Genomic DNA, 1,153,433 nt, shown 5'->3' with positions numbered 1-1,153,433 from the left:
GGGAAGTTATCCACCAGTTCCTAATAAAGGCACACGACTAAACTCATAATGACAAATTATGAAAGTTGCCTGCCTGACCTTCATTAACCATCTGGTATTTAGGATGCTGATCTTTAAAAAGCCATCTCAGCACCTATAAAAAAGGCTTTGATTTGATCTATTTCTACTTCTTCTTTGAGGCCATCAAGCAGGAGTTCTGAGAACACTTTCTGTTTGTTTACTTGTTCCTTTGATCCCTTTATGTCCTGTCTGCACGCAGCAGCGCACCTCACATTGAAAGAACTCAGCAGCAGTTCTCAGGAACAGGAGTTTCAATGCCTTTATCTTGGGCCACCTTTAACAGAATTTCATCTTTTTTCTCTTTGATTTTGAACAGTGCATATATTTGCACACACTAACAGCATTCTGGCAAGTCTCCTTCATGGATTTGGAATTCAGATTGGTTGTCAGGTTTTTGAAAATACCTTGCTACCTGAATTGGATCATGTCTAATTGCTCTGATCAAGTGTAATACATATTTAGGAGAGAAAAAAATAAATATTGAGAAGAGACCTTAGTCAATCTAGTTTTATTTCATGGACAAAGACAAATGACTGGTTTATTTCAGTGAGGCAACATTAAGGATTAAATGCTTCCAGCAATCAGTTTCTGGGTCTCTAAACCCACATGACTGATCTTACCTGGTTATTTTAAAGGCTACTGAGAAATAAAATGAGAGTAGTTTGGGAGATCTTCCCTGGTATAGAGAAGATTTGATTCATAGCAATAGCTATGTGTACCTGGATATTTTGTGTTACACAAACTTCTGCATTTGACATCTCCACCAGAGGGAACAAATAAACAAATGAAAATCACCTTGGAAACTTTAAGAGCTGAAACCATCTTGGAACTTCGAAAGATCTTGTAATTTCAGAAGTGGAGGAATGGTATGCTAAGGAGCAAGGCAGCTTAACGGATCCCCCAAAGCCCAGATGACTATCTTCCCGTGACTTTTTCTTAAATTTTCATTATTTTACGTTGCTTAAAATTCTCACCAATGAGAATTTCATTTAATTAATTAATATCAAAGCCTCTTATAAGGATTGCAAAAGCTTCTGGGATGGTTAAGGTAATATCTGTCATTCAGAAATGTATGTATATAACTGGGCAGGATTGGTTTAAAAAATCTTTGGGACAACAAAGGATATTTTGTTTAAGTTTTCAAAATCATATTGCATGCAAAGAAATTCAGTATAAGTCCTGTTTAGGAGGACTTCCTCTCTAGCATTATAAGCATTATATAGGAATCCCAAGTAGCCTGGTGTTGAGCTCATCAGAACTGCACTGAGATCCTCATTATTCGTCATTATGTGGTTTTCTGCTGATCATTGCATCTGCTGCCTCTGCACCCAAGTCAGCCACTGGGCACAACTATCAACCACTAGACCCCACCACCCCTCCACTTATTCTACTTATAGCTGGGTTCTTCCCTCTTATTCAATTAACAGAGCCCTCCTTCTCTATTCAAAAAAAAGGTCAGGATTTAGAAAATAAAAAGTTCTTAACCTTAAGGCTCCAGACCTTCAGGATACTTGCCCTTTTGAGCACTTGCCCTCTTCATTGCCCTGCTCCAGGACTAAGAATTAGGTAGAATTTCTCTAAGCTTCATGTCTTTCCTCTCGAATGCCATGGCCCTCTCACAGGATGCAGAGCTTAGACTGACACTGCTGGTCCTGACTAGCTCCACACAGGTAACCTCTGGGCCTCCACTCTCTCACTTATGAAATGGGCAGCCTTGCAGGATTAGCTATCTAAAGGATTAGGTATCTAAAACTCCTACTATGAGTCTGACCCATATTGGTTCTGTGGCAGTATTTTTTTTTTTTCTTTAGCAAGATGTCTCTGAAGCTCTAAATTACCCACTTATGAAAAAATGGAAACATAAACCCACTGTAAATTGGGTATTACTTGTAATGAGCAAGGGTCTTACCACATTAACAGGGATTCAGAATCAACCTGTAGCACAAATTCTTCCTGGTACTCCTATAGAACTTTTTTTTTTTTAAACAATTCACAAATTTTTGGTAGATTTGATTCATTTTGGATTTTTAAAATATTATTTTAATAAAATTCCTCCTTAATGAAGAGCTTATCCATTACTGATAATTCAGTGAACTATTTCTTTCAACTCCAATAGGAAAACATCAGGAAAGAAATTTTGCTTCCTCTTCTGTATATAATGAATCTTTTCACATTTCTTCTAGTTAATTTCTTAAAAAATTAAAACGAATGACAGCCTGAACCATGCTTCTCACATTCATCTGTGATGTTGTGTGGTTAATAGTCCAGTCTCACATTTACATGGGACCAGCTGTCAAAGATGGCACCACAGGGAATGCAGTATAATTTTAAGACATGTTGCAGAGTCACATATGTCCATAAATCTGAATTCACTAGGATGCTCATGGGAACACAGTCATCACCAGATTTGAAAATAAATCCTTTATTGCTTTCATTTTGAACTTCACCCTTTACTTGACTCAAATTATCTTTATCAGATAATGGATGAGGGCCCTCATAATGAGCGAACAAGTTTCTGGGAGCAATCTCATTTGCAAAACTTCTTAAAATTCTTGTCAGAGCCCATTTTGAACATAACCAGGGCAATTGTCTCTGTTCCCTTGAAGAAAAACCTTCTTGTGGAATGAGCCAATTCTACATCTTGGAAGAGTTTTTCAATACACAAAAATTGAGGGAAATTGGGCATGTTCTACAAACCTCTCTGAGCCTCCAGGACTTCATCTGTGGGCAGAAAATACTTTCATGTGGGAGAATTAGACAAGATACAGGGAGGAAATGTGGTCAGTTTATTATTCCCTCAATGGGAGTTCCTTCCTCCAAACTTGGACTTTGGTAAATCACTGCTTAAAATCAGTCACCATCAAACTCCTCTCATTCCTATAGTTCCACCCCAGAGCCCTCCTCATAGGCTGCCTTTCCCCACCCTGTATCACCATAGTTGTCTAACATCTCCAGTTCTTCATAGGGACCCCTAAGGGATGCTGAAGAAAATCCCATGGCTGGAATTATAGATTCATGATTCTGGCCTCAGAAGAACTCCTTCTGTCAGCCTTACACATGGCCCAGAGTGTTCTTGTATCCATTCACCACTGGGGGCTAGTTGCCTCATTCCCCCTCATGAACCCAACTATCCCTCACTACCCATTCTCTTTCTCAGCAGATGATCTTTCCTCCTATGACACTAAAAATATAGAGACCCCAAGGCAGGTGTTCAACTTCTCATTCCTCCTCTACTCCCATCTGAGCTCTGTTCCTCACTTATTTTTTTTTCCATGTCAAGTGTACCTTCAGTCTTGCCCTCTTCATTGACTTCTCCTCTGCATATAAACGTGACCAAGCCTCTCCAATCCAAAAAGAACTCCTGTCAATCTCCTCTAGCTACCTTCAACCCCCAGTCTTATTTCTCTTTCACTGCCAGTATTCCTGACAGTGTGTCCTGGACTTATTGTCTCCATTTCCATCCAGTCTGGATTCCACTCCTTCCATGTAATCGATGCTGCTATGATTAACGAGTGCATTGATTAATTCAATTCCTAGGAATGGTGCTAGGCACTGAGGATACAGTAGCAAACAAGGCAGATATGATTCCTGCCTTCACGGAACATAAAGTATAGGAGGTGTAAAAGTTTGGGACTTTTGAAAAAACAGTTGCCGAGAGAGGATTAGACACGCGAGAGATATATTGAGGGAAATGCCTGGGCAGGATACAGGAGCTGGCATAGGCAGGGAGAGCTCTTAGATCCTGTACAAGTAGAGAAGGAAGGAAGGGTTGGATGAGAAAAGTCACAGGCCATAGCGAAGCTCTAAGAAAATCTCAGCTGTGCTGATGAGACATCACTGAGAAAAAGTTTCCTGTTAGAGAAACTGTGTTGAGCAGGAGTGGACTGGCTCTCCTACCACGGCTGTGCTCAGTCAGTGACTGGGAGCAGCCTGTGGGAAGTGTGTCTTAGTGCTGCCAGGGGCAGCAGGGAGGAATTATCAGGAACTATGTTCCTTACAGCAGGCTGGAGATCTGGACAGCCCTTCTCCAGGACTGCCATATAATGATAACCATGCTCTCCCTCCTTCCATTCTAAATTCCTCTCACCCCCAGATATCTCCTTTGCTGGTCTTGTTGGCTTACCTAGTGGTATAACCCAAACCCTCATATCTGATGGGTCTGATATCTTGGAAATCATACCCTTCTCAGGGCAGGGTTGCTGCACATGCCCATTCACAGCTAACAATTGTGTCAGGAGTACCAAGAAACAGCCAGGTGGACCATCTTGGTTCCACATATCTTTTCTGCCCTCATTTTGTCAATACAGCTCCTACCTCCTTCTGCTGGTTGGGGTAAATTATCTCTGCCAAGATGGTGACTCCTCTTCTCACCTGCTGGTCCTTGGACCTGAGGAGTCCAAAGTGACCTAGCAGCAGTCATAGTTTGTAGTTCACAGGGACACTTGTTATGCTTCCTCACAAGAGTGTGCCCCTTTGGTGACCAGGTCCTCTAGCCCTGCAGAGTCCAGAGTTGAATGGGGGAGAAGCACAGGGCTCCCCAGTAGGTCTTGAGAGTCAAAATAAGTGGGGCCACTTCTGTGCCTACTTCTGGTTCCCAGATGTATGTATTCTTCCTATTGAGACCATTTAGAGGTCCTCTGATGCCAGCCCATGCTTGTAGCATGCTGTGCCTAAAGATGGTACTTCAGATGTGCCTTCAGTAGGTTGTTCCAGTACTCTGTGAGGCTGGCTGATTCTGGATGGGACAGTGGGTGATACAAACTGTGTTCTTTGCTGAGAAGTGGTTCCCCTGATTGGATGCCATGTTATGTGGGATTCCATCCAATGGATCAAGCATTCTGTAAGCCTCAAGACAGGGATGCTGCCTGAGGATCTATGAAGAGGAAAGGCAAACTCATATCCAGAATAGGTATCTATCCCTCTGAGGGTACACTACTGGCCCTTCTAAAGTAGAAGGGTCTCAATATTGTTCACCTGCCACCAAGTAGATGGCTGGTTTGCTTAAGGAGTAATGCCAGATTGAGGGATCAACACCGATTTGTTTCTGTTGCTCACAGGTTCAATATTCAGAGGCAGTGGCAGCTAGATCAGCCTTAGCAAATGGAAGTACATGTTGTAGATTCATGTGTAGCCTTCATCTCTTCTACTAGGTCATCATTCCCGTTCTGCGGTGCCAGTAATGAAAGCTGGCTAATGTCAACTGCCTTTTTTTTTTTTTTACTTGCTTGTTCACTGTCTCTACCGTAGCAGATATTTTCTGCTGGGCATTACTGTGGAAAACAAAAATCCTCATACTTTGTACCCACTACCATTTGCTATCTATTTGTGTCTACACCAGAACTTCTTGTCTCTGATTTTCCAGTGCTTTACCTTTTAGGCTCCTGGTTAATGACCTGGTTAGGTCATTGGTCACTGCCGAGGAATCTGTATATATTTTTGCCTTGAGTCACTTTTTGTTACACACACAGTTAATGATGAGACATATTACTTGCTCACTGGGAAGATTTTGCCTCTCCATTGTGTTACAGAGCCATCTCTGAATACGGCTATATACAATTGCCGTTCATTTTTAGTTTGTACCCGCATATTGACCTGATCCATATGCAAACCAAGCTTAGGCTTTTTTCCCCTCCTACAGCTGGTCATAAAGGGCCCTATAGATAGTCATAGATGTGATTTGGGACAGGGGTTCTTGTACAGCTGCGGTAAAGGGCTAGGCTATCTGTTCATGCAGCTTATTTGTGCCCTCTGGTCTTGCTTCTGCTTGTAGATGTTAAGTGGCACTGATCAACTTTGTCCCTTGGGATACCATGCTCTTTTAATTTTCTCCACAACTTCCTGGATCAAGTATCCTTGGTTGCCCCTCTATCCTTGTTGGTTGTTATGATAATTGTGGCCTTCTGGCTTTTAATGGCTGAGCTCCACTGACTGGCCGCTATTACTTCACTTCCCATCATGAATTCAGTTCTGTGATTTCCCTGGCCTGCAGATGAGGCTGGCCCTGAACTCTTGAACGCTGCTGGTGCCCCTCTCACCAGCACATTCCCAGTGGCCTTGGTACCTTCGGGGCCCCTCTGTGGAATATATAATCCTGCAGTAGGTCTTCTGGTTTCAATAATATATCTACTCCAGCATCCCACTTTCTTTAGCCTTTTTATTCCCTCCTATATTATGTGCAGGACAACTCAGGCATTTCTACTTTGTCTAGCATAGGACATTGTGTTTTCCAGGCTTCTAAGAGCCATCATAGCTGAAGGTTTGTCCCATCCCCTTGAGTCCTTGCCAGGGTGGTAAATCCTGTGTCCTGAGAAAGTGTCTCAAGTTACTGAATTTTTGCTTATCCAGTTTTATGTTGTGATTCCCTTGACCAAGTACCCCCCCCCCCCCAAATTCAATCCTAGAGGCAATCCCCCAGCTCATATATAATACATGCTGATTAATTCTTGCAGCTCCTTCAACAGAAATCTCTTTCCTTCCTTCTTAGGTACAGTAAGTCCCCAGTCAGATTATGTGGGGTTAATCCTAGAAATTAGTCTGCAGCCAGAAGTGCAGGTAGAATTAACTCCTGAGGGGGTTATCTATTGCTTTATGGGGAAAAGAACACAGCAGAATCTTCCTTCTTGGGGCTGCTAGCTCTTCCTCCAGAGAGGTGGGCCACTTCTTCAAGCTCTGATATTTCAGGGAGCTCTACAAAGAAGCACCCACCCAGATGTCCCCATTTCACATTTCAGGGTCCCAGGTTTTCCCAATTTCAGTCCTTACCTTATCACACATACCTGCTTTGGCTGAGTACTTAAATATCACTAGAGTTCAGGAACCTCAACTACCAGATCTTGATTTTGCTCCTCAGCTATGATGCTTTCCCTCTGCAGGATATAAAGGCCTCATTGTAAACTACCAGGTAAGTGCTCACTTTGACCCTTTAACTGTTAGGAGCTCTTGGTTCCTAATTATCCCTCTGTGAGGCTTCAATACAACTTAGTAGTAACCAGCCAACAGCACTGCAGGCTGTGTTCTCCCCACAGTCTTCAGATGCCTGCATCATCTCATCAATGAGGGCATTCCCCTCCACTGAATGCTTCCCAGATCATCACCTTCCAACATCAATCCAGACTTCTTTTCCAACCTCATCTCCTGCCATCTGTCTTCTCTCACAAGCACGTTAAGCTCCTCATCGTACTCCAAGCATTTTTTTGCCGCATCAGGCCTACATTACATGCCTTTGCCGACGGTGTTGCCTCTGCCTACAATTTCTACTTTTCTGCACCTCTGTGACTCATTGTTCAAGTTTATCTCAAACATCACCTGAGAAGGTCATAGAATAGATATGCATTTGCTTTACGGTCAAACAGACCTGGGTTGTAATTCCAGTTCTACCACTTACTGCTGTAAGAATCCAGCAGCTCCCTTGGTATGTAAACTCTTCTGTTGGGGCTCAGACTGCAGGGAATACGAGTCTCCTGGTGCACCACAGAATGCAGCGCCAGGCTATGGTGAGGATGCAGTAAGGTGCCCATATGGGGTGCAAACGGAGCTGGACTGGGGTTTTTTAAATGCATCCGAGGACTTCTAAACATCAAACTACCTCTGCAGGCCATGGGAACCCTAAACCAGTGAGAAGAGTTGAGGTAGTGATTGCTGGAGTGAGTGGTAAGACGTGGCGCGATTGACTTAGCGGTTAAGATACTGGAGCCAAATGGATCTAGACTCAAATCCTGACGCTGGTGCTCAGTTGTATGACTGTAGGCAATTTATTTAAGCTCTCTGAGCCTCAGTTTCCTCCTGGGAAACCTGGAAACAGTAAGTGTAGCTCAGAGCATGGTCATGTGGGTTGACTAAGGGAACGCATAGAAAGCATCCAGTACTCTGCTCAGCATGTTATAGGAACTGGCTGGATGTAAAAATGACATTGATTAGTCCCCATTGCTTTCCCAGGTGAGGATCTCTTTTTAGGACAGAGGACTCATCAGAGATGGTGAAAGGGCTCTAAGTGGAATCCATGCCCGATGAGCCCAGCCGGCCTCCTTTGTCTTTAAAGCTCTTTGCCCTTCCTTCTTTCTTGACTCTGCTCCTTTGTATTTGGTGCTCCATTTCTGCCCGGATTGCTGAGCGCAGTCCCTCCCAGCTTGTGCCCAGTGCCTTGAATCTCATTTATGCCCTCACCTCATCAACATTTACCTGTTCTGTCCCCCTTTGATTAGGGCCTTGCTGGGGAGCCGCCTAATAAATCTGGGGAAGCAATTAAGGGCAGGGCATTAGTGGCTTATAATGTTCCGTTCCTCTTAGGGCATCTGCTGTAAATTTAATAGGGGTCTCCTTAACTTGATGCAAAGGAGTGACTAATGGGCTAATTTCAGGACACTTGCAAGGTCAAAATCCAATTGGAGGACTGAACAGGACAGTGAGTGCCAGGCACTGGCTGAGAGCAGGGCTCTCCTGTTCCTTGAAGTCAGTTCACTTCGCTGAGGGAACAGAGCTGCTTCAAGGAGCACACCACGCTGAGCTATGCAGTGGAGAGGGCCCAGACAGGAGCATCTCTGAGCCACTGCTTTGGATTGGGGCCTTTCTTGCCAGGACTGGAGGAGAAGCCTCTTCTCAGGTCTTCCTGCTTCCCTGAATAAGTCTCTTTCTAATCTTTCTTCCAAACCACTGGTGGAGGACCTTTAGATGATACCATTCTAAGGATGTCATCCTCTTGCTTAAAAATCTGTTATTGGGTCCCTGTGACCTTCATGATAAAGTCTGAACTCTTCAGCCTGACACAAAGCCCTCCTGCCTGGCCTCTGCTCCCTCCTCCAGGCTCAACTCCTGCCACCCCCATCACACATTCACATTCCAGACCAATCAAATGACTTGCTGTTCCCTAAAGTCCCCTGGACCCACATTTGCAGTTCCCTATGCCCAACTCACCTCACTCCTGCACCGCCACCATCTCCTCTTTCTCCTCCTCCCATAGATTGCCCCATGGGCTCCTATTCATTTTTTCAAGACTCATCTGTTATTACATCCTGGTAAAGTCTTCACTATCCCTCACCCTCACTCCACCTTGGCAAAGTGAGCTATTTTCTCTTCTATCCTACCAAGTGTACCTCTGTGATAATATTTCCACTTTTAAAAAGTTACTTGTTTTACTCTCCAGAAAGTAGGCAGAGAGGAAACTTACCTCAACATTATAAAGGCCATATATGACAAACCCACAGCCACCATCGTTCTCAATGGTGAAAAACCGAAACCATTTCCACTAAGATCAGGAACAAGACAAGGTTGCCCACTCTCGCCACTATTATTCAACATAGTTTTGGAAGTTTTAGCCACAGCAATCAGAGATGAAAAAGAAATAAAAGGAATACAAATCGGAAAAGAAGAAGTAAAGCTGTCACTGTTTGCAGATGACATGATACTACACATAGAGAATCCTAAAGATGCTACCAGAAAACTACTAGAGCTAATCAATGAATTTGGTAAAGTAGCAGGATACAAAATTAATACACAGAGATCTCTTGCATTCCTATACACTAATGATGAAAAATCTGAAAGAGAAATTAAGGAAACACTCCCATTTACCACTGCAACAAAAAGAATTAAATACCTAGGAATAAACCTACCTAAGGAGACAAAAGACTTGTGTGCAGAAAACGATAAGACACTGATGAAAGAAATTAAAGACAAGACAAACAGATGGAGAGATATACCATGTTCTTGGATTGGAAGAATCAACATTGTGTAAATGACTATACTACCCAAAGCAGTCTACAGATTCAATGCAATCCTTATCAAACTACCAATAGCATTTTTCACAGAACTAGAACAAAGGATTTCACAATTTGTATGGAAACACAAAAGACCCCGAATAGCTAAAGCAATCTTGACAAAGAAAAATGGAGCTGGAGGAATCAGGCTCCCTGACTTCAGACTATAGTACAAAGCTACAGTAATCAAGACAGTATGGTACTGGCACAAAAATAGAAATATAGATCAATGGAACAGGATAGAAAGCCCAGAGATAAACCCACGCACCTATGGTCAACTAATCTATGACAAAGGAGGCAAAGACATACAATGGAGAAAAGACAGTCTCTTCAATAAGTGGTTCTGGGAAAACTGGACAGCTCCGTGTAAAAGTATAAAATTAGAACACTCCCTAACACCATACACAAAAATAAACCCAAAGTGGATTAAAGACCTAAATGTAAGGCCAGACACTATAAAACTCTTAGAGGAAAACATAGGCAGAACACTCTATGACATAAATCACAGCAAGATCCTTTTTGACCCACCTCCTAGAGAAATGCAAATAAAAACAAAAATAAACAAATGGGGCCTAATGAAACTTAAAAGCTTTTGCACAGCAAAGGAAACCATAAACAAGATGAAAAGACAACCCTCAGAATGGGAGAAAATATTTGCAAACGAAGCAACTGACAAAGGATTAATTTCCAAAATATATAAGCAGCTCAGGTAGCTCAATATCAAAAAAACAAACAACCCAATCCAAAAATGGGCAGAAGACCTAAACAGACATTTCTCCAAAGAAGATATACAGATGGCCAACAAACACATGAAAGGATGCTCAACATCACTAATCATTAGAGAAATGCAAATCAAAACTACAATGAGGCATCACCTCACACCAGTCAGAATGGCCATCATCAAAAAATCTACAAACAATAAATGCTGGAGAGGGTGTGGAGAAAAGGGAACCCTCTTGCACTGTTGGTGGGAATGTAACTTGTTACAGTCATTATGAAGAACAGTATGAAGGTGCCTTAAAAAACTAAAAATAGAACTACCATATGACCCAGCAATCCCACTACTGGGCATATACCCTGAGAAAACCATAATTCAAAAAGAGTCGTGTACCACAATGTTCATTGCAGCACTATTTACAATAGCCAGGACATGGAAGCAACCTAAGTGTCCATCGACAGATGAATGGATAAAGAAGATGTGGCACATATATACAATGGAATATTACTCAGCCATAAAAAGAAACGAAATTGAGTTATTTGTAGTGAGGTGGATGGACCTAGAGTCTGTCATACAGAGTGAAGTAAGTCAGAAAGAGAAAAACAGATACCATGGCTAACACATATATATGGAATCTAAAAAGAAAATGGTTCTGAAAAACCTAGGGGCAGGACGGAAATAATGATACAGAAGTAGAGAATGGAGTTGAGGACATGGGGAGGGGAGAAGGGTAAGCTGGGATGAAGTGAGAGAGTGGCATGGACATATAGACACTACCAAATGTAAAATAGATAGCTAGTGGGAAGCAGCCACATAGCACAGGGAGATCAGCTCGGTGCTTTGTGACCACCTAGAGGGGTGGGATAGGGAGGGTGAGAGGGAGCCGCAAGAGGGAGGGGATGTGGGGATATATGTATACGTATAGCTGATTCACTTTGTTATACAGCAGAAACTAACACAACAATGTAAAGCAATTATACTCCAATAAAGATGTTAAAAAGACAGTTAATTGTTTTATATGTATCATCCCACATTAAAGGAAAGCTCTTTGGGTATTTGGAGCATGTCCTGTTTGTTTGAATCCTCAGCCTCAGGGATTCAAGGTGATCAATAAATGTGTTCTGAGTGACATGAGTATGGCTATGGATGAGAAGATTTAATTTGTGTTCTGTATCTATCACACATTATTGGGCAATTTATTTAATCTCCCAGTGCCTCCGTTTCCTATTTTGGCAAATGGGAATAAAATACCTATCTATGAGGACAGAAATGAGATTTTATGTACGTGAGTGTCTTGCCCCATGCTGGGCACAGACAAGGCTGTCCCATTGGGCTGCTGCCCCCACCTTTGCCCACCTGAGTCGAGTTGCTTGATAGTACTTTTAAAGACACATCCTCAGAGTCACAGGACAAAATCAAGAGACTTTGGGAGAAATCCAGTGTTTGCTGAGCACCTTCTGTGTGCCTAGCCTTGTGCTTGACACTTTATACACTTTTCCTAAAGCTCTTTCTTCAGGTGTCTGACTTGCTATTGCATTGTACTTGGAGAGTAATAGTGGTTGTTCAATGAACATTTTAATTTAAATGAATTGAATAGAATCTTATTTACATTGATTCAGAGTTTGAGGACCATTTTCTTCTGCTGTACCTTCTCAGTAATTAAGTTACAGATTTTCCTCAGACAACTACTATTATGCTGACAGATTTATATGCTGTTACTGCTGATTGCTTGAAAGAGACTAGTCCTTCAGAATGGAATAAATGTATCTGGCTCTCAGTTTTTGCCAGCTTCATGAGTAAAGAATTTGAAGAAATAAATCTCTACTGTAAATTGACATTTTCTCCACCAATAACAAATAGAGAAAATTAGAGAGAGAGAGAGAGAGAGAGAAAGGGAGATTCCTATATGTTTACTGATACATAGGGAGATAAATGTCTCCTCCTTTGATAGCTATTCAGAGCATACTACTAGCCTGGAATTTTGGAATAGCTTACTTGTTAAATGCTAGGAGGATCAAGTAATTGTAAGGGATTCAATTTGCAATAGAATGTCAATCTTTGAGATGTATTGTCTGAGCAAATAAACTGACAAGAAAATCTTTCAGGAACCAGAACCAGAAGACTTTCTAGATGTAAAAGGAAAAATCCTACAGTTAGCTTTTGGTTACAGAACAGTTTAAAACAAAGGAAGGTGACAATAAAACATCATTTCCTTGGCTTTGTGCAAATTCAGTTTATCAGTATCTGGGTAAGATTCTTTCAGTTCTTCACTGTCAGATATGAATTATAATATATGCTGTTATTTATTGCTTACAGAATGTTGTCTCTTAAGAAATGTGTACCCAGAAGGGTACATATGTAATGGTATTTTGCTGATGTTTAATTTGTATGTGTTTATTTATGATGAAGCAATTATTTATAGAATACCTCATAAATGCCAGATAGTGCTTTAGGCACTGGGTATATAGCAGAGAGCAAAACAATATCTGCTCTCACAGAGTTTACCTTCTGAAGGCTGGGGCTGGGGGTGGATGAAGAAAACATGGTTGTTAAATAAATTAACAAACAAGGAAAATGCCAGAGAGTGAAAAATGCTAAGCACAGGGAACATTAAAGTCCCTACAGTGGGAATGAGGTTGGCGTGTTGAAGGAAAAAAAGGCAGGTCAACATGGGTGGAGAGAAGTGGTAAGTATATGGCAGGAAGTGAGGTGAAACAGTAGAGCTGGAAAGTCTAGGTACTGAATTTGCATTTTATTCTTAGTGCAATGGGAAGCTGCTGGATGTATTTTAACATGAGTAGTGACAGACTCTGAAGAAAATTTAGAAATGCAGGTAGAGAACGGATTCCAGTGAGCTGAGAGTGGAAGCAATATTTCTAGTTAGAAGGAATAGTTCTGCATCAGTGAAAACATGGTGGCAGCACAGACTAGGGAGATACTTGTGAAGATGGAATGAGTGAAAAGATTCTACATATGATTCACATTTGGCTTCAGTTTATTAATTGCTCATGAAACTTTTCCAAATGAAATTTTAGGCAGGAGAACAAACTCCAATGAGAAACGAATCCAATTATGTCAAAGAAGTGGCAAAAAAACTAGAATATCTTGGTCTTTTTGACATTTAAATACTAAATGTAAGACAAGCTCTGTGATTTATGCTTTATCTCATTTAATCCTCATTTCAACCCTATGAAGGGGGTATTATAATTATTTCTATTTTATGACATGAGGAAACTGAGGTTTAGAGATCCAAGGTCACACAGCTAAAAAGAAGGTATAGTTAACAAACAATACAATTTAAAAAATGAGCAGAGGACTAAATAGGTATGTTTCCAAAGAAGACATGCGGATGGCCAATAGGCACATGAAAAGATGCTTAACATCTTTTCCTGTGCCTACTGTAATTATCAGGGAATTGTAAATCAAAACTACAATGAGATATCACCTCACACCTCTCAGAATGGCCATCATCAAAAAAACACAAATAACAAGTGTTGGCGAGGATGTGGAGAAAAGGGAAACCTAGTGCACTGTTAGTGGGAATGTAAATTGGTGAAGCCACTATGGAAAACAGTATGAAGGTTCTCCCCAAAATTAAAAATAGAACTACCATACAATCCAGCAATTCCACCCCTGGGTATTTATACAAAGAAAACAAAAACCTTAATTAGAAAATATATATGCACCCCAATGTTTATAACAGCATTGTTAACAACACCCCAGATATGGAATCAACCTAAGTGTCTATCAACAGATGAATGGATAAAGAAGATATGGTGTAGGGACTTCCCTGGTGGTGCAGTGGTTAAGAATCTGCCTGCCAATGCAAGGGACATGGGTTCGATCCCTGGTCTGGAAAGATCTCACATGTCGCGGAGCAACTAAGCCCATGCACCACAACTACTGAGCCTGAACTCTAGAGCCCGTGCGACACAACTACTGAGCCCACATGCCACGGCTACTGAAGCCTGCACACCTAGAACCCATGCTATGCAACAAGAGAAGCCACCGTAATGAGAAGCCCGTGCACCGCAATGAAGAGTAGCCCCTGCTTGCCACAACTAGAGAAAGCTTGCGTGTAACAACAAAGACCCAACACAGCCAAAAATAAATAAATAAATTTATGAAGAAAAAAGAGGATATGGTGTACACACACACACACACACACACAGAGGAATATTACTCTGCCACAAAAAAGAATGAAATCTTGCCATTTGTGTTAACGTGAATGGACCTAGAGGGTATTATACTTAGTGAAATAAATCAGACAGAGAAAGACAAATACTATATGCTTTCACTTATAGGTGGAATCTAAAACACAAAACAAATGAATAAATATAACAAAACAGAAACAAGTCACAGACACAGAGAACAAACTAGTGGTTACCAGACAGGAGAGGGGTGGGAGGAAGGGTAAAATAAGTGAAGGGGATTACAAGGTACAAACTACCAGTTATAAAATAAATAAGTTACAAAGTTGTAATGTATAGCACAGGGAATATAGTCAGTATTTTATAATAACTTTGTGTGGTATATAATCTATAAAAATATCAAATCACTTTTTGGCACACCCAAAACTAATTTAATATTGTAAGTCAACTACACTTCAATTAAGAAAAAAAGGTCCTATAAATGTTTTAAGAAAAACAGTCCTATAACCTAGGACTGTTTCTACCAAAACCAGTTTAAAATTTAGCTACCAACCTAAACTGCTTTTCAAGAATGAAATGTATGTGATTTTCTGTAAATATCTAGGACATTTTCTTCATAATTTTACTAAGGGCTCTAGATTCTACCACTGAATAAATATCAGGGTCAAGCACACGTAACTTGAATCTGTGGCCGTGACTTTGGAACAAGATGTAACAGAGGACCAAGGAGTTGCCAGGTGGATTGTATGTTTCTCATAAGTTCTAACTTATGAGTTATGGTGGGTACAGGTACCTCACCAAGCACTTTTAGAACAATCTTCATGAGTTGAGAGTTGCTGAATGACCCAAGTTTGTGTTCTAATTTTGAAATCCTGTTGATTCTACTTCAGTGCCTCTTAACATTGTAGCCCTTCTTCTATGGCCTCTTTCAATACCTTCCTTCAGGTCCTTATCTCCTGGTGCCTAATCAGAATAATATTGGTAGTGCTTTATAGCTTCCAACACACCTTTTCACATTATTACCTCAACTCTCATGGCATTGTGAGATAGATATCGTATTTTGTTGGTTTCTTGCTACATATACCTTTTTTCACATTTTAATATATTTGAAATTGTAACAGGTTTTACTCTCAATGTCAACATACAATTGTTATTGGTGTAGTAGTAGTCGGTATATTAACAGAAGATAGCAGTAGTGGTGTATTTTTTATTGCCTATGCTAGCTCATTCTGACATATTTTTCCTGGTGAAATAAATGTAATTCACTGTTCTCAACTGCTACCTCCTAATAGATTGTTCAAGGAAGGAATATGAGGTCTGGTTATTGCCTAAAAACCTTCTATTGAACAAACTGGGATATTTGCCAGCAACAAAATTTTCAGGATGAATGGGTCTTTAAAAATTGTAGAAACAGTAGTGGAGCATTCTTAAAAATATGGCATATCACCAATGCATCCATGGCACAGAGGATGGTGCTATATAGATAAAACATGGGCTCAGACTACTTTGAAACAAAGAGTGATCCAGGTGAGTTGCACTATGAATGTGAAGAAGCTTTAGGAATACCTTACCCCAGAGATTCTCAAACTTTCTTGGTTCATGACACTTCTAGGGTCTGAGTACTTTTTCATAGCACCCCTAGGCTAAAAGAATTACTAACAGTTTCATTTTTTTTAATGCTTTGGTTCAACAACTTAATAGCCATTTGAAAAAATAACTTTTAATTTCACTCTTAAATAACTAGAATTACTTACTAATGGTATGGATGTGCTTTGGAGGTACTACACAACTTTCCAAACCTTGGAATCAAATTGGACACTGCCATTCTCATTTCCTGTTCCACGTTATTTTTTCAGTACTTGCTTTTTTATCGCAGCAACTGCCAACAACCCAGATTCACAAAATACGATGTCATCAAAAAGAGTGTAGCCTGATCTAACGTTGAAATTATAAATAACTTTGAGCTCATAGTTGGTACCGTGTCTAACAGATGTCAAGTATTACTGTGTTTCCTCTGAAAATAAAATCATCCCATGGTACCCCTGTTAGTTCACTCCTTGAGGAACCACTCCTTGTGACTCCTTGAGGTGGCTTGGTGCATATTTTGGGAACCATGGCCTTAGCCAATCCTTTTGGCTCATGGTTTATTTTTATGAATGCATAAGAATGATACATAATAGAAAAGTAATGTCTAAATTAGTATATAAGAGCAATTCAATACATATAAAATAAACATTCCAAAGCAATAAGAAATCATTTTTTCATAGTTCTATTGACAGACATTTTTCTTTCTTCGGGGTACATAAGTGCTTCTTATAACTGGTGGCATCTTAGGTTCTATTTTATAGATCAAGCTAATAAGGCATAAGATTCTGAATTGATCTCCCAGCCTCTGGGCACTTATGCTGTGCTGTGTTGCTAGATTAGTTACCCTAACTCAGAATTTTCATTGACACTTCTCTTTGTCAAAATATTCAATAATTTGCCTTTGCCTATATGATAAAATCTGCGTTTCTCAATGTGACAAGTAATGCTCTCTGCAGTGTGTTCTAATCTACCTACCTCTGTAGCCTTAGCTTTACCTTTCAGAACGAGGAGACTCTCAGCCTACATCTTCTATCAATTGGTAAAGCACTTCTCCACTCCAGGCCTCAGTCTCCCCATCTATAAAATAAGAAGTTGGATCACATCATTGGTTCCTAGATTTTCTGAAAAAAAAAAAATGTGGAGACTGACATAGGGTTTCCAGTGTTTTAGTCTACGATTAAGTTTGATATTCATACAGTTGGTCTATCTTAATAGGATTGTGTTGCAAATAAAGTGAATTACAACTTAACATAAATAACAAGAAAATGCTGAATAAAGTTAACTATATAAAAAACTCAGCAACTGGAGTTTGGAGAGCTTCTGGGTTGGTGAACACATGGGGGTGCTGGGAGGGAGGCACACCTGGAGAGGGCATGGAAACTGTACCCCTTTCCCCATACCTTGGCCTGTGAGCCTCTTCCATCTGGCTGTTCTGAGTGGTATCCTTTTATTAAAAAACCTGGCAATCTAGTAAGCAGAAAAAAACAAAACCACTCAGTTTGTCTTTATTGTTTTTACTTAGCTTTGTGGATCTTATAGACTGTTGAGCACTGGTTCTTAGGCCAGTATTCGGGACCAATCAACTAGATTCTTTCTACTTAAATTGAAGCCTTAGACCAGGAACATCACATCACCTGGAAGTTTGTCAGAAATGCCGAATCTCAGGACTGGCAGAATCAGAGTCTACATTTTAACACGATCCCCAGGTGATTCGTATGCACATTAAAGTGTGAGAAGCCTTAGACTCAATGCTATCCAGCAAGAACATTCTCTGTTATCTGTCATCCCCTTGTACAAACTTGACACAGCTGCCAAACCCTGGCTTGCAGTCTGACCTGCATCTAACTATCTCGTATTGTACTTCTGCGTTTCTTATTGCTGGGCCACCTCCATGCCTTCCTTCTACCTATTCTTCAGTGGTTGGCTCAGGTTCCATCTTTGCTTCTCTGTCCTTTAGCTCTGTCAGATTTTAGGCAAGTTGATTTTCCGATCTGTCACAGTTTCCTCAGCCATAAAATGGGGATAATGATGTCTATTTCATTAGGTTGTTGAAAAGATGAAATGAGTTAATACATGTACACTTTGTACCACAGTGCTTGGCATAATTGACCCTCAGTAAGGGGTAGCTGCTATTGTTGTTGTTCTTGTTCTCTTGGGAACAGTAATGCAGTGTACCATACAGACAAAATCCCCTGCCTTGTGGGGTATACCTTCTAATGGCTGCTGTTAAATAAGTGCTTGTTTGGTACTGTAGTCACATCTTGACTTGCCAGGCAGTTACTGATAGGCCTCGTGGCTCCCAGAGATTGTCAGAAAGCTAACTATGAGATTTTTGTATGCTTATGACATTGCATTTTGCATTATGGCTGTTTATGTAGGCATTTCTTACTCATCACATGCTGTGCCTCGCTTTTGTGTATAGTCCCTCGGCTCTTGACACTTGGTAGGTATGCTTAGTGGATGGAAGGCTTTCAGGAAGCCCCTCTTTCAGACCTCTCTTTGTCCTTCCAGTGTGAGGCTGCTGTGGTGAGGGCTGTCTAAGCAGCCAGCTTGGATGAAGGTGTTCCTGGTTCCAATCAGATGCTGTTCTCTCTGCATTACACTGCTTATCTCAGCTGTTTAATGTGGACCTCTGTATTTCCAGCCTCACTCTCTTTAAGTTGCTTTGTTGCAGATGTTGATGGCTTTAGGGTAAACTTCTAGCTAGAAGAAAACAGTGTCAACCCACAGGCTGGTGCTGAGTGCACAGGTTTTTTTGTCCATTGTAGTACAACATACATCCATTCTCTCTGACTTCCTGTAGTGTCAGATGGCTATTGTAAAAAGATCTTGGAAACTTTTGATTTAAATATAAAAATTCTCTGTAAAGCAATTTCAGGGAAATGAAGAGCTGCCATATGGTTCCTTTTGGCTTTCTCTGCCCCCAGCTCTAATTGATACCCATTCTTTTTCAATTAAATCACCAGATTTATTTTGGCAAATCTAAGATAAATACGGTTTGTCCTCTTTCTACCACCCCCCTTTGGTAGTGTCAGGGCTGGTGCTTTTGTGAATCAATTTCCTGAAACCAGGTCAACATGAGCAGAGAGCACTTGGAAACCAAGTTCCTCTGGTTCACTAGAACAGCTTAAAATCACTTCAAACTGGGGTCATCATCCTCACTGGAGTTTCATCACCGTTTTGCTGATTAGCTTCTCTTTCTATAACAAGCCCTATTAAAGCTGCATATCTCACTGAACACACCCACGTTCTCTACACCCTCAAACCTACCATTTAAATCCAAGACGCTTAGGGAGATCATTAATTCAGACATTTGATTGAACAGAGCCCTTTATCCCTTTTTTTCCCCCCAAGTAGCAAGTTATGCTAAGTACAGGGTAGGAAAACTCAATAACTCATGGAAAAGGCATTCATTTTACTTTTAAATTTCAATCACCAGGGTGAAGGGTCAGGAAAGGCCACGACAGAAATTCTTGCAGAAGAAAATCTCCCTGTTGCCCCGCAGCCAGTCATCTTCCTGCTGCATAAATCACTGCATTCTGTGGAATGTCAGCTCCAGCTGTAATCAGAGTGCCAAAGAGAAGGGCTTTCTTCAGGGCTTCCGACTGTGACAGTTGTATTTATTTTGGGTCAGCCTGACGGATGAACGGCCCTTTCAAAATAGCACGATTCATTAAAGAGTCGTTCCTACATATGCTCTTGGGGCTGGCCTGGTCCCACTGTGGGAATGCGGAATCAGTGTTGCTGCGCGCGGCCGCACCTGCAGCACACACAGGCCTCCTGTTCCCCTCCAAGGCCACCTGTGCTGGCTGTCCATGTCCTCCTGCTTCACTCTTTTGGTGGGATACCACAACATTTAAAGAATAAAGAAGGTGTAGGCTCTTGACTCTAATCCGTAGCAAAACAAGAAAGCAGAAAATCTCGTAAAGCGAATTTTCTCAAGTAGATATTCCTGGGCTTCCTTAACGCTTTCTATTCTTTTCTACCCTCTATACAGTGAGAGGGTAGAGGCTGGCCTCAGACACACACTTGGCTTTGGCATCCTTGTCCTGCCTTTTGCATCTCTTCCAGATGGCACCATTTCCTTCTCATCCCCTGTATTCCTAGTTCACTTGCTGGTCTGTGCTTATAACACTGTCCTGCTCCTTTCCCCTTTACTATTATATGCCAGCCTCTCTCCTACATACCTCTGGCGACAACACACCCTACACACACCACACACCCCTAGGTCCTCACCTGGGTGGAACTAATGCTAACGGTATCCTGGTTTCTTTGTGAAGGAGGAGATAGCAGCTCAGAGGTTTGGGAGCTCGCCTCATCCTCCTTTGCTGCTGCACACCCAGGACCAGGAGAGTCTTTGCCATGGCAACGGCCTCACTGTGCTCACAGTGAAGGTGAAGGAGGTCACCTCACTCTTCCGTCTGTTCAGTTGCTGTGACCTGTGAAAGTAAAGGCTGTCCATGGGAATCTCACACTGAGCTTGTCCATGTGCTTCTGGGGAGGGGAGTATGGAGCAGGGCCCATGAGGAGTGGAGTAAAAAATTCAAGAACAGAAAGATGGAATTCTTATCCAGATTTGAACTCCTTCCTCGCAAATTATTTTCCACTAAGATACAAAATTGGGTAAGTTAAACACATCATTATTGCTTTTGCACCACATGTATTTTACTTAATCTTCATGGCAACCCTATGAAGTAGGTATGGTTACTAACTTTTTTTTTCAGATGAGGAAATTGAGGATTCAAAAGGCTAATAATTTGGCCACAGTCACACAGTAACTCTGATCCAGAGCAAAGTTCTTAGTCCCGTGCTGGAATGGCTTCTTTCACAAGAACTGCTGGAATGAATGTGACAGAGGTGGGGGGGAACTGATAAACCACAGAGGAGCTATTTTGACAACAATAATCTAGAGACTTGGGAATAGAAAGATTATGCAGACCAGCTAACAACCTTGGAGGGTCAGAATATATATGAATAATGAAAAGTAAGACAGTGGAAGGAAGAAATGAAAACTTTCAATTATTAGGGAAGAGATCAAGAAAAGAATCAGCTGATCACACAAACAATCTGCCCTGTCCTCTTTCCTTACCTCTGTTACCTATCCATGGTGACCACCTGGGCAAAACCCCAGGCCCTTGACTGCTCTTCAGTACCTGTCAGGACCTCACACACAACCAATGGGTGTGAACATGGAAACCAGCTCCATTGGTCATTCTCTGCTCCCGGATTGCTCTTGTCCTATGCCCACCTTACTGCCTCCTGGGATTACCTTGATGTTTCCCATTGTTACCTGTATGGACCTGGCTCTGCTTCTGGATTTTACTCAGACTTCACTTCCCAGCTGCCTGATGAAAATCTCTACTGGGAGCATCATCTATCCTCAAACTCAGTGCCGCCGAGCTCCTAACTCCACCCCCAAACTACTTCTCCTCCTGACTCCCTGTTTCTCCAGTTGACCAGATCTGAAAACAACAATCTTTGATTGCCTCATTTGCCTCATTTTCTTTCTCTTACACAGAATTCAACCAATAACCAAGTTGATACATCTTCCATCTCTAATCCATCACCTTCACATCAGGGCCACAATTCTAGTTTGGACCCTCATTTTCTTTTTCAGAAATTATTACTGGATCCTCTTATATCTCATCTCTCTTATTTTTTCCTTCATCTTCGTGCTAGATCATTCTGGAATAGTTCTCATTATGCTGCTTCTCTGCATAAAAATGTTCGGTGACTCTCCATGGCTGAATCAAGTGCATATTCTTCAGTTTGGTTTCAGAGCCCCCAAAATATGGCCCCTGTTTGGGACACCTGCTGTTTTTCCTTCCCAGAAGCCAGTTCTTTTTTTGGTAGGTGTCTTTAAGATTCTTTATGGGGACCCACTCCCCATCCCCTCGTCCATATGGATTGGCTGGCACCCATCCCTCTTCTTGGCTCTAGGGGTGGACATATGACACAGTAATTGGTTCAGGGATAGGCAGAAATGACTTAAATCAGACCAGTGAATCTCTATTCTGAGTCTTTTGGCTGAACAGTTGAGAAAAAAGAAGCTCATTTTCTGTTGAGACGGTTAGAATTGGTATGATAAAAGACTGAAGCTGCCAGGAGTTAACAGGTAAAACATGATAATGAAACCAACAGAGAGAAAAGAGGTGACATTTAGAGAGCAAGGTGGGAGTCCCTGGATCCACCTACGACTGAAGCCAGAGCACCCCTTGACTTTCCAGTTGTGGGCCAATTTCTGAGCTTAAAGAATCCTGAACCTAAAGAATTCTGACTAATACAGCTTTCATCTACCTTTTCAAGCATCTCCTCTTACCCCTCTACAATTATGCCAAACTATCTGCTCTTGTCTCAGAGCCTGATGACTGTATATTCATGCTTTTGCTTGTGCAGTTCTTTCAATGTGGAACACAATCTGTAGCCATCTCCACCTGCTCATTCTTTAAAGGTCTCTTTCAGATGTTACTTCCCATCTGGTATCTTTTCTGCCCTCCAGCCACATAGGTTCTTGTCCCCATTTGAATCCCACTCCCCCCACTGAATCTTCTTTGTCATTAAATATTCAGCATCTTTCACCAGTGGCGCAGAGTAGATGCTCAATAAACTAGTGTGACTTGGATCAAAGAGAAAAGGAAAATGAAGGGCTTTCCATGTAGAAATGAAGCTAACATTTGTTGCAGTGAACTGACTTTAAGTCCTGAGAAAAATAACAGGAAATAGCTTTTATCCTTTCTACTTCATACCTGGCTTTTGTTTCTTCCAGAAGATAGGTAGGCATTTTCACTGCACTTCTTTAATCACACAAGCAACTATAAACTGTAATTTTGCAGCATAAAAGCACTTTAAACCTGTGGGAAGCAGCAGTATTTCTGGTTATAGGAAGACATTTTATTTACTTTAACATTGGTTGCTTCCTTTTACATATAGACATTGTTGTTGTTTTGTTGTTGCTTTGTTGTTTTTTCTCAAAGTCAATACTGTAGATTTATTTCACTAGCAATGTCAGTATTTCTGAGGCTATTGTATTGCTTTCTTCTTCAGAGTATTGCAAATTCTTTGAGCCTTGTGAGTTTTACCATGACACTATTTGAAAGGAATGTTCAGTTGCATTCAGTGTTTATATAGCACCTGCCAGTTTATCCTCTGAGTGATTTACAGCTCCTCTATGGAAGAGGAAAATAATGACACTGCAGTCTGGCAGTAGAGGGGCTCTTTCTATAGATGCTAACTGGAGAGGTTAAACAAGAAAAATCCTTGAGTCTCTTGTCTATGTGGTGTCAAAGACTCCTTTTTTACCCCACAAGTTAAAATAGTTACTTTGATGTCATATAAACACAACATATAGAATCAGATGTTGAATTCAAAGGGAATCCTAGGACTGAAATCTACACCTTTTTTCCCTTTATTTCCTCACTGCCATAGGCTACATATACTTGAAGAGCTTCTTTACAGTTAAGCAGAAAAAAAATCTGGGAGGTTGTGTTTGCCTTGGTAAGTAGCTTAGAAAAGGAACTTTATATAGTCTATGCCTTTTTCCAACTTCCTGCACTGATATTTTTAGTGTATGGGACTTTTATTTTCATGAAAGGCTAAAAGCCAGAAAAGCATGCTGGTCAAGACTGTCCTTAAAATGGATTCCCCAAAGCCCTATCTTTCTTCTTCTGGTCCATTCATCTACTTATTATCTCTGCTTTTACTACTCCTGCTGTTTCCCACCAACTTCTCTCCACTTTCCTCTCTTTTACATGGCTTCTATTTATTGCCCCTCATTACTCGTGATTATTCATGACTTTGATGTCTCTCCTTGTGTATTTCACTTCGTTCCCAAAATGAATGGTTCATGCTAACGCCTTAAATTCAGAACTCTTGAGAGAGAGCTTTTTAGGCAAAGCTCACCTGTTGGCTCCCTAAAGTGTTTCCAGCCAGTAGGTTTATTGATTGGCTGCCCTTGTTCATTCACCTGGGACCACACGCAACAGTGAGGCAACTTTTGGGAAGATCACATCTTAAAAGGGCTGTGGGCATGGCAAACATTCCAAAGCTTGGTCCATCCAGGGCAAGCCAGCTCATAATGTATTGCTGATGTATATGGCTATATACGCCTAGAAGAGCATATAAATGATAAAGGAGAGGGAGGATTTCTACATCCTTATGGTATCAGGGGACCTTATCAACACATTTCAGAGAAATATTTAAAGGTTACTCAAAGGAGATTTCTTTTTTGAAAGGGTAAAAGAAAGGAGGCATGTCACATATTACTATGGATTTATCCCTCTTTGGCTATCTTTACTGTCATTTCTATGGGACATGGGGGAGAAGAAATAAATACAGGTTTTCAGTCAACTTTCTGAACCAGAACCTGTCTTCTGCATTTTGATGGGCTTAGTTCACTTTAACATCATGTGCATCCTTGAAAGCAATATATTTTCACAAAATAAACATTCTTACTGCCCTGGTATTATAGCAGCATCATAGTGAGCAGAAAACTTTAAAAGAGGTAAATTTTAGGAAAGGCAAAGTTCAACCACTCCAGCAGAGAACTGAGTCAATGGACTAATATTTGGCACCACTATCTGGAAGGGACTCATTCCCTGGAAACTTTGCTGTGACTGACCATCAGTGGATTTTTCCTGATATGCTTTGTGCCTGGGAAAGAAATGAAGAAAACTAATTTCTAGAGGGCTGAATCATATTTTCAGGATGGGCTGAAGTTGGTAAGAAAAATCTAGAAGCTCAGCTTAGGTGGGCCAGCAAGTAGCATTTGTTGTCTGGTTGACAGTCTTTTTTTTTTTTTTTTTTAAGTCAGCAAGTGATAATGGTGGCATCATAACAAAACCATGGAACAAGACTCAGCAAAATCCTCAAAACAAAAAATCAGTAATGAATGTGAATGCTTCTTTTCCTCATCTTTTATTGACATTTTTCTTTTCCTCAATGGTGTGACAGGCTGTACCATATCATCTACACTTGCTCAGCTGGTCTTTGCTCTAAAAGATGGCACATTTATCAGGCAATTAGCAGAGGGTAAATTTTTAGCCTTTGGTGATGGGGCAGTAATTTAATTTGAGTGAAGATAAATAACCATTTTGACATTGAAACCTATGATCTTGCCTCTAATCCTTGGGCCTAAACAATTGATAAAATCAAACAGGCCACCAGAAGGACTTACTTACTTACCTACTTAGATATTTACTTACTGACTAATTTCTGTTGTGTGTTCAGTATTACGGTGTGTTTTAGGAATAGGGGGTGGGGTGGGATCAGCAGTCAAAAAGTAGAAACCCCATTTATTAACTGGGAATCTAACTGGGTAGAGAAAATACATGTGAAGCAAATTGTAAGGTAGAATGCTGGTGGTTCTCTGTCTTAACTATACATTGTAATCACTTGGGGAGCTTTAAAAATTACTGGTGCTGAGTCCTACCTCCAGAGAACCGGATCATACAATGTACTTGATAGTCCAGTGAAGACTGTAAGTCCCAGTGTTTGGTTCTTGACACCAGGGGCACATCTAGAATCATCTGGAGGACTTTTAAAAGTCCTTGCTCGCAGCTCAAAAACATCAGAATCTCTAGGGATGGGACCTAGCCTCCAGTATCTCTTAAAGCTGTCTAGGGTTGACAACCATATCCTTAGAGAAATTCATAGCAAAGGAAGGGAAATAATGTCTGGTACAGTCAAGAAGATCCCACAGACAAGAGCAAAGGATATTTTGACACAGAAGAAGGTGGCGTACTTTCATGTGAGGGAAAGCATGGGTAAAGGCGCAGAGCTTGAACTGAGGCTGGTGGAGACTCAGTTGGAACACAAGCTGGACAACAGTAGGATGCTCTTGTTTGAAAAAACTGCAAACACATTTGGAGAGACAAGGTAAATTGAAATCAGGATTTAAAAGTCAGGCTGCAACACTTATTAGAATGGCAAAAATCCAAAACACTGGCAACACCAAATGCTGGCAAAGATGTGAAGCAATAGGAACTCTCATTCATTGCTAGTGGGAATACAAAAAGGAACAGCCACTTTGGAAGATAAATTGGCAGTTTCTTACAAAATTAAATGTATTCTTACCATACAATCCAGCAATCGCACTCCTTGGGATTTACCCAAATGAGATGAAAATTGTGTCCACACACAAACCTGCACATGAATGTTTATTGCAGCTTTATTCATAATTGCTGAAACCTGGAAGCAAATAAGAATCCCTTCAGTAGGTGTACAGATAAATAAACTTTGGCACATCCAGACAATGGGATATTATTCAGTGCTAAAAAGAATGAAAAGCCATGGAGGCATCTTAAATGTATATTAGTAAGTGAAAAAAGCCAATCTGAAATGGCTGTGTAATGTATGATTCAACTATATGACATTCTGGAAAAGGCAAAACTATGGAGACAGCAAAAGGATCAGTGGTCGCCAGGGACTGGAGAGGAAAGAGGGATGAATAGGCAGAGCACAGAGGATTAGGGGAGTGAAACCATTCTGTATGTACTACAATGGGGGATACATGTCATTGTACATTTGTCAAAGCCCAAGGAATATACAACACCTAGAGTGAACCCTAGTGTAAACTATGGACTTTGGGTGATAATCATGTATCAATGCAGGCTCATCAGTTTAAACAAATGTACCACTCTAAGTCAGGATGCTGATAATGGGCGGGGAGGGGGGCTATTTGTGTGTGGGGGAAGGAGTATAGGGGAACTCTTTCACTTTCTGATCAATTTTTCTGTGATCCTAAAACTACTCTAAAAAATAGCTTTTTTTTTTTTTTTTTTAATGGAGAAAAAAAGCCAGTATGGGGAATTGAAAGTTTAGACTGGAGGCAGCAGGGTGTTTCTGTATTTCTTGAGCAGGGAATAGTGATGAGAGCAATGTTTTAAGAAGAACACCTTGGGGCTTCCCTGGTGGCGCAGTGGTTAAGAATCTGCCTGCCAACGCAGGGGACACGGGTTCGTGCCCTGGTCTGGGAAGATCCCACATGCTGTGGAGCAACTAGGCCCGTGAGCCACAACTACTGAGCCTGCGCGTCTGGAGCCTGTGCTCCAAAACGGGAGAGGCCGTGACAGTGAGAGGCCCGCGCACCGCGATGAGGAGTGGCCCCCGCTCGCCGCAACTGGAGAAAGCCCTCGCACAGAAACGAAGACCCAATACAGCCAAAAATAAATAAATAAATAAAATTAATAAGAGGATTCCCAGCCATTGGTCACTGGGGATGCTTTAAAAAAAAAAAAGAAGAAGAAGAACACCTTGGCCACAATGTATGGAGTGGATAAAACAGCAAGGGGCTGCGGCAACAATACAGATGCTAGAATGAGGAGAGAGGGTTGAAGACTGGCGATGATCTGAGACTCAACGTGAAGGAAACCTTGATGACTGACATCTCATCTTGAGTCCTATGACTCTCCTTTCACTATTCTGATAAATAAAAGCAGTGTTGAAGCTATCTAAAAGGGAAAGGGAAAGTATGAAAAAAGAGTTGAAATGTGCACTATGGTCTGAAAATCTGTTTTTCAGAATGAGGCTAGAATGCAGCATATGGGAAGCACTTGAGTACATTAAAAAGCCACCATGTGAATTATTTAAAAAATCTAATTTGCAAAGGCCATTGGCATTGCTTGGGTGCATGTGTAAATCAGGCAGTCGCTTAAGTCATCTTGAGCAGCTAAAGCTATAATTTCCATGAAAAGGCTCAAAATATTAAAACATTAATTGAAAAAGAGCACTTTGAAAATCCTGTTTGCAGAGTTCATTCAGCTAGGCAGGATAGGGTCAGGCCAATTTTTCATCTGCAGTATAGGCTAAGCCTTTTTGCATGATTGCCCTGGAAAACAAATCCTTCATATGGTAAATGAATGACTCCTTGGTCTGTTTGCTTTATTAAAGGCTATTGCAGTCCTTTTTATTTATTATGCTCTCAGTTTCTACTAAACTCTCAAACTTGAATGTAACATGTCCTGTGTTATTTAATCTACAAGTTACTGTTTATTCCCTCATCTTATGAAGCCAGGGCTGGCAGACTCAGCTTTTATTATAATAGCTGTAAAGTGTCTGTGGCATCTGTGACAAGAATCAGCCTAGCAGGACAGGGGTCTGCTGTTCCCTGCTCTTCTCCTGCAGGCTGGCAATTTGGGGTAGTGGGCGCAGATGTTCCCCCAAGCACTCCCTCCCATCCCCCAATGTCTGCTGCCAAACCTTAGATCACCTTTACTGAACAGAGGGCGACTCAATGTCAGCAACTCACACATGCTAATCTTTCCTCTGAGGCAGCTGACAAAAACTCTGCTGGGAACAGAAGAGTGACTCTGGGCTCCCTCTCTGAAGGTCTTTGCTGATTTCAAGGTCAGGTAGGTAATGCACATGGTGTCTTATTTACAGTAGACACTACAGAGTCTGGAAGGAAATAGAGAAGAAGGAAGAGGAAAATTGTCGTGCCTATTCTGCTGCAGGTACTTTACATTAGCACATTTTATTCTCCTTCCATCTTATGAGAGAAGACACATTATTTACCTCATTTTATAGGTTAAAAAAAAAGAAAGCATCGGGAAATAAAATAACCCACAGGCAGGTATGAAGATAAGAAGTTATCAGCAAGTGGCAGAGCTGGGGGCTAACCCCGGACTGCCCAACTTCACAGCCTGAGTACTTTTCACCCTTCTGATTTTTGTTCTGGTTCTTTTGCCAGGCCTTCTTGGACCCCCCAGTGCTCTGTACCTCCTCTGTCTGTGTGACCCACTACTGCATTACTTCTGAGGTCCTTGCCTGAATGGCACAGCCCAAGGTTTCACCCATGGAAAGCTACTTCTCTGTCCCTCCCAGACTGCAGGTCAGCTGGGAAGTTCTTATTCTTGTCACACACACGATTTTTGTCAGTGGTAGGATTAATTTAGCCCATTAAGCACCTCCCCATTAGGCTTGTGGCTTAAGTGAAGTGTCAAAATGTGATGTCTAATATTTTATGAGTAACACTGATGTGTTACTTCTTTGATCCCTTTTCATAGCCCGTGTTATGACCATCTGGACATCTCCTTCTCTTGGAGTTTTTGGGATGGCAGCCAAAGCAAGTACAGAATGCTGAACAGATCAATATAGTTAAGCACATTACCATAATCCACAGACATTAAAACATCAATACCTCATTCCCCTGACAAAGCTTATATCAAACAGAAGGCTCGATGGCACAGGAGACAGATTCATTAGGCTTTCACCTCTGGGAATGGGTTTCCACACAGCTTAGGTCACTTGAAAGGAAGAGTTTCATGGTGTTAACTTTGCCAAACTTTGTTTATTGGCATTTGGGCTCCAATCACAATCCCATCAGGCTAGCAGCCTTTCCTTACAAAAGGGGCATTTTCCACATTTGTCACATCAAACACATGGTGTCAACACAGGAATTCATTTGAGCTCTGTGTGATAGGTATCCTGTTCTATTAAAAAACACCTGCAAACATTAGACTGCAAAGCTTCACGTGTAACCCTTTCAGTATGTTTAGCCAAGACGTGAAGAATTTTAAAAACCAATATTACTCAGGCAGCTACTGTGTGCCTGGCACTATTCTAGGCACTGGAGATGCAGTCAGGGTGTTCCACAGACTAGGAGCTTCCCCTCACAGAGCTTACACTGTAGTTGGAGAGACACAGACATAAGGTAATTTTGGGTACCTGTAGATGCTATGAAGAAAGGAGATGTGGAAATGTAGAGTGGGACACATAAGGCAGAGTAGTGAGAGAAGAATTGCCGAGAAGCTAGATCCATTATGTGCAGAGAGAAGTCATGCAAAAGTTAGGAAGTTAGGGGAGAAGTATCCTAAATAGAAAGAATAGCAAGGGCAACGTCCTGCGGTGAGAATGAGCTTAATTTATATGAGGAATAGAAGTAAGGCCACCGGGAGCCTTAAAATCAGAGAAATTGGCAGAGTTAGATCATGCAGAGCCTTCCTGGACATGCAAAAGACCTGGGGCGTCACTGGAGGGTTTAAAGTAGGGAGGTGACATTATTTTTTATTTTATTTTTATTTTAATATTTATTATCATTATTATCTATGATTCATTTTTTAAATAAAAATTGCTCTTGCTATGGCAGGGATTCTTAACAGGGGGAGATTTTGCCCCCCGCCCCAGGGACATCTATCAATGTTTGGAGCCATTTTTGGTTGTCACAACTGGAAAGTGCTACTGACATCTAGTGGGTAGAGGCCAGGGATGCTGCTCAATATCCTATGATGCCTGGGACAGCCCTCACAACAAACAAGTAGGCAGCCTAAAAGGTCAGTACTGCTGTAGTTGAGAAACCCTGAGCTAATGGTATAGAGAACTGATTTTTCGGGAAGGGGGAAAAAGTGGAAGCAGCAGGCTGAGGCAGGAACCCAGGGGAAATGATGGTTATTTGGACTAAAATGGCAGCAACAAAGTTGGAGAGAGGTAGAGTGATTCAGGATATATTTTGCAGATGGAGCTGACAGGACCTGCTGATAAGTTGGCTGTGGGAAGTTAAGGAAGGGAGTCAAAGGTGACTCCCATGTTTCTAGTCTGAGCAACTAAGTAGATGGTCAGGTCATTTACCAAGATGGGGAAGAATAGGCAAGAAATAGATTGAGAAGGGCAAGTTCAAGAGTTTTGTTCTAGGTATCTTACTACGACATCTGTTATACAGTGGAGATACCAAGTGAGCAGCTGAATAGGAGTCTGAATCTAAAGGTCAGGGTTAGTTATGAAACCATGGATGATCATTAGTCAAATCCGTTTCACCTGACTTCACTTATCAAGGTTGTCTTCAAAAGACTTGCCTGTCCCCCAAGCTGCACTTAGGCTAGACAATAAGAAGTTTGCAGTCAGCTGTGTCTAGTTCCAGCTGAGCTGGTTAAGACTGGTTACAACCACCAACTCTCCAACTGGGCATGCGCGAGTGTCCAGTTTGGTGACCTTTTGACGTCAGAGGGCCAAAAGCTCCACCCTCAGAGCCTGGCAAATGCCTCAATTTTTTGAATGTGCAGAGACCTGTAGCTTAGTTACCCCCGCACAGCACAGAAGGATTACCACACCTTTTTCCAATCACCTTTCCCCACGTTCCCCATGCCTCGTACCACCCTGCTTCGTATTCTTTATCCTATAATTACCCCAGCCCTTTGCTTTCGGAGAGGCAGATCTGAGATCTCTCCTGTCTCCTCGCGTGACTGACTTGCAAATACATCCTCTCTTTGCTGCAGATTTCGGCATGTCAGGGCTTTAGCAAATCGAACCTACTTTAGTAACAGTTATCATCATGTAGGTAGTACTTAAGGTCTTGAGACTAGATAGATAACCTAAGAAGAAGGGGTGACTGGGAGGAGCGGAGGGGAGAGTGCTGATCTCCCCAATATTTAGGGGCCAAATTAAGGTGGAAGATCCAGAGGAACGTGGCATCCTGCAAGACATGGTTGAGGGGGGGTGCGGGTAGGCAAGAGGTTTGGAGGATGGAGCTGTCATCTATGTTGGATGTTTCTGAGAGGCCACATAAAATCAGAGCCCAAAAAACCCCACAAAAAACAAACCAAAAAAACCCCCAAATTTGGCTGGCTTAATTTGGCCAAGGGAGTGTTGGCACAGACTAGAGTAAGCTTCTGTGAAGTAGACGGGGTTGAACGCTGATTGAAGTGGGTTGAAGAGAGCATGGGGGTTTGGGAGATGTGATCAAAAATAGGAATTCTTTCAATAAATATTGCTGAAAAGAGAAGCAGAGAAATGGGATGGTGGAAATGGGATGGTGACAGAATTCCAACTGTAGAAAAAAACTTTTTTCTTACTAGAATACCCCCCCCCTTTTTTTTGCAAGTCCCAAATTGTAACATTTACTTATGAAATTAACCAATAAGAATTTAAATGAATAATTTCATGGTTTCCTAGGTATTGGTATATAATACACGTGTTTTATTAAAATTAGAACTCTATCTTGTGAATGAACTAATAGATTATTCTAGAACCACTGAAGAACCACTAAAACTTCAGAGAAGTAGTTTTTCTAAGAATATATTTGGAAAACCACTACACAAAATTAATTTTAACAACAAAACTTCATGTACCAGTCAAGGCAATAATTTTTTACTCTCCATAAGTCCTTTCTCCTGAGCCTGAAATTATAGCAAGATTTTAATCTTGTCTCTGTCACTTCCTAGCTCTTTGGGCAAGTTGCTTCATCTCTTGAAACATAAGATTTCTCATTTATAAATCAGTAGGGGTTAGTGTGAAGATTAAATGAAATAATTTATGCAAATTGCGTGTGTCCTGCATGGGGCCCATCTCCTTTCCTTCTGGCACCTTTACTCCAGGACTCTCTCAGGCTAGCAGTGCAGTGACTTTGTGCTGCAATATTATATGTGGCAGTGCTGGTCATCATGGGGAGCTCCATTTTTTTCCTCTCATCTCACCTTTGTTGTCTTTTCATCTTAGCTAGTACAAAGCCCAGAAGGCAACAGACTTTGCATCCACTTGCTGCCTATTACCCTTGAAGCATCTCAATGACATTAGAAACAAAGCAAGATTTGTTTCTGAGACATTGTAGATAACCAAATATGGAAGCTGTGACAACTTCAAAGGAAGAATACCACCAAATTTTTGGTTTAGGGTTTTGATACAGTCGGACCCATAAGCAATTACCTTTCCCCAATCCTCCAACCGTAAATGGAAGATTCTTCTAAGAAGGAAAAACAAAAACAAAAACCCAAAAAATAAATTATTTTGAACTATTGTATATAATTATAAAATAATTTTGAATTATTTATACAAGTAGAAGTGAGAAAGTCTCTTCAAATCTAAAAAAACTGCCACTGACTTAACATTGAGAGTGTTGAAGAGACCTGTGAGAAGAGTATTGGCAAGAGGGAGTGGCAGAGGTGGACAATGTCCTTTGTTAAATACAGACCACATTTCAAGTCATGGTTTGAACCCTACGGATAGACTGAAGGGTGCATGTGATCTCAGTGCCAGTTATAGCTGTTATCTGGTTTCACACACTTGTCTCTTTCAGTCCCCAATTCCCCACTACCACTCTGCATCTCTTAGGTTGGAGCCTAAACTTCCTAAAACACCATCTATGTGACTATTCTGAGATGTGCCTTATGAATGGGAGATAATACCCCTGGATTAGGGTAGAGAACTGTCTTTGAGATTCTGGCCTATGTCCTGCACCCTTCCTGGGGCAGCTTCCACTATGAATGAACCCTGTGTTCAAACATGGAGCTCACCTGGGCTTTTGAAAATATGAAAGGCTCTTACTATCACACCAGTCAGCGCCAATGAGGACTAACCTAGCCTGGTGGTGGTTTCTGCCATGCAAATGTCTTCTATGTAAACTGTCTTATTGGGAGCTTTCAAACTCATGTGGGTGAGGAGTGGTTACAGAAAGTCCACAATCTGTCCCACATTATCAGTATCTTCAGTACCAGATTTCTGGTACAGAAAAACTCCAAAAGCTCCAAGAAGGACTGCATTCATTCTTCAGGAGATGCTTCTCCATTTTTGTCATATTTCACTTTCCCTTAGTGTCATGTTATTTGCCTGGGCATCATTTTACTTTCTTTATATTTTTATAGTTTCAGGTTGTGTGGATTAATTTTTAACCTTGAGGTAAAAGTCAATTCATAGCAATTTAGCAGTGTCTAGTTTAGTGATTCTCAGGATTTTCATACTTAAGACCCTTTAACAGGTTAAAAATGTTTCCTGATCCCCACATTGTAGGAGCAGAACATTTAGTATCCACTGATTGAAAAATTACTTAATGACAAAAGCAGAAGCATTTGAACACCTTGAAAAAAAAAACTGAACAATTTAACAAGTTTGAAATACAGTAGTGCATTATACTTGAGTCATATCAATCCTTCACTTTTGGGTAGTCATTAGTATGAGGATGAAGGAGCTGATCCTTTAATTCAGTGGCTGCTCACGAATTTGTGCCCACCCTTTCCCCACAGTTCTGCACCTCCCCACACAGACTTCCTTGAGATGAAACTGAGCAGGAACCCTGAGGGGCCTTCCCAGAGACAGACCCCCGAACCCCCATGTCCAGTACCTGCCTCTTGTGTGTAGAAAAGTTTTAGCCTCCTAGGCTTTCCTCAAGTTCCAAAGAGCAAATTTAATCAGAGAAGTGAGAAAATGCAGAAACAAAGGAAGATAGTCAAGTAAGACAAAATAATAATAGTTTAGTCATAAAACAAAGTCAAGGACATTTAGTGCCTCCTCAAGGGCTACAGGTAATATCCCGAGCCATATCCTAGCTGTTCTGCAGATACTAAAACCCCCACTAGGTGGAAGAAGGTAACTGCATGATGACCATGAACACATAGCCCCCAGACCAGCTGGAGCCTGAGGATTGGTAATGCTGACCCCTGTGACCTCACCATCAACAAATCAGAGAACCATGCATAAGGTGATCAAGCTGTGACCCTGTCCCTCACCTTGTCTTTAAAAACACTTCCCTAAAAGCCATTGGGCAGTTCAGGTCTTCTGAGCATGAGCTGCTTTTTCTACTTGCTTGGCCCCATGTTGGACACCTTGCAATAAATGTTGTCCTTGCCTCCACCAAAACTTGGGATCAGTAGATTGGCTTTGCTGCACATCGGGCAAATGAACCCAAGTTTGGTTTGGTAACAGAAGAACTGATATCTTTCTTAAGCAGCTTCCCAACTTGTAGCACTCACTTAGTTTGGGCCAGTATGCATGACAAATCTTCTGGTTTGACTTGATTAGATCCTAAGATAAAACTGTAGAATTTTGGAGCTAGGAGGGACAGTAGAGGTCATCTACTTTTACCACTTTAATTCCCAAATAAGAAACTTAAGGCCAAGGCATAGGACTGGCTTGGCCCAGGTCAGGGAGAGTAGGACAGAACCAGGTACACATAGCATTTTGGCCCTGGCCCTGGCCCTGGCCCTGGCCCTGGCCCTGTCTGGGCCTTGTGTGCGGGAGAGCCAGGCCTGCATCCTGAACGCTGGCTACTCCCTATGGCCAGAAGATTCTCCAGTGTGTCAGGCTGTGCCCTGCTTTTAGCACTCTACTCATGTAACTTTTGCCCAGAACCTCTCTCTCCCCACAATTACCTGGCAGAAATTTAGTTCATTTTCGAGACTCAGCTAGAGGAAATCCTTTCCATGAAGCATTTTTAGACCCTCACAAGTCAAATAAAACACTGCCTCTTTTTCACTTCTACTGTAGAAAGAATAATAACAACGGCTAACATTTATTGAGCACCTACTATATGCCAGTCATGTTTACAAGTTATATTTCAGTTAATCCTCCTACAACCTATGCCATAAGAACTATTATTTGTTTACAGTTTGAAAAGGAGGAAGCTGAAGCTCAGAGAGATTAAGAAAGTTTTCAGAAGCGTCAGAAGTGAGACGCCTCCCCTGGCACTGCGAGTCAATTAACTGCTGTGCTAAGTTACTATATTGTACAGCGGTTGTAGCACTCATAACATGGAAGTGCACTTATGTTTGATGTACATCTGTTCTTCCCACTAGACCATGAGCCTCTTAAGGGAAGGGCTTTTTTCTCCCCATATCTAGCAGTTTCTGGCAGACAGTAACTTCTCAATACATATTTGCTGAATGAATGCATGAATGAAAGAATCATTTGTCATAGGTGGTTCTTAAAATGCAAGTCCCAAACAGTCCATGAATAATGATCATTTATAAATGAGAGGGCTGGACTAGTGATTTATCTACTTGAATGATGATTTCCCCAAATAGATGCTACAGATTATTGGCAAAAATGTCAGACAATTAAAAGGCTTTCTATATTAGGTCAGCATGAGAACTTCCTATTTCTCTCTCTCTCTCTTTTTCTTTTTCCTTGCTGAGGAAGAAATTGAAAGCTAGAGAGGAAGCAGGGAACAGTGGAAGTAGTGTTAGAGTGGAGGTCAGGAGTGCTGGACCCATGCCCTGCTCTGCCTCACCGCTTCCTTTCAGACTCCAGCAGGTGAGAGAGCCCGCCATTTCTAAGCAGGGATGTGCTTCCAAATGCTCCCTGAGGCCTTTTCATTGCAAACATTCTGAGATTCTAATATTCACCAGGTGGTGTGTGGGCTGATTCAAAATGCAAGTCAAATGAAAAAGCTCTGTCACTTTGGACTTCCCCAGAATATATATATATTCTGTATCACAGATTTGAAACTGCTTTTTAAAAGACAGAAAATGAAGACTTAAAAAAAATGACATTAAACCTATGCTTCTTTTCCACGGGCAAGGTCCTCAAAGATTTTGTGTTTGTGATGGTGAGAAGAACTAGAGAAACTCTCACCTGTAAGTGGTCTTCAGACAGAAAGAGCTGGAAAGACGCTGTGACCTTGAGCTAATCCCCCAGCCCTTTTTGGTCTGCCTGTCAGATGGAAGGGTGGGGCTCATTGAAGGGTTTCTTCTAGGGCAAACATTCCATGATATCACATACTCCTGGAATCAACTCATGAACTTTCTTCACACCACCAATGTGGGTGGGTACTGGATCAAAAGCCCCAGTACTACATGTTACCACTTCTTCCACTGTCTTTCTATTAATGTTCTAGCTTTGGCCACATCATCTATCATCTCTCCATGACTGTGGTCAGTTCTAAGTCACTTGCTTCTTCTTCTTCTATTTTTTTTTTTTTTTTTTTACTTTGATCCCTGCCTACACTATTTTTGGATAACTGTAAATTATCTAAGGAAATGCCAATTCTCACTCATGTCATCTTCTAGCCATTAATCTTGGGATTCACACCCATCTCTTACAAAGAGAAATACAATAGGTATGCATTTAAAACATGACTTCCTTTGGGAAGAATATCCTTAATATCATAAATAAACGGCTTATTTGGTTTGAAATTTAATTTTTTTTAAATTTTTAATCTTTATGATTTTCTCCTGAAATATATTTTGCTTTAAAATCACAATAAAAATTAAGTGTTTGAAATTGACTCTGAATGCTCATCATTCAATTAATAACAAAGACTGACATCATCAGTGATAAGCTATGAAGCTCACAGTGTACAAACATCTGATAGATATTTTTGGACAAGTCACATCAGCTGCTCTTAATATTATGAGCTTCCTTTTATCCTCTACACTTTCCTTTTTTAAACTTGCTAGATATATTTACAGAACATCACATTTTCCCCACAAGCTGTTTTAATTTGCATTTTTCTCAATGACTAATCTGACATACCAGATAGGATATTCTTTTTTCCATCTTAGTAAATGCTAACCAAGTATTTTGTTTTGTTTTCGTGAATTCTGAGAAATCTAGCAATAATAGACAAGAAATAAATAGTCCAATGTCTGTATGTTCTTGTTCTCAAGATGGCCATGTTTTTGAGATTATCCTTTTTGCAAAATGGCAGTCCACGTTTCCCCTTCAGTAACTTTGCTGTAAATGGAAAGTCATACAAGAGTTGCCAGAATCAATGGTTTAGATTCTTGTGTCTCTCAGAGGATTCATGGTGGTAATGCTGTATACCATGTGTTTCTATTTGAAATTATCTGAGCTTCTTACTTGTAGTTATGCTGCAAAATGGTGTGATCCTGAGTCTACTCTTCTTCCAAAGCAATACATAATTTTATTGCCTTGTTTTTCAGAAGAATGCACTTTCTTATTTCTAAGACACTGAGAGATTATTCCATTTCTCTGTATTTGTACCAAGAAGAAGGAAGCAATTATCCATTTCTATTTCTTCTCTGTTATATTATTTGCCAAGCTAATCCTCTTTGTGCTTCCAGTGGACATTTGTCTCCCGGTTATTTATAGTCACCTAATGATCACTCTTCAGGAACTCTTGTCTGTGTCCCACATGTTTGATTGCAACAAGGCAGTCAGCTGGCAAGAAATTTCAAAGAGAAACCCCTCAAAAACTGGCTTCAGGATTTTCCACATTTATTGCTGGTTAGAAATAGGACTTGGGAAGTACAGCTTTACCTCATTTTATTGCACTTTGCAGATACTGTTTTTTTACAAATTGGAGGTTTGTGGCAATCCTGCCTCAAGTAACTCTATTGGTGGCATTTTTCCAACAGTATTTGCTCATTGTATCACATTTTGGTAATTCTCACAGTACTTCAAACTTTTTTATTATTATTACAGTTGTTATGGTGATCTGTGATCTGTGATGTTACTAATGTAAAAAGATTACAGCTAATGAAAGGCTGGATGTTGGTTAGCATTTTTTAGCAATAAAGTATTTTTTAATTAAGGTATGTACATACTATAGTCTATAGTATAGTATAAACATAACTTTTATATACCCACTTGGAAACTGCAAAATTCCTGTGCTCGGCTTATTGCAGTTATTTATCGTGGTGGTCTGGAACTGAACCCACAAAATCTCTTGGTATGCCTGTATTCATTCTGCACTTGTCACCAACAGCATATCAGGGATTTATCATAAATGGAGGCATCCCCATGTGAAGGTTCCTAAATACAGTCTGTGTGTGTAATTGCACTTTTGCCATTGGCATTTACATACCTTAAATAAATCTTGCATCTGGCTGACAGGACGATTCTTCTAGGAAACTGTCATGACTGTGGCTATAGAAACCACTAAGTTCAAAGAGGAGCCAGGAGTTGAGGCTGAGGGATAGCAAAGATTGAGAAGGAGAAAATATTTCAATTTTCAAAAGGAATGAGGCAAGTAAATGGCATGACTTACTGGTAGCTTTATTTCTGAAAAAGTCATAAGGTTTCTTGAGAAGTTAGGCAGAAGGACTCCAGACTGAGAACAGGGGTGAGACAGAGATTAAACAGAAATCTCTAGACAGAGAAATGAGTAAAATCCATTTCTAAAGCTAGAGAACTCAAGACTAACTTATCTATTCAGTAGCATTTATTGAGGATATATTGCATGTGAGTCAGCAATTATTATACTATGTGTCCACTTCACTACAGATTGTTCCTTTGCTGGCATTGCTGTCTTTAGTGGACAGACAGGTATTATTGTGTCTCCCTAGAACAGTACCCCCTCCCCTTCTTTTGGGAAGTGCTCCTCACTCATTTCAACCACATGACTCTGTAGAGAGATACAGATGATCCTCTTCTATCAGGAAAAGTGGGCACCTGCCCAGGTTGGCCAAATCTTGTATCTCTTCACCTAGGCCACAGTGACTGTGGTAGAGCTTGTGACCTATGTGAAGCCAATGAGAGCATTTATAGCTTCTATCATTCCTCAAGATTTTCATACTTGGAGTTGGCTGGGCAGAACTCTCTTTCATATCTGGTCAGGAAGTTATCAGGATGTAAACCTAAATCTGGCCATCATTAGAGCCTGGAAGGACATAAGGAGAGCTGGCCTGGAAGACCAAAGCTGACTTATGGAAAGAAGCAGAGAAGAAACTTGGAGAGAGACACACACACACATAGAGACTGTCTTGTTTGGCTTTTGAGTCCTATATCCAATCATCCCTGGAATCAGATCCCAGCTTTTCCATGGTGTGTTATGTGAGCTAATTCATTCCTTCTTCAGATAGTTGGAACTGTGTTTCTGCACCTTACAATTGAGATCTTGAGAATCCGTGGACATTTCTGCTTTAGGTAAGAATATGGGGACTTCCCTGGTGGTCCAGTGGTTAAGACTTCGCCTTCCAATGCAGGGGGTGCGGGTTCGAACCCTGGTCGGGGAGCTAAGACCCCATATGCCTCGCGGCCAAAAAATCAAAACAAAAAACAGCAGCAATATTGTAACAAATTCAATAAAGAGTTTAAAAATGGTCCACATCAAAAAAAAGAATATGGAAAAGACTATCCAATTGTTGTCACGACCATCCTAAGAAGGGAGTTTTAAAAAAGGGTTGGAGAGGTAATGTGTATATTGGAAAGTTGGAGGCAGAGAAGGTGTAGGGCAGTGGTCCCCAACCTTTTGGTCACTAGGGACCAGTTTCATGGAAGACAATTTTTCCACGGACCAGGGCGGGGGTGGTTCGGGCGGTGATGTGAGCGATGGGGAGCGGCACATGAAGCTTCGCTCGCTTGCCCTCTGCTCACCTCCTGCTGTGTGGCCCAGTTCTTAACAGGCCTCAGACCAGTACCAGTCCGCGGCCCAGGGGTTGGGGACCCCTGGTATAGAGAACTACATTCCCAAGGCTTGGCCCCAGGAGTAATCATCAAGCCCTCAATAAAAAGGCAGGGAGAAAGCTATAAGCCAACACCAAGAAGAGACTGCTGGTTCACCATTCAGACACCAGATCTGTCCAGAGCTAGCCTTAATGATGAATGTCTTATCATGCAACCATTGCTAAAGCACACACTCAGGTTTATTTTCTGAATCCTGATCTGATATCATGTAGTTAAGGAGTCACCCTACTCAAATATATAGTATTTAGTTTATCTATCTTTTAGGATTAGGCAGAAGCCAGATACTCAAGAGAAGAATATTCAAATCTTGAATCTCGTGGAAGAGGCAGAAACAATACAATGGAATAAAAGTTAACAAGCAACAGCAACAACACATTTTAGACCTTGTTGTATTGATTTAAAGAAAGTAACTAAAGGTAAGTAAAACCTCAATGGAAGATAAGTAACTATAAGTAACTGAAACCCCAACTCGAGCTTGGAAGGGGGATTTATAGCTTATATCATTTATGTTTGGGGCTTCAGGTGAGCTTTAATCAGGGTTGCATGTCCTTCCCTGTAATTCTCTTGGCTTTTCCAGCACTGCTAGATTCAAGCTTCCCGAGAGGGCCTCTCTTAGAAAACATGTACTTTCTTCCTTGTTTTTGTAGAAGCCCTCTTAAGCCTAAGCTTGCCTTTTTATTTTAGGATCAAATTGAAGACCACAAGGCATTCTAACCTACTGAATTTTTCTTACCAGTTTTTCTAGTTCTATATCCTCATTAGGCACATGATCACCATCCTTATGTTTAACCAATTGTTTTGCTATCATATGACAATGATTGCCAATTTCCCAGCCTAGAATAAAGTGCGTTCACTACCTAATTTCCATTCAATAATTCTCACATTTTATAGTCTGTTACTTTCCACACCTTATTTCTGGGAATAAATTGTGTCTGTTCGGATGTATTTGACTGAAGGGAATAGAACATGCAGTGTGGTTTAAACATCAAAAGTGCTTTATCGGTTTGTGTGATAAACAGTTTGGTGGTAGGATAGCCTTCAAGCATGGTTTGATCAGGACATTGGCTCCATTTCTCTGTAGTGCTGGCTCTGCCCTCCCACTGTGTTGGTTTGGGCCTCAACCTGGCTTCCTTCATGGTAGTGAGATGGCTGCCAATGACTAACAAGGCTACATGTTTCTTGTTTACAAACAATGAATTTCTCTCTAAATTTCAGTTTCTCTGTCACATTAGTAGAGAGACAGCAGCTCTGGTTCATAACTAAGTTGTACTTAATAGTTTCCACATCTCCATGTATTAACTCAACATGTACCCCAGACAAAATGGAATCCCCTCATGTAATAAGGAGAAAGGAAATCTCAGTCCACCTATCAATTTTCACAAGCATTTTATTTCAGAGTACGTTATGTTAAGAAGGTTTTTCTCTTCCAAGACTCAGAGACCCATTTTTCTTTTCCTCTTGCCCTCAAATAGAATAATTTTCTTATTTCCAGATTCAAGTCTGAGAGCAAAGAGGATGCCTCATTGTTGGTAAAAATGGGAAAACCCTGGGAAAGGGGCTGTGCCAGGAAAGAAACACTATTACGCTACTTCTTCCTTCATAGCTCTCTTCCTGCTTGTAGAAGTGTCAAGAGAAAGAGGAACAAGTCCTCCTTCAAAGGAGAAACAGCTGTTGAGATGAGGTTACCACTCACCTTACACATACACCCTGGAATTTAGAGATGTGGTTGCACTTCTATGCCAGCTCTGCAGAGGGTCCCTGGACACCACTTTGTATCCAGCACAGTTGTATTTTAGACTCTTAGCCCTTGCAACTCTATTCCTTTTTGCTAAAGCATAGCCCAACACATGGTTTTCAAGTAGAATTCAAACCACTTCCTTAAGAATGAACTCAGTAATAGAGTAGTTCATATGTAAACCTGGGTTTACTTAGAATGTCCAACTACATGTTTAACTAAAAAGAAAGCAGGTTATGAGGAAGATGTGGTCAGAGTGGTACCTAGAAACCTGCCAAGGCAGGAATCCAACCCTCCTGCTCTGTGTCTGTGAAATGTGCAGAGGTGTACAGAAAAAGGCCTGTGGGAAGTCAGGGGAAAAGGCTCCCTCCTTCTTAAAAGAAGTTCTGGGAAATTTCCAAAGGGAAAGAGCAGAAGAAGGGAAATTTGGAAGAGACAACACAAATAACTCAGAAGTTGCAGCAAACTAACATTGGATTTAGTGGTTCAAGCTCGTAATTCTTCCCCCAAATGCCATTCTTTGGGACCATACATGGAACTATGTCTTAAAACCCAGACTTTCCCCATCACAATGCGCTTTTTGAATTTAGATGTCACAACCAAGGAGAGTACAATCTGATGCCAACTACTCAGTCATAACAACAGATTAAAGACTACACATTTACAGCCTGAAGTAATTCATTTTAGGGAGGGAACTGCTGGATTGGAGACAGCTGGAGTTTAGTTAATGGACAACCAGTCTAAACTGCTCCAGGATCTGGTGCAAGGGCACCTGGGGTGTCTCAGAAGAGCTCTCACTTCTCACCCAGGCAGCTATCCTGTTTCCCAAGCTGCTCAAATGCCCAGCAATTCGACCATGTGATAAATACAAATTAAACTTTTGGCTGTTCCAATCCTTCTTTATTATGAGCACTGGGGAGGAGCCAGTTTAAGGGAGTAAGCATTCAAGGGCAGAAATAGTCATTGTGCACAAAAACAGGTGGATGCAAATTCCTCACTTTATTGCTTTGCTTCATTTCCTTCCATCCAGACCTTCTCCCTCTTTCCATAAACTGTTTTGTATTCTGCTGGTAGATCTAGCTCCTCCTCACTAAAGAAAGAAAGCTAAATTGTTTTTAGATAAAAATGTCATCTGCCTCCCTCAAAATGGGAAATTCAATCATACAAATGACTGTACAAATGACTGTGGAGGCTGGTTCTCCATTTCCAATGTGGTGTCAGTTAGAATGAGATGTTCTTCAGCAGCTGTTGTGCATTATTACGGAGGCTGAAAGCCCATCCCACCAATCATGGCAGAGGATACCCAAAGCTGCAGCTCCTTCCCTCAAACAAATTACTTCAGGCTATAAAATCATAATTGTCAACAGCAACCAAGAGAGCAGACTGCATTTGAGAAGTCCAGTGCACCAAGCTTAGAGTACAGGCCAGAGACAGAACATAGGATCAGCGACTTGCTGTGTGGTCTGGGAACAAACAAGCACTTCTCACAACTGTGACATCCCCTGTGAGGTTAAGGTATAAAAGGTCTGAGAGCCATAAGAGGGGGAGGGGCCACAAACCTTGGTGACATGTCAGCTGGCTTCAACCAGATTTCTACCTCTTCATTCCAAAAGAATATTTCCCTGTTATTACTGCTCTTCTCTGCTGAAGAGTGCTTTTAGGTATATTCAGAGCGTGTTTTTAAGATCCATCCCTTTTATTAGATGCAGCTTAAAGACAACTTTTGTTTATGTAATGCATATATTGTACATCCTCATGATTGCAGGGCAAAGGACTAATTATTAAAGATACCTGTCAGGGAATAAGTCAGTGAAAATGCACAACAAATTCATTCTAATGTGCTCAAATAACTGTTATCCCCACAAGAATGGGAGAATAAATTAAAGTACATTAGCTTCTTTATTTGGCATCCATAAAGACAGTGAAAGGAAAGGAAACAAGTAGGTACTGAGTGCCTATTTAAGGCTAGGCCTCAGTATAAGGGATTTTCACATACCTTAATTCATATAGTCCTAGAAAACCCTGTTACATACGAATTATTATTTCCATATTTACAGGTAAGGATATTGAGGCTGACAATATCTAAATTGCCCAGGTTTCTACACAGAGAGTGAGTGAACTAGAATTTGACCTGTCTGACTCTATGCTCTTTTCATTACATATTTCAATTTGGGGTATATGACTTAATGAAAGTAGATTTCAGTAACCCTTTCCCACCTTGAGCCTGCTCAATTTTTAGAGTAAGAACTATATGGAAATATTATGCCTTTGGGGAGCAAACTGCTCATACCTCAAGTAATGCAAGTTTCCCTTCTGTATTTTCACTTCCACGGCCTTCTCTTCCCTTTTCCTATTTGCGTGAGCATGGGAATTTGCAGCAGAGTAAAACAGCAGTCCTAGGAAAAATGTGGTCATATCCCTCTAAAAACTACGAAAGTGATAGTCCAGGAGAACCCATATAATTTCTCCCTCATCAAGACTTACCCTTCCAAAAAACAAATACCAAAAAACAAACAAAGAAACAAAACCAGACAGGAAGATACACACACACATCCCTCCGAAAAATTCTGCCTGTGTCTCCTAGCCTGGCTTGTGAGTTCCTCATGGATAGAAATCATTGGCCTTGGACCTCGTTGTGAACTCAGGACCTCTTATGGGAAGTGAATGGTGGTTTGGCTGGCTTGGCACTGCATAAATTGTTGGTGTGGATCTGAGGGTTTGTCCTGAGGGTTTAGAGAGCCAAAGGACAAAGCAAGCCAGCAGACTCTGCAGGAGAAGGGCAGACAAAGGGTCAGAGGCAGGACTGAAGTTGAAGGTGCAGTGCCAAGAGGTTAGTCTGAAGGAAGCAGAGATTTAGACAAGGGGAGGGCAGAAAAAAGAGGAAAGACAACTACTATGAACAGCCTTGAAGAATCTGTAAACCTTCCACTTCGGGACCGCTCAGATTTTAAAGTATAGGACATGTGAGGTGGGTGTTATGTGGTAGAATGGAAAAGAATCTAGGATGGAGATTCATAAAAATTATCCATGAAATAGACGTGGGTTTCATTGTTGTTGTTATCGTATTATTTTAGGTCAGCTCTCCCCAGTCCCAACAACTAATAACTCCATTCTTCCCCGCAAAGAAAGCATTTTGTCTTGTCCTTTCTGTGAGGATAACCCTACTGGACCTCTTCCTGATGCATGCATGAGGTTGTACTTCTATCTTGCATATTTTCTTACCTCCCATTTCCTGCCATGTTTTCTACTATCTATATTATTGCAAATGTGACCTGCAAGTTTTTACATTTCCTTCTTAATTCTACAGTCATTTATTTGCTTTTTTTCACAAAATTCCCTAAAAAAATGTACAGTCTGTGGAAACAGTATTGCCTGTAAATTAAAATGGAGATGCTCAGAACATCAGCATTCAGAAAACCTTCAAGCCATGGAGCCCAGTGGGAACCTGTCCTCATATACAAACTTTCCCCTTTAGTGTTACACAAAGAAGAATCTGGTACTTAGAGAATCCCTCTGGGGACTTCCCTGGTGGCACAATGGGTAAGAATCTGCCTGCCAATGCAGGGAACACAGGTTTGAGCCCTGGTCCGGGAAGATCCCACATGCCACGGAGCAACTAAGCCTGTGCGCCACAGCTACTGAGCCTGTGTTCTAGAGCCTGTGAGCCACAACTACTGAAGCCTGCGTGCCTAGAGCCTGTGCTCCGCAACAAGAGAAGCCACTGCAGTAAGTCTGCGCACCACAAGGAAGAGTAGCCCCCGCTTGCCGCAACTAGAGAAAGCCCCTGTGCATCAACGAAGACCCAAAGTAGCCATAAATAAATAAATAAATAAATAAATTTATTTTTTAAAAAAAGAATCCCCCTGGAAAATAAGTAAGCACATCTATAAATTTGCTTTGCAATACCTATGTAAGGGACATTGTGATTCAGCCTTGAATAATAAAACATTGAAGTACAAAACATTGTTGGGACTTCTGCTGTGCTTAAAATAAAACTGATGCAACTCTCAAGCTAAAATTCAGAAAGTAGGTAGTCATAATCTAAAAGTGGCCTTGGGTTGGGATGTTTCCCTGACTCTTTTCCCCTCAGTAGAGAAGAGTAGCACTTGGAGTTATCTTTTCTTGGCCAGTGCACTCACTATCTTCCAAAAGAAAAAAAAAATTCTTTAAATAAAAGTACTCAGAAGGGAGTATCATGGAAGCAGAGGAACAGTCTGTCAATCCCTCTATTCCCTCTGTGCAGACTTTTTCAGAGAATGAGAGGGAAGTGTCTTGACCCTGGGGTCTGCAACCAGGTTCGTTCCAGCAAATCTCTGAAACGACGTTAAGTTCCATTTGGGCAGAAAACCAGGGGGTGGCATTTTCTTTCCTCTATAACTCTGGAGCTTGCTTTGATTGAATATCTCAAATCAATACAAGGCATGTCAGACTCTAAGTTTTTTTAGGGTTAAAATGTGTCTGAGAATAGGTTGTCAGCATATTGAGCCAGAATTCAAAAAAAATGTCTTCTTTTGAATTCAGAAAAACTCCCAAGGTCTCTTCACTACATCCTCACACAGTCCCCTTAGTGGGCTTGTGGTTGGGCCAGTTAAAAGCAAATCTGAAAGCTATTTCCGCTAATGCATCTGCTCTAGGCTGAGAGACTAACTTAGTATTTGTTGTGTTTCCAGATCTTTCTGGTCTCTTACGGTTTGGAAATGAGAATGCACAGCTGCAATGTGGCAATCAAAGTGCGCGAGCTGATCATTTACATTCTAACACACAGAGATTTCCTAGTCAAGGTTACTTATAAATCAAATAGATGTCATTTCATAAACACCCCCCAAACAACTGTACTCCATTACTGAAATGGGAAGCAATGCTGTTAATGGGTAGCTAAGGACTAAAATCAATTTAACTTACAGGCACTCAGCTGCTACAACAGTTGTGAACATGTCTGAATGTTAATAAACACTGATTGGTATTAATATCATACAAGACTTTAAATGTGGCTGGCATGAAATTCTTATTCTAATGGATAGAGAAGCTTGTTGACAAAGATTTATTCTCTTTTCTCCTTTGTCTAAAGAAATTTTCCGTAGCTTTGACAGTATTATCATCGGTTTCACAAAGATATTATGGCATTTCTTGAGTTTTAGAGACTATGACATAACACTCTCATGAAAAGAGAGAAAGTTGAACACTCATTTGTCACCCAGAGACAACACCAAAATGATACTAGGAGCTGCAAGTGGAATGTGAAAATTAGGAGCAAGACAGAGTGAATATATGCAGACCATGATAATATAGAACAGCTGGGAACGAGGGGCTGCTCCACAGAGAAGGTGACAGCAGCCATGACCTGCATAACAAATAGTAATGTTAGGACATGGCTCCACTTTTGTTTCCTTTCAGTGTGAGTGTAAAGGAACAAAATGAAGGGAAGGGAAATGTATTGACTGGAAGTGCAAAGGGATCTGATTTTAGCAAGTTTCATGTGAACTCTGAACTCTAATTTCTTTCTATTTTTTTCATCATTATTTGCCTTGACTACTCTGTGATGCGAAATGACTAGACTCAAGAGTGGAGAGTTAAAGTTAGGGATTAATATGGATCAGTATATTTTACTTGAATAATATCTATTATCTAGGATGGTTATATATTTTAACAGCTTTATTGAGGTATAATTGACAAATAAAACTTGTATACATTTAAGGTGTACGACTTGACGTTTTGATATATGTATACACTGTTAAATGATCACCACAATCAAGCTAATAACATATCCATCACCTCACATAGTTACCATCTTTTCTTTTTTTCTGGTGAGAACACTTAAGCAGATTTCAAGTATACAATACAGTATTGTTAACTATAGTCACCATGCCGTACACTAGATCTCCAGAACTTATTTATCACAAAGGTGACAATGCAGTGCAGTGGGGGAAAGGATTATCTTTTCAGCAATTAGTGCTGGGTAAATTGGATGTCCATATGAAAAAAAAAGAATCTGTATCCCCCCAAGGATATACAAAAATAAATTCTAAGAGGGTTGCACCTTACACTTGGTGAAAAGTTAACGTTTTAGAAGAAAAAATAGGAGAATATCTTCATGACTGTGGCACAGGCAAAAATATCTTTATGAACCTAGTGGCAGGGCAGGAATAAAGACTCGGACTTAGAGAATGGACTTGAGGACACGGTGGGGGAGAAGGGGAAGCTGGGGCGACGTGAGAGTAGCACTGACATATATACACTACCGAATGTAAAATAGATAGCTAGTGGGGTGCAGCAGCATAGCACAGGGAGATCAGCTCGGTACTTCACGACGACCTAGAGGGATGGGATAGGGAGGGTGGGAGGGAGGCTCAAAAGGGAGGGGATATGGGGATATATGTATGCATATGGCTGATACATTCTGTTGTACAACAGAAACTAACACAGCATTGTGAAGCAATTATACTCCAATAAAGATGTATATATAAAAAAAAGACACAAGGCATGTAAGTATATTGAGAAAAAAATTGATAAACTGAACTATAAGATTAAGAACTGTGTATCAAAAGACACCATTACAGGAGCAGAACTACAGCCCATGGTATGAGGAGAGATATTTGTGATACAGATAACCAACCAAAGACTTGGAAACATGTTACGTAAAGAAAGTCATGAAGAAAAACACAGACAATACAAAAATAAACTTTTACTTGAACAGAGAATATCCAAATGGCCAATACACATATGAGAATATACTCAACTTCACTGGTCACCAAAAAAATGCCAAACTGAATTCAATGAAATAAGCTTGTCAAAAAGTATAGTTTTCTAACAAACTTATGCTTACCAGAGGGTTGCGGGGGAGGGATAAATTGGGAGATTGGGATTGACATATACACACTACTATATATAAAATTGATAACTAATAAGGACCTACTGTATGGCACAGGGAACTCTACTCAGTACTCTGTAATGGCCTATATGGAAAAAAATCTTAAAAAAGAGTGGATATATGTACATGTATAAGTGATTCACTTTGCTGTACACCTGAAACACAACATTGTAAATCAACTGTACTCCAATAAAAATTTTTTTATAAGTATAGTTTTTTCACCTTTTAGGATGTTTAGTTATTTGATGTTCTTTCTCCTATGTCTCCTGTTAGTACATATGGCCAACTAGCCAAAGATAACAGGTAGGTCTTGTGTTAGTATCTACCTGTACTACACGGACAGGTAAGGAAAGTTGCATTTATCTCCTTCTTGGATCATGTGTATAACTATTCCTCCCACCCAGTCTGCTGACTCAAAGCACAGGGTCTACACAGTACATACATCTTTGCTTTATATGTGGGCTTATATGTAGGAATACACGGTGTCTTTATCTGGGCACTGATTATACAGGTGTGCTCAATTTATAAAAATGCATCCAACAGCACACTCATAATTTGTTTACTTCTCTGTATAAATGTTGTAGCTGTTATACTTCAATAAAAAAGTTTTAAAACTCAAATAACACCTGAACTCAAATGTTAACAGGTCCTCACTCTTTGCTACACCCTACAGAAAAGTTGAAAGACTATTAATACAATTGGACGCACATATACTCTATACCTATATTCACCAGTTGTTAAAATTTTGCCACATTTGTTTTCTCTCTCTTCTCTCTCCCTCTCTCTATCCACATACACACGCATTTTATCTATACCAGTTAAGAGTAAGTTGTAGACATTACTACACTTCACTTCTAAATTCTTTAGTGTGTATCTTCTAAGAACAAGGATATGAACCATGAAAGTACTACATAACCACAATTCAATTATCAAAATGAAAAAATTGTTTCTTATGTAAATGCTGTATTCAGATTTCCTCAATTTCCTCAATAACGTCATATAGTTTGTTTGTTTAAAGAGCCAGGCTCCTTACAATTAGTTGTCAAGTCTCTTCAGTGACCATTGCTCTCCTCTTCCCAGCCAGTCCCAGGAGGGAGGTAATCTACCCACAGCATCCCCTTGCAAGCACCCTCTGGGGTCTGAGAGAGGAGCCTGGAAGTGCTATGACATCCTTGTGTATGAGGTTCCCAGAGCTTCTCTGTTCTTATGCTTGCTCACCCTCTTCTTTTAGCAATTCATTAAAAGTGACCTGAAATCTTACTTGCTTGCATAGTGACCCGACCTTCCTCGGTGCCCTGCCTCAGGCAAACCAGGGCTCATGCACTCTCTCTTCCTGAAGGCATCCATTTTTAAGTCAGATTTCATGATAGTTGGATGCACTGAAAACTTAGCTCTTAAATGGGTTCAAGAAAATGATTTTATACAATATGCAGCATTTGCCTGATCCTAGGGTGGGAATGACACTCCTTCCAACTTTCCAGATCCTAAGAAGAAGCCAGAAGCTCACTCTATTTTTAAAATTCAATGTATTATCTTTCACAGTTATTCTTTTTGATGCTCAAATTGTCCCAGATTCCAAATTTGGCCAGTCACAATGTCCTCAAGCTGGCTCTTGTAACTTTTTGACATGTTGTCATTTGTCCTTGAGCATTTTCCTTCTAGCATAAGATCTTTCAGCTTGCTTTGTGTTTTCCTTGCCTCAGGCCTGGAGTCAGGTTATTTCTCCATGGATATTTGGTTCCTTTTACTGGGGAGTAGCAATGAGAAACCTGAGCACTAAATGTGCACATTGCCGCATGCATCATTATTTCTAAACCATTTCAGTGACAAAGTGAAGAAATATGAGGGTTGTTTTTAATCGTGAGTTCGTATAGATATTGCCTATTCCATTTCAACACCACCTCCATTCCTTATTGTATTTCAACTCCCTCAGTGAGAGCTTTGGTTCCAAACACTGATATATTTAATCATTTACTCTATTCTAAAATAAAATAAAAAAATTATTTTAGAAGCACTATACTTATACTACTACCAATAACAAACCAACTAAGTAAAATCCCAGATTCCTTTGCAGTTCTGAGTGCATATACTGTATACATATAATGTACTGTGTTCAGATGTGACTTGATGCATTTTTGTGCTCGTTACATATTTGATATGCAAAATTTTAGGTTCATTTGTTTTTGTTTATATTCAATTTTAGGTTTTTCCCCTCCTTGTTGTTATAATTATACTGTTTTAAATATATAAAACATTGATTTGGTTCAAAGGTAAAACTTATATTAAAATATATATTCAGAAGGTCTCCCTTCCCTATTTCTTCCATTCTGTTCTCATTCATCACTTGTGGGTAATCAGTTCAGTTCTATTAGTTTCTGATTTATGCCACCCCCCACCCCCCTACCACACACACATTTTCCTTTCTTTACTTGAACTAAAGATCAGCAGGATACTGAAGAGGATTTTCTAGCAGTTATCTTGGTTTATAGTGCAAATTTGCTTGCAAGAGAGGAAAAGTTCTAAAAAGTTTTTTTTCATAAGGATGACAACTGACTTGAGAGATCAAAAGCTTATTGAAAATAAAATCTATATGCAGAGAACTGCATTCTCTTGCATCATTTGTCAAATATAATTTTTTTCTTTGTCGCACCATGCGGCATGTGGTATCCTAGTTCCCCAACCAGGGATCGAACCCTCGCCCCCTGCACTGGAAGCGCGAAGTCCCAACCACTGGACTGCCAGGGAAGTCCCATTTGTCAAATATAATTTTTGGTTGCATAAAAGTATAATAGGAAATATAATTGCTAGATAAGAACTGTAATAAAGATCAATTAATTTCTTACACTCTTGCTCCTATTTTTTCCTTCTTTCTTTCTTCCTCCTTTTCTCCTTTCCTTTCTTCCTTTACTACATGGATACTGGACATCCTTCTATGCATGGGGGTACAGAGATGAACAATACAGATGAAATCCCTGCCCTTAAAAAACTATTCTATTTGGAGAGACAGACAGTGAATGAATTATAATAAAGCAGTGTAGAAAGATAGGCTGCCATTTCCCCACTTTACTGTTGGGTGGTAACAGCAGTTTAGGTGATGGATACAGATCAATAGTTGCATTGTGTTAGTAATATCTCAGTATCCACAGAAGCCAGGAGAAGGTAATTAATGGTATGAAATTCTCTTCCTTCCCTTTGTTTAACTGACCAAATTTGCTTTGACATAATATAGTGGAGATGGGAGCATTGGGAGTAGACTGTAAAACAGAAGCTCCTCTACAAACCAACTTTCACTTAGGAATTTGGAGAGATTAAGCAAAGCTGCATGCTTGTGCAAGAGTGTCATATCAGCCCCCTCTGTAGAAAATGGGGTCAGCAGTTGTGTGGTGATACAGTGTTGGTTGTTAACCCATAGCAAGTTTGTCACATTTGTGCTTTGTTTCCAGATCTGTTACAAACCCTGTCAAATCCCATAAGTGCAAAAAACATAGTAGTATTGAATGTATTTAGAAAAACAGGTACATGATTATGATGGAAACCAAAGTGATCTTGTCTCTACACAAATATACTTTGTCCATAGGCATGTTGTCCTCATAGATAAATGGACTTAGGATCAAACTTGGAAATCTAACCTGTACATAAGTATAGGAGCTTCTGAAGTTAAAAACATGGGAATCAATCCCATGTCTTTTAGATTATACATCTTCCAGTAGCATTGGGTTCTGAAGTCATTTGTGTAAGTCAGAAATCCCCTGTAGTCAAAACAGTCTTTGAAAATTTCTAAAATGGTTTGTGTATGTAACTTTAAATAGTAATTTTAAAGTTTGAGCACTACTGAGTTAGTCTTTTTAAAAAGGCGGGAGGTGGGGGACAAAAATAAGCTCTAAATGCTGATGTCTTAGCATTAAAATCATTCAGCCTTTAAGATAATCATTAAATCTCTGAATTTAATAGAGGAAGGAAGGGGATTCTAAACTGCTTTTGCGTATCTTCAGATTGACTTCATGTTTCAAAGGCAATAAGCACAGTTATTTTCACACTTGTTAATTTGTGTGTTGTTTTGAGGAATAAATGAGGTATGTATGTGAAAGCACTTGGTCCAGGGCTTAGCACATGGTTGGTTCTCAATAAATAAATAGGAACTGATTTGAGCTTAAGATTTGCTTGATCAGATCCACATGAACATGACTTTAAAAAGTAATAGAGAAATACTCAGCTGCTTGCTGCCTGTCATTTCAAATATGCATTTCTTGAGACTCTGCTAAACTGCTGTCACACTAACGCCTTTGGGAATTGGTCTCAGGGCCCCTTAAGTGGGATCATGCTCACCCAGGGTATAGGCTCTCAAATCAGTATGAAAAATAAATGCATTTGGACAACATGACTAAAGTATAGATGTCTTCTTATCTGTAGTTCAGTGCACAATTCACCTTCTCCATTGTTCCTGAATATCTCTGTACCCTTCGCATTCTCCCACCTCCCACTCATTAGAGCCCATGGAAACTTGCTGCTCAGTTTTCCAGCATTTTTCCTCAGTAAGAATATGCAGTCTCTAGGAGAAATTCCTTGGTAATTATTTTAATTCCCAGTAATGAGACAGAAAAAATTAATAACACCTTTTCTTAATTTTACTCACTTGAGTATTAATTAATTTGGAAAGCAGTGTGTGTTTTTCTCTGTACATGTTTGGGGCTAAATTTAAATTAACCCCTAAGGGGAAATACAGACTGCTTAGAGAAGTGCTCTTCTTTAAATATTTTTATCATCAATATTTGTAAGGAAATTGCAAATATATTCTCCTTATTAAAAACACAGACAGTACAAAAGAATATAAAGTGAAGATCATAATCCTTACCACTCCCCCCAAATTCCAATCCACTCTCCAGAGAAAACCAAGTGCTCTTAACAGTTTTATGTGTATCTTTCCAGACTTTTATCCTTTTATTCATATATGTATAGACACACATAAAAATATCTAGTATTGCTTTCTTTACCTTTAACAATACTGAAGTTAAATAACAATGTATTAAAGTTCAACTTGCTTTTTTTCAATTAATGATGTGTCCTGGTAACCTTGCCCTATGATCCACCTCACTTTTTTTTTTTTTTTTAATTTTATTTATTTATTTATTTATGGCTGTGTTGGGTCTTCGTTTCTGTGCGAGGGCTTTCTCTAGTTGCGGCGAGCGGGGGCCACTCTTCATTGCGGTGCGCGGGCCTCTCATTATCGCGCCCTCTCTTGTTGCGGAGCACAGGCTCCAGATGCACAGGCTCAGCAATTGTGGCTCACGGGCCTAGTCGCTCCCCGGCATGTGGGATCTTCCCAGACCAGGGCTCGAACCCGTGTCCCCTGCATTGGCAGGCAGATTCTCAATCACTGTGCCACCAGGGAAGCCCCACCTCACTTCTTTAAACTTGCTCCATACAATATTTCATAGTAATGCATGCACCATATAACCTATTTGATGTATATTTAGTTGTTTCTAGTTTTCACTGCTACAAATAATGTATCAAACAACATTACTGTTCCATTACTGTGCACATTTGTATTTTTCTAGGATAGATATCTGAGAGTGGACTTTCTAGGTCATAGGTAAAATCAAAAGATTTTACTAGATACTACAAAACTGTCCTCTACTAAAGGCTTGGTCATTGTGCACCAAGAATGCAAGAGAATACCTGCTTCCCTGACACCCTTGGCCTCAGCGGATTTTCATTTTTATTTATTTATTTATTTACACAAATAAGATAGAGGATAAATTACATCTATTTATTTTAATATGCTTTGCTCTCATATCTAAAGAAGTGAACCATTTTTAAATTACCTTTATTAGCTATTCATTTATTTTCTTCTGTGTACTATTTGTGCTTTGTATGCATTTTAACGTTTGAATATTTGCCTTTTTCTTAATGAGTTTTAGGAACTCATTATATAATCCTGATATTGTTTTGGGTTGTATGTTACTCATCTTCTAACTTTAAGATGTCATTTTGTCTTTCAGAAGTTTTAAATTGTTATATAGTCAAATCTTTCATTTCTTTATGATTTCTGACTTTGGGGTATTGTTTAAGAAAGTCTTCTCGGACTTCCCTGGTGGCTCAGTGGTTAAGAATCAGCCTGCCAATGCAGGGGACATGGGTTCGAGCCCTGGTCCAGGAAGATTGCACATGCCGCAGAGCAACTAAGCCCATGTGCCACTACTGAGCCTGCACTCTAGAGCCCGTGAGCCACAACTACTGAGCCCACGTGCCACAACTACCGAAGCCCATGCGCCTAGAGCCCATGCTCTGCAACAAGAGAAGCCATGGCAATGAGAAGCCCGTGCATCGCAATGCAGAGTAGCCCCCGCTCGATGCAACTAGAGAAAGCCTGCGTGCAGCAAGCTTGCACGCAGCAATGAAGAACCAACACAGCCAAAAATAAATAAATAAATATATTTTTTTTAAAAAAGAAAGTCTTCTCCACTCCAGTGTTGTAAAAATATTCTCCTATATTTTCTTATAATACTTTTGTAGGTTTTTATTTTATATAGACAATTCCTTAATCACAGGAATTTCTTTTGGTGTACAGAGTAAAGTAGTCATCTGCCCTTTGTCTTTTTCCAAATGGATAACTAATTGATCCAACTATTACTAAATATTCTTTCCTCATGCATTTGAAACATTTCCCTTATCTTATACTAATACCCCTATATACTTGGATTTGTTTTGGAACTTTCAAATCTGTTCTATACATACATTTGTAAATGGCCCCTCAAATACTGCCCTATTTTAATTGCTATAACATTATATAAATTTTTGATATCTGATGGAGTATGTACCACACTATTCTCAATTTGCAGGTTTCAAAATTCTTTGTATAGCTATTAGATCATACTTGCTAATTTTGTTATTTCAATACCCTTGTTTATTTTTCATCTATTTTGTCAACTATTTATGAGAGGATAAGTTGACATCTCCTATTTAAATTGTTTTTTTGACTTTTCTTTGTAAACTTAATGATAAGTTTACATATCAGTGATTGTCAGCATACTTCAAATCTATTTTCTCAGATGCATAAAGTTTCCTGACTGTTATAATGACTTGGTGGATAATAACTTCTTGCTCAATTTAGATATCACTCTCTTTTTCTTTTAATACATTTTATCTTTCAAATCTATTGTTACACTTGTTTTCTTTTATAGCATTTGTCTGGAATATCTGTGTTTTTCTTCTAGTTTTTAAATTTCTTGTGTCATTTTAAGTTTATCTCTTGGTTGAGAGCATACAGTTGGACTTTTTTTTTTTTTTTTTCTGTAACCCTGGGTTATTTTATTTGGAGTTCAACTCATTCACTTTTTTGTATTATACTTGGACTTTTCCCTTTCATTTTATGTTTCTATTGACCTTTTAATTATTTTTTTCATATTTTTACCATTTATTGGCTTAATTGCATTTTAATTTTCTCTTTTAATATTTCTGCTAATAATCTGGAAGTCAGTCATACTGATTCTACTCTTCTAGAAGTTGTTCTTGTATATTTAATGGACATATTTAAACAACTTATTGTTATTATTCTGGGATAATTTTCCATGTGCCCAATTTTCTGTCCTCTTTCTCATTCTCTCTCCTTCCCTCTCTTTCTCCCTTACTCAATTTCTCTTCTTTTAATTTGTAGTCTAGTATATTTTCTAAACTTGATCTTCTAGATCACTAATTTTGTTGTCAGCCTCATCCATTTTATTGTTAAACCCTTCTATTTATTTTTTTTAATTACAACAATCATATTTTTAAGTTAAAATAAACTTTTTGTGCTTTTTTTTTTTAAATGCAGTATTTTCTTATTTAATGGATACAAGATCCTCTCTATTCTGAGAATATCAATACATTTTTTTAAAAGTTCTTTTCTGGTCTCTGAATTATCTTTGCTTTCTCAGAAGTCATTTGTTCTCTTCATCCATCTCAGACTTGTTCATGCATTTGGTATCCTTGGTTGTCAGGGTACTCTTATGACTGAAAAAAATAGGTCAAATAATAGGTAGTGCATTAGCTTTCTATTGCAACTGTAATAAATTACGACAAATTTAGCAGCTGAAAACAACACAAATGTATTCTCTCACAGTTTTTGTGCATCAGGAGTCAGTGTGTGTCAGCTAGGTCCTCTACTCAGGGTCCTCTTCCCAGCTCACTGGTTGTTGGCAGAATTCAGTTCCTTGTTGAATAAGTGAAGTCCTCATTTCCTTGGTTACTTTCTTCAGGGCAACTGTCACCTCCTAGAGCCTTGCCAAATGCAGTTGACATGGTTGTTTACTTCTTCAAGGACAGCAGGAAAACATCTCTGCTGCTTTGAATTTCCCTGACTTCTTTTGCAGGCTCACCTGCTAATTCCAGGCCCACTCAGTGTAATCTCCCTTTTGATTAACTCAAAGTCAAATTATTAGTAACCTAATCATGGGAGTGAAATCCCATTGTATTCCTAGGTTCTGTCCACATTCAGGGGAAGGAGATTACACAGAATGTGTACACCAAGGAGCCGGAATCTTGGGTGTCATCTCAGAATTCTATCAGAGGAGGCATAATTTTTTTTCTGTAAGTGTTGATCTGTTTCCCCTACAGGACAGTGCCATTTCTCCTGTAGGACAGCGAACTGAAAACTAGCCAAGTGGAGTGGGGATGGAAGTGTGCTGACTCGCTGGTTTTACAAGTTATCCAAAATAAGGAAGCTTTACATGAGGAATGAGGGTTCTTAGGACATCTTATTCCAGGATAATGCCTTTTTTTCTATGGGATATCCAGTAACCATGAAGTGTGTTCTTAATTTCCTACACTCAACCAGGAACTTTCTTAAGTAGGTAGTTTACTTTCTTCATCATGCCGGGTTTTAACCTGTGATCAAGTGTTGCTGAGATGGATTGAGCTGGTAGTCTCACTGGCCCTGCTGTTCTTTGCTCATCTCTCTAATTAACTTTCCTAACAGCTGTCCCAAGACTCCCTCCTGAGCTTGCTATTAATTCAGAGCTTGCAGTTTTTCTGGATCCGTTGTTACCCTCTGTAGTTGCTGTTGGTTGCCGTGGTGGTGGTGGTGGTGGTAGGTGTGTTTGAGGATATCTTTTTCTCCATTTTTGTCCCATCTGCTTTCTATCTTCCAGCAATTTCTCACAATCTTTTATCTCTTGACAGCATAATTTTAAAATTTGCTTTCTCATGCTGCTAAAGATTTATTCACTGTAAAATATATTTTCTATATTTAAAAGAGATTTGAGGTAGGAAGGGAGGTAAATGCATTTGCCCATTTCATCATTTTGCTCTAATTTCCAATTTTGATGTTTTTAACTTTACAAAATCAAGATATTTTTTGCAATTAGGGTTAACTGTCTACACGTAGATAATTTAATAAAGCTCTCAAGCTGTTATCCTTACTTTATGCTCTTCTAATCTTTACTCTTCCCTCCTTAGTTCTCCAAGTAAAAAGGACAGAGAAAAGGCAAATATGAAAATCAAATACTACTTTTCCTTCTGTGTTTATCCACTGTGAAAAAGTTGATTTGGGTTGAAATTTCTGGCTATAATGAAGCCTCTGCATTATTAGTGGATTCCCTCCCCACCTGAATACCCAGTGCATGGATAACCAAGGCACTTCCATTGCCTTCAATTGATGAGAACATTGTAATGAAATAGGCTTCTTTAATAAGCCATCAAAAGCAAAAAGAGAGTGGAATCAAGTTAGCAACTTCTCTTAGGGAACTAATGTGGAAAACACGGAGAGAGCACAACCTCACAGAGAATGATGGAGTTTCCTAACTAGGTAATAAAGTGCAGAATGTCTTATCAAGAGATAACACAGCATGGTTTAGCCCATGATTTAAGGGAGAGATTTTAAAGAATCAGATTTTGAAAGGGGCGTGTAAGTATTAGATCAAACAACATATACAACATATATATGTGTGTGTATATATATATATATATATATATAGACTAGTCCAACTCACAGGTGGTCAGATTTTTAACTCAGTTTATAGTATACTTGTATGTTAAATACATATAAGAGACCAGAGCATAAATTCAGGCCCTGAGAGAGTAATAGTAACTGACATATAGGAAAAGGGAGAGCCGTTTCACATGACTTTCAGCAGAAAGTAGTATAAAGGGAATCAGAGGAAAAATGTTTTAGAGAAAGCCAGGGCTTGCAAAATGGGCCAGGTGAAAAGAATATTAATTCTAATATACAAGGCAAGCATTCAAGGGTGAAGGACTCGAGATTGTAATCCATCCTTTTCTATGCCAGATTGAGTGCCATCCATACCACGCCAAGCAAACCTTCTATTTAGGGCCATGAACTCAGTGGAAAATTGAGTAACATCTCTAAATTCTATTCACTTCCTTTTCCAGTTCATTAAAGGCATTGAACTAGACCAGACCCAATATGGACCCTTGCAACACCCCACTACACATTGCTTTAGACTTAATTATGCTGTCATTAATCATCTGCCAATTGTGTATAATCATCCAAGCATTTTTAATATAACTAGATTCTTATTCAAGCCCATTTTAAATTAATTTTGTAAATAAGATTTGGAGGGCTCAGATACAATGATCCATTGGCACCTACATCCATCAATTAGGCAGCATTCTCCCTCTCTCCTCCTTGGGGGTTGTTCTGGTAGGATGTGCCCTCTATGCAGATCCGGCCTTCTGTTATACATAGTTCTTCTGTGCTCTGGTTGCTTACAACTTTTCTCTTTCAATAGCTGCACCACAACTTTTTAATCTGTCGACATAAGAACAACCAGATGATGCTGACCCAAATCATACTTGTTTCTTAAAAATTGATTACACATCTGTTTTGTTCCTTGTTCATTTTCCACCCACTACGCTCCTGTCTGTTTTCAGCAATATGCCTTAGTTTTCCATTGGAAATAACTTGATGTATTTCTTTAACACCGTTTAGGTATTTTATGCTTGGATGTGTGTCACAAACATTGCCATTTTGGTTTTTTAAATTTTTATTGGAGTATAGTTGATTTAAAATGTTGTGTTAGTTTCTGATGTACAGCAAAGTGAATCAGTTATACATATATCCATGCTTTAGATTCTTTTCCCATATAGGTCATTACAGAGTATTGAGAAGAGTTCCCTGTGCTATTCAGTAGGCCCTTATTATCTATTTTCTACATTGCCATTATGGATGTATTAAATGTTTTATAACTTTCTCAGACTACTTTTTTTTAAATAAATTTATTTATTTATTTTTGGCTGCGTTGGTTCTTCATTGCTACTCTTGGGCTTTCTCTAGTTGCAGCGAGCAGGGGCTACTCTTCGTTGTAGAGGGGGCTACTCTTTGTCGAGGTGCGCGGGCTTCTCACTGCAGTGGCTTCTCTTGTTGTGGAGCACAGGCTCTAGGTGCGTAGGCTTCAGTAGTTGTGGCATGTGGGCTCAGTAGTTGTGGCACATGGGCTTAGTTGCTCCGTGGCATGTGGGATCTTCCCGGACCAGGGCTCAAACCCGTGTTCCCTGCATTGGCAGGTGGATTCTTAATCACTGCACCACCAGGGAAGTCCCTCAAACTACGTTTTGAAAAGAGCTATTTTTCTTAATTTTTTCTACAGACTTAAAAAAAAAGGTTCCATACACTCCTTTAAAAATAAGTTTTGTTACAGGTTCTATTTTTCTGGACTCAATCCTTTACCAGCTCTCTGTATCTTTCTTTATTTTTAACTAATAGAACCTAAGTTTTATATGTACATACTTTAGAATCAAATAGTTCTACAAGGTTTTTATTGAAAAAGAGAAGTCCTCCATTCCCACGCCAGCATATACCTCTCTAAGAGACATCACATTTAACTCTTACCTGAATTTAGGTATTTACCTCCAAGACTTGAAATAATGTGCTTGAATTTTTATCATTAATTTTTATTTTAGACATTATTGTCTTCCCATTATAAAAAAGAGTTTGGCTCCTTTTCTTCCCCTGATCCTATCATTCATGTGTTCCCTTTCTTTTACCTTGTCCTCCCAATATGATTGCATCATAATTTTTGTTAGGTTAATAAATATCAGGGTTTATTTTATTATGATTACATAAATGCTATCCATAGCTGAAATACATGGTAAACTCTGGTAACTTATTCTTTCTTGCACCATTTTTTCTTTTCTTTGGAATTAATGATTGTCTTGATTTTTTAATTTACTTATCACTAATTCATCCCCTGGCTTGCCATCAGTTGTCAAAGGCTCCTCTCAAGACTGTCAGGCTCATTAGCATTACCTCCATTTTAGCTTGCTAAAGAAGGGCCTTACAGAAACTTCTGACATCATCAATCTGGAATGGTAGTTCTCCAGGTTTGATGCACAGCTCTCATCCTGGGATCTCCTTTCACCATCATCCTGGCATTCCTTCTGTCTCCTATTCCATTGGCTCTCCTTGTCTCTCTACCCTCTGTTTTCCTCTTTCTTGACTTAATTTCCAAGAGCCCTGAAAATACAGGAATGGGAGAGGATGCTTTGAGGAACTCGTATGTCTGAAGACGCTTTATGTTACTCTTACACATTGATTGGCTGGGAACAGATATCTAGATTAGGACCATTTTCTTTGTTTAAGGCATTACTCTATCACCTTCAAGCTTCCAGTGTTGTTAGCGAAAATTCTAAAACGTTCTGATTCCAACTTCGTTAGTATTCTAGGTTCTTTAGCATTCCAGCTTCTAACGTACTAGAAGGAACTTTTTGGCCAACCCAATATTTGGCCGGTTTCTTTTTCTTTCTTTCTCTTTGTGTCCTGTGTCCTGAAATTTCACAGTGATGTACTTCAGTGTAGATCTCTTTTCATCCATAAGTATTGCACACTGTGTGCCCTTTCAACCTAGAAATTAAGTTGTGCAATTCTAGAATTCTTTCCTCACTTACTTTGTTGATTATTTCTTCCCTTCTATTTTTCTTTCTTTCCTCTTTCTGGAACTCCAGTTATTTGAATATTAAAACTTACTAAATTAATATTCTAATTTGATTTTCATTTTGATCTCTTATTTTTCATCTTTTTGTTCTTCTGCTCTACTTTCTGGGATATTTCCTTAATTTTATCTTTCAATTCTTCTATTAATCTATTCACTTTTGTTATATTTTCAGTTTCTAATAGGTTTTGTTTCTAATATTTTTTTCTAATAAGTTTAGTTTCGGGTTCCAATAGAACTTCAGTCCTGTCTAATTTCATATTTGCATTATCTTTTGTTACCTAAGCATGTTTTCCCCAACATTTTATTATGAAAATTTTCAAACATATATAAATGGTGAAAGAGTAGTATGATAACCATATATACACTACTCAAATAACTGTTAACATTTTATTCTAATTTGCTTTTATCTATCTCTATATATATGTATATATGTGTGTGTGCATAAATTTTTTGTCAAGCCATTTGAAAATCAATTGCAGATATCATGTCACTTCACCCCCAAATTCTTTGGTGGGTTTAGGGTGATAAGCTCATCCTTATTTGCCCAGGATTTTCCTGGTTTTTATAGTGAATGTCTGTGTCTTGAGAACCCCCTCCAGTCCTGGGCAAACGAGGACCCTTGATCAGCCTAAGTGGGTGACTCTAGTGATGACATTCTCCTATGAAACCACTGTACCATTATCATACCTAAGAAAAATAATGGTAATTCCATCATTATATCATTTTAATTCTGCTCTACATTAAATTTATCCAACTATCTTATCTTAACCCTCCCTGTTTCTTTTTTTCTCTGACATTGACTTTTCAAGAAATTAAACCAGTCATCTTATAGAATAATGTCTCATATCATATTCTGGATTTGTCTGATTCTTTCTTCTTGATGTCTTATTCCTCTTCTGAAATTATATCCTGCATATTAGCAAAAAGGTCTAAAGTTTAATTAGACTGAGGTTAAATATGTTTGGCAAGAACATTCTGTAGGTTATACCATGCTTCTCAGAGTGTATCACATCAGAAGGCACAAAATGTGAAGGTTCCCCACTGTTAGTGATGTTAAGATTGAACTCTTAGGTAAGCTGATGATCACCAAATCTCTCCACTAGGAATGAATGTTACTTCCTTTACAATTAGCAAGTAATCCATGGGATGATATTTTAGAACACTTCAAATATTCTGCTCCTCACAATCTTTCATCTCATGATTTTAGCATCCATTGATTATTTTTATTTGGAACATTTTTTCAAATGGTGTTGCAAATGGTGTTGCAAAATGGTGTTTTTTCTAATTCACTTATTCCTTCTACATTTATTAGCTGATGTTCTTCTGTAATAAAGAAATTTCCCTGAGTTTGGAATAAACTATATTTTCTCCTAAAAAGGCTTAGTAAATGTTTACTTTTTTGTCTTTCATTGCAATTTTCAGAGTGAGGAATGGCACTGTTGTCCCTCCGAAGGTGGTAAATAGGGTCTTACTCTCTCCCTCCTTCTCTCTATCCAATGTGGACTCCTGGATTTTGCTGTTGTTGTTGTTAATATAAAAGATTTAAAAGCTAGTTTACTAAGATTTTTTTTCAAGTTATATTGTATAAAAAAGATTGATGGTTACCTTGATGGTTTTAAAACGAACAATGTATTTGATCACTTTCCTATTGCAGTTTAATAAAGTGTTTCCTGCTTATTTTTTAAAAACCCAAATACAACATCAGATATATTTCTATATATGTTGATATCTATCTCTCTACATGTAGAGAGAGCTCCTTTTCCCAAAATGGAATCTTAGTGGAGGTGTTTATCAATGTCTACCAATCCCAAACACCTTTGCATCTGTTTTTACCATGTGGCCTGTATAATTTCCCTGCTCTAAAGGTCAAAGCTGATTGGACCTGGCTAGTGGGCATCTGTCACAAATGCTGGTGATCCAACCATGGTCTATGTGACCTGCCTTAAAAAGAATAACTGGGCCAGTAAGAAACCTTTACCAGGAATTTGGAATTGGGAAACTGAGAAACTGAAGCAGTTAGCAGTGACACTGAAGTAGAGGTAGGAAGAGAGAGGCCTTGATGAGCACATTAAGCAACAGTCACATGAAAGTCAAAGCTGTGGGAGCAGAAACTATGAGAACAACAGAGGAAAGGAAATCAAGTGGGTTGCTGTGCTAGGGCAGTGTTCTCATCCTGTTCTCCATCCCAGGGAACGGCACCATCATGCATCCAGTAGCCCCAGCCTAGTGCAAGACATTGTTCTTGCTCACCTAGAGTAAATGGCTTACCTGCATCCCCTCCAGCCCCTCTCTAAGCCATTCTCCACAAAAAAGTGTAAATCCAATCCTCTCACCACTGCTCCCACCCCATCCTCCACCCCCTTACATTTCATCAGTGACTTCCCATCTTATGTAAGAGGGAGACAGAAATCTTCACACGGCTTGTAATAAGGTACCATATAATCTCTCTGCTGCATCCACATTAGCCTTTTTTTAGTGCTTTGTTCTTGGGACTTTGTACGTACTGCCCCTGTGCCTGGAACACTACTGCCTGTTTCTTAGACAACTCTTTCTCCCACTTTGCTGAAACATCACTTTTTAGGATATCCATTCTTTTCTTATAGCCTCTCATAGGTCTGTGAACTCCCCTTAATAGCATACATTATAGTTAAAATTTTTCATTTTTATTTTTGTGACTATTTGAATAACACCTCTCTCTCCATTATCCTAGAAACACTAAGGCCACCAAGTCTGGTTATTGCTCACCATTTAATTTCAGTATCTAACACAGTTCTCAACACATAAAAGGGACTCAGAAAATATTTATTGGGTGAATGAATGAGAAGCAAAAAACCAGAGAAGGAGATCATGAACTAGTTTCTCTTTGTTTTTCCCCACACCACATTTAACTCATCAATCAGTTGTGTAGAATTGACCTTCACAAGGTAAATTCACACCAGAATCTGAACACTTCTCATTACCACCACTGCTACTAGCCTAGTCCGAGCCACCATCAACTCTCACACGGATGCTGTATTAGCCTTTTTTTGGTCTCCCTTCTACTCTAGGCCCCTGCAGAGCAATCAGAGTGATCCCTTCAAACATCAACCCTACACGACACCCTCCAATGTCTTCCCATGACAATCAAAGTGAAGTCTAAACTTTTTATTATAGTCATGAGCATCTACAATACCCTTGCCTACCAATTCCAATTCATCTCATCCATCTCCCTCTTCATACTACCCAGTTATGCTGGACTTTTTGCTACTCTTTTTACACATGAAACCCATTCTGGCTCCAGTGACTCTGACAATTATATTCTCTTTGCCTGGAATATATTTCCTTGTATTACTTCCTCTATTCTTTCAGATATTTGCTGAAAAGTCACTTCCACAGAGAGGCCTTATCTGACACCCTGCTCCCCATACTTTATGTAACCCTATTGTTCATTTTTTTTATAGAAAATTTTACTTTCTCAAAGAAAACATAAGTGTAAGTCTTTGTGACCTTGGAATAGGCAGTGGTTTCTTAGATATGACACCAAAGCACAAGCCACCAAACAAAAAAATGATAAATTGGATTTCATAAAAATTTAAAACTTCTCTTTTTCAAAGGGTACTAACAAAAAAATGAAATGACAGTCCACAGTATGGGAGAAAATATTTGCAAATCATATATGTGAAAAGGATCTAGTATTCATAATATATAAAGAGCTATTACTACTCAATAATTTTTTTAAAACTTTTTTTTTTTTTTTTACTAAACGTTATTTATTTTCAATTTACCTTTATTTATTTTATTTTTGGCCACATTGGGTCTTTGTTGCTGTGCACAGGCTTTTCTCTAGTTGCGGTGAGTGGGGGCTACTCTTCATTGCTGTGCATGGGCTTCTCATTGTGGAGCACGGGCTCTAGGCGTGCAGGCTTCAGTAGTTGTGGCACGTGGGCTCAGTATTTGTGGCTCACAGGCTCTAGAGCACAGGCTCAGTAGTTGTTGCACACGGGCTTAGTTGCTCCGCAGCATGTGGGATCTTTCCGGACCAGGGCTCGAACCCATGTCCCCTGCATTGGCAGGCAGATTCTTAACCACTGTGCCACCAGGGAAGCCCAAAAAACTTTTTTAATGAGCAAAGAATTTGAATCCACATTTCTCCAATGAAGATATACAAATGGTGAACAAGAACATGAAAAAATGCTCAATATCATTAGTTACTAGGAAAAGGCAAACAAAAACCATAAAGAGATACACTTAACACCTACTATAATGGTTGCTATAGCCAAAAAAAGAATAAAAGGAAAATAAGTGTGGGAGAGGATACGGAGAAATTAAAACCTTCATACATTGCTGGTGGGAATGTAAAATGGTATCATCAACAAAGCCATATTGGAAAATAGTTTAGCAGTTCCTCAAAATGTTAAACATAGAGTTACCATTTGACCCAGCAAATCCACTTTTATGTATATACCCAAGATAGTTGAAAACAGATGTCCATACAAAAGTTTGAAAAAACTAAATACAAATTATGAGCACATTAAAAATATCCTGATATAAGGGCATTATTAGTTTTCTCAACTTGAACTATAATTTTCTTTTCAATTTTTAAGTTTTTAAAATAGCTTTGAGGAGGAACCAAGATGGCGGAGTAGAAGGACGTGCTCTCACTCCCTCTTGCGAGAACACCAGAATCACAACTAGCTGCTGGACAATCATCGACAGGAAGACACTGGAACTCACCAAAAAAGATACCCCACATCCAAAGACAAAGGAGAAGCCACAGTGAGAAGGTAGGAGGGGCGCAATCAGAGTAAAATCAAATCCCATAACTGCTGGGTGGGTGACTCACAGACTGGAGAACACTTACACCACAGAAATCCACCCACTGGAGTGAAGGTTCTGAGCCCCACATCAGGCTTCCCAACCTGGGGGTCCGGCAACGGGAAGAGGAATTCCTAGAGAATCACACTTTGAAGCCTAGAGGGAATTGATTGCAGGACTTCGACAGGACTGGGGGAAACAGAGACTCCACTCTTGGAGGGCACACACAAAGTAGTGTGCGCATCGGGACCCAGGGGAAGGAGCAGTGACCCCAGGGGAGACTGAACCAGACCTACCTGCTAGTGTTGGAGGGTCTCCTGCAGAGTGGGGGGGGAGGCTGTGGCTCACCGTGAGGACAAAGACACTGGCAGCAGAAGTTTTGGGAAGTAATCCTTAGCGTGAGCCCTCCCAGAGTCTATCATTACCCCACAAAAGAGCCCAGGTAGGCTCCAGTGTTGGGTTGCCTCAGGCCAAACAACCAACAGAGAGGGAACCCAGCCCCACCCATCAACAGTCAAGTGGATTAAAGTTTTACTGAGCTCTGCCCACCAGAGCAACACTCAGCTCTACCCACCACCAATCCCTCCCATCAGGAAACTTGCACAAGCCTCTTAGATAGCCTCATCCACCAGAGGGCAGACAGCAGAAGCAAGAAGAACTACAATCCTGCAGCCTGTGGAACAGAAACCACATTCACAGAAAGATAGACAAGATGAAAAGGCAGAGGACTATGTACCAGATGAAGGAACAAGATAAAACCCCAGAAAAACAACTAAATGAAGTGGAGATAGGCAACCTTCCAGAAAAAGAATTCAGAATAATGATAGTGAAGATGATCCAGGACCTCAGAAAAAGAATGGAGGCAAAGATCGAGAAGATGCAAGAAATGTTTAACAAAGACCTAGAAGAATTAAAGAACAAACAAACAGAGATGAACAATACAAAAACTGAAATGAAAAATACACTAGAAGGAATCAATAGCAGAATAACTGAGGCAGAAGAACAGATAAGTGACCTGGAAGACAGAATGGTGGAATTCACTGCTGCGGAACAGAATAAAGAAAATAGAATGAAAAGAAATGAAGACAGCCTAAGAGACTTCTGGGGCAACATTAAATGCAACAACATTCTCATTATAGGACTCCCAGAAGGAGAAGAGAGAGAGGAAGGACCAGAGAAAATATTTGAAGAGATTATGGTCAAAAACTTCCCTAACATGGGAAAGGAAATAGACACCCAAGTCCAGGAAGCACAGAGAGTCCCATACAGGATAACCCAAGGAGAAACACACCGAGACACATAGTAATCAAATTGGCAAAAATGAAAGACAAAGAAAAATTATTGAAAGCAGCAAGGGAAAAACGACAAATAACATACAAGGGAACTCCCATAAGGTTAACAGCTGATTTCTCAGCAGAAACTCTACAAGCCAGAAGGGAGTGGCATGATATACCTAAAGTGATGAAAGGGAAGAACTTACAACCAAGATTACTCTACCCGGCAAGGATCTCATTCAGATTCGATGGAGAAATCAAAAGCTTTACAGACAAGCAAAACCTAAGAGAATTCAGCACCACCAAACCAGCTCTACAACAAATGCTAAAGGAACTTCTCTAAGTGGGAAACACAAGAGAAGAAAAGGATCTACAAAAACAAACCCAAAACAATTGAGAAAATGGTCATAGGAACATACATATCGATAATTACCTTAAACGTGACTGGATTAAATGCTCCAACCAAAAGACCCAGGCTTGCTGAATGGATACAAAAACAAGACCCATATATATGCTGTCTACAAGAGACCCACTTTAGACCTAGGGACACATACAGACTGAAAGTGAGGGTATGGAAAAAGATATTCCATGCAAATGGAAATCAAAAGAAAGCTGGAGTAGCTATACTCATATCAGATAAAATAGACTTTAAAATAAAGAATGTTACAAGAGACAAGGAGGGACACTACATGATGATCAAGGGATCAATCCAAGAAGAAGATATAACAATTATAAATATATATGGACCCAACATAGGAGCACCTCAATACATAAGGCAACTGCTAACAGCTATAAAAGAGGAAATCGACAGTAACACAATAATAGTGGGGGACTTAAACACCTCACTTACACCAATGGACAGATCAACCAAAATGAAAATAAGTAAGGAAACAGAAGCTTTAAACAACACAATAGACCAGATAGATTTAATTGATATTTATAGGACATTCCATCCAAAAACAGCAGATTACACTTTCTTCTCAAGTGCACACGGAACAGTCTCCAGGATAGATCACATCTTGGGTTACAAATCAAGCCCCAGTAAATTTAAGAAAATTGAAATCATATGAAGCATCTTTTCTGACCACAACGCTATGAGATTAGAAATGAATGACAGGGAAAAAAACATAAAAAACACAAAAACATGGAGGCTAAACAATACGTTACTAAACAAGCAAGCGATCACTGAAGAAATCAAAGAGGAAATCAAAAAATACCTAGAGACATACCTAAAAACTTCCACAAGGACTCAGAGGCAAAGAATATACAAATCAGTTTTCACTGCAAAGTAAAGGAGCTGTTACAGTGGAGGATTACTGGACTGAATGTCAATATTATGACATAGCATGAGTGTGTTTCATGTTTGGTAATTGCAATCATTGTTGCTTTTGTTGTGGTCATCCATTTACAATGCTTGGTGTCAGTCTATTTATCTCTTGTAAAAATGAAATACAGTGTGTGTGTGTGTGAAAAAAAAAAAAACCTAGAGACAAATGACAATGAAAACACGACAATCCAAAACCTATTGGATACAGCAAAAGCAGTTCTAAGAGGGAAGTTTATACCTGTAGAAGCTTACCTCAAAAAGCAAGAAAAATCTCAAGTAAACAATCTAACCTTACACCTAAAGGAACTAGAGAAAGAAGAACAAACAAAACCCAAAGTTAGTAGAAGGAAAGAAATCATAAAGATCAGAGCAGAAATAAATGAAATAGAAACAAAGAAAACAATAGCAAAGATCAATAAAACTAAACCCTGGCTCTTTGAGAAGATAAACAAAATTGATAAACTTTTATCCAGACTCATCAAGAAAAAGAGAGAGAGGACTCAAATCAATAAAATTAGAAATGAAAATGAAGTTACAATGGACACTGCAGAAATACAAAGCATCATAAAAGACTACTACCAGCAACTCTATGCCAATAAAAAGGACAACCTGGAAGAAATGGATAAATTCTTAGAAAGGTATAACCTTCCAAGAGTGAACCAGGAAGAAATAGAAAATATGAACAGACCAATCACAAGTAATGAAATTGAAACTGTGATTAAAAATCTTCCAACAAACAAAAGTCCAGGACCAGATGGCTTCACAGGTGAATTCTATCAAACATTTAGAGAAGAGCTAACACCTATCCTTCTCAAACTCCTCCAAAAAATTGCAGAGGAAGGAACACTCCCAAACTCATTCTATGAGGCCACCATCACCCTGATACCAAAACCAGACAAAGATACTACAAAAAAAGAAAATTACAGACCAATATCACTGATGAATATAGATGCAAAAATCCTCAACAAAATACTAGCAAACAGAATCCAACAGCACATTAAAAGGATCATACACCATGATCAAGTGGGATTTATCACAGGGATGCAAGGATTCTTCAATATATGCAAATCAATCAATGTGATACACCATATTAACAAATTGAAGAATAAAAACCATACGATCATCTCAATAGATGCAGAAAAAGCTTTTGACAAAATTCAACACCCATTTATGATAAAAAGTCTCCAGAAAGTGGGCATAGAGGGAACCTACCTTAACATAATAAAGGCCATATACGACAAACACACAGCAAACATCATTCTCAATGGTGAAAAACTGAAAGCATTTCCTCTAAGATCAGGAACAAGACAAGGATGTCCACTCTCACCACTATTATTCAACATAGGTTTGGAAGTCCTAGCCACGGCAACCAGAGAAGAAAAAGAAATAAAAGAATACAAATTGGAAAAGAAGAAGTAAAACTGTCACTGTTTGCAGATGACATGACACTATACATAGAGAATCCTAAAAATGCCACCAGGAAACTACTAAAGCTAATCAATGAATTCGGTAAAGTTGCAGGATACAAAATGAATGCACAGAAATCTCTTGCATTCCTATACACCAATGATGAAAAATCTGACAGAGAAATTATGGAAACACTCCCATTTACCACTGCAACAAAAAGAATAAAATATCTAGGAATAAACCTACCTAGGGAGACAAAAGACCTGTATGCAGAAAACTATAAGACACTGATGAAAGAAATTAAAGATGATACCAACAGATGGAGAGATATACCATGATCTTGGATTGGAAGAATCAATATTGTGAAAATGACTATACTACCCAAAGCAATCTACAGATTCAATGCAATCCCTATCAAATTGCCAATGGCATTTTTTACAGAACTAGAACAAATCATCTTAAAATTTGTATGGAGACACAAAAGATCCCGAATAGCCAAAGCAGTCTTTTTTTTTATATATATATATATACATTTATTTTATTTTTGGCTGCGTTGGGTCTTCGTTGCTGCGCGTGGGCTTTCTCTAGTTGTGCGAGCGGGGGCTACTCTTCATTGCAGTGCACAGGCTTCTCATCGTAGTGGCTTCTCTTGCTGTAGAGCACAGGCTCTAGGTGCGCGACCTTCAGTAGTTGTGGCTCACGGGCTCTAGAGCGCAGGCTCAGTAGTTGTGGCACATGGGCTTAGTTGCTCCGCGGCATGTGGGATTTTCCCAGACCAGGGCTCAAACCCTTGTCCCATGCGAGTCAAAGCAGTCTTGAGGGAAAAAACGGAGCTGGAGGAATCAGACTCCCTGACTTCAGACTATACTACAAAGCTACAGTCATCAAGACAATATGGTACTGGCACAAAAACAGAAACATAGATCAATGGAACAAGATAGAAAGCCCAGAGATAAACCCATGCACCTGTGGTCAACTAATCTATGACAAAGGAGGCAAAGATATACCATGGAGAAAAGACAGTCTCTTCACTAAGTGGTGCTGGGAAAACTGGACAGCTACATGTAAAAGAACGAAATTAGAATACTCCCTAACACCATACACAAAAATAAACTCAAAATGGATTAGAGACCTAAATGTAAGTCCAGACACTATAAAACTCTTAGAGGAAAACATAGGAAGAACACTCTTTGACATAAATCACAGCAAGATCTTTTCTGATCCACCTCCTAGAGTAATGGAAATAAAAACAAAAATAAACAAATGGGATCTAATGAAACTTCAAAGCTTTTGCACAGCAAAGGAAACCATAAACAAGATGAAAAGACAACCCTCAGAATGGGAGAAAATATTTGCAAACGAACCAACAGACAAAGGATTAATCTCCAAAATATATAAACAGCTCATGCAGCTCAATATTAAAGAAACAAACAATGTAATCCAAAAATCGGCAGAAGACCTAAATAGACATTTCTCCAAAGAAGACATACACATGGCCAAGAAGCTCATGAAAATCTGCTCAACATCATTAATTATTAGAGAAATGCAAAGCAGAACTACAATGAGGTATCACCTCACACCAGTTAGAATGGGTATCATCAGAAAATCTACAAACAACAAATGCTGGAGAGGGTGTGGAGAAAAGGGAACCCTCTTGCACTGTTGGTGGGAACGTAAATTGATACAGCCACTATAGAGAACAGTATGGAGGTTCCTTAAAAAACTAAAAATAGAATTACCATATGATCCAGCAATCCCACTACTGGGCATATACCCAGAGAAAACCATAGTTCAAAAAGACACATGCACCCCAGTGTTCACTGCAGCACTATTTACAATAGCCAGGTTATGGAAGCAACCTAAATGCCCGTCGACAGATGAATGGATAAAGAAGATGTGGTACATATATACAACAGAATATTACTCAGCCATAAAAAGGAACGAAATTGAGTCATTTGTTGAGACGTGGATGGACCTAGAGACTGTCATACAGAGTGAAGTAAGACAGAAAGAGAAAAACAAATATCATATATTAATGTATGAATGTGGAAGCTAGAAAAATGGTACAGATGAACTGGTTTGTAAGGCAGAAGTTGAGACACAGATGTAGAGTCAAATGTATGGACACCAAGGGGGGAAAACCGCAGTGGGGTGGGGATGGTGGTGTGCTGAATTGGGCGTTTGGGATTTTATACACTGATGTGTATAAAATTGATGACTAATAAGAACATGCAGTATAAAAAAACAAACAAAAAAAACTAATACTAAACTTTCTTTGGGTTATTTGTATGGAAATATGTTAATTTAAATGTTTCAGACATTACATGAAATTTCTAAAAATCTTATATGTTCTGGTATAATGTTATAAGTCATAATTCTAGTTATTACTTTAAAATGTATATCTCAGAAATAACTAAATTTCCTTGTCAATTGCATTATTATGAACTTTCATCAAATCTTTAACCGTGGTCATTTTTACGTCTTTTGTCATTTACAGACAGTTCTGGGTGTACTCTGGTGCTTTTGCAAAAATGTTCCTAAAAAAGGGTTTCATCTTCAAGGAATTCATGGAAAAGACTCTGACAAGTACAGGTTTCTGGTAACTGACCATACTGCTGAACTGAATGAATAAGCATTTTCAGAACTCTAATGGAAAACTGATGAATTCATAAAAGTGCTAACAAAAGATCAAGATAGAAAAAAGTTAATTACATGGGACTGAGTGAACTCATGAGGATGATTATAATTTTTGTGACTTTCTGTTTGAATTAAAAAAAAAATCCCACAAGGACTCAGAGGCAAAAAATATACAAATCAATTTTCACTGCAAAGTAAAGTACATATTACAGTGGAGGATTACTGGACTGAATGTCAATATTATGACATATTATGAGTGTGTTTCGTGTTTGGTAATTGCAATCATTGTTGCTTTTGTTGTGGTCATCCATTTACAATGCTTGGTGTCAGTTTATCTCTTGTAAAAATAAAATACAGTGTGTGTGTGTAAAAAAGAAAACAGAAAAAAAATAGCCTTGAATGAAAGATAATTATTAAGAATTTCCAGTAAAACAAAAAGCTAAGGTGAAAAAACAGAATAAAATAATTTAAAGTAGCACTTGATAATTTTTTACTTCCTGTGTGGTCATTGTATATCTGAAGAGAATTGCCCCAGGGCTAGATGTCCTCCCAGATTCCACACCTGTTTTCATGATGCCCTATGGTACTGTGGTTTGTGTTTCTGGAAATCCATAAGAATCCCTTTGTAGCTAAAATAACCCTCATTTAATTGGACTGACATGGTTGAGTTACTGAAATTAGTAGTCACACAAACCTGATGAGAACAAGTATTTACCTTCTCTTTTGTAACTTTGTTTTCACTTAATCATATAGTATGAAAAATCTTTTCAATGTCAACAAACATATATATGGATCATTAAAATCATTTAAAATGACTACATAGTGTTCCATTTTGTGACTAAAACATAAAATTTGACCATTCTTCTACGATTAGACTTTTAAAGACATGATTATCCTCCCCAGTTGCTTGATTTTTGTTCCATTTTTAAAAATTGAATTCCCAAATAGGTTTTTGATTAGACAAACACTGAAAATTTTCTTTGGAGAAAACGAAAACCTCAAAAGTGAAAGACCTATAATGAAAGGATTAAAACTAATATTCTAACATTTTATTTTTCTATAACATGGCTGAACATGAACCAGAATTCAGAATTCTGTGAAAGAGAATTGATGTCACAGAGAGTAGATGTCACACAGTCTGTGTCCTGACTGGTATAAAAGATAGAGCCAAACAATACCTGGTCTCCCAGCTTTGGCAGAAGATGTGCTTCTAAAAGCCAGATTTTAAAACTTGGATACTACTTATCATAACGAGGACCTTCTTTTGCAAGTCATATATTTGAGAAGTGCTTAACTAAAATGTTTTTTCCCTAAAATTAATTTTGTTTTTAACTTTTTTTTTCAGTTGACCTTAATCCAGTTATAGGAAACTAGACTCAGATAAGTGTGGATGGTAGTAGAATTGTTTATTCTTCTTTCTTAGCTCACTTACTTCAATTATTGCTAAGCCTGTAAGTATAATACATTCTAATGGCTCAGAGTGTTTGATTGACCAAGTTGCTTATTCCAAATAAATTGGATTTTCAGGGGTTAATTTATTTAGGAGGAAAAATGATGGAGAAAGGCATGTGGTTTATAAGGACAGAATGATGAGCCTAAGGAAAGAACTGGCTGGATGTTCTCTAGTATCTCCTTAAATTCTAGATTTCTTGACTCCAGTTATCCTAGTGATAATTCAAAACTTTTTCCCCTAAAATTCTTCTCACTTACAAAATGGATTGGGATAGCCTCAGTTTGTAGGATCAAAAAAAAAAAAAATCATTCTCTGAGTCATTCCCAAAGGATTGTTTTTACCCTGGTTTACAGTGGGGAATTAATTCTGTTTCACAGTGAGTGTATTTTGGGATTTCTAGGTGTGTGGAAGTGAAACTCTGCTCAAGGACGTACCAGTTTTCTAGTAGTTGCTACATATTACTTCATATATCAAGGAAGAGTAATTCTTTCTGATTTTCTTACTCGCTGATTTTGTACCTCAGTTTTTTTCATTTACAATCAACTTTTTGTTCCACTAATGAGCCAACTTTAGGGACCTAGACTTCCCTGGAAACGTTTTCTAGTCTTTTTTTTTTAAATACAGAAAGATTTTCAGTTGGAAGTTCTTTCTTCCTCCATGTTGAGGAAGCATGTTGAGGTTGCTAATTGACTGGGGAGGGAAGTTACATTCGAATTCACCGTGTGCCTGCACTTCTCTCCTAGACGAATGTGAGTCTATTGATGTCATGACAAAGTTTACTGTCGACATCTTTGCCATCTGCATGGTTTGTTCACTCATGCTGATTGCTTTTCTCAGCTTCAAATTTCACTCTTCACTTGAAATTGGCAATGCAAAACTATGAGTCACTGGTTTAACAGTTTGAATAATAGCCCCTCAAATAGGATCTCTGGGCGCTCTCTGGTTGAGCAGGGTCTTTCCTTGCCATAATGGACATGCAGGCTTTGCCCTGTGTAAAGTCAAGAAAGGAGGGGAGTTTGAAAAACAGGTTAGATTTAAAATCTTGGTTGTCTTCTCTTGATTGGAGTTGTAACCTCATAAGGAGAACGGTCTCAGCCTGGTGATCTGTGAGTCAGCGCAGCTTTGCCATTGTTTTGAATAATTTGACTGAGTTTAATACCAAATGTTCAGTTTAACACATTGACTGAGTCCCCAATCTGTCCTAGGCACTGTAGACTTAGGACACTGTGGGACATAGACAGGAGTCTCTGCCTTGTGTTCATTCAGTTGACTAGGTGAACTTTTGCCTGAGTTAGAGACCTCTCTAGCTATTCTTTCTTCTCATTCATGGTTGCCTTGGGGACACTGAAGTGGTCTATAGGACTAATGGGAAAGCTGAACTGCTTGGAGGTCAGAAGGCACAGATAAAAAGAATGTATAAGTCAGACTACAGATAATTAATTTGAATCTCTTTTCAAAATAGTTTCCACTATTTCTGGAGCAGGGGAGCAATTAGTCAGGTTCTTACATCTGAAAGCTCTAGTGCTCCACATTTATGGTATATTTGGGGGTCCAGATTATTCCTGAAGTTACACTACATCAATGTCACTTGCAGTTAAATGATTTTACACATAAGTAGTCAGATCCTGTCATTTTGCATGCAGATAATTTCTGTGGGAAACATGTGCCATATTCAAAATCAGCCTTCGGCCTTCGTAAGTCCTATATGCACATTTTTTTTCTTTTTTCTGCTTTTTTGTTTTTTTTGTCCACGTTGCAAAGCATGTGGGATCTTTGTTCCCCAACCAGGGATTGAACCCATGCCCCCTGCAGTGGAAGTGCAGAGTCCTAACCACTGGACCTCCAGGGAATTCCCAATCCTATGTGCACATTTTAGATGGGCATGAGTCACTTCTCCAGAATTTGCAAATATCACAAAAGAATAACATTTTCTTTAAAAATGCACATTTTGAATATACTTTGGCTGAAAACAGATTTGAAATATGTTCTTTACCCAATGGACATTCGTGGGAAGGTTTCCAACATATACAATATTATTTATTTCTTTTTTGTATACTGTACAAGTCAGAGCTTTGGTGAGCTTCTTTCAATTTTAGGTGATCCATCTAATTTTCACTTTGTCTTAGTGATTACCTGATCAGCCTAGCAACTCTTGCCCTACATCACACATCCTTTTCTTAATAGCCAATGTCAGAATGCACCTATTCTTGTGTGCACCCAACAAGCCTCATGAAGTTTTATTTATTCAACTTTTTAACCATAAATTATAATTATCCTTCTTTTGCTAAAGTTATCTCAAGTTTCACCAGTGGGAGTCCCTTCAAGCTGGTTCCTGTGATCTTTTAATACATCTCCATTAATCTTTGACTACTGATTTGCTTTTTGGCAAATCAGCTTGTTCTTTACCTGCCCTACATCTAGAATCGACCATTTTTCCAAGGAGTCCTGATTCTGTTAGTGGGAAATAATACAGAAACCAGAATCTTTCAGAAAATCATAATGGCTACATAATATCCCCAATAGTCCACTTTGGAAAACGCATAGAAAAGCTGATAGAGAAACTCGCATAATTTCTCCCAAGCATACCTAAATACATATAATGAGAAATCTGGAAGGAATTGTTTATCAGAAAAATACACTGTTCCAGTTTTCCCTAGTGTCAGGGAAACTCTTCTTTCTCCCCTTCTCCTTTGTGGTGGTTTCAAAACATGTCTACAAATTCTTTGACACTCCTCTTTTCAAAAGATGAAATCTAATTCCTCTCTCCCTGAATGTAGGCAGTACTCACTTCTAACAAAATGTGGGGGAAGTAATGCTCTGTGACTTCTGTCTGATCTCTCTCTCAGGACACTTGCCATTGGAACCCAGCCACTATGTTGTGTGGAAGCTCAAACCATATAGAGAGGCCACATATGTGTATTTTGCCCTACAACCTCAGCTAGGTCCTCAGCCAACAGCCAGGATCAACAATGAGACCGGTGAATGAATAAGCCTTCAGAAGATTTCAGCCCCTGAACATTGTGGAGCAGGGATAAGTCATCCCCACTCACAGAAATCATAAGAGGTAATAAAGGATTATTGTTGTTTCAGGGCAAGTCGCTTCAGTGAGCCTGAAATGGAAAAACACTTAACTTCCCCCTGAGAGATGTGCTCAGACTTTCAGAAACACTGTGTTGACCTCCTTTTCAGGAGTGAGGGCAAGAAAAAAAATGGTACACCGTTGGCTTTTTATTTCTTAACAAATTATCATGCTGTTCAGTTGATCATTCATAACTCTCTTGGTTCCAAGTTTCAAAAAATTCAACCAGAAGTAGCTTATCAAATAAGGATTTATTGCTTCATGTATCTGATAGGTCCAGTGTGGATCTGGCTTCAGAAATGGCTGAATTAAGGGAATGGAACAATGTCATCAGGATCCAATGTGTCTCCAGTTTTCTGTGGCTCTGTAACTTTTCCATTTCTTCATTCTTAGCTTCCAGATAGTGACAAGATGGCACCAATAATTTCACGCCTCAACCTTCCAGGTTTAAGTCTAACAGCAAGAAAATATGCCTTTCCCTCAGCAGACCCAGCAAAAAGTCTTATTATATTCCATTAGCTCTGACTGGGTGTGTGTCCATCTCTGAACCAATAACTACAAATTAGGGAGTGCAGTGTTCTGATTGGCTAGATGAGTCACCTGAACTTCCTTGAGGAAGTTTCATTTCATGAAATGAAAATGGAGGAGATGATTTTGAGAGGAAAGCAGGATTTAGTAACCAAAGAAGGATAGATAGGTAGGTAAAAATAACTGTACAGCGAAGTTCAGTTAAACGTAACATATAGATAAGCTAAAATTTTCTATTACACACTAACAAAACACCTTTTGGAATTTCTTGCCTTCTACCTCCTCAACCCAATGAACAAGTACGAAGAGTACATTGTTCATTGAGGTGGTTTAGCCATTTCATTTTTCCAAAGACAATATTTCCCATCAATCTTTTAAAGCTATTTACAAAAAGTGTTATTTACTACTTCTACTCTTAAATACATTGAGAACTTCTAAATATCTAGAAATACTAGATATAAGAACTTACTTGTCTGCTATGTACACAGACAGCACTGCTAAATAAAACTGCATGTACATAACAATGGTTATAATTTGAGGTATCTTGTAAATATGACCATTTTGGCCTTAAACAATTCCCTCCTCATCTCCCATTCTCCACCACCAATCCAGCGGACAAGTAAAGGCATGTGTAATGCTTGGAGGTGGCTGAACAAATTCATATCTGAAAGTCATTTACAGAAGACAAGTTTCCCCTGAATTTCAACACAAAGGGTACAAAATGTGCTAGTATTACTAAATACTTTGTCATATACTGGCAACTTCTTTAACAACTAGAGATTAGGTGTTGCAAAATTAGGACTCATTTTCCAAATGTGATCATACTAGCCTTTACCTTTTGCAATTTTTTCCCTCCCACTTCCTCCAAACCAATGAACAAGTATAGATAATAGTATACTGCTCACAGAGGTGATTTAACAATTCTAGTCTCCAAAGACAATATTTCCTATGAATTTTAGCAAAAAAGTTATTTACAAAGTGATATTTTACTACCTCTACATTTTACATACACCAGGCACTTCTAAATATCTAGATAGATTAGGTGTTTCAAATAAGGACTTAATTTCTCCATTATATACACAACAGTCTTGAATAAACTGCACACATGTAACAACAGTTCTAATCTGAAAGTATCTTCAAAATGTGAATATTCTGGCCTAAAATCCTTTCCTCCTCCCATTCCTCTATCAACCCAGCGGGATATAATGCTCAAATTTTCAGAAGATAATCTTTCCCAGGAATTTTTGTGCAAAATGTACAAAAGTTACTGGTTACTAAGTCTACTTTTGTCATACACTGCAACCTCTTTAACATCTAGAAAGACTAGATGTTGTAAATTAGGACTCATTTGTCCATGATACACACAATATACATAGCAAAGTAAAATAAAACACAGGAACACAAGAGACAGTGGTTAATTCTTGCCTCGGTATAAACACGGTGGCATAAGCTCTACTTCCTTCTCCTCTGCCCTCCCCTGTGTACTGCTTAAAGAGGTGCTCTGGCTATTCCTCCCAAAAAACATTTCATATGAATTTTAACAAAAATATATTTACAAAATGTGATGTGTTACTACTTCTACATTTAACATGTATCATGTACTTCGTAACATCTAGAAAGATTAGATATTCAAAAAAGCGCTTAAAGTTGTCAACTATACATGCAGTAGGGAGGAACAAAATGCACATAAAAAACAATAGTTATCATATGAAAATGCCCTCTAAATCTGACCAGTCTGGCATAGAACACTTTTCTCTCCTTCTCATGGAAGCAACACGAGTACTCTAACTCTCCTCTGTCTTACCACTCCTTGCTTAGCATGTAACCTGCTTGTGACAGATGTCGTCAATTATCAGATCGTTGCCTGCTTTTGTGCTTAGTTCCCCTTCCGAATTCTTGGCCTTTCTTTGGTGCTCTACCATTAACCTACTGGCCCTTCCACAAGGCTTCACTGCTTTGGCTCCAAGCTAAGTCCCAATTTTCGATATAACATCACAATGGAAATCTCTCTGGACTTTAAATTTTCCTAAGTCCAAGACAACATGCTTGTTTGGTTTGCTTTTTCACAAGTTGAAGCTGAATATCAGTATAAATATAGAATTGAGTTAGTCCTTGAAGGCCACCCTAATTGGATTTGATTTGAAGATTCTTATTATAAAACTCAATCAGCCAGAACTTTCACTCTCTGAAATTCTTAACCTTATAGGAGGATGAGAGGAAGCCAGAAGTGTAAATTCAATGACACTTTTTATTTTAACAGGAAGAAAATTGAAAAGCAATCTGAAAATTGGAAATTTCTTATCTTCATCACACAATCTTTTCTCCTAAGAATCTGCTGTATGTGGCTAAATTTTAATTTACAACATTATATACCTCAATTCATCAGAGTTTCTTTGAAAGAAAGGAGTGGTTTCATATTAATATTCAGTTATTTATAATGAAGGACTTTCTAGATTATGATTTTGTGAGTCAAAACAAGCAAGGCCTTTTTTTTTTCCTTTGAAGGCTTTTCTATGTTAGTTCTGTAATCACATTTAAAAAATTTTATCCTCCTCATTTTTTTGGAGTGCTTTACTAAATAGATCATAGGATGTTTTATCATACACACAGAAATAACTAGCCAAGGAGTCTATTATATACAATCAACAGTAATATTTTTAAAAATATCTACCTACTTCTGAACTGCAAATATGCTTTGCTCAGTACAGTGATACAAATATGATTCTGGATCTATAGTGGAAAAAATCTTAAATTTACATGCATTATTCTTTAGGAATTGCATAAAATGCAATCACAGAAATGTATTTAGAATTATTTACTTTTCTTTGTAGTTACATTTTTTTAAACAGCTTTATTGGAGTATAATTGCTTTACAATGTTGTGTTAGTTTCTGCTGTATAACAAAGTAAATCAGCTATATGTATACATATATCCCCATATCCCCTACCTCTTGCATATCCCTCCCACCCTCCTTATCCCACCCCTCTAGGTGGTCAGAAGCACCCAGCGGATCTCCTTGTGCTATGAGGCTGCTTCCCACAAGCTATCTATTTTACATTGGGTAGTGTATATATGTCAGTGCTACTCTCTCACTTCATCCCAGCTTACTCTTCCCCCTCTCCATGTCCTCAAGTCCATTCTCTATGTCTGTGTCTTTATTCCTGTCCTGACCCTAGGTTCTTCAGAGCCTTTTTTTTTTTTAGATTCCATATATATGTGTTAGCATACAGTATTTGTTTTTCTCTTTCAGACTTACTTCACTCTGTACGACATATTCTAGGTCCATCCACCACACTACAAAATAACTCAATTTTGTTTCTTTTTATGGCTGAGTAATATTCCATTGTATATATGTGCCACATCTTCTTTATCCATTCATCTGTCGATGGACACTTAAGTTGCTTCCATGTCCTGGCTCTTGTAAATAGTGCTGCAATGAACATTGTGGTACCTGACTCTTTTTGAATTATGGTTTTCTCAGGGTATATGCCCAGTAGCGGGATTGCTGGGTCATATGGTATTTCTATTTTTAGTTTTTTAAGGAATGTCCATACTGTTCTCCATAGTGGCTGTATCAATTTACATTCCCACCAATGGTGCAAGACGGTTCCCTTTTCTCCATACCCTCTCCAGCCATTTATTGTTTGTAGATTTTTTACTGATGGCCATTCTGACCAGTGTGAGGTGATGCCTCATTGTACTTTTGATTTGCATTTCTCTAATGATTAGTGATGTTGAGCGTCCTTTCATGTGTTTGTTGGCAATCTGTATATCTTCTTTGGAGAAATGTCTACTTAGGTCTTCTTCCCATTTTTGGATTGGGTTGTTTGTTTTTTTGATATTGAGCTGCATGTATATGTTGGAGATTAATCCTTTGTCAGTTGCTTCGTTTGCAAATATTTTCTCCCATTCTGAGGGTTGTCTTTTCGTCTTGTTTATGGTTTCCTTTGCTGTGCAAAAGTTTAAGTTTTATTAGGTCCCATTTGTTTATTTCTGTTTTTATTTCCATTTCTCAAGGAGGTGGGTCAAAAAGGATCTTGCTGTGATTTATGTTATAGAGTGTTCTGCCTATGTTTTCTTCTAAGAGTTTTATAGTGTCTGGCCTTATATTTAGGTCTTTAATTCATTTTGAGTTTTTGTGTATGGTGTTAGGGAGTGTTCTAATTTCATTATTTTACATGTAGCTGTCCAGTTTTCCCAGAACCATTTATTGAAGAGGCTGTCTTTTCTCCATTGTATATTCTTGCCTCCTTTATCAAAGTTAAGGTGACCATATGTGCATGGGTTTATCTGGGCTTTCTATCTTGTTCCATTGATCTATATTTCTGTTTTTGTGCCATACCATACTGTCTTGATTACTGTAGCTTTGTAGTATAGTCTGAAGTCAGGGAGCCTGATTCCCCCAGCTCCATTTTTCTTTCTCAACATTGCTTTGGCTATTCGGGGTCTTTTGTATTTCCATACAAATTGTGAAATTATTTGTTCTAGTTATGTGAAAAATGCCATTGGTAGTTTGATAGGGATTGCATTGAATCTGTAGATTGCTTTGGGTAGTAGAGTCATTTTCACAATGTTGATTCTTCCAATCCAAGAACATGGTATATCTCTCCATCTGTTTGTATCATCTTTAATTTCTTTCATCAGTGTCTTATAGTTTTTTGCATACAGGTTTTTTGTCTCCTTAGGTAGGTTAATTCCTAGGTATTTTATTCTTTTTTTGCAATGGTAAATGGGAGTGTTTCCTTAATTTCTCTTTCAGATTTTTCATCATTAGTGTATAGGAATGCAAGAGATTTCCGTGCATTAATTTTGTATCATGCTACTTTCCGAATTCATTGATTAGCTCTAGTAGTTTTCTGGTAGCATCTTTAGGACCCTCTATTTACAATATCATGTCATCTGCAAACAGTGACAGTTTTATTTCTTCTTTACCGATTTGGATGACTTTTCTTTCTTTTTCTTCTCTGATTGCTGTGGCTAAAACTTCCAAAACTATGTTGAATAACAGTGGTGAAAGTTGGCAACCTTGTCTTGTTCCTGATCTTAGAGGAAATGGTTTCAGTTTTTCACCATTGAGAACGATGTTGGCTGTGGGTTTGTCATATATGACCTTTATTATGTTGAGGTAAGTTCTCTCTATGCCTACTTTCTGGAGGGTTTTTATCACAAATGGATGTTGAATTTTGTCGAAAGCTTTTTCTGTATCTATTGAGATCATATGGTTTTTATCTTTTAATTTGTTAATATGGCATATCAGATTGATTGATTTGTGTATATTGAAGAATCCTTGCATTCCTGGGATAAACCCCACTTGATCATGGTGTATGATTCTTTTAATGTACTGTTGGATTCTGTTTGCTAGTATTTTGTTGAGGATTTTTGCATCTATGTTCATCAATGATATTGGCCTGTAGTTTTCTTTCTTTGTGACATATTTGTCCGGTTTTGGTATCAGGGTGATGTGGCTTTGTAGAATGAGTTTGGGAGTATTCCTCCCTCTGCTGTATTTTGGAAGAGTTTGAGAAGAATAGGTGTTAGCTCGTCTCTAAATGTTTGATAGAATTCACCTGTGAAGCCATCTGGTCCTGGGCTTTTGTTTGTTGGAAGATTTTTAATCACAGTTTCAATTTCAGTGCTTGTGACTGGTCTGTTCATATTTTCTATTTCTTCCTGGTTCAGTCTCAGAAGGCTGTGCATTTCTAAGAATCTGTCCATTTCTTCCAGGTTGTCCATTTTATTGGCATAGGGTTGCTTGTAGTAATCTCTCATGATCCTTTATACTTCTGCAGTGTCAGTTTTTACTTCTCCTTTTTCACTTGTAATTCTGTTGATTTGAGTCTTCTCCCTCTTTTTCTTGATGAGTCTGGCTAATTGTTTATCAATTTTTTTTATCTTCTCAAAGAAGCAGCTTTTAGTTTTATTGATCTTTGCTATCATTTCCTTCATTTCTTTTTCATTTATTTCTGATTTGATCTTTATGATTTCTTTCCTTCTGCTAACTTTGGGGTATTTTTGTTCTTCTTTCTCTAATTGCTTTCGGTGTAAGGTTAGGTTGTTTATTTGAGATTTTTCTTGTTTCTTGAGGTAGGGTTGTACTGCTATAAACTTCACTCTTAGAACTGCTTTTGCTGCATCCCATAGGTTTTGGGTCGTCGTGTTTTCATTTTCATTTGTTTCTAGGTATTTTTTAATTTCCCCTTTGATTTCTTCAGTGATCTCTTGGTTATTTAGTAGTATATTGATTAGCCTCCATGTGTTTGTATTTTTTACAGTTTTTTTCCTGTAATTGATATCTAGTCTCATAGCGTTGTGGTTGGAAAAGTTACTTGATACGATTTCAGTTTTCTTAAATTTACCAAGGCTTGATTTGTGACCCAAGATATGATATATTCTGGAGAATGTTCAATAAGCACTTGAGAAGAAAGTGTATTCTGTTGTTTTTGGATGGAATGGCCTATAAATATCATTTAAGTCCATCTTGTTTAATGTGTCATTTGAAGCTTGTGTTTCCTTATGTATTTTCATTTTGCATGATCTGTCCATTGGTGAAAGTGGGGTGTTAAACTACCCTACTATGATTGTGTTACTGTCGATTTCCCATTTTATGGCTGTTAGCATTTGCCTTATGCATTGAGGTGCTCCTATGTTGGGTGCATAAATATTTATAATTGTTATATCTTCTTCTTGGATTGATCCCTTGATCATTATGTAGTGTCCTTCTTTGTCTCTTGTGATAGTCTTTATTTTAAAGTCTATTTTGTCTGATATGAGAATTGCTACTCCAGCTTTCTTTTGATTTCCATTTGCATGGAATATCTTTTTCCATCCCCTCACTTCCAGTCTGTATGTGTCCCTAGGTCTGAAGTGGGTCTCTTGTACACAGCATATATACGGATCTTGTTTTTGTACCCATTCTGCCAGTCTACGTCTTTTGGTTGGAGCATTTAATCCATTTACATTTAAGGTAATTATCAACATGTATGTTCCTATTACCATTTTCTTAATTGTTTTGGGTTTGTTTTTGTAGGTCTTTTCCTTCTCTTCTGTTTCCTGCCTAGAGAAGTTCCTTTAGCATTTGTTGTAAAGCTGGTTTGGTGGTGCTGAATTCTCTTAGCTTTTGCTTGTCTGTAAAGGTTTTAATTTCTCCACTGAATCTGAATGAGATCCTTGCTGGGTAGAGTAATCTTGGTTGTAGGTTTTTCCCTTTCATCACTTTAAATATGTCCTGCCACTCCCTTCTGGCTTGCAGAGTTTCTGCTGAAAGATCAACTGTTAACCTTATGGGGATTCCCTTGTATGTTATTTGTTACTTTTCCCTAGCTGTTTTTAATATTTTTTCTTTGTATTTAATTTTTGATAGTTTGATTATTATGTGTCTTGGCGTGTTTCTCCTTGGATTTATCCTGTATGGGACTTTCTGCGCTTCCTAGACTTGACTGACTATTTCCTTTCCCATGTTAGGAAACTTTTCAACTATAATCTCTTCAAATATTTTCTCAGACCCTTTCTTTTTCTCTTCTTCTTCTGGAACCCCTATAATTCGAATGTTGATGCGTTTAATATTGTCCCTGAGGTCTCTGAGACTGTCCTCAATTCTTTTCATTGTTTTTTCTTTATTCTGCTCTGTGATAGTTATTTTCACTATTTTATCTTCCAGGTCACTTATCCCTTCTTCTGCCTCAGTTATTCTGCTATTGATTCCTTCTAGAGAATTTCTAATTTCAGTTATTGTGTTGTTCATCATTGTTTGTTTGCTCTTTAGTTATTCTAGGTCCTTGTTAAACATTTCTTGTATTTTCTCCAGTCTATTTCCAAGATTTTGGTCATGTTTACTATCATTACTCTGAATTCTTTTTCAGGTAGACTGCCTATTTCCTCTTCATTTGTTGGGTCTGCTGGGTTTTTACCTTGCTCCTTCATCTGCTGCATATTTTTCTGTCTTCTCATTTTGTTTAACTTACTGTGTTTTAATTTGTTAAAGTTTTTGAGTTTGTGTTTGGGGACTCCTTTTTGCAGGTTGTAGGTTTGTAAGTTCCCATTGTTTTTGGTGTCTGCCCCCAGTGGATGAGGTTGGTTCAGTGACTTGTGTAGGCTTCCTGGTAGAGGGGACTGGTGCCTGTGTTCTGGTGGGTGGGGCTGGATCTTGTCTCTCTGGTGGGCAGGGCCACATCCAGTGGTGTTTTGTTGGGTGTCTGTGAACTTAGTATGATTTTAGGCAGCCTCTCTGCTAATGGGTGTGGTTGTGTTCCTGTCTTGCTAGTTGTTTGGCAAGGGGCATCCAGCACTGGCGTTTGTTGGCTGTTGGGTGGAGCTGGGTGTTAGCGTTGCGGTGAAGATCTCTGGGATAGCTCTCACTAATTGATATTATGTGGGGCTGGGAGGTCTCTGTTGGACCAATGTCCTGAATTCGGCTCTCCCACCTCAGAGGCTCAGGCCTGACACCAGGCTGGAGCACCAAGACCCTGTCAGCCATGTGGCTCAGAAGAAAAGGGAAAAAAAAAAAGAAAGAAAGAAAGAAAGAAAGAAAGAAAGAAAGAAAGAAAGAAAGAAAGAAAGAAAGAAAGAAAGAAAGAAAGAAAGAAGATAATAAATTTTAAAAATAATTAAAATAAAAAATAATAATATTAATAAAAAGGAAGAGAGCAACCAATGAACAAATCCACCAATGATAACAAGTGCTAAACACTAAACTAAGATAAACATAAAAATCAGAAACAAATCAGTCGCAGACAACAAATCCCAAGTCTACAGTTGCTCAAAATCCACCGCCTCAATTTTGGGACGATTCGTTGTCTATTTAGGTATTCCACAGATGCAGGGTACGGGGTACATCAAGTTGGTTGTGGGGATTTAATCCGCTGCTTCTGCGGCTGCACAGAGAAATTTCCATTTCTATTCTTTGTTCGCACAGCTCCTGGGGTTCAGCTTTGGTTTTGGCCCCACCTCTGCATGTAGGTCAACTTCAGGCATCTGTTCCCACCCAGACAGGAGGGGGTTAAAGCAGCAGCTGATTAGGGGGTCCTTGCTCACTCAGGCTGGGTGGAGGGAGGGGTACAGTAGTTATATTTGGAATGCGGGGCGAGCCTGTGTTGGCAGAGGCCAGCATTACATGGCAACAGCCTGAGTCTCACCGTGTGTTCTCCCAGGGAAGTTGGCCCTGTATCACAGGACCCTGTCAGTGGTGGGCTGCACAGGCTCCTGGGGGGGGTGTGTGTGGATAATGACCTGTGCTTGCACGCAGGATTCTTGGTGGCTGCAGCAGCAGCATTAGCGTTTCATGCCCATCTCTGGGGTCTGAGCTGCTAGCTGTGGCTTGGGCCAGTCTCTGAAGCTCATTTAGGCATTGCTCTGCCTTCTGTGGGCAGATGGGGAAGTTATCCCCTCTCCTCGTCTCCTGCCTCTTAGGCAGGTCCAGACTTTTTCCCAGACTCCCTCCTGGCTAGCTGTGGCACACTAGCCCCCTTCAGGCTGTGTTCACGCAGCCACCCCCAGTCCTCTCCCTGGGATATGACCTCCAAAGCTTGAGCCTCAGCTCTCAACTCCCTCCCGCCCCAGCAGGTGAGCAGACAAGCCTCTTGGGCTGGTGAGTGCTGGTCGGCACTGATCCTCTGTGCGGGAATCTCTCTGCTTTGCTCTCTGCACCCCTGTTGCTGTGCTCTCCTCCATGGCTCCAAAGCTTCCCCCCACCCACCCACCCCCCGTCTCTGCCAGTGAAGGGGCTTCCTAGTGTGTGGAAATTTTTCCTCCTTAACAGCTCCCTCCCAGAGGTTCAGGTCCTGTCCCTGTTCTTTTGTCTCTGTTTTTTCTTTTTTCTTTTGCCCTACCCAGGTACATGGGTATTTTCTTGCCTTTTGGGAAGTCTGAGGTCTTCTGCCAGCATTCAGTGGGTGTTCTGTAGGAGTTGTTCCACATATAGATGTATTTTTATTGTATTTGTGGGGAGGAAGGTGATTTCCACATCTTACTCCTCCGCAATCTTGAAGGTCTCCCCTGTAGCTATATTTTTAAAATACATATTTTTCCAATAAGTTTTGTGTGCAAATTTTAACCATCATTTAAATTATTAAATTTTTGCTGTCAGAAGACTGTTCCTTCATCTACTATTTTTTGGAACAAAAAGAATCCTGAGCTAGATTAACTGAGGCTTTGAGCTTTATACTTATACTATGTAAAATTCTATTTTAGCAAGGTTAACAAGAAGAAAGGCATTTTTATCACTGATCAATTACCTGTTGTTATTTATACCTCATGAAAATAGAAAATGAGTTCAGCCCTAGAGAGGGTGACCTCTTTTATTTATCACTTAGCAAAACCATAGGATTGTAAACTGAATGTAATTGTACGTATCTGACAAACACATGCACATTCAAGATCTATTATTGTTGTTGTTATTATTATTGCTGATGCATTCTGGGTCAATCTTTTCTATTAATGTCTACTGATCACCCCCTTTTTGCTCTCCACATGTTGGTTCTCCATAAAGAGGGATGTGTAGTGTTGGCTCCCATACCATGGGGCTCACAAGGTCTGTAGCTGGGCCAAAGACTGCCATCTTGTGCAGGAAATCTAGCAACTCCTGAAGAATAGTGGGAAATAATGTTCAGGTCTGAGTAGGCCTCTTGTTTCTATGCTTTCTAGAACTGATATTTTATTTGGTGGATCCAATGATTCCATAAATGTCATAAAGGTTAGACGGAGACCAGAAATATGTGTCTTAATTGATCATCAAACATTTCTGGATACAAGTGTCAGAGAGGAATTGTATAACAAAGATGAGTGGCCTCTCCTGGCTGTCCTGGTGGGTGTTTCTTTTCTTTTTATTTTATTTTATTTATTTATTTTTTGACTGTGTTGGGTCTTCGTTTCTATGCGAGGGTTTTCTCTAGTTGTGGCAAGCGGGGGCCACTCTTCATCGCAGTGCATGGGCCTTTCACTGTTGCGGCCTCTCTTGTTGCAGGGCACAGGCTCCAGACACGCAGGCTCAGTAGTTGTGGCTCACGGGCCTAGTTGCTCCGCGGCATGTGGGATCTTCCCAGACCAGGGCTTGAACCCGTGTCCCCTGCATTGGCAGGCAGATTCTCAACCACTGCGCCACCAGGGAAGCCCCCATTTCTTTTCTTGCTCCATTTTGGTTAACATTGAAAGGAATTTAAAAGATAGTGCTAATTATCTCTCAGATTCATTCTCCTTTGTTCCTTTTACTTTAAAAAAAAACGCCCTAAGTTTTAGCTTGGCACATCACCGACCAGCTGGAAATTACATGTCTCAGCTTGTGTCGTAGTTACATGAGGCTGAATGGGATGCAGGTTATTGGGATGAGAGCATAAGAAATGTGGGAACTTCTGGTCATGTCCATAAAGAAAAGTCCCTTCCCTTGGGCTCCCACTTTCCCCCTTCCCACCATCGGGGGAAATGGCAACAACAAGAGGAGCTACCTTAGATGTAGAGACGGAAGCTGCATATTAAGCATGGTTGGGCCAACCCAGCAGCCTGGTCTTTGGATGAACACGTGGAGCACAGGTTGCTTACTTCTGAGTTGTTACATGAAAAGAAAAGAAGCTTCTAATTTAAGCTACGTTATTTTGGGGTCTCTTTGTTACCTCAGCTTAGCCTGTGTCCTGACTAATGGAACAATGCAGAAAATCTTAACTGCTGTAAGATCCAGCACAGTCATTATCATTTTCATTGTCCTAATGATATAATATGATCACCTGATGTACTCACTAATAAACTTCTCATGTCAAGATTACCATATTTAAAAATCAACAATGACAACATACAACATAATAGGTACAATATAACACACTATGAAGTTTACAGTGACAATAGCAGGCATACGTCCTGAGCAGTGTTTTCATGCCAGAGTAGTGTGCGTGTGCAGGCTTCACAGCTCTTCACCAGAGACTGGAGTATCAGACAGGAGGTGACATGCCTACAGATCCTTTGGAAAAGGCAAGAGTGTAATTGGGAAATGGGAACAGAAAGACGTGGTTAAGTATGGAACCACAAGTTGTATCTCTCTTGGAAAGACATTTGCTGCTAAGTAACTGGTACTAAAATATATTTTGAAACTAAAATTGACAGTTTCAGTGAAACTTTAGGGCAAATATACCACCCACAGAGGGCAAAAAGGCAGAGGAATAACATGCATCATCCAATTTGTTGTGCTGTTAGTTAAAATCCCTCACCTGTTCAGACTGACATGGAACAGGCCTGTTTTCTGTCACTCACCCCTTTGATCCTCAAGACAGAAGGCTGGCTAAGCAGAGACTCAGGGCAGCTGCAGGCTGACAGAAATTCCTGGCAGTGAAGCTGTCTGTAGGTTTCTGTGTGTTATTAGAATTCTATTTCCAAAGGTTTTTAATGCAAAAATGGAATATATTAGAATACTTGTATTATTCACTAGTCCTGCCTAGCTACACTCTAAAGAGTTTATTCTAGACTCAGGACAATGTGTCTGGGTCTTAGAAGTTTCACAGACGTGTGTACTCCCTTGTACATTCCATAAAAGAGGCCAATGTGAACATTTCTCCTTGGAAGAGAAAACAGCCTCAAGCATCTGAGACCTTCCTTGCCACAAATTTACCCTCTCCTGAGAAGTTCAAATCTCCTCTCCAAATATATGAATATGTATAGAGGATCTTGCCTTTCATGCCTGAGTACTTGGGGCATGTACTGCTGAAAACCCCTGAAAAATAGACTTAATTAATACACGAATATGCCTGAAAGCACTCATATAGAGGCAAATCAAATCACTCTTTAACTTTATAAAGCTCAGCAAACTGAATGTTTCTTGCCCACAAATCTTGAAAATACAAGTTATTTATTTCAAGTGGTCACATTTATAATTCACATTAGTGAGATTATCATATTCCAGCAAGGTCACCGAAATTAGTGCTACTTTGACCCCTCTATTGTGTGTCCCATCAATCATTCAATGCCTTAAGTCACTCTTGAGGGCAAGGCACTGTGACAGGTCCCTGCAAGGTGAATGCCTTCACCATTTTCACCATAAAACCAACTGTTACTATGTGCTAGATGTTGCATTGAATATAAAGAATAATGACAACTGGTCATTGCTTTTATGAAACCTAGAAGCTAGCTGAGGAGCAAACACAAGTGTGACAGGTTTAACCGTTTTTCAGGTATTTCAAGGCCAATCATAATTAGCGGCTAAGTAGACTGAGTGGTATAAAAAAGTAGTCAAAACTCTTAACAAGGTGCCCAGCCCTGGGCCAGGGACTTTCCACCTATTGTCTTACCCAATCTTCTCCACAACCTCTGAGCGATTATCCCCATTTGGGGAAACTGAAGTTTATAAAGGTAAAATAATTTGATAAAAATTCATGTAAACTAGTAAGTGAGGGGTCAAGGACTAGAATCCAGACCTGTCTCCTCCAGTGACTTGAGTTTTTAGGGGGAGAAGTGATCAGACTTGAGCAAAGTCTTGAAGGAAGGAAGCTTTGGCCCAGGGAAGAGCAAGGGCCTCCTGAGTTGGGGTCTGAAGGAACCAAGCACTGGAAGGTGGAGCCTGAGGCTTGCCTGCCTGCCCAGGAAATGCCCTCAATCCTGGGGGTGATTAACTCTTCCTTTTGTTATAATGTACATAGAGCTAAGCAGTTGGCTGTATCTTCTATACTCACTTTCTAATCGTGAGTTAGTTTGGGTTACAGAAAAACCTGCACACTATAATTCAAATAAAAAGCTCTCAGTTTCTTTATGTAGAAGGGCATCTGGATATTAGCATTTCCAATTGTGCCTTGGAGCCAGGAAGTAGATAAACACATCAGAAAGTTGACTTTTCATTATGTTCTTGAGCAGATCATTGCCATGGAAACTTTAGCTCAATTAGGGCTTATGCCACAGACTTAAGGGTCCAATAAAGCCACTAAATTTGTAAAGAAGATTCTGTTTTAAACCTGCTGGAAATTTCAAGCTGGTATCTCCCAGGGTTTCTAAGATACAGTTGTCTCCAAATTGGCCCTTTGTATTGTGCCCTAGGGCAGCACAGCAGTGTTGCAATTGTGTCTAATTAACCTCCCGCTAAACGCAAAATGTCAGAAAGGGGAATCATCAAACTAGAGCTAGAGGCTGGGTTGTTGTTATTTTCAACAGGGATAGAATTAGCTGTTTTAGTTTCTGAGGCAACTACTCTGAAAGTTGGCAGGATATTAGCACTTCTGTATTAGGATATTTGCATGTCAAGGATGAGATCTGAATATGTCTTAACTCTGATAATGTCACATTTTAAAACCAGTAGCTGAGAAAGACAGAGATAATTATAGCTGAATATTGATTTAGGGAGGAAGATTTTTTAACCAAGTTTGGTTCCATGTAAAATTCTGTTTTCTGCATAACTCGAGGTGACTAGCACAGCTGGATTTTTTTTTTCTTTATTTAAAAAATCTGGTAGCGAGGTGGGGGAGAGCAAAAGATTTTGCATTATAATTCAGTTGGGATAGGCTAAACTATGCTGCAGTAACAACCCCAAAATCATAGTGGCTTTAAATACCAAAGCTTTATTTTTCAATCATAGTACATGTTCATTGGGTCAGCCAAGACCTAGGCTGGGAGGAGGTTACATCTCTGTACTACCACAATTGCCAACTATTTTTCTACTGTTGTGTATCAAATTATCACAAATTTAGCAGCTTAAAATAACACACACACTTATGTCACAGGGTCTGTGGGCCAGAAATCTAAGTACAGCTTAGCAGGGTCCTTGGATTTATGGTCTCTCACAGGGCTTCAATCAAGGTATTAGGGCTGGGAATCTCATCTGAAGGCTTGACTGGGGAAGGATTCACTTCCAAGCTCATGTGGTTGTTGGCAAGAAATAGTACCTGGCAGGTTGTTGGGACAGGGGCTTCTGTTTCTTGCCATGTGGACCTCTCCACAGGGCAAATCAAAACAGGGCAGCTTACTTCAATAAAGCCAGCAGGATAAAGAATGTGCTTGCAAGGCTGAACTTACAATCTTATGTGATATAATAAGGGAAAAGACATCCCATCACCTTTGCCATATTCTATTGGTTAGTATCAAGTCACCAGACCAGCCCACACTCGAAGGGACTGCACAAGGACATGAATTCCAAGATGTGGAGGTCTTTTGGGATCATCTTAGGGTCTGTCCACCACTCACCAAGACAAAGAAAAGTAAACATGAGGGGCCAGGCACTGGCCCTTAAAGACACATCACTTCCACTTACATTTCATTGGCTATACCAAGTCATATGGCCATACCTGTCTTAGGAGAGGGGAGATGCAATTCTACATATGCCTGGGGAGAGGAGAAACAGAATATTTACCAACAACCCCAATGAAAGCCATGTTTTGTCTATGAAATAAAATTACTTTGGGCTCTGTAGAGGGATTCACCGGTTACAAGCAGATCAATGCATAAAATAACAGGTTAAAAATTAACCAAATTAATTATACCATTATATCATTGTCTTAGCTTGGCCTCCCCTAGAAGCAAACCCTGAGATAAGAAATTGAGTAGAAGTAGTTTATTTTAGAAGTTATCATAGTGGATAAGGATGTGAAAGAGGAAGGAAAGAAAGCTAAAAACGAGTGTGTGATAACAGTTGCTACTGTGGGCAACTGGGGCTCAAACCCTATGGGAATATTCCAAAGAGTTATCCCACCTGTAGGATAAGTAAAGTAGGATATTTTCCCTTTAACCCTGTCTGTCACTGGCTGAGGGCTGTTCCCAGAGGAACAGCTAGCCTGTCCTTGATTGGGTTGAGAGAAAGCACTCAGGCAAAGAGTTTTGAGTGCTTGTGATATCTAAGTCTACCAGCATGGTGAGTGATAAACGTTTCTATGGGCCGGATCCAACAGCATCTGCTACAACCATTAGACTTGTGTTGTGTGTGAACTGAAAGTCAAGGGAACTGGTTTCAGAATCAGGTTTTTATGCTAAGCGATTTAATAACTGTGTCATCGAAATTCTGTGCTTCTCTCCTGCCCTGAGCTCAACTCCTATAAGTGTGTTTGGGAAAAAAAAGTAATAAGAAGCAAACTCTAAGCTTCTTAGTTGTATATAATCAATATAGCTTTTTCATTACGATTATTACTAATAGTAATACATAATAATAATGATGAGTCTGAAAGGCCATGTTTGCTTTTATAATATGGAGGATTGTAGAGGAAGTGGAAAGAGGAGGGGGGCAGTTTTTTATCATTACCAACAGCTTTCCTAACCTCTTATCCACAGATGGTTGCTACTGAAGAGCTGTGGAAGTAGTAGGGTTGAAGGCATCAGAGGCTGGGGAACTCTGGAGGTAGTGGAGACACAGGAACAGGAAGATAACCTCATGGCCTATGGTAACTTCTGTCCCTGTGTATTAATTTGCTAGGGCTGTAATAATAAAGTACCACAAATTAGGTGACTCAAATAACAGAAATGTTTTTTCTCACAGTTCTGGAGGCTGGAAGTCTGAGAGCAAGGTGTCAGCAGGATTGGTTCCTCCTGAGGGTTGTGAGGAAGATTCTGTTCTGTGCCTCTGCCCTAGCTTTTTATGGTTTGCTGGCAATTTTTAACATTTCTTGGCTTGTAGAAGCATCACCCTAACCACTTCCTTCATCTTCATATGGCGCTATCCTTCGGTACATGTCTGTGTCCCAGTTTCCTTTTTTTATGACACCCAGTGATATTTGATTGAATGACCTCATCTTAACTAATTATATCTGCAACAACCAAACCTATTCCGAATAAGGTCACATTCTGAGGTCCTGGGGGTTAGGAATTCAACATATTAATTTGGGCAGGGGGACACTATTCAACCCATAATACCATGTAATTCAAAATGTTATTTCTTTATAGGTCCAAAATCCAGCCTACCACCTAAATCCTGAAGACTCCATGAAGTCTCTCTCTTTCTTTGTAACCATATAGATGTCTGCCTTCACAGCCTAACAACCTGCAATTGATTTTAGATGATCTTGCATTTTCCCCTGTTACATGTGTGCAAATATCTCCACAGCAAGCTCCTCAAAGCCTGGGATCACAGGAAACATAAGTCCAAGGCAGTACACATTTTACCTTCCCTTAATACGTGTTGACAGAACATCAGGTAACTTACACCCTTTTCCAGACTAAGTTCTAGAAGGGCAGTAGTTAACAGTCTTATAGAACTTTACAAATACACATTCCTGAGCCCCATACAGATCTAGAGGATCATATTTTGGGGTATAGAATCAAAAAGTCTGTATGTTCATAAGCTCCTTTTGTGATTTTGATGCAGCTATACTCACAGGACAGTACTCGGGAACCTCTAGGGTAGAGTTCAGTTCCCAGTGAGTCTTTGACCACTGCTTGCCAAGTCCAATGTCAGTTTTATGTATTTCTAATTCTTCTGGGGCAAAATAGAACATTATTTCTTAAAGCTCTTAGGCATGATATTGGCAGAGATCCATGATTAAATATGTTTGGGAAATTGAGTTAATCAGAGCGAAATAAATTTACTTACTGTAGGACTTTTCAAAAATTTAAAAGGATAATGTGCATTGTAAACTGCGGTAGAGAAGCATAGTATGAAACGCTTCCTATCTTCTTTTTTTTTCTTTTTTGGCTGTACCACGCGGCTTGAGGAATCTCACTTCCCCAACCAGTGATTGAAGCACTGGGTCACCAGGGAACTCCCTCTTTCTATTTTCTTTTACTAAAGAAACTTTTGTTTTTCCTAGAGTACCTCCCGAGACCATTCTTCTTAAGCACACTTTTTGGAAAATGAAATGAAATCTGGATCTATTTTCAAGAGGCCTAACTTCCAGCTCCAACATATTATTCACAGAAGACCTCTTTGACTCTTTTTCATCTATAAAGTTGAGGAAATTTGCTCCAAAATATTTTTAGATCTTGTAAAAATAGTTTACTTATTTTTGACTCACATTTGTCATGATGTTATTTAATATGAAATCTACTTTTCTCTGGTGCCTTTGATTCTTTCTGTTATATTAGAGAGAAACTGAGTTTCCACCATTACAAGGTACTATGCTAGGCACTTTTGGGGAGACTCATGAGAATGAATAATGACACCTCCCCGCAAGAAATCTCTCAGTCATGTTGGAGAGACAGACATGTACATATATTTTTATTTCTCTCTTCCCTCTGTCCCCTCTCTCTTCATATCTCCTATATCTGTCTCTGGTATTCAGAAGAAATATGTGCAGCAAAAGATGCAATAAAGTACTATGTTATTTCTCTATTTATCTTCATTATCTCCAGAGAGAAAATATGCCAACGTGAAAATCAATGAAAGGTTAACTGTCCCTTTCTCCCAATAAAGGAAATGTTTTAAATGGTTTATTAGAAAAATTTGGCCTTGGATTCCTTTGTAACTTCCTTTAAATTAAAATTAGCACAGAGAACAGAATGACAAGTAAATACAATGCCATAGGCAAGTTTGGAGTGACCCCAAAACCAGTTTCTGACATGAGAGAACTTCTGCATGTTGAGTGGATGACACAAAGGGAAAGTGGCTGTGCCCTTGCACCCTGCTGCCTATCTCTTCTCCTTGTGAGATGCCGCCATGTGCCCTGGGGTCATGATTCCAGATGTTGGAGGTTTGGTTTGAGGTCTTGAGAATAGCCTGCTGAGCAGTGGTTCGCAAGAGATCACTACCTTCCTTGAGGGTATGGTGGTCAGATTTAGCAAATAAAAATATAGGATGGGGCTTCCCTGGTGGCACAGTGGTTGAGAGTCTGCCTGCCAATGCAGGGGACATGGGTTCGAGCCCTGGTCTGGGAGGATCCCATGTGCTGCGGAGCAACTGGGCCAGTGAGCCACAACTACTGAGTCTGCGTGTCTGGAGCTTGTGCTCCGCAACAAGAGAGGCCGCGATAGTGAGAGGCCCGCGCACCGCAATGAAGAGTGGCCCCCGCTTGCCTCAACTAGAGAAAGCCCTTGCACAGAAACGAAGACCCAACACAGCCAAAAATAAATAAATAAATAAATAAATAAAATAAAAATAAAGGAATTCGTTTAAAATATATATATACATATATATATACATATATATATATATATATATATATATAGGATGCCTAGTAAAATATGAATTTCAAAGAAATAATTTTTTTAGTGAAAGTACATCGCAAATATTGTATAGGATATATTTATATTGAAAAATATTTTGTTTCTCTGAAGTTCAAATATAACAAAGCATCCTGGATCTAATCTGATAACCCTACTCTAGGGAGATATTTTATAATTTGTGGAAGGAATTTTGTCACCACAGTGATGGAGGGAACAGGGATGCTAGATATTGTGCACATGTTGACCAGTCTTACACAATAGAAGATTGTCCTGTAGCCACATGACTTCTGAATAGCCCACTGGACACTCATGAAAACAAAGTAAGTAGGGATAGTTTTAATGTATAATGAATTTAACATATAACAGAGTCTTAAAAATCAGAATGCAACAACTATGTAAATTAAAGGATGACTTTACTTTGTTTTGTTCAGTATGTTACCAACAGTTGTTCATCACTCCAGAAAACCTATCAATTGTGGCAACAGTGCTGGTGGTATCTGAGTCACCAATATACCACACTTAAATTATTTGTAGCTGTCACCATCATAGTGATTCTATATGTGTGTGTGTGTGCACCAGATTCTTCATTATTCTTATAATATTGAGCCCAAATTCTTACCTATGAAAATATTGTATTATAAATTCCTTTTATTTCTCTTTTACATTAAAATTAAGGCATAATATATTTTGTTCAAAATATTTGTAGATAGATCACATTACCTATGAATTTCATTTCAGAAGAGTAAGGGGAACTTGGGTCTGATAAGTTCGATACCCACTGCTGGAGGGGCCTTGGACCTGTTTTGCCTACCATGCAACGTGGATAGGCTCCAGTGGAAAAAAGAACTTTGAAGGAAGAAAGGTTCTAAAATTTTACAAGAAAAATCAAAATGGCATGACTACGCAAACATACTGCAACCACTTCACCTCTTCCTTTCACATCTCTCTAAATCCCTCTGAGAAACATATTGGAATTTCAATCTTGATTCTGCTTTGAACATTTTTTAAATGTTATTTTTTTTCCCTACGTTTTTGGACACTAATTACATCACTGCATGTTGGATATATTTCTTTGCATTAATCCAAGTTTTGTTTTATGAATTCTGATAGATCTAAACAGAAAAGAAACTCAAACCCTGAGGCTGCTTAGGGTTTATTAATACCAATACTTCCATCAGTATAATGATAATGTTGATTAGAGCTTTTAAAAAATCTACTTCTGAGTGAATACTTTGTCTCACCATGTAGAGGACAGACCTAGATCCTGAAGATATCTGAACATAATGATTACAATTCATATTCTAGGCTATTAAGCAATTTGGCAATTAACTATATGATTCCTTGAATCATAATAAATGGCATAATATATTATGCTATTAATATGCTATATATTATGCTATTAATATGCTATTAATTTATTAATTAATAAATATATAAATGCTATTTATCATAATAAATAGCATTTGGGCAAAATCAATGTTGGGGATGCTATGAGGCTGTCCTAGAGAGAAGAAGGGAAAAAATAGATGCTAGTGACAAAGAGAGGCAACAAAGAGGAAGGACAGCAATGAACCAGGGTGTTCTGGTTATCAATTGCTGTGTAATAAACTCCCCCCAAGTTAGCAGCTAAAAACAATAGCCAACTTAATTATATCTCATAATTTCGGGGGTCAGGAATTAAGGTAGGGTTCAGCTGCACATTTTTTCTGCTCCATGGGGCATCCACTAGAGTCACTCAGGTATTCAGCTGGAGGACGGGCTGGTCTGCAAGGTTCAAGATGATCTATTTCATGTGCTCAATGCCTTGACAAGGAGGGTTGGAAGCTTAGGCTCGGCTGGGCCCCTTGTCCTCTCCGTATGATCTTTTCTGCAGGGTAACTGAACTGTTTACATGGTGGCTTAGGGCTGCGAGAGTGTTTCCTGTGAAGTAGAAGTGGAAGCAGCCCAGAAACTAGTGCAGCATCATTTCTGCTGTATTATACTGGTCACTATCACAGGTGGTGCACAGACTTAGAGGGAAGGAAAATAAACATCCCCCCTCAATGGAAAAGGATCAAAGAATTTTTGGCCACTTAATCCACCAAATTTGAAAGAAAAAAAGAGGTTGATGGACATACACTACACCTCCCCAAGATGCAAACTACCATGTACATGCAGGAAAGACATTGAGAAAAGAGACAGAGGGAAATGGCCCAGTGCAAAATGAACAGTAAGGTCAGCAGAGGTAGTGCTACTGTGGTCCTGGAGGAACCTGACAAAGAGTTAAATTTACAGTATCATGAAAGGTTATAGCATCTGTAACATGACAATGTCATGCTAGCTAGTACAAAAAAGTACAACAGGTTAATGTTTTGAGGTATTATACTACCCATATTTTATGCCTACAAGATTACTTCTCCAAAGGCCCTCTTCAGAGTGAGGGAAGAACACAGGAAAGACAAACGTTTATATGTTCCCATTTGGACTTCCTCATTAAGTTCATGAAGTCCATTTCACACAAGAGTGTGAGAGTCAGGTTGTTTAGAGCCAGTAAGGACTTGAAGTTTTAAATGAGCCTGAACTTATGGGGAATCAAAAATAGAGGTTATAAAATGGACCAGAGAATAGCAAGGATAAAGATACAATTGTTTTCTTAAGAACTGCGACATGTTATGCCACTTGCACAGTTACTTTTTATATGTGAATACTGCAGAGACAGGAGGCATGTGGGCCAGAGAATTCTTTATTGACACAACCAGATCAACAACCAGAATAACGCTGCAGCATGAGTCCCCCAAACCTAGTCCCACAGGCTTCTCAATGAGAGCCATGGAATCTTTTAACTCGTGTTGGCAGGGGTGGGGTTGGGTGAAGAATAATGGATTTTCTGTTTATGTACAGGAGAGAAGCTGCCTCTACTCTCCTCCCAAAATAAAAGAAGGGGAAAAAATCCTTTTGTTGCTTTGAGATGAGGATGAAAAGGATGCTGGGATCTTACCCTAACCATCTGGATTGTAAATAAAGTCTCTCCAGGAGTCAGAGAGCCTAGAGTGTTCCACCTAGAGAGGTCTCTGGCTTTGTATATTTTTATAGATATATTCCTAGGAGCTAACCTGGGTGCCTATCTCCGGATATTTGGTTTTGGGAGGGATAAGAAAAGTTGTATTATCCTTTCAGATCAGAGCAATTAGCTACATCATTAGGGAACAAATGGCTACAGATCTAATCCTTATATGTGAAAATGTGTTCAGGGGAAATGGAAGCCAATATTCTCTATCTTTATATCATTTATATTTCTGTGTCTCAGGAAGCTCGGGCTTTTTATGACAGCACTAAGGAATCCAGGGGAGTTTTATTTCCCCGCCATGATGTAACAGTGGTTTCCTGACATGTAGGATGGCAATAAGAACACTTGCTAATCTGGGGGGTTCAGGTGGAGGTATATTTACAGGCAGCAAGACTAAGATAAATATGGTGCACAAGTCAATCAATTTTTATTGCTTTTAGCTTCATGTACAAGTAATCTGATCACAGAGGTGTAAGTAAATAGGATTTTCTTTTTTCCCCTCTAACAAGAAGTCTGAAGATAAGTAGTTCAAATCTGTACTCAATCATCAATGTCTCCTAGCTTATAAATGCTGCCTTAGTATGTGTCTTGCTGGTTACAAGATGCCCATTCTACATCCTGGCATCACATATGTATTTTAATCAACAAGAAAGAAGAAAGGCAAAGGCTAAAGGCACATGTCAGCTTTTGTTTCCTAAGTCCTGGAAACAGTAACTTTTGAGAAGTTTACCCAGTAATTTTCATTTATTATCTTATTGCCCATGCCTAGCGAAAAGAAGTCTGAAAAGGTAAATATTTGTACTAATAACTTTGATACCCTGAACAAAATTGGGTTTCTTTTAGCAAGGAGGACAGAAGGAAGAGCTATCAGAATCATAACCAGTAATGTCCCCCATCCCCTGATCCTCAGTCTAAGGAAGACTATGAAAATCCCAGGTGGTTTGGGAGTAGGCTGAAAGTGGAAGAGATTTCTGCTCCACTTCCTGTCTGGAACTATGGGAGGAGACTCACTCTCAGTTTGCTGGCATTGTCACAGGATGGATGGGCAGGAAGGGTAGAGTGGTGTGTTTAGGTAAAGAGAGGAGCTGGGGACTAAAAGAGGCCCCAGTTGGGGTGAAGAAGATGCAGAAGATGTGGACCTGGTCACCAGAGGCTCTGGTAGAAACAACAAGCATCAGCATCATATTTCCGTCCAAGCCCCCCAACCAACTGTGACCAGGTACATCAGCAGCAGATGAAGTGCTACAGAGGCTGATCTCTAAAGAGCCAATGGAGGTTGGCGAAGAGCTGAGGCCAGACTATAGACCACGTACACTGCCCCAACATAAGTAATGGTACATAAGCTCCCCCTGCACCCCGGTACCAATGGGGGAATGGAAAGATAGGCTATGAACTTTGAACCGTATGACTCTAAATCCTGCTGAACTTAATTAGCTGAGAGACTAATTTTTAAACTGAATGTGACTAAATTATCTTTAACCTGTAAGGTCAAGATTATTTTTCCCACCATCTGAAGAAATGGTAAGTGGGGATAAGATGGGGTCCTGAGTCATCTGAATTCAATCATAAAGATATTAAAAAGTTACATTTCTACACACTTGAGTAGTATATAAATTTTAAATCTATAATCAAGGGTAAGTCTATGATTATGGTGCGAAAGGCATTAAACATTAGAAATAAGTGTCTGACCATTTTTGATAACTAAGTGAAGTGTGATGATTAAGCTAATTCCTTTATTTAGGCAAACATTGACTTAGCATCGCATGAACAGATGCTGTGCTTCATTCAATGGCCAGATTTTAAGTGGTAAAGTGGAGGTGCAGACTGTCTCCGGGGGGGCCCTGAGCATGGGAGAGGGGACCCCACAAAGGTAACTAAAGCAAGACAGCTCCTGTGCATTCAGGTTCTGAGTAAGGAGACTTACAGGGCATGCATTAGGCTGAGGAATTCTCAGCAATTTGTGGGGGAAATAGTGAACAATATTTCTGCCTCAGTACCTAGGTCACTCCTAGAGAAAGGAAGAAAAAGAACGTTTCTCAGGACTTAGTTGTCACTACAAGGAATTCTTAGGAGGAAGCAATAGAAGAGAGAGATGATAAGAAAATAATAATGATTACAGATACTTATAATAGCTATTATTGGCTATAAACTTCTACTCTGTGGGAAACATGAAAATAATAGTTATTTATCATCTTCAGTTCTCACAATGATTCCTGCAAGGTAGGTATTTTTATCCCCACTTTTGCATATGAGGAAACAGATTCAGGGAGATTAAGGCACTTTTAACCAGTGGTGGCCAGTGAGTCCAATGCCAAAGCAGGGCTCTTTTCACTATACCAGTACATATATGGCTACTGCACAGAACGAGGAAAACAGTCTTTGGTCATTTATCCAAATCCCCTCACTCTGAAAGTGGGGAGAGGTTGTAAGAGACAAGGATTGGGGTTTTGCCCTTTGTCCCTAAATACCCCACCTCCCATTCTTCTCAAAAAGGCAGTGCCCGAAGGTCCCTGTGCTTACATCTGGGTTCCTAACCAACAAAATCTGGGTTCATAAGTGGGAGGAATAGGATCTTCAACAGACAGTTTTGTGGTAACAGCAAAAGACTCTTGATTCCTAAAAGATGCAGTCAGTCTTCCCGGTATAAACACAGTGAACTTTCTGGAATTCATAACCAATTACATGTGCATTGGGATTTTTCCACTACATTCTTTGAGATACTCCCTCTCAACCTCATAATAAGTGATGTCACCCCTGGGGGGACCACCAGGGAGCACAGGGATTTCATGTGTCTTAAATCTGTATCCAGATTACCATAGTGTAACTAAGTCATATTACAGTATTTATAAATATTTAACTCATTATTTTCTTTGGATGACTGGAGTGTAGCACTAAAAAAAATCCAAACTTCAATTTTTGGTTTATTTCCCAGAATAGAACTCATTACATCCAAAGCTTTATGAGTCCCTTTTGGAAGATAAGGACAGATCACATCTTACTCACCACAAAGGAAAACAACCATTGAAGATACCCTGTGGCTTACATCTCTTATATCTAACTTCCTCCTTTTGTCCAAATTCCTAAGGTTTCCATGGGGTGAAAAGATAGGGGAGTTTGGACGGGAAGGAGAGAATTACAGTGCAGGACAAGAAAGTTTATGTCACTAGCTGACTCAATATAAGAGGATCTGATGCTTGGGAATTGATATTCCAAATATTTTGAGCTTTTCATATATAAGAAAAATAGAAAGAATGTGGTATTTATTGACATGTTTCATGAACTAAATTTAAAACTTTGCTGTCAGAGACTCTTGAAGTAATTTATAACTCGGCCCACACTGAAGTGTCCAAAAATATGGATCTATAATGGGATAATGTCATCTCTTGTGTTGCCCACAGGACCCTCAAAAGTGATCTTGTAAGAAGGGAATAAGCCCAAAATGGCAGGATCAAGCCTGGTCTTGATTTCACAGCAGGATGAGTCACAATGTTTTAGGGGGTCAAACACACCTGAGCTTGATCTGGGTTGGATCTGGCAGATGAATTTTGCTAGAAAGAATTTCTGGAGTAAACTGAAGCGAACTTAGCTTGGTGGGACAAGACCATAGCCAAACGATGGGTACAGAGAACAGATCCCAGTCCCCTAGAGAAGGGAATGAAAAGTGCTGGGTGGGGTTTGGGGCAGGATTCTAGTACAAGTAGGACAAAATAAGAAACCAAAGCAAAAGCCCAGTTATAAGCAGTGTACACCACCAGGGTGAAGGGGAAAGTCTGCAGCCTGGTAAGCCCAAGACCGCCTGGAAGCCATTCTAGGTGCCACAGACCATGCCACAGCTGGGAAAGAGACATTTAATAGGTTCATGAGGTTGGTTCATGGGTGGATGAGCAAAGAGATTGTTTCATTCCACAACTCCAAGGGGCATGTGTACGGCACCCCTTGGCACTGCCCAGCGGACAGGATTCAAAGGGAACACAATGTGAATGGTGTCCACTGGAGTCACCCCATGTGGTAGCCCTGAGTGGAAGATACCTAGTCCACACATTTAAGTACAACCCTTAGCCTGGTGCATATAGAGCAGAAGGTACTGACTGTATATTTCTATTTATTTGTGCACATTTAGACTGATTTAGAAATAATTCTAAAACCTCATGCTCCACGTTGAGCATAGCACGTTGCTAAATGTGACGAGGCAGGGAAGCAGTTCTGTTGAAGCAAAATTTATTTGTTGGAGGTAAGGGTTGTGACTTTCGAATACCGATGTGCTTTGATTCTCACTTTAAATTTTTTTTTTTTTTTTTTGGACCGAGGAAGAACAATTTATTTTTTTTATTATTTAAAAAAATTTTTTTTTTCTTTTTCTCTTTTTCAATAGATTTTATTTATTTATTTGTTTGTTTGCTTGTTTATTTATTTATTTATTGGCTGCATTTGGTCTTCGTTGTTGCATGCAGGCTTTCTCTAGTTGTGGGGAGCGAGGGTTACTCTTCCCTGCGGTGCGTGGGCTTCTCATTGCGGTGGCTTCTCTTGCTGTGGAGCACGGGCTCTAGGCACGCGGGCTTCAGTAGTTGTGGCTCAAGGGCTTCAGTAGTTGTGGCTCACGGAATCTAGAGCGCAGGCTCAGTAGTTGCGGCGCACGGGCTTAGTTGCTCTGCGGCATGTGGGATCTTCCCGGACCAGGGCTCAAACCCGTGTCCCCTGCATTGGCAGGCAGATCCTTAACCACTGCGCCACCAGGGAAGCCCTCACCTTAAATTTACTTGTACAAGTTTCTCACATGAGCCTGGAAATATTTACACAAGGAAAATCAGCAACCAGCTAAGCAGTGAAGCCAAGCCAGCCTGAAAATTTGAACCCAGGGCATTTCCTTGACAGAGACCACAACATCTGGCTAATGGAGCATGTTTATTTTCTTCTATTGCTACGTCTTCAGAGTGTGCCTGTCTGTCACTCCTCACATCAATAAACTACGTTTTTATTCTGGTGTCCAACTCACCTTCCACTCAGACTGGAATGATAAACTACAATCTGAAGAGTTATAAAGGTTTGCCCAGAAAATAATTCTCACTCAGATTTTCTTCTGGCTTCTTGTTTGGCCCAGAGTCTGAGGCTATAATTGATTAAGGTCGGTCATGACAGCACAAAGCTAGAGCTGTGATCACTCAACATCCCTTCATCTGAGAAAATAAATCAAGGGGAGCAGCACCATGTGGCAGGGAAGTAAGGTATCCCAGAGCTATTTCTGTGCAAGCTGGGAGAACAAGTCAGTGTCCCACAGAGCCTAAGTCTCTCAATTTCATTTTCATGATCAGGTTAGCTGCTTTTCAAAGATGCACTGTGACACTCACATAGGGGAAAGCTTGTGTTACTTGGCTCAGCTAAATATGCTGACAGTGAAAGGGTTAGGAAGGCACTTCCCCCTTTTTTGCCCTTAGTGAATTGAAAGGCACTTTGAAAATATATTTAGCGTCTTTAAACTTTTCTGTGCTCACTGCTGGTAGCATTTATAAAAGCCACATGGTGATAGAAAAGCCTCATTCTCAAAAGCAAGCTGAGATGAGTGAAAATAATGATCTAAATAAATATTCTGTCCTGGTTTGGATGACAAGGCAGGTTGAGATGACAGTGGATCTCAGTTATCAGAAACCTAGGACTCCCCTTTGAGGCCTTCCTCTCCCTCTGTACCCCTTTCAATCCTTTATGAAGCCCTATTGATGTTACCTCCTAAATATCTCTTGAATCCATTCATTGTTTCCATCTCCACCACGAATACCTAGACTTCAGCTCTCCCTTGGACACACACACCCCCGCCACTACCAATCCACGGTCTCCTTCCTCTCATTCCTGTGCTATCATGGTCCATTCCTCACACGGTAGCCAGAGAGGTCTTTTTATAACATCGATCAAGATATGTCACTCTCCTCAAAGAGAGAGAGTGGCATGGACATATATACACTACCAAACGTAAAATAGATAGCTAGTGGGAAGCAACCGCATAGCACAGGGAGATCAGCTCTGTGCTTTGTGACCACCTAGAGGTGTGGGATAGGGAGGGTGGGAGGGAGGGAGATGCAAGAGGGAAGAGATATGGGAACATATGTATATGTATAACTGATTCACTTTGTTATAAAGCAGAAACTAACACACCATTGTAAAGCAATTATACTCCAATAAAGATGTTTAAAAAAAAAAAAGATATGTCACTCTCCTGAATCAAATCCCTTTATTGGCTTCCTCTCACACTCCTAATAAAATCTAAACTCCTTACCATGGCTTTCAAAGCCCTTGATTATCTGACTTCTGCCTCTCTCCATTTTCATTTCCTACAACTCTCCCATCATTCATGTTGCTCCAAACACACTGACCTTTATTCTGCTCCTTCTACTTGGCACTTCTCTCTCTGTCTAGAACATGCTTCCTTCTGATCTTGACTTCTTTGTAACACTCAGGTCATCTGATTTAAACATCCACTCCATAAACAGTCCTTCCTGATCACCAATAGATTTTCACTCCCTGACAAATCTGTCACATTTTGTAGATTACTTAATCATTTATCCATTTGTTGTTAACCTCCAACAGACTATAGGCTCCATAAGAACAAGTATCTCACCCTTGTGCCTAATTTTAACTGGCACCTAGTAGGTATTCAATAAACATTTATTAAATGGAATGAAGTAAATGAATGAAGGAATGACATTCTGGTTTTAGCCCCTGACTCCAAGGTGCTGGAGTTATTGTTCTAGTTATTAGGTTCACCTGCTGCCCAGTGTTATATTATCTGGCTTTCCTCTGAGACAATTTGATATTTCAGTTATTTCCTGAAAATAACTTGGAGATGCCCCTGATTTGTCCACCTACTGCTTTGATTCCTTGGATACCACTCATTCTTTCACGTTAAGCAAAAACAAGTAATTGTTGCAGAGGTCTCTGTATTTTGCAGCTGCCTTTTTGTAAGATGCAATTTTCCCAAATAAAACAATTTTAAAAACCAAAAAAAAAAAAAATTGTCCAAGAGACAATTTGATATTTTAGTCACCTTCTGACCTATTCTGCTTTGACTGAGTTTGGCTTAAGACAGTGGACTGAGCCTATGTATGGGGTCCTGACAATGAGTACCTATGATCCTTATCCAGGTTTACTAGCTAACAATGGAAAAGGATAGTGCAACAGATTAAAGATTGTCACAAATTCATTGACCCTAATCCTTGGTATATGTCTGGGAGAATATGTCTACTCCCCATGGATCTGGGTGTGTTCTGTGACTGCTTTGGCTGATAGAATACATTGGAAGTAGTGTTACTGGCAAAGCTCATCAACAATTCCCAGGAAATAAAAATCGGATTTGGGTAATAAAGTCTAATTTATTTTCCTTTGTGCTTAGTCTAGTTTCACTTGCACATAGGGTACCACATGCAGAGGCCTTGCACCCGGCACTTCAGACCAGAGTTCCTGGTGCAAAATGGCTAAGCTTAGCACTGTAACTCAGCAGGCCATGTGCAAAAGCACTGTGCATGACCCTGCAATTCAAGATGCCCTAGGGGCCCCCTCCATACCAGACCCCTCCCTCAGAACCCAGTCCAGCAAGTACATGAAGCAGGAATCATTACCCAACAACCTGCCAGGAAAAGAACGTCCTTTGAGACAAGTCGCCCATGGAGAAGGAAGGTTCATCCAGATACACATCCCATTTACCACTTCTGATCTGTATAACTGGGAAAGTCATAGTAAGTGTTGAGGGAAGATCCAGAGAGGCTTCTGAACCTGATTAGGGGAAACTTTCAGACCCATGACCCCACCTGGGCTGATATCGAGAGCCACCTCAATGTACTCCTAACAGGTGAAGAAAAGGCCACAATCTTTTCAAAAGCCCAAGAGGAAGCAGACAAAAAAACCGAAACAATGCAGGTCATAATATTTTCAGATGGGGGAATCAAATGGTGCCAGATAATGAACCCAGCTGGGACCACTGAGACAATAGAGAATGGGGTGGAAGACAGAGGCTGATCCATTATAAAAATATGATCCTAAAGGGAATCCAGGCAGCAGGAAAGAAACCTGTCAATTGGAATTAGATAAAGGAAATCCATCAGGAGCCAACAGAAAACCCTTCGGCATTCCTAGAGCACCTGAAGGAATGTCTCCAAATCTATACTAACAATGACCCTGTGTAATCATCAGAAGGGAACACAATCCTGAGGTCATATTTCATTTCCCAAAGTGCCCCACTATTAGACACAAACTTCAGAAACTGGAAATAGAACCAGATAACCCTATCTCTGGCTGCGGTTGCCTACTAGGTGTTTAAAAACGGAGATATAGAGGAGGAAAAGTCAGAGGATAAAAAGGCCTGGATGTAAACCCACCTTCTGGCTGTTGCCCTCCAATGTCAACTGGTAGGCACAGGAACCTTGACTAACTGCCCACGGAGCCTCTACTCCAATGAGTGACCCCCGCCCCCCACTGAGGGATAGCAGGCCAAGGAAACTAGGACCCAGTCAACACACCATATGTAGACAAGAGGGTCACTGGAAGAGAGAATGCCCTCCTCACCCCCAAAGGGGGACAGAATTGGCAGTTCCCGACCACTCCCTTTGAAGGCAGATGGTCCAAATCAATGAAGGATGACGGGCCCAGGGGTTCCTAAGCTGGCACTTCAAATGACCTCTGAGGAGCCAGGGTGACACTGGAATAGGGAGAAAGCCTGTTGAATTCTTAGTCAACACCAGTACCACTTACTTGTTTCTGAACACAAGATCAGGCAAACTCAGTCATTATGGGGCTATCAGGGAAGGCCCAAGAATAGGCTTTCATAGAGCCACTAGAATGCAAACTGGATGAACAAACTCTCACCCATTCCTTCTGATATGTTCCCAAATGCCCTATAACCCTTCTAGGAAGGGATAGCTTACATAAATTGGGGGCTACTATCCACCTAATGGAAGACAAACTGGAGATTGCCATCCCCTTAGACAAAGGGCACGAGATGACAATGTTAATGGCTGAGGACAAATCTCCCCAGCCAGAGCAAGTCAACTTCTACGGAGTAAATCCTGAGCTCTGGGCCCAGGGACAGGCAGGATGAGCTGTAGGAGCTGGTCCCATAAGAGTCCACTTAAAACCCAGACATACATGGCCCAGTGGAAAACAGTATCCTCTCTGTCAGGAGGTCTTTTGGGGCATTGCTCCTGTTATACAGGGCCTAATTGACCAGGGCCTATTAGATCATGCCAGTCAGGATGTAATATCCCCATTCTCCCTGTAAAGAAACCCAATGGGGAATACCAAATGGTGCTGGACCTCAGGGCAGTCAATGAAGCCATCGAGGATATACATCCAGTGGCCCCCAATCCCTACACTCTGTTGGCCACTCTCCTGTACACTAGTACCTGGTATTCTGTATTAGATGTGAGAGATGCCTTCTTCTGTATTCCATTAGCCTCAGAGTCACAGGAAATTTTTAGTCTTGAATGGGAGGACCCAAACATGCAACAAAAACAACAACACTGCGGGACAGTCCTTCCCCAAGGGTTCAAAAATTCCCCCCCATCTTTGGGGAAACTTTAGCTAAAGACCTAAAAGATCTACGTCTGGAGAAGGAACCTTCCTCCAGTATGTAGATGACATTCTGATGGCCAGTCCTACTAAGGAGGCCTCTGACAAAAACACTGTAACCACCCTGAACCACCTAGCCGATAAAGGATATACGGTGTCCAAGAAAAAGGCTCAAATACCACCAACTAGGGTGACCTATTCATTTTCACAGAAGATCAGAGAAACCCATCCCAGGAAAGGAAAGGAAAGAAGTCACTTGCAGCCTTGCCCCTCCTAAAACTAGAAGACAGCTTAGGGGTTTCCTGGGGGATGGCCTGGTTTGGCCGCATCTGGGTCCCTAACTAGGGTCTAATAGCAAGGCCTCTATGTGAAAAGTTGAAAGGAAAGGATGATGATACTTTTGAATGGAACTCAGAATGCAAAGGGATCTTTCAAGAATTGAAAAAGCAATTATTTCAGGCCCTTGCCCTGGCCCTCTCAGATTTAGCTACATCCTTTGACATTTACATTCAGGAGAGAAGGGGAATCGCCCTCAGGGCATTAGCTCAAAAACTGGGACTCCTTACTCAGATGATGGCTTATTTTTCTGAAAAATTAGATCAAACCACTAATGGACGGCCTCCTTTCCTACAGGCAGGAGCAGCTACTACCACCCTGCTAAAGGACGCTGAAAAGTTAACGTTTGGTCAGCCAGTCCCTGTATAGACTCCACCAGGTTCAGGCTTTAGTAAGTTCTAAGGGAACGGAATGGCTGTCCCCCAGAAGGTCGATTCAAGGTCAGGCTATGCTTTTAGACAACCCAGTGGCTAACATAGAAACCTGTCACATGCTAAATTCTGCCACCCTGCTACCCACAGAAACGGGGTCCCCGGAGCATGCTTGTATAGAAACCACAGTCACGATTTATTCCAGTCTCCCAGCCTAGGAAGTAAACCTCTCTCAAATGCTGAAGAGGAGTTGTTCACAGACAGGAGCAGTTTTATGAGAGAGGGAAAAAGGCTGGTGGGATATGCAGTGGCCTCCCAGACCCAAGTCATAGAGGTGAGAAGCCTACCCCCAGGGACTTCTGCCCAAAAGGCCAGACTGATAGCCTTCACCCAAGCCTTAGAGCTCAGGACAGGGAAGATTTTAAATGTTTACACAGACTCCCGGTAGGTGTATGCCATCCTACATGCACTCAGAGCTATTTGGAAGGAAAGAGTTATGCTTAATGAGGAGAATAAGCAGGTGAAACACGGCTTAAACATTCTGAGACTCCTAGAAGCAGTGCAGCTTCCAATAAAGGTGGCAGTGATTCATTGCAGGAGTCACCCAAAGTGGGATGCAGAGGTAATAAAGGGAAACAACAAAGAGGACACGACTGCCAAAAGGGTGGCCCTAGAACCACTAACTTGGCAACTACCTCTCATACCTCGAAGGCCAGATCCATCCAATTACTCCCCAATCTACACAAAGGAAGAATTAGACAAAGCCCGAAAATGGGACTTCAGTAGAGATCTAGGAGGCCATGTGTGGCTAGTTAATGATCATGGGCAATACTTCTTTCCCCAGACTACAGCTTGTCAAGCCATCAGGGAGGCTCATCAAGGAAATGACTACAGGAGGGAAGCCCTATATAATTGGTCAGTTGAGGTCATGGTAATTCCTGGCACGAAAAGTATAATCAGTTGAATAGTTGAGACACACCCCATCTGCACAATAAACAACCCCAACATTAGACACCCCCACCCCGAGAGGTCCCCAGATAAGGCCCATCCAGACCAGACGAACATGTCCTGGGGAAGATTGCCAGAATGATTTCACTGTCATGCCAAGAGTACCGGGAAATTTCAGGTATCTCTTGGTGCTAGCAGACACATTTTCTGGATAGACAGAAGCATTTCCTGCTAGAACTGAAATGGCAGCTGAAGTGGCCAAAGCATTACTGAAAGAAATAATCTCCAAGTCTGGGCTTCCAGGATCCCTACAAAGTGAGAATGATCTAGCATTTGTGTCTCAAGTGATGAAGGGGATAATCAATACCCTGGGCATAAAATGGATCTTGCACTCATCCTGGAGACCTCAATCGTCTGGGCAAGTAGAGAGACTCAATCAGAACTTGACACAGGTCTTAGTCAAGCTATATCAGGAAACCCAAGAAAATTGAATTAAGTTGTTTTTGATTGTCCGGCTCTGCATGTGGTTAGCCCCAAGGAATAAGTTAAAGTTAAGTGCCTTTGAACTCCTGTATGGTAGATCCATTCCCCAAGCCTGAGAAAAGAGACCCCTTAACCCCATTGAAGTGGAACAACTCAAGTATGCCCTCAGGTAGGAGCAACCATGAAAGGTCTCACTGAATATGGTAACCAGGTGCGGTGTGCACCCACTGACCTGCCTCTCCACCCCTTCCGCCAGGAGACTGGGTGCACCTAAAAACCTGGAAAACTGGCAGCCTGCAAGACCCACTCACCCCTAAGTGGAATGGACCCCACTTGGGGATCCTAACCACCCATGCTGCCCTGAATGTGCAGGGGACCATTCCATGGGGATATCGCACTCAAGTGAAGAGGGCCCTGAGCCCCAACCTCCGGAAAGACAACCTGGGGCCATACCCCGCCCCCCATTGACCATTTGTGTGAACCTCTGACCTGAAGCTTCTCTTCCGGAAAAACAACGAACGTGTGACCAGGGAGATTCAGGCCATGGCAGTGAGCCTCAACATCAGGGCACACTTGTGCCTACAGGGGAAAGACCTAGATATCTTCATTTTTAGGAAAAATTTGACTTGTGACCATTATTCTCTTGTTAATATTTGGGCCATGTATCTTAAATTGTCTGGCATTCTTTGTCTCCGAAAGGTTAGACAAATGGTGGTTATGACGGCACACAGACCCAGCAGGAAGCAGTTTCAGAAGACTACCTCACCCCTCAGCGCCCCTCAAGAATGAGGAGAAGGACAAAAGACAGAGGAGGGATTTGTTACCATTAACAATTCTTGGGAAATAAAAACAGAATCTGGGTAATAAAGTCTAACCTTTCTTTCCTTTGTGCTTGGTCCGGTTTCACTTGCTCACAGGGTGCTGCGTGTGAAGGCCTTGCACCTGTCGCTTCAGACCAGAGCTCCTCGTGCCAGACGGCTGCTCGCGAAACCTCAGCCCCCGTGCAGCATGTGCGCAAGCGCTGTGCACGACACTGCAATTCAAGATGGCGGCGGCTGGCCGAGGGCAGGCTCACTGTGCCGGCGCTTTGGTCTAGAGCGCGGGAAGCAGCACACCTGCGCCCGACCTGGGAGAACTCCGCCTCCTCCCTTCCCCAAGGGCAATAACCCTATGAAGCAGCCGCACCTGAGGCCTTTTAGGGGCGAGCATGTACTCTAGCGCGGAGCTTGCACCTCTCTGTTATTGGATCAAAGAATAAAGCTTCCCTTTGCTTCTGGATGGAACTGGGTCTCGTTCTATTGGCAGGAAGGACACGGGGCAGGAGGACCCTTGTTGGGAACCGACCCTGGAGGGTTGGTAACAGTAACAATGTGCCAGTATCTGGGTCCAGGCCTTAAGGAACTGGTAGGTTTCCCTTCCCGCCGTGGGGAACACACTCTCTTAGAGCCCTGAGCCACCATGTAGGAAGTTCAACTACCCTGTGGAAAGACCACGTGCAGAAGCTCTCAAACTACAGGAGAGGGAAAGGGGCCCACCTGAGCCCAGACATCAGTCAGCACAAATAAGGCACCAGACATGTGAATGAACCCTTCTTGGACCCTCCAAATTTAAACAGCCACCAAATGAATACAATTGAGTGATCCCAATCAATGTCCCATGGGGTAGAATAATTGCCTAGCTGCGCCCTGCTAAAATTCCTAACCCGAAGATTTTTGAGCTTAATGAAATGGTTCTTGTTTTAAGGAATTAAGTTTTGGGTGGTTTGTGAAGTGACAATAGGTGAGAGTACAAGCAGGTAGATTGACTTCTATCCTTCCAAGAAAGCATGACTCTCTTCTCCTTTAAAAAAGATGGTTGTAATCACTTAGTGATATGACTGATATGCAAAGAAACTATAATCAATGCTTAAGAACGAGGGTGATGAATGGTGGCTTCATAAATTCAGAAGCAGATTCCTGGCTGTTTTCTAAGAGAGCCAATCTAAACCACAAAAATATCAAGAATATCTCCTCAGGACGACCTGTAAATAAAAAATACCATCATAGTATCCAATTTAATTCCAATCCAATTTTCTTCCAGGCCTGTCTAATGAGTCTACCCAAATAGTGTGTAATGTAGTAATTATAGGTGCACTTTATCAGATGCTGATTCAGGATCCAATCACAATTTCCAGGTTTGTTTGAGGATGTACAGCATTCTCAGAATCGAATCCCAAAGAACCTTCCAGCACCCTCTACCAACCCATCTGCCAAGCCCACTAACAGCAGATAAGAGAAAATGTTCAGCAATTTTTCTGATGTTGTCTGAACCTGATATGCACGAGAATATAGTTTCTGTCTGTTTTAATCACCTCTCTATCTCCAGTGCCTAGAACAGGGCCTGGGACATAGTAGACACTCAATAAATATTATTGATAAGATACATCATTGCATTAGAAAAAAATGTAAAAGACTGTTCTGGGAGAGGTATTCACTCTCTAAATTTATCAGACCACCAGCATCTCTTCAGAGCCTGAGGAATGAACAGCTGCTATTCAGAAGATTACAACACCAATATATTTCACTTTAAAATTTTATAGTATTTAAAATATTACAAAAGGGGAATGAAGAATAACATAACTAATACCGATGTACTACCACGAGCTTAAGTGACAATATATTGCCAACAATGTTCAGTTCACCTAGTGTGACCCTCCCCAGGTGACTTCCCCACTCTCCCCTGCAGGATAACCATTGGACATAATTTGGTGTTTATCAATCTCATATTTTTTTGGTAATTATATGGATATATATCTTTAAGCACCAGTAGTATTGTGTTGCATGTTGTTTTAAATTATCAATTGAAATATATTTGATGTACAATATTATGTTAGTTTCAGGTGTACTACATAGTGATTTGACTTTGCATATATTATTAAATGATCACCACAATATGTGTACAAACCATCTGTCCCCATATAAATTTATTACAATATTATTGATCATATCCCTTATGCTGTTATGTTACATCCCATGGTTTATTTATTGTGTTGTATATTTTAAATTGTGTGTGTTATTGTACTGTGTGAATTCTTCTGCAATTTACCTTAGTCTACATTTAAGTGTACATCCTTCTAGAAGTTCTACACACATACTTGTGCACACACATATACAGACATACTATACATTCTACTTTGTAGCCTCATGTTTTTCTTTATGTTTTTTCATCCTAAAATATTTCACGAATACAGAAAGTAATATAACAAACTCCGTTGGACATACCTCAAGAAGTAAAACATTGCAAATATACTAGAAGCCTACTTGTGCCCTTTTTCCACTGTGTTCACCTCCTTCACTCTCCTTCCTCTCCTCCTCCCATAACCAGAATTTGTTAATTATTTTATATCCCTCCCCAAATATCTAATATTAGTTTTTATTATTTTAAAACTTTATATAGCATCCTCTTCTAGAAAGAAAAAGAGAAATACTGACTTTTTGAGGGTCTGGGCTTTCTGCAGGGGTGTCAGTTCCAACTCCCCACCTGACGAGGGCCCCATGCCTAGTCTGAGGACCCATTCACAGCCTAGTCTCCAGATTCCTCAGGACTTGAGATGCCCCAGGGCAGCCTGTAGGCATCACCACCTTCAGGTTTTGTCTCTCTCTTCCTTTTTGACACTTGAGGATTTCCATTGTTTTATTGTGAGCTCACCTATACATTTAAAATGATGTTTATTTTACCTTATGCAGCACTTCTGGGTGTTTGTAGCAGGAGAGTTTTTCAGAATATCTAATCTGAGAAATTTCTGGAAGTAAAAGTCTCAAAATATTTCCTAAATATTCTAAATATATTGTAGTCAAGGCAAGTATACAATCATCTCCCATAAGAATCTCACAATTTAAATAGCTGACAGATATTTACGAAATACCTGCTGCATTTTTTTAGAGGTGTGTCAATATCATTTAAACAACTCACTTTGTTTCAGTGTTAATGCATTTATATGATCGTTTTTGTTTACATAAATACATTTTCTATAGTTTTGAATAGAGAATAACAACACATGCCTAATAGGTTAAAAAAAAAAACCTAACAAAGTTTTCCTTTACTAAGGTAAAAAGAGAGGGAACTCTTTCAGAGGCAATTAGTAGAGTGGTTAAAAAAAAAAATGTAAAAAAAAAAAAAAAAAAAAAAAGGAGAAGAAGAAGAAGAAAGGGACAGTCTCCAAAGTGGTTAGACTAGGTTTAGTGAGAGAGAACATTTCTGAATTGAGTTGACTAACTCAAGTATGAGGATGGGCCCATTGTCCAGTAAAACGGGGTTTTGTGGATGAGAGTACGAGCAAGTATAACTCTAGTTACGGCGAATGGAACTCTGTGTAAACCTGGAAAGTCTTCTTCTAGAACTACACACAGCACAACAAGTAGACTATTATTCCAAGTGAGGTTCAAGTTTTGAGTTTATGATCGTTTTTATTGATTGTATGAGGTAGTCTTTATTTTGCTTTGATACTCTTTCTGCATTTGAAAATCCTTCCTGATTTAGTAAGCATCCTGTCCATCTTCCATTTGCCCCTCCTCCATTGCCTATCCTTCTCTGCCCTGCTCTGGCCCCTGGAGGCTGATGCACTCACAGTGGGCTCTTTTGGACACTTGACTTTCAGTTGAGTGCAACCAATGAGCAGCCCTGGGATGGGACTGGAGGGTAGAAAGAGAATAAGTCAGGTTATTTATTTCCCCGGCACCCTCCCTGACAGGTAGTCATGGATTATCTGCATCCCTCTATCCAAGGCCACAGCTCCTGCCAGATATTTCCATACTGTTACCACCTCCTCATTATGGTAATTCTCCCCTTCTTGCCCCTTCTGGCATTGGGTGGTAACCTATAGGACCTCTTACTAGTAGCCCCATAGGACATTAACACTGCCCATATCTTTATTGAACTCTTCACAAATTATCCAATTTGATTATACCATATAATTTTTGCTGGAACCCTGACTGATATAGATGGATAATTTTAGTATGAGATGAGATGAAGAGATAGGTAGGGGAACAATCATACTAATATGATCAGATATACTCTTTTAAAAGATTTCTCTTGGTGTAATTTAAAAAAAAATTGTAAGAAAGCCAGAATGGGTGTGGGTAGATCAATTAGAACATTTTATCAACTGCCCAAGAGAGATTAACTGTGCTTGTCACAGATTAGATGAGGAGATAATGAAGATTACTCCCAGGTTTCCAGCTTGCATAACCAGATGATATAGTGGCTGTAACATGGAGAATGCTGGAAAGAACCAGGCTTTCCAAATCCAAGCAAGCGAGCATAGCAAGGAGTTCCTTTATTTTGATTCAGAATATATTTGGTATGAGGAGCATTTACCGCATCCAGGACAAGGGCAGGTAGCCAGCTGGATGTATGGGTTTGGAGCTCAGAAGAGAGGATTTAAAGATGTAAATTTGTGAGACGTGGGCATAGATCAGTTGGCCTAAGGACAGAGTAAAGAGTGAAAAGAGGAGAGGGCTGGGAATGAGATTTGAGGAATCCATCATTTAATGACTGGCTAGAGGCAAAGCATGCAAACGGACTGAGAAGGAACAGCCAGAGAGAAAAGTGGAAATCCAGCTATTGAAATAGGTCTGTGTGTAATAAAAATACCTGACAGACTGGTAAGAGTTTTTAACATCCAGACCCATCTCACCTGGTGATGACAGCCTAGGGTGGTAAAGTCTCATTAGGTTTCTTTCAAACCTTGGAAAGCTATAGAGACAGTGTAGCTAAAGCAGGATTTAAGAATAGTGGCTCAGACTCAGATAGCCCAGATTTGCATCCTAGCTTCATCATCTATCAATTATGACCTCAGGCAAGTCGCTTCACCTATTTCATGGTAAAATGGGGATAAGTTATTTTTTCACCTTAAGGTTTTGTGAAAATTAGATAAAACAAGTATATTCAAAGCACAGTTCATGACACAGAGTAAATGTTGGACATCATTCTTATTTTTCACAAAAAAAAACATTAGGGAATAGGGACTTCCCTGGTTGTGCAGCGGTAAAGAATACGCCTTACAATGTGGGGGACACGGGTTCGATCCCTGGTCAGGGAACTAAGGTCTCACATGCTGCAGGGCAACTAAGCTCGTGCGCCACAACTACTGAGCTCGCGTGCCTCATCTAGAGAGCCTGCATGCTGCAAACTGCAGAGCCCACGCACCCTGCAGCCTGCGCACCACAACTAGAAAAGAGAAAAACCCACACACCACCACTAGAGAGAAGACCACGTGCCACAACGAAAGATCCCACATGCCTCAACAAAGATCCCATGTGCCCCAACTAAGACCCGACAGAGCCAAAAATAAATAAATAATAAAAATAAATCGTTTTTAAAAAATTAGGGAATAACACTAGGAAAGCAAACAAAATAATAAGAAGAAAAATGAATAAAATTTAATAATAGAAAGCGTGGATGCACATCAGTGAATAGGCTCGAGAGACTGGAGAGTGAGAAAAAGCAGGGTCAGAACACAAGTAGTAGGCTCGACCTACAGAGCCAAGAGTTTTCCCTCCAGCTTCAGCGCCCCCTCTGGTGCTCTTACCAAAAAAAAGCAGTGAAACGGTCAAAAAGGAAAGAAGAGTGGGAAAGTGAAGGAAGAGGCTGGGCCTTCCACCAACTACATGATTAGGTTTCAAATGACCGAGAGAATACTGTACATTTTATTTTCCTGGATTATTTTCCTTCACCATAAGCAAACTCACAAATGCACTTCTGCAATTCAGTGAAAAATATTATATGTGGTTCACACTGAAGCTTCTGATTCCAGAAATTTTAAAGACCTAGAGAGTCATTTCATTTTGTGAAGTGACTGCTTTGTGAGGGTGACCAACTTGTCATGGTTGCCTAGAACCTTCCTGGCTTTAGAACTGAAAAGCCATGTCCCAGAAAACCCCTTAGTCTCGGAAAAATTGGGATGGTTGGTCATCTTACTGATTTCTCCCTCTGACGCTGAAAAAGAAAGAGACTTCCCCCGATTGGTTTTACAGCAGGGGACATAGTTTGCTGTTTGTGTAGATAAAGCAGTTGATCCCTATAAGATATAACTTGAAGGGTTATCAAAAACCTTATGCTTCCAAACCAAACAGCTTGTTATCCTCGGCCCTGTTTCTGCTGCCATTCCATTGATTGATCCTACCTGAAACTCTGAATTGGCTGACTCTTGAGCTGGGGCTACCTGAAGTTTCTTTGCCATGCCAAGGTAGCCCGGGGAGGTAAGAAAGCTCTTATCGGGTGCTAACATTTTACCTCAATATAATTTATCAGACTAGTCAGTTCCCTGGCAGACTCTGGTGGAAATGGGTTAAAATCATAAATTTTGATGGAGTATGGAGCAGGTGAAGAAAGATTCAGATCATGAAAAAGATTCCACATGCATTTGTTTTAGATAGGGTAAAACTGTAGAAAATGAAACTGTGGGTAATCATTAGTCAAATCCATTTCACCTGCCTTCACAAATCAAGGTCATTTTAATTTTTCTCCAAAAGACTTGCACATCCTCCAAGTGGCACGTAGCCTAAATATTAAGATGTTTGCCGGAGGGAGTCCCTGGTGGCGCAGTGGTTAAGAATCCACCCGTCAATGCAGGGGACATGGGTTCAAGCCCTGGTCCAGGAAGCTCCCACATGCTGTGGAGCAACTAAGCCAGTGTGCCACTACTACTGAGCCTGCGCTCTAGAACCCACGAGCCACAACTATTGAGCCGCGTGTCTAGAGCCCATGCTCCACAACAAGAGAAGCCACCATAATGAGAAGCCCAGGCACCACAAAGAAGAGTAGCCCCCGCTCCCTGCAACGAGAGAAAGCCTGCGCCCAGCAACAAACACCCAGCGCAGCCAAAAATAAATAAACAAAATAAAGTTTATTAAAAAAAAAAAAAAAGATGTTTACCGGAGTTGTTTTCCAGGAATTTGGGGTCAGCTGTGTCTAGTTTGAGCTGAGCTGGTTAAGACTGGTTAGGACCACCGACCCTCCAAGTGGTCATGTGTGAGTGTCTGCTAGGTGGCTTGGTGACCTTTTGATGTTAGAGGGCTGAAAGCTCCACCCTCAGATGCTGCTAAATGCCTCCATGTTTGTACCTGCAGAGGCCCATAACTTAGTTACACCTGCGCAGGACAATGATTACCGAACCTTTTTCCAAACACCTTTCCCCATGCTCCCCACACTCCCCATGCCTCAGACTGCCCTGCTGCTTTATTCTTTATCCCATATATACTCCAAGCCCCTTGCCTTTGGGGAGGTGGTTCTGAGATCTGTATTTATGTTTTGCTTGTCTGCCTTGTGAATAAAGCCTCTTTGCTGCAAATCTCGGCATCTCAGTGTTTTGACTTGCTACACATTGGGCAAAACAAACCTGGTTCAGTAACAAAATATCTAGACAAGAATTTCTAAACGTTTTTCCTTGGAATACCCAAGTTTCTCTGTGTAAAAGTGCTCCATGGCAAATTGATTTTGGAAAATCCCACACACTGTTTCTCCTTTCTTTGGAGATTACACACGACAGTAGCATATTAAGAGCTCTGAGAGGTCCAGCATCAAAGAATACTTTTAATTTCTGTTTCACTCATCATTTCCCCATTTTATTTTATTATTAAACCCTTTTGTGATAGCATCTTGCAGAAATAATGTGTCATAGAACATTTTGGGGGAAGGATGCTATAATTTTGGATGAAGTAAAGAATTTTTTTCCTTAGCACATTTGAAGTAAACAGGTTCTAAAGGAATAAAATGATAACCCAACCAGATGGGAGGTTCCTTAAATTTTTTTTTTCATATAGTTCACAATATGATGATGGACGGATATTTCACATATCCATCCACTCATTCATTGCACAAATATTTATGAATGCTCAGTGTTTATGATCACCGTATGGCAAGCAGAGTTCTAGATGCTAGAGATATAAGCAAGAGCTAGACAAAGATCCTGCCCTCATGGAGGTGTCATTCTAATGGGGGACTATAACATTGAATCAGGGCTTTTAACACACCTTGAAACTTTTTTTCTTTTTAATTTTTATTTAGTTATTTATTTATCCACTTATGGCTGTGTTGGGTCTTCGTTTCTGTGCGAGGGCTTTCTCTAGTTTCGGCTAGTGGGGGCCACTCTTCATCACGATGCGCGGGCCTCTCACTATCGTGGCCTCTCGTGTTGCGGAGCACAGGCTCCAGACGCGCAGGCTCAGCAGTTGTGGCTCACGGGCCTAGTCGCTCCATGGCATGTGGGATCCTCCCAGACCAGGGCTTGAACCCGTGTCCCCTGCATTGGCAGATTCTCAACCACTGCGCCACCAGGGAAGCCCCAGAAACTTTTTTGTTTTTAACATCTTTATTGGAGTGTAATTGCTTTACAATGTTGGGTTAGTTTCTGCTGTGTAACAAAGTGAATCAGCTATGCGTATACGTATATTCCCATATCCCCTCTCTCTTGCATCTCCCTCCCACCCTCCCTATCCCACCCTTCTAGGTGGTCACAAACCACTGAGCTGATTTCCCTGTGCTATGCGGCTGCTTCCCACTAGCTATCGATTTTACATTTGGTAGTGTGTATATGTGAATGCTACTCTCTCACTTCATCCCAGCTTACCCTTCCCCCTCCCCGTGTCCTCAAGTCCATTCTCTACGTCTGCATCTTTATTCCTGTCCTGCCCCTAGGTTCTTCAGAACCATTTTTTCTTTTTTTTTTTAAGATTCCATATATATGTGTTAGCATACGGTATTTGTTTTTCTCTTTCTGACTTACTTCACTCTGTATGACAGACTCTAGGTCCATCCACCTCATCACAAATAACTCAATTTCCTTTCTTTTTATGGCTGAGTAATATTCCATTGTATATATGTGCCACAACATCCAGACTGTGAGGTGAGTTAAGAGTCCCTACCGGTGCTTGGACAATCACCTTGCTAACTCTTGACCTCATGGACCTGACTCTGAATCCCTAGCTCTATAAACCCCTCCTTCAACTCTTCTCTCAATGTCCTTGAACCTCAGCTTTCCCCTGTGGAATTGTCACTCTGGATGTCAGCATGCTGAGGTATCTTTGTCAGAGTAACCAGCTCCAGCCTTGGCTACAGTTCCCAGCCCTGACATTCCAGTGGATGAGCCCTAGATCTTAAGGGGGCAGGGTGGTGGTGAGATGGTAGTGCTGAAGGAAGTATTCAGAAAGAATGGGTCCCACACAGCAGCAATTGCATATATACTGAATACACTGAATATTTGAAAGTCACATAAATTGATAAAACATTCCATTTTATTGAACAGCAAGGGGGAGAATCACTCTCAAATTCAAACATGACTATTAATAGACATATAAAGTACTTGTCCCAAAAAGCAAGGATTCAAAGTCACGTCTATCACAGTCCTTTTCAGATGTTTCACATTTACTCCTTTTGAGGCAGAACATCTGAAGTTCTATTATTCAGTTATATAAAACTAAAGCAAGGCAAGGGGAGTTAGAATATTAGTGTTGTAGTATGTACTTGAATTTGTAAGGTGAAATCATTACCGAAGTGTTCTGGCCAGTAGCCCAGATAATATGTCCATTGCAAAAAATGAGAGTAAAATCATTTTCAGTATCTCCTTTGAAGCTGAACTAAGTTAACAGGTAAAGCATTTTACATTTGATGACATCTCAAAAACTTAATGAATTTTACTCTTCAATTTCCTATAAGCAAAATTCCTGTTAAAAAGAAATAAGATTTCCTGAAATGACAACAGTCTCCTTCATTTTAAATTACTAAAATATTAACAAGACAACTTGTTACTATTTTATAACTTTAGACAGTAATGTGCTGATAAATGTTTAACAACTGGCTCTTTGGGGGGAAAATGTTCTGGAGGATTTGTAGCATTTACCAATTTCCATAGTGTAAATTTGCCTACCATGGCCGATTTCAAGCTACAAGTGTGACGTGGATTCCAGAGTTGAGAAGAGATGCAGGTAATCAGACTTCATGAGTCAGTGAGAGTGGTCCACCCAGCATCACTGACTCTAAGTTTACAAGTTCTTTGAAGAAATCTGTTAAGGTTCTATTTTTCCAATTAAGGGAACTGCCACCAAAGATGCTTATGTCTCCAGAAATACATTAGAAATTTATACCACAAATCTTGTATTTTCAAAGTCTACCTGAAAGAAAAACAAAACCTCAAACTGTAACTCTTTATTAGAATTTCTAAGTCACAAAGATATATTTAACATTTTTCTTAAGAGGCAGATAGCATAGTGTGTTAAAGAGTCAGAGTCCTGATTTTGAGTTCATGCTTTACCCCTCTCTACCTGTGATTTGGGGCTAATTATTTTATCTCTTTCTGTGCCATTGTTTCATTACCTGTGAATAAATAGGGTTAATTGTCACATTAGCTAATAGAGTTATTGTGAGGGTCAAATGCAAAAGTGCATAGAAGGTGCTTTGCAACAGTGCACAGCACATAGTGAGGATTTAATAAATATTAATGGTTTTGGTGTCATTGGCTATTTCTAATGAATTAAACACACAAATTGTTAACTTGGGGGTTGGCTCAGCTGCAAAGGATGAGGGGACCTTGGCACTCTAGTGAGCTGGGGACAGGCAGAGGCTTGGCTTGGTCTCCTAGCTCCACAACTTACTGACTTTGCTTCTCTAAGGCTGAGTTTTCTTATATGTGAAACAAGCATGACAATAGCACCTTACTCATGGTGTTGTTGTGAAGATTAGTATCAATACATAATAAAGCACTTAGAATATCATCCTGGTATACAGTAAGAACTCAATGAACATTAGCTAAAATTATTAAGGCACAGACTGTGTTGAATAGGAAGTGTGCTATAGTTGTAACTTGGCTAAAAGCATAAGCATCACCAAGTTATGGCAGAGGACTCCAAATATTGTTACTGCCTTCCATTGGCATGGACTCTTGAAATGGGGTGGAATAGCATATAAGGACAATTGTTTGAATTAACTCATGGGAGATAAGAAAAACAAGGAAATGAGTTACTGCCCGTAAAAGATAATTTGATACCTTTTCCAATAATAAATCCTAAATTGGTATGATATCATAGCTTAATATTTCTCTGGCTAATTCTCAGTGTTGTATTAATAATTGCCTTCTAACTTGTCTGAAATTGTCTCTGGGAGATATATGGCTCCTAGAAACTGCACTGTGCATTACATCTGGAGTAATTATAAAACACACTGATGCCTAGGAACTGGTTCAGTTATTCTCAGGTAGGACTTGGACATCTGTATTTTTTTTCAAATGGCCCAGATTATTTCAGTGTCCAGCTAGGGCTGAGAACTTCTCTCCTAGAAAAAGAGTTTCACAATCAAATCGATGGTCATCAAAAACCTTTTCCTGGGCTTCCCTGGTGCGCAGTGGTTGAGAATCTGCCTGCTAATGCAGGGGATACGGGTTCGAGCCCTGGTCTGGGAAGATCCCACATGCCGCGGAGCAACTAGGCCTGTGAACCACAACTACTGAGCCTGCGCGTCTGGAGCCTGTGCTCCGCAACACGAGAGGCCACGATAGTGAGAGGTCCGCGCACCGTGATGAAGAGTGGCCCCCGCTTGCCGCAACTAGAGAAAGCCCTAGCACAGAAACGAAGACCCAACATAGCAATCAATCAATCAATAAATCTTTAAAAAAAAAAAACCTTTTTCTCACAGCTACTAGTTCTAAGTACTTCAACATGATGAATAATTACCAACTGTCCCTTTTTCTAACACACAACTGAAATCAGATTTTAGTTTCTCTTTTTTCCACTAAGCAAAACAAGAAAGGAGGAAAAAAAGAAAAAACAAACTTCATTCAACCAATGTTTTTATCTTCATTCAGCCGACATTTATTGAGTTAATTTTTGTATATAATGTAAGGTAAGGGTCCAACTCCATTCTTTTGCATGTGGATATCCAGTTTTCCCAGCACCATTTGTTAAAAAGACTGTCCTTTCATTGAATGATCTTGCCACCCTCTTCAAAAATCATTTGACTATATTTGCAAGGGTTTATTTCTGGGCTCTATAGTCTATTCCATTGTTCTATATGTCTGTCTTTATGCCAGTTCTTCAGGTGAAATGTTGATAAGTGAAAGGTAACTATAGTATCAGTAAAGGATCAGAGGAAATATCAGAGCTATAGAAATCTGGGCCAATATTTTATTTTTAGCCTGGCAACATATAAGCCATATATACCCATTATAACCCAGCTCTAGCCACCACCAGTTTGGGTTGGTCTCTTTAGAAGGAGCAGAAACAACAGAATAGCCCAGTATAGGCTCTGATATTCTCTTCTCATCATCCTTCTTCCCGTGTGCCTCTGCGGTCCTTGCTTGCTTTACCTGTCCTTCTCCCAATTCCAACAAAAAGGCTGAGAAAGAGGGGAGGCTTCTATTTTCAGGATTTGAACTTACTTTGTGTGGAATAAATTAACAAGCCTGGTTGTCAGTCATTTATACTTTAATGTAAAATACAGAATGCAGATACTCTGGGATACTTAGAGACCACTGAGACGTAGCGAGAAACTCTAATCTGACATCTACTTCATTATAGAGTCAGGACTATAAAAATTCAGATACACATTCAGTGTTTTCTTCATTCCTATTGCCTCTTCATGGTGGAGACAAGAACAGGAGTTTTATAAGTGGAGCCAAGGATCCTCAGTGCTTTGGGCTGGGTTGTGAATGTTAACGATGTGGAAAAGGATACAAAAAAGGAAGGTAGAAATGAAAAGCATTGTCTGCTTTTGTATTTTGCTGAGTCCTAGCTCTTGATCAAATTTGACTAAGAGAGATGAGTTGGGTATTTTGTAATACTGAACTAGCCTCAAAAAAGCTGACGCGTGTGCTACTCCTACTGAAGTTTCCAAGATGCCCTGAGGTCTTCAGAGCACGCATGCAAAACACATATTTGAATATCAACCATGAGAACAATGCTATTCTTATACTGGGGTTGAACGGAGGATTTCTGTCTCCCGCTGTTTCACATTCTGCTTGTTACAAAAAGAGAGAAGTGAAGTTCTCACAGCAGGTGAAGCTCTTTCCTCATCCGTAGAAATTCTCATGGACATTGCGGCTTTTAGTTAATCTGTGTAGCCTTGATTTTCTGACCTTATCGTATTTACAGGGAAGTCTTATACAAAGGACATCACTAATTAGGTCAGACAGAGAAAGACAAATATCATATGATATTGCTTATATGCGAAATCTAAAAAAATGGTACAAATGAACTTATTTACAAAACAGAAATACAGTTACAGATGTAGAAAACAAACTTATGGTTACCGGTTGGGGGAGAGGATAAAATTGGGAGATTGGGATTGACATATACACACTACTATATATAAAATAGATAACTAATAAAGACCTACTGTATAGCACAGGGAACTCTCCTCAGTACTCTGTAATGGCCTATATGGGAAAAGAATCTAAAAAAGAGTGGATATATGTATTCATTTTGTGATTACACTTTGCTGTACACCTGAAACTAAAACAACATTGTAAATCAACTATACTCCAATAAAAATTTTTAAAAAAACAAAAACAAAAGGCATCACTCATAATGACAGTTTAAAATAATGCTATGCAAGAAAGGAGTCTTTGGCATGTTTGCTATGTAAATCAGGTAAAAACCCTCACAAAATTTACAAAATTAGTACATTTTCTTCATTATTCCCCAGGGATTCAACTAAAGCCTAAGCTCAGAACTGATCAAATTTAGGGTGGAAGACACTGTACATCTACAGTTTACTTGGACTGCCTTACTTTGGAGTTTTTTGTTCCTCATTTGTGATTTTTATGGGCTACCAAGCTGATATAAATTTAGGTATTTCTAAAATCCATGTTGGGTGTGAAGATTTGTTATTAAAAATGAAGTTAAAACAGGAAGACAACACGTAATTGCACCACTTTGAGAATATAGCTGAATGTCATTTATTCAGAAAAGATTTCTTCTGTTAGCATTCTTAATAGCTATCAAGTATGGTCTAAGGCCAAATTTTATAAATGCCTTTTAAAATCAAGATACTTTAGGAAGGTCTTTTTGATGCTGCATGTTTAGCCTTGAAATCATTTGCTTGGATGTGGCTGCCACAGGCTCTCAGTGCTGTACTTGGAGAGAAGTTAAAATGGACAATCACTTAGAACATTTACAGAACTCAGAGGAAATAAGCGTTTGAATGAATCATTGACCCGAACAAGAAAAGCTTCTATATTATTTTAAATGCATCAGAAACCCTAAAATAATTAGTAGCAAATATGAGTACAGTGGAACAAGCCTAGATCTTTGCTCCAAGAGCAAAGTGGTGAATCATCCTTCTGGGCCCATCTAAAATTAACATTCTTCATGACTCCCTTCATAGCATTTACTGTAGGTATGTTTCACTTCATCAGAGAAGAGTATGCATAAACTGGTGTTAAAATACGCAGTCTAGCCCGAAAAAAATTATTATTCCTTACAATTTTCTGTTTTTCTATAAAATGCCACTTTTTGATATCACTATCCAAACAACTCCACTAAAAAAATAATGAAAATTAAAATGCTAATTGGCTATTGTCTCTAATCTGTCCATAATAATATATCTGCTTGAAAGATCTATTTTTACACTTCTTCTTGAAATTAGTAATATCTGTGAATACCAAAAAAAAATTGTATTTCCTGATCTGGATAGTGGTTATAGAAATGTCTTCACTTAAAAAATAATCATGAATTTAAGTATGTTTTGTGTGTATGTTATACTTCAATAAAATGTTTTTTTAAAAAATAGGTATTATAAAAGCCTCTACAATAATACACTTGGAAAAAATATTCTCAGTTCATATCACAGACCAATGGCTAATTTTCCTAATACTAAGTCTCCTAAAAAAAGAAAAAAAAAAAAAAAGAAGGAAAAATTCCACAACCCAAGGAAAAAAGTATGCAAAGTATATGAACTTACAGTTCACAGAAGAAAGAAATTCAAGTGGGTCGTAAACATATAAGATAATGTTAAATCCCATTTATAATAAGAGCAATGCAAATAAAACTTTATTGAAACAGCACTTTTTGTTTGCCAGCTTGTTAAAGGTCAAAAAGGTTGATAACACTATGTGGGAAGATCAAGGAGGGCAACAGACACACTTCTATACGACAGGGGAATGTAAATTGATATCACTTTTATGGAGGACAATTTGATGGTATCTATCACATTTACAAATGGATTTTTTTTTGACACAACAATTCCTCTACTATTTAACCTACAGATATGTTCAAGCATATGCAAACTGACACATATACAAGGGTATTTATGACAGCATTGCTTACAAGAGCAGAAGTTGAGAAACAATCTAAATGTCTATCTGTAGTAGACTGATTAAATAATGGTACAGTCATACAATGACATATTCTTAACCCCAGAGAAGAACAAGAATGTTCTTTATGAGCTGCTATGGAAGGGTCTCGAAGATCTACTGCAGGTGAAAAATAAAAACGGAGCAGGACAGTGTGTGTAATATGCTATCATTCACACAAGAGGGGGACAGTATATATTAAGATTTGCTTGTATAGGCACAAAATATGCCTGGAAAGATATACCGGAAATTCATACCATTGATTGCCCAGTGAGGGCAACTGGGTGACTTGGGAACAAAGGTTCAAGGAGGACTTTTCATCATATGGCTTTTTGCACCCTTTGAATATTAGAGTGAAGGTATTAATTGTTTCCAAAATAAAACAAGAAATTTTAAAAAATATGCCTATGAATTTCTGTATTTTCAAGTAATCCTTGCAGATTGGAATAGATCAAAATCACCTTGGGTGCAAAGGGTGATCTTATCCAGCTTTAAGGTGTCAGTAGGAGAGACAGTCAATGTGTGGTGTACAGTTATGTGAGAGTTCCAGAGACTCTTGTTTTGTTTAGTTTTGTGCTGTGTGTTGATTTTTGGTGACTATTAGTGTTCCTAATGAGTTGCCTTTGTTACTAAAAAGGTAATTGCTAAAAGACTACTAAAAAGGTAAAAATTGTGCTAAAGAATTATACAGTCTCTTTCAATATTAGTTCTATTACTCTAAGAAATTCCAGTAATTACTTAAAGAATGTGGTTGTTCTAATTCAACTCTATATTTATTGAAATATCACTTACGTTTCTGAAGAATGCCCTTGATAGAATGCCCGAAATAGAAGCTATAGGACACGAGAAAAGATAGTCTTGGCATTAAGACAACCAGCTTGTTGGGTTGGTGTCATGTCTTATTTTGTGTGCAGCAGGCATCTAACACTCTGAAAATAATCAAAACTGGTTTTGGCAGTTAATAATCAAATGGCAAGGTTGTACAGCCAGTCTGATTGACTGTGCCAACACCAACCATTAAAATTAAAGTAGCTGAAAATAATCAGACAACATGTAGCAATGGCCTTAATTACCCTCATGGTGGTAAGATATATCCCTAGGGAAATTATTTAAATCTTTCACAGCATTAGGGGAGACAGGTAGTTTTGTAGTGATCACATTTGGTTTTCTACATGGCACAGAAATCATACATTGAGGAGTGGTGGATATAGCATTCAAACCAATCTCTAGCCAACACAAAAGACCAATCTTTTCCCTCCACAATACTTTTATGTAAGCTATTGCCCATATTTCATTTTGCCAGATGACTTATAGCACTTTTTCCTCCTCCAGTACAGGACTGACTCTAGTGTTGGATAATTGCATGTAATTGTCATGCCTCTTTAGCCTCTTTTAATCTGGAACATCTCCTTAGCCTTTTTTTTTTTTTTTTTTTTTACAACATCGACATTTTTAAAGAATGCTGTCCCTCTACATAATTTTTTAAAATAGAATTTTCTTCCTTTTGTGTTTGTCCGATGTTTTCTCTTGCTTAGATTAAGGTTTTGCATTCTTGGGTGGAGTACTGCATAGGACAGAGATGTTGTGTTCCTCTTAGAGTATATCATTTGGAAGCACAATGAAGCACAATGTGTATCTGTCCCTCATGGACGATGCTAATTTTGATCATCTGGTTAAAGTGTTGCCCAGTTTCTCCACTCCTTAATTACTGGGTTGTTTTCCTCAGTTGCAACCAATAAGCAGTCTGTGAGGAGCTACTTTAAGACTATGCAAATATCCTATTCTTCACTTCTAGGTTTACCATGCATTGATGATTCTTGTATAATCCAGTCTTTACCATTATGGTTGCAAATGATGATTCCCCAAGTCCAGCACTCCTTCTACATTTACCAGAAAGGCCCAGCCATTCCACTTTAAGCAAGAGAAGTCACCTATCTATACATCACCAGTAAAAATTCATGAGTACATATTTTTTCAGTGATTTAAAACTCATTATTTTACTTATTTGGCAAGTGGAAATTCATTCATCTGGCTTCTATGTCTTTGTGACATGTCCCTATCATGTTTTTTTGAGTACTTCTTTACTCTCTAGAATAACATGATGTTCCTGTATCATCTTGTACCTACCCTGCCCCAACCCTGGAATCAGTTATTTCTCTGAGAAACCTTAGTTGTTTTTAGTGAAAATGATATTAAAGATAAAAATCTGGATGCTATGTACACTGATTGCTGCTACCATGTCTTTGCTTCTTGGCCCTTTCAACAGACAGAGCTAGGAAATACATGTATGTATATCTACATATACATACACACAAATATACACACAAATAAACATACACACACACATATACATGTACATATACATATGCATTATAGTAGCCATGCCAGCCTCCAAGATGGCCCCCAGTGATCCCTGCCTCTTGGCGTTCACACTCTGGTGTGCATACAACATTGTATAAGGTTTGGTCTGAGTGACCAACCGGACATGGCAGAAGTGATGACATGTCTACTTTTGAGTTCAGGTTATTAAAGACACTGTGGCTTCTGTTTTGGTTTCTCTGGCTTTCCACTTCTTCCTCTCCTTCCTCTCTCTGGGGGAAGTCAGCTGCCATGAGCAGTGTTTGGAGAGGCCAACAGGGTAAAGAACTGAAGCTTTCTGCAAACAACCATATCAGTGAGTTTGGAAATGGTCCCCCAGCCTCAACCAACCATTAAGATGACTGTAGCCTTAATCAACAGCTTGATTGCAACATCATGAAAGACAACGAGTCAGAACCACCCTGCCAAGTCATTCCCTGATTTCTAACCCACAGAAACTGTAAGATAACAAATGTTTGTTGTCTCAAGCTGCTAAGTTTTAAGATAATTTGTTAAGCTGCAATAGATAACTGATATATGCATATACACATGCATATATACATTTTCACATTCATATCTCCAACTCCAATCCCTTCCTATATTCCACATTCATATGTCCCTTCTTCCTCACTGAAAACCCTTGTGCCCAACATCAACATATTAATTCATTTGCTTAATTCTATTATACATCCAAGGTTGTTTCAGAACTGTAAGAGTCCACCTCTCTCACATGCTCTCCCTTTATAGTCATAACCTTCTTTTTAAATGAAATATATATCATACATTAAATAATTCAATTTCTTGGCATATTCTTTGATTTTTAAATATGTATCCTTTTTATTATTCCTTCATAGATACTATATAACTTTTCTATTGTTGCATAAAAAATTACCACAAAATTAACAGCTTAAAATAAAACACCTTGGGCTTCTCTGGTGGCACAGTAGTTAGGAGTCTTCCTGCCAATGCAGGGGACCTGGGTTCGAGCCCTGGTCTGGGAAGATCCCACATGCCACGGGGCCACTAAGCCTGTGCGCCACAACTACTGAGCCTGCGCTCTAGAGCCCATGAGCCACATCTACTGAGCCCGCGTGCCACAACTACTGAGCCCTCGCACCTAGAGCCTGTGCTCCACAACAAGAGAAGCCACCACAGTGCGAAGCCCGTGCACCGCAACAAAGAGTAGCCTCCGCTCACTGCAGCTAGAGAAAGCCCGCGTGCAACAATGAAAACCCAACGCAGCCAAAAATAAAAAAATTTTTAAATAAAAAATAAATTTAAAAAATATATAAAACACCTTTATTTTCTCAGTTTCTCTGGGTCAAGACTCTGGATATGAATTAGCTGGATCCTCTGTTAAGGGTCTCACCAAACTGAAATTAAGATGTTGACCGGTGATGGGGGTCTTATCTGATGTTCGGGGCCCTCTTCCCAAGTTCATTCAGGTTGTTGACAGAATTCAGTTTCTTGCAGTTGTGGGTCCGAGAACCTTAGCTTCTAGAGACACCACTCTCTATAGGCAGTTCACAACATGACTGATTTCTTCTTCTTTAAGATCCACAGGAAAGTATATGCTGTTGCTTCTTGACTCTTTCAGGGTTCACCTGATTAGGTCTAGCCCACCCAGGGTAATCTCCCTTTTGATTAAGTCACAGTCAACTGTTAGGGACCTTAATTGCATCTATAATATCTCTTGCCATATAACATAACATAATCATGAGAGTGACATCCATCATATTCACAGGTTCAGATCACACTCAAGACGTGGGATTATACAGGGGTTGTACACCAGGGGTAGTAAACTTAGGGCCATCTTGGAATTCTGCCACAGATATCACAGATGTTTTAGGAAAAAAGCCCAAAAATATCCTACTTTTTTTTGGAGCACACTGAAGTGACTACAGAAGATAGGCAGGTGACATAAATGAGCAACCTGAGCCAGGTTTGGCAAATGACACAGCCTTGCTCTGTTTAGCAGGAGGGGCAGCTACTCGCCCCCAAACAAATGTCACTCAAGGATGTGGACCACTATTGCCAGATCACTTGATTTTTTTCAAGGAAAGTTAGAAATTTGAATTTGTATGTGTAATCTGTCATTTTAAAAAATGTTGCAAACTAGCTCAAATATTTTAAAAAATGTGTTGGCCAAACAATTGAAAATTGGGACTGTATTCAGACTACTACCTATCAGTTTATGGAACTGACTTACTGTGATCCCATGACTGTATAAGTAAAATAACAGGTTAGGAGACCTGCCTGAGCATCATGAAAGTACTTGTGTCAGGGTTTGGATTAGAACTCAATTCTTGTTATCCCTCGCACTCCCTTTATCCTAAGTATTCACTGAAATTTATTCCACTGTTATGTAGTCAAATAATCCACTTGAAATTCAAAATGCTTTAAATAGGTTAATCATTTCTCGAGACATTTACTTTTCAAACTAAAAAAATTTGAATAATTTTCCCTTCTTTTTATCTTGAAATAAGATACCACAGGACAGATTTTTATTCACAGTTCCTCTACTAAGACAAGGTATAATTTATCAAGCTTTAGTAACATTTTGATGTATTGCTTTTGAAAAAAACATTTGCCAAGAGATTAGTAATGTAATATCTGGATAAACAGTTGCCTGCAAGTTGAAAAGCAAAGGTTCTTCTCAATTAACTTATATCACATTAGACATTTATGTCAAGTGGGTGCTTCATGGAGTTTGACATCAGGACAAATATTATTAATAATAAATCTATCTTTCAGGTATATTGTAAAGTATAATTAGTTACTATCTGAAGAGTGTATGTAGTACGCTCTTTACACTTGCTTTATAAATCCCAAGTATGAGTTCTCATTAATAACCTTAAATGAATTTGACATTAATCAAATGTGAGTTAATTTGACATGAATCAAAATTGCCCATGACCCGGGAGTTGTATAAATTGTATAATTATAAAACTCAATGAGTCTAACCAAATTCAAAGGAATAAAAAGTGGAAATAGATATAGTTAAACACTAACCCAAAACAGTTTTAAAAATCCAAGGAAGGGACTTCCCTTGTGGCACAGTGGTTAAGAATCCACTTGCAAATGCAGGGGACAGGGGTTCGAGCCCTGGTCCGGGAAGATTCCACATGCCACGGCTAAGCCCGTGCGCCGCAACTACTGAGCCTGTGCTCTAGAGCCCGCAAGCCACAACTACTGAACCCACGTGCTGCAGCTACTGAAGCCTGCGCACCTAGAGTCTGTGCTCCGCAACAAGAGAAGCCACCGCATTGAGAAGCACGCACACAGCAGGGAAGAGTAGCCCCTGCTTTCCACAGGTAGAGAAAACCCGCGCATGTCAACAAAGACGCAATGCAGCCAAAAAAAAAAAAAAAAAAAAATTCCAAGGTAAGTTGTTGTATAGGAAAATAGTAAAATTGTAGAGCATAATAATAAGATTTAGCTATTTGACTATTGCTTTGAACTAAAGTGAGATTCTCTTCTTTTTAGTATTGATCATTTGACTTCATGTGAAAACCTTAAAGGAATCAAATCAAGGAATAACTACCCTCCATAAATCCTTGCATTACTGGAAGACTCATAAAAACATCCCAGGATTTACAGACCGGAATCTTTTACTACTGAAATGAAGAAGAGCTCCTTTTCAAAATGTTGCCCAGTAGTTTGGAATTAAAATTATTGTTGTTAGAACACTTACGACTCAATAATTAAAAAAGAAATAAACCAATTAAAAAAATGGGCAAAGGATCTGAATAGATACTTCTCCAAAGAAGACCTACAAATGACTAATAAGCACATAAAAAGATGCTCAATATCATTAGTCATGAAGAAAATGTAAATTCAAGTCACAATGAGTTACCACTTCATCCCCACTAGGATGGCTAGAGTCAAAAATGCACATAATAACAAGTGTTAGTGAAGATATGAAAAAATCAGAATCTTAATATATTGCTGGGAATGTAAAGTGGTATAGCCACTTTGGAAAACAGTCTGACAGCTTCTCCAAAAGTTGAAATAGAACACCAATTCACACATACTAGGATGTCTATAATTTTTTAATATAATAAGAAGCGTTGGTGAGGATGCAGAGAAACTGGAACCTGCATATGTTGCAGATGGGAATATAAAATGGTGCAGCTGCTGTGGAAAACAGTTTGGTGGTTCTTCAAAAAGTTAGACATAAAACTACCATATGATCCAGAAACTCTACTCCTAGGTGTTTACTCATAAGAATTGAAAGCAGGAACTCAGACAGATACTTGTACGCCAATGTTTACTGCAGCATTATTCATAATAGCCAAAGGGTGGAAACGACTTGAGTGTCCATCAACAGATGAACTGATAAATAAAATGTGGTGTATAAATACACAAAGAAACATTATTCATTTATAAAAATGAAGTTCTGATACATGCTTCAACATTAACGAACTTTGAACACATTACCTAAATGAAATAAGCCAGACATTAAAATGTAAATACTACATGATTCCAATTATATGAGGTACCTAAAATAGGCAAACTCATGGAGACACAAAGTAGAATAGAGGTTACCAGCGGATGGGGGAGGAAGAATTAGGAGTTAGCAGTTACAGAGTTTCAGTTTAGGGTGATTGAAAATTTTGGAAATAGATAGTAGTAATAGTTGCATAACATTGTGAATGTAATTAATCTCACTGAGTTGTACAATTAGAAATAGTTAAAATATAAAATTTTATTATATATATCCACAATTTTTAAAATTAATAATGCAACATACCAAAAACCATTGAATTGTATACTTTAAATAGGTGAATTTTGTGTTTTGTGAATTCTATTTCAATAAACCTGCTATTAAAAAAAAAAAAAACTATTGCTGCTAAAGTCCCAGATACTTCTTAAATATTGCTTACACACATGCACACAAATAAGTATATTTGTATATAGCATCTCCAATCTCAAGCAAAAGTTCCTGAGCACCTCTCGTCCCATCAGAGTTAATCCCATTCTTTTCCTTCATAGCACTTATCATGGTTGAAATTTTCTCCCCTACCAGATTCCTTTTAATTCCTCTTGCTTCACAGTGCCCACCACAGTTTCTGGCACATAATTGGTAATGAATGAATGAATGATTGGGCTCAGGGTTTGCATGAATAGCTGTGGGTCTTAACAAAGACCCACAGTGTTAATAAAGTAACACTTGCAGAATCTATGTGTTGAATGGCACAAAGAGAGGTCATAAAAGGCAGTGAATAGCTTATGATTCTCAAAATTGCCTTATGAGTCCACCCCGGAAGACATACTATAAGCATATTGAATACAGAGTATGCATTTGTCAAAGAAAGGTTCACTCAATTGTGATTTGAAAGGTGATGAAAGGGGTTTCACCACCTAATGGTTAGGGTGGTATTTTGTATTTCGATAAAAGATTGACTTATCCATTATGTGAAAATTGAATTTGGGAGATAAAATGTTAAAAGAACCTTAAATTCTGGAAACAAACCAAAAAAGCTGCCGATATTAGAAGGAAACTACCAGAAAGAGATCAAGAGATCTGATTTATTTAGATTAAAGAAATGACATTTCAGGTAGAAAAACACTTTTTAAAAAGTATCTAACTTAAGAGGAAGGCAGACTTTAGATTGACGACAACTGAAGAACAGTAAAACAAGAGCAAAGGTCAAACTCAAACTGAAATTGGGAAAATATTTCTGGAGCTAACTGCTGTCAGAAAGTGGAACCATTTCCCTAAAGAAGTAATTATGGTAAGCTCAATAGCGATGTTCAAATGGAAATTAAATGTTTATGGAAAAATGTGGTGTTCATTTCTCTGATACAGGGAAGTTCTACTAGCTGACTCATGAATCCATTATCCTTCTCCATCTTCTCCTTCTATCCTTTTGCTTCTTATGAAGTTTCCCATTTTATCCAAGACTGGGTCTGATGAGTGTTTACAATTGTGTGCTTAGTCAGCATTTTATACTTTATAGGAGGCATTTATTTGAACGCCATATTTAAAACTTTATCGTGAACAGCTCCACTGGACAGCTTCCTCCCCTAGCTCTCCACCTCTCCATCCAGGCCCCGAATGTTTTTGGTTTTTTTCAACGTTTTATTTTATATTGGAGTACAGTTGATTAACAATGTTGTGATAGTTTCAGGTGTACAGCAAAGTGATTCAGTTATACATGTACATGTATCTATTGTTTTTCAAATTCTTTTCCCATTTAACTTGTTACATGATATGGAGCAGAGTTCCCTGTGCTGTACAGTAGGTCCTTGCTGGTTATCCATTTTAAATATATCAGTGTGTACATGTCAATCCCAAACTCCCTACCTATCCCTTCTCCCCACCCTTCCCCCTGACCGAATGTTATTCCTAGATAAAAATCAGGGGATTCCAATCCAGAAATGGGCAGAAGACCTAAATAGACATTTCTCCAAAGAAGATATACAGATTGCCAACAAGAAGATATACAGATTGCCAACAAACACATGAAAGGATGCTTCAGCATCACTAATCATTAGAGAAATGCAAATCAAAACTACAATGAGGTATCACCTCACACCTGCCAGAATGGCCATCATCAAAAAATCTACAAACAATAAATGCTGGAGAGGGTGTGGAGAAAAGGGAACCCTCTTGCACTGTTGGTGGGAATGTAAATTGATACAGCCACTATGGAGAACAGTATGGAGGTTCCTTAAAAGACTAAAAATAGAACTACCATACAACCCATCAATCCCACTACTGGGCATATACCCTGAGAAAACCATAATTCAAAAAGAGTCATGTACCACAATGTTCATTGCAGCACTATTTACAATGGCCAGGACATGGAAGCCACCTAAGTGTCCATCGACAGATGAATTGATAAAGAAGATGTGGTACATATATACAATGGAATATTACTCAGCCATAAAAAGAAATGAAATTGAGTTATTTGTAGCGAGGTGCATGGACCTAGAGTCTGTCATACAGAGTGAAGTAAGTCAGAAAGAGAAAAACAAATACCGTGTGCTAACACATGTATATGGAATCTAAAGGGAGGGATGGTTCTGAGGAACCTAGGGGTAGGACAGGAATAAAGATGCAGATGTAGAGAATGGACTTGAGGACACAGGGAGGGGGAAGGGTGGGCTGGGACGAAGTGAGAGAGTAGCATTGATATATACACACTACCAAGTGTGAAATAGATAGCTAGTGGGAAGCAGCCGCATAGCACAGGGAGATCAGCTCGGTGCTTTGTGACCACTTAGAGGGGTGGGATAGGGAGGGTGGGACAGAGATGCAAGAGGGAGGGGATATGGGGATATATGTATATGTATAGCTGATTCACTTTTTTATACAGCAGAAACTAACACAACACTGTAGAGCAATTATACTCCAATAAAGATGTTTAAATAAATAAATAAATAATCAGGGGATTCTTCTCTTAAACATGTAGTGCTCTGCCTGAGGAGAGTTAGTTATTAAGGTAGGCGCCTGCAGCCACTACCATTTTGATACTTGGAGCCACCCCTGCCTCCTGGCCAGCTCCCTCTCTGTCCCCACACCCCAGGTGTGCAGAACTCCTGGTTAGCCATCCTGATTGTGCTAGAGATCAGATGAGAAAAACAGTACAGACACTCCAGGCCAGCTACCAGGAGCAATCAACATAGTCAAACAAGATCATAGACATAAAGAAAACCATCAGCATGGAGGAGATAAAGACATCATACAGACAAAACAAAAATCCTATTAAAAAAAGGAACCATCAGAAGTGTTCTTAGGCAAAATAGAATGGATCCAAGACAGTAAATAGCAAAAGGGGAATAGCTGTTCATGATATGTTCTTAAAAAAAAAAAAGAAAAAAGCAAATGTTTTCTCCCTGAAGAAGAAAAATGAGAAACTTTAGGGGGAAAAGAGTATAAAAGTCATGCTCCGAATAAGCAAACTAAATTATGGCTGGACTTGATGCAAAATATGAAAGAGAATTCACGTAGGAATATTCATGATAGGAATATTAGCCTTCTAGTGGCTCAGGGGTCATGACATTGGACCCAGCATGCTCCTTTCCTCTTCAACGGACCATACTTACATAATGATAGTAATGGAAATATTCTCATCCACCATAGCAGGAGTCAAGAAAAACTCTTTGAATAAACAAATTCCTTAAAAGAAGAATAGCCAAGAGATAGAATTTAAATAAATAAATGCTTAAATATTCAAATGTAACCAATAGAAGAACTAAAATAATAACTACTAAAAATTAGAAGTGGGAAATGAGCTAAGGAACAGAAGTGATCAAAAGATGAGGAAAAGATCCATCTTTCAAGGCAGGGAGTAAAAGACAGGGGCTTAACTGATCAAACAAAAACCAGCATTATGAGCATATTTAGTAGTATGGAGATAATCACCAGAAAAAATTTTTAAAAAGATTTTAGTTGGCTGCTTCTGTGGGGAAAAAAATGGCTAGGAGATTATACCCCTTTTCTTTATAACCCTTCACATCAATTTTTTTGGTATTCTTGTTTCTACATAATATGTTGCTTCGATAAAACTATTAAATCCTGATTTTTTTTGAAAGTCAAAGAAGGAAATACTAGATTTGAACCATCATCTTCTCATTCATGTGAACATTAAGTGGTCAATTAAACTGGGGGAAAATAATACAACCTGACACATTCATTAGGGCTTGTCCCTAACCCCCAAGAAGATCAAACATGACCTTAGGACTTGAAGAAAGGTTAAAAAACAAACCAAAAAATTATGCCAGGACAACTATGGGGGTTTGGAAGAAGATACAGCCTCTGCTTCAGAACAAGATCAGGCCGTTGCTGAGACCGGGAAACCTGGGCAGGCAATGGCCGTCATGGATGAGGGGGCGTCAGGAAACCACTAGGTGGGACTGCCCACTCAAGGGCACCAGAGGCCAGAAAAGGCAGGGGCCTCGCTTTGGATTAGATAATAGAAAGCAAAAGTGAGATCTGTTCTAGACAACATGGTCAGGAACCCTTCATCAGATAAGCTGACATTTGAACAGAGACCTGATCAAAATGAGGGAGTGAGCCATGAAGGCACCTGAAGGAAGGAACTTTCAGACAGGGAAACAGCTAGTGAAAAGGCACTGGGGTAGAACCTATGCTCAGTGCAAGGCTTCTCGTTCAATGCCTTAAAGGTGTTTCTAACTCAATATGCTCCAAATTAGACTATCTTTTCCTCCAAACCCGTCCCCTTTCAGCACTCCCAACATGAGTAAATGGCACAAGCACGCAGGCTTGCTACAAGCCAGGAAGCTTGGAGTCATCCTTGATAAGAGCCCCTTCCTGTCCATGACAGCTAATGCATCTAATGCCTCCTGAGGACGACCACCCTAGTTCACAGTGCTCTCATCATTTGCAGGGACTCCTGCAGCAGCTCCTCCATGGTCTTCAGTATCCACTCTCATTATACTCTACCCTGCAGCATGTAAAAATGCAAGTGAAAGCATGTCAATCTCTCCCTAATTTAGAGCCATCCAGTGACTTCCCAGGGCTCTTAGGATAAGTACTACAATAATTAGCTTGGCCAAAGATGTCCTGCAGGGTCTGGGCCTGCCGGCCTCTCCAGGCTCACGTTGCACACTCTCACCTTTGTTTTCTCTACTCCATTCACAATGGCTTTCTTCCAGGCCTGAGGACACTAGTCTTTCTCCTGCCCCAGGTTTCTGGCATCTGCTGACCGCTTTGTATGCCATCCCTTTAGCAGGCTGTATTTTCTTGAAACTTTAGATCTCATTTCAAATGTCACTTCCTCAGGGAGAACTTTCTTGATTAGGTCAGGTCTTATTTCTATCACTTCTTGTGCTTTTCCTTCCACATCAATCTCCTAAGTTTTCTGATGGCAGGAACAGTGTGTATTTTACTTACATCCCTGGAACTTAACAATAGTGCCTGGCGTATAATAGCACTTCAGTAAAGTAGACTTTTCCTCTCAAGCCCCTGGCTCTCTATTAGTTCCTGGCCTTCCCTCAGAGTATTTAACTTTCTCTTTCACTGAGAGGACAAAATAAGCTATGCCAGACTTCTCCCTGACCAGTGAAAGGAAGGTCACCATTCCGTAGAGTGGGGGTGAAGAGGAGGGATGTATTTGCTGTACATCAGCCAAGTGGGATCTTGCACTGTCTCACCCAGGCTCCTTTTATTGCCCTCTGTACCACTGGTCTGCAGACCAGAGGTGGTAAACACGAGCCAGAGAAAAGAGTTCTGCCTGGGAGAGTAAACCCCAACCCTGATGCCTGACACTCCTGGTTCACGGATGGTGAAAGACTGCCACTGAGGCAAGACTTCTAGCACAAGGGACAAAGCTCCTACTCCCAGTAGAATGGGGGGTAATAGGTATGAGAGGCCATTCAAAAGTCTTTTAAATAACTGTTACAATAATAGTTAATACTTATTAAGCATTAACCATGAGACAGTCACTGAGCTAAGCATTGTAAACACATTACTTATTTAATCCTATCAATAACCTATGAGCTAGGAACTATTATTTTATCCATTTTACAAATGAGGAAACACACTTAGAGAAGTTCAGTAACTTACCTTCATCTCATAGCTAAATAACTGGCAAAACCAACTTTCCAATGCAAACCACTGTGCTATACTGCGTCTTTGGCAACATGGACTTTCTAAAGGTAAAAGTGGTGCAAACTACTGCAATTTACCAAAGCCAGGACATTAACCAGGCAGTCAAGACATAGCGTTAGGCAATTTTTCTAGCAAACATAGACTAGTGTCACCTTTTTTGTTTTTTAAATCACAAACTCAGTATGTTTCCCTCAAATATATTCATGGTTGTGTTTATTCAAACATAATATACATGAACATAATATACATGATTTTAGGTGTGCCGGGTACTTCCACAAGAATAGTTATTCCAAGGCACAGTAGCTATAAATGCATTACAGAGGACATGAGCTCTAGTATATTTCATTATTGAAGAGCTTGTCTTGTAGTCTTCAGGTCAATAAACCTTATAGTTGGGTCAATACTGGACTGTTCTGAACAACTTGGTATCAAGCACTTTGCCTGTGGCTATAGTGTGCTGGAACTCCCAACTGCAGGTTGGAGTTGCAGGTGTGTGCAAATCTACTTAAAATTATACAATCGCACAGGTAAAAAGAACTTCCTTATTTTTCAGATGTGAAAACCAAGATTTGGAGAGAGTAAGTGAATTTGCTTTTTTTAAAAACATTTTCAAAAAGAAATTTCCAGAAATTAAGAATCTGATGATTCTTAATTCATCAGAATAAAAATGTTTGGAGCAGATGGGGAGAGAATTTAGTCCTTTTACAGCTTGGTTCAAATGAGATCCTTTAGGACAGGAAAACCTCTTTCTGTGTTCTTTGTCTGTGTACCTTTTTTGTCTATGGCTCTAGGTATTATTTTATGTTGTACAAAAGCTCTAGGCTTTTAAAATCTGTCAAAAAACAAAACAAAACCAAAAAAACATCGCCCTTGTTATATAAGGTACCCTGAGAATTGAACATAAGCAATGCTGGGCAGTTAGATGATCTAAGTATAAGATGATGACTATCGAATAGAAAAAATCAATTGCCTTACTTTCCTCCCCAGAAAGGGCACAGTAGGGGATAGATAAGTGCGGGCAGTAAATAGTTTATTACTTGGTAGTTCTTCCTAATGGCAGGCAGCAATGAAGCAGAGGAGGTAACAAGTAGTCTCTCAGCCAGAGGTCACTTTCTCTGGCCCAGCAGCCTTTTCACTTGGAAATACAATCTGGGTCTAATGTTGATTTGAAAGGAGAGGTTATTATACCATCCAGCTCCAGGCATCAAAGTTCTAAAGGTTTTTAAACTGTGCTTCTTTTAAAAAAAGAACTCAAACCTGTGATATTTGTGCTTTATTGCTTGTGAAAAGAACTGATTACCGTGGTTAGCATAACTGCTTTTATTAAGAAGTGGAAGCCAAGTAGTGGAAAATAAATGCTGTAGCTCTATGTAGGATGTCTGAGATATAATTCATTGCTTCAGTTAGCTTTCAGAAATAAAAGGGATGAGGATGGGGCTCTGGTTCTTTTGATTACGATTGTCCATGAAATCAGATGTGTGGCTCTGCGGGGTATGGAGAGGGTCACCGGGAGTTTCTGGGAGGAGGGAGGGACCTCCAGACAGCAGAGGCTCTTGTACAGTAGTAAAAAACTAGTTCTGAATCACCCTGCTCTGGGCAGAAAGGCTAGAAACCCCAAAGACAATAGGATTTACATTTACAGTTTTTAAAAAACCCTGCCCTTGAGGCTAAACCTAAGCAATTCTACTGGGACTGTGGGAGTGGAACCTGCATTTAAAGATGCAGTTTTTATCTCCATTCAGAGAGAGCGCTCTTCCACTTTTGGATTTACTGATACTATTAGCTATGTTGGCCACAGCCAGTTCAAGTTCAATCTTTTGGCACTGATTCAGGTTTGGCTCTTTTGGGGCCAATTATCTCCAGTTTGAATAATGCTGATTATTACATAGGATAAGTTTTTCCTAATTACATCACCTGTTTAATCTCTAACACTATATATATTTACAACATTTTTTTTCCTGAGGTAACTTTGACTTATTATGTTTCATATGTATAACATAATTTGACTTCTGTATATACTATAGCGTGCTCACCACCAAAAGTCTAGTTTCCATCCGTCACCATACAGTTGACTCCCTTTACCCATTTAGCCTTCCCCCCGGGCCCCCCTTTCCCCTCTGGTAACAACCAGTCTGTTCTCTGTATCTATGTGTTTGTTTTTGTTTTGTTTTGTTTGTTTGTCTTATGTTCCACATACGAGTGAAATCATATGGTATTTGTCTTTCTCCATCTGACTGATTTTGCTTAGCATAATATCCTCAAGGTCCATCCCTGTGGTTACAAATGGCAAGATTATATTCACAAATTTTATAACACCTGCTTGAATATATCTCCCATATCTGTGAGTCTACACGGCCACGCTTAAAACAGAACTAAACTAACTGCTTAGTTCATAATTCAGCTCATATTACTTGAAATGAGGCAATGACTCAGACACAACATATATGCATTTCCATGGTTTACATTTTGAAACCTAACTATGAGCAGGTTATTCAGCATGTCTAATAATTCCTTTAGGGGCTTCCCTGGTGGCGCAGTGGTTGAGAATCTGCCTGCCAATGCAGGGGACACGGGTTCGAGCCCTGGTCTGGGAAGATCCCACATGCCGCGGAGCAACTAGGCCCGTGAGCCACAACTACTGAGCCTGCGCGTCTGGAACCTGTGCTCCACAACAAGAGAGGCCGCGATAGTGAGAGGCCCGCACATCGCGATGAAGAGTGGCCCCCGCTTGCCGCAACTAGAGAAAGCCCTCGCACAGAAACGAAGACCCAACACAGCCAAAAATAAATAAATAAATAAAAAATATAGGTCACAAATTAATATACTATTTAGAAATATGTACATTTTTTAAAAAATTCCTTTGGGAATTTTTCTTGGTTATGTGAATACACTTCAGAAGTGAGTTATTCAAGCTAGCATGGATTTGTGTGCTGATCTTGTAGTAACTTCACAATATATTGGCCATAGTTCTTTAAAGTAGACAGCCCCTATTTGTCCCAACCTGCAGCAGTGTAGTTTTATCGAGGGGCCATCACAACTGTAACCTTCATTCATTAGAGGGACAGCATTACAGGCCATTTTTAATCATGTGAAGCTGAAATCAGAGCTTCGGTTTCTATATTTCCATGAAGAAAATGTGTCTCTCAGTATTAAGCTGACTAAAATAATCAGAGGATTGGTTCTGCTTCAATAGAATGCATGAGAATAGATGCATTCATGGCAATTTGCAGATTAATTAAACCATAGGCTAGGGGGAAAACTGCCACAAATATGACAACAGGTTTATATTGGTATCATGAATGGAGTAAAACACATCAGCAAGAAAAACAGTAAGACTCTAATAAATGAAATGCAAAGTGCACAAAGAGACGATCCTCAAAAGAGTAAATATAGCCAGTAAACAAACTTGGAGAAATGTTCAGTCCCTACCAGTAATCCAATAAATGCAAATTTTTAAAAAAAGATATTGTTTACATCCTTTAAATCGGCAAAAAATTAAACAAAATGAAAATACCCAATGAAGCTGAAGTGGCAGAGTCTGTCACTCTGCTATAGTCTGCCATTTTACTGGCTCATTGCTTTAAAGAATATTTTGGCAATATGCACTGAGAACATTAAAAGCATGCATACTTTTGGTTCCATCCTTCTTAAGAAAATAATCTAAAATGAAAAAAATAAAATCTCTTGTGCATAAAGATATTCACTTCAAAATTATTTACATTAGCAAAAATTTGAAACAACCTCAGTAGTCAAGAATAGGAAGATGTTAAACAAATGGCATATTAGCCATAAATTAATGCAATCATGAATATTTATTCATACATAAAAAAACTGTTTATAGACTTCTGGCCAGTATGACAGTTTGATATTCCTCCTCTACCTCAAGTACACTAAAATTTCACTTAAGATTTTTAAATCTATAAATAAGCTCAATTTAAAACATTTTAAGCCTCAATGCCCAAGTTGAACAGTGGCTTAAATACAGCTAAAAAAGAAGTATCGAATTGGGAAACAGATCTAGGAAACACATTGAGAATTCCAAAGCAAGATAAAAAGATAGAAAATATGAAAGAAAGATAGAAAATATGAAAGAGATATTGAGACATGGAGGATAGAAAGATCAGGTCCAATATATATCTATGAAGTTTCAGGAGTAAAGAATAGAGACAATGGGAAGAGGCAATATTTAAATTAAAAATGGCTTAGATTCTCCAATTGTAAGGAGACTTGAGGTCACAAATGAAAGGGGCATGCCAGGTCCTGAGGAGAGTAAAACCAGTTCACATCTAACCACATTATAATGAAGCTGAGAATATGAAAATCACAGAGAAAATTCTAAAAGCTACCAGAGAGAAATTCTGATTACCTACAAAAGAACAATAATGGCCTTGGGTAACTCACCTCTGAAGTGTATCCGCATAATACAGAAAAATCCCAGTGGTATTAATGGAAATGCTGAGTATTTCCAACCTATACCAGTAGTTGGATTTCTCAATGTTGCCTGTTTTATATATCTATGAAGGATATCTATTTCTATATAATTTTGTACTCTGATGCCTTACTGAATTCTCTCAGTGTTTACATAGTTTTTTAGTTGATTCTCTTATGTTATCCATGTATATAATTATATCATCTAGAAATAACAATATTTTTACCTCCTTTTTACCAATGTGTATTCATTTTGTTTCTTGGCCTTGTCTAATTGTGTTGACCAGAACTTCTGGAACAATGTGAAGTAGCCCTGACATCTTTATCTTGCTCATCACTTTATGAACCAGTTCCAGTACAATCTTAAATTACTTGAGAGTGGTGTCACTTGAGAGTGGAGATGGATTCATCTTTAACATAATAAAACATATCTATTGGTTCCTATTTTATTTATAGATTCTTTATGAAAAATGAATGTTGAGCATTATTAATATGTTTTCAGCATCTATGAAGATGATCATGTAATTTTTCCACTTGGATTTATTAATATGATAAATTATATTAATAGCTTTTTCCGATGTTGAATTATTCCTGCACTTCTAGGTAAAATGTCACTTGGTTATGGTTTATTATCTTTTTAATGTGCTGCTGAATTTTGTTTGTTAATGTTTTATTTAGACTTATTACATAGATATTCATAAGAAAGATTGATCTGTCATTTTCTTTTTTTTCTTGTTCTTTTTCGCTGCTGTATTTGGGATCTGGTATTGCTGTTTTCTCATTTTATGAAAAGAGTTTGGAGGCTTAATTTGTTTCATATGTTCTGTAACAATTTAGATAGCATTGGAACTATCTGCCTTTTAGGAGCTAAATAGAATTCTCCTGTGAGAACATCTGGACCTGATGATGTTTTGGGCGTTGCTTTTTGACAACATTTCGTATTTCTTCTCTGGTAATGGCTGTTTGTATTTTCAAATGTCTTCTGAGATCAGTTTTTATAATTTAATTTTTCCTATGCAATTACTTTACCAGGATAGATGTATATTATATATACAAGATCATATTATATCTCATATTACATATATATACATGCAATATATATAATCTCAAACTTACAGAAAAGTTGCAAATACAGTGCAAAGAAGATTTTTTTCCCCAAAACCCTCTGAGAGTGACTCATTGGCCTGATGCACTATTATCTCCTAACATTAGGATAACTTTTCTACAAACAAGGAAAATCTCCTTTATAACCCAAATACAAGGAATTCAGGAAACTAATATTAATATATTACTACCATCAAATCATCAAACCCCATATAGGTTTCGTCAACTGTACCAACAATGTCCTTTATAGCAGCAGTCCCCAACTTTTTGGCACCAGGGACCGATTTTGTGGAAGACAATTTTTCCACGGACGGGGGTGGGGGATGGTTCAGGTGGTAATGTGAGTGATGGGGAGCAATGGGGAGCGGCAGATGAAGCTTTGCTAACTTGCCTACCACTACCTCCTGCTGTGTGGCCTGGTTTCTAACAGGCCATGGACCGGTAGCGGTCTGCGGCCCAGGGTTTGGGGACCCCTGCTTTACAGCAAAAATCTGTAGTTCAGAATCATGTGTTCCATGAGTTATCACATCCCTTTAGTCTCCTTCAGTGTGGAAGGAAATTTATCTTTCAGTGACTTTCATGATCTTGGCACTTTAAAGCATTATAGACAACTTATTTGGTAGAATGTACGTCAATTTAGGTTTGTCTAATGTTTCCCTGTGATGAGATTCAGATTCAGTAAGTGTCTTTGGCAAAAACATCACAGAAGTAATGGGAAAATTCTTTTATTTCTGTGGTTAAATTTATTGCTCTCTTTTTTTTATTGGCTCTGGATTTTGAGTCATAATTATAAAGCATTCTCCACACTAAGATTAAAGAGGCATTACCCATATTTCCTTTGGTACTTAAATTGTTAGAATTTTACACTTAGATCTCTGATGAATATGAAATTTATTCTTGTGTATATTGTGAGATCTAATTTTACCTTTTCCCAAATGGCTACCCAAGTCCATCTTTGACTCAGTGATTTGAGATGCCACCCTTATCATACACTGAATTTCTTCATGAACTTGGATATCTGTCTGGGCTTTCTATTCTGTTCTACTTGTCTGTCTGTCTATTCATGCACCAGTACCACACTGCTTTGATTATAGTGGCTTTGTACTATGTTTTCATGCCTAGTAAGAGTACTCCTCATATTTTTGTTTTGTTTTTTCCTGACAATACAGGCATGCTTGTTTTTCCATACAAAATTTAAGACCAACTTTCTAACTCTGTATTAAAGCTTGTTGGTGTTTTTATTGGGGTTGCATCATATTAACAAATTCACTTAAAGAGAATGTAATGAGTTTTCTTGTTCAAGAATAGAGTATATATTTTGCATTTGTTCAAGTTCATGTTTGTGTCTTTCAAGAGTGTTTTAAGGTTTACCACATATAGGTTTTGGACATTTCTTAACTTTATTCTTAAATATTTGTTGCTATCATAAATGGGGGTTTTATTTATCATTGTGTAGAGGACTTTATATTGAAACTAAACAAACTCTCCTCACCCCTACAGTTCCCTATCCTTCTTCTTTTACCTAAATGAGTTTTTTACTCCATAAGTCATCCCTCTGCATATGTATGTACATCCATTTATCTATTCTTTCAGCAAGTTGAGGACCCAGCATGTGCTAGGCACAGAGCCAATATAGCTGGTCTGTGTAGGTGGTACACTGCCTGTCTCCAGGATATAACATGCACGCTGTAGTCTATGGTCCTATGCAAAGGTCTCACCAGGAAGCCCACAGCATTGTCTCTGAAATCCATACTAAAAGGATATAGTAAGGTCTGTACAATGTGACTTGTCATAGAATTACATCTGGCAATATCTAACAAATATTAGTCACTTTGTTCTCTGAGCAACTCACATAAGCAGTTATCACCTTGTAGTAAATTAATTATTTGATTATATGTCCATCTTCCTTCATCTGAATCCCTCTTTGAGAGGAATGATGTCTTAATTATTTATGAATTAACAATGCTCAGCAAATAATACTAGATGCCCAATAAATGTTTATAAAATGAATGAATGAGTGGATTGTGTCCACTACAAACAGACTCTAGTCTGTATAAGACATAGGTATTGCCTCTTCCTGTGGTTTTATTTTCTATGCCATGAAAATTAAAAATTCAGATTATTTTTCTCAGAGTATGAAAAGAATATCATATTTTAGACTTACTACATTATAAGACGTCATTAAAGTGCTATTTCTCCCTAAAATATTTCTTACAGTGTGGCTATTCTTCCATGGGTTGATAGATCCTCCCAGAGCCTCTCCTTGGTAGATATCTCAAGATACCAAAGCCACCCATTCATTGTAAGCACTTGGTGTGTTTTCAGATCTCACAGTTTGTAGATTTGTTGGCACTATCAAAACTCTTCTAGCTAGGCAAGAAGGATTTCTCTATGGGTATAAAAACCAAGGATATTTTTCCAAAAAGTAACTTTTAGCTGAAACCCACTGAACATTGTGTGTGTTTATCACAACCACATTCCTTCACTCTAGATTTTACCCCCTCTAAAACCTCAACTTGAACTCACAGTGAGTTTTTAAAGCTTCAGAAGAATACAGTGCTTTCTGACATTTTCCTTGTTTTCTTTTGCAGGAGAAGAGTTGTTCAATTTCATTCTAAGAGCCATTCAATTTGGGAAAAGTCTTCACAAATTCTATAAAGAAATGTTTCATACCTTTTATAAGCACATAGCACATTTCTTCCAAGGATTCTCAAGTAGTAAACAAACAAAAGCAATATTACTAGAAATGATTATGGGAGGAAGTAGATGCCACCCCTGAATCTCTTCTCCCTTGGAGAAAGTGAGACATTAGAAGGTGAAGGGGAAAAGTGTCAAATATAAAGGAAAGAGCCACAGAAATGATCAGATCCAATCTAAGTTTTTAGAGTAAGTGCCATCAGCCTTTCAGAATCAATATTCTAACAGTCATTCATCTTCTGATAGGCTTAAATTTTCAGAGTGTGGGGGAGGGAAATGTGAGGGGGTGGGGATTGTGTGATGACACAGGCCAGCTGATTTGGGTGGGGCTAAGCTGGTGGTAAACCTTCAACTCTTCTGATTGACTGGGGAAAGCCATTGCTTCTCACAAAACATGAGGAAGGGATATTACCACAGGAACTCTGGAGACAGGAAGGAGGGGACAGCATTCCACCCTGTTCTGTGAGAAAATGCACTTGAAATGGTAAAATACGAAAGACCTACAAAAAACAGTAGGACATGCCCCTGGTGGCTACAGCCAGGCTGAAGGCAACTAAAAAGTAGCCCTTGTGTTACTCTTGTCTCTGAAAATATAGATTGTTTTTTCTTGTCCTATATCAAAAAGGATTGAGAAATATCACTTTACAGAGTGCACTGAACCTTCATCCTTATAATTTGGGGGAGAATATTACATCTCAGATTTCCTAAATCAATTTATCTCTATTCATAGTAAAAATACAATTAAGTTATGACAATTATCTCCAAATGTTAAGGTCTGGGTTTCCTGTTATTTCAGGGGAAAAAATGGTAAACAAATTAACAGGTGATCCCAGCATAGACAACATGTGTTTGTGTATGTAATTATTTCTACAACCACCGTTTGAACAAAATTTACAGTTTTAGTTCAAAATGCATAATGTCAAGGTGAAAAAAGATAATTTTCTGAAATCTAAGATATTTTCAATCTTTCCACATTTCAAAATGTAGAAGCTAAAACTTTTCTCAAATTCAGGCCATCACAAGAATTCTTAAAAAAACACACTTCAGGAGACTCCCTTTCTTCCTTCCTTCCTTCCTTCCTTCCTTTCTTTCTTTCTTTCTTTCTTTCTTTCTTTCTTTCTTTCTTTCTTTCTTTCTTTCTTTCTTTCTTTCTTTCTTTCTTTCTTTCTTTCTTTCTTTCTTTCTTTCTTTCTTTCTTTCTTTCTTTCTTTCTTTCTTTCTTTCTTTCTTTTTCTTTCTTCCTTTCTTTCTTCCTTCCTTTCTTTTTCTTACTTTCTTTCTTTCTTTCTTTCTTTCCTTCTTTCCTTCTTTATTTTTGGCTGTGTTGGGTCTTTGTTGCTGCACGAGCTTTCTCTAGTTGCAGAGAGTGGGGGCTACTCTTGGTTGCGGTGCGTGGGCTTCTCATTGCAGTGGCTTCTCTTGCTGCGGAGCACGGGCTCTAGACGCCTGGGCTCAGTAGTTGTGGCGCACGGGCTTAGTTTCTCCGTGGCATGTGGGATCTTCCTGGACCAGGGCTTTTAACCACTGTGCCACTGGAGAAGTCCCCTCATTTCTTTTTGAGGGAGGTTGACACAGTCTGTGATGACTAGAGGTTTAAAGGCATCTAGGGTTGTTGTTTTCTGTCTGATAATCTAAATTAAGTGTTGATCATAAGATTAAAAGTTATCATCTCCTTAATACTAAAACCAGGATTTTTAATGTTAAAGTTCTATTGATACCTTTTGGTTAACTGAAAAACTAATTCACCCATTGCTTTTTAAATTATTGCAGCCATTCTCTTGACTTTCCCTATAGCAGTAGAATTTATGATATCACAGGAAGAATGGTCATTTTCTCTGCTTCAGTCACTTTTTTTAGGACTGGATAACGATAATATAAATAAGTCTACTTTAAAATACATAAAAGTGTCAAGAGTTTTAAAACAAGCTTTAGGAGGGATCCATAACTACTCCTCCCTCTAACCTGAAGAGATGCAGAATATGCAAGATGACCAAAGAAATTCTGGATTTAAAATCCCTGTGGTAACTATTGATCAGCAAAAATCGAACAGGAAATCTATGGCTAAATTCATGTGATTATTATGGTGCACAATCTGGTATTAAATTGTTTCTGTTTATCACTACATAACCAATATTCTTGGTTGTGGGGAAACAGCTGAACCACCTTGCCAGATTTAGAGACTCAACTTGTGACTTCAGTCATGTTACAGCCAGCACCTCTACAATCAACAGCAGAAAACAAGAATGTTCTCTTGTAATAAATATTAGCAAAGGGTATGTATATTTCCATTCTTCAGATGACTGTGTTGGTTTAATCTAATTTTAGTTCAAAGATTCATTTGTCTCTGGTTCTGCATCAGAGGCAAAAATTACTTTATTTGATTAACTGAGGTCTGGGAAGAATTCTTCCATATATCGTGATATTCAGTTCTAATGCATTCATTAGGAAGAAACAATTCCATAACCTAAAGTAAATCGTTTCAAATTGGAAGGGTCAAAAAAGAAAAGTTAATATCCATATAGAATTTAGTGTGTTACATAAGCATGTGCAATCATCTAAAATTAAAACTAATCACTTTGTATCAGAAGCAGTAATAAAAGCCAAAGTTCTGCCTCATTGTTCTCAAGTGAAGCATGAATAATTCATGATTCAGGTAAGCTTCCCTTCTCCCCTGAGTCTTCCACAAGATTTTACCAATTTCATTATTCAAAATGTGTCTCTTTAGAGCATTTTAGCTACACTAGAATTGAACTAATACTAAATGTCATACCTTCTGATGTTACTCTTTGTAGATCTGTCCTTCAGCCCTCTTGCAAAGCAGAGTGTGACCAGGTCTTATGGGACAAAACAAGATCTCAGGGCCTGGCCTTGCTTCAGGGCTTCCCACTCTCCCTGAATCTGGCCTGGTTCCTCTCCATATTCTCCAATGTTCTTCTTGAATTCAAATCTTTTCTCATTCAGAAGTATCTGGTCCCATCTATCCTTTCCAGAAAGATGCCTATAATGAAAAGTTAAAATTATCCTCTTTTATAGCTGAAAACACCTCTTTAATAGACGTTTCTACTTCTCAATAAATGCCCCCATCAATAGTGTCACTAGTTTCATCCATCACATATATTAATTCATTTATTAACATTAAATATTTATTGAGCTTCTACTGTAGGTGATGTGCTACAGACAGAAAAAAACTCAAAGTCTGCCTCCAAGGAGGTGACAGATGTAGCAGGCTAAATACTGAAACACCAGTGGTAAGAGGTGCTATTTCACATGGACTGGAGATGTGAAAACGATGACCAAGGGTGGAGCGATTAGCTCTGCACATAGACTGCAATTGAATCAGCAGGTATCTTGGGGGAAATTGAAGAGGTTTCTGCCTGGTTAATTCTATTTTGTCTATGAAGAGGGATTTGAGATTCTTTCTTGAGAGTCATGTTGGTTAAAAGATATGAGGAGAGTAATAAAGGCTTGAAATAGGCACCAAAATGATGGAGAAAGACAGCTGATTAGGAGAATTAGGATAAGTTCCAGTCAGCATAGAAGATCAGCATACATTGGAGGCCATGAATCTGTAGAGGTTCCATATCAACCTGGTTGTGTGATTCTCCTCCATGGATAGTAGAGTGAAAACAAGGGACCAAGGTAAACAGTGTTTATGTGTCATAGATCTCTGCCAGAAGGAAGGAAGTGAAGCCAGGACAAGGCTGATAACGTGAGAGATGATGGAGGGATTAGGAGACAGGATACCAGGGAGTAAGGCAGTATGAGAACCAACATGGTAGGATGTTTTAGTCATGTAGTAACATGCAGGGGTCTAAGATTTCATCTGGATCTAATCTGGTTGAAGGATCAGCCATGGAGCGGGTGACTGAATGGGAGGACTTCAGGTGAGGAAGAATGCAACAATTCATTGAACTCCTATAAAGCCTCTCTTGGTGTCAGGTACTGTATTAAGTCATGAATCAGACCTTATAAGAACTAAAAGAGTTCAGAGTAAAACTGGTAAATATCCCATTTAGTATGTGATAAATAATAATTGAGATGAAATGCCCAATTATAGTAGGCATACAAAGGAGAAAGTATAGTCAACAACTTGGCAAGTTCAGAGAAGTTTGTTGAGAAGGTAGTGCTTGCCAGAGTTACTCAAGGGAGTGTAATATTAGGAAGTAGACACATGACAGTGATGAAGAGGAGTTGACAGCATCCAGTCTCATGACTTCCAAGTGAGAGCTGCAAGCACCAAAAGAGTACAAGAGGAAAATATCTCCCCTCCAATATCTCTAGCTGTCCTAAATCCCACCTAAACCATTCAGCACATCATTGCCTCAACTACTAGCCTTAAGTACCACTTTCAACACTTCAATTTCCTCTTTAAATCCTTCCATTTCTTTCTAGTTCCTTCACCATTAAAATAAGAAACCTGAACTCTTACATCAGAGAGAAATGAATGTTGTGAAGGCCTTTTGTTTTCCTTTCCCCTCGTTCCCTGTCCAACAGTATTACCCACCGCTTACCTATCATATACTTCTGCGATGTGTCATCTGCTTCCCTTCTCTCTGATTCATAAACACTCATGCCCATTTCCACATATTTTCCTCATCTGTAATATTTCTCCCAAACTTCCCTTCCAAATTATGTCATTTTTCACAGTCTGGCTGAAGATCTGTGGCTCCCATGATGCCTTTGCTTGACTATCTCTGAATTATTTTACTGCATATTGTGGTCTTTAGAACTGTGCTATCTCCTGGTATTCTCTAATAGTTCACGTGTGCTAGACTTGCCTTTTCAAATAAGGTCCCTGAGGACAGAGACCTTGTTTTATACCCCTAGATTCCCACAGTGGTTTGTAGAGTATTGAACACAGAATAGGTGTTTGAGAGGCAAATTAATGTGGTAGAAGGTACCTGAGTCAGGAGATCTCATTTTTTTTTAATTCAAGTTTTACCCCTCAGGCTAAATTCTCTTTATCTGTGAATTGAGGAACCTGGACCCATGATCGCTCAGATCCCCTTCACCTGCTGCAGTCTGATTCTAGCAATACTAATTATTTTATCTATTTGACAAGAAGCTATGATAATGCTCACCATGCACATCATATTGCTTTTTTTCTTATGTGTACGGACGGACCTTATCTCTTAACTTTTGTGATGACACTGGAGAGTAGGAAGTGAAAACATAAACAATGTAAACACTATAGTTAGAAACAGTAATTCTCCACCAGACATCCACAGAATAATAGGACCCTAAAAGTTTCTTTAACCAGAACAGAATAAAGATTTGGGTTATTTTTTAAAACTTTCCTCTTATATGACATTTTTCCTTCAAACTTTCAAGTCTCCACTGAAAACTTATGAAGGAACACGTTATTCACAAGAAAGTGGTGTGAAATAAGTGAGAAAATGTCAGAAATCTCTTTGTATAAAATTTCAAGAATGTCAAATGCCAGTGTTATCCTGTTATTTAATGTATTTTAAATATAAAATGCAGTTTATACTAATCATTTGCCCTTTGAGTCATGAAATGTAAGTTTTTAGCTGTAATGGGTATGTAAGAAGTTTTACCTAATTCAAATTTATGCCTCTGCATTGAAATACGAGGTGAGTCCAGAGCACAGCTTCACCATAATCCACTGGGAATCAGACCTGTAATTAGCCATTCTTGGGTATCACCACTTGCCATTCAATATGACTGCAACTGAGAAAGCATTTATCTGGCAACAAAAAAGCTTTTTTACATGTTATATGTGCCAGCTTTGTGTAGTTAGTTAGATCTGTAATTAAATCTCCTTTATAAGAAGCTTTGGGGAAGTGTGTGGGAGTATAGGTAATGAAATATGGCGGGTTGATGCCTTGTGTCATTTTGTAAACTAGCTATAGCACCAGGAAGAGAAAGGTCGTGGGTCAACATAAACTGGAACACAGCATTATAGAGGTATTTAATTTCTGAGATTATTTAGAAATAAATGACTATGGTTTGACATACACTGACCCTGCATCTACAGAAATGTGAGCTCTTCACTTTGAAACTTCACTCGCAATGGTGAGGTTGCCACTCAGTTTTCTTCCTTCCTGACAGAGCAGGTGGCTCGTTGAGATCACTGCCTGCACCAAAAAAAAATAGTGTACATGTTTAGAACAGAAATTTCATCAGCATAAACTAATTGGGCTGAAATGAGGCTCTTCTGACCTTATGTAATTAGCATCCGGTTGTAACCAAACAACCCAGATACCTTTGAATCTTTTGCTGGGTTCTATGAATTATTAAGTGGGGACTCTGATGGGTTATCCAATTAATGACATAAATTTTACTTCCAGGAAGTATTTTATTCATCTCTAATAAGTGTTTACCGTTTTATGAGATTTAAAAAACCACTTGGAATTTGGGTCAGGAAAACACAAGGGATTTATGTGACTCATTGACAAGTGGTTAGAATAAGAGTAAAATAACCTTCATCTGGAATGTACAAAAATAAATAGAATAAATTTTCCATCAAAGTGGTTTCAAAACAGAGAAGAAACATATTGGAAAAGATTCCCTTTGATAAAACATAAAGATTGAGGTGGGAATAACAGAATTATACAAAGATGTTCTTTTGTAGTTGGAAATATGAAGCCTTCATGATTAGAGAGCTATATTAGTCATATATCTGGACCATATGTTTGAACCAAGAAATCCTCTATCTGAAAAAAAAAATGCCTGAAACCACCTTATGTGTACAGATGGACCTTATCTCTCAACTTTTGTGTATGCAACTAGATCTCGGAGGCCAAGTTTCCTTTAAATCCCTTCACAGGTGTATGTGAGTGATCAAGGAATCACTTTTTCCTACCCATTTCAATGTAGCATGACAACATCCAGACACCTTTAAACAAAGAAAGCCTGTGCCAGGAGAAACAAAGATATGAACAAAGAAAGGTCGACAAGTTTGCTCAAATCACCAGTCTTCCTGTGCTGCTCCATCATCCCTCACTGAATAATGTCACAGCCTTTCTACCAGACGTAAGACAAGGTGGTGGGAAGAATATAAAAAGAGACAATAATATTCTTTTCTTCTCTGTACTGAATAAGGAATGTACAATTGCTCAAAGCAGATAATAACATACTTAGAGATAATAAACATGTATTCTCCCAAATAGAGAAAAATAAGTGGTAATATTTGATCAGCTCCCCAATGCATGGGAATGACTATGCAGTTATAGACAATTAGAATGCGGAGTGATTCACATGGACCAGAGTTAGTGTCATGGAAACATTAGGCTGTGAGATGACTTGGGAACATGAGAGGGTTGAGACATGTTGGAAAATATAACTGAACTGTATAAATATTGCATAAGGGCAAGAGCAAGCAGGGTCTATTTAGGAACCAACGATAAGGTCAATGATTGTCTTGGATTGGCTAGAGAAGGAAGAGGGGGTCAGTTTAGAACAACTAATACAAAATATAGAATATGGATTTGTTCCTCTTGTTACTGAACACCCTCACTGAAAGGTCATGAACAAGGTAGTGAGCAAGGGAAAATAAATTATGCATAAGTGCAGAGCTTAGCTGTATAAAAAGTCCCTGAAATTTAAAATTAGTTATAAAAGTACTTCATTTAACCAAAGGTCACATCCTCATCTGGACATGGTTGAGAAAACAAGAAGTAAGCAACAAGCAGCCTTTGAATATCCAGGGGGGGAAAAATCATAAACCCTTTATGCTAAGATCATCCAATTCACCCTGAGAAAATTGACTCTCAGAGGCTATTCACTGTTAATTTAGAGAAAATCTAACTCCTCTCTCCACTGCAGATTAGAAGCAAGAAATTAAAAGAGGTAGCTTCTAGACTCAAGCATTCTGACCGTTGTAACATTTGATAGCTGACCATCTGAAAATAAAGAAGGAGGCAGAAAAAGTATTAAAAGCAGCTATAAAGTGAGAGATGTGGTAATTATTTACTTGAAACTGAGATGAATTACCTCAGTAAAAAAGTCTTCACTAAATTATTTTAATGCTTTATTTTCATTCTCTAATAATTTTGTTTCTGTAATAGAAGCTCATATTGTGCAATACAAGCCAAAAAAGAATGGTTTAAAAATGTGCCCAAAAAGCCAAACTTTCTCTGATTTTCTGACCAATTTCAGATGTTACATACTTTACTTAATTTCCCATTATAACATGTGGTTGTACTTACACTAGACATCTATAATATTTGCTTCAAGAGAGCTGAACGAAGCCTATTGTGCAACTACAATATCTTCCTTGTAATGCTGTAATCATATCTTTGCCAGGAAATAACAAATTTTTAAATAACAATGTTTAAAGGCATATGTGGTCTAAGAAAATGTCTCTTTTTACTAGGCAGAGTTCTTGCCAATTTGATTTCATATCATACAAACTGGTCTAAGTGAACATAGAAAAATGGAAATTTCGTCAAGGCTGAATACAATCCTGATACAGTAGTCATAGTTTGCTGCTTTTCTGTATTAACCATTAACCTACAAGAAACTGAAAACATGGTAAGGTCTAGCCTAGAGTCTTGTGTTTGTACCTTGGGCTGTCAGACCATGTCCAAATGTGGCTGAAGAAAATGATGAGGATGGTGTCATAATGTGAGAATTCAGGGTTCCATTCTGGGGCAATATGTTGTGATGCCTAATATTAAAGTATTTTGAGTACTTTTTTAAAATAAGTAAATAATTAATTAATTAAATAATTTCTGGCTGCTTTGGGTCTTTGCTGCTGTGTACAGGCTTTCTCTAGTTGAGGTGAGTGGGCTTCTTTTTGCAGTGGCTTTTCTTGTTGCGGAGCACAGGCTCTAGAGCACAGGCTCAGTAGTTGTGGCGCGTGGGCTTAGTTGCTCCGCGGCATGTGGGATCTTCCCAGACCAGGGCTCGAACCTGTGTCTCCTGCACTGGCAGGCAGATTCTTAACTACCAGGGAAGTCCTTGAGTACTTATTATACCCAAGCACTGTTCCAAGCTTATTACCTCAATTAACCCATTTAATTTCTTTTTAAAAAGCCCTATTAGGCAGGACTATTATTATTCCTATTTTAAATATGAGGCAGCTATGGCTGAGAGGTTAGTAACTTGACCATGATCTGGGAGCAAAACCTAAATTCAAAAGCATGTCCATCACATGGGAACTCTTCTGTTTATTAATTTCTATATTTTTCAACCAAATACTAAGATTTGTTTTAAGATTATAGAGTTGGCAAGATGATATAGCACCAGCACTTCCCTGATTATTGCTCTCTGCCACTCCAGTTTTATGAAAAGTATAAAGGACAGCAAAGCAGAATTCCAAAACACAGCACCAGGAACATGCAACACACTTGCTGATCTTCAGGAACATGTCAACCGTTGATTTTGTGGGCTCCTCCATATTAACTGAAGTCCTCAAAAATGACTGTTTACCTCTTTGGGAAGGCAAATACAGCCGTAAAACTGCTTTTGAGATTCAGTCTGTGGTCATTCCCATTGTGTTATTCAGGATTCTTTTGGTTACAAAGGGCAGAAACCAACTCAACTAACTTAGGCTAATGTAACTTAAGCTAATGTAGTATTTAGGGTTCACTACTGCCTTCAGGTGAAGCTAGATCTAGGTACTCAAACAATGTAGTTTGTATATTTTCCACCTCCCAGTTGGCTTACCCCCATGTTGGTTTCATTCTCAGGCTGATTTCAAGTGGTGGCAGAATAGCTATTAGAAGGTCTAGGCTTAGCAACCCCAGAAAACAACGACAGTTTCTCTTTCATAGTGGTTCTGGCAGAAAGTCCTAAACTGATGTTTATGGCTGTGACTGGCCTGCTTGGGTCTCAGGTCTACCTCTGAACTAGTCTCTCTGGCCAGGGCATATATTGCTCTCATATGTCACGTACCAACCACTGACTCCAGAAGAAGGTTCAGCCCCAGCAGAATCACGGGCCTCAGCTACATCAGTGGAAGAGTGTGGTTCCCCTAAAGGAGCATGGTTTTACCTCAATAAAGGGAAATAGATGCTGAACAGTATAAACCACAGATGTCCAGTATATTCAGCCTGGCATGCCAGAAGAATAAGTTTCCATCTTACCATATCACTTTGAGGACATTTGGGGTTCTCCATCAAAATGACTTTCCTACAATGAGCTAGCCTGTGGTGAGTTAAGGCAAGAGTGAGCGGAAGAACACCAACAAGGTTTCACTGAATCATACCGACGCAGATGTGTACACAGAGCAGCAGCAGAATACCCCGCCAGCTGTGGCAATCTGAGATGGTGTGACTATTTGAGCAAAGACAACCTTTAGCACAGAAGGTAGAGAGGCATTGCTAGTAAAGTACTTTGCCACATTACGGTCAACAGATTGAATTCACATGGATGATGCTTACTGTGAAAGTAACTGCAAGTCGTGCACGTATCAGACTTTGTAGCTTTGCAAATATGCAGAAGACAATGTTGTCAGCCGTAATATCTTCAAATGCCAAGAATTCTATTTGGAAATAAAATGTGAAAGAGCTTCTACGTTTTCCTGCACAAAAAGGTTATTCTGATTTAACTCAGTTTGTCAGGCTGCATAGATTTCCATTCATTAGAAGTTGCAGTCACCCAATTCAGTCACTTATAAATATGTCGTATTAAAAAACTTCATTTGTAAGTCAGTGCTTTTAAAGTTGGAATCCATTTTTCCATTGAAAATGTATTAAAAATGGGGACTGGGTTCCAAGGCTAGCCCATGAGTATTAATTAAAGTTATTTGAATATGCTAGGTATAGTGCCTAGCACATTGTAAACACTTAATAGATACAGCTATTATCATTGTTTATAATATAATAATGTGAACAAAATGATCAAATCAAAATGATTTTTTAAAATCATAAATAAGAATTAAGCTAAAGAGCATTTAGAAAAATAACAGGGAGACTCATTACGTTACTATGAAAAAAAAAAAACCCTACTTCTTTTAATTCCTAATTCCAATTCAAAGAAGAAGATATTTAATATATTTTAGCTTAAAGATTATTTATTGTTACTAAAAAAATTTAGGGAGTTATCTTAATATTTTTCAAAATAGAATATTTTTATATTATTATATTTTGAATTTGGGGATTCTATATAGTTGCAAAACTGAATCAAATATTGTGAGTATTACTAGGAATAATGTTTAATGAATTGCTTTTTATTTACCAAGAATTTTTCAGAACTTCTTCCACCTGCTTGTATCTGGATGCAATTTCATTTATAAACTGAGGAGACAGTATATTTCTATTACCAAAAAAAAGAACTGTAATGGGGACAGCCATAATTGAATTTACATCTTAATTATTTACACTCTTCTTTTTGCAGCCTAAATATTCTATGCCTTAGAGTTGTTTTGCAGACAAAATATCACCTATGATTAGTAATGCAGATACTCTTTTGACATAGGTGACAAGTTCTTTTTGGTAACTTGCATAACTTCTCAGTAAAATTAGCTTCATTTAAGAATTAATTCCACAAAAAGGGAACCCTCCTACTCTGTTGGTGGGAATGTAAGTTGGTACAGCCACTAGGGAAACAGTTCATTTGTATCATATTTTCAATTCCACATATAACTGATACCATATGATATTTGTCTTTCTCTGTCTGACTTACTTCACTCAGTAACAAAAAAAAACAACCCAATCAAAAAATGGGCAGAAGACCTAAATAGACATTTCTCCATAGAGGATATACAGATGGCCTATATATACATGAAAAGATGTTCAGCATCATTAATTATCAGAGAAATGCAAATCAAAACTGCAATGAGATACCACCTCACATCAGACAAAATGGCCATTATCAAAAAATCTACAAACAATAAATTCTGGAGAGGGTGTGGAGAAAAGGGAAACCTTTTGCACTGTTGGTGGGAATGTAAATTGATACAGCTACTATGGAGAACAGTATGGAGGTTCCTTAAAAGACTAAAAATAGAACTACCATATGACCCAGCAATCCCACTACTGGGCAGATACCCTGAGAAAACCATAATTCAAAAGGACACATGTACCCCAATGTTCATTGCAACACTATGTACAATAGCCAGGACATGGAAACAACCTAAATGTCCAATGATAGATGAATGGCTAAAGAAGATGTGGTACATATAAACAATGGAATATTACTCAACCATAAAAAGGAATGAAATTGGGTCATTTGTTGAGATGTGGATGGACCTAGAGCCTGTCATACAGAGTGAAGTAAGCCAGAAAGAGAAAAACAAATATTGTATATTAACCCATATATGTAGAATCTAGAAAAATGGTACAGATGAACATGTTTGTAGAGCAGGAATAGAGACATAGACATAGAGGACAGACATGTGGACTCAGGGGGCGAAGGGGAGAGTGGGATGAATTGGGAGATTAGGTTTGACATATATACACTACCATGTATAAAATAGATAGCTAGAGGGAACCTGCTGTATAGCACAGGGAGCTCAGCTCGGTGCTCTGTGATGACCTAGATGGGTGGGATGGAGGGGGGTGGTGGGAGGGAGGTCCAAGAGGGAGGGGATATATGTATACATATAGCTGATTCACTTCATTGTACAGAAGAAACTAACACAACATTGCAAAGTAATTATACTCCAATAATAATAAAAAAAGAATTAATTCCACAGAAAGGGAACCCTCCTACACTGTTGGTGAGAATGTAAGTTGGTGCAGCCACTATGGAAACAGTATGGAGTTTCCTCAAAAAACTAAAAATAGAGCTGCCAACAATCCAGCAATCTCACTCCTGGGCATATATCCAGACAAAACTATAATTCAAAAAGATACATGCACCCCTATGTTCATAGCAGCACTATTCACTATAGCTAAAACATGGAAACAACCTAAATGTCCATCAACAGATGAATGGATAAAGAAGATGTGGTCCATATATACAATGGAATATTACTCAGCCATAAAAAAAGAATGAAATAATGCCATTTGCAGCAACATGGATGCAACTAGAGATTATCATATTAAGTGAAGTAAGTCAGAAAGAGAAAGACAAATACCATATGATATCACTTACATGTGGAATCTAAAATATGTCACAAATGAATTTATCTACAAAACAGAAACAGACTCACAGACATAGAGAACAGACTGGTGGTTGCCAAGAGGGAGGGAGCTGGGGGGGGGATGGAGTGGAAGGTTGGAGTTAGCAGATGTAAACTTTTATATATAGAATAGATAAACACAAGGTCCTACTGTATAGTACAGAGAACTATAGTCAATATGCTATGATAAACCATAATGGAAAAGAATATTAAAAAAAGAATGTATGTATATGTATAACTGAATCACCTTGCTGTACAGCAGAAAATAAGACAACATTGTAAATCAACTATACTTCAATAAAGCATATATATTAAAAAGGAATTAATTTCACAGATCTATTATAGAAAAATCTGATGCTAATTTTGTTTTTTAAAAATTATGTAAATACTAAAGACACCTAACTGCTATCACTTATCTGATCACTTTTGTTTTAGTGACAATTTGGGGGAGACTTTTAAAAATCAAATATCTATTTAAAAAATAGAGAATCATGTATGTCAAAAAAACCCAATGTGTTAGTGTCAATAAGACTGCCTCATTAGGGTTTATACTGCTACTTTCTAGGTATCTGGCACACTGCCACATATAAAAGAGATGGAATAAAGACACCAGATTGACTGAACTTTGCTTTGTTCTTTCACTCATTCAACAACTAGTTATTGAGCACCTAATATGAATCAGGCATGTTTCTAGGTTCTAGGGAAACAGGAGTAAACAAGACAAAGTCTCAGCCCTCCATAGAACTTATATTCTGCTTGAGGAGGGCAGATAATCAAGTATTAGGTGGTATTATTCTTCCAGTGAAGAAAAATAAAGCAGGGGAAGGATAAGGTGAGGGAGAGAGGGACGGTGATCAGGGAAGTCCTATCTGAAGAAAGTGACACTTGAGAAGGAACTAGAAGGAGGAAGTGAGTCATGTAAAAATCAGAGACTATCAGGAAGGGCAAAGGCCCTGAGGTAGAACAAGCTCACAGTGTTCAGGGAACAGCAACACCATGGTGGCTAGAACAAAGTGAGCAGGCAAGAGGGAGAATGATAGACAATGAGGCCACAGAAGTGGGGAGGGCCAGACCCTGTAGAGCATGCAGGTCATGATAAGGAGTTTGGTTTTACTTTAGTTGCAACGGGAAGCCATTGGATGGTTGGGAATAGGAGAGGGACATGATGTGAAGTTTGGAAAAGAGGCCCTAAGGAGACAAGAAGAAAGCCGTTTCAGTAGCCCAAGCAAGGGCTGACACTAATGCACTATTATAATATTGACTCTTTACTGCCTAATTAATTCCAAGATGAAAAATAAAAACTGTTTCTGCAAAGTGGTGTGTTGGGAATAGAAAAATCAGCTATTTAGCTGGAGCAGTACAAATGCAGCTAGAATAAAATACTGGTTTCTATAATGACTGTAGAGCAGGGGTCCCCAACCCCCGGGCCGCGGACCGGTAGTGGTCCGTGGCCTGTTAGGAACCGGGCCGCACAGCAGGAGGTGAGCAGCGGGCAAGTGAGCAAAGCTCCATCTGCCGCTCCCCATCGCGCCCCATCGCTCGCATTACCGCCTGAATCATTCCTGCCCACCCCCGCCCGTCTGTGAAAAAATTGTCTTCCATGAAACCAGTCCCTGGTGCCAAAAAGGTTGGGGACCAGCTGCTGTAGAGAAACTATTTACCTGAACTGCCAGTTTACAGAGGTCTTTGTGGATGGGAAATTAGGGAAGAGTGTAAGAGGTCAGAAATTTTCGAAACACATCTACCACCTTGTCTCCATTCCCCTCCCCCTATTGACAGCCTGACTCCTGGGTGCTGTTATGAATTGAAAAGCAGGATGGTACTGCTGGTACTGAACACCTTCTTCCGAAGTAAAACGCTGCCATCTTGAGGTTTCCAGAGTAAAAAAATAATATAAAAAACAAAAAAACCTATTTCAATTTGGGAAAAAAATATATAAATAACATAATTAAATTATATATATATGTATAAAATTAATTTGAAAGAAGCAGGAAGTTTTCCCCCAGAGCTCTTTGTTCACATAAGCTTGGCTTAATTTTGTTACATAGCAAATGCTCTCTGAGAGTGAACTTTCTTTAACCACACAAACAGTAATAATGAATTTGAAGTTACTAAACACATCTGATTATATTTCTAATTGTTTTCTGCAGGATCTTCTCTCTCATTGTCATAATCAGTCGTTTTTTCTGGCTTCATGATGACCTGCTACGACACTTGGTAATACATGCAACTTTCCTGGCAGATGTCATCTAAATAGTAGTATTTGAACTTAAAATTATGGAATAAACCCACTCCTCTTTATGGTTCCTGTGATAGTTAGCTTTTTATGTCAAATTAGCTAGGCCATGGTACCTCAGTTGTTGGCCAAACACCAATCTAGATGTTGCAGTGAAGATAGTTTTTAGGTATGATTAACAGTTAAATCATTAGACTTTGAGTAAAGCAGAAAACCTTCCATCACGTGGGTGGGCCTCACCCAGTGAGTCGAAGGCCTTAAGAGAAAAGACTGAGATCCCCTAAGGAAGAAGGAATTCTGCTTCAGACTTGAGACTGCAACATCCACTCTTCTTTGGGTCTCCAGCCTGCCAGCCTGTCTTGCAGATTTCAGACTTGCCAGCCCCTGCAATTGCATAAGCCAATTCCTTAAAATAAATCTCTCCCTTTATACACACACACACACACACACACACACACACACACACATCCTATTGGTTCTGTTTCTCTGGAGAACACTGATTAATCCAGTTCCTAAATCTTCAGAGGAAAGTCCTATATGACTTTTTGCATGTTTAGAAGTATTCCTTCCTTACTTCTCCTCCATCCTTCCAAACACCATGTTGGCTGTTAAGAACACGAAGAAGAAAGTCTGAAGTTTCAATATGATGAGAGATAAGGGAGGTAAATGTAAGACAGGCAGAGATATTTACTACCAGGAAAGCAGGCACTACCCAACGCCAGGAAAAGCTGGGGGAGCTTGACAGAAAAGTCACATTTAAGCTGGATCTTGGAAGATTAGTAGCAGTTGGCTAACTCGTGTAAGAAGGAGGAGATCTTCTAGACAGGTATGATGTTGGGTTCAAAAACATGGCAGCCCCCTCCCATGAATAAATTCATTAATTAATGAATTCATTAATTCATTCAACAAATATCTATTGAGTGCATGTTGTATGCCAGATGTGGGTTTTGTCCTTAATTTCAACTCATATTGTTACAGCTGGGGAAGGTCCATCATATTTCTCCTGCTGGGTGGCTGCCTCTCTCAATTCTGCTCTCTTCAGGTACCACGACAGATGCTGGGGATAAAATAGGGAGCAAACCAAACAAACATATGAAAGATGTTTAGGATTAACTTCAGCAACTAGTAACAGAAATCCCCAAATAACTATAGCTTAGACATGATAGAATTTTATTTTTCTCTCATCTAAATGCCCAGATCTATGACCTAGAGTTGGAATGCGAGTGCAAGGCTTCTTTTACCTCGCTGCTCTGTCAACCCCGTCATGCTGGTATCATTTGATGATCCAGAATGGCTGCTCCAGCTCCACTCTCTTGTCAACATTAAGCCAATAGGAAGAAGAAAAGCAGGAGGAGAAGAGCATTCATCTGGAAGTCATGTATATCACTTTTCATCAATATCCCATTTTCCAGAACTGAGTTACACAGCTACAACTAGTCTTCATTAGTAGCAGCCATATGCCCAGCAAAAAAAATTGAAGAAAGGAAGACAAATATTGAGAGGCCATGGGCTGTGCTTCAGACAGGAGAGAATCGGGATGAGCATTACTCTGTAGACTACACCCTTAAGCTGAAAAATAGAGTTAATAAGCAGAAGTTAATGGTTGTTTTAATGTCTTTTAAGATCTTTACTACATAATTACATTGTCTTAATGATAGCCATTTCGAGCTAGTAGTTTAGAAGAAAAGTGTACATGAATTTTACCAAAAATCAGAAACAAATTTATTTTTTTCTGTGTGAGTTAATTGACCAATAGTTAAAGCAATTGGTTTTTTAATGGTGAATCTATATCCAATAGCTATATCTTCATTCTTCCATGCTTTGAATGCTTTATATGATACATGTGAGAGGAAAACACAACCACTGAAAACACAAAACAGAAGTCCATAACAAGATTTCTCATTAATAGCAAAAGTCTGAAATATTTTAAATTATGATATTAAACCATATCTATGTGGTGACCATGAAGGAGCACTGCTCAGACTCATCCCTCAAAGGACCTACTCTGAGGAGCATTACTGACTGACATGTCTCTGGACCTTCAAAAGTTTCACATTGAGGCCACACACCCTCTGACTGCTCACAGCCAATGACTGAGCACAGCAGGGGTACTAGAGAAGGAACATGTGGATTTCCAAGCCTGGTCCTCAAGAGGCTTTGCAGCTTCTGCTCTCTGTCTTCACCTGTCAACACTATATCATGAAGCCCAAGCGTCCTCCTTGAGGATAAGAGACTGTGTAAAGAGAGTGGCTTAATCAATAGCTGACACTAACTGCCAGATCTTAAACCATTGAGCTCCAGTCAAATTGCCAGATGACTTGCAACCACATGAATAATACTAGGCAAGAATAATGCTAATAATGCAGAAGAACCCCCTGAGTCTAACTCACATTCCTGAATGACTGAATCATGAGCAAGTCAAATGGTTGCTATAATAAGCTACTAAATTTTGGAGCAGTATATAATAAGCAAGCAATAGATAACTGATACACACCTAACATATAAGGTACAGAGTGGAGAGTAATAATATATATACATGGCAAATCCTAGCAAGATGAAAATTCAACATTACATATTAATACCAAACAGAATAGATTTTAAGACAAAAGCCATTATTAGAGTTAAAGAGGGTCAATATAATTCTAAACTGCATACACCTAATAAATGTTCTCAGAATAGATAAAGTAGAAAAAAAGAAAAAGATGGAACTACAAGTAGAAATAAATTCACAATTAACACAATTGTATTAGTAATTAAAATAGGTAAAGCAGACCAAAAAAATGTAAGTATAAAGGAGATTTGAATAACAGTTAAAAAGTGGGATTTAATCAACATTTATAAAAACTCATATTCTGTGGTAGGATGAATCCTAAGGTGGTCCCCAAATTCCCACCTCTGAGGTAAACATCCTATATAATCCTTCCCCTTGAGCGGGTGCAGGGCCTTTGAATATGATGGGATAGTCACTTCCTTGATTACATTATGTCATACATGACTCCATCTTATCATATGGGAGAGAGATACCCTTCTGCTGGCTTTATTAAAAAATAACCTACCATGTGTGAAAACCACATGGCTAAGAGCAGAGTAGGCTCAAGGAGCTAAGAGCAACCCCAGGCCAACAGCCAGTAAGAAAATGAGGCCTGCCATTCTCAACTGAGAAATGCAGTTTTACAACTGCAGGGAACTAAATTCTACCAACAGCCCACATGAGCTTGGAAGGAGCCCCTGAGTTGCAGATGAGAACACTGCTGGAGGATACTTCGATTTCAGACTTGCGAAACCCTAGGCAGAGAACCCATGCCCGGACTTCTGACTCACAGAAAACTGTGAGATGTTAAAAGCAGATGTTGTTAAAAAAAAAAAAAGGATGTTGTTTTTAAGCTTCTAAATTTGTGTTAATTTGTTACACAGGAATAGAACACCAATATAGACTCAACCATTAGAGAAGCATGCTCTTCTCAACCACACATTGAATATTTATTAAATTGATCACAAACAAGGTCTTAGGGCATATAAACTATGTTCTTTGATCTCGGTACAATTAACACAATAATCTATTCACGAGTTTTGGGGAATCTAGAAGTTTTCATTGCCTTAGTGTAGCCTAGAAGTGCTGAGAGTGTTGGCTATACATGAGCAGGTGCTGAGGTCAGGAAAAGGAGGCTGCCAGGAGTGGACACTCTGGAGCCAGGAACAAGTGACTGTGACCGTGGACTAACCAGTGGTTGCCTGTACCTCAATAGTGCACAAATGGCCAGGACTGGCTGTCCTACCCCAGTCACTGGTCCAGAGGTAGCCACTGGACAGGAGGGCCAGCAATGTCCAGCCACTGGACAGGAGGGCCAGCAATGGCTCCAAGGATACTTCTCACACCCTTCCAGAGTCAAGAAAGCCACCCCAACACTATCTGAAGAGAAGCAGCTCATAGAGAAGAGAAGTAAAAGAGTGAGCATTGAACCCAGAGAGAATGAACCTCCCCTTCGATGACGGCAATGAAGACAACTAAAATGGGAACAGATTGAGATACTATTGATTGGCTAGTTTTAAATATTTGGTTGTTTTCCCTGCTACACAGCACAGGTGGCTGGTGAGGTATTTTTTTTTTTCCGTACCTGAGAAAAGTGTGATTAAGAATTTTTTTTAACACATCACACACAATTTTCTTTAAAACTCATTTAAAAGAACAATACTTAAATTCTAATATCACATTTCATGGCAAGTGTCTGCTTGTTAGACATATCTCTACACCAGCATCTGAAACTGAAGTGCTTAACAAGGACCAAGAAGGTAACATAAATGAATGAAGTGGATTAAGTTTAAAAGAATAGGATATGGCAGAGTCTTTGGTAACCTGAGGGGCACATGCCCGAAATAAAAGCATCTCAAATTCTGTAGAATGGGGACTTCCCTGGTGGCACAGTGGTTAAGAATCAGTCTGCCAATGCAGGGAACACGGGCTCAAGCCCTGGTCCAGGAATATCCCACATGCTGCCAGAGCAACTAAGCCCGTGCACCACAACTACTGAGCCTGTGCTCTAGAGCCCGTGAGCCACAAACTACTGAAGTCCAAGTGCCACAACTACTGAAGCCTGCGCACCTAGAGCCCGTGCCTCTGCAACAGGAGAAGCCACTGCAATGAGAAGCCCGCGCACTGCAACAAAGAGTAGCCCCCGCCCGCCACAACTAGAGAAAGCCCGCACGTAGCAAACAAAGAACCAAAGCAGACAAAAATTAATTAATTAATTAATTTAAAAAAATTCTGTAGAATGGTTCTGTCCAGTAGGCCACCATTTTGCATCTTCCATAATATGCAATACACATATATATTTGTTTTCTGTATTACAGCTAGATCAAATTGTATCATAGTTAAATATTTTTATATCTGTTTCCCCGACAGAGAGATCTGTCAAATGCTGCATAAGTGTCCTATTCAGCTTTATATCCCCAGGATATATCCCCTGGCATACAGTAAGCTTGTAATAAATACTTGTGAATGAATAATACTTGTGAAACTGGTGAATGAATGAATAAATGACTAAGGGCCCATAGCAGCAAATCATCCAGATCAATGCATTAACTGAATGATGGCAAGATAATCAAATCACAGACATGAGCTTGAGGCCCCTCACAAGGGTCTGGTTGTCTGTGACATGAAGTGCAAACAGCTGACAGCTCTCTGCTTCATGACAGTCTGCAACCTGAGGCTCTAGAAACTCAGTGTTTGGAAAAGACACTGATTTCTTTCATTTTTAATTAGGTGACCAGTGGTTAGATTATTATTGCTAGAGACAGGCTGATTAAGAAGTCACTGACGAGTCATTTGTCCTCCTTGGAGGGCTGTCACGCAGGCACATTTACATAATGACAGCTTCCCGCTGGGAGCTCTGCTCTCAGCTTGTGTTACTTCTGGCAATAAATGCTGGTCTCTCACTGGCACTTCAGTAACTTTTTCTGAGCAGGCATCTTTTAGAGGACATTTTTATTGAAAAACCTTAGAAATGGAATTTGCTTTGGCTTCAAGGCCTCTCTCTCTCTCTCTTTCTTTTCCTAGAAATAGGTTTCTTAAGGTGGTGGTGGTAGGACGGTTAGAAGGAGGGGAGAAAATCTGCTTTGGAGAACTGGTTCCACCCTAGAGAGACTGCTTTGGAGAACTGGTAAAAGAGAGTCACTGTAGAGGTGGTGGGGAAGTATAGGAGAGGAGAGAGAGAGACAGAGACAGAGAGACAGTGTGTGGTGTGGTGTGTGTGTGTGTGTGTGTCTGTGTGTGTGTGTCTGTGTGTGTGTGTGGCTGGGGTAGAAGCTGGAGAGTGAGGGGTGGCTGGGAGAGTCTCTCTTAAATATTGTTGTATCTGAAAAAGCAGAAAAACATCTTCTTCAAGTGATAAAATTTTCAAACTAGAGCAATCCCAAGCCTCTAGTCTGCCTTGTTACTTTTCTTTTTTAATTTTCATTTTCAAAGCCTTTCAAAGCTCATTTGTGTTTCTCCACTTTTACGTAAACAGCTGATTATATGCATTAAGTAAAACACTCAGTGAGATAAGACAAAGATAGAAAGACTGAGAGAGAGAAAATTCCACCTCTGAGTACTTCAGATTAGTGAAGCCTTGGTTATTTCCTAAATGCAATACCATTAATCAAGTCTGTACGTTGAATCATAAACACACACACACACACACACACACACACCAAAAAAACAAAAAAAGAAAAAAGAAAAACTAAACTTCAAATGCAACCTTCAAAATAGCTAAAAAATTTATATATAGCTCGTTTGGATTAAGGGTTCCAAATTAAAGAAAAGTCTAATTGTGTAAAATAAGGAAAACTGGCTTTTATAGTGTTGCCAGCCAGGAGTTCTTCTGGACTACTTAATGATGTTCTACCCATATGTCTGAAATTTTCTGAAATAGGTGAAACATTTTTATGCATTTTTTAGCGTTATTAATTTGTTTGGCAAATCTATTTTTCCATAAACAGTGATGGTTATGCTCAGTACAGTGTCCAATTGTGGGACTACATCAAGATTTTAAAAGTATATTCCAAGGACACAGGGGAATTTAACATCAGAAAATCTACTAATGCAATTCATCATATTAACAGATTAAAAGGAAAAACATAGCAACACCCACTATTATTTTGCTCAAGAACTTTGTAATTTGGGCAGGACTTGGTAGAGATGGTCCACCTCTGCTCCACACAGCTTTGGTTGGAGTGGCTTGATTGGGGTTTGTAATTCAACTTCTAAGATAGCTCACTTACAAGCAAGTGGGTACCAGCTCTTGTCTAGAAGCTCAGCTGGGATGTTTAGGGGAGGCTCAGTTCCTTTCCGCAGGCTGCTTGGGCTTCTTTACAGCATGCAGCTGGGTTCCAAGAGCAAGTGTTCCAAAAGACTTGGGTGGAAGCTATAAGGCTTCTTAGGATTTTAGACTTGGGAGTTCTCTAATATCATGTCTACTGCATTCTATTAGTTAAGCAAGTCTCTTAAGCCAGCCTAGATTCAAGGGGAGGGAACTACCTAGTCTGCTTTGGAGAATGCTGACGTTTTTCTGTTTTATTTTTTTAAGATTTTTTTTTTGATTTGGAAAATTTTTAAAGTCATTATTGAATTTGTTACAACATTGCTTCTATTTTATGTTTTGGTGTTTTGGCTGTGAGGCATGTGGGATCTTAGCTCCCCAAACAGGTATGGAACCCACACCCCCTGCATTGGAAGGCGAAAGTCTTAACCACTGGACTGCCAGAGAAGTCCTGAGGGTGCTGGCTTTTATAGGCGTTGTACAAGAATACTAGCTGTGTGCACCAGGAACTCCACAGGGTCTGTGGAGAGAAAGTATAGCTCCTCCTCTCTCAAGGGGCAGACGTTCTCATCAACACTGCTATTTACCATCTTTTTAAAAAATAAATTATTACAGCCTTTCTAGTAAGTGTGAAGTGGTATCTCATTGTGGTTTTGGTTAATATTTCCCTAATGACTATGATGTGAGCATCTTTCCTGTGGTTAGTGGCCATTTCTACATCTTCTTTGGAAAGTCCTATTTCTGTGTTAGCTTTCCTCGTGTGCCTGGAAATCCTTGGCTTTTTGCCCTTAAGTGTAAAGAATTAAACAAACTAATTAGATGACTCCCTCTTGTGAGCGCATGGAATCACAACTACTGCTGAACAATCATAGACAGGAAGACATTGGAACTCACCAAAAAAAAATCTCACATCCAAGACAAAGGAGAAGCCACAATGAGATGGCAGGAGGAGTGCAATCACAATAAAATCAAATCCCATAACTGTGGGTGGTGACTCACAAACTGGAGGAACAATTATACCACAGAAGTCCACCCACTGGAGTGAAGGTTCTGAGCCCTACATCAGGCTTCCCAACCTGGGGGTCTGGCAATGGGAGAAGGAAATTACCAGAGAATCAGACTTTGAAGGCTAGTGGATTTGATTGCAGGACTTTGACAGGACTGGGGAAAGAGAGACTCCACGCTTGGAGGGTACACATAAAGTAGTGTGTGCATCAGGACCCAGGGAGAAGGAGCAGTGACCCCATAGGAGACTGAACCAGACCTACCTGCTACTGTTGGAGGGTCTCCTGCAGAGGCGGGGCATGGCTGTGGCTCACCGTGGGGACAAGGACCACTGGCAGCAGAAGTTTTGGGAAGTACTCCTTGGCATGAGCCTCTCGGAGTCCACCATTAGCCCCACCAAAGAGCCTGTAGTCTCCAGTGCTGGTCGCCTCAGGCCAAACAACCGACAGTGAGGGAACTTAGCCCCACCATCAGCAGACAAGTGGATTAAAGTTTTACTGAGATCTGCCCACCAGAGCAACAGCCAGCTCTACCCACCACAAGTCCCTCCCATCAGGAAGCTTGCACAAGCCACTTAGATAGCCTCATCCACCCACAGGGCAGACTGCAGAAGCAAGAAACTGCAATCCTGCAGCCTGTGGAACGAAAACCACATTCACAGAAAGATAGACAAAATGAAAAGGCAGAGGACTATGTATCAGATGATGGAACAAGATTAAAACCCCAGAAAAACAACTAAATGAAGTGGAGATAGGCAAAATTCCAGAAAAAGAATTCAGAATAATGATAGTGAAGATGATCCAGGACCTCGGAAAAAGAATGGAGGCAAAGATCAAGAAGATTGCAAGAATGTTTAACAGAGACCTAGAAGAATTAAAGAAAAAAACAAACAGAGAGGAACAATACAATAACTGACATGAAAACTACACTAGAAGGAATCAATAGCAGAATAACTGAGGCAGAAGAACGGATAAGTGACCTGGAAGACAGAATGGTAGAATTCACTGCTACAGAACAGAATAAAGAAAAAAGAATGAAAAGAAATTAAGACAGCCTAAGAGACCTCTGGGACAATATTAAATGCAACAACGTTTGCATTATAGGGGTCCCAGGATGAGACGAGAGAGAGAAAGACCCGAGAAAATATTTGAAGGGATTATAGTCTAAAACTTCCCTAACATGGGAAAGGAAATAGCCACCCAAGTCTAGGAAGCACAGAGAGTCCCAGGCAGGATAAACCCAAGGAGAAACATGCCAAAACACATAATAATCAAATTGACAAAAATTAAAGACAAAGAAAATTATTAAAAGCAACAAAGGAAAACAACAAGTAACATACAAGGGAACTCCCATAAAGTAAACAGCTGATTTTTCAGCAGAAACTCTAGAAGCCAGAAGGGAGTGGGATGATATATTCAAAGTAATGAAAGGGAAGAACATACAACCAAGATTACTCTATCGGCAAGGATCTCATTCAGATTTGACAGAGAAATCAAAAGCTTTACAGATAAGCAAAAACTAAGAGAATTCAGCACTGCCAAACCAGCTCTACAACAAATGCTAAAGGAACTTCTCTAAGTGGGAAACACAAGAGAAGAAAAGGACCTACAAAAACAATCCCAAAACAATTAAGAAAATGGTAAAAGGAATATACATATCAATAATTATCTTAAATGTGAATGGATTAAATGCTCCAACCAAAAGACACAGGCCTGCTGAATGGATACAAAAACAAGACTCATATATATGCTGTCTACAAGAGACCCACTTCAGACCTAGGGACACATACAGACTGGAAGTGAGGGGATGGAAAAAGATATTCCATGCAAATGGAAATCAAAAGAAAGCTGGAGTAGCAATACTCATATCAGATAAAATAGACTTTAAAATAAAGAATGCTACAAGAGACAAGGAAGGACACTACATAATTATCAAGGGATCAATCCGAGGAGAAGATATAACTATTATAAATATATATGCACCCAACATAGGAGCACCTCAATACATAGGGCAAATGTTAACAGCCATAAAAGAGGAAATTGACAGTAACACAATAATAGTGGGGTACTTTAACACCTCACTTACACCAATGGACAGATCATCCAGACAGAAAATTAATAAGGAAATACAAGCTTTAAATGACACAATAGACCAGATAGATTTAATTGATATTTATAGGACATTCTATCCGAAAATAGCAGATTACACTTTCTTCTCAAGTGCACACGGAACATTCTCCATGATAGTTCACATCTTGGGTCACAAATCAAGCCTCTGTAAATTTAAGAAAATTGAAATGATATCAAGCATCTCTTCCGACCACAGCCCTATGAGATTAGAAATCAGTTACAGGGAAAAAAACAAAAAACCCAAACACATGGAGCCTAAACAATGCATTACTAAATAACCAAGAGATCACTGAAGAAATCAAAGAGTAAATCAAAAAATACCTAGAGACAAATGAGAACGAAAACATAATGATCCAAAACCTATGTGATGCAGCAAAAGCAGTTCTAACAGGGAAGTTTACAGCAATACAATACAATCCTACCTCAAGAAACAAGAAAAATCTCAAATAAACAATCTAACCTTACACCTAAAGGAACTGGAGAAAGAAGAACAAACAAAACCCAAAGTTAGTAGAAGGAAAGAAATCATAAAGATCAGAGCAGAAATAAATGAAATAGAAACAAAGAAAACAACAGCAAAGATCAATAAAACTAAAAGCTGGTTCTTTGAGAAGATAAACAAATTGATAAACCTTTAGCCAGACTCATCAAGAATAAGAGAGAGAGGACACAAATCAATAAAATCAGAAATGAAAATGAAGTTACAACGGACACTGCAGAAATACAAAGCATCCTAAGAGACTACTACCAGCAACTCTATGCCAATAAAATGGACAACCTAGAAGAAATGGATAAATTCTTAGAAGGGTACAACCTTCCAAGACTGAACCAGGAAGAAATAGAAAATATGAACAGACAAACCACAAGTACTGAAGTTGAAACTGTGATTAAAAAAATTCCAACAAACAAAAGTCCAGGACCAGATGGCTTCACAGGTGAATTCTATCAAACATTTAGAGAAGAGCTAACACCCATCCTTCTCAAACTCTTCCAAAAAATTGCAGAGGAAGGAACACTCCCAAGCTCATTCAAGAGGCCACCATCACTCTGATGCCAAAACCAGACAGAGATACTACAAAAAAAGAAAATTACAGACCAATATCACTGATGAATATAGATGCAAAAATCCTCAGCAAAATACTAGCAAACAGAATCCGACAACACCTTAAAAGAATCATACACCATGATCAAGTGGGATTTACCCCAGGGATGCAAGGATTCTTCAATATATGCAAATCAGTGTGATACACCATATTAACAAATTGAAGAATAAAAACCATATGATCATCTCAATAGATGCAGAAAAAAGCTTTTGACAAAATTCAACACCCACTTATGATAAAAACTCTCCACAAAGTGGGCATAGAGGGAACCTACCTCAACATAATAAAGGCCATGTATGACAAACACACAGCAAACATCATTCTCAATGGTGAAAAACTGAAAGCATTTCCTCTAAGATCAGGAACAAGACAAGGATGTCCACTCTCACCACTCTTATTCAACATAGTTTTGGAAGTCCTAGCCACAGCAGTCAGAGAAGAAAAAGAAATAAAAAGAATCCAAACTGGAAAAGAAGTAAAACTGTCACTGTTGGCAGATGACATGATACTATACATAGAAAGTCCTAAAGATGCCACCAGAAAACTGCTAGGGTTAATCAATGAATTTGGTAAAGTTGCAGGATACAAAATTAATGCACAGAGATCTCTTGAATTCCTATACACTAACAATGAAAGATCAGAAAGAGAAATTAAAGAAACAGTCCCATTCACCACTGCAACAAAAAGAATAAAATACCTAGGAATAAACCTACCTAAGGAGGTAAAAGACCTGTACTCAGAAAACTATAAGACAGTGATGAAAGAAATCAAAGGTGACACAAACAGATGGAAAGATATACCATGTTCTTGGATTGGAAGAATCAATATTGTGAAAATAACTATAGTACCCAAAACAATCTACAGATTGAATGGAATCCCTATCAAATTACCAATGGCATTTTTTACAGAACTAGAACAAAAAAATCTTAAAATTTGTATGGAGACACAAAAGACCCCGAATAGCCAAAGCAATCTTGAGGGAAAAAAATGGAGCTGGAGGAATCAGACTCCCTGGCTTCAGACTATAATACAAAGCTATGGAAATCAAGAAAATATGGTACTGGCACAAAAACAGAAATATAGATCAATGGAACAGGATAGAAAGCCCAGAGAGAAACCCACGCACCTATGGTCAACTAATCTATGACAAAGGAGGCAAGGACATACAATGGAGAAAAGACAGTCTCTTCAATAAGTGGTGCTGAGAAAACTGGACAGCTGTATGTAAAAGAATGATATTAGATCACTCCCTACCGCCATACACAAAAATAAACTCAAAATTGATTAAAGATCTAGATTTAAGACCAGACACTATAAAACTCTTAGAGGAAAACATAGGAAGAACACTCTTTGACATAAAGCAGAGCAACATCTTTTTTGACCCACCTCCTAGAGTAATGGAAATAAAAACAAAAATAAAAAAATGGGACCTAATGAAACTTAAAAGCTTTTGCACAGCAAAGGAAACTATAAACAAGACGAAAAGACAACACTCAGAATGGGAGAAAATATATGCAAACGAATCAATGGACAAAGCATTAATTTCCAAAATATATAAACAAGTCATACAGCTCAATATTAAAAAACAAACAATGCAAACAAAAAATGGGCAGAAAACCTAAATAGACATTTCTCCAAAGAAGACATACAGATGGCCAAGAGGTACATGAAAAGCTGCTCAACATCTAATTATTAGAGAAATGCAAAACAAAACTACAATGAGGTATCACCTCACACCAGTTAGAATGGGCATCATCAGAAAATCTACAAAAAATAAATGCTGGAGAGGGTGTGGAGGGAAGGGAACCCTCTTGCACTGTTGGTGGGAATGTAAATTGGTACAACCACTATGGAGAATAGTATGGAGGTTCCTTAAAAAACTAAAAACAGAACTACCATATGATCCAGCAATCCCACTACTGGGCGTATACCCTGAGAAAACCATAATTCAAAAATAGACATGTACCACAATGTTCATTGCAGCACTATTTACAATAGCCAGGTCACGGAAGCAACCTAAATGCCCATTGACAGGTGAATGAATAAAGAAGATGTGGAACGTATATACAGTGGAATATTACTCAGCTATAAAAAGGAACAAAATTGGGTCATTTGCAGAGACGTGGATGGACCTAGAGACTGTCATAAAGAGTGAAGTAAGTCAGAAAGAGAAAAACAAATATCGTATATTAATGCATACATGTGGAATCTAGAAAAATGGTATAGATGAACTGGTTTGTAAGGCAGAAATAGAGACACAGATGTAGAGAAAAAATGTACGGACACCAAGGGGGGAAAGTGGGGGTGGTGTTTGGATGAATTGGGAGATTGCGATTGACATATATACACTAATATGTATAAAATGGGTAACTAATAAGAACCTGCTGTACAAAAATAAAGTAAAATAAAATTCAAAAAAGGCTAATTAGAAATGGGCATGTGAATGAGGGCTATCAACTCTGAGCTTCTCTTTAAGTTTATCTGGATAAACTTCATTTGATGTTAATATATTTAGATATTTCCTCTTGGCCTTGTTAGATTTCTAAGAGTCTTCTGACACTGACTGGAGGGAAAGAGTCTGGGTGACTGTTCCAGATGCTCAATGAAGGATGAAGGTCTCTGCATTCAGCATTCAGTAAAGTGTATGATCACTTATCCCCTCTGTTTCTGTCATTGTACCCATGCTTCCTCAGCTGTGGATGAATTCCTTTCCCTATCACCCCCGGTACAGAGATTCTGATTTACTCTCTCCGGAGATAAACCTCTGGCTTTCTGCCTGGATGGACACTGGGCAGTTGCCCAGAGGTGTGGAAAGCAAGAGGTAATTTAAAAATATAATCATATATCAAACAATATTTACCCTGTACTACTTTTTATAGTTTGACCCCAACACACACAGCCATACGTGAACACACTTCACATCCATTTCCAAATGTACCTGGAACTAACGGTTCCTGAGCCTTCTCAAGACTCTGGAGTAAATTGTGAATTGTGTTCATTCTCAGCTTTCTCAGCTCTTAGCTGAAGATCTGGTCTTCTAGTCAGTTTACCCTCCACAATCCACTTTCCACCTTACAAAATTGTGTTGCTGTTTTCTCCTCTCAACTTGTCACTATGTTGAGAGTTTTTGACATCTTAAAGTACACCTTGTCTCTGGTCAAAAGGTAAAAACTCGCAGTTATAAGATAAATACGTACTGGGGATGCAATATACAGCATAGTGACTATGGTTAACAATACTGCAGTATTTGAAAGTTGCTAAGAGAGTAGATCATAAAAGTTCTCATCACAAGAAAAAAATTGTAACTATGTGAGATAATTGATGTTAACTAAAGTTGCTGTGGTGATCATTTTGCAATATATACATATATCAAATCATCATGTTGTACAGCTTAAACTAATACAATGTTGTATGTCAACTATATCAATAACTTTGGCAGGGGGGAAATAAACTTTGGCTGAAGTTTTAGCATGTTTTGGGAAAGGAATGAGATTATATGCATTATTTTATCCCAGTCAGCATCTTAACCTACAGTCTTAGTAGTTTTGTTTTCTATATATATAAATATATATGTATATGTATGTATATATTCTTCTAGCTGCTGAACAGTGTTTAAGTTTGTTCCCTACTGGAAATGTTAGCCTCTGAAAGTGAGTAAGGAAGACTGACACAAAAATAATCTAGTCTCAAAGCGAAGGGGCTATAACTTTCTGATATATAACCAAGCTTGTAAAACTACACTGAAATGACTAACTACTGTATATTCTTTGGTAGTTTAACTTCTACAGACTTTTAAGTTTACTGGTGTGTAAAATTTTATTGGATGGCATAGCAGTGGATCCTGGAACCAGACTTCAAGGGTTTGAAAACAAGACCTTGGGTAGTTTACTGAATTTCTTTGAGACTTAGTTGTTCAACTCTAAAGAAGAAATGATGTGTATTGACCTAATAGGTTTATTGAGAGGATGAAATGAGTTAAAACATATAAAGTGCTTTGAATAGTGCCTGGTATCTAGTAAGTACACAATAAATGTTAGGAATTAGAAGTGAAATGCAATTTAAGGTATTGACATTACATTGTTTTAAGCGTGCAAATCCTTAAGATAATTTTGTATAGTACTCATGAAATTAAATGGCCTTACCAATCTTAAAAAAGAGTGACCTTTGAAAAAGTTAACACTTCTGTTTCTTTAAAAGAAAAATTCAAAACATAATATAATAATTTTTAGTTTGTACCTACTTAAACTTCATCCGTTCTGCTAAAACTTAGGAGAAAATAATAGTTTAAATTTTGTTGTAATTGTACCTACATAAATTAAAAGTATGAATCAGCCATTGTGTACGTCAACTTAATAAAGCCAGTATATAATTAAGAGCAAGCTAAGCTCCACGTGTTAGATAACTCCTTCATTCTTCAGGTGACACGCGGTTTTAAAGAATTACCTCTTTCTTTTGGTAATTAAAGCAAGCAAATTTTTTGTCTTTCTACTATCAAAATGAACTCCCTTTTATGTCTTGTTGCTTAATTAGAGGATAGAAGTCTTCCCTAGTGATAAAAATATTTTACCACTTGAAAACCAGCTTTGCATTATCTCTTTTCTAGCCGCTGGCTGAAATCTAGCATGAAGCAAGACTGGCATCTGGTGGTCATATGTGTTCATTACATACAGTTATGCCATTGGAAATATTTCGTTTGGGTTTTAAGGCTCCTTTTTATTAAACAAAGAAACAAACAGACTTATTTAACCGGCATCGTTGCACTGGGCACATCTCCCACACCGGGCTTTCCTTGGTGGTGCCGCCCTGCCAGCGGAGAGCCGGTGATTATGAACATTGCTGTCAAAGGAATCAGAAGGCCTCGAACCTCAGAAATTCTAACCCCCTTTGAGGAGGAAAGTAAAGGATTCAATTTACTGTACATAAATGGCCTTCTACAAAGGGGCATAGCAACCTCTGGTGTCAAAGAATGAAGATTCCCTAGCCCTCAAATAGTCTTGAAGATGTCTGTGGCCCCTGACAGCATGTAACTGAGTTTAAAAAAAGAAGGTACCGGTCTGGGCAAGATGGCGGAAGAGTAAGACGCGGAGATCACCTTCCTTCCCACAGATACAGTAGAAATACATCTACACGTGGAACTGCTCCTACAGAACACCCACTGAACGCTGACAGAAGACGTCAGACCTCCCAAAAGGCAAAAAAATCCCCACGTACTTGGGTAGGGCAAAAGAAAAAAGAAATAACAGAGACAAAAGAATAGGGATGGCACCTGCACCAGTGGGAGGGAGCTGTGAAGGAGGAAAGGTTTCCACATACTAGGAAGCCCCTTCGCGGGCGGAGACTGCGGGTGGCAGAGGGGGGAAGCTTCGGAGCCACGGAGGAGAGTGCAGCCACAGGGGTGCGGAGGGCAAAGCAGAGAGACTCCCGCACGGAGGATCGGCGCCGCCGAGCAGCACTCACCAGCCCAAGAGGCTTGTCTGCTCCCCCGCCGGGGCGGGCGGGGCTGGGAGCTGAGGCTCGGGCTTCGGAGGTTGGATCCCAGGGAGAGGACTGGGGTTGCGGCGTGAACACAGCCTGAAGGGGTTAGCGCACCACAGCTGGCCGGGAGGGAGTCCGGGGGAAAAAGTCTGCAGCTGCTGAAGAGGCAAGAGACTTTTTCTTGCCTCTTTGTTTCGCGGTGCTCAAGGAGAGGGGATTCAGGGCGCCGCCTAAACGAGCTCCAGAGACCCGCGCGAGCCGCGGCTATCAGCGTGGACCCCAGAGACGGGCATGAGACGCTAAGGCTGCTGCTGCCGCCACCAAAGAAGCCTGTGTGCGAGCACAGGTCACTCTCCACACCGTCCCTCCCTGGTAGCCTGTGCAGCCCGCCACTGCCAGGCTCCCGTGATCCGGGGACAACTTCCCCGGGAGAACGCACGGCGCGCCTCAGGCTGCTGCAACATCATGCCGGCTTCTGCCACCACAGGCTCGCCCCGCATCCGTACCCTTCCCTCCCCCCACCCCCCCACCCCCCGCCTGAGTGAGCCAGAGCCCCCGAAGCAGCTGCTCCTTTAACCCCGTCCTGTGTGAGCGAAGAAACAGACGCCCTCAGGCGACCTACATGCAGAGGCAGGTCCAAATCCAAAGCTGAACCCCGGAGCTGTACGAACAAAGAAGAGAAAGGGAAATCTCTCCCAGCAGCCACAGAAGCAGCGGATTAAAGCTCCACAAACAACTTGATGTGCCTGCATCTGTTGAATACCTGAATAGACAACGAATCATCCCAAATTCAGGAGGTGGACTTTGGGAGCAGGATATATTAATTTTTCCCCTTTTCCTTTTTTTGTGACTGTATATGTGTATGCTTCTGGGTGAGATTTTGTCTGGTATAGCTTTGCTTTCACCATTTGTCCTAGGGTTCGGTCCGTCTGTTTTTTTTTTTTTTTTTTTTTACTTAAAAAATTTTTTTCTTAATAAATTTTTCTTAATAATTTCTCATTTTAAAAAATTAAAAATTTTTTTCTTCTTAATAAGTTTTTCTTATTTTTTATTTTAAAAATTAAAAAATTTTTTGTTAATAAATTTTTTCTTAGTAATTTTTTTCTTATTTATTATAAAAAATTAATAATTTATTTTTTAAAATTAAAAAATTTTTCTTAATAAATTTTTTTCTTATTTTTTATTATAATAGCTTATTTTATTTTATTTTATTTATTTTATCTTCTTTCTTTCTTTCTTTCTTTCTTTCTTTCTTTCTTTCTTTCTTTCTATTTTTCTCCCTTTTATTCTGAGCCATGTGGATGAAAGGCTCTTGGTGCTCCAGCCAGGCATCAGGGCTGTGCCTCTGAGGTGGGAGAGCCAACTTCAGGACACTGGTCCACAAGAGACCTCCCAGCTCCACATAATACCAAACGGCAAAAATCTCTCTGAGATCTCCATCTCAACATCAAGACCCAGCTTCACTCAATGACCAGCAAGCTACAGTGCTGGACAACCTATGCCAAACAACTGGCAAGACAGGAACACAGCCCTATCCATTAGCAGAGAGGCTGCCTAAAATCATAATAAGGCCACAGACACCCCAAAACACACCACCAGACGTGGACGTGCCCACCAGAAAGACAGATCCAGCCTAATCCACCAGAACACAGGCACTAGTCCCCTCCACCAGGAAGCCTACACAACCCACTGAACCAACCTTAGCCACTGGGGACAGATACCAAAAACAACAGGAACTACGAACCTGCAGGCCTGTGAAAAGGAGACCCAAACACAGTAAGATAAGCAAAATGAGAAGACAGAAAAACACACAGCAATGAAGGAGCAGGGTCAAAACACACCAAACCTAACAAATGAAGAGGAAATAGGCAGTATACCTGAAAAAGAATTCAGGAATAATGATAGTAAGATGATTCAAAATCTGGAAATAGATAGACAAAATGCAAGAAACATTTAACAAGGACGTAGAAGAAACTAAAGAGGAAAACCAAGCAAGATGAATGAAAACACAATAAATGAAATTAAAAATACTCTAGACTGGATCAATAGCAGAATAACTGAGCAGCAGAAGACAGGGTAAGTGACCTGGAAGATAAAATAGTGGAAATAACTTACTGCAGAGCAGAATAAAGAAAACAAGAATGAAAAGAACTGAGGACAGTCTCAGAGACCCTGGGACAACATTAAACGCACCAACATTCGAATTATAGGGGTCCCAGAAGAAGAAGAGAAAAGAAAGGGACTGAGAAAATATTTGAAGAGATTATTAGTTGAAAACTTCCCTAATATGGGAAAGGAAATAGTTAATCAAGTCCTGGAAGCACAGAGAGTCCCATACAGGATAAATCCAAGGAGAGAAACATGCCAAGACCACATATTAACAAACTATCAAAATTAAATATAAAAGCAAAACATATTAAAAGCAGAAAGGGAAAAACAAACAAATAACACACAAGGGAATCCCCATAAGGTTAACAGCTGATCTTTCAGCAGAAACTCTGCAAGCCAGAAGGGGACGGTGGCAGGATATACTTAAACTGATGAAGGAGAAAAACCTACAACCAAGATTACTCTACCCAGCAAGGATTCATTTCAGATTTGATGGAGAGAATTAAAACCTTACAGACCAAGCAAAAGCTGAGAGAGTTCAGCACCACCAAACCAGCTTTACAACAAATGCTAAGGAACTTCTCTAGGCAAGAAACACAAGAGAAGGAAAACACCTACAATAACAAACCAAAACATTTAAGAAAATGGGAATAGGAAAATACATATCGATAATTACCTTAAATGTAAATGGATTAAATGCTTCCCACCAAAAGACACAGACTGGCTGAATGGATACAAAAACAAGACCCATATATATGCTGTCTACAAGAGACCCACTTCAGACCTAGAGACACCTACAGACTGAAAGTGAGGGATGGAAAAAAGATATTCCATGCAAATGGAAATCAAAAGAAAGCTGAAGTAGCAATTCTCATATCAGACAAAATAGACTTAAAATAAAGACTATTACAAGAGACAAAGAAGGACACTATATAATGATCAAGGGATCAATCCAAGAAGAAGGTATAACAATTGTAATATTTATGCACCCAACATAGGAGCACCTCACTACATAAGGCAAATACTAACAGCCATAACAGGGAAATCGACAGTAACACAATCATAGTAGGGGACTTTTTAACACCCCACTTTTCACCAATGGACAGATCATCCAAAATGAAAATAAATAAGGAAACACAAGCTTTTAAATGATACATTAAACAAGATGGACTTAATTGATATTTATAGGACATTCCACCCACAAAACAACAGAATACACATTTTTCTCAAGTGCTCATGAACATTCTCCAGGATAGATCATATCTTGGGTCACAAATCAAGCCTTGGTAAATTTAAGAAAATTGAAATCGTATCAAGTATCTTTTCCGACCACAACGCTATGAGACTAGATATCAATTACAGGAAAAGATCTGTAAAAAATACAAACACATGGAGGCTACACAATACACTACTTAATAACGAAGTGATCATTGAAGAAATCAAAGGGGAAATCAAAAAATACCTAGAAACAAATGACAATGGAGACACGACGACCCAAAACCTATGGGATGCAGCAAAAGGAGTGCTAAGAGGGAAGTTCATAGCAATACAAGCCTACATCAAGAAACAGGAAACATCTCGAATAAACAACCTAACCTTGCACCTAAAGCAATTAGAGAAAGAAGAACAAAAAACCCCCAAAGCTAGCAGAAGGAAAGAAATCATAAAGATCAGATCAGAAATAAATGAAAAAGAAATGGAGGAGACAATAGCAAAGATAATAAAACTAAAAGCTGGTTCTTTGAGAAGATAAACAAATTGATAAACATTAGCCAGACTCATCAAGAGAAAAAGGGAGAAGACTCAAATCAATAGAATTAGAAATGAAAAAGGAGAAGTAACCACTGACACTGCAGGAAATACAAACGATCATGAGAGATTACTACAAGCAACTCTATGCCAATAAAATGGACAACCTGGAAGAAATGGACAGATTCTTAGAAATGCACAAACTGCCGAGACTGAACCAGTGAAGAAATAGAAAATATGAACAGACCAATCCAAGCACTGAAATTGAAACTGTGATTAAAAATCTTCCAACAAACAAAAGCCCAGGACCAGATGGCTTCACAGGTGAATTCTATCAAACATTTAGAGAAGAAGCTAACACTATCCTTCTCAAACTCTCTTCCAAATATTGCAGAGGGAGGAACACTCCCAACTCATTCTACGAGGCCACCATCAACCCTGATACCAAAACCAGACAAAGATGTCACAAAAAAGAAAACTACAGGCCAATATCACTGATGAACATAGATGCAAAAAATCCTCAACAAAATACTAGCAAACAGAATCCAACAGCACATTAAAAGGATCATACACCATGATCAAGTGGGTTTTATTCCAGGATGCAAGGATTCTTCAATATACGCAAATCAATCAATGGATACAATCATATTAAACAAATTGAAGGAGAAAAACCATATGATCATCTCAATAGATGCAGAGAAAGCTTTCGACAAATTCAACACCCATTTATGATAAAAGCCCTGCAGAAAGTAGGCATAGAGGGAACTTTCCTCAACATAATAAAGGCCATATATGACAAACCCACAGCCAACATTGTCCTCATGGTGAAAACTGAAACCATTTCCACTAAGATCAGGAACAAGACAAGGTTGCCCCACTCTCACCACTATTATTCAACATAGTTTTGGAAGTGTTAGCCACAGCAATCAGAGAAGAAAAAGAAATAAAAGGATCCAAATCGGAAAAGAAGAAGTAAAGCTGTCACTGTTTGCAGATGACATGATACTATACATAGAGAATCCTAAAGATGCTACCAGAAAACTACTAGAGCTAATCAATGAATTCAGTAAAGTAGCAGGATACAAAATTAATGCACAAAAATCTCCTGCATTCCTATACACTAATGATGAAAAATCTGAAAGTGAAATAAGAAAACACTCCCATTTACCATTGCAAAATAAGAATAAAATATCGAGGAATAAACCTGCCTAAGGAGAATAAAGACCTGTATGCAGAAAATTATAAGACACTGATGTAAGAATTTAAAGTTGATACAAATAGATGGCGAGATATACCATGTTCTTCGATTGGAAGAATCAACATTGTGAAAATGGCTGTACTACCGAAAGCAATCTACAGATTCAATGCAATCCCTATTGAACTACCACTGGCATTTTTCACAGAACTAGAACAAAAATTTCACAATTTCTATGGAAACACAAAAGATCCCGAATAGCCAAAGCAATCTTGAGAAAGAAAAACGGAGCTGGAGGAATCAGGTTCCCTGACTTCAGACTATACTACAAAGCTACAGTAATCAAGACAGTTTGGTACTGCGCACAAAAACAGAAACATAGATCAATGGAACAGGATAGAAAGCCCAGAGAATAAACCCACTCACCTATGGTCACCTTATCTTTGATAAAGGAGGCAAGCATATACAGGGAGAAAAGACAGCCTCTTCAATAAGTAGTGCTGGGAAAACTGGACAGCTACATGTAAACGTATGGAAATTAGAACACCTCCCTGACACCATACACAAAATAAAACTCAAAATGTATTAAAGACCTAAGTGTAAGGCCAGACACTGATCAAACTCTTAGAGGAAAACATATGCAGAACACTCTACGGCATAAATCACAGCAAGATCCTTTTTGACCCAGCTCCTAGAGAATGGAAATAAAAACACAAATAAACAAATGCGACCTAATGAAACTTAAAAGCTTTTGCACAGCAAGGGAAACCATAAACAAGACAAAAGACAACCCTCAGAATGGGAGAAATATTTGCAATGAAGCAACTGACAAAGGATTAATCTCCAAGATTTACAAGCAGCTCATGCAGCTCAATAACAAAAAACAAACAACCCTATCCAAAAATGGCAGAGAGACCTAATAGACATTTCTCCAAAGAAGATATACAGATTGCCAACAACACATGAAAGAATGCTCACATCATTAATCATTAGAGAAATGCAAATCAAAACTACAATTGAGAATCATCTCACACCGAGTCAGAATGGCCATCATCAAAAAATCTAGCAAACAATAAATGATGGACGAGGGTGTGGAGAAAAGGCGAACCCTCTTGCACTGTTGGTGGAATGTAAATTGATACAGCCAATATGGAGAACCGTATGGAGGTTTCCTTAAAAACTGAAAATAGAACTACCATACAACCCAGCAATCCCACTACTGGGCATATACCCTGAGAAAACCATAATTCAAAAAGAGTCATGTACCAAAATGTTCATTGCAGCTCTATTTACAATAGCCAGGACATGGAAGCAACCTAAATATCCATCATCGGATGAATGGATAAAGAAGATGTGGCACATATATACAATGGAATATTACTCAGCCATAAAAAGAAATGAAATGGAGGTATTTGTCGTGAGGTGGATGGAGTTAGAGTCTGTCATACAGAGTGAAGTAAGTCAGAAAGAGAAAAACAAATACAGTATGCTAACACATATATATGGAATCTAAGGGAAAAAAAAAAAAAGGACATGAAGAACCTAGTGGCAAGACGGGAATAAAGACACAGACCTACTAGAGAATGGACTTGAGGATATGGGGAGGGGGAGGGGTAAGATGTGACAGGATGAGAGAGTGGTATGGACATATATACACTACCAAATGTAAAATAGATAGCTAGTGGGAAGCAGCCGCAAAGCACAGGGAGATCTGCTCGGTGCTTTGTGACCACCTAGAGAGGTGGGATAGGGAGGGTGGGAGGGAGGGAGATGCAAGAGGGAAGAGATATGGGAACATATGTATATGTATAACTGATTCACTTTGTTATAAAGCAGAAACTAACACACCATTGTAAAGCAATTATACTCCAATTAAGATGTTAAAAAAAAAAAAAGAAACAAACAAAAATAAAATTTAAAACTTTTCAGTGAGTACTTTCATATTTTGTGTACTTCAAAAGTTGTTTTGAGGGACTTCCCTGGTGGCGCGGTGGTGAAGAATCAGCCTGCCAATGCAGGGGACACGGGTTCGAGCCCTGGTCTGGGAAGATCCCACATGCCACAGAGCAACTAAGCCCGTGCGCCACAACGACTGAGGCTGCATGCTGCAACTACTGAAACTGTGCACCTAGAGCCCGTGCTCCACAAGTAGAGAAGCCACCACAATGAGAAGCCTCCAGCGCACCGCAACGAAGAGTAGCCCCCGCTCACCGCAACTAGAGAAAGCCCACGGGCAGCAACGAAGACCCAACGCAGCCAAAAAAAAAAGTTTTTTTGAGGTAAAATTTGTTGAAGATTACAAAAGTAATAAGGGATTTGTATGCAATGAAAACCAATTAGGGGACATTTTGAATTCCAAAAGTACACACAAAAAAATGGCAACTAGATTTATCTTGTTTCATGTTTTTAGGTTACAAAAAGTATATTGATTCTTCTGAAAATACATGGGGATTTTGCAGAAGATTCCTCCCACAAATCAATTTAAAGACATCAAAAAAAAAAAAAAAAGATACTGCAACAACAACAAAAATGTATAAAGACAATATTATCAACACTGAACTAAGGGGACGTGTCTAATCTTGTCTATAAACTTCACAAGCCATCAATGAAGAATAGTTCAATTTAGAGCAGGGTAAATATAAATGCCGGAGTAAAGAGTAAAGGACAAGTTGGCAGGGCAAGACATTGTAAAAAACTTCTTTCATGTTTTCCGGTTTGGAAGTACTAGAACTGATGACAGGAGCATACTGGGAAAAAGACATGGAATCTAGTCTTTGGGGCCCTTCAGCCCACATTCCAAGGCAGAAGCTAGAAGAAATACGAAGCAGGAGAGGTGTTCTCCTCGACCCATCACAAAGTGGGGAAGGGATGGGGATAATTCCTGGGACCACTATCTCAATCTTGAGTGATAGTGGCAAGGAAAAGCAGATTAAGTGTGGAGATGTAGGTGCAGACACACACACACACACACACACACACACACACACACACACGACAAAACATATGATGACTGTTCCCCAAAGTGGTTCACTCATCCTAAAGACAAGAGAAAAACACATTGAAAATAATATGTCCTCACAATTGGTTAGGAAATATCACTATCTCAATTCATCTAGTCTCAGGTGCAGGAGTTTTAACAGAATTATGAAGAAAGAGAAAGCAGAGATAAATTTCTCTGAATATAGTTACCCATAGACATGGCTTCCTATCCAGCTCATGCAGCTACATAAGTGAACAGAGGATAGAACATTTCATCTTCTAGCTCTAGTGAAGACTCAAATAGTGCCCAGAGAAATAGGAAAATAAGCCAATAAGAAGCCATAGATGTTATTTCTAGACAAATAATAATCCTGAATAAACTGATTCAAAGTTGAGAATAAGAGAGACAATCTTTAATAATATCTATAAAAGAGAAAAAGAAATCAAACACCAGCATCAAAGAGAATACTCTGGACAAAGTTTACTCTTGCAAATAGAAAAAATTTAGAAAACAATGTTTAATAATGTCAGAGAAAAGTTGACATAAGAGAATTGAATAAAAACAGAACAGAGTTCAGTATTTTAGGAGGAAGATAATATTGTTGGACCTCAAGTTCATTTGGAGCAAAATTTACCCTACAGAGAAATGAAAAAATGACATTGAGATATGTTTAAGATATCCACACAATGCAGAGGGAAAAAAGGATAAAGATAATTTAGAAAAAAGATAATTAGATATAGAAGAAAGGCAACAGAAAGCCAAAATATAAATGATTGGTACAAATAAAAGGGCAGGCCCTATGGAACACTAACAATTTTAAAAATTTTTCAATAAACGGAGGCTTACCTAAATCTACAGATTTAAAGGGATCATTGTATTACAGATAAAAATTAATTAACTGAAATAAACTGCTCCACAAAATCATGTATAAATATGATTGATGTCTCATTCATTTTATTTAATTATTCCGTTTCCTAACTGCTTTATTAGCAGGAAGTCCAATTATCTCCCTGTTGCATCTCCATCCTCTTACAGATCTATACAAGAATTCTTGTGGCCATTACAATCTCCAAAAGGTCAAAAGGAGGCTACTCCGGCCTCCACATCTATGCAGGAATAGAACTGCACCACAGTCAGTCCATTTCCATCATTAGCTCCCACTGCAACCCAACAGGTTACTGAAAATCAGTTCATATAAATGAGGGAAATAGCAAATCATCATCAGGCAAATAGCATAGTAATAATGTGGCAGGCAAGAACCATCAATGGATGCCAAAAATGAGTGGGCCAAGTATAATGAGAAATAGGGTAGTCTCAAAGAATCTCCCCCCAAGATATTTATTAATTGAAAAGGAAAAATGAAAACATCACATTGGAAAAATGCTGCCAACACCACTTTAACCAAGTGATCAAGGCTAATGTCATCCCCAGTAATGTGACATTGTGACATCACTGTACCTCCTGAAAGGATGCGCTGATAAGAGCATCTTCACTTCCATGGTTTTTTGCCAAAAATGCATAACTTGCATCTAATCATGCATAATAAAATACTGGACAAACCCAAACTGAGGGACTTTCTAAAAAAATAACTGACCATTAAGTGCTGTCCAAAAGCATCAAGATCCTAAAAGACAAAGTAGGACTGAGGAAATGTGACAGATAGAGGAGGTAAAGGAAGCGTGAACTAAATGCAATGTGGGATCCCAAATAGGATACTGGACTAGAAAAAGGACACTATGAGAAAACGGAAAAGATTTGAGTAAGATCTGTAGTTTAGTCAATATCATTCTTTCAATGTTAATTTCCTGGTTTTGATAATTCTATTGTGATTATGCAATCTGTTGTTAACATTAGGGGAAGCTGGGTGGAGGGCAAATGGGAATTTTCTGTACAGTTTTTGCAACTTTTCTACAAGTCTAGAATTATTTCAAAATAGAAAGGTTTTTTTAAGTCCATATAATTCATTTAATCCTGACACAGATCCCTGTCAGGGGCACATTGTCCTTTGAAAGGGAGCGATCCTCAGTGCTGTCCCAGCCAAGTTTGTCCCACCCTTGGGCTCCTTGGACAGTAGCTTTTTGTGCTCAGCTCTTTCCATTTTTTATACACAGGCACATCTCTGGGTCTTTGTTGGGCCAGAAGTTCTGGAGTGGGACTGGTTTCTTGTTTGGACCTCCGCATGATGTCAAAACTATGTCTGCCTTTCACCACAGAAAATAATCCACAGAGCAGAGTTTTTATTTTTAATTATTAAAACATGAAAGGTCAGATTATTACCTTTTCCCTAAGCTATTCTCCCACTACCTCATTCACCCCAGATGTAGCAGACATAATTGGTCCCCATCCCACCTCCCCTGACCCCATGAGTTCACGTGTACCTGCTATAGGCAGTTTCCAGTATGCTGAGGTTCTCACCTCCAGTGTCTCTTCACTTCTTTGCTTGAGAGAAGTGAAGAGGCCCTGAGGGATCTTAGTCCTGGCCGGCAAGTATAACCTGCAGTGTTGGGAGGGGGCGGAATTGCTTTGTAATGACAAGACAGTGAACTTGCTTAGATAAATCCAGCGGGATTAGGGTCAATGATCATGAGTTTTCAGTGAGGCTGATCTTCTCTGTTGTGTGACTTTCATCATCAGTGTCCTGCTGAGCTGGTGCAGACATGAACAGCAGATAGTTGGGTTTATCCAGGGTAAGGTTTTGCCAGACATGGGAGAAAAGATAAAAGAGCATAGGAATTTAGAGAATTGGCAAAGGCCTTGTTGAAACAATAAACCTTCTAATTTAAGCTGGAAAAAAGAGTAGTGTAAAAAAAATGGCTGGCAGACAGAAAGAAAGTGGAGAGACCAATGAATAAGTATATTTTTATGCATTTCCATCTTTAGGCAGATTTCCTACATTTGCTGAATGAATGAATGACTCTTTCAAAAGAGTGAGCCTTTTATTTTATTCTTTATACTTTATACATGTTATACATTCTTGTATATGTTTAATGTTAATTATCAAATATTTTACATAAAAATAAAATGCAGAGGTGAAAACACAAAATTTATTTCTGTTACACAGTCAAACCTTCCCGTTTACAATTGATGCAACCCATGCTTTGTTTTTCACACAGAGGATTTCTTTTTCTTCTGAAAAAAATAATCATCCTTAGTTGGTAACAGATTAGAAGTGCTATATCTTCAGGTGCCTGCTTCCAGGGAGCTTCCAGTCGAGGCAAGAATTTAATTGCAAGGTAGCATTGGTAAAATGCACACGACATCCCTTTAGGAAAGCTTGCTGACCACACCAGGTCACCATATTCTAAGGTCTTCTCCATACCATGTCAAGTATGAGCTGGCTCATGCTAACAAACTCTCCTGCTCTGGTCTGTCCAGCAAGGCCAGGTGGAGTTACATGACAGTTCAGGTGATGATCAAAATGGCTGCGACAACTTAGAACAACCCTGGGGCCACAGGAGAAGACTTTACAGAAATTCCACAAATGCCCTGTGTGCAGATGACCTCACTGCAGCCAACACAGCACCTGTCAGGAGAGCCAGCAAAGACTGGGGCTGGGGCCTTCCCTGGTGGTCCAGTGGTTAAGAGTCCATCTTGCAATGCAGGGAACGCTGGCTCAATCCCTGGTCAGGGAACTAAGATCCAACATGCTGCGGGGCAACTAAGCCCGCGGGCCACAACTAGAGAGAAGCCCACGCAGAGCAATGAAAGATCCTGTGTGCTGCAACTAAGACCCAATGCAGCCAAAATATAAATAAATATTTTTTTAAAAAAAAAGCTTAAAAAGACTACAGTTTCAAATAAGCTCCTCTTCAAATATTGGACAGAGATATTAAAAAAAAAAAAAGACTGCGGCTGCTCCTGGACATGTGGATTCAGCTTCACTTTGAAGTCTGAAGAAGACCAGCGTCTTCTTCTGCCATCTAGTGATCATTAGTGGAAATGCAGGCCCCCAAACTCCCTGAAGGACTGCAGCAGTCTGGTTCCGGGTTAGAGCTGGCCGAAAGAGAAACAGGGAGAGATCTGCAAAACAGAAGTGAAGCTGCAGTCAGTGCTCTCTGAAGGTCACTGTGGTCAGAGGCGGTGTGAGAGCCAGACACAGAGGTGCCGGCGGGTTCCGGTTTGTACTCCTTTCTGACCTCACTCCCAGCTCTTCCCGACAGCTGGCTGTTCTGAGCGACCCCACACCCACCACCAAATGCTCCTCTGTAACTCAGAGGCGACAGCCAAGAGGAGGGCGCGGCCTTCCCTAGACGTTGACGCCAGCCCTTCAGGGTCCCGCGCTAGTAGCGGATGTGCCTGGCTTCCTCCACGCTCACGCTCAGGCTTGTCCACCTGTGCCCATAGTCCAGAACAACTGCCCTTTTCCCTGACACCCCGACTCCCTTTTCCAAACTTGACTGCCCCAGCCCTTCTCCCACTAGTGTACTGTCCAATTCCTATAATAGGGACTTCCCTGGCAGTCCAGTGGTTAATACTCCGCGCTTCAACTGCAGGGGGCATGGGTTTGATCCCTGGTGGGCGAACTAAGATCCCACATATCGCATGGTGCAGCCAAAAAACAAAAAAACGCACCAAGCTTCCAGTTGCTATAATAAATCCTTATTGCATATACTTGTAGTGGCTCTGCTTCCCTGAATGAACTTCACTGAAACACTCCCTCTGCAGTAATCCATGACTGCAAAGTGGATGCTTCCCTGGATAACTCCGCAACGACCGCGAATCTCAGGAGGTTGCATCTGATTGGTGGACTCTAATTCACGTTTGCATTCCTGCAAATAAGGTAAGCAGGAAATGTATGGTGTTTGTTTTGTTTTTAAGCATTAAAATGTGGAGATGATGTTTGCCAGTGTCCTGTTTGAAACAAATGGCCTCCTTAAACTGGATAGTTTGATGAGAATTTAAGATGTGGGTAGCGGCTTAGGGGAAGCAGAGAGCAGTTGCAGTCCTTGCGCTTGAAAAATAAGGAGAGGGAGCAGATAATACAACCAGAGAGGGGTGGGAGGGGGCATCAGACAGGAGCTTTAAATATTAGAAACCCTAAAATTTTGCAAAAGTAATTTCTTCAATACTCTTTTTCTTTCTCCAATATTTCTTTTTTTACCCTCTGAAGTAGTTTATCTTAATTATGGAAGGCACTGGGGAATTAATTATTTTAAAAATATTGCATGAGATCTTCCTTCTTCCTTCCTTCCTTCCTCCTTCCTTCTTTCCTTCCTTCCTTCCCTCCCTCCCCCCCTTTTTTCCTTCCTTTCTTTCTTTCTTTCTCATACCTAAAGTCATTGCTTCTGTGAAGATTTTTTCTCTTGTCATGCCAAATCTGATCCTCTTACCCTTCCAGCAGGCTAGCCTAAACATATTCAGATTGCTCTAATACATATTCTCAAATATCTCAGAAGATTTTTACATAAATGTACTCATTTTCTACACTAAAATTCTTTGTGTCATCTGTACTTCTTTATTTTGCACTCGGCAATTTTTTTTAATAAATTTATTTTTTATTTATTTATTTTTGGCTGCATTGGGTCTTCGTTGCTGCATGGCCTTTCTCTAGGTGCAGCGAGCAGGGGCTACTCTTCGTTGTGCACGGGCTTCTAACTGTGGTGGCTTCTCTTGTTGCGGAGCACGGGCTCTAGGTGCGCGGGCTTCAGTAGTTGTGGCTCGGGGGCTCTAAAGCGCAGGCTCAGTAGTTGTGGCGCACGGGCACAGTTGCTCTGCGGCATGTGGGATCTTCGCGGACCAGGGCTTGAACCCCTGTGCCCTGCATTGGCAGGCGGATTCTTAACCGCTGCGCCACCAGGGAAGTGCCACACTTGGCACTTTTAATTTTCTTTTTTTAAGAGTTTTCATGGAGCTTATTTTCCCCCACAGATATTCTTATTTCCTCATAGTCTTAAAGACCTAAGATTGTATGCTTTTAAATAAGTTCTACCATTTTCTTCATTTTCACTTTAAAGGCCCTAAAGAGACTTTGTGAAGATTTTAGGGGTTCTGGAAAATTTTTAAGGAGAATTTAAAAAACAAGTTATGCTTTCTTTGCCAACTTTAGATTCTTAAAGACCTTTGTGGATTTTTCTAAATGAGAAGCTTCCAAGTAATTTGATTTCTTTCTTTCTCCCTGTTTTCTTTCCTGACAACCTGACCATAGAGACAGAAGCTGAAAATGCCAGATGAGACTCTGGGGAATACTTTAGGAGGCTAACCCTAAATCTACTTCTTTCTCTTCTACTTAATAGAGGTTTTTCCCCCACTCTGGGCTAGAGAGGGTTTTTTTTTAATGAAGCTTTTCCTCCTCCTAGTACCCTAGTTTTAAAAGCCAGGGTGAATTTCTTAAACATGAGAATTTTCTGGAGCTCATTTCTTCTCTTTCACCTTTAACAGTCTCTGACTTTTTGTAAGAAATCTGCTTTAGAAAATCTTAAAGGAACTGGGGAATTAATTATTGAGGAAGTTTTGCATGAAGCTGTGGTCTTCCTGTCTGCTTCAAATACCCGGTTCTTTCTGAAAGCCTCAGGACATGAGATGGTGTTCTCTGATGAAGAATGACATCATGCAGTAAGTGTTGACTCAAGCTGGTGCTGCCTCCCAGTTGTGAAATTGAGGTGTAGATGAAAGAATGTGGTTTTTAGAGTCAGAACACAAATTTCAAGTTTTGTGTCACTACCACCTAATAACTGCATATTTGTAATTTATTTGCTTGGCCTTTCTCAATCTCATTTCCTGTATCTGCTAAAGAGGGAATCATATCTACTCCCAAAGATTTGTTGGGAGAGTTAAATTTGATAATATACATAAAAGTGCCAAACATGACTTGGCACATAGGGAGGCATTCAGAGGAGAGGCAACCAAATCCTGATATCCAAGAAAGCTGGCCAGGGGGCTGGGCTGCTAATTGGTAGGAATAGAGAATATCAAACAAGCCCCACTCTTTGATTATCCTTGACTATGCCTTTAACAGTCTTGTTATATGCTTTCCCTAATATGGTGGTTTTCAATCCTGGCTACACATTAGGGTCACTTAGGTAACCTTAAAAAATATTGAAGGAGAGGGAGCAGTGAGGAATGAAATCAGAATCTTTGGAGGGGGCAGGCAAAGATATGTGTTTTTCTGGTGGTTCTAATGCATAAGTCATGATTGAGAATCACTGACCTGAGTAATTTTATGCTAAGGAAAGATATCATCATAACTTGTGAAATCTAGTCCCCCTAAAACCAAGTTTCCTGCCAAGTTTATGATTAACTTCTCAATCCAAGACTTTATTCCCTGTCTTGTCCTGCCCCTGTTCTCAGGATTGAGGAGTGTCAAAGAAAAGGGAAACCGAGCAGAACCTGCAGGGCCTTCCCAGGTACAAAAGCCTCTCTGGGTCCCCTGTTTCTTGTTTGTAGGAGAAAGGCTTTGGTCTTCTAGGCCTTCCCTGGGTTCCAAAGAGCAGGCACAAGAAGTTACTAAGTAGGGAAGTGAGGGAATGCAGAAACAAAGGAAAAACCATCAAGAAACAATAGTTCAGCTATAAAACAGAGTCCTAATTCCTCCTCAAGGGATATACACACCATTCTGACACGTATCTTTGAGTTGTTCTGTGGGAATTAAGAACACCTCCACCCAGGTGGACGATGGTGACTACATGCTGACCACAAACATGTAGACCCCAGACTGGTTGGAACTAGAAGGTTGATGATTAAGATACCTGAAACACCACCCTGTTACCTCGCCACCAACCAATCACAAGAAAGTCACACACCCTGCAGCCCTCACCCCAAATGTTGCCTTTAAAAACCTTTTCCTGAAAGCCATTGGGGGACTCTGGTCTTCTGAGCATGAACTGCCCTCGCTCCTTGCTTGGCACCCTGTAAATAAATGCCATACTTTTTTTTCACCACAACCTGGTGTCAGTAAAGCGGGCAAGCAGACCCAGGTTGGTTTGGTAACACTTTAAGAACAACTCTCCAACTATTAACAAAAAGACATGCCATAGATTGGGAGAAAATATTTGCAAAACACAGATCGGATAAAGGACCACTATCCAAAATTACAATGAACTTTTTATCGAGCAAGGGTTTACTGCCTGACACACACAGAAGCCAGTACGATGTCACTGGCTTTTCAGAAAAGAAAAAGCTTTATTGCAAGGTCAGCCTGAAAGGAGACTGGGGGCTCTCAAATCTATCTTCGCAATCCAGGATTCAGGGTGAAATTTAAGGGGTTATGGGGAACAGATTGGTATGTGCAAACGCTGGCAAGGCAGGTTTCAACTGAAGGGCTTTGGAACTTGGACATTTATGGTAAGATACGGTAAAGGGGTTTCAGCACTGGATATTCCTGGACAGTAGACTCTTTGCTTCTGAAAGGGTTCCAGTGTTCAGGTTCCAGTCATGTCCCAGGTCCTTTGGTTCTGTCACAGGGGAGGGGAGGTAGAGACTTTGAGGTCAAAATTTTCTCCTCTGCCTATGCTCAGCTGCATGACTTGTGGTTTTGTTCTGTCATCTCTGAAAAACAACTAAGTATCTTGTAATCAACAGAGTAGGTCCAGTTTGGGCTGGTCCTGTGGTTACAAACTCTTACAGTTCAATAATAAGGCAAACAACTCAATTTAAAAGTGGACAAAAGATATGAACAGATAATTTGTATTAATCATTTTATTTATTTATTAAAATAAATTTGGGAGTATAGTTAATTTATAATGTTGTATTAGTTTCAGGTGTACAGCAAAGTGAATCAGTTATACCTATACATATACTTGAGGCAGGAGATAGATGGGCCTCTGGCTGAACAGCTGGAATTTGTCCCCTGCGGACAGATACTCCAAGATGAAGAGGAGGAGGAGCTAAGCCCTTCCCAGATAAGAGACCACATTTCTCATTCTCAAGGTCAGGGAGACCTTCCTGACTACACATGTATAGAAAGGCTCCTTGAAGGTCAAAAAGGGAGGGGGTGCCACCCCATAGTAGGTGATGTCAACCTACCCATAGACCTCTTCGCTAGAATCCATCTTGGCCAAGAGATGCGTGTGCACACATGGGAGGATCCTGAGATTAAACCAAATATGAACTCAGAACCAGGCAAAGCAAGATGATTAGCCAAAGGAAACCCAGAAAAAATGCCCCATATAAGTGATTCAAACTACCACGAGGGCAGGACTCTCTCTCTCAGTCCTCCCGTGTGTCTATCCACATGTACTCTTTTTCCTCCTAATAAACGCTTTACTTATTTCACTACTTTCCGCCTTTATGGGAGTTCATTTCTGCAAGGCTGTATGGGCCAGGGCCTTGTCACTGGCTACTGGTCTAGTGGTTAGGATTCAGTGCTCTCACTGCTGTGGCCTGACTTCAGTCTGGGAACCGAAATCCTGCTTCAAGCAGGATTGGGAACTGAATGGGAACCAGTTGGGAACTGAAATCCTGCTTCAAGGCCCTGCAAGCTGAGGCCACCCAAGATCATATTCACTCTTTTTTATGTATTAATTGTTAAAAAAATTTTTTTTTTTGTATTTTATGATGTTTTGACATCTTACAAAGCTTGCTGGCTGGGGAGAGACTGCCCCTCCCAGGGATAGCCAATTCTAGAGATAGCAAAGACTGGGAGCACTTCTTTTACAGACAAACCAACCAATCCCAAATCTATAACCCCAACCACCTCCTTGTCTTACTCTCACACACCAAGCCAGTATTTTCCTGCTTTACATCATCCTAGGGCCAGGTACCAGACAACTAGAGACCATCCTATAGCCCAAATCCCACTAAAATTACTCAAACTAGCTAATCCTCAACTTTTTTTGCCCATGGAAACCCCAATAAAGATGCTTCCTCTTCCCTTTTCTCTTACCAATCTCAAATGGAGGGGAGGGAGAAGGGGATATATTTAGTGGGTAGAACTAGGGCTACTCTTTGGGAAAATTGCAAAGTAGATGTGTGTGTTTGGATTCCTCAGCAACCTTTTTGTGCTGTCCCCAAATTTGCCAAGGCCTCGCACCTCTCCCTGTCCTCTTTCCTCTTGTTTTCCCTACAGGAACCAAGTGCCCCTCTCAGTTCTCTAGGGCAATTGTCTTCAAACATTTTTGTTCACTTATCCCTTAAAATAAGTATGAAAATCTGTGTACCTTGCTGCTCATTTTTAAAGTCACTAAAATTTTATCATACATTTAAATAAGGTAGTTTCTTGTTAATAGAGGAGACAAAATATTAAATATTTTGTAAGATAAAATAGGATGATTGATTATAATTGGAATCAATATTTCAAGATAAAATTTGATGAAATAGGTCTCAACTACCTCGCTGAATAAGCATAGTCCACCTAAAGAAGTGATGTTGTATTTTTATCTGTGGGTTTTATCCAATGTATGTCAACATTTTGGTAGTCTCACAAACCATTCCATTTGCATTTAAAGGAATAAGCATCATTATCTATGCTTCCTACCGTGTTGTGAATTTAGTGTCCCAACACGGGCCAAACACCCTATTTCTCAGGCCAAACTTCACCTTTAACAGAAATGTATGTAAGATCCCATGCCTCAATTAATCATTGCAAGAGGGTTCCTTGAAAGAAAAGCTTTGATATTTGTTTGGCTCCTCAGAGGTACTTACATCCCAGAGGCAAGCACTGTGATGAGATTTGGATTAGGGGTGGGAGACAGGTATGCCATTCTCATACCACTGGGGACTCAAATATTTCAGGCAGATCAATTTGAGGAAAAGATACATAAGGATGTTGACATCACTTTAAACTATTCATGTAAGTGCACATTTCGGAAAGTTTTCAGGTATCACCATGGGTGTGCATACCTATTGTTATCTTTTAAAACTTAACTCTATTTTAAACCTTATATTAATGGACTAAAAGGATTCATCCTGTTTAAAGAAACTTCAGGTATCATGGAGCTGGTAGTAAAAGTATTTTGGAATGTGCTAGTACTTGCCCATTGCCCTGGAAATTGCTCATTAATGGTTATCATCGTTTGCCTGCACATAAGATGCACTCTGGTTTTAGATTCTTGAGAAAAATCCACATTTAAATCTTTATTTCTGGATATACTTTCTATTTTACTTCTGAGCTATTAAAATGTAGGTGCCTTTTTCAGATTACTGACAAAAGCTATTTTTTCCTTCTCTATCTTGCATATAATCTTATTTCTTTCTGATCATAAAGACTTGAGATTGTATTCACTTAAGATTTCAGTACATTTTCATATATATGTTTGTCTTTTTTTTAATTTTTAAATTTTTTAATTTTTGGCTGTGTTGGGTCTTCGTTGCTGTGTGCTGCTTTCTCTAGTTGCGGTGCGCAGGCTTCTCATTGAGGTGGCTTCTCTTGTTGCGGAGCATGGGCTCTAGGCACGCGGGCTTCAGTAGTTGTTTCATGCGGGCTCAGTAGATGTGGCTCACGGGCTCTAGAGTGCAGGCTCAGTAGTTGTGATGCACGGGCTCAGTAGTTATGGCTCGTGGTCTCTAGACTGCAGGCTCAGTAGTTGTGGCACATGGGCTTAGTTGCTCCACGGCATGTAGGATCTTCCTGGACCAGTGCTCGAACCCGTGTCCCCTGCATTGGCAGGAGTATTCTTAACAACTGCGCCACCAGGGAAGTCCTGTCTTCTTCTTCTTTTTTATTTTTAATTTTATTGGCGTATAGTTGATTTACAATGTTGTGTGTTTGTCTTAAATATATAAATGAATGCATTACTTGAGAGAGTTCAAATGGGATTAATTTTTTTCCTTCTGCCACAAGTTCTCATTTCCTCTTTCTGTAGCCTAGAAATAAAAACCCAACTTTGTAGTAGTTATGGTTTAGATAGAGGTTGGCAAACTATAATCAATGGGCCAAATCAGACCCAACGCATGTTTTGTATGGCCCATGAGCTAAGAATGGTTTTGTAAAATTTTTACATTTTTAAATTGTTGAAAAAAATCAGAAGAAAAATAATACTGAGCTGGCCAAAAAGTTCATTCGTCTTTTTTCCGTAAGATGGCTCTAGTAGCACTTAGCTGTCTTTAACTTCATTCGAAACAATTTTGTTAGATTGTATTGTGCCAGCTGTCATATCAGCGTGCATTTAAAAAAAACTTATCAGGGGCTTCCCTGGTGGAGTAGTGGTTGAGAATCTGCCTGCTAATGCAGGGGACACAGGTTCGAGCCCTGGTCTGGGAAGATCCCACATGCCGCAGAGCAACTGGGCCCATGAGCCACAACTGCTGAGCCTGCACGTCTGGAGCCTGTGCTCTGCAACAAGAGAGGCCGCGATAGTGAGAGGCCCGCACACCACGATGAAGAGTGGCCCCCACTTGCCGCAACTAGAGAAAGCCCTCGCACGGAAACGAAGACCCAACACAGCTAAAAATAAATAAATAAATTAATTAAAAAAAAAACTTATCAAAACTGGTGAATTTTTGAGTAGCCATTTTAACATTGAAGATGGAAGAAAACAGCAACATGTTCAGCATATTATGCTTTATTATTTCAAGAAAGGTAAAAACGCAACTGAAATGCACGAAAAGATTTGTGCAGTGTTTGGAGAAGGTGCTGTGACTGATCGAACGTGTCAGAAGTGGTTTGCGAAGTTTCATGTTGGAGATTTCTCACTGGATGATGCTCCACGGTCGGGTAGACCAGCTGAAGTTGATAGCGATCAAATTGAGACATTAACTGAGAACAATCAAAGTTATACCACGCGGGAGATAGCCGACATACTCAAAATATCCAAATCAAGCATTGAAAATCATTTGCACCAGCTTGGTTATGTTAATTGCTTTGATGTTTGGGTTCCACATAAGTAAAGTGAAAAAAACCTTCTTGACTGTATTTCTGCATGCGATTCTCTACTTAAATTAAACGTAATGAAAATGTTTAGTTTTTAAAACAAATTTTGATGGTGATGAAAAGTGGATACTGTACAACAATATGGGATGGAAGAGATTGTGGGGCAAGCGAAATGAGCCACCACCACCAACCACGCCAAAGGCCGGTCTTCATCCAAAGGTGATGTTGTGTATATGGTGGGATTGGAAGGGAGTCCTCTATTATGAGCTCCATCCGGAAAACCAAAAGATTAATTCCAACAAGTACTGCTTCCAATTAGACCAACTGAAAACAGCACTCGATGAAAAGCATCCAAAATTAGTCAACAGAAAACGCATAATCTTTCATCAGGATACTGCAAGACCGCATGTTTCTTTGATGACCAGGCAAAAACTGTTACAGCTTGGCTGGAAAGTTCATCTGCCGTATTCACCAGATGTTGCACCTTTGGATTCCCATTTATTTCGGTCTTTACAAAATTCTCTTAATGGAAAAATTTCAATTCCTTGGAAGACTGTAAAAGGCACCTGGAAGAGTTGTTTGCTCAAAAAGATTAAAAATTTGGGGACGATGGAATTATGCAGCTGCCTGAAAAATGGCAGAAGGTAGTGGAACAAAACGGTGAATATGTTGTTCAATAAAGTTGTTGGTGAAAATTGGGTCTTTTATTTTTACTTGAAAATGGAAGGAACTTTTTGGCCAACCCAATATTTTATGAAAGAAAAATTACATGAAATTCAAATTTCAGTGTTCATTAATAAAGTTTTATTGGAACACAGTCATATTCTTTTGGCCACAGCTGCTTATGCACTACAGTGGCAAGGTTGAGTAGTTGCAACAAAAACTGCATAGACTGAAATGTTGAAAATATTTACTATCTGGTCCTGTACAGATGTTTGTGATCTCTGCATCAGTTAATTATCATACAATTAAAAGTATGCTCCAGGGCTTCCCTGGTGGTGCAGTGGTTGAGAATCCGCCTGCCAATACAGGGGACACGGGTTCGAGCCCTTGTCTGGGAAGATCCCACATGCCGCAGAGCAACTGGGCCCGTGAGCCACAATTACTGAGCCTGCGCGTCTGGAGCCTGTGCTCCGCAACAAGAGAGGCCGCGGCAGTGAGAGGCCCGCGCACCGCGATGAAGAGTGGCCCCCGCTTGCCACAACTAGAGAAAGCCCTGGCACAGAAACGAAGACCCAACACAGCCAAAAATAAATAAATAAATAAATTAATTAAAAAAAAAAAAAAAAAGTATGCTCCAGAGTCAAAATAAAGTAGTGTACAGACTGAGTTGACTTTTCACATTGTTTTTTAAACACCGGAAAGACACATTTTGAAATAGAATTCTGTCTAGTGGCTTTCCATGTCATTCAGAATGAAATCCAAAGTCGTTATCATGGTCAAGGTCATTCTTGATATTGCCCCTCCCTACCTCTGTAACTTCTGCTATACTTTGCCTTCAGTCAATCTGATTCAGTTACACGGGCTCTTTGCTGTTGTGGGACTCCTACCTCAGGGCCTTTGCACTTACTTGACCATCCCCACCCCCACATACACACCCACAGATATCACGTAACCTACTTGCTCATTGCATTTTTCACTCTGTTCAAATGTTAACCTCACCAAGAAGCTTTCCTTAACCATCTTATCTAAAATAGCCCCCAGCCCCCAACACACATACTCCATTTGCTAAAAATGTAAATCCCCTGAGAGCAGGTACTTTAAGACAGTTTTATTCAACTCTGCATCTTAGAAGTGCGTGGCTCAGAGTAGATGCTCAAGAGTATTTGTTGATGGAATGAATATATGATCCCCTGAAATGGATATGTGTGAATTACTACATCAAAGAGAGATTCACATCTAAAATGCTGCAAGTTCCACTTGACAAAACAAATGCAAGTACGCATAGACTATCCTGCTTCATTAATGTAAGGATTTAGGGCAGAAAAAACAAAAAGTAAAACCAGAGAACTCAAGATATTGGCGGATAAAATGGAACCGCTGTGGGTCAGACTTCGTAAACTTGCGCTAGATGTGGACACTCACCCAGAAGCTAGTCGCAGAGTCAGTGGTAAACCAAAGAGGAGGCGCCAGCAAGCTGGGCTGGAGCAGAACAGCAGTGATCATGAACCTGCAGGCCGGTGTGCTAGGGTCTCTCATAATTGTTCATTAGCCATGTAAGTGGCCTGTGGTGCGGACTTTTTTACACGTAAGAATATTGACTCCCAGAGAAGTAATTTGCCTTAACTTTCACTTTATGCAACTGAGCTAGTGGATTCTATAAGTTTTAGGATTACCAAATGGAAAACCAATACGTGGGTGGTGGTTTGCAATATGAAAGTATGCCTTATGTGAATTCTTTGAAGCATAAAATGCTGACATAGTTTTTCCTAACAATTCGCTATGGGAAATAAGACAGGGAAATGGGTGGGAGTTGTCCAAAACTGAAAGTTGGCCTGGAGATAGAATGCAAATGGAGGAGATAAATGAGAAGTGTGAAGAGTTGATCTCTTAAGACAGTGGTAGAATCCACCTTACTTAGCATCTTTATAAATGATCTGGAGGAGGCTCTATCAGAGAATTATTGGGTTTAAGTTGACTTTTCTGTTGTTTAGCAGGAAGGGTTTAGATAAGAGATAGCAGTCATTGACATGTTAATGAATCCTATCTCCACCTGCTGGATTTGAACAGCTGACTTTGGCCGATAAAATGCACTCTTACCACCCGAAAGAGGTGTGGGGTGTGTGTGTGTGTGTGTGTGTGTCTGTGTGTGTGTGTTCATGCGTGCTGCCTTGGGGGTCTTGGGGGAAGTACCCACTGACTGACGTACTGACTGAAGATGGAATATAAATGGGAATTTTTGAAGACCAGGAGCCTGAGTCAGTTTGGGGTTTAAAAAGTAATATTTTTCTAAGAAGTAACTGAAATCTCCCCTAAGAAATGCTGATGCCACCACCAACAGCCACCAGAAACCCAAAACACCTTTCCCTACTCTTCTGTAAAAGAGTGGGGTTGATACAGTTGCAGTACTGTGTATTTTTTCTGATTGTTACTAGTGAAAATGGGATTTTTGAAGGGCAGCTAAATTCACTGGAAAGGTATGGGTAGGAGATGTCTGAGAGATCATGAAAATACTAGGTTGAGAAGAAAGAGGAATATAGGGTGAGAAGAGTGATTTTTGTCTGGTCTTTTTTTTTGCCAGTCAAGACATGCTAAGGTTTGCATATCTACTGCTGGTTTCCCTGGGTGTAACTGAAGACTTCACGTAACCTGGATTCAGATTACCTTTCCAGAATCATCTTCCGTTCCAGCCTCAGACCACCACCAAGCAGCACTGAAGTGCACCTTACTACCACATGTTAATTGTTGTCATTATCATATCATTCTTTAAAAACCCATTCAGCTGCCCTATTCTGTGAAGCCTTCCCAAAAGGCCTCTGCACCTCCTGCCCTGAGATTAGCTGATCCTTTTTTTCTGGCCTTCCAAAGGACTTGTCTTACTCCTGCCCTTAGCACTTCTTTTATTGTCTCATTTCATAACTAATTGTTTATTCCTCCCCGCCCCCCATCATTAGCTCCTCAAGCGAGGGAATCTTGTTACATCCAACTTCAAAATTTGCTATGTATCTTCTTAAGATTTCTATCAGATGTATAAAGAAAGTACACATATTTTCAATGTTTTTCTAAGATATAGCTGATTTCTTACAGGGTCGAAGAAAGTGAGTGTAAAATGATAAAATGTGTGTCCTACGCTTTGACATATACCTTTGGTTTCCTCAAATGGTTCTTAGAAACTCAGCTCGGAGAAAGGAAAATGAGAACTTGAATTCTAGCTGTTTGGAGACAGTAAATCATAAAAGTAGGGATTGAAGAGATGATGAGATGAACACAAATTTTTATTGATTGTTTTCTCCCAAAAGTGAGAATAATAAGAACCTTGTCGAAGATACCACCTGTCATCGCATCACTTCTTTCTTTTCTTGTATTTTCTTAATTAACAAAATCAGTTCCATAATTTTCCTCACAGAGTTTTTCTCTAAGCCATTGTTAAAAAATTTTTACTGACGCTTGTTAAAGATAGTTAGGCAGACTTTATTTAGTACCATTGTGTTAGGTATAGGGACCACTGCAGTGGGATTTTTACAGTGGGAGAGAGAGAATGGGCTCAAATCTGAATACATCATGGGCAAGTGGGAAATTTATAGCCAAGGAGCAGGGTGAGGGGTCAGTGGATGGCAAATTACTAAGAGAAAACATCAGGGATCAGGAGGATTCTGGCAAAAAACTGACCTAACAGGATTCTTGCTGAAGACAGGTGAGAGTAAACAGACATCACCTGGGGGATGGTGGGGGATGGTGGAGGGGATGAGCGACCTGATCAGATATCCAGGGTGATCAGATATCCAGGGTGATCAGATATCTAGGGTGAAGGGCTCTGGTTAAAATGACTTAGCAGGGTTCTTGCTAAAATTAGATTTTTACAGGGAAGTTCATGGATGGACCTCAGAAAAGGTTCAGGAGCCTGACTAAAGTTTGCTCAAGCAAAGAATCTTTGTCATCATTATTTGCGGGAGAAAATATTTCAGTAACTTAAAATAGACATGTGTAGTAAGTTTCAATAAATTCCACAATGTTAAAAATTGCATGAGATGGAAGAAATGTGAAAATAAAAATAATATTAAAGACTGTAACATTAGAGCTTTAACTATTTCAACTCTCCTTCATAAAAATAGGAAACATTACCAAATTTAAATGATCTAAATCACTGCATTGAAGTATCTACTTTTAGGTAAATAAAAGACTTCATAACAATTCTCCCACTTTTTGCAACATGGAAAACATATTACTCACAACATTTTGTCACCACAGGTTGACTTACATAAACAAAATGATTTTAAATGACCAGAACTTAGTCGTTTACCCAATGATTATTGTCCCCTTCAAAAAAACAGACAGTTACAGATTTTTAAACATGCCACTTATACAAGACCCACCTGCATATCCAGGCTGTTGCTGACCCCCCCCCCCCCCCCGCCACTTCACTTTCCTGACCACTGGAGCTCATAGGACCTTTGCTATGAGCTTGTCTATGAAGTCAGAAATTCTGCAGATCAAGAACAGCCAGGGGTCTTCCCTGGTGGTGCAGTGGTTAAGAATCCGCCTGCCAATGCAGGGGACACGGGTTCAAGCCCTGGTCCGGGAAGATCCCACATGCCGCGGAGCAACTAAACCCGTGCACCACAACTACTGAGCCTGCGCTCTAGAGCCCACGAGCTGCAATTACTGAGCCCGCGAGCCACAACTACTGAAGCCCACGCACCTAGAGCCCATGCTCCGCAGCAAGAGAAGCCACAACAATGAGAAGCCTGTGCACCGCAACGAAGAGTAGCCCCTGCTCGCCACAACTAGAGTAAGCCCACGCAGCAACGAAGATGCAATGCAGCCAAAAATAAATAAAAATAATTTTTAAAAGTTCCCTTTGAAAAAAAAAAAAGAGAACAGCCAGGGGTCGGGCTGCCTAAGTGTTTGCCCCACATCAAAAACTTGTTCTCTGTAAATTGTCTAAAGAATTTTTACTTTACTTTGATATCCATTAAAAATACCTTCAATTAGAGATCTCATTTAGGCCAAGAAGCATCTTTACTGTTGTTACTGTTAGCATACCCACGCCTTTGGGCAGATAAGGTGTAAAGGGCTGATAGCTTCTTATTATAAATTATTGTAAATTAGTGCTTTTTCTCAAAGTTAATGGAGATGAAGTAGATGGAGCCAAAGGTGAATGGACTTGTGATGAGGGAGGGGAAAGATAGAGAAGGGAAAGGGCAGGTCTCACTAGGCTGCCTTTGTGAGGATGGGGGCAAGGGACATGCTGAGAAGTGGGAGAAAGTTGTGTCAGGAAAAATTGTGGAAGACTTTGAAAAGTGGGAAAAAAGATTACTGGGTGTTCTATGGAAGGTTAGGTGTTATCCAGCCCAAGCTCCCTGGTTATCCACATCTTTCATTGTCTCAGAGCTATCTTATCACTGTTAGCTGCAGGAAACAGAGAGTAATATGGTGGGGTTCAGGACACACTGTCCTAAAATATGGTACTTTGGAATATTGAATATTTGAAGCTGCAGGAGTTTGAGAAAACAACGGAAGCAAGAAGGTGTCTCTGACTTTCCCTTCCCCACCCCACCTCCCTGCCCTTCTCCCCTGAAGCAGTTATAAGACCCTCATGTGGGAGGTGCCCTTCCGATACCCAGAAGAAAGGGTCATCCTTATCTCCAAGATGAAAGAACACCAAGAAGAATCCAAGCAGGTCTTGTGAAATTTCTCCAGTTTGCTACACTTACCTCATACCCTTTGTCTTACCGTCTTTCTTCATGACTGTCCACTCTTTATCAGACCTAGCATAAAAACAATCAGGTTTAACCATTTCTTTAGGTCTTCATTTCCTTATGAAGGCTCTCATGGCTGGTAAAACTTAAATAAACTCATATACTTCTCTCCTGTTCATCTGTCTTTGTTGGTTTAATTTTCAGACACAGCCAAGAACTCTAAAAGTGTCAAGGAAAATTTTTTCATCTCCCACAAATACAAATAATTCTTGCCCATAGAAACACAAATACATTTTTGTTAGTGGGGATGTAATTGATTATTGTCCTGGCAATATTGACCAGTTTGGCATCTGCTACTGAATTCATTTCAGCCTATCTGATTGCCTGTATCTTTATCTGCCCTTTGACTTCTCCTCTGACCTGATTTTTAACCTTCCTGCTTCCCCCGTTAAATACCACATCTTTAAAAAATCTTTGACATACATTCATTCTACATTTGATTGACAGCTATGATTTTCCTTTTTTAAAAATTTAAATTTTAACAATTTAAAACACCATCCTCCAAGATGCCCAGTGGCTTCACCTGACAGAGCCAGGGAACATGCACTGTGGAGAAGTACACCTCAGAGGGAGCCCCAGTACCTCAGCTGGGGCGAATACCAAGCAATACCAGGACTTTTTGTTGACTTTTCCTCCCATTGGCACAAACTCATATAGATCACTGAGTTTTTCTGTTTCTTTGTTTAGTCTTGACCTATGGCCGAAGCTGTAGAACTGGAGTTATAAGTATTCAATGTGTCTATATATATATATATATATATATTTGTTTATAATTCAGAAAGGCCTTTACCTCTTGGTTTGTAACTGTAAAAGGTTTTCCTATCTTTGGAGAATATTAATATACTAGTTAATAAAGTTTCTTAAACAACTCTGTTCTGATTGGTTTATATACAGCTAAGAATTTACATAAATTGTATATTTCTAGGTTTCCAGAAATAAGGAAATCAAATATCTAATACTTTAAAAGTGTTGCACTTAAAAATAAATCTATCCTACAGAATGAGCTAAATCAAACATTTTAAGAATTCAAATTTACATAATTTATGTGAATCTTGGATAAATGAGAATATTTAAATAATTTTCGTTCAAAAAAAGAGAACTCTGTCTTCTTTTTGATTTATCAGTGTTAAGTATAATATAAATGTATGTCATGGAGTAAAAACTTTTCCTCTACATTGTTAGGTTCAGGATTTGGGTGCCTTCAAGTTAAATTGACGAAAGACAGATTAGCAAGAGAAAAGATAGATTTTATTTATTTATTTTTGGCTGCGTTGGGTCTCGAGTGCGGGCTTTCTCTAGTTGCAGTGGCGGGGGGGCGAGCTACTCTTCATTGCAGTGGCTTCTCTTGTTGCAGAGCATGGGCTCTAGGCACGTGGACTTCAGTGGTTGTGGCGCACGGGCTTAGTTGCTCCACAGCATGTGGGATCTTCCCAGACCAGGGCTCGAACCCGTGTTCCCTGCATTGGCAGCCGGATTCGTAGCCACCGCGCCACCAGGGAAGCCCCAAGAAAAGACAGATTTTTATGCATGTACCTACGTATATATAACTGAGAATTTCACAGAAAAATGTGACTCAAAGGGGCGATTAGAATTTGAGGCTTATATACCATCTTAATAGGGACAGGAGCAAAAACAGAAGGGCATTTATGGGAAAACAAATGATTTTTTGGATAGATAAATGGGCCATAGAAAGGAGACAGAGTTTTGTCCCCATGTCTGTTTAGGTGGGGTGTAGAGTCTTCTCATTTCTGGTGATGGGTCAATCTTCCCTGGTTGCTCCCAGGGAGGGGAGTTATAACAACTAAATTCTTTTGAGTTCTTTGGAAGGCTCTGCTTTTAGGCAGATAAGGGATTTCAGGAACTCAAATGCCTTCTGTTCAAAATAACTTTTGTGCCACAGTGACATATTCTGGACCCCTTCACATACCTTTTATTTTACTTGGATTTGTTTTTCGTAAGCTATAGGTTTATTGATCAAATAAATTGACATTACTCTTACATAATGTTTAGGACTGTGGAAAATGTAAATTTTGTTCAATTAATTTGAGTTATTATTCTGACAAACTTTTTTTGATAGTTGCTTTTATTTTATTTTATTTATTTTATTGAAGCATAGTAGATTTACAATATTGTGTTAGTTTTAGGTGTACAGCATAGTGATTCAGTATTTTGCAGATTATATTCCATTATAGGTTGTTACAAGATAATGGGTATAATTCCTGTGCTATAGTAGTATCCTTGCTGCTTATCTATTTTGTATGTTAGTGTGTATCTGTTAATCCCATACCCTTAATTTGTCCCTCCTCCCTTTCTTCTCCCCTTGGTAACCACAAGTTTGTTTTCTATATCTGTGAATCTGTTTCTGTTTTGTATATGTATTCATTTGTATTATTTTTATTTATTTTTTTTTTTAACATCTTTACTGGAGTATAATTGCTTTACAATGGTGTATTAGTTTCTGCTGTATAACAAAGTGAATCAGCTATACGTATACATATATCCCCATATCCCCTCCCTCTTGCGTCTCCCTCCCTCCCACCCTCCCTATCCACACCTCCAGGTGGTCACAAAGCACGGAGCTGATCTCCCTGTGCTATGCGGCTGCTTCCCACTAGTGTATTATTTTTTAGATTCCACAAATAAGTGACATGATATAATATTTGTCTTTCCCTGCCTGACATTTCACTAAGCAAAATATTCTCTAGGTCCATCCATGTTGTGGCAAATGGTAGTTTTTTATTCTTTTTTTATGGTTGAGTACTATATGTATATATATATATATATATATATATATATACACACACACACACACACACCACATCTTCTTAATATAATCATCTGTTGATAAGGCACTTAGGTTGCTTCCATGTCTTGGTATTCCGACAAACTTTTAATTTCAACAGCAGTTATGTTTTGTTATGTCAGCTTTAAGTATGTCAGCTTTAAGATAATTTTCAGGATCTGTAGTTAATTTAAAACCTTGGATTGTTATTAAATTAAATGAATTAATAGATAATCATTGAATATCAGGATAATTTCTGGGTAAATTAGAACACTGAACCACTGATTATGAAACAAAGTTTGAGATTTATCAACTTTTCATCTTATTTTATATGTTACAGAAAGGCTATATCTTTGAATGTGCTCATTTTTGCCATCTTAAGAGGTGTAAAAGAGATGTGCCTTGCTGTAGAAAGTTGTATAAAATGTGTTCACAGGCTAGTTGGCTCAAGTGCTTGTGTATGACATCCAGTTCAATAATCCATCCCTGTTGGGAAGAAAACCTTTCCTTTATCCACTTAGGTTCAATTCATTGTGGGTTTGTGAATTAACTGACAAGCAGAAGAAAAGACAAGGTTTATTTACACCCATGCTCACAGAAGTCACTAAGTAATGAGTAACTCACTGCCTAGCCAGAGGTAAAAGTTTATATACCAACTTAACAAAAAAGAGGCATGTTTAGGGCTTCACTGGAAAGTATGGAAGCTCCTATTGGACGTCATGATGCTAATGAGCAGCCGAATTTGCACTTCCTGGTGCTAAGGGTCAGTCTCCTTCCAAACAGGAAAATCTCTCACAAATGGGTCAATGGCAGTTGTATTTTCAGGAGTATCTGCTTAAGTTTAGATAATGTTTCTTTCTGTGGCAGCTGATTGTTCAGGTGTTTAAGCTTAAAGAAATTTTAATTCCTTCACCCCCATGCCATCATTTTCTCTGTGAAATAGCAGGTAATTACTTTGGTTGTTTTTTTCTTTTTTTGATTTTGATTCTTTCCAAGCTATTTTATTTTTTTTAATTTAAAATTATCTTTTATTGGAGTATAGTTGCTTTACAATGTTGTGTTAGTTTCTGCTGTACAACAAAGTGAATCAGCTATATGTATACATATATCCCTCTTTTTGGATTTCCTTCCTATTTAAGTCACCACAGAGCACTGAGTAGAGTTCCCTGTGCTATATAGTAAGTTCTCATTAGTTACCTATTTTATACACAGTAGTGTATATATGTTGATCCCAATCACCCAATTCATCCCACCCCCCCAATAACTTTGTTAAAAGTTATAATTATTAGGGGTAGTTGAGACCATAATAGGAGCAAGAATGACAGAGAAATAAAATTGTGCATTTTTTTTTCAAAAAAAAAGAGTAGGGTTTTTTTCCTTTAAAATAAAATAATTTTTTTATTCTCTGGGCTCCTTTACATTTAAAAATTATTGAGGACTCCGAAGAGCTTTTGTTTGTATGAGAAATATAAAAAATATTTATATTTTGATCATTGGAAAGCAGCAATATCAAAGGAACCCATTGCATATTAAAATAATAACATATTTTTATGAACAATATATTTTCTAAAACCAAAAAAATATGGCAATAGCATTGTTTTATGTTTTTGGAAATCTCTCAAATGTCTGGCTTACCAGAAAAAAGCTGGAGTCTCATATCTACTTCTGCATGTAATCTGTTGTAATATTACACATCCCATAGCTTCTGTACTGTACACTTGTGAGAAAGTGAGAATGAAAAAGGCAAATAACATTTTAATATTACTATGAGAATAGTTTTTACTTCATGCATCCCCTGAAAGAGCTTTAGGGCTCTGTCCTTGCTATAGACTGAATGCTTGTGTCCCCCTGAAAATTCATATGTTGAACCTAATCCCCAATATGTTGGTATTATGAGGTGGAGCTTTTTGGAGGTACTTGGGTCAGGAGGGCAGAGCCTTCCTGAATGAGACTAGCGTTCTTACAAAATAGACTCCAGAGAGCTCTCTTGCCAGCTTCCAATCATGAGAGGACGCAATGAGACTCAGCCATCTATGAACCAAGAAGCGGGGCTCTCACCAGACACTGATTCTGCCAGGACCTTGATCTTGGACTTCTCAGCCTGCAGATTTGTGAGAAATAAATGTTTATATTTTAAGCTGCCCCGTATATGGTATTTTGTTATAGCAGCCTGTAGACAGAAATAAACAATAAACCAGTCTATAATAGGAATAGAAAAGAGTTTTATTTGAGCCAAACTGAGGACTGTAGCCTGAGAGACAGATTCAAGGAGCTTTTGCACTGTGTTCCTCTGGACTACAAAACAGGGGATGCTTATAAAGACAAAACCCACAGAATTACATAAGTTGTTTGTCAAGAGTTAGGATTGGAGCTGACAGGAAGTTAAGGTGCTTGTTAAGCAAGGGTCCAAAATGGTTGCCTAGTTACAAGGGGAGACATTGACACTGTAAGATCGCAGCTGGCAGCTGCCAGCAGATATTGTTTTGAGAATGGCTGATGGTGTCCTTGAGACTGATGCAGTTTAGAAAATTCAAGTTCTCAGTGATTCAGGAATGTGTCTGAAACCACACTCACAATGGCCACCTGGCTCCATTTTGAATGCCTGAACCACAATAACTCCATTTTGATTTTTAATTGCATTCTTTTCTTCAATGGTTAAAGTAGATATAGGCCATAAACAGGCTGTTTGAGTTAGCATAAAGTTCAAGCCAAATCTCACATGAGCCAGAATGACTTCCCCATACCCGAATATGTGAAAATTTCTCCCATCAAGCCCAAATGGATTAATACAGTCTTTAAGAAAAGGGTCAGTTTATTCCAGAATATAAAATAGTGTAATGGAGAAAACTTGGAAAGTGAATTTTATTTTCTTTGGTTTTATAATACCTGAGCTTGAAAAGAGGCTGTAAGATATGTTAAATTTTAGCAAAGATTATTGTGTTTTAATGGCTTACTTCCTTGGTTCGCTGATTAATAACCTTCAATTGTAATATGAAAGCTCATTCTTTACCTTTTGGGTTATCTGCCTACACAGCAGACATTCTGTGGCTTATCAGAATAATTTTGTTTATTTAAGAAAAAAAAAGAACAAAGTCTTCTTACTTTTGAAAGAACTAAGGTTCTTTACATTCATGTTACCTTATATATTTACTTTTAAAATCTTTTATTGTCATTTTGATTAAATAAGTAACCAAGTATTGTTGCTCAGTAACCCATGATCCTATCTTCATGAAGTGTCCACATATCCTCTGCCAATTCTTTGGAAATTGCCTTCCCCAAATGAGAACCCTAAATTTAGAAAAAATAAAATAAAAATTTCAGGATGTCTTTTACACCTAAAAGTGTCTTTGGATTTGCAAAAGTTTCCTGGGAAAACCACAAAGATTTGGTTCCTCACCTTATAAAAAGAGAGATGCTAAAAATAATTAGGTTTGTTTGAGATGTTCCTATTGTGAGACTTGGATGGGAAGAGTTGTCATATCAGGAGAAATGTTCACTCTTCTCTAGAATAGGTTTGTATAGACAAATATTGAGATAACTTTCAGAGTTTGTGTTCTTTATTGAATGTCCCTAGAGGTTTGCCAGTGCCCTTGCTGTCTATAATAGGATTTAACTCTCAGGAGAAATCAGACCAAAATTTATGAAATAGTATGCATTGTATCCCAATAGAGAATTTTACTTTCTTTCATTCTGATATTATTAGCCACAGTAATAAATGAACCACAGCCATTGAGTCTTTGTAATCTATCTCTATCTATCTTCCTATCTACCTATCTATCTATCCATCTACCTATCCATCTATCTATCCCTCTATCTATCCATTTATCTATCTATCTATCCATCCCTCTATCTATCCATCTATTTATCTATCTATCTACCCATCTATTTATCTATCTATCCATCTATTTATCTATCTATCCATCCCTCTATCTATTCATCTATTTATCTATCTACCCATCTATTTATCTATCTATCCATCTATTTATTCTAATCTATCCATCCCTCATCTATTCATCTATTATCGATCGATCTATCTATCATCTATCTATCTCTTGTAATCTGATGCTTGCCTGAGACTCTGTTATAAGTTACATCCCAGAGTCTGTGTCTTCAATAATAAGGACAAGTCTTAGACACTAGTGGGGAAAGGACATAACAAGTACTTTTCAAACTACTGGCATTTCAAAAAACACTCTTGCCCAGGCTTCTGAGTTGATATCACTTAGATAACTTTCAGACCTTACCAACGAACTGAGTCAGAATTTCCAGAACTCTTTTTAGTCCAGAGAGCAGACTGCTGTCCAAGATCCAGCAAAGCAAAAATTAATTACAGAGGACCAAATGGAGTGAAGGGGGAAATATTATTATGGCTACTTTTTTGGAATATTGTTCAGGAACCCCCTTGTTTGGAATATTGTTGATGTTGTGTTACTGTTTCATTTTTTGGATGTATGAAGAAGCCCTTTCTCTTTCTTCTTAAGCAATCTATAACCCACACAACTTAGTAGACTGCTTTTGTGAGCTAAATTAAACATTTTTACAAGGTATTTGATTCTTACTGGCTCTCCCAAATTCAGAAACTTTTACTAAGTCTTGTTGCTTTTCATGATAATGTAGTTATTTGCATACATTCAATAAGACTCTATCTGCCTTTATATCAGGATACAATTGGACAAATTACTTAGAATTTATGATTTGAGAATGATACCCTTTTAATCAGCTATGACAGGGCATTTTTATGGAAAAAGAAGGTTGATTTTACATACAGGACCAATACCTGTTAAGCCCACCTAGGAAAATTGACTTTCAGGGTCTCACACCTACAAATGATAAGAAAATGTCATTTTCTGGCAAGTCAGGAAACAGCCTATTTTGAGGACCTCAGAAAGAGTGGAAGTCATCAAATTTATAGGTACTGCAGAAGAAATCTGGTGTAGAGAGGTTTGGGAACTTGATTTCTTAGCCTCAGGATAACAAATAATAGCAGCTTTTAAGATTCCAGTCCAAGATTACTTACAAAATTTCCCAGTCAGAAGTTTATTTGTGGCCTTAATGCTTAGTGCTTCAGTTTGAATAGCAAACTCAAGGAAGCTTGTATGGTTGGTTAACACTTGCTCACAAATTTTCTATAAAAGCCCAGTAGTAGATATTTTTAGCTTTGTAACAGGGCCAGGATCAGGGTGCAGTAAAATGTAGCAAAGCCTTGCCAAGCCATACTGGAGCCCGAGGCAAAAGGGAAAAAGGAAAAACAGTATTACTGGTCCTGTCTTCATTTAAAATTTTGACATTTTGGTCAACTTGGGGGGCATTCTTTTGATTTTAAAAAATATGCATCAAAGTATTATTCATTCATTTATTCATTACTTAGTTTTTGGTGCTCTCTTAAATCTTGTGCCCAAGGGATGTACCTCAGTTGCCTAACCTAGTCCTGGTCTTGTTTTGTGAGCCATTCTGTGACATTTCTCAACTCTGTCACTGTAGTGAGAAAGCAGCCACAAACAATGTGTCAATGAACAAGTGTAGCTATATTCCAATGAATTTTTAATTATGGAGACTGAAATTTGATTTTCATATAATTCTTATGTCACAACAAATTATTCATCTTTTGGTGTTTTTTCAACCATTTAAAAATGTAAAAAACATTCTTAACTTGCAGATTTTGCAAGTTAGGCTTTTGATTGGAATTTGCCTACAGGCTGTAGTTTGCTGATTCCTGCCCTTGCTTCACCTATGTAGACAATCAGGCCAAAACTAATAAAACCAGTTTTGTGTGTGTGTGATTAAGAATAATCTTTGAAATTATCATTATCACAAGGAGAGGAAACTGTAAGGAAAAATTGTGAAAGACTTTGAAATGACAAAATAAAAAATATTACTGGGCATCCCATGAAATGCTAGGTGTTTTCTAGCCCCCTCTTTGTTATGATTTGTAACTTTCATTGCCTCTGAGTAATTTTACCACTTTGTTACTTGTAGAAAACTGCTGGTAATGCAGATGACTTTTGCTGATAAAGATGCAATTAATAACTTCCCTGTGAATTTTGACCATTTTTTTGTCTGTTAACAAATTTATTTCAGTACTCTTGATTGCCTCTATTTGTGTCCTGTCTTCAGAATCTCTTTGAACTGGCTTTTTACACTTTTCTAGTTTCCTCAATAATTGAGTAAAACCATTGTTTAACACATGTCTATTTTATTTTTGTACAAGGTTCATGATTTTATCTTAAAAAATATGTCCCTTAATAATTGGTTAAGACAAACATAACATTATAAAAGTCCAGTTCCACACCTAGGAAAAATGAGAATAGCTCTTGGATTATCCATTCAACATTTACTAATCACCAACTATGTGGCAGGGTGTTGGGGATATAAACATGAATAAGGAAGACCAATTCCTTCCTTTGATAGTTCACGATCTAGTGAACCTCCCAGTCCTTAATATTGATTCATCCATTCACTCACTCTCACACTACGAATATTTATTGAGGTCTACTCTTAGTACTACAGCTCAGTCCCATTTGGGTTGAATAAACTTTTCCAATCTGATCTCCATGTCTTACTAACATGTTTAACAATGTTGCTGTGGGAAAAATGTGTTATGTACTTCAAGCAACTTTTGTTAATTAAATAAAAACCTTAGTAACATTTCTACAGCTTTCTCAAATAGAGGAGGTAAAGGTCCTACTCTCATAATTTCTCATCACTACAAGATTAGTAACAATTTACAAACCAATTTTAAACTACTCTGTTATATTGGGAACTGCCTATATTATCCATGGACTGCAGATACTTTTCCTAATGATGCTGTTATTGTTGTGAATGTTTCTTGAAATTCTTCTTTGGAATTGCCTTCAAATGTAGAAGTACACTTGAAGTGTAGAAGTACACTTGTGAATACCCCAGTGTAGAAATTCATCCATTTAAGGAGGATTTTATTTTAGGAAGAGCCAAAAGTCTTTCGGAAAGAATTTTGGTCTCATTTTACAGATATGAGACTAAGGACTAAAAATGATAAGGTTTTAGATGACCTTCTTTCTACCTTGAGTCTTTTACTACAAGAAAAGTAGAAATCATCCAAAAGCATTTTAGCATTTTAAAGTATATAAAGTATTAAGTATAGAGTACTAAATGAAGTTTCCACTTGAGTACTTCCAATTCTGCTCCCCCCACCTGATTTACCAGTGGGTGCTACTGTTAACAATATGATATGTATCAATGCCAAATTATTTAGGAGTTTATAAAGATAGATGTAAATATGCTAATCACACATATATTGTGAAAACCTAGAACTGTGGAATTCCTTGGAGGTCCAGTGGTTGGGACTCCGTGCTCTCACTGCCGAGGGCCCGGGGTTCAATCCCTGGTTGGGGGACTAGGACCCCACAAGCCGTGCAGTGCAGCCAAAAAAAAAAAAAACCAAAAAAACCTAGAATTGTGTGATACATACTTGCCTACAGTTTTCCTTTTACTCCTAACCGTTATGGGCATTTGGTATATAATAAAGGTGATGTTATAGACCAGAGTGTTATCACTACACTTAAAAGATATTATCTGGTGAGTACAACTCATGTCCACAGATTCTTCAGCTAGTTTCAATAATGATCAGCATTTCTCATGACTCCTTCCTGCCTTTTTTTGCAGTACCATTTGAAAGTAAGTTGTAAGTACCATGACATTTCACCTTAAATCTTTCAGTCTATAGCTCCTTAACCAAAAATATATAATCATAATATTCTTTTAACGCCTAAGAAAATTAAAAATAATTATGTAATATTATCTAATATCCAGTCCAAATTAAAATATCCCCAATTGTACAAAAACACTTTTCTTAGTTGTTTTGTTACATTATTTTAAAGTAGAATCCATTCTAGGTTCATATATTTCATTTGGTATTTTTGTTTCTTCGGTCTCTTTAGATTTAGTTCAGATACCCCACTTTTTTTTCATTTCTTTCTTCATGAAGTGAATTTTTGAAGAGTCTAGTTTAGATGTCTTATAAATTATTGTCCTATATTCCTTTCTTTAAAACTCAGGTTTATTAAGATATAATTTATACAGTGTAAAATTCATCCTTTTTAGTGGATAAAAGGATAATTCATCCTTTTAAGTGGATGAGTTTTGACAAATGCATTCAGTCATATAACCACCACCATGATCAGGATATAGAATACTTCTAACTCCCCCCAAAATTCCATTCTACCTCTTTATAGTAAACCCCTCCCTTCACTGCCAGATTCTGGCAACCACTGCACTGTTTTCTGTCCCTACAGTTTTGCCTTTTGGGGAAAGTCATGTAAATGGGATCATACAAGATGTTGCCTTTTGAGTCTGACTTCTTTCACTTAGTGTAATGTGCTAGAGACTTATCCATTGTGCAGATGTACCATAGTTTATCTATTTACCAGTGGAAAATGTTTGTGTTCAGGTTTTGACAATTGTGAATAAAGCTGTTATAAACATTTACATAAAGGCTTTTGTGTAAACATATGTTTTCATTACTCTTTGGTAAACATCTAGGATTAGGATTGCTGGATCATATGGTAACTGTGTGTTTAATTTTATAAGAAACTGGCAGAATGTTTTCCAAAATGGCTATACCATTTTGCATTTCCACCATCAGTATATGAGAGTTTTAGTTGTTCTACATCCTTGCCAACACTTGCTATGTCAATCTTTTAAATTTTAGCCATTCTAGTAGGTGTGTGATGGTATCTCATTATGAGTTTAATTTGAATTGCCTTAATGAATGATGATGTGGAGGCCTATGTTTCGGGGGAAGGAAAGGATAGTTTCTGGACTGAGTGCCATTAGAAGTACCCTACCCCACCAAAACATTAAAGTCATTTCTCTATTGTCTTCTTTTTGTTCCCTCCTTTTACGCTTACTCTCTTTTGGCTTAGATTATAAACCAATCCTGGATGCTTGTCTCAGTCTAGTCAGAAGGATGCCAAAATTTTCCCAACCCTGAAATGCTTTACATGCTTGTGTGAATAAGAGTTTCTCTACCAAAGGAAGAAAATGAGTTAAAGTTAGGAATTGTTAGGTACTTCTTGAAAATTGTTATCAATGGTAGCATACACAAGTAGCTTTATCTGTCTCTTGCTCCCACTTTCTCTTTCACACACACACACCTACACGCACCTAACACGTAGTCAAAGAACTGATGGTTTCACAGAAAATGTGTTCCATGCTCATGTTTTATTTTAGAAACTATTATTCCCCCATTAACCCACCCTTCAGAATTTCTATTCAGAGTAATCATTCTCCAATTTGATCTTAGCATATATTCCCTATAACATGTCTGAAAGGATTATTAATTTTCTTCATAGATTATTCTCCAATTTGATCTTAGCATATATTCCCTATAACATGTCTGAAAGGATTATTAATTTTCTTCATAGACTATTCTCCAAAACTCCATCTATAAGAAAAGACTATGAAGCATATCTCAGTACTGTTGAGGTGCAGTCTGGAATAGAAAGGCACAGTCAGAAACGAGACATTTAAGGGGTGATGGGAGGCTGGTTGGTAATGAAAGTTGGTGAAACAGCATGAAATAGGCAATACAATTTAAAGTAGGTTTTTAGGGTTAATTTCCCTTAGAATTAAAGTTCCTTTTGAAGTAACAAATTTTCTTGCACTTCTTTATAGATTTTTGTTACTTGACCATGTGCTCCACATATGTTTTTAGTGAAGATTCTCACACACTTTAGTGCTCTTAAGACTTCAAAGTAAATTTTCTTCTTTTTTTTATTTATAAGAATGTGTAGCATGTTGGTCATAGGGAGATTATTATTTATCATTTCATGGTTGACATGGAAAACAGTTATATTAAGTTTAGAAATAGAGTTCCTCTAGATCCACAGCACATGAAAACAGCACCTATCACTATCTGCAGTTTTGTTACCTGTCGGTAAGTAAATGCCTTTGATTTGTAGTCCAATAAAGATTCAGATTATTCCAATTAGATTTGATTCACTGTTTAGGAATGTCAATTTTTACAAATATGGAAGAAAATATATCGATTTGTCAGGGAAAATCATTGGCAAATCAATAGGAATTGGGAAGAAGTCCTGATTCCCCATATTCTTCCCCAAGACACACACACACACACACACACACACACACACACACACTTAATTCCAACATAAGATTGAAATGAATATATAAAGTGAAAGGACAATAAATCACAAAGAACAGCATGCTTCCTATAACAGTGGTTCTCAGCTTTCTGGATCTATTCCCCTGGAGGGGGCAAAAGACCCTAACACCCATATTTCTCATTCCCATTATTAGGTGAGGGTGGGAGAGGTGACTCTTAATAGCAAGTGTTGCTGAATAACCAAATTTAGAGCAGATTATGTTTATGTCTGCTTTCACAATTGGATGATAGACAATATAATTTTTAATCCCTTTACCCTAGTCTTAACATTTAAGTAGTGGGAAATAATGGACTCCAAATATGGTTGATTGACTTGTTTCACAACATACTGTAGGCATAACTGAACAAACACACAAAAAACTAAATTAAAGATAAACAAACAGTAATGTATAATTCAAAAGCAAGTAGAACAGAATTGAAACCCGAAGCTACTCAAGGTAACACAGGTGGTATACTGATAAAGTGTGTCCTTCCCGAAAGTTGAGGGAATTGATGTAATTTATGAGGTTAAAGAGAATAGTTGCTAAAATCATTTCTTCCATTGTTTTCACACTTAGGTATGACTCTATTTTTAGAGAAAAATAAAAAAAAATATTTTAGAGAAGAAAAATAACTTTAAAAAGTACTTTCTCATCCCTTTCTACATCCAAAGAGAAGTATCTACTCCCTGAGTGGCGACAAAGAATAACATCTTATCACTTGGCTAAGTAGGCAACATAAAACAAGAAAATCCCATAATCCAGGGATTAATGAAGCCAGCCGTATCAGAAAGAGGATCAGAGGAGAGGTGGGAGCTACTTCACATCACCACTCCGGCCACCCTTCCTCTGTCTCCCACCTGCCCCAGGAGGGATGACACCTTGAATGGTTCTTTCAACCCACCGTAGTTTGTGGATCCTGGTTATTATTGTTTTATCTCTGGAAGGAGAGATAAAACCCATATTATAAAGGGAACAGGTTAGGAAGGGGCAACCTGATACTTGTGATCAGATTTGGGAGTGGAGCAAACAAATTTGGAGCATAGACATTTGATTATTATACTGATACCACAAATTGTCAACATTTAGAATTGTGGCTTGCCATTTCTGAGCCACTAAAAGTAAATATTATTATCTCTCTTTTGTTTATTGTGAGCACATATATAACTATTCTAAAATTATACAATAAAAACAAAAATATTATTAAACTTAAGAGGGAAAAACATTAAATTGGTTAGAGAGTCACATGTAACTTAATTCTTTCTAAAGGCCCTATTTTACCAGTTGAAAATAAGAAAATACCAGTTATAATATAGGAGATAGCTGGGCACAGAATTGAGGGAATGTAAATGGTAGAACATCTTTGTGTTGTATTTATTTCATTTAAATAGAGGAAAAGATAAATAATATGTCAATCTTAAGCAAAAAGTAAAGGAAAATAAAATAAACCCCTACATTTGCCTCAATGACCACATTAACTTATACAAAAGTGGGAGAACAATGAATTCTTTGTATTAACTCTTGGTTAATTGTTTCCTTTCATGAGCTTGAATTAATCTTTGGAGAGTTATGGATAATTGATTACTTCGCTTTCTCTTTCTCCCATTAAATTGCATGAAGTCTTAGTTTCACAGGACTGTTTGGTGAATACATTTTCTATTCCCACAATAACAAAGTACCACAAATGGAGTGATTTAAAACAACACCTTTTTATTATTTCATAGTTCTGTAGGTCAGAAATCCTGGCGTGGGCTCAGCCGGAGTCTCTGGTCAGGTTCCCATGGGGCTGGAATCAAGGCATCAGTGGGGCTGTGCTCCCTTGTTGTTCGGGCTCTTCTTCCATGCTTATGCACTTGTTGGCAGAATTCAGAATTCTGTAGAATGGAGGGCTGGCCTTCTCACTGGCCATCAGCCAGGTGCAGCCCTCTCTGCAACGTGAGAGTTTGCTTCTTTAAGGCCAAAGGTAAAGCAACCGCTGCTGCTTTGAATCTCTCTTATTCTGACTTCCAGACTGTCTTTAAAGATTTCACATGACTACATCAGGCCCACCCAGAATAATTTCCTTTTAAAGTGCAACCGATTAGCGACTTTAGGTGCTGGTGATTCAAGGGTAAACAAAGTAGGCCTTAATTCTGGTGATAGTCAACTAATAGTAAAATAAAATACCACAGCTGGAGACTCTGGTAACTGCTGTAAAGGAAATGAACAGGGTGGTATGACACCAGGGAAGAGCTTTTGTGACAGGAGGTGGTACCTGGGCTGAGACCTGGAAGATGAGCATGAATCAGTCATGGGAAGAACTGAGGGAAAACCAGTGAGGTACCAGTTGCACTTTTATATTGTGCCTGAAACAAACTATTAAAGAGTACAGATCAGTTCCTTAAGGGAATTCTCTGAAAGCTTGCTAAGTTATCTCTATCTTTGGCTTTGAGTATTGCAGCAAAAACACAATTCAATAATGGTTTAAATTTATTGAACACTTGGGGTGTTGCATGATTTCCAGATGCATAAACAATGTCTTCTGCCCCCAGAGTGTCCTTCTAGGTTATCCACTGCACCTACCACAATCAGTGGGACCAATGGCACATTAACTGATCTCTATTTACATCACTGGTGCCATAGGATGTTTTAGCCATTAATAACAACCATCATTAGCCAACTGTAAGCATGAAAGCTTTTTATATGTGGGTGTGTTTTTATAGGCAAATGTGAATTTCAAAGTGAGTACATATATTCTACATCAGCAAAGAAGAAAGAAAAGCCTTTTCTTTTAAACTGTTTTCAACATTTTAAATTTATGTGCTGGCTTTCATTGTGAATCTATGTTATAATACATATCTACTCCAGGTTTGAATTCTATTCAAATATGTAAATATTTTATATTGTAGAATCCATTATTTCACCACAATGTTATACACTGAAATAAGTCATATGAATATACATGTTGCTATTTTGGGGCTCTTCATTTCTTCCATATCCATCATCCCCTCCTCTCTACCTAATTCATAAGTAAGTTACTAAATCCTGAAAACTCCACATAAAAAATGTTTCTCAATCCCACCCCTACTTCATTATCCCCACCATGCTGGCCTTAATTCATGCTTCTAAGGCCCATCCATTGATCTTTCAGTCTTAACTGGTCTTCCTGCTAAGAGCCTCTTCCTACTTTAGTCCATTTTCTATACAGTTGCCAGATTATCTTCCTAAAAACTGAGCAAAGTCCCTGTCCTCATGGAGTTTACCCTCTTCCACTAGAGACTAAAAGTGAAAAAAATGACAAAACAGACACGTGCTAATGAGATATAAAGAAAATAAAAGCACTGTAAGAGGAAAAGTAAAGGAAGGTGTAATTTTATTTCAGTTTAACTGAGATATAATTGACACACAGCACTATAAAATTTAAGGTGTACAGCATAAAGAGGAAGTAATTTTAGACAGGGTGGTGACATTTGATTATAACAAATGTTAATGCTCTCCAGCCAAAGACCAACAGGAGCACACCCATAGTTAAACCAAGTTGAGTTTACTGACTTGTTACAAAAAAGCACATAGCACATGTGAGGAATTGTGGACAGTCTCAATAAGAAGGTGTAAAAGACTTACAGGATTGGGCTTGTGCTTGGTGATTTTGAGGAAGGTTTAAGGCTTTGCTCTGGATTGGATGCTGTCAGGAAGCAGAGGTTATTCTATGATTGGATATTTTAATAATTGTTATCTAGAAGGTAGGAAGAGTGGAGCAAGGCTTAGGTTGTAATTGGTCAAGAAACAGTAATCACTTATATTAGGCAGAATGTTTGGTCATTTCTGTGGTTTGGAGTGTTCTTGTGTTGGTTGTGTTCAGACATGATTACGGAGGCATCTTATTTTTTTCTTGTCTATTATGATCACAGAGTGGCCGTGTTCGATGTTGATGTTTTGTGAGATTGTTTTTGTACAACAGAACACTCAAACCTAGTTGAGAATGCCTGTAACACCAAGGCCTAGCAAATAGTTCCAGGCCAGCTCCTGGTTGTTCAGGCTGCTTTCCTTTTTCTCATTAAAAAGGCCATCCAGTGCTATAATTGTCTCTAAATTGCAATTTATTACTCTTACTCATAATTCTGTCTCCTGAATATTTAGAATACTTATCAGTATTATCACTTAAGGTAATGAGTTCTAAAACTCATTATAGCTCTGGTGGCAATAGTAGTAGCTTAATCCTTGTTAAAACATATGAAACCCTCTGCTACATGCTGTGGTAGAGCAGCCACCTGCTTGTGGCTGAATGGCTCTGGAATTGGAAGAACCAGTGCTGTAAATTTCAGAAACCACTTCAAAAGTCTCAGAGTCACTTGCCTCATCTCTGAAAACAAGAAGCTGTAGTTAGATTTTATGTGTAGTTCCGATAGGTCTGCATGGTGCCAGGCTGTTTGTGTAGTAATCACATGGGGAGCTTGTTAAAATCAGGTAAAAATTCTAGGCCTCCAACTCCAGAGTCTAATTCAGCCTAAATTTTTTGAGATTCCTTCATGTTGTTTCCCTCCCTCCCTTCCTTTTAATTGCTGAGTAGTGTTCTATCGAATGAGCATACCAGTTTAGCCATTCTTCTACTGATGGACATCTAGGTTGTTTGTAGATTTTAATTATCATGAATAAAACTACTATGAACATTTTTGTACATGTCTTTTTGTGTGTATAGTTTTTATTTTTCTTCGATAAATACCTATAAGTGGAATTGCTAGGTCATAATGTGTATTTAATTTATATGAAGCTAATGGGTCCACAATTTTGACACAGAGAGAGTAATAAAAAGGCTCAGAACACACTCTCCTTTTGCTCAAAGTGTAGCCTGGAAGAGATGCAAAGGATTTGTTACAAGGCCTCAGGTAACCCTGTCACTCCTAACCTCCCTTCCTCACCAGTGAAGCTCTGGGGCCCTGAAAGAACCCTTTAAAGTAAGAGGGATGAAAGCTGTGTGGATAATACCTGTAGGTAAATGCAGTTTGGGCAGTGCCTTGATAGAAACGTATGTAAAACCCTTTGATGAATCTTTGCCTCTAGGTTTCTTGGAATTCCATCTCACTGTTCTGAAGCTCAGAAAGGGAGATCCCTGAATGCTGGCAGACCAAAAATAAAAGTGATTCCTGACAAAGAGGCCTCTATTAGCAAAGGTTTGATGGTACGTTGGGTGAAGGTGGGGTGAGGCTGGCCACTGCGGTAGGAAAGTCAGGCATGCTCAAACAAAGGTTTCTACGCTGACAGGCCTTAAATATTGCAATACTACTTCCTCAGTCAGTTCTCTCAGTTACCCTCAGTAGCTTTTAAAAACATCGGCCACCTTCCACCCTTCAGTATGTAACCAGGCTCCACTTAAAGTAGAGACCATCTGAAAGGAACTCTTTCACTTTCCTGCCAAAGATGTCCACCTATCTGTATTCAACCTTGATCTATCCTTTCCCCCTTCCTTCCAGTCACAGTGAAGACGGTATCCCTCCCAAGGTAATCGTCACTCCATCTTCTCAGGGGCCTTGTTGTATTCTCTCTTCTCACTTCCCTACTTTCTCCTTTATCCTGGCTCATTCCCATCAGCATGTCCAATTCCTTGCGAAAGCCTCTCCCAATTTCTCCCTTGTGAAAACTAACCTTCTCTCAACACCAGGTACTGCTCCTAGCTATTGCCTTCTTTCTCTGGTCTCGTTGTAGTCAAATCTTCTAAAAGGTTGTCTGCCAAGACTATTTCCTCTTTTTGATCTGGGTCTCCCAAGTCTGCCTAGAACCTTTTATCTTAGAGCAGGCACTGCATAATCATTTTTAAACTACTGTACCTGATGAATGGATAGATGGGACTTGGAGGGTGCAGACGATAAAGTCATCCATAAGCTTGCAGCCTGGGATGTTGGATGACTAACTGGGTTGAAAAAACTGTTTATCTTTCTGGTGTGTATAAATAATTCGATATATGCTTTCATTCTGAAATAAAGTTACGGAAAGTCAGTAGTCTGTCACAAGCAACAAGTATGCAAACAAGTGGAGAAACACTGCAGTGCCGCACTACCTGCTGTTAGTCCCTCACGTGAGAACTAGGGTCCGCACCAGCCCAGGGCCGCGCATCTGCCACTCCACCCGAGGGGCCGCCGGGGACCCAGGTCGGCCTTCAGGCGGAATCGGGTTTACCTATTCTTCGTCGCCAGGGTCTCCGAGTCGGGAGGTGGGGGTGAAAGAAAGAGCCGAGCGGCTCCCGGCCAATGGCAGTTCTTGAACTTGTACCTAGAGACGTCAGCGCGGCAGGGCAAACGGATGCCACACAGCTGGCTCGGAAGCGTCTCCTCCCGCCCCACAAAAGGGGCGTGGGCTACGCGAAACCTTGGGCGACGGGAGGGAGGGGCGCGCGCCGCTCCCCGTGAGCCCCGCACCCTCGCCGGCCCGCTTCCCAGCAGTCCCCGCCTAGCGGCCCGTCCCGGGTGAGCAGCCGGGCGCCCACGCCCCCGCCCCGAGCGCGCCGCTGCCGCGGCTCCGCCCCCTCCCCGAGCAGGCCGCGCGCTCCTGCGGCTCCGAGCTGTGTCGCGGGCGCGCGCCGCCAGCGGAGCCGCAGTTAAAATGGTCCGAGCCGGACCCCGCGTTCCCCGTGCCGCCGTACTGACTGACTGAGCCGGCAGGCTCGCTCCCTCCGTCGCGTCCCCAAAGCTAGCTCCCATCGTTCTCCCGGCTTCCCGGGGCAAAGCATGTAGCCCCCATCCGGCGCCGGGCCGGCCCGTAGCTGACGCCCACCCCCCCCACCGTCGCGTTTGTGCCCGTGTGTGCGTGTGTGTGCGTGTGTGTGCGCAAGGCGGGCGACCCCGCCGCCCGCCGCGGGCCCGAGGCCCAACCAGAGAGGGGCCTGCCTCGCTGCCGGGAGCCCGGCTGTCCGGGCCTCCCTACTTCTCTGTCCCGGTCCCCCTCCTCGGGGCCTTCTATATGGGCCACCTTCTCTCGAAGGAGCCGCGTAACCGCCCAAGCCAGAAGAGGCCTCGCTGTTGCAGCTGGTGCCGCCGCCGCCGCCCTCTCCTCAGGCTGCCCCGCCGGACCCCGGCCAAGGCGCCCCCCCAGCCGGCGGCGCCCCGGAGCCGGGACTGCTTCTTCCGCGGGCCCTGCATGCTCTGCTTCATCGTGCACAGCCCCGGCGCGCCCGCCCCCGCCGGCCCAGAGGAGGAGCCGCCGCTCTCGCCGCCGCCGCCGCCGCGGGACGGGGCCTACGCCGCGGTCGCCTCCTCGCAGCACCTGGCGCGGCGCTACGCGGCCCTGGCCGCCGAGGACTGCGCCGCCGCCGCTCGCCGCTTCCTGCTATCCTCGGCCGCCGCCGCCGCCGCCGCCGCCGCTTCGGCCTCGTCGCCCGCCTCCTGCTGCAAAGAGCTGGGGCTGGCCGCGGCAGCCGCTTGGGAACAGCAGGGCCGGAGCCTCTTCTTGGCCAGCCTGGGGCCCGTGCGCTTCCTGGGGCCGCCCGCCGCCGTGCAGCTCTTCCGGGGGCCGCCGCCGCCGCCGCCGGCCGAGCCCCCCACGCCTCCCGAGATGGTGTGCAAGCGGAAGGGGGCCGGGGTCCCCGCCTGCACCCCCTGTAAGCAACCCCGCTGTGGCGGGGGGGCCTGCGGCGGCGGCGGCGGCAGCGGAGGAGGAGGAGGACCTGCGGGGGGAGGCGCCTCGCCGCCGCGGCCCCCCGACGCCGGCTGCTGCCAGGGCCCAGAGCAGCCACCGCAGCCTCTCTGTCCCCAGCGCTCCTCTCCCACTTCGGAAGGTGCCCCCACAGAGGCCGGTGGGGACGCCGTCCGAGCGGGGGGCACCGCCCCCTCGCCCGCCCAGCAGCACGAATGCGGCGACGCGGACTGTCAGGAGACCCCCGAAAATCCGTGCGACTGTCATAGGGAGCCATCCCCCGAAACCCCAGACATCAATCAGCTGCCGCCATCCATCCTGCTCAAGGTGGGTCCGGGCGAGTGGCGCGGGGATGCGCGCTGTCCCCCAACCCCGGCCCCCGCCTCGGAGGTTTTCTCTCTCCTCCCTCTAAGCATGGAGGAGGGGGTTCCCTGACAGCCGGAGACGTCCGAAGGGGAGATTGGGAAGCCAATGGGGAGGATGCCTATGGCATATTATTGAAGTAGAAAAACTTGGAGTCTACTAAATGTCTTTTAATAGCTTGGGTCTGTTGTGCATAATTCAGGGTTCATCTATTATTAGATTCCCAGCCCAGTGGTTTAGAAACTATTCGTAAGTTTTGTGTGAAATATTGTTTTATCACTTGAGCAGTTTACACTGACTGGGTAAAGACTTTGTATATTAGTGTTTGAACGTCTTCAAACAGTATTTTCAGGTTTGATAGCTGCTAGTTGATGTCAAAAAGTTAATTTTATTGATCATTTACCATGATCAGGCACTGTGCCAGAGCTTTATATATGTAATATCTCATTTAATCCTTCAGTTAACGCTGTGAGAGAAATATTGTTAACATCCTTACTTTATACAAGGAGAAACTGGTATTTCAGTGCCATTTGCCTACAGTAGTAAGTCAGGCAGAAGTGGTCTTTGCTCCTACGGAGCTTACAGTCTAGTGGGTCTTGAAGAGGTTGAATGACTTGCCCAAGGTCACACACAGACAGTAAGGGGCAGATCTGGGGAATTTAGGCCTCCCTGACTTGAAAACCCTTTTATTTATGCTATGATGTATTATTACCTTTCTACATTTTAACCCTTACATAAAAGCATACAGATTACCAGAAGGTAAGGACAAATGTATTTTTTGTTGGGGGATAGATGAGTGGGGAAGAGGTAGGTGTCTTGCGGGAGCCTTGTCTCACAACTACTAAGTAAAATTTGCAATTTTGTCAGTGTTAGTGCTAGTGCTAGTCACTTAGTTATGTGATAGTTTGTAGTAAGCTATTATTAAAAAGTTATTTTTTCCCTCATTTTCTCTCTTCTCTCCCACCCCCACATCTGCAGCTTTCTGAAGCTTAATAAATATAAACCCGGTTACTCAGTGTGGATGATATTTAAGACTAGATAAAAAAACGTAGATAAGAATTTGGCTACTTTTATTGTTACTGAAGTAAGTGCCATCAATTATAATTGTTGACAGTATAATTATATACTGTCAACAATATACTTTGATTAGACTTTTTGCATATTTGTAATCCTGTGTGTTTGGGTCTGTTTTATTGTGATATTAATATTTTTGTAAATAATATAGCAAAGGAGTGGTAAAGCTTACCTTTTCCTTGTGTCCACATGTAATTGTTTAATTTACAGAGGTGTATTTTTGGAGGAGTAATTGCCACCTTTGTATGTTCAGGGTGTGCATTTTAGGGCGGAGGAAACATTCTTGAGCCTTTTAAATTAGTGGATGACATGGACAAATTAAATATCAACGAATACTTGGTATAGAGGTTTGATTGCTGTCTTGTTGTTTGGTGAGTAAAACTGTTTAAAAACAAAACAAAAACCAGGTACTTCCCACTTTCTACCTAAACCATTATTATTTCATGAAATAGAGAATATTAATACAAAAACAAAAAAAAAGAAAAAAAAGGTGGTAGGACATGATTTCGTAATAAAGAGACTTCTTATAGAATAAGTTTATTTCATTTGCTACATTGTTCTTTTCCACATTTTTGCTAGGGACTGTTGAAAACCTGATGTAAGGGGCATTTGGGGAAATTACTCATTGGACTTACCCTATTGTGTTGGAGTATTTAGACATGTTATATAGATTTCCATTACTTGTATTAGAAACTTGGATAAAGATACTCTGTGTGGTTTTCATGGTCCTGGTGGTATTCAGCACAGTGAGTGGGACTGTCTGGAATGAATTGAAATCGAAGTTTTTTAGTGTTTACCAACCGAAGTAGAACTTTTGGGGATAAGTCTTTGGGGGGCAGAGGCTCTGGTGACATAGATAGTGTTCATTGCTCTATCTTCTCCCCTAAGTGCAGTGCCTGGCATTTAATAGCACTCAGTAAATATTGATGAACAAGTGAATGACCAGGTTTTTAGGAAGTCTGAGCTGAGACTCTGGGTGAACATGCCTCGCCAATAAGGGAAGTCTCTAAGAAGTGTTTTCTATCCTGAGTTGTTGTTTTGAGCCACAGTAGAGCCATTGGATCGTGAAGAGTTTCTGGCTCTGTTTAGGCTTGGAGAAGAGAAGACTTAGGGAGCTATGACAATTTTCTTTACAGTACCAGAGAGTTGTTGCACAGAGAGGCACAAATCCATTACCCCCATTAGAAAGTATGTCCTGCTTCCCTGATAATGGGCCATAACTTATATAATTGTATTGCTGCGGCTTTTGTACCAGAAGTTACTACAGTTGTAGAAAAGGGGGATGTGGAGGGGAGAGAGTTTGGGAGAGAGACGTGAGGAAATGTGATTCAAAGATGTTTTTAGGGAAGTTGACTCAAACTACCATACTTGCTCAGTTTTTTCCAGGTATGGCAAAAGCAGAAGAAAACTAAATTCTTTCTACTGTGGTTCATAGGCAGATTTTTGGCTCAATATCAATAGGGCTTTTTCTTTTTCAATTTTACTTTTATGTAAGTAGTATTACTTGCCTTAAAATATTCAAATAATGCCTGTAAAGCGAAAGTTGGCCTTGGTTCACCCCCTACTCTCCTATCTAGTATTCTCTCCAGAGGTCACTAACCACTGTTACCAGTTTAGATTTTTCTTCTAGATTTGTACTGTGGAGTACAGTAGCTGCTAGCCACATGTTGCTATTTAAATTTAAAGTAGTTAAAATGAAATAAAATTTAAAATTCGGTTTCTCAGTCACAGTAGCTGCGTTTCAGGGATCAGTGGTCATGCGTGGCTGGCAGCTACGGTACTGGACTGTGCAGCTCCAGAATATTTTTTTCTTTGTAGAAAGCCCTGTGTAAAACTTCATAGCCTTTTTCATAAATGGCATCAAAATGTACATGTTCTGCAATTGTTTTCATTAACAGTATGATTTGGAGGTCTTTTTTTATTAGTGAGTATATGGTTTCCTTCATTCTTTTTAACTGTTGTATAGTATCCCATAGTATTATGCCATACTATATTTATTTCAGTATGGTATAATTGGATGTTTTCAATTTATTACTACTGTAAACAATGGTAGTAGATGTTTTCTATGCACATGTGGCCATTTTTCTAGGGTAGATTTCAAGAAGTGGAATTTCAGGGTTGAAGAATGTGATTCTCTGAAAATTTAGAAAGTCCTTTCTCACTATAGGAGCTCTGTAAACATGAAATGAATTCTTTCTTAAAATGGAAATTCTTTCCTTCATTGGAAATCATAATTATGTAACTTCAGGAAGAGACCTTTGAGGTCATCTTGTCACTCCCTACTTCTTATGCATGAAGAAACAGGCCTGGAGAAGTGAAATGGCTTACCGCAAGACATTTCAGATAGTGAATGGCAGACCCTGGGCTAGAACCCAGCTCAGTGTTTCCAGGTTTAGAGATCTTTTCAACATATGGTGTAAAAGGGCTTAAATAGTCTTCTCTCAGAATTTTATGAAAGAGATTCCTGAATTAGGGGGTGGGGAGAAGCTTACACCAGCCAACATCTAACCATTATGAGTCAGAGGCTAATTTTATAATTGGGTCTGTAAGGTTGAATTGTGTCTTTAAATATTAGAAATTTGAGAAGCAGGGAATGGCTCTTCAAAGGTCAACTGTGGGAATAGCATTTTCTAAAGTACTTAAACCTGTTACATATGATCTTGGACTGGTAAATGGATTGTTTTGGATCATATAAGCTAGCTTCAGTCTTTGCTACCTGTTGCCTTTATTACTTTAAGCAACCTTACCTACTGATATCACAATTAGATTTTTATATAGTGGATCCACTATAACAGTTTTACCAAATGATAGCAGTGGAATATTTTTCTTTAAGTAGTGGCTATTTGAGTAACTGGGTATTTTGAATCTATATTTAAATTTTAGAGACTTTGTATGCTATATATTTAGATATCTTGCTCTCTGTCAGCAGACTATTTCTTTCCAAAGGAAACCAGGTGAGAGACCCAAAATCTATCACCACCATTAGAAAACCACTTCACCGGGAATGCATCTCTGATAATGTATCAGTAGTTATTAAATCTGTATTTTTATAGCTTTATTACGAACAGGTTGTTTTAGTGATCAAGGAAGAGTTTTATAAGAGAAATGTGCTTTGGAGGAAAGCTTATGTATCTGATCTATTTTTTTCAGATATGAAAACAAGGATAAAAGCAATGAAAATGGGAGTTGAAGAAAAAAAGTAATGTGACTTTTTAAAGCTTTGAATGTAGATTACTAGTGGGTAAGAGGAACTAAGTTACATGTAGCTTTTCGTGAGTGCTTTGACTTAAGGCTCTAGTACCAGGTAAATTCTAGAAAGTATGTCTCTGGAGTTCTAGGGATGGTTTAGCCAGTGCTAAAATGGAGTGTCCTTAGGAAGTCAGGTTCAAGATTGTTCTTTGCTGGAGAATGCCTAGTAATCTTGGATAATTTAATCAAATCAGGCTACCAAAAGGTGAGATTTTTTTTCTTCTCATTTTGAGAAGTCTATACATTTTGGTGCCTTGTAATGAGTAGCTGTCAAGGGGGGTAACCTTAAGCTGTTCTTTACCAACTTAAGATACCAGGTTGTATAAATGATAGGGAATGTAAGGGAAGATATGTGAAGGCAAATATAGAAGCATTTAATCTTAAAATAATAGTTTCTTAAAAAGTTACTTACCTTTGGTTAAATATCCTGTTCTATGCTTATCAAGAATCTTGAAGCAACAAACATATTGTCCAGCACTGGGAAATATAGCCATTATTTTGTAATGACTTTAAATGGAGTATAACTGTAAAAATATTGAATCACTATGTTGTACACCTGAAACTAATATTGTGAATCAACTATACTTCAATTAAAAATAAAGAATCTTGCCCAAGTCTTGGCCAATTTGGTGTTCAAGTGATGTGGTGGAAGAAGCTAGCAACAGTGATGGGAGATTGGTTACATACATACATACATGCATGCATTCCCTCGCTCTGCCCTCTGAGAGGGTCTTTGAGCAGCAATACCCAAGACAGTGAGTACACTCAGTGTCCAGATCTTAGCTTCTAAATATCATTCTCTGCTAAAAGGAATCAGTGTTCCTTGGAGAAATGACTGATTCCAGGGCTGGGACAAGTAAAGCACAAGATGAGCTTGGAATATTTTGAGCCAGAATGCAAGGAAGTGCTCAGAGAATAATGGAGATATGTCAAAAGAACATATTATTTCATAGTGTCTCCTCCCAAAATACTTAAAAAAAAGAGTCTTGTTTTATTGAATTCTGTGACTGGCTTTCGAATAAAACTTATTCTTGTGTAAACACCTGACTTTGCTATAGACTAACACTCTATGTAGTAACAGTTGGGGGTTTTATTAGTTTGCTGTGCTTTAAATTTTAATGATTAAATTGTGAGAAATTATTTTACAGATTAGGAAATAGTTTTAGAATCTGTGACTTCCCTATGGCTGTACGGTTAGAAAAATACCAGAAAGGGAATTCCCTGGAGGTCCAGTGGTTAGGACTCAACTGCTTTCACTGCCCGGGCCCAGGTTCAATCCCGGGTCGGAGGACTAAGATCCCCGCAAGCCCTGTGTGGCGAAAAAAAAAAAAAAAAAAAAAAATACCAGAAATATGTTTTGTGTATCTGTTTTTCTAAATGGTGCTTTATTCAACAGACTGTTTAGTAAATTTTACTTTCAAGCTTTTGGCAAGCAATATAAGTAGAATATTTAAGAAAGAGGCAAGATATGATGTACATAGGAAAAAAATTGAAATGGCCAAAAAAGTTAAACTGACACAGAGAAGATAGTCAATATAAAATAGCTACACAGATTTACTTCTTATATTTCTATAACTTGCATACAGTCTGCGTGCTCATAAGCCTTAACTCTTTTTTGTAGTAATACCTGATAGCAGATAAGATCTCTTCATCAAGAAGTGAAATGGCCAAATGTAGGTGTTGGCATGGTTGATTTTTAAGTACTATAAAGGTCTGTGGGATATGTATGACCAAATGTTAAGCAATGATACGTTCTCTGGAAGTTTTTTTAGTCTGAAGTATCTTCTGATACCTTATATCAATGCCTCGGTCAAAAATAGAATCTTCAAGTTTTAGAAATATTTGGATATTGGCCTGGTAGTGATTAGTTCAGATTATATCAGCAATGTGGCTTGTACATTTTCTGGTAATTAATAGCTTAGTTGCATTGTCCAGATCTGCCAGTAAAGATCAAGAATATTAAGCAGGTTTTCAACCCAGGTCCTGACTAGAAGTCATTGTTGTTTCCCAATATCCATTCCCCTTCTCTTCTTTTTAGTGACAGTACCCATCGTGTTCTAGTTAGGCACATGATCACCTAACTAGAGACTTTCTTAGCCTCTCATATAGGGGTGGCTATATGACTAAATATTGGATAATAGGATGTGAGTGGAAGCAATGTATATGACTTCCAGATCACACTATAAAAGGCAGCTGCTTGTCCTTTGCTTCCTCTTCCCTTTTCCAGGCTAGACCACCTGGATTAAAAGAGTAACCCATTTTCAACCCTATAAATTCGGGCAGTGATGAAAGAGCAACAAGATATAAGATGATAGATCCCTCGATCTAATACAGCCTTAGAGTACCTACTTGGCTTGGACTTCTGTCACGCTCAAGACATTGCTAACAGGCCTGTGTTAAAGTAAGCAATTTCCTGGCTTGATGCAAGTGCCATTTCAGTTTTTTCATTGTCATTTTTTCCTCTTTCTTATTTAGCAAAAATGTTCCAGGCCAGTCCTTTACAGACCTATGTTCTCTTTCTTCAAAGCAACCTTTGAAATGTTCTTTCTCTTGAATCTCAGATGATCCAAAGATAATTCAGAAATGCCTTTGACCATATAATCTTGAAACCAGTGAATAAATCTCATGTCTTAGTGTCTCCCACAGAAGCCTAGGTACATGTGCACAGATGTTTGTTAAATGAGTTAAGAAAATAGCATGGTGCATGGTAGTTATTTTCTGAGGAGTTAAGATAGGGGCGAGATAGCATTTTAATGACAGAAAGAAAAGCGGGAATGTTTAAACATGTGTCAGTTAATTATTTCTGTTTAACAAATTATGCAGTTTAAAACCACAAACATGTATTATCTCATATTTCCTGTGGGTTAGAATCCCTTTGTGGCTTAGCTGGGTCCTTTTGATCCAAGGTCTCTTATGAGGTTATATTCAAAGTGTTTGTTGGGGCTGCTCAACTGGGACTTGAGAATTTTCGCCCAAGCTTACTCGCATGGTTTTTGGCAGGCCTCAGGTCCTTACTGGCTGTTGGCCAGATGCTTAAGTTCCTTGCCATGCCATTTGGGCTTCTCCATAGGGCTAATCACATAGAGCAACAGAGTCAAGAACACTCAAAATGGAAGCCACAGTTTTCTTAATCTAATCTCTTCTGCCATACTCTGTTCATTAGAAGTGAGTCAGTAAATCCAGCTTACCCTCAAGAGGAGAGAATTACACAGGTGTAAATACCAGCAGGTGGGGTCATTGAGGGCCATTTTGTAGGTTGCCTACCACAAACCATATGCAAAGATCTATTAAATATGCATTGGTATTTTAGCTGAGTATTTTGCTTTCTTACTTTTATCCATCTTTGCTGGTACTGGTTTTATCTTCACTCACTTATTAATTTCCTTTCACCTGAATAAATAAGACTCATCTAGATCTATTTAGATTAGTCAATTTTCTGTTAATGATAACAATCATCTCACTTCTACAAAGGAGAAAACTAAGGTTCAAAGAAGGTACTATCGAAAGTCAGACATATTTTAAACAAGGTGTTTCTTGGTTCCAGTGACTATGTTCCATGAATCTTCTATTTGTTAAGGGACAAATTAGCCCTTTAAAACCATGTAGTCCTTTAACCTTAAACAAATGATCCAGTCTCTCTAAATCTCTCTAAATTTTCTCATCTATAAAATGAGGGGAACAAGCATTAAAAATATCCACCAGAGAGGGACTTCCAGCTTTGGCTGTATGAAGAGTTTGGTGAATCCTCTCCACAAACACAAAATAAATATATATATATATAATAAATAACTGGGAAAAGTTGCCCAAAACTATTTGGGCTTTGGGAATCGACCAAAAGCACACAACAAAATGAGACGCATTTATTCTTAGGAAAACTACTAGAGCTTCAGGTAAGAATAGTGGAGGTCTACACCACTCTTGAATGAGGCCCCTACTGTACCCTCGTACCCCAGTACCTTTGGCAAGAATCAAGAGTTTGGAAAACCAGCATCTTAGGTGTCTTAAGAGGGTAACTTAGTTTGGGGCAATAAGTAACCTGTATTTGTCGACTAAAATTGATGAACTTGTTAGGAAAAAAATGGTGAAAACCCACATATTTGCAAGTCTCATGTTGTGGTGCCAGTTGGGATGAGTGGGGGACGAGCTAGGAATTTAACAGGCAGACCTTGGAAATGAGAGAACCATAAAGGGATAATAAGCGCTTCACATATCCTTGGCTTACTCTGAAACTATGCATATGTGCAGGGGAGACTTGAGAGTATCTAGCAGAAAGCAAGGGCTAAAGCAGACTTGAGTATAAGCCTTGAATATGCTTTTCCCATCCCACGCACAGATTGGAGAGCAGACTTGAGATGTTTGAGCATATCTTTGCCCAAATAACTAGCTGGAAACTAAGCAATTTAGACACAGGTTGACCTCCCTAGGAAGCCAGGCTAAAAAAAAATATGAATAAGAATTAAAACTTGAGCAGAGACATTCAAACTTCAGGGGACTCATATCCTACCATTTAAGGCCAGGGAGATTAAAGTTGAAAAAAAATTCTGAAAAGTAAATCAAATTCCAGAGTTGCTACAGTATGTTATCTAAAATGTCTGGTTTTGAATGAAAAATTGAGACATGTAAAGAGACAGAAAAAAATGGAACCTATACTGAGAGAAAAGAAAGCAGTTAATAGAAACTGAGTAGGCACAGATATTAGACTTAGATTTATTAGACTTTAAAAACTTTAAACTGCTATTAGAAACATGTTAAAAGAATGGAAGGAAACATGATTTAAATTATAGAAGAATATGATAACATTGACCCAACAAATGGGAAATCTCAGTATGAAGAAGTGGAAAGTATAAAAAAGTATTCTTTGATGCTGTTGCAAATAGAAGTGCTTTCTTATTTCATTTCTGAATTGTTCATTGCTAGTATACAGAAATATTTGCTTATTAGCTCTAAATTTTTGTGTGTATTTTTTTTTTTTCTGTATATAAGATCATGATATCTGTGACTATAGAACATTTTAATTCTTCCTTTCTAACCTGGATCCCTTTTGCTTCTTTTCCTTACATAATTGCCCAGGCCAGAATCTCCAATACGATGTTGCATAGAAGTGGAGATGGTAGAAATGTTTTTCTTGTTCCTCATCTCAGGGGAAAACATTCAGTCTTTCACTATTAGGTATAATGATAATTGTGGAACGTTTATACATGCCATCTATCACATTAAGGAAGTTTCCTTTTATTTCTAGTTTTCTGAGTATTTTTTGTCAAGAAAGGTATTGGAGTTTGTCAAATGCTTTTTCTGCATTAATTGAGATGGTTGGGTTTTTTAAACCTTCATTTTATTAATATGGTTAAATGGATTAATATATTAAATGGATTTATTTTTGCATGTTGAACCATCTTTGCATTCCTGGGATAGATCCCACTTGGCCATGGTGTATGATCCTTTTAATATGCTGCTGGATTCAGTTTGCTAATACAGTTGACCCTTGAACAACATGGATTTGAACTGTGCAGGTTTTCTTACATGCAGATTTCTTTTCAAGAGTAAATACTGTAGTACTACATGATACTTGGTTGATTGAATCCATAGGTGAGGAACTGCATATAGGGAGGGCCAACTATAAGTGATACTTGGGTTTTCGACTGCATTGAGGGTCAGCACCCCAAACCTCTGTGTTGTTCAAGGGTCAAATGTATTTTGTTAGGATTGTTTGCATTTAAATTCATAAGGGACGTTGGTCTATAGTTTTCTTGTGACGTCGGTCTATAGTTTTCTTGTGATGTCTTTGGCTTTGGTATGAGGGTAATGCTAACCTCATATAATGAATTAGCAAGGGTTCCCTCATGCTCCAATTTTGGGAAGAATTTAAGAAGAATTTGTATTTGTTCTTCTTTAAATACATCACTATTGAGGCCATCTGGTCCTTGGTCTTTCTTTGTTAGAAGTTTTTAGCTTACTGATTTAATATTTCTACTTGTTATAGGTCTATTCAAATTTTCTATTTCTTCTAAGTCATTTTTTTGTAGTTTGTATGTTTCTAGAAGTTTGTCTGTTTCATTTAGGTTATCTAATTTGTTGGCATACAATTGTTCATGATACTCTCTTATTCTATTTTTGTAAGGTTGGTAATAATGTCTCTATTTATTCATGATTTTAGTAATTTGAGTGTTTGCTTTTTTTTTTCCTCTCTTGGTTGTGTTCTTAGCTTCTCCCACATCATACTTCCTCTTTAGGACAGTCCATAACAATGACTCTTTTAATAATGACCACTTGTACTTAAGATGGTTTTCTGTTTTTAAAGTTGATTTTTCACGGCTGGAAAGGCAGCCACCCCCTTGCCTGTTATGCCCCCTCGCCCTTCACACAACACACTTTCACAGGGAACCTGGTGCTAAACCATTCGTAGATGACCTGCTTCTGGGTCAGGGTGTCTTACATAGCAGAGCAGCTCCCTCACTGCGATCTATTTAAAGTCAGCCCTCGACAGAAAGGATAAATTAAAAAAAAAAAAAAGGGTAATTTTTTCTAACTGATAAAGACCTTTTCATTGCCTTTAAAATTTTTAGCACATATTATGTGGTTCCTTTTTTATTCACAGATATTTTCCAATTTATCCCTGGATGAGCGTTGCCTTTCTGCATCATTGGTTTGCAAGTACTGGCGTGACCTTTGTTTAGATTTCCAGTTTTGGAAGCAGCTGGATCTTAGTAGTCGTCAGCAGGTATGGATTCTAATTCTAAAGAAACACTCAGGTTGACCTATTCAAAAAATATCTTTTTCCTCCTCAGAAATCACTTCTTTCACGCTGTAGTTTTTCAAGGTAGTTCAAATGACTGTAATCTATAATTCTGTGCTTTAGTAATTTTTTTTCAAATTCAAGTTGAAGCTAGGTTCCTATGATGAAGAATACATTTTTTAGTTTGGATTGGTAATTTTGGGTTGGTTCTTAATCCTCTTTGTCTTAGTCCTCTTCATCCCCCCCAGTTTTTACTACCTTTAAAAAGAGTTATTAAACTTTTCATTTTTTGAAGGGATCATTTTATGAATATTAGTTTAATAGTAGAAAATAAGGCAAACATTTATATAGTACTGCTGACGTGCCATGTACATACTGTTCAGTGAGCTTTATATGTATTCATTTGATCAACAATCTTATGAGTTGATACTATCATTATCCCTATTAATTTATTATTATTATTATACTTTTCATAACAGTATACTTATAATGTTATTTTGTGTGAAGAAATGGAAGCAAAATGGAATAAGATAACTTATTTTGTTTTAATTTTCATTTTGATGAATTTTCTAATCCTCTCTATTGCCCGACTGCCAATATGTTTATATGGTGGCATAAATTAGGAAAGAAGATAGTTAATAGTGCTTATTACAAACAATTTGTTGGACTTGTTAAATTCTTCCCTTAAACTTGGTTTTCAGTGCTTGGCATTGGAAACATAAAAAAAATATCCAATAAGAATAGGATTTTATTAGACTACTAAACCTGCTCTAAATCCTTCCATGATATTGTTAGTGATGTGCTGGTAAATGTTTAACAGCTGGCTTTCAAAAACAAATGAGCAAAGAAAAAGCCTTGATTTGTTATATTTTCCAGTTTTTGTTGTACAAATACTTGTACCATGACCAGTTTCAAGCTACCAATGTGATGTCACTGAATGTAGTGATATGACTGACTTCGAAAGTGGTATATACTATAGACTTTTGTGATTTGGTACAAGCCAACTCCAACACACCACTGGTAGCATTTGTGTGTGTTTATAAACACATGTACTTTAAACAAAATAAGCAAGTTCCTGAGCATTTGTGGATGAGTTTTCTTTTTGTTTTTCTGCCTCATTGGTAAGAGGTTAAGACAGTTATAGAATTAGTCATTTACCTGTCCAGGTTCATGAAATTTGTGTCCAGGGGGAATGGTGAATATTTAGTTAGTTGTGGCTGGTACAGTGGAGAGAGGTAATGTGAAGTAATCCATTGGCTCTTTACTTCATTAGTCTTGGTTGTCTGAGTTATTTGTTACAAACTCAGACTAAGAAGAGCTTTTCCCCTCTCCTGGTAGTTAGGTCTGGAGGTGAAAAAAGAAAAAAGGAAAAAAAAAAAAAGAGAGGTATGTTGTTTCCAACAAGCATAAACAAAGGTATTTTCAACCTTGGCTCTTACTCCCTGTATCCCTCAACACTCCAGTTCTTTCCTTTTTCCTTTCTTTTTTTTTTTTTTAATAAATTTATTTATTTTATTTATTTATTTTTGGCTGCATTGGGTCTTCGTTGCTGTGTGCGGGCTTTCTCTAGTTGTAGTGGCTGGTGGCTACTCTTCATTGCGGTGCGTGGGCTTCTCGTTGCGGTGGCTTCTCTTGTTGCGGAGCACGGGCTCTAGGCGCGCGGGCTTCAGTAGTGGCACGCGGGCTCAGTAGTTGTGGCTCGTGGGCTCTAGAGTGCAGGCTCAGTAGTTGTGGTGCACGGGCTTAGTTGCTCCATGGCATGTGGGATCTTCCCGGACCAGGGCTCAAAACTGTGTCCCCTGCATTGATGGGCGGATTCTTAACCACTGCGCCACCAGGGAAGCCCTTATTTTTTTCTAAATTTCATCATGTGCATTTTCTCTCATCATTATTTTTACACAAAAGACTTGAATAATATTAACTCTGTTTTCTTTTTTTGGAAATATGATTGGGCAGGGAATGTGTAGAGGTTGGTTTTTAAAATTTGTTTTAAGAATTGAGATGGCCATACGAATTTTTCAGCAGATGAATTTTAAGGTTACTTATATGTAGCTTTGAGTCTTCCGAGAAAAACTTTTTTTAATGGACTTTTCTATGAAGTCTTCAGTGTGCTGAAACCCAAAGTGATACATTGTCTAAGCTATGGATTTAGTTATATGTAATGTATTCTGATAGAAGTAGTAAAACAATTGAAATTTATATACTTTGGTAGGTATCATCTCATAATAAGTGTGAAAAGTCAAGAGTCATACATCATGATGGCTGATACATACTATTTGTTGGGTTAAAAACAGAACCAACTCCAAATCTCGATACAATTTTGTTTGTGGGGAGTTTTTGGTGAGTTTGAAAGTTTAATTAAAGTATGTTTTCCTAATAAGGAAAGATTTTTAGGCGTTTAATGAAAACTAACACATACATTATAACTTGGTGTTTTCTGACACCAAATATGTGTTTTTTTCCATTCTGACAACAAATTCTCTGACACCAAATGCGTGTCCAACAATTCAGTTCAATTATGACACTAACTCCTGGAGTTAGTGCAGACCTCACAGGTTAAGGGCTCAGTCCCATAAGACTGTCTCCACTTCATATGCCAGTCACAAGTCCTAGGAGCCACCTATACTTTTGACTCACCAGCTGTAAATTTGGAAGTTCCCCCAACCCCCTCCTTAGGTGTGATAATTTGCTGGAATGATCAGAACTCAGGAAAATACTATGTTTACTGATTTATTATAGAGGATGTAAACCAGGACCAGCCAAATGGAAAATATGCATAGGGCAAGGTACGGGGGGAGAGAGTTTGGAGCTTCTATATTGTTTACATCCACATCGACCTCCCAGCACTTTGATGTATTCACCAACCCAGAAGCCCTTCAAATCTCAGTGTTCAAGAGTTTTTATAATCCAGTCTCCAGTTTCCCTTCCCTCCCAGGAAGTCGGAGAATGGGGCTGAAAGTTTCCACCCTCTAATCACATGGTGTTTTGTCTTTCTGCTGACCAGCCCCCATCCTGAAGCTATCTAGGGGCCCCAACTTAAGTCATTTCATTAGTATAAACTCAGGCATGGTAAAAGGGGCTTGTTAAAAATAACAAAAGACATTCCTATCACTCAGGAAATTCCTAGAACTTTAGGAGCTCTGTTCTAGGAACTGGAGACAAAGACCAAATATACTTTTTTATTATACCACAGTTCTTATTATGCTTTAATATTAAGTAAGAAGGTTTTCTTTTGATTGTGGTTTTTATGCTATAATCTAATTATTATATTATTTATTGGGGAGAATTTAATAAAAGAATAGAATGTAAGTTTCTACTTTTAGCAGATTTTTAAATTTATTGCTTTTCTTCTCTCCTCTCATAGGTCACGGATGAATTATTGGAAAAAATTGCATCAAGAAGTCAAAATATAATTGAAATCAACATTTCTGATTGTCGCAGTATGTCTGATACTGGCGTGTGTGTTCTAGCATTTAAATGTCCTGGACTTCTTAGGTATACAGCCTACAGGTGTAAACAGCTTTCTGACACCTCTATTATTGCAGTTGCCTCTCACTGTCCTTTACTTCAGAAAGTTCATGTAGGCAACCAGGACAAACTTACTGATGAAGGACTCAAACAGGTAAATTTTAGCATCTATAAAATGGTTTTACTTGTATTAACTCAACATGTTTTCTTGCAGCAACACTTTGAAAGATTGCTATGTTGTAGCAACATACATAGCAACATACGTATTGTAATGTTCAGAGACTAAAATAAGTCATCCTTTTTATGTATCTATGAATATTTGGGTTAGTGAACTAGAGTGCCATGGCTGTAATTGATAAATTAACTTTTTTGTGTTTTTTAATAAGTGCCTGAACTTCTTTGACCAGCCATTTTATTAATTTATTCTTTTGTTACTTAAATTTTATACGAAATTTTGCTTTAGGTAATACAGTATGCAGTTTGGGTCAGCATGAGGTTTTAAAAATTAACTTTTAATTCCTCTTTTATGTTACTAGATGACATGCTTACATGTTTTAAAATATCTTTTAAATGGAAGTCCAAGTTAAGGAGTATAAAATGAAGAAAAAGATGGTAATTACCTATGTTAGGCACAATAATTGGATTAAATATAGTATCATGTGTATTTTCTGGTTGATTCACTTTCTTTGGAAATGGTATTTAAGGTTACTTGGCTCAGAGTGGATATTGAATGGATTCTGTGTGCCAGTCCCTGAATCTGTGAATATTTTGAATATTTAGTAATGTTCCCTCTATTGTACTAGGCACTTTTTGTATTTTTTATTTAACCTTTGAAATAACTTTGTGGAAATAGTTGATATTAAACTCATTTTGTAAAGGAAGAGATTAAGGCTTAGAGAGATTAAGAAACTTGCCTAATGTGTAGTAGAGAGTGGACCTGGGATTTGAAGCTTGGATTCTCCAAAGCTCTACTGCCCTACAGTCTTTCCAGTTTTCCATGCCAATAGACTGTACTCTTCTAGACCTTGAATAAAGGAGCCTGTTCCATGAGGGCAGAGGCAATGCACATTTACCACTCTACCCACAGTGCCCTTTGCAAACATTTGTTGAAAGAAAGAATTAATAATTCCACTCAAGAACTTAGTCAGAACTATTTTTTAAGTTTAGAATTGAGATGCAGTCCTAATAGTTCCCAGGAAAAGCAGAGTATCAGTAAAGTCCTAGACTTAAGTCTGATCTGAGACGAAGTCAGAAATAATATGAAGATCCCTAAATTTATTTATTTATTTATTTGGCTGTGCTGGGTCTTAATTGCAGCACGTGGGATCTTCATTGCCACGTGTGAGATCTTTGTTGCGGCATGCAGGATCTTTTTAGTTGCAGCATGTGAGATCTTTTAGTTGTGGCATGCTGGCTTTTAGTTGCGGCATGTGGGATCTAGTTCCCTGACCAGGGATTGAACCTGGGCCCTCTGCTTTGGGAGCGCAGAGTCTTAACCACTGGACCACGAGGGAAGTCCCTGAAGATCCCTAAATTTAAACACTGCATATGAATTAACTGAAAGCTCAGTATTAGAAGAAATTTGGAAAGACTATCCTAAATAGTACTAGGTGTGTCAATCCAATTTATGTGTTAAGGATCCTGCAATTTATAAGGGAGCCTATTTTGTCTACACAGGCTAATTGTGCAACAACAGTCTTACCTGTTGTAATATTTGTCCTGATCTATTTCTGCTATGTACAGGATTATTCACTAGCAAAGCATTTTATGAAGTTCTTAAGTCTGTTAAAACAAATTAATCTTTGAGGTAAATTATAAATTTTATAGACATGGTGTGATTTTTTTGTGACGGAAATTTCCCAGCAAGTTATACTTCACAGTGAAACATTCTAAAAAGTCTATGTATTTATTAAGAAATGGATTAAATTTGCTATATATTTAAATCTGATATAGCACAAATAGGTACCAGTTGACCAGAGTGCCAAGGGTGTTCCTTGTAAAAATAAGGTCATATTTATGATTGAAATAGAGGGAAACTAAAAAGTTCTTTAAGGAACAAGACTTAATATGCCAGTTAAGTATTATGAATTTATCTAATATTTACAGCTTTGAGACTAATTATGTAAATCTTCCCTAGAATGTGAGGTATTTTGGAACCCATTAATTTATGATAGATTAGATGTTTGCTTCAGATTTTTATGGTTTCTGAATTATGAATTAGTTATATATGAAGTAATAATCTGATAAAAGTAGTAAAATAAATCTTTTTCATTCTAAGTAATTTTTAAAAGTAATTGCATATGAACCTCATTGCAGTACAATGAGTAATCCTTTCCTATGCTTAAGACGGTGCTGTGGTAGGGTGTGTCCTCTTTTAACCTCTTTCTTCTGTTGGGATAGTGTTACGGTATAGTAGAAAGAGAATGGCTTTCATATATACACAAAATAGAAGTAAAAGTTTTATGAAGTAATATATAGCCTTATGAACAGTGCAATTGATATTTTCTATTCTGTACTATTATGTTAAATAAATGTTGATCTTGATCCACTCAGTAAATTAATTTCATGACCCAGTGATATTTGATAAGCTCTGATGTGGACTACATTACACTTTTAGTGAATTAACAACTTAAAAATGTATAATAAAGTTTCAAAAGGCCTAGTATGGAGCTTTCATAATTGATGAATTTTCCTGGTATTTTTTTCTTGTTTACTCTTAAACATAGCAATTGATTGAATTGTTGATTCTGTAGATCAAGTTGAAAGGTTTGGAAAGCATGGACAGAGAACTAAAGGAATTCAAGAAAATGATGCATGAACAAAATGAGAATAGCAATAAAGAGCTAGAAAGTATAAAAAGGAATGAAATAGGAATTTTGGTGCTGAAAAGTGTAATTACTGATATAAAAAATTTAGTAGAAGGATTTAGCATCAAATGTGAGCAGGCAGAAGAAAGACTCAGTGAACCTGAATAGGACAAATGAAATGATCATGTCTGAGGAGCAGAAAGAAGAAAGAATGAAGGAAAGTGAACAGAGTCTAAGGGACCTGTGGGATACCATAAAGTGAAGGGAGAGTGAAAGAGGCAGAAAGAGTATTTTAAGAAATGATATGGCCCAAACTTCTCAAATTTGGTGAAAGACATGAATCTATACATCCAAGAAACTCAGTGAACTCCAAGCAGGATGATTTCAAAGGGGCCTACATTAAAACACGTAATAGTCTAATTTTCAAAAGCTAGAGCCAAAGAGAATCTTGAAAGCAACAGAGAAGTGACTCATAGCATACAAGGGATCCTCAATAGGATTAACAACTGATTTCTCATCAGAAACCATGGAAGCCAGAAAGCAGTTGGCTAACATATTTAAAGTGTTGAAGAAACAATGTCAACCAAGAACTCTGTATCTGGCAAAACTGTTCTCCAAGAATAAAGGTGACATTAAGATATTCCCAGGTAAACAAAAACTGAGGAAGTTCGTTTGTAGACTTGCCTTACAAGAAATGGTAAAGAGAGTTCTTCAGGCTGAAATAAAAAGACACTAGATAGTAACTGAAAGCCATATGAAGAAAAAAAGAATGCGAGTATAAGTAACCACGTAGGTAAACGTAAAAGATAGCTTTATTGTATTTTTGGTTTTTAACTTTTTTTCTATATGATTTAAAAGGCACATGTATAGAACAGTATTTATAAATTTTTGTTAATGGGCACATAATGTATCATCTGTCGTAATAACCATATAAAGTAGGAGGGATAGAGATGTACAGGAATAGGGTGTATACTATTGAAACCAAGATGGTAATATTCAAATAAGGTTATTATAAGTTTCAGATGTTAATTGTAATCTCCATGATAACCATTAAGAAAATAACTAAAATATACACATGGAAGTAATAAGAAGAGAATCAAATGGTACACTGCATAAAATCTACCAAATACAAAAAGTGCAGTAATGGAGGAGCAGAGGAACAACAATTAAAAAAGTATGAAACATATAGTAAATGAATAGCTAAACGGTGGAAATAAATCCTTCCTTATCAGTACTTTAAATATAAATAGATTCTCTAAAAAGCAAAGATTGGCAGAATAAAAAAAATAATCAATCATGCATATAAAGTCTAAAAGAGACTCATTTCAGATACAGACACAATGAGGTTGAAAGTAAAAGAATAGGAAAAGATATTCCACTCAAATACTAATAACCAAACAGAGCTAGAGTGGCTATACAGATGGTCCCCAGCTTATGATGGTTCAACTTAAAATTTTTCGACTTTATGATGGTGTGAAAGCCATATGCATTCAGTAGAAACTGTACTTCAGATTTTAAATTTTCATCTTTTCCCAGGCTAGCAATATGTGGTGTGACACTGTCTCATGATACTGGACAGTAGCAGTGAGCTGCAGCTCCCAGTCAGCCACACAATCATGAGGGTAAACAACTGATACACTTATAACCATACAACTGTTCTCTTTTTCAATTTCAGTGAAATTACATAAGATACTCAACACTTTATTATAAAACAGGCTTCATGTTAGATGGTTTTGCCCAACTATAGGCTAATATAAGTGTTCTGAGCCTGTATAAGGTATGCTAGGCTCAGGTATGATGCTCAGTGGGTTAAGTGTATTAATGCATTTTTGACTTACGATATTTTCAATTTACGGTGGGTTTATCAGGATGTAAGCCCATTGTAAATTGAGGAAGATCTGTATTATCATCAGAAAAAAAATCAATTTTAAGTGAAAAAAGGTTGCAGGAAACAATGAAGGTCATTATTTATTGATAAAAGTTTCAATTCATCAGGAAGATATAGCAATTATAAACATATATGACTCAAACAACACAGCCCCTAAATATATGAAGAAAATGGAGAGACTTGAAGGGAGGAGAAGACAGTTTTACATTAATAGTTGGAGACTTTAATAATCTACTTTCGGCAATGGAGAGAACAACCAGAAAACGATCAACAAGAAACTAGAGGACTTGAACAATGCTGTATGCCAGTTATACCTAACAGGCATATACAATAGGCTACACTCAACAACAGAAGAGTACACATGGAATATTCTTAAGATTAGATGATATTTTGGACCACAAAACAACTTTTAATAAATTGGGGAAGACTGAAACCATGCAAGTATCTTTTTTGACCATAATGACGTGAATCTAAGAATCAGTAACACAAAGAAAACTGGAAAATACACAAATATGTGGAAGTTAAACAGCATACTCTTGCACAACCAATCGAACATTGAAGATACCACAAGGGAAATTAGAAAATATCTTGAATGAAAATGAAGACACAGTATAGCAAAAATTATGGCAACAAAAATAATGTTTAGAGAGAAATTTATAGCTGTAAAAGTTTATGTTTACAAAGGAAGAAAAATCTGAAATTAGTAACTTAATTGTACTCCTGGAGGCACTTGAAAAAGAAGAGCAAACTAAACCCAAAGCTAACAGAAGGAAGGAAATAATGATCAGAGCAGAGATAAATGAACTAGAAAACAGAAAAATTATAGATAAAATCAATGAAACCAAAACTGGTTTCTTTGAAAATACCAACAAAAATGACAAACCTTTAACTATATTGACTAAGAAAAATAGAAGATTCAACTTAGTAAATCAGAAATTTAAGAGTAGATATTACCACTAACTTTATAGAAATAAAAAGGATTATGCAAGAAAATTATGAACCACTATGTATACCACAAACTGGATCACCTAGATGGAATGGGTAAATTCCTAGAAATGTAAAAACGACAAAAACGGAGTCAGGGATAAGTAGAAAATCTGAACAAATTTGTAACAAGTAAGGAGATGGAATCAGTAATAAAAATCCTCCCAACAAAGCAAAGTCAGGAATCAGATGGCTTCCCTGGTGAATTTGGTTTAACAGATAAAGAAGAATTAATACCAATCCTTCTCAAACTTTTCCAAAATACTTAAAAGAAGGCAACACTTGCTAATTCCTACGAGGCCAGCATTACCCTGATTCTGAAGCCAGACAAAGACACTACAAGAGAAGACAACTACAGACCAACATCCTTAATGACTATAGATGCAAAAATCCTCAAAAAAACATAGCAAACAGAAGTCAACAACATATTAAAAGGGTTATATACTGTAACCAAGTACGATTTATCCCATGAATGCAAGGGTGACTCAATGTACAAAAATCAGTCAATGTAATACACCACATTACCAGAATGAAGGAAAAAACCCCACATAACCATCTTAATTAGCTCAGAAAATGCATTTGGTGAAATCCAACACCTTTTCATGATAAAAAACACACAATAAACTAGGAATAGAAGGGTCTTTCTCAACATAATAAAGGTCAGATGTGACTAAGCTACAGCTAATATCATACTCAATGGTGACTAGCTGAAAACGTTTCCCCTAAGTTCAGGAACAAAACAAGGATGCCCAACTTTTGCCACTTCAGTTCAAAATTGTATTGGAAGTTCTAGCCCGAGCAATTAGGAAAGACAAAGAAATAAAAAACTTCCTAATTGGAAAGGAAGACAAAAAACTATCTCTATTTGCAGATAATGTTGTTTTTTATATGGTAAACCCTAAAGAATCCACAAAAAAACTGTTTGGCCTAATAAATGAGTAATTCTATTTATAATGGCATCCATAATAATAAAATATTTAGGATTAAATTTAGTCAAGCAAATGCAAGACTTACACACTGAAAATGACAAAACATTTTTGAAAGAAAGAGGACCTAAATAAATGTAAAGTCATCCTGAGCTTGTGAATTGGAAGACTTAATATTGTTAAGATAATACTACCCAAAGTGGGCTACAGATTTGATGCAATCCCTATTAAAATTCCAATGGTGGTTTTGCAGAAATGGAAAAATCCATCCTAAAATTCATAAGGAATTTGAAGGGACGTAGAAGAGCCACAGCAATCTTGAATCCAAAGAGCAAAGTTGGAGGATTCATACTTCTTTATTTTAAAACTTACTACAAAGGTACAGTAAATAAAACCATGTGATATTAGCATAAGGATTGACATATAGACCAATGGAATAGAATTGGGAGTCCAGAAGTAAACCCTCACATCTGTGGTCAGTTGATTTTTTTTACCACAGTGGCAAGAACGTTCACTGGGGGAAGGAACACTCTTCAAGAAATGGTGCTGGGAAAAGTAGATGTCCACATGCAAAAGAGTGAAACTGGACCCTTACCTTATACCATCTACAAAAATTAATTCTGAATGGGTCAAAGAGCTAAATTTAAGAGCTAAAACTATAAAACTCTATGAAGAATGTATAGGTACAAATCTTCATGACCTTGGATTTAGTAATGGTTTCTTAAATATGACACCAAAAGAATAGGCAGGAAAAGTATAAAACAGATAAGGTGGACTTGATTAAAATTAAAAACTTTTTTTTTTCAAATGACATTCTCAAGAGAGTGAACAGACAACCCATAAAATGAGAGAAAATGTGTAGAAATCATATATTTGATAAGGGTTTAATATCCAGAATATATAAAGAACTCTTACCATCCAAAAGTAACCCCCCTGAACTCAATTGAAAAATTGGCAAAATACTTGAATAGATATTTATCCAAAGGAAAAATACAAATGGCCCTCAAGCACATGAGAAGATGCTCATCATCATTAGTCATTAGAGAATTGCAAATCAATATCATGAGACATCACTTCACACCTACTCCAATGGATATTAATAAAAAAAAAAAAAAAAAAGCAAAAACCAGAAAATAAGAAAGTGCTTCTTTGGATGTGGAGAAATTGGAATCTTCATACATCGCTAGTGGGAATATAAATGGTGCACATACTGTGGAAAACAGTTTGGTGGTTCCTCAAAAGATTAAACATAGAACTATCATTTGACCCAGCAATTCCACCTAGATGTTTACCCCAAATAATTGAAAACAGTGACTCAAATAGATACTTGTTCACTTGTTTTCATTGTATCATTATTCACAATAGCCAAGGGGTAGAAACAACCCAACTGTCCATTAAGAGATGAATGAATGAATGAAATGTATGTCATGCAATGAAATATTATTCAGCCTTATAATGGAGTGAAATGCTGTACATGTTACCACATGAATGAACTTTGAAAATATATGCAAAGTTAAATAGGCCAGACACAAAGAACAAATATTATAAGATTCTACTTATATAAATTACCTAGTATAGGCAAATTCACAGAAACAGAATGTAGGTAGAGGGCTTCAGGGGCTGGGGAAGTAGGAAATGGGTACTTGTTGCTTAATGGGTAGGGAGTTTCTATTTGAGGTGATGAAAAAGTTTTGGAAAGAGTGGTGTTGGTTGCACAACACTGTGAATATAATGTCACTGAATTATATACCTAAATATGGTTAAATAGCAATTTTCATGTTAGATATATTTTACCACAATAAAGGAAAAAAGAAACATTACTTGTTTTTAGATGCTGAATTTCTGTGAGATAAAGGAAAATGTCAGTCTCATCTAATCTATCTTTACATGTTCTAGTGATATTCAGTCAACTAAGTAAAGAGCAAATATGTAACCTTTATGAGTATCTACCATGGGCAGGGCACTGTTCATATATTCTAACTATATGTTCATATATTTAATTTCTCTTGATTCACAGCCACTCTGTGAGATAGGTATTATTTTATTTTTATAGATGAGGAAGCAGTTACAGAGAGACCATAAGTAATTTACCTGAGATAAAGTAATAAGTGATAGGGCTGGCATTCTTATCCAGGGATGTCTTGAGTTCATACTAAATCCACTTAGCTCATTTCCTCCCCTTTTCAGATTACATGACACTCATTTTAGCCCTATAATGATAATGGATATTTATAATGAGACTGAGAAACTAGAGATCTTGAAAAGCCTCCTTTATCAAAATGTGTTACATTTAGGTAGTTTAAGAATGTTTTAAGTATTCTGTTTCTAAATTAGCATCACAATTTGCAAAGGGAAGTAAATATATTTTGGGTGCTTTCTATATGACAGGCATTGTACTTTGTGCTTTCATATTTTGTTGTCCAATTTAATCTTCACAGCAGCGCTGAGGTATTTCAGGATGAAAAGTTGAATCTTTTGGAAGTTAAGTAACTTGTCCAAGTTCACATAGTTGGGAAGGTATGGAGCCAATATTCTCTTTCAATTTTGCTTGATCTGTGAATCATGTCATGTGGAATCATATCTAGGATTTTAAGCTGGAATTTTCAGTTCAATTACCAGAGAGAAAATTTTCCATCTGTAACTGGGAGTATTGAGCCTTCATGTAATTCAAGAAGGCTTCTTTCTGGAAATGTATCTTTATAGTATTGAATACTTCTAAAAAGTTCCCTTCACATGAATCCTAATAAATAGTGTTCTAATAGCTTCCTTCTTTACCCATTAATAATAATAGAGATATAAAACATTTATTTAGTACTTTTATATGCTTTGCAGTGTGCCTTAATAAACATTTCCATTTGTGTTATTTTTTTAAAAATCTCCACAACCCAGTGAGGTATAGGTAGGCATTGTTATAATTCAGCATAAGCCTTCTGGGCCTGAGAATGGAAGTTGGTCAGTTAACTGAAAATCAGTTAAATGATAGAATCACAAAAATCAATATGTACTATAAACATTTTACTTAAAAAATACCAAATAACTGTAGATTCATTAGTGAGTCTTTTGATATAGGGTCAGGGCCTTTTTCTTGAGTTAGAGATAGCTAGTTAGAGTTTGACTTTATTTTACTTAAACTATAACAATGATGTGGCACCCATGATTTTCAGTTGTTTTTTTTTTTTTTAAATTGAAGTGGGACAGGCGGTCGCTACTTATGAAGGAATATGGGTGCAGCTTGTTTTAGAATATGATTTTCCCAATATTTTATAACTTTATAGTTGTCACTGAAAACTAATTCATCAGCACTTTTTTATGGCTTGCTTTCATTGAACATAAAACATTCAACCTACTTTTTTTAGCAAGAGCTTTCTTTTTCCTTCTCATTTGTCAGTTTATTTAATATCTAATGTAATTATGTTATAATAATTATAATTAGAAAAAACAGGTTTGGGAAGAAATATCACTTTCTCGTGACTTTTTTTTCATCTCAGGTTTTATTGACATTTGCTGTTTCATTGTGTTGATTTTTTTTACTGTGGCAAAATCTACATAATATTTACCATTTTAACAGCTTTTGAGTGTGCAATTCCAGTGACTTTAAGTATGTTCACAATGTTGTGTAACCATTGTAGGCTGTATTCTAATTTCTAATTAGCATACTTTCTGGGCCTATCTAGCTACCTCCTGTAAGTAGAATCATACAATATTAACTCTTGTGTCTGGCTTATTTCACTTGCATAATGTTTTCAGTGTTTATCTATGTTGTAACATATATCAGTTTCATTCCATTTTATGGCTGAATAATATTCTAGTGTATGTATAAACCATATTTTTTTCTACTCATCTATTGATGGACATTTGATGTCTTCCCACGTTTTTAAAGTTAAGCTGCAAAAGTTTTAACCACAGTATTTTAAAATTTGAAACATTAATAATAAGTAACAAATGTTTCTATGTACTGGTGCTAAAATAGCATTTTTGCTGGTTTTCTAAAAAATAAAAAATCTTTTTAGTGTGTAACAAATTAATCAAGTGATTATTCCATGTATGTTCTCAATTTTCATTTACTCTTGAGTTTTAATTATACATCATGCTAGTACAACTAAAAAATAGTATTGGTACACATTTTGGGAGCTTATGAAGCATATTTTCATTGTATTAAATGGAATGTTCTTTAAATGAGGCAAAGTTAGACAATATAAATCTAGGAAAAAGGTTCAAATTTGAGTCCTTAAAGAGGGTCAGATGAGTGGCAGTTTGAAAAATTTGCTTTGCTTTCTTTCATATCTCATTGTCTGTGCCACTCTACTACAAATGATGAAACTAATGAATCAAATTATGAAATTGTCATTTTTATGATTTCACAAACATGAATAGTTAGCATAGTTGGGTGAAGTTACTAGAAGATATGGATTGGGTTTTCTTCACTGTTTTCTTTTGCATGTGTATAATAGTGACAGTGGTGACATATTGGGAATGGAAAGTAGAAGGAACAACTTTCCTCTTCTGTTGAAGGTGGCATACCTCATGTTTTAAAAATATGTTCTTAATACTGGTTTTGAGCAGCTTTCGTGTGACATTGGAAGACCTAATCTTATTTTTATCCCAGTGGGTTCCATGTTCTGCTTTCAGTTATCTAGATTCTTTGTCGAAGTATATTCTTCCTAAGGTGTTTGTTTTATTACAGAAATAACCCAGTAACAACATATAGCTTGTTAAAACAAATTCTCTTTTGTAAATTCTCAAGGGTGGAGTGCAAAATTTTAATTAAATTTTGAGATGCTGGGAAAATCACCTCCAAATATTTTATGGAAAAATACCTTTGGAGTTCTTGAGCAAAACTGTGAATAATCTTAAATGATTATTACAAAGAAGAAAAGAATAAATCAAAGACAGTCCTTTTTATATTATGTTTATTTACTGTAGTCCATTTGCAGTTCTAATTACTGTCATGTGCTAAAATTAACCATGGATTAATAGGTGGACTAGCTTCATTTAAGTGATAAAGTGGCTACTAACACCCTTGTCATTAAATGCTTTCCTTCAGGGTCGACTGATGGGTGCACTTAACACATTATTAGAGTTAGAGGAAGGCTTCCATTACTGTCCGTCTGACTTGCACCTTTCCTAGGGAACTAGATATTGGACTTGTATTGATAAAGATTCAGAACCTCTTAAATGACATACTGGGGTTCTATGTCTTAGATAACTAAGACCATTTACTTGGTGAAGAGTGAGAGTTAGGATTGTACCTGGCATGAGTGTCAGGTGCAAACAGCAATGAAGGACCGGCTGGGTGTGAATGGATAGGTGTGGTTGGAGCTAAAATTTCACAAGGTTGATAACCTCTCTTACCTGGAAGGGCCCTCAGGGAGGAGTTTTCCAGTATCCAACCAAGGTGAGTGGTGGTATGCATTCTGTCAATATCAGCCAGATAGGTATTCTTATCTTATGATGAGTAGTTATTATTTCAGAATGTTCTTTGGTAAAGTAGAAAGTATTATGGAGGTAATTTTGAGGTGTTTGTAGATCCTTTAGCTGTATTGACTTTTTGCTGGGATAAGGTAAGTGTTAAGGAGGGAGGGACTTCCCTGGCGGTCCAGTGGTTAAGACTTCACCTTCCAATGCAGGGGGTGTGGGTTCAATCTCTGGTCGGGGAACTAAGATCCCACATGCCTCACGGCCAAAAAACCAAAACATAAAAAAACACAGAAGCAGTATTGTAAGAAATTCAATAAAGACTTTAAAAATGGTCCACATCAAAAAAAAAAATCTTAAAAAAAAAAAAAGAGTTAATGGGGGTAAACTTGATACAGGAGGAGATCACCTGGCTGGTGCACTAAGTGTTGAAGTCTCTTTATTGCTCCAGCATCTCAATAAATTGACAAATAAGACACTGGAATAGTGACAGAGGAAAAATATCAACTTTATTACACAGAAAGGCTAGATTGGGAATGTTGCTTAGTAATAGAGTTAAATAGGCTTGTTAACTCAAACACTGGAGTTTGGCCAGGGGAACCAGTCATCATCTACTAGGCTGGACCAGCAGTGTCCTGCAAATGTAGAAGTAGATGCTTGCTCCTTGTGGGCAGTTTGTTCTCAAGCGGAAAAAAGAGATGAACTGAACATGTTCAGCTTATTAAATACAAACTAATCAGTGTAGAGACCAGAAGTTAGACCAGTTGAACTCCTTCCAGAAGAAGGAAGCAGTGGTAGAGAAGAAGCATTTGCCGTCTATGTCTGTATGTATTTTCTTGATTTATCCATATTAGACTGTCCCAGGGGTCCCCAACCCCCAGGCCGCACAACAGTAGGTGAGCAGCAGGTGAGTGAAGCTTCATTTGCCACTTCCTATCACTCCCCATCGCTCGCATTACCACCTGAACATCCCTCCCCCCGCATCCGTGGGAAAATTGTCTTCCATGAAACCGGTCCCTGGTGCCAAAAAGGTTGGGGACCGCTGATCTGTGCTATTTCCTTGCTATGGAAAGATGAGGATTTAGCTCACTATCCTTTTCTATCTCCTGTGCCCTCATCGTGTCAAAATAATTCTGTTATAATTTTGATTAAATAAGTATTCAGTATTTACATTTTATAATTACCTACCTTTTTTTTCCCTCTGGAATTTTGTTTTTTTTGGAATGAATAAATGTCTTTTTGTCCTCATTTAGTTTACTTAGTTTTTATATCTTAATAGTGATGGAGTCCACAGCTTTCCCCCAGTTGCTTTAGTATACCTATATGTATTTACTTAGTCGAATTTATTTTTTTAAAGTAGACAGCAGTCTGGAGTTCTTGTATTTAACTACTCTTGCATTAATGGTCATCTTAATATCTTATCTTCACCCTTATTCTCAATGTTTTCCTCGCCTTGCTGTTCTATTAGATGTCCTATTACCTAGATGTCATGTGTTCTTTCTCTTGATGTATTCTCATGTTTTGTAGAGCACAGATTGTAATAGCTTCCTGATAAAGAATATATGGGAGGTACATCTTTTGAGAGCTTGCATGTCTGAAAATGTCTCTATTCTACCCTCACACTTAATTCATAGTCTGAATCCTGAGTACAGTATTCTAGGTTTGAAATAAGTATTCTTCTTAAATAAGAAGTTTGATGCCTTTTTTATCCTTAATCCTCTGTGTGAAATCTGATTCTCACTAGAAGTCTAGAATATTTTTTTTATACCTACGATTATGAAATTTTATGATGATTTGCCTTGATACAGGTCTGCCTTTGTCATTTGTGTTGGACATACGAGTGAGTCCTTTTAGTCTGGAAGTCCATATCCTTTCATCTTGGAACATTTTATAGAATTATTTCTTTTAATTTCTCCATTTTCACGGTATAAACTTTCACATCCCCACATTTTCTGGAGTGTGCTTCTGCTGTCAGCTGTGCATGGCATACCCCAAAGACCCTATGGTTTACTCCCCTCAGTGAACTCCAGTCTTTTGCTATTGTGGGAGAGTGGGCAGGGGCAGGCTGTGCAGAAATGAGGAGGTGATCTGAGTGGTTAACTACTTCTTAAGTAGACTTTCAAGAATCCTGGTGGTTTTAACACCAACCTAGCCCTCACTGCCAGACATATGTGAGCTTATTGGGAGTTTTGTAGTGATTATCATATTGCTTTTCTGCTTTCCCCACTATTGGCTTTGGATTCAGCTTTATTGGGTCTAAGTAACATGCCATTGTATGTTTGTTCTAGAAATATATGTGCCTCTTTAATGCATTATAAGATCTGGTAGTAGATCTAATAAACATGATGAATACTGATGAACAAAAATGATATTTCACTATCTGCAATAACAGTAGTGTTATGTGAAATTATCTTTGATTTCTGTTGTTTACAGAGTCACACATACTGCTAAACTACTGTGATTTTCTGTTTAATAAGTGAAGGAAAAGCTAAAGTTCATTTAGAGAATAGTAAGAAAATAAAAATGTACTCTTTTTTTTTTTTCTCATCCATTTTCCTGGAATCCCTGATTTCGACCTGTGGACCCAATATAGAACTCTTGAATTAAATAGAACATGGTGGTATATGAGACCATAATCATGGTTTCCTTTATTTGTCCATTTTTCAAAGAGGTCTCTTTACAATGAATAACTCTGATCAGACTTTTCATTCATTCAACAAATAATTTACTAAGTATCAACTGACTGTAAGGCACTGGGCACCAGGCCTATGTTAGTTAAACAAGCTTCTGTCTTCATGGAGTTTACATTTCTAGTGGAATATATAATTGGTTATAGTGTTACCTAGATTAAAATAAGATGGCTTGTATATATCACCATCCCTGGAAAAACTAACTGAAGTTGCATATCTTTCTGATAATATCATTACTTTACTTGAAACAGGACTTGAAAGTTTTTATTACAAAAATAATATTTATTTTTAAAAAGATGTGAGAAGACTGATAGACAGAAAAGAAAAAAAGAACAGTACCCATTATTGCACTGATCAGAAATAACCACTGTGAACACCTTGGTGTATATTTTATCTCTTTTCTGTATACATGTGTATAATTAAATATGTATACGTATATTTAAATGTGCCTAATTTGTTTATAAAAATTAAATTATATTATAAAAACATGTACAGTTTTCATTTTTATTTGTCAAGTGTTTACTTCAATTTAATGGCTATATAATACTCAATTTTATGAAAACACCATAATTTATAACTTTAGGTTTTCTGTATTTCACTATTTAAAAAAAAATTCTTGTGCTAATTTCTTATAGCTAAATCTTACCAAACACCTTTAGTTAATTATTCCAGTAGTCTTTATGAATAATTTTAAATATATGGAAAATTTGAAAGAATTTTACAGTGAACACCCGTATACCCACTACATAGATTGTATAATTAACATTGTAGTATGTTGACTTCACTATGTATCTATCCAATTATCCATCCCTCTTACATTTTTTGGTAAATATTTAGAAGCTGAGTCATATAATTTTCAGGCAAATTTTATAAAATTTTTTCATTTATGCTAACTAGCCCTCCAAGAAGATTTTTAGTACTAATTTACACTCTTACCAGTGGTGTATCAGCACACTTTGAACCCTTGCCAAACTGGATTTTATTGTCTTAATGTAATTTTTTAGACAATTTTTGATATATAGGTTTTTACTAAAGTTTCTTATTTTATCTCTAAGATGACTTTCTTTATATGTAATACTTATAAAACAACATTTATTTATAGTTTGCTTTGATCATCTAATTTCTACTGTAGATTTTGAAAAGAAATTATGTAATTTGTTCTTTGTTGTACTTAATGTTTTTTAAGAGGAACATTGTACCTGTTCAGTAACTATTTACCGTACACTTGAGATTTCAATCAGGAAATCACTAGTCCTTTTTTTTTTTTTTTAGTTTATGCAATAAGTGTGTAAATAAGTATTAACTAGAATATTGGCTATAGCATATTCAGTCTTTTTTCTCTTTCACAGAGTAAATGAGCCGATGCAGAAAAATGATACATTGGGGCAATCAGAACTAGAAGTAGAATCTCCTGAATTAAATATTCGTTCACTCACTGGACCTTTGTCTCACTTCTTGGACCTTGGTTTTATTCCTTGGACCTGTGTTCCACTCAGTCTAACACTATGATAAAAAGACTCAAGAGAAATTAGGACATGAATTTGAAGTGTTATGGGATCTAGGCACCTAGGTGGGCATATAGTGTGAGGCAGTTGAAGCAAGGAAATAATTAGAAGGTGAAAAGGCTTACACAACACTATTTTAAATGATAGATTGCCTACATTCTATTTTAAGAGTAATTTATAAACAATTATTTAACTTTGGTATGGCTATTGAAAAAAATTATATGGAAATCCCACTAGAAATATGTTACCTTTGTTATTTTTGGAGCATTCAGTCAAATCTCTTTGTTTACAGCTGGGCTCAAAATGCAGAGAACTCAAAGATATTCATTTCGGCCAGTGTTACAAGATCTCAGATGAAGGCATGATCGTCATAGCTAAGGGCTGTCTGAAATTACAAAGAATATACATGCAGGAAAACAAATTAGTAAGTACTTGTTACCATTCTTGTGTTTTTCATTTTGTTTCTAACTCTTGAATTCCTTATAACTTAGCTTATACATTTTTTTCTGCTTATTTTTTTTTTGATGGTTTAGAGGCAAATTCTACTTAAAATCAAGAATCTTCTCAAAACAATGATTTGTATAAATTGATTTTATAACTGTGTGGGTGCTTGTATGTGGTACTTACATGGTAAAAATTCTTCATTAGCATGTGCTAATGTGCTTTTTTCTAAACTCTGACAGTGGAAAAAATTAATTTGAAAAAATTAAATTTGGCTGCCAAACATAAGTATGTAGTTGTCGTTCCTTCTGATTCCCCTAGGGATTGTAGTAATTTTAGATAGTTAGGAATTTTTAATATTCAGGAAGATGTATGCTTGTGAAATAGAGCCTTTCACTTAGTATGGTGTAAAATGGGACTCAGTAAATTGAGACAGATAGTCTTGTTTTTAGGTAGTTACATAGGTTTTATATTATATTTTAAGCACATGTGTAGGTAACTCATTTACACTTATTATATATTATAAATATATTTAAAGCCATGTAATTTTCTCTTATTGAGTTATACTTTATATATCATAAAATTCACCTTTTTAAAGTGTGCAGTTCAGTGTTTGTTAGTATATTCACAAAGTTGTGCAGTCATCATCACTAATTCTAGAACAGTTTTATTATCCCAAAAAGAAACCCTGTGCCCATTAGCTGTCACTCTTCATTCCCCCTTCCTCTAGCCCATGGCAACTGGTAATCTACTTTCTGTGGATTTTTGTCTGTTCCAGACATTTCATATAAATAGAATCACACAATATGTGGTCTTCTGTGTTTGCCTTCTTTTACATACCATATTTTTTCAAGTTCATTCCTATTGTAGCATGTATCAGAGCTTCATTCCTTTTTATGGCTGAATAATATTCCAAATCCATTTAATTTTGCTTTGATAGGTATATAGTACAGGTTAACAGAAAAAGTTGTCACTGGGGAGGCATTAGTAGAGTTCTCAATGTTGAAAAATACTGTACATTAAAATGTAGGCAAGGTGGTCCTGAATATGTATATTTACAAAGAAGATTTGCTTTTTAACTGTATCTACAAAATAACGAGATCTTTTTGTTGCCCCTTGGAGTTAGTTTACAAAATTTGATAAATACCTCTCACATATTAATGTAAGTTTTGAAAGGTCTCTGGAAGCCTCAGCACTTCAAGTGAGATAATGCTTTTTTTTTCTTTTTTTAAAGATTACAGTTAGAAAAATTGAAATACTGTGAATTAAAAGTAAACACTTTTATTACCATGTAGAATTATCTTTTTGTGTAAAATTACACAGTAAAAATACTTCCTATTCCTGTTCACATTTAATACAAATTTAATAATCACTCCTGAGGCATTATGTTCTTGTGGATAGAGTAAGGTCTTCTGAGTAAGAGAGAATGAATTTTTGAATCCCAGTATCCATTTACTTGCATTGTGACCTTGGGAAAGTTACTTAAGATCTTTGAACCTCCTTTGCAAATGGGGTTATTAGTATTTGTATTTTTGCAGGTTGTGGTTTTGAGGATTAAATGATGTAATGTCCTTAAATTGTCTAGTATAAACTCTGACTCACAGGAGACAATAAAAAACTAGTAGTCTTTATGAGAACTTGACCATATTTGTTGTCCATTGGTTTCCACTTTACACTCAAGATAAATTAAAAGGTGGTAATCCCAGCTTACAATTTTTATATTTCTCACATAATGGGAATATTTGTTGAGTAATTAATATTTGTTTTCTTGTTGAGCAAAACCAGAAAAACATTTTTCTTGACACATTAAAAATTTTGGTCAGTGGTTTTTCAAAGGAATTAAACCATATGTTTTGAAGGTTCTAGTTATGTTCGAATTTCTTTAATATTGTGGTCCATTAGAAAGGTGTTGTATACTTAAATGCTAAGGGAATCAGTTTCCTATGTAGTGTTATTCAGTAAACATTTTGATTTCATTGCAAATTAGAAGTGATTTTGCTAAATCTTAAGTAAAGTTCAGTTCAATGAAATTCTTTCAATTTAAGGTTTTTAGAAAGGGAAATTTAGAATAATATGAACTCTTTCTGTTGGACAGTTGAGCTGTTGACAACTGGTCTCCCATAGGAACTTTAGTTTGTATTTTTAGAATTTATGAAATAAGGAGAAATATTTGAATTACTTGCAAAGCTGCAATTTTAAGTAGATTGGGTTTTTTCACTCTGAGATGTATTATTGTTAGTCCTTTAATGACATATTTTAAAAAGGATGAGTAGAAATAATAGTATGATTAAAGGCAAATAATATTTATATATGCATATATATAATTATACCGTATATTTAATTACAGACAAGAAATAATAAACGTCATTAAATAGGACAAACAACTAATAGAAATATTCAGTACTCAGGAGAATATTGTGTCTGAAAGGATGCCAACAGAAGTTTACCTGTGCAGATATTGATCATTAGCTAAATTATTTCGCTAATTCTCTTATCAGTCTTCTCAAAAAGAATCTTCTCAAAATAGTATTAGAGTTTTATTGTGTAGCCTAAAAATAATTGTAGCATAGTGCTTTTTTAAAGTATAAACTTTGCTGACTTTAAAATATCAAATTGGTTGTTTTTATATACGTTGACAGTATATGACTAAGTATACATTTTTTTCATATTATATCTTGGCCTTTAGATGGCAGCATTGTCTTTGTATATTTCAGTGACATAGCTTTTGTGTCCTTGATGTAACTATAAAGATAAAATGCTCGTACATGGTTTCTGCAGATATTTATGGTTTATTTTTAATTTTGTCCTTTAGATGGTTTTAGGGAAATTTTCTTTAAAAATATGAAATAATAGTTGCATCTAGAGTGTTACAAGGTGAACTTGCTATCTTACACAAAGTAGCAAGATACTTGAATGTTCTTATTTGTGGCACTGTAAGTAAGGTACACTTTAGCATAGAGAAAGGATTCCTGTATTTATCAGAAGGAGTTTTATTCAGGTGGAAAGAGGACAATGATCTGACATCTTAGTACTCAAATGATTTATGGTGAGGCAAAGAATTGAGAACATGCATGTAAAATCTTCCCCCCAAAGAGTGAGTTTTTGTTTTAGTAATTTTTGAGTGAGACAACTGCCATGCACCTACATGGATGTATTTTGCATTTGCTATAAAACTGTTGTATAGACTATAAAAACAGATCTGAGGAATACAACTATAGTGAGTGTCTAGCATATTATATCCAACTGTCTGCCATCTTTTAGCTATAGCATTTATATCACTTCTGTGCAGTACTGGCTACAAAATTATTTTAAAGCCATATTTAGTTTGTGTGTATAGTTATTGATGATCTAGAAACTTCATTAAGTATATTTTCTCTGCTTCCTTACTCTCCTTGCTCCAGATTCTGCTTCTCTACTTTTTGGACAGAAGCTCTCTGGGCTGCTTTTTTTTTAAACATTTTTATTGGAGTATAATTGCTTTACAATGTTGTGTTAGTTTCTGCTGTATAACAAAGTGAATCAGCTATATGTATACATATATCCCCATATCCCCTCCCTCTTGCGTCTCCCTCCCACCCTCCCTATCCCATCCCTCTAGGTGGTCACAAAGCACCAAGCTGATCTCCCTGTGCTATGCAGTTGCTTCCCACTAGCTATCTATTTTACATTTGGTAGTGTATAGATGTCAGTGCTACTCTCTCACTTCGTCCCAGCTTACCCTTCCCTCTCCCCGTGTCCTCAAGTCCATTCCCTACGTCTTGGGCTGTAAAATAATGGGGTCAGATAGATTATCTACATTTGTTATCCAACCTGATGTTTTAAAGTACTAGGATTTTACGATTTTGAAAATGGCTTCTATGCTAAGTTCTAGGGTCAGCATATTTGATAGAGATCTCTATGTCTTATATTTATTTGGCTTTTTTTTTTTTTAACACCTTCTACTCTGTAGAGTTGAGTTATGAAACTAGTATAGATTTCTGAGTTACCCAAGAAAGTAGTAATGTATTATGAATAGATTTTAGAAAGTTTTAGGGAAATGTTAAATGTTTTCTGGTTAAAATTTGATTTCCCAATGGTTAATTATGACCTTTTACTTTTTTCAACCTCCTGGTGAATTATTTTACTAGTTTTACAGTTCTGTGCCATCTCCCATAGTCCTTTGGCTCTTGCTGTAACATTATTTGTAACATTGTTTGTTCATTGTTTTTAATTTTATTATCCTTTGGAGGCTTACATGTATGAAGTAGGACCTAAATTTACCTCTCTCTGCTTCCTTCTGGGATGAATGAGGCAAATACTGAGTGTGAGTTGAATTGAACTCAATTCATATCTTGATCCTACTGTTTCTTAATCATGTGATTCAGTTAGTTATCTTAATTTTTGTACTTTCATTTCCTTGTTTGTAGAAAAGATATAATACTACCTCAGACTTGTTCTTATGAGGATCAGACTAAATGAGATTGAGGTGAAGTACAAAATCTATGGTCCCAAACGTAGGAAGTCTTTGATAAATGTTTTTTTTTTTCTTCCTCTCCCTATCAGAGTTCACTTTCTGGAGTCTACCAGTTTGAATTGGGCTGTGTCAGTACCTACTGTCACTTACTATGTTCTGATTTCATCTGTTAGTTACCCACAGTTTAATTCTTTTTTTGCTGCTTGCTGTGATTTTGAGGTTGTTGCAGCAGCTAAGTGAATAGACTGGTAGCCATGTTATCATCAACTAGGGTAAGTAAGGTAAGCATTTGCATCAGAGCTTAAATAGCAGTAACTAATTCAGCATTATATTAAGGCTTGGATTTCCTGACTCTTTTACTGTCCAACTTAGAGTTAATATATTAAGGGATTTGGTCCCTGCTACCCCCCAACACCCCCACTGCATTCTTGTTATCTTATTCCTCAGATACTCCTTGTGAAGTGAGTTTACTTGTAATCCCAGACATAAATAATGTACATTTATGAAGAATTCCATTTTATAAGTACTCACTTCAGCCTCCAGAGTCTCTAAGGGTAGATATTCACCTTCATTGCCCTTTCCTCTCTGAATGGATGAGGCATTTACTTACACCGAGAGTGGTAGTTTCCAATAAACAGTGATGCATGAACATGGCATTCTAAAGAAGGTGACCTAAAGTTACTAAACTTCATCTTGTTATTGTATACTACCTTTCAGTATTTTGCTGTCATTTTTTGATATCTAAAAATATTTAATAATAGTTATCTCATTGACTGTTTATAATGTACCAGGCACTGTGTAGTTTTACATAATTAATCCTCACAACCACCATATGAGGTAACTTACTTTTTAAAAATTTTATTTATTTATTTTTATTTTTTGGCCATGTCGCGTGGCATGTGGGATCTTAGTTCCCGACCAGGGATTGAACCCGCACCCCCTGCATTGTAAGTGCAGAGTCTTAACCTCTGGACTGCCAGGGAAGTCCCCATGAGGTAGTTTATTTTTATTCCATTTTACAGATGAAGAAATTGAGGCCTAGAAAGGTTAAGGAACAACAGATAAATGTCAAAGTCAAGATTCTAACCCAGATCTGTTGGATTCTCAGAAGTTTGTCCTCAAGACCTTTGATCGCATGGATACATCACAGGTGGAGCTAATCCATATATGCCTTTGAACCAAGCAGTAATTTCTGAAAGGCATTATCCCCATTAAAACACTTAACTGTCAGGTGCTGTGAGACATCAGAGGAGGAAATTAGCTATTAGCATGAGCAGAAGATCCTTTTGCTAGGATGATAACTGATTTTAGGGGAAGCTGCTAGTACCAATGGAGATACACTGAAATCTTTTTCTAGGAAAATTAATAAAATTACCAAAGAGGAAAACTGTCTTCAGGATAGTGTTTAATGTTGGTTTTAATCCTATAAATGTGAACATAATGAACTTTTGTAGAATTGCACTCATTATGCAAAATTTTTTACTTGGCAAAAACATAATATTGTGTTTTTTGTGATACTTGGATTCAGAAGCTAAATACCGTTTCATTTTTGTCCGATAGATTTAATAGAAATTTTAATGGATTAATGAACTGGTAACTTTCTACTGTGTTCCTTAACGCTGTTTCAGATGTTGATTCAGTGCAGTTAACATTTGAATACCTACTGTGTGCCAGGCACTATGAGAAGTGTTAAGGAATTAAAAAAGAGTTATATTGCCAAAGAAGGAATATCCTTTTCTAGTGATAAGCACTATGGAAATGCCAATTGCAAAATAGTTACTTGTGTGAGAGATTAGGGAGGAATCAGGAAATCCTATAAATAGTAGGTGACATTTCTAACTGGGTCTTGAATGATATATAGTGATGTGGCAATTGTGATTCAAGCAAACTTTTTTTTGAGGAAAGTGATATCATTAACAAAGACAAGGCATCAGGCTTGGAATGTTTAATAAGTGGTGGGTGTTAAAGTAGGATTAGGATTATATCAGGCTGGTGGGGGAAGTGTTCATCGTTGGGTCTCTAAAGGAAGGTAGGGACCAGGTTGTTAAGTTTCTTGAGTGTCATGCTAAGAAATTTATATTTCTCTTGGTAATTGGGATTATACTTGGGATTTCAAATGTGAAAGGTGATCAAATTTTTCGGTCTTGGTATTTTTTTTTTAATTTTAGGAAATTAAAAAAATTTGGAATACTGAAAAGAGTAATAACATATATATGCCCATCACCTAGACATCGACAGTTGTTAACATTTTGTTAAATTTGTTTCTTCTTCTTGAATTAATAAAGCAAATAAACTTTAAGTCTCTTGTCTTGCATCCCATGTTATGCCACTATCTCTTTCTAGAAGCAACTACTGTGATGATCTCAAATGCTTAAAAAAACAACTGCTTTAACAGACATAATGGATACCATGAACAACAATATAATATTGTTCAGTATGTGGTCCCAAATAGTTTATATCTGATGCTATATGGTTGAAATCTGGTCTCACAAAGTATGTCAATCTACACTTTGCATTTTTACTTTTAAGTTGTTTTTGATATCTAGCCGTAATGAATATGTAATTCATTCTTTTAAACTTTTAGTATCCTATATATGTATATATCTCCTGTTTATCCATTTCATATTGAGGGACACTTATATTGCTTCCATTGTTTTGCTATTATAGGCAGTATTGCAATAAAATCTTTGTGCAACTCTCTGTGCTTATCTGTGAGAATTTCTCTAGGATCTATTCTAGAAATGTAATTAAAGGGAGCAAGGATGGGTACATTTTGAAATTTTTGCTAGATAATGTCAAATTGCTCTCCATGAATAACTGTAATTACGGTTTACAGCTGTATCTTGCTGATGGATTGTCAACTCTTTTGAGGGTGGAGAGTATCTAGTTATCTTTTTATCCCATCCACCTGCGTGTTGGCACATAATAGTCATTCAATAAATGTTGGTTTAGTGACACATGGCTTACTGCTGAATTAAACATACTTTTAAAAACGTATTTCTTCCAGTATTTTGGGAACATGCTTTAAAAAGAAGGTGGATTTAAGCATATAAATAAAAGCTTGAAAAATAGGTTAAAGATGCAGAGTCAGTGGTTTTCTGACTTTTCAAATAAGTAAGTTTCTTTGATCTAGTTACTATATTAATGATGCCATTCTTCATGTATCAAATTTATCTAGCCAGAGTCATTAATGTTCTCAAGGAGTATTTTCTGGGACAATACTTTTTTTTTAACAATATGGAGTTCTGATCAACTAGAGTATAATTTCTATTCTTCTTGTCTGAATTACATTGACTTGTACATTCTTATGATTAATAAAATTGGTTTTATTTTGTTCAGTGATATTTGAAAGATCCACTTGAAAAAAAAGTTAAAATGTTATTTGGCAGATTTTTCAGTCTGAAGAATAAATACATTTTTATTCATTATATATTCTTTGTTAGAGCTTACCGTCTCTTTTTTTAATCTGTTTTTCTATTTTCTATTTTTCTCCTGTGGGTATCTTTTTTATCTATCAGGTATCTTGGTAAGAACATGACTGAATTGTATTCCATCATTTGAAAGGCATAGAAAACCATAAAGAATGAGTATGTGTGTGTGTATGTATATTTTTCTTCCCCTGTGAACCAGTTTGGTAGAGGGCAAGCAGTGGCTTTGATAATATCCAAATAATTTTTCTTTGGAATGCATTATTTTTTTTACCCAGCATATTTATTTAACATTATATTAATTTAGTAATAACTAAAATTAGTTCACAAATTTTGGGAGCCCATCAACTGATGATAGGAGTTGCTCAGATGCAAACAGGATTGCAGGAGGAAGCTAGCCTAGTATTAAAAACTCTGATACAGATATTCCAGTGTTGATAATGCAGAATTTATTATAGCTAAAAATAGGAGACTCTAAATAGTATTTACATATTCTTAAAAAATTTTTTCTGTATCAAATTCTAGATTACTAAAAATATCCAGTTTGTTTTGGGTTTAAAATTTATAGTTGGTAGGTTATTACTAGTGTTGCAGTTCTTTTGCCGGTGTTATTTTCCACTTATATATTCTGTAGTTTAGATCCTTTTTTTAAAATAAATTTATTTTTATTTATTTATTATTTTTGGCTGTATTGGGTCTTCATCGCTGTGCGCGGGCTTTCTCTAGTTGCGGTGAGTGGGGGCTACTCTTTGTTGCGGTACACGGGCTTCTCACTGCGGTGGCTTCTCTTGTTGCGGAGCATGGGCTCTAGAGTGCACGGGCTTCAGTAGATGTGGCGCGTGGGCTCAGTAGTTGTGGCTCGTGGGCTCTAGAGTGCAGGCTCAGTAGTTGTGGCTCACGGGCTTAGTTGCTCCGCAGCGTGTGGGATCTTCCCAGACCAGGGTTCGAACCCGTGTCCCCCTGCATTGGCAGGCGGATTCTTAACCACTCTGCCACCAGGGAAGCCCCTAGATCCTTTTTTTAAAATGTAATTTTTGTTTATTTCTTTTAGGAGTGCATATTAGAAAAATCACAAAGAGTTTTGGAGCAAATCAAATTATCTTTCAGATATAAACATGAAAGTGCTGTCTCAGTCTCTGTGCTCAAGTGTTAGCAACAGTTGATAATGAGTTGAGATAAAGAGCCAAGTCATTAGACTTAGCAAATAGAAACTTTATAAGGTTAGATGGCAGTGGAATGCTGGGAGTACATTAAGCCTGTCATTTATGAGCACACATTCTTCAACTGCCTTTCTAGACCGTCAGTCAACAAGTGAGATGTATTGCTTGGATCTCGGGAGAAGTTTTGGCTTATATTTTTCTTCATCTACCTATCACAGAGGTGTTAGAGTCTTAGAGTCTTAGGATATCCAAGACTTAATCCCATTTAATGTTTTAGTGATTAGGCTTAAGGGGAGAAGAATTTCTCTTTTTCTTAATTTTTTTTTTTTTTAAGGGAACGCTATTTATTTATTTATTTATTTTGGCTGTGTTGGGTCTTCGTTTCTGTGTGAGGTCTTTCTCTAGTTGCGGCAAGCGGGGGCCACTCTTCATCGTGGTGTGCGAGCCTCTCACTGTCGCGGCCTTCCTTGTTGCGGAGCACAAGCTCCAGACGCGCAGGCTCAGTAGTTGTGGCTCACGGGCCTAGTTGCTCTGCGGCATGTGGGATCTTCCCAGACCAGGGCTCGAACCCATGTCCCCTGCATTGGCAGGCAGATTCTCAACCACTGCGCCACCAGGGAAGCCCCTTTTCTTTTTTTTTTTTCTCTCTTTTTTTAAGATGTGCCTTTCTGAATATCTTTTACAAACTATAGTTGAATCTGGTTACCAGTTGATAAGATGCTTCTTTTCAAGCAGTTTCTTGTCATTATTATCAGAAAGATACATTGTCATGAAAGTGCATCTAGGCATCCTGAGTGGTGACTACTGTTCCTATTTCTGCTACAGATTTTGCTTATTCATGTTACCTATATTGTCTTTCTTCAAGTTCTTTTTAAAGGTCTAAATACGAAGTTGCTCAGATGAGAGTGTTAGGGTAAAATCTTTCCCTTGGACTGTACCTTCTGGTTTTTAGTAGCTGATAATATGAGGCCAGATGAAATCTGTACTTTTTCGATATTATTTTTTTTAACCCTCCTATTGCTTCTTATTTTGTGTAGCCACATAAAATTTAGGTTGTAGAAAAGATCAATACAGTATTTTTCTTTAATGGGTCCTCTACTTCACTATTTTTGGTTTCTAAAATATGATAGAAATGAGTTATGGAGAGTTCTTGGGGGTAGAAAATTTGTAGTGTCTATTGCCAGGTTTTTATTGACTATTTTTGATTTAAGCATAAAATCTAGGTATTTATCATTCACTATAATACGATACATAAATGAATATATTGAGAATTTGTAATCCAAAGAAAAATAGTTATATATCAGAGTCCTTCTAATTGAGCTGTATCTGGATGATTATTCTTATCTTTTATTTTCCTCTTATTGAATATATATATCTCTGAGAAAATAAAGAGGAAGGTATATATTTATATTCATTGTTGTTTAAATGCCCACATGAATGCCTACAGATTATAAAATTATCAATATTTTCATCATTTAATGCTAGCTTTTTGTTTTAACTCCTCTGAGAACATGGTAGAATTAGGTGGAGCTGTGATTTGTAGATTCTCTGAATGGGAATCAAAATATAATTCCATATCTATTTACTAGGTTAATGTTAACTTTAAATATTTGAAGATACTTATGAGTAGTTTGATATTTCATATATTTTAAGTTATTGCAGGACACAATTTTATACACATACACATATGTATGTACCCCTCTTCACTGATATATTAAGTATTTTTTTCATCATGTGTAAATGTAGTCAGTTCCATTGTGTAATCTATTATACATTTTATAAACTACAATTGTTACAAGCTTATGAGTAAAGAACTTAACGGAAAGCAGTGTGAAAGATGATGGTATATCGTATTCCACTGAATTCAGTCATGACCTAAGACATTTCTAAAGATCGACTTTTTATTTTTTCACATCCACAACACAGAAATACACTTGCTAAAATACCGTTTTCATCATTTCAAGAATCTGTAGTGGCTAACTACAAAGATTTCTCCAGTTACTTGTCTCTGTTCTCATTACGTTCTTAACTTGTCCACTTAGTCTTCATTTTCTCTTGTCATCTTGCTTTCTTCCAGTATGTGTTCAAGCTGAGATAAATATTATTTTTTTTGGTCCACTATTCTTTAATAATTCTTCCACATTTATTACTTTCCAATATTCTGTCAGCTTCCTTTATTTTTTCTTATTAATCCATTGATAATTTGTTGTAGGTTTCAAGGCTTCAGTTTAGTCATGTAAGCTCCTTGAAAATGGGGATGAGATTGTCTTTTTTGTAAACTTGTAGTTAGTAACTGACTGTGTATTTGTCAATGTTTTGACTAAATGGTTAAAAATCAATCTTTTTTTACATAAAAATTACACGTTTTCTGAAAAGGACTGTTAATTAAGATGAACCATTCTATTCTCAAATCCTTTTGGTTTTGTCCTGGGAAAAATTCTTTTTGTGCCAAAAAGAAAGCTATTAAAAATTAATATTTTTAATGAGGCATATGTCAGTAACTTTAAGTATGATTATTTATACTTTGATATTTACATACAATACAGCTTTTAGTATACAAGTTTCAATTTTTATTAACAACGGAATTGGTGAAATATGTTTCATTCTATAGCATTGTGAACTGATTCTTCATTAGTGTTCTTACCAGAAGAATGGCAGTCATAGTTTGAGGAAGTAAAATCCCAAATAAGTATGTCCTCTTCAAGAATTAAGTAGTTTTTAAGAAATGATTTTTTTAAAGTGAATGTTGAGGGCTTCCCTGGTGGTGCAGTGGTTAAGAATCTGCCCGCCAATGCAGCGGACACCGGTTCAAGCCCTGGTGCAGGAAGATCCCACATGCCGCGGAGCGACTAAGCCCATGGGCCACAACTACTGAGCCCGCGCTGTAGAGCCCACGTGCCACAACTACTGAAGTCCACGCACCTAGAGCCTGTGCTCCGCAACAGGAGAAGCCACAGCGATGAGAAGCCCCCGCTTGCTGCAACTAGAAAAAAAGCCCATGCGCAGCAACAAAGACCCAACGCAGCCAAAACAAACAAACAAAAAAAGAGTGAATGTTGACGCTTGTGGCTTTAAAATTCTTTTTATTGCAGATTACCTGTTAGATATTTTTATTTCTTGGTTTACATTCCATTGAGGATATTTGAATTGTTTCAGTGCTTCCACCAGTGCATTTTCCTTCTTTTGCTTTCAGAAAACCCTAGCAAAAATCTCTTAAGCTTGCTAAGAATTGTGGTCCTTTTTCTTTTGTCATATTCCATCACTTGATTCTTAAAAAGGTGAAAGTTAACAAATAGCCTCTATGGTTGAGTTTGTTTAGAAGAGCTTGCTTGTATTGTTGCAGTTAGAAAGAGATAAATTAAATATAATATTTGATACATATCTTGATTGCTTGGTACCCAGAAAATGCATCAAGCATATCTGGCAGTAAATGTAGTTAGAACATTGACATTGCTTGCTTTGAGCATGATATAACATGCAGAAATTACACTGACAGTTTTTTAATACTTTATATAAAATTCTTAGTTTTAAATATCATAAATTGGTTCCATTTATTTTATTATCTTTTTGTTCTTTAATATGTCCTAATGGTTTTGTAGAATCAAAAATTAGGAAAAGAATACCCCAAAGGAAGCATAACTAGGTATCTTATTAGAGTAGTGCAGTTTATTTCTTCATTTTCTTGGAGAATTAAGTGGCATTTGGAAAACTTAAGGAAAAAAATGGGCGAGTATTGGGTCAGCCTACTGAATTGTTTAACCTTGAATTAAGTTTTGTTGTTTCAATCTAGAAGTGCTTTTTCTAGTATACCTGGATGATTTTCTTCTGTAAAGTCAGTCCAAGTGTGTATGTAGGCATCATCTGTTTTCATATATTAAAGTCTATTTAAAACAATCACATGTTTATAATGTACTTTATATTATGATACTTTTAGATTACAGAGTCAAGACAGGCTTTTTTTTTTTTTTAAAGAGTATAATGGTCCGATTATTGATCAGTCTTAGAATAGGAGGTATTTCACATATAGTCTTTTTCATAGGGGTTAATCATTATCAGTCTAGTGTATGGATTTCCCCAGTGTCACAGGTTAATTCTCAGATGTGAGAGCCTTTCTCCTTTCTCTCCATCAAGGCATATCTTTCGTTAGCTGTTGTAGAAACTAACTTCTCCAGTCATTAGAGTCAACTTGTGATCACCTTAATGCTTCCCTCTCACCTTTGAGATTCTGTATTTGTCAATGTCTAAAGTTAGTTATTTGTTTTTATGCGTTATAGTATTAAAGGTACATTCAACTTGCATGGCTATATTATTGATCATGTATTTCCTTCTTCTGACCCTCCTTTCTTAAAAAAAAATTAGTAACTTAGCCTTGAAAGTGATCTTAGAAGGCCTCTAAACCTGCTTCCTACAAATCCTTTTATTGCATGCCTGATAATGAGCTCTCCACCAGTGTGTGTGTGTGTGTGTGTGTGTGTGTGTGTGTGTGTGTAGAAGGTTATTTATTAATGAATATACAAGAACTCATGCAATATTCTAATGACAGTTGAAAAATTATTAGTAAAATGGTGTCAAAATTATATTTGGCCAAATTTTAAAAATTTTAACATTTAAAAGTGATTGTTACTAATGCCTGTTTTTAAAAAAAGATTACATATACTCACCACATTTTTTAAACAGGACTAGAGGAACTTGTTTTCAGTACTGGTTAGTACCAAATTAGTGTGAGAATCTATAATTTAACAATTGAAATGATTGCCTCTTCTGAATATGTGCATTGTTTTAGGGGACCTTTCCATTTTAGATGGTGTATGGCACTAAGTAGTGGTCCTCATAAAACTTTTGTCTTTCGTTTACAATTAACATGCTCTTTGACAGCTGGCCTTTAATAATCTCACACCATAGGTTTGAAACTTTTTCCTTAAAGCTTTATAGTTGAATTACAATACATTGTGTCCTTTGTTTTCTCCTGGAAAAGGATTTAAACAACCTTTCTATTGCACTTGTTGAATATGTATTTCATAGTAACCACCATGAAGTTTGCAGCATTTAAGAAGATGAAGAAGCAGAGATAAAAGATACACATTCAAGAAGGCTCGGTTTCACAGTTGGTGCATAATCCTTTCTGCTGTCATTGGTACCCTAACCCTGTACCTACCAGAACAAAAGAAACTGAATTAGAAATTGTGGGAGCTGGGGAGCATTCAGTTGGCAGCCCATCGCATGGCCCATAGGCGTTGTCAGGTCTCAGTTTGATGCCCTTTATTCTTTCTGACAGATGTGAGGTAGGGTCTATGAGGGGGAAGTCATTACTAGAGAGAGGGCAGTGTCAGATCAAAAGTAACCAGTGATCAAACAAGGTAAAGGGCTGTGGAAAATAGGCTCTCTTTCTGGCCTCAACACCTGCCTGATCACTGAAGGGAATAGTCCTTATGTGTCAGGGCAAGTTGATTTTCTTTGATGTACAGTGAATTAGAAGTCAGAATGGAAGCTTAACTGGAGTACAGATTTTTACATCCTAGTTCTTGAGCAGTTTGGGTGTTTAAATTTTTTACTTTAATTATCTAGAGGTTATAGAGTCATTCTCTGTTGAAAAAAATATAAAGACTTAACCATACTAACTTTGTAATCAATATATATTTAGAGATAGTACTAATGAACAAGCAAGTTTCAATACAGTATACTACAGGCTTGGAAGTCACCAAACTCTTTCAAGCATCTAACTATAACTAATCAGAACATTTATATAATTATAATGGTGGGTAACAAAGTGGATAGTGCTAAGCTTGACACATAGTAGGACCCTTCAGTGGTAAAATTTTGGAAGTAACCTCACTAATTTCAAAAAATTTGAATTAACTCTTAACCCTTAAGTGGGAAAATTATTGTTATTATATTATTATTATAAATTATTATTGTATTTTCTCTTAAGGTAACCCTTTCTAAGTCAGCTGAAAAAATTTGAGACAATCTCATTGGGGTTTTGTATGTGTGGTTCTTTTCCCTGCCCTTTCATCTTTAGAAGTATGTGACTAAAGTCTAGAACAAGGATGGTATTTTTATCTTTCATTAGCTTTCTGTGTGGATAAATTGACAGTTGAGGCATATTTCTAAAAATTTTAATGATGATGTTTTCCTTTACATTAAGAGCAAAGATTTGACTGCTACTAGATTTCAGTGTCTCAACTTTTGTTATTTTAAATACTGCCGAATTTCATTCAGGCTCATAGTTAACAGTCATTTGCCCTCACATAAGAATTGATTTGAAAATACTGATTTTCCAGTAAGATGAATGAAGAATCTTAGTGGGTCAGCCTTTTAAAAGTGATTTTTTAATCTCATAATTTGTTCTTCTTTGCCAAAAGTCTCATATTTGTTTATTTTTGATAATTAAGTAACGTAAGTCTTCCTTTATACGTTTAGATATATAAAAGAATATAAAACAATATATATTATGTTGTATTACCTTTAAATTAAATTAATATTTGGCTTCTAGACTACTGTTAGCTATAAATACATTTTATGCTTGAGCAATTTCAGGATAATATATTTGAGCATACCTATAAATAGTGATATTCCTGATTTGGCGTTTAGATAGACTTATCATTACATAAAGCGTTCAGGGTCTCCTTTTTAAGTAGTTTGACTTAGGAATTCTAATGTTGGCATTGAGTCAGGTGTCCTAATTTTTTATTTGATTAATTTTATTTGGAATAAAATGTTTTGTAAATTAAGATTCCATATCTATTTTGGAAGCTTTTTAAAATTTAAGAAATCTTAATACAGATTCAATACACAATCTAAATACAGTTAGACTCTTTTTTTTGTTTCTGATCATTTTTTTCACATGTTTGCCCCAAACTGCCTTTGAAGGACTGAAAATTGAAACCAATATGATAATATTCCTCTGATTTAAGGAGAATGATTTTGGTTTGGCTCTTGGTTGTCTGAGGGCATCCCTCCAGTCTGTCCTTCAGTCTGAATATTTGCAAAAAGGAGTTGAGTTTGCTGATATTTTAATATTAATGTTTGGAAGAAACATTTGTCAAAAGTAAATTTTTAAAGTAAATGTCAATTTTTCAAAATGGACCTCACCAGCATAAAATTTTACTAGTCATAATCTTTGGTTCATGGCATACTATCCTAATTTGTCCATGCATGATCTTATTGTCTTATGAAAGTCAGTTTATCTAAAAATTATTTAACATTCACTCAAGAACCTCCTATCTAAACCCAGAATTAGAGTATTTCCAGTAACTTTCATCTACCTCTGTATTCTTTTCTTCTCTCATCTCTGACTCCCTTTCAGAGGTAATTAGGAGTAACCACTATCCTAAATTTTATGTTTACCATTTTCCCCAATTTGTTACCTGTGTATATTTGCCTAAACAATAAATTGTTTAGTTTTTACTTGTTTTTAATCAAATAAATTTTTAAAGAGGTCATTGATGAACTGAAAATGTAGTGCTTTAGCAGGTATTTTAACATATTAAGAGTGGTATAATTTAGTAAATTAATGTAAGGAAAGTATGTTTCTGATCTTAAACTTGATACTATTTAAATCTAACTTTTAAGATATTCTCTGTTGCATTTTCATGTTCTTTTTAGATCTTTCAATTGCAGGTACAATAACTACATGTTGGTCCCTTGCATTTTGCACCTTCCATTTATAAATTATATTCATATATATGCGAAATGAGGTCTTTTCTTTCTTAGTTTTGGTTTGCTGCAGTTGTAGCAATTCCTGTGAATTGATTTACAGGTTAGAAAAGTTAACTCTTTTAGGTGGTAAAGGTAGCTGGTCAGGAATATCTAACTAATCACTTGTTTGGTATGGAGGTAAGTGAATTTTAACCTTACCAAGTGACCTTTTTGTTTTACTTATCAGCTTAGAGTATCACTAGTAATTTAATAAATCCAACCATTGTCATCTTTCATAAGGATAAGATGATTGTACTATATTTCTTTGATTTCTAGATGTACTGTGATTTAACAACAACTTCTTTGGGGGGAAAAAACCGCATTAAATATTTATGTTGATTTTAAGACTTCCTGTGATTTTAGAGCCACTAATTTGTAGAAAAATGAGAGTCCTTTTTTTTTTTTCCCCAGCTTAATCAGATTGGTCAATAATTCAGTACTGGTCTGATACACAAGTTTTGGTGAAATCAAATCAAACAAAATATTTTCTTAACTGTAGGTGGATTTTTCTCCAGTTGCTATTTTCTAACATGTAGTATTAAAAAAAATCTGCCTTTTTGTTTCTGTGAATCCTTTGGAAATGTGGTTGATTATACCTAGGAATAGTCAGTACTCAGAATGGTTAATGATACATAAATGTTGAGTGAGCTAACTAATAAAATATTATTGGAGATCAAATTAGCACATTTCAACTTTGACACAGATTTTTTCCTTTGAACAAGTTATGATTGATCATATTTGCAAGAATGTGGAATATAGAATAAATTTTTGTACCAATCTCCATTTTTAGGAGATTTTCAGTCTAAATGGAGAGCTCATATATGTGTATATATGTGTGTTTATACACACATACATATGTAATATATATTTGTATCCATATATACAAAATAATATAAGGTGGTGAAGTGATTTCGGATTAATGTAATTTGAATTTAAAAGGGAGATTTTTTTCCTCTTTCTTTATTGATGGATTATGCTTCTTTGCCTTATGAAGGAGTCTAAGAGGTCCATGTGGAGTGTTGATTTGTCTTTGCTCTCAAAAATGTATCTTAGTGAGATTGCTTGAGTGACAAATACAGTTGGCATAAAGTGTTTAGGGTTGTAGTTTGAGAAGCTGCACATAGTTCATTCCATTGAGGTTTATTCAGTGTTTTGTAATGTGAGGCCTACCTGAAGAAGCAAAGCAGTAAATCCCTTGCATGCTTCTTAGAAATGTCAAATAGCTTTATAAAGATATAATGGTATACTTTCTTGGTTTTTCTCAGTGTAGACTGGTCATTTAGATAATTTAATGGAAATAAATTATTAAATACATTGATTTATGATATTTGGGAGAATAGAAGCTAAATTTAGAGGCAAAGGTTAGAGGGTGGAATGACATTTTATACCCTAGAAAATGATATCGAAAGCTTGGAAATTAATGGTGCTGTCGTTACAAGTCGTGTAATTCTGGAAAATATGTTTTCCTTGGCTCCTTCATGGTTATTAGCTACATGGATCAATTAATTATTTTCCATAAGTCCTATCTCCTACCATTCACTGATTCATTCATTAACCATTTATTGAGTACTAACCACATATGCAGCGCTATGCTTCTAGAGCCAGTTTTTCTTGGGTCATGCCAGCCCACTTACTATAAAGTAACTCAATTAACATGAGCAATTTCTTTCCATCTTGTATTTACTTATGTAAGAGCCCACTGGGGGGGACAGTAATATCCCCCTGTCAAAGCCATTGCTTTAGAGCCTGGACTCTTAGCCTTTCTTATATTGAAAACTACATTTTAATAGTAAGAATTTGAAAATAATGACATCTAGATAATATTTTATTTGCTAATGATGATAACCTCTAAGTTAGTTACCTAATTAAGGTGAAATATTTTGAAGATTAAAATTAAAGGAGTTATTATGTAGTATAAAACATGCTATATTCATTACAATGACTTGTTCTGTTAGTTTTTTTATGAAGACACTTTGCTGTTAAAGATAGATTTGTTCCATTGAGCCATAGTAGTACTTGAGTAGTATATGGGTAGCAATAATTGAAGAATTAAGTCTAATGAATTGAGTTTTGGCATTATTCCATTGGGTTCTTTTTCTCATTATTTTTTTAAATTAACTTTTATTAGAGTATAGTTGCTTTACAGTGTTGTGTTAGTTTCTTGCTGTATAGCAAAGTGCATCAGTCATACGTATACATATATCCACTCTTTTTTAGATTTCCTTCCCATTTAGGTCACCACAGAGCACTGAGTAGAGTTCCCTGTGCTATAAAATAGGTTCTCATTAGTTATCTACTTTATACATAATAGTGTATATATGTCAGTCCCAATCTCCCAATTCATCCCACCCTCCCCATTCCATTGGTTTAATGTTTTAATTATTATTAGGATATTTATAGGGAGATTGTCATCTATATCACACAAAGTTCTGCCTCATGAGAACCCTCAGTTATATATTCCCTCTGGGCTTGGTACTGGGGAAAGCTAGACTTCTTTTTTTTTTGTTATGTTATGAATTTTTATTTATTTTTTAAATTTTTATTGGGGTATAGTTGATTTACAGTGTTGTGTTAGTTTCAGGTGTACAGCAAAGGGGAAAGCTAGACTTCTGAGCAATTGCTTTCCTTTATTATTTTAACTACTGTGAATTTTTTAAAAAATTTATTTATTTTATTTATTTATTTTTGGCTGTGTTGGGTCTTCATTGCTGCATACGGGCTTTCTCTAGTTGCGGCGAGCGGGGGCTACTCTTCGTTGCAGTGTGCAGGCTTCTCATTGCAGTGGCTTCTCTTGTTGTGGAGCACGGGCTCTAGGGGCATGGGCTTCAGTAGTTGCAGCACACGGGCTCAGTAGTTGTGCCTCATGGGCTCTAGAGCGCAGGCTCAGTAGTTGTGGCACACGGGCTTAGTTGCTCTGCGGCATGTGGGGTCTTCCCGGACCAGGGATCGAACCTGTGTCCCCTGCATTGGTAGGCGGATTCTTAACCACTGTGCCACCAGGGAAGCACTGTGAATTTTTTTAAAAGATGTTGTGGTCTGTTTTCCCTCTTTGGCGTCTTAGAAATCAAGAAACATACTAGTAATTCATATAAAAGCACTCAGAATTTCTTTACTATAGAATAACTTTTCTTTTTAACCCTTATTTTCCCTTGCCTCATTTTCTACTTGTTTTTCTCCTGTAGGGTGAATTTTCATGAACTGTCTCAATTCCTTTTTGGAAAGAGGAGGGGTATACCTGAATACAAACCGAAGTACTTATATAAGCTTATTTTAACATAAAACACCATCTTCTTTGAATAGGCAATTGTGATATAATGGAGAGTGCTTTGAGGCTTGAATTAGGAAGATATAAGTTTAACTAGGGCTTCTGTATCTTATTTGAGTGACTTTGGGCAAGTGCCCATGAGGTGATTTTCTCTTTGAGGAATGAATAAAAATATTACCTCAGGCAGTTTATGTAAAAGTGGTAGTCTCATGTTAAGTGAATAGTAAGATATTTTTCTTTAGTCATTTATCTGTCACACTGTTAATAATATTGAAAGCTAACCATAGTTAAAAGAATATTTGGGAGGATTTTATAAAATACTAAGAAATATAAGAGGCTTAAATAACCCTTGTTGTCATAAAAATTCCTTATGCATGTTTACAAAATTCTAATAGTATAGAAAAGTAGAAAGTAAAAAGTGAGAACTTCCTGTTAATCCCTGTGGTGATTATTTTCAGAAAACTTTTAATGCACATACAAATATGTATGCATATGTTTTTATTTTTTAATTTTTTATTATTTCTTTAAACTTTTTTATTTAAAAATTTTAAATTGAAGTATAGTGGATTTACAATATTATATTAGTTTCAGGTGTATAACATAGTGATTCAGTATTTTTTTTCTTGATGTACTGCATTTAAAGTTATTACAAAATAATGGCTGTATTTCCCTGTGCTGTACAATATGCTCTTGTTGCTCATTTATTCTATGCATAGTAGTTTGTATCTCAAAATCCCATACCTCTATCCAGCCCCCTCCACCCCCGCCCTCTCCACACTGCTAACCACTAGTTTATTCATTATATTTGTGAATCGTTTCTGTTTTGTTTTATGCATGTTTGTTTTATTTTTTAGATTCCACATGTAAGTGATAACATAGAGTATTTGTCTTTCTCCATCTTATTTCACCAAGCATAATAACCCCCTCTAGGACCATCCACGTTGTTGCAAATGGCAGAATTTCATTCTTTTTTATGACTGAGTAATATTCCATCGTGTGTGTGTGTGTGTGCGCACGCGCGTGCGTGCGCGTGTGCGCGCGTGTTTGTGTACACATATACATACCTACCACATCTTCTTTATCCATTCATCTGTTGATGGACACGTAGGTTGCTTCCATATCTTGGCTATTTAAAATAATGCTGCTGTGAACAACATGTGTCTTCTCAAATTAGTGTTTCTGTTTTCTTTGGATATATACCTAGCAGTGAATTTGCTGGATCATATGGTAGTTCTGTGTTTAGTTTTTTGAGGACATACGTTTTTATTTAAAATACTATACCACATATTCTGTTCTACAGACGTCATTATTGGTGAATACTTAGGCTCTTTCCTTTTTTTTTCCCCATTAGAAATGATAATAGCCATAAATTTCAATGGTTTTCTATCAAAAGAATATATTTTCATATGTACCCTTTTTATGATATCTTGTTGATAATTTTCACAAAACCAAGAAACATGTCTTCGCTACATACTGTCCTTCATCTCCATTCCAGGTGTTTTTGTTTTTCTTTTAAATAGTGACCATGCCTGCTGCTGGAGTTTTCTGAGAACATCAAATAGTTTTACACTTAGAGGCAGAGATAAGAATAAACAAGATGCTTTAAAAAAATCTTTGATTCTCTGTGCTCTGTCATATCATTAAGGGACGTACTTTTCTTGTGAGAAGTAACTGATGCTTTCCTGTGGGACAGGTCAGACAAAGGAACACACAGTGACAGACCTCTTGATGCTTATTCTCATCAAGAGGTTGAGGAAAGGTAGCTTTTGTATCAGACAGGTAGAGATTTCAATTCCAGAATTACCAATTACCAGTTCACAAGTTGTGGATTTCTTCTTAAGCACTTAATTTTTTTTTTAAGGGATCTTTATTTTTTATTTATTTATTTATTTATTTATGGCTGCATTGGGTCTTTGTTGCTGCATGAGCTTTCTTTAGTTGCGGCGAGCGGGGGTTACCCTTTGTTGTGGTGTGCGAACTTCTCATTGTGGTGGCTTCTCTTGTTGCGGAGCACAGGCTCTAGGCACGCGGGCTTCAGTAGTTGCAATGTGTGGGCTTCAGTAGTTGTGGCTCGCGGGCTCTAGAGTGCAGGCTCAGTAGTTGTGGTGCACGGGCTTAGTTGCTCCGTGGCATGTGGGATCTTCCCGGACCAGGGATTGAACCCGTGTCCCCTGCATTGGCAGGCGGATTCTTAACCACTGCGCCACCACGGAAGCCCTAAGCACTTAAAATTTAAACTTCTTGAAGACTTGATTTCCTTATGTATAAGTTGGAGATGATACCGTTTACTTTGGTCATTGAGAAAGTTATATGGATTGAGATGATATATGTAAATTGTCCAACAAGGCATCTTGGCAAATAGCAATTCATAAAATGTTAGGTTCCTCTCTTTTCTTGTTAACTTCTCAACTGCCATTTCTCTTCTCTCTGTTTATGACTAAAGGAAACCTGGAAGGAAGTTATTGCCAGAGCTTTGCTGGTAGTGAACATTTTTGTTGTTGAGCAACTTGCCAAGGGGGAGAAGTAACTGATGGTGCTTTATGCATTTGAGAGGGTCCAGTGAGCCTTTCATCTTATGGGGAATTTCTGGAAGAGTCATTTTAACCTCTAGTATTTGTGTTTTTTTAAAACTCCACCTATACTTCTTACTGCTTTTATATTTTTTACTCTTAGTAACTTAGTCACAATGGTTATTCCAGTCGATTAATTTTTTTCATGAATTCCTGTCATTTTCTTTGCCATGAGTTCTCATCCTTAGTTAAATTTTCTTACTATTTAGTGGGGAATATTGAAATCATTAAGTATGAGCTACATCATATCATCTATGATTCACTTGATTGCAAGTAACACAACCTGACTCAACTTGCTTAAACAGTAAGAAGTTTATTGGCTCATAACTGCTCTGTGTAGAGGTAGGTCAGGTTTTAAGATTGATTTGATTCAGTGTCTTTTACAGTGTATTTATGGAACTTGTTCTTTCTGACTCTTTGCTTAGCTCATTGCTATCTCATTTTCAGTCTAAGTCTGGTTCCACTTGTAGTTAAAGGTTGTTGATAACAGTTCCTAAGTACGTGTTGTGCATGTATCATAGTTAATTCCTGTGTATTGCTGAGTATGTTGTACTTAATTTGATACTTGGTACAAAATGTAAACATACAATAATTTGTTTATCCATTTACCTGTTAATGAACATTTGGGTTGTTTCCAGTTTTTAACTATTGAATATAGAGGTGCCATGAACGTTCATGAACAAGTCTTTGAATGGACAAAGGTTTTCATTTCTCTTGAGTAAATGCCTAGGATTGGTATGGCCGGGTCATATGGTTAGTGTTTCTTTAAATTTCACTTTGTGTGTAACTGCCAAAGGGTTTTACAAAGTGGTTGTGCTGTTTTATGTCCTTCTACAATGTTTGATAGCTCCATTTGTGCTCCATCCTCACCAACAGTGGTAATGTCAGATTTTTAAATGTTAGCCAATCCGAGTGGATGTGTGGTGGTGCCTTATCGTGGTTTTCATTTGCTTTTCCCTGATGTCTCATGATGTTGAGCACCTTTTAATTGTGCATATTAGCCATTACTCTCTCTTCTTTTGTGAAGTGTCTGTACATATATTTTGCCTATTTTTAAGAATTTTGGTTTTCTTCTTATCAATTTGTAAGTTCTTTATATGTTTTAGATACAAGTTCTTGTGTCAAATAGATGCATTGTGATTACTTTCTCCTTGTCTATGTCTTTCCTTTTCCTTTCCTTTTATTTTCCTTTGAAGAACAGGTTTTAGTTTTGATGAAGTCAGATTTATCATTTTTCCTTAATGATAATTGCTTTTGTGTCTTGTGTAAAACCTTTGGATAGTGTCAGCTGTTTTTTCTTTATTATTGTTTGTGTATCATGCTCCTCTCCTAGAGTGTAAACTCCATAGGAGTAGGGAGCTCATCGGCCTTATTCACTGATGTATCCTCTGCCTAGAAGGATGCCAGGCACATAGTAATTGCTCAGAAGTAATTTTTGAATGAATGGATTTTGTTGGTCTCATAGACTTGAAAATTTTAGCCATTGGTTGTCTTATTCTCTCCCATCCTCTGTATTCCACTTATCCTTACGCTGTCTTGATTGATGCCTTGCTTCTCTAGTGCTACTGCTAATTCTTTTAGTTCTAGGCCTTTTATTTTTGTGTCTGAATTGCAGTATTTTCTTATGCATGTCAGATGCCACCCCCTCCCCCTTAGGGTTTACCTATAAACCAATTTCAAACAAATCAGTAAGATATTTACTCTGTTTCTCAAAAATACTACTTTTTTGTTAAGAACTGATTAAAGTTTTATTGTAGATGGTAAGGTAGAACCTGTCATCTTAATATTTGTCTTTCCGTATGTTCTTATTTTCCATAGTTTTTACCTTTATTTTTTTCCTTCCTGTAATACTATTTCTTTCCCTCCTGCCAAAATAAATTCCACTTATTCTTCAGGTCTTTTACTTATTCTTAAGATCATGTTTTTGCCTAACTTATCTTGCTGAATATTTCATGATATCATATTTTGCCCTTCTGGATTGTTTCTTCCTTGTTAAGAATTCATGCATTCTGCTTCTTTGGTAAGGTTTTGGTTATAGAGGTGATGCTTCTTGGTTGATCACTCCTTTTTTTCTTGACTGAATTTGATGGCAATACTGCATAAGAAGGCAGTGCCTTCTATCAGCTTTCTCCTCTTTTAAAAATCATTTTATTTTTAATTGTAGTAAAATATACATAACATAAAATTTGCCACCTTTACCATTTAAATTGTACTGATCAGTAGTATTAAATACATTCACGTTGTTGTGGAACCATTCTCTAGAACTCTTCTCATCTTGTAAAACTGAAACTTTATACCAGTTAAGCAACAAAGCTAATCCCCCTCCCCCAAGCTCCTGGCAGCCACCATTCTGCTTTCTGTCTCCATGAATTTGATTCCTTTTGATACCTCACATAAGTGGAATCATATAATATTTGTCTTTTTTGTGACTTACGCTTATTCCACTTAGCATAGTGTCTTCAGAGTTCATCCATGTTGTAGCATGTGTCAGAATTTCCTTCCTTTTTAAGGCTGAATAATGTTGCATTGTATGTATATGCCTCAGTTTGTTTATCCATTCATTTATCAGAGGAAACTTGGATTACTTCCCTGTTTTAGCTACTGTGAATAATGCTTCTATGAACATGGGTGTACAAGTATCTCTTTGAGACCCCTACTTTCAGTTTTTGGGGGTATATAACCAGGAGTGAAATTGCTGGATCATATGGCCATTCTATTTTTAACTTTTGAGGAACTGCAATAGTGTTTTCCATAGTGGCTGTATCGTTTTAATTTTTACCATTAGTGCACACGGGTTCTAATTTCTCTGCATCTTCACCAAACTTTCTTTTTTTTTTTTTTGGTGATAGCCATCTTAATGGGTGTGAAATGTTATTTCATTGTGGTTTTGATTTGTATTTCCCTAATGATTAGTGATGTTGAGCGTCTTTTCATATGCTTTTTGGCCATTTGTTTATCTTTGGAGAAATCTCTGTTGAAGTCCTTTGCTCATTTGAAAATCGGGTTATTTTGTTGCTATTGTTGAGTTGTAGGAGTTCTTTATATGTTCTGGTTATTAACCTGTTACCAGATACATGATTCAAAAATATTTTCTCCCATTCAGTAGGTTACCTTTTCACTCTGTTGACTGTTTCTTTTGACGCACAGACTTTTAAATTTTGATGTAGTCCAAGTTACCTATGTTTACTTCTATTGCCTGGTGTCATATTCAAGAAATCATGGCCAAGTCCAGTGTCGTGAAGCTTTCCCCCTATGGTTTTTTCTAAGAGTTTTATAGTTTTAGTTCTATATTTAGGTCTTTGATCTATTTTGAGTTAATTTTTGAATATGATGTAAGGGAAGGGTCCAACTTCATTCTTTTTTGCATGTAGATATCCAGTTTTCCCAGCACCATTTGTTGAAAAGACTGTCCTTTTCCCATGGAATGGTCTTGCCACACTGTTGAAAATCCTTTGACTATATAAGTGAGGATTTATTTCCGGGTTCTGTATTCTATCCTTTGGTCTATATGTCTGTCTTCATGCCACTACTGTACTTTCGATTACTGTAGCTTTGTAATAATTTTTTGAGTCAGGGAAGTGTGAGACTTCCAACTTCGTTCTTTTTCAAAATTGTTGTGGCTATTCGGGGTCCCTTGAAATTCCATATGCATTTTAAGATCGATTTTTCTATTTCTGCAAAAAATGCTGTAGGGATTTTAATTAAACCTGTATATCCCTTTGGGTAGTATTGACATCTTTTATTTTTAATTTTTTAAAATTTATTTACTTTACGTATTTATTTTTGGCTGTGTTGGGTCTTCGTTGCTGCGTGCGGGCTTTCTCTAGTTGCAGCGAGCAGGGGCTACTCTTCGTTGTGGTGCATGGGCTTCTCATTGTCGTGACTTCTCTTGTTGTGGAGCACGGGCTCTAGGCACGCGGGCTTCAGTAGTTGTGGTGCGCGGGCTTAGTAGTTGTGGCTCGCGGGCTCTAGAGCGCAGGCTCAGTAGTTGTGGCGCACGGGCTTAGTTGCTCCGTGGCCTGTGGGATCTTCCCGGACCAGGGCTTGAACCCGTGTCCCCTGCATTGGCAGATGGATTCTTAACCACTGAGCCACCAGGCAAGCCCCAGTATTGACATCTTAATATTAAATCTTTCAATGCATGAACATGGGGTGTCTTTCCATTTATTTGTGTCATCTTTAATATTTCCAGCAATGTTTTGTAGTTTCCAGTATACGATTCTTAAAACTCCTTGGCTCAGTTTATCTCTAAATATTTTATTCCTTTTGGTGCTGTTATAAATAGGGTTATTTTCTTAATTTCCTTTTCAGATTGTTCATTATTAGCATAGAGAAATACAACTGATTTTTTTGTTTTGACTTTGTATACTGCAGCTATACTCTAAATATTTTATTCCCTCTGGTGCTATTATAAATAGGGTTATTTTCTTAATTTCCTTTTCAGATTGTTCATTATTAGCGTAGAGAAATACAACTGATTTTTTTGTGTTGATTTTGTATACTGCAGCTATTCTCTAAATATTTTATTCCCTCTGGTGCTATTATAAATAGGGTTATTTTCTTAATTTCCTTTTCAGATTGTTCATTATTAGTGTAGAGAAATACAACTGATTTTTTTGTGTTGATTTTGTATACTGCAGCTATACTCAATTCATTTATTCTAATAGTTTTTTTGTGTGTGTAATATTAGGGTGTAGATCATATAATCTACAAAGATAATTTTGTTTGTTCCTTTCTAATTCGAATGCTTTTAATTTCTTTTTCTTGCTTAATTGCTCTGTCTGTGACTTCCAGTAATATATTAAATAGAAGTGACAAAAAATGGACAGCCTTACCTGGTTCCTGATCTTAGAAGAAAATATTTTAATCTTTCACTATTGAATATGATGTTAGCTGTGGTGAGCCCTTTCTATTTTTTATTGAACAATATTGGTCACCTCCAATTTACACAGTATGCTGCTTCTAGACATAAACTTATCATGTTTTATTGGCATTAAAGTTTTGAAGCTTGGTCTTTTATTCCAGAAGCCTTGCTTTTATAGTAAGCTCCCAAGTAATATTTTTAATTACTTTACAGGCATTGATATGGCACTTGTGATCTCATCATTCTGTTTGGGAACATCTATTAAATAATTGATGGCAATATTACAAATGATTTAAGAGGGCTAAGGTAGTAGTTTTTTCCACTAATATCTGGCAAGTCAGCCCTTTGATTTTAATTTTTGGAAAGGTTAGTGGATCAAAAATAAAATTCTTTTAAAAAATACATAAAAAGAACTCTTGCTTCTATTCATTTCCATCTTCTCCCTTTCTCCCTATGTGTAACCAGTGTTTCTTATGAAAATATAAGAAAAAGAATAATATATTTTTATATTCTTTTCTTAAATAAAAAATAGATGATACACAAAGGATGGCATGCTATTTACACAAAAGTTAAATTGGTATATATACTGTACTTTTATTTTTTTCACTTCATAGATCTCTCATAATAGATCCATAAGATTGCTCTCATTGTTTTTTCTTTTTTTTTTCTTTCTTTCTTCTTCTTCTCTTCTGTAACTGTGATATAGCAGTTAATTGTTTGGAAGTAGCATAATTCATTCACTCATGGTATGTATCTAATTTGTGCCCACTCTTTTGCTATTACAAGAATTGTTAGGTCAGTTATACATCTATAATTTTGTACAAATTTAAGTGTATTTGTAGGAGAGATTATCAGAGTAAGATTGCTAGGTCAAAGGGTACAGGCACCTATGATGTTGGTAGATATTCCCAGATTCCCCTTCTTAGGGGCTGTATCATTTTGCAGTCATGTAAGCAGAGGATATGCATTGAGAGTGATTGTTTCTCACAGCCTTGCCAATAGTGTGTTGTCAATCTATGAGATTTTTGCCATCTTAATAGGCAAGAAATGGTATCTGAATTAGTTTTAAATTGTATTTATCCCATTGTGAGTCTGATTGGGCATCTTTTCATATGTTTAAAAAACCATTTGGATTTCTTTAACTGTGATTATTCATCCTTGACTCATTTTGCTACCAAGTTGCTGATCTTTCTCTTCTTTGTTCCTGGAACACTTTTTATATATTAGTTATTAGTTCCTTGTATGTGATTAGAGTTATAAATATTTTTTTCCATTTTGTCATTTTGCTTTAGCCTTTGCCAGTAGCAGTTTTGCCATGCAGAAGTTTTATTTTTTAAATATTTTTTATCTACATTAATCTTTTTTTTTGTTTCCTTTTCTTGGCCTCTGAATCTTGAGTTATAGTTAGAAAGGCAGAAGAAGTACTTTCTGAATGGACAGGACTATCCTCAGCCACCTAAATTGTACAACTTAATGTGTGGGAGAGACACTGAAACATTTTCAGGACAGTAATATGCAGATGTAATCTTGTATAATAGCATCAACGCCAGTCTGCTTTTGTATAAAACAGAGCCCACTTCATATGTGAAGAAAGTGTGGGAAGAGTGTGACCATTCTTTCAAATCTGCATTAATAAAAGACATGCATTTAAATTTGGTCAGCATTTGGGAAGAAGCATCCTTCTTTGCTCTTCTATCCTCAAAGAAGAAGCAGAGTAAATATTATAAAGTTGTGAGTGTATCTCTAGCCATAGTCACTTCCATATCAATTTCTTTAAATTTAGTGCCTTATTGGTAATATATTCAGTAATTAAAGACTTTACATGTGAGTATTGCTATAGATTTGAACATACTACAATAAGTGCCATACGATAGGTAAGTAGTAGTAATAATATTAATAATAGTATTTTTGTAAGCAACAGCTGTTAGGCAACATGAAAATTATGCTCATTAAATATGTCATTGAATACATGCTATTAGGACACCCCTGCTAGGTGAACCAGTTGGTGATAATTTATTTAACTTTAGATCTTTGTCCTAAAGCTTTCTTTGCATATAGGCATTAAACTTGGGCTTTTTCTTTAAATAAATTTGTATGATTGTTCTGAAATTAAAATCAGCATTATCTGTAAGTTGTTACAAAGCTAATCTTTTTAAAAAAAACTTTGCAAATAACCTCAAATATGATGATATGCTGAAAATCAAGTTTTTAAAGGGTTATGGAACCCTTATAGCTATTTATTTTTAGTGCAAAATGTAGGATTTTCATTCTAGGATAAGCTAGAAATTACATATTTAGTAATTGATCCTCTTACTAGTTTGAGCAGAAATTGTGAGAAGCAGAAAACAGAGTTTAGCCTTCCCTCAGATTTAAGTATTTAAATGTAATAAAAAATTGTCAAAACATTTAAAGTCCCAGCTTATAAAGATTCTGTTTAAAGCATTTTTATGTTCAATAGACTTGTGAAAGTGATTAAATTATTATAGTCCAATTATTTTTTTAGTCCTTTTTTTCTAGACAAGGGAGAAGAAACCAAAAAAATTTTTGGATGCTTTCCAAGAACTCTATGTGTGTGCATGAGAAGTTCTAATCACTTGATTCAGGTCTGAGTTTTATTGGACAGGCTTGTCTGGTGGGTTAAAATCCCCTCATCCTCTCTCAGATGATAACTAGCTTGTTTTCCTCTCCTTAAAAATAGTAAGAATTTATTTTTTATAGCTATCTCCAACCTGGGGACATAAGCCACTTTGGCTTCATATGATGCTGGCTTAAAGAAAAGAATGAAATATGAAAAGACAAAAACAAAGAAGGGCGTAAAAGGTAAGGAAAGGAACAAAGCTCAAGGTAAAAGAACAGGAGAATGTTGAGGATTCAAAAAGATGAAATAAGTTCAAAGTAGTAAGGAGAGATAAGTATGCAATGCTAAATGTTCTAAAGGAGGATCTCATTGTCATCTTAGAAAATGTTTTTAGAGGTAAGGGAAAAAATTTTTTTTAAAGAAAGAATAATTGTTTTTAAGTAGGAATATCAAAATTGAGTAATTTTTCATGGTGTATAAATAATATTCAAGGCCAACAGGTCACTTTTGGACCTTAGGACACAATTTTAGATTGTACTTGATAAACTTATTTTTCACTGCACACATCTCAGATACATATATTTGAGAAAAAATATTGCTGTTCACTTTTTGGTAGTGCCTAGCCTAGATTCTAGAGGTAATTATCCTAGTTTTTGCTACAGTATTAATAGAAGTGACATATTTAGAAATAAATTGTTAAATTTAAAAAGTGAAAGTTATCAAAAAATTTAAATTACATTGTTTTTCTGAGAGATAATTTTATCTAATTAAAATAATTACTTTTAGAGTATTGATTTTTGTCTATTTAAAATACATTATTTTTAGGGGTGTTAATAATTATTTTCAAAATTAGTTTGCATTTATTTAAAACTAAAATATTTTTAAATATTTAGGAAATATTAATTTAATGCTGATAGGAAAACATTAAAAGCTTCACATTATTTCAGATGTCTTATGAAGTAAATTCTCTTGAAAAATATTAAGTACTTCAAGTTGTTTCATTTGTTAATACTTTTTGCATGGCAGTGCACAGCTAAAATTCATTAAATATAACCTCCCCCTAATGGTAGTTGCTTGTCCTGACAAAAATAGGACTGCTTTAATCCAAGAAATATGATACTTAGCTTTTGTTTTACTGTAGTTTAATGCCACACTTATAAATATCCAGAAAAATTTCTAAGAAAGTACATCTTAAATGTTTTAAAACATGTCTTAATGGGAATTTTTTTTCCTTTTTCTATGTTGCTAATTCTGCCCATTCTGCACTTAGAATGATCAATTTCAAGGATTAGATTAGTTATATACATTTAACACTGTTACATTGAATCAAGAATTAGATTAGTTATATAAATTTAACACTGTTACATTGAAGAAAACTTTAAGTGGAATGTCTTATTTGAAATATTTCTTTTGTTGTCTGTATGTGTAGAGTAAAACTATCTATCGGAAGGCAGCTCTGTTTGTCCCCACCTGTGTCTTTCGGGGGAGTAGACAAAGCAGAATGTTCCAGCTGTGTCAGATCAGGCATAGTCAGTCATGGTTGGGTTTGGCCTTGATTTTGGGATTTGCTGTAATTTGTTTTTTAAATGAATATCTAATTTCCACTGTGATTTTTATAGCTATAAAGTTAAAAGAGCTTTTAAATTATTAATTACAGTAGTCATATGGTAAATATAATGGACGTTAGACAATTGTTTTCATAACCATCACTTGTTTTGTTTATAATTTTAAATGCCATGGGTGGGAATGTTAAATGTTTCACTATGAGAGCAGTCATATTGTATCTTTATCTTGTGTGCTAGTGATTCTTTGTACTGGAAGTCTCTCAAGCCTATAAAATTAGACTGCTGTTTTCTGTTTTCTATTTATGATTGCATACAGTGCCAGAAAAGCTTAATTAAACACAGTTTTGATGAGGAAGAATGAAAATAATATTTCATATTTGAAAAAATCATATATGAATAGTAAAAGATATTAAATGCTATCAGTCTTTAAAACTGGTTTCCACTTCTTGCCTAAAATTTCAGGGCCTTTTTGCAGGTTGGTTATTGAAGAACATTTTTTTCTGTATACATTTTTTTTTTAATCAATACTGGATTATTTAGGACCTATTTAAAAATTGAAATAGGAATAGTTGCAAATATATTAACATAACACATAGCACAAATATATTAACACATAGTTGCAAGTATATTAACATTATAACAAGAGGTTAGTAAATACTTTTGGTTGATATCTGTATATCCTACCTACTGTTTAGCAAAGCGTAGGAAGGGTGTAAACCTGCTGATAAGGCATTAAGTTACTGGCTGTGGTATTGTTCTATTTTTATGTATGATATGCTGGCTATAGCTCATTACTTTTTTTTTTTTAACTAATAGAAACTTATTACTACTAGTAGAAAATTATTAAGAGTACAGGACATCTTTTTGTTGTGTGCATGGGTTGTTTTTTTCCTCTGTAATTAGGAAATCTAACATTCATTTGTTAGAAGGAAAAATGTTTACAGTCTATTTTATAGTTACCTTAGTCCATTGTTTTATTGTATGTACAGGCATCGAATTGTTCTATGAACTACTTCATAGAAGTCGTTTTGGGCAAAACTATGTATTGAATTTTATTGTTACTTAATGATCTATTAAAGTTTTTATGTTGGCAAATACAATAACAATAAAAACAAGCCTCATGTGATTTTTATTTGCAGATAGATAGGATGCATACATTAAATGCTTTTACATTTAAATATCCATATTCGTAAGGTTCTTATTTTACACTAAATAATACTGTTGCACTCGATTGACAGTTGACATTTTATATAGGTCTTGGAATAGATATTTAATCATTTTGTTTTAAGATAATATTTTTAATGTGACTGTAAGTAGAATGTGCCTACTGGTGTAATATTTTTCATGAATCTGTCATATTAAGATGTGTGGAAATGTTTTCTTATTGTACTTAAGGTGGTTAACCTTCAGTGTAACATATCTTAATTTTTTTGCCAAAATACTTATGTTCTTTAGCAGATTGCAGGAAAATTAGTGTCATTATTAAAAGTGCCCTTTGTATCAGAGTTTTAAAAAAGTTATGTCCAAGGTTTTGGGAGTATGATTTTAACAGATAAATGAATATACTTAGGTTTAATTTTTGGAGAACTAATGTGTCAACTTTACCTACATTTAAAAAAAACTTTATAATGGAAAATTTAATTTAAAAAGTTTAACATTTACCAGTGTACCTATTCCACTTAAAACTTGATGGGATTTGATACAAGCATAGCTCATAACTAGGTATTGAGGCCATTATGTATAACTTGAAATTATTATTATAAAGATTTTAAATGTGATGGATAAATACACTAACAAGTAATTTTTTAAAAAGCTAAAGTGGAGGAAATTATATTGGCTCGACATTAAAACTGATATTTTATGTAATTATCTGGGTTTATAGTAACTGATAAGGTCTCTAATAGTTTAATAATTTGGTGTGATTTAAGGATTACTGATCTCTAAAATATCAACAGCATAATTTCCAATATGTACAATGTTTTGGTCTGTTCTGTTACGCTTTTACCTAATTTGTTATTTGTTTATTGTATTTAGAATATTATTATACTATTTAAAAATGACTACTTGATTGTCTAATAATGAATAGACATCATTGAACACAGGAAGTAAGTGTTGTCTTCTGAATTTGAAGATGTTCCTCACTTTTTGTTTTGATATTTTAATATTAAAATTTTTACAGTTCATATTCAAAGACAGCTATCATTTATATGTATAAACTTTTGCATGCCTGCCAGCACAATGATGACTAGTGCTTGTGTTTTGAAAGATAGGATTTTATTAATCATCTATTAAGTGTCTTTTAGGCTTAATTTGTAATCTATGACAAGTAATTTATTGTTGTAGGGAGTTATTTAATGAGAAATTAGAATTTAAAATTGATATTGCCATATAAAAATGGTTTACATTTCAACTATAGTTCTTTTGTTGTCAGTAACCTTTTAAAAACGTATTTGTCTAGCAAGTATTTATTAGTAAATCACCAGTTTTTTTCTCCTGTAAAGTTTTTAGAGGGTCAGGTAAGCAGGATGGAGTTTACTGAGTCTTATTATTTCTTAAGGATAGAGTTTCATCAGATTCATAATACATCATTTTTCATGAATCATAATGCGTCGTGTTCGAGATAGATCTGTGTGGACCTCACTCAAAGAGGGTTCATTGCTGAAGACCCTTGTTAAATAGATACACTGAGACGGCCTTATCAGCAAGGTGTGTGTTTGCAGGGCAGCATTGCAATCAGACTCTAGTTATGTTTTTGTGCCCATTTTGGGATGCTTAAAAATAATTACCTATTAGATATACTCTGTATATCACAGATAATTGTTTCCTAACATTATAAATCCAAAGTGTTATATAGATTTAGAACACGTTAATTTGTTTTTAAGTAGTCTATATATATTTAAAAATATTTGGAAGATACTAGATTTATATCCTAATTGAATTACCAAAAGATATAGATTAGTGGCCATAATTTCAGTTGTGTTTGATGATTCTTTAAGGTTTTAATGAGACTGTGGTGCTGAATTAAATAAGCATATGCTTGATGCTTAGTTGCTTAAGTGATATTTTCTTTTTTTGACAAGGTTCATATTTTTGGGGGAAAATAAAAGGTCTCTTGGTTGTATTGTAACTGGAAGAAAAATAGTGAAAGAGAACTGTTACCAGATTTGGTTAAAATTATGCACACTTGGGGTAATTTGTAGCGTGTTATTTCAGTTTATTGATGTAAGAAAAATATTTTGAAATTTAGTGTATTTAACACAATTAATTTATAACAATGTTACTAAAATTATACGTAAAATACATATTTTCACCTCACCATTGAAAAATACAAAATATTAAATTATAAATGAGAGAATCTCCATGATCTTACTAAGATATTTCTATTTTTAACAACAAATTAAAAAAAAGTAAAACTGAGAATAAGTCACTCAAGCTGATTTTCTCCCTGTCTTCTCTCTAGATCTCATAGCTATAGATAGATTCTGAAAAATATACTTGAGAATTCGTTTTGTGAATGTTTGTTTATTATTTTTTACTTCAGTAATAAAGTTACCTTATTGATACGTTATTTTCCTAAGTTTTGATTATTTCCCCCTTACTTACTATGAACTGCATTTTGCAGCCTTGTTAGTTGATCAGTTCCCAAAATAATTAATCTATCATTCTTGATTGATTTTTAGAAATAGTTCTCATGGTAAACATAATGATATATTACATGGCATTTGTTGAGTATCTTTTTGTTCATGAAACTATAAGTAAAACTGGAAAAACTTTTTTAAAATATGAAAACAGGACAATAAATGATCTTAAATTTAATATTACAATAAGTTATGAAATTTGCCTATTAAATTGGTATTATGATACCTATTTTACCTGGCACACAATGTTATTATGAGACTAAAATATGATTATAGATTTTAAAGCATTTTATAAAGTATTAATGTTACACAAATATAGTAATATTATTTTTTAGAACTGCAATGATTTTCTTGCCTGATTTCAAAATAATGAAATGAAATAAACATATCTCATTGCTCTTATAAGTAGTAATTTCAGAATCTGAATGTTAATTTTTACTGGGTTTTTTTGTGTGTGTGTGCCTAATTTCCAGGTAGTATAGACAGACCATTTAACTTTTGAACAAACTTAATCTGAATTAAGTTTGTAATGTGGAAGAAGAAATAGGCTAAGAACAAAATTTAGCATTAAAGTAAATAGTATCAGTATGGCATTTGGAGCACAACATGTGGAACCGTATGAATAGGATATTAAATTATAAATTATTTCCCTTTTCGTGCTAATTTTTGGAATTTACCTATGGGAAAATCTTAGGAATTTGTTGTTGCATACTGAATTTTTTTTTTTTTTTAAATCTAGTCTTTGTAAACATAATCTTTATCAAACCATTTCGATATTGGCAGACAACTCAAAGTCTATGTTTATTTTTAAGGGTGCATTTGAAGTTCTAGATTTTTCTTTCTTTTATCACAGTTCAGGAGAAAATATATTCTGAAGAATGTGGAAAAATGTTAGCATTTAAGGCTGCTTGATTACTTTTTAACTGTTGGTTGTATTAAAGACAGTGTTTTAAATCTGGTGTTTCTAGCCTTCATTTAGGTGTTTAAATTGTTTTACTTTGAAATAATTTCAAAGTAGAAGTGTTCCAAGAGTAGTACAGATATCTCATATACCCTTTACCCAGATTCACTAATTTTTTTAAATGATGTATAGTTGATTTACAATATTGTGTTAGTTTCGGGTGTACAGCAAAGTGATTCAGTTATTTATGTATATATGTGTTTTTTCAGATTATTTTCCTCTATAGTTTTGTTATAAGATAATGAATATAATTCGCTGTGCTATACAGTGAATTCTTGTTGTGTATCTATTTTATGTATAGTAGTTAGTATCTGTTAATCAGGTTCACTAATTTTTAATGTTTTGCCATCAATATATTTCTCACCATCCTCTGTTTTGATTGTAAAAGCATACATTTTTCTTGATGATAACTGCTCATATTACTAAGAATTTTATTTTTAGATTTTTAATCAGATTTTCCTTCTCCTATGCTATATAAATCTTTTATTATATAATGTAAAATAAAGTGAACACTATAACATTGAATGTTCAGAAATGATTTTTATATGTGCATTGGGACTAAGGCTGATAGGCATTAAATAACTACAATGTATAGAGTTATAAATGGTGATATTTACCTACATATTTTACAGAATATTCTGTCTTCGTTGTCATTGAGAGTGTTGAGTGAAATGATAACCCTTATCTTAGCAATGAGTAGGGAAATAATATACATACAATAATATATAAATATAAATAATTGAGGACAGTCACCACACCTGATACTGACCTATGTTTAATCTTTCCCTTGCTACTATCCAACTTTTACTGAAAGGTAAATGAGCAGAATAGTTTAGTATAGCTACTAAGGGTATATTTTGCAGTTGTTAGCTTGCTATAAATGAATGACAGAATTAGGTCTCTCTGTTTTAATTTTTCCCTCAATAACACAGTGGTAGACTTGTATGTGGTAGAAGGTAGGGTTGAAATTAAATGGCCTTAAGTCTCTTCTTTTTGAAGATACTCAGCCTATCATTTTCAAATTGTAATATCTAGTCCCAGAGGATATGTATCCAGTCAGGTGCCCAAGGCTGGGAGTAAATGTAAGTGGTGTGTAGGACTTATTCCAGAGGAATTGTGTTCTCAGGTACTTCTCTGAATAGAAGGGCTTATATGTACATTAATATTGTTGGAAGGATTATTCATCAGGTAGAAGGTTGGAATAGATGATTCTTCTTTCTAGCAACTTTATGCATCATCTTTTCTTAACTGTCTGTTCAACAGATAAGAAGTGAAAAAGAACTGAAAGTGGAAGATGGAAGGAGAAATAAAAGCATCATGAGCATTGGACAGTCTGATCTTTATTAACTGAGATTTGGCTGTATATTAGTTTACTTTCATTTGAAAACGTGACAGAAATTATCAGTTGGAGTTTGTAATTAAGTTTAAATTCATATTTTATTTCATGTAAGTAACTTGGGTCTGACATAAAAGCAGGAATTCAGAGTCTCTGCCATTAATTTATTATGGTCAAATTAGAAAAGAATACGTTTTAGCTACTGAAATGACTATGTATTAGCTTAGAAATGGTCATTATTGGAGCATTTTAATTAGAAGGTTCTGAAAAAATAATACATTTGTGAATATGTTATGTAGAATAATTTAGTTGGCCTGCAAATAATAATGGAGTAAAAATCATTCCTTTGTATTTCTGCAGAGTAGTAAAAAGTTTCCATAGTTGTATTTTAAAGGATATAAAAACATTTAGTACATTACCTGTACTTTTGAAGTAACAAATTCAGAATTAGAACAGCAGGCTTTTTTTCCCTCAAGTTTTAAGGGACTCTTCAATTGAAAGTTAGTTTTTTAAAAGTTAATTTCTTTGCTCACACTTTGGCATTTGGACAGTGTCATAACATGTGTGACTGCTTAAATAGAAGATACGTGTGAAATTACTCTCATCCTACTGTTGGATTGCCTTCCAGCAATGCATTGGACTGCTGCAGTCAGGCAATCTGCTACTCAGGATATTTAAGTTTAGAAAAAGGAGATCCATTTCTTATATATATAAGAAGAAAAGAAATTGCTTTTCTACATGGAAATGTTGCTGTACTAGCTCTGATTGCATCAGAAGGATAGGTAGTTCATGACATACAAATAGGCAGTGTTTCAAGAGTTGATTTTTTAAAGTTGTGCTTTTTTTTAGGAGTTGAACTAGGAACACTTTTTCTTTCTAGGAGTGTTTTGTGTAATGGGTCCACTAATCTGGTCTACAGTAGTCTTTTACATGAACTATAATATTGATGGTATTATGGGATCCAGTCAGCCTTTTATAAGGATGTTTCTGTGGAAAAATAATCTTTAGAGCACTAGCTTAGGTGGTTCAAAGGATACATTTCTGTGTTCTCATGGTGGCTCCAAAGTGTTGGCTGGGGCACAGGAGTGGGTGCTGGGGTCTGGAGAACAGGTTTTCTAGTTTGGAAGCTAAAGGGTCTGACTAGAACTCTTCCATTGGAAATACTAGATCACACTCAGCATTTCCTGGCGTTGAGCCTTCATCTTTCTTCTTCTCTTCCACAGTTCATTATTAGCGTCTTGTTACCACCCATTCTTTTTGTGACTAGGATTTCTTTCCTCTTCAACTATAAGACACAAAATAGTATTAGCATTTCTTTATCTTTTCCTGTCATCAGAGCAAGTCTTCTTCTATCTTTTAAAAAGTTTTCTAAGAGTTTATACAGATACCAAACAAATAGAGATTTGGGAAAGGAATAAAAATACTCTTAGGAAGGGCTCAGTCCAAGAAAAGATACCAGTGGTGGATTTTGGGGTAATCGGAAACTGAAAGTCATTTTCTGTATGTATTTGGAAGAACCCTCAGACTTCCTTGGAGCATTCCTAAGGAAGAGCATGAAGAGAATTAGTGATAAAAAGTACCTGAGGAAAGGGTAGGTAAGTTAACTTTTCTGCAGTGGGAAACAGAAGGTAAAATGCAGTGATTTCAATAGTGCTTATCTTACCCTCATTTTCTTTCCCCCTTCAGTCCCAAATTTAAATTGTGTTGACTTGCTCTGGAGTTGTTCCATACTCAGAGCCAGCATGGCAGTGGCTGGAGTTATCTGAAGAAGTTTGCTGACAGTTTAGCTAGGAGAAGAGAGGAGGTTAAGTCTCAACCAGCAGCAGCAGATAGTGAAGAATTATCTGTGGACTTTTCAGCCTTGGGCTATGTAGGACATGTGTAAGTAAGCGATGCTTGTAAGTCATATATTGCTTTTTGTTTAAAACCAAAGAAACTTAAATTCCACAATATGATGCTTTAGTGATGGCTGTCTAATATGGCAATGAGAGAAGGGCCCTGCAATAAAATTGAACAAATTTCCTAACATACGTAATTTGTTGATTGTTGAGTAGGTATCTCTATATTGGTTTTTTGAAATAGTTTAAAAATATCTCAAAGTTCTAATAGAAAGTATTTTTTTTATTTATGCAATTTACTACAGTATTTCAAACTATATATATTGTAACCACAGTTAGGTTATTTATTGAAGCTACAGAGTTTAAGTGGTCAGTTTCTGACATAATTAAACATTTAGGGATATCAGATAGCCTAATGGGATCATTAAATGGAAATAAGTGGTTAAATTTTGGGCAGAAAAATTTTAAAAATGGTTTCTTAGAGTAAAACAGCTTTCACATTTTGTAATAAGGTGATACTTGGGTAGAAAAGGAATGGTTAGGTCATAATTTAAGGGTCAGGGTAAGTGGATAGTGTGGTAAGTGCTTTTTTGTTAACTTCACCGTCCTTTTGCAGCTATTGAAGAAGGTAGTCCACTCAGAGATACTACCTGTTTTGTGAAATCTTCCAACTGTAAAACTGTGATCTTCTGTAGGAAATTCTATTCCAGAAAATCCTGGTGATGCTTAGGAAGAGCTTGAATTTTCCTCAAACAGAATTATTTAAAAGCAGCTCTTAATGCACAGAAATTCACCTGCTTTAAAACACTCTTAAATATTTAATTTATAGACTGATACTTTGCATTTTAATAGAAACTTTCAATTTTAGAAAAACTTTTTAGTGATTTTTAGCCATCTATCATACTTATTCTAGATAGAATAGTTTTCATTTGAAGTATTGGTTGTAGAATTTGTTGCCTTAAACATAAACAGATGAGAAATGAAGAATCCTTGTATTTCTTTATTTTGCTTTTTAAACTACAAAATCAATACATCCTCACTAAAGAAAGCTTGGAAAACACAAAGCACAAATGGCAGAAATCACAAATTACCCATAATCCACAACCCAAAGACAAATCAATCACTGTTTATACCTGAGTGAATATTCTCAGTATTTTTCTATGTAAATGTAATTTGTATTTTCCAAAGAAGTTATACTTAATGTATAGCTTCACTAGTTAATATATTTTGAACATTATCCCATAACAAGAAATAATCTGATAGAACATTAGTTCTTCATGGCTGGGAAGTATGTTCATTTGGTATTTACATTATTTGTTTTTTGCTCTTTATACCTTTGCACATGCATCTTGGTAGGCACCTTGATTATTTCTTTTGTTTTTAAAGGATGTAAAACATGAAAATGTCATGAAAATGACCCCCTTTTCTGATTATGATGGGAATACATGTTGATTGGAACTTAATACTTTTCAAGTGTATGTTTAAAAGTATTTTTTAAAGTATATGGTTTCAGAGTTCTTGCAACTACATAATCTACTATCAACAATTTGGTCAGCCCCATTTCAGACTTGTTAATGCATATAGGCACCAAATATAAATATTTATTTTAATATAAAAATGGCTCATATTAAGTGTTGTTTTGTGTTATCTTTTTCTAAATTATCTCAGACGTATTTTTCTATGCTAGTAAATACAGACTGTAATATAATTTTTAAAAGCTATTTTGTATTCCATTGTATTGATTTGCTATGCTTTATGTAACTATTACTTATTATTGCATATGTTTCTGACTTGTCAGCATTATAAACATCCCTGAAATAATTAACTATTGCTATATCAGTTTCTTTTTTTTTTAATTTTTATTTTTTTATTGGGGTATAGTTGTTTTACAATGTTGTGGTAGTTTCTACTCTACAGCAAAGTGGAGTTCCATGTGCTATATCTATTTTATACATATTAGTGTATATGTGTCAATCCCAATCTCCCAATTCATCCCACCCCCCACCCCCACTTTCCTCCCTTGGTGTCCATACGTTTGTTCTATACATCTGTGTCTCTACTTCTGCCTTGCAAACCTGTTCATCCGTACCATTTTTCTAGATTCCACATATGCGTTAATATACGATATTTGTTTTTCTCTTTCTGACTTACTTCACTCTGTATGACAGTCTCTAGGTCCATCCACGTCTCTGCAAATGACCCAGTTTCGTTCCTTTTCATGGCTGAGTAATATTCCACTGTATGTATGTACCACATCTTCTTTATCCATTCATCTGTTGATAGACATTTAGGTTGCTTCCATGACCTGGCTATTGTAAATAGTGCTGCAATGAACATTGGGGTGCATGTTTTTTGAATTATGTTTTTCTCTGGGTATATGCCTAGTAGTGGGATTGCTGGGTCATATGGTAATTCTATTTTTAGTTTTTTAAGGAACCTCCGTACTATTCTGCATAGTCGCTGTATCAATTTATTCCTGTCAACAGTGCAAGAGGGTTCCCTTTTCTCTACACCCTCTGCAGCATTTATTGTTTGTAGATTTTCTGATGATGCCCATTCTAACCGGTGTGAGGTGATACCTCATTGTAGTTTTGTTTTGCATTTCTCTAATAATTAGTGATGTTGAGCAGCTTTTCATGTGCCTCTTGGCCATCTGTATGTCTTCTTTGGAGAAATGTCTATTTAGGTCTTCCGCCCATATTTTGATTGGGTTGTTTGTTTTTTTGATATCGAGCTGCATGAGCTGTTTATATATTTTGGAGATTAATCCTTTGTCCATTGATTCATTTGCAAATATTTTCTCCCATTCTGAGGGTTGTCTTTTTGTCTTGTTTATAGTTTCCTTTGCTGTGCAAAAGCTTTTAAGTTTCATTAGGTCCCATTTGTTTATTTTTGTTTTTATTTCCATTACTCTAGGAGGTGGGTCAAAAAAGATGTTGCTGTGATTTATGTCAAAGAGTGTTCTTCCTATGTTTTCCTCTAAGAGTTTTATAGTGTCCGGTCTTACATTTAGGTCTTTAATCCATTTTGAGTTTATTTTTGTTTATGGTGTTAGGGAGCGTTCTAATTTCATTCTTTACATGTAGCTGTCCAGTTTTCCCAGCACCACTTATTGAAGAGACTATCTTTTCTCCATTGTATATCCTTGCCTCAGTTTCTTCTTTTTTCTTTTACTTCTGCAATTATTTCCTGGGAATATATTCTGAGAGTGAAATTTTGGAGTCTAGAGGGTATTTGCTTTTAAAATTTGCTACCTGTTGGCAGAATACACTTCAGGGTGAATGGCTGTGTCAGTTTGTACTCTCACCCACAGTATATCTGAATGCTCATTTCCCTGTGTCTATTCTAAACCATTTGTTATCCATCTTTTAATTCCTGAAAATCAGTTAATGAACAGTTATGTTTTTTAAGAATTAATGTTACCTATTTATTTCCTTTTCAAGCAAAATAGTTTTCTCATCCATTAAGGGCAATGGATGGAGGAAATGAGGACAAAAGTTACTTCTCTTCTAAATAACAGCAAGAGGTGTCACACTGCTCACTTAGATTCTTTTAGTAGTTAAGCAATTTTGTAGAATAATTGCTTATATATAATCTACAAGGGAAGTTCCCCCCAAATTAGATTAACATTTTTTCTGTAAAGCAAAACTTTTTTGGACTGCAGAATATACCAGCAGGAGTCAGGGTTGTGTGTAGTGTTAAGGAAGCCAAGTTGGTTTGAATTTCTTTTCTACCACTTACTAGCCATTGTAATCTTGGGCAAGCTACTTAACCTCTCTGAACCACAGTTTTTCTAAACCATAAAGTGATAATTAAATTTTCCTCATAGGATTGTTGCAATGAGATAATATATATAATATGCTTAGCACAGTGCCTATGCATTCTAGGCACTCAAAAAATGAAAATCACCGTTATTCATTATTGTTGTTGTTACTGTTCATGCTACTATTATTCTTACTAGTACTACTTCCACCCCCTTGTTATTTTTTACTATTAATACAAAATGTTCTTTCTCATTCCTTAATTTTATTTGATAAAAATTTAAAGAAAAAAGAAAAGCAAGATAGTTAGAAACAGCAGTAGTAGGAATTTTCTTAGGTAGGTGGGGTAGAAATTGGACAAAGTCGTGTTTCTGTCAGTTTATAGGAACAAACAGAACTGAGAACATGAATTTTTAAGGCAGTATTCATTGATCAACTGATATTTAAGAAATCCTATCTTACTATTATATCTCCTATAACATACACTATTTAAATGAAATAGTTATATTGTAAACCACATACACACATAGATAAAACTTAAAACAAACTGGAGATACTTAGAAAGCTTATGATGGCCAGTCTTTTCTTTATTCTTCAATATTTTATAACAATATATCTCAATAGAAGCAGCTTTTATTACAATGAATATACTCTCATGGGCCAAGATTAAAGGTAATTTGTTATACAGAATATTTTGTCCAATAGAACTTATTGTCAGCATATCAGCCAAGTACCTTCATGTAAGGTTCATCTATAAGCAAATGGAAATACATATGTTAAACAGAATCAGAGGTTGATATGGTATAGAGTAAAACAGAATTTTACTTATACTACCAAGGAGTTGACACCTTAGACTAGATAACTGAAGGTCACTCATTTCACTTTAAACCTTTTAAAAGGCAGTCTTTCTAAAATATGTTAAAGAAAATATATCAAGATAATTAGCCTTTTCTTGGTGGCTCGAGAAAGTCATCACTATAACAACTGTCAGTGACATTACTATGTTATGTACAGTGATACAGGCAGGGATAATTGAAAGATATATGGGTACTTGATCTGATAGTCAGTGGTTCCAGACTTAGTACTTTTGGGGTATACCATCAAAAAGAGAAAGTATAAGAACTGAAAAATGACAGGTATTGAGGAAGGCATAGTCATTAAATGGTAAGCGGCAATTACTAGTGTCAATATTTTGGATTTTTTTATATACTCACAAGTGATAATTAGAGAAGAGAGTATGAAGGTTCAAGTTCTTTTTTTATAAAAGACCTTCAGATTGTACTTAACTTAAAATCCTATGACTCAGCAGTCTGTGGACACCATGATGGAAAAAATGGCAGCTTTATTCCCTATACTCAGAATGATGAAATACTTGACAGACCACACAGTGGAAGCCCCTTCACTTAAAAGAAGTAAGAGTCTGGTTAGATAACTTGTTCCAAGGTAAATAATAATAATATTTTAACATTTGAGTCCAACACTCTGTGAAGCACTAAATATATTTTAACTCCTTTAATTCTCACATCATCCCTAGGGTAGGTACTGTTATTATCTCCATTTTCCAAATGAGGAAACTTGAAGCACAGAGAGATGACAGCTAGTAAATTTCAGGGCCAAGGTTAGAATTTGGGCAGTATGACATCAAAAATACATGTTCCTAACCACTGCTCTGTACTACCTCTGTTATAGCAAATTTTCGAACCTAATGTTTTAGACCTAAACATAGTAAAAATTCCTCTTTGAGACCTGTATCCATTAGTAATATGTATCAAACACATAACCACCAGTGTAGCTTTCTCATTTATTTCACAGAATTACACATTAAACCTTTAGCTGTACTTGAGGCACTGGGAAGTACATTTTCTCTGAATATTTAAATGCTCACAGAATAAAAACAACAATAAATATGTATACATGCTTTTTTTCATGAAAATGTATAAAGATTTACCCTCAAAATAAAAATATCCTCTAAAAATACACAAATTTATTTATTCCTTCATGTACATGAACAATTATGGATAAGACTTAAAAATACAAATGTAATGGCTCTTGGATATAGGAGTCTGCTCTGAGTACTACAACAGTACCTTAAATCAGTATTATTCTGTCAGTAAAGCCTCCAGTAGTGGGTTTTGATATAAATTTATTGGACCCAATTTGGCAGTTTTTTTTAATTGGAGTGGAAGCATTCAGATGTATTAAATAGTAAAGGTCAATATTGTTTTAAGAAACTTTAGTTTTAGAAGTGGATAGATAAATGTATGGATGTTTCTGTGGAGATTGGTCTGAACAGTTGGAAAAGGACCATTTAACAACTGCTTGAGTTCCAACTTCAGCTACTCCCTGTATGCTCAGACTGCTGAATAATTCTTAGTCTTATTCTCTTTTATAAACCTTTATTTTCAGTTCAAATTGAGCACGCCAAAACTCAGTAGAACTAAGCTCATAATCTTACCTACCCCCTTCTCTCAACCTGTTTTTCTTCTGTGTTCATTCTTGGGTAGAAATCCTTAAATGTTTTTTCCTCTCATATAAGGTAGAGACCCCACACTCCTTAGAATGGTTGACAATACCCCCTTGGCCTGACTTTTGCTTAGCAAGCCTTGCTCCTACTATGTCCTTACAAACCCATTCTGCCTTATCTGAATCCATATGTGGTTTGCAGAACATGCCATTCATGCTCACTTCTTCCTGCTCAAAATTCTCTTTCCCCTCTTTTCCACCAGGCTCATCTTTTAAGACTTGTTGATTTATGACAGCTTTATGAGGTAGGTATTATTATCTCCCCATTTTTCAGAGGAGGAAATTGAAGCTTAGAAAGTTTACCTTTCCCAAGAACTGATCAAATTTTTCTCCTGGGAGTTAGAAATTGTAAAAAATGAATCAGTTCCTAATAGAAAAGTTTTATTGTAGATGTACAGTAGAGAATCAGTTTCAAATGGAAAAGTTTTATTTTTATTTTACTGTAAAGAAAGATCAGGAAGAAGTCTCACTCCCCACAGGGTACGGAAATTGTTTTTTATCAAGTATGTATAAGGGTTAGATATGAGGTAAGAAAAGAAATACTGAATGTGAGAGGTAGAAACAACACTGAGAGAGAGGGAGTTTAAGAGCTCTCTTGGTGCCTAGGTCTTTTCATTCTTGTGTTGATGATTGTTGAGATTTCCTTTCTCTGGAGTTCCTTTGAATTGAATTTTTGTTCTTGGCAACCCAAAGGACAAAATTAAAGCAACGTGTATATTTGTGTATACTTGGTAGCTTTGTTTCAATAATTAGAGGAAATCTTCACTGAAAAGTGTTTGTATTCCATAGGCTTATTTATGAATTTGATTGGAATTTAGAAAATGGTTTCTCATGAAAACAATTAAGTGATAATTATGTTCTTTGGTTAGTTTATAAATATTGAGTTAACCTATTAGATTTAACTACTGAAAGTTATAATGAAATAAAAATAAATAACACTATTGAAATATAGTTACTAAAGCAGAATCAGTAATTCAAATTAAGACTAAAATAGTTTTTCTTGAATGCTGGTACTTGAAGAAAAACAGATTTAATTAAATAATCATAAAGTAGTAGATATAAATTTGCATGGAAATTGTGGCTGCTCTGTATTTATTTAAAACGACTGTATTGAGAGTGTTTAGTGTTCATGATAGATTATTTGTTTTGGGTTTAAAACTGTAATAAAATTAAAAGGGCTGGAGATACATGTCTTGGGGCTGTGAAGGAGATAGAGGAAGGAACATAGTATATGATCTCCCCTCCATTAAAGGCAGTATTTCTGGGGACCAAATTTCCTCTGTTCAGTATTTCTTAATCTCTTTGGTTTATGGATTTCTTGTTTGCACTCTTAAGAATTATTCAGGACTCTCATGAACAACATTGTTCATGTTGTTGTATCTATTGATACGTTTTGCATTTGAAATTAAAAATGAGAAAATTTAATATACAAGCATATATTCCATCACTCATTAGAGTGATGTCATCACAGGTTATATAGTTTGTGAAAAATTTCACTATATTCAGAGAATGAGAGTGGAATAAACAATTAATGCGTTAGTATTATTATTAAAATAGTTTTGACATTGCCGATACCCTGAGCAGGTCCTGAGTGAGAATCCCTGGACCAGACTTTAAAAATTGCTCCTGTAGCTAAAATACTTCAGTTTTGAATTTCTTTACTTTAGATGAGAGAAGCCTTTAGTTGCAGTAAAAAGTAAAGTTTTCAGAATACATGTATTTTATGTTGAGCAGACTCATCTCTCTCAAATTCAGAGTTCTTTTCCACAGTGAAATAAAACAATTGGACTTGTCTTTGTTTGCATTTAGTCTTAAATTAGAAGACCAAGATATGGAAACAAAGAATGGGTAGTGTTGATTGTGGGATGTGTGTGTGTGTAATGTATGTGTGTGTTTGGGGGAAGTGATCTAGTCAAATGGCATTGAGCTGGTACTAGAAGTGTGTTCTAGGTGGTTCATCTAATGGTGGTCATTTTGCTCTCTGTCTTTAGCCATATGTTATGGTTCAGTGTATGGCTGTTATTTGAGTCCTATACTGGGTAGTTTAGAGGCCACAGTTAGTAAAGGGACTATATTTTGAAGCATTTCATATGTATGAGAGAATCTCATGATTTTTCTAAGGCTTAGGAAGAGTGTTCATGTTAAGATTTCAGCATTTTGTGTTGTTGCTACCACTAGCTGGATCTGCATCAGGGACTTGAATGTAATGGTAAAGCTATACAATTTCATGTACAGCTGTTTTCTTACAATGGTAGTATTTGTAGCTTTATGTATTAGGTTCTCTATTTAAAAAAGTGAATGCAAATCTCCTTTTTTATTTTACCTTGGTAACATGTTAATTTAGTTGTGACATTTTGGGCCTAAAGAAATTATGTAGCTTTTTTTTAATAAAATGAAAAATTATTTTGAACTGTGAATTATCACTGATTTCTCTTTCAACGTCGGTTTTTTTAAAAAATGAAACATATCTATATATTAATTCCATAGGTTACCTTATAGAAAAAACTATTAGTGTATATATAAAAGATATATGTCTGTTTCTGAAAAAAAAATTTATATTAAAATACCCCACAAAATACAAACATATTATTCCTTAAAGTATTATTTAAATATAGGAAAACATTAAATTAAAACACTTAATGTATTTCTTAAATGGTTCAATAGGGTTTAAGGATTTGATGGGAAAAATTATTATCTTAATTACAGTTGTTTGGTTAGAAGAAAATTTTCAGACTTTGTAGAAATTATATTTTGTAAGTATCTTAATTTTTCAAGGCTTTCTCAGCCTAAACAATGATAAGCTAATTTACTTTTTAAAAAGGGTTAATTTGAAAGTGATTAATTTCCTCAGGCTAAAGACTCATTTAGGGAGGCTTCTAAGACAATAAGGTCAAGAAGCAGTATGTGTTTCCAACTTTAATTTTGGGGTTTTGTTTGAAATGGCTATTCCATAAACCAAAAGTGAATCCTCCATCCACCTTTTTGAGAGAAATTACTCTTCAGTTACAATGTATTGATATATTCATGGAAGTATTTTTGACTGTTGATGACTTTATACTCATCTAGAGATAATCATTATAGTATCTTTGTCTCTATTTTAGTGTAAACTTTTGTTTTTCCTGGGATGTGCCAGTTTAGTTACATTGACATCTGTATTTTCAGCTAAATTAGCCTTGACCAACTGCTTTATTGATTGGTCCAAATTTGTGGCATGTTTTTCAGAAAGACTTATGATGGGTTGGCGCAAAGAAATGTCATATTCCAATCACGACATGAGAAATGGTTGGATTGCCTGTCCTACTAGGAGGTATTCTTAAAATTAGTTATCCTGTTATATCAATACTTGTATCTCCCATTAAGAATGAGAAATATCTGGATTTTGTTACTAGCAGAGTTAAAAATATGATACTTACAGATCCATAGAAATTATCATTCTAGGAACTGATGTGCCAAAGATTTTTGGATTCCAACTTTTTATGGCTCTCCTAAATAGAAGAACCATACGATGTCTCTTAGTAAAATAATTATTAACCTACTCCATTTATACTGGTAACTGATACACATTTTCCAGGAATAATGCAGTTTTATTATTTAAAATTCATGTAAGAATAAGTGTTATTTTTCCAGTGTTTGTCTTTTTTCTTAGGGTTAGATCTATGGTAATGCAACTAAAAACAAAAATACAAAACTTACCACAAATAATTTCTATTGCATTCACATAGTAGTTAACACAGTGTTTACATTTCTGCCTGTTAGAATTGTAACTTAAAGTGCTGCGTAAGGAAGATGTAAGAGTTTTGAAGCATAGACAAGCTGTAGTAATTGCGTGCTAAAAGAAATTTAGTAAAATTGCTGGCTTAGAATTGTTTTGCAATTCAAATAATGCCAACAGTTCTCCATGAAAAGATGACTTGTTTTATTCTTAAAATTTCCTTTGTTAAGATGAATTTTTAAAAACTCTTAAACTCATCTTAGATTTTTATCATTTAATTCATCTATATAATTATGTGCCCCCTCCATTTTCAGACAGGGTAATAGAAAACTGAGCAAGAAAGTAAAGCCAAAGGTCACAGAATTAATAAGTGGTGGAAATAACAGAATTCAGAGGTCCCTGAGTTTTATCTGTATCTTTTAAAATTGGTAGACAAAAATACAGTAAAAAGCTACAATTAAAATGCTCTAGTGGTTACTCCATGAATCAATTTCATTTCATAGAAAACTTTAGTAGGTCCGTTACTTTTATGTTCATGTATTTGTATACTACATTTTACTCTATAATCTAGTTATAGATTATATTTAAGCTATTATTTTAAACTATAAACATTTAAACATATATACATATTCTTTAATATTCATTTTATTTTACTAACTACCATCTGTAATTATAAATCATTTTGAGTCATCAGTTTTTGGAACTAGGGGAATTTTACCCTTATGTATGTAAAATAATTGCATATAGACCTTCATTATAAAAATTCTAGGTAATAAAAATGTAGCCAGAAATACACATCTTTATTTTTTTCCTTTCTCTTTGTTGCTTCTTTTTGTGTAAAAGAAACTGAGTTATTTTATACTAATGAATAATTTTTGGGTCTAGGAGCTGCCCTCTAGGTTTTCTCAAATTGCTACCATAGCAAAATGAAACTAAACAAAACTTCATAGAATGAATACATCTCTTTTGTATATAGAGCACTGTTAAACATACTTTACAGAAAAAACCTCCATATGGAGATAATTAAGTAGTATAAAAGAAGCAGCTCTTTTATAGTTAGTAATTTTTAACAACTGCCCTATAGTACAGTAGATATTTGGTCCACACATTTAATTAAAACCATTATCTTTCTTCTTGGAAGCATTTATTGTACAATTCCAAAATTGTTCATGAAAACAAAATCATGAATCTATTTGTCTCTAAATTGGGGCACTGAACAAGTAGTAGAGAGTGTGTGTCTCTGTATAAAGTATGCTTCATTTTAGATCTGAATATGTTTTCTTCCCTGTTATAATTTTTTCCATCAAGTAGAAGGAATGCTTTAGTATCAGTTGAGTGAAAGTTTTGAAAATTAAGTCCCTAAAGTTTTTTTGAGTCAGAGATATAAATATTAAATCATTTAATCTAATCATTAGCAGACCCAATGATTCGATTAAAATGTGTTTTAAAAATTTCAAGTGAGACACTGATATGTGACCATCTATTTCTGGCTTTAAAGATTATAGATTATACAACTCAAAACTGTAATCAGAATCCTCTGTGAGAATGGACACATTCCTTTTGAGCTTTAAGAAATTCATCTTCTGAAACTTTAAGTGCAGGGTATAAATTTGGACATGTAGGTTCATTTACCCATCATTTCAGATGTTCTGGGAAGAAATATCTAATGATTTTTTCCATGACATCTACCCTTTTTTTCAGATTCTCGACTGACATTTTATCGTGTTATTGTGTTCCACGCTATTTAGTTTCTCCTGGATCCTTCCGAATTTCACATGCACTGCTTCAATCAGCTCCTGCAGAGCGGATAACATACCTAGGGACCCAGGTCTTACTGGACAAGCAGCCAATCATGAACAGGGGCAGACTGGCCTTTTTTAAAAAAAAAAATTTTATATATTTTTTGCATTTCAAAGTATAGATATTCATTTTAGCTATTGAAAAGTAAAATCTAGTAAGTTTACTGTAGGGAATATTTATCTTAAAAAAGGAAGGATTATGTAGAAATGAGCCTACCTGCTGGTTTTTCTTTCCTTTTTCAATAATGTTTACATTGTAACTTAAACATTTTTCTGTCCCTAAAAATTAGGCATGTCTTTGTTTCCTAATGCATATTTCTGTTATGTAAACCTGCTTGTATAGATATGAAAAAAAAAGTTTGAAACTTTTCTGTGTATGCACAAAATATACCTTAATGGTATCTTGGGCAGGGGGTAAGAACCTCACGTTTACAAGGGAAGTAGAAGTGAGGGATTTGCTTAAGGAGCTTTAAACTACGTAGCTGTGAATTGGGAATTTAGTCTGTGTGTCAGAAAGATACAACCAACTCTGCCATCAGTTTAAAAGAAAAACAAGATTTTGGTAGAATCTTGTCTAAATGACTTTAACACTATTAGAGAATTTTAAAAACTGTTACAAAATAAGACTGCTTTAGAACAGCAACATAAATTTGGGGCTACTATTTCAGATGTGTACTCATGTTAAAATTAGGTTTCAATATTGGCAGTTAGGTAACAAAGGAAAATATGGTTTATTTGTATTTTAATGAAATATTGGTACTATATAAAACTGAAGGTTAATTTTTGGGTCAATGAGCCAGAATTTCAATGTGGATATGGAAAAAAAGACTTTCATTTTATAAACAAGAATAAATATATATGTTTTAAATGCCAAAATATTCAGTTTTAAATTTTTTTGTTTCGTTTTGAAGACATGTAAGAACTAAATTAGACTTTTAATTTGTGGTTAATAACAGTGAATAAATAAACATGGGTCTAAAAATTAAAGAATGAATTGGGAATAAGACTTCTGATACTTTAAAATTCTGTATGAGGAAGATAGTATGTTATCAAAGAATGTACTGTATTTTGTTGATCCAGAACATTGCTTTTTTTAAAAATTTTTAATATTTTCTACAATTACAACATTGTTTCCCATATCTCAGACTGAATTTGAGTTGATTTCTTCTTAACATTATTGAGTTAGTAATCAGTGGCATTTAATTTTTGTAAAGCAAAACTTAAGGCTTTAGGTGCTTCCAGTAAAACTATAAGCCCATTGAAATTGTTTTATTTAGATTTTAGTTTAAATCCATCTCTATCCTGCTTTATTGCTCTCCCTTTGACTAATACGTAGCAACGTCTTTTTTCTATGCACAGAATTTATACAAAAAGTAATTTTTCTTAGTGTCTTCTATCCTTGTTTTTTTTTTTTTTCCCGACATTTAGAAACCAAATACTGTATGCCTTCTTATCTTCACATTAAGTAGTAAGAAGACTATAACTTGAATAGACTAAAAGTTGTCTTGGGGCATTTTCTATCATATAATGCTATATTTTGCAAAATTTCTGTAGTACTTTGTGTTTCTTTCTCCCTAAGAAGAAAAAAAATTTAGTTATGTGACAGATAAGTTAAAATTGTATAAGTCCTACTTGGGTATTTGTGGTAATGAAAGAGTGAAACTGTTTGATCACGGTTCAGATAAGAAGTAACGATATTGCTTTTGGTGAGAGTAACTTGCATTTAGAATTCAGCCAGACAATTGAGTCTTAAGCTGTTTTTACAAGTAAAGAATATAGTGCCATATAGAAACCTGAATTTTCAAAAATAGGCTGATTCTTGTTTAGCCAAATATCTTAGTTTTTGTTAGTTTTAAAAACTGTCTAGCAAAGGATAGAGTGTTAAATACTTAGAATTCTAAAGCATGAGTTAAACTGGTATAAAATGACTTTAAAAAAAAGTAAAAAAATAAAATGACTTTAGTATTTTTTTAATTTATAATGAACACTGGGATAATTTTTAAAAGTTTATTTCTGTGTTGCATAACATTTTACAGTATTGAATGTTACTTTTTAAAAGAAACGTTTCAGCAATATTTAAAAAACTGTTTTAGCAAAGTCTTCTATGGACGAATGGGCAGTCAGTATCAGTTTTAAAAGTCTTTTACAAGGTAACCAATTTTCCTCTGCACAGTAAAACAGTTAAAATAATGTTTATACACTGGGTTTTCTGATGTTTGAGTTCTAAAAATTGCCACATAGTCTGCAAATGATTTCATTGTATTGCAAATGCTTTGGGGGAATGTTTATTCTCTTTATAAATGGAGATTGAGCACCACCTGTTGGTCAAACTAATGTATTTTAATTTGTGAATTCAGCAAAAAATTTTTGTTTTAATTTAATAATTGCATTCCTTAACTGTTGAGGTCTTATATATTATATAATTCTGTCACAGTATAGATTTATGTCTGAAAACTATACTTCATGAAATTCACCAGACTGCCTTGTTTATTATAGATTATAAAATGATCCACCTTTACCACCTTTACTATTTGTTTTCTTCACTTTGCTCTTTGCTACTGAATTATAAGTTATCCTTTTTTAAGGAAGTGAATGGTCTTAACCCTGGGTTTATTTATGAAGTTATTAAAGGAGATGATTATTTTATTTGCCTCATGTGGAAATTATCAAAATGAGGAAGTCAGTTCCTATGTTGTTAACTGTGTCTTAACTGAATGATGCTAGATTTAATTTTTAAGAAAATGAAATCCTTTTCTATTTGTTTTTCTTATTTAATAACAATTTGAAGTAAAAAAACAATGAATTCTTGTATTAAAAATAGCAATTACTATTTTTTGTTGCAGTTATGTATCTTTTATAATTTTAGACTTTTGAATGTTTTGTTTCATTTGAAATGGATACTTATAACTCTAGTAGGCATTAATAAAACAAATGATTAATTTTAAAATGTTTATTTTAATGTATATTAATACAAAATTAATAGAATAAACTATTACTCAGAGCAAAGCAGAAAATGTCTGAAGTGACATATGATACTCAAAGGTATTAAAAATATATTTTCATTAAGATTGGGTATAGAAGGCAACTGGGGTACTTCTGCTACTGCTGACATCAAAGTAAGTGCTACAGCTGTATCAAAGTCTTAACCATCATACATTAATAATGTACAGTAAATAAATCAGTGCTTTTGGGTTTTAGGGAGGTTGATCTTTTTATTTTAGGTCATACTTTCTAAGAAGAAGTTGTTCCATGCTTAGTATTAGATGTATTCTTATCAAGAAAATAGTATAAATAGGGTCAAAAGAAACAAGTTTAAGAAACTTACATTTGTATTTTATATACAAATATGTTTCATAACAGAAAGCAGCTGATTTTTTTATTATAAAAATCAAGACTTGTAGTGTCAGCTATATTGTTTGAAATCATGAATCATATCCCAGTTCCCCTCGGCTCCTGTTGCTTTCTTCTGTATCCATTTAATGTTATCACTTGTTAGTCTTTCAAGCTAGAAACTTCAGACTCAATCCAGTCTCTCATCTTTCCCACTTTCCCATCAAATTCAGTTTCTAAACTTTGGAAATAACTCTTCATTCTTTCTTCTCTCTGTACTTTTTTTTCTGACTCTTCTAGTAGGTTTCTAACTAATGTTATTGTCTTCAATCTCTTTCTTGTTCCACCTAGCTTCAATAACACTGAAAAGTATTTTTGCTTTTTTTTTTACTAAAACACTTGGCTGGACAGAGTAAAAATCCTTTCGCTCTCAATTGCTTACACAGCCAAATCTAAATTCCTTAGAACAGCATTCATTGGGACCTTAGAGTCTGTTTCTAATCTACCTTTCTAGAGTTTTTCCCTTCGCATTCCCACCCTTTGAAACCAAATGTCATCTCCTTTGTGAAGAGTTACTTTAAGAATTAGTTATACTGATTTGAGCTCTACTAGCAATTGGATCATATTACTAGAAGGTCTCTTATCACTAGAAACATTGTTGGTTTATATATGTATAAATAGTTATGAACTCTTTGAAAGCAGAGACTGTGTGTTTTGTTTGATTGTGTGAACTTTGAATTGCAAGTCCCAAGCATAGTCCTTGGCACAGAAGAGGCTGTAAACTTATAGTAAAGAGTATGGACTCTGGACAAGACTGCCTAGGTTCAAATGCCAGCTCTTCTGCTTTGTCTCCTGGAGCAATTTATTTAATTCCTGAGCCCCTAAATATGTTTATATATGTAATGTGCTTAGAATAGTGCCTGGTACATAGTTAATGCTTACTAAATGTAAACAGTTTTTATTTTAAAAATAAAATAAGCCAGTTAGATAATATTATATTCCAAAATTTGAGAAAGTACACAGATTTGAAGCATAGTTCTTAAAGATCATTTTTTTGCAGTAAAATATCGCATTTAAAAACTAATTTAAAATCTTTCCTTGAATATCTGAAAGCCATTTTGTTTAAAAGTTTAGTAACTGAGAATTGAATTATGTTAAGTTTTAGTAAGCTTATCCTTAAGACTTAAAAAAATGTGCACATGTGTATAAATAACTTTAATATTTTATTAGAGTTGTTGCTATATTATGTTATAGTAAAATCACTTAAAATAACTATTAACCAAAGTGTTTTTTGGAGATATAGAGAAATGTTGTTAAGAAAATAAAATAAGAAATTGGCACCTGATCCTTTTAGGTAGACTTTCAAATTAAAAAATGAAGACGTAGCATAGGCTTTTTTTTTTTTTTTTTTAAAAGATAGGCTGAGTATAGCAATCTCAGTAGAAGTGTTTGTTTTTTACTTTTTCCCATCCTTGTTGGTCTGATTGATTTTCTCATCACTTCCAACCAAGTTGAATGTAAAGATTTTCCTTATTTTCTTTCATTGATTTTTGGAGGGAGGATAGGTGGATACATAAGGAAATATCAAGGAAATATTTTTTTATATACATATATAATGTTATAGTTAAATCTGATTTCTTCAGTTAGAGATTTTTATTCACCATTTGGCACTGGTAAGATGAAGGTTAAAAGCATCCACTGGGATCTATGCTTCTGAATCTAGACAGTTTTCAAAAATTCATAAAAACATTCATAATGAATGAGAATCACTGAGTAGTATTAATATTAGATTGTAAACGCAAAGTATTTTTAAGGAACTTACAACTTCTTGGAATTATAAAACATATGTATTTCAGACAATAGAGTACACAGAAATTTGATCTTTGGTTGAATCGTATATTTTGCAATTTAGTACCATTAAGAGTGTATATATTGCATAAGTTTTAAAAAGTATCGTTGATATGTATCATTTTTTCTGTGGTTGAGTGCTTATATTAGAAATAAGTATTAATTTGACAGTCTGTGTTTGCTTAATATTATGTGTGTGTGCTTTGAATTATTTTTCTTAATGATTGACATACATTACTCCTGAGTGAGATCCTTGCTGTTGATAGTGTTCTTAAATAATTTGTGCAGTTTAAAATGAGTAATTTAACTGCACATGGCTTTCTGTTTACTTTTTGTATGTTGTTTCATCATATGGTTATCAAATGTATGATGATTCAGTAAATATAATTTTGAGGGGATTTAATTAAACATTTGAGTATGAATATAGTCTAAATATACAATTTTAAAGTTATATTTTACTGTTTAGTAAGTTGAAAATTATTCCTTCAAATTTGTGTGCTCAGAATCAAGTAGAGACATTAAACTTAGAGGAAACATAAATATTCCAGAATTATTTTCTAGGAACAAAATTATGCTTGTCTCCATATTTGAAAATAACTTTTACTTATAGGATTTACAATTTTCATACTTTGTGTTAGATTAGAAAATTTTCAATCCTTTTTTAAATGAATAAGCCACTTAAAACTAGTGTAAAATATTTCAATTTTATATATAACTCATATTAATAGGCAGTATTTCATTTTATAATGAAAATTCCTCATTGTGAGATGTAATGACTCCTACCAAGAAATATTTTAATTTCAAAGTATCAGTGATAACTATATTTTCAGATTAATAAGAAGTTAATAGAAATATACAGTGTTTATTCAAATGTTTTTTGGTGTCTGATGAATACTGACACTATGCTTTAATTCTGGATATTTCCCAATTAAGTGTTATTTAGGAAGAGACAGATCTTAATAGAGAATTAAAATGCAGTGTTATATGTGCTATATAATAAGGCATGATTCAAAGGAAACTTTAGAGCAGTGCTTAAGTCTTCTTCAGGGTTCAGAGAAGGTTTTTGTGAGTTGATGATGCTTTGTTTTGTTTACAGAGAATTGAAGAATATTTCCAGGTGGTAATAGAAAATAAAGAAGGGATTTTAGGTTAAGGGAACATTATGTGCAGAGGTATGGAGGCATTTAGAGAGCAGGGCTAGGAAAAGGAGACTATGGACCTATGAGGCTGACTGGACATGTAGGCTATAAAAGCTTTTTGGATGTTATGCTAAGAATTTTGGATTTTATCCTGTAAGCATTGGTGAGACATTAAAGAATTTTGAGTGGGAGAGTAACATGTACCTATTTACATTTTCAGAAGATTTTCTGGTGGAGGGATGAGGGTAGAAGGACCAAGTAAAGAAATTACTGCAATAGTAGAGGAAAGGGTAATGAGTGTCTGATGAAGGCAGTGGCAGTGAGTAGAAAGAATATTGAGGTAGAGTCAACCTTGATGATTAACTGGATGTTGTGGTTCACAACAACAGTTTTGTTTTGAGTACCCAAGACCAGCTTCTAGGAGTACGTAGACCAACTTCTAGGTTTGTTGGAATACCCAAGTCAATTTCTAGGTTTCTAGGCTGAGGTGCTACTCACTGACATAGGGACTATTGGAAAGGGGACATAGTTTTGGGACTTGGGGTGGACTGCTGTAGTAAACAGGTCATGTTTGAGACATCAGAGGACACTAGTTTAGGAAATGTTCAAGTAGGCAGTTGGATGTCTAAAGATTTGGAGCCCAAGAGACAGAGGTTTGGAAGTTAGCATACTGGTCCCGAACTCATTTCATTGATTTTATTTTTTAGTCTGCTAATGACTCTTTAAGAAAAGGGTAAAGTTGTGAGAGTAAGGATATTTTGGAACTTGAATTAGAGAAATTTTGGAAAAATAAATGTCTGTGTGTAGTCTGCTTCACATTTTAAGGAAACTGGGATTCATTTCTGCTGCCAGTTCTCTGCCACCAGCTGTCTCATGTAATCAATGAAGTTGTCTTGAGGGAAAGTAGAGCAGATGATGACCCAGCTGTTCTGGATACTTATAAATTTAGGGGAGGCCTAATTTTTTAGTGTATGTTCAACTCACTTGGGTTGGTTATCTGTAGTTTTCTGTTGCAAGTGTCAATGTTTCTCTCTGTTGGTGTGGGCAATAGAGAGTTGACTCTAATAAAATCACTAAAGTGAGCAAGAATAATTGTTTTGATATCACTACCACTCCTATCATTTATTTCAAGGTTGTGGAAATGGAACTAGTCCAGTGTTTAATAACCCAACATTTTATATGTATTGTATGATATTATACATGAATATGGGTTTTGGATGTTATGTTCTTTACAGGACAGTTTAAATCTGTGCTTTGCTTGTTTTAAATGAAATTGCATATGTGTTAACGAATCTTTTATTTGGACTTCTGAAGTTTTAATCTGTGTATCATGGAAATATTTTTGTTAAATTTTAAATTATGATACATATAAACATACAGAAAAGCAAGATTAAACATATTAACAATCGTATTACCATATATACTTGAGATTACTGAATATTCCATCAATTTACAGAAGGTAATTTAAATGCCATTTGCAATTTAAAAAAACCCCAATAATAAATACCAGGGACTACATCCAACAAAAGATGTGCAAGACCTTTATGGAAAAAAATGATACAACTTTATTGAAAGACCTAAAAGCTAAATAAATGGGGAGAGGTACTATGCTTTTGAACGGGAAGGCATAAGAATAGAAATTATCCCCCAAATAAATCCAGTAAGTTCAATAATACAATTCTGATAAAAATCTCAACTAGTATTTTTTACAGCATTAGACAGTCTGACTTTAAAATTGATATGGAAGTGTAAGGGGCAAGAAGAACCAAATAATTCTGAAGGACAATATGGGTGAACTCACCCTACTACATACCAAGATTTATACCTTGCCACATACAGCAATACTTCATTAACTAGTATGGTAGTGACCCAGGTAAACAAACTAATGGAACAGACTGCCTTTTCACCCTTGTTTCCTAACTCCTCTTTGTATACAACTGCATACTGGCCAACCCGAACTGTACATGCCAACATTCATGCCTTGGGAATTTCAGTACTGTGCCTTTAGTATTGCTATCCTCTATATAATTCCCTTCATCCCTGTCTACTGTACTTCACTGAATCTATTATTTTATGTACCATTAAGAAAGAAATGTTGCCAGTTAAACTGGCACATCATCATTGCTGGGTACATTCTGTTTCAGAGATATTAAAACAGGAAAATAATGTGTCTTAGGATTTTTGGAACATGGTATTTAAAATGCCAGTGTTTCCACAAAAAATAATCCCTGGTTTCCCGTATCTGAAAGTAAATTTTCTCACTAAGAATTTGTAATCATTTATTTATATCTTTTTGTGAGAGTTTTACAGAGTAACAGATGTGCAGGGCTTTTCCCCTGAATTTTCCATTTCTGAAAGTATGTATCTTCTACAACAATTCTAGTAGGACCAAGGGTTTCCAAATACTGAGCACCTACTGTGTGTCATGTGGTAGTTGCTTTAAGAATATTATCTTGATCCTTAGGTAACTCTGTAAGGCAATTTCTATTATCCAAATTTTTACATAGGACACTGGAGCTTGGAGTTTAAGATTGCAGAACCAGGATTGGAACCCCAGACTGCCTGACTTCACAGCCATGACATGGCATATCACACTGCATTTACCTACCTCTCAGCTTCCCTACCTTGATTACAGTAAGCTATCTGAGTGTAGAAACCATGTATTTTGCATCTTCATGTTCTGCATACCTTCTTATACATTCCTTAAACCTAGTGAGTGGTCGGTATCTGCTGAATGAATAAAAGTAGAGGAGAAGGTTAGGGCGCCCCATTCAAACCAATGATTCTTTAAATATTTGTTCATGTTTGTGTGTGGGGTCAGCACAGGGCAGGCATAATTGAGGCTGAGCTATTCTTTTGACACCAACTAATAGCTCAAATAATAGATGCCATTTCCTACTTCAATCAATTCTGGAACATTTTGGGAAAAAATTTCAATTAAAAATTTACATATCCATTATAGAAAAATTGAAAAATGAAGAAAAAAGGAATAATAATAAGACACATTTATCAAAAGTATATTATGTACCAACCACTTCACCTGCATTATCTCATTTAATTCACAAAATAACATTATCAGATAGATACTATTGTTATCTGTATTTTACACATGAAAAAATGGAGGTGAAGAGCTGGTAAGTCATTTGTCCATGGTGTCATTGCCAGTAAATAGTGTTCTTGTTTGTCTGGAACAATTTTGTACCCTTCCCACTCTGTTTTGGTTTTCTGTTTCTAAACTTGATACATAAATGTCAGTAGTGAACTAACAGTCTGCAGTTTTCTATTTTTTTGCCCAATATTTTTTTAGAGATTTTGTCAGTGTTGATTCATGTAGTTCCATTTCATTCAATAATTAAACAATTTTCAGAAACCAGTAAGTGTACATAGTTTAAAACATCAAAGTATGTTAGGCTTAGAGTGAAAAATGGGTACCTCCCTCTTCATGCCTTAGTCCTCCTCCACAGAGACAACTGCTTTCAACTTTTTGTTTTTGTTTCCTCCTTTTTATTTACCTCTATATCGTCCTTCCCCAAATCCATACTACCATTTCCTGACTTTGCAATTTTAATACACAGTGTCTTTCTACTGTGAAAGAAGATGATTTAGCGTTTTCCCTCCTTTCCTCCTACCATAGTCTGTTTTCCTTTTTCTCTTTTTCTCATCTTCCATTATATTTATATCACATTATTATGACTATGGGAACATTTAAAACAGAGCTATATATTGTACTATGTTCACTTTTTTTCCTTGTGTAAATTTTTTTGAGTTAATAGCTTCCCCCGTTTGCTTAGTTTTCTTTGTGCCAGTTACTTATTCTTACCTTGAACTCTGACAGAACTATAAACTCTTTTCAATATGACCAAACTAATAACATAATTGTGTGTGTGTGTGTGTGTGTGTGTTTCATTAGAGACATTGCTCCTGGAGCCCTAAACTCTGCTTCAATTTAGATTTCTTTTGTCTCTTTTCTGTGTTAGATCCCTGTTTCCTGGTTTCTATATTTTCCTTTCACTTGTTTTGCTTCCTCAATTTTTTAATTAATTAATTAATTTATAGCTGCGTTGGGTCTTTTGTTCCTGGTTTCTATATTTTCCTTTCACTTGTTTTACTTCCTCAATCTTTTTTTAAAATTTATTTATTTATTTATTTATGGCTGCGTTGGGTCTTCGTTGCTGCACGTGGGCTTTCTCTAGTTGTGGCGAGCCGGGGCTGCTCTTCGTTGCGGTGCGCGGGCTTTTCATTGCAGTGGTTTCTCTTGTTGCGGAGCACGGGCTCTAGGCGCACGGGCTTCAGTAGTTGCAGCACGCGGGCTTCAGTAGTTGTGGAACACGGGCTCTAGAGCACAGGCTCAGTAGTTGTGGTACCCGGGCTTAGTTGCTCCATGGCATGTGGGATCTTCCTGGACCAGGGCTCGAACCTGTGTCTCCTGCATTGGCAGGCGGATTCTTAACCACAGCACCATCGAGGAAGTCCTACTTCTTCAATTTTAATTCCTCCAATGGTTTCTTGAGAAAGAATGAATGGAGTTTACATTCCACTCCCCCCCAGTTTAAAGAGATGTTTGATATGGAGTTAATTCTCTAAATCCAACTTGATAATGTTTTTCAAGTTGCCCAATAGTAAATATAAATTGTTTCTTCTCATTCTGTAGTTAAATAGTTTGGGAGGAAAAATATCGTGAACTTCTAGCTTGTTGAAACTTTTCCCCTCCAGTTTAGTGCTGTCAGAAATTTCAGGTTATTTGAGTTTAATAAGTAATGAAACACATGGAGATTTAGAGAAGACATAGTTAATATAACTCATTATATAAAAGAGGTACTGTCAGTTGTAAAGCAGTGTCATGGCTCTGTTTTCATTGATATAATGGCATTTATTTTAAGTAATTCTTGGCTTAAATGGAAACATCTAAATTGTAGTATTTAGAGGTAATTATAAACTAATTTCCATATAAAGATGTTCAAGGTACAATCTAAATATAGATAAATAAAACAATGTCTTTTCTAATTGCCTATGGAAAAATTTACCCAGAGTATGCATGTTGGCTCATCTTTTATGGTTTTTAAGTGGAAGCTTTCTGTTTTTGACATTGCCGAGAAGCCTTTTCACATAAATAACCTCCCATAAATCATTTCAAAATGTCTAAGTAAGGGCCTGAATAATTTTTTTCTTGAGTAGTCTGCAAATGACATCTCAGTCATTAACTACTTTAGGATAAAAGCATTTTGCTAACATTGAGCTTCACTCAAAATTCTTAACTTGTTTAGATTGGCATATGCTGTTTTTAGCATTGTATTTGACTTGTATGTTAGATGTCTTTTTTTTTTTCCTCAGTAAGAAATTTTACTGTTAGTTAGCTTGTCAGACATCATTATAAACAGGGGGATAAAAATCTTGGTGGTAGATTGCAGTGTTTTATACTGAGAATTATTGATCCATAAAGACTTACAATATATTATTCTAAGGTTGTCATTGCTAGAAAGGATTGAGGAAGGATTAAGAAACTACATTGACAGAAGTCATCATTTTAATGACAGGCAATTTAGTTTGAGGTAACTGAAGCAGGGAAAAAAGCAATCAATCATCACAGCAAGGATTTTCACAAATGTTTACCAGTCTATTATGAATGTTGTATAGATCATCAAGGTCATTTGATAGTGTCTCTGAAAGTAATGTTTTCATATTCTCACAAAGCAATTCAAATATTTAAAATAAAATACTATGTCCACTTTCTAAAGTTCTGTGGTACAATGTAGTAATGAAATAGAAAGGATTAAAAAGTTAGGAAACATGCAAAAAATCTAGCTAATTCATTAAACATTTCATTTCATCCTTGGAAATAGACATGTTTTCTCTTCAAGTGATAGTTTACTCAAGTGTCTGGCTAAAGAATACATATAAAAGATAATTTTATATTGGATCACATTTACTTTCTTGTTTTTTGTTTTCAAGTTTTAATACTGTATTAAAAATTTACATTTAATATCTCTTCAAATTAATTTCTCTTGATTACCTTGAAGGGGAAATCTGCATTGTGTAGTGTAAATTCCCTTTTATCTGGATTCCCCATCCACACTAGTTCTGGGATAGTAAATGGATAGGAGTGCTGAGACCAGAGAAGAAAGTGAGGGTGTATGTTTCCCAGTGAGCATAGCCTAGGCTGCTTTTTGGAATCCTTGTTGACAAGGCCTTAGAGTTAGTTTTGGGTTGAAATTTAGGCTCTGTCCTTAATGTATGGGTGATCTAATCAAGAGCCATAAATCTTTCTTTGTCCTCATTTCCTTTTCTGCAGAATGGGAATAATAATACCTTGCCCATGTGGTGGTTGTGAGGATTAATCCCACAGCCTTTGTAGGAACCTTATAGTTCTTGACACAAAATAGTGCTTCAAAGATGTTAGTTCATTCCTCTTCCCACCTCTACTGTCTGAAAGCAAATATAGCAAAGCTGTTGATCTCTTTAATGGCTATAGAGGTAGGTAGAAGGGAGGCATGGTTACTATTATACATTCTAATGAAAATAAGGGTAAGTCACAGTAGGCTTACCACAGGCTAAGGACACCTAGAAGGTGAAAATTGTGGCGTATTTTTAAAAACTTTTTTTTTAATGATTTCATATAACTTTTGATTTAAATTACTTCCCGTACCGCTGCCTAAACAAAAGAAAAAACCTGACCTGTTTTTTTTTTTTTTGATCAAATGGTTTGTTGTAATCTTGTGTCACAGGCACTGCCTCAGTTAGTCAGAACTCTCATTGTAGTTTATGGTGAAGGAAGTGTCCTTGTCATCTACTTGATGAGGTACACATTTGCATTTAGCATTCATGATAAGTAATCCTAAAGGTCCGTCTGTCTGCCTCTAAGTATATATGTGTGTGTATATACACATACATATGTATATAAAATTCTTAGCGGGTTGATAGTTATTTGTGGAAGCAGTGTTCATACTGATGAGGAACTCTGGTTTGGGGTTACACAGCCTGGACTTTAATTGTGAATCAGTCACTTCCCTTGTGCGGACTTGAGCAGTTATTTAACCTCTCTGTTCTTCAAGTTTCCTTATATCCTTACTTAGGATAATAATAGTACCTACATTTGTGGTTCTGTTTTTAATTAAATAAGATAATACAGGTATCTTGAGAAAAAAGAGCAAAGCTGGAGACATTATGCTTCCTGACTTTAAACTATATTACAAACTGCAGTAGTCAAATCAGTATGATATCGGCATAAAAACAGGCACAAATTCAATAGAACAGAATTCAGAGAGCCCAGAAATAAACCCATGCATATATGGTCCATTAATTTATGACAAAGGAGCCAAGAATATAAAATGGGGAAAGGACAGTCACTTGAATAAATGGTATTGGGAAAACTGGACCCCTATCTTATACAATACACAAAAATTTAAATGAATTAAAGACTGGAATGTAAGATCTCAAACTGTAAAATTTCTAGAAGAAAGCATAGGCAATAAGCTCCTTGACATTGGTCTTGGCAATGACTTTTTGGATTTGACTTTAAAAACCAAGGCAACCAGAGCAAAAATAAACAAGTGGGAATGCATCAAACTGAAAAGCTTCATAGAGAAAACCATCGACAAAATGAAAAGACAACCTATCGAATGGGAGAAAAATATTTGCAAATCACGTATCTGATAAGGGATTAATATCCAAAAATATATAAAGAGCTCATTCAACTCAATATCAAAAAAGTCTAATTAAAAAATGGGCAAAGGATATGAGTAGACTTTTTTTTCTGAAGACATATAAGTGGTACAAATGGCCAGCAGCCTAAGTGTCCATGGATGGATGAAAGGATAAAGAAAATATGGTCTGTATATAAATGCAATAGAATATTCAGCCATAAAAAAGAAGGAAATCTTGCCATTTGCAACAACACAGATGGCATTATGTTAAGTGAAATAAGTTAGGCAGAGAAAGACAAATACCATATGATCTCCCTTATATGTGGAATCTAAAAAAAAGCCAGCCAACTCATAGATACAGAGAACAGATTGGTGGTTACCTGTGGCATGAAGGTAGTCAAAAGGTAGAAACTTGCAGTTATAAAATAAGTAATGGGATGTAATGTATAGCATGATGACTATAGTTAATAATACTGTATTGTATATTTGAAAGTTGCTAAGAGAGTAGATCTTAAAAGTGATCATCATAGGAAAAAGAAATCTACCACTCTATTTACTGTGGTGATCATTTCATGATATACACAAATATCAAATTATGTCATATACCTGAAACTAATATAATGTTACATGTCAATTATATCTCAAGTAAAAAAAGATAATATATGCAAATGTCCTAATACCCAGAAAGTGCTTCATGTTAATTAATTAATTATGATTACTTTTTCATACCGTACTCTGTATGGATTATTTTTATATACATGTACACATGTATAAAAAGTAAGTATTCATAATGTGACTTTTTATAATTAGGTGACCAGTTATATGTGTAATAGGTTTCTGACAAAGAGAATATTGGTTTTCTCCTCAGTGAAATCAGAGACCCTGTTACTGGGAAAGTGTGGCATAATTCGTTACAAACATCATAGCTAACGTGTTGGTTGCTTTTTATATGCCACATGTTATGCCAGCATATTAGCTCATTTAATCCTCACTATGACCCCATACTGTTACTAGCCACATTTTATAGGTGAAGAAACTAAGACACAGAGATTAATTTGCTCATGGTCACATAGGTAGTAAGTGAGGGAGCCAGAAATCCCTGTTCTGGAGATCTTTGAAGAGTTCTTACTTATGCTTCCTGTCTAGTTCGCTTACTAAGTACTTTGGAAGGATTCTTCCAACTGAGTGAAAGGATCTACATGAAATGCTAAGATGTCACGGTTAGATATGTGGTGAAACCTTGCATTTATAACTGAGTATCTCTTAGCATGTTATTTTAGAGTTGTTGTTTTATAGTATGTAATTTATTGGTAGATATATCCCAACTTGTAAGCCGTGTACCAGCCCACAAATGTGTTCTCAAGAAGTTGGCTGTAAAAAGAATTTTATTTGTGTTAGAGGCCCATTTTTCATTGTGTGTGGGTTGTTGCACCTTCCCATTTTCTCCTCCAGAGTTTGAATCTGTGTTGTAATGAATAAAGAGAACTCCTGGCCAGGTGTCGAGGGCTCACCAACTATCTTAACTGCCTTTGTTCTGTGCATGTGTGTTTATGTGTGTGTGTGCACACGTGTATATTTCCCTACATTCTACTAGGTTACTGAATGAGTAGAAGAAGAACAAAAAAAGCCTAAGAGAGCCCATTTATTTCATGGACTAAATCTTGGGTTTGGAGCAAACTTTCTGCTTAATTTCAGCACTCCTTACCTCAGCAGTGATCCTTTCTAGTCGGAGTTTAGGGCCTGGAACTTCGAAGATGTTTAATAAAAGTGTGATGAATAAATATAACTGAATGGATGAGATGAATGTTCCCTTTCTTTAGCTTGTATGTTTCTTTTCTCATCGCAAACAGATATTGGATGTAAAGTGAACGATGGAGAAACATCTGCTACATGTGAATGTGACTTGCACATTTGTGGGATTAATAGAGAAGATAGACCTTTTAGAAGACAGAAAGGGAAGAAAGCTCCAAGTTTAGTAGTTTATTTCAGTGGTTCACTAGGGAAAGCGAGACTATCAGGTGTCATGATTTCTACCATGATTTGCTTAGGTATAGGTACTGATTTTCATTAACCATTTTCTTTCCTGTGTTATTCTTTTCTTTCTTTTTTTACATTGTTTTATTCACCAAATCATTTCTCTTCATCATTTCCACTGCTTTCTTGGATGTAATTATATGGAAGGGAGATGAGTACATGTGCCTGCCAGGGGGTGACGAGAGAGGAGGAGGGAGAGGGGAAAGAAGAGGGAGATAGAGAGGGATGTTTCCCAAGAATAAATAGACTTTTGGGGGTGAGTTTCAGCAGTCTATTATTCTTTATTTTTATGTGATTTTCCCCGTACTGATAATATTAAAATGGGATATGGGAGACATAATTTAGTAAAATATTATGAACATATATATAGAACTTAAGTTCATATAAAACATTATATAAACTTAATAGAGAGGAAATTTTAAATGGCATTTATTCTCAAGGTTAATAACTAATGAATTCTCTGTTTCTTTGGTCTTAATAGATGAATTTCTTTGGGAACATGTGGTTATTTAAACAATTTAAAGCTCTACTTTTCATTATGTAGTTGTTAAATGTATGACATAGCTGCATTTGGAAATATGCTAGGGAAGCACCCTCTTCTCAACCTGCCACTGGAAAGGAGTGTAGAGAAGACCATGACTTCTTTGTAGGATGTCTACAGACACTTAGAGTTTCTCAGTATTTAAGGTACCCTTTTTATTCTTAAGAGCTTTTACTGCTTTTTAGAATCTTACCATTAATATGGTAACATGCCTGGCATCCCTCCTTTTTACCTCCCCGTGGATATCTTCTAGATGCTTGGAGATTGTTTAACTTCTCTAATGTTCTTTAATCTACATGCTTGAAAACTTAGTTTCAAAGTTGTCGAGGAAATCTTTTAGCTTTGGATATTTGCTGTTGCTGCTTTTTTTGCTTTTGCTGGGACCTGCCTAGTCTCTTTATTGAGGGGGCTATAGCCATACCACTTTACACTAATATTTGTAGTAACAGTAGGAGGAATTCCATTTTCGGGCAGTACCAATTTTTTGTTTGGTATTTCTAGTAATAAAGTAATCTGGTGGGAAAAAACTCATCTAAAAGATTTCAGGAACATTATTCTTTGAATATCTGTTTTTGTGGCAGTATTGTCTTAGGTGCTGGAGACGCAAAGATGAATAATACATGATCCTCTTTTTGGGGGGAGATATTAGTCTGGGTGGTGGAAGAGGGGCAGGGAGAGAGAAGAGGAGATACAATGCCCATATTTTTATATTCTTGCCTCACTTCAGATTACTACAGTATAGAGAACCAAGATTCTTCTTTTTGCACCAGCTTTATGATGATGTGGAGCTCGTGCTGATATGAAAAATACATACAAATGAAAGAATTTAGAGGGGATGAATAGGCAGAGCACAGAGGATTTTTAGGGCAGTAAAATACTCTGTATGATACCGTAATGATGGAGACGTCATTATACATTGTCCAAACCCATAGAATGTACTACAATACTAAGAGTGAACCATAATGTAAAATAGGACTTTGGGTGACTGTGATGTGTCAATGTAGGTTCATCAGTTGTAACAAATATACCATTCTGGTGGAGGATGCTGATAATGGGGAGGCTGTGCGTATCCCAGGAAATAATATGGGAAATATCTATACTTTCCCCCCAATTTTGCTCTGAACCTAAAGTTGCTCTTGAAAAATGAAGTCTCAATTAAAAAAATAAAGGGATTCATACAGTTTTCATTGGTATCGAGTATAATTAAGTTTGATGAAGTTAGCCCTTCTGTGTACATTCTTCCTGTTAAATTCTTCAGATTATTCCTGTCTTGGATTATCTCTAGATAATGGTCTCAGTACTCATATAAGTTAAAGATTGAAACCTTTCATAACAGTGTAAGGAAAGAATACATTCCAAGATAATTCAATTTATACAGTCAATTTCAAAGTCCTTACATTAAAAACCTATAGAAGGAGTTATAACATGCAATAATTTATATCAGCCTCTTGTTAGTGTTAGTAGTGTTTATATATCTTTAAAGAAGATGAATTTCTCCCCTCTATGTCATTTTCTTCAGGAGTTGAATTCTAACTTTTTAGTTTGATACTTAAAAGTAAATTCAGCATAGTTCTGATTGAACAGTTTATCAGGGAAGGAGTGAGGAATCAGGCTTTCTGCAACGACTGAAGTATTGTGCGAAGTGGCTGATGCATCTCAGAAGAAAAACATGAGAATTTATATAATCTAAAGTTCTGGTCCTTTTCTGATAACGTTGAACCAGAGCCGTTTCATAGTTACAGATTTGCCTTTAAACCTTATGCTTTGAGATAAAATGCTTTGAAAGTAAAAACGGGGAGAGTGCTAGATGAAGTTAGGTATAAAAGCCATGGCACATATACGCCTGTGTGCATAGACACACACCCCACTCCATTTAAATTGTTGCCTCTTAGGAATAAAATGAAAATAGAAATGTCATTTACTCATGATTTATTCATGAGCAGTTTATCCAGTTTATTGATCATTCAGACCCTTTATTTCTCTTTATTCTTCCCCTCTCCCATGTTTCCCCCCATTAGCTTCCTACCAGTAAACTTCTGGTTTTTCTTTCTCATTACTGACTCTACCAGAGGGTGGAACATGCCTGGGACACACAGTAATTTTACCTAGCCAGCTTTGTACCTTGTTAGCACTTATCAAACTAAGAACCAAAATTAGATGGAAATTACTTTGGGCATATAGTTGTTTATGCCATCCCTATTTATCATTATAATGGATTAATGAAAGTTGATTTTTTAATAATATTTAGAAAATGTATTTGAAATGAAAAGGACATGATCATTGGTTTTTCAAACATCCTAGGGATAGGTCTCTACTCAAATGTCACTCTCTCAGATAGGTCTTCCCTAATCTAACCCTGTCTAATACAGCAGCCGAAGTCTTTCTTTATCCTCTTATCCAGCTTTATCTTCATAGGACTTATTTATTCATCCACCTTCCATCCACCTATATACCATGTTTATTGTGGCAGGTAGTTAGTTGTCTTTTTCACTCTAGCACAGTGCCTGCCCCAGACTAGGCACAAAATATTTGTTGAATAAACTACTGGCAAAGGAAGCCATTTTCTCCATTTTATAGAAATGGAAGTTAATACTAAAATATAATAATTTTACCAAGGTTACGTTACTACTAGTGGGGGTAGAATTAAGTAACACCCTGAATCTTATCATGTGTATACTGAACATTGCAATTTACATAATTAAGAATTTCTAACCACTTAAATTTGTTAATCTCTATATAAAGTAAAAGTTGAATATTTGGTGGTTATACATCATTTCATAGTGGAGTCTTTTGATTTTCAGTCTAGTAGTAAAAATTTGGTCTATTTTATTAATGTTCTGAAGTATGTCTTGGAAATACTGCCTTTGCTATGTTTGGAGAATTCTGTGCGTAGCCATTTCAGAAATGTTAGATTTTCTGTTATACATTATCTGAAAAGTCTACTGGAAAAAAATAATCTCAAATATTTAGATTTGTGAGTGTAAATTTAGAAACTTTGGAATAACAGCAAGGGTACACATTTTAGAAAATACATTTCCAAACTTGAAACTTTTTTCAAGGTGGCATTTGTAAGTTTTGTTTAACAAACTTTTAGCTCATACCAACCCAGAAAAATAAGATTAGGTGAACACATTATGAAGACTTTTCTAGAAAAAATTTGAATATCTAGATACAAACACTTCTAGATGTTTGATAATTAGATTATATAACATAATGCCAAGTATAAAAGGTATTGATAATAGTATTAGTTTTCCATAATTCATGTTTTCATTATTTTTATTTAGGGAAACTGGTTTTCTAATGCCAACTAGATTTTTAATGATTCTCTAAAAAATTTCTAATGATATCTGTTATTGGAAAATCCTGAAAATATTATGCTAGTCTTTTAAAAATTTCACTAATATCTAAATGTTAAATACCTTTAATAGTAAAAAACTGATTTTTAAATTATTTTTTTGGGGGGAACTTTAAATAGTTGCAACTTATTATGCTATAGAATAAATATAAATTTCCCCATCATTAGTGTTATTAAAAATTATTTCCCAGTATTCAGAAATTAAAATTATTAATATAGTTCTGGTTAATGGTTGCACCTTACTTAAAGCTACAGTATAAGATTTCAAGCAAATTTTGGTTCATATTTTTAAATCTTGAAAAGATTCTTTTTTTTTTTTTTTAAACATCTTTATTGAAGTATAATTGCCTTACAATAGTGTGTTAGCTTCTGCTTTATAACAAAGTGAATCAGTTATACATATACAATATGTTCCCATTTCTCTTCCCTCTTGCATCTCCCTCCCTCCCACCCTCCCCATCCCACCCCTCTAGGTGGTCACAAAGCACCGAGCTGATCTCCCTGTGCTATGCGGCTGCTTCCCACTAGCTATCTATTTTACATTTGGTAGTGTATATATGTCCATGACACTTTCTTACCCTGTCACATCTCACCCCACCCCCTCCCCATATCCTCAAGTCCATTCTCTAGTAGGTCTGTGTCTTTATTCCCGTCTTGCCACTAGGTTCTTCATGGCCTTTTTTTTTTTTTTCCTTAGATTCCGTATATATGTGTTAGCATACTGTATTTGTTTTTCTCTTTCTGACTTACTTCACTCTGTATGACAGACTCTAACTCCATCCACCTCATTACAAATACCTCCATTTCATTTCTTTTTATGGCTGAGTAATATTCCATTGTATATATGTGCCACATCTTCTTTATCCATTCATCTGTCGATGGACATTTAGGTTGCTTCCAGGTCCTGGCTATTGTAAATAGAGCTGCAATGAACATTGTGGTACATGACACTTTTTGACCTATGGTTTTCTCAGGGTATATGCCCAGTAGTGGGATTGCTGGGTCATATGGTAGTTCTATTTGTAGTTTTGAAAAGATTCTTATATTTATCTATGCCTCAACTCTACCATACTCCCTCATATATCACTTTCTAAAGTTTATAAACTTGAAAGAATTGGAATTAGTTCACCTGTGTAAGAGAAAGCTAAAGGACAACTAAGTATCTCTTTGTATGAAGAGAACTGTATTGCATTTCTGTAGAAGTTAAACTTAATTGCAGTTTTGAACCTTGATATTCAAAGTATGATATGAGGACCAGCAGCATATAGACATCACTTAAAAGTTTGTTAAGAAATGTAGGCTCTCAGACTAACTGAATCAGGATCTGCATTTTAGCAAGATGTGATATGAATGCACATTAAAGTTTGAGATGCTCTGGTTTAGAATAAGCTGGTCAAACAAAAAGGAAAACAGACTTCAGGTTCGACTTTAAGATGATTAAATATTGTTTTTCAGAGATTATTGAGATATTTAATAATAACAAGTTCCATAAGTCCTGGTGGAAGTAAGCATGTTACCATATATGTGAGCCCTGACAACAATGGTTGATTGATTTATATCTTAATGATTAATACAGAGATTGACAAAATACAGCTGCACATTGGGGAATGACAAGTGGTATCTTTTTAGTATGTGTTGATTTTACTCATTAAATCAACAAATTGGGCTGAACATACTCTAGATATAATAAAAGGAAATAGTTGAGAAGAGTAAATAGTTTTGGCTATGATGGCTTTTGGTCTCTATCATTTGAAAATAGGGTTAATTGGGTCAGTTGTTTAGATTTAAGAATTGTATTAATAGCCTTATATGTCGAATTGAAATTCCTTTCCGGAAGATGAGTACAAATAGTTTTGTTTTGTTCTTTTCCCTGATTAGGTAGAATGACTGATAAATCAGTATTTCAAGAAATAAGGGAACAGCTGCCTTAGCTTAGTTATATCATAAAAGCAAATAAAAGGGCAATGAGATAATCAGTGGCCAAAGATGAAAACAGAAAAAATCTTTTTTTTTTTTTAAGATTTTTGTTTTTTTAGATGTGGACCACCTTTTAAAGTCTTTGTTGAATTTGTTACAGTATTGCTTCTGTTTTATGTTTTGGTTGTTTGGCCACGAGGCTCGTGGGATCTTAGCTCCCCCACCAGGGATTGATCCCGCACTCCCTGCATTGGAAAGCAAAGTCTTAACCACTGGACCACCAGGGAAGTCCCAGAAAAAATTTTTTAATGTAGACAAATCATTGATTAAAGCAAAATTCTAAATTATTCTATTGCATTTTCTAAATAGAGTTTTGTGTTCTTGACAATATTAATTCATATAAATAGGTTTAAAATATACAACAAACCAATGATCATGGATAAATGAAATATGGCTTTGACCCTATGACAAAGTCAGTAAAAGTTTAAAATATATTTCTCAACTATCGTTATAATTCTCTACAGTATTTTATGTTTACTAATGTTGCATAGCATTAAGAAATGTAGGCTAGCGATGTAAAAACTAATTGGTTCATTCATCTTTCATTGAAATTAGAATAGTTATAATGGGTACTTTCACATTAAGATTTGTCTTACTGAAGTTACTGTCGTGGGTGAATAAAGTGGGCAAGGCTTAGAGAGCTGATCTCATCTCTTTACTCAGCCTTGAATTTTTTTCAACAAAGGAAGGTCTATTTAGAATGGCTTCCAGATGAAAATCTTAATTACTTCCTAATTCACTTGGGTGTCAGAAAATTTTAACTTATCTTGAATTGAAATCACTTTATTTTCATTTTAAGCCTATATTCCTGTAATTTATAAACATTGAAACAAAGCATAGAGACAGGGACCGTCTTGTTATCTTACTTTGTATAATGATATATAAAGTTGACTGAATATTTTTGTCTCTTCTCTCTTTACCAGTTTATATAATTTTAGTTCCATCATTGGTTCTCCTTATCTTTTGATCTTTGGGACAGAACATATATTTGAAAGTTTGTGGTACTCTTAAATTGTAGACAGTGAACTGGGACAAGAATACCTGTTGTTTTTCTGGTTCAGTTGGGACAAAATTAGTTAATTGGCAAAAAAAAGGTGTTAATTGAAAAAAGTATAGAGATTTTTTAAAACAAACACACAGTCCACATTAAATACTGAAATTTTCTTTTCATATTGGGTAGTTTGTTCAGACGAAGATAATTTTCTCTTTCTTCCTAATTCTGGTTTTTGAAGAGCTGATTAGGTATCATGGACACTTTGGCAATCTGGTGAAGTCTATGGAAACTTCCTCAGGATAATGTTAAAACACATAGATATATGAAAATATATAGATGTGTTTTTTAATGTATTAAATAATAACATTGCCTAACAACTCTCATAATTTTGAAATAATAATGAACATTAATGCTATTTCAAGATAACAAAAAATTGTAATGCAATTTGGAAACAACTGTCATTTTTTTTTTTTATAGACTTTTACTTTTTTTTTTTTTAAGTATTTGTTTATTTATTTATTTATGGCTGTGTTGGGTCTTCGTTTCTGTGCGAGGGCTTTCTCTAGTTGTGGCTAGCGGGGGCCACTCTTCATCGCGGTGCGCGGGCCTCTCACTATCGCGGCCTCTCTTGTTGCGGAGCACAAGCTCCAGACGCGCAGACTCAGTAATTGTGGTTCAGGGGCCCAGCTGCTCCGCGGCACGTGGGATCTTCCCAGACCAGGGCTCGAACCCGTGTCTCCTGCATTGGCAGGCAGACTCTGAACCACTGCGCCACCAGGGAAGCCTACAACTGTTATTTCTATTGGTGACAGCTACTGTACTTGTTGCCTATATTCGTAATTGAAGTAAGTGCTATATAGAGGAAAGTGAAAGTAAAATATAATAGAGGTTAAGGAAAGTATATGAAAGTTACCGAATGTAAAAATGTAATTTATTTTCCCATCCAAATTTATGTATCCATTAGAGTTTATGGACTCTATGATAAGAACCCTTTAATTTATCTGACAACCTTGCTAAACTCTCTTATTCTGAACTTTAAAAATTTGTGTTGTTTTTTTCTAGGTGGATACTTATATCATACAAAAATAATGATTTTTTTTCCCTTTTCTTTCCAATCTTTACAACTTTTCTTTTCCATTTTATTTTGACCAAGAGCTCAAGAACTGTATTTAAGAGTGATGGTGTGAGTAGTCTCCTTTCTTTTGTTCCTGATCTTAGAGAGAATAGAGATTCTATGTTGAATATAATGTTTCATGTAGCTTTTTGCTATACAGATATTCTTTGCTATCTAAGATTACTTGGAACCTGAATTCAGATAGTTAGTTGGTGGAGCAAGATGATCTCAATTAGTTGGTTATATATGGTTCATCAATTTTGGATAGTGAGTGGTGAGAGCTAAGATAGGGAGGAAAATTGAAAACTGAAAATTTATTTGAATTAATTTTGTTACTAAGTTCTGCTAGCAGGTGTTCAGCTAAGTTCAAATGGAACAGTATCCCTCTATAGCTTATACCAACTTGAGGAAGTTCTCTTCCATTTTTCATTTGTTAAGCCTTTTAAAAAAATTTGTGAATAGGTAATAAACTTCAACATGTGCTTTTCCTGCATTAGTTGAGCTAATCATATGATGATATTGAACCACCTTTGCATTGCAGCATTTCATTGCATTGCAAACACCTCATGGCATCATTATGTATTATTATTTTTGAATATAATGTTGGATTCAGTTAGCTAGTATTTTATTTGGAGGTTGTTTCTGTTTTTGGCTCTCCATTTAATTCATAAATGAAATCCATATTCTTTTCTCATAGTGTCTGGTTTGGGAATCAAGATTCCATTAATTAGCCTCCTAAAATGAGCTGTGAAGTTTCACACTTCCCATGTATAATACATGTACAACCTGTATTATAAATCCATTAATGTTTCCTAAAAATTTATTAAAACCCTTTTGTGGGCCTTGGGCTTTTTGAGAGGAGAGTTTTGACTACTATTCCAAATTATTTCATGCTCTTTGGTGTATTTAAGGTCTCTGTTTCTTCTTTTGCCATTTCCGGCAAGTTACATTTTTATAGGAATTTATCAATTTTATCTTGATTTTCAACTCAGCCTATACTTGTTATGACACTTTAAAAATCTCTTTAACATTTAATATTTCCCCTTTTCATTCTGTATTTTGCTTTTTTGTTCCATTCCCCCACCTCACCCATGTCTTTGATGAAAAGTCTGTCGATATTTGTTAATATTCTAAGTCTTCAGAAAAGCAACCTTTGTTTTCATCTCTCATACTGCTTTTTTGTTCAGTATTTTGTTGATTTCTATTTTTTATTATTTCCTAGCTTCTTATTGATATTATTTCTTTGCTTCTTATTCCTGTTTAGAGTTTTGGTTCTCAGTTGTTATAGGTATTCTTTGTTTTAGTTTGTGTTTAGTTTAGCTTACTTTGTAAGACATAAACAGATAAGATATTTGGGCAAAAAAGATATTTGATAATCCTTATATCCTGTATATTTGCATTATCTTCCTGATTTGGTTTCTTTTTTTTTTTTTGAGTACCTTCTCTAAGAATGTTTTTAATTTGGGCCTTTGTGAGGCAAACCTTCTGTACTCTTGTATGCCTGAGTAATTTTTATTCTGCCCTTACCTTTGAGAAACAGTTTGGCTTGATAGGAAATTCTAGAGTCAAAATTACTTTTCTTCACTTTAAAATGTTACTGTGTTGTATTGTATCCAGTGTTGTTTCAAAGTTTATCTGCTTTCTTTCTGGAAACTTTAGGAATTTTATCTTTTTTTTTTTTTTTTAATCTAAAATGTAACCAACTTAAGGTTAAAGATGTGTCATGGTATAGAATTTTCCTTATTCGTCCTGTCAGAGAGCCCTTTCATTCTGAAATATTTCATCTTTCTTTAGTTCTGGAACATTTATTTTAATTATTCCTTCAAAGGGTTACTTTTTCTCTCTTTCTACTTTCCTCTCCCCACCATTTTTCCTGAGACTCCTGTTATGTGGATGTTCACACATCTGCTTCCATCTGCTGGCTTCTCTTTCACGTTGTTATATCTTACCCTTTCCTGTTGCCTTTCAGGAAAGGTCTCCACTGTGATTTTCTACATCAATAATTCATCCTTTAGCTGTATCCATCCTGCTGTGTATTTCCTCTATTAGATTTTTATTACAGCTATTATATTTTTGTACCAATATTTAAAATTATTTTTTAATGATTTCCTATTCATGCTTCACATGCTGATATCTTTCCTTATTGCTTTTGTTATATCATGTTTATTTTAAATTATTGATACATCAGTTCTAATAATTCTGCTTCAGCAGATTTGTAAAACTCTTCCAAAAGACAATAAAGGGAGTCCAAGTTTCTAATTGTGTAAGTGCAGGAATGTGTGATATCAATATTGATGGTATGACTAGAGCAAGTCTGTGCATCTCACCTGCCAGAATTTCAGGGCATTGGGCTGAGAGCCAAATCTGTCCTAGTACTGGCTGTGGTTTGGTGCCCCCTAGTGACCATCTCCTCCCCCTGCTTAAATTTCCATGGGCATGATTTAGTTAAGTGCAAGACAGCAGCAGCAGTTGTCTCTCTTTTTGTGTGCCTAATTGGAATAATCAGGAGAAATATGGGAGCATAGGAACCTACTTTCTCCCTCTCTGCTTATAGAAACGGTTGCCTGGCATGGCTTTGCCCTCTCCTTCATTTCCTATTTCCCACCCTTTCTTCATACCTACCAGAAAGGAAAGCTAATGTATGTTTAGATTTGTGTATTTATTTAATTGTGGGTGTTCTTCATAGTTGTCTAAGTGTCTAGATTTCTAGATCTTTTCTCATTCCCAGGACATAGCCACTCTGCCTCTTAATGTGAATTGGGAAGTGCGGGGGGCCAGCCTCTGGTCATTGTTAATCTGGCCTATTCAACTCCAGGCACCGCTGACTTCCTGTTGATCACTCATTGTCTCTTCTCTACCTAGGGGTTTCACGCTCACCTCATGAAAGCCTTTAAGCTGCCCCGTATTACTTTGCTGCCTTATTTCTATGATGTGGTGAGGTGTATGCTTTGCTTATCTCAGAGGAGAGGCAAGAGCAGCCCTGGAAAGTTTTCCAACAGCTTGTTCCCTCCCAACTGAGGTGCAGCACACTGACTCCATCATACATAGTTTCTGTTTGTTTTTGTATGGTTTTATCTTCTTCTTTCTTTTTAAAGTTCCTTGCAACTGTTTCCCTCACTAAGCTGTAGTTTCTCCAGTATTGATTTTTGTGGAGGGAACCAGTAGTGTAGGGAGTTTACCCATCTTGATAGGAACAAGAAAATATGCTACCTTATAGGTAACTACAAAGCAAGTTTCGTCTTAGCCTAGGTTAAAAGACTAGTATTCTCAAATTAGTAAACTTAAAAGTGGTATTTTATTCCATTACCTTCTGGTATTTAAATTTTGATGTTATTAGATTTTGAAATAATGGTCTTTTAGGGTACTGTCTGTATCCTTATATAATTCTTTTGCTTTAGGAATTCTTTTTTACCTTTTGCTTTGGGAATTCTTTTTTACCTTTGCTTTGTATTTTTTGCATCTCGTATTGTCACATCTTTGACACCGAGAAATTGAACATGCCTTTGGACTTCCTAGAAGCTCTCATATTTTTAGCAACAACATTTTTCCAACAGCCTTTTTACATTTATTAATCATATTCATTTCAAGCTGACACTGTGTGGAGGAAACTGTAAGGCTCAGAGAGGTCGAGTTTGTTGGACACAGTGACACAGCCAGTATATGGTAAGCCAAGGATGTAAACCCAGGACCGGTTTCAGTTCCAGGGCTTTGTCTGGTATACTCCAGCTACATGGGGAATAATTTTTTTACATTAGAATCCTCTGAATTCTTTAAGAACTATTCTTAATTCTATTTTTTCATAGTAAAATGAGTTTCACAGTTTTTGCCATTCAGAAACTTTTAAGTCAAGGATTTCCGCAAACCCATATATTAAATATTGATAAACATTTTTGATAGATCATATTGTATTTTCTTTAAACCAACATACTTGCTTGTGCCTGACTCCCTCCTAGATCAAATCTCTTCAATTCTTGATTCTCACAGCTTGAAAAAGTGTTGTTTGTGCTTTCTTTTCTCCAATTCAAATTATTCTGTGAAAATAGCTGATAGCAGCCAAGGACTTGCTGTTGGGGGGAAAAAACCTGTCACTTTTAAATCACAGAAACTTGTTATTTAAATGGAAATTATGTAATTGCTTTCATTATGATCTATAGACTGCCTTGGAAATACGTAGGCTCTGGATATAGCATATGATGGTTTTTTATTATGTTCAGTTTTTCTCCCGGTTACTGGGATCTAATTTATATCATTGGAATTTCTTTTAAGTTCTCAGTGTGTCACTACTTTAGGACTATATCCTGAGCAGACTCTTCTGTTGACTAGTTTTTTACCACCTACATTATAGGATCCTAGAGTATTTTAGCAGAAAACAGTTAAAGGTCATCTAGCCTGATTTCCGTGATTAAGTCTGAGCAAAAGGAAAGATTAAATGACTTGGCCAAAGCCATCTCGCGAATAAGGGCCCAAGCCTCCCTAGATTCCAGCTCTCATTCTTTACACTGTTCCACTTAATCTCCTGAATGAGTGGTAAACAGAAATTTTGTGTTTTTTACTTGAATCTGTTCCTTCTGTCGGAATCTCACATGATTTCTCTTTTCAACAACTAACTGCTTCTTTGCTACCTGTTTTTAACTCCAACATATGAAAGGGTAGAAGGAGGAAGAAAAGAGAGTTAATATTATCAAGTTCCTTCTAAATTCATGTTCTGTATTAGTCTACTTGGTTGGCCGTACAAAATACTGTAGACTGGGTGGCTTAAACAACAGAAACTTATTTTCTCATAGTTCTGGAGGCTGGCAAGTCCAAGATCAAGGTCTGGCCAAGTTCATTTTCTGGTGAGAACTCTCTTCTTGCCACTCTTGCTGTGTCCTTACATGGCACATGGCAGGAAGAGAGAGAGAGAGAGAGAGAGAGAGGGAGAGGGAGAGAGAGGTCTCTTTTTTTTTTTTCTTGTAAGGCCACAGTCCTATCCCATAAGGGCCCTTACCCTTATGATTTCATTTAACCTTAATTACTTCCTAAAGACTCTTGTCTCCAGATACAATCACATGGGGGTTAAGGCTTCAACATACAAATTTTGGTGGTACACAATTCAGTCAGTAGCATGCTCTATATATCATAACCCTGTGAAGTAGCTAGTACTCCTTACAGCTGCTGACATGCTTGCCCCAGTGTCCTTAATGTGATCTGTCTTCAGGGTCAAGGTGTGACTGGTCTGAGGAGATGCAGATTGATGCAAACACAATGTCTTCTGCAACCTTTGGCAAAACACACACAACCGCATAGGATTGTTCCCAATTCCCCAATCCAGGCACAAATAGGCCTATCTTTCAAAACATTTACTAAATCTGTGATCAATTTAATATCATTTCACCATTTACATTGCTGTTTGAATCTTCATGGAAGACACGATCAAGGTCATAATTGAGTGCACACATGCACATACTTTGGCATCAGAATACCTAAGTTTGAATCCTGGCTCTGCCACTAAGTCACTGTGAACTTGGACAGGGTGTTTGTCCCTCTGCCTTAGCTTCTCATCTGTAAAGTGGACAAAATTACCTCACATCTGCTGGCAGTGAAGATTAAAGGAGATAGTATCTGCCAAATAGTAAGTATTCAGTTAATAATAGTGATTATTATCATCTTCATTTGCTATTCTTCCTGACCACTGGGGCCCAAATGACTCTAACTTACTCTCTTTATTCCTCCCTTTGTCATTTAGGGCCTTGGTAAGTTTCCATTAATTTTATATCCTATCTTGATAGGGTAAATGCCTATGGACATTTTTATTCAGGTTTTTTTTTTTATTATTATCAAATTATTCCTGTGGGTAGAAAAATCAGAAATCAACTTATGATATTCCACCAGTCCCTATTTTATAGATGCGCAAACTGAGGCCCAAAGAAGTTAGTACGTGTTCAGTTAGGGTGAGCCCAGAATTCTCTACAATGTCTATCTGTCTTCATATCTTTTGCTGTTTCCATTACACCACATTAAAACCAGTCTAACACTTTTAAGTGATGATCTGATTAGCGTAAAGTCTTGTAACATCCGAAATACCTGTAACCCATATAAAGCCCAGGCAGTTTGTGACCCAGGCCTAACATAATCCTATTCAGTGAAGCAACATAACTAAAACTCTGTTAAAAATAACTTAAATATTTGTGCTGTTCCTGAAAATGCCAAAGTGACACAGCAGGTCATAATGAGCATCAAAACTTCTAAAAATATTCTCTGGCAAAGAATTTGGTGTTGAATTCATGATACACAGTTAGATAACTAAGCAAGGAACATACAGAACCACCACCACAACAAACCCCAAGGCATTTGTTAACCTCATAGAAGTAATAATATCGCACTAAATGGCTCAGCTCTAGATACTGTTTATATAGTCACAATTATATAAACAGTAATATGAATCTAACCAAAATTATAACTAGGTAGGAAAGATTGTGTGTATGTTGGATCTGAGTGGAGGAAATAGAACTCAACCCTTGTTTCATGTTGAAAAGTCAACAGATAATGCCTAAAACTTGAAATCAAGAAATAGCAACATAAGCCTGGTATTTAGAGATAAGGAAGTCAATTCCAAAATAATAATCTGAAAGAACTGAAAATGCTTATTACTTCTTAGAAGGGGGAAATGAGGGCAGGGGAGAGGAGTCTGCTATTTTTAAAAAAATAAACCTTCTGAAGTTATTTGCTAATCCAAGCCAGGTGCATATATAATTTTAATAAAATGAAGCCTAAAAAAAAAGAAAAAAAAACAAACTTTAGCCCAGTGATAAATGTTTTGACTTTAACTTTTGTCAGCTAACAAAACTTAGCTGATGTTTTATTTGAATGTCAAGATAAGCGTTGATTTTCTTTCGAAGGCATCATACTTAATTAATTTGCCTAATATTAATTTGATGTCTGCAATGTGCTAGGCATAACAGGGGATGTAAATGTAAATTAGACAGTAATCCTTGCTTCTAAGGAAGTTGTGATCTAGTCAGGAGATGAGATATATGCAAATAACCTAAGTGGAGGATGGTACAAAATACCTGCCAGGAGGGCAGGCTTTCCTGAGCCTTCTTGACTCTGAGCTTTGCCTCAGGTCTTGGGTTAATAATACAGCTCATATTTCCAGTGATCGTGGTCTCATTTATGATTTGCAGAGTTGGCTTTGTTCTAGATCTTAATCTGTTTCCAGTCTTGATGGTCTTGACCCTTTTCTCATGGCTTCTCAGCACTTTTTTGGGTGGACTTTACCCAGGAAGATACTCGCCCAGTTAGAGAAAGCCAGTAGGCAGGAACAGAATATCTTCATCAGTAGTTCTATTTTTAATTTTACTCTTACTTATATAAGAACAGATGTTTTCTGAGTACCAATGGTAGGGCAGAGGTAAATGTTCTGAAGGTTATTTATAATATTTATATGAGATAGGAACCAGATGTTCTCCCAGATTTCCTTCCAGACTGGTCTTTTGAGTCAGAGACTCTTCTGACTGCAAGGGTTGGAATCCAGGAGAATGGTTTACAGGTGAAAAAACAGGCCTGGAGAGGTTTAGTGGCTTATCTAAGGGCAGAGAGCTGGCTGTTTTTAGAGTCAACAGAGAGGCCAGTATTCAAAGTTTTGGCAAAAATGTTTTCATGCTTATCATGCTCCTGGTTTTTTGCTAAGCACTTTCTCACTTCGTGAGCACAACAGCTTTATGTTTTAGGTGCTATTTCCTGCCCCTCCCTGATAACCAGATACAAAGTTTGAAATCTATTTTTAGTAACATCTTTAAATGTGAGTTTTTCTAAGTGATTTGTCTAGGGTTGCCTTGCTAGAAAGAGGCTTTAGAAAAAAAGTGATGTGTCGTTTATAAAAACCTTGGAAAGAAGTTGCATTATTTCAGATTTTAAGAACTCCATTATCTGATTTTCAACCAATTCAAGACAATATAATGTGTGAAAATAAAGTGTGGAAATAAATTGACATGTCTCGCATGTTAGAAATGACATCCTGGGAGGTGGAACCATAACATGTTATGCACTTGGTCAGTCTTTCCATGGACACAAACTCAGGATTCCTTGGGGTTGAACCTCAATATGCACCCAACACAGTTCTGTTATATTCCCAACAACCAGGGAAACCTATGGCTACTGAATTAAAAGTCAGTTATTGGATTGCTTAAAAAACCCTGAAACCTGTTCTTTCTCTTTTTTGAATTTACCTTTGAATCTGCCTAAATGTAGGGATCAATGAAGATATATTGAAAACCATATCGTTTTCATTTTCTTTGTAGTATTTTATAAAATACAAAGAAAACCAAATGAAAAAGTTAAAATCCATTTTACAGTATATATGTATTAAAATATGCTGCATGAAAAAAAAATATGCTGCATGTTAAGCTTTTAGGACCCTAGAACGTAACTTATTTTTATTTATAAAGTAATTATCTATATGCCACAATTATGTTCTGTCAATGTTTTTCAGGATTTTGGAAGAAATATAGTTCAATATGTCAGAGAATAAACAGCAAATGTGTATTGAGATACATGTATATAAACTTTTCTTCAAGATTGATTAATCTCTTTGACAGACTTCTACTCAACACTCTGTTCCTTTGCATTGTACAAGTCCTTTGTACATTCACTAAAGCCACAGTAAATTATTTCTAATATAATAGATATGCATATAAAGCAACATAGTTAGTATGTAGGTTGCACAGTGTCCTATTACAATAAATCTGTGAACAAGTAAAATGTATGTAGCCAATTTGAGGAGGAGGAGGACATTAGGATTAACATAAACATTGATACTAAATAATTTTCTTTTTTTTAAAATTGAAGTATAATTGACTTACAATATTATGGTAGTTTCAGGTGTATAACATATAGTGATTAATATTTTTATACATTACAAGATGATCACCACGATTAGGTCTAGTTACCATCTTTCACCATACAAAGTTATTACAATATTATTGATTATATTCCCTATACTGTACATTACATCCTCATGACTTACTTATTTTATAAGTGGAAGTTTGTACCTCTTAATCCCCTTCACCTATTTCACCCATACCCCCTTACCCCACCTCCACTCTGGCAACGACCAGTTTGTTCTCTGTATCTATGAGTCTGGTTTTATGTTTGATCTTTTATTTTTTTAGATTCCACATACAAGTGAAACCATATGGCATTTGTCTTTCTCTGTCTGACTTATTTCACTTAGCATAATACCCGCTAGGTCCATTCATGTTTTCTGAATGATTTCCTGAAGGGCATAATTCAATACCTCTGACAGCCCTGTATAGGAGAAAGCAGAGGGTAGGCTTGTCTTTTGTCCTTTGTTCTTACCGTTATATTTTAGCTCACATTTATGGGGTAAAAAACATATTTTTATGAAAGTTTTAAAAAATTAATTAATTTTTAAAATTAATTAATTAATTTTTAAAAATAATTAATTTTTGGCTGTGTTGGGTCTTTGTCGCTGCGTGCAGTTTTTCTCTAGTTGCGGTGAGTGGGGGCTACTCTTCGTTGTGGTGCGCGGGCTTCTCATCGCCGTGGCTTCTCTTGTTGCGGAGCACAGGCTCTAGGCGCGCGGGCTTCATTAGTTGTGGCACGTGGGCTCAGTAGTTGTGGTACACAGGCTCTAGAGCGCAGGCTCAGTAGTTTTGGTGCATGGGCTTAGTTGCTCCGTGGCATGTGGGATCTTCCCGGACCAGGGCTTGAACCCGTGTCCCCTGCATTGGCAGGCAGATCTTAGCCACTGTGCTACCAGGAAAGTCCCTTGTGAAATGATGGCTTATGTTAAATTATTAAATATTATTTCCACAAGTTAACATATTGTCTTTCCTTGGAATACAATTAAGTAGGAATCTGTTACTCTTTAACATTGCAGAATTAATGGTGGAGAAATTAGACAAATTTATGATTTCCATTTTCTCTCAGTGTTCGATGCATCCCTTGGGAATAAGTGATGTCTTTATGATTATTTTAAATTCTTATTGGATCATTAAACTTAGACACATCAGTGATTTAAATAGTGGAGAGGAGGAAAGCATGAGGGACAGAGTTTCCTCTCTAGGTGGGTACTGAATTAAGGAAGAAGTTATGTATAGTCAGAATTTTGGGAATTGGTAATTGATGTCTTGTTTCCTCTGAAATATCAGAGAATGTATAATTTTGCCAATTCAAGCTCAATTGAGGGAATATACTTGAATATGTTGCAAATTCTTAAAACTTTATTCCTCTTTCTTTCTTAGAAGCACAGATGGCCACTTAAGAACTATTTTACCAGTAAGTTTCTTTATAATGCACCTTGAAAGTTCTTTACATTTGAAGCTCTAGATTCTATAAAATGTATTCATACCTTAATTAATTTTTTCCATGAATTCAAAACATGAGTTTACCTAAGAATACCAATATTGTAGGAAAAGCTGATTTCATGTTTATTACTACTTTTTTTTTTTTTTTTTAGAAACTCACGTTCTTTTATTTATTTATTTATGACTGTGTTGAGTCTTCGTTTCTGTGCGAGGGCTTTCTCTAGTTGCGGCAAGTGGGGACCACTCTTCATCGCGGTGCGCGGGCCTCTCACCATCGCGGCCTCTCTTGTTGCGGAGCACAGGCTCCAACGCGCAGGCTCAGTAATTGTGGCTCACGGGCCCAGTTGCTCCGTGGCATGTGGGATCTTCCCAGACCAGGGCTCGAACCCGTGTCCCCTGCATTGGCAGGCAGATTCTCAACCACTGCGCCACCAGGGAAGCCCTATTACTACTTTTATGTGGATACTTTTTTTACAAATTTTAAATTATTTGCCTAAATATTTCTTAAATTATTGCTAGTCTAATTATCCTCAATAGTTAATGCTGGATGTTAGAATCAAGGAGGATGACCTACTTTATTCATTTTATCTTGCAAAGAGAGCAAAGGAGAGGGGGAGGGAGAGGGGGAGAGGGAGGGGGAGAGAAGCCATTAAATGATGACATAGCACTTCTGCAATCCAAAGGACTTTGAGTGGAGAGGTGGCACCTTGTTATGCTTTAACAGATACAAAAATATTCGTAAAGATTTAAAGTAATACATTTAGCAGGTATGAATTATTTGAAGGCATTCTTCAAGGAACCATTCCACATGCTTAAATACAAGGATTACCATTATAGACAACCCGCTGAGGCACAGAAATGAAGATTAAAAAAAACTTCTTTTCTTAGAGTAAAATGTTCTTTCTATAATTCATATGACTTGTCGTTAAAGGGAAATTTCATGTACAGGTTGGTAAAGCTTTGCTTTTCTACATTAGTTTCAACAGTTGCTTTGAACATGTGGTAACAATTTTGAATGTTTTTTCTGAGAATGTTTTATTGACATGGTGATTTAAAAAAAAATTTTTTTTTAATTTTTTAATTAATTAATTAATTAATTTTTGGTGTGTTGGGTCTTCGTTGCTGCACGCAGACTTTCTCTAGTTGTGGTGAGCGGGGCTACTCTTCATTGCAGTGCGCGGGCTTCTCATTGCAGTGGCTTCTCTTGTTGCAGAGCATGGTCTCTAGGTGCTCAGGCTTCAGTATTTGTGGCTTGCGGGCTCTAGGGCGCAGGCTCAGTAGTTGTGGCGCAGGGGTTTAGTTGCTCTGAGGCATGTGGGATCTTCCTGGACCAGGGATCGAACCCATGTCCCCTGCATTGGCAAGCGGATTCTTAACCATTGCTCCACCAGGGAAGTCCCCGACATGGTGATTTGCTTTTACTTGCTGAGCTGATATATATGATTGTTCTTTAGAATCTTTTAGATCATTGTTACAGAATCTAAGACCTTGAGAAAATCCAAAGACTCTACTCAGAGGCCTCAGATCATATTCATATTAGCTTATGCCTTTTCTAAGAATACAGGTGTAATGGATTCATCTGATGGTGGACCAGATTCGCTATGCGTAATGAGAAATTGAGAATTTTCCAATTAGAACGTAAAGAATAGCAGCAGTACCTGTTACCTAGCTTTGTGAATTAAATAGTGTTTGCCTCTCTGCTGTCAGGGAAATTCGATATCTATAAAGCTCTCTTGAAGGCCTAGAGTTAATTTCTGTGACTTTTACCCTCGTATCAAGGAAAGGCGTAGTCAGATATGTGTTTCATGTATCTTTCTATATGTAGTATAATATACTTAAATGGTATTTAAATTCTCAGGCATATGTTCACTGCCAACTTTCAGAAAACAGATGATTGCTGGAAATCACACCAAATATATTACTGTGCTTTTCCTAATCTTAGTACTTTCATTTGTACCAGAAATTTTTGAAGCAATTCAAAAATAGTGTTTTTTCAGAATTCTGTTTTTCCAAAATTTGTTATCAACATAGGATTCTGATTTAACAAAAACTTGCTGATTTGATTCTGTACTTATGATGCTTTTTAACCCTGTCCAGCTCTATTCTTCAATCACATATGAGTATGTTTCCCATTGTTGCTTAATTGCTCTGAGTACACCTAAGCCAGTTTTATATCTGGTAACAAGAAAATTTCCCAGTTATGAAATTATAAGATTGGAAGAAATCTTAGGAATAAACTAGTTCATAGGTACAGATTTAGAAACTTTGAAGATATGTCCAACTTGCTTTCCAAAATGCTTATGCCAATTTATACTCTCACCAGTAATGGAAAGGTGTTCTCTTTTCTTTATATCATCTCCAACACTTTTGCAAGAGGACTCAGCAGTTTTACTGCTAGGTACATATATACATAAATATGCATATCTTACAGAGGCTTTTGAACATGTTTTCAGAGACGTGCGAGAATGTCCATTGCAACATTGTTTGTAATAATTTAAACATAAATTGATAATATAACTGATAAATAAATCACTGTATATTAAAGAATTGGAAGTGGTTGAATTAATGGAGTAGATTTACATATATCTATGTCTACATCTCAGCAACATAATGTTGAATGAAAAGATAAAAGCAAATTGTAGAAGGATGTATAAAATATACTTTTTATAGAAAGAATAAAACCTGGAAAATACTACTTTATAGGATTGGTGGAATATTATTTAGCTTTTCAAAAGGTTTATATAATATGGAGAAATGTGTGTTGTGTATAACAGGGTAGAAGGTCATCTGTGATTATAGCTACAGGAGAGCGACTACATAATGCGTTTACTGTTGTGTGTCCTTTTGTTTGTAACCTGCTTGTTCTATAATTTTGCCAACTTCTTTTGGCTCATTGTCAAGGAATCTTGAGAATTTTGAAAACCAGATATTAGATTGTATCAGGACAATACAGTGTGGCTATAAGGAAGGTTTCTTTTAAACTGTTGTTTGATTCATCTGATAAGGGATCAGGCATTTATTGAGTAGCTGTTATGTATGAAGCCCTAAACTAAAGGGATCAGACTTGATTTACCTGTTCTAACTAAATAAGAAAATAATAATAGCTAAGAACAACCACCTCTGAATAAACATGAGAAGATTTACATCCTCCTTATTAATAATTAAAGAATTCAAAGTGAGAACACCTTGAGATCATTTTTACCTTGCAGGTTGGTGAAAATAAGAGGTGTGACAATACCTGGTAGAGAAAGAGACACTCTCTCCAATGAAAATCAGTCAGTATAGTCTTTCTGGAAGACAGTGTAGCAAAATCTCTCAAAATTAAAAAGACACATGTTCTTTCACCCAGAAGTCACACTGTAAGGAATACTGCAGATAACTTTCACATGTTTTTCAAAATATATGTACAAGGATGTTCATTGAAATACTGTTTGCAATAACAAAACAAAATAGACAACAAAACAATAGATAACTTAGATATCCATCAGTATAAGATTGGTTAAATAAGTTTGTATATTTTCACATGATAGAATACTTTGCAGTTATTATATAATTGAGATAAACCTATGTATGTTGATATGGAAGGATCTCCAAGATATTATAAGTGAAAAAAGAAAGCTGCAGAACAATGTATCAAGTATTAAACTGTTGTTGAAATTGGAAAGAAAAATAAAGAGATACATATACTGTACACAAGCATATACATTAAACAGTTTTTTTGTAAGCAACTATAAGAGACTTGAGTGATTACCTTTGAGAAATGAAAGTGAAGAGAAGATGGCTTTTACTTTTCATTTGATACCTTTCAGTGCCCTTTATATTTTCTAAACGAATACAGGTTTAACTAGTATTTTTGAAAAATGCTAATAGGGTTTATCTCTGATTTTGTCTTTTTACCCTTCACCCTTATTCCTACTTTCATGATAAAATAACACCGGCTACAACAAGGAAACAAGCAAAAATCAGTAAGTGACCGAGTGATTATATAAAACACAAAAGCAATTATGTTTTTGGTGAGCATAGATGGTGACTGAAAAACACCCTTCAAAATATGTTGGTATTAATAGTTATTTATTGTCTTGTTAGTTTAAAACATGATGTAAAGTTCAGGACAGTAATGGCTAAAGCCAATTGGTCATTAACTGTGATAATCACTGACCTTAAAAAGGAGAGTTGGTCTTCTAAATGATTTTCTGAGGTTGTTAATAACTGTATTTGAAGATTAGCAGTTATGTTGTGATGGTGACAAGCGTGCCAAAAGACATTGGCCCCATTCATATGAAAAATTGTGTTTTTAGTGTGTAATTTGCAATAGCATTCATCAAAATTATTCATTCTTTCCAAAAGGAAAAAATTGATTGGTAGCAGTCACAGTGCCAAGGTTAGCATTAATGGTGCTGAAACATCTAAATTTCCTGGCTTTTAAACCTTTTAAAAACATTTGAAGAGATTTATATGGTTTCTTGGATCTGTAACAGTTCTTAAAAAATAATAAGGTCACTTTTTTCTTGCATGCAAAAAATGTGTTTCCTAGATGTAGAAGAGAGTTGTCAGCTTTTTCTAACTATTTTTACAATCTCTTCGTTCATTGGGGTTTACTTTTGGATAAAGGAAAGAGGAGTTAGTTTCCCTGCCCTAATGTGGTAGCCTCCATTGGGACTTCCCCTGCACTCATATTTTGTTAGTATAGGAATATGTCTAGTTGTGGGCAGGTGACCTCTAATAGCATGTTTCAGAAAATACGGGTCAGATGTGTGTTGTTGTTCTCAGCTCTGCACTGCTCCTCGGGGCATCTTGCTTGGGGTAGTGGATTATGAACCAAGGCCAGAGTAGAGGGCATATCTAATGCAGGGGTGCAGTGTGCTCCCTTTTCTTTCTGTTTCTGTGTAAGTTGCACTCTTATGCAAGTTCATGTCCTTACAAAGATACCAGACAAACAGCTTCACTATTTGAATAAGTTAAATATAGAATTCTCCCAGTTTGTAATAAAATATGCATGATACTGTTTTTAATACTGATTTGATATGTTTCTGTAAATTAACATGTTGGTACAGAATAAAGCAGTATATTTAGTAGTGTTGGGCCAGATCATAAGTAGGAATCAGCCTTCACTTTTAATCTTTTTTTTTTTACCATGGTTAAAAGTCATGTTCAGAGGTCTTATATCAGTCAGATGCATTCCTGGCTTGTCTCATACCATCCCTAGCAGGGAAAGAGACTGAAATTCTCTTTTCTTAAAGCAGTAAAAGGGATAAAACATGTCTAGACATTGTAGTGCAGGGTCAGGAAGGACTTAGGTCTCTAGGCCACATGATCAAGATCAGTGTGTCCATTTGTTAGTTGAGAAAGAGAAAGGAATAGGAAGGAGGGAGGATTAGGATGGGTTGAACCTGGCTTTGAATTTTTCTCAGCCTATCCCTGCTTGAATGTTTCAGTATCAAATATAATTTAGAAAACTCAAGAGGAGAGGTAAAGTATATTGTATTAATCCAAATTGTTACTCTTTGTCTTCCTCTTCCTTACTTCCCAGTGTTCCAAGATTTCTTTATCGTTTCTTTTCCTTTTCAGGAACTACTTGTTATTTTTCAGGGTAGGTCTGCTGGCAAGAAATTCTGTTTTTCCTTCATCTTTGAATGAATGTCTTGGTTTCCTGTTCACTTCTGAAGGATATTTTTTCTGGATATAGAATTTCGGCTTGACAATTCTTTTCTTTCAGCACTTGAAAAATATTGTCCCATTTCCATCTGGTGTCCTTGGTTTCTGATGAGAAATCTGCTGTAATATTGAATTGTTTTTCACATTCTAACTATAGAGAGATTTTGCTGCTTTCAAGATTTGTTTGTCTTTAGTTTTTAGTAGTTTGATTATGATATGTTCTGGCATGTGTTTTTTTTTTTAAGTATTTGTTTTATTTATTTATTTATGGCTGTGTTGGGTCTTCGTTTCTGTGCGAGGGCTTTCTCTAGTTGTGGCAAGGGGGGGGCCACTCTTCATCGCGGTGCGCGGGCCTCTCACTATTGCAGTCTCTCTTGTTGCAGAGCACAGGCTCCAGACGCGCAGGCTCAGTAATTGTGGCTCACGGGCCCAGCTGCTCTGCGGCACATGGGATCTTCCCAGACCAGGGCTCGAACCCGTGTCCCCTGCATTGGCAGGCAGATTCTCAACCACTGCACCACCAGGGAAGCCCTGGCATGTGTTTCTTTATGTTTATTCTTTTGGGGTTCACTCATCTTTTTGAATTTGTAGGTTTATTTCTTTAACCAAATTTGGGGAAATATCTGCCATTATTTCTTTGAGTACTGTTTTAGTTCAACATTCTTTCTCTTCTTTTTTCTGGAATACTGATGACATGAATATTACATTTTCTGCAGTCTGTTTTCTCTGTGTTTTTCAAATGGGGTACTTTCTATTTTTCTATCTTCCGTTTTACTGGTTTTTTCCTCTCGTCTTCATTTTGCTTTTGAGACCATCCAGTGACTTTTTTCCTTTTGATTATTTTACTTTTTAAGTTCTAAAACTTCCATTTGGTTCTTCTTTATTTCATCTGTTTCTTTACTGAGACTTTTTAAAAAATTTGCTTCAAGAATGTCTGTACTGTACTTGTTTACTGAAGCATTTTTTATGATGTCTGATTTAACATTTTTGTCAGATAATTCCAACATCTGCATCATCATGGTGTTGGCATCTCTTGATCTTTCCCTGGGAACCTGAGGACAACACAGTGGTGAATTCCCTGGATTGTCTTTTTGCCTCACACATCCCTCATTGGGTCCTGGAGAAGCTAGCAACCTGGAAACATCAGTGAACACAGGCCAAAACAAAAACAAAAACAAACCTCAGGAAAACCGTGCTGTCCTGCTGTTTCTAGCCAAAGGAAAAGTCTACATGTATTTGTTTTATATATGATGCCCAGGGTTTTTTTGTTTTGTTTTGTTGTTGTACTTGGTGGGAAGAGTAGGATAATAAATCTCATTCTGGAACCAGAAGAGAAGTGCTGGTGTGAACGTTAATCCCTGACATGTGGCGAATATGAATCACGTCACTTCCTAGCTTCATACAGATGAATAATACAAACCCCCAGAAGCCATGAATACCCTGAAGATTTTTAGAAGGCAGTAAAAGTTAAATGCCATGAGTAAAAATTAAAACATGATCAAAACTTAAAAAATTCAACTTTGAATATCAAAAATTTAGATATATTTATTTTTAAGACATATTAGTTAAAAATTTCAAACCTGACATTAGAAGAAATCTGATAACACATAAAACAAAGTTAACTATAATAGGTTATATTTTTATGAAAGTGACCTTATTTATGAGAAAGCTCTAATCTGATAGTCTTACCTCCATTTTTACAGAATATAAAACGGAGGTATAGAAGATTAAATAATGTGTCCAAGGTGGCCACAGTGCTGCCTAAGGCAGAGCCAGAATTTGATACCTGGATTTTTCATTCTTACCATATGTTTTGTACATTCACGTCTCTGGGCCCTTGTACCTATTGTTCTGAGTGGTCCTACCTCACCTCCATGCCTGAAATGATCTTTTAAAGGTCTCTCCTTTGTGACTTTCAAGATACCATTTGGTCCCCCCCACAAATGTGTAAAACGAATTGCTTTCTCTTCTGTGATCCAAAAGCAATTTTTGCATGGCTATTTTAGCATTTATCTCTTGTTATTATGGGTATCTGTGTACATTACTCCTCACCACCGCTGCACATACATACATATTACACAGGGCTTTTACATACTTGATGATAAACATTTGTAAATTGAATTAAAATTAAAATCTGACTCCCAGTTAGGCACTACTTTGTCATTGCATTGCCTCCTCTAAATAGTTAATGAACTCTACAGTGTTAGGTAAGGACAGATTGCCTAAGATTTCAAAAGACCAAGCCTCTTCAACTAACTAAACCAAAAATCTCATTGAACAAAGATGTTTTTCTTTTGATGCTTTTCTTTTTTATGAAATTCCAGAAACTTAGTTTTCACCCAGATTAACATATAATCTTTTCTCTCTTTCGCCAAATGAACCAATTTATTTGAATACAATTGTATTGAGTTTGTATTATATGAATTCTTTACATGCATTATATTTTTTAATCCTCACTCAGCTCAGTGGGGGTAGGTACTGCAGTAACTGAGATGAGAATATTGGGATTTGGAGAGTTAAGTATGTAGCTGGTGTGAGGTGAAATGAGTGACTCAAATCTAGTCCTTGTGACTTCAAGTCTTAACCACCTAAAGTTGTAGAGATTCCTGCCGGCCCATTTCTTTTTATATACATGCTTATATACATAGCGTTTGCCAGATCCTGATGCACATATTTTGAAAACATGAGGAAGAGGGAGAGCTTTGTGGTAGGGGAGTAAGGGAAAGTGCAAGTTGTATGGCATCTATTCCTCATTCAACCCCTGGTACTTGGTTTTAATTCCTATGGTTAGAGGGAGAGGGCCAGAAACTGAAGAAACTGTGTATGGAGAGACAGACGGACATTGTGAGATGGTGGCCCCATCGGGGCTCAGGTGGTGAGGTTTGGGGCAGAACTGGGGCAGAGGCCATTGGTTCCACTTCTGCAGTGCTCTGGCACTCCCAGGACTAGGAACTTCGATGCCATGACACTGGAATGATCATAAGAGGCAGGAAAAGCCTTGAGCTCTGTTGAGTGGCTCTGCTGCAAGGCACACGGAGGCAACAGGAACCAGAGCAAATCAGCACCTGTGGGACAGCAGCTAAAGCTGAGCGCTTGGGCAGGAGCGAGGCACTACTTTGGGCATCCCAGAGAAGACTATGGAGAAAACTTAGAGATGCTAATTTCCATCAGTCAGGCTAATGGGGAATTCTAGCTCCCTAATTAGGTCACTGAAAACAAATGTGTCCCTATTTTATAATTCCATGCAAGTGAGGTCTGGGATATATTTGATTATTGTTTTCAGACAAAGTACAGGCGAGAAGCTGTGTAATACAAGCACATTATCACCATGTTGCCGAAGCCGTTGGCTTTGAGAATTCCTGGAATGTATCCCTCCACTAAGCATTTCATATTTGTGTACATTTAAAGTACCTTTTAATACTGTGTTCTAGATGTATGTCTTTTTTTGCAGTCCAGTTATATGTTGGAACAGTGATTCAGTGTTTTAAATTTTTGCTTTATATTTTGGGTCTAAACTAGCGAATTGGCTCTACATAGTATTATGTTTCTTAACAATTTTTTTTAAATGTACGTTTTTTCAATATATAGGGGAAATATATAAACAGATTTTCAAAAACTTGTTTTTGGCTTACCCAAGCAAAGTGTATTTAGATGCATTGTATATTGTTTTATAATACATTTTCTCCTTATTGCATGGAAGAATAAAGGCCAGGGAGAAATATGGTACTAATTTATATCTAATATTTTATAGGCTAAAATAATTTACATCCTATTTTTCTAAATTTTAAGAAAATGTACATTTTGTTTCTTAAAATTTTCTAAACTTATTTTTTAAACATTTATTTATTTATTTTATTTATTTATTTTTGGCTGCTCTGGGTCTTAGTTGTGGCACGCGGGACCTTTGTTGCCACGTGCAGGACCTTTGTTGCCGCATGTGGGATCTTTAGTTGCTGCATGTGGGCTCTTAGTTGCGGAATGTGGGATCTAGTTCCCTGACCAGGGATCGAACCCGGGCCCCCTGCATTGTGAGCGTGGAGTCTTAACCACTGGACCACCAGGGAAGTCCCCAAGTTTTCTAAACTTATATGAGAATTATTTAGGTTAAAATAAGAGAATCAATTTTAAAAAGCCTTCTCCCATGGTTTTTTTACCTTTTTTAGCATTTGTTTTCTGTGACAATGGAGTATTGATGTAGAACTTTGGAAAATAAGAACATAAAGAAAATTAAAATCACACACATAGTCCCACTGCCAAGAGGTAGTTAACATTTTATCTCCTCAGTTTTTTCACTCTGCTTATATACCTAATAGAATGATGTTTAAACTCCTAATAATTATATATCCTGCTTTTTCAATTACATTATATTTTCCGATTTCATTAAATGTTTTAAGAAAATATGATCTTTCATGGCCACATAGCAGTCTATCAAAAATATATACCATCATTTAACCATTATCCTAATTTTAGTACATTTGGGAGGCTTCTGTGTTTTTTCATTACTACAAATACTGCTGCATTGAGCATCCTGGTCCACAAATCCGTCTCTTGTCTGCTGAGCCTATTGCTCAGAAGTCCCCAGATGTGCTCTTTTTGGGTAAAAATGTGTAACACCTTTAAGACTTTTATACTATAGTTTAAATAAATGTAAATAAAAATCATCTAGCACAGTGCCTGGCAAATAGGCACTCAAATACTGACTGTTAACATAGAAATTCTGCAGTGTACTTGTCATTTCATCCTCAGTGATATGGTTTTTCTAGTACCTGCCTTTCCTAGATTTGACTGATTCATTCATGTATTCCATAAATGTTTAATGAGCACCTACTATCTGTCCAGCCCTGTGAAGGTATATGTTAACTTGGACTTGGGGAATGTTATGAAAATACTTAAAAACCTCCTTTGACCCCCTTTTCCTGGAGAGATGAATCTGGGTCTTGATGTTGTATAACGTGAGCTCTGCCCTTTCTGAGCTTCTGATTTAAAAAAATGAAATGAAACATATTTATACAACATAACTTTTTTTTTTCTTCTGCCAAAACTGACAAGGGAAGTGCCTTTTTCTCACATTCTTGTTACTGAGCATGGCTTCCTCTGTGAAGGTTAAGGGTGTGGACCAAGTGGACTAGGTCAGGGTGGGTGATGGACTCGCCATCTTACTTCCAGTTATTGTGGGAACCTTATTAAAGGAGGTGGGATTTTATAAGCTGTTTGAAATGTAAGAAAGAACATTTAGTGAGCTGTGAATGCATTTGTCTGACATGATGAAAAATGTATAACCTAATTTTAGGTTTTGTTTTTTGATAATAGGTTTTCTTGTTTAAAGAATGTTAAACATGAGTATGCAAGAAATGTTCTATATTCATACATTAGGGTGTTTGTATGCTTTTTTTTTAAACAGGTGATTATTGGCTCTCATTTATGATTAAAACATAGATTGTTAGGACTTTATACCTTGGTTAGATTTTATTCATCCTGGGAAGCATTTTTCTCTTGTTAAAATATTAAAGCCTAATCTGAAATATTTTCACAAACACAAGTGACTTTTTGAAGGTCGTGCTCTTGCTTGTATGTATTTTCTTTTTGCACATTATGCATCAGCCTCCCAGGAAAGAGGTGGTTCTTTGTGGTTATAGAATATTATACTTATAAATCAAACTAATTATATATTGATGAGTTAAATTCCTTATAATCACAGGTAAGAAACTTTGCTATTCTACTTATTATCTAAGACATTGGATATTTAGGAGCATTACAAAGCCCAATTTTGGTGTATATACCTTGTTGTGCTTTCCAAAGGCTTTAACAACAGTAGGAATGTACTGTCATCTCCAAGGGCTGTTAGAGTAAAATAATTTGTCAAGTTAGAACATTAAAAGTAGAATCAATATACTTTAGAATCAATATACTTTAGAATCAATAACCTTAGAAATATAAGGTTATTTGGATTACTTCCTTTTATTATCTATAATTTTAGATATATTACAAAGTACAGGTAAACTTGTTTTATACAGTTAAACTTCTTACTTTTATTTTACTGAATGAAAGTCTCATTTAACTTACATTTTTCCATTGATACATAACTTCAGCCTGGTGAACAAGTATAGAATAGACAATTTATGTATTGTCATTTATATTTCTTTTTTTTTTTTTGTCATTTCTATTTCTAATGGCCCAGTGGTAGGTAGGTGGGACATATCATAACAGAGACTATCATTAAATGCTGCTTTATATTCTATCAAGTATAATGATAGGAATAAAAGTTAATTTTGTACAATAATGTTTGAAGTGCCAGCTCCATGGAACTGGGGAAAGGAAGTGTATACATTGAGTAGTGACTAATCTTTATTAAGCACTTTGTATGGTATGTGTCCAGCACATGGGAATTCTCTTGGAATGCTCACAAGAACCCCATTGGGTTTCTATCTCATTTTCACACTTTTTGGAAAACAGATAACTTCTTTAAGGTAGTAAGCTAGCAAGATGTGGAGCTGGATTGCAACCCAGTCTGAGTTCAGTGATTTCATGCAGTCAGATAATCTTACATTTCTTTTTGAGATAAATAAAAAGTTTAATATCATTGATTTGAAATGAGTACAATAATTATATTTAAAATGCTTTCATTCCATATTATGACCAGCCAGTTAAGAAAGGTGTGACAGTGGGCATAAAAGATTCAGAAGAAACATGAGGAAAAGGAAAGGGAAGAACCAGAGAAAGGAGGTAAGGTGACAGATGGAAACACAGGAAAGGGGAGAGGACAGCAAATGTCCTGGAGAGGAAGAGATCTTCAGGCAGAGGTTGAGGAAGGAAGCAGAGAATGCCCTATTACATAGAAAAGGAGAGAACCCAGATGGTTTGGAAGTCTAAGTTACCTTATAATGGTGGCTTTTCCCTTGCTTTGTGAATCTTAGCGTGCCTTTCGAAATACTAACTAGCTCTTCTGCTATTCAGAGTACTTCCCCTGTTTTTTGTGTGTTAGCCTTCTGGGACTTAAGTTCATTTCATCCTTTGCAATGAAACCTCAATCAAAGTTAGATGATTCGGAATTCAAGTTGTGTTTACTACTTCTGTTTTTTCCTGTTTTCTTACATAACTCATGATACATCCACACAATCAAATTTTGGTAAGTGATCTGTCTGGTGGATTTAATGTAGCCTTCAGTCATATTCTTATGATTTTCTCCTTATACTCTTTGAAATGAATCCTCAAACTAACCATATCTCTTAATTTAAAAGTTTTATTTAGAAATGAAATAAAGCTTGACAGAATGGAAGAGGCTTTATTTTCAGAGAATTAAAACATATTTTCTGTGATATGACCACAGAATTAATTGTATGTTTATGAAGCAACTACTTTATTATCAATTATGTTTAAGGTCGCAAATTTAGTGCTCATATAGATTCTTTGGTTGTATTTTAAGTATATTATTATGTTGTAATGAAAAGAGTACTGGGCTCCCATGTAACCCTGTACAGATTACTTTAACTTCTCTGTTTCTTCCATTTGTAAAATGGAAATTACACCTGCCTGTTTATCTAACTGGGTGAGTGGACAGATGTATATGTGTACTAGAAAATGCCTTGTAAATATTATTGCTGAATACAACTATGGCTGTTAGGTTAGTAGATTTCTTTTTAGATTACTCCTTTCATTAATTAAAGGATGAGCAGATGCAGAATAGACTAATTGTTCTGTTTCATTTACATTACCCAAATATTGAATTTCAATAAAATAAAGCAGTATTCGTCAAAGAAACTTGGTCAGCATATTAAAGGAAAGTGGTTGAGTCATACCTAACTTATCATAGATCTTTTTAATAGGGACAAATATCTGTGCCATTAGTTCTGGACCAATGTCTTTCCCTTTCACAATACTTTAATGCATAACTTATAAATCTCTTTTTATCAGCCGATCTGACTTTTCCAAACCCAGACTAACATTAAGCAAGACAGGATGAGCAAAAATCAGGCAAGGTCAAGTAAGCAATCAAATGATCAGATTCTCATTGGACACTAATGGAATTTTAGACTTTTAGAAAATGATTAGTTATGAATCTCAATGCCCTTTGTTGACAAAAGGTCAGTTTTTATAAAATTGTGGTAAATTTTTAATGAGATTTTTAAATTACCGTGTTGGATTGTTATCTCTATAAAACTATACATAGTTCATTTTTCATATTAAGTCTCACATGAACATTTTTGCTGGAATGATAAGGGTATTATGGCTCTGATTTTTAAAAGAGCCTATTGTTAGAGATATACTGAAATATTTACTGATAAATGTGATGTTTTAGAAGTGCATGGGGCTATTAATGAAATGAGGTTGGCCATGAGTTAGTAACTATTGAAGCTAGATGATTGGTAAATGGAGTTTTATGTATTGTTTCTTCTACTTTTTTATATTTTTGAAATTTTTCATAATAAAAGGGTAAAAAATTTTACTGTTTTGTGCTTCTGATTTGCTTAATGGAATAGTTGTATCATGCTAATTAAAAGTCAAAGTTGTATTAGGAAATATGATTTCTTAAATAATCCTTATTTTTCTCATGATATATAAAAGCAATACATATTCTAGCTTGCTACTGAAATGATAACAGGTGTATAATGATATCAGGCATACAATAGCTTAAAATGTTTGAGAAAAATCTTATTTGTAATAATTGAGTATAATTTTTAGTCATATTTTTGTCTTCTTTCTACATGTACTATGTAATTATGGCATATATATAGAAAGTAATAATTCGTTGACTACTGCAAATGATTATATTAAAGTAGTGATCACACCTGTAATAAATGTTTTTTCTTATATCTTTATTGGAATATAATTGCTTTACGATCTTGTGTTAGTTTCTTCTGTACAACAAAGTGAATCAGCTATATGTATACCTATATCCCCATATCCCCTCCCTCTTGAGCCTCCCTCCCACCCACCCTCCTTATCCTACCCCTCCAGATGGTCACAAAGCATCGAGCTGATCTCCCTGTGCTATACAGCAGCTTCCCACTAGCTATCCATTTTAAATTTGGTGGTGTATATATGTCAGTGCTATTCTCTCACTTCATTCCATCTTCCTCTCTCACCTCCCCCAACCCCACCGTATCCTCAAGTCTGTCCTCTACGTCTGCGTCTTTATTCCTGCTCTGCCACTAGGTTCATCAGTACCGTTTTTTTAGATTCCATATATGTGCGTTAGCATACTGTATTTGTTTTTCTCTTTCTGACTTACTTCACTCTGTGTGACAGACTCTAGGTCCATCCACCTCATTACAAATAACTCAATTTTGTTCCTTTTTATGGCTGAGTAATATTCCATTGTATATATGTGCCACATCTTCTTTATCACACTTGTAATAAATGTTTAACATTTACTCTTCTCACTAGATTGTAAGCTTCATGAGGGCAGTCTGTCTTAATCATTGTATGTAACACAGTACTTGGCACATAGTATTTGCTCAGTAAATATTGTTGTCTGACCATAGTTTAAAAGAAAACGATTTCTGTTTAAATAACATTATTTTAGATTTCTTTTTAAAATTTACTAACGATATGAAAATTTTATTACGTAAAGAGCATAGTGAAAAGGTCTTAATGAAATGGTTTATAAAGTGAATCTATACCAAGTGCTTTATCTCCATATTTAGCTATTTCCTTTGATATGATCAGTACCAATTTGTTTTGTGTTTTTGTTATACTGTTTCAAAGGAGGGGACTTTCTAGTGCATTAATTGTAAGTGTACACTACACCCTGTGAAAAATAATACAGAAAAACAAAGGAAGGTGAAAATGAAAAAGAATTTTTTCATAGAGTTTGAAGACTCCACTAAAGCAATGGAGAAATTTTGTGTTCCATTTTAAAGCTCCTACAAGTATAATGTATGGTCACTTGGTATCTAAGTAAAATTTCTCCATTTGGGACTTTTATCATCATAGTACTTCACATACTAGTTCTTTGTTGTTAGACGTGGCTGCTTTCTGACTTGGGCACGTGGCTAGGCCTCACTGAGGTACCCCTCTGTGTGGTGTGCTACTGTTCACGTGGGGGCAGGAACCCTGCTGCAGCCATAGTCCACTGGCAGCCTCTCCGAGGCCAGAATATCCCTGTAGCTGGTCCTGGGTACACCTGCTGGATTTTGAAGTACAACTTTCCCTTTATCACCCTTCCGTTAGAGTCTTTAATGAATGGCTCCATCAATTATGTGCCTGCAGTATGCCGGAACTCAAGGGGACCTTACAGTTTTTTAATCCCTATATGACTCATGTTACCAATAAAATAGATTCCCTCCCTCCCTCCCTCCCATATCAAGTCATAACCACTCTACCAGGCTTTCAACCCTCCATAGTCTAGTCACCTCTTCAAACTTGGTTTCGGATCTGGTCAGAAGGTCCTGGGAAACTGAACTAAACTAGACTGGGATGCAGTACACAGACTAAAATATTCCCAGGGATCTCGCCAGTAGTCGTGGCAGCTATACTTGTTCATATCCCAACCTGTCTCCTCTCTGCTCTCTGTACCTCGTCTTCACACTGCACTAGTACTTGACATGAGGCATCGTGCATATCGTAGGTACTCAAATGTTTGTTGAACTAAAGGGATTTAAGAGACTGAGCAACTCTGAGTGAAATAAGCCCTTTACTATAAATGTGCTTTCTTCAGTTTTGAAGGTATTGCTGATTCTAACCATTGACTACTGGGGTCACTTCTCTTCTGCTTTCCTAAACCAATAGGGGATACTTAGACAACCAAACTCTACTCCAGCTGACTTCTGCCCAGAATCATACAACTCTTCTAGTCTGATGCATTTTGCTGAGCTGGAACACATGGAAATGTTTTTGCCCTTCGGTTATAAAGCTCGGTTAGAACCCAGCCTAAGCAGATTGCTTTATGGTGGCTTTATTTTGCATTCAGAAGGTGAGGGCACCCCATAGGCCCACGGACCACTCTGGCTGAAAGACACGAATAAAAGTAATGAGGTTAGCATTCTTCCTGGAAAATTCTTTAGGAAGTAGACTCACTATGTCCTTGATCCCTGTTGCTCTTTGTCCTTGGAGGTGGAAAGAAGGCCTTGAACTGGTCCTAAAGTCCTAAGTGAGATTAGGTAGTCACCCTGCTCATTTCCTCCCATTAGTTTTCCAGTTCACTCCAGAATCAAAGTGCTGCTGTTTCTTTCTTTGAAAGCTGTATATCCCATTCTTAGCCATGGCTTCTTTGTGGCACTTGGAACCAATAAGACCAACAGATCAAATTTTCTTAGCATTAAAAGGACTTGTTGTTCAACATCGAAACAAGGCATTAACATGCATCAAGACAGGACTTCATTCATTCATTCCTTTTCATTTTGGAGCCCCTGTTGTGTGCCAGGCCCTGTGCCAAGCACTGGGCTTAGCGCAGTGAATGGGATAGGTGGGGAGACCACCACACAGTGAGCAAGGGTAGGGGGTGGTGGGGTGATGAAAACAGGTGGAAGAGTTAGGGAGGAGTCAGATTATGCAGGGCCTGGTAGGTTATAGAGGAGTTGGGATTTTATTCTTGGAGTAATTGGTGCCATTGGAGCATTTTGAATGGCAGACTGACATGATCAGATTCGCACTTAAAAAGATCACTGTGGCTTGATGGGTGGAGAACAGATTTGCGGGGTCAAGAGTGGCAGAAAGAGGTCCAGTGTGCAAGCTATTGAAAATGTCCAGGAGAAGGAGGACATGTCTTGGACCATGGTGGTCTGTGGTATCAGTACAGAGATAGCCCCATGTATACCCAGGGCCATCTTCAGTACTAATATTTGGAGGGTCTAGTTAGTTGTGAATGTTAGATTTAGTTATGGGACTGTTTCTGGATTGGTTTCATAAGACTCTTTAAGAGAACTTATTAAAAGTATATATTTCCGGGTCCTGAATTAGTAGGTTTGGGGTGAAGTCTAGAGGAAACTTTTTTTTTCTGAGCAAGGTCACAAAATACTTTTATATTATTTAGGACACTCATGTAGGATTACGCAGAACAATTCTTTAATGCCAGCAGTATAAAAATGTCCAAAGATTGCTCCACCTTTTTAGAGTTAATACTACAAATTCCTTTCCTCCCCAGATATGCTAGCATCATTTCCAAAAGTTCATCTTTCAGTGCAGATTACAAAACCCTTTTCATTGACTCAGTCTTACTCTGATAAAGATAGATCTCTCCTCCCATGTTTCAAGAAAACTTTGTCTTAAAATAAGAATAAATTGCATCTCTTTATTTAGAATCCTGAAATTTTTGTAAAAGGTTCTCCCATCCTTACTTTCTTATTCTTTAATTTTAATCCTTCTTAGGTGAAAGTGCTTTCTTGGATTATCAGTTTCTACTTACGTGGTTTTGTAATTCACTACCGTTAATCCAGCTTCTTCAACACGTCTGAATTAGACTACCCCAACCCTCTCCTATGCTTTCCTCTTTTGGGAGGGTTCTCAGGATATACAAGACTATCACGGCATTGGCAGCACACCTAGTCTACCTATAGGAGATGAAAAAAGTTATCAAGGGTAGCACTTCTCTTAAGTAAATTCTTTAAAAAGTAGACCTAATGTGCCTTGATCCTTTTCACTCTGCTTCTCTGGGGCTAAAGGGAGGGCCTTAAATTTGCTTTTGAGTGAAATTAGCACCATGAAATAAATCTAGTGTGTATAAGTTAAAGGGCATGGGTTTCAAAACCTAAAAGACCAAAGTTCAAAGCCCCATTTTGCCACCTGCTAGTGATTTGATTTTGGGAAAGTCAATCTCTAATAGGCTTATTTTAGTCACCTGTTAAATGGGGATAATGTTGCCTCTGGAGGCTATTATGAGGATCTCCTGTGATGCATAGAGAGGACTTAGCTTGGCACACAGTAAGGCCTTAGTAAATGTAGCCATTTTATTGTCTACTCTCTCTTAAACTCTTTGGCTACTAGTACCCCAAACCTCAACAGAGTGAGCTGTGTCCAGAGACTGAATCTCTAGATTCAACAATTCAAAAAAATAAAATTTGTAAACAATAACTCTGCAAGCAAAATTAGTGACCGTGTACGGCTCACCTTCTGTTCTTTCTCTTTTTTCTAGCCCAGAATAGTTTAGTCATGTATGAACACTTCTAACACAGTGGCTATTACATTTGCCCCATTTTAGAATTTTCTAGGCCTATTGTTTCTACCTCCTGGAGAGGTTTCTCTCTTGTAGCCACATTTGATCTCACAAGAAACCACCCTCAAAGGATTTCTGAGTGCAGCTTTCAAGAGCTTATGAGAACTAACATTTTCCTTTTCCCTCTGCCCCCTGTGTTTCTGGTTTTCATTTGCTTAGGGTTTAGCAACTAGAGAAGGCCCCCTTAAGGTTCACAAATGGAAGCTCTACAGGAATCTTTGTGTGTGTTTATATTATTGAGGCTTTTCATGGTTCTTGTGGCTCTGAAGGCACAATAGACATTCCTTATCACCAGGGCTTTTCCACCTTGTAACACTAAATGCACTTGCATGCTTTCCATGCCGCTATAAAAGTATAGGCTGGCTTTTAGAATGCCAGCTTAAGGAGACGGTCTTCTCTACCTCTGTCATGTGAAAAGATGACACTATTGAATCTGAGGTTCATCTTCCTCTTTCTCTCCATCACAGCTTTGACTAAAAGATCAAAATCTGCTTTGCAAGCTGATCTCATTCCCCCCTGATTTTCCGATACTACTTTCCAAATCCTGAGTCACATTTCTCTTTGCATACGAATTCTTTTCTGCTGCCTGCTTTTCCCACAGTGTGTGAGTAAGTATGATCCTTCAAAATCAAACCGTTCCAGGTGTCTTTTCAACAAATAGCGCTGGGGCAATTCATATGCAAAAAAAAAAAAAAAATGAACCTTTCACCTTACTTCACACTATTCACAAAAGTCAACTCCAAGAGCACCATAGACCTAAATGTTAGAGCTAAGACCACCGTTAAGGAAATGAAAAGACAAGGCACAGAATGGAAGAAAATATTTGTGAAACGAGTATCTGATAAAGGACTTGTATTCAAGTTATATAAAGAACTCTTACAACTTAATAAGAAAACAACCCGATTTTGAAAATGCGTAAGAAATTAAGCTTATACTTATCACATGACTCAGTAATTCCACTCCTAGATATTTACACAAGAGAAATGAAACATAATGTCCATACCAAGACTTGTATGTGAATGATCACAGAAGCATTATTTATCAAAGCTCCAAACTGGAAACAATTAAAATGTTTATCAACTGGTAAACAGATAAACAAAATGTAGTGTAGTCCTACAGTGCAATTCTACTCAGCAATAAAATGAGCCAACTACTGATACATGTAACACCAAGGATGAACCTCAAAAACATTACACTAGTGAAAGAAGCCAGATACAAAAGACTACTTATGATAGAACTCTGTTTATATGAAATTTCTAGAAAAGGCAGGTATGGATGTGTAAAGCATGGTTGTCTAGGGGTGGGAGCTGTGATTGAACATATGGGCATAAGGGATAAAAGGAATTTTGGGGGTGGTGCGATGCAAGTGTTCTACAACTGGATCCTGGTGTTGGTTGCACAACTGTTTAAGTTTAAGGCCTTTTATTAAGTCTCCTAAAACACATCTAAGCCTACTAAGAGTGTTTCTATACTCCAAGGACTTACTGTGGTCTTGTTTGGCTAATAGGATTCTGTTGATGCTGGAGGCTCCCCCGAGCTCTCTTATTCTGATTCCTTGAGCTGAAAGAGAAAGACCCACCAAGCACATCTTAATACCTTTTTTTCTTCTCTCTGAAAGCTCTAACACCTTGGACTTGAGCTTTCTTGTGCCCTTAATCCTTATCTGAATTCCTCTTCCCCCTTTTGAAGATGGACCTAGGAGAGGCCTGATGTTAGAGTGAGATTAGGCAGGGTTATTTAACCAAATGGCCATACTTACTTAACCTTTGTTCTCTCTCATCTTCCCCCCAACCCCACTTTTTAATAGAAATTTGTTTCCACTAAAGCTTCAGGCAGTTTTAGTGCCTTAAATATTCTTTGTTAACATAATGTTTTTAGAAAGCTGAGTGTCAGGAAGGCCCATTTTTAATTTATCAATGGCACCCTTACTCTTAATCTGCTGAAGCATACTTTACTTTTGAGGGCAGAATTAATCTTTTATCAGACGTACCATGGATGCTGTTGGTTTCATTATTTTAGGAAAGTGTTCTTGTGTTGTTTCAGAATTAATGCTACCCACATACGTTTATATTCCAATATCTATTCAGAATAGATAAGGAAGATACAAAGTAAGAGTCACCCATATTAAATTTAATGCAAAGGAGATGCAAGTCACTGCTGTTTGAAAAACTAACAGTGGTGTTTAACTTGTTGATTTCATCTTGACTGTGAGGAAAGTGAATCTGAAATTAAGCCTATGACAGAGAATATTTGGACCTTCTTTTATAAGCTACAACTTTGTGGAACAGTGAAGAAAATGTTAGCACAATTATAAGAAGATAATTTTATACATGGAAAGTTTTTGGAGGTTGAGGGAGACAAAAAAGGAATTTCAGTCTGCCCTTTGTTTAAAGCAGGGCCATGTAGAAATGCCAAAAGCTGTCAGTGTAACTTCTTTGCATCTCTGGGGCCTCAAGTTTTCACATCCCTAAGAGTCACTTAGGGGCTTGTTAAAAATACAGATTCTTGGGCCACACCCCTTTTGGCTCTGAGATTTTACTAAACTCAGGGGATTCTAATATGTATTACATTAGGTAAGGTTCTTCAGAGAATCAGAATTAGTATGAGGTGTGTGTGTGTGTGTGTGTGTGTGTGTGTGTTTGTAAAAGAGATTATTGTAAGGAATTGGCTCATGTAACTATGGAGGCTGAGAAGTCCCCAAATCAGCAATCTGGAGACCAAGGAAAGCTGATGGTGTACTTCTAGTCTGAGTCTGAATGCATAGGAACCAGGAGAGCCGATGATATAAGTTCCAGTCCAAGTTTGAGTCTAAAGGTAGGAAACTGGCGTCTCAACTTGAAGACAAGGCAGAGAGAGAGAAAGAGAGAGAGAGAGAGCAAATTTTCCTTCACTCAACCTTTTTGTTCCATTCAGACCTTCAAAGGATTGGATGTGAATAAGGCTGAGTGGTCACCTTGGGGAGGGCAATCTGCTTTACACAGTCTACTGTTTTAAATGTTAATCTCATCCAGAAACACCCTCACAGACATACCCAGAATAATGTTTAGTCAAATATCTGGGTGCCTCGTGGTGTAGTCAGGGTGACACATAAAATTAACCATCACACCATCCAAATCTGAGGAATTGGAAGCAGTGAGGGGCAAAACCAGATTTCCTGGAAGAAACACTTGTAGGGAGAAACCTTATAAAGAGACTGTTGTTGCACTTTAGGAAGCAGTTGTACAATTTCAGTTATAAAAGATGTCCAGACTAGGCAAATTCATAGTGACAGAAAGTTGCCAGGGGCTGGAGGCCGGAGTTGGAATAGGGGAGTGACTGCTAATGGGCGTGGGGTTTCTTCTTGGGGTGAGGAACATGTTCTGGAATTAGATATTGGTGATGGTTGTACAACTTGTGAATATGCTAAAAACCACTGAACTGTTCCTTTTGAAGGGGTGAATTTTATAGTTTGTGAAGTGTATGTCAATAAAATATGTACATATCTATTGAGAGAGATGCGAAGAAGTGGAGGTAGATAGTGTTGACATCTCTGAGACATTTTCTGTGAAGAAGTAAACAAACGTGGGGTGATAGAAAGGGATGTGGGGTTGAGGGAGGATTTAAAAAAAAAAAAACCACAGGACATATTGCAGCTTGTCTGTATATGGATTCAAATGATCCATTGGAAAGGGAAATATTAATGATGCAAGGTTAAGGCAGAGGGAATTTGCAGTAGCCAAATCCTTAAATTCACTCACTGTAATGCCATCTTGACTTTCTTCATGTCTCTTCCCTAGGTGACAGATCAGTCGGTGAAAGCATTTGCTGAGCACTGTCCTGAACTTCAGTACGTTGGCTTCATGGGTTGTTCAGTTACTTCTAAAGGAGTCATTCATCTAACCAAGGTAGGAACCGTGGCTACGTCTCCTTAGTTTTTCCGAGTATCATTCATATCAGTGCCCTAGCAATGTTATACGTACTTGAATGAGGACTACTCAGACCATTATAGAAGTGTAAGTAGTGTTTGGTAAAATTAAAATCAGTTTAAGGCAACAATACACAATCTATCCTTTCTGAAATGGTACATTCATTTAAACAAGAAACTTTTTTGCTTTTTCATTTGCTAATGACTATGAAATATATACATTAAAGAAACTGATATATATATGATAGAACATGTTGAGATGTTAATGTATTGTGTTAGAAGATATTTTGATGAAAGTGTTCACTGGTCACATATCATTAGATCTTCTGAGCATTTGGCTTTTAAGAAGTGAATATGGTCAGTGCATATGATTAAGCTGAATATGTAACGTGAAAAGAGAAGCGAATGTATGTCAAAAATTAACTTTATATTTCAGAGAGTTTATTTATATACCAAATATATGAAATCTCATATTTTAGCAATAATGAAAATACCAGTTCCCTTGTAATCTCTCCCTTTCAATGTGTCATCTCTGCTGTTTTTCAGAGTTCTAAAATAATTAGGAGCTAATTCTTATATACATGCTTTAGAAAACTGGCTACTATAAAATTTACGTGTGTATTATCTGAAATTTGTCAGGTCTCTTCAAGCTTACAGTTTAGCGGGATATAATGTTTTTCTTTCTTCCTAGGAAAAGAGCAAATGTTTACGAGTTACCTAGAACTATGGCAATAAGGCCCAGTGGATAGGAGTCTGGGCTCTGTTGTCAGCTTGTGTTTGAATCTTGGCTCTGCCATTTATTACCTAAGTGAGCAAAGTATTTTTCAGGGAATTAATTGAAGTAATATTTGCAAGATGCTTGCCTCAGTATTGAAACCACAGTAAGTGCTAAGTAAACTTTAGCTACTATTATTAAAATAGGTGCTACAATATCTAAATTGCTGGAAAATCAGAGCAGACTTTGAAAAAAAAAATCAAATCACTGTTCTAGTCTAGTGTATCTGAAACAGAGCCTGTGGTTGTTCTGTGTCTTAAATGACTGATCAGCTTTAATTATATTTTGAGGATCAGAACCTAAAGCCAGCAGAGAGGATAGGCACGTTATTCTCTTATTGCTCTATCAAAACATCTCAGTGTAACCAAGACCATATGTAACCATAATTTTTTATTCATTTTCTATAACCTTGGCCTGAACATTTTGGTAGATGAATATTTTTCTAGTCACATCTAATGCTGTTTATGGTGTAGAGTAGAAATGCCTTTGGATGAACAGATTGTGCACAACAAGTGTTATAATGACCGTATGTGGGCTTTTTACGATCACTTGAAATTGTACTCATTAAAGGCAAAACAGGACTTATTAGATCAGTAAGTGCTTCCCTGAGCATTTTGAGATGGCCAAAAATTGTACACTGGTACTTAAAAGATCAGAATTATTTTCTGTGACAAAATAGCAGCGATAGCAAATGTCAGCTTTGGAAGGCTTAATTTGCTGAGAAGATTATTCTGAAGATTATATACCAGGATTGGTGTTTTGGCCTGTTAGCAGTCAGAATCTACTGGATTCATATCAAAGCTGGTCCACAGCGTTTTAGGAGCATCTTTCTTGCTCAGCACAGTGTTTGTTTTGATGAGAAGACTGGTTGTGGCATAAGATTGCTTAGTTTCATGGATTCAGGTAAAGGCAAGATAGCACTTTAAACATGCATAACTTTTGCAAAGCTATTTTAGTTATCTTATCTCTTGAAAACCAAGGGTAGAACTCAAGTTTTAATAAAATAAAAGCTTCTTTGTTAAAATATTTGCATTCTGACAGTGTTTTTATACTAAGACATTATACAAAATGTAATTTACATTCACAAAATGTTTGTAAATATATGTGTTCCTAGAAAGTTGTGTTACCCTTATTATAATCAAGGTATATAGTTCTAAATAATTTATGATCAACATGGTATGTAATTCTTAAATAAATGATTAGGGAGATATGGGATACAGAGTGTTGAGAGTTATTGGTATAAATATATTTAATTTTATATGATTTAGAAAATCTCTCCAAGTTATTACTTTACTAAGTCTCTGGCTCTAAGTTTGCTACTAGAAGCAGGTGCCATAAAATCCCTGTGCCTTAGTGTCCTCCTATGAAGAGATGTGCCTGTATTAGGTGATCTATCTCTAGAGTTTCTTACAGCCAGACAAGTCTCTGAATTTGAGTCATTGGCCTGGACGGGACTGTGAGTGGCTGTCACTGAAACTAAGGAATGTCAAGTCTTTAGTAAGTTAGAAGGGAAAACTGGGGATTTGTGACATCTTAGATTGTTAAATCAAGGGCAAGAAGACAGAAGATTGGGAATAAATGGAAGAATATTGATATTCTATTACTATGGTCTCGTGGACTTAATTTTACTTTGATGCTCTCAGCCTTGGCTGGACTCTATTTATTGATGACACACCCTTAGTCTTCAGATAGATTCTGCTAATATCAAGCAATATTGAAGTAAGAGGCCTTCCTTCTAAGCTGCTGTGACTATGTAAATGAGAGTCCAGAAGTAGCTAAGACTGAATGCCCACAGGTTGAGAAGATAAAGTCAGCTTTACTATGTAAATGAGAGTCCAGAAGTAGCTAAGACTGAATGCCCACAGGTTGAGAAGATAAAGTCAGCTTTACCGGAGTGGGTTTGGAAGCAATGATAAGAACTTTTGAGGTCTCTAACAGTTGAGAATGTTAATGACTTGTATCCGGCAGAATTGAGCTTCCTCCAACACAGGTGTGTTCTTTTCACTGCCATGTACCTATTTATAAATGTAAAATATTTCTATCTTGTACTTTTGCTCTCCTTCCCACTTTTCAAAAACAAGTTCAGCAAATGCAAATGTATAGTTAACCCCTAGTGACTAGACTGTAGTGCCTAAATATCATTTGCCACATTAAGGACTAATAGGAACATGTCAAAGGACCCAAAAGCCAACATGAAGTGCCTCTCACTGGCCTAAGCTGGGATACTTTGAGCATCAAAAAGGAAAATGGCTGAAATGGATTAAAACAAATGTATAAAAGTCATGAGTTTACAATGATCTATAAAAAAAACAAAACAGAACCGGATTTCTTCTTCCAGTTAAGATGGAGTAGTGGGGACCAGATTTACTCTCTTCCCTGAAACAACCTAGAAAAACTGACAAAATATATGAAACAATGGTCTTCAAGACACTGGATATCAGACAACCAAGGACAGTGATCCCTGAGATATAAGAAACAAACAAGAGAAGCCCTATGCTTGCCTTCGTCTAATTTGTTGGAAGAGTTTCCAGCTTGTAGCACAGAGAGGGATAACCCAGGCAAAACTCAGCAGACTATCTGAGTTGAGATGGAACCGAAAGTCCAGGGAGACCAGGATAGCCAGAATTCAGAGGACAGAGTACCAGAGTGGAGAGAACTTGCATAGAAAACCCCAGAGATTGGTGTATGCTCTCCCTTCCTTGCTCATCCAGTCCTAAATAACCCATGAGTAAAGAAGAAATCAAAAGAGAAATTAGAAAGTATTTTGAACTGAATGAGAATGAAAACACAACACATCAGATTTAGTGTGATGCTACTAAAGTACTTACTTTAAATACCACCAAACACCTGTATAAAAAAAAAAGGTCTCAAATCAACGACCTTAGCTTCTGCCTTATGAAACTTGAAAAAAGAAAAGCAAATTAAACTCAAAGTAAGCAGAGGAAAGGAAATTATAAAGATCAAAGTGGATATCAATGAAATGGAAAACAAAAAGAAAAGAGAAAATTAATGAAAGCAAAAGCTGGTTCTTTGATAAACTCGATAAATCTCTATTCAGACTACTTAAAAGAGAGAGAGAGAGAAATTGCCAATACCATGACTCAGAGGAGTAACATAACTACAGATTCTCCAGATATTAAAAGGATAACAAGCGAATATTATGGACGTCTTTATGCCTCTAAATTCAACAAGTTAGATGAAATGGAAAATTTATTTGAAAGATGCAAACTTCCAAAGCTCACTCAAGAAGAAATAGATAACCTGAATACCTCTACATCTCCTAAAGAAATTACGTCTGTTGTTAAAAACCTTCCCTCCAATGATACTCTGTGCCTAGATTGCTTCACTGGTGAATTCTACCAAATATCTGATATATTTTAAAAACTTTATCAGTAAGAGATACATACTTGAGTATTTACTAGTGAAATGACACAATGTTAGGGATTTGTATTAAAATATTACAAAGGGATAAAAAGAAAAAAAAAAGTGGATAGGCCAATAAAGGAGACAAAAATGGTAAAATATAGATAATTGAGCTGGGCTATAGGACAGGGCTGTTCATTATATTATTCTCATTACTTTTGTTTATATTTGAAAATTTCCATAATAATAGAAAAGCTTTTAAGGGGTTAAAAAGTTAAAAATGTTGCTATTAATATAACATGATAAAATCATACTACTCAATAGCATGCTTTTTGAGAATGCATAATACCATGGAAAATGCTCAGGATAATAATTAATAATCATATACATTAATATATAATATTAATTTAAAATCAGTTGAACAAATAAGCCAATAGAATCTGAAATGTCAAAGTGACATGTTATTTTTACGTGTAGTTGGAGTGCAAACCTCAGAAATGCTGTGGGTTCATGAGTTTAATGCCACAGATCCATTGTGAAATGACTTAGATCTGTTCAAATGATTTCTACCAGTAGTCAGGAAGATGCTATTTTATATGACTATTAAGGATGATGGTGAAGAATTTTTGACAAAATGTTCATTTTCATTATATGCTATATAAAAATTTATATTTGTCATAACTTAAGATTGTTGATAAATTTAAAAGTTGTGTTTATTAATTAATGATATTAATTCTGATGATATCTTAATCAATGATATTAATTCTGATGATACCTTAGATCTTATTGTTGCTTCAGTTTTTCAGTTTATAAACATGAACTGAATTTTTAGGATGTGTCAGATATGGGTATGTTTGTTTTTGTTTTTAAATAGAGATTTTTTTTTTTGGAAGGTAACAGCTAAAAAAATGCCCAAAGTTCAGATATTTTCTTGGACCATATCATATTAAAGAACTTTTTAAAAAACACATATTTTAAAAGTGCTTATGGCTGAAAATACGAAATATTTTCTAAAGAAAAACAAAATTGATTTTTTTCAGTCAATTTAACATAAGTGAAAGAATGTTCATTCATGCAGCTAACTCAATTTTCATCTTCCTTTTCATGTTTATTCAGACACTAGAAATGAAAGATGAACTTTCTTGTCTTTCAAATTTCCAAACAACTGATCAGTTTAGAATGTCTTATTCTAAAGGCAGAACATTTTATTTTGCTACTTTAGAGTTGTTATAGCTGTTAAGTTATAGATTATCATTTCATTTGTTTCTGATTAATTATAGGTACTTGAGTGATATTTTGAGATGTGGCAAGTGTGTGTTCTTAAATTCATTCAGCTCTGAAGTATTCCCTAGTGAGTATGACCAGTGAGGACTCTGAAGAGGTATTTGTAGGGTGACTGTGCTTTTGGTTCTTTTTAGCTTTCCGGGAGTTAAGAGTTGAGCCAAAAATCAAGTGTTGAGAATTTAGGCGCTGATTCTCTAGGCCTGGTGTGATCCATAAATAGATTTTTTCTTTGAAGTTCACAACGGAGAGCAAACTGCTTACTGCTGTCATCAAAGCTAATAGGATGACTGCTATTTGTATGACCTAGGGCAAATCACCTAATCTCTTAGCCTCAGTTTTCTCATCTGTAAAATGAGGATAATAATAACATCTACCTATCTCTCGGGTTTTAGAGGAAGAGTGCTTGGCACATACTAAAGCAGCATTTGAAAAATAATATATATTAATTAATTAATTAATTAGAAAAATATTCATCATTATGTATAAAAGCTTCTTATAACTCTTTAGTCCTAATCCATTCATATTCTTTTATTAAAATAAAAATGAAAAATAATTTTCATGAAAATAAATCTTAGTTAAAAACTTTATGACCCTTCTTTCTACCTGAGTGCCAATGCTGAATGTTAAGATTAAAAACTGTTTGTCTGCTCTTCATGGTTTTGTTTTGTTTTTTCCCCTTTAATACACTGAATAACTAAAATAATATTTTTAATAAAATCATTAAAAAAATTCCTACCATACCAATACACTGAATCAGAGGAATACAGTTTTGTACCTTATTTTTTCATTTTTTTATTGAAATATAGTGGATTTACATTGTTGCATTAATTTCTGCTGAACAGCAAAGTGATTCAGTTTTACATATATATACATTCTTTTTTGTAAATATTCTCTTCCATTATGGTTTATCACAATATTGAATATAGTTCTGTGTGCTATACAGTAGGACCTTGTTGTTGATCCATTCTATGTATAACAGTTTGCATCTGCTAACCCCAAACTCCCAGTCCTTCCCTTCCCCACCCCACCTCCCCCTTGGCAACCACAAGTCTCTTCTCTTTGTGTGTGATTCTGTTTCTGTTTCATAGAAGTTCATTTGTGTCATATTTTAGATTCCATCTGTAAGTGATATCATATGGTATTTATCTTTCTCTTTCTGACTTACTTTACTTAGTATGATAATCTCTAGGTCCATCCATGTTGCTGCAAATGTTATTATTTCATTCTTTTTTTATGGCTGAGTAATATTCCATTGTATATATACACCACATGTTCTGTATCCATTCATCTGTTGTTGGACATTTAGGTTGTTTCCAAGTCTTGGCTATTGTGAATAGTGCTGCTATGAACATAGGGATGCATGTATCTTTTTGAATTACATTTTTGTCCAGGTATATGCCCAAGAGTGGGATTGCTGGATCATATGGCACCTCTACTTTTAGTTTTTTAAGGAACCTCTATACTGTTCTCCATAGTGGTTGTACTAATTTACATTCCCACCAACAGTGTAGGAGGGTCCCCTCTTCTCCACACCCTCTCCAACATTTGTTCTTTGTAGACTTCTTAACGATGGCCATTCTGACCGGTGTGAGGTATGTTGTACCTTATTGTTATTGCACAAATTAGTGACTTTGATTTTTATTTTTCTAAATTAGTATAGGCAATGTCTACGCAAGCTGTGGCAATTTATCACATTTATTTTTTTTTCATTCTGTTAAGTCAGTAATATCTGTTCAGTGAGGCTACTCTCTTTATATTTTATAACTCTATTACTCCTACTCTAGTTGTAATGTATATTTGTGCTACATTTTCATTTCCACAACTACAACAGCAGTATGTATCAATGTGACACTAGTAAAATAAATGAATTCATCTTTCAAATGACTCAGTTTGTGAAAGTCCTAACAAGTAAAATGAACAAATGAGTTTCTTTGTTGCCTCTATCCTTTGATAAAATGGTTGCTTCAGGCTCTACTATAAATATATAAATATAAAATGAGGAAAGCTGGCTCTCTTTTTTGAAAGGGCCTTTCCTGGATCTTGGCTTTATACTTTAAATATTATTTTACTTTGCTTATGTTATCCTCAGTTCACTCCTTGAATTTTTATCACACACTTGTTGTTCGTAAATTATGGTTTTCGTTGCCAGTATTCCTGTAAAAAAAGGATTTCAACTTTATTTATCTGGTCTCTAACACATGAGGTCAGTCTTTATTCAAGAAAGATATTAGGAGACACTGCTTTCAAGCTCTTTTTGACTTTCAGATTCATTCACACTGTGTTGTAACAGAATTTTTATTTAAGGATCAGTGTGAATCTGCTTCATTCAATCTTGTGGTTTATACATAAATGCATAGTGATATCCGGCACAGATGGGGTCACATCTCAAAATTGACAGAATAGACTACCTGAATTAGAGAAACCAGATCTGAGGCTTAATGAGAATACGTTATAATGAAACTTAATGAGGAGATATACTACTGAGGGAAAGAAAGTAAGATCTCATTTATTAATTAATTTTTTTATTGAAGTAAAGTTAATTTACAATGTGTTAGTTTCAGGTGTACAGCAAAGTGATTCAGTTATCATTTATTAATTTAAAATAAACATTTACTGAGAATTACAGAGAGTCCAATTAATTTGAAAACATATTCAATTGATTAAAACACTGACAGTTATATTCACTTAATAGTTTTGAACATTTATAAAATATTTAATGGTGTTTTATTATCAACTAATTCAACTGTCTTATTTAAACACTATTTTCACTGCCCCTGGGCAGGTCCTGTTAGCCACAGGGAAATGCCTGCATATGTACATATTATATATTCATTTATACACAAACACAGTACATACCCACACTGTGCCAATCATTAATCATAGAGAATCCAAATAATCAGATTTTTCTTTACAATTTTGTTTAACATTGTGCAGTGTTTATAACGATGGCCTAAGGGGCTCCTGAATACTGAGGGGAAGATAAATTATGTTGCATCTTTATTGGAGTCACATTCTTTGAAAACAGGGAATTCATTTCCATGGTAACTCTCTATTAGTCAAAAGTTATCTATGTAACAGCAGAGGTGTGTTCTAAAATTTTATCTTGGAACCTCAGTATTTAACCAGAATTTGGGTCTACATAATATTACTCATTATTTTCCATAATAATTTTTGGAATAGAGTTTGGTTGTGAGCTCCCTGTTCTCCTGTCACACTGGCCCAATAATAGAGTCCAATAGCGTCTATTGACTAAAGGCAGTTGAGCTCTTCGTATGTTTGCTCTCCAGCCCAGAGGTATCACAGGTATTTACACAAAAGCTGTTGATCACATTGTACTTACAAAACCGTCAGGAACATAGCTGCTTCCCCTACTGTAGATTTCCTTTCAATTGATTGTATCCCAGTGGGATGATTGGCCATCAACATTTTTTTCCAAGAAAAAAGGTGCCCACTGGAACTTTCTCTGTTATATTCATTAGTGGAAATGCTTGGTTATTATCTTTGATCAGAGGTACTTTTCAACATGCAATTGGCTATCAATTTTTTTTTTTTCCATCTTAATATGGTTTTTAAAGGCACAGGCTTTTTATTTTTTTTTAAAGATTGATTGATTGATTGATTACTATGTTGGGTCTTCGTTTCTGTGCCAGGGCTTTCTCTAGTTGCGGCAAGCGGGGGCCACTCTTCATCGCGGTGCGCGGGCCTCTCACTATCGCGGCCTCTCTTGTTACGGAGCACAGGCTCCAGACGCGCAGGCTCAGTAGTTGTGGCTCACGGGCCCAGTTGCTCCGCGGCACGTGGGATCTTCCCAGACCAGGGCTCGAACCCGTGTCCCCTGCATTGGCAGGCAGATTCTCAACCACTGCGCCACCAGGGAAGCCCGGCTATCAATTTTTGATCTTTAAAAATGAAACAATACCCCTGTGCCTGAGAAAGCAGAAAGCAGCTCAGGATACTTTTACAGCTTTCATCTAGCTCAAAGGAGAAAACAAAGTTTATTAGCACCCTGGGTTTCTCAGACAAGGTGTGGGGAATGCTCTGGCAGTTATTCCCTTTTCTGGGTTGTGACAATGAACTCTCATTAGATTGACTACTTCTTTTCATTTTGGAATCTGGCTCCCCCTTCCCCTTTCTTTCCTTTTGCTTTGTGCTGGTCCTGGGTCTGTTTGCCCTCACATCCTTTCTTCTCTCTAAGCATGCTCTTCTATATCATAGGGGGCTTCACTCTGCAGGCTGCATTTAGTGGGAGGCAGGAAGGCAAAGGGAAGGAGACAGTCTGGTATTTCTCAACCTCCCTGTCTGTCTCAGGTAGCATTTCTGGCAACAGCTTCATATCCTCCATGTTTCCAGCCCTGGACAGACCTCCTGCAGCTCCAGCTTGTATTGGAAGACCAGGCCTGTGGCCATGAACACTGAGTCTTCTTTCTGTCTCTCTAGCCTTAGGGTGCTTGTGGCCTCCTGCTGCTGCTAAATCTGTGGCTTACATTAGTCTCTCCAGTTTGTCTTCTCACCTTCTACTTCATCAGAATAACCACTTTCCTTAATGAAATTCCCTTCGTGTAATTTATGGTGGTTTCTGTTTTCCTGGTTAGATCCTAATACATATTCCTTTTTGTGTCATTCAGGGTTTCTTATGTGAGAGCACATCTAAGAGAATAGAACTGATATTTATTTCCCCTTAGAGAATCTTGTAACAATGGGCATCAAGCACAAAGCAGAGAATTGCACATAATATAACATTTAAATTAGACTTGACCATTCCTTAGACACTCTCTAGCCATACTTTGGTCTTGGATCTAGAAAAGCTATAACTAGAGAGGTAGAGGAAGCTAGCTATTTGGTAATTAGGAATAATGAAGCTACAAGGCTGTGGTGATTCCCAAGAATAGGATAGAGGGCTAGGTGCTTAATTATAAAAGAATAGTTTTTATACATGCCCCTAGAAAGAGTAAAATTTAAATGTTTCTCAGTGCTGTAATGTATAATGTCAATTCACAGAGGCAAATGTAAAGAAAAATATTTGACTAAATAAGTTAATTGTTGTGAACTAGTTATTTGAGTTATCGATTATTAGTTACCAGTTAATTTAAGTTATATCTTGGATGGTTTTGACTGACAATTAAAAAGTAACATGCTATCAAGTCAGTACTTCTGTTTATTTTTTAATTTTCAAAAATCTTGGTCATGCTTTTTGTTGATGTGAGAAGGTATAAGTGACCCAAAGTACATAATATTAAAGTAAATCATAAATTTTGATATTTAAAGTTAGCTGTATACTAGATAGTGTTATTTAAAATTTCATTTCAATTAGTTGAAGCTTTTCAACTCATAGATGGAAGAAACTGGTTGAGAGAACAGAATTAGTTCTTTGTATCAGAAAGTAGTGCTTTAATATATAAATCAAAGTTATATAATTTTTACACTTCATTTTTGAAAAATTTGCATTATATAATAACAATGTAGTTTCATGTTCTATGTTACTTAATATCAAGGAAAACTTCGTAAAGACCTTCTTTCTGAGTGCTGTTTCTTATTGGTAACTGATATACTGCCTATAGCATAGTCCTTAACCTAGAATTTTAGATCATTTACTTCCAGCTCTTAACATTGAGTGTGATTTGTCAATTCCAAATTTAAATACATTGTAAACCAAATGCTGTTGCTTCTTAGAACTGCTTTTGTAGGACAAAGGTAAAACTAAGTAAAACAGATGGGACCTGACTCAGTGTTTGTAGAGTACCTGATTTGGATTTTGAGTATAAATCCTTACATGCTCTTTAAAAAGTTTGAGTTTTCTAAGATTTTTCTCACCTGGAAAGTGTTCATTCTTTTATTATTATAGGTGATTGTTGCACTTACGTAATATCAAGTACAATGCCAGAAATGAAGATTGTGGAAGAAATAGGATTTTTTCCAAACGTGCATCCTGATTTTTTTCTTTCTCACTAGTAAGGGTGATCTGATTGATTCATTTTTAGATTGTTAATATCAGACTTGTCTTCCAACTAGAAGGGGTATTTGAGGCTTTGTTTGGGGACTTCAGGAGGGAGGGTAGGGGGGCAGAGTTATATATACATTTTGGAATGTTTCTTCTCATAAAAATGGCTTGGAGATTGAGAGAAGAGAAAGCTGCTAATGGATGCCTAGGTTAGCTGTTTTCTTCCTGAATGACTCAGGGCGCTCCAGACCTATGGGGTAAGCCTCAGAGAGAAGCTGCAGGTACCTACTGAAGGGGCCTCATGCTGTTCCTCTGTGAACAGTACCTGGTCACAGATTAGCAAGACTAATGTCTGAAATTAAGTTTTGGGCCCCTTTCACTCTGAACTTTGACTTTAGTCTAAGGCTCAGAAATGAGAGTGTAAGCCCAAGAGATTTTCCATGTGGAGATGAATATTCTAAACCAGAAAGAAAGAAATCAGTTGCATATTCTAAACCAGAAAGAAAGAAATAAAAGGTACTTCATTTTAGAGAGTAGGTATATCATTTCTGTAACATTTTTTGAATGCTGGAAAATGACAATATATGCCAGAGTATTTTTAATTAAAAATCATTAATGTCGTTTCTTTGTTTTTCAGTTTCATACATTTAGAAATAAAGAATGGAATAATTTGGCTGTTTGGCTTTAATAGTATAATATCAAGAAGTCAATGTACAGGTCACTTGGCTTAGATATGATAAGCTTTTGTATTGGGCTAATGGCATTTCAGTTATTTTACTACTTTTAAAAATAAGGTCGTAAAATTTTATTTGGAATATATTTCCTAAACTTTTGACACTTTGAAGTGTGATATGTGGATTCAGGTGACTGAAATGGGTTCAAATTTCCATGAATTGTCTGTTTAAAAAAAACAGATCTGTGGATTTGGTATGAGGAAATGAAAGAGAAGTATACAACCAGTCCAATTAGACAAAGTAATCTTTCCTTGCTTGCTTCACATTTGACTTAATTTACCCTTAATTTATTTAAGCTTTGATTTTTTTTTCTTATTTAAGTCAAACAGTATGAATGTTTTATTTTTTTAACCGGGGAGAAATTCTTTTTCTTAGCTCCTGCTAGGTAAAAAAGTGACAGGGCTGCTTAGTGCTGCTACCTTTAAGTGCTGTTCGTAGTTTGTTATGAGCTCTAGAAATCTTCTGTGGAGAAAAGAAAGGGATTTGGTGGAAAGTAAGTCCTAGAAAAAAGTCAATTAGAGACCGTGCTGCCTGCCAGAGTGGAAGAGGAGGAGCGGAGCATCCATTCTGATTTGGTGTACGAAGAAAACAGGAATCCAATTAACAAATGCACATTTCTGCAGCAGAGGACAGTGATTAAAATTTTTGGTGAACTACTCAAAATTCCTGCCACACACATCAAAACTCTGAAAACTTACAGAGACTGTTCAAATGTTCTTCACTTTAAGAACAAACATGAAAATAGAGAACTGATTATGCTTCTTGTTCTAAAATGATCTTTAATTGTGTAGCGTGAGAATGTTGTTTTTTATTATTTAATGCTTATGTATTAGTGAGGTTTATGTTCAGATATATCACCTTTAGAAACACGTAGCTTCAGAGCTGCAGATCCTGCATTCGGTATAGTTAAAAGAACAGAGGCCTGGTTTACGGAAACCTAGGTACATGAAATTATTTTTAATGTTTTGTTCTTGATTTCAAATTTACTCATTCAGCAATCAGCATTTAATAATTTCGTTTGATGCACCTAGTACTGTGTGAAGCACCGGTGACACAAAAGTGAGTAAGACATGGTCACTGACCTGCATTAGCTTGCCTTAGACTCTAGTGGGAGAAACATAGACTTAATTAGACTAAATTATAAAGCAGTGTGTTTAAGGCCGTGGTGGGAGAATGAGCAACATTGTTGGGTGTACAGAGGGCAGAGTCTCTTAATCTGATGGTGGGCATCCTGGGAGGTTTTACAGAGGATGTGTACTAGAGCTGTGAAGGCTGCATTATGCTTTGACAGGAAACGAAGCCAGCCTTGTAACTGCTCCAGGTGGCTTGGGACAATATTGCTGCTAATGCTTTTTTTTTTTTAGAATCATGCTAGTCCACTATGTATTATTTTTTATTACTCTGGGTATGTATGCCCACAAAGTAGTGTAATCAATTAATTAATAATTTTTTTTACTCACTATAAATTGAAAGGCTAGTATGATTGTACCTAGCTAACCTAATGAATTTAGCACATTTATATGTAATTAATACTTTTAGATATTAAATTTAGAAGTGTAAGTGCTACCTGTGTGCTGATGAGGCCCACATTTATTTGGCATCTCTCCTTGGGTATCTAACAGGCATCTCAGATATGGTATATTCAAAAGCAAAGTCTCTCCCTACCTGTCCCCGAAGCATCTTAGTTAATTGCAGTAATACCTTCCAGTTGCTCAAACCAAAAAACCTTGGAATTATCCCTGATTCTTATTTTTCTCTTGTGCTCCGTAACTAATTTGTCAAAAAATTCTGTTGATTCTAATTTCAAATATATCCAGAATCTGATCACTTTATACTACCTCCAGCTGCTTCCACTGTGGCGCAGTCCCTGATGTTGCTTGACTAGATTAATTCGTTACAGCTTCTCTGCCTCTACCATTGCTCCTAGTCTAGCTAGACTCACACAGAAGCTAGAATAATCATTTAAAAATGTAACTTAGATCCTGTCACATACCTGCTTAAAACCCACCAAATTCCCACATTCCTTAGAGCAGAAGCTAAAATCCTTACTTTGGCCTACAAGGCCTCATACAGTCTTCCGTTCTTTGCTCCCCTCTTGGGCCATGTCTCTAGTTAGTTTTCCTTCTGTTCACTCTGCTCCAGAACCTCTGGCTCCTTACTAATCCTCCAAAACGCTAGACCCGTTCCCAACTCAAGGCCTTTGCACTAATTCTTGTCCCAGGCATCAGCATGGTTTTGTTTGCTCCCTCACCTCCTTCAAACTTGTGCCCATGTATGTTTTCAATGAGATCATTCTTGACTGCTTATTTAAAATTACACTCCATCTTTCTTCCCCCCACTGGTTTCCATCTGCCTTGCCTTGCTTTATTTTTTTCTCTATAGTACTTAACACCTTTAACATACTATACAATTTGTTTACTTATTGTTTCTACTGCCCCCTTCCAACTAGGAATATAAGTACCCTATGGACAGGGATTTGTTTGTCTGTTTTGTTCACTGCTATATTTTTAGCAGCTGGAATATTTTCTGGTACATAATGGATGCCCAATAAATAGTTACTGACTATATGAATAATAGTCTTCTATGTTCTTCTTTGAGTGATTGAAGAGGCTGAGCTTTTTAAATTATTTTTACACTTTCAGTAACTGGATTTAAATATCAATTGCTCTGCACTAGGGAAGTGGTTCCTTGTCCAGGCCGGGATCAACTGGGTATCTTTTTCAGTAATAGGAATGGTTAGCCTTACCCCAAGCCAGTTAAATCAGAACCTCTAAGGATGGGACCCGGTCATCAGTGTTTTTTAAAAGTTTCCCCATATGATCCTAATGTGCAGCCAAGGTTAGAGCCACGTGCTCAGGAGCATTTAAATAAGTACGAATGAATGAATGAAAGCGCACCACAACTACTGCACCAGAGATGCAGATTTGGACCAGCTCAAGCATTAGGATTGGATGTAAAATGTTTGCAATGAGAGCTTGGTCCTGAGCAGCACAGCCCAGGGAGGGCTGGTGGGGGAGGAGGAAGGGAAGGGGAAAGGGAAGGTGAGTAGATGGAGAAAACAAAGAGGGGACTCCCAAGTAGCTGTAGCAGGAAGGAAAGTTTGTTCCCCTGGTCCCTTGGCAGCTGTTGCCAATTGACGATTTCTGTCTAAAAGGCATAGTTCTGTTGTGGGCTGCCTAGTTAGTAATTTGTGTTAAGGCAGGTTTATTATATTTCTAAGACTCACTAATTTTTCCTGTCTCTGAAGTAATCAGGAAGTGAGCTCAGTTTTAAATAATGAATACAGGTCTCTGAGCACAGTGAGAATAACTTCTCAAAGCTTGGAGAAAGAGATTTGAGCTATTTTAACTTAAGATGTCAGGGAGTAGTAGGTATGGACAGTGAACGGCCTTGATACGCAAGCTCTGGGATTCCTTTCTGCAGTTGAAATGTTTTTGTTTCCTGAAGGTTTCAGAGAAGGTGGGAGATATGATCAGAGTTATTTAAGGAATATTTATCTGACTGGTTATGTGGCAAGAAAGAGTTAGAAGGGATAGCTCTGAAGAGAAGCAGTGAGTAAAGTGTCCTAGAAAGCAAAACAGCATGAATAAAATGGTGAAAGATGTCAGATCCAGTAGGAGAATGGCAGAACCAACCAGGCCTTGGATTTGGAAATAAAACAAAGAGACAGCAGCCCATTGTGATTAAGAAGGCAGTGGTTGGAAAGAACACATAGAGAAGGAGCCGGAGAATTAACGTGGTAGCAATTGTGGATGTGATAAGCATTCCAGACCCTGGAAGTCCTATTTTCATGGTTAGAATTAGAAATTTTTATTGTCTCTGCCAGGCTCTCAGGCTATTTAAAAGCTTTCAGTTATACCCTGAGTGTCTCAGTTCTGTGAGGTGCTGGGAAGGATTTGCCTGATGTCCTAAATGTGACTTATCTAGCTTTTATTACTCTCTCCATACTCGAGTGCCAGCCTTAACCAAACTGAGGTTCAGCCTAGTTGATGAGCAGAAGGGATGCCCCTCGCTCTCTCCTTTGTCCAACCAAGTTCTTCTCTAAATGTAGATAACAGAACCTGTCGAGGTGCGGAAGCCTTCCTGTGCTCAGGGACAGAAATTCCCTCTCTGCCCCTTTCCATTCCCAGCAGTCTCAGTTTCTTTACTACTATTTTTGGTCTTGCCGTGCACAACCCGTACTATAGCCCCCTCCCTTTCTCCTTGTATCTCCCTCCCTGTCTTTAATAGGTGGCTCTCCCCACTTTCTTATAAATGCCTTTCTCTGACCCCTCTGTCTCCCTGTGCTTTTGGTCTCTCCCGTGATCCCCATCTTGGCAGCCTGACAGGTGATTGGCAGGTGAGTGTGTGTTGCTGATCTACGGCCCCAGCAGCCTGTCTTTACCCTTGACTTTTGCTCCCTAAAGATTACAACCGATTGCTTTGAAACTCAGTCCCAAGGAAGCCAACATCCACGGGGCTGGCAAGAAGTAATTTAGGTACTAGTTGACATTTGAACATATTTAACGATACAGAAGTTTTTATTCTTTTCAAAAATTATCACCTCCAACTGGCTTCACGTAAATTATCCTCGTTAGTCTGAAACAGTGGAACATTCCTGCTGCCTTTGCCAAGGTACTGTGAGTCCTCTTATGCTGCTTCATCCCCTTTAGTCAACCTGCACAATTGAGGATTTTGTTTCATTTTTTACTTTTCCAGAGTCTTAACAAAATTTGGAAGCTATTTGAGGTCTTTTTATAATCCTCCAAGTCTGTGTTTCCTAGGTAACATTTTAGTGTCTCATTTTATTTTTAAGTACATACACAGCCATACAGTCATTGACTAATTTTAGCCTTTAACCTGAATTGGCTATAAGTAATATTTTTTTTTGCAATAAAAGCAGTATTAAACTGAAAGTTGACTACCTGCATTCTACATTCTGACTTGAATTTCTTTTAAAATACCTTACTAAGCTGTTTAAAAATTGGAATGAAGCATTTAAAAGATCTTGGTGGTATGGCTTTGCTTATTCAAATCCTCTGTGATTTGTGTAACCCAAGACTACCAGTGAATTTGTAAGGAAAGTAAGTTTAATTAAAATGTCAGTTTCCTAAATGTAATTATTTGTTTATGAAGGATTATTTTAGGTAGCTTTTTATGAAACGCTGGAGGGCACTATTATGAAATTCCCATAGCAAGGGAGGGAATATGATGAATTTGACAGAGCTGTTTGTGGGGTTCTGAATAAAAATGTCACATCCCATAGAGGTGCTCCGTATGTGTCTTATAATGATGCCGGTTACCAGGAATTAGCCTCCTGGAACTGCCTTTGGATACTGTCATATTTCAAGTTGAACTGGCCAATATGGTCGTAGGGAAGGTGACACAAGCATAGTCAGTGACTGTCAGCTCATGAAAAATGAGCCTTAATTGAATCCGAGGGCAAAACACTCTTCAAGATCTCAATAGAAAGCTGGCACGTGGGAGCCAAAGTAAACCTGTTTCCTCATGTTTGAGTCTGTGCTCCATTGGAAGAGAAAGAATGCTCCATTTATGGACAATAAATACAGGGCAGTATCAGCCACAGGTGTCCCAGTGTCATCATCTGACCCACCTTGAACTGATGAATGGGCATGGATGCAGGATTTCTGAAAGCTCAGGAGTCAGTGAACTAGAATTAGAATTTTATCACACGTAGATAGTTTCTGGAATTGTTGCTTCTTGCTATTCCATTAGTTCTAGAAGATATCTTTGGGTTTTCCTAAGTCTGAAAAATAGTTTAGATTTGCCATCGACTCTCTCCCTATTATCGGCACTTTAATAAGTTATTCAAACCTCTTTGGTCCTCAGTTACCTTCCCTAATGTGAGGGGACCAATCTGGCACAAATAAAGTTTTCTTTCCTACAGAACTTTATTGTATCCTCCCGCTGGGTCCTGGTCGAGGAAGTAATTTTTTTTTTTTTATTGTGGTAAAATGTACATAACAAAAGTTTACCTTTTTAACCATTTTTAAGTGTACAGTTCAGTGGTGTTAAGTACATTCACAGTGTTGTGATGAGATACTTTACAGTGAAGGAAGCTAAGAGATAAGGTCATAGTTCACAAAGAAACTTTGTGCCAGAAGCTATGCTAGACCCCAGAATATGCATGTGTAGGAGATATTTATGTGGCTGGATAGAATTTTTATGATTTTCATCTTTGTAGTGACTATAATACAGTATAATTGGGAAAATAAAATGATGCTGTATGTGTATTATACGTGGCTATATTTAATAATAGTTCACATATGCGTATGGTTACACGTAGCAAAATTCATCCTTAACATTCATGGGTTTAATAGTCATGCTTCAGAATATTTTCTAGCAGCTCTGTGGGTCCATTTCATGTATTTCTGATTTGGCTGTGGTACAGACATGAGGCTGCTGTCAGGATATGAGCTCAGCAAGCCGCCCAGTACCTGCAACTCACAGAGGCTACTTCATTCTTTACATGTTCCCGGAACAGTAGTGATGAAAATTTTGGGGGTGTTGGGATCAAAAATACCCTGTAAAGAAAGCTAACTATAAAAATAATGTGGCTTAAGAAAATGGTGATTTTTTTAATTGAGGTATAGTTGACAATATTATATTAGTTTATGGTGTACAAGAGTGATTCAAAATTTTTATAGATTATACTCCATTTATAGTCATAAGAAATGGTGATTTTTATATAGAAAATAGAAATATGGGGTACATTACTGAGGGGAACATTAAGAGGGATATCAAATTTAACAGTGATTCTGATCCTTGACATGTATAAGTTCATCTTTGCTTAATCAAGAATAAGAAAACTTGACCAGTGAAACCGTTTTAGCTACTAGTTTAGCTCCAATGCAAAATCTTGTGAAAAATAAAAGTTTAGTGAAAGTGAAAAGACAGTTACCTTGTGGTGTTAAGATATGTATAGGAAATATGTGACTGTTCACAGAATATGAATTGAATGAAAGCCAGGAGCTATGCAAACATTTTCATAAAACATTTCCATTAAAGTCATCTTTCCATGATTGAAGACTGGTTTGAGAAATTTAGTTCCCCAATGTGGAGCTGATAAGAGTGACCACATCAGAGTTGCTTGTCTTCCCAGGAAGTGTTTTCTTGGCCACTGAAGATACACCTAGAGAGAAGGCTGAATGGAGCAAGCATCTCCCTCTAAGCTTTTGTGAACATACGTATCTAAAGAAGGGCAGTGAGCCTCAGAGTTTAAAGTGGCTAAGGATATTCCCCTTGTCTTAAGAGAAACCTGACTTCTCTTCAAGCATACAGAGTCCCCTATAGCCCTTCTGTGTTGATTTTCTATTGCTGTACAACAAATTGCCATAGACTTAGCATCTTAAAACCACATATATTTATCATCTTACTATATCCATGGGTCAGAAGTCCACATGCTGCAACTTGGTTTTTCCAGGGTCTCATAAGGTCACAATCAAGGTGTCAGTTGGGGTTGCATCTCTTTCTAGAGTTTAGATCCTCTTACAAGCTCATGTAGTTGTTGGAAGAATTCAGTTCCTTGTAGTTATAGGACTGAGGTCCGCATTTTCTTTCTAGCCGTCAGTCGGGGACTGCTCTCAGCTCCTAGAGGCCTCTTGAGGGTCTTAGCCATGTGGTCTTCTCACAGGGCCTTTCACAGTCCCTCTCACAACGTGGTTGCTCACTTCTCCGAGGCCAGCAGGAGAATCTCTCTGACCTCTAGACCCTCTGTCAGAGCTCAACTGATTAGGTCAGGCCCATCCTGGATACTGCCTTTTGATTAATTCAGTGTTTAATTGGTCAGGGATCTTAATTATAGCTGCAAAATCCTTTTACTTTTCCTTATAAGGTCCTGCCCACACTCAAGGTCAGGGATTATATTAGGGCATGGGTCCTTGGGGTCATTTTAGAATTTTACCTACCATACCTGTTTATTTTCTCACTGTGTTTCTCAGGGTCAGAAAGTGGAGGCAGGATCCTCTTTGCTCTGCATGGCTGCTTCCAGGCCATTACTCTTCCAACATTTGTGAAAAATAACAACAGCAAATATAATTAACAAAATATCGAGACTTTGAGACTTGTTCCATTTGGCATTACCATTGTCTCTCCTGTTTTATTGCCGTCTTCTCTGTACTCCTTGTGTCTCCTGCTCCTTCATAAAAGACATGGGTACCAGCCTCACAACCTTGTGCTTTGCTCCAAGCCTAGCTGTTATTCTGGATGATTTCTGTTTCCATCACCACATGGAGATACGTCAGGAGTTGGGAGGGAAGAAAGCATAGCAAGGAGCACGTGCATCAGCCCTTTGATTCTTTAAATGGCTTTAGTGATGTCTGAAAGATTATTAGAAACTTATTTTGCTATCTGTTTTGTATTTTATATAGTCTTTTGGTTATTGTTCCTTTAGGTACTTCAGAACATTTTTGTTGTTTTGTTTAATACCAGCCTACCTTATTTATGGTAGGTAGAGAGGTAAAGGATAGGAATCAGGTGCCATGTTTGGGGTATAAAGTTAGAGCCCAGGCAGCCTACCTCTGGGCTCTGGGTGTGGTGTTGGCTATAGCTCTCAGACAGTGGAGTGAGGAGACCCTTGAGGAAGGGGAAACAGCGAGTCAGCCCAGGTTCTGACTGGTCAACTGCATGGAGCTGCTGAGACAGCCAGAGCAGTCTGTTTTTTTTGTTTGTTTGTTTTTGTTTCTTGTTTTGTTTGTTTAACAAAGGTGCATCTGTTCCCTTTCATTATGCTTTGGTTGCCAAGTACCAACCATGTTCTGATGTTGGTAAAGCCTCCGTCCATGGTAACTTGAGGAAGAACTTCGTCAAACCCATTTCTTCTTTCCTGGTCCTGCCTCCGTTCTCTTGTGTTGTCCTGAGTCCCACACTGGATGGCGACTTCTTGGAACATCTGACCTGAGAGGCAGATCGCAGAGAGGTTTTCCTGAATCTCGTGCTGAAGGCTCAGAATTCAGCCTTAGGGACAGAGGCTTGCTGTCTCAACTAGAAAGCGTTCCCTACTGTTGTGGACCTTTTCGCATTTCGCCCTCTTAGCCATCCCTGTTTCTCTCCGTAGCCCTGCAGCACGCATCAGAGCAGTGGGCAGGGACTCTGCATGAAGCCCCTCTGTGAGCTGAGGTGGGGAGTAGGGTGTGCGTGGTGCCTGGCAGACCCAGTTCTCCGCAGCTGCTCCGTCCAACACTGTAGCCACTGGCCACAGATATGAAAAGTAAATGCAAACTAAACAACATTAAATAAGGTAAAAAAAACTCAGGTCCTTCCTCACACTAGTCGCGTCTCAAGTGCTCGGTAGCCACGTGTGACTAGTGGTTACCATATTCGACAGCAGAATTAGAGAACGCTTCCATCATTGCAGGAAGTTCTCTGGGATGGTGCTGCTTTAGAGTGTTTCTTTCCCTTTTGTCCTACAGCAGTGGCGATACCAGTGTCTTCTCTTCCCTTGGGGTTGAAGCTCGCCTGACTCACTGCTCTGAGTTACGCCTGCAAGTCAGCTTCGTGCAGGAATTACCTCCTTCTGCTACAGCAGGACTTGAGGGTGGCCTAGAGAAGACTGCCATGTCCTGGAGGGCTCCCTGATGGTGCTGGAAAGGCCATGTACTAGTTTTCTATTGCTATAACAAATTACCGCACACTTAGCAGCTTAAAACAGCACAAATTTGTTACCTCATAGTTTGTTAGAAGATCACCACAGGTTTCATCAGACTAAAATCACCCACCTTGTATTCTTTTCTGGAAGATCGAGAGGAGAATCTGTTTTCTTGCTCCGTCAGGTTTTTGAGGAAATTCAGTTCTCTAAGGTTGTAGGTCTGAAGTCCAGATTTCTTACTGGCTGTCAGCTCTAGAAGTTGCCCACATTCCTTGACTCCTGGCCCTCTTCCTCCAGACACAAAGCCAGTAAGGGCAGGTTGAATCCCTTTCACAATTCAAATGTCCCCTGCATCTTCCTCCTCCGCATCTCTCTGACTTTAGCTGGGAGAGGTTCTCTGCTTATAAGGACTCATGTGACTAGATTGGGCCTACCCTGGGTAGTCGCCTCATCTCAAAATCCATAACTTTAATCACATCTGCAAAGTCTCTTTTGCCATATGACGTAGCGTATTAGGGCATAGATATCCTTGGGAGGGGTGTTATTTGGTCTACCACATGCTTCCAAATTAATTCTTTGCATGTTATTAAGCAAAAACAGCTTATTTGAGATACAGTTTATTTGAAGAGGATAATTAAGATACTACCATCTTTGTGTAAATGATATTATTAATTTTCCTTGGAGACAACATCACGGGAAGACAGGAAACATCAGGAAAGGAGTAGAGAAAGTGAACAAATAGGGAAGGTGGTACATGGAGAAAATCTTTACTTCTTGAACAATGTTTTATATTGCTTTTCACATAGTGGAACATACAACCCATAATACTGCAATTTGGAGTACATTGATAAAATATCACCAAGATATCTCTGAATTAACTACTTACTCATATTTTATCTTTTAAAAAAAAAAAAGAGAAAACCTATACAAAAGTGGCATTATAATCACGAAGATAAATATCTGAAATGGAACAATGTTAAAGAAAATAAGCCTATCAAATTGTGGGTAATTAATGAGAGATTTAACAGCTTTCCCACCTATTAGATTGCTAACTTTTGATTTTTATGATGCCTCAATAAATCTGTTTGATTTTAATGTTTGTTGCCATTCATTTGTTCATCATAGATTTCTGACCTCATTTCTAATTTAGTATTAAAATATTATGTAACCATTTAGTTTAATCAAATGATTCTAGACTGTTGTCTATTGTACAGTGATACTCTATAATAAGCTATATTTATAGTTTTTGAGGATGAATGTAGTATTTATATTTCTCATCTTTCATTTTATTTATCTCATTAGCTAAGAAACCTTTCCAGCTTGGACCTACGTCATATCACTGAACTGGATAATGAAACCGTGATGGAAATTGTCAAGAGGTGCAAAAATCTAAGCTCTCTCAATCTCTGCCTGAACTGGATCATAAATGACAGGTAACCATTGTAACATCTTAAAAATACTTTTCCAGAGGGAAACCTGTGCTCTATGTACCAAGTACTGATTATCATTATAATAAGGCATGTCTACTTTAAGGAAAATGTGATAAAGCCATGACTTTTAAAATAGATATGTTTAAGTTTTGAAAACCATTTAGAAGTATACTTTTAACCCATCCATTGCTTATATTTGCAACAAGGTTTTTATGTGCTAAGACTCAAATGTTTGCCTGAACAGTTATAATAATAGAAGTCTATTGAATTTTCTCTTTGTCACCCATCCAAGACATATTGTTTGTCACTTTAATATTTTTGCAACTTTTGTGTTGATTTTACTTTTCACTTATCAAGGAAAATGGTTCTTAGAAACTGTTTCAAACATTATACATTCAGATCCTTTCTCAAGGATGACATTTTGTTTTCTGTGTAAATAGAATTTGTTTTGAAAATGAAAGTCATGTGATGGACAGTTTAATATGTAGTGTAAAATGGGTAGTTTTTAAAACAAACAATGATAAACCAGTTTTTCTCTGAAATATTTAATGAAGGAAAAAAAAAAGATGCAAGAACCCTTGAAAATAGACTTCTTTATAATGAAAACAACTGCAGAGTTAGCACTACTCTATACTGCTGATTAGTTTAGGTGGGTTCTTAAGTATAAGCGTGAGATAAGATTCTTGCCCAGTGACTTTTCAAGAATAAATTTTTTTAAAAAGTTAGGCCACCAAAAATATTTTGCTTTCAAAATAGAACGCACTATTTCAGCTATAATTAGAACCTATTTAGATTTAAATATTTTTCACAGATTAGAGCAGAGGTTTATTAAGTTTGTGTCAGATATTGCTTTAAATTCAATATGCTTCCCCCTTTCGCTTTTAATTTCCTTTTATACTTTTAACAATAAAATCGTGTAGACTACATTTTCCCCAAGTATGGTAAATTCTAGTGACATTTTTATAAATTACCCTGCATTGCTCTTTAAATTATGTGATAGCTTTTGACTTAGCTCTTTCTTAGTAAAATTTTTCTTGAAAAATTTACTAATCCAGAATTGGCCCATGGTCATCATTTATAAAAGGTGTTTATTGTTTTTGAGTAATAGCCACTATGTGAGGTGGATCAAAATCTAAAGAAAATTGATGAAAATTTAAAAAATTAAATTATTCTCTATAATCAGCTTTTGCCTACATAGCCAATTATATGGCAACTTAAAAATAATCTTTTAAGTGTTTTTCATAATAACTAATAAAATAAAGTACATGAAAAACATCATCCTGTGGTTTAGGTGTTTAGCATTAGCTTAATATTGAGGTAAACTTCTTGGTAATGCTTTACGTTGAAAGGTGAAAACTATTTGTGCCACAATATGGTTATGAAAACGATTGCCTTTCATTGCACAACAGTTTTCTATGTCCATGCATAGAAACCTCAGTACTTGGAGCCTACAGAGGTAAATTAGATGCAGTCCATATATGATTATAAGGGCTATCTGCTTGGTAAACATTTTGCTTAGGTTTGTATTATTTACACAAAGATATTCAGAGATTTCTCATCTTCTAGCTCTTCAAATGCTTATTTAGCCATAACTGGGTATTTACAAATGAAAAAGTGGGCAGCCCTCACCTTCTCTTTCTTAGGTTCCATCTACTCAAACCTCTTGCTATTTCAGTCATTTTTTTCCTAATTATAATGGTTATTTGGTATTTGATCCTAAATACCTGTACTGTAGAGATTTATTTGCAAGGAATGAAAGTGTATTTTTATGTTTTTAATGGAAAAGTTTGGATTAATTGAGGAAACGTGCATTTTAATGAGGCTGAGCGGTAGAGTTTTAAAGATCAGACTCTTTTAGGTTTTAATTACACTACTTGCACTTATCCTGTGTACTGTAATAGGAGTTTCAAACATTAAAACCCACTTTGTAGTATCATCTAAATTACTCAGCTCATTGTTCTTGGCATACTCTATCACTAAGCTAAGTAATATTTGTAATTATATTGGTATAAATCTAGGACTTCCCATCAGACTTAATTATAATTTCAGCACTTAGCCGAGATGGGTTAGCAACCTTTCGTATAGAGGACACTGGAATGCACTAATGCATTTAGCCTATCAATTAGCGTCTGTTTTACATTTGTTCATTATTATTATCCTCTAGTAAATCAGGAGGCATTTATTAACCCCCTACTAAATACTTGGTGCTGTGTCTCAGACTGTGGAGCGCTGAGTCCCTGCTGCTCTCAGAAGGTTTTCTCTTTAGGTTACATAAGACTTAATGAGTGGGATAATAGTGAGCCTTGTAAGGATAGAGGGGAGGAAGGTAACCTTTATTACCCAGGTAATTGATAGGCACTTTACATGTGTTCTCATTCAATCCTTTCAACATCTTTTGTCAGCGGAAGGTCATACTATTCCTATTAAATTTAGCCCATTTGTTTGACTTTTCTTTGGCTTTTCCAGTTGTACGTATTTTCCATCTTTGCTGCAGTAAAAACTGGATGGGGACAAACAAGAAAAAGCAAATGGCTAATGAGTCAATTTCCCTTTCATAGCTGGGTTCACACACAATTGACATTTATATGTAACATTCTTAGTTTTTTTTAAACTAATCTCATTATTTTCTTCCATAATAAAGTTACAATAGAACCTTTAGATACTATTTTAAGCGTAATACCTGTGAAAAGGATCTATGTTTAATGCTGCTAGCTTTAATAAAGGATTCCTCACATGAAGATAAACTTTGATGCTCTTCCCAGATCTTTAGATATAAGATTTATCCTGAATTTTAAAAGATTTTATCAATAAACTTTTTTTGAAGCTCAAAATTTTAAAATATTTAGTAATTGAAGGTCTTTACTGTTAAGCTCATGAAACCTTTTAGCATTCTGTGGTTCTTGAATTGATCTGTGTGACTAAGACATGCTGTTCTTTATCTTTGTTTTCTAAAAGGACTTTTTGTGTTTAGAGAGTTAAACAGCGTGATATTTTCTTGTATTCAGAAGGATGGTCTAGTAGTCGTTTGACATTTACCATTGCTTTTGAATACAAATAAAATCCAAGTGGTTTATGAAAAGAGGACACTGACTATTTCTATCAATGATTTAAATTAAACATCTGGTTATTATGTCTCCTCTACTCTCTCTGACTGTAAGTTTATTGGAATGTTTACTTGTATTTGATATAAATCCTTTGTTATTTCACGTCGAATTTGGTCTTCATTGTTTTTGTATGTTTGGTATAGAGTCCAGAAGCAGCATGCTTTGGATGTAAAAAACAGATATATAAAAACGTGAATGGTTCTGAGCATCTTTATAGTAATATGCCTATAATGGCTTTTTTTTTTTTTTTTTGGTCAAGAAGAATTAAGTGAAATCTAATTGATTTTAATAGATCTTTACGGAAGCTATTTTTAATATTTAAATTGGCTACCAAAGAGCGAATTAATCTCCCTAATTTCAATTTTTAACGTTAGTCCTGAAAATAAAATTTGATCATATAATGTATATACCCATTATCTAATATATGATCCTTTCAATGACAGTTGACCATGCTTGCTCATGAATTAGGAAAACAGAAGATAACAATACAAGAGAAGTGAAAGATTCTCTAGCATCTGTCAGCTAAAGTCACAAAACATAGCAAAAGTCAGGCTGGTTGTTAAAGCCAGTTATGCTGCCAACTAGTTGAACTTGCCTAGCTAGAGATTTATTCTTTGAATTTGCAGTTTAAAACAAAGTTGAGTGTATAAGTTTGTTGAACATGGATAACTAAGGATACCTTCTTTAAGGAGTTAATTTGCTGTATGAATCTTATATTTATGTAAAGGCACCTGTTGCATCAGTGGACACTCTAAAATTTGAGGACTTTTAAACCTGAGACTGTTGCAACCAGTTTCTTTCAAGTATAAAATAACGTTTACAGTATGTTACTCTTTCACTTTATATGTACTTGTGTTTAGAATAGTAACTATAAATATCTTCTCTTTAAGTAAAACTTTTGAATACCATCATTTTGAAATTGCAAACTGGTGGGCTCAGCTGAGTCCGGTCCACAAAGCTGTTTTGTTTGGCCTATACAATATTTTAAAAATTGAATTAGTTACCAACTCAAAAAAATTGGGGTAGTTCACATAAAAATTCTGAATTTTGGCCTTCTCTTGGGAAAGTTGCAAATCTAGCAACATTGGACCCACATTTTCTCATGTCAACAGTTTTTCCAGGATGAGTAATGGGCTTTTCTCGTTGGCCATTCTCCAATTTCTCCACTATTCCCACCCAGCATGACCTATTTTTTTATATTATCTACTTGTTCCTTACCCAGTCTACGAATTGAATTCTCCCTTATTGAAATCCAGAATGTAGAGATTTTTAGGTAAAGATTTCTTATTTTAAATCAAGTAGTTCTTTTTAAATTGAGTCTGATAACATATGTTAACAGATAATATAGAGTTGATTAGTTTACCTAAATTAGTTCTTCATTATTTCAGGCCTCAGAACTTTGGCCAACATGTTGAAGTTACAGAGGGAGACAGAATTCCGTTTAAAATAAATTAAAACCTTCGTTTTCATTGACTGCCTTCCAAAATGGAGAACTCACTCCCACTTAGTGTTCAAACGAGTGTTCTAAACAGTTTCCTGAATAATAGAGTTGAACTAGTTTACTAAATTAACTCCAACTTCAAACCTGTGATTTAAAATGTATTTGCAGTGCTTAGTATTTGATTCACAATTCCTTTGTTTATAATATTAAGAAAAATCTTAAGACTATTCTTTCTCTTTTCTTTTTCTGTGCAGAGCCCTTTTTAGTCTTTTAGGTATACTGAGATTGAAGTTGTAGAGTGACAGATTACTCCACCACCCCTTTCAGGGAGACTGACAGCATCCTGGCTCATGTAAAACTCAATGAGGCTTTCTATAAAGATTTTTCTAACTCCCTTGATCTTCTCTGGATGTTTATTCTGTTTCTTCTTTAAAATTTCCGTTGATTCAATAAAAAACGGTGACATTTAGAAATAAAGTTCAAAGAGGATTTGAGCAGGTGTTGGTGATATAAAATATTTGCTGAGTGCCCATTGTGTTTTATTTCCAAGAATTGTTTTGTGAACATATGCTATATATTGTATTTATAAGTGTTCGAGGACTGGGTGGATGGATAATCTGCCATCTTCCTGTGAAGGTCACGTCACAGTGGACTTAGAATTTTATTTCATTTCAATCCCCTAATATTACTTAATTCTCCTAGAGACTGAGGTTTAAAGATTGCCCAAGGGGGATAAACCTATCCATTAAATCCAGCAGGCATGGTTGAATTTGAGTTGGAGAATATTTTGTTTTCTATTAAAGTTAAGTGGTCTGGAGGAGAGGAATACTTTTCACCTTGGAGTATTGAGTGTGAAGTTTGAACAATTTGCTCCCATAAAGGCATGAAAACTTGGAAATAAAGAGGTGGTAAAAATAATGCTGCCCATAGAAGCAGCTCCATGGTGGTATTTAGAGCAGCGATCTCCTGCCAGTGTAGAATGCTGAGCAGTCTATCTGCATACTTTTGGTGCCTAATAATGTGGTTGGGCTGGTTAGGTGGAGTTTTAGTAAAGCTGAATTTTAGTTATTTCCGTAATTTACTACATAATTTTGAGTATATTCTGTATCTATTCATATTTTTTTAAAAAGGATAAATATATTTCACTGAGTTGTAGGAGAGTTGCAGGGACAGAATGGAGCCTTTCTGAGCTAGTGACGCTTGTTTGAAGTTGGCTTATTGATACTCTCTTTTATAGTCACAGTTATTTGTAAGACCATCCCTAGAAGAATAGTATGATATTGGGGTAACTACTATTCAGGCCCCCTAACCATCTTCAAAAATGATGTCTTAGGTGTCCTTCTATCCATTAGACCCTCTTTTTAAAACCATGATTGTTCTTTGTAGTGCCCCTGAGGTTGGAGGGTATAATATGTTCTCTCTTTTGTTTTTTAACCAAGGATAATAACAACAGCCAATAATAGCTACCATTTATTACAATCTGCGCCATACAGTGTGCTAAGTGTTTACACCCTGTGTTTCATTTAATCTTTACAACAACCCTGAGGAAGAAATTAACCTCATTTTAAAATGAAGGAATTAAGGTCCAGAAAGGTTAGACTGCTCTCAGCTAGTAAGTGGTGGAGCCAAGACTGGAACCCATTTTTCTGTGTCTTTAAAGTCCAAGCTCTAACCACGAGGGGCTTACTGTCTCCCAGCACCTTACTCTGACTCAGACCTAATGACCTAATGTCCTGATTTGCTGAGGACAGTCTCAGCCCAGTCCTGTTGTTTTGGAATTCCGTCAGGGTTAGCCCTTGTGCTGCCACTGCTCCTTTCTGTGTTCCGGATGTCCTGCTTTGGATGATCAATTATGTGGTCCTCCTACCTCAGGCTATGCGTGATCATTCTGAACATCATTAGGGTGTTACCTTCTCTTTTCCATATGGGGTATCTGAGAGGTAAACGTTTAAGATAAGACCTGTAGATTTTAAAAACATCTAATTTTGTAATAAAAAGCAATTTTTTTCCCCAACAACTCCATTTATAAACACTCTTCATTTCTTACTAAGTTTCTTGAAGAAAAGTAGAAAGTATTGCTCGTGTTTGTGTCTTATACCACATCTAGCTCATACTTGATATCAAAAAGAATTTCAGAATGAATTTTGAGTAGATATTTTATTTAAGCATGTGATGATACACATTTACTTTTACAAATATTTTATTATCTATAAATGCTGTCTGTCAGTTGTAACAAATTAATCGTTGCAGAGTGAAGGAGAATACTGGGTGGTATATACTTTGAGTAAGTTGTTACTGAGTTAAAAAGAAGGAAGTTAACTTCATTGAAGGTTTCAGTACCTTTGGTAAAAAATAACTGCCATAACTAATCTGTACAGTTTTCCTAGCATATGTGATTTTTCAAATAGCTAATGATATTTTTCTACAGAAGGAGAAGTTTTTCTGATAAAGCGATTTGTGCATTTATCCTCAGATGAAATTCAAATTAAAGGTGCTTTTTCATTGTTTGGTATGTAGTGCTGTTGGGTATCGGTTCTGATATTGGTTCTTTCAATAATTCTAATTGCCGAATATCATTTTAAAGGAAATATTAATTGATATATAACATTAGAGCATTTAACCTAGTACAGTCACTTGAAAGGAAGTCTATATGAGATCATCTTTATCTCATCTATGTCAGCCTGCTTTGATTTTTAACTCCAATTCTGGAGATGGGATGGAAACTGGATTTGATGTGGATGAGTTTGTCTTATTGATTCTCTATGTTCACATTTTGTCATATAGAAAAATGCGAATTTTTATGATAGCTCCAACGTATAATGGTAATTTTAAATTTCTGCTTTGTCTTTGGTTCCTAGTGAGCAATAATGCATAAGTAAACATTTCTGCAAATAATAATAATTAACAGAGCTTTTATAGAATCATATTATTGGTATTCCTGGATGTGCTATTCTAAATGCTGCCACTGATTTTGTGTTTTTAACACAATATAAAGATGAGTAAATGTATATATTAAGCACTTAGTTTGTGGGATTAACAAATTATGTCTTATGTGTTATGAAATCAGAATTCATGATCAAATTATGGGAAAGAATGGGACACAATGTATCAATATATGACGATGAATGCAGTGCTGTATACTCATAAATTTGGAGGCTTCCTAACCTCAAAACCCATTTTAAAATTACCAACAATGAACAAAATCTTCACTTATTGATGAAAATGATAATAGTTTATTGACTGTTCGGACAAATTTATGACTTCCTGCCCTCCCCCCTCCTCCCCCCAGCTGTTGTCTTATTCTTAATCCCCAACCAGAAATGGTAATTAAAATAACTCACTGTTGTCAAAATTTTAAAATGTATGATAAATGAAGCCCAGTAAATAGTGAAAATATGAGAAAGGTGATTAAATCTGACAATTTCCTTGTAAAAGGCTTGAGATGATAAATATCTCCTGTGATTAGTTATTAATTTAGTGCAAGAGATTTTGCTTCAGCCTAAAATATTTTATGAACAGTGGCATAAAGAAATATCTTAGAAGATAGGTACACACATGTTTAACCAGAGGAGAAATAGCTGGAACTTGATTGGTATTAATTAAAAATGGCAGACCTGACATGTATGTGCCTGGGCTACTTTCCGTATGATGGTCCTTTCAGAAATTAAAAAAGAATACATGAAGACATGAAGAATGACAGAGTACTTTCAGCTTGAACCCTTTTGTCTCACGAAGATGGAAAGGTTTTATGTATATCATTCCTCAACTGATAAAATATTTAATTTAAGTTAGTATAAAATAACTCCTTGCTTACTGAAGTTGACAAAAGCAAACTTGTTTCATTAGCAGTTACAGTTGCACTGCTAATAATTTCCCTTTAAATGAATATGAATTCCTTTATATTTAAAGAAAAGATGAAATAATAATGGTGGTTGTAATGAAGTGCTGTATCACGTTACTGTTGGCTGAATCCATAGCACATCAGTCTGCTGGTGGCATATATCATTGTGTGGCTGTGTGATGTTTTGTTTATGAATCTCTCTCTTTGCAAGGGCGAATTTGCATCTTCATCTTTGGCCCTCTGCCCCAGCCTCAGCCCCTGGAACCTCACATAGAGCCCAGCTCAGAGAAGCAATTTAATACCTACGTGTTGAGGGAATTATAAATGTTGCTTTTGTAGGATGTATAAGTCTGTTTTTAAATTTGGCTTGAACTCTGGCCGAAATCCAGGCAATTGGTTCAAATGTCCTCCTTCTTCCAGATTTATTTATTTCTGAATAAAGTTGATACTTAATAAAGTGAGGACAATGTCATTATCTTGATTTAGATAGAGCTTGCTTTATGTATTGCATGCTTTTTATCTGAAAGCCATAGCTTCGTTTTTGGAACAATACCTAGGTTTTAATGTTGAATCGTTGGTTTCTGCCTTTTTAATAGAGTCTTTGGAATACTTTTAAATGAAGATCCAGAAACTTCATTTGCTTTTCATATGTAATGATACGTTGTATTAATTGAAAAGAGGCAGAGGAGACAGTTACAGCTTTTTTTCTGTTTCTTGGTGAGAAAAGTATGGCTGTATGAGAAAACTGTTGCATATTTTTTCTTAATTCTTCCTTGTAGCACTTTTAAGTGCTGCTCTTTAAATGTATGTTTAATATTTGGTTAATTGTAACTATGAACCTAAACATACTGATTTAAGTCCAGGTTCACATTAGAACAATTATCTGGTTAATTGCTCTTGTGCAAAAATAGGCTAAAAAATCATCAGAACATCAACTTGTGAAAGCAGTGGCAGGAGTTTCAAAACCACCAAGCATACCTACTGCAAATCACATCAGCAAAGCAATTAATTTAGGCTAATTGCTTTTCTGTTTGTTCAAGATGCACTTTGGAACTGTCTTTTGAAATCGTGGCAATTAAGATTAGTAAGCAATATAATTAAAGAATGTTAGAATTGTCACTATTTTTCAAAAATGGTAATTATTCCATATGAACCTATACAGTAGATCTATCACCCATGTGGGACTTTGAAATAATTAAAGCAAAATAGGAGTACTTTAGCACACAAGATTCCCTTTAAAAATAAATCGAGTAGATTACCTTTTCAGCAACTGTAGCACAGGGTTATCTTTAGTCTCTAATTATCAAGAAGAATTATCTAGTTTCAATAATGCACACTAAGGAGGTTTGTTCACATAGGGGGAGAAATAACCACCGAAGATGGCACTGGCTAGTGGCATTTTCTCTAACAGACGTGTTTTTGGGTTCTTGTGTGGCTTCTCCTAACATCATCAGGATTTTTAAATGTCTTAAAAAACAGATTAGGCATACCTCATGTTATTGAAGTTTTCCTTTATTGAGCATTATAATTTGGGCAGTACCAATTTGTCTAAAATTGAAAACGACTTGAGTTTCCAACTGTTTCTTTATGAAGCCATATTGTAACAGAACCTCAGCTAAAAAAAATGGCAACTTTAGGAATCAGTTCTTCATTGGAAATGTAGGAATGTCATTAGTGGGGGAATTAGTCATTCCCCAAAGTGCTTCTCTGTTCACCATATTGTCAAACAGCAAGTAGCTATTTCCTTCATCTCTCTCCTTCCCTAAGGAGCCATTCTTATCACGCAGCGTGTTTAGTGGCCTGTCCTGCCCCATGAAATTATCCAAAGCAAATAGATTGGATTGTATTAAGGACTGTGGCTCTTGGAGTGAATCTTTGAGAGACACACCTGTTAAAGGAAGTCTTGGTAGCAGTTATTTTGTGCCTTTCTGGGTCTGTGACAAGAAATTTAGGAAGATATTCATTAAAATTAGATTTGATGCAGTCAATTAAATTTCAAGTTTTGTTTTGGCATTCTACTTTTTGTTTGTTAGTAGATATAAAAATTATTTTCTTTATTTTTCTGTATTTCTGCTTAAATCAGTATGAATAGATCTCTAAGCCTAGCTAATTAACTGTGTCACAAAACTAAATTTTTCTCTAGTGATCACTTTCATGGAGAAGAACAAAAGTATATTTAGTTTTTACAAGGATATATTTTTCTTTATTCTTTTACAAAACTTCATAGTTTCTAGAAGTGCAGCATACTTCATCCAGATTTCCCAGTGATGCTGTTTGTTGTGGAATGTTTGATTAGAAAGCTTCATGTTGAAGGTAAAAATATCAAATCAGATGAAAATAAATATATTGATTAGAATAAATAGAAAAGTGTGGAGGACTCCTAGAATACAGAAAAATGAACAAAGAAACCTAAATGATGTTGGTCTTCATTTGAATCTGTCATTGAAGTAGCAGAACAGTGTTACTCTAGTTTGGGGAAAACTCAAGCTAGTACTCCTTTTTGGCCTTTAAAACATGAATTCTGCAATTATTTATAGTTGAAAGACAGCATAGGTGCTATAAAATTTGTCACTATTTCGGAGACTTTAGAAGACTGCAAATTATAGCCACATATTTACCCTATCCCTATATGCATGCCTTTGTGCATTGGTATATTGACCACCCTTACATCAAGAGGTGGCATCTGTTTCTCTATCCCCTTGCACTTGGGCTGGCTTTGTGACTTGCTCTAACCAGTAGGATGTAGTGGAAATTATGTTGTGGGACTTCCAAGGTTTGGCTTCAAGGGGCCTTGCAACTTGCTTTTCTGGAAGCTGCCCCACCTGAAGAGGCCCAGAGTAGTCTCTCTGAGAATGAGAGATCACATGGAGATAGAGGTCTAGCCAACAGCCAGGGTCAACTGTCAGACGTGTGAAAGAGGCCATCTTAGACCATCCAGCCTCAGTCAACCCTTTGGATTCCTGCAGTACTGTGAATGAAACCCACAGAACTGCTCAGCTGAGCCCAGGGAGTTGTGAGCAAGTAAGAGCAGTTTTTTTAAGCTGTGAAGTTTTGGTGTAGTTTGTTATTCAGACCTTGACTTTGTAGCTGCTCTATGTTGAACATTTTGTATTAAGTTAGGCAAGGTGCCAAGAGTGCTTTGTTCATTATCCTATTTAATTATCACATCAACTCTGTGACACAGGTATCATTATGCCCTATTTTATAGATAAGGTAAAAAAAAAGACTCAGAGAGGTAAAAGATCTTGCTGGCCATCACAGCTAGTAAGTGCAGTCAGGATTGAACGCAGATCTGCCTGACCTCAGTCTCATCTATCAAACTAGCTCCAAAAGCTTATTCTAAGTTTAAAAATACATTTGGTTGCGATAAGCAGTTAAACCTACCAGTAGAGTCTATGACTATAAGTACTAGCTAAATTGCATTATAATAAAATACATCTCATTGATTAAAATAAATATTACAATAAAATAACATCCATTTGCAGTTTCTAGTGTTACTATTTAATCTTGGGTAATCACCTAAAAAAATGCATGGGGAAAAGAGACAGTTCTTCTAAAAGGAATAGTGTGAATACAAAATTAAAAATACATAAATATAAGGCCTTGATTTTATATGTATTTAAAACAGTTTTTGGCGTTTCATATTATTCAGAATAGATCTCTTTCTACCCTGTTGTGAAGTTAGGGAGAAATGGAAAAAGAGGAGATCGTCTTTTAGAAGAATTGTGGCTGAAGCTTAATCACTGTTATGTTTGCCTTCAACACTGTGTTTTTTAGTAATAAGTCTCGTAAGGACATAACTTCTATGGCCTATAGGCAGTAATGGTACTAATACCTATGATGAAAATACCACAAAAAATTCTACAAATAGAAGTAGTAGTCTTTTCATTTTTTGAAATGCTTTTTTAAAAAATTTTAACTATCACCTTAGAAACCATACATCAATAAACTAATCAAGACTAGTGGGTGACTCTGACATGTATATCATATCTCATCTTACCATTTACTATAGCACCACACTAATCAGACCTGCCTCAGGGTTTTATTGCCTGTTAAATGAAGCCTGGGAGCATTTCCTCCATGATTTATTATGGTATTTGGAGAAGTAGTTTCATTTGGGAAATACAGTTTCCATTTGTTTTCCTTTTAACTTGAATTTAAGCTCAATTCCTATTTTTGGTTTTGATTAATCTTTTTTTCCATTAGCGAATTACCAGTGTATTTTAATATTTTGATATTTTGTTGTATTACACACAGAGATGAATATTTTGTTTTGTGTGAGTATATATCTGGAGACTCCTGCGTTTGGGGAGAGGAGAGAGAGTAGGTTGCATTTTTTTTCTTTTAGTTTTAACTTACACGCAGATGGATTGTAAATCTCTTAGAATGTGACATTGATAACAGCATAGGAATTAAAACTGTATCTGGGAATTTTGACTTTTCTATAGTCCTGGGCTCCTAATCAGAAGTTTAGTAAATGTGTGTTGATTGGTTAGATGGCAATATAAATAAACCTAGTAAACGTAAGCTTATGTTCAAGGTAAAAGAAAAAGAAAATGAACTGTTCACATTCATCAAGAAATAGAGCAAATCAAAATAAGTCAGTCAAAAGAGTCAAGTTCATTTAATGAATATAGACATAGCCTTTAAAAATGCATTATAAATGTAATTGAAGAGTTAAAGACGCACACACTGAATTCTCTAACAGCGGTGTGGTTTATGTGTGAGGTACTTGGATACAGTTTTAGTCTGACAACATGTTAACCTTGCTGGATTAAAAAAAAAACTGAATGAAGACAAGGGGAGAAAAATCCTGGAGAAACATCATCTCCTTGTGGCAGCAGTTTATTTGGAAAGGGGATGACAAAATATGTCAAGACAATGCCCTGGCTTTCTTCATTAAATTTAGTAATGATTTGGGGAAAAAAAGGAAGGGTTTTTCTGTAACATTTTTTTCTGCAGATTTATAGACGTTTGTGGGATAAATATCTTCAAAGAAATATATATTACTTATCACACAGTTAATATTTTGCATATTATGGTCTTATTGGAATTAGAAATGTTTAGTAATTTATATCTTTAAATAGATGTACATCTTCTTTTTTTTTTTTTTTAACATCTTCTTTTTGTTTCTAAGATTTTTCTTTTATGAGTTTATTTCCAGTACTGAGACATCATTATGTTATAGAGGAGCTTTGTTTTTGTTTTCTTTTTTGGTGATGGCTTTTGGCAGCCATCCGTCTCCAAGTACAGTGTAACATGTAACAGTGAAGCTTGTTAAAGGGGGAGAAATATAAACTATCACCAGGCAGGCCCTGACAGACATTCAGACATCCACGCAGACACTGCTGCTACTTGATGGTGTCTCCCATTTTGAAAATGTAGCTATTTAAAAAGGGACAAAGTCGCAATAACTTTACACGCCTGTTGCTTGTTGTATGCACATATATTTTACTTGTGATTATTTCCCCACTGACAGTATCTTTCTAATGTTTAATTTGAATGGTTGCATTTATCTTTGCTAACTTGTCACTGTTAGTTTTACACTACGTTTCAATCCTCTAAATAGATTGTATATGTGCACACTGTACTTGGTAAAGAATTTAGAATTTGTGGTGATCCACACTGATGGGCTTGGGAGTATGTATGGGGGAGAACATGGGATAGATAGTAATTCAAGGTAGCAGGAAATCCTAACATGCACCTCTCCATGTGTTTAGCACTGATAGGCATTGATTTCATTTCATTGTTGAGATAATGGTGTCCTGTAAGCATTTAGGTGGAACAAAATGCCTAGGGTTAAAGGTGGACTATAGTTAATCTTCAGTGCAATTCATCCTCAGGCAGGTAATCAAAAATATACACGTGTTATTCTGAAAGTTCTGTTAAAGCTGTTATTTAAAAGTGGCAATCACATCCAGATGAAAATTCCAGAATATACCCCAAATATATTATAATCATCAGCATCGAGCTGCAATCATTTATTTTAAGAATCACATTTGCAAGCTAGGTCCATTTAAAATAAATATCCTGAGCTTCCCTGGTGGCACAGTGGTTAAGAATCCGCCTGCCAATGCAGGGGACACAGGTTCGAGCCCTGGTCCGGGAAGACCCCACATGCCGCAGAGCAACTAAGCCCGTGCGCCACAACTACTGAGCCCGTGTGCCACAACTACAGAGGCCCATGTGCCTAGAGCCCGTGCTCCGCAACAGGAGAAGCCACTGCAATGAGAAGCCCATGCACCGCAACGAAGAGCAGTCCCCACTTGCTACAACTAGAAGAAAGCCCGCAGGCAGCAACGAAGACCCAACACAGCCAAAAATAAATAAAATAAATAAAATAAACATTTAAAATAAAATAAAATATCCCAAATCTTAGTGTAAAAGTAATTTTTTAGTGAAATTACCGTTTTTTTTTTTTTAAAGTAGACACACCCAACTGGGTTGTTTAAGTATTTGTACGAGTGAAACTTATTTCCAAAGACTTCAGAGTGGGAAAACCAACAACTTTTTTTTTTAATTAAAAAAATTTTTTTAACATCTTTATTGGAGTATAATTGCTTTACAATGGTGTGTTAGTTTCTGCTGTATAACAAAGTGAATCAGCTATACATATACATATATCTCCATATCTCCTCCCTCTTGCATCTCCCTCCCACCCTCCCCATCCCACTCCTCTAGGTGGTCACAGAGCACTGAGCTGATCTCCCTGTGCTATGCAGCTGCTTCCCACTGGCTATCTATAACCAACAACTTTTGACTTTATATTTTAAGGGCAACACAGAGGAAATTTTCATTCAATTTCTGTTTAATTTGCTGTGACTGCTTTTGACATTCACAAATTATGTCATTAATTTTGACATGCAAATAAGAAAACCAGTGACTTTGGGATTCAGCTCTGAAGAGCTCTCACAGGTGCTTAGCCATGTCGCCTCTGTCTCCCCGCCAGGAATAACAGGACGATCAGTAAATGAGGTGTTGTAGTTTTCCCACAAGCCTTTGTAAAAGGAGTCTTTTTTCCTCTTTCTGATCCATTACAGAGCATTTGATTCTCAGGAACTTTTCCCCCTTTAATTTGTGCCTTCTTTCCTTACTTAAAGCCGTGGTCTCTTTTACTTTTTTGTTGATGCAGTCATTGATGACATTTTCTCAGGTAATTTTTTCCCCTTTAACTTGGATCTTCTTCCATTCCTTCAATCTATAGAGTATTTTCTTTTATTGTTGTCACTGTCACTGATGACATTTTCATCTGGTTCTTGACATATTCATTTTATAATACATGGCATCGTAAGGAGTTTTTTGGTCAGTGACATTTTGGCAAACGCTTGCCAGTGGCTACCAGAGAAGGTCAGTTAGACGCGGAGCAATGAAATAAATTACCCAAAAAGGCTTCTCTGCAATACTAATGAATAGGGCTCGCAGAGGACTAAGGGAGTCTGGGGTTCTTTGTGTTGTTTCTTTTTGTTGTTGTTATTGTTCCAGATCTTATCATTGTCATTCACTATATAACCTTGGTAAACTTATTTAAGTTCTCTTTTATAAGACTGAGTTAATGAGAACCTACCTTAGTGAAATGTTTGGAGGCTTAATCATGGTTCAAAAGCACCTTGAGTATGAGTCATTTGTTCATTATTAGAATGGTGGCTTGGGTGGTACCATCCATCATTGATGCTTTATCACCATTGTAGCCTCATGGTTCCCTGCAAATTGACAGGGAAGGTCTTATATCAAACGTTTTAAAGACACTAGCAGATTCTTCATGGCTACTTATTGCTTATTGTGTGGTAATACTGAAGTGTTCACAATTATCTGAAGAAAATAAGGCAATTAGTGTGTACTCATTATTGTACATTTTCATAAACGTCTCTATTTTCAGATTAAATGGGTGAAGTGTTTTCAGATTCATAAGTGGAGTTTTTAAAAAAAAAAAAAAACCGGTGACCCCTACTTATGTTGCCATAAAGTAAAATACCTTAATGTATAGCTACTTTACCTCTGTGAATGTTTTTCACTTGCAGTTTTTATCCAAATACTGTATATTTTAATGAGTTACACTTTTCAAAATATACTTTAACATTATCTACACACACACATACTCACACACGCATGATGGACTAATAAGGAGGTTAAATGAAATTCAAAATATCTAAGGAAGCAGGGCTTTCAATTTCTAATTTCTGGTTCAGTTGAGGAAATATAACGACTGAAAATTAAGGAAATTAACTGTTTACTTTGAGTGTTTATATGTAATTCTGTGTTTGATATATTCCAAAAATCCTAGGATTTGATTTGGAAGTAGTTTCAAAGGACATGTAACTCAGCCTTCTACCTATAAACTGCTGACTCTTCATCTATTGCATACATGCGGTTCTTTCTTTTTTTCTTTTCTTCCCATCTTCTTACCACTTTTCCTTCATCTCTCATCTGGGTCTATTTAATTAACATATTAAATCACATTCTGACTATCTGACATTCAAAATGCTTCATAAGTAAAAGATCAGCACTTTCTGAAAGTATTTTAAAGATCAGGTTATTTATTCTCAGTTTTAAAAAAAGACTGCAACACATCCCCTGAACTTTAGAGCTTGGACAGGTGTATGAGAGGTTTTAAAATACAGAGACATCTCCCTGGAGCATGTGTTTTGCAGGAGTGGAGTGGGGAGGACACAGCGGACTGCCAGGGGGCAAACCGCTAGAGGGAAGACACTGCACATGCTGATTTCCCTTTGCTCTGTCTTGCTTTGTTTTTCCAGCCCTGTGGCTTGCAGGTTTATTAAAATGCTAATGATGTTTATTCTATTTTTATTGGCAGCTCTCCAGATTTGATTATTGATATATCTGAATAACAGTGAAATGCAACATCAAGGTCTCACTTGACTCTTTTCCCTAGATTTTCGTCAGTAGAAGTATAAATACCACAATGTCCGATGGATCATATTGTAGTTTTTTTATCTGTGTAAAAGTGAAATGTTACAAGAGCACTGTCAACTGCTGTTTGGAAATGAGCTTTTATTGGGATAGCGAGGGGTCTCCCGTGGGCTCCATCCTTAGGTGAGTGTGCTATCCCACTCTCTGAGGAATAATCATATTTCCAATAACAAGTACCTGAGTGTGTTTGTGGGTTTTCATTGCTGTTCTCATTTTCTGGGTTTTGGTATTTCACATCTTGTACAGACTGACTAACGTGTATACTAATAGCCTGCAGAATACACCTGTGACTGGCAAGGGATTGAGGCGTTACTATATTTCTACCTGCTCTTTCTGAAAATTTTAACCACAGCCCTTTGGGGTTGAAAAGACTTCTGAGAACACCTCATGTAACTTCTTCATCTTGCTGTTTTGAAACTGAGGCTCAAGGATCACCTGTGACTTGTCTAGGTTCACACAGCCTGCTAGTGGTGAAGGTGGCCCTTAGGCTGCTGGGTCCCACTTGGCTGAGCTTCTCCCTTATCTTCCATTATAGCCACTTATTTGCCATCAACACTTGTTTTCTTTCATGGCCTAGAATGGAACTGGAGTATCTCTAGATTGTACACTCTTGTGTTTCTTTTATGCCCCTTTGGCAAAACAACAACACACACACAAGGACATTTTTAGTAAATATTAAAAAAAAAAAAAAAATGGAGACTATCTAAAATCTCACTTTCTAAACATTTCCATTGTTGACATTTTGGTGAACATCTTTTTAGATATGCACATATGTGCGTGTCCTCCTTTTGGAATTACATTGTGTGTGCTATTTTGCAGTCTGTGTTTATGTCAACAATATACTACGGATTTATTTTTATTTTAATAAATATAGATACCTCTCACCATTTCTCATGGATTTACAGTAGGGTTTTAGCATATTGCACTTAACCAATCTCTTATTGATAGACATTCTAGTTATTTCCAATTTTTACTCATAATAACTGTATGGTGAGCATCCTTATACCTGTGTCTTTGTGTACTTTTAATTTTTGTCTCCTTAGCGTTAAATTCTTGAAATGGAATTCCTGTATATAAGGGTAAATATATGTAAACTTTTTATACATCTTGCTTAATTCCCTATAGAAGATTATATCAATATATGTCTATATCCCTGGAGAAGAGTATCTGTTTCTCCATACCTATGCCAACCCTGGATGCAATCATCACCTATTTTGGAGCATTTAAAAATAACTTTAATGTTTAACTTTAATGTTTTTTAATGTTCAATAAAATTATTTAGGCACTAAATAATTATTTTCCACTAAGAGACAATATGCATAGTAGTTATGCCTGGAGCCAGATAGTCTGGATTTGAATCCTGGCTCTGCCACTTGCTACACATTTGTCACTGGGCAAGTTGCTTAGTCTCCCTCTGTCTTGTTATCTGTAAAATGAAGATTCCAATAGTACTCACTTCATAATGTTTTTGTCTGATTTAAATGTGATTATACATGTAAAGCACTTAGCACGGTTTCTGGCACGTAGTTAATTACTCAATACATGCCAGCTATAGCTATAATAATAATTATTATTACTATCAGTCAGTAAGCATTTGATTTCCATCTACAGTTTATAGTACACAATGCTGGAATATGGGGTTTGAAAAGAAATATAAGACACACTGATCAAAAAACCCCACCACATACCAGAGATAAGGCATAAGTAGTAAATGAAAGTTACATAATCAAGTTAAATAACAACACAAAATTACAGTGTAAGAACAGACATGGACTAAAACATTATTAATTACCAAATGAATGGTATATTCATGAAACAGGCTTCCATTATAATATTTGGAAGATCAATACCGCAGTTTGCTCTACTGTTTTATATTCTTTTTCCCAACAGGACCGACTCCTCCTGTGATTTAGGGTGATTGTATATCTCAATTCGTGCAGCACAGTCCTGGTTTGTGTCTGGCCTAATATTATGGTTGGATGATAAATTATATGGTCACCCTTTTATCCCAGTGATACCTTTCTGTGAATGTCATTGTGATGATGATGTGATGTCAAATTCTTGCTTTGGCCTAGGAGCTATTTTGACTATTATCTTTGCCCATTTGTTCTATTTTGGATCAATTTTATAGTTTAATTTAGAGGACAATCTTATTTCCAGGTGCTCAGGGGAAAGCTCATTCTTAACTATCACTTACTGCTTACAAATGTTAGAAGAGAAACTTGGTTTACTGCCAGAGAAGAATAGTTTATTGCTGGATTATTGATGATCCAGCATGTTGCATCAGGGTATCAACTGAGACTTTATTTTTCTGAAACCAAAGGGAGAAATATTTCAGGGTGAATTATGGCAGTTAGGTGGAAAATTTTAAATGTATAAATAAAACAAATCCACTCTTCCTTAGAGGTCTAACACGTTATTTTGCACACAGGTGTGATTGTAATGATAAACACGTTTTGAGCAATGTGTAGTTCTCCACATCTTCAGTACAGATTTTTAAAAATATTTTAATGTCCTGCATTATTGGCATCTTAGCCAGTTTCCTAATATTTGATTGTTAGTTGAACCTTCTTATCTGCTTTCCTTGCCATTGATGTCACAATAATACATTTAAAAGATTGAGAGTTTAGTTTTTGAATGATGAATAAATGGTAAGAAAGAACATAAAGGAATAGAGGTTGACTATGCTGGGCCCTGGCAAAAATGAAACATTTTTTAGCTCTTTCATTATAACTATCTCTTAATTAGATATTATCAAATGTTAAAGGAAGATGCTTGTCACATTTGGATTTATTGTGTAGGAAATTCATGCTCTGAATCATAGTGGGCCTAGATGACTTTTTTTCTGATCTAGATGAGGACATTGTCATATTATAATATTAGTGTTTGATTCAATATAATTTGTATTCCTTTTTTTTTTTTTTTTTTTGGTCATTGATTATGTGCCAGGCAGTGTACTTAGTACTGGCAGTACATAGTTGAATAAGAAATGGTCTCTGCCTCCCAGAGCAGGGGAGAGTAGGGAGAGGCTAATAAGACTTGTGAATAGCCATAGGATTTAAAAAACCTACCTGCATATCATTATAGAATAACAGCTGGAACACTAACACTTATATAGCATTGCCTTTGCTAACCCCTGTTCTAAGTGCTTTACATATAGTAAATTTCTAACAACCCTGTGAGGTAGATACTATTATTATTCCCATTTTTCAAATAAGGGAACCAAGGCACAAGAGATTAAGTGGCCCAGTGTGACATAAGTAAAATACAATTTTCTATTCCAAGTGAACTCTTTAGAGAAGCAGTATTCACATGTCTCTTTTGTGTCTGATAAGCATTATGAGAAGTAATTGTCGTGTGACCCAAGAATTTGTGAGAGAAAATTACTGCATATGATTTTGTTTATTCGTCATTTATTCACTTACCAGGTATTTATTAAGTACTTACTGTGACCGGACATTTGGGCTAGGACAGTGAACAGAATCTTTGTGTTCCCTGCCTTCGTGGAGTTGATAGTTAGCAATACTTGCCTCTGACATAGTCAAGGGATTTCTGGATGATTGTATAATACTTGTGCTGCTTTTCATTTTCATCATTTCTATGCACTCTTTTTAACTTTGTTGAGCACGCTCTGAAACCCTGTTTGCCTCTTCCTGTAATTGAGGGAGTCAGTGGTCTCCAGTTGCCATGAGTAGGTAGTTTTTAATTACTGTACATTGCACTTTTGTGTAACCTGGATTTTTACATATTGTACAATGACTCCCTTAAACTGATATTTATATACCAAATCTCATTGCTCTCACTGATGAAAGATGGTCCCTGGCTCTCACTTAGATTTTCTAACTTACTTTCAGTGACTAACGGGATATATTGTTTAACTAAAATTCCTACTGCAGTTATATTCCATTTTACATATTGGGGAATGAGTAAACTTTTCCTGTCCAAATGAGAAAATAATTCTGGGTCCTGAGTTGATTTATCAGTGCTCAGTGGTGTGACTGCCAAGTACTGCAGCTGCTGGGAGAGTGTGACCTGTGTGGAGGCCTTGGGACGCTAATGGGTAGTGACTTGTGATAAGAACTGACTCACTGGTTGAGTTTGCACTGTTTTTTCTTTCAGCATGTCATGATTCTCTCCCCAGGGTCTTGCAGAGAGGCGATCACTTATGGGCAATCTGGGCTGCTGAAAAAGAAAGCTTCTCCCACGTCTCCTTCAGGGACCTAGTGTTTCCCACCTTGGAAGCTAAACGGCTTAGGGGCTGGCTGACCTTCGCCTGAGACCCAGAAACAGGGTGGAAAAAAGGGCGGTTGCTCTTAGGTAAGGGAAACTGCTCCCTTCTCAGCCTCAGCCATGAGGCTGACTTTTCCTTAAGGCCCCGTCAAGACTCTTACCTCCCTGCTGAATTATGCAGGCCCAAGGAAGACATGCCTGCAGGATCACAATTAGGGATTTTATCCTGCCCTTCCTCCATCTGTCCCAAGTAACATCTTAATTCTTTTTTTTTTAACTTTCAAACTTGTTTTTAGGACTGGTTTTTATCCTCAAGTGGGGGCTGTCGCTAAGTATATGAAAAGGGCTTTCCTCTGGGATTTTTTTCTTTAGTTCAGATATTAAACTAAACATAGAACATAATTTATGGAAAACAATTTTTCTTATTGGTGTGGTGGCTCATTTTCCCCCAGTAGAATGCCAACCCAATTTTACTCTGCATTCTCAAAGCTGGTGGCTAAGAGCTTTCTTCCTTTCCTCTTTATTTCAGAAGTAAGTAGTGGTTTGTCTAATTACTGTACTGTAGTTACAATTATAGAGAAAAGGTCAGTCTAGTCCTTGCCAATTAAAGTAGGAAAAAGCTACATTTATAACCACTAAGAGCCATTATGTCAATTTAATGCTCTTCATCAGTGTGTAACCTGTTTTCTAGGATATATAAATCTAATTTTGGTATTATAGTACACTCACCCTTTTAAAGGCCTTTGGTGGTGCGGAAAAGACATTATTGCGAGTGACTTATATTAATCGTGCATCCTTTCATTGTGTCTCATCATGGATTTTAGGATCTGGATTTTGTAAAACCTGGTCATCATAATAAGTAGGAATAGACCCTCTGAGTCACTGGTTGATCCTTTTATTTTTAATTATTTGACAAAATAACATAACCTGTTGTGATTTAGGTTTTCTAACTTTTTTTCAGTGACAAACAGGCATATACTATTTAACTAAAATTCTCATTGCTATGATGTTTCATTTTATATATAGGAAAAATCTATAAACTTTTACTATCCTAGTGAGAAAATAATCCTGGGATCTAAGTTGATTTTTCATTGCTGTTTTCTTACCTTTGCTATTTCATTTTTATATGTGTATAGTATTTAAGGATTTTTAACATCATTGATTTAGTACATTAAGAAAATATGATTGAAAATGAAATATTTATGTTAATTTCACCCCTTATGAAAAGTCTGAACACAATATATCTTTATATGCCGTGCAGGATGTATCACATATCACCAGGTTTTCGCAAATCTGAAATGTTGTCTTCTTAAGTAATCCTTTTGCTATAGTAGTTTTTTGAATAAAATCGCGTAGTGTTTTGAATCAAGAAAAAGGGGGGTGGGAAAGTTGAGTTTGTCTGGCTTAGACTTGTGAGGGATATGAGAACATACCTACAACTTGATATTCCAGAGTAGATTTCTCTATTCGAAGTAATTGTCTGTAATATTAGCCAAGGACATTCTGATTCTTGTTCTCTGAGACTTTACAAATCTAAAATATGGGAATACTAATTGAAATACAACCATTTACTTGCTAGGGACCTACGGGTTTCTTTTTCCTTCTTCCAGTAAGGTTCAAGGTACACCTTCAGGCCTTTGAAGTTCCCCATAGCTATATTTACCTCTTTCAGTATCTTCTACATGCAAAAGAAAATGTAAAACTTAGTAGACTTATCATGGCTTTCTTTTCTTGTTTTAGCTCTTAGAAGCTATTGTCTTGAACTCCCAGATCTGAATATGTCATGGTTGATTACATTAACCTCCCACCAAGCCTACTTTTCTCTAAGTCAAACTGGGACTGAGACATTCCACTTTTCTATGCAGTGACTTTTTTCCTAACCCTCTAGAAATCAAATTTTGGATCGAATTGATTTTATGATCTTAAATCCTTGATCCGTATGTCACCTTGGAATAGTCCCTGGCTCTGTTCTTTCTCCTTCAATCTCTCCACTTACTAATGTTTGAATAATAATGCCAGCGACCACAACCACCATGCACACACACACACACACACACACACACCATTAGAAGTTGTTGGTTATTGCTTTATAGTTACAGTTTTATTTGTGGAAATTTGATATCTTTTTTTTTTTAATGTAAATTTATTTATTTATTTTTGGCTGATGTTGGGTCTTCGTTGCACGCAGGCTTTCTCTAGTTGCAGCGAGTGGGGGCTACTCTTTGTTGCGGTGCGTAGGCTTCTCATTGCGGTGGCTTCTCTTGTTGCAGAACACTGGGTCTACGTGCACGGGCTCAGTAGTTGTGGCTCTTGGGCTCTAGAGTGCAGGCTCAGTAGTTGTGGCACACAGGCTTAATTGCTCTGCGGCATGTGGGATCTTTCCAGACCAGGGCTCAAACCCGTGTCCCCTGCATTGGCAGGCGGATTCTTAACCACTGCGCCACCAGGGGAGTCCCTGATATCTTTAAATATTATAAAACATAGCACTTTCTATTTGCTTAAGCCTCTCATTCTTGGGGTTTATAGTTTTCTTATTACAGGTCCTATGTATTTCATATTAAATTTAGTTTTATTCAGTAATTTTATTGCTGTAGTGAATGATATCAATTTAATGTTTTTTAACTGGTTATTATTGGTCAATGAGAGTATACTTTTTGTACATTTTAAATATACTTCTGTATGTAAATTTTGTAATTGACCATCTTTCTGAATTTATATAGTGTCTAATAGGTTTATAGTTGATTCTCTTGGCTCTTAAAGGTAGACAGTCACATCATTTGAAAATAATGATAAATTTACCCTCTTTTTTCTAAGATTTTGCCTTTTATTTCCTTTTATTTATATATTTGATTGTATTCTCTAGAATGTCAAGAGGCAAGTTATAGTGTCCATCGACAGATGAATGGATAAAGAAGATGTGGCACATATATACAATGGAATATTACTCAGCCATAAAAAGAAACGAAATTGAGTATTTGTAGTGAGGTGGATGGACCTAGAGTCTGTCATACAGAGTGAAGTAAGTCAGGAAGAGCAAAACAAATACTGTATGCTAACACATATATATGGAATCTAAGGGAAAAAAAAAAGCTTAATTTAAAAAGTCTAGTTCTTGCTTTTACTGTAAACTTTCTCCACCTCCCCCTCCCTTTTTTTAACATCTTTATTGGAGTATAATTGCTTTACAATGGTGTATTAATTTCTGCTGTATAACAAAGTGAATCAGCTTTATGTATACATATGTCCCCATATCCCCTCCCTCTTGCGTCTCCCTCCCTCCCACCCTCCCTATCCCACCCCTCTAGGTGGTCACAAAGCACCGAGCTGATCTCCCTGTGTGATGCAGCTGCTTCCCACTAGCTATGTATTTTACATTTGGTAGTGTATATATGTCCATACCACTCTCTCACTTCGTCCCAGCTTACCCTTCCCCCTCGCCTTGTGCTCAGGTCCACTCTCTACGTCTGTGTCTTTATTCCTGTCCTGCCCCTAGGTTCTTCAGAACCAATTTTTTTTTTTTTAGAATCCATATATATGTGTTAGCATATGGTATTTGTTTTTCTCTTCCTGACTTACTTCACTCTGTATGACAGACTCTAGGTCCATCCACCTCACTACAAATAACTCAATTTCATTTCTTTTTATGGCTGAGTAATATTCCATTGTACATATGTGCCACATCTTCTTTATCCATTCATCTGTCGATGGACACTTAGGTTGCTTCCATGACCTGGCTATTGTAAATAGTGCTGCAATGAACATTGTTGTACATGACTCTTTTTGAATTATGGTTTTCTCAGGGTATATGCCTAGTAGTGGGATTGCTGGGTCATATGGTAGTTCTATTTTTAGTTTTTTAAGGACCTCCATACTGTTCTCCATAGGAGTTGTATCAATTTACATTCCCACCAACAGTGCAGGAGAGTTCCCTTTTCTCCACACCCTCTCCAGCATTTATTGTTTGTAGAGTTTTTGATGATGGCCATTCTAACCGGTGTGAGGTGATACCTCATTGTCATTTTGATTTGCATTTCTCTAATGATTAGTGATGTTGAGCATCCTTTTATGTGTTTGTTGGCAATCTGAATATCATCTTTGGAGAAATGTCTATTTAGGTCTTCTGCCCATTTTTGGATTTGGTTGTTTGTTTTTTTGCTATTAGCTGCATGAGCTGCTTGTATATTTTGGAGAGTAATCCTTTGTCAGTTGCTTCATTTGCAAACATTTTCTCCCATTCTGAGGGTTGTCTTTTCATCTTGTTTATGGTTTCCTTTGCTGTGCAAAAGCTTTTTAAGTTTCATTAGGTCCCATTTGTTTATTTTTGTTTTTATTTCCATTTCTCTAGGAGGTGGGTCAAAAAGGATCTTGCTGTGATTTATGTCACAGCGTGTTCTGCCTATGTTTTCCTCTAAGAGTTTTATAGTGTCTGACCTTACATTTAGGTCTTTAATTCATTTGGAATTTATTTTTGTGTGTGGGGTTAGGAAGTGTTCTAATATCATTCTTTTACAGGTAGCTGTCCAGTTTTCCCAGCACCACTTACTGAAGAGGCTGTCTTTTCTCCATTGTATATTCTTGCCTCCTTTATCAAAGATAAGATGACCGTATGTGCGTGGGTTTATCTCTGGGCTTTCTATCCTGTACCACTGATCTATATTTCTGTTTTTGTGCCAGTACCATACTGTCTTGATTACTGAAGCTTTGTAGTATAGTCTGAAGTCAGTGAGCCTGATTCCTCCAGCTCCGTTTTTCTTTCTCAAGATTGCTTTGGCTATACGGGGTCTTTTGTGTTTCCATACAAATTGTGAAATTTTTTATTCTAGTTCTGTGAAAAATGCCATTGGTAGTTTGTTAGGGATTGCATTGTGTCTGTAGATTGCTTTGGGTAGTATAGTCATTTTCACAATGTTGATTCTTCCAATCCAAGAACATGGTATATCTCTCCATATGTTTGTATCGTCTTTAATTTCCTTCATCAGTGTCTTTTAGATTTCTGCATACAGGTCTTTTGTCTCCTTAGGTAGGTTTATTCCTAGGTATCTTATTCTTTTTGTTGCAGTGATAAATGGGAGTGTTTCCTTAATTTCTCTTTCAGATTTTCCATCCTTAGTGTACAGGAATGCAAGAGATTTCTGTGCATTAATTTTGTATCCTGCTACTTTACCAGATTCGTTGATTAACTCCAGTAGTTTTCTGGTAGCATCTTTAGGATTCTCTATATATAGTATCATGTCATCTGCAAACAGTGACAGTTTTACTTCTTCTTTTCTGATTTGGATGCCTTTTATTTCTTTTTCTTCTCTGATTGCTGTGGCTAAAACTTCTAAAACTATGTTGAATTATAGTGGTGAGAGTGGGCAACCCTGTCTTGTTCCTGATCTTAGAGGAAACAGTTTCAGTTTTTCACCATTGAGAACGATGTTGGGTGTGAGTTTGTCATATATGGCCTTTATTATGTTGAGGTAGGTTCCCTCTGTGCCCACTTTCTGGAGAGTTTTTATCATAAGTGGGTGTTGAATTTTGTCAAAATCTTTTTCTGCGTCTATTGAGATTATCGTATGGTTTTTATCCTTCCATTTGTTAATATGGTGTATCACATTGATTGATTTGCGTATATTGAAGAATCCTTGCATTCCTGGGATAAACCCCACTTGATCGTGGTGTATGATCCTTTTAATATGCTGTTGGATTCTGTTTGCTAGTATTTTGTTGAGGATTTTTGCATCTATATTCATCAGTGATATTGACCTGTGGTTTTCTTTTTTTGTGACATCTTTGTCTGGTTTTGGGATCAGGGTGATGGTAGCCTCGTATAATGAGTTTGGGAGTGTTCATCCCTCTGCTATATTTTGGAAGACTTTGAGAAGGATAGGTGTTAGCTCTTCTCTAAATGTTTGATAGAATTCACCTGTGAAGCCATCTGGTCCTGGGCTTTTGTTTGTTGGAAAATTTTTAATCACAGTTTCAATTTCAGTACTTCTGGTTGGTCTGTTTATATTTTCTGTTTCTTCCTGGTTCAGTCTCGGAAGGTTGTGCTTTTCTAAGAATGTGTCCATTTCTTCCAGGTTGTCCATCTTATTGGCATATAGTTGCTGGTAGTAATCTCTCATGATCCTTTGTATTTCTGCAGTGTCAGTTGTTACTTCTCCTTTTTCATTTCTAATTCTGTTGATTTGAGTCGTCTCTCTTTTTTTCTTGATGAGTCAGGCTAATGGTTTATCAATTTTGTTTATCTTCTCAAAGAACCAGCTTTTAGTTTTACTGATCTTTGCTATTGTTTCCTTCATTTCTTTTTCATTTATTTCTGATCTGATCTTTATGATTTCTTTCCTTCTGCTAACTATGGGGGTTTTTTTGTTCTTCTTTCTCTAATTACTTTAGGTGTAAGGTTAGGTTGTTTATTTGAGATTTTTCTGGTTTCTTGAGGTAGGATTGTATTGCTATAAACTTCCCTCTTAGAACTGCTTTTGCTGCATCCCATAGGTTTTGGGTTGTCGCGTTTTCATTGTCATTTGTTATTAGGTATTTTTTGACTTCCTCTTTGATTTCTCCAGTGATCTCTTGGTTATTGAGTAGCATATTGTTTAGCCTCCACGTGTTTGTATTTTTTTACAGTTTTTTTTCCCTGTAATTGATATTTAGTCTCTAGCATTGTGGTCGGAAAGGATACTCGATATGATTTCAATTTTCTTAAATTTATCAAGGCTTGATTTGTGACCCAAGATATGACCTGTCCTGGAGAATGTTCCATGAGCACTTGAGAAGAAAGTGTATTCTGTTGTTTTTGGATGGAATGTCTTATAAATATCAGTTAAGTCTATCTTGTCTTATGTGTCATTTAAAGCTTGTGTTTCCTTATTTATTTTCGTTTTGGTTGATCTGTCCATTGGTGAAAGTGGGGTGTTAAAGTCCCCTACTATGATTGTGTTAGTGTCGATTTCCCCTTTTATGGCTGTTAGCATTTGTCTTATGTATTGAGGTGCTCCTATGTTGGGTGCATAAATATTTACGATTATTATATCTTCTTCTTGAGTTGATCCCTTGATCATTATGTAGTGTCCTTTGTCTCTTTTAATAGTCTTTATTTTAAAGTCTATTTTGTCTGATATGAGAATTGCTATTCCAGCTTTCTTTTGATTTCCATTTGCATGGAATATCTTTTTCCATCCCCTCACTTTCAGTCTGTATGCGTCCCTAGGTCTGAAGTGAGTCTCTTGTTGACAGCATATATATGGGTCTTGTTTTTGTATCCGTTCAGCCAGTCTGTGTCTTTTGGTTGGAGCATTTAATCCATTTACATTTAAAGTACTTATCAATATGTATGTTCCTATTACCATTTTCTTAATTGTTTTGGGTTTGTTTTTGTAGGTCTTTTCCTTCTCTTGTGTTTGCTGCCTAGAGAAGTTCCTTTAGCATTTGTTGTAAAGCTGGTTTGTTGGTGCTGAATTCTCTTAGCTTTTGCTTGTCTGTAAAGGTTTTAATTTCTCCATTGGATCTGAATGAGATCCTTGCCAGGTAGAGTAATCTTAGTTGTAGGTTTTTCCCTTTCATCACTTTAAATATGTCCTGCCACTCCCTTCTGGCTTGCAGAGTTTCTGCTGAAAGATCAGCTTTTAACCTTATGGGGATTCCCATGTATGTTATTTGTTGTGTTTCCCTTGCTGCTTTTAATATTTTTTCTTTGTATTTAATTTTTGATAGTTTGATTAATATGTGTCTTGGCATGTTTCTCCTTGGATTTATCCTGTATGGGACTCTGCGCTTCCTGGACTTGATTGACTATTTACTTTCCCATGGTAGGGAAGTTTTCAACTATAATCTCTTCAAATATTTTCTCAGACACTTTCTTTTTCTCTTCTTCTTCTGGGACCCCTATAATTTGAATGTTGGTGCGTTTAACGTCCCAGAGGTCTCTGAGACTGTCCTCAATTCTTTTCATTCTTTTGTCTTTATTCTGCTCTGCAGTAGTTATTTCCACTCTTTTATCTTCCAGGTCACTTATCCCTTCTTCTGCCACAGTTATTCTGCTATTTACTCCTTCTAGGGAATTTTAAATTTCGTTTATTGTGTTTTTCATCATTGTCTGTTTGCTCTTTAGTTCTTCTAGGTCCTTGTTAAAAGTTTCTTGTATTTTCTCCATTCTATTTTCAAGATTTTGGATCATCTTTACTATCATTACTCTGAATTCTTTTTCAGGTAGACTTCTATTTCCTCTTCATTTGTTTGGTCTGCTGGGTTTTTACCTTGCTCTTTCATCTGCTGCATATTTTTCTGTCTTCTCATTTTGTTTAACTTAACTGTGTTTGGGGTCTCCTTTTTTCAGGCTGCAGGTTTGTAGTTCCCATTGTTTTTGCTGTCTGCCCCCAGTGGGTGAGGTTGGTTCAGTGACTTGTGTAGGATCCCTGGTGGAGGAGACTGGTGCCTGTGTTCTGGTGGGTGGGGCTGGATCTTGTATTTCGGTGGGTAGGGCAGCGTCCGGTGGTGTGTTTTGGGGTGTCTGTGAACTTAGTATGATTTTAGTCAGCCTGTCTGCTAATGGGTGGGGTTGTGTTCCTGTCTTGCTAGTTGTTTGGCTTGGGGAGTCCAGCATTGGAGTTTGCTGGCCATTGGGTGGAGCTGGGTCTTAGCGTTAAGGCGGAGATATCTGGGAGAGTTCTTGCTGATTGATATTTTGTGGGATCAGGACATCTCTGGTGGTCCAGTGTCCTGAACTTGGCTCTATCACCTCAGAGGCTCATGCCTGACACCAGGCCGGAGCACCAAGACCCTGTCAGCCACACTGCTGGATCCACATCAGAAGAGCAAGGAATAGAAAGGGCTTCCTCAGAACTTAAAAGCCTCACTGTTGGCCTCCTGGCTGGGTCTCTGCAACACGTAATCCCTTACATCATAAGCTGATGGCAGGTCCAAAGCATTGCTCTCCTCTGACTGGCTTCCTGGAGTGGCTTCCTGAGTTGCCATAGTCCGCCCCACTACAGCAGCTGCCTCGAACTGCAAGTGGTGGTGCCACGCACCCCCCCTTTTTTTTTTAAAGCAGATATATTAAATGAAAGAAAATGGCAAAAAGTATTAGTGGAAAGTTACCTGTGTCTGGGTAATTAGAGTTGAAAGGTGACTTATAGAAGTAATTGGTGCATCAGTTTTATTTAACACTGAACATTTAAAAAGCTAAACTGAGTTTTACTTTTGTTTTTGATTCCTATCAAGTATAAATTTATTGGCTTTCAGAGGTATTTTTCTTTTATCTTTTCTTTTTCTTACGTAGCCATATTAAAATTTGACTGTTCTCAAACAGTGTCATTGTATAATTTATTTTGTATATAGTGTACTGAAACTAATAATGCATCTATGCCTTTTAGTTTTGTTTTGTTTTTTAAGAAAAATCAAAGTTGAATTCACTGGTTATTGAGTATTCATAGACCATTCCTAAAACTCCATAGAACACAACAAACATGATCTTTCAAATAAAAAGTGTTGCATTGGGTTTTGTTGCATCTTCTCTCAAAAAAGCAAACCTTCCTATAAGAGATACTTTGGCATATTTCTATGACTAGATCTATATAAAACGTACTTTATAGTAGTGATTTAGAATTTTAGACTATTTGTTCATGCAATGTATTTTAATGGCTCTAAGTTGCACCACAAAATGAATTATTTGGAATGGAAAAATGTTTTGGAAAAAAATATTTCCCTCCTACCCCTAACCCTAAAAAAAAAAAATCCCCTTAATTATCTCACATTTTTATGTTGTCCTTAGCTTACTCTTTTTTTCCCAGTTTGTTCAGTGCCATTTATAGGGGTGCATGAAGTGAAAAATTGAATACTACATGATGCGTATTTTCAGATGATGGATATTTGCATATCTAACAGCTAGATCTAACTCTTATCTTTTGATGTAAAATAAATTTATCAAAACTCTTGTTTTTTAATTTGAATAACATAGATCATTTCAAGAGTGCTTAAAAATAAAATTATATTAACTTAATAGATTGTTAGTGTAGCCATTTGTTTAACTAATTATACTGGTCCCCACTATTTTAATTTTCTTTTCTTTCTTTTTTTTGGTGTCTGTTTGCCATGCAAAAGAGCTAACGTGCATTAGAATCAAATTATTTTTCTTGGAACTTCAGATGAGAGAAGTGCTGCTATTATTTTTTGTTTTTTGATATGTAAAGCTAGAAGTATATTTTAAGAAAAACTCCATTTTAGATAGATACATAAAGTGATGTTTAAAACCTGTTTTATGAGCAGATGAAAACTTGTTGATATTAAGTGTTTTAATAACAACACATTTAAAATTTCTCTAAGTGAGGAAAAGCAAACAGTACGGGTTGATTCAGAGTAAGATGCTAAGCTATCAGCTAACTTTGATACTTTCTCTACTCCAGAAATTTTTAAATCCCCAAGTTGTGAAAAACACAACTATTCCTTTTTTGTACTTTAGTATAGTACGTCTAGGATATACAAGTAGGATTTTGTAACCAGAACGAGATTAATGTACCTTTCTCCGGAAATTATTTTTTGATATCAAGTACATAAATTTTGTTCCTAGGTTGAATAGATTTACATTTTATATTCCATAAAGAATTTTGTCCTGTTGATTAACTGTATGAACTCAAATATGTATGTGTATTTTGAGCACCTAATATATTCTGATACTATGTTAGGTGCTGGGCACAAAATGGTAAATAAATAATGTGATTTCTTGTGTTAAGTTCCTCATTGGCATCAATAAGGGGAAAGACAGATTTACGGATGAATAACTGTAGCATGGTATGATGCTTATTATAATAGAAATCAAGAGAAGCAAAAATAAATCCCTTATTAAGGTCAAGGCAAATATTCACCCTAAATTTTAGTAGTTTATGACTGTATGCAGTTAATCAGAACGATATATAAGCTGCTTCTATAGAATTAAAATTAAATTTTAATCAGTGTCCCTTTTTTGGCAAAAGGTAGCCTCTTTATTTGTAATCCTCTAGCTTTCCAGGCAGTCTCTAGTAATTCTGTAATTTTCATATGCTATAAGTTGAATTTAAAAAACAATGCAGAGAAAGAAAGATAATAATTACAATTAAAAATAACTTGAGAGTATAAGGTGTGTATTGCAAGATGGATTTGTTAAGGAAGTTTTATTTTTATTTTTTGTTCTAAATTAGAATTTATTTTAAGACAAATTTATATCTGAGCTCTAATAGTATGCTAGATGTTTATTTACAAATAATGAGTTTATAGACCAGGAGGTTAGGGAAATTAGGAAGGCACACTTGTAGGTTAATCAAAAATCAAGATAAATTCTTACAGAACATTTCTGGGATCTGCTAGTCAGGATTTCCTTCATTGTTCAAACCCAGAGAAGCCAAGATACTTGGGGGTTAATTTTAGAGGCCAGGACTAAAATTTGTATTAGTCTATCTCTAATTGGAAACAACAAACAACTGTAAAAACCTGCTTTATGTATCTCATTTTTCTCAGTCCGAGAAACTTCGCTTGAAGACACCTTTAAAATGTGTGTATGTGTTTGAATATGTGTGTGTGTGTATGTTTAAGTTATTTACCTACTTTGTTACAAAATGATTCAGTTAGTTTACCATGAATATTAGTTTATTATATTAATTTACTGGCAGCTACTTAGAAAAAAGTGGCGAATTTGGTTTGTTTTTCTTATTAAGGCTGAAGGGAGACCTGACTTCTTGTTTATCTCTGGCCTGTTGCTTAAATTTACAGAAATCCCTAGTTTCTTGACTCCAGTCCTTGGCTTCTTGCTTTCAGAGCAGTCTGTGAGGATTATGATCCTGCCTGATTTCTCTGCTGTTGGTTGGTCTGCTCAGGGGTAATGATTGGGTAAATCTCCATATTTCCTCTTTTTACCCCCTTTTTTCATTTATTTTATTTACTTATTTACTTATTTATTTACTTATTTATTTATTTATTTATTTATTTATTTATTTATTTATTTATTTTTGGCTGTGTTGGGTCTTCGTTTCTGTGCGAGGGCTTTCTCTAGTTGCGGCAAGTGGGGGCCACTCTTCATCGCGGTGTGCGGGCCTCTCACTATCGCGGCCTCTCTTGTTGCGGAGCACAGGCTCCAGACGCGCAGGCTCAGCAATTGTGGCCCATGGGCCTAGTTGCTCTGCGGCATGGGGGATCCTCCCGGACCAGGGCTCGAACCCGTGTCCCCTGCACTGGCAGGCAGACTCTCAACCACTGCGCCACCAGGGAAGCCCCTTGTTTTCATTTCTTTATCATTGTCCCTTGGCTTTTTTTTCATATCTCTTTTTTTTTCCCTAGCTCTCTCATTTCATCTTTGAGATTATCTATAATCCTTTCTACACCATTTTCTCCTTTCATCTCTTGAACTTATCCCTCTCTATTTCTTTATTATTCCTTTCTCTTGGCTATCTCCCATCCTTCCATTTTGAAGTTATTTTTGTGTTCACATCTTTGGTTTGGTGGAAGATGGAGTACAGCAGAGTAAATCACTTGTTATTGGTCTTACCCTGACATTTACCTGATGTACCAGTTAGATTTGACTGTGGGCCTCTGGGCTAAGTGGGAGTTCCTTCACGGGTCGGAGAAGGAAACGCTGCCTGCAAGAAGGAAATTTTACAAGTTGCCTGGGCCCTGGACACCTAGAGAGGACACATAGATATCAGTGTCAAAGGTGTTTGAGCATTCCGGATTTTATAAAACAGTTTTAAACACATTTTTACGCAATAATTCATCATCGGTAGAGGATCCTGACAACAGTGGAACTGAGTGTTCTTGTGAACTTTACCCCTTATCAGAGGATGGTCCCGACTTTGAATAAAGCTTTGTGTTCAAAAAGGTGAGATAGTCCTTGGTATTTTTTCAATGAAATTTCCTAACTCTTAGTGGCAGACGCCATGGTCCGTGGATCAAGTGGATGAACTGTGGGGTAACCACCTATTAGATCAGCAAAATAGGTGTCGGCTTCCACAGTAAAGCAATGCTTTATCTTAAATTTTTATTTCACTGATATTTACACCTCAAAAAGCATCTTCAGATTTTTTGAACCTACCTACTCTGCAGTGTATGTAGAGCAAATAATAGTATATTGAGTGGAAAAATTGAAGTTCACAGAAATAACTTATCCAGTCAGTTGGTACCACAGTTCTATTTGAATTCAGTTCACTGCCTTATGTCACAATGCTTCCTATTTGTTGAATAGTAATTTCAAAGTAGTGATATAAGAGTTTCTTATTTATATCTATATATGAAGATTCAACTTATATGCCACCTACCACTTTAGGATGGCCAAATAAAATATAAGAAGCGCAGTTCAATTTGAATTTCAGATCCTTTTAAAAAAAACGAAATTGAGTTATTTGTAGTGAGGTGGATGGACCTAGAGACTGTCATACAGAGTGAAGTAAGTCAGAAAGAGAAAAACAAATATCGTATGCTAACACATATATATGGAATCTAAAAAAAAAAAAAATGGTTCTGAAGAACCTAGGGGCAGGACAGGAATAAAGACGCAGACATAGAGAATGGACTTGAGGACACGGGGAGGGGGAAGGGTAAGCTGGGATGAAGTGAGAGAGTGGCATGGACATATATACACTATCAAATGTAAAATAGATAGCTAGCGGGCAGCTGCCACATAGCACAGGGAGATCAGCTCGGTGCTTTGTGACCACTTAGAGGGGTGGGATAGGTAGGGTGACGCAAGAGGGAGGAGATATGGGGATATATGTATATGTATAGCTGATTCACTTTGTTATACAGCAGAAACTAACGCACCATTGTAAAGCAATTATACTCCAATAAAGATGTTAAAAAATTTTTGAATTTCAGAATAAAAACAACAAATGCTTTTTAGTATGAATATATCTCATGCGATGTTTGTATTTTTATTTGCTAAATATAGTACTCTATACAACTTCCAGGGGCCTTTTCCTAATTCTCTTTCCCCCAACAGAGGAAGCTCTGATCTCCCTGAATTCTAAGATTTTTGTTTTCTCTCTATGGTACTTTGTATTTCATTTTACTTCTTTGTAAAACTGACTCTTCATTTCTACGTGACTGAAAACTCCTGGAGTAGAGGCATTTATTTTCAACATTTTGGTGCTTCACCCGTTGAAAAAATGAATCCTTAAATCTAGTGCCCTACTGAGCCATATTAGAGCCCCAGAAAAATATTAAAAAATGTGTCCCTATGTACATTTATCAAAATATCCTCTCATATTTTGTATCAAGTGGAAAAAGTTGATAAAAGCTCTATGAAAGAAGTATGACTGTATATAAAGTGTATTGCCCAGTCTGTTGGACACTGTGCTCGACCCTTATAAACCTTCCTGATGGGGAACAGCCTCATGGACTGGGAGCTGATTGGAAATGACAGTTCCTGTTGCACAATTAATGCAGGGTCATAAAACAAACAACAATGACTGTCTTTGTTTAAAATTTTGATATTTTGTTCATCATGGATTTTTGCGATAATTTTTATTTTTTAAAATATTGCACCAAACTATTAATTATCTTGATGGCTGAGTTTTTTTGGTGCCTCTTTAAGTCTTGTGCTTCTGGTTCAATCTTTTGGGGGAGAGCAAGGAGTTATTTTATTTTAGTTATTCTATTATAGTTATTCTATTTATGTTTTGATATCTTAGTCACATATATATTCAGGTTCATAGATGACTGTGACTATAAAATCTTTGGAACTCATCAAGTCTAATCTCTTTTTTCATAGATGAAGAAACTGATCATAGTGACCAAGTTGAGACTAGATTTCCTTGCTCACTGTGCTTTCTGCTGGTGGCCATTTAGGCTTCCCTGTGGAAGAATGCATCATTTAAGTCAAACATTTTTTTTTCACCTTTGATATTAACGTTCCTGAGGATAAAGAATGTCATTGGAGCATATTGTATTCATTCCTGGAGGCATTAATGCATATTGCTCATTGCTAGATCACTTACTTTAAAAGTCGGCCAGGTTTTTCAACAGAGGAAAAGAAGTGGAAACATGGGCGTCCTTATTTAAATTGCTTTTCCATTTTGCATAATAGAAAGATCAGTTTTGATTTTTATGGGTAGCATTTGAGCCTAGGTCATAGTTACTTGCTCAAAAAGTTCCACTATTATAATTATCTGTCTTAGCAGAGTTTCTTTTCAGTGTCTGCAGATGGCTATGCTCTTCCCAGGATTGCTCTCTTGACTTCTGATTTGGGAATTAAGATTTTGATGGAAACCTTATCTCACCTTCCTATGTAGCTTGCTTCATTAGAGCTGATAAAGTGAGATCCACAGCAAATACAGAACGCTGGAGATATGACAGACAACCTGGTACAAGTCTTTTAGGAGACAAGCTAAGAGTTTTATTGACAGATTGTCCTGTAATTTTGTGAAGCAAAGAGAATTTTCTTTATTAACCAGTGAGACAGATGGGCTCAAGTTTGATGGGCTAAGTTTAGTTCTGCTTGTATTTTGATGACTTTTTTCTTTCTATAGAAAGTAAGGCGAGCAGATAGACTAGAGTTTGTCCAATATGAGCTATGAGGCAACTACTATGTAAAATACTGTATTTGAAGCTTTTACTAGAAGAAAGTTCAGAAGTTTTAGAAAGCGGAAGAAAAGGGACTCTACACTGATAACCTGAGCAAACGTAACAGACTTAAAACTACAGACTTCACAAAAGAACCTTATGGTATGTTCCTTAAATAGGTATTCTGAGGACAGATTGGTTAATATAGCAACCATGAGGAATGAGGGCCCCACGTGAAAACTAAGGTCGTGAGATTCACCAGTGATGCTAAAATCATTGTGTGCAAGTTGTTGGGGAAAAGATAGTTTTGTAACCTCAAAGATTATTAATTGTGAAGGGCAAAAGGTACGTGTACAATGTTGAAATCCAACAGACATTACCTTAATCAACTGATCAATCAGAGCCACCAGTATTGGGGAAAATGGACATTATGTGCCTTCAGATGTGATCCTGTGGGAATTACAGCACCTCCTGTAGTATTCTCTCCAAAAATGCTTAATCTGAAATTAATCACAAAACAGTAATCAGACAAATCGAGATTATAGGACGTCCTGTTAAGACAATTTATATGGAGTCTTTCTTTAAAAATGTCAATGTGATGAAAGTCATGAGTAAAAGTTAAAGGAATATGACAATTAAATGCAAAGCATGATTCTTCATTGGATCCTGGATTGAAAAAAAAAAATCTATTAAGAACATGATTGGGACAGGTGGAGATAGTCTGTATAAGAAAAAAAATGATTGTTATCAAAGTTAAATTTCTTAGGTGTGATAATGATACCGTAATTTAATAGGAGAATGTCCTAGTTCTTTGTATATATATGTTGAAGTATTTATAGATAAAATGTTATGTTGTTTGCAACTTGACTTTCAAATGATTCTGCAAAGAAAAAAATGTATATTGAGAGAGCAATACAACAAATGTGGTAAAATATTAACAATTGATAAATCTAGGTGAAAGGTTCATAGGTATACATTCTACTCTTTCTTCTTTTCAGCATGTTTGAAAATTTTCAAAATTAAAAGTTAAAAACAAACAAATAAGCATCAGATCCCTCATCATATACAACGTTGAAAGTTAAGGGGATAGGATCAGGGGAAGTCTCCCAAGAGTTTTCTGCCAGCGTTTTTTTCTCTCTTATGCATTGGATTTAGATAGGAAGAGAAAAATAATCAAGGTAAAAAGAAGTACTTTTTTAAACACAAGCCATATAGTTCATAAGAAAACACTTAAGAGAATGTGTGATATCTTAAAGTTAGGGCTGTTATTTTCTATTCATAATAAATTAATGGATAATTAACTTGGACTTAATATGAGAAAGAATGAATGTGACTTCCTGAAAGTACAAAGAGTCTGGGCTATGATACTAAGGTTGGTATTTGGAATGCCAAGCTGCAGCCTCTATCATAGACTGTCCAAAGAGTCCATGATTTCATTTACTACCCTTGTCCAAGTGTCAAGGGTAGTAAATGAAGCTAGGACTAGAGCCCAGATCTTTTATGCTTTACATATGCTTAACGCACTTCAAAGTGGAGAATAAGGAAACTTAAATGTAAAATCTACTTATACTTAAGTAATACAAATGGGTGAGAATCAGAGTAATGAGAAACTGAGTGCCAGTCAAAAACTATCTTTGAAGGAAAAAATTTGTAGCTAAGACATCTTTCAAATAACAGTATCTCTTAATGTTTATACGTAATGATCATTAATGTTTAATCACTTATTTGGTTGTTGTGCTATTTTGGCTATTTAATAAAAGTCTCCTCCTCCTTCATAAAAGCCTGTGGTATGTACATTTTTAAAAAATTTTTATTGGAGTATAGTTGACTTACTATGTTGTGTTAGTTTCAGGTGTACAGTGTACATTGTTAAATGACTTACTCCAAGTCACAGACTGGTTCAGCATGGTGGTGACACAGTTGATTCTGAGCCTGGACCATCTAACTTATCAGTCCTTTATTTCAGTATGCCTCCTACACACCTTCCTCAGAGAATTTGTTAGAAGGTTTAAATGAGATCACTCATGTGAAAAGGTTAGAAAAATTAAAGTGTTTATTCCATGTACAATTTAGATATTCTTTAATTGAATGTTTACTTTGAAGGAGGATGAATCAGATATAGATCCTACCCTCAGGGAATTTACGGGTAGTTGAATCAGATATGATATGTCTATAAATCACTGTCATCCTACAAGCTTCATTGTGGTACGTGTCACAGAACAGTGGTGGGGAGAGAACAGGCTTGGAAGTCACGTAAATAGAACCCTATCATTTACCATGTACAATGTAACCTTGACAAATTGACCCGAGACTTCGTTTTATCATGAGCAAGTTGAGAAACCCCTGCTTTGCTTATGAGCCATGAGGAGTGATAATGTCTTAATGTCCAGTGACTGACACATTGTTAGTACTTTATACATAATAATAGTAATGATATTGTTGTGGCCTATTTTTATATAGTTCAGCATTCTGTGTTTTCTCCAGAATCTGTAGCATCAACTTCCACTTGGTGGTAGTCATCAAAATTACATACACTAGTATGGAGGATTAAATAACTTGACCTGTTTTGCCCTTTGAGACCCCTCCCTGAGATATTAATCTGTCATCTTTGGATGTGGATATTCAATTTTTCAGAGTCCTCCTCATCACACTCTTAGTCTGTCACATTTTATCATAGATTTATCACCTATGTATGTAATCATATATGAATAACTTAGTTCTGCCTATATTTATTTCTTTATATAGATGAAATCATACTGTATGTATTTCTCTATGATTTGATTCTTTCACTCAAAATTATTTTTTGAGATCCATCCATCTCATATGGAGTTGGAGTTTACTGTTGTTTAGGATTTGATTGAATGAAGATAACATAATTTATCTATTTTATTTTGTAGTATATTTGGATTGTTTCCAGTTTGGGGCTATTACAAGCAATGCTGCTCATATGAATGAATATTCTTATACACGTCTCCTAAGCACATGTGCAAAAGTTTCACACCTAGGAATGTGACAGGTGAATTGTGTGTAGGATTGTGTGTTTTCCACTTCCCAATGGAATACCAAACTATTTTCCAAAGTGGTCAAATAAATTTACTCTCAAAACAGAGGTGTGTCAGAGTCCCTTTGTTCCATATACTCATAAATGCTTGTGAGACCAGCTTCTTAATTATTCCTCACTCTAGTGAGGTTTAAAAAGAAATATCATTGTAGTTTTAATTTGCATTTTCTGGATTAGATAGCATGCTTTTCCATTTATTTAGGTCTTTTTATGTCTTACAATAAGATTTTATAATTTTCCTCAAGAGCTAGTATATATCTTGTTAATCATTCCTAGATATGGTATTGCTACTGTAAATTTTTTTTAAGTTTCCTAACTCTTGCTGTTATATAGCAATACAATGGACTTTTAATGTTGATTTTTGTATCCAACAACTTTGTTATCTGCTCTTATTAATTTATCTGTAGATTCTTTGGGGTTTTCTACATAGACAGTTGCAACATTTGTAAATGATGACAGTTTTGTTTCTTATCTATTGCTGCGTAACTTTTTGCTTTAGGCTCTGTTACTATGTTCTTACAAGTTTAGAATTTCTATATTTTTCTGTTGAGAATGTTTTATTATTCTGTCATGACCCTCTTTTTCTCTGTTAATACTTTTGATTTCAGGTATTTTTTGTCTGACATTAATATAGGACCTTGGCTTTCTTTTACTGTAAATAGTTTAATTGTGGCTGCAGAGTTTAATCATTCAGGTTCATGTGACTTCTAATATATTGGATTTTTTTGATCAAGTTATTATGTTTTTTATCTATTTCACTCTCCTAACCTTTCCCCCCATATTCACTCTTACCTTCTTTTGGATTCGCTGATTCATTTGTTTTTTCTCTCTTTAGAAGTTATATGCTCTATGTTCGTTTTTTTAATGGTTTACCCTCTCTATTTTAAGATGCATACTTAACAAAGTATAAAAGTTAATCAATATGTACTCTTTGGTCAAACTTACCTTTGCCTTCTCCCATCAGAAATTATTGTTTTATACAATTGATGTTTATTTAGATTTAACCCATATATTAACCAGTATTTTTGCTTAACATTTTGTCTTACATTTCTCTCCTTCCATCTGGGATCATTTTCCTTCCTCCCCCATGGTATTCTTTAGAGTTTTCTTTAATGAGAGGCTCTTTCAGTTTTTGTTTTTTTGAATATTTTGTCTTTGTTGTTTTGGAAGATAGTTTGGCTGAGTATGGAATTTTGATTTACAAGTTATTTTCTTTCAACTCAGTGAAGATATTATTTTACCATCTTCTGGCATCCTTTGTGGTTGTTAAGAAGTCATTATACATCTAATTACTATTCCTTTATGGATAGCAGTCTTTACTTTCTGACAGGTTTTGACATTTCTTTGTCTTTGGTATCATGTGGTTTCATGATGATTTATCAAGCTGTGGATTTCTTTTTATTATTATGCTTATAATTTATTAGACTCTTTAGATCTGAGGATTGGTTTTCATCAGTTCTCAAAAATCTTTGCCATTGTGTCATTGAAAAATTTCCCTTTCCCATGTGTTGTGTGGAATTCTGGAATTCTGATTATGTAGAATGTCGTTTCCTTCTACGTATCTCCTGCTCAATATCGCCTAACCTCGCCTTCATATTTTTCTTCTCTTTATCTGTCTGTTCTACATTCGGAATAATTTCCTCAGATTTGTCTTGAACTTCTTGGTCTTTATATCGATTTTCTCTAAATTGTAAAGAATATAATTAAGACAAGTGAAATTTAATACTATATTCTATAAGAATTTGAAGCATCAAAGTGAATTAATTTGCTGTTGTCTCAGTGGCTTACTCCAGTAGAATACTCACACAGTCCTATAGAAAAATGAAAAAATGCATTTCTTACATAAATAATTATGTGAATTGAGATTTATATTTTTTGTATCTAAAAATATTTCCCAATTTCACAAAAATGTCGTATTTTACTTTTTAATTTGAAAGCAAATCAAGTGATTTTATTTTCTAAGATGTGTATTAATAATTTTAGTTAGCATCAGGGCTAACTTAAAGGTTTTATGTGCATCTTTTACCTTTCATTTACCTGTTATTTGTGTCAAATTACTTTATTTATGAGTTTAAAAGAAATCTCTTACTTTTAAAAGTGCTCCTCCAACTAGAGGTGAACTTGGCTCTATGTCAAATAATTTCTGAGTAGTAGTCATTTAAATTAAAAATATTACAATTATTCTATCTGTTTGATTCACTATCATTGCACCAATAAAACCACTTTAAAATTGAAAACATGTTTATTTGATTTTGAGTTGCTGAATAATTTAATATTTCCTTTTAAAATTCAATTAAGTTTCAAGAAAGCACATAATGAACAAAACAGAAAGGTCCTTTAAAGGAAAATAAAAACTGGGATCATAGATTTTATTTTAAGGAAAGTTCTTTTAAAAAGGAGAAAAAACTTTAAAGTAACAGCACTATAATTGCAGATTGATAAAATTAGATAAAAGCATGTATACACTATGAAAAAAATAGAAATAAGCCTTTAAAAGATGTAAATATTTAGTTTGATAATGCCAAAAAAGGAATATCTGTAAAACAAACAGCTCTATAAAACATAAATGAAAAATATAATTTGGTAAATTATGAATGTTTGCATTTTATTTTTGGAAAGTAAGAATGTAAGTGTTTTTCATTTTTCTGTGAAGAGAGGTCATCAAAATTATATTTCTGCCTATTTTCTCTAAACACAGTACTTTCAATTGATAGAGGAGAGAGGGTGTAGAAGATGAGAGAGGAGGATATTCTTGCCTTAGCAGATATTTATTCTGCTCCCATTTCATGCTGGATCCTTCATCATACTTCATTTTCTTGTGGGGAAATTATAGTCTTGGGGGTGGGAGGAATGACTGACTCTCCAGTAGTTTTCTAGATCTTTGATTGATGGCATGAACCATATAACTTAAGTCTTTATGGCTTTTGAAGCTTAAAAATCATGTTATTGCAACTCAGAAGCCTGGATTTATGAAACTCAAAAGAAGGGCTTGATTATTGTTTTCCTGTGATTCCTGGTGTAAGGCAGTGAGGTAGATTGTCGTAGCCACTTGGACAGGAGAATGAGGCGTGGAGTACCAGGAACTGAGCTGGAAGAGGGAAACTCCTGTTACTAAGTCCTACTGCAGTGATAATGAAACAGAAAGTAACTCCAGAGTTATCTTAGAGCGCATGAATTAAAACAATCCTCATTTAAATGGGATTTGTAAATCCCTCTTTTTATGCCAAAGAGGTGCCAATTTAATTCAGATTCTAAGATTCTGGTTGCTTTGGTGATAAGAGGCTTAATAGCTTATGCTTACTACTGCTGTCTTTGTGCATTTCTCTCTCAATGTTGACAGTGATTGTCTCCAAATTGTAAGAAAAAAATTTTAAGGCAACAGAGATGTAGTGCTATATATCTTTCTCTGTCCTTTAAAAATGCCCTTTGGGAACTAACTGAGGCACCTAAAGTTCTGATTTTAAATAACTCTTTAAAACTGACCTCTCTGTTTTTTAGAGTAATTCCCCTTTATCTGATTAAGTCGCTTTATTTATTTGCAGAACTGCATCTAAAAATATAACCTGTTTCGTATCCCTGACTTCCCCACAGTAATAAACATTGTAAGACACTTCTTACCTTTTGTATTAGTAAATGAAAGTAAGTAGGAGAATGAAGGAAACTGATGAGTTTAATGGAGTTAGTATGTGTTTAATTAGGGAAATTTTAAAGTAAGCTGGTTTGGTGGGGAGAGAAAATGGAACTTGTCTTGACCTACCTGAAGTTGGATTATACAAACTTCAAAGTTCTGTCTGCCTCTAACTGTTCTGAGAGAGGGGGTCTGAGATGCTAGTGTCCTTAAAAAATAGAAGTCTGTTTGTTGCCATGTGATCCCTACTCATTTGCTTTTATTAAGTTAATTGTTTTGTTCTTGATGTTTTTATCCTACAAGTACATCTAAGTGCACAATAACAGTATTAGAAAATGATCTATCAAGTAAACTTCATGCATACTTTTAAGTCACAAATCATGTTTCTTAATTTATCATTGGCAAGTGCCATAAATTAGAATTTATCAAAGTATAGGAAAAATTGAGTCCTATTTTACTATTAAAAAAAAAACTTTCATAAAACTGATAATGAAGCAACTGTTTTCTCTATTTAGTGCCATTAATTTCTTGGTTCTGGTGGGTTTGGAGTGAAAGTGCATAATTCTGAAACAATGGGTTTAAAATGTTATTTTGCTTCTCTATCACATTTGCATTTTTAAATATGAAAAGTATTCAAAATTATTGTCTGATGATTTAACTAAATTGCTTAAATATTAAACATGTTTATTTTCAATATATATGGAGATTCAGAGTCATGAGTTCCATTTTACCAGTTTCTCCAGGTAAAACAGGCCAACTAAAAGATTTTGTCAGTTTCATTCCTATTATGATTTAATTTAGTTTGAGAATTTCATCAGATTATATGTGCTTAAAAAGTTTCTGATAAGAAAAAGTATGCAAAATCTATTAGACATACTGTATGAGCAATGTTTATGGAATAGTTTAAAATATATTGGCAGTACAGAATTACTAGGTACAGTTTTTTGCCTACAGCAGTTGAGTATCAAACCATTAGAAATGTTGGAATGCTTGGTATATCTTTGAAAGAGAAATCTGAAGAAGTCCATATCTATGCTTGGCAAGTTGCCAAATTCATGTATTATTGCATTTTAATATAATTTTATTCTTATGTCAGATTTTAAAATAGTTTTAGCTGTGGGGAATTGCTTTCTCCAGTTGACAAATGGTTAAATGAGGGCCTTTTTATGTTAAAAGTAATTCTAGTATATATATATTCGTCCATGACAGTACATAAATTTAAGCCCATATGATTTAATGTTTATTGTATCATTTGGGTTCATATAGGATTAGCTTATTAAACACCTTTTAAGAATCACTTTTCATAATAGCACATGCGTTAACTTTTGAGGGCATTGAAGTATAATCAAGTGTATGAGATTACATTAATCTCGTGAAGTAGAGTTTCCTCCTTTGAGAAATGGTTCAAATTAAAAAAAAACTTTTATTTAATTTTTGATTCTTTTTAATTTGATCTGAGTGTGTCGGAAATACCAAAGAATTATAGAACCAGAGAGGTTTCCAGGGATATCACACATCCTTGGTTCTGCTCGTCTTAGAGACGTGCGTTGCTAATCTATTTTTTGAAAGCCACAGATGAAGAGATGTCGTAACATCTCTCTATAATTTTTCAGTCATAAGTTTTTTTCCATTGGCTCAAGTTTTTAAAAAATCAAGGCCTCTTTACCAGCTTCCTGGGACATAAATTAAAGAATTAAAGAATGTGAGTTGTACTTTTCCTGTCAAAATGGAGTTTTCTCCCACATTCACATTCACATTCACATGGAGATAAATTGCAGAAGCACCCAAGGCAGGAGTATCCATCTAAGAAAGCAGCCTTACATGTTTTTTTCATGAAAAAATGCAAGGTCACAGGTATGAAGAGCAGTTCACTTCAGTTAAAAGGCCCAACAAAGGTTTATTGGATGCAACTTTGTTAGAACTGTTTGAGTACATTTGGGGCTTGAAACTGTACTCAAATATTCCTATTCACAAATAAGGCTGGAGCCTAGCAGAGAACAGGGTGTAGCCCGAAAGTTGAGTATTCCACGGTGAGTGAGAATGTCTGTTGTGAAAAGTCTGGACATGAAGAGATGCCTGGGGTGGCACTTCTGATTCTTTATAAAATACTGCAGCAATGAATAAATACATGAATAGCGTGTTCTTTTCATGTAGATGTGAATGCTGTTCTTCTGGTAAAACACATTAGCAATCTATGTTCATTTTGTTTTATTGAAGAATGTATTTAATAGCCGAATAATTCTACATAATGATACCTGTAATGTCATCATTTCTTCTTTAAGCATTGAAATTCATCATGTAAGGACTTTTTACAGTTTAAAAGAAATCTTGTCCAATTCCTCATCAACATTTTTTTCCTTACTGTTTTCCTCGTTTCCAATTAGTTTTTAAACACAATGATTAGTATTACTTATGTAGGCTTCAGGGGAAAAAAATCAGTTAACAAACGGATATATTTATAAACAGACAGCATTTTTGGACAGAGGTGCTCTTGCAAATGCCAGAATACTGTTGCTTTGAGCTGATTTAAGGAAATAATAAGGAGCATCTGGAAATTCAAGCCCGACTAATTTATCATTTACTGTATCATTTTGGTTCTGTACAGATTTAGCTCATTAAACACCTTTTAAGAATCTCCTTTTGCTGGAAGTAGAGTGGGAAAAAAATTCCCCAAACAGTCTTTGAAAAATTACTGTTTGCAAAAAAGATTACAGGGGAAGTAAAACATTGAATTCAAAATAATTATAATTAGAGTGTAGCTTCTTATAGTTTCTAAAGTGCCAGTACAAAAGTGATAAGAATAGAGGGAGAGAATATTTTAAGTGTAGACAAATTAATGCGAACTAAAATATGTTATAACGTGTTTGTATTTTTGTATTTGTACATGCTTGGCTTGTCTTCTTATCCTGCTAGCGCTTGAAACATAGGCTTTTATGTGTCAGAGATTTAAAGGTAAATGTAACAGCTCCTACTCTGAAGGAGCTGACATTCTCATAGGAGAAACAAACTTTTAAACAAATAATTAAAGTGTGTGAGGTAAATGGAGAAGTTAAAAAAAAAAAAAAAAAGGTACACCAGAGGGCAGGTGAATCAACTCAGCCTGGGTTGAATGATGAGGCCAGAAATGTTTCATGGATGTGTGATGCCTAGACATTAAATGATTTCATAGGGTCATAATGACTTGTAGGATGAGGGGGATTTTCCCATAGAGACCCTGTAGGAATGTAGTACCCATGTGTGCAGACCGGGAGGCATAAAACGACAGATAGTCTGATATTGCTGGAATGTCTGATTTGAGGGTGAAGGAGTAGAAAGTGATTGTGGAGAAGTAAACAAGGTTCAAGTAGGTCATGTAGTGACTTGGATGCCATCTTGAGGTATTTGGAAATTCCTTCAGAGGTCTCTCATTGCTTTCAGATTAACTAGAGGAGTAACCTGTTCAGATTCATTTTTAGAAATAGAACTCATGTAGGTGTGTAGGAGGAGAAAAGTGATTGGAAAGAGAACAGACTAGTGTCCTTTTTCACTGAGAAAGTTATTGACTGGTTCCTACAATGGCTTGAGCATGATTTGAGGCTCGAGTTACGAAGCAAAGAAAACCTGGCCTGGCTCTGTTCACAGAATAACAGGCAAACAGACATTCGACAAATCAGAAGGTAGGGTGGCAAGGACTACGGTCATAGTGGCCATTTTGACAAAAGGAAAAGGAATGTGAGAAACTGCCAGGGCTGTGTGTGTGTCAGGGGTGGGAGTCGGGGGCAATCTGGGGATTGTTTACACTAAGAAAGGAGGAGCACCAGATCTGTCACCTGGAAGCTGAGTGGAACTTTGTTGAGTAGTTGAGCCATTCTGCCAGGTAAATAAGCCTCTCTGGGTAGACAGAACTAGACCATAGGAGGGAACACCACGTCTGGAGGAATAGGATAGTTCATTGTTACGAGAGCATAAAGGGTAGGAGATGAAACGAGAGAGGTAGACAGGGCCCATCCTGAAGAAAACCGACTAGAGAAGTAACAGCGTCACATTTCCATGTTAGGACAGATAGGAGAAGTTCAAGATCAAGGTTCAGGAAAATTGATGAAGGGAGACAATTTGGGTGGTCCAGGTAAGAGATGATGATGCCTAGACTTAAGGCAGGAACAGGGAGAAAGTACTAGGGGAAATAAGCTTACAAATTAGGAGATGGAATTAATGAGTCTTGCCATCTGGTTTGATGTGGGGAGTGAAAAAAGGGATGGCTCAGGTTTCTTGTGGAGGTAATTGGATGGTGCCATTCACTGAATAAGGTAAGTAATCTTGAATTTTGTGGGATATCCTTGAGTTTATATATACTTCACCATTGAATCTAGAGGCGAGAACTTGGGAGAGAAATCTGAGCCAGGTTTTGAGAGATGTCAGTACTGTTCGGCAGCTGTTAAAGCCTTGGGTGTGGATGCACTCTCCTAGGATTGCTATAGTGTAAGGATCCTGATGTAACCTCAACAAAACCATGGCTAAAGGGTGGGCAGAGACAGATGAATTTCCAGAGAAAATGGAAAAGAGGAATCAGAAAAATAGGCAAAGTTGTTGTTACTTGAAACCAAAGGAAGAGAAAATTTCTAGAAGGAGCTGTCAGATGCCTTAGAGATAGTTACGAAGTTGAGGACTGAGGAAAGGCCTGTGGAGATAGCATTTGCGAGGATCATGCTGCCTTTCGGGAAAGCTGTTTTAGCCAAGTAGTGGGGGAGAAAACCAAGATTATAGTAGATTGAGGAGTTTTGTTTACTTTTTTTTAAAGTGGGTGAGACTTGAACTTGTTGGGAGGCTGAGGCAAAGGAGATGAGAGATGGAGAGAGATATAGGTGAGAGGAGGGAGAAATTCATGGAGGGAGGTCCAAGAGGAATTCAAGGGACATGGTTAGGAATAAGGGAATGTCAGGAGGAATTAACCTTGAGAGGGAGAGATATCCTCTAGCTCTGAGAATAGAGGGTGGATGCTGATTAAACATTCCTAGGGTTTGTGGAGTATGAGAAGTTGAATGAGTACATGCTGGATGGCCCCTAATTGTTCTTTGAAGCCAAACTAGTTCTGAGATAAAAGCCCGAGGCAATGAAGGAATTGGGTAGGGCCCTTGGGACGGGAGCTAAAATTTGGAAAGCTGCTGTGGGAAGTGGCAGAGGGAGCTGACAAGCAGAATATAGAATTGCTGAGCGGTTTTGAGAGCTTGGAAACCATAAATTTGTAGTGGCACCAGTCCACATGGTTGTTGTATTTCCTTCAGCAGAACTCAGCAGCCCAGTGATGAAAACTCAAAAAATATTGATTGAAACTGAATCTGGAGGTGCTGTGAACCTAGGATGGTATAAGACAGGTATCAGATTCCATAAATTCAAATTTGTAGATGACAGTGTAGACTCAATAATCCTATGAATTCTAAAATTAGCAAGTGCTGTATCTCAGGTGCTAAATGGACATAATTTGTTTCTTATTTAGTGTTTTCTATTCAGGAATATCCTCAGTTACTTAAACACTATACATTCACTCTACATCCCCTTCCCCTTCCCACTTTCTTCACCACACACCCACACCCACACACACACATACACACTCACTGTAAGTATGATGTGATCTTAATTCTTCTAGTGCCTATTTTATGCCTGGAAGCTTCCTTATTTCAGTCAGATCACTTACTCTAAGTATTGAAGATTTCTAAATTGGTCATGTAAGAATACAAGTTTTTTCTTTGATGAATGATGTCCCTTGAAGGGAAATAAACGCTCTTTCCCAATGAATTAGTAAATCTGAGGCACTTCTTACCTCAGAGTCTAGCTCTTATGTGGCCCTCTCCGTAAAACTTGCCCTACGGTTTTTTTCCCCTTTTAGATAGACAACCTGATCTCCTCTGCCTGCCTGTTCTAGCAGTCTGTTTTCCATACCTTGTCCGTAAAGCAGCTCTCACAGAATTTCATGGCTTTTTCCATATACTTTTGAGTTCTGTGAATGCAGGGACTGAGTCTTTGTACTTCCAGTGTCTCCCTGTTGCCTGGTACAATTTAGACAGTAAATAAGCAGTAAATAAGTAATAAAGGCATGAATAAAATAATAATAAATGCATGAATGACTCATTACTTCCTCAGTGTAAAGGCCATGAGTGAGAGAGAGGAATAAAACTTTGTGATAAACTATAATTTCTCTTTGCCCCTACACCCCACTGCAGTTCCTCTGGTTTACCTTTGCAATTCAAGAAGAGATGTTTACTTTTCTGTTTGATATCAAGCCCAGTTATTCTAGGCAATGAAATAGGCAGAAAGCATAAAATTGCATACGATCTAAAAGCCCACGCAAAATATTTTACCAAAATTACTGTGAGACAAAAAAATTGAGAGTTTTAAATTTTCCCTTTTATTCTCTATGCTTAAGTTCTATGGATAATGCATATTTAGAGTAAAGCCAATGAAAAATTAGCCAGACATATCAGAAGACAGAGAAAATGGGAAAGAAGTAAAGGTTTTCTATAAATGTCAGTAATCTTGATGTTTGTAGTCTGAACCATATTGTCTTTGCTTGACATGTTCTCACTTTTGCTCATAAGACCCTTTCCCCTAATAGGCTAGTCTTTTTTTTTTTTTTAAATAACTTTGGACAAATTCCTTAACAATACATTATCTTGCTAATAGTCTTGTCCTTTTGATTTTGGATCTTTACGTTATCTTTACATTATAAACACCCTAGTTCTGAGAACTTTTATGGGGAGTAACAAAAAATAGGCACAAAGATTTTAGAAAAATAAGACGAAGTAACTTAAAATTTAAGTAATAAGCAGTTATAAATAGTTTTAATAGCTTTGGAGTTTTTATCTTAGAAGTGTTGTGCTCAGATTATCAATAGTCTAGCCATAGATAGTGTATTTCCTAGCAGCTCATCCAGTTTTCCTGGACCTAAAGTTAACTGTAATGCTCCTGTTTTCCCCATCATTTGAAGTTTCACATTGTTCAACAGATACTGTATGAAATAAATGTAAAAGTGGTCATGTCAGACTATTTATTATGAGGAAGAGGGCACTAACAAGATACCTATCCAGAAATTTTGGTTATCAAACTGATTTCATGACTTTCACTAGAAATACATCATTCACAAGCACAGTGCGTCTTCTGAAGCAGATAATTGTTGGGCAGTGATAAGCTCTGGAATAATTAAATGCTCTCATCAGTGTACAGTTATCACCTAGAGCAGCTTTTTCAAAGGAGGCATGCCGCTTTACTGTCATACGTGATTACCAGCCGGTGATCATGCCAGTTTTTTAAAACACAGAGGTTATGGGTGATGTTCCTGATTTTGTGAATGTGGGTGATAGGGAGATTAGGAGCCACATGTCCAGATGTGGAGGCGAAGCGCAGGGAGGAGGCTTTTCCCAGTAACGCAAAAGAGAGAGCAGTGGCCGATCCTCGTACCCTCCTGCCACAAAAAGCAGCCTTAGGTAGGCAGCACGTGCTGTATATCATGTGGTGCAGATACCCAATTTCCATAGAGTTAGGATGAGATAAATTACACTTATAAGAAATGACACTGAGTGTCATTATCCTTCTTTAAAAATGACAGACATTTCAAGATTTTTGCATATTTCATGATTTAACATTATGATTTTCATCATAGAGGAGATGTATTTAGTTCATAGAGAATTTCAGTTAACGGCAACTTCTATAATACTACAGGTTAATATGGAATTTCTGATGACTCTAGTTTTTAATCTTTATTATTTTTTGTTTAAAAGATGGGTGGTGTTATCTGATCATCAAAGTGAGTTTCTTGGAATTTAAAGTAAATGTGACCTTTTCTTTATATATGTATATGTATATATAATTTTAAGTTATAGTTTTAAAGTAATAAGTTAAAACCTGATTTCAAAATAACATAACAATCCTGGATTCATTAAATTTTCTTGTTGTGCTATATTAAGAAAAAGTGGAATGATCAAAATAACTTTTTTCAGACTAATATAGAAACATGAGGGTTCCCTCTGAGTTTGGACCACATTTCTAATAACCACTCACAGAAACTTCTGGGATTACCAAGTCCTCTAAGTTTTCACTAGTTTGGGCTCTTTTCACAGTGCAAATTTAGTATCATTATAAACTTTTCTTCTGAGGGATCAGTTTTATGTATTAGTAGATAAATTTTTTGGTGTAAGCACAGTACTATTAAATACTACATTGTGTGTGTGTTTGTGTAGATTGGCTATAGCAGTTCTTGTAGCTACTTCTTTGACCATAGTCCTTCATTCCATATTGCCTGGCTGGGCAAGAAAAGCTAGTTCTTATATCCACAGCCCACTTTAGGACAAGAAATACCATTGTTTAAACTTGATTACAGCATACCAAGAAACATGTTACTGAAACTTGCTATCATTGCAACTTAGTGGTTTTGGATCTGATATATGAATACTTTTTTCTTATATTTAGCAAGCTTAAAAGTCCATTTTCCCTTTTGTAAGAATGAATGAAACTCATTCAGAGGAAATGAATGATTCAAGAAACATTAACCAGTAGTAATTTGAATTAGTTCTAGAGTTAAGCTCATAAATAGATAAAAGAGGGTCTTTCCATTTGCAAATCTAAGAGATTTAACTTAGCTGCAATATTTTTCTTTTACTGAACACAGCACACATGTATACATATACACATTTAGAGGTGAAAACAGAATGTTTTCTTCAAAAGGAATCTTACTTTTTTCTCCCGTATTTGGAAATAGCAACTGTTGTTGCTCATCGATGATTGAAATACCCCTTATCTTTGCCTACGAAGTACTAACTCTATTGGAGACACTGACAGCTGGATGGTGTGAGAGGAAGAGGTGAATATTTCAGAACTTCTTTGCCTCCATCCTGCTGCTCCCTAAAATATTCATCTAAAATGTTTCTTTTTCTGAGAGATCAGAGATGTTCAACTTATTATAGAGATTAGAATGATTGATTAGAGAGGAAATAACTGTCTTATTTTTCTACCCCTGAACCCCAAAACCCCGAATCAAAAATTGAGAAGAAAAGGAAATGCCAAATGCAAATGTTACCTTTTAAAATAAAGACCTTTTTACTCCCTTCCTGTCTCTGGTTTTCTCAAAATTCCACATGTAGCCAAAGTTCCTTGCTGTTTAGTCAAAAAGAAAATTTTAAGACTGTAAAGAATTGTGAAGGAGGCCAAACAGTAGAAACATCTAGATTTGTTCACTTCACTGCTGATGAGTGCTTAAGGCATTAACAGAGGACTGAATCTCTTGCAAACATGGTTTGAATCTCAAGGATGCGTGAAGTTAGCCAAGTCCCTTTTCTCACCAAGATCCAGATGCTTGCGTAATTCTTACCCTTTTGAATGTCAGGGTAAAATTACCAGGAACAAAAATAGCACGTTGTGAGTAAGTATTCTCTTGACTCCTACCTTTGCTTCTACTCCTCATTGAAACCATCCTCTTGAAACATGAAGGAGCTGTATCAAGGAGTGGTTTGTGGTGGGGTCTTAGCTCCCCTTAGAACCACCACCAGCTTTCTCCCTCCAAATCTATGCTAAATGAACAGATAGCATGTAAACACTATGGGCCAATTATATAAACACACTGGTAAGATGATTTCCATAGACGACCTCCTCCCATCTGATTGACATCCCAAACCCCTTCTCTAATGAAATTCTGAAGCTGCCACCAAATATATGGAATATATTAGGTGGTTGCTAATCTTTTTAAGTCTGTAAGTTTTTGATTACAAAGCATTATTTTGGACCATAAGAGATAGCAGTAATACTTTCTGTCTAAACATATAATAACAAAAAATGTATTTAGATAATGCTGTGATTATTAAAATATAAATTTATGAAACACGTTTCTAAATTCATAGCAGCTCTTTGTCAATAAGGAAGAGAGGGCTTCCCTGGTGGTGCAGTGGTTAAGAATCCGCCTGCCAGTGCAGGGGACATGGGTTTGAGCCCTGGTCTGGGAAGATCCCACATGCCGCGAAGCAACTAAGCCCGTGTGCCACAGCTACTAAGCCTGCGCTCTAGAGCCCACGAGCCACAACTACTGAAGCCCGCGTGCCTAGAGCCCGTGCTCTGCAGTAAGAGAAGCCACTGCAATAAGAGGCCCGCGCACCGCAACGAAGAGTAGCCCCCGCTCGCCACAACTAGAGAGAGCTCGCACGCAGCAACGAAGACCCGACGCAGCCAAAAATAAATAAACAAAATAAATAATTAAAAAATAATAATGAGGAGGAGAAAGAAAAGGAAGTGCAGTGGAGGCTTAAGGCATAGCCGAAGTGGAGGGTAAGGAATCATGATCTGAGAAATTCTACAGAAGAAGCTGCCAACCTATGGGTGACTTCAGGAGCCAGGAGGCTGTTGGAATTAGGATTGGAAATCAATGGATACATCAGTACAGTACACATTTTACATATATGTATGATCTTAAAGTCTGCTCCTTCATGGAGAACTTCCAGTATTTAACATTTTGTCACAATGTTAGTCTCCTTTGGTGCCTCTGAGGATAAAATTGTGCTTTTCTTTTCTTCACTGCACTGTGCCAGGCACTCCTTGGAAAGAGAACTCTGCTATTATCTTAGAAAGAGTGGCTGTGGTTCAGTTGTGTGGTTTGAGGGAAAAATTAGTTGCGTTTTTTATTTGTCATTTTCTGAAATTACATCTATCTGTTATTTTTAAATTTATGGGTAGACATAACAAGTATGCCCCAGTTTAAGAAAACCTGATGTATTAAATTATAAAATAAAAAATAAGACAAATTTAAGAGGGAGTTATTTCCATGATAAAATGATTTCTTAAAACAGAAAAAGGATTCTCTCTTTGGCTCTCCTGATATAGTTTCTATATTTATTATTACATATTTATTCATATATTTGCTTCCAACTCTGATTTTGAGATGAAATACAAGGGTTTTTTTTGTCCTTCCATATAATTTCCCTTGGTGGTCTATTACGGTCATGTAACAAATACTAGAGTTGTCTGCCATTGGACTTAAGAATTGCTATTTATTGGGTTTTTTTTGCCATTTTTGGAAAAATGAAGTTAGATATTTGGGCTTTTCTAAATAATGGTGATATATCTTCAAAACAGCTAATAAAGGCAGCCAGTGTTCAGCCTTACTTTACTGGCAGTGCTTAACTTTGTAGTATTAGGACATTAGAAATGATTTTAAAATATATATTCTTCAAAGTATATTGAGGCATTAACAGGGCAGCCAGTATGTACTGAGTACCTACTATGTGTTGGACTTCTACTAAACCTTTTACAGATGCCAACTCATCTGACTCTCAATTTAACTGATGAGGAAAAGGGAACATAAAGATTTAAATGCATTCAAGATTTTCAACTAGCAAGGATAGACAGAATTCAAGCTGAGATGTTTGACTCTAAAACTTAAGCATTTTTTCACTCTCTTCTTCTTTCTTCTCTTCCTCTTCCTTTTCTTTCCCTTATTTTCATTTGCTGTGTACAGACCACACCCTTTTCCTTCCTTTCCCCTCACCCCTCCATTTCTTTCTTTCCTCTACATGCTGCCTGGATTCCTGACACTGGGGTTGGCACTGGGAATTCAGTGTTGCTATCAGGGAACTTAAAATTCGTTCTCCAGAATGGGCTGTTCCTTTGTGCTCTGAATGAATGTGTGGAAGAATGAATGAATGAATGGAGAAAATAAAATAGAAATTTTAGATTTCTCTTATAATTTCAAATAGCTTATTATTGCTATTAGTAAATAAGACTAACGTGGCAGATAGAATTTAAAAGGAACAGTTAGGAAATATTAAAATATAGTGTAGTAAAATCTCAATGGTGTCCACTTTCCCAAGATATAGTACTAGTTGGTCTCCCCTCAAAGAAAGAACCAGATTTTTAAATTTATTTATATCTAAGAACCAGATTTAATGTAAAAATTTTTAGACATGGACAGACAGAAAGAGGATACTTCAGAGAGGAGATAGTTTATGGGAGAAGTTTGAAGTTTAATAATTTCAGAATTTTTAATGTTTTTTCCCCCAACTCTTTATTAATAGTGCCTTTTAAATTGTAATCATAGTGCTTGTACAGTTCACCAGTGTTTGCCTCCATATTCCTCTGGAATCTTCAGAGTGATCATATTCATTACTAGCTTGCTGCCAAGTGTGCCTCTGAGTGGATATTTACCACAGTTTACTTAATCATTTACATTTCCCTCTTTGAAGGGAAAATTTATTAAAGTTATTTCTGATTTTTCCCACCGCTAACAATACTGCAGGCAACATTTTTATGCATATAATATTCCTTTCTTTTGATTCCATGTTTATGTGCTGAGTTTGAGGTAAACTAATCTAGGACATCCAAATGGAGATGTTCTATTCATATTTGGAGTTACGGAGTGTGTATGAGGTCCAGCAGCGTAACCGTAAATGTTTTTTGGTGATGTTTACACAGGCTGGCCTGGGAAATCATATTACTTTTTGTACTGTAAGAACATCATTGTTAAATAGTTAAAGTGTTTGTTAAAAGGAAGTAGTAATGAAGGTAAAGGTATTTTGTAGATCACTGTTTACTTGAATGAAAGGCTACTGAAATGTAAGCTTTTTAAACTTGCAAATCAAATCAGTTAGAAAATGAAGTCCCTCTAAAGTAATTCTTAAAGAGAAAATATTATTTATATAACTTTTGAATATTTGTTATAAACACAACATATTATATGAAGCAAGAAAAGTTTATTCATTAGTGTATTAACTAATTAGGGTTTAGAACTGTTTTGTATCTAACATTAATAACAGTACGCAGATTTCAGTCTCCTGTGGTCATTGTTAACTATATGTAAGGGATAATTTTGAATTGTCAAAGCTGTGTATAAACTGTTTACACTTTTGCATTTCTTAAAAGGGGCTTCCTTCAGTCAAAGTTAACATAAAATAATTTTACTCTGAATAACTAAAATGATTTCGTGAAAAAATTCCTAAAATTCAGCCTTGACATTTATTAAGATAAATTTAGATATTATAAGAGAAAATTAAAGGTTAAATGGAACCATAATTATGATAGCTATATAATAATTAGCATTCATAATTATAACAAATACTATAATGTTATTTCTTTTTTACTAACCAGTCAGTGTTCTGAATTCCCTCTGTAGTAACGATTTATGTTTTGATGAAAATGTGGCCTCTTGCTGCTCTGAGAATATAAGGGAACTCACAGTGGTGATTAGCTTGTAAGGAGGATATCCTCTCCCCCCACTTTTTTTCCTAATGGAATGCTTTATTAGGATTTTCCTTCAAAGGTGTGTATTCTCATTATTAAAACCAATAATGCCCATGTAGTTTGTCTCTCCATAGAAGCGTCTGCCTCACCACAATTTTAAATCATTTATAGTCATCCTATTAATGAAGACTCTAGGGGTCTCTTCATTTGTGATTTTTGATACCTGAATTTTTGGGCTGCTTGCAGATCTTTCACAAATCACTCTTAAAACAAAATATTATTACCAGTCATGGACTTATTTATGATAGAATTCAGAACTTCCAGTGGTGAATAGTCAAGGAAACACATTTATTATTTAAGACTCATTAGATACTCAAGGAATCTTTTAATGTAACCAGGAAGTAATAATTTACTAGCGTCAGAAGTACCTTGAACCAAGAAGTTTGTGTCAGAATAGACATAAAACAGGAGTAGATCTAAACCTGTAAAGTTGTTCCTATTCCTGTTTGAAATATGTTATTTATTTCAGTAGCAGAGTCAAGAACTGCACAGAGATTTATGTGGATAGTATCTCTTGAGTTTTGCTGTTTTGCTAAAATTTGAAGGTTTATTAGAAAGACTTGAAAAACCTGGAGTAATGAAAAATATTACTTATTCTACCTTCATTTTTCAGAAACAAAATCTAAATGAGAAATATATTAGAAATGAGGACTGTAACTTTAAAGTCAGTCTTTCAGGTTCGGTCACAGCAATATGGGGCTATTAATTGAATGTGTAAGAGCTGTCCTACTCTCAGCACACCTGCCTAACGTGGTTGTGGTCGTCTTTGAGCACATAAGTCTTATTATGTAGCTGGAACACAACTGATAGTCTATATGAAGTTTAAAAAAATACAACGCGGTATTAAAGCAGATTTTGTTTAACACTTTCAACCCTAGAAGTTGATAAATGTGCCTATAAGGTAGCAATAGAAAATAATTGTTTAAGAAATTTTCAGCATGCAGAAAAGCAGTCTTTACAAGTGAACTTTTCCTAGGTTTTTACCTAGAAAAACCTAGAGTAAAATCTTGAACAGATAGTGTTTTTTTTTTTCTTCATCCACATAAATTGAATCCACATGTAATATCAACCCTTGACATCCCATCCATGGGCCTAATAATGACATTGACACATAGTAATTTCATTGTAGTTTTAAAGGCATCTCCCCAAATTATATGACTATATCCAAATACTTATGAATATCTTTTTTCTTTTCACTCCCAACTACAGCTTTTTGATTACTAAGATATATGATTTTTCTGCTAATTTTAAGTTTTGTGATTCTTATGTTAGAATGGCAATTTCACGTGTATATGAGAGAAAGAAATTTTTCTTCCTTTCATTTCTTTCCTATTCTAAGTCTCAGTTTTGACTTCACAAAACCTTTTTAATGTTTCTTTTCTCACCTATAATAAAAATTATATGTTCATGGTTATATAATAATGTATGACAAAATCTGGAAGGGAACATGAAAAATAAAAAGTTTGTTTATAAATATCCTTCCTTTAAAACAATTTTTTCTCCTGTTAAAATGTTACTATTTAAATAAAAAATTATGAAGAATAGAATTGTTTACATAGACTTATCAGAACTTTTATCAATTCTTACATGGCCTGGTCATTTTTATAGATTATTAAGCATATGTGATTTAAAGACATTGTTTATTTAGATAAAAGACTATGCAACAGTGTCTTTAAAAACCTATCCAAAAAATGGTAATTTCATATTATTTTAAATTTAAAAGATCTTAGTGTGCCTGCCAATAATTATTTTCATTTATTTTGAAAAATCTTTGTTCTAATTAGGTTTTAGAATAGATTTTAGCAATCTATCATGGTAATGAGTTACTGCTTTAAGGAATGCTATTAATATATTCTCAGGAGTTATGCAACTACCGTGACATATTTTTATTCAGTAATTTTCATCTCAGTAGATACATATTTAAATAAGTAATGTTATTCAAAACTGTTCGTGAAGTCTTTTGACTCCTTTTCACTGTATAGAAAATATTAAGGTTAAAACTGCAAAGTGATTGAAGCTAAATGGGAGCCTACTTTGATTATAAAGGAAAATGATATTCAATTAGACAGTTTCATACCTGTGAGACTTTTCAACAGATAGTGGTAGGTTGTCTATTTTAAGAGCATAAATCAGACTGCAAATGGATTCCTTAGAAATATGTGTATGGAACTCTGCTTGAAGATGCATCCCCTTAATTTACAATACTGTCATCCTGTGACTGACAACCAGTGAATACATTGCATTGATTTCATAATAGCTGACAGCCTATACAACCACAGTACAAATTGGTAAAACCCTACTTCGTGAAAAGACAGTGCTAAAAGGCCCTTTCTTTTGCTTTTCTCTTTCTTAACTCATGTGCCCCGTCAGGATGCAATATAGGTAGATTGATTGCTTACAGTTCAAAGAAAATACTTAAATTCAGATTTTCTGCTAACAATAATCAAGACTGGAGTACATTTTTAAGTCAATCTCTGTTATGCAATTCTCTGAGAATGCAATTCTCAGTAGCAGTTGGTATCACATCTACTTAAAAAAATCACATCAACCAGAAAATTTCATTTAAATAGCTAGATGGGGAAATGAATTTCTATAATACCATGAACATAAATGTAATAATTGAACTTGGTTGTACTTGTTTTTATAGTACAAATATTTAAATATCCAGATGTTTCTGCTGAAATTATATATAATATTGAAAAGTTTATTTTCCTTACAGTTGGCATTATCTGCAGAAGTATACATTGGAAGCTGTACTCCCCAGTGTATCCCAGTTACTTTCTTTAGCTAGCGTTGCACGATCTATATCTCATTAAAATTTTAACGTGCTTGAAAAAAACTGTGCTATGGATCTTCACATGATTTTTAACTGTGCTTTGTAGACTCTTGTTGATTTTGGTATTTTACTCAGCTATCATGACAAGCCATCAGAAATGTTGTGTTAAGGGAAGCTTTCTTGGTTATTGTTTTTATCACAGAGTTTCTGTGTGCCACAGAGCAAGTTATAATAAGGTGATAAATTATTGTTGGTATATTAACCCTTTCACTTTTCATTTATTTCATGGCTTTCTTTCTAATTGTAATAGTATTTTTAGCACTGAAGCTGGCACAGGCTAGTTGACTAAAGAACCCTCAGTAGCACAACTGACTCTTAATATTAGAGAAAACTATACTGGAAATGAAAAGCATAAAACGTTGTCCCCCCCAATAATAGACAAAATCCAGGGAAAGCAAAAAATTATGACTGGATGATGATTAGATTTTCTGGTTAATGGAGGGTTATGGAGAAATTCTTAATAATGAATAAGTAGAGAAAGCAGAAAAAATATTGTTTCATGAAAACTTGTAATTCTGATTTAAAAATCTCAATTTGGCTTATTATTCAAATCATTTTTCAATGTTTGGATGATTTTATACATAGCATATTTAAAAATCAATTTTTAATCCATGCCTGTTTTTTTTTTTGATTGATTTCATTAAAAAGAATTGTCATTAGAGAAGAAATTTTTTACAAAATGCTAAAAACTGTGATCTTTAGTTCCTATTATACTACACGCAGTTTTTTGAAACAGAATTTTAAAAATCTATTAAACAAAATTTTGGGGGGTTTTTTTGTTGTTTTTTTTTGAAACAATGGCCTGCTGCAGAATTTTCTCCTTTCTAGTTTCTTATGTTTCTAAGCACCTCTTTCCTCATCATCTTCCTAACGCTAAGCACCTCCCTTTCTCCAAGCATTCTGTGTCAATAACCTTTGAAACCCGAAGTCCTTTAGTTATGCTGACTCTGCATTTTACTTACATGAGTCGAACAAGCATTGATGGCAGTTTTGAAAAGGGAATCAAGATGAACAACCCTCTTGAACTTGCACAGCTTTTCTACACTGTTTTTCTTCATATTATGTTTTGGACAGGACAATGGCAGCTGTTCGGTATTAGTCCTCATAGTAGCTGAGCATCAGAATTTATCACTGTGGACTCACCATAGCCTCAATTTGTGCTATAGTGAGGATGACAGACAATTCGAAAGCCACTTCTACAAAGACATAAATGTCTGACTCTTCCAAATTTATAATTACTTTCTTAGCCAAAAATGACTTCTTAAATTTTATGTTTATACCTTTCTCCGTATTCCTATTGGCACAAGCCAAGTAACAACAACAAAGCATAATACAGAGACACAAAGACAGGACTAAAATTGTATTGATTTGAAGATTTTAGACACCCAAAGGCTTCTGGTGACTTTAAATGGAATCTGTGTGATGTTTGTAATATTCTCTTCAGTGACCACTGAGATTTTTTTTTCCCTAAATGTGTCTCTCAGTGAGCTAAAGAATAGACTAAACCTGGTTATGTAAAATGTTGTGCCTTAATAGCTTTAAAGACAGTAAGCTTTTTCATCTGACCCTTCTTTTAGAAAATAGGCCCTCAGCTGACCCATGCTATATATTTGCTCTGAGAATTAATGATATATTCACATATATATGAAATAAAACTATGACTATGGTAAAAATATAAACTGGCAGTTTCTCCCAGGGTCTTAGCTGTCTAGAATGTTAATAAAATCATTTTTAATCTGAAGTAAAAATAGTCTGATTTGAATTGGATGGAATTTTCAGGTTTGTTACTTTAGCAGACAAATTTTTAAAAAATGCTTAGTGTTTTAACAAAAGAAACTGAATCTTAAATGAAAAGAGAGAGAAGTGAGTGACCCTAATCTAGTTTTACCTACAAAACCTCCAAAACAGTTTTAAGAAAATATGCCCTTGGGCTGATATCTCATATGCCAGGTTCTAGCCTAGGGCCCAAATTTTTTTTCTACCTGATTTTTAAACTGATCAAATTAGAGGCTAAATTATACTCTCTATTTTAGTTAAGCCATGTGCTATTAGCCAGGTTCTCTAGGACTATCTCTGGTCTACAGCTGACCAGAAACTACTTACCTCTGCACCTCTCGTAACTGCACATGATTGCTCTAGAGAAAATTCTCAAAAGCCCCATTCCACCAGCGCAATCTAAAATTAAGGAGTTACGAAATAGGATTTTTACACTCGTGGGTTTTTAGAATTTTTGTTGACTATTTTGGGCTCTTTGGACTGTGAGCTTATACAGGTGTTGTGTTTCACTTGGTTACATTTCTCAGGAAAATGGAAGAACATATATGGACTAAGGAAAGGTTTCTAGTTCTTCCTGGGGTTTGGATAATATTTGAATGATAATACCATAAACTCATCCAGCTTAAAAAGGATCCTCTCTCTCCCATGCACAAACTGTAACATAGTTCTGGTAACACAATGAAAATTATATGCAAATATCAGCCAGAATATCCTTTGACATAGCCAACCAAAGCCATCACCGTTGATCAAAACTGTGTGCCATTTTTAAAAAGGCTTCATAAAATTCCATTACCCACTCTCCTCCCAAAGACTCTAATAGTTACTCATAGACATAGATATAAATTCTGAGTATCTCATTTCAGGAAGTTCTTATTTCTGTCTAACTTAAATTCCAATTGATGTTTAAGTCTTTCTCATTTTGTTCAGTTTTTATCCTGACCTACTTTTATTGATTTTTCTGGAACTTTCACAAAACTTTCAAGTTCTTTATTTTTATGTACATTAATCTTGTTATCTTTCTGTATAGTACAAGTAGAAAAGGTTTTAATATTTAATATTCTTTATGTTGCATTACATTTTTTCCTTGTGTGTCACTTAGATATGTATGTCTGTGATTTTAAATGCATTCCTTTTTAAAAAAAAATAAAATGTAGGATTGTATAGCTTCTTGTACGTTGATAACAAGGAAAATATCATCGGCCAGTTTTCCAACCTACATCCCTTTTCCTTGGGTAATGAGTTAGATAATTTCAGCGATGGAGTTTTATACTTAGGATAATTGCCCTAGTCGCTTTCCTGTCTCGAAAAGGGGATATTTGATTGCAGTTAAATTGTGAAGTTCTAAAGCTACGTTAGCTAAAATTTTTACTATGTCAGCAAGCAGAATATTGTTTGCACTTCTTTGCTTTTTAAATGCTGCTCAGGGAGCAGTGTAAGTTATAATTGATGCACAGAAGAGGTTTCGAATTTTATATGCCTATAAATTGGCACTGCTACATAGACTAGAAAGATGAGATTGGAGAAGTTATTTTCCCGTGAGAATGATACAAATTACTGTCAAACTGTTTATGCTTGCTCTAAAAATATTTTCAATGTACAGGTATTTGCTTACTAGCTGGGTGGCACTCTTATTAGGGTTGAATCACATTTGGAGCCAGAGTGAAATGTTTTCAGTACCATTGCATATTGTTGTAATAGGCCAATTTAGTCATTCCAGGGCTTAAGTACCTGTAATTATGTTTGTTCTCTAAAACTCAGATAAATTTGCTTAAGTTTTGGAGTTTAAAATTTTTAAACAACTAAAGAGTTTATCTGGGCCATCCTTCTTATTTTACATGTGAAGAAACTGAGGCCCAGCGGAGTTAAGAAATATACCAATGCCAAAGACCTAGAAATTAGCATGAATGCGACCAAAATTAAGTTTTCCTGCATGACTTTGGCCCTTTTCTGATATATTTCATATCTAAGGAAATTGTTGTGATTAATATGTATTTATTTCAGAAATATAAATACCTTTCTCCTTATCAGCTTAACTTAACCTCTAGATGACCTGAAATGTGCAGTTTTGAAGATGAATTTGTAGGACTTACTTGGTGAAGTTAGCCAAAACTTTAAAACCGTAGACTAAAGTAAGCATAAGCAAATCCAATGTTTATCTTACTTTGTCAAGGCAGTTTAGTAATGTCAACATCAGGAGTGTGAAGAGATTCTTTACCACAAATAAGTTGACAGTCACTGACTCAAACTTAGTGCACGCTTTAATATAGTTTCCAAAGAATACTAGCTGGTAGGTGCTCTGTCGTTGGAACTCAGGAGAGGAACTCACAGCCCAAGGTACACAGGAATTTCAGTTCATTTTGTGAGTGCCTTCTTTTAAGAATAATGCGATATGTTTTGTATGTGAAGATACTGATTTTGACTGAGCATTTCAAAGGGTAGGTTCTTGGTTTTGCTTCCCCTTTACCCAATAGCAGAATCTAGCAAGTCGTATGTTTTGCAGTGATTTATTTTTCCTTATTGGTATGTAGAAGAGACACAGGAATAGGGAGCATCAGCGAATGAAAGGTGACAATGAGATGACAGTTTGAGGTGTGCTGAAATAGGATGAAACTAGGGTTTGCTTTCACTCAGACTGCTGTTTTTCCTTCCGTTCTAGAAAGTAAGCTCCAAGGAGAAGATTCAGTGCTATGTCTTTATGAAAAATTCAATAATACAAAAACACCAGAATATCATTTGTTTACATTAAAGTTATCAATGGAAATGTAAACATAGTAGCTGAATATGTTTCAGTGCCCCACAGTGATGTTTATTTTAAGATTTGTCTTTAGGAATTGGCCTACACACATGATTTGCTGATCTTTAGGAAGCCTCCTTCAATTACTTTGAGTGCTTGATGTTACTTTTTGGAGCTTTGCCTGTGCTGAGGGGAAAAAAAAAAAATGTGAGGTTGAGAGAAATTAACAGACTAATGCATTTCTCCCAGGAGAAAGCTGTAATAAAAATAGAGATATTTGAGTAATTCCTACAGAATTTTGACTTTCCTGTGGAAGGTTTTGCCAAAACTGTGTGGTGGCAATAAAAAAAGAAAAAGGCAAAAAACTCAACCAAGCACATACACATAGCAAGCAGTGCCACAACAAAAATATCCATTTCCTAAAAGATCCAGCATGAAGTAGGAAATCTTATATACAGCAAAAGAATAAAGAGTAAAAATCAGACTAGAAGATGAGAAATAATAATGCTTGTATCCCGCAGCCCAGATTAAGGTCATGTGTTAGCAGTATTAGAAGCAGGCGCTCTAGTGAACTAAATGTTAGGCTAATGAATGTGATAGCCCACCAATAAGCAGGTGTAATTGTGGGAGCTTGCTGTTTTCTTGCACATGCTCTTCTCAAAGGCTGTAGGAATGAGCACGCCGTGGGAAGAAGCTGGAGCAGCGATGTCTGGGTAGCTCCTCATGGGCATTTTCTCTAAAGCCTTTTGCCGACAGATAATGCACTAGACACTATTGAGAGTCATTTGCATCTGCCTCGCTGACTTTGAGTATATGGTACTCAGAGGTCTTGTTTTTATATGAATACAAATTGGCATATAGCTTAAATCCCATAATGTTGATTTTCTAATTTTACATATTTTTCCCTAGAGGTTATTTCTGTTTTTTTCCCCCTGTATGCGTGTACCTCCCATTTATGATAGTAAAAATTAGGTGCACATTTTAAGGGAAATTCTTGAGTAGATTTTTTTTTTTAACATCTTTATTGGAGTATAATTGCTTTACAATGGTGTGTTAGTTTCTGCTTTATAACAAAGTGAATCAGCTATACATATACATATATCCCCATATCCCCTCCCTCTTGCGTCTCCCTCCCACCCTCCCTATCCCACCCCTCTACGTGGTCACAGAGCACCCAGCTGATCTCCCTATGTGATGCAACTGCTTCCCACTAGCTATCTTATTTCACATTTAGTAGTGTATATATGTCCATGCCACTCTCTCACTTCGTCCCAGCTTACCCTTCCCCCTCCCCGTGTCCTCAAGTTCATTCTCTATGTCTGAGTCTTTATTCCTGTCCTGCCCCTAGGTCCTTCAGAAGCTTTTTTTTTTTTTTAGATTCCATATATATGTGTTAGCATACGGTATTTGTTTTTCTCTTTCTTTTTTCTTTTTTATTTTTTAACATCTTTATTGGAGTATAATTGCTTTACAATGGTGTGTTAGTTTCTGCTTTATAGCAAAGTGAATCAGTTATACATATACATATGTTCCCATATCTCTTCCCTCTTGCGTCTCCCTCCCTCCCACCCTCCCTATCCCACCCCTCTAGGTGGTCACAAAGCACCGAGCTGATCTCCCTGTGCTATGCGGCTGCTTCCCACTAGCTATCTATTTTACATTTGGTAGTGTATATATGTCCATGCCACTCTCTCACCCTGTCACATCTTACCCCTCCCCATCCCCATATCCTCAAGTCCATTCTCTGCTAGGTCTGTGTCTTTATTCCCGTCTTGCCACTAGGTTCTTCATGACCTTTTTTTTTTTTCTTTTTTTTTCCTTAGATTCCATATATATGTGTTAGCATACTGTATTTGTTTTTCTCTTTCTGACTTGCTTCACTCTGTATGACAGACTCTAGGTCCATCCATCTCACTACAAATAACTCAGTTTCATTTCTTTTTATGGCTGAGTAATATTCCATTGTATGTATGTGCCACATCTTCTTTATCCTTTCATCTGTCAATGGACACTTAGGTTGCTTCCATGTCCTGGCTATTGTAAATAGTGCTGCAGTGAACATTGTTGTACATGACTCTTTTTGAATTATGGTTTTCTCAGGGTATATGCCCAGTAGTGGGATTGCTGGGTCATATGGTAGTTCTATTTTTAGTTTTTTAAGGAACCTCCATACTGTTCTCCATAGTGGCTGTATCAATTTACATTCCCACCAACAGTGCAAGAGGGTTCCCTTTTCTCCACACCCTCTCCAGCATTTATTGTTTGTAGATTTTTTGATGATGGACATTCTGACTGGTGTGAGGTGATACCTCATTGTAGTTTTGATTTGCATTTCAATGAGTAGATTTATTAGAAGAAACTGCATGTACTTATCTTTACATTTTCTAACAATGTACTTAATTTATGATGCTTTCACAAAAAATTAAAATCCATTTCTCTGTGAAATATAGTGATTAAGACCACGACCTCAAGAGCCAGACTGTCTGAATTTGAATACTGGCTTTGTTACTTACTAGCTATGTGACTTGTTTTTTTTTTTTTTTTTTTGGCCGTGCTGCACAGCATGCGGGATTTTAGTTCCCCAACCAGGGATCGAACCTGTGCCCCCTGCAGTGGAAGCACAGAGTCCTAACCACTGGACCGCCAGGGAATTCCCTGAAGTCTTCTTCTTCTTCTTTTTTTTTTTTGCTAAATGACTAATAATAATTTATTTGCTAAATAAATTATTTAACCTCTGTGTGCCTCAGTATCCTCATGTTTGAAATGGAAATGATGGTATCTATCTCATAGGATTTTTATGAGGATCAAATATATATGTATTTGTGTGTGTATGTATATATATGTATGTATATATATTAGTTGGTATTTTATTTTAGAAGTTATACAAATTATATAAAATTATCTGTATATATTATAGATAGTACCTACCTGGTACATAATAAGCCCTTTATAAGAGTTTGCTATTGCTATTGTTGCTGTTTTTTTTCTGAGGGCCCAATATACTTTCAAAATTTGACTTACAATTTAGAGAATAATATTTTATTGCTCTTCAAAGATGTTTTAGTATTTACTAATTTGATTCCACCCTCTTCCAGTGCATGGAATTAGTTACCAAATAAAATGTAAAATGTTTAGGTTGGAATATAAAAATACAGAGTAATGAAGTGTCACTTTTCAATATCTTTAAAAATAAGATGAAGAAAACATTTAAATTGTAACCACGTTTTTCTATCCATTAGATTTATGTAGTCTATGTCTTTTGTATAATGAACAGCTGTATTAAAATATGCATAAGATCATCCTGTAAAACTTAGAAATATTTCTTTTCCAATCCTTTTTGTATATGGGGGGAGTGTAGATATATGTCAATCATCATTTTATATATTTTATATATTTCATTGCCAAAAAACATTAAGATTTTCTTAATAGTGTAGCCTATTTATTTAGAAATTCTTTAATGGTGATGGATTAAATCTGAAATCCGTTTATTCTTTTGAGCTTTTGACTAATATAAAGAAATAATAAATATGGTGAAAAGGATAGACTCATTCATTCTGTCAGTCAATCAACTGATCCGTCAATATTTGAGTGCCTGCTATACTGCCAGGCACTGTTTTAGGCGCTAAAGATACATCAGTGAAACTTTTGGATCAGACAATAAACTAGTAAGTTTTTTTACTCCATGATATAGGAACTTAATGGTTATAATTATTAATGACATACATATACACATTCAGTTCACAGAGTTCTTCTTTTACCTGTTTCATGGCGGTTAAAATGACTTTTTTTTCTCTTCCATAAGATACCTTAGTTATTATAGCAGTGGTTAAATCTGAAACACCATCTAAGAGAAGGTGAGATTAAACACAAGGGAATTGTTCATAGAACTTCCATCTTGATATAAGCCACCTTTTTCATCAAATTTGGATAAGTTGTGGTTTGTTACCTGATTTAAACTAGTTTTATTTAGCCTGTGGACTGACCTCTCTGTTCCAAAAGGCTAAGGAGCTGGAAGAGGGAAATTTTCTGCCCTCCTCTTTTCCACAGGGAGTTCCTCGTAGTGAAGTGAAGATGCAGCTCTCAAGTAAGTTTCCCTTCACCTAGCACCTACTTTCTGGAATGGGATGAAGTGTAGATGAATGTTAATTGTACAGGCAATGCTAATAGCACCAATGCAACATATGTTAACGCTACAGCAGCTCAATGGTGAATGCACAATATGAAGCAAGGCTAGTGCCAGGGCCTAATCAAGCAGTGCCTAGAGCCAGTGGGCAGCTCACCACTATTTGTGGACCACCTTCTGAATTTCGTCAAGTTGTATACCATGGAAATCCAATCACAGGTTAATTTTTATTAAATCTTGTTCTCCGGAGTTATTTGAAAACATGGAGAAATGATCAGGAGTAGTTATTGTTACCATGTAGGGAGGGTAAATAGATCTCAAATGCGTAGACCATGCTGACTTGTATTCTCATTACATAGAAACTTCTGCAAAGTGTGTAATTCATGTAGGAAGTTACTATACAGCCAACTCCTCATTAGAATATTAGATGTATTCATTTAATTTTCTGACAGAAATATGAATGCTACAATTTCATTGATTCTAAAGGTCTACATTCCAGAACTTTCTTCATTGAGTCTTGGAGAGATGGGAAATACATTCTTTCTAAAGTTGAGGCTCCTGATTTTCTCAGTGTTAACAATGGGCCCTATTATGATGCTTCCAACTGAGCAAGGCTAGGAAGAACTTCACAGCTGGCTGGGCACCTGACATGCCCAAGGCAGGTACTCTGACCTGCTCATATAGCCCTGGTTCCTCCTGGGGAGAATAGCAGTTTCCATTCCCTGAAGTGCCTAATTTATTCCAGGCTATGAATAGAATGAGCTTGTTGATTTGGGACTAGTGGCATTCCCCTTGCACAACCTCAGGACATGATTATCCACGCCAGGGTCAGGTGGGAGCTGCCCATCTGACCCTGTGCAGTCCTCGCCCTGGGCACTTACCAAGAGTGGTAAGAGGCTATAGGAATAACACATTCTCTAACATTTATTTGTATTTTTAATGAGGTACTGACATCCTCTTTTGCTTTTATCTGAGCCTGACTTTCTAGTAAGTTGATTACAAAAAGTGCACTGATTTAATGAATTGTTAGATGAAAGATATTAATACGTGGACCAGGAAAATCATACTCTTGGAATATTGCCTTTTAGAAACCATGTGTTTTTATAGTTTGTATTGTATGCAGAGCACTGCACTAGGTTCTATCAACAACAACAGAAATAAAACAGAAAGCAGTGCTCTGCTCCCAAGGCAAGGGAAAACACGGAGCCATGGAGAAGTTGAGGAACAAGTAGAAGGAAAGATATTAATCAGTAAAACCTTATATACTGTGTTCTAACCAAATGCCTAAGTTATATTTAAACACAAAGACCAAATCACAGAAAGTGATTAGGAAAGGTTTCTTGTAGATAGTAAATTGTACTGTAAGTCCTAGAGTGTTTAAATAAGGTCCAAATGAATGGAAGGCTAGTTGTCATGAGCAGTTTTTGCCAGGTAGGGGAAAACTGGTATCTTCCTAGTGGGGCTGCATCTCTCCCAGCAGGGTGACTTTTACTCTAGTGGTTGCTCAGTAAATATCTGTTGAATTGAATCAATTTTCAACTTAGAGGAAGAGAGACTGAGGTCTCTGATGCTGTCAGCACAATCAGCCCTGGCCCTTCAGATCCTCACATCCTTCAGGCACATGGATTTGTGACCAGGAGAGGCCTATATTAAAATTAAGATATTTGAAACTTCAGTATATTTTGTGCTTTAGTTGTGGAAGATAGAAGGGGGTATTGTTTGCAGTTGGAAAAAAAAATTGAGGGAATAGGCAAGGATGTGAGATAGGCATTTCTGCTGGAGTTTCTAAGAGGGTTAGAATAAGGCGAGGAAGGAAATGGTCAAATTACAAGCTTAGGATTTTAAAAACTTATTTTTCAGAAGTATTAACTCAATTTAGGTACAGTATTAGAGAGTTAAAAAATTTTTTAAAACCTGGAAAATAATGCATGCCACCTCAGTCTTAGTGGGCAAGGTAGCTATATAAAGCAAATAATTGCAGCAATTTGGTGAGTGCCTTTTGTATATATGAATAAAGTACAGTGAATCAGCACAGAAAGGGAAGTATGCAAAGAACAGGGGAGGCTCCCAAGAGGAGGTAACATTTCACTTGAATCTTAATGGATGAGTTAGGAGTTTTTTGGAAGAAGAGAATAGTAAAGACATTTCAGATGGAGAAAACCACATGTGTAAAGATGGAGAGATTTGAAGGGTCATGGCCTCTCCTAGGAAGTGCAAGAAGTTAGAAGTGCCTAAAACACAGGGTAAGTGTGGAGGCCATAGTGAGAGAGGGGTTTAGAGAGATAAATAGGAGCCAGAGCATAAGGGACCATGGACATCACACTAAGAATTTAGGAAATTGTCATTATAGATGATAGGAAGGCATTGAATGGTTTATACTAAAAACAAAAAAACAGCCGCATACAGTGGATTAGAGGGAGATCAGAAGCAGGGCAACCTGATAGAAGACTATTGCAGTGGTCCAGGGAAAACAATTTTGACATCCTGAACATCAGTAGTGAAAAGCAGAATGCAAAGGAAAGGATAAACTTGAGTCATTCAGGATGTGTATAGGTCTTAGTGATATAAAGGTTGAAGGAGCTGAGAGACTCTAGAATTTACTTTAGTGTTTGGCTTGGGCATCTGGGTAGGCAGAATGCTGTTACTAAATTGTAGAAAATTGGAGTATAAACAGATTTTAGGTGGAAAAGAATGAACTCAGTTTTGGACATGTTGATTTTGAAGTTATCATGGTCACCCAAGCAGAGATAATCCTTAGGTACCTAGAAAGTTTGGTCTGAATCTGAAGATGGAAATCAGGACTGGAGATAAAGATTTTGGAGCCATCAGGATGTAGATCATAGTGAAAATCGTGTATATATGAATGGGGACTAGAGACAAGAAGAGTCTCAAGTGTAATACTCAGCGAAGCATAAACAGTGGTTTTGAACTCTGAGAATACACGAACATCTCCTGAGACAGAACTATCCCATTTCATTAAGGCAGCCTACCTGCCAGCTGTTGGGTGATACTATCAAATAATGGAAACGGATCCTGCATAACTGATTTTTCGTTCCTTCTGCTGCCAGCATTCTGACAAAGAAGAATCCTTGAGGGAGTTTTCCGCAACTATTTAATGTGGGGTTTCCCAAACTGTTCTATGGAGCACCTTCTGCAATTCTGCAGATGTTAATAAGCATTAAATAAACTCCTGTATTCAAAAAAACCCCACAAAAATGGAACGTTTCTTTATTGCAGGGCTTCTCAAAACCTTTAATAATGTACATACACTAGAAATTTCCAAGAGGGGTATGTAGCTAATAGCTCCTTCCCAAGCTTTTCTCTTTTTCATCTACAGACCCCTTTTCTTCCTGGAATACCTATTAATATCTCAAGGTATTGCAAAAAAAAAACAACAAAAAAACCTCTTGATTGGAGAAGTTAATGTCATCTCCATAGAGTCGTTGGACATTTAATCTTCGAGGGTCTTTTATATTTGAAAGAAATACTCACATTTCCTTGTGTTTTTAATTAATACTCAGTTTTTTAAAGTTTCCAATCTTAAAGCCAAGTTTTTATAAACCTTTAAGCTCAATTTACAAATATCATTTTTAAAGTTAGTAATTTTAAAATCTCATTTTTAAAGTTAGTAATATTTAAACACTCACTTTCATTTGTTCCTTGATTGTCAATTAGCTCATAATTTTGACAGCCTAAATTCTCCTAAACATTTCACACCATTTTTCAAACTTGATTAGTTAAATTCCTGTAGGCATTTCAAATGATAACGCCCAATATACTTAATTTATCCAAGCACTTTAACCTTTAGCAAGATAACCTTACAGAAACCTTCCTGAGCACTTAAACGCAACTTACAAACTGGAAACCTAATGTGTGTATTAGTCAATCAGTTTTCAAACGAGGTGTGTAAACTTAGTCAATCAGACTATCTTCAAATAGTTTAAATTCAAATCTCAAGTTTACTATTAGTCAACTTCTTTTAAATATTTTAAATAAAAAGCACAAGCCTAAAATGTCAGATTTCCTAATGTGTCAGATTCTCTTAAATGTTTCAAACACCCTAAATATCAAACAAAACATTCCTAACCCTAGCAAAAGTATACAAATCATTGTTTTGATCCACTTCATTATTTTTGTATGTATCCCTTCCCTCTTTGGGATTGCAGGGTCCCTTACCTGACAAAGTACAGAGAATCATCGTCCCAGCCTTGCCAGCCTTGCCAGCCTTGCCAGCCTTGAAGCTAAGGATTCAGGGTTGTTGGCCACACTGGGAATTGAAAACCTGGGTGTTCATTCTTGTAGGGAATCTATCTCTGCTACTTTTTAGAATGATGAGATTTTTTTGTGCCCATGACTTTTTCTTGAAAAACGTATCATGCATTTTTCATCCCATTATTCTCTATCTTAACCTTTCTTACTATTTTTAGTTGTTCAATTTGGATTGATGATATTCTTTACCCCGCTGTGAATTATTGTTAATCTCTCATCACCTGACCTGGTTCTGCACTCACTTCCTCTTTTGCTTCCCGGTCCTTCTCCTAGACCTCCCTTCTGGGGTCATTTCACTGATGTCAGGCCGAGGGCCTTCCTGTATTCTGTATTATATGCTTCCGTGACTTTAGGACTTCTCTCATTTCTTTCTATTATCTTTCTGGTTTACTACATTCTTTCTAAGGAGATTTTGTTCACTGGCATATTCACTTCAAAATTTCTGTCACTGTATATCTTTTTGTCGTTTTTCAAGCCAGTAATTACTCGGTAAAATATCTAAGCCAATGGTTTTTTAGCTTAAAAACAAACAAAAAATAGTTGTGGAAGGTGATCAACCTGTGTTTTGTTATTTAATTTTAGTGTGACTGTGAACAAGTTCATTTTAATCTCTTTGAGACTTGGCTGCTTCAGTTTTTAAATTTGATGAATATCTTCCCTGTCTGAAGGCAGGGGGCCAGATGAGAGGCTGTCTTGGGGCCTTCTCTATCACTGATAGCTCTAATTACTCCTTTTCATCTTGCTCAGCTGCTCATTACGGACATGGTCTATATATGTGGGCCATATTGTAGAACTCTTCAGAGAAATAACTTTTCAACTTTGAATTAGGTGCAAAAATTTAAAAATTGGGAGATTTTCTTTTCTTCTCTTTTTTTCTAAAAATTGGGAGATGTCTGCATTCCCACTTCTCCCTCAGCAGCTTGAGATGAATATTGACTACCATCTCTGGATGGACCTGTGCTTTCCAGTTTGCCCCAGTCCCCCCCATATGTATGGCGTTTACTTAGAAATGAGTCTAAAAATGAGGCCAGTTCTAGAAGTTAAGGACTAATGTTTATGTGTATGATAGTATGTGCATTTTAAACGAAAACAATTTTTTAGCTTACTATAAATTTATTTTTCAACATACACACACACTAAATTTTCACATTTTAAAAACTAACTTAAGTTTCATAGTCAATGAATAAAACCCATGCTTCTTCTGTTTTTGTTTTTGTTTCTTCCCTCTAGGAAGAACTTAACTGATTTTACCGTGTGTAATTGGAAGGGACACACATTTTTGTTTGAGTAACTTGAGCACTTATTGTTCTCTCAGGTTATTGTACCTGGACGTATATTTCCCAGTTATCCCTCAGCTTTTTCTAATATGTCTTGAATTTGCCCAATTGTCAGGTGATTGATGCATTCGTTTAAAAAATTGCTTGGAGATTATGCTCTTATATACACTCAAAAGAATGCATGGCTGTGCTTTTTGGACTATTTCTGTATAGGATTAGAGGCACCCTGTTAATATTCTGGGTAAGAAAAGAAATCTGCAACATGTTTGTCATTTACCTTGGTTTTCTGGACTTAGGACATGAAATTCTATCCAGCAGCTTGAGAGCAATATTTAAAAATCATGTAGCATCACAAGTCAGTGATAAATGTGTTCACCCTAAGAATTTAAATGTGGTGAGTAGATGCAACAGTGTGATTAGCATTCAGTGGCCTATCTCTAACTCCCTTTTCAGGCATTGAAAAGCCAACCAAGCTTGAAACATTTTGCAATGTGCCAAGCATTTGTGTGCTTCATTCAGTATCAGGGTAAATTTTGCCCATTTGAATGTCTTTCTGATATACACAGTTTGAAAAACAAATGGCCACAGATAAGAATATAAAAGTCACTTAGTATCCTACACCATCACAAACAAAGAATGTGGGGCAACTGAACATACAACATCTTTATTTCTTATTATTGGCTGTAAAGTTATTTTCTTGCCTAATTTGTTTCAGTCAGACATTTAGTGATGTGTACCTAGTTGTCTTTCAATAACAATAACACTCAATTAATATAAATGATGATTTATGCTTGATGTCATATTGAATTTATAGTAATTTGGAAGCCAGAGGCGACAACTTTTGGGAATGGAATGAAATGTGTTCACTAAGATACTAACAAATCAAAAGTACTTTAGGAGTAAACAAATTGTCACTATGCACAATAAATCCGTAAATAAGTTCTAGGAATTGGCGTATGTAAAAATCTGTACATGTTATATTCACAAAATGGTGTATAAACTCCTGCAGGGTGTTTTCTGTTTATTACAGATAATGGCAACCAAGATTAGCTTTATGACTTTCATATACAGCCTGCTGTGTAATATAAGTAGATATTGCCACAGTTCTATAACTGAAAAAGATATATAAAGGATTGTTGTTCAAATGACTCATAAAATTAATAATTAAAATTTTCTTCTATTTGTAAAAGTTCCAAAAAATAAAAGAAATCAAAGTGTATATTTCTTGATTATTTATGCCTTAATTCTGTTTTACTCTTTCTTTTGAAAAACCAATTTTGTAAAGAATAGCTTTCACAGCTCCATTCCTAGGATGGCTATTTCAGGTATGATGTTCACGGATTATTATTTCAAGGAGGCAGAAGCACATGTTGTGTACAAATTCTGGGGACAGACTTTCCAGGTCTTCCTTTCCTCCAAGAAAGGAGGATTTCTAAAATAGGCATCCCTCGAATTGGATCATCTTAATGGGAGGAGTGTACTTTTTAAGGCGACATTTCTCAGAGACTCATCAGTTTTTGATGCTGTCTCGGTGTCTGTCATGAGAGTCCTTCAGTAGTATTCCCGCCTCTGAGAAAGACATCTCAGAAGTACTTTCTTCTTTCCACTTGCCAGTATTTCTCATTTACCTTATTGGATTGATTCACATATATTACCCCCATTCATAATTCATCCTATCTTTGATATATTGAAAGCAAAATTTAAGAAAATAGAATTTCCCGACACATTTTATATTACCTGCAATGGTTATTGACTTTGTTCTATGTTCACTTTAGTCATTTTAAAATTACCATGACTATTAGTAACAAATATTCTTTACTAAACTTCTAACTTTATTAGCAGTAAACTAGCCTATATGTAGGACCTGGATTAGGGCAATGCAGTAATATTTTTCTGTCTATCAGAGTGTATCAGCATTAATTCATATTTGATACTAATGAACACCAGGTTACAACTACTCTAATGAAAGATAGTGTGTGGTTCCCCTCCCTCATCTTTCCTTATAGAGCTCCTCATTCATCTACAACCTTCTAGATTGCAGACATGCTCTCATGTCGACCGTTATGTCCCCAGTACCTCATGCGTATATCTGACATATAGCAGGCGAGTCAATAAATACTTGTAAATAAACGAGTGAATAAGTCTATCATTGGAGGTGCCTGGTGGAGATAACCCAGTAGTTTTTAAACTAGATATCCAGAACCAGAAGGGATGGAATATGTGAAAGGGGGATTGTTTCATCCCTTATCCTGTTCTCCCCTCCTAGTGTACACGTATACATTCACTCCAGGAGCAGCATAGCATATGTCTATCCTGCTTATTGCACTTAAAGAGCTCAATGGCTAAAAAGTGTTTACAAATTGCCCACTAAGATTAAAATGATCTACTCGTTAATTTAAAAGATAAAGAAAAAAAAAAAAAAAAAAAGATAAAGAGACTGAGATCCAGCCGCATTAGCCACATGCCCTTGAGGTTTTCACGCAGAGGCGCAGAGCCCAGATGGGAGCTGGTGTCTCCTGATGTCTTGCCCACACTTTTTCTACAACACTGACACGTCTGGAGGAGAGAAGTCTAGATAAGAGTGAAAGTATGAGGAAAAATAGGGTGAGGTATTGACAAAATCTAGATTGCATTCAACCGGATCACTGTCTGCTGTGTAATTTTAGAGGAGTAACTTTCTATCTGTAAATGGGGGTAGAATGATGAGAAGTATTAGAGAGATTAGGACTATGAATGGCAGATTAAGAAAAAGTTTGGAACCAATGAAGTGTGATATAATTACCTACTCCCACTTTACCCCTATTTTAAAGTTTAAATATCAGAGGAAATCAGAGGAAGAAGTTCAAGATTTATGAAAATGTAATATTTGTTAAATGTAGAATATTTTGACCATCAAGCATATCAGCATACCATTTCATCTCTAGAAGTTTGATTTGGGTCTTTTTATATCTTCCAGTTCTCTCTTGATCATGCTCATGCTTTCCTTCTCCTTCTTTTTTTTTTTTTTTTTACGGCCTTTATTTTGCAACGGGAAGTGGAAGAGCAGGGGGTATGACAGCTCCAGCTCCTGGGGCGGCTCCACAGACTTGGTCACCGCTCTCCTCCTTCTTTTTTTTTTATGTTTTGACTGCACTGGGATCTTAGTTCCCCGACCAGGGATCGAAACCCGCGCCTCCTGCATTGGAAGGCAGAGTCTTAACCACTGGACCACCGGGGAAGTCCCTCCTCCTCCTTCAGGTTTGAGCAGCAGTGTATTTATAATACCTGCTTAAACATCCTTGTTCACTAATCCTATCATCTATGCCATTTCTTTATCTATTTTTATTGATTGATTTTTCTCCTTGTTGTTGGATATACTTTCCTCCTCCTTTTCATGACTGTTCATTTTGATTGGATGCCAGACATTGTGAATATTAGGTTGTTGGGTGCTGATTTTTTTTATATCCCTTTAAATATGTCTGGACTTTGTTCTGGGATGCAGTTAAGTTACTTGGACACAGTTTGATCATCTAAGGCTTGCTTTTAAGCTTTGTTAGGTGGATCCAGAACAGCTTTTAGTCGAGGGCTAATTTGGCCACACTAGTGGGGCATTGTCCTTCTGAGGCCTTGAGTTGATGCCCTGTGGATTAGCAGGTCTTCGTATCCTGGCTCATGGAAATCAAGGTATTTCCAGGCCTTTGTGAGCTCCAGACATTGTTCCACTTACTCCTGAATGATGATTCTTTCTCTAGCCTCAGTAGTTTTCTTTTATGCAGAACCAGACCAGTATTCAGCCCAAGACTCTACTGGACTCCTGTGCGTATCTGCACAGCTCACTCACTTGCTCTTTCTGTGTAGCTCCCTCCTTTCTGGTACTCTGTGCAGCAGATTCTAGCCACCTTGGTGTTCTAGAACTCTGAACTCTGTCTCGTGAACTAAGCAAGACTGTTGTGCTCTGTTTGGGGTCTCCTTTCCCATGCTGTGATCTGGAAGCGCTCTGAGCAGTGAGTGTTTGATGTGTAGGGCTCACTTGTTTGTTTCCCTGCTGTCAGAGATCACTGTCCTGCATTGTCTGTTGTCAGTGTCTGAATACCAGTTTTTTAATATGTTGTCTAGCTTAGTGATTTTCTGAGGTAGGAGGGAAAATCTGGTTCCTGTTCTCATCATGGCTGGAAGCAGAAGTTCCAGAATCCACTGAAATTTTGTTGTTTCATATTAAAAAATCTTTAACTCTTGATTTAATTAAGATTCTCGGTCATTTAATCAGAGCCTGAAGTCGGAATCTTTTGGTCAGTTCAGGGTATGCCATAGGGCCCTAGCTTTATGACACAGAGCTCTAATGTGAGCGATGTAGTGGGTTCTGTGTGGCCACTGCCTGAACTTCCGTAAGCTTCTCAAGGACTGGGACTAAGTAATCGATCCATTTGGCAAATATTCATTGAAACTTCATTATGCGATAGGATTTTGTTAGTCACTGGGAATATAGAAATGAATAAAGCATGATCCCATATTCTAGTGGGAAAAGCTGGAATGTACAATCGTATACACTGATAGATTATAAAAATGGGAAAGATCTTTCTGAGAGATCAGAAGGTCTTAGAACACTGTGTTTGCAGGATGTAGCATATCATTAGATCTTGTACACAATAGTGTTCAATAAATGCTTATGGATGAAGAATATTGCAACTAATTTATAGACATAGTCTGCTTAGAAGTATGTTAACATATTTTTTCTTAGGTATCTAGAAAAGATAGCTTAAATAAATACACAAGAAAAATATGATAGATGTTTTAAGAAAGTTAATTTAGCTTGTACTCTCATGAATATTATTTATTGACAATTTCTAAGACTTTAAATGTAGCATTGATAGCTAAGTTATGTAGATCTGCTTTGTTTCTAATTGTCATATCAGACAGTTGAAGAATACCAATTCAATCAAATCTTCATTTTTAACTACAGCTCCCCCTCCTTTTTTTTTTTTGCTCATTCCTGTTCATATTTTTAAAAGCAGCGTCTGCAGATAGTTATTTATATGTATGAATTCACTGGTTCATTCTAGTGCGAAATAGGTCATTCTGGAACAGTGAGAAATGTGATTGCTGAATTTCAAGCAGTTTTTGATGTTCAGCTGGATCTGTAGAAAAAGAAAAGGGGTCAGGCCAACACTTGTTGAAGATTTCTTGTTGCCATTGGCCTGATGAAAGAGACTTGGTGCTGGTAATACGGACTCTTCAGTGTATTGGCAAGAGGGAGAAGGAGACTTAGAACCCAGGTTTAATAACTACTCATATTAGGATATTTTATTTGAACTACTAATTAGAAACAAGGAAGCATATAAAATGCCATCCTAATTAGGTGTGTGGGGCTTCTTTCCTTAAAAAAATTAAGGTACAGCAGATGATAGTGTGATATTTTTCAGGCACAAATCTGCTTTTTTTTTTTTTTTAAAGCATGCCAATATACTACAAGGAAAGAAAGCATACTGCAGTAGGACTGACAAATGATGATTCTCATCAAAAATAACAAATTCTTAAGTATTAAAATAAGGAATACTTTGAAAAAATTCTACATTACTCAGCATTTGAAAATTGAAATCATTTAAAAGCCTTTTTTTCCTCTTTGTGGAAATTAAGACTGTAAATAGGAAACTGCTTTCAAGCAGTAAACTTTATTTACAAACTTGAGAAAGGGCCCATTAATTAAAATCTAATCCCACAGTCAAGTGGCAAGTTTGTTTATGATACATGTATTAATTCGTTTCTTTGTCTTTTTTGAATGGCATAGCTATAATGCACTGTAATTATATCTATTAATATCCAGGTAAGAAATATGAGAAATTCTATATTTGGAAGTACATATTTTAGTCAGTTTCAAGTGTTATTATAAATAAATAGCTTGCATTACTGAAGAATTTGTTTCAAATTAAACTTGAAGAGAGGATCTTAAAAGAGATTAATTCAGAATTATGCTTCAGGTTCTGCTCGGGTGTTCTTGAATCCAGTGGGTTTTCTCATACACAGTTGAAAGCAGATGAGTGAGGACGAAGGCTGACAGAGCACTGAGAGCTTTGCCTGGCTGGTCCAGGAGCCAGAGCGAGCTAGGGTGCACCCGTCCCATCCAGGACTCGGGTGAGGAACAATAACCACACCTTAGTGCCGATAAACTGTGGTGTTAATCACTTTATTGACCCTTAAGCTAGATGAGAATAAAGGCATTTGACTCTGTTATATGACAGACTTCTAATGACAGACATTATAAAGAAAAGAAATTCTTTCTCTGATTTTAACAGAGTGAATATATTCTACCTCCCGCCTCTGCCCATTCCCCCCTCACCTTCTTTGGACTTGATGTATTTGATGTGTGAAAAGTGATTCAAATAAAATGTAGTATTACTATCAAAAAAGATCACAAAACATCTTAATCATGTATTGCTCTTGTATTGCTATACATTGTTTATATTAAGCACATGCAATAAAATAATGAAAGCTCATAGGACTGCGTGTTTGGGAATCCTGGGAGGGGAGCAGTGGCCAGTATTCCATTCTCTCCATCACTCCTTGTCTTTCCTTTCGCAAAGCCCAGGTATTTCCCTGCCTACTCTACCTTTTTAATTTCCCAGTAGGTCTTTGTCCAAGGGTGTGAATCTTTTGGCCTACTGGGGAACATGATCTAATGGGATGCTTTCCCCCTGTTTGTCTTGTTTTAGGTAAGAACACAAACCCAGGATATCTAAGGGGTGTTCTACTTAGTGCTAAAAAAAAATGGAGAGGGTTAACAAAAAATTTTTTTACAATAGAAAAGCCAAAGGAAAATATAAAGATGTTTAGTAATAGTTACTCATAACTTTACTCAAATATATAGACCTAGCCTAACCTGATTATCCTTAAACACAACAACTTCATTCATTCATGAATCCATCTATCCATCCTTCAAACTTAACTTGGTGCATTCGTTTATGAATTCATTCTTCAAACTTACTAGGTGCTCAGCCCTAAGGGTACGAAGGTGATTCCTGTATCCGAAGAGCTCATAATATTTCATAGTTTTCTAAGCACTTTCACTGAGGTTCACCTGATTATTTATTTATTCAACGAATACTTGCTGATCTCTATTCTTGCCACTGGAGTTACAGCAGTGAACAAAATAGACCCTGCCTTTGGGGACTTACATTCCAGTAGGAGGGATGGATAATAAACAAGTGAAAATATTCTTCCGATAGTGGTAAGAAAAGTATAACAGCTTAAGTGGATGTAGGGAGTAGGATATGTGCCTGGGGATTATTGTTTGCGGTTTTCTACAGGTTAGTGAAGGTCTGCCTCATGGGAGGGCTGGCACTGGAGCAGAGACTTGAGTGAAGTCAAGGAGTGAGCTGTGTGAATCACTGAGGAAATAGCAAGTACAAAGTCCTTGAAGCAGAACCACATTGGTGGGTTTGAGAAACAGAAAAGAGGGCAGGGCTTCCCTGGTGGTGCAGTGGTTGAGAGTCTGCCTGCCAATGCAGAGGACACAGGTTCGAGCCCTGGTCTGGGAAGATCCCACATGCCGCAGAGCAACTGGGCCCGTGAGCCACAATTGCTGAGCCTGTGCGTCTGGAGCCTGTGCTCCGCAACAAGAGAGACCGTGATAGTGAGAGGCCCACGCACCGCGATGAAGAGTGGCCCCCACTTGCCGCAACTAGAGAAAGCCCTCGCACAGAAACGAAGACCCAACACAGCCATAAATAAATAAATTAATTAAAAAAAAAAAAAAAAAAAAAAAAAAAAAAAAAAAAAAAAAAAAAAAAAAAAAAAAAAAAAAAAAAAAAAAAAGAAAAGAGGGCAGTATAGCCAGAGCAAAAGTCAGTGAAGGAAGGAGGGATAGGAAAATAAGGTCGGAGTGCATGGCAGCAGGCAGATTATGTGGGGCCTTGTAGGTCATGTGAAGGGGTCTGGACTTTTACATATGGTGAAAAGCTATTGGAAGGTTTTGAGTGAGAGAATGACATGATCCCATTTATGGCTAAAAATGATCATGCTGCCTGATGAGTAGTGAATAGACAGTACCAGGGGAAGGATGCAAGCAGAGAAATTAGTTAGGCAGTATTATAACAGCTTAAGTAAGATATGATTGTGGTATGGACCTGCATGACAGAAGTGGAGATTAGTATATAGTTTAAGGCTACAGCCAAAAGCATTTGCTGCTGGATTATATGCAGGAACTAAAAAGAAGAGCAGGGAATGTCCTCCCTTGATGATCTGTCTTGGTCCACATATAACCCCATGTTGCTGCACTAAACGGCAGCTAAGGAATGGAGTTCCAAGGTGTTGAGTACTTTCGCAAAGCTTGTTCTGTTTCAGAACCTGGACCAGGTCTGAAAAAAACTGTTAAATTCTTTTTCTAGTCCATTGTCTTTTCCATTTCTTTCTATTCAGAAAACTAAGACCATCCTATTGCAGGCAAGGAGGCAGTAATCTGGATATCAGCATTATGAATATAATGAACACATATTATTATTTTATCACCATAAGGACTACAAAAATTTTCATTGCATTTTTTTTTGGAAGAACATACTCAAGATTCTAGGTCATTTTCTTTAAGATTGATTGCTCCTTTCCGTTCCAAGTGACCTTTCTTAAGTAGTACAGCAATGAATGACTGACAGCCATGTGTAATTTTAGAGGGAGAAAGAAATACTTAGAAAGGGCTCTTATAAATCAGGAACAGGATAGAAAATGGAGGCAATAAGTAGATAGTAAAAAGGAACATTGGGAATTAAAATAACTCATTTATGGACAGGATTGTCTTTGGTGCGTATTATTATCTCTCAGGAGTGATGGTCCCAACAGCCCTTCTTCTCTCTGATATGGACCCACAGGGTGTTTTCCGTGGAGTGTCAGGCTAGGGAACAGAGGCAGCCGTCCTGCTGCTTATGCTGTGCTCTGTGAGCCTGGAAGCCCAGATGGGTTAAGGCTGACCCTAGTGCAAGCTGCAAATAAAGGAAGGCGCTCAGATGGTCCTTGTTTTCATTACCAAGGAATTAGCTAACACTTAGGCTGTGCTTATGTTGTATTATGTACACAGCACTGATCAAAGTGCTTTACATATGTTAACTCATTTAACCCTCGCCTCACACAAGCTTGCAAGGAAGTTATGATTATTTTCCTATTTTAAGATGAGGAACCTGACCCCAGAGAGGTCAAGTGACTTACCTTGGGTTCATAGAACTATAGCTAATAAATTGCAGAGCCAGGATTAGAACTCGGGAAGTCTGGCTCCGCTGTTCCGCTCTTAGCTCTGCACCATACATCTCATGAGAGTAAGCATGTGTGTTGAATCAAATGAAACAGGACAATGCTATTTACATTTCATAGTATAACTTTTCAAGTTTTAGAAAAACAAAGAAAAAATAAAGGCTTAGAAAAAAATTTTTGCCTGGGATAGAATTAATTCAATTTCAATAAAAACAGAATCAAACTAAGAGTGGTTTTTGGCAGACATCCGTTAGAAGGATACATGATGTCAGAGAGAGATGATCAAGAGAGAAGACGTGGGACGGGCTTACATGAGTCAACCCTAAGGAAACGCGTGCCCATCCTGACCTGTCAAAGTCCTTATGACTCCTGAGAGGTGTATTTACTTTATTTATGTATGTGTCACCTGTCCCTTTAAAAATACCTTTTGCCTTATCTCTCTCTGCATATTCCATTCAAATGAAGCATTTCATAAAAACAGTTTGAATTCTGTAATTCACCTTTTAATTTCTCATGTCTTTAAGACTTGTGGAGTGAAAAGAATGAAGTTTTAAAGGAGCCTAGTGAAATGACGTTTTGAAGCTGCAGAAGAAACTGAATTATAAAACAATGCCTAATCGTAGTTTTAAAACTTTATCTCACTTAATTAACAAAAGATACCAAATAATATACTTTTCAGAGTTGTGTTTAAAATTCAGAGGTTGTTAGGAAAGAAATTCTATATAATTTATTTTTGTAATATTTTCTATTTTTAAATTTCTCTATTTCTTTCCATTTTTTCACCTCCTTTAAAAATAGCTTTGTTGAGATATATGTCACATACCATGAAATTCACCATCTTCAGGTGGTATTTACTGTATTCATAGAATTGTACAACCATCACCCCAATCTAATTATCACATATTTTCCTTAGCCCAGAAAGTAACCAATAGCAGTCACTTCCAATTACCCCCTTCCCCAGCCCCTGGCAACCACCAGTCTACTTTCTGTCTACAGATTTGCCTATGCTGGACACTTCATATCAATGGAATAGTATATATGTGCCTTTTTGTGTCTTTCACTTAAAACAATGTTTTCAGTTTTCTTCCATGTTGTAGCATTTATTTGTACTTCATTTCTTTTTATTGCCAAATAATATTCCATTGGATAGATATATACCACATTTTGTCTATCCATTTATTAGTTGATGGACATTTGAGTTGTTTCTACTTCTTGGCTAACATGAATAATGCTCTTATGAACATTTGTGTACGAGTTGTTATGTGGGCATATGTTTTCACTTCCCTTGGAGGTTATATATATATATCCCCTTTCTTTCTCTCCATCTATCTATTTACCTGTTTGTCTATCTGGAAGTGGAATGGCTGGGTCATATGGTAACTTTAGGTATAATATTTTGAGGAACTCTAGACTCTTTTCCAAAGTGGCTGTACCATTTGATAGTCCCACCAGCAGTGTATGAGGCCTCCAGTTTCTCCACATTTTTGTCAACACCTGTTATTGTCTGTCTTTTAAGTTGTATTTTATTTTCATATTTACGAGAAGTAGAATCCTGCCCTGCTTTGTTATTCTGCAGTCTCCGTTTTCCCCTGGTGCATACTGTGGTGGCGTTGGTAGAAGTGGTGTAGTAGAAAGAGTCCTCAACTTAGAAGAATTGGCTTTCAGGCCCAGCTTCTTACTTACTGCTTGAGTGACCTTGAGTAAATCAGTCACTCCACCTCTGTGAGCCTCAGTTTTCCACCATTTCAAATAGGATTAATCCCTCACTTTCTGGCAGTCGTCCAATAAAATAATATGTAAAATTAATTTGCAAATTGTAAAGCATCAGACTTCTTCCTGTCCCTTCTCTGTCACCGTCACTTTTATTCTCTTTTTGATGCATATTCTTAAGTAAATAAATAGGGAGAGATACTAAGTTTTTTTGCTTTAATGACCTTTTTTCTAATAGAACATAAACTGTACAAAAGCTTTATGTTTCTTTCTTGTCTTTGTAATTGTTAGTTAACTTTAGAATAGTTATATCAGCAAAAATGTTGAAAGCAGAGCTCTCCTGTCCTATTCCTTTTGGGAAGAATCTTATAAGTTGTCTAGGATAAGAAATGAAGCAGATAATCTACATATACAGATTGTTAAGAGTTAAATGTAGCTCTCTTTCTTTTCTAGCATTTAAAATTTTTCCCCACGTTTTTCCTATCTGTGTTTGTAACTTGGTTATGTACCCAGAGAAAGCGGTGTTTTATCCTTTACCTTCTTTATGGTTACAAGCAACTTTGAGAAACATATGCCAAGTTCTAATGGCTTAATAACTACATTACGTCAAAGCCTTCACCAGTTTACAACAGCCAGACTTTTCTACTACAGCTTTACCTGAATCATCTCCTGAAGCCAAATTACATCTTTTCTAAGTGCTAACAACTTTTCTTCCACAGTGCTGTGTGCTTTCTCTGCCTGTTCTTCAAGGTTCACACCAGTTCTTTCTGCCTTTTCCAAGAAGCCTTCACCCATCTGAATCCATTTTATTTATTGTTAGTTCTTTGTTAATTCATACTTAAGCAATTCATACTTTAAAAAAAAAAGCATGTCCAAACTGTGTGAAGAAAAAGGTAAAATTCTTTGTATTCCCCAGAGTTCTCTGTATGTATCTTTCTAGTCATTTTAAATATATTTTTAATAGAAATAGGACCATCCTATACATGTTGTTTTGTGACACTTGCTTTGTCCCAAAACTCTGAAAAATGTTTTACATTCAGTGAATGCATCCTTTACTCTTCGTATCTGTTTTTAACATTTTCATATGTGTTAGTCTTACTCACCCAGCTAAAGTAAGAAGCTTCTCGGAGGACAGAGGCTACATCTTAAGCTTTTGTCCTTCGTCATCAGGGATGCACAGAGGTATGTCCTGTAGGAGACACTCAATAAGTATGGTTGGTTGAACTGTACATTTTGAGCCTATATCTTAGTGTGATCCTCTATAAATTCAGGAGAAGTCTTAGAGGATTGATTAATTTCTTTATTTTTATTGTAGGTAACCTTTCTAATGAAAATAATATTTAGAAATGTAATTACGTGTAAAATTAATATTTGGCTGAGGGAGAGAATAAAATTGATGAAGGAAATTTGAGAAGGTCCAGCATAAGACATAGTGTCTGGCACAGTTTGCTCCATGGAAGCAGGAAGAGGATGGCAACTTGAGGGGAATAAAAAGGGAAAATCAATAAAAAGCATAAGAGCAACTTGGTTGTGAACTGGAGAAAAAGGGTGAATTAAAGGAAACTTTTGGGGGCTTCCCTGGTGGCGCAGTGGTTGAGAATCTGCCTGCCAATGCAGGGCACACGGGTTCGAGCCCTGGTCTGGGAAGATCTCACATGCCGCGGAGCAACTGGGCCTGTGAGCCATAATTACTGAGCCTGCGCATCTGGAGCCTGTGCTCCGCAACAAGAGAGGCCGCGACAGTGAGAGGCCCGCGCACCTGGATGAAGAGTGGCCCCCACTTGCCGCAACTAGAGAAAGCCCTTGCACAGAAACGAAGACACAACACAGCCAAAAATAAATAAATAAATAAATAAAATTTAAAAAAAAAAAAGGAAACTTTTTGAGAAGTAAACTAGAGTCAATACAAAAACTGCAGAAGAGACCTATTATCCTTTTAGAAGAGACCTATTATCCTTTTAACTATAAAATAAGAGACCCACTAGCTTCCAAAATATCTCTTCCATCAAAGTGAAAGATATAAGCATTGTGGTAAATGAAAGAGAAAATATCTTATTTTCCCTGAAACACTTGAAAAATAAAAAGTTTTACTACAAGAGTGTGAGATTTCTTGGTAAGATACATGACATGACATAAAAGCTCAAAATTAATCTTCTCACACATTTTCTTTACTTTTAGTGCTCACAAACCTCTGCTGACCAATGCTATATTTTATTTTTTCTTAAATTAGATTACTAGTGTTTTATACTGCAAGTTTATGTTGAAAATATTAGATGATAGGATCCAAACTGACCAAATGATCATTTAAACAACAATGACAAAAACAACAAATGTACTGTTTTTGAAGCAGAGGCAATGCCCTGCCTTGTGCATTTTTCTAAGGAACGCTGTTTGAATTTGAAAGTTCTTCATGCCCCTTGAAAGCAAAATGGCTGCAGCTTAAAAATCATAAGTTGCAGGAAGTTTTCTGAAGTTTTAGAAATTGAATTACTGAATACAGGTTACCTTCTGCATAATTGTATAAAGCTGATGAAATGGGTCTTTTTTGCTCTGATTGCTTTCTAAATTCTATCCAAGTGAATTCACAGCTGATGATTTTAAGCAGAGTAAGGACAGCTTAACTGCAGAGTAAGGACAGATTAACTGGCTCACATAAAATAAAACCTTTAAAGACAGAAAAAAATAAGTAGTTCCACACTTTCACAAGGTGTTATGCATACTTGCAAAGTACCCAGTAATTCTGATGGCAAATATCCTTTCTTCCCCCCTGATTGGCTTCTTTGTGGTATTTATCACATATTTACCTTTTCCTACTAGCCAACATTCTTTTATTTAGTCTCTCGACTCTGACTTTACAGTGTTTAGAATAGTAAATGTTATTAGCAGAAAAAAAATCATGAGAAAATTGCTTTGTCATAAGATTTCCAATCTTATAAATGATGTGATTTAAATATTTTTTCTGCCAGGAATTCTTTAGACAGTCAAGCATTACTGACACATGGGGAAAATTACACTGTGCTATGTTTGCAGAAGTGTCTTCCTGTGAAGGCTTTTTGTCTTGTGTTTTTTGTTGTTGGTACCATAAGTACAGTGGTGAACATAAACAAGAGCAAAACCATAATGAGGGCCAGCAGTAAGACAGTAGCTTTGGACCGGAGTGTTTCTGATCAACAGGGTGGACTAAGCTGAAAGATGGTGTTGGAAGAGATATCCCCTCACCACCCACACTCCAAATTCAAAGCGACAATGTAGGCATTATTTCCATTTTACAAATAAGGAACCTGTGACTAAGAGAGATTAAATAGTTTGTCCAAGATCCCAGTTAGTGGTGAAATCAGGATTAGAACTCAGCTCTGTCTGATTCAACATTCCATCTCTTTACTCACCACACTCCTGATTTTTGTTTCCTCCGTTCTAAAAATTTGCTGGAAATAAAGCTACCAAATAGAAATTAAAACTTGTAATAAATTATTTTCCTAATTTGAGACTGATTTGGCACTAAAAATTTTAGTATTTAAAAATAGTATCGATACAATGATACTTAGGAGTCTGTTTGCGGGGGGGATCAGCTTCTCTGATGCCCCCTCTGTCTCTCCATATTTCATTTTCATGAATCTCACTCTTTGGAGACAGAAACCCTGTAGTTTGTAATGGCCACCCATTCTGGGGATTGAGGGAAGAAAGCTGTATTTAATCCTCATTCCTTGAGGACAAGCTGCCGAGACTGGTTCAACTTATCTCACTTGAGCCCCAGCCGCTCGCATTCCACATTGAATGAGCGCCCCAGCCCTGGAGTGCGCGTGCCCTGGGAACTGGTGAACCCATTCACACGGGTCTCTGTCACCATTTTCTCAAGGGTTTTTCGCCTCTGTAATGTCTATTTTGAAATTTTTGTAAAGTATATCCTTACCATTTCTCCCAACTGAAGTGGCATCCTTTGTACATTCAATTCTATATTTTTAGTGGTTTTGAAAATTTTTTGTTAATTAAAATGAAAGCAATAGATGATGATTAAAAGTTGGTACTTGTCCAGTTTCCCTGCCCATGTGCCATTTTAAAGCGTGGGAGAAGATTGCTTGGAAAATTACTATCACGAAGTATATTTTAAAATGACTAATTATAACATTTTCTTCTTTTTGTGTCAGTTAATGTTAAAATAACAGCAGAGAGGTAACTCAATTTAGTTCAAAAGCCATTTTTTAAATGAGAATTAGCTGGGAACAGTGTTACATTAATAGACACTGCCAGCGGCTGGATTCTGCATACAAAACACTTGTTCATGTTTTCCTTGAAGTGCTTTGATTGGGCCCAGCACTAAGTTTATACTGAATGGGCTCAGTCTGGTCCTTGGCAAGCATCAGGGAGTAATGAATAGTGGAACATCGAAAGCCTTAAATGTCCTGGCACAAGCCCTGTGTCGGTATGATGAGCTAACCATGGCATTGTTCAATGAGAAGGCCCTGTGTCCTTTTGGAAATAAAATCTTGGCCTGTGGACAGAGGTCTATGTACACACATTGAATTTCTCTGTCTTCCTGCTATGCTATTCCATTCATAATTAAACTTTGAAAGCAAAGTTCTGAAGAGGTTCTTGAATGCCTCTCCTCCTAGCATGCCCAGAAACAAGTGGCTGATGTAAAAATGACATAGCCTAACCCCTTTATTTGGTAGCTCTCCGAAATTCACATCAAAGACTTGGAGAACAAATTCTTTAAGCTGGAGAGCAGTGTAGACATTCAGTGTTTTCTCTCCCCCCAAAATGTCTTCCTTCTGAAATCTGTGGTAATTTACCACAGATTTTTGCTATGGAATTCTGTTGTTCTGATCTTTTATGTTTACAGCTCCATCTGTATTTGTAGTGAAATGTCTAAATTTGTCTTAGTACATCTAAATTCCAAGAATGAATTGATCTTCTTATGAGTATTTTCGCCTTGAAAGCAAAGAAAGGAAGAAAAATTAAGCTCTAGTGATTGATTAAAACTATGACATTATAACCTGCCTTTCATTTCTAATTTTTATTCTTAATAACAGAATAAAAATTTGGTAATCAGAGACTGCCAGAAGGTACCTGAAGAAGCCAGGAATAAAAACTTACTTTAGCTGTGTTAAAACTACTGTTAATATTATAAATTATCAAGAAGAGCCTCCTAAGTGTCCTTTTAAAGCATATTTTAGTTTTGTATAATACAACCAGACTCGTAGGTGGATGGACCTAGAGTCTGTCATACAGAGTGAAGTAAGTCAGAAAGAGAAAAACAGATACAGTATGCTAACACATATATATGGAATCTAAAAAAAAAAAAAAATGTTCTGAAGAACCTAGGGGCAGGACAGGAATAAAGACGCAGACATAGAGAATGGACTTGAGGATGGGGGAGGGGGAAGGGTAAGCTGGGACGAAGTGAGAGAGTGGCATGGACATATATACACTACCAAATGTAAAATAGATAGCTAGTGGGAAGCAGCCGCATAGCACAGGGAGATCAGCTCAGTGCTCTGTGACCACCTAGAGGGGTGGGATAGGGAGGGTGGGAGGGAGACGCAAGAGGGAGGAGATATGGGGATATATGTATATGTATAGTTGATTCACTTTGTTATAAAGCAGAAAGTAACACACCATTTTAAAGCAATTATACTCCAATAAAGATGTTAAAAAAAAAAAAAACAGACTCCTAATAAAGTATAAACAGGTTAATAAAACCATGAAAAGAATTTGAAAAAGAATAGATACACGTTTATGTATAACTGAATCACTTTGCTGTACACCTGAAACTAACACAACATTGTTAATCAACTGTACTCCAATATAAAGTAAAAAGTTTAAAAAATTTTAAAAATAAAATAAAATAGAAGAATGACACCAAAAAAAACCCATGAAAAACCTGCATTATGTAAATATTTAAAATCTGAGAATCTATTAGAAATATATTTTGACATACAAATTTAATAACATAACTTCTGGGATTATCTGAAAGCAATTCAAAGTGGGGAGGGGAATGGGGAGAAGTGTCAACACATAAATGACAAAAGATTGGCCATGAGTTGATCATCATTGACCTGTGGGGTGCATACATGAATGTTCATTATACCATTTCCTCCATTTTTTTTTACTTATTTGAGATTTTTCATAATAAAAAGTTAAAAAATAATTTCTGGTTGCTCAAAATGATGGCTTCATTGAATGAACTGTTTTCTTGCTAAAGAAAATCTAGAAATCGAAGATACCTTAAAAAACTTTACAAGGATTTATGATATGCAAACAATATTCTGATATGTAAATAATTAATTTTTCCTTTAGTGATTGCATTTAGGATGCTAGTGGTGGATATGGCTATAAAAATCATGCTATGAATAGTGTATTAGCTAAAATGCTAGCGTCCTTGAGATAATTAGGATTGTTAAATTAGTCTCTAATATAGATTATCCACAGATGAACACTCTTCTAAAACATTAATATATTGCAATACAAGCAGTAAGCCCATACCAGTCGTAACCTACTCTCCATAAGGTAACTGAGAAAATGGTTGCATTTTTATGGTTATGACTTATCATACCATTGTAGACATGGAAAAATTTTGGATTACAGATTATCAGTTAAGAGAATGAAAGATGTACTGTGTACCAGAAGTAACTGATAAGTATGCCAATGCCTATTCATATCACATAACAAACTATTTTATGCTTCATTTTTGTTTGGCTTAGTTTGACCACTTATCAACTACATTAGAGTTTAGTTTTTAAAACTGGACTCTAATGTAGAGTCTACTAGGAGTTTACTGAGTGTCTAGTAGATCCAGTGGTCAGTAAGATAGGCAGATTTCCTGTTCTCCTGAAGCTTTTGTTTTAGGGGTTGTGGGAAGATAAATAAGTAAGAAGCCTATCAGATAGTATAAAGTGGTATTCGGAGAATTAGAGTGACTTAATGTGATGGAGAGAGATGTTGGGTGGTCAAGAAGGGCATCTCTGAAGATATAATCTTTAACCTGGGATCAGAATGTCACAAAGAGCCCTTCACGCAAAGATGAGTTTCTTAGTTCTGTGTGTTAAAAACTAAAATCTTAAAGCTGTGACTCACTTTCCTAAGGGTAGGGTTTTTTTCTAAATAATATATGTACTTTGATTTGGCTTGACCAATAGTGGACTGGCTGAGTATTCCATAGAGGAGCATTTAATCCATGCCACTCCCTCATCACTGACACACTGTAGGTTGGCTTTCTTTCTCCTGTACATTCTACAGGGCTCTTTAACATCCACCAGGAAACCTGAGCAGGACGCTTGGGTTTGGCATGCTTCTGCTGGCCTTTCAGCCCTTGTTGTAGGGCCTGCCCTGTCTAACCCAGAACTTCACACTGCCTCCTGGTTGTTCAGACAGCTCCTTACTTCCTGATCTTTTTCCTTCCATGCTGACTGGACATCCAGGCACAGTGTTGGTGCTGTGTGAACCCCCCACCCCCACCCCACTCCCCAAATAAGGGAAACCTATCTTGTTGTCTGTCTGCTTGATGCCATACTCGTTCTTCCAAGAGGTTACTCCTGGATAATCTGATTTCCGAATCTGGGCCAATATGTTGACTATGTTCTCCTTCTCTTTCTCCTACTCCGCTCTACCTTGCTCTCTATCACATTCTTTCTCTTCAGGGTAGCATAAGCACAGTTTCCGGTGGTCTTTTGGGACAGAAGTTTGTCCGTAAACTTGGTGTTCATTTTGAGCTGCCACCAAAGACATTCTGGAGAAAATGGGCCTTGTAACAGTAAGGTGGTCCTGTGTGAGTAACTGTCTAAATTAAAAGCTGTTCCTGCTCATGTCTGAAAAACACCATATTTTCCATTTGCACAGGAGCTGTGTTACTGATAATGAATTAATGGTTTCTTACTGAGCTGAAAAATCATTTTGCTAGTGCTTCCTATGTGGGCTCTCCATGCCTAAATAAATTGTTGTACATATGCAAAGGATAACTAACATTTTTAAACAAAATCATAGAATATTTTGTGTTGCAGTAATCGATGTTTCCTGGAGTCTTTAACTTTATGAAATTGCTAACAAGCATAACCGTTTTAAAACACTGAGTCTATATCTAGGAAGATAACTAGATTGGTATGGTAATCATACTGCTTAAACAGACCCAGAGCATTTTCAGCTCTTCAGAATTTTAAACTTTTAAACAACAATTTCATCTATATTTTTAAAAGTTATGTTTTGTCATAGACAGCATGTCCATGTTCAGCATTGATTTTACCTGTCTAGGAAATTGATTTATCAGTGTTTCTTATTTCTAAGAAGACAGTTCTCTTCATAAAATTCCTAGTTCTTTTCAAACAATTGAATTTGTGCCATTTTGTTCTGGCATCTGACTTAAAAGGTGAAAACTCTATGAATGATGCCATTTATCATCACATCAGCCCTTACTGTGAATAAAATGTAACTACATTTGCCATTTATTACCTCTGGCCTAATATTAACAGTGATAAATTGTACATAAAGGTTCCTAACATAACAAATGTTAAGATTTGTTGAACAGAAAAATGACCTCAGTTGTCAGTAAATTATCAAATCAGTTCGATGTTAGATTTCATCTTGTTAATTTGAATAGCTTCTCGATTTATTCTATTTAGTATACAGGGTGAAAGCTGGAGGAGACTTCTGTTCTCCAATTTCTTTGTTAATAGCTTACTAAAATAATTTATTTAAATTTTATGTCGCTTGAGTTTTCCCACATAATGGGCATAAATACCATCCCCTCTCCTTCTTCCTAACAGTATGGTAAAGGTTAAATAAATACCACGTATCAAGTGAGAAAACGTCTGAGGTTCCCACTGATTTCTGTTCCCAGTTCTTCCTTCATTTTCATGTTGTAGGTAAACAGCTTTGCCATCTGATGGTATTTATAAAAGTTGCTCAGAGATCTTAACAAGTCAGATTCTGAGCACATGTAAAATACTTAATAGAAAGAAAAATACATGTCCTCCCGCCCCCAAATGTAAACATATGACATGTTATGATTTTTAAATGAATGTCATAAATGACAGATTTGCTTTCTAAGAGGGACTCCTTATATGTAAAATAGAAAAGCTAAATACATCACTTATCGTATTTGCCCAGAGAAGCAAGTTTTTTTCCCTTGGTGTGATGATTGGTAGCATTGGTTCCCTACCAATTTTGAAGTGTTCTGATAAAATGCATAAGAAATAGGCATGCCAAGATAAATATTAAGTTGATTTTTCATAGAAGGTCACTCACCAGTTTATTTTTTGGTACCCTAAGTTTCTATCAATTTTGATATGAGCCTTTCAAAATTTAGGCTTTTAAAATCATTTTTATTTTTGTTTCAGCTTCCATAAGGTTTCTAATCAGAGTAAATCATGTAATAATTAGTCCCCAGAAATGGTTTAGACAGTAACATTTTTAGAACAGAATATGAGAGCCCTTCCAGATTTTGAAAGTAATATATTTTCAATTACAAAAAGACCTTTCTCCCATAAAACGGTAGGAGCACATTGGCAGCTTTTGTTTGTGTTAGTTAACCACAGACACATTTTTATGCCTGAATGAGAAATTTCTAAATGTTTATTGTCCATGTGAATGAACAGAATGGAATTTAGAAATAGTTTTGGTATTCTTTAAAGATATAGGAGAGAAATAGAATGAGTGAGTAAGGCAAGGTTTCCTGGATTTTTTTCTCCAAATAGCACATACTGTTTACACAGTGTTATATACTTGTCCTACTGGCATTTGTATTAAGGAAACTTGATCATATAATAGTAGCCTCTCCCTTAGAGAACTGCCGAGTTTACCAGGGTTTGGACAAGTTTCTGGATATAAGATACACAGAGATATATAATTAATTTTATCCATTTTATCAGAAAGATGATTTTGTAACTTGTGCAGAAGAGCTTTTCCCTCGTGTTTTGCCCTTGCTTCTTGATTAACTAACTGGTCTCAGGGAGCATAATTTGCACAGAATAATGACTGAAGTAGCACATGCTGCTAAGTGCCACAGATTGCATTTTATATCTATGCTCTAGTAATCATTTTAAGTTTAAGAGCCCAAGGCTCTTTGTAAGCTTCAGAGAGCATACTATGTACAAGTACAAATTTTGATGTTTAAACCATAGATTTTATGCTGCTATTTTGGAATCTTGAGTGATTGAGGAACTACAAAGGAACACAATATGGACATCTCAAACTAAGGATTATAGCGCATGCAGATGTGTTCCGGCTCTGGCAACCTGAATTTGTGGCTTTCTAAGTACTTAATGGCTTTGATTTTTAAAAATCATGCTTTGTTTCTTTCCACATTATCCTACATTTACTTGTATCTTGAAGTAAAGTTAGGCATTAGAATAAAACATAGACACCCTACTGAGTTAAAAATTTTAAATCTTATTCTATTGTCATTACTCTTAGACAGATCTACCCACTTAACTCTCACTCAGGTCTGCATATAATCTTTGCAAATATAAATGCAGTGAAATTACTAAATCAAAAGATGTAAAAAACTGTCAGTGTAGGATTGTGAACCTGAATGGGTAGTAAAGAAAATTCTTCTGAGATGCTAATATGCTCAACACTGTATGCTTTAATATTTTTTCATTAGTGACGCTTAGGGAATATCTAGCAGTGTAAATTACCTTTTTAGCTTTTGGATACATTTCTAGGTGGAGTTTCTTATTAAAAATTGAAAGGAAATCGTCTTTGGTAATCATTTTAATGCTCCACATCAGTGGATTCAACTTTGCTTTCTTAAAAAGTTTTGCTTTTCCTTAGTAAATTACTGACAAGATGGGGGGAGGGGAGGTGTTGCAGGACTGAGTTTTCTTATAAAACTCAAGGGGACTGTAGTTCCAGTGGGAGAAAACTTTCTGCCCTAAACTAGGGCATTTTACCTTTTTAAAGTAGATTAAGATTTTTAGTGGGATTATTATCATAAGAGTGTATTATGGCATGTAAAATACAGAAAAGGGGATTGTTTTCAATAGGGAAATATTTACCAATTTTAATAAATTATAAGAACTGAATTTTAATTACTCTCCATAGAAACATACTTGGAAGTATGTATGATGCATGGTATTTTGGGGCAGGGAGGGAGAGAGGGGAGTGAAGGGGTGTGAAGAAGTCTGTGTATGTGTAAGGTTAAAAATTTAACTGAATATTTTATTATTTATGTGAGTAAATGGTTTAGAAATGTTTTATTCTTCTCTCCATTGCTGATTCTCTGAGTAATTATCTCACAGATTCGTTATATATTTATTTAATTTGGGGATTGAAGAGAGCATACTGTAATTAGCCCTTCAATTCATTGTCCTTGCTTTCTTCAAAACAAAACAAAATAACCAAATTCTCTGAAATATATAGTACATCTTAACAGTATGCACAAATCCAGTACTTAACTGCTTATTTTCCTTCTCTTCCCTTTGGGAAACATTCACCCCTCTGGTATTTAATTGAAAAGACCTATTTGTGTACTCATTTCAGGAAAGTCTTTAATGAGACCTATAAATATTTCTCTGTAAATTTCTTATTTGTATAAATATAGACACACAGCTCCAGCCTCACCCTCTAGTTTCTCAAGGCTGAGTGTTGGGTGTCATTTGGCTACTGTCATTGTGTTCACCTTTCCTTGGTGTGTGACAGGTCATTAGAAAAAGTCCAGATATGGACTGGTCCACATGTACACTGGAGGCTTTGTAGAGATACTCTGATCATTAATCTCAGCAAAGATACTAGTTAATTTTTGTTGGCGCATTCAAATAAATTTTAGTATGTAAAGTAATATATGGAACTAAAAAATACTTGATGTCTGAAGTCACAATTTTTCTCAGCCTAGAAGATGCCAAAGCTAACACCAGAATATAAACAGAGGAGGGATGTTGTGTTTTCTGGACAGAGGAGTTTGACACATGAATTAACAAAAGAAAACATGATTATTTTTTACTGTTAACTAAAACTAAATTTTTTATTTTGCTACTAGATATTATTCTAATCTGCAATGTAATATAAGGATTAGAGTTTATTAAACATTTACAAGAACTCTTACATGCACCTCAATTTAAATGAAATGTATTTTAAGCAAATGGAGATTTAAGGAGCTCACAGATTAAGTTAAAAATTCACTTTTATAAGCAGCAGTCCATTTCTTGGAGGGCTGCTATGGGCTGAACCCTGTTTTAGGGGAGTATGTAGGATATATATTTTGTGTGTAAGGAGTGGGAAAAAAGGCCTGATGCCTGACCTCAAGGAGCATACTTAACAGCCTGCCTATGGATGAAGCAAGGTTCACATAAAACAGACAGCAAAGTAGCAAATAGTAACAAGAATATGCAATAAAATGCCAAAGCAGGTGGTGTATTAAAGGAAAAATAAAGTCAAAATAGATCTCGTTTTCCAAATGAAATTGTACACAAGATGCCAACATAGAAAACAGAAAAATGTGATTTTTTAAAAACTATAATTTTGTCACACAAGTTCAAATGTATATAATATTTACTCAAGAAGTTAATTCGAAAAGCAAAGGGGCTGGTCTATAGTAAGGACTCAGTAAATGTTCGTTACTTTTGTTATTTTTGCTATTAGTTTTAAGTTAGGTGTTTTGCATAGCAGTTGCAAAACAATATTGGCTTTAGCTTTAAATCTATTTCTGTATTTTGTTCAGGTTGCACATTTCAGAGAAAAATCTGGATTCACACAAATAAGTACTTGTACATGGAAAGCTTTGTTTGGTTTTAGTAGTTTGCTTTGTCACATTGTGATAGTCTTCATTTTAATCAAGATGGCAGAGAAGAGATTCTTTTAAGCAGAGCCCCCCTCCCCAAATGGGGGGAAACCCAAAACTTGGTGGCACAAGTTAATTCACTGGTTATTGTAGTATACCAAAAAAAAGGGGGTGACCGTGTGTATGTGTGTTGTGTTAATGTGTAACAACCGACAAAGTAAAACAGAACCAGATATTTGAGAACCCCTTAAAACACCCTCATGTAATACAAACTTAGGAAGGTGTGCAGTTTGTTTCTTATAAGACCCAGGTCATCAAACCACAGCCTGTAGTTCAGATCTGGTGCACCACCTGTTTTTGTAAAGCTCATGAGCTAAAACTGCTTTTTACATTTCAGTGGTTGAAAAGATAAATAAAAAGAAGAATTTATCTTGACACATGAAAGGTTTGGAGGCAGAACTAACAGGACTTGATGATGGATTTGGATGTGCGGAGACAGTGAAAGAGGGAGATGTAGCTAAGACTGTTCGGTTTGGGTTTTTAGTACAGGATGGAAGGTAGTACCATTCTCTGAGATAGGCAACCTGGGAGAAGGGCTGTCAAGAGTTCAGTCTTTGGCATGTGGAATTGGGAGGTGCCTTTGAGGCTTTCATCTGAAATGTTCTGTGAGTGGTCTGTGTGTAAGTGGGCTGTGTGATCTGTGCATTAGTAATCTGTGGAGAGGTGCTGCTCTAGAACCATAGGTACGGTTGTGAACACCAAGGATTGCTTATAGAGTGAGAAGGGAAGAGGGCCTTAACCAAGTGTTAAGGGATGTCTTTTAATGGCTGGGCAGAAGAGAATGAGCCTGGACAGCACAGAGGAAAAAGGTGAGTAAAACTAAAAGAACGTTGTGTGGTAGAAGTCAAAGGAAGAGAAGTGTCAGGGGAATGACCATGTTTTAGAGAAGACAACCAAAAGGGATGGATGAGTATCTATGGATTTTGGGATATGAACGTCTTTGATGACTAGAGAGCAAGACATGTGACGAGACAACGAGAATAGAATCCCTAAATTATTGTTTTATCAAAGCTATTTATACCTTTAACTGTATTAGTTTTAAAGAAAACCTGCATTCCCAGGTGTGATCTTTTTATTGTTCAGTTGATCTCCAACTTTACAATGGCAGTTAATTAAAAAATGGGATTCACTTAAAAGAAATTTGCTTCACAGCAAATTTTGATTGAAAACATCTATTTCCTATCACCTAAATACTTGAAATCTTACCCAGATTATACAGCAAATCTCCTTTAATAAAAAAGTGCAATAATGAGAAAAAGTTGTTGCAACATTCAGTGATTTTGAAAAAAAGCAAAACTGGTGACTCTTGGGAAATATCACATTGCTCACAAGTCTTGTCAGTTTTCAGCAGGTTGCCAGCCAACTTAATTGTGTTACTCCGATTTGGTAAATAATGCCTTCCTCCTTTACCAAGGTTTCTATAACATATGTGGCTGAAGGAAACTGTATTATCAAAGAAAGTCTGGAAAAGCAGAGGGGTGGGTGGGGTAGAAGAAAATCTGTTATGCATTTTGTTTATAGGGATTTGGTGAGGATTTTCCTTATGTGGTTTCACACATCTATTTTTCTTCTATTTTCTTATGTTGTTGTGATGTGTTATAATGTGAAAATTGACACTGTTGGGTTCTTTGGCAGTAGACACTCAGATGGAGGTTGGTTGGGGTCTAAGATGTTTATTAGGCATCAACTACTGTGAAAGGAAGTGTGAAGGGAGGATTGGGCAGAGGGAAAATTCAAACCGTGATGCTGGTGCAGCCAAGGTCTTGGCCAACCCTGTGGAGCTAGCATTGCCGGTCCAGGTGTCCTGCTTAGGGCTGAAATGGATAGGTCTTTGTGTACCGCCCACCCCTCAGCCACTGTTACAGGCTGCTGCTTGGATGAGCTGGCCCTTTGCAGCCGAGGCTGACCCTACAGCCCAGGTCAACAGTGGAGGCTGGTGCCGTCGCCACCCCATATTTGGCAGCAAGTCCTTGTTTGAAGGGGGATCTGAGCAGCACATCTCATGGCTAACACACTGTCTTGTAATTTTCCATGTAATTGAGTTGAATACCCTGGATACATTTATATTGGTTTGGATTCTTTGTGTTACAAGCAAGAACAACCACTCATTCAAACATTCAGGAACTTCATTGGCTCATGTAAACAGAGGCCCAGAGGGCAGGTGGGCTTCAGAGTGTTCTTCATCCAGCAGCTTCAGCTCCATCCTCTGGGATTCTCTTGACTTTGTCGTCTTCAGGGTATAGAAGGCTTTTCCCACTGACTGACCTCTCTGGTGGTAGAAAAGCAGCTGTGGCCTTGCATCTGCGTACCACCTGGGCCAAAGCAGGAAAGAGCATCTGGTGGGGCTATGCAGAGCTCAGGCGGTCCTGAGACGACCCCGCCTGGACTGTGGGAGCTTAGTACAGGGGCAGAGGTACTGAAGGCGCTGACTGGCTTAGCCGAGGCTCAGCGGCCCATTCCTGGAGCCAGGGATAGAGTCTATTTCTAGAAGCCCATGGATTCCCAGGAGAAGTCAGGGGTATTGAAAAGGGAGGGGAAGCCACCAACAAACTATGACACATGGGGTTTTGATAACTGTCCCTGACTGTGCTGTTGTCTGATAGCACTAACTGGTTTTCCTAACTTGTGTGTGCTTAACTACAGACCAACTTATATACCAAAAACTTAGTTGCGGAAAACCCAATTCCCCTTGTTCTTTGAGCTGTTACTAGGAAGATAAATTAAACTTGTAAACACTAAAGCTGTCGTACAGTTGGAACATCCAATGCAGGGAAGGAGGATGGAGGGACTACGCAGGACAATGGAATCAACATTTGTAACTGATATGTTGAGTTTCATCTTGTCTCTTTTGCTCTGGTTCACCTCTGCGTGGAGATAATAATGGGGTATTTGGGAGTGAAAGAATCAAGGAGCTCAGAAAATTCAAAAATGTAAACCCCAGTTAAATCACTGAAAGCTGACTTGTGGGTCAAGTTGAAACTCCAAAGAGAAAGAAAAATGAATAAAACTGGCATATATGAATTGTAAGTGTTAAAATATTTATCCACTTAACAAGTTCCTAGTCCCATGTGGGACACCTATTGTATAGATAGGAAGTAGACCCTATAAAAATTTCATTTTCTCGGAGATTTTATTGGAGTTTTTATAAAACAACAGCATTTGATTTCTCTGCCTTTACTAAGTGGTTGAGATTGCAGACTGACACTTATTAATTATACCAGATTTCTAGTTTTAATTAGAGAATCTCTTCTGAGACTAAACCTTTCTACCATTAGGCTGTTTGAAACCTATGAGATAAAAAGGGAGAGTTCTTTCAGAAAATTATTTACATGATTTTAATTAATGATTATAATCTCTATGGTCATTTTTGCAAAAGAGCATTTAATCCCTTAACCAGTTTTCATGATTTGCATTTTGCAAAAACATGTCGGCCCTGCAGGCTTATTATGTGTTTTTTTCCAGATGAAACTTATTTGGGGTGAGTTTTAGTTTGCTGCTGCTCCGAGCCCCGTTTCATACCTTAACACCTGTTTCTCATGCAGAGCAAACCGACTGGTAGAAAAGTAAAGTTTGCTCCTTTCTGCCAAGACATAGCCCTTAGCAAGGTTACCTTTGAAAGCAGTTTTTCATGCAGAGACCGTATACAAGTAGCATTGCTGTTGGCAAGATTCTCTGACTAATGAAGGGTCGGAGAGATGGTGTATTCTTTTTCATTTCTCGCCACACGTATATGTAGCATTTCTTCTGAGAAAAGGCACTCTAGCGTTTCAAACAGAAGCTAAAAGTTTAACCTTCCAGGAGGAAGGTCAGTGTTAGTTTTTACTGCTAACACAGAAGAAAGCCACTTTATAAGAATATGAAAGATAAATTATTTGCTAAGTAGAAACGATTAAACAGTGAGTTTCCCACCTTTCTTATGAAAATCAGTCTGAAACTATTTTCCATTTTCAAAGTTGTTTTTTTCCCTTTCCTAGCTGAGGTGTGGAACAGATCCTTCATACTCACGATGCTAAGCGCTGCTGTCCGAACTGTGGACAACTGGTCAGGGTTCAAGGCCCAGGTCCCTGCACATGGCTGCCTGCTCTGTTTTGGTGCAATTCTGCCATACATATTTTCGGTCGTGTTTAATTATATTTAATGAGTACATTTACATTTCCCATGTACTTTTAAGGTGTCTATAGTTGAATGGTTTCATAAACTCTGAGGCTGATGATTTGTTTTACGAGTGGGAAAATCCTAGAGAGTATACACAGATGTTTTGTGAGTATACACAGAGCTAGGGAAGGAATGGAAAATGTGTATCCCTATACGCATGATCAAAATAGTTGCTATCTTAACTGTGTGTTTGTGTGTGTATGTGTGTGTGCGTATGAAGCCATAAAGATAGGGGTCTAGTGTTTCTCACTTTATTTTCCTTTTCCAAAAATAGTCATTAGGTAGATGTTTTCTACCGTTTGAAGAGTTTTCATATTTAAACCTTCTTAAATATTGATTATTTGGAGGTTATATTTTTCATTGGTTTTCCTTATATTTTTCTGCCCTTTCAGTCATGGACAAAGACAAAATAAGGCATTAATTCCATAAAATTTCTGTAATACTGATGTATAATGTTGCCTTCCTGAAAAAAATGCAGGTAGCTGATTGACAACGTTTCTTTAAATAGCAAATTTTCTTATTGAGATACTACTGAAAGGCTTCACTTACCCCTAGGTATTGTAAGAATTCAACTTTTTTCACTTTAGTTTTACAGTCTTTTCTTATTACTTTTGGCCAAAGATGATCGGACACAGCATAGTTCAATCTGTTCATCAAAAGTTGGGAAATAAATTCTATAAAAGGGACTGAAGTTTTTGTTTTCATTATTATTATCAGTTGATGTTTTCCAAAAAGGAACTCATGGATCACTCTGGGCTGTCATTGTGACTCATGTTCTAGCGCACATTGCAAATTATAAAGGAATATTTCCAGGAAGCAAGAAAACTTGAAATAAGGAGAAGAGATTGCTATTATGTGAAATGGATCACTCCGGGCTGTCATTGTGGCTCATGTTTTAGCTCACATTGCAAATTATAAAGGAAGATTTCCAGGAAGTAAGAAAACTTGAAATAAGTAGAAAAGATTGCTACTATGTGAAATTTTATCTACTCTGAACAGAGGCAGAGTGTCAGGTGGCTCCTGCACACCGATCTGTGGTTGGAAATTTTTAGAAAGACAATGAGGGCAGCTAACACGTACGGAACATTTGATATGTGTCAGGCATTATCCTGGGCACTTATTGATAATACTGAGTAATTTAATTTTCATAACAATGCTGTGATGTGTATCACCATTTTAGAGATGAGAGACCAGGCATTTATTGCTAGGAAGTGACCCAGCTGAGGTTTGAACCAGGCGATCTGAGCCTAAGTCCATGGTTGAACCACTGCTCTTTCTACATTACAGCTTTAGTGCTTTGTTACCAGAGGGGACTTTGAGAAATACTCTGTAACCCTTATTTTCCATATGTCCTTATATGTAAATATGTAACTGGCTGGGAGACACTGAGTAATTTTCCCAAGGTCAGAGAGTAGGGACAGAGATGTAATTACAGTTGAGCCTGTGTGCTTCCTGCTTCCCCAGTTTTCTCACCCACTGGGGCCTTATGCTGGTGACAAACATTGGAGATCTGTTTTACCAGGAAGCCTTTTGTCCTCAATTTGTACGTAGAATTGAGAGTTGGACTTAAGCTTTTTCATCTTAATGAACTTGCAGCCCAGAGGGTGCTGGAGTATGGCTAAGTAGGCAGAGTAGAAAGTTACTTGGAGAGAGAAAAAAGGGAAGGGAAGCTGTGTGGGTTCAGATGGAGTGGGGCCTGGGGGAACAACTGGCACATTATTTGCCAGGCGAAGCTGGAGTACTGTCTGAACCTATGATTATAAGGAGACCCTATGTGTTACCGTCCCGTGCCTTTTATGTTAGAGGAGGCAAGGCCCTAACTGCTCAATGTGTGAGCATTTGGTATGTGACTCTGCTGATTCCTGATTTTGCCTCTACTAACGAAGTGGGTGATTTCTCCTTAAAAGAATGGGAAATGCAAATCCTTGTGAAAAGGATTGTTTCCCCATGCCAGTTTGGTTGGAAACATCTCATTGAAGAGGAAAATTCTACTCTCACTATATACCGAAATAATCCATAGGCCAGATCATTATCCTTTGTACTTCTTTGAGAAAATTAAGTTTTAGCTGTATTTAGGCTTTTGTGTTAAAAAGCACTTCTTAATAAGTTAAATTTATCTGGTTTTAATTTTTCTCTAAGACATTTACTTTAAATCCTATTCATTTCCATCACCCATAACCCCAGTGTCACAGGATGCACGGAATAAATCAAGTGCCTGCAGACAGTAGGTGGTGGTGTTCAATCCTGTACGAAAGTGCTGTGTGATATAGAAATAGTTCGCTTAATATCTGCCTCCCTGCCTTGTTTCTTAATTGGATCTGTGCTCTAGGGGGCATTAGGTTGAATTGAACAACAGTGTAGAAACAACATTGCATTCCTGAAGCCAAGTCAATTAATCACACAATGCATTTCAAAGGAGTTACTTCTAAGTAATTGTTGTGTAAATGACCCCCATTGCAACTGCTGGGTAGTAAACAAGAGACAAGCCTGCTTTATGCAACCAGAAATACAAGAAAAGTTTGCTACTTCTAAAGCCCCTGTGAGATAATCCTTCAGACCTCATTGCTCGCACCCACAAAATAACCATACAGATTTTATAACTATGTTGGTTGTGTTTTCCCAGTGAACCTATAATTGCACATTTAACTTTTTCAAGCAGAGGTTAATAATGATGAAATTTTTGAGTTTGAGAATATTTTATTTTTCTCTAATGAATTTCTCTGGTCCTTCTATAATGCTGAGGATTAAAACACAGGTAAGGAATGTCTTGTCTTTAAAAACATTGAAACTCCACCCTGTGGCTTCCATCACATCAGATATCAAATATGTTATTTATATTTTTATTTTTAGTCAGGCGTCAGCAATTATATCTTGAGACTTCCTATTTAAGGAATATGTCCAAAATTCTAAAAAGGCCCTTGTGGAGAGAGTTTCAGGATCACTTTGCCTCATCATTATACAAATTATTTTTCAGCAACATAGTCAAGGCCGTCAGTAAAGTTTACACCAGCTTCATTAGGAAGCACCCAGCTTTCTAGTAAGCATGCCCAGGGAGTGCAATTCCTGCTGAACCAGGACTAACCACTTGACCTTTGCTGTTCACATTTCATCACCTTCTCAGACATCAAACGGGTTTGGCTTCAGACCTCTAAGGTAGTGTTCCTAAGAGGGCTTGTTTAGTGATTATTCTGGATCAACTGTAAACATAGCTCAAGATCGCCAGTCCAGTGCAAAGCCTGGGAAGGTGTCAAAACAGAGCTTCCTCAGCTGCGGTTCTGAGTTGTGCAGACAATGATTCTGAGAGAATGAAGCCAATGTATAGAGAGAAATGGAAAGAAACACAGAGAAAGTAGGACTTCACTGTCCTCGCTTCCAGTTATTCCTGAACGCATCTTCCTCTTCTGTGGAACCCAGTCTATTGGCATTTTTCCAAACCTAGTTCTAACTGCGTTTCTTTTGCATTAAACAAAAGAGACCTGCTAGGTTAGGTACATCTCCCCTAGGTTTCCATAGCGCCCTCGCAAACGTCTGTGATTGCACCCACCAGGTTGCTCAGTTTTGTCTGTTTCTGTGAGGAGAGGCGCTATCTTCATTATTACTTAGCACAGAGCCTGGCAGTTAATGGGTAATAGGTAAATATTGGATAAAGAATGAATGAATGAGCAACCATATAGCTTTCAGTGTCCTACTTTTCTAACAAGAAAATGATTCAAATCTACTTGATTTTGCATGATCTGGTCATACAATGACTTATTATAAGACAGGTATAGAAGCTGTAATCGTGTCACCCTCGCCCACCCCCCCCCCATTTTCCCCCCATACTTCTTTCCTAGCTAAAAACTCCTGGTGCCTGGTTTCATGAGATTGACCTAATCCTCAGTACAAATTTATGTTATTCCATTATATTTCATTATAGAAAATGCTTTATAAATATAGCACTGAATGCTTTCCTTAATAAGGGCCTTAACATGTTGGATTTTCAGGGAAACTAGCTTATGCTATAAAGCTTTGCTATATTGTTTTCTCATCTTCATCTGCTGAGCCTTCCACGTAGAACAGGTTAGTTACTTCTCTGTTTTTAAGTTTTGGTTGTCATTCATTTCCTCTTGTGTACTGTTTTTCATGGTAGGTTTTGACTTCAATTTAGATCCCTGTAGATAGTACCTTATAATTGATGGTAATTAAATTCATGAGTAACATTTTCTTTTATTTGTTTATATCTCAAGTCTTCATAGCTACTTCAGAAAGTAAGCAAGGTGTTCATAGATGTTTAAAATACTCTTCTCTTCCACCCTTGTAACCACTCTAGCTCTGAAATTTCAAAATCAATGCAGTTCAGTCTTTATCCATTAAGTGTGGTTTCTCCCTAGATTTCATGTTCCAAATGTAGTAGTATAGACACAGAGTTTTTCATTTTTTATTCTGTCCTTTTTACTCTGCCATTTAGCCAGCTATTGCTATGAAGTAGCATTAAAATATAGCCTTACGGGCATTTCTAACTTTTGTAACTTGACATAGGACTAAAAGTGTTCTTCCTGAAGCAAAAATATGTGTAAATGAAAAGAAGTTTATCAGAAAATAAGCACATGTATTTCAACAGTTTTATGAATGGGATCCCATGTACCTTTTTTAATCTTTTCCACTTCAGGTATGGCCCTTTTATTTGTTTAGCTCCATAACATTTTTCTGCTAAATGCAACATATTTCACGTCGAGAAGGTTGAGTGGCCCTTAGCCTGCCGCTAGACATCTGAAATGTCTAATGCAGAAGAGTTAACGAAGAATGAGTTGGTGCTTAAGATCAAGATATTGCTGAGGACTTCCTTGTCATCCTCTCTAAGAATATTTCTGCAGATTGTGACATTATAACTGTTCTTGACTTGGCTTTTGCTCATTCTTGAATTTGTGGTATTAACTCTCTCATTTATGTAACATATTGTGAAGGTTTGGGGGTGTTAGTAAGAATTCTTTTAGCATTCTTACTTAACTCTTTACATTTGGTCAAGTGAGCTATCTTAAACTTTAGTTAGGTAAAATAAGGTATGAGGGGATATAGATGATGACTGGTTTTAGACATGTTAAATCTCAGTTGAAGTCTATTTAGACAAGTGTTGCAGGCATAAAGATTAGGGATAAAGATCAGGGCCAAGGATGCATTTGGGAGGCATTCAGGAAGAGTGATATACACATCACTTGGAATAAATGAGGTTACCCCATTCAAGGGAGCTGAGGAAACACATGCTAGGAAACTAAGAAGCAATCAGTACAATAGGAGAAGAACCAATCTGATGCTGCCAAAGAGAAGACGGCTTCATGAATTGGGTATTTGGCAAAACCAGATATTGCGGAAGCTCTGTAGGGTAAGATCCTAAGCTGGATTTTTGGTTTAGGAAATCGTGTGACTTAGGTAGTTTTGCTGGAGTTGTAATCTAATATTTGTGGGTTAGAAACTAGATTATAATGTACCAATGAGTAAATGAAAGATGAGGCAGAAGGGACAGCAAGTTTAACTGATTTGGTGTGTATTCATGAAGGGGAAGGAAAAATGTGATAATGACTTTGGGGTAAAAGAGAATAAGGGAAGTTCTTTTTAGAATTCGAGAAACGAGCATGGAGAAACACAGGAGAGAGAGAAAGGCTGACTGAGATTGGGAGAGAGGAATAAGAAGAAAAAAATAGTCAGGTTTGGAATGAGGTAGGTAAGGATTCTGATTACTGATTCCAATGTGTGGAGATTTTCCCCACGCCAACAAACAAGCTCTGATGCCAGCTGGGTGTCCCACAATTCAACTCAGTTCTGACACTGTTTACCCAGAGATAGCATCAAATTCCAAAGTGAAGGATTTGGTCCCACAAGACTGCCCTCCACTTCAGATGCCAGCTGAAGCATTTGGCTGAATGATTTGGCTACATATTAGAGGTTCTAACGTGCGCCTCATTGGGTTCAATTAATTTGCTAGATCAGCTCACAGAACTCAGAGAAACATTTTACTTACTAGGTTACTGGTTTATTATAGTAAAAGGATATACCTCTGAAACAGCCAGGTGGAAGAGATGCACAGGGCAGGGTATGGGGAGAGGGTGAGGAGCTTCCATGCTGTCTCTGAACGGGCCACTTTCCCCAAATCTCCACGTGTTCACCAACCCAGAAGCTCTACAAACACCATCCTTTTGGATTTTTATGGAGGCTTCATTAAGTTGGTACCATTGATTAAATCATTGATTAAACCTCCAGCCCCTCTCCCCTCCCAGAGGTGGTCAGGGGAAGAGGTCGGGACAGAAAGTTCCAATCCTCTAATGACAGGGCTGGTTCTCCTGGCAATCAGCCCCTTCCTTAAATGGGATCCAAAAGTCACCTCATTATCATAATAAAAACACATTTATATCTCTCAGCGCTTTGGAAAGTCTAAGGATCTTAGGAGCTCTGTGCCAGAAATGAGGGAGGAAGATCAAGTATTTGTTTCTTATTATACATCACAATATCACAGGGGGACTGAAGAGATTAGGCTTGGGAAGGATGTGTTCAGAGCTGCTTCCTCTGTGACATCGGGGCAAGCTTAGCGGAGGACAGAATGATTCTCAGCACCAACCTCCACCCCGAAGTGCTGTGGATAAGGAAGGTGACTTAGAATCAGGTTGGTATCAGTTTGGATCTGGATTGAGATTGGCACAAAGAGGAATCCATGCAGTTCAATTAAGTCATCCTCACAACTGGAGATGCCAACAATGAGATGAAGTTTTCTGTCGAGTTTCAAGCCTACACCTGAGATATGTGACACAGATGGAGTTTTGTTTTTCAAATATTACTGAGTCCTGAAGCACATACTTCCTGTTACAGATTTTGCTCATTGTCTTTTACCTGAGAACTTCATACAGATAGGTTGAGTATAATAGAATTATAAAAATCTTAGTACCTGTAGTCCTACTTTCGAAACAGGATATTAAAATGCGTGTTTTGGCAGTCAAGTCAAAAGTTACACATTGGGAATTTCAGTGGGACGACTGAGTTTGTCCTAGCCGTGCCGTCTATGGATGGTAGTGCATTTTATCTCAGTAACAAAAAATGTTTTCACAAATCGATCTTTCGTGAAATTTTATCTCAAGGTGCTTTGCATTCTAATTAGCTCAGAGAGCTCTTTCCAATCAAGAAACTGCATTTGGCTGGTTTTAAAAGAAAAGTGTTGTAGCAATGTCTTATCTGCTTCATCTGCAAAATTATTGAATTCCTTTTTTTTTTTGGTTAGGATTCACTGTTATTTACCCTGAAGAGTTTCCTTAAAATCCTCCTGCAAATTAAAATTGCATTTCCCAGTGGTATTTACATGGTAGTGGGTATTCTGGATTTGGGCCTCTCTATTTTAGAAGGCCTTTATGCTCTGCTGCACTCTGGAACTATTCAGCCCTAAATTATCTTAATCTCACTAGTTCAGATAATAAGGACCAGGGTTAGTAAAAACTGTCCAGAGCAACCTATATATTTTTAATTAAGTGACATTAACTTGGATATCTTTATATCTATGTTTTCAGAAATGCTGAGATCCTTGCAATTGAAGTTTGGTTTACCCTAATGAGTACTGTTTTGATTTATGCAATAGAAACGACAGTAGGAAAAGAAGATGCATCTTGTGAGATGGGTTGAAAGCATTTGTAGTGATAAAGTATACCCTTGTTAAATAAACCCTGTTTGGTAACTTAAAAACAGTATGTTTTTCAGTTTTCATTTTATGGCAGTTTCTTTCTTTATGCTATCATGAAAAGCTCTTTGTATTTACTAGCACGAAAGGTAAGATTTTTAGTAATAGGGAAGAACTGTTAAAAGTATCTTTAAAAGTTAATGTCTCTGAACCTAACAGTGGTTTTTAAAGACAACCACACTTTGTGAAGATGAATGCAATCCTGAAGGAAACTATCGTTAACCTGATCAGAGCCTTAAGATTAGATGTGTTATTGAAAGTTTTGCAGAATTTGGCTTTGTAGGGCCTAATTGGATATAAGGGAATGACATAGTGAACATAGTAATTTATGATGCGATTTCCAACATTGATGGATTCATTTACAAATCTGTTATAAGGAGAAAAATTTCTACTTAACCTGCTGTTTTAATGCGTAATATTTTAATTTGAAATATATGCCATATGTCCAAAGAAATATCTTAGGACGTCAATAGAAGAAGAATCCAACAACTAATTTAGATGGGTAATTCCCCTTGTAAGAGTAGTCTGCAGATTAGTTTTGTTATTTGACCACTGGAGTGCTGTCTAGCCTCAAAATAGTTATATCTAGCAGCCTAGAATATAAAGTGAAACAAAATCATTTATCAGCACTGTAGAATGTGGTTTCAGGCATCTGCATGAGGAAGGTTTTGAAATTAGAAAGATATATGTATGGAGTCATCAGCTCTCATTTCTTCTTCCAGCAGTGTGGGGGGCACGACACCCTTTGAAACCAAGAAAAGGAAGGCAGCTTTCTTGACTCACTCTAACCACTGGGGCTAGGTGAGGGGAGGGAGCAGGAAAAATAAAATAATCTTCCTTTTCTCAGTGGATCAGCAGGAAGTGTAGTTTACCTCTGTGATTTTCTGACTTGCCGGTTGTAGAATCTAGCTTTTTAATAAGGATAACTTCCTTTGCAACTTTCTCCTATGAGTTCTTATTTTCTATTTATACCTACTATTTATACCTACTGTTGGCATGATGCATATACACGAAAACACAGTAATAGAGATAACACAAAATTATCCTTTAAAAATGATTTTTCCATTATTCTTGCTTTGCACGTGGCCGTCACTCATATTCCTTATCTTCTTGACTTCAAAAAAGTATGTCCTTAATGTTTCTACTTTCCAAATAAAATAAGCATTCTAGAGTAACCTTACTATAAGTCAAACTGTTAAGTCCTGTTCTCCTAAATCTTTAGTATCCATCTTTTAAAATACATACTCTACAAAATAATGTAGATATAGCATAATACAAGAAAGGAAAGCAAATGATGTAATAGTTGTAGTAAACATGATTCAGTTGTAAATTGTAGGGCATGTTCTCCATATAGTTTTTCTTATTTCTCTTAGCTTCTACCCCCAAAAATAACAAAATGTCCTTTGAAAAGGATCAAAATATTTCTTGCTGTAGACCATGGTGTGTGTGTGTGTGTGTGTGTGTGTGTGTGTGTCTAAGTAATATCATACTCACACCTTCAGGCATTTGTTTTAACAAAAATCTTATGGTCTTATTTTCAGCAGAATCAGATGTTCTTTAAATGTTTTCTTACATCATTCCAAGGCCAAGAGTATTCTAATTGCCCTGTTAAGCTAACACTGATATATAAGTTTAGTATTTTTTTCTGGTGAAAACTGTGTCAGTGTTTCCATGTAAATGCTATTTTCCAGGCATCCATTACTCAGCATAGGTTGTAAGCATTCATTTTGGGCTAACACTTGTCAAAAAAAGTCTGTTAGCAATTAGGAGTATTTATGTTTTACTGGTGTAAAGAGAACTTTTTTTTTTTGCTAGCTTTAACAAAAACGTTGACTCAAGTATTTCATGGCGCTTTCATGATGGTTGACTTTTGATAGTTTGGTAGAATAAGTATGTCAAAATATTTAACAGAAAATTGAGTGTTACATGTGTATTGTAATTACTGCACATTTTTTAATGAGACGTAAGATCACACAGGCAAAAACAACAACTTGATGATATTTTACATGCTGAATGAACCATAAAGAATTAAAAAAGTAATATCAAAGTGTCTGTTTTCTTCAAGTACCTTAGGCTATCTGAAAGTATGAGTAAATGTGAAATGTCAACACATGAAGTAAAATAAGTGAAGTAGTAGAGTGGCTGTTAACTGTCAATAAATGTCCAAGAATAATTACCAGAAAAGAAAACTGCAATTTGAGAGAATGTGCTGATAACTAATTGAAATCTCACCACATGATTTGTTAGATGATGAACTTGTATTTCAGAGTAGTGTGCTAGCCCATAACTTAGAATTGGCCATATTTTGATTTTTTAACAAGAAATGACAGATATTTGTAAATGTAAATCAAATCTTTGTTACCTGTCCAAATGTTGGTTTACTTTCAATTCTTGTGTCGAGGTATCTTCAGTGTAATAGGAAACTATGGTGGAGCGGATCCAAGTTTGTGGAGCCTGCCACTATTATAACTTTCCCTCTGCCTCTTAAGAAATCAAACACAAAATTACAAATAAAAAATTGGTTCTAAATGTGCAATAGTTTAAATGACTGTTAAAATAGCTTATGAAAACTTATGATCATGTGACTACAATGCTAGGAGTACTTACAGGCATTGGAAGGGGCTCATGCAATCTAGAGGCCCTCAGGATTGTAGATGACAGAAACTAACATTCTAGTCAATATAATTATTCTGTTAAGTTTTTGTTTTCTCGTTGTGTATAATAGTAATTTTTCTCATTTTACCATTTACTTTAAGAGTTCTTTAGCATGTTTTAACTGAAAATTGAATATTGAATATTATAGTCAATTAATTCATTCAGTATTCACTGAGAGATCAATTATTGAACTCCTAATATTTATGAGGTTTGGTGCTTACTAATAGGAATACAGTGATATATATGTTCCTGGAGAGAAGATAAAATAAGGACACATATAACAATAAAATGATATGAGGTATATATTGTCTATTTTATGTGACTCAAATATTCCATATAGTTAGTACCAAAAAAATCCATATTGTTATGATAATGATACAAACTTTTCTCTGTTACATAAATTATTAATGATATCCATCACATTTCTTTTAGAATATTCATTCAACAAACATGAGATAAGTCTAGGTAATGTATTTTAAGACATCTATTTAAAACATGGTGTAGGTTCAGAGTTATATGATACTGTGACCTTGCTTTATTGTAGATATAAGATGAAAATTAATAATTCATTCTCAGAAGATAAACTGAATTATTTCATTTGTAAAATATATTTTTGCTTTAAACTATTATTTACCTTTTATGTTTAAATGCTTGGTGCTCATTTTCAAGATCCAAATGCTTTATTTAATTTCAGATATAATTATCTCATTTATTTTCATATACTAATCAGAAAACCTAAAGACATATTTGTTGTGTTTTGAATAATTGAGAATAAAACTGAGAAATTCTTAAATCCCACTTCAGGTAAATTGTAAAATAAGTGATAGTTTTGTGAAAATATGTAAGTTTGTAAAAAAGATAATAAAATGGAGGAAAACTGTAATTACTTGCCTTCCAAATGATAAATAATGTAAAGAACACTTTAGTATTTTGACACTGTCCTTAAATTTTAGATGCAAATAATACACTTAAACCTATTTTATATTCTGCTTTATTAAAGAAAATTAATGTATAGGTAATTTAAAAGATTATATTATAGTTCTCTAGAATTATATAAGTTGTTTGAAGTCACTTTAGAATGGAAATTATAATTACGATTGATCCTTTTATTTTGTACTCTGATAAGGCAGTGAGGGTCATATACATGCATGAGGCCATGCCAAGTATATATCCCAGACTTTTTAAGTTTAAAAATATTTAAAAGGTAATCTATATATTTAGGTTTTATGTTAAAAACAACTTTAATGGTTACTATACCTTGGATATTAAAAAATATTTTTTCTTTAGCCCAGCCCAGCATATTGACTTAGTTAATAACAGTATTAGCAGACTGTGAAGGATCTCTAAGATTTCGTAACCTTCCTCATAATCAATGTCATGATATCGCTCTTGTTCTCAATAAAGACATTTTGGGTTTGGAGTCTGAAGTTTCATAACTTAGTCTGCCCATTTTCTCTTCCTCCCTTCCCCTTTTTAGCATTTGGAAGAAGTTCTTACAGTAAGGATATCTGAAAATTCCTGCCAGAAACCTGATCTTCAATAGTCCCCAGTCCTCTTAAGAAACCTTTCTTCCCCAGGTTCCCTCAGTATTTCCTTTGACAGCCATTCCTTCCTCATATGAGACTGTATTGGTAATGTTAGAATTTCCGATTCAGACAGCCCTGGTAGTTTTATTTCACTTTTCTCACTTTAAAAAAAAATTTATCCTCATCACCTCTTTCTTGAGAGGAATTTTGCCCTCAAACTCCAAAGTTACTAGAAAAGGGAAACTTTTTTTTTTTTTTTTAAGGGAAACCTTTTGAACCCCAAGTTTAAAATCTTTTCTTTCATGTTCTATCCGATTCTTTTTTTTGCTTTCCCATCTATCAAGCATATACTTCATGTAATTCATGGCCTATTTTCTAGGGTTCAGTAATCAGTCGTACACCTTGAATTATTACCTTTGAGGATAAGAGGGTCACTAGAAGCAAAATTTATTGAATTTGAATTGTCTTTCCCTTCAGTAAAAATTCACAGTAAACCATTCTATGGTCACGACATGCAAGAAGTTAATTGCCATGTTGTGTTTTTAAATTCCAAGTTTTAACCATTATAAAATATGACCAAAAATTAGCAGTACCTTTCAAATTAAAAATGTGCATATTTTTTGACCCAGAATTCCATTTCAAGGTATTTATCTAACAGATAAACTCTCACATGAGTGAAATAATATTTAAGGATGTTTGTTGTTATTCGTGTGTCCAATGTACATTTTAAAACTAAAAAGTTCTGTATATGGAAAGTTTAAAAAGAAAATGCCAAAATAGCATATGGTATTTATAGGCAGACAAATTGCATATATACACAGATACATATGTATCTGTATATATATGTAAGATACACGTATATGTATACACACACATATGGCATATATTTATAAGTACATAGATTATCTCTGGAAGGCTACTCAAGAAATTGCTAGTAGTGTAGCTGGCTTCCAGGGAAAGATACTGGGCATCTAGGAATAGAAGAAGGAAGTAGACTTCATTTTCACTATCTTACTGTTGTATCATTTAAATGTAATGCCCATCTAGAAGTAAATAGAATGTTTAAAATTAATATTATGTTTAAAAAGTTAAAATTAAAAAGCAGCAGCCCAGTTGAGAACCTCTGACAGAATGAAGCTCTAGGAAGGAAGACTGCTCTGAATAGATTAAGCCTAGGAACGCTGAGATAAAATCACCAAGCCCTTTAGGTTTAACTCTGTCCCTGATGCAAACTCTGTACTGTCAGTTTCTGTGTGGGTGAGAATGCACTAATCTGACAAGGCCAGAGATCCAGCTTGCATTACAGTAATGTGTCATTCTAAATTAATAAATTAGCACTATATAGGAATTTGATTTTCATGGGTTTATCCCAGAGAGCCTTCTCAGTTTTAATTTAAGCACAAAATCATTTCTGGAGTGCGAAGGTAGGGACTAGGCCCTGACTGCAGTGACCCAGATGAAGTGTTGCCCCCGAGAGGCCTGCCAGGCCTCCTCTGGGCACCCTCAGATGCCCCCTCTCCTCCATGACCGTAGCAGGGCTGGAGGCACATGTCGTTCACTGCCCATCCATGGTCTCCCTTGTCTCAGATTTTCATTTCAGGTCTTCAGCTTTTACTTCATAGACTAGACTGAGCTCAAATCCCAAGAGAAGTTGGGAAAATGAGTGCTCGTTATCTATATTACAAATTGTGAAATTATTTCTCAGAAAGAGAAAACACTTGATGGACTCGTAAGTGAATATTATCTCTATGCAGAATACCTCAGAACAGAATAAAAAGCACAGTAAGTGACTGACATAAATATAGGTGTGCCTACAATATATGTTAGTAAACAGGGCTATAATATTAGGGGCCAGAAGCAATCTGTTTCATATTTAAAATATCAAGTAAAAATTATCTTCACAATTATGAATTTTTAAACAGTGTTATTGCTTCTCAATATATAAGACGTGCAAACATACCACATCATTTTTATTGCAAAAACAGAAAAAAATAATTAAAACTATAAAACGCTGTTCTTAGTGTCATTTTAATGTGTCTTCGTTATTGCCATTTATCTCCGAGAGATAATAAGAGAAAGAAATTGAGAAATAATGCATCAGTAGATGATAAATTTTGTTCATAGCAAACTGTTTTAAAAAAATCACTATTGTCTTTCATCCAAGAGAACAACGGAGAAAACAAGACATCTACTGTAAATGTCTGTTTTGATTTTACGTCATTTTAAAAGTAAAGGTTTGTTTTTTTCCCCAAATTTTCAATTTAGTCTTCCTCTTTGTGTGATTTCCATCTTACCTAATTTTCTTAAACATAAGGAAGAATTTTATTCATTTCAATGAATGCAAGTATGAAGGAATTTCTGTCTCGTACATTCTTACAGGTTCACACACAGATCCTTCACTGGTGAATCTGACAAATTGGGAATAGTAGTTCAAAGATTGGGCTTCTTATTTCCTTACATGTTAACAGCAGTAGGCTGAGGGGCCCAGAGGGTGGAAGAGCTGCTGAAGGGAGAAATTGACAGCTCACATCTTTAAAAACCAAGTCAAGCTGAGGTTACTGAATAGCTTTTACTTTATACATAACCACACCTCAGGCTTTCCTGTAACTGAAATATGAGGCTAAGCTCTTAGATAGTTGACTAGGAGAAATTCTGGCCCCTCTCTAAGTTTAGATACCAGTGCACTATGACATCTACTTTTCTTGGAGTGCTCCAAGTAAGACCATCACCATCATTTGTGAAGCCATTGAGGAACAGTCTGTAGGACAAATGACCAAGTTCTGGGGAATGTCCGCTTTCCATTGATAAAGCAACTTTTTGAAAGGAAATATGAACTCTAAATAGAAAAGAAACACATGCTTTGGGTATACAATGCTTCTTGACATATTAACTGAAAAGAGCATGGTATAACATTGTGTCTCTAATATAACAGTGTATGAGATACAAGAAAGATAAACACACACAAACAAAAAAAGCTAGGTATTGGAAAACAGTAAAGGAAATATAAAAGAAGTGACTACTGACTGCATTAGACTCATAGGATTCTTTTTTTTCTCACTTCACTTTCCTGAACTCCAGATTTTCTTTTATGAACCTGTATTGCTTACATAATAATGAGATGAAAGGAAAGCCCTGTCCTTTGGAAATTTGATAATTTTAAGTTGTTTATGTCTTTGCAATTACTTTGTTGTCCATTCTCTTAATATTCTGTAAATTTATGTATTACATGTCAAAAAGAAAAAATGAGAAAGGAAATTAAGCCATAGAAAGGAATAAATACTAGAAAAATATTTAATAAATGCTTTATTATCCCCAAAAATGTTGGTATGAAAATTGCCTTAGTATTTTAAATCCTACATGGAGAATATTAATTTTCATTAAGCCAGAGAGTTTATTCAATGTTTCCTATAGCATAGAATCCAGCTCTCTCCCAATTACTGAATAGCTTGTAATTATTTGTGGCTCTCTTTAGTGATTCTCTCCTCATTCCTTTCTTTTTTATCCCTGATGGAATAGCCAACTTTGTGAGAAAAGTTTGCATTCTTTTTAATTGATAGCTATACTATGATAAATGTGGATTTTATATAGATGGATTTCTAGCTTTATGTTGGATAGCCTCATATCCATGGCCACATAAGCATGATGTCTGTAGGCTAATATGCTTACTTAATCTTTAATACATTATATTTTAATAATATAGGAGTGCCAAGCTACAGAAAAGCAAACGAAAAGGTTATTTTTAATTCATGTACTACTGAATGTACCTCCTGCTTGTAGCTCATTATACATGCAGTGGAGCCCAATTTTTTAAGAGTGGAAAGCATACCAAATTAAACCACAAGTTTTGCAACTGATGTTCCTTTTGTAAAAGGAGTACTCTCCGTCTTTTCAGTTTTATTTATTCTGACTGCTTGTTACTCATTTGTGCTTCTTTCTTCTCCGTTATAGTCAGAATTTCTAATCCCATTTCAAGCAGAAGGCTGCCACTTTTCATCAGAGAAGAGGCAATAAACACGCATCACACATATATTCTGGCTTTCATCTGGGGAGCTCAAAGTGTTTTATGCATAAGTAGTGTTTCCCCTGGCTTTTTTTTTTTTTTTTTTTTAAAGTAGGAAAAATGAAGCCTGGAGAGCTTAAATGACTGAAGGAAGCCCACACCTGCAACAATGAAAGTCGTGATTTCAATTAAATATATATCTGTGAAAATACTCAGGATTTCTTGACCTGGATATCAGTTTATATGCTGTGCTTGAAGAGTGACACAACTGTGGAGAGTAAAAATTGGTACTAGCACATTTTTGTCATGGCCCAGTTAGGGGAAATGGTGCCATAACAAAAATGAGCACTAACAGAGGGAAACTTCATGAACATGACTATTCATTTCATGTCTTTAAGTTCAAAATTATAAAAAGAACTCAGCTGGAAAGAAAGAGTTATTTTCAGGGTCAAACTCTTTAGAGTTTTGTGGCTATGGTTCAGCAGGCCAGAGAAAGGGCAGCCTATGGCTGGGGTCTAGTCAGTGTAGCAGGCGAGGCTGGTTCTCAGGAACGAGCCCCTTCCTCATTTAATCTCTCTCTCTCTCTCTCTCCCTTTTTTTTTTTTTTTTTTTTGCCAAAGACATAAATGATCTCAATGGAATCTCAATGTGGATTATTAGTCATAAAAGCATGAGTAAGAGATTAATAGAAAATAGGCAGTTTTTTGAAATACTAATTTTAAAAGACCATCTTGTTCTAAGGATGTCTGGATGTAGGTCTGTGATTCTCAACTTGCCTTGCACTGGGTCTATGGGGCAGGGGACTGGGGATGTAGAAAATCAAAGGAATGAGGACTCAAGGTCTTTTTCTCTCCTGCACTTTTGGTGGTGGTGTTCAGATTAGTTTAATGCACGCGTGGGGAGTGGAGATGACTGGGAAGTTTGACTTACATTGAGAAAGGAGGCATAAGGTGTGGAGGTGGTGGTGGAAGGAGAAAAATTAAAACCAAAGAAGCCTGTGTCTTTGAGAGAGTGGTGGTAGAATTTAGAGGTTTAAATGTGGAGGTTAGAGGAAATGAGAGCTTTTATTAGAGTTGATTCAGTAACTATATTACTTAAGAATTTAATCTGGTTTGCGTTATAAATGGTAAAGAGGTACAGGTGAGATCACGTGGACGTTCCTCTGCTGTTCAACCAACCCATTATCTGATATCCTTAGCTCTCAGTCACCCATCGCTAACATGAGTGTAGGGGACACAGCACTTTTTGGATATACTTTTTTCACCTGGCAGAAAGTATCGCACACCGGCAAGTTCAATAATCCCTTACTCAGTAGCACTTTATCTAGCCACTAGTCTCTCACTATCTAGTTACACTTCCGAAAATCCTTTTCAGAAATCCATCTTCCCAAAGTCCCGCTCATCACAGAAAGCAACTTAGAATTTCCTGCTGAATTCCAAGATACATGTGTATTTATTTCCCCTAGAAAACCACTTTAAAATCCCTCCCTATATAGATATGGTAAAAAGTACTTTTTTTTTTTCCTCAAATTATCCTTATAAAATTCAGAGATACTCTTGGGTGTTGTAAATGCCTGTCAATACACTAGTTGGGGGGAAATTGTGGGTATATTAGCCTAGAAACAAACATCTTAGGATGTCAGACACCTGTCTGATATTCCCACTGCAAACATTTCATGCTCAAAATTGCAACCCGTCAATGTTTGGGGTGGTTCCTTTGGAGAACAAAACAGCAAAGCAAGAAGGCAGAACACCTCCTTAACCTTCTGCCTTTTGGCCCTGGGTCAGACCAGCAGAGAATGCCAAGGTGTGGTGGATGGGAAGCCTCTGGCTTGCCGTGCTGCTAAGACACCATGGCCTACCCTGGGGAGGAGAGGCCATCTCTCATTAGCAGTGCAGCCACTTCTCAAGGTCCTAGGATCTTGGAGCAGGATCTCAATCGCTCTGGGCTCTTGCTTCTTCATATGTAAATGAAGGAATGATAAGACCTTTAAGGCCCAGCCAGTTCTAATATCCAGAGATTACACCATTTAGTTTTATCTGCCCTGGGGCTATTTCTTACCTATACCTTTAGAATAATGCACTAGAGGTGTGGACCTTGGAGATAATGCCCTAAAGATTTCACTCTGTAGTAATTATCCTAAGAGAAAAGCACAGTGTGTTTCATACTCCTAGATTATTTTCAGACTCAAGTCTGAAATATCAGAAGCTGTTCCCTAGAATATTAATAGGTTTTACCCTTGGGAAATACTTGGTCAAGCCAAATGAAATAAGCCTTTGTTCTGCAATACTGCTCAAAGCTTTTTCCATGCTTGCATGCATTGTGACCCAAGGATCTGAGGGTTCCACAATGCAGTGTTTTTCCAACTGATTTGAGTGAAGTCTCCCTTTTTTGTGTGGAAAGTCTCTATGCTCTGAGAAACGATGTTTTTGGCTGTTTCAGTCTATCCACAGATATATTCAACTAAATGATCCTCAGATATAGTGAGCGTTCCTCTTCCTAAAATCTGCCCTTCTACTTTGCTTTGGCCTCCAGGAGCAACTTCTGCAGGAGCGCCTGAAGGCATTGGGCTATGAGTTCAGGGTTAGGCAGAACTGTAGGAATGTCAGAATACTAAGAATCTGCAGACCAGGCCCAAATTTACCTGGTATTTTGAGTTCATTCCCCTCTCCCCTTTTTCACGTAAGAAAGTGTCCATGTAGACAAGTCCTAGGGAAGGACTGCTTATCTTAGCTTCTGAATTATTTCTAGCCTTAAGTTTTTTCTTGTAGGGAGAAAGCATGAACTTTGTAATCATACTCATGTTGACCTCAATTTAAATCTGCCACTTACTAGATCTAACTCTCAGACTGAGCCATTGTTCTGCATTGTAAAATGGACATGGTAAAATGGAGTTGTATTTTACAGAATTAAATAAGTAAATATTTAGCAAATTACCAGCTAATGAATGCTCACTAATGTTAGCTACTTTAATTCTTTCATTGTCTAGCAGAGAGGTCCTAGATCTAGGAGCAAGTAACCTGTTCTCATTCCATTACTAATTTATTACTAACTATCCCAACATATAGTATGTTGGCCCCAGGATTTAATTTCTCTATAACTCAGCCCCCTCACTCATCAAATGAAGATAAAGCTACCTTACATGGTGTTTTAAAGTATAAACTGAGATAATAGAGCTGTAGTTAATTTCAGAAGTACCAATTAATGTTACTTATTTTTAGTAGTGGTAAAATTATTATTGACTTTTAGTCTGACAAAGGAACCTTTTTCTTTCCAGTGTGATATCTGTTGTAATGGAATTGTAATGGGATTACTGTAATGGGATCTGTTGTAAGAGCATACTATTTTAATAGAATCCCTTAGGACGGATTTAAGAAACAGTACTGAGCCTCTTGTTTTCCATCTTACATAGGAAGGTTTATATAATTTAAACATTTGTGTACAAGTTCTTTCATCTTCAACTGCACAACTGTAAAAGATTTAGAGTTTTTGAAGATTGTGCATTTAATTTTTAGCTGAATTGTATATAGATCAAATCCATGCATCAGAAAGTCTACAAAAAGAGAATTTATAGAGCTTGGGGAGATGGAGTTAAAAATTTATAAATCTTTGGGACCCTTAAATGGGAAAGATGTGAAAAATCTTTTTTTTCACTTAAAAACGACATTTTAGAACTGTGGGAAACTAATGCTGTAAATTCTTACTTGAAAAATCATACTACTGATTTCTTCTATCACATTTAAGATATGTCATTATTAAATCTTTCAATTTCATAACGCAAAGATATGATTGGCATTGAAATCTTGTTCAAGTTATTTTATTTTATTTTTATTTATTTATTTATTTATTTGTCCGTGCTGCACAGCTTGTGGGATCTTAGTTCTCCGATCAGGGATCTAACCCGGGCACTTGGCAGTGAGAACGTGGAGCCGTAACCTCTGGACCGCCAGGGAATTCCCATTGTTTAAGTTATTTTAAAGCATTTTCTTCTGAAATTAATTTTTTAAAAAAATTTTTTGAATTTTATTTTATTTTATTTTTTTTATACAGCGGGTTCTTATTAGTTATCTATTTTATACATATTAGTGTATATATGTCAATCCCAATCTGAAATTAATTTCTGATGGGAGATTTTGATAGTTTAGTACAAAAAGCTTAGGCCTTTTTTTTAAAAAACTAGATTTTAAAATTTATTGTGAGACATGTATTATGTTTATCTTACATTACGTCAAACACTTTTTGCCTAAGTTTTTCATTTGTGTATCTGATCTCTTTGAATAGACTAATGGTTTTGAAGACATTTGCAAAATGCTTTTGGGTAGTAGATAGCTTACCTGTCTTTTCTGATAAATCTCTATTTCCTTACTGGATATTTAGGAGAGAGATCTAGATTACCAGGTATGTCTCCAAAGGCCTTGCTGTTTATTCTGTCTCTTGCAGCCATCTATTCATAATTCACTTTCCAAGTGCCAGTTGTTAGGTGGGCATTTTGTAATTTCCTGTAGGAGTTAAGTGTGTAGACAGAAAAAGTCTTAAAATTGTATTGAGAAAAGATTTCAAAACATGTAAATCATTGGTAACACTATGTTCCATCTAAGATGTGCTTAAATTGGTGACATTGCCCAAGATCATAGGTCAGATGTTTATTGTAGAGTGTATGAGGCTATGAATTTCTGTAAGTTCCATTTCTGGGCACAGCACTGTATCAACACCATGGTATGAGAAATCCTTCCTACTTAGCACTCAATCATGAAAGTTGATTAAACATGAGCCTCCTTTGTTGGAAGGAGGAACATTCTCAGGTTGAGACTTTCAATATAAAATACTAAGGAAAAAAATCTTAAAATATTTTACAAATATATATTTTCTGATTTAGAAGTATTTAATCATAGCTAGCAATTAATATAATAATTGAGCATCTTTACATGTCAAGGAAAATATGTATCATCCTGTTACATACCTGCATCTGGATACCATAATTTATTTAACCTATCCTATTTGTGTATGCAGTAATAGAATTTCTGGGTCACAGGACATATTCATTGAAAGCTTTCTTAGTTTTGTTCATCCTGTAATTCTAGGATCCAGTGTATCCCTAGGCATATGTGGTGGTCCATAAGTATATAAATGAAAGGGTGAATAATACTAGACTACACTCCAGAATGGTTTTGCTAATTTGTGTTGTTGCTACATGTGTATCTGTTTCCCCTCAACAAGGTATGAAAGTTGACAACTAAGTCCACAGTTACCTTTTTATAAATAAACTGCTCTTAGAGTGAGAATAGAATCTCCAAATGATCAAAGACTCATAGTGGTGACTGTTTCCAGTGGCTCTGAGAGGGCAGTCATATAGTAGCTGGTTTTTGAAGAGGCATTAGTCTGATTCGTAAGTGCTTATTTATAATTCAAGATTTTATTATACCTAAATATTTTTTACTATTTTGAACGTTTGGCTTAGAGAAACTATAATATAAAGTTTTCTATTTTGTTTCCCAAGATATAAAGTAATATGCTTCAATATTTTTACTAATTTTAAATAAACAATTAAACAATGTCATTTTAAAATTTATGATGAGGAATTCTGGCATGGGGCTTTAGGCACTAATTATATACTCATTTTATGCTGATTTGTTGCTTTTGTCACAGTTTCCAACAGCTTTGAGATGGGGGTTATATTTAAATCAAATCTATGATAAAATATTTTTTATCGAGATCCGTTTTTTTTTTTTTTCTTCCAACTTCAGTTTATTAGAACACACAGGCCAGGATTTTGGTTAGCTTTCTGTGATTATACTGTTGTCCCCAAAGTGTATGAATCAAACTCAGAATTATGCTTGTGTTGATATTCAGCTGTACTAATGGAGAATGATTTTTTTTTTTTCAAGGGAACAAATCCACACTTTTATTTATTTACTTTTCAGTAAGTTTAAATCCTTGAAGGGTACAGCATCACACGGATTCTGTGTCCAATGGCCTTAGCAGGAAGGTTGCTTCGGAATTTGGCATGAACCATGCCACTTGTTTCCATGAGCACGAGTTATCTTTCCCCAGATTACTCTGGTTTTGTTGGGTTTTCCACCAGGAGTTACTGTGTTGTTCTTTGCTTTGTACACGTAAGCACATCTCTTGCCTAGATAGAATTCAGTTTCATCTTGAGCGTATACACCTTCAATTTTCAGGAGAGCTGTGTGCTCCCTCTGGTTCCGTAGACCCCGCTTATAGCCAGCAAAAATGGCCTTGGACCACAGCCTCCCAGACATATTTGTCGTTTTAGAAGTCCTGTTCCCAGCAGGCTCCGCTAGGGACCGCAAGCAACTCCAGTTACCGGAGCACCCATTCTCGGAGGTCAGGGGACCAGCACCATAAGTCCCATATCTCCTCCATCCTGTCCTCCCTGTTGCTGGAATCCATAGAAATCATGAGCTAGTAGAGCCTCGGAGCCGCACCAGTATCTCATGAGAGGCATATAGCCGAGCCGACCCCACTTATTCGCCCCCAAAGTTCAGCTCAAGAATGATAATTTTTAATAGAAAAGATATTTAAATTCTGGAACTTTATAATAGTGACTTTGAATATTTTACATAACAGTGGCTTTGAATATTTTATGTAACTTGGGTTTCAGAAGAAAGCCTATTTTAAGCACTGTTTTTCCTTTTAGAGCAAAGTTCAAAGTCATCTTATTGTTTTATAACTAGCTAAAATGAACATTTTCTTTCATTTTAAGCTACTGCCAACTCTTTTGTCAAATGGGAATAATATAAATAAATTGTCACAGCTATAGTATTTATTAAGTCTAGTTGATATCAGTACATTTTATTGTATATTTTGTCTTTGGTCAAATGCCAAACATGGTTTTTTGCAATTTGGAAAGGCCTCTAGCTTCTAGACTATATTTATTGAGGCAATAGTTGGGCCATAGGATTTTCATTATTTAAACTTAAAAACATCATTTCATTTTCTCAGTTTATACCACTTTAATCTTATATTGTGAATTAATCAATCTAAATAGTTGAAATAATATTTTGAAAAGGATTTTAAAACATAAATAACCTTTGGACTCTGTTAACCAAAACAGGGGTCCAAAACTTTTATTAAAGAACAACGAAGCAAACTTGTAACGAAAGCCCTCTTTTCTGCCCTGATGGAGATTAGTATTTGTTGATTTAAAGAGTTAAGGTAGGAGCATTATAAAATAAAATATTCAAGGAATTTGCATAATTTAAAATTATATAAATGCCCATTTATTCATGAGTATTCTGTTGAAGGACAAAGGCATTTTATTTGTATAAGAGCATGCTGATGGGAGTCACATCATCTTTCTTCTGTAAACTACACCCCAATTGCATCATCGGTGATTTCCAGTTTTCAGTACATTAAAGTGGGGTGAGAAAGATACTTGTAAAGCAATATAAATAGAATCCTTTAAAATTTTAAAGACCTTTCCCTAAACATTTTATTTATTTTTTTTAAGTTTTTGCTTTTGCTTGCTTGCTTGGGTTAATTAATGACATTTACATACATCATGAAATGATCACTATGATAAATCTAGTAACCATCTGTCCCCATACAAAGTTATTAGATTATTATTGACCACATTCCTCATACTGTATATTACATCCTCGTTGCTTTATTTATTTTATTACTGGAGATTTGTACCTCTTAATCCCCTTCTCCTCTTTCTCTTCACCTCCCTTTCCCTCTGGCAACCACGTGTTTGTTTTCTGTATCTATGTTTTTGTTTTGTATAAGTGAGAACATATGGTATCTGTCTTTGTCTGATTTATTTCACTTAGCATAATACTCTCTATATCCATCCATGTTATCACAAATGACAAGATTTCTTTTTTTTTTAATGGCTGAGTAATATTCCATTGTGTGTATATATACCACATCTTCTTTATCCATATGTCTATTGATGGACACTTAGGTTATTTCCATTTCTTGGCTATTGTAACTAATGCTGCAGTGAATAGTGGGTAATATCTTTTTGAATTTGTGTTCTTGTGTTTTTCAATTAAGTACCCAGAAGTGAAATTGCTGAATCATATGGCAGTTTTATTTTTAATTTTTTGAGGAATCTCCATACTGCTTTCCATAGTGGCTGCACCAATTTACAATCCCATCAACAGTGCATGAGGGTTCCCTTTTCTCCACATCCTCTAACAACACTTGTTATTTGTTGTCTTACTATCATTGTGACAGGTGTGAGATGGTATCTCGTTGTGGTTTCGATTTGCATTGCCCTGATGATTAGTAATGTTAAACATATTTTAATGTGTCCATTGGCCATTTGTATGCCTTTTCTTGGGAAAAAAAAAATGTCTATCCAAGTCCTCTGCCCATTTTTTAATCAGGTTGTTTTTTTTTGATATTGAGTTGTGTGAGTTTTTTTGTATATTTTGGATATTAACCTGTTATTGGATATATCATTTGCAACTATTGTCTCTTATTCAGTAGGGGACCTTTTTGTTTTGTTTATAGTTTCCTTCACTGTACAAAAGCTTTTTAGTTTTATGTAGTTCCATTTGTTTATTTTTGCTTCAGTTTTCCTCTCCTGAGGAAACAGATCCAAAAAAATATTTCTAAGACCGATGTCAAAGAGCACACTGCCTATGTTTTCTTCTAGGAATTTTATGGTTTCACGTCTTGCATTTAAGTTTTTTATCCATTTTAAGTTTCTTTTTGTATATGGTGTGAGAAAGTAGTCCAGTTTTATTCTTTTGCATATAGCTGTCCAGTTTTCCCAACACCATTTATTGAGAAGACTGTCTTCTTCCCGTTGTATATTCTTGCCTCCTTTGACATAGATTAATTTGCCATATAAGTGGGGGTTTATTTCTAGGCTCTCTATTCTGTTCCATTGATTTATGTGTCTGTTTTTGTGCCAATACCATGCTGGTTTTGACTACTGTAGTTTTGTAGTATAATTTGAAATTAGGGAGCATGACACTTCCAGCTTTGTTCTTTTTTCTCAAGATTGCTTTGGCTTTTTGGGGTCTTTTGTATTTCCATACAAATTTTAGAATTATTTGTTCTCATTCTGTGAAAAATGCCATTGATATTTTGATAAGGATTGCATTGAATCTGTAGATTGCCTTGGGTAATATGATCATTTTAACAATGTTGATTTTTCCAATTCATAAACACATTAGTTTGGGTTGTCTTCAACTTCCTTTTATCAGTCTCTTATAGTTTTAGAGTACAAGTCTTTTACCTCCTTAGATTCTTTCCTAGGTATATTATTCTTCTAGATGCTGTTGTAAATAGGACTGTTTTCTTTATTTCTCTTTCTGATAGTTTGTTATTTCTATACACTAGTAACAAACTATCTGAACTCCTATATATTAATTCTGTATTCTGTAACTTTACTGAATTCATTTATTAGTTATAACAGTTTTTTGGTGGCATCTTTAGGATGCTCTATATATAGTATCATGTCATCTGCAAACAGTGACAGTTTACTTCTTCCTTTCCAATTTGGATTCCTTTTATTTCTTTTTCTTGTCTGGGGATTGCCATGGCTAGGATTGCCAATGTTATGTTGAATAAAAGTGATGAGAGTGGTCATCCTTGTCTTGTTCCTGATCTTAGAGGAAATGCTTTCAGCTTTTCACTGTTGTGTATAATGTTGGCTGTGGATTTGTCACATACGGCTTTTATTATGTTGAGGACTATTCCCTCTATATCCACCTTGCTGAGAGGTTTTTTAAAATCATAAATGGATATTGAATTTTGTCAAAAGCTTTTTCTTCATCTACTGAGATGATCATATGATTTTTATTTTTTAATTTGTTAATGTTGTGTATCATATTGATTGATTTGTGGATCTTGAACCATCCTTGCATACCTGACATAATTTCCACTTGCTCATGGTGCATGATCCTTTTAGAGTATTGTTCAATTCAGTTTGCTAATATTTTGTTGAGGATTTTTGCATCTATATTCACCAGGGATATTGGCGTGTGATTTTCTTTCTTTTTTTTTTTCTTTTTTGTGCTGTCTTTGTCTGGTTTTGGTATTGGTGTGATGCTGGCCTTGTGAAATTAGTTCAAAAGCATTTCTTCCTCTTCAATATTTTGGATTAGTTTGAAAAGGATAGGCATTAACTCTTCTCTAAATGTTTGATAGAATTCACGTGTGAAGCTATCTAGTCCTGGACTTTTATTTGTTGGGAGTTTTTTTTATTACTAATTCAATTGTATTACTGGTAATCAGTCTGTTATATTTTCTGTTTCTTCCTGGTTCATCTTGAGAGATTGTACATTTCCAGGAATTTATCAATTTCTTCTAGATTGTCCACTTTATTGGCATATAACTGCTCATCATAATTTCTTATGATCCATTGTATTTCTGTGGTGTCAGTTTTAACTCCTCCTCTTTCATTTCTGACTTTATTTATTTGGGCCTTACCTCTTTTTTTCTTGGTGAGCCTTGCTAAAGGCTTATCAATTTTGTTTATCTTTTTTAAAAGGCAGCTCTCAGTTTCATTGATCTTTTCTAATGTTTTTTTAGTCTCTATTTCATTTATTTCCACTCTGATATTTATAATTTTCTTTCTACTAACATTGAGTTTTGTTTGTTCTTTTTCTAGTTCCTTTTGTTGTAAGGTTAGATTGTTTATTTGAGTTTTTTGTTTGTTTGTTTCTTAAGGTAGGCTTGTATTGCTATAGAATTTTCTTTTAAAACTCCTTTTGCTGAATCCCATAGATTTTGGATTTTTGTGTTTACATTTTCTTTTGTCTAAAGGTATTTTTAAAATTTCCTCTTTTATTTATTCAGTGACCCATTGGTCATTTAGTAGCATGTTATTTAGACTCCAGTTGTTTGTGGGTTTTGTAATTTTTTTCTTGTTGTTGATTTCTAGTCTCATACCATTATGGTTGTAAAACATGTTTGATTTTCCTAAACTTTTAAATCATTTCACACCTAATTAAAATCATTTTTAATTAGTTACTTTTATCAAATATATGTGAAGCATTTAGTGTAGTTTTATAAAAATAATTCTTTTTCACTTTCACATTTAATTTACTGCAGCATTTAGTTAAATTGCACAATCAGAATAACAAATATGATTGGCAAACACACAAGATAATGAATTTTTAAAATTTAATGTTTATTGTGGAAGGTTTTAAACACACATAAATATAGAGAGAATCATATAATGAATTCTTGTGTACCCATCACCTGAACTCAGCAATTACCAACATTTTGCCATTCTTATTTCATTGATTGATCCCCCCAACTTACTTTTTCCTGGAGTATTTTAAATTAAATTCTGGACAAATTACCATTTGGAAACGCTTCAGTTATCTCTAACAGATGAAGATTTTTTAAATGCACACATACAATACTATTATTACAACTAATGAACATAATGATAATTTCTTGAAGCCTCTTTTCAGCTCATTTATTTGAATTAGGATCCAAACTAGGTTACATGTTGCATTTGGTCTCTTTTAATGAATAATACTACTCTTCTTTTGCCTGTCATTCATTTGTTGTAGAACATGAATCGTTTGTCCTGCAAAATTTCTTTCATCCTGGATTTAGCTGATTGTCTTCTTATGGTGCCATTCAATATGTTTTGCTACCTGCCCACCCCCATATATTGTCTATAAATTGATAGATAGATTAGAGTCTTGATTAAATTCAGGTTCCTGGTTTGGGAGCAGTATACTGCATAGGTAGTGCTGGCTAGCTCTTATTATATTAAATCAGGAGGCACATATTATCTAGAGATAATGGAAATTTTAAATTAAGTTATAATAGCTAAGATATGTATCATTTAATTTGTGCAAGGCACTGTTCTAAACACTTTATATATATCATTTCTTTTAATCCTTACAAAAGCCTTTTGAAGTAGATGTTCTTATTACACCCATTGTACGGATAAGGAAAGTGAAGCACAGGGAGGCTAAGTAACTTGCTGAGGTTCCCAAGCCTGGATTTGGTCTGGTCTCTGGAACTGAGACTACTGAGTCTGTGCTCCAGAGCACCCATTCTGCCTCTTGAAGGCAGTGACATTTCTAAATTACACTAAAAATAGTTAGGTGTGTACCAGACCCCTCCAGTAAACATACTGTCTTAATTCTATAAGCAAATGAATGTTAAAGGGTATACATTTTAAATAAAAAGTACTTTTGAACTATGCTGTTTACCACATCAACCTTCTTTGAAAATAATACCTTGTAAAACCCATATTTATTTTCTTACTGTGATATTTACTCTTACATTGACAAATTGTGATATTTTCCTTTTCCTGTAGTGGAACTTATAGAAAGTAAACTTACTTCCCTTAGGTAAATAGGTAAACATTTCTATTGCAACATCAAGAAATATAAGCTGAGTTCCTTGAAATTCATGGCAGTTTGTAATTTTCAATAGCCATAGCATTTACAAAAGAAATTATTACAGTTTTTGTTGCTTCTTTTGCTTACATAAGGATGAGTATTCTAGTGTCTTCTCAATCAGTTTGGCTTAACTACTGTAGGAGATATGTTTACTGAGGGAAATTCAACAAAATCCACTTTATGTTTCCTTTGCACATTCTTATCCTATTTATCTTTTAAAGTCTGCCTATCTTCATGTACAGTTTTTTTCCCTTTAAATCCCTCTATATTTTAATACATGCTCTTCATCCTTTTTATTAGACAGATTTTACATAGATATTTCTCTTTATAACTGCAAGTAATTCATTCCTTGTGCCTAAAAATAATGTTCTGCTTTGTTGACATATGCTTATTAAAAGTGGTACATTTGCTATTTTTATTCAGAATTCCAAGTATATACAAGAGCATGACTTGTCTTATCAGTGTGCACCAATCCTTCACACATTCATTCAACAAACCTGTCTTGAGCATCTCATCAAGGATGAGTAAAACATAGGCCCCATGTCAGGTCAGACTCGAAGTCAGGTCAGGGTGATGACCTATACTTCATAGAGTGGTCACAACAGAGGGAGGAAAAACTAGGAGTCAAGAGCAACTGTCAGTCTGAGAAGAGTCCACTGCTGGGGTCTGACCAAACATAGAATGTAAATGAGTGAAGTGGGTCAAATGTAATCATTGGGGAATAGTGGGGACTGTAACAACTGAAGAATGCATGTCTGATCTAACGACACTCATATTCACAGGTTTGTTTAAAACACTGACTCAGCCACACAGACTATGGCTAGGATGCCTATTTGTGACTCTGGTAAGGTCTAAGTACATGAAAAATTTAGTGTTTTGAGAAACTATCTATGTAATAATTCTGTTTAGTGGGCCAAGTCAGATAGACTTATGTAGAATTTTGGGGCCAGAAGTCAATATCTAGGGTTTCAAGCTACAATGAAAGAAATAAATGGGGGACAAAATTTGAACAAAAGAAATGTACCAAAATCATCTTGGTCCATAAAACAGGGGCATAGAGGTTCCCAGTGAAGGATATAGCAGTAAGTTGGTACAAAGTCTGGCATTCTGCTGGATTACCATTAAGCAGATCAAGCACATGCCTAGTGTATCACCCCGAGAAGGACAGCATCAACAATCTGAGAAAAGAAATTAAAATTAGACTTTGGTCTTTCTTTCATGAATTGTGCAGTTTAGTGGAGTTTTAAATTATTATTATGAAATTAGAGATGGAAGAGGAACCATATTTTTTTCCAGGACTCATGGCCTCTGCATGCCTTAATCTGGCCTGGATAAGCCAATAAAATTGAAGATTCCAAGCACAGAGGAATTAGGTGTTTGGCTGAAGACCAGGCTCAGGGTGACTGGGCATGGATGTTGGAAGGTAGGCTCAGTAACAAATGTGGCTGTACCCAGTTTGTATGAATACACAACCTGCTGGCCATTAAAACTTTTTTCAACCCCAAATAATTCTGAATGTCTCTTTATAATTAATGTTTGACATTGGTTGTACTAGCTATTAAGAGAGATTTCCAAACTCATAGATTTGGGCTCTGTATTAATTTTTGCAATAAACATGCATTTATTCTCCCTTTGTAGGGATTTACAGACATTGATTCTAATCAGTGTTTAAAGTTTACTTTGAAAAGAATTAGGTTGAATGTCTTAAAAGTTATATGGTGTAATTGAATAATATAAAAGTATAAAATAACTTTTAAAGGCTTTCATACAGTTAGTAACTTTGCAATTATTTCTCAGTTGTTTCCATTTTTAAATATTAATCTTTTGAAAAATAATATAATGGTTATATAATTCATACTGTATTTTTATGTATTATATTTTGAAATCAAGGTATAATATCTTTTCCTCTCATTGAATACCAAAGTTTGGTCATGTGAGGTTTATAGTAATATGCCGAATGTTATTAATATCTTCATTATTTTTATATTATATATCAAGAAGATCTTTCAGATCTAATAGATATCCTCAAATATAGAAACCTATACTGTGCTCGGCAGTGTTAATATGGCTCTGTTCACGAACTTTTGTATGTCTTGAACCTTAACTAAATGCTTTAAGAGATTTGTGACTCTTTCCTTGATCCTATTTGGGGGCTTTGTTTACAAAGAGTTCTTTAAATACCTACTGTATGGTTGCTTAACACAAATCATCTAGATCATAGGTGAATCATTTTATGTGAGACAAAAATAAAATTTACAATGGAGTGAAAAAAAATAAACTGTCAGGTTAAATTTTCTTTGATCTGTTTTGTTCTTTGTTTACTTACGATTAGAGAAAAACACCTTGTCTCTTCAGCAGTACTAAGCATCTTTATGTTCATTTGCAACTTCCATGGTTTTCAGCATGTTTTGGTGAAGTCTTTTATTTTATGTGCAGTATATGTAGCTATGAAAATCAGCAGACTGTGTGTTACTTAAAATTGGGCAATTGACTTAGATAATTAGTAACACTAAAAGAAAGGCAGTTCCATTATTTTTTTTTCCCAGATTGAGGAAAACTCTGCTGAAAGGTCCATGGTATCCAGCTTTTACTATACGCTGACTAGTGCCAGTTCACGGCAACACATTTTAAAAAATGCTCTTGGTGATTGGATAAGCAGTCTACCTTTTAAGGCACAACATTATATAATGTCTTTCACCAAATATTCAGTTAGGGTAGGAACCTTAAATGAAAAGCTTGATGCTTATCAAGGAGATCATAGTTTTGGGGCTGATTTTATATTGGTTTTTAACTTTTAGTTCAACTCATGAGAGAGAACGTGGAAGACAACGTATAACGTTGAGGGCTAAGAACTGTCTGAGATCCCTTTCCTGAAGTTATCTGGTTATTGTTGGATAGTCAGGTGCTTGGAATAAAGATGATAGATGAGATAGAAGATATCCCAAAGAACTAGAAGAGGGAATGTTGCATCTGGGTCAGAAAGCTATTGCAAAGAGTCTGCAGCGAGCATTGTCTGTTTAATGAATAAATTATATCATGTATGTGTACTTTTATATCATGTGCATTAAAAAAATTCTGGAAATATACAAATAAATTTTAAAATATTGATCAGTTTCTAGCTATCTTTTATTATTGTGTATTTTCTTAAAAGATAAACAGAGTAGAATTATTATCATGATGGGATCTTTGAATTTTTTAATGTAGAATGGTGTTAATTACATACTCACTCGAATGGCTGAAAGTCTGATAACATCAGCATTGGTGAGGATTTGAAGAAACTACAATTCTCATAAATGTTGATGGGCATGTAAAATGGTATAACAACTTTGGAAGGAAATTCATTCATCTACTTCATACGTACTGCTAATACTCTGTGACTTAGCAATTCTACTCCCAGGTTTTTAACCATGAAAAATGAAAGCATATGTCCACGAAAAGACTGTATAAGAATGTTCCTAGCAGTGTTATTAATGAATTCCCCCCAAACTGTGAACAATTCACCTGCCCTTCAAGAGAAGAATGGATAAAGAAACTATGCTATATACATATAATGGAATGCCTCTTGGCAACTGAAAGGTACAATCAGGAAAAACTACTGAAATGTTAAACAAAATAGATGAATCTCATCCTCTTACAGAGTAAAAATAAGTTACTCAAATATGATTCTATTTTTATGAAATTTCTGAACAGACAAAACTAAGCTACGGTAAAATAAAACAAAGTAACAAAACATATACAATGGTAGTTGCCTTTGTGGGTGGGTATGGGCATTGACTGGAAGGCGGGGCATGAGGGAACTTGGTGGGGTGCTAGGAATAGTCTAGATCTGATAGGGGTTCAAGGTAGACAGATATATGCATTTGTCATAACTGATTGCACTTGAGATTTGTGTATTTCATAGCAGGTAAAACTTTTTTTTTAAAGAGAACCATTATAAACATTGAACTTTAGTTAATGATGTGTATGATAAAGTATTTATGGGTGAAATGTATTGATGTCTGCACTTAACTTTAAAATGCATTAAAAAGTAAGAATGGATAGATAGATACCTGGGTGGATAGAGAAATAGATGGGATACATCTGAGATAAAGCAGATAGAAAAATGTTAATTATGGAATCTAGGTGGTGAATAATGGCTTTGAGTGAACAATTCCTTTAAATTTCGGTATGCTTCAAATTTTCAATAATAAATTGTGCAAAAATGAGTGTTTATTCTAAAAAAGTTTAGAAGACATACCTTTTTGGAATTTATTCTAATTCAGGCTGAAGATTTGGTAGGATTCTTTAAGGTTTTCTTTTTTTCTCCCTTTCACAACTTAAAATTTTGTCTTATCCAATTATGTCATCTTAATTGCAATTAGTTTGTTACCTTTATTTATTTATCTTTTAAATAAATTTATTCATTTTATTTATTTATTTTTGGCTGAGTTAGGTCTTCGTTGCTGCACGCGGGCTTTCTCTAGTTGTGGTGAGCGGGGGCTACTCTTTGTTGCAGAGCACGGGCTTCTCACTGCGGTGGCTTCTCTTGTTGCGGAGCATGGGCTCTAGGCACGCGGGCTTGAGTAGTTGCAGCATGCAGGCTCAGTAGTTGTGGCGCACAGGCTTAGTTGCTACGCGGCATGTGGGATCTTCCCTGACCAGGGATCGAACCCATGTTCCCTAGCATTGGCAGGCAGATTCTCAACCCCTGCGCCACCAGGGAAGCCCCAGTTTGTTACCTTTATAAGTCATATTTCTTGGTGCCACGTGTGTAATCCAGTGATTAGTTTAATGCCATTTATTAGGCACTATATTCATTTCCTGTGGCTACTGTAACAAATTACTACAAACTTGGTTGCTTGAAAGCAAAAATATTTATTCTCTCACAGTTGTGGAGGTCAGACATCCAAAATCAGTTTCACTGGGCCAAAATCAAGGTGCCAGTCTCCCTCTGGAGGGAAGAATTCATTCCTTTTCTTTCTGGCTTCTGGTGGCTACCAACATTCCTTGGCTTATGGTCATATCACTCCAGTCTCTGCTTCTGGGGTAATATTACTATCTCCTCTCTTGTCTATGTCAAATCTCCCTCTGCCTCTCTCTTGTAAGTATACCTGTGATTGTATTTAGGGCCCACTCAGATAATCTAGAATAATCTCCCCATCTCAAATCTTTAATTTAATCACATCTGCAAAGACCCTTTTTCCATAAAAAAGTATAAAGTATATATAAAGTAACACTTAAAGGTTGCATGGATTAGGACCTGATGTCTTTGGGGGCCATTATTCAGCCTACCACAGGCATTTTTTTATGTGCCAAGTTCTGTGCTACGGCCTAAATAATAATAATTAACATTTAATTGCTTACTGTGTGCTAGGTGCTGTCCTATGTGCTTTACATTCATTTTTTTACTAAGGAAAAAATTGATTTAACATGAACATATTGGAGCATACATTTCTTTCTTGCATATGTCAACTATTAAAGTCTCACAGTGCTAGTTTTCTAAGAAATGTACTTGAAAATTCTATTCGATACTAAATAACCCTGTCTTATTTGTGTGGAAGATGTTAAAATTGACAAGATTGTGAATTCCCTTTGGGAAGAGACTTGTCTTTTCCATCTTTGTATCCATTAGTTAGGGGCAGAGTAAGGGTTAGTAAATGTTTGTTGAATAACTAAAAGCACCTTTGCAAACATTATGAAATGTAACGTTTACAAAATCCTTGGAGATAGGTATTGTAATTTCCAGTATTTTACTGAAAAGACTTAGAGAAGTTCAGTTACATTCCCAACCCCAGGACTGTGTCTTACACATACACACATACAAAACTTTGACAATGTGAGCATTGGAAGCATATTTCTACTGTCCATGACTGATTGATTTTGTACAAGAAACATTAAATTTCAGTAAAATTTTGATATAGCTAAATATCATCTCTGTTTTATCATTGCATTATATTATTAATCATGTGCAATATACTTTTAAATTTTTAACTTTTTGAGAGGCCATTTTCATGTGAATTAAGTCCACAGTGGTATTAAGAAATGGGAGGAAATTTTCCACATGATACCGAATATTTTAACACTTTCTTGAAACTTCAGCCTTTCCCCAGAGATATGTCAAGCCTATCTAGTCTTTTTGTAACTTCTTTTGATCAGATTTTTTTTAACTCATTGATATTATGAATCTTATATATAATCATACTTCCCTCTTTACTTTGGTTCCTTGAAAGTTTATTCCAAAATCTTATTCCACTTGTAGAAGCTTTTCAGGATGAATCATATCAATCCCTTCAGGGTGAGTATATCCCTAACTTTATTATTTTACTATCCATATTTTCTACCTTCTTAGCCCCTCTCAAATATTTCTTTTGTAGTTTTGTATGCATTTCTAGGGAAATAAGGCTGGATATAAGTAAACAGATGAAATGAATTTAGGCTCCTTAGTAATTATGAAATATATGAATGTATTATTGTATATGTTACATATAAAATGTTATTTTATATAGATATTGGTATGTTTTGTATATATTGTTTTTCTTCTTTTTCCTCTTTACAGCCACTATTTCAACTAATGTGTCCCTGAGTATATATCATGTTCACTGACTTGCTTATACTATTACCCTTTATATTTTCTTTCACCTTTTTCAAAGTATGATGTGGCATTGGATTGCCATTAATTTTCCCAAAGCCCCAGATTTTGCCCAGTGGCCGAAGAGTGTTCTGTGTCTTGATGAGAATGCACTTACCTTTCAATAATGGATCACAAAAAGGAATTTGTTCTCTAACTTAATTTTTTAATAAAATTCTGTCATTACCAGGGAAACACTCATGGTATCCCCCAGTAACCAACCATAGGAACACACAACTGATCAACTGACTCCAAGCACATTTACCTGACATCCCTTTCAAACGTCTGGCATTGCTCTTGCCTCTTTATTCCACTAACAACCTTAGAAAACAATCAATTGCCCCTCTCCTCACCTCTCAGTCTTCTTCCTCGGAATATCAGAATGTATTTCTGTATTTACTTGGGTATGTGAGAGAAGTGTTTTGTGTGTAGGGCGGAAATATTAATACTGTTACTCCATTTTGCTACCTGGTTTGTCGATTATGCAGACAGACCAGTAACTATAATAATCAACAACTAATCAACAGCGGAGCATTTAGAAACATGCCAGAGGTGTGCTGTTCATTTTGATTTACGTTTTAAAAATAACATAAAACTGAGGACTGGGGTTGGGAGTGTTGCTTGTTCCTGCTGGCTGTCAGACATGATCTTGCCTGCAAGGTACCTGCTGTCTGAAACAAATAGTGAAATATGCTGTCTTCTTTCTCCATGCTTACTTACTGTCTTGCTTTTGCAACTTTCTGCAAGGAGAAAATGGGTAATGCTTCCCCCCTATGGTTTCTATCAGTCTTAGCACTGGTTTCATTAGCTTTCCACCACTTTCTCCAAGAACAAAGAGATGTGTTTTCCCTTCATAGGGAATAGACTGAGGACTAATTCAAGCAAAGCAACCTGAATTTTAGTGATCATGGCATTTCAGGGGCTAGGCTGCTAAAATTCCTTTACTATGTGCATTTACAACAATTAGATATTTTTTGATTGAGATAATTTGTTGATTTACAACAATTAGATATTTGTTGATTGGGAAGGGAAAAGTGTATTTGTTAAGAATTGTATTTATAAGTGTATTTATATACATGTGCACATCTATACTACATAGCACTTTGAATATAAATTAAATTGCTGATAATCAGTTCTTGTCATTGATGGATAAATTAAAGTGTTAAGAAAGAATCCTCTAGAAGCATATTTTACAGGCAAATGGACTTCATAGTGTCAAGTATCATTGAACTGGCCAGGTGAAGCTAAGTAAGGTTCAATAGCCTTTCTCTGGAATTTTAAAATCTCATTCTATTGCATTTACTTGAATATTATTTAAGAAGGAAATGGGGAGGCCTTTGTTTCTCTATCCTTCAGATAAGTAAAAATTAACTGAAATCAGTTGTCATTCTTCCTTTGGGATTAAAAATGTAAACTGCATACTTTTCATAAGAGGATTCTTGGTTAATGTCCCTTATTGTAGTTTGTAGAAATATATGAATTGTTTCTTTATTTTTTATTTTTAAAGAAGTGTAAATGTTATTTCTTTTTACTAAGTAAGAAAGTTATCTCTCCGTGTAAACATAATGTACCAAAACAACTAAATGTGACCCGCTGCCTCTCTTTCCTGTAAATGTTAGAGCAAAGGTTATTTCACCCCTGACATGACATTAATATGTAATGATATGGAAGAAAATAGGAATAAAGTAATGGGAGTCCCAGAGCTTTGGAAGTAGGTTTTATGAATTCAGCAGTGATGACCCTTAAGCCTCAAAGGGTTCAGAGTTCAATCTAGCTAAGCATCAGTAAGGTCAAATTTATGTAGTGTCCTTGTCTTCATCAGTGCCATGTGATCTTTCTCCTTTGGTCTTTCTGAATGAATATGTGGGTAACTTTATTCCTACTGCCTATACTTTTCCCGCTCCCTAACCTAGAACTCCTTCCTCATACCTTCTTTTTCAGAAACTAATAAGAAGCCTTCACCATTTTCTTCTCCCAATTACAGGATTAATTAGTTTTTTATAATTGTACTTAAAATCACCTGTAAAAATTCTTTTATTGGCTTTTGATTGGACCAGAAATTTGCTAAGCTTAAAAATTAGTGACAAAGTGCAAGCTTCTTGAATATGAACGCTTGAAGCATGTGGGAAACATTTGGAATGGAGAATGTTGACCTGCTTTCTTTGTGTCCTACTACAGCTATCGAATTATAAGCTCTCAAAGATATCAAATTAGGTGCCCTCTTCATTGCATTTCACAAATATAGTTTTTTCATATTGCTAAAACCATTCTCAAACAAAATTTTGAGTGGTACATTGGGATGTTGGGAATCACTGTCAGCTAAAGTGAAACCATTCTTTTGACTTTTATAAATTGTCTTTACTGCTGTGTTTTATAGTCTTCTGAGAATTTGGCTTATCCAAAAAGAGATTCTGTGCCTTCCCAAGTGAGAAGGAAACCTTTTGTCAGCATCTTGTCTGAGTTAACTCCTTGGCTACACAGGTCATGGGAGGTCTCTGTTGAACATCAGTCTTTGGCTCTATCACAAAACTGGTATTGAAGCACAGGCCAGCTCCCCCAGTACAGAGGTTAAAGAGGCAATTAGTCACTACAAAGCCGACTTGTGGCGTCTTCTGGTAAGGAAGTACTTAACTCTTTCCTGAATAATGCCTGAAATCTCATCTTCAGTATACTTTTATAGTCCACTAAAATAATTGTCTTATCCATTTTAAATTAAAGGTGAGCTTAAAATATATGATGTCTGTTGAATTGAGACTTTCTCATCAATACTTAAAGCAGTAAGTGTAATGGGGGTGGAGATGGGCAGGGAGATTACCATCAACTGTATGTTTAATATTCCATCTAAATTTCATGTTAGCTGTTTGGAAGCCTAACAAGTCTGAAATATTTCTAGCTTTACCATTAAAGTTCTTATTTATTATTGTAGGACGGGGTAGGAGTTGGAACTTGCCAGAATTTTGCCTGACTCTTTTTTCAGAAAAGGAATGGCCTCTGATGAATCACAATTCACTGAACTGGACCATAGTTTTATACGTTTTTATATTCCTGTTTTGTTTTGTTTTTTTTTCAGGGCCTGGGCTTTTGCTTCCACACAGTAAATTTTTGTTACATGTAGGATAATAAAATCTTCTCTTCCACCCTCTATCTTAAAATATGCCAGAATACCATAAAGATAGCACCAGTCTTAACTGTATCAACACTGTGCAATGCCTGGATTCCCCCAGAGATATTGGCTATAAATTAATGGAACCCCAAAAACTTTAAGGATGGAGGAGATTTCTTAACTTTTCCTATTTCAAAATAACTACATTTTTTTTTTCCATTGAAGAATGACTAAACTGCTGAATTAGGAAGTCTTACCTTTAAATTTTCCCCTTCCCTTTCTTTCTAGCATTTCCTTCAGTCCTGAAACATGACTCTTTTCTGTTGATTTTCAGTAGATATAGAGATAGTGATATGCTTTTTCTGCTGCTGGGTATGAACATTAATATCAGCCATAGCAGCAAAAATAAATAGTAGTTGATTTATCAAGGTTATAAGTATTATGTCCATCATTTCATAATAATGTGGCTTTCTGATTAGATCTTTTAACATTTCTGACACATAATTTACACTTAATAAAACCTTGTTGAAATAAATCAGAAATAGCTTAGAATCTTTTTTCTGCTTCTTGCATATTTGGAGGCACGCTTAGAAAAAGTTAGCTCAAGTTATTATATAATGGTTTAGTGTAGCTGCGGTAAAAGGATGGAACAACGGCTAAAATTAAAAACAAGACTTTTGGATAAATGTATCTGAAATATTAAAGCCAGAACCAAGTTTATCCAAATGTGTTAGTTTGGTTTCCTCTCCCCTGCCCCCTTGCTTTGGAAAAACGTTTAACCATTTTGTTTCTTAGTAGCTTAAGGAAAATGTGCATTTAAAAAAATACTGCAGGCTTTATTCTATTGGAAAAACATTTTTAAAGTTCTCTAAGAAACATTCAAATTACGTTAAACATGTTTTGCTATATAAGTGAAGGAACAAAATATTCCCGTAAGAGCTGGTTTGTGATGGTCACTCCTAAATATTGTTAGAAAATATTATTTTGCTGTTGTATTACTCCTTTTTCAGTGCTAACTCCTACTTACTCTCCAGTTAGGAAACCTACTTAATGCTAGAGACTGTCAGGGAAAGGGTGGTCCAGACAGAATCAGCAGGTGACAACATCTGCTCTACCTCTTCCAAAGGTGTAACACCTCTGTTGGCAGAGATGTAAACCCATAGAATTTACGTTTCAATAACATCTCAGGCCACTTATTGTGGTACATCTTATTAAAAACAAACAAACAAACCACTCTTCTCATTGTGTAATCTTTCACTATCTCTGTGTGCCAAAATGGGCATCAGTTTTCCACTGTTTAAGTAGCAACTACCTAAATTAATCTTGGATTCACTAATCAGATATTGGCTTTCCAGAGAATAACATTTGGTAAGTGAGAACTTAATGAATATCCCAAGAGACTTGTAACTGGTGGAGCTGGTGACATTTTGCATGTCACTCCTAGTCTTTGCCCCTGAGATATATTGTGTTTCGAGTGAACGCTTTAGCACTTTAATTGCAAGTCATCCTTTTAAAAAAAATCTCTCTTGCAGTGAGCATCTCTTTTATGAGATTATCTTTAGATGTTTGCATGAAAAATTGACTTAAGCATACATTTGATACTGTGCTGTTAAAGGGATGGAATAGAAGAACGTTTACAAGAAAGTGTACCATGAAATACAAAGGGCGCTCAACGTATCAATTTGATGCCATGTATCACTTTCTCAAAATAGGCTTTCATTTGTCATTATGTACATTTCTTTAAGTTAAAGATAAAAATAACCACTGCATGCTGTGTAAGGTTAAGGTGTCGTGTTACTAGAAAAAGTACCTATGAATGGAATGTTTATAAATGAAATTATATTCACATATAACGGGAAAGGTACTGTTAGTAAATTCTTGAATTGATTCATCTTGTAAATGTTTAACTGTAAATTTACCTTTTTTTAACATAGAAATCTGTTACATAGTGCACATTCTGAAAGCAGGGTATACCTATAAATCATGTCCATTCATTTGCTGCACTGGGATTGGACTATACTTTAGTAAAACTCAATTTGGGGCTTTAGAAAAATCAATCAAATATCATTATTCTTTGTGTAAGATGCCAAATTGTGTTTTGGTGACCTCTGCTATCATTTAAATGACCCGTATATGAGTTAGTCAGGATGAGCTTTTGTAGTACAGAATTGAACCAAGTTTGCTCCCTTGTTTCTCTCTTTAGATCTTGTAAATCCTTTTTATTCCTTTTCGTGTGTGTGTGTGTGTGTGTGTGTGTGTGTGTGTGTGTGTGTGTGTTGCAGCCTCTTCTGCTTTTACCCACTTACAATTTATATAACACAGGGTGGTTTGTTGGCTTGTCTAGTTTCAGGAAATGATGAAAATGAAGTTCTATTTCTGAAACCCCCAAATAGATCACTTTTATGATGTGTTTGTATTTCAGGAGTTTTAACGTTTGATCTACGTGTTTATTCGACCTTAAACGTACTTAGCTCCCCGTTGCACTTATTTGCCAATTACTTTATAGCACTGTTCATACTTTTTGTTTTAAATCTGTAGGGTTGTTTTTGTCTTGTTGCATTTTTTCTTCTGCTTGAAGATATATCTATTATCCAAATACAAAAGTGACTTAGGAAAGAACAACCTAAAGTTTATTTAGAAATTCACCAAGCCACATACTAATGCATCTCTAATGGGGACATTTCTTTTCACACCTCTAAGGTGATTGAGCCTGTCCTTTAAAGTGAGATTTGCAAACCAGTGTCTGGCAGCTCCAATTAGCTTCATTTGGATTTGAAACACATCACAAACAGTAACAAGGTCTCCTAGGACACTCCTCTTTGCAAGCAATGTAGTCATATTTCCTCATTAGTTCTTTTCAATTGTCACTAATGCCATGTTCCAGCTTTTGAGTAGGAGACAAAAAACATAAAAATTTGGTATGTATGTAGAATGGCCATTGTTTTCTATAATTCAAGGCTCTTTTGAATTCCTTTGATAGTTTTGAAGCTTACACAGCTTAATTCATTAACCTTTACCCTTCACATAAATCAGGTTACTAGGAATCTATTGCTAGGGAGACAGATTTTTGCCTCCACTGAAACTAAGTAATGCCTTCTCTTCTTTAAAAAAAAAAAAACCCTATATTGCTCACAAAAGTACCTTTTTGCTGTTTTTCATATTTCATCAAATGTTTTAGGTGCATTTTAGAACATTATCAAAAGCAAGTGAGCATAAAATCACATTATTATAAAAAATAATTCTGGATGCTTTGGATACTTTGGAGCAGGTTTTCTGGCCCTTTTCACTGTTCTAACAGAGTTTATATATATATGAACTCAACAGCTGTTACTCAGGAATTTACAATGGTTGCAATTTTTTAATTCTCTTCAGAACCCTGCCAAAACATAAAAGCAAGAAAATAATCTGAGGGGAGGCAATTCAGAATGAACTAAAATATATTTAAATGAACCTAGGACATTTGATTTGGAGACATTTTTCATATAGGCCCACATTTTTATAAAGAATGATGATGTGGGACTTCGAAGAAGATAGGGGTTGTTTTGTGGTTTCATGCAGGTGAGAATAGAATGTATGTCTTCTGATTCTTTATGCACTCTTGTTAAAACATGTCTCCTCTTGTTTCTCAGAACTCGGAAAGGTGGTTTAGTAGGTTTGTGTTTGATGTTCATGGGCTACTTTAACCATATTTGATATTCTTCTGCATTTTTCCACTATGCCATATTCCTATATTATGAATTTGTTCTTAATAATCTTATAGATTATTACTTTCCCTAAGGATATTGTTCTTTTCCCAAGTTTTGTAATTCCTTAGGTTGTCATGCATGAAATAGGAAATCTTTGAATGCACTGACCCATAGAAAATGTTGGTCATATGGTATTCTGAGGTTTATCCTTAGGGATGGTGGGGACGGGTAGGGGGATAATGGGAAAATTTTGAATTCTGGATTCTGAGTTTAGGAATTCATGGCTTACCCCTAGGGACAAAACTATAATTAATCACTGAGATTAATGAATATTCTCCTATTTGATATCTGTGAATAGGAGAGGGGATGGAGAAGCAAAGGTTTTAAATGTGGTCTTTGGTTCTTTCACTCTCCTTCTCACAGACTATGACTTTGCAAACATTCCTCCCTTTTTTTGGTATCATTTTTAATACCCCTTAAAAATTTACATGAATACCTGTAGTCAAAAGGTGTAAATTACTAAGCCTTGTTTGTTGCCTGCATACAGTCTATGCAGTGAACTGGGAAATTCTCTGATGTTAATACACTAAATAAAGGTCACGACTAAAGCCAAGACTCTTAAATCAGAGTAGAATTATTTAGAGTAAATGTGGTCGACAGACTTGTGTTAGGGTACCTCCTGTAAATATACTCTAGAATAGACTCTAAAAGTTTTAGAAGGAAAGGACAGTCACCAGCGTGGTCTCTCATCATGACTTGCTGTCACTACAAGCTGCCTGGGAAACTAGGCCTAGACTAATCACAGGGCTTCAGACACTAGCCAGGGACCTGATGTGGGGTTCCATTTTCACCAATTTGCAGTAACAGGATAATATAAACCACTTCCATTTTCAACTCTCAAAAAAATAGCTATTTTACCTATTTACTTGAACCACTCAATTTTGTGTGTTAATATGATATTGAGTTTCAGACCAGGTTCACAGAACTTGGGACTTCTCAAATATCACATCCATGAAATATGTGATATTTAAATTAAAAAAATAGTAATTTTTGCTAAAAATCTTCCAAGGAATACTTCTTTTTCCTCCATGAATTCCTATTTGCGGAATAGTTTTATGTTGTGCATAACTTCTAGCACACTGGCTGTGATTACAGGGTAATTAAAAGTATTTGGAAAACCTTATGTGACTGAACTTTTAAAAACAGAGCAAGTGCTAGCTTCGGCAGCACATACACTAAAATTGGAACAATACAGAGAAGATTAGCATGGTCCCTGCGCAAGGATGACACACAAATTCATGAAGCGTTCCTTATTTTTAAAATAATTAATTAATTAATTTTTAAAAAATTTTAAAAAAGAACAAAAATCCTAGGTGATCCTTTGTAAAAGCAAAGTGCTTTTCTCCTATGTTTCTCTTTTTTTTCCTCTAAAAGATATGTACTGTACTGTTTTTATTTCTTAATCACGTGTTTTCTCTTGGCTGTTGCCTCTTGAGTAAGCTAAATATGTGTGTAATATCTATTCATAACTTTTCTGTGTCATGTAGGGAGGAAACCTGATGCTCATGGCCTTTCATCAGTTTTAGGACAGTTTTTATCCAGTGATTGATTATCTGATTTTATGTGAATACCGGTTTTTGTTGCCTATGAAATAGCATTTGATCTGGCTTGTACACTGAAATCAATTTGTGTTATTTGCTGTCTGTAGTCTGCTCTGTGTGTCTTTAATGTTCACGTGTGCTTGTAGCATACCTAATACAGAGTCAAGTGGCAGGAACACAAATAGAATATTGTATTTGCTTAGAGTTTTTCCATAATCAGATGTAAAATCAGGTGTTTTGAACTATTTGAAAAGACCATGAGAACAAAATAAATGATATGAACATTATTTCTGCACTAACTTATTTCATTTTGTGGTGGTCATACAAAATGTTGGATCTGCTAACTTTTTTGGTAGGTAATGGAGGAGGAAAGAGAGCTATGTATATTTGATACGGTAGAAAGTAGACTTTTTATTAACTATTTATAATATTATAATCATCTAGGGCCTTTATTTTTATCCTTAGTATGTAAAAATTAGTTTTTAAAGTCATATGTAAAACATGGTTGTTGCCTGTAATGTTTTATTTTCCCTTTTTTATGACTTTATTCAAATATTACAGTAAAGCGAAATGACACGGAATTAGGTTTAAAAATTTCCCTTCATAATAAGCTGTATCAATCATAATTACATTGTTACTGTCTTAAGTTTTCTGTTGTAACAATGGAAGAGCTTACCCATTTTTATCATATATCTTTTTTTTTTAAATAGCCAAAAAAATGTTTATTCAGTTATTCTGAGGAACTTAGAAATGTTTATCATTCCATTAAAACAATATTCTATAAAAATATTTTTAAAAGAAAAATATGTCTTCTCTATAACTAATTTAACCTTCAGTAATAAATTATGTGAAGTAAAATTGTATAAAATTTCCTGACATTTTATGAAGATACCTACAAATAAGCCAGACAGCAAATAAAATATCTGAAAGACAGAGATGGATACTCAGTAATTTTTTGATGGATTACACACATAGGTATCAAATTACTTGATCCTTACTTTCTAGAAAAGGTTAATGACTCTTTTCGCTTTTACCCTTTTACTTAACTGTTATTTATAAAGATTAAAACAGGGGCTGCATTGAAGAATGCATATGCCAATGTGTCAGTTTGACTGTACAGGTTTTTCTGATAATTCAGGGGACTGAGCCACGCTGTTAATCATTGTTTTCAAAGTTCATTCAATTCTGTACTACATGTTCCACTACGTCCATTAGAGCAGAGTACACCATTCAAAAACCTTTTAACTGAAATGAAACCAGAAAAGACTTTAAATCTTACATATCTATATTATGAAAATGGCCTATATGTATGCAACAATTCATTTAAAATGTTAAGAATAAAACATTTTAAAGTAAAAGATTTTAAAGTTCTTATGTGTACGATTTTTCTTTCATCTTTAATCAGTGTTACAGATTTTTAAACCATTTTTATTTTGAATAAAATTTCACAAGATGTGTACTTCAGTGTTATCAAAGTCCCTCATTAATAATTAAACCATGAGCAATATTACCGTTCTTTTATAATGACCATCTGTCTATATTCTACACTTTCATTACATTATTTTTTATGTAACTAACATATGTTCATTATATAGCACATGTTTACTAATCCTTTATTACCAAATGTAACACTACTCTTACAGGAATCTCTCTCTTTCATCACTTTGGTTTTAAAAGATGTGCTAGTCATAAATGTATTTAATTAAAGTCATTTAGGTATTAGAGCACTTGAGTTTAAAGCAGGGAATATAATACCTTTTCCTGAAACACCTTGAAAGAGGTTTGTTGAAAGGAGAGGGCTGTGGCATTCCTCAAACGCGGACCTCCTCCTGTTATAGTCCTGGCCAAACTCTTGCTAATTTAACTTGAAACGCATTAGTGTAACTCACCATTTTTTGTGTGTGTTTTAGGTGTGTGGAGGTCATTGCAAAGGAAGGACAAAACCTGAAAGAGCTGTATTTGGTGTCCTGTAAAATCACAGATTATGGTATGTAATGAGCCATTGTCCTAATCATTTTCAAGAATAAAAAGGTACAAGATCTTTGAAAGCTTTTTTAAAAGAAATCAAAAGCTACTAACTCATAGAGACTATGAGATTTATCTTTACTTGTACTCTCTGATCATACACCCCCGAATCAAGAAATCATGAAAATGGAACCAGAGTAAAAATGAACATGTATATCAGTTTATCACCACATATAAATTATACACACATATGTGCACATGCACATACACACTCACATAGGATTAAAAAGTATGGCTAAAATTGCTGTACGATGAAAATAAATACTAGGATAATTAAATATTTGATATAATAAATATAACTAAAGAAATTATTACATTGAGTTGATTTACTTAATTTAATGTCATGTAAAATGCATTCTTGTGCCATTCCAAATGCCAACCTTCTTAAATGCCTTAAATTCTTTAAAACGCTGGAAACTTCTAATAGGAAGTTAAGATATACAGGAAGTAAAGGGTATACATTTGTTTGTAAGAGTTTAAATTATCTTAATTTTAAATATCCCTTTAAAGTGGAGAAAAGCAAGTTGTTTTATAAAAATATGAAAAGTATGAAATCATCCTATTGGAGTAATAAAGAAAAGTAACCTAGCCTTTCCTTTTTCATTCAGCTTTATATATTTTTTCCTATTAATTTGCATATGTAACCTAAATACAGAGTTTTAACTAATTATTTGGCTTTGTGGGAGACTAAAATGGTTTCCATTTTTCTTTTCTGATTTTTAAATTTGTTCCCTTAAACTGGAGAATATGCTTTCTGCCTTGAAGGGAACTAATAATCCATTAAGTTTTTTATTGTTAACTCCAACATATGCTAATAACTGACTCCAATCCTAAGATGTCATACTGACCATCTGCCCTGGGTGGGAGAGTTGTATTTTATCAGCTACTAAATTCATCCTTTGGAAAAATTCTATGAAAGCTGTAACAAAAAATAAAAAATAACATAAAGGATTTGGCTTGAAAATAACCCTAGTTTCTTTTCAAAGTTTATTTTTTGAGAATGATAAATGTCTTACATGGATTTATCCATAATGTTTCTGGGTTGTTGTCTTTTTCCTAATTATACCATGAGAAAGGAGTGTTTTGATATGTTTTCTTTTTCCTTGTAGTTTGTTTTCTGGTTTGGCATATTAGATTGCCACTTAGATACAGTAACTCTAAAACCTCCAATATCTCCCTATTGTCTAGGCCTTAGAGTGTTCTCTCTGCCCAACACAGGGCATATCCTCAATACCTGTAGATTTGTTAATTAACTAGTACATTCATTCGTTGCAAACTCTTTACTTGGCATTCAAGATCCTTTACCATTAGTCTCCTACCTGCCCCTCCAACCTTACTTTATATTTCTCCCTTTTACCTGTTTGCTGTCAATGTCAGATTGCTAATTGCCAGGAGAGCTATGGATTAAGTTCCTTAGAATGAACTCTTCAAGGTCCTGCAGTGGAAAATGTTGCTAAAGTTACACTCTGTCCCAGTACCAGTTAAGTTAGCCCGTGCAAAGAAATGTTCCAGAAGATACGGAAAAGAGAAAAAGCTTTGGACTTGGGACAGATCTGGGATCAAGTTCTGTCTTCGTTCCTTGTTCTTTGGCCTTAGGGAAGTTCCTTCACATCTCTGAGGCTGTTTCCTCATTTGTGAATTGACTTCATGCTCCTATGTGTACCTGGTACCTAGTCTAATGATTAGCACAATGTATACTGCTGAGAAAAATTGCTTTCCTACCGGAGTGGGACAGACAAAAGATTCACACAAAATTCTTCTACCTCACTTTCCTTTCCTTGGAAGGAAGGGAGGTTTATTGCTATTGTTTATTGCTATTGTTTAGTGATATTCTCAGGTTCTGATATTTTGAGATCTCAGGATTTTTTTTCTCCTAGTGAGGTGAAAACTGTTAGAACTTTGCCCATGTGGTTTGCATTTATTCCTATCTCTGAATTATTTAGGTCAGCGGTTCTCAACCCTCTCTGCACATTAGGATCACCTGGGGAGTTTCTAAAGCATTCTGATGCCTGAACCTTACACAAGACTAATTAAATCAGAATTTCTAGGAGGTGGGGCCCAGGCAATAAAACCTGCCTAAGTGATGTCAATGTCCGCCAAAGTTGAGAACCACTGATCTAGTCTAGTTGAGAGGAAGTAGAAGTGAAAATTTTGAGGACTTCCTCCCTCCACCCAGACAGGAAATCTATCACGGTTTTTTTCATACCTCAGTCCCTCCAGCTTTCAAGCGCTCTGCCCCACCTAGTCTCTCTTCCTTCTTCCTTGCGGTTTTCAGTGTTCTAAGGATTTGTGGCGAAAGTCTCTGTGCATCTGTTGGTTCTGTTTTTCAAAATGTTTGGGCACAGTTGAGGATGAGGGGGAAAGGTCAGTAGTTTATGAGATTTTACTATAATTGCTACTTGATTTTAAAATTAAAAGAAATTACTAAACACTCAGCTCAGCGCATCTTTTTTTACTCTGGCACCATGCCAATAACACGTGCACAATTTTTGTCAAAAAGACAGCAAGAAAGATTCTTCATTGTAACCAGAGAAACAGCATGTTATTGGAGGTCATTGCTCTACTAGGGGAGGCTGTGATCCCTTGCCCTGTGTTAATTATAAATTTTAAGAAGGAAAAGCAGATGCTTTCTTCCTTCTTTAACTGGATAATTAAAGACATATTCTGTGGGACTTTTTGATTTTTGAGGCTACTTAGAAATTGTAAAATTTGATGTACACCTGTTACCAGGGTAATTTCATCCTTTAAGAGACTACTCCCTAATTCTGCTTCCTATTGCTTTGCTCATATTCTAGCTAGTCTCCTCCTCACCTCCTTTTTCTTTGGTGCTGTGTTCGTACTTGTTTTCAGTACAGTATTCTGAGATTTTTGAAGTTTTTTTGCAGGATGCATTGATTCAGAAACAGCAGCTCTCCTGGCTTATCATTTGTAATTTTTCTCAAGATTCTCACAGTTGTTGAGTGTAGTATTATAGTACTTAGCAACACCTGCCCAGGCTGTTAGGAAGTTATGTTCATTTTAATTGATATATGATACAGTTGTCATGAAGAAAACTATCATTCTAATAGGCTTCTTATTCCCCAGATTGAACATAGATCTTTATGGTAAAGGATAACAATTATAAACAAATCAATAATTCAGGCACAGCTAAATGGAAAATACAGTCTTGGGAAATTGCTCCCTAAAGAGAAATCTAAAATTGTCACTCTTCTATCACTAAACAAATAAATGTTATAGGTCGTATCGTGGGAAGAAAACTCAAACTGAGTCAGAGAAGTAGGTTAGAATTTGCCTCTTCTTTTCTTTGTGACCTTGAGCAAGTTACTTAACCTCTTAGTTTTGTCATCTGTTAAGCACATGATAATACACACCATAAAAGGTAGTGAAAATGAATATAAAACATCTGTGTTGTGCCTGGTGGCATAGTGGATAGTCACTAATTGGCAGTTTTTTTGTTTTTTTGTTTTTTTTTTTTATAAATTTATTTATTTATTTTTGGCTGTGTTGGGTCTTCGTTTCTGTGCAAGGGCTTTCTCTAGTTGCGGTGAGCGGGTGCCACTCTTCATCGCGGTGCGCGGGCCTCTCACTATCGCGGCCTCTCTTGTTGGGGAGCACAGGCTCCAGACGCACAGGCTCAGTAGTTGTGGCTCACGGGCCCAGTTGCTCCGTGGCATGTGGGATCTTCCCAGACCAGGGCTCGAACCCGTGTCCCCTGCATTGGCAGGCAGATTCTCAACCACTGTGCCACCAGGGAAGCCCGGCAGTTTTTATAATTATAGAATCATCTCTTTTTCTGAAGAAGAATCAGCCCTCCTCCTCCAAGTGTGGCTTTCTGTTTGTGGGAATCATTATTTAGAAGTTTGACCTGTATTAGTCTCTACATGCCTAGTTGACTTCCACACCTAAGCTATCTAAACCAGATTCTTATTAGTGGGGAATAAAAAGAAAGATGCAGCGAAAAGTATAAAATCTTTAATTTGTCTCCCTATCTTAGGTTTCTTCCTTATCTCTTCTTTATGTTACCATCATTTTTGTTTGGATAATTTCCTCTTGGCTTCCCTTATGCTTTTGTTTTTTGTTCTTATAATAATTTATCAATTAGTAATTTCCAACCAACCTTTCTGCTCACCTTCAAACACTTTTCTGTTGAAAATTCTCCTCCTTCAGAACAGTGTATCCTTAGGATTAAAGGGAAAACAACTTGTATCATTCAAGCCTACAGAGGTCAGAGCCAGTCTTACTCCAGCTGCAAGGCATAGAACATGTGGTATAGTAAATGGGATGGATGAATAAAGCCCGTATCTCCATTAGCATCTCCGTAGTGAAGGTTACCAGTGTGACCCTGTGTCAGGGAGCAGTTGTAAAAAGGACCCAGGTTCCTTTCTGGGTTGTTATCACATTTCCTTTGACTTTATTTAGCACTCCTCAGGGCCCTTGAAATACACTCTAGAGGATATCTTTTTGCTTCCCATCTCAAGTTGTCAAATAACCTTTTAATTAAAGAGGACTGTAAACACTCAACTACTGACATCGATGTCTGGGGCCTACAAGTCTCTGACAACCCACAGGCTCATCTGGGCCGCTCCACATTCTCCTGTCACTCCCGCAGGCCCTGGGGCTGCTCTCTGAGGACTGTCTTTGACTGCCCCTTACTCTGCTTGCCAATGCGCTTCTGCCTGATCTGGGACTTTTAAACCTAACCCCAAGGCGTGCCATAAAAGCTTTTGGATTGCTCTGGGCAAAAGGTCTTCCAAGGCAAGGAGGTCATTTGTTCCAGTGGTTATCATGTGAGATGTCATTTCAGTTGGTCTGCCACACGACAGACGTGATGTATATTCATTCTGTTCACAAATATTGATTCAGTACCTACTATGTGCTGGGCTCTGTGCTAGAGGCAGGACATGTAGTTTCTGCATTCCTGGAGCTTTCATCCTGTTGGGATCCAGAGGACAGGGCTGGCCTGCTTATTAAAAAAAAGAGAGAAAAAAAAAAAAAAAAACAGGTAATGCATCTTTTTCCAGACAAGAAGAATGGCAGGGAGTGCCTGCTGCCATAAATCTTTGCTTTGGTCTAACCCGTACCTCACCCCAGCCTTGTTGGCCTTCTGACGCTATTGAAAGATTAATAAGTTGTACATTCGCTACCTCTTCTTGGAATACCAGACCTCTTTAGCTATTAGTTAACCCAAATTGGGATCTGGGATACATTTTCAAAATAAGCACACTGAAGAAACAAAAAGAGATCCCAAGAAGCAGTCTGGGTTATACTAGTATCAGGAGTGTTTCATTTTTTTTTTTTTTTTTTCTTGCCAAACCAACACTGATATATTATTCAAGAAAAAAATCTTATACCAAAAATAATTTTGCTCTTTCTTACACCATCTTATTTTTCATATTATTAGGTATGCATTACATACAATGATGTTCCAGTTAAAATTTAATTCTTGGTTTTTTCTTTTATGTTTTGTCTCATTTTCAAATTGTATTTCAAACTGCTCCAAGGTTGCTGGGTAAGATTCACCTCCTTTTGTCAGCAGGAATAACTCTAACAGTTTTCAAGTGACAGAGAAGAACTTTAGAAAATACAGTTGCAAGTCAAAAAGAATGTCTTATTGTTTACTGTTGATTATTCACACTTTCTCTCCATTCTGTCATTTAAATATAGATAGCTTTTATTGTTTCTAACAAAATAGTACTAAATTGCTAAATCTTCTACTGTTGCAAATTCCCCTTGTTTTTATGTCCATCTTAAAAGTTATTTCTCTCCACTTCTAATTCTTTCATTCCTGGAATTCCTCACTATTGTATTTGTGTCTACTGTTGTACTTAGCAAGGGTTATTTTCTCTTTTTTCTTTCTTTTCAGTAATTGTCATGATTTTTCACCAGAAATTTGGTATTTAATTATAACTGTTTTCTAAATGCTTTTTTTTTTTTTTTTTTTGCTCAACAGCAAAGAAATTGTTGACTTTCTTCCCTATTTCCTAGGTCATCCTAAGCCTGCAGCTATATAACCCTGAAATAAAAGACTGAACAATAACCATGCTTATCATAATAGACTTTCATCTCAAATGTATTGAGAAGCACTTCTTAAGACTTTTTTTTTTTTTAATGAATTTATTTATTTTATTTTATTTTTTTTGGCCTGTTGCTGCGCACGGGCTTTCCTCTAGTTGCGGCGAGCGGGGGCTACTCCTCGTTGCGGTGTGCAGACTTCTCATTGCAGTGGCTTCTCATGTTGCGGAGCACGGGCTCTAGGCACGCGGGCTTCAGTAGTTGTGGCTCACGGGCTCTAGAGCACAGGCTCAGTAGTTGTGGCACACGGGCTTAGTTGCTCCGCGGCATGTGGGATCTTCCCAGACCAGGGCTCGAACCCGTGTCCCCTGCATTGACAGGCGGATTCTTAACCACTGTGCCACCAGGGAAGCCCTTAAGACATTTATTTTAAGAAAAGTCTCCCATAACCAATTCAAAGGCCATCTCTAGCTTCCTATATAATAGAGTTCTTTTTTTTTGATTAAGGAATCTTCTAACTTACATGTAAAAGACGAATGGACCGGTTTCTGTGCTTGCCCCTGAACTTTCTTACACCTCCAAATACATTAATGTTGTTGCTGCAAATTATTTAGTTTATTAATTTTTATAGCCAAATACTCAGTTTCCATATACAACCGAATCACTAGCTGAAATATTAACTTTCCCACTTTCCTTCTCTCAACTGCTTTTAGCATTTCTAAAATAGAGTGTTTGATTTTAGTATTAATTAGCTGTTTTAGCGTTAATCTTATGAAGGAGTCCTGTTCCAGATATAAGAAATTTGTCCCAAATCACATGAAAAGTCATTTTTTGGAGTTCCTATTTTTAACCCCCACTGCTTAGTACCCTTAAGTATGCAGACTAAGCATTTGTTTTCCTTGAAACATGCTGTAGTATAAATAGAGTGATTATTGACCATTATCAGTATTGTATCAGCAATGAGTAGATCTAAAGGGGACTACAATAAACACCAAGATAACTGCAATAATACTAAATTTCTAGTATCCCACAAAATAAACAATCTTCTAATGTTTAAGACTTCTTAAAAATAGAAATTTTGAGTGGTAGTGAGTTCTCTATTACAAGAGTTATTCACACCGAGATAATCTCTCGAAAAGAATATGGAAAGATGGAAGCACTAGGTAAGGAATTGACGTACATAATGTTTAAATTTCTTTCTAATCCTGGGATTTATACTGGACCAGTTCCATTTTTGTTTCATTCAGCAAATGTTTACTGTATGTTTACTGGCTGGGTGCTGAGGAGAATACAGAGATGGGTGAGAACTATATACTCTTACGTAGAGAAAGAAGACATAAGCAGTGAAAATGTTTTCCAACATATTAAGCAACATGATGGTGTCAATTTTTTTTTTTAACAAATAAGCCCTACAAGATGTAGGGGCTCAGAAGGACAAGGTCATAAGAGGCTGAAGTCTTTGAGGAAGGATTTTTGGTGGAGGAGGCATGGGAGGACAGATATGAGAAGCAAGGGCATTTGAGGTAGTACAGCCTTAGGAAAGGCTCAGAGCAAGAACAGGTGTCTGAATGGATGAGTTTGTATGCATTGGTTAATCTAAAGAAAGAGCAGAAATCATCCAAAGTGATTACGTGCACACACAGGCAAATTTTGAAGAAACCTTATGAAAATATTCTAGTTGAAAATTCAGGGTAAGTTCCAACTTTCATCTAGACTTTTCCTGTCTTATTCACCATTCCCATGGTAACAACTTCACTTAACATATATAAAAGGAAACACTACTTTGGGTTTTAACTACTAATCAAGTACCCAGTTCAATTGAAAGAAGTCAAGTGTAAATTTTCATAATAATATAATAGAATAGTTACAATTTATTGGATATTTTCTGTGGGGCATTATTCATTTAATCCCCTTAGATATGGACTGTTAGTATTCAAGCCTAGAGATGTGGAAATTGAGGCTAGGAAAGCCTCAGGTTCACACTGTCTGTGAATAACCATATGGTATGGATTCAGTGTTAAATATCTCTTGGATAACCACTCATAGGTCAGTGATATGCTTAGTAGTATTTATTACTAGAAAGCTTTGTTGGATTTTCCCAGTTGTCAAAGCTTAAACAAGGTAACTGAATCCCATGATAACCATGTTTGTCCATCTGTGTATAAAAAAACAATGTCGCAAAGCAGCTACCCCATGAGATCTAATTATATAGTTATAGAACTTAATAGGTTTAATGTGCTTATTCACTATAACTTTGTTGTGCTGCCACCAAATATCAGTTATATTCTATGATTGAACATTCCCTAGCTGGAAGATAGAGACTTTCATTGATATTCAGTGTGTATTCATGTATTCAATAAATGTTTTCTTAATTATTTCAAAATTGTATATAATTCTTCATGAGTTAAAATTTTTCTTACACTCTCTTCCTAAATTATTACCAAAAGCTTATGAAGGAAGCAGAAATATTACTTTTTTAATAGATGAGAAAATTGAGCCCAGACAGGTTTTAATTAATTAACAAAACCGGAACTATAATCTCCTCACTCCAAATCGTTTACTGGATTATGTGCAGATAACTTCTTAAATTTCTCTGCTTTTCATATAGAAATGATTTCTTCATATAAATGATCCTTTAAAAGCAATTTTAGTTAATGCCAAATGACATGTTTCATAGCATTTTTTTTTAACATCTTTATTGGAGTATAATTGCTTTACAATGGTGTGTTAGTTTCTGCTTTATAACAAAGTGAATCAGCTATACGTATACATATATCCCCATATCTCCTCCCTCTTGCATCTCCCTCCCATCTTCCCTATCCCACCCCACTAGGTGGTCACAAAGCACAGAGCTGATCTCCCTGTGCTATGCAGCTGCTTCCCACTAGCTATCTATTTTACATATGGTAGTATATATAAGTTCATGCCACTCTCTCACTTCATCCCAGGTTACCCTTCCCTCTCCCCATGTCCTCAAGTCCATTATCTACATCTGCATCTTTATTCCTGTCCTGCCCTGAGGTTCTTCAGAACCATTATTTTTTAAGATTCCATATATATGTGTTAGCATACGGTATTTGTTTTTCTCCTTCTGACTTACTTCACTCTGTATGACAGACTCTAGGTCCATCCACCTCACTACAAATAACTCAATTTCGTTTCTTTTTATGGCTGAGTAATATTCCATTGTATATATGTGCCACATCTTCTTTATCCATTCATCTGTCGATGGACACTTAGGTTGCTTCCATGTCCTGGCTATTGTAAATAGAGCTGCAATGAACATTGTGGTGCATGACTGTTTTTGAATTATGGTTTTGTCGGGTTATATGCCCAGTAGTGGGATTGCTGGGTCATATGGTAGTCCTATTTTTAGTTTTTTAAGGAACCTCCATACTGTTCTCCATAGTGGCTGTATCAATTTACATTCCCACCAACAGTGCAAGAGGGTTCCCTTTTCTCCACACCCTCTCCAGCATTTATTGTTTGTAGATTTTTGATGATGGCCATTCTGACTGGTGTGAGGTGATACCTCATTGTAGCTTTGATTTGCATTTCTCTAATGATTAGTAATGTTGAGCATCCTCTCATGTGTTTGTTGGCAATCTGTATATCTTCTTTGGAGAAAGAAATGTCTATTTAGGTCTTCTTCCCATTTTTGGATTAGGTTGTTTGTTTTTTTGATATTGAGCTGCATGAACTGCTTGTAAATTTTAGAGATTAATCCTTTGTCAGTTGCTTCATTTGCAAATAATTTCTCCCATTCTGAGGGTTGTCTTTCCGTCTTTTTTATGGTTTCCTTTGCTGTGCAAAAGCTTTTAAGTTTCATTAGGTCCTATTTGTTTATTGTTGTTTTTATTTCCATTTCTCTAGGAGGTGGGTCAAAAAGGATCTTGCTGTGATGTATGTCATAGAGTGTTCTGTCTATGTTTTCCTCTAAGAGTTTTATAGTGTCTGGCCTTACATTTAGGTCTTTAATCCATTTTGAGTTTATTTTTGTACGTGGTGTTAGGGAGTGATCTAGTTTCATTCTTTTACATGTAGCTGTCCAGTTTTCCCAGCACCACTTATTGAAGAGGCTGTCTTTTCTCCACTGTATATTCTTGCCTCCTTTATCAAAAGTAAGGTGACCATATGTGCATGGGTTTATCTCTGGGCTTTCTATCCTGTTCCATTGATCTATATTTCTGTTTTTGTGCCAGTACCATACTGTCTTGATTACTGTAGCTTTGTAGTATAGTCTGAAGTCCAGGAGCCTGATTCCTACAGCTCCATTTCTTCCCTCAAGATTGCTTTGGCTATTCAGGGTCTTTTGTGTTTCCATATACAAATTGTGAAATTTTTTGTTCTAGTTCTGTGAAAAATGCCATTGGTAGTTTGATAGGGATTGCATTGAATCTGTAGATTGCTTTGGATAGTATAGTCATTTTCACAATGTTGATTCTTCCAATCCAAGAACATGGTATATCTCTCCATCTGTTTGTATCATCTTTAATTTCTTTCATCAGTGTCTTATAGTTTTCTGCATACAGGTCTTTTGTCTCCTTTGGTAGGTTTATTCCTAGGTATTTTATTCCATAGCAGTTTTTTAAAGTACAGATATTTCTAAAGATACACAGTTGTATCATTCTCAAAAACATAAGCAATTGTTCTCTTCTTTAAGTTCTTCCTTAAACCTGGGCTCAGAAGTTCCTGGGGCCTCAGAGTCATCACCTGCGTCAGGTGCCCCTTACTTTTCTTCCCTTAGGAGAGCCTCTTCCGAGAATGTCCTCTGAGAAGTCAAAATTGAATCTCTCTTCAGTGTGGCTTTGCTCTCTGCCTCCTTTATGCTGTTTAGCATCAGTGCTCCTCATTTTCTGAAATATCATGAGAAGTAGGAGCAGAAAGGGGGTAAAAACCCAAGGGCTGCATCTCTTCCTCCTAAAGCAGTAAATTATATCTACAAGTGCTCTCTTAGGGTCTCACCTTCTCTTTAAGATAATTTAAGATAATTTTGCCCTCCCCAGCTGTGTGTTTGACTAAATCTCCTTCACTATTTACTGGTTAATTAGCCTACTTAAGACACTTGGCATCTGATTTATTTTGGGGAAAAAAAAAAAAAGGAAAAAGCAAAACAAAACAAACGTCCTCCAAGTTTCCCATTAGAAAATGATAGTAACACTCATAGCAAAATATAAATTAAACATTAAACTAATTGATTTTACTGTATGTCTTTCACAAATGAGTCTCACATTGTTATATCCATTAACACTGGTAGGATTAAACCTTACCAGAAGTTCTTTCTCTTTTTATTTATTAGCAGGACTTCCTTATTATTAAGAGCAACTTTCCTTTATTGACTTCTTGGTTTACTTGAGTTCAATTTATATAGGAAAGGAAGGAATAATACATGATTCTTTCTCTTTATTTACCAGTTTTTAACATGCTAATTTCATTTCCATTATTCTTCAAAGGTGACCAATGAGGTGTTGTTGTTGCTTTTGTTTAAGTATTATTAGAAACTCAATAATCCATTGCAGTTATTTTTAAATTGATACTCAAATTGTCCTATCTTTTGGTAGTACATGCTTCTTCAAAATTGTTCCCACGTCCATTTGACATAGACTGATTATGTCAAGGTATGCCCGGCTCATCTTGTGCATTTCGTGCTGGAGACATGCCATCAGCTGTTTTTCTAAAGAACTTTGGCTCTTCGAATGAATTAGGCTTCTTTAAAAAATGTATCTTCAAAGTCTGTGCTGCTCTCTGAATCTTACATCACAGTATTTTCTGTATTTTAGGCCTCCAGCTTAAAACCTATTTTAGATCTCATCACAAGTCCAACCTTTCCATTACAACTCAGTAACATCAGCCCCCTGGGTTTTAGAGAATCCTCATTTAGGGATTCTCGACACACTAGAAATTTCTAGTTCCTTACACAGGCATACCTTGTTTTATTTTGCTCTGCCTTATCGCACTTTGTAAATACTGCGATATTTACAAATTGGAGGTTTGTGGCAACCCTATGTCGAACAAGTCTCTTGGCACCATTTCTCCAACACATTTGCTCATTTTGTGTCTCTGTGTCACATTTTGGTAATTCTCAAAATGTTTCAAACTTTTCCTTTATTACTTTATTTCTTATTGTGATCCGTGATCAGTAATCTTTGACGTTACTACTATGACTCACTGAAAGCTCAGATGATGGTTAGCATTTTTTAGCAGTAAAGTATATTTTAAGTTATGTACCTTGGTTTTTTAAAACATAATGCTATTGCACACATAATAGACTACATTATAGTATAAACATAACCTTTATATGCACTGGGAAACCAAAAAATTCGTGTGACTTGCTTTATTGCAATATTCACTTTATTGTGGTGGTCTGGAACCTACCCTGCAATAGCTCCGAGATATGCCTGTATGCAACACTCTCTTAATTCTACCCACATTTTCTGCTTTTGGAGAAATTAGGGGTGGAGCTTGGGAAGGAAAGGTACTTTTACATTTTAGCTACCCCATCAATTTTCTGGGGATTTCCTTCTAATTTTGTCTCAGATATTCTGCATTTGTTTTAAGTAAGTCCTAAAATATGACCTCTTGGACCCATTTGGAAATACGTAGAAAAGTGTTCAAACTGTATGGTGTTACATAATCTTATTCAGGGCTTTTATACTTCCTTGTTCTACCGTGAAAAATACATTTTGCATTTAAAGTGCTTGTTGGATTTTTCACTAAAGTTATTTCATCACTTACTAGAATGACGAGCAGTTTGTAAAACACTGCTCTAGTTCATCTCCTTCAAAGTATAGATAAAAACTAGACCTCTCAGTCAGTGACCTGCTTAAGAGTAGAAAACTGGTGGATTTCCTTGATTCAAAATGGACACTGTTCTTGAGGTAGAAGGTGCCAACCTTCCCAAGCTCATCAAATCCATTGTGTTGATCTTATTATCTATGAAATAAGGAGTTAATATTTCTTTCCTATCATATCTTTGGGAGTAAGAGAATCAAATAGATTCTCTTTATGATTTCACTTTAGGATAGATATTAAATGGAACTTTCACTTGAGGCAGAAAGGTAGTTTGGTTAATTTAATTTCCTAATTAAGTCAAACTTACTTTTAACTTGAATATTAAACTATTCATTTTAGCCCATATCCTAAAACATTCCCTTGGCTTTTTAAGACTCAGTCAATGAGAATTTATCTGTCAAATGTGTTCCTTTTCTTGGGTTTATCTGCATGACATTAAATAAATAGTTTGAACTTTTCAACTTTTCAAACAATTGTGTTGAGTTTGATGTGGCTGATCCAGCCTATGTGCCTCTGTGTGCAGTGCATGCCAAATGCCTGAAAGCAACTTGTCTTTCATTGAGAATGACTGAGTATGGGCAGAGAAAAGGAGATTTTAAAAATTAGAAATAAGACGTAAACAAAAAAGTTCTCTCTGTCTTCAGGGAGTTATGGTACTCTTCTATTTTATATATATTAATATGTATGGCTTTTTTCAATGAACTACCTTCATACTGATATGATGTAAATTTTGCTTGCCAAAAATACTTTTATATGGTAAATAATTCTTAGAAGCGGAAAAAAAAGTATGTAGAAAACTAGCTAAGTACTGTTTGATGATTGATACTTGTGATATATTTTTAATCATCTCTATCTCTTTCTTAGGTTAAATTTCCCATTTTCTTTCTTTCTATTATCTCTTTCCTCACATATGGCTCTAGGAGCTTCTCCAAGAAAGCAGTTTTGCTTTGAAGATATTTCACTTCCTCTCATAAAGGATTCTTCTGTTCTTTTAGATTTGAAATCACAATAATGCCCTCATAGGATCCAGCCCCTCTTCTGCCCTCTGTTTGAGAATCTTTCTGAAGTCAGCCTTGGAAAGTCAGATTTGGAGATTTGAAGTCCAGAGGTGCTTCTCTGGGCTACTGAGGATGAGACGGTCACGCAGGAAGCAGCTCATGACCAAGACAAAACCATCTAGAATAACACTTTCTGAACATAATTGAGGAGAATATATTTGAAATTTTAAATCATTTATATCCTATAGTAACCAAAAACTTCTTTTAAATGAATGAGAATACAGTAATCTCCCTTATTCATGATTTCAGTTACCCACAGTCAACCTCGGTCCAAAAATATTAAGTGGAAAATTCCAGAAATAAAGTTTGTAAGTTTTAAATTTTGTGCCTTTCTGAGTAGCATGATGAAATCTTACACTGTCCCACTCCATCCCACCCAGGAGGTGAATTACCCTTTGCCCAGTGTATCCAGGTTGCTTACTGTATCCACCCACTAGTCATAGTAGCCCTTTCAGTTCTCAGATGATTATTGGAGTATAACAGTGCTTGTGTTCAAGTAACTCTTATTTTACTTAATAATGGCCCCAAAGTTGCAAGAGTAGTGATGATGGCAATTTGGATACTCTGTTACTGTGCCTAAATTTATAAATTAAACTTTATCATAGGCATGTATGTATAGGAAAAAACATAGTACATGTAAGGTTCGGTGCTATCCAAGGTTTCAGCATCCTCTGGGGGTCTTGGAACGAATCCCCCACAGATAAGGAGGGACTACTGTTATATATATGTATTGATAATAGCACATATATATTACAATAGCATATATATGATATATATATACATATATATCAGAATAAATAAGATTCAAGCCAATTTTGAACAGCAGTAAGGAACTTAACATTTCAGCTCTACAAAATAAATGAAGAGTTTGAAATTCAATCAGTCCTATTTTATGTTGAGGCAAATGTACTTGGCTTTTTTATGAGAATCATACCTTCTGCACTAGTTTACATAAGAAATTGGGTGAAATCCTCTAAAGCATTAGTTTTCAACTTTAGGATTACAACACACCTTGCAATCAAGGTTTGCAAAGGATTTTCTTTCTAAAAAATTAGAAATTAGAACAGATTCAGTGATTTCTTCTTTTCACTCACTTGGATTCTGATAATTTCTTCTTGAGTGGCAGAAAGAGAGATGAATTTAGCAGGCATGCTGAAATTTGCACATAATTTGTGGCTTCTTTGCTGTCAGAGCATTCGGTGCGGTACTTACCAGTATACCATTACTAATTATTTACATGCTTACAAAATATATTATTCTGAAGACCAGTCCTTTACTCCACATAGGGATATTCCCCTAAAATTTACTTCCACATTATTTTGGGGTTAGAGCAAATTCAGGGAATGTGCATGAGTATGTGCTACACATGTCAGTATTATCCATCACATTCATCAATCTGTGGAGGAAAACGTGGATTCTAGAGCTGGGGGCACTGAGGACAGATAGGGCATCAAACACAGCACAAACCTGGAGAAAGATCCCCCCGACCCACAAATTATGCAGAAAGGCAAATTATGTGGAAAAAGCCTTTCAATAATTATACCGCTTTTCTCACATAGCTCATACTTCATCTTTTCGTTAAACAGAATGTTGATTTGAAATCTATTCTAGTCTCTCAAATTTATGAAAAAATAGAATTTTTAACTTTTTATTCAAGAAAATGATTTTTATTTTTAATAGCCTATGTAGCATATACCTTTAAATTAGTTATTTTAAGATACAGCATTTAAATTAGATACCTACTGTAATTTCTTAAGGTTTCCTGATATATCGCAAGCCTCTGTAAAACATGTTTTACATGCAGTGGGCTCTACAAATATTTACCTCTTTTTTTTCAACTTCAGGAAACCAGTTGAAAATTTTAGAATTGGACTTTGGAGCTGTGTAGTGTGTTTTCATACTATTACAAATCTATCTAAATCTACAACCTGCTAGGCAAGATCGAATCCCTTCCAGCTTGTGATTGTAATAGATGATTTGTACAGACTTGAGTCTGTCTCACAGTTGCATTTAGTATTTTCTGAACCGAGTTTCTGTTCTGTGCCAAGCAGCTTTCTAACTGTGCGTGTTCAGTCCACTGATTGACTGACTGAGAGCTAAATTATGCTCGCTAACACATACTCAATTCCCAACTACTACAGAGAAGATGGACTCCAGGTCCAAAATTGGACCCTCACTAACAAAGCCTGCTTTCTGCCACTAGTAATACTCACACAGTGAATGAAAATTCAATGACCTATATTCTTCCGTTTAAACCCTTAAAAATTTAAATTAAAACTTTGTCAACAGTAATTCTACCATACTGAGGCAAAAAGAGCGTTCCCTGCAATCTGGCAGCACTAAATGTAATTCATAACTATCAAAAATCCGTTTTCTCTGCATAACTTTTAAGAATGCTCCTGATGTCTTGAAAATTCCATGCAATTTTCTTTAAAAGGTGGTTTGGAATGCCACTGTGCATCTTGAAGCCCACATACAGTGAGTTAAATTACAGCAATAGCATATTTCTCAAGCACCATATAGTTGCAAATCCTTTATCGTGAAGTACATTGTAAAGGATTTTCTCCTTGAACAGTGAAGGAAGTTGAACTTTGGGGTTGTTTCAATTTAACACATGATGTGCTGCACACTTAAAGATGTGTTTTGCCTTTCCTCCTTTTTCTTCTTTATTTGTTCCTGCTCCCTGTAAAAGGAATTAAGTATGTAATGCTGATTATAAAACTGGATCCTTATTATCACTATTCTCAGAGCATCATTTCCCCACACTGGCTTATATAAGTACTTACTTTTCAGTGGGTTAATCTAAATGCAGAGTGGAAGGCTGTTTACTCTTCACCATGTCTACCACGTCTTTGTTAGCACTACCGGTGTTCTCTGACTCCGAAAGGGCATCACTACTCGCCTAGTTACTCCAGCCAAAACTTAGGTGTCTCTGATGCCTCACTTTTCTTCATACCTCATCAACATGCATTAACAAGCCAGGTCAACTCTACCCTCGAAATGTATCTGGAATAGAGCCAGCTCCACTGATAACTGCACTGGCCACTTAATAGTATCCCCTATTTGTCTTCTCCTTACCTTACAGTCTATCATGGAACAGCTACGATGAACTTTCTAAAATATTCTTGGGCGAATGAATGAATTAAAATGTTATTAAAGTTAATTTGTTCATGACTTTAGCAATATTGTTGTTTATCCCGGGTTACATGTAGGCCTAAAACCAAAAGCAATACTAAAAGTTAAACATTTAGGCGCCTTGCCTACCATGAGGTCGTATTAGGTTCAACTAAACACTTAGACATTTAGCTGTTGTAGGGGGCACTTGGCACAGTCTACTCAGAAGGGCGAAGGATGGGGAGCTCAGCTTGCCATAGGGCAGTGTCAGCTGGTCCTTTTCTGTGGGAGACCTCGTAGCAGCCCATTCCACAGCTCACCCGGCGGCCAGGAAACATCTTCTTTCACCAACCAGGTGAAGGCTCAAGTACCAGGAGATGAGATCCACATTGCGTGGGTGTGGGCACTACTCTGGCTTAGAAGCTTCAAACCCCTGAGAACTAATAATCTTTTAAAACAACCAATAGGCATGGCATCTAGCATCCCTAACAGTTACACATCCAGTTATAAGAATGAGTGTACTCAGGGAATCTAAGCAGTGGTGTCCCCACCAGGTATTTATAGTTCCCTTAAACCAGACAGATGCTGTCTACCAATTAGGGGATCATTGATACTGTAAGCAATGTTGCCTAGCAACATGGTTAATGTACCATTTTTGGAGAACACATCTAGGAAGTTAACCAAAGGTCAGATTCTCATTCAGAAAGGGAATGTTTTTGTCTGTTTGTAGTTTGTTTTTGTTTTTATTCTAGGACATAGGAGAGCTAACCCCAAGAGAGCTAACCCCAAGAAACTAATTTCTTTTCTGTTCTTTCAGCCAAAGAATTAGGTTGAAAGAGATACATTTTTAATTTACTCAAATATTTAAATTCAGATTACCTGAGTTCTACTTTTGTTATTATAATGAGCATTTAGTATTATAATGAGCATTAACTTAAAAATTTGTAATGATGAAGTCATTTAATTAGAAATTAGTTCCATTTTGGAGACTTGGTTTTGACTTGTCATGCTTTCATTACAAACATAAAAACATCCACACATACCATCCTTATTTCTGCTTGGGGTTTTCTCTTCTCTAAATTGGATCGTAGCTAGTAAATAGTTACAGTTGTTATAGATAAAAATATTGCAAAACTAACAAAGTCTACCATATATGAAGAGGATTTTTCTTCCTTCTACTCTTAGGTTATTTAGGGCTATGAGGACATCATTCATATAAAATATCATATAAAACCTCAATCATTTGAGGTTTTATATTTGCAGATCAGTTTAATGATTATGTGTATCAGCTAGTTCATAATTCCATGTGTCCATGGTAAATGGAAGTGAGCACAGGTGTTTTTGATTACCCATCACCTATGACTACTTTGTGATTCAAGGGCTTATGTTATATTCCACCGAGCAGATGATGTTACTTCAGTAGCCAAATGCTTTAAAATAATTTATTGTGCTATTTCTCTTTTTCTTTACAACAAACTCATTTTTTTGAGATCTTTCTAAATGGATATTGTTTTTGTTCATGGAAATTTCAAGGATGTAAGGTTGATTTAAATGCTTTTAACCAATCACTTATCATTAATGCATTGAATCATCATGGAGATGCTGAGAGCAATTTAAGGCTCTGCTATTTGATACCCTCTAGTGAGATTTTATTTTCTTGAGATTCTGGCTTATCTCTCTTAATAGAAAGTTGAAGATAGAGTTTTTATTCAGTGTATGGATTACATTAGTATAGGATGTTATGAAATTTACTTTTCCATCAAGCATATGTATTAAATTTTAGCAGTAATCACATATCCATTGTCTTTTCTGAAATATTGTTATTGTGCTTCTGAGTGTGCCATCTAAAAAAGAGACTTGATTTTCCTTGGTAGACTCTTTGGAAAAAACAAGCAAACAAAAAAGATGATTAACATATAGATGTAAGTAGAATTCTGCCTTTACAGTGCTGCTAGAAGGAACCTGTCCTCATGTCCTCCCCACATACTTTCCATTACCAAGTGTAACCGCTTCTTTCTGTTTCCACCCTAGTCTGGTGAAGCCTCAGCAATAAGTGTATAATCTCCAAAATTTACAAGCAGCTCATGCAGTTCAATATCAAAAAAACAAACAACCCAATCCAAAAATGGGAGGAAGACCTAAGTAGACATTTCTTTCTCCAAAGAAGATATACAGATTGCCAACAAACACATGAAAGGATGCTCAACATCACTAATCATTAGAGAAATGCAAATCAAAACTACAATGAGGTATCACCTCACATCAGTCAGAATGGCCATCATCAAAAAATCTACAAACAATAAATGCTGGAGAGGGTGTGGAGAAAAGGGAACCCTCTTGCACTGTTGGTGGGAATGTAAATTGATACAGCCACTATGGAGAACAGTATGAAGGTTCCTTAAAAAACTAAAAATAGGACTACCATATGACCCAGCAATCCCACTACTGGGCATATAACCCGACAAAACAATAATTCAAAAAGAGTCATGTACAACAATGTTCACTGCAGCTCTATTTACAATAGCCAGGACATGGAAGCAACTTAAGTGTCCATCGACAGATGAATGGATAAAGAAGATGTGGCACATATATACAGTGGAATATTACTCAGCCATAAAAAGAAAAAAATTGAGTTATTTGTAGTGAGGTGGATGGACCTAGAGTCTGTCATACAGAGTGAAGTAAGTCAGAAAGAGAAAAACAAGTACCGTATGCTAACACATATATATGGAATCTTAAAAAAAAAAAAAAGGTTCGGAAGAACCTAGGGGCAGGACAGGAATAAAGACGCAGACGTAGAGAATGGACTTGAGGACACAGGGAGGGGGAAGGGTAAGCTGGGATGAAGTGAGAGAGTGGCATAGACATAGATATACTCCCAAATGTAAAATAGATAGCTAGTGGGAAGCAGCTGCATAGCACAGGGAGATCAGCTCGGTGCTTTGTGACCACCTAGAGGGGTGGGATAGGGAGGATGGGAGGGAGATGCAAGAGGGAGGAGATATGGGGATATATGTATATGTATAGCTGATTCACTATGTTATAAAGCAGAAACTAACACACCATTGTAAAGCAATTATACCCCAATAAAGATGTTAAAAAAAAAAAGTGTATAAGAAGCTTCCAGTTAAACCAGCAGTCTGCCTCATCTTCAAGGTTTCCAGAGTGATGTTGTTGTTATTGTTATTATTATTCCCATATACATACCCAGTAATAATAAAGCAGCTTCCATTTATAGAGCATACCGTACACTTAGGGCAAATCTGGAAAGGAAGGAGCATAATCCCCATTTTATAGATAAGAAAACTGAGACCCAGGACAGTTCTGTAATTTACCCAAGCCTATGTAGCTAGAAGGCAAATCTAAGTTTATCTGAATCTAAATTTCATTCACATTCTATTATGTGACTACCCTGACCTTTTTAACTTTGGAGAATTTCCTGTTTTCCACCCACCTTGTCTTGCCTTTCATTATCTCCTTCCTACTTCTTAATTGACACCCCATTTTAACTTGTTACTTTGCTTTGACTGTGGTATATGAACGCATCTCTGATTCAGACTGTTGAGTAGTTTGTGCTTAAGCACCAAAGAGCATGAATATTCACTTATCCATTCATGTAATCAACCAACAAGTGTTTATTGAGTATCTATTATATGTAAAGTACTCTGCAAGACATTTTAGTGAGCATGAAGATTGAGATAGACCTGCCTTCTTTTGCCTATGTCCTCCTTGAGAACAAGGCCTGAGAAATATAAGAATGAAGGGAAAAATTTAAAAAAGACCTAAGTAGTTGGAAGTAGTTGATTTCAGGAAGTAGGGTTTGGAAATGAGGACACGTACAGCATGAGACTGCTGGTTGTAGCAATTTAACTTTTTTTTTTTTTTAACAATAAACATGTATTATTCTGATAGAACTAAAACCAAAAGGAAACAAATTTCAAAAAGAAAAGCATTCCAAGCTGTGATGGGGCAGTAGGCATGTAGGAAAGTGCTACATGTTTCAGAAACGTGAGAGTCTTACGTGGCTAGTGCCTAAGGTGATAGAGGAAAAAAACATAATTCTCTTAACCAATAAATATTTATTGAACACCTAGTTCATGTCTGTCACTGTACTAGATACTGGGGACACAAAGGTAAAATAAACCATAATTCAAAAAGACACATGCACCCCAATGTTCATTGTAGCACTATTTACAATAGCCAGAACATGGAAGCAACCTAAATGCCCATCGACAGATGAATGGATAAAGAAGGTGTGGTACATAAACACAATGGAATATTACTCAGCCATAAAAAGGAATGAAATTGGGTCATTTGTAGAGACGTAGATGGACCTAGAGACTGTCATACAGAGTGAAGTAAGAAAGAGAAAAACAAATAACAAATATCGTATATTAACGCATATATGTGGAATCTAGAAAAATGGTACAGATGAACGGGTTTGCAAGGCAGAAACAGAGACACAGATGTAGAGAACAAGTGTATGGACACCAAGGGGGGGAAAGCAGGGGGGGGTGGTGGTGGGATGAATTGGGAGATTGGGATTAACATATATACACTAATATGTATAACATAGATAACTAATAAGAACCTGCTGTATAAAAAAATAAAATGAAATAAAATTTTTAAAATAATAATAAAAAGTAAACCTACATTAACACATCAAAAAAATATAACTGCATTGTATACTTACAAGTTGCTAAGAGAGTAAGTCTGAAAAGTTCTCATCACACACACAAAATTGTAACTATGTGTAGAGATAGATGTTAAGTGAACTTATTGTGGTAACAATTTCACAGTATATACATATATCAAATCATTATGTTGTACACCTGGAAGTAATATGTTATATGTTGATTATATCTCAGTAATAATTTAAAAAAAGAATAAGAAAAAAAAAAACAACACTAGGTTCTTATCTTTATCCTACTCCCTATCAAACTGGTCTTGGCAGGGGCGCTAGACCTGTACACTATAGTGTGGTGAGTGGGATATATGACGATAGCCATGTACCAGATTCCTGGAGGTCACCTGGGGGTAGCACTGAAGGCAGGGAGAGCTCACCAGCAGACAAGGAGGGAGACAGGGGCAGCAGAGCTATGAGCAAGCTTGGCATGATTGAGGAGGGCGAGGCATTCGCCTGCGGTGGAGAATTCTCAAAGATGAAAGTGGAAAGTTAATTTGGAGTGAGATGTTGGCAAGCTTTAACTCTAAAGATTTTAGACTTTATGCTATAAATGTTGGGAGTTATTGGAGGTGTTTGAGGAGGAAAGTGATAAAATCCAATTTATCTTCCAAAACAGGACTCTAGCAGCGGTGTGGAGGATGAGTTGCACTGAGAAGAGATCAGTGGAGGGAGAAACCGATAACAAGAAAGATATTGGAGTAGTTTAGGAAAGAAATGACAAATCTCAGTTTTCTCAAGGTTTTTGTTTTAGACTTTCTGACCTCAAAAATTTTACATATACATATATATATGTATATATATATATATACATATATATATATATATATACTGAACTCCATATTCTAGTGACACCTGTGTCATTTAGAATTTATATTTATGTATTAGAATGTATATTTATAGTATATATTTACAATTAAGTTCTTTAAATCTTATCTTGGTAGATCATAATCCTAAAGAGCAAAAATGTTTCAGGTAGCAATGTAACATGCTAAATACCTACTGTATAAAATCACATCAGCATCTGTGACTCAAGAAACAGTTTGCGCATGGAATTCTTAATGAAGTTCAACCCCTTCTGTTTGAGTCAGAGAGAGTATTTCTCATGTATTGTCACTTGCCTGAGTATCAAATATCTTTGATTCTCATTCTAGGCCAGTACTGTCCAATACAAATGGAATGCAAGCCACAGGTTTGAGCTACATATGTAATTTAAAGTTTTCTAGTAGCATATTGAAAGAAGTGAAAAGGAGCTGGTGAAATTCCTTTCAATAATATACTTAATAAAATGTGATCAAAATATTATCATTCCATCATGCAATCAATTAAAAATGTTACTACCGAGATGTTTTACATTCTTTTTTCTTATATGAAGTCTTTGAAATCTGGTGTGTATTTTCCCTTTAAGCACATCTCAGTTTGGACGCTCCATGTTGCAAGTGCCCAAGTGCACTAATCGCTGGAGTGGCTACTATATTGGAGAGTGCAGCTCTAGATTAACCATCTTTAATGTAAAACTCCATTTCTGAATTCATTCTAAATTAGTGTAATATGAGAAAAATGGATGTCAGTGTGACTTCTGTTTTTCTTTCTTTGTGGCAAAGATGCAACCAGTCACTGAAAATGGATTTTATTTATTTTATTGACTTGGTGACTCAGGGTGTTAATTCATCCATCTAGTTAATAGGCCTTAAGTTTACCTCCTTCTTCATCTTTCTGAGGCTTTTTCTTTCTTTTTATAATCTCATCCTTTGTTCTCAGCTGTAGTATCATTTATAAATAGAGCAGACTATCCATCTGACATCCTGGAAGACAGAGAGGAACAAATCAGACAGAAATAAAAAGGAAACCATCTTCTTCATAACTCCTTGCCCTCATGTAATGAAACCTGTATTATTTGATATGATAATCAATTCTTGAAATTGTTTTCAAGATGCCATCTCTTTAATATTCTTGGGTAATGAAAAGCAAGGAGCACTGTTTTCTCATTAGGCTGCCTAGAGGGGTCACGGGAAGCCCATGTGGGGTGGATCCCCTGTAGAGGACATCCGTCTGATTTCTGGGCTGTGCTTTATGATGAACCCTTGGAAATGATGTGGTGCCAGTAGAATACCAGAGTTCAGCATTTTAATATTACATATAAATTGGGAGGAGCAGAGAGACTAGCTCTGAGTATTTTGTTAGTAATTTAACATATGCTGGATCCCTTAGTCTTCTCATTACAGACCTTCAATATCTGTATTATTATTGTTGTACTGATAAGGAAATATACTCAAAAGTTGCCTAAGGATATAAATTAATGGTAGAGAAAGGATTTAAACCCGCATCTCTCTGCCCCTGAATCCGGTACTCTTTCCACTGCAATATGCTGCCTGCTTAGATATAATCTTTCATCTTTGAGCTCTCTCTGTCTTGAGTGTGGTGCAGAGGAGCCAGGAGACGGTTTCTAGTGTCTGTCCTGCCACTAACAGTGTGTACGAACATGTGCAAATTCTTTATCTTCCTTCCAATATTTTTTATCTACATCTGTCTCAGGTAATGTGCTAGGAGTAGTGAAGTTAGTAATGCACTCCATTTTCTACGAGAGGTTTCATGGTGAAATATGATCCTCTCTGTCTTCCCAAATCACCATCTGCTTGAAGGCAGAGGCTTTAATACTTTGGAGTCAAGCAGGCCCGAGTTCAGAACCCAGTCTTGCTTCTTAATATCTGTGTGAAGACAAGCAAATTATTCAGTCTCCCTGAGTCCCAATTTCTTTGTCTGTGAATCAGACTGTCGTAGAGATGCAAAGAGAAAATGGAGTAGATAGGATTTGTCCTTTCTTTACTTTCCCCATCAGAAAAAATGAGAGTTTCATTCATAAAACACTGCTTCCATAAGAGTTAAGCCGTGTCAAAGGAATTCAGAGACGGAAAAAGATAATTGAGCACTGGAGTGTGATCAGGGAAGATTTTGGAGAGGATGAAGATTTTAGGCTGGCGGAAGAAGGAAGGAAGGATTTGGACAGGAAAACTGGGCAGCAGAGTGAGCAACGTTATATGAACAAAGGGGAAAACCAGGCACGGCAGATGTGAGAACGTTTGGAATTTGTTATGGTTTATGAGCATTTCAACATGGTTCAAGTTGTTGAGTTTTTGGTGATAAGTTAACCGTAAAATTAAGTAGCTTCTTCTACCTGAGTGTCTAACTGTAGCTAAAGGAATAAATCTGTTGTGGTGGGCTGTCTCTTCCAGACTCAACTACCCCACTGTACTTCATCAGTCGCGGATTTCAATTTTTTGACTCCTTTAATGCCTGCGTTTTTCCATGTCTGCGTTTTCTCATTTTCCATGTTCCACGTCCAGAACTTTCACCTTCTTTTGTAATAGCAGTTTTAGGCCTTTTACTAGGTTTCACAGAACTAAGTTAAATACTCATTGATTTAATACTACTTATTTATTTAATATTATTTATTTTTATTTGATAATATTATTAAATTAAACTTTAAGTGGGACCAGACTACTTGAATTTCTTACATCTCATTATTTTTCAAAAATAACTCTTTTAAAGATCTGAATAATTTATAAACCCCTCAGAAATTTGAGTTCTTTAGGCTTTTGGTTACATTAATGCATACCTATACAAACTCTTAAGGGACAGATGATTTTTTTCCTTAAAAGTTAGGGAAGTTTTGTAGTCTCTAAAATAAGGCCTACTGGAATTGATGAGGAATATATCCTTGTTTTTTGGTTCTTTTGATTCACCTGACATAGTTTAAATATCCTATACTAAAGAGTTTATTTAGCCACATAGTTTAAATATCCTATACTAAAGAGTTTATTTAGCCATCTTTACTCTTAATGGAGGCTATGTCACATTCAGAATTATTCCTAAAACCTCAAAGGTGCATATATTTTAAATAAATCAGGTTAAAAAAAAAATTGGCCTTGTACACCATTGAAATTATTTAGAAGAACCGCTTCTGTATATTTTATATGTATATGAAAGTATTTATTAATACATAAAATTCAGAAATAGCAAATGCTACAGGTGATACAGTGTGAAAAATGGTCTAATACCATTTTAGTTCATTTTCTACTTTTTAAAGAAACCTCTAAGTATAGTATAAAGTGAACATATAAGTTCAGTGAATCTTCACAAATGGAATACATCATATTACCAGCCGCCAGATCAAGAAACAAACATTTCCAGTACCCCACAATCCTCACCCCTCCCTTTACCCTTTCCAGTCATTACCCTACCCCAAGGGTAATCAGTATCATTCCTTCTGACAGCATAGATTAATTTTGCCTCCTTTTCTACTTAAAAAAACATTTTCTTTAAACATATGTAACATTATAGAAATACCTAAATAAGTTTTTTAGTATGCTTATTGTCTTTTATGTTTTTTTTTAATATTCAATTCAAAATGCTATCTTCAGCTTGAAGATAAATGGTTCATAAATGAATTATCTGTGGCCTCAAAGGGAGGGAGGGAGGGAGGCTAATACACACACACACACACACACACACAGGTTTTGCCCTACCACAAATTCTTCTGACTTAAACCAATGCAATATTAAGAAAACACACTATTTCATTGATTTTTTGGTAACATTTGGAATTATTTGGCATCAAAATGGAAGCTTTTCTTTTTAAAAACAATTTTTGTGATACCATGTCACTAGCCTTTATTGGACATAATTTTGAAACCTCCTTAAATAGTCAGAAAAACAATCCAGCTTTATGAATCAGTGTTTATTCTATTTATGAATCAGTGTTATTCTGCCTCTTCCAAGCTTTCTTGGTTATTTGTCTTTACCTTTAAAATTTATTTTAAAATATGTAGAATTAATCATAATGATGATTTTAGTGTAATTTTAACATAATTTGGAAAATCTCTACTAGCTAATTCTTACTCTTCAGTCTCTGCACTGCAGCCCTGAATAGGACACGGAAGGGATCGTGCATTCTTGAGCTAAAGGATGTTAGTCTGAAGTGAGCTTCATCCGTTAGGATGGGCTCTATTCAAAAATTGGTTGGCTGTGGCATTATCGGGTATAAATTTTGGTTTACCAGCACATTTTGTTTTAGTACTGCCATAACTTATCTATTTGGGATAGCACTATAACACAAAGGAGTATGATTTAGAGGAAGATTCCTGAAGAACAATAACACATACCCACTTTTTCAAGCTAAGCATTATATTAAAAGAAGATATTATATGTAAAAATGGAAAAATATATATTAGAATATATATCAGATTAAATAAAGGAAAATATAAGAAATGTTCCTAATTATGCAGGCCTTGACTTTTAGATACATGAAAAACATCTGCCTGGACTATTTATTGCTTAGTCAAATGAATGTAAAAGTAAAGGCTGCACTGACATTGAACTTTCCTGATATATCAAAAATGTCAGAAAAACTACATGTGTTTAATAGCTTTGTTTAGAACATATTTGCAAATGGGAGTTTAGAAAATCCCTGCATCTCTGATTTCTTACCTGATGATCTGTTTTGATAGAGCCACAGATTACACATCAGAAAAACACATGGCTAAAGAATGATCACTCATCATCTCACCATGTGAGTCTAAAAGAATCTTTTTTTGTCCAGACAAGCTAATAAAAGTATTAAGACATAAGAGAAAAAAATTCTAGGAATGAAAAAAGTGTAAGAGCTATGCCTTGAAAAAGAAAACAAAATCCTAATTATTCAGGTGCTGGATAATGGCTTGATGAAACGCTGACCCCCTCCCCCCTCAAATGGTATGTCATGCTGTTTGACATTTGCTTTAAAACAATCCAGTGTGCCCATTAGGGTGGGGGAAGTAGGCAGAGGTATATGTGAAACAATTTTGCCTATGGGTTAATTGTTGAAGCTAGGTGATGAATACATGGAAGGTCATTATACTATTTTTTTACTTTTGTGTATGTTGAAAATTTTCCATGATAAAAAAGTTTTTAAAATTTGTCCCCCAAAGCACTCTTAGAACTGACCTGAAAAATTCTTCCTGTTTCAAAATCCGCTTAATAATGGCAAGATTTTTAACATTAAAAAAATGATAAAAATTGGAAGAGTCATAGCTTTGTTTATACATCTTTCTCAAGGCCAACAGTTTTTGGATTCTAGTTCCAGTCTCCAGGAGACAAAGTATTCTTGTCTGATGTGCAATAATAGAAAATTTCACCGTGCTCTGTATTTAATACTATACTTTTCATGTTAGTGCAGGATATTTGTAATATGTTATATTTCCATAATAGAAAGTTAATTTCTTCCTAGTCTGACCAGATCTATTGATCATTAAACTGTATAAAGAGAGATGATTTGTACCTAATTCCTCCTAGTTCTTGTTTGTCATAAGGAAAATCCCAGCATTACATGGTTATATACCTGCCTACATGGTTATATACCTGCCCCAATTTAATATTTTTAAAAGTCTCATGTGTGTGTGTGTGTATAATTTTATCTCAGTATTTTTAGATGTAAACAGGTGAAGTCATATTTCATCTCTCCTCTCCCTTCATTTGAAAGAAATTCTGATTTAGTTTTTATTTCATTAAATATTGTGATTAAATCTCCCTACCGGAAGCAATGTAATGATATGCTTAGATATGTTAAAGTGTGTTTTATATAAGGTGCCCCTGAAAATAAATTATGTTGATGCCTCATTTTCCAAGCTGATGACAGGATATTGTAAAATAACAGATTAACCATGCAGGATTGTTTTTCTTCCAGCATAAGCAGTATCTAAATACCAAAAACAGAAAGAGATAAAGTAGTAAGAGGAACTTAGATCTGAAAGAGCAGCCTTTAGGTTACTTCTGCGGAAGTGGATGAAGGTTACATAGCACATTTGCCATCCTGGAGTTTAATTTTTAAAAAATTTTTAAATCTTATCTGTAATTTGGCTTCATCACTGGTTAGGATGTAACAAGTTATGTTTGTGTCTTCACTTAGTGCTGTAGCTTATGCAGAGTAAGAGCTCAGGTAACACCTTCTGGTAATGACAGTAGCATCTGGTCTTTGCTTTGAAGCACAGAAATCACGTCCAGTTTTGTAACAAAAGCTCAGCAGGAAAACATTGAACTAGGGCCCCTGGTACACAGCTCTCACTGCACCTTAGGAACACTTGGGTGTGCTCTCTAACACACCAGCGCCAGGCCCCACCCCAGACCGATGAAACCAGGGTCTCTATGGAAGTTGGGGACTGGGTGATGATTCTAAAGATCAGATCGAGATGAGTGCATCCAATCCTGGTACTGCCTTCAAATATTCTGGGTATCTTTGTGGGAAGTGGGGCTTTGGGGAGTTTACTCCCCAATTACTACCCCTATATCAGACTTACTAAAATCTGACTCTTGGCAGGAGTGGTGTAAGGGTGTAGGGATGGTAGGCAGAGCTCTGTAGCTTTTTGTTAATGTTATTTAGTGTTTTTCTGGTGGGTTTTATGATTAGTTAGATTTAGGCATCACTGCTCCAGAGAACATTATCCTCTTTCAAATTAAAAAAAAAAATGTGGATTTAGAAACATATACATCTTCTATGTGTATGATATTTGCTTTCCACAACACTTCTCAGGCCTCCAGGACTACAAACCATGAAGCCTCAGCCTTGTTCCTTGAACTCAGCCTTTTATAGTCTCATCTCTACTTTCAGAAGCTGTGTAGTCATGTTAGACAAACCGAACAGAGGCTTTTAGAAAGCAAGCCCCCGCGTTTGAAGATAGGCTTAAGGAGCCGAGACAAAAGGCTGACGTTCTTTGTGTTTTTGGCTTCCAGTTATCTACAGTCATGTACATTTCAATTCATCTTCAGGAAGTCTTACTTTCATATGCCTATCAATATTATCGCTTTTTAAAATCTTTCGTTAATATAAGTCAACCTTGAAGTATAAAGTTGGGCTTCTTCAAATATAGAAAAGATTTTAGCCACTTAGCCTCAGATTTGATCCTGGCTTCATTCTGAAAGTTGGTGTTTGTTATAAGGATAAAATTAGGTGGTTATTAAGATGGTACTTCACCTCAGGAATCCTGACGCAGACAGATGCTATCAGTCCCTAAGAAGATGCATGCCCAATACCAGCAGACAGGGTCCCTGGCAGGGACCTTGTCTTTCATGTCTGTCTGCATCCTCCCTTGCTTAGCTGCTTGTCAAGCAAGACTTAGCATTATTCATATTTCTTATATTAAAAACTATTAATAATATTTATTGAGCACTTGTTATGTGTGAGGTCTATTTTAAGGGTTTCCACATTTATTAACTTAATTCTCACAACAGTCCTAACTCGGGAGTTTTATTGTTATTATTCTCATATTACAGATGAGAAAATGAAGACACAAATAAATTAAATAACTTGCCCAAAGTTATGCAGGTTTTAAGTGACAGAGCTAGAATTCAGATTTACAAGGACTAACCCCAGAGTTTGCACCCTTATTCATTACTCACCTAATAATTAATTGTTAACTGAATAAATGATGATGACCACCTTTGGCCCCAAACCTAACACAGAACTCTAATTAAGAAAAAAAAACAAAAAACATGGAGGGCTCCTTTTTTCCTGGTTGAAGGACCACCTGGGTGTTCCTGCCACTAAACACCAATCTTAGAATTAATAATGCCATTGAAACAAAAAGGCACATCTATCCGCACCCTCACCCGCCTGTCCTCCCTGGGGCAGTAGCTCCAGTTCTGTCTGCGCATGCTGAAGGCAAAGGGATGGTAGGGAGACTGCTGAGCAGAGCCTCATGGGAGGATGCCGGAAGAAAGCAACCACCACAGCTGGTACAGGAAAGCTCTTATCTCTTGAAAGTTTCATCCCTAGAACATGTTGCTCAGTTACCATCCTGGAATCCAACTTCAGATCCACACTCCTCTTCCATAGAGAGATGAAGAGGGGTTAGGAAAGGAACAGAAAGGAACTTCAAAGCTTTCTCTTAGAGCCCAGCAGTCGTGGTCCTTTTTGAGTAGAGGTCTACGAACGGTTTCAACAGGGAGAACCTGGTGAAGAAATTAACTTAATTCAAGGAATCACAGTATGTCATTATTTATCTAGAAATATTACAAACTCCAAATAGAGCAAATACACTCTTAGTTATATGTTCAGGTGACAACACCCCCATGGGCAAATAGACATGATATGAGGTTAAATAGCCATTTGGGATTATCCTCTTTATTCTCAGGTCTAATCAAGAGTTGACTTCTTTGCCCAAAGTTCTTTCTTTTTCAAATTTCATTGCTGTCTAAGAGAAAATTTAGCTTGGGCTTAAATTCCAGGTGGCAGTTGCCTACATTACACTAAACAAAAGATCAGATCATCAGGCTGTTTTTCAATTTACATTTAATTAATGGGTCTAAAAATTCAAATATAGTACCATATTGAGATGAGAAATTTTATTCTTTTAATCCATTTAAGCAAAATTTTTACATTTAAAAACTAAACCTCCAAATTTGGTCTATTACCAATAGTACTGGTTATTTGTGTGTTTGATATTTCACTCATGTATAGGAAATGATCTTTAATTTAAATGCGTTGCTCTATTTTTATAAAATAATTTCTTTGGTTCTCTATGAGAATACTACTCCTAAAACTAAACTACTTAGGAAAGGACTATTTGTAGCAACCTATATATTCAACTTATATCAATTTTTCAGTGCTCTAAAGGTGTTGATTGTGCTTATGAAAGTGTTAGCACCCTATATGACATCTTCAGGAGAAAATGATTGAAACTCTTTTTTTTAAATTTCAAAAGTGGAAGAAAAGTGTTTGACCAGTAAGTTCTCAGATTAATCTGTTTCTGCAGTAGCAAAAAGTGGTAATGAGTTGAAAGGTGATATCTTGCTAGACTCCTAGATATAGAATTACTTGGTTTCAGACTAATCATAGAATTCAGGATATTGTAGCTATATTACATACAGCATATATTATGAAGAGGACATTTGAATTTTTTGTCATTTGATCTTTATTTTTTAAATTATTTTTCTTTTAGAAAAAGAAGAAATATATTAAAATTGGCTCTGTACGCTAAAGTAAACCTGATGATATTTGTGTTTGTATTGGTGACTTAAAAATTATCATTAGTTAACTTTTGTTTGCTTTCAAACATGTAGGTATAAAAAAATAAATCCCTTTTAGCCTATATTTATACAAAAAGATTTAATTCGTTTAGAAAATAATTCTGTCAGCTATCAGCATCAACTCAGTTTCACCTAATCCATCCATGATGAATTAAACACTATCGAAGTGTTGTCTTTAAAATAGGTATAGATTTAGTCATTGCTTGGCCTGACCAGAGCTTCTCAATCATTCCTAAGGACACTCAAACCCATTTTTCAGTCTTCCCATACCCAGCCGTGGTTGCAGAGCATCTATTCAACATGGGCTAAATTATGCTAGATTTCTTGGCTTTGCATATCTTTATAGTAGACCTTCCTTAAAAACAATAACAAGATGCCCGCTGAAGACAGGTTTTATTTTCTGGACACACATTATGCAAAGAGCATGAGCAGGCCTCAGGCTGAATCACTACTACTTTCTTATTAGGTATGTGTCTTGCGCTACTAAACTTACATGAGCCTTTCTTCTTACCTGAAAAAAATTGAAGAATTTACAAAGGAGGGCATAAGAGAACTCATACAAAGCACCTGGCTTATAGTAGATTTCATTCCGTAATTGATGGTTATTATTCTTTTAATTTTTTTTTTTTTTAAATTTAATTTAATTTTATTTATTTATTTATTTATTTATGGTTGTGTTGGGTCTTCGTTTCTGTGCGAGGGCTCTCTCCAGTTGCGGCAAGTGGGGGCCAATCTTCATCGCAGTGCGCGGGCCTCTCATTATCGCGGCCTCTCTTGTTGCGGAGCACAGGCTCCAGACGCGCAGGCTCAGCAATTGTGGCTCACGGGCCTAGTTGCTCTGCGGCATGTGGGATCTTCCCAGACCAGGGCTTGAACCCGTGTCCCCTGCATTGGCAGGCAGATTCTCAACCACTGCGCCACCAGGGAAGCCCTATTATTCTTTTAAAATGAAAATCTTATTCTTTTTTTCAGGATAGGTTTTAGCACCTGGAGAAAAATTTTTTACTTATCTGCCTGACCATCATGAATCTTGATATTGTTTTCTTTTAAGAAAAGATGAGTGTTGGTTAAAACATTAAGCAGTAGCAGATATGAAAAGCTGGAAATCTGCACTATTTATGTGGTTTTGGCTTTTATATAGCACTTAGAAAATATAGTTCTCTTAATGCCACTTTTTTTTTTCAAATAATCAAGTATCGTACAGACAAAATATCTAAAGTGTATGAGCTATCATATATTTTAAATTTGACTTCTGTGTTTTTCCATCTCTCTCTTCTCAAAGGAGCAGATCATATCCAGCCATCCTTTTATAAATGCTGTTGCTAAAAAATGTGTTAAAGTTTCAGTTATGTGACTTTTTTGGCCTGAGTTTATTAGTAATTTTCAACCTAAGATGTCAGTAAATTTGTATGGACTTTTGGAAAATTTAGTAGCTTTTATGTTCAAAAAAATATTGCTCAACCGTATAAACATAGCTTTCCCACAATTGATTTTACAGTAAGGTTAAAATGATTTTATTTGTTAGATATTTCCACCTTCAAATGTGATTACTGGAATATATTGTTAAATTTTGAGCGACTGATAGTTTTCAAAATTGTTATTATAAATAGGACTGCACATTTTTAAATGTGTCACTATTAACTAGAACGTTTAGTGTGTTAATGTATATGCTTTATTTTTTAATTAAAATAATTATCGAGTTGTCAAAATAATTCCAATAAAATATAATTTAATAGACTATTCTAAGTGATTTAGATCTGTTTCAAACAGTTTACTTGATTTCAGTGTGTATTCCTGTTACATTCAAAAGGCTATCAAGATATGATATTGAAGTTTGAGTTCTTTTAATGTAAATAGGGATACTTCTTGCAGCCTTATTCACATTGCAAGTAAAATGATAAATATATCTAAATCAGTGTTATGCTTGTGTTCTGTTGTTCTAACATTTGAATAAGCTGCTTTTTTTGGGTGTTTAATCTTATAATTTTTCTCAGCCCTAAAAATAGTTAAGTTGAGAACATTGATGTCTTTTGTGATGAGAGAAGTTAAACATGCCAACAAAAACCCTCTCTATTAAAATAATTATTTATTTCAGGTTTCCATGTATTATCTTAGTTATGGTTGATTTGACAAGGCAAGAAGTAGATTTATCAGTATAAACAAATGTATATCTATATTAGACATTGAAATATTACTCCAGCTGCAGATATATTTTAATGTCATAAATTTATTATGGTTACTGTGCAAAGTAGATTCAATACAGGTGATTCAATAGATTATATTTCTATTCTGTAAAGTAAATCTATTTCAGCCACATTAGATAATTTTATAACCGTCTAAAGTTGCTAGGTTTTTCTTTTTAAAATGTTCTTGTCATGGAAAATTTCAAACATTAACAGAAGTCTCTACAAAAAACAATAATAAAATCCTAAATACATACTCCCCAACTTCAACAGTTACCAATAGACAGCTAATCTTTTTTCCTCTGTACATAGCTCACCTTCTCTACTCTCTTCCCACACACAGAATTATTTTGAAGCAAATCCAAGAGAAATTATGATGTGTTTACAATTAGCAATTTGTATGACATGTAATCATTTAATTAATAGCTTTTTTGGGCAGTGTTTAATATTCATCTGTATTTTGCCTAGCTGCAAATGTATAGACAGTTGACCATTAACCTCTTGCATAGTGTCATTGTTTTCAGACAAATGGAAAACATTAAGTTCTATTTGGAATTAGTTGCCATAGTTTAATACCAGATCATTCTGACATGTATAAATCATAATAAAGGTAGGAAAAGATATGTGGGTAAAAATGGCTTGATAAAAATGCCTAAAGTTGCTTTATATTATGTTTCTTAGCAGTATGGCAGAGGGAAAAAAAAAAGAGACCAATTTAAGAAGGTCCACTTAGGGCAGTCTGAAAACACACATCATAGGCACAAAGAGAATAGATATCAAACTCTGACAGGCTTTCAACAGAAAAACCAGAATGTTCTCTGAGGTAATCCTGGAATAATAGCTACACAGTCTGCACCACCTCCACTGAACTTTTTAGCTTTCTCTTGAGACACTTGGCAACATGCCATATCAGCCTGATGCCAGAGGTACAAGGACTAATCATCCTTAGACGTGGCATGCTCTGAAGGTGCATATAATTCTTTCAAAAACTGAAATAGGATCACAAGACTGAGGCACCTATTTCCAATTAATTTGGTCACAGGAGTTTATCTGTCATCTTTGTTCTGTCACAGCAGTTTGTGGTAAACCTGCTTCACATGGATTATCAAATATTAAGAACAGTGGATTGCAGAATTTTCCCCCCAGTCAATTCCTATTTTGTCACTTTTGGTTTAAAGTAGATGAAACTAGCCATGGGTTTAAAAACCAACTTGACATTTTCAAACTTCCATGAAAAGGAATTGGTCAAACTTCTGGCACGATGACATAGTAGATTATCATATACACCATACTAATGCATTCTGATTTTCTACAGAAGATTAGTATAAAGTTTTTACTCTAGAAAAGTATATACAACTTCAGCAACAGAAATACTTTCTTCTTTTTGTCCAAAAATGAATATATGGGGTTCCTATGCACAATATCCTTATTGTGTGCTAAAATGAATACTAATTTTCTGAATAATGTCTTTCAATATTTAAATATCTTTTATCCACCTTAAAAGCATATCAGATTATTTCCCCCTCTATGATCATATAATTCCAGTGCAAAACAGGTAAGAAGTTACATGGTGTGATAACCATTTTTAATTTTCATTTAACTTTGATTTAACTGTTTTAGACTATTTTAGTGCAAGAAGTAAAACTTTGCTTGGGTATGAGCAAAGGGATAGGTCATTAGAAGAATGCAGTGTGCCTTATAGCAAGTGGATACCAGGAACTCATGGGCACCTGGGAACTGAAATTGTGTGGCTGGCTTCCTCTACCCTGGAATTAGATCCAGAGTACCTCTGGGGACCTCACAGGATGAGGGAGTAGACCTTTGTTAATACTGTCATTCCAACAATGTGTGCTCACTTGTTAATAGTCAAAACACTATGTCTGAATTTTATAAAAATAAGAATTAAGCACAACTTATGTTACAAATTTAAAGAATTGAATAGCTTGAAAGTTCATAATAGGAGATGGAAATGTGACTGTGACTCTGAAAATGTTCTAAATATCTAAGCCTGCCTTCATAATAGCTCCGGGTAGTTAATGCTGTTGTCCCCGGGTGACTCGTCCAAGTTGATGAACCAGCTCGTAAGGGGAAAAGCTGAGAATCAAAATCCTCACCTGTGCAAGCCCCCAAGGCTGTGCTTGCTCATGAGACCACACAGTCTGCCTGTGATGGAAATAACAAGATTTAAAAATCACTCATGTCTGAGAGGCATGATTGGCCACTCCATTTCTTCTCTTTAGGTCCTCAAATTTTTTTTTGTTCATTTCAAAGCAGGTTAGACCAATCCAGAACACCCCTCCACCTTTTTTATCATTGCGTCTTCCTCTGTGTCCTATGCTCCCCTCTACTTTTGTTATTCCCTGCGCTGCCCAATCCCTTCTATCTCAATTTCTGATATGTGTTAATGCGGGTGGGGTGTGATGCATGCCCACAAAATAACTTGGGGAACATGCAAGGCATCAGTTTCCAGTCCTACCCAGGCTCTACCCACCTCTTCTGGCTTAGCTGTTCTGACGTTCTCACTGTCAGAAACGCTGCTTTGGGGGTGGACCTTAGAGGCTGTAGTTTTATCCTCTGAATTTTCTGATAAATTCTTGTTTATTGTGTGGAGAGAGGTTCCTCATCAACCGTATTCCCCTCTCCCTTTGCCATCTTAGTATTGGTTTTGCTTATGAAGGTCCTTCATTGTTATTCAAAAGGCAAAGAATGCTGACACTGTGCAGCTCAGATGCAGGGCAGCCAGGTTTCTTCCAGAGCAAACAGCAGGGCAGCAACCAAGTCTGGGATGAGTAAGAAAGTGGAGAAGCAGAGGCTGAGAGAAAGGGCAAGTAAGCTAGGAAAAGAAAGGGAACGAGTTGATAAAAACGGACGTTGCTAATAATTAAACAGCCAACTTCCCAAACTTTTTTCTGAGAGAGGCCTCACAGATGTGTCCCCCATGGCCCCCATAGCGGAGCATGAGGGGAGCCCTGTGGTCAGCGCCAGGAAACATGAAAACCACTCCTTTTGTTCCCTCCCTCGGAGGAGTCTCGATTATAATGGAAATCCTGCCAGACCCTTAATTAGGAAAGTACAACAGGGCATTAATATAATTCATCACCTGTTAGAAGGAGCACTTGTGGGCTATTTACTAGAAATCTATTAAATATGACACGAAGACAGATTGCGCTCCATTTCTTAACATGACATTATAATCAGGATGTATGCTCAGTAAAATGGTTTATAGAACCCTTGTCTGTGAGTCCTATCAATTAACCTAAATTCTGCATAAATGAGGTATAGCCAGTGTAGCACCCTGAGAAAATGGATGCGTTTTTCCTCTGGTTCTCAGCAAAGTTTCATTCTGAAATAAAAGTGTTGTTTCCATGGCAAGTTCATTGCCATATATTTTACTCATCAATGCATTGAGTGAAAGGATTGGAAGAGTACTCACTTCGTAGTTGTGTAACTGAATATTGAAGGACTTGTTTTTATGTGAACCTGGTACATTTCCTTGACATCCTAATATAAAAATCTTTTGTATAGATAAGGTCAATATTGATGGCCCAGTACTATAATTCTGTAATGTATGCCCTGATGTTTCTTAAAGTACAAATATCCTTTTAAGCTTTTGTGTTTACAAATGAAAGAAAATTCATTTATGTATTATCTGCATAGCAGTTAAAGATGAGAATCTCTGACTTTAAGTGCAGAGTATGTATTTTCAAATGTATTTTACCCTGTGCTCAGGGTTCATTCTTGTCTTTTTTTTTTTTTCTCACCTAATATGTGACTCTTCTCATTAAGTTATCATTATAATTAGGACTCCACTCTGTATTGCTCTAAAATTATATTAGAAATGTTGCACAATGACCAAGGAGTCATGTTGAACATTTTCATAATCAGCCTTGGTTCAAGTCTCTTTGTATTTCTGTAATCAAGTTATATGCAAACATAGCTTTATCCATAGGGAGGCATTGTGTTCTTGGCTGCAGTGAAGGAAAGTAGTGGAAGAGGTCAACCAACATGGTGGAGTAAAAAAGTCATCTGGGCGTGGCTCGAGAATAACTATTTGTTTTTACTTACTATGTTTATTCATTGGTTTTTTTCCCTTTCACATGCTGGCAAGAGTATCAAGGAGAATGTTTTTCTCGTATAATGTCCCCTGCCTTGGTGCCATATTGTATTATGCTTTAAAATAGAAGCTGCCACTGCCAACCCAGATTTCTTTAAAGAAAACATACTTTCTTCTGGCAGGAGTAGAGCAAATGTTCATTAGACCAGTGGGATACTTAAAGCCCAAAGGAGTAGATAAGAATGACGCAGTCCTGTCTCTCCTCCTCTCCCTGCCCTGACTCAGCAGCTTTCCACCTCTACTCTTTCTGTCTGCCTGTAGCAAGGGGTTACTCCCTTAGTCAAATCTCTGTCCCTGTGGAGACAGAGAAGGCGTATCTGTGACCAGCACAGGGGTGCAGAAACAGTAAGGAACAATAAAATGCTATGATGACATCAGGATTCTGGCTAAGAAGGCCTTTGGCTATGAAAGGGACCATCAGGTCCAAAGAATTCATTTTCACCCCCAGGTCTCCTTCTATTTCACTTTATCTCCTGCTTCTGTCCAGCATGAGCTCTTCCTCAAGCCAAGCCGGGCTTCTTCTCGTTCTCAGCCTCAGTCCAGTCTCTGTGACCTTGCCCATGCCTCAAATGCCCTCCCTTTTCCCCTCACTATCATGTATCATCTCCTCTTTGAAGTATCAGTTCCCTGATAACAGTCAAGCACTTATTCACTTTTGTATCTCTTCCAGAATTTAATACAGGATATTTTACTAAGGAGACAGTAAATATCCATAGAGTTAAAAAATATTATTTTATTAGGTAAAATTTCTGTGTAGTTTTAGGTCTGTAATATCTTTAGAATTAAGGTTAAGGATTTGTGAGAGCATGAAGATGCATTTATATTTAAAACTGTTCTTGTTAAAGTTTATTTCTTTATTTTTAAATCTCTTTTCCTTTTCTGTGTACATCTTCAGTATAAGTAAACAGGTTATATTTCTTGAAATCTAAAGGCATGAAGATAATCCTTTCATTGTGTTCTTGTGTATCTCATGCATCTAAAATTAATGTTCTCTGAAGGATAGTTCAGGGTTCATGATGAATACTTATTAAAATGAACAATAAAAGTCCTTAGTTAGCTGTTAGCCCCAAAATAGAAATGGTCATTATCAATAATCAAGTCCCTGTAATAGATTCTTACTCTTTTAGAGGAGACCACAATGTTTGCTGCCTCATTTTCAGAAGAGGCTTGTGAGAGAATCAGTGCCTGAAGTCACAGCTGTCAGACTCTGGAGTCTCAGCAAGGCATACTAGGTTGGAAAACCAGCTTTCCAAAGGGTCAAGGAAGCAGAAACTGATTTCTCACACACCATTACACAGTTTAACTAACATAACAAATGCCAAATAATTGCTGGCACTAATGGGTAGGTGGATGTTTACTTTGTGTGGTTACCATGGATTCCCTTAGCATTGGTGGGCCTGCTGTGATTGAAATGCTGCAAATTTAAGGAAATAGCAATGATATGATTAACTTGACTCAGTAATTTGAAAAGGGTTTATTTATCTGAAAGACAAAACTATATCATACTCAGCTTGCTTTGATTTAACATATTGTCTATGGAAGTTTTCAGTATTACATAATTTTGTTTAATCCAAGTATGTATGTGTGTGTGTATAACTTTATTATATATCTTAATGTGTCATGCACTGGAGTAAGCACTTTACATGCATTATCCTATTAAATTTCATTCAGTATCATCATCCCCACTTTACAGATTAGAAAACTGAGGTGGAGAGAGGTTAAGTAACTTGTCAATGATTCCATACTAGTAAGTAGTAGACAAAGGATTTAAACCCCATCGGGCCCCAGAGCCTAGGCCTCAACCCTTTTATGTGGTTCCTTATCCAGCACTGCCTGGAAACTTGTCAGAAATGCAACTTCTCAGGCCCCACCACAGACCGACAGAATCAGAAACTCTGGGGGTGGGGCTCAGCAATCTAGTTTCACAAGCCCTCCAGGTGATTCTGGTCATGCTGAAGTTTGAGAATCACAGCCTTCCAGCCCTCTCCCCTCTCAAGCATAGGTTCCCAGCCTGTGTGTGCCCAGCTGCAGCTGCCTTCTGGCATCTACCCCGACCCCTCCAGCCCCTCCTCTAATCACCCTGCTGTCTTTCACGAATCCAGCCATACAAGGAATATTACTTAAGTTTATTGAAAGAACAAACTATGTGCTAGCTTTTTCTCTTGAACAAGCACTTTATTTAATCATTATCTGATGTAAGGTATGAACCTCTTGCCCGGAGAAATGCATGTGTATATGTCCATGTAGAACTCATTAATCATGTTTCCCTGGCGCCAATCCATGGGATGACCATGGAGTTCAGGTGAAGACTCTCAGGTAGCAGCTGTAAAGTATCATCAAGGTTATATACAAGGCCCCTATATGCCCCTCACAACACAATAATAAGCAGTTCATCTCTGTTCAGTAGTAGTTTTCCTTTAAAAAAATCTGACCTCTGTGTTCAGTAGTATTTTTTCTTTAAAAAAATATGATCTCTGACACTTAATTATCTATGTGTGAACTTAAACAAGACTAACCTTCTCTGAGCTTCAGTTTTTTTTAAATCTGTAAACTAGGGGTAATAATACCCACCTTGTAGGATCCTTGAAAATTTAGAGTAATAAATTGAAAGCTCCTAGCATTATAGTAGGGCACTCATTAAATTATGTATATGTGTGTATTCCTTATCATTTGGAAAATACAGACAAATACAAAGAAAATAAATGATAATCCATAAATAAGATAACTAATAACTCAGGAATAACCACAATTGCTTCTCATTTTAAAAACATTTGGGATATGCACAGTTTAGTAACCCCTGTTTTTACTAAATAGTATATTATGATTCTTTGTAAACCTGCTTAGAAAGAATTATCTCCAATGAATAATTTAGTATAATACACGAATAAGATTTAGCATGCCTACACCCAACTATATATTCTTTGTCCTATAATAGTGGCAAGGGGTAAGCATTTTTTAATTTTAATTTGGTTCTTAAATAGCAAACATCCTTGAAATGTCCAGCCCCTTTCTGCAGTCAATTCCCAGTGATAATGAGCCTGGAAAGTGGGAAGGGAATGGAGGTGAATGTGGATTTAAAATGTCTCTCATTCTCTTAGTGTATTCTAATACTTATAATTTCCCTCCAGCAAGACTAGAATTAATTGTGTTTTATCTCTAGATGTTACAGCCTGAGACCTCAGTTTAAGCACTATTTATTTATATGGACGTCTGTTCCATGATCTCTTTTACTGTCTTATCCTTTTCTTTTCCTCCAGTTGCTTGCCATAACATGAAATGTCTCAAGAAGTAAGAGAAAAAAATGTCATTCAAGCACTTTTTAAAAAATAAAATATGTTTCTTTTTCTCCTCACATCTTATCTCCCATGATTGTCTGGAATGGGTGTCCCCAAATAGTCAAACTGAAAGCCCAAACTTTACAATCACAGGAAATCATGGGCAGACCCTACCTGCCCTCAGATCCCTGACACCAGTGTCACCGCCACCTAGTCTTTGAGTTTATACATTATGAGCCCTGAGAAGGAAAGTGTAGGTCTTTTTTTCTTCATTTTTGTCCAGTATCTAGTACTGCGTAAAATTAACAATTTACCCAATAACTCTTTGTTGACTGAATGTTATGTATTAGCTTCAAATAAGCATGAACAACTCAACTATCTTTTTCCCCCATATTTCAGACATTCTTATATCAACTTCAATAATTGTTGGTTTAAGGGAAATTCAGTGATGAGAAGAAAAATTGCAGATACAGAATTCTAGATTCTTCTGCTTCCTTAATACTTAACAATGTTCTTTAAAGTGTTTCTCTTCCCATGTTGTTTTTGGTAGAATTGTTTCCTAAAGCAAACCACTCACTCCTTGATCTTGGCTCTCCTGGGCAGAATTTTGTGCATTCTGTAACATCTTCGGTGGTGGTAGTCCAGTTCTTCTAGTAACTTTGTTAATGTGCTGTGAACGATTGACAATTTGAGTATGCAGTGTATATGATATTAAATTGTGAATTAGTGGGACTTACGATGTAACAGCATATCAATATTTGAAGATATTGGTACTTGATATCCTGTCAAGGAAAATTTGCCTCCAAATTTTAAGCTGGAAAGTCACTGGAATAACTGTTCAGAAAAGAATCACAATTACATGATTTTTTAGATTTTTGGTACGTATGTTAAGAATTGTGTACAACTTGAAATGTCTGCGTACTGATCCTCAAAACAACCAATAAAATCTCAATTATGAAAGAAAAAAAATGTTCTTTATACTTGTAACCAGTGAAGATAAGATAGACTTTTAAAATAAAGTCATGATTCTTCCAAGTGGCCGTATATCAGCCCTGAGAGAAGTCAGCTTGTATCATATATAACATCTGGAGATTTATGATCTCTTGGAGAATGCTAGCAGAAATCTTCCAGTCTTCTCACAATTGTATTTGGCTTATTAATACCTTTTTATTTGTCTGTAAACATGATATTCATAGTCAAATATTTGAAAGATATAGAAATTGTAGGGGGAAAAAAATCCCCATCACCGGCATTCAAATATACAAACATAACCATTCTAACCTTTTGTTGAATTTCCTGTTATCAAGTCCACATTTGTTCAATGTATTATAAAACAAAGGGTTGGAGTAAACTAATATTTATATTCATTTTGATATTATACAACCACTTTATTACATACCCACTATTGGTATAATTATCTTCATGTTAGAATATTAAACATTTCCCCCATAAAACTTTGTTACCTATATTAGGTCAACTGTCTTTAAGTTTCTTTTTGGAAAAATCAGATTTAACTAAGCTAGGAAAAACAAAACAATCTAGTAAGAGCAAGATTCCTCATTGAACCTTACAAATGGGATCTTTGGTATTATTTTTAAGCTTGTTATTTCAAAAACTTCAATTATCATTGTAACAAAAATGAACTGTCAAATTTACATTTAGATTGATTCAGATTCCATGCATCCTTTTGATTTCTAGAATTCTTTGTGTATTACCTAAGAAAATAGTAAGTTCATCCAACCCATTTCAATTCATAAGTCAAATTCCACTAATCCTAATGCCATTAAAATGAAAAATACTATAATAAAAAAGTATCCAAATCTCAGGCAATGACATGTTTTTTTCAAGTCCTCTTTAATGGAATAGATTGTTCCAAAACAAATTTTTAAATATATTAATTTTAAAAGGGTTCACTTACATCTTTAATCTTGAAAACTATATAAAATAAAAATACAAATATCAGATAGTATTTAGTAAGAATACATTATAAGTTGATGATATATTAGAATTGAATGTGTATTATGATATTTCTTTATGTGATCTGTTTACCTGACCTTGGATTTAATCCCGTTAATTAAACATATTTCAAGAACTGTAATGAAAAATAAGATTACTGTAGGGAAGTGAATTTCCACAAGTTTTTGGCAAGGCTTCTAAATTGATAGATTTGCATCACCCAGCCTGTCTTGTCCTGGATATGCTAATGAGCAGTCAAAGCCAATACATGAAAAAACGGAAGAGGAGAAGTATTTGAGCACGTTTATAGGCAATCCATAGCTCAATGACTAGACACTGAATATCTGAGAATTGATTTTATAAAATGGCATATTTTAAGAATGAGAACTTTCTCAAGTTCTTTTACTCCCAGAACAAAGACTGTTATCTTACTACATTTTTAGGATGATTGTCTAGGGCAGCCTTTTGATATAAATAAATGATGCATTAACATTATATGCAGACAGAGTGTATATGCCAGCAGAAAACTAAATGCGGGAGAATTGTATGTTTATACCATACTATTCCAAGGTCAGTTCACTAACTCTTTGCTGAACATCACAGCGCAGATTTTTTTCCTTTTTTGATATATTTTCCTTTTTCTGTTAACAGCAGATATCCCTTTATGAAACATTCCGTAAATCGAAGTCTAGTGAGATAATTTTTTGTAATTCTCCCTTGACCCATTTTTGTGCATGCAGTTTTGTAAACATCTAACAAACAGTTGCACAAAACAACTTAGTAGTCTAAAATAACTGAACCCGGAACTAAAAGAAATTAGGAAATAATCAAGAAAGAGATTCAATATAGCAATCAAATTTTCAGTCAATAAATATTTTTGATTAACTGACTGAACTACTCTTTAAGGACATTATTGTTCATTGTCTTCAATCTTTTGAAGGTTGTAGCAACAATGACAGAAATATCTGGTGGAAATTGCTCTAGGATCAAATATTTTTGAGTGGAAATTAAATTCACTTATCTAGTTAAAAATTACCAATGAAGAAAGACTTTGCAACTATTGACATAATTGCTTTACCCTTTTTTAACTGTATAAATAGGATATCTAGTTTGAAGTTTAGAAGCTAACAATCATTTTAGCTGAATGCACTTAATTTTAGTTACTTTTCACTAGTTTTTGCTTCTGTCTGCAGTTTACTTAGTATTTTGTTGAATCATTCAGCAACTTGATCTCATGATAATACCACTGTCACAATTACCTAGATTGATCAAGTTTCTACCTTTAGTTTCTTATATTGACTTAAAATCTTTTTACATTTTACATTTTTAATAGTTAATTAATTAGGTATTGATTTATTTTTAAGTTGCACAGTGACAATAACCAGTATAATAAAAAGCATTGTTACAAAATCTTGGTTATAATTTTATTGCTCTGTTTTGTGAATAGCAGATCTACCCAAAGTGGTATAATTTCCTTCTCTGATGAAATATTAACCCATACAGGCTAAAGGAAAGCAATGGATAAAGTCATTATCAATTCACTATCACCTTTAATTCCACCCCCAAAATTACTACCCTTTATCAATAAATAAGATTTTGTCTAAGTAGATCCCAAGACAATCACAATTAGGTAAACATGTTTTTTAAAAAAAATATTTTTAGGAGATTACCCTCTGAAGTCCTTATTGTAAGCTGTAAGGGCCTGTTAATTGAAGATCTTAAGGATTCAGTCCTGGTGCTCATGATAGATTCCATTCTGCCTTTTCATTAATTCCTGGGCGACAGAATAAAAGGCATACTGATTAAGTTTGGAGATTACACTAAGCTAACAGGGGTTACGATGCTTGGAAAGCTAGAACTAGAATTTGAAATGATCTTAATAAATTATATAAATCACATTTCAAAAATATGGAACAAATTCAAGGTTATATCCTAAGAGAGAAAAGCAAACTATACTGTCAGCAGAGGGAGGAAGGTTGTCCAAGCACAGATAGGACAAGAAAAAGACTGTGAGCTCCAGGAGAGTCCGCAGAGTGGTGCTGACCCTAAAACAAGACTACAAGGGCCAGCCTTGCTCCGCAAAAGACACATGTAGCTCCTTTGCGGCCAGAACTACAGAAAATTAAGACGAGGCCCACCTGGAACCAGCGCCACACCCCGAAGCTCTAGTTCAGCGAGCGGGTGAGAGCAGAACAGAGGGTGTAGCGTGTGCTCAGGGCACCTCTGAGCAACTGTCCACAGAGAGAATGTGGGTGCCAGGCCCACCTCAGACACCACGTGTTCAGGGAGTGCATGAGGACCAGCAGGCACGGAGAGGCCCTAAGAGCTTGTTGGCTTTCAGCAAAGTGTGCTATAAAACTCCTATGATGCTGGCGTTTAGGGAGGTAGGAAATAATCCTTTGTTATGTTTGGTGTTGTATAAGCTTTTATTGAATTATTTTGTCGACTCTGAATTTCTACATTTTAAAAGGAAGTGTGAAAATTGGAAAAGGTCTGTAGCAAAACAACAGAAATGCTTAATGGGATGTAAAATAGGTCATGTGGGGAAAGATTAAAAGGAGTTCGGTTGCTTAGCCAGGAAAATAGAAAGCTAAGAGATGACTTAATAACTGTCTTATAGTATATAGAGGTTTATCGTAAGAACGCAGACCAGTTCTCTATCCCTACAGAAGAAGGAACAAAAGAAAATTAGCTTAAAGTAGCAAGGGAGAGGGCTTGCTTTTACATTGGAAGGGATTTCTTGATTATAAAATATCAATCAGCATTGTCTAAGGTTACCAAGAGACAGAATATAATCTTTGAAGATGTTTAAAATGAAATGAGCACCCACCTGGTTGGAAGGCTTAACAGTTGACCTGCTTGATGGTAGAACTGAGCCAGACAACCTTTCTGAGGAATTTAACAGTTCTATCATGGTTATAAAATAAAATATCGTAGTCATCTCCCTTTCATATTCATCTATAAAGATAAATTTACATTATTAATATGAAGGCTTTATTTGACAATTTCAAGAGAGGACTCTGCTCACTGTTTCCCTGTCTCTAAGTAAGTACACTTCTTTTTTGTTTCCCTTCTTTCGTTTATTTAACAATGTCTGTTGAGTCCCTGCTCTGTGTAAAGCACTGCTCAAGGCTATGAGTGATACAAATAACTGAACACTCCTTTATTCTTTCTTCACAAGCATTTGATAGTCATCTCCCCTGTGCTAAACACTATGTGACGCGCTCAGAATCCAACTACAGGTGCGAAGATGGCTCGGAAGAGCCCACAGGCTAGTGAATGAGGATAATAAGTAAACGGAATTGCAGTGTGATGTGACTGGGCCCGTGCCAAAGGTATAAGCAGGCGGCTTGGAAACATGTGAGACATGGTGGGTGCATCTAGTACAGACTCGGGCAGTGTCTGGAGATTTCAAAGGGTTTGCTGGAGGAGATGCCATCTGAGCTGAACTGCGGCGTGGTGAGAAGGGAGTCCACTGTGCTCCAAAATGCCAAGAGGACTACCACAGGAACTGATTGTTACTACCTGGCAAGATACATGAAAGCATTTGTTTCTTTTTATCAACTAAAATGTTATTGATTCTGTCCTCTGCCCTTTCTTTGATCTTTAATAAAACAATGAAACCTAATTTACAGTCAGTTCTGTTATAAGGTGACATACATGTTTCTAAATTCATCATGCTGCACAGAAAATTGTAGCTTAGAGGAAAAAGGGGTTAGGGACAAACACTCAAAAACTTCATCCGGGGGACACAAAATTTTTAAATGATAGGAACTTAATGAAAATGGTAGCATGGTTTACACATATTGAATAGTTAAGGAATACATACTAATACTACAGTACTACATAGATTCTACAAAAAATGTGGCAGTGTACCTTGAAGAAGACCTGGAGTTTACTTGTGGAAGTCAAGTCCGAGGGTGAAGTGGTGGAGGGAGGTGATCTGAAATAGGATGGAAAATTGTGATGGGAGACAGGCATGAATATGGCTCATAACTGAGTCATAACACAGGAAGTGAAATGAGAAGTTTGAGATGTGTGCTTGTGTGTGTTTTGTAAATTTCTCCACAATTCAGTTCAGCTGGGTACAGTTTTCTGTGCTCACCTAGTGTTTCTCACCAAGATCTTGGAGTAAACAAATGTGAAATTTGCATTATGCTCAAGTCCTTCCCTAATGTATCAATTCTGTTGGAACAAATTTGCAATTTCCAAACAAGCCTTATTGCAGAACTGACTGTATTTGTTGCAAATTAAGTTCATAATTTTCTTACAGTATATCCTGAAATCTCTAACATAGTGTGTTTAGATTCTATTGGACATGTCAGAATTCCTCATAAATCCAGTCTCCTACTTAATGCTGATATAAGTGACTTCCATTTTTGCCAGAGCTACATTTTCCTCTCAGCTTCTGTAACAGGGGAGCATCTGCAGGGAACTTGGCAAAACATGTGAGGGCCATGAGATTGCAAATAGTGTTTGGCAGCCGGAGCCTCCATATTTGCAGCAATCCTTGGGGAGATGCAGTCACAAGGACTGCAGGTCTTTTCTTCACTCTGACAAGGTAAATGGCCAGAAATGCAAAGGAAGATGTCTGGAGAGTAGGGCTTTGGCCATGGATCAACCTCAATGACCAGGCTCGCAGGCAGATTGATGCCTACAGGAATCACTGCTGCCTTTTAGTAGGAAGCCAGTAGGTCCTTAGAACTGGACTCTTCTTTTGCTCTCTCCTTTTTGTCAACGGGCATAGATTCTGGCGTAGGGGGAGAGGAAAACCCCAGTGGTGGAAATTCGTGAAGGACAGAGGAGGTAGCAGCTGGGGAGGCAGGTCAGGCAGCGTCCCTCTCTGGGCTTCTGTCTCCTTGTGAAATATTTTCCCCCACAAAAGATATAAAAACGATGTTTTGTTTTGCTCTCTATGCAACGTGGAGGTCTTTTTTTCCCGCTTAATTCAAGTGTTTGTGCAAGAAAGGCAGCTCAGAGTTACGTTATCTGAGGTCAGAGAGAAGAGACAGTTTTGCATTTGGGTTTGGATTGGGTAGCAGGGTCGTCAGAGGCACTTGATGGTGTTCTTGAAGTGGCTGGAGTCCTCCTGTTCACACTGAGCCCTGGGAGTCACAGGCCCAGAGAGGGAAAGGTTCCATCTATCCACACTTAACTGCCAGATCCCACAGGTCTATGTAAAAATTGGGAGCTAAAGAGTTAAATTATACCAGATGATAAAATCCTTACATAGCCTCAAGCAAACATTCAGCTGACAAAAATGTTATTGTATGTTCTCTCTTGAAAGCTTTAAGATATGCTTGGGTTAATTAGATTTCCAAATATGCAAATATGCCCTAGTGAGGTTTTTCTGAAATGCACCATTTTAAAATTATGTAGCATGGCATTAGTGTTCAAAATACTGAATTGTAAGACTTAGCCTGAATAGCTTACTAACGTATCATATAAATTCATAATTGATCAAACTCATTTATTCCCCACTGTCCACATTATACTGTTCAAACTGGGTTAGAAAGTTTTATGGAAATTAGGTTCTTTAGCATGCTTTGGGGGAAGATCAAGGAGTAGTTTAGATTACGGCACTAGTTCTTCAAAAAATGCCAATTCACTTGTCCGATACCAGTGTTTCCAACGTGCTCAGTTTAGGGAACACGAGGCTTCTAGAGCCCTGAGACTGGATCACCTGGAGGAAATTAGAAGACAAACTTTGATCTCAAGGGGAAAGAATACTTTAGCAAGTGCATCTGAAATGATTTCATTTTGTTCACCTGCTTGTGCCAGTGAATAATTCTAAGATTTCAACTTCTGAATAGTTTTTTTAAATATTAGATTTCATTTATAATCAGATTTCTGGACAACTGAAATGTTTGAGCTGTGTTGGTTAAAAGAAAATCATTTGGGGGGAAACTGTTCTAAAGTGCATCATATCCTTCAATGCTTTATTAAACAATATATAGTGAAATATACTAAAGATAAGCCAACAATTTCTGGGTAACTCAGTTGTGCTGGGCCCACGTGGCCTAGTGAGGTGTAGAACGCTGTTTACTCATGGTTTTAATGACCTCAACCACAAGGTCGACAAACTTTTTCTATAAAGGGCCAGGTAGTAAATATTTTAAGTTTTGCAGGCCAGGTGGTCTCTGTTGCTGCTACTCAGCTGCCGCTGTATTACAAAAGCAGTCATGGCTAATATTTAGTGAATGAGCATAGCTGATTTCCAATAAAACTTTGTCATTGAATAGGCAGTGGTTGAATTTGGCTTGCAGGCTGTGGTTTGACAACCTCTGACTTCAACTACCATCTTTCTCGAGTAACTTATTAGAAGTTCATGATTCTCGTTTCTTGCTGTTCTGATGTTCTCGTTTCTTGCTGTTCTTGTATTCCTTCCTTTAGCAATGTCTCACCCTTTTCTGTTTATTGCTTTTGATGTGGTTTGTCCTACAGGGGAAAAGAACGTAGCTTGTTAGATTTGTACTTAAAGTAAGAGTCACTAGACTCCAAGGGAGGGGCAAAAAGGCTTTCTAGTCAAGAAGGCACAGAGTGCATTTACTATGGCTTTCCTTCTCGATACTGGCTCAGGGGCCATTTTTATTTATTTCTAGGTTCTTGAACAAATTGTTAATGTGGAAGATAAGTTTTGTGTTAAAAGAATTTTGTTGTAGTTCAATGAGCTTTTGTAACTATACATCACATTTGCTTAAAAGTAAAAACAAATTTTTCAACTGCATTTTCATGGGCATAATTTAGTGTGTCTCGTCCAGTGTTTTCCATATTTATGAATTAGTTTATCAAGAGTAACAGATGTGTCTACTCTAAAAGAAGAGACTAAATTGCCTTTCAGATAAAAAGAAATTGCCCTGCCCTCACCATGATCAGTGTTCTATAATATTTTGTGCCTACTCTAGTTTACTTTATTCACATAACTAAACTTTGTTTTTGAGTTGTTGGAACTCTTCCATCTGCCCACATAGCTGAGTTGTTGAGAGCACTGGACTTGGGTTCAAACTGTAATTCTATCACTTACAGCTGTGTGATATTGGGCAAGTTACCTAACTTCTCTGAGCCTTGGCTCTTTCATCTACAGAGTAGGTGTGACAAGGGTACCTACCTGAGAGCATAGTTGTTCTATTTCTTTGATGTTGTTGCCCTTATAATTCCTCCTCTTTTCCTCCTCCTTTCCTCAAGAGACATTCAGATCAACCATAGGTTCAAATCTTACCATACTATTTAAGTTATACTATCCCGTTAAGGCCCTTTTTTTTTCCAGTTCATCGTTGAAGCAGATGACACCTGAGATTAAAATAACTTGCCAGACTTTAAAATGGTGGCCACAGTGGTGCATGGAATACAGAAAGTGAGGATTTATAACATAAAAAGCCCCATCCAAGTACAGAAAATGTTATTTTATCATTTTTGCTGTTACATTACTAGATGTTTAAGGTATTGTCTACATTGAATTTGGCATGCATGCACAGTAAAACATTGAAAATTTTGTATGAAACAGGTCCTAAAATAAAGTCTGCCAGCTCTAGCAGGAGATAAGTTTAGCTGTCAACATTGGTCAACAAGTTCTCCATGTCTGCACATCCAAGATGTTCCAGAGACTTAATTCTATTATTCAATTTCCTAGTTGCTGTCACCACAGGAATTCAGGAAGATCTAGGTCCCTAAGCATCAACTGTCCAACAGTTACTGTTCTAATAATTTCTACAGAAACATCATTCTCAATCTCTTTGGTGTACACAGTTTTTTTGTGTACCCCACAAAATGATCTAAACTCATAAGGACCCCAATAGTCTAGTGAAACGAGTAGTCTAGTTGATGGAAAGTGCCCCGTTGGGTAATTAGGCAAATCACAGTGGCACTCAGAGCAAATTGCTTACTCTTTCCAGGTAAGAGTTGTCCCATCTTTAAAATAAGGAGATGGGAATGTAGGTTTTACAATGATAGAATTAAAGCATTTTTGCACCCCTCTCTTGAAAATCACACCCACAACTAGAAAAAAAAGTCACAAACATAAAGTTTGATTATGATTAAAGTAGGGAATCACCCACTGTAGTCCAAGAACACAGCCTGTGAAGTTGGAAGGCAGATGGGAGAATGATAAATGATTAGAGTAATGAAAAAGTTTTGGAAATAGTGTTGATGGTTGTACAATACTGTGAGTATAATTGTTGCCACTGAATTATACCTTTAAAAATATTTAAAATGGCACAATTTTAATATATTTTTTACCACAGTAAATTTTTTTAAAGGAATGATAAGTGATTTAGTAGATTTTGGTCAAACAAAAATGCTTGCAGGTTGAGAGTACCAAAGAACAGTTTACCAGTCTGCCTCCCAAAAAGATCTCAGAATTGGAGGTCATGTAGTAATAGAGGGTGAGGGTAGTGAAAATAGGGATTGCTTGAAAATGTGTACAAGTTGCAACTAGACCTCCTGGTCATTTCCACTGCCCCTGGTCAGATGACCTCACCCCTTCCATCCAGGTAGGAGATGATACTCTGGGGAAGACGGAATCAGGGAGTCTCAGGACTTAGAGGCTACAGGGACTGAAGAGGGTGACGGAACCACACCAAAAACACAGGTGAAAGTCTAGTGGTCCTAAACCTGAGCCTCTAGCCTCTTCCCCTGAGGAGCTCCAAAATGCAGATAGTCAGGGCTTATCCCTGTGAGCCACGTCACTACAGTCGTAGCTGATTTTAAAATATGGAGCCAAAGAAGAGCCGAAGCAATGGCTAAAAGAGTTGAAAGTCATTGCCTCTAGGAAGGAGGAGGGGAGGGAATGGGAAAGTACCCCTAAGTTTTTGACTGGCCTTTTATTATTATTTGATTTCTAAACTGTATGCATGCAATACTTTGGTTTTTTAAATGATTAGAATAAATTTAAAAGACATAAAATAAGGGATGATTTCTAACAGTCCATCTTGCCTTTTGTTTGCTTTAGTCATATTCAGTCATATTGTCCTTTCGAGAAAATACTGTTTCTAGATTCTTGATTTTATTCCATAAGGGAAAAAGATCTTTACCAAAATAGCTGTTTCTAAGTAGCGCTAATTGGCGTCATCATATTTTTTGTGTAGAGTATGTTTGTATTTAGATAGATATTTTTCCTCCTAGTAATTATATGTCTGTACACTAGACTATGTCTACTTCAAGATCAGTAAATTGGTCCGGATTCAGAATGTTTAATGATGTAACCTGGACTGGGCTAGCTTCCTTTATCTTTTTTTTTTTTTCTATTCCATTTACTAAGTAATGGAATAGAGTATGTTTAAAAACATATTTGAGGGAAAAGTGTCCTATCTAATATCCAGCCGCTTTGCATTTGCATAGAAAATGTGTGCTAATTTCAAAAGGTCTTATCTATACCTTAGAGAAGGAATGGGATTTTATATTTTGCAGCATCTTATTTCCATATAGAGATATCTCATTGGCCTAGTCACTAACAGGCTTATGTTTTAATTCATTTTTATGAATCTAAACAATGATTTAATTTAACAGACATTGTTGTAATAGGTATTTTTCAGCAGACTGCTGCAGTTGATTTGTACAGTTCTTTGTTTGCTCCTGTGAAAAGACCATTTTCATCTTTTGTTTTTATTTTGAAAACATACAAGGGTCACTAAACCTCTTTAGAAATAGCTTCTGAATAGTCATTCTTTGTGTGGAAAAACTACAGTATATTCCTTAAGTGAAATTCAATCAACTACTTTTATGGTAACTGGGCTTAAAAGACATCAGTGAAAATACCCACACAAGCTCTTAAGATCCAGGCATTTGTTTCAGCTGACTTTAGTATGTACTTATCCATTGTGCATCAAATAATGAGCAAAATAGCCGGACTTCTAATAAGCAAGTACAATATAGACAAAAGAGAACACTGATTTAAGGTCCTAGTGTCAAATGCAGTAAAACACTCTGTTTATAGCAGGTCAGGCTTGGGTTTACAATTAGCACTAATTACTGAGAAAAAAATCAAAACCACAGCTTTAAGGAAGGACACTTTTCACTGCAAGATCAAAGACATTCTCTGCAGAATAGGGAAGCCTCTACCGCTTAATTGCACTGAAGTGCTAATTGGATTGTAAGGAACTTTCATGAGTTCCTCCAATTAGCCAGCCATCCCTGACGAAATCCAAAAAGAAGAGATTATGAGTTCTTAGAGCTTTTGTCTGTAAGGTTGCCATTTGTATACTTGAGTGAATGTAACCTTGCCTTCTTTTTATGCAAATTGAGGTCTTTGGGGTCCCCGTTATTAGCTTCCTATAAATAGCCTTGAAGGTAAAGCTATCCATTCGATATCAAGTCTTAACTGTGTGCTAATGATAATGGGACAACATTTAATGGAAACTATGATTTTTATTAAGATTCTTCATTTAAAGCATGAGAATTGGGTGCAGCTTCTTGGCTCAGGATTGTTATCTCACGCAGTTAGGATCCAGTTAGCATATTTGTATTACATTTGATATTTGTATCACATTTAAGTACTCTTCACCTTGGGTAATTTTTTGGAAAGGAATAGATAATCAGTAATTTCATGGTGTTTATTCTCTAAGTAATAATTTTTATCCCCGAGAATTATTCATGGCTCTAATTGTGCTTTGCCCATACACTGCATCCCCTGTGATTTTTATTGTTGTTGTTTGATCATATAAGGCAGCAACAAATCTGCCAGCTCACCACATGAAAGCTCGTGTGACAAAGTGATCTCTTTGCGCAAAATTATCCATTTGGATAAAGAAAATGGGAACCTTTTCTTGATGCTGGGTCCTCCTTGGATAAAGAAAATGGGAACCTTTTCTTGATGCTGGGCCCTCCTTACATAAAGTGAAGTAAAAAAAAGGGCAGCTGTGGAGTGAATTCACCTATCTATATTAGATTGGGTCCATGATAAATCTTAAAAAGCTCTTACTGACATAAAACCTATTCCACTTTATTTACATTCCTCAAACTTTGTTTATTTGGACATTTGCCTAGGTGATAAAAGTGCTAGGTCTCCTTTGTACTGGCAAAGGAAGACAAACTTAAGCATTTATCCAGGATTTTAGATGTTCTGAATTATCTGATGATTAACCTCATTAACTAGAAAAGAACTTACTTCCCACACTTTACTTTCTGTTATATAAACCCTAGAGTGAGTTTTCAAATAATAAAATTGTTGATTTGCATCTCCAAAATTTGAGTATGCTAAAGATGACAACAACAGAGTGTCAGAGAGTAGTAACATGATTTTCCATGCTCCCGGAGTCAAATGTGTTTCATGCTGTTTGTGTATTTTATAATAAATGGCGGTATTAAAATAATAATGGTACCTACTATGTGTGCAGTTGGTACTATTAGACGTTTTACGTACTTTATCTCTTCTTACTATGAGACTCAAAGAAAAAGCAGTGCTATCCTCATTTTCCAGGTAAAAATACTGAAGCTTAGAAAGGCTCAGTAGCACAGCTGTTAAGTAACTCAACTACTTACTAACTAGAGAAGCCAGGATTAAAATCCAGTTTTTCTGACTTCAAAGCCTTTGCTTTCAGCTTGTAGAAATTGGTGGCAAACTAGATCCCTCCCCTTATGTTTAGTCTTAGCATCTTGTACATTTCTTATGTAGGACTTATAATTTATATTTATGTGTTGTTCCTGTTAAATTTCTCATTCACCATTTTAGAAGCAAGGGACTGTGTCTGTCTTGTTCATCAGTGTCTAGTGAGAGTGCCTGGCCCACAGCAGACTCTCAGTTAATGGGAGGATGCCCAGGACCAGAGCCACAGGCTTCTCACTCCCAGATCCTTCAAGTACTCAGGTAAAGTCCTGGGATTTACAATTTATATATGTAGTTTAGTAAAAGATCAGGATTTGAGAATCCTACAAATACTTTATTCTTTGATAGTGTGTGACTACTTCTTCCAAATATTTTAAGTGTTTTTTTTTTTTTTCCTCCTCATCATGAACATATAATTTTCTGTTACAGATAAAGACTTCCCTAAAGGAGGGTGGGTTTTGTACCATGAAATTATTCAGATAGCTTTTTAAAATTAGATTATTGGGTGGCATGCATTGTTTGAAACAACTGTCTTCTCTATAAAATTTTATGCTTTTGCAAAATTCTGGCATATCTATGAGGAATCCTATATGAATCTTGAAATTACTTAAATTGTTAAAAGAAATTTATCAGCTGTGTAAATTTACTGATATCCACTTCTCTGTCCTAATTTATGAAGAAAATAATTAGCTTATGGTTACACAAGATTTCTTAAAATAAAATGGAAAGTGGTTCATTTTTAAAAACTAACACTTGCTCTGTTACATACAACCAACTGGCCCGAAGGTATCTTCTAAAATTGCATTTAAGAATGTAAGAAAAAATTTTAAAATCCCATCTGGCATGTAAGGTAGTAGCAATAACTTCTATGTAATGGTCTTTCAATTTTTGCATGTAAATGATATTTCTTATGCTAATAGTATATATTCCTCATCTGTAAAATGGGAATAATACCAGTACCAAAGGGCATGTGTTGTAGGTTGTATCACAGGCCTGACAGAGTAGATGGTCAATAATTGGTAGCTATTTATATAGTGGAATGTTAGTCACAGTGAAAGCATGGGTTATTAGATAATGTCATTACTGGTGTTTCACCCTACATGAAGAGTTTTGTACTATAAGTCCTAACTTGTATATACAAAGTTGGCCCTTGAACAATGCAGGGGTTAGGGGCACCGACTGTCTTTGCAGTTGAAAATCTATGTATGACTTTACAGTCAACTCTCTGTAACCATGATTCTCCATCCCCAGATTCAACCAACCAGGGATCATGAAGTACTGTAGTACATATTTATTGAAAACATCTGCTTATAAGTGGACCACACAGTTCAAACTCATTGTTCAAGGGTCAACTGTATATATATATATATATATATATATATATATATATATATATATATATATATATATATATATATGTGTATGTGTGTGTGTGTGTGTATATATATTATATATAACTTTATATAGTTTTTAATTTTTTGGTAAAATATGCATAACACAGAATTTACCATTTTAAGTGTACATTTCAGTGGCATTAAGTACATTCACAGTGTTGTGCAGCCATCATCACTGTTCATTTCCAGAACTTTCCAAATAGAAACTGTTATATGTTTTATTTTAAATTTTAAATTGTTTTCCATTTTTAAAGAATTAGACAACAAAAAAATATATAACAGATCTATAGTGAACATTTACTGTGTTCCCTTTTTTTAATTCCAAAGGCATTTCACTCTTCTATGAGTCACACTTACTATAATGAATTAATGAATAAAGGTATCATTATAAAAATCTTTATCTTTTCTTACCCAAACTCCAAGAACCCATCTCCTATCCTTTGTTCCCTCCCACCCATTGCCACATACCCACCCATGATCACTTGAAATCAAGAAGTTTAGCTGAGAAAGCTGTGCAACTGAGATAAGGGTTCTCACACCCAAATGAAGGCATTCTCAAACTAGCTGTCTTTCAAGAAATAAATATTTATCAGGAAAAACATTTGACATTAGTTCTATCTTATGCACAGTGTACCAGGTTTTGACTGATTTTGATTTACCCATGAGTTTAAATCATCTCTATTTCCCCAGGCCTTGCCCCACTCTTAGTGCCCACTCCCCACCACCATTCCCTTAGTTAACAGACATTGACCACACTTGGTGATCCCATGTCTGTGCCTCTTGCATGTATTGCTTTTTCTGCCCTAGTGTCCCTCCCCAACTTGAACCTCCACTTCTTTGCAGCCAGACTGGTTGTTACTATCACTCTGTGGTCAGCTCAGACTCACCTTCTCAAGGAAACCTTCTCTGGCACCCAGCCCACCTGCCTCTCCTCTGTACTCCAGTAACTTCCTGTGCAAACCCTCTGGTAACCTGCATCACACTCTGCTGAGAATAAGTACTCACCGGCCTTCTTTCCCTCTGGATTGGGAACTCCCTAAGGTTTGGTAGTGTTACTTATAAATATTTATAACCCTATTTTCTAGGGTTATAAATATTTATAACCCTATTTTCTAGCACAGTACTGGCACAGAGGAGGCAGTTAGTAAATAGTTACTAAATATATGTTACAGTATTAGAGTTTTTCCAATTGTAGTCAACCTTTCAGACCCAAGTACAATGGATTGCTATATTTGTATTTTCAGTCTATCAGAACCCTTTGGGGGTTACTCTTAAGGTGAGAGTAGATGAATGAGCAACTGTGCATGTAAGGAGGACAAGTTGAGTCCTAGAATTGTGAGCTCCGGCCCACGTGAAAAGCAAGGTATCCAAAGGAGTGAAAATAAAAACGAATCAAGAACCAACAGGAACCACAAAGTTCCCCAAATTTGCATTCTGCCCATATCATTCCTGTTCTTGGTTAATCTGAATATCAGTTTCCACAACAGAATAAGGCCCCAGGACTTGTGTGTTGCATGAGAAGGAAAGTACACAGATTAATTTTAGTCATTGAGAACAGATCTACTGAAATGTTCCCTGCAGTAAGTATGGATTTTACTGCAAAGTGCTGAATAAACCTCCCAGAGCTTTTCTTGCCTTTGTGAGACCATGTTAGTTCGAAAGCCAAAAAAAAATTCATAAACGAAACAGGGAACTCAGAGGCCATTTCTGGCCACAACTTTAGCAAACTGCTTTAAGCTCTGGTATGTGTCAGTTGAGACCACGTTGGAAGGGACCTGAAACTGATGTTTTCAGTAAAATTCAGCAGACATAGTCCCCATGTTATAAGAACCACTATAACAAAACTTAGTACATTGCGCATGTGAACTTTTTTGCATAATAAAAGCTGCCCCAGCTAAAATATAACATATGATGGGGTGATTAGCATGCTTTTCACAGTGTGGTCATTGAAACGTACCAAGCAAATAAACTAGTGAATTTGATGAGTGGGTAGAAGGGAGTATGAAGTTGATTAGAATCAGGTGAAAGGCAGGTGAGGCATATCATGAAATGCATACAGAAATAAAATCTCCATAACAAAGAGTTGCCTGTGTGCATGTGAGTGTGTGTGATTATTTCTCAGCCCTGCATATTAAATAATGATCGTGATTCAGAACGTTTTAATTTTCTGTGTAACTGAATAAAAGTAAGTTGAAAATACATGAGGTTCTTCTACATGATTCCTGAACACCTCTCTTTATATAAAGTGGTCTTTGTACTTTGCTAGACCCAGGGTTCTGTGAGAGAATTTCACCCATCAGCATCTAAACTAAACTTAGTGATCAGCCCTGAATGCAGTGGGCCCCCACCTAAGAGGAGAACAATTCCATGGCCCAAGCACTCATCAGAAAGTCAGAAATATCACGGGGTATTGTGCATATAAGAGAAGGGCCTTTGATGTAAGCACCAAGGCTGTTACCATGGAGACCACATTCAAGTCACTTCCTGATGCTAAAGCACCTGATCTTCATGTCTCCACTAATTTCCACAGAACCTTGACCATACTTGACATTTTTAACTCTAATGTGACAGAGTTTATTTTAAGAAAATATGTGATTGCCCCATCATTCATAAAACTGAGGATGCAAAATTTTGAAAGATGTGCAGTAATCCCTGTCAAATTTGGAACTTGATTCAATTTTTCCTTCATTTTCTTCTTAGCATTATCACAGGATTATTTTCTACGTAATTTTGAATGTTACTGTTTTAATTTAGGAGAAAGCACAGGCCTGTCTAATGTAGGGAAAATGGGCCACAGGGTGTTAGCTGGCAGACACATGATCTGAGGTGAGACAAGGACTAGAAGAAGAGACTGTTTAGAGGTGTGCCAGGAGCACCCATAGGAGTGTTCATTTTAGAACCTTTGCCCCATTCCTCAAAGAAGTGAGGCCAGAGCTTGCGTGATCCCAAAGCTTCCATTAGATTGTATCATCATAGGCTGCTGATGGATGAGTCACAGCTGGAGCATGAGCAGTGGCCATTGAAGGGGGAGCGATTGAAGGATGGAAGAATTCTGGTAACTTTTCATTTGAGGATGAGGAAGGAGCACTTGATATATTTTTTGAGATGTACAAAATGCAAACATGCTGCAGGTCACACTTTAAAATAAAGAACGTGGTTTCTTGTAAATTCTTTCTAATTTGTCATGTTGTTTTTACTGAACTCTAGTTGTGTGACATCACTTTGAAATAAAATTAAGAAATGGATGATTTTTTTTTTTTAAGTGAGGCCGTAGGTCAGAGAAGCACGCTGTAAATATCTCTGTATTAAATAGCCCAATCATTTGCATTTTGGTGCTTTTTAAGGACAAGTTAACTTATAGCTGGCCCAACTATAGAGGGATAAATAATTTAGGCTTTTCTTTATTCACAAAAGGAGGTAGAAGAAGATATATTAGATGTTGACTCTTAAATTTTGAGTTGGCTGAAGTGCAGATCACTCTGAGGTCTGTATAGTATATCTTTTGTTCTGAGAGTAAATATTTTACATTAGTCAATAAGGGTCTTAAAACTAAATAAGGGGAAAGGGTGATGGCCTATGAAGGGAAGAGAGATATTTAAAATTCCAAAAAATAAAGGAACAGTTCTATATCTCTATGTGCTGAGAACAACTGACCAAAAAAAAAAAAAAACCAAAAAACCAGAATCTAGGCTATCTTTTCTCCTTCTATTTTTATTCATGATTCACTTTTTTTTTTTTAAAGCCACTTCATCTCTGTGTACCATAGTTGACTCATAATCATAAGGGAGATAATTATGCTCTCCACCTGGGTTACGTGGCCATTGTACCATTTCACCTTAGATCTTTTCCCTACCACATCAACAGTTAAGAGTTTATTGCGTGGACACAGAGCCTCATGCCCTGTACAGGATGCCTGATTCACAAACTGCTGTTTACGGATGCATTCTACATGTCATATGTCCATCACCGCCTAGAATCAACTAGGTCATCTTAAAACTGCTTAGTAAAAATGGGAATAGGGGTTCATTTTAAAACATTTTTTGCTTTTCCTCAATCCAACTGAATCATCAGGAAGTTTCTACCACAATTAATTATAAATATTTGCAAACTGTATTCTCTGTAATTAAAATACAATCCAAAGTGCTAGTTTTCATTTTATGTGTACGTAAGTATGTGCTTGTGCTGTGTTTGGACATACAAAGCAGCTTAGGTGTGACACCTGAGTTCATGTGGGCAGAAAGTTATACAGTTATGTTAGGTGGAGAAAAGGAACATGCCCCAATTTGAGGAATCAAATGTAGTCGCATTAAAATCTGTATGAAGCTCTGAAAGATGATATGCAACATTTCCTTCACTAATATCAACTTTAAGTGTAGTACTTCTTAGTAATGTGTTTCTAAATGTGTATTTCAAGTAGGAAATAAAGAGTCTCTTCTTCCTGAGTGATTTTGGGTTTTTTTTTTGTAACTTGGCCTGAAGCCATTTTTTCTAACCAATGAAAAAATCCTGTTTCCTTTCTCTCCTTTCCAGTGTTAGAACTGTTTATTAGCATGTTACTTCCTGATCACACTAATTGGCTGAGTCTAGTGGAGCAGTTGGTGGAACCAGATGTTGTTTACACCCGCTCTTCCTGGGTCTCTATCCCCGTTTTCCTCACCTGTATTAGTTATAAAGCCAATGCCCTTTGTCCTCTTAGCTGTATACTTCTGGCACCAAGATTTTTAATCAGTGACACTGGAAGGTTGAGAAAGCGCAAGGGAAAGAAACTAATAATCAAGAAATGACTATATTAAGCAAAGCAGTGAAACCATGTAAATTTAAAATGAAAGGAGTCAGACTCACAGTCCTGAAGGTGACAAACTATATCCTAATTTTAAATGTGAAATCGATGCAGATTCATTTGCTACCTTCCCAGCACTATCGGTGCCTAGATTTAGGCACAAAAACTAAAAATTTACCTTTGATTTGGAACCATTTCTTTTCAGTGCTTCTCTTGACTTTCCCTAAACTGTTCAATTGGCAGTCTCTCTTCTGCCCACTCCTGCAAAATTAATTTTGTGAAGAGTTGGTAAAACTTCTCAGAGTTTCATCATATCACCTTATCTTAGAGAGTTAGGAGCACATCACCCCAGAATAGTCAGTTTCTTTTCTTGGCTGCTGTTTTGAGGTACATTTTGTGGACCAGCTGCAGGACAAGTTAATTGCCACTGTGGGGATTGAACTAATAATATGATCTTTGAGAGGCTCCTGTGTGCCAGACTTAACGTAAATTTTCTTTCATCCCAAAGCACCTCTATGGGAGGTTAAAATCCTTATTTTCAAGATGAGGAGCCCAAATCACAGAGAGTTGAAGTCAGTTGCCCAAAGTTAGATTGTAAAGGGAAGACAAGAGTTGGAGCCTCAGTCTACCTGACCTCTGACCACTACACCTTATGCCTGTGGAAAGAAAGCTAGAAGATTACCAGCACCATACTGTACACAGCAAAGTGGCCAACCAAGTCTTTCTACAGCAGTCGTTTTGAAACCTCACTGTGCAAAATAATCACACGGGGAGCATAGTAAAATTGCAGAATCCTTACTATACCTGCAGAGGAATCTGAATATACCTCCAGGAATCTGAATTTTTAACAAGTACCCCAGGTAATTTTGAAGCAGATTTCCACTTTGAGGACTGCTTTTCTATAAGTATTAATAAAATTATCTGTAAATATCTATCCATCCATCCATCCATCCATGCATCTATCATGTGTATGTGTATCTGGAAGAGTTTCTGTAATAATTTTTACTTGAAGGAAAAAAAACTGACTTCTCTTGCCACATGATGGTTAAGTTGTTTTTTTTTTCTTAAAAAGAATTTATTGATGTCTCTCTGTAATTGAATCAAGTGGATGTACAGCAGCAAAAAACACAGCATTGAAAACCAGCTATATCCCATTATAAAAATAAATTACAAAAAAAGATGGTTAAGTTTTTGATAGTTTTAATGACAACCCCTTTAAATCTAAGCACTCCTTTTCTGTCCACTTTGTTCATCCCAAGAAAGCTAAAGGGTTGGTTTTGCTTTCTTCAGATTGATACAAGAGTTCATTGATTTTGAGTTAAGTCTTTTCAAGTATTGCTAAAGATATTTTCATTTTAATAGGGTCAGAATTTTATTTAAGATTTATGTCTATTAGTGTTTTGAGAAAACTTTCTTTTGACACTTTAGCCACAGAGATTGATTTTCATTAGTGAACATAACTTACTTTAAAAGATTTTTGGAAGGTGGGCTATTCTGAACCCAGATGTAAGTGTAGGCTACCTTGAGAATCTATGTCTCTGAAATAATAACGAATTGGGGAAAAGTAGGTGTAGCAGCACATCTTTTGTTATGAGAAATTTTTAATTTAAAAAATTAGTTTTCCATAAGCCAGTGCATTTTTCATGGAGAAAGGCTGTTGGTGACACTTACTAAAGTGCTGCAACATTTTGCTAATTTATAAGAGGTCTACTTCAGATCGATCACGACCTTATCAATAGGATGATCTCATTCATCTCCCTCGGAGACTCTTGTCACAGGGAACTGCAATAGCTCTGAGCTGCCTCTACTCTGACTCCAAAATCAACATTAAAGAGGGTTACGGAATCAGTTTGTGGTACAGTGAAGCATCTTTGTGATCTTTCTTAGTTATTTGTTTTAAAAAAAATCACAAACCCACGCTACTGATATTATTCACTCTAATTTCTTTTTTTTTTTTTCTTAAGACTAACATCTATTTAGGTAAGGGGAGAATGATTTTGTGGTATGTATTGAATTTGCGGTTCTTCAGGGTCAGAACTTCCTCCTGCTCAATGGATTATTTTGTTCATATGAATTATTCTATTTGTTAGAAACAATTTTCAAATATCAGCAAATGTAATTAAAAAATGAAATTCCTTATAGTTTACTAGTTTTCAGCATTTACTTCTAAAAAATTATTTTATTATTTGAAAGAAAAATTTTGTTTCCTTGAAGTTGGGTAAAATTTAGAGTTGATTTTCAAAATGCATTCCATATTCCATACTTAACATATCTAAGGTATGTCAGTAAATTAATGAGATTAAATTTCCTGTGTGGATTTTGAAGTAAATTTCTGGCTTTAAAGTCGCTTTTTGTATCAGAGCAGTAATTGTGCAATCTATAGTTCCTTGAGCTTAATTTTATGGATAAGAAAAAGGAGAAAGTCAGTTTTCCTATAATTAACCTTATTCCATTTCTTTTCTGCTTTTTACATTTATTAATTTCATCCTAACCATTTCAGCTTTTTAATATTAGTTTATCTAAATTTTCCTTCATTTCTAGTCTTCGGTCATCAAAATCATTTTTCTCTCCGCCTGCTATCTTTTCATTCATTTCTCCTTTTAAAATCTGTTTCCTGTCCTGTAGACTCATGAATATGCCATGGTATGTCAACTTTCTCTGACTAATTAGGAGGGGAAAAAGAATTCTTTACTTTTGAGATTGTCATTCTCCCTGTGTACCAGTGAAACAATTAAAATCAGCTGTCTTTGCCTACTAATGATTCCGCAAGTTAGACAAGGGAAGTTGAAATAGGATGTTTTCCTTGTGAGGACCCCTGCACTCTGTAACAGTGCACCCTCCTTTGCACTACAGGCCAGTGGACTGCTGTTCAGTGCGTGGTTCAGCATACTTTCTCAACTGATCTTTCCTGAGACAGCACTGTCTGCTTAAAGTTGTTGCTATTTTACATTATTTTTGTGTTTCATGTATGTGTCAGGAAAAACATTATTGAAATGGCTACATTTTGGTAATATCCATAATACTTGATAGAGTTATTTTATATTCATTTTATTTTGTGCATATCTATTTACCTTTATTCTCACTTATAAATATTATATTAAATGAGATGCTCTTCTGAGAGGAATATTTAGTCAGCACTCAATTTTTTTCTTTTAATATTCAAAACTATCAGAAAATATTTGCAAGCATCGTATTCATGTTTTAGAGCTATGTCAGCCAATAACAAGTTACAAAGAAATATGATTCAACACAATGAGAATTTATTGAGTACCTACTATATGCATAAACTTTTCTAGGTCTTATGAGAATTACAAAAAAAATTAAAGTTTGGTAATTTGTGGCACAGTAAGATATAAGATATATGATTAAGTATCAAAATAATTGGTAGACTCAATCAATGCTCTATGAGTTCAGAGGAAAGAGAAAGCAATATGAATTGATGACCTTGGAAGGGTTGATTGAAGAGATAGTATTTATACTTGTCCTTGAAAGATAGGTATATTTCAATATCATATCCATACCAAAGACCTGCTACTGATTATATTCAGAAGATAAAAGGAAGGACTCAAAGATGATTTCAAGATTTCATGCTAGGATAACCTGGAGATTGAGATGACATTAGTGGGGGGAAAAAAAAAAGTCGTGGGAGTTGGCTTGAGAGAGAAGGTGAAGAATCTGGTTTTGGACATTTGAAGTGTGAGGTCCAGTAAGAAGCTAGAGATGCAAGAGACCAAATGATGCACCAAGGATAGAAATGGATGCAGTGTTGTATAGTAGAGAGCAGGCAACTGGAATTGCACAGACCTGGGTTCTAGTTAGTCCTCTCCCTGATGCCAACTAGATGGGTAAGTTTAGCCAAGAGACTTCATGGCTTCCAGCTTCCATTTTCTTGTACATAAGAGTCCTGAGATTCCTTGCATTTTAACATTCCATAAAGCAACATTTCAGAGTTTGCTACACACAAGTAATAATTGAGCCCATAAAAGTACATCTGACCTTTTACGGTCAGAGGAATATTTAGTGAGAGTAAAAGAGGAAGACTGATCCTGGAGGAACACTGAAGTTTCCAAGTGGATGAAGACAAAGTAGAAAGGGCAAAAAGTATTAGTGTTGTCATGGGGCAGATGATAGTGTTAAGGAGAGAAGAGAAGCAGCATGTGTGGTGACATCACAGAGTAAGTCAGGAGTGACAGTTCATGTCTCCTGACTTTCTGACCAGGCTGTGTCTGATGAGACAGATGTCATGCTCTAGCACTGGAGTGGTGGTTCTTAGAGGCTGTAATCACTAATCACAAGATATACGTATGGATTTCACCTTGCATTGAATATTTATATATTTTTCATCAGGAAGCTCAAATTAACTTATTGACCGTTCTAAGAAAAGCTGAACTTCTTTAGGCTGAATCATATTCACATACACATTCATGTACACAATCTAGTTTAATCAGAATATGTGGATGTATGAAAGTGCCATTTATGCCATTTAAATAGTTCAAATAACCTTGCTTTCATCTCTGATTACTTACTTCAGGTCTGTATTTTGGAAACATGCCAATGTATTAAACAGAACCACTGAAAACATCATTTGATTATCTGAGCTATTTGATGGTATATTAAAATAACAAACACATTTGTGAACCTAAAATTTGACACACATCAGAAAACCATAATTTGAAGAAGTCTTCGAAGGCCTAACAGTTTCTTTCAAATTTAACCCTTCAATAAGAAACAATTATATTAAGATACTCATCATTGCTAACCAATTCTGTGACTGGAGACTCAAATAACTAATTAGTTATTTATCCCCAAAGATGATACCAAGATAGTTTCAGTCATGTTGGAGGCAGATGTGGAAAACTGCCAACATCTAAGATATCTACTTTAATTTTAAAACTATGAGCAGTGCAAATAAAAATCCAAATTGTATCCTGTCAAAAGAGAGAAAACCATAGAAAGGTGATTTTATAGAAGAATGCCAAGAGTAAATAAATGTAAAAATGTTTGAAAGAGAGGAGCCGTCAATTATTTTATGTGTCTACACTTAGTTTGGCAGATATGTTCATACTTAAACCAATGACTAAAAGTTAAGAAGTTTGTTTTTTTAAAAAAATGTATGTGTATTCCTGTCCTTGAGGTTCTACAAGTGTTAAAATAGTCCAGATTTTAAGAAACTTGTTGAGCTAAAATGAGACAAGAAATATTAATTCTAATTTCTATTTACTCTCAGAATTTACTGTTCTAGGACAGACTTTGTCTTTGAACCCTTGTATGACCAATGATAAAAAGCCAATTAGATTTTTTTTAAAAAACTGCTTTGGACAAGTAAAGGTCATTTGTATTCACCTCAGAGTGCTATGCAGAGAACTTTTGTTGCCCCCTTTGTCTGTGAAAAATGACCATCTTGGGCTTTTTCTTTATTTTCCCTTACCTCATACTTCCTAGGCAGCTTTCATCATTAAAATGTATTTGATGCAATAAACTGCCGGTTTCTTTAGCACAACTGTGTATTAAATGCTTTAATACACTATTTAATCCCCACAACTGTTTTTCCTTTTTGTAGAGAGATACTGAGACTTAGCTGAAATAAGTTGCCCAGAGTCACATAGGCTAGTCAACGGCAGAGCCAAGATTCTGAGCCTGTTTGCTTAACTCTATTCTATATTGTCCTTTATTTCTTGGCTATCCATTCCAGGCACAGTGCTCGGTGCCAGGGATGTAAAGATGAAAAAGACCTTCTCTCTGATCTCTCTGATCTCATGACACTCAGTTTAGCAGGGTAGGGACATTGCCTTTCCTTGTACAGTTCACCAGGCAGTACCAGGCCTGCCAGTGGCTGCCAGAGTGGTTATTCTCCCCCGGTATCAAGTGGCATCAACCAAAGCCTCTGTTCTCACAAAATCTGCAGACAGTTTTCTGTCTTAACTGTGAGGTGACTGTTGCCTGAAGCAAGCTCTTGCTGTGACGCTACCAAGTAGTTTCCAGGACTTCTGGTATTCTTTCAACAGAAAAACAGGGCAGAAATGTTGCAGAAGAGTAAGGAAGGAGTATTACCCGTATGCACTGAAAATGTGTTTATGCCGTAGGATTGAGAATTCTTAGGCACGTCGAGCCCGGAGCCCGAACGGGTAATGAGACTCACTTTTTTCCAGCACCTTGTGACGTGCTGCCAGGCCGGTCCATTATGACAAAAGCAGCAGCAATTTTGTTCAGCTCACCACGTGATGACAACCTTTCCAGTGTGTGCCTACCATTTATTAGGACATTAGTGGCCGGCCATCCTCCAGATGCCCAGCTGTGACTATCACACAAAGAAAACATGAGCTTTCTTGGATGTTGCTATTATAATTCGAAAATTAGTTTTGCCTTCATGGCTGCATCACATTTGGAATCTCTCTTTGATGTTGTTATTAGTTTGGGCTCATGGTGCTCATGATAACTGTCACACATTAACCACATCCATCATGTTGATTCTTCATTTGTTCTATTATGACAAATGGATTTAGACACAAACTTGCAATTACCTGTTTTAAGGTTAATAGCTGATTTGGGGTTGTAATTCGTTCCCACATATTCAATTTAGGGAAATTATTTCTCACCCAGCTCTAAAACATGTTCTAAATGAGCAAATTGTATTTTTTTTTACTATCACTGCAAAATTGTGCCAGATGAGACCATATGAGTCATCTAAGCATAGTAATACCCCCAGAAGTTTTTACCAGACCAGAATATCTGTGCGTTCTGTGGGCTGTTCTGCTCTTTGTCATTATCTTATTTATCCACCTGATTTTTATATGGATCTCAAATTACTCCAGAACATTTTACTTTATAAACTCTCTCCTTATATGGAATATTGTATGGTTGTTATTCTGTTTTTAGAATGTTAACAGTCTTAACTTCCTGCAATTATCACTTTTTAATGTAATGGCAAGACTATATTTGTAAAGGTTGCTATACCTTTTGATTTTTCCCTTGGATCTTTTTGTTAAGTATGGCATATTTTAAATTATTGTATATCTAAAAGCATCTCAAAATTCTCTTTCTGAATGAGCAGAGGGATCTCTTATAGGGTCGTTTTTGATTATAGAGACTTTTTCTTGGAGGGTTTGCGTAGATTAATATTCCCCTTCTGCTACAACTCTGTCTCCTTACATATGCATTCCTGTACATCTCCAGGAAATGGTACACATTCATCTATTTCACATAAACTTCCTTTCCTTACAAATCTTAGACACAGGAAATCACAGGCCTATGGGAGGCCAGTCAACAAGTGACTGCAGAAAGTTGTGAGAGATGGAAACATGGAAATTAGAGGTAGAGAAGATTCAGAAATCAACTAGTTTAGAAATTGGCTAATATGAAGGCTGAGAGTCCAGATTCTGGAGTCATATAGCCTGGATTTGACTCCTGTTCAGCTATTTTCTGTTGGGCCATGGGCAAGTCACTTAACCTATCTCAGTTTCCTCATCAGAAAAATGGTGGTATCTATCTTGTAGAGTTGTTGTGAACATTAAATGAGTAATTCTGTAAAGCTCTTAGCACATCACTGAGTGCTTAGGAAAAGTCAGCTATTATTATCTAGTCCCTGCTCTTATCCAAAAAGGAAATTCTTTCCACATGGTTCTTAGAGGATGATAATTCAGTCTGTACTTAAAATCTTTCCTATGAAGAGCGATTTGTTACTCTCCCAAGTATTTTCCCCACTGTTTCTGAATAGTTGTGATAGTGAGAATTGAAGTCTTCTTCTTTGTGTCTTCAGGACTTTGGGTCCAGCTCTGCTCATCAGGACATATATAATATGTTTTCTATAAAAAAAGTCTTTTCAAATATTTGAAATATCTTGTCCATCCTCTCTTCCAGGTTTTTTCTTCCCAAGGCTAATGACCCCAGTTCCCTTAACTATCTCATATATAACATTGCTAGCAGGACCCTTACCTTCCTACTTGTCCTAAGTTGGTCCTTAATTCACATGTTAATGTAACCATTAAAATATGATGCCTAGAGTAAAACCAGATATTATCTGACCAGTGCAACATGTGACTTCTCTTGTTTTATTTTTGAATGAAAGTATAGTTGATTTACAATGTTGTGTTAGTTTCAGGTATACAGCAAAGTGATTCAGTTCTTTTTCAGATTCTTTTCCCTTATAGATTGTTACAAAATATTGAGTATAGTTCTCTGTACTATAAAGTAGGTCTTGTTGGTTATCTATTTTATATATACTAGTGTGTATACTTTAATCCCAACCTCCTAATTTATCCCTCCACCCCCTCCTTTCCCCTTTGGTAACCCTAAGTTTGTTACAGATATAAACAGTATCATTATCTAAGATTTCTGTAGTTTTTTCTGTGTGTGCATTGGGATAGGAAGGTAGTGTGGAAACCACTGTGCTCTTTTCTCTTAGATTCTAAAATCCTAAATCACCTAAAATCCTTAAGGTCTTTTCACATTAACTGTGACGTGCTCTAAGCCATTTTTGGTGCTGTTGATATTTTAGCCCAAATGTAAGACTTTTTATAAAAGGTAAAAAATATATAATATAAAGTTAAGTTAAATGCAGTAACCCCCTTGTTGACACAGCAATGAGAAAAGGGGATATGTTGGGAGAAGTATTAGAAAGGGTTCATTAGTTTTTTGAAGTGCCTAGCTTAGTGTGAAACACAGAGTAGATGCTCTGTCTTTATTGACTATAAAATATTCAGAGTTAACACTCCTTGAGTACTTGCTATGTACCAAGAACTATCATAAGCACTTTACAGGCAGGTTCTACTTCTTAGCTGCATTTTTATAGCATAAAATTTATAATGTAAAGAGAGATCCTATAACTTGCTGAACCTCACATAGCTAGTTAATGATGGAAAGGTAGACAGGAACCAAATCCTGTATGCCCTGAAGTCTCAGGAAGAAGTGCAGATTTGATTCAAAAGCCATTGATATGACATTGAAGTGTGTTCCCTGGGGAGTGGCATAGCCAGGTTTATGGTTTGAAAAGGATTGCTCTGGCTGCTCTGCAGAGAGAAGAGTGGAGAATGGCCAGAGTGCACGGAGGCCACCACGAGGCTATTAAAGAGTTTAGGCAAGCCATGGCTAGGCAGGCAGAAGAGCAGCAGAGAAGTGGAAGGGAAGGCCTGTTCTGGAGTTTGAGTCCTCAGGATTTGGTAGTTGGTTGGATGTGTGGTCAAGGAAAGGGAGGACCCTGGAGTGACTCCTGGATTTCTAGCTTCAGCCACAACATGACAGTGATGATTAAAATCACGAATTAGTTATAGAGACCTAGTTACTTACATGATTATGTGCTCAGAATATATCTCAGTGGGTGACTAAATGAATGGATAATATATGTTAAAGTTAAAAGAATACTTTCTAGAGGTTTACTTCTCTATTACCTCCTATTACTTCTCTATTTTCCTCTATTGTTAAGGAAAATTTTATAAGACAATGTCCTTACGAGAAAATGGAGGCTTTTTTTTTTTTAACAATAGTACCTCGAGAGATTTTTCTCTCTAGAAGAAAATGCCTTTTTCCCGTGAGGAAAGTTGGCAGGCAGCAATTCCCGTTTGTTCCTTTATGTTTCCAAGCTTTCTAGTCTTCTCTGATATATTTCTATGAGATTAAATCATGGGTACATGTGTCTAAACACATCTGTTCAGAGTATGTTTGAAATGTTGAGGTGAAAGAAGGAATAGAGCTGGAAGAAGGTAGAAGAGAATAAAAGAAAGAGGAGGATCATAGAATTTCAGGTCTGTAAGGAACCTTACAGATAATATTTACTGAACTGCTCATTTTAGAGTTGAGGAAATTAAGGGCCAGAGAAGTTGTTCTTCATCCAGCCTGGAGCCTTAGATCCTCAGGCTAGGGTTCTCCTGACTGCCATGATTTTTCTTGGAGTATCTTTTAGAACCCAGTTCTTTAGAAAAGAGCTGTAGAACAAGAACCAAATTCTAAGTTAAGGAAGAAGTAGCTTCCACTTGATTGCTGGAAACAATCATAGAAAAATATATCAGTGAGAACTCTACATTTTAGGGATCAACAGGTGAGAAGAGAGGAGAAAGGAGCTTAGAGTAGATGCCCTAGTGAGAGTCAACAGCACAGAGTCAAGGTCAGTCAAACCTCAGACAGGATAATGAGAGTCAGTAAGCACCCAGGAGCCTAGGTGTCAGGTGTAAAGAGGTTGCTAAGTGGACTGGTAAGCATATTTCAGACATCAAAAGAAAGCTGAGCATCTTACAGCCCAGGCAAAGCTCGCTACTCTCCGAAGGTTTACTTCTCTATTACCTCATAGTCTTAAGGAAAATTTTATAAGACAGTGTCCTTGTGAGAAAAGCTTAAGACCTGCAGGAGCTTGAGACCAGAGCTTAAGCAGAAAGCAATAGGCATGAGGCATTTCAACCTGGGAGCTAAAAACCAGAATCTTAGTACATAAGAAGCTGAGCCATTGAAATTGGGGTCCATAAGCAATACCAAGGTAATGGGCATTGTACCACCTGTCAGACCCTGACCATAAGCCATCAGTCCATGAAAAAGGTTACGTAGGAATGATAATAAACGGGAACTGGAGTTCATTGAGAGAAGAGGATGAGAAAAATAATGTATGCTTTGTAATAGAGGAGCTATAAAAAAAAATAGCGAAAAGTAACCCTCCCAATCTTGGTACTCTGCCCAGTACCCATTCCTGCTGACAGCTAACCACTGTTCTAATTTATCCTGTCCAGTTTTTTTTTTCTTTTTTTTTTTTTGCATATGCAAGCCGAATAAATACAATGTTCTCGTTTCCCTTCATTTTTTACAAAGTGGTGCTGCATTATACACACTGTTCGGTACCTTACTATTTTCATCTGATAAATATTATATCATAATACAGGAGTCATTGAAATCCAAAATGTATCCAGGTGCTTCTGTCCCTAATGAAAGTTTCAAGATACATATTTATAATTCAAAATTCTGTAAGATTGATGAAAGTAATAATGCGAGAATGTTGGACATTGCTTGAAAATGCCCCTATTTGATTATACCCCGTGTCTGCGGTTGTAGCAGCTTGGGTACAGACCCAGCTGTTCCAAGCCTGTCACTTGCCAATCTGACAGTACTGAGTAATTGAGTTATCCCTGCCATTTCCTTTCTTGTAAATGGGAGAGAGCTAGGCTGGCCAAACTTGAAGGTAAATTCTAATTCTAGAACTGATAACACTGTCTGAGTAGTTTAAAATCTCACCAGTTTGCTGTCAGGTACTGGGATATGGCTGTTGGATTTATTATTGTGGAGGTGTGTGTTATATCAACTTCCTTCAAAAAGAATTGTCTTCAAAGTGATTGACTTTTTAAATTGTGAAAATTCTAGATATTCAGAAAAGCATAGAGAACAGTGTACAAACATCAGTATACCTTAGCTTAAAAAACCAGATGATTACAAAGTCCATAATTACATTCCATCTTTCCCCTCCAAAAGTAACCACTCTCCTGATTTTGGTACTTATCAATCCCACACACAACTATGTATTTTTGCTTTATTTGTATGTATCTCTGAACAATATAGGTCTTCCCTTTGCAGGTTTTAAAATTTTATGTAGGTGGTACTGTACTATATATGTTTTTTGCTTCTCACTTCTTTTTGCTGTTGTTCAGCATTATGCTTTTGTGACTTATCCAAGTTGGTATATGTGTCCTAGTTAATTCGTTTTTGCCATTCTATAAACAATCCCAATTTAATTATTCATTCTCCAATTGAAGGACATTTAGGTGATTTTTCTATTACGAACGGTGCTGCAATGAATATCCTTGGATATATCTCTTTGTGTCTAAGAATAAACCTAGGAGTGCATCTCCAGCTTTACTAGATATTGCCAATTTGCTCTCCAAAGTTGTGCTAATTTACACTCCCACCATCAGGTATAAGATTTCTCATTGCTTAACATCCCTGCCAACATTTGGTGTTGCCAGACTTTTTAATGTTTGCCAATCTGATTGGTGTGAAATGATATCTCATTATGGCTTAATTTGTATTTACTTGATTTCTGATGAAGTAGAGAATTTTTAGGTATGTTTATTGGACCTTCAAGTTTCATCTTATCTTGGACTGCCTGTTCTTATCTTTTTGTTTGTTTGTTTGTTTAGGAGATTGCTTTTATCGTATTGATTTGTAGGCATTCTTAGACAATCTGGATGTGAAGCTGTTGTCAGCTATATGCTTTGCAAATATCTTCTCCAAAGCGATGGCTTGACTTTACTTTGTTTATGGTATCTTCATGAACAAGTCTCTCATTTCAATGAAGTTGCATTTATCATTTTTTGCTTTGTTTTGTTCCTTCTATTTTGCCTTTTAGAGGGCTTTTCTATTCAAAATTATAAAGATTGTTTTCTCCTAAAAGTTTTAGTTTGTTTTTTTATACTTAGATGTTATCCACCTGAATCCATTTTTTTAAAATGTGGTTAACCAATTGTTGAGTATTCCATTCTTTACACAGTGCCATTTAATTAATTAAACAAAAAATACATTCTAAACCACGTAGCATTCCCATCAAAGTTAATAGCCTAACAAAGGTGTCTATTCTCTCAAGATGGCTGCCATTGCCCAAAATATTTTGGAAACTTATCTTTTTAAAATTACATTCAAAGCCTGCTATAAATTATTTAGCAACTACCATCATTGGTAAATTTTTCTTTAAGGGCAGATTTAATTTTTGGAAAGGGTTAGAATTCCTTTAGAATAAGCTTAGTGATGAAACTAAAGAGTGATTTTTCATTTAACTTGAAATGAGATGTACCTACAAACTGTTAAGACTCCTTTTCTGGTGTGAACATAAAATGACTCTGAAGGCAGACTTTTAGAGAAATTCTCAAACTATTTTGAAATAACAGTAATCTCAATATAAATAAGGGCATAAAATCTCCATTATGTTTTTTTGGAAGTTTAATCCTGGTATATTTAAGCCAATTCCTTATTACTTAGCAAGGCAACCAGATCTACAGATAGATGAATGAATGAAATACTAAGTGATAGATGCAAAATTGAAAAATGTGCTGTGGAACTAAAGAAAGTACATAGGGAGGATCTGACCATTGAGAGGAGTCAAGGAAGTCTACATGGTAATAAAGATGACATTTGAACTGAACTGGGAGGATGAATAGAAATCCTTCAGATGAAGAGCATGATAATGCAAAACACACAGCATAGGCACAGAAGGATAAAGTTGGTGTTAATATGCAAGGCCCCTTCGAGATCAGGAGTTTATTTAATGTGGTCAGAAATACTACATTTGGCAACCTCAGTTTGGTCCCTCACCACCAAATGTAGCCACAAAAGTCTTTTAAGCATGGAAGCAGTGTGATCAGATCTATATTTTGATCAAAATCATCCTGACAACGGTGCAGTTAGAGAACTTCTTCTGTAAAGGGCCAGATTGTAAATAATTTAGGTTTTGTGGGCCATGCGTTCTCTTTCACCATTGTGGCGTGAAAGCAACCATTGATAATACATAAATGAATAGGTGTGGCCTGATTAAACTTTATATACAGAAACAGGCAGCAGGCGGGATTTGGTCCTTGGCCATACTTTACTGACCACTGGGATAGAGGACAGATTGAGGAGAAGATGTATTGGAGACAAGATGAACTAGAATGATTGGACTGAATTGGGTAAAAAAAAAACCAAAACAAAATCTTCCAAACCAGGACTGTGAAAGTAGGGATGGAGAGAAAGGGATGGCTAAGGAAACATTGTGGAAGTATACTTGACGTGGTTGTATTCTGGAATGGGGTGGAGGCTGGTAGTGAGGGAAGAATTGCTGGGGGACCTGCCTCTAGGAAGCCTTGAATGTCCTTGGAGACCATTCCACCTCTTCTCTGAACTCTCCAAGAGGACAAAGTCTTGTTTTTTTTCCTTTAGAGTCCACTTTGTATGACTCCCGGGATCGTGATGGTGGGGAAGGGCCTACTGAGGGAACGTTAGGCCCTCTGAGAACAATCATGGGAGCTCAGTAGACTTGCTGGTGTTGCCTGTATCCAGACTTCAGCCTAGTGCCAGAAGGTAGAAGCTCCATACAGGAGCATCTGGGTACAGAGGCCTTCCATGTGCAGTGACCACCATGGTGCCTTTGAGTTGGCAGCAGACATTTTCACATGCAGCTGCCACCCGTAGCCATTTGAGAGCCGACAGTCAGAGCCTGAAGGGCCAAGAGCTGGTAATTCAATAACAGAACTTCCTATCATGGTAGTCGCCGAAGGAGGCCCACAGATTCTTTCTCTCTTCTAACAGCTGAAATAATTTAGCTATTTTCCGCCACTTGAGTTCTGTTGGGGGAAGGGGATGTGTATAAGATGCTGAATTAGGTTCCGCTTGAATTCCTTAGTCCTCTCGACATAGAAAGGTTCTCCTTATCTTTTGAAACGTGAGTGCTAACTTTGAAGACATTGAGGAGTTTTTCTTTCTATATCTCTAACATGGGATCAGGATTACATCGTCCTCAGCCACCAAGTCTTGTGTTAATGGAACTAAAACTCTCTGGGGAAGCATCCCAAACCTATTTAATGTTCCCAAGCAGTAAAGTTCGCATTAGGATTTTTACATTAGCTGAGGTGTCTATAAAAATACATGCTTGCAGCCAGGTCCCTAGCGGCTTCACATCCGAAGAAACTGTGGAGCAGCCGTCATTTTACCCAAGAGCTGGAATAACTTTCACTACTGCAGATACTTCTGTTATGTAACTCAGCTGAGAGTGATCTGCAATTGCCGTGGCAGAGTTTAGCCATGATTCTGTAGAATAGTGTAAAGATACGTTTGATTTTTAACTATTGTCACCCAAGATGCACTGAGAGAGAATTGAGGAATTTTAGGAAAAGGAGGTCTTTAAGATGAGTGGTTGATTTTCTTTTTACCCCTTTAAAGTCATTTTCCCCACTGTTTCATCATCTTGTGCTGTGACTTAACCTCTCAGCATTCTGGCTCACGTCTTGCCAGCAAATCCTTACCTTTAGCATGTAATCACAAGCAAAAAATTTATTTAAAAAAGTTTTCACTTGATTTAGCAATAATTTTGCGTGAGACATTGTTTAGAATGATATCTTAGGTGAAATCTTCTGAACTGGTGGTTATGTTCTGCTTTTTGTTTGGCAAATGTTTAATAAAAGTCCTTTTTTTTAAATTTTGTAAGTGAGACACAAAAAGTCAAGAAGCTGTGGTCCTCAGCCTAGGCTGCATATTTGGATCACCTAGGGAGCTTTTAAAAATACTGATGCCCAGGCCCTCCCTCAGATTAATTGAATTTGATTCTCTGGGAGTGGGGTCAGGGCTTCAGTATTTCTTTAAAAGATCCCCTGATGATTCTAATGTGCAGCCGGGTTTGAGAACCCCTGCCTTTTAAAATACACATCCAGCTGGGGGCCTCCACACTTTAAAACCCTCTGTCCACAGAAAACAGCTTAACTGCTTAGCATTTAAGATCCTTCCCAGCATGGCTCCACTACTCATCCAGATAAGCTCATGCTAGTCTGCTGTACATACCCTCCAATGACTCCATTGTTTTCCAGTTTTATTGAGATATAATTGATATACTACAGCTCTGTATAAGTATAAAGGGTACAGCATAATTATTGGACTTATACACCTAAATGATTACCACAATAATACTCCATTTTCTCAGACAGGCAGTCCCACTATTTAGCTACACGACCCCTCCCCCCAACAAAACGCGTTATGTGAGGGGTGGGGCGTGCCTTACTATTCTGTGTCTTATTATACAGTGCCTAAATCATAGTGAGGACTCAACATATGAATGAATGAAATTTATTATAAAAATTCATTTTATGGGGAGCGATAGCATGGCTTACAGAGATAGACTTACCTGGGTTCAAATGACAGCTCTACCACTTATGTGTAACCTTGAGCAAGTTATGTAGTGTTTCTAAGCCTCAACTTCATTTTCTGTTAGGTGAGAATAATACTGTTTCCTACTTATGAGAATTAAATGGGATACCATTTGTAAAGTGGCTAATATTGTACCTAATGTATAGGAAGCTTTTAATAAATGTTCACTGCTATTATTCTTATTACCTCCTAATTGTTTTCTATCTGGATATAAGTCTAAGTATTATCTGTGATAGGGATTAGAGCATGAAATAGGTGAAACATGGTCAGTGAAGTTTGCGTTAGTCCGGTCTAGGTTGATTGAGCCCTCCTGCCCTTCTCTTCCAAGGCCTTATCGGCTGGCTTTGGGAAAGGAGTACACAGAGCTCATGGACTCAGCTGGTAGAAGACTTTGAAAGACAAAGAGAGGATCCTGGATTTTGAAAGGATATGCTCTAGCAAGAGAGTGAAATAATTCAGATTGTATATGAGCAGAATTATTCTATACAATTTTACATGATTGGAAATAGGAGATACTGGAAACAGGGTGATTCTCCCCAAAATCTGACATGAAATAATGAGACTATTGAGGGTAGAGACTGACTCTGAATTTCCTACTTTAAAGCAGCCTGAAATAAAAAACTTTATGGCTACAGTCATCCACCCAGAGGCATTCGCTGAAACCAGATCATCATAGCCCTTTCTGATCCGTGGAGGTTCCAGTAGTTAGAAAGCTAGAAGAAGAAAGAAGATGGAGTAAAAAGAGAGCAAGCAAAGAGTCAGATTATTTATTTACTCTTTCTCATGCTGTATGCCCTAGAAGCACCAGGATTGTTAGGGTCTCATATGTGCAAAATTACCATTGTGATAACTGAGAATTACAGTGAATTCTACCTGAAAATACTACAGCTGTAAACATCATTACTACATTTTTACCTACATTTTAGTTGTAGGTAAAATGAAAAATGACGTGCAGTGTCCCATAGCACAGTACCTGGCACACCATCTAAACTCAGTAACCATAAATTGTTATTGATATCACGGGGTTGATGATGATTATCCATGACTCATTCATCAAAAGGAGAAAATCCTCCACTTCCAGAGCACACTTAGGAACATTGGTTGGGATGATGCATTAAAATTCAGGCTAAATTCTGTTTGACCCAAATGTAAATAGTAATTCTATCTTGATGTTCGAGTGTGAGAACTTCAGTATTATAGGAGAGAAATTTATAGATCCTAGAAATGCAATGTTATGCATAATAGGGATTACATTCAACTGATTTTAAAATATTTCTTTTAATATATAATTCCTATAAATAGTTCAAAATCCATAGAAGAGATAACAACCAAAGGATTAAGAAAGGCCACTATTATTCAGGTATAAAAGTGAAGCATATGGATATTTTCTAGAAGATATGTTTATGGTCATGTAACATATGGGTAACATATGGAGAAAATCAAGTTGAAGCCCTCTGGAGACTGGACTAATATATCACCACTAGGCAGATGTAAATTGCAGTGCCTTAGTCACCCACTGACTATCTCTCTTAGAATTAAAGGAGCTTTTTAGTAGCTGAGAGTGAAGTTATTTTTAAATGTAAAAATCATTTAGATACATATTTACATACAGCGTATTTACTTTTGTCTTTAGTATTTAAATGGTCTGACTACCATTTGTGAGGACTGATGTGGCTAACAGACAGATAAGTGACTAGTAACCCTTTTCACCCTGGATTCATAGAAACTAGTGACTTTGATGCCTAGAATCATGTTTTCCCACATAAGTTTTCTCAGTAGGAGCTGTCCCATTTCTTGATTACTGATAACCAGCTTCATCTCAGCTTCTCTGTTTTCCCAGGACTTTTTTTTTTCTTTTTTAACAGCTTGGCTGTATCATTTTGAATGGTACTTCACTGAGTTCTTTAAAGAATTTCTAACACTCATCCGGCTTAACGTTAATCCCATTTTGGGTCACCATAAAGCAGTTGTTTTCATGTCTAATCGGCAGGCTTGCATAATCCACAAGAAGCCTGTTGTCAAGTGCACTTCTTCAACCTGGTAAATTTGCTGTGGTCTGGGATTGTGTTATTTGTGCTCCTCTCTCATTGTTTACTATTAGCTAAAGTATTACAGGTGATGCTGATGAAACTGCGCAGATAATCGGATGTGGTCAGTCAGGGTCTCTAGCCATGTACTGGAAGGTTGGACATTCGTCACTTTGATCCTGACCTTCTTGCTACAGTAAGTGCGCACCCTGTCTGCCCAACCCAGAGGTCATGCTGGCCTCCTTGATTTGATTTTCTACTCTGTCAGTCAGCACACCATTAGGCAGAGTGCTGCCAGTGACCCCTGTAATCTCAATATTGCCAGTGAGCGGTGTGTGGGGTTCTGCTGACGGGGCCAAGTATGTGATCTCATGCTGTAATTCAGTTCAGCATCTATTTATGGCACACCTGCCACTGGCTTAGAAATACACAAGTGCCACAGGATAGAAAGAAATGCAGGCACATTTTCTACCTTCAAGGGGCTTACAGTATTATTGCCTGCTGATAAAAGTCCATCTCACGATTAGGAGAGACAGATGAGAAGTGCTGCTGGAGGTCAGAGTAAGCTTTTCAGCATCTTGGCCACTGGATTTATTCTGCAAAAAGATCTGTAGCCATGAGCTGTCTTTCCATGTGTGCATTTTGGAAGCTCCCACGTCAGCCTACAGCAGCAGCCCTTGAATGACTCTCACAGGCTTTTAATGATATTCAGAGCTGTTAAGTGGAGTTTCCCAGAAGACAAAAATCACAGTCTAACGCTGGCTCCTGAGTCCTTTTATTCTACTCTCAGAGAATCACTGCACACAACAGACTGAATAAGATGGGGTGATTTGCATCCCTGCTGCACCGATTGGTGACTGAGCATCTCAGCCTATTTACGTTCAGACGATTCTTGGATGTTTCACATACATTGTATAATGTTTTTTTAATCACTAAGTTAATTCACACCCTTTTATGTTTATAAATGAGAACATGGCATTTTTGCTTAATAATAGGACTTATTTGTTACCCAAGTTTTATCTTGCTTTTTTAAATTTAAGAAACATTTTCCTATGTTAACATTGGCTGTTTTGTTTTTTTTCTCAGCTGTTTTTCTTATCCATGGTTATTTGAAATGATGAATTATTTAATCTAATTTTTGTTCCTCTTTGAGTTTCTGTATACTGCTAAACTTCACAGACCTGCTTAATATAATACAAAAATAAGTGTTAAATACAAGTTCATGGTGGGTAAAGGTGATCATCTTGTCTCTCTTGTAATTTATAACCTGGAGAGTTTACCACTGTAAATATTTAGGAAAGTGGCCTTGCCACCCAGCCTCCTATTTACACATGGGATTTACTGGTCCAATGTTAGGTCAAAAGTCAATGCAAAACAGGAATGGAGGCTCTGATGTCTTGTCCCTTGGAAATGTTTTCAGAAAATTCCACAAGCGGATCACTGTACTGTGAAAATAATGGGCTGCTTAGCACATCTTCAGACTTCACCTACATAGGGGCCTTTGTGTAACACATCAGTCAGCCTTCTAATGTAAAGTCATCAATAGTTCCGAATACAAGAAAGTAGGACAAAAGAATTCTTGTTAGATCTTCCAAGGTAGAAGGTGGCACAAGGGGAGGAGGAATAGTTAGCCAGAAGGCAAAAGAAAAGCAACAGACTTAAGAGGATTCAGAGCCTCTGGGAATAATTTTAGAAGAAATAGATAGTAAATTAAGTGACTTACAAGCTTCTTTGACCCCATTCAACAATAAGTTGAATAATCTCGCTATGTAAAACAAATCTTAGGAAAGAATTTATACTTTGACTTCTTCAGTATTAAGAATTTGAACAAATTTAAGAGTGTAAAATAGACAGTTACATAAACATTGAAGCTACAGAATGCCTTAATGAGAGATTATAATATACTGCATTTGAAAAATCAAGTTCATTTTCAAACTCATCCAATAGTGCCATTAATGCAAACTAAAAGGAAAATAGTGCAACTTTAAAAACAGCTTTCATGCTTAGAGTAATAACGTAAAGATATAAGACTTTTTTGGAGCAGATAGCATACAGCAAAGTGGCTGGTTATGAACTATAGTATTATTAATATATGGGTGTTAATATTATGACTGAGTGTTATAAGTTCAAGAGAGAATTCCCAATTAAGTTTCTGTGTGTTACTTGACTCTTAACTATAGTGCTATCTACAACCCCAAATTCTCCAGGATTTCTTGAGCTTGCAAACAGTTCTCCTAATTGCTTAGCAGGTGGCATGTGGTGCCCTGCATCTCCCCCGCCCCCCATGGTTGCTACAATCTCAGGTTCCCCTCCATTGCTTCTTCCCCTGTTCAGTCTGATTTGCAGAATGAGGTCTTGTGAACCTATTGGACAAACTGGTGCTGGCATTTCAGTTCAGATGTGTTACCTAATGTTCTTCTTTGGCTTAATAAATGGAAAATGGCCCTTTATGCCAACTTACACGTTTATATCTTGCAAAAGTGTTGAAGAAAAAAATGGTGTATGTTATTCTATTTGATATACCTTTTATTTTATCATTCCTTCTAAAGCACTAGAGTATAAACTGTTTTTAAGGCAAACCATGAGAGCACATTCACCTTCTTAAAGATCCCTAACAATCACTGTGGAAAGTGTTCTGTTACCACTGACAACACTTGTTTAAAAAGATGTTGCACAGTATTTTGAGATGAGGTGTGTATGTGTGTGTGTGTGTGTGTGTGTGTGTGTGTGTAGAGAGAGAGATGTGTGTGTATATATGCCTCTTCTGAGAATCAAGAGCATTGTTTTGTTTGCTTTAGTTTGGTTTTTACACGAAAGCTGAGGCGAGTCAGTAATATTTATATACCTTTGCTACAGTCTCCTTCCAATGTAAAAGGGACAGCAATTACTTTCAAATCAATTCTTAAGAGTCCTTGATTTTTGAAGGCTGCTGTTCATACATAGCAAACAAAGAGACTAATCTGGCCACGCTTTGCATCTTCTGTAAGGAAATAGACATGTAAGTAATATATAAAATACCACTTTTTATTCAACAGCACCTTGTGTGAACAAAGTACCATAAAACAAAAGACATCTTGTTGATCTACTGACCATTCTTTTCTGTAGACAAATGACAATGATAACCTCCTTGGAATAAATTTCACAGACCACCTGACTTAACGTCCACACTTTCAGAACACATTTTATTTCCAGTCATGCCAGTACTATGTTTTAGGCCAACATCTGGCACCTAACTTTTTAACGTGACTTTATGTACTTTACAAAGTACATTGAAGTATGTGATAAAATATGTATAAGTAGTTCAAAATGCATTTTCATACTTTTATAGGAAATACAGTACATAGTAAGAAATTCCAGCTTTTAAGACTCCTAAAGTCAAGGGTCTGTCTGAAATGCAGTCATAGCGATGGCTGGGATTCCTCTCTCCACCTACCCCCAATAAGGACACCAGAGGCTACATTTCAGATATGGTAACTAGAGCCAGTCTGCAGTTAAAGAGTGTGTAGTGAAACAATGAGAAGAAAATGAAATTAAGAAAACAAAATAGGAAAGAAAGTAAGAAAACAACCTTTAACATTGTATGTACCTAGTGTCAAAAAGAAAACAAACATCTTTGGCAAAGTTAACCTGCTTCAAAAAGGTTTAAGACTTAACTGAACTTTTCAATAACTTTAACGTAGGGATAGTAATTTAAAAGTATTTTTTGAGTATCAAAATATCATGTCTGCTTATTCTGTCATATTGACTATTTTGAAATTAAGAAAAAGATTCGTTTAGTTTATGTAAAAATGCTCATTTAATATTGGATGATAGTGAAAAAGTGATTTAACTAGACTTGTTCTCTTTGAAATCTGCAGTGCCACATATGTAGTCAAATAGGTCATTTGAAATAACATTTTTGCTCAAACTTCACTTTTAGATTATTATTATTCTACCATGGAAATAATTCTTTTCCCAAAGCCTAGATTTGTCATGGAAAGTAGAAGAGGTAAAGCAACTCTAAGTCAATTACAGGGAGAAAAATTTCAGATACCACAAAGGAATACGCAATTTTTCAGGTCTCACAGCATAACACTTGTGATGTCAAAGGACAGGCCGTGCTTACACCCCTCGTGTTTGAGAGCAGCCACAGTCCTCATCTCATCCTAAGAATCCAGACCTCTTCCTTTATGTAATCCTGGTATGAAGCTATGCGGGATAAGAGTTCACATCCTTTCTTCCTCTCCTCCGGTTCCCATCTGTTTTTTTTAGAGTTTCTCAAATGAAAATAAATGTAATGGTCAAAGTCAGACCGTTCGGGAGAAATGTATCCTGAAATATATCACAGATTTTTAACTTTTAACACTACCCCACACTTCGCAAAAGGAGGAATAGCAAGTCAAGATGAAAACCCACAAGCAGAATCAAAGGCAAATTGGTAAAAAGTAAGAAAATAGAATTGGATACATGTCAGTGACTATATTGTGACCCTATCTGGGGGATGGGGTATTGTTTAAAGTCTATATACCTACCACAGATTCCTTATATATTTGAAATAATTAGGAAAATAAGAAGGGATTTAGATTTTCTGTTTCTTTGAGTTCTAATTAACCTGATGTAAAGAACACTTGAGAAGCCTATTAAGTCACATTATCTTAGGTGTAGTTTAAGTGACTGTTTATTGTTGGTAAGTCAATAGTTGTGATGCATCTTCCCAGGCTGTGTATGGAGTGATCGGTGAGAGGGTGAGCTTTGTGCAAACTGATGAAATTGGATAAAATGGCAAATGTAGATATCTTCCAAGTCCCATCTCATTCTTCACCCATTGATCCTATTTCTGTGCCTCTGTAATGGTAAGCAAATAATGACAGCCATTTACAGGGCACCCATAACATAAATCATGGTGGGTCCCCAGAATAAGCCAGTAATTCAGTGCCATTTCGTCCCTCAAATAAGAAAACTGAGACTCCTTTTTATTTTTTATTTTTTTATTTATTTAGTTTACTTATTTTTTTGGCTGTGTCGGGTCTTAGTTGCAGGACATGGGATCTTCCGTTGCGGCATGCGGGCTTGTCTCTAGTTGTGGTGTGTGGGTTTTCTCTTCTCTAGTTGTGGCATGCAGGCTCCAGGGCGCTGGGCTCTGTAGTTTGCGGCACGTGGGCTCTAGTTGAGGCGTGCGAGCTCAGTAGTTGTGGCACACGGGCTTAGTTGCCCCACGGCATGTGGGATCTTAGTTCCCTGACCAGGGATGGAACCCACATCCCCTGCATTGGAAGGCAGATTCTTTACCATGGGACCATGAGGAAAGTCCCCGAGACTTCTTTAAAGTGACTTGGCCAGGGTCACATTGCTGTTCCTCGAACTCTTATCTTCTAATTCTAAATCCTATCCTTTCTTTACTGCTGCCTCCTCCTGTCTTCTGATACCATTCACTTTTTCCTCTTCAAACTTTTATCTTCATTTTCAGTTTTTATAATACCCATAACCTTACACTCAGCTCATAGAATTCCTAGTTTATATCCACAATCAACATTGAACTAGACATTCTGTATATTCCTGAGCAGGCTTCTTGCTTTCGGTGGTGATACTTTTCAGACTTAGAAGTAACTTGGATTCTAAACGCTGTTTAAGAGACAGTTTATGAGTCCCTCCCCCTCCTTCTGGTATTCTTTCCAGTATCTCTTTAAATTTATTTTAATAGATATCTCTTATTTTGAAATAAATCATGTTCAATTCAAATATTTTAAGATTGTCTTTGATCTTTAAAAATCTTTTACCATGTATTACAGAAAAGAGACTGTCTTAGTTCAATGATTTGAGATATAATGCTTTTAAAACAAATCAAATTTGTTTTATTAAATACGTTTGGTGCTGAGAGTTCAGTAGACAACAGTCGCACTTTATTTCAAACGATTTAATGGAACTGAATAAAATAGATCAAGTAGTAAAGAGTTCTTTTCTGTTCTTCACAGTAATTCCACCTGCTGCTAGCCACATGGAAGTCATTAAAATATCCAATTTCATTGTATTCATAGAAAGTTTTAAACATAAACATATTCCTTAAATGTAGTCCTTCTTTTAAAAAAAAAACTAGTATTAGCTAATTTTACTATTCAAAAGATACACCAATGAGAATATTCCATTAGATGTTTCATAAAGTCATAAAACTGTCTATTCTCATGAACATTCAGTAAAAATTTATTGATGCCTACAAGATGCCAGGTGATGTGCAAAGTGCTGATGGAGACATTAAAAAGTGCAAGATAAAAGTCCTTCTGCTAAGGAGAAAAGACTGGACTAGTGACTTTCAGCATGTGTGCCCCTTTCCATCAGTATCCAAATCACCTGCAGAATTTGTTAAAAATGCAGATTCCTGGACCCCACCTCAGACCTATAGCACCATGATCTGAAGATAGGATCCAGGAACCTGCACTTTTGAATAACTTATCCAGTGATTCTGAGGCTCATTAATTTGAGAGGCACCTGTATATCAAGAAGCTGGACCTCAAAAGAAATAAGTATAACACTGAGTGATAACTATTCTAATAGAATTGGCATTGATAGATACTTTATTTAAATTTATGTTTCTAATGCATGTAAAAGGCAAACATATGACCTATCATATGGAGTGAGCACATGGATAAATATTTATCTAAAATTCCATGCCTTTGGTGCCTTTAAATCTTAACAGAAATTAATTAAACATACTGTTCTAGAGATTCTGTCTGTTTTGAAGTAGAAATGTCAGAATGAAGTCATGTTTGCAAGGAGTAGAAATAAATCTGCCATGAAATAGAGTAGAAAGATACCTACTTAAGTTACTCAATTAAAAAGATAGCTCAAAAATGCTAAAGAGGTCTTGGCTTCTTAGATATTTCACAACAAAAGCAATATCAAGTGACTCTGCTTGAGGCCAGCACTACTGCCTCGTAGTGCTGGGTTTTACTGTTTTTCTCAGTTCTACCAACTGCTCAGCTCAGCCAAAAGTGGTTGTTCACAAAGACTGTATATATATAGCCCCAAGGAAAAATGTCCTTATTTACTTTTTACCCCGCACTACAAAATGATAAATAGAGCTAAACTGCAAAAGATGCTTGTACAGTCTTGAAAACACTTGAAAATGTCAAGGTAGAAAACATTGACAAACCAGTATAAATAAAGCCCCCCGAAAAGGATATAGCTTTCCAGAATTTATTAATAAGGTACTCATTTTATAAATCAGTCACCTTTCATAGATAAGCATGCAGTAACTGTTTGTACTATACGACATAATTATATATAAATAGGTAATACCGTGCATTGAAATATAAAAGAACTTTAGGATGCTGCTAGATTTCCTATTCACTTCACTTCCTTCTTTTGTGGTTATTCATTTAACAAATGCTTATTAAGTGACAGTGCCAGGCACTGTCCTAGGCCCTGGGGCTGTAGCCTAGAATGAGCACATGTAATCACTCCTACCACTTGGGGTTTGTATACCAGTTGGAGAGTAGTCCATGAAAACATGAACAAACCAAGTAATAAAACAATTCTTAAGGAAATTTACAAGATTCTATAACAGAAAAGTACAGAACAGGGCAGGGGTCCAACTCTACACAGAATTAGCAGAGAAGTCTACCCCTAGAAGGAAATATCTCGGCCCCAACCTGAAAGATGAGAAGGAGCCAGGCACAAGAAGAGTTGGATCAAGAAACTGAGCAAACGACAGACACAAAGGCCCTGCAGAGGGAGAGTGATGAGTTGAAGGAACTGTGCAGGAAGACCAGTACAACCTGAATGACAGGGTGAATACACAAGAAGTCAGATAGATAGGTAGACTGTTCTGTGTAGGCAATGAACTTAGCTTTTATTCCAAGTGCAGTGGGAAGTCATTAAAGAGTATTAGGCAGAGAAATGTGATCAGAAATATGTTTTTAAAATTTACTTTGGCTGCTGTGTACAGAATGGATTGGGGGTGGGGGCACTGTGGTGGAAAGATGACTGTTGCTGTGGTCCAAGGACAAATGATGGTGACCATGGAGATGGACAAAAGTGAACGGATTCAAGGTATATTTTGGTGGTAGAATAAACAGACTTTGCTGATGGATTGGATTTTCTTCTGGAAGTTATATGAAGTTATTAGAGCATTATTTTCAGGAAGAATATACGTAAAGCCAGACTTTGTAGATGTAGAAATGTAAGCAAATAGGGGATAAAAATTTCACAGCTGCTAGCTCCCATCCTTTCTTCACCCTAGACTTTGTCCTCTTTGGGGTGGTCACCACAGAAATGTTTTGCCTTTGTATACACAGATGGGGGAGAAGATGGAGCAAGTCACTTTCCTACAGCCTTTCTCTCTTTGACTCCTCCCACAAAGACCTGTAAGCATTGTGGGGTCCTATAATTATATTGGAAAATGTTTCTTGGAACCATTGTGTTTCACAGATTTCTGATTACAACTTGTATTTTTGACTTTTATACCATGTTCAGATTTTCAATAAATCAACATTTTATTTTATTTTTTTATTTTAAAAATTTCTTTTTTATTAAAGTATAGTTGATTTACAATGTTGTGTTAATTTCAGGTATATGGCAAAGTGATTCAGTTATATATATACATATATATATGTATATATATTTCAGATTCTTTTCCCTTACAGATTTATTACAAGATACTGAGTATAGCTCCCTGTGCTATGCAGTAGGTCATCACTGGTTATCTTTTATATATAGTAGTGTGTGTATATTAATCCCAAACTCCTAATTTATAACCCCCCCACTTTCTTTTCCCCTTTAGTAACCATGTTTGTTTTCTATGTCTGTGAGTCTATTTCTGTTTTGTAAATAAATCAACATTTTAGATTGAGAGTAAAATCCAAGAAAATCTGCTGAAGCATTTAGAAACTAAAAATCAGGAAAAAATATTTAAAATATTTTTATTTTTACTAGCATACACTTATACACTTATATACCCTATCATAGTTAAATATTGTTTTTTATAATAATTTAATATGTTTTCCCACTAAGTAGTAGTAAAAGTAATTTTAGAGCATTTAGGTTAATTTATCAGATCTAATAATGCCAAACAAATGTGGCTCATTTTAAGTAATGAGACTAGAGAAGGAAAAGAAGCATCAGGAAAAATTGGAAACCACAGAATAATTAGATTTAGGCTTTCAAAATCACTTGGCTCCATATCGTCCACCCTACCCCAAAGGAAATAAAAGGACAAGCCATTTAAAAATGAATTTTTCTCTGAAGACTTTCCCTATTGTATCTGTTTAGTCTGAACAGTTTCCAGTATTGACAGTGAGTTTCTTTTCACCACCAATATGGCAAGTTCCTTTGAGGTAGAGAGAGATTTTGCCTTTCTTTGCCTTGTGTTATTTCCCCTCTACTGAACCACGTAAAGAAAGGTAAATGGTAAAATGGCGGTGCAGAGATGGAGAGCCTTAGATTATTCAGTCCTGTACAAGGAGATTGTTTTCTTTTTTCTAGCGTCATGTATGTTTGAAAAAAAAAAAAAAATCTGCTTTAGCAAGAAATTCTCCTTCCAGAGAGGTAATTAGGAAATACATAACTTCTGTTTTAAGAGCATATTTTCTACAAATGGCTGCATACACTTATAGTGATGATTGTATAATCATAGGCAGGCCCACAGCTACATAACAGATGAAAGACCCTTACTGGGAAGATTAGGGATACATCATTTTGCTCTTATAGTAATAATATGTTAGGAATGAATCCTGCTAAAACCACTACCTCTTTATCTTGAGATTCTTGTCCTTCCCATAAAATAAAATTTTGAAGCTATTGATCAGTGAACTAAGTGTGCAAGCTACATGCCTTCCTTAAATCTGAGTATATAAGGTCATTTAGAAGTAGTAGTAATTGTTGAGTTTCTGTATGTAAAATTAAAATGTAATATTTCTAAATGCAGTATAGCCTCTTCAAAAGGAATATCTAGGAATTATTTTGGGGAGGTCATCTTTGCTGACTTGTAAAAAAATCAAAGCAGCTTTTTGTCTCTTAGAACGAATCCTAGAGCTGAACTCTCTTAAGTAAATAAAGGTTTAAAAGAATAAATGTTTCACAACTAAGGGTGTGTTGGATTGCTACTGTATATGTATTTTCCTCCAAAGCTAGTCAAAGGCTTTTTTTCCCACTGCCTCTTTAATCTTCGTGAAAAGCTTTCCTTAGAGCTTGAGCAGGCCCCATAGGAGCCCTATTTTCTCGTTATGTGTTTCTACATGCTGCTTCTCTTTACCAGATTTTAAGATATATCCACGTTTCCTTCACCAGTGCTCAAAGAGCCATCATATTTCTCATATTAATTATTGTTTAGAATTTCCTTTGTTATGGTTGAGAGGAACTATCCAAGAACCTCTTTTCCCAGGGTAGCCTTAATATTTTTAAAGCCTCTGTAGATGAATGGTAAGAAATTAATAAATTTTATAATATCATCTGCCATCCTTAAAATATTTGGATATTTAATATCTACATGCCAAATGAGGTCAGTTATAAGAACAGGTGAATTGAAAAGAGTGATCGCTAACATGATATGAAAAGAGGTCATGTGCAGTCTCTTTTATGCTTGCTCCTTACCTTCTTGGAATACATGTAGAATACCAATCATCATGTACCAAGAAAAGGAGTTTGTTATGTTGGGTGTCAATTTATTACCATAATATTTTTTAAAACTGAGTGTTTTTTCCTCCCCCTAAATTATACTTCTTTGAAATTATAGAATCTTTTCTTCAGAAGAAAATTACTGTGTTAGTGAAAAACATAACCTTCTAATAGATAATATGCTCTTTTATATCCAGCTTTATTTACTAGAGAATCATTATGTGTTTATAGTTAAAGTCTTATGAGAGCTGATTAACTGGAAAAATTCTTTGCTGTATGTTTCAGTTTTCACATTTGGCTCATAATCGTTTATATAAAAGGAAGTGATTGTTCTTAGCTGTTGGGCAGATGGGATGCTCAAGAATCAAAGACTTTAAAGCTTTCTACAGAGTCTTAAGTAATCGCTTGCTCTTCTACAAAATCTTGGGTAACGTAACTCTGGAGTAGGAGTTACCATTGCATTTTTTCCTCATGTGGCTAATTACTGACAACATGCGACGTGACTCTGAACCGTTATTTAAATACTGCTATTATGTAATGTAGTTACAGTTATTATTAGAGGCTGTTTATTATTTACAACATTTCACTCTGTCATGGCTAATTCACCAAAATAGATGAACGTTTAACATTTTAAATATCTGAAGAGAAACTGGCTTAGCATTTGTTTTTCTATTTGGTGTTTTTTATTAAAAGTCAGTGGACTTTAGAGACATCATTTTAATAACCACTAAAGACCTATTGGTAGATCACAAAGTTTAGCATATTTTTAAATTGCTTATTCACCTGTGTAATTTATGATTATTATTTTTAGATACATCATTTTTTGCTTTATTTTCTTTAAGTGTTTCATCAGTAATTTTATTGTGCTTTGTTTTTAAACAAAATTCAAGTCAGTAGTCCAACAAAAATAGATAGGTTTCCAGTTCTCCATTAACTTATTGGAGAAGGTAGGTATAGGTAGCTCAAAAATGTACATTAGTAACTGAGAAAAAATTTTTTTCTTAAAGCACTAAATGTTCCTAATTTATTGGAAAAAAATTGCCACCACTACCTCATCTTCCTGCCTCCCTCATGATAATAATAAAGGAGAGACATTTACTTCTTTACATAGCACAGACAGGCTAGTTACTCTGCTTCCTTTGACCTGAGAAATGACTGTTAAGACAAGTAGGACATTTACCCTAGATCACAACACACATTAATCACCAAATTAAACATTGGAATAGTTTCATCAAACTCAAGGCAGACACATGAATTTACTTATTCAGGAGATGCAAGGAGAAAGAGCAGGAAAGGATGCAGGTAGCCAGAAAGATTATGACTAGTATAATCAGTAAATGAAGATGCAGTAATGCAGATTTTTTTTTTTTTTTTTTTGGTGTGACAACAAATATGTTAGCAAGCCCTCATATCTCTTTCTCTCTCTGCAAGCCCAGAGCAAATAAATATTAAGTGGACTCCCCACTCCTTCTCCTCATATCGATCACCTTCTAGTGTAGTGCGGGATTAAGAGCTTGAACTCTGGAATCAGCTCTGCCATTTACAGCAGAACCATTGGGAAGTTACTTACCTTTCTAAGTCACTATTACATCATCTGTAAAATTGGATTTATGCAATAGGTATTTAATGAGTGCCTGATATGTTTTAGGTACTCTTCTAGGAGCTGAGGCTTAACAGTGAAGTTAGGATGGCATAATAACTAGACAGTCTGTGCTAGGTAAAAAAAGTAAATGTATCTCCTTTATTATTATTATTATCATTAAAAAGGTAATAATATGGAGGGAGGCAGGAAGAGGGGATTGTAGTGGTAGTATTTAATTCTGCTTCAAAATAAATTAGGAACATTTTAGTACTTCTTGTGAACAGTGAGTGGTGAAAAAAGTCTGTACCTTCCATAGTACCTACCTCACAAGGCTGTGGGGAGAGTCAATAGGGTATAGAATAGGGCACAGTGCCTGACGTAGAGGACGTACTCAGTCGATGTTACATGCTTTCCTCATCATTATTAATGCCACATTTTGTGTACAAAGCACTGAGTTAGGTGTTATAAGAAATCAGAAAAAGTTTTGGACTGGACCTATCCTTTATCATTAATAGTCTCTTTGCATATTTGAGATGTAGATTACTTTAGGTTTTAATTCCCGAGAGTAGACTCTGAGGCAAGGATTTGAATGCAAGTATTTAAGAGGCTATCTCAAGGAGCAGTTATAAGGGTTGGGGATGGAAAATGGGCAGGAAAAGAAAGCCATGAGAGGGCACATTTATGAACACATTACTGCAGTGGGCAACTGGGGCTCAGTCCCACTTGAGGGGCTCAGGAAGTTGACATAGAGCATGTCTCCCCAAGGAGAAAAGAAAATGGGGTATTTATCAACCATTGACTTTATGTTGTTGGCCAAGGGCTGCTTCTGGGGAGATAATTCCGTGGCATTTCCAACCAGCACCGTGTGCTGCCCAGGCCTGCTCTGGGCCCAGAGAGCGCTCTCAGTGGAGTCACAGGTGCTTGCATTGGGAAACTGTTGGCCTTTTCAGAAACAGTAATTATAGAGGGATATGGGAGGGCACCAATAGCATTGGCTACATAGATCCTCACCCAAAAGCTACCCAAAAGCTACAACATGAGGCTGTATGTGGCAAGCTCAAAATATATAGAAACATAAGAGGAGTGTACAAATGCTGGATTTACATGTATATATTTTTAAATAAAGGTGAGAACATTAGTATGGAAACACAACACCTGAATAACATAAAGGAAATTTACTTGAGAGTTTTTCCTTCTAAAAGCATTACAGGTAATTGTTCGGCTCTGAGGAACATTTTAGAATGGTCACCACTTTTTGATCAGCTCTTTTATCAAATTAGAACTTAATTACATAACATCCATATGAAAAATCAATCTTTTTTTCCCCCTTAGTTGCTGAAGCACTTGGACACTCCAAAGTAAATTGAATCTTTACATCAATTTTCCAGGAAAAGAAACAGTAAAATCTTTGTCCTTGAGGTTCCACTTGACAGGGTCAAAAGCAATTCTTTCATTGTATTATACTATAACACAAATCAGAAAATGCAAAGATTTCAGAATTGCTCTATTTCACTTATTATCTTCGTAAGCTTTCCTCTGCAGCTAAGCAAGGTGTTATTAGGCACAAGGAGTTTTGCTGAATTCTTAAATTGGTCTCAAGAATTTTGTGATGGATGGTTTACTCAATTTAAAACAGATCATCTGGTGATATTGCTTTTAGGTTAAAATGAGGGTTCCTCAGATTCTTTTCAGGGCAGATCCTTTCAACTATTTGTCAAATCCAGAATTGCTAAACTGTAAAGTACATGGACTCCAGATACATTGGTGGTGAATGTGATAAAGAGAGAATTCTAGAAGGAGACTAGAGCAACCTCAAGGCCCAACCTTATCTGCTTGAAAGTTTTATAGAGGGTTAAGTCCTAGCCTGACTACTTATTTATCTTTTTTCAAGCCAGCTTATTCTGAATACTCTAACCCTTAATTAATGATTATTAATTTGACATGAAGCGCTATGCAAATGCCCGGATGCCATCTGGAGTATTTTAACCAGTTACATGTAATAAATATTTGTCTAATAAGACTCCTTGTACCCGATTAGAAATGTATGTGGCTCTCTGCCCTGAAGCTTAGCTTTTAGTGGAACCTAAACCACATAAATGCAGACAAATGAAAAGATCTTTTATGTACTTCCTTCATATTTTTGATATTTTCTAGTGAAGGCTACATACAAACGGAAGTCTCAAAGGAACACTCTCTCAAAGGTCGAGTCTCACTGACTCAGATGTTACCTCCTCAGGTGGAACTTCTCTGGTTATCCCATCTGAAATAGCCCTTTGTCCCGGCCACTCAGTTCATCACCTCACCCTGTTATATTTCTTCAGCACATTCATCACTATCTTGTGTTCTTTATTTATTCTTGTTCCTTTATGTGTATGTTTGTTTGACTTCTCCCACTGGAATGTTACCGCCATGGAGGAAGAGAATTGATCTGTCTTATTCACTGTTATACCCCAATGTCAAGGACAGTGCTTCCCACAGAGTAGGCGCTCAATAAATTTTTGTTGAATGACTCAATGAAAGAATGGATATTAAGAATCCTGTGCCCTTGAAAATAAATGTAGCATATCAAGTACCTTAGGGTTATAGGAAAAAACTTTAACTCTTTCCAGCTTAAAAAGAGGCATTTTCTTTCACTGCAACAATAATATAAAGATCTGAAAAAGAGGCATCCTCTCAGGAGTAGAATGCCGAGCTGTTGCCCGTGGATCTTCTGACAAGGGAGCACTAGGTGCAGGGTTTTGGAGGATGGCCAGGAGCAGACACTCGTGGTCAACGTGCCAGGCAGCTGTGGAAATATAATTGGGAAGTACCTGGAAGTTAAGATGACGTGAATCAGCCAAGAAACAGGAGGAATCGAAGGCTCAATAAATCTCCACTTTCTCATGGCTCAAACGGTCCAGCCATTCCCTGGTTGCAGGGCCCTACTTACCAAGACCAGGACAAAGATGAAAATGCCATTATAGGCCACCAGAGGAAAGCACAAGCTGGGTGTATTTAAGGTAAACATACCATGGGAGTTCACAGCAGTCCAGTCTGTCCTGAAATGGTAGGTCATTTATTCTTTTAACAGATATTTATCAAACCTCTTTTATATTAGCACCATTTAGACTCCAGCCTCACTCCTTCCTGCTCCTCTCACCCCCAACACTCTTGCATACCCATTGCTACGGAGGCATTCTGCTTTTGACTTCATTATTCATTGACTTCTCTTGTAAAATTTGGTTTGGAAAAAGGGCTTTGCCACTATAACAAACCCACCAAGCCTTCTCTGCACACATTATTAACACTAGTAGGGAGTGCTTTGGGCACTAGATAGAATACAGATGTTCTGAAACACAGGATAAATGCTCTGTGTCCCACCAGAATATTCCTCTCTGCCACCACCCCCCCCCAAGAAATTGGGAAGTCTCCAAGGCTATTCTTGATATTGCATCATTTGTGTGCAGGCCTATTTTTTCAAAGGTGGCAGATGACCTTGTGCCTTTGGGTAACTGAGATTGAAAGTTAGGTTTCTGCCTGTTGTATTAAACTCACTCTGGTTTCTTCTTTGACTGAATATGAAGAAGCTGGGCTTTTAGGATTGCTTCTGTTATATTTCCCAAGATGTGAGTGTGACAGGAAATTTTATTTTAAAACAATACTGTGATCCATGTACTTACTGACAGAAGACATTGGTTTAAAAAAAAAAAGTATCAGTCTTAAAGAAGTTGGGTGCAACTAGACTGTTAAACAGACAAGTCAATTTACTGAAGATACTTCATCCTCATTCATTGAGCTCTTAGGGAGAGTTTTATTAACCTACTGTGTTTTCAGGGTCTATACAGCTTTTGCTCAGTGGGCCATTACCCAGTGGGATTGCAGCAGTTGAGATCCTTGCATAAACTCAACATCTTCTTAACCAAAATGAAAACAGTATCATATTGCCTTTTGAATCTGTTTGAAGGGAGAAATATTTTTAGGGAAAAAAAAGATAATTGAAAAGTTCTGTATTCATCTTTCTGTGCCCTAGGACATTGATTTTTCAGATGCTGTAATATATTACATGGTGAGATAGTCCTGAGGACTTCCATACATATTAGTGACTCTAGTGCCCACAGCACACATTGCAAACCTTCCACATTCAGAGATTCAGCGTGCCTTGTGGTATTTCTGTCTGACCTCAATCCATTTTGGAAATAAAATGTTCCATACACTGAGGGAAAGCACATCTTATTGGCCTGTCTCTGACTTCTGCCATCCCTTGGTACCTTGTAAGGAAGCCAGCGCAGGCATCCTTGCTCAGAATCTGCCTGGTGATGCCCAGGTCTCTGCCACAAGGTTTAGGTTCCCAGCAGTACTGTCCTACCTGTGTGGTCACAGGAAAGGTGAGCTTTGTATTCAGCAGGTGCTCCATAGATACTGAAATTGAATTGAATCAGGACTCAGTAAATCTGAGCCAAATCAGGTTTGAATTATGTGCCTTTATCTTCCCTGGAAAGCAAGAGGTGGAGGGAGGTGCAGCAATGTTAGCAGAAAAGGAGAGAGAAATCAAATCTTTTTCCATTTCAGGTGTGGGAGGCCCATGCATAAACAAGAAGAAGTCTTCTTCATGTATAGATTGGGAAGGGAGCGTCTCCCTCCCCCATCCTAGGTCATGACTGTCCCTGGCCCAATCTCTGGCCCATGCATGGTTTCTTTTAGTAAGTGCTTTTCTTCTGATCTTACCTCTCCGTCGCCCTGCTTCATGGCCAAGATCATGGACATGACACAGTGTTCATCCTGGGACCCCTTCCTGGATCGCAGGGGACTGCCCCGGCCGCCTTAACCAATCACCAGTGAAGAAACATTAGTATTGGGCTGCTCACCCTGGCAGCTCTCACTGCCCCTTCCTGGCTTTTAGTATCCATAATGACAGCTGGCTTGGATTTAACTCTTCAAGTTCTATGTGGAGTTTTGTTTTGTAGAATAAGTAGGAAAATTTTGGCTTGCTGTCTCCATTTTCAATGTTCCTTTCTGTGACCAGCCCCTTCCTTCATGCCATGCTATCTGCTATGCCTTGCCCTTTGCCATACTGCTTTCCTCTCTTCAATTTCATTGCTTTCTGCTATGAAAAATCCATCGTAAGAGCTAATTGACACCAAGTTTTGTGTTGCTGATGTCTTAATACTATATGTGAAAATATGTGGAATATATGGGGATATATGTGAATATAGGAATATATGTGCCCAGCCACTGCCCTCTGCATCATACATGGTACATAAAATGGAGATGAGGGAGGTGGGAAGCAAATCAAATTCCATTTTGAAAGCAAACACTCACTGGCAAAAATCTGAAATTTTAATTGAAAGTTGGGGGTAAATGTTTAGGATTTTCAAAAACTAGTACCAAATCTCCTCCTAACACTTTACACTAAAACCCTATCAAAGGATGCTCTGAGATGAAATCTGAGAAAGGTTTCAGTTTATCATTCATGATAGAAGCTCCTCAGCCTTATCAGTCCTCTTGTGACCATTAATAAATAGTACTGTCGTAAATGAATGTCTCCCTGAAAATGGACCCTGACATCAAATTAGCATGTGCGTGCATATAGACTTACACAGTTTTAAAAATTGGTTTGTTTTTAAAGGAGAATAAATGGAAAATAAGCCTTTGCCAACTGTGTCTTTATTTATTCTTTTTATATATTTGGCATGTAAATACAAAAATGTTCTCTCTAGATTCCTGCAGCATTAATTTTGAACGCTATTGCAGGTAAATTTAGCACACATTTTCTTTTACAACTAGTGTGATGAAAAGAACTCAGGGAGGTTCAGCCTTCAGAATTCCTGGATAAACCTCATGGACCGTAAGGTTTTGCTAAGAGTGTGTGGCTAATTAACTTCTGACTAAGTTGGAAATAAAAATTCAATGACCACCTCCCTCATTCCCACTTAAATCTGAAACCTTCTATTCAAATCATTGTGCCTTGTTTTTCCTCAGTTTATTATAGTCAAGCAGTGTTAGTTTTTAAATATTTTATCCTTTGAATTTTCATGTGACTACATCCTGTGGCTTTGTAGTGTATATAATAGCATATATTTTTTCAACAAGGAATAAACAAAGAAGTGCTATGAAAATAGAAACGAATTGTAAACTGTGATCCTGACATGAGCAACTTAGATCCTAGTGGGATTGGGGAGCAATTTTCACGGCTTTGAAAGGAAAGCAAAAACTTGTAGTAGTGATAAATTATACCGTGGAGACCTCTTAAACACTTAGCCTTGGTGAACATTAAACCTGTCTCTTCAACAGGTTTATTGCAGGATTAGGCACTTCCTGGAGAAAGTGTCACTCTGCCTTTGGCACTGATGTAAAGTTGGTTTCTGCTAGATTTATAAAAGGTGCTATACAGAAGTCATTCAATTTTCTCAAAAGTTACCTTCAGAATTTGGGGTGTGGATTTATTCATGTCCCAGATATCACTTCATTGTCCCCTAAAGTTGACCATCCAAGAAATCTCAGATTCATATTGAACTAGGTTGTCCCAATCCTCTGTAATAATGCATATTCACCTAAAAATTTTGTTAACCCTTTCTGGCCACCAGAGTTTTGCTGATTAAATGATAAAGTCAGTGCTGCAGAGACTTGTGGGCCATATACTAAGATTCACATCTGCAGTTTAGATATAAATGCAGCAGCCCCAGTCACTTTGGTTCTCAATTTGTCAATTTGTCAAAAAAGAACTAATATGTCATTTTGAAATATCTAATGACTGAAAAAGAGTCACAAAACTAAATAACTTGGCTGTTTGAGCTTAAGTTTTAGGTATGCATTCTGCACCTATGGCATAAAACTAGATCTTAAGAGTTTGCTTGGTTGAACTATTTTGCCATCATTCAATTCATTTATTCTTTAAGTATTTATTGAGCATTGTACCCCAGGCTTGCTGGAGATAAAGCAGTGAAGAAAACAGGTAAAATTCTTGCCCTCAGGGGGTTTACATTCTAGTGTAAGTAAATAAATAGAATCAGCTGATAAGTGATAGGGAGACAAATAGAACCGGGCAGGGGAGATAAGGGAGGGTGGGAAGTAGTGCCATTTAACAAGGGGATCAAGGAAGGCTCTCACTGAGAAGGGAACTCTGAAAGATCTGAGGGAAGTGAGAGTGTGAGCCATGAAGATTTGGGAGAGGGAGGATTGAGCATATCTGGGTGAGGGCAACTTCAGGTACAAAGACCATGAGATGGGAGGATGATTTGTTTGTTGGTAAAACAGTGAAGAGGGCAGTGTGCTGGAGTGGAGTGAGCAAAATCAAAAGCACGAGCAGATAAGACTGGGAGGTAAAGGGAGCCAGAACATTAAAGCCTTTAGGACATTACTCTGAGTGAGGTGAGACTCTATGATGGCTCGTGCAAGGAGGAGGGACTTGCACTGATTAGCTTTAAAAGGATCCCTTTGGCTGTTCGTGAGAATGGTTTCTAGGAAGACAAAGGCAGATGGAGAGGAACTGATTAGAAGGCTGTTGCAATAATCCGTAATTCAGGTGAGAGAGGAAGTTGGCTTGGACCTGAGTGGTAGCAAAGGAGGTGGGGAGAAGCACTTGGATTCTGGATGGATGGAAGGCAGAGCCAAAGGACTTGCTAATGGAGCAAATATGGATGTGAGAGCAAGAGAGGAGTCAAGCCTGCCAGCATTATAGTCCCAATTACTTGTTATGTAGTAGCCAAAACAAGAAATCCAATTGCCATTTAGTTAGGACCCTACATATTTTTTCTCTTTCTGACTCAGTGAAAATCTGTGTCTCTGTATACAAAAAGAACAACATGATACAAGTAGTATTTGCTGCAAGGTAAACAAAGTTGTACTATGGTGTAACAAAATAGAGATGCTGCTTGAGAATTAAGTTACCAGATGCTCAGGTTCTGTACTACACCCCTCCCCCCAGAGTACAATCCATGAGTAATGGAAGCAGAGGGAGGGTCAAATTTGAAGTATAAGAAGAACAAAAACAAGAGCTCATGCATGAATTCCCTGGATGGGGAGACACAATCCGGAGGAGGGCTGAACACAGATTGGTTGCAATAGTTACTCAGCAAGGCTAAGCATGGAAATCAACAAAGGAACATGGCACATCCTCATCTTTGAGGAGCTTAAAGTCTAATGAAAGTACCTTGCCTTCCATAGCTCAGTGGAGCACTAGGATTTTATTTATATCATTTACAGAGATATATGTCAGTAATGTGACTCTTTCAAATATAAATATAGATATATTAAATATAGATCTGTATAGATAGATATTTCAATGAACATCTTTTATGTATACACAGACCAGCAATATAGGTATGTGAGTGCAAACTTATGCATATTCTTGTTCCAAATTTTAGTCTCCAGAATTTGCTTGGCTGCTCTGATCAGTAAAAGCAATAGTAAAGTAAGAGGTCATGTAAGCTACACAAAGCCTTTTGTCCACAAAAATAAAAAGATCAGTTTGGAAAGTTAGTACCCAAGTTAATGAGAAGATATTGATCCAGATTCCTTGAAAAAACCTGGTGCATTGAGTAACAGGGTGCGGTAATCTCAGCAACTCTCGTAGATGTGCCAAGAGCTCCCTCCCAGCTCTAAAGGTGCCCCTGCCTGGGTTACAGCCATCCCAGAAGGTTGGAGAGTTGCTGTGTGCAGACTCTGAACGACTTCCGGCTTTGCCACCATGAGCCCCACCCCTCCATCCCCCCCAGCCCCCCCACCCCCCGACAAGGGAGATCTGCCTCCTCTTCTTCAGAGCAGGCCCCCCATTGGTCCAGCTCTTCTCCCATCAAGGAGCTGGGGCAGGAGCTGGCTTTTTTAAGTGTCACTAGGTCTGCCGCTACCCTCGCTGGAAGGCTTCCTCAGCAAGGAGTGAGGGGACATTAAGCTGGCAAACCAAAGTGAGGAGGAAGAAGACCTTAGCTGAGGGTTGTCAATGTTTGTACAATCCTGTGCTAAATAGAAATAAACATTTAAAGCATTATTCCTCAGTCTGTCCAATGGAGGTAAAGTTGATAATCTACTTGTTTCGGAAATTTTCTTGTGAAATTTTCTGTTTAACTCACATTAGTTCTTATTTTTTTCCTCCCCTCTCCCCCTCCCAGTTTCTAAGCTTCCTTTAACTCATTTGGAATAAGCTGAAATGAAACAAAATCATATATTCTAAATCGAGTGCTTAAAACAGAACTGAGTTCATTGATTAAATATGAAAGGGAACATCTTTTGCAAAATGAAAGCCAAGCTTTTAAATCTTCACTGAACATTGGTCAATCTTAAACCCTCTTGGCACTAGTTTCTTCATACGATTTTGCATATCAGGTGTTTACAGACTAAATAGTAGATGAGCTCCAAGTATACTATGTCATTTAATGTCAATGAGCTAACCCCGTTTATTTGGCTCTTTGTTTAGCAATGAAATAATCTGCATAAAAGTGCTCAGTATGCTACAATTAAGAAGCATGCTTGTGGAAGGCACACTCTTGGTTCATTTTTAAAAAGACCATCTGTTTCTTGGTATGCTACTTGTGCAGGTTTTCCTTTCATCTTTCACCTTCTTTAAAAAAAAAAAATCCACAGCTTTCTAAAGCTTTTGATATTATTTCGTTCTTAGGTTTTATAGAATGCTCATTCTCTGGATTTTCAGCTGCGGTTTTACTAGCGTCCTCACAAGATCATTTTACATCCTCAGGAATCTTAGAAATTAGAAAAGAAAATAAGGAAGCCTCCCCACAACACTGTATTTATTCCTTTCTAGGAAGCTGACAGTTTCTGTCAGCAACCAGGAATCATAGTTGTAATAGTAGTGGTGGTCATGGTGGTCCTAATCTACTAATATTTGCAAGTTAACGGGGTTAAATATATTTAAGGTTTATATATTGAAGAAACTTTTACTCATGTCTTTGAAATGCCCTTAGGAAAGGATAGAAATGCCCTGACAGGCTGTGAAATAGGAAATCCTAAATAGGAGTCTTAGACCCAAAGTTGCTATGTCTTAGTGACACACCTTTGATCATGCTCAAAGACTAAATTTTTAGCATGTTGAGAAAATGGTTTCTCATTCTGAGGATTTTTAATTCAGAAAACAAACTTCTTTAACCACATATGTTTGAGACATTTTCTCATTCAATCTATTCTGAAGGTAAAAGATGTACATTATTTTGCTGGAAATGAACAGGATAAAGGGAAGAGGTAAAATACTCTTTAGTTAAATGGCACATTTTATGCCCAGCCGCCAGGGGAAATAGGATAGCTTATTTAAGAAGTTTACTTTCTTATATAAGAAAGAAGAAAGATGTTTGTATAGCCTGTGGTCTGGAATAAAAATAGCAAATTTTAGACTTGACTTCATTTAAAATGATTAACCATAATGCCTATTTATTGTTGAGTTTCTTGGAGGAAAGAATAGTCTTGTCAGAAATCGTATATCCTCAAATCTCTTTATTTGATGTCATTTTTATCTCGTGAAACTACATTTAAAAAAGGTAAGCAGGAAGGGAAAAAAACGGAGCTGGAAGAATCAGACTCTCTGACTTCAGACTATACTACAAAGCTACAGTGATCAAGACAATATAGTACTGGCACAAAAACAGAAATATAGATCAATGGAACAGGATAGAAAGCCCAGAGATAAACCCACGCACCTATGGTCAACTAATCTATGACAAAGGAGGCAAGGATATACACTGGAGAAAAAACAGTCTCTTCAATAAGTGGTGCTGGGAAAACTGGACAGCCGCATGTAAAGGAATAAAATTAGAACACTCCCTAACACCATACACAAAAGCAAACTCAAAATGGAGTAGAGACCTAAATGTAAGACCGGACACTATAAAACTCTTAGAGGAAAACATAGGAAGAACACTCTTTAAGATAAATCACAGCAAGATCTTTTTTGATCCATCTCCTAGAGAAATGGAAATAAAAACAAAAATAAACAAATGGGACCTAATGAAACTTAAAAGCTATTGCAGAGCAAAGGAAACTACAGACAAGACGAAAAGACAATCCTCAGAATGGGAGAAAATATTTGCAAATGAATCAACGGACAAAGGATTAATCTCCAAAATATATAAACAGCTCATGCAGCTCAGTATTAAAAAAACAAACAACCCAATCCAAAAATGGGCAGAAGATCTAAATAGACATTTCTTCAAAGAAGACATACAGATGGCCAAGAAGCACATGAAAAGCTGCTGAACATCACTAATTATTAGAGAAATGCAAATCAAAACTACAATGAGGTATCACCTCACACCAGTTAGAATGGGCATCATCAGAAAATCTACAAACAACAAATGCTAGAGAGGGTGTGGAGAAAAGGGAACCCTCTTGCACTGTTGACAGGAATGTAAATTGATACAGCCACTATGGAGAATAGTATGGAGGTTCCTTAAAAAACTAAAAATAGAGTTACCATATGACCCAGCAATCCCACTACTAGGCATATACCCAGAGAAAACCATAATTCAAAAAGACACATGCACCCCAATGTTCATTGCAGCACTATTTACAATAGCCAGGTCATGGAAGCAACCTAAATGCCCATCGACAGACAAATGGATAAAGAAGTTGTGATACATATATACAACGGAATATTACTCAGCCATAAAAAGGAACGAAATTGGGTCATTTGTAGAGACCTGGATGGATCTAGAGACTGTCATACAGAGTGAAGTAAGTCAGAAAGAGAAAAACAAATATTGTATATTAACGCATATATGTGGAACCTAGAAAAATGGTACAGATGAACCAGTGTGCAGGGCAGAAATAGAGACACAGATGTAGAGGACAAACGTATGTACACAAAGGGGGAAAGAGGCAGTGGGGGTAGTGGCGGTGGTGGGATGAATTGGGAGATTGGGATTGACATATACACACTAATATGTATAAAATAGATAACTAATAAGAACCTGCTGTATAAAAAATAAATAAAATAACATTTAAAAAAGAAGAATAAAAGAGATTTTCCAATATATTAAAAACAAAACAAAAAAAGAATAAAAGACATTTTCCAATATATTAACAACAACAAAAAAAAGGTAAGCAGGAAGTGATGCAGCTTTAAGGAAAATTACATCAGAAAAGAAATTGAAGTTAATGGGATAACTCTACCCACCCCTGTGTTCACCTAGGATGTGGATCAGGTGGAGTTCTCACAGCAACTTTAGCCATGACTAAGAGCCTTCCCAATCTCTGTGGTACATTTTGTTTTAGACTTTAAAAGCATGACCTTAAACCATGTTTAGGTGGTCTTACATTTTATAAAACCTTGTGAAAACAAGAGATTGATTATTGTAGTCCCAAACCACCTAGTCTTTATTGAATAAATATGGACATAATACCTGGGATCTGGATTTTGTGTTTACTGCACCAGCTACACCACCCAGTGGGGCATAGGTGAAGTCTGCTCTACCCAGAAGATCTTTAAGCAACCAGTTTAGGTGCTTACTAGACTGCGCCACCACAAGAAGAAAAATCTATTGTCTGAGGAAGAAAGTATTAAATGAGGTTTTATATAGTCAGAGAAAATATCTGCAAAATGATGAGGTGAGAAGTCCAGAGGTACCTATGGGTGAGCGCGGATATCTGGCACCAAGTATCCTTTGTCTGCTGGCATATGTGTAAAGTTCTTTGAACCAATAGATGTCAGCCTGATTGAACACAGATGGTGGGAGACAGCGAGAACTAGCAATAACGATGAAATGTTTGGGAAGTCAAGTTTGGATTAAGGTATTTTGTTCTAGCAGCTGAACAAGGCAGCAGACAAGGCTAAAGTAAACACAGCTCTCCTGTTTAGCTATTGATTTATTATAAGCACCAAAATTACTTTTATTTTTACTTGCAAAAAGGTACATCTGGTTTCTAAAATTATATGTCCCAAGACTAGATTACGCAAGAACAATGTGGTTCACTGTAAATTTCTTAGAAGCCAAGGAAGAAAAAAAAATCTCATTACTTTCATAAGTTCTTACAGAAAAGACTGTTGCATATTTTTTCCAGACTATTGGTGGAAATTTTTCTTCACATATAAAGAATAAACCATTCCCCGACCCCAGCCTCTCTTCAATCTGGGAAACCGCTCTTATGAAATAGCAGTTCTCTAAAATAAAAACACCAAAGACATTAACTAGGGTTCTTTTTTTTTTTATTGTTGGCATTGAGTACAAATCAGCATTAAATCTGAGACCATTTTTAGCATCAGATTCCCAGATCTAAAATAGGGTATACAAATTAAAAAAATTGGCAAAAATGTTTTACTTATGTTTCATACAGCTTTTAATGGTTGAGACTCTTCATTTAGAATTCAAACATCCCCCTCCAGATTCCATATGGCATAAATTTTAGGAAGTTCCCAAAATAATGAAGGGATGGTTGGGTCTAAGCAAATAATATATTTTAAGATTTCAATTATAGTAAGAAACTAGTTTTTCTCTACACAAAAGATAGTTTATTAGCCTCTCCATCGAAGACTAAAATGTAGTTCAGTGTTCTATCCATATTTATTTTTAAAACCATTAATCAAACGAATGGAATATGGTCAGTTAGTAATCTTTTGGTTGCAGTTAATAAAAACACCAACTCAACTGATTTAAACAAAAAAGGAGGGGTGAATTTGATTGGCTCATGGACCTGAAGAGGTAGTTCTGTTTACCTGTGAGGTTCGTGTTCTCAGGCTCCAGTTCTGTTTTCCTGCAGTTCTTTGCATTTTGTCTCCCTCAGTCTATTGGTGTTGTCCTTAGGCTGACTCTCCTTGTGGTAGCAAAAAGGGCTATGGTAGTTGTAGACCCAGTAATTCACAAATATCATCCCAAGGAAAGAAAGAATCTGTGTCCCAGCATTCCCAGCAAAGTCCTGGGGTTTACTCTAGTGGGACTGGCATGTATCAAATGTCCACTTATCGCTTTGGCCGGGTGTATGGAATTCATAGATGTGTTTAAGCTCTTCAAAGCCTAACTCCAGGGTTAAAGATGGATTCCATTTAACCCAAGTACAGCTAAGAATTCGGGGATTGGTTGATTCTTAAAGGAAATCTGAGTGTTTTTAGGACAAGGGAAGGAGGATGGCGAATAATTAGGAAACAGCCAGCAAATATCCTCTGCAACTGTGTACCTAAAAAGGGTACGGACTTAGATACCTAGGCTTAAATCAGTCAGGGGAAGTTTATCTTGCCCATTATCCCCCTTTACCTCTCAGCAGAGAGGTCATCCAATCCCATTATTTGGGTATTTTCCAGTAGGACTTTTGCAACCTTACTTCAACATGTTAATTCTTAATCCATTTTGAAAACAAATTCACTTTTCAAAGGAGGAGTGTAATCAGCAGATGTAACTGGAGTCTTCCCCCTTGACTCTAGTGCCTCATTATTCCACCTTTTGTATACTCTGATTTGAAACACTATTCTGGTTTCAGTGAACTGCTTATATGGTTTAGAGAAAAGCTAGATTTGATAAACATTTTACTAGTTTTACATTTAGATTTTCTACTAAATTTATAATGATGTATTCCTGTAGAATGCTGAACTTTCGTATGGTGGACTCATGGTTGCACTGTATACTCATGTGATTGTGTGAAGTGTCTCTCATTAAAAAACAAAAACAAACCAACCTCATAGAATGAAATCTGAAGTCTTTCCCTGTGTTTTTCCTGTTTCTTTACCTGTGCTCATCCGAATACATCCATTTCAGTTGTATGGCACATGCTCTTGTGCTGTTTCACTGAACACTGAACAGCCCTAAAAGTTCCCTGGGTTGGCCCTCAACTGGATTTGAATTTCTACCCACCGCTGTCAGTATTTGCAGAATGAGCAGTGATACTGTCGCCCTTAGCAAATATCGTCCTCCCGTGCTGAGTTTATGAAGCTAAGCCCTGAATGCTGTCCTTAGACAAAAAGGGGAAGGCGTCTAAGGATTAGAATGTGGCCTTTCATCCCTCCTGACCTGCACCCCTAGTCTCCAGGATGCAGTGCAGTGAAGAGTTAATGGATCTGCTTCACTTAAGGATCGAAGATTCTCAGGGAAGCTCTAAACCATTCGTATCTCAGAAGTGTTCCAAGAGAATCAAGGGAAGTTACAAGGTGACGTCATTATCATTGTGATCATCACCATCATCAGTATCACCACCAACTCTTTACAGATCTTCTTTTCCTTTGCTCCCTTCCCAGAAGAAAATGTCACTTCTCTTAACCCAGCACATGTGCTTCTCTCATCCCATTTCCTCTGTCCTACTCCAAGGCTTGACACCATTTCTCCACCTCCCCCTCTGCCCATTCAGAATATAACAAAGGCAGCAAAACAAACCTCTCTTCAATCTGTCACTTCCACACAAATGGCACCTTCTCTTTTTTCTTCATGGCTAGCCTCTTGGTAGCCAGTTTCATAGTCCATACCAGCTTCCTGATACTCCTTCTGCCTTCACCGACCCAAACACACATCCTCCTAAAATCTCTAATAATTCAGTAAGTGTTTCTTGTTAGCCTATTGTGTGAAAAGCTAATTACTGTTGTGATACAAAATATGGCCTTGTCTTTAAGCTACTTACAATCTTTTTTTAAAATTTATTTTTATTGAAGCATGGTTGATTTACAATGTTGTATTAATTTCTCCTGTATAACAAAGTGATTCAGTTATACATATATATACATTCTTTTTTATATTCTTTTCCATTATGGTTTATCTCAGAATATTGAATATAGTTCCTTGTGCTATACGGTAGGACCTTGTTGTTTATCCATTCTATATATAATAGTTTGCATCTGCTAACGCCAACCTCCCAATTCACCTCCCCACCCCCTCCCCCTTGGCAACCACAAGTCTGTTCTCTTTGTCTGTGAGTCTGTTTCTGTTTCGTAGGTAGGTTCATTTGTGTCCTATTTTAGATTCCACATATTAGTGATATCATATGGTATTTGTCTTTCTCTTTTTGACTTACTTCACTTAGTATAATAATCTCTAATTCCATCCATGTTGCTGCAAATGGCATTATTTCGTTCTTTTTTATGGCTGAGTAATATTCCATTGAATATATATACCACACCTTCTTTATCCATTCATCTGTCAATGGACATTTATGTTGTTTTCATGTCTTGGCTATTGCAAATAGTGCTGCTATGAACATAAGGGTGCATGTATCTTTTTGAATTATAGTTTTTTTCCGGATATGTGCCTAGGAGTGGATTGCTGGATCATATGGTAATTCTATTTTTAGTTTTTTGAGAAACCTTTATACTGTTTTCCATAGTGGCTACACCAACTTACATTCCCACCAACAGTATAGGAGGGTTCCCTTTTCTCCACACCCTCTCCAGCATTTGTTATTTATAGACTTTTTAATGATGGCCATTCTGACTGGTGTGAGATGGTACCTCATTGTAGTTTTGATTTACATTTCTCTAGTAATTAGTGATGTTGAGCATCTTTTCATGTGCCTGTTGGCCATGTGTATTTCTTCTTTGGAGAAATGTCTATTTAGATCTTCCACCCATTTTTTTGTTTGGGTTGTTTGTTTTTTTGTTGTTGAGTTGTATGAGCTGTTTGTATATTTTGGAAATTAAGCCCTTGTCGGTTGCATCATTTGCAAATATTTTCTCCCATTCTGTAGATTGTCTTTTTGTTTTGTTTATAGTTTTCTTTGCTGTGCAAAAGCTTGTAAGTTTGATTAGATCCCATTTGTTTATTTTTGTTTTTATTTCTATTGCCTTGAGAGACTGTCCTAAGGAAACACTGGTACGATTTATGTCAGAGAATGTTTTGCCTATGTAAACCACTTATAGTCTTATGATAGCTATTTCCCACCCTGGTTAAGCCACTGAAACTCCCTCAGAAATGGTCCCCAGTGCCCACCTAGACATCAAACCTGAAGTCTTCCCCAAGTCCTTATATTACATCTCTTTACAACATTTGATTGGTTGGCCAAATATGGAAATAAGTGTCAAACCTAAAATCTGAACCCAAGTCTTTTGGGCACCAAATTGTGAACTTTTTTTTAAGATTACATTTTAGTTGTACTAATAATATATGAATACTTTGTCCCTTAAAAACATGTATAATGTTACAAATAAATCTGAAATTCCTTTTAGCTACTGCCCCCCTTCCCTAATGGAAAACACTGTGACAGGTGTACTTCCTGCAGACTATTTTTATACATATTCATATGTATGTACCCTTACAATATTAACAATATCCTTTTGAGATTTTTCTATGTTGATGTATATATATCTACCTCATTCTTTTAACCACTTTGTGAATTTCATGAAATGAACATGCCATGTCATATTCATCTATTCGCCTATTGATCAACATTAAGCTCTTTTTCATTTTTCACTATTACAAATTCCTCAGTGGACCTCCTTGTGTGCAACAAAGCAATATATTTTGCTGGTGAAATCCCAGCTCTCGAGTTGCTAGCTGTGGGACCTTGGATAAGTTACCTAAACAATCTGAGCTTCATTCTCCTCATCATAGAGTTGTTATAAGCATTAGATGAGGTAATATATATCAGGTGCTGCGTTACAGGCTCAGAACATAGTAAGTGCTCCATAAAGTGAGCATTTATGATCCAGCATAAATGCCTGGATCCTGAGTTACTCTCATTTTTAGTTTAATTGGTATTTCTGAATTGCCCTCCAAAGTGGCCACACAGATTTATAATTCCCTCAGCAGTGTAAGAGTGCTCATTTTCCTAATTCTTCCCAACACCTTGTATTAGCAAACCTTTTTATTTGCTCTTCTGTCCAATAAGAAAATCCTTTCAGTGACATTTTAATTTGCATTTTCTCGATTAGTAGTGAAGATGAATATTTTTACGTATTTATTAGCCAGTTTGATTTCTTTTCTAAATTATTTGTAGCCATTGTTCACTTTTCTATTTTTACAGACTTTTGTCAAATTTTTAAAAATATATTCTTGATACTAATTCTTTGTTACATGCTTCAAATATTTTCTCTCAATCTGCCACTTATTTACCCTAGCTTAAAATATCTTTGTCCTTAAGAGATTGAATTTTATGGGGCCACATTTATCAGTCTGTTCTTTGATGTGCTTTAGGCCTTGAGACTTGAGATTTGAATCCCAGCTCTGCCGCTTACTGACCCTGAGATCTTAGACAACTTACATAACCTCTCAAAGCCTTCATTTCCTCAGCTATAAAATGAGGATAGTAATAATATCTGCCTCATAGGTTGTTGTGAGGTGGATGAGTTAATATATGCAAAGCATCAGGCACAGAATGAACACCAATTTTCTATTTTCTATTATTTTTTTGTTTTCTAATATTAAGTAAGACCTCCTCAACCGAAAGTCAAAAAGATATTCTTCTATAGTATTGTAATTATTTTAATTTTATTTTCTTTAGTTTAGGTCTCTAATTGACCTGGAATTTATTGTTTTTACATGTAGGGTTGGGATCTACACATTTTTATGTAATGATCATAAGTTGTCTCTGAATCATTTATCGATGTCTTTTCCCCTCTGATTTGATATGGCACTTCTCTCATAGACAGAAGTTCCATATATTTATGGGCCTGTTTCTGGAATCTCTTCTATCTGTTGTCTATTCTGTCACCAATACTATACTGTTTTAGTTATTGTAACTTTATATTTTGACAGGAAATCTAGTAGATTTATTCCCCCTTAATTCTTTTTCAAAATTGCCTTTTCTCATTCTTACACAGTATTCTTTCATACTAATTATACAATCAATTTCTTAAATTTTATTTAAAAACAATATTGGTTTTTGGAGGGATTGCACTGAATGTATAGATTTTTCTGAAGAGAGGATGTATTTCATAGCATTAAATTGTCCCATCTGTAAATTAGGTACAACTCTCCATTTCTGTCTTCTTCTATGTCATGTTATATTACTTTAATAAAGTTTTATGATTTTATTCACAAAGCTATTTCATGTTTTGTTAGGTATATTCCTATATAATGTTATTTGTGTGTGTGTTACTATTGTCAGTAGGATCTTTTTTCTCTTTTAACTTCTAACTGATTGGAGTTCAGGTTTTTTGAGAACGAGCCACCCATTCTCCTTGCTTGGCCCTGCAATAACCTTTCTCTGCTCAACCTCAAAAAAAAAAAAAAAAAACTAACTGGTTGTTGTTACTATATTGAAATGCAGTTGGTTTTGTGAATCTTGTAACTGTCCAACTTACTAAACTTTCTTAGTATTTTTTAATAGTTTGTCAGTTTGAGTCTCTTGCATTTTTTAGGTAAGTAATTGTATCTTTTGAAAATCCTGATCATTTTGTCTCCTTCTAATTTTTAAGCTTCACATTTCTTCTTCTTATTTTATTGCCATTATCTAGGACCATAAATACCCTGGGTGCTAGGAATGTCAGAGAATCTCTGGCTTGTTCCTGGCTTTAATGGACACTTACATTATTGCACCTTGCAGTCTGATGTTTGCTGTGAGTTTTAGATGAACACTCTTTAGTGGGACTCTCTCTACTACACCATGCTGTTTCTCATTTTGCACTTTTACCTTAAAAATTTTGTCAGCCTTCTTCATCTGTAAAGCAGAAGTCCTAATATATTTACTTGTAATTTGTCACTGATTAAGTTTTTAAGAATGAAAGAATTTTAATTTACTTCATTTCCTTCTTTGTTAGTTTTCAGAAAAGTCAGGCCCAATTCCATTATTTCTTTCCTTCCTTTAATGGTTCTTTTCTTGACTTCTTTGAATAGTTTGTCCCCTATTTCCCCCTGGCCAGGCCTTTACCCACCCTGGAACATCTCTCCCCACAACCCCCATCCCATACTGTGAGCAAATGACATTGGAGATTCTGAACTGCATTTATTTGAGTGGCTTATGGTGAGGTTACTTTAATTCAGCGTAGCTCTCCAAGAATTTAGTGACCCTACTTTTCTAAAGAAGCAGATTCTTAGAATGCAACCAATATATATCCTATGTATTAAGCCATTTAGCTTCAATTATAGTAAGGTAAATATAAACATATTTGTTAACCTTCCTCAAGATTGAATTTTATCCCTGAAATGTTTAAACATCCTTGAAGCAGAAGATAGCTCAGGTCTGGTCCCAGTGCCTGAAGCGTGAGTTTTACTGAATTCTGAGTGAGATTCTTTAGGGAAAGTTAACCTTAGCATTGGTTAACTTTAACAGCCTCCCCCCTCTTTGAATGCAGCCGTCCCACTTATCTCTCTTGTTTCTGCATTCAAGATTTATATTGTATTTAAAGTCTCAGAATTCATTGGGCAAGAATTTGAAGGAGTTTGCTGCCATTTGTATTATGTTTCCTTGAGAAATCCCTGAGGCAAAGAGGCCTCAATTAGTGGGGAAAGTAAGATTGTGCTACTTAAGCTTATGATGCAGGATAGACTGGAGAAATGTTTTAGTTCAGGGGGAAAATGTTTCAAAGACCTGTGGAACTAATAGCTATTCTTTGTATTTCCATCATTCCATTGTCGTTTAAGGATTTTGAAGACAATTTCATTCAACCACCTTCCTAAAGTTCCATGTGCTCATTAGGCGAGGCAGCTAATTATGGTTTGAAGCTCTGTTAGTCTAAAGAATACGTAAGTTATGTGTAGCCACTGAGCAATAAACATTGTTCACATACAGTAGGTATCATTATTTGAAACTAATTTGACAGACTTGAGACACTATGCACAAATTGTGGTTCTTTCCATGGAAACTTGGTGCAATTGTTCTTTCTAAGTACTCAGGATCCACTTAAAGGAGTTAATAATGAATCTTCAAAATGGTTTGACTGGAAACATTCCCTTCACTGTATTTTTACTCAATCTGCATTGATTCACAGTATAGAATTCTGTTTAATTTTGTTCATTTATTCACCCGGAATCTCAGTATAAGTTGTTCTAAACATCTATTTATGTTCATTTAAGTATACAAGTGAGATCATCACAGGTTTGGTTAGTCATAATTAACATGGGGCAGAATCTATCACTGTGGCCACTTGTTGTGCTGCAGTCAGCAAAAGTGTGTGTTGGCACAGCAGAAAGAGCCATTTCAGCAGGAGATCACTATCCCAGATCCATAAGTATAAGGCTGTTGGGATCTTGCAATACAGTTCAACTTTCCAAACTAGCATTTCAGACCCTTGTAGGAAGAGCCCAATCTTCATTTACGACCTTGATACCCACTGCTTCTTTTCGTAGATTCATATGCTTACTGATGTGCTTGTTGAACCCCATCCTACCATGTACATTCCCACCTCAGAGCCTTTGCTTCCCCTATGCACTTTCTAGAATAGCCTCTCATCACTTATCAGCCCATTTATGCTTCATGATCCAGCTCACAGCCCACTTCTATGGAGTCTTTTTTGATGATTCCAGGACACAGGGATTCTCCCTTTCTTTGAACTCATGGCTCTTTATAGGGAATTAGTTGTTTACAGATGTTTGGTCACATCTTTCAGTTTTTGTATATATAGTTTTCTTGAATGGGCCCAAGGTTCCTTTAAATTTGAATATATGGACATCTTTAGCTTTAAAATCATGTATTTTTTATCTATCTTCCACCTAACCTGTTCTTTCATTTTCCAGTGCCTAAGAACTATGCCTGGAACCTAGTAGATACTTATAATCATTTGTTGGATAAATGAATGGATTTTTCTGTATACAGAAGACAGTATTTTGAATATTGGTGAAATTAGCAAATAAATCTACCATGACTAAATAACCAAAATACATGAGAATTAGTTCTTACCCTAATACTAAGTACAGGAGATACCAAGTAGAGTCCTGTTGGTTATTTGTTTGCTTGGTTGATTTTTTGTTTGTTTGTTTTGCTTTGTTTTGGAGAGAAATTAGTTTGCAGCTATTCTGATTTGGCACTGTGCTGAGATTACAGTGTTTGGTACTGAGCTTATATGTACGTATTGTGGCTATTGCATGTGAAACTGTTCAGTAGTAATGCCCAAAGGATGTCTATAAAGTAATGTGACTGACCTTTAATCAACATACTAGAACTTTCCTATTTAGATCACTGTTATCTCCTTCAAATTAGTCATCTTTTCAGACTATTCCTTATTCATTACACTGTAGTCATACTTCATAGATCTTTACAAGGTAAATGTGTGAAGTGTAAATGGATGATATGGTCAAGGAGAGGTAGAGGACGACAGGGTAGGAAGGTGCAAATTAGCTATTAATATTTTCCTCTATCAAGGAATTACTATATATGTCATGGGAGTTTTATCTATTTTATGAAGGAATTAATTGTGATTCAAAAGTTGACTATATTTCCCAGTCTGACTGGGAAATGTCTGCCCTTGTAATCTAGTATCACATTACTTTCCATGCAGAATGGAAACTAGAGATATGCCTAATTAAAGGAAAATTAAGTTTAATGTAACAGTAGTATTATAAGCGACCCCAAAATTGCATAATGTTTGTGACTGAGTAGTTTCTTTGTCTTGTTCAGACTGTTTAAATGAAAGTCCTTAGTTGCTTTTGAATCTCTTTGGTTACTTCAGTTTACTATTCATAACAATTCATGTTTATTAGTCATGTTCCTAGATATGTCCTCCCCACCGGAATCCTGTTGCCTTCTTTTCTTTATGAGTTGTTTCTAATTATCCAGTGGTAGGAGGGGCAGTGTCGGAGTCTGGTACAGTCAACAGATCTGGGCTCCAGTCCTGTCCCTACCTCTTATTAGCTATGGTCCTTAAGTCATACAAGCTCATCTGAAATGTAGCCTCCTCATTTATATGACACAAATAGCATTTACATCACAAGAAGGGGATGAGGATTAATTGAGTAAATGTATATAAAAGAACTTAACACCATGTTATCAGGTAATACATATTCATAAACTGTCACTCCTTTTGTTGTTGTTATGTTATTCATAGTCTCTTTGGTGGCTGCTATATTGCTTTATCTCTTTTTTAAATTAATTTTTATTGGAGTATAGTTGATTTGCAATGTCATGTTAGTTTCTGCTGTACAGCAAAGTGAATCAGTTATACATATACGTATATCCATTCTTTTTTAGATTCTTTTCCCATATAGGTCATTACAGAGTATGCTTTATCTTTTATTTTACCTTTATTTAAAGTAGTTTTTACCCATTATGCTTTAGTATATACAGGCTTAAAGTACTAAATTCCGGATGTACATGCTAGATATAACATACCTTTAATGGCTGTGATGTTTAAGGAACATGCTTTCAAAAAATATGTATTAGTAGAAATTATTCTCACTATTTGACTGGCCTGTCATCTAGCTTCCAAGAAAAGGTCAAAATGTACATTTGGATCTAGGGAATTTAAGCAGATTTGCTAAACTCCCCAAGAAAAAAAGTCTGCTCCAGGCATGCAGTCTACCTCTTTTCCTTTTCAGTTCATTTGGGCCTAAGATTAGATTGGTTCCCAACATGGTCATGTCCTTATATTCCTGCTTAGTTGAACTGCAGTTTCATACATCATTCTCAAGAAATGTTACCCAGAGGCACAAAGGTAGACCCACAGATTAGCACTGGAGACCACAGCTGCCTAAGGCAGGTGAGGCCCAGAGAAAATATAAAACATATATAATGTATTAAAAGGCAAGTCTCCACTCAAATAGTATGATTTGAAATTTTACTATGAGAATCATTCCAGATGGACAAAGGCCTGAAAATAATCTTTTAGTGTAGGTAAGTTATAGCTTCAACTATATATCCAAAGACAAGAGATGTATGTATATGTGTACATCTGTTGCATGTATGTACCTATGTGGTGTGTTGTGTGTATCTGATGTATGTATATATGGACATCACATATGTTGTGATTGTATGTTCAGATTTACCTGTAACTGGCTGTATTTACAAATATCTGCAATTGTATGTATTTGATATATTTCAGGGTCTTGTCTTCACAGTAGATACTAAGTACTAAGTGTACATTATTCCACAAATAGTAAGCAAATATTAAGATAGAAGTCTAAAGAGGTATTCCACATACCTTGTTTTAAGGGTATACTTGCTCATTAATCAAAAGTAGATTATGTGAGAAATCAGAGCAAAAGGAATTGATCACAATAATATCAGATAAAATCTTGAGTTTGAGATAAGCTGCTTTTAGATATGTTTTGTAAACAGAGAATGTTTAAGAAGACACAGAATAGACAGTTTTATATTTATGAAAGAGAGATTGGTATTATGTTAATGATTATTTAGTTAAAAGCTATTTTTGCACAATTAGTTGCTACGCCTGAATTAACAATTTTCATCTGCTCTAAATTTTTTAAACTAGAGCAGTAACTTTTAAATTACTATTTAAAGCATTATTACCCTTTTATAATTAAGTCTTATGAAGAGCCACAATATATTTAGCAAAACAGAGTTGAACTGCCCTCTTTGAGCTGGAAGCAGGAAACCAGGAATCCAGCTTACTTGGGATTTTCCTTCCCTCTTCCCTCTGCTTTCTCTTTCACTTTCCTCTTCCTTTTGCCCCATCCCTGGAATTGAGGAAGTACCTGGGGGTACTTCAGCAGCATTCAGGGTTCTTTAGCAATCTGCTGGAAAGTTACTCCTGGAGTAAAAAGTCTAATAGCAATTCAGGATCATCCCAGACTGATAATACACGATCGTGACCCCAGACTGATAATACGCAAGCATAACCCCAGACTGATAATACGCGAGCATCATCTCAGACTGATAATACGTGAGCGTGACCCTGGACTGATGATACGTAAGCATCATCCCAGAATGATAATATGCGAGCGTGACCCCAGACTGACAATACACGAGCGTGACCCCAGACTGATAATACGTAGGCACTGAGATAGTTGTTACTGTTTTATATCTTTGATCCTTTAGTAATTTTATTTAGGGAAAATATACTTCTGTTTGGTTTTTGCTGTTTTACTTGATTATTGTCATGTATAAACTTTCCATTAAGAACTTAAGTTTATAGGCCTGACCTTGCTGTCAGTGGGGGCTGCTTACCTATCAAAAAATTGAGATGTTTATTATGTCCCGGCTTTGGGGTTCAAGCCCTAAACTGGGCTTTGCAAGTAAATAAGGTCATTTCTTCATCTTTTAAGTATGCTTGATATGACTGGAAACTAGAAAGCTTTCTTTCTGTGAAGGCTAGATTGAAGTGGGGCAAGACTGGAGGCAGGGAAACCAATTGAACTGGGTCACTGGTCAGCAAGAGATATTGTGGATCCAAATACATACAGAGGCAGTGGGGATGCAGAATCTGGGGGAGGTTGAAGAGCTGTTGAGGAGATAGAATCAATAGTACAATAAGTTCCTGATTGAACATGACGGCCAAGGAAGAGGAGGAGTAAAGGATGACTCTCCCGGCTCTGATCTGGGCAACTCATTGGTGCCGTGACCTGATAGGGAATCAGAGGGGTCATAGGTTTGGAGTCAAGAAGGGTGAATTTATTTTTGGACACGTGGCCTTTGAACACCTGTGGAATATCTAGGTGAGGTCCCAGATGCAAAAATGCAATGTGGGGCTCTGGAGAGAGGACTAGGCTTGGAGTCATTAATGTTTTAGAAGTTCATTCTTGTACAGTGAATTGTACTGATATCAAAGACAAAATGTTTTTCTTTTTTTTTTTTTTTGAAAGCGACGTAAACTTTTTTTAATAAAATAAAATGACAGATTTTAGGCTAAACATTGACACAGCATTAATATAAATAGAATGTGCTTTTCTACAAATATAAAGATGTCCAACAAGGGAAAAGTACAAGTTGCATAACAATAGCCTTATATGACCCTTTTTTTTTTTTTAACATCTTTATTGGAGTGTAATTGCTTTACAATGGTGTGTTAGTTTCTGCTTTATAACAAAGTGAATCAGCTATACATATACGTATATCCCCATATCTCCCCCTCTTGCCTCTCCCTCCCACCCTCCCTATCCCACCATCTAGGTGGTCACAAAGCACCAAGCTGATCTCCCTCAAAATGTTATTCTTTTAAATGTGTGATTATGGGTGTATTAAAGAAAGCTCCCTTGTAGTCCTTGGATCATATGACCAAGGCTTCCCTCCCGCCAGCTTTTGACATGGTGTCTTGATGGCCTCAAGAAAACCAGTTCAGGGGGCATGAAGAGGGTCAGAGAAAAATTGCTTCTGAAATTGTAATACTAAAGCTCAGACCGTGGTGTGAAAGCAAATGTCCCGTCATTTTGCACTTTGTGGTATGATGGTTTCTATTTTTCCTGGTTAATTTTGAGATTATTATTTTCTCCCCAGGCAAACTGTAAACGTCTTATAGTTAAGGAACTGTCTTCCTCCTTTTTCCCCTTGTCTGTCCTCACCTGTCATCACATGCCCCCATGACAGCTCTTCAATTTAAGAATACAGGCTTTGGGACCAGGTTGACCTGGCTGTGAATCCTAGCTTTGCTGTTAACTGGCTACATTCCACCTCTGTCTGCTCAGTGTTCTTTTCTGTAGCATAAGGGTTATGCTAATATTACTTAAGGGTTGATTCATTTGCAGTTGCAGATGTTCAGTCTACAGAGAACAATTTCATGTGGTTCAATCCAATACTGTGTAGTGTTACAGTGAGGATGAGATATTGTGTTTAGACTACCTTGAAAGTGCTCAATAAATAAATTTTTCAATAATGATTATATGATTGACTACTACCACTATAAATATTGCCTCTATTAACTATTTTCAAAATGATATCAGGGAAATTAAAATTGCTTACATTGAAAATCTAAAGTAAAATAAATATAGGAGGAAATGTCTTACAATAAGATCTGTGAAATATGAAATATCAATATTTTCCAGAAGTATGTTGCCAAAATCTTTTTGTTTAAGCTTAAGATTACAAATCAAAGGGAGGATCAAGAGGGAGGGGATATGGGGATATATGTATGCATGTAGCTGATTCACTTTGTTATACAGCAGAAACTAACACAACATTGTAAAGCAATTATACTCCAATAAAGATGTAAAAGAAAAAAAAAAGATTACAAATCAAGTTACAGTTAAAAAGACAAAATCAAAATGACTTAATGGTTTTCATTTTTATTATATAGATGTTGATGAAATACACAAGAAAAGTTCTTCAGTCTCATAAATTACTGAGATAAAACAACATTTCTATTCTCTTCAATTTTTATTCAGGCAATGCCATGAATGATGATTTTTATTATACAAACTATAGTGAAATTTCAGTTGTCTGGAGATCACTTGTCAACCAACTTCAACTAGAACACAAACGAAAAGCCTGCAAGTTATTAAAAAAAAACAAACTCTGTTCAATTAAAATAGATACCACAAAGTACATGCATAAAATCTATTGTACTTTTGTTTTTAAATTTCCATAATAAGAACTTTTAAGAAATAAATAAAGGCAGATGAGAAGAAAGTATGAAAAGATGTTTTTAGATGGTCTTCAAGACTGCATCATCTTCAGATAGCTGCTTTACTTTATGGAAGAAAGAAAACAACCTCTGAGATCCCCATGCTTTGCTTAGTTACTGAAGGATAATCCTTGTTTAGCTTTTTGAAATCTTATAGTGTTAATGACTCTGACCGTAACTCCTACCCTAAAAGGGGGATGCTGTGAGAGGGTAATAATCCTTGGCACCTGCTCTTCTTGCCTGTCCCTCTGGCACTCCTAGTTGCATTAGTACTGTACTATTTACCAATAGTAAATATTTCTTGAAAACCCGCCCTGTGATGTCATGTTGGAATCAATAAACTAAATTTAAATATTTTCAAAGAACCCTCTTGTTCTTTACTCCTGCCAAACCCATTCATTCCAACCTTATATATTGTTGTGACAAGTGAGATTATCTGATTTCTCAAGCTGTCCAACAACCTGGAGTTACTGAAAAATAGCTATGACAACAGGAAAATGAGAAATACATAGAGAGATGCAAAACCACACAGCATCATGTGGGAACAGTTAGAGCAGAGATTCCAAACTAATGCTTTATGGTCCATATCCATCTCACAGACATGTTTAGTTTAGCCCCCAATCTGTTGATCTACACAGTATTTTTGTTTTTGTTTGTTGATTTTTTTCAGTTCCTAACACAAGTATCAGGTGATTCACATTTAAAAAAATTTATTTCACGTCTCCCTTGAAGAACTGAAGATCTGGAAGCACTGAATCTCCATTCCTAAAAAACATAATTAGTTCTTGGGAATTTAGATTGACTGTAGTATATCGATTGCAGATGGAGGTATCTGGTTTTCTACTGCCCCTACTTTTAGGGAGGGCATTTCAATATTCACAGTCCCCACTCATCCCCATTGTCTCACCAATGCTGAAGCTTAGTGTTGGTTGCCATTTATCTACAGTCTGGCTAAAAAGAAACTGAAGAAAATATTTGTTACATCTGAGTGTCCATCAAAGTGAGGAATGGGAAGGCAGGCTTAGTGGGCTGAGTGTTATTAAAAGAAAGGGAGCAAGTGCATTTTTTTTATAGAGGAGAAAAATGTTTCAGTGTGTAATATGCAAACAAAGTGTGTCTGTGTCAAAGAAATATAATAAAGCAGCTTTGCTCATTTACTTTATCTACATGGCCCTTTAGGCATTTGGGCTTAGTAGAGAGTTCTATAGCTTGGAGCACAGCTTCTCATTACAGTAAAGTTATAATAATCAAGGGAAAGTTTTGCTAGGTCCAGTAAATGCTATTTTAAAAGATAAAGAAGTAGATAAAACTTTCCAGAACTACTTCAATCTAAAATAGTCAAAATAAGAAACTTTCAGTGTATAAGTTGAAGCATTTGAAGCTGCCAATATTTAATAACTTCAACCCACAAAAATGGCAGCTTCACATTAATTAACCTACTATAAAGTAGTAAGTTTCTGCTACCTGCTTATTTCACTTATATGGAATTCCTTCTTTTCCCACAATATCAAAAAATGAGATAGTGATTTATCTGGGTTAATAAAATTCAAAATATATAGAAGAATAGTTACAGATATTATGTGAAGCTTATAAAGGCAATTAAAACATACAGTACCATGCTTCATTACAGTCTGAAATATAGCTTATGTTCATGGATGTGATAATGTACTCCGAGTGTAATGATTGAAAATATTTTACAGTTGATAATCCCTGCATTATGAGAGGATAGTAGCTTCACAAATCTTCTAATCCCCTGAGATGTAATGCTTTCTCTAGAGAGGCTTACTCTATTTAGCATCTAATAAATATGTTCTAGAAATTAACTACATTGCACTTTGTTTGTTTTCCTCTGTGGATGCAACTTTCACCTTTTATAGGCTTTACCTGAGAGAAAGATTATCACCTGAAATTCAGTAGATTTTATAAGAATCTTCAGTAAATGCAAAGGACTTAAATAGAAGCTTTGGGGGATGCGGTTTTATTTAAAATCTTTCATTTAGCATCTGAACCATTCTTGCAAGTGATGTATTTAGTGCACACAAATAATTTTTAAGCACATGGAGGTTACCCTATGCTACATACATATCCTAAAAAATTGAAATGTAATAATTAGTAGAGAACTACATTATCTGATATTCTTTAGTTGGAAGAGTTTGGTTTTGTTTAAAGCATAAAATTTCAGAGAACTAAAATGTTTAAATTCTGCTTTTAAATTTCAAAGCTATTATCACTGAGGATAAATTGCATTTCCTAAACTGATAATAGTTTGTTTATAACTGTGTATATAAATATTTATGATATTACTGATTTAAGGGAACTGTCAATCATAGTCTATTTTCTTGAAGACATCTCTCTCTGGACCTGAAAAATAGTTGACTGAATTTAATGACTATTTCATATATTGTGGATAGATGATGGAATTTCATCAAGATTTGTTGCAATTAAATCGAGTTGAATTCTCTTACCAAAAAACACACTGAATCAAGTCATGTTAATACACTTACTTTAGCAAAAATAGTCCCTTTACTGAAAATATACTTTTGCATAAAATGCCAGGTGTTTGTTTCTTTTCAAATATCTTGAAATAAAAATATTTAGTGTATTAAGGTTTTGATGAAATCAGAAGAAGTATTTCAAATATGTTATGAAGGAAAGATTTAAATTGTATAAACTATTCTTTGAGAATATATGGAGAATTTTCAAGCATCTGAGATTCTATTTCAAATATTGTTTTACTCAATGGTAAACATGTTACTCTGGCTGATAAAGTATATCCCAATAGATTTTTAAAATAATCTATTCACCCACATAGATTAACCTAAATATAGAGAAGAGTAATATAAAATATAGAGCAGATTAATAGTGCAGGAACCAGGAATAACTAAGAAGATATTATTATTTAATTATTAGGTTTACTTATATTTTCCAGGATATACTGCTCACCCTTGACGCTAAGTTCTCCTGCTTTTTACTCTGCCTTTAATTTTTGCTTTTAATAGACTGGGTATGTAACATGTACACACGTAAAGAGACTGACCTTTCCTTTAACTATATATTTCATTCAAGCCCAAAAAAGCAATTTTTAATGAATGCCTAAAACTGGGAACAATTAGGAAAGCCCATAGGTTTCCCATGTTCTTTCTCACCAGTTGAAATGGCTGATGGACCACATGCATTTATCTTCTCTTCCTCCTAAAATCTTGCTAAAGTGACATTAATGGGATTAAAAAAGAGAGAGAGAGAGTAGGAAAGGATATAAATGAGGATGAGAAAGAGATGTCAACACATTTTTAGAAAACAGAAATCAGAAGGAAGAGTGCTAACTGTCTTAACAAAGCAGAGGAACTCATGACCTCCATGCTTTCAGAGAGGGCCTCCATGACAGGTGAGCTTGTTGCAAGTGAGCCTGTTGGCCTGCAGAACCCCTGCAAGGCTCAGTTCTCAGAGCATGAGATATGCTAAAAGGCCCTCGTGATATGGTCAAAAATCCTTGAGTGACCAGACATTTGAGAAAAGCTTTTGACGTAAAAGAGAGAGATGAAAACAAACAGAAAAATGAGACTAAGAGGAAACAGAGGCAATGCAAATAGCAGAAGAAAATATCAAAAACCTTAAGTACTATTCTCAGAGGTAAGAAAAGCAATTACATCCTTGAAAAAGAACAGTCTGCTCTGAAAGAAGGAAGAGTATGAGTTTCCAGATTGAATGGACCCACCAAATGCCAAGCACCATGTATGAAAATAGATCTACATGAAGGCACATCATCATGAAATTTTATATTGCCAAGGATGAAAAGGAAATTCTAGAAGTTACCCAAGAAAGAAGACCGGATTCATGCTATAGATCAGAAATGAGTGGCTCCAAATCTCTTACAAGCCATATAGGTGATAATTATTTTGCAACCTATAAGTGTATCAAATCAACATGTTATATACCTTAAATTTATACAATGTTATATGTCAGTTATATCTCAGTTAAGCTGAGAGGGGAAAGGGCAGTACGAGAAGCTAGAAGATAATGAAGCAATACCTTCAAAACTAAGGAGGAATGGTTTTCAACCTAGAATTCTATACACTGTTCAACTAGTAATTGTGAAAATAAAATAAAGATTCTTTTAGACATTTAAGGGCTCAAATTTTATCTCCCGTTAGCACTTTAGAAGATGTGTTTCATCACAAAAGAGAATAAACTACAATAGGGGGAAGACATGGGATCCACAGGACAGCTGAAAAGGGAAATCTTAGGATGTCTGGGCACCTATCTGTAGCAGTCTTCACCTCAGCAGGAGCAGGAGTTTGTAGGACTTCAGAAGGGAGGGCATAGACACAGGAGGGTGTGGTTAGGTAATGGAACTAATAAGTTAATTTATGTGTTTAAGCTTTTGGGAAAATATTGGTAGGGATTTGAACCATCTATAGGAACATTCAAAAAATAATGATGCAAATATGAACTCCAGATAAAACTTGAGGAATAAAGGTTGGTCGTAGTATACTACTTGGCTCAGCAGTGAACATAAAAGAAAGGGACTTTCTTTAACCCATCTTTTATCCCCTTTGTCATTTTGCATGCAGTAATCATACAACAAATGTTAGTCAAATTAACCTACAGTTCAACAATTCTCTATGTAATTTGTTATTTCTCAACATTATTGACTCTCTTTAACTTCATAATTCTCAAACAAACAAAAAAATCCTGGGGGATACTTTTGATTAACATGAAATAGGTATTCCCCACTCAGAAAGGCACATCCAGCAATTTTTGATTAGAGCCATGAGTCTCCAAGTCCCTGAAGAGGTGGGAATGTTCAAGCAGAGTCCCAGTTTCACATTACAAAAATGTTGGGGAAGAGGTCACTAAAGGAGATACCATGTTGCTGAGCCATCTCTGTCATCTACCAGCTTGCTTTGGAAAGGGGAGGACTGCCACAAGTGAAGTGGATGAATCATGGGGGAGAGAAGCAGAAAGTTCCAAAATTCAACACAAAAATGACCCCAGTAGTTTTGTGATTAGTAATATGTAACATCTTGAACATAGAAACCTGAGAGGATAAAGGAAATAATAGACTTGTGGTGAAGATACCAGACATAAAGATTCCCAAGTAGTTGCTGCAGACGGCTCTAGCTCATGACTCACCTCCCCATATTCCCCACATTCCCCACAGATAACCAATCCCAGTCAATCAAAGACGATTTTGAAAGGAACAGATCTATGCTTCTCATTTCATTTAAGCTCATCGTTTGCAAGGTGAAGGGTGGGATAGGGGGAAGTTAGGAAAACAGAACAAGAGTGAAACACATGGATCTTGTGTCTAAAGAGTTTTGTAGAAAAGTCAAAAGCATCTGACAGGTTCCAGGAAATTAAATCACTACAGAATAATCAAGACATGTCCTGATAATAGTATTGATCCTAAGAAATAAGTCACATAACTTCTAGACATTAAAAGCAAGACGTGTTTGAAGGGGGAGAAATCAGGTTGTACTTGAGTTTCTCCACAGCAAAACTGAAGAACTTGTCTGTAAAGCTCTGAAAGTAAAAATAAGCATGACCCCCAAATTTAATACTTAGCCACGTTGTTCCTTAAACATAAGGGTAACTGTCTTTCTCAAACATTCAAGAACTTAGGGAATTATATGATGAATCTATCTTTGAAAAAAAGCAAAACTACTTAAAGATGCTACCTAGCCACCTAAGAGATTAATCAAAAAAAAAAAAAAAAACCCAAAAAACTCAGGGATAAAAAAACAATCATGGAGAAAATCATGGTATTTCACCCATTTAATATAAAACCAGAGCAAAACAGCCATGAGAATTGTGGTTAGAAAAGCAGATGGAAACGTTGAAACCTGATAATGTAAAAATAATAATATAGCTAACAAATATGAGAGGAGGAAGAAAAGCCTGCCAGTTTTCTCATCTTTCCTAGAAGAGAGTCAGTAGATTCTGTCTGAGATTAAAGTGTAGAATTTTTTAAATAGCTCAGAATTCTTAAAAGTTTTCATGAAATTTTAAAATTAATTTATGTAAACTCTTTTAAGAGTTGCTCTTTTATGGTGAAGAAATATTTAACTGAAGTTCTGTGATTCTTTTAATTTCAATTCATTTTCATTTATTTTCATTAAATTCAAGTAAAAATCAATTAAATCCTTTTTAAAACCATGTTTAATAATATATATTTCTGAAATTATTTTTATCTTTCTTTTGCTGTGTATATGCAGAAGATGCTAGAAGAATGCTTACCAAAGTTAGTGATGCTATTTCTGGATAGTGAGATCTGGGATAATTTTTAAGCTTTCTTGTACTTTCCTTTATTAATTTAACTTTTGTAATAAGTTGTGCCATTTTTACTCAATAGAGTCATTGTTTAAAAGTCATGGAACTGGATAAAGTTATTTTCATTTGACTGCTAAAAAAGTGAGTACACTAATGAGAACCTACTGTATAGCACAGGGAAGTCTACTCAGTGCTCTGTGGTGACCTAAATGGGAAGGAAATCCAAAAAAGAGGGGATATATGTACACATATAGCTGATTCACTTTGCTGTACAGTAGAAACTAACACAATATTGTAAAGCAACTATACTCCAATAAAAAATAAATAAAGTAAATTTTTAAAAAGTGAGTACAGATATTTCAGTAACATCTACCAACAAAACAAATGGTTATTAACTGAGCCATATTTATATTTTCTGCTGTTGTGACTCTTTCAGCTGAACACTGTTGAGAATCCTTTTGGGGTTTTCATATTATTGTAGAAAATAACTGAGCCATCCTGTGCATGGTTTTCTGTATCAGTTAAGATTCTTTGGTTGCAAGTAACAGAAACCAACAGAGGCTACTTTAAGTGAAAACAAAACCAAGAACAAAAGCACGGAAGTTATTGAAAAAAAATGGGGTAACTCCCAGAATCAAAAGTAAAAACTAAATAAGGTAGGCCTTGGGAAGGGTAAGGACGTGGGATCTCTAAGTAGCTGGGACTAATGAGAGTCTCTTTAGGGAACTCCCCCAGGATGCATGGACTCCAGCTGTTTTTCTTCTTAAGTCATTCCAGGCAGAATTCAGATATCTGCCGGTGAGTGTGCTTAGTCAAGTTTGGGGCACATCCCCACCTGCAACCTGGAGAAGGGAGGGGACCTTTGATTACGGCCCCCAAACTGCACCTATGGAAAGGAAAATTGAAGGTTTGTTACCAGAAAGTGGGAATGAATGGATGCCGGGCAGGTAAAAACTACCGATACGCCCATCTCTGCCTCACTTTAAACTTGCAGTAAAGTAAGCTTCTCTCACTCAGTATGCCTCTAGAGGAATTAACTGATTTAGTTTCTTTATCAGATCTGTTCCTTCATTCCTTTCAAAGTAATTACAGGCTGCTTTTTCCCTGTCTCATGACACTGATTATTAGCTCAAGCTAATTCATCAGCTAGATATAGGTGAAACACCTTTAGCTGTCTTTCAGGAAAAGCTTAGTAAATTATTTGTCATTCTCCAGCCCAAGAAATGTTCTCCCTGTAAGTAAAAGTTTATTACATACCGTGAGAGGTCTCTGGGTTCAGCCATTTTCTGTCCTAGCTATAATTAGAAAGCTAGACAAATTATGTCAACTCCTAGGGAAAAAATCCACACACATACTCTTTTTAATAAATCCAATTTACTCTATTTGCTTGGTATTAACAACTGTTAATGTTATGTCCAAATTCCCTTCCTTCCTCGTGGAAAAAACTCTATCACTACAGCCAGTACATACAAATGGATAGTTAATTACTCTGCACAGAGGGTTATGTGATTCATCACTGCAATGAGGAAGTGAATGTTGCCAATATTCAGCTTTTTCCAAACTACATAGTGTTATATGGTTTATGTCCCAATCAATGGTGGCAAAGCTCCAGAAAGAAATACTACCTAGATGTCAGGGACTCATTAAACTGATCAGTCTGTAGTCCTTTGTCAGTGATTTCCAAACCTGGCTGTGTATCAAAATCACGTGGTGACATTTAAAAAAAGGAGAAGCAGGAAAAGATACAGCCTCCTGGTATCCACCCGCAAAGCCACTGAATCAGAATATTCTGGGTTGCGTCAGGGACAAAGTCAGGGTTTCTCAGGGCCTGAGGTTTGTACAGTTCGGGGTTTCTCTTTAAGAAAATGAATGCAAAATATCTTGCTTTAACTGATTTTACAAAAATATATGACCATGTGAATACATTTCTAGGACCAGGCCCTGGTAAAGGTCCATGTAAATGATGGACCCTGAAGCTTAACCTTCATTAGCTTCAGGGTAGGTCTACCTGTGGGCTAGGGCCTAGGAATAAATGTGTGTTTGCATGTCTGCATCTGTGTCTGTGTGCACATGTGAGCATGTGAACCTGTGTGTATGGTTCAAGCTCCCAGGTAAGAGGATCCAGGGCTGGGACTCTCTCTTCTCCCTCAAAAGCAAAAAGAATAGGAAAGTTTAGTGTTCTCTACATTTTAATCTAGTTCTGCACTAAACTTTAAAATCTCAGATTGAGATACTTTGAATTTCATATTTTTATTTACTTTGCCCTTCTTATGGCAGAAATGCCCATCAGCAAGAATTATTGCCAGTTTCTAAACTAGTCCATACACTGGACAACAGCCCCTGAGTTACCAGGGGCTCTGGTTATAGTCAGGGAGGAATAACTGAGCTCAACTTTCTGTGTTTCATTTTAGTTTACAAATAGCTTTTTGCTTTTTTCCCATGATTTTAGATATTGAAGTTCGGCACCAGTAAGTGTGTTAGTTTGCCTTAAGGAGCGCTGAGTTGGAGAGAAATGATATTATAGGAAATGTCAAGTTCTTCACTTTGGTAAAATTAAATGATCTGTCCAGTAGCACCTTTTTTAAAAACTGGTTTTTAATCCTTTATAAAAGTAAAACTTGCCTAGTGTTGAACATTTTAGAATGCATAAATACTTAAGGAAATATATGTTACCTATAATCTCCCCAAAGATACCTACAGTCGTCACAGTGTTTGACATACTAGAGCTACTCAATAAATATTTTTAGAATAAAAGAATAATATGAACTCCAGAGAATACACATAAAACCCCTTTCTGAGTTTTTTTCCCTAAGTGCCTGTAATTGTGATATCTAAGATACCCATATTTAAATGAACATACCTTGAGTACTAACAAGTAAAGTCCCTATGCTAGACAATGATGATATAAAGATGAATAAAGGTGGCCTTTGCTCCTCTCAGTGGAATTTATATCCAGTAGAAGAAGCCAATAAATCCCTACCAACACAAGGACGCTTAGACACACAAGGACGCCAAGAGCAGCTATGTAAAATCCCACGTAGGAAATTTCTTTCAAATCTAAGTGCCAAAAAGATTTCTTTTCTCTTGACATTCTTGACTGTTCTCTTTCTCTCATTCCACATCCAATCCATCAGCAAATATTGTTGGGCCCATATTTAAAATCTATTCATAATTCAACTCCTCTCCATCTCTATTATGCTGCCCTGGCCCAAGCCACTATCACTTCTTGTCTGGATAATTGCAATGGCCTCCTTCTTGGTTTCGCTGCTTCTGTTCTTGCCTCCTTACAGTCTGTCCTCAATCCAGAAGCTGGAGAAGTCCTTTGAAAATTTTTTAGCTCATAACGCTCTTCTGCCACAAATTCTCCAATGTATTCCCACTTCATTTAGAGTGAAAGCCATTGTCATTAAACTGGCCTATAAGATGATTTTGTCCACCCCCTTTTCCATCAACTCCTTGATCTAAAATCTACTGCTTGCCATCTTGCTCCTTTGCTCACTCTAGAACAAGCTAGCAACCTTCCTGCCTCATGGACTTGGCACTAGGTTTTCTCTGCACAGAATGCTTTTCCCTCAGATACCTGTATGGCTTGATCCCCTCCCCTTCAGATCTTTGTTCAAACGTTACTTTCTCTGTGAGGCCTTCTCCTTCCATCCTAATTAAAATTAGAGCACTCCTACCTCTGGTCCCTGCTTTATTTTTCTTCAAAGCATTATCACCATCCAAAATATTATATAGTATTATTTATTTGTATTCATAATACGAGCTCCACGAGGGCAGGGATTTGATCTCTTTATCCCCAGCTCCTAAAACATTTCCTGGTGCATAGTAGGTGCTCAATTAGTATTTGTTGAAAGAAAGAAGAGATAATATATTCACTCGGCTGACATCCCCACATGTTCTTTCTTCCTTTGGTTTCCCTCCCTTCAATATCAAGATACTTTTATAATGTTTACTGGGCAGCTCGACAACACATATGTTGTCACTAACCTTGGTATTTCTTAAGTGGTAGTCGCTGAAATCGCATCCTACTTTTCTGCACACTGGGGCAGATAGATGTTTGTATCTGACGCCTGCTTGAAATTGATGCCCTGTCTTTACGGTGGTGTGGAAAATTCAGTTCAGAAAGGTGGCCAAGGCAGATAGATGACAGAGACACTAATGTACTTTTCCATATCTATGAACCAACATATTTAAGCCCAGAATTCACCTCTCATAAAGTGAGGAAATCTAATATAATGTTAGGATTTTGAAAAGGACGCATAATTCTTTGATAAGTAATGTATGTATTTATGCAGGCTGGAATAAAAAAGAATCATTGAACCAGGGACTTTAGGTTCTCAGCTAATGTTAGAGTGGTAAGGTTTTTTTTCTTCCTCATCTCAAATTCTAAAATTTAATGAGATTGTCAGGGGAACCTAACATTCCACTCAAAGGGTTGGTTACCACCAAATACAGCACTACTGAAAACCAGAGTAGTGGATCAGATTCCTGTTAAATGAAGGTTAGTTCTAAATGCACCCCTTGTTCATTACATTTTTGGATGTCACATATTCAGAAATAGTTTCTACTTAATCAGATTTGTATCTTTCTGCATTAAAATAAAAATAATTAAGAAGGGATAAAGCAGGAAAAATACTTATCCTTGCTCCTAATGTATCAAAAGACCTTTATTTAAAAAATTCCTTCACTTGAACTTTTACTTTTCCACCAACTTGTTTATCTCATAGGAAGGAAAGCAGACACAGCCTATAAATAGTGCTTGCATTTCTGTTTCAGGATATATAGGGCAGGAGAGCCTCTTCCCAGTAAGGTCAAGGGCCACAGCCAGCTTGCTCCCTTTGTAAGTCAGACAATACTCGATGTTGCTATTCTGAACTCAGTAAGCAGAGTTATGTAAAATAAATGCCCTATGTGCGGCATCTTGAAAATTCTAGCACTATTCAGTGTTTCCACTCTGTTATCCACCATTTTTGGACAATTTTCATACAGATTTATTTTCCACTTGATTTTTAGAGATTTAGAGTTCCTAAGTAAAGCATACTCCACAGTCTTTGGAATTTCCAGAAGTAAATGAGCATTTGGAATGTTATCTATAACCTTATTTTTTTCCCTGAGTTTACTTTCTTATTTTAAGAAACTTCAAGACTTTTCATGTCTCCAGAGGGTAGACTAAGTTTATTTTACTGGTAGTTTCCTTCAAATTACATAGAAAATTATCTGTTGTCTAGAAAGCTAGTTCTCTGCTATAGTCTAATAATAGAAAAATTATCTATGTGCTTTTCCTCTTCATCAATTTAATTTAATAGATATCTACTGAGTACTTGCAAGGATAGAGGCACTAAGCCAGGATTTTTTTTTAAATGTATGACACCGTGAAAAGATGCACAAAATCATTAGTGCTTAGGGAAATGAAAATTAAAACCCCCAATCAGGCACCACTTCATACCTACTAGAGTGGCTGTAATCAAAGAGACAGACATTACCAAGTATTGGCAAGGATGTGGAGTCACTGGAACTTTCATATGCTGCTGGTGGGAATGTAAGATTGTATAGCCACTTTGGAAAACATTTTGGCACTTTCTTAGGAAGTTAAGCATAAACTTAACCATATGACCCAGAAATCCCACTCTTAGGTATTTACCTAAATGAAGTGAGAATGTATATTCACACAAAGACATGTGTGCTAATGTTCATAGCAGCGTTATACCTAATAGCCACAAAGTGGAAACAGCCCAAATGTCCATCTAGAGTAGAATGGAATACTTTTCAGCATTGAGAATGAATGAACCACCAGTACACATAGCAATGTAGATGAATCTCATTAACATGATGGACAGCTAAAAGACCAGAAACAAGTGTGTTGGGTGTTTGACTATTTGTATGAAGTTCAAAAACAAGAATACTAATCTGTGTGATGTGAAGTCAAGATAGTGGTTATCCTTTTGGGGGAATAGTAGTGACTGGAGTCGGGGATGAGGGTGCTTTAAGGGTGCTGGTCATGCTCTGTTTCTCAGTCCAGATACTGTTACACAGCTATGTTAACTTTGTCAAAATTCATCAAGTTGTACCTTGAGGATTTGTGCAATTTTCTGCATGTATGTTGTACTTCCAAAAAATATATTAAAACTATAAAAAGTGAGTGACACTTGATTTTCAGAGATTCAGGGGTCCTAGGAAAACACTCTCCATGTTCACTGCTTCAAAGATTTTACAGTCTTGGGGAAGACGGGCATGTTGATAAATAATTCTAATATGAAACAAACTCTGATATGTGCAGCATTAGAAATACAAGTAAGTGCAGTGAAATAAAGAAAAATATTTACAAAAAAGGACCACTTGGAAAAATATAGGGTGTAGTCACTGTTGGGTTTGCTGCATAATAATGGGAGGAACAGAATAATGTTTAAAAGTGGAATTAAGGCTATAAATTAGAAATAAAGGGATTAAAAGCATTGGATTATGTACAAGGAGTCATAACTGTTTGAGAGGCAAAGTTGTTTTAAAATATCAGAACACATAAGTTATTTATATCCTTAAAAATGAGTTCTTTTGTTTTTAGTTGACTGACTTTGCTGGAGTTGTAGGTTACTCTGTTCCAGTGGTTCTCAGCCTTGACTTCACATTGGGATCACAGGAGCTTTTATAGCTTCTCCCGAAGCAGAATCTCCAGGGGAGGGACTCGGGCATCTGTACTTTTTTTAGGCACCTGTGATTCTCCTGAACTGCCAGGGTTGGGAGCCGCTGCCGTAGTCCCTGCGGGATAGAGGGAACCTTCGCAGGGACCATGACGCAACAACAAGTATCTCTGAAAGCACCGTTCCTCTGTTTTTGGGGCTTCTGTGGCTTCCACAAAGAAGAGCACTTTTCATATTTATCTCTCTGTATCCGTGCCAAGAACTTTCTTTGCAAATGGCTTTTATCCAAGTATTACATGAAAGATGTTAATCCTACTGTTAAATTTTAACCCTGATTCTTTCATGCACTAGGGCATTTCTTCTGATTTTATTACAGGTACATAGATCTACAGCAGATGATAGAACTGGAAAGGACAAAATGGCACATGCAGGTCACTTGTTAGTGCACTCATATGACTAATCTTTCTCCTATGAGGAAAAAATGTATTTTTAGTCCTAACATTTATATATCAGATCTTACAGTGTAAAAATAATACCTGCTTTCACTTAGAAAATTTTAGTCCTCTACTTAGTTCATTCACTTGGTATCTCTTATTAACGTATCCATGTTTTTTTCTCTTTGCTTTCAAACAATTTTAGAATTACAGAAAAGTTGCAAAAATAGTAGAGAGTTCATGCATACTCTTCATCCAGCTGCCTCTCATGTTGACGACATATAACCACAGTACAATTGTCAAACTAGGAAATTAACTTGGAACAATAAGATTAACTAAGCTACAAATCTTACTTGAATTTCACCAGGTTTTTCCCTAATTTCCTTGTCTGGTCCAGGATTCAATCCAGGATCCCACATTGTATTTAGTTGTCATGTCTCCTCAAATCTGTAACAGTTCCTCATTCTTTTCTTATATACTCCATTATCTTGACCCTTTTGATGAGTACTGGTGAATTATTTATAGAATGTTTCTCACTTTGGGTTTGTGTGATGTTTTCTTATGAGTAGATTGAAATTATTCATTTTGGTGAGAATACTGCAGAAGTGATCAGGTGATACATTATATCTCTATATGTTATTACTGGTGATGTTAACCTTGATCATTTGGGTAAGGTGGTGTCTGCTGGGTCTCTCCACTATAAAGTTACAATTTTCGATAGTTGATAAATATCTTTGGCACTATACCAATATTCTGTTTCACCTCAAACTTTCACTCACTGATTTTAGCGCCTATTGGTGGATCTTGCCTGCAATAATTATCACTCTAGTCTTCGCCTGATAACTTTTTTTTTTATTTCCCTCACTCCTTATACATTTATTAATTGGAATTCTTCTGTAAGGTGCCCTTCCTTGGCTATTTATTTATTTATATCAGTGTGAATCTGTGAATGCTTATTCAGTTTTCTGAATTATAATCCAGTACTATCATTATTTATTTTGCTGCTCAAATTGTTCCAGCTGTGGCCATTGACAGCTCTTTCTGATTGGATCCTCTGTCTTTTTGATGTACCCTCACTCTTTTTTAAGCACTTCTTTTTTCTACGATCACAAGATATCCCAGAATCATCGTCTATTTTCCCGGCCCCAGTTCTGGAATCAACCATTTTTCTAAGAAGCCCTGATCCCTTTTATTCACTTTATTGGAGAATGATACTTAAAAACCAAGATCTGAGTGCTAGTAGATCATTGCTACTGCGGTATCCTTGCTCCTAGCTCCTCTCAGCAGCAAGAGCTAGGAAATGTATGTATGTATACTAAGCCATGCATGCGTGCACATACATCATATTGATTAGTTATTTCTACATGTATTTATCTGTAATGTGTGTATAAAATACCATGAGTTCGTTCTCATATCTCTGATTCCAGTTCAATATCACAAGGTTCATTATAAGCCTCCCCCCTTTTCTTATTTGTAACTTCTTTCCCTAACAGTGGAAAGACTGGCTCTCATTATTTATAATCCTAGATTATGCGTAAAGTAGTTACTGAATTGCTAACTCACACCCCTGTGAGAAATAGATTTCCTAACTGGAGTGCGGTATCTGCTGACAGCTCTTTTTGGTTTTCACTTTACAACATCCAGTCAAAATCCTGTTTTCCGAAGCCACTTAATTCTTAATTCCCATCCCCTTCGGTGTGGTTATATTATTTGTTGGGGCCATGTTGTTCATTTGTAACACAGTTAGGTTCATTTGTTACTGTTGGTATTCCACTTCGGGTTCCCCATCCTGGCTGGTTTTAATTTTTTATTTTGGGAAGTATGTAAAGCATTACTATGGCTCAGAGAGTCAAAGCTATAGCCAAAGAGATATAGTCTAAGAGGTGTTTGTCCCCCTCACTCTCCCACCCTCATCTCCACATTCCATGCCCCCTTCTTTTCTCCCCTTTCCCACCAACCCCCTATAGTTAGTCTCTGTAGTTTCCGGTGTGTCTTTCCCATATTCTTTTTTCACAAGTGAGAGGATTCATGTTTTTGTTTTTGTTTGTTTTTTTAATTGCATTGTCTTTTGGATGGTGGTAGCACATCATGTAAACTCTTTTTTGCACTTTAGTTTTTTCACTGAATGATTTGGAAGTTCCTAGTGATCTTCCCCCATTAATTTTTTTTAAAGCTGCATAGTGTTCAACTGTGAGGATGTAGCATAGTTTATTTAACCACTCTCCTATGTATGGGCATTAGGGGCTGTTTCCATTATTTTGCAATTACAATCAACGCTTTAATGAATAAACTTGTATATGTGTAATTTTGTATAATTAGAAGTATATTTTCAGGTTAGATTCCTAGAAATGGAGTTTCTTCGTCAAAATTAACTACGTATATGCTCGTGTCTTTCAGTCACTCTGTATGCCTATGGAAACACCTTTTAGTGAGTTAATGTATATCCTTGATCATCATATGTTTCTGAATTACAGCTTTGAATTTGTGTAACTTTTTAAAATTTAACTTTATTAGTTACACTTAGCACATTAAAAAGTGCATTAAAATTGCATTGGGATAAGGAATTAGTCTTGCATAATTTATCCCTTTTCAAGGCTTAATAAATACCATTATAATGTGTCAACAGCCCCTAGTGAAGATAGTAATCATACATTCCGTTTACAGCCCTGTCGTCCCAGGTGCAGTCTGTAAGTTCATGATCACCGATGGAGAGCAGGCAATTCAAGAACTCTAGCAGTGACATAATGACTAAGTATTCATATAATGGTCTCATTTGCCCAGTGCTTCTTATTTTTCAAAACTCTTTCAAGTCTTTTCATTTTAAATCAACTGTACCATTGTAGAATGGCATGGGAAAATATCGAATACATCGATATTTTACTTATGTAGTACATTTATGTAGTGCAAAGTCCCTTACATGTATTATCTCATTTGAACCTCAGACCAACCCTGTGAAGTAGACAGGACATATAGTCACCATCCCTATTGTACAGGTGAGGAAGCTGAGACTCAGGAAAGTTAAATGTCATCCTGAGGTCAACATCTACTAAGTAGTGAGGCCGGAAATGAATTTGAGACTCTACCACAGCTAGCTCATGAAAAACATTAAAAAAATATATCCAAAGGTAGGGTATATTCACAGAGAGGTAAATTACTCAGTATATATTTTGGGATTTAAAGATACTCTTGGATCCTGTTTTATAGTCGCAGGGTAAATACTTGGCTACCTATGAGCAGTAGTGTTTAAATTTTGAATGGAGGTAAAGGGAAATACATTCTGAACATACACAGGCTTCTCTACCACCCTGGATGCTGCTGCTGTGAAAGAATGAGCCCTGGCTTTGGAGCCAAACTATCTCCGTTTGCACCCTAGTTTTGCCACTTAATAGGCATGGGGCCTTGGTGAGGTATTTAACCTTAGTTTTCTTACCTCTACCATGGGTATTGTTTTTGCAGTGCTATTGGAGGGATTAAAAGTAACTTCACCAGGAAGACTCTCCCTGGTGCCATCTAAATGTCATTCTTACAGTGATCATTCCATTTCCTTCAAAGCACTTGTTACAATTTAGAATTATATATACTTCTGTGTCCACTTCACATCTCTCTCTCCTTCTAGAATATGGGCTTCATGACATCAAGGACTCTGCTTATTTTTGCTACTCCGTGTATGTCTTATGCCAACCCCAATGCTACTAATCATGGAATGAATATTTCTGGAATAAATCTGCCACTTCCTTGTACTTGTTTTTATTTCAGCCGCATTCAGCCACACGGAATGACCTGCAGCTCCCCAGTTCTTTCACATCTCTCTGCCCTTACATGTGCTATTTCCTTAGCCCAACATAGTAGCCCTCACACCTTTGTTTTTCTGGAGAATCCTTACTCATCCCTCAAGACCTAGCTTAACTCTTCCATGAGGGCTCCCGTGATCTCTCTCCTCCCCTGAAGAGTGAGGGGCTCGCATGCCCCTTGACGTGCCTCTATAATAGACCTAACCACCTTATAGTCATTGGCGTGTTCAACTAATATTTTTAAGAACTGACTCTGTACCAGGTGTATGCTAGATGCTGGGGATACAGCAGTGAATAGGAACTCCGTCATTCTAATGGGAGAAGTGAGCTGCAAAAAAAGTACATAACTGAACAAATAAATAGTAACTTTTCCTAATATCAGAAAATGACAGGGCGATGGGTTCTGAGAAGCTGACCTTTGACTCGAGATCTGAAAAGTGAGAAGTTAGGGATGGGAAGAGATGGGGGATGAACATTGTGTTGTGACTGTTTACTTGGTTGTTCCTCATTTCCACCCAGCCCTCCCTCCCCCCGCCCCCATCCCCACTGAACTGACCTCAGAGCTCTGTGAACCTTTCTGTCCCTATGACCGAGCACAGGCCAGGTGTGTCACACCACAGTTCCATACGCTGGCAGCGCAGCATGTTGGAATTGCCAGGTGCCTGGGCCCATGATTCTGAACTAGTAGATCTGATGTGCAGCCAGGACTGAGAGCCGGCTCTCAGCTTACTATCTACTCCCCACTTACTATCTTGTGATACTAGGAAAGGTGTTCCATCATTCTGTGACTCAGTTTCCTGATCTTTAAAATGGAACTAACGATAAGACTTTGTAAGGTTGCTGTGAGGATTAAATGAGATAATGCATCTAAAATTAGCCCAATCCCTAGCACATGGATAGTCCATAAGTATTGGAGAAAAATGCTCTAGAGTGAGTGCTCGTGAGGTGTTTGTTGAGTAAATGAATGAGTTAAGGAAAAATAAAATTTAATTCTAACTTCAGTAAATAGAACTATGGCAAAACAAAAACTGAATACCGTGATTTATCTTCAGTTGTCTTATTTACTGTTTAATTTGGACAAGAAAGAAAAAAAAAAAAGGAAAATACCAAACACTAGTGATTTTAGCATCTGGAATTAGTAGCTATTAACTCTTCATTTGCTTATCAAGCAGCCTGTGGAAACTCCGCAGATCACTTGATTTACTATTTTCTGGATAGTGCAGGGCTTTCACATTCTGATCTCAAACCTCAGTAAAAACATGCTATCCGCTAATGTGGGGTCATCCTGTATCTTGTGCTCCATTTTTTTGAAATCACAGTTTGAGCACTTTGTATTGAAAGGAATTTCTTTTTGCACCTTCTACTTCTTTTATCATACAAGATCCTCAGGATATCATAACCAATGAAATTTATGACAATATCAGAGATAACAATAGTTTTCTTAGGTCAGGAACACCGATGGGATTAACCTGGGATATTGCTTATACTACACGAAAATATCACTCAGACCATTCAGCAAACCTTTGCAGATTTCCCCTGCCCCGCCCCACCTCCTTGGAAAACTAAATGCCAAAATAGCATGTGCACAGATGAGAACATCAACCAAATGATAACATGAGGAACTTCCAGGAATTTTTTTTCTTCCTTTATAGCATTTTCACTGGAAAACACTGGGATCATGATTATTGTTTTTATAAACTTTAAGTATCTGGCTACTTAAGAGTGCTTTGACACTTGAATGCATGGGCATGAGTTTTCTAGTTTAAAAAAAATTACTTAGGTAATTAGCAAAGAGATTTTGCCAAGTGTTTTTTTTCTGAGAGCTATAAATAAGTAAGTCAGAAAGAGAAAAACAAATATCATATATTAACGCATACACGTGGAATCCAGAAAAATGGTACAAAGGAACCGGCTTGCAAGGCAGAAATAGAGACACAGATGTAGAGAACAAACGTATGGACACCAATGGGGGAAAGCAGGGGTGGAGGCGGGGTGGTGGTGGTGGGATGAATTGGGAGATTGGGATTGACATATATACACTGATATGTATAAAATAGATAACTAATAAGAACCTGCTGTATAAAACAAATTAAAGTGAAAAAAGAGTTAATGTTTATTTACATGAGTAATTCACTCTGCTCTTATCAATCTAATCAATTGGAAAATATCATCCGCTTTTAATGTCACAGAAATCAACTCATCCTATCTTAGAATGAGGAAATAATTAGCAAACAATTTATTATTCCTTTTTAACATTTTTGGCATTGTTTTCAGGGTTTTCATTTACAAACCAATGCACCGTAAACTTTTTCTGGCTGGAGGTATTGAAATCTGTTTTCCTGTGCTGCAAAGGTAGAAGTGTGCACGTCTATTTAATCAGAAGTCTGTAGCAAAAAGCCAAATTCACCGACTGGTTGCTCTGACAGGGAGATGGGTTATGGAGCTTTGCAGTGATAAGTAGTACACATCATAGATTATGGGCTAAGCATCTGCACGTCAGTAGTGGTACAGTGCTAAACAGTCAAGAAGACTAGAGATACTGTCGTAATGTTCAGATGACAGGCTTCATTTCATATGTTAATAGAAGGAAGACTTTTGATATGGTGAGGAAATTCCCCATAACAAATGCATTCCCTTTATTGTGCTCTAGCATAGCACCAATTAAATTCAACTGTATGTATAATGTACGTTTAATTCCTAGCGGTCCCAAGAAGGACTAACGTGAAAAATATTATATACTCTTACATTTTACAGATCATGAACAGATGGAAAAAAAATGCCAATTGGTAAAGAAATTCATATGCTGTATAACACACCTCAAAATGGTGTTTACATGGGTTTTTCTTTTTAAAAATTATTAAAGTTATCTTGGGTAAAATTTACTGCTTAGGGTTTTCTGTAACGTTATATGTGTAATTCATTTTAATTTATGCCTTCTGCAGATACGAATGTTTGGAAGTACAGGTAACCTTGTAATGAGTAAAACTGATAAAATGTTGTGTTCCAATGAAAGGGAAATTATGGAATGATTATTCACTTTGTGAAAGGGTTTGTCATAGGGCAAGCTTTCCTAAAGCATTTTAAATTGAATTTCGTTTACAAAACATTCATTTACACACAACATTTCAGGAACAAATTTAGTGAGGAAATGAGAGAAATAGTCATAATGAGATAGAGATCCCTTACCCTGCTAACATTTATGCTTGCTTTCTTCCCCTTTGTCCCTCCCTGCAGCACTGATAGCCATTGGGCGATACAGCATGACAATAGAGACTGTGGATGTTGGATGGTGTAAAGAAATTACAGACCAAGGAGCCACCCTGATTGCACAGAGCAGCAAGTCTCTGAGATATTTGGGGCTGATGAGATGCGATAAAGTAAGAGTTGCCTATCAAGTTTCTTTTCTGCATATCACTGTAGTTAATAGCTTGATATTACATTCTTCCTCTCTCCCTATATATATGTTTGTATACACACACGTGCATATACCATTACATTGTAAGTTGCCCGGTTTTCTAAACTTATCTGAGATTATTTTTGAATTTCTCTGTTTAAAAATGAATTTCGTGCTTATGCAGAAAGAAAAAACAATCATACACACGCTCAGCTTAGATTTTGGCTTCCTATCCATAAGTCTATGGACCACAATTAAAAATGTTTGCATGGCACACTGCAATGTGCACGGTCTGACAGTAAAATTTTGTTCTGGGTTCCAAGTTTCCTACAACAGTAAGATGGAAGCACAGTGCCAAATTGTTTTGTCGCAATCTGAAGTGTGCGATTTCAGTGCTCAACATCTATGTATTCTGGCCATCTGGGGGCAAGAAAGGGCCAGTGAGGGAATGTTATGTGGGAATTTACCTCTCTCCACGTTTCAGGCGCCACTTCTCACACATGATGAGAAACGGTCCCAGAGGCCCCACGGAAGGTCAGTGGAGCTGGCCAGAGATGTGAGCATGAGTTTGAGAAATTGTGCTGCATTTAATAAAGATGATCAAAACCTGAATTGATAACCAGGCATTAGAGAGGTGCCTTCCCCTTTGTCACTTTTATGTTTTCCCCTATAACAAGTCTAGGAAGTAATCATTTGTACTGTGAAGGGGAGAGAATAGAGGCTCAGAAAGACCAGGCACTGGCCCAAGGCCACTCATCCAAGACTTTACCCCAGATCTTCAAGTCTGTGTCCAGTGCCTGTGGCACACCCTGGGGGCTATCTCCAGGCAAGGGGATGCTTCCTTGGAAAAGACCCACCTCAGATACTTGCTCTGAAAGTGCTGGCATCATGTAATGATTTACACATGTGTGCTACTTTTACAATTGGTGATTAGGGACAAATCTAGCAAATCCAGCAAATGAGAGTGAAACTAAATATGTATGCCTCTCAAAGGACATGCATTTTCTAAATGTAGCAAATCTGGGGGCAAATAAGAAGAATGGCCCAAGAGTTTTGTCATTTTTGTGAATTGACCTAGTTCTTTTCTCCATATGCCATACAATCCCAACTTATACTAGGCCTTTGCCAGTTAGTTATGTTTAGAGAGATTTTATTATATATTCTAAGCCCAGCCTAGAAAGCTGACTGACTTTGTTACTAAGCAACAGCGGAGACCCAGGGGTTGCAAGTCTCCCTCAGATTTCACTACTAACTAACCTAACACTGCTACTAACCCTGTCACTTTAAAATGACTTCTTTTAAAACAGATAAAAGGGTCCACAGTAGGCAGAGTGTTCTAGAAACACTAAACAGTGACAGCAGAGCTTCTCAGCTTCGCCAGAAGGAATTGCTACATGAGAACTACCTAAGCAAGGATGCCAAAATGTATGCATTCAAAATGTATCTTTGTAGCCACAGCCATTCTCAGAAGTCACCATGTTTCTAGTCCATACTCTTTAGATTTGTTGAGATCAGCTTCACCTTCAGAGATGAATTGTAGAAATTTGTGTTCCAGTTAGTGCAGAAGATTATTCCAGACATATTTGCTGACCAGCATTTTGCCAATTTTCAGTTAGGCAATGGATCCTTTTCTACCTAAATGCAAATAGTCCAAAATGGGATCAGAAGGCGGTTTTGATGAGCGATATTCCTGAGGGTTTTAGCCCTTTCCTCAGGTGGCCTCTGAATCCTTTCTCCAACCAGCCTGCAGCTCTGAGAGCCCGCTGGCTCTCACACCCAGCCGTCTGACCACAGCCTGCTGCAGCATGGCCCAGCCCTGGCGTCTGGCATCCTCAGACTTAAGGCAGCTCAGGGCCAAACACGGGAAGTTCTGTGAGGACGGAAGAAGTTTCCAAACCACACACACAGTGCATGTAAAGCCTTGCACTTAAAAGCCTGCGGGTTGATTTAGTTGGTTGGAAATCTAGCGTGAGTAGCTATTCTGTCTTTGACATTTGTATTACACTGTCCGTCTCCAGATTTTAAAGTTATCAAGATTCAAAGGAAGATACGAGTAGCAAAGAAAAGAAGTTAGTAGCTGAGGACATGGACTCTGGAGCCAGAGTTCAGGTTCAGATCTGGGCTCTGCACTTGGTTGTGTCATCTTGGGCAGTTATTTAACCTCTCTGTTTCGTCATTTACTGTGAGGATGATAATCGTGGAAATGCTATGAGCATTTAAATGAGTGAACATATATCAAGCCCTTAGAGTAAAGCTTGTTATATATAAAATGCTCAGTGTTAATGATTATTCTTATCATCATCATTATATTAACCTGTGTTTTGATATTTGAATTTCCAAATGAGAAAAAAACTGTATTGCCTGCCATTTTGAAAGGAAATTTTAAAAAAGAAGAAAGAAATTAACTCAGATTAAAGAAGATGTTGCCCTTTTACTTTTTTCTCACTTAAATTTAAGATTATTATTTTCTACATAAATATATCAATAATTACATTTTCAACACACTTTACGAAGGAAAACTAATGCCTCTGTGGGACAGTGTATTTGGAATCAACTTACTGATCCAGGCATAAGGCTGAAGAAAGATTTGCAGTGGGAGACAAGGGTGAGTTGAAGATAAAACAATTCAAATAAGTAAGGAAACAAAAAGAAAGTATTAAGGAGAATAATGGAGATGTGGCTCCCTGGTGGTCTAGTGGCTAGGATAAGAAAAATAATGGAGAAAGAATAGAAGAACAGAAACAGGAAACAGTGAAATTATGATTAGGATACAGAGACAGAGAGCCACTGTCTATCTCAACGTGATCATCTGTGCCAAGAAAGAATTAAAGAATAAAATTAATTTTGACCTATTACTCTTCTCCCTGTACCTTAACCTAATCTGCTAACCACTAAAAACTTGTTCATTTGAGTTCTCTTTCCCTTCTCTGTACACCAACTGGAGCTAAAGGAGGGGGCAAGAGACCTCACTGGTTTCCACAACTAGCCCCCTTGTCAGGCATGTTGCCAGTGGGATCCCTGCATTGGAGAGAGATGGGGTTTGTGATATCTGTGTGTCCCAGGGTTCGTGTCCTGCAATTCTGGGGTTCTCAGAAATATTGAAGGCTAATTATATTTTCTTTCATTTGGGGCCACTTATATTTGATTTGGAAGCTATACCAAACGTCTGCTTTTTTCCTCACTTGAGCTTCTGAAGAATTCAATAACAAAATGCATTGTATTTGTTGTAGGAAAAAAAGTGGTTTTCCTCTGTTTCTTTTTCTCCCTCTTTCGTTAGGTAGACAAAGAACAGATAAGAAACATTCAATGTATTCTTTGCAGATGAAAGCAGCATGTATTTAGATTATCAGTCAGTGTCTAAGCTAAACAGCAGTAAATTTGGCTGCCACATTGGTGACTCCTAGGAAGGAGTCCTCCAGCAGTTAGACAAATGCAGTGTTCCCCGCGCACTTGTAAAATTAGGAAGCGCATTAAGAAGCCCCTGTTTGAGTGGCTTTTCCAATTGCTGGATGGATAAGCACGTTAGAGGCATTACTTTCGGTTTTGAAGCCGACGCCACTTAATCTCCTAAACTTTAGTGCATTGTAAGAACCCAGAGAAGAAAACGCTGTGTGAGACGGCTTTGATGAATTGGGGTGAACTTATATTCTTAAAGACTGTTCAAAGGCTTACTTGACCTTGGGAATTAGAGTTGACCCGAAATCACATATCAACGTAACACGCATTTATTTGGTGATTTAGTTAAAACTACTTGTATAACCAACGGGACTGTCTAATAAGAGCAGTCTGTTTTTTCTGCTTCCCACAATTACAGACAGTCGGTGGCTTTGGTCATAGAAATCATTCTCACAACTTCAGTGAATTCTAGATTCTATACAGATCTGTTTCTTCTACTAATATGATACTTCTGTCACTTCTTACATGGCAGTTTGGATGGAGAACAAAACTAAAAAGGACAAAAAGAAAAAAAAATTCCTGGGAAAGCTGTAGGGCAAATGGAAATGCAATGTTCAAGGTTAATGAAAAATGTTTGGGGTAACAAGGTTGACGAAAAGGGAGGGAGCCCAGTGGCACGGTATTGGCTGAGAAACCAGACCTCACCAGAGGCAGCCTGGCTGGTTTGGGAAACCTCAGTGATAAAATGTCACGGTGGAAACCTCTGCAGCGAGTGTTAATACAGACGTTTGGAGACAGAGGGCCTGAATTATGAGCAGCAAATAGCATCATAAATGTAACAATTCTCAAATGCCAAACCCTTGTGAAAAGCAGTTGGATGAAGAAGTGCTGGAGCTTTTAAAAGCTCCCTTTCACTTTCTACTTTTTTTTTTTAACTTCATGCAGAACTAATTTTATACACTGTTCATTTGATTTGAAAATGCCAGCGTCTGGGGTATCATTAAAGAGCGTTATTGAGGGAGCCACTCTTGGCAAAGCATTTTGCTTAAAATGCTTATTCGTTCTTATGTTTCTGCGGAGTTGTCAGTAGGAAGGAGAAAGGGTACCTCGATTTACCTAACTGCGTTCCTCTGCCTTTGCCCAGAGCAGATAGCAGCCCTTCTGCTGGGAAGCTACCTCTCCTTGGCCTGTAGAGGCGCCAGGAGGGCCATGGGGGGTGGGGGGGGGGACACATTACTTAAGGAAGAGACATAAATAGATTTTGAAAGGTCCACCCCAATGTCCTATGACCAAAGCCTCTTGGAATTTCTTTGATTTCTAGTTGACATAAATTAGAATTACACAGGCGTGAAGAGTCCACCCAGAAAAGATCAGAGAGGCTGTTGGGGGAGGAGAGCACCTCTATGTGATCCTATTGATTATCCAGCTGCCTTCAGGCCAGGGGCCTCTGTGGAGGCTATTATTGATCCACACCATGGAAATAATCAAATTAATTCATTTCTCATCAAACTGCCACTGCCAAGACCTTTCTCCTCACCTGGCCTAATTCCTGAAGTACTTAGTGGAGGAATGAAACAGATGATTTTTTTTCATAAGAAAAGATTTCTTCAGGTCATGAGAAATCCTTGTTTTCGCACAGAGTTCCTCATTGAAATGGTAGAGAGATTGAATCAAATCAATGAGAAGTCAATACAGAGAGCAAGTAATAGCAGCCAGTCGCCTCTTTAAAGCCAGGAATCTGCTCTGCAACCTGAAAATCTCAAGGGCCAAGTTTTATGTGCCCATTTTAATGTAAAAATATTCAGGAAGAATTGACCACTGAATTTTTCAGGAAGTAATTATGGTAAGAGAAAGCCTCAACAACGTAAAGATTTCTGTGGGGAAAGTGGAGTTTTTATCAGCTTGTTTAGGAATCATGAGCAGGAAAGCCCTATGGGGAAAATAATATAGGACTCTGTAACTAATATACACAACTAACTGGAAAAATCAGTTTAAGGGAAAAATAATTTGTGGGGCACTGTGTCCAGGACTGTTTGGGTAGCAATTCAGCCATGAAACAAAGTGCGTACCTGCAGGGACTCTCCTCTCCCCACAACGTATCCACAGCTGTTTCCAGATTGCCCATGGCCAAAATTGAATATTGCAAAGTATGCCTTAATCAAAGAAAATAAAGTGAAAAAAACAAAACAAAACGTCCTCCCCTAATAAGACAGAAGTGATCTGACTGTATCAGATCGTGCAGTCCTATAGATCGTGGGAGACATAACCATTACCCGAACAGCCCGCAATGCCACGCGCTCCAAGAGAAAAGGGAGATGAAAAACGGGGAGAGAGTATGGCTGGGGCTCTAAAATCTGCACTTAAGTCCTTCGCTTGAAGTATCAGCATCTTGTTCCTTTTGCTGATAAAACAGTTTCTTCCAGTGATTTCCGCACAGGAATACTTTAAAACACATTTTTACAACCCTCTCCTGATTATTGCTCGTAATTGAAACAGGGAAAAACACATCAGCTGAAATTCAGAGGTTATCTCTCAACCTCATTTTAGCCAAGTTCCCGTCACTTCTTCTTCCAGCCCTCCTCACCTAAACTTCTACGAAGTGGTAACTGAAAGGCCTTTCCTGTATTTAAGTTATAAAGCAAGAGACACTGGTGTGGAGCTTTATGACAGAGGTTAAATTGGTGAGCACTAGTGTCAAACCGCTAGGTTTTCAAATTCTACATCCTTCACTTTACTATCTGTGGGACTTTGGACAACTTAATCTCTAAAAGCCTGTGTTACCATCTGAAAAATGGGGGTAATATTTACTCCAGGGGGTTGTTATGAGATTATATGAGATATTGCAATAAAGCACTTAGCCTAATGTCATGTACTCTGTAAGCACTCAGTAAATGTCAACTATTATAATTACTATCATTATTATTTATTCATGTATACATGGCTGCTCTGGAATCCTATCTGATACTTAACTATGATATGAACTGCCTAGTTCATATATGCTAGCCATGAATATAAATTCACACACTAAGATCTTACAAAGAAAAACTAGGCCCCTGAGACTTGGACAGCAATTCTTAAAAAAAAAAAAATACGATCCATTTTTTTTTTTTAATAGTTAGGACCCATTAAATTACAGCCAAACTTATAGAGGAAGAAGAAACCTAGAGACCAGCAGGGCTCTGTGAACAGGGAGATTAAGTAAGAGTAAGACTTGGCAAGTCTGACCGCCAGTCAGTTCCAGGCTGGTTTGTTTCTTCAAGAAAAACGGCATCTCCCTGGAACCTTTTAAGGGAGTGTGCAAGTAGTTGCTCATGGTTTGCCCACTTCTGTTACGGGATGGATGTATAGTGAAATTGTTTTTGTTTTTTTAAAAAAGGAGGCCGGAGGGGCCTACTGCTCCCCGAATGCTGTGGGGCGAATAGAATGTTACGTTGGACTTTGCCTGAAGGCGGCCTGGAGCATCATTGCTTTGCAGTAAATAATCTCCTTGGAACTTTGATTTGGCTTAAGTAATTATAAGAAAGAATTAGGTTGCAGGCTCATATTATTTTTCTAATTTAGGAACAGAAAAGGTAACAGCAGTTTCTTAATGGAGCTCAGATTAGATCCCAGAACTCCGAAGCACCTGACTTCACAAAGTAGAAACAAGGACGGCCTGCTGAGGCTCAGGAGACTGGGGGACTCTGGCTCGGTGGAAAGGAACGGGCCCGCCCGCCCCCCAGGCCCAGCCGCTCAGCGGCAGATTACCGGGGCCTGCCGTGCTGGGTCTAGTGAAAACTTTGTTTGGCAAGTAGTTTTTCAAGAGAAAACCTAAGCTTCCTTCCCCAGCGTCCAATTTTTATTATACATTTTATCCATTTATTCAAGAAATATCTACTGAGCTCCTTACTGTGTTCCAGTAACTGTAATAGGAGACAGGTCAGAAAAAAACAGTGAACGAGATAGAGTTCCTACCCCATGGAGCCTACAGCCTGCTGGGGAAGACAGACGAGTAAATGGGCAGTTACCGTGCTATCAGACGGCAAGTTAATTTTCAAAACGGCACCCGCGATTCTGTTTCTTCTACATGAAGAACTTCACTTTGGTCCCACCTGGCTTTCCGCTATGGTCCTCTACAGTTTTATCTTTCTGGCACTCGACCGTTCAGTTCCTGAAAAGGATTGACTATGAACAGTTGTCCTTACCTTTCACCACTCCATGCAGTCTCTTTCTGTTCTGCAAGGTCACCAGTGACTTCCGTGTCACCAAATCCAGTTTCCATTTCTCTGACCACAACTTGCTCCGTCTCTGAGCAGCTGCATCCACGTGGTAACCAGTCCCTCCTTAGTGAGGATGCTTTTCTCTTGTCTCCAGTGTCGCCACACTCCTGGCTTTTCTATCTCCACCTCCCATACTGCTTCTCTGTGCCTCTGTTCCCTCATCTGTAAAGTGGAAATAAAAATAGCAGCTATCTCCTAGGCTATTGAGAGGATTAAGTGAGTTAATATGTGTAAAATTCCTTACGTGAAGTAAGCGGTGAATATGTGTAAAATTCCTTACGTGAAGTAAGCGGTGAATATGTGTAAAATTCCTTACGTGAAGTAAGCGGTGAATATTCACCACCAGTGGTGGTGAATTCTTACATTCTCATCCCCATGACTCCCCTCCTCCTTAGAATATAAGATCCACGGGCTTCTAGTCTATGTTCTATTGCCAGGCCCTACCACAGTGGCTGGTGCGTAACAGATGCTAAACAAATATGTACTGGATGATGGATAGATGGATTGGGGATTGTTTCTCATCTGCATTCTGTGTGGCCCCAAGGTTCCGAGGAGGTTCCTCAGAGCCTCTAGGAATGACAGAGTGGCTAAGAGGCCACGGTGCCTGGTCCTTGCACCTAACCTCAGCCAGAGCAGCCCCACTTTTATTGCTTTATCCAGTTATTTATTTGGTTTGTTTACTTATTTATTACTTTGGTGTGCAGAAGTATTGTTACAGCCAAAAGCAAGTTTGAAAACCATTAGATCCCACTGCCTCTGAATAATTTGATAGGTAACAAAAAGTATCTAGACAGAGGGAAATAAATAAGAAAGATGACACCTTGGATTTAATACTAGTTTTCTGGAGCTGGGGAATTCTGAGTGCAGCCTCAAGGGTTCAGGTCAGTCAAGGACAGAGTTCAGACATCTGCTGTGTGACAGGACTCAGCATCCTTCAGAGCCTAACCCTGAAATGCTCTGATTTATGTAGAGTCTCTCTTCTGAAAGCCAAAAATATCACTTATTTTCAGGTTTTTTAATTTATGGATTTATCACTTTTATACAGAATAAATTTTTACTGCTAATAAACTTGTTTTAGGAAACAGGTCAAATCCATAAATACTACCTGATGGGAACTCAATTTTAGAAAGGTTTCTTTTCCGTCAGGTGTCCACGGTAATTACCACCGTCCTAGGCTTTATGTAAGAAAATAAAAACTGAAATCAAGAAAGCCATTACGCACAAAAGAAAACATAATTTTTGGTTCTGAGAGTTTTCTCCCTCAATTGTGTTTTTCAGCTTAACTTTGCAAGTTTAATTTAGAAACACGCAGATGTGTTCCATAAATACATTACACTTACCGCTCACTTAGTGACAATGTTAATTATCTTATTAGGACCCAGGTTTTCTCAAATAGTCTTTTACTGAATCATTTAGAGCACCACCAAGACTCCCCAAGTGGCTTTCTCCATCCTGGTGTCCCACACATGTCAATTTTGGTTCTAACCACTGCACATGCACATCTATACCAAAAATGTACAGACTTGCACGCTGGGTCAGTTCCATGGGTTTGTGGCCTCAGAACGTCCTATGGAATACTGTGTACCTGGAGCTTCCAATTGGCTTGAAACATCCTTCTGGGTGAAGGATCACTTGGTAAAACAGGGAATGAAAATGTCACTAATTTTTCTGACAGTCTAGTTTTTGGACTCCTGTCATGCTAATCTCTAATTAGAGGCTTCTGGTTGGTGAGCCCTGGTTCTCACTTAATACTGCAGGTGTTTCTGTGATCTCCATCCTCCCAGGTTCTTTGCAGCTTTCTCACCATGCTAATTCAAGTGAACAGAAGCAATGCTAGTGTTAACAGGAAACCCACATTTCATGAAAAAGAGACGGCATGAATCCAGGCCTGTTGTGATATTGACAGAGCATGGCACTTCCAGTCATTGCAGATCCTGAAATGGAATGACTGCATTTGACAAAGTTGACTGAATTTATGAGCCTGCCTCTGTCAGGTTCATTGCATTCTCAGTATCTGTCTCCTTCTATGCTTTGGGATTTTTAGATGAGTTTTTTGCCACCCAAAAGTAATATTTCTTACTTCTATATAAAAAAAATACATCCTTAAAGGCCTCAGGCTCTTGGTATGAGGTTCATGCATGAGGCATAGTGCATTATGGGTGTTCTATAATCAGCTGATGCCCATAATTTAGCAGGTGGCTTTTAGGCTCCAATAAGATAATCATTTTCTTCTTAAAAATTATATTAAATACTTAGTCATGTGTGCCCTCTCCTCCCACCTCTTGAGTGGTCCTTGAGGAAACACTACGTCCTTGTGTGAACTGGGTTTAGGGGAATCTTTCCCTCCGTTAGCTGTTGGGAAGGTCAGGTGGCCACCTCCTTTGGCTGTGCCCAACTGGAGATGGAAGACCAAGGTGGAAGGACAGGAAACCAGTCTGTTTTTACTACACTCAAAGAATATACATTTTGTTTCAGACAGTGATGAACATCTGAAACAAGATGGACCAACAAGCTGTCAGAGCAACAGCTTCTTTCCTCCAGAGCCCCTGACTCAGTGTTTAATGTGGTGGGTGGCATGGGAGGTGGGTGGGTACTTGTTACCTGTAAGTGATGGTAGTTCAGACCTTGGCTTCAGATTCCCAAGTGCAGAAACCACCTGTGCCCTCTAGGAGCTCTTCAATCAGCCTGAGCTGCACATTGGAATCTCCTAGGAGCTTTAAAAAATACTAATGCCTGGGTTCCACTCCTCCAAGATTGGGTTACATTTAGTCTGGGATATGGCCTGGGCACTGGGATTTTTCAAAGATCCCCAGGTGATTCTAATGAGCAGTTGGGCTGAGAACCACGGTATTCTTGTTCGTATTCTTGGTTGCAGACACAGTTTAGTTTTTTTCTTTTTAATTTTTAAAATTCGTTATTTGTATTTCAAAGTTAAACCCAAGACGCTTTGACTTCATAGGAAATCCACTGAGAAACGTTTTCCTAGGCTGAACACCTGTTTCCCCTTAGTCCCCCCAGACAGAGCATGTTCAGGTTAATTACTTTCATTTTACGATCACTGCTGTCCCACCACTATGACTTATATACCAAGACCACCTAAACTGTGTGTGTGGTATTCTGAACATTCTTAGTTATACCCTAATTTCAATAACTGCAAAAGGTTTTCTGGGGTAAACTGTCCCTCGAATTCTTTGGCTACTTCTGAGGGTGAAGTCCAAAGAACTCTTAAATGATTCTCCTTTGGGGGGATTATTGATACAGCTTAATTCATCCCACATCAGTAAACGTGGATTGATCATTGTTACGTATGAGTCACTATGGAGTGTGGAGAAAGGCCTTGGTTTGACTGAGAAAGGAAGCGGGAAGGAAAGGCACGTGAAGCTGCCTGCAGGGTGGAGAAAAGGAGCTGGTGCTCCACTCATGCCTGGAATCATTCCACAGCCCTCGCCAGCCTTTCCCTTCCCTGTGGGGTCCGCCTGCAGCCTCTTTCTGCCTGTTGAGGGGCTGGCTGCTGGGACGCTAGGCTTGCAGCTGAAGGGAAAGAGATGAGGTGAGAGATTGTAACAGTGGCGCCAGATTCCTGGTGTCCTGGACCTCCCTGCACTGATCATAGGGAAACATTAGCCGGATGGGGTATGTCACCCAAACAGGGACGTGAAACGTCCTGCTGCAAAGGGAGGAAATAGAATCATAAAAAAAAATCTACCCTGGCCTGCGGAGAGCCGGTGCATGTGGTTGGCTGTGAGGGTCCTGGCCAAATCACTGTATTCTCTGCTCTTTTATTCTCTTCTTAGTGTCCTATTTACAATATTTTAAACTGCACTTAGATGACTCATCTCATTTACATGCAAATTTGAGGTATTACTAAATTCATGTCACCCTTATTTTATCCGTTTTAATACGTGCCCATCTTGGGGCCAGTGGGCACTTGGTGAAAGAGCAGCTGGCACCCGGTGAATGCCAGGTCCCACGGAGAGCCAGCGCGCTCTCCCGGGAGCCAAGAAGCTCAGAGGGAGGCCGACTCCGGAGGCATATTGCCCAGGAGTCAGCCTGTGGGGCTGTTAGCAGTGAGTGACGTTGCCCAGGAGTCTGTGAAGAGTGACAGACCAGCGTGAGGGCAAGAGCCCTGAATTAGGACGCAGGAGTTGACTGTGCTATTTGCGACACTTTCACAGACTTACTGTGGGCTCCTTACTTTTCCAGCCTGCAGAAAGTGGGGGGGCCTTTTCTTTGCACCCACCCACCCCCGTCCTCAGAGCAGTGCTATTGGAAACAAGAACTTACTTCAGTTATACCCTTGAGTTTGTTAGATGGGCTGGAGAAGCATTGCCTTACAAAGCTTACAAAGTGAAGGACGGATTATTTGTTTTATTCTAGCTCATGAGCGGGTTTCCTTCCTCCCCTGAATAATATGTCTATATTTAGTGCATGGGATACACAAGCTGGTACCTCCTTGTCCTTCAGGAGTCCCCTTAAGTATCACTTTTTTTGGAAAGCCCTTTCCAGCCCTCCTGGCGGAGGTCAGGAGCTACTAAGTTTTGTCCACAGCAACCTGTACTTCCCCTAGAAAGCACTTCTCAGGCCTTGCTGCTGCTGTTGTAATTGTCCATTTTCCCCACACCAAGAGGGCAGGGGCCATATCTGTCATGCTGGCCATTCTACCTCTGGGACACAAAAAAACGTTTTGAAGGGTAGAAGATTGGAGGGAAAGCTATGCCAGTTTATGGCATGGTGCCCTGCTAAAAGGCCCCTTGTGAGTCCTACAGCTCCGTCATGTTTCCATCCCGTGTCAAAGTCTCCACAACCACAGTTCCACAGCAGAATGTTCCGCAGGCCAAGTGAGATCTATTGTAATTTACATTCCCATAGAGCAGCTACTTTGAAGAGTTTGTAAAGGACTTTTGAATTGTATTTATATGTAAACCACCATCACTTTTTTAATGTTAGCTGGAAAATAAATGTCAGTGAACATTTCACTGGGTGGGTGCTCAGCTAGGCCCCAGTCTGACGCTTCGTGCATCGCATTGTGTGCAGGGCACTGTGTCCCAGGGCAGAGAGCGCCTGTGTTGCAGGGTCCCGGATTCATATCCTGGCTGCCATTTACGAGCTGTGTGACTCTGTGTGAAATACTAATTCTGTATGAGCCACAGTTCATCTGTAATCAGTGGTATTAATGCTTAGATGCTTGGAAAATAGTAGATGCTCACTGAATGTTTTCCCCTTGCCCTCTTCCTCCATCCTTACTGGAATGGGGACATATTTTTATTTTGCCTATTGGTCATCAGGATGAAAAATTAACAAATCACTTTCAAGTATTTTGCCAAAATAAACCATGCTGAAGAACGCGTTTGATGTATCCCGTAGCACATGGGAGCCTAATCATGATGAGTATGGTTCTTCTCGGTGGGGAGCGTGAGGCAATTTTAGTTGCAGAATTTTTCCTTGTTTGGGACTATACTGTATATTGGAGTATTGTTTACATGTTCCCTGGGACAACAAATGCCAAATACCACTGTGACAAGGAAAACAACAACCGAAAACCAGCCCCTCGGGTAAACAGTGAAGACATGTAGAATTGCTGAAGCGCAAGAAATCAGAGGGTGGAAATAGCATTGTTTTGAGTCAGGAGATCTGCCCACAGTTCCCCCTGTCACCAGACAACTGTGACATCAGAAGGAACCTTAAATATCACAAAACTTCAGAATCTTCTCTGGGGCCCTCCTGGGTCTGCTACCCTGAGCAGGGCACTGATGCTGAAGGCTGAAGTATGAAATCTTCTGAACCATGTGGGTTTTCGCAAAGTTTTGGAAACTGGCGCATGTGCAGTGACCATCAGCATGCTTCTCAGTGTCACCTACCCAGTGTAGTGTGTCACTCGTCTCCAGTAGGAAGGCTGCCATCAGTTAATCTGAAGTAGAGCCTAGGCATTTCCTGAGCACTGCCCAACAGCCACATGGCCCAGCGACCACCAGCTCATGATGCTGCACCACCATCACGGGCTGCTTTGGTCTCCTGTGCAAAATTATTGGAAAGCCCAGGCAAGGTGTATCTGGAAGGAGGCACCCGGTGATATCAGATGGCAAGAAGAGAAAGGAGAGTAGCACAAACAATCACCTTGGGTGTGAACTTCAGAAGATTAAAGGAGTTTGGAGCTGCCCTAATGTCAAGACATTAGAGACTGCCACCACCATAGCTAAATGCTCTGGGAACAAGGTGAGCTTATCTCCATGATTTCTGGGTATTAGTATTATTTGGGGCCTTTTTGTTTCCTCAATACACACTTATGGAACAACTACTATATTAATTTAGCCAACAAATATTTATTGAGTACTTATTATGTACCAGGCATTCGCTAGCTGCTAGGGGTTTGGTAGTGAACAGAAACCACAAAAACTCCTGTCTCATGAGCTTATATTCTAATGGGATGAGAATATGCCAGAGAGAGTGTGTAGGACTGAAAACAAGATGACTAAAAGCCTCCTTGCTGTCAAGGAACTTACGGTCTAGGAAAAATGCAATACATTTATTGCTTGTGGTATTTTAAATAGTGTCCACTTTTTGCAGAGAAACTTTCTTCATTTAAAAAAAAATGATTTTAAGTGGTTCATTATATTCTTTTTTTAAAATTTATTTATTTATTTATTTTTGGCTGTGTTGGGTCTTTGTTGCTGTGCGTGGGCTTTTCTCTGGCTGTAGCGAGCAGGGGCTACTCTTTGTTGTGGTGCACGAGCTTCTCATTGCAGTGGCTTCTCTTGTTGTGGAGCACGGACTCGAGGTGCGAGGGCTTCATAGTTGTGGCACGTGGGCTCAGTAGTTGTGGCTCACGGGCTCTAGAGCGCAGGCTCAGTAGTTGTGACGCACAGGCTTAGTTGCTCCACGGCATGTGAGATCTTCCCAGACCAGGGCTCGAACCCATGTCCCCTGCATTGGCAGGTGGATTCTTAACCACTGCGCCACCAGGGAAGTCCCTGAGTGGTTCATTATATTCTCAAGTGTGGTTTTAATATACTCAGATGTCAAATATTTCCCCCCGACATAAGAAGCATGTTCTATTTTATAACAAGAGTCAAAGAGGAAATAAGAATCACTTAACATAAATGGTTTCTGCAGCAAATTTCATTAGAAATTGTATTTTTTGAACAATAGGTATTATTGAGGAGATAATTCAGGCCTAGGCTTACACTTTCTGGGGAAAGTGTCAATAAGGAGGTGAAGAAACAGGGTGATGGTCTGGATAAATTGGTTAAACTGAATCTCAGAAACTCTGAAGGATCTCTCCTCACCCTTCTATAGTAACAGCAGCAATAGGATGAAACTATAGTATGATTTACCTTAATTTGCATAGCAGTTTGCCTCACATTTTCAAAAAGTGCTAATAGATGTTAACTCAAAATAGATTAAAATACCAGACAAATTGCTATTACCTTAAAAAGAGTTATAATAATTTTGAAAATGTAAATTATAGTTATACAGTCTTTGGAGAGAACTATATTTTTATATTAAAAAAAAAACCTGTGGTACATGCTTTTTTTCCCCTTTAATCACAGTAATTTCTTCAAATGACACTGCTGCATACTTCTTTAGGAAGATACGCTGCATTTTTCAAATCTTATGTGTAATATAAGAATTGCCATTGATAGTTTTCAGCAGGTGAAAAAAAAATTACAGAAAACCAGGGATCGTGGGGAAACTTTTTAAAATTCATCTTTATGTTCCTTTTTTTATATTACATACATTTTATGAGTTGGAACAGAGAATGGTTCTTTTCATTCTAGCAAGTGGAGTTGTGCATGACAAAATGTCTGCAGAAATGTGTATGTAGGCGTAACGATTTAAAATGATTTGGACCCTCCTGGTGTCTTACACCCAACTTTTTCTCTAAGGCACCAAAGCACTTATGGAGTCTGTACAAAGAGGTAAGCATAATTTATACTTCTGAGGAGCAAATGAAAATAACTTCAGTATAAAATTTGTCACACCGTATCGCCAGGAGACACTATAAGTAAAAGATAAAACCTTCCCTAGTGGGAGTACATGTATTTCCCCTGAATAGCTTCTACCCAACAAAACTCTAAAATGGAATATTTGCATTTTCCCTACTGCTTTGTTTTGCTAACACAGTTAGCAAAAAGATTGCTTAGAAGACACATTATATCCACAGAGGATTACCTGTAACGTTTTACATACCTATACAAAGCCAAATTACTGTCTGTTCTTGCCCATAACCTATGAAAGCCAGAGATCTAACACACTCTATATTCTTAGCTATAGGTGGACCTTACTTTATGCAACAGAAATAGGTAAATTGAATTTTGGTAAATCAAAGGAATATAAAACACATTAAGAGAGCTGACAAAAAATAACCCTACCATGAAAGTCTTTGCTAAAGTGAACAATTATCTCCTAATTTATGTATTTCATAAATCCATATCTCATGTATCAAGTTTGCTTAAGGTGAATTTTATATCTCCTCTTGCAAAACAGTTATCACTTAGTGATATTTTCTCTTTTTAAAAATTGGACCTCCAAAACAAAATGCCTGTCAACCCTCGGTATAAAACTTTGTACAGGCCTATGTGTAGATTAGAAAAGATGTACTGCAGAAGACAGGCCCCATCTTTTTTTTTTTTTTTTTTTTTTTTTTTTTATTATTTATTTTTGGCTGTGTTGGGTCTTCGTTTCTGTGCGAGGGCCTTCTCTAGTTCCGGCAAGTGGGGGCCACTCTTCATCGCGGTGCGCGGGCCTCTCACCATCGCAGGGCCTCTCTTGTTGCGGAGCACAGGCTCCAGACGCGCAGGCTCAGCAATTGTGGCTCATGGGCCTAGTCGCTCCGCGGCATGTGGGATCTTCCCAGACCAGGGCTGGAACCCATGTCCCCTGCATTGGCAGGCAGATTCTCAACCACTGTGCCACCAGGGAAGCGCAGGCCCCATCTTTATGGTGTGTTTAAATGTTTTCCCTTCTCCCTCCGTTTTTCATCTGTTTTTCAGTTAGTTGTTCCTTGAATGCTAAGTGATTTGGGCCGTGTTTACTTCCTTTCCAATTCGATGCAGATTTTCTGAAAGTCCTCTGACCAGATGACTTCAGCTGTCCCTTAGAAGGACCTGCATCCTTCTGGGTTTGTTCATGGCTGGAGGGTGGAACATAACCTAACCACAGCCTGGGGAATGTCAGGTAAAGAAAAGGGAGGATTTCCTGAAAGTGGATATTTAAAACCTGGACTGTGTTACTAAGAAAAGTTCTGAACTCTTCTCCAGAGAGCATTAAGATAGAATAGATTCTTCTTGTATATGAAGTATTTTTAAAAAATTTTTATTGGAGTATAGTTGCTTTACAATGTTGTGTTAGTTTCTACTGTACAGCAAAGTGAATCAGCTATACATATACATATATCCCCTCTTTTTGGGATTTCCTTCCCAGTTACGTCACCACAGAGCACTGAGTAGAGTTCCCTGAGCTATACAGTAGGTTCTCATTAGTCATCTATTTTATACATAGTATCAATAGTGTACAGTTACTTCTTGCCCTGCGATGATTTTATTTTGAGCATTACAACTTATGTTATCAAGGTTTATTTCTGAAATATCTCAGAAGTTGAACAATATTGAGCATCACTATAGAGAACTGGTCACCCTACCATAGCATTAATTAACTCAATGAATGACCGTTTACTGAACGCCAGCTGTACTAATAAGAGCTACCATTTGGGGAACTTTTTATGTCAGTCGCAGTGTTAGGCATATTATTTTATCCTTGTAACAGTCCTATGACATCAGTACTATTATGCAGTTTTTACAGTTGAGGAAACCAAATTGTAAAGTGAAACCAGGATTCTGACCTGTGCCTGGTTGACTCTCAAGTCAACTACAGTTGTCATGTTTCTTCTCTACTTTGTACACAGCTCTATAGCCTTAAAGATAAAAGGCAGTCTCTGGTCCCCAGACTTTGGTTCAGGTAGAAGAGAGAGGCAAGTAAAGAGATGATTGCAACACAATGTGAGAGTGCTTAAATAAGAGACAAGCCTTGCAGTTACCCGCCATGGGTCCACAGAGAAGGTGTACTGAGACCAACCTCATGGGGAGATAGGCTTGCTTAGGGAAGGTTTCCTGAAGGAGGGAATTCCTGAGCTGAATACAAGTTCCTCTGGGAATTTTTGGTCTTTAGTATGTTGTGATTAGTATGTTAGTGTCTGGCTTTGCCTTGCTCTTGGGTTTCTATTTTTTATTTGTAGTTTGTTATTGTTTTCTCATTCATTCACTGAGAAGTAGGCCTGGCTCATGAATACAAAAATGATCATGGCTCTTGTAAGATCTTACATGGGAACAGGAGTAGACATTAAACAAAGCAATTATAAACTAACTTTGAAGGTAGCATGAACAAAAAGTAGGCAGTGTTGGAAGAGTGAATAACCTGGAAGCCTTACCTAATGTGGGGAGGGGAGCAGGCTGAGGGCAGTGATCAAAGTTCCCTGGGGAAATGACACTGAACTAAGAACTAAGAATAAGGTGGAGTAGGCATGAGAAGGGGACATTCAGGTGGAAGTGGATTTAACAGTATTCCAGATAAAGAGAACAGCATGTGCAAAGATCCTGAGGCCAGAAGGAACTCGGACAGCTTGATAACTTTAAATTAGGTCAGGTGACTGGTTAGTATCAAAAATATACTAGCGAGATAGGCATGGCTAGATGATGCATGACTTTCTAAGTGTACTGTTCTAAGCAGCCTCAACTCAAGCAAGACTTAGGATAGAAATTGAAATTTAAAAAATCAAAAATTATATTGCTTAGAACTCCTTTTAAGATCGTCAACTGATATTCTCAACTCTAATTTGTATATCAGTTTTTCTTTTTTATTCAAAATTATTTTGTGTTTTTTGTGAATAAAATGTTATACATTGTATCTATATCATAAAAAGAATTAACTGCATGGCTTGGTTTGGAATTTGGAATGAAAATTGATTTTAATACAAGAAAGTCTTGAATAGAAATTCTGACAAAGACTAAGTATCATCAGTGCAATGTGGAAATATCAACTCTAAATTTAACAAAAAGATTATATATAACATGGTTTACCAAATCACTCAGAAAACACCATGTTATTTCAGAAAAGTGCAGATGACTTAATGTCATGGTCGTCATACTCCCAAGCATGCTTTCAAAGCAAACAGCAAGGGTTTGATGTTGTTTTAGGTTTTTCCTTGTGGTCCTGGTCTTTTTCAATAGTGGACAGACATGGAGAGGGAGCACAAAAATGTGTATCACCAGCACCTTCTTTCAGACCAGCTTATTCAGTATAAGTGAAATATTGATGTATTTGAAAATGCCCGAGTGTTCAATAAAGATTTTAAATAAAGCTACCTAAAAGTTGCGGTTCTTAGGTTAATCATTTATTTATCTAAAGGATGAAGGAAGCTGTCTACTTTTGTGATATGAACTGCAATCAGCTTAAAAATAATTGACAAATTAATCCCTTCACAGCACAGCAATTGTAAAGGTGTTAGTTTTAATTAGGCCTGTCTGATTGCCTTGTCTAATCAAGAATCAAAGTGGTATCTTTGATGGTTAAGGTCTATTGGGGCCATCCCTGACCTGCCAGCCATGTATGTTTTAATTATTGATTCTTCACATTTCAGCCCTTTCCACAAAGGGACTTGAAGTTTGCAATACCTTAACGTTTAAAGGGAAGAAAAATAAACATTTTCCCCAACACTTCTATCCAGAATCCTGTGTATCCTCTCCACCAATCTACAGTTCTGTCCTAAAAAAGCTGTCAGGTGGGCAATGAAGTCAAATGCACACTAGGATGCTAACTGCTGCCTCACCTCCCAAGCACTCCATTTTCAATGGACATTGTTAAGATCTTGACAAGTCACAGTCATCTATGCGTCTAGAAAACACTAACTTGATATCGCGTCTTTTCAGAAAATCCCTTAGGGCGAACGTAGTACTTAGGAAATCAGGGAGGTCACACAAAAAGCGACGCTGTCTTCTCACGAAGCATTGGTCACACTGCTGAAAAGGAAGGAGACGAGGGTTCCCGGTGCGGTGGAAAGCGCAGCCCAGTGAGCGTGGGCGGCTGGTGGTTTTTCGGTGGTCCCCGTGGGTGACCGTGGCTCTTCTTTGTGGTTGCAGGTCAGTGAAGTGACGGTGGAGCAGCTAGTGCAGCAGTACCCCCATATCACCTTCAGCACCGTCCTGCAGGACTGCAAGAGGACCCTGGAGAGAGCCTACCAGATGGGCTGGACCCCCAACATGTCTGCCGCCTCCTCCTGACAGCCCTGCCCACGCTTGGGTCCACGCGGATCAGCCAGCAGGGCGGAGAGCAATTGTAGAGTTGGGGTGGGTGATGTCTTGCAAAGGTTTTGACCGTCCCGTGTCTCCATGTGTACCTGAGTGTGTATATCTGTGTCTCGTTTGCATACTGCGTAGCATAAGCTCAATTGCTATTTTGTTCCCAGGTGAGCTGGTTTTTTCCTTAAATAACGATTTTGACAGGCACAGACCTTTAGTTTTTAAGTTCAAAGGCTTATTTCTCTAAAAAAAAGTTTTTTTTTTTTTTGCTGTAGAATCAAAAAAAAAAAAAAAAAAACGGATCCATTATTTTGAGCTTCTAATGACTGCCACTGGAGATGCCCCCAAATGAAGGCAACTGCCTTCTTTTTTGATGGGAAAGAATTGTGCGATTCTACTGATGATGACCGGAAAGGAGCCACGTTGCGCTAATTAGAAGCCCGGAAACCAGTACTTTTCAAGATTTCAAGCACGTACACACATATAGGTTCTCATACTCTCATACACACACACACCCCACAGCACTTTCTTTCTAGATCGTTTTCTGGCACAGGGGCCTTTCTCCAGGCCACTGAGGGAGCATGGCATCAACTGTCACTCTGCCTAACTCACTGTCCCCACAGGTGTCCCAACCTGCTTGTCTGGTGGGCGACTTAGGGACTATAGAGGACAAAACCTTTTGTGAAGTTTTCATATGGAGGCAACAATCTGAACTCCCCTGACCAGCTCACAAAAGTTAATTATTCATTATTGTACAAAATTCTGTTGAGTACTAAGTATTTTGAGTTTCATGTTAACATTGTATTAGCTTTTATAATACAATGGATAGTAACTGGTCTGGATATATTTTAATGATATTTGGAGCTAATCTTAGCATTATCCACATTAAAGCCACCAATGTAATTAATAGTGTGCAGTTATTTTTTAAAAAACTCTACAGATCATTTAATTATTTTTGTTAATTTTGGTAATTATGAAAGTATATTTCTGAGATTTGGGGCTAGTCACATTAGTAGAAGGTTCATGAGTAAGATATAAGTAGACAATCTTTCTATTAAGTTTTTTTTTTTTTTTTTGCTTTGGGCTTTAGAACAGGTTTTTTGGATATATGCATGTTATCATATTTTGAATAATTATTATGCTATGGCAAAGATCTGTTGCTGGTTAATGTATGAGTTAAGAAGAAAAATTTGAAAATCTTTTCATTAAGATTCTGTTTACACTTATCAGAAATAAGCATTTCTTTGTTTAATTAAAGATTGCCAGTTTTCAGTTTAGACAGTATCTATTAGTAAATGAATATATGTTTTGATTTCACACATCTTTACGAGTAATTCATATTGGGGACTCAGGCTCAAATAACCTTTCCTATGTCTAGATTTATAATCAAGACAGCAGGGAGGCTTTTTAAGCTAAAGAGTGATTGTCTTTCACAGTAGAGTTAGATATACAAAACCCTGACTTGTGAGTTTGCTATTTATTCTTTCCCAATGCGGACATAACTGTTTTTTGGTCTTTAACAGATATGCTAAGATTTGAGATTCACTTTATATAAGTCCCAGTGTTGCTAAAATGATACTAGCTGTAAGGAATGAAAAATAGCTTTACATTCAAATGCCATTCACTTATTTATAATAACTCTTTTTGTGTAAACAACTTTCCTTTGATTATGTCAACCTGTTTCTGATGTGGCATGTTTTTGCTTTTAATCCCAATCAATTTGGAAAATCTAGTCACTAGGCACCGAGAGTACTTTTTCCATCACTAAATGGCTTACTAATTTAATTTGACGGGAATAAAATTTATGTAAGAAAAAAAAGCTGTTTACTGTTAACAAACTGTAATTCTTCTTAAACATTGAACTGTATCATCTTCATGTTCATTTCCCCACTACTGAAAACTATCTTAATTCACAATATTTTAACTGATTTTTAATCCAAAACTAATTTATAAGACAATATGTAAAGTAATAGTAGCTTGAGTGAATAAGCAAAAGTGTAATTTTTATATATGTCACACTATATTTTAAATAGTTAAAAATGACAAAAGGAAGGAGAACCATCGATGATATAGATGGTGCCATTTCAGTTCAAAGTTGTGATAATCCTTGGAATGTCACAGTTTGGTTGTCAAATGGTTTCAGAAGTGTGTAATCAATTTTTTTTTAATGTTGTGTTGTTGGAATCTCAAGTACAGCACTATAACATGCTTTAGCTTGGGGGTGGGGGTGGGTTGGGGACTTGCACTTATTCTTTAAGATGTTGACTAATCCAGAAAGCCTGATGCATCATAACCTGGAAAACTGCTTTGGTGTGTTTGTAGGAATCTGTAGAAACATCAATCTAGCCTCAAAGCATTAATCACAAAAACAACCAGAAAAAGCATCACCTTGAATGATCCTGTGATGGTTGTTGAATGTGCTCTCATTAGATGCTTTGAAATAAGGCTTAAAATGATTTTTCTGGGCAATATAGAGTTTCTTTTTTTGCTTAGAATGTCATAAATATATGTGAACATGTTTAATGCAGGGCTTTTTATCCTCTCCAAAATGTCAATAGTATTTTCAGAATAAAGACTGAAATATATTGCTGTGGTGGAAAATTCTGGTCCTTTGTCTTTAACGTCTCTTTGAGTGGATAAAGGAAATTCATCCAGTTTCGAGTTTCTATATTTCTGTGAATCTTTTGACCTTGCAATGGGTTGCAATAAAAGAGAAAGAAAACACACTGTCTTTTGTTTTATTTTAGAGACAATAAATGGCCTCCCTTATGCTGGTTGGGTGTGATGCATGCAGCGGTCCGTGTCCTTGGGTGTTTCACTGCAGACTTTATGTAGGTTCAGTGAACCCAGAATAATAAACAAGACTGAATTTAGGAGATTTGCATTTGGCCAGTGAGTACTGAGATAAGATTAAAACCTCAAGGGTTTAAACAAGTGGTCCGTTTAAAGTACCATTCCCTAAACCCTCATTCATTTACTTAGCCATTTATTCATTTTCTCAAAAGTAAATAAATAAACTTATTGAGTAAAAAACATGTGCCAGGCACTGGGCATTTAAAGATAAATAAAACTCATTCCCATCCTGAAATTGCTCATAGCATAGCAAGGAGACAGTCTTAAAAACTAGCCCTAGTAGCGGAGCACAGTAGATGTAATTATTAGAGGGAGCACAAATAGGAAAGGCAATACCCTTTTACAAAGAGTGAACTAAAATAAAGCAAAGCAAAACAAAAGTTGAAGAGGTAGACAGAAAAATTACCATTTTCAGCCTTGGCTATTCATGGATTGTTTTTTTAAAAGGTTCTTCTGAAAATAAGTAGCCACTGGCTACCATTCACATGGGTTTTTCTGAATCTACAGTATTTGCATTGTTTATATCACTTGTAATTTTATTTTTAAAAGGATTCATTTCAGGAGTGCTCATTGCCCAACAAAGCAGACAAAAATCATCCGAAGCCTCAAAAGAAAAACAAATAGCTTGCCAGCAAATATGAACTCACAGTCTAAATCACAGAGAATAGCAGGGGTAAGCCAACATTAGTTCAAGTCAACAGAAAAAACAAACGATAGACCCACATCCTCAAAGGCTTCAATATTAAATGTTAAGACACATAATTCGGAATAAATGTTTGATATATTCAAATATATTAAAAATTATTTATAACGAACAGAAAAATGAACAGAAATATTTTTAAAAGAGCTAAATAGAATTTTTAGAAATGAAAAATATAATTGAATATTAAAATGGAAAGGCATTAGTAGAAAAGATTCAGCTATAGGGATAATTCGTAAACGGAAAGGTAGATGTGAGTAAAATAAAAGGAAAATTGGAAAAAAAAAAACACAAGCTTTTCTTCTTTTGCGTGGATAATTTCCATATGGATGACTGAGAGGTTAAGACACATGGGACACAGTATGAGACTTTCCAACATATCTAATCTTGCAGAAGAAAAAATAGAATAAGGGAATGGCAGTGTTTAAAGCTATAGTGGAGTTTCCATTTACTTAAGAAGAAAAAAAGATTTTGGAGGAGAATATCAAAGGCTCAGTTTTGGATGAGTTAATTCTGAGATGCTCATTAGACTTCCAAATGAGTATATTGAGTATGCAGTTGGATATAGGAGTTCAGTTCTGAGGAGAGGTATACAGATGGCATTTCAAACCATAAGCCGGTCTGAAATCGTCATCTCTGGTCATCATCCATTACTTTAGATAGAAAATGAAGTCTAAGGACTGTGTCTTTGGTCACTGCACAATTTGGAAGGCAGGGAGAGGAAGCAAACTCTTCAAAGGAAACTGACACAGAATAACCTGAGAGGAAGGAGGACAACCAGGAGTGTGTTCTATCCTAGAATCAAGTGAAAACAAGCAAAATTAAATAAGCTATTATTTAGGGACACAGTGTATTACTAAAAATGGAAAAAGGAAAAGGTAACAACTGCGAAGTTTCAGGGTGGTGGTTACCCTTGGGTGGGCAGGCATGGGACCACATGGAGGGCTTCAACTGAATCTGTAGGTTCTACTTCATTAGTTGAAGTGTGGATTCACCAGTGTTTGCTTTATTAATAGGCTTCATAATGTGTGCATATGTAACAAATTATTTTGTATCGAATATGTTGTTAACTTTTTAAAGAAAATTTTATACCTTGTTTAAACTGATTGATTATCCAAAATTGCTAAACCTAGATGCAAGATTCCCTACCTGTTTGGTAGTGGAGGTTAGCTCTGTGTGACGCAGAGTTTACACAATCCCATGCCTAAGCAGGTGGCAGAAGTGGGAGAACATTCTAGTCTCACCTTTCTTTTCTCCTGTGCTGGGAGCATAGCGTTGTGTTAACTCCTTGGTTTCTATCCAACCATCATTGGAATTCTAAGTGGAACAGCTGTCCATGTGGCAGGGAGACAGCTGTGGGAATTCTTCTGGCACACCTGTCATGTCATTACCACTACAGGAATCAAAGGACCACTACACTGTTTTGTAAAACAGTGGGGGGCCCTTTCATTATTACTTCATTTTTTTTTTAATATTTGAAAGTAGCTTTTTTTAAAAAATTAGGGTATAGTTGCTTTACAATGTTGTGTTAGCTTCTGCTGTACAAGGAAGTGAATCAACTATACATATACATATAACCCCTCCCTCTTGAACCTCCCCCCCATCCCACCCATCTAGGCCACCACAGAGCACTGAGCTGAACTCCCAGCTCTATACAGCAGGTTCCCACTAGCTATCTGTTTTATACATGGTAGTGTATATATGTCAATCCCAATCTCCCAATTCATCCCCCCTTTCCCCCTCCCCCGCAGTGTCCACATGTCCCTTCTCTACGTCTGTGTCTCTATTCCTGCCCTCCAAATAGGTTCATCTGTACCATTTTTCTAGATTCCGCACATATGCATTAATTAACGATATTTGTTTTTCTCTTTCTGACTTACTTCACTCTGTTTGACAGTCTCTAGGTCCATCCTTGTCTCTACAAATGACCCAATTTTGTTCCTTTTTATAGCTGAGTAATATTCCATTGTATATATGTACCACATCTTCTTTATCCATTCATCTTTTGATGGACATTTAGGTTGCTTCCATGTCCTGGCTATTGTAAATAGTGCTGCAATAAACATTGGAGTGCATGTGTCTTTTTGAATTATGGTTTTCTCAGGGTATATGCCCAGTAGTGGGATTGCTGGGTCAGATGGCCAAGAGGCACATGAAAAAATGTTCAACATCACTAATTGTTAGAGAAATGCAGATCAAAACTACAGTGAGGTATCACCTCACACTGGTCAGAATGGCCATCATCAAAAAATCTACAAACAATAAATGCTGGAGAGGGTGTGGAGAAAAGGGAACCTCCTTGCACTGTTGGTGGGAATGTAAATTGATACAGCCACTATGGAGAACAGTATGGAGGGTCCTTAAAAAACTAAGAATAGAACTATCACTTCATTTTTAATTACACAAATCTGGTATCAAAACCTTTTAGTAATGCAGAGGCTTGTCTGATAATGTGATAATTTATAGTTGAAATGGAACAGTCAGTTAGGGTCAAGTCTATCTATTTCATTATATGAATAAACAACAATTTATTTACCCATACTACCATTGGTGGATATTAGGTTGTTTCCTGTTTGGGCATTATGCTTATTAAAATTAATCCCAGTTTCTTGAGAGAGATAGTAGATACAAATGTAACAATATTGCTTCCTCAGTCCCTGAAATGCAACCTTCTGTCTCCAAGAAATAAACTTCAGAAAACTAAAATCATCCCCTAAAGAGCATCTCCTTTCCTACGATTTTGCTTGGCTAATAAAACTATGTATGGATGCCATCAGCCCAAGAAAAGAAACATTCAAGGGGCAAGTGTTTATTTCGGCTCTTTTATTCACCCCACGACGGATGGATGTTTCTTGTACTTTTTCCACAGCTTGGCATCATGTCGAGTGGCATGAGGATTCATGACTGGACCAGGCTGATGGGCACTCACTGAGTTCCTTTCTCTAGCCTGAAATCTTCAATGGTGTGACTATGTGTGTGTGTATGTGTGTATGCTCATGTGCTCACATACACCATACAATCATAAATGACGTCTGCTGAATGCAATCTATTTAGTCTTCTTTTTCCTTGGAGTTTTTAGTGATTAACATAATCAAAAATGAAAAATCAGTGACTGAAGGAGGGCTTTTTAAAAGAATTGTTATTAAAATAATAGATGCTGCCTTGATGGGCCTGGTGGCTACTGACAAGGGTGATTTTTATAAATAATACCAAAGTTAATGGAGAAAGCTCAGCAAGCTTGATTTTGTTAGCAAATAATTCTACTGTAATTTAAGCAGCATCTTGCCACTGGCTCACTTACTGGCTTAAGTGAAAAAAAAAGACATCTTTGATAATTGGATGTCAATGAAGCTTTTATTAGTGCAGTGTTCGATTCCAAATCAAAAGATGGATTACTATTCAGGGTTCATGGATGAATATAGAGAGGCAAATACTGGGAAACACACTCATAGATAACTTAAATAATTGGGTTTAATGTGAAAATTAAGTTACTGGCATCCCTTGTTATTAGATAATTCAGATGACTGAATTTGCTCACATGTATACTAAGGGATGTTTAGTCCGCTTCCTTACTCTCTTCCTGTGGCTGCTGTTGAATATTACTGTCCCCATTTCTTCCTAGCTATGCTTCATTCTTATAATTAACCAAAGAGTCTAAGAAAATTATTGATCAGGCTCTTCATGCCTCCAAGGATTAATGATAGATTTGAAAGTAATCCCCAAACAGGAATTGGGGAGAGGCAGGGAGAATTAAGTGAATTACGTAAAATACTCCATGTTTTAAAATATTTTGTTGTGAATATAACAGAGAAAAACACGTAACACATGCACATACAGTTGTAATAAAATCCCAAAACAAGCACCACTTAAGTCAAGAAATAGACCAACACTGGCACCCTAGAAGCAGCCCCCCCAATACCCCTCCCCAAGCCCAGGCATCTCCCTCCTTCCAGATATAATCACTCTCCTGGCCTCTATAGAAATAATTTCCTTGCTTTTATTTTTCTTGTACCACCTATATGCCTCCTGAAAAATATAGTTTGGTTTTGCTTGGTTTTGAACTTTGCATGAAAGAATCATACTGTGTATATTGTTTTGTAACTTTCTTTTTTTACTTGATGAAATGTGTTTGTAGGATCCATCCATTTTATTGTGTGGAAATGCCATTCTACTATTGAAAAGCATTTGGTTTGTTTCCAGTTTGGGACAGTTAAAAATTCTGCTGCCGGAAGCCTTCTCGTACAAGTGTCATAGTGCACACAAGCACACAGGATACATACTTAGGAGAGGAAGTGCTACTATTTGCATATCTTCAACTTTATTAGGTGATGCCACACCATTTTCCAAAGCTGTTGAACCAATTCGCATTTCTACCAGCAGAGTATGGAAGTTCTTATTGAGCACCTATTTGCTTCCGATTGCCCTGTAGTGGTATCTTATCATGGTTTAGTCTGCATTCTCCAGAATATTAAAAAACTAGGTACCATTTCATATGTTTATTGGCTACTTAGGAAATAATGGTTGTAAAGACCTTTAAACCAATGTTTGCCTTCCCATTTCAGATAAAAGAAAGAACATAGACAGGAAAGGCCTGAGAGGATTGCCACAATTTCACTGTGGATCATAGCTCGTGGGTAAAAAGGTATGTAAAGGGGGCAAGGAAAGTGAGAGACCCTTTAAGAGGTTTATTGATTAAAAAGACAGAGCTTTCTTTCCCTTCATCTTCCTGTGACTTTAGCCCTTTATCTTCCTATGACGTTATTACATCTTTTTGTATGGAAGGAGGCCATTATCTTGGATTTAAATGAGAAATTACAGGGATCTGTAACTGTATGGTTATTAAGGTTATGTAATTGTATGGTTATTGTGATGATGTAATTAAATTAAATACCGTGTAAACCAGTGAAATAAGAATGGGAGAAAGAGAGTTCTCTCTCCTCTGCTATAAAAACAAAGTTGAATGCTTCGGAAATTCAGATGAAAAGATAGGCACAAGAGAAATCTTTCAGGTTAGTTATAGGGCACACAAGATGTAGAATGTGGAAAACTTATTAAAACCTGGAGGAATTTTGCATTTAGATTGCTTCAAAAATGAATTTAATTTCTTACTGCTTTTAAAAGAAATTGAAACTAGAAATCATAGATATGTTATGGAGATGGTTTATTCAAGAATGACAGTGTAGAACACAAATCAAAGAAAAAAGGCCTTGGCTATACACCAAAAGATTAGCAAATGAATGCATATATATATGTGTTTTTATATTAAAAGTAAAATATTGAAAAGATATATGTACATATATGTTTTTAAATGATTTTTAATAAGCTTTTAAAAGTAAGTGGCCAACTAGCTGTCCTTACCATGCTGTTAAGAGGACTTTTACTGTACCTGCTTAGACCAAAACAGATGCCCAACTGATAGACACTCGTGGTTTAAAAAGTCACAATTTTTTCATTTGAGGCATAACTTACCTACAATAAAATACACATGGATTAAGGTACAGTTCTTTGCATTTTGACAAATATGTAGATTTTGTAACAAATACCTCAAACAAGCTATATAATATATATAAAACAAGCTATACAATGTATGTGTGTATACATATGTAAACACTTATGTGTGTATGTGTGTGTGTATACCATCCCAGAAATTTCCCCTATCACCTCACCCCACCACAATCACTGTTCTGATTTCTATTGCATATTATTTTTGCCTGTTATTGAATATCTTATAAATGGAATCATAGAGCACGTATTCTTTGTGTCTAATGTCTTTCCCTCACATGACTGTTTTTGAAATTTATCCTATTGTGTGTATCAATCATTGCTGAGTAGTATTCCATTGTATGAATATACCACAATTTATTTATCCTTTCTCCTCTTAATAGACATTTGGGATGTTACCAGTTTTTGACTAATGTATTAAGGAGCTATAAACATTTTTGTAACTCTTTTTGATTTATTTATTTATTTTTGGTTGTGTTGGGTCCTCACTTCTGTGCGAGGGCTTTCTCCAGCTGCGGCAAGCGGGGGCCACTCTTCATCGCGGTGCACAGGCCTCTCACTATCGCAGCCTCTCTTGTTGCGGAGCAGAGGCTCCAGACGCACAGGCTCAGTAATTGTGGCTCACGGGCCCAGCCGCTCCGCGGCACGCGGGATCCTCCCAGACCAGGGCTCGAACCCGTGTCCCCTGCACCAGCAGGCAGACTCTCAACCACTGCGCCACCAGGGAAGCCCTGTAACTCTTTTTATGTGATATATTCCTAGGAGTGGAATAGCTTGGGTAAATACCTAGGAGTGGCATTGCTGAGTCATAGGATAGTTGTATAAACATAGTCCTTATAAGAAAACTCTCAAACTGGTTTCTAAAGTGGCTATACCATTTTCCACTACTACCAGTACCAATGAATGAGGGTTTTAATTACTCTGCATCCTCACCAGCATTTGATGTTGTCAGTCTTTCAAATTTGCCATTTTAGGGGCCCATCAGAGATTTAATTGGGCTTTTATTTCAGTGTTTGGATAAATTTGAGGATAATTGACATCTTAACAATATTGAGTCTTCTAGCCCATTAGTATGGTACATTTCTCTACTTATTACAGCCTTCTGTAATTACTCTCACCAACTCAGAGTAGCTTTCAGAGCAGAGGTCTTGTACTGCTTTCATTAAATTTATTCCTATGTATATTATGCTTTGATGCTACTGTAAATGGAATTTAAATTTTTTCATTTTTGAATTGTTTGCTGCTAGTATATAGAAGTGCTACTTATTTTTGTACATTGTCTTTGTATCCAGCAACCTTGCTAAATTCACTTATTAGTTTTTAGTAGTTGTCTAGCAGATTCTGAGGATTTTTTAATCCAAAAAAAATCTGCAATAATAAGGACAATGCTGATTTCTTTTCAATCTTTATACTTTTATTTCTTTTACTTGATTTATTGCACTGGCTTATGAACTACATACAATATTACATACACATGATGAGAGCTGACCTCCTTGTTCGTGGTCTTAGGGGAAAGCATTTAATCGTTCACCATTCAGTATGATCTTAGTTGTAGAGTTTTGTAGATGCCAATCATAAGACTGAAAAAATTCACTTCTATTTTTAGGTTGCTGAGAGTGTTTATTACAAAAGGATATTGAATTTTGTCAAGTGTTTTTCGTAATATCTATTCATATCTATTGCTTCTTCTAATGTCATTTTTCTCCATCCTGAAGAACATTTTTTTTTGTATTTATTGTAATTGATTGATATGATCATATAGATTCTTTTATTTTCTTCTGGTATACTCTAGCCTCTTAATGTCCCTCTATTTTCTGAAGGAGGATGTAAAAGTGGTATTATTTATTTCTTAAATAGTTAAAAGAATTCCCCAGTGAAATTTTTCTTGTATCAGGAAAACACAGGGATATTTTTCATTACATCTGAGTTATAGAATATTGCCATAAAGTTGTTTATAACTCCCTGTAATCTTTTTAATGTTTGTAAGCTGTATAATGATACCCCTTTTCAATCCTGCTATTGGTGATTTATATTTTCTAACAAAGAGATCTGTGTTTCTCTCTAACCAAGCCTCCACAAGTTCAAGGTCATTAGCCAATAATCTAATTACCTAATGGAAAAAAAGTTAAAAATCAACAGAGGAAGATAACATAAGCCAGAATCTCTACAACACATGATCTACAATGTCCTGTGTACAATCAAAAACTAATAGATATGTGAAGGAAAAGGAAAATCTGACCCATACTCAAGAAAAAAATCAGTCAGTTGAAATAGACCTGATATGACACAGATATTGGAATTAGCAGACAAGGACTTTGAAGAATCTATTATAAATATGCCCAAATATTGAGAGAAAAAGTGGTCATAATGAGTGAACAGATGGGGAATCTCCACAGAGAAATAGAAATTACATTTAAAAAATGGAAATTCTAGAATTGAACAGTACAATATCTGAAACAGAAAATTTATTGAACATGGGTTTGGGAGCAAATGGAGTTTGCAGAAGGGTCAGTGGATGTGAATATATAGCAATAGAAATGATCTAATCTGAAAAATGGAGAGAAAAAAGTTGGGGGGGGGCAGAAAAATGTCTCACTGACAAGTAGTACAACTGGCCTAATGTATGTGCAATTTGAATCCCAGGCAAGGAGGAAGAAAATAATAAAGGTGAAAATTATTTTAAAAAATAATAGCCGAGTCCCTCTAACTTGGAAGGACTTAAACTCTCAACTCTCTCTTGCCTGTGTTGGCAGAGCTGAAATATCTTTTTAATCTTTTCAGCCTTCCAATTGTTGCTTTCACTGGGCTCTTTATAGCCTTCCCCATGTATGTGCAGAACAGGAGTCAGCCAGGGATTGGCAGAGGGTTTATATGCAGATTCTGATGAGGCTCTTTCATTTCCAGGATTTCCCATTCAATTGCCCATCTCTTGGACCCTTCCCTGGCCTTTCAAGTCTATAGACAGCAGCTTTCTTCTCAGGTTCTAATCTTCCTGGTACCATGTGGACTGAGGAGTACCCTCAAGGGAAAACCCATGTAAAAGTAGATCTCATGAAATAACTGTGCTTCTTTTCATTCTTTTTTAACATCTTTATCGGAGTATAATTGCTTTACAGTGTTGTGTTAGTTTCTGCTGTATAACAAAGTGAATCAGCTATATGCATACGTATATCCCCATATCCCCTCCCATTTGCGTCTCCCTCCCATGTTCCTTATCCCACCCCTCTAGGTGGTCGCAAAGCACTGGCTCATCTCCCTGTGCTATGCAGCTGCTTCCCACTAGCTATCTATTTTACATTTGTTAGTGTATATATGTCACTACTACTCTCTCACTTCATGCCAGCTTACCCTTCCCGCCTCCCCATGTCCTCAAGTCCATTCTCTGCACCTGCGTCTTTATTCCTGTCCTGCCCCTAGTTCTATAGAACCTTTTTTTTTTTTTTTAAGATTCCATATATATGTGTTAGCATAAGGTATTTGTTTTTCTCTTTCCAACTTACTTCACTCTGTATGACAGACTCTAGGTCCATCCACCTCACTAAAAATAACTCAATTTCATTTCTTTATATGGCTGAGTAATATTCCATTGTATATATGTGCCACGTCTTCTTTAACCATTCATCTGTCGATGGACACTTAGGTTGCTTCCATGTCTTGGCTATTGTAAATAGTGCTGCAATGAACACTGTGGTACATGTCTCTTTTTGAATTATGGTTTTCACAGGGTATTTGCGCAGTAGTGGGATTGCTGGGTCATATGGTAACTCTATTTTTAGTTTTTTAAGGAACCTCCATACTATTCTCCATAGTGGCTGTATCAATTTACATTCTCACCAACAGTGTAAGAGGGTTCCCTTTTCTCCACACCCTCTCCAGCGTTTATTGTTTGTAGATTTTTTTGATGATGGCCATTCTGACTGGTGTGAGGTGATACCTCATTGTAGTTTTGATTTGCATTTCTCTAATGATTAATGATGTTGAGCCTCTTTTCATGTGTTTGTTGGCAATCTGTATATCTTCTTTGGAGAAATATCTATTTAGGTCTTCTGCCCATTTTTGGATTGGATTGTTTGTTTTTTTGATATTGAGCTGCATGTGCTGCTTGTATATTTTGGAGATTAATCCTTTATCAGTTGCTTCGTTTGCAAATATTTTCTCCCATTCTGAGGGTTGTCTTTTCGTCTTGTCTGTGGTTTCCTTTGCTGTGCAAAAGCTTTTAAGTTTCATTAGGTCCCATTTGTTTATTTTTGTTTTTATTTCCATTTCTCTAGGAGGTGGGTCAAAAAGGATCTTGCTGTGATGTATGTCATAAAGTGTTCTGCCTATGTTTTCCTCTAAGAGTTTGATAGTGTCTGGCCTTACATTTAGGTCTTTAATCCATTTTGAATTTATTTTTGTATACGGTGATAGGGAGTGTTCTAATTTCATTCTTTTACATGTAGCTGTCCAGTTTTCCCAGCACCACTTATTGAAGAGGCTGTTTTTTCTCCATTGTATTCTCTTGCCTCCTTTATCAAAGATAAGGTGACCATATGTGCATGGGTTTATCTTTGGGCTTTCTATCCTGTTCCATTGATCTATATTTCTATTTTTGTGCCAGTACCATACTGTTTTGATTACTGTAGCTTTGTAGTATAGTCTGAAGTCCAGGAGCCTGATTCCTCCAACGCTGTTTTTCTTTCTCAAGATTACTTTGGCTATTTGGGGTCTTTTGCATTTCCATACAAATTGTGAAATTTTTTGTTCTAGTTCTGTGAAAAATGCCAGTGGTAGTTTGATAGGGATTGCATTGAATCTGTAGATTGCTTTGGGTAGTAGAGTCATTTTCACAATGTTGATTCTTCCAATCCAATAACATGGTATATCTCTCCCTCTCTTTGTATCATCTTTAATTTCCTTCATCAGTGTCTTATAGTTTTCTGCATACAGGTCTTTTGTCTCCTTAGGTAGGTTTATTACTAGGTATTTTATTCTTTTTTTTGCAATGGTAAATGGGAGTGTTTCCTTAATTTCTCTTTCAGATTTTTCATCATTAGTGTATAGGAATGCAAGAGATTTCTGTGCATTAATTTTGTATCCTGCTACTCTACCAAATTTTTTGATTAGCTCTAGAGTTTTATGGTAGCATCTTTAGGATTCTCTATGTACAGTATCCTGTCATCTGCAAACAGTGACAGTTTTACTTCTTCTTTTCCAATTTGGATTCTTTTTCTTCTCTGATTGCTGTGCCTAAAACTTCCAAAACTATGTTGAATAATAGTTGTGAGAGTGGGCAACCTTGTCTTGTTCCTGATCTTAGAGGAAATGGTTTCAGTTTTTCACCATTGAGAATGATGTTGGCTGTGGGTTTGTCATATATGGCTTTATTATGTTGAGGTAGGTTCCCTGTATACCTGCTTTCTGGAGAGTTTTTATCATAAATGGGTGTTGAATTTTGTCAAAAGCTTTTTCTGCATTTAGAGATTATCATATGGTTTTTATCCTTCAATTTGTTAATATGGCACATCACATTGATTGATTTGCATATATTGAAGAATCCTTGCATTCCTGGGATAAACCCCACTTGATCATGGTGTATGATCCTTTTAATGTGCTGTTGGATTCTGTTTGCTAGTATTTTGTTGAGGATTTTTGCATCTACGTTCTTTAGAGATATTGGCCTGTAATTTTCTTTTTTTGTGACATCTTTGTCTGGTTTTGGTATCAGAGTGATGGTGGCCTCGTAGAATGAGTTTGGAAGTGTTCCTCCCTCTGCTATATTTTGGAAGAGTTTGAGAAGGATGGGTGTTAGCTTTTCTCTAAATGTTTGATAGAATTCACCTGTGGAGCCATATGGTCCTGGGCTTTTGTTTGTTGGAAGATTTTTAATCACAGTTTCAATTTCAGTGCTTGTGATAGGTCTGTTTATATTTTCTATTTCTTCCTGGTTCAGTTTCAGAAGATTGTGCTTTTCTAAGGATTTGTCCATTTCTTCCAGGTTGTCCATTTTATTGTCATATAGTTGCTTGTAATAAATCTCTCATGATCCTTTGTATTTCTGCAGTGTCAGTTGTTACTTCTCCTTTTTCATTTCTAATGCTGTTGATTTGAGTCTTCTCCCTTTTTTTCTTTATGAGTCTGGCTAATGGCTTATCAACTATGTTTATCTTCTCAAAGAACCAGCTTTTAGTTTTATTGATCTTTGCTATTGTTTCCTTTATTTCTTTTTCATTATTTCTGATTTGATCTTTATGATTTCTTTCCTTCTGCTAACTTTGGGGTTTTTTTTTGTTGTTGTTGTTCTTCTTTCTCTAATTACTTTAGGTGTAAGGTTAGGTTGTTTATTTGAGATGTTTCTTATTTCTTGAGGTAGGATTGTATTGCTATAAACTTCACTCTTAGAACTTCTTTTGCTTCATCCCATATGTTTTGGGTCATCGTGTTTTCATTGTCATTTGTCTCTAGGTAATTTTTTATTTCCTCTTTGATTTCTTTAGTGATCTCTTGGTTATTTAGTAGCGTATTGTTTAGCCTTCATGTGTTTGTATTTTTTACAGTTTTTTTCCTGTAATTGATATCTAGCCTCATAGCATTGTGGTCAGAAAAGATACCTGATACGATTTCAATTTTCTTAAATTTACCAAGGCTTGATTTGTGACCCAAGCTATGGTCTAACCTGGAGAATGTTCCATGAGCACTTGAGAAGAAAGTGTATTCTATTGTTTTTGGATGGAATGTCCTATAAATATCAATCAAGTCCATCTTGTTTAATGTGTCATTTAAAGCTTGTGTTTCCTTATTTATTTTCATTTTGGATGATCTGTCCATTGGTGAAAGTGGGGTGTTAAAGTCCCCTACTATTATTGTGTTACTGTTGATTTCCCCCTTTATGGCTATTAGCATTTGCCTTATGTACTGAGGTGCTCCTCTGTTTGGTGCATAAACATTTACAATTGTTATGTCTTCTTCTTGGATTGATCCCTTGATCCTTATACAGTGTCCTTCTTTGTCTCTTGTAGTAGTCTTTATTTTAAAGTCTATTTTGAGAATTATGAGAATTGCTACTCCAGCTTTCTTTTGATTTCCATTTGCATGGAATATCTTTTTCCACCCCCCTCACTTTCAGTCTGAATTTGTCCCTAGGTCTGAAGTGTGTCTCTTTTAGACAGCATATATATGGGTCTTGTTTTTGTATCCATTCAACCAGTCTATGTCTTTTGATCGGAGCATTTAATCCATTTACATTTAAGGTAATTATCAATATGTATGCTCCTATTACCATTTTCTTAATTGTTTTGTGTTTGTTTTTGTAGGTCTTTTCCTTCTCTTGTGTTTCCTGCCTAGAGAAGTTCCTTTAGCATTTTTTTAAAACTGGTTTTGTGGTGCTGAATTCTCTTAACTTTTGCTTATCTGTAAAGCTTTTGATTTCTCCATCGAATCTGAATGAGATCCTTGCTGGGTAGAGTAATCTTGGTTCTAGGTTTTTCCCTTTCATCACTTTAAATATGTCTTGCCACTCCCTTTTGGCTTGCAGAGTTTCTGCTGAAAGATCAGCTGTGAACCTTATGAGGATTCCCTTGTATGTTATTTGTTACTTTTCCCTTGCTGCTTTTAATAGTTTTTCTTTGTATTTAATTTTTGATAATTTGATTAATATGTGTCTTGGTGTGTTTCTCTTTGGGTTTATCCTGTATGGGACTCTCTGTGCTTCCTGGACTTGATTGACTATTTCCTTTCCCATGTTAGGGAAGTTTTCGACTATAATCTCTTCAAATATTTTCTCAAACCCTTTCTTTTCCTCTTCTTCTTCTGGGACCCCTATAATTGAAATGTTGTTGTGTTTAATGTTGTCCCAGAGGTCTCTGAGACCGTCCTCAATTCTTTTCATTCTTTTTTCTTTATTCTGCTCCCTGGCAGTTATTTCCACCATTTTATCTTCCAGCCCACTTATCCATTCTTCTGCCTCAGTTATTCTGTTATTGACTCCTTCTAGATTATTTTTAATTTCATTTATTGTGTTGTTCATCATTGTTTGTATACTCTTTAATTCTCGTAGATCCTTGTTAAACATTTCTTGTATCTTCTCTATTCTGTTTCCAAGATTTTGGATCATCTTTACTATCATTACTCTGAATTCTTTTTCAGGTAGGTTGCCTATTTCGTCTTCATTTATTTGGTCTTGTAGGTTTTTACCTTGATCCTTCTTCTGTAGCTTATTTTTTTGTAGTTTCTTTTTTTTTTTTTTTTTTGATAGGTGGTGCTGTATTCCTGTCTTACTGGTCGTTTGGCCTGAGATGTCCATTACTGGAGTCTGCAGGCAGTTGGATAGAGCTGGGTCTTGGTGCTGAGATGAGGACCCCTGGGAGGCCTCACTCTGATTGATATTCCCTGGGGTCTCAGGTTCTCTGTTAGTTCAGCGGTTTGGACTCAGAGCTCCCACCACAGGAGCTTGGGCCCGACCTCTGTCCTGGGAACCAAGATCCCACAAGCTTCATGGTGCAGTTAAAAAAAAAAAAAAGGAAAGAAAGAAAGAAAAAAAGGAGCAGTACAATATCAAAGAATAAAAAACAAAATAGAATTAGAAAGATAAAAATTATATTAGGAAAAATAAAACTATAATTGAAACAACTGCAACAAGGTAAAATAAAACCACAACAGAAGAAAGAAAAAAAGAAAAGGGGTTGGGGGGGGTGGGGGAAAGAAGCTAAAAGGAGAGAACAATAACAAAATATAAAGAATAAAATAAAATTAGAAAAATAAAAGATTTATTAGGAAAAATAAAAATATAAAAGAATCAACAATGAATCAACAAGGTAAAACAGAACCCCAATCTGAAAGAGGAAAAAAAAAAAAAAAAAGCCTTGGCTATGGGGGCGGAGGTTAGGCAGGGTGGAACTTAGGCAGGGGTGAGGTTTAGGGTGGGGCAGGACCTAGGCGGGTGGGATGGTGACAGTTTGAGAGGGGGGCGTGGCCTAGGCTCAGGACGCTGGTAGCTGGAAAAAGCCCTGTGGGCAGGGCCTCAGTGGGATGACTTTCAAGCTTGGGGCGAGGCTGCTGCTTAGGACCGGTGTGGAAGGGGAGAGGCAGCACGTGAAAAGGAGGGCCTCTGGAGTGTGGATTTCTGGAGTTTGGAGTTTGGGCCCTGGGTGAGGGTGTGTGGGTGGGGTTTAGGCCCAGCTCATTGGAGGGGTCTCCAAGTGTAGAGGTAGGGCCCTGGGTGGGGGTGTAGGGGCGGGGCTTGGGCTCTGCATGGCAGGAGGGAGGTTCCAAGAGCAGAGGATTAGGCCCAGGAGCCCAACATGCTTCCAATGCCTAAGTGGACAGGGAAAGCACTGGCCACGTTCCCTTCCATTCCTCTGCGCCCCTCCCCCACTGTCTCCCCCAGGGTCTCCCCTGTCCCTGCTGGACCCCTAACCGTGGGTGGATCCCACTGGGTGTAGGAACTCCTTCCCTCCCCCAGCCGCCCTTCAGGGGTGCCAGTCCTGTCCCACCTCCACTTCTCTTCCCCCTTCACTCCCCCCATGCCCCACATCCTACCCAGTACCTGGGGGTTCCTCCTGTCCCCTTTGGTGTCCGTGGTCCCCACCAGAGCCTGGTAGGTGCCCTAGTTGTGAGGAGACTCGAATTCTGCATCCTCCTAGTCCGCCATCTTGACTCTGCCCCCCCCCCCTTCCTTTCTTTAAATGGTTGAATTCCCTTTAGCTCCTAGTTTGGGTTGTTCTCCAGTGACTTCAAGAGGTTTTTTGTTTTTGTTTTTTTCCTAGAGTTTAATCATTATCTGTGAGATGGTTAGTCCAATACAAGCTGCTATACCACTATCAGAACCATGACTCCTAATGTATTGATTTTAAAAAAGCCAAATTTAGACCAGAGGATGGCTTTCAGTGCTATGAATATACTTCATATAGTTGCAGAGGCAGCTCGTTGCCTTCCAATACCAATATTCTCTTTCTTCTTCAGGAATAGAACCCCAATTTGATGGAAAGTCACATTTCCCAGTCTCCCTTGTGGCAATATAAGTTCTGGTTAGTGAGATATAAGCAGAAGTTGTTGGGAGGAAATTTGTGGAAGTTACCTTAAAAGAGAAAGAGACAGCAGAAGGAAGCCCCTTTGTCCACTGTCTTTCTTCTCATCTTCCAGCATGTAGTGTGGACATAATAGTTGGAATTTCAACATCTATCTTAGGTCATAAATTGGCAATAGAAAGATGGAGTAAAGAGTTACCAGGAGAGTGGGTCTCTAATTTCTGTGCAGTCACTACACCAGATCTGCCTACCACCAGGCTTCTTTTAAATGGGTGAAATATAAATTTTTATCTTGCTCTAGCCCCTGTTGATAGTAGTTGATGCTAATCCTAACTGATGTAGGTACAAGAGGCTGTCATATTGGCAATGCACCAATTAGTGCAAGTATATCTGTCGCGTAGGACTTTTAGAGGGAAGAAAGTAGGTGAAGTGGGAGGTCATTAGCCACAAACCAGGAGACCTGAATTCTAGTCCTGCCTCATCCCACTATAGCTACATATTTTTGAGCAAGTCTCCCTACCAGGCCACAGTTTCCTCATCTCTGAAAATGTCTCATTAAACTAAATGGCCCCTAATTTTCCTCCCCCATTCCACTGGAACTTTCCATGATGTAGATCACATTTTTGCTATTTTAAACAGTTATGGAGATTTTTTTTTCTTTAATTTGATCATGAGTCTTTACTTCCAAACAAAACTCCCTTTATCCCTCAGTTTCCAAGAACATTTTGTGACCAGAGTCAAAGAGTCCATGTTCCCATTGATCTTAGTTTGTTAACCTTAGGTTTTGAATGGAAAGAATAAATTTTTGCAGGGTACCCCTATGCTCACAAATATTTCCCTAATTTTTTAAGAGGCTAGAACCAGTCAGTGGTACAAATCAAACAAATAAAACACATTTTCAATAGCACTGAGGCTCAGAACTGTGGCTGAGATGATGAAGTGGTTTTATTTTCTAGATGACTATTTTTCAAACTAAAAATATGTTTTGCATCAGTGATGTGTTAAGGTCAAGTCAAGAAAAGAGACAATATGTCCCATGTCACGGAGACCAGGATAATGAGAGTGTTCTCTGGGAGCTGGCTCAGAGGCTGTTCATCTCACCGGCAAAAGGTTATACCAGACAGATTGTTTCTCATTTGATGTCTTAAATTAAACTGCTGACATGGCCTGCCTCAAAGTAAGAAACATACGTGTTAGCCAAACAGATCCTAAAGAAAATCCCTGTTTGAGAGAGTTGGTTCCTTTAGTTGCAGCCTTTGAGGCTTTTCTGTTTTTAAGGTAGGCTTCAGAATTGAACCAAGTTTTCAACAGCAATGCGACTGCTAGAGTGTTCATCAGGGAGGCCCAGTGGAAATGAGGCTGGGTGCTTGTCAAAGTGCTGTGGGATGAGAATACCTATTGCTTAAGTACCATTCAGAAATATTACACATTCATGATGCACGTGAGATCAAAGGGGAACTACTGAGGATAGAAAATTACCTATAAGAGATTCCTTCAGCTATTCCCCTCCATTCAAGCCCCACCCTGCCCTCTTCTTTAGCCATCTCCACCTACCACCAAATCAAAGCCAAAGGAAAACCACATGTGATGGCGAGTGTTCCCCAGACCAGCCATATGAGTGTACAGGACCTATCCCAGGCTTCTGAATCTGCATTCAAGCAAGATCCCTGGATGATTCAGAAGTCTTAATCCAGACGTTTCAAATAGGATTAGGCAAGGGTGACGTGCCGGGTGCAGTTCTAGGTTTGGAGGGTACAGCAGTGAATATAACAGACAATCCTGCTTGCACTGAGCTTACATTGTAATAGTGGAAGGAAGCAAGATCAATAAATAAGCAGACAAGTAAATATTAGTATTTCTGATGGTGATGAGTATTCGGGAAGGGATGGGGGTGAGGGAGTACTGATGTGGAGTAAGGGTTCCTACTTATAAATGGTGATCACCTTCACTGAGAGCGTAAAATTTGCACAGAGGTATAAAGGAAACAAGGGAGGAAACCAGTAGGTGAATGGCCAGAGGACCTGAATCCCAGTCCTGGGTCTCCCCCTTTATGCCAAGTGCAACAATTTGCAAGATACTTAAACTTCCTGGTGCTCGGTCCCCTCATCTGCTGACTAAGAGTGAAAATACTTATTCTGATGAATTTGGGGGTGATTTCAAGGATCAGAAGTGATGCACATAGGCATGAATGCTATTAACCCTATCAGCCAAGGTCTAGGCTCCTTGACCCTTTGCCTCTACCTCACAGGGGGATGAAATTGGTGTGATTTAGAGTTACAAGTGGAAGTATAACGATTGAGCTTTGGGAGGTTATTCTAAGTCTTCCCTGAGCACCTGACACAAGCTGTGGTCTCAATTCCCAGGATGGAGGTGCCCCCACGTGACCTCCCCTCACTGATTTCCTACCTGACCTGCTCCCTACACCTCCTCCTCCTCATGCTTTCATCTCCATGCCCAGACCTTTACTATCTGCTCTCTTCTCTAAGTCACCTTTTCCCCAGACAATGGTCCTTCCACAGGGAGGGGCCACTTGCACATTCTTCTGGCAACAAGTGTTTCTCTCAACTCAGTAACTCTTGCCAAGTCCACATACCCTCTTCACTTGCCTTCATCTTGGGCTGTACAAGGTGTAGCAACTGTCTGCTTTGTGACCCTTGGAGCTACAATATAAGCCCTCTTCCATGAACTTAAACTTGGGATGCTCAGTCTTTGTCCTGATTGCTGGGTTGGCAGATAAAGGGACAGTGGAGTTGACCCACCTGGAAATTGCCCCACCAATGTGACGTTTGACCAAAGAGAGCCCTATGCAGAGGCCACGCAGCAATTTACGTGGAGTTGATTCCTCACAATCAGTTCTTTCCAGTTAATTTGAGAGAATGTCTGTATTTGGTGTTTCTGTAATTTTATTTTGTGTTTCAGTTGAGTAAGTGTTGCTGAATATCTGTAGAATGTGTGATAATTTTTTTTGTAAAAAACTCAATAAAAGAAACATTAGCATAGGAAAATATTGTATGTTGTGTAAAACACTTGGCTGAGGAAATGTTTTAATGCATTATATCAAAATGCTACAGACGCTCAGCAGCTAGATTACAGGAGCGAGCTGTGTTTGGCACTAAAGGAGCCCCAACTCAGCATTGCCAGGTTGGGAGAAGGGCACTGGGGGAGGCCTGTATCATAAAAAGAATAGGGTGTCAGAGGTTTCTCTTTGAGTGAACCAGCATTTATTCAGCACCTTCAGTGCAAAGCACTATTCTAGACTCCTTGGAAAACATCAATGAAAAATGCATCCAACCTATCCTCCTGTAGCTTACAAGCTAGAGATGGTCTGGGTATAAACATGAACTCATTTAGCTCATCTTTATGGGAGTTACTGTGAGCAAAGCACTATACAAGATGCAGGGAAGTAAAGATAAAACAGAGGTGGGCTCTGCCCTCAGTTCTAACAAGGGTGAGAAAACATGTTGAAGAGCTGTCATAAAAAATGTCAAATGTGGGACTTCCCTGGTGGCGCAATGGTTAAGAATCCGCCTGCTAATTCAGGGGACACGGGTTTGAGCCCTGGTCCAGGAGGATCCCACATGCCGTGGAGCAGCTAAGCCCGTGCACCACAACTACTGAGCCTGCACTCTAGAGTCGGTGAGCCACAACTACTGAGCCCACGTGCAGCAACTACTGAAGCCCTCGCGCCTAGAGCCTGTGCTCCACAAAAGAAGCCACAGCAATGAGAAGCCCACGTGCCGCAACAAAGAGTAGCTCCCGCTTGCCTCAACTAGAGAAAGCCCGCGCGCAGCAACAAAGACCCAAAGCAACTATAAATAAATAAATTTAAAAAATGTTGAACGTGATGAGTGGTAGATTTTGACATTAATGATTTTATATCATATTTTTAAACCCAGCATCTTGAAACACTTCACAGCCCTGTTTGATGGGCTTTTGTTATAGAATTTTGGTGACTTACAGAGTGACAAAGTCATTCTTCCTCTCTGTTGTTTTTGCAGCCAACGTTCATCGAAATGCCCTCTCACCCCTTGCACCTCTCTTTTTATCTGACCTCATGAGCACCTCACATAGTAAATGCTCAATAAACATGTGTGCACTGAATGAACTGAACCTGCCGTGTGCCTGCCGACTTTATCGGTATAAAATCCTCCTCCACTTAACGCATATGTGGTCTCCTGACCTTAATCATAACTTGAGCTTGCCTAAAATCCACAGTACGGAAAGGAGACTTTTAACATTGGCACTCCCTCTACTTATGAAGATGTACAGCCCAATATTCAGATTTCAGTTCAAAGTCTCAAGGATTCCCCTGCAGAGGCTGCAAACTTGCAGAATCCACACCAAAGACATCAGACATGTTTTGTTTTTTTGAAAATATTTGGTTTTGAATGGTTGGGGCATTTAACACCAACTCCACTTCTAGTATTCTCTGCCAGCCCCTCCCTTCTATTACCTAACTGGAAACTTAATGCACTTGAGCTGTCAACCCCTGAGGGCCAGAAATCCCTACTCAACCCATCTTGATACAGGGTGTGAATTTTCAGAGGCATATAGAACATTGTAGCTCCAAGTCCACACAATTCCAACACCATGAAGTTTTAGTGCTGCAATAATTGCTATAACCAGCTCATTGGAGAAAAAAGCTGAAAATCTTAGCCCACTTCCAAAGAGCTGCTGGTCCCCTGACCTACACAAATGCAATAGTCATTGAGAAAATGTCAGGAGAGATACCATAAGGGAAGCTTAGGATGTTGGAGCCTTAATACAATTGCAATTGAGGCTTTAAAAAAAGTCATATGACTGAAAAGCACCAGTTTTTTTCATTTTGCATAAAAATCTAACATTGGAGTAAAAGAAATAGGAAGTATATCAATTTTTAATAAATATAAGCCACAAAATAAATTTAATAAATTATAAATGATAAAATTATTGAAAAATTAAATATTAAACATTCCCACATAAAAATGTAGAACATTTATTAATTAGGGAGCATTTTCAGAGTAATACTTGCACTTTAAATTGCTCTTAACTTTTTAAACATGGAATGTTGTAGACCTCTAGAAAGTGGTCTCATTACGTTTGCATGGCTGGTCATGCCAAAGGGGCACACTTGGTCAGTTCCCTGCAGGATGGTCAGTGTGGGGTGAACACAGATGGTTGGGGAGAGAGTGGGAAATGGGGCCAGTGGTGGAATTCCTAGGACTTGGGTTTATGGAACAAGATAAGAGATTTCTCTTTCCCTATTTGGATACCCCAATACAAGGAAGAGCAGTCATCATTTGATTGAACATTTCTGGCAGAAAGCTGGAAGAAAGGTCCATACAGACATGTCTGGCTCTTTTCTAGGACACTTTAAGAAAAGTCCTAGTCCAGATGCTTTTATTCTGGGTCTTGGACTGGAAAATATGGAGAAGAAAAGACAATGAAAGAGGATATCTGGAGAGAGACAAGCTTTCATTTTTCTTCTCCTCAGATTGTTGTGGTGCTTTTCTCTTTTTACCTCCTAATTTACAAACACTGATTCTTTGGGTCCTCCCCGCCATCTTTCCCCTTCTTCCCCGATGGGAAGACAAAGGACTCACTTTGTAGAACCCACAAGCCAGGAATCACAGTATGGCCTAGGGCCCATGCCTACCACGGGCCCTGTGCAATGCCACAGCCGTGTTTCCGGGGGTCTCTGTGTTGTCGGAGGAGAGTTAGGTGGTAGGCGTGGAGGGACTTCCTGGTCAGCTACAGGGAGTGGATGCAGTTAACAGCCAGCCTCCAAGTGTTGGCTCCTTCAACAGAAGCCACGTGGTCCATCATAGTCTTTCAGGGCCGCCTGCACTAGATTCTATAGACAACACTCATTCCAGAGCGCCTCGCCTGGTTGGCCAGAGCTTTGTCAGGCCTGCGTCACAGATCACCTTCTTCCTGGGACCAATCCTGTCTCTTCCCCCTTTCCCTTTTAGGTATATTCATCTGTAATAGCTATCCTGCTCCCCAGACTGTCTCAGTTTGAAGAACCAGCCTTGCAACAGTTGGTGCTGAGAAAAGTCTCAGAAAGCAGAGGGTAAGATGGAGCTTTAAAGCTAATCATTCACCGCCTGGCTGGCAATTAGGGCCCATTTTCCGGCACCAGGTGGTGGTCCTATCACTAAAACTTCCTTCTGTGGTGAATTGGGATGGTGTATTTGTAACAGAGAATGTACTAGTGAAAGCAGTATATGAGGCACCTGAAACTTATGAACATCTAGCCCTAAAGTGGGACTGGATGGCCGTTGCTAGGTGCTGTTGCTACTCCACAGAAGATCATGAACACCTGAAAATGAGTAACAGGCAACTAACTGAAAGTCAGGGATGAAAGCCGGAGGGCCTCTTTGCTCACACACAGTGAAGCTCTCATCTTCTCTAGCTGGAGAGTGCAACAAGCCAAGGACCAAGCCCAGGACTTCAAGTCGGAGTGGACGAACCAACCAAGACAGGTATGTTAACCCAAGGTCAGGACCCGGGCTGGGAAACCTGGGACCTTGACACATGCAGTAACAATATCTGGGTGGATTCCCTCAAAGAGTTGTGGCAAGTCCCAGTGCAGGAACAACAAAGGAGGCTCCTGGGGTTCTGGAACAAAGCCATGTTACCTTCAGTGGAGAATTATGCACCTTTTTTTTTTTTTTTTTTAAAGGGAACGCTATTTATTTATTTATTTTGGCTGTGTTGGGTCTTCGCTTCTGTGCGAGGGCTTTCTCTAGTTGCGGCGAGCGGGGGCCACTCTTCATCGCGGTGCGCGGGCCTCTCACTCTCGCGGCCTCTCTTGTTGCGGAGCACAGGCTCCAGATGCGCAGGCTCAGTAGTTGTGGCTCACGGGCCTAATTGCTCCGCGGCATGTGGGATCTTCCCAGACCAGGGCTTGAACCCGTGTCCCCTGCATTGGCAGGCAGATTCTCAACCACTGCGCCACCAGGGAAGCCCTATGCACTTTTTGAAATACAACTGCTGGCGTGTTAATGGGGCCCTCCTGGAGACAGAGTGACTGACCATGGGTAGGATGGCGAACACATCCCAGTTTGCCCAAGACTTTCCCAGATTTTCAGTTTTAACACTGAAAGTCTTTTATCATGGGAAATCCCTCAGTCCTGCATTAACAGATAGTCACCTGAAGCACAGGATACTAAGTTACCAGGCATTATCCATCAGGGTTTGGGTCCTGTCACACCCTCCACATCAGAAGGTTGGGTGAGCCCAGCAACAATCCATCATAAGATGGACCTGATCCATCTGGGATCAAGCACAAGGAGGACCTAGTGCACAAGCAAGCTGCATGAACAGGTAGCCCAGACCAGAGCACCCACCATTTCTGTACATTCCCCCGCCTCAGCTCTTGCTAATGAGTGCATAGGACATCTTGTACGATCAGCTTAACATAGAGGGAAATGCCTGAGTTTAGTACACAGATGGATTGGCTCAGTATGTGGGTTTAAGCCAAAAACGGACGGCAGCTTCAATATCGCCTCATCAGCAATGGACTTGAAAGAGAGCATCAAGGGAAAATCTTCCCAGTGGGAAGTTTCCCAATGTACCTGTTCACCAAATTGCAAAAAGAGAAATGACCCAAGATTAGAATATATATTGTGGGCTAGATATAGCAAATTTCCTGGCTTTCTGGTTAGATGCCCGATAGAGAAAAGATTAGAAGATTGGGGATAAGCCAATCTGAGGCAGAGGCATGCAGATGAACATGGGGAGTGGCACCAAATGTGAAGATCATCATCCAACATGCTAAAGCCACCAGAGAGCAACCACTACAGAAGAAACACTAAACAACCAAGTAGACAAAATGACCAGGCCAGTTGACATTATCTAGCCTTTGTCGTCAGCCACATTAGTGCTGGCATAATGGACACATGAATGTAGTGGCCATGGCAACAGAGATAGAGTCTACATGCAGGACATACAGCATGGATTCCCACCTCCCAAGCCTGATCTAGCTACTCCTCTGCTAATTGTCCCACCTTCCAGCAACAGTGACTGACACTGAGTGCCCAATATGGCATCAGTCCTGAAGGAAATCAACTGGTCACTTGGTGGTGAGCTCACTACATTGAACCTTTTCCATTCTGGAAAAGCCAGCAGTTGTTGTCATAAGAATAGACACAAGTTTGACTTTCCCACCATCAGGGCTCAGCCAGCACTGCTCTCTAAGGGCTTGTGCAGTATTTGATCCATTGGCATAGGATCCCATATAACATGGCATCCCGTCAGGGGACCCACTTTACAGCAAAGATATGAGGAATGGGCACACTACCATGGGATCCACGGGTTGGTCGTATCACATTCCCCACTGCCCAGAAGGATATAATGCATGCATTGAACCAAAGGCCTTTATAGGGCGCTGTGTCCCCATAGCACTATGCTCTCAGTAGGAAGAATACATGGATCTGGGAACCAACAGGTGGAAGTAGGAGTGACTCCCCTGCCCCACTTTCAGTGACTCACTGGGGAACTTTTGCTTTATGTCCCTGCAACCCAAAGTTGTCACAGAGGGGACAGACTTTCTCTAGGGGACACAGCAAGAGTCCCATTGAATTCGAACTACAGTTGCTGCCCAGGCATTTTAGGATCCTTGTATCCAGGGACAGGTGGGCAAGATCATTGCAGGTGTAGCTGACCCTGTTTATCAGGGGGAGGTGGGCTTCTGTTACACCATGGGACCAGTGAGGAATATGTATGGAACCAAATGGGTGCCCCTTTTTACTTCCTTGCCCGATTGTAACTGTGGATGGACAGATTCAGCAGCCCCATCAGAGAAGGATATGGTGAACTTTGGAGAGGATGGTCTGAGTCTGCTGAGGTGGTACCCAAGAGTGAATGGGGGAGGAGAAAATAAGCATTAACTGTGGGCCCTGAAAGCACTTGCCTTGCTCAGACGATCACACTGGGGGCTATAATTGTCCACCTGTTTCCCCTTTCTAAAAGAGGCCCACAGGAATCCTGGGGGAGCTGCTTGCTGAGCACACCTGGAGAAGTAGATCCAAGCAGCTCAAAGGGTGGACTGTGGGGGACCCTGAGCTGGGTCTGCCAGATCCCTTCCGGAGAAGGACTTGCCGCCCAGTTGCGGGGAGCCCAGCAGACACAGCTCCCCCTGTCAGCTCGGTCATGGTCTGCCTCAGCTGTAGAGGAGCCTCCCTCAGGGTCACACTCTTCCTGGAGCCCGTCTCATCTGGTGACTGAGCTAGGAGGAGCAGAATGGAGGCCTGGCCATTTCAACCCAACACAGTGTACTGGGTTGGCTGAGGTTGGTCGGTCCTGCATCATAGTTTTACTTCTTCCTCTGCCTAATCCTGCCTTTTGTTCACAGCCATTATTCGCTAAAAAAACAAACAAACCATCTTGTACCCCAAAGTCTATCTAAATGTCTGCTTCTGGAGAACACATTCCATTTCAAGCTCTGTAGGGGCCTTTGGTCCAAGCATCAAGGAACAGAGATGAATTTGGCCTTCCAATCCTTGGAATGGATACTTAGGAAGCCACCTGCCAGGGGACCTGGCAGACCCAGCTCTTATTACTGACCACCTCCTGGAGGTGGTCAGTATACGAACAGCACCAGTGATCACTGGGGGGATTTGGTGGAGCCAGAGTTCCAGGGAATCTGTTTATGGCTTTGGTTAAAACCATGGGGGTGTTTTGCTGTGTTTTGTTTCCCATGGCTGGTGTGGCCTGAAAAAATAAGTGATATATCTGTTTGTCATATAGATGGATCGATCTGGATAAACAAACATCAGTACCCACTGCTTGCTATGAAAGGACTTATTTGGCAATACCTGTGAGTCAATTTAAATGGTCCTTCATGAGAGGGTTTCCTTCTAGATTTAGAGAATCATGTCTTCCATGGGTCACCAACTTGCTCACTGACCGTTCCTCAATCACCATGGTCAGATCAGACCAAAATAGATCCTGCAGTGGGTACGGTTAGGGGTTTTGCCTTCATCCCCTAATGGTTTTGAGGGAGGAATGAGGAACTTTAGACAATAAGAAAAGCTCTGGCTTTGTGACTGCAGGTAAGGGACTGTCCTGAAGCAATCACTGGTTAGAGGTAGGAAAAGCAAGGCAGCAATGTGGCAAGTAGAGAATGAAAGAAAAACTCTAACCCAACTCCGGGCATCAGTCTAGACCTCACAGAGCAAAGTCCTTTCAGGACCTGACAGATCCTTTGTTATGACGGTTTGGAGCATATAGGACAGGCACCACCTGCTGACAGGAGGGACCAGATGGGGTAGGCAGACTGGTGTCCAGAAGAGAACATGGTGAGAATCTGCAGGGGATCTGTAGCTCACAGGGGCAGGCCCTGTGTTCAACTGGCCTGTTGATTTGCCTGTCTCACCTCCCTGCCCAATCACCCTGTTTCTTTTCCACGGCAGTAACTATGTGCTGTTCCCTGCACTCACTACAGTACTCAGCATGGAGCTTATATCAGGAAACATGTTTAGAGACAGAGTAAATTTAAAAACTGAAAGTAGCAAAGAAAGAGGCCCAGATGACCCTCGGCTTTCCAGTAATACCTTAAGAGTCACTGTGGACTCCGGGAGGTGGTCAGTAATAAGAACAGCACCAGTGATCTCTGGGGGGATTTGGTGGAGCCACAGTTCCAGGGAATCTGTGTATGGCTTTGGTTAAAACCATGGGGGTCTTTTGCTGTGTTTTGTTTCCCATGGTTGGTGTGGCCTGAAAAATAATTGATATATCTGTTTGTCATATAGATGAATGAATGGATGGATGGATGGAAACAAAAAAAGATACAGAAAGAAGGAGAGAGGCGGATAACCTCTTCTGTAGTGTATTGGTTAGGATGCTTTTGGTTGCAAATAAGAGAATATGAGACTGAAAGTGGCATAAAAATGAGATGTTTATTATCTCACATAAGAAGTCTGGTGATGTCCAGGTTTATTCTGTGTTCAATGATGTTGTCAAGGGCCCGGCTTCTTTAGGGTTTTATGTGTTGGCGTCCTCCTCTGAACTAAATTGATCCAGTGTCATATTCTCACAAAATTGTCTCCAGGGTAGGAAAAGTAGCTCTTCCTTATTGCATCTTATGTCTGTTTCTCAAGAGCAAGAAAAGCTGTATCAGTCATTATAGAATAGATTATACTGCAGAAGCAAATAACCTCCCAATCTTAGTGGCTTAAAAACAATAAAAGCACATTGCCTGCTCGTGCTCCATGACTTACACAGATTTGCCGGCACAGTCGTGGACCCAGACTAATGGAGGTTCTCATCTTAAAAAGAACTTCAGAGTTTGTAGTGGCAAGAATAAAGAAGGCCGCTGATAAATCTTTTGGCCTGAAGTGACTTCCTCTTATAGTTCTTGTAACTTCCTCTTCGATTTCATTGGCCAGAAACCTGCCATGGCCCTGCCTCACTTCAAGGGGGTAGGGATGTACAATTTTCCATGTATTCAGAAGTAAAGGAGAACCAGATATTAGTGAACGTTACCTATGTTGTTCAGCTTTTCCCAGAAGTTCTAAGCCTCTTATATCTCTTTGTCCAGAATTGGGTCACATGATCATGACTCCATTGAAACCCTATCCAGGGGAATGGAATCAGTGTCAACCCTTTGGAGCAAAGAAACATTTGTGCCAGCCAATCAGGAAGGGCATTGATCTGGATAAGCAAACATCAGTACCCACTGCTCACTATAAAAGGACTTATTTGGCAATACCTGTGAGTCAATTTAAAAGGTCCTTCATGAGAGGGTTTCCTTCTAGATTTAGAGAATCATGTCTTCCATGGGTCACCGCCTTGCTCACTGACCGTTCCTCAATCACCATGATCAGATCAGACCAAAATAGATCCTGCAGTGGGTACTGTTAGGGGTTTTGCCTTCATCCCCTAACGGTTTTGAGGGAGTAATGAGGAACTTTAGACAATAAGAAAAGCTCTGGCTTGTTAGCTTTCCAGAAAAATTAATTCAAGCAGCAAACACCCAACCAAAAAGTCTCTGAAAGAAGCTAATTAGTCCTCTTACTCAGTTAATGAGGGACAATTGAATTCAAAAGTTTCTTTTAGTTTCTTCCTTCTCCCTTTCTTTCTACCCATCCATCCCTCTTATAAAATAAAACATAAAGTGCATTACCCTATTTTGCCATGGTTTTAGTCTTTAGATGTTTATGATTCTGTGGCAGCATGGGGACAGTTTAAGTGAATGGCTGAAAGGGGAGGGGGAGAATTGCAGCAGATGGTTGAAATTCCAGAAAAGCCAGCCATAGCATCCCCACTAAGATTTAAATTGTGCTATTTCTGGGTGGGTACAAACCTGGAAGCTTCTTACCTGTAGCCTTCTTGAAAGAAAAAGCAGAGGATTGGAAGAGGGACCTAAAATCTCGAGTACCAACTTGATCCCAGCCCCCAGCAGGCATGCAGCGTGCGTGTGTGTGTGTGTGTGTGTGTGTGTGAGACATATGGCAATTTGAAACAGTTAAACATATGAAGAATGTTTTTCATTTACAGATGGTAAAAAAAAAAAAAAAGGCATTTATTTTTTCATATAACACATTCCCGGGGTTTGGAGCCAGTCGCCTCCAGGGAAGGTCACAAATCCACTCAGTGCCCCAACGTGACTCAGGTTTATGTTTGAAGGTCTGCTTCAGCTGAAAGATGAGTAAAACTGTGGTTAAGTCAAACATTCCCTGATGGCTCTGGAGGCCTAGGGCAATGGATATTTCCACAAGGCTGTATGAAAAAGTCCAATTCGTAACATTTGCTTCAGATGGATCCACCTGTTTGAGGCAGCCGAAGGAACAAGATTTATCCATTGGGCTAAATCCTTCTCATGGCATTTAGCCGGCGCCTGGTACCACAGCTCTTCTGGGGCTGTGGAGAGGAGGATGGAGGTGGCTTTCCTGTGGCAACTACACTGTCCTTTTCTCCAGTGAAGAAAGCATTATTGCTTTCCAAGGTTTTTCCTGCTGCTATGAGAGCAAATTGGGTATCTGGAGTGTCCGATCAGGGCACCAAAGCTCTGCACGATTTGCAAAGACAATTATTCCACTGAGGCTTTTGACAGTGGAAAAGGAAAGTTAATTAAATCTCCTTGTAAAATTAAATAGCATAACTATATATTTTAGAACTAGTGCAATTATGCCTTATCTTGGAGCACTGTAAGTTCTTTGTGATTGTGATGTATTATCAGAAGTTTTCATAGAAATCTAGAGCTCAAGGGGCTTTAGGGATCACAGACTGGAGCCACTTCCTTTTGTAAAGATGAGAACAAACCCAGAGAGGTTATGTGACAGACTAAAGCCAACAACAAGCCTCCTGATGATGCAAAACCGAGCACTCTTGCCGTTGCATTTGATTTGCATTTTGCACAGAGATGAAGCTTACATCAGGTCAGAATAGCAGATGGTCAACAAAATAGCCTCTGAAAATCTCTTAGAAAGGCACCATGCTGGAAACAAACACGTGTCTTCCACTGAGTCCAACACGGCCAAATTTTCCTTCAGAGTAGATCGTTGTTCTTAACTTATGCACCAAGTGAAGTAGCAGGTTGGAGTTTAGAGACCCTGTTGTGTAGGAAATGGGTCTTTTAAGGTCAAGAATCATAGTCTGTGAAGATGCTCCCCCCATGAGAGCCCAGAACTGACGAACTCATGGATCAAGAGAGTCCTGGCTTAGGGGAACCCTCAAGGGGAACACTTTGATCTCTGAACTTTCTGTGAGCTCTTACCTCTCTGGTATTTTGCCCTGTGAATTCTAGTCTCCCTGGCCTCTCAGAATTCTGAACTCTGTCTCCTCAACTTAGCAAGGCTGTGGGCTCTTGGGGAGGCCCCTCCCTGGGCTGGAACCTCACTCTAGGCGGTAGGCTGTAGCAACCACAGCGTCACCTTACTTGTTTCTCTCTTTTCAGGGTTCACTGTCGTGGTAGTCAGGGTTCTCCAGAAAAAAACAGAACCAACAGAATATATATGAGATTTATTATAAGGAATTGGCTCATGCAGTTATGGAGGCTGACAGGTCCCAAGATCTGCAGTCAGCAAGCTGGAGACCCAGGAGAGCTGACAGTGTAGTTTTAGTCAGACCAAATGCCTGTGAACCAGGATGGTGTGTGGTTCTGGTCTGACGGCCGGCCGACTCGAGATCCAGGAAGAGTCAGTGTTTCAGTTTGTGTCTGAAAACAGGAGAAAAACCAACATGGTGGCTTGAAGGCAGTCAGCAAGGAGGAATTCCCTCTCACTCACAACATGGTCAGCCTTTTGGTTCTTCTCAGGGCTTCAGCTGATTGGATGAAGGAGGGCAATCTGCCTTACTCAGTCTATCAATTCAAATGTTAATCTCATCCAGAAACCTTCACACAGACACACCCGGAATAATGTTTGACCATATATCTGGGCACCCCATGACCCATGTGTCAAGCTGACGCATAAAATTAACCATCAAAATTGTCCTGTGCTGCTTATTTTCCAATGTCTAAAAACTTTTGCTTCAAATGTTTCTTCCTTTTCCTTGCTGTTGTTGTTTAAGATGAGAAAGTAAATTTGGTTTATCTTACTCTATCATGGCTGAAAGCAGAAGTCTGGCAGATGCATTGTTAATCTGGGGGTACTGACAAATTATTGGGTTGGCCAAAAAGTAAGATATTACAGAAAACCCTGAACGAACTTTTTGGCCACCCCAATACCTACCTCCGAATTTGCTGTTTTGCTCTCTGACCAGCAGTGAATGAGAGCTCCTCTTTTCCTGCCTCACCAAAAGAATGTGTTGTCTTACTTTTGGATTTTTGTCAGTCTCACAGGGAAAAATAACATCTCTGTATATTTTTAATTTGCTTTTCTCTTGTAATGAGTGACACTGATAATCTTGATGTTTTGCATTTGTGTTTCTTTTTCTACAAACTGTTAGCTCATGTCATTGTTCATTTTTCTATTTTGGGTTGTTAGCCTCTTTTTCTTTTCTAGGAGCTCCTTATATAGAGAAATGAGCACTTAGTCTATATATGAGTTCCAATTATTTTTTCTCTTTGACTTGATGCTACTTTTACATGGAGAAGGCTTTGTTTTTTGGTTTGTTTTTTTTTTAATGTAGCTGAATTTATCAATCTTTTTTTTATGGATTCTAAATTTTTAGTCATAGTTAAAAAGGCCTTTTTTATACCAAGATTATAAAAGAATTCTCCCATGTTTCCTTCTAGTACTTTTATGGTTTCATTTTGCACATTTAAATCATTAATTTTGCTGTATAGTGTAAAGTATGGATCCAGTTTTATCCTTTAGCATATGATACTTGGTTGTCCCAACACCCTGTATAAAAAGTCCATCTTTATCATATACTAAATTCTATATGTATTTTATTCTTCTATAATTTCTATTCTGTTCCAAAGGTCTGTCATTTTATGTGGCAGTGTCACACTTTTTAAATATTGAGGCTTTTTAGTATGTTCTAATATCTACTAGAACTGATTTGTAGCACTCCCTGCCCTCTAAAAACAGCTTGTTTAGGTACAGAAAAGAACTGTTAGTACTTCTGTTGAGGTCATGTCAAATTCATAACTTAGTTTAGGAAGAATTGGGATATTTATGATGAAAAGACTTTTTTTTCTTTGCCACATCGCACGGCTTGCGGGATCTCAGTTCCCCAACCAGGGATCGAACCCACGTCCCCTACATTGGAAGGCAGATTCTTAAGACTTCTTGATCAAGAACACTTTGGGTCCATCATTTGTAAAATGTCTAAGGGTATTCTGATGGTTTCTGACCACTGCCGTCCAGGCACTGCAGTGAGCTCCGCTGGGCAGGTATTAATCAGGACTATGTTTTACTCAGAGGTTATGTAACCCAGAAAGCCAGAGCTGGAGAATGCCAAGCGTTCGCAGGATGTTCTAGTGGGAGTTCTACCTACCTCGATATTAATAATGTGGAACATACAAGATCTCTCAACTGGTAGATTATTCTAAATGACACTTTCACATGGCTCAGCAAAGCCATTTCAGTACTTTTGAATAAGACTGACTCAATGGAAATTTATGAAGTGATCAACTTTTGGCAACCACGCCTTTCCCATTTTTCATCATTTTCCCCAACGCAGAGTTTCCTCCCTTCCTCAAGGCACTACTCCAGCTATCAATAATAACTCCATGTTCCCCTTATTTTCCTCTTATCAAAACCCATCCTCGGGAATGGATATGCTATCAGTCATTTACACCTTACTATGAAATTCTTTCTAACAGTGGAAAGAAAGATTGTTATTTATTTAGAAGAGTGCTGAGCAACTGAGAGCAATTGGAGGAGGCGGACAAAGAGCCTTCCAGGTGTCACTGAAATATTACCAGGTAGACCCGCACCTTCTAAGGCCCCACCTGCCTTAGAGGTGGCCTAAGAGGACCCTGCAGCCCCCAGGGGATGCTCTTGTCATCTTCCTTCCCACACTCTGAAAGGAATCCGAGACAGCACAAGTGATTTCACTGTGACCGCAAATTACAGAGAGGCTGCCCAGAGGAATACATTTCCCTTACCTGGCAGGCCTGGCAGTGTGCCTCTGGGACCAGAGCTCTCCCCTGTGAGCCAGAAATGGTGTGATTGGAAGCAAAAATATGAAGTGCATTACATGCAACTTCTCTTACAACACATGCAGAGTAATCAATCTCAGCCTCTGGCAGCCACACCAGGGAGACTTTCCCTTTTTTATTTATTGACTTGCCCTTGGCCAGCCCTTAACCTATTTGTTTTTGTCGTTCCAAGGTTTTTGCTTAAAATTCAGCCAGTCCTATTTCCTTCCTGGGGTACAGATGGCTCATCTGTCAGCTTCCTTCAGTGTGAGCGACCAGCGCCCATGTCCTATTGTAAAGTAGAGCCCGCTTTATTGTGGCTGAGTGACCTGAAGTCTTTTCGGCTCAGCTGTTCAGTGTTTTCATGAGCACAGAGTCTCAGGCTCTGTCTGGCTCCTGTTGGAGGGCCTGAGTCCACAGCCCCTCGGAGGCTGCCTCGCAGAGGCCCCGACATTGCTCAGGACCCGGCAAGAAAGCCTCGCTGCGCCCCGGGCTCCATCCTCCACCGCTACTGCTATGGAATGGAAACTTTGCGCGCCCGTCTCAAAACACTGCGTTTGAACAGTTGAAAAACTCAGAGCTTCCCCCCTCAGGTGTAAGGGGAGCCCCTGCAACAAACGTGAAAGGAATGTGAGCTGACTGAAGTTCCTGAATGTGAGGCGTGGGGAGGTGGGAACTGCACTTCATTTTTAAACACCTTGGCAGAGCTGCTGTGCTTCAAGAACTAACTGCAGTGCACGGTGTTAAAGGCCTCAATTCCCTCCGACGGGCCTTCTCTTCTCTCAGCTTCAAAACTTAAACAGAATTGTAAGCGAGACTCAGGAAGGGAGCGGAGGGGACGCTCTTCCCACCAAAGGAGCCGTTCCTGCCCCGGCCATGTTCCAGCTGCCCCTTGTCCCGCCCCCTAGTCTCTCCTCGGCAGCCTATCTAGTTTCATCTCTGGACTTTTCATTAGGTTTTGATAAGGCTGTACATCACAAATCAGGTAGGCAAGAGGTATCAGAGTTTATTTTTCTTTAACTCTGGTTAATTTTATATTAAGTCCGGGCTCTGCTGAGGTGGAGGAAAGTTATCCTCCGTCATCTAAGGTTCTACCCTGCCTTTCTCTCTGGGGCGGCATCTGAAGGCACAGAGGGGCCATGTGGAAGGAGGGTGACGGGGGACACTTTATTCCTTGGAGCCTCTCCCACTCCGGTTTCTGCTTCGTAGTCTGTCAGCCTTCTTGCTCCTGCTCACCTGGACCCCTGAGGTCAATCTCTCTCTCTCTCTCTCTGCTTCTCGGTGCCATGCATGATGTCAGAGTCATCATTTTGCTCTTTTCGTGCCATGTGCCAGGCTGAGACATGAAAATCTTTGCAAGACTATTGTAGGTCCTACCCTGGCTACCTAGATTCACTGCACAGCCATTTCACCCCTTGGGAAAGGGCACAGCTGCTCTCCGGTCTCAGCTTTCGGAAAGCGCCTAGGGTTTTCCTGCTTCCGCAGGGTTCAGCCCAGGAGATAGGGACAAAAGACCCTTCTAACCAAGAGCCACCACTATCTGTTTTCTTATGGATTCTTTCCTATCTCTTTTCCATCTTCTCCAGCCCAGGGAATTTTTTCTAGTCTGAGGAGTTAAAGGTGGGGAGAAATACATTTCTACATTTTCCCACTCAGATCCTCAGCTCCCAAACATCTTGTCACTTTCTCTCCTCGGGACACTCGGGGACCCTGACTTTTGGATGACAAAAGCCATGAATGCAATTTTGGTTTCCACCCTGCTGTAGCCTCCTAACCTTGAACAATGACCCTAAAGTGGCCCAGCTGCTTGAAAGAGTTGCTTAAAATTGATTGATTAAAATTTCAAAAATATTATTCGGCCACAAGGGTAAAAGAGCTTAATAAACAAAAATCTCTCGAGAGGGTCCCTCTGATGCAGCTCCTAATGCCTGCTTGCTAAGGGTGAAGCATAGTGTATCAGGATGAAGGCCTTGGGCAAAGTCTGTGAATTTTGCCACTAGGTTTTCAAATACGGCTGCTCTTCAGCACACTAAAGTTTGTTTCTACTTTCTGAAATTGTTGTGTTCTAAGGTCCCGGCTTAAGCAAAGGACTGCAGACACTTTCTAAAGCCATATTGCCAGGACTCTTTCTGGCATGATCTGTCTTGTTCCCAGCCTGCCTTTGTTCTTCCTGGTGTATCCTGAGGGCAAAATTCATATGCAAATGGAGTGTGTGGCCCTCAGTCATATGTTGCTCTCTTTCTTTTCTTAACATCTCTTCTAGTATTTCACTTTAAATTTCTCCCATTTAGAAGCCAATATTTTCTCTAGTATGTGAATAAATCTCTTATAGACACCGTTTTTTATATGCTTAATTTTTCAGTATATTGTCAGATAAGCTTCAAGTAAATAGAACTCATTGAGACTTTCCTTTTTAATTACAAATCCCTTTTACATATTTTGGGGTCAGGAATCCCATTTTTTAAAAGGAACATTTCTTTTTATTGATTGTACCAATTAGAAATTAAAATAGCTATTAAAATTTTTTAATGGCCTATGTTAAATCATATAAAAAAGGAACTTATTTTGAAATTCCTAAAGGTAATGCAGGAAAAAAAATCACCGTTCAGCTCAATATTCAATGATATGAATGTAAAGGGGTAAATCCACACATATGCATGAACACCTATAAATGTACAGATATACTCAAGAGTGTGATAATATAGAGATGAGAAGTGGGTGAATCATGGAGCAAAAGGAGAATGGTGCCTAGTAGGGAAGAAAAGAGAGTAAATCAGCATATGGGGGTAACTGCTTTGTGCTAGGTACTTCTCAAGCCTGTGATGCAGACATCATCACCTCCATTTTGCATAGAAGGAAACCAAGGCTCAGAAGGGTTAGGAAGCTTGCCCAAGGTGACACGTCTACTTAGCAGCAGAGCTTGGCTTTGAATCTAGGTCTGTGAGACTCCAAAACATCCTCTTTTCACAGAATGCCAATATTCGTGCTTGGATACTTACCTTTTGTTTTTTATACTTATAAAAATCCATACCAAAAGATTAGCTAGAAGGAGTACAATGGAAGGAGATAGCCAACTATATGTTCTTAAGCATACTATATCCATTTCACACATTTAAACGAGGTTGGCTACAACAAATCTTGTTGAAGGTATTGATTTGATCAGTGCAATCTTTCAAGATATGATCCAGGTCTTTAGCAAGAGCTACACTATTTTTGCAATCCATTGAGTGGTGACAGGAGTTCACTTCACACCATCACAAATTTCCCATGAGAGCTCACAAAAGCTTGCAGCTCAGTAACATGTGGGAAAGTGCAACATTCGACTCACAAAGTAAAAGTAATATGTCACCATTGCATGGTACAGTAATAAACTATGTGTGTATTCTAAGTGAAATGGAGTTGGGCGGAGGAGGTAAGAGCAAGTCTGCACACAGAAGGTGTATTGTGGACCCGAAAATAGCAGGAGATACTGCATTTCTTACAACAGATTTGCTTCTGACACTCAGCCTAGCAATTTGTGGTCTAAACGCCTTTGTTTCCTTATCTTCAGCACAGGACTGAAATTCAGACATTAATTTTTTTTTTTTAATGTATTTATTTATTTATTTTTGTCTGCTTTGGGTCTTTGTTGCTGTGCGCGGGCTTTCTCTAGTTGCGGCAAGCGGGGGCTGCTCTTCGTTGTGGTGCGTGGGCTTCTCATTGCGGTGGCTTCTCGTGTTGCTGAGCACGGGCTCTAGGCGTGTGGGCTTCAGTAGTTGTGGCACGCAGCCTCAGTAGTTGTGGCACGTGGGCTCAGTAGTTGTGGCTTACAGGCTTAGTTGCTCCGTGGCATGTGGGATCTTCCAGGGATTGAACCCATATCCCCTGCATTGGCAGGCAGATTCTTAACCACTGTGCCACCAGGAAAGCCCTGGACATTTTAATTTTAAAATAAGTTTTTCCAAGTGTCACTCATCTGGTGACACTATGGGTCCCCATAATTAGAAAGGCTACTTATGTCTGATTTTCTTAAAGATCTATCTTTTGCATAAAATGCTTGATAAAATATGCAATCTTTGTCCAACTAATGCCTTGATAACTGACTTGACATTTTTTTTAACTCCTTCATTTAAGAAATAAATGAAAATTTAGGTGACCCATGTCCAAAACCAAACAGTCTTTACAAACATCCCCTTTTATTTTAGCAGCAGCTCCTTTCTCTCTTTTCTAATTAATCAGTATGTCAATTTCCAAACCTGAAAACTGAAGGGGAAAATTTTTTTAAAGATTGTCATTATCTAGAAATGGAACCAAGAACTAACTATTGCAATAGTAAGCCAAGTAAAACGTGGTTCACCAGCTACTCATCCACTGCCAGAAAAACGGCTTCAGGATAAGTTCATTCTTCCCCAAGGTATATTTACTCCTTGAAGTCACGAGGAAGAAATCAAATATACCAGGAGCACAAGAAAGTTCTAGGTGAACATTTTATTTCTTTTTTTTTTTTAACATCTTCATTGGAGTATAATTGCTTTACAATGGTGTGTTAGTTTCTGCTTTATAACAAAGTGAAACATTTTATTTCTATTTTTAAATGCAATTCAGTGTTTTGGTGCAATAGCTTGCATTACCCCAGAGAACTCCTGAGACAGCCTCAGGTAGAAGGAGGAGCACGGGCTCTTGCATCGGGAGACCCTCAGTCCTGGGACCACCACTTCCTAACCAGGTGATTCTTAACGAGTTCCTTGGCCTCACCAAGCCTGGTTTCCTAATTTGTAATAACTGAGATCAATAAGCCTCTGATCTCATGGGGTCAAACGAGGTAATATTTGAAAGTGGTTTCTAGACTCTGAAAGTTAGTACAGACTTTTTTTTTTTTTTAAATTTATTTATTTATCGCTGTGTTGGGTCTTAATTTCTGTGCGAGGGCTTTCTCTAGTTGTGGCAAGTGGGAGCCACTCTTCATCGCGGTGCACGGGCCTCTCACTATCGCGGCCTCTCTTGTTGCGGAGCACAGGCTCCAGACGCGCAGGCTCAGTAGTCGTGGCTCACGGGCCTAGTTGCTCCGCGGCATGTGGGATCTTCCCAGACCAGGGCTCGAACCCGTGTCCCCTGCATTGGCAGGCAGATTCTCAACCACTGCGCCACCAGGGAAGCCCCCAGACTTTTTTAAAAGTAGGAAACTTATATCTGAAATGGTCCACATTTACAGCAGTGCAGTTTCCTTTCATTGCACTTTTCTTTGGCATCAAAGGGAATTTCAGCCACATTCGGAGTTAAATAAGCATCCACAGGCCCAGCCCTGTAATCACCACCACCACTGTGAATATTCTTTTATCACAGAAAAAAAAATGTGAATTGATTTCCAGTCAAATAATGAGTCCCCCCTTTTTTTCTTTTAAACAAAGCCTACTTGTTAGTTTGGGATTCACCAATTTTATTCTGCTCCATGCTGCCTGGAATACAGGGCCCTTCAATGAAGGAACTTTAAGGGACTCATTATTCCACAAATATTTTGAGAACAGGGGCCATTTTTGCATCTCGAGTGCATAGCGCAGTGCTTGGCACAGAGAAAATTCAGTAAGCGTTGGTTGAACTCAACTGTTGAACTGAATGAAATTGAGATGACAGATGCATATGACAGCATAGTAAAGCGAGGGGCTAGGCCAGGAGCTGACAGGCGTTGAATAGAAACTCCTCACCAGGAGACAGTGGTGATCACCCATCAGAAGGCAGCAAGGCCAGTGGTGGAGGTGTGTTTGTTACTTGTGTGTGAAGGCGAAGTGCAATTCTGCTCCCTCTGTGTAGTTGGGTATGCTACTTTATTTGTGTAAGTGTGTATATAGATAGATGATGGCAAATGAAAAGCATACAGGTCAGAATTGCTATGGCTAGCTACGCATGCAAGTCCATTTAAGTGACATTTGAGTAAAATCTGTTCTTTAAAAACAATCAAGAACCTCTTCCATTCTCTCGTTGTAAAAGGTTATCTATCTTGTCTTTTCATTCTGACTTTCCAATTTGGCTTTCCAACCAACATGTAATTTTACTTATTTTGTCATCTTACCGTGGCTTATAAATGTATATAAAAAGGAACAAGTTATAGATGAAGAAAAAAATCTGTCTATTTATAAATATATTCATGTGTTTCATTTCACTCAGATGCCTCCCTGGTCTGAATTAGGCTGTAATGGGACCAAACACTGAGCTTAGCGTTGGTTTCATGGGGAAAAGCCAAGTAGTCAATTTTAATTACTTGTTGCCATATCCTTAAACAATGCACCAAGCATGGAAATGTTTAAAATATCTTTCCTTCTGTCTGATTTCACTTTAGTCAGTCCAAATTTGGCATCACTGCTTTCTGAAATATTTTTGATTGTAGAGCAGTTGGTGATTTTAATAATTTAGTATAGAAGAGAGAATGAAGAGAAAGAAATTGGAATTTAAAGCACAATGGCAAAAAAGTTAATATAAAATGATGTTTGGTTTTAAAAAAAAGGTTTCCTTTGAGATGCTGTTGTGTAATTGAATGGATTAAGGGATCTGACGGGAACTTCACGGGTGTCTCGGTGGAGGTCTCTGGGGTCAGCCCTCAGCTCTTGTGCCTCACGTTAAACAAGTTTGTCAATTTTCCATCAGATTGATTTTTCTCACAGGTCTAAAGGCCTTGTCTTATTTCGCCTTATTTCCACAGGGGTTCTTAGCATTGCAAACTTCCATTTACTTTTGTTTCAAATTGTGAAGAGTGATTTTTGTCTCTGAGAGATAATCAAAGGAGAAACCTCTGGATTTGGAATGCCCTGTTTAATATGGAGACCATGTTGGCTGGCTACCATTTTCCTTCATTATTTTTTTCTATGGGAATGAATCAATCTTTACGGATAACCATGTTCATCTAGTTTATCTGGAATCATCTTTTGCATTTGATGTTTTCAAATTCCTACTTACAACAATGGTTTTGAAGGAGATCAGATAGGTTGGCCTTTTCAAGACAAGTAACAATGAGCAGATTCCAAATAGACCCCCTGAGAAATATAGAGACTTACTAATATCTTGGAGCTGATCTACCTGACTCAATGACATCTGTGAGAACTCAAGCACACAGTAAAAAGCTAGTTCCTGGCTCTTAACGTTGAGTTCCTTTGTGTTAAATACTGAATTCCTCAGGGTTTCCTTTTTTCTTTTTTCTTTTTTTTTTTTAAGTCATGTGCTGTTAGTTCCAAAAAAGAAAAATCACTTTTACTCCAATTTATAAAAATAAAGTTCCTTAAAATGACTTTTAGTCTTATGACTTCCTTTGAATTTTTTGGAAAGCGTGTAAGAGAAACACCACATTTACATAAGCAGAATCAATTATGTCTTCCATTGTGTCCTTACACGTGCTTGACTATTTCTTATTTAAATAGGAAACTACAAAAATATACACATCGTACATTTCTGTTTTCTTAAACTTTCAAACATTGTCTTCCCATATATGATCATTTGCTCCTTCCGACTGTGGCTTAGTGCTGTGACTTAGGGAGAATGGGTACCACCACCCCCCATTTACAGACGGCATGAGTGTGTCCTGCCCTGAGACACACCAGTAAATGCAGAGTTGGATCTAGAACCCAGGTCTTCAGACTCCTCAGCCTAGGCCCCTTCTATTGTCTCATGCTGCTTGAAAGAGCTTGTCAAAGACTATGGGCTTCTCAAATTGATTCCCTGGCAATTTTTCTTTCAAAAAAATGGAAATTGTTTCTTCATCCTCAAATTATAATCACTTCATCACATTAATAGGGAAAATCTTCTCATTTCCAGACCCTTGACAAATAGTTCCCAGTGAATAAATGAACCCTGCTCTCTTGACTACCTGCTAACTTATTAGCTCTTTTCAGATTAATATCCAGGGCCAACCTTAGGAGGAGGCAAAACAGGTGTCCACAATGCCTGAAATTCTACCACTGTTAACATTTATTTCTTTGCCAGACTTTGTCCCCACTGGAAGTGCAAATAAGTTTCAAAGAATCGTGAAACATTAATTGAAATTTTACTATGTGTTGGTTTCTGTGGCTGGTGATGCAAATAATAATAACATGAATTGAACTCTTATTACCATGAGGCACTATGCTCGGCACATTTCACTATCTCATTTACTATAAAACAACCCAATAGGTAGGTTCTATTATTATCCTCATTTTACAGATTAGGATATTGAGATTTAGGTTAAAAAATTTGTCCAAGGCTTGCCCCTAAGTAGAGAGATTGGGTCAGGATTTTGAACCCAGTCAGTTTGGCTCCCAATCCTTTGCTTTTAATGATCATGCTCTAGGAAGCATGTTTCCTAGCTATGAGAAACCCACGTTGTATTCAGAGAGAGAATGGTGTAGCGGGAGCAGAGTTCTACAGGACACAGAGGAGGGGGTGCCTTGCTTTGCCTGGAATAGAACATTTTACAGAGAGGAAGATTGGGGCCCGAGGCCTGGAGGATGGGTAGCAGTTCTCCAGGAGGTTAAGGTGTGAGATGGAGAGGGCATACCAGAGGGAACAGCCAGGACAGAACAGAGGAACATAAAAATATGTAATGCACTTGGGAATTGTAAGTAATTTGGTGTAGTTGGAGCAGAGACATTTAGAAGTTGGATCACTGATAGAAAACAGGTTGAAAAGCTGCAGGTAAATGCCAGATTACAAAGGACCTAGGATGTTCTGTGCCAGACTTTTAGAATTCTTCTTTTGGAGCAACAACAGCCCATAAAACATCTTTAGTCAGGTGAATATGATTGGATTTGTGGTGGAAAAAAATAGAGTGTGAAGCAAGGATGCCATTTATCAGATCGTTATAATACCCTAGAAAACACAGAACTGACTGTATTAGTTATCTATGCTGTGTAACAAATTACCCCAAAACTTTGCAGCTGAAAACAATAAGCATTTATTATCTTACAGTCTTATAGGCCAGGAATCCAGGCAAGGCTTAACTGGGTGTCTCTGACTCAGGGTCTCTCACAAGGCTGCAATCAAGGTGTAACCAGGGCTGCAGGCAGCTCAAATCTTGACTAAGGGAGGATCCATGCCTAAGCTCATTCACGTGGCTCTTGGAAGGTCTCAACAGTCCCACTGCCGAGCTCACTTGTGTGGCTGTGGCAGGCCACACGTCCTCATTGGTTGTTGGCCAAGGTACCAGGTCCTTGCCACACTGGCCTCTCCACAGGGCTGCTCACAACAGGGCAGCTCACTTTGCCCAGAGCAAGGACTCTGAGAGAGAGAGAGAGAGAAAGTGAACAAGGGAGAGACAGAGAGGGTGAGGGAGCAAGAGAGGGCAAGCAAGTCAAATGCCAGAGTCTTTGGGGAACCTAACCTCACAAGTAGTGTCCCAGAACTTTGGTTATATTCTATTTGTTAGAAGCGTGTCACCAACTTCAGCCTGCTCAGGGGAGGGGATTACACAGGGCATGAATACCAAGGGGCAGGATCAGTGGGAGCCATTTTAGGGGCTGCCTACCCCACCACCTTTTAGAATGTTGGTTTTGGGCTGCTTATGGGGTCTTAAGATGCTGATGTCAATTGATTAGTTGAAAGTATAAATCTGAAGTTGAAAAGGAAAGTTGGATCAAACTATAATAGTGTGTGAAGCCATTTTTTACATAGCTCTGTGGCAACTGTGTTTGAATATGGGGCACACCATGTTCTCATTTACTTAGTAAACATTCATGCACCCTCTGTGTGTAAGACACCGTGCTAGGCCTTCAGGTAATACTTTGGTATGCTGCTCTTCCATTTCTTAATGGAGCTCACCTTCTTGTGGCCTTGTAGTACTTAAAGCCTTTATAATGGTATGAAGGTGTAAGGTTACAAGACCTCATAGCCTCCTGTAGTATTGTCTAAATGTGGCCAGGGAGTGATGACCTTGGCAACTGAAGCAGCTCACAAAACCAGCCCATATGAAGGGCCAGGCTAAGGAAAGGCAATACTCAGAAACAGCTGAACTAAACCATGTACAAGCTGATCTAAACAAGCAGCCCAGAATGCAAAACTAACTAGGACAAGGAGCCTAAACCCACTGCTGCCTTCATTCCAGTGAACTCAGAATAAATTGTTTTGTAAGAACCATAATTTGACTGGGGCAGAGTTCATGGTCTGCAAATCCAAGTACATTACTGAATAGGGGTATTTTCTGCTTTGCTTGTCTCTACTCAAGGTGGATTACATACTTTTGCAAAAATGAAATGATAATTTAAGGCCATTTTCTAGATAATTCAAGCAGGTTAAAACTAATTATCACAGACACCATTACAACATAACAGCCTATACAACAGAGATCTAATGCCCAAATGATGAGTCACTTCTTGTAAACAATATTCAACATTCAAAGTAATTAGGACAGTGTCTTAAAGTTTGTTGAAACTGGATTTTACTTATATCCAGATAATTAAGATGAGTCAGTGGCTTTCCTGAAATCTCCAGATAATTGCTTCACTTACCCTCTTGGGGTATATGTGAATAGCTGAATCCCTGTGCAACTTAAGGAAGAGTCCCTGGTGTTTCAGAGAAGCTGTAAGTACCTCACACTTTGGTATAGAATCCAGTTCATTACTCAAGAAGCAAAGAAAGTACAGCCATCGCCAGATAATTAAATGCCCATCCTGTCAACACTCAATGTGATATATTAACACGTGAGAAACTACAGTGAATTACAACTTGCTGGAGAGATGTGTGACTAAAGCTATACACAGCCAAGCTTTGGGGAAAAATATTGCTAGAGCCAGGGAAATAATATCGCTGTTCTACCCAAATATGACTCAGGTTCTCCCATGAGGCTAATTTAAACTGTATCCTGTTAAGTTATTCTTTGCTTCTGCACTCAAGACTGCTGAGTTTGTGGCATGTAATGGAGCTGTGGCTCCAGTGGGGCAGTGGAAGCCCTGTCTATGGAGTGCTCTCCTCCATCACCCCTGTTCTTTGGCTTCATAGAACCATCCAGATGTCTGTCCTTCCTTCTTTCTCGTAGTCTGCTCTCTTCTTTCTTCATGTACCTCTTTATCCAGCTTGACTTGTAACATGCCAATGGTTGATGTTATTGTTATGACCAATGCTCTGAATCACTTGTGTTTCACAAAAGTCCATCAGGTAGTTGAAGCTGGTGTCCCACGTGTCTCTACATATTTACTAGTGTATTTGGAATATTTGAACTGAGAACCCAATCTGACTTGATATATGAATGTCATAATCATACCTTATATTTTTAAAGCATGTTTCACTTTTTCAAGCTTCCAAATATTTATATATTAAAAATTGTTTTTCATTGATACACAAAGCAAGTATTATTGTTTATATTTTAAATGAAGAGATGAACCCAGAAAGTTGAGTCACTTATCTAAATTCATACAGATTTGGTGACAGGACTGGGATGATATATTCTTCACATCCTGCCGAACTGCTCCATCACCTGTTTTCTTCCTTGCTCCTGATCCAGTCCTCACCATAACTCTGTCAACGCTTCTACCTTGCTGTCTAGAATTGCCATATTCCAGAAAAACAGGTCTATAGTCTTTTATCAGAGTGTTCTCTCTAACTCATTCCCTTAATTGAAGCTTGTATCTTTCCCCCAAATTTTGCATCCCCTGAAGCTCTTTCACAGTGTGACTCTTGATCCTTTCCCCTCCAGTAAACCTCGAGACTGGCAAGAGGGTTCAGAGTCCGTCCTCTCTGCTTCTTGCTGTTATTCCTTGACTGTAACTCCCTGACCTTCTTTCCCTGCAGTCAAGTTCCATTGTGAACTATACCATTCAGCTATATCACCCTGTCTCCTTTACAGCTGCTTTCATGTACTGACCTGTGGGTTTCTCCACTTTACCTTTCTTCAATTCTTTTTTATCTAGCTTAGACTCCTTGACACATCTTTTCAAAAATACATTTTTTCAAGTATGCTCAACTCTCTAATACCTCTGTGTTTTCCTTCATGACGCCTTTCCTGACCATCTGAGCCCATAGACACTGTTTGTTCCTGAACTTCCATATCAGTTACCATTAGTACTATTACGACTATCACCACTACAATTTCCAGGACCACTACTACTATTACAAAACTACCACTTGTATTACCATCACCATTTATTGGGTGGATACCCTGTGCCAGCCCTGGGCTAAGTGCCTCACATGAATTCTCTTTTCTAATCTTCACAACAACCTTGCAAAGTAGGTAATTTTATTATCCCTATATTACACATGGGATCTAGAATTTAGCAAGACTTACTGTCCATAGCACTTGGTATGTACCTATATGGATTTTTAATACAATGGCTCACTCAGTAGCTTAATTAGTTGTCATCAATGAAGGTGACATCAATATAATTTAACACATTTGTAGGAGGATCAATTATACACCAGGTTTATTCCAAACACTGGAGATATGATGATAAACAAAACAAATAATTGCCCCTTGAAAATTTATAGTAACATGGTGAAGACATGGTGATAACATGTGTATCATTATTAATGATAATTAGACATGCAATTGCAATCAGGCAGGCTCATATTTTGGTGGCCAGACAGGAGTACAAATACAGGCCCACATACCATATGTCTAAATATTTAAAGCTAATAAACTGTTAAACAAAATATGTTCTATTTTCCTTCCTTGAAAAACACATTTCATAGAGACAAAATTGAAAAATATGAGAAAAATTATAGCCTTTATATGACTTAAAGTTGGCAAAATGTCAAAAATGACTGAAATAATTGTTATTGCATTTGTCTGAGTGTTATGTTGATGAGCTAGAGATATTTGAATGAATAATAAAGATGTACATAATTCATAAAAAATCATGTATTTATTCCATAAAATTTATTTTTTGCCTTCATTTCAACAAAATCACTAATTAAGACATTACAGTCAAGATTTTTCATATAATTTGTGTTCTATTGAAAGTAATGTCTAAAGAATTAAAATATTAAGATACAATTTTATTAAAATACATACAATTTGAATTTATTTTTATAAAAATGTGAATGAAAGTAAAGCTTAAAAATGAAAGGAGTTAAAATTGACTTATATTTTCAAAAAACTTTTTTCTTTAGCAGAAAGGAGAATGGTAGTTGCCAGGGGCTGGGGAGGGGGAAAGAGGGAGTATCGTTGTTCAATGGGTATAGAGATTCAGTTTTGCAGCGTGAAAAATTTCTAGAGATTTGTCATACAACAAGACACATATAGCTAGCACTACTATACTGTACACTTAAAAGTGGTTAAAATGGTAAATTTTATGTTATGTATTTTATACAAAAAAAAATTTTTCTTTAAAAATATCCAGTCTATTAAAATTTTTAAAAATTTAAATATACATTATTTAAATGCTAGATTTCCATTTAACGTTTTAAATATAAATCTTGTCATATATTTTTGTTAAAAATACTATTTGCAGCCCCATTATTAAATGTCCATCTAGCTGTCAGTGTAAAGAATCAGTATCATACTTCACTCATGTTACATAGAGACCCGTGTATATATTCAAATACCAGAGTGATACACATTAGCAGCCATGTGTAACTGTTCTGAATGCCACGTTAGTGTGTGAGTACCTTCGGAATCCCCAGTTGGAGAAAGAAGAGAAGCAAGTAAATGGATACTTGGCACTGCCGGGAAATGGTGTCTTGTTATGTTAAAATCCATTGCATTCAAGCTTTGTGAAAGTAAGAATTTGACAAGTTAATTAATTTGTCATTTCTCTTACCTAAGTGCTTCTGCTGAGGAAATCCTCCCCCTCCCGTATTCTGAAGCAGAGTCCATCCCCTCCAGCTTGCACCTTAGCTGCAGACCTGCATGGCCTTTGGATGTGGTTGCCATTTGTGTTGAGGATCTAGGGCAAGAGAAGTGAATGTGAGTTTCCCCGGGGCTTAAACGTGGTATTCAGGAGAACCGGTGTTTTGGATTACAGATACCCAGGGGTTAGCACTGAATTTAGGATCCCGAATGACGGAAGGGCCTACAGAATTGCTAAGTAAATAAAATGTAGCATCCCCTGGCTTTCCCCACCTCTGAAGCTCCTTCCCGCAGCCCTGGGGGTTCCACCATCACTGTGGACCCTCTCTTGTTGGGGCTCCACGTTCTCCCCTTTACTTTCCCTTCAAGAGAACTTCTTGTTCTTCACTTGTGACTTGTTCTCTACCAAAGGCTGTAAAAACCCACTTTTCCTGAGAGTAGGTGACTTAGGCAGGTTTCTTCCCAGAGTAAACTCTTGAGTTTGATTGGTGCCTTCTGGATCCAGTGCCTTTTTCCCCTGAAGATCATCTTCAATATTCAGAATTTGGGTCACTGGATCCTGCAATTGGGGGACATATTTTGGGAAAGATAGGTGGGATTTAAACATCTCCAAAACATTCCTTATTAAAATGTCACAATTGTGAATTCTTCCCCAATTCAAATATATATTTTTAAAATTTATTTATTATTTATTTTTGGCTGTGTTGGGTCTTCGTTTCTGTGCGAGGGCTTTCTCTAGTTGCGGCAAGCGGGGGCCACTCTTCATCGCGGTGTGCGGGCCTCTCACTATCGCGGCCTCTCTTTTGCGGAGCACAGGCTCCAGATGCGCAGGCTCTGTAGTTGTGGCTCACGGGCCTAGCTGCTCCGCGGCATGTGGGATCTTCCCAGACCAGGGCTCGAACCCGTGCCCCTGCATTGGCAGGCAGACTCCCAACCACTGCGCCACCAGGGAAGCCCCCAAATATTTTAAATTATGTTAACTAATTCCATCCCCATTAGCCATTTTTCCATTATTGTTGGTCTTACTTTAGTCTAATTTTCAAGAGGCAGATTGATATTGCTTTTAACACCCCACAAGGAAGCTCCCCGTGTTTGGGGTTCCTTCCTGATTAACAGTTGATCCTTTAGAGACATAAAGGAAGTCAGGAAATTGGCTGGGTCTTTAATTTGCTCCCACGTTCTGATTCATGAATTTGATAAATTATATTTGGACAAGCCCAGATCATCATATGTCACATGTTCTTTAAAGTCAGGCTTTGTAAGACACCCTACCTTATATGCTAGTGACCTTGCATGACAACAATAGCAACATTAGTGACTGTTGAAAATGCCATTTAAGGACGGCAAAAAAACTAAAAATCTTTATGAAAGGTGATAAAAGTTAATTTCCGTAGACACTTTTCAAAATTAAATAGTTGAGACACCTTACATTTTTCTCATAATTCTAAAAATAATTAGATCACAATGTGGATTAATTTCTTGTCACATTTAATTTCTTAGACAAAAGCTGTTGTTGAAAAAATCCCCAAATGAAACCATTCAGACAATACTACCCCCCCTTTTTCCCCTTGCATTTTTCTCTATGAAGATAAAGATTAGGCTTCCTAGAATTAGCACTGCAGACCAAGATGGGATTTATTAATCTGGTGGCTAATTTTCTTAAAAGAAAAGATCATTAAACAATCAAGCTGCTGATTGAGAAAGAAATCCTCACATTGACTCCTTACAATATTTCAGGTAATAGATTTGACTGCTCAAAAATCTTATTTTCAAGAGCCCAAAATGGAAAAAAATTATACATATAGTATACTGGCAGCCATAATGGGCTCTTAACCTGTAGTACCCTAGTTGTCATTTAGAAAAATCAGCGTTCTGATCCCAGCCCCACCATTCACTCCCTGTTGACACTAAGTGCCTTCATCACTCTGAGCCTTCGTTTCTTCATCTATAAATGTGAGACACTAATACCTACCCGTTGGCTACTGTGAGGATGAAATGAGACGATAAATGTAGAGCACTTAGCACAGGTCAGTGTTCAGTTTATTTAAGAAAACTACCCTGAGAAAGCCAGCTTGACTTTCAGGACAGGACAAAATATTGTCCACTTGGCATCAAATTAAGACTTACAGGTAATGAAATGGTTTTGAAATAGAGAAGGACGCACATTTGCAGGGGACCATCTAAATCCCAGGTTCAGGGAGTTTACGGGACACTTCAGATTCACGCATGTAGTGATAGTCTTAGTTAGGGTCATCTCCTGTATTTCCCAGGAACTATGTGACCCTTGAACTCAGAGCCACCTGGCCTCTTACCTGCTGTGGAGACGCTCCCAAGAACAGGACCTAGGTCAGAGGTGAGAGCCAGGGAGCCTGCATGGGGAGCTGGGGGGACCTGCTGCCGAGGGGCACCTGAGGAAACAATCAACAGCTTGAACTTGGCAGTGCACGGCTGGGGAGGGCCATCCGAGTGGGTGGGCGGCGTTTCTTGAGGATGACCAGCCTCATTCACTGACTAAAATACTCTCCACAGCTGAGATGGAGGTGAGCTAGTGGTAAAGCCAGAGACTGGGGTCCCTTGAGCCTAAAAGGAAGAAAGGATTTCCATACACCCCCCACTCCTTACCCACCACTTTCCCTGCCTCCCCTTCTCTGGGTCACTGTGCTTTCCTTTTCTGCCTCCAGCCCCTCTCCATGGCCACTCCCAGCCCATGCAAGCTGGTAAAGCATGGCCCCTAGAGTCAGACCCCAGAGTTCAAATCCAAGCTCTGCCTCTCGTTAGCATTTGGCAGATTTCTTAATCCTTTGATCTCCATTTACTCATCTGTAAGATGGGATCAATTAACACTATTTATTTCACAAGTGGTTGTGAAAGATTAAACACAAACCTCTCAATAAACGCTAACTCTTATAAAACTTCAAGAAATAGTTATTTCCTGAGTGTATAGTGTGTGCCAGGCAGGTGTAGAAAGAGGAGATTCAGAAAGCTATTCTGCCATCCTCCGGGAGAAAGGAACAGATATCAATAAAAAAAATCATACGGTCACAGCAACAATGAAAAGAACAGGTACATGGTGCTATGAGAGTATATAAGGAAGGGCCGGGGAGGCCTTCCCGTAGAATGTGACAACTTGGTGCGTGTTAACCCAGGAGGGAGCCCTGGTCCAGCATTAGCTGGACCAGAACTTTTATCCACTTTGTGAAGGGTCCCTCAGTGGAGGTGTGCCTATGCATTTCCAGTGAATATGTGGGTATTTTGGGAAACGATCTTGATGGGGCCCTGGTTTAAGGATGACTCCTCGGTAGGAGATTTAAACTATGAGAGATTTAAATATTCAGGTTAGCCTACCTGAATGAACCAGAAAGTGGAAGGATTCTTTAGGTGACAATCGAGATCTGTAGTTTCAGCGTTAACCTGTGGTTACCACACACTTTGTCCAAAGACTTCATTCTCTCACGTTTATAATCCCCTTCCTGTGGTGGCGCCCTCCGCCCCAGCCCATGTCAGCCAGTCCCAGCAGGCACCCTGTGCCTCAGTAGATCCATTCGCTGTTTCCTAGACCTGCCGGAAATGCACCTCCTGCTGTCCAAACTCCTGCTGTCTCTGTAGCCTAGACTATGTCCTCTCTGCATACTTCCCAAACTCTCCTTACGAAAAGCAAAATTGGCCACTCCATCTTCTGCATCATTCCCTGGCCCTCGACTTGTCTGTCTGTCTCACCAGCCCAGGGGCCGATCAAGGCCAGGAGATATCTCCTTGCATTCCCTGTGTCCGGCACATAGTGACACTCAATTAATTCCAGTAAGATGACTTGACTCTGACCATCCCTGTAACTCTGATATCCTGTAAAGCCTTAATGTTTCATAAAAAATAACAGTATTTAGGAAGAAAATATCACTTCTATTATATTACCTCCTAATTACATAGTGGCTTCCAAATCTTTAATTCTTTCCTATATTTTCCTTATCCTAAATCCTACCCTCATTTGAACCCTGAATACATTCTTGGTACTTTGTAGAAGTTAATAAATGCATTTTATCTTATATTTATTTGCCCCAAACTATTCTCGACTAGGTACATATATAGATAGAGGTATAGCAGAGCCCCATAGATATTTAGAGCGTTTAACTCACTTCGGAAGGATTCCTGGGATCTTGGCTGGGTCAGCCATCTGGGCCCCCTACTATGGGCTGTTGGGTGTCTCACAACCTTCCATCCCCTCGTTTAGTGGGGTGACAGCTTGCTTCAGTGGTCAAATCCAGCCCCCATCTCCTTGAGCCCTTCTCCCACACCAGCCAATCTCTGAATGGTTATAGTGGACAGAGCTGAGGTGGCGGCCACGCCTCGGAGGCGGAGGGTGGAGAAGAAGGGAAAGGGAGAGCTCCCAGCTGCGTGACTGTCAGGGGCTTCTGATGGGGGAAGCTGATGGAGTCAGGAGGTGAGAGGAGGACCAGCTGCTCAGCATCTATTTATAAGACTGTCATATGGGGAAGTGTGTCTGGCCGGCAGAAGCGAAGGGGGGTGGCGGACTGAGCTGGCTCCTTATTTAGCTTTATGACACACACGCAGCCCAACTGTGAGAACCCACTCTGTGTGGAGACACCTGGTCAAATCTGCCTCCGCCAGACGGTGGGAAAGAACACTGACATTTCTCAATGGAATTGAAAAATGGCAGTGCAATTGAGTTTTCAGCAAGAACAATGAACTTTTTCTACCTTCTTTTTCTCCCTTGCTCGATCTTTGGCACCTCCCATCAAAGCACCTGGTGTTACCCCCCCACCATCCCACCCCTGCACCCAGGCATCCAGGCCCTGTGCCCTGATAGTCACGCGGCATTAGCCAGGAAAGAACAAAAGCAGAGTTGGACTCTTCTTCCAGCTGGGCAGGAGCAATCAAAGAATGTAGATTTTTATAAAACCAGCTAAGCAGCAGGAAACAGTGTCGGTTGGTCTCTTGGAGTGGAGGGAGGTTAATAGTGTGGTCCGTTTGGGGACCAATGTTATTTAATGTGTTTATTATTGATTTGGAGGAGCGAGTGGATGGTAAATTAGTGAAGGCCATGGAGGGCACTAAGTTATTTCACTTATTAAACACCACAGAGAGTTGTGGAGAATTCAGGAAGGATTTTCCATGAAGTTAAAGAAATTAGAAATGAAAACGTCTTGTTAGATGATGTACTCCATCCCAGTGGGCCAGCATGGAATTGTTGCTGACAATAGAAAATATTTCCTAGAGTTTAATTCAACCTCAATTTTCAAATGCCTTGAGTGTGTTCCCCTTCCCCTGGGAACACAGAAGTTTGGTCTCTTCCCTAATGCCTGTCTCAAATTTCTCTTTTTAAATTCCATCTATTATACCTCCCAGCTATACCAGGGGGATGAGGGTTCTTCGTTGGATTCTCAGTACTTCACTTCCTATACAGCACAATGAAGGCAGACCATTAACATTCCTCCTAGCCATTTCTGCTCCAAAGTATTTCTTTCATCTTTTCTTAAACCATTTGGTCATTATTCACTTTTCCTAGTCACCAAATCCTGGTAGCTACCCCATCTCCTAATTTCCCTTTCAGGTCCCCAAATAGCCTGGTTCCAGGCCTGGCAGGTTGTCCTGATGGCCCCATCTCTAACTCCAGAGGGAAGAAAATTATGGAAATTTTATACAAACATGTATTTATGCAAATACCTTTTTATATATCTATCCAATACAATGGCCTGTGGTTGAAGCTCAAAGTCCTAGAAATCAAGTGAGTATATTGAAAACTCATTTCCAACTTGCCATCTAGGTTCTCAAGTTCCAAGTATTTTTCTAGCTCTATTTGTGTTTTGGTTTACTATCCCCCAGCGGACTGGTTTATGGTTTTCAATTCCCAGAGCAGGGAGTTCTAGGCCCCAGTGAAGTCGCATGGAGCATTTCTTGTTGTTTAAAATATTCTTGAACATGCTGAGAGATGGAGCAGTTTTCATGAGAGATGGCTCTTTAAATAAATGTAAAATTAAAAAAAAAATTGTCATCAGATTGCTTGACTACATCAAGAACATGGGTAAATATGATTTGAGGATGGGGATGAAGTGTAACGTGTGTCCAGCCAAGACAATGGAGGAGACTCCAACTTTTTACCCAATTTTAAATCAATTTTTTTCTTCCCATCTGTAGTATCTTCCTATTTGTACCCCTCCTGCCACTGTGTATACGCACTTACTGACCTGCATGCTCCACAGTGTAGACAAGGAAGAGGCAGTACTGGAGAAGCTGCATGGAAAAAAATCTTCCAGCTTTATTGTTATTTAGAGACCTTTTATAAAACTTTCATTCTAGCAAAACAGGCCTCTGCTTGGAGGTCTTCTTGCATTGCTTGCTCTTGTCTGAGAGGAAATCTGGTCTTCCCAGCCCAAGATAAATACTTGGGTCATCATAGAAGGTTAGAGCCAGAGAAATCTTAAAGGTCATTTGAATTAATCCCTTCATTTCTAGATGCTGGAATGGAGAAGCACAGGTTTCAACTCTTTGCTTGAATGCGTGAATCAACTCCAGCAACTCATCCTTGAGTAGGAGAATCAAAGAAAAAAAGTTGACAGATGTGAATTAAAAAACTACCACTTTTTACGTAGTTGCAATATGACTATGAGTGGAACCTGCAAGCTTGTTTAAAGCATGTAGCAAGAGAGCTCAGCTCATTTATGTCTCTTATCAACACTCAGTTATTTTATCCCTGGAAATGTACCTTCTCTCTCTCTTTTTTTAAATTTTATTTTATATTGGAGTATAGTTGATTAACAACGTTGTGTTAGTTTTAGGTACACAGCAAAGTGATTCAGTTATACATATACATGTATCTATTCTATTTCAAATTCTTTTCCCATTTAGGTTATTATAAAATATTGAGCAGAGCTCCCTGTGTGACACAGTAGGTCCTTGTTGGTTATCTCTTTTAAATATAAGTGTGTACATGTCAATCCCAAACTCCCAATCTATCCCTCTTCCCCACCCTTCCCCCCTGGTAAGCTCACTGTGAGTCTGTTCCTGTTTTGTAAATAAGTTCATTTATATATACATATACATATATATATATATATATATATATATATATATATACATATACATATATATATATTTTTAGATTCTGCATATAAGTGATATCATATGATATTTGTCATTCTCTGACTTACTTCACTTAGTATGATAATCTCTAGGTCCATCCATGTTGCTGCAAATGGCGTTATTTCATTCTTTTTAATGGCTGAATAATATTCCATTGTACATATGTACCACATCTTCTTTATCCATTCATCTGTCAGTGGCCATTTAGGTTGCTTCCGTGTCCTGGCTATTGTAAATAGTGCTGCAGTGAACACTGGGGTGCATGTATCTTTTCGAATTATGGTTTTCTCTGGATATATGCCCAGGAGTGGGATTGCTGGGTCATATGTTAGTTCTATTTTTAGTTTTTTAAGGAACCTCCATACTGTTTTCCATTGTGACTGCACCAATTTACATTCCCACCAACAGTATAGGAGGGTTCCCTTTTCTCCACACCCTCTCCAGCATTTATTCTTCATAGACTTTTTGATGATGGCCATTCTGACTGGTGTGAGGTGATATCTCATTGTAGTTTTGATTTGCACTTCTCTAGTAATTAGCGATGTTGAGCATCTTTTCATGTGCCTGATGGCCATCTGTGTGTCTTCTTTGGAGAAATGTCTATTTAGGTCTTCTTCCCATTTTTTGATTGGGTTGTTTGCTTTTTTGATACTAAGCTGCATGAACTCTTTGTAAGTTCTGGAGATTAATCCCTTGTCGGTCTCATTGTTTGCAAATATTTTCTCCCATTCTGTGGGTTGTCTTTTCATTTTGTTTCCTTCTCAATCCGGGCGTGCAGGTTTGACCCAGCCAGCCAGCTCAGCCTAATCAACACTGGTAATTATGGGGTGACACTTCACAGATCATTCTCACATCAAAAATGAATAAAATTCAAAAGTCATTGTCAAGAGCAAATTTGGTGATGGGTTAATGACAGAAAATGGGTACCTTCTAGTCTTGAGTAACTTTTAGTCTAGACTACTTCCCAGTCTCCATCTCAATATCTATTTCTGTAGGAAATAGCTATACTGTAGGGTGCTATGACATGCCACTCCCGTCCCCCTTCAGGACTGAGGGCCTCGTTCCTTCAGCTAGTGGGACTGCAGGCAGAGGTCGTGGCTGATAACTGTCAGCTAACTTACACCAGGAACTAGCCTAGGGCTGGAGAGAGCTGCCCTGCCCCAAGTCACATCCCTACCGGGGAGGGGGGGAGTGGGGGGGTGGGGGGGTGCGGGGGGGTGGAGATAATGACTGGTCCATTTCACTCCCCAAAATGAGACCACTCCCCAATAAATTCCCTACACACTCCTTCTCAGAGTCAGCTTCCTGGGGAACCTGACCCAAGATAGATATGTAGGACAGATACTACTATCCCCACTATAAAAATATAGGACTGGAAGTTCAGATCAGTCAAGCACTCATCATATTTGTTGTTTAATTATGTATCTCTCCCACTCCAGTCAACAACCTTCAGAGTCACTGAAACACTTTATCAAAATTCATACGCCCAGGGTCATACCCAGCTCTGTTGACTCTGGGCTGCAGTCTCTCAGTGAATATGTTTTGAGAAGCTTTCCAGGTGACTCTGAGGGATGTCCTTCTTTGAGAACACCTGGGAAGAAAGGTTCAGTGTTTCTTACTCATTATTTACCCCCAGCACCTAAGACAATGCCAGGCATATGGCAGCACTCAATAAATGTTAAGTTAATGAATGGATTCCCCGAAGTCATAGATTGGTTCATAACAAAGCCCTGGAACCCCTGACCCATTGCTTTCAATGCTGGAGGGTTTTTTTGTTTTTTGTTTTTAAACCACACTTTCTTAGCAATATCTTAATCATCACTCCTTTGGCAATTGTTTGTTTAACTTAAAATTCCTCTCGGCAATGGCAACAAAAATAAAACCACATAAAAAGCTGCATACCAGTGGGCCCTCTTAATAATTTTACCACCAGATTATATCATACACTCTCCACTGCCATCCCCCACTTCAGAGTCATCTGTGCTAGAAAGAAGATGGATACGTCTATTAGTCTCTGGTTGTAATGAACACATCCATTATAAAAGCAATAGTAACTGCAATGGAGATTATGTGCTTGGTGAAAACATCTCCAGTGCCTTGTAAACACCTCAGCCTTCTGGCAGCCCCCCTGTGGACCTATTTACTGCCTCTACTATGCAAGGTAGCTACTGTCTAATTATACACAACTGGTTTGGTTAATCTTGTATAATAATAATTAAAAACAATTCATATTTTTTTCTTTTACTCTCTTTATTAACTTTAAACTTTTAAAAGCTGCAGAGGTCCCTGTAGCATCAAAAGCTTATTAGAACATCAAGACTTGCGAGCCTTTTCAAGTGCATATTATTACATTTGTTTTTGTTAACATGACAAGGCCCAAAAGAAACTCAGCAGACTTTTGTAGATCAAAACAAAGGCATTGTGAAAGAAACTGGAGTGCCTGTGCAACGTCACCCATAGTCATAAAGAAAACATCAGGCCCCGGGAGCCTCCCTCCGCAGTAGGCCAGGTAGGCAGGGCACATCAGGGGAGAAAACAGGCAGCTGGGAGAGCGCCCTCTGCTGACTGCCTGGAGCCCGTGGCCCTTGGGGACTGTCCTCAGGGAGGCCTCCTGGGCTCCAGGGGCTTCTGGCTACCTTGGCTACCTGGCCCGTGGAGCCCTAGTGTCGGATCCGGCCTGTAGAAGGGAGGCCGCAGGCTGCTGGAATATCAAAGCGAACAGGTGAAGGAGGCAGCTGATTGGCTTGTGGGAAAATTAAAAAGTGAATCTTACATATCAACACATAAACCCATGTGCACTTTCTGGGAACGTGTAGGCAATGAACGCTCTACAGCCTCTCCCTGGGCCTGCTCTCCAGGCCACAGGCTTCGGGCTCCCCTTCCTTGATCTTCTTCCCCTTTGGAAACTGTCCTTTGTCTTATTTCATCTCCTTCGAGGCTTGGGAGGTGGGGAGTTGGGGCTGAGTTGTGTACACAGGTAAGACTAGTTACTAGTTCCCGAAATGGTCCCTTCTTATTCCCCAACCGAGAAAGAAATCCATATGTTCTGTGGAGTATCCGAGCATTAGACTGAGATGGTTGGTGTGGTGGGGAACTGAAAGATCCCCTGCTTTACCCATACTCACTAATTAGCACTAAGTAATTTTAATTGGTCTCAAGAAGCAGAGGAGAGTGTGAATCCACATAGGCCACACACAGGCAATTGCTATTCTTACCCGAGCAGTAATGTTACCTATTTGAGCACCTTCTGGGGTCAGGCACTGGGCTGGGTGTTTTACAAATGGCTAACCTCCCACTCGAGGTAGGGAACCCATATGTTACTCAAATCCAAGTACCTAGTACAGTGACTGCACTTAGTACATATTTATTAAATTGATTAACTCATTTATAATCTTTACGATAACTTCACAGGAGGCGTTAATATTCCCATTTAGCAGATGTAGAAAGTGAAGCTTGGCAATTTGCCTGAGTCCCTGCTTCAAATGCTTTCTTCCCTTGGCTTTCATGTCACTATACTCTCTTGGTTTCCATCCTCCTCCTCCTTTACCCATTCCTCCTCTTCTCCCTGATCTCTTAATTTTGGAGTACCTTCTTTTCTAAATTTACTCCATTGGAAATCTCATTGAACCCCATGGCTTGAAATACAACTCCGTCATTTCTATTTCCAGCCCAGACGTCTCTCCCACACTCCAGACTTGTATCTCCAACTCATCTCTCATCTCAGTTTGGACGTCTTTTAGATATTTCAATATCTCAATGTGCTGAAAATTAAAGTCTGGATTCTCCTTCACCAGATCTACTTTGCGTGATGCCCTCCCCAACCCCGTGATGGCAGCTCCACCCTTCCTGTGGCTCAGGCCAAAAACAATGACACCATCCCTGGCTCCTCTTCTCTTGCACCCTGTCCATCCTCTATCTTCAGTCATCCTCTGTAGTCAGTCCTCCAATCTCTTGCCTGAATTATTGTAGCACCTACTGTTCTCCCTGCATCTAGGCTTGCCGCCCAACACTGCAGCTGGATCATGCCCGTCCTTTGCTCAAAATCCTACAGCACACACCATTTCACTCAGAGTAAAAAAAAAATTCAAAATCTTTCAACAACCTGCAGTGCCCAACATGACCTACTACCCTCCCTTACCTGCTGGATCTCATCACTTTAAAATTCTCCCCTCATTCCTTCAACTCTACCCATCCTGTCTCCCACCTTTGTTCTGGCTGTTCCCTCTGCCTGAAGTATGCTTTCTCCAGAAATTCACAAGGCTAACTAACATAACTTAAATCCTTGTGCAGATCGTACTTTCTCCATGAGGCCTCTAGGACAGTGCAGCTTAGTCAATGAGATAAATACAGAAATTGAAGTGTATAGGAATTTTTTATGGCAGCTTGTCATTACTGCAACATCCATGCATGGGGTCTCTTGAACAGGGTGCAGGGCAGCCTGGGTACTGTTGCCCTTGGGGGTGAGTCACGTGTGGTGTGAGCTTGCTCCCTAGTCATGCACAGTAGATCCATGCACTGGCCTGCAACAGATTAGAATTTAAAAACTACTTCCCTGTCTGTTCTAGAGAGCACATGAGCATTGAGGAAACTGTTCAGTGTTAAGCTGAGACTTCAGGCTGGGAAAGAATTCTCTCCATTGTCTCCAGCTGACCTGACAATTTCAAGCACCTACAAGTTTGTTTCTCCTTTCTTCTCTCATCTTATCCAGGACTTTTATTCTGTTTTCCCCCTAGAAGGTTGTATGTGATCCACTCAGTTAACTTGGAGAGAGAAGGGGGAGAGGTAGAGCTAGAGAGACAAAGAACACAGCTGCCGAGCTTGACAGCTGCTGCTTCTGTTACTGAAACTGGGAATTAACTGAATTGGAGAGATTGGATAGAATTAGCAAGCTGTTGGATGGATCCGCTGGGAACTGGCTCCCTTCGAGCCGGTGGGGATGGGGATTTGGGGAGGTGGGCTGGGGTGGGAAGCTCCCTGAAGACCCCATGGGTGAGCACTCATCCTGGTTCAGCCGAAGCTGCAATCAGCTCCCCCCTGAGCTCAGTGGGATCGGTTTCCCCAGCTTTGCCCCCTGTCAGAATCATCACCTACCTTCCCCCACAGCAGACATTTTCCTCCTTGCCTTCCTATCACCTGTGGTAAAGTAGTTATCTTGATCAGGGAAGCATGAAGAGCTCTGACATTTTAATTATCATGTCTCCTTGAACAACAAGAATAAGAGGAAAAACAAATCCCCTAAGAGTTACCTGCTGGAGAGCTTTGCCAGGTCTTGTTTTACCCTACCTCTTGTTGTGTAGTTAAGCAGGTTCTGGGCTGGGAGTTACAGGAAGGGAGCTGAGGAAAATGCAAGGCCGTGTGTGGCCTGCAGAGCAGAGCTGAGATGGACCCCAGGAGGCTGGGTGTGCAGTGGTGTGAAGAGCATAGCGCCATCTTGGCTCCCTTACTGAGCTCTTGTGCGGATAATAAGCAATTTGAATGATTTCTCTTTGCCTCTGTTTCCTAGTCTGAAAATGGGCCTAATACCAGTATCACTAGGTGGATGTGGGGATTAAATGATGCACAAAATATACACAGGCACTCATATATGTAAGAGCGAGACGCCTCCTAAGTGCTCAAACAGTAGGCAGTGGTAGCAGGCACTTTTAGTGAGTTATGTTCATTTGGATTTTACCAATTTCTGGACACCTTTTACTCTCTTCCTCCCTCAGTGTGGTGGGCAGAATAAGGCTCTCCTTCTCCTCCCAAGAGGTCTACAGCCTAATCCCTGAAACCTGTGAATATGATGTTACACTGCAAAGGGAAATTAAGGTTGCAGATGAAATTAAGATTGCTAATCAACGAGGGTCAGCAAAAGTGGAAGAGGGAGGTAGAAGAGAAGGTCAGAGTGACACAGTGTGAGGACTCAACCCCCTCTGCTGGCTTTGAAAATGGAAGAGAGAGGTCATGGTGTGGCAAGGAATGCAGGCAGTCTCGAGAAGCTGGAAAAAGCCAGGAAAGGGATTCTTCCCTAGAGCTTCCAGAAGGCATGCAGTCCTGCCAACACCTTGGCTTCAGCCCCATGAAACCCATTTCAAACTTCGGGCCTCCATAACTGTAAGATAATAAATCTGTGTTGTTTTCAGCCACTAGACTTGTGGTCATATGTTATAGCAGCAATAGGAAACTAAAACACATCTCACTCTGTCTGGTATTTATAGAGCTGCACGAAGACCAGGTTCTTATTTAATAGTCACTGAGCGTTCAGCACATGCTCACTGAGCTCCTGCTATGTATATAGCATTGTTCTAGGGTCTTAGGAAGAATGGAAGGAATGCAAGACTCTGTCTGCTAGGACTTACCATCTAATTGGAGAAAATAAACATGTACATATGAAATTTATGATACAAAGTGGATGAAGAACTATGGGAAAGAAGGGGGTGCTCACTATGGGGATATGGGTTTGAAGGTCTGGCTAGGATCTGGATAGTTCACAGACTTGACATTCATATGAAAGAATGATGCATGTTCATGATGTACATATGAAAGAATGCAGCTGGTTTGACTTTCTGCCTTTATGAATGGTAGAGATAGACAATGGGTAGAAGGGAGAATGTGTCCTAACTATTTCTTCTTAGCTGTCAACCCTAGGATACATCACTTTATCCTCTTCATCTATGAAAACGTGGAATATACCCAGAGGGATTTTATATGGATTGAACACGACATGACCTATGAAGGACTTTGTAAATTGTAAGGAATACATAAAAATAAGCTTTTTTCCTCTGATCTCTTCTGTAAAAGTTGGTAGCCTATATACCATCTTCAATAGTTAAGCATAAAAACTAATGCAAGCAACTTTTGGCTTAATCCAGAGACTGTCAGATAAAGATTTAGGGGTGCTTTTGGAAAACTGTTAATTACAAATGAATAGCTCCTTTCCTATAGCCAGGCATATCTGTAAACACCAGAAGAGGGCAGCTTCTGGAAAAGCACTTTTGGGAAGCAGGAACTATATTCAATATCCTGTAATAAACCACAATGGAAAAGAATATGAAAAAGAATACACACATATATATATGAAACTGAATATATATATAACTGAATTACTTTGCTGTACAACAGAAATTAACACAACATTGTAAATCAACTATACTTCAATAAAATAAAATTTTTTAAAAAAGAAACCATTTGCTCTGGATCACAGGGTAAGAAATGCACAGCATATGGCAGGAAAAGGCAAGACATTCATGATTCTGTCTAGTTATGAGACCGACTTCATGAATTCCGGGACTCCAGGATAGCATTCACTGTGCATAAAAGCTCTCTGGGGGTGCAAGGATGTATATGGTATAAGAGCAACAGGGTTGGTTTTGACAAGAAAGTACACAGAAACCCCCAGGGACTCGACTCCAAGGCAGTGTCTAGTCTGACATTTGTTTCTAATTTTCCCTGGTCTGAGACCGTACAGCTCCACGGGCCAGCAGCATCCTCAGACCTTCCCAGTGGTCCCAGCCCACCCCGCAAGGTCATCATGAGGAGCAAGTGAGCTGAGGCTGCAGAAGAGCTTTGCAAACCAGAAAGCAGCATCTCTCCAAGTGTGATTCCAGACCAGCAGCAGCAGCAGCACCTGTTAGAAATGCTAGTCCTCAGGTTCCACCCCACACCACCGAGTCAGAAACGCTGGGGGTGGGATCTAGCACTCTGTGTTTCAGCAAGCCCTCCAGGGGACGCTGATGCCTGCTGGTGGTTTTAGAACCACCGCTGTCCACTTATAGCATTACTTCTTTTCCAATGGGTGTCCTGGAACCTCTGCCTTGGAATATAGGACTCTTACCTCTGAGCTCCCAGTTAGGAGAACTAACAGTCCTGGTTTGCCTGGTATTGTCCCAGTTTTACCAGGAAAATCAGGTGCTTGGCCTCCCTAGAAATGACGTCTCCACGCTGTGTCTGTAGCGCACCGCCCCCTCTCCTGCTGGCTCCTCCGTCCACCCTCAGCACCACAACCCAAGGTCTGACCTTTACTGAGCCTGTTCTTGCCTACTGAATATCTTCCAGCCAGTGGAAGGCAGGAAATGGGCTTAGCATGAGGCAGAACTGACTCAGTGCCAGCTCCATCCATTTGTTTGTTCATTCGTTTCTTTTTTCTGAATGTATTTATTTAATTTTATTTTTGGCTGCGTTGGATCTTCGTTGCTGCACGCAGGCTTTCTCTAGTTGGGGCGAGTGGGGGCTGCTCTTCGCTGCGGTGCGCGGGCCTCTTATTGTGGTGGCTTCTCCTGTTGTGGAGCATGGGCTCTAGGCGCGCGGGCTTCAGTAGTTGCAGCACGAGGGCTCAGTAGTTGTGGCTCAACGGGCTCTAGAGCGCAGGCTCAGTAGCTGTGGCGCACGGGCTTAGTTGCTCCGCAGCATGTGGGATTTTCCCAGACCAGGGCTCGAACCCGCATCCCCTGCATTGGCAGGTGGATTCTCAACCACTGCGCCACCAGGTAAGTCCCCATTCGTTTCTTTTTTTCTGTACTCATACAGCAAACACTGGGCAAGATGTTAAGGGTACAGAAATTGAGAGCTTGGCAATTTACTTAACTAGCTGTGTCTGAGCTTTCCCCTCTGAAATTACAACAAAAATCCTAGCAACCTCTTCACAGGGCTGTGAGGATAAGAGAAACCATAGATAAAAAGCATGTAGCTCAGGTCTGGCACTCTCAACAAATGCTTGCTCCTTTTCACATTATGTCTCTTCTCTCCGGTTCCTCCTGCTTTGTCACCGCAGTCCAGCACTGATTATGTCACTCTGCAACCCAAAGAGCTCCCATTTATTTATACGAGTGCCCACTCCTCCACCCTGCTTGCCGGTCTTCCCTGTGCCTCAGACACACCCTGTAAACTCACTGATCCTTAAACGCTCCTCCAATTTCTGTCTCCTCCTTTTGGAACACATCCCTTGCCTCATTTTTCCTGTGAAAACCTCCACAAAGCACTTTCAATGTCAATTACTCCAAGAAGCCCTTCTTGATCTCCTTAAGTGAACAATGAATATAGCCCTTATCCTATTCCATCTTCTATCTTTTCATGTCTTTGGAGAATATGTTATGCTTATTCCAGCATCCTTCCAGGACCTGGCGGAGAGTAGGGGCTATATGCAAACCTTGGGGTGGCAAACACACTAAGCTGTCCTCGTCAGGTGACATGAAAAGCACAATGGCAGAGAAGGGTACAGGGCCCTGTGGGCATAAGGACACCAGGCTCGTCTTCAGAGGAGCAGGGAAGGCTCCTAGATGAGGGCGCCTAAGGCCGGGTAGAGTTTTGCCAGGTGAAGGGTATTGGGTCACGTGTTCCATAAAGTCAGCGTCAACTCAAGTGCCTACAGGTGTGAGGAAGGTACCACAAGTGACTGCAACAGGCAAGGTGTGAGAAAACGCTGCAGACAGAATGCGTGCACTGTCTAAAAGTCTAAAGGGGGCAGGGCTCCAGCCCAGCATTTCCTGGTAGGAGCGCATGCTCTATGTTGTCGGGTTGTCCACTTTTGTAAGAGGAGCCAGAACTTCTGATTAGTTTCCCGCAACAGACGTCCTTTCCCAACCGCACCTGTGCCCCCATGGCTCCACTACCTGCTCCCTTGACAGTGGTTATGGGGATTGGTGTGGTTCTCCACAGAGTCTCTAAAAGGATTTACTCTGATACCACAAGGAACTGGCACGTACAAGAGATTTCATTGCCAAGAGACTGTAAGCATCTCAATTTTCCTTATTACTTGTGATAATGATATATTTATTTCTCGATTGTGGCAAACGATACGATGGCTTTTGTGATCCTGGTATATGTACCAAGGAATAGGCATGTTTAATTTAAATACATAAATTTTAAGATGAAGACGAGGTTAGGGGAATTCTTTTCCAAGCAACACTGTGTTTTAAAAGGTGGTACTATTACTAAACTTAAAGATAGAACTATTGCTAAGATTTAATTTCTCAAATTTTCACCTTTAATCTTGCTTTGTTTCAAAAGTGACATTTTGGGAGAATTAAAACTTACTTTAAAATGTACCTTGCATGCACAAACATACACTCACAAACTTACACTTGTGTATGAAGAGATGACGGGGTCTGTTTGCCTGAGATTATTTTCTACTCTCTGTTATTTTGATTGGCTTGTCTTGCTATCCAAGGAAACAATCAACACCTTATGTTTATTAAGTGATTAAAATGACTTCGTAATAGAACTAGTACAGTTTTCACCTTGATGGCTATGAATATTAATTAATGTAAGTTTTTAAAAGAAGTATGAAAATTTTTGTTAGAAAAATATTACAAAAGGATGTTTATCCCCATGAAAATTTTAGGCTATGTTGATTGAAATAGAAACCTTGTAAGGCTTATAAAAATAAAAGAGTTGCTTTAAATTCTGATCTGTTTATTGTTTTCCGCTAAATTGCTTCTCTACAGAGAATGCTACTGACAAAAAGGTGAAAATAGGCCAAGAAGCACTGTGGAAATTTATAAAAGTCCAGAGTGCTCTTCTTAATAGAAGCTATCCCCTATGTGTTCAGGATTTCTAAAGTGAATGAATCCAGTGTTGTATAAAATGCTCCCATGCAGTCTTTAGCGTCATGAGAATTTCCGCATAGCAAATATTTTCAGATTATTTTAGTGAAATTGTCACTCATGAATCGAATTTGAACTAGTTAACCCCCGTGTAGAAAACAAATGCAGATTATTTTGAAAGGCAGGGGAAAAAAACACCAAACCAGCTGTAAGCCACAATTACTTCTCTCTAGTTTTGAAAGATTTTTCAGCTTTTTAAGAAAAGAGAATTAGCATAAAGTATTTCCTGGGCATCTCTTAAGGCTGAAAACTGAAGAAAATTGAAATAATGGCCCCCGTGTTTGGCTTCCTTCCTCCATAACTGAAAACTCTTCCATATGTTTGCTGTCTCATCCCTCCCCACCCTTCACTCCATCTCTTTTTGATTTCCGGAATGGCGGATCTTGTTTTCCTGTTTCTCCGTTTCGGCACTATTATTTGAGAACAGCAGAATGTCCACGGGAATCGCTCTCTGCTGAAGCAGAATCTTTCTCCTCGTTTGGCATGTTGTGTCCTTGTGTCAGTGATGAGAACACTAGAATCTCAGGGGCTCCAACCACTTACAAGGGTACGACGTGCATTTTGTCATTCACATCCTGAGGGTCTAAATCCCTCTTCAGATTTCAAACGATTGAAAAAAAAAGAACCAGTTCTTTGGCTGTGGGCAGCAACAAATGTGGCTCTGTGCAGGAGCCGGGAGAAAGCCCCAGACCTCAGCAGGGCCACTAATTACCGTTAGCAATAATGCATTGACCGTATGCTTCTTCGGGCTTAGAAAAATGGACATGCCATTCAGGCAACAGCTCAGACTTAGTTGAGTACAGGGAGGTGACCATGCCTGAGCACCTGGCTCAAATTAGAGCTTGTTAAGGGGCATCTGGGAACCACATTGAATGGACTTGCCTCATACCAGGAATGATTTAATGCTGAGACCCATTTGAACCAGAAAGGTGAAATTCTGAAATTTCACCCAGAATCAAGACATGCATTAGAATTTAAAACCCTATCAAACTCACTATGTAAACTCCTTTGTGAGAGCAAAGACCATCCCTACAGCTTGACATTCCCATTGCACTCTAGACTCAGGTGTAATTCATCCATCTAAAAGCAAACTGTTTAAATGCTATACTCCAGCATTCTTCCGTGCCTATCGCCTACTAACTTTTCTAGTTAGTTGATTTTCTTTGCTCCGTTGTGTTCACCTCTGCTCTTAGATTTGGTGTTCTCTTTCCTCTGTTTAAAACTGGGTTCTTCTGGAATGATCTCGAGTCAGTCATTTCTACCTTAGTGAGAATTAGAGTGTATATGTGTGCATGTGTACATCACTTTTCTCACATGTTTCTACTTATATGTAATAATAAGTTTAGCCCGCAAAGGTAAACTTTAATGATAAGAAGGTCTAGCATTTGAACAAGACTGGAGTGAACTTAGATGAGTCATAAGCATTTTAGTTCTCTCCCCACAGCCATTCTCAGTTAGGGGCCTGACATCTTCTTCTCTTGGTGGAATAGCCTTGAGTGGCCAGTCATTAGTGTGAAGGCTCTCCTGCTATTTCCAGCTAAACATTTAGAAGTTCTATTTCTTACATCCTCCACAGAAATCCTCTTCCCTGCAATGTGCAAGTTAGGTAACTTATGCTCTTCAAAAGCACAGAATAAAACTTAAAGAGGCCTGAAGGTCAAGGAGCTAAGATTCGCAAACCTCTTCACCTGCCTTTGTAACATGGGGGTTGCCATGGTGATGGGAGGATGGGAATTAGGAAAAGATGAGGAGATGCTATAAAACTTTTGTGAATATGTCCTCCTCTGAGTCCAGCTTAGACCAAGAAATTGCTTGATTCTCATTATGTGATGAAGGGTAAACACACCTGGATTCTTTCTCTTATCACCTCTGCCTTCTCCATGCTTCCCTGAGATCTTAATAGGAGCAGCAGTACTAGAGGATGGTGTTTCTGCAGTTTGCATTTTGAGTCTTATTTTTAGCTGTGGAATGAAAGACTGTTGGAATTTCAAGCCTCATCAAGTGTGTGGATGATTTTGGTAAGGGTCGTGGAAGAGAGCGTGTGCTTGAGGTTGTTTTGTAAAATGGGTAAGGTAGACCTATTTGCTCCATCCTCAGGATCCATAGCAAGAGGAGAGGGGAAAGAATGAGTCTTTCCTTGCATTTTCCTAATAAATTCAGAAATAAGGCCTTTTGAAATATTTCTCATTGACTAAGCACTCTCAGTTGAGGGCCACATACCTCTTATGTAAAGAGAGGTGGCCAGAGCCTCAAGTCACCATGTCTTTGAACACTTGTTTACAGACACTCTAGGTTTACAAGGGAAACTAAGCAGATGCACGTGTTTCATGACTAGAGAAAATTGGTCCCGAGGCCTCCATGGAGCCCCTGGCCCTGGAGAGCTGGGTGGGGGGGTTGCCCAAGGCCGGTGGCTCAAGTCTGTCACTTAGAACTTCTCACTAGTGTTGGCCCTCCAATTCTTACCAGTCAGAAGGCAAGAAAAGGCAGAAAATGGTAGATACGAAAGCAAGAGAGAACAATCTTCTCCCTCAAGACTAGAGCATGTGGCCTCTGCCACCCACTCCATGGGTCCTAGTGCCTGAAGCCCTCCTTGGACCCACTGGGCTCTCTACAGGAGAGAAGCAGTCTTCCCACAAGCTGGAAGAGACCTGGTTTCATTCATCAGACCACTGTGTGAGAGGGCACAGAGCCACTGAGGAAGAGAGACAAACGTGCCCATAGAGAAAATCTGAAGAGGGTATTTGTTTAGACAAAAGAGCTTTAAACTTCTTCGTCTGCTTGAGTGTCCCACGGTCAGAGACTAATGGCCTAGTAGTTTCTGTGGTCTTGACCCATAGCCCTGTTCATCCTCCTCCTCCTCCTCCTCCTCAGAACTCCCCCTGGACTAGGGCCATTTCATAAACCCCGATGCTTACATGGTCTAAGCAAGTAATGTCAACATGTGAAAGAGGCCAAGTAGGGACTGGGGGGAATTGAAGGACACAATGGGACTAGTTACTCAATTCCAGCTGATGGTTGCCATAAGAAAATGTATTGCCAACTTCCTGATTTTTTAAATGAAGCTAACTAGGAATTCAGATTTTTATGTGAATCTCTTGTTCTTAGAATGCTAGTTCAGTTTTTACAGAAACAAAAAGCTTTATACCAGATATAACCTGTGGATGCCAGTTACCCATCTTCACCCCGAGGCTTAGACATTAAAACAACATTTTCCAAGATTAATCATAATGAGTGTTATATGCAAAAGTATGTCTGGGAAATTCAAGATAGAGTGAGTCACTCGCACATGGTGAAGGCCATGCGGTAGCTTATACTTTAGGACGCTCAAACATAAGAGGAGGACAGTCTCAAAAGAATATGTCTAGAATCCAATTGCTTCTTCCTACCTTCCTACCTTGCTCCAAGCCATCATCATCTCTTCCTTGCATCACTGCAGTGACCTCCTAAAGCATCTGCCTGTGTCTGTAACTGCCCCTTATCTTAACACTGCAATCAGAGACATCTTTTCAAACCATGTCAGATCATGTCCCTCCTCTGCTCCAAACACTGCAATGGCTCCCATTTCACTTGGACTCAAAGCCAAAGCCCTTACAATGGTCTACAAGGTCCTTGGTGCTCTGGCCCCATTCTTCTCTGACCTAATTTGCTACTATTCTCTCCTTTGCTTATTCTGCTCATGTACCTCCCAACGTTGGGCTTTTACACTGGCTGTTGCCACTGCCTTAAATACTCTTCCCCCTAATATCCACATACCCCCTTTAATGAAGAAGCTTGCCCTGACTACTCAATTTAAAATTGTCATTCACTTCCAGCCCTGGCACTCCCTATCCCCTTTACTCTGTTTTACTTTTTCTTTCCATCCATAGCACACATCCCTTCCATCATAATATATAGTTTATTTGTTATGAATATTGTTTATTGATTATCTTCCCCCACTGGAATGTAAGCCCCACGAGGGCAGAAATGTTTGTTCTGTTCACTGATATATTTCTGGTACATAGCCAAAAAGTACAGCAGGAGCACTCACTGTATCTTGGTTGTGACTTAATGAATGAACAGAATTATGCATGGAAGCCTATCTCTGCAGAAGCCCCAGTGTCCTAACAGGCTGTAATTCTGTAAAGGATAACCGGCGCAGCCTGAGTCCTGTTTTGTGGCTGGATTGAATCTGGAGATTCAGTGGCTTATAATGTGTCAGCGATCACTCAGAATGAGTGTCGAGAGAAAACCACAGGCTCCTTGAGTTTTGCTTTCGTGAAGGTGCTACAAGAGCACACAAGCCTGGAAGTTGTCTGTCTGAAACAGCATATAAGGCGCAGAGTCCCCCACTTCCCCTGCCTCTCTGAATTCTGGTCTGAGATGACATCTCCTTGGCAAAGACTTAGTCCCCACAGCCCTGACTAATGTTCCATTAAGACCTTGAGGCAGCGAAACCATTTCTCCCTGGAGCTCGGATTGAGCCCTGGCAGAGAGACAGACCATCCATCCCTGTGTGCTGGCAACTGGCCTCTTCTCAACATCTGTTCCTTTCATTTTTCCTGTTACCACACACACACCGATTAATTTTTAACTCCATTAACTCATACTTCCTGCCACACCACCCACCATCGTCGCTCTCTTCTCAGTGATCTTCCTTCAGACCCACTCATGGGAGAGGGAGCAATCTCAAGACATGATCCCAAGTGAACTTGACTGAGAGAGTTGATGTATCAGTGAAATCTTACTTCAACCTTAGCCCCACACTCATTTTAAATGAAAACTGCACACAGCACAAGACACTACATAGCTTACTGTCAGGACTTTTAACTTGAAAACACAAATTGCTTACCATGCAGGGAAGTCCTAATCCTGTCAAAAACTCCCTTTCCATCACCTACAGCTTAGTTCTACCTAGAGGAAGCCTGGGCTTGATGACTTCTCAGGGGAGAGCCTGAAAGCCAGCCAGAGGCTACAAAGCTCGGAAAGGAGTTTGCGAGGAGCTGACCGCTGAGAACTATGGACAGTCCTTAGTTACCTTGACAGATGAGGCTTGAGAGGACAGCTTTCAGCCTCTGGAGATCCTGAGAGTTAGGAAAGGAACCAGATTGAATCACTTTAGTGGCCTAATGGGAGAAAGGGTCAAGAGCTTCAAGGTTGGCCTGGGTTGTGTCTTTCAACTGGGCTGGTCTCACATTCTCCCCAATTTTGATCACATTTAATCCTTCCTCCAGGGCTTTGCTCACTTTATGCTTCCATCTTCCAACCCAGTTCCATCCATCTTAAAAGCCAGCCATATTCTCCCTCTTTCGTGGACCCTTCCTGGCTACCCTAGTCCAATAAGTCCAACACCTGGAGATTGCCTTCAACCTCTAATCCCCTTGACACACAGTTTAGCATTCCACTGCTTTGGGTTATTTCCTACAGATCGATTCTTTCTCCTACTACCTTATCAAGTAATATTCTCCATAATTCAATGCTGTTGCCATAATACTAAAGTGAGGACCTCAGAGAGGTCCAGGCTAACCAGGATAGCATGACATAAATAATTGTGGTGTGGTTCCCATGTAGAGAATAACGATATCCACATTGGAGACATGTACCCCAAGGGTTTCACAAGATGATCCACTCAAGTAAGGGAAGACAGTATTAGAACTTCTATTTACATTTACTTTTCAATTTCATCCTCTTAAGATTTTTATTGAGAGTGTGTAATTTTTATCATACATGTATTATATTAGTACAGTAGTATAAGTGCATGTAATTTATAATTAATACACATAAATTGGAGGGGAGAGATCAAAGTTATTTTAGAAGTAGGTGTGCAATCAAAAAATCTTTGAGAGTACTGGCATAGAAGTGCAAACAGAAAAATAACTACATTGATCTGTCCACATATTTCTGAATACAATGAAAAGAGATAATCTGACTTTAAAAGGAACCAGTCTGATGAAGCATCATAAAGTGTAACCCCAAACCATTGACATTTCTTGCTATGATAAGTGCTGTGACATTTTTTGTTTTTTTGTTTTTTTGAATAGATATTTATTGGAGTATAAAAGCTTCACAACACTGTGTTAGTTTCTTTTGTACAACAAAGTGAATCAGCCATATGCATACATATAACCCCATATACCCTCCCTCTTGAGCCTCCCTCCCACCCTCCCTATCCCACCTTTCTAGGTCGTTGCAAAGCACTGAGCTGATCTCCCTGTGCTATGCTGCTGCTTCCCACTAGCTAACTATTTTACATTTGGTAGTGTATATATGTCGATTCTACTCTCACTTTGCCCCAGCTTCCCCCTACCCACCCCCCAACCCCGTGTCCTCAAGTCCATTCTCTATGTCTATGTCTTTATTCCTGCCCTGCCACTAGGTTCATCAGTACCATTTTTTTTTTTTAGATACCATATATATATGTTAGCATACAGTATTTGTTTTTCTCTTTCTGACTCACTTCACTCTGTATGAGAGACTCTAGGTCCACCCACCTCACTACAAATAACTCAATTTCATTTCTTTTTATGGCTGAGTAATATTCCATTGTATATATGTGCCACATCTTCTTTATCCAATCATCTGTCGATGAACACTTAGGGTGCTTCCATGTCCTGGCTATTGTAAATAGTGCTGCAGTGAACACTGGGGTACATGTCTCTTTTTGAATTATAGTTTTCTCAGGGTATATGCCCAGTAGTGGGATTGCTGGGTCATATGGTAGTTCTATTTTTAGTTTTTTAAGGAACTTCTATACTATTTTCCATAGTGGCTGTATCAATTTACATTCCCACCAACAGTGCAGGAGGGTTCCCTTTTCTCCACACCCTTTCCAGCATTTATTGTCTCTAGATTTTTTGATAATGACCATTCTGACCAGTGTGAGGTGATACCTCATTGTAGTTTTGATTTGCATTTCTCTAATAATTAGTGATGTTGAGCATCTTTTCATGTGCCTCTTGGCCATCTGTATGTCTCCTTTGGTGAAATGTCTATTTAAGTCTTCCACGCATTTTGTAATTGAATTGTTTGTTTTTTTGATATTGAACTCCATGAGCTGTTTGCATATTTTGGAGATTAATCCTTTGTCCGTGGTTTCATTTGCAAATATTTTCTCCCATTCTGAGGGTTGTCTTTTTGTCTTGTTTATGGTTTCCTTTGCTGTGTAAAAGCTTTTAAGTTTCATTAGGTCCCATTTGTTTATTTTGGTTTTTATTTCCATTACTCTAGGGGGTGGGTCAAAAAAGATCTTGCTGTGGTTTATGTCAAAGAGTGTTCTGCCTATGTTTTCCTCTAAGAATTTTATAGTGCCTGGCCTTACATTTAGGTCTTTAATCCATTTTGAGTTTATTTTTGTGTATGGTGTTAGGGAGTGTTCTAATTTCTTTCTTTTACATGTAGCTGTCCAATTTTCCCAGCACCGCTTATTGAAGAGACTGTCTTTTCTCCATTGTATATCCTTGCCTCCTTTGTCATAGATAAGTTGACCATAGGTGCGTGGGTTTACCTCTGGGCTTTCTGTCCAGTTCCATTGATCTATATTTCTGTTTTTGTGCCAGTACCATACTGTCTTGATTACTGTAGCTTTGTAGTATAGTCTGAAGTCAGGGAGCCTGATTCCTCCTGCTCCGCTTTTCTTTCTCAAGATTGCTTTGGCTATTCAGGGTCTTTTGTGTTTCCATATGAACTGTAAAATTTTTTGTTCTAATTCTGTGAAGACTGCCATTGGTAGTTTGATAGGGATTGCATTGATTCTGTAGATTGCTTTGGGTAGTATAGTCTTTTTCACAATATTGATTCTTCCAATCCAAGAACATGGTATATTTCTCCATCTGTTTATGTCATCTTTGATTTCTTTCATCAGTGTTTTATAGTTTTCTGAGTACAAGTCTTTCACCTCCTTGGGTAGGTTTTTTCCTAGGTATTTTATTCTTTTTGTTGTGATGGTAAATGGGATTGTTTCCTTAATTTGTCTTTCGGATTTTTTGTTGTTAGTGAATAGGAATGCCAGAGATTTCTGTGCATTAATTTTGTATCCTGCAACCTTACCAAATTCATTGATTAGTTCTAGTAGTTTTCTCATGGCATCTTTAGGATTTTCTATGTATAGTATCATGCCATCTGCAAACAGTGACTGTTTTACTTCTTCTTTTCAGATTTGGATTCCTTTATTTCTTTTTCTTTTCTGATTGCTGTGGCTAGGAGTTCCAACACTATGTTGAATAAGAGTGGCGAGGGTGGACATCCTTGTCTTGTTCCTGATCTTAGTGGAAATGCTTTCAGTTTTTCACCATTGAGGACTATGTTGGCCATGGGTTTGTCATATATGGCCTTTATTATGTTGAGGTAAGTTCCCTCTATGCCTACTTTCTGGAGGGTTTTTATCATAAATGGGTGTTGAATTTTTTTTTTATTTAATTGTTATTTATTTATTTATTTATCTATGGCTGTGTTGGGTCTTTTGTTTCTGTGCAAGGGCCTCCTCCAGTTGCGGCAAGCGGGGGCCACTCTTCATTGTGGTGTGCGGGCCTCTCACTATTGCGGCTTCTCTTGTTGTGGAGCACGGGTTCCAGACGCGCAGGCTCAGTAATTGTGGCTCACGGGCCTAGTTGCTCTGCGGCATGTGGGATCTTCCCAGACCAGGGCTCGAACCCGTGTCCCCTGCATTGGCAGGCAGATTCTCAACAACTGCGCCACCAGGGAAGCCCCTGGGTGTTGAATTTTGTCAAAAGCTTTTTCTGCATCTATTGAGATGATCATATGGTTTTTATTCCTTAATTTGTTAATGTGATGTATCACATTGATTGATTTGTGTATATTGAAGAATCCTTGCATCCTTGGGATAAATTCCACTTGATCATGGTGTATGATCCTTTTAATATGTTGTTGGATTCAGTTTGCTAGTATTTTGTTGAGGATTTTTGCATCTATGTTCATCAGTGATATTGCTCTATAATTTTCCTTTTTTGTGATATCTTTTTCTGGTTTTGGTATCAGGGTGACGGTGGCTTCGTAGAATGAATTTGGGAGTGTTCCACCCTCTGCAATTTTTTTGGAAGAGTTTCAGAAGGATTGGTGTTAGCTCTTCTCTAAATGTTTGATAGAATTCACCTGTGAAGCCATCTGGTCCTGGACTTTTGTTTGGTGGAAGATTTTTAATTACAGTTTCAATTTCATTTCCTGTGGTAGGTCTGTTTATATTCTAGTTCTTCTTGGTTCAGTCTTGGAAAATTGTACATTTCCAAGAATTTGTCCATTTCTTCGTGATTGTCCATTTTATTGGCATATAGTTGTTTGTAGTAGTCTCCTATAATCCTTTGTATTTCTGTGGTGTCAGTTGTGATTTCTACTTTTTCATTTCTAATTTTATTGATTTGCGTCCTCTCCCTTTTTTTCTTGATGAATCTGGCTAAGGGTTTATCAATTTTGTTTATCTTCTCAAAGAACTAGCTTTTAGTTTTATTGATTTTTGCTATTATTTTCTTTGTTTCTATTTCATTTATTTCTGCTCTGATCTTTATGATTTCTTTCCTTCTACTGACTTTGGGTTTTCTTTGTTCTTCTTTCTCTGGTTGCTTTAAGTGTAGGATTAGATTGTTTATTTGAGATTTTCCTGTTTCTTGAGGTGAGATTGAATTGCTATAAACTTCCCTCTTAGAACTGCTTTTGCTGCGTTCCATAGATTTTGGGTCCTTATGTTTTTGCTGTCATTTGTTTCCATGTATTTTTTTAATTTCTTCTTTGATTTCTTCAGTGATCTCTTGGTTATTTAGTAGTGCACTGTTTAGCTTCCATGTATGTGTGGTTTTTACAGTTTTTTTCCTGTAATTGATATCTAGTCTCATAGCATTGTGGTCAGAAAAGATAACTGATACGATTTCAATTTTCTTAAATTTATCAAGGCTTGATTTGTGACCAAGATATGGTCTAGCCTGGAGAATGTTCCATGAGCACTTGAGAAGAAAGTGTATTCTGTTGTTTTTGGATGGAATGTCCTATAAATATCAATTAAGCCCATCTTGTTTAATGTGTCATTTAAAGCTTGTGTTTCCTTATTTATTTTCATTTTGGATGATCTGTCCATCGGTGAAAGTGGTGTGTTAAAGTCCCCTATTATGATTGTGTTACTGTTGATTTCCCCTTTTATGGTTGTTAGCATCTGCCTTGTGTATTGAGGTGCTCCTATGTTGGGTGCATAAATATTTACAATTATTATGTCTCTTCTTGGATTGATCCCTTGATCCTTATGTAGTGTCCTTCTTTGTTTCTTGTAGTAGTCTTTATTTTAAAGTCTATTTTGTGTGATATGAGAATTGCTACTCCAGCTTTCCTTTGATTTCGATTTTCATGGAATATCTTTTTCCATCCCCTCACTTTCAGTCTGCATGTGTCCCTAGGTCTGAAGTGTGTCTCTTGTAGACAGCACATATATGGGTCTTATTTTTGTATCCATTCAGCCAGTCTGTGTCTTTTGGTTGGGGCATTTAATCCATTTACGTTCAAGGTTATTATCGATATGTATGTTCCTATTACTATTTTCTTAATTGTTTTGGGTTTGTTTTTGTGAGTCTTTTTCTTCCCTTGTGTTTCCTGCCTAGAGAAGTTTTTTTTAGCCTTTGTAATAAAGCTGGTTCAGTGGTGCTGAATTCTCTTAGCTTTTGCTTGTAAAGCTTTTGATTTCTCCGTCGAATCTGAATGAGATCCTTGCTGGGTAGAGTAATTTTGGCTGTAGGTTTTTCTCTTTCATCACTTTTAGTATATCCTGGCACTCCCTTCTTGCCTGCAGAGTTTCTGCTGAAAAATCAGCTGTTAACCTTCTGGGGATTCCCTTGTCTGTTATTTTTTGTTTTTCCCTTGCTGCTATTTTTTTGGCTGTGTTGGGTCTTTGTTACTGCGCGTGGGCTTTTCTCTGGTTGCGGTGAGTGGGGGCTACTCTTTGTTGCAGTGCGCAGGCTTCTCATTGTGGTGGCTTCTCTTGTTGCGGAGCACGGGCTCTAGGTGCATGGGATTTAGTAGCTGTGGCACATGGGCTCCGTAGCTGGGGCTCATGGGCTCTAGAGCACTGGCTCAGTAGTTGTGGCGCACGGGCCTAGTTGCTCCATGGCATGTGGGATCTTCCCAGACCAGGGCTTGAACCTGTGTCCCCTGCATTGGCAGGCCGATTCTTTACCACTGTGCCACCAGGGAAGCCCCTCCCTTGCTGCTTTTAATATTTTTTCTTTGAATTTAATTTTTGTTAGTTTGATTAACATGTGTCTTGGTGTGTTTCTCCTATGTTTTATCCTGTTTGGGACTCTCTGTGCTTCCTAGACTTGGGTGACTCTTCCCTTTCCCATGTTCAGGAATTTTTCCACTATAAGCTCTTCCAATATTTTCTCAGACCCTTTCTTTTTCTCTTCTTCTTCTGGGACCTCTATAATTTGCTGTTGGTGTGTTTAGTGTTGTCCCAGAGATCTCTGAGATTGTCTTCAATTCTTTTCATTCTTTTTTCTTTATTCTGCTCCTCAGCAGTTATTTCCACCATTTTGTCTTCCAGCTCAATTATTCATTCTTCTGCCTCAGTTATTCTGTTATTGATTCCTTCTAGTGTATTTTTCATTTCAGTTATTGTGTTGTTCATCTCTGTTTGTTCATTCCTTAGTTCTTCTAGATCTTTGTTAAACATTTCTTGTATTTTTTTCAATCCGTGCCTCTATTCTATTTCTGAGATTCTGGATCATCTTTACTATCATTACTCTGAATTCTTTTTCAGATAGGTTGCCTAGTTCCTCTTCATTTATTTGGTCTTTTAGGTTTCTACATTTCTCCTTCATCCGTGACATATTTTTTTGCTGTCTCTTTTTTTTTTTTCTTTTTTTTTATGAGTGGGGTTGTGTTCCTGTCTTACTGGTTGTTTGGCCTGAGGCTTCCAACACTGGAGTTTGTAGGCTGTTGGGTAGAGCTGGGTCTTGGTGCTGAGATGAGGACCTCTGCGAGACCTCACTCCGATGAATATTCCCTGGGTTCTGAGGTTCTCTGTTAGTGCAGTGGTTTGGACTCAGAGCTGCCACTGCAAGAACTTCAGCCTGACCCCCGGTTCATGAACCAAGATCTCGCAAGCTGCTCGGGGCAGCAAAAAAAGGGAGGACAATAACAAAGTAAAAAATAAAATTAGACTAGGAAACTAACAGCTACCTTAGAAAAAATATAAAAATAAAAACATATTTATAAAAATAAAAAGATGAAACAACAACCAGAAGGTAAAGCAGAACCACAGTAGTAAAAAAGAGGAGGAGGCAAAAAAAAGGTGGAAAAGGCCCCGGCTGTGGAGGCTGGGGCCTAAGCAGGAGTGAGGTTTGGGTGGTGGGCGGGGCCTATACTTAGGACCCACAGGCCTGGAAAAGTCCCAGGAGGTGTGGGGGATGGGCTTAGGTTCAAAGAACAGAAGGGGCCCAGACGTGCCTCCTGCCTTTGGTCTCAGAGGGCAAGGGACCCCACTTGGGAGCCCAGCAGGCTTCCTGGGCTCAAGTGGGTGGGGTAAACACCCTCCACTCCTCTCTTGCTTCTCTGGTCCTGGAGGACCCTTCCCGCCTGCCTCTCCTGATCTCCCCGGCCTCCCTCCTACGCCCCCAGGACCAACCCAGCCCAGAGGGGACCTCTGAGGGTGTAAGACCTGGCCTGAGAGCTGGGCAGACTTCCCCAGTTGATTGGGCAGGAGAAACGCTGGGCCCGTTCCCCCCTGATCTGAGCCCCTGAGGGTCCCTCCAGGTGTGGGAACCCCTCCCCCCTCTCAGCCACCCCTCAGGGGCACCGGTCCTATCTGGCCTCCACTTCTCCTCCCCCCTTAGTTCCCCCACGTCCTACTGGTTCACTTGGGGGTTCTTCCCATCTCCTTGGGTGCGTTGGGGTCCCCCACCAGCATCCGGCAGGTGCCCTAGTTGTGGGGAGACACGAACTCTGCCCAGTGGTATCACTTTTGAGGAATCTTCCCTTTTAAAAGTGCTTGGTTCTGAGATTTCAAAATATTGCAATTTATTGATGTTTATGAGTTGTGGGACCAGGAATAGTATTAATCTCTGAATAAGGGTAATCAATGAGTTGAAACTGGATAGATCCTCTCAAGTCTTTAATTGCTAAATGCAGCTTTCTGGCCACGAAGATGGGGGTAAAAAGGAGAGAATTGAGTGATTGCCAGGAGACAAATGTTACTGATTACATTTTACAAATTTCATGTAATCTGATTATGCAGTAAAGGGTTAACTCGCAGGCCTGGGTTGTTCAAACCCTTTGTATCCCAAAGAAAGGACTGGCCCTTCTCTGGGTTCTGGGAGATAACCTCTAAATCCTCAGAATATCCTGCTTGATAAGAGTGACTTTGCATAGCTAGGGCCTTGGGTCACCCCAGAGAGTTTATGTTAATGATGTGATTGATGGTGGAAGCCTTGGGCCACACTCCATCAGTTTGTCCTTGGGCTGGAGGCTGAGCGACTATGGTCAGCCATGTGGGTACTCCATGCCTACATTACCAACCTGCAACAGCAGCCCTGGACACCAAGGCTCAGATGAGCTTCCCTGGTTGGCAGTACTCTGTGCATATTGCTCCACGTCATTGCTGGGAGGATTAAGCATTGTCTGGAGATTCCAACTGCGAGAGGATAACTGGAAGCTTATGTCTGTACTCCCTTTCCTGATTTTAATGTGTATCTGTTCACTGCAGTAAGCTATAATCATAAGTAAAAACAGCTTTTCTGAGTTCTGAGTCCTTTTAATGAAGAATCGTAGGGTGGTCTTGGAGAATTCCAGCACAGTGATGAGCATATCCGTGATGTGCATCATAATCTATCATCTGATTCATTGCATGGAGGAGGAACGTGAAGCTTGAAGAGGTGGAAGTGACTTGCTCAAGGTTGCACAGCCAGAAAATAACAGAGCCAAGGACCCAAATCCAGGACTGTTTGAAACTAAAACTTGTACGCAAATTTCCTGCAATCAAATATCAGCTCTGCCACTTACTAGCTGTGTGACTTTGTCCAAATTACTTAACATTTCTGTGCCTTCAGTTGCTTCCTCTGTATAGCAGGGATGATGAAAACAGCCTCAAAGGACAGTTACAGTGAGGATTTAATGAGATAGTGCATGTACAGATATTTAGAAGAATGCCTGGCATATGGTAAACACTTAGCAGTTATTAGTTTATGTAATTATGATGATGAAAGTGGTACTTAAGACTATATTTATTCTAAACTGAAGAAATAGGCCGCTAGCTACATAGATGTGTATGTGTGTGTGCATGCACATGTATATACATACATATCAGCTCTTCCCAAATCTCATCCCTGCTGCTTCTCCATTGTTTTTCATGTGTTGTTGGTCCAGGTTGACCCTATCAAACTGAAGAGAAACCTTGGGTTCTGTGCTCTTTCTCTCTCCTCTTAGATGTAGCTTCCATTGCCAGTGGCAGCCATCTTTGCCTTAGGCTGAAGTTGATGCTGATTGCAGAGTGGAGAGACAGAAAGAATCTCATTTCTTGACGATGTTCTTGAGCTGCTGAGTTCTTGCATGCTGCCCTACTTTTAGATTTCCTGCTAGAAGAGATCATGTGTTTCATTACCATTTAGTCACTTTGAGTTAGGAATTTTTTTGTTTGTTTGTAACTTATAACCCAAAGCATCTTAACTAATACAACCCAACCCCCTTTATTTTCAACTTTAGAAAGTCTAAAGACAAAGATACCTTTCTTTCCTTCAGTTAACTAGAGTTCTTCAGATGCAGGAACGAGGAAACCAATTAAAACTTACTGGACTGCCAAAGGGTTACATTGGTTCATGTAACAGAAAATTCCTGACATAGAGTGAACGTCGTCATATGGTTTGATGGGGGCTCTGGCTCCACTTCTCTATGTTTTCCCAGTTCTATCTCTGTGTGTCAGCTTCATCCTCAGGCTGGCCTTGTAAGATAACTAAGTGCTAGTTCTGTGTGTTGCCCTTCCAGAAGCTATCTTTCCACCTCCTTGGAACCTGCACGCTAGGTGAAACCCTACTTTTGTCTTATGTGTAGAGATTCCCTGATCTCAGGGAACATGGGTCCACGGTCTGCATTAGATGTCAGTGTGTAACCCAGTCATGGTTCTGAGGTGTCTGAGAATGATACTTATTCATCCCTTATGGGAGGAGGGCCGGAAGGCACGTGAGGAGAAATAATGCCTGCTGCCTTGTGCCACTTTACCCCCTGCCGCTGAATATGAATGCGTGAGGATGGAGCTGCTGCAGTCATGAGGCCAAGTGGATGTTCCCTCAAAACCATTGAACTAATGCCAGCAACCTTGCATCTCTGGTCCGCTTGTTCTTTAACTGTAACAGACTACTCCAATCAGGTATTTTGGATACTTTTAGCTGAAAGCATTCTTGACTAACCCAACAGCAGCCATGGTTACATACTTCCTTGTTCATATCCAAGGAGAGAGAACCTGCTACAAACTCCACCCACTTAATAAAAGTCCTAACGTTCATTCCGATTGAGCCATCCATGCACCACTATGGCCCAGAATGACCTACCCCTGCTTGCCTTAGTCCAAAATGGAATCAATCTCTCCCAAGCCGAAAATCAGAGGTGTGATGCTTTGGAGAAAATAACCACAATGTTCACCACACACCTCAAATCACATAGGTAAATATTATAAGCCCTGTGGTGGATGGAGATGTACCGCTCAGATGTCTCTTCAAAAGAACTTTCTGTGATACATGCATTCAGGTGACAGCCTCCAGCAGTGGCACCTGTGGACCCACCTGGATGTTCCTGCTGAAGCAGGGGTGTTAGATTCAGGCCACTCCTGCTCACTGTGGGACTCCTCCGCCGTCAGTCTTGCTCTTGGGCTCCGTGTGGGCCAGTGCTGAAACAGAGCAGCTCTGTACTGTGATGCGCCTCCTAACAGATCTTCTGTCCCTCTCTCCTGTCACAATGGTCAGACCTGCATGTCGGTCTGATGACTCCCCTCCCCGAACACACACCTACTCCTGCTCCTTCTTCCTCTTCCTCTTCCTCTCCCTAGGCATCTCCTCCAATAAATTTCTTGCACATCCAGTTCTTTTATTGCACCTGTTCCTCACAGGCCAAACTGACACAAGCATCTACTGGACAGGTGAGTGCCGCACACATTTGAACCCATCATTGCCCCAAGAGTAAGTGCCTCTCTCCTGAGAGTGAGTGCATCCTGGGGGCCCTATTTGCCTCTCTGCTCCTAGCCTGGTGACAAAGTAAATATTTTAGGCTTTGCAAGCTATACAGTCTCTGTCTTAACTACTCAACTCTGCCACAGAGCAAAAGCAGCCACAGACAATATCTAAACAAGTGGGCATGACCATGTTCCAATAAGACTTTATTGACAAAAACAGGCAGCAGCCCAATTGCTGGCTCCTGATACAGAGGATTGATTGCAGGTAAAGAGAAAGTAAAGAGTCAGCTAAAACAGAGAAATAATGATGGGCTGACAATCGTAGAGAAAATGAAATGAAGGGGAAAGTTTTCACTTTCTTCGTATTATAAAGTTAATACATGTTAATATTTAAAAAGTAAAATTTATAGAAACATGCAAGGAAGAAAATAAGCCAGAAAACCATGGCCATTTTTTTCCTGTGTGTGTATTTCCTTTCATTAATTTTCTACTATTTTTCTGGTAATTTTCAATAACGACCAGTAATATTGCCAAATTCTCTATAGTTGTATATTTTTTTATTCAATATTATTATATCATTAGCATGTCCCAATACCATTAAAAAATATTTTAAAGAATTATTTCTGATGGCTGTACAATATTCTACTGTATACTCTGTAATTTATTTCTTTATTCTTTAATTGATTTAAGGTTGATTTCAGTATCTTGATGGAAAGGGAATTGGGATATTAACCTGATACAACCTGTTTTCATTTTAAAAACATATATTTTTGAATGATTTCATGGTTTCCAATATTTGAGAAAAGTTTTAGAATTCATGGCATTTTTAGAAAGTCACAGTACATACCAGCATTTCAAAAACCCTGAGAATTCTGTAGTAAAGAGGTGAAAACGCCTTCCCTTGTTTTAACCCAGAAGTTCCCAAATACACTGGCTCATTAAATCCTGCCTCCCTTTATTTTGGCTGAAGACCTACAATATCCTGCAGGACTCTGATACTTCAAGAAACACACTTTGGAAAAACCTGCTACAGGGTTTTTCCAGCGCAAAATGAAACTAGAAGGAAAACACTATCAGCAGAATGCAGTTCTATTAAAAGTACAAATGACCTGGTGGCTTCAATAGGTAAACCTTCCAGAATATAATCAATGAATGTGAATATAATACACTTATTTTGTTTTTATTATTTCTAAAGAAACTTTTTATTGAAATTAGGGAGGGGATTAAAAATATGTCAAATAAAGGTTATAGATAGCTACTGAACTGAGGCAAGAAGTGAATTTATTAATCCTGCTACAATCACAGTCTCAAAGTAAATGAAAGAGAACTCATCAGTTTAAGAGTTATAGATTTCTTTAGTTAGAAAGGAATGATAAATGATGAGAATCAGTAGGATAATTTCAGCGTGGAACATAACAGCTGAATATTATTTATATTTTATTATATATCAAGGGTATTGCAGTGTTAAAATTTCATCTCAAAATATAAATCTAAAGACATATTAATCTGTACCTGTATTTCTGAAATAGTGAAATCCTCAGATGAAATTGGCACTCTGCTCATTTGTCAGTTCATTGATACTCTTGTCATTTTGTGGAAACAGAGAAAAGGAAAGAACATTTTCTATTTTCCAAGGAGTTCTGCTTCCGTATTTTCATGAACTTACATCAGCAAGAACCAGTTGAATATTCTTTTGGTGGGTGTAGTGAGTTCAGCAGCCATCTGTGAAAGGAAATTACTATTTTATAGCCAATGACAAAAATTAAGTTTGCCTTCTAAACACAGGGAGGCCACAAAACACCTTCAGAGCCATTACAAGAGGGCAAGCTCCAGACTATATTCTATTTAAAAAACTTTTCAGACTGTCATATTAGAAGGGCGAGTAGGGTTTTATAAAGAGTCTGAGTTAAATGTCATAAGTTTTACAGATGGGACCAAAAAGCTCATATAACATCTTAATTTCTTAAACTAGTCACCTTTACCATAAAAAACTCAAAAGGAAACATAAACAAAATTAGAGACTTAGTCTTAACTCATATAGACGTTGTTCTTGCCCTGTATTATTAGACAGGAAATAATGAACGAGAAAACCATGTGCATATTTTACAAATAATATGCATTCATATGTATATACATGCATGTAGGTACACATTTGGTTGATACTGCAGCAAAATGTTTACACAAAAGATTTTTCCCAGCAATGCTGTCTTATTATAGTGGCACAGTAGTAAACGCTCTGACATGATCTCAACTAAGTCTAGGATACTCAGTAATAATTAAATCCACTGTCATATGCATTCCTTCTACTAACCTTACTAACTCATCATCTAATCTCTTGCGACACTGAAATTCTGAGCCCATTTATATTTTATTAGTGGTAAGTAGGCCTAGACAGCAGCATATTTGTATTTATGACTTCAGTTTACCAATCTTATTCAAGATTGTGTTTACCAAATATTTCTTTTCTATGCAAAGTGCATGTAGTTCTCATTCCTTCATCTGGACCAGACCAGCATTTGTAAAAGTCATCAGGGTTGTGGGAGGGACTTTTGAGTTTATTATAAAAAGAGGAATTACAGATTTTCTAAATATTATTTTAAGGAAAAAAAAAAGAGAAGCATTTAGATTGAAGAATTTACCATGGTTTCTTTTGTTCTGTTTCTTCCATTGTTCCTCCTTTACTCACACACCAGCTGGTAATATTTGTGCATGGGGCATTGGGTCCCTGTCTCCCCATTCCCTGTCTCAAAAGCACATGTCATTAATCTCCTCCTCTTCCCCCTCAGGATTGAGGTGTTCTTTCAATATCATATACTTGGCTTATCTGGGTCTGGTCCTACAATCTCCTGGAGCAAAGTTTACTTTTAAATGAGCTATAAATTCATGACTTTTTGTAATGGAACAGATTCCAAATATATAAAATTAATGGGATATTGGGATTGGTTTTCTAAATTCAAATTACATTGCTGTAGACTCCTGGTATGACCAGAGCAGCACAGGTCAGCATGATCTCCCCTTTGCTCTGTACAAAAGCAAAAGAAAATGAAGAAATTTCTGTAAACATCATTTTCAGTGAGAAGATAGGAGACAGATATAATCAACAAATTTTAAAATACATATAAGGGGCATAAAACTTCTAGAGAAAACATAGAATATCTTTATGACACCAGGGCCAGGAAAGATTTCTTAGCTCATAGATAGCACTTACTATAAAAGAAGAAAATAGTGAATTTCACTTCTTCAGAGTTGAAACTTCTGCTCATTGAAAGATACTGTTAAACAAGTAAAGAAGCACTCCACACACAGGGAGAAAATATTTGCCTTATATATATATCTGGCAAAGTGCTTGTATTCAGAATATGTAAAAACATCTATAATTCAATAACAAAGACAATAAAAGGGGGCATACCCAGAGTTAGCTAAATTACAGGGCCTAAGGGCACAGTTCTCCACAAGACCACCCTCGCTTCTGAGAAGAGGGGTTCTCAGAAGCACCTTCAGTTTCAATAATTCTCTGGAAGTACTCACAGAACTCACTGAAAGCTATTTATATTCATGGTTACAGTTTATTAGAAAAAAATTTTTCAGAAAATCAGTCAGAGGAAGAGACTCCTAAGGCATAGTTGGGATTGGTTCCAAATGTGAAGCTTCTGTTGTCCCCAGGACGCATTACCCTCCCAGCATTGATGTGTAACAGTACACATAGAGTATTCCAACTTGGGAAGCTCATCTAAACTTTGAGGTCCAGAGTTTTTATTGGGGCTTCACTACATTGGCATGATTGATTGATTGCTCATCTGGTTGATCTCAGCCTCTAGGTCAACTGACTCCATGTGACCTAAAGCACCCACCCTCTATTCATATGATTGATCTTTTGGTGGCCAGCCTCTGCCCTTAATAAAGACACTCCTATCAGGTATGATATAGATTATCTTCCAGAAGCAAAGGCAAAGGCCAAACCTTCTCTTTGTGAAGACTAACTTTTTTACTACAAAGGGCAAAAGAACCTCTGCAAAGGAAGATATATGATTGATCAAAGCGTACACAAAATGTAGTACAACATTGATAGTTATCATGGAAATGCCAATTAACACCACAGATACCACTACAACCCATGAAAATGGATGAAATTAAAATGGCTTGATAAGATGAAGTATTGGTGAGAATGTGGGCCAACTAGAATTCTCATACATTTCCAGTGCAGATATAAAATTGTACAACAACTTTGATTGATGTATAAAGTTAAAAATACATCTGCCTATGATGCAGCATTCCACTCCCAGGTATTTACCCAAGATTAATGAATACATTTGTCTATAAAAATACATGTACAAGAGATTTCATACCATCTTTAGGCATAACAGTCAAAACTAGGAACAACCCAAATGTCCACCAACAAGAGAATAGGTAGACAACTTGTGGTATAGTCTTATAATGAAACACTGTTCACCAGTAAAAAAGAATAATCTACTGTTTTACCCAACAACATGAATTAATCTCAAGCAATTTATGCTGAGTGAAAGATGCCATATACAAAAGAGTACATAGTGTATGATTACATTTATATGAAATCATAGGACAAGCAAAATTAATCTATGGTGATAAAAATCAGAATAGCGTTTGACATGCAAGAAAATGAAGGTGGGAAGGGGTAGTGATTGACAGGAAAGAAACTTTACTGTGTGATGAAATGTCCCATAATGTGATATGGGTGAGGGTTACAAGGTATGAACAGTGGTCAACTCATCATCTTGAACACTTTAGATTTGTGCAGTTCACTGTATATAAATTATACCTCAATTTTAAATACATTTTCTAAAGGTGAGACTCAGTCAGAAACAGACAAGCTACATATACTTTGTTTCGAATGATGGATGGTAGCTTTGTATAGCCTTCTGCTGGGCTGATTTTGATTCAGAGAAACAGAGGAAGCTATACAAGCAAATAGCTGGTCTGGAAAAATACAACTCATTCAGTGATAAGAAATAAGGAATAGGCCCAGCATCAATACAAAGATTCTGTTTTTTAAAATGGCAGAAAACAAAAGCAAAAGTTATCAATCATTATGGACTGAACTGTATCCTCTCCAGAGTTAATATGTTGAAGCCCTAAGCCCCCAAGTGACTGTATTTGGAGATAGGTCTTTAAAGAGGTAATTAAGGTTAAATGAGATCATAAGGGAGGGGCCCTTACCCAATAGGACTGTTGTCCTTGTAAGAGGTAGAAGAGACACCAGGGGTGTATACACACAGAGGAGAGTCCATGTGAGAACACAGTGAGAAGAAGGTCATCTGCAAGGCTTGAAGGGAAGTTTTAGGAGAAACCAAACCTGCCAAAACCTTGATCTTGGACTTCCAGCCTTCCATTTACAGTAGCACCAAAAAGAAAAAGGTAGCAATAGATTAAACAAAAGAAGAGCAAGTTTTTTGAACACTGAAAACTACAAAACATGGTTGAAAGAAATTAAAGACCTAAATAAGTGGAATGATGTCTCATGTCTATGAATCAGGAGACCTAATAGTGATAAAATGGCAATAATCACCAAATTCATCTACACATCCAATGCAATTCTTATCAAAATTTCAGATACCTTTATTGAAGGAATTGATAAACCAATCCAAAAATTCATACGGAAGTGCAAGTTACCCAGAATAGCCAATATAATTTTGAAAAGTAAGAATAAAGTTGGAGGACTCACACATCATAATTTCAAAACTTACTATAATGCCACAGTGATCAAGACAGTGTGATTCTGGCATAAGGATAGACATACAAACTCATGGAATACAAATGAGATTCCATAACAAACTCTTACATTTATGGTCAGATTATTTTTGACAAGGGTGTCATGAATGTTCAATGGGGAAACGAATAATCCTCTGAACAAACAATGCTGAGACAACTGTATATCCATATGCAAGAGAGTAAGTTGGACTCCTTCCTTACACTATATACAAAAATTAACTGAAAATGGGTCAGAGATCTAAATATAAGAGCTAAAACTATAAAATGTGGAAGAAAACGTTGGAGTAAATATTCACGACCTTGGGTTAGGCAATGGTTTCTTAGATATGACATAATGATACAAGCAAGGAAAGAAAAAATATAAATAAGTAGAGATAATTTGGGCTTAATTAAAATTAAAAACTTTTGTGATTCAAAGGATACTATCAATAAAGTGAAAAAATAACCACAATATGGGAAAAATATTTATAAATCATATATGTGATAAAGGACTTGGATAGAATATATAAAAATTATTACAACTTAACAGTAGAGAGAGAAATAACTCAATTTTTAAATGGGCAAAGGATTTGAATAGACATTTCTCCAAAGAAGATACACAGATGGCACCTTTATGTATGTTCAACATCATTAATCATGAGACAAATGTATATCAAAATCACAAGGATATGTACAGAGAAATAGAAGTCCTAGAGGTGGAAGATTTTAATTTACTTCTCTGAGTCTAAGACAGATCAAGTAGATCAGAACCTAAAAAAGAGATAGATCTAACAAACGTAAGTAGTATAGTTGATCTGATTGATAAGCAGTTTCACCATTAAGGGATCCTGGGGCCCTGTAATTTAAAGGACTCTGAATTTTGCAAACACATAAAACTGATTAAATAATACACAGGAGTCTCTTTCTCTCTGAATCTGATGCTCAGCATTGGCACAGAGTGACTAGAATTCCTAAACATCCATCTTTTCATTAACACCATTCAAGCCCCAGAGAAACACTTCACCACATCTCTTGCCCTATGTCTTTGAAACAAAAGGGAACTATGTCCAAGTGACCTGAAATTTTGGAGGTTGTGCTTCTCTCTATATCACAGATGGAGACTGCTTCCAAGAGTGGGGAGCATTAAGCTGAGGATGCTTAGTTATGAGAAAAGACATATTAAGTAACTTGTCAAATTCTTACTCTCAGATAGCATAAATGTTACAAATCCTGCCTAGTGAAGTATCATTTCCCAAGGTGCTAACAGTGGTATGCTGGAGCTAGCTCATACCAGCTCCCAAGAGCCAGTGGTTAAAAAGGCAGGAATTTTGCAAGCCAGATTTTAAATCACTGGTAGCCTTAAATGAAATTGGTAAATATTACTAATCAGGACATTACTAGTGCTAATTAGTAATTAATTAGTACTAATCCCCTCTCTCCCCATGCTGGTTTAGCAGCATACTGGTATGAAGTTTCCTTTTTTTTTTTTCTTTTTTTTGTCTAGTCATGTCCTTTTTCATTGTTCTGGAGGTACCCACAATTTTTATGGTATTTGCAACAGTTTTGAAAGTGTGGTAGCTGAGGAACTTTTTGCAATATAAAATAATTAATGTTACTATTAAATTTGTATATATGTAGGTAACTTACACTGTAAATGAACACTGAACGTTAATTGTGTATATTTTTATTTTTGTAAAAATAATACAACTTTTTAAAAGTACATTAAAAAGTCAACTTTACTTTTGAAAGTTTATGAAAAATTCATATAGTCAGTAATTGTAGTTTATATTTTGCTTTTTAATTTTAATATGTAATTTTAATATTGTAGAAGAAAAATAACATTCTTGAAAAATATATGAAAACTATTGGGTTGGCCAAAAAGTTTGTTCGGTTTTTTCCGTAAGCTGGCTCTAGTAGTGCTTAGTTGTCTTTAACTTCATTTGAAACAATTTTGTTAGATTGTATTGTGACAGCTGTCATATCAGCTTGCATTTAAAAAAAAAACTTATCAAAATCGGTGAATTTTTTGTAGCCATTTTAATATTAAGATGGAAGAAAAAAGCAACATTTTCGGCATATTATGCTTTATCATTTCAAGAAAGGTAACAATGGGGCTTCCCTGGTGGCGCAGTGGTTGAGAGTCTGCCTGCCAATGCAGGGAACATGGGTTTGAGCCCTGGTCCGGGAAGATCCCACATGCCACGGAGCGGCTAGGACCGTGCGCCACAACTACTGAGCCTGTGCTCTAGAGCCCGTGAACCACAACTACTGAAGCCCACACACCTAGACCCCGTGCTCAGCAACTGAGGGAGGCCACCACAGTGAGAAGCCCGTGCACCGCAACGAGGAGTAGCCCCTGCTCACCGCAACTGGAGAAAGCCCGCGCATAGCAATGAAGAGCCAACGCAGCCAAAAATAAATAAATAAATAAATAAATCTATTTTTTAAAAAAAAAGGTAAAAATGCAGCTGAAACACAAAAAAAGATTTGTGCAGTGTATGAAGGTGCTGTGACTGATCGAACTTGTCAAAAGTGGTTTTTGAAGTTTCATGCTGGACATTTCTCATTGGATGATGCTCCATGGTCAGGTAGACCAGTGGAAGTTGATAGCGATCCAACTGAGACATTGAGAACAATCATATACCACACGGGAGAAAGCCAACATACTCAAAATATCCAAATCAGGCATTGAAAATCATTTGCACCAGCTTGGTTATGTTAATTGTTTTGATGTTTGGGTTCCACCTAAGTGAAGCGAAACCTTCTTGACCATGACCATATTTCCATGTGCGATTCTCTACTGAAATGTAACGAAAACGTTCCATTTTCAAAACAAATTGTGATGGGTGATGAAAAGTGGATACTGTACAACAAGGTGGAATGGAAGAGATCGTGGGGCAAGCGAAATGAACCACCACCAACCACACCAAAGGACGGTCTTCATCCAAAGAAGGTGATGTTGTGTATATGGTGGGATCGGAAGGGAGTCTTCTATTGCGAGCTCCTTCTGGAAAGCCAAATGATAAATTCCAACAAGTACCGCTCCCAGTTAGACCAACTGAAAGCAGCACTCAACGAAAAACGTCCAGAATTAGTCAACAGAAAATGCATAATCTTCCATCAGGATAACGCAAGACCGCATGTTTCTTTGATGACGAGACAAAACCTGTTAACAGCTTGGCTGGGAAGATCTGATTCATCTGCTATATTCACTAGACATTGCACCTTCGGATTTGCATTTGTTTTGGTCTTTATAAAATTCTCTTAATGGAAAAAATTTCAATTCCCTGGAAGACTGTAAAAGGCACCTGGAGCAGTTCTTTGCTCAAAAAGATAAAAATTTTGGGAAGATGGAATTATGAAGTTGCCTGAAAAAAGGCAGAAGGTAGTGGAACAAAATGGTGAATACGTTGTTCAATAAAAGTTCTTGGTGAAAATGAAAAATGTGTCTTATTTTTACTTAAAAACTGAAGGCACTTTTTGGCCAACCCAATAATAATAAATATTTATGTTTGATTTAAGTGGGGTTTTTTTTGGCTTTTTTTTGCGATGTCCGGCTACATACCATTCTTAGCACCCACTGTTCTGAGCACTAAGCATAGAAATAGCTGCTTCCTCTCTGCCCCAATGTCACAGGTGCAGCAGGCAGTCACACCCGTGGTGCCAGCAGGTCCAGCATCTGCAGGGCAGCGTCCCCTCCTTCCCACCCAGCGATTTAAGTTTTTGATTAAAAATGTATTTGAATTTCATATATTTGATTACTAGTACCTTTCACATTTAACACATGATTTTTGGTAATAGAACAAAAATTTATGAAAAAAATCTTAATCGTTACAATATAATTTTGTTCATGGTTGCCAGGTGTTGGGGGAGTGACAAACGGTGAGTGAGTACTTAGGGGGTGGGGTTTCTGTTTGGGGTCATGAAAATGTTTTGGAACTAGATTCCACAACGTGGTGAATATACTAAGCGCCATTGATTGTTCACTTTAAAATGGTAACTTTTATATTATGTGAATTTCACCTAAATACAATTTTTTTTAAATAAATAAAGCAATATAATTTTGTTGAAAGGAAGGCAAGAAAAAGAATTTTAGGGGATAAATACATAAATAACTTATGAATTATATATGTCTTATTATTCATCCAAACACCAGCAGCACATCACCAAAACATCCAGACGTGTAAAAGTAACTGAATTCTGTCATTTTTTATATTTTGCTGACTTTCAGTCATATAAAAACTCTGCTTTTTTTAACACGTTACTCAATTTTGTTATTATGAACATATATTTACCAAGGTAGAAGAATAAACATATTTTATTGAGTGCTAGTTTTAATGTGTAACTTTTATAATTTTTAGACATAATGTGTAACTTTTAAATATTTAGATGTGATATATTGGCCTATATTTGTGCTTCTGCCTCAGACTCCACCTACTACAGTGTGTAATGTATCAAAAGTCAGTGAAAAGGACAAAATCTGGGCAGTTCTGGAAGCAGTTCATCCAGTGATGCAGGGGAGAGTGTTAGATAACATGAGATACTTACCAAATGCTATTTGGGGGTAAATGATGAAATTTTCAATTATGGATTAATTTTTTAATCTGATTTCATATGTTTAATGTCAATGATTAATTTAGTGATATTTCAGTAGACAATTTACATAGAGAATGAAAGTTTAGAAGTTTATTACATCAGCAATATCGTTCCAAAGGACGTTGCCCATCTCTTAAAAAATGCATTATGATATATGGAATGTCTGAATATCAGTACTTAAAATGGATAATTGTTTATCCATCAGTAGAGTTTACCTACTTACTGATCTATTAAGTGTATCCAATAAGATATGGTTGGAGAAAATGCGAGAAAAACAGAAAAGAGAATTTTACTTGCAGGGCATGTGTGTACCTTACAATAATAGGCACAGCAGAACAAAGAGCTAAATATTACACGGCTGCCATAGAAAAGCTAAATGATCACTTGCTAAATTTCAACTAGAGTTGTTGGTGCTATTTAGAACTGTACTTTGAAATGGCATTGACCAAAATAACTTTTTTTTTCCTGTCATTACACCCAGTTTTGCCATCATGAAATAACCTTAAGCATATGACAAATATCCTCTGGTAGCTCCAACTACAGAATAATTGTTATTCTCAGTCCTTAAAAAAAAGTTAGAGACTGCAAACATTTTGAAGGTCAGGGACGTGACCTCCATTTCTTTTGTAGCTAACTTTCAGCACTCATGACTCTAGCTGTACTGAGGGCTGATGTCGCATTATGATTCTAGGAGGGTTTGATTGACAATAGTGCATGGTAGCCCATCCAAAAAATTAATCTGTGTTGGAAACAGTGAGATGCCCTCAAGACACTCAGTCAGTTGGTTCTTTTTTACTTTTTCTTAGAGATAGTAAGGATTATAGCGATTCTCCTCAGTTCTTGAGAAAAGGTACCATGCAGACATCAGAGCAGCATCTTATGTCTGTATTTTCAGCAGGTCAGCCAACTGATGAGGGAGCTTTAGTCTTCTTCACAATCATACTGAAATGTCAGTTTTGTCAAAAGATAGAATCATATCCGTGCCAAATGTCTGGGTGGTGGGACCACACTGGGCCATGGCAGCACTATCTGTGATGACGGAAGAGCTTAAAAGTTGATCACAGAGGCATTGCTGCTCCGTCCAAAGTATCTTCCTTTGTCAGCACTTCAGAAACTCCTTCGTAACCGTGGAGTTCGCAATAATCTTTCATGTGAAACATTTCAAAATGTCACATTACAATTGTTATTCTTCCAGTAAGGTTTGAGTTTTCACGCAGCAAAAAGAGCAAAGAGGAGAAGTGCTTTTGAACATCAACCCTGAGAAGGCAGGGACCAGTCCTTCTTCATGATCTGATAGCTATTTTAGTTCTCAAAGAAGCATAGAAAGATCCAGGCTTAGGCATGAAATAACTTTGTAGTTCCTGTACCCTAAAAGATTGAAATGGCCTTGAAGGTGAAATCTCACCTCAAACCCTCACGCCTACCATTTATTTTCTCCATTCCCTTCAACCTGCAACTACAATCTAGACTCTTTGACTTAACAATGACTTTTGTCATTAAACTGGGTTTTACATAAAACCAAAGTCCTAACTCAGTGATTCTACTTCTGCTCCTCCTACCAACTTTGAGACTTTTGAGAATAGCAGGCTTGCCTTGTCTTGTCTCTTGCAAAACACAAAGGAAAATACCTTTGAGAAGAGAAATACATATATATTCGTATATATATTAATATAGTAAATAGACTATACATATATATATTAATGTAGCAAATAGACTGTCAAAAAGGGCAAATGACAAGAAAAATTTCGTGCATTTCTCCCCTGAACTACCAGAGAAATGATAGAGGACAGATCTCAAACACAATCCCTTTGGGTTGCAAGGCAAACCCTAAACTCTGCCGTCAGAGCTGTGCCCTGTCTTGAAGGAAAAGATCACAGCTCTTTTACTCAGCAAGAGATAAAAATACCATGTGTAGAAGAGCGAGGCCTGAGAGCTATCATTTCTCCTCTGACTTCTGCTTGCTGCAGTCTGCTGAAAGATGTTATGGCTGACCAACCCTCAAAAATAGACACTGTGATGGTGATATATTGTGGCCCTTGAAGAATTTAATTGTCAAATTGACATTTATCAAAAGCTTTAGTGCATTTGAAAGATAAATTGTGCAAGTTTGGTTCGGATCAAAGAGCCCCTGTCCTTCTCCATTCATAGCACAGGCTGGCTTCAGCAGACAAGTCATGTGTGAAAAATGATCCCTTTCCACTCCCAGCTCCTCTAAGCACTGCACTGGTGACAGATAATCACAAATTTAAATGTTAGCCTCCTCTTCAGAAAGTTCTTAAAATAATGGAGAACCCATTGAGACCATTTGTATTTGAAAGGAATGCTAAATAATTTAGCATTGGGGAGAAGGAAGCGCTGTGCTGGGCAGATAAATGATGAAACCCCAGCCCAGACTCTCTTCAGCAGTTGCCACGCTAATTACAGATCAATTACTTCCCAGTTGTTTGCAACCTTATCAAAGAATGGTAAATTTACTGAGAGCAAAGTGTGATAAGATGGCTTTTCATTATTATAGTAGATTTGTTGAAACAGCTCTGACACTGAGATTAATAAGAGCTCTCCCAGAGGTAATAGGATCCGTGCGCATACAGGGAGAATCTAAGAGCTGAAAACCGGAAGCTAGACGCTATCATAAAAACCCTTCCTCTCATTAATTGTTATCATGAGTGTGTTCGCAATGCAGAAGGCCAGGAAATGACCCATTCGCTGAAACTTTCCTCGAACAATGAAGCTCTTCACTCCCAAAGAGGCATGCTGAAAATCAAAGGAAAGTAAAAGCATTTGGGTTTGGAAGCAAGAGAAGAATTTGTATGTGTACGGGGTGTGTGTGTGTGTGTGTGTGTGTGTGTGTGTGTGTGTGTGTGTGTGTGTGTGTGTGTGTGTTCTAGCTGAATTCCGTTTTCATTAGGACAATCACAAAGAGATGGTCTGTCCTATGTCACTATAAAAGGAAGTGTCAAAGTTTTTGAGGTAGATGTTAGTGGAATCACTAAGGAGCTGAGACCAATAAAGACTTGGGGTGCCTGCTAGGGTCACACATAGCAAAATTCCTCCTGGGACAGAGGACTGGGAGGAAAAACGAAGGGTTTGCAGAGGTCAGGGAATCGTTCAGATTGGAATAAGTAATGCATAATGTTCTTAACACAGGGCACGGTAGCTATGGGGCCCTATTTTTGTTTTATTTTTTTAAATTGAGAAACAACTCACTGAGGAACTCTTACATTGGTTAATTCTAGCACCGCTCTGCCAGTCTCCCAACCATTCAGAGGCCATCTCCACACCTCCTGATAAGTCTGAGTGGGCACTGGAACACCTGTGGAATTGTTTATTCAATTTTGCAAGCTACTGCTATTTGAAATATATGCTCCGGTCGGAGGAATATGTGGGAAATAAAGAGAAATGTCCTCCCTGACTTGGGAACTAAAGTAATGTTTCAAATCCCAGTGGAAATGGATGAAGAGAAAAGCTGAGAGGCAAGGGCCAGCTTTTGAGGAATGGACAGTCTTTTATAAGACGTTTTAATAAACTCTTTCATAGCTTTTTTCTGACTTTTAAAGGAAATAAGAAACCATAGGGTAAAGGTCAGATCCCTTTGTGAATCGAAAACCAGTTAGGAAAGGGAAGGACTTGCTGGATTTGTGAGGCAGCATTTAGTGGTAGGACATCCATCCTCATGTCCTTGTTGAGTGTTGCTGATGGGCTTATGAACTAAATGCGGTTTTCCATAAATGATGTTTAACTTAACATCTTGGGAATTCCATTCAGTTAAGCTCTGTACTATTAACCTTGTTTTTTGAACAGACTCAAATAAGTAAACTAATGCTCAAGGACAGAAAATAATTCTGGCCAGATTACTTTCAGAACCAAATTTGAAGCCTTGTTGTAGATGTCAATGCCGGTGAGTCTGTTCCTCTGAGGATAAGCCGTGGCAAATTTGAAGACTTTTCAGATACAACCAAGCAAATTAGGAAAGAGGCCAGGGGAAAGCGTGTAGTATTTAATTTGTACAAATGAAAGGAAAGATGATAATGACTAGGGAAAGCTAATATAAACTTTGTCTACTTCAAACTTAATTCTTCAAACATACAAACTTAATTCATACACATCCCTATGGAAGGATCTTAGGAATAATTGTCGACCAATCAGTACATTTCTTCTAATAGCCTGAGCCACACACACGAAGAAAACAAGATGAAAAAGTAAGTCAATGTGGCATCAGTAGTAATGCTTGTTTTTTGTGTGTTCACTTTGTGTCTCTTTGCCACTTCAGTGAGATAAAGCAAAAACGATACAAGAATAATAAAATATCCTCTTTAACATTTTTCTCCGTCTTCTAGAAGAAGGTAGCAAGAAACCCAAAACAAATATTTGCATCCTCTTCTACTCAATAGGCTATTTGTAAGGTGATAATAGAAAGAGAAAGCTCAGAAAAGCCTTTGAAAACCACACAATGGAATTTCCAGCCTAAATTTCTCTCCTCTCCTCTCAGTCCTCTCCCTTTCGCATCTCTCCTCTCACTTGCTGAATTTGATTTATTTCTCTCTTGATGGTTATTTGGACATAGCAACATCGTGCTTTTCACATTCCTGTTGCAAATTTGTTTTCCTCCATTTTAAAAATCAGGCTGGGAAAACTCTAGTGTGTGTCTGTGTGAGTTGCTATTACATGAAGGGGAGACAAGAGGAAGGGAGCTGGTGTGGTGTATGAATTACACATGGTGAGATTATTTAGCATGGACTGTCTTGGAGCAGATGTGTTTGATGTATTCAAACACGTGCATATTCAAAACTCACAAGAGGTGTTAGGAAAGCTGATCAGTTCTCTCCATACTTCCTGCCCAGAATGTCAGAACAAAGGATCACTTGATGAAATTGAAGGGCAGAGATTTATGAGGGGAGGGGGTACAAAATGAAAGGAAATTCCACTTCACATTACATTCATTCAACTTTCTGAATCTGCTTCCATGGAAATCCCTGATTTAATAATGTAGCTGGATTTTAATAAGGTTAATTTTCTCACTGATTATACCACATGTACAAGGTTTCACTGAGATTATGATAAAAATAAGAAAATCTCTTGCTTTGGGTTGTAAACCATCCTTGGAATAATTAACTTGATTCTGTGCACAGTGTTGGCAGAGTTATTTGAGGGAAATGTTGGATTTATTTCCCCTCCTCAAAAGCAGTGCTTTTGGATCATTATTGCACTGGATGAACATTTTCGCTTTAGAAAATCCTGCTAATGATAACCCTAGATCCACTTTGTTGAAGAGACTGCTTCATTTTGTGTTAGCTGTCATTTTCTTTTTCTTTTTCTTTTTTTGGCTGCGTTTGGGTCTTCATTGCTGCACCCAGGCTTTCTCTAGTTGCAGCGAGTGGGGGCTACTCTTCGTTGCAGCACGTGGGCTTCTCATCACAGTGGCTTCTCTTGTTGTGAAGCACAGCCTCTAGGCGCGCGGGCTTCAGTAGTTGCAGCACACAGGCTCAGTAGTTGCGGCACGAGGGCCCTAGAGTGCGCGGGCTTTAGTAGTTGTGGTGCATGGGCTCAGGAGTTGTGGCGCACAGGCTTGGTTGCTCCACAGCATGTGGGATCTTCCTGGACCAGGGATTGAACCCGTGTCCCCTTTATTGGCAGGCGGATTCTTAACCACCGCACCACCAGGGAAGTCCCTAGCTATCATTTTCTAAAGTGTTGGGACTGAGCCCCATTTTTAAATGTATACTCTTTTTCATTATACAAGTAATATATGCTTATTTAAGAAAATACAGAAAATTAAGGAAAGAAGAGAAAAACTGATATCACCCAGACAGTGCTACTGTTAACTTTTCAATGAATTTTCCTGTAATCCTGTATTTCCTGTATGAAGGATTTTTTTGCTCGCTAGTTGGCTGGTTTGTATAATATATAATCATGCTTGTTTAGAATTTTGCATCTTGCCTTTCTGGCAACATTTTTTTTTTTTTTAATTTTTTTTTTTTAATTTTATTTTTATTATTTATTTTTTTTAGCTGCATTGGGTCTTTGTTGCTGCGTGCAGCTTTCTCTAGTTGCGTCAAGCGGGGACTACTCTTCGTTGTGCAGCTCGGGCTCTAGGTGAGTGGGCTTCAGTACTTGTGGCTCGTGGGCTCTAGAGTGCAGGCTCAGTAATTGTGGCGCATGGGCTTAGTTGCTCCGCGGCATGTGGGATCCTCTCGGACCAGGGCTCGAACCCGTGTTCCCTGCATTGGCAGGCGGATTCTTAACCACTGCGCCACTAGGGAAGCCCTCTGGCAACATTTTAACATAAGTATTTTCTATGTTATTGCATAGTCCTTATAATCATTGCAATGGTTGTATAACATTTCACTGAGATCACAGACTGTGGTTTACTTAACCATTCCACTATTATTGAATATTTAACCTGTTTTCTGTTTTTTGCTATTGTGTAGAATTGTTTCCTTGGAGTAAATTCCTGCAAGTGGTGTTACTGAGTCAAAGAACATGAATATTTTAAAAGACCTCACTAATTTGAAATGCAAATAACTAGGAGAAATAGATTGATAGGTTTGTTTGATTCCATGTTTCAATATTCAAATAATGAGACACTGCTTTAGGTAGGAGAATAGCAAAGACATCAGTTGTAAGCCATTTTGAGTGAACTGATGTCTGCCTCAGCCTCATTGTAAAGATAGGACCTGAGGTCTCTGTTGTGCACCAGAGCCCTTTATGGCACCCATACCTTGTCAGGTGGCCATCATTTCTATGGGACATCAGTTCCCAAACTGGTTTGTTGACTCTTGTTAGCAACCTTTTGTCATTTTCACAAAGCACATTCTCAAATTCCCCTGGTGCAAAACATCTACAATTGCTGCCCTGAAGATTCTTGATGGTATTTTTCTTTCACTACTTATATAAAATTGAATTTGCTTTCTTTTGCTTCTTAGGTGACAGAGTAAACTCACCCAGGCACACTCAAGGGCAAATATGCTAACACAAATAAAGGGAGTTGGGCTGGGTTTCAGAAAGAGTATTTTAGAACGGGGGAGAAGGTTTTAGACCATCTTAAGTGGATTTTTAAAAAAAGATATTTAGACCATTTTCAGATCTCTTACCCACAACTCCCCTGGCGTAAGTGCTCCCTCATGGGAAGGAGAATTCCATCAGAGACAGACAGGGCCATTTTGTGGCAGTGGGTACCATCCTAACCCTGCAGCCTCTGGTGTCCCCTTATATTATCACAGTAGCAGAACCAGAAGGTCAAAATGCCACTTTCTGTCTATGGCAAAAATGGGACTGTCCTCATTCTATGCCTGCCCCAAGGCCCTGCTCATCTTTTGCCCTGGATATGCTGTGATGTTATGTCAGGGTCTGTACCAGCCAGCTGTGTCACATGAGTTTCCTTCTGAGAAACAGATGGGCAGGGGGAGGTCTGTTCCAGAGCTTAGAGAAGCTAGGGCTTGCAGGTAAAGTTAAAGCAATGGTCGTCTTCAGTGAGGGGGGCTTTTATGGAAGAAAAATAAGACTGCCCTCTAAGGCAGCCAATAGGCAAGGATAGTCCAGCGCTGTTAAATTTTTTAATAAATTGCCAACCTTAAAAAATTGGGCAAATTCCCATGAAAATTTAGGTTTCTTATTTCTCATTTAAAAAATCAAAAGGGTAACACTAGGCTGCATTTCCATTAAGTACTAGTCTGAGTGGTAACTCTACCCTTACACCATGAGACATTCTTTCCTGTTTACCATGGTTCCCATCTTTCCCTATTTGTTTCTCACACCTTCCCACTTCAGTCACTCAGTTTCCTCTCCTGACCAAGCAGGCACCTGAATTTGCAAACTTCGAGTTGCAAGAGTGTGTCTGGGAAGAATTGTGGGGTGCAGTATCCTATATCAAGCATGACAATACCTTGCCTTTCTCAAGGATGCCACAGTCTTTTCGTTAGGGGCCAATGTCACTGGATAGTCTAACTCGGGGTCCTCAACCCCCAGGCAGCGGACTGGTACCGATCTACGGCCTGTTAGGGACCAGGCTGCACAGCAGGAGGTGAGGGGCGAGCAAGCGAAGCTTCATCTGCCGCTCCCCATCGCTCCCCATCGCTCGCGTTACCGCCTGAACCATTCCCCACCCCCATCCCCGCCATCCGTGGAAAAACTGTCTTCCACGAAACCAGTCCCTGGTGCCAAAAAGGTTGGAGACCGCTGCAAAACTCCTCTGACCATACTATGACTCTCCAGGGCTGTTTGCACTTACCTATACAAATCCTCGGTTGTTCACCTGCACAATCACATAAATAATTTGGCTGACGTTAACAATGGGCTTGACTTCACATCATCTTAAAAGTACAGCATGGGAACTTTCTCTTTCTCATTAATTAACATTCTGTGGGATGTTTTGCTCAATGCTTTAGTGTGATGCTAATTTAGAAAGACAGTATAGCCTGGTCACTAAAAATTAATCTCTATGAGAAACTGTTGACCATGCTTACCCCTAACCCTAGGAAGCATTTAAAACTGAGGTCTAGGGCTTCCCTGGTGGCGCAGTGGTTAAGAATCCGCCTGCCAATGCAGGGGACACGGGTTTGAGCCCTGGTCCGGGAAGATCCCACATGCCGCGGAGCAACTAAGCCTGTGTGCCACAGCTACTGAGCCTGTGCTCTGGAGCCCGCGAGCCACAACTACTGAGCCCGTGTGCCACAACTACTGAAGCCTGTGCACCTAGAGCCCATGCTCTTCAACGGGAGAAGCCACCACAATGAGAAGCCCACACACCGCAAGAAGAGTAGCCCCCGCTCGCCACAACTAGAGAGAGCCCACGTGCAGCAACAAAGACCCAACACAGCCAAAAATAAATAAATAAAATAAATAAATAAATAAATAAATAACAAAAAAACCCCTGAGGTCTATAATGGGAAAGAGTGTTCCTTTCCATCATCATATTTTGCAGTGTATTGGTTTTTTTCCCACCATATAAAGGTGTAATTTTCATTTACAAAAAGGTAATGGTCATTTTAAAATAACACATGGGAGAAGGGATTTAACTTTGAATAAAAAATCAGAGTACAATAAATAGTATGTATACAGCAGGATCCAAATTTTATAAAAATGTCATTTTATGTGCATATAAAAACTCTGAAAGGGAATAGTTCACAATGTTAATTGTGATTGTCTCTAAGTGGTGAGATACAAGTAAATTTTCTTCCTTAAAGTATATTTTTTTATTACCTTTGGGTCAGGTCTCTTTTATAGAAGAATATTATCTAGAAACTCTTACAGTTAAACAATTTGAAACAGCGTTCTAAAATCTTTCTTTAAAAAGATATCAGCTGTTAGTACATGAGACTATGCTGTATATTGATGAAATTCAATGTTCATATGAAATGATTAAATATATCTGTTTCTCCCTTTATGAAAGGAATCATACTTCCTTTCATAACTCCAGGTCTGATATGGGACCAGCCCATTTCACAGACACCACAACTGAGGAAATACCAGGAAACAGGGACAAGAGGCAGGTGACAGCATATCTGGTACATATTAGCCTGTGATACTTTTCAGCTAAATAGTAATTCCACCTCACTCTTTCCCTTCTGGGTTTCAGGGAAGAGAGATACATAAAAATGGCAAGAGGAGTTGCATGTACGTAATCCATTCATTGTTATGGAAGCTGAACTGTGGTCTCTTCTCTTTATTGCTTGTGCCATGTGACTAAGCCTTTCTAACAATACAGTGAGAAACTGAGATGCAGATTACGACAAGAATATTACCAACCTGTGGAGAGTCTTATATAGAACACTTTTAGGTTTTGTTTTATGAGAAAAGATAAGCATTGCACTAATAAATTAAAGTTTTTCACTTTGAACTCTTATTAATAGATAGTTAATATTATTTATTAATAGGAAAACCAGATAGGAGATTAAAAGAAAACAGACTTAACAATATCCATTGGAATAATTCAGTTTGATATTAATGGTAGGGGTCTCAAAGGGGAGAGTGTTCCAGAACCTTCACTGATTTATTTATTTTACCAAGAAAAAGCACTGCATTGGATCAAAGTTAAGTTAATTACCAGAATGTATTTAGACATCCCTAAACAGAGGCTAAGGTCTTTATAAACATCTCTTGCGCTCTTGTCTGGAGAATGAAACAGGAATATACCATTTAGAAGACCATGTAAATGATTCTCACCAAATCACCGAGCAAGTTTGAAATGACTTTACAGAAAAGTTTCTCAGTCCCTCAGGTGCCAAATGTGTCCTGGTGCCCACAGCGCTCTGTATGCCTCATCAGCCCTCTGGGTTCTCTCCCTGGCTTCATCTCTTTCTCAACCCCTACTTCAAAAGCAGATGATAAAGGCCATTCTCCCAGGCATATTTCCTAACTGCAACTATTAGCATTTTCTTCTCATTCTTTTTTTGCAATGAAAAAAAAAAAAAAGTAGAGCTCTTTTCCAAGTCGTTGCATTCCTTGTGGCTGCAGATGGGGCCACCTGCGAGTCATGCTGCTCTCTCCGTCTCCAGAGGGAGAAAAGGCAGGCCTTGTGTTTTCTGCCCCCCACTCCACTTCTCATCCTTGTGTCTCTCAAAGGACACCCCAGAAACACAATTGTCACATTTTAAGCAAGTGAGTGGAAAGTGAGAATTAGCAATTTCCAACCTTTTTTTTTCTAATCAAGGAGCATTCTGTTTTGCCAGCTCCCCTCTGGTGGAAAAGGCGCTTGGGTCTGACAAGAGTCTCTCCCGTTGTGGCACCGAGGCCCAGGGTGACAGGAAGACAGACAGAGACGGACCAGAGCTGCCGTGTTCCTTCGTTAATTCAATGACCATGAAAAGTAAACTTTCCTGACACAGTTTCGTGGTTCACTGCTTTTATTCCCCTGTCCTCTCTGAGCACAGAACAACTTTTGACTTTACCTCAGTAATTAGCCAGCCTCAGACAGCTGAAATTTAAGTCCCTCTGAGAGGTGGTAAAAACAACTTAAAGAGCTATGACTAAAACCATTAGTCTACACCACCTTTTTAGAAGCTTCTGAAACCTCTTTTTCTTTCAAAATTCTTCATCTTTGAATTTGAAGAAATCAGAGCCTGGGCAGAGTAATAAATACTTAATTCTCAATAGATGGTTCCTGATTTGCCCAGGCCAACTTGTACATAATCCAGACTGCAAAGAAAAATGAACCACCTGATTCATTTACTGTACCTGTTAACAGTCTAATTCCTAGAAACATCAGACTTTCAGTACTTTATCTTAAGACCCTATTGCTCTCAGGCAAAATGCCAGTCACCCTATTAAAAATCCTGAAAAAAAAAAAAAAGATTGGTGATTAAGACAAAAACCACACTCTGCATTAGGGACTAGCATCTGACTTTCCACTTGCCCCCCAGGTGAAGGCGATCCATCAACCATGCCTTAAATGAGCCAGTATAACACTGGTGAATTTCAAAATCACCAGCAAAGCCAGCTTTGGAAAGAACTTCTGGAGTAATCAATCCCCATGGATTTTGCCATTACTCCATTCTTCTCTCTCAAAAGCTCATCTCCTGGGTCTCTTTCCCTAAGTCAGCACTCAGCACCCCAGGGCTCTCTGTCAATCCTTCATCTGGTTCTATCACCCCCTGTCCAGACCTACTGCTTCTCCCTCCCGATTGCTGCTGAGCTCTCAGCCTCCACGCCTTCGCTTGAGACGGATCCAGGTTTCCTGCTACTCTCTTGGTACAAACTACAAATCTAAGACACCGACCCTAATTCAAGTTCTAGGAGAGCATCTGAGAGAATCTGTTGATCTTCTCTGTCTTCAAGAGTCTCCTAGAGACAATACCCTGTCTTTACCTAAGTCCTGGAAATGAGTCTAATAGTAGAGATTCCTTACCAGCCCGATCACAAGAAGAAGGTGGCTGTCAATTTCTCCCATGTAGTGGGCTGGCCCTGGTCATAAATACATGTGTGGGAAACTGAACTGAAGTTAGTAAACCTAGTATTTACCCTGACCTAAAATTATTTACTGGGAGGTCTTGTTGATGCTTCTTTTCTATCGTGCTTTATAAACACAATTCTCTAAACTTATTCATGTTTTTCCTTTTTCAGCTTCAAAGCTATTCGCAACTGCACTCTCACTCCACACAAGTGTGTCATGATCAGTTGTGAGATGTCACAAGAAATTTGTTACCAGTAATAGCTTTTCTGAAGCCTGCGAAGTATTTGCTTTCTTTTTCTAAGAAGAGAGTTTTCCAGGCTATAGCAACCATCTCACAGTCTTGTTACAGCTAGAATAACACTGACAGCACCCTTGAGAGTGTGTTGCACATGTGAAAGTCATCTACCATGGATGATAAGGAGGAAAAAACGTTGACAAACTCCATGCTACAGCATTGGATCCGGTAACTGAATATAATAAGGGAGATTATTGGATCATTATTCCAATGGACTCCTATTCAATTAAACTGTATTCGTAGAAGAGCAAGGCAGATAATTCACAGGAAGGAATAAGGCACCATGGTGACTCTGTGACCTAGAGAACACACCAGATCAAAAAGCCTAGCAGCTCCTCTGCTCTGGCTGAATGCTGTCATGAGACAAAGCAAAGCCAGTGGTGCCACCATTCCCAGTTTTTCCAAAGAAACCAGAAATGCAGATTTTAGTGTGAAACCTCTCCATTTGGAAATGTAAGAATGTATGTAAAACATAAAACCTAATTTATAACTTGCTAAACTCTATCTGTGCCAGGTGATACACAAGCAGGCAGGCTGGTCTACAGGTCACAGTTTGCAATTTCTGGATTAAACAAGATATTAACCATCAAGACTCAGCTGGACTCTATTTAGCATCCAAAGATGAGTGAGACCCAGTCCCTGACTGCAAGGAACTGATAAGGAAGAGAAGTAAAGCACCGGTCCTGGATAACAGTAGGCAAATGTTGTCACCTTCCTTAGGAGAAGCACAAAGTACCATTCGGCCAGGAAGCAGAGGAACCCGAGTCAGAGAGCTCGAGTCTTATCCCAGTGTTGGTCCGCATCTTAGTCAGCTTCTTGGCAGGGGCCGTGAAAGTCTGGCCCCTGAGCCCTGCTATAGCAGAGAAACAGCCTTCTATAGATCCATCTCCGCTGGTATTCGAGAGCAAACACAGGACTTCCTAATCAGGGCCCCCAGTCGCCTATTAGGTGACTTGCAGACACGGCCCCACATGAACAAGAGTTATGAGTGGATGACATATTTACACAGGGTAGGGGAAAAAAAAGGCCTCTTCCTCTAGGCAGTTGCAGCCCCTTGACAGGATGTTCAGCTTGGCTAGCAGATTAGGGGATGGATTTCATCCCCAGCTGTGTCTTTGGCTGGGCATCCTTTAGCAGGGCACAAAATGCAGGGCATATTTACCAAGCAGCCCAGCTTCTTACCAACTTAGGTGTGCATCTCCAGATGTGCTTTTTTGGAACCTAGTAAAATGTAGGCTGTGTTGAAAATTATTTTCCTGCAGCCTTTCTACCTGCCGTGTGGATGGAAATCAGGAGCCCTTGGGATGTGGAGCTATTTAAAAATAAATGTGGCATATGTAACCATAGCAAGCGATTATATCAATTCTAAATGGACTTTGCCCTAAGAAAAATAAAAAGCCAAGCTTTGGGGTTTTATTTCATTTACCAGAACCCAAGTGAATTGAGCGTGATTGAAGTGCCTGTGTTTGGCTGGGCTCCTCTATGTAATGCTGGCTTGTTGGACTGGTTTGAGTGGACCCAGCTGTAAAACTAAGAAGCCCCTCTGGACACAATCTCTTCCCAGATGCCAAAAATACCTCCTCTTTGAGAAGCTGGAGGAATAATTCTGCTCCAACAATAGGACATTCTTTCTTCTTGAAGGTTTTATTTTTGCAGGGAATAGAAATGGAGCAGGAGGTTATTCTCTGCCACAAGGCAATGCCCAAAGCGGGGACAAAGTCCTAACCTAGTTAGGAGACTGGGAATTTGATCCAGCATCCCAAAGAGAAAATTGTTCTATGTTTCTCTTTAGACACAGCAGCCTTGTCCTATCACGTGTGTGTGTGGGGTGGGTGCACACACACTCACACATGCACATTTGTCCGTGTTGCCAGATGGGGGCGAGAATCACTAAGATTCTTGGAACCCAACTTTGTTTTTATTTCTGAAGGCATCTCACTCACAGAGTTTTTTCAAAAACCCCAGTGCTGAAATATTTCACCAAGCTGTATTACAGCAACTTGGATTATACTGCGGGTGGTGTGTACATTCTCTTCCTACACATTGCTTTGTGGATTGTTGTGTAGCCATAAACTCTTTATGCAGACCTTACCCCCTCCTTTATTTTTCTCTCAGGGTGTACTCAGCACTTCTCCCATACAACCTTGTAGAACGAATGTCTCCCAGTTTTATTTTAGCTCACCACTTAGTTTGAAAATCTTGCTTCTTGATTCAATTTGAACAACTGTGAGAGTTCGGATTGAAACAAAACAAAAAAGCATTACCTCTCTGTCTGATGTTGACTTTCAAATTGGAGAGAGGACTCCTGGGGTTAAACAGAAGATGTGTGGTATCTTCTTGTAAGGAGCATTTTTTTTTCCTTTCTTTTTAATAGAAAACTTCTGACTGAGACAAAGAGGCCAGGAGAGTCCGTTGAAAAATCAGAACATCTCATGTGGCTATTCCAATGGAAAATAAAAAGAAACACAAATCTTGTACAGCACCTCAGTCCCTATGCTGGAACCAAAACTGTTGGAGTTAGGAGTGGTAATTTACCTCACTGGGGATCTAAAGTAATTAAACGGTGTCTCAAACCCAAACTCTGAATGGATTTAAGTCATCACTAGGGATGTGCAGTCCTTCCTTGGGAAAAAAGTGAAAAATATGCATTCTGATGGCAAACAAGAAAGCTTTCCATTTGATTCTGTATTTCTTTATAACATCTGCTTCTTGCTGCCTGTCACATTTGAGCTTATCTTCCTTATTCTAGCAATAAGAAAGCAATGTTATAGCTTGTTATGTCGAAGCTGTGAAGGAAGCGTGGACCTAGCTGAAGAAAGCAAGTCGTTATTTTTCTTAATTATTTCCGAAACGTCATCTCTGATACCATCCAGTCTTTTGTAACTACGAGGAGAAAATTGAATAACCACCCATTTCCCTAGAACAGCTTTAAAAAGTTTGCAGTCAATTTTTTCGGTTGGCCATGAAACATTCGATGATATGGGTAAGCTTGCAGGATGATAGGAGAGCCATTACATGCAATCAGGAAAAAAATATTATGGTGTATACAGGCAGATTGTTTCACATCGTTCAGTTAGTTTAGGTTAAGAAATGTTTTCTCTCAGGAAATGCCTTTAAACCAGGGCTACATTTTATTTAATGATGTGGAAAAATTCCACAAAATATCCTTATGAGAAATGTATTTAATTTTCTCTTTTTAAGCCAGTCAGCAAGTAAAGTGAGCTGCATATTGCTCACATTACTAACACCGCCTGGCAGAGCACGTTGAAATATGCCTGGTCATGCACATTCGGAGGTAATGTTAGTTGGGAGCACTTGGTACGGTTGCTTAGCACTTTGCGGAAACTGATTGACTTCAGCTGCTGAAAATTTCTGTAGGGATGTGGACAGATGTTGAAACCCAGGGTAAACTCCCCTTGCCTCTTTCTGTCCTTAAGTAGAGAGGAATAAACAGAAGTGCATCCTGGCATCACTAAATAAGATCCTCGCCTTCTCCTGGCTTTAATGACTACACAGAGGAAAGAGCATTTATGCCCTGATCTAAAAAGAGCAGTTATCAGCCTTGGCGTCATCAGGGTGTGCAGGGGCAGGGGGGCTGAAAAACCTCAGGCAATATGGCTGAGCTCCCAGTGTGTATCTTCCTTCGCTCTCATTCTGCCTACTATACTAACTCAATTGATCTTGTTCAGAGTTTAATCACAAACAGGTCACACTCTGTCCTTCCCTGGGTCACTCGGTTTCTCTCTCTGACCTTTGGTGGAGATGGGCTTGTTCCACTCCGCTTTATAAACACTGCAAGGCAGTAATGACGTTCTCAGAATATGTGGGATTCAGTTATGAAAACCACTGGGTTGACAGTGATAAAACAGTGTGCTAAATTATCTTTCCCCCCTACATTTACAATCTGCAAACTAATTTTTACTCCTGGTAAAAAGTAAACTGGAAAGATAGGCTGATTTTTGATAGAGGTAACTGTGATAGAAAATTCTTGTGCAAAATGAAATGTATCTGATTTAGTTAAGATTTCCTCTCTTATTTGACCTTCACTCTTGCTTCCAGCTCAAGGCTACTTGCTTGAACACTACAAAGGGAATGTGTGTTTTTTAGAAGTCAGATATGCAAAGGAAGAATTGTATAGGCAGGGCTGCTTAGGCATTTTAATTCTATTAAAGCGGTCACAGGATAGTGTTTTTTATAGGATCAACTTCTACAAATTTTAAATATGTACACTGAGACTGAAGTCCATACATGATCAGCAAATTAATAGAAAATCTATGTACTAACAAGGGTATGAGCATAATGAAATGATAGTCTTTGACCCTGGTAAAGAAATTAATCGTAATTATTTGTTTTCCTGCCAAGGTTAATTGTTGGGAGTTTTCAATGTGCTAATTGCTATTAAGGAGGATATCAGCTGTCAGTTAAAATGAAGTATTGTTGCTACATAGGAAGAGCTTCTGCCCTCCAGACTGTTGATTGACATTAGGCCATGGGTAAACATTGGGGTATGGGACTGGTGCAGATGGTCCCTTGAAGCCAAGTGTCTGACTTAATCTAATGGGAGCAAAAAGGAACCAGTGTCCTGCAACACAGTGTATCATCTCTTTGACCCAGAGACAGATGGTATCTCATGCATAATAGAGGTTATTTTACACAGAGCTTTCAGTTCCCTGGGAAATATACTAGTCTTCCTGACTAAGGACCAAGAGCTTCTCTTAAAGAAAAATCTTGCAAGAGAAATAAAGATCTCCCATAAATGATCAAATATTTGGTCCCCCTCACCAGGTGTCCTGTTTCATTAGTAGCTAACATCTGCTAATACTAAAATAAGCTGGCCATTGACCCCATAGTACAATAACCAATGAGTATGTGTGATATTACTGAGCAAGGGAAATAAATGTAATCTCTTTTGTAGGTAATCAACTGCTGTCCTATTGCTTTTGATAGCTTTGTATTACCTACTTGATAGAATAATATTTTTATACTTGTGGAGACAAATATAATTAATGATCGTAAAATATATACCTCCATGATTTTCCCACTATAATCTTTGACACAATATTCTATACTTTAGCTCTATATAGAGTGAAAAATTAATTCATATTTTTACTAATTCTCCTGGTTATTAATTTCATACAGCATCCCTCTTTTCCCCTTAGCACATAGGTTAAAATGTGGAGTTGCTCAGATTACACTGAGGGCTTAAATAGCTCAACAAAGTCTCTAATAATTTTTCTCTATTCTAGAATAAAATAATGTTAGACTGTTCAATTTCGTACCATGTATTGGACCATCCATCTTGAACTCTCTATTTGGAGTCTTAATCCAGAGTGGTCACCTTAACTCTTATTATGCTTGGCTATCCTAAATCTTTTTGAGTGGAGCTACCAGAATTAATTGTACTCTTTAAGATAAATATTTTAAGAAATGTCTTAATATTGGTATATTATAGTTCTTTGTTTCAACCATCTTTCCTGATTATGGAAATGATACATATTCAAGAGACAAAATTTGGGGAAAAAAACAGAAAAATATAAATCACTTTTAGAAAGTAATGTTGGATTATTTTTCTCCCCATTTTGTTGTCCTTCCCCAGAAATAATTTAAATTGAATATTGATTTTATTTTTTACTTCAGAATATATCACGATTATAACGGCATAGTGATTCAATTAATCTTTGAACAAAGTGTTTTAGAATTCAAGAGGCTCAGAGTTTTTAAATTTCTTGTATCTCTGGAGGACAAAACACCTTTCTAATTTCCAGAAATAATTCCTCTGCACTAATAGATGATGGAACCCAATTCTCAAACCTTTATTCAAGAAAAAAATCCCAGTGGAGCCTGATGTTTAGGTAAGTACGTAACATCGAGGCTGTATTTTACGTCCTGACCAATACTGTGGCCATTCACATGTGAGTCCTCCTGGGACCCCACAATGAATACCACCTGGCTTTGGAGAGTTGAAACACTTACATGTCTTAAGTGCTACGTAATGACTTCCTGGAAGAGACTTTAGTCTCCATCAACATTTTGCTAAAAATGATTGCAGGAGAAATTTTTGTTTTACCTTGAACTTCTTTTGTTGAAACTGTATGTCTTAAATTCTCTATTCTTTATTAAATTTATCTTTAGCAACAGATTTTTTCATCCAGCTTCTCAACTACAATATGTAGTTTTCATAAAGGTTCTCAACAATCTCTCTTTTGTACCGTATGTTTATCTACCCCATCCCATTGGAATTTAATGTACGTATTTAACACCTCAATGGCTATAGCCAGGTAGATTTTTATTTTTTAGATTATATTTTACTTTAAAGAATTTCTGTTTTCTTTCTGAAAAGTCATTTCTCTGCTTCATCACACAGGGTTTGCTCTTTCTTGCCCTTACGCTTTACTTTTCAAAAGCAGAGTGACCCTCACCTCAGTGCCTTTAACTCAACATGCTTATACAACCTCAAGGCTGATTCTAGTCTGCTGTGTGTGGGTTGGCGTGGGGGGGTGGGGGTGGGGGGTGTGTTTTGGGATTTTGGGTTTTGGCTTTGGTTTTTATCTGTTCTCTGTACTTAATTTGTCCGTGGGACTGTTGCTGCTGCTACTTACCGGGGCAAGAATTGTAGATTTGTAGACTCTCACTCTACAGTGAAAGGCTTCTCTTAGGTTTATTTCACATAGTGGTTCTTAACCTCTTGTATCTTATTTCTGACCAATGTGACTAAATCGTAAACTCCTTGAAGGCAAGGGAATGTAGCTTATCACTACTAATATATATGTATCTTCAATGCTAGCACAGTGCCCGACATATGAATTACTTGATAAATATTGAATGAAAGGATGAATGAGTGTCCCTGCATCTTACCTGATTCAAAATGCTCACTTTTTCTCAAGACTGACTTTTATTAGTTTTTGAAAATGTAAATATCATCTATAGACAGTTTTAAAGATATTATAATTGTGGAAGTATTTGTGGGAGTGAGTTCTCATGCTTTTACTAAAGCAAAAACAACCTTTAGAAGTAGTCACGATGCTGTTGTGAGTGGAAATAGAGATGGTGGAGAATTAATCCTTTGTAGTTGTTCTGAAGTCCCGTGTCTACCTATCGCTGAAACCATCATTCTGGTGTCGTTGCCCTCCTACCACTGCCTCCTCTCTCATTTCCTGCCTACCTGAACATCTCTGCTCAGACAACTCCTCGGAGGGTACACACCATCCCTCAAAGCCATTCTTCCATCAGTAGCTCTATCAGTAACAAGAATAACAACAATTATAACCCTTGGCATGTGCCAGACACTGTGTAAGCATTTTAGAACTATTAACTCTTTAATCTCCCAGCAACACTCTTAGAAGATACTATTCTTTTTTTTTTTTTTAATTTATTTATTTATGGCTGTGTTGGGTCTTCGTTTCTGTGCGAGGGCTTTCTCTACTTGTGGCAAGCGGGGACCACTCTTCATCGCGGTGCGCGGGCCTCTCACTATCGCGGCCTCTCTTGTTGCGGAGCACAGGCTCCAGACGCGCAGGCTCAGTAATTGTGGCTCATGGGCCTAGTTGCTCCGCGGCATGTGGGATCTTCCCAGACCAGGGCTCGAACCCGTGTCCCCTGCATTAGCAGGCAGATTCTCAACCACTGCGCCACCAGGGAAGCCCAGAAGATACTATTCTTAAGGCCATCGTGCTGATTAGAGAACTGAGGTACCAAGAGGGTAAATCAATCAGAAGGTTACTACAGGACCTTCAAACCTAAGCAGCTTTGCTCCAAACTCCATGCTCCTACCTCCTCAAGCTGTTCGACCTTCTAGAAAATTCCTTATTATATTTCTTGCTCTAAAATCTTTTCCCTGTAACATCTACCCATCCATACAAGTTTCATCCCCTTTCACATGACAGACTTTTAAATATTCAATGTCACTTCCCCCTGAATTGTCTCTTTTTGAGGCTCAGCTGCATTGTTTTTTTTCTATTAGATCACACACTGTGTAAGGGCTCTTTGATGCTCTGAATCCTACACCCTCCCCCCATTTTGATATCTTTATCATAAACTGAACCTAGTTTGGTAGAGGAATGGCTTAGACTATAGGAGCCTCGCATTTTGGCGATAATGTCTCCCTTAGAATCTCCTGGAATTGCGTCACTCTATCTCTTCTTTGGCTAAGTTTGATTTGAATGCCTTCTAAAACTCTGAAGTATCTCCCAAGTGTATCCTTGTTTGGCCCTATCTCTACCATTGTGTATAATTCTCCCTATTTAAACTTTCTTACCTGGTGTAAACACCTCTCTGGATTATGATGTCATCTAACAAGCTCAGTTTCCCTCTCACCATGGCCTTTGTCATGGGCCCCACAGGTCACGCTATGTCCTCCTTGCTGCAGATTAATTTGATCCTCTGATCCCTGCTCATCCCTTTTGTGTCCCTCTTGTGGGCACAGGAGCAGCCCAGCTCTTCTCCACCAATCTCAGGGAGGCTTGGGGTAGTAAATTGGCACTCACCTTGCAGCCATATCAACTATGCTATTCCCACACCATGGTGGCACAGAGATATACGCAAGACCCCCGTAATCTCAAGGTTTGGGGGGAAGGAGGAGAGTTAAAAGCAGCTCATTCTCACAAAGTAATAGGCATCCTAAATTCAACTGCCATAAAACCCTACAATCTGGGAGGGGAGGGTGTGGAGGGACTAAAATTCCTGATTAGTTTGGGGATGTTGCATTAGATTGTGTTGTTGAAATGTCGCAGAACTGTAGAAGAGATAAATTTTAAATGAAAAAGTGTCACCAGTTTCTAGGAGAGGCTGTGGTGTCACTAGGGTCACCACCACACCAGGAGCTATTGTGGGGAATTTGGTACATTATCATCGTTTATGCTTGCTTATTTTATCTTCCAGTAATAACTGGGCTGGCTTATCAGGAGGGGAAAATGATAAACTGATGTAAATCAGTTCCACAAGGCAGCCAAGACTGGGGAGAAAGGCACGGCAGTCATTTTCTTTTTTGTGTGTCACCAGGGTGAGTGGACAGAGGAGGCCCTGGGACTCACACGAGCATGAGTCTGCTTTGTTGAAGAGAACCCAGCCTTGAAATTTTCCAAAATTTTTATAAGTTGAAGATTAAACAGGAAGGAGCTGTCTACCAAGAAAGTGAGAAAGATGTGAAGACTGTGTGATGTGAACAGTCCCTTATTCACAGTATAACTAGTCCCCTCTGACAGGGAAAGCCTGCCCTTAGAAGCTGATTCTGGGGGGTAGTGTGGCACCTCTTCTTCTCTGCATTCTCAGTGGTTCTCAAAGTCTGGTCCCCGGAGCAGCAGTATTGGCATCACCTGGGATCTTATTAGAAATTCAAATTATCAGCCCCACCCATACCTACTGTATCAGAAACTCTGGGGGTGGAGCCCAGCAATCTGTTTTAACAAGCTGTCCAGGGGATTCCGGTGTGCACTACAGTTGAAAACTAGTAGTTTATATCAGGGAGAAGTACAGAAATCGTCCTTCCCTAACCCAACATTATATTCCAACGGGCTGATACCTAGTGAAAAAGCTAAACTGTAATCCCCAACCTAGGGTCAAAAAAAAAAAAAAAAACCCCCAAAAAATGGCCTGAAATTCCCTAAATACTCCTTGAAACTTCTGGCCTATCATTTTGTTCCTTTTGCCTTTCTTTTACCTCCCTCGTTCACAAGGAAAACTCCTATTCACCCTTTAAAGTCTTGTTCCACTGGTATTTCCTTTGTGAAAACTTTCCTGCATCCTCTTCTTCCCACTCCAAAAGCCCGAACAGAGTTACTTGTACCCTCCTCTGTATGAATTTTGCCCTTACTACTTTTGAGATCTACAAACATTGCTCTACATAGTTCCTCCTTGGCCTTCTTTGCCTTCTCCTCTTCCTCAGCCAAACCCTAAAGAGTGAGTAACCCCAGGGCTCTTTCATTTATGTTCTCCCCCTGGACCATCTCATCCATTGGCATGGCTTCAACTGCCATCATTTAGCTGATGATTTCAAAATCCATATCTCCAACCTAGACTTCTTCTCTGAGCTCTAGACCCTTATTACTAATGCCACCTGGACATCTTCATCTCAGAGAACCACAGAGAACCACAAAGTCAGCATGTCTGATATGGAATGAAACATCTTTTCTCACCCACCACCCTCAACCCCTCATTTGCTTCATCTCCATTTCCTCCAGAGATTGTCAGGCCATTCTTTCTGTGAACAATGCCAGAAACCCGGGTGCCCTTTTGGACTCCTTCCTGACGCTCTCCCCCATTACCTAACCATCGCCTACTGTAATTCTATAGACCTTACCCTGTTAAATATCTCACATGTGCAACTAGAATAGTTTCCTAACTGGTCTCCTAGACTGCAGTTAGTTCCTCTCCCTCTGCCTACAATTCACTCTGTACACTTCAGGCAGAGAGGTCGTTCTAAAATGTAAATCTGATGATAGCACTGCCCTGCTTATAACCTTCCTGGCTCTTCTATTCTATACTCCACAGGAGAGGACCAGACTCACTCATCTGGGTCTTGGTCAGACCCAGATCAACCCATCAACTACCCATTCAACCTTAAATTCTTTTTCTAACATTTTATTACAAAACTGTTCAAACATCCAGAAAAGTTGAGAGAATTTTTACAGTGAACACCCACATACCCTCCACCTAGACTGTGCCATTAACATTTTACTATACTTACTTTATCACATATCAATCACATGATTTATCACATATCACGTAACAATCCATCTATCCATCCCTCAATGCATCTATCAATCCATCTTATTTTTTGAGGCATTTCAAAGCCAGTTCAAATGTCAGTACACTTTCCCCCAAACATTTCAGTATGCATATTATTAATTACGGTTCAATATTTGTTTATGGTCTTGTTTTTATTTGAGGTAAAATTTATATGTAATGAAATGCACAAATCTTAAAGAAACATTCCATGAGTTTTGACACTTGTATAACCCAAACCCCTATATAGAACATCACCAATACTCCAGAAAGCTCCCACATGCTCCTTTCCAGTCAATTATTCCCCCGCTTCAGGCACTCACTGTTCTGACTTTTTCTGCCATAAATTACTTTTGCCTGTTCTAAAATTTCTTTTTCCTCCTCAGTATTGTTTTTGAGATTTGTTCATATTGTTGTCTGTAATCAATATGGCTTTTCCCCTTTTTATTGCAGTATTCCACTGCATAAATAGAGCAGAATTTGTTTCTACATTATCCTGTTGATGGACTGTCTTTAGTTTTTAGCTATAATGAATAAATCTGCTATGAACATTATTGTACAAGCCTTTGTTTAATTTATCCTGGGTAAATACCTAGGAGTAGAGTTTCTGCGTCATAAAGTAGATTGTACTAACTTTAGATTGTACTATTCTTCACTCCTACCAATAATATTTTCAAGTTTTAATCACTCTACATCCTCATCAAATTTCGATGTTGTCAGATTTTTTTATTTTAGCCTTCCTTGTGGATACATACTGGTACTCATTGTAGTTTTAACTTACATTTCCCTGACGACAAATGTTGTTAAACATCTTCTTGTGTACTTATTGTCCATTCATACATGTTCTTTTGGAAAACATCTTCAAATCTTTTGCCCCCTTTATTTTTGAGTTATTTGACTTTATATTACTGAGTTGTAAAAGTTCTTTATTTTTTTTTAAATGATTTCTCTTATTTACTTATTTATTTATTTTTGGTTGCGTTGGGTCTTCGTTGCTGTGCGCAGGCTTTCTTTAGTTGTGTCGAGTGGAGGCTGCTCTTTGTTGCAGTGTGTGGGTTTCTCATTGTGGTAGGTTCTCTTGTTGCGGCGCACGGGCTCTAGACACACAGGCTTCAGCAGTTGTGGCATGCGGGCTCAGTCGTTTTGGCGCATGGGCTCTAGAGTGCAGGCTCAGTAGCTGTGGCACACGGGCTTAGTTGCTCCCCAGCATGAGGGCTCTTCCCAGATGAGGGATCGAACCCGTGTCCCCTGCGTTAGCAGGTGGATTCTTAACCACTGTGCCACCAGGGAAGTCCCTGAGTTGTAAAAGTTCTTTAGATCCTGGACACCAGTCTTTTGTCGGATATCTATTTTACAAATATTTTCTCCCAGTCTTCAGTTTGCCTATTCATTTTCTTAGTAGTGTCTTTTGATAAAAGAAGCTTTTCATTTAATGAAGACTAATTTATCAAAACATTTTTGATGGTTAGTGTTTCTTTGTCCCATTACACACACAAAAAAAACCTTAGCCTACCCCCAAATCATGAAGACATTCTTTTATGTTTTCTACTAAAATTTTATGGTGTTAACTTTCATGTTTAGGTCTATTATCCATCTTGAATTAATGTATGTGTATATGTGAGGTAGAGGCCAAGGTTCACTTTTTTCCATATGGATATCCAATGTATTGATACTTATTTCCTTTTATTTATTGTACGACTTACTGATAAAAATTTCTTTTTCCTATTGGATTACTTTGGCACCTTTGCCAAAAATCAAATGACCACTTGAGTGGGAGTCTCGTGCTCTGTATTCTGTTGCATTGCTCTGTGAATCCACAATCACACTGCTTTGATTACTGTAGCTTCCCAGAATACTGAAATCAGGTAGTGTAAGTTCTCCAACTTTGTTATTCTTTTTCAAGATTGCTCCAAATATTTGAAGTCTTTTACATTTTCATATAAATATTAAGATTGGCTTGTCAATTTCAAGAACTGCTGCTCATCGCGCCTTAACTTTTGATGTGCCACGTTCTACCCCCACTGTCCCTGCAGACTCAGGGACAGTGAAGAAACTGCTCTCTTTCATAAACTCTTAGCTATATAGGGATTTAGCCAAAGGACAGATTTTTTTTAATAGCATATTTAAGGTTTGTTCTTAATTCTAGGTAAAAAAATTCCTCTTTCCATCTGACAGAAGTCATATGACCTCATTTCAATTTTACAGTGAATATTCTTCTACAAGGACAGATAGGAATGCACCTAAATGATGTACTATAATATAACTTTCCCCTAGAAGGAGAGGATTCTCTCATTTCATAATCAGACAATTGTTTCTTCTTGGGAGTCTCTTTTAACAAGGATTTATAGATAGACAATCTAGCTGATTTTCCTCTTCATTCTCTCCCTTCTTCTCTTCTTCATCATTATCAACACCACAGCTGACATTTATTGAGCCCTTAATCCTTGTCCCTGACCCTATGCTAAGAAATTTATTCATATCTCACTTAAACCTCACATTGACCTGTTTGGTCAGCCTTTACAGATGAGCAAACTAAAGCTCAGTGAGGTAAAGGACTTTTTCAAGGTCCAACAGAGAGTAAATGGTGACACTGGGGCTCAAACTCAAGTGGTTCGTACTCTAAAGGCTGACACTTTAGGCATCTTCTATAAAAGGATGTCTTATTAAACCTGTGCAGTAGTATTTCCTTTGTTCATCTTAGGATCATTTAAAACTTTTATCATTATTGTTGCTGTTTCTGTGATAAAGTATCAGGCATATCCTGAAATTATCTTCGTACACTCCTCCAACTTCTGCAATTATGCAGTTCTTAAGACATCTGGAAAACAAAGTTGGTTCAGTTGGTTTTTGCATTACATGGGGTTTTATAGCCAAAGTAATTTAACCTTCCCCTTTCCTCTTCACAGTGGCGAACTATTTTCATAGTGTCTAAGGACTCCTTTATACATCATGCATGTCTCATTCCAGTCCTAAGCTATCTTTATGTATAACTCAAAGTAAAGATTGTCATGCCCCACTGATTTCTATCATCCAAACATGTTGCCGAATTCCAATTATGATGACTCTTTCTGACTCAGCCATGTAAATTCAACCGTGCAGTTTGGATTTTTAAATTTCACTATTAGTGTAGAGATAGTCATTAATATATTTTTGCATTAAGCTATATATAATGCTTTGTACTGAACTCTTTATTTTGCAAAGAATGGAGCATATGTCTCATTATCCTTGCTCCTGAGTATCCAAACTTTCCTTAAAAAAAGGGAATACATATGTATACACACATGCACACACACGCACACGCACACGCACACACACTCTAATACAACTACATAGGTAACTTTAGCATTCTGTGCTTCTTAACTGACTCTCAAATGGGGAATTGAAAGCTTACCAGTTGTCTATACTGATACACAGTAACTACTGCCCAGATCAGAATGGTGATCTCTTCCCTTGATAGAAACAGAGAAGAGTTAAAGGATTCACACCCTGGAATCCTTGAGAAAATAGCTTTTTGTGAAGGTAAGTGGCAGAGGAAGAAAGAAGCAATGACCCAGAGGAAAATATGCTTTCTATAATAACCACTGGCTACAAATAGACCCTCTATCACAAGTTCATCAGATGATGAGAAATACATTATAGCTCAAATTGATCATGAGTACTTTAGTGGGTATAAATACTGTTTTGAAGATATAAAATTAAATACAGGAATTTTCTTTCTTGTATCCATTCATCTTATTAAACGGACACCATATTTGTAAGCTCAATGGCTTTGGTAGAAAGCACAGCAAAAAAAAAAAAAAAGGTTGGTACATTCTCAGTTTAATTTTATAAAGATCACATAATAATGGTGACAGGTGGAGCCATGTGGGGGTAAAGGCAAATTGGTCTTCTGTCCCAGACGTCAAAGACGTGCTGCAGACATCAGGGAAATGTCTCGTGGTTGGGAAAGGTAACGAAACTCAGCAGGCTGGTCTTTGATACCTAGGGCTTTCATTTTTAATTAAAGAACATAACTCTGGTGAAAAGTCGTCACATCATCTGTTTTATATAGGGCTTGGATGATTGCTCTGTAAAGGAGATAATGATTGGGAATATGCCTAACATAGTACCTAGAAGGTGCTACATATCTAATACAATGTTAAAAATTAACATTTATTGAGCATCATCTCAGAGAGTACTCACATCTCTGTGAAGGAGGCACAGCTATTATCCCCACTTTGCAGATGAGAAAACTAATTCTTAGAGCAGTCGAATAACTTTTCCAGAGTCACAATGCTAGGGAGTGGGTGATCCATGAGAAGTAAATAGAATGTCATTTGAAAGACTGCATCTACCCACTGTGCCATATTCTCAGAACCTTTCTTCCTTCCTTGGGTATAGATTAGATTCCTAACTTAGGTTTTCTGAAAGAGCTTTCTCATACACTGTGTGATAGAATCATTTCTTTCTCTACATGTATGATCCCATGGGAATAAAAACCCTATCTCCAGTATCTTTTCTTTCAGCCAAGGTACCACCCTGACCCCAGTGTAGAAAGATGTCTCTCCTCCCTTTCTTTGACAACATGTTATCATACCCCACAATTTTATCAACTTTAGAGTCTGGAGACTTATCCCACTGTCTCTTTGTAATCTCTCATGCAACAGCCCAAAGCATTTGTCCCCCTCTGAGTAGGAACACGAAAAAGCTGCTCACTGTCTCTCATATAATAGTTTTTTTAGACACTCAGAGACTAATAACTAACATTTCCTGCCCCTGCCTTTTCTTTTCTGAGTCAAATAATTCACCCTCTTCCTCCTCTTTGTCCTCCTCCTCCTTCTTCTTCATATATAAATTACTTCCACATAGGGCCTATTTCCAAAATTGCTAATCATTTTAGATCCTGTCCTTCAGACTCTTTCAGCATCTGGATGTTCAGTGGGTGTCATGAAGACATTGCCATACAGTACTGAGATTATGGCATCTGGGAAAAATTTTAAACATGTCCACAAGAACATTTTCTGTTGTTTTACAAATTACAGGCAAAACATTAAAGAAAATTATGGTTTTCCCAGTTCTCAGATGGTGTTTTGTCTAAACTAATGCAAGACAAGAAAGGTGGATTGGTTTATATTGTTTTCCTTGTGTAAGAAAGATGTAGTCATTTTAGAAAGAAGTGATGCTCTCTAAATTTAGTGATTATTCATATTCGTGTATTTGAATGTATAACATGAGGGATGCTAATAGACTATAGAAATTTAGAGGGAAAGAAGTCACTCATCTAACAGAATCAGGCAAGTCTTCACAGAAGAGGTAGCATTTGTGATAGATTTTAAAGGATAAGTACTATGACAAAGAACTGGGAAGGAGGAGAAGTTCAAAGTGGAAAAACATCATAATCAAAAGCTTGAAGAAATAAAAAACATTTTGTTTGGAGAAGAGGGAAATGGTTCCATTCTGTGTCATCCACTTTGGTTGGTGTGTCAAGAAACATTAGGCAATAAGGCTGGAGATGGATATTGGGGATAGATTATTTAAGAGATTTAAGCAAAGCTGAATTTCCTTTACAAAAGTAATTCTGACAATGGAATATACAATGAGATTTTCAGTAGAGATATCAGTTTTGAAGCTGATGCGATTACAACAATCGAGACTGATCTGTATTGAGGACTTATCATGTGCCCAGTGGAGAGTCAAGACTATAAAGTGTAAAATGAAAAGTCTGTGGTTCCAAGAAGAAGAAAAATAAGAAAAAGCTTTTGAATTTGATGGTTAGGAGATCATTGACTAACTCTGAATGGAAAGTTATCAGGAGAATGGAGAAAAGTGAGCTGAGATTGGTCAACAGGAGTGAAGCAAAGGAAAACGACATGATGGCAACTTGAGTGTCTAGGGGTGTTTTCTTGTTGGTTGGTTTGTAGGATATGGGACTAAAACTTTTGTTTTTTTGGCCAATGTCAGGGAGCTAGTGGAGAGAGACACGTTAAGGAGGCAAAAGAAATGAAAGTCCCAAAGAGGATGAGAAAAGATAACAAAGATGGAGGCATGGTCTTGGCAAGCATAAGAGGTATGTTTTCTGAGATAATAACAGGGAGAAAGTAAAAGAATCAAATTATGGGAGATTTTGAGATCAAGAAGCGGGAAGCTGAGGGAGCTCATATTGTCTGACATTAGTTCTTTAGTTAAATGGATGAGGGGTCATCTATGAGTAGTGATGGGAAGGAATGGTGCCTGGATTTTAAGGGGTAAAGAAGAGTTAGTGTAAGCTCCATGGAGAAGCAATAAAGAGCAGTTAAGAAATCAGTTGCCAAGCAGCAGTGAGCGCCCAACTAGGAAAGGTGAATAGCTCATATACAGAATGAGCATCTGTAGGATATTTAATGCAATGACAACAGGACATCTGATAAGTTCTTCATTTGCCTTGTTGATGATTTCATCTCTCAGATGTAGAGGAATTGATCAGGAAATTAGCAATCTGTTCTTAATTCTGATCAGCAAGAAGGAAAAATGATAGGAATAATGGGAACGGTGATTATTTCACTTAAAAGTAGGTAGCATAGTTGGACAGATAGTCTAGATATTAGGCAAGTTAATGTCTGAAAAGTCCCATGAGCTCAGCAATGTATGAATACAAGAAGGCGTGAGTGGCACATGACCATGCTAAATATAAAGAGAAGCATAAATCAATTTTAAAACACAAAGACCTAACTAAGAATACATTTTGGGAGACATGACAAGAGGAACATGAGTGAAAATTATTTAAAGAAATTGACAATCTATTCCTTATATGTCAATGCTGGGATGTGACCAATGTGAGCTTGGACTGCATTACTAAAAGTAGCATGCAGAACAAAGTACAACCACCCAATTGGACTGAGATTTGGTTGCCGTGTCCAAAAAGATGTTAAATATTAACTCTACTGTTGTCTTGAATTTTTGCAGTAGGCCCCAAAGGACATGAATAGTACAAGAGTGATCAAAGTCCTCCCATGTCCCAAAGGGGTGTGCTAGATCAATTTCATGGGACATGTTAACAGATCATAAGTCCAGTTTGGTCAGCAAGAGCTCATCACCCACTTCAGTAGGAGGTAAAGGAGAGGAGCATAGTCTTCTCCTTAAGCCAAGAGAGGGAGGCTTCAAGAGAACATCTTGAGAGCTTGGCACTTACCTCCTGAAGTTTGGGGCACAGAGACATTCGCATCTACATGTCCCCATAAGTCTAAGATGGATAATCTAGGTGCAGGGACCCCTGAGGAGTACAGCAATGAGAAGATATTGTTGGAAGGGAAATGTGCCGCCTTTAGCTACAGGGAAAGGGTAGTTTCCTGGGGTTGGTTTGTGGGCTCAGCTCAGCAGGAGAACACAGGCCTGGAGGTGCAATATGCCCAGGAACCCAGGGTATGAACAAAGTTGTAAGTGACCAGCGAGAGGGGAGGAACCATTGTTTAGATCGATGTTTCTCAAACTTCAGCCTGCATTAGAATCACCCAGAGGGCTTGTTAAAACACAGATTCCTGGGCCATACTCCTAGGGTTTCTGATTCCTTAGGATGGAAGGGCTCCATAATGTGTATTTCTAACAAACTCCTAGGTGATAATAATTTTTTCATTTGTGGACCACACTTTGAGAAGCAGTGGCTTAGATGTCACCAGCAGAGCATCTCTGAGGAACAGGCAGAAGTGCCACATAAGAGAAAGAATCAGCTTTGCGTATCTCTTATGCCTAGAGGACATCAACAGACCTAACTGTACCAGCCAGTTTCCCCTAGTCTCCTCTACCCCAGCCCAGCCCTGGCGTGGTTAGGAACTGCAGCTGGTGAGAAGAAGAGGAAGAGCTATGGAACAGTAAAGCAGGCAACCACACTGTTCCCAACTCCAGGCTTCAAAGACTGGGTCAGATCTAAGCAGGAGTGGGGGGTAAGCCCTAAACTGGACATGTATTTGGAATTTTGACTAAACTGGTGTGGATTGGACTGGGACAGAGTTATTCGATTTTTAGTGCCCAAACAAAGGGACTAATAATATTTCCCATAGTGGAAAATCTATGGGGTCTGTTTCAAATTTTGTACACAGATGGAAAAAGAACTGGTTTGAAAAGAATGGATACAAGAATAAAGTTGATTGAGCCCAGCTTGTTTAATCAGCCAATTACACATTTCTCAAGAATGGTATTTTTCAAACTCTTAGCAAGTCCAGAGAAGTACAGCCAGGACAACAGGGCCCTAGAAACCTCACCAGAGAAGCACCCATGCAAGAAAATAGGGAGCTTCAGCATGGAGAAGATTGAGGAGACATAATGACACACTTAAAGCACTAAAGGGCCACCTTGTCAAGGAAGGATTCGCCTTCTATGTGGTGGCAGGGGCCACAGTTAGTTTAAGTTAGTGGAAGTTAAGGGAGGAGTTGGCTTAGGCTCCATATAAGGAAGATATAACAACTAAAGCCATGTTATTGACACCAAGGGATGGCCACTTGCCCGGAATGTTGAAGAGAGTTTTTCACATGGTGGAGGGGAGGTTTTGGATGCTCCCCTAAGCACATCAGCTCTACAGCAACATTTCACAGCCGGTATGGCTACTGGTGGGTTCTCCGGGCTGGGGTCATCAGGACCGGCCTGGCTCGCCGTCCCTGCTTTCCTCTGTGTATGTCAGCCGAGACCACCAGCCTGTACTGCAGCTCAGCCCTCCTTGGGCTCCAGGACTACTGCTGAGGCCACCTGAGGGCAATGCAGGGTTCTGGTGAGGGCAATTGCACACTCACGGTTTTAGCCCTGGTGAGTTGAAATTTGGTAAATTGGCCTATGCAATCAGGCCTTTCTACAATAACGTTACAAACGACTCAGGATGACTGGAACCTGCCTGGTACCCAAGACTCTGCCTTGCTCTTGACGGTGCCTTCTCTGCTGTCCTCAGTCATGCACCACAGCAAGAGCACTGTTGAAACGACTGACCAGGGGCTCATGATGAGAAACCAGGGAAGTCAGAGACAGGGTGAGATACATGGAGAGTCAAAACACAGACAGGGCCACTAGAAAGATGATGAGCATTTACAGCGATGGAGGTGGAAGGAGGAGAAGGGTAATATGATACTGTGCCTGACTGTAAAATGCGGAAGTTTGTTTGTTAGGCCTTGTTTGTTCGATCACGGACAAGAATGGTTATTAGTCATGCTAATCAAAATTTTGAGCAGACAGAAAGGTGTTGTGTCTCTAGCCCAAATGTTGACATAATCGTATAATAATCTGGGATCGATAAATTCTTAATCCTCAGCCTCAGATAGCTTCCAAATGTCCACGGGGGGGCAGAAAAATATTAGTGGGGTCAGGTGACCACAAGAAAGTGATTGTGACAGCTGCAGGCCTTAGCATTTACTTTGTGAAACAATGGCTTTTAGACAATGTCTTTCCAATTTGTTTTCAACGTTGCAGCCAGAGTGCTCTTTCAACACACAAATCTGATCATGTCACCAACCTGCTTAAAGCCCTTGAATGGCGTCCCACTGTTCTCGGAATAAAGACTAAACCCTTAACTAGGAGCTGCACAGCCAGGCCCCTTTGCGGGTTGAGGTTGGGGGCGGGATCGACCTTTGCGCATGCTCTTCTCTGGGTATCGGCTGCTTCCCCCGACCCCTTCCTTGGGTAGCTTTAACTCAACCTGGTTCTCAGCTCAAATAGCCCTTTCTCAGGGAAGCCTTTCCGTGTCCCTGCACACCCCCCTTCCACCTTGAGTCCTTTGTTCTTTGCTTTTTAGAGGGCTCCATTCTTTTCCTTTAAAGCACTTATCTCAGTTTGTAATTACACATTCATCAGTGCCAGTATTGTTTACTGCTCTCCCCCTCTCCCCACTATCCTCTCAGCTCCAGGAATGAGAAAGGTCTTTTTTGTTCACCTTCTTGTCCTGGAGCCTAACATTGTGCCTAGCTCACGGGAGGCCCTCAATGCCTTTTTTGTTGAATGAGTGAAAGGACTGCTTAAATTGTGCTTTCCCTCTGAAATTTTGAAATCTCTAAAGAGAGGAAAGTGTTAACCGGACGTCAGAACACAATTCTTAGTAATGTTTCCTCTGCCTCCATGCAGTGATTTACTTTAAAATGCAGAACCCTATGAGCTCTAATCTTCCGTCATGTTATATAGAAATCAGTTCATCATAATGACCCTCTAACTCTACCTGGTATTCTCATTTATTCCCCATTTTCTCTGGAATGAATTTAAGTGGTCCTTCTTAGGATTCATCTTCTTTTGGGAACTGGTATAGAGAACATCGTATTTTCGGTTAATTCAGTTGAGATTTTATTTAAAGGCACCCTAAGTTACAGACATTGACAGGTAAATGTTTATGAAAAGATAATATATATGCACTCTGTATGTGTGTATGTCTATCAATCCATCTAAAAATATGTGTTTTCATGACTTGAAATAGAAAAGATTGGATTTAGGCAAGGAAATCATTACGATGTCGAAGTTTCCACCTCCAGATTCTTACCCTCTCCAGCTAAATTCTGCAGGATTTGGTAGAATAAGTGGACAGTCGTGATTTCCTGATGACTGGCTGAAGGGCATGTACTTCCCCTCCTAATGAAATCCTTAAATAGTGAGTCATAATGCCAGAGGCACTGTTCTCCAAGACTCCATCTCTGCCTATTTCTAATCCAAATTCTGAAAAGAGAACAAGTCTAGATCCAGCCCTTTAGATCTCTGTGTGGGACTGAAGTATACATTTCCTTTCCAACTTCTTGCTCTCTTTCCTGTATCTTCTGCAGTGAACTGACAGCCACTGGGCAGGAGTGGTCAACTTTAGTGACTGTTAAAGAACCCACCGTCATTTGCTGACCGTGCCATGGTGGTGAATGTCTCTTTCAGAAAGCCACAAAAATGGACATTTAATCATTTATTGAGTCATGGTAGAGCCTAAGCCAAATAATCTAGGCAAACAGCTTCCACTATGACTATTACCAATGGCAAACTCTTATAAAACCTGGTTATTTCCTTCAACAGTATCTGGCTGATACTTCTGCCCCTCAGAAAAGATATTTTCTTGACGAATGTGGAAAGAGGAAACAACTCTTCCTTTTATTCTACGATACCCTCTAGCTATTGTTCCATTTCTCACCATACTGTCACAGCCAGATTTCTTAAAGATGGATCTATAAGCCCTGTCTCCTTTTCTTCACCACCTAGTTTTGCCTGAACTCCTTGTTTGTCTTCCCACTAAATGACTAAATCTTTTCTCACAAAGATGCTAGAAACCTACTCCAATAACTTTTTAATATTAGTTTCCCAACTTGATATTGAGTTGGCTATTCCCATTCTTCCTGTTCTTTCTAAAACGTCGAGTTTCATTGACCCTGACTTGACCCTGAGGCTTCAGGGACAGAGCTCTGAAGAGATTCTCTTCCTTTTCATGAGACAGTTTTCTGGATTTTAGCTGCCTGTGCCAGACACCAGCAAACTCCAGGGCCCAGCCTTGTCTTGGTTTCCTTTTTACTTTTCTGTCAGAGTTCTCATTCATCTTCACATTTTCAACTATTTCCTTTTTCAAGTGAGTCCCAAATTTTCTTCCCTAGCCCTTAATTCTTTTCCAGAATTTCAACCTCACAACTTGCTCATCTGGTTGAATATCTCACGTAACTGACTATCTTGCTAACACCTTCACATCTCCATGTCCCCTGTTTCCCCTTCCTATCCCTCCAAGTCAATATCTTCCACTCCCTGAGACTTGAAAGCTCACATTTGTCTTTGAGTCCTCCTTCTCATACAATTTCTATATCTAGTCAGTGATTAAAGTCTTCTCTATATGCCTCTAATGTCTGTCCTGTTTCCCATGGCCACTGCCATTACTAAGGTCCAGGATCTTTCACATCATGTCTAGATTTTGACAATATACTTCTAACTGGTTTCCCAATAATGCCTTCCCCTCTCCAACCCATCCTGCCCCCCTGCTCTCAGAAAAATCATTTTACCACTTAAAGCATATTGTCCTTAAGAAAAATTCCAAATATCCAGGTGTGGCAGGAAAACACCTTGAAATATTAATTAATAGGAGATCTCCCCATCTATTTTTCCCTACCCCATTCCACAAAGGCAGCCCAGCTTTTTGGCTGTCTTCTTCCTTGGAGGGAAATTTGTATTAACTGATACCTTGCAAGGCACATTCTTAAAACCTGAGTTCCCTGAAGACTTTGAAGGTAGCCACAGGAGAGAGAGAGAGTGATTACTTAAGATTCAGAAAAGGGCGTAGAGTTTGCTGAGATAGAGAACTGAGTGTGTCCTTTGCGGCAACGTCCCCCGCAAAAGGCACAACTTCACAAGCATTGGCTTTAGGTTCTACCCAGGGGCTGAGACCATGTTCAGAGCCTTAGCAAAGATTCCTATATGCCACTGTGTCTCAAAACAGCAGAGTCACAAGACTTTAAGGGGCCATTATGGGTTCAGTAAATAAGAATGGTCAGCATCTTCAGACTGGAATAGACAGTTAACAGTCTGATCCCTTTTTTTCTGGGATCCAGGTAAGCTCCCCGATTCTGTGTGGTCCTGGAATGGGGAACAGCAGAATAATGACTGAAATGACTGGGCGACCCCCTCCAGTTTCTGGTTATTTGGTTAGAGGTCATCTGCAAGTTGTATGGAACATCTCATTGGCCATCCTCTGAGCAGTGCTCTGCTGGGATCTCCAGAAAAATACACACTCAGTTCCAGAAAATACACCTTTTTAACTTACCAAGAACATTCCCCATTGGGTTTCTTCATCCAAAGCTCCTAAGGCACATCTCAGTTGGGACACTCTTCCAGTGATACCATAGGTGAGTGCATCCTAAGGCCAAAAGATGACCCTGTCATTTTCTTTACACTTCAATCCAAAAATTAACTCCACCCACTTAGTATCTCTGCATGTAGCTTGGTAAATATTATCATCACACATTGATCCTGACTATTTAGCTCATGTGTGGGTGCTTTGAATAAGTCCTAGATGATATGCATCTTGAGGACTGGAATTGTGTCTTTTGCACCTTTCCTATCTCTAGCTCTCATTACACCTCTGTACTTAAGTGCTCAGCAGAAAACTTTTGAGCTGAAGTGAAAGGAACTGAACTCTTGAATTGACAGTGACGCACCTCCATGGCTCTGTGTAGCTCTGATGCAGATGGACATCTCAGGGCCCTCTTAGTTCCAGAAGTCTGTACCCTCCACTTCTCCCTAGAAGCACAGAGAATGTTGATAGCCTCAAAGGGTTCAGAAAGCAGCAGAAGCAGAAGCCTTGCAGCCAACCACATATATATCTATATTTTTATCCTTAGTGGGCACTATTGATTGTTGGGCCTGATATGAAACGTAGGTTTTAAGGCAGTTCCCTGCTAGCTTTAGCTCATTTCCATTTGTGCCAAATGAAAGCTTTCCAAGAATGTCCATGTAGAATCTAGAAAGATTTATTAGGTATGTATGTGTTACTGTCAGAAAAATTAAATTCCAAAGAAAATCATTCGTTATATAATATGGGAAAAGAATGACTCTAAAGACAAAAGTCAACTGTATTTGAACGAATTACCCATTTAGGTTGGGCTCTGTCTCCCTATTCTTCATTAAGGATTAATCAATTTCTTAGAAGGAAAACCTACTATACAGTGACTCCATATCAGTATTTAATGTAATAGTGCCTGGAGCACTGGATTGACTTTCTCATTGTGAAAATGAGAAAGGAAATTCAGACTCTGTCCTATTTTCTAATGGTGGGACCCTCAGATAAATTACAGTTTTGTTGCTCTTTACACCCTAGGAGTGATAATGATCAGGTTCTTTGTGTTCATTGATATGTTCTTGCTAGTTTCATTTTGTCAGACTTAACTGCAGTGTTTAATGTTATTGATCAGCCTGAAAAGTGCTACGATGCCCCAATACTTCTATGGTTATATGGTTGGCTCTACCTTGTCAAAACATGAGGCTTATTTGTCTTCTCTATTGGATTCCTAAGATATCCACTGGTTCCCTACATTCTCTGAAGGTGGTCCCCTAATGTACTAATATTCATAGCATAGTAGCAAAATTCCCAACAGATTTTTGCTTTCATTCTTATATCTACTACATTGAGGAAAAGCTTAATATATTGCCGACAATTGACAATCCTCTTGTTATTTCTCTGCTGCCAGCCCATCTGTCTCTCAGTGTAAGTAAGATATGGTGATTCTGCTGCTGCCTAGATATTGACTCTGATAACATCAAGTTTGTCTAACACAAAAGACAGGACATTTGTTAAATAAGAACAGGAAAGGTAGCAGACACTACCCAAAATGTATAGAGGTATATAGTTCAGGCCAGGGCCTTATTGTATTGTTTGGGTGGTCAAGCAGCGGGAGTGGGGTCCTGCCTTTGTTGCTATTGGTTTTCCTTCTGGGATGCCTGACAGCATAGACATGAGAAAGCTGCTTTTATCAGGCAGTCAGATCTGAAATGTCCTCATTTTGTCCTTGAGTCTGGTTATAAATGATTCTAGAAAAGCTCCATGAAATAAAAGTTCCCAAGATTATCCCCTGCAAGAGCATCCCCTTAAAGTGTTCCCTAAGAGCATCTTCTCCAGTGCTCATTGCTGGACTCTCTCATTAGCAGATTTGCACAAGTGAGTAAGACTTCTCCATGGACTTGAATGTGGTTGGAACAAATAAAATTAAGTACATAGGAAAGTACCTTGGTGAAAAACCAATCAGATCATTAAGTGCCTTTAGAGAATCCATCTCTGAAAAAGCAATTCAGCCCCGAATTGTAATAGATATATTAAAGCTAAATACAGTTCTCGTTCTTATAGCTTTCACCCCTGGCATTTCCTGTTGCTTTAAGGCCACTATATTTTGGACCATATATTACTGTTGCCGTCCAAATAAATCAGGACCAAGAAATTATCTCTTCATTTCAGGACAGCTCACCACAAATACATACATGATACCCTCACCCCTCATCTGTAGACCACTCTCTTGCCCAGATTTCTGTGGTGGGTGGGTTTGAAGTCATCAGGCCAGCTGCAGAGTGGCGAACACTCATTAGTCATCCCTGTAGAAATAAACTTCTGATGATACATTGTTTATCCAAACAGAGCTTTGCTTCCAACTGTGTAACAACTGGACATATATATATACATAATTGAATATATGTATTCCATATATGTGTGTGTATGTGTGTATATATATATTAGTATAAAGTAACTGATTGTACAAATGTAGACATAATGTGAATAATCCTTGAGTTGTGAGGCTCCTGAGAAAATACTTTGGAGCATACACTGAGGGCTGAGACATTTTTATTGGGTGTAGAAAATATCCATTCATTCTTCTTCCTTTGATATCATTGTTATCTTTGAGGTTTTCTCAGGTTATGTAATTTGGGTGAAGCAGACTCCAGCTCCAGCTTCAAGGGTGGGCATGTGACCCAGGCTGGCTGCTCAGATCCTTCCATCTCCTTGGGTTTGATTTAGAGATGGGCTTATGATCCTGTCTGAGACAATGAGACTCAATTCTAGGATGTCAGAGTAATTGTAGGGTTAAAACTCCCTGGTTGCAGGTAGTCATCTTGAAGCCAAGAGTAGAGAGACAATGTAAGAATGGAGCCAACACGGTGGATGGTAGAGCCAAGAGGTGGAAAGAGCCAGTGCTCTGATGGTATAGAATGTACAGTTAGGTAAATTATGAATTATCTCTTTTGCTTATTCTAGTTTAAGTTGAAATTTTGTTACTTGAAGCCAAAATAGAACTGCATAATACATGGATTTACTAATTGGGTAGGTCAAGGAAATGCTGCACACACGGTGTGTTAGTATTTCAGCAAGGAATCTGACAGTGTTTCTCATGAAAACCTTGTGGATAATGTGCAGAAATGTGGAGTGAATGCAAGTACAGTCAGGTGACTTCATCAATAATTGAAGAGTCATGTCCAAGAATGCTAATTCCATGTCAAGCTGAAGGAAATTTTATAGTGGTGTGCCTTAGGGTTCTTCCCTGGTCCTGTCCTTTTTGACATATTTATCAAAGGTTTGGATGAGCACACTGATGGCCTTCCTATCAAATTCCATGGATGACAAGATGATTGGAGCAATAGATAGTATGTTGGATAACAGAAATCAGTTTATAAAACTCTTCATATGTTAGAGCGTCAGAATGGAATTTTAAGAACAAATGTAAAATCTTTGAATTAAATCCAAAAACTAATTATACAAATAACTGGGTAACACTAGAAGCTTAGTTAAGTGTAATTTCAAAATGGATCAGAGATGTGATACAGCTGCCTACATAAATAAACAGATAAAGCTACATGTCATTGCATAAATAGGACACAATGGTGATGGAGGCAGATGTCATATTGAACAAATTGTGGTTAGACTGATAGGGCAGAGGGATATAGAGCCAAAGGAACTAGAGTTTTCAAATATTTCTACCTGGATATCTAATTATCTGCCTCAATGTGCCAAGTCATGTAAGCAGAAAGTATAAAAATTAATAATGAGAATGTTCACAGCCCTCTTTCTGCACCCACTTGCTATTTGGATACTCTATTTCCAAAAAGGAAGGGTTATGTTTTCTCCAGGAGAAAAAGTAAGCTACATAATAAAGCGGGAAAGGAGGACCTGTAGAGGAAGAGACAGAAAAGCCAGTGGGCTCATATCAAGAAAGAGTTTGGGGGTGTTTAAAGACAGAGGGGCTTCAGAGCACTTTTAAGGCACGAGAGAATAGAGAGAAAATAAAGGAAGGGGATTTATTTTGGATTATAGTAATCACTCAAGTATAAACCCAAAATGTATCTTTACTAGAATTACCCAGCTTTTGGTATAATGAGTCCCTGGCTTTATAAGTGTTATCTAAGACTTTTCATATATTTCCTTTTTTAGCCAGGTTCTGCCCCATTCCCCTTCCCCACCACAGGAAGATAAGAGCCTTATGGAAAAACCTACCACATTTCTAACCAAGAAGATATGACAGTGAGTTTCATAACCACGACATGATTGGGTCTGGAAGTAGACAAGGCTAATTTCTTTGAATGCTGTTGATCAACATAGTACTGGAGGTTTTGGCCACTGCAATCAGACAATCAATTGAAATAAGAGTGATAAAATTTGGAAGGGAGAAGACAGAATTGCCATTGTCTGTAGATTATATAATTTACATAAAAATACAAGAGAACTAATAAACTATGAAAAGTAATAAATAAAGGAGTTCGAGGTTAGCAAGTTCGAGAAATAAAATATCAAACAAAGATAAGTAGCATTCTTTTATACCAGCAATAACCAATTAGAAAATACAGTAGAAAATAAAACATCATTTACAATAACACAAAAGCTAAAAACTATCTACAAACTGATCTAATAAAGATCTTTACAGAGAAGTTTTAAAATTATAATAAAAGAGGAACAAAGATTTGAATAAATGTAAAGTCACATCATGTGAATAGATTGATATCTTTACAATTCAAAGATATAGATTTCTGCAAATTGATCTATAAATTCAATGCAATTTCAATAAAAATTCCAGCAGAATACTTTGGGAGAACAGGATAAAGTGCTTCTAAGATTAACATGGAACAATACAAGCCCATAAACAGCTAAGACAGTTTTGAAAAGGAAGAACAAATAAGGAGCTTGACCTAAAAGATATTAAGAAATATCCTAAAACAGTCTTGGAAGGTCAGTAATAAAACTCAGGAGCTGTGGTTCTCAGCCCTAGCTGGACATTAGAATCGCCTGAGGAACTTACAAAAACACTGATGCCTTTACCTTGTAAACCAGTTAAATCAGAATCTCTAAGAGTAGAACCGACGTATCAGAACTTTGTTTAAAAATCTCCCTAGAAGTTGATGAAAAGGTTCTGGAACTAGATAGTGGTGATGGTTGTACAACTTTGTGAATAAATAAGAACCACTGACTTGTACACTTTGAAGGGGTGATTTTTATACTATGTCAATTATAGCTCAATTAAGAAAAGAAAAAATTATTTCTCAAGTTACTCTAATATACAGCCTGGGCTGAGAACCACTATGAGACTGAACAGTGTTTCCCAGTCTGGGCTGCACATTGGAATCTACTAGGAAGCTTTAAAAAATACTGAAGCCTAGTCACGACCACCATAGATTCTGATGTTATTTGTCTGGGTAATAATCTGGGCATGAGGAGTCACAAAACTCCCCAGCTTATTGTCACGTGCAGCCACGGTGGAGACCACTGGTCTAGAACAATGGCCCTCAACCTGTTGTCCCCAGATGAGCACCAGGGAACTTGTTAGAAATGCAGGTTCTTCATCCCATCCTAGACCTACTGAATCAGAAACTGGATGGGCGTCGAGCAAACTCTGATTTAACAAGTCCTCCAGATGATGCAGGCTCCACTTTGAGAACCATTGCTCTAGCACTCAAGGAAACTGCATTCCAATCCAGTCATTATCCTTAAATTTCCCTAATCCCTAAGTATTTGTGGAGGGAGTGTTCCAGAGGCAGAAAACTTTTTCATTCCTAGCACCATGCAGGACAAGAACAACTTAGGGTCCAACTGGATAGTGACGCACATGGAACCAAATAATGAGGAGGAAACTGTAGGATGCTGGGTTATAATGTTTCTCCTATATACAAAGATGTTCATTTTAGTTCTCACACCAAACCTTTGAAATTAGAATTACAAAATACTACCTAAGTGTTCTGTTATTTCTTTACTTCCTGCATTTTGAAACTCAAAACACATTTTGTAACCTCAAATCTTTCTTTAACTTTAGCCTTTGAGCCAGTGATTCTCTTTTTTCTTGACTTTGATCAATAAGTGATTCTTATTTCCCCCTTCTGCAGCCATTTGAGAACGTTATTGGAATAGCTTTGACATTTTAGAAAAGATGTGGTTTAGAATTTTGCTTTCTAAAAGTTTGTAATGAAAAACCTAGATTTAAATCTGTATTGAAGATCTTGAGATATATATATATTTTTCTATATGCCAGCCCACAGTTGTGAAGTGGCTACTGCATCATTAATTATGGACTCTTAAGGAAGCAGGTTTCCCTAGATGTTCAGCATTTGTGGGGACATCTCCTAACAATAGTGATCTAAAATCAGTCAGTGAAGAAATGGCTGGATTATTTGTCCTCTGTTAGGGCACTTTGATAAAACAAGGTTGCTAATAATTATTTCCCCTAACACTAATTACTCCCAAACTACCTCTACAAATAGAAGACTGGGAACGTAATGTTCAGCCTAGTTTGAGGGTGTTATAGTATCACATACGTACACACACACGCACACGCACATACTCTTCCAGGTTCATTAACACAGAGATGACACAGCAACATTTCTGGGGCCTGAATTTTGACTACCCTCTAACTTGAATAGAGAGAGAAGCTGCAAAACCAAGATTTAGTTTCTTGAAATAGTGAATTAAATTTGGCTTCCAAGGCCTGTCGGCATCAGAACATAGTTTTTTTTATGTACCTCTGTCTACCTCTTATTCTCTCCCAACTAAGAGTACTTAAACTCATTCTGTCATACATATGCCTCAGCCCTTGAGCCCTATCCCATTCCCAACAGGGCCTTGAGTGGTACCCCGTCACCATGGTGACATTCAGATATCTCTCAAGAGGCCTGAGCAGGTGAGTCAAAGCATGGAGCTCATTATCCCTACGGAGTCAGAAGAGAGAATAATGCATAGAAGAGTAGTCAGAAATCATGGAAGAAAACTAAAAGATAGTTATTTAGGACCATTTATAGGAATTCTTTGGAGGATAGGCAATTAAGTAAAATCAGAGAAAAATGAGGTTGAAAATAATTAGAAGTAAGGTCAGTAAATTTGGTATGAAGGAAATACTCTCTAGTAGAGAATGAAGACTTGAAACATCAGATGGCCATTTCTATAAATATATTGGGAGTTACTTTTTAAAAAAACATACATTAAAAAATTTTCAGTGAATCTGTAGAAACTTTCTGCTTTTGAGACCTTGAGAAGTCTTTTAAAATATTTTTTCCACTGGTTCTTGGGACTCCCCAAGTCTTGAGAATCGATTTCTACTCATTCTTCATGGAATTCATTGTCCAAATATTATTGGTAACATTTTTTAAAAATTATAATCTCACATAGTGACTGATCCATTATCTTTCATTCATAACATATCAATAATCTCCCAAAGTAGATAATTATATCATTATATGCAACATGATCTCCAAATATAACAGGTGCAGTTAGAAGGGGGCACAGACTAGATGACAGAAAAAGATCTGCTCAGGGATGAACACTTTTTTAAAAAAATTGCCTAGTTCTTCATAAACATTACCACCTGCAGATAATCACAAAATGTACCTGATAACATATACTTTGCTCCATTTTTCTTCAAGTACATAAATTACTTCTTCGGTAATAAAAAAATCACATTGAAAAAATTTTTTTCAATATCTAACCAATCTAAACACAATGTATTATGTATTAGCATTAAAGTGAAATTATGTATATGTTCATATTCATGCTAGCCTAAGTAAAAGAGATTAATAAAATAATTAGCATATTTTTAAAGCCTCAGCAGAAACACCAAAAAGCTATTTTTAAGAGATTTAATGAAATATTTTTCTCTATAAAAATATAAAATCATAGAGGATTGTATAAAAATATGAAATGGAAATCTTATATAAAAATATGAAATGGAAAGTAGCATGAGAAGAAGAGAATTTCTTTATATTTCTGCCATGAAAAGAAGCCTCAGGGCTCAAAAAAATAAGAGACCTAAAAAAAAATAATAATAAAATAAATAAGAGACCTAAGTGGTGTCAGTGATTCTAAAAGCAATTGAATAAAATCATCTCTCTCTAGTTCTCACAGTTCAGTGTGTAGGGAAATTCTAAATGTGAGTGTGAAAATTGGTGTAAGTTTTTCTGAACCTACCTTTTTTTAATTAATAAAGTTTACTTTTTAGAGCAGCTTTAGGTTCACAGCAAAATTGAGCACCAAGTAAAGAGAGTTTTAACATAGCCCTTGCCCCTACATATGCACAACATCCCCTACTATCGACATACATCCTCCCCCAGAGTGGAACATTTGTTACAATTGATGAAGCTACATTGACACATCATTATCACTCTTGTTCACTCTTGGTGTTGTACATGTTATGGGTTTGGACAAATGTATAATGACAAGTACTCATTATAGTATCATGCAGAGTAGTTTCACTGCCCTAAAAATGCCTCTGAGCTTGCCCTATCCATTCCTCCCTCCTCCCTAACCCCTGTAACAACTGATCTTTTACCGTCTGCATAGTTTTGCCTTTACCAGAAAGTCAGTCATATAGTTGGAATCATACAGTATGTAGCCTTTTCAGATTGGCTTCCTTCACATAGTAATAGACTTTTAAGTTTCCTCCATATCTTTCATGATGTGATAGCTCATTTGTTTTTAGTGCTGAATAATATTTGATTGTCTGGATGTACCACAATTTATTTATCCATTCACCTACTGAAGGACATCATGATGCTTCCAGGTTTTGACAGTTCTGAATAAAGCTGCTACAAATATCCATGTGCAAATATCCGTGTGAATTTAAGCTTTGAATTCATTTGGTTAAATACTAAGGAGAATAGTTGCTGGATTGTAGGTAAAATATGTTCAGTTTTTTAAGAAACTACCAAATTGTCTTCCAAAGTACCTGTAACATTTTGCATTCCCAGCAGCAACGAATGAGAGTCCCTATTGCTCCACGTCCTTGGTGTTGTCAGTGTTCCAGATTTTGGCCATTCTGATAGGCGGGTAGTACTGTCTCATTGTTTTAATTTGAATTGTTCCTGATCTTAGTGGAAAAGCTTTGAGTTTCTCACCATTAAGTATGATGTTAGCTGTTAGGTTTTTGGCAGATATTCTTTATCAAGTTGAGGAAGTTCCCCTTCTAGTCCTCATTTGTCAAGAGTTTTATCATGAATAGGTGTTGGATTTTGTCAAATGTTTTTCCTGCATCTATTGATATGATCATGTGAGTTTTTTCTTCTTTAGCCTGTTAATTTGATGGATTGTATCAATTGATTTCAAATGTTGAACCAACCTTGCATAGCTGGTATAAACCTCACTTGGTCATCGTGTATAATTCTTTTATACATTGTTGGATTTGATTTGCTAGTGTTTTGTTGAGGATTTTTGCATCTATGTTCATGAAAGATATTGATCTGTAGTTTTCTTGTAATGCCTTTGTCTGATTTTGTTATCAGGTTAATGCTGGCCTCATAGAAGAGTTAGGAAATATTCTTTCTGCTTTTATCTTCTGGAAGAAATTGTAGAGAATTAGTGTAAGTTCTTCCTTAATCTCTGGTACAATTTACCAGTAAATTCATCCAGTCCTGGTGATTTCTATTTTGGAAATCTATTAATAGATTTATTAAATCTATTTCTATTTTTAATTATTGATTCAATTTCTTTAATAGATATAGGCCTATTCAGGTTGTCTATTTATCCTTGTGTGGGTTTTGGTAGATTGTGTCTTTCACAGAATGGGACCATTTCATGTAGGTTATCAAATTTGTGGGCATAGAGTTGTTCATAATATTTCTTTATTATCCTTTTAATGTCCATGGGATCCATAGTGATGTTCCCACTTTCATTTCTGATATCAATTGTGTCTTCTCTCTCTCTCTCTCTTTTTTTTTTTAGCTTGCATGGCTAGACGCTTATTGATTTTACTTATCTTTTTTGAAGAACTAGCTTTTGGTTTTTATTGATTTTCTCTATTGATTTCCTGTTTTCAATTTCATTGACTACTGCTCTAATTTTTATTATTAATTTTCATCTACTTACTTTGGATTATTTTGCTCTTCGTTCCCTAAGATTGAAGCTTAGATTTTAGGTTTTAAATCTTTCTTATTTTCTAATACCTGCATTCAATGCTATAAATTTCCCTCTTAGCACTGCTTTTGCTGCATCCACAAATACTGATAAGCTGTATTTTCATTTTCATTTAGTTCAAAATATTTTTTAATTTAATCTTGAGGCTTCTTCTTTGACTTATGTGTTATTTAGATGTATGTTGTTTAATTTCCAAATACTTTGGGATTTTTCCAGTTATCTCTCTGTTAATGGTTTCTAGTTTAATTCCACTGTGGTTAAAAGAAGACATTATATGATTTCTATTCTTTTAAATTTGTTAAGGTGTGTTTTATGGCCCAGAATGTGGATTATTTGGTAAGTGTTTCATGTGAGCTTGAGAAGAGTGCGTAGTCATCTGTTGTTGGGTGAATTAGTCTATAGATGTCAATTATATCCCGTTGATCAATGATGCTGTTGAATTCAACTATATGCTTACTGATTTACTATATGACTGTTGGATCTGTCTATTTCTGATGAAAGTGTGTTAAAATCTCCAAATGTTATAGTGGATTCATCTATTTCTCCTCGTAGATTTTTCTGTTTTTTACCTCATGTACTTTAAAGCTTTGTTACCAGGTGCATACACATTAGAATTCCTATGTCTTCTTTGGGGTATTATTATGTAGTACTCCTGTTTATCCCCAATAACTTTCCTTGTTCAAAATCTGCTCCATCTGAAATTTAAAACATACTCCCACTTTCTTTTGATTAGTGTATATCTTTCTCCATTCCTTTAGTTTTGATATGTATGGGCCATTATCTTTAAAGCAGGTTTTCTGAGACAATGTATAGATAAGTCATGTTTTTTGATCCATTTTGACAATCTCTATGTTTTAGTTGGTGTATTTAGACCATTGATGTTCAAAGTTAATATTGATATGGTAGATTAATATGTACTATTTTTGTTACTGTTTTCTATTTGTTGTCTTTTTTCCTTGTTCCTATTTTTGTTTTCCACACTTTTTCTGCCTTTTGTGATTTTAATTGAGCCCTTTACCTGATTCCATTTTCTCTCCTTTCTTAATATATCAATCATACATTTTAAAAGCTTTTTTCAGTGGTTACCCTAGAATTCACAATATATATTTACAACTAATCCAAATACACTTTCAAATAACACTACACTTCTTCATGGGTAGTGTGAGTAACTTATAATGACAAAATATTCCTAATATCTCCCTCCTGTCCCTTGTTTCATTGCTGTCATTCATTTCACTTATACATAAGCATACAGAATCATATATGTACATAGATATAATTATGTGTCACATATGGTTATATATAATTATGTATATTTATATATAAATACATTGTTGCTATTATTATTTTGAGTAAACTGTTATCTATTAGATCAATTAAGAATGAGAAAAATAAAAGTTTTTATTTTACTTTCACTTATTCTTTCTTCAAATGTTATTTCTTTATCTAGATCCAAGTTTCTGATCTATATAATTTTTCTTCTCTCCAAAGAGCTTCTTTTAACATTTCTTATAAGGCAGGTCTACTTGCAAAAAAAAATTCTTTAATTTTTGTTTGTCTGAGAAAGTCTTTATTTCCCCTTCAGTTTGAAAGATAATTTAGCAGGGTACAGAATTTTAGGGAGTTGGATATTTTTTCTCACAACACCTTAAATATTCTACTCCACTCTCTTCTTGCCTGCATGGTTTTGGAGGAGAAGTTGGACGTAATTCTTAGCATTTTTTCCCCCTCTGACTTCTTTTGAGATTTTTTTCTTTATCTTTAATTTTCTTAAGTTTGAATATGATATGCCTAGGTGTAGGGTTTTTTGGTATTTATCCTTCTTAGTATTCTCTTGAGTTTCTTGGATCTGTGGTTTGGTGTCTGGCATTAATATGGGGAAATTCTTAGTCATTGCTTCTTTTCCTTTTTCTCTTTCTTCTCCCTCTGATAATCCCATTATGCATATGTTATACCTTTTTAAATTTTCCTAGAATCCTTGGATATTCTGTTTTAATTTTTCAGGTTTTTTTCTCTTTGATTTTTACTTTTAGAAGTTTCTGTTGCTGTATACTCAAGCTCAGAGAGTCTTTCCTCAGCCATGTCCAGTCTAGTAATGAGCCCATCAAAAGCATTCTTCTTTTCTGTTGCAGTGTTTTTAATCTCTAGCATTTAAAAAATTCTTCCTTAGAATTTTTATCTCTTTGCTTATGTTATCGATCTGTTCTTGCATGTTGTCTACTTTTTCCATTAAGTCCCTTAGCATATTAACCATAGTTTTTAAAAACTCCTGTTTGATAATTCTAACATTCTCACCATATCTGACTCTGGTTCTGATGCTTGTTCAGTCTCTTCCAACTGAATTTTTGTCTTTTAGTATGCCTTGTAATTTTTTGTTGAATGGTGTACATGATGTACTTGGAAAAGGAACTGCAGTAATTAAGACTTTAATAATGAAGTGGCAAGGCAAGTGTGGAGGAAAAGCATATTACAGTTCTATGATTAGGTCTCAGCCTTTGGTAAGCCCGTGTCTCTGGACTGTGAACTTCACCAATGCACCTCTCTCTCTCTCTCTTTTCCCTCCTTTGGTGAATCTGGATGGCTACAGGAGGCTGGAGTTAGGTATCTCACTTCCCCCAGGTAAACTATGCTCTGATAACACCCTAGCAGGTTAGGCTCTAGTGAAATAGTTTGTCCTCAGGCAGGCTATATTAAGAAAAACAGAATGTTCTGGTGTATTTCAAAATGGTTTCCTTTCCTCTCACCCTGCCAGAGCACAAGGAGAGATTTTTCTCTGATATTCAATATGAGGAACTGGTAGGTACAACTAATGAAAGTATTGTACCCTCTATGACTGGGTCCACCTGGAGTTTTTAACTCTCAGACTTGTCCACACTGAGCCTCTAGCAATTCATCAATTACAGTTTAGGTTTTCTTACCCCAGCACTGGTTCTGCTGAGTTTCCTGATCTAGTAGGTTGGCATTCTCTGAACTTGCCTGTCTCTCTCTCCAATCTGGGGGGCAAGGGTTTGCTTATGACCTCACTTCTCTGACAGATCTAGGAAGAGTTGTTGACTTTTCAGTTTGTTCACTTTTATACTTGATGTTAGGATGAAATGGCATCTTCTAAGCTCCTTACACCAATGAGAAACACAAAGTCCCTGAACATACTTTTATGGGTAAAGCTAGACTTGTCTCTAGAAAATGTTTAAGTAAAGAAAGTCGTGTTCATCTTTATCAAAGGTCAGTAAGAAAACGTTTTTCAGTCTCTGTAGGTCTAATACAAAACATGTACTTTCAAAACTGCCAAATTTTGCACATATTTTTTTCAGCCTGTTGAATGTGATGGTTGATAGCCCAAAGGCCTAATTCTTTCTTTCATTTGCATATATATATTGGCTTTTAAGGACTTATCACTATGACAGGGGAATCTTTAAAATTTATCTTTTTTCTTCCCATGTGATGTGCAGTTGAATACACTTCATTACCATGCAAGTCATACAGCATTTCAGTGTATTTTTGCTACTATGTACATAATTTATGTAAAACTTTAATCATAGTTTAACATACACAGAAACAAAAGTGCACAGATCATAAGTGTACAAGCTGAATGAATTTTCACAGAGTAAATAGATCAGTTTAACTAGCTCCCAAGTCAAGAAACAAAACATTACTGGAAACCTGGGAGGCCTCCTATGTCCCACCCAGTCATTACCCTCTCCACCTTGCAATGGGTAAACTTTGGCTACCTCCATTTCTGTGGAGATGAGGAATAACTGCTCACCAAGTCCTGTCAGTTATTCTGCCTAATGAATTCAAAAACGTGTCTACTTATCTTCATCCCCACAGCCATTATTATTCCATCTCAAAATCATTGCAACAGCTTTTTAACTAGTCATCCATCCTCCAGACTTGCACGCTGAAGCTGGTGTAATCTTGAAAAACACTGTAAATTTGATTATTTACCCCACCCCCTTGCCTGAACCCTTCAGTAGTGCCCCATTGCCTTAAGGATAAAGTCCAAAGCTCCTACATACAAGGCTCTTCCTGATCTGGTCCCATCTATCTTCACCTCTCCCTTCCCATTTATCATCTTCCCTCTATTCTAGGAAGAGGGAGGATGTCTTCCTCAGGGATATATAAGAGTTTTGGGGATGGGGTAGTATGTATTTTGAAAAGCTTGTAACTTTCAGATACATATTTCCTCATTTCTCTCCGAACCTCTGTGTAGAAATCACCACTCTAAGTCATAAGTTTCTTGGAGACAGAAACTGTGTCATTCATCAGGATGTCATGCTTATCACATTACTTGGCACAATCAGCAAAACTGTGAATGAATAAACATAAATAAATGAATAAATGACTGCTGACTGACTGCATGAATGTATCTGCTATAGTTGAGAAAAACAGATTACCAAGTATACTAGAAATGTGTTTGAAGTCAGAGCAAGTAGGTACTGCATGAGAACCTGAGGAATTCTCCAATAAGTAAAATGAATTATTGCCAGTGCATGAATTTTTGTGATCAGTATTGGCTGCTAAGAGTTCTAATTTGCTTCCTTTCTGACAATTGTCTACATAAAGTTAAACATGTGGATAAGTGGAAAACATGTTTTTAAAACCCTTTTTTATTTTTAAATACTTAAACTCACAGGCTGTTGCAAAATTAATGCCTAGAGTTCCATGACCCCTTCACCCAGTTTCCTCCAATAGTGGCAACTTATATAGCTGTAGTACAATATCAAAAGCAAGAAACTGACATTAGTATGTCAGTTCAGAGAGTGCAGATTTTGTTCACTTTTCACCAGTTTTTACATGTACTTATTTATCTGTGAGTGTGTGTATTGTTCTTGCAATTTTGTCCCGTGTATAGATTTCTGTAACTCCTACCACAATCAAGATACAGAACTGTTCTAGCAACACAAAGGAACTCTCTTACGCTATCCCTTTATTAGTCACACCCACCTCCACCCATCCCTTGACAACCCATAATCTCTTCTCCATCTCTATAGTTTGTCATTTCAAGTATGTTGCATAAATAGAACCATAAAGTATATAAATTTTGAGACTGACTTTTTTCACTCAGCATAGTTCCCTTGAGATCCATCGAAATAATTGCATGTAATACTGTTTTTTAAACCAGAAAATGCAAAAGAAATATAAATTGAGTCCTAAAGTTTGGATGAAACTTCTTTTATCTGAAATATATTGACTTGGATCTTTTAAAAGACATTGTGTTTATTGATCCTAGTTAGTGATTAAAATTATATTTTAAAATTCAAGTGAGAATTTTACATTGTTGGAGAAATATTAATGAAAGTTTCAGGTAACATTTGGAAAGAAACATAAACTCAGATTGTGTTATTTTGAAATTATGCTCTGCAACTTGATACATACTTGCAATATAAAAATTCACAAGGTAAACTCAATTTGCCATTGCTAAAGACTACCAAGGGCCAATAAGTATTTTATTGACTGTTAGGTTTGGTGGAAATATAACTCTGGTGAGACTGATTTGGGAGCTTATTTGATTTGAAGGAAGTTTTCTTGATTTCCTTATTCCTGAGAATTTTTCTTGTCTGCCACAACCTCTTATTATTGTCACCTTTCTATGAAATGCTATTATGGTTCCCATATTCAAATTCATTTTCAATTTTATTCATAGTTTTGAGCTACTGACAGCTATCAGTCTTGTGACAGGTAGCATTTATGATAATATACTAACAAATTGTTTGAAAGAAAAGAAAAGTGAGTGATGTATGTCTTGGGTTTAGGAGGTTAAATTTGATTTTATTGTAATAAGACACTTTGAGACAGACTTAGTTTTACTGCTGTGAGCCTACTGGAATTATTATGCCATATTGAGCAAAAGCTTCTATCTATGTTTAGCCAAAAGACTTATTCATTCTGCAAAAGAAAGATTTCTGTCATCATTCGAAGAATTGACTTCCAGATTTTGAGAGAGACTTTATCTTGCTAATACCCTACTTATGTTATACAAATATATGGAAAACTCCCACAAATACATCTTATCCATAAGAACCATTTTCTTCTAGCCTTCTTTTCCTTCTTGATTTACTGATGCCATCTTCAAATATGTCCACACTTAAGGTGTTGTGAGCTGTCAACCCCTCTGACCCTTGTTTTTCCACTTATCTTCCCATCACAGGTGTTCCTTCTTGTAGACATGCATAATTTGCCAAACAAAAACACCCAAAGAGAAAAAGCATTTGAAAATTATTGGTCTTAGCCTTAATTTATTAAAGATCTTATACTTTAATAAGAAAAATTGAAACTTGGGGAAAAAATCATGAATGGGCAAGTCATAAAAGAAAAAAATTAAAATGCCAGCAATCATATGAAGAAATGTTCAACAATATTAGAAACTTAGACATTCAAGTTTAAAAAGCAATGTTACTTTTTTTTCCCTTTTGATTGTTGAGGATTTTATAAAAATGAAAATTTCCAGATTTGGCTACAGCTCAGTGAAACAGGCACTTCTTGCAGTGTCTGGTGTAAATGTAAATTTAGGTAACATTTCTCAGGGCAATTTGGCAATAAGAATCAGATGTACAAATCAGAATCAGAATCAGATGTACAAAAAATGTACAAATATTTTATATCATTTATAATATTTTAAAATTGAAACAAGCTAAATGTCCAACAATAAGATAATGGTAAATAAACCATGTACCATCCATATTGTGAAATATTACTAGTTAAAAATGGTTATATACATAGGAAGATGTCCACAATATATTATTAACTAAAAAAATGGTTCAAGCTTGTATTGATATATATATAGTATGATCTCGATTTTATCCCCCCAAATATATATATATGGTGAAAGAGAAAAAACTCTAAAAATTCTTAACTAAATATCAATAGTGATTATCTGTGTACAGAAGAAACATCACTGATTTTTCCATTTGTGTCTTAACTGTATTATCCAGATTTTCTAGAATGTACACATTATTTATTTAAGAAAATAGAAAAACAGAAACAATTTTGAAATGATAACATACAATATTCTAAAATCGATAAATACAGAGGGTTGAATAATTCTGTGATATACCAAAAGGAGTATGTTCAACTATTCCCACCTCTCTTATTGTTTTGTTGCTGTTGTTTTTATAACCACCAGAGACTATATTTGTTATTCTTTCCCTCTCATATAGACCTCATATTTTGAAATGTTTCCTCTACCTACCAAACAAAATTAAGTAAAGGTTAACTAATGTGCTTTCTCAACTGTTTTCAAAAAATATTTGCTAATCATATTTGAGGAAATAGTTGTGACCAAGCTGGATTGATATTTCTCAAAAAATCAAAAATACACTGTTGGCAGTCAATGAGCAGCCTTGTTACAGGAAAATATGCCCAGGCCCTCCCAAGGTCAGGCTGAAATCATGGAGGGCAAGGACTACCATGTCCTGAGATGAGCATTTTTGCCTGGAGTGGCTAAGTTGTTTAAAAACCTGGTAACTTTTATGGACTATCTCCCAATTTTTTGTTCTGCTTTCTAGATAATTTCCTCAACTTTATTTTCTATGGAATTTTTACATTTTATCTTTTTTTCCCCCAAAAAACCTATTTCTTTTTCTCTGTTCTTTGTTTTATGTTTTTAATTCCTGCTTTCTATTTCATGGATGTATATATATCCTCTTGACTTTCTGGGAAAAAGGATAGTCTGTTTTGTTTCATTTTGTTCTCTTTTAGAGGTTTCTTCAAATACATCATGATCCCAGCTGAACTTGTTTTAGCCTTTTAAAATTTTTCATTGAGAATAGTGTATATTCAGTAGTGTGCACTGATATTAAACGTACATGATGAATTTTTACACGTATGAACTCAAGTAACCAACAGATGGTCAAGATACAGAACATTTCAGCATTTCAGATAAGACCCCCGGAGAGGTGATCACTATTCTAACTTCTAATACCATAGATGGTGTGGCCTGTACTTAAACTTCATATAAATTGAGTTATGTAGTATATATGTTTTTACATCTGCCTTTCACTAAAATATTGCCTGGCAGATTTATCCATGTTGTTGTATATAGTAGTAGTTCATTCTTTTTCAAAACTTAAAAAAAAAAAAGTAACTGTTTACTATTCTACCATATAAATATACTACACTTTCCTTATCTATTTTCCCACTGATGGATATTTTGATTATTTCCAGTTTGAGGCTATTATATATGAAGTTACTGTTAATATTCTTTTACATATGTTTTGGTATACATATAAACTCATTTCTCTTGAGTATATACCTAGGACTAGAGTTGCTGACTTGTACAATAGTTATTTATTTAGACTTAGTAGATACTGCCAAACAGTTCTCCCAAGTGGCTGCATCAATTTATACTCACATCAACTAGCAATATATGAGTTCAAATTGCTCTTAAGCCTCACCCAAATCTGATATAGTCACTCTTTTTAATTTTAGCCATTCTGGTGGTTTAACAGTGATAGCCCATTGTCATTTTAAATTATATACCCCTGATGACTAGTGATGTTGAGTATTTTTTTCCTATGCTCATTGGACATTTGGATATACTCTTTTACGATGTTTGTTTTCAAGTATTTCATTTAATTTTTACAAATAACTTGTCTTTTATTTATTTGAAGGAGTTCTTTGCATAATCTCATAAGTATTTTGTCATACATCTGTATTACAGATTTATAATTCCTGTTTGTGTCTTTATTTCCCTTTCTTAATGTTGTCTTTTGTGAATCAATTTCCTTAATTTTAATGAAATCTAGTTTATCGGTTTGCTCTTTTATGATTCGTGCCTTTTGTGCCCTTTAAGAAAGCTCTGCTAGGTCCTGGATATATTTTCCTGTGATTTCTTCTAAAAGCTTAATTGTCTTGTATTTGGGTTTATGATCCATATTTAATTAATTTTGTATATGGGGCGAGGTAGGAGTCAAGGTTCTTTTTTTTAATATGGATATTCAGACGAAATTTTCCTCAGTCTCCATTGGTCTTCTGCACACACTGTCTGGCATTCAGTGGAAAATGAGACACAAAGAAGCAAGGAAAAGCAACCTATTTGTGAAAGATAAAGCAGTCAATATAAACAGACATCAAGAAAGATGTGGTAAAATCTGATTGTTAGCACTCTCCGTACACGAGTGGAGCTTGTAAACAGGCACCATTGGGTGGGGATTTGTTGGCTATCTGGCTTTTTTATGGGAACCCATAATGTCAGGTATTGTAAATATTTTTTCAAGGAGATCAGTTTCTGCCGTAAAGACTCCTTCAATCTTCTGATCCACTTGGATGTTCAAAATCTCCTTTCATTTGGTGTGGTAAAGGGGAGCTAGTGGTCTAAGTTTTTTCTCTATGGTCTTTCAACCGTCATTCAGCCCTACTGCTCACTCCTTCTTTCACTTAGCTTTTGGGGGTGTTGGGTGGGGCAATTTGGCTTGCTTGTCATTGATATTCCCCTCTCACGGATGTGGGAGTTCGATCCTCTGGGATTACATACCAGTTTCTGTCACTTGACAGCTTTCTTAGTAACCTACTCTGCCTCAAAAGCATCACCTATTAAATGGAGATAAAAATGTTACTTACCTTATAGTGTTGTCGTGAGGGTTTACTGAATTAAATTATGTGAAACTTTTATGATGATGCTTAGCACATAATAAATGCTCAAAAATCATTAGATATTATTAACTTCCTCCATTCAAGTCATTCAGTTACCCCTCCATTTGCTTTCATCTTCAAAAAACTGCATAGACATGTCTCCTTGGCTACTGTCTTCTCTCACTTCCTTTTTGTTCTTTTAAATTTCTTTGTTGTAATTTTCACAAGATTTATGGAGGAATTTGGTGTAAAAACATGTTCAATCCACATATTTAACTAAAATTCACCCAACTGACAAATTCAAAAGTTTAAATTGCTGCACAGGCTCTATTTATAATTTTTCCACCATGACTGTATAATCACTGAGCTAGATGATTCTAGCTCAAAGATTCCTAGTTCTAAGACTCCTTCCAGCTCAAAATTTTGTGAACTGATGACATAAAAAAATCATGCTGACAAAAATTGTAAATTCCATTTCTTTAAATTAAGCTCAAATCATTTCTTTACATTTTTTCTCCTTTTCCCAGGGTACTCATTTTCATACCTGATTGGATATTGGTTGGTTGATTGACAGGTGTGAAAAATACTTTAGGGCAGCTCTTTGGAAAGGACATGGAAAGCTATATAAAATCTTGATCAAATTTAAATACCCTTAAGCAACCTCCATTAACCTTGAACACTCCAAGCTGCTCCCCCAGGCTCTACAACTTACTCAAAGCTCAAACCAAATTTAGTGTAAGAATGAGTCTATCTACAAAGAAAGTATGAGTCACTATTGTTTGAATGGATGCAAAAAAAGTTTCAATAAAATAATTTCTATAAATATATTTATGGCATTAGCACCATATTGTATATCTATATTATTTATACTGAATAAGCTATAGAAAACACTATATTAGATCATATTACTTTACTCATGTACAATAGATATAATATTCACAAAGTGGAATAACATTTAGGATTATTGTTTGTTGCCTCTTTGTCAGTTTAAAGGCAGTAGATTATTGATGTTTTTATATTGTTTTATCAATGAATGACCTAAAACTTAAGGGTCCTTATTAATTTTTTCCCATAGATACATTGTAGCTGTGTAATATTTTCTAATTGTATACGTGAGTACATGTGTGATATGTGTGTGTGTGTGTGTGTGTGTGAGAGAGAGACAGAGAAAGAGAGAGAGACATTAACCCATCCAAAAAGACCCAGACTCGGCTGGGTTTAATCATTTAAATGTAGGTTGTACCCATTTAAAATTAAATTCAAATAGTTTTAAGGTGGATTGGGGAAATACAAAACCGAATAATAGAAATAAGGCAAAAAACAAAATATATATATATATATATATGGGGGGGTTTCCCTAGCAGTTAGCTATTTTAGACTGTGAAGTGATATCCCAAGAGAAGCCAACGAGGCTTCATCACTTGAATCATTTAAAATTGGACTGAACTAAGCTTGGGAGAATATACCATTGGGAGTAATCATGCTTTGACAGAGAAAGACTGAGAGATCTTTTCCAATTCTAATTGCCATGATCCTGTGTAATTCAATTTGAAATGGCCTTGCTATTCTAATTCACAAAGATCCTATTTTTACTCACTCTTTCTTTTTCATAATCCTGCTTCTGATATCACTACTCCTTTAAAAAGAAAAAGTAACCCTCAAGCTTGGTTCTCAAGTATTCATTGAATTACACTCCTCATTACCTTTTTTTTTTTTTTTCTTTCCCCCCGCCAGGCAGACTGTTTTGCAGACTCAGGCACTGCACTCAGGGCTGGGCAGACAGTGATTATTATCAACCCCTGCTTTCATCCATTAGAGCTGGGCGTTAGCAGGTAAGGGTGAGGGCTGACAAAGAGGTTTTCAAAACTGGTCAGCATAAATGCTTCCAGGAGGCCAATTCAGGATAATCTATTGAAATATGGATCAGAAATATTGCCAGCCGAGGCTGAATACCTCTATCTGTTGCATTTAAGCCAAAGCAATAGAATGCTTTCATGGGAGAAAAATAACAAAAGCCATAATTACATGTGGAGAATTGTCTGTTCTCATCATTTGGGGGTTAATTTTGTGAAATGGTTGCCATTCTGTCTGGATCCAGCATCTGTCTCAGTCATTTTATTTGTTTTGAGATGCTTCAGAGGTAAAATCCCTGGACACTTGAGTCCAGGAGGACTTCTGCTTTCCAGGAGCTAATTTGTGACAAGATCAAAGGGGTCTATGGTCCCAGGAGCCTGAGTTACACTTTGGAATTACAGGTGTACCTCATTTTACACAGCACTTCTATGTTTGAAACATATTGGAAAGTAAATTTTAGTGAATTGAATTTTATTAATCCACTAATCCGTTCAATTGGTAATGGCCCCTGATCATTTAATTGATCAAATTGAAGTGGAGCCATGAAATAAATCTCGTTATAAGCTAAGAATGCTTTTGTGATGTAACTATCAGTGTTTTATGGCAGGTTTTCTTTCCCATGTATTTGTATTCAACAATTTGGGAAATGGAGAAGTAAAACAAACAAACAAAATCATTCTGAAAATTTGAAATAAAATTTCCAAACACTTACAAAACAGTAATTACAATGCCTTAAAATTCAAATAGCTATACATAGATAATATTTAAATTATTAGAGTGATAAAAATTTTCCCACTGTGCTTTACTAACAGTCTTTTATTTTGGAATATTTCAAACATACAGGCAAATACAAAGAGTGATATAATAAAGATTCATTACCTACTTCTCAGAATTTTAAAATACTAACAGGTTTTCTTTATTGTTTAAAAAATAAACATAGGTACATGTACTTGAGAATGTTTAAACCCCTCCCTGGTGTTATTTCCCTTCCTTGCTCTCCAAAATAGCTTCTATCCTAAAGTAGGCATATACCCTGCCTATCTATTGTCTACATTTTTACTAAATGTATATTTTACCAATTTTACCATAATTGGTAAATAGGATTTGTGTGAGTTCTTAAAAAGTTCATAAATGATATTATACTTCAGTCTCGGTTTTTTCACTCAATATTTTGTTTTTAAGTCCTACCTATATGAATACATGTAGATCAAGGTTTAAATAAATTTAAATAGGTCACCATAATTATTTACTTCTAATGATTTAGTTTGCTTCCAATATTTCACTATATAGACTATGCAGCCTGTCTCCTTTTGTGTAAATGTTCAAGTTTCTGTAAAGTCTATGGCAACAACTGGGGTTTCTGGGTCTAGAATACATGCATCTTCTACCAGATTGCTCTCCAAATTTATACTTTCACCAACAATAAGGTAGTCAAATTAATCAGTCTTTTCCTTATGATTTTCTACTTGCTGAGCATGGTTTAAGAATTTCTTCCCTCTCTGCATTATGAAAAGATATAATGTGTTGTGTTCACATTTATGTCTTTAATTCATTTGGAATTTTTTTTTTTTTTAAAGTATGATATGTAAGGTACGGTTCTAACTGTACTGTTTTCCATATGGAGAGTGAAGCTACTTATAAAGCCTGCTGGCTTTTAAGGTCACCTCTGCTTGCACTCAGGTCTTATGTAAGACTAGGTATTTCCATTCAGTGATAGGTCTGGTTTCTTTTCCATTCATTAATATGTTGACCTTCCCCTAACACCACATTATTTTAGCTGATATAGTAGTACACTATAGTAATTCATGATCTCTAATGAAGCAAATCTTTCCTTCATATTTCCTTCTTCAAATTTGTCTCGGTTATCCTTGGAATTTTATGCTCTTATATGAATTTTATAGTCAGTTTTTAGGAAATCTTTAATATGATAAAGTGGTAATTAAAATGTGTAATATAATCTATTCTACTTATATCAAATCTAATTTATTGCTCATTAGTCAATATTAAAGATCTCCTGCCACGTCTTGACACTTAACTTCTTTGAAAAATTAGCTTATCACGTTCCCTTTCTTCTACAAATAATTCCTTTCTCTCAGTTTTAGTAATTTTCATGTTATTCCCATTCTCCCAACTCATGGGCCTCTTAATATCCATTCCTGCACCAAGCTAACAGATTCAATCCTTCTTGTCCTGTTGTGACAGTACTTTGTAAATGGAAGTCTTTTCTGTCCTGGTCCTTCTCTATTTCCCTCTCCAATCAATTCTACAAAGAGCTTGTAGAGCAACTGTCTTCCTGTTTTCATCATGCCTCTTGTATACCTAAGAACTTAGACTCTTACTTGCCACAGGTCTTGTGTGACTCTCCAAGACCACACATCCAATTTCATCGGTGAACAACTCAAGTCCCAGAGAGGATTTGCCCTGCCCAGAGTCACACAGCTAGTCAGCAGAGGAATTAGTATTCGGAAGGTAAAACCTAGTTCAGAGCCCCGGTGTTCTGACTCCTGAACCAATTTTCTTTCTACCTTTTGCTCTCCTCCCCCAAAACCTTCAGATATTATTCCCTAAATGATATTAACTGCATTGATTTTACTTCATATAAATCTCCCAAAGGAACTTCCCTTTCTTAGTCTTACCTCAAAATGTGACTCATTCTTTCCCACTTCTTTGGAAATACAAACTTTCACCTTGAAATCCAGTCTCCTTACTTCATCTGACTATGTCTCACCTTCTTGGAAAACATGTCTCTTTTTCAGAATGTATAACTACTGCTACTACTACTACTGCTATTACTACTCTTAACAATAATGATAAAACTATCACTTATTGCACTCTTACCATGAATCTAGCTCTCTAAAGACATGACCTCACCTTGCTTCACTCCACAGATGCAAGATTGGAAACCCAGAGAGGTGAAGTAACCTGCCCAGGATTCCACAATCTGGAGTAGAACCTGAGTCTCTAGGACTCCAGAGGCCATGAGTTTACTACTTTGTTCTCTACCTCCTAACTCTCTAAGTGTTTGGCAATTTTCAGTGCTACCTTTCTCTTAAATTCAGTTGTGCTTACTCTTATCTGCTTTGGGTGTGTTCTTAATGTTGTCATAAATGTAGTTCTATCCTTTCAACTAGACGAGTATCCTTTGAACACAGGATCATTTAAAACTTTCTTTAGATTGCCCTTTCCCCTCAGAGCATCTAGTGTGAAGCTTTGCTCTGAGCCTTCCCTTGACAGATGATGGTCTAATTAGCCTGGAGAGTCTCTGACAACCATCCAAGAAGCGTCTATGTTGAAAAATGTCCCATTGTGGCAGAGATTAAAACTGGAACCAACAGTTTTTATGACAGGGTGAATAGAATGTCACTGAGAAAGCAAATTTACTATATTTCAACACAACTTGTTTGCTGTTGCATAAAGTCCAACAAAAAGCTCTTTGATTCATCATAACTTACTGCTTCTCTAGCGAAGAGTATATGTTGTTAATTAGAAACAAATTTGGCCTGTCATGTAAAATGCATTGTAAACAGTTTTGAGTGAATTTTACTTCAAAAGTTATTTTGTGGGGAAAAAACATAAAAGCATGTGAAATCGCTGATATGAAGAAAATGCATAAATGTAATGCAATTCGAGGTTCACTATTCACAGTGCTCAAATAGTGCTTTCCAGGAGTTTAGAGGAGAGTGGTCAGGGACCAGGCTCAGACAAGGAAGGAAGTCCTGTCCTCTCCCCACTTCATCCTGAACAATCATCTTTCATCACTATATAAGCAGGTAGCAGAACAATCATCAAAAGGCCTATTTAAAAGACACTTAAAGAATTTTAACTCTCTTGGGTTTTTTATTATAAAATTTACAAAACAGATTTTTTAAATTTAATAAAGCTTATTTTTTAGAGAAGTTTAAAGTTTACAGGAACAGTGAGCAGAAAGGTACAGAGTTCCCTTATACGCCCTCTCTGCCCACGCATCTCCACTCCACCCGCCAGCTTCCCTTATTATCAACATCTTGCATTCATGTGATATATATGATACACTGATGGGTCAATATTGATACATTATTGTTAACTAAACCATAGATTACATTACTGTTCATTCTTTGTACATTCCATGGGGTTTTGACAAATACATAGTGACACATATCCACCTTTACCGTATCATCCAAACAGATTTTAAACTAACTAAGTATACAAGGAAACTGGAAGGAGACTAGAAGATACCATTTTGAAACATCTAACTGTGGTTGAAACAAGTTAAATGAACTAAAACTCAACCAAAAACTTAGTGAACTTATTCTTTATAGTTCCTACCAGTCAGAAAAGCAGTATAGTAAAAAATTAAGTAGTCTTGTCTTTGAAAGCTGTAGTTATTTTGATAAACAGTGCTGTCAAAAACAGCAAATGCGGACACCACATACTCTAGCCCATTCTCTTTCGTGTACTGTTCTCAAAGTTTGGTGTGAATACTTCATAGTTAAAGTATGTCTTCCCTTGAGGCTCACAAAGCCATTTAATTTCTGTTCTGGCATCTGGCCTGTTGTGTTTATGAGGTTCTATTGAGAAATGCAATTGATGATTTCTTCCATAACCACAAAGAAAAAATTGAGAGTTACTGATTTCCAACCACTATTATAACCTTTCATGTTTTTCTGGAAAAATGTTTTCTCTCCAAAATGGAAAAAAAAAAAAAAAGGATTTCCTATTAAATGTGTAACTGGTTGGTATCATCCTATTCTTCAAGATGTTGAAAATTCGCCTCAGACTTGGCCAGAGGAAGGCTGGAGTTCCCCATATGTAGTTTGGAATCTACCAGATGTTGCTGCCTGGCCTGATAGGTCTCTATTGGTTCCTGCTTGTCACGGCATTATTGTCAAGAAGAGTGGGTTTCACATCTAGGGTTGACCCTGCCTGCTTGGAATCTACCAGATGTTGCTGCCTGGCCTGATGGGTCTCCATTGGTTCCGGCTTGTCACGGCATTATTGTCAAGAAGAGTGGGTTTCACATCTAGGGTTGACCCCGCCTGCCCCCCACAGCAACTTTCTTGTCAGTATACATTCACTGCTCTTGCCTCAAAGACCTCCTTCCCCAATCCCCACAGTCCCCTGAGGACTTAAATGAAGTCAGCGGTGATGCTTTTTCCAATATCTTCCCCTTTGTGTGAAGTGCCATTTTAAGACTTTCCTGGAAAATCAAAATCCAAGTTGCGATGTACAACATTTCCTCTAGAGCAATGGTTCTTAATTGGGGGCAAATGTGGCCCCCAGCAGACATTTGGCAATGTCTGGAAATACTTTTTGGTTGTTACAAGCTGGGGAGGGTACTGTTGGCATCTCGTAGATAGAGGTCAGAGGTGCTGCTAAACAGTCCACAGTGCACAGGACACACCCCCCAAATCAAAAGATTATCAGACTCAAAATGTCAGTTGTATATACTGAGGTTGAGAAACCCCACTCTAGCATTTTTGTCAGTTGACCATTTTTGTCATCCCATGTTGAAATACTTTGCATTTCAAAGTATTGCATGTGTTGAAGTATTAAAGCATTACATCCTGATTGTTTTAAAAAGATAATGTCCATTAATAGAGGAAAATAATGTGTTTTCCTATCACCTTGCTCAAGAATAAAGCTACAGTATTTGCAAAGTAGATAACCTTAGTTGTCACTCAAAATGTAAACTGTCATAAGGGATAAGAGATTAACTGATTTCACTGCTAACTTTTATAGTGCTTTTATTTCCCCCTCTAACTACCTCCTCAATATCTTCGCTGACAAAGATGTTTTAAAATGGAAGACAATGAGACGCTTTTTGTTTATGAAAAATGAAGTGTTCAGGCACAAAACATGCACAGTGGACCTCTTATAGAATGTTTAAAATCTCCTTTCGTTCAAAGATTTTTCTTAAGTGGCTATTTGTCACTTAATAGGAATTTCTGTTGTTGCTGCTGTCATTTTTATGCATAAACACCAGCATCTGTAGATTTCCAGGATATCCTTTAGCATTTCACATCCCTTGATGTTGGGTTGCCTCAGATGATTTTTCCCTATTAAAATCATGTTTAAAATTACGTAGAAATTTGTCTGAGCATACACTAGAAGAGCCATTGCACACTGGCAACCAGAAAACCAGATCCTACTCACAGATGAGTTTTGTTTATCCAGGATGAAATTTAAATGTTTTAAAATTAGTCATCAATATTCTAAAAAATAATAGATTGTTCATAAGAATCTAGATATCTCTTTTTTTTTTCTGGAAAATTGGGAAGATCTAGCATTTGGGGCCAGCATTCCTTCATGGCAACAGTTCACTGAGAAAGGACAGCAGCTAGACCCTTTATCCAGAGCAGGTGCCTGCCATCTTGCTCTAGTTGCCACCCAGCCTGCTTCATTCAGTTACCTTGTCTTCTGCCCCCCGTGGTCATTTGAATTTGCAACTCCTGCTCCTTATGGGACAATTAAGTTCTGTAACTGGAAATGTCAGTAGTTAGTTTATGATCCAAAAATTGGTTCATAAACTAATTTAACAACTCATATCGAAGTCAGATGCAGAGCTGAGGCAGCTTAGGAGGGCGGTAGGGAATATGATGAAAAGAGAGAGCCTGACTGAATGGAAGGGGAGGGTCATGAAAAGAATCATGCTTTAATGTGAGAACAGATTCAGGGGATCCAGTCTGCTTTCTAGTATTAGCTCTGCAGAGAAATCTTCTGTATTTTGGTGAGAAGAGAGCAGGCCAGGTAGTAAACATGAAGAACAATCAATGACATTTATGACAATGTCAGAGACTCTCCGCCATTGACATGGCCTGTATATCATCTTTGCCCCAAGTGATAGTTCCGAGTCCTGGACTGTGTTCCTGGGGAATCACCAGAATTAGAAACGGAACCCAGGAAGAGCTCCATGAGGTGAAAGTCAGCCCAAGATAGGGGGTGGAGGGAATTACAGTGCACTGCAATCAGGGTACAAGGCAAAGGTGGAGCAAAAAGCAAACCCAGTACCAAAGCGTAAGAAGTATCAGATACAGGAATTAGGATACTAAGTTTAGGGCCTAAGCCAGAAGACAGGTAAGATGGGAAAGATGCAGATGCCAGTTTCTGACCTTCGCATTCCTTTTTGGGAAGTCTGTGATTTGGGTGAATCTGGAAAACCCATGGTTTCCTTTTTCTATCTGTAGTAGTCTGAGGTCCACACTTTGGTGACAATATCTGATTCCCTCATCAGCTGCAGTGATTTCCTTTTGAATGTTGTGCTTGATAGAGCATATTTCTAGTTATCCAAGTTATCCATATCTCTGGTTTTCCTGGAGAAAAGCCAGGGGTGGTCTGGCTCCACAGAGCTTCAGGCTACTTCCATCTCTCCTGGCTCTCAAACAGGACAAACAAGATAAAATCTTTAAGCTGCAGCCTCCTCCTGAGCTCTCCACATGTGGAGATGAAGAGGAAAACTCTCAGGGATGTCGGGTGTGGGGAGAGTGAGGGAATGAACTGTTTGGAGTGTTTAAGTCTTATCTGATGAAAGAGGAAGAAGAAAGGACTGGAAAGAAAGACGTCTGAGGAAGGAAGAGAGTGAAAGAACATTAACATTGTTGCTGGAAGGAATCCCAGGTAAATACTACGCTAGGCTAGGCTGGGTTTTCCCTGTTGGATATGTGTAGAGGGACCATGTAATTTACCATCCAAACCTGAGCTCCTTTAAGAGAGAAAGAGAAGCTGTTAGTAATTTTTCCAAGATGCCAGCATGACCCGGGACCGGCCCAGCCAGCCAAGGCGTCAGGTCTCAATAGTTAGGGATAAAGTAAGGAATCTCCCTTCAGATTCACGTCCGGGCTATTGACTAAATTGTAGAGGCCTGGAGGCCTTCACTGTAACCTATGGTATTATGATGTCGAAAGTGAAGACTCAGACTTGAACTTGGTCAGGATGAAGGGGAGAGTGCTTCTCTTCTCTTAATGAAGTGTCAGAATGACCCAGGGACTTTAAAAAATTACAAAGGCCCGGGAATTCAATTTTAATGATTCTGGATTGGGCCTAAACAAGGTTTTGATGATTCTATTGTGCACCTCACCTGGAACTCTACGTTTCTCTCAGGTTTCTAGGCAACATACCCTGGTCTTCCCTTCCCCCAGGATTGCCCTGTGCTGAAGAGACAGTGGGATGGCCCTGCAACTAGGGAACCTGGGGCAGGAGGAAGTGGGAGAGGCAGTAAAGTGACTTGTGTATTTAAACTGAGAATGTGTATTTCTTGTCGAGGACAATTGGATATCAAAAAACAAAACAAAACAGCTGAACAAAACCAGTAAACCAGGTCTGTTCGAGCTCTTGGTGTCACAAACATGAAAGTTGAAGGGTCGTGCTTGGGGCGGTACTTGTCACTTTCTCCAGCCATACAGATGCGTTTATTCAGTCGGTTGCCACATACCTAGTCTGTGTTTGGAGATACCAACATCGAATCTCCCTTCAGACCCCAGAGATTTTTTCATTCAGCCCATATTTCTGGAGCATCTTCTGGGTGAGGGTGCTAGAGACCGCCATAGTTGCCGCTGTGCTGCACAGGGCTTGGGACAGCCTTCACTTTCCAGACTGAGTTACTGAAGTAGCACCAGGAACCCAGAGAGAGCTGGGCTGCTTTGAACTGTTAAAAGATAAACCGAGGCGGAATAAAAATTTTAAGTTTGAGCAAAAATTGATTTGCATCAGGCAGCACCAGACCAGAAGTGGTGGGAACACTGGACCACAGGAGCTCAGGAAAGACTTAATATAGAGAAAGTGTGGAAGCAAAGAAAGGAAATTATTTGACTGGCTGTAGTTTAAAGCCAAGTAGGCTGTTTGTGATTGGTTGTCCTTAGCATTTTGATTCCTAACCTGGAGGCATTTACAAGCTTAGATTTAGGTTTGCCTGCAGGCTGGCACAGCATTAGAGCCCCATCAGTCTAACAGCCTCAGACTCGTTGTTTAATTAATTTAACCCAGTTGCTCTCACCAGCGTCAATGGTTACAAAGCAGATAGAAACACCAGTTGGATAGGCAAGAATTAATGAAAAGCATTTTAAATCCTCATTGCAGCCTCTCAGAAAATCACCAAAGGATTATATAACCCTCAGCAAGTCTTGGGATCTTCTTGCCTCTGCTCATTCTGCCTTCATTTCTCTTCTCTTTCAGAATCTCATCCCTTATCAATAGCTCAGTATTTCAGTTTCATCTCAAATCTCAATATCTTGCACAGCTCGCCATGGTAACTGTTCTCTGTTTCCTTTCTCTCTCTCTGTCTCTCTCCCCACTCCCCCAAACTCGGCTTCCCAACTCTGACTCCTGTAAGCTTTTCCTTTTCTCTCCTCCTCCTTCAGGGATCGATCGGTTTCTGGGGCCAGGGCTTGGTTTCCTTTAAGATGTAAATCCTGCAGCTCAGCTCAATTCTAATCAGCACGACAAAAGGCCAGGAGCTGCCAGAGCTTCGGGTTCCTTCCTCTTAGAGCTTAGTGGGGGGAGGTGGTGGTGGAAGGGGGCGGGCGAGGGCTGTGATTGCTCCAAAATGAAGGGTTTGCTCTGCATATTTGTATGCAAATGGTTTGCATACACATATATACAAGCATGACTACATAGGCAGCCTGAAATATTGTAGGAGGATTCAGGAATGATTTTGCGTGAGAATGATATGTATGATATAGAAATATATGGCAGTTGAGTGCTTCTAAATTGACTTTTGTTGCTGAACAACTTTGCAGTATATTAGTCAATGAAATTTTTACCAAAGGAACTAAAAATGCCTTTCGATATCCCCTTGCTGTTAATTTTCACAAGAACAAAACAGAAATTATGCTAATAAGGGTCAGATGTGGAGAGGTATGTACAAACTCTTTGAAAGAAAATTAGAACATAGTATCTTTTAGGTCCATGAGAACAATATAAAATACAAAACAAAAAAGTTTGCAAAATTTTTTCTTGTTTGTAATTCTCATTAGACTGAGTACTCCTGGATAGACGGGATCGTTTTGTTCATCATTGTAACTGTAGCAACTAGTATGGTGCCTAAAATATGAGAGGTGATCATGAAACTAATAAGTATTACAAGCTGGCATTTGCCAAGTAACTGGCATTGTGCTATAAGCACAGTATCTCAGTCTCCCAGATTTTTTTGTCATTGGTGTTATGTGGAGAAATGACTGTTCCACTATGTGATCTTTTAAGGCTTATATCTTTTAGTTCATGAAGATTCTTTTTATTTTCCTTCCTTCCCCTTTCCCTCCCTCCTTTCCAATCTTTCCTCCTTTCTTACTGTATTTAAATATTTAGATAAGTGCTGCCCAGTAGAAACATAATTGTAGCCACAAATGTGAGCAACAAAATTTAAAATTTCCCCATAGCCATATATCTATAAAAGTAAAAAGAAACAGACAAAATTCATTTTAATAATATATTTTATGTATTCTAGTATATACAAAATATTATCATTTCAACATGTGATCAATATCAAAAAAAATCGTAAAGAGATACTTTGCAGTCTTTTTTTTAAAAATGAGTTTTCAAAATCTGGAGTATATTTTACATATTCAGTGTATCTCAATTTAAAATTGTCACATTTCAAGTGCTCAAGAGCCATGTGTGTGGCAGTCGTATGGACAACACAGTTTTAGACAATCTGAGTTAGAGATCAAAATTGCTAACCTGAATAATCCATCCTTTCTTTATTTACTTACATCCAAAATGACTCATTTATTTATACACTGATATCTTGTAAGTATGCATGGCACTCAATACACATTGGTAGAATGAGTGAATGATAGTTGACATTACGATTTATTTTAGACAGATAAGATGTTAAAGAACTTGAGGGGGAGGACTTAACATTAATACTACCTACAGTATTGAACATGGGTTGAGTCCCTGACATTAGACCAGATACTTGATAAACATTATCTCCTGTACTGCTCACAGCATATTTTATGAGATTGATATGATTAGACTCACTTTTACAAAGCAATTGAAGCTTAGCAATGTTAAGTAAGTTGCTCAAGGTTAGAATCATAGTAAATTGCTGAACCAGATTTGAAGCTATGTTTGGTCTGATTCCAGACTGAACCCTTCACCACAGCTTACTGCCTTTGTAAGGTAAGACCATCAGGGTAAAGAAAGCACAGAGAGGATGTATTCATTCTATCAAGTTAAAAAAAAAGACCATTGCCTACTATAGTTGCTGAAATTTTCTTTCTCATTTTAATAGAAAGAATAATTTAGTAGAGAGTAGCCACCACTATTGTTCAACATAGTTTTGGAAGTTTTAGCCATGCAATCAGAGAAGAAAAAGAATTAGAAGGAATCCAAATTGGAAAAGAAGAAGTAAAACTGTCACTGTTTGCAGAGGACATGATACTATACATAGAGAATCCTAAAAATGCTACCAGAAAACTACTAGAGCTAATCAATGAATTTGGTAAAGTAGCAGGATACAAAATTAATGCGCAGAAATCTCTTGCATTCCTATGCACTAATGATGAAAAATCTGAAAGAGAAATTAAGGAAACACTTCCATTTACCATTGCAACAAATAGAATAAAATACCTAGGAATAAACCTACCTAAGGAGACAAAAGACCTGTATGCAGAAAACTATAAGACACCGATGAAAGAAATTAAAGATGATACAAACAGATGGAGAGATATACCATGTTCTTGGATTGGAAGAATCAACATTCTGAAAATGACTATGCTACCCAAAGCATCTACAGATTCAATGCAATCCCTATCAAAGTACCAATGGCACTTTTCACAGAACTAGAAAAAAAATTTTCACAACTTGTATGGAAACACAAAAGACCCTGAATAACCATAGCAATCTTGAGAAAGAAAAACAGAGCTGGAGGAATCATGCTCCTGGACTTCAGACTATACTACAAAGCTACAGTAATCAAGACAGTATGGTACTGGCACAAAAACAGAAATATAGATCAATGGAACAGGATAGGAAGTCCAGAGGTAAACCCATACACATATGGTCACCTTATCTTTGATAAAGGAGGCAAGAATATACAATGGAGAAAAGATACCCTCTTCAATAAGTGGTGCTGGGAAAACTGCACACCTATATGTAAAAGAATGAAATTAGAACACTTTCTAACACCATACACAAAAATAAACTCAAAACGGATTAAAGACCTAAATGTAAGGCCAGACACTATAAAACTCTTAGAGGAAAACATAGGCAGAATACTCTATGACATAAAACACAGCAAGATCCTTTCTGACCCACCTCCTAGAGAAATGGAAATAAAAACAAAAATAAACAAATGGGACCTAATGAAACTTAAAAGCTTTTGTACAGCAAAGGAAACCATAAACAAGATGAAAAGACAACCCTCAGAATGGGAGAAAATATTTGCAAATGAAGCAACTGACAAAGGATTAATCTCCAAAATATACAAGCAGCTCATGCAGCGCAATATCAAAAAACAAACAACCCAATCCAAAGATGGGCAGAAAACATAAATAGACATTTCTCCAAAGAAGATATACAGATTTCCAGCAAACACATGAAAGGATGCTCAACATCACTAATCATTAGAGAAATGCAAATCAAAATGACAATGAGGTATCACCTCACACCAGTCAGAATGGCCATCATCAAAAAATCTACAAGCAATAAATGCTGGAGAGGGTGTGGAGAAAAGGGAACCCTCTTACACTGTTGGTGAGAATGTAAATTAATACAGCCACTATGGAGAACAGTATGGAGGTTCCTTAAAAAACTAAAAATAGAAATACCATATGACCCAGCAATCCCGCTACTGGGCATATACCCTGAGAAAACCATAATTCAAAAAGAGACATGTACCACAATGTTCATTGCAGCACTATTTACAATAGCCAAGACATGGAAGCAACCGAAGTGTCCATTGACAGATGAATGGATAAAGAAGATGTGGCACATATATACAATGGAATATTACTCAGCCATAAAAAGAAACGAAATTGAGTAATTTGTAGTGAGGTGGATGGACCTGGAGTCTGTCATACAGAGTGAAGTAAGTCAGAAAGAGAAAAACAAATACTGTATGCTAACACATATATATGGAATCTAAAAAAAAATGGTTCTGATGAACCTAGGGTCAGGACAGGAATAAAGACACAGATGTAGAGAATGGATTTGAGGACATGGGAGCTGGGGGGGGGAAGGGTAAGCTGGGATGAAGTGAGAGAGTAGCATTGACATATATACACTACCAAATGTAAAATAGATAGCTAGTGGGAAGCAACTGTATAGCACAGGGAGATCAGCTCGGTGCTTTGTGACCACCTAGAGGAGTGGGATAGGGAGGATGGGAGGAGATGCAAGAGGGAGGGGATATGGGGATGTATGTATACATATAGCTGATTCACTTTGTTATAGAGCAGAAACTAACACAATATTGTAAAGGAATTATACTCCAATAAAGATGTGAATTTAAAAAAAAAAAAAACGAAAAAGAATAAAAATAAAAAAGCATTCCCCAACAACAAAAAAAAGAGAGTAGCAAATATTCTTTCATTTTCACAAGTTTTATAATTTATTTCCAGAACATTTATTGGAAAGGCATTTAGAAAATTATTTTATATTTCTTTAAAAAAAGAGAATGTAACGTATTTTATAGCTTTAAACCATAGTGATTAAATAGCTTCACCAGAATAGTAGGCGAACCAAGAAGTCACCATTTTACATTCCTTTTCTGAATCTCCTCTAATTACCAAAAAATGTCCTCTTGAGATAGAGGTTAAAATTAGGATGCTAAATTAGGTAAGTCTCTTCCTTACCTGTTCTGTAGGGTAGGTTGCCTGTTGAAAGCAGAAAATAATGCATTGCTGTGCATATGTAATTGTACAAATAATTGCCTCTATCATTTAAAAATATCATTTGCAAAAATGGCATCTATGATTAATTATGTACATTTATCATTGAGTCGACTGGGGTACATTATAAAATCCTTTCCCTAAGCTCATGAATCTTTCCTCTCTTCTTATTTCTTTCAATGCAAGTTGTTTATTAATTCAAAATTTTTGTTACTCCTTAAGCCATAATTCATCTACACAGGAACCAGCAACTAATTTGCCCTCTGGCTGTAGAGGGGTTGCTTTTTGACTTGTGGTATCAAGGAACAAGGGTGATAACGTTTAAAATCTCCCCTCATATAATAATGCTTCTAAAACTGAAATCCTGGGATAGGGATCATTTATTGATATATAAGTATCTCCATTACCATTTCTTCAACCGCAAACTGAACGTTGTTGGGCTTCAATGTCAAATGGTACCAAGGAAAGAAAAAAAATTAATAAAAAACATAAAAGTATATAGTAGTTCTGAAATCCTGACATGTACAACTTACCTAATGTAAATATAATGTAATTAATGATAGTAGCAACTAACCAAGAGCAGACTTTGTACTTAACATAAGTCCTCCTACTGGTCTCCCAGCTTCTCTGCTCTGCCCTGGATTCTCAGAATATCCAGATTGAGCCTCTGAAACTTCAGTCTGACCCTCAGCTCTAAACCCTTAACTCTTCCCATCTCACTCAAAGTAAGAGTCACAGTGGAAGTAAAAGTCGCAATCTTTACAAAGGCCTGTGATGCCTGGAAGATCTGGCCCCTACTGCCTCCTAGGACTTTATCTCCTTCTGCTGGTTCCTTCATTCAACTCTCCCCAGCCAGGGTGGCATCCCCCAATACTCTGGACACTTTCCCCACTCAGACCCCTGTGCTTGCTATTCCTTCTGCCTGGATTGCTTTTCCCTGTATTCATGTGGCTGCTCCCTTACCTCTCTAACTTGGCATGTATCACTCTTCAATGTACCATATATTTTATCTGTTAGTCTTATTTGTTAATTTCTCTCTCCACTAGGAAGGAAACTCCATAGGGCAGGGATTTTAATCTGTTTGGTTCACTGATGAATTCTCAGCTCTTAGAACAGTACTGGACACAGAGTAAGTGCTCAATAAGTGTTTGTTGATTGAACAAATAATTGTGTACTGTATTTTAATTTGTTAGATCTGGCGGCTCTCTTCCCCAGCATAGGCAAGATGGTTGCTGGCAGCCCCAAACCTATATCCACATAACTCAAAATCCCCAAAGAAGAAGAGAGGCCCTCTCAATCCTGGCTTCATTCACAAATCTCAGTGAGGCCCTGACCAGCCTGATTGACCCTGTGGTGATAAGGGTGCGGTGGTATGGTAGTGTGCTATGTCATGGCAATGGATAGCGTCACCGGATGAGAGAAGGAGAGATTCTCTGAAGAAAGGATTTTAGGCAGGCAGGCAGCATTATTACTCTTTAGGACCCAACACTTTTATGGTAAATTGTTTTCTTGTCTGTCACCTGATAGACTGTAATATATACTCTGTGAGGGCAGGGACCAGCTCTGTCTTACTTACTACTATATCCTCAAGGCATAGCACATATTAGATGCTCAATAAATTTATGAATGAATGAAAAAATAAATGAATGGCAAGCTACTCGCAGCGGAGGGTGGGCAAATGTTTGGAGGCCTCACAACAAAGGAGGACATTAGATGAGTTAAATGTTTCAGGTATTATGCTGAGACTCTTGGGTGGAGATGTTTACAATTTGGATTTGCCTGTCACGCTGACCAGGCACCCTTTCCTGGGACTACTACTTCAGGAATTAGAACTGAATTTGCCTCAGTTCCTTTCATTTTCTTTGCTCCATAGTTGACTGGCTCCCTTTGAGGTTGCCGCCTTCCTTCTTTAGAAATGGAGAGACCCTCCTTTAGGTCTGTCTCTAGGTTGCAAGTACTTCCTCAAGGCTGTTTTTGTACATCTCTGCTGGGGTTCATTGTGCGGAACTTCTCTGGTTAAACTTTCTGAGGGAAATCTTTCATTTCCAAGTCTTTGAGAGGCACTTAACTGTCCCTCCCTCTCATCCCCACTGCCTTTTGTATAGCCCTGAGATCTGGTTCCTCACAGAAAACACAAGGGAAAACACAGTGTAAAGTACTAGTACACTATTTTCCTTCCCTCACTGAATATATATTAATAGAGTGTCTACTGTGTGCTGTGTACAGTGCTAAGCTCTAGAGAGGTGATGGGGAGCAACTGAACTAGAAGGGGAAATGGAGGAAATGCCACACAGGTATACAGTTTCAATCAGGGGACCAGTGTGGATAGTTTGAAGGGAACTCGGTGCCATGTGGCTAGAGGAGTCCTGCTCTATTCTATGGAGTCAGAAGAGACTTCCCCTAGAAAATGGCATCTGAGCTGAGACTTGAAGGATGAATATGAGTCAAACAGGTGGGACTCTAAATGTTTCCGGCAGAGGGGGCACCTGGAGACAGGGAGATGCATGGCTTCTTTGAGGACATGAGAGGAAGTCATTGTGGCTGGAGTTAGTGAGCGTGGGGAGGGTCCTGTAAGATGAGGTCAGAGAGGAAGGCAAGGATCAGCTCATGCAGGGGTTGGTAGCCATGTTAAGAATTTTATCTTGATTTTGACAGGTATGGGAAGCCATTAACTGGTAGAGTGTGACGGTTCCCTCTGGAACAGATCACTCCAGCTGCAGAATGCAGTAAATATCGGATGGAGGTAAGAGTGGGTGGCTGAGATTGGTTCGGAGGCAACTTGATATAGAAATGAGAAATCGAGAAACGAAGCATTACATCCCTTGACAGAATACTGAGTCCATTGCTTTATCAAGTCTGTTACCGAGAAATTCTCATTTGGGAACTGATGGGGGTCTTTATCCTGATCCACAAAGAAAATATAATTGGAGCTATGAATATGAATGTGATTGTTAAAGATCATGTCAGTAAAGAAAGAAAAGATGGCTAAAGAAAAACACCTATATTTAAGGGCTGGACATTCATACCACAAATATGTATTGTGTTCACTATGTGCCTGGCACCGGGCTGTGAGTCATAGTCAAGCAGGCAGAAGAAACTAGTTGGAGACAAAAGAAGAGAACTCTGAACATGTGGAGTAACAAACATCAAAGAGGAAGAAGGTCTCAAGAAGAAAGGGTGGCCAGTGGTTCAGTTGCTGCAGAGGAAGAAAGTGAGATGAATGCTGACAAGACAACTTTGAGTCTGGATTAGACTCCACCCTAGGTGGCACAGATTAGAAACTGAGGCTAGTAAATAGACTTAGGGGGATTACATATAAGGAACTTGACAAAACTTTCTCCCATTTTAGAACTTTAAATTATAGGCAGAGAAGACTTGATATATAACATTTCACTTTATATCTCACTTCCTTGAAACCCATCTATTCCACCTATGGAAAGAGGGCTGTACATCCCCAGTCCTGCCATGGCTGTCAGCCAAGAGCAGAGATGTTGTAATTTGAGGCTGACAGCAAGATGACCCTTACCGGGTCACTACAGTTTCTGTCTTGTGCCAGATCCTCCTGCTGAAAGATGGAGGTGTCATGACGTTAAATCAATGTAGCGAGTGATGTGGAGATTTGAGATGAAGCTAAACATAGCTTCCTTTGATTTTACCTTTTCATTTTTTCTGGCTGGACACCACTTTAGAAGAAGAATCACCTCTGGATAAATCATCTCTTCAGGCTTGCTATTCTAACCAAATGACATTATGCTAAGAGGATCAGAAGGGCCTGAATGTTAATTGTGTTCATTTAGGGTTCCATGTAAAGTTTTTACTGAAGAAAAAAGACTCCCTATGAAATTTGTGAAGTAGCAGAAACAAACACTCCTATGAGAAATATTCAGAAAACGATGTCACCAATTACAGATTTAGTTACTTATTTATTTTAAAGTTTCAGTTTTTTTTTGAGTAAATAAATTTATTTATTTATTTTTGGCTGCTTTGGGTCTTCGTTGCTGCGTGCAGGCATTCTCTAGTTGTGGCGAGCAGGGGCTACTCTTCGTTGTGGTGCGCGGGCTTCTCACTGCCGTGGCTTCTCTTGTTGTGGAGCATGGGCTCTAGGCACACAGACTTCAGTAGTTGTGGCTCGCGGGCTCTAGAGCACAGGCTCAGTAGTTGTGGCACACGGGCTTAGTTGCTCCGTGGCATGTGGGATCTCCCCAGACCAGGGCTTGAACCCGTGTCCCCTGCATTGGCAGGCGGATTCTTAACCCCTGGGCCACCAGGGAAGTTCCCCAAGTACAGATTTAGCACCAAGTAACTCAGTAATGGAAATCAAAGTTATGAAAGAATAACATGAATTTGAGGTGAATAATATCCAAAATTTTACTTCCGATAATTTAAGAAATGGATGAATCTGTTGTCTATTGCTGTATAACAAATCACCCCAAAATTTAGTTGTTCAAAACAAGGACCATTTATTGAGGACAGGATTCTTTGGGTGGGCAGTTTAGGCTGGGCTCAGCTGTGAAGCTCTTCTAGTCTCAGCTGGAAATTTCTCATGTATCTGCTGGTCGCTGCCAGTCAGCTGGTCAGCTCTGCATCTGGGGATTGCCTGGGACAATGGGGGTGTATGAGCTACGTGTCTCTCATCAACCAGAAAGCTAGCTTCAGCTTGTCCATATGGCCATTGGGCAGGGTTCCTAGAGAAAGAGTGGAAACTTGAATGCCTCTTGAGGTGTGGTTCAGAATTAGCTCAACAGCCTTTCAGCCAAAGGATGTCCAAGGTCAGCTCAGATTCAAGGGGTGAAAAAATAGACTCTCTACTGATGCGAGGGGCTAACTGCAAAGTTAAACTGTACGGGAGAAAACCTTTTGGCCATTTTGCTATCTATCACAGATTCTGCGTCATTTTTATCCTATTTGAGTCACATATTGGTAGATAAAATGTATAATATTTGAACAATACTTTTGGAACGGGAAATGTCTTTATTTTTAGCTTTGATGGCAGTTTCAAACTAGGACCTCCCTCACAGCAACCAGTTAGGATGAGATTTTATTAACAGAATATTTTTTACTTCATTCTTGTTTCTGTAACTATAAAGAAAATCCTCATGTTTTCAGTGGTTGTTAGTCTAGGTGTGTGTGACATAACCAATCACAGACAAAGCAGGACTTCTTAGTGGCAAGGAACACTACCTAGCTGCTGGCCTGGAAATCCTTTATAAAGAGTTCAGAATTGCCACTGGGAAAAGGGCATTTACTTGACAAATGGTGCTATTTCCATTTTTGTCTGCCCAATTTTATATTTCCTCTTATTAAAATGGCAAATTCAGGCCCCAGAATAAATTGAACCAATGAAATACATAACTGGAAGATACACACTTCACCACTTCACTCTGTAATATGTAGACATCTTATGAATGCAAGGACATTTCATGGAAAGGGAGTTTTAAAATTACTTTGTATGCATATAGAGAAAACAAAACTTTTTGATGTCTTGGCTCAAACTGAATAGGATCTCACTTAATAGCCCATGTAGTACTTTAAGATGATTTATTATTATGCTAATATTGTAATGTAATATTTATTAAACATTGGAAGTGTGCAGAATACTAGCTAGTCCACATAAAAGATCCTGATGGATTTCAAGGAAAAGGGCTAAGAAAAGCACTTTCCTAATCCATAGGAACGGAGGGTAATTCAGAATCTAGATGAACCAATAAATTCTATTTAATTTAGTATACATCATATGCCCCCAAAAAGGTAGACTAATGGAAAATGAGAGTGATAATCTCTGATTAAAAGGTAATCATTTTAACGGCACATTTTCCTTCCAGACTTGAGTTTAGAAAGAGTCATTTCAGTAAAATATTTCTCATTTTAAGTTTTGGAGTGCTCAGCTGCTGTGCTCTCAAAGAGAGTGCTCTGAGGATGGCCCCAAACTCGTGAACCAAGAGGGGAAGGCATCTCACCATTACCACTTCACCCAGGAAGACCTGCACTTAGTTCTATATGGGGTCATCCCCAGCCCTCAGAACTCCGCCCGCCTGCACCACGCGATTTCAGGCCTCCTGGTCCCCACAGACAGCTCTGGGTCTGATTCTCTTCCTCAGACTCTGGATAACGACTCCCTTCAGCTACCAGAAGGTCTCTGCCTCGGGCAGACGAAATTCGGTGAAGTGGCACATTTTGGTGTGTTCTTCAGTAGCCCTGTCACAAACAAAGGAGTCAGGTTCGGGCCCTTTCAGGGTAAAGTGGTCAACACCAGCTAAGTCAGGATGTACGGGGGTAATTCCCTGATGTGAGACATCTTTGAAGATGGTCATTTGAGCCACTTTATTGATGGAAAAGGAGGTGCAGGGAATTGGATGTCCTATGTCAACTGAGCTCGTTTCCCCATGGAGCAGAACCTAGTTGCCGTACAATGTCAAGGGCAGATCTTTTATGAAAGCTGCAAGGAGATCTACCAGAACCCAGAGCTCCTTGTGTGGTATGGAGATTGCTATGAGAAGTTTTTGGACATTCCCGTGAGCCTGCAGGTCATAAAGCAGGGGAACCAGGCATCAGGGCCCTCGGAAGAGTCTGCAGAAGGGTACAGGTGTGAAAGATGTGGAAAAGTATTTACCTACAAATATTACAGGGACAAGCATCTCAAGTACACCCCGTGTGTGGACAAGGGTGACAGGAAATTTCCTTGTTCTTTATGCAAACGATCCTTTGAGAAGTGAGAACGGCTCCGGATCCATATCCTTCACGTTCATGAGAAGCATCGGCCTCACAAGTGTTCTACGTGTGGGAAATGTTCCTCTCAATCTTCCAACCTAAACAAACACATGAGAGTCCACTCTGGAGACAGACTTTAGCACTGGGTGTATTGTACAAAGAAGTTCACTGCCTCTAGTATACTCCAAACACATATCAGGAAGCACCCCGGGGAGAAGCCCTTCAAATGCAAGTACTGTGCCAAATCTTTTGCGTCCCTTGCTGCCCACGACAGCTATGTCCGACGCTTACACAAGGAGGATGGCGGCCATTCCTGTTACATCTGTGGAAAATCCTTCCCGGATCAAGAAGCCTTCTACTCCCACATGAAGTTTCATGAAGACTGCTAGCCCTCAGAGAGTTTGCGGACAGTGCCTCTGTATTTCTGTCTTGATGTTTCTTGTTTGTAGGTGTATATTACAAACAAATGATAGTTAGATTGAGATGAGAAACAGATTAATGGAACGGACCAATTAGTAGAATTTACCAGATTTCTTGACTGTGGTTTTAACAGCTTTCACAGAAACATCTTTCACAATTTCTAACAAGAATGGAGTTTTGTTGAATTCACCTAGAAATAATGAAAGCTGGATGTTAATAGTGCTTAAAGGTCTGGAAACTCAACATCAACCCTGAAAGGGACTGTATTCAGGGAGTAGAGTCTTTGATTTCGCGATTAAAAAAAAAAGGAGGCTTTTTCTCTACTATTTGCCCCTGGCCTGCAATTGTAATATGTCTGTGGCCATCCCCTGTTATACTTCTTAACAGAATAAATTCTTTAAAAATCAAAAAAAAAAAAAAGTTTTGGCCAATAATCCTCTCCATTATTATCTGATGTTCTAAAATCACAAGTTACAGTGGTTTCTATAGAGACCAGCTTTATAACTATTATTCCAAAATGAAATACCTTTAAAAAATTATACCCTAACTGTAACTTTATGACATCACAATAAAATTTACAATGTTGGCATAAGGTATTTGGAAGTCTCAGACTAGAGTTATAAATCTGCGGTAAGAGGACAATTTTCCTAAAAAATAAATAATATACTTTGAAAGACCATCTCTACCATGGCCAAGAAAAATGGGAAAAAATTTGAGACAATTATTTAGACGACTACAAAAAAAAAAAAAAATCCACACTCCACAATATCCCCTGAGACTTTTATGTAAAAAATATGCACATAATTTGAGGAAAGAGTTTCTTAGTTTGCCATAATTCTATTTTGCTTAGCCAGTTTAGATCTGGGGAGAAAAAGTAAAGCCAATGCTAAAAAGGGGCTTAGAAACAGCATTTCCTATTTCATGAAATCATGCTCACTGACTAAGGGTTATATCCTCTGCTCGTCTTTAAATAGAATTCTCACGGAAGTTGATGAAAATCTTGGGTGAACATTGATTGAAAAATAAGTTCTTTCTCTGTCTGTATATATGCTCATAAATATGCTACATGTGTATATATGTGTATGTACATAACGGCATCAATTAAATTTTTAAAAAAGATGTTCTAGCCTTGGGGGGGGTCTATAAACAAGTAAAAAATACAAAAGCACACAAACTTACATGCTTTTTGGATGATGGTAGATGTAGCTGGTGGGAGAAAAGTATCCTAATTATTAGTTTGTATATATTTGAGAAAAAAAGTACAGGTTAACTTTATTTCTGAAAAGGCTACAAATATTCTTTTTATTTAAATAAAGGTATGCTGTAGATATCTATGTTGCCATTGTAATAAAACATAAATACAAATTTTTATTTATTATTTATTTATTTATTTTGTAATGTGCATTCATGGTAATCTGTATTCCTTTAAGCAAGGAGTGTAATATTATTTAATAATTCACAAAGACCATTTTAGGATAGTATACTTAGTTGATTGATTAGATTTTTAAAATGCAGATAGATTTTATTTGGTGATTTTTATTTAAAAATTTGAAGAGGGAAAATACAGAGCAGTAAAAGTACATACATGTTCAAATAGTAAAAGACAAGACAAACATTTCTCATGGGAATAATATCACCTACCAATATCAGCTTTATGGTTGAATATTGGCCACATAGCTCTGTGGTATATATACTGAAGTCTAGCTAATGAAAAGTGATGTGGAAATTGATTGAATCAACCAGTTCTTGTTTTCTTCTTTCGAAATTATATGTAAGCACATACACATTTGTAATACAAAGAAACATAACACATATTTACATATGTACCTAATTATTTGGTTTAGCTGTTTATCAAAATGACTGCTCAAAATTCTGTATGTTTAAAAAGTTTACTATGTAGGTCTTATTTAAACTATATTTTGAAATGAGCAAAACAATACATAGGCAATTCATAAGTAAGAACTTCTAAAAATGCCTCTTTAAGGATATTTCAGCAACTTGTAAAACTGCTTCTACTTATGCACAGACTTCAAGAGAAGGCATGCTGGGAAACAAACTCCAGGAAGTGCCAGAAAATTAAAGAGAGAATGAGGAAAAGTGGAAAATTCATGATGGAATTTGAAGGTCACAGCTGAAGGTAAAGACATAGTACTCTATTTAGTAGAGGTTTTTTTTCCTCCCTCTTTTAGGCTGCACGCAGGAGAGGCAACTAGATCAGAAATAGAAAAGGAGCATTTCCTAAGGTCTGTAAGGAAAGAAAAGCTAGTGAAGAGTTATTCCTAAAGATTCTGAGAAAGCTGTTATAAAAGGGGGTAAAGAAGGGAGAAGCCTTCATTAAGTAACTTCAAATAGTCTGTGCACAGGATAGCTGGGTGACAGTTTGGTGATAGAACCTGGGTTCTTAGGCCTTTGGAATGAATTCTAAAGTTCTAGGAAGATAGATAGCAGGGTTAGCTTAAATACCATTATGTTAGTCACCTGTTAGAAAGTTTTTTTGTCTAATTATTATTTTTTAAATCTTTGCTCTTGGGTTTATTTCCTTTATTATTTCTTCTGGGTATAACTGCTATATTAAACAAGAGTTGCTTAGTCTGTGGACTCTGGGGTTTGATACACCAGCTTGTTTCGTTTATTTATCTGGACACTTGACTCAATAGATCTCCACTTCTATCTGGAGGCAGCTAATACAAAAAGGAAGTCCAGACTAGTCTAAAAAAAAGGAAGACTAATCCATATTTAAAAGTAAGCTTTGCCCTGCAACCACGTCTTGGAGATGGTATTCTGTTTTGTGCTATGTGAAAGTTATTTTTATAGTATCACTTCATTTTAATAGAGAGGATCATGAAATTCAGTTCTTGGAAGTATCAACTTTCCTGCCTTGATGGTTAGCTGGGACATTTCTAAGTACAGAACTTACTTTTTTTTTTTTTCCTGAAATATTGAACTCATTAAGGTAAAAAGAAATTACCTAGATCAGTGATTCTCTATTCTCTATGCTAATTAGAATTCCCTGGAGAGCTTTTAAAAATTACAGATCCAAAATCCCGGCCCCTAACCTAAAACAGGGAGTGGGGCCTTGGCATGTTCTTTTTTAAAAATCTCTCAAGGTGATTCTAACTCGTAGCCAAGGTTAGAACACCCACCTAGATAGTTCAAGGCCAAAAAATAATAAATAAACAAATAAATAGAAAGATAAATCCCTATCTGTATTTTAATTTGAAGCATTGCTTCAGTGTCATTTTTTCAGTGTCATTTGTTTTAAAACCACCAGTGCACTCGGTTACCGGTAGCTTTAAATCCAAATATATTTAGAATATAGCTACGCCCTTTTACAGTCCATTTCCAACCAACTTTTCAGGTCTCAGCTCCCTACAACCCTGTTTCAATGTTGTTGAACTCAAAGTAATTGAACACTCCCTGCACCTTTATTCCTCCATGATTTAGCTTCTTGCTGTTTTCTCTCTGACATACTTGAACCTCCTTCTGAACTTGGCAAAACGCTACTTATCCTTTAAATGGCCAACTTTAGAGTCATTGCCTCTGTGACACTGGGCTAATCATAATTATTTTCTGTAATGCTGATTTGTATAAATTCAAATCACTTCAATATTTTCCTGAGGAGACAAAGCCACATTATCTAATGATACGTATATTTAATACCTCTCTTCAAACTTTATCTAAGTATGTATCTGTCATATTGCTGCTTAGTTACTCCAATATCAATAATTACTTAGGTATATAATCCCAGAAGGAGGCATTTGATTTAAGTTTATGAATTATTTCTCATAGACATTTGAATTATGTTCTGAACAGTTGGAAATTCCAATGTGTTTTATTCCAACTCCCTGAATCATTTTAAGGAAAACCATCATGTATGAATTTTTTTTTCTGCTTAAAATGAGACTATCCAGACTTTAGAACAAATTGGAAATATTTAAAATATCAGAACATCCATATTCTTTTGATATATTGATTTTTCACATTTGCTTACAGTATGTGTTTTAAATAGGAAATAAGTGGATATAATTTCTTTCTCTTTACTCCTTTTGGCTTTGATGCCACAGGAAGCCAGCTTGCTAACTCCCTGATACCTGATATTTCCCTGACTAAAAAGTCTCTCCGATGAGAATCAGCATTTTCTCCAAGATAGGAGTCGTGAATTCTCATCTTCCTAAAGATACACATGTCCCTTAAAAGGGTCCAGAATATTTCCTGCAAAACTGCCTCAGTCATACGAGCACCTATTAGAGCTACTATCAGAAAGACTGAGGGAAGAAATGCATCCTTCCCACAACAGAAAAAAAAAGTGCACCCTAAAATAGACCAAGAACTTGAACATCAGCAAAACTGGGGGGGCACTGGGCGGGGGGAATCAGATAACGCTTTAAGTGAAAATTTGATTTAAAAAATTAAAGCTTATCCTTCAGTTCTCTAGCTGAAGTTTTCCGACTTCTCACTGCTGGAATTTTGTGAAATATACAGATGGTTGAGAAGAATTTGTATTAATATTCTGAATTTACGTTTCTTAATTTAGGAAGGTGGTTGGTTTGTTAGGGTGGTCTGTAGTGCAATCTATAATTACACCGATTGCAACTTATATCTACTCACAAAACAGAAGAGTTACTTTTCTAGGACAATTTCAGGTCTCTGCAGATAGGGAAAATTTCTGTAATTGAGAAACTACTCAACTTCTAGGCAAGAGCCCGTGACATCCAGATAATCCCATGCCGATGTGGACTGTTCCTTTCCTCTCAAATCGGTATTGTTCATGACCCCAGATTCTCCATCAAACTCAATGCCGGCTGAACTATAGGCAATAGCCCCGCTGGGTGCGGACTGCAGGCCAACCACTGGAGGGCGTCTGGACGCTTCCAAACAGCTCCGAAGCGCCTGGAAATCTAGAGCTCGAGGACTGGAAAGCGCAGGAGGAAGAACGTGATCTTTGATTTTATTGGGCTAATAAGTAAAGGGAAGAACAGGCAGGTTTGGGAGCAAAAGTACGCTGTTTTCTTTCTTGGGATTAGCCCTTCTCGCCGAGGCAGCAAATTCCCTAGAGAGTTAGAGAGAGTAATACCACTCAGGCCCCAGCCCGCGGAGCCCCACGAGGGCGAGTCTCGAGAGTTTGTAGCCCCGCAGTGCCGGGCGCCTGGCTAGCTTCCCGGGCGCTGGAGGACACCGGCACACGTTCCGAGGCGCGAGGACCGCCTCGCTGTCAGGTGATCGCGCGACGGTGGCGGCCGAGGGCCTGAGGCACTGCAACCTGCTCTAGAAACCCGGGAACGCAAGGCCTTTTCCAATAATAAAGGAATTCCTTCCCTGACCTCCATTTCTTCCCCCACCGGGTTCGTTCAAAGCATTTATCCTTTGGGGAGTGGGCAGTGAACCAACTTCGGAGTTGAAATAGAAAAGGTGTACGGTATTTCGGGTGGGCTACCCTGCCGCATTCATTTCCTCCCTGCCGAAGATTCGCACTGAATTGTAATCACTTTACCCTGTGATTTTCTCGATCTAAAAAAAAAATGTGTTTTCAAAGCATCACTTTAAAGAAAAGTCTTGCTTGCTGCTCATGAACCTTTAAATCCCTGGTAGTAAGAGGGGAGTTGAAAGGCACATGAGAGATGCTCAGGTTTCCAGATAGCCCGGCGCCGGGCAATGCGCCTTGTGAAGAACAGGGCAGAGATTTCCAAGAACACGTAGTCACTGTCGTTGCCTGCCAGCCGGCTGCTGGAACTGCGTGTCACTTGAGGGGCCCCGGAGACAGATTTCGGCTCTCCGGCTACAGGGTGGGAACCGGTTCCTTTGTAACTGAAAGACCCTACTCTCAGCTAAAAAGATGTCAAATCATTCCTCAGGCCAGACGGAATTCAGCATCCAAAGGGTTACGCGCGGCTGCCGGGTTCGGGCGGAGGAGAGGGCGCCTCAGCACTCCCAGTAATTCAATTAGTCAGGTTTCTGGAAGGTAGGGCCCGGGAGGGGGGTTAGGAGGCGTGGGGAAGGGAGGAGATTAGGAAAACGCCTCTTTCTCGTGGAGCAGACCAATCCGGTTGGAGTAAAGAGAGAGGAAAAAAAACCCGATCTGTAAGCAAACAGCAGGCCTTTCCCTGACTGGCTGCTCCAGCCACCCCCCACCCCTTCCCAAGTAAACTGCGAGGGAAAAAAAAAAAAAAAAAAAAGCAGCCCACATGACCCGGGCCGCGGCTGCAGCAGCGCTGGCTAGGCTCGGGCTGGCGGCGCCTCCCCCTCTCGGTCCCGAGCTCACACCGGCGCTCGCGCCGCCCGCCGACCCCGCGCCCTGCGCTCCACGCCCACCACCCCCACCACCCGCGCCGCCCACGTCCACGTTCACGCGCGCGGCCTCGCGCTCCGGTACGGCGGCTGCTGCTGGGTTGCCGAGGCTGTCGGCTTTACACGCAGGTCATTAACGAGGGGGCGTGCCCGAGGAAATTTTTCCCATAAAGCATTTTTTCTCTCTCTCTTTTTTTTCTCTTTTGCAAAACTGACTTTTACCCCTTTCCACTTCTCGCCAGTCGTTTCAATCCCTCCCGGGCTGCTCGTGCTGCTGCTGCTGCTGCACTCAAGTTTATTTTCCCGCCTGGTAAAGGTTTTGGGATTCTGTCGGTGGTTTTCACCTCTTGTTGCTGCTGTGCCCAAGGAGGGAAAGAGGAGCAGCTGCGGGAGGGTCGGGAAGGTTTTCTGATGTAGTCATCGGGGAGGTGCCACACGCTCTCGTGCGCGCTCTCTTTTTTTTTCTCCTTTCGCATTTCAAACTGATTGATGCCTCTCTACAAGTTGCCGGGCTTGGGGTCGGACCAGTCGGAGTCGCAGGGACACTTCTGAGAGCTCACCCAGGGCTCTTGGCACCGCGTCTGGGGGCTCATTCTTGCTCCCGGAAGGCGATCGGAGACTGACATCAGCCCATCCAGGAGTTGGAGGGATTCATTTGAAAGTGATTGTTTCCCCTCCCGCTCTCCTGCTGAACAGTTGGATTGGCATCGTCCTGCAGGTTTCGGCATCCCAGCTCCGCCTGGCTGGCTGGTTCAGACCTCTGCTCTCCATTCACTCTGGTGCACCGACTCCCGGCCAAGAAAAGCACGCGCGAGAAATCCCCGAGACTCAGGCAGCGGCCGGGGTGTCGCCTCCCGCCACCGTCGCAGTCCGACTCCGACAGGGGACCTGCCGGAAGACGCGAAAAGCCAAACTTTTCTTTGAGGTTTGCGAGGCAAGACCGCTCCTCGCCCGCTTAGCTGCCGCTTAACCAGTTCCAGGACGCCGGCGGGGCTGGGTTTCTGGCTCCAGATCTCCACCCTTCTCGGCGCACCGCCCCGAACCCGTAGCACCTACGAGACTCCTCCGAGATTTCCAGGGGTTACCGGGTTAAAGCACAGAGGAGGCGGGGGAAGGGGGTCCTCAGACTTCCAGGACCACAGGCGGGAAGCCCCCCCCCCATCCACACGGAGCCCTCTTCCTGCAGTTTCCTACAGGCCGCCAAAGTAACTTGGAGCGAAGCGGGGCGCAGTGCGAGGGCCCTGGGCGGCGGCGGAGCCGTGCGCAGCCCGCGGCGCCGACGCTGAGCCGGGCCCGGCGGGCCAGTGTATGTCTCCCCGCGGCCGTGGCGCGCAACTCCCGGTGACTGTGCAGCGTGCGCCGCCGCCTGCCCCAACCCGCGCTGCCGCCGCCCGGCCCGGCGCGCACCTCCTTCTCCCGGGGTGACCGGCCTGCCGCCGCCGCCCGAGACACAGCTTGGCACCCCTTCCCCCGCCCTCGCCGCCGCCAGCACACACACACACGCACGCTTCTCTCCATCTTGTGATTCCTTTTTTTTCCTCCTGAGCCCTCCAGTGGGGGTGCGAGTTTGCCTTTACTCCCCCCACTCCTCCACCTTTTTTTCTCTCTCTCTCCTCCCCCTCCTCAGCTTGGTGTGCGCCTCTTCCTTTTCTCGCCCCTCTTCATTTTTATTTATTCATATTTATTTGGCTCCCGCTCTCCCGCTCTCTCTCGCCCCTTCTCCCTCCCTCCCTCCCTCCCTCCGGATCCCTGATCTCTCCCCGGAGTGGCGCGTCGGCGGCTCCGCCGCTGGCCAGGCGTGATGTTGCACGTGGAGATGTTGACGCTGCTGTTTCTTGTGCTCTGGATGTGTGTGTTCAGCCAGGACCCTGGCTCCAAGGCCGTCGCCGACCGCTACGCCGTCTACTGGAACAGCAGCAACCCCAGGTAAGGCAATGGGGGGCGGAGAGCCGGGGCTACCCGGGCCTCGGGGCCCTGCGGAAGGAGCGGCGGCGCCGTGGACCCGCGCGCATCGGCCGACAGCGGCGCGCACCCTCAGAGTCTGCGTCGCCCGGGCGCGGATGGCTTTCGAGGCGCCCGCGGGAAACGCTCACTTCGTGCTCCTCATTGTTGAGGTGCGGCAGGGACCCTGAGTGCCCCTGGGCGTCCCCGGGGCTGCCCAGACCCGCTGCTTCTGCGAAGCCCGGGGAGACTCGGAAAAGGCGAGAGCCCGGGAGTCGAGACTTCGCTTCCCACCCTGGCAGGCTGGCCAGCATCCCGATCCAGGCGCGGCGCTTGGGCACGGGGAGCCCTGGGTGCAAGCCGTCAGGAGCTCCCTCTTGGAGCGTGGCTGCGCAGGGACTGCGGGGAGAACCCGCTAAACATCCCCAAAGTGGGTTTTTTTTGTTGTTTCTTAAAATTTTTCCTTCCCTTTTCCCCGGTGCGCTCAGAAAGCGCACTGGCTGGGGGAGGTGTGGGGGACTGGGAAGCGGAAGCTTTAGGTTTATATTTTCCTCTTTAACTGCGAGGAAATCATCCGGCCCCTAAGTCAGTCTGGTCCCGGCTCTCTTGGCAGTAGAGAGGCTTCTCCCACCTCCTCTACCTCCCGGTGGGCTCAAGGTGCCAGAAAGTTTGATCTAATGCCGGGTTACGTCATGCTTGCGGAGCTAGCTGCTGGAGTTGGCCGAACCGGGAGGTGGGAGCCCTTCGTCCGAAGCCTGGCAGTGTGCAGCCGGAGGAAAACGCGCGGTTACCTGGAAACGTTTTTCGGGCGCTTCCGAAGCCAGCCGAGTACGCGGAAACCTAGAGATGGGCGCCCGGGGCCGCCCTAGCGCTCCTGCTGGACCCTGGCTACCTGCCTGGGTTCCTTGTTCACGGACCCTGGAAGAGGGGTACGGGTGGGGTTGTCCAGAGTGCCGGGAGGACCCCTCCCGATCCAGAGCAGGTCCAAGCCCTACTTTCTCCCGGGCAGCAGTCGGCCCCGCTGGGCCCATATTGCTCTGCCTTTCTGGGACCGAGGCCAGCTTCCAGCTTCCAGCTGTGGGCTGGTCTCGGTGCCCGCCGAGGAGAAGGGAAATAGCATCGATTATACCTAAAATCCCAGGGTTTTCCCTGGGCTGGCGTGGAAGTTGGGAGAAGAAAGGCGGAGGCCAAGGGAAGAGTTTGTGGTTGCTGCGCGCCCAGCGCGCTTGGGGAGAGGGGGCTGGTGGGCGCCTCTAGTTTTTCCTACCTCCCGGTGGCCCTCTCCGCCGGCCTCCCGCCTTCCTTTGTTATGCTGGCATAGGAGGGATTCCCCCGCTTGAAGTAATGTTCTCTCAGCTGAAGATGGGCAGATTTCCCTACGAGCCGTACACCGGTTGCCGAACGGGGATAGAGTCCCCCCACCCTGCTACCCCAGGAAAGATAGTCACACCCAGGTAGCCCAAGTCCTGATTGCATCGCTTGGGCCAAGTGGAGACATCCTTCAAAGTTTGGTTTAAAAAGTCTCCTGGAGGTGGGTGGTGGGATGGGAAGCTATTTCTTCTTTGACATGCCACTTACCGCTATTAGGAAAAGAGAAAGAGAAGCCATCCTGCCAGAGGAGATGCCTTTTATTAAAGCTGACAAGACAAATAGAGCAGGCTTTCCAGTTGTGATGGCGTTAAAAGCAAGTCTCATTATGTTGGTTGGTTTTATTCCCCTTTGGGCTTTTTTAGACAGCATATTCGAAACAGAGGAATTTATATTTTAAACTTTAGTGCCTTATCAAATAAAACAACAGTGAAATTGGTTAGTTGAATTTGGGACATTTTGCTCTTGCTTGTCTTTTGTTTCCCACTGCAAACTTCACAGTGTAATCTTTTTCTCTTGGTATTAATTTATTTGGGTACTTGGGTGTTCCAGTCATCCTGGGTTAAAACAGAAAGAATCAGCAACATCCCCACTCTTACCCCTCCTTCTTAATCTGTCAAACTAGTCTGAGTTAGTTTGAGAACATTTTATCTTAGGTTATCTCTGTTTTATGCTTTTGATACTGTTGTTTGCTTTGAGTTTAGCACATTGATTTTTGTCACAGGTCATGTTTTTTAATAGATCTGCCCTGCCTGCGGAAAACTCTTCTGCTCAGGATGGCATGGTGTCTTTGAACCTGCCCAAAGTTAATCTGTAGAATTTTAAAATACCAAGAGTATTCTCAAGTCAGTATTTCAATTTGAAGTTTGTGGAAATACCTCTCTATTTGATCATTATCAATTTGATAATGTTCAAAAGAAAGAATCATGCAACCCCCCCCCCAAAAAGGATTCAGCTCTAACTTTAGTATTTTTAGGGATTTGTGGGTGTGTTTATCTTCATATGTTATCACAGTAAAACTTACTTTAAAAAATAATATAATTTTAAAACTAGGTACTGGTAGGCAGATTTATCTTAGAAATGTGGAATAAGACGGTGCTTTTTTGATGAATGAAGAAAAGTCAGCTTGGATGTATTTAAAAGGAGCCAAATGCAAAATAAGTAATTTAGAAATAAGTTTATCACAAAAGATAGTGAAAAAATATTTTAGAAAATTTGCAGGGGTCTACTAAATTTTAAGTTTTTAATGTTTTACATTTTCTTTTCATCTATGCTATCATTTTGTAAAGTAAGCTAACCATGCCTTTTGGTTTGACATAAATCCTATCTTTTAAGATTTTGCTAAATTAATAATATTATCAGAAGACTTCAATCTTGTGGAAAAAAGTAGAAAACTTTAATTGCAACTTAAATAGACTTTAAAGATTTTACTCTTAGAAGAAGAGTTCAGCGGACACATTAAGCTGGTAATAAATGGATATTGTGGCAAAATGAAGTAAATATATTTTAGCTTATACTACTGTACTTCATTTGAAATTATGTTTAGATAAAATTAAAATTAAGTATTACATCTTGATCACAGGATTTAAATATCTTATTTTGTAACTTGTGTAGTCATAGGAGTTTATCAGCTGCATTGAGTTTCATTACTGACTGCTTTGGTAACAGAAGCGTCCATAGATCTAAGTTCACAGAGGAAAAAAATGTAAAACTTATTTGCTGTCAGATAGTTTTGCTGTTAGAATCTGTCTTCCCAAGCATTCACTTCTGGGAAATAGATGTTTAATTTTTAAATGCTGATAACTTTTTAATTGCCAGTATTTATTGGGCAGTGGACCACACTGATTTTATGTATTGACTTGCTACAAATCTCTAAAATAGCAACTGAGACCTAAGAGTCTGAATAAAAATATATGATAACATTTTTGTAAATGCATCTTTCATATTTTAAACATTTGAAAAGTTGTATGAGTTTCACCTAAATCGTGAGAGTAATAGAAAGATCCTTTTAATTTTATGCTCTATTCTGAACCGGCCTGTTACTAAGTAAGTTTGAGTAATGAAGATCCAAGTCAAGGAGAATATAACTATTGATAGAATATTTGTGTCTAATTTCTTTAATAATGGAAAAAGCTTTTAAGTAACTTTTAAAAGGACTTCAATAATAAAACTTCCTTTACATTCTCCCTTAGTAGCTACGCTTATAAAGGTAGAGGTGACTCAATATTAAGAGTATGCCGCTTAATTTGAAACATGCTATAAACAGTTTGGTGCTTCCAAAGAGAACATTCTTTCAAATGCTGTGTATGTTGAAAAGTTCTTGGATTCATTTGACCACTTGCCAAAATGATGCTGGGATAATTAAACATGTCTCCTACTGGTTGGCATTAATAGATGGAATAGTAAAATAAAACAGTGGCAAATATAACTAGCATACTTTAAGAGTACCGATTTTCTTTATTTAGTACTTTGCTTCTGTTAAGGTTTGAGAATCACCAATTTAAAATGTTATTCTCTTATGGGAAAAGATATCCCTGTAATTCATCTGGGATTTTTTAAATTTCAGCCTAACCATATGTTTTCTTTGGACTTGTAAATTAAACATTTCATGTTAGAGTAGCAGGTAATTGACACCATTTAGTTTTGCAAACATGTAATCTTGAGTTGTGAAAGTGATGTGAATTCTAGGTCAACACTCCCAAATCTTTCAGGCAGTATAGGTGATATGTATGTGACTAAGTAGAGAGAAGTAGTAACATTTTTCCCTGATCATATAGCCCTTGCATATTTTTCTCTTTCAAAATTCACTTGTTTCATTAAAAAAAATCTGAGCTGCCAGTGTTATATATATATACCAGTATACCAGTACTGTGCCTTTTCCACCGACAAATGAAATAAGTTTGGTCTAAATCTAAGAATTTGTTTTGAGGAAAGATGGAAAGTTGATCTTGGTTTTGAATGAGTTGTATCACCAACCCTGATAACTTTATTTATGAAATTTTAAGTGTTGTAAATAATACTTCATATATTAGAAACAAAAGTTCTTCAAGTAAAAGACATTACTTAGAATCTTTTAACTTTATTAACTCTGAACCTCAGTGTAATGTATCATTTTATTAGATGTAATGGGATAATTTTGTTATTTTGATATTTATATCAGAATTTTATAAATATCTGCTTTAAAAATAAAGCAGTGTGATGAAAATTTATATCCACTGTAGGAGACCTGAAGTGTTTTTACCCTTATCCATTTGTAGGAGACCTGAAGTGAATTTTCCCCCTCTTACCCTTTGTTTAATCTAGAAATTTGTAGAAGAAAAGTGTGCTTCTTATTTTTGGCCGGTTTTCCATAGAAGTTTGAAAGCAAAATAAGCCATTGAGATGTTATGTTCCAGTGATTTTATACATTATGTTATGTATTCGTAATAAGCTATCAGAATAGTCAACTGTCTTTTTCTTAGGTGACTGGAACATCAGTGCTATTTGAGGCACGCTTGGCTGTACAGTGTGAGACCAAGGTCAATATACTCTTCATGATTAAAAGAATCAGAGAGAGCCTTCAGTAGTTCATTACTCCCTGTTCGTTGATTTTAGTGGTATTAACTAAGCCATTGGCTCACTGAATGAATATCTTGTTGCCATATGTGTTCTGGCTGATAATCAATAGCTCTAGAGGCTTCCACCTTTGAAGACTGAGGATCAGATTTGGAGGGAGCATTTAGTTATTTGGGGGCAAATTAACCTTGTGAATTTCTTGCCATTTAATCTTGTAAGGTGCCTCTGAGGAGGCGTTTCATTGCATTCTGTCCACTGGCCTGATTTCCTGTTGGATGGGACAGATAAAGATGAGCGCCTCCTCTTCTCCCCCTGTTGCTATGAGCCAAGCAAGCTACCAGCTTCATGCTGGGCCAAGAAAATTAATGAATACAATTAGTCCTTCAGGAGTCCTGGCCTTTGCAAACTTAGAAGTATATGCCAAAAGAATGTACCTTTGAGGAAGAGAAAACATTGAAATAGAAAATGAACAAAACGTAAGAATATGTTAAGAACAGAATTTTATGTGAGGGTAACATTTGGTTTATTGTTTAGTTTTTTTTTCTTTGTCCAATATATATCATTTGATTAATAGTTTTTTAAAAAAGATGCCCTTCAGCCCTCTTCATTTCTTGTGTTGGTTTTGAATAACTTCCAGCAGTAATGAGAATTTAAAAAGCTATGATATTTTATCTTAGATAATGAACCACTCTATGTTAACTGATGCCATATAGTCAATTTTCTTTTCAGAAACAGTATACAAACTGTTAAAACAGCAGCCCTGATTAGAATGTCTGTGTTGAAAAGGAAGCTTGTATGTCTCTAAGCACAGTGAGGAAGGTCTGGCCACTTAACCCAGGATGCTCAGTCAGGACTAGTCTTCTAAACCGAGAAAAAATTGCCTCTCATCATTTGTGACAGATAATACCTTCATATTCAGGTATAAAACCTCAAAGAGGAGTGTAAGAAATGAGATATTAATATTCACTTGTAGTAATTTGTCTTATGATGGTGGTCTTAGACAGCTAAACATCAATAAATTATTGTCTCTTTTAAGGGCCTGATTTATATTATTAGATTTATATTTTAGTCTGCTTCTCAACCTATACCCTGAGCTGTTTTGTGGAAAAGTTTCTTGTGATTAATTTGAACTTCCAGTGTTTCTGAATGGGATATTACTCACTACCAGGAGATCTGTTTCCTCTGGAATTTGCCCGCATTCATGTTTTCAAAATTGTCAGTTATAAACAAGGCAGCATAATGACATAGAAGAACTTAGTTTAAAAGTAAAAAGTAATAATGCAGGTTTTTCTGTATTACAACTATTATGCCTAGTTTTGAGCATAAACAAAAAATTTTCCTTCTATTTTACTATTCTTGATAATCTATACTCCTTATTGTACTCTGAAGGGTTTATTGTGAACTACTGAAGTCTCTACACTGTTTTCTAATCTGAAATCTGTGTAGATGGAAACTCTTTATTTTTAGGCTTTTGAATATAGTATTCAAACAGTGAGCCATAGATTTCAATAAAACCATTATTTTAAAACCGTGAAAACTTCTCCTTGAGTTAGCTAGTTGCTGGGAGACGGTAGTGTACTACAGTGATGGTTAGCTCAGCTTTCATTCAGGTAGAATTCTATCATTTTCAATAAGGAAAAATAAACCTTTGTCGTCTTGAGAAACATCCTTCATGCAATTGACAGTTGACAGGTTGAAGAAAATGTTACTGTCAGGTCTTATTTTCCCCTCAAGTGAGAAATAAAAATAGTTTTGAGTGATTTTTAAAAAAAAAATCTATTTAAAACTTATTTCAAAATGGAGGAAAATGTTTTTAGTTTTTATGTATATGTCACAGAGTTAATCTGCCATTTGCTTCAGGGAAGGTCATCAAAGTGCAATCCCAGGAGAGGTTGTCTAACAGCTAAGTTCCTAGGGTATTACCTTTGAAAAGCCAAATACAGTTGATTTGTTTGTAACAGGATCTCTATCACTGGGCATTTTATGATGGAGTTCTGTAAGAGTTATAAGATATCAATATTATTCCTGTTAACTGCTTATCAAGTGACCTGATTTTTGGGACTGATGATCATGATTCTGATACGAAGGATAATTGGGAATTTTGGTTTTGTGATATCTCTATGTATATGCATTGGACAATCACCTTATTAGCACACAAAGATCAAACCTTTAAAAAAAATTGCTTTGCTATTAATAATTTTCAGTAACTGCACAGAGTAATCCGCAAATTTCCATGTGGAAGTGCATGAATATATACTTGGAGATTAGAAAAAATATACCAAAGTTCTTGTTTCTTGATTTAGAAAAGCTAGTTTTTTGGCTTTCAGTTAAATCAGCGTTTCTTTTCTTTCCCCTAGAAGCAGCCATCTTGTTTTAAGACCGATTTTACTTCTTTCATGAAAATGGTCCGGAAATGAATATGGACGATAGAAAAGGACTAAACCACTTTGGGATCATTTTGGCAGGGCTCTATATTTAAAGCTCTATCTTAAGTTATTGTGAGCTCACTAGAATGCTATCTTCTTGTATTTAGTTGACAAAAAAAAGGGTATTTTAACTTAGTAATGATATATTTTAAACCTAGGCATATTATATTTTCATGTTAAATATTGGGCTGTACCATGTTTACAAATGTAGTTTTCTCTTGAAGCTTATAATTTATTGTTAATTTCTCAGTGATATATTAGTAGCCCCTATTATCACCCCCCCCAAACCCTGACTTCCTTTTTCTTACTGTACTAAGCAGTCCTTTTTGTTTGTTGGTTGATATTTTTTTTCCAAATTGCACAGCGTTAGCAGGAATCTTTCTCTAGTAAGTGGTACTGATAAAAATATAGTTACCTCCAAAAATGAAGCGTTTGGGGTGCTTTAAGAAGCGTTATATGAAGCCAGAGCCTTTTTGGTCCCTGGAATATAGGCTCTCACAATCTCATTACTAAACCATTCTTGTGGGTTCTTATAGAAAATTATTTTGGAAGTAAATTCATATTTGTTTTTAAAAATTATGAGAGTATACTAATTGAGACTGTTATATTTTCCACCATGTTTTGTATTTCTGGATACATTTGGAGGAACATGTGGTCTAGTAAACTTTACCAAAAATTTATACTACACTTCTTGCCACTGCATCTGTTTGATGATGTCTGGGAACATTAGTCTCATGTACTGAAGTAAAAACAGAACATCTTAAGACTAATTTCAAAGTAACCTGACTCAGTCAGTCTGATTAAACTGGGTACAAATTGAATACTACTTATGTCACAGATTGCTTCAGTTCATTAGAAGTAGAATTTTTGATGGTTGCAAGTACAATGTAAAGGAGATAAATAAAATACATGTTTTAAGATCGGATATACGTCTCATGGACTTCTCATTAAAGTCCAAGTATGAGTGAGTTGACAGTTTTTGTACCAAAACGCTTTCCTCTGCTATCCATCATCTGTTTTTCTTTGACTGATGGAGAAGACTAAAATAACCAAGGGTTCAAAATGACCTTTTTGTTTTAAATGAACTAACAAATACTTTTGTTTTTTCTTCCCGCTTCTAAGGTGTCAGAATATCCATTCTAGTTTTATTAGTGATTTATTTATGTATGTAGAAACTATAATTCACAATTAGCTCTTGCCTCTTACTATGAAAATACATATTATAAAAGTAAATGAAAGTATTTTCTCCTATTAAAAATGCAGTTTTGTGGTTTGATGCAGTCATGGCTTATTTTGGTTGGATAATTGTAGTGCTAATTGCTATCTAGATTTTGATGGTGGTGGGCATGATACTTGATGTTGTCTGGTACTTAGGTGCCGGCAGGATATACGGCTTTGTCACATTTGCCTAACTTTATTAATATATAGGGGACTTAACCTTTCGGTTAAGTTATTTTTAATGGTATTTAATCGTATGGAGTCAAATGGGATTAGGGAGAAAAGGAAAAATAATTCTAAATATGGGGAAATTATCTTTTGTGTTTAACAATTAGGTTAAACAAAGTGGGAGCAAATGAGCCTAGTTCCCTTCTATTGTTTCAGGGCAAGAAAATACAGACAGATGTCGGAATGTGGAAGCTGTGACCTCTGACCCACACAGCATGGCCACTGCTGTGGCACACAAGTGTCCTGAGCCACCATCGTAGCAGCACTTTTTGAAGTGACTGACACTTGAGATGGAGAACCTGAAACTGATTCTGTAGCTATTTGTAGCTCTCCGAAATCTCAGTCTTTTTAGCTGCAATTTTAAGTTCCTCACCTTACCTTTTATGAAAAACGTTTCTTTCTTTGGCTCAGACAGTGCTTTTGTGACTTCTAGAAGGGGTCTCTATCCCTGTAGTCACTATCAATCTTTTCCTCCCAATAGATTTATTCATCGGGTTGGGATAATGGAGGAAACTCAGATGTATGGCTCTGCTGCACCAAGTATTTATCTGCTTTATTTAGCTAATATGTACTTTTTAAAAGACAAATGAAAGCAGTGGTTTTGTGGAAGGCCCTTTCTTTTAGTCTCTGCTCTGCAATCTCGCCAATAACCCCTGGGTTCAGACAGACCATTAATGTTTTAGATACTGTGGCATTCAGTATTTTCTTCATATATTTGTTTACTGTTACTGCTGCAATAAACTTTTATGCCTATTTCTGTAGTTTTCTGGCAGGGGCTCCATTTATTAAAATTTAGTGACCCAGCACTAAGAAGGGTACAGTTCAAAGAGTGGTGCTCCTGACAGGGTTTTGTGTCAAACAAGAGAAAATAATAGGGAAATGAAAGCTGCCAAAATGTGTCTCCCAATTACTAATTAATCAGGCGAGAAAGGACCTCAGTGACAGATCTGGTGTCTGCCATGACAGCAACCTGGGGGATGCCTTATTTTAAATACTGATATAAAACAAATTGAAGTAAGCCTCAGGGACTATAGCACCCAGATATTTGATATCACAAGTGTTCATTTTTTTAAGTCTGTATAAAGCAAGGCAGAAACCAAAATTGAAACTGAATCTTTGTATTCTTCACTGATAGTATCAAAACATAAAGCTATTCTTTATGTATTTTGCTTATTAATAAGCAATGCCTTTATTCTTATTAATATTTTAGTACAGATATAATAGTATTCTTGGTTTTAGTATTGATGTAGCATTGTATACATACTTTATCCTTGATAGAGACTTGGGAAAAAATTAAAAATTTTTTCTATCATATGCCTGTCATCAATATTTTAAGCATTACTATAATTGAAGAACAAAATTCTCCCCTCCCCTGGAAATATATGTTTTTGCTCTCCCAGAGGTTCCAGTCTTTTCTGGCAATGTTCCCACTATGGTTGCAGAACCCATAATTAAATGCCTGTTATTAGTTTATTTTTTCCATAGCATTTACAACCTAAAAAGAAAAGGGTCTTGTATGGAACTATAGCTGTCAGGGGAACAATGAAAACTTATTACACACTCTGCTATCACTATTGTCGACTATACTCTTGGGAAAACAACAACATGACAGAGTGTGTGTGTGTCTGTGTGTGTGTGTGTGTGTGTGTGTGTATGTATGGTGGGGTGTGTATATGTATACAGGATATTCCATATGATTATATACATATGGGGTCAGACATATCTGATGGCTTAACTTAAAACTCTGGGTTCCCTGAAGCAAAAAAAACCAAATGTATAAAGGACAATTGAATTCAGTTAATTAAATAGAAAAAAAGCAATTCTTTATTGGGGAAAGTATTCCTGATTTAGTATCCGTCCTTTAAAATATGGCCTAAGAGAGTCAGCAATAATCATGACTCTGAATCTCTCATTATTTTGAGTATCATTTTGGAATGGTCCTGTTACCAGTACATCTATGCTATTAATGTATTTGATTATTTACTGTATAATTATCTCTTTCACAAATTATTTCTTTGCTTTGCTTTAGAGTTCTGTGTTGGTATCTGGTTATTTGAGGACTGATTACTTAGTTTGTTTATTATGTATATCTCTCTGTCACTGTATTTCTCTTTTGATGGCTTTGGCCATTTCACCGTTCAGTAGGTGGATTTGAGAAAGAAAATAAAACAAAAAATGATGTTTCTGAAACTTATAGCAGCTTTCGTATGAGATTTGGTAAGAAAAGACTTTGAGGCTATTGAATAACTTGAGGTTTGGAATCAGTTTTGGATTTTAATCATCCATGCCATTCCTGTTCTCTGGTACCATGTAGAATCAGGACTTGGCCCTATATAATGGTTTCCATTACTACTTCGATTTCTTGGGTGAATTCTCCTTACTGTATTTAAAACCAGAGCCAAATGGGCGAATTCAGAAATTATATGTTGATTTAAACTTAGTCTTCCAAAGTTTTCACATTAAAACAACGTTATAGATAAATATCTAACAGTAGTAATGTATTCCTATATTGAATATCTAAAGGTTACAATTGATAAAATATTGAGTGATACCTGCAGACCCTGAGAGGCACACAGTGGATTCGGAGATGCATAAGACAGCATCTGTACCCTTAAGGAACTTGCAGTTTTGTGTATGTTTAAGAACTGTATACACATAATCACAGTGCAAAGTAGAAGATACTCTAAGAAATGTTCACCTATGGATTTATTCAGCAAATATTTATCGAGTGTCCACTGTGGGCCAGGTATTGTTCTTAGTACTGGAGATATTGCAGGAAACAATATATAAACAACATCCCTGCCATCATGAAGCAGTCAATTTGCGATTTCTAGATCATTGCTTTTCACACTCTAATGTGCACACAAGTCCTCTGAGGATCTTGTTGAAATACAGATTTTAATTCAGTAGATCTGGGGTGGGCTCTGACATTCTGCATTTCTAGCGAGCTCCCAGGTGGTATTGATGCTGCCGGCCCATGAACCACAGTTGGAGCAGCCAGGTTCTAGATGGATCAGTGGGGAGAGAGATTACTTCTGGTTTCTTATCAAGGGCTCTTGGTTGTATTTGCCCTGAACTTTCTGTATAGTTCTACAGTTTCTCAAGTGGCTTAGTATTTGCGTGAGTGCAAGTTATTTGTCTTAAGACCTGGTAGTCTTCATTTCTTGCGACTTTACCCCAAATCTCAGACAAATAAAATAGATTTTTACATTGAGGTTTATGCATCATTAAAATACACCACTACAAAAGTAACAGGCCAGGGATTTTGATGTAAGTCTTGCTCTTTATAGACAAATCTACTGGAGTGAAAATATTGCCTTGGTCCAAAAAGTTGAAGGAGGATCCTGTCATAAATGTCTCAATATATTTGCAAACCCTCCCCAGAGATATTTTCTATGGCAATGCCAGAATTACACCTCAGAAACAGATTTTTAACACTTTCCAGTTGAAATCCATATGGTTAAATGAACCTCAAATGTTCATCTTACATTCAGCACAGAAGATGACTAACAATTTTTCTGCTTCCACTGGCAGGGTTTCTTGTGGATGACTTTAGGAGCCTACACTTCCTTGGAGACTTGGGAGGAAAACAGCTGTCTGCTCTAAAATTCCATGATTCTCATGTCCTTAGTAATCTTTGTTTCTATAGAGTCTCGGTAATATAAAGTCTATAAATACGCTTCTGTTTTTTTCACAGCATATATATCATTTGCTTTTGCAAAACAATTGTGTGATGCTTGTAGTCACAAGTAAAGGGTGGAACTAGTTAAATTCAGATTACTCTGCCTGCTTACTTGTTGTTCCTCACTCTGTGTATAAATGCAATATTCCCGCTCTCCTAAGTGAACTTGAAAGTCTTTGAAAGCATAAGTAGACTTACTTAACCGATATACCTCTATGGAGCAATTATTAAAAGGAAGATGAAACTGTTTGCCTGTAGACCAGCTATATTTGTATGAAAATAAACCCAGAGAAGGGAAGGATGGTGAGCACTCTTAATTCAAATATCCTTTTGTTCTTAATAACGATTTTACCAATACTTTTTTATAGTTAATTATCAAACAGAAGCAAATCTTTTCATTTTCAAATCCTTGGCAAAATGGATTTAATTAAAATATTGTCTAACTTTTATAAGAACTATGAATATTATTAAGAATAGTAAATCAAGACATGTCTGTTTTGCTTGGTTTTTGTAGGTTTATGTTTATTCTCCTTCCTTTTTTTAAAATTTATTTATCTTATTTATTTATTTTTGGCTGCGTTGGGTCTTCGCTGTTGCGTGTGGGCTTTCTCTAGTTGCGACGAGCGGGGGCTACTCTTTGTTGCGGTGCGCAGGCTTCTCATTGCGGTGGCTTCTCATTGCGGAACACAGGCTCTGGTGCGCGGGCTTCAGTAGTTGTGGCACACAGGCTCAGTAGTTGTGGCTCATGGACTCTAGAGCACAGGCTCAGTAGTTGTAGCGCACGGGCTTAGTTGCTCCGCGGCATGTGGGATCTTCCTGGACCAGGGCTCGAACCCGTGTCCCCTGCATTGGCAGGCGGATTCTTAACCACTGCACCACTAGGGAAGCCCCTATGTTTATTCTCATTATGGTGTAAATAAGCGTCTGAGACAGTGACTTTGAGGTGACACCCACTTGGAGTTTCCAGTTTTATGATTCTCATAGATAAAGAAATTCGAGAATCTTGTGTGACTATGTGTGAACTTAAGTGGTTCCTAAAAAAGAAGTATGCTTAGAAGATTATTAAATTTATAAATAGGATATCTTTATTGATTAAAATGAAGTCATTTGCATATCTCTAAGGAATGGCTTTGTTCAAAATGGAGTTAATATACCTAAGATTTGTGGTCATTTCCATGTTTAGATAAAGCAGAAGATACTCAATAGTTCTAATTATTGTTTTGCCCCTCCATTTTTTAAAAGGGAAAATAAATACATTGAACACTTTTTATTTAACTCTAGGCTATTAATAGTGATATGTCCTCATTCATTGAACAGTTTTTATTTAGCTCAAGGCTATTAACAGTGATTTGTCCTCAGATTAATAGGTTGTAACCAAGTTCTTTGATATACTGATATTTCTACATTTACAGATTGTTTTGACTGCATAAAATAAAGGCATTGAATATATATACTTTTTTTTTGTTTTGAGTTTTTATAATAGCAGCTGTTTTGGATAAAAGTTTGAATGGGTTTGGGTGTCGTCTAGGCAAGGCTCAGAGAGTAAGATATTAAAAATCCTATGTCAGATTTGATTTTTAAATTGTCTTTGTTAACATTTTTTTGTTACATTTCAGATCTAGTTAAATTTCAGCTCTAATTGAGTCTAACTGTGCCATTACATTTGTAATGATTAATTTTGAACCTGTTTCTTCACCCTATCAGATAAATGGGTGTAATCAAAATGTCTTCTTCAGATCTGTGAAAATTTGAAGGAAAGTATGTCTGTAGCAGGATTTTTAAAAAGGTTATAAAAATTAGAGTAGAGATTGAGGGGGTCACCTCACTTTGCACTGATGCATCTTACTGTATAATTCTATATATTCTTGTAAGTTGCGTAGAAATACAGTCTTACAAATAAAATTTTATTTTCAAAACATCATGGAAGAGTTGACTTTTTAAAAAAGATCAAGTTGTCTTATTTCGTAATATATGTTGTCCCTGATAGATATGATTTATGCATTTATATAGGATTTTCTTTTAAAGGAATTCACATTTCAGGCTTTATCTTGTGATTTCTACATGAGTAATAATGTGTGAAGAGTGACACTTGAGAGGCAAGTCAGCTAGGACCTTCTTCCAGAAAGGAAATTTGGATCTCCTCGTGAAGTTGTTGCCCTCTCAGTTTGTCTCCAATATATTGTTTCCTCTTTGACTTCTAAAACCCTGATATTCTGCTTTGGACTTCACAGGTGTAATGAGATATCTCCATCTCAAAGGAGAAATTAATGAATACCGACACCCTTTTGGAGAATGCTTGTATTTCCAATGAGGAGCTTGTTGAAACAAATCAATTCCTGTCTGGGGCTGTTCCTTACAGGCAGCCCAGCTGTCCCTGGGATCCTTGGATTCTTCTGAATCCTACTGCCAGAAAAACAGGGTTTAGCCTCTTGACGCCTTTGTGCTTAAAAAACTCCTGTTATTGACTGCTTTTAAACTTAGTACATATTAATTATACACACATTGATGTTAGGAGCATAAATAGATCGTAACAGCGTCTAGCTAAGAAAAGAGAATTTGTCAAGGAACACATATTTTAATGCACTGAAACCTAAGTTTCTTTTAACACATTACTGTCAAAGGGCCACTTTCCTGTAGAATTGTCTGGTGGTTACTCAAAGCAGGTTTTACTTCATAATGTGTATAGCTATTCAGGAGAATAGCAAGTGTGCCTGTTACTTGTTTAAAAATTGCAATTGTATACTTACATAATTATTTTATAACATTTTACTCCTGAAGATATAAACCTCACTTAAGGCAAAAAAATGTAATTCATAAAGGAAATTGTCAATGATCCTTATGTGCTGTACCCAGAAATTTAGTGACAACTGAGGGCAGCACTTGGCCAGTAGCAATAAAATATTGAAGTTAGTATTAGCAATACCAAAATTATTTGAAAGAGAACTGGTAACTCTCTATAACTGATTTCCCTTAAAAGTTCAGTGTTTTAATATTTGGAATTGCTATGCTCACCAGAATATCAGACTGACCTTTTTTACATTTGTATCATTTCATACAAAAGAAGGCTTCTTTTGTCCTGCTAGATTGGAAGTTAAGATTTGTCAAGGGAATGAGCTTGCTATGAGTTTATTTCAAGCTTTAAACTTTGTAATTTTATGTTACTTGGATTCAGTATGATGAATGGTTAATGGTTACAATCCCTCCTGTGTTTCCAGGCTTCCTTTCTTGGCAAAAGGGTAGTCAAGAAGTTTAAATTTTGATGACTTACTCACTGACACTCTGTATTATTAAAAAAATAATTCTTTGTAACTCTTATATATCAGTTTAAAAATATCAGCCAGAGGCTTCATTTCAGCTAGGCTGACTTTGTATTTTCTTTCCGTGAGCGCATGTTGATTGATCAAATTAAGTGTATAGCAATCCAGGAATTCCTTAAGATGTGGCAGTAATTGGATTGAGTTGCATTTTAATTATTTAGCTTTTATTAATATGGTAAATATTGTAGTAAAGATTAGAGCTGAACATATTTCAATGCATTTGATGAATTTAAACAAACATGATAGAACAAGCCTATCCTAATATACCTAACCTTTTATCTCATATATTTTGAGGAAGGGTGGTTTGAATTCTCTTCATACTCTTTGTGAAAGCCAAATTATGTCAATGTATTTTGCTTGTTTAAAATATAGACAATGGTGAACTGCCCTTTAATACTAGGTCATCATAAACTAGAATTTTTAAGTCTAGACAGTTGTAAAGCCTCTTTAATTTCTCTCCTATTAAAATTTTTGGATCATCTGACTGTCCTTATGGAAATATTGTAAAATGCGAATGGAATGTATAGTTAGGTCTTTAAGCAGAAACAATGAAGTCTACTTATCGATTTGAATGGAATAATGAGCATTATAATTGGTTATGGCAGACAGCTATGAATTTCTTTCCTCAGGTATCTAACTGAAATCTCTAGTAATTTTATATGGCCTTAATCATTTTAGTAAAACTACCCAACTGTCATTTCAGGTTAGTTTTATGACAAATGACTCCTTAAAAAAATAAAATTAAACCAACTGGGCAAATATAAAAATTTTACAGTTAAATAGTTTTATTTTCAATAAAGAGAGTATCTCTATATTTACATCAACAAAAGACTATGTAAATTTATGGGAAAACTCCATTGATTCTAATGTAATATTAGAACCACCTCCCTCCGCATCCCACCTCCCACCTGCCGTCCCATAGAAAGCTACTGTCGCTGGTGGGAAGAGAGTGTTTGTGCCTTGTTTTTTTCGGTTACTCTCTTCAAAGCCGCAGATCTACCTTCTCAATGTCGCCAAGCTAGCAGACACGCGTACTGGTATTTACCATAGCACGCTCTCGATTCTGGGTGTTTGGTAATCACAACTTCTTTTTTGGACACACTTGAATTGGTAGTATACGTGAGATCTGGTTTGGGAGTCAGCCAAGGAGTTTGGACTCACTTCCCCTAGGGCCCTCGCATTGCCCTTCTGGGCAGAGCAGGCAAACACTGGCAAGCTTTGAGTGGTTGATCGCATCAGGGCCCTGTTCACAGGTATACAGGGGTCACACTAAGTGGATTTGCACTGCGGCCTAATACGGAGTTTTAAGACTGCAGTAATCAGTGTTGGAAGACGATTGGTTTTTCTTGTTGTAAGTTGCTAATTAGTATCGAAAGTCTAACCTGTTTTGTTGAACTGCCTCCCTTTTTTTCTCTGAGAAAGTGGTTTGGACAGTAATCTATTTACTCTGTCTCTACAGCCCTCTTCCCTCTTGTTAAATAAAATCTAGAAACCTCTGGGGACTCCCCACTGTTGAGTTCTGCTTGGAAGGAGCTTTAAAACAGTGGCTCTAAACTGAAGTAAATATTGACTGGGGCTGGGGCTGGCTGAGGCCTGCTCAAAGCCTCCTATTGTTCTTGCTTAGTCAGCACTCCAGAGCCAGCTCAAGTATGCATGTGTTAGGAGGAGAAGAAAGGCCGCACAGGGAAATTAACAGGGCCCACAGCTGAACTCGTAAATGCACCATATAGAGGAAAGAGAAGCTGACTACAAAGCCAGCAGGAGCTTATGCTGGGTTACAGAGAATTTGGGAGACTGGAGTGCCAAAACACTCTCTGCCCTCTTTCAGAAGTTTAAGGTACATGGAGCTATTGGTCTTGGTGGGTCCAGCCCTTCATGCTAGATGCTGTGTTCTCAAGGGCACATGAAGTGTAGCATTCTGGTGGAGTTGAAAGAAAGATGAGGGGTGAACCTGGATTCCAGACTAATCCTTCTCCCTCCCTGATACCTGTTCTGATGCTTCTGTCAGCCTTTCCAACTTCAGCTGTCATGTCGGATTACACACTCTCTTGGGTCTCCTAAGTGCTTCGGCATCCCTGGGGTATCAGATGGGTGATGGAGAACCATATGTCATCTGAAATGCAACTTCTGAAGTTCTGAAGAGGAGATGTTCTTATTTTATGAAAAATTGAAACTTTATTTTAAAAAAGGAAAATTAAATCATTTAAATATGGAACAGATTCCCTTGTTTAAAGTGGAGTACTTTGAGTAAAAGCTGACTGTATTTTTACCATTCAGTTCAAGAACCCAAACAAACAGCTGGCTGACTTATGTTTTAGTAAAAACCATCCCGGTACATTTACTAACTGGAAAAGTAAACATCCTTAAAATGAAATTCTCATGTGTCCTGACTGCAAAGTGATTTTTAATAAAGACACAGTAAAACCACCAATAGCATATTTGGATTGTTGTTCATTATGACTGATATTGTAAACGTCCCTACATCTTAATGCCTGGTCTTCTGTGACATTTGATGTGAACCCGTCAGTGCTAAAGACCACATGCAGGCAAATACCAAGACAATTAGAAAATTCATTAATTGTCAAGGCAGTGATCAAAACGTTCTGCTTCACTCAGGCTAATAATGAACAACAAACAAAGAATGTCACAATAAAGCATGGAATGCTATGGACAGAGAGAGAAAGCACATCTGTTCAGGGTATCAGGAACTACTTGCTGGAAGAGGAATAGTGTAGATTAGGCCTTGAATGATGGTTATGATTTTAATAGAGATGGAGACAGATAGTAGAAGAATATTCCAGGTGTTCATAACAACAGGAGTAAAGACTTGCTGGCTGTAACTTTGTAGGTGGATTTGGGGGGACGTACAGAAAGCAGTCAATTCCGAGCGAATGAGATCTGGTGGAAGATCGGAAGCTTGGGCTACAATGGGTTAGCCATGTTGCAGGGTCTCACTGTGAGGCTTCTAATATCAAGGGGGAGGGCCATGTATAGCAATTATAATATACATGTTCTCATGTATATTATAATTCTGCACTGTTGTGTGTCTTAGCCGCTGTTTAATTGCTTTGCAAATATAACTGAATACCGGAAAAATCTGAAGGTCTCAAATTAGGCTTGGTTTATAAGTGGTTAGGTGGTGGGATGGTAAAAATCAGGGGAGTTTTAATATTTCCAGATGGAACCTGAGAGTGCTGTATCACATCTAAATTATTTCTCTGATTTATGGATTGAGCGGTTGTTTTCAAACTTCTTTTTTAGCCAAGAAACATTGTTCGTAAAAATCTTGAGCAGAAAACTAATATATAAAACAGAAAAAAAGAAAAACAAAAAGCATCAAACAAACATCAGGCTGCATTTAGGAGAGATTGGGGTCTGGGGCTCCACCCACCTCTGGCCCCAGGCTCCTGAGAGGCTGTGTGGAGCTCTTCAGGCTCTTTGAGTCCCTTTTCAAAACCGCCAAGTAATGCCTTGGCGGTTACTCAGAGGAGTGCAGGATGATTCAGTTTTGCCTTTACAGGCACAGAAGTGCTCCTATGCCCTTCTAGAGACAGAGGTATTTCTGAATAGCTCCCATTTATTGAACACTTACTGTGTACCAAGCACAGTGCTTTACAGACTTCACAATCATTATCATGTATTTAATCCTGACAACACCTTTTATGAAGAAGGAAATGTAATGGTCCTCTTTTACAGATGAGAAAACTGAGCTTTATATACTTTGACCTTGGCCAGTAAGTGGCTCTTAAACCGCTTAGCTGGGCTGTGTGGAGTGACACACTGTCTAACACAATTAGTGAAATGTTGAAAGGTGACCTTGAAACAGAATTTTTGAGGAGGCGCAGTGGAGAAGAACGATAGAGACCATATGCTAATATGAAAGGAGGGTTAAAAACGCACACTTATGTTCCCCCTTGTTGAGCATTTAATGGATTGAGAGGTTGCAAGCCGCAACTGGTACACCTACAGCAGATAATTAGTACCACCCACTGGAGGTTAAATGTTTCCTTGACTCCTTTGGAGCTAATTGTGAGGCTGTGTGTATACATATACAGCGTGCATTGTATATGAAGAATAATCGGACTGGTTGGGAATTCACATGCCAGCTAGCCCTCTTCCTCTGCATTCGGGTAAGCTTGATTCTTGAGGCCTTGCCAAAGTACAGTGCAATTTTTTGAAGAATTTTAGGAGAAATTCTAGAATTCCTTGAATAAAAGCTTGAGTTTAACAATCATATCGTCAGGAAATTTTCCCCTATATTTCATTTAAATTCCTGCACTTTCAGTCAGCTTTGATTTTACATAATAACAATACGAATTTACTTTAAAAATTTTAAATGCAGCTTTTGCCTACTCCACAGTAAATACATCCTGAGCAAGAAACACGGGTTTCTTAAGCTATCGAGAACAGCATATGAGTGCCTGAATTGACTCTATCTTCTTTTGTGTCCCAAATCCCGCCCCCCCCGACCCCCCCATCTTCCTCCCCTTGCTGTTACTTCCTTTCATCACAGGAGTTTTTGCCCTGTAGCTTAACAGCCAGTAAATTATTCCTGATTAGTTTCAAAGACAAAAGTCTCCTGATAGGATGTGGGTAGATCAGGTTCCCAGCTAATCTCCAGAGAGACAACATGGAGGGGAAGAAAGAGTTTTGGCACCTTATCCGTTATGGACATCTGCTTTGCCAGACTAAACCAGGTCTTTTAGTTGAAACGTGTGCCTGGAAACATGAGGTGATTCATCGCCCATGCACAGTCCTTTGTGCTTCTGCACTGGAAGTTGTTACCCTTTCTTCTTCTTTAGTGAATAGGAATAATATTGGCATATGAACAATACTGTAGTCGGTGTGCACTATCTGCATCTTTGTGTGTGTTCTGTTCCCTAGATGATAAGACTCTTGAGGTCAGGATTGTGGTTTATATGCAGAAGCACTCTATACAAGGTCTGGCCCATGATGGTTAAGAATCTGAGGCAGGTCCTGGGTATAATTCTCAGCTCCTCCACTAACTAGGTGCTGTGGGCCTGGACAGGTTACTTAACCTTTCCCCGCTTCACCTACCTCATCTGTAAATGCGAATACTAAATGTATTTATCTGATAGCGTTATTGTGGTGATTAAATGACATGTTACATTAGAACAATTCCTGGCACAGAGTATGTGATTAGTAAATGTTAGTTAGCTACTAATAAATACTTTTGCATGAATTTCTTTATTTTCATTATCTTTTTATGTACAAAAAATCTTATAATGGTTCAGAGACATATTAAAGAGACAGCATTGACTAACTTTGGAGTCTGGGTGATCTGGGTTCAAATGCTGATTCTTTTCCTTAACTCTGAGTTTCGCTTGCGTAAAATAGAGAGGATGTATAATTTGTGATGATCCAGTGAGAAAGTAAATGCATGTAAAATACCTGCTGCATAATATCCTCTCAGTGAAATCTAGGTGTCATTATTTATTTAGAGAATCATTTGAGTATTAACCTAGGAGATACATTGTCTGCCCATAGATTTTCTCTCTTCATTTTCCTGCCTGTTGCCAAACGTTGTGGTAACCTAACTGAACTCATGTGTTAATTGTGTGGAAATTCTCCTTTCTGATTTTTTCAGTTTGAAAGATAAAGTAATATCTTTTCAAAAAAAAAATACTAAGGCCTGGAGTCAGGTGATGTGGATGTCACTGTTTTTTTTGTTTTTTTTTTTTTTCTACCAACTAGATGCTTGACCTTAAGCAAATCACTGAATGCTCCAGGACTCTTGTTTTTCATCTTGACAACAAGGTGACTGAATTAGTTCATCTCTTATGCTAGAGCATCTGACTCAGAAGATCTGAGATGTGTCACTGCTTTGACACTACTTAACTGTTTGACCTTGGGCAAGTCACTTAACCTTGGTTAAGTTGAGTTTCCTCATCTGTGAAATGAGAGGATTGTTGTCCTCTGGGAGGTCATTGTCAACTTCATTTTTGCTTTATTAGTGCAGAGGAACTAATACATATGTATCTACATGTCTAAACTTTTGAAGAAAACACACACATGATTTTTTTGTTTTTTACTTTCAAACTTTAAAGATTAAAAAATTTTTTTCTGTGTTACTTCTAAACATGAATTTAAGGATTTATCTGGAAAACCATCCTGAAGTTACGGTTAATCAGTAAGAAAAATAATGTACAATTTCAGAGCTTTGGGTATATGTTTTATACACAAACTAGCCAATCCACTCTCAAACAAGTTAATGAATCCAATCCTGAGATTTGACACAGGGAGACTTTGGCGGAATTGTATCTGATTAAACACCCATTTTAATTTGGTTCTAAAAATTAAGAAGAGTTTTTAAGAAGTGTTTCAAAAGAAGAAAAAGAAGGACCTAGAATTAAAAAAATATTCTTTAGTTCACATCTGTAAGATCTAAATCACAAGTTGATTTACTGAACTGTTTGGTTTTCATTTGTTTTCCATTGGGAGGAGTTATGAAGTAGAATAGGAAAGACTTTAGAAAATTGGGTAAATGTATAAGTATTGGAACGCAGAATACAGTTGTACAATTTAAATCTGTATCATAAGTTATATAACTACGACTCAGTCTTTTGTCCTGTTTTTTGCTGTGTCTTGTCTAATTTTGCATACTTATTTTTACATTACTACTAAAAAAATTTAAATAATGTCATGGTAGGCTTTATAATATGAAATGAACATTTCAAACATTACTTTAGTAATCAGTGAAAACTGAAGTGGGCAAGACACACTGGATCTTTAAAATAAGTTCCAAGATGCCAGTTCACTATACAAGAAAGAATGATTCAGCCAGAAAATCAATTAAAATTTTAAGTGATTTATGCACTTGTATCACGATGATGATAAATGTAGACATAAAGAGTAATGAGTAATTATTAGCTAACTTACCTGTTTTATGCCTTCCTTGTATTAGAGAAACCTGTTTACAGAGGAGAAATCGTCTCATTTATTTGGAGATGCTTGGCCCACCTCAGGGTCTATTTTCTTAGTAGTTTCTAGTCAAATTATTCCTAATCAGTCTCATGGGTAGATTGGACTGTCTTCACCCCATTTCCTGTGGCACTGTGGGTTTTCAGTGGACTAATCACAATCACAGAGCACGAAGATGTGTCCTCTTAGAGGTCAGGTCTTGTTCTCATCCAAATAGATTGATTTGTGAGCAGTAGCGATTACGGACAGCGGGTGTGTGTTTGCAGTGTGTTTCTGCATTTAGTAATTTGTTGGACATGAATGTAACATTTTTCATTTCACTGCTATCTAATAAAAGCAGTCTGACTAAATTTAAAGAATCCAAGTTTAACTTTTGTAGACTCTTTTTTTCCCCTTAGCTTGTAATTTTGTAACCTTTCATTGTTGGTTTTCAGAATGAGTATTAAAGTAGGTTTATTTTGCTGATGTTTATTTCTAGCTAACAATATAGGTATGTTGATTAAAAAACCTACTTAAAATAAGAGCTCATTATAATAACAATGCTGATTATGAAACTATGATTTTAAACTATGTTTTTTACAAATATTGAGTTACTATTAATCCATTATAGACATTTGTACCCATGATGAAATTGTGAGAGGCTGAAGAAAGTGTATATATATATATATATATATATATATATATAATAGCTGTATACTTAGACTGAAAAGTTTGAGTGTCTGGTTCTTAAGTTTCCAGAATTGCATAAGATAGAAATACATTGATAACAGTTAATATGGAAAACAAATCATTTTATTTAAATACATATATAAACTGCATTTTATCTGCAAATTATTTCATCTACTATGTCATTTGCTTTTTGTTTTATATTATCAGAGTGACATCATCAGAAAGATGCTATTTTTGAAAAAAAAGTCAATAATTTGTATTATAGGACCTATATTATGCATAACTATCATTTATATGATATTTTAGTTAAACCTGCTTATTAGCTATCTACAGTGCACTGATAATAATATCCAGAAGTCCCAATTCCACAGTAAAATGACTGTATCTGGAGGAACTTGGAGAACTGATCTCGAATGTGTATCCTTTACACACAAAAAATCCTACATGATGAAGCTTTTTCAGTAAGATTTTTTTCACATTTCTTCGGAGTCAGGAACTCTTCCGTCTTAAGAACTACGTTCAGTGACAGTACCCCAGTAGTAGGTAACAGTATCCCCAGCCCTACCTCCACGCTTCCATGAAAATACTTTATTTTTTCAGAAGCAGTAGTTTTAATGTTCTCATGGTTTTAACAGCTACGTCTTTCACTAATGACACACTCAACATGAGCACACGTAACTATTCCTGTCTGCGTGTTTACAGGGAGACCAGGAAATCAAGTGGATCTGTGAAAGGAAGAACTAGCACCCACACGTTTAACTAGTGCCTTCCCCCCATTACCTTTCGTATCCCTTGGTAGCAACTGTCTCACCTCCCTGAAGACGTTAATTATATCAGATACACTGTAATCGCCTTGGTGTCAGGGTCATGCCTTGTTAATCTTTACTGTAGTTGGCATAGTGCTTGGCACACAGTAGGCGCTTTGTAGGATTTTTAAAATATGAGAATGATAATGCCGTTAAGCATATAGCATCTGCTTAGATTCTGCTCATCTTTCATTTCATTAAAAAGGAGCTACGCTTTAGTTAACACGTTTTGTACTTGATAATTATAAGCCACAGCTAACCTATGATTATTCTTCACAGTAGAAGTGTAAATAGATCCTTATTCATTGTTTTTCTCAGCCACATTGTTTGGTCTCAGCCTCTTAGGTATTTGAAGAGATGGATTGATGATGGCAAAGCAGGTGACAGGCTTCAGGCCACAGGGAATGTGTGGTCAGGTGAGTTTGGCTTTCTTCATGTAACTGAATCCTCCATATTTACCTGGAGAAAACAGTAGTAGCTTAATGGCTGATTTGGTCATGGCTTAGGATGGGCCTTTAATGGTGTTTTTTTGTTTGTTTATTTTAACGATCTTCAAATCAAGAATTGCATCTTTAAAAATGCCAAACACTTTGAATATTTGGGGGCTATTCTGTACAGACTTGATGACTTTAAGTCTATGCAGTGTCCACAAGATATGAGTAAAGTAAAAATAACATTTTCCCCCAAATCCTTTTGAAGTAAGATTCAGACAAAAACACTTATTTGCTCTGGTATTTTGGGACAAATTTAATGTTAGAACTAGACTAACTATAAAACTTGATTCAATATATTGTGGGCAAATTGTTTAAGATGGCACTTAAAACCACTGTCACGTATACAAAGATTTGATAGAAATAAATTTGGTAATGACGTTAACATGAATAGTGAGTGCCTTTTAGGGGGGCGTTTAAATAAAGTATCAGGAATGGTAGTATAAATTTAATTTAGTCATCTCTGGATAAAGTACAAATGAGCAATTTAGTGTTTACGCATGTTAAAGGTGGCTAAGAAAATGCTTCAACTCCTACAAAGCAGATTTGCTCATTTTAATCATTTTTTCTGGATGAATTTAACTCATACTGGAACAGTTGAAAACATTTGCAAGTCGTGACATTACATAACCTGACAATTTTTTCAGCTTTAAAAGTAAATGACAGTCTTAAATTCGTTGAAGAAATTCATTTTTTAACTTGAGCATTTACTGTGTTAGGTACTGACTAGGTAATTAACAAAAGTATTTTTGGATAACAAAATCAACAGTTATTCATAAATGAATAGCTGAATTTATCTGCTTGTTTTGCTTTACTGCAAAACGTGCAAGTTTGTGTTTACGTGAGAAATTTCTTTAGATAACATTGCTTTTTCCCTTTAATGAACCTTCTTCTACAGGCCATGTTTTCTTCATTAATTTGTATAAATAATCTTTGAAATGAAGCAAAGTGTTCTCATACTTTCTTTCTAAATGTTTCTTTTTCCCTCCTTTTGTTTATAAGTAAGCACTAAACTTTTTGCGAAGGCTACTAGGAGCTAACAAGTAGCGTACAATGTTTGTCAGACGAATCTGAGCCAAGGTGACTATTTCTTTCTAATGGAGGGTGACAACGACGGATTTAAGAAGTCATCCCCTTATTGTCTCTAGCACAAAAACCTTCCGCCTGCATCTTTCAGCTTGTAACGCCACTTCTAAAGGATCCATGGGCAAACTGCTGAATTTTTATTAATCAGCTTAACTTAATGAGATGAAAAGACCTTTTCAAAAGAATGAAGAAGGGAGAGACAAATACTGAGAGCTACTCTAATTCTCTTCCATGAAAAAACCATTTTCCTTCCAGACTTTTAGGGAAGACATATTCAGTCCTGTTCCCAGGTAATTCATCTGGCTCATCTTTCTAATTTTCACACACTTAGGGACTTTCTCTAGCCATGTGCTGCCTTTATTATTATTTTTTAAAGAAAATAGACAGCTATAAAGAAGAGTTAATGAGAGTTGAGGGGGGGAATACCTTTGGGAAAGGAGGCAGGAAAGCTTAAGCTGATAAAACATGACTCTTTTTTGATGGGGGCTCTGTTTGGATAACTTGCCCTTGTCTAAATTCTTCTCTCTTCCCGTCCTTCCTGCTCCCCCCACCCCTTTTCCTCTCCCTGTCTTGTCAAGCCTACTTCATAAACGGTAGCAGCTGGAGATCTTTTAGTGGCATTCAGGGATTACTTCCCTTCGGGGTTTTAATAAGCCTTGATGCTTGAAACATAGTAAAGACGCTTCTGGAGACAATCACCATTCAGGCTGGGGACCATGGAAACTTTCAGGGCCCAGATGGTTGGGTCCAGGCGGGACTCCAGGGTGCATGGAGCACAGCACATCACTGTAGCGAGGACTCTGGGCCCCGAAGGACAGACTGGGAAGCAGTCAATAGAGCGATGGTTTTCTGTGCAGTCAGTAGAGGGTGCTTTGCATGATTTCTCAACCCACTTGACTGATGCTCCCTTAAATTACTGGACTTAAATCTCTGATCAGCCAGAGTTGCCACCACTCAAGTCCCATGGTTCAGGGCTTATCATCCCCCATGGTGGGAAGCTGCCCACAGTGGGGACACTAAGATGGCAAGATGCTGAGCTCATTTGGTAGATCTCCTGAGGTGTCATTGGTGGTCAGGTGGTACAGAGTGCCTCAATGTTGGAAGAGAAATGTCTTGTGGCTGCTTAATTGTGAAGGCCACCTAGTAGCTTTTTTATGTTACCTAGTAATTTATCCCAATGTGTGGCTTTTAAAATTTAGTTCTTAGAGTGAATCAGGAAAGCTTTATAAAGATGGTGCCACGTGGGTTCTTCAAGTTCATCTAATTTTGTTGTTTAATTTTGTTTTTGTAGGTGGGAAAAATAGGAGGCAAAATGACATTTTAAATGTCACACAGAGCATGAGTCTGTCTTCTCATCTGTGATTTCTGAGATTTTTCTCCCCTTTTCTCTCTCCTATGGAATTCTGTGTTTAAAGTGATCCCTGAAAGAACTTCTAGAAAATCTCAGTGTGCCAAGGAAAACTATGGCCAACCTCTGTATCCTCTCTTTCCTCCTATTTTGCACACGTCAACTTTTATTTTCTCTCCGTTACATCTTGATGTCATGTCATTCTGGAAGGTAAAAGCACACAGTTTCTGAGGCTGTTATGACTGCCCGATTATACAATGTTCTTTTTTTTTTTAAAATAAATTTATTTATTTATTTTTGGCTGCATTGGGTGTTCATTGCTGTGCGCAGGCTTTCTCTAGTTGTGGTGAGTGGGGACCACTGTTCGTTGTGGTGTGCGGACTTCTCATTGAAGTGGCTTCTCTTGTTGCGGAGCATGGGCTCTAGGCACATGGGCTTCAGTAGTTGTGGTGCGCGGGCTCAGTAGTTGCGGCTCGCAGGCTCTAGAGCGCAGACTCAGTAGTTGTGGCGCACGGACTTAGTTGCCCCATGGCATGTGGGATCTTCCTGGATCAGGGCTCAAACCCATGTCCCCTGCATTGGGAGGCGGATTCCCAACCACTGCGCCACCAGGTAAGTCCTATGCAATATTCTTTAGAAGTCACGTGGGTTCCAGAGAGAGAACTTCTGCTTTACAGGGTTGGGAATCAGTCTACTCTCAACATTCGTTGGCCTTTTAACGCAAATGGGTAAGTTTTTTCTTTAGGTAGGTTTCTGGACACAGAAAGTAATATTGATTATGATTTTACGAAAGCATCAAGTGATAGTGATAGAAGCTGCCTCTCCAAATACCATCTGGTTAGGCCAGGTCCTCTCTGTCTTGTCTCCACTTAACCTACTTCATGGCTTTTAGATAGTGTCCTTCTCTGACACTTTCAACTGGGAGAAGCGAGAATGTGGGCACTTTTAGGCTAGTCCTTGGGGGTTGAGGCTGGCCTCAATGTGGAACTGGAATATTAGGAAACAGCTGTTCTTTGCCTGGGTGGACAGTCATTGATTTTTAAGCACTTGGGCCTCCTGATGGCATAAAAACCCATTTGTGCCTCTTTAGATTAAGGTTAATTTTTGTGGTAGTTGAGTGCAGATGCAATGAACAGATGCTGCACACTTGCTTTGGCTTTTATACATACTCTATACTTCAAAATGAAATTTAATTAAAAATTAAATGCATCATTAGGTCATAAAAAGAAAATTAAAATAAAAATCCCTGATTAGAATGTATTGCATCAAATAAAACCATGGTCCCAGTAAACCTGGGGAGTTGATTTATTAAAAAAGTTCATAGATAAGAGTGAACTGTCCATTATTGATTTTTTTTCTCCCCCCCCCATAGTTTATAGCCTACTATGCTCTTGTATAATGATTTTGTGAAACCATTTTAATCATAATCAAACATTTATCGGGATTGGAAAATGATGTTTATTCATTTTCTCCAACATAAGGAAAATCACAGCTTTCAAATTATGTGCGAGCTTTAGTTTATGTATACATACATTTTATTTATTTAGACATAAATAGGAATGTATACCAGGCTGCTAAAATTCAAACTCAGAAATACAAGAGAAGTGACTGTGGTGTGGCTTGCTTAGGTATGCCCAGCAGGACCCCCAGATCATCTTCTCCTGCGGAAGGAGAAACACCAAGGTTGTCTGGGAGGTTTGTGATTGACCTTGTGTGTGCCAGCATTCTCATTTGTCTTTCAAAGTATCTGTAGAGTGGTTACCTCTGTGGTTAGGAAATCATTTGTAGCTTAGAGTTGTAATGCGGCGAGACAATCCGCTCACCTGCAGATAATGTTTCATTAGCCTCTTTCAAATTGACAGGGCTGGCTGCTTCCACGTATCCCTCTGGTGAAGCTGAATGATTGCTCTGTTTTCTACTTTCTTGTTACAGGTCACTTTCAGTAAGGAGTCTCCCCTCAGGCCTTATTAAAGTAACAACCAGATAAACAAACTATGCTTCCAAATCAGGAAGAGGGAAGATGGGACTTGATATCACTAACTCACCTGGTTTTATTATTACGGATTTGTTTTCATTAGAGAAGTAGCATCGCGTTAGAGAAACATTTTCCCACAGTTCTACAACTCATGTTGGGATATTTCCATTTGAGCTTTTCTCATGTGCTTGGCTATTAATTAATTCATTGCATCTAGCTTTTTCTCCCTTAATATTATATAGTAAATATTTTCTAATATTTCTGGAAGCAGCCTGTATAATACTGAAATTATCCTTGTCAATGACTGGATAAACTTTCATCAAGACGATTAACCATTACTTACTTAACCAATACTTTTCCATCTTATTAGCTACGCTTTCCCCCAGAGTTTGTTACCAATATGCCTGGGAAAAGCTGGATTAAAGAAATGACATTACATCTGAGCCTTTGAGTGCCTTTAACATATGAATAATCTCTGACAGGCCACGATGGAGCATAGGCCCACGATGGAGCATGTATGTGGCATATCCAAAACTTTTTGACTATTTAGAAATACTGAATTACTATTCTTTATTGTTAGACATATAACTTTTCATAATATAGTTTTCCAAAATATAAATGACACATAGATAACTTAATTTTTTTTTTTTTTTTTTTTGCTTAAAGCTTACCTTATATTTTGGATTTTTCTCCAGGGTAGAATAGTAGGATTATTGGGTCGAACGGTGTTAACATTGTGTAATTGTTGGTAATATTGTCAGGTTGCTTTATAGTTTCATAATACTCTTACCAGACCTGGGTACTTTTTTTTTTTTTAAGGATCTCATTTAATGAACAAGAAAGAGCTGTTGTTTTAATACATATTTCTTTGATAATAAGTGAGATGAGTTGCTCATTTATTTATTTGTTCACTGTTTATAAAGGCACTAATGATTGGTAAAGCTTGTTCTTATTAACCTGTGCCTTTGGAATAAAAATACTGCTACTGGCTACCATTGTGCTGGATCTGGTGCTGTGCTGAATGCTTACTGCATTCATAGTCTGTTACACAGCCTTAAAATAAGAGAATACTTACCTAGCTCTTACTACGTACCCATCTCTTTTCAAGCAGTGTGCATATGTTTAAGTCATATAATTTGCATAATGACCCTATGAGGTAGCTTCTTTTATTGCCATCTCATCTTGCAGATGAGGAAACTAAGACATAGATTAAATACGGTGATGTAGGTGACGCTGTTAGTAAGTGGCAGAACTGGGATTACAAAACCTGGCAGTCTGTTTCAGAGACTTCTCTGAACTCTGCTGTGCTGCCTCGGCTACCGCTATTATTATGCAAGTAAATGTTGTATTCTTAAACTTACCAAATGAATGCTGCTGTGTCACTGCCCTGCGAGTCCCCTGCCATTTTCAAAGTAGTAATACTCTAGAAAGTGTAGATTATATCCCATATTTTAAAATCCCAATTTATGCATGTTATTCTTCTGTATGTGAGGATATAGGATAGAGAAAAGTGGGAGAGTGTTAAATGTCCAAAGTAATATGTTGTGTTTTAAAAGAAATACCTTTATAACTGAAGGCTGAATTTTTACTACCTACAGTACAGACTATATGCTTCTACAGTATTCAACAATTTAGCTCACGTGAGTATCTTTGATACGATGTGTTGTATGGATTGGACAGTAGGTGCCCTTAAAGGCAGTTTTATAATTAAATGTATACACTGCTGTATTTAAAATAGATAACCAATAAGGACCTACCATACCGCACAGGGCAATCTGCTCAATACTCTGTAATAACCTAAATAGGAAAATAATTTGAAAAAGAATAGATACATCTATATGTATAACTGAATCACTTTGCTGTACAACTGAAGCTAACACATTGTTAATCAGCTATAGTCCAATATAAAATAAAAATTAAAAAAAAATTTTTAAAGTGATTGAAACGCAAAAATAACCTAAAAAAGTAAGCCATTAGCTTAATTATTTTTCCTTATAGAAGATTTTACATTTATATATGTGTGTATATATATATATATATATATAATGGCGTATATACAGCATTATATTTTTCTCCTATTTTGAGGATTTTCGTTAAAAAATAACTTGTTCTTTATCTTTTTAATTCAATAACTCACGCTTGAAAAGCAAAAAAAAAAAAAAAAAAATGGCTTTGCAGCTCTCTGTGAGTATTTGGTCTTGAACCTTTCTAATAATATGTTTTCTCCCTCTGAAGCATTATTCATCTCCTGTTAGCATTCTCCCATGAATTGAGAGTTAGGTTTGTGATTTTCTTGACAGATGCTGGAAGCAGGATGGAGTCACAGGACTTCTCTTGTCATTCTAAATATTATAGATTGAAAAGACTTATTTTAACTAAAAATCTTTTTTTGGGGGTGGATTAAGAATTGGAGAGGATATGGCAATAGTTTTGTTTTTTTCCAGACTTTTGATTCCCCTTAAGATTCTATGAAGATTTTATTTTTCAGTTATGGTTTGAAAAAAAGAAAATGACCAATACTAAGCTTATTTACTGTTGTTGGCTTTATAGAAGAAATTTAACCTTCCCACATTAAAATTTAGAGATAGAATCTTTGCTTAGTTCAGCATTTAGATATTTGTAGTGGTCATTACTGGCCTGAGTAAAATAAAATAAACAAAAAGCAGGCAAATTTTAGAAAGATTTATAGTAGGATGTTCTTATAAAACCAGAAAGTTTAAAATATGGTTGATTTAAACCAGAAATGCTTGCTTGGTTCTCAAATATTTATAAAATGCTAAATACTTTTCATGCTCTTTTCTGATGGTTTACAGATTATTGCCCCGTATCAGTATCATCACACCCACTCCTCTGTCAGAACCTTGTAACCTTCACAGCTGGTTATTATGGGACTGTGTTTGCCCATGTTTCACTCTTTCCCTTTTAGACAGTCTTCATGGGGTTTAGCTTTTAAATTTTCTAATTGAAGTGTTGTTATGCAAGATACATGGCTGATGCCATCCATATTTGAGAATATAATCTTATCTCTTGAGAAAAAAATTGGATACGATATTCCAAGTTATTTTAGCTCTAGTAAATCATGTAGCTTGATATAGCAACTCTTCTGGAAACAAGTATCTTAAAGTAAACTGATAAATAAATCCTTTATTTTATATTTTCCATTTCATTAATGGTTTGAGAGTGTCCTGAAGAAACTTACACGTCATTTGGCTAAATCTTGTCATGGCTTTCTGAAGTTTCTCACAGTTCTGGGTTATTAATCTATAAAGGATGAGATAAAGCATTTCTTTGTATTGAATTTGAACATGATTTGTGCTTTGGGCTCCATGAAATATTAAATTCTATTTGCCATCTTTGAAGGCAAGCTGGGCAGGAAAACTTATGCATGTACGTGGGTGAGGAAGGGATTGAGGTCATGGCATCTTGGTTCAAGGATTTGTTTTCTTACTTTTTATTTTTTTTTCTCATTTAACAGTAATGTTTAACTGGAATGTGTTTTGAGAGACTCATATGAGTCACAAATATATATACAAAACATACCTATACTCATCCACACATATAATATGTTTTCATGGTAGTTTCATTACTAGCGTGTAGTCTGCTTTTGTCTGAAACTGAGATTTCAGAATCAGAGTTGTAGCATGCAGAGTATCTCATGTGGTAGCTTAAATGACATATTTAAACAAAAAAGTTTTAGTCATAAAAAGAATAAGAAAGAGGGGAACGATAGTTAAAGCACTGATACTTTCAATAATATTTTCAACCAATGTCCCTTAGGTTTAATTGTCTCCAGGAAGTTTCATCTGCTCACAATCTGGGCAGACTAGCACTGCCTTGTGTTGGCTCATTCAGGAGACCATCCATCATAAGGATGAGTGCTTTTACTAACCTGGACTTCACTGTCGGTGTGTCTGCAAGGATCTGAATTGATATATCTCCATTTCCTTTTTTTTTTTAAACATCTTTATTGGAGTATAATTGCTTTACAATGATGTGTTAGTTTCTGCTTTATAACAAAGTGAATCAGCTATACATATAAATATATCCCCATATCTTATATCTCCATTTCTTAATGAGGAGTTTGGTCTTAAATGTAGTGAACCCTCTCACTGTGAGACTGACTGTTACCTAAGGCTCAAAATCTATCCTAATTACCATTTCTCTTAAACACCCATCATTAAGGAGTGCACAAAATGCTTGCCTTAAAAGGATAGTTTCGTGGAGATTGCTTCTTGAGTATGTGTCAGCACAAAATGAAATCCCTGGGGTTAAGGAAAAAAGAAGCACTTACATGCTGAAAAGTGGTGAAAAATCTACAAATTCAAATACTGCTGACTGAAAGGCAGTTGATGGGATGCATGTTGGTGCATCCACAGAGGCGGCTAGCTCTGTGCCCCACAGAACTGGTGGGCACATTTCTTTTCCTGGTGGTGGGTTGGCATTAAAAAGCAGGAACCCAGTTTTGTGAGAAGTAGCTCGTTTTGCCTAGACAACAATATACATCCAGCTTTGGGCTAAAAATGATAAGGAGTTGGCTTAAAGCAAAAAATAAAATAAAATCAAAGCAGTCACACATTAAAATAAAAACTCTGCATCATGATTTATTGACTTTGGCCATATCAATTTGCTAAATCATATGGATGCGATTTAACAAGAATGTTATTTTAAGAAGCTTTGCTCCCCCTTTAATTTGACATGACTAAACCTGAAGCCTTCTGGAAACCACAGTTCAAAATGGTTTTTCCCCCTAGAGTTTTCGTCAATTTGCATTTAGAAATGTAATATTAGCTCTCATGTAGACTAAGGATTAATTTTGGAATATTTCTAGTTAATGGGAGCCTTATTCCAAAAATGAAGCCGGGTATCATTTGACATGAATTAACCGCTGTTCTCCTGAATTTCATATATTTTAAGGTCAGCTTTTGATTTATAAACATGCCTACTGGTATCTAGTTTTATTCTTTCCCTTTTTCACTCTTGCATAGAACGCTGGGATTAGTCTTCCTTTTTTGAGCATTAGAAATGTTGCATTATACTTTAGGAGTTATCTCCATAAAGGAGATGAATAGGCTCGAGACAGTTAATCTGAACTTTCACGGTTTGGAAATCTTTTTTTTTTTTTTTTTAGTTTGGGTGTACAATGTTAAAGAGTCAGTTTAAAATTTAGTTTGCCTGTGTGGACAAGGAACAACGTCCTCCTGGCATTCAGATGCTGTCAATGTTGCTGAGTTTTGAACTTCCCAGGGCATTGCAAGGAGGATACTTGTTTTTTCTGCAGTTTTTGGACGTAACGTTTCTTCTCAGCTGTGAATTTTCAAATCACTATTTAAAACATAGAAAGTAAAGGATTTCTGAATTGCAGTTGAGAGATAGGGTAGTTGAAAAGAGAGTTAGACCAACAGTCTCTACATTTGTTGATCCCCTGCCAGCTCCCAATTATACTTTATCATCACATGAAGGTACAGACTCTTGTGAGAGACTCCACGTTGGAATTTCCTTAAAGCTTAAGTAACTTTACATGGAAACAGTGTGTCTTTTCTCTTAAAACCTTTGTATATGTAGTTGTTTACCTTTTTCTGGAAGGTATAAGATGCCAACGCCCTCTGAAATAGTGTCCCCTGAACTTCCTGGGCTGCATCTAGGGCCAAAAATAAACATCAGGTGCTAGGGTCTGTGGACTCTGCGATTCTTATTCAGTTTTTTCAAGTGTGAATACTTTTGTGAGCAGTTCATTTCTTTTGCCTCTTTGCTCCTGGCAGACAGTGAACAGCAAGGTTCACTGGTGAGTGTGCGGTGGGCTTTCTCCAAACTAGTGGTTGTGGTGCATTTGAATCTTCAACGTTTATCCCATTCCCCTGGCCTCCTATCAGTGGTAAAAGGAACATGGCACGTAGGTGTTTAAATTATTTATCGTCATAATCGGCCTTTATGTTACACTGCCTTGCCAGGCCTCTGTTATTCTAGTGCATAATTGATGGTGCTCACAAGTGGAAAAGTTAGAAAAGCGGAAGTAATGTGCTGCAGCAGCGCAGGGCGTCCGCGGGGGCTCAGCTGCGGGGCGGGCAGCCTTCAGAAAAGGACCCCGAGTTTGGCCTGATTGGTATGAAGTTTAACAAATGACTCAGAAATAATGAAAGCAGGAAGAAATTTGTAAAAAGCAGAGTGCACATGAAAAAATAAATTCAATTTAGACTACTGAAGGACTTTTCCCTTCTTGTTATACCTCTGTGTGCATTTATTGGAAGGCAAGAAATGGAAAATATTCTGCACTGTGCATAGAAGTGCACTTGTGAGGAGAATGAGTTTAGTGCAGATTCAGTGCATATAAAGAAACATAAAATACTGAACTTCGAGGTAAATTCTAAAATGTAATCTTAAAAAAAAATGTAATCTTGGCCAAATTATTTTGAAAGGACAATTTTTAAACTTAGTTTAAATAAATATTTTGAGACCCATGAATAGATTAGGAAAATATTTTCAAAGAATGTTGTCAACAACCATATTGGAGATCTCTTATGGTGGATTAAAAAGTTGTATAGATACAGTATTATTTTCATCCTAGGAGAGTGTTTATTTGAGACACATCCTCCCAATTTTCTGTTATAAGCTTGCTAACAAGAGGGGAAAGGATGGGAGAAGGAGGTGTTCTCTGGATAAAATTTGGTGAGATTTTACGTATATTTGAAGAGGAAGGTTGTGGAGCATCTGGCTAATTATAAATGTATAACTCGTATGTCTTGGTTAATTATGAAATCGTAATTTATACAACTCAACAAGTGTTACAGAGATGGAGAGAAGAACAAAGGAGGGGGGAAAGGATACAGGAGAGGGGGATGAACAAGAAAGCAGAGAATAGTATGCTTAAAAAGAGGAGAAAAGTAGATAGTTGGCAGGATGGGGAATTGCAGGTGTAGTGAAGAGAAAGAGGAAACAGCCAATATTTGCTAGTTTTGCTTACCTGCTGTATCTGTGTTTTTCCCTGCTGGAATTTTCCCCAAGTGGTAGAATTTGGGGTAGTCTTGTAAGGTGCCAAGGCTTTTGTTGAAGGGCACAGTTCACAGCTACATGAAATGTTAGAGGAGAGACAGAAAAAAAAATAACCTGGAGAAGAGAGGAGTGGAGAGCCAGTGAGAAAAAGACAAGGAGAGAAGAATGGAGTCAAACAAGGAGAGTGGGAGAGAGATGGCAAAAAAGACAAGGGAGAGAGAAAGAAAAGGGAAGAGAGAGAGAAAAGGAGAGGGGGAGAGGAGAATTAAGGAGAGAGAAAGGGAGAGAGGAGAATGAGTTAGAGAAGCAGCCGGGTACCTCCCATCACGCTGTTTGCTCTTCCTTCTCTTACTCAGGTGCTGAGTTGCTGGTGGCTGGAAGGCTGTGCCATGGGGCCAGCGCCTCTCCAAGGCCTCCTGGAGGACCTAGTGCAGGGGCCCCCTTTCAAGTGGCTGCTTCCTTGCTTCCTATAGAAACTGGCCCCATCCCGTGATGGGTGATGGAAATCAGAGTGATGCCTAAGAAATTTCAAATAAATGCAAAACCTTCAAATACATGTGTTACTTGATGAAATCTGACCCCACGTAAAGACTCAAAAAGCCTTTCTGATAACTTTCGTTTTCCTCTTGTATTTTTCCCTAGGGGAAAATTAATACTTTGTGTTGAATCTTTTTAAATTGATAACGGCTAAAATATTTTGTATGATGGTTAAAATACCTCTAATAAATTAGAGATAATGTAAGAGGATGTAATAAATATTTATCTTCCATTTTCATTAGAAAAGTATACATCTCTGCATCTCCAAATTATACTTCATTTGCATTAAAAACTAGGTATAAAATAAACATTTGATAGCAATTTTTTCATATCCATCAGTGTTCTATAGGAAGAACTGTTCTTGTGTTTTCACATAAACTAGTAATTTTTTTGATGTCTAGGAAAGCTGTGTTTGCTCTGTGAATACTTACAGTTATACCCTTTTAGTTTTACGATGGGCAAAATTTATATATATACGTATATATGTATATACACGTGTATGTCTGTATGTATATTCCATATATATATGGAAAGTATAGAGCTTATATAAATTTTTAAATATAGGCTTATATTTTTCTCCCTGGCCTATTGTTTTAGATACAGAATATTCAGAATTATTTACTAATCATTTATTAATTGTTTAAGATAACTAAGCAGAATTTACTGAGTATTGCAATTTTTGATTGTAGACTGACACTTAAAATTTTACTTCTATTAAAATAATCGGTAATACATGCACATAGTAATTTTCAAACAGCACAAAAGCAGTTCAAAGGTACAGAATGAAAATGTCTCCTTTCCTACCCTTTTCCTTTTCACTAGAGGCAAATATGTGAGACTTTAAGAAAATCATTTAAGATACCTAAAAACCACATTTTTGAGGTAATATGCTAGCCCTTTTGCATTTATTTTCTGTATATGCAGAAAATAAAATAATTATGTGTAATGGCTTGTTCATCCTTCCTTCCTCATGTCTGTCTCACACAATTGGTTTTTTAATATTGTAATATTAATCAGGATTGATGTCATTATCTTTCCCAGACCTCAAAAATACTACCTTCCTTTGTCCTAAATAAGGACTTCTCTTTTCAGAGACCTCAAAAGACCAAGGGACAGCTTGAATGGGACTCACATCCATTTTATTTCAGCTCCATATTTCATCCTTGAGTTACATTGTAATTTTGTTTTCAGTTGCCATTACTCATTGTCAACATAATATTTAGTATTTATCGAGGGTTCTCAGGGTACAGTATGGTGTGGCATTTTCAATAATGTATAGAATAGCTGCTTTTCCAAACCATGAATAACTTGTAGTCTAAGTAGGAAACAAAAAGAAATACTTTCAATATTATATATACCTAGTGACAAATTTTCATAATGAATGGATTTGGGAAAGTGGAGGAGGAGGTACTCAATTTATGCAAAGTATTTATTTTAGTTACTTTGTGTTTTGAGTTTCAGTTTATATACTAATACATTTTTGAGACTGTGTCTAACATGAACCTTCTAAAGTGCTACAATGTAAATAACTTAATAAACCTATTACTTTATTTTAAAAGTTAAAGTCCTCTTGGTGCTGGCAATACACAGCATTTGATTCATGTAAGACTTCTTAAGAGGCAGCATGACATACTGGCTTCTTTTAGATTTTAGAGCATAAGCTCTAGAACTAATTATCTGCACTTAGTAGCTATGTAGTCATAGGCAAATTCTTTAACTTCTTGGTTCATCATTTTTTCCTATCTGTAAAATAGGGATGAAAACAGTACCTACTTCACAGTGTTGTTTTACGCATGACATTGAGTTAGTATACGTGAAGTGCTTCGTTCCGTGTATGGCACATCGTAAGAAATTAATAAGCATTAAGTTTTATTATTTATAGGTTATAGGCTACTGTGGATCTAACCTAGTTAATCTTGATGCTTTATTTTAATTTATTCTCATTGAGTGATGACGTATTTTGAAACTAAGTATTGTATAGGTCTGATAGTGAAAATTAATGTATTTCATAATTGACAGTGAGCAGTGCTAATGAATAGGACTTATCTCCTCTAGGAAAAAAAAACATGTTTGCAGCTTGTGTAAACATCATTTTGGTAATTGAAATTGAAATTCATCATAATATAAAATACATGATTCAATAAATGAAACATTACACTTAAATATATATGTGTATTTACAGCTGAGAATTGGTGCCTTATGACACAGAAACAGTGGCTTAATGCTCTTAATGCTAATGTATTCTTATCTTAAGTAGCATGCTCAGTTGTTTTTGGTGTGTTGTAAATGACCAGGCAGTATTTAATAAAGACTTGGCTTGTATTCTGATGACGAAGAAGGTTGCTCTGGTACAGACATTTGCATGCTAAACACTCCTTTGGTGACAATTCCTCAGGTGATAAAGTGGCTAATAACATTTATTATTATATCTATGTGTAGAAAATGAATGTTTCATCCCCGTTTGTTGGGAAATAAAGAGATGAGAGCTCAAATCAATTCATCCAGGGACTCTAATATCCCTCTTTAGTAATATTTTTATGTTAATTTCACCAAAATTAACAAACAGAAATAAATGGATATAAATCACTTAAATATTATTATGACAAGAAGACTGAAAGGGGGGTACACATCATTTCTTTACTAGAAAAAAGCAACAGTTAATGAAGTAACAGGAATCATTATAGCATATTTGATGATACTGTGTAAAATCGAATATCAGCCATGAAGAAAGGCATCTCAGAACTGTTTACAAGTAAGGCAAGCTTGAGAGTGAGTCCTGCAGCTTTCGGCTGGGGATGCAGGAGAAATGGTCTGGAGATGAGGCTGGGGGTTACAAATCCTTTCTATTCTTAATAAAGAACAAGGCCCAGGGAGGGCTCTGTGATTGTCAAGGAAATGTTGTTAAGAAATATTTTTCTCTTAAGTTAAAAAAATCAAAACCAAATCCAAATCCCATTACACTGAAAGTAATGCTAAAACAGTCTGAGTTTCATAAATGTGTTCTTTGAGGCTGCTTATAATGTATGTAACACCAGAACGATATTTTTCAGGGCTAAGCACATAATGTGGGCTTTTGGTCCAGCAGAGCTGCTGTCCATAGTATAGACGTCTCATTAGCAAATTTATAGAAAATATACTGTGTACTCTTCTGTTTCCTAGTATAAAGACTTGTGAATTTTAACTTGGTGGTTCTGCTTTTACTAAAGCCATTAACCATCATTTATACACAGTAACACATTTTAATTGGACTAGGGCTTCTGTTTCATTCCAGGACCTATGTGCAGCCAGTGCTTATTAGTTAAATAACATTGCTAATCAATGCATAAGATCTTACTTCAATAATGAGTGATCATCCATCATGGTAGACCGAAAACAGGTTTGTGACGCTTGAATTTATCAGTTGTTTTAAGCTAGCAAAGAAATTGGCTTTCACTATGTCTGTCAGCTATAGTATTGAGATATTCATTGAATGTATACTTAATCTCCTATACTGTAATTTAAGAAAACCAAGCTAACTATGTACAACTGAATTGCACATTTCATTAAAATTTGAAAATCATGGTAACAAGACAGGGATTTCTGAGTTATAATCAATAAGACTAATTTAATTTAGGGGTAGCTGAGGAGAAAGACGAAAATCAAGTACTGTAGTTTGAATTATGGAAAGTGTCACATTTAATTTCACAATTGGTTCTGCTGTGTTTGGGGATTTAGAATAATTTTATACCTTAACATTCAATCTTTATTTTACAGTGAATAAGCTAATTTTAGATGACTGTTTAACCTGTGTCTGCTTGCTATTATGGAATATTAGCTTTGGAATAATCTAGTAATTCTTACTTAACGCCAGTTAATAAAGAATTAGAATTATAATTTTGGATGTAAACAGAGTGCTTCAAATTATCACGTGTTATGTAGCTTATATAAATTGTCATTAGTGACAGGAAAAGAATCAAGGCATGCAGCCTGATGATGATTTTTTTCACTTGTCTTGGTTTTGCTTTGTACATATTTGTTGGAAGAAATTGGCTAGTTGTGAATTTAATAATCGTGCTAACTTATTGGTGGTTGCTAAATACAGAAATGTACATGAGCCAGTCTCAAAACACCTCACCTGTCAAGTTTAGAGTGTATGTCAGCTAAGCCACCTGAAGTCAAAAGAGCCAACTAAATTCACTAGATTGAGTCAAACCACTGATTATTCAGGGGAGAAAAAAAGAGCTCCCTTGTTTATTAGCTCTGAGTAGAATTTTATATTTTTTTATAAATTTATTTATTTATTTTTGGCCGCATTGGGTCTTCCTTGCTGCACGCTGGCTTTGTCTCGCTGCGTCGAGCGGGGGCTGCTCTTTGTCGCGATGCACGGGCTCTAGGTGCGCGGGCTTCATTAGTTGTGCAGGCTTAGTTGCTTCCCAGCATGTGGGATCTTCCCGGACCAGGGATCGAACCCGTGTCCCCTGCATTGGCAGGCGGATTCTTAACCACTGCGCCGCCAGGGAAGTCCCATTCTGAGTAGAATTTTAAAAATTAATTGCTGCAGTCTAACTTTAGAAGTTATTTTGGTGAGAGTTTTTCTTCTCTCAATTGATAAATCTCCCAGCCATATTTAGATGTTTGCATTTTGGGTTGTGTTAGGGCCAATCTTGTGCATGTTAGATAGAAGCACAGAAAGTTTATGGAAACATTAAAATTAACCTGATAAAAATCACTGAAATTACTTTTGAACCGTTTGTCTTGACTGTATTAAGTAGTTGGCAAGTGACTGTTTATATGTAACATATAATCTTTGTGAAAGCCATATTTTTTCCCTTAAATAATGTTATTCATGGAAGGAAGTTTTAAAGGTAAACAATGAATCCATTGTATAAAGCAGCCACTGATTTTGCCGAGACTCTCATGTATGTTGTTCCATATGCATAAGAATAAAGTTAATTAGCTAAACTTACTTATGACTTTGGTAGGGTCATTTTCAAATGACTGCTCTTTTGGGGTGAAGTTAATCCCATGACTTAATTTTCACATGGGAAAACGATTTCTGCTGCAGAAATTCACCACCACTTCAGTTGCTGAAGTTTATGGAGAGAGTCTTTACAGTCAACAAAGTTAGTAAAAGTGATATGTGGAATTTGGCAAAGAAATAAAGATACCTGTGCTGGGACTTTGGGGCCACATGTCTAGAAGGAGGCGAAGAAAGCATTTTTTAAAGCTAAGCTTAAACTAAATAAGTGACCTACTTTGTAGTAGTAAAAATTATGCTATCAGCAAAATTATTGTATTATACTTAACGCACTGATAGTTAAAACTTTGGAATTTTATTAAATCTGCAGTCATAGTATATGGTGAAAGAATGAAAATCATGAAAGTTGCATAATGTCCCTGGTTATCTGGTAGGGTGGTTTTAAGGAAAATATGTGAAGGGTGTTTCTTATGCAGGTGGCAATGCTAAACTTCAACCATGACTGTTATTGTTGTAACTTAGTCTGTGGTCACTGTGAAGTTAGCATTCCCTTTTAATTATAGCAATAATTGTTGTCCTGATTTTGCCTATTTAGGATGAATGCCTTGACAAAATTAGGGTAGCTGTTTGCGGTAGTGTAAAATCCAGTTACACAGGATAAAGGCCTGTTTCAGACCTGATCCCGTAGATGTTTCTGGAGCAAAAGAAACACCATTTTAAAGATGTGATTTGGATAAAGGCCTCTTTCAGACCTGATCCCGTAGATGTTTCTGGAGCAAAAGAAACACCATTTTAAAGATGTGATTTGGATAAAGTAGGGGACTCTCTCACTTGATATTGGAAAAAATTTCTACATTTTTGGTTTCCTTTTATTGATGTTCTTTGGAATTTGGAAAGGAGGTAAGTTGGAAACAATACCACCCTGTTCAAAGAAATGAATTTTTAACATCCTGTAAGACTTTACCGAAAACTTCTTCCCTGTCATTTTTGAGTGGCTGGAAAAAGAATTAGCACATCCTTAGGATCATAAAGGATTTCTCTGCCTTCGTAATTTACGGCATTGACAGAGTAGTGAAGTACTCTTTTTGTAAGACTGCCACAACTGCCTCCCCCCCCCTTAACAAATGTTTTTGCAAGTAATAAGGCAAAATTACAAACGATAAATTATTGTAGTGGTGGCTGTTCACGAGCCTGCCCACCCATTCATGCTGTGTAGCCCTTTATGGAAAGTTGTGTTTAATGCCATGTAATGAGTCCTTAGAACTGGTGTGCTCTCAGACACTTTGATGGGCTGTTAAATTTACAAAAGTTCTAGGGCTATAAATTATCATTAAACATTAGGAGAGAAAGAGATGAGTTTTTCTATGCATTTCACATGATTTATTTAAACTTCTAAACCAGGAAGCTGAAAAGAGGTGGGGATTCGGTGCTTCTGTTCACGTTTTGGAATCTAATCGGAACTTGGTACATTTCTGGATCTAGATCAGAGAGAAGTTTACATGGAAACAAATGTAAACCTGTGTTAAATAGATCTACATGATGGATAAAGGAAAGTGATTTTCCGTTAGGCCCATTGTTGAGCAAATCGTAGGACCCAAGAAGTAAGGTTAATTCCTGGTTATTCAGAGGAGATGGATCTTAAATATTACCAGTTATCCTCTTCCTCCTCCCTGCTGCCCACCACGTCACTGCTCATTAGCACCTTCACTGGCACCCCTAGAAGAAATCAAAGCTAGTAAAACTCATTTGGAGAGAGGCATACCCTGTGGTGGTTAGGAGAACTCCCTTGGATTTAGTTAGTTCTGGGCTTGTATACTAACCTATGGGACTCTGAAGGCAATTACTCAAACTCAGTAAACCTCAGTTTTCCAGGAAGTAAAAATGAAATGATAATATTGACATCAGAGTGTTGTTATGGAGATTGAGTTAGAAAATGAGTGTGAAATGATTTACAAGGAGCCTACATAATGGCATAATGGAGTATTCAAAAAGTGGTAGCCGTTATTATTGTTGTATATTAGTTATGCCATTTTAAAAAATTTACGTGTAGATGATTTACAATATTAGTTTCAGGTGTACAACATAGTAATTCAGTATTTTTATAGATTATACTCCATTTAAAGTTGTAATAAAATAATGACTGTGCTGTACAATATATCCTCGTAGCTTATTTATTTTATGCATAGTGGTTTGTATCTCTTAATCTGCTTATGCCATTTTTGCAGAAGTCTTGATGGACTATGATACTGCATAATATAATGAGATGATAATGATGTGTTTAAGTCACTGTTTTTTTAACCCTTGCTTCACATATTTAGTCACCTGGGGAGTGACTAAATACCCCTACCCAAACACCATGTGTTGGTGTCAACCCAGATAATTAAATCAAGGTATTTGAGGGTGAGACATGGATATTTAAAAAAAAACAAAAACAAAACAAAAAACCCCACAAAACTTTCTAGGTGATTCTGTGCAGCCAAGGGCTGCAGCCAAATTGTTAAGAACCCTTGCCATTGCTTAGGATGTGGCATGTGTCCTCGTGGCTCACAGTGGCTGCTAAAGCTCCAGTCATCAGATTTACTTTCTAGGCACCAGGATAGAAAAAAGAATGAAGAGGAACATGTCCCCCTACTCTAAGAAGAAGTCCCATACATATACTTCTGCTTTGTCACAGTTGTCATTATATAATCGCCTATCTGCAAGGGGCCTGTAAAATGAAGTGTTTTGGGTTTTTTTTTTTCTTCCAGAAAGCCATGCATTCAGTTGAAAATTGGGAGATACAGGGATTCATTAGAAGTTCTGGAAACTGAATCTCAAATCAAAGGACACTCAAGTATATGAGGAGGGCATTATCTGCTATCTAAATGCCTCAGTCTCTCTCACTTCACTCTAAAAACTCTCTTCACTCTAAAAACAGCTCATCTAAAACCAGATTTGCATTAACTTGTTCTTCCTTCTGTATTAATATCAACTCAAATCTACCAAAATTGTACCTGTGACCTCCTCCTCTCCTTCCTCTCTCTTCCCCGTTTAATAACGATGATGATAGATTTTAGTTTAATCCTCATTTAATTCTCATAACAAACCAATGAATTAGGTATTATTCCTATTTAACAGATGAGAAAGCAGAATGGAAAGTCAGTCCATCATGGCCAGGCAGCTCAGAGGGGTACAGCCAGGAGATTGTTTGGTCCCGCCAACTCCAAAACACATTCCCTAGACCTTTGCGCTCTTTGGCTTCCTACATATAATCACTTATTAATTTGGTTGACTTGACCTTAACCAGGCCACATTTAGTTGGATTCTTCTGGTTGAGAAGATTAGAATAGGAAGTCTTGGCACTAATGTTTCTTTTTTCCTTGAATCAGGCGCCCATCCCTAGTGTGGTGAATGACCTCCTCTGGGTAGTGAGTGGCCCAACCCTGCTTCCTGGGACAAGGACCCTTGTCAGTGGCACAAGGGCTGAAAGCGGAAGTTGGTTGAGCACAGAACCGCATCTCCCAACTCTGGACCCTCCTGGTAGCTTCTTGACGTCTCTCCGTCCTTACTCCTGTCCCCCAATCCATTTTCTGCTAGATTTTTCTGCTAAAGTTATCTTTTGCCAGGCCTATCTGGCTAACTTATCTGGTTACATTTCAAACACATGAATGTGATCACATGTTTTTGTTTTTGGGTTTTTTGTTTTTTGTTATTGTTGCTCCTGTGTGTTTTATTGTGGTATCATTGGCATATAACATTATATTAGTTTCAGGGGTACAACATAATGATTTTATTTTATATATATTGCAAAATGATCATGACAGTAAGTCTAGTTAACATTTGTCACCACACATAGTTACAAAATTTTTTTCCTCGTGATGAGAACTTTTAAGACCTACTCTCTTAGCAACTTTCAAATATACAGTACAGTATTAACTATAATCATCATGCTGTACATTACATCCCCTGAATTTATTTAGTCTTATTACTGGAAGCTTATTCCTTTTGATCACCTTCACCCATTTTGCCTACCCCCCTCCCCTTGCCTCTGGCAACCACTAAGTATCATGAGCTCATTTTTTTTTCTTTTGATCCCACATATAAGTGAGATTATATGGTATTTGTCTTTCTCTGTCTGATTTATTTCACTTAGCATAATGCCCTCAGGGTCCACTCATGTAGTTGCAAATGGCAAGATTTCCTTCTTTTTTATGGCTGAATAATATCTCATTGTATATAGATAGATAGATAGACAGATAGTTAGATAGATAGGCATATTACATATTCATTTAACATTTTCTTTTTTCATTCATTCATAGATGGACACTTAGGCTGCTTCCCTATCTTGGCTATTATAAATAATGCTGCTGTGAGCATGGAGGACCACATCTTTCTTTTGCTTAAAAACCTTTGATTGCTCCACATTTCCCAGAGGATGACTCTTTACCTTCTGGGCCCACCTTCTCATATTAATCTTTACCATTGCCCTCCCACGCACTGTTTTCTATTCTAGACATACCAAATTACCTTCCCTTCCCTTAAAGTTCCATGCTTTCTTATTCCCTTTCACAGATTTGGTGGTCCGAATCTGAAATATTCTTATCTCTCTTCTCTACCCTATTGGTTCCTGTTCATTCTTCAATTCTCAGGCCACATTAGTTATTCCTGCTTCTATGCACCTGAAGTTTTACACACAAAACTCTATTATTGTGCTAATTATTTTACATTGTACTTATTTGCCTTTCTCCTTCCTTCCTCCCTCCCTTCTTTCCTTTCTTTCATTCTTTTTTTGCCTGTATAAGTTAATAGTAGGCACTTTCCAAGTATTCCTACTTCCCCTGGACTCTGTTTCCTTCATTAAACATGGTAGTGGGCATATAGTTCATGCTCAATAAATGTTTACTGAAGAATACATATCCTAAAATGACTAATTCTTGGGAAATGATGAAATAAGAGCCTTTTGCAGCAATGTCTTAAATTACATTGTATTACATTTGCCTAATATAGTGAAAAAATACATTTGACTTTGCCCCTTTGAAAAGGAAAAAGATTGTGAAGCCATGCTGAAAATACAGGACCCATATTAAGTCAGAATATGTATTTTTTAAGTATCTCTTTTAATTGACTTGGTACATCTAGTTTGGGAGACAGTATGTATAGATTTAGTCAATAAAGAAATGGTTTTTAACGTTAACATTCATAAATATGTAAATGCATGATCAGTTTAAAGTAAGTAATTTAGAGTATTTGGTAATTTACGGTACAGATATTGACAGATTGCTGCTGAATTGGTGGTGAAAGTAAATGAAACGTGGCTAGCACATTCAGGAGTTGCCCGAATGTGGGGATCTTGTTTTTGTTTTTTAGAAAATGAGAGATGCCAAGTGTTAACAAAGATTGTGTCAATATTCTTTATTGTTGCAGATTTGCGCAACATCATTTATAAATGAAAATCAGATGAAGGTTGACAGCACTGGAGTTGTTAGATTACTTGGAGGGAATGTGTCTAAATAAGGCAGCCTGCATCTCCTATCTGAGAAGCTCACTGGGGTTTGCGATTGTCAGAGTGCAGTGCTCCTGCAGACATCTACAGCCATTTAGTGCCCTCGGGCTGATTTCTTTTGGAGATCTATTTACAAATGGGAAATTGGAGAAGTCAGAATTCTGTAGCCAGAGGTAGAAAAATGGGTCTTGGCTCTGTGTAGTGCCTTTTGGAGAACTGATTAAGCTGTTTCTTCTTTTATTTGTAGAATATGATTGCATCTGGGGCGTAGATGGTGGTGATGAAAGATAGAGGAAAGTCCAGCTCATGGAGAAATCAGAAAGGAGCCTGATGTAGATTAGAATTTACCAACTTGTGTGTTAATTTGATTCTGTTTTTCTAATTTGCCAAGGCAAAGGCATGGCAAGGTAAGATGACATGCAGTGTCCAGTAGAGGCATGTCATGTAATACATTCAGATAAGTCTCGGTTTCTTAACATTTTTGCTCGATGCCGTTGGCCCATTAACTCGTTTGACACATATTTATAGAGGCACCCAATTGGTGCGAGGCTTGGTGGGAAAATGAAGAGAAGTGAAGCTGGGCACATCCCTTGAGGAGCGGGTGGGATGGTTTTCGTAAGCAGAAATACTGAAAGAAACCTTAATCCTTTTTATCTTAGTGGACGTTTTCCAAGTTTTATGTTTCATTAATTAGGCAGTCAGGCATTTTATGACATTTTTGTCAGAGACTCAAGTGGCATGTCACACATTTTCTCTTGTTGCGTGTAGTAGTTTTCTCCAAAATAGCAGACCAAAGTGGTTTTCTCCCTCCTCATTCTAATGTGGACTCTGAACCTTTGGTGTGCTGAAACTGTCCGGAAAACTGTGCCTATCCTGTCATGGCCAAACCTGACATTTCTGAAGATCATGCCAAATGTATTTTCTGACATATTTCAGTTGATTCAAGCTGAAAGAGACTTCTTATCTTTTGATTTGTCAGTCTACTGGCCTGAGGAAGATGGCTACAGTCCCTGGGAATCATGTGACATGCAGAAGCTGAATCACTGTTTTCAAGTGCTGTCAATTAGTGTTTAGAAATGGAGGGAAAAAAACAGTGCATGAGAATGTCACAAGTTCATATAATGAATTTTGTTTATAATGAATTTCACGCTCACACATTTCCTTACCAATAGAAAGTAACTGAAATGCATCAAGATTCTATCATCGAATTAGCACTGAAAGCTTCAAATTTTCCTTCTATGGCCTTACCTGTTCAAAAGAGGCAGAGGAGAATTGTTGGCAGGACTAAATATGAAATGTTTGAATTGCATACATGTTATTCACATAAAGATATTGTGCCTAGAATGGGCTTGGTAATGGTAGGAGCTCAGCAAATCTGTTCGATGAGTGAATGGAGGGTTGTAGATAGTGTGCTAAGGATACCCTTTTTTTTTTTGCTTCTTGAAATGCATGCATTTTAATCTACATATTTCATATATCCACTTGTTTTTAAGTGGATATCTTTCTGTATGGAAAAAAATTAAGCTGTACCATGTTTTCACTTCTATTTGCATTTCACCATGGCCCCAGCAAAGCACTGCAGTGTTCGTCCCGCCTTACATATCTTACCCTTCTACCGTAGAAGGTAGGAAAGAAGAATGGTACTTATTTTAGTAGTGGTTTTCAATTCTTCTTATTTACTTTTGAACAAATGCAAACTCTTTGGGACAAACTTGTCTTTTAGTATGAGGTTTTTTCTTTCTACTTACTTCTTTTGCCTCCTGTTATTGTAAGGTCTAAAGTTACAGACAACAGCTGGGCAAGGTGTGAGCGTAGGGTGCTGGTGATGTTGCTGGAGGTTTAGCCTGCTTCTCAGATTAGGAGGTAAACTTCTAGAACAAAAACCTATTTTACTGATTTTAACATCTGTCCCCAGTTTCTGGTGCAGTGACCAGCATCTGGTTGGTATTAAATGAATGTGTTTCTTGAATGGAACCTGAACCTTAATATTTGAAGGAGTAAAGAACACTGCTCTAGTTCCATTTTCTCCTGTACTTGGAGACTGTGTGTAGGTGTGTGCGTGTGAGAGACGGTCACCTTTCTTATGGGTTGAAATGTATAGGTAAGGTAGGATAGAAAGCAGCCTTACCAGCTGAGTCTGGGTTGATTTTCCCTGGGTTAAAGCTGGAGAGATGCAAAAGCCTTTAGATTTGGCTCTTGAAAGTACATTAATGGTGGGTCAGAGTTTCTTCCACAAGACCACTGATGTGCTCCCTGCCCTTGGATGTGAAGACAGGCAAAGGGGTGGAAATTGATCCCCTAATTAGCTCCTGGAAGAGAATGAAAATGTAACGTCTGGCTGTTCTCAGATGTAGTCAAAAGTACCCAAAGTCATCCAAAGTAATATTTGGATTTTTAAAAAATCTAAATTGTGCTTGTTGAATAAAAAGGATTGGCTCCTAAAAGTTTCTTAGTGGCACTTTCTAAGACACCACAACTTGAAATGAATATAGTGGATCTTGATGTAAAGGAGCCTTTATTGGTGCAACTGACTGCTCAACATGTTTAGATGTTTCTTACTTGGCGCCGTACTTTCTATCAGCAACTGAAACGCGGCTCTTTCCTTTCGTGATTTTTTTTTTTTTTAACATACAGAAGCATGGGAGCTTTTTTTACTTTTTTATTTTTATTTTTTTAAGAGAGTGTGTGTGGACATATATATCTCCTTCACTGAATTAGCTCTCAGTTACCCACATGTGGTTTATTCAGCCTTGGGAATTATCTGCAGAAATTTGTCAAATCCCAGGCTGCTCTCTGCTCTCATTTGTATGAGTTATGTTAGTGTCATGAGTGTGTGCTACGGTAGAACAGCTTAAACCAAGCAAAGCTGGGGAGGCAAGTCAACCCATCCCCTCTGTATTATATTCTAAGGCAAAATATTCATCATTTTTGTCAATCTTTTGCCCTTTGAAATCATTCTGCCCATTATTAGCATTGTTGACTATGAATTATATGCACTCTGATTAAAGATAAAGCACCACATAATATAAAATCTTATAATTCACCTTAATTCGCCAAACTTTCTTAGTGAGATTAAACCCTTTTGACTTGATCAAAGGTGCTACATGGGAAGATTTGTTGAACTTGGGTTATTGGTTTCAATATAATGATTATTAAATCTAAATATAGTTTCTCTAATTACCTCTCAAACCCCTTACTTAAATAAAATACTAGATCCTGAAGTGATGTATAATTTGAAGAAGAATTTATAAATGGATTTTTTTGGGGGGGAAGTTAACCATCTTTGGGCTTTAATCACACACCCTCTCTCTTATTCTTTGTAAATAAGATAAAGTGTGTCTAGTTTCTGACCTATTCAGTGTAAAACATGGCTTTTGGCCTAACTGGGGAAAAGAAAAGATAGAAGAGACACCCCGCCTTGTGCTGATTATATCTCCAACTGACTGAGGTTTCTGATCATGGGATAGAACGGTTATTAGTCAGATTTTAAGAGAAGCCAGCTTTTAGAGTGCAAGAGAATTTTTTTTTTTTTTTTTTTTTTTTGGTCTGCTCTCTAGAAACCAGAGAGGAAAAGATGCATAATGGGATGCTGTACTTGTGCATTTCAGCAAAGATCTAATCTTTTTGAATTCATTGCTTGTGAGTTATTATTTCTAATCACACGCTTGATTGACTCCAGCTAAATGACTGTCTGACTGCAAAGGCAGGGGTGTTAAATCCAAAACCGTAAGTGCGCATTTTAACTGAAAATAGGGATCATCACAGAATGCCTTCTCAATCAGTAGTGCCTGACACCCTCCCCCAGCAACGTATTTTTAAATAGAAATCCTCTCGAATACTCATGTACGAACAGAGCATCACAGAGCATGATTGAGCTCCAAGAGAGAAGATTGAAACCCTGGAGGGGATATCAAAATGATAAAAACTGAGGCTCCACTGGTGCCACAATGAGTGTAGTTAATATGCCACTTTAGTCTGACAAGCCAGTCAGGTGCTCCTTAAAATTTGAGATTACCTTGTCATTTTAAAGATTTTTTTTTAAAAAGTGGAAGTAAGAGAGGTTAGTGGTAATATTTTTTAGAAACAGGACTTGACCATTTTTCTCAATGCTTTTTGCATGAAAATCTAGTAGATACCTGATTTTTTTTTTTTTTGGTTGTTTACATAAGTATTTTCCAACATCAAAACACTGTGGCTCCTGAATAATTTGTTTTCATTCAAAATAGAACAAGATAAAGTGAAATCCCATGTAGAAAAAGAAAACAGCAATGAAATCTGAGCTTTCAGATTTCTCTCCACATAGGGCTTTTGTTTGTATCACTCATTTAAAAAAGTTAAAGAGTTGTTTGAACATTGAAATATACTGTTCGTAATGTTATAACTTCCTGATAAGGTTTGTTGATTATATCGCTGGGATTTTTGCCTTTCTTGATTTAATATCATACAAATATTCAACAGTTGCTTCTGGATTTTTGAGAGAGAATATTTGCACAATTTGGAACCTAACAGGAAATCCATTTGAATGTATCTGCCTGGCTCTCCTGAAAGCTGAAATAGCCATTGGTCTTTACTGGAGAAAAGAGCCTTATCTAGAGTCAGCTGCAGGTGCTCAGAGATTGTATGTGTGTTGCCTTCAAAATCAGGCAGAATTATAAATGGACTCATGATAAATCGTCTGAACACCTTTCTGCCTGGGAGAAAGCCAGTGAAAGCTAAGTGTTTTCATGCATGACTAGCTTATTTATTTTTACTAGTATATTTCAGTGGCAATTTAAACATAATTACAGATTTTACATTAGATGATAATTTGTATATGATTTAAGATTCTTTAAAACACTACCTGATTTTATGGAACTGCTTGAAATTTAAATACTGTCAGCACCAAGTTAATATGTCAAATATTCAGTGTTTTATAGTTTAAAGATAAAATTTTATTTCATTTCAGCATTGCAAAGCTTCCTTCTGGAAGACCCATCCCGTAGTATCTCATGCCTAGGGAGGAGACTGAAGTTGCTATGAACCAGTTCCAGCAAGAAGCATTATCTGCGTAATTAGCGCAGCGACGATACTGTGGGGGCCTTGGATTATGTGTGTAAACTATACAGGGTGTGAGAGTTGGGTGTTAATCTTTTTATGAAGGTCATCGGATGGTGAGTAGGAACAGGTGCTAGGACGGCTATGAGTTCTCTAAGGATCAAAAGGTTAGATAAACTGCTTTTAGGATTTATGCAGGGTAGTGATTTTCATGTCAGTTTAATTACCCTTATGTTTTACAAGACTGTCAATCAGGATGCCTAAAAATCTTAAGGAATTGGAGGCCCTGAAAATTTTTGAGGTCTTTTCTGATTGGGTTTATTTGATAATCATTCTTTTCGTGATGACCTTAGTTGAAATGAAGAGTTGTTAGAACTGCAAGGCCTACTTTAGTGTCAGAAAAAGATTTAATCAGGAGTCTATCATCCAGTGAGAAAAATGCCTTTCATTCTCTTTTCATTTATTTGAAATTACTTAGTGATTCAGGAATCTCTTATTGGGGTCATTACTTTGATTTTTAACTTAGCAATGTAACTCTTGAAGTACTTTATGTAAATGATTTCCTTCAAGGTGCACTGTGTTTAAAAAGCTATCAGTCAGTTGAAAATTGTTTTTAATTTATTTCACTCTAGAAGCACGATCTGTCAGGAAGAAATAGAGAACAGAAGTTCATACAGCAAGGGTCATGCTGTGCCATCCAGTCACCAATTTATAGCAAATTTTCAGTGTTTTCTTCCTTTTTAGGAAACTTGAAACATCTTGAAGATTACGTTTATTTTAATTTGGTGGTAGTAATTACACCGGTCACATTATAGTTAATAACTGGCATGTCATTTCTTCAACCCCAAAGGCATGAAAATACAAAGAAACTTACATGATATGAAAAAATACCCTCAGCAATTTTTCCAGGCCTGTTACTTTTATAAAACACTTGAGATTTTATTTTTATTAGTGTAAGACACTTAGAAATGAGTAACTAGCAAATAAACTTAGTGATATAATTCAAGTTTATATTGCTTAGTTAATAAAAGGAACAAAATCACAGCCTTTCCCAAGGTTTACCTTCATCTTTCTTTTTTTTTTTATTGCAAAAGAAAATGGTTAAAGTTATAGGGTTTCATGTCTTTTAGGAAATTATCTTTAGTTGTTTGGGTTACTTTAAGTGTTTCTAGATGATGAAGCAAATTTTGTGGCTTTTGCCAAAGCAATGAGTCTTTCAGAAATTTTATTTGGAAACAATTTGTTTTATTCCCTGTTTTGCTACTGAGTTTGTATGTCTAGAAGGTTATTTCCTTTAACTTTTATTCATCTAAGAGGATTCTGGGATCTTACTGTAGATTTTACAGTCTGGTAAACACAAAATGTATTCTCATAGTGGCTCTCTTCCGTTCTCAGCAGTTCATTAAGTAGGCTTCCCCTGTATTAATAAAGTGACTGACAGGAATATCACAACTGGGGCCTTTTTGTTGGAGAGCTGCTCACAGCTTTGTTCCAGATCTTCACTGTGCGTTGCAATGACTGCTTCTCTTTGCATCTATATCCTGATTAAACAAAGAGCATGCTCTCCTTGATAACTTTTTAATACTAGTTCTGTGTGGACCTCAACAGTTACCACTTAGGTTTAGGGTCCAGTCAAGGTAAATATTTTGGATGAGCTTTTATTTTTTAAAATATTGTTTCAAATTCTATTTGGAAAAGAGAATTTTCACTTTCTGGGCTGATTTTTTGCTTGCTTGAGCTCTTGATGATTGCATGTTCTAAAACATACAGGCTTTCCTGGTTGTAAGAGTCCAGAATTCATAGTTAAGATGGCCTTATTAGACATTCCTCAATGATTCATGTATTTTCCTGAGTCTGTACAATTTCATTATGTCATTACAATACAACTCATTATAAATGTCATGGAAGTTATAACTAATCAAGTTTCATGTTTATTAGTACAATTTACTTCCTAAGAAACATCAGAAATGAATAAGAGAAATACAGTTCTAGTCTAGGAACCTGAAATAATTTTCATGTGTTTATATATCACATAAGCCATAGCAAAAAATAGCTTGAAGTTCTCTACTGGATGATGATATTTGATAAACGTAAATTTTATGTTAAAATTCTTGGTTAATTTCTGAGAAGACTAGATACATGTGAAGGATATGTGTTAATCATCCCTAACTCCCCACTTCCTATCCTATGCTAATGTCAGGTTAGTATGTTGTCAGAATTGTTGTGTCACTGGGTACAGAAGCAGTTACCCCATTCAGTTTCTTTAAATGAAATCTAGCAGAGAAAATGATTTGAAATGACTGCTCCTTGCACATTCATTCATTCCTTGGTTGCTACTACAGTGCTTTTTGTTACTAATCAGGTCAAGGATGTGGGTTCAGGCTGCATTAGACTAACTAGTTTAATTCCTTTCCAAGGCTAAAAATGCCTGTCTTGCTCACTCACCAATATTCATCTTTGGAACTAATGAAAGATCGGTTTGACTACAGCAGCACAACCCATATCCTCTCTGGGAAAAAAAAAAAAAAAAAAAGCAAGCTTATGCTCTTTGTCTTTCATATTCATATATCTGCAATTAGAATCTAGAATTCTTAAACAAAACAAAAAAAAAAACTAAAAGAAATAACCTTCCAGACACATATGGTGCCTGTCAATGAAATAGAATAAAGAAAATCTAATATATTTGTGTACAAAATTTGAATGCTCATTGACGTAACCTCAGCCTCCTTTTTCTGCACCGAGGGCCAAGCTTAAGTCAAGACTTGAGCAAATCATTTTGTTGTCTTCTATGGAATTTTTACAACCTTAAATTTTTGTAGGTAATGTGTGATTTTATGTAGCAAAAAAACATATGCTGACGACTCAGTATTTGGTTCATTGTGGGTTAAGGTATCTACTAACATTTCATTTGTACTTGGATTGAATTTAAGACTATCTTAAACATTGTCTTTTGCGATATGATTTTTGTAGCTTTTCCTTAAACTATGGCGTTTCCAGCTCGGTTTTTATGTCATTATTTTTGTCTGTGCACTCTGGCCTCATATGTGTGGTGGAGTGATAAAGCTGTGTTGCTAGGCAGAGTTCTGCCAGGCAGTTCATGCTGGGCTTCATATCTGTCATTGCCCCACTTTCATGTTTCTATGAGGATGGAAATGAGTTGAGACAGAATATCATTGGGAATCGGCACATAGTTAAGTGCCCAGGTCTCCTGATTCTCCATTGAGTCATCATGAATGTCTCTGAACAGCGCCAGTGGTATTCTTGGCACGCGAGGCTCAGCGGGAATAACACTGAAATAGCAAAGATCGAAACCTTCGTTGCTAGAATATTCTCTGCTTGCTCTATGACCTTTTTGGTCTCCTGCCTTTGAATATGTGCCTATGCCTCGGTGCTGCTACAGGAAGATCAGGGCTGCCATAAAGAGTGCCAGGGGGAAGGCAGGAAAGATGTGAATAAAATGAGCAGTGGGTGACATGATAGTATTAATTTTTTTCAGTGTTCGTGGAATTTATATAGGAAACATGAGACTTTGACATCATGTGCATTGAAAAAGAATCAAAAGATAATTCTCGTTTTTCAATAGCAAAATTTAAGAAAGGATTACAGAAAGAGACACTTTTGTGATGATTCAATGATAGCATGACAGTTCTATAAACGTAGGGTTGGCCCTAAATAATTTGCCTTCATAAAGACAAAGTAGCGTGTTACATCTTAGTAGTTGACAAAAATAACTGATCATTTGCTTTTTCACATAAAGTGTTTGGCTGTATGTATCTGTAAATTAACAAGATCTTGCAACTGAATGTGTTTATTAGGCTTTTCAAAATGTCTGCCAGGCTTTGGAACCTCAGAAAGGGAGGCGGGTGCTGCGTGAGGCTGGTGTGCTCAGCATTTCTCTGTAAATGCTCCTCTCATGATATGCCTGAAAACCTTCAATATTATAATAGTGCTAATAAAAATGGAAAACTCTGAATTCTTTATAGATGCATAAAGAAGTGTAATTTCTCTGTGACCTGAATAACTCTTCGAATCGCTGCTGTGGCCCTTTGAAAGAAGGCGGCTCTACTATACTGCTTTGTGTTCCTTTGAACATTTTGCTATCTGACTATTTTAAGGACGGAAATAATAGAAGAGAATTTAACTCAGGGTTATACTTTGAAGGACAGGTGGGATTCCCTCCCACCCCCCGCCCTGCAATTTTTCCCCCTTCCCGGTCTATTGAACAGTGCTATCTAGCCTGGCTTCTTAAATGAGAGGTGATCTTGTTGATGAATAAAATTAAATGATAATACAGTTTTTCACTTTTTCAGACTCTCCCACCTTTCAGTTTTGTCCCTTTGAGAATCGTAAATTGGATTTGTTATCGCGACCTTTCAAGGGGCACCGCTCAGTCAATCCTATTTTAATCGTTGGCCGGCAGGTGCTGGAGTGGAAGACAGAGGGCGGTATATTTGGGGGCCTGTGGCCTTGGGAAGCAGAGACGTTCAGGGGGAAATAATTCTAACAGTGATCCACTCTCTCTGCTGAACACGGTGGATGGAGTGGTCGGTGGACGCAAGGCGAGGCGTCTGCAGTAATACAGCCTCTGAGTCCCAGACAGGCTGGGGTGATTTTGCTTCCCCCCGCTTTGCATGGGTCAGCATCTGGAGGGGCTTGCTGCGTTTTAAGCCCTCTTCTGCTTCGGAGTTATTTTTCTCATTTTGACGTGGATCTCCTACTCCTGCCACTAATGTTAATAACCAGGGGAGAAAGATCAAAGGAGGCCAGGGAAGACGGGAGGAGGGGAGGAGGGCAGCCTGGGCTGGCTTGGCAGACAGTTAGTTTTAATGACCACTTTTATAGGTAATTTTAGTAATGACAGATTTCGGTTGTTGCTTAAATGAATGGAAATTATTGATAGTAAATTTTCATTGTTTTTGTTTCTTTGCGGGATACCGAAGGCTGGCAAAAAAACCATACAAAGTCATATACACGGTAACAACCAAGCACATTGTATTAGAAATTTAGAAAGCACACCCTTTTAATTACACGGTGTCATTTTAGTTGGTCTCCTTCCAACTTCCTTCTTACTTAATTTAACAGCCTCTTGATTATTTGAGATTTCTTGTATGAATTATTGTAGCTGCATATAGATGTGTATGGAATATGTAAAATCCGTGTTTCCCAAGAAGAAATATTACACACAGGATTCACTGTGTGAAGAAGCCCGGGAAGTTTTGTGGTGCCCGTTTATTGAGCATCTCGCAATTAGAAAGCGCTGTGTAGGGTTAATTTAAAAAGCCTAAAGCCTTCCAAATTCTAGTTAAGTGATCTGTTGGCTGGGTATTTGGACATTGACAGAGACTGAAGTCTTCACTGATCTTCCGGAATCAGCCGAGCCTGGCGCGGGCTGCCCGTGGCCATTGAGAGTGCCCTTGCGGACAAGGGGGGGGGGCTGTGGCCGCGGACGGGCTCCGCTGCCCTTTGTGGAGGGGGAGCCCGCGTGAGCGTGGCCGTGTCTTGCCCAGCGGGGGGGTAACACCCAGACATGAGGTTGGAGTTGCTTCCCTTCCCACTCCTCTGCCGAGAGCTGGGTCCTGCTTGCCACCGGCCAGGCTGGGCCTCGGAGCTTCCATCTCAGGCTCCAGGGAGCCCCTCTCTCCGGACCCCAGGACACCTCTGCTCGTGGCTGCCTGGCACAGTGGCACACAGGGGACAAAGAGAACATCCTGCAAAGGACATGTTCAGCTGAAATAGCCAGGCAGAAAGACCTGCCTGCATGCGACGTAACGTTTGAAAGTATGTCTGCATGAGCGAGAGGGGAACCGAGGATTTGAACGGTGTCTTTCTACGGTGAATGAGGCTTAACATTTTAGACCGTGTTATGAGGCTGTGAGCCCACAGCCTGGGAGTCTGGCTTTGTTTTGTCGCATCATTGACTAGATCCAGTCTCCTAGTACAGTTGCTCAAGGGGGGTACAGAGTGAATCCCAGAACCGGTTAGGAGGTGCCCAGACATTTGGGGACTGAGATGAGAAGTACGTATTCTGAGTGGCAGACGAGACATCTAGACGCCGGCATCGGACATTTAGTTTCGGAAGCCCTTGCTTCAGTTCAAGTGACATGTTTCTATATTACAAGTGCAACTCCTGCTTCAGAATTAACTGCAGCAGCAGCGATGTACACATTGCCAGCCCTCTTCAGGCGAGAACTGGGTCTGTGTTCCTTTTGGCTTTGCTGAATGCCGTTTTCCTTGTATGGTGCTGAATTTTAAAAACGCAGGGAAATTTGTGAGCAGATGGGTAGTAGATGGCTTAGACTTCCAGGCTCTGACAGCTTATCTGCATTTTAGTGTGAAGGAGGCTTTGGGAGAGTACGATGGAGGGGTGTTAGGGAGATGGGAGACGTTGAGGAATGAACAGGTTTTTCTGGTCCAGGTCTGTTCTTAGGTATGGGCCATACGTGGTAAGCAAGGTGAGGCCCTTTTTGCCACTGAAAATTTATTTATATTTTACTTTCTTCTCTCCCGTGTCCCCACCCTGACTCTTCTCCTCCCCTGCACAAACTTTTTGAGAAGTGAAGAAGAAAAACAAGATGAACTTTTGAATTTTCAGCTGAAAAGATGCAAGTTCAGCTACCAAATATCATAGTCTCTGTCATGATGAGTATTGATTTTAAATGTCACAACAGATTGTTTTTTATTGTTTTGTAATATAGGTTAGTAAAACCTGAAATCCATGGGGGAAAAAAATCATTAGTTTTAAAAGTTTGTGCATTAAATGACCAGAAAGTAAAATAGACACTATTGTGTTTAAACAGTTTTTTTAAGATATCGATTAACTGGGCTCAAACTTTACTGCAGATGTTTGGAGATGGAGAAGAAATGAGTGCAGTGCCATCCCCAGAAGAGAGTGGGTTTGCCCACTCACTGTGTTATATAAGTGTGTGTGTCTATGCTTCCCTCCCTCCCGAGGGTCAGAGGAGATCACAAGCCTCCCCCATTTTTCATCTTAATGTGTTGAAATATGTTATTAGTCCTAGTAATCTGGTTCAGAAATGTTTTTATTTGCACTTGTGGATGATCTCTTTTAGGACATAAACTTTATATTGGCTTTCACTGCTGTGGGAAATTTTTAACATTTTAAACATAGCTTTAAAACTCAAGGCTAGTAACAGGATGACTATATAGTTTTGTTTCAAATTGGTATCTATTGCCAATATAGTTACAGTATATTAGATCTCATTACCTTGACGAAAGATTAGAAAAGCAAAGAAAACATCAATCTACTAAAGATATGAGAATACAGATTTATGAAAGAAGAGGTAAGAAGTGCTGAAATAAGAAACTGGCACGGAAAAAATTTGGGGACTTTTCCCAGCATCAGCGACCCCCAGAAGATACTCCTTCCTATTCATTGACCTGCAAGGTCTATATTTAAAGGATACTAAAGTACATTGTGCTTGGGGAGAGGGAAAGAGGTGGGAACTAATATTTATAAAGTGCTTACTCTTGCTCTGCTGGGATATTATTTGGTAGCCCTATGAGCCAGGAATTATCATCTTGATTTTATGGAAGGGGAAAACTATAAAGTTTTGAAAATATTATGTAACGTGCCGAAGTCCTACAGCCAGTATGTAGTTCAGGTAAAAATTCTGCCACATCACATTACTATCCGTGTGTGTACGTGTTGTACATGCATGTGTGTGTCTACAATTGGGATAGAGTAGCAGGGGCTGAAGTATCAAAGCAATTAAAAATAAAACAGGAAGATGATAGATGGATGGATGAGAGGGTGGGAGGAAGGAATAAAAGTTTCCCTTTGTGAATCAAAGGGATTCATTTACTCATTTACCCAGTGGGAAGAGAAAAGCTATTTTAAGAGTTAAGACCAACACTGTTCCAGTCTGTTCTTTATTCTGCATTAATGCTTTAGGTGTAAGCAAGCCCTAGGAGCCAGGAAAAGTCAATTTCGATGGATGTTCATTATGACACAGAGCTTGGGAAAGTAAAAGGATTTTTAAAAAAAAAGTAAAATGTGACTTCATTGCATTAAGTTGTTGCAACAGCTATTTTCTGAGCACGTGACAGTGTTAGATTTGCTGTACTTGAGTAGCTGGAGCACTGGGTAGAGGGCTTGCTTGTCGTGCTGCGTTGATTTGGAGCATGTGGGCTGTGTCGTTTACTATTCGCAAGTGTAGTCTCCTGCTCTCGTCTCTGTTTTTGATCACCTTCTCACGTTGAAGTGACCTGAGTGATATTATATAGGAAACAGGAATTTTATTAAAATAGGAGTGATACTCCATCCCCTAGAAAACCATTTTATTCAGTGCCAAGAGAAATAGAAATACTTCCCTCCCCCCACCCCGCTTCCTCTCAGTTCCCCATACTGGCTTAACAAGGAGGAAAGAAAGCCCGTTATTGAGGACAATATTGAAGGAAAGAGAGGTCAGGGCAGGCAGGGGAAAGGGAGGTTCTTGTAAGAACAATACCTTCTCTGTGTTATTTTAAATAGTATGTGACATTAATTCTCAGTTGAAGCTGAAAATCAAAGCCTCTTGAAATGTGTATGGATCATCAGAACCAATTTTGCACCCAAGAAAGGAGAAAGGTGCTGGCAATGAGCCATATTGAAATCTTGGGTTGAGAGTTTGAAGGTGGAGTTGGGGGAGGGGAGGGCAGAGGTCACAACAGCAACAGGATGTACCATTTGCCAACTGGTAGGTCAGCCTTAAATCTCCAGTTAGCTAAGGGTTTTTGTTCCCGTAGAGTTTCTCTTAGTTATCGTGACTGCTTTCTGCCAGCAGTGCAGTTTTCTGCTGTATGGCTGTGTTTAGCTAGAAGAGGTTTCTAAAAATTATCAAATAAAGGTTTACAGCAGTTTAACCTCTTTCTCCCTGGCAGGTAACTTTTGTGTCTCAGACATGCTGAGTTATGGTCTCCGGCCCCGTGTACAGTCGAGAGAGCCTGTTCTCTCCGTAGGGTTGTATACATGCTTTCCTTCCTAATACCCATAAGAGGCTTTAGGGGGGAAGGAGAAGAATATCAACAGAGAAACCACATCCTAACAGCTGCCTCCAGTTAGCTCTGTTTTTCCCCCTAGCTTTTAAATCTTACAGCGGCACCTAATTTGTCCCACATGGCTTTCCTCCCAGCGGAGCTGCTGTCCCTTTCCCTGCTGCACTATTTGAGGCAAAGCAAGCAGTTATGAAGAATTAACTAGTTCTGCTAGTTTAGATGACTGTCATTAGGTTGCTGGTTGGCAGGTGCCTGTGAAGAGGAAGGAGATGATACCCATTTGTAGATTGGGAGAGATTTAGAACAAAGCCCGAATCCATTTAGGGGCCAGTGGACCTATGAAAATACCTACCAGTTAAACACTCCATGAAATTAGTTGACCAAATAAAGGAGCCTGTGAACCAGTGAGTGTACTACTGTGATTTGAACAGATACGTGGTTTTGACCTAGGATGACCAGTTAGAATCGTCTAGGGTGTTTAAAAAATTCACATGCATGCCCAACTTCTTTCCCCTGATGTTCTTCCTCAATTTTCATAAGCCGGGGAGTGAGGAGTGTAGACTTAAACAGATTTGTGTTCCAACATGTCTTCAGGGGAAGTGGATTGCAACTTGCACTAATTATATTCATTTTTAAAATTTCTAGATTATGTTTTTCTTGTGTGTTTTATTCATGTCTCTATTCCCTCTTCCATGTTTTTGTTTTTTTTTAATACAGAAAGGCCGAGGACAGATGCTTCTAGGGCAGGAAGAATACTGAATTAAGTTATTTCCTTCATGGAAACTAGTGTTCTGTTTCTCCTTTCCAGCTCCTGTTTATTTCATATTGCTGCCGAGATAGTAAGACGTGAAATCCACACAGCCAATGTCTTCTTCTTGTGACTTTTAAAAAGTGAAATTGGTCCATTTAAAAAAAAAAAAATTAAGATTAGTGTTAGTGACAGGGAACAGCCGTTCTCTCATTGATACTTAGCTTTCCAATGATGTCTTATTCAAGATTTATTGGTTATCTGAATTTTATTGCATATATATGCAGAATACTGCTGGTTTATGTCCTCTAAGATGTGAGAAATGTGTGTACTTCACCTTGAAAAAGGAGTGCCTGAATTAATCCTTATAAAATCACCTTGTCCTGATGATTCTGCTAAAGAACTGATAGTCTTTTTGTAAAGTAAGGAATAAACCTATCATAGCTTGCTTTAAAAGGTCATTGTTTCTTGCAAAGTAGATTAGCTCACTTTGTTCTATGCACAGGAGCCATGCTGCAGCTCTGTAAAACTATACATATCAAGTAAATTTCTGCTATCATTTTGGCTTGCTCTTGTAAAAGAAATTTCATTCCTACCAGTTTCCACTTGCTAACATAAGTCACAACTCTTCATGGGTAGAGTGGCAGGACGGCGAGGACGGTATCTGTGGTGTTGCTTCTACTTTTAATGTTTCTCTGCTCTTAACAAATGCAGATTACCAAGCATGGGAAACATGTACAAAAACACTGATGACAAATTTGGTGATTGAATGTTTTTGATGTTGTTGCGGCCAGTAATTAGTAGGTGAGTCACAGCAGTAATTGAAGTGACTAAGTTGCATTTTGTGGAAGTAAATGACTGAAATGGCACCTTTCCCTTGGTTCGTGTGTATCATTCAGAATGGGAGCGCTGTTCTCCTGAGGTATGGCCTATTAATCTCTGTTGAGTAGAAGTCCTCATGTAATAGAGACAGTGATTTATCCTGTCACTTAGAAAAGCCTGTAAATTTATGTGAAGGTAAGGGATAAAAATTGCCATGATATTTTCTTGAAGAACCATAATTAACTCTGTGTATTCTTTCCTTTCTAAGCTAAAAATGGAATGGGGCGGAGTCAGGTGGGCAGTTCCACTAAAAGGAAGAATGACTCTTTGATACACCTTGAACTACAACCTTCTTCATAGTAACTAATTCATCCAGAGTGTTCAGGAAGGAGGAGTTCTGCCTAAATCTGCTTAATCCTTTAAACAATGAAACAGTTATAACTGCTCTCATTGCAAATGGTTCTAAAATGTCACAGTCATTACCAGACGTGGTCCGGTAGAGTATGGTGAGTTTTTTCAATGAACCAGGGCCCTCATTAAGAACACCAGTTATTGAACTCTTTGGTAATACTGGAATGCACTCGGGAGCCTTTGAGGTCTGTAGGTTTAGCCTGACTTTTTATGATATTTCCCAGATGGCCGGTTCTCCTGTCTCTTGCCAATGTCTAGGACTTTTTATCCGAAAGCCCACAGCCTCTGGTCACTGTGCTCCTCTAATTACTTTTTTTTTTTTTTCTTTTCTTTTTGCTCCCTTTTCATAGTTTCTATTCTCCTCTGCCACTTTTAAACCACTGAGAACTTGCTCTGACTTCCAGAATCCCAAATTGGTTTTTCTTTCCTTTCTCCGTTTATAACCTAGGACCAGTTTGAGGATTTCGGGTTGAATCCAGATAAGAATTACCTTGTAATTAAGTAAGGTTGTTAGTCCTGTCCCCAACCTGTGGGGTGTGTGATGGGGCCGAGGGGTCTAACCACCTTCCTGTTGCGTGAAGTACATGGACTTTGTAGTTGCCGTGTTCATTTCGCTTGAATGTGCCTTTGTTTTGTTCCTGATGTTCTGGGTTTCCTGACTAAATTGTGACCCCAAAACAAGAAGCAATTCCACTTTCCCTTCCAAAGGCAGTTAACAGGCTTGATTTCTGTCTTTGCTCCATGGTCTCTTTGCCTTTTTTCCTCCTTGGAATGGTTATTTGTTAGGCCTATACATCCACATACGTTAACAGGCCTGATTAGAAGTAATGAAGCCCCAAACCGTGCCCCCTTAACTCCTCAACAATATTTGGAATTACAAACATTTTATAAAAGGCTGGATTTTCGATAGTCAAGGGAAGTATGTCGATTTTCCAAATTTAAACTCCTGCGTTAAACGGAGACTGCGAAAGGGCTACTCATACTGATCATGTCTCTGCTTTGAATTCCATTAATAATGCATACATTTCCTGAGTGATCATAAATTCCCATTCCTTCCTGTCTTCTTGTGAGCTCCCATCTCTTTCCCAAGATTAACCTAAGTGTTAAATTCAGCGTAATGCTCATTGTAAGTATTCAGTAAATTAAGAAAAATTTTTAAAAATGCATTAAGGTTAGAAAGGGAAAAATAATTAGTTCCTGGAAAGCTGTGAATTACTCTACCCTAAAACATAGGTTTTTGAGAATACAACTAATGCGTTTAATGAGTCTTTTGGCATGCAGAGTTTATCGTTTCAGTGAGTCATCAGCATGTGGTCACGTTCTCAGGGCTCCAGGTTACCCCCACAAATTAATCTAGCTCTTTTTTCCTTTTTGTTTCTGTAAAGATATTAAAAGTAAAAGGAGAAAACGTGGGTTAAAGAACTTAGAGCACCTGGCACAGTGTCTAGTGACTAGTAAGTGCTCAGCTCATGCTCTCACCCTTAGGAAATGTTTTTTGTTTTGTTTTGTTTTTTTAAAGCAAAGGAAACATTCAGTATTTTTTTATTAATTAATTAATTAATTTTTTATATTTATTTATGGCTGTGTTGGGTCTTCGTTTCTGTGCGAGGGCTTTCTCTGGTTGCGGCAAGTGGGGGCCACTCTTCATCGCGGTGCGCGGGCCTCTCACTATCGCGATCTCTCTTGTTGCGGAGCACAGGCTCCAGACGCGCAGGCTCAGTAGTTGTGGCTCACGGGCCCAGTTGCTCCGCGGCATGTGGGATCCTCCCAGACCAGGGCTCGAACCCGTGTCCCCTGCATTGGCAGGCAGATTCTCAACCACTGCGCCACCAGGGAAGCCCCAGGAAATGTTTTTAATGTCAGTTTCAGGGAATCCTTTCTGTTTAAATGGTGTGAACTCTTCTTTAAGAAAAGGATCATTGCCTTATCCTCTAAATCAACTGAGAAGTTTTTCCTGTTACTTTGCAGTCTTCTTGAGATTGAATTGTACAGATTTCCTAACCTCATTTACTTTTGTACACTTGATTCATTCAGGTTGATTTTTCAGAATGGCATTTATTCCTGCAGTCCTGAGAAGATGGTGTAGCCCAGTGCAGTGGTGAGCGGACACTGGTAGTGAGTTACCTGGTGCATCTCTAACGTTATACTTTGAGGTTTGCCTTGTTTTCCTTTGAGATTTCCCCTCCGTTGGTCCTGCCAGTGGACCTAAGAGCTGAGAGAGAGGTGGGACTGCATTGTGAGTTATTTGCTTGCCAACAGGGCCGAAAGACTATAGACAAAGTTTCCCTCCCTTGGAATATACTACAAATGGTGCTTGTTTCTAATAATTATGTAGTGTGAATGTATTTCCCATGAAATAATCTAAACCTCTTTAGAAGTGACTTTCAGATTCAGCGTGAACCGCCCCTAGGGGTAATGAGTTCTCTAAGTTTGCCACATACTTCATAAAGACTGCTTGCTTTAGTTTCTCATATTTACCAGGTTTGAGGGTAATAAGAACTGGATCATCACTTTTCTCAGCTTTCACTCTTGTAGACAGAGGAATTCTAAACTTTATAGGTCTTTGGGGACTCTCCCTATCTTGATCACTGTAATTTCTCTCCTCTGGACTATTTTCAGCTCTTTGGGTGGTAGGGTCCAAATTTAAGATGGAATACCAAGGGTAAACATACTTTTGGTTTGTGCATTAAGAGGGGAACACTTTTAATAACTTAGCTGATTACCTTCAGCTTATTGTTGGCGTTTGGGCTACAGCAGTGTATTAGCTTGTAATCTTCCGTGAATCGTCATCAGTAGCCAACAGTTCCTCTTCTTGGGTTCTAACTGACATCCTGTAGCCCATTGATCACCCTCCAAATGTAATTTATGTTCATTTCCCTTAAATGCACGCCATTACAGTTGCCCTCATTTCATCTCTGTGCCACTCTTCTGTCTATTCACACAGCCCTGTGAAATCTACGGCAGTTCATCTCTTGTCAACTTGGCCTTCAGTTCCCTTTTGTCACCTTTAAACCTTGGTGCAAATTCACTTCTTCTGGGAAGTAGCCTGTGATGAACCCTGACAGACACTGTTCACTCAAACTCATTGTCCAGATGACATCACGAGGAACGCCAGCATCCAGGCTCTTCTGTTGTTCTGGGTTTTGTCATAATTATCATTTCTTGAGTCTTTCCACTTCATATTTCTTTTTACAAGTTTGGAATGTATTCAGGAGACTGGGGAGAGTCCTGAAGGGAAGCTGCTGCTTTGGACTCCAACAGACACTCAGGTTTTTCCATGTGTGTTCCTAGAGGCAACTGCCATTGAGTTTCTGCAAGGCACAGCCTAGGAGATGCGTTTTGAAAATGAGAGCTGTCTCTGGAGTCTTTAGAGTGAACTGACTATAGTAAGATTTTCCTGGAAACATACATTGGCAGTTACTCTTCTTTCCTCACCAAATCTCCAAAGTTTTGTCACATGCTCTATAGGTAGCTACTTTTCATTAAATATTTGATGATAAGTCCTTCTAGACTGCAGTGATATTTATAATTACTATATATTATCAAAAATTTTCTATCCATTTCTGTTGTCAGTAAAACTTCTATTTGATTTTACATTTTAATAGTTAATGCATTCAGGAGGTTAAAAAGTCAACACGATATTAAAAGGTATATATATATTAAGTTTGCCTTCCATCCTTGTCTCCATCCCCCTGGTCCCCACTATCCCCTATAGAGAGAACCTCTTTTATTACAGTTTTGAGTGTTCCATTTTTGTACAAATACAAGCACATCCAGATATATTTTTTATAATCCCTACTTTCTTACTCAAAGCATACTATACTCAGAGCTTATTATATACTCTGTTCTGTACCTTTCTTTTTAAATTGGAGATTTAAATATGGAAATTCCATTTCAGTACAAAGAAAGCTTCCTCATTATTCTTTACAACTTCATACCATTTTATTGTGTGGATGTGCTGTAGTTTATTTAGGTGGTCCCTAGTGATGGACCCTTGGGTTGTTTGCAGTATTTTTCTATGTAAATAATGCTGTAATGTATAACCTTGTGCACACTTCATTTCCAATATGTGTCTACTGATCTTTGTCCTGTTTCCTTGTCCATTTCCTGTAGACCTCATAAGCTACTGTAAAAATGAGTTACGCGTGATGTTTTTATCTGCTTTAATAGATCCACAATATTCCTGAGTAGGGAAACAATGTCTTGAACTTTAGGATGCCCCCAGTCCAGAATTCTGGTGTTTCATTTGAGTCCCAGTTCTTCGGGCATCTTTAACTCAGTGAATTGAGCTAAAAGACAGTGACTATAATTCAGAAGAAGTATTCCATATTCAGTGAAGTTAAAGAATTAAACCTTGTGGTATTTTGCCATGCAATGAAGTATTAAAATTTTAATTAGATTATTGGCTACTTTAGAGAAAAAGAATGAAAAATGTTATATTGCAGTTTAAGAATTGAGAATTTAAGTGTAACTGGATGAGCAACAAATTAGTGTCATAGTACACTGGTCAGTCAGGGTTCATAATTCTGATTCTGATTTCTGACTTTCATAGACCTTTTATATGTTGATCTCTAGGTATTTATGGGTTCCGAAGTTGCTTTGTGGGTACATTTATAATACGTAGCCTCCCAAAGGAAATACTGTAAACCTTTCAAGTGAATAATTCTGTTTTATTCTCCAGTTTTTTTTTCTTGTATTTCCCATCATACAAAGAGTCTGTGGTCCATTATGAATCTTGCTATTTCCATATTTAAGCATAACTAATCTTCCCAGAATTTAATTTCTTCTATTCATGGATAAATTCAGTTTATTGCTTGCCATCTGTCCTTTTGGAGTATTTACTATCCCACTCAGTTTGGTGTCAGAGCCAGTCACTATGGATAAGATGTTAAAAATAATGCAGAGCCCAGGGCAAGGCTCAGGTAAGGAAAATTGCTCAACTTCTCTGAGCTAAGTAATTTACAGAGGAATCTCATCTGTGAAAAGTAAGTAATAGCACTGTGTCTCCCCTCTATGTCACTGAGAGATGGGTAATGGTGAGGCACGTGAAGTACCCAGCATGGGGCTTGACCTGTGTGAGGCTCTCATTCAATAGTGGAAATGCTAGATGTTCTACATTATCTCCTACGTATATTGCTTTATGAGTTTCTCTTGTCTTTGAAGACTCTTAAGGTTATTGTAAATGGTTAAATAAACTGTTGGAATGGTCTTTAATGATTTTCTCATTCAAAAATAGGAAAATGACTCTAGAGGTTGTTAGAGATCTATGTTAGTGTTCTATAGTCATTTGTTCTCTCTAGTTTGTTGAATACTTCTCTATTTTTCTGGCAGTTCATTAGGAATTCTGTTGGGGGATGCACTTCTATCAGCACATTATCAGCAGCTGAAGAATTTTCAGTTTTCTGCTCACTCAGTACTTGTAAAAATTGAATACATATCGCTTCCCCTTTATCATGTTGAAAATCTCTGGTTCATGGTCTGTTGAAATTCATCTTGTTATATTTAAAATGCATCTATTGGAAGCAGCAACAATGCACAAGGCTTGAGTACACTTAATTCTCAGTGTTTTTGTTTCAATTCCTTTTCTACACTTTTTACTTGGAGATATTTTGTTTTAATCTTCTCTTCCCCTTTTCTCTAGCCAAGTTTTTTGTTTGTGAAAAGTAATATTTTTCCAAGCTATATTCTGTGTGATACAATATGGCTGTGTTTCAAGATGTTCTTCAGCTCTTGCATCCAGCTACTAATTCAGTGTTCTGAAAAAACTAGATGATGTTTGTGGTGATGGGTCAGTGCCAGTGGAAGGAAATAATTTTGTGGAAGATGAATCCATTTCCAAGTAATGTTGGCTTAGTACAAGCTTACGTTGGAATTTGTTAGGTTGTCTGATAGAAACCAAATTTGACCAAGACAAGGCTGTATATATATGCTATTTGCCTTTGTCTACTCATGTATACCTTGTGCTATGTGTGTGTATATATATTATATAGGATATAATTTCATTTTGATAGTTAATTTTAGGCTTTAAAAGGATTAAAATAGTAGCACTCATTCCCCTTATTAAAAATTTTTGGTGGGTGTTTAAAAAAATATTTTAAATCAAATTTTATAATAATGAGCTATTTTCTAAAATAGTTTTTATGTGGCTGGCTGTTTAACTGCATTTAACCATTGCATCAGTCCTAAAAGAAGTATTGTTAATCTTAGTTTACAGGTGACAAAATAAGCTCAGAGAAGTTAAATAACTTACTCACAGCCATTGAGTTAGTAAGTGACAAGAGCTAGATTTTGAGTCTTGGGGTCTTGATCTCACTGATCCAATTTTTGATTGATTTGTCTTAGTGAAGTGCCAGTGAGATTTCACTTTAGGACTTCACTTTGTGCTGGTTTTCTCAGAATATAAAACCTCAGTGGTGACAAAAATAAGAGTCCTCAGTATATTCCTTTGTGTACTTTGGATAGGGGAGGATGGAGGAGTGTGGTCATAATCTGCTAATTCCGTATATCCTATTGCCAGGAGACAGAGACATTTCAGTTTTACAAGTTGAATAACTTTTCAAACATTTTGAGTCCAAAGATAAATTTGGGCTCTGTTCCGAATGATCAAAATTATTATTGATAAATTAATAAAAAGGGAAAGACATCTGTTATCACTTTCTACTAAGAAAATTATGTTTTCTTCTAACAAAATAGTTTTAAGTAAAATTGTAGCTTTACTTCTTATACTTGAGTTTTATTTCTCAGTCTTGATTTGACAAGCAGAAGTAGAAAGCAAGAAATATTTTTTCTAGACAACTTAAGAAAAATAAATATTTGGAGTCTTGTGATTATCACCTGCTAGCAATATAAGTCTTTTTGCTTATTACCACCTGGAAATATAAGTGCCTTTCCCCCCCCCACTTTTACTTTTTAAGGTTCATGTATCAATTTCTCTAATAGGTAACATTTATGGAGTATATTATAACCCCATTTTAGAGATTAGGGAATTGAGGATTGAAAGGCTTAATTATCTTGCACGTGATTCATACGCAGCTAGCAATGGCAAAGCTGGGCATGAAATCTCGGTCTGTCTGATCCGGAATCTTTTGCTTTTGATCCTGTTGCTGTAATGTCCACGCTGAGGGGAATGGTGTGACTTGTGGCATTGCAGGGGGGCTAGTCAGAAGTGAATCCTTCTCTAAATAAGTTTTATAATTTGTGAGAAAGTGGAGTTCATAGTAAATTAATTTTATTTTCCCTGCTCAGTTTCCCCAGAAGGAGTTACTTCTTCTTTTTCTGTAAAGGATATTTATTGAATAATGGATTTAAAAGGGTACATGGCAATACACAACAACTAAGCTTTGTGTTAATGGTATATTCAAGCTTGTTATGTTAGGGTGAGGTGATTTTAATTATTAGGGTTTGGTACAGACTTTGATCAAACATATCCATTTCATAACGAGCCCCCAGTTGTATAGTGAGTCTTGCCTTTATTACATTGTACAGACAAATTCCTTTGTAAAGTATGACCGACTTTCCTTCCTCTTAGGAAGACAGATTAATAATTTTTCACAATTAATGAGGTTCCATCTGTTCATCCGGCCATCCACTCTAAAGGTTAAACTTATTACCATATTCACAAACCAACCCAACTGTGTAATCAAAGTTAAAAAAAAATTTAAACCAAAGGTTCAATCTTGGTTTTTATATTGTACTTTTTTGGCTACTAAAGGGGGAACCAGTAACTCCACTTCCTTCTTCTTCCATGTTTTCTTTGATTCCGTTTCATTTCGTGTTGTCATCCAGCCATCCACCACAAATCACACAAATTAAACTCTCTGATATGAGATACAGTAATAAAAGAAGGGGCGCACCCACCCAGCCGCCATTCTGGCCCGAAGTCTCCTTTGGTATCCAGGTCACGAAAATGAGCAATGCCATCTGTATGTGGGAATAATGATTCGTGTTCCATTCTTTTGTGTTCTGCTCATTTCAAGCAGGGCGCCTCAGCATCTGCAGCAGAGCACAGGGGGTCCCGCTTGCTGAGGCCTCCAACAGGGCATGTCTGTGGGACACCGTGTGAGGGGGAAGGATGAGAAAACGGTTGGAAGAAAGCAGGCCGTGACTTGGTAGCTAAAAATATGAATAAATGAAGTTCCATACCGCAAATAGAGTAAAATTTGATGATAGGGGATTACTGGAACATTTTATTAACTTGGGTTTTGCTTTTAAAAATTAACTTTTGAAAAAAGTTGAATCTCTGAGCTTATGTGTAAGGGTTTGGCTTGTGGATGGTGGTGATTACGGCAGCTGGCACAGTTATCCAAACCCCTTACTGTCACACCCTGCAATGACAGAGCTCATTTTTTCCTCTCCCCTCCTCCTCCTGCCCCCGCCTGCCTTCCCGCTTCCCTTCCTTTTCTTGGCCCAGTGCCTCTCAGGATCACCACCAGATAGCCCTTCTTGTTACCCCTCATTATAAGCCTGGAGTAGCTTTGCTGACTCATCCAATCACATTATTTAGAAGGTAATTAAAAATAAGTGTCAGTATACATAATCTTTAACAATCCACCTTACCTTCCAAATTGGTCTTTGATAAAAGGCCTTCGACACTATCACAAATGTTGCCATTTTCAGTACAGATGAAGCAGGTTGTATCAACAAGGCAAATATATACAAGCTTACAGTATTATTTGAAACAAGATGCCCTTTTTCCATTCAAGTTTAATTGTTCAAAGGGCCAGTAATGACAAGCAATGAGAGGACAAGCACATACCTTGTTTTGTCTTATCCCTTTTACTAATCACATAATCAAATAACCTTTTTCTTTTCTTTTTCTTTTTTTTTTTTTTTTAGAAGCAAAGATTCTCCAGTAGGCAGAATATAATTCTAGTTTAGTAGCTTTATTAAAAAAAAACCAAAAAACCTGGATTATAAATAACTGAAGGAGTTTCAGGTGGAAAGAGGGTGATAGCTGGGTCAGGAGAGGAATTAGCTCTGAGCTGTCCTGGGAGACCTAGGGTAAGTTTGTAAGTATTTGGTGAGGAGGGAGGTGGTCCTTTTACAGCACCATCCCATCTTTTACTCTGCCTTTTTCTTTTGAGTTAGCATTTCCTTTCTGGTTTTGTTTCTTTTTTCACTTTGCATCTCCTAGACCTGTGGTTCTCAACACTGGATGCACATTTAGAATCACCTTGGGGGGAGGGCAGGGAGTGCTTGGACCGCACCCTTGTAGAGTCTGATTTGATTGGAGTCAGATGAGGTCTAAGTGGTGGTGGTTTTAATAGCCCTCCAGGTGATTCTAATGTGCAGCCAGCACAGGAGAACCTGCGCCGTAAAGGTTTAAAAATCTCTGACTAAACTGGGCATGCCTTAGGGACTGCAGAGAAGGTTGGGTTTTAAGTCAGAAGCAGAGCAGTTTCTCCACTGAAGTCTCAGCCTTCTCAACCCGTTAGAGTAATCAAGCAGATTGGCCGGAAATCTCTCCTTCCAAAGAGAACAGATTTGTTCTCCTGGTGCACAGCCATAGAATGGCTCAACCCCGAAGTCCGGTTCTGTGCTGGGAAGAGGTGCTGCCTCCTGGGACAGTCTGGCCTTGCTTGACAGTCGCAGATGGATGACTGACAGCGGGGAGTGCACATAAGGGCCGAGTAGTTATATCTGATGAGTATCTTCCCCAATCCTGGGCTCACTCCACCGCTCTCAGAGCTGTTTCAAAACAGGTGCTAATGTACATCCTTGGACAGCAAGGAATTACACAGAAACTGCTAATAAGGAGCGTGAACAGAGATGACATGCTACAACTTCTTCTGGAGGTCAGTTTCTCACATCCCTTTTCATATTTTTCACTGCTGCTTTTGTGAAACGTTAAACTTGACAGATTTTGCTTCATTGATGCTTTCTTGTGGCTGAAAAATGAGTCAAAGAAGCTTGGTTTTTCCTGTCTCCACTATGGCTTGCAGGCTGAACTCATTCACAGAAAAAAAATGGCAGAGGGCTCCCTGTTTTGTCATTTTGGTGGAGAAATTAGACAGCATGATGGTTTAGTCACAGCCAGAGATTTCACTTCACCACCCTAGCTGTGTACAGCTCCGCAGCACGTCCTGCCCACCTATGCTGATTCATCCACGTTGAAAACGCCCTATCTCAGCTCTGGGGTCCTTCTAGAGGGGTCCTGTTCTGCGGAGCCCGTCTCTGCAGCTTTTTGGTAGGAGTGTTCTGTGTGGGGTCCCCTAACCTCCATGGAGTTTAAAACCATCTAAAAGAAGTCATATCGTTGGTTTGCCTCATTTCCTCAACTCAAGGTCCATTTTAAATAATTTTTAAAGCAGCAGGTTTTGGGGTGCGGTCAGATTTTCAGATTTAAAAAAATGAGAGGATTCGTAGAATATTTAAAACCTGTCCATGTTACAAATAACCATGCAGTAATAGGCTTAGCTTTCTTTGCTCAAGAACTAGGGCTGGGTTTACATTCCTTGATTGGCTTCTTGGTCAGATTTGTGTATTGAATGTGTACTGTGATTTAGTGGAGGTTGAATGTTGGTAAAATTGAAGGTTCCTCTACACAAACTATTTTTAAATGTTGGAAACCCATTTGAAAATACGCTTTAATGTCTATAACATTAACAGTAGTAAAAATAACTGCTTTGAGAAATAGACAAACCCAATATATATTCTAGTCTATCTACTCTGATGTTTTTGTGGGTTTTTTAAAATTTATTTATTTATTTATGGCTGTGTTGGGTCTTCGTTTCTGTGCGAGGGCTTTCTCTAGTTGCGGCAAGCGGGGGCCACTCTTTATCGCGGTGCGCGGGCCTCTCACTACTGTGGCCTCTCTTGTTGCGGAGCACAGGCTCCAGCCGTGCAAGCTCAGTAATTGTGGCTCACGGGCCCAGCTGCTCCGCGGCATGTGGGATCTTCCCAGACCAGGGCTCGAACCCGTGTCCCCTGCATTGGCAGGCAGATTCTCAACCACTGCGCCACCAGGGAAGCCCCTACTCTGATGTTTTTAAAGTTTGATCCTTCATTGACTCATTCAATAGATCTTTACTAAGCATCTTCCAGGTGTTAAGCTCCTTGAGCTATACCAGGTGTCTCAAACTCAATTGCCAATAAAGGCCAAGAGGGTAACACAAATAAGTGAGGCAGATAGGGTGTTGCAGACAGAAGTGAGACTGCGGTCATCTGGAGAGCGTAGGCCCTACCTCACAGGGCAGCTGCTGTTCAGCTCTGTGGCTGAGCATGAAGAGTAATATGAACAGTGTTGCCAGATGTTAACATATTTTTATGACAAACTAATAATCTAGATTTTTAGGTCAATTTGACGCTGACTTTAAGTCTTATTGAAAAAAAAAAAAAATCTGTGCTAGCCAAGTAAAGCTTGTAAGTAGGCTGAGAATTTTTGTGACCTCTGATGTTTTGTCACTCTGTTCCCTACTCCCTACCCAGCCCCAAATACATGGAAACTACTTGAACAGGGTAGCTTCCTTTTAAATATATTCTCAGCACAGAGAACTGCATGTTAAGTAATTAAGAATCATTGAAACAACAGGTGGTAATAAAATATGTACAATAATAGATTCATTTCACACATATACTCCCCTCTTGACCCACACAACTGTTAAAATTTTTACCTTAAGAACCAAACTGGTTACAGGCGTCTATGATTATGGGTGTGGAAAATGCTCATAAATATGGGCACATAAACTATCCATATGACTGTCTAAATGAGTTCTGGTCACATTAGTTCTCAATACAATTTCTGCAAGCAGTTGTGGTTACAATGAGCTTGGTCCAGCCTTATGGCCCTGGAACATGTGAGATTCTTGCCTTATGTGTGCATGGCATTTACTTTTAAGATAAAATCACGCCGGTGCCTAGAGATCCTAGATCACTGACATTTGACACAGAGCTATAATTCTACTCCCTCTGGATGGAACTCATTTGGAAGTATTTCAAGAATGTCATTCTTCCTAGGGTTGTGATTTGGAAGGTAGAGGTTAGAATATAGGAAGGAACTACCATTGTAAGAGAGGAGATGAGTTATGTTTCTTAAGCATTTTTATGAAAGTCTTGACCGCCTTCCTTAGTCATTTACATTTATCCTTTTAACTCCTTTGGTAGAAGGCATTCTTGTTGTACAGGTGAGGAAACCAAGGTAAAGAAGCCTGGCTTGTCTATCCAAGATGACTGTCTCCAGTGAGAGCCAAAGTTAACACTCATAATGTGTTTCTGGGCCACCTCGTCTGAGGCTACCTCTTCCCCCATTGGAACAGACTGTCAAGCTGAGGTGTGTAACCTGGTGTGTGCAGAGGCACACAGGAGCCAGGGCGTGGAATATGAGTAGCTGTGTTCCCCAGTCCTATGTAAATACTGTGTCGGTCGTGTATTTACGGAAGACAAGGTAATATAGCAATCCATTGTCAAGAGAAGGCAGGAGCATGAGGGAATTCTTTTCCTTGCAGGGTTTATAGAGGGAGAAATTTAGGAAACTGGAACTGTAAGCAAAGAGAGAGCCAACCCAAGTCATTTAAGTTGACCTAGCAAGGGGTAAAACTCAAGCAAACAGATGCTTTAGTACCTAAGATGATTGCTTCCACAGAAACCCCTCTCTTTGGGGATCAACATCAGTAACCAAGGGAGAAAGTAAACAAAAAGTGTTAAAACATGATCTCTTCTGGACTTCAAAAACAAACAAAAAAACCCCCAAAACAATGGTGATTAAATAACAAAGATAGAGGCAAACTGCCTCCTTTTCATTTAAAGTCCCATTTGGGAGATGTACCTCTTTGCGGAGGAAACCTCATACAGTTCAACTTCATTCCACAGTTTTTAAATATTTACTATGGAAAAGAGTATTCATTCTCTTTACTAGGGGTGTGTGTGTGTCTGTCTATGTTTATAATTAGTTTTCATTTTTTGGAGCCTGCTTAACTCAGTTGGATATTAGCAGAGCCCTTGATTATATCTTTTCCCTCCTCCTTGTTTTAGGTATTCCAGTCACTTTGCATTTTGCAATCTGTGTAAAAGGGGATCTGGGAATTAAACTCAAAGGACTGATTCTGGTTCTTTAAGCAGTTTGGGGCTTAGTGTATGAGAAAGTTAAATCTGTTACTTATATTTAGTTTTTGGCTGTCTGTAGACTTAATTCATTCGTCCTGCTCCTCCTTGTCAAGCATAATTCAGTTGGCTTAACATGCCTAAATCCATGACCATTTGCATAATTTCTCTTTGAGTTTGTTCTGTTTGCCCCAAATTTGCAGCCTCTTGAAGTGGCCAGTCTTTCGGCTGTCCCTAGACTAGGTTTCACTCCCACGATGCCACATACCTGGTGGGGGGCTCAGGGAAAACTGTCAACAATGTTGGAATGTTGGAAATCTTTTTTAGAGCAAGTTGAGGACCTTTGGTACCTTTCATAGGAGCCGGGGTGGTGTGCACGCTCTGCACTTTGCACTGCAGCCAGAGCACCTGTTCGGTGAGAGAAATCAGCTAAATTACTAGACGTAATTGATGTTTGTGGAAAACATAGAACATTTGTTTTTCTCTCCTTGTGGTTAATGCTCAGCTTGATCATTTAAATGAGGCTTTTTCCTCTCTCTTCCCATCCCTCTCTACATTCTATTTAGCACATTTTTTTTTTCCTCTTAGTCTTTGTCTCCTGGGCACTAACAGTTGCTAAATGTTTCTCACGGAGGATAATATATTTAGGAAACAATTTTCATTCAAGATTGTAATGCTACCTTGCCCCTTTCTACAACACAAGCAATGAAATGCAGATATGGTAGTTACCTTCCCCAAGTTGAGTCATTTTCAAGTGTATGCACGTAATATATAGTTTTTAATAATCTCTTGGCTATAGAGCATAAACTGGTCTATGAACAAGGACGGCCTGATGAAACTTGCTTCCCTGTAAACATGGTTTGAGCGGAATCAGCCAATTTCAAGGCAGATTAGTGTCAGTGCAGAGAGACCGGGATAAATAGGCGACGAACATCACTTGAAGAAAAGAAAAATCATGAGAAGATCCTCTTCCAGGACATGAGGATACAGTTGGGGCTGACCAGAATGGGCTCCCAGTTTTGTATTCTAACTGTGCAGCGACATGCCAAAAGGCCTAGTGGCTGCTGCTGTTGTTGTTTTGTAGGTTTTTAATAAAAATAAAATCTGGTTGTTTTAAAGACTAATTCCAACCACATAAGCAGCAAGTAGAATCTGAATAGTCTTTCCAGACAGGGGTTTGGTTTGTCTAATTTCTTGCCAACCCATATTTTTCAAGGAGTTATTGCATGAGCCAAGGAAGGTCATTGCAAGGTTTTAGCTTCATCCTTGCATGTGGTGAGCCGTGTGGCCCTCCCAATTTGTCTGGCTTCCATCACTTTCTCTTGTTCATGTTGGTTTGCAGCCTGATGCCTAGCATCATAGGGCCTGCGGTTGTTAGTTTAGGGTCCACGTGTCTTCTCTTAGCATCTCCTGCTGCCTGGATTGTTTTCCTGTTTGTTAGAGAGTGGCAGCCCCAGAAGAGAGGAACAGTCATCGTATCTTAAAGTTGTAGGCGACAAAGACAGAAAAGTGATGACATTGTCTTAGTGGTATAGAGCATAATCACTTACATACAGTTGCAAGTGTAAATGCCTGATTTTAGTACCTCTAAAAACCTTACATATTATTTCTGCCACTTTTCCTGCCCCTCCTTTTTCCCCCCAGCATACAAGTAGGTCAAGAAGTCTTCTGAGAATCCTGAAATAACTTTCAGGTTTCTTTGGAGGCCAAGAGGCTTCCACTTTTACTACTCCCCTAATTTTCCATCAAAAGAAGGAGGAGGTGAGGACAGGCAGAGAAGTGCCTGGTTTGGTTAAGCCTGTTATCAAGCATTTTTCTGTTTCATACATGTTAATCATTTAAGCGGCTCTTGGCTGCTATTAGGATTTTATTTAGAAAACCAACCCAATGTCCCCTTATTTTCCCCTGCCCTCTACACTTTGCTAAGATACAGGTGAAAATAAATGTGATCTCTAAGAGACTTGGTGTATCCATTTAGTCTACATTGACATACAGGTCTGGGGAGGTTCCGTAAGAAAGAATCTGGTTGATCCCTCCATGTCCACGTAAGATTACACCTAGACATATCTGAAAGGCATTTGTTAACTCCAAAAATAGAGACTCTGCAGTATTCTTTGGTAATTCATTGATATGCTTAAAAGCTAAAAACTTCTGAAGACCAAATTGTGTCTAATTTTTAACCTAAATTCTTCCCTTAAAATAACTAATTTTTGAGGGCGCGTTCTCGGTTTCCCTTCTGAACTGAGAGGCTTTGCTTTATAGATTGTTCCTTTAAGATCGGTGCGTTTCTATAAATATTAGGCCGTGGGAGGAATGGCCTAATATTTCCCATTGACTTGTATCATAAAATTGAAAACCACGTTTAAACTACTCCCTGCATTTACAATGTATACGTGAATGGATAATAATTATTTTGGGGAGGGGGTAGTAAAAATAGTCATCAAGTGAAAACACTCCAGGGATACCTAAAATACAGTAGCACAAGGTACATTCTCTTGAGTCTAGATGCATGGGTAGAGCAGTGTGTCCACATCTTTACATTCTGTTCATGGTTCTAAGTCCTTCCTCAATCTCATGCTTTTAGCTGTTCTTTCTAAAGATGGATTTATGAAGTCTGCTATTTTGGTTGTTGTATTTGTTTACCATCTTTTGTTTCGTTCTTTATAGGAAAGGCTAGTTTATTTTTCCTGATTTCTAGGTATGAATTGCCTTTTAAAAACCATTACTGTGAGCAATTATTTTCATAATTGCAGATCTTTATGTAGTGAGTTTTATTTAGGCAGGCTCGATTCTTAATTGAGCATGATTGAATAAAACAAAAATACCTGAATTTGAGCAATCCCATGAGTCAACCAGAGAATTCAGAAACAAAGTAAAATATTGTAAACATAATACTTTTCAGTCCAGTGGTATGAGAAGTCACATTTTAAAAATGGCACCCACTCCAGCATTAGTTTAATGGGGATTTTCATGTCAGTTTGATTTTTCTCTGTGAGTGATCTGCTTTACATAGTAGTCTTCATTTCAGCAGTTTTACTTATCATGCTATTCAAAGCATTAAACATACCAGTGAACTAAACTGTCCCCAAAGTGTAATTTCATTTTATACCATATAATATCTTCCACTGATTTATCACCATCCAGATGTTCTTATGTAACTTCTAACAACAGTTCTGAAACATTTAGGGCTAATTTCTGCTATGGCAGAAACTGTCTCAAAATATGTCTCAGCTTCCTTCTTTTCCATATTTGAGGACTGATTTAATTTTAAAGGATTCACTATCTCAATAAAATCTCTCCCCCCCCACACACCTTTTTTTGTAGTTACTTCACCTGTCTTCGATAGCGGATATAGTACTTGATCTGGTATCCCATTGTTTGATTCATCCCAAGTTCATTATGAAAATTCTATTTCTTTATTTGCAATTTTCAGGTACAAAAGGATGCTCTTCACAAATTTTCCTATTTCTACATATAGCCTAATGTTATTTAGAATTTATCAGAACCCTAACTTGGTGACTGAATTACCATTCTCTCTTTTGGAATCATTTATCTGTCCAGATCCCACACCTGCTTTCCTCCTTGCCTTGAACTGGCTGTTGCTGTTACGAGAAATGACAAGAAACTGAGGTACCCCTTTTTGCCATCTATGTGGTACAACAGGAATGAACCAGCGGCTTGGGTGCCAGTTAGATGGTCCTTGGCTTTCATATTTTACAGAAGTTAACTTTAGAATTTCCATTCAGTACTTATTATAAACGAGAAGCAGGAAAAAATGGAACCGACTGCCTGTTGCCATGGATATTGCATGAAACTGTTCAAATCTTATCCTGTTTTCCTCCACATCCATTGGAGGATGACTTTTCCCCCTGACCAGGGAATACTCTCCATCTGATGGGCCTTTTTTTCCTACAGTAGAATAACCAGAAGACGTACTACTATGATGACTACTCTTACCACCACTTCTACTCTTGCCTCAGGATAATTGAGTGCCTGTAGCGTGTCAGACCCCTTCTTATATTCTTCATGTGGAGCCTCATTGTATTCTAGCAACAGCTCAGTTCGTTCATTTATTTCACAAAGATTTACTGAGTACTTACTATATACTAGGAAATTCACACAAGATACCATAGCAAGAGGAACTATGAAAATGGATAGCAAGTTGCTCATCGGCAATAACTATTAGTAAATGCTGTCAATTGGGAAGGAAAACAAATCAGACATTAATTGCGCCCATTAAATTTCTCAATGGTTGAGTTTTATACTAAGAGAGACTGACAATATTCATAAGGTGATGAAAGGCTCAAATAATATTTGAAATAAAAATGTTCAGTTATCACATTTAAAGGTTACTAATGCTGAAATAATAAATTTAGGAAATATATAAATCGCAGGGAAGAATCTGCAGCCAGCCACCTGGACTGTGCCTTGGCTGTGCTCCTGTTCCTAAAAGGACTGAATTCTGGGCAGCCTGTTTTGCTATAGGGACATCAAAAAAAGGAGTTAAACTTCGGTGAGCCCAACTCCTTGGTGTAATTTAGAGGCCATTGGTTTAGGTGAATCTGGTGACTACTGAATTCCAGTCACCTTGGAAGTTCAAGGTTACTTCAGAGGATAACTCAAGCAGTGTTATTAGCTTATTGCCCAATTTATTGGCCTCTTAAGAACAGAGTTCTATTCTGTAGACTTCCTAAGGGGGTTCTGATTGGTTCTGTGGGGAAAATCCTGATATTCCCAGAGCAACCTAGACCTCCTCATTATTCCCCTGGAGCTAATTGGGACCTCGGGGAGTGTTTGCACGTGGTCCTTCTCTAGGGATGTGCAGCTCCCCATGGACACTGAGGCTGCCTGTATCCACGATGTATTCTTTTCTGGAACTGTGGCTAGGAGTAGGGCCCTCATCTCTGCTCTGAGGTGTAGGTTAAGTGTACAGGTCACCAGATAATCTGCCTGTATTTGACCTGCATCTATCATATCTGGTTTGCTGTGGGTGCCTTCCAGAGTTGGTGGTTAAAGGAAGGAAGATACTCAATTTATCAAACGAAAGACATACTCCGTTCTAATTGGATAAGAGCTGTCTTCTTCCAAGTAAAGTACTCATTGGAAATAGCAGTTTTCATATCTGTATTCGAAGATACAGACTGGTTTTCCATGGCAGTGCTGACATCCTGTTATCCAGATCCTTTTCCTCCCTTGTGTCCACTCTGCCTTTGCTCTCCAGCCATAGCATGACCCATGCTGGCCTTCAGGGAGCGGGTACTTAAGGGGCAGATCCAGTCCTACAGAGGGTCCTCTCTGTTCTTAGCAAGCAACAGGCATTTCCAGCAAAACTCTTATTCATTGGAAAGATGTCTGAAGAAGTAAGTTCACATTTCATGAGTGAGGAAATTATACCCCTCATATTCCCATTGTCTTGCCCATGCCTGGTACATAGTAGTCTATAATTAATATTTTTATAGCCAAATTATTACTGTTCCAGTAAAAACTGGTATTTTCATACTTTCCTTATTTAGGTACTTCAATCTGAACCAGAATTTTTGGCCAAACAAATTATTCCTACTTCATTTTTAGTTTTAAACATGGCCAAATTGATTTGGACCTTCTCTTAGGTTGCTATATTTTGGGAAAGGGGGAGGGTCACTCTTAGGACAAAGACTGCTAATTCATATCAAGCCAGCTTCTTACTTTTTCCTCAGGGAATATTTAGTTATGAGAACTTTGGATCTTTGCTTGCCTAAATTTTATAGGATTAAAATTCTTTATCCTGGTTCTTTATTACTAGTTCGTATATATAAATGTTATACATGTGACCTCGTTTTTGAACTTTAGAAGATGTCCTGTTGTTTCCCTATAGGAGAGGGAATTAAAGTTTTTGATCGGGGAAACTTAGGACTCCTGTTGTTAAAACCTTTCCAGCCATAAAGGAATTCTCCTAACTAGATTATAGTTATTTACAGCTGTTTCCTTGAAAAGCTAATCTTCTATTCATCTGTTGTTTGAGATGGAATGTGGAATTTATTGACATCGATCTGACCAGAGAGTAGAAGAGAAGAGGAACAGAAAAAGAGAATGAGCACATTTATTTTTACTTTTTTTTTTTGTACAGGATGGTCATAAACTCTTTAGAAATTATGCTTAGTTTCATTCTCATTCATTATTTTGAACGGGATGAAAATATAAATAACGTTTAAAAATTAGCTCAAAGGAATATCTGCACAATAATGACGTTCCCCAATATTCTTCTCAGGGGCCTGTAGCAGAATTCAGTGGAAAATTATTTCTGATTACTTAGGTTGAGCAACACCAACACATTTTTGGCTTAGCTTCGTAAACTAGCAGAAGATACGTAGCCTACAAGTCTTTAAGTCTTCAGAAGGCCCTATTCTGTCTCTGTACATTTATTAAATCATTTATTATTTGGGATACTGTTTATATATGCTCAAGTGAACAAAACATAATCCCAGTCCCAAATGAACTTAACTTTCTTATGCAACTATGTTGAAGGATTTATAATACAATAGTTCTAAAATGTTCAATCCGCCAACATTTATTGAGTAACTGCTATATGCCAGGCTGGGTGCTAGGTGGATACTTTAGCATATCAAAAGCACTTAACACTACACTTAATTAAAAAGTGAAAACAGGCTTGTAAGTAATATTGAATCATTCTATTAGAGCTACTACTTTGTATAAGTCTTCAGTCTTTTTCACACTCATCTTCCACTTATAAATGATTAATTTATACACCTGTACTTGGAATGAGACTTGGCCACTGGGGTTTGTCCAGGTACATGCAGAAAGTGGTTCTTTTTCTCCTTTTCCTTGATGAGGTAGGATTTGAGGTGCTTTCTCTCTCTGATGCTCTTTTGTTTGCATTGACCTCAGCTGATGTCGGTGATCTGAGGAGAACCCACAACAGGCAGCTAACTTCCCTTCCGAATATTGAGCAGAGATGTTTTGGCTGCTAACATGATACAGGAGTCTTGGTTCTCATGAGGCCCTGGGACAAGTTTGTCTCTTAAGACATAAAAGGATCTATTTTCCCTGCACTGGGGACCTCAACTCTACTCTCTGTTCCCATTTACACACGAAGGCAGGCAGCTGCACAAGTGGAACTTGAGTCTAAATCACAGGGTGTTAGAACATATGAAACTTGAATGTGGCAACTGTTATTGTCTGCAGTAGTGAACTGTCTGGGGAAATTCAATCTCAGCCTTGGGCTTGGTGGTAGAGGCTCCAGCAGCCCTGGGTCACCAGTGTAGATGACTTTGAAACTGATTTTAAACACTTTTCATCGGAACTGAAGTATACTTCTGGCCTGCAGCTTAATCAGATATTTGACATGCTCTCGACTGGTGAAATTTTCTACTGTTTTTGGCTGTTACCATCCCTAAAGACACAGTGGGTCTCTGTTGCTCTTTGTTATTCCTTCTGTGTCTCCGAGGTAAAGGCCCATGATAATGAATAATCTCTCAGGATCACATCACAGGGGGAAATGAAACTTTAGCAAGTCCAGACCGAGGTAGACTAAATTGTTTCTAAAGCCTCTTTCAGGACTGTGGCGAAACAGTTTACCTTGTGTTAGTGTGTTCCAAGGTGAAAAATAGGATGTTACTGGAAGCGATTAATGGAATTTTGGCAGAGGGGCGTACCAGGAGGAAGGAGCTGGCTCTGAGTTCCACAGTCGGGCGGGAGGCTAATTTTGTCCACAGCCTGCATTGCACAACTTTAACTAGATCTTGCTACAGTCATATTACGATATGTTTCATGTGCACAGGCTCACACGCACATGTCTTAAAAACTTCTCATTCCAAGTCATTTTCCAGTTTCACCTCAAAGTACAAAATTTACAGTAAAAATTATTCTCAATGTACTGGCTCAGTGTTGAGATCAGGAAATTCCCTAAACTCTTTTTTTTTTTTTTTTTTTAGCATGGTGATTTTAAGATCAGAGATTCCTACTGTTTGAAAGGCAACAAATTGACCAAAACAGCCAAGCTCTTGTGTGGACACAGATAATGGAGTGGTGCAGTGCAGTGTGTGTGCATGCTTGCTTTTGGTGGTGGTGGTTGTTTTTTCTCTCTCTCCCTCTCTTTTTTATTTCCTGTGAAACAGTGTGGGAATTGTTTCTCATTTTGCTTTGCAGTTTTTCACCCCAATTTATCATCATTTCAGATAATCCTGAAGAGAAGAAGATCCCTGCAAGGGGAAAATAACTAGCAGGAGAAAATGAGTTTACTAGGGTATAGACCCTGTTCTCATGCAAATGGCCCTGATTTTTAAATTCATATACAGAATTTGGTATTATCAGAATTGTCTCTAAATGGCACTATCCTCACTTTGCTCCCGAGGTCTTGTCAGAGATTTAACTTTTAGAGTTAAGTATCTTCAATTGCAATGGCAGTTGGTAACTGAAAAGAGCTCTTTAAACTGTACTTTGTATGTAGCTATATAGACTTGTCAAGTACCTTCAGAAGTGTGACTATGTGGTCCTCTAATGTACCTTTCTGAGGAGCTGAATTCTTGTTTAAGTCCTCATCAAAGGCATATAAAGTCAGCCTTGGAAGTCCAGGAAATGCTATGGTGACTGCAAACTATTAAGAGATTTATGGATAAAGACTTGTATTATAAATATTCTGAGTTGTGGTTGATTAAACATCCTACCTCTTTGTTATATAGTGGAAAAATTGTAAACAACCGCAGAGAGTTCAATTGACTAATAGTGAAATGGCCTAATGACACAGGTCAGAAGTGCAGCTCACTGCATGAAGGTGGGGCACGTGAAAGTTCTGCTGGCAGTGAATCAAGGGGTTCATGAAAGCATTTTAACTGAACAATTAACTTATCCTGCATTTTCCTGAACTGAAATTACCAAGTCACAGTGCTGATTTCTGTTAGTAAGAGGCAAAAAGAGGTCTATGGCACTATTAAATTTGTGGCTTTAAAATTTTTTTCTACTTTGCATAGAAGGATTTTTTTGAAGGATAGTCTCTTTTTTTCTTTTAAAGACCGAACCATACAACTACAGAATTCTTGGAACTTCTTGTCTGTTGTACAGGTCTGAAGAGGAACATGGTTGCATAAAAAAAATGATTTCAGCAGCAGACCTGAGTTGCAATTTGGGTTCAGCCATTAGCTGTTTAACCTTGGGCAATAGTAATGTTTATACTAATAGCCACTGTTTATTACTTATTCTGTGCTGGGCTCTTTGCATATATTTTAACTAACTCTCTCAGCCCTGGAAAACTGTACCTTGCTCAGTATCACATAGTTCGTTAATGGAGAAGCCAGAATTACCACTGAGATGTGATTGTCGCCTAAATTCATGATCTCTCATCTGAATCAAGATTCCTTAAGTTCTGTGCAGTGCAATATACACATGTGTAAGATGGGGACATGTTAATACTTCCAGTCTAGATGTTGGAAAGAACAGAGAGGTTATGTCGAGTTCGTAGCATCTGGGAGGCCCGCAGACCTCCAGGAGGTTTTGATCAGAGCCACAGTGTGATCTGCGTAGCCCCCAGCACTTTTGTCCTCATGGGCCCTTTCCTCCATAAGAAAAATATTGAAAATTCTATCTTAAGACTGGGCTGATATAAAAACAAATATAATTAAGGATGGATTTTATTCATGTTTTCTTTTATTATAAAAAATGTGAACACGGAATAGGCCCTAGGCACTGGGCCTTCTGTGCCAGTTATATAAGTTGGCCTGTATCATCACAAGCTCACCATCAGCTTCAGAGCACTGGTTTTTACCTTTTGTGAATCATGTCGCTGTTATGTCCTGTCACTGAAATATGAATCTGCTCAGCCAGTGTATACGGGTGTGACTTGTGTGTATTTGGGGAGAACAGAAATCTGTCGTCATTGGTATTAGCTGGACAGATGTTCTCAACAGTGGGAACTTATAAGGATGGCTCTTGACTGATTAGTCTGGCTTACATTGTTTATCATTTATTTTTTCTGGTACTTGGCATATCTTAAAACTTCTACAGCACTCGTCTTCATACTGAAAGCTATTTATAGAAAAGTCTGGAAGAGTTTCTCACTTTTTCTCTGCCGATTAGAAGTGGCAGCTGGTTTTGGCCCCATGTGGCCCCTCCTGGTCTTCTCTTTGTTGGAAGCTGGTTTCTAGGGCAGCTTCTCCTTGCCTTGTACCCCTCAGATCCACAAACAAACACCGATTACAATCAGCGTTTCTCGACTTTCAGAATGAAACTGATGGTTACTTCATACTTCATGGATTTGGGCCCAGGCCACATGCCTAACCAGTTTGATTGACTCATAACTAGTTTAATGTTGGGCTGGCTTAGATCATGAACTTCTCCAGGAAAGGCCCTCTTGCATCTTCTCAACACCTAAGCATTTAATAAATTCTCATTGACTGAATGAAGGAATGAGTGGCTGGCAAAGAACCAGCCGGTTATGTCAAAAGTGCCAATTTGATTGTGTTTAGACTCAATCCATTAAAAACTCAGCTATTTTGGTGAGGCCCCTACTCCCTCTCCAAAGTTTAGAATTTGAGAGAGACCTTGTATAATCTTATCAGGATCCAGGCTGTGTTCTTTGATCAGTTAAGGGAAAAAATACCAACTGTCAGGCATAACCCAAGATTTCGGAAAGGCTTCCACAGCGATGTCTGAACCCTAGTGCTCCAAAAAGGTTTTATCCCTCCTGTGGATGGCAGACAATATGCTTGCTGATGCAGCCAGTGATATAATTAAACTTTTGACCACATGCATGACTTTAAGCAAAAAAGTGACTAAAGCTCTGTGTCTAACGTGATTGAAGGGTGGAATCTGGTGCTGAGGCTCTCCCACCTAATCTCTCCTTTCAGAGTTCACTAGAAGCAGCCCTTCTGGGGGTCCAGAGTTTACAATAAAACCCTTTTATACTTAAAATGTCAGCAAAATACTAAGACTGGCTCTTCCCAGTACACGAAGGGTAAGCCTGTCCATTCTCTCCTCTTGACATTTGGTCAAATTCTGTCTCAGATAAGTGGGTGTTGGATGTAATCCAGCTGGAGTGGGGCATCCTGAAATTTCTCCGTTCCGGGGTACCCTTTGGGTCTAACCCTTATTGCTAAACCTTCCCTGGGTTTTCTATATCTGAAAAGGGCACATAGCTCGTCTCCTTTGGCCTGTAGTAATGTCCGGTATTTAGATTTCATAGGAACTACGAAATGTTGTTCATAGACACAACAGCCCAGCTGAAAAACTGACTTCATCTGGGAATGGCAGATTTCCCGTTTTCCCAGGCTCCTTTCTCAAGCAAGGTTGGAGTTTTCTGTTCACAATCAACTTGTTTCAGAGTGGCCAGGTGGCCAGAGTGCCTCTGAAAACTCCCTCAGGGCCTGAGAAAATCTGTATCGGCATTTATGTTAGTCATTTTGCAGGTGAAAGGTATTCTGATTTACATTTCACAATCCGATCTGCTGCCAGCCAAGGGTGAAAACACGGGTGCAATTGGCCACTGGGTCTTTTTGAACCAAGAGTGCAATATATATACTTACTGCTCAGGTGGAATTCTCTGACTGAAGCTTGCATCGGTGGGCAGGTTGAAACAGATTGCTATATTTTGGACCGGAGATAACCTTGGAATGTTAACCTCCGGGGTGAGGAGAGTTTGTGTGTGCAAGGATTTGACTATCAGATCGTGGATTAGAGAAAGGGTTTCATCACACTTTAGTATTGTACAGTCTAAGCAGTGCTCCTGAGATTCTAAAGGAAGGTGGTTTAGGCTGTTTAGAGTAAAATAACAGTAAAACAAGCTTCTCTGATCATGTTCCCTCATCTTCATGAACTAAAGAATTTTGAGGCTAATAGCTTTATGAGAGCCTTTGTAAACAACCATTGTGGTGTCCTCCTCTCATGTGAGTCAACTCCAACTTGCTAGGTAAACAGAGTATTGCTAAAGTCATATATTCCCCTTTATTTTCATGGGTAAACGTGTGATTGGGAGAATATCTGAATCAGTCTCATCTAAGACAACTGAAAAAAAATGTCAGCTTAGTTCCTGAAGATGCATTTTTTAATGTAATTCTTTTGTATTTGGCATGATTCAAAATTGATTTTATGAATAAGGCTGCAGATTAACCTTTCTGTAACAGGCTGGAAAAATGATCACTTGGAAGCATAGTCCCCCCCTAATAGCATTCTTTGTAGCAATCAGAGATAATCTGCTTGTGTGCAGTCAAGTTATTAGCTCATTTCCTTAAGCCGTTTCCTAAACTTGTTATCTGATTGTCGGGATGGTCCCAGTTATTGGATTGGGGGATAGTTCCTTTGCTGGATGTAGCTTTTCTCAGTACAAAGGAATATGATACTGACCATGGAAATGGACATTCTGTTAGAACACTGTGGTAAGAATAGAAGACTAGGAAACATCTACTGAAAACAACCCGTGTTGTACCATACCAGTGCCTTTGGAGAACAGTTCTGGGCCATCAACATTTTGGGCAGATATCCTTGGGTGAGTGTTTAGCACAGTGTTTATTACTGTTTGCCGGGTATTTCCTCCTTAAGGAAATGAGGCAGTTCGCAGAAAAGAAATTAAACAAATCCTGCCTTTCTTTTTTTTAATTGCCTTTGAGATTTCCATGAAAACTTTTATTTCTGGGGACTGCTAAATATATTTGCTGTGAGCAGGCTCTGATGTTCTTCTTAACTAAATGATTTTGGAAATTGATAGAAATAGGTCATGCTAAGTAGGTGGAATCTTAGACCCTGTGTCATTTTTCTGTTTGATCTCTTCCTTCCTAGTATCTTGAACTTTTACTAAAACTTTTCATTCTTTGGTCTCATTTTCCTAGTGAGCTGTGAAGTCCTTGAGGGTAAGGACCATATGCTGTACAACTTATTTTCATTGTGCATTGTAGGTCTACTATAGAGTTTTTTTTGGTTTGTTTGTTTGTTTTACAGTTGTCAGGATCTCAGAGATCATGACAAACTTGCTTTTAAAAAAATCCAGGCAAAAGTGATCATATTTTCACCAATTTGTGAAAATATTAATAGAAATATTTAAAATTACATTAAAAAACTCTAATATTTTATGAACTAATGGGCATAAAAAGAAGTCTTCCTGTGTTTAAAAGATTCCTAGAAAAACATTTTTCCCTTTAAAAAATATAGTATGTGTCCAGGTGACCACCGAACAAGCCAGATATTTTGGGGAGGTAGCTAGTTAGCTATCTGAATTTTAAGTGCAGCTGAATGTTCTTAAAAATTTTACTATGGTCAGTCTGTTTAAAATATATTTTTCCTGATTATTCAAAGATCCCTTCCTATCCATTGGGGGAAGAATTTCTTGCAGATTAAGGGCTGTTTTTTAACCTCTAGGATCTTTTTGATTAACCACTTGTTATATTTATACCTCCAGAACAAGACCAAAGAAAAATTCCGTTTTTATCCTTTGTTACATTTGAAGAATTAATGTGAAAGAACATTGTGTGTTGTCAGGAAATGATTTTTCATGTTAGCATTAGCAAAGCAGAGCTAGTGCCCTCTGCTGTGGCTTTTTACCATATTAGACAGGGATGTCCTTCAGCGTCTTTGGTGATGATGGGCATAAATCAAATTGAGAACAGTGGTATGTAGTGAATTTAGCACAACTGCATTTTTTAATATGTAAGTAGGCTTAGGTTTTTATCTCCCTTATCTTAAGCCCCATCAAGATCAAACTCAAGCAAGCCTTCACATCCACAATTGAATCTCACCAGCCTTTTTCTTTAAGTTAACATTAGTTCAAACTCTCCCCACTGTTTCTGTCAATAGAGCTTTTAAAGGCAGGCATTAGAGTTAAGTTTGCCTTAGTCTTTTTTTCCCCCTTCCACAGCTTCAAGCCCAGGGGCTTCTTTTAATAGGCATTAGTTAAGGCCCAGAATTGAGTAGACATTTGTGAAGGAGACTTGAAGTTTGGAACAGAATTGGCCTTTATAGTTTTTCCATGGGGAGAAAAAAATCTTCTTATGAGAATAAAGGCTGCCTACTAATCTGCTACCATCTGGAGAATGGAGGAGCCAGGGGTTGTTGGCACCAGGTCACATCCCTTATGTAAACTGTCAAATTCTTTTCATATTAATGACATATTGAGCTTAATCTAAAGGAGTTTGGTATCAGTCAGAGCTTATTTATTGATTTTTTTTTGCAAGGGGGGGGGTCTTAGTATTGTTACAATATGAGAGAAAGACACTTAGTGTCCAAAAACGAGGTTTTGATTCTTGAAGGACTTTTCCTCATACTTCCGTGTCGCTTACCATCTAGTGACGTTTGAAGCCATGAGTAAAAATCTGCAGAGTTCTTCCGAGCAACTCTTTTCCACCTGTTATTATTGAAGAAAAGTTGACTGTGTCTTAAATTCAATAAGAAGGACAGTCGATAGCTATCATGCTTATCCCCACACTTGAAATAAAGCAATAGTGAGCCTAAGATTCTGTTTTTCTTATATAAATATAGGTGTGCTTTTTTGTGCTTTAGGATATAATAGAACAGGTAAAATCACCTCAAGTCTTTATGAGGCGCCTGCTATTGGAGTGGCAAAGAATAAAAATCCCTTACTTTTTGATTATGAAACCTTTAGCCTCCTGTGGACACAGGGCCAAACAGATTGTGAGTTTCTTGACAACTCTATTCAAAGCAGAAGCTTATTCCCCAAACCAGTACCGATTGATTTTGCTAATTCTAAAATTGTTCTGCTCTCCTCTCTTATAAATAAAAATAGACCCACACACTCAATTTCAGACCTTTTGATAGGTAAAGGTTGAACTCTCCAAACCACAGCATGGAAGCCCAAATAATCATGTTATTCCCAGGGATAGACATCTGTAGTACAAGCTAAAAGAAGTGGTGAATAAAAGCCACTGTTGTATTATATATTGTCCACGTAGGATATTTTGGCAAAAAAAAAGTCTAACCTTCAGTAAATGTTCATTGAGAAAATAATTAAAAGAATGATGGCAAACCCTCTTTTTACCTGGACTGTCTTTTGGTTGCATAAGGAACATGAAGAAATGAAATCTAAAATTTTCAGCAAAGATGATTAAATAAAGAACAAGCACTGAGATTTCCAGCTTTTAGAAATTCCTTTTAAATTCTCAAATGAGAGCATTTGTCCTTCGGGCCTGTAATCCACTGGCACTTCTTACCCCCTGATTTCATATGTAAACCAGAAAATGAAAACCAGACCAAATGACCCAAAGGAGATGAAACATGTTTGTTTTGCCCATTATATTTCTCTGCTCACGCCTAGATGCCTTGCCTTCTGTCTCCCCTGTGTTTGAAGTTGAGAGCTGGGAACAGACATGAGATTGAGGTCCCAGGGAGAAGCCAAGTTCAGCCTGAACTGCTGAACTCACTGGCACTAAGGGCAGATAACGTGAGCTGAAGATAACACAAGTATGACATTTGTGCCAGTAGGGGAGAGACCCACCCGGCCTTCACAAACAGGTTTCTCTTTGCTTGTCAGAGCGGATGGAGCCTAGCTGAATGTCTTGGCAGTTTTCCTTAAGTAAGCATTCCCAATTGATGATGGTGGGAATGTGCTTACACACAAGCCCGTGTTACATAGGATTTTCTGCCAAAGACATTGAATGCTATGATTCTGAGGGGAATCATTGTAAGGAACAGTGAGCTGATATTACAAAACATCAGGATGATTTTGTAAGAGCCCAACGGTGAAAGAAATGAAAAAAAAAACAGATTAGATGAAAAGGATTGAAAACTTGGGAGGAACATGAAAATATCTGTGTGTATAGTAGCATCATGTACAAGAGAAACAATGGGAATGCAAAAACTGATTTTAGTCTTATGTTTTGTTGACACTAAGTTCTGCTCTAATGTTTGAATGTGTTTTAATCCAGTGCTGCAGTGTCCTATCCTTGGGATTTAAATGATTACCATTAAGAATGTCATAATAAACTCTTGCCTTTAAAAGGGTGGTCAGGATTTCCTCCAGTCATCAAACACTGTTACATGTGAGTGTCTTAAGAATCTTTTTATAGTGGGACCTCTTTTGTGTCCCTCCCTCTCCTCCCCAACTTTCTAAACTTCTCACAGGCAAAACAGCAATCAGGGTCGAATTCATTCTTTTCAGCCAGCTTGGAATTTATCTGACTGCAGAGAACCGTGACTGGACGAAGATTATGGCTCTGGGCGGTGGCTGTGCTAGGACGGGACCTTTGGCTCCCATTGTGTGCTTTACGAGGGACTTGCTCTGCCAGAGCTCTTTGCCCCTTCCGGGCCTTATCCAGAGAGATCTGCTGGCTGCCTGGAGCCGGACCAAGAGACGGAGTTCAGTGCCGCGGCCAGCAGGGGGTGCCCTTGCCAGATAAGAACAGGTTTCTCAGTGCCAGAGCAACTCAAATCACGTTCTCTGCCAGCCTGTCCTTTTTAGTCAATTTTGGCTCCAGATCTGACCCCAGAAGTATTTTATTTTGCCCTCTCAGGTCCCGGCCCACACCTATATGACTGTGCCGTCCACATTGCTGTTTTCAGTTTCTTTTCTGTTGTTAACAGTAGGCTCTGCTTTGCCATAGCTGCCGTTTGGTCACCTTTCATTTAGAAATTGGAGAGTGGTTTTCTTTCCTGTCCCTGTAATCTCAGGTCAAGTTGAAGGGCACCATCACCTGCAGGGAACAGGACCGCGTGTGTTCATTGAGCATTTTGCTGTTTTACATGACCTAGCCATAAAGCAGTGTCTATGGGAAAGGAAAAACCTGTGTCATAACGCAGTGCCCAGCTTTGTTTTCTCTCATCAGGGTGACAGCCCTTTGGTTCCTGCCAGTGGGTATGCTGCGGGAAGGTGGGGAAATTGGATCATGAAAATTCCATGGGCTGGTGATTGCTCATTCTTTAGCCTTGTAGCTGGGAGGATACCGTCTGGTTCCCAGGGTGGCTCAGTACAGTATTTAATTCAGAGAGCCCAAACCTATGTGATTAGCATTTTATTCTTTAAGGAAAAAAAAAAAAAAAAAGAGGATAACTCTTGGCAATTTTTAAGCAGCTTCAGCATCGTCTGGTGGGAGGGGGTGATGTGAGGAAACGTTTTGTTTCTTGAAACTTGGATTCAGTGTACTTGTCGACTGGGCTGTGCTGGGTAATGCTTTCCCTAGACAGCGAGCCATCTGTGCAGGGAGAGTTCACGGGCACACCCGGGGCTTGTTGCCACAATGTGGTGCTTCATGACTGACAGCCTTTTCTTGAATGCCTGAGCCACTAGGTTCCTGTGCCCTCTGCCCCACGTTGGATTGCAAGCTGCCCCGACGCTGGAGCGATTCCCACTCTGTCTGGGCAGACTGGAGAGCAGGAGCCCCAGAGCAGGTGCCGATGCTTCAGATGTCCTTTTGTGCAGGCTCTCCCCCGCACTTGCTCACAGCTCCCCAAACCCTGCCACCCCGTGCTCCCAATTCTTGGATCAGTTCTCAGGCAGCTGCAAATACTGATGTGCAGTCTCCTGCATTGGGCGGGGGTGGGGGTGGGGGCCTGTGCAACAGGTACCCACCCCTCCCTGGGAGGAATGTGAAATCACTGAGCTCACATCTTAGTTGTCTTTCAGAAGTCTGTGTTCAGTGAGACTAGTTGGGTTTATTTTTAGCAGAAGCTAGTTAGTTAAGGGCATCAGTTTTCTTTGTTTTCAAGCCCTTTGTAAGTAACTCTGTGGCATTTCAGCTGTATAAGGACATAGAATCAAAGCTCTTTGCTATCTCTTGGGTCTTACTTCGCTCACATAAATGGACCTGTTTAAGCAAGTCATGTGCAAAATAGAGTTCTGAAATTAAAAAGATTTTTGGAGAAACTGACATTTATTTTTTGTCCTCTCTTCCTACTATTAACAAAATTGTTTCATTCCTGCCCCCCTAAAACCCCTTTGCATTTTTAAAGGCATCTTTAGAAGCTGTCCTTCCCGGAGCCTCATTGGCCATGAATTATATTTGGACACCGACCAGGAACTTGCTATAATTGCTCACATGCAAGTAAAAGCTTTCTCTGTGTATTAATTAGTTGATACAGGGGATTAAGATGATTACATGAAAGGCATTGCTGCTTCCCTCTGAATAGTTAGACCAAGGTGGGTGCCAAGGCATCATTTGATCCCATTTGTTCAGCGTGTTCCCTCGATAAAGGTACAGAATTCGAACAGTGAGGTTTCCTGAGGCAGCAGAATGTGGGGACCATTTGGATTCACTGTTTCTGTTGATGTGAAATGTGGGATATTAATCAAGGCTAATTACACGCACTGGGTTTGGAACAAACTGAAGGCCAGCTCAGGGCATGGTTCTCTACGTAATTACCGACTTTAAGGTACCAGGGTAATTACTAGAAATTAAAGGCCCTTCCTTTGTGGGTCTTGCCTCTCCAAATGTGGAAACAGCTTCTTTCACCATTAGGAGGTAGCTCTCTGCTCAGAGTTTGGTGTTAAACAGATACAACCAGCTTTTAAGTAGGCCTTGGTTATGCTATGTCAATTTCTGGGGTTAGGGCAAAAGTCCAGATAATTCTGTCCTAGTTTTTCTCCTGTCAAAGATCTTCTAATGTTTGAATTCAAGTAAAAATTAGTATATACTTGGCCTAGGGAGAGGAATTTAATAGTTCGCTGTTCTTTTCTAGGAGACCATTTCCTCTGGTTCTGTATTTTTTTAATCTGTAAGGCTCTCTGTTAATAAATTTAATACTTGAAAAACAGTGGGGTATAATTGCTTCCCAGTGTACAAGTGTCTGAGAGTAGAGCTGTCACTTTTCTGGAGGTGGCTAGCATCTTTAAGGCCTTTCCTGGCAGGCTTGAACATCTACCATTGTGAGACACTTGTGGGGAGGTGAGGGTTCACCTCCAGTACTGAAAGCCCCAGAGGCCAGATTCTTGTTTCCTGGGATCTCTAGCAGCTCTGGCACAGGCACGTGGCCTAAACTCACCAATCTAAGGTCTCTGCCCACAACTTGGAGTCCAGAGGGAGGGACATAGAGAATCATGGGTCCTTTAGAGCCCCCTCCATTGGCAGTGGTCTCCAGTGTCTGCTGACTGGGGATGGAGTGGCAGGGGGGTCTTGAATCTAAAAGGCCAGCGGAGAGTGACCAAGCGTGGCCAGGACTCTTAGCTGCGGTGGCTGCATCCTTCAGTTTGCGTCCATTTCGTTCTAATCTTCCAGGAGATTTTGTGACAGTCTTGATTCTCTTTTAGGAAATACGATTTCTGCTTAAGTTCTCCAGGGTTGGCTTCTGTTCTGACTAGTATGAGCACCATCGTAAGTGTCTTTAATGCCCATCTCGGAGTTAATACACTAAGTATAGATTTAATTATATATAAACACGTGTGTGTGTGTGTGTGTGTGTACACACATATGTATTTAATTTTACATATACATATATATACACACACACAAATCATGCTGCTTACGTTTTGTGTATATCTGCATGTGTTTATTTATAAGCTCAGAGAAAAGATGTGGTTTCTAGGCTAAAAAGAATCAGGGTGGGAGAAACTAGTGATATTTATGAAAAGTTATACTTTGGGCTGTCCTGAAATTGTCCCTTCTAAGGTCTTTTAGAACCAGTTCCCATCATAGATCTGCTGCTGAATCTGGAAAGTGAGATGGATTTGTAAACATATGGAGAGGGCTTGTAATAATTTTACAGAACTGAAGTTTTATTATTTTACATACAGGATATACTCTATATTATCAAGTTTTTGAAAACCTATTTTTTCAAGTAGTTGATTTCACTACAAAGCTCAAACAACTAACGAATTGTTAAGTTTTATGTTGGCACTTCTGATTCTTTCCGGTGCCACAGCTATTGGTATGTCCTCCATCCAGGAGGACCTTGCTCAGAGGAGCTTCGGCACGTTCTGGACCCGAGCCTGAAGATGAGCGATGGAAGCAGGAGTAATTGCATCCCTGAGTTGAGGCAGTTAAGGACCGCAGCTATTGGGTGCTCTGTGGTTTCCTTCTTTGCTCAGTTTTTATCCTCTGCCTGTTCTCTCACCACAGTGCTGCTTGTGGGCGTTATTTAACCATTCCTTCCTTTCACCCACCGGCTTCAGCGCGTCCCCTCGGCAGTACCTTGCAGGATCCCCCAGTCCAGCTGTCTCTCAGCTCCCTTTCTCCCTTCTCCCCCTTCTCCGCCCCTCCCCCCATATCTACCTGAGATCCACAGGTATATATGTACACAGGCAGAGGGGTGTATGTATGTTGGTATAAAACTTGAACGTAAATATTGGAAACACACTCTCCATTCCAGACCACAGGCTGCCTCGCCCAGGAGCTCACACTTCAGTGCTCAGTACCACACCCCTTAATTTCCTAGTGCAGCCTAGAGATGCCACATAGACCTCAGCCTAGGTTTTCCCTTTCCATATTCTTCAGGAAACCTGGTTATTGCTATTTGAAGGTTAACGGTCCTGTTACCCTTGTGAGATCAGAGAGAATGCTGTCACAACTGTGCGGGAATGTCTGTCCTTTGTCCTTTCTTGGGAGCCTGTGTGTCTTGATTTCAGGCATCTCGGCCCCGGGCAGGTGTGGGGAGAGTGCTTTGTCTCAGATTCCATTTACCTGGCATGGTATTCTCCCCCCTTTCCAGAGTAGACAGATGACTGGTTCAGGCACCAGGGCCTGAGTATATGCACACACATGTGCACACATACATTCCACTTCTAGCAGGAGGGTAAGCCCAAGGTCATGGGAGTAAAATCAGCAAAAGTGGAAGCCAGGGTTGTTTTTTATTTTATCTTTTTAACATTATTCCCTGCAGGCTCCCTCATATATTCTTGAAGAACTCATATACATTATTTTCTCCCCTGCATTTTGAAGATTTATTTCATCTTTGGCAATATAGAAAGGAAGTGGAATTTGGTCTGTGGGGACTTTATTTTGTACAGAATATCAGTGACATCATGGAATGACCAGAGTCCTGCTTTTTATTAAAGGACACATAGAAGACTGTGCTACACATATGACAACTCTTTCTTATTCTGTTGACTTCAAATAATTCATATCTAGCTTTATGTGCTTTTCAACCGTTTGTAAAAGTTCAAGTAGTTGTTGAATAGAGTTTTGTGGGTTTTTTAAAGTAAATACTAACTTACCGAATTCAAATGAGAACTTAAAAAGGGAAACTGTAGTAAGAAGGTTATTGAGGACAGTAAATTTTTGGCCATTATCATTCTTTAAGGATTAGCAAAGATAATTATGGGACTCATAAAACATTGCATTTAGGGACATATTTGGAGGCATTCATTGTGTACTAAAAATGAGGAATTTGATCAATATTCTGTTCCTTAAAAGTATTCACGCTTTTGTAAACATAACTGTTTTAAAAGACCCAAAGCTTAAAACTCAAACGATATTGCAGGCAGTGTTTATCATCTTCTGCTTCCCCTTCGGTTGATAAAAGTTGACTGATGGGATTTGAAAGGAAGCCAGGAGTCTCTTTTTGTATGTGTGTGATGTCTGTAAGGCTGCAGTAATTTCAGGCGCTCCCTCTTGTAAAGATGTACATATGCGTGACACGGAATGCAGCATTTAGGAATTTGCTTACGTGTTTTAAAATATCATTAACAAAAGCATTGGAGATGATAGCTGCCTTTTGTTTTTTTTAAGCTGGACTGTTTTGTTGTGCTGTATTCCAAGCTGCTTTTAGCAAGCTGGAAACCATCTCCACTGACACAGCCTTTCCCTTTACGTTTGAACTTTCCTGGCAGAAATGGCTTGTCGATAGAGTCCAAGCTAGTTCATTCCCTTTGTGTGTAGAGAATTAGACACATGAATACCACAAATTAATCAAATGTAAGTCCAGAATAGAAGGCTCTCACCCACTAACATGACTGTGAAAGCCACTTTGAATAAGAGGGAAAGGACCCATCAAATATACATGAAAAATGGTGAGTTTATGAAGGCCCAGGAATTGATGGGCTTGACTGGACCTGCATGCCACCACTCAGGGGGGCAGGAGCAGAGGGTGAGAGTGGAAGGACCACCAGCCCTTGAGGTGGGGTTTTCTTTTTTTAAATGATCTTCTTCCATTGAGAGAAGCTTCTGGGAATATCAATGAGCCCCCTGCTGAGGCAGGGTCAGAGGTCAAAGTGCAGGGCCAGCTGTCAGCCTTCCTGAGGGACAATAGCAAAGCCCTTCTGTACATATGACAAAAGGATATTCCCAAACAGTGTTTTTAGACACTGAATGAAACAGCAATTAAATGAAAATTATGTAGCCTCACGTAAAATTAACCTTTTCGCCTCCCTCTTCTTTCTTACAGTTGAAAGTTGATTGATTCTGCTCGTATTTTTTTTGATGTCACCCACTTATTTTGTGATTTACAGAACTTTAATCATTTAACCCCTAAGTTTTAAGAAAAGTTATGCCCCCTTTAACACTTAGAAAAGAATGTGATAGAGGGAAAAGTTCCCTTGTGGTTTTTTTGTGTTGGATATACCTAGCATTATTCAGCGTCTATTAGTTGAAAAAAATACATGTTTCTAAACGGACATAAAGTATATATTAGATGCAGCAAGTTTTCTTGTGAAAATGATAAAAACATAATATAGCAATATAGTAATGTGATTGAATTAAATTTATACACGCAGGCATTATCTTCCAGAGAAACATTAAAAATCAAAAGTTGAACTCCTATGAAAATATTAACAAGAATTACCCAAGTATTTATTCTGAGTTGCTCCAAATCTGGATTTGATATAAATGTAATTTATGTAAACATAAACAGAGATGAAATATGAGAAGTCCTAATATTAATGTAAAAACAAAATGAAAACTTGGCATTTAAGTCACATAACATAGCTATGCGTACTATTTTCCTGACTCTATCTTGATAAAATTGAAAGTTACCCATAAAAATACTACTTTGTGGTCTCGCAGTTCATATTTTTTGTTCCTGGTGTGGTTTCAATTTCATATTGTGTTTATTTTTCTTCATTCTCTTCGTCCTCACCCTGAAACCACAGAAGGTTTTCAGTGGAAGGGAGAGTATTGTATCACACTTCCTGGTTGGTGCCAATTAGTTCCAGTGTGGACTTTCTTTGTGGCTTTCTGCTGGAATGAGAGCATATTATTTGTCTTCACGTTTGCCAGAACAGTTCCAGTTTTCCATCTTCTAGCACCAAATCCCTGAAAAGGTCACCTACAATTTAACTACTGGCCAAGCACACATGCTAAGGGGTGTGTGGTTTCTTGGGAAGATGACTAAGAGTGGAGAATTGCGGTTTTTCACACTCAGTCCTTACAGTCAACATTTATGGCAGCCCTCCAGCTGAAGATTTCATAGATCAGAGAGTGATAGTAAATTAATGCTAGACATTTATTATTGTGTATCCTTAGCACATTAATAATCCTAAACCTGAAAAAGAAAGAACCCTCAGGAAAACCAGAAGGGGATGAGGATCAGGGCGAAAGGTCCTACCTGCTGGGATCATTGCTTATGGAACTGTTAGGAGACTTAATTGAACTATTGTCTGATGAAGAGTATCAGATCAGAAAACTAATCAAAGCAAATAAGAGTATCCTAACTGTGGTTTTAACCATCTTTTCTTCAGCAGTGTGACAATTGACAAACATTCACTGGGTCCCTACAGTATGAGTTAGGTGCTTTTGGGACAACAATGCAGTTGGTATCCTAATAATGGGAAAAGGGCAAGTAGACCATCATTTGTTAATAGCAGGACTAATATCACAAATACCATCAAGTATATAGCACATGCTGTTAGGCTTTAAAGGAAGGGGAAGAAGTCATGTGATGGGGGAGGTCAGGGAGGGTTTCTTAGCAGAGGTGGGTATAAAGTGTTAGGACCTTGAAATGCAGAATGGGGGGTGGGGTGGTAAGGTTAAGAGCCAAGACAGAGAGACAAGAAGGTAGGTCTGCCTTTAACAGTAATTTGTCAGGCTACTTTGCCTGGAGCATCTTCCGGAAAATAATTTATACAGGCCACTTGGGTAAACAGATCCAGCTCAAGTCTAGGAAGCAGCAGGTGCTGCAAAGTATCCCTCTCCAGCCCAGGACAGGCCTCCCAGCCCCTGCCCCATCCCCTCTCCTACATGTAACCCTTTTGGAGCACAGTAGTTGAGAGGCCCTGGCTGGGGCATCGCGGATGTCAACAGCAGCTCATTGAGGAAATCCTCCAACAACAACCTGAGCAATTGTTTGTACCAGGAATGTAGTTGGAAGTTCTGATGACTTTTGAGCAGGACTGTGGTGTTTTGAGAACGGTGCTTTAGGAAGAGTCATCGTGTAGGGAGAGGTTAGATGTAAAAAGCCTAGTTAGGAGGCTGCCACAATAGTGTAAGAAAGAGGATGTGGGTTTGGATACAAGTAGACTCTGGGCAAGGAGAAGAAAGTAGGTGTCCCAAGACTTGGAAGAGAAGGCATCTGGCCACAAGAGGGGCACAGAAGGAGCAGAGGGTGACATCCACCTTTTAAGGCTGGACAGGGGAGGCTGGTGTTTGGAAAAAGTCAGACTTAACTTCAGATAGGGAGCTGGGGATGAGATCTTAGTGTGGACCTGTTCAAAAATAGAAAATAAGAGCGATCTGTCTTTAAAAGATTTTATCATCAAAGGGCATGAATTGTTCATTAAGTTCTGATTCTCTAAAGAAGTTGGAATCTGGTATTTTTCACAAAGAGTTGGGTTCATCTTTAAGAAAACATTTGCATCCATCTCATGACATCATTGTATGGTTGTAGAGCCAGAGGGTGATTATTTTCATATCCCACTGACTTTCATGTTGGTTTGTGAACCCACTGAAAATGAGGCCTTTCCCCTCGCATTTTACAACACAAACAGTCAGCCCAGTAATTTAATGCTAGTTCTTCCAATATAAATATTACATTATGAGTATAATTTCCCATTATTACCACAAGAAATTATCTGGATGCTAAGAATAATTCGGCTTTATAAGGCCATATGCCAGTATATTTTTGCCAAACCAAAACATAAAAAATAAAGGGGAACTCTTCTTTTTTTTATTTCTTGTACTAGATTAAGAATTTCTTGATGGAGGAGTCAGTCTTCCACACAGTGTGTACTCAACAAGGGTTGTTACTGTGGTCTGGTGAGTCTACTATGGAGTTGGCAGTGGTTTTTTTTTTTTAATATATTCATGATCATTTACTTCCTACAGAATCCATTCATTACTTTAAGTCTAATTCCAGTGTTTTATTAGCCATGGGACAGGGTAGAGTATACCAATTGTACTATATTCCAATTTTGATTTCAAGCCAAAATCTATTATGGAAATATGTGTCTGTGTGAGAGAGAGAGAAACAGAAACAAAGAGACGGAGAGGGAGTTGGGGAGTGGGGGAGAGACGGGGAGAGAAGGACAAGTGAGAGAGACAGAAAGGGCGGGAGGAAGGAGTTAGAATGATAAATGAAAATCTAAAAAGGTGGGCTTCTTTTCCCTGGTAGTAATTTGGTAAATTATCCATAATTTATTAGAGCTTGTAAACATTGTGGCAAAATTTTTTGCCCTGTCAGTAATGAATTACTACATCATTTATTTTGTCAAGAGATCAAAAACCAACATTGCTGAGCTCTAACAGAACTCCTAGCTGAGTAGAGGTGGGTCTGAAGCTCCCGTGTGGTTAAGGAAATTCAGCAGTGAATCCACATGTCTGTTTCCTGACGTGGGGAAACCTTCTCTCACCAGTGGCCAGGCCACAGGTGGCATGTGGCAGGATGCACCGACCTGGGTGGGAAGGAGGCTGTGTGGTCCACGCTGCCCTGGGATCCGTGTGTTGCGCTTTGCCACTTTTCTGGCCCACAGGAGAGAGGACTGGCTGAGGTATTGGAATATATATATCTTCACTTATTTCCAAGTATGTTTTGAAGCCATAGATGAAAAAGATAACATCTTTTTAAAAAGTCAGTTGAAATAAAGATTATAAAAGAGGTCAGAAATTTAGGTGAGAATATTTTAGGGAGAATTTAGTAGAAGAATCCAGGATATTTATGTAAGCATTAAATTTGGCTTTTACTGTCCTTGTGGCTATGAGAAAACAGAGACCTGACTGTTTATATAGTTGTCATTTTCTCATGACCAAAAGATGTTTGTCACGTGGTTCTTAATATAAATGGGACCAGGTAGGATAGCTGAGTTTACTTTGAGTTTTGTAACTTGTATTTTTTTAAAATTTATTTTGTTCTTTTTTTTTGGCTGCGTTGGGTTTTCGTTGCTGCGCGCGGGTTGTCTCTAGTCGCGGCGAGCAGGGTCTACTCTTTGTCATGGTGCTTCTCACTGCAGTGGCTTCTCTTGTTGCGGAGCACGGGCTCTAGGCGCACAGGTTTCAGTAGTTGTGGCACGCAGACTCAGTAGTTGTGGCTCATGGGCTCTAGAGCGCAGGCTCAGTAGTTGTGGCGCACGGGCTTAGTTGCTCCGCGGCATGTGGGATCTTCCCGGACCAGGGCTCGAACCCGTGTCCCCTGCGTTGGCAGGTGGATTCTTAACCACTGCGCCACCGGGGAAGCCCTGTAAATTTTATTTTATGGCTATTTCTTATTAATGACCCTCTAAAGACCAAATTCATGCCTTTGAATAGTAACGCAGAGAAGGCATCTTAGCAGAAAAGGTAAGGCACGTTGCAGTTTTCCAGGGCAATGAGGTGGCCCAGGTATGCTTAGTTTGGTTATCTGGCCTGAAAAGATAGTCTGGGGAACCCCGCGGCGTGAAAAGGAATGATATCCCTTATACAGCATGTCTGCTAATGCTTCACCTGTTCTTCATAGGAGTAGTTAATTGACAGTTAAATCCTCATCAGTGTTTAAAGCAGTTATTCCCTGTTGGTTGAAAAAAGAGCACAGTCTTTAGAAACCTGATGTAGAGGTAGCACTTCCACACAGAACTGCAGCCCCACAAGGGTCCCTAGAGCTTGACCTGCAGGGGTCCCTTTAGTGCCTCACCTTTAGGATTCTGACCTCAGGGCGCCTCACCCCAGGCCTTGTCTAAGCAACAGCTGTTACAGTGGATGAGGTCTGTCCCTGCAGTGTTACATGGAGGTGTTTGGGACTGGGACAAAGCGAGGAGCCCAATCTAAGCCAACTCCTGTTTTGACAGAAGAGAATTCTGATATTAAAGAGTTCTGATATTATATTAAATATAATTCTGATATTATTATAAATATAATTCTGATATATAATTAAAATATATATATAATTATTTATTATTATAAATATAATTCTGACATATATAATTATTATAAATATAATTATAAATATAATTCTGATATTAAGCCAGACATCCCTGTCACCCATCTAGGTCGTAGCATACGTGAAACTAGAATGTATATATAAAAAAAAATAGCTTGACTTACATTTGTGGCCCAAAGGTGAGCACCCTTCAAAACGGTAGGTGGGAGATGGCTCAAGTAGCTGAGTGGGAAGAAGGGCAGGTGGGTACTATTAAAGGGGTGACTGTTTGATCAGGGTATTTTCACGTATCTTTTTACACAAAGAGCCAAATTCACCTGCTCTTTATGGTTGGGTTCCTGGATCCACTTCTAACGTGTGGAGGTGGGTGGTTTCCCAAACCAACAAACAATTCTCAGAGACTAGCTGGGCGTCCTGCAGTTCAACTCAGTGCTGACACTACGCAGGGACAGCATCAGATTCCACAAGTAAAGGGCTCGGTGCCACAAGACGGGCACCGGGCCGCCCCCGATCCCCAACCACATGTACTTCTGACTGCCTGGCTATAAATCAGAGGTTTTTTGACCCCCTCCTTGGGTCTGAGTAGTGCTAGAGCAGGTCACAGAACTCAGAGAAACATTTTACTTACTAGATCACTGGTTTGTTATAAGAGGATATGGACTCAGGAACAGCCAGATGGGAGACATGCATAGGGCAGGTATGGGGAAAGGGCCTGGAGCTTCCATGCTTCTCTAAGCATGCCACTTTCCTCCAAATCTCCACGTGTCACCAACCCAGAAGATATCTGAACCCCATCCTTTAGGGTTTTATGGAGGTTTCATTACATAGGCGTAATTGTTGAAATCATTGGCTTCTGGTGATTGAACTCAGAATCTTCAGCCCCTCTCCAGAAGTCAGGGGGTGGGACTGAGAGTTCCAGCCTTGTATTCACAGGGTCGGCTACACTGGCAACTAGCCCCCATCCTTAGGGGCTTTCCAAAGCTATCTCGTTAACATAACAAAGGACACCTTTTATCACTCTCAACACTGAGTAAATTCCAAGGGTTTGGAGAGGTGTAAGCCAGGTACCAAGGAGAAGACCAAAAATATATAAGAAATATACTTTGGTCATATTTTGCTTATAAATGCAATATTGTACTACACATGACCTAAACAGAAGAGGAAATTCCATCAGTTACCTAGTTACCTTGTTTAAGGAATCAGATCATCATTTCTTCTCCCTTCCCCTCTCCACTTTACATTATTTGAAAAGCTTTAGTTGGCCCTTTGCCTTTAATAGCATAGCCAATGACTATATGTTAAGTAAAAAATGAAAATCTTCGTATATTGGCTGATAAGCATTATGTAAAATTGGAAGTTAAAAGTAATTCATTCTTTAGCTTTTCAATGTAAAAGCAACGTTTTAGAAATAAACTTTCAGCACAAGATACTTGCGTCTTCAGTACTAGAGCATTTGAGAAAATAAGAGTATCTAGTTTTATATAACTACCCTAATACTCTTAGAATACCGACATGTTTTTACAGTAACATGTTTGATATAGGATCCGATATGAATATATTATCCTCACAGCAAGCCTGTTCCTTTAGTCAATTTCAGAACACATGTTAAGCAAAGCAATATATATGCGCAATCCTTGTTTCAAAGTATATTCATGCTCTCAGATTTGGGGGGAAAAAGCATTCAGAAAGAAGTATTTTTTTTAAAAGCAAATAAACTCCCTAAAGGATAATTGCTCTTCCAGAGGCATCAATATATATTTCAATATTTATCTTTGCAATGTGGTACAATTCTGTTTTCTTTCAGTAATTTCACTCCTAGCACCAGGGTGGCTGCAGGAGGGCTCCTTCCAGAGGTGTCATGAACGACCTTTAAAACAGTTCTATTTGAGACCGTATTTTCCTTCAGAGGAAATATAAATATTCTTTGGCTTGTGCATATTACTTAATACTTCGTGTAGTGAAGTGAACTTAAACAGATATAATCTTGTCTTTGTTTAATTTAAAGTTAGCATTCTGTCATGAAGTATATTGTGGGAGAGACAAATTATGAGGGGGTTCTTTAGAGAGTGTTCTATCCAAATGTCATTATTGCCAAGAAGAATTCATTCCGTCATGTTGTTCTGTCAGTAAATGCTCACTGATCATTATGGGGCTACCACTGTACTGCCTCCCAAGAGGGTTACAAATAAATAAGACATCCTCAAGAAATGTATATGTATTTTTTCATTTTGGTGAAATAGGCATAGGGGAGAGAGTTAAATGATGGCTTAAGAAGAAGAGTCCCGGTGAATGGTCAGGAAATAAACATTCCCAGACAGCAGAAGTCACTGTGAAGAAGGGTTTTGCAGGAAATGGGACTGAGCATGGCTGCAAAGGTGATGAGTGTTGGGAGAGGCCTTCGGGGAGGGGAAGAAGTACTGCCTTGGGAGGCTGGGCTTCTGACCCCACCATGACCGATTCACTCTCCCAGTGCTTTACTAAACCTCTTTCTGTGTCATTTCTTCAAACGGTAAGTTTATGTCTAACATCTCTTCTTGCCATTCTGTCATCTTAGCACCCACCTGGCTGTAGAATTCTCTTCATGTCTACGTCCACTTGTTTTGCTTGAATATTAAAGTAAAAAAACCTCATAGAAACTAACTTTCTTTTGTTCTCTTGTGTTAGATTCAGCCTAGATTCTTCAGCTCCATAAATAATTCCCATTTAGTTAGTAATGACATCAAGGGAAAGCTATACATTTAAACATATATCGCTTTCATGGTTGCATAATAACTGAGTCTAAATTGGCTAATTCTCCTTAATGAAAGGATGAGAAAATAAGCCAAGACATAACTAGGTCACAGCATTTGACCATTGTGACTTAACCTTCCCTTTGCCCTTATCTGCTAAAGCTTTGGACTTAATGTGGACAAAGAGTAATTTAAATCTCTTTCCACTCCTATCCTTTTTCTTAGAACAGCTTCAAATCTGAACCTCTCATGAAGAAAGGGATAATAAAATAGCAGGGAAAGTATAATGGGAATTATATTGACTCTCATAGAAGTTTTGGAAGAGAAATAGATTCTCTTCCCTCAACTCTGTAATAATATAATCATGGTATGATTTCTACTTTGCTAGACTCGGGACTATTTGGAAATCTTTAATGAATATAATCAGGTAGTAAGCATTTAACAATTACTGTTTCCTGAAAGCCAGGAAATTATTTGCTCAGTGGAAAATTCAAAGAAAAGGAGAAGGAAAAATGGCCTGCCTGTAAACAAACAGCTACGTTTGTTCTGTTTTGTTTTTTTTTTAAAACATAATGCATCTGTCATGGCCTGATGGAGTCAAGGGTGGGAAATCAGACCTGAGTTTTAGCTTTGTTTTTGAATCTTGCAGTATAAACTTGAGTGAGTCATTCAAGCTCTTTGGGGCTCAGATTTTTTTGTTGTTGCAAAATAGTAATAGCAAGCATTTATATTTACCATATGCCAGGCACTATTCTAAACCTTTCATATTTGATCACTTAATCCTTTGAATAACACTATAGAGTAGGTACTGTCATTGGATTGTAATTCAGTTCTTGCTTTATCTTGCCTAACATTTCAGTTAAATTATTTGAACCCAAGTCTCTTGGATTGTAAATCTATGCTGTGAACCACTATGCTGGACTGCCTTGTTATTTACATCGCTTTTATAAGAGGCCAAATATTTCATTTACTCAAAAGTGAACATATTTCTAAACATATACAATAGTACCAAAACTTTGAATATAAAAACTACTTTGTCTTTAAAGGAAGGTCTGAGAAAGGTCATTTATTATTTTACTTATTTAGAAAGATATTTCATATCAGTAATACAAAGAGGCTTTTTTAAAAAAAAAATCCCCATTGTGTGGAGGAGAACCACAGCACACACAGAGAAGTCCTGGGGGAATGGAGGAGAATCCCACAACTAACCGGGGCTGAATTCTCTCCTGTATATGTCAGTTGGCAAATGTCCTCGTTTAGAAGTGAGGAAGCAAGACTCACTTTCACCACATTGCCCCTGGCACCACAGTGTCTGAATTCCTGTCAGCCCTCACCATCGGCTGCCTAATTCTTGGTCCAGATTCATGCTAAGATGCTTTCCACCTGGCCTCGATCCTTCCCTCTCTCACTCCTTCTCATCTGACAGACATTTACTGGGTACCTACCACATACAGGCACTGTGCTAGGGACCAGGGCCAAAGTGTGACTGGTAACAGACACGGCTGCTGCCCTGAGGTAGCTTACAGTTCAGTGGGCGGGGAGGCATTAAAGAAATAACCATACAAAGGGACGTAAAATTCCAGGTATGCTGAGAGTAATGAAGGAGAGAGATGGTAGGCAGTTACAGGAGGGGGATTTGGGACAGGGGCCTTGGGGTTTGGGCTCAAGCAGTCATTTAATTTCTGCCTAAGTGTTCCAACCTTGATATGAACAGTCTCCCACATAGTGGATAATTTAGGGCAGATGAAATGTGCTGAAGGGATCTGAGTGAGATCAAAATTTTGATCAAAAAACGTCTTCCTGTGGATTTTCATTAGTGGAATGTGAAGTGGAGTGATGAATTGGGTTCATGAGGGCATTGGTTCAGGTAACTTCTTCTTGCTGCAGACCGACAGGATTTGAGAAATTTATTTAAGAAGGCAGTTGTGGGCCAGGGAACTGAGTTCCAGGGTGAAGGATAGAAAATGTGAATTTTACTTCACACTTTGTCACCCAACATCTTGTGTGGAGTTTATTTTTTTGGTAAAATCTAACAGGACTCTTGTGACGATTAAGAAAGAAAGTATACAAATGACAGTTGACACCGTTCCTGGCATGTAGTAAGTACGGTTTAAGTTCAGTTCTTGTGACTAGTTGGTATGGGAAGAACCAAGGTGGTGGATAAGACACTGTGAATAGTGTGGACACCTGATGTTCATCCACGAAAAGGGCAGTTTATGATATACGTGAGCCAAAGAGGGGCTATTGGGTTGACTTACCAAATAGGCAGTAAGTGGTGTAGGGGTTCAGGAGGGGAGTATTCTAGAGGGGCTTAAAGGTGTATCCTTTAAGCTGCGTAGACCAAGTTGTCCAATTTCCTGGAATGCCTGGTCCTCACGGGAGGACTGACTGGTGAGCTGGATGGTGACACTTCACAGAGGCCAGGGCGTTTCACCCTGTACCCCAAAGGGAGCTTTCCTCCTCAGCCTCCTGGATGGAAGATGAGAAGGAAATTCTAGAATGCTTTTTTTATTCTGTACCCTTGAAATGGAGCTTTGCACTAGTTGGTATGCTATAAAGAAGTTCCTTTCCATTATTTTTAGCTTGAGATTTCATGAAGAGTTGTAGTAAAGTCAAGTGAGCAGCGTATACTCCCATTATGGAAGAATGCGTATATTTTACATCTAACTTTAAGCTATTAGCCATTCTTGCCATTCCTTTCTTCTGTCCCAGGTTAATTAAACTCATGTCGTGGTCAGCGTTTACTTCTTATGGAAGAATCTTTAACATTCAGCTTAAGATACTACATGAGACGTAAAGAGGTGGGAATTCAAATCAATGACTTCAAGTCTCAGTTGTAGAATAAAATAATGATGAATTTAAATATGTCAAAAATACAAGAAAATCTCTGTTCCCCTTCTATACACAAAATAAACATAAAAAAGGACACAAAAACACAAAGAAAACCTTGAACAGGGGTAACTGCACCAACAGGAGTAGAAAGCTGCACATTGACTGACCAAATAGATTAATGGGCGATGTATATCTGGCTGTCTCGAGGTTCTGAAGGTGTACCGGAGCAAGATAATAAAATTGGCTGTCAGGTAGTCTGATTTAAGAATTCCAGTCATATGTGAACTGGTGTGTGGGCTAATAAGCCAAGAGTTTACCAAGACTCATTACATTTTAAGCTGCTTCACTCTCGACATCTGACTCTGCAGGGTATGTGAGACCAAGTGTCCTGCGCAGAGCAGGAGGTGGGGAACCCAGGTGAGGGCCCAGGTTGCAGAGGGTGACTGAGGCCCAGCTCCAGATGGAGCTGAATGTTTCTCAGTTGTTCAGAAATGAGGCAGCTGCTCATGCACAGCTGCTCGGCAGACAGCATGGTGACCTCAGTACCTCCCAGCTGCCAGAAGCTGCTGCCGTAGAATCTGATAGCAAGTGTCCCTCCAAAGGTGTGGAGAGCGTAAGTGTTTAGATCTGGGCTCTGGCATATGGTAACACCTTGCCCACAAGACCAGAACCTTTCTGAGACTCAGTTTTCCTATCTGCAAAGTGTGCCTAACTCATAGGGTTGTTGGGATTAAAATTCATCTCACAGTATTTGGCACATAATAATCGGTAGGTATAATCAAAGGATTAAATAAATTGAGGACTCTTTGCTCATCATTGATATTTTACTTTGTCAGTTAGTTTCTTCCCACCACCCTTTTTTCTGAAATGATTATAATTGTTTCCCTGTCTTTCGCTTAATGTTTCTATGAAGATAAATAGAGAAAGCTCGCAATTACTTACTATTAGTATGTTTTTGTTTTATTAGGATCTTACATGTATTATGCAAATAATTCATTGTTCCCATATCAGTGACAGAAAAATCACTGGCACTAATACTTCCTTTATTTTGGGTACAACATTCAACTGGAACATCAAAATGGGAGGATTCTTAAAAAGGTGCTCAACGCTTTAATTATTTTTCTAATACAAATGAGGTGCGTGTTTTTAATATACATCTGTTTATATTCTAGAGTAATTAATTTCTCCCTTTTGTAATTTGTTAGCCTTGAAGTATTTTATAGGAAAAAAAATTAAATGCTTCAGTAAATGAACTGTTACTGTCAGTACCATTTCAAAAACATTGCTAACATATTATAGGGTGATCACCCAGCTTTTTGGACATCAATTGCAGCTTGCCTTTTCTTTGAAATAACTCTTTATTCTGCATACAGAATTTATCATAAAATATTCTACTTTTAAAGGAATTATTTCTGAACTCTTTAAGTATTAATTTCCTTTTATAAAGTATCATAAAAGACATTTTCACGTGCCAGATAAAATAGTAATCAAAAAACAGCTGAAAAAGATAGAAAATGATGTGTGGAAGAACCTACTAGGTGTAGTTTTTTCTTTTTATAAACAAAAAAAGCATTTAAATGCTTTTTCACTGATTCTATAAAGAATTAACCCCATGGAATGATTTAATGTATGTATCATTTGGGAAAAAAAAAAACCCTTTCAGTAATCAATATTCTTCATTTAGCAGAAGGAAAATCATAAAGGGAATCAACGTCTCATCTCTAGTATCTATTTAGCGAAATCTATAGAATTCCCATTGGATGTTGAAGATGACACATTAATGTCGATAGCAATGGCCACAAAGTATAGTATCCTGCCAGATAATTGCTCTGTCACTAGAAGGCAGTCTGTGTTAGGCCAACAAGAGATTCTGTTCAAAGTCAAGGTCTCCTCTGAATGTTAAAACAACTGTACCTCAGGGAGGTGTGAAATGGAGATGGTTTCTCCCCTTTAGGGATATGCAATCTGATGGATGGGGTTACCTTCCCTGGAGTTACTGTGGCCTTGACCTTTGGAGTAGATGACCCTCATCAGGTTTTGAAAGCAGGGGGCAGCGGGGCATTGGTGGAGTAGTGGCTGGACCATTCCTGGCTCCCATCTTTCCCCTCCTTCTGTCACAAACTCTTCTTCCCTAAGGTTATAGAGCAAGGCTGCCGGTGATGGCAGAGCAGGCATTTAGTGCTCACCCAATCCTTGGGGACCCCCACCTGCACACAGTTGAATAGGGTCCCTGGGGAAACCAAGCAAATACCTTAAGTTCTGGGGAATTTTGTTGAATTGGATCAGTGGCAATTCTTTTCCTTTCCTCATCACTCTTTGTTGGTCTGTTTATGTTGCCTCATGGTCAGGTTTTCCCCTCTGGAAGGAAATTTATATGTAAAACCTAATTCCTTAGAGGAGAGGTATAATAATAAAATAACCTTGAAATATTTTATAGCAAAAAAAAAAAAAAGCCTCAGTAAATGAACTTTTATTGTCTGTACCACTTCAAAAATAGTGCTAACAAATTATAGGGTGATCAGCCTTGTTTATCCCTTCACAGTTTACAAAGTGTCCTCATACACATTGTCTCCTTTGTACCCTAAACTAATAGAGGTAAATTACTATTGTCCCCATGTTACAGCTTATAGAAATTGTTGCTCAAAGTGACAGAGCCAGGAACTGGAACCAGAAATCCTTTTCCATGACATGGGCTAGTCTTTTCCACTTCACCATCCATTGACAGCTGTCTGCAATCTCTCTTGCACATGGACAACATTAAAAGACTCTTTTCTAGATGTTTAAAAATCTTTATCCCTTTGGCTTTGTAAAATAGAGAGCTTCATGAAATGTATAGAGTTCTGTGATGAGGTGATGCCCATTTATGTACATGGTTTTCAGAGTGATATAATTTGAGTTTTTAGCATTTTCAATAATGCCTTGCTCTAAGTAGACACCGATATTGTTTCATTAATGGAACACTTGAGAATGGTTCACATAGACCTTGGAGCCAGCAGTCATAGCCTTAATCATAGTCTATAACATCCCAGCTTTCTTCTCTCTCCTGAGTTACGTAACCCTTCTCTGCCTCAATTTCCTCATCTGTTAAATGCGGATGATAATAGTACCTTCCTCACGGGTTGCTTGAGGATCAAATGATTTAATACATGCCTAGAACAATGCCTGGCTCATAATCAGCCTTCAGTTAATATTGGCAGTTATTAATGTTGTCTTTCTTAGTATCATTATTGTTGTGGTAATTATTTTCCCTCACTTCTGTTATTGTCATGACCATAAAGTCTAGTAGTATGTGGCAGGCTTTTAGGCATTTTTTTCACTTTTCCCAGCAGAAGTTACCAGAGACCATGAGAACACCGGGCATGTCCTGCAGTGTTTTGGCCACAGTGAGTGGCCAGGATTGCATACCTCTGCCAAAGCCAGAGTTGTGTGTTGTTGTTTTTTTTTTAATTAATTAATTTATTTATTTTTGGCTGTGTTGGGTCTTCGCTTATGTGCGAGGGCTTTCTCTAGTTGCGGCAAGTGGGGGCCACTGCTCATCGCGGTGCGCGGGCCTCTCACCATCACGGCCTCTCTTGTTGCGGAGCACAAGCTCCAGACGCGCAGGCTCAGTAATTGTGGCTCACGGGCCCAGTCGCTCCGCAGCACGTGGAATCTTCCCAGACCAGGGCTCGATCCCGTGTCCCCTGCATTGGCAGGCAGATTCTCAACCACTGCGCCACCAGGGAAGCCCTTTTTTTTTTTAAAGTCATTTTTTTATAGTATATATATTTGGCAATTTTGAAAAAAGTTTGGATAACAATTTTTAAAAAAAAGAGATTGCTATAAAGTACACTTTTAACTGAATGTATTGGTCATGGGAAAGACTAGTGGGGATTCTTTCAGCTTTGTAAAATCTACCAGGCTTTTTTCAAAAACCTTACATATTTTGCTTGTAGTTCCTTCTCAGAGTTAAAAGAATTATCATGTCTTAGGGGAAATTTTAAAATAAATGTTCAGAGACATCAGTTCTTCTGATGGGATAGGAGTGAGACGGAATGAATCAATACTACAGAGAGGGGTAAAATGAGTGTCGTCATTGCTTCTTTGATAATCTTGTTTGGTAAGTGTGCTGTTCGGTGGAGAGGAACACGGAGATTTGTAGGGAGTTGCTAGAGCAGGTCATAAGGAGTCTTTCTGTGGATCCCTCAGTCTGGAGTCCAGGCACGTGGGTCTGCTCTAGCCTCTGCTGCTGCTTTAAGGGAGATACACATCGTGCTGGTTTTCTTGCTACTGCAGAAGGTTGTAGTGAGAATCAAATGGGTTACAGATCAAACTAATTTGAAAATTACAAAGCATTTGAGAGGCAGAAGAGTGTAATGGTTTCAAACAGGAGTTGGCGGACTGCGCATTAGGGATTGTCTATGGCAGAGGCTGTGTGGCCCACAAAGCCGGAAATATTTATTCTCTGGCCCTTCAAAAAAAAAACTGGTGGAGCCCTGGTTTAGACCATGGACGCTAATGCCACTGGCCTGGGTTTGAACCTAGCTCTGCCACCTACAGAGCCCTTGTGCTGGTGAATTAACCTCTCCGTAATCGCAGTCTCTTCATCTGTAAAATGAAGATGATGACGACACCAATGCCATGGGGTGGCCAAGACTGTGGAATGAGTTAATACATATAATTAGACACATTAAAAAGCTCTTAGGGCACCAGCTGGCACTTATTAAGTGCCACATAAGATTTACGTGATTAAAGCACCCTGCTAATTTAGGGTACCATTGGATTAAAGGACAATTTTTTTTACAAGATTCTGCTTGCATAACACTTGATATTTATATACTAAAGCTTTTTAAAATTGCTCAATTGACAGTTATGGAAACTTATGGAAACTATGTGTTTTCCATTGTATCTAGCAGGAATATTACCTAGACTATAACAGTATTTTACCTAGAACGCCAGAATACTGGCCTTATAATTAAGGTACGTCACGTACATTTTATCATTTAGCTCTCATACCAGTACTGCAAGGTATGCGTTTTTCTTCCCATTTGAGAAATGGAGGGAGAAATTGCAGCTCATAAAGATGAGCCAATTTGCCTAAAATGGTAAGCACATGGTCATTCTCCTCTGCAACACTGTCAAAGGAGAATAAACTTGTCTCCTCTGTTCAAGTCCCAGCACTGCCTCTCCCACATGCATACATGAGGAGGATGATAGATAATATAAATGGTAACAGAGTATTGTTGCTGTTTAATTCAATCATATTAAAATAAATATTCTAAATTGAGTTGTTATAATATTTCTATGTTAAATTGGTATTTGACATCTCTGAGAATATTGCTGACCAGATGTATTGCTTATGTGTGAGGACCAGCAGTTGTATGCACTTAGAAATCAGAGTGCATCTAAAAGCATCCCTGCATTTAGTGGGACCACGTGAGGGCACTTGGGCCATGAGGAGAGCTATTTTATTTTATTTTATTATTATTATTATTATTTTGGCCATACCACACAGCATGCAGGATCTTAGTTCCCCCACCAGGGATCTAACCCGCACCGCTGCTGTGGAAGCGTGGAATCTTAACCACTGGACCATCAGGGAAGTCCCGAGGAGAGCTATTTTAGAGTATTCTTTGCTCATGTCTTTTCTGCTCTAAGAAGACCCTTTAACAAGCAGTCCCCTATTTGAGTACAGTTTGCCACCCTAAGCACGTGTCTAAGGGCAGAAGTCTAAAAGCTGCAAGGTAGGCATACCTTATAAGGAATGACTTCCATTTCCAGAGAGTCAAAAGTGATAACCAAATGCCTATTTACGTTTGAGACAGGCACTGTTTCTGCCTGGGTCGGGCAGCCCGCTGGGTGGTGAGAATCTTGAGAGTATAGGGGGCCTAGAAAGGTAGGCTGCTTGTCCCTTGTGACAAGAGAGAAGGGCTCTGGGTGGCCACACCTTAGCCTGTGGCAAAGCCTGAGCCACTGCAAGGACTCACACGGGGTCATCCCTTCCCTCTTACCACCATGGGGAACCTGGGACCCATCGTGTTTCGGATAGTGTCTGAAAAGACTGAATTTGGCACGAGGTACTGAAAGGTGTGGGTGCTCAATGTGGATGAGCCCGGAATATGATCGTTCCAGGCCCATCTGTTCACGAAAACCTCAGTTTACTCTTAGGGACTAGATACTTATCTCTTACTTTCCATCTGCTTGAGGAGACTGGAAAGCTGCCACTTATTAGCTCTGCAAGTTTAGCAAATTATGAGCATCTATTTTCTCACTTGTAAAAGGAGGATAGTTCTTACCCTGCCTGTGTTAAAGACCTTGTGAGGATCAAATGAAATGATGTCTGTTATATTTAAGTAGAAGGATTATGGCATATAATTATTTCCTGATTAATTGCCAGGCAGATTGAGATTGGTAAGGTACTTATATATTTGAAAACCTCAGTACTTATGACCACTGTTAATTGTTAACCAAAAAGAAAATAAGCATTCTTGAAAATAAGCATTCTTGAAACTATCATGTAAAACAATTATAGTTTGGACTTTAACTCGAAAATGTATCAGGATCACTATTTTAGAAAACAAGGTTCTTGGCAAAGTTTGAATGAATTTTTTACTCTCCTTGAGTTTTATAGAAAAGAAACATCCAGACTGCAAGGTGTTATATGTGCAGGTGTATATGTTTTCCTGCTCAGTATGTGAATTCAGACACTGAAGGGCTTGGGAATCTTTATCTCGTCTGGAGAAAATTCTCTCAGACTTTTTGGCTAGATCTCTGCCAAATTCCACCTGCACTGTTGAACTTTGTGGAGTTACTAGTCCTATCACGAAAATTCACTAAAGGCAACTCACTTTTGAAAGACTGCTTCCTACAGATGAGGAAACTGACAGGTGGTCTCACATTTTGCACATCTGGTCCTAAAACAAAGGGCTGGTTCAACAGGTACGCAGCATCGGTCTCTGAACCTCTGCTGGACATTTCTCCTGCTCACATCTCACGTCAGCTGTGCATCTCAGCAGTGGGTTCTTTATGTGATGGTGTCTTGTAGCCCATTTGGTAACAGGAATCAAAGTAGGTATTTCCCAGATTTCAAGCTTTACCTGTTGATCATTTCAAAAACTTATACTCCCTACCAAAAAATGGTCTGAAGGTGTGTCTGCAACATTCCTTTGAGTTGTTGCCCTTATAAAAATAATAAAATCATCTTAAGTGTGAGGCAAAATTGTAGGGAAAAATATTTTGATCATTAATGGTAGCGTTGCATATGTGATATCCAGTTTTCCCATATAGTTCTAGTGTGGGAAAAGAGATTGTTTTAGAGGTCCTTTGTTTCATAAAGTTTATGTTGGTTCTAAACTTCAAAGAATTCAAAGGAAAGAACGCACGGCTAGTTTGCTCCGCACTACCCCAACTAAAATAATGACTCACATTCTGAGGTTTAACTTTGAATCTGATTTCAGCTATGCTAGCTATATTTCCTTGGGGTGGGTTAGTTTGCCTCTTAATTTCTCATGATCCTCATTGTAAAATCAAAGTTTAGCCCACTTGATTTTTGTGGCTTTTAGCTTAGACAACCATCACAGAATTTTATAGAGACCTTTTTAGGAACTTGGAGCCTACTACATAAAGAATTAGCATTCCATTTCAGAGAAAATGGTTATTTCAGGGTATGATTTTTGTTTGTTCAAAACATGGTGATTCCGTCTAAGCCAAAGCCCTTATTTTAAACTATTTTACCAAAGTTATATTACCATGAAATTTCTTGCAGGGGGAGAACACAATTACACAGTCGCCTCTTGTAATCATTCACAATTAGTATATAACATCCAAAAGAAAAATACTGGGTTTTCTTAATGGCTAAAAATCACAGGAGACTTCATCTGAATGTATAATCCACTTAATGTCTTTTTTAATGTTCTGCAGCCAACTCAACCAAAAATGTCCTGCCAAGGGTAAACGCTAATTCTATATTTATTTGCACAGCATGCCTTGGTTTCATGAGGTAGGCTTATATTTCTTTGAACAACATCAGTATCTTGCCCTAACTTTTCAAACTGTAAACTGAAAACCCTTGACCAAGAGAGCTTTGTTGTCAGAGGGCTGGGAGGACCAATCACACCTGTGTCGTGGTCCCAGAAGTTTCTGTTGTAGGGAGGAATCAGGGTTATTAAAGGAAAACAACAGACCCATCTTGATCCTCCTCTAGAAAGTCAGATTTCTCAGGAAGACAGAGTGTGAGTTTCCAGTTCTGGCACCTCTGGGAAAATGCCTGGCTTCAACGACCTTCCTCTAGGGGCCTGGAGGAAGCTGTATCTTATCCGCTTTTTCTACTGCATTTCAACTTTCAGTCAGGCCAGTGTGGTACAGTATATCCATGATCTGTGTGTACAGTAGGAGAATGAAGCCACAGTAAGTAATACAAAAAGCCATTTCTTTTGTGGCTTGATTAAAACAATCCACTTGTAGTTGCTTGGTTGTCAGCTTGAGCTTGTCTCTGTGACTTCTCTGCCACTCACTTCCATCCATCATTGCAGAGAGCACAGAAGAAGGAGTATATATAGTGCCCTGTGCTTGCTTAGGCCTTAGCAAATATCAATTCATCATCAACTTGACTTTAAAAGAGACCATTCACTGGCCTGTTAGAATGTTACAATTTACCCAGTGTTCCCTGGTGCCAAAGGAGTCACATGACCGGATCAGAAAACAAAAAGAATCCCACAATATGTTCTTGGAGTTATTAGCAAAAATAACTGCTGGTTGACGGGAAAGGCATATGGCAGATTTAAGATGCATGGCCACAGTATTTTGTTAAAAAAAAAAATTCTTTCCTACATTAGGAGTGTGTGTGCACACACGTGTGTGCATACGTGTGCGTGTTATGCACCAGAAAAATCTCTAACCCTGACAAGCCATTGATAAGGTGTTTTCTGTCTTCACTAGCTTCCTACTTCATTGCTCTGCCATTGAGCCCTTGTAATATTGCAGTGAATAAATGCAATCAAAGCAATTGGCTGCTTGAGATCTTTTTTAATGCACTGCTTCGGACGTGGTACATATGCCGTGCAAATAAATACAAAATTAGTATTCCTGTTGGAAGGGTTTGGTGAGAATGAGTGATTTGTCTTGCTTATGAAAGGTGCATACATTTCTGCTCATAGCTGTTTATCAGCAGGCTCCTTTCTGCTTATGGATTCAGAGATGGAGTTCATCATTTGTCAGCGCACAAGCAGATGTGCTGGAGACGACCAGATTGATCTGTGAGGATGGGCAGAGCAGCAGCGCCAGTGCTAGAGGGTGGCCCCTACCAACTGTATTATCTTTTGAGACGGTTGTCTGCTAGCTCTTTTCTATACTGCAGAACAAGAAGGAAGGCTGTCTTTTTTTCTACTTTGTTCACTTCTGCGTTTGAAAATACAGCCACTTTGGGACAGCTAAATGGAAATGGAAAACAACCTCAATATCTCTGTGTAGAAAAATCTACTGAAAATCCATTTCTCCAGAGGTCCACTCTCTCCTTCCTGATCACAAATACATTATTTGATGTTGAGTTTCAATTAACAACAAAACACTAATGTTAGGATGGCTGAAGTGTTATTTGCTTTGCTTTCAAAAAAGCTACTGACAATACTTTTTCTTAGTTCATAGAAGTCATTTCCACAAGAACAACGTTAGGAGGCAAAAGATAGTGTTTTACTTGGAGAAAACTAATGACTTTCCAAAAGTTGGACTTGCTTTCAGTCTGTGCAAAAGGCCTGTTGAAGCTGAGTTGATTACAGAGCCATAAAAGGCCCTTCTTGGCAACAAAACTCCTCTGCACTTGTGTACTATTGAAAATTACCGTCTGATGCCAGCAGAGTGAAGAGCTGAACGCAAGCTGCTGGGCAGCTGCATGTGGCTTTCCAACCGCAGGTTCTTGACCCTGGCCTAACGTAATTAACCATCGAGGAGCCACAGAGTCCTCTATGGGCATGTGAGTGGAAAAAGGCGTCCTCATCCTTAATGAATGAATGGATGCAAGTGTGAAGCAGCGCTAGCTGCTCTGCTAGGTTCAGAACTGACTTGCTAAAACCCGGGTGGGGCTGAAATGTTTTTATTGCGCTTCTGTGGTCTCTCTTTTGCTTCTTCAGTCCCATCGTGAATATTTTCCTTTGGGTGATTTCTTTTTCATTACATTTTAGAAAAACGATTTCATACTCAATATACCCAACATACAAGACCATCAGAAATACTGAATGTGTTTAAAATGTGGCCCATTGCCCTGGACTCACCTGGCTTACAGCCGATAATGCTGAACAAACACTAAGGCCTTTGGCCAAGCCCTGATACTGTGACAGGCAGGTAATGTTTTTGAAAGATGTGTCTTTGATGAATTAAGGAAAGTAAAAATTTCGATGTGTGACTTTTATTTCCTCACTTAGCTGAGACCTGGGCAGGGCTTTAGCAGGTAGACAAGAATTATGTTTTCGCTTGTCATTCACCTTTTAGAAGTTGTTAGTTAATGCACTCCTCAGTGATTTTTTACGAGTCACATGGCTTCAAAGACAGTATCAAGGGTGGAGAGGGGAAGAGGTGAACAAAAATAACTAAAATGATGTACAGACCTGTTATGAGGTGAACTCCCAGAGATGATGGTAGTCTTTCAGGGTTTGTTTATCACATATCTGAGAAAGTTCTTGAGCTTTTTTCTCACCATATATTTACCATATATTTATTTAACAGTTAAAATGTGTCAGGTGTTATGCTAACCATTGGTGTTAAGATGTGAATAAGGCATTCTGTGCTCTCAGGGTACTTGGGAGAGTGGCAAGTAAATAAGTAATTACAGTTCTCAGTGGCAAGTGCTCTAACTGAAGAAAGAATATTCCAAGAACATTGAGAGGGGAGTGGTTTATTCTGTGGGACCAGCCCCTGAACTGCTCTTATCCCTTCAAATTCTTTAAGTAGGCTCTGAAGATAATGCTTAGAGCTTGGAAGGATTCCTTGTTGGCTTTTTCCAAGTGCCGCTTTTGTGTACTGCGAAGTGCTGCAGAGTTTTACATTCATTCACAGAACACAGTCTCTCTCCCAGAACCAGCTTGCTCCTGGTTTGAGGCCCCCAGAAAAATGCCTCCTCACTCCACCTGGTTCTCAGGTGCTCAGGGACACCATGGAAGTGAGGTGACAGCTGTCTGATGCCCTGTGCAGTGCCCCCCTAAGAGGTTTTTCAAAGCCGCCTGTGGGGCTGAGCCCCAGCGTTTACTCAGGTGTCTTCCTCAGCCAATGCTGTGTCTCCACCACGAGCTGTCGTTGGAACTGTCTGATTGAACACCAGCAAGCGCGCTCTAGGAGGGAGATCCTTATTGCCCATTTTCTGTTTCCTAAATGATCTTAATTGCTTGGGTAAAGAGGCATCCATTCTGAATCTCCCTCCCACCAGGGGTGATTCTCACAGTAACAAGGTTTAGATTACCCCAAATGTCAGGACCCCCGCAGATGTAATGGGCTTCCCTCCAGGGCCCACCTGACGAGCTTCTTCTCTCTCAAATACCTGCACTGCCCGGAACTCACAGCCTCTTGGACTGTACACTGATTTCCTGCCCCCTTCTGGGGTTCGGGAGCCAGGGCTGACTCTCTGTAGCTTTTGGTTTTGGTTTTTGAGTTTCAGCATCTGTGGAATGAATGGAGTGCTTATTTGGGAGGCATTTTTAATCCCATTTTTAAAAACCTTTTACATATTAAAATATGTAAGTGATAGTCTCACCAAGGATAATATTTGGGGTATGAAAGTTGTAGTTTACATGATGGCTTAATGGCTTCTGAAAAGTTGGAAATCATAAGAAAAAAATTTTAATTATACTTCAGTGTATTCACCACTTTGTTACCCTCTATGCAATCCGTGTTCTTAATTTCTTTAGTCTGTTGTGTTCCCAAATGAGATCCTAGGAAAATTTTGTACACTCTCTCTTAGAAAGTTTGTTTAATCATAAGTAAATGGGAAACAACTAAATTAAAGAGAACACTGAGAAGAAAACATTTGCATTACTTGCCCTTGCCAAGATATTCTTTGTGTGAATTTCTGGGTTGAGGAGAATAACTTCCCCCTCATTTCCATGAAGCCATGAGCAAGTTAGGGGTAGAATAGCATTGTCATATTTGAGAAAGGAAATGATTGACAGTGTCACTTAAATTCAGATGTCTCCTTAAAAGAAATATAAAAGGGCCTTTGGAGAAATTGCTTTGAAAATCTTTTTTTTTTTTTTTTTTTTTTTTTTTTACCCTGGAGTCCTCAACTTCTGTTCCCTTCTACTTGGTTCCTGCAGACTGATAGGTGAGTTTGGCTCTCATCAGAGAGCAGGCTCTGGGAATGCGCCCCATGTGTGTCAGATGTTGTGCAACTCTGCCCGGCAGCCCTGCCCAGGAAGGGCGGAGCAGACCTGTAGGTGCTTCCCCGCTGGCTTCTTCCACTTGGGATTACAGGCTCCTGGTTGCTGCCAGGCTGTGTAGCAACAGTGTGAAGGATGTGAACGCACCTGGTAGTAGACCACTGCTTTTGTTTTCACCTGTGATCGTCCATCCGCTCTCTGAGCCTTTGAGCCTCGAAATCAGGATAGGACGAACGATAGCTCCCTATTAGGTGGTGAGGCAAGCCTGTTGACTTCCTCTTAGGTGGTTAAAAACCACTTTCAGCAACTGAATTAATGTTTGTTACAAACGAGAGGAGAAGTACATTCATTGCCCCAGACATTGTGAAAGCAGCTGATAGACATCTCTCTAAATACCAACCAGAGTTTCTGGATACTTGTTGTAAAATGCCTATGAGTCAGGCCAGCTTATAACCAGGTGTGTGCTTTTTTTCCCCCTTCTGGTACACGCATTAGTCATGTGTGCCAACAGAGAAGGCATGACCCTCTGTATCTCCCCCACCCCACTTTTGTACCACAGCAACACACGTACCAACAGTAAAGTGAAGTGGGTGGTTGGTGAACAGCCTGCATGAAAGCTGCAGACTCTACCTACCGAACTTGAAAATGAAAGTTCATCATTTTTATTTTCAAAGTTCAGACCCTAAATAACTCTATCCTCTCTCCACCATCTCTTACTAATTTGACACCAGCTGTGCTTGTCCTTGCCATAGGAAATTCTCACTGTGCCCACAGGACTAGAGAATATGGAGCTCTTAGCAGAGTTTACTTTATGTCCTCTTTGGCAATTTCCTTTCTGTACAGTTTTGGGAGCATGGGGTGGGAGTTCTCATTTCTCGTTCTTCAAGACTTAAACTTTTAGTAAGCAGTCTTATGATATTAAAAGTTTTAAACTGGACAGAATTTGAAAAGACATGCTGTGTGTGACAATGTATTTTTTTTTTTCCTTAAAGTGTGGTCCCTGGTGTGTGCTCAGCTCTTTGAGCATATGGGAAATAGAAGGGTTGGGTGTAATCAGATTTTAGCAGTATTTTTTTGGAAAATTAATTTTTCATGAAGAATTTTCAGTGTTTTTTTCAATATATCATTTGCTGGAAAACATGTGAGTTTGAAGGATGGTCACTCTATACTATAACAACAGAGATGTATAAAAAAGTAAAACTAGAGTCTATCTACCAAACACCAAACACAGTACAAAAATAATTTAAGTGTCTGAAGATACCAGCAGAACAGAGAGAATAATTAAAATGTTGGCTGGCCTGTTTCTACAGGTCAGCCATGAAAATTCCCCAAATGGAATTCAGTCAAGTTCTCCAAAGATAGCTCTTCATTTTTCCCTATCATCTTATCAAGTACAAAATCTATAGTTGGCTTCTGGCAACTTAGAACATTATTTTTTTTTTCTTTCTTACAGTTTGTTGGGTTTGAGGCTGAGGTATGCCTGCCTTAATCTGGGCATGTGTGTGTAGACAAATGGCGAGACATTACCACCTGGCCTCTCTATATAATCTATAACCAATATAAGTTTCAGGTCAATATTACGTTGTGTTAGAGAATTGACCATATCTGCTCTAATCTAATTTTTTTTCCTTCATAAATAATTCATGGAGTAGCTTTGTGGTAATTTTTTATTGCTGTTTTTGGAGTTGTAGACTTTGATTGCTCTTTTTCTAATTATATTTATCATTTCTAACATATTTGTGAAATTCTAATGAAGTAAAATGAGAATCCATAGATGACTGTTATTAGTGTTTTGGTGCATTAACTTTCGGTATTTTTTCTGTATACATATGAAAAGCACTGATTTGTTGTTTGTTTCTATGTCGTGATCATATTGTGAATATAATTTTGCAACTTAATTTTTCTCAGTTAATAGTATAATTATTTATACATATCATTAAAATCTTTATAAAGTTTTTTTCTTGATTAAAGCTTTTAAACAAATCTTTATCAATATTTTGATGATTTCCTTAGGGTAGATTCCCAGAATCAGACTTTCTTGGTCAAAATCTATGAACATTTGAAGATTCTGAATGTATACTGATTGCCTAATTTTTTTTAATAAAGCTCTTACAAATTTATAGTCCTAAAGCATCTGAAAGTATTGGGTTATCTTTATTAGCTTTCATAATTTATAGCAAAAGTGACTAGCTTTCCACATCTTTGACTGCCTCACTGATGGGCATTTTCATGTGTATGCTACATTTACATTATTTCTTGAATCTGCTCATATTCTTGGCAATCATGTTTTCATAAAGTTAGGGCCAAAAAGTTGAAGATAATCAATTTTTTTCAGTGACATCCATTTCATTTTAATACGACTTTTTTCCTTTTTTAAATATGTGAAAGAATAAATCGGATTTTTAAAATAGTAGCTAACTGTTTCATAAACAGGTTTTGTCATGCATTCTCAACCTGGTTTTACATTATCTGTTAGAATACTACTTGATGCTTCTTTTGTCTTGACTGTGTATCTTAGTTACAGGCATGATTGTGTGTATTCATAAAGCTTAAGGAGTGGCATGCCCTTTGTGTTTTTCTTATCTGCTTTTTGTCTCTTGTTCCCTTCCCCACTCACCCCCAAGACGGAGCCTCACCTCCCTTGAGTCCATCTGTCAGATCATCTGTCTAAGGAGTTAACATTCCCTCTCCCCCTCAGAATCACCCAGAACGAAAGGTCATGGATAAGGAAAAGCTGATGAGCATTTCTGCGTGAAATGCAGAAATTGTTATGACCTTAACAATCCCTGTGTGTAGTCTGAGGCCAGAATCCATCGGCTGAGGTGTGATTTCAAAAGCCACATCCAAAAGCCTCTTTCAGTGACACCTCCCACTACCCCTCCCCACTTTTCCTTTTAAGCAGAATTTTCCTCCAGTGGTATGCGGGCTGGTTTGAATCCTTTTAAGAGCTTTCAAAATCAGGTGATCCCGCCCCCCTCTCCCCCGCTGCAAAAGCTCACTTCCCTTCCAAGCACAGTCTCCACACCTCTGGTGGTCGTAGATTAAGAACATTACCTCAACCAGGCTGAAGTTAGTGTTTTCTGTTGCTCTTGCTGCTGTTCTCCTGTTCAGAGGAGCAGGGGAGCCCCTTGTGGATACAGAGCTGGGAGAAGCCCTTAGCATTCCACTCCCCTCACAAATGGCGCAGCTCTTCTTAACACCGTAAATTCAGTTAGCACATGTGGCCTTAAAACAGTCCAGGCCTGGAAGGCATGATCATCTCTCTGAGAAAATGATCAGGGCCACAGGACAAGAACCCAGTGTCTCCCAGGCAGCTCCCAAGGACATGTCGGTGCGGCATGGCTTTCCTGGGCATGAATGGGATTTTAAAGTCTGCCTTGTCATTAGTGTACATTCTGTGTATGATGCCTTGAAAACTGTGAATGTTGTGATAGTGGCAACCATGTGTGCGGTTGTTAATTTTATAAGCTGGAAATGCAGAAACCATATCAAAGCAGGGCAGCCCTAACAATAGAGAAAAGCTGAGTGACTCAAAGGATCTACTGCATGAAAAGGTGCATATTCTCCCCAAACCCCTACACCCAGACCATTGAAGCCAAGTCAGGACTTTATGGATGGAATACAAAATTATGAACATAACATAGAGTGACTATTTCATCTCTTCTTGAACCTTCTATTCCTGCTACAGGATTCTTGGTGAAATTTGTATCTCCAGTGCTTTACACAGAGTAGACCCTACACAGTCTGTCAGATGAGTTTACTGAGTACATTTTACTCATCCCATCCCTGTCACCTTTGCTTGTGCTCTTAACTGGCCAGGACTACCATCCCACCTTCCAGCTCCTCTACATCTCAGTCTTCCTCTATACCTTCATTACACTTAACTGTGCAGACCACTCTTAGATTTCTTAGTCACGTGATATTTAAGTAGAGCATCTAAATTTTTGTGTCTGTGCTCAATGAGATTGTAAACTACTGGAGAGTAAAGACAGTGCTTGGTGCTTCTCAGAGTGGTAAGCACAGTACTTTGCACATAGTAGAGGCTCAGTCAATACCTTGATGATTAATTTGTTAATTTTTTCCTTAAGAAAATGGATATGAATGGATACATTTGAGAGAGGAATCCAGGTGTTCCCTTATATTGAGTTAACTTGGCTATAGTGGTAAAGTATTCTTGGCCTCAGATTATATCCTAAATGAAAACTGGTGATGCATACTATGTGGATTTGTTTTTAGCCTGAACTTTTCAAATTGACTAGAGTGAGACATCATCTGTAGAGCTTCTGCCTCCCCTCTTCCTGTTTACCTAGCTTTACCCATCCTTTTAAGACTCAGCCCAGGGTCCACCCTGTAAAAAAGCCTTCCCCACTTTGCTAGTCTCAGTCTGCTCCTTCTCTGCAGCCCTGTAGGACAGCTGACTTTCCTCTGTCATTTACTTAGTATTTGCAAATACTGCAGTGTATCATATTCTAATCATTTGTATGTTTCTGGCTTCCTTCCATAAGTAGATTGCAGCCTCCTTTGAGGTCTTAGGACCAGAGTTTAATCTCTTTGCATACAGCACGGTAATACCGCATGATGTTTGTCCCTGGATTTAGAGCAAAGCATTCAGAAACTTGCATGGCTCTGTTACCTAATAACTGTGTGAGCTAAATAAATCACTCTACCTCTCTGAACCTGTTTTGTCATTGGTAAAATGATCATAATCTCTCACAGAACTATCATGAATATTAAGTAAGATTATGGATGAGCAGTTGTTACAATTAAAATTGTAAACCAATGTACTGATGAAAAAATATTGTTAGTTAAAAAAAATGTTTCAGATTCCACTGGGTATAAGTTCCTTGAGGGAACTCTGTAGTCTCTGTATCTCCAAACTGAGAATCATACCTGGCTGACAGTGCTGAAAACAATTTTTCTTTGACTGATATATTAGTATGCTGATTGGAAGACTTTTGAGCATCTGTTTTACATATTTTTATGTATTTTTAATAAGAAATACTTTCTGACTTAAGAATTCTGTCATGCTGTCTATCATCATTTCAAGGTTGGTATGTTGACCATCCATGAAAAATAATAGATTATAAGCAGTGTTCTAAGAGTTCTTGCAATAAATTTTTAAAATATTGAATAATTTTTATTAACAATATACTTGGCCACAAGCAATATAAAGATGCAGTTGAGTGGCTTATGGTAGGAAATGAAGAAAAGAATTTGATGAAGTTATAATTCTCTGTCAGTAATTTTCTACCCTAGTTACATATTGGAATCACCTGAGCTGCCCCCATAATTCAAATACTTGGGCTCTGCCCCATTAAATCAGGATCTCTTTTTGTGTGTAGCGAGTCAGCCCGTCATTGCTATCGGTGAGTAGTGTGAAAGGAGCAGGTTATTTGACGATTGCCACATGCTATCATTTAGTGTCTTATTTAACCAGCTGCTTCTCTGGCAGTAGGAATGTTGCAAAGAAATAGAACAGGGAGAGTGGAACAACTATACGGTGTCATCTGAGTCTTACTAGAAGTTCAGTGAATACCTTCTCCATGTGAGGTACACTGTGCTAAGTGTGCAGACTTGCTCAAGCAGTGGTGCCTGCCATGGAAGAGGGCCTGGCTAGTGGGAAGAGGAATGTAGAAAATGCTGTGGAGTCAGAGGCGAAGACAGTGTGCAGTGTGCCTTGAAAGAGTAAGAAAAGACTTCAGAGGATGAAATAGGAACTTCCCGGACAGACAAGAAGTTTAGACTAGACACTGAGTGAGGACTTCTGGCTATTTGCAGAACAGGTGATATTAGCATTTCCTCTAGACCTTGCACGCAGTGGCTGTTCCAGCAGTGTTAACTGTGAGCAATGATAATGATGATCTTCATGACTAAAACTAATTGCTAAGTCTTTAGTCCAAAAGGACCTTGAGATATAACTGTCATTGAGTAAGAAAATAGACCAGACACTACTTTCTTTGCATATAACTTTTCTAAATCTGGAAATTTCTTCTTATTGCTGGTAAAAATTATTTGTGCTGCTATGAGAGAACTTTATATTATCTTGAATTTAGAATGCCTAGTTTCTGTTCTCTGTAAACTATTCTTGTGTAATGAAGATCGGTATTAAACTTTTCAAACTTCCTACTAGTTTTATTTTCCAGTCTTCATTCTTGAGTCTATTTGTTCTGTATTTTACCTTTAGAGTCATCATAGGAAGAGTGCAATCAGACCCATATATTATAAGACAATTATATTGAAGTTTTTCAATATTATTTGTCTGATACTACTGGTAAATTACTTTCTTTTTAAACTGTACACTATGTTGTTTGTTATGTGGGGGTCATTAGGCCTCCATCCTCTTTTCTCCTGTCTCTACCAATAATCATTGTTCACCTGTTACATGTGATATTTATTTTCCTTTCTAAGTCCGCAGTCCTCTACCCACCTACCCACCCATCACTATTGAATGCCACCCTGCTATTTCCCTCCTCTCTTGGACAGTACAAGTTATTATCCTCTCTATATATACCCCAGGTCTGAGAGAGTGCTAAATTGAAATAGGTCCTAATTTTTCCCCCCTTTTTCTCAGAAAATCATACATGTAGGAGGGTATATCATATTTTTTCACAAAAAGTATAGAAAGTCATTTTTACAAAGAAAATGCAATGTTTTCCTTGGTGACAAACTTCCATTACGCTTTTATTTATTTATTTTTCATGAAAGAAATTCATGCTGTGAAGAATCAGGCTCCCTTTGAAGCTATACCACTCCCTTTCTATCAAGTTTGTTTCCCTTTAGAACATCATTTGGTTGATAAATTTCCTAGTATCCTGTTTAGCTGTCAGATTTTGATAAGGTTTCTGGGGAGCTCACATATACTGTTCATTTTCGCCCCAATTCAGTGCTCTTTTCCTTATCTGTGGTCCACCAGAAGCAACTTGGGGTTAAGGCTTGGCACTTCCTCCTGGTGTTTCAGCTTTGGTGCTGCAAACATATCACAAAGCAGACATAATATGTGTACAAACAGCTAGAGACACTAGTAGAACCTTGTCAGCTAAAAAGCAGAAAAGCCTCTGAAATGTGAAAGAAAGAACATTGTGCTGAGTACACTTAGGATAACCTGCTTGAGTTTATCAATGAAACCACAAGCAGTATTATGTATTAAAAAAATGAACTAGTTTACAGTCTTTATCATCTTTGCTCTTCAACACTAGATGTAAAAGTAATTAGTAGCTCATGCAATTTGCACGTGTTGCTTGCTCTTACTCGTGTTTACATGAAAACACTCACCCACATATGCAAGAGGAAAGAGGCCTCCAGTAATGCTCCTCACATACGGGAGATAGCATCAGACCGCTTTTAGTTTATATATCCTCAAACTCTCTGGTGAAAGTCAAGATCTTGAAGTATTTGCTGCTCCCAGGTCTAATTGGTTTTATCTGCTGTTATCATAACAACCTGATCTCTGCAGACAGTTGCATGGATAATATTTGGAGATCAGAAAGCAAGCCCAGACATACAGTGTCATCTAGCAATTAAATGTTATTTGATAGTTCTGTGTGTGGCTCAGGTGTTGGGGAGCTCCTGCCTCTGGTTGACAGTCCTTATAGCATCATAAAGTGGTTCTCAGGGGAGATCCGGATATGGAAAGCTTTCCGAATCAAAATGACTAGAAAAGCCAGGGTAAAGTGTGGTTCAGGCTCTCATGGCGGTTCCAGTCACTGACTGTTGCCTAATGACTACGCAGTTCAGGTCTGAGAGATGTTTAATTATTTCTGTTATTGCATTTTTGGGGAGAGGATAAGGAAGCCATCTAGCTCGGTGACACGGATGCTGATGTATATTTTGGGGGAGTCCATTAACTGGATCCGCGTTGCTTTCCACGTGCCCAATTTAATCTCTCATATGAGAACTACATAAAACGTACTCTTTATAGGCGAATTCTTGATGGACGTTTAACTGCATAGATCTAATTAGATGCAGAGCAAGACTTTTCCCCAAATGATTAACTGGCAGATGAGGTAGACCTTCCTTTGTTTTGTTGGGATTTGGGCTTTCTTCCTGTAATATTCCTTTTCATCTTTTAAAATGAGTTTCTGAAACCAGAAATGGAGGCAAAGCAAGCACTTGACACAGCTAAGGTTTGAAGAGTATTATAGTTATTCTTCTGGGCTTTTCCAGGAGTGGATTACCTCTTTAACTTCCTATGGCCTGTTGGGGGGGAGATAGGGAGAAGCCCAATGCAGGCTTCTCTGTAGGTGAAGCACTAAAGTGTTCTGCTCATTATATGTTTTAATTGCTCAGCTGTGCCTGGAATGTATATTAACTCTCTAACACCTGAAAAAAGATTCCCCCTTCTTATGGAGAGCAGTGAAGATGAGAGACAATAGGATGACAAATGAGATCGCTAAGTGGAGGCTTGATCAATAGCGAGTGCTGTCCATTTGGGTAATGGACATCCCTGTCAGCTCAGCTGTTAAAGAATTCAGCAGAGATGAGTCCCCAAAGGTCTGCAGAGCATAAGGCATCCAATACAGGAAACATTACCACCTCCCTTCCCCAACCCCAATAAATAAAAATGCGCATCTCAGGAGCTCACTCTTTAGCTGCAGTAAGCTGTCCTGCATGGAATTTATTGGACTCTATTGTCAAAAAATCTGTGCACGAAGCAGAAAGACAACCTGGAGACTGGGGTGGGGGATGGTCTTTGTTTTCTCAGACATTAATGGTGGTGTGAACACCTTAGGTGATCTCGTGTGCGGAGGAGAAAAGTCTCCTGATTTAAAATTAGGAAGTTGTCTAAATTGCTCTTTTAAAATGTCCTCCCTTCCACCTGGCAATTTCAAGCCCACATATTTGGCAACCAGGAAGCTTGGCGAATCGCTTTTGTCAGCCAGCCATATGGCAGATGGGGTGGAGGTCACTGCGGTGCCCAGCCTTCCTCACTCGGTTGAGTGCCGTTCGGTCCACACGTCCACTCCTGACAGAGGACCGTTCATGTGGTCAGTCTCTCCTCCTCAGCAACTCCAGGCTTCCTTCGGCCCCGGTTGAATCGCGGAGGCCAGATGGAGCCTATTTCTTCATCTGTCTTGCCACTACTCCTTTAACCCGGCGAGTTCCCCACGGGATTGCTGAAGCCACAGCAGCTAACCTCCTGCTGGAATGTGCATGCAAGGATTTCCGGACAGTTGTGAGGAGGAGTGCCGTTTCACTGGGCAGTCAGGTGTGGGTCATTAATTTTCAGTGCTGTTGTTTAACTATTAATGAGGTCATGGCCCCAGGGCAAGACTGACTTCACCTATCAGATGTCTCCCATCTCCCAGCAGACGTTCACCTTTAGTCAGAGCTCTCCTCTAATAATTGTCCCGGGTGCGTTCACACGCCGTTGCTTCATCTCTTAACCTCAGTTTCTTCTAGATAAGAAATAATTCCTGCTGCCCATCTCCCCAGCCATCTATCTTCAGCAGGGCCCATAAAACAGAGCTGTTCCTATTTTCCATTAACCTCTATGTCCTGAAACTTAGAGCCATATATACTTTCTCTTCTTCCTCAGCAAGAGGCATCTATTTGCCATACTTTTCAGGAGGTCTTAAATTATGCAGAAAAGGCAGGCATCACCCCTGTTCACCTAGCCACCTACTTTACCTTTTATTTCTCTCCTATTTACCATTGGAGTTGATCATTTGTAGAACTCAGTAAAGTAATTCACGACTGTCAGCATCTTTATTATATTGCCGCCAGCAGCAGAAATCGTAACCTGAAGGGATATCTACTAAATCAAGATTTCTGTAGCATAAGCAGTGTAAATGAATTCCTACACATTACATTATTATTGTTATAATGTCTTTATTAAAAAGGAAAGGAGAAGATGCCTATTTAGAGCAAGTGTACAGCACGTCCAAAGACTGATAGATGCTTAGGGGTGGGGAAAAAGCACATTAAACATCCTAAGCTCTGGCTCCGGCCCTTTTGGAATCGCCATGGTACCCTCAGCGGGTCAGCAGCTGGCCTCTGCGTGGCCGTGATCTCACCAGCAGTCAAGGGGTGATCCCTACCGCTTCATCCTCCTCCTGTTCTCTAGAGCAGCGCAGAGAAAGATCTATTCTGCATGACAACCTTTCAGTTATTGGAGGGGTAGGTATCATGTTTCCTGAGACTATCTCTCTTCCAGCCTAAACATCTCCAGTTTTTTTCAGCCATTTCTCATCTGTCATGCTTTCTGCAGGCCCACCATCCTTTCTGCCCCCTACATTTGTCAGGAGAATTTCTCAAGGGGACACCCCAAGCACTGCAATAGTCTGTTGTCTGACTGTATAAGGTATAAATCGAAGGTTAACATCTCTTGATCTGGACTCTAGGTTTTGATTAAAGGGGAAGGTTGCTTAGGTTTTAGGGCACAGCCCTGTCTCACTGGTTCATGGTGAGCTTGCAATTAACCAAGATCCCTCAGACTAATTCACATGAACTTCAGTTAGAGACTCCCCCCACCCCTTTTGGCTCTTTGTAGTTGACTTTTCTGAAACTGAGTGTAGGGCTTTAAAAAAATATATCTTTATTAAAGGACATCTTGTCAAATTCTAAATCATTTACAGCTCTAATTCACTGGCAAATTTAATTTTAAAAATTCTCCTTATAAAGTGCTGCACCTATATTAGTAAAGTATACAAATATGGCAAAAGGAAATAATAACACACCTGGGTGCCTCTTTACAGAAGAGGCAATGCACAGCTCCTGGAAAACAGTCATCAGCGCCAGCTGCCTTTTATCAACGTGTCCTATCTATCTGCCAGGCCCAGTGTGGAACAGTATCACCATTATTAGTCATCCTCACAACAAACCTACAAGGTGGATATTGTTTTCCCTTTTACAGAAGTGGGAACCAGACTAGGATACATTAAGTGACTTGCTTGAGGCCATCACGCTAGTAAGTGGCATGACCAGGATTTCAGCCCAGATTTCTCACTCTGTCTTTGCACTCTACCTTGATGTCTGTGTTAAATTGTGTATGTTAATTTGGTTTTTAAGGTAAGTTCTCAAATGCCCCAATATTTTACATAGCCCATTTGAAACCACAGCAAGTCAATGGATTAGACACCAAGCATAACATGTTCCCATAGTGGAGATAACCTACTCCATACATTATCTATGTTAGTCATTCAGGCTTTTACAAAGATTTGGTTTTCTTACCTTCCAGACGTGTGGTAGAATTGCGCTCCCAACCCTCTTGAAATTTGGCGTGACTATGTGACTAGCTGTGGTCAGCCAAGTGTGAGTGGAAGCGACCCATGTCACTTCTAGTCAGGAGCTTTAAGAAGCAGCATGTGCTTCGCCAGAGTAGCCATGCTACTTTCCACCTCTGCGTGACCATGAACATGAGGACTGTCTGTCAGCCTAGTCTCTGAGTGATTCCAGTGAGCTGAGCCCCCTTACCAACCTGCAGTGGGCAAACAGTACGAGCAAGAAGTAAACCCTTATGGTTTTAGGCTGTGGCAATTTGGGAGCTGGTTGTTACTGCTTCATAATCTAACCTATCCTATTACAACTAGATTACCAAAGCTAGAACATGATTGAGTTGCTTGTAAGGAATCCTAACCCTGTTTAAGATTAAAAGGTGGAAAATTTACACTTACCTGGAAAAACTTCTTGATATGAAAACATATAAGACAACCTCTGTGTGTAAGCAATATCTAAAACCTCTATTTTTTATTTTCCATGTTACTAATGCACAGTGAAATCAGCATCTGTATATAAGACATTATCTTAGCCTGGGCTTTCTAGGAGGCAGAGCGTGAATCAATAACTTATGTGCTAACACGTTGTTGGGGGATGGGGATGGTTGACCATGCAATTCCAGGGAAACAGGAGTGAGTGGAAGAAATGAACTGAGGCAGGAAAGGTGGGCAAGCACTACAAGGTGATATGTCATTAAGCCGGCCATAGCTTCAGCACAGAATAGAAGTGGTCGCTTGGTCATGTGGAGTGGCACCAGAAAGATGGTATTTCAAAACCACTCTGCCTTGGACCAATCCATCAGAGAGAGGAAGGGCAAGCAATTCATCTGCTGGCTCTTTGCCTTTTCCTGTCTCTCACTTGTCAAAATCCCATGCATTTCCAGTCCTGCTGCCTGTACCCTCCCAGGCAGCTTCTGGAGAAGCCAGAGCCTCGGAGGGTACCGTCTAGACAGTATGCGGCCATAGCTGGCTCTTCTTGCCAGGTGGTTTTCTTGGACTGTGGTGTAGTTAGTGGTGGCAACCTGACTTTATCTGGCCTGGTGCATAAATTGAGTCTAATACAGACATTAACAAACCTTGAGTCTAGGACCCTTTGCCACTCAAGATTTCTGTTTCCTCAGCCTATGAACAGAGTACAGTGGGTTGAATGATTTGAAAAATCCCATTAACTCTGATATCCCAGTGTTTTAGACTAGTTTTTCAAATTGTACCAACCATTTGTCTACCAATAGCAGAATAATTCATCAGCCCATCTAATTTAGTTGTTAAGAAAACAGAATAACTTGAACCTGAAAAATCTTAAAAAAAAACAAAAACCCTAGATAGTGTTTCTTTAACACTGATTTTTTTTTACACTGAGCCATAGTAAGAAATCTGTTTTGTAAGTGTTTGAGAAAACACATGTACACAAATACACACATAATGAAAACAAAAATCTTATAGAAGAATACTTCCCTTCCCACATGTAAATAACTGTGATATGTTCTATTCAGTTCTATTCTATTAAAAAAAAAGCTACTACCCATTAATGGGTCATGATCCAGTTTGAAAAGCCTAGAATATATCTCATCTGTCTGTCTGTCTGTCTATCATATTGTATATGATAAAGTAACCCTTTACACCTAAATCTTTGTATATAATAAAACTCAAATATTAAATTTAGTTTGCAGTACTTTTGACCAAAATGGCATCACTGAGACAAATACTACACATTTAATTTTCAAATGGCTTTTATTGTTGTATTTAGGAAGAACCTTCCAACTGTGAGAAGATGGAGAGAGAAAATTAATGAAGTATTAATGCAACCAAGAATAGAAGTGAATAGAAGTTAGCTGGAGGGTTTCTTGTCCCTTTAGACTTGTATTACGTACATAAAATTGCCATCGTTTAACTGACTGGTCAAGCAAGTTTCATGGTTTCATTTTTATTAAACTTGGAATTTTACTTTTTTTTTTTTTTAAACATCATGGAGTTTTAAGTGCACTTAGGAGATGCTCTGAGTAAATTAAATTGACGTTGATTGTGATGACAAAAAAAAAAAAGCTTCCTTATAATGAATAAGGTACTTAGTAAAAGCCATGGTTATTTTTCTCATAATAACTTACGTCCCAAAGAGTAAGGACCAGAGGTCCTGTTTCTGGCTTAGTCTCAGTATGGAGCTCTGTGGGTGAAGGATGTTTTCCTGAGTCCTCCCAGTCAGCGGTCACGGCAGCCCTGTGAGGTGAACACTGGTATTTCCGTTGTACAGATGACTAACACGCTGAGTAACTTTCTGTGGAGTCACCAGCCCTCTATCAATTTAGAGGTGTGATTTTGTGTTAATGGTGCCAACACTATTTGCTCTAGTCCATTTACCCTCCAGGCTTTGTTTCCTGAAAATCATTTTATTTCTTGGTTTTTAAAGTCACATCTGTGGAGAACGTTCTGAACGCCGTCTACCTCTGGGCGAGAAAGCATGGTGGGGGGTGTTCATGTTCTGAGGGGGTGGGGTGCAGGAATGGAACCTGGCTGCCTGATGTGATCACTGTTTGTTAGTATTTGACCTTCCTCGAATCCTTTCACATGTTCCACCTGTTTTCACATCTGTTACATGAGGTTATTCTGAAACTTTCCTACCTTCCACATAAAGATGGTTGTGCATCCAAAATAAGATAATGTATTTGAGAACAGATAAATTAATTTTATCAGTATAATCATATTAGGATTATTATTTCCCCTCATCCCATTCTACCAACACACACACACACACACACACACACACACACACACGCCTGCACCCCAATCTAGAAGAATCTTAAATAGTCATTGTAAAGTAAAGTTTATTTGAATAACCAATTTGCAAACAAAACAAGAACATGGGACTTTTGGGTTTTCTGATTCTTAGAACTTAAGGCCATATTTTCAGGTCAGAAACTTAGAAAATTTAAAAAGCCCAAGTAATTGAATTTTTCCCAGCACAAAAATATTTTCTCCTGATTTACTCAGGAGAAAATAAAGTAGAAATCTGAATTTTCTAGTTAATATAGTTGGTTATTCTATATCAAAAATGTAACTACATGTGGTACCTACAGTCATTATAGCAAAAGAACAGCATAGGTAGAGTCCCTTTCTTTTCACTTTAAGCCATCTTTTCATAACTTGCAGCTTTTCTAATGGCTTGACAGTAATTTTCTGGCACTCTCAGCTATTGTATCACTACAACTGAAGAAACTAGAATCTCACATTGTACTTACAGTTTATCCTCATACTCCTCTTTTTACCATAACACCTTATTATTTAGGAATTTGCTTTCCTGATCTCCTTGGGATGACTTGCTACTCCATTGATGTAGCTGGTAGCAAAAAATCATGCACTTCCACATTCAGAAGTAAATCCTGTTCTATTCTTCTCTCTACACTTTTCACTTGGGAAACTATTTAATCAGAATCTATTTATAATCCATGACTGAATATAAAAGTACATATGAAGATGATTTCTAGAAAGGCAAACTCATATAGCTTTTGCTTGTGGAATATAGCAGCATAACCATGGCAGAGGGTGTCCGTATTCAGGTCCAGCCAAGTCTGGGCTGTTTGCTTTCTCCTGACAGAGCAAGCAGAAATCCCACGTAAAGCCCAGTCCTGGTTTCAGAAAGAATGTTTACATGTAAACCTTACGTTGGAATGTATTGGTGCAGAGAAAAGGTAACTCTGGCTGTAGACCCATGGAGCTAGAACCAGGATCAGTCTTCTCTTCTGAGCCTTTGAGTCTTATAGATGAAATCTACTATTACAAAAAGCAGTGTTCTTCTAAACTCTAGAATCTGGATTCTAGGATTGTTCTAGAATGATATAACTTGTTTGTCCTTTTAACTTTCTGGATAAGCTAATAAATTTCTGTTGTTTTCTGTGATTCTATACTGATGGTTATAAGCAAAATAGTATCATGTCTTCTTTTGATTGACTTTTTTGGGCAGTGTTTGGTCCTTTTGCATGTCCATCATAAACATCTTCTACAGAGCAATCTAAGTTTGATTGCTAACTAAATAAAAGCTTTGAAAGAAAATTTAGAAATAAGTTTTAGGAAAATGAGAGCACTTCCCACTGCTTCAAATTTGAGTGAGGTGCTCATTGCTCCAAAAAAACCTTGAAACTGAAATATCCACATTAATATATGAATTAGGGAAAAAAGAGATAAGAAAGCAACATACACTGAGACTATGCCAGGAACACTACATTTATGTCCACTATGATGTGTGCTGGCCACACAGCCTCTGTGTACCAAGAACTGTGCTTTCTCCCATACATTACCTCATTAATCTCACAATCGCATTAATCTCAAACCCTCACAAGTTGTAGTATAGTTATCTTCATTTTTATGTAAGAAATGGAGACTCAGAGAGGTTAACTTTTCTGTTTGAGGTCCTGCCATGCTGGATATGAAAGAAAATCCCTTTAGGGTATCTCCAACTCCAAAGCTCATGTTCTTTTCCCTTATGCTGTGCTGTTACTCTAAGATTAATAAAATGTAGTTCAGAAGTACAATTTGTGTATCACACACACATATATGCCTAATCTGCATTGACAGTATGAATTTAATTAAAAACTGTGAGCTCACATGCTAATATTTTTTTATAAATTTTATTTATTTATTTTTGGCTGTGTTGGGTCGTCGTTTCTATGCGAGGGCTTTCTCCAGTTGTGGCGAGCGGGGGCCACTCTTCATCGCGGTGCGTGGGCCTCTCACTATCGCGGCCTCTCTTGTTGCGGAGCACAGGCTCCAGACGCGCAGGCTCAGCAATTGTGGCTCACGGGCCTAGTCGCTCCGCGGCATGTGGGATGTTCCCAGACCAGGGCTCGAACCCGTGTCCCCTGCATTGGCAGGCAGATTCTCAACCACTGTGCCACCGGGGAAGCCCTTTTTATAAATTTAATTATTTACAATTGAAATTCCTAGGGTGACTCTTAGGAATATGAAGAAACTATCCAAAAAATTATTAAAGACGTAAAGTGGCATCACTGCAAGCAAAGATACATGGATACATGTTAAACCCTGTATCCCTTCTGCACTTCTGGATTTTCTGCTGGTTCACCATAGGCCTGAAAGTATGCCAAGTACAGCTACCTCTCCTTGGGTTTAATTATGAGGTCCAACTATATCTAACGTATAAAAACCTAGTTGGGCTTTTAGTAAAGCAAATAATTTCAAAGTTTTCTATCTTCAGCATATTGTCAGTTTCTTTAGGGCTGCATTTAGTTACGTTTATATTAATGAAGTCAATAGTAGTTGATGGGTAGTGAATAGTAGATGGTGTGTAAACAGTATGGAATGCCCTTTGCTTTTTCACCTACCTTAATTAAGCTGTTGTTGCATTTTTAATGTACTGAGACACTGGCCTGTTTTGAAGCACTTTCTGCTCTGCTGTGACTCATTTGACCCCTGCTCTGGGCCTTTTTTGTGTGATCAGGCAAGCAACAGTGTTTTACCATTATTAATATCCCTTCTTGCCTATTGAGTCATTGTTCCTACTGGGACAGCTGGTGCCAAGAATGGCCTTTATGTTACTTCCACTGAGTTTTGTGCTCACACAGCGGGTCTCTCAGGAACGTAGGTGAGAGTACCTTCAAGTTGAAGAGTCACTTATGGTAATTTTTAAGTTTGAGTGTGCATGGTTCAGTGACTTCATCTACAGTAAAGATTGGCTGGGCAGAAAGAGGTTAAACAGTATTATTTTGGTTGATGAACTACATGAATTACAAAACAGAAGAACCCAACAGATTGACTTTCAATATCCAAACTACTGGCGTTAAAAAAGAACCTTTTAATTGCTATCTATCCCGCACCACCTTAAAGATATTCAGAAACCAACCTGTTACTTTAAATTGTCGCACGATTTAATTATTTTCTATTAGAAGAGTGAAAGGAATTGGAAGAAAGGAGATATATCTGCTCTTGTTAATTGCAAATGGTAATCCACAGTCCGCTTCTGCTACCCGTCTTTCTTCCCCACCAACCAAGTGTGAAAGCATCCGTGCATCACTCATCTGCGTAAGGTGACGGAAACTCTCATTTGTTATTACAAAGGGATTTATTTCAATAAAGAAATAAGGTGAAGGGATGTCAGATAGTGCACTTTTAAACCTTCTGAGCATCATGGCAAGCTTGGAGACTTTGGGTACCGAAGATGATTTCTGTGCTCTCTGTTAATGATAGAGCCTCTTGGTCAGACTGATGTTGTGGCTGGAACCGTAATTGTCTTTTTGGCACTTTGTTGCTTCTTAGTAGGCAGGAAACACAAACTCATGGCTGATTCTTTTGCTCTCCACCTGCTGGCCCCCTTGTGGACCAGAGCTTTTGAGCGATGTAGCCTTTTTGGGTATTGGCACAAAGGGCCAGGCACATTTGTGAGCAGTATGCCTGCTGCAAAGCAGTGGGACTGCCTTAAGCACATCTTAGATTGTTTTGCATTTAAACAAAATGCAAGACAAACAAATTGAATGTCTTCCTTTCATTTCTAAAAATAAAAGGAAGCAAGCACACATTTCCAGTTTTCAGAGCTGATTGATAGCATTATCAGGAGTTGGGAAATGAACATGCTAAGATTGCTGTTCTTCCGGAGGGCTCTGGCATATATAAAATGTTTCAAAAGAAAGGTAAGAACAAACCAAAAAGAGGGCAAAATTTTACAGACTGTGTAATGACTTGCCATTGTTGAGTTTTTTTTTTAAAACAGTAGTAATGGAGCTTAGTAACATTAACTTGGTAAATTAAGCCATTTTGTCTCTTGTCTTCATTTGTCTTGTCGATTCTGTATCAGTGGAAATTAAATGGTCTTTAAATTGGGTGAGTCCTGTTTAGGTATTTTGGGAATACCCTTGTGTTCGTTAATAAGACAGGGTCCCTGCTTCATTTTGAGTGGGGGAAACAGACAACCCTCAAATAAATGAATAAACAAGAGAATTGGAGATGGTGGTGATGTGAATAAAAAATAAATAAAAACGGCAGATGTGATAGAGAAGAGGAGGTGGAGGAAAGCTGCTGAAATGGCCTGGGTGGTCAGTGAAGATCATGGCTCTGAGGGGGTGATACTTGAACTGAGACCAGAGAAATGAGAGAGAGCTGGGGGACACAGGTTTTAGTGGCTTTGGGGACAGAGCCCTGGGTGACCTGTGGATGTTTCAAAGGGGTCTTCACATCCCCTTGGTGAAGGGACTATAAATATGTGCAAATGTGTCTTGGAGATATATATATACCATTCTTTTTCAAACAAATATGCATGCTGTTGGGATTAGTAAAATATAGATTCATATAAAAATGTTATTTCCCTTAAGTAGTTTTTGTCATTTAGCATTTTTTAGAGTTCAGATAAAAGAAATACAACTACTTTCATGTTGGAGTTTTTGTTCTTGAAAAGATTGGGCTCCATAGGTATATAATAATTATTGATAGTTGCATTTCTGCTGCATGAAGTCTTCTATCAGAAAAAGAGAGCAAAGCTAATGTATAGGTCTAATGATAAAATGGCATGCATTCATTTTCCACTTAGATTGAAATCATATTACATTTATCTGATAGTTAATATTTATGGACTAAATTTAAGAGGGTGGAAGCTTGGAAAACAGACAAAAAGGGTGTTTTATTCAATATGATTCATTTAAATATTGCAATGACTATATGACAAGGATGTGAATAATTACTAACTACCCAGAACTATCACCGTAAAGATAATATATTAAAAGAAACAGCAAAAAAAATCTTGATCCGTAGTCATTACTATCAATTCACTCTGTTTTAAGCAGACATGAATGGTACCTAGCAGACAGAAACATGATCTCACACATTCCTGAAAACTTGCTAATTATAGTTTGAAGGCTAGGTCTTTTTTTTTTTTGACGAAGTTTTTTTTTTTTTTTAATTGGACTATAGTTGCTTTACAATATTGTGTTAGTTTATACTGTACAGCAGAGTGAATCAGCTCTATGTATACATATATCCTCTATTTTTTGGATTTCCTTCTCATTTAGGTCACCGCAGAGCACTGAGTAGACTTCCCTGTGCTATACAGTAGGTTCTCATTAGTTATCTATTTTATACGTAGTATTAATAGTGTATATATGTTAATCCCAATCTCCCAATTCATCCCACCCTCCACTTTCCCCCTTGGTACCCATACGTTTGTTCTCTACATCTGTGTCTCTGTTTCTGCTTTGTAAATAAGATTGTCTATACCAGTTTTTTCAGATTCCTCATATATGCGTTAATATACGATACTTGTTTTTCTCTTTCTGACTTACTTCACTCTGTATGACAGTCTCTAGGTCCATCCATGTCTCTACAAATGACCCAATTTCGTTCCTTTTTATGGCTGAGTAATATTCCATTGTATATATGTACTACATCTTCTTTATCCATTCCTCTGTTGATGGACATTTAGGTTGCTTCCATGTCCTGGCTATTGTAAATAGTGCTGCAGTGAACATTGGGGTGCATGTGTCTTTTTGTTTTGGTTTGGTTTTTTAAATTATTTATTTATTTTTGGCTGTGTTGGGTCTTCATTGCTGTGCACGGGCTTTCTCTAGTTTCAGCAAGCGGGGGCTACTCTTCATTGTGGTGCGTGGGCTTCTCGTTGCGGTGGCTTATCTTGTGGTGGAGCACAGGTTCTAGGTGCACAGGCTTTAGGAGTTGTGGCACACAGGATCCGTAGTTGTGGTGCACAGGCTTAGTTGCTCCGCGGCATGTGGGATCTTCCTGGACCAGGGCTCGAACCCATGTCCTCTGCATTGGCAGGCAGATTCCCAACCACTGCACCACCAGGGAAGCCCCGCGTGTGTCTTTTTGAATTATGGTTTTCTCTGGGTATATGCCCAGTATTGGGATTGCTGGGTCATATGGTAGTTCTATTTTTAGCTTTTTAAGGGATCTCCATACTGTTCTCCATAGTGGCTGTATCAATTTACATTTCCACCAACAATGCATGAGGCTAGGTCTTCTTGTACTGTACCTGTTCAGAGGAAAATTTTAAGATGGCAGAATTACTTGGTTCCATGTAACAAACACTGAGTTTTAAAAAAAACTCAATAGGAGTTTTGATCTGCCTACCAGGTAAAAGACAGAATAGTTGATTTGAACACAGGTAACAATGGATGCTCGGTATTTTGTACCTATCATCTTGAGAAGACCGTCATCTTGAGTATGCCAAAAGTGGCCATACAACTGACACCATAAAGCTTACCGTGTATTTTTTATATGCTTTCTTATATATGTTCAAATTTAAAGTATTTTTTATATATGTTCAAGTTTAAAGTATTTTTATTTCATACCTGAGACAATTTTTGTGTTTTGATTTGTTTTTTTTTTTTAGTAATTGTTTCCTTGAATTTATTCAGAGGGCTTTCTTGTATCAAGAACGAAGCCCTTGCCCTTTTCTCACTCTCCCTGATTTATTGCGTTTATAAAGCTTTTAGTGATGAGCCAGATGTGGTACGCAAACAGGCTCCACCGGCAAGGAGAGCAGGAGAAAGCCTGAGTACGGTGCATGAGAACAGCTTTTGTTGTACCGGAGTGACACGGTGATTTATGAAGTGTCAGACCCTCTTGCCTTTGAAGAATTCTGGCCCTCACATCTGTCTTTCGTGTTTATTTCAGTTCTCCTGGTGACACACTGTCCCCGTAAGCCCTGGAATGGTTCTGTGAACCTTGTGGCAAATGAACGGAGGGTCCTTCCCCCCTTTCTAGGAAGGGAAACAAAGCCATGAACGAGAGATCGGGAGAGGATGGGGAAGGGAGTCGGTGTGCTCCGTCACTGCTGCACGCACTTCATCACGCCAGGGCAGTGCTCATAGTTCAAAGGGGAAAGGAAGCTTTCCTTCAAAGGCTGAGTTTCAGTTTTGACTGTCTCAGAATGAAAATGCTTTAACAACCCTCTCTTTTCTTAAAATAACTTTATCTTTCCAGTGAAAATATTCAAATACGTTGACTTCAGCCACGTTGCATTGTTTTTAACCTGAATTGTCTTTAGAACACCTGCTCTGTGGCTTATTTATGGTGTTTGGTTGGATGTCTGATTTTATATTTTTTTCTGCAGTGTGTGTTTTTTAAGGGGAGCGTGTCTTTCAGTATCCCAAAGAACACTTTTTATTTTGAAAGACAAAACACTCTTTTAAAGACCTCCGTATATTTTTCCCTTAGAGCTTTGACACCATACGTGTATGTTTATTGTTTCAATATTATATGAAACTCTGAACAAGACTTTCTGCAGGATGAAGTGGATTAAGTGAGTAGAAGTTTTTCAGAAGGATTAAGCTAGGAAAAACCTGGTGTGACATTGTCAAGACAAGATTATTTTTATTCCTTTGCCTCAAAGAATGGCTTGCATTTTCGGGTGAAAGAGTCATGAAAAGGTAAATTTCCAATTTGGTACAATTCTACATTTTAGCATATATACTCCCATAATTTTAATTGATGTTCTATGAAGCAGAATCAGCAATTGGACCATGATTCTGCCCACTAGGCTTTAACTTTTAGAGTGAGGGTTTTTTGATGGTTAATAATTTGCGTGGGCAGCAGGTGATAGGTGGTCTCATTAATAAGTAGAAGTCTAGCACAGTGACAGGAAAACGCAAGTTCTTTTTTTTTTTTTTTTATATTTATTTATTTATTTATTTTGGGGCTGTGTCGGGTCTTAGTTGCGGCATGCAGGATCTTTCGTTGCAGTGCGCGGGCTTCTGTCTTAGTTGTGGCACGCGGGCTCCAGAGCGCGTGGGCTCTGTATTTGTGGTGCATGGGCTTAGTTGTCCCGTGCGGGCTTAGCTGCCCCACGGCATGTGGTATCTTAGTTCCCCGACCAGGGATCAAACCAGCGTCCCCTGCATTGCAAGATGGATTCTCAACCACTGGACCACCAGGGAAGTCCCCAAAACACAAGTTCTTATAGCAGCTGTCTTTGTGTACCCCAAAGAGTGAAATCTTCCTTGGCTGAAGTCATGTTCATTAAGCTAATCTAATAATGTATCATGGAAATGAATCTACTCTCTGTAACCCCATATCCCAAACAGCATTATATCAGATCAAACAGGCTGGATATTCTTGTTAAATTTGGGTCACAGGGATCTTCAAGTATAAGAACCTTGGGAATAATTAACACGGTTCCTCTCAATGACTGGAAATATAGAAAATACTTTTCATTGAGTTTCTAGGAATTCAGGTATGACAGGGAGACAGAGTTAGGTTGGCTTTGTGACTTAATGCTGTGTTTTTTTGCCTTTCAGACATGCCTAATGAAAATAACATTGCCATACGTTATAGAAACCAGTGTTGCTTTTCCAAAATGACTAGAGCTTCAACAGCTCAGAAGGATGCTTTTGGGATCTGGGGTCACTGAAGTGTACCTAATGGAAATGGCTACAGGGTGCCTTGCCTTTGGCAAAGGAAGATCCTTACCCTGGGAATTTTTAGTTTTCTTTTTTTGGCGTGGTTTACCTCGGCTTCCCAATGGGTACTAATTGACTGGGAATGTCATTTGCAATCCTTGAACATCCTTCCACCCACTAGGCCCCCAGGCTTTGCCTGCTACATTGTTCTCCATAGTAGCTGCCCTTCTATTAAGCCTGGTCAGGACTCTCCTCTCAAGAGGTGTGTGTACATTATCAACCCCTCCTACAATACCAAAATCCTGTCAATGATAGTGACCTCTGGGGGCCTCTAGCAAGCCTGGTAAACAAGGGACTGATGTCAGCGATAGCTTTTATTCACTTTTTTTTTTTCTTTGCAGTGGGGCTTTCTAATTATCCGGTTGTGTATGCAAACACTGAAGGAGCATTAGGCGCATCAAGTGGGACTCTGCTTTTATTAGGAACCTCTTTTATTTTCTAAATAGAATATGTCAAACATATTCTTTCCTTTTAAGGCAGTTAACCTTTCATCTCTCCTGTAGCAGAAATTCCAATCTCTGGGGCTTGCTAATTTTGTATTTGAAATATTCTAAAGCAGAAGGAAAATGCTGTTTACAGTGCCTTCATTAAAAAGCTCTTAATCGTGCTTTGTTGCTGTGTATATAGTTTGGATCCCCACTGGGTACGCTTCATTGCATGAGAAAAATGCAGTATTTTTAAAAGACACACCAATAAACCCAACCCATTTCTACTTTGACCCTGACAATTGAGTAGACGAAGTACATTTATAATGTTCTTACTTACTAGATTATGATGAAAATATGAGTTCAGTAGATCCTTAGGAATGTGCTTCTAAGTGACCTCTTCTTTTGGAAAAAATCTTTGTATGTAGCCCACTTAATTTTTTTTCACACATTATCACGTACGTTTTAATGATATAATAGGACCACTCATAATATGACTTACAGAAAACGATTCAGACATAATGCAGTTTGATTCATGTGTAAGGCATGCTCCCCAACTTTTCTCGTATCTTGGCATTCACAGAAAACTATATTTATAGTGCACACAGGGAGATGCTAAAGGCAGAACAATAATAGCAAACACTGAGGAAGTGTTCAATGTTTTTCAAATATTGAATTTAGTATTTACAGCAACCCTATGAGGTAGGTACTATTTTTATTGCTGTTTGTGGATGAGGAAACTGAAGCACAGATAGTGTCTTAGAGTGACTTGCCATGAACTCACAGAGCCAGTAGGTTGGACCCAAGCAGCTTGGCCTGGAGTTCACACTTTTGCCTGTGCTGTGCTTGCCACCCTGGTAACCCTCTCGTGGCTCGTCATGATGGTACAGGAGTGGGGAAAAGAAGAGAAGCCATCATTTGCATGATGAATCATTTTCTTCTAATCCCTCTCCCCCTTCCCCAACCATCATAACTTAAAGCTTTTATAGATATTGGACCTTTTTTTCTTTCTCTCACTCTTTCCTTAAATCAGCTTTATTGAGATATAATTTATATACCATAAAATTCAAGGGGTTTAAATGTGTAATTCAATGAATTTTAGTATATTTACAGAGTCATACAGTCTAATCACCACAGTCTGATTCTGTAACGTTTTCATCATCCTAGTGAGAAGTCTTGTGCCTATTCACAGTTATTCCCCATTCCCACCACAGCCCTAGGCAACCTCTCATCTACTTTCTGTCTCTAGATACTTGCCCTTTTTGGACATTTCGTATTATTGGATCCATACAACACGTGCTCTTTTGTGTCTGGCTTCTTTCACTGGGTGTGATTTTGAGGTTCTGGATACTGGACTTTCACGTAAAATTTTTCATTATTTGCAGACCTCTTTCAAACGTCTTCTAAAGCTGCCTCCATGAAAGTGAAGGAGTGCTGGTTTTAATAACTCAGTGTTGTGATTTGTAGCTGTCACACCAGGTTTAGGTGGCCCGGCCGGAGCCCTGAAGAGTTTCCCATTGAGGGGAAACGGCAGCAGCACCGTCATCATGAGCTTCCCAGATAATCAATTAAGGACTTAGATGTGGCCTTCATGCTACTTCAAGCATCCTTTTATTTCTCAGCTGCATATGTACTAGGTGAACGAAAGCTGTCAATGCTGTGAAAGAAATAAATTGAGGTGGTTATTTCTTATGTTAAAAGTTAAAAGTTTGCTTAATTAACAGATTAGCAGACCAACAGATTTTGGGAGGGGCATTATGTGGACACAGGCTGAATCATTCTCTTCCTAGAGGGCTTTCTAATTGACTTTTGAGAATTTTGCTTAGAAAACCAAAGCTACAGTGTTCAGGAGAGTAGGTCATTTGAATTGTCAGGACTTACCCTGACACAACTTAAAGGGTAATCAGCAAACGGATGATGTTAACACACTGTGTAGTGAAATCAGCTTTGTTCATTTTAAAACTACTTTGCCATGATTTTCAGTTGCCTGGGCTTGGGTTCTCCTGTATACAATGTATCTCATAGATAGATAAATACCTTTGGGGCATGAGCATGAGCGTGGGATGAGGTTGTGAGATTAAGACGGGCCCAGAGTTGTATATTCTAATTCACTGATTTGATTTGTGGAGTCCAGGCCTTGCGTAGATAAAACAGAGCCCTTTGAAAGCCGCTGCCCATGTCTTACTCTCATGTGGAAAATGGAATCACATTTTTGGTTGCATATCATTTGGGAAGATGCCCTCGTCAAGAAACAGTAAATTTGCATTCAAAAAGAACTGCTGGGACTTCTCTGGTGGCACGGTGGTTAAGAATCCACCTGCCAACACAGGGGACACGGGTTCGATCCCTGGTCCGGGAAGATCCCACATGCCACGGAGCAACTAAGCTCATGTGCCACAACTACTGAGCCTGCACTCTAGAGCCCAAGAGCCACAACTACTGAAGCCCACGTGCCACAACTACTGAAGCCCACGTGCCACAACTACTGAAACCTGTGTGCCTAGAGCCCATGCTCCGCAACAAGAGAAGCCACCGCAATTAGCAGCACGCGCACCGCAACGAAGAGTAGCACTCGCCGCAACTAGAGAAAGCCTGCACGCAGCAACAAAGACCCAACGCAGCCAAAAATAAATATAAATAAATAAATAAAAATTTATTGGGGAAAAAAAAAAAAAAGAACTACTGACTGAACACCTGTTGTGAGCCAGGCACTGTCCTAAGTGGTGGGGCTACAGCAGGGAGCTAGTTTAAGTGCTGCAGTGCAGGGTGAGGTAAGGGAGTGAGGGGTATGGGAGCTGTCAGGGTCAGGAGGGCTTCTCTGAGGAGGTGAAATGTGAGGAGAAGTGTGGGAGGATGTCAGCCAGGCTGGTTTCTGGGGGAAGACAGTTGCAGGCCGCAGCGTGTTCCTGGTGTGGCTGGAGGGAAGCGGCTGTAAGGTCAGAGAAGTAGGAGATTTTCAGAGGTGGAAGGAGGGGCCTGGCAGGACCATTGCAGAGACCTGGGCTTTTATTCTGAGCGAGGCAGGAATCCACTGGAGGGTTCTAAGCGTTTGTTTCTCCCCGTTCTGAAGAAGAATGGGTTTTGGGTTTGTTTTGCTTGACAATAAAAATGTTGGCAAGTTCCTATTTTTAGGGTTACCATTGGCCGCTGCATTGACAGTTCCCTTCTCGTGGAAAAATAAATCTGCCCTTTTATGTCTGCTTCTCGGGTCTATCTTCAGGTTGTAGGGAAGTTTGGATTAAAAACAAGCATTTCACAAATGACTCCCATTCCAGGTGGGCTGATGTGATCTCTGCTTACCCAGACAAGGGGGGAAATCACTTTACATGAAACAGTGACCTTTTCTTACTCTCCACATTCTTCTAGGAGCAGAAAAGCACACAAATACTTTCTTTCTGATTGTGTATTTGGAATTTTCTTTAAGATGGATCTCTGTTGAATTCCCAAGTGAATACTCCAATCTGTATTTAGTCTCAGATTCTGAGCAAAGAGGAAACCTCCCCCTAATGGGGGAGCCTTGTCTCAGCGCTGTTTTCTTTAGCTCTGGGAGATCAGGGGTGTGCAAAACTTGGTGCCAGGAGAGAAGGGAAGGTTGATTAGGGTTTTATGAGGTGGCAAGACGTATAGCTAAGTTTGGGGACAGGGATGTCGTTTAGCATGACAGACACAGCGAAAAACAGGACTGTGCTTTACTTTGTTGTTTTTGTTAAGGCCATGTGAGGTTTGTTATTTCTCCCCCCATGGTCCTGGCTGTTTTTGTGTTCAGCACAGATGTTCAGGAAACACATTCCAGCGCCAGCACCTGTGCAACACTGACCCAGGCCTGCCTTGAAACATCCTCTACTCTTACTGTATCTCACAGATCCGCTTACATGTGACACTTACTCCCAATCCCCCCTGCTCATCCACCCATAGCTATGCATCCAGCATTTCTGTCCCTCTATCTGAGTTTTTGGACTTAATGGAAAAACAATATGGAGCCCAGTATCTCAGTGGTGAGTCTTTTTCACCAACAGGTTCCACTGGCCTCTCTGTCTAGAAGCATCTTGTAAATCCATGAGTGCAGTTTTGTAGGCTGGCAAGAAGCTGGTGCCCTACAGTATCCTTCATGTAGAATAAATAAATGAACAGTTGACTTCGGTGGGCTGTCAGTGTCCTATTTTTAGAATACCATGTTTTCATCCAGGGCTGTTCAGGTAGTTCTCATTTTAAAACTCTTAACATCTGCCCAGCATAAGGCTTCGGACATCTGGCTTCCACTTGCTACACAACAGAGACACTTTGACTAATTTCCCCATCTTTACAATGGGACAGTATCTGTTTCTGGAATACTCTGCAGGGGAGTGGGGTAGCAAATGATATGAAAGCATATTGAAAACAAACCCCACAGAATCAACATGTTCATCGTATCTTATTATTCATCAGCTCCCAAGTAAGTGTTTCCTTGTAAATCTCAACAGGCATTCTGCTTTCATCAAGCTTAACATTCTCTCTCTCCTCTTGGCTCAGGAGGGTGCTAAGGCTGCCTCTCTGGAAAAAGCCTCCTTTCTTTGTCCCAGTCGAGAGTTTCTGACTACATTTGGGCTTACACACAGCAGCTGGACCTCACGGTGGAGGCACTTGTACTGCAGAGTCCGGGTCCCAAGGCAGGGGGAGGGCGGGGGGTGGTGCCTTGGACCCGGACTCTGCAGAACAAGTGCCTCCACCATGTCTCAGGATGGGTGAGTGCCCCCCAGCCTGGGCCCTGGCTCCAGTCCTCCCTTTGGGTTCCAGTTTGGCTCCAGGCTGCAATGCACACAAACACTCATTAGCAAGGGGGCAGAGCCCCTGAAGGCAGAACAGCCCAAAGGAGAGACCTAATCAGACTCACTTGGCAACTTCTTCACCAAGGAGCATAGACTTAAATTCACAGTTGATTTTTTTCTACAGCAATTTTAGGTCTTCAAAGAGCTTCACAATTTTTTTTTTTTAATTACTTTTTCTTGGTAAGCAACCCATGTGGAGGTAGTTCAGAATGAACAACCTGAGGCGCGCAAGAGGTTAAGTGATTTACTCAGAAAATAGTGGTTGGAAAGGTTACCTTTGAATTCAAAACAGCGTTCTTGGTGATTACTGCAAGATGGAACTGCCCCCCCCCAACCCCAGAGTTAAGGTCCTGTATATACTTCTATGAAAACACCACGGTATTTGTGTTGCTCTGGCAGAACTTTATCTTGTTGCTCTATTTTAACGGCAGTAATCACTGAAAATGCGCACAATGTCCTCGGCTTCTTAAGCTGAGTGAGCTTTTCAGCTTTGTGCCTTCTGTGGATCTGTAATAATGGCCTCCTAAGCGCCTCAAGCTTCTAGAGAAGATAGAAAACAGGCCAGAGCGTTGACTTCAGAGTATGTGAAGAAGAAACCATTTTTTCCCCCTGTCAGCTTGCAAATCAGTTGCTTCTACCTAGACTGTTGGAGCAATTTACACCCTACTGAGGAGCCTATGTGGGGTTCTTTAACCACAGAGTGTGGATTGATTGACAGCCCCTGTCTTCAACTACAACAGAGATGGAGTGAGCGCTTATACAGACTCAGTGGGGTGGGACTTCCCTCTTGAATGCTGCTTTATGTCTTTTCAGACAAATGCCATTTACATCTGCCCACCATTTGAAATCTCCTTTGACTTTCTATTTATTACAAAAGAAAGTAAGACAAGTGTTGCAGCAACCATAGATAGCATCATGGCATTTCCTTCGTTCTCCCAAAATGCACCTTTTGGGTGTTTTGTGCTCAAGATCTTAAGGAAAGTAGGTCTTTTCAAATGAAAATTTTGTAAAGTCTTACTATGATGTAAGCTAATGAAAACTGGGGGGAATGTATTGTGAGTGATGGGGCTATAATTGCTTCTTTGCCCTTTGAACAAACCACATCTGCACATGACATGTCCATAAGCCACATTATTAGTTTGGGTTTTTTGTTGGTTTTTTTTTTTTTAAGAGAAAAGTATATGTGTATGCATTGATGGACAATACTGTATTTGTGAGTTTTTTTAATGGACAGTTTTGATTTAAATAGGCAGTTGTGGTAAGGGTGGATTTAGAACTGTGCTATCAGACTATTTAAGGTAATTTACAGATTTAAATTGAAAGGAATTTTGTACTTTTTTGTCTAAGGTTTTATGAATGGATAGGCATAGGAAATCAGTACAGCAAAATACAATATACATCCAAAGCAAATGTATTTTGCAAGGTGGAAATACCATTTACTTAAAAAAAACATGTGTTCAAAACGTCCTTGATCTCAACATCATTTTTTCAAACTGTGTAGAGGATTAGGTCCTGGCATGCAATTATGTTGAAATAATTATGCAGTCATCGTGATGACCATCTAGCCCACATGGTTGACTTTACCATTTAGTTTGGTATCTGAGAATATTCTAAATCAAGAAAAGATTTCTGATGCTGACAAATTCCTGACTGGTTGGTTCGTTGCCATCCTGGTCTTTATATGTAATTTTGGAGAACCTGATCACAACTTGTTTTTAACACCATGTTAAAACTTGCATTCCAGGAGGTTTATAAGAAAAGATTGGGCAATTCTACTGGTTTTCAGCACCTTTTCAAAATATCCGTGTAGTTTTGAAATCATGATGTCTCAATGACTCATTTTTCTAAACCCTGACTCAATCTTTGCAGTTTATTTATTCATCCACTTATTCAAGAAAACTTATTAAGCACTTACTTGCCATTAACATACAATAATTTCTGACAGCTACCATTTAAAATGTTCACATCGTAGCACAGAGTGAAATGGTGATCATGTAGCATATTGTTAATAACTAATGGCCTTACGATTACCATTAATTATTCAATCATTAACCATTTATATTTTGAGTGCCTATTATGTGTCATTCAATACACAAATATTTACTGAGCATCTACTATGTGTCAAGACCTCTTCTGGGTTCTAGGGGTATAGCAATGAATATAACATGCAACAGTTTCTGCCCTTGTGAAGATACATTCCAGTGTTCCTCAAACATACTTTAAAATCATTCGAAAACCATTCTGACATATATGATTGTGTTTTTAATGAATGTAGAAAAGTTGACACTTATTCTTTTGTGTTGATTCTTTTAGATGAAAAGAACTACTAGTTGTATCAAAGAGTCTGAAAGGGCTATCTAAAGACATCTAGTCAAATGTTTCAAAGGAACATAAGAAAATTTTAGGCAAAATTGCAATAAAGGCTAAGATGTCAATGCTAGTCAACGTTATCATGTGACACAAATTGTGATCAACTCCAGAGCAAAGCCATTCTATAAGTAAATTTACAAGATAGTGCTTTGTCCAAATACGGTTTAAAAACTTAAAGCTTGCTTCTAGATAATTTAGACTACAATACCTGAAATATCCATTTAATTTAGAAAGTATAAATATCAGAATAATATGGCATACAATAAACAAATACTGCAAAAAATAAATGTGTGAATGATTAAATGAAATGTTTTAAATAGTGGATAGGCCTAACTCCTTAATGACACTGGGATGTGAGAAAACAAGTTAAATTATTGAAATTAAATATTGAAATACCTTTAAATGAAATTAACTTCTAAAACTTTTTTTCAACATGAAAACTGGAGTTATCCAGTGTTGTACATACTTGTATTACTAGCTTTTTGTATACTATTTTCTGTTGCAAATAATGTTGTTTCTAGCTTGATTTATTCACCTTTAGTTTCGAGGAGAAACTACTTAATTGTTACTGCTGTATCTCAGTGACCAGAGATGATTAGAAAATGGCAAAATTGATCTTGATATTTCAGCTCTTGCCAGTTTGATAACATAAAGCCATTCTGAAAGTTTCTCTACAGTTCTTGTATTTAAGGTTGGCATAATTTAGGTGAATCCCACATTTATATTTAAAAAGCATATTATGAAGTTGAAGAAACTATGCAGCATAAGACATGAATGGAAATAGTGTCTGTTTAAAGTGTAAAAAAAAAAAACAAAATTCAACTGAGTAAATTTAAAGACCTAATTGGCTTTATTCAATGGTTTATAAATTGGGCAGCATCCCACCTGGGAAATAGAAAGGAGCTCCGAGGCGCTGTACGAAATGGAAGACTTTTATAGGGAGAAACTGGGGAGGGACGAGGAAAGAGTGGATTGTTTCAGGCAAGGTTCCCTACCTTCCCTTAAGGGACAAAAGGGGTCTATTAGGTAGATTACCTCACTAGTGCTGACTAGGAAATTCCAGACTGACTGGTTAATGTTACTTTCCTGGGGGAGGTTGAAACTGTGATTAGGTTAGGTATTAAGTCTTGGTTTGGTGGTGTGGGCTTAGCATAAGTAATTCGATTTGGGGCCTGTGTCTCTTTTTAAATAATACCTAACAACTCTGTGATGATATCTCTAGTGTGTGTGTGTGTGTGTGTGTGTGTGTGTGTGTGTAGTATTGTACTTAATTATCCAGAGAGCTGCTTCTGTAATCTGGTGACCTCCTGAATGAGGACCTAGGATGTTCCCATTGTAACTGTGGTCACCGAAGGTGGTTGCTTTTCTAACATAAGGACAGGCATGCTTTCGGTTCTAAGAAGCCATCCGTGTGCACTTCACTTGGCTCATGGTTCCACAGAGAACAAACAGAAAGATAAACTGCACGTTTAGTTCAGTGGGAGGAGGGAGATGATCTGATTTGCCCAAAGGCATTATATTGTGAAGTTCCAAAGATGATGGGAGAGATTCCTTTCCCATGCATAACTCCCCAAATTTTTTCCTGTGAGATAACATAATGCCTTGAAGACTAGTCTCTTTTTTCTCTTAAGATCCTTATCTCTATAATGGTTAGATTACATCTTGTCTTCTTTCCTGGCCTTCCTGGGCAGGCCAGAGCCCACAGCTGGCTAATCTCCTTGCTGTTTCTCTAGAGCAACTTTGTCCAGTGGAAATATAATGTGAACTGCATATGTGACTTTAAGTTTCAAGTACAAAAAAAGGGAGGTAAAATTATTTTTATGTTTAAACCAGTGTATCCAAAATATTATTTTACCACCTAATCAATATAAAATATTAATAAGGTGTTTTACATTTTTTTGTACGGTCTTCAAAATCTGGTGTGTATTTTACACTTATAACACATCTCAGAGACTGTGAATCTCTAGGGAGTAGGGCTTGGCATCTTTCCTTATTTATATCTGAACCTTCCTCCATCCCCACATTATCTGCCTAGGTTCTTTCTTATATAGGCTGCTGAATGAATGAATGAATGTTCCATTTTCATTAGCCCTATTGTTTTAATCTTTTAAAGTTCATGTAGATATTATTAAAGAGTTAAAATTTGTTTTGTGTCAAAATGTACTAGAAATTATTTTTATAGTGTACTCACGTTTATATCTATATAAGATGGCAGAGGCAAAGCGGAGTTTGGAGACTAGATTTGTATTCCATATAATACTAGCAACCTTCTGTGTGACCTGGGGCTGATTGCTTAACTTCTCTGGTCCTCTCAATTTAATCATCTGTAAAATGCTGTGGGATTAAATTTCTTCTAATGTCCTTTCCTATTCTCTGATTGTATAATTTATCGTTGAACAAATGTATTTTTTTCTTTTGACAGTTTATATTATAGAAGAATAGTAGTTTTCCTTTGCTGACCTTTGCAAACAAATCTGTGATCATTTTTATGAATTTTTTTTAAAATTATTTATTTATTTTAATTTTGGCTGTGTTGGGTCTTCGTTTCTGTGCGAGGGCTTTCTCTAGTTGCGGCGAGCGGGGGCCACTCTTCATCACAGTGCGCGGGCCTCTCACTGTCGTGGCCTCTCTTGTTGTGGAGCACAGGCTCCAGACGCGCAGGCTCAGTAGTTGTGGCTCACGGGCCCAGTTGCTCCGCGGCATGTGGGATCTTCCCAGCCAGGGCCCGAACCCGTGTCCACTGCATTGGCAGGCAGATTCTCAACCACTGCGCCACCAGGGAAGCCCCTATGAATTTCTTCTTTATTCCATATTCTGTTCCTTTTCAAAAATTGAGATTCTTATCCCTAAAAGTAATGGTATCATTTCTGTATCCTTAGTACATAGGATAAAAAGGCAGCAATGAGTGTTAAATTAATTTTTACTTACATTAAAAACTATTGGGGGGCTTCCCTGGTGGCGCAGTGGTTGAGAATCTGCCTGCCAATGCAGGGGACACGGGTTCGAGCCCTGGTCTGGGAAGATCCCACATGCCGCGGAGCAACTGGGCCCGTGAGCCACAACTACTGAGCCTGCGCGTCTGGAGCCTGTGCCCCGCAATGGGAGGGGCCGCGATAGTGAAAGGCCCGCGCACCGCGATGAAGAGCGGTCCCTGCACCGCGATGAAGAGTGGCCCCCGCTTGCCGCAACTAGAGAAAGCCCTCGCACGAACCAAAGACCCAACACAGCCAAAAATAAATAATAAATAAATAAATAAAGTAGCTATTAAAAAAAACAAAACAAAACAAAACTAGTGGTTACTAACACAACACTGTAAATCAACTATACCCCAATAAAAATTTAAAAAAACAAAAAACAACCAGAAAAAAAAGAAACTACTGGTTATAGTAACTTGCTTGGTGGAGAAAGTTGGGATATTTCAGCAAGTGATGAATGTAGCAGCTGCCTTTTTTCTTACTAAAGAAATTCTGAGTAGATTGCACCCTTAAAAACTAGATTTTTCATATTTTTCAACATTCACTTTTGTCTTTCCTGCAACGCAAACTGTTTTTCCTATCTTGCTCTTCTGGTCATGTTACTCTCAAGCTCGAAACTCTTCAGTGCCCCAGAGGATACACTTGAGGCTTCTCAGCTTGGCATTAAAGGGACTGGATACACATTCTGGCCGTCAGCCTGCCTTCCTCACTTTTCCTTGCACTGAGTCCCCCTTGAATACGCCATGTCTGTTTGCAGATGGGTCTGCCTGACCCACCTCGACATGCCTCAGGCAATCCCTTCTCTACGCCATTGCCCCTGCTCCTCTGCCCCCCAGACTACCTCTCTTCTCCTCCAATTATCAGACTCATTCCCATTCTTTAAGGCTAGACGGAGTCAGTTTCAAGCCCCATCTTCACCCCAATCCATAATTTGGCAACCTGCGCTGCCGTAACCCTTATTCTTATTTATCATTATCACATGCTGCCTTTAACAAGCACAGACATTTATACCAGTAGATTTTGGGCTGTTTCTCCTGCTAAGCTGCCATGTTCTAAGAACAGGTTAATCTTTTAATTACTGCACCAGTTGGATGCTGGGTTCTAGGCCAGGCCCCAAACATAAAATGGTCAAATATTCAGGCAAGTAGTTACAATTAGAGATCTGAGAAGTGCAAATATTGGAATATGTACAAGGCACCTTGATAGACCAGAGGAGGGAGTGGACAGTTGTTCCTGAGGGAGATCTGGGGAGGGTTCAAGGGGCTGGCGAATCATTGCAGGCAGTGGGAACGGTGCTATTAAGCCCGAATGCCATAGAGCTGGGGGTGTTCCCTGTGCCTCCTTCGTGGTTCTCCTTTACAGCAGTATGGCCTAGTGATTGGGTGTGCAGACTGGGGTCAGAAGGCCTGGGTTCAAATCTTACCTCTGTCTCTTATTAGCTCTATCAATTTGGGAAAGTTATTTAGTCATTTTGTACTTCAGTTTTCTCAAATGGAATATGGGAATGATAATGTGGGAAAAGGTAGGGAAAGAGAGGAAGAGAGAAAGTTAGGAAGGAGGAGGGGGGGTTACACGAGTTAAATTAAGTAAAGGATTTAGAATAGAAAATGCTTAATAATTATTAGTTATTTTATATCTCTTACTATTGATTCTCAAGGTGCCATGCATATAGACGGTGTTCTATGAATATTTACTGAGTGATTGAACGTTGCCACCAATCAATTAGTTATGTATTCATACCTTATCTATTACAGAAAGCTGCATTTTCTAATGATATCTCTCAGTGATAGGCTACTTATTTGAGGGGGTGGGAGGGAGTGGGTGTGTGTTGATGCTATGCGCCGGGTTCATTTTGGCTCACTAGGGGAAATTTTCCAATTCTAAGATCAATGACCTGAAACTTCTTGTCTGCTGTGATTTCCAGCTGCCTAGATTTCTCATACAGCATGCCATAGGCAGTGTTTGCAGATTTGTTGCATGGAGAGTCAGTACACAGTGTCCTTCATAGTTTCACATCTTATGTGCAGGATACAGTTTCTTCTCTAATGAAATTAATAACATGCCATGAAGCTCTCCTGAGTCATTGTAAGTTAAATCATTTGTTATTATTTAAAATTGCCTTTCATATAATGAGCAGTATTTTTTCTCATAGATATACAATGTCTACTGCTTCACAAATTATAAACTAGGAATATTTACTTAGTATGTAACAGGCCCCTCATGTTAAAATTCATAACATTTTTGCCTTAAACTGAGATTATTGCCAAGTCCTTATTGGGCGCTTTCTTTTTGCAGGACTTGGCCTTTTATTATTAATGTCAGAGTAGTTCTTCAGAACAAACTGAATTAAAAATACACAAAACACAGGCTACTTTTAAAACATATAATAGATTATTGAAGGAATAATGGAATAATAAATATGATATTATAGAGCCATAATTTTACTAATAATTGTATGTTAGGTTTTTCTGTTATAGCTATATTTTTGAAGCATTTAAAAATAAAATAGCAAGAATTATTCCTAGCAATTAAAATTCAGAGTCTACTAATATAGTAATGAAAATCATTATAATTGTATTTCCACAAATGTGTGCCAAACCTTTTAGGCTTGGTGTCTAAATAGGCTTCATCAACACTTTTTCCTGGTCTCTCACCAAACACCTTGGGGGGATAGGTAGGGAGCCTGCTCTACTGATTTTACAGATGGGTAAACTGAATCACAGAGCAGTTAAACGATTTGCCCAGGGTTATGTAGTAATCAGGTATCTGTATCTGTGCTCTTTTTATTAGATTATTCTGCTGCTCAAAATGTTGATTCCTATAAGCATACAAATTGTGTGTACTTCTGTAATTCATTTGTTTTACTTTATTTTATTCAAGTATGGTTGTTTTCTGTATTTCATCTTCTATTTCTATATAAGAAGATAAGAGAAGGATAGGTAACTATAAAGTTACCTATAGAGAGGGTATGTATTTTAGTAAGGTAGGTCTAGCATCTAGTTCTTTTTTATAACACATAACTAAAAATGTGTCCTCTTTGGAACTTCCCTGCTGGTGCAGTGGTTGGGAATCCGCCTGCCAATGCAGGGGACACAGGTTCGAGCCCTGGTCCGGGAAGATCCCACATGCCACGGAGCAGCTCAGCTCGTGCACCACAACTACTGAGCCTGCGCTCTAGAGCCTGCGAGTCACAACTGCTGAGCCTGCGTGCCACAACTACTGAAGCCCGTGTGCCTAGAGCCCGTGCTCTGCAACAAGAGAAGCCACCGCAGTGAGAAGCCTGCGCACCACAACAAAGAGTAGCCCCCGCTCACTGCAAATAGAGAGAAAGCCCGCGTTCAGCAACGAAGACCCAACGCAGTCAAAAAAACCCAAATAAATAAATTTGTTTTAAAAAATAAAATAAAATAAAAAATACTCTCTCCCTAAATACCTTCATCCTGCCACAAGAAACACTTTTCTTTTGGGATTCCTTTCCTGTATGGCAGAGGGTTCGTTACAACAAAAATACCTAAAGAAACCAGAAAACTCTTGAGACACTTCTCATATAACTGATGTTTGAAAATGTTAGCCTGACTGATATATGAAAATAAAATTTTCCATAGTGTGGTGTTTTTATCATGAAGAAAGAGGAGAATTTTCTGATTATTCATTTAAAGGTAGTTGCATGCATGCTGTCACTGAGATTTTAAGTTTTTTAAGTGGGTAAACAAGTTTCACTGGTGATAAATTATCCTCATAATCATTAATAATATTTAAGGTGACTGCTGATAGTTTGGGTTAAAAATGGCCTTACCTTTTAAGACCTTATCTCTTTGGAACTTAAGTGTCTTTACATATTTTGCCTCATTTATTTTTACAGCATCCTTATACAGTGATTTGCATGGGTGGCACAGTTCTTACTATGTAGGCAGTGAAACCCAGGCGTAGGTTAAATGATTTACTCTAATTTTATGCTGCCTTTTTTTTTCAGGCAATTTCTAAGGCTTTATGTTGCCATTATTCTAAGCAATGCATGATTCAAAACAGTGAGGAATTCTGGGGATAGACTCAAGAACACCAGTGCTCAGAAAATCAAGATTATTCAGAGCCCTTAATTTAGCCCTTACCTCCTAAATGCAAGAATGGTTAAAACTGTTGACATTTTCCAGTCATCCTAAAAGTAAGGCGTTGTAACTGGGCAAAACATAGTCAAAATACCAGGTAGTATTCTGTCCACTGCACATCTGATCAAGGCAGATGTCTTCATTAGCTGGTGATGATTGTACCAATTCTGGAAGCTTCGATAGTGAGGGCACACCATCCTGCATGGTAGACGGGATTATTGGAAATAGATGACCTGGTAGTGAATAGAGAAGCTCAGAGCAGAGACTTCATCCCATGCCGGCCCTCTCCCAACGTGCTGTGATGCGTTCTGAGCTCCTCCAGTTTAGTTTCCATTATCTACCACCCAAGTTCTCAATTCAATTTCAGACTCGGGCAAAAGCCTATAATTCTATTTGTTTTGGGTAAATTTAGCAAGCTGCTCCTGATTACACCTTAGCCAGAGACCATCTGTTGACTGGCGTGCCTCTCAGGAGTGGTTTTTGTAGGCGATGAATGGGAAGAGGATTGGAACGCCGCTGCTGTTAGTAAGCAGATGCACCGTATCAGGGATAGTCCCTCCGCCTTGCAATCTGCCAGCTCTCTATATTGATGGAGTGTCGTATGCCTGCAAGCCATTCCATCCTGAGGCAATGAGAAGTGCTCTCCTAGGGACCATTTATCAAGTGCTTCTACTGGCATTTGATGGAAAGGAGTTTAGAAGTCATAGTTTGATACACTTAAAGCACGGCCACATTCTGCTCCACACGTCCCGAGTACGTATGTATGTGTGTATATATCAACCCCGTGTACATGCTTTTCAGCAGCTAGAGTCATGTGCTGTCAAAAGCCCCACAGACAAAACAACAGGATACAGCTGTGCTCTGTAATGTACTGTGTAAACCTCCTCAGGATCAGGCTCACAATTCTTTAAAGCACTGCCTAATCCGCTAAAATTATTGCTAGTTCATTTGCATCAGATGGGGAAGATGTGCTAGATAAATTTAGAATGTTGAGGAACAGTTTTGATGCTGACAGCGCTATGATGACGGTTCTTTCTAAACGATGATGGTATCGTTAGCTCATGGCTAAGATGAGACTGGTCTAAACACGAGGCATGAGGGGAAATGGAGAAAATGAACATAAATTAGCTTCATCTCGTTTTCTGAAAGAATCAGAGGAGGGAGGTGAGGGAAGGAGGCGCCGTGGATTGCCAAGGCGCTTGAAAACCGAAATTAAATCAGTGAAGTGAGAGGATTGGTTACCGTCCTGTGCTGGGGGAAAGGGAACAACGTCTCGGCACTAACAGCTGCAGGTTGGCGTAATTAACTGACTTGTGTAGGAAGTGCCCAGGGTCATCTTAGAAACCCATCAGATAGGGGATTCCTCCTTGAGTTCAGCTTCTAAGGGTTGGGGTGGGGGGGGGGGAGTGTAGAATTGTATCACAGCTGCAGGTCTTGTCTTTAAGGCAAGAAAGAGGTTAAATTTGATTAAAAAAAAAAAAATCTCACAAGATCCTAGATCTGCTACTTTTTTTCACGTAGTTGTCACCTATCATTTTGATGCCGTGTTCTCCTTTTTTAATTTTAATGCCATGAATTAAAGTGGGGTAGTTTCCTCCACCCCTATCTTTCACATACAAACTCAGCATTCTTTAATTTTCGTTATGAAAATCATCACAGGTTCAGCGAAGTGAGGGTTAAGGTACCAGAGCAGTAATGTAGTGTATAGTATATATCTAAAATTTTAGTTAATAATGACTGTATTAAAATGTTATTACAGTTTAAAAATTTTTAAACAAATAGTGAATGACTGTGCTAAAATAAAGTACTGAACTATAATATTTTTTAAAGGATTAAAATCACCAATCTTGAATGAGCAAAAATAGTTTCTGGGAATTTCTTTGCTAATCAGGGCAATTTGATTCATTGCTACTGAATTGATGAATGTGAGGCTGATTTAATAAGCTATAATATTTGCAGTTACATGTCATCTCTAATATAACAGGATATAATGCATTTAAAACTCCTGCAGATCATCACCAAACCACATAACAATTGTTCTACAAATTGAATAAGAGGCTTAATTTACAGATAAAGGCTATAGTTTGCTGGTTATATAGTTGATAGTATGAAGACAGTAAGAAATATCCTGAATGAGCAAAGGACTATTTGAAAACGATACTTAAAAATCATATAGTTGATTCACTTTCTGTGAACGAGGCTTAACTCATACGAATAAATGGTTTTAACAAGCGTCTGTGGTCTTTAGGAAATGACACTTGAAGGATATGCCAAAGAAGGCTTGTAGAAATCGTCCTCATGTTAGTTTATATCATGCATACGATACTTCCTTACCTAGCCTGGTACGTACCCTAAAACAGGAGGCATAAAACCAAGACCATACCGGATATGAATAAATAGTAAGAGTTCGAAACAAAAGCTATTCCAACGTAAATTCTCCCCGCTGGTTCACAGGTTTCTTCCTCCAGGCTCCAGGATGAATGGTCCTCACTGAAACATTCCCAGGAAACACTTTAAAAAAAAAATTTTTTTTTTCAGCTCTTGCTGAGAAGAAACAGAGTCAGGGTGATTTAAGGGCAAGGCAAATATCCGTTAAAGACCTTCGTCATAATATAGCTCAAGTTTGCACATATGTTCAGTCGCCTGCAGTGTCTCATGTTCTAGTCCTGGCAGAGCAGCCTAGTTGTTTTTTTTTTTAAACAAATTTATTTATTTTATTTATTTATTTTTGGCTGCGTTGGGTCTTCGTTGCTGCGTGAGGACTTTCTCTAGTTGTGGCGAGCGGGGGCTACTCTTCGTCGCGGTGTGTGGGCTTCTCATTGCGGTGGCTTCTCTTGTTGTGGAGAGAACCGACTAATTTTTAAGGGACTTGATTCAATGACACAAATAGGGAGATAAATAAGACTAACAACTATGCCTTCAGGATAGACCCAGAAGAAGGTAAGAGGTAAGACAGCCACACCTTGTGAGGACAGTACGAGGTGGACGTAAGGCCAGGCTAATACAGAGCCCTGTCTCCTCATCTAGAGAAAATTGAATTCAGTTCAGTAAATAGTGAGGTACTGTGGAAGAGACAAGTATGTGATAGGTCTCTGCTTTGTACCAAACTTACAGGGGACTAGGCTTATGCTGGTAAAATCATTAGAGAATAAGAAGGACTTTGCAGTCAAGTGTTATGGTGAGAAGACTATGCAGAGCCACAAATGCATTCCTTAGGGGATATTTATAATATACATATACACACACACCTTGTACAGAAGAGATGAAAGATCAGTCTTCATGCCCTTTGGATCATACTTACTAATGATAAATTTGCATTGGTTTTGACTTACTGTAGATTATAAGCAAAATCTCACAAAACAGATTATTACTGGGGATCAATTTATAGATGGAGGTGGTTATATTGTGGTGGTCTCCCTGGATGGGGGAATCTGCTTTGAGAGATGCTACCCAGAGTGGCATTTGGGAGAATTAAAAAGAGTCAGAGAAAAGCTACAACTGAAGCTTTAGTAAGAATATTGTCAATGCCAAGTCACAACTGCCTTGTGCTGTGGATTCCTTCCTGCAGGCTGCAGGATGGATGATCTGGGCTGAACTTGCCCAGTGCACTGCAGAACTGGGGCCGTGACCCGTGGGCGTTCTCCTGCTGGCCCCCCTCAGATATTCCAGTTGCTCTTGCCAGCTTTACAGTCTCCATGGGCCTATTTACCTTGGTAATTTGCACCTGATGCATTTATATTGGTCATTTTTTTTCTCCCTGGAATCCTGGGATCTCATTTATTCACTAGTGCAATAAAAGTGGTGGAGTGAAAAATCCCTCCTTAAAGCAAGGAGGAGAAGAATTGTTTAGGGAAAACAGCAATCACGCTAACTGCCACTCTAATTAAAGCACCAAAAGAAGCCTTGTTCTCATTTAGAGGTGGCTCATATCCGCATCTCTGTGCACATACAGGCCAATGTTAGTCCATCTGTGGGCATCGCTGCTAACTTTATTGTTTTTTTAAAATCCAGTGTCGACGTGTTTTCGTTTCAAAACAAAACAGTAACAGCCCTAGGATTGAAACACAAGAATTCTTTGGCCACAGCTTGCAAAAACCATGCTTGGTTGTGTGTGTAGGGAAAATCACTTTGAATAACAGAAGCACAAATGAGAACTGATAGAATAATAAGCAATTAAGGTGGATTAACAACAGTTGCTGAATTCCAGCTGTTGGCTGCAGATGCAGTTTGGCTCCCTAATTCAAATTGGTTGAAACCCGCTGCTCTTCGGAGCACAGGAGGGAGGGAAGTGTGCCCAGGGCAGTGCCCACATCAGGTGTAGTTTCCTTGTCCGTTGTGGAGGATTTAGGTACAGTATCGAGGGCAGGTTTTACTTGCCCCGGATTTCTGGTTTGTTTTTTTTTTAATTAATTAATTAATTTATTTATGCCTGTGTTGGGTCTTCGTTTCTGTGCGAGGGCTTTCTCTACTTGCGGCAAGCGCGGGCCACTCTTCATCGCGGTGCGCGGGCCTCTCACTGTCGCGGCCTCTCTTGTTGTGGAGCACAGGCTCCAGACGCGCAGGCTCAGTAATTGTGGCTCACGGGCCCAGTTGCTCCGCGGCATGTGGGATCTTGCCAGACCAGGGCTCGAACCCGTGTCCCCTGCACTGGCAGGCAGACTCTCAACCACTGCGCCACCAGGGAAGCCCTCCCCGGATTTCTTTTATTACTTAACTTTCTTTGCCTTCTGTTATTTTGACACCTTCCTGCATGTTTTGGGGGTCCTTGTTGATTTAGAATGACTAACCAAAATCTGTGAGCTTGCTGTTTGGTTATGGCACATTGAAAACCAAGAGAAGGGAGAAAAGTATGTGTTTGTTTCTAGTGGCCAAGAAGAGCTCACAGTAAGAGAAATTATACATTCCTTTGGCTGCTATAAATAATTATCTCGGTTGTTTCCTGGGCTAGCAGCTAGGCCACATTCAGAGCCTCCTTAAGGAGGACAGCCCCATATAATTATATGCCCAACCACACACCCCAGGGAAACTGTGTGAACAGATAATTTACAGGGTAATCACCATAGGCAGTCAGTCCCCTGCAGCCTTACCACAGTGTGTTCTGTTGCCATCACACCTACATCCTTGGAGAGCCCTGATCCTGTCGGCCGGTGATCAGGAATTGTCCCTCTCACAACAATGTCCAGGGGTCCGCTCACAGAAGGGCCCCATGCTCTGTTTAAGGCTCTGCTGTCACCATCTCACAAGTCTTAGTCTTATCTTTGAACCAGCGTTTTGTAAGTGGAGCATGTGCCTCAGAGGAAGTGGTACATAAAATATGTGTGTTCACCTGTTGGGGCACAGTTTGCAAAAAGTGTTCACAGCGTCCCATGAGCACAGACTTCGATGTATGGGAGTTCAGGGACTCCAAGCGAGTACAAGGTCAGCATTTTATGGCAGCTGCCCATTTCCATAGAATGTTGGTAGAATATGCATGTATGAAGAAGTAAGATTTTAAAGTTGAGTTAGTTTCAGTTGAGTTAGCCACATGAAGTGTTTCCACTGTCCTAGTAAGGACAAAATACATATGCATGTATGAACTACAATATGCAAGTTGTGTTGTTTGGTGATTCCACATACAAGTTAAATGCCATTCCTTTTGCATTTAAAACCGTCATTGAACCATATAAAGATGAATGGTAAAATGCATGCTAATAATTAAATACTTCAGTTTTTCTTTGTTTAGCATAACATTAAATAGTAAATAAAAAGCATCATGAGAAATTGAGAGAGACCATGGAAGAAAGGAAAAAGCTCTATATTTTAGTGCACTTAATGGCACTTTTTTTCCTGCTTTTTGAACAAGGGGCCCTTCATTTCGTACCATGCCCTGCAAATTATAGAGTGGGCCCTACTCAGTGGTCTATAGTTTCAGATAAACTGAGTCTGATTGAAGAGGATGCTAAGATCAGATGCTCCCCAGGTAGCCTGTGAGACGCAGACACCAGATACACACCTATGCCGCCTTTAGGGCCTTCCTGAGGCAAAGGTTCCCGTTTAACCAGATCCCACCACATTTCAGATTTTCTACCTGTTCAGAGGAACTTTGGCAGACTTTATGTTTAGGCAACCTGTCTTTTCATGACTGTAATTTTCTCCAGTGATATGTGAGGGTCCTTTTACCTTCCAGACATGGTTTGCAAAAGGAATTCTGTACCAGCGTTGTAACATTATAAAATACCTCCCCCCTGCCCAGCCTCTGCCTCTTACCCTCTCCTGCCTTTTCTGTTTTCAGCAGCATGTGCCTTTGTTCCTGCAGATGAATTAGGAGGTATAGGTGTGTTGATTTATCTGCCCTCATGAACATAAACGGTTCTCTGATAGAAGTGTGCCTACCACCAAAGACAGAAACGGCCAACACTTTGCTCTTGATATGTGTAAGCCCATATACCACTCTCACCCAAGGCGACTTACTAACCAACTTCTAGGTCCAAACTGGTTTACTAAGTGGAAGCAACCTCGGGGAGCTGGTTATAAAGCCACAGATCTCTCCTTGGAGCCAGTGGGAGAGCTGGTGAGGAGGAAGGCGGGCAGTGAGCCATGCTGAGGAACCCAGGGGACATCGATCGTTTCCCAGAGTTTAGCACAAAGCCAAGAATGACTTGCTTCTAGGAGCCAACCACGCCAAGTGTCTACTTGATACTATCCCCAAACCATTTTATTTCAGCAGGAGAGATTATGGCCCAGGGTGAGAAGGAGACGCCAAAAGCCCTACCCCCATCTGGTTTTTGTCATAGGTTTGCTGACCCAGATTTCTTTCCCAGCGTATTCCTCCCTAGGAATCGGTCAGGCACTTAAGGAAGTTGCAGTTATTCTTTAAGTATGTACACTTGATTGCTTAGCAAGCCCCAAACACGCTGTATCGGCTGTGGTCTTGAGCAGGAGTTGGCAACATTTCCCCAGGAAAGCCATGTTTGTTTCTTCTGCCACAGATCTGTTTTCATGAGGGCAGAAGGAATGTGGGAGGAACCCCATCTGGGAGATAGTTGTCATGAGGGCTTCACAATCCCCTCTTTGAGCCAAATGATCATCCTCTGTTGAGAGATGCAAGCAGCCTCAAAATGGAGTAATTCACGAAGACATTACCTCAGAAACTTGATAGGAGCCAGAACCCCTCATCTGGTCTGTGGCAAAGAGCTGCGGAGGGGAATACTATTGTCTTGTTTTTAAAATTCACGTTGGGGCGATCGTGTGGGAGCTGGCGGAAGGAGAGAGAAAAAAACGTGGACAGGCAATCAGGAGGGCGACTTCTTGGTCTCATCTCAGGCCAGTACTGGACGTGCCCAAGGCTCTCCCCCTGCCTTTGACTACAGAGACCACCCGTGCCCTGACAGCCTGTCCTAGAATTCACTTGTGCCTACCCTGGCCCCGGCAACCAATCAACACCACCAATCAGGAGCCATTTTATACCGAAGGCTGTGGGTATTAGAAGAGCCTGGCTTCCAGGGATGTTTGGAAATGTTCTTCTTAATGTTTTTTTCTTTTCTTTTTCTTTTTTGAGGGAGAGGAGGGCCAAGAAGTTCCCAACTACTTGAGAACATGTGTTGTCACCCCTCCTCATATTCCTCTCAGATATCTGACACAAGACTTTGCACGTTCTAGAGGTTGTTTACTAAGAATGGATAATAGTAAGAGATCAGGAATTCATGGATGCGTGCCGAGTCAGTGAATCATAAAAATGATAAGCGTCTGTGCCTCCGTTTTCCTTGTCTGTGAGGTGAGGATGGTAATCGTATGAGCTGAATAGTTAATGAGTTAATACCTGTAAAGTGCTTAGGGCTGTGCCTACGTTCAATAAGTACTCACTACTGATATTATGCGGAAGGCAGAGTATACCGGTTATGACCAAGGGAGTCACAAAAAAGAACTGATAGCTCATCATAAAGTATGTGCAGGTAGGTATTAAAGATAATCTCTTGGTACATGAAGGTCCTTTAAAAGTACAAGTTCATATTCTCCTGCCACTTAGTAGTTTGCAAATACAAATAAGAGCAGTGTAAATGTACGACTGATTTTTCAGAGTCTTGTTATTTACCTGGTTTTTCTTCTTGGAAAAGGAATTTGGGCCTGGGAACCATTCTACTTAGGCAACTTGCTGTCGGTGCCTGCAGAGCTGGCTGGTGGGAATGTGATGACTCTTGGTGGGACCCAGCTGAACAGAAACAAGGTGTGGGAAACACTCTGCAAATTACCTTACACATTCAGCTTCTGAGTCCTTTAATTTTTCTTATCAGTAATTCACTTCAGATAACAACTCTGGAGATAAAACAGGCCTTAGGGGGTGGCCAAAGGGAGCAAGAACAGAGGTTTTATTGGTCTTTTATCTCCTGTTTACTAAAAAGTGTTTGGTTGTAAAAGGTAAAGACAAAACTATTGTGTCTGCTCCAGAAAATGAACAAATAAAAATAATTATTGCAGAGGGGCATTAGTAACAAATAGGATATACTTACTTTTCCCTAACCGGTGGCTTCAAATCTCGACTTCATTATTTTTTAGCACTTTTTGGCTCTCCATTTGAAAATCAAACACAAGAATAGGCCTTAAGGCTAATTTTCTTCCTGGGTGAAATTGAGGGACCTGACTTATCCTCAGCCTAATTTTCTACTATGAGGACCGTAAACAGGTGGCTTCTTTCTCTAATGGGATCCCAGTGTGTGAGAATGAGTGATATGGGTCATATTGAAGAGAATCAGATGCTCACAATAAATAAAGAAAATAATACATATTTGCTTGAAATGCTAAATATTTGTCAGTAATATGTTAGAGGAAAAAACAGCATGCTTTGCTTTAAAAACATATTATCTACTTTAAAAAATCTCTTTTATAATACTGAAGAAGGTAATGATCTTTCTGGCTGAATAGTAATCATAATAAAAGGATGACATATGATTCTTAATAGTGTCTGCCTAAGTGCAGTGTTTTAGGTATAGAGTCTTTGAAGCATTTTCATAAAATCGGTTGTGAATACTGGTTTGCTTTTTACTAAGTCTTTTTAAGTTTTGGTAACTTTATAAGAATGGATGATTTCCTTTAAACATAGATTAGGAAATTTGGGGGGTTTTTTTTTGCTTTTATTTAGTCTTCTAAAATTAAGTTGTTTTTTAATTTTGAGTGTGGAACACGTGTACATGGTACAGAATGGAAAAGCTATGAAAGGGTTACACGGTGAAAAATGTCTCCTTCCCACTTATGCTCTCAACTATCCAGTTCCCCCCCCCAAGTGGCAAACCTTTATTCATAGGTTTTGTGGGTACACAAAGAAAACCATAAAAATTGCAGACTTCCCTTATTACAGTCCCGAGGGGGGGAGGGGCACATAGTGGAAGCCTTTTGTATTGCCACAGAAAATGTTAGAATTAAGAGTGCGCTGCTTGGAGCACACCTCATCTCATAATTTTTAATATGCCCAGAGGAAGAGCCTTGTCATCTAAACTACCTGGAAGCAGTTTGGCTGGGCCATGGAAAACCCAGCATGTGTCCTGTCCCCGATGGTGACAAAGCCAAGGGGCCCTGAACATTTTATAACTGAATTCTGGTAACACTTGTGCTCCTTAGTTCATAAATCATGTCAAAATGTGGCTTGAATGAGAATAAATGTAAAATGTGTTCTTAAGCCTTAAGCAGGCATGAAGCCCAGTTTGCTCTCTTGGAGGTGGGTTTTAAAGATGATTGAGTAAAAGGGTTAATGACATCTCATCCTGTTTCCAAATGTATAATGAGTAGCATCTCTGAAAGGTACCATATCACTGCGGGAATGGTTAAGATAATGTCACGTCGGAGTTTGTGTGACTGGGGTTCATACTGAGCTTCTTGTGAGCATTGCAGCCCCCCTGGCATCTCATTGCTGTAGGGTGAGGGAGCAAGAAATGCTCGACTTCCTCTGAAATTAATGACTTGCTGATTCTTTTTTGGCAAGTGTAAAGCAATTCATAGAGAAAGAATAATTGTTTAATTCAAAGTATGAGTGGGGTGGGTTAAAAATGAATGTACTGGGAAGGCATGGTCCTCGCCATGGGCGTGTGCTTTTTCTCCATTTGTAACAAATAAATGATTTGAAAAACTGCTGATGTTCAGTTTCCGGAATGAAATATTGATGTTAGACCTTGTGGGTTGTAGGTGTGAGTCAGATCAACCAAGAAATATTCAGAAGCTTCAGGGTCCAATGAAATAAGTTCTAGGTACCTTCTTAGTTTACATTGGAGTAATGCTTTCTCAGGTATTCTTTTATTTATTTATTTTCAATGTTCTTTTAAAATTAACCCAAGGCAAATTTAAATCTGAACTTTGGTTTAGATTTTGTTTAGTTCAATACATGAGTTTGCTATAGATTAAATGACATATTGAATGTGTTAGTAACAATGAGAATGCTTAAGTTATTGATAACATGTTATGTATGCCTTGAATTCTGTTTCAAATACATTTTCTATTTTGGAATATTCAAGACTGAGTTCCTCAAGTTTGAGTATTAGATGATCTCTTAAGAGAGAGATTCTGTTTTCACTCTTAATATTTCTTTTAACAATATAATTTAACTAGATCATTGTGTGTGTGTGAGAGAGAGAGGGAGAGAGCTCTTCTTAGGAAGATCTTTTGACTTGGAATTCATAAAATAATTCATAAAATAATTAGATGCCTGTAGGACTGCACGTTGACAGCTATAGCTTTCAAAACAATGTTTCGACAAGAAGAGGCCCCTGCAAACCCTGCCTGATAGTGAGTAACCAGAGATATTTGGGAACCAAACACAATAGAAGAAACAGGCACATTTACATCATTCCTTTACCTCACTCGTCATCGTTGCCTTTGGGGAGTAACTGAAAAAGGGCAAAGTGAAACAGACAATAAATCCAAGTAGACTTTTGAATAAACTTTGGAAAGAACATTGCCTTACACAATGTGAATAATTTGTAAATATTAAATGAAAGAATGAACAAATGAATGAATCAGTTAGTGAATCAATCAAAATTTAACCACATCCCAAGATGGGGGATCAAATTTGCATACGACAATTAGTATTTGTAGCTGCTTGTAGCTATAGTATATTTTCTTTTGTTTGTCCCATTGCCACTCTAGAAGCCACATCGTCAGCATAGAACTCATCTACCCCATGGGAAAAACAAATCTTCCTCCCAAGATCTGTACTTTAAATATACCACCATTTTTGTAGGACCCCAGGCTCAAAACATTCATTTACGTTAGAGACCCGGAAACCTGGCGATTGGACTATTAGGCTCTCTTGGATTTCTACTTCCATACTTCCATAGGCATCACGCCTCCTAATCCCCACCAAGTCCATTTCCCATCTAATGCTGTATCCAATACAATAGCCGGCTGGCTTGTCTCTCCAGCCTCACAGCCTAGGGAGTAATTTTTCTAGAATTAAATTCAGCAGATATTTGTTGGCACCTGTAATACAAACACTGTGCTTGTCACTATAGGGGATACAAACATGATTAAGACACAGCTCCTGTTTTCAGGGAGCTTTTACAGTCGAAAGGCAAATAAGAGTGGTAGAAACATAGGTGTCATTCAAGGCACAAGGTGCTATGAGGCTGAACAAAAATTTTCGTCATTTCCCTGCTCAAGAAGTTATAATGATTCCCTGTCACCTTTTGGATCAAGTGAAAAATTTCCAGTCTTCATAATTTGATGCCATCCTAGCTGCTTACATTTATGTTTTACTATAGTTCTCTGTGCGGCTTCTGTCCTCTGCCTAATACGGCCCTGGACACATCCATCCACACATTCCTTCCTTCCTTTGCTCATTCACTATTTCTACAAATACCACAGCTTGTCAGATACTGTGCTAGGGACTCTGGGGGAAACGAAAATGAATCAGTCCCTGCCTTGAGCAACCTACCGTCTAGTGGGAAGAGAAGGACAAGAAAACAAAGTTCTTAAGGAGCAGTGTGTTGTGTTAGAACAGAGCACGTGAAGTGCTGAGGGAGGACAGGGGAGATCGAGGCCTCGCAGAGGAAGGGAATCTTGCCAGCAGTTGATGGGGTGATGGGGTGCTCCCCAAGGAAAAGAGGGAGGGGAGAGCATCACAGACAGAAGCTGAGTGAAGCAACTCATGGATGCAGGCAGAGTGTGGCTTGATCGGGATGCTGGTGGCAGGAATATAGCATGGACCCGAGTGGGCGAAGAGAACACTGGCAAAATCCGGGAGCCAGATGATCATGGGCCTTGACTCCTATGCCAGGGAATTTGTTCTTTAGCTTCTGTGTTAGGAAAATCCACCTGGAGCTTCCAACACAGATGGAAACAGATGTGGGTCTTAGAATGCTCTGGCAGCAGTGTGGAGGGTTTGAGGGAGAGATGGTGGAAGCAGACAGGCCAGAGGGTTGGAATATTCCCAACCCAAGGGGGAAAGGCAATGAGGAGATCCTAAAATCATTTTCAGAGTTGCATCCTCTTGATCTTCTCTGCCTTGGTATACATGTAATTTTTATGACAGGATACGTTGCGCTGCAGTAACAAATAGCCCCAGGATCTCAGGGACATAACAAACTTTATTTCTTACTGCAGGTAACTATTCTCCAGTCGGTGACTCAGTATAGCCTCAGTGAGGCTGCTTCAGTGTTGTGGCTTTGTCATTTCAACACAGGCTTCCACATAAGAGAACACGAAGGGTCTTATTACTTCAGCCCACGAGCGACTCACCTTCCTTCTGCCCACAACTCTAACTCTAAGGTGGTGGGAGGGGGTATAATACTCTCTGTGCTCCAAAGGAGGAGAAAGTAGATATGCCTGAACCCTAGAAACCCCTACCACTCCATAATCTACGGTCATTTTTTTCTTCTGTTTCCTCAGGATTTCTGTATATTACCTGATCCACTCTTTACTATTTAGTTACACATTTCCTTAGAATTATCATCTTGTTGCTTCCTGTACCTTGTTCCTCTAACTGCCTGAAGCTGATAAGCTCTCAGGGGTGGATTTGTGTTTTCTACATCTTCTCACTTTTATACCCCCTCACAGGTCCTGACACTGCAGGACAAGCCAGTAAGCTAAGTGGGTTCCTTTGGAAACACTTTGGACTGAATTTGTCAGGTTTGGGGTTTTTTTTCTATCCAGTCCTAGGTGCTCTTTTACACACAGTCAGGAATCATCTGATTTGTTTTTCTTTTTGTTGGGGATTTCACGTCCATCAGATGATTGGAATTTGATTGGAACTAAAATGAATCAGTACAGGTTGACTGTTTTACTGTAAAGCCTTTAATGCCACTTTGCCTCTGAGACGCTCATTCCCGGTCCTGGCCTAGCAAAAATTGCACATTTACCCTGAATGTGACATTGCCTTGGCACATTTTAAAGGTGAATCTGAATGTTTACGGGCATCTAAATATGCCATCCTCTCTTCAGCATCCAGTTGGCGAGGTTCAATAGAAAACAAATCAATTGCCATCCCCTGTTGAAAATAAGCACACAAAGGTCTTGATTTAAAAAAAAGAAAAAGAAAGGATCGTTGCAAAATGAATTCATACGCTGTAGAAGGTGAGGTCGAGACCCATGGAGCACTTTATCTGAAACAGTGTTTGCTTACCCAGACTGCACATTTCATCCTTTCTTGGTCAATCTCTTTGACTTTTTCTTCCCTCCTAAGCCTGACTTTTAAAATAAGTGAGAATCAGTGAAGCAAACCCCAGTTCCGCTTAGTTCCCCATAGAATAAAAAACAGAATAAGTGAGTATCCGTAGCTTTTGAACATAATCCATAGGAAGTAGGTATGGCTATAATTATTTCTGGCCCAACACAAAAAGCTAACAGATCAATTAACTCTTTCTTAAGGACCAATTCTACCACAAACATTTTCTGCCCTGAAAAAAGAGAGATTCATTCAGTAGTAACAGGGCTAGCTGTTTATCTGTCATCTGGCAAACTTGAAACACTTATATTATACTACACACCTCAGGGAGTTACTTTCCGGCTTCCACTTCTGCCTGAGAAGTCGCTGCTATGAAGTGTTTGTGGAGTCTTGCTTTCTTTTTTACATTTTGTTTGCATTTTAACGTTTTTCATTCTTCATAGCTAAGAGGGAACGACTGCTGCAAGCGGAAACTGGGCTAAAACTGGGCCACATGGTGCAGACGGAGTTGAGATGCAGAAAAGGGATTTGAATAGAAGTTCAAGGAAAAAGAACAGGATTAGGAATTCAAACTCTCCTCTTAGATGTGTATTTCTTGTCTTTCCTCTTTGTTTCCTTTTGCGTTATCATTCTATTTCTATTGAAATTCCTTTTTTTTTTTTTTTCTTTTTCTCTCCCATCCTCCATGTTCTTTATTTCTTGGTTCTCCTTGGCACATTTATTTTATTTTTTATTTTTTTTAATTAATTAATTTATTTGTTTGTTTTTATTTTTGGCTGTATTGGGTCTTCATTGCTGCGTGCAGGCTTTCTCTAGTTGTGGTGAGCAGGGGCTACTCTTCGTTGTGGTACATGGGCTTCTCATTGCGGTGGCTTCTCTTGCTGTGGAGCACGGGCTGTAGGCACGCAGCCTTCGTAGTTGTGACTCGCGGGCTCAGTAGTTGTGGCTCACGGGCTCTAGAGCTCAGGCTCGGTAGTTGTGGCACACGGGCTTAGTTGCTCCGTGGCATGTGGGATCTTCCCGGGCCAGGGCTTGAACCTGTGTCCCCTGCATTGGCAGGCAGATTCTTAACCCATACGCCACCAGGGAAGCCCGGCACATTTATTTTTAAGATAGATTTCCTTCTCCATATACACCTCACTGCAGTCGCTTGCAAACTCTGCTGCCCCAGATTGTGATGCAAATGCAAAATAATCATAACTGTCACAACAGTAACCATTCCTCATCTTCCTTGTGCCCTGCCTAGCTGCCCTGGGCTTTCGACGTACTCTCTGTAATCCTCCACCATCGGTCGTATTTCATTAATCTGCCCGAGGTCTTAGAGCAGGAAAGTGGAAGAGCTGGGTTTCCTAGTAGTCTTACTTTCAGTGCTGATGTTCTTAGAGTAAAATCTAACGTAGTTCGTATCACCGACTCATGTGTCTTAAACTCAGAAGATTTCCTCAGGAGACCATCTGGTGCCACCCCAGCTTTCTGATTAGTCTCTCTAATTCCAGTGGACTACATGCATAACGTCTGTTGCGTTGGATCCATTTACATCTTCTATATTAGCTCTGAATCAGAGCCTCAATGTGATTTGGAGGCTGTGCAGTGAGAAAGAAACTTCTCCCCTGTTATGGTTGCTGGAAGCTGGCAACTTCATATGCTGACTCTGTTAGTGGTAGAAGCAGCAGTTTGGAGATCCAGGCGTCCCCTCTCACTCTGGGCACCTACTTCATAATTCTCAGAAGACTCGAAACCATTGACCTTGGCAGGGGAGCAGAGAGAGCTCCTGAGCTCAGCTTGGTAGAGATGCTAAAGGTGTTCAGCAGTTGCAGAGTCGCAGCTGTGTTACCTGCTTTGCACTAATTAGGAGTTACCACGAATCTGCTTGACAATTAAGGGCGGGGTGAACTTTAAGGCAGATTGGTACCATGGGACGGTAAACAGTTCTCAAGCAGGCAAAAAGAAAATTTGCAGCAAGTACCGTGTTTTACTGAGACTATAAAATGTCTTTAATATTGTGGATTCAAATGTATAAATAAGTGTGAAGGAGGTTTTCTGCCACTTGGAAGGAGTTTCTCTCAGGGAATAACATTGCTTCAAAGCCTTAGTAGTGCAAGTAGTTATGTGTGTGCTACATCACCTACCAGATGAATAATTATTTCAACACTAGGCTTCACCAGTTCTTGGATTTCAGGTGCCTGGTTTTGGACTAATATATCATAGCTGTAACAGCCTAGCGATTAAATAGCGATCTAGAATAGAAAGGCACAAAAAGATGCCGTTTCTCTTAAAAGTCATACTTGATGAGCCATATTTTAAAGCTGAATCTTTCCCAGCTTGTTTTTGGTTCTTCCTTGCTTTTTTTCTCCACTTAATTTGTGCACGCATGATCTATTTCCATTCATACGGCTCTAGGTCATGAGGGCCCTTAAATCGTGTTCTTTTGGTGGGCCGTAATACTACCTGAGGGTAGATTTATCAGGGCTCTATTCTTTAAGGACCTGATGCTAAGTTTCAGGCAAGGCAAGATGGTCTTGTCATCATCCAGAATCTAAGAGACAGCAGCCTAGATGTGACTTATAGCTAGGATGCAGGAAGATGTGCAAAGTTTCAGGGGAAACCTGCATGCCATGAGGTATAGTTGAAAACTGTAAATATAATTAAGCCAGGTGGATTCCATGCCAACAAAGAGGATTAGGGCCTGGTGGATCTGGTAGACCATTGAGACCTCTGTGGATAGGTGTCAATTTATTTATACCCCTTCTCCCTGGGGGAAACAACAACATAGTTTGATGTCTAAATGAAGTAATCTCTAGAAAGAAAAGGGAGATTATATTTGTTAAACTGTATAAAAAAATCAGAAGATAACATGGCTTTGTTCACAGTATTGCATAAAGAAGATTAAAGACGAGGAACAAGCTGCTTAAACACTGTAAACTAATTAGTTCTACGAATTGTTTTCCCGAGGTTCATGAGATGTGAAACATTGGCACCAGTGCGTGAAATACACTCTGCCTCAGTGCTCTTTTCAATTTATTTTTCTATTAGTGTCATATGTATATAAAAAAAAGAGCAGCCAAAAGGAAAGAGGTTACAGAAGGAGACCAAAGCCTGTCAGATGACTGAGGCTGACATTTTGTCATCTTAAGCCTGGCGCGGGCGGGTCCCCCTCTAATACCCTGTATAAATACCAGCTTCGTTTTCTGCCATCACAGGCTACATTGCACAAATGATGTCATGACAAGGCCCAGAGGAATTCCTGCTGCGGCTCGGAGCACTGTGGCAGCTCGCAGCGCAGCACGGCCCGATCCAGCGGGTGCGTCCTTGCTTCCCAGGAGCTGGGTGTTTCCTGAGAGCAGACAGGGGGGGGCACCCAGCATGAGGGCTGGGCCGGGGGCCTGCCATCCTCAACTTCTCATGCCCTTGTTCAAATGAGAAATTTACTTTTTTTGTTCTAAAATCAAATATTTTCTAGGTGGAGGACCAGCCAAGGCTAAGTTTTTATTCCCTAAGCAACAGATAACTATATTTACTTAATTAAGTAGAATAGCAAGTTTTTTTTTTTTTTAATGTAACGCATTTTCTTTTTCAGAACTTTAACTCAGAGATATGTTACTAGGACAGTAGATGAACTCTGTTGTCACTCTGACTCTCCATCATCTCTTTTCTTTTTTTTTTTTTTTTTTTGGCGATCATCTCTTTTCTGCTTCTCTTCCTGTGTATATTGTGCAAAAACAGGAAACATCCTTGCTTCCTACCATAGGCTTTCCCAGGTCTCCTAGTCAGAACAAATCACTACTTTCTCTGTATTCTTAGAGAACTAGGTGTAAAACTGTGCATGAGAATATCATCCTCTTTCTTTTTATTTTACCATCAAACTTTTTTTTAAGATTATTTATTTATTTTTGGCTGTGTTGGGTCTTCGTTTCTGTGCGAGAGCTTTCTCTAGTTGCGGCAAGCGGGGGCCACTCTTCATTGCGGTGCACGGGCCTCTCACTATCGCAGCCTCTCTTGTTGCGGAGCACAGGCTCCAGACGCGCAGGCGCAGTAGTTGTGGCTCACGGGCCTAGTCGCTCCGCGGCATGTGGGGTCTTCCCAGACCAGGGCTCGAACCCGCGTCCCCTGCATTAGCAGGCAGGTTCTCAACCACTGGGCCACTAGGGAAACCCCCATCACACTTCTTAAAGGTGCACTTGCTACTGTCACTTGCTCCCTGGCTCCTGGCCCAACCCTGGGGGGAGGCTGTCTCAGCAGCACCTGACGACCTCCTTGTTATCAGGTCCTCTTGATCTCAGTTCTCATGGAGCTGGGCTGTCACTCCCACCAACTCCAGCATTCATTGCTGTGGCCCAGCCTCCTTTCTGAAACTCTCCTGAATCCAAGAGAACCGTGGAGTTTCCTCACCGCCCAGTCCTTATTTCTGGCTTTTGCTTCTGCAGGAGACACTCATTCCCTATTGCCTGTTGCACGTCTCTGATGTCTGTCTTGTTTACTGTTGTCTCCCCAAATTCTAGAACAGTGCCTGCCATGTGGTAGGAGCCCATTAAATATATGCTGAATGAATTAAATACATGATTCTCCCTAGGATGTCCCCCGTCAGCTCCTCAAACCCAGGAAGTCAGTACCATACCTCTTTCTCTTGACTGTCAAACCTACTTCTCCTTATTTGTTCGCCATTTTGGGCTAGCTTTCCTCCTTTCCTGGTTCAGATTTCGCTCATTATCAAGTTCTCCTTTCTGCTCGCTGCTGAGCAGTCCTCCGTCCTGGGAGGTCGGCTTCCCACCGTCTCTCCGGCCTTCCAGTCATCTTCAGTCCCCTTACCAGGCCCTCGTGCAAGCCATCCGCTGGTCTTTCCCGGACAACTTACAAGAGGCTGGTAACTGCCTTCCCTGCGGTCCGTTCATCCCCCACTCTGCTGTCAGAATGACTTCCCCCAGTCACAGATCTGAATACATCAAAAAACATAAGATCACTTCTTGTCGTAACAAAGTCAAGACGATTCATGATTAATAGCATCCAAAGCTCCTTTCAATCTGGCACTTGTTTATGTCTCACTTCACTCTCCGCTATTTCTATGTCCTCCCACTCAAGCCCAGCCTCCCAGTGTCTCAGCAGCTTGGTTCTGCTTAAATTGTGGCTTATTCTGAGAAGGCCCCTGAGCAGCCCTCCTTTAAGGTTGTTTGCCTTTCGTGCACTTAACCAAAGGGAGCCAGATGTTCGCATAACTATTGAACACCTCCCCCTTCCAAGAGAAAGCTTCTGAGGGCAGAGTCTGTGACATTGGTCTTGATATCCATCTGGTACCTAGGACGATGCTTTACATGTAGCCTGGTGCGTTACATTAAAAAAAAAAAAATTGAATTCTAGCCTTTATGATACTCTACCATATGTTATAGTTGATATTGGATAGTTGGCATTTCTTGGTCCCTGACACTAAACTCCTTAGGAGCAGAGAGCATCTCTGATATATCTTTGTGTCCTTTCATAGGGCAAGAAGTAGATTCGCAGAGAATGTGGTTGAATTTAAGTTTAAATAAAAAGAGTGAATGTTGACTGGATAAAAATGCAAACAGTGCTAGCAATATGATGATTTATGGAAAAAAATTCTTCACTTTGAGCGTTAGCATATATTTCATTAAGCAATCATATCAAAAGTAGTAATATGTTGGCTTTTCCAATTTCAACTAGGGCCTGTGTGTATGAAGCATATCTGTAGGGCACTTTGGACATAGAGATATGTATTATTCTGAGTTTTCTAATGACTTTTTAAAAAACTGATATAAGCAGGCACTGGTAGGTTTTAGACATCACATTGTAAGAATTAAATCAGTACTATTCCAACTGAAGTTTAGTATTTTACCTTTTTTTTTTAATAGAAGAGTATTTTCAGTGTGTAAGTATTGTACTTGGGAAACCCTATTTCCTTTACTTGTTTTTCAAAATATACTGGTAAGATTTTTTTTTTTTTGCTTTCAGATAGTATATAAAATTAAAATGAGGGCTCTGGAGTCAGGAGCTCTGAGACTCAGTTTTCTTATGTGTAAGATGGGGCTAATCATGATCCTACTTCATTAGGATGCTGAAGATTTGAGATGGTACCTTTAAACTCTTAGAGTACTTGGCACACACTCAATACATGGTTAGGTAATATTATTCTTTTATTTTAACTGGCATTTGTATAGGGAGGGGGTTGTGTGTTTGGTGGGGGAAACTGGGAAGAAAAGTCTCATGGACTTCCCTGGTGCTTTCTAATTCTTGAACAGCAGTGGCCATGAGTGACTCCCCAGAAGACTTGTGTCACCTGTAACCTTAAAACCCTGTGGCACCAGTAAATCACTTTTTTGTCCTGAAAAAGGATAGCTATAATTTAGCTTTTTAAAAAATATGTTTTCATTTATTGAGGTCAGTGCATTTGTGTCAAACAATTGAAACCTGACAAGAAAAATCAAGGGTAGCCTGGGCACTGCTCAATTATTACTCCGATCAGATTTTAATTAGCCCCAGATGTAGAAGGAAGTGCTATTTTATTATACATTACCATGCACTTGCTTACATATTTACCCTCGGGTTAGAGGTGTTTTATTAATTATTTTTGTTGGCAACCAAGACAATAGTTTTGACTTCTGAACTGAAAGTTGCCAACCTGTTTAAACACTAATAACCATCATAAAAAATGAACAGTGCTATTTACTAAACAGGAATAAATCTCTGCAAACTAGAGTAATTCATTGTTCACATGACATCAGCCTTAACTTTTATTCACGTTATTCCGGATCCCATCACTAACAAATTATTTTTTTAATCTAAATTAAAATTACTTTTTAATTTAATTTTATTTTTTGGCTGCGTTGGGTCTTTGTTGCTGCGTGTGGGCTTTCTCTAGTTACGGCGAGCGGGGGCTACTCTTCATTGCAGTGCGTGGGCTTCTCATTGCGGTGGCTTCTCTTGTTGTGGAGCACGGGCTCTAGGCGCACAGGCTTCAGCAGTTGCAGCACGTGGGCTCAGTAGTTGCAGCGGCGGGCTCTAGAGACAGGGGCTTCAGTAGTTGTGGCTCACAGGCTCTAGAGCACAGGCTCAGTGGTTGTGGCGCACGGGCTTAGCCACTCCACGGCACGTGGGATCTTCCCGGACCAGGGGTTGAACCCATGTCCCCTGCATTGGCAGGCAGATTCTTAACCACTGCACCACCAGGGAAGTCCTAAAATTACTTTTTCAATTCGAGGCCTTTTTTCCAGCTTTATTGAGGAATAATTGACAAATAAAATTGTAAGATATTTAAAGTGTACAATGTGATGAGTTAATTTGAAGCCTTTTAATTGATACGAATTGTCAAAATGTATTTGCATCTCTTTTAGTATAGTATACCTTCCTGATCGAAAGGTTAGCATTGCTTAATTGTATGTTTTCAGAGCAGCGTGAAAGTATAACAACTTCCATAAATAAAATGAAGGTTTCATTTTAGAAAATGTTCTAATGACGTATGAGCAAATCTAATGACAACAGTAAATGGGAGTATGAAAAGAATTCAATCCTTTAACAAAAATAATTAAATACTAAGGGATGTATATTGATTCCAGAAGTAAACTCAGGTGACCCTGTCTTATTTTTTTTTTTTTTTAACTTTTTTTTTTTTTTTAATTATTTATTTATTTTTGGCTGTGTTGGGTCTTCGTTTCTGTGCGAGGGCTTTCTCTAGTTGCGGCAAGCGGGGGCCACTCTTCATCGCGATGCGCGGGCCTCTCACTATCGCGGCCTCTCTTGTTGCGGAGCACAGGCTCCAGACGCGCAGGCTCAGTAGTTGTGGCTCACGGGCCTAGTCGCTCCGCGGCATGTGGGATCTTCCCAGACCAGGGCGCGAACCCGTGTCCCCTGCATTAGCAGGCAGATTCTCAACCACTGCGCCACCAGGGAAGCCCGACCCTGTCTTATTTATCTAGACTGATGAGCTCCAGTTGGTATGTTTATTCCTTTGCCCCTGCCACTTTTCAGCATGTTTTACATGCTGTCTAGAAGTTTGCAACTTTCATGCTATATATTTTTTCCTGTCTGACTTTTATGACTTCCCCCATAAAATGTATTGGTTGTCTGAGTCTCACAAATCCTAAACTACTTAATGGCTGTGGCTGCATCCATTATGCTGTTCTGTGTGTTTGTGTGTTTTTTTCTTAGACATCTGTGTAGATCGCTTCTGAAATTTACAAAACCTTTGTAACTAATCCCATAGGTTGACCTGAGCAGGGGCAGTGTTTGTTGCTGCTAATTACACAGTGCAAACCTTTGGGAAATAGACCCTTTGTTAATGATGCATTTGAGCAAGCAACTAAATATTCCTGGATAATGCTGAGAGTATTACTCGCCTAGGTCTCTGTGCTTGCGGATGCCCTGCCTGTCTCTTCTTTCTACATAGATGTCTGGCCACTGTGCTTGATGTGCGTATTAATTGGTGGATGAGGAAGAGAAGGGAGACACTTTCTTTGGCAACAGGGTGTAAACAAACATCTGTGTGATAAGGCACAGGTGGATTATTAGGTATGACATAATAAGTAGTATTTCTGTCGTGGCGTTATATATCTATTAGGGGGTTTTTTTTGAGGCTTTTTCCTTCCTAGGGCTTGAAAACCTGCCCCTCCCATATTGCAGTGGTTATCCTGAAAAATGGCCAGAAATCCCACTGCTGCCAATCAGTTATGCTACCTCTAAATATCAGCCTCTGATTGATAGCTTGTTAAAGTGAGTTTCAAAACTGAGGGGAACTCTCTTTAGGGCAGGTATATATTTGATTTAGGGGGTATTGATTTGCATAATTCAGCAAATAAAGCACTGTAAAATTAAAGGTCTGGAGACATTTACTCTTACCTAACTTAAAAAAAAAAAAATTCATATATTGTGGCCTAGATTAGTCACATAAGAACCACCCTGTAAAAAGGAAACAGTACAGCTGGAAATTAGTCAAGAGAACCCTATAGAAAACCTTGAGAACCTTTCACCTGGTGGCTTGGTTATTACTGTCAGGTCCACCCAAAAGAAAGTAGCATCATGTAGAGAAATAAAAAGGATTTATAACATGTATCACCAAAAGACACCTGAAAAACAAAGGAACGTAATTGCCAGAGATTCTTTTACAATTACAAATACAATATAGAAAACTTTTTTCTAGAATAGTAATACTTCACATAAAGAAAGTCCTTTTCCAACATGTCTTTTCTGCTTTTTCATAGGTAGCATATGCAATTTTAGGTCTAGATTTGCATCTGTAAACAAGCAAGAAAGGTAAGGGTTTCCCCCACACGTTACTCTATTGATTTCTTAGTTCAAAAGGTTACAAATTATTTAACCTGTTCTAAGAGAAAGAGAGAGCCCTAAGATAGGTACAGTGTACAGATAACTATTTAAGTTCTCTTACTATTCTGTTTAGTATCTACTTTACATACATTGACCTATCCATTAAATATCTCCTCAGATTCTTACCAAGAAAATCTTTCCCTCTCTTGATAAGCCAGTAACTTCCCCCTTTGAAACTGTGTGATGCATTGTTTCCTTTTTTGTCTTGGCCACCAGATAGCTCAGCTAAGTTTTGTGTTTGCTTGCCACACAGCATCTCCTGTTCACTGCCTCATGCCCACTAGCAGCACTTGCACATAGCAGTACATGCTTACTAAATATATACTCAATCAGCAGGTGTATCACGAAGTTGTTTTTCATTAAAATCGACTTCCCATTCTCTTTATATTTGACTTTTTGTTGTTGTTGTTTTTAAGCTGTCTAAGATCTAAATGGTTTCATTAGGTCTGATTCTTATTTGTGAACCCCATCAAATTATTTCATGAAGGAGTCAGGGTATTATAATAAACATGAAACGAATGTGCTTTGTTGTATATGATAACAACATGGTTTGAATGTTACTCTGTGAGTGTGTGTGTGTGTGTATGAAAGTACACATTTTAAAGGCAGCTAAATGGACTAAGAATAAAGTATTTCTTTAAGGAGTTAAACTCAAAACATCTTGACACATAAAATTCTAGGAATTGGGGTTGGTGGAAAGGTAATGAAGTATTCCTCCCCAAATTATATTCAGATATTCTCATGGAACTGGTCATTTTCATTTATTTTATAGTTAATTAAACCAGAGAGGAGAAACAGCAGGAATAGAAGGGTCTGTTTTGAAACTCCAAACAAGTCAGTTGATGGCTTTGTTTATCAGTAAAACAGCACCGGATCCCTGCTTCATGAGGGAGTCATGAAAATATAAACTTGTAAAGGTTTACCTATTTCCATTCTAAGTATTATGTACTCTGTTTTGCTCTCAAGAGTGTAGTTCCTTAAAAACTCTCAAGCCACCCTGGTATCTTCCATCTCATGTTTTATTGATTTTCAAACTATACCATTTCAAACAGGTGCCATGCTGTGAAAAACATGAACACAGTTTGAAATTCACTCCTGGAAAATATTTCGACATTAGACATTTGAAGAGGATCTGGGAAGTGTTGATATTAATTAACAACATCCCATTGCTCCAGAAACAATTCAGCCTGGGTATTTTGAGACACTGAAGTAATGTAATCTTAGGTAGAACAATCCACTTTCTCACTTTGGCGTGGTACAAATATGGGATGTTCTCATGAGGAATATGTCCCAAAGTTGGGGATAGCCTAGAACAGTCTATCTTCTAATGTGCGAGCCCTGTGCAAGGTTACAGCGCTGTTGACAGAATCCTTGAGCATCCCTCAAAATTACACTGGCTTTTCAGGCTCTGCTCCCCTTTTAGCAATGCAGCAGGTTAAAATAACTTCTGGAGCACTTTGGCAATATTGTACTACTGAAGGCCTTAAAATCTCTTGACATTTTTCTCCCAGGAGCCTCACTGAATCCTTTGACGTAGACAGGAGTAGTATTTTGTTTTCTTGAGTTCCTTGGGAAGTTTGCATAAACCACCATCCTTCGTGAAAACCCTTGTAGTTAGCTCTGCTGAATTTTCATAGGGCATCACTGAGTGCCACAAACCATCTGCCATTTCACACTGAGCTACTTGAGGTCAGTGATACTGATAGCTGGGTAGGTGTGAAGTGTGTGAAATGATGAGCCATCTCGCAAGACTTGGGTGAGGTTGCACCAGTAGCCGTTTGGCAAGATAGTGTGTGTTCATTCACAAAGGCAAATTAATTATTAACATTTAATACTGTATAACTTACAGGGAGAAAAAAAAAGATTGTTTATTCACTGTGCCATTGTGACAACTTTGTTCAACAGGGGACGCGTTACAAACGCCACTGGTAGTAACTCGAGGATATGTCCTTTAACAGCTCGTTAGTAGTCATTTCCCAGTCAAGTAAACATCTTAGCCCGGAAGTTTATTTAATAAGGTGCAGTCATAGTGTAGAAGCAGGAAGTAACCTCAAATTGCACGATCACTATCTTCACAGTGGGGCAGAATTCTTCTAATAGACAATGGTTTGGGTGGAAATGTAATAGCTTTTGAATGGTTGGAGCCTGGACAGTTATGAGTTACCACAGTTTGTCCTTTCACTTAGAATGGCCTTGAATAGTCACACATGCCGTCTACATTGTCTTTGATCTTCATGGCTTCTCCTTGCTCCCTCCCACTGGCAAGTCAGCCGGCATCATTCTGGAACAGTTGATGGTTTTCCCTCTGTCTTTAGAATGAGTGACTCTTGGCTGGAACATGGTGGCCTGGTATCAGTAATTTTCATTCCCAAACAGGTATAACGAGATCAAAATGGTATTCCCTGCATGAGTCAGTAGCTGACACCATCAGGCCTGGCATCTCCTAACAGAGTTGTTGACCTAGAGATATGCTCTCCAGCATTTTAAAGCCATCCCAAGACGCTTTAGGTAGAGGATTGCAATTGAGCCATTCCTCATTGCCATCTCAAAGATGCATGGGGGCATGATAACACCTCCCGGTATTGTATTAGTCATGCTTGGAGGAAAACTCAACAGGGGTTTCTGATCCTCTGGGACATTTTTACATTCAGAATTGGAATTCAGACTGTCTGAAATCCTTGAAAACTCTATTCTGGCTGTTCTGTGCTGATGAATGTTTCTTAAAGTAGAAGACAATCTGTAAAATATTATTGATTACATGGCAGACTCAGAGACGTGACAAAGACAGAGGTTCTTTAGCGGGAAATGCAAACTTTCATGGCTACTGCAGCCAAACAGATACCTCAGTGAGAATATCAGGCCTGATGTGCAAACTTGGTGAGTAAGGACCCTGCTGAAAGGGATGGCTGCCCACCCATTCTAGCAGAATATTTCTGTGAAAGAAGAACATGGAACCAATGATGCCAGATCTTCCAATTTTTCACTAGAAGGCCGAAATCTGTACTTTATGTGAAATCTCTGGATTCCTAAAGATTGGTTCAGATTAGTCTGAAACACTGGATTGGCCAAAACTTACACATATGGAGCGGAAATTGGTTCATAGGCTATCAGTTTACAATCTGGCTTTTATGGAGGTTCATTTCTAAATCATGATAGTGGTGCATGTGGATGTTAAAGTCAAATGAAAATATAACTATTAATAAATTAGAACACTGAATCAAAACATGTTCTGGGGCTGGAAGAATATGTCGTGGTATGACATCCATCCCACATCAAATTATAGATGGCTAAGCTAATTGTATTTTCAGATTCATTGAGCTTTGAGAATTGGGTCTATCATAGCCACACTTCTTGACTTGGGGCACAGTTCTGTCAGCCTCTCCAGTGAGCTGTAGTTAACATTAACACAAGACATCATCCCTTGTAATAACCTAGAGAAAACAGCTTGTTTGTCATTGGTGAAGACATCTAGTTCTTCTCAGTGTCTGTATGCAAAGCATAGTCAGTGGAATCCAGTGGAATCCTTGAGAAGCTGGCTGCTATCATTTTTGGGAATTTAAGAATAATAAGAACAAAGAGTTGAATAACATAAATACTTTAAAAACTCAGACTCTGCAAACTTCAGTAGAGCCAGGCTGCTAAACACCAGGCCTGGAATGTAGCCTTTGGGAATGATATATGGCTTCCTTGAGCCAAGCGTTGAGCTGTGTGGAGTGTAAGTTCCAGAGGCAAAGTTTCAAAGTGTCAGCTATACAAAGGCTACAACTTCAAACACAGCGTATCTCTGAGCTAGATCTCCACCCGAAACAACATCTTGGAAGAGGGCAGAGTTGTTTGCAGAAAAACAGTGGGCAGGGTCCCTGGAATGAGTTGGAGCAACCCCCGGGAGGCAGGTGATACATAGGTGAATGAAGAGTTCAAGCAGGTGCTGGGGGTAGACTCCATTTATAGTGGTGAGATTCCTGCCAAGAGCTAAGAATATCAAAGGTTTATTCAAATATCCTTTAGCCTTTTGATCAACGGGACATTTGCATCCCTTGGTCCTACCAGCTTTATTTCAGCGGAGAGTATGCGCAGATGACAGAGCAGCTCACGTTACTGATTGCTATCTGTTTGTCATTCTAGCCCTCTTACCTCCCACATGAGTTGTACCTTTTTGGTGCAAATAAGCTGCCCGGGCTAGCCTGGCTTGATCTCTGTGCTGCAGATGTCTCTAATTAACTTGATTGAGACAGGTCCCTGGGATCCTGTTGCACAGTCTGACCAGTCCCCCTGTCCTGGGTGGCACTATCTTGTCACCTGATGCATGCTTCTTGCTAACGTCCTTTGAGCAACGTTCATTAAGGAGTAAAGTCTTCAAGTGCCCATGCTTTTAATATGAAAGCCGTGGAGTGATGGTTGCTAATGAGCAACAGAGGAAGGCAAAATGTATCTCGGGTTCTTCTTTAGGGTCTGAGAAGATGTTACAATTTTTATCATTACTAGTGTTACTAACATCATTATTTGTCATAGCTGAAAGAAACCTGGTCTCAACTCATTGCAAGCATAGACCCTTAAATGACTCTGTTGTGCAATAAGTGATAAAACAAGTGTTTGGAAGAACTGGTTTGACTAGTTCAGAGATCTGCAAGATGTCCAATTACTGTCGGTGAAACCAGCCTCAAGCACTGTAAAGATTGGAGTTGTTTTTATTCCCTCAACATCTACATTGTCGTTTTTTTCTGTAGTCATAAATTATTCAGTTACCTGTTATATTTTGTGTATGTGGTTTTGTGCATGTGTGTATGTGTTTTCTCTGAAGAGCTATAGCTTTTTCTACAATTTCCAGAATTTGGTATATCAGTTCAGACTTAAGGCTATTTATTCTGACTTTCTGCAAGGATATCTTACAGCAGTTATTTCTAAAATATTGTGACACAGAAGTCACTTACTAAATGTTGAAAGAAATAATAGAGGAATCTTCAACTATGTATAAGAACTACTATACATGTAATATTAATGACTTTATTATTCCTTATAAATATAATGCCAAGCTGTGAAGGGAAATACTGAATTTTTTGATTTTTAAATTCTGTTTTCCTTGGTTACCATTTACACCTGAACTGATAACCAAATACATTCCTTTTGGCATCTTTTGGTAGAAGGCGTACTGTCATGAATCACTGTTCCTTGGCAGCAAAGCTACTCAATGACACCGGGTTGTGGTCACGGAAAGTACAGCATTTATTGCAGGGTACCAAGCAACAAGAACAGGCAGCCAGGGCTTAAAAAACCCGAACTCCCCAATGGCTTTCAGGCAAGAATTTTTAAAGGCAGCATTAGGGGTGAGGGTGGCAGAGTGCGTGTGTGATCAGCTCCTGAACATTTTCCTGATTGGTTGGTGGTGAGGTAACATGGTGATATTTCGGGAATCTTAATTCTCAACCCTCTGGTTCTAACCAGTCTGAGGTCTGTGTGCTTGTGGTCAGCATGTAGTCACCATCCTCCACCTGGGTGGGGGTCTTAGTTCCTGCAGAACAGCTCAAAGGTATACATCGGATTGTTAGTTATATCCCTTCAGGAGGAACTAGGAGTCATGTGGTTCTATTGTCCTAATCATTAACTGCTTGAGTCTGCTCTTTGGAATTCGGGGAAGGCCAAACAAGAAGCAGGGACCACTGAGGGGCTTGCCCCTGGGAGGGACCTGAAGGGCTCTGCTTGGTTTCAGTCCCCCCTTTTCTTTGATTTCCCTCAATCCTGAGAGGACTAGGGGCAGGGCAAGAAAGGGAATAAGGTTTTGGGTAGAAAAGTTAATCATAAACTCAGCAAAGGACCTTGGTTTTAGGGGGACTTGCTTTTAACGCCACAATTCATGGTCTGGCATCAATAAGCAACATGGCCTTGCCTTCTCCATAATTTGCGGGTGGACTAACCTGTTAGCTGAAGTAGTTCCTTATCAGTCAACCAAGCTGCATTATTCAGTTGGAGGATTGATATTTCTATCCTCACCTGACTAGCATGAATTTGTAGACCATGTACCCCAAAATGAAGGATAAAGAGAAGATGGTGACATGGTCCTTATCAATGCCAAAGAATATAAAATGCAATTGGGATCATGCCCCAATTTAGAAAAGATCATCTCTATAAATATACACCTCCTGTGTAATAATGTTCTCAGTCCTGTTGGATTTCAGAAAGGGAAGAGTTCTTTGTGGGCTATGAAGGTGGTGAAAGCTTTATCGAGGAGCTCAACCACTGTAAAAAGTCCAGGGGAGGAACTGAGGGAATTAGAGGCAAAGGGAGAATCAGCAGAGACCTGAGGTGGGAGCTCACAGGGCACGTGAGAAGGCCAGGTTGACAGAGGAGTCTTGGGAATTGAGGTCGGAGAGGTTCCATGGTGCCAAAGCATGGAGGGTGTGATGAAGGACCGAGCACGGATTCGACTTGCTCTTACAGAATAGGGAGTCTTCTGGGGTCTTCACCTGGGACAGCCTGATGAATTGGGAAGAGAGAATGGAAAGGAATAAGGGAGACCAGCTAGGAGGTGATGATGCTAATCCACATGTGTGACAGTAGGGCCTGTGTGAGCCTGTGGTGTTAGAATAGACCACGATAGCTCTGAGCAGGATCGCGGAGAAAGAAATCATCAGAATATAACAGATGAGCTTGTGTAGAAGAAAAGAGACCAAAAAAAAAGAGACAGCTTTCTCCTGATTTCCTTTAATCATTCTTGTGGCCATGTCTATCAGAGAGCAGGGAATAGAGAAATGAAATTTCAACATGTTCATTTTGTTCATTATTAGTACTGTTAAGCTTTGAATGAAAGGGGAGAAGGATTTATGGATTATTGAAGGACTGCTAACATCGAGGGTTGTCATGGAATTTAGAAGCACATTTTAAACTTCCATCTATGCATCATTAGGAAAAAGCATTAGCAATTGACTGATTCTATCAGCTTCTCTGTTTAGTCCTCCAATTTTAGTCAAATAAGACCGAGACAGGCATTAATGGTTGATCTGCTGTTATACCACTCTCTCTGGTCAAGTCTCAATGCTGACATGCATATGGTAATTGGACATTAGTCATTTCCTGGGATATGCTTCATCATCCTTAGAAGCCATACAATGATGATTGGGTGTCATTTGCTTCTGGTCCAGCTTGGAGGCTTAAAACGGCATCTCTGGCGATTCAGATAAGCCTTGTTCAGGACTGGATGGCAGCTCCAGGAACAGCAAGTTAGTGGTCCCAGGGCCCCCACTGCAGCCATTTTTCAGGAGCAAAAGCGGACAGCCATAGAGTGCCTGTGCTGGCACCGACGGGGTCATCCTTTCAGGGGAGGAGAGGCTCCTCCAGCTGTAGGTGTGCGTTTGAGTTTTAGAGCCCCTCCTAATGAATTTTAGACTGAGAATCTCATTCTCCCAGAACTATCACTTGAGAATCAGAGTAATTATTTCCTATTGCCCTTTGTGGAATACAGTTATAATTGCATTACTGTTAACGGTGTTCGCATTAACACTTAATGTCCTGCTAATTTGGAGGAAATCATCACCTCTTCACATTTCATTGCCAGAAAGAGTTGTTAAATTCAAAGAGGATCATCTGAAGCTTCCAAATGGAGGAAAGAGAAAAGATGCTGGAATTTAGGGCAGAATTTGTGGGATGACTGCTCTTTCTGGTGTGTGTGTTTGTTTACTTTTAAGGTACTATATGTCTGTTTCATTTTGAGGTTAAGCCACAATGTACAGACGATCGCTGGAAAGTAACAGGGATTCCTGTGAGGCGTGGAAATGGCTCTGGGGTTTATAGCAGGAAAAGGGCAGAAACTTTCATTCATAGCTGACATCCTGTTTGAATGTTGAAAGGCACATTAACAAGAAAAGAAAGACGCCACTGTGGCAAGGTCAGCCAGACGGTGGTGGGCTCCAGGCCTTAACTTTCAGCTGATTGTGAACTTCTTCCTTTACAATACACTGAACTGCCTGTTGTTCACAACCAAGCGGCTCCTTGGCTTAGCTCTGCAACAGGAAACTGAAATATTTTGAGACATCTTTATTCAGGCTTGCAAAAAAATAAATAAATAAAAAGAGCCAGAGGAAATACCGAAGTTTAATCAATCTTTGAATCTGTTAAGTGGAATATTGTTTGGGGCATAGATCCTCAAATGTCCCAAATAATCTGGACCAAGACGTTCATTTGAACGTAGGATGGGCATCTCTATGACACTGGTTTGGAAAGAGCTTTCTTAAGGGCTGGAAAGAGGTATAACAGGCTCTATGGATGTTCGACCTGGGCATTCATTCACACAGGGCCTGACGCTTGATATAATGTTACGTTGCTGCTGTCTTGCAGTTCTTAGTAATGTTTGAACAAGGGGTCTCACATTTTCATTTTGCACTGGGCCCTGCAAATGACATAGTCGGTCCTACTGAGCACTCATTGGTGACTGGGGCAGAATGTGGTTTAAAATTTCACCACGTGTGCTAGAAGTCAGATCCTGCTCAACCACCCATGAGTAATTAAATTCTGTACTCTTATCAACACACAAACTGGTTTGACAACATTGCAGGCTTGTTCCTTTTTCAAAAATGTCCTTTAGTTAAGCAGCTCTATTTCCTTGATACAGGATGCCAAATAACCTGTTGGACCTAATTTTTTTTACTTTTCAAGTGGGTGTTTCTATATCCAATGCAGGCTATGGATTCATGTTGAAATATGAAGTAGTAATTAATGAGCTTAGTTTCACACATTTTTAATGTGTATTTCAACCAAAAGAGCTGTTAAAGCTGGTGGAATATCAAAAATGGTGAGGTTTTAACACCCACAAACCCTGGGGCACATTCCTTAATTTCTAAGGGTGTGGTTGTTTAGACCTGGAAGATTTCAAATGCACCTTCTAAGGAAGGTCACCTGGCACTGGGTCAGTGCAGAATGGACATTTAATGATTCCTGCTGGCAGAGCTTGGTTTCTTATCAAGTTTTGTACTGACAAGTGAGGAACTACTCCATTCATTTTATTTTGCTCTGTGACTCATTAGCTTTATTTCTCATAAACACCCTTCCCTTCCAACTACAATCTAAAAAGTTCTGTCATTAAAAGCAATTTTGTGTTTCCTGCCTAAGGGAGACTATTTTCAAGAAAATATGTGCATTTTGACAATGTGAGTCTTGCCCATTTTAAAGCTGTAAGTATAATTTCTTTTTTATTGGGTGATAAACTTTCTTTCTGACAAAACAAAGGACAGCCAAGATTTCTTCCCTTTAAAAAATATTGTGATTTCGCATTTCTTTGCACGTTTTAAAGCACAGTTTACATAACTCTGCTCTTAAAAAGGAAAGTTATATGGCTTTGTGTGTTATCAGCATAAATAGGTCATGAAAAGAGAACAAAATGCTGTGTTGCATTTGAAAATTGGGATTTAAAGTCCTCGTTCCTGTAACTGTAATATGATTCTGAATTGACTGTAAAAAACCCGAAGCCTGGTTTTGATGTCAGCATGTATGCATACGTACTTCTGTTACCTTTTCTGATTATTTGTGATCTGCTGTGCAAAGGAAAATACCCTGGACATGGGTCACGGATCGCTTTCCTGGGAAAGTCAGAGTGGTCGCATTTCCGTACGCTGCCTCTAGGTCTGCTGCCCTCAGTGCTCAGAGCTGGCTTTCCCTGCTGACTCTCACTCTTTGATTTTACTTCTGGGTCAGTAAAGTCAAAAGGTAAAGCTGCCTTATGGACAGTCTATGAGACAGGGTTTCTCAAAGTTTGATCATCTATGTGCCACTTTCAAAGTTTTGCTATGTGCATGTGTCACCTATGCCAGAATTAACATATTTTTAAAACTAGACCCTAATATTTTAAATTTATTTATTTATTTATTTATTTATTTTTGGCTGTGTTGGGTCTTCGTTTCTGTGCCAGGGCTACCTCTAGTTGCGGCAAGTGGGGGCCACTCTTCATCGTGGTGCGCGGGCCTCTCACTATCGCGGCCTCTCTTGTTGCGGAGCACAGGCTCCAGACGCGCAGGCTCAGTAATTGTGGCTCACGGGCCCAGTTGCTCCGCGGCATGTGGGATCTTCCCAGACCAGGGCTGGAACCCGTGTCCCCTGCATTGGCAGTCGGATTCTCAACCACTGCACCACCAGGGAAGCCCTAGGCCCTAATATTTTTTACCTAATATTTTTTTCCAGGAAACTTTATATCCTTCTCCTAAATATGCCTTTGCCATGAATAATTACTTGCCACAAGTAAGCAAACAAGGCTCTGTTCCTGAAACCTACTGTTAAAAGTAGAGATTAGCTGGTGTTAGGGAGGTATTAGACCTATTAGCAACATACTGAGATTTTCTCCTTGACTGTTTGAGAGAGGGTTCATAAAGGACTAATTTTCTCATCATGTGGTTCATTGTTTGTTAATGCTGTATCTGCATATCACCTGTGGGTCTCATAATACTGCTAGGGGTCTAGATCACTCACTTTGAAAATGCTGCCTTAAGTGATGAGATTTGAGAGATGCTAAACGGGGCCCCTCATTTGTCATGTTGTCTCAGATTCCACTGTTATAATCATTCCTTTAGATTTATGTTTCGATTTTGTTCAGTAATTACCTATTTAAATGTAAATTACTCTGTAACCCCTTAGTAGTCTTCTAAAGATTCATTTTCTTCATTGAGACTAAGGTTCCTCCAAAGGGGGACACACGGGCTAGAGATTCTGGCTGTGGAAGAATGAAAGAAATACTTTAGACAAACAGACACTCTTTGCAATTAACTTGGGTGGTAGTTTCTTCTTAGACATTTCTCTCAGCCTAGGACAGTCTCTCTCTCGTTCCCCCAAGACTCTGGCTGTCACACCGTCTGTAACACTGGGCTCGGATGCCAACACCTCGGTGTCCTCCTCTGATGGCCCACCCCAGATGTTGAAGGCTCTGTGCATCTTCCTTATGGAACTCACCCCGCTAATTTACATTATAGCTAGCGTGAGTTCGCCCTTCCTCCTCTAGCTGACACCAGGTGAGTGGTGTATCAACAGGAGATCTGACTTCATTGATTGTGACAGAAAGTAGGAGAAGCGAGTGTCACAGCAAGTTCTCTAAGCTGATTTCGCAAGAATATTCCTCATGCAATACAGCTGGGTAGGGTAGCATTCCATTCACCCAGATTTGGCCCTGTGACATTAGCTGTGTTCTCTTGTGTATGAATCATTAAAACAGGCAGACACTGAGGCTTGCCGAGCTGTGGGAGTAGGCGAGGGAATTTGGGACAGAGAAACCATTTCTATCGTTTCAGCTCTGGCGCCCAGCTCCACTTGAGCTGTCTTTCTCCAAGCCTAGCTGACTGGCTAGAATATGTGGACAGGCAGGATAAAGTATTATCTCTGCAAAGCATAGCAGTGACTTGGCGTTTAATACCTGCACCTTTGACATAGACTGTGGCTTAACATGATTTATGAGCTGTCCACTGTCTCTAAATCCACCGTGAAACTTTGGTATCATAGCAAAGCACTAGCAGTGACTGTTTCAGCAAAGGGATGCATCTCTGAATAACTCGGGCATCATCTTTGGAATCATGGCATCATGAAACATGCTTGGGGGTCAGAAATACCTGGGATCAAATCCTAGTCCTGCAGTTAGAAGCTGGGTGACTTGACGTGAGTGAGTCAGCCTCCTAGTGCCCCAGATGTTCTCATGTGAGCTGGAGATGATAATGGGACCATGGGTCTTACTTGCTGGGTGTGCTGGGGCAGGCAGGGTGGTGTAGACCGCACGGCACCAGTAGTCATGGAACCTGCTTCATTCCCCTTTTTCTTGGTTTTCAGTGCGGATCTCAGGCCCCTTCTTGCTTAAATTGTGTGTATCTTTGGGAATGTACCACCCCACCCCCGTTTTTTCCCACAATATATTTAAAATGAGGGAACATTTCTGCAAGCAGGCTGAAATAGCCAGAAATGGGGAGAAGAGTATTATCATCAGTGTTCATTACATTTCTTATGCTGTTTTGATGGATCTGCTTGGGAATAAAACCTGTGGTAATTATTTAGCGACCTTTTTATTTGATTTTCAATTGTGCTGGACTCGAGTTCTCACACGCTAACTTCCATGCTTCATGAACACCGTGGTTTTGCTGTCATACTTGCTCACACTTTATTAGGCAAAGCCACGTGTTTATGTGGTGTCCCTGGAGTGAAGCAGTAGAGCCTTAGTCTTCTGCCCTGTAAGAGCATACACGACTCCTTCTCAGGAGTCACCTGGCCATATTACTTCTTCTAGCATCCTACATAACCTGGGACAGAACAAGATCTAGGAAACGGAAAGAAATCACATGGGGTCACCATCTTAGGTAACATTCAACCATTATCTTTAGAGGCTTACATGTTGATGTTCACTCTCTCCAGATACACAAGATAAGATGGCCTGGGGAGGGACTTGGAAAGAAGTGAAGGTGAAGTCTGGGATAAGCCATAATTTGGGTCACATTTGAAAATAAAGAACTTTTCTGTCGCTGTTGGTAACCATTGGCCTCAGGAAAAGCAGTGGTTCAGAAACTTCCCTCCCTTGAATTGTTTTTCTTTAAAAAAAAAAAACAAAACACCTCACACAGAATGGAAAGTTTGGGTCACAGGTGTAAACCCTTAGGCCCTGCTTCCTCAGTGAGCTCAGTGCTGGTCTCAAGGACAAAAAAGAGAGAGAGAAAAGAAGTTTTGCTTTAAAAACAGATTTACCTCTCCAGGCGGAGGGTTGGCTGTGAACAGAGTCTCTGTCCGGACCCAGAGTCAGGAGGGAGAGTTGGAATCAGTAGCCATGGACTTGAGGTGATTTCCCCTCTTCTGTTTCCTGGCATGATGAATTTTGCTCATGGGTTTGGTTTGGCTTCAGAGTTCTTTCTGTGTGATAAGTGAAGGTTAGCTACTTGGGGACTGGTAGTTAATTTGAGCCTATGGGCAACTCCCTTCTTGCCTGGGATTCTATTTGTAACATTTTGCTCTGTGGGTTTAACTAAACTGTCAAGACAGCAGAGGGCTGAGTTATTAGAGTTCACTGTAGAAAGCTCAGGGAGGAAATGAAACTGTTCACCAGCCCCAGAGAAAAGAGTTGTGGCAGGAAGGAGAAGTCTGTGCCCGAAATCCTCTGTGATGCTTTGCTTCTCTGGAAAACGATGTGCAGAATTTCTCCCCTTGTCCCCTGAGGACATACAGACAGTAGATTTTGAAGCAGTGTCACCTCTGTGTTTTGCTCCCCACCTTTGCTAGAGCACAGCCTTGCTCTAGTCTAGCCTGGGTAGGGGCGGCTCGGATATTGTCATTGTATCGGAAAGCATCCCAGGACCTGAGCTGTGACAGGGGTGATGAAGGATGTAGGGATAGGCTGAGACACCTAGCCCTGGAGGACAACAGAATGGACCAAACTTCCTCTTGGCTCTAGAAACCGCTGATGTGCTGTCCCTGAGGCTGAATTAAAGCCAGCCCAGTCTCCTTGATTAGGTGTTAGGGCAAGGTGTGCCTAAGTTATTTCCCTGCCTTCTATTTAAATCTCATAAAGTTACTATTGTCGCCTTTCTGTACTCATTGCTTCTGGTTCAGAGATTGAGTATTACAACTTCCTAAAAGGTCTCCTAAGCTTTAAAATTGCTTTCTGAATGCTTTCAACCACTTCCCTTGCTGCTGTCATACAGAGTAAACTTTGTTCTAATATGAGGTGGCTGATTCTGCCTGCAACATTCTCACAATCAAGGGCTTAGATGTGGTGGGGGAGGTGTGACTTTACGCCCTTGACGTCCGCATTACTGACTTCAGGTCATCCTTGCAGGGAAGTAATGTGCATGGATTTTATGGAAGGAAAGGATATGGAAGCGTATGAAAGAATATAGAAAAGCTCAATCTTAATAAATTTTACTTGATTATAAGAAAATTCTTATAGCTAGATTAATTCAAGCAATAGTTTTAATTTTGTTGTACACTGAATTTATCTTTTTATTGATTATCAGAATTCTTCTAAGCCCTCTAACAGATTTTAATTTTTAATTGTTTTCTAAAATGTTGAGGTCAGTTGTTTTTACTAAGTGTCACAATTTCTCTCACTGAATCTCAGTGCTTTATAAATTATATACACACCCACACACAACCATGTATGTATGTCACAAATGTTTGTTGGGGAAATCTTGGAAGATAGTCCTGAAAACAGCTAGGTGTAGTAGCTTAACTTTTTCATTCCAATACTCTTTTTCTGATAATAAAAGAAGTACATTATCATTGAAGAAATTTAGAAATATATATATTTTTTTAAAGTGCACTGATGAAAATATACTTTATTCATAATACTACCATTCAGAGTGTTGATTTTATATATAGGGTTTAAGATAGATATTTGTGCGTGTGAGTGTTTTAACATAATCAAGATGATTTTTATATTGTAATCTGCTTTTTCGTTTAGTAATACAATATTTATTTTACTAGAGAAATGACCAAACTGAACTATGTCAAAATCTTTGGCGAATGATTGTGGTTGTATTTTGGAGCACAATAAAAAGTGTGCCACCTTAGGATTAAAGAATGTAGAACTAGAGCCCCCTCCCCCATCTCACTGCAGCGCCCTGTCTTCGTAGATAAGGACACTGAGCCCTGGAGAGTGTAGGACAGACTCGAGGTCACTGGAGTTGGTGGCAGAATGAGAGAGGACTGGGACCCAGGCCTCCTCCCTCACAGCCAGCTGGGTTTTCTCTCCAGTACACATCTTCGTGTGGTATGTTTCTTTCCTCGCATGAATGAGCTTCAGGTTCATGGACCTTTTGAATCCTAGCACAAAAAAAGGCGTCAGCCATCCACACAAGGGATTTGGGAGTAAAGGGAAGAAGAGGGAACCCAGCTTAGTTGAGCCCAGGCTGCGAGGTTGCTTACTCACAATAGTTACCGGGCAGTGCTTCGGTCCGGAGAGCGTGGGTGAGAGTGCCCCTCACGACGGAACGCAGCTTTATACTTTGCCAGGCGTTTTGATCTCTCTTCTCGGTTTTTGATCATCGCAAAGATTAGTGGGGATGGTTTGCATTGAACTAATGGCTTAAATTCTGGGACTCGAGAATACACTAGCTGTGCTTGAACCTTTAGGTCTAGCTCATAGCCTGGACTTGGGGCCATCTACTGTGGGCTTTCCGCATTGTGGGTGTTTATTGTGGAGCAAACTTTCCGTTTGAAATGGTTATACCAGTTTCTCAGTATAGCATTTGTCCCATTCTTTTGCTGGATTTCTCAACGTAAAGAATTCAACCCGGAAACTGTTGATTTAAACAAAAGATGCTCCTCTCTGTTTCTCTTTTTTCCCATCTCTCCCTTCTCCCTTCTGACTTTTTCTTGCTGCAAACCTCTTCCCCACACCCTATCCTCCTGACCCCTTCTGAATTCTCGCGGCTCTTCACTCTTTGCTGTGAAGATGACATTTCAAGATGCATGCGTTTTAGGACCACGAGGTTTGGGGTGTGAATGTGTGTGTCCTGGCATCTCTCCAGAGATCCCAGGGCCTAAGACAGAAAGAACATTCTGAAGAGTTGCAGGAAATAATTGATCAAGAGTTGGTCTGTTGCGGGGGCACATTGGAATTTAGTGAACGTGTAGCCCAAGCAGAAAGTGCCCAGCTGCTTTCAACACGGCCCTTCGAAAACGTGTACAAGTACTTGGTGAGAACTTCAGAACTCAGTTAAGCTGTCTTTGATTCCAAAGATATCCCCTGGGCCTTGAATAAATTACAGATGCGTTAAAAAAAAATTTTTTTTTACTTAATGCCTATATTAAATGATTGATTTTTATGAACCACATGACTACATAGGTTAATCAAGTTATTGCTGGATTTGCTTAATTTTCCCCACTTTTTTTTTAATAATGCCTTGTTTATAGAGGCAATAACAGGATCCTTTGTTATCCTTGTATAAAATTAAACACTTTTGACCTATAGAAGAAATGCTGCATCTATATAAGCTGTTTCAGGTCTGTTTAGTTGAGTGGTGGTTCACCTTTTCCCTATACTCTCTCGTCTAGATTCCAACCTGTAGAAAGGGTCTTTTCTCTGTATTTACTATGCAGCACATAGGGCCTCTCTTTAGGGGTGTATCGACTAGATTCACAAAGATGCTATTTGGGGCTTGAACTCAGTGACTTACTAAGTGGTACCTTTGTACCCTTAAAGAATTCCATTGAACAGCTTTCTCTATACTCTTAGCCAAGTTCAATTTCTACATCTGTGTACTTTGTCCTTGCTTTATCTGAAAGTTGCATAGGACTACATGTTGTAATTAAGAGTATTTTAACCCATGCTTTTACTTGCAATCTCTCTTTTCAGAAAATCTTAACTTTCCTTGTTCTATCCTTTACTTTTTTTTTTTTTTTAACTTCAAGGTCTCCCAGAACCTGGGAAGTGGAAGAAATCTTGGGTGTCGTCTAGTCTGATTCCTACCTCTTTCATTTAAATGGGCAGGTGGTCTGAATTTGAAATTTCTGTACTCAGAAAACACAAAGAAATAACGGGGCACGTTTCAGAAATAGTGGGCTGCTGGGCCCGAGGGGCTACTGTTCCTTTTTGGTTTTGACACCTACACCCACTATATTTGCATGACGAATGTGGAATGAATGCAGAGTGCCACAGAATATCTTAGGATATTTCTAAAGGAGGGGTTAATGAGAAGCTCATTTTTTCTTGTTTTAATGGCTTAGCTATATTCCTCTTAACAGTTATAGACACCCATATGAAGACACAGCTTTCCTTAGGAAATTTGAAATTGATTAGCATCTCTGATGAGCCTTCAAGGTTTATGGTAATGTTAGTATCATTTTCTCCTCCTCCTCCTCCTCTTCCTCCTTTTATTGGTGAAGAGAGAGGAACTAGGTCAGCTCTATGCCAGTTTCAGCTTTTTCCACATTTTAAATTACAAAATCTGAGTTTGCTCAAATTTGTTTCTTTTACCAAAAAAAGTAAAAAAAAAAAACACACAAAAAAACACAGAAAACGCATCTGATGCCTTCTCTTAAGAATGAGAGTTTACCCAGTCAGGTTTTCAATAAATCAGTTACACTGATGTGCTTGCTGTGTGACAGACTGCAACTGAACCTCATTATTCATACATGTCTGTGTGATGTTACTAAATCAATTTGTGCTGTATCCATTTTCCACTCATGGATAGTTCACGGTCCCTTATGAGCAGAAATAGTCAGCAGGCAATAATAGAAGACACAGAGCACAAATGGATGGGGCCCATAATCCTTTGCTCCATGGTGCTGGGTCCATTTTTTAAATTCATTTTTAGTGTTTTTTTAAAATAAAAATCCTGGTCTCATCCATATGAATATGGCATCAGCAAAATAAAAAAGCAGATACTTTCCAAACCTTTACAAATCATTCTGCTTTTATTCTAATAAAGATTGTTCAATCGTTGTCAAATGAAAGGGTCTCTGTCCCTTCTGATGGGCAGAGCTGGCCATTCCTGCATGTGGTTCCTTATTGGATGTAGGAGTTGTCTGTGTGGCACAGTAGCCTTTCCTGATTCAAGAGATAGCATGAAACAAGAAAAGCCAAAATGTAGTCCAAAATGTTTCCTTTGCAGTGGTGAACAGTTCCTAAGGACAAGGAACTGAGTGGCACAAAACAGAGTAGAAGAAAGAGTATGAAGTGGCCACGGCACCATCTATAGCCGCCTGTGTCGGGCAGGTTCTGGTGTCTGTTGGCAGCTGGAGAGTTGTGGCTACTAAGGCAGCAAACCCCCGTGAAGCATCCTGCAGGGCCCATCGTCAGCTGATGTCCCCTCACTGAGCTGCTGGTGTGGACCCACTGAAGAAGTGGTGTAAACTCACCCATCACATTTGAAGCTCAGAGCTTGCTTCTGCCTGTGCCATTGCTTGACAACTCAATTCTGACCAGTCCTCTCCTCCACTGGTATCTTCTTGATGTTCCTGAGGAAGAAGATATCAACCCTACAGGGTCTTCAATTCTTTTGTACTCACAGAACTCCAGGAGACGATTTTCATAACATTGTCCTGGAACTCAGGAATTCATTCTACTCTGAGCTCTGTCATTAATATACTTGGTGATCTTTCCAAGTGAGTCTACCTCTCTGGGTGTCAGTTACTCAGCTGTAAAGTATGGGCATAGGATGAAAGATCCCCAAGGTCCTCTAATCTCTAAGCCTCCATTTGTTTGCAGTTCTGGACTTTTGTTGTTCCCTGGGGCATTTCATTTTTTTGTGTCCTGGACATTAAAAAAAATACTATTCCAGTTGATACTTGAGGTTCTAAAATAAAACACTGTTAATTTTAAAAGTAAATTTAAAGGAAAGAAAAAAGTGTTCCTTGGGTCAAAGAACAAAGGATTGTCTGATAAGCATTTACAGAAAAGTATATTTCGATGTCAAGGTGATATGACAAAGTAAGATGTTACAGAAAAACCCGAATGTGAACTTTTTGAACTTTTTTGGAATATACAAAAAAGTATATTTCGATGTCAAGGTAATATGACAAGGTAAGATGTTACAGAAAAACCCGAATGAACTTTTTGAATGAACTTTTTGACCCGAATGAACTTTTTGAATGAACTTTTTGATCCCAATAATTAAGACTTAAACCTAAGGAGCCTTTATAAAGAATCAAACTTAAAAACACAAAGATCTAAAATGCATTTATTAAGATATCAGTTATATACTGAAATTTCCAAAGAAAGATTAAAATTATCCTGTTCTTTTTCCCTGATGTTCAATGAGTGATGAAGTTTCTGAGTTTCTGTTGCACATAACAGAGAGATAATAAAAAAATACTTCCTAAAAGGCTCACTCTTCCATACAGAGATTTGGTCCGTTCAACAAATGTTTTAAATGCAGTTGTGAGGTAGAGGGAGTTTGGAGATTAGTTTCCCTTATGATTTCAGCAGATAATTCATGATGCTGACCTACACTGAGATTTTCCAGCACTCTGTTTCTGCATCACAGAATTGCTATAACAAAGTATTTATTTATAACCATGGTTTATTGTCTCACTACTTCCAAAATGGCTTAAGTAGTCCATGTTCCGTGCATCCTGCTCTTCCCTCTGTGCCTTTTGTTTCCCTCATGCTGTCTACCCTGCCTAGATTGCCTCCGCTGCCTTGAGATAACTCCTATTCAAACTCTGACTCTAGGAAGGCTTTTATCTCCAAGGATATATGTGGAATCCCGTCTTTACATCTCAGAATATAATTGCAAGTTTATGCGTCTGTCTCCCTGAGTAGGCTGAATTCTGTGAGCAGGAATGGTATCTCATTCATCCTAGTACTCTTGTCCAACTTGATACCTATCACTTCGGTAGAGCTCAGTGAAGGCTTTTGAATGACTGATTGAAGGCATGTCACATGAGACCGTTCAAATAGTAATAATTATAATAATAGTTAAAATGGAAAGAGGTGAGGGAAACAAATATATCAAAGGTAATATCTTACTCTCATTTAGCTCTAAGCTGCCTGGCAGCCAAGTCCAACAATAAATATGATGTGACCAAAATATAGTAGAAAGCAATGTGGTTTAGAGGAAGCAGCGTAGGATTTGGAGGGACAGAGAAGGGGATTTGAATCTTGGCTTCATTATTTACTAGTGACCTTGGGCAAGTTCTAGGATCTTTCTTCATCTCATTTACTTCATCTGCAAAATGGGAAGAACAACATCTACTTTACAGAGTTGTTCTAAAGAATTAATACATGTGAGGTGAATATAGATGCTGCTCAAGACTGAGGTCATTCAGAGGGTCTCTATGGGTTTTTTTTTTTAATTGTAGACTTTACTTTTTAGAACAGTTAACTGCTGTTTTTCCTTTTTTTAACTAGATAACTTACTTAAATTATATGGTAAACATATAATTAATAGGGTCAGAGGCCAAGTAAAGTGCCTTTATCTCTAAAGCCTATCTGGCCATTTTCTGTCACCTCTATGGAGTGCAGTATTAAGTGGCAAGTGAACTTTCTTTGGGAGAAGATAACTTGAGACATAACAGGTCAGTGATAAAAGTTAAAACAGGAAAAATCATGCAAGTTATGTTTCTTTCACTAGCGTTTGGAATTTAGAATGTACACACTTTTTAAGTCTGTTAAGAAAAAAAAAAAAAGGGTTTTCAAGCAGAGTTGAGTGGGTCACTGGGGCTGTTCACTGGTAAGTTGACTGAAGGGCCTGTGAGTCTGTGGGCCCAGCTGACGCTGGGAGAAGGGGAAATCAGTGCAGAGCATTTGACCTGTCAAGAGGGGACTCCCCAGCTGGAAAAGCACAGTGAGCGTGAAGGGAAGCAGTGGACAAGGGCCGAGCCACTGAGCACAGAGTCAAAATGGACATTTGGGGTTATGGAAAGCTCTCTGCATATATAAACAGCATCTGTCATTAAAGGAATTATTGGATTTTAAAAGCCCAAAGAAAGTTCTTGCAGGGCCATCTTGAACAAGGGGAAAGCTAGAACAGCCAGGGGACTCAGTTGGACAGGAGATAAGTGATGAAAGAAGCAGAAGCGGTGACGGGTCAGCCCCTGTCCAAAACAGTAGCCAGGCCAGATTGATTTGCTGGGAGAAGTGTGGTTTGTTCAACTAACAGAGACAAATACCCCAACCACTGGCATGGTTGCAGCAGCGCTTGGTTTCAGATCACCTCTTCCTAAAATGGACTGTTTTTCAGCTCCCTAGAAGCTTAACAAGAGCTGAAAAGATTTTGCTTCTGTTTGCTGGGCTGCTACACATGCCACTTATTACACCTTTACCTAGATGGAAAGCACTGTACCCCACTGTTTTGCATGTTCAAGCAAGCCTGCTTAGATAGATGACAGTGCAGAACAGCTGGCTTCGTCAGGAGCTGATTTGCACTGCCATGACATTACCTAAACAGTCATTACTTACTTTTTTCTTCCTTCAGTGCTTAAGCAAGTTTCAGCATGTTAGAAACGAGGTATGTGGGAAATGGCCTAGAGCCCTGGGATAAAAATATATGTCACACCCTAGTTAGCTTAGGTGAAGTTAACTTTGGATTGATATATATGGACATCCCCTTTTAGGAGCTGACCCACCCACACGCCACCCCAGAGCTCTTAAGTAGCCCTCTGTATGTGGAATATGGACCTGTAGCCACCCACCGGCTTCCTAATTCTTTTTGAATTAAGAGTTCTAAGTTAAAGGGACAGTCAGTATCTCCAACTTGTACTGTGTCTATCAAAGCTAAAACCGTGTGGATCAAACAACAGTAGCGTATGGAGCATTTCCAGTCAGTGAACGGCTTTTCTCTGCAGGAAGTACTCAAAATCAGAAGTCAGCAGTTTGCCTGCACCCACTCAGGGCAACTGTGCATTAAATTTGTTCTGAACGTATGCTAACCGGACCAAAGTGTTAGTTTTACAGATCATTACGATGCTTGTGAAAAAGAATAATTAACGCTGAGTAAAGTGGAGAGAATTATCCATTACCACATATTGCAACAATGAGCTTTTAACAGCAGAGAAACAGAGACATTTTTGGGTGTCTTATATTACATGCCTGTGTGTTGTCCTAGGGAGATGGAATCAAGACAGGTTAAAGGCAGAGAGTGAGGACCTTTCCATCCTAATCCAATAGATACAGTATTTTAAATAATTTATTTGATAAAGGCAGTGCCCACTTCTGATATATATAGTATGTCAGGTCTTCCCTCAGTTAAAGCTTTTCAAGTAAAACGTTGGTCAGGTTTGAACACCACATATTCATGAGTTCCCAGTGTGGCTGGTTAGTAATTCCTTATCCTACAAAGAATTTTAAAAATGTGCCAGCTTAAGGAGGTCAGAGGCTGAAGCATGGAGGTGTTTAATGCGCATTTTTTTCTCTCCCTAATAGACTGTTGACATGGGTCTTTTGTGAATTCCGAAGCTAACTAAATATATTAATGATCTGAGTGAGGGGAGGAGCAGAGACTGCTTAAATTTCAGGATATAAGGTTTTGTTTAATTTCAGTCAATCATTTGTTGATGGCAAGTACGCCAGATGAAATGCCTCCTCCGAATAAGCTCTGAGATCTTTGAGTCTGTGTATATAAATCATCTTGCCTGCCATGACACCGCATCCAACAAAGCCTGTTGACACTGACAGGGACCAGCTGTGTAAGGCCATGAAAAGACGTTAGGTTTTGACATTAGCTGACTGACAGTTACATTTGGAGGCACCATTCGAGGGTTTGAGATTTTTGTCGAGTCCGTCAGGTAGATGGAAATCACACTTAATGTTATCACATGTCTTTAAACACTTAACTGAAGATAAACTCACCTCTGTCCATGGAATTGAGCTCAAAATAACCTAGCTTTAGCTCTTCAGACCTAAGTACTTCTCTCTCTCTCTCTCTCTCTCTCTCTCACACACACACACCCAGTCTCTGATTTTTGTAGCCACAGCAGGAAGAAAGTTTAAGAAGTAAAAGTTATATTTACAAAGTAGTTATAAAATGTTTTTTCCTGGAATGTTTTCTGCCTTATCCCTACCCATCTCTAAACACACTAAACATGATAAATTTATGAGAAAATATAAAACTAAACATGATACATTTTACATTCTCACACTAACAAAATGCCCTTAAATTTATCATGGCTACTGAAAATGTTAGTATTTGCATATTATAACATTTCCGTAAATTTTCACTTTCAACAGCTTAATAACTTCTGGAAGTTTTCTGTTTCTAAATCTCAAGGTTTAGAAATCACTAACATAGGAATATTAGTTGAAGTAGATTACCACTCTAGGTAAAAGATTCTCTGCACGAAGCTTATGAAAGACTGAAGTCATTTTAATCTAAAATTGAAAGAAGCAGAAGATCACAAAGTAGGGTTTCAAATGATGAATTAAACTGATTTTAATGTAGCATTTTGGATGATTTAATATTCCTAATCTTTATTTAAAAAATTAAACTATTTTTTTTAAATTTTCATCAATATTTAGGTAAAAATAAGTAGAAACAGTTAAGGAAAGTTTCCTTTATCTTAAAACAATTTCTCATTGAGTTTAGCATAAACTATTTTAAAATAACTACTAAAAAGTGGGTTATAGAATTTTATGACTTCAATTTTCCATCTTCAAAATTTCAGTGACAAAATATGAGTACATTTCTACTTTTAGAAAGCCTGAGTATCAGCATTTGTTTTAGTTTGTATAAAAGCAACTGCAGAGTGACAGAAGGAAAAGTGTTCACACTAATTATGAAGGGAATTATTGGCTTTGTTCATATTGGAATCCCTCTAAGGTTTGAAGAGTGGGTTAATGGTGATCTGCATTCATTCAGCTGTGCATTCATCACACACACACACACACACACACACAGACACACACACCCCTCAGGTGGCATTTTTGCCTACAGGCTGCTGAGAACTGATTATTCTTCTAATCAAAACTGTCACAATCAGGGGAGACAATTAGTCAGGTTAGGGCCCTGCTGATTTCGCGTGTGGCCCTTAGCATCAGATGGCCTTGAGCACTCTTGAAACATATCAACAAGTATTTCAGTAATACCTCCTGTGCTCCGCCTGCTGCCATTAGGGTCTGCCTCTCATTTCTGGAATTGCTTGAGTTTGTGAGTTCTTGTATATTTAAATTGAGACCACAAGGTATTGAAATTTTCAAAAGTGGAAACTTGGCAACCTCCATTGCTGGTGCCATTTTAAAATTACCCAGTCAATAGCTCTAAATATCATGAAATCAATTACCTATAAATAGGTTTCTGTTTGTTTCTGTATTTATTATGCACTTACGAAATTCGATTTATAGAGTTCAATTCCTATGTAAAATGCATACAACATATAGTGCATAAGACAGTCCCACATATGATAGGCCTAGCATATTTTAAGCCTTAGTTAAATCTGACATAAAACCCATTTGACAATAATACGTTTTCATATTTTTCAAATGAAATAAATTTTGTTCTGAATGTTAGATTTATTTATTATAATAGTCTGGTCATTGCCTGATTTTCCAGATACTAAAAAGTTTTCTAATCAAAAAAGCAATGCCTTTTATCAACTCTTTTAATACCTGATGTGTCTAAATAGGCGTCACATCTTTCTAGTTGAACATTCTGCCAGTTTTAGAACTCAGTCTAGAATGTAACTCTGTTCTAGGGTTTTGTAGTCAAATACATATCATTTATTTCACTATCTAGTTTAATGAGTATATTATCATTTAAAAGTAGAGTGTCTTTAGGAGCAAGAAGATTAAAGAGAGATTTACTTAAAACAGTGTGGGGCTTGTTATTCCATACAAGGATGCAACATTGATAAAAATTTTTTAAAAAAAGAGAAAGGGAAAACCAGACAAGCATTCCTTTTTAGTTACTTGAAGGCTTAAGGTGTTTTACTGAAATATTAATTTTATATTTTTGAGTTAGGTCTTCGTGTGTGCCTGTTGGTGTATTCTTGAGTTTTCACATGTGTATGCACTGTAATTCTTATATTTAGCTAATGACTCTAACAGGGAAGATCAATTTGAAAATGATTCTTTAAGAGTTTAATACATAAGAAATAATAGTGTGTTTTATATAAAGAGACTTTTCTTTCATAGTTCTGATCACTTGATGAAAATAAACTTGAGTTTTTCCAAGCAAATGTCATAAGTATGACATTTCTTAAATGGGACCAGGCTTGGGTAATTTATGTAATATCTCTATGCATTTATTTATTCACTCATTCAAGCTCTCATTTATTTATTCATTAAGTCATTCATCATCATTCATTCTCTCTTTATGTATAAATAAATCTACATATATGAACATATATTGAGGATATTTATTCTCTACCTCCCTAAACAGTGAAGTAGTTAATACCTCCAAGTATGTTTTTAAGGTTTTTTCCTTTCTATTTCTCAAAATTTAGAAATATTTGTTGGGTCTGTTTCTTCATAGGAATCGTATTTTTATCCTAATTTCTGCAGTTTATAGCTTGAACGATCTTACTTTTTTTTTTTTTTTTTTCTTTTACACATATGCATAGATAGCTAACACAAACCAATGTAGCTGATTTATCCAGTTGCTCCATGAGCAATTAAACCAGGAGTATTATCTCAGCAGGAATAAGTGGGCAGATTACACATGTGAAGTAAATGGGTCTTTGAAGCTTGAGCACATAGGTATTACTGTACAAGAGGCTACGTTAAGATCCCTGTAGAGATCAATGGGGTGAATACCAGAGAAGAGAGAAGTGATGTCATAAACTTTTAACAGTCTAATAAACTATATTTAAGGTTTCCGATCTTGGTGAGATCTACAGCTTTTATGCAAGAGAGGAGTGCTGCCCTCGACACACTGAGAAGAAAGCTCTCTGACTTCCCAAGGGAATAACCCCAAGGGATCAAAAGCCAAGGCCACGTAGCTCTCAGTTTCCTGCGGTTGTCTAAAGAAAATGAAAAGCCTCCAGAATCATTACCTTTGTTCTCTTAAGAAATGTAACGAATGATAAAGCATTGTGACTTTTTAAATCTTGCTTATGAGTTGCGACATATAAGCAAAACTCTCATATCCTCACGGGTTTGAGTGGTCTCCGGTTGACTTCATGTACACCATATAATTTTAGAATTCTAAACACCCCCAGTGTCTCACGAAACAGAGTCCAGTTCATGTGAAATAATGAGTACTTTGTTGGAGGATTTAGTAGATGAACCACATAGAGCCAGTGCCCTGGTTTTTACCCTTCGTCCTCTAATTGCTCGGTGTTTCATGCGTTTATCAATTATAAGCAAAATTTAAGGGGCAAAAGTAGAAAAAAAAACATTTGAGTTACTGAGCAATACTTTCAGGCAGTAGGCTCTTATGAATGTTATGTATGAAATATAGCTTTGAACATGCTTAAAGACATCAAGAGGAGAAAATACTTAGTCAGCAAAACTAGTTCAGAAGAGAAAATGGCAGAAGGCGTTTCACACTTCAAGGCCTGTGACTTAATTTAAAGCAAGCCACAATTAGGCTAATAGCACCAGTTTTCCCGGAAGTGAAGTTTTTGCTGTCAACCAGAGGAGCCAAGAACTTTGTCTCTGGAATCCTAAACGTAAACATCCAGAGTCACAGGGTGTTCCAAAAGCCATTCTGTTTCAATGAATCAAAATGACCCAAACACATTTTTGTTTGGCACGTCCCATTCCCTCTCTTATAACCCCCCTCCTTCCTATTAATGCTAAAGTTGAGGCATATAAAATATTTCAAGGCTCTGTGTAATAGTTAACCCAAACTTATTGCCAAAAATAACAGATCATTTGAAAGGACATGATTTGCCTCACCTTTGGGGCCTGCAGGTCTATCTACCATGCATAACAACAAAACATTTATGTCAGCATATCCTTCATCAGAGAGCCAAAAGGGAAAGTTAGAGAAATAAAAGAAATGACCTCCATCTGCTTAACATATTGTCAACAGTTTTGGAGACAGACAAAAGTCTTAAATTACCTCCACACTTAAGGTCCATAATTACCTTCCAAAAGACTTTGGAAGAGAAGAAGTTTTATCTGTCCAGAGAGGGTAATACAGATGTGGGGTTTTTTTCCCCATCGTTTTTAGTAGGAGGGAACAGGTGTAAAACAATTTTGATTAAGTACACATTATGTATTTATATCCCTGAAATTGAGATGTGGACATTGGAACCAGGAGAGCTCCTCAAGGACTTTAGATGTTAAGAGACCCCATGAAACAGTTCAAAAGATACTTGGGGGGAAACTTCTAAATGGTGACCTCACTGATTCTTCTCATCATTGTGCTCGCCATTTCCTGTTGTGTTGCTTCAGCCCTCGGTAGGGTTGAGAGCAGGTGTGGGGGGAATATGATGATGTGATAACCTGTAACTACAGCTTTTCATCAGTGGTGACATTCCTATCAGTTGTCACCACATAAATGGTCCCTAGTTTTTGCTGCTTTCCATGGGAAAGGGTGGAATCCTCTTCATGATTTTAGCCATATTTTTGCCCTTCTAACCTTACGTACCAGACACTGGACACCTAGTCATCGTGACCCCCTATGACCCCAGGCACTGGACATGATACCAACTTGAGAGTTTGGTTATAGCTGCTCCTCACTCCACCGAAATGGATGTAGTGAATGGAAATCCAGGAATGGAATTTGGCAAAATCTTAGTGTTCTATTATGTCTTATTTAGTTTCTGAGATGATTCAGTCAGATGATTCTGCATTATCTCTATGCCAAACCTAAATAGCATTGTAGAACCTTTAGGGCATCGAGTTTTTTGTTTATTTATTCAAAACGTGAGATACAGAGAGATTAAATGACTTGCCCAATTCACACCATATTTAAGACAGAGACAGTATTTAAGCCTAGGTCTTTTAATGCCACTATCATTGTTCTTTTGGCCACTGCAGATTAACTTTTAATACATGTGGTGATACTTAAGCACTGCAAAATATGATCAAATGGTAAGGATTACTTTTAATCTTCTTCTGATGTTTCTGCATCTATGAAATTTCTTTAGTCCATGTCCTTTTGTTTAATTCCACAAATGCCTTACTTCAAGCTCTTCACGTCTAGACAATCCTAAGAAGCTGAGATGAAGAGTTTGTGTCCGACTCATGCTGTAGCTTCTACAACACAAAGTATCTTGCACAAAGTGGGGCCTCTACAAATAATGGTTGAATGGATGAATAAGGGAATAGTTTATTGTCAGGTGTGAGGAAGTAAGGAATCCTCAGCTGAAGCCTGTAATGTCTGTGTATATTTGTTTGCCTGGTCCATTGCAGTAGACTCCTGTGATCATCCTACCTCAAGCTTTCTCCCCACCCAGTCTGTCTTGTCCAGGGCTAATGATCACTTTAAGAATACATACCCAATCATGTTGTGAGCCTTCTTAAAAATCTTCCCTGGTTCTTCATCACCTTCATCAACTCCTTTTTCAAAATAAGGTTTTCACCTCCCTCTGTAGCCTCATTTGCCCTCTCAACAAACTCCTTGCTTTCAAATCTCAGGGTTTGTACCTGTCACCCGTGTCTAGAAAGCCCACCCCTGCTCCTTCTCTTGGAATGATTCAGTCCATCTTCCAAGACCTGGCTCCTTTGTGAGGTCTTCCAGAACTCTTTCAAAGTCCCTTGCTGTTTCCTATTTTCCACAGTATTTGGTACAAATTTCTCTTCTGACATGTATCACATTTTATTGCAGTGATTTATTTACTGTCTCCCCTACTAGATTGTCAGTTTCTTTAGGATAGGACTCTGTCTTGGTTCATTTTTGTTTGTCCACAAGAACAATGCCTGAGCCACTGGAGGCAATCAATATACTTGTGTTGAATGAATGAATGAATGAATGAACAAAGAGAGATAGGACATAGATATGTGAAAAGTCAATCAAATTAAGAAAGGATAGAAGGTCAGTCTAGTATCATATTGTTCAAGGGAAGTATAATTTTAAATTTTAAGTTAAAATAGACCTTCTTGAAGAGAATGCCATTTATTCTAATGAAATGTTATGACACTTAGTCTGTAGAGCTGACCTCAGCAGAATTGGGAAGTGTCAAGTGTTTCTCTAGTACCTTGCCCTACACCTCTGTCCAGTGCCCCTTTCCTGAGGCTTGTTCTCCCAACCCTGTAGACCACTTACTCTTTCTCATCAGAATTTACCTACTGTATCCCATAGTCTTTCAGGGGCCTTAACTCTGCTGGGTGACAGGTATTAATGAGTCAGAGAAATGAAAATATGTTAATGCATTGGCTGACAAGTATAATTTCCCTCCCAGGCAAAATAACACTTTACACAGTTAAGAACTGAAATTCCCTCTTGGGAAGTTTTTTTTGTTTAAAGATGGCTTTTGTGTCCCAGAAATCACACCACACGGGCAACTGCCCATGCTTCCTCCATGTATTTTTATATCCAACACACTTCCACAAGGCTGAGTTGCCTTGTGTATGCCCAGTTCCTCCAAAGAGTCAGCACTTGTCCTCCCCTATTCTATACACTTCTTTTCCTTATTTCATAAACAAAAATCTATTATAATTACACTCTGCCTATTCAAGAGATGTTGCAATGGCTATCAACATTTTTATTTCTAAAGATCTTTGAGATTCTCAAGATATTTTTCAAAGTACTAAAATTCTTTGTCTTTAGCGCTCAAAAAAATACCTTTTTAGTTATGTAAATAATGTAATTGTACATGTTCCTCTTACCTGTACTATTTGTCAAGCACTATTTAAGCACTTTACGGTCAGTCCTGATTTACTCATTTAATTTATTCATTTGATCCTAACTGGTGACCTAGGAGTGCAGTGTTATTCTTATTCCAGTGTTACAGATGAGGAAACTGAGGCATGGAGAGGGAAAATAACTTGCCAAGGTTCCAGAGTCAGTAGTAGCAGAGGCCAGATTTGAAGCTTGGCAGATGGCTCTCTATCCCTTTCCCGTGACCTCTTTCCTGTGCTGCCTGCCACAAACGATCAGATAGTAGTTCCCTTCTCAGTCATCAGGTGGATGTCTGCAAAGTCTGGGAAATGAAGATAAAGTTGAAATATCTTTAATCAACTCTGATTTCCTTGATAACCACCAGACATTAGCAAACTTTACAAACCATATGTGCTGAAAAAGCCAGGTGCCATGAGGAGGACTGGAAATGAAATTTTCTTTCCACTCTGATTTTCACTTTTTATTAGTGACGCCTCCCAAGTGGTTCAGCGGACGCCTATTCGTGTTTCTGGACATCTTGTACGATTTGCAGCCATCCTTAGAGAGGTCCGGGTGGTTGAACTCCACACTTGCCAGGTGTCCCTCTGCCCCTGTTGACATCCCTGCCTGAGCAATTCTAGAATGCTCAATAAGCTGCGGAGTCTCCCCATTCACAGGCTCAACAACTTGTGATTTCTCCATTGTCAAATCCGTGCTGCCAGGAATCACCCCGCGGGAAGATGAGAACAGATTCTCGCCGGGCTTTTACATTTCCCCCATGCCTTTTTGGACATAGGTAAATTAGTGAGGTGGAAACAAGAAGAAATAGTTATAAACCTTTCAATAAAGCAGGTGTATTCTCTGTACAAAGTGGATTAAAATGCTCTTTGGGGTTTAAAAATCGTATCTCAAAATGGCAACTTTTGTATTCTTTTGTCCTATGATTGACGGCTTTGGATCGCTTCATACTTAAATAAGTTATTTTATTAGTCCCAAGACTAAAATTAAATTTGTTTACTTGGGCTTATAAACAGAAAGCATTTAGACTAATAAATCCTGAAAAATATGTGATGATATATACATTTTTTTTTTTTTCTTCAGAATGAAGCACTAAACAAAAGTATTATTTGAGACTGGGAGCAAATAAATAGCAGACCATGTCTGAAAATTGTTCTCCTGGGGTCTAGCCCATTTTCTAGTTTTCACAGCAAAGGTTATTTTACTTCCACGTTTGACTGTCTTACAAAAATGGATTTGGAAAAGAAGAGCCATTCCTGCCCTCCGTATAGCAGCTGTGCTTACTGGTTTTATAATCTGTGATCCCAAATTGCACTTCTATTTTAATTTCAGCATGCCTAAAGCACAGGAGTCTTTTCAAATGTTCAGACATGACTATTTAAAATTAAAGAGAGAAGTTCAACCATTAAGTCTTCTCATCTTCTCTAAGATTTTCTTTCTGATGTGATGAAGCGAAATACTTTTTCATCTTGCCCATAATTTCTGTTTACACCATCATCTTGCTTATGCCAACTTTTAAATAGGCTGTAGATGCAAGAGCATATAAAAATCTGTAGTACACATTTTGTCGGGCTTGGCATTATTGTGAGGTCAGCAAGGATTCTAATGGAGTGCAGGGGATGAAACAAGAAGAATCCAATCAATAGATGCAAAAGGCAAAGGAACTTGCATAAATTAGCACTCTAATAGGAACAGATAAATGCACCTTCCCTTTCATCTTTCAAGTGATACACATTATTGAAAGAGGTCTAACAGATACCATCCTGATTTTTTTTAAAATGTTTTTTTCAGGGTTGCAAAAACTAGGAAATGCGAGTAAAGTGAGCGTTGAGGTGACTCTTCTGAACCGTTGAAATCAGATCAGTGTTTCAAATACAGTATGTAGAACTCAGAATGTTGTGTCCACATGGATGACACTATCCAGTGTTGCTCGTAGAAATATAAACACTCAGAAAGATCTCCAGAGGAAGGTTTGTTCCAAGACCGGAGTTTGTCTTGGAGGAACTAGTCTCTGATCCTGACATTCAGGCCTTTTCAGTGAACTCTATGTTTACACCATGTCCACTCAGGAAATGGCAGGAAGGATTTGTCAGATGAAGGATGTCTGGGTGTCTAGGACCTGGGCAGTCACGGATCATCTGCCACTAGAGCACCATACAGTAATTTCATTATCTGTCACTGGCTCGGCTCAAGGAGTTCTTAGGGAATGACAGCAACGTGCTCTGTTCCCCATTATCCCAATTGTTTTCTGCTTTGTGGGGTGCGGATATGGTAGCTCTGGCACGAATGTCAGAGGGTAGCAAGTGTCTGATGCTACAGCTTCCAGTCTTAATATAATTAGCAGTGCCCAAGAATTTTCTCTACCACTTCTTCCTGTGCCCTCCACCTCTTTGTTGACTGCTTCTATCTATGGGAACGGAACTGGGAGTATAAAAGGCTGCCAAGTAACCTTCAGGGCCTTTGCTAAAAGGCAGAAATCTCAGCCATGGATCTGCTGTCTCACTGGGTCAGCCTTCAGTCCAGCCCAGCAACGTGATCATTTGTGTTGCTGGTTGATTTAATATGGGCCAATAGGAAATACCCTGGTGCTTTCATGATGGCACTTCTCTAAAGGAGCTCAATTATAGACGGTGAGAAACCTGCACCCTGGGGAAAATTTGGTTATCCTCTTTCATGATATTAGGGAATCCTCTGGTTTGAAGTAGGCACTTTTTAAGACAAAGTATGTGTGAAATCCACATTGTTATCATTGTTATTATTTTCTACAGCACCTGGAGAAATTTTGTTCTTTGGGAAATCTTCTAGAAATCCTATCTTAGGGGAAATACCATTTGTATTGCTGGAAGAGAAAGAATTAACTTGTCAGTGTTGTTTTGATCTCAATCCAGAAAGCCAAAAAGAGTTAAAAAAAAAAAAAGTCTGCTGAGTATCAGCATTTCGTATCTTTTTCTTTGCATATTTTAAAAATAGGTCTCTCCTTAGCTCTCTTCTATCATTGTTGTTAACTGTAATCAGTACTTTATGGTTATATTATATAGCTTTGTTTCATTAGGGCAATGAAAATGGTATTGAACAATAGCAGTATAATGCAGGGAAACAGTTTGTAATTCAGTTGGAAATTGCTAATGCAGTAGACAGTCGATAATACAATCAGCTCGACTTTCCTAGGAAAACATGAGCTAAATTTCCTCTATTTTTCTCTCAAATCTTCTCATCGGGCGGGAGTGAGGGAAATGCTCTGAACAACACTGGAAAGCTGGTTGCCCCTGAATAGAGAATTTCTTTATGCATTGGATTTTGAAGGACAGCCACAGGTCCTGGGAAGAGCTATTTAAGACTCAGAATTCTCCCTGGAGATTTTTTTTTAAAAGAGACTAGATAATTAATAGTCCTGAAAGGAAACAGCTGGATGAGATGGTGCTCAAAGTTCCTTCCACTAGTGTGTGTCTCTCTAGTCTTGATGCAGAAGTAGGGTTCTTGTGAAATTATTATCAAATATCGGGTCCCAAGGGAAGACCAGAGGCTGTCTCTTTACCAAGCCTATGTCATGCATGCTTTGTGTGCTGAAGAATTTATAATTACTGCAGGTTAAGACTAGTAAACATGAGTAGTGTCTAGGACTACAAAGGCAAGCAACTTGCTGTTTTTAAGGAGTGGTGAGTTAGGATTTTATTGCTCTAGACTCTAGTAACTTGGTTGTGGTTGTTCTTGAGTCAAACCAACTACAGAAAGTTGCATATGAGGGGAGTGCGTAGATTCAATGGCATACATAAATACTTAGCTGCAACTGTAATGCTGAGAGTTCCATTTTTAATCCAGTGAGTGCTTGAGGATGCTGGGTTGCATTTTACCATTAAGAGAAACAAGAGTGATATGTCTGATTTTGAGTTGCCCTATAAATTTTCCTAGTCATTAGAACCAACACAGTTTCCTCACATGTGATACGAATTCTTACATATCCTAATTGTCTAACAGAGAATAGCAGTATTTCGTGTTCCCATAGACTTCCACACATCTCTGACGTCTTTAGAGATATTAATTATATCTTGAAGCCACCACCCTGATTTTAAAAATAAACAAAACTAAATACTCTGCCGGGAAGTGCTGCTGGGCATAATAAGTAAGTTGATTCCTTCGGCTTTCATGCCAGAAACTCGTATTTAAACTAAAACAAAAGCCAACAACACTTTCCAGAGTTCCTACTGTTCAGTTCATGTCCTCCAGTGGGTTAGAATGGCTTGTAACTTCTTAGGCTTCACAACCCTGTTGAGGTGCGTGTAAGCGTCAGACCCTGTCCCAGGCCTGTGGCAAACACAGCTCGAGCTCACTTGGCTGCCGGTAGGAGCAGAGCAGGAGAGGCGTCTCTTCAGCCCGGACACCGTCTCCTTTCCTCCAGCCCTGCATGCAGTGCCTGCCATAGGGCGGCCCCCCCCCGCCCCCCGGCCCCAATAGGGGGTGTACTCTCGACCAGCCTTGTAGACTGTGCTTCTAGGCTGCCCACTTGGCCAGCGCATGACATATGTTACTTTCTCTAGTCACGGTCATAAAACCAGAGTCACCAGCACTTTCAGTGACCAAGACTCAGGCTTTTCAGTTAATGGCTGGATTCATGAAAACATCCTTGGGTAGATTTTGGCTGCTGTGAATCTTTTCTCAGCTACAGGGTGCCTGAGACAGAATCTGAGAGTGTACTAAAGGGAATATCCTGTTTGGTTACCCTTTTACTTCCCAGAGATAGGGTGAAAGGTATATTTTATATTTGTAATTTATTTAGGTATAGTTTATATTTAGAATGGAAAAAGATGTACATTCCTTTTAGAATACCAAATGGCTTATGATTTTAATTAAATAATTGGCACACACAGAGTAGGTACCCAGATGTTGAATTAAAACATCAATAGATGAAATTGCCCTATTTTGTAAATAAATTGATCAGTGCGATATAGTCCCATTTGTCTCTACACTGGATACAGATTGTGCTAAGTTCCAGGCTCATTTAATAGCTCCCGTAGGTTTCGTTCATGCCTTTGTTGTTTTTTGACCCAGCTCATCAGCACTGAGTGGATAACTCAGTAGTAGCTCACATTCTCCCTCTCTTGAACAGCAATGAAATGTTAATGTGCACGTGGACGAAACTTTGGGATCTGGGATTGTACTACTGAGTGCTGGAGAAAGCCAATTGTGACCCTGTCCTCTCAAGGCTCACGGTGCTGAGTTGCCACCCAGCATGGCAGGCCCGTTATCACGCTCTTATTTCTTCATCTTTGTGTCTTGGCATTAACCATCCCTCTGAAATCTCACAATCTCTACAAGTGGCTCATTCAGAGCTTGTAGCAGGACCAAAAATTCTGAAAGTTCAAGAGGAGGGTCATGTGCGTTTGCTTTGAACTACAGTTCTTTTCCAGGGTAGACACTTTGAAAGTAGAGTTTGCTAAAATGGAAGGGGGAGGGGAAAAACAACTCTATTCTCTGTCATTGAGATAGACAAGCATTTAAGTAGGTGGAGATATTATAGCACTTGAGAATCCCCTAAAGTGCTTAGATTTATTTCTGAGAAATAAATGGTGAATTGTTTATTTCTTTCTCCCCCTTATGTTTCCTTGGAATAGAGCAATTAGTTTCTTATTTTTTATGATTACATTATTCTTGCATATATCTTCCTGTGGTCCAGGCTATAAAAGTAAATAGAGGATCCAGCTGTATGAATGAATATCCTTTTAATGAGTGTGGGGAGGAAATAATAATACTAAGTAGTGCAAAACCATTTTTATGTGATGAACCAAAGTACCTTTGCTCCCAGCTCCCCAGTCTTGAGCCACAGGCCACCAGTAAATGTGTGCATAAAATGACAGTTTTATGTATTCCGGTGTTAACAAAGGTACCTCACGGTCTGTTTTGTCCCCAGAATGCACTTAATATGATTTTTGAAAGGCAGTGGCATATTCTGTTTTAATTTCCAGGGTCGAGGAAGGGTAAAATGGAGTATGTGACTTTTCTGTAACACCCTTCATTCTATCTTTGGGCGAAAGCCTTGCTGAAACAGTGAGATAACAGTTGCTGGGTGAGAATACAGTCATTTTCGTGGTGCTATGAGTTAATTTCAGGGGTGAAACTATCCTTACGTAGGAATATAATGTGCCTTCTCCCCTCAGACCAGCCACTTGCTCAGAACAGCAGATGGATATTGAGTGTCCCCCCTGCTCCAGGGTATTGCGGGGTGCCGGCAGTGGCTTAACTCCGCTCTCTTGCCTCCTTTACTCCCTTCCTTCCTGGCCATTGTTCCCTTATCGTTGTTGGATAATTCTTTATGTCTCTGAAGTCCCTGGAAGTGATGTAATTCAATAGCACCCACCCCCAAATCTACCATTAATTAACTTTTTTAAAAAATAAATTTAATTAATTAATTAATTTTTGGCTGTGTTGGGTCTTCGTTGCTGCGCGCGGGCTTCCTCTAGTGGCGGCGAGCAGGGTCCACTCTTCCTTGCGGTGTGCGGGCTACTCATTGCGGTGGCTTCTCCTGCTGTGGAGCATGGGCTCTAGGTGCGTGGGCTTCAGTTGTTGTGGCTCGTGGGCTCTAGACTGCAGGCTCAGTAGTTGTGGTGCATGGGCTTAGTTGTGGGATCTTCCCGGACCAGGGTTCAAACCTGTGTCCCCTGCATTGGCAGGCAGATTCCTAACCACTGCACCACCAGGGAAGCCCCATTAATTAACTTTTAAACTGCCTTTATTAGTCCGCTTAGGCTGCAGTGACAAAATACTATAGACTTGTTGGCTTAAACAACAGAAATCTATTTTCTCACAATTCTGGAGGATAGATGTCCCAGACCAAGGTCCAGCAATGTCAGTTTCTGGTAAGAGCTCTCTTCCTGGCCTGCAGAGGCACATGAAGGGAGAGTGGAGAAGGGGAGAGGGGCCACTGGTGTCTCTTCTTGAAGAACACCAATCCTGTTGGGTTGGGGCCCCACCCTTATGATCTCATTTAACCTTAATTTCCTCCATATCTATCTTCAAACACAATCACATTGGGGCTTCAACATATGAATTGGGGGTGACAAATTCAGTCCATAATACTGCCCAAATAAAAGAAGAAAATAAACCCCTAAAATAGAGAACCATAACATGACATGAACTTTGTAGCAGTTAGTAAACTTTTGACCTGACACTCTGCACTTCCTCCACTGGCAATGGCCCATGTGAACGCACTCTGATGACAGTTGCAGGGGAGAGTTGAGAAGTCCCAGGAAAAAGCCAAAGGAAGACTCTCAAATACCTGTTTGCCTTCCCACCTTCCAACAGTAGAGGGATGGGAGGGGAGATTTCTAACCCCCGGAAATGTCCAAGGACAAGGGATTGGTTCTAGTCTTTTTCTACAAAGATTTGAGCTACTATTTGGTAGCTTTGAGGTGACGAGGAAGTTGCTTTCCTCTCCTGATCCTGGCCTGAGCAACAAAAGCCGGATATCCTGACAGGAGAGGCACAGTCTGTATCCCTACGACTCCTGTGAACTGGGGCAAACCCCGGGCATACCCCAGCCTGGTCTAGTCCTAACCTGAGCAGAAGGGAGCCTCAGACCAGAAGATTCTCAGCACTGCCAGCTTGCGGTTGCTGGGACACAGCTCAGAGCACAACAGTGGTTGGCAGAGGCTGAAAGGGAGCCTTGGGTGTTCCTGCCAATGTGATAGGCGCTTGCAGGATTTTGTGAAGCAGTCTGATGAACCTTCTCAAATAGAGGCACCTAATGCCATTCAGCTGTGTAATTGGGATGGAAATGGGCCAATGAAAGGCGGCAGTTTGGGCTTAACCTTTGGGGAGTCTTGTTCCAGGAGACTGTATGTGGGGGGAAGAAAGAAGCATTACAAATAATAAGCTTCTCCGCCTGATTTGTAATGAATTGGTAATAAATGGCCTAGCGCTCTCCGGAAGTCTGACGATTACAGAGCAGTTCCAGCTAAGTGCACGGGACCACATCTTATTTTGATCAGCTGTAGCATAGCAAAGACATGTAATTATCATAATCTAACAATTAGCCTGGCATCACTTTCCAGTGTTTAATTACCCCGATAAATGGTAATTGAATAGAGGACTTAATGACAAGAGAGAAACTTTCATTCTGCGTTAGGTGCTTAAGTCGTCTACTTGGCTAGGCATGATTTTCTAGCATTGCTTGAACAATAGGCCTGATTATCATTTTCCTTTCTGCCGTCGGCCATTATTTTGTTTCCTGATCTTGACCTTTGTTTGTCATATTATTTAGCTGTTCTCAAAACTTGATACTGGGACCCAGGACACAGAAGGAGATTATTGGGCACTTTACGAAGTTTTTTCTGTTTTCAAACATTGCTTCTAATATCCATCAGCTACAATTTACTTTCTGGGACGTCTCTCAAGTCACCACTTCGTGCAGACACTGTGCTGAGCGTTGGGGATGCAGAGATGAGTAAACACCAGCACCACCTTCAAGGAGCTCTCAGTGTAAAGAACGGAGGTCTCCATAAAAATACCAGAATCATCATAGTTCCAGTGATCTTCTCTCAGTGCAGTCCCAGTTTTTTTCTGCATCTATGCATTTACCTTGAATGAATTCAATATTTTCTATGGCTCTACCCACCACCTAATTTCTAATGACTCTAGATCAATTCTCTCTCACCTTAGCCTCATGCCTCGTTCCAGATTTGTATCCAACTGCTCACAAGGTCCTAACCATACCAAATAAAAATAACTACTTCTCACGTGCCAATTTGCATAGAAACAGCAACAGTTTCTGCTTTGCATCCTAAAGCTTTGTATAAAACACTATTACCATTATTGTGCCCTAGCGTGGCAAGATATTTGCTTACCCTGGTCCTATGAAGATCAAACATAAAAGAAAGCCATAAAACATTTGTTTCCTTTCTTCCAGCTTGTTTTTTGTTTGTTTAACAATAAACTAATAGACAGTAGTTCCGTGCCATGTAGATCTCGAACACCCACCCGGTTTTTGAAAAGTTGGGGCCAAATTTCAGACTTAGATGGTAATGATTCCAATAGGTTATCATCAAGCCATAATACAAATATTTAATTTACTGCTTGTACAGCAGTACGTAAGAACTACGAAATCATTATTTGAGGTGGTTAATAGGAAGGACATTTACTATATCTCTTTGGTTATTGTTCTTAATTTTGAAACTAGGAATAACCTGAAATTCTGCTGGGTAACTCCATCCTCGTAGGATACAAAAGGACTACACGTATGTAAGCAGTTTGGCAGGTGGCTTATTTGTTTGATTGACTCCCCACCTCCTGCATCCTCAGAACAGAATCAGTTTGTTGAATCCTGTTCTCCTAGGACAGGGACTGGATAACCAGGTCAGTGATTTCCCGCATCTGCCTTTGGATCTGTGTGTGTGTTTCAGCTGCTCTGTTCCGTGTGCTTGACATGATGTAAAACTCTGGATAACTTAGGGCATGAAGGGCAGCTTCGTCAGGAAGCGCCTGGCCAGCAGGAGTCAAGAAGGAGCCTGTTTTGCCTTGTGGAAGTGACCTCTGTGAAGCCATACACTGATTGCCAGACAATAATTCTTTATTTTATTTTAATCCCTTTTTGAAAACCATTTGCAGTGGTCTGCGATGTGTCGGGTGTGTGGAACTCTGCCTGATTAATTCTTTGGCTGATTTAGCCTGTTGACGTTGACACATTCTTACTCCAAGCCCGAGGCCTCTTTGGGGGCTTAGAAGCAATTAGACTGTCACCCAGAGCTCCGGGTCCCTTCCTGAAGGAAAGTCTTGTTTAGGCTCCGCCAACTTAATGCTTTGTTTCCTTTGGAGCTCCTCAGTCAGGCTAATAAAACAAACTCCAAATGAGTTAAAACACTGGAGGAGAGAACATTTTGTGGGCCCTGTATTTGAAACAGGTACTCCTCCTGGGAGATATCAATTTTAAAAAGTCATTCAGCCTGATGTGACTTGAACTAGAAAAGCAATAACACAAGGTATTTGAGATTTCTATCCATCTATCTGAGATGAGTAATTAATGTTAATGGAGAAATTTTTAAACCACTTGCTTTTAAAGCACACGCGCGCGTGCGCACACACACACACACACACACACACACACACACACAGAAAAAAAGGGACAGGTTAGTATACTAGACCACTAATAAATTCTAAATATCTGGCTAAGTAAATTACATACTATTCTCATCACCAACAGTTATTAAATTGAAGACAAAGCTCTCATGCTGCAGAATTTGTGATTCCTACAACATTTATTTCCTTTCTTCCAACTTGCATGTGTAAGAACTTTATTCTAATTTTCATTAATGGATAAGCAGAACACCAACTCTGGGTTCTAAATGTTTTGTCAGTATCATGTGCTTTGTTGAATGAAAGTGTGTGTTGTAGCCTACAGCCTTTCAACTGCAAAAGAATATGTAGGAGATATCTTTGAAATTCATCCTTGAGTAGGTTTTTTTTACACTTGTAAATCTTCACTTTTATGGGAATTTTAGTCATTCTTGGTATGTTCTAGAGCCTGGAAGAGCTGGATTGGGCTGCCTGAAATGGTGGGTTTTGGTCACCATGTACTACACCTCATTCAGCCTTAACAACTGGCCTGGTAACAGTGAAACTGTCTATGACTCTGACTGTCTCAGAACTGGAAACAAAGGTCAATGACCAATATTATTTGAAAGGTTGGCATATTTCAGCCTGTGAGAGAGAGGGAACATTTAAAATCAGCAAAACAAGTCTTTCTTCATCCCCCACCGATGCTAATATGATTTATCTACCCCAAGTTTGATTTTTGCTGTTTGTATTTCTCGCTTTAACCTCTGCTGGAAAAAAAAAAAAAAAAAAGAGCATCTTCAGATTTAGGATCTGAAAGCCATAAGGCTTGCATTCTGTGCTGAAAGGAATAACAGAAGGAGACAAGAAGAGACGTGTTATGCAACGCAACAGAGACTGCCATCCTGCCCATCTCCTCCCAAAACGTATTTATAAAACAAATCCTGTGTCTGTTGCTGGGCCCATTAGGCCCTTCAGGACAAATGAGAAATTCTTCTGGTTAAAAAGACATCTTACTCTGAAATTAGCCTTTAAATCTGTAATAGAATTGAAAGACTGTGCTGTCAAGACATATTCACTTTAGATTTAGTTTAAAATTTGGGAGGAACCCTGAGCTGATAAATTTGCTTAATCTTTGACCATAAATCATCCTTCTGTTACATTTCAATTTCAGAATGTAGTATAATAAGTTGCCTTGTAATTAAAGACGTGACAGTGTAGTTCTGTTCAGATAGGAATATTAAAACAATCACCTCCTTGACAGATTAAAATACATTTAAAATGTAATAATCAACTCTTCAGTTGATGAGAAATAGCATTTTCATCATTGAGTCCTTTAAAACATTACATGAAAAGGGGATAAAAGTGCCTCACAGCTTCCTAACCTCTAATAAGCACTGTCTCCTTTCAGTAACGCTGTTTCTCTATTTATGGAGTAAAGAAACTTCACTCAGGAGCTGCTTGATAAAATACCTCAGTACGTATTTCCCTGGAAGCAGGCTCTCTGCTGTGCCAGCAACATATGCTGAAGGCCAATTTAGAACATTTTAAATATGCACTGTACCCTTCCTTTTCCAGCTACTAAAATGAAATGTATTTTGGCTTTAGCAAATGAGGGATGGAATGAGAGGAGGAACACTGCAGGGGAAAGTGGCTAAAGATGAACTCAGAGAAGGATGATGATGATGGCGCTGCTTCTCTGCAGCCTGAGCCCAGGGCACTGCCTGTGTGTCCTGTGAGCTCGGCCTCCCAGCTGTCAGTCTCCACACCACGAGAGCATATGGTGATAGAGGAGGAAGTAAGGTCAATGACGTGAAAAACTATACGTTGAGAAAGAAAGCTAGGTGATGTCTCCTTGCCAAAGCAAAGAGGAACCGAGATCAGAGTAGAGAACTTCCACTTGAGGTCAAGGACTGGAGTGTTCAAGTACTAGATGTCCCCAGTGGAGCGACCCAAGTTTGAAAATAAACTAGTTAGTTAGGAGCAGAGTCCTACGGATCAGGTTAACTACGGTCATGAAACAATGTTTTGGTCCCTGTCTCAGTAGAAACTTGGGGGCACACTGTTGATAACTAAATGCAAAGATGGCCTGTCAACTCTTTCTTTTTTTTTTTTTTAATAAATTTATTTATTTATTTTTGGCTGCGTTGGGTCTTCGTTGCTGCCCACGGGCTTTCTCTAGTTGCGGCGAGCGGGGGCTACTCTTTGTTGCAGTGCGTGGGCTTCTCAGTGCGGTGGCTTCTCTTGTGGAGCATGGGCTCTAGGCGCACGGGCTTCAGTGGTTGCGGCACGCGGCCTCAGTAGTTGTGGCTCGCGGGCTCAGTAGTTGTGGTGCGCGGGCTCAGTAGTTGTGGTACGCAGGCTCAGTAGTTGTGGCGCACGGGCTTAGTTGCTCCGCGGCATGTGGGATCTTCCCCAACCAGGGCTCAAACCCATGTCCCCTGCATTGGCAGGTGAATTCTTAACCACTGTGCCACCAGGGAAGTCCCAGACAGCCTGTCAACTCTTACTTCACCTCTGTCGTCTTGATTTCACTTGAATTCCAATACTCAATCCATGATTCACTTTCTCCAGACAGGTTATATAAGGAGAGAGATATTAATAGTAGTTTAAATTTATAATAAAAATTGTATTTAGCTGTGGAATGTCATCAGGTAAACACTGAAGACAAACTAAGACAAAAACACATGTCTGCATAGAGACTTTGTAGCTCAAATCCCACCTTTAGTTGTTGTTTTTTGCTATCGGTAGCCCCAAACTGTATTTTTTATCCAACCCTTCAGGCAGCCTCTGGGTCATCAAAACAATCATAAAGTGCATAATTCATTTTTAGTAGTTGAATTGATTACAAAGAATTAGTTGCCGTACTGAATTTTATTCTTCTTAATTAAAATGATCCTTTCACAATATATATGACATTCTCAACCAGCCTACTGCCACATTTTGATAAATGTACACAATGTGTTCTTGTCATCCTGTTATATGGAACACTGACTTGAGTAGCCATGCAACCCAGTGGAGGACAAGGGCCATCCCTGTATGCATAAGAGATGTTTCCTGGCACTTGGGACTTGTATTGTGAGAACACAGGCAGAGCGGTAATCATTTTACTCAAACGCAGTCACTTTTCTAAGTGTGGCAACCATGCCTGCTTTTACGTTGTAAACCACTGTGATAATTTAGTAGAGATTGTATTGTAATTGTTGTTGGCGTGTTGGTATGCAGCCAGAAATTCCTACAGTTCATAATATGCAATGGTTTCAGAGAGGTAGAGAACCACAGATACAATAGATAGAATTAAAGTTTAGGAGTAAAGAGGAGACATTTACAAGAAAATTTCCCAGAAATTTACAAATGTGTCAAAGCAGGGGCGGGCTACCCATGAAATCTGTAAATATTGGCATGTGGAATCATTCTTCCTAGAGGTGAATTTGCTCATTTAATATGAACTAAAGCTCGTGAAAGTTTCCTGATGGGAAAAAAAAAAAAAAAAAAAGTTCTCTTCTTGTGAATGGCTACAGAGCCTAAAAGCACTTTATCCTGTGAAAGGTTGGAATGATGTGCTTGAGTCAGGAGCTAACCCTGTGATCTGAGGCTTATTCAGATTTTGATGCACCCTTCCGCTTTCAGTGCAGGAGTTTAGGCTCAACCTAGTGAGGAAGAGAGAAGGGCCAGGACCCCTTGCAGCAGACTTTCCTAGAAGATCAGTGTAAACAGGATGAGGGGAATTACAGTCAGTAAAGCTTTGGGCCATTATGGTTATGAGGAAAGTATATATGCTTCAGAAGCCATCAGACTGGGGTTGAAATCCTAACTCTGCTACTTATTTCCTGTGGAAAAAAATTGAACTAAGTGGATAACAACTTCTCTGAATGTCATTTTCTCATTGGTATAATGAAACTAATTATAACTACCCAATAAGGATTTCATGTGACAACAGATGTAAAGCCATAAAATAGCAGATCCTGGACATGGCAAATATTTGTTGCATCAGTGAATGTAGGAGAGAACTGAAACCCCATCAAGAATGAGAATCATCCCTCTGGCCAAATACAGAGTGGACCTAAGAACTTGACTTTAGCAATTAAGTCTCAGTTCTGAGGTCAGACTGCTTGGGTTTGAATTCTGCCTCCACCTTTTATTATTCCTGTCACACTGGGCACGTTGCTTGACTTCTTAATCTCAGTTTCCTCATCTCTAACTGGGTATACTAATAGTGTTTATTCTGTGGTGTTGTGATGGAGATTAAATTGAGATAATGAATGTAACGTAATAACCACTCAATAATATTAGCCATACATATGTGCTTCTTCACAGTAAGGCCAGAAAAGAATGATTCATTGTGACTTTGTAGTCAAAGAGCATAATTTGGGATAGTCTTAGACTATCTAACACTCAACCTTCCTTTGGATTGTACTTAGCTACATTATACAGATGCCTTTTATGAGTTCCAATTGGTCACTGTTTTTATGTTCACATTGTCCATTCTTTGAAATTTACATTAGTAAAATAATTTATGCAAGTTGAATATCTGAAACAGAAGTGTAAGTTGATTCTATGGTAAATCATAATCATGTCTTTGTCATGTGCATAGAAGGGTATAAGTGTTAAGGGCTGGGACAATCTCATGTTTAAAATTGGCTCCACAGTGATTCACTTAACACCCCACACAAAGTAAATTGTCACCAGAAAAGGATAACTGGTCAACCCAATGTAAAATGGGTCTTCAGTCTCATGGTTTGCTTTATTAAAATTATAGCAGAATTTACAGGGATAAAAGTTTAGAAGAAGGGTAGCTAAACTTGAGGCACCAAAAAACTATGACAATTTGTAGAATAAAGCAATAACCGAATGGGTCCAGACAGTGGCAGTTTTCTTAGTTTTCACTTTTAAGCAGTGTCCAGTGCCAGTAGAAGCTAAGATGAGTGACACTTAGGGAAAGGAAAAACTTCCCCCTTGCATGTCTTTAAAATCTATAATAATAATATAATAATATAAAGTGCATCTGGGCATTGCCTTCTGCTGCAGTTCTTGTCTGGCTCTCAGCCAGAACTGTCAGCCTACTCTGAGGGCTGATGATTCACAGCCCAGCACCCTTTTATCTGAACGTTGCAGTGTCTTTTCTTTGTACTTTGGCAGTGATGTTACCTTGATGTTCAAAAATCTTTTAAAAGCAACACAGGCTTTCCTTGTATCTTGACAAATCGTTGTCTGCCAGTAATGAAGAAAAAGAAAACCTGGTTTCGTCATCACTGTAAATATAAAGAAATAAATACTTCTGAGGGTTTTCTTGTTTTTAAAAATGGTTATGTATTTTGAGATCCTCTAACTGAGAAGTGATCTGATCATCTTTCCTTATTTCTCTTGCATAAATCAACATGCTGCTTTTCAAAAGCACAAAGCAAGTGGAGTTTCTGGGGATCATTTGATATTTGAGGACAGAATTTAGGATTTTTATATGATTTCCTTTCTTCTGGGATTTTTAAAAAGGGAAACTTGGGGATTATTTTTATTTCTGTTGTATGCTCTTACTGCCATTGTTTAAAAAGTAATACTTTGTTACTTACCCATTTTAATATATCCTGTTAATAGTAACAGTGCTTTATATTCATATGTGCTTTTCATACATTTCCTCATCTGAGGCTTGAAGCAGCCGTGTGAGGTTAGCAAGGAAGATTCTCATTATTATTCTACTTAACATGTGAGGAAACTGAGGCTCAGGATGGCTTATGACTCTCCTACTCAACCAGCAGCAGATCTAGTTCTACTCACTCAAAATAAGTAGCTCTTCCACTTTTACCACGGTGTATTTCAGAAGGGACTCTCGACTTTGTCAATGAATATTTAGCATCCAGAGCAAAGGTAGTATTCACAACAACCTGTCAGAGGTCCTTGTTATGTTTGGGAGACACTGGGAAACTAGAAGATGTGAAGAGGGTCAAAATACTAGTATGATGAGGAGTCTGGAAAGTATACCAGAAATAACCAAAGGAATCGGGATTTTCAAGTCTGGAGAAAGGAAGATACAGAGAGATACAGCTGACATCTCCGAATGTTTTATGTACTACCTGGTGGAAGAGGAATTAGATTTGCTCTTTGTAATTTCAGGCAGCAGAAGTAGGATCACTGGATGGAAATTACACAGAAGTAGATTTATGTTCAATATAAGAAGAAACTTGCTAACATTTAGAGATGTCTAAAGATAGAATAGACTAGCTCACCGTCACTGGGAAGTGTTCTCCCTGAGACTGTCTGACTTGAAGATTTTATGACTTTATGGGCATTGTATTTCAGCAGTGACATAGTTTTGTGATGACCCTCCTAAGGGCTCAGAGAAGAATTTCCTCACCAGCTAAAAACAAAAGTGTTTTGTAGGCTTTTCCACTCTGATTTTGGAAAGTTGTGTACATAACAATTCCTGTTTCACACACCACTGGGTCCTGGGAAAAACTGTTCAGTTGATGGGGAAAGGCACATTAGTTAAAACAAATAAGCAAAACTTTTTCAAGATAAGAATTGAAGCAGACACTGTGATGTGGGCAGTGGTGTGTTTGTGTGCACACATTTTAACTCTTTCAGGATGAAGTGGCCATGGTTTTGCTGTTTTCATCTGACTTCTTACTTTCTCTACTTCTCAGTCCAGCCCTAGAACACAACCTATGAAAGTAAAGAAATGGGCAGAAAAGTCATTCGACCTAGATGGTTTCAATTTAATAGGGAAAGGGCGAGGGCATCAAAACAGAGATTGGCTAAAACGAGTTTGTGACAAAAGCAGATTTACTAAGGGAAACACCTAACTAGGATCCTAAGTCTTGGTTCCAGGTCTAGCTCAGTGGCTCATTGCTTCATCATTATGCCTTCGGGTTTTCTTTTCCTCTAAAGTGGAAGTGTTGTTCCAGGAATTTTCTTTTCAACTTTTAAATTTTATGATTCTAATTCTCTCAATTTTATCACTCTAATTGTCCACAGTTGCATAGGAAATTAAGAATGGTCTCAGTTATAACAAATACAACTCATTTATTCTTTAAATTTCTTACTCATTTATTCAAAAACATTTATTAAATGAAACACTATTTTAGAAATATGAAAACTCTGATTTTAACAATGAAAGGAAAACAGCAAATCAGTACCTTTAATACTGAAAATGAAAGTGAAGCACTCCATTGGTAGGGTACTTTGAAACAACGGTAATAGAATTCCTCTGAAAATGGCATGCTGTTATTTAGATTTGGAACAGCAACAGTTCAAACCATGCCTCAAATCATATGGCACCAAATAAAAACTTACTATAATAAATCTTTAGCCTGAGCATTATTAATGGGTTCAACCACTGATTCCAAGCAGGAAGCCTTTCCTCTATGAATAATCCTATCTTTTTCTTCTTCCAACAGATTCCAGAGGGGTGACTACCACATTGACGTCTGTATCAATGACTACCTGGATGTGTTCTGCCCTCACTATGAGGACTCAGTCCCGGAAGATAAGACTGAGCGTTATGTCCTCTACATGGTGAACTTTGATGGCTACAGTGCCTGCGACCATACTTCCAAAGGGTTCAAGAGATGGGAATGTAACCGGCCTCACTCTCCAAATGGACCACTGAAGTTCTCTGAAAAATTCCAGCTCTTCACACCCTTTTCCCTAGGATTTGAATTCAGACCAGGCCGGGAATATTTCTACATCTGTGAGTATACAGAGATTTATCATGTTGTAGGGCAGCTGCAAGAACCCAGACTGATTTTTTAGCCGTGTTTCAGAGAACTGCAGAGACCTGGACTCTGCATTATAGATGTCTCCTTGTACATGCATACATCAGGATCCCTAGATACATTAGCTGGGAATTGAGAGCACAAATTAGATTAAACACACAGCGCCTCTCCCCCTATGAAATTGCGTGTCAGCCTGTTCAGTGAACCACTGCTGACTTGTATTTCTTTTAAATGAAAATGGCTAGGACTTCTCCAAAGCTCAGGAAAAGAAAAAGAGATTCCTGAAAAAAGAATTAAAGGAAATAATTAAATTTACATAGCTTGGAGTCGTTGGATTTCTCATTCAGGTGTCAGCAATATCCTTTCAATCATCCACATTTTCAGTTGGAGAAAGCCAAAACTCCTGCAAATGTCAGCAAGCTGATGATAAATACTCTCTTTGCACCAAGGAGAAAAGACAATTATTAAGAGCAGCTGTGTCTTTAAACAGGAAAGAGCGTGAAGAAGTATCTTGGTTTTTTCTCCATCTTACACACCATCACTTCTTCAGGCATCATACTGGTCATGTATTCTAGGTAAATGCTTCTCAAACTTCACTGTGCACAGGTCACCTGGGGATCTTGTTATCATGCAGATTCTGATTCAGGGGGCCTGGGGTGGGGCCCGAGACGTGGTATTTGGAAAGCTCCCCGGTGATGCCACTGCTGCTGGTCTATGGACCACATAGCAGGGTTATAGGAAATACCTAATTTAGGCAGCTTGCTGTGTATCTGGACTTGCCTTTAACTAGTATCAGATATTTAAGCTATCTGGCCTTTCCCATGTGTTTTGACTGTCAGCTGAAGGAGTTAAATGTTAAAAGTACTTTGTTCAGAAGTACATTTACTGACCAGCTTATCATGGCTCAGAAATTTGGGGGATGCAAGATGAAAAGACACTCCCTGTCCTCAAGGAGTGACTGTCTAGTGGGGAGCAGACATTTAAGTAGGCAGTGAAAGTGGAAAGAGACAGTTGCTGAATGCGGATGAGTGCAGGGAGCCGTGGGAACGTAGGGGAGGTTGGACCTCACCTGCTTGGAAGAATCAGGAAGTGCAGAGCCAGGCGGGGCCTCCCAGTGTGCTGAGCTGCTTGTCACCTCCGCCTGCCAGGCAAACGAGATAAAGAACGTTCCTGGTTTTCTGATTCATTTCTTCAATCACAGTGTCCTCCCCCACCTCTCCTCACCCACATGTTTTAAGTCTACAAGGATTTCTAGCTCCTCTTCTCCAGAAAACAGAGTTTTCTAATAAGCCGGATTTCCCCATCACAAGGGCACTCTCACTTATTGGAATTGAATTTAAGAAGGAAATTGAACAGCACCAGTTTTATTATTTCAGTACATATTTCAGTCGTTAGTCATGAAGAAACATGTAAAAGTCTCGATAGTATCTCACGTTTGATCCATAAAATAAGAAAAGGAATATTGAGTCCCGTGGATGGAGGAAACACTAGCATACAGTGAATTCACATGTTCTCAGGCAGCAGGCTCTTGCCTTTTGCTGATTTTTTACTTTGTGAAAGAATCTCATTCAGCAAAGGAGAAAAAGGAAAAAGGAAGACTTCAGCTGTGGGACAGAGACTCATTAACTGCCTAACTCTAAAATATCATACTGATGTAAGAGGAAATTATTACCAGTTTCAAAACTTTCACATGGTTTCTCAGATTAACAAACAGCAACAAAAGCCAAAAGCAAAAATGAATAGAGGGCACGAAGATGGGAAACATACTCACTAGCTAACTAGCTGATTGCATGATTATTAGAAATTATAGAATCCATTGAGGTTCATAAGCAAGATGTTATTATTCAAATACACCCATAGTGCTTATGACTGGTTTTTCCTCATTTGTGGTTAAATTCAATATTTCACTAAAAATCATTATGTGTCTTCTATAACATTCATTTAACGGAGTCATTTAACTGTCAAGGGCTCCTGTCAAAGTAATTGTTCAAAATGCTTCAAAATATCAAGAGCTTTTTGCTGTTCAGCTGATTTTAACCTGAATTACTTCTTTTAATGAAAGGTAAAATAGCACAAAATTAGCAGCAAAAAGACGTTCATTTACAAGAAGCGCAGTGGCCTGGTCATCAGTTAAATTGAATTTTCAACCATGTTTTAGAACCATAAGAGCATCCTTCCCTGTCTTTTTAGTAGGGAAAGGGTTTCCTCTCTTCCTTTCACTGCTGAGAGTGGACGTCTTACAGACGTTTCATATACTGTGGTCGTCTCACAGACGTTTCATATACTGTGGTCATAATTAAACTAAAGGATTCTTAGGGGAGAATTGGCCCTCAGTTGAATTTGCCTCTTTCCTAATGTGCGTGGAATGAACAAGATGATTGGGAAGTGGCTCTTTTCCCACTCATTACATTACATGGAGCCCTACTGCTGATCTCAGGAGCCAGCCTGACTGCCCACTTGTCAGTTTTATAAAACGTCCTTACTAGGCCAGGGGTAGATTTCAGCTTCTCAAGGCCTTAAAATCTCTTCCAAGTTTTCCAAGAGAAAAATGAAAGCTATAGCCTTTTGACGGTCCTGCTTCAAGGTGCTGGAGGAAGGCTTAAGCTCAGGGGTGACTGCAGAGGACCGAAAGTCAGATACAAGCTTGAACTGGGGGGGAAGGGAAGAGGAATAGTTCATAACGGGAAGTCCACCTCATCACTTAGACTCAGGACACAGATCGGAGTGTTCTCATCAAGTTCTGCTTTATCTTCAACAAGCTTTATTTCCTTCTTAATTTCTCCAAGTTATACAAAATTAAGAAAATACAGTAGTTGGAAATACCTCATGAAGTTTCCTGTTTACATTAAAAATAAAATACCATTCACAATTCTAGATCCTTTATTTGTCCCAAGAACGACTCTATGCCATGTCTTCCTTTCCCTGGGAACAGGCAGTGTACTAAGTTGTTGGAATCGCCGATTATCGGTCAGGCAGACTGGGCCCATCCTCTCAATCTGACAGATACTGTTTTTAATCTACAGGAGTTATTTTGGTAAGAGATTGGCATACTAAAATAACTAGAGAAGGTCGGTGGTTTTTCTACCAGTGGTAGATTTGCAGAACTGCCCGTCAATAGATTATGGCAATAGTCATTTATATAGACTTCCTAAGGCAAAGAGTTATTTTAGAAACTTCAAAAATGCTCATTTTAGAAATGATTCTCATAAACATTGACCTAATGAGGACATGTTTGAAAGAAGTTTTGTGTCGTTATTTTTAAATCAGAAGAGGCGAAGGGGAATAAATAAGGGCGCCCTAAGTTATCTTTGTAAGTTAGTAGAACTGCTGGTTTTGAATGTGTCCTCTTCTGTAAAGTAAGGAAACCTGAGTCCTGGGCCCTTCTCTTGACCTAACGAGGTATATGATTTTGGATAAATCATCTAATCTCTCTGGGTTTCTATTTCCACATCTGTAAAATAATGAGGTTGCAATAGATGATTTCAAACTTTCTTGGAGCTTTAATATATTTTATCATAGGGTCTGCACACTAGGGTAGAGTTAACATCTGTAAAATGGCCCAGCCCAAAGCCTTACTTAGTAGATGTGCAATAAATGCCAGTTAGAGGGATATTTTTAAGGAAAATGGGGAGTGGAGCAGCATATTGGAATTATTGAACTAGTTCTATATTGACCACGTGATCCACGCCACCATCATCCACTGTCTTGACTAGTGTGGCAGGCTCCTATCTGTTTCCCCTCCTCATGTCACTGCTCTGTCAAAGCCCTCCAGAGATTTCTTGTCTCACCAAGACAAAATCCAAAGTCTCTAACCTGGCAAACAAAGTCCTCTGAGACAAGTCCTCGTCTCCTCCCCACCCTCAGTCTCTTGGACTTCTCCTCCTACCATCTCTGCCTATTGTCTCTATTCCGGCCACCCTATCCTCCTTGTTCATCATACCTGCCCAGCACCCCCTGACATCAAGGCCTTGGTTCTTTATCTTCTCTCTGCCTGAGGTTCTCATTGGCCCAGGTATCCACATCCCTTGCTCTCACTTGCTTTAGGTTGGGCCAAAAAATGTCTTTATCTGAGAGGCTCTTCTGACCTCCCTATATAAAGATAATATCTGTACCATTCTCTACACTCTTAACTCTGCTTTATTTTCGCTCAAGCACTTATCACATTATATATTTATGCTGGTTTGTTCATGGCTATTTCTGCTCTATGTCCTCTATTATATTGTTTGGCATGTAGTAGATGATCAATAAATAAGGCTCACTAGTGTTTATGTAGCACTCACTCTGTTCCAGGCACTGTTCTAAACACCCTCCGGTTCTCAAAACAGCACTATGAGGTACTGTTCTTATTTCCCATTTTACAGGTGGAGAAACTGAGGCACAGAAAAGTTAGGTAACTTGAAAAAAGTTCACACAAACGGGAAGTACGTAGCTAATCTGAGAAGAAATTCAGTGAGTAAACAACTAAAAGGAAGTGAAGAGATAAGGTCCTAGGTCTTATATGCTTAAAAAGAAAAAATATAAAAAAAGATTAGAAATTATTAGCACTACTGTTTAGAGAATATTACTTTATAAACTCTACTGGAACCCCAAATCAGGTAGTGCAAGATACATTTTAAACACATTTATACATTTTCAGCTCTCCAAAGGATACTCTTCCATCTCAACTGTATCTTCCCAGATGGTTGACCTTTTTAATACAATAACTTCAGAAAAGTTGTATTTTCAAAGAAATTCTTCTTAAATCCACTGAATATTCAGCATCCAGACTAAATTATGATTGCACACTCGATTCAGGAAACGAGTGATTTTTAATGAGAGACCTACAATAAGGAAGACAGATGTCATTTTCTTAAAATGATACTAAAAAGGCAGAGAATTCTTCTAGCATTTGCCACATCTAAGGTATAGCTGATCTCCTTCAAAAGAAGATACTTGGAGTAAAGATAGTTTATAGTCATAGCGCTCAGGTGGAATCCAGGAGTTTCTGGGAGATTATTAGGGAATACTCTTGCTAAGCTTATTGGCAAGTAAACTTGAATACCCATGATGCTTTCGTTTTACTCCTTCATAATTGACATGGTGATGTAAGTGTGGAGCTGGAAAATGTCCATTTCCTTGAAGTTAGAATCCTAAAAAATCTCATCAATGAAAAGAACTTTCAAGGAGCTGAAGCTTTCTGCTCCAGTCTTTTTGGTATACATATTTTTAAAAATTAGAATGAAAATCATGAGGACAGTTTATGTTTCTATGGGCATCATTCTTCAGTGCATACTTGAATTTATGTGGCTAACTGCTAATTCTCTGCTTTGTGTACTTTAATTAAAATTTACAGTCTTAAACTGTGAAGTAATTTTAATATCTACTACACAGTTTTTAAAATTGACAAAATAAGAAACCTAAGTCCGGAAGAGGTATCTTATTGAAATGATCAAGATCAGCTTCAGAAACCATTTGATTGTATAAGATGGTTACTGACTATCCTTTAAGAAGTGTAAGAATATTCAGTAAATCCAGAGAATACTAATATAAAGAAAGTGCTTCACTTGCCAACGGGATATGTTCCAAAAGCTTATTTACAGGTGAGTTGTTTGGAACTTAGAGTGCAGTTTCTCACACAAGTGTTTCTAAAATCAGGCAAGCTCTCTATAATGTGGAAAATCTGCTTAACCGTAATGTTGATTTAAAACTGTATATTTTAAGTGAAAAAAATAGTAGAAAACAGCACATAGAAGAGTTGTTGAGTATTTGTTGAATGAATAAATACTGTAATAGTAAACCAAATAGAAAAAGCAATTAAAATTTTTCTTAGATGATACTGTTTGAGACAAGCAGATAAATTAGAAGCATTAGGTTTTGCTGCACCCACTGCAGCAGTTCCCTAGTTTCTTAGTAACATTTTTTGATCATATGCTGGGGATTATATCAAAGGAGAGGGGGATACATTGCATCAAAGGAGAGAGTGGATCACGGTTAAAAAAAAAAAAAAAGAAAAGGCACAGACTCTAGTGAATGCACCCTTGGGCTCAAATCCCTCTTCTATACTTTTAATAGCTATGTGACTTTGGGTAACTTAACCTCACCAAGCCTCACTTTCTTAATCTGTAAGATGGGTATATAATAATCGTTTATTATCACAATCTTTCTTTTTTCCAAGGCTCAATTAAAGAAATATTTTTAAAGGACCAATTGACTACCAAAAAGGTAACTTAAATAATCTACATCCCCAAAATTTTGCACCCTTTGAAAAGTTATGGCAACTTGAATAGCCCTGATTGATATTTTAGTTTAGTAAAAGAAAACCTCATAAATGCCTCATAAAAATTCACATTTTAAGCTCATGCCCTATACTGTGAAGGAATATTATGCCAGTTTTACATATGCCTGAGGAAGTCTTCATCCCCCTTTAGATGTCTGGATTTTCAGCAGCTTACTTTAGTAATCTGCATTAAGAATTATTTTGGTCTTGACAGTTCACATGAATCTGCCTTTTTTTCTGAGTTGTTCTTATTGAAATAGAAGAGTGCCAAAACGGCATATTTATCAAAGCAGGAGGTAATCTTTTTCATCTTTCATAGTCTTTTACTCTTGCAGGGGAGGTGACCTGTAAGTACAATGTACTTTCTTAAAATGAACAACTCAATATTTGCTTCAACGTGTGTGTGCATTTTGCTTTTATTATCGAAAAATGTTTTTGATTACTGGAGTCTTATTTTAGCATTAAAGGTTCTAGCACATACTTCAGCTGAGATTCAAGGGGCTTATAACTGAAATTTCCAGGACTGTGGTCAAATACTAATGCACCTCCTGCATTTTTTTTAGGTATGTAGAGTCAGAGCATGGTACTTAGTGATGCATATTTATATTAACAGAGAAGGGAGTTGAAGGGCAGTGTTAGGAAATCGACAAATTTTAATATTTTCTAAAGTGGAAAAGAATGAATATGGCACAGACATCAAGTAGTAATTGCTCAGATACAGAGTATATCTTAGTTGCTAAAATTTAGGGTTTTTCTTAAGTTTTAAAAAATTTTTAACAAACAATGAAACAGTTTTTCTCTACTTAGACACTAGACGTTTGTCTGGGATTGTATCAGATTTCTGTCTGAAAATAGTCATTCTCTTCCCTTCGTATACTTCCAGTGGTCTTTAGTGAACCTGCAAGAATGCACCTTTTTATTTAAAGAATGAGTTTAGAGAATTGTGTCTGTTTCAAGTTGTCCCTAGCCATCTTTTAGGAAAGCTTGAATGGATTTCAAGGGCTCTTAAATGAAGGTTAAATAAAGAACATAAAAGAGGATATTTAGAGACTTCAGGATATTCTTCTGTGTTAACTGTAGGTTTCTCTTATGAAAATGGTTGTTTATTGCCAGGTACCCTGTTAACCTGAACGGGAAGGCTGGGCGTCCGCTTGGGCACGGCTGGAGCACAGACGCTTCACCTGGTGTGTTTCACAGAGTCTGTGTGAAATCAAAGGTGGAGGAGGCAATTAATAGGAACAAAGGATATTTTAAAACACTTTATTATTTTTAAAATTTTGGGCAGTATCATTTGATCAAGTAGGGAGAATTTTAAAAAGAAATGCATGCCCTATTAAATGACTAAAGGCTGAGATACTGTTTAAAAAGAATCAGAGAAATGAATGCTGGGTTTGTGAAAAAGGAAACTGGGGCAAACATCACTGCTTAATAGATTTTGACTTTGGGACCGTTCTTAAAGTTTGCAAAGGGAGCCTTAAAACCTATTAAATAATTGGGGCTTGCTGGCAATTCATGGTATCAGCCATAAGAAACAGAAGACTCATAAGAATTCTTCCCATTGCTCGAATTTTTCAAAGGCTGCGACACTCAGATAAGAAGTTCAAAAACAAAATAATTTCTGTGTTCCTTTTAAGAGTTTAAAATGCTATAAGATTGAGGGAACATGTAGAGTTCTGACCTCCTAAGGGGGAGGAAGGAATTATGTCACCTTTTGCTTCCTTTTACCCCACTGAGACTAAATGCTGATGTGGAAACAAATGAAAGGACTGTTCTTTTTAATCCCTAAATGTCAGAAGTGGCCGCATCGCCGAGAGAAAAAACACACCTGATTAATTGTGTAATTTCACAGGGAAGCGGTAATTGTCAGCCTTATAAACAAGTAATGTACTAATTTGGTTTCAGAGTTAACTGAAAGCAGTTTAATGAGCTGCTGTATCATGTGTATGTGCAGTGTTACATAGAGCAGATGCCAGGAGAAATGGAAATAACACACCAGTGACACTTGGAATAACAGCGTTTATACTCCATTGACTTTGGGTTGTCAACGTGCGGTTCTCTGTGTTCCCCTTAGTAACTTATTAAGGCAACTGAACTCCAGTGTGACGATGTCTAAGTGTCATTTGTTGTAAATTAACACAAGCATGCACACATGAAATGCATAGTCAATCTTCAGAAAAAAATAGTACTTCCTCATATAGACGACCAAAATATTATCCACGAAGCATGCACACAGAGTGAGAAGGTGACTCTGTCAACATTGTGCATGCTGGAAGAACAGTATTTTGGCCTTTCGTCAGAAGAAATACTATTTCTACAGATTTTCCCGCTCATCTATTCGTGCTCTATTTTAACAGAATGGTCGTGTAACTCTCAGTTTGAAAGTTGTCAGACAGCCTCACAGCAGGCTTATATTATCTACAGAGTTCTTTATGAGGAAATATAAATCACCACAAATGAGACTTTTCACAGCCAGAGATATGTAGAAATTTGTGTCAGTGCTTTGCTGGCTTGCTAAAAAATATCTCTAGGCTCCAGAGCTCTCTCACAACTCATCCCCGCTCCCTACCCTTTTGGGAAGCAATTCTCAAAGCTTGAGATTTATGGTCCAGAGGGCTGATAGTGGCTATAAAGTTTTCTATTTTCTCTTTTCTTTAATATTAATGCAGAGAACGAGACATTATCATTCATTATTTTAGTTCGTGAGTATCCTGTGGGCTTGAAATATGGTTTCTGGGGATATGGCTTACCTCTGTTTAATGGGGGAAATATGTGGACTTTGGCAACAGGCTACTTTTCCATCAAATATTTTTAGGCAGGTTGTAGAAAGTCCACGTTAGGAACAGAACTTTAATAGATGGGCTATATCCAGGTTTAGTTTTAAAATTTAAAGCTTTACAAAATATTAATTCATTCTGAGCCCCAAAAGTAAAGTATCATGAATTGGAGAATAGCCAGCCAGTCTATTATTGTTAGAAATTGGAATTACAATATCTTTTTCATTTTACTATTTTCAGAGATGTGCAATATTTCCAACTAGTTTCATCTACGTTAATGTTAGATAAGTTTTAGTTTATAGTTAGCAGTCCCATTTACAGCCAAATCTTTAAAAACAATGTCTCTGAGTCATTAAGAAAGAATATATATTGTTTTTAATTTGAACCTGCCCAAATTTTAGTAGCTCCAATATCTGAATTCTAATGTAAACTGTCTTTTTCAGACTTATTTTTAACAAAAGTTTCTCAAAGTCAATTTTTTCTCCCTAAGTACATTATCACAGGCTCTGACTAAAATCTGAATTGATGAGGTTTCCCTGTATGTTTTGGTTTAACCGTTTCAGTGGGTCCTCAACCTTGAATTCAGAACTACTTGCTCTATTGTAGGCCTCATTTTTAAGGAATAAATCTAAACAAGGAGAGTAAAAATAGATGCCAAATATAGGACAGGTGATTTTTTTTTTTTTTTTTTTTTTTTTACTTTTAATAGATTGCTTAAAGGTCTTGCTATATACACCAGGAGCAGGGGCAGTTCAGTTCGGTCAACTTTGAGACCACGTAATGAATATTGTAATGATTTAAATAAAGGTCAGTTCAGAGTTTTTTTTGGGTTTTTTTTTCCATAAAAAAAAAAAGAGAAGATTGCGTCAAGAGGAAGACAGTAAAGATGTGAAGTGCTGATTTGACAGGCAAGGTGGAATTCAGGTCTCAGGGCTTAGATACTATCCTAACTTTAGTGCCCAACCTGCATAGGGGAGTAAAAAAGCATCCTTTTGCTAAAGGCTTACTCATACATTGCCTGAAAACTGCTCCCCTAACAATAATGCTCCCCGTGATAATCATAATGATGTGATTTAGCATTTATTGCAAGTTTACTATGTGCCAGGCACTGTATCAAACACTCTACTTGTTTTAACTCATTGAATTCTCATCTGTGAGGTGGGTACTATTATTATCCCCATTGTGTAGGTGAGGAAACTGAGGCTGAGAGCGGTTAAGTAAGTTGCCTGAGATCATGTAGTTTGCAGTGGAATGAGGATTTGAACCCATGCAGTTTGACTCCAAGTCTAAACTTGTTATTCACTTATATCGTAATAAATATTTTTTATAATAAATATTTTAAAAGAAGTTAGAAGGAGAGAGATTTGAAGCACCCTTGGCAAGTGATTAGGTAAGAATTCAAGGCAGACCCAGCTCTAAAAATGGCCAATGTGATGTACAGAGGGATGTTTCATGTCAACCTATCCCTGAGACTCACATACTAGGATGCTTATGGATTTTTAAAACAAAGTCGAGCACTATTGAATGGTTGGTTTGTGGTGTCAGAACACGATGACATAATAAAATGTGTCACTCACTCTCCCTGCTTCAATTGGAATGAAGACATTTAATGATTAGCGAGACTATTGAAAGTCTATGTCTCTTTGGTACCCTGAGTCATTTTTCAGAGGTTTAAACTTGATGAACAGAATCAATAGCACATTGTAGGCATTGGCGGATATTACGCAAAGCCCGGTGACTGTCTCAACGTCGCAGCTTGTTAACATGACACGCTGGGGATTGCCTGTTGCCTTCGCTCATCCTTAAGCAGCACAGCAGCTGCAATTACTGTTTCTCTTATTATTAGTTGTACTTGCTGTTGCTGTCGTTGTTATTTAAAATCCACGAGTTTTTCACAGACTTGGTTATTACACATTTTTGCAGATTCAAGAAACAGGAGTAGAGATTCTACGAGAAGAAGAGCCACTCTGAGAACTTACAGCATTTGAAACCTTTAGAATGAGGTTCAGGAATCGCAGCAGCTGTGTGCAGCACCCAGATATTTTTTTTAACTTTTTATTTTGTATTGGAGGGTAGTTGATTAACATTGTTGTGTTAGTTTCAGGTGTACAGCAAAGCGATTCAGTTATATACATGTATCTATTCTTTTTCAAATTCTTTTCCCAATTAGGTTGTTCCAGAATATTGAGCAGCATTCCCTGTGCTATACAGCAGGTCATTGGTTATCCATTTTAAATATAGCAGTGAGTCTGGGATTGACAAGCACCCAGATTTCATACAGAAGGGGTCCTGGCTGTGATTCATGAGGGTGGTTGTCAGAGCTGGGGAGACTCCGGGCAGTCCTCCAGAGAACAGGCTTCACACAGTGCATGGGGCTCCTCTTCTCTCACCTGCCTCCCTCTCCGGATAAGGAAATCAGAACAGCAAGGACTGTGGGATCAATGACAAGACACGTCTGACTGGAATGGAAGGTATTCGGAAAATAAAACTGGATAGATTGAGCCAGACTGTTGAGGGCCATTACGTCTGGTCTGAAGAATTAGGAACTTATCCAGCAGGCACTAGGGAGTAGTATGTTTCTGAAATGGAAACTCATTTGGGCTTTATAACTACATTGAAATAATTAGTTTAGGGCTAGATGCAGGCTGGCTATCCAATAAAAGCTAGCAGGTAGTGAACACTTATCCATCCCACCTGTTTACATATGTTGTCTCATCCATACCTTATTTCAGCTATGTGTTACGCACTATTATTGTTCCCATTTTACAGGTGAGGAAGCCAAAGCACAGACAGGTCAAATAACTTGTCTAAAATCACACTGTCCATGTGTGGCGATGGCCAGAGTTGAGCATCCCAACTCCAACGTTCATGCTCTTAGCTCTTTTCCCTGAATGGCAAGTAATGTTTGGAAGCTTATTCCATAAATACTACTGGTACTTATGAAAAAATTATTCTCATCTCAGAGATATAAATACCCTTTACTTGAATTTCTATTGTTTCTATATTGCCTTCAGCTTCGTTGCCATTGCTGCAGAGTTTTAGGGTGTTTGGTTTTTTTGTGTGTGTAGGTTTTTATGATGTTTCTGTTAAGTGAAATTGCTAAATCAATAACAGTTGCTGGATTATTAATCAAATACCTGAATTTCTGGCCTTTTGATATGATGTGTTTATTACTAAAGTCCATTTTAGAAGATTTATTGTAGTTATTTCCTAAAATATTTATATTAAAAATGCTATACAAATCCATTTGTTAAACTTTACTTGGGCTGTCAGTACTTGTACATCATTAAATTTGTAGAAAATCTACAGTGGCTATAGAAGGATATACTTCAGTATTATGTATTCTCATCAGTCAACCCTTCAGTTCTCGCTGAGCTGTGTTTACCAGGCTGCTGCAAACAAGAACTAGGTAACCCTGTGGGAGTTTTTGTATTTCTTATACAACTATAAAAATTTTTGTTATAAAATGAGTTCCTTTTACAAAGTGGTAGACTTTGTTAAGTGAGGATAAGAATCAGAAAGCCACATAAAAATAGAGAGGAAACAGGCATGATATCAAGTGATAAGAAATATTCATTTTGGACCAATAGTTTAGAAGGAAAATGTGTGCCTGGGGAGGAAGGAAAGAATAGTGAGTAGTTCCTGTAATATTCTATTTTAATATTCTATATATATAACACAAGGTTTTTGGAAGGTACATTAAAGAAGTGGGTACCTATTGTCTGTGACCTTTTGTGCTTGTCAGTTTATGTTTTCTTCTCCCTGATGTTTAGTTAGAGTCTGATGAAAAAGGACTATATCTAAATGGAGCCATGATTTGGTTTTGATTAAAGGTCAACAGTGATGTATATTTAATCACTATTTACTACTTATAAAGTTAGACAGCAATCATGTTTTTAACCATATAATATGTTCTGATTCTTAGAAAGTAAGACCATTATTTAATAGGTTCCCTTTAAAAATACTATTAAGTGCAGAAAAATAGATGAAAATGAGGAGATCTAGGTCTTGAGTCCGTCACTTATTAGGTGTGTTAATTTGGGCGGAAGGCTTCAAGCCATGCCTCAAGTTTTCCATATATAAATGAGTTAAAGTGCTAGTTTAAAAAATGCTATTCTTAATATTGATATTTGAAAGGCAATTAGTTTCTTTCCGAGTTTCTGTCAAAATTAATGGTAGCTACCATGACAAGTTTTTATGGGTACTTTAAATTATACATCTACATGTGTCAAAAATAGTTCCTCTCATCATCTAGTTTGAAATACACTGGTGGTCAGAAATAGCTGACTGTCATTTACTCACAAGGGCATTTTTCTCACACTCTTTGCAGGATCAAATATGACCAAAATGTATTAAATTAGTTCACTGTGGTTCATTTAGAATATTCTACAAGGGTAAAGATGCAGAAATACCAGCCTGTCACTTAGAGAACCATTGTTTGGATCACGTCCAAGTCTGCAGTGGTCAGTTGAATTCGTTCAAAATATTTTCCAGGGCTAACTAGAAAATTGCTTCACCATTAGCAGGTTTTATGCACCTGTTTTTTTCCCCATAGAGTCTCATACCTGAGAAATATAGAGAAATGTTCTTTTCCTAAATTGAAAAACTCAGCTGTAGTCTAAATGAAATGGGATAAATTATCTTTTTCACAATTATCCATTAAAGGAAGAATTAGAATTAATATTAATCACAGATGTTTCATCAAGTTTTATTATCAACCAGATTGACTGCCAAAGTGCTTTCTGGAAGACATTTTCTCTCCCTCCCCCGCCTGCTACTGAGAACAAACTGTTATTATGGGTCCTTAGATAAAGATGAATGGTTTTGGCAATTTATTTGAGGAAATCTGTATTTTACTGTACATTCCACTTCAGTTCAAGGCGTCTCTGAAAAGCATGGCTTGTCATCTCCTTGATAAAATTATACAATGAAGACGCAAGTTGGTATAATTCTTTCCACCATCAGAAACAGATTAATCAATAAAGAACCCAAGGATTATATCACCTGACCCATATTTTTTAAATTGTGGCAAGCCTTGTTTATAGATAAAATAAGCAAAATGCCTATCTAATCTTAGAATATGAGCAGCTATATTTTTACCCATCACTCTTAAATTTCATTTTTATGTCCACTCTCTTTCTGGAAAAATTCATCTCCAACTGCGTGACCCTTATAATAATTATGAATATTTGATAATGTCCCTCATCCATTTGCAGTGTACCCCATAGATGAGTACTATATTCATTAAGGTTTTCCACTCTTAAACAATTTTTATCAATTCTAGCTAACTTAAACAAAAAAAGAATTCTTTCCCTACTAAAGAGATTATTTCAACTGAAGACCTCGGGATGGACAGAAACCGAGGCAATGCTGGGGATCTAGAACATAGAAACAAGTAAATAGAATTATCTCATCATGACCCAACCATTGGATTTCCTCAACTCTAACATTCCTCCATTCCTTGGATCATTCTACTCAGGTTTCAAATTCCTGGGAAAAGGAATTTGGCATATATGCCTTTCCTTTGGAAAGAATGAAGAGCACGTTGACTGACAACCCCACCAAGACTGCATGGAATAAGGAAAAAGAGTTCTTCAACGTTTTTGTTATTGTTGTTTGGTTTTTAACCTAAGGAAGATAGGCAGTGATGCCGAGTAGGTGGAAACCACCACTGGCCAAAACATAGGTATATTTCATTGACTAATAGTAGTGTAGAACATGTGGAATTGTTCAAAAGGAAGAGAAAAATCTATGTAATAAACCCTTTAAGTGAAAGAGGGGCAGAGCATCAATTTAACATTTATACTTCTAGTTCGTTGTACAATAATATTTTATCTTTGTCTAGTACTTTTGCAGGCTTTACTGTGTTCCAACAAGTTAAAAAACGTGGCTCATATTTTTCAGTTAGGATTTCTCTCACATTTAATTGCTTTTCTTTCTTTTAATGGAGATAATATGAGAAAGCAAAGACTCTGGACCAAAAAAAAAAAAAAAGGGAAACACCCTATTTCTTGACTTCCAGCTTTATTGCATTGACATCAACAGAATATAAGAAATGTAGTGGAATGGGCTAAGTCCCATTTCTGCCACTGCCCAACTCTAGTCAGATTTGGGTCATATAACTGTTTTTTCAAATGTAAAATGAGGGGGTTGGGCTAGATTTGAAGATCCCAAGGTGGTTCCAAGGAACAAGAAAATTATTCAGATGTTACAATTGCTGACAGTCAAGCTTAAATTAAGTTTGGGAAATTCTGGGTTAAACAAAGTTAATTTTTTTCCCTGTAAGACTTCTTGGGGCCTTAAACGTGATACCATGGATTGTAACTCTCCGAAGAGAGTGATATAATATATATTGTTTACCAAACTTACTTACTGCATTTTGGAACTCTTTCTTCATTGGAGCATCTTGAGGGACCTGGCTTCCATGGGATAAGGTTAGATTATTTATAAAATCCCATTCAGCTTTAAAATATACTAAGTATATACTTCTCCTAGTCATGAAAAATGTGGAATACATTTTAATAGCATTCATCACCCAGCCCTCTCTACGTAGTTCGCATAACCAGACTCGCTGTGTAGTTCAATCCACGTCCTTGCATCTCATCCTTTTTGGAGATGAGGAACAACTACAGGCTGGTTGTTTCGTCCTTCAAAGATTCATGTGTTCGTAGTGAATTGTGCCGCTTAAATTCCTCTGGCTGTTCCTATGAGAGCTGTTTTAAGTTTTGCAAATAACTTTTGTAACTTTTCTGGAGTCTTATTTTAAATGTAGATCCAAAACATGAAAACAACACTGTGATTAGATCTGGTAAGTAGACCCGTGTGATGCATGTTCACTTTGTAGTCCGCCATGGGGGTTGTCTTTCCTGAGATATACCCATGCCTGCAGTCTGCCATTCTTCTGTCCTGTGTTATTTTTTACTGAACTTCATCCCACTTCTGTGGACCAGTTCACTAGTTGCCTGAGAGGACTAGTTACCTCACCCAAATAATTCTACTTATAAACCTATTCTCAAATCCATCTCACATCCTCTGATGAAAATATTAAGCAATACCTTAAGAATGACTTAGCAGCGGGCTACAGGAAGGGAGGCACTCACTAATATGCCTTCAAAGTTGGTCCTGAACAGTGATTTTCCTATTTTTGCAAGGAATACTAGCCAGTTTTACACTCTCCTGTACGAGGTACTAGACTTTTCATCTATGAAAAGTCTTTTCATCTAATAGTCTTTCTCTCATGCTGCCCACGTAGCCCCTCCAGGCCTTGTCCCTGCTGTTGTACGCTCATGAGTCCTTCTCCTCCCCACGGACCCATGTGGAAAGTGCCCCTGGAGCTTTGAATCATGAGGTTCTGCTCACTGGGCCAAAAGGGTCCCCAAATCCTTGATATCTTTGGAAGCTATTCTGGGATGTAGCTATATAGGGGCTTCCTATGCTAGTGATACCAAAACAAAGGATGAGGCATAGTTCCTACCCACACGCATTTGGTCCTAGGGTGAGCATGGAATAGGTATTTGGTAATGCTTTTTAACTGCCTTGTGTCTGGTACTCCCTTCAGGTGAGCAGGAGGGCCAAAAGGCCCTAATTGAACCTGCCCCCTTGGAGGCTTTTAATGTCTTTGTGCCCAAATTTGATCAGGTCCTTTGGTTTAAAGTTGATGGAACCCCCATCCCATACAAAGCCTCCAGTCTCCATCTGTCTATCAAATCCTTGCTTCTTCCTTCAGAACCCTGATGACAATTTCAAATTTCATACCATACTCTGTAAAATATAAGGTCCTGAGGGCAGGGACTGTGTATCTCTTCTTTCTTATTGTAAACATAGTGGCACGGGGAACGGAAGGAGGTACAGATAAAGAATAAAAATCTACCTCTATGAGAGTTCAGGAGATTCAGACACAGCCCACCAAGGCTTTGACAGTGAGGATTCCTGCTTTCTGGACTGTTTGATTGGTGCAGATTTAAAGAATCTAAGACAGACCCTGCAAAATATTTTTTTAAATTCTGCTTTCTATTCTAGAGGAAGTTTTCAACTGAAATGGGGTAGAAAGAAATAATTAATGTTGATTTTATCCCCTTGAGGAAATCTGAACAGGTCTATATCATTTTAAACAAGCATGACATATGAAAATTCGGATTTTACAAAAGGTAAATTGCAGAGTGATCATTCCATTTACAGAAATGGAATTCTTTTCAGTAGCCTTTGAGCATTTTTTAAATGATTTGATTTCTAAAAATCCAGTTTACATATATTTTTCAGGATCAAATTGGTTGCAAGGAGCAAAAGTAGTTGAAAATTTTGAAAAGACAGCTATAGGGAATGGAAAGAACATTTCTTTGAGAGTGGGACGAAATTCTAGATGCCTGAGAATCGAGATAACATTTTGTAAACCTCGTCCTCAGTAAGATGGTGGCAGTGGTGGGGGAAGGAGTTATGTGTGTGTTGTATTGCTGAGGGCGGGTTGTGGCAGTAGCTCTCACCTTGGCTGAAATTGTACATGTTAATACAGTTTTACACTGTGCAGAGAATGAGGGCTGGTAGCTACTTATGAGAAATAACAGTTCTTATAACTTCATTAGTTTTTCAAATTAGTATCAGAGACAGCTCCCACTTTTCACTGCTGTGCTTTCTGGAAATAGAATCATAAAGCAGAGAGTTGTAAAGTGCCTCTCATTTTCCTCCAGGAGTAATATCTTAATTGAGACTGTGTCTCTGACCATATATTTGAGAAAAAATAAATTATAACTATGATCACCCCTGTGTCAGAGGCAAAGATGCAGTAGCCATACCTTCCACATTTATTTAAAATACTAAAATTATACTCTTTTCTATAAAGGGGACATAAATGTATTATATACATTGATTTTACATGCACTCTAAAGAATATGTTCAGCAGATATAAAGTTCAATTAGACTATTTCATAAATTTTAGCACAACTAGCTATACTATAAATTCATTAATTATTTACTTCCTGATACTTTGGTTCTTTGTATTGAAGAGGAGCTTTGGGGATGATTTCTTTGCTCTAGTTAGGTCCAAGGTAGTTTGAGTGAAAGCTTTTTTTGCTTTTGATAAATGTCCCTGGGCCATGTCAGCCTGTTCAATATCCTTCTCCAAAGTAAGATGGACTTTGGTGGGCTACTTGGCCTCCCTGAAACCCTGAAGCTCAGTTTCTTAAACTTGTAAAGTGAGGAGACTGAACTAGATGGTCCCTAAGGTTCATGACCTTGAGTTTTATGATGGAGTGATTTAAGCTTGCAGGCTGATGTAAGGATGCAAAAGTGCCCATTGTTTAGCTCTTGATGATGATGGTGATGACATTCGCCTCCAGGTCCACGTCAGCCCCTTATGCATTTGCAGGCTACTCAGGGTTGTTGCTGCTCAGCATTACTCCAAATAAAGGCCACCAACAAAAACCTGACCTCCTTCTTGCACTTGATACTTAGCTGATATCTTGTCATCATCTGCCTTCACCCTTCACAGGAATGCCTTGAAAACAGCCATCAGGTTATTAGTTAGTAGCTTTTTCAAAGGTACTTTAAAATCATTTTGCTTTAAACAAATATGTTTTAGTGCATTTTAATTGAATGTGGGGGGAAAAACCCACTCTATGTTGAAAAATAAGCCACTTCTTCACATTTATAGCAGGCTTAAGGACCTACTTACATTGCAGGAAACCCACATGCTTACTCAGTTATTGGCTTTTTTACTTTACCTTTCTACTCTGAACTTGTGATTTTGTGGGGCATTTATAGTAGATCAGTGAGCAAACAAGCATTTTCTTGGGCTCACTTTGTCTTTCGCTCATTTATCCTTTCTTTCCTTCCTTCATTCAGCAAATATTTATTGAGTGCATACTGCCGGCCAGATATATTTTAGATTCTGTGAATACAGTAGAGAAAAAAATAGGCAAAAGCCCTGCTTTAATGGAGCCTACAATCTAATGAAGAGCCGGGGGTGGGGAAGGGGATAAACAAGCAGATAAATAAATATGCAATATGTCATGCAGTTGGTAAATGCTAGGATGAAAAAATAAAATAGTAAGGAGAATAGACAATATAAAGGTAGGGAAAAAAATCACTATTTTATATATATTTAATATATAATGTATTAAAAATATATCTATATAGGGTAATCTATCTTTACATATAAGGTGATCAATATAATTTTATATAATTATATATTTCTATAATTATATAGGGGTGATAAATAGAAAGTGAGTGATCAGGAAAGGCCTTTCTAATAGTTAACACTTGAGGAGGAACGTAAAAGAAGTGAGGCAGCAAACCACGTGTCTGTCTGGCAAAAGGGCTGTCTGGGCAGAGGGAACAGAAAAACACTAAGGGCCTGACGATAGTTGCCTGTCTACGTCCGCATGGTTGGGACAGGATGAGCGGGGGGAGAGCTCTGTAAATGTGTGCAAGTGTGTGTGATGGATGAGAGGGCAGGGTCGTGGTGGACCGTGGTAAGGGTCTGGGATTTCACTCTTGAGTGAGATGGGAGCCATTGGAGGGTTCTGAGCTGAGGAGTAACATGATCTGACTTAGCTTCTGCCAGGATCACTTGGGACTCTTGTCCATTTGTCCAAAGTGGAGCAGGGTCTTTTGTTTCTCTGGCTGGATGGGATCCTTTGGATGTAGTCCATTAAGGGGAGGAATTCTTGGAAAATAGATGGTGCAGAAAAAAATGTTACATGCGTTGTTGAGTAGGACATTCATGGATCAAATACCTATACTGCAAGAGAAAAAGAAGAAATAGATACAGAATCACCCTTGGTGCACTTTATTAATGAACCCGTATCCTTATTGAATTTAAGGTAAAAGTTAGTGAATCTGCTGCATCTGTTATTTTTCTGAGGCATCAGGAAAGGCGGTTGACTCTGTCTACATATATACAGGCAGGCGGCTTTGGGCTCAGCAGGCCTCTCCCCCAGACACAACCCTCTGAGTTGGGTTTTGGAGAAGAGGAATTTCTGCTTAACATGTGAATTTTGGTTCTTGTGCCACAACATTGTCAGCTAATTTACTTCTCCTCCGGGCCAAGGCTAAGGCACCACAGGGGTGGGAGCAGGCAAGCGCTGCCTAAATCCCAAGGGATGCCATGAGGTCAGAGACAGCAATGCCAGGCTGAGAAATCTCTCCTTTAAGGCTGTGTGTACTAAGGATGCTGCCAATTTTCCGTTTTCTTTTTGGAACATTGGGTTACTGTGTTTTGTTTCATATTTCCTCCTACAGTGGTGCATAGGGGTACTTAGGAGTACATCAGTTATAGTAATATAATATTAAAGGCTTTTTCGTGACATGCATCTGATTAGGAAATAGGCATAGGGCATGTCTCTGCAGCAAAACTCTCACTTGGTTTTCTTACTAAAACCCACTGCAAATGCTTAAGACTACATAGTCAAGTTCCACCAAGTTTAATCTACCCCCAGACTTTTTGGAAGGACTTTTAAGAACTTACAGGAAATTATGAAACAAATATTTGAAGTGGGGCTGTCATGAAGAAAAGTATGATTTATACTGTAAACTGAGGTTGTATAGTTTTGGCATCAGAAAGACTTGGATTTGAATGTCTGCTCTGCCATACACGAGCTATGTATGGCATCAGCTAACTACTTATCCCTCTAAGCCTCAGTTTCCTCATCTTTAAAATGAGGATAATAATATCTGCCTTATAGAACTGTTCTGAGGATTAAATTTAAGAAACCTGGCACAGTGCCTGGTGCATAGAAATAGTAGATAAATGGTAGCTATCCTGAAATGAAGTTCCCTCCCACCAAGTTCCATATCAGTTAAGAAATAATTTTATGTTTCTAATTTGTATTTGGTCAAGTTAAATAGAGAAAAAGAAACATTATGGGGAAATAATATTCTAGAGTAATTGGTACCAAAAGAATCCTAAAATAAAAATATAGGTCTTGCTGTTAATCCCTTAAAACAATAATTTGTAACCATTGTGCGACAGATTTATTGACTACAGCATTCATTTAGAAATGCTAAACTAATGAGAACTTGGCCATTAGCTGTGATAATGGTTTATCATTTCAAGCTTGAACCATGTGTACTTATTTGGCCTCGTTTCAAAATAATAAATTATTTCAAACTCATTTCATTTCTTGAAAATGCCCCTATGATTTAGGTCATGCTTTGGATTATATGACTAGTATTCCTATAATCCGACATCCAGAATAACCTATATGATTCTGGGCTATTTTAAGATTGGGAAACTTAAAACATTTTTTCAGAAATTGCATAAAGAGGTTAGATAGGCTTCTCAAGCCTCTGATTTATCGTTTTGTGCCTATGTTTGATTGTTATTCCATATTAAGTTTTATTTTCCTTTTAAAATAGCTCTTCACAAAGAGAATATACTGCTAAATACTACTGCAAGGGAATGTTTACAGATGCAAATGACTTCTATTTAAGGAGCTCGTGATTAAAACTTGAAAGAATGTGGCACTAGAAAGCATGTGAATATGGGATATTTATAATCTAGGATTACAGCATAAGGGGATATGTGAATATGTGTGTTCAGTATACTGCAAAGGACCTCACATTGAAACTTGTTACTCTAATTTTACTTTAATTTAGATAAATTAACCATTTTTTAAATTGGGAAACTCTAATGTGGAATCAACCTAGAAAGAACTAGCGTTCCACTTGCCAGTGACAGGCGACCCGGACAGTTTCCACAATTTCATCTTTCTGATAAAGACAAGATATCTTTCTGATAATCGAGTTCTTCACTGGGACACTGCAGTCTCCCATAGATGCTTTGAGGCTCGAAGTACGTTTCAGTTCTTCACTTTTTTACTGCTCACAGAGCAGGCTGCTAATAAAGTTAGAGAAAAGCTGTGATCATTTTCAGACATCTTTTTTTCAATCTATTCGTAGTACCCCGATGATTTCTTGTTTTAAAGACTAACCTTCTGGGGTCATCCAAGAGGTCAGGCCAAGTTGTGCATCTCATTCTGGTGGAAAGCATGTCTTTGACTCCTGGGCGGAGTCAGCAGTCCTGCTCCTGCCCAGCGTTATGGGTTCCGGAGAAAGGCCTGGTTCGGGCCTGGCTGAACAGGAGAACTAATGAACATGTCATGCGCGTCTCAAGTCTTCCAGACTCTGGCACAGCTGTGGCACTTTCCCCCCCTGCTGCGAGGCACAGCACGCTGGCCATTTGTTGGCAAGTTCGTATTTCACACTGCAGGGAATTGAAATGATTGAACAGACAGAAGAAGAGTTTTATTTGCAGTAGCCCACGTATCCCCAGACTCTGATTTGGCATAAAACATCTGCTTCATGATCTGCTTCAAGGCCAGTTCCTTTCCTCCAACAAAGGTTACGACTTCAGGCAAGCTGTGCTTCCACTGGCAGAAGGAAATTCGCTCGAAGACTTGATTTAGTCAGAATCAAAGCATCCCGCCGCAGAATTTCTTTTTTCAATTATCTCCGAAGAGGCAGTCAGAATGTAAATGTATCAGTATAATAAATGTAATGAAATAAGGCAGACACTCCTTTCCCCCTGTTGCCATCAAGGGGAGGTGCATCTACCCTTGGGCATCCACACCCTGAAGCCTGTGAGACTTACCCAGCTATCTGTCAACATGCATATCTTGGCAACAGCACACCTGTAGGGATGGCCCGTGGATGAGTTTCGGCCCATCAGCATGGTAAACAAGCGCATACGTTGGTTTTACCTGCAGTGTTTACATCTTTCCGATTATAAAAACAAATTGGCATGACGCTGAATGTAATTACTACTATTTTTCATGGGGAGGACTCATAGTATAGCCTTTGTTTTGTGATAGGTCCTAATTACTAATTATATTTACCCGCGTGATTTTGTTATGCATAAGTCATATTTTTTGTTCAAGGCAGCCCTCGCTAGCCTTACAGACATATATACAAAATTAAATCCTGGCATTTTATTATGCTAGAGCAATTAGATGCCATCCTCATAATGAGAAACATGACATCTTCATCGCTCTCCTCTGTATTTTCATGTTGTTTTAATGCAGACATTTACCAGAATTGAATACTGTCTTCCAAGTACACACACACACACACACACACGCCCCTAACTGAATATCTGCCTATCTCCAAGGAGTCCTGTGGGTGAAACCATGTATTCATCTTTTTTAGTTCTTAGGCCACTTTGGTTTAAGAGTAAGAACTGTTGCTTTTATGAAGTGCCTTTTTCTATAAAGTCAAAACCTCACAGCAGTGCACAGAAAGCCGATGGTATAAAGGAGCTAAGTAGAGTCTTTAATAGAGAGAGCTGGGTTGTAAGTGTTTTTGTTCCTACGGAGCAGATAGATTTGGCTCCATCTGTTCCATATTCATAACAAAGGAGTACACTTACAGGAGGGCCAACTTCCCCAGAGCCGCCTGGTAATGATCTTTTCACCAGAATGAAAGCATCTGAACCCAGTGGCTTGGCCCTGAGAAAAGCAGCTAGCAGGATGGCCCTTCAGAACCCTGATTTCCTTGTGACTCAGGTTGACATTACTTTTCCCAATATATAGAATGTACAAAAAATTGATGATTTCTTATCTCCCTGCAGCACTGTGCAGTTACGAAGTTCAGAATGTGTAAGTTTTACCTCCCCTTCCCGTAACCACAAAAGATTTATAATTAGATAGTATGGGGGGAAGTTTGCACTTGAAGCATCTAAAGGTATCACAGGGGAGAGGCTGTTCTTCAAACTTTTAAGTTGTTTCTCTTCAGACTTTTTAATCTTTTTAAAACTGGGGTTAATGAATAGAAATATGAGTTACACCAAATAAGGAAAAACCCCTATTGAGTTTTGTAATTAGCAAAACTTCAAAGCCAATTTCAACTGAGACCTCTTAGATTAAAAAGATAAGTTGACCCAAGAGTACATACTTTTTCTTCTACTAAGCAAAAGAAAAATAAAATGAATTTTTTGCCCAAAATGCCATGCTATATACAACAAAAAAATTCCTGTTAATATGACATATGGAATCAGTATCAAAATGTGATTCCTGGATTTAATATCATAGTTCGTGGATAGAATGCTTGTGTTTATATGCTAGCTTCACAGATTTCTTAAGAAATAGGAACATATTTTGAAGTATGGTTATCCCTTTCTCCATTCTGTGGACTTCTCAAATACTAGAAGCTTCTAAAAAATACATTATTGATTTATTTACTATACTTCATATTAGAGTCATAATTGTAATGTATCAACCTTTTACTATCTCATCTTAGTATCATCTGTGCATTATCTGCTTGGTAAACGAGGCTTTCTGGCAAATCAAATAGTAAACAAATATCTCAAAAAGTTTGCTGCAGCAATAAAGTGGGCAAAGTTGTCATCTAGCTATGAGATTTCTCTGCATTTTCGCAAGAGGAAATATAAAAGTAATATTCAGAGAGTGAAAAACATAGCCCATCAGTCAGTGAAGATTTCAAGTTTCGACACCTTGGTCCATTTGGTTATTTTTTGTAATATACAGACCTGAATATTTCTGGCTTATTCAGGAGCTAGATGCTCCTTTTATAGGTCCTAGTATAATTGGCAGTTAGGGATTTGTTTGTTTCCTGGTTATTGTCTCTATCCCAATTAAACTGTAAGCTCCAGAAGCAGGAACCATTTTTTAATACACCACAGTGTTTCCAAAACTTGACACAGTGCTTGGTACAAAGCAGGCATACAAAAAAAATTTTTTGAAGGAATAAATAAATGAAGTAAAAACTGAATAAGCCAGAAATATTCAGGATAGTACTTTGTCTTAAGAAAGATTATTTAAAGAGTTAGTTAGGATTTAAATTTTGATATTTGATTTATTAAAGTAACACATTTTAAAAAATAATTCTGTAAAACATCAAATTTTGCCTATTCAGATTAGTTTATACATCTTACTATTCTATATATAAGATGAGTAAATTTAAGTATTTGGCTCTATTTACAAATTTGGTTAATTAAACTCCTCTAACCATTAAAGATTTAATATATTTTCTTTCCTTTTTAAGTACTTAAGTTGACTATAAAACTTCCCAAGTATTTAAGTAATTCTTATCATTCATCATAATTTAAACTTAAAAATATGATGAGGTTTTAGTTCTCTTAAATGGTTTAAAACTGCGTATCAACCTACAATTTCACTTAGTCACAAGTCTAAATAGTTGTTCCATTATATATTTTAAATTGGAGTTACATGTCTGACATGTTACTCTAAATGGCCAAAGTATTCCTACACCTTACAGCTTATTAAAGTTCCACATTCTCAGATGCTTTTTTTTTTTTAATTAATTTATTTATTTTTGGCTGTGTTGGGTCTTCGTTTCTGTGCGAGGTCTTTCTCTAGTTGCGGCAAGCGGGGGCCACTCTTCATCGCGGTGCGCGGGCCTCTCACTGTCGCGGCCTCTCTTGTTGCGGAGCACAGGCTCCAGACGCGCAGGCTCAGTAGTTGTGGCCCACGGGCCCAGTTGTTCCGCGGCATGTGGGATCCTCCCAGACCAGGGCTCGAACCCGTGTCCCCTGCATTGGCAGGCAGACTCTCAACCACTGCGCCACCAGGGAAGCCCCTCAGATGCTTTTTTTTAACACAAAAATTACTAGCTCTGTGGTCTTGATTCTTTTAAAAATGCCTCTACTTTGTTTTTAAACTCAGCTGTGACTAAAGTATGGTTGTATCCCCTCAACACAATTTTGGGATTACGTTCTCATTTAATATTTGAGGTACCTTAACTTGCCAAGGCTTCTTAATGACTAGAGGGTTTCAGCCAGACGGCTTCACTCTTCACCTTCGATCATAATCACCCCAAACATCACTTTCCTGTCCTTACTGAAAGCAGCCCGTGGTCACCTGTATTCTAGCACCACTTGCCTTTATTCTCCTGTTTACTGGAGAGGCCTGCAACCCCTACTGAGGCTGGGTATTTGATGAGATTCTGCATGTCTTTGGGTTTAATGATGCCCACATTCCCTTCATTTACTTCTTATCTCTTAGACCACAAACGCAAAAACGTGAAAATAATACCTGCTTGAATTTTGTATGTCTCTTCGGGTTTTGGCTATCAAGTCACAATTTCCAACATCATTCCATAAGAAGGAGCCAGTAGAGAGGGCTGAGGGACCTTCCAGGAAAGGGGATTTAAAAAAAAAAAAAAAAAAAAAACAACTTCCGGGGCTTCCCTGGTGGCGCAGTGGTTGAGAATCTGCCTGCCAATGCAGGGGACACGGGTTCGAGCCCTGGTCTGGGAAGATCCCACATGCCGTGGAGCAACTAGGCCCGTGAGCCACAACTACTGAGCCTGCGCGTCTGGAGCCTGTGCTCCGCAACAAGGGAGGCCGCGATAGTGAGAGGCCCGCGCACCGTGATGAAGAGTGGACCCCGCTTACGCAACTAGAGAAAGCCCTCGCACAGAAACGAAGACCCAACACAGCCAAAAATAAATATAAAAATAAATTTAAAAAAAAACAAAAACAAAACTTCCTTAACCACTCTCTTCATTTTTCTTTTTTATTCTAATCCTGAGTTTGTTTATATTTGGTCAACAAATCACTTTGCAGCTATACAGATTTTTGTTACCTGTAGACTAATCACATCTTTATTGAACATGTTATGAACAAAGCAGTGGACTCCCCAGAACTGAGAACCCAGCACAGCTCCTGCCCGCCGGAAACTCGTAACTCTAGTAGCAGAGATGCAATGTAGCAGCCAGCTCTGAGACAGAACAGAAATATGGGTTGTGTGCTACCAAGGGGACAGAAACAGACCAGTGTAAGAACGCAGAAGGGCTGTGTGTTGGAAGAATGGAGAAATATCTCACGTGGCCAGAGCAAGCCGGGATTTTTAAGAGGCAAAGGGAAGGTCACATGAGAAAAGGGAGCCAGGGGGGTTCTAAGAGGAAAGACTGTTGGGACTAGCTGTTAATGTGGATTGAAGGAGGGAAAAGAATAGGAGAGAGAAAGACGGAAGTCAGGGTCGGGCAGATTATGAAAGACCCTGGCTGCTCTCTGTGGCGTGATGCCCTGCAACGCACACCCCTTAACTTGACTGGAAGTGGTCCAACCTAGAGACAACCAGAGCAAACGAGAATACAGCCCCTATCGTTAGCTTTGATTTTCTTCACTCCGTCAACATAAATTCTTCATCAAGGAAAGCATTTTTGGTGTGAAACAAAATGTACAGTCCTGGTGCCTAAATAACTCCATCCTTGGTAGAACTCAACTTTCTAAAGAGAGAACATTAATTTGTTCAGGCCTCTAGGGTTCCTTTAGGGGCCTGCTGCCCAAACAAATGCTACTCCTGCCTAGATATGAATCATACCACCAGAGATGGCAGACAGTGGGGGGGACGGTGACCTGCTGACTAAGAACAACCAAAGAAATGACTGATTTGCGTAGAGAGATATTTACCCAAATGTGATGCAAAAGAACATTAAAGACAGGAGTAGGAACCATTTACAGCAGCACAGTATCCAGAGATGGGTGTGGGCATGGGTGCAGTGTTTGCACCGCCTCTGGACTGGTTTTATTTAGGGCCGTCGCTGTAGCACAGTTAGTCTGTGCAGCTGCAGAGGCCGCCTCAGTGCACAGCCCGGTTGCTTCTCTACAGGATTTGTGTCCTCATCTTTGGCAGTGTCCCTCTAATATAATCACATGCTCACACTCTTAAAAGGGGTTGAAAAAAAGAACTCACAGAATCTAAGCATGATTTTTCCAAAAGGAACAGGGTCTTTCACTGCCCTTTCCGATTTCTCTAAACTCTCACCCCAGCTTCAGGGCACATCCTCACATAAACCCCTTTGCCCTCCACCCCCAACCTCCATACACACAAAACTATGGGAGAATCCAGTTTGTCTAATTTAGGCTAGAAATAAAGGGTCACACTTGTCCCCCTGGTTTCCCTTATGCCTCATAAATAACTTTTTGTCACAACTATCCAGAGCTGATCCCTTCCTCCCTCTCCCCACCCCCCTCTAAATTTGCACTTAGAACCAGAGGCTGCTTGCTTTAGGGAAATTGCCGTGCAGAGGGAGCAATACGGGCAGAGCTGATGGCATCAATCTGTGGAGTAGTGAAATGATGTTCTAGATCTAAAGGGATCTGTCCCCTGAGTTTCCAAGTGCAATACAGAAGTTCACAGGCCCTCTAAAGTTGGTCATACTTCAACTTTTTTTCTAGAGGGGTAATCTCACAGGGAAACCAAAGCCTATGTGGGTTAACCAGCGGACTGAAAGGCACAAAACAAGTCAGAATGGGTGAACCAGGGAGAAAGTTCAGATCATCATTATACATGCACTCAAACCACTAACCCATGTCCTTTCCAAGGCCCTTCACCAAGGAAGATAAGGATGAAAGTGGTTATGAAGGGTTCAAAGAAATATTAACTTTTTTCTAGGAGTTTCTTTAGATTGTATTAACTTGATGTTTATTAGTAATTTGCTGTCTTGCTACATTAGTGCTGTATGATAATGACATTGTTTCTGTTAATACTGTATAAATGAGTAATGGCATTTGTGGCTTTCATTGCTTATCAGTTAACTGTCACCCCAATAGCACATCACAGAGATGACCCAAGGACCCTGTGTCAAAGTAATAATATAAATAGTTCCTCCTTGGGATTCTAGGAATTCTGCATTTGTCTGAGTTTTTGTTTTTGTTGTTATTACCTTTATTATGTGGCTTCTAGCTGAAGAAGAGTCTTTATAAATGAATCATTTTTCCTGTCTTCTTTTGCCAGATTATACCTATTTGGTAGAGCAGGTGAAATTCACCAAAATCACCACAAACAAGAGACACAGAACTATCTGACCTTAAAGGCCTGGTACAGTCATTTCGGTAGTACTGCCTCAGGCAAGCCCAGGTCTCAGAAAATAGTTACAACACTAGTGTATAATAGGAAACTTTTTTTCCCCTAACTGTTCAAAGATGTTCAGTGAATTTTTGAAAAATAGTAAAATATCCATTTAGGAACTGAACTATATATTTCCTCGTGTTTAAGGTTTTGTTAACGATTCAAATGATATGTAAGTGTTATGCTGCATTCTGTGCCTATGTGGGCTGGAATTTGCCAGTCATATCACGGAAGAAGATCAAGTCTAGGTTCAGAATCTGAGGTTTAAGCTGACTTAAATTTTTCTTAAAAAGAATTAGAAATGCTTCTTATAGAGGATATTTTAAAAGCATTCTCTGAAATCCAGGTTATTTTTTGGTCATGCCTTAATAGATATCAAAATACATGGGACTAGCCTTCCTCAATAAGCAGTAGAAACAAGTTTGTTGTCACTGTGCTTTAAAAAGCAAGTAAAAGTTTGCGCACACTTCAAATGTGTACAAAAACATGATAATGTCTTATTTGTTTATTCCTAGAAATCAGCGGAAAGAATTTGTCCTCAGCCATTTATTTGAGGTTGCTAAGAAAAATTAATTGATCTACTGAGGCTTAGCTGCTGGAATTTAAATAACACTTAGGTTAGGGTTTGCAGGGAAACTTTGCCTAAGGGGGTAGAGAGATGCGGGGGGTGGGGGGGGACATGGGTGTGATGGGTGGGTACCGCCTATTTTTTCTTTTGTCTGAGGCTGCACAGCTGGAACTTATTTTACTTCTCTCACCCTGAACTCTGCTCTAATTTTTTGTCCCTGTTACAGTTCCCTGGTGTTGAAAACAAGATTTAGCTTGCAGAGTACACTCTACCCTTATTTTATTGTTGGAAATACCCCTCTTCCTTTTCTAGTTTTTTAAAAAGAAACATCCCCAGAGCCATATCAAAGTATCTGTTGTTTACATGATATTTTAAATTTCTCCAACGCTTCCACCTTTACTTAGTAACGTCATTTCCAAGTTTTACCTCTGGGGCTTTAACCTTAACCTGCCAGTGATTCAAGTCTTGAGACACAGCAGGCTGTGGGAGATGAATTGTGTGGGCAGAGTAGTCAGGGGCTGAGGTTGCTCTTAGGGGGCAAGCTTGATAAACCCGGGGCCAAAAGCAGGTTATTAAAACGTGACTTTTCAATCTCAAAAGGTAGACTGGTGAGATGTATTGCATCATAACTGGTGATTTTGTTTTTAATATGAAAATTAGGTATTGTGCTGCTTTTAAGAAGGGCAGATAGCCAGCTGCAAGTTGTTGCTGGGGTCTTCTTTCAAGAGGCCTAACTTTTGTTTTAAGACTTTTCCTGAGGGTCTGGTAACCATTTTCCAAGAAGTCCATATGGCTTTGGTTAATCTCTATCCTATTCCCACCACTTCTTCTGTTACCCACCCTCCACCCACATACACAAAATGGATTTTATTGACTCATTAAATTCTACAAGACATTTTCCGTAGTACCATTTGTTTAAATGGGCTTTACTTCTTCAGCATTTATTGTGAAAAGAATATTAATGCTTAATTCTGCCATCGCCTGTCTAATTTACATATATCTATGTTGTATGTGAGACCACATGAAAACCTACAGAGGAAAAACTGGGCTGTGCTAACAGCTAATAGCCCATCTTTTCTTTGGACTTGCACAAATTAAGAAATATTGTCTGTGGCAAACACAATGGAAAACTGTGTTTTTAATACCCGCCCTCCCCCCCCCCCCACACACACTCATTTCTTTGGAAAAGAAGCAGCTGATTATTTTTTAAAAATAAAATTTCCCAAAGTACCCAGGTTGACAAGGGACACAGAAAAGGAGAAGGATTTGGCTTTTGGAATTACGATTTGAGGATGAATAAGGTTAGGCAGAGGGATGATAAAATGAACTAATGAGTACAGGATTGGGCCTGAAAATGTGAAGAAAATATGAGAATCTCACCCCTCTCCTTCTAAACTTTCGGTTCCTTATGAAGAAGAACATTTGTTTCCTTGATTGCTTTTGAGTTGCTTAAAATCTCACGATGTTTATATTTAATTTGAGAGCCTGTGTAAAAGATAAATAGGAGTTTTTTGATACGAAGAGAAATTTTAACTTATTATTTACAGTCCTTTTATTTCCGGTGTTTTCAAGCCCATCTTTATATTCTATTTCTCACATTTGAGGAACAGCATTCTCTCTTATGATTTAAGTTTACGTTCTTGTATCAAAGCTCATTTAGGTTCCCCCAGCAATTTGGAGTTAATGTGAGGCATCATGCTAATTACGAGAAACGGCACAGGCTGTGGCTACATTAGCAAAAGCTAAGTGGCATGGGGAGGAAAATGAAAAACAGTTTTTAAATGCTGGAGTGAAAACAAATAGAGATGTCTTGTAGTGTTTCCTCAACAGCAGTTTATAATTACCTCTCTTCAAGGCCTGTTTTAAGTGGACTTGTACCAGTAGCTTGAAAAGTAAACTCCTAAGGGGTGCGTTTGTTTAGACGTGGCAGCAGAATCAGGGAGCAGCTGCTGGGGGAGCCTTCGGCACAGTGCACTCTGGTGCCTCAGTCCTGAAGCCTCAAGTGGGCATGGGAAACCCTTGATTGCACAGCATTATGTCAGTTAGCTCTTAAGCCCCGAATTTGTGGCTAAGACAGCATTTATTATTTCACAATTTCTGTGGGTCATGAATCCAGGGGCAGCTTAGCTGGGTCCTCTGGGTCTGGGTCTCTCCCAAAGCAACAGTCATTTGAAGGCTCGGCTGAGAAGGATTCAATTTGTAGCTCGCTCGCATGATTGTTAGCTGGACTCTGTTCCTTGCGGGTTGTTGCACTGAGGTGTCAGTTCCTTGCACGCGCTTGTCTGGAAATCTCCCTCTGCTCCTTGCCATGTGGGTGGGCCTTTCCACTGAGAATCTCACAGTATGGCACCTTGCTTCAGAAGGTGAGCGAGAGTGCTAAGGAGAAGGAGGGCACAGTCTTTTACAACATAAAGAAGTGACATCCCATCACTTTTGCTGTATTCTACTCACCAGAAGCAAGAAACCAGGGCCAGCCCACTCTCAAGGGGAGGGGCAGACACAGCGCATGCATACCAGGTGCGGACTGTTGGAGCTAGGTCAGAAGTTGCCTGCCACAAGCAGGATGCCACATCCAGCCGACGGGCCCACAGTTAATTGTGATGTGAATGCTACAAATATTTGCAATGCTAAATACAGCCTTTGGAAGTACTGATTTGGAGGCACTGAATGTGGTCCCCTTTATGTATCAAATTGGCTGATAAGTGCTGAGCGGTGCTCACCTGAGCCCCAGCAGAGCAAGCAAACAGGTTTTAAGAAATGGCTGAAGTTAGAGCTCCTGTCTGAGGTCATGCAACAGAGTGAAGATAAGCAGCCCTTTTTTAGCAGGTTACTCTAAACACGGAGAACCAGAGGGCCCCTAGATTATATTTCGTTATGTGTTGTAAGGTTGTGATGGGTACTTTGCAGATCATTAGGGGGAAGGGACTCTGTGGATCGATTTATAAAGTTGCTATTAAGATCGTGGAATGGGAGGCTGCGCTTGTTTTAATGGTCCCCTCACCCCTACTCCCAGCTTCCTGACTCCAAATGTACATTTTCAGCAGTAAACTGAGTAAAGGGATATGAATTTGGATTATGTGACAAATGTTTAAGACATGAATTGAATTTCTCATTTTAATCTGACAAATTCTATTTTAAAATCCACATATCTTTTTTTTTTATTGAAGTATGGTCGATTTACAATGTTGTGTTAGTTTCTGGTGTACAGCAAAGTGATTCAGTTATATATATATATATATATTTCAGATTGTTTTCCATTATAGTTTATTACAAGATATTGAGTATAGTTCCCTGAGCTACACAGTAGGACCTTGTTGTTTATCTGTTTTATATGCAGTAGTTTGTATATTGTAATCCCAAACTCCCTCCCCCCTTTTCCCTGGTAACCATAAGTTTGTTTTCTATGTCTGTGAGTCTGTTTCTGTTTTGTAAATAAGTTCATTTGTGTTGTATTTTAGATTCTACATATAAGTGATATGATATGATATTTATCTTTCTCTGTCTGGCTTACTTCACTTAGTATGATAATCTCTAGGTCCATCCATGTCACTGCAGATGGCATTATTTCATTCTTTTTTATGGCTGAGTAATATTCCATTGTATAAATATATACACATCTTCTTTATCTTTCCATCTGTCCGTGGACGTTTAGGTTGCTTCCATGTCTTGACATTGTAAATAGTGCTGCTGTGAACATTGGGGTGCATGTATCTTTTCAAATTAGAGTTTCCTCCGGATATATGCCCAGTAGATCCAACTACTGCTGGATCATACAGTAGTTCTATTATAAGTTTTTTAAGGAACCTCCATACTGTTCTCCATAGTGGCTGCACCAATTTACATTCCCACCAACAGTGTAGGAGGGTTCCCTTTTCTCCACACACTCTCCAGCACAGAAAATCCATATATCATTATAGGAAGAGTTCAGGTCTAGGTTTTCTTCCCCTGTTGGCAGGTGAAGACCCCTTTTTGGTTGCTAAAGCTCCAATTTGGGAACTTAGGGATGAAATGTTATAATTCTTTTGTCCCAGTTGCTGTTGGTTGGCTTCTGGAGGACCTGTAAAGCCTGGATAAAATTCCCTCTGATAAACACTCCCGGGACACCCTCACATGCCCAGATGAAGCTCATGCAAACCTCAGTTACCACATGCCTCCAGGGATGCCTCCTGGTCCCTAAACTGTGTTTCCTACCTATGTCCTCAGCTGGGATAAGCACAGCACAAGGACAGAAACAGTTTGTCTTTTACATCTTTGCGTCCATAGCACCTAACAGGGCAACTGTGCATAGCAGCAGTTTTAAAAGCGTTTGAGTGGATAGATAAAGCTGCAGTAATATATAATACATGGTAGTAATTATTCACTATCAGTTTCCAAACGTTCACTATTAATTTTCTAAGGAAAACAGCGTATTGTTTTAACTAAAATAGTGTTGCCTATTATAAAGTGATGTGTGTCTCTAGAATCATAGAGATCAATAATACCGACCTCCTGACAAAGGCCAGACACATTTTAAGTTTTTACTGTCCATCTTCAATCTTGCTCATAATTGATCCCAAGAGGATTTTCTTTATAAATTTACTTGTGCGACTATTACATTTTTCAGTTCCTCTGTTTTGTGTTTTTAATGCTTCAAGCCTCTGCTTTGTTGTTTAGGTGTGACTAGTAAAGTACTTTCATATTACCTTATATATTCAAATATTACTAATAATTAATAATAACCGCTCTTAGTAAGTGGTATAAAGGCACCCTCTATTTGTCAGGCAAGAGGTGTGGGGTTAAGAAACCTGGAACATGACATGGAATAAAGCCACACTCCCAGTTTTTTAAAGCTTGCATAAAAAATTGAGTTTTGCTGACATATGGGAAAAGTTTTTATGCCTTCTGGTATCATTTTTGTTTTTCAACGTGGCAAACAAGGAACCCAAGTTATACCGACTTAGGTTAAGATTTCATGAGCTCAGGTCGGAGGCTGTGGAGTCAAGTGACTTAATGAAATCTGCACTGTGGACTCACATTATATGTTTATATTCTTTGTTCATCAGTCTTTCTAAGGATTAGAGTATAATAGTCAAACAGCATCATAAGGTATCAGTCACGCTATCATTGTCATACAGCTTTTCTGGTGATAGAGAGGAGATGAGGAACTAAGGGAGAAGTCTGATGGGGAAGAGAGGTCTTTATATAAATATAAGTACATTTAATATTCTTAGTGTATAGAATAATATAGCTCATCCAGTAACTAAGGCTAATTGTCCCTCTTTGCGAGCTGGTGAGAGAACTCTCTTGAATTTTTCCTGGACAGTTTATCATTTGTTGATGTTTAGTTATTCCAGCGTGCCCCACAATGATTGATTTTTATGTCCTGGATTTATAGAATTTCTCCTATATATAAATCTGAAAAATGTGTGCTAACTCTAAGAAGTTCCCCCACTAAAACAAACATTTGATCTTGCCTTGAGCCTGTTATATCTTACAGTATCATCAGTAAAATCAGCTATTGCATGTGGTAAATCAAGTTCACGAGGCTTGCAGTAAGTTCATCTCAGCTCAGAAATCCATAAGCACAGCAGCGTAAATATCCATGTGTCACTTTTTCACACCACCTCTCATAAATAAGATATAAACTATCTCAAGAACCCATGGTTTTTCTAATGAATTGGAGTCACCTATGTGTACTGTATTTGTGACATGCACATTTGCAGTTGGGGTCCACAGGAAGGACATCATTTCCTGGATCAAACCACAGAGTGCAAATATTGTGCCCTAAATAACACACTAGTTACTGTAAATGTCAGTAGAGGGAGTTTTTCCGACTTTGATTTAATGAAAGCCTACAGCAAAGCCAGCTGTTAGCACTTCTTAACTGCTTGTCAGAGCGAACACGAAGATGAGGAGAGCTGAAAACATTTTTTCTGTATCTACTTTGGTCTAAGAATTAAGAGTTTTCAACAGGTGTTGAATAGCGACACGGGGGTCCTTTCCAGCTTGATGTCTTTTAGGTGGTGACTGACTTTATAAGTTCTCCTCCAGGATGTGGGCCTGGAGTTACATGAGGAGATTGTTGGGAAATTAGTCTGGAGTTTGCATCTTGAATCCTCTCACCTGCAAAATCAGCATTTTGGTTTTCTGGGCTCACCGTGAGGGACAGTAAGAATAGAGGAGGGAGAAGGCACACTGAACACTGGTCCTCGCTTTGTCACTGAGGGTATTACCAAACTAATTGTGAGCCATGTGTATTTTGACTGATATCATCTGCTCTTTCTGAACAAAGAAAACACTTGAAGCAAATACATAGGGAGGAAAGTATGCAGCACTCATTTCTGTAATTTTTGTCATCTCTAGAATGCATGTGTAAACATATGTGATTGTTAAGGGTCTTACTGCCTTGGAAATCCCTTTGACGTTATGCTGGGTATACTGAGGGGCGATCATCTTTCAAACGCAGGGGAGGTTTACAGTCTTATTATCTTGAAGAGGAGAAGAAAGGTTCTTCCTCAAATGATTTATAACTTGAAACATGTTGTCATGTTTTGGTAAGCCCACTTTATTAATTCCATCCTTCTCTGTGGCAAATTTTTAAAAATAAATGTACCATTGCAACCCAGTACTTTCTCAATAGCATATTGTACTTATAATAGCTTGATGGAAGTTGCTGGGTTCGGTTTAGTCATACAGAATGTGGAGCCAAGTTCTGAGTAAAACCTCTAATTGAATTACCTGCAAAGCACTGACAGACAGGCTTTCAGGACAGACAGAGCTTTGCTTTCCCCAGCAGAACTAGGTCATGTTGAAGTTGGCCTTGTAACTGTTAACTGGATTTTGCCAACGCTTACACCCTGGGCTCTGGTGGCTGCGGGCCCCTTTCCTGCAGCAGAGGAGGAGCTCTCTATGAAAGCAGGAGGACTCGGGCGTTATCTTCGTATTTTAGAGAAAACTGATTACAGATCAAGTTAAACGCAAGAGCCTTTGAAATAAGAATCCAAAGTATTCTTCTGTAGATTACCAATGTTCTTGCATGATTCTTTCTTTATTGTATTGCAAAGGAAAGATAGGTATAGGAAAGTAGCCCCTTCGATAGCAGTCAGTCAGTGTCAGTCTGAAAAGTATTTCTGTTTTCATCTTCTGGGAAGAATTAGAGTAAGCGCCCATTGTTCATGAAAGAATTTACTGTGGACCATTTGCACTTGAAAATGAATAATCTGGTGGTGTTCTCTCCTTTCTCTCCTGCTCTCTCTTTTTGTCTTTTCCACAGCCTCTGCAATCCCAGATAATGGAAGACGGTCCTGTCTAAAGCTCAAAGTCTTTGTGCGACCAACAAGTAAGTTCACTAAAATGAGCTTCCGAGGGTGGCTTCACTGCGCATGCTCTATTGTGTGGTCTGGTTCACAGCGGTAAAACTTTTACTGTAAATCCTGTGTGGTATCTGTTTTGTATTATCAACATCCATGTTTCAGTTTTCATCATATTTTTTCTCATTATTTTTCATGATGCCTTTATTTTAAGTACACAGCAGTTGCTAACTTGTTGTTTCTCAGACTGTTGTACGTGCACAGCAAATGGGAACAATATTGGCATTTGGATACATGCCACTGATTGTAAAACAGTCTCTCCATAAGTAAAAGGAAAAATTAGAGAGAAAGAAAAAAGAAAGAAACGGGAGTTTAAGGGTGTCTTCACTAACATATTTGGCTGTTATCTCTATTTTTGTTATAGATAGCTGTATGAAAACTATAGGTGTTCATGATCGTGTTTTCGATGTTAACGACAAAGTAGAAAATTCATTAGAACCAGCAGGTTAGTATGCTTAGAGAATCTCTCTTAACAAATGCATCTCTCTCTGGTGCTTCAGTACTTTTTTTCCTTTCTTCCTCTCCGCATGTTTGCATGTTACAGTTGCTCTGCTTTTGCTCATTGCTAGCAATGCTAATATTACTTATATTCTACCTCATTCCTCCAGTATCTCTGTGTAATGCATGTTAGATAAATTATGACTTTTCTTTTTTTTGACATGGGTTTGATACAATGCAGTATCCTAGTATAGAAGCCCCATCAGAATGCTAAACGTCTCACTACTTTTTTACCATATCCTCTGAGCATGCTGGTGAATCACTGTGACTATTAATGGATCTGTTTTCATGTAAGACAGAAAAAAATGTCTACTGTATGTGCTTATAAAACTTTACTTTTATATTATATCCAAACCTATGGATAAAAGTCATAAGACCAGTGCACAAAATAGCAACTAATTCAACCTATTTAGTTTTCTCTAGAAATTCACATGCATCATTGAACTGATCTAAAGGACTTCATTTTACTTCAAATATTATTTGTGCTGTTGTCAATAGAAATAGGTCTGGAGAAGCATAATCATGTTGCCTCCTAACACCACAAACTCAGGCACCTGCTGCTCCCACAAACGTATCTGCAGTAGTCTGTCGAGCCAAACATGATCCTTGATAACTGAGGCAAAACAAGTATCGAGGATAAGTAAATTTTTTCTACTACTTCTATCTTCCATACACCCAAACTTTCCCATCACTATGAAGAAAAATAAAACCCACCAACGGGATCGTTGAAGCCTTTGTACTGCAGCATACTGTGGATAATGTAAACTCTGTAAACTCTCCATTTGGTTATAAATTCAATCTGGCTCTTTAATGCAGCTAGACTGATTATGAGGTGGGGGGAGCCCTCTATCGTTCTCTGAGTGTGCCTCAAAGCCCCTGGATGCCCACCTACCTGTGGTTTCCTTTCCTCACCCTACTTGCCTGAGATCTTCACTCGTTTCCTTACTTATCTCCTGTGACTATCTCAAAGCTTAAGGACAGTAGAATTATTTCCTCTTCCCAGAAAGTTGTAAGCCCCCTCTTATGTAAACAGAGACTTTTTTTTTTCACCTATTTGCAGTAGGACTTACTTACCTTTCTGATGGCCCTGGAAATTAAAAGGTTGTGAAGTCCACTTTATCCTTTGAGTATTGTTACTGGGACACACAGTCAATGAGCCTTAGGGAGACTTACCTTGAGAAAATGTGGTGCCTCAGGACATACAATAGCGTCCACGTTGTAACTGACAGGAAGAGTTAGGCTTTTCCCCCAAGCATTCCTGTTTTTCTAAGGCAGGCATCTTATCTAGAGCACAGAGGAGAGGTGTGTACAATAAGCTCTCAGAGGCCATAGTGGCTCCCCAGGGATCCGTTAGCTGCTTTAGAAAGTTGCAAGGAATGAGTGCTGACATGGAGACATTTTAATTGTGTTCTGGAAATCTGGAAGCATTACTGTGGCTTTTCAAGGTTCCAGACTCCTCACAAGCTTGAGGACTTGGGCCATCACAGGATCTGTGAGTGAGATGAGATCTTTTAAGGACCCCAGAGTCTACACTCTTCCTTTTGTAACTTGCCCAGGCCATGCAGCTAGTTACACACAGATCCAGGTGTAAAATTCATATTTCTCAACTCCCATTCCTACATTAGTATAAAAGGATTCTCTTACCATTGCTAGACATAGAAATGTCCATGGAGAGAACTTTACTATCTTGGCTTTGTTCATAAGTCACGTGTAGGCTGAGCGGCAGGGTTGGGCATGTTATAAGTTACCCTGAATTAAGAGTTTTTGATGCACACCGTTGCAGAATGTAGGCAGAGCTTTCCAGTAATCTTTTTTCCAGGTAAATTCCATTGCCTATCGGGAAAGCAAGAGGCTGTTTAGAAACATAACAGATTGCATGTTTTTCACTGGTAATGAAGAGGCACACTGAGGACTGTTCTGACATTAGGAAAACTACCTTTGAATTCAACTAATGATAAAATGCAAGATACTAACATGCATTCATATGTGAACATATTTCACTGTCTTTGGGGAAACAGACTCTTCTTTCAGTGAGCATTTAAATCCATGATGGCCCCCAAATCTATACACCTGTAACTGATAGAAGTTTGCAAAGCTTTGACAGAATGTGGTTAGACTGTGTGTGTGTTGGGGAGAGGCATGCAGGTGTGCTTGCAGGAAGAAGCTCCCTGAGTCAGTTATGACTATATTTAAGGGTGTTCTGGTGATCACCTTCACTAAAAAAGTAAGACAAGGTTGAACTACGATCCCTGGCTGCACGAATGCAATAATAGATTTGATACTTCCCTGTACTCCTTAGAAAATTCATACTTGCAGCTCCACACCCACTGTGCTGGATGGTTGAGTGCAGACCCAGACTTTATGAAGCCAGCAAGGCTGAAAGGATTCCACTGCATGTTCTCAGCAATGTATACTAATTCACCTGTCTTTGGAATGTGTTTGTCTTTTTTGTTTGCTTGTACACTCTGCCTGCCAGTTTCCTATCATCAGGGATACAGGATGATCTCAGGGCAGACACTGACACATAATATGCTCCAAAATATTGCTAGTATTCTCTCAGTTAACCACTGAAACCCTCATGTTGTGGAATCCTGTAGCCAGGAGGCAAGACTTGATTTGGCTTCTGAAGAGAAGTATTTTCTTTTTCCAAGCCACATTCACTGTTACAAGTTTTAGAAATTCTCTCATGTTTAGGTGTAATTTCCATTGGGATAGATTTTGCTTATGAATTCCTCTTTAGAATTCTGAAATTGCTCAGACTTACTTACTTACCTAAATAACAAAGAGCCTGTTTTTCATTTTGCTTCCTGGGGGCCGTAGACTCTCCCAACACTGATTCCCTGTTTAATCAAAGGATGCTGTGTAGAATCCTGGGCCAGGACCAATGTTACAGTGAGAAGAGAAGAACCCTGGTCCCCTAAGGGGACTGATTTTCTCCTTTGAGGGCAAGAGGGTACTTACTGGTTGGTTGCTTAGAAAAAGGCTAATTCCAAAGATGGCCATGATTCGAGGATCAAAAGGCACATTGGCCTCATGGCTTCTCTTACATGATAAACAAACGCTTTCGTCTCAAAGGTGTGCAAGGTTCATTCCCCCACCTTGTGCTGCATGGGCTAGAGCACGGACAGCCCTCGCTGAGCACCCTGGTCAGACTGAGAAGGCGAGTCCCCTTCAAGCTCACAACTGAGTATCGACGTGTTACTTGGGTACCTCTTTTATCAGTACACTTCCAAACTTTACAAGGAAGAGGACTGGGTAATGTGTTGGTGAAGATAAGACTGAGAAGAACCCAATAGCTGATGTAATTTCAGGTGTATGAATATAAGTGGTATTTCACAATGAACTCTGGAATCCTCTGGGTTTATGGTTCTTTCCCAGTTAAGCCTGAAGTACTCTATTATTCCGAATAACAACAGGTTGGTGCTCTTAAGACAGTGATTTGGATTTTCTTTTCAGGGCTGTTAAGGGCATTTATGTCTACCTCCTAACTACAGATTTAATACATCTGCGAGGCTAAGAAACAGCAGAGAAGAGAGTCCACAAGTATTTGACTGCATCATGTGGGGCTTTATATTATTTTTCCCCTGCATCCATTTAACTTCCCCTTCTTGCTCCCTAACCTTTTCTAGTCTCCTAAGCTAATAGGTATTCCATGCAGGTTTGCTAAGGTCCAGGAGAGGAGAGCAAATCTGACACAGGGATGCAGCAGCTTCTACACGTGGGGATAGGCTAAAATGACACGAGCACTCCAGAGCAGAAGCCTCGATGCTGAGAAGACATATTTCTAAGTTCATATAGGGAGTGGGTGTAAGGAACAGAAACAGCCCACGTGAGCATACCTGAAGGAGAGGCCAGCCTGAGCCTGAAAGCTGGTCGCTTTAGGACAAGTAACAGGGAGTGTGACTCCGCCTAGTAAAGAAAAAGCATCCCTGTTGTGACGTGCTGTGTGATGTGAAAACAGAAATGAATGTAATAGAATAGAGTTAATCCATTAAGGTGTTCGAGGTGGGTCATTCAGGGATATCTAGGGATTATCCTTTGAGGTCTACAGAATTGGGAGCAACCACTAGAGTCTCACTTGTACCCATTCTCTCTGACTGACCATAGAGTGAATCCAGCCTGACAATCACTGAGCTCCTACAGGAAGTTCTCCTGATGCTAAAATAAAATCTACCAAAGAATCCCACTGGGGGCCCCACGTGTAGTTCAGAGATCACTGAGTCTAAAAGCACGAGTTACGCCAGGTGGAAGGAAGAAGACCGGCAACACCAGAGCATAGCATGGCTCATAGGCAAGCCTCCAGTCTATCTTTGGGTACTAATTGCTGCAAAGTTCCTGTTTCGAAGTTAAGCCTGTTAATCACGCAGCTCAGGAAGGCTATCCAAAGTCAGAGGCAGTCTCATAGAACACTTTATAGCGAAATAAAAGAAGCTTACCTCACTTAATCCATTTTATTTAGAGGAAAATTTGCATCCACACTGATAATTTATGTGCCCAGCTTCAGCCTGACAAAAATAAAAATAGTCAAGTTCAAGTAATTTAATCCTGGAGATACAGGGTTTGTAATAGAAATAGCACCATAATTGATTCCTAATTGTAGGCAAGCCAGCGGGCACCAATTTATTTAGGTTTAGTGAGCATTACGTGTAGTTTAGTTAAAATGCTGTTGTTTTGGCATTTAATTCTTCACATTTGAAAATTCATCTAGACATCCAACAACCAGGCATTCAACACTAATGCTATGAAACCGCTAAAAAGAGGAAAAAGGGCAGCCCATTCTGGTTAACCACTAATATGCCAACATTAACTGCATCCTGCCACCCCTGCCCCCGTTACTCGCTTCTCCATGGCATATTGGGTTTAAAAGGTACATTCAGATACCAAGTTTGTGCATGGTGTGTTTGTTTGACTGCTAGCAAACCCGAGTAGCTCACGTGCCAAAGGTTACAGTGTGTGCACATTTTTCACCTCAGTTTTTACGGAAAGTATTAATATTGCCAAGAAAGTCCAATTTCCTCTGCCTCTCCTTTGTTTGCTGTAAATAATGAGTGATTATGCAGACATGAAAGTCAATGGTGGCACAAGGTTCATTACCCTACTTTGCAGAGGGTGGCGCGGTCTGTTAACAGCAGACTGCTGCAAGAGAGTTATTAAGGATGTGAAATCTCATTGGAATGTGTGCTTTCTATTTGAACAGATGATACCGTACATGAGTCAGCCGAGCCATCCCGCGGCGAGAATGCGGCACAAACACCGAGGATACCCAGCCGCCTTTTGGCAATCCTGCTGTTCCTCCTGGCGATGCTTTTGACATTATAGCACCGTCTCCTCCCGTCACCTGTCACAGAAAACATCAGGGTCTTGGAACACCAGAGATCCACCCAACTGCTCATCCTAAGAAGGGATTTGTTATTGGTTTTTTGGCAGATGTCAGATTTTTTGTTTTCTTTCTTTCAGCCTGAATTCTAAGCAACAACTTGGGGCCGGGGGAGCTAACACAGCTGCTGCCTCCCTCACCTCACCCCACCCCTGCCCTTGCCTTCTCTCACCCCTTGCAAATTAGATGGACTCCAGATGAAAATGCCCAATGGTTATAGCGACAGCCGTGGTCGTCTGCTCCTGTGCATTCTCCTCCGAGAGCTCACCTCCTCTAGCGCAGTGTCAGCGGTACGTGGACGAGGAAGGATAGCGGCAGATGCAGCCGGTGATGCCGAGGCCCAGGAGGGTTTTCCTCTCCCATGCAATACTTACTTACGCCTTCTCATTCAGGACTGTAAGATGATCGTGCAGTGCATCATGTCACCATGTCAAGTCCAGAGGGGAGGTATTAAGAATAGATATAATATTACACCATTTCCTCTAGGAGTGTGTAAATGAACAGGCTTCTGAAAGGTTGAGACACTGGTTTTCTGTTTTTTGTTTTTGTTTTTTTTTAAAGGTGACTGTCTTCTTAAAGCATTCTTGACAGTAAAACTTGTGCTCCGTAAAAGAAGCCTTTTGTCTAGGAGGCGGGTCGAGTGCCGGAATGTTAGCACAGAGCAAGTGTGAAAACACGCTACGTTGGGTGGGGGATATATATGTGTGAGTGCCTCTAATTAATTTTTTTGGTGACTGGGCAGCGCACACCAGACTTTTTTTTTTTTTCCTTTGAATACAGATCACCATGGTGCTACAACTTTTTTCTTTTTTCTTTTTTTTTTTTTTTTTTAAAGAAACTGAAAGAGGCATTTTTACAAATAAAGTGACCTTCCCCGAGGCTGACAAGCCAGGGTTGATGAGTGTATATGGAATAGCTTTGGATACTCCTCTGGGGGAACAATGTGTACCAAGGAAAGGGTGTCAGTGGCCAGAGGAGATGTAATTTGGCTTTGCTGGAGCGCCAGTGTGCTGTGGCCTTTCCCTGACTCCCACTCTCATACCCACACTTTGCTCCACACTCCACGACTACAGGGGCTCAGACACAAACCCCTGTCCCCGGAAGAGTCAATACTACTTGGGAGGGCTAAAGGGAAATTTGGAATAAAAATTCCAAAGTTTGGAACGAAAAAATTCAAGAGTTGATTTTATATTCTTTCCCTTTCTGACACAGCCTGAAGCGTAGGGGGAACATATGTTTATCTGTGGGAGATAAACAAGATGGAGTCCCAAAGACTTTAACAAACTATTTTTTTAAAAATCCACTAGAATAGAATATACATTATTTAGATATACTTTATGCTGAGAGTGAGTATATATGCTTGTCCTATTTAAACTTATGAGAAAAAGTGGTATCCCTTGATACATTTAGAAATATGGGGGGGCTGCCCTGTTTCATTGTAGGGGTGGGCAAGAGGAGAGTAAATCAGCACGGCCAACAGGGATGTTCCCAGTCGATTACCAGGAAATGCAAGCCTTGGGTGTTGCTACTGGTGAGGCTGTCATGAACTTTGAACTCCAAAGCCTAGACAGGGAAAAGTGTCAGACCAATGGAAAAGAAAAGAAATCAAGCCTTTTTTGCTATTGCAGGACATGTCAATAGAAACCATGCCTTTCAAAACAAAACAAAAAATAAATGCAATGATCGTGTAAGATGTGAAAAACTGGAAGCGTTCCAGCACAATAAGGAATTTTTAATATACTGGGGTTTTTTTTTTTTTAATGTACATGTTAAAAAAGAGGGGTCATATTATGGATAGACTTCATGAATGGGAATTTGCTAAGAACTGTGAGTGGTTCTGAATGACAGAGATATGTGAATGAAAGGCAGCTGTTAAGGCGCTGCACGCTGGAGAGTTGTACACATGTTGAAATGTAATCTGGGCTTACCCGATCCGTTTGGAGTGGATGTTAATGCTGGGTCTGTTCGCACTTGGAACCATGTGAGAGGTTGCCAGCCTCTCTGATTAAATCCTATTCCCCCAGACATCAGGAACTTCTCTGGAGTGGCAGAGTCTTATCACAGAAGGCAGCCACGATTTCACTGAAACAAAAGTTCACAGCATTGGATTATTTTTTGCATTAACTATTTATATACTCAGAACTCTCAGTAATATCCAGTAATACTTCTTTTTTATTAATAGTTACAGGCTTGTTGGTCCAGTGGGATTTGGGTAGGGGGAAAAAGATGCCTTCTAAAATGGATCAATAGAACCAAAATAATATTGCATGTTCTATGACCACAAGGAAATTAAATGATCCTGTAATGATTCCAGTTAGTCATAACTACATTATCAGTGCTAATTTCATTTTAGAAATGGTGACTTCTGTGGTTCTTCTAGCATTTGTCTCTAACAAATGATAAAATAATTAATTACTCATGGCCCTCTCTGCCATTGTCTTTCATTTTTCACAGTGAAATTAGACCCCCTCACCACTGTGCCGCTACAAATTAAATGTAAAAAAAAAAAAAAAAAAAAAAGCAAGAGTATCCACACCAGTAGACAATGTGCTTCTCTACCTAAAAGTGACGTAATTGTAGGTAACGCTTGCCATGGAGTTTTCAAGAAGACGATTGGTATCATGCAGTTTTCATCTTGTCCAAAAAGTGCTGGTGGCCTTTTGTGATGGTGTTACAACCCTCAGGGGGCTTAGGAGGATGTCGACGCAACTTTGTAGCAGCTTTTAATTTCAAAAACAATTCAAAAGTATGAAGGGCAGCCTTTGCTGCCTCTCAGCCCCAGTCAGTCAAACCCCAGCGACCTTTGCCCCTGGTTGCCAAGGGCTTTGCAACATGAAGCAGGGAAAATAAGGATCTGTCTGTTTAGTGGATACCGTGTATCCTTTAATAGGCCAGGTAATAGTTCGTGTTAGTTTAGACTATTGTTTTGTACTGTACTTTCTTGGGTGGCAGAGGAAAGAAAAGTAAAACGTTAAAAAAAACTGCATTCTTTAAATTCTGTATTATTAGCAACCTCTGTTGTATATAGTGTTTGATAATAAAGTATTAATTTGATTCTTATGTCTTTTGTAAGTGAGAACAATAGTCTTTCAGGATACAAAACATGCATTGAGGCTTTGAAACATCCAATGTAGACGTGGCTAAGAAGAGTCACAAATGGCCGAGACACTGCTCCATACAGGACTCACGTGTGGTCGTCGCCTTCCCAATCTTAAGACTCCACCATCTTGGGACCTGGAACAACATGACTTTTTTGATCAACATTTTGTCGTCAATGTTTTCAAGGTCTGATGTTGGAGCCCTGTGGTGTTCTTCCCCCCAGCATGTTGGTTTGAAAAGGTTTAGGGAATTTAGTAACGGTTCTGTACTTTGGTTTGGTTTTCTGTTTGTGGTGGTTTTCATTCTTCCCCAGGAAGAGTCTTGTCAGTATCACGTGCAGCCCAAGCATGGGAAAGGTTTCAAACCAGTTCATTTAGGAAGGTTAAATGGGGGATCTTTCTCTCTGAGTCATTGTGAAAGGAAGAGTCACACAGTACCTGTGGACTTTCAGGGACTTTGTCTCTGGTGCCTTAGCAATGGCAGCAGCCATTTTTATTAGTTTCCCCCAAATTTAAAACAAAAAACAGTTTAAACCCCTACCCTCCATTCATTGCTCTCAGAGCTGTGATCACTAGTTTTTCTTTTGGAAACCACCTCCACCAACACCCCCGTTTGCCTACACCCCCCTTTTATTTCTTATGTTTACTTTTTCTGTCTCTCGCCTTCCTCCCACGTTTGGTTTTCCCTCAGAACCGTGAATGGGCAGGTCTGTCTCTGGTTTGGCATCACTGAGTTTTTCCCATGCATTTGCCCCAGAGCTGCTCGGATGTGAGACAAATCTCCCTACAATGGGCTTGCTCCCATTGTCTGTACAGTTTAATAGATGCTGGCATGTTGGAGGTTACCCATGAGTCCAAATCCGCTTTCCATGCTTACTCTTGACACCCCATTGAAGCCACTCATTGTGTGTGCGTCTGGGTGTGAAGTCCAGCTCCGTGTGGTCCTGTGCTTGTACTGCCCGCTTTGCAGTTCCTTTGCACTTACTCATCGAGTGCTGTTTTGAAATGCTGACATTATATAAACGTAAAAGAAAATGTAAAAAAAAAAAAAAAAACACACACAAACAAACCCATACAATCTGTATTTGTATATACACGTGTCCGTACAAGTATACCTAAATAAAAATTAAAGATTTTCATCATTTTAAGTGGAGCCCTCCTTCTACTTCTTTGTTCCTTGAATGACGCCTTTATTTCAGGGGCTACTTGTACTCTGCTGATTTTTTCAATATCTTTGTGGACAGAAAAGATAATACGACATGCACAAGAGAAGGCCTGAGAAGGTCAAAGAATGTGCAGGGTTTGAAATGGTCAAGTATCTAGGCACATTCCAGTTATTCTGATGAGAAAATGGTGAGATTTCAGTCTTGTCTCAGTATTTGAGCCTTAAAATAGGCACTATGACAAGCCCTCCATCCTAAAACAAGTGTTAAATTCAAGAGCTAAACACAAATTATGTTCTTTTACTTCGCATGTATTTATCTATTTTTTTCACCTCATCAAGAAAAAGATAAAAATAATTTTACAGAAAATATACTTCCAAAAGAAAGAAAGAATGACAGTAACGACAATAATCACCTCAGTACAATCCCAGCCACAATTCTCACTACCAAGGAAAATTAACTTACTGTTGTGTGACCTTGGGCAAGTCACACAATATCTTTGGGACTCACTTTCCTTATCAGTTAATAACAAGGTTGTATAAGTGCTTTGATTTTTTAAATATTGCCCTTGCTGGACACTGTGAAGCCCATTCTGCATCTGAGAGATGTGAGTTTTTTGTCTTTGATGATGACATTGCTATAAGCACAATTTGAGAATTTCATCTGGAGAGGGAAAAAGCATCAAATGTCTGACAAAATAGACACCTAATGCATTTCAAGACTTGGCTTTAATTATACCATGTTAACATTAAACTCATTGAAAGCTTTTTATTATACTTAATTATTTGACAGGGCACTAAACACT

General features: G+C 38.0%; 4 protein-coding genes, 1 long non-coding RNA gene, 3 other non-coding genes and 2 pseudogenes across 20 annotated transcripts; 5 read left to right on the top strand and 5 right to left on the bottom strand.

The window, feature by feature from the left end:
- Positions 1–223,249: 223,249 nt before the first annotated feature.
- On the bottom strand, positions 223,250–228,221 carry LOC118892232 (translation initiation factor IF-2-like). 4 transcript variants are annotated; one of them, XR_005019267.1, is made up of 3 exons: positions 227,552–227,862; positions 227,322–227,466; positions 223,250–223,707 (listed from the first exon to the last, which is right to left on the bottom strand). XR_005019267.1 is itself a non-coding variant. In XM_036846596.1 (3 exons), the coding sequence occupies exons 1-3, from the start codon at positions 228,189–228,191 to the stop codon at positions 223,660–223,662; spliced, it is 714 nt and encodes a 237-aa protein (XP_036702491.1). In that variant the 5' UTR covers positions 228,192–228,221; the 3' UTR covers positions 223,250–223,659. The 4 variants fall into 4 exon arrangements, 3 of the variants coding, with proteins under 3 accessions (XP_036702491.1, XP_036702492.1, XP_036702493.1); XM_036846596.1 differs by having other exon boundaries at positions 227,671–228,221; XM_036846597.1 differs by having other exon boundaries at positions 223,250–223,445; positions 227,671–228,221.
- Positions 228,222–228,310: 89 nt separating this feature from the next.
- On the top strand, positions 228,311–700,490 carry FBXL17 (F-box and leucine rich repeat protein 17). Of its 6 annotated transcripts, XM_036846589.1 has the most exons (9): positions 228,311–229,449; positions 240,404–240,526; positions 243,906–244,163; positions 260,517–260,648; positions 368,675–368,782; positions 391,785–391,915; positions 538,891–538,967; positions 677,660–677,802; positions 697,606–700,490. In XM_036846589.1, exons 1-9 carry the CDS (start codon positions 228,451–228,453, stop codon positions 697,744–697,746), a joined length of 2,112 nt encoding a protein of 703 aa, XP_036702484.1. In that variant the 5' UTR covers positions 228,311–228,450; the 3' UTR covers positions 697,747–700,490. The 6 variants fall into 6 exon arrangements, with proteins under 6 accessions (XP_036702484.1, XP_036702485.1, XP_036702487.1 ...); XM_036846590.1 differs by lacking the exon at positions 240,404–240,526; XM_036846592.1 differs by lacking the exons at positions 677,660–677,802; positions 697,606–700,490 and adding an exon at positions 552,805–553,087.
- LOC118892234 lies at positions 263,771–286,910 on the top strand. The gene is made up of 3 exons (XR_005019269.1): positions 263,771–263,786; positions 268,701–268,705; positions 286,814–286,910. It is a non-coding gene; the product is annotated as an uncharacterized LOC118892234 (long non-coding RNA).
- On the bottom strand, positions 355,740–355,812 carry TRNAC-ACA. The gene has a single exon. It is a non-coding gene; the product is annotated as a tRNA-Cys (tRNA).
- Positions 415,006–422,431, bottom strand: LOC118891939 (annotated as a pseudogene).
- LOC118892233 (60S ribosomal protein L35a-like) lies at positions 515,503–515,959 on the bottom strand. Its single transcript, XM_036846599.1, is given in 2 exon segments — positions 515,503–515,652; positions 515,654–515,959. Coding segments are annotated over 2 exon segments (333 nt in total). The 5' UTR covers positions 515,894–515,959; the 3' UTR covers positions 515,503–515,559.
- Positions 536,591–536,697, top strand: LOC118893761. The gene has a single exon (XR_005019601.1). It is a non-coding gene; the product is annotated as a U6 spliceosomal RNA (small nuclear RNA).
- An 89,635-nt stretch (positions 700,491–790,125) lies between the features above and the next one.
- LOC118893721 lies at positions 790,126–790,258 on the bottom strand. Its single transcript, XR_005019570.1, has one exon. It is a non-coding gene; the product is annotated as a small nucleolar RNA SNORA43 (small nucleolar RNA).
- A 74,575-nt stretch (positions 790,259–864,833) lies between these two features.
- Positions 864,834–869,193, top strand: LOC118892508 (annotated as a pseudogene).
- A 6,366-nt stretch (positions 869,194–875,559) lies between these two features.
- Positions 875,560–1,152,520, top strand: EFNA5 (ephrin A5). 5 transcript variants are annotated; one of them, XR_005019448.1, is made up of 7 exons: positions 875,560–877,435; positions 1,105,402–1,105,694; positions 1,142,396–1,142,461; positions 1,142,857–1,142,937; positions 1,148,188–1,148,657; positions 1,148,760–1,148,814; positions 1,151,441–1,152,520. XR_005019448.1 is itself a non-coding variant. In XM_036848660.1 (5 exons), the coding sequence occupies exons 1-5, from the start codon at positions 877,311–877,313 to the stop codon at positions 1,148,307–1,148,309; spliced, it is 687 nt and encodes a 228-aa protein (XP_036704555.1). In that variant the 5' UTR covers positions 875,560–877,310; the 3' UTR covers positions 1,148,310–1,152,520. The 5 variants fall into 5 exon arrangements, 2 of the variants coding, with proteins under 2 accessions (XP_036704555.1, XP_036704556.1); XR_005019447.1 differs by having other exon boundaries at positions 1,148,760–1,152,520; XR_005019446.1 differs by having other exon boundaries at positions 1,148,188–1,148,814.
- Positions 1,152,521–1,153,433: the final 913 nt, after the last annotated feature.

The sequence above is a fragment of the Balaenoptera musculus genome, chromosome 3 (assembly GCF_009873245.2).
Source record: "Balaenoptera musculus isolate JJ_BM4_2016_0621 chromosome 3, mBalMus1.pri.v3, whole genome shotgun sequence".
In the NCBI taxonomy this organism is placed as follows: Eukaryota; Metazoa; Chordata; class Mammalia; order Artiodactyla; family Balaenopteridae; genus Balaenoptera; species Balaenoptera musculus.
Note: the sequence above shows the minus strand (reverse complement) of the source record. Positions and strands in the feature narration are given on the sequence as shown.

Excerpts from the sequence above, each read along its gene's own strand:
- FBXL17 (XM_036846589.1), top strand. The coding sequence starts at position 228,451 with ATGGGCCACCTTCTCTCGAAGGAGCCGCGTAACCGCCCAAGCCAGAAG. Across the intron at positions 260,649-368,674 it reads ACATGCAGGAAAACAAATTA|GTGACAGATCAGTCGGTGAA; the intron begins GTAAGTACTTGT and ends TCTCTTCCCTAG. Across the intron at positions 368,783-391,784 it reads GAGTCATTCATCTAACCAAG|CTAAGAAACCTTTCCAGCTT; the intron begins GTAGGAACCGTG and ends TTATCTCATTAG.
- EFNA5 (XM_036848660.1), top strand. The coding sequence starts at position 877,311 with ATGTTGCACGTGGAGATGTTGACGCTGCTGTTTCTTGTGCTCTGGATG. Across the intron at positions 1,105,695-1,142,395 it reads CCGGGAATATTTCTACATCT|CCTCTGCAATCCCAGATAAT; the intron begins GTGAGTATACAG and ends TCTTTTCCACAG. Across the intron at positions 1,142,462-1,142,856 it reads AGTCTTTGTGCGACCAACAA|ATAGCTGTATGAAAACTATA; the intron begins GTAAGTTCACTA and ends TTTTTGTTATAG.
- LOC118892232 (XM_036846596.1), bottom strand. The coding sequence starts at position 228,191 with ATGGGAGCTAGCTTTGGGGACGCGACGGAGGGAGCGAGCCTGCCGGCT. Across the intron at positions 227,467-227,670 it reads ACCCTGGCGACGAAGAATAG|AATGAAAGCATATATCGAAT; the intron begins GTAAACCCGATT and ends ACTTTATTTCAG. Across the intron at positions 223,708-227,321 it reads CCCATCTATCCATTCATCAG|CAGTTACCAGAGTCTCCAGC; the intron begins GTACAGTAGTTT and ends TTTCCTTTACAG.